The sequence below is a fragment of the Pleurodeles waltl genome, chromosome 9 (genome assembly GCF_031143425.1).
Source record: "Pleurodeles waltl isolate 20211129_DDA chromosome 9, aPleWal1.hap1.20221129, whole genome shotgun sequence".
Taxonomy (NCBI): Eukaryota; Metazoa; Chordata; class Amphibia; order Caudata; family Salamandridae; genus Pleurodeles; species Pleurodeles waltl.
In genome coordinates this window covers 1122128886-1123282318 of record NC_090448.1, presented here as the reverse complement: position 1 = coordinate 1123282318, position 1153433 = coordinate 1122128886, and the positions used below count along the sequence as shown (strand labels likewise).

Sequence of the window (1153433 nt, the reverse complement as noted above, 5' to 3'; positions counted from 1 at the left end):
AACTTGTAACACTCCAAATGGCAGAATATTGCACAGTAACAAAGCAAGCTGCATACACTTGATTATAGGTTTTCCATAATAAAAATAAAAAAAAACTTCACATAACAGCAGAACATAAGGCAACATGAACAACATGTAAATTAAATAGGTAGAAAGAGAAAAAAGTAACAATAAAATTAAATAAAGAGGGAAGTTCCCATCTATCAATTCTCATTATGTGGCATTAAAAAGATAGCGTATATCTTCATATTTGGTATTGACATTTGATCAAAGGAATTGGGAGATCACTTGCGCCGCCATTGGTAGTTAATCGATATGAGAGAAACCCTGGCCATGAGATGTGGTAATCCTTACATACTTTTAAAAAATTACATGTAAAAACAATTTAGCTTTCATTGTACATTTTCCCTTCTTAGATTTCAACACTACTTTTGGCTGATTGTGATGAATTTTGTTTTCATGTTCTTACGCACTGTCCTTGAATGGGTTCAGGTTTCCTCTACTGGCAGATAAGCTATTGACTTGAAGGCCTACTGGTGTGACTGTTTAAGTGATTGTTCCCTCAGTACGCTGTGGCAGAATCTTACTGGTTTATTTAGATGTTGGAAACTGTTGTGGGTGACTTGTTCTTGATAGTTGGGTCACGTGGTGCCTTTCTGCACCTGCAGGGCTCCATCAAACTGATGTCTCCTCTTCTACCAACTATGCAGTACAGTTTGGTGACCCATGAATGTTCAATGAAGTCCAACAGATGTTTGCTGATTATCTCTATACCCCAGTGAACTCATTTCTTTGTTTGCCTCATGTCCATTCTCAGCCAGAGCCCCGGCAGCGAGCTGATGGGACTGCAGTTGGATTATTGGGTCGCCGTTCAACCTACAGAGAAAAAGAAAGATCTTGAAAAAAAGGACTCCTCCACTGCCAAAAACACACTCAAATGCACTTTCCGCTCGCTCCAGGTCAGCAGGCTGCCCAGCAGCGTAGAGGCGGCTTCTACGCCCACCATGTCCATGACAGTGGTAACCAAGGAGAAGAACAAGAAGGGTAAGAATTGAGATGCGCTGGCTTGCTCACTTTACTCCTTCAAAGAGCGAAGCCTGCCACCAGCCTCACGGTGCTCTCCCTTCCCTAGTTGCTTTACCCCGTCTAGTTGCTTTACCCCTCCCTGGCCCCAGTTGGCAGCACAGTGGTTAGTCAAGTTCTAGAGTTCATTTATCTCCTAAAAAACACTCCGCAATGCATCTTTTACATCCAGGTTATCCCCTGTAGTCCCTCTCGCGTTACACTATACACATATATGCCTTTTCCTTGTCCTAGGAGAGATTCCTTGCTGTAATGCTTGGAATTGTTTTGTCGTACGAGCGCGGCTGTATTTGTTACAAAAACCAAATAAAGTTTATAAAAACAAAAGATATGGGATGGCTTGGAAATATAAATTATCTCAGGAGTCACTTCACGGACTATTATAGCAGTAGCTTGTTTTCAAGGTATTACTTTTTTTTTTTACTGCAGCATTGGCAATAGGATGGAGTTTAATGCTTTAAGCATTCCCCTTTCTTTTGGGAAGATCTCCGAACTCCAACATTTTTATCAAATGGAAATAAGTAAGGTGGCAGTTTTTATGAGTATTTGCAGTTTCAAAGCATCCACAACCAGATTACACTGCCACAAAAACATCTGGACATTCACCAGTAGCTAACAGCAGAAAGGTGATGAATGAATGTGGTATTTCTGCATCTTTCTGCAAATCGTGGACCAGGCATCTTTTCTTTGTACCACAAATATTAGTTTCTTATTAGTGCAATATTTAGATTTTTACCCCATGACACTTTTACCAGTGTAATGGAATTTCATTTATTTTCATATGACAAACTCCTTTTGAGTTGTATCTGTTACTTGAAGGTCCATGCTATTTCCTAATTGACACAGCAAATCCATGTAGTCAGTCATTGGTTCATGAAACTTACAACTATCTGTTTTAGACGGTGTTAAAACAGACGCTCCAAACAACCCTTCCTTCTTAAAAGATTAAATGCTGATTATGCCACCAATAGTGGCACCGGTTTATTGCAGAAAGCAAGAAAAGTGGCCTCTCTATCAGTGTTTGATGATCACTCAGCAAGAAAAATGCTATTTTACCTTGTGCAACTTGCAAACGTCTAAAGCCGTACCTTCTTGTGTCTTTGTTCAGGAGGACCCAGATGATCTGTCCGCTCAGGGCTCAGTAATTGCTATGATCTGCTGAAGGTGTCCCCTCTAGTTGTGGTAGGCTTCACTGGTGCTCTTAGCATGAACACCTGTTTATTTTAGAGAAAGAGTCTTCGAGATGCCCATGGGAGACTGATGACTCTCTACCTAGTTTGGATACTCGTGTTACAGTTCTTGCCTTTAAAATTATTGTTTCGACACAGTGTTAAAATGCCAACGGAATCCCAAGAAATAAGACCTTTGTCTAAAATATTTATAAAATATCCTTAAAGTCAACACAAGTAATGACATCCACATCAAATGAGAGCCTTGAGTACATGTTGTATTTGTTGCTCTTGACATCATGAGATTTACTTAAAATATACGATGAGCTACAGCAGGAGCACTGGTGAGGTCCATGCTCAGTTCCTTTGTCTAACTGTTTCTACCAGTGATGTCCACAGACCACTTATTGCTCACACAGGAGTGGTATGGGAGGGACAGCTGTCGGAGAGAGAAATGGAAATGCACAACGACGGAGAGCAGACATCACACTAATTGTATTGTAGTTTATGTTGATTGGATAAGTTACAGTGTAACCTAGTTATCTATTTATCAGGTATAACACAGTCGTAGTGAGTAGATTTTTATTAAAGTACAACCAGTCTGATTTTACAAAATAATTCTTTCTATGGGTCCATTGTGTTATACAGATTTGTAGCACGCACTATCCCCTGAAGCTTCAGCTCTGAATCAAATTGAGAATGAAAAACTCTGCCTGAGCCCAGCTCCCCACGATTGCTGTTGAGCTCAGTGTCCACTGTTCCTGAAATTGGTTTCTTTTCCTTACTCTTACTTAACTTAGGGGAAAAAAAGTTGTTGTGAAAAGTAATAAGATGGTCTGTGTGCCTCATCCTTTCTATATTTCCTGGTAAAGTCATAAACCTTAACCCCTATATATGTACTCTGAATTCCTATACCAAGTATTTATCTTTAGAACTTATAATTAAAAACTGTTATTTTTAAAGGGCTAATTTGGAAGTTTTGAGACAACGTCCCCATCAGAACTGGTAGTTTTCATTTTATGAAGAGGTTATGATCCTTGAGCAGCTGTGTGGAGGATGGTTTCTGCGTCTTTAGCTGTTTCCTGTAAAAAGCGTTTGCCTTATTTTAAGAGACTGCATCACTTTTCTTTGTATAAGAATGTCATCCCTGAGTAGAAAGCCACATGATCGCTTTCAGATTGAGGTCTTCAAACACTTTCAGTGCTATGTGGCTACCTCTCGAAGATGAACAAACACTGATCAACTCTTTTGCACAACTCCAAAGGGCTGAACCGGTTAAAAACTGGGCTGCACACACAAGACTGTTTACATCATGAGACCAAAGTACATCACTAGAACATAATAGCCCCTTCTGCTTTTCTGCCCTGATAACTGTCTGAGAAATGTGGCCCTGTTAATCTGGTATTGGATTCTGGAAAAACTGTCAAAGATTCCATGCCTTTCTTGTAATGTAATATCTGTTTTGCATTTTACAACAAGTCCAGTGGCGGCCTATGATGAACTAACTGACAGTAACATGCTCTGCCCATTGAATGTCCTGTATTTGTGTAAGTGGGCATTTGACCATTTTGTGCATTTCAATTTGCACATACTATAGATGTACATATGTGTTTGTATATTATTAAAAAAACAAGGAGAAAAGTTGTGCTATTAAGATTTGTATCCGGTTTCTATGTAGAGCTCAACATAGTCCATGTACAAAGTAAGTTTCTATGCAAGTTTAGAAAAATTAATATTTCACAAAGAATGAAATCTAGACTGAAATGCTTAGTGAAGAAAAGGAATTAGAAGTTTTTGTTTACAGTACCTAATAGTTTGAGTCTGTTTTGGTATGTTGTTGTCTCAAGCTAATGTTGAAACAACAATTAGCAATATTTCTTTTTACAAATGTTAATGGAATGAGTTTAAAAGTTCTTGTCTCTTAACCTCTTTAACCTCTTTCAGTCATGTTTTTGCCTAAAAAAACAAAAGACAAGGATGTTGAGCCGAAGAGTCAGTGCATAGAAGGCATCAGTCGATTGATCTGCACGGCCAAACACCAGCAGAACATGTTGAGGGGTGAGTGCGCCTGCAATCCAGCTGGTTTTAAGAAGTTGAATGCTTAAAGACATTCAACTGTGGATTTATGAACTTTGGGCCTTATTCACAAACTACATTTTGTAGTACATAATATAGGGCAACAATAGTACTAATTAGAGACTACAAAATGCAACTCACAAACCTACAGCTACAAACATTCCTTTGAAGTCTCTGCATTGGTGTCCTCTATAGGGTTAAACTAAAAAGGTCAGGTTACTGATTCTGAAGCCAGGTTTTCTGGGCTTTCCTGAACATGAGGAGTTCTGGTATGTTTCTAATATCAATTGGTATAGAGTTCCAAGGTTAGGGCCTCCCGGATGTGACCGCTTGAACGGAGGAGCAGTCATTATCATGATGTTGCATGATCTTAGATAGTATTTCTGAAATTTGTGACATATTTAGTGGATGCTGTCTGCCAGAAAGTTTAAACATCATGCAAGCAGATTTGATGAGAATTCTCTTCCTCCCAGGTAGCAAATTAAGCTGTTGGAGGTGGCTAGAAGTGGACTAAACCTCCTGAGCTTAAAGGCTTATCTGACTAGGGAGATCTGGATCCTTTAGAGATGGTCGATTGAGGACTTAAAGATGGCTCAGTAGACCGTGTTCCCATACTCTAAAGGCATTAGCTACCAAGATTGTCTGAGAAAAGGATAGAAAGGGAAAGACTCTTCTAAGGAACCAGATTGAGGCCAAGGTTCCAAACTTTGGGCACCAGGAAGGGACATTCCCATAGGTTGAGGTGCCAAAGCTAGTTGTCCTACAGACTAAGTTGTGGTAAACTGGTAGAGTTTCAGATTTCAAGGAGCTGGTCTTGTGGTAGTTATGTTCCATCCAACTCTCAAAGTTCATGGTTGCATGGACTTCTTTTTCTGGGCTGTGTGGATCATTATGCAAGTAGACAATAAAATGTACATCATCACAATATCGGTACTAGGAAGATTGTAAATTCCTAAGCTGCTCAGCCCGAGGGGTCATGCATAGATTGAATGGGAGTGGGGAAGGAGGACCCTTGCGGCACACCCCCCTTAACATGGGAGGGGAGGAAAATGAAGATACCCAGTTGGATGGAATTAGATTTTTCTGTAAGAAATAAGGAAGTCCATTTATACTAAATGAGTTGAGGAGAATCCCATGATCAATGGTGTTGAATGCTGTGGAGATGTTCTGGAGTAACAAGACTCCTGAACCTCCTCGATCTACCAGGATGCAGAGATCAACAATAACCGAGCGACTAACCAGTTTGGGCGATTTGCCAGGTCTGAAACCTACTTAGATACAGCTCAGAAGGTTGTGAGGTTCTGAAAATGGTTGTAGTTGTATAGTCACACTTTTCTCATGGAGTTTGAAAAAGAAAGGGAGAAATTAGATGGGCTTAAAGTTTGTGAAGTTGTCTGTGTCTAAACCAGGTTATTATTTTAACCACAGATCTCGCAATGGATTTTATTAATTTGGAGGGTACAATCCACTTCAATTAAAGAAGTATTATATATTTGATGAGATCTCTCTATGGCCTTCTGTAATTTGGTCGGTATAACCCCTTCAGGGAAAGAAGTATTTTATATTTGAATCAACACGGGCAAGATTTATCCCACACGATCTAAGGATAGAAGGTGGTCATATATGATGGGGGACCCTGAGCTTTTGCTTGTCTGGTGTAGTTTAATGCAAGATTCCACAGATATGTGTGCAACTCAGCAAAGAATTGGTGATGATAGGACATTTCTCTAAAGTTGATGAGATATGTTCCCAAAGGGAACAGTCGTGGTGGTGGTGATACAAGACAGTTTGTTTCTTAGTTCCCAAGATTCACAACAAGCTGTTGCGAGAGGACAGGGTCCTCCCTCCCTGCTTGGAGATTATTTTTTCTTATAGTTGTAGTGAATAGTTTCTTTTAGATGTCTGGAGAAAATTGTTTTTCTGATAGTTTCTAATTTATGTTTGTGAAACTGGCCCTAAAATTGAAATGTTTGCTGTTACTGAGATATTTATGGGATTCATCCCTTGGAAGTTGGAACTAATTCAGTTTATGTCCCCAGCATGATCCATTTCCTGTGGCCTTTATGTCAATTAGTTGTACCCATTAGAATCCAGGCCTCTGGCTAAGCCTGCTCCGTGTATTGGTATATCCTTTTCCACTTTAGAGTCCTTCAAAGACCTATTTCACAAGCATGTTCTTTGTCCTGAAAAAACATAACTTCTGATGCCAATGTTGCCTTTTTCAATGAATTCTATTAACTAATGCCTTTCTGTTTACTGGTCCCTAAGCATAGTATAGCTTCCCCTTTCAAGGGTAGTCAGTTTTTCATCCCCAAGTAGTTTTAGTCACTCTCCCAAGCTGTCTTCCGCAAGCTGCCTATTTTCCCTTGATATGCATCTTTTCACTTGTTCCCGAGCCTCCATGTCCTGTAATGTCTCAAGTCCGGTAAAACTCCAGACCCCAGAGCCTGGTTGTCTTCTCTTCAATTCTCCCTGCCTCCTCCCTTACTCAGACTTAAGTCTTGTCATTTCCATTGTGCTCTTTGAGACCTGTTTTTCCCTGCTCCATACAGTCCTGCGATGTACTAGAGTGGCCCATGATTGTTCAGCTTGTTGTGTGTTCTGATTGGCGGATTAGTTCCCTAAACAATAATATTTCTCCTTCTCTTACTGCAGTTATGATTGATGGTGTGGAGTGGAACGACGTAAAGTTTTTCCAGCTTGCAGCTCAATGGTCCTCACATGTGAAGCACCTTCCAATATGTATATTTGGACACTCAAAATCCAACTTCTAGCATTTCTGGGGAAGGGTGTGCAAGAGAGAAGTTGTTTTCCTTTAAGGACTGGACCGCTGGGCGCCAGAGAACTAACGAGTGCCAACAATTTGAAACCACCACGCAATGTTGTTTTTTTACTACTATTATTATTATTGTGCGGATTTATTTAAAGCTACGCTTGGATTACTTTTTTATATTAATTTTACTACAAGGGAAGGAAACCCTTTAAAAAAAGCAAAAAAAATGTCTTAAATATAGATTGCGCCGGTAACTTGAAAATAATTTAAGCACCTCCCCTGAACGATCAGGGGAAACCAGAGTGGATAACTGAATAACTGCACTGCTTATTAACCTGAAGGGTGTTTTTATGTTTCTTCATGATTGGGTGTTGAGCATCTAAGTTAGTTTATTTTTTAATGCAATTTGAGATGCTGTAGGAGTTGTAAATGCAAGGTAAGAATGAAGAGGTGACTGAATATTGCTGGAAGTTGATGCTGTCCTCTCTGTCCCCTCGTTAGCCAATAATCCCCGCCTCCCAACCATTCACCACCTCTAGTTGCCCTTATCAGAAACAAGTCAAGCATACCTTCCTTTTGGAAGGTAAGCTTGACTTCAAACGTGGCAGGATAACAAGCCACTTGGCTGATTTGAAAAACATATTTTGCAGAATGTTTTTAAATGTCCTTGTTTATGGAAGGAATTTCACCCTTTGAGAAGAAGGGGAAACATCTCTTGATGCACAGAGGACTCATAGAAACAAACCTACAACATACAGCCATATGTACATTTTTTAAATAAATGTTATTCTCAATGTTTGTTAAGGAGATGGCAAGTACTTGAAGGCCAAGACACATCTGAAGTAAGAACACTTAGAAATGGCATATTTGCGGACAAACTAAAGAAAACAGGTTGTCATCATCACAAATTGATTACTTTCTTGTCATTGTACAGGTTTCATCTCAATCCATACAAGTTGTATCGGGGTGTTTCAATGTGTTGGTGAAATATTTTATTTCTCCCTAGGAAAAGATGTTCTAGCGTAGACTTATTGTTGAGTTAGATGCCCATTCTTGGTTAGGACTTTGCATTGTCATGTGTTCCGTCATAACTCAGCTCCATTTCCAAATCTGAATGACTATTTAAACAAATGAGGGGTAGGCATTACACTAATTTTACCCAGAGAAAAAACTTTTTCCCAGTCCCTGTTGGGAAGACATTGAGAAACGTTTGAGCTACTATGTTTTCAAATGGCAAATTTATCTGACTCGGATATCACCCGTGACAGATAAAAAGCCAACTTTTAATCAAAATTAATCAGTAGAAATCTGCCATATTTAACCTTGAGATGATCTGATATTTTCTTTACCAACACGTGCCAGAGATAGGAAATTGTTCTAGAAGTAAGAAAAGCTGTCCCAAATCACTGGTTGTTACTCCATCCTCTAATGTGGAAACTAGGCACTGCCTGCCCCGACGTTCAGGACAGAATTGCCTTTGGTCTTGGGTTAATATGTCACCCAAATCGCTGGTGACCTCTACCAATTGACTATTTCTTTAGACCTTATGAATCAAATTAGTGGTCTTACTCAGATTTACCGTAGACCAACCCCCATGTTAGAAAAAACACTATTATCCCTGTGCACACTACCTTTTACCACTGTTTACACCAGCCAGTGCACTGCTGTTGCACATTACCTTGGAAGATAGCCCTGCAGTGTGTGGAGGGGATGACCATGTTTACACAGAGGAGCCTCAAAGGCTTTTCAGTTAGCTGATTAGTTTCCTAAATAATTTATTTGCCATGTGTCACAATAGAAAGGCAACAAATACTACATTTCATTATTGTCAACAACATTACAGAACATTGGGTTTCCCAGATTTTGCGAAAAGCTCTTATCCGTTAAATCTATGTGGTGGAGGGATCAGTTTCCTTTTATGAATTTCTGCTCTTTTCCATTATTTGTGTCCCAAAGTATAGAAGCGAGAAAGACTTTATGCCGGTTTGTAAAACCTCTGCTTAGTCTGATCATTTTTGGATTCCACCTGGTGGTTCTGAGTCCCGCTCTCCTACACTCCCCAGTCTGTTGCTAAGCCTTGTCTACACTTTTATTTATAATAGTTTAGTACTTCTCTTTTTAATCTTTTTTTTTAATTTGTTTTGTTTTTTTAGTAACAGTTTGCTAAAGCAATATTCTCAGCCGCACTGCTTGATTTTGCTTATCAGTTTTTCCAGTGAATGTATCTTGATTTGAATCAAAAGGGTTTCTTTGGCTTCTACTACAGTGGTGAGTCTCCTTAGATTAATGTTTTATGTCACCAAAACCATGGTGGAAGATGTACTTACTATGTACTTCTCTAACATCTTTAAATTGTAATCGCAAGGGCAAAAATCGGATTGACATACAAGGTTTCTGTTGTTTTTTTGTGCAATATCTGTATGGTTTTAGTCATTGTAACTCTCCTCTTGTTAGTACTTAGAATTCATAACATGTTTGTGTGTCAGTGTTCTGAATAATTAAATACACAGCATCGACTATTAAGTTCACAACTAATTCTTTACATCACCTTTTTGTGCATGATTTTACATTCAGTAATCCTTCCATTGAGAGAATAAGGAAAGTTCAGTCTAAACTGTTAGTGTTGTCATGGGTAAGGGTTTTTAGCTTTTATACAGATGATCTGCACACTTCTTCACAACATGGAATTTTCATGTTCTTGAATTTTCCATTACTCTCTCCCCTTTCTGCTGCTGGTTTATTGGCTTCATCCTGAAAATAGAATTATGTTTAGACCACCCTCAGCATAGCAGTCAAACAAACTTTACATCCAGTCTATCTCGGCTGTTCCTAAGTAACCTTTCGAAGGTTTATATGCTTCCCTTTTTTAATGAGCCATCATCCATAGTAATTGTTACTGAAACAGAGCCTCAAAAGGCATCTTCCACTGTGCTTGCACAAATAGGTAATTGATTGTAAGATTCAGGAAGTCTTCTTGCCTTATTCTATGTTCCTTCCTTCACCTCAGCTATGTCATCATTTGAAAAGCTCAAGTAAGAATAGCCTACTTTTAGTAGGATGTCTTTAGAATCGCAGTGCATTAGGCTGCAGTAGTTACTTCAGCATTTGTGGTCAGGGAAGTGTCATTTAAAATTGCACAGCTTTCCAGTAAATTTCCCTAAGCCTCATAATTAACATTCAGAAACTTAGCTTCATCATGAGAAAGTTACCAGCCCTTACATCACATAGAAGGAAATAAGAAGTGTGGGGCTGCGTCTGAAAGGAGGCTATCAGAGAGCACATAAACATACTTTTGTCAGTCCTCTATTGCTCTGCAGAATGCAGTGCCTCACAAACAGATGTCTGCCGAACTGGCTGACCATGTCACAGATGGCATTGCAACTACTGCTTTGCCCAAGGAGTGTTAAAACTGTTTTTATGGCTCTCTTTGGTTACTTCCTTCATGCCATACCCTTCCTGAGCGAATACCAGCTTTGATAATTCTGCTTAGCTGGATCATTGGACTTTTTGTGTGACATTCCTTTTCTCCAGTGTCTATTTTAGGATAGTGTTCCAATGGGATTCTTCATACATTCCAGAAAGAAAGCATCATTAGTTACTTTAAGGAGTTGCCTTAGGTCGTTGAAGGACCAGATGGATATCCATACCAGTAAGGCAGAAATAATCACCTGACAAGACCAGCAATCTTAAGGTGGACACCCACTTCAAAGACCTAAAGTATAATTAGGTTAACAAAACTTTAATTGCCTCAGGGCAGCAGTCCTACTTCTTTCTAAAAAAAATATGTTTCTAGTGGAGACACTTTTCACTCTTCAAATCCCTTCCTTCTATCTACTTATAGGAGTTTTGTTTATGCTTCATCCATAGAAATGTATGTGTTGAAAAACTGCTCAGGTTTGAGGGAAAGGGCTGATGCCATGGCACTGTCTAAACTATCCTACTTCCAGAGGCACAAGTGAATTTCCATATATCTTTGATGCCTGTAGAGGTTTCCGTAGTTCTATTGTGGCTTCTTGGGAATGGGAATAGTTCAAAAGGTGAAAACTGTGCAGAGAAAATTGAGGTCCTAGTTAGAAAATTGTGTTTCCTACAAGTAAGTTTATGATCACAGAAGATATGCTCAAAGTAACTTTTGTCCTTTACCTTGCCTGCTAACATAGCCCCAGGAATTTTCATTAACATTAAAACACCTCAACATGAGATGCGTAGGACAGATGGACAATGAATATTCCTCATTCTCCTCTTCCTGTCATATTATCCTCTGCTTCTTGCACCCTTCTTTGCCTCGTGATGTAACTAGATGAGCGTCTGGTCCTCGGAGGAGTGATAGGAACTACAATGCGTTCTTTCCTTGTAATGGCGATTCGGCACCAGAGAATGTAGTGCTGTATGGTGGTTGTGGTAATGTCCACGGTCTTTCCTATACTTTTTCATATCTCAAAGCTGGAAACTCTTTTCTGAATGTTTTTCTTCATTCTGTACTATAATGCTTTTTCCCCTTTTTTATTAAGTGTAAATTGATAACTTTCTAGAACGCATCACTTTTTAGTCTTGGTTTGTAAAGAGGGTTATCTACAAAATATTCCCCTTTCTTTCTAGTAGGCACGTTGTTCCCTTTCCTGCAGGTTGGCAGTGAAACCCAACTTGGCCAGCTTAAAAGGCGGGTTATGTTAATATTCAGAAGTAAAAATGAACTAAGCAGTTTCTTATGTAAATAATCATATGGTGCCAGAATAATTAATCTCTCTCTCTAGCATTTATTAAGCACTTATTAAAAAAGCTTGTGGAAAGATGTGCCCCCTAAATTAATCATGTGCATTTGACTTATATAAATGCATGCATCTAAACTACCTTAATGGTAGGATGGTTTCATTGGTCCATGTAGGGAATGCAGTAAAGGTAGTTTTACAGGAGGTGTGGATGACGTAGGTTTCTGCACACCTGTCAGTAATGAGCTCTGAATAGGAATGCTGCTAATTGGGCAGAGGACTTGGGCTAGTAAACACCATTTGTGGGAGCTGCGTAGATGGCATGGCGGCTATGACAATTTTAAAGACCTCGACTCTGCAGTTTAAGAAAATTCTTTCAAATTCTAAATTTAAGCAGTTGTTTTCACCATAAAATCACTTCCTGGTACAAATAAGCCAGAGGAAATTGATACCAGCAACACTCCAGCATTTGCAGTGCAAATACATGTAATTTCCTTGAGGCTGGACTAGGAGTTTTTGTATTTTACAAAGCAAACATTTGAAATTTAAATGTTTATAACGTGCAGAATAAAAGATATCACAGTCTTTGATATTTCCATGCAGAAAAGGGTTCCTTCCCTTACTGACAGTATTAAACAAAGAGATTGGCCTCCTCCTAGGTGGACTTCAGGTTATGTATGATTTGACTGATTACCATATTAATGCTTTTTTTAAATGCACGCTGTAAATAATTACTGATCTTGGGGCCCCTGTGAAGTTTCCCCGAGGTGGGCAGCGGAAGCTCTCCAAAAGTTTAGTGGATATAAAAAAAGTTCAATATTATCAGTTTAGAAGTAATTTATTAAATACTTTATTAACATGTAGTCAAAATTTGAATGGCTGAAGAATTTCACTCATTCATTCTAAAATTTCTGGGTGTACACCTGTTCTCTCTCATTACGGTCATATTGTTGGGACGGTCTCCATGTCTTCTCACCTCTGCCGTCCCAGCCAGACCTCTGTCTGCAACCTAAGACCGGCTCTTACTCCAACCTTCAAGCTAGACACCGCTCTTTCCTTTCACTTCCTGTAAAATCTTGTGCTTTGAAGCATTTTCTCTTAAGGCAGAGTTTTGGCCCCACATTTTACACCATGATGATTTCTTTCTGCAACCTTTAAATTCACTTTTGACTAATCTGTAGTGTTCGTCGGTGGAAACACACATGAAAAGATAACCATACTCTGGCTAGGTGCTCTCCATGCACGAACAGTAGTAGTTTGTTGCCCGGTCTTTACAACAGCATGACGGTTTTCCTGGGTCTCCCAATATTAGCTTTGCTATTATATTCCATATCCACCAGGCAATAAAACAATCTTTATGCCAATGTCCTTCCATCTTTTGAACACAGATACTGTGGAGCACCAAGAACTGTACAACTGGAAAAAATCATGGCCTAATTCTCTATGAGAAGTTGTTTCTTGCACCCGATTTAGATGCGACTTCCTTTCGAATTTCCTCGGTGTGAATTCCTCCTGAAATAGTTTTGTGAGTTGGTCCCAGAGTGTTAATCCAATATAATGTAGGCCCTATATCTCAAATTGTACCTTGCTTCTTAATAACGATTACTTGCCCATGGTATCATCCCATCCTACCAATGACTTCATGTCTCAAGATCACAACCTCACTCTGGGGATTTGCTAAATTCTTAGATATTTCAACATCCGGCTCTCATCCACCCATACTTGCGATCAACTGTTTGCCCTCTCCTGCAATAATTTAATTGCTAACTTAATAAATTATGTCTGGTAACTCATCATCTTAAAAACGATACAGGCTTTGTACTGGGCATCTGTCATGATTTCTTGTGACTGCTGGTGTGCAGTTTGTACTCCACGCTGGGAACCAGGGCAATAATTATTTCAGCATATATGCTGTATTTTTTTTGCAAGATGTTGTGAGACGACTAGACACGAAGAAAAGTTGCCATCCGAAGTGCAAGAGGGAAATGCATACATAAAATTATTTGTTATTTATCTGTTTTTGCTCAAGAAGTTGTTAACCACGATAATCTGGTTTATTTTGGGTGTTCTTGGCTTTTGAAAAAAATATGAAGGTCATCTGTGTGCCATGACGTCATTATCGAATCTTGGCTTCATTCCTTCCATAAATCAGATATTTAGCAACAGTTACCATACTCTGTTGAGTCTCGCCCTTGAAAATGAAGTAGACCGTGGTTAAAGTTTTACTCTTTCATGGTCTTTGTGGAACGAGGTGACATATGAGCAGGTTGAACTTGACAGCCCAGCGTGATGCCATGCATGGCCAGAACTTCGCGCAGCATGACGGACAATTCAGTGAGTCCCCCCTATAGTGGTCGGCGTGAAGATTGCCGCCAAAGACTGTTCATTGCTTCATGCAGGGTTTCCTTTTGCGTCACAGGACCGGAGCTTGCGGGGAGCAGTATGTTGTGGAAGGTGGCCTCTTGTGATACCTAAACTCTCAAGAAGTTCAGTGCACATCTAGATGAGTAACTCATTGACATTTTGGGGTGCAATAATCCTAACACTGTGATTTGCAGGTGTCCTCTGATGGGTCTGCAGGACGGTGGCTGTCGGAAGCATTATACAGTGACTTTTATTACCAGCGCCCCTCATGTTTGTATATCCCGCCCTTAACTGTATATTCTTAAGATTAAGTGCACATTCTTCGACACTTTTTTGCGATGTAACAATGGCATATGGTATGTGCTTAATTTGAAACTTAAAACTGTGAATTAATGTCCTTTGTACAAATGTTTCCTTCAATACAAGTTTAACATGACTAGTTTTACATGAATAAAGCACCTTATAACAGCCTGTGGCCGATAACCACGTGGAAGCTTGCACATTTCTTCCATAAATCTCATTGTGTTTTCTTGTGTTTTTCACCCTGTTTTTTGCTCTGCACTTGTCTTTATCATGTTCTTTACCATTCCATTTTATTTTCATGCCTTAATTCACCGAGATTGTCAGCCAAACTCCAGTCCATACTGAGAGGTTTCCTTGAGGCCCTCAGGTGCTTAAAACACATTGGGGCAGATGTATCAAAAAACCGAATTGCATTTCTTAAATAACGAAGTTTAAGAAATCGCTATTTAAGAAATGCAAAATGGTATGTTTGAATTTTGTGATTCGGTAATAGCGATTTCTTAAAATTCGCAAATGCTATTACTGAATCGCAAATAGAGAATCCGACCCCATTCGCACCTAGGGCCTGTAGGCCCATAGTTGTGAATGTTTTTGCATTTCCCAAATTGCGAATTCCAGTTAGGAATTCGCAAATTAGGAAATGCAAATCCCTGGGTGCTGGGGGCCTAAGGCCCCATCTGCTGCACCCCAAAATATTTTTTACGGGCATGTGTGCGCTACATGTCAACGCTACATTTCAATTTTAAAAATGCATTTAGAATGCATTTTTAAAATTTGCACATGGTTACCACCAAACTTTAATTTGTGGTAATTGCATTTCCTAAATGCCCAATTCGCATTTAGGAAATGCTTGATACATGTGCTTTGGAAAGTGCAAATAGGAATTCTCTATTTGCGATTTCCAATTTTGAGAATCGCAATTTGCAGTTCTCTAAATGGGGTCGCAATTTTAAGGAATCGTTATATTAGCAATTCCTTAAAATTGCACAGCGAATGCCTTTCATACATTGCGAAAGGCATTTTTGCATTCGCAAACGGCCGAATTTTGCGATTCGCACCGTTTGCGAATGCAAAAAATCTTGATACATCTGGCCCATTGCTCTTGTTAAGAGACACAGCTATTGTGCTGCACCACATATGCCTATTGGTCATCCCTCGTGGATCCCCAGAGCTGTGGCTCTTCCCCGATAAGTCAATGTCTTTACTCGGTTTACTGTAAATGATCCATGAGTCAATCATAGCCATCATTTTCCTCCCAATGGGTTCACCCTTTTAATCATTGATCATGAAGGCTTCTCTCCAGCCGATGTACACACTTAGCCTTTATCACTGCATCTTCATCAGTATTTTAAGTCATTTACCCGGTGTAGTGGATTCCATCATAAGTATGAAAGGTGATTGGTCAGATGCTTGCAAAATTCTCAACTCCTGACAATGACGTGGGCTGCATTCCACTCAATGATTTTGTTGCCCACTGTGACCCACTTTGCAAAGGACAGCCGTATGCAAAGTGTATGTGGTTCTGCTGCATTAAAAGCAGTCCTGCCCAAAATGTCAGACCAGGTTGCTTCTGGATGAGAAGATCCACGACCACAGTCCAGTTTCTGCCAGGTTGGACCGCATCAGTGAGGTGCTCTGTGAGTCCTGTGGCATATCAAGCACAGGACATGCTTCTGGGTTTATCTCTTAATTTTTTTTTTGTAAATGTTTAAAATAGGTAGGGAATAAAAAATGCATTTTCCTTTGTTCAGCAGCAGTCAAAACGATGCGAGACCCCAGGATGCAGATGCTACTGTGCAACTGAATCGTGCAGGTCTCGGAATCTGGCAGGAGCAATTTGGTTGAAGTAAATTCTTGTTTAATTTTTCTTCTCACGTTTCACCAATGATAGTAATCATTATTACCAAATATCTATAATAATGTATTCGATTTTAGGCCGGATTTTGACAGTGACCAATTGCATCAGTATTTTGCAGGTGCAGATTTGATACATTGCAATGTGAAGATAATTTTTGATAAACCTAATTGGAAAGACACATTTTCCCAAACCATTTCTCGTAAGCACCTTTGTTTGACTCTATTGCTTCAGTTTAGTAAGGATTTTGTGACGAAATAAAGAGCAGCCACAACATTTAGGGTTGGGGTTTAGGGATATTGTGTTTAATTAAAGGGTAAAAATTAGTTTGAGTTCTTAGAAATGACATGCCTTTTGTCTTCCGATTCTTGCTCCTGAGTTCATCTAATCAAGTAAAAGTGATCAGAGACTGGAATAGTGCTGAGACCCCTTTGACTTCCTTCTTGTGGCATTGATGGACACACGACTATACTGTAATTATTAGCAGGTAATTTCTCAGAACATGCATGGAAGGCAAGGATGCTGAAATACGAGCCGAGGAACTGAGGTAGATGCTCCTGCAGAAAACATTGGTAGGACTTGTTGGATCACTTTTGTCACACACATCTGAACAGTGCCTAAAATGCATAGTCTAAGAAGGGGAACACTAATATGTGGTCCATTTTTGCTTTACGTTGTTCCATGAGGCAGTCACTGCTCTGTCGTTACCTGACTTAACTACTTGTTCATTTCCACCACGCGTCCTCCTTACAAGCTCTCTGAGAGGTGGTCCACATCATGTAGACGAGTCTGACATGGACGCGTGTGCCATTGACAGCTGTTCCATGCTACGCAACCATGAAGAGCTGGGAAGCACATGAAATCGGCCTAAGACCACAAATGATCTTTCAGTGGAGCACTCCTGCTGCTGGTAGTCTTTGATGGAGCAATTGGATAGACATTCTTTGTCCTAGCTTTTCAAAGGGTGAAGGCCCAATGGAGAAAAGGCAGTAGTCTGTAACTTTATTCATTGGTACCTTAAGATAATACAAGTGTTGTGTAGCCGTGCTTTGAATTATGGCCTTAGTCTCCGCCTTTAAGTCTTTGGTAAAATAGCAGGACCTGCTGTTGAGGATACTTTGCCAAGTTTGCCTTTCTGTCTAAATCAGGGTCAAGGAGAGTGGAGATCAGTAGTGGTGTTTAATTCCTCGCTCTTTTGGGTGGGCTTAAGAGGCATCTCCATGATGGTCTCTCTGCCTCTTGCGACCACCGCGTACCATAGGCGTTGGCTTCGCTCTGTCCCTCAGTAATGTGCACAAGAGGGTGGTGCAGACACAGTGGTGAGATGTGCAGCTGCACAGAAATAATGCACAAGGAGGACTGTTACCACTTTGTATAAGTGTACAATTTGTTTTACCTGTGTTTAACAGCTTTGCTTTTAGTTAACTTTTGCATTTTTTGTGTAGCCGGATCTGATGTATTTTCTTTGTTTTGCACACCTAGCAAATGTGCAATCGTGGGCAGTATTTACATTAATAATACAGCACTAATAAATACTGGAAAGAAATGCTGTCACTGTTTCTTTATTTGCAGACCACTTGCATGGTTTTTAAAAGCTAGTTTTGTGTATTTAATTAATCTCTAGGAATGCGTTGAGCAAATTAACAATAGAAAAGTGTGGAACACCATTACTTAATCAGAACACCTCGCTCATTTCCCTCTTAAAAGGGAGAGGTTCATTGAATCCTACCTCTGATTAGATTGCCAGAGAGAATATCCCTCTGGACCCTGTTGCATCTCTGCTTGCAGCACCACAGACATGTTCATATAACTCAAATCAGTCAATCAAAGCATTTGTAAAGCTCACTACTCACCAGTGAGGGTCTCAAGGCACTGGTGGGGCTGTTACTGCTGCTCAAACAGCCAAGTATTGAAGTGTCTCCTGAAGGTAAGTATGTCCTGTGTCTGTCGCAGATGGGTGGGAAGAGTGTTTCACGTCTTGGCGGAGAGGTACGAGAATGATCTGCCACCGGCGGTCATCCTGTGGATGTGGGGGACGGTGGCGAAGGCAAGGTCAGCGGCGCGAAGCCGTCGGGTCGGGGTGTAGAAGAAGAGCTGTCTGTTAAGGTATTATGGTCTGGTGTTGTGCAGTGCCTTGTGAGCGTGGGTGAGGAGTTTGAACGTGATTCTCTTGTTGACGGGGAGCCAGTGCAGGTCTCTTGGGTGGGCTGTGATGGGGGATGTCCAGGATGAGGTGTGGAGAGGCGTTCTGAATGTGTTGCAGTCTTTTCTGGAGCGTGGCCGTGGTTCCTGCGTAGAGGGCATTGCCGTAGTCCAGTATGCTGCTTACGAGGGCTTAGGTGACCGTCCTTCTGGTTTCAAGGGTAGGTCGCTCCCCCTGCCGCTGCAGCTCCTCCAAGTTCCCGAGTTCCTGTGTTCCTGAGACCCACCTAACTGTAAGTACCCCCCTCCTCCCAGCCCCTCGCCCTGCCCCGCGCCACTCACCTTCTCTCCTGCTCCTGCTTCTTTTCCTCCTCTCTGTCTCTTCCTCCTCGCTCCCCCTCTGCAATCTTCTTCTGTGTTCTTCTGTTCTTCCCTTCTGTTCTTCTGTTCTTCCCTTCTGTTCTTCTGTGTTCTTCCGGTCTTCTGTGTTCTTCTTCTCTGTTCTTCTCTGTGCTTCTGTGTTCTTCTTCTCGGTTCTTCTGTGTTCTTCTGTGTTCTTCTGTGTTCTTCTGTGTTCTTCTGTGTTCTTCTCTGTTCTTCTGTGTTCTTCTCTGTTCTTCTCTGTTCTTCTGCTCTTCCGATCTTCTGTGCTTCTGTCTTCTGTTCTTCTGTCTTCTGCTCTTCCGGTCTTCTGTCTTCTGTTCTTCTGTCTTCTGTTCTTCTGTTCTTCTGTTCTTCCCTTCTGTTCTTCTGTGTTCTTCCGGTCTTCTGTGTTCTTCTTCTCTGTTCTTCTCTGTGCTTCTGTGTTCTTCTTCTCGGTTCTTCTGTGTTCTTCTGTGTTCTTCTGTGTTCTTCTGTGTTCTTCTGTGTTCTTCTGTGTTCTTCTGTGTTCTTCTCTGTTCTTCTGCTCTTCCGATCTTCTGTGCTTCTGTCTTCTGTTCTTCTGTTCTTCTGTTCTTCTGTCTTCTGCTCTTCCGGTCTTCTGTTCTTCTGTCTTCTGTTCTTCTGTCTTCTGTTCTTCTGTCTTCTGTTCTCCTGTCTTCGGCTCTTCTACCTCCTCCGTCTTCTTCCCCCGAGCCTGCCCTCCTGCTCCTTCCTCATCCCCCTCCCTCACTCGCCTCCCCCTCTCTCACCCCTAGCTAACCCGTTCGCTATCTACCTCCCTCACTCCTCCTATCTTCCTATCTCTCTAGCTCCCTATCTCACTATCTAACTCCCCCACTCTCCACCTCCTCCTACCTACCTATCTGTCTATCTATCTATTTCCCTATCTATCGACTTCTCTATCTATTTTCTCTATCTATTTCTCTATCTCTCCCCCCTCCCGCCACCCCCTCTACTACCTATCTCCCTATCCTCTCACTCTACCTCTCTCCCTCACCCACCTCTACAACCCCCCCTCCCCTATCTTCACAACCCTACTCCTATCTCTCTCCCTAATCTCCAAACCTCCTAACACTCACCCTCCTCCACCCTAAACCCCCTCCCCCAGCTCCTCTCACTCTACCTGTCCCCCCCCCTCCCTCGCGCTTTCCCGCCGCGACCTCCTGCACGCCCCCGCCCCCCAGCTCCCATTCGCCCCCAGCTGACCCCTCCCCCCCCCCTCCTACCTCTTATGGCGGCCGCTGCGCGACAGTGGTAGCGACCCTTGACCCAAGGGTAGGTCGCTCCCCCTGCCGCTGCAGCTCCTCCAAGTTCCCGAGTTCCTGTGTTCCTGAGACCCACCTAACTGTAAGTACCCCCCTCCTCCCAGCCCCTCGCCCTGCCCCGCGCCACTCACCTTCTCTCCTGCTCCTGCTTCTTTTCCTCCTCTCTGTCTCTTCCTCCTCGCTCCCCCTCTGCAATCTTCTTCTGTGTTCTTCTGTTCTTCCCTTCTGTTCTTCTGTTCTTCCCTTCTGTTCTTCTGTGTTCTTCCGGTCTTCTGTGTTCTTCTTCTCTGTTCTTCTCTGTGCTTCTGTGTTCTTCTTCTCGGTTCTTCTGTGTTCTTCTGTGTTCTTCTGTGTTCTTCTCTGTTCTTCTCTGTTCTTCTCTGTTCTTCTCTGTTCTTCTCTGTTCTTCTCTGTTCTTCTGCTCTTCCGATCTTCTGTGCTTCTGTCTTCTGTTCTTCTGTTCTTCTGTCTTCTGCTCTTCCGGTCTTCTGTCTTCTGTTCTTCTGTTCTTCTGTTCTTCTGTTCTCCTGTCTTCGGCTCTTCTACCTCCTCCGTCTTCTTCCCCCGAGCCTGCCCTCCTGCTCCTTCCTCATCCCCCTCCCTCACTCGCCTCCCCCTCTCTCACCCCTAGCTAACCCGTTCGCTATCTACCTCCCTCACTCCTCCTATCTTCCTATCTCTCTAGCTCCCTATCTCACTATCTAACTCCCCCACTCTCCACCTCCTCCTACCTACCTATCTGTCTATCTATCTATTTCCCTATCTATCGACTTCTCTATCTATTTTCTCTATCTATTTCTCTATCTCTCCCCCCCTCCCGCCACCCCCCTCTACTACCTATCTCCCTATCCTCTCACTCTACCTCTCTCCCTCACCCACCTCTACAACCCCCCCTCCCCTATCTTCACAACCCTACTCCTATCTCTCTCCCTAATCTCCAAACCTCCTAACACTCACCCTCCTCCACCCTAAACCCCCTCCCCCAGCTCCTCTCACTCTACCTGTCCCCCCCCCTCCCTCGCGCTTTCCCGCCGCGACCTCCTGCACGCCCCCGCCCCCCAGCTCCCATTCGCCCCCAGCTGACCCCTCCCCCCCCCCCTCCTACCTCTTATGGCGGCCGCTGCGCGACTGCGCAGCGGGCGCGCGCAGCGGGCACGCCGCTGGCGCGCCGGAGGCGCGCCAGAGGCAAGCCCGTCTGCGCCCGTCCGCGCCTGGCCCGCGCCCAGCGCCACGACCCCTGGTCCCCAGCTCCCCCAAGCCCCGCTGATCCGCTACGACCCCACCACCCTCCACGCCCTCAACCCAGGGCGCTCCAAAACCTGCTTCCTAGCTCACCCCAAACGCACCCATGGACCCTTCGCCTGCAACTCCTGCAAACGCATCTTCCACCACGCAACTACCACGACCACAAGCCCACGCGCCATCAACCACCTCAAGTGCATCCTGGTCAACGCTCGTTCCGTCCACAAGCACGCCGTTGAACTTTGGGACCTCCTGGACTCCACAGCCCCGGACGTCGCCTTCATCACGGAGACATGGATGAACGCCTCCTCTGCTCCAGACATCGCTACCGCCATCCCCGAAGGCTACAAGATCTCCAGAAAAGACCGCACCAACCAAGTAGGAGGAGGTGTCGCCATCATCTTCAAAGACTCCATCAGCGTCACCACCTCCACCGAAGACCCCCCCCTCGCCGCTGAACACCTGCATTTTCAGATTCGCACCGACCCAAGGACCACCCTCAGAGGATCCCTCGTCTACCGTCCTCCCGGACCTCGCGCCTCTTTCAGCGACGCCATCGCCGACTTCATCTCCCCGCACGCCCTCGCCTCACCGGACTACATCCTCCTAGGCGACCTCAACTTCCATCTGGAACAAAACAACGACCCCAACACCACCACCCTGCTCGACAACCTCGCCAACCTCGGCCTCAAACAACTGGTGAACACCGCCACCCACATCGCCGGACACACGCTCGACCCTATCTTCTCCGCCAGCAAACACGTCTTCTTCAGCCACACCTCTGCCCTACACTGGACCGACCACAGCTGCGTCCACTTCACATTCCGACGCGAGACCTCCCACCTCCGCACTCAACCCATCCCTCGTCGACAGTGGAACAAGATCCCTGAAGAGCAACTCTTCTCCGCTCTCGCCGCCAACCAACCCACCCTCACCACCGACCCCAACGACGCAGCTCTCAACCTCACAAACTGGATCTCCAACTGCGCTGACAACCTTGCTCCCCTCAAACGCACGCATCGACAGACCAACACCAAAAAACCTCTCTGGTTCTCTGACACCCTCAAAGAATCAAAGAAAACTTGTCGTGCCCTTGAGAAGGCCTGGCGCAAGGACCACACCGCTGACAACATGACCGCCCTCAAGAACGCTACACGCGAACACCACCACCTGATCCGCACTGCCAAAAGGAACTTTTTCACCGACAGACTAGACAAAAACAGCCACAACAGCAGAGAACTCTTCAGCATCGTCAAAGAGTTCTCCAACCCCAGCGCCAACGCCGTCACGCCCTCACAGGATTTGTGCGAATCCCTCGCCACTTTCTTCCATCGCAAGATCAGCGACCTCCACGACAGCTTCGGACACCAGACCCAACCATACACCACTGAACCCGCTTCCCCGGACATCACCCTCAACAACTGGACCCACATCAACACGGAAGAAACCAAATCCATCATGAACTCTATCCACTCCGGCGCCCCTTCGGACCCCTGCCCGCACTTCATCTTTAACAAAGCCGACGACATCATCGCCCCGCACCTCCAGACCGTCATCAACTCTTCTTTTTCTTCTGCTACCTTCCCCGAATGCTGGAAGCACGCTGAAGTCAACGCCCTACTAAAGAAACCTACGGCTGACCCAAGCGACCTGAAAAACTTCAGCCCCATCTCTCTTCTACCTTTCCCAGCCAAGGTAATAGAAAAGACCGTCAACAAACAGCTGACCACCTTCCTGGAAGACAACAACCTGCTCGACCCTTCACAAACCGGATTCCGAACCAACCACAGCACGGAAACCGCCCTCATCTCAGTCACAGACGACATCAGAACCCTGATGGACAACGGTGAAACAGTCGCCCTCATTCTCCTCGACCTCTCGGCTGCCTTTGACACCGTCTGTCACCGCACCCTAATCACCCGCCTACGCTCCACCGGGATCCAAGGCCAGGCCCTGGACTGGATCGCCTCCTTCCTCGCTAACCGCTCCCAAAGAGTTTACCTCCCTCCGTTTCGCTCAGAACCCACCAAGATCATCTGCGGCGTACCTCAAGGCTCATCGCTCAGCCCGACACTCTTCAATGTCTACATGAGCCCCCTCGCCGACATCGTACGCAAGCAGGACATCATCATCACCTCCTACGCCGACGACACCCAACTTGTACTCTCCCTCACCAAGGACCCCGCCAGCGCCAAGACCAACCTACAAGAGGGTATGAAGGACGTCGCAGATTGGATGAGGCTCAGCCGCCTAAAGCTGAACTCTGAAAAAACGGAAGTCCTCATCCTCGGCAACACCCCGTCCGCCTGGGACGACTCCTGGTGGCCCACGGCCCTCGGCACCGCACCGACCCCCGCAGACCACGCCCGCAACCTCGGCTTCATCTTGGACCCTCTTCTCACCATGACCAAGCAAGTCAACGCCGTGTCCTCCGCCTGCTTCCTCACTCTCCGCATGCTCCGCAAGATCTTCCGCTGGATCCCCGCCGACACCAGAAAAACCGTGACCCACGCCCTTGTCACGAGTCGCCTGGACTACGGCAACACCCTCTACGCCGGGACCACCGCCAAACTCCAAAACCGCCTGCAACGCATCCAAAACGCCTCGGCCCGCCTCATCCTCGACGTACCCCGCAACAGCCTCATCTCCGCACACCTGAGACACCTGCATTGGCTCCCAGTCAGCAAAAGGATCACCTTCCGTCTTCTCACCCACGCACACAAAGCCCTCCACAACAAGGGACCGGAATACCTCAACAGACGCCTCAGCTTCTACGTCCCCACCCGCCCCCTCCGCTCCGCTGGCCTCGCACTTGCTGCCGTCCCTCGCACCCGCCGCTCCACGGCGGGTGGGAGATCTTTCTCCTTCCTGGCGGCCAAGACCTGGAACTCCCTCCCCACCAGCCTCAGGACCACCCAGGACCACTCCGCTTTCCGGAGACTCCTAAAGACTTGGCTGTTCGAGCAGCGATAACCCCCCCTTTCCCCCCTAGCGCCTTGAGACCCGCACGGGTGAGTAGCGCGCTTTATAAATGTTAATGATTTGATTTGATTTGATTCAGTGGGGATCCATTTGTAGATCTTCCGAAGCATGTGGAGAGTGTTGAAGCAGGAGGAAGAGACAGCGCTGACTTGCTGGGTCATTGATAGCGATGAGTCCAGAATGAATCCCAGTTTGCGTGCGTGGTTGGTGGGTGTCAGTGCAGTTCCCAGTGTGGCAGGCCACCAGAAGTTGTCCCATGCGGAGGGGGTGGAGCGGAGGATGAGGATCTCAGTTTTGTCCGAATTCAGTTTCAGGCAGCAGTTCTTCCTCCATTCGACACATTTTGTCGGTCTTGCTACAGACAACCTAGCCTGCAGCAGACAGCATTGCAACCAATAATTTAAGGTATAGAGTGGACTTTGGGTATGCCCTGTGTTCATAATTTGGTGGCCTTCTTTTCTGTTCCAGTTCTCTGCTCCTAATTTAATTGGTTTCCTCTCCATTTATGTGTTTGACTCCTGCCCTGGTGGAAAAACACTGACAACGGAATGTGGGAATTAATCTGATCAACTGCTGCTCGTTTGGAGCTGCGTTCCAGACCGCTGTTTTTCACCCACTGTGTCTTCCCAGACCCGCCTTATGTAACTCAGTCTTGAGCAACCTCCAGTGGGAATAGTGGAGCCCAAACTGCCAGGCCAGGTCCCCTCTAGAGGGAAACACAGCAACCCCAGACCGGTTAGTTAGGAAGTAGTAAAATAAATGCAACACTACAATGTAGCGATTACTACATTATAGAAAACTGTTATTGATAAATAAAACCAGAATGACAACACATCAACTACTGTAACAAAAAATGTGTAAAAAGTATTAGCATTTAATTAGACACAAATAAAAACAATTGGCATCTTCCATAGAAGGTAAAAAGAAAATCCTATCAAAAACTTGAACAAATCACACTTAAAAGCAAAACACTTACCAATTAGAAACAAAGACCTAATTAAGAATTGAAAAGGCTTTCTATAGCCTCGTGTGGAAGTTCCTATATGCAATTATAGCCAAGATGGGCTTTGGGGAGCTTTATAGTGTGATTGCTGTACACAATTCCTACGGCCAGGGTTCGCACAGGTTATTAGACCATTTCTGGGAGCTGTAATGTAAAATAGAGGGACTCGATAAGGCTGCCCCTTGTCACCTCTCTAATTTGCCCTGGCCAAGGAACCACTAGCATGTATGGATAAGGAAGGAGGCAGATACCAGGGGCTCCAACTGGGTATACATCATCACCCCATAGTTCTGTATGCAGATGACCTTGTAATTTTTCTCCGAAATATGACCTCTGATTTGGGAGCAACCAGTGGTTTGCTGGAGGTATTTGGCGACCTATTGAGACTGAGAGTAATTGGCAAAAATCTCGTCTGTTCCCCATGAGAGCCAATAGTAACCCGCCAGAGGAGCTCGGAGAACTACAATGGGATTCCTGCTGCCTATCCGGGGACAACAAATTATCATGACAGGTAAGATATGTTAGACAGCAACGTGGGCCAAGCTATTAGATCGATTAGGGCCTGCACTCAGTTCTAGTGCACGCTCCCCTCTCGTGCTGGCGGGAAGAGTGGCCATACTCAAGATGGTTGATCACTCCAGGCTATTATATTTTTTCACTTTCTTACCGGTGTGGATTCCTAGGTCAGCGTTTGAAACTCTGAACACCTTTAGGCACAACCTTTTATGGGGGTTGGGGAGGAGTAGAGCGGCCCTCGCATAACTGGAAAGCCAGTCGATTGACAGAGGTATGGCTGTCCTGGAATTCAAGTCCTATTAACTGGCCGCACAGCTTTAATGGTACACACAATGGTTGGCCAGCTACCAGACCCTGGAGGGGACAATGAGACCCTTTACCCCCACATTAAAGACCATGACTAGAGCATTGCCGAGGGTGGTTGGTACTGCCAAAATATGACTCGCATGAATTTAGAGTAATGCGTGATGCTGGAACCGCTTCCTTCTGAAGACGAGGACGTGGGTTCCGTACGCTCCAGACATACCCATGACTGTGCTGAAGACTCTACCCCACGGTGGTAGCTGGGAAAGAATGATGGAATGGCTGATGGCGGGGCAACGAAAGTGGGAGATTTATTCTGGATGAGGAAGCTTCTCCCATTTGAGGTCTTTTGTACAGAGTTCAGTATCCCACAGGGACACTTTTTGCTTCATAGGGCTGTATGTAGAGCAGCATCTCATAAGCACTGGAAGATTGGACAGGCAGAACTGCAATCCCACACTGCTTGCCAGTAATTGATCCTCTCAACAGGGACGGTTAAGTCACGTGCATCTATAGAGCGCTGCAAGGGGACATGCTCCAGCCATTAGGGGATCTATAAGCGAAGTGGGGAGAGGACCTGGGAACCCACATTCCTGATGAAGAATGGGCAACCATATTTGAGAGAATCTCAAAGCTATCCCAAAATGCCCGATTTAAACTGATTATTTTATACTCCGTAGGACCTATCTCACCCTGCGACATATTAACAGATACTTCCGCACGGACATGGCGTGACTGCAATGTGGGGAGATTGGAGCAGACTTAAGCCCATGTTGTGGGATTGCCCCCGCCTGTGAGAGTATTGGGGATTGGTCACCAGAGTAGTGGCAGAAGTCATTGATAAGGAGGTCCCGAAATTGATGGAGCATTGTATATTGGGTAGGTTCCCTCACACTGGTACGATGAAGGTATCTAGCATATTTCAGGACCTAGCATTCAGCTTTGGATGAAGAGGGAAATAACACAACATTGGAAGGCACCGGGGGAGTCCTGTATCAAAGCCTGGCACAGATAACGAGAGGTGGGCCACTTCTGAAGGGGAAGTGCCCCTCAGAGAAGCCAAAAGAGGATTAGACAGATGGAGGTCACCCGGGCTTGGGAAGCCCTGGTAGACTGCTTAAAAGAGCCAGATGGGTAGTCCAGAGGAACTTCACCAGAGGTGCCACCGCTCATGCCCCCCTAGTCCCACCAGGAAGTACTGGTGCAGAAACCTAGTTGGGTTGTTTCTGATGGTACTTCTCCTGCCCCTGTCCCACATATGCTACACTCCACCAGAATTCCAATAGCACAAGCATAGTGATGTTCCAGCGACAGGTTCGCCCACACACAATATGGGACTGACTGAACTGGGGAGAGTGGAAGGAGTTGGGAGGGGGTTTGAGAGTGTATGAGTGGTCTTTTTGGATCTGCACATGTTAAAGGCAAGAGAGGAATTGTGAAGGCCTAAATGCCAGTCTAAGCTGTAATGTGTTATCCAAAACTTTCAATAAAATCTGTTTCCAAAATAGAACTAATTAAGAGAGTATAAAGAACAAAAGAATAGATTAAACTACTGCACTTGAAGCCAACTTCTCAGGAAACTGTCATTTTGCCTGAGAAAAACGCCACTAGGGACTGCGTCAGAAAAGGAAAACAGCAGATCACTTCAAGCTTCACTAAATTAAGTACATAACTAATCTAAAATAACAATACTCATAATTTAGTAAATAAGTAAACTCCTAAAATGATTCTTTGTATAACATATTTCCCTAATTTAGGCTAGAAAGCTTTAAAAGTGGAAAAAGTGAAAAAATAGAAACCTGAAAGTCAGCAAACATGAACATCAACTAAAGACCCACACATAAACTAAGTATTCAAGATTCAATAAACTATAAGTGTGCCCTGTACCATGCACAGTGTTCTCATAAATGATGTCACTTGAGATATCATGAGTGTTATGATTTAACATACTATAAGTGATGTAATATGATTGGGTATAAGCAGTGAATGGAGAGGGCACGAGTTATAGATAACTTAGTCTGGCTTGTGAGTTGACAACACTCTACGGAGGTGCATGAGTTATAGTAAATTTTGAGTGGGGTGTGAATTATAACTTTAAGTTGTAACTATATATTTATAACTTTTGAATTGATACGGTTTGTGAATTTCAAGTTGCTTTTGTATATAAATGAAGTTTTCTTAAATATAACTAATCTCAAACCTTTGTTTTTTCCATTGAATTTGTATTTTGTCTTTTAAATTTGTTTCTAATCATATAATGTTTATGGTATTAATTATTTACTTTTTTTGTTTTTGGTACCCCAGTACCTTCCTGATAGGGTAAAGTTCTTTATGAATGTCAGCGTTTTTCTGCGTGAATGTTTTTTTGTTTTTTTTAATAGCGGTTCCTTGATAGTGGCCAATAATTGTCCTCCTTTCACAATTAAGTTGTTGATATGATGTAGTTGCTAATGGCCAATCGTTTATCTCTTTATATATTTGTTTGTCTGCCTCTGTGATCCCTATACGTGTATGTCAGTGTATGTGAAAGATAGTTAGGGTTTGCTTTGTTGGGCACCGTTCCATTTAGTATGTATATATTTTTTAAATTTCAATAAGAATCACTGGATTTCTAGATACTTTTGAGAAAGTTCCATGATGCGTCGTAAACTGTGAAAAAATATATAGATCAATAGAAATACTTTTCCCTAATTCTATGCCTTACAGAAAGAGTAATAAGCCATATTTTACATTATAAAAGCACAACAAAGGCAAAGTGTGGTCTAAATAATAGCTGGCTCTGTATTTTGCAGGGGCTCTGATTAACCAGTAATGTGCTGTCATTGCCATGTACCACTGCCCAATATAGCGCTTTGTCCCTTATGACTTAAAACAACTGAACACATTCAGATAACAAAAAGGACCCTTTTCACACCATAATCTATATTCCTGCCAAATATCGTTTAAGTCCTTTTTGCCATTTTTAGCTATCTATCGAAAAAGTCCATGGAAAATGCATTGGTGGTTGGTGGAAAAACCTTTTTTTAGGAGCCACCCCCACTGCCGCCGCTTTTTTTTTTTTTTGCACTCCCTTTACTAATCACCACACAAATTTGCTTCATCAGCCAATATAGAAAAAAGAATGTCTGCAAAGTTTACTGGAGACTCAGCAAATGGTGACAGTTATTAGCAAGCAAAAATCTGAGGAATTCCTATCTCTGGGAATCGTATATATATATTTTCCTACAATCCTAACTGTAGGAAACTCTCCCCTTCTTTGCAGTACTTCCCGCTTTTTGCCTGAGTTTATGCTTGACAGAGTGTGTGCTGGAATCCTGCTAACCAGGGCCCAGCACCAGTGTTCATTCCCTGAACTGTACCATTGTTTCCACAATTGGCACACCCCTAGCACACAACTAAGTCCCTTGTAAAAGGTACCATTGGTACCAAGGGCTCTGTGACAGGAAGGGTCCTTAAGCGCTGCAGCATGTACTATGCTGCCCTAAGGGACCTCTCACCAAATACATGCATACTGCCATTGTAGATTGTGTGTGTTGGTGTGGAGAAAAAGGTGAACTTGACATGACACCCCTGCTAGGCCCTCAAACCACTGCCTGTGGCATAGGTAACTCATCACTGTAGCAGGCCTTACAGCCCTAAGGCAGGGTGCACTATACTATAGGTGAGGGCATAGCTGTAGGAGCAGTATGCCTCTACAGTGTCTAAGACCATTCTTATACATTGTAAGTACAGTGTGTCCATATTAAATACACGGGCTGGGAATTTTTCATTACAAACCCCACTGTTCTGTGACAGCTTCACTGAAGTGGGAAGTTTGGTATAAAAATTCTCACCACAATAAACCTGCCCTGATGCCAGTGTTGGATTTATTGTAAAATGCACACAGAGGGCATCTTGGAGATGTCCCCTGTATTTTACCCAACTCTTTAATGCCGGGCTGACCAGTCTGTGCCAGCGTGTCACTAACGGCTACGTTTCTGACCCCGTGGGGTGAGAACTTTTGTGCTTTCTGGGGTCAGAAAATCAAACCTGCTCTGGGTGGAGGTATTTCACACCTCCCCCTTTCAGGAACTGTAACACTTGGCGGTGAGTCTCAAAGGCTCAGAACTCCTGTTACAGTGCCCCAGGGCTCTCCAGCTAGTGGATATGCCTGCCCCCCAGACCAAGTCCCACCTTTGGCAGAAGGTCTGGTGGGAAAACTAGGTACGACAGGAAGGAGTGACCACTGCAGCTAGGACCACCCTTAAGTTGACAAGAGCTGAAATGACCCCTCCTTGCAGAATCCTCCATCTTGTATCGGAGTGTAGGGACCAATAGGGTTAGGACTGTGCTCCCCTCCCCAAAGGGAATGTGCATCGGAAGGGTGTAGTCATGGGGGCCGCAAGAAGAAAGAAGGACTGCTAAGCCAACCCCAGCAGTGAAGACTCAGACGACAACTAACTTGGCCCCAGCCCTACCGGCCTGTCTGCAGCTTCAAAGACCCCTGCTCCAAGAAGGTGATGCATCCTGTAGGACCACAAACTCTGCAAACCACCAGAGGACTGCCTAGCCAGCAGAGGACCAAGAAATCCTGAGGGCAGCGGCCCTGTCTAAAAGGAATTCCCAAAAGGACTCCAGAACTGCACCTGATCGGCGAGACCTGTCCACTCTGCACCTGACTCCCATGGCCCCATACATATGCTTGATACTTACTTTCAACTGTCCTTACCTGCAGCTAAGATCCTTTGGTTCTAGTAGTAAAGTAACACAATATATTTCTGCTATATAAAAACAATTGGCCTTGAGTTAGTCATTGACTCTGTGTGTGCAACAAAAGCTTTACACTATCCTCCTCTGATAAGCCTAACTGCTCGACCACACTAGCACAAAAGAGAGCATCAGTGTTATCTACTTTAGCCTCTGTTAAGCCTCTGGGGAACCCCTGCACTCCACACCTCATTTTGGTACAGTATTTACAGAGCCAGCGTCCTACACGGACAATCCACCAAAACATATAATTTTACAAAATAATAAATTAAACATAACATGCAATATGCATATCACTTAAAAATACTTAATACTTTATAAAGCATTCAATTTCATTTAAAGTTGTGGCCACAGGCTAATGGAGTAGTTAAAAAGCAAACATGAACTCTCTAGAAGCAGCTCATGGGCGAAGAGGTACACGTAATCAACCTTGAGCTTTTAGGTTTTTTAGTGGTACTGCTTACTATGGTACTCTCTGACCAAAGTACCTTCGGTGGTACCTAACAGGAAGACTGGTGAGAAGTTATTCAAGTATGCTTTCATAGGCACCAAACTCCATCAATCCAGAATGTGTCTAACAGATCATTGTGGGCACATCTTAGACATTAAAGTTGAAGATCAACCCTTGCTTGTGTCACCAGCATCATACGTTCATGCCACTTGAGCCCAGAGAAATTACACACAATGGTACCATGGTAAATAACAAAAGAAATGATGCACAAGTTGGCAGAAATGTCTTGTGGTTCAATAAGGTTTTGGGTGGGATGGGTAGGTGGGAACTTTACCACCAACCAGCCTGAGCACTTCAACATAGTATCGAAGTACCCAAAAGCGGAGTTCATATTGGATGAATACTCTTTATAAAACATTTTTTTACAAAGCAGCTGGGCTGCTTACTCTGTGCCATGCCTGGTCCTTCTGGAAATGTCTTGTGCTTTGAGCACCAGGCATAGACTTGCAAGCATCATCATGAATTATCTTCGGTCTTATAGGACTGTGATGCCTGTGTATCTCCCTTCTACTATCTCCTTGTGAATCTTTCTGCATCTGTATGTCCTGATCTTTATTTCCTGATCCAACATCTCTATAAACTTTCCTGCTCCACCTCTCACGAAATTTGTCTTATTGTCTGATGATGTTTTTTTTTACTCTGTTTTGACGTGTTCATCATGGGGAGCTCTTGCTCGTGTCATTTAGTTGTGATACGTTTGAGTCACTGCAGATACAATTCATACTATTTATTTAATTTCTGAGACAAGATGACTCTTGTCCATATAGGAAGTAAAGGAGAAAGCAGAGATATTCCTCCACCCCTTGTATCACAGCAATGTCTGCATTCACTGTTCTGAAGAAGCCCTGCCATGTTGTGAACATGTAGTGTTTATGTATGGATTCACAACCCCTGCTTTATTTAGTGTCTCACAAATGTCTATTTCTTTTGCTAGGAAATGTGTGGCAACAGATTCATAGCTCCATCAAAGCAAGGTGAACAGTTGTAAGGATAATCTGTTTTTTTAATAATATCAACTAGTATGACCAGCTACCGTACCTGTTCCTAAGATAAGGTTAGGGGGTGCCTAATCCCTGGGTACTTTAATAAGCTTTTGATTGGGTGTTTTATTCTTCCTGTAAGTGCTTCAATTTCCCCTCTTTCAATTTTACTTAGATTAATATTTCAGTCCAGCATTTGCGCGTCTCTTTCTCATGTTTCTCCAGCTGGATTGTTTTTTTCCATTTTAGAATTTCAGTAATGTTTCCCAAAAGCGACACTGGTCTGCATCTGTAGTCATGCCCTGGTGTGTTTCTTCCTTTTAAAAGCCATTTAGCTACACAAAAAAATGTGGTGGAGGGCTAGACCAGAAGAGGCGAATCATCCATCATTCTTGCTCTTGGACTGGGGTTGCATGGCTAATTTTGGTCCTACACAGTCCCTTAAAAGATATGTTCTTGGAGGCCCACCTAGGCCTCGGTGTGAGCAGTACTTTGTTACTCTTCATGCCTGTCATTGTACTGCTATCATTCCCTTCACTCTCGCCTTTGCTGTCTTCCACCTCTCTATTAGCACTACCTTGCCCCTATATATTCTGAGGCTCTGCTGCTATAGCATGGAGTGCTAAGGAAATAAGTAAGTACATCTTCTATGACAACATTGATAATATCATTGCAAGATTTGCAGTAAATTTCTTGATCTGAAAACTTTGCATGGTGGGGGTGCAAGCAATAGTCACCTTAGGGCACGTGCTATAGTTACTTGAAACAACTTGTGAATTTCTATGGTTTTGTGTGTGTTCATTCCGAACCTAACTATAATGCCTCTGTCACATGTTTTTTTTTTTTTTTTTTTTTTTTTTTGTGAATATATATATATTTTCCACTGAAATAAAGGTTGAAGTGATGTTATACTTAGGTGAATGTTTCTAACTAAAAAAAAAACTGAAATTCAGCAGTCTAGTTAATTGGAAAAACGAACTTGCGCCCCCCGTGTATAGATTAGTCATTAATGATGTAATTTCAGATGTCATTAGCAGTGTTATCAATGAAGTCACAGGACATTTCACGAGTGATGCAATATGTGAAGTCATACTGGCAAGAGCATGAGTTATAGATTTGTCAGTTAACTATAACTGGTGAATTTCAGCAGTTTCTTTTTAGTTTAAAACTTTAGGTTTTTGCTGACATTTTCACCTAACTAGAACATCACTTTAACCTTTGTTTTTTTTCAGTGAATTTCTATGGTCTCTTTTGTGTAAAGTCAGATATTATTACCATATCTAATTATAACGTCACTTTAGCCTTTGTTTTGTTCAGTGAATTTCTAAGGTCTTTTTTTAGTGTAAAGTAAGATATTATTATCAAACCTAATTATAACGTCAATTAACCTATTGGATTTTTGGGCAAAAGGCAATAGTACAACTTTATAAAAACTTGGTCAACATTGTCACCAACCAGGAGGAAAGAGTAGGGTCCATGTCTCCCCAAGGCCAAGATCACACTTACATCTCTAAAGAAAAGCATTATAAACAGACAATACTACATTAACGCCCCCTAAATTCAGATAATAAGATTGTCCAACCACTTAGTTAATGCTGACCAAATCCAGTCACCTCATGATCGCTTCTTGTTGCCCTTAAACCTGTATAGGCCCATCTCCAGGCTGTGTATGACTAACAGCCTTGCCCTCCAGCTTTCAAAGGTCAGGGGCTCCACTTGCAGCCAATCAGAAGCAATACATAATACAGCTATAGCCATGAATAGAAAATATCGTCCCTTTCTTGTCTCCCTGTTCTCTGTGGAGTCTAGCACCCCAATAACAGTAACGGTGGAGAGAGCTGGACCCGCCCCTTAATAACTGCACTGCGCTTGTAAAAGCTTCAAGTTAGGGCAGGCAAAAAACATATGCAAAATTCCATCATACTCTCCCAACATCGAGTGCATTTCCCATCGAAACCCCCCCCCCCCATTTAGAGATCTTGGCTGTGGTATAATAAAGGCTAAATAAAGTCTTATAGTGTTGTACCTTTAAGCTAGCCGTAAGCAATATCTTGTGTACCATCTCTAGTGAATCTTTCAGCCAGGCCCCTTCCTTTTCAAAGCGCAGACCCCATCTATCATTCTGGAGGGCCAGATCATTATATTGCACATCAATGAAGAGACTATAGAGTGTGCCTAGCCTCTCCCAAAGCACAATAGCTTCTATGATCGGTATCTTATCCATAGAGGGGAGTTCCTTCTTGCGCCGATGGAATAAATCCTGTATTTGCAAAAACTTAAAAATATGCTGCCGCTGCATGTCATACCGGGTCTGTAATTCCATGAAAGATTTAGGCAAGGTATTGGAATATAAAATTCTGATCCTATTCATCCCCTGCTGTCTCCAAATATTGAAGATTGGTCCTTGAAAAATTGAGGAGGGATAAGTCTGTGCAAAGATGGGGATATAGATATTGTACCTTCCAACCGGAATCCACATTTTTAGCTGCGACAATAGCCTATTTGCTGCCCGCAGGGCCTTGAATCTTTTTTTTTATTTTTATAAATAGCTTGATTCTATGTATCTTGTAAGACAACCCTTTGCTTCTGAACCCAATATCATTTCGTACATGGACGGAGTTTCTATGTAGCCACACCCCACTGTATCACCTGTAATTAATATTCTCGTAAGCTGTAAGACGCTTACATAGTAATATAGCATAAAGCAGGGGACTGCCCAGCCACCCTGAGCTCTTGAAAGGATCATATATTTCAGGGCCTTTCTGGGTTTAGTATACCCCCATAGAAAATTGCTGCTGAGTGCCTCTAGTTTAGCTAACCATGATCTAGCAAACTTCAGCGGGATCGACCGAAAGAGGTACAACACTTCGGGGAATATATTTATTTTTAACACATTACGGCGACCCAAAAGAGAAAGATTAAGATGATGCATACGGATCAAATTGCCTTTAATTTTGGCCAACAAGGGGGCCATATCAATTGAGGCTGAGACTCTGATCCGTAGGTATAGAGCCTCGGCTACCAGCCACTTGCCCTAATCGTGGTCTGACTCGAGCAAATGACCTGAGTCTTATCTTTGTTCAAATTATAACCCGAGTGTTCCCCAAACATTTTAGCTAACCTCTCTATTTCCTTGATTTCTATCCGGCATATCTGAAATCACAGCCACATCATCCACATAGGCAAAACCTTTTAGCTGTCATCTTGGTGGACAATTGGGCTAATCTCCATAGACGCCTAGAATTTACTAAGAAAGGGGTCTATATATACTGCAAATAACAGGGGTGAGCAGGGGCAACCCTGCCTGGTGCCTCTAGAGATATTGCTTACCTCTGAAACTGACTCCCTTGCCATACCCGGGCTTTAGGGGACTTATACATTGCTGTAATGGCAGCTAAAAAACCTTCTCCAAACCCTTTCCATCTGAGAGTCCCGCAGAGGAATAACCACAAAACCCGACCAGGTGCTTTCTCAGCATTGAGCAATATCAAACCCAGAGGTGTTTGATCTACCTCTGCCACATCAAACATGGTGATAAATCTTTGTAGGAGGCTGGCCTGGCTTATAGTGGGTACCTTGTGGTACTTACACATTGTGCCAGGTCCAGTTGTCCATTATTAGTAGAATAGAGGTGTTTCTAGCAGCTTGGGCTGATAGAGGTAGCTATGGCAGAGCAACTTAGGCTGAACTAGGAGACATGCAAAGCTCCTACTATACCACTTCTATCATATAGCACTATATCACAAGAAAACACAATACTCAGGGTTACTAAAAATAAAGGTACTTTATTTTAGTGACAATATGCCAAAAATATCTCAGAGGATACCCTCACTTAGGAGGTAAGTAATGTACACAAATTATATGTACACAAACCAAAATCCGGTAAATAACAGTAAGAAACGTAGTGCAAACAATGTAGAATCACAATAGGATGCAATAGGTAGAAATAGGCCTAGGGGGCAACACAAACCATATACTCCAAAAGTGGAATGCGAATCACGAATGGACCCCAGGCCTATGGTAGGTTGTAGAGGGTCGCTGGGACTGTGAGAAAACAGTAAGGGTGTCCAAAATACCCCACCCCAAGACCCTGAAAAGTACAAGTATAGTTACCCTACTACCCCAGAAAGACAGTATAGTCGAGATAGGGGATTCTGCAAGAACCACAACCACCAGCAAAACACTGAAGACGGATTCCTGGACCTGAGGACCTGTAAAGGAATGGGACCAAGTCCAACAGTCACGCAAGTGTCCGGGGGGGCAGGAGCTCACTAAACCTCGGATGAAGGTGCAAAAGGGCTGCCTCCGGGTGGAAGAAGCCGAAGATTCTGCAACAACGGAAGGCGCCAGGAACTTCTCGTTTGGTCAGAAGATGTCCCATGGCGTGCTGGAGGATACAGAAGTGTTTCCACACAGAAATACTGCAAACAAGCCTTGCTAGCTGCAAGACTCGTGGTTGAGGATTTTGGGTGCTGCTGGGGTCCAGGAAGGACCCGGATGCCACCCCTTGGAGGAGGATACAGAGGGGGCGCTCAGCAACTCAGATAGCCCCCGCAGAAACAGACAGCACCCGCAGGAGTATGGGAACAGGCACTTAGAAGATCTGAGGACAGCGGTCGACTCAGAGTCACAAAGGAGGGTCCCACGACGTCGGAGTCCAACTCAGCGAGTTGGGCAATGCAGGACGGAGTGCTGGGGACCCAGGGTAGGCTGTGCAAAAAAGGAATCCTGGGAAAAGTGCACAGAAGCCAGAGCAGCTGCAGATCACGCAGTACGCAGGATTATTGTCTGGCGTGGGGAGGCAAGGACTTACCTCCACCAAATTTGGACAGAAGGGCCACTGGACTTTGGGAGACACTTGGACCCAGCTCCTGTGTTCCAGGGACCACGCTCGTCAGGAGGAGAGAGGACCCAGAGAGAGAAGTTTGGTGCCTGCATTTGCAGGGGGAAGATTCTGTCGACCCACAGGAGATTTCTTCTTGGCTTCCAGTGCAGGGTGGAGGCAGACAGCCCTCAGAGCATGCACCACCAGGAAACAGTAGAGAAAGCCGGCAGGATGAGGTGCTACAATGTTGCTGGTAGTCATCTTGCTACTTTGTTGCAGTTTTGCAGGCATCCTGGAGCAGTCAGCGGTCGATCCTTGGCAGAAGTCAAAGAGGGAAGTGCAGAGGAACTCTGGTGAGCTCTTGCATTCGTTATCTGAGGAATAGCCCAGAGGAGAGACCCTAAATAGCCAGAAAAGGAGTTTTGGCTACCATCAAAGGAGGTTTGGCTACTAAAAGAGGTAAGCACCTATCAGGAGGGGTCTCTGACGTCACCTGCTGGCACTGGCCACTCCGAGCTGTCCATTGTGCCCGAGCACCTCTGAATCCAAGATGGCAGAGGTCTGGGACACACTGGAGGAGCTCTGGGCACCTCCCCTGGGAGGTGCTGGTCAGGGGAGTGGTCACTCCCCTTTCCTTTGTCCAGTTTCGCGCCAGAGCAGGGCTGGGGGATCCCTGAACCGGTGTAAACTGGCTTATGCAGAGATGGGCACCATCTGTGCCCATCAAAGCATTTCCAGAGGCTGGGGGAGGCTACTCCTCCCCAGCCCTTCACACCCATTTCCAAAGGGAGAGGGTGTAACACCCTCTCTCAGAGGAAATCCTTTGTTCTGCCTTCCTGGGACCAGGCTGCCCAGGCCCCAGGGGGGCAGAAACCTATCTGAGGGGTTGGCAGCAGCAGCATCTGCAGTGGAAACCAAGTTTGGCAGTACCCGGGTTCTGGGCTAGAGACCCGGGGATGCATGGAATTGTTCCCCCAATACCAGAATGGTATTGGGGTGACAATTCCATGATCCTAGACATGTTACATGACCATGTTCGCTGTTACCATGGTGACGCTACATATAGGTATTGACCTATATGTAGTGCACTTGTGTAATGGTGTCTCTGAACGATGTGGGGGCACCTTGGCTAGTGCCAGGGTGCCCTCACACTAAGCAACTTTGCACCTAACCTTCACCAGGTGAGGGTTAGACATATAGGTGACTTATAAGTTACTTAAGTGCAGTGTAAAATGGCTGTGAAATAACGTGGACGTTATTTCACTCAGGCTGCAGTGGCAGCCCTTTGTAAGAATTGTCTGAGCTCCCTATGGGTGGCAAAAGAAATGCTGCAGCCCATAGGGATCTCCTGGAACCCCAATACCCTGGGTACCTAGGTACCACATACTAGGGAATTATAAAGGTGTTCCAGTGTGCCAATCAGAATTGGTAAAATTAGTCACTAGCCTGCAGTGACAATTTTCAAAGCAGAGAGAGCATAAACCCTGAGGTTCTGGTTAGCAGAGCCTAAGTGATAACAGTTAGGCACCACACAGGGAACACATACGTATGAGCATTGGGGTCCTGACTAGCAGGATCCCAGTGACACATATCAAACATACTGACAACATAGGGTTTTCACTATGAGCACTGGGCCCTGGCTAGCAGGATCCCAGTGAGACAGTAAAAATACCCTGACATATACTCACAAACAGGCCAAAAGTGGGGGTAACAAGGCTAGAAAGAGGCTACCTTCCTACAATCTTCTTATGTGATCAACCATGCTTCTACCAGGAATAAACCCATGCTGTCTTCTGCATACCAGTGGAGAGATAACCCTTATCATCCTGCTAGCCAGAATCATAGCATAGATTTTCCCATCACAATTCAGCAAAGAAATTGGTCTATAAGACCCTGGTGAGCAGGAGGGCTTATCCTTCTTCTTAAAGACGGATATAATAGCCTCCTCCCAGGTTAATGGTGGTTGACCCTTCTGGGCCGTACAGCAGGTTAATAGCATATCATTTTTTAACTCTTGGAAAAATACCTTCTAAAACTCAAGTGGCAGAGCATCAGGCCCCGGAGCTTTGCCAATGGCCACGGACCCCACGACTTCTTGCAGTTCCTCAAGAGAAATCGGGGTCTCTAACAAATCCTTCTCCCTTTGACTAAGCCTAGCTGTTTTTAACCCCTCCAAGAATCACATGACATTTCCATGAGCACCAGCTGCCTGTTCTTGGGTGCCAGAATGTAACTCCTCATGAAAACATCTAAACCCCTCTAGGATCCCTTGTGTTATTCCTCTAAGACAACCCTGGGCGACTTTAATGGCTGCAATAACCCGCTCCGAGTCTTTTTGTCTCACCCAGCTAGCCAAGATCCTTCCAATGGAATCCCATATTCATAGCGTTCTGCTTTAAACAGAATAGATGCTGCCTCATTACTAAAGTGCTGAATAGCCTTGGCCTTTAAAGCTGATATCTCGGCCTGTATCATAGTAGACTCTTCTTCTTTTCTTAAACAGAGCATCAGCTTACCCTTGGCTAACCTAAGCTGTTGATGCAACCCTGGTAGTTTCTAGCTCCCTCAGTTTCTACAAGTACAGGCTGAAACTCAATGTCTCTCCTCTGATTCCTGCTTTTAAGGCATCCCATACTGTTCCTGGTAAACCAGTGCCCCGGTTTATCTCCAGGAATTGCAATAGCCACCTACATATGTGGTCTACATAAGCAGGCTCGGCTAATAATTTTCTATCAAATGTCCAGATGCAACAGACCCTAGACAGTCGAGTTATTGGTACAGTCAATATTAGGGGGTTATGATCGGATAAAGTTCTAGGGGCGAGTTCTATCTTCGCATCCGAGGCTAAGGCTACCGTAGTAAAGGAAAAAAAATAGTCAAGGCGAACCTCTCTGTTATGGGGAGAAGAGTAATATGTATAGCCAGGATCTGGGGTTTTAATCTTTTCCCAGACATTGATTAGGGCGTAATCCCTTACCAACACTTTCAATGCCCTATATACATTGGGTTTGCGTCCTTGATAATTTTCAGCTCTACTCAGATCCTTTCTTACCTCTAAATGAATATTAAAATCCCCACAGATTATTAACAGAGAGGGCCATGTAGTTAATTCCAAACTTAGAGCTTTGAGTGTTTCAGCCTCATCCAGATTTGAGCCATAAATACTAACCAAAGTGAATCTGCCCCCCCCCACTTTGCATTCTAGAACCCAACGCCTGCCTTTATCCGCCAAGACACGACCTTGAGTACAGATAGAGCTCCTAGCCATGATTGCCATCCCGTGTTGAGACCGTTTGGTGTGTACAGGCTAGAAGCATCACCCCAAGCTCTCCCAGCAAATACTGCTTGCCCCAAGGGATGTGGGTCTCCTGCCTTAAGACCCACAGCCACCCTTCTTTTTGGAGGATTATTTAGACCACATATATTAATAGTGCATATTTTCACCCTATGCTTCATATGAATGCTTCTGGTTATCCAATGGCCCTCACACCTTATATTTACCTGACTGTTGTTGCAAGTTTGTCCTCCATTGACTTTTCCCACCTACATCTCATACGATCATAGCTAATATGTTTTGCGCAATCATACGAGCTTGCCTTCTGCACTTGCCCTGCCTTTCCCCACCCATTCCGCCTATAGCTACCTTCCACCCCCCAACCTATCCACCGCCATACCCTCTCCCCCCCTCCAACCCCCACCAATCAGCTTCCCCTACCACCTCATGAAGAGCATAGGACTACATAGTCCCAATCCATGATGGATTTCTGCACCCCTGCCTTACCCAGACATCACCCAAAACAGTGTCTTGTATCTCAAAAATAACATAGCCATAAAAAACAACCACCATACCCCTTATTCTACAGGGAGTGCAGAATTATTAGGCAAGTTGTATTTTTGAGGATTAATTTTATTATTGAACAACAACCATGTTCTCAATGAACCCAAAAAACTCATTAATATCAAAACTGAATATTTTTGGAAGTAGTTTTTAGTTTGTTTTTAGTTTTAGCTATGTTAGGGGGATATCTGTGTGTGCAGGTGACTATCACTGTGCATAATTATTAGGCAACTTAACAAAAAAAAATATATACCCATTTCAATTATTTATCATTACCAGTGAAACCAATATAACATCTCAACATTCACAAATATACATTTCTGACATTCAAAAACAAAACAAAAACAAATCAGTGACCAATATAGCCACCTTTCTTTGCAAGGACACTCAAAAGCCTGCCATCCATGGATTCTGTCAGTGTTTTGATCTGTTCACCATCAACATTGCGTGCAGCAGCAACCACAGCCTCCCAGACACTGTTCAGAGAGGTGTACTGTTTTCCCTCCTTGTAAATCTCACATTTGATGATGGACCACAGGTTCTCAATGGGGTTCAGATCAGGTGAACAAGGAGGCCATGTCATTAGATTTCCTTCCTTTATACCCTTTCTTGCCAGCCACGCTGTGGAGTACTTGGACGCGTGTGATGGAGCATTGTCCTGCATGAAAATCATGTTTTTCTTGAAGGATGCAGACTTCTTCCTGTAACACTGCTTGAAGAAGGTGTCTTCCAGGAACTGGCAGTAGGACTGGGAGTTGAGCTTGACTCCATCCTCAACCCGAAAAGGCCCCACAAGCTCATCTTTGATGATACCAGCCCAAACCAGTACTCCACCTCCACCTTGCTGGCGTCTGAGTCGGACTGGAGCTCTCTGCCCTTTACCAATCCAGCCACGGGCCCATCCATCTGGCCCATCAAGACTCACTCTCATTTCATCAGTCCATAAAACCTTAGAAAAATCAGTCTTGAGATATTTCTTGGCCCAGTCTTGACGTTTCAGCTTGTGTGTCTTGTTCAGTGGTGGTCGTCTTTCAGCCTTTCTTACCTTGGCCATGTCTCTGAGTATTGCACACCTTGTGCTTTTGGGCACTCCAGTGATGTTGCAGCTCTGAAATATGGCCAAACTGGTGGTAAGTGGCATTGTGGCAGCTGCACGCTTGACTTTTCTCAGTTCATGGGCAGTTATTTTGCGCCTTGGTTTTTCCACACGCTTCTTGCGACCCTGTTGACTATTTTGAATGAAACGCTTGATTGTTCGATGATCACGCTTCAGAAGCTTTGCAATTTTAAGAGTGCTGCATCCCTCTGCAAGATATCTCACTATTTTTGACTTTTCTGAGCCTGTCAAGTCCTTCTTTTGACCCATTTTGCCAAAGGAAAGGAAGTTGCCTAATAATTATGCACACCTGATATAGGGTGTTGATGTCATTAGACCACACCCCTTCTCATTACAGAGATGCACATCACCTAATATGCTTAATTGGTAGTAGGCTTTCGAGCCTATACAGCTTGGAGTAAGACAACATGCATAAAGAGGATGATGTGGTCAAAATACTCATTTGCCTAATAATTCTGCACTCCCTGTATGAGAGAGAAAAAAGAAGGATAGTACCACCTTACATTTGACTATATGGATTTACATTGACTATATTAAAAAAAGAAAAACAAAAGGGATCCCGCCCAGATACACTCAAAGCTCACCCAACAAATCTTTCTATTTTACTTCAGACACAAAGTAGTGAATCTTGCCACTAATGACTACCTTCAATTTGGCAGGATTCATCAGATAGACCTGAGCACCTTTAGTCTGTAGGGGCAAAATTAGTTGACAAAGTCTCCATCTCTTTTCCACAGTTGTGACAAAAATCAGGTCTAACAAAAGAAATCTAAACCTCTGACGGTGCGTTTGTGATCTGGGCAAGCAAGATCATACACAGCCTGTTTCGCCTGAAAGTTAAGGAGCGAGATCAACATTGCCCCAGACTTTTTATCCCCTGCAGGCGATTTGGCTCTAGTGTTGAAAGGAAAGAGGTGTGCCCTCTGAATTTCTCTCTCCCAATACCACTGAATCAAATCAGGAAAGACCTCCTTAAACAGGCTCACAATGAACCCTCGCGGATCGGTACCCTTGACCCCTTCCGGAACACCCAGAACTCGAAGGTTATTTCGCTTGTCTTCTAGGTCCACCAATTTCCATTGGGCTTCATCCAGTCGAGCTTTCATCGAGTCCCCAATCGCTCCCTGCGATGCGGTATTGTCCTCCAACTTGGAAATTCGGGTCTCAACCTCCCCCATACGTGTTGCATACTCGGAACATGTTTTTGCCACCCGGCAGATTGACATCTGCATTTTACGGCAGGCTAACTGAGTTTTACGACTTTCACTCTTTGATTCCTCTCGATGCTCCATAATGCTCCGATAAATAGTTTCCAGGGAGGTTATACCTGACTGTGCTTCGAAACTGGGATGCATGCCAGAGCCGTCATTGAGGGGGTTAGTAGTATAGTCCCAATGGAGATCTTTGGGTACCAGAGATGTATGTGGGTGACTAGCTGAACCTTGGTGTGAGTATCTCTTCTTCTGCTTCTTCCTGACCGTGGCGACCCATCGCACTCCGATCGCCCCTGTTCGTAGCCAGGAGAGGACAGCTCAGAACCCACTTCTGAAGAAATCTTCCCTGTCTCAGAGTCCGATTCCTAATTGCTTGTCCAGCTGGATTGGTCTGACAAGGAAAATAATTTTTCACCCTGACCCTTGTCCCGGGCTGCCTTAGAAGTCAAGCATCCGCCATCAGCATGCTTTGTGCTACTCACCATTCCCTGGACCGAAGCTTGATCCCCGTCACAAGTTCAGTTGATGGGCTGATACAAGATCTCATCGCAAAATGCCAGTGCATCACCCTTAGAGCACCAAACATTTGAGGAGCCTGTAGGAAGATCTAAGAGTGAGGGGGTGGAGTAATTACTCACCGGCAATGAAGTCCTTCTCAGTGCATTGCCGTCAATGCGATCACCTCCTTTCTCTGCCCGGGGCTCAGGCATTTCAGAGTCAACCAACTGTCCCCCATATTGCTCTGTGTTAGACGGATTCACGGCCACAGCCCCCACTCCAGACTCCATTCGGGGCTTTCTCTTTAAAAATTTATCAAGCAGTGCGGGTATAAGCTTGGCGTTTACCGGAGACTTCTCCCTCACCTTCAGAGGCTTCCCGCATGACTTCCTGCTGCAATTTGGTTTCGTCTGGAGCACCAGAGCTGCATGCTCCACCCAGCTTGGTCTGCTCTCTCTTGATGCGGGAAGGACCGTCTCATTCCTTTTGGCGGAATCCACCCGACACTCAGCCCCAAACGACCTGTGCTACACTGTAGCAGCCGTGCTGGCTGACCGATGTAACAATGTAGCCGAATGAAGCCACTGCACAGCAGTTGACGACTCCAACCTCCAAAGCCACAAATACTGAATCCATACTCAAGGAGCATTGCCCAGGTAGGAAGAACAGGTGAAAACCCGGTCCGGCGGCTTAATCGCGGGCTGTAGGGAGCCAAGGTTGCATGTCTGGGATCCAGCGAGGGGAGAAACAAACAGCCGTCTCACACTGCCGCCATCTAAAACGTAAACGTAAAACCTTGCCCTCCCTTTGCACACTTCAATAAAGTATATATAATTATAACGTCACTTTAACCTTTTGTTTTTTTTTCAGTGAATTTCGAAGGTCTTTTTTAGTGTAAAGTAAGATATTATCACCAAACCAAATTATTATAACATCACTTTAACCTCTGGGGGGTTTTCAGTGAATTTCGAGGTTTTTTTCCCCAATGTAAAGTAATATTTAATTACCACATTTCACTGTACAAACACTGTGCCTCACATGTCTGAAGGCCCTGAGCCCAACCCTCCTGCGGGTGCTCCAACCTTGATTTGAACCACAAAACAATACACAAAAGATACAGAAACAAGCATTCATCAAACAAATAAGTACATCAATGATAAAACACTTGATATAGTTCCAAATATAAAAAAATCAATTTGAATTTTAATAGGAAGGTTAAAGCTTTTCTAAATTCAACTGAGGCCTCTTAATGTCCGTACTATATTGTGTTTCATGCACTTGCAATCTGAGGATACTAATTTAATTTTTAGCCTCCAATTTCAAACTCCTTCACATTTACTAAACGTTTTAATATTTTCATTTGTAAATGTTGCCTCTTTATTTAGATACACTTTATTAATCTGTTGATAATATTTATTTTTTTAAAGCATTCAGGGACACCCTGAGCAGGCTTTGCAAACCCCCAGTGGTCCCTGGACCACAGGTTAAGAACCATTGTACTAGATGACAGGTCACGGTTTCTATTTTGTTGGTACATTTTTTGGTGAGGATTTTATAATTATGTTCAAAGGGTACACACGTCTACTAAAGGTAGCTAACTCAGTCCCTGTCTGGTTTAGTAAATAAAGTAACCACTTTTGGCCACATTTCCTGCATTTAATCTGTAAAGGTCTAGATTTTGAAGATAGATCCGTAAAAAAAGACTATCATCTTGGATCTTAGACTTTTTAAAAAAGCCATGGAATATACCACAATGAGTTCTTTTGACAACTCCTCTGCCTCTGGTATGCTCCTATGAGCCCTAAACTTTGCAAGAGAAATCCCATTTAGGTATTCATCCACCTAGGCCACAGCGGCAGTTACTTCTGTGCTGTCATGTGGATGTTAGTCCACATTCAGGTCTCTGTTTAGGTTGTTGTTATGACTATAAGTTACCCTTACTGTGATTGCCACCTTTACAACAACATTATGCGGAACATGCAGACTTCATAACACTTCTCCTAATAGCCTCGGAACCTATATATATTTATTGGTGGTCTATTTGATAAAGAAGATGCTTTAATGTGTCAGATCACATTTTTATGACTTGTTTGGGTCTCAGTTTTTGCTGCAATTAGTCGTTGAAACATTTTCATCCTTTCACTTCTGACTGTACCACATTCCACCATCATACATCTCATGTCGGCCTTCCGAGTGGCTCAGCAAAATATAAGGGTGGTCATCATTGTTTAAGCATTGGTTAGTCTCTGATTGTGACGGTGAAGTCTGAAGAGATCAGGATAGTACTATTGACTTTTCTGAAGGTGATCAGTCTAAACTTCTCTGAAAATAATAAAATAATGTGACTAATAGGTCATTAAATTGTCTGCATACATCCATTGGTATTTAAACAACACTGACCAATGATCATGTGTAGCAGAGTGCACAATTTGGCTCCATGAATTTCTTCTGTCTTCTGTGGTGTAGCCTTCCTGTTGTATGTTCTAGTCTAAACCTCTTCATAACATTGGAAGTTTAGAAACTCTAAGTTCCAGGTTGTGTACCCTGTCATTTCTAACTTCATTGGCATCCACAATTGTGTAGAAGATGACATGTTCTAGGATCGTAGATGTCTGTAGGGATAATACTTTGAAGCAAGGACTTGTCATGGTTCAACACAATTGTGTTCATCGCTTTTGTTTCTGCTTCTTTAATTAATCTACAGAGAATAACATATTTGCACCATAATATGTTGAGTTTTATAACTTTGCAGCCTTTTGTTGAAACGAATGTTGGCTCATGCTGAGCTTTTGTTCCCTAATAATGCGCATTATGCCTTAATTGCGCAACATTTTTGTTGCCTACACTAACCTGCATGTTAAGCGGTTTCCTGAAAGATCAGTTTGCCTTTTAACTTTTATTTCACCTGTTTCTTTACTCTTCTATATATGTTTTCATAAAGATCCTGATCATCACACTATCATCTAATGAAGTCATTCAGAATTTGAAAGTTTATTGTAGCTGATGTGAGTGTTGCATTACTGTATCTTGGGTTACATGTCCTTAAGCTTTAGATTACCTTATAAAAGGTAGCAGCTTGGCACTGACCACAATAAATTGATCCAATTAAACAATTATATTAGAAAAACATTTCTAGAATGCCAAATATTTATTAGACATCGTTTTAATATAGCAGATAAACCTGCACAGAGGAATACGTCTGTTAATAGTGTGGGAGCCAAACCCCAATAATCACCTGAACCTCAATATTTATACCCTGAAATTTTACCCAAATAATTTGACTCCAGCATCGCCTGCCAATCTACCAGTTAGAGTCTACATTCCTCATTAGAAGAACACAATTTAGCAGAGTTAAACAGAAATAAATATTGGAAGTGTAAATAACTGAGTTATAGGCCAAATATAAGGCAAAAAGTGGGTTTTTACTACATGGAAAAATATGGTACAGGAAAAATATGCATGAATCCCCATAAAGGCTCAAGATACAAATAAATGCAAAATCATTGAACATATTAGTCCTTAGTTACCAGAGTTCAAGAGATTAGACTAAGTGCCAAACTCGGAATATAGACACATCCCATTGAGAGTCTAAGTCAAATGGCCAGAAGAAAAATGTAATCTCCAGTAACATCAGTCTATAATGACAGCTATAAAATCCCACATAACCCAAGCCTGATCAATGATTAAGCCCAGACTAAACTTGAACGGCCAATGTCCAAGAACTTTTATTCACATATCTCTTAAAAATAGATTCTGCAAATTCAGCATGACATGGTCATGGTCACACTAGCGAACCAGGAACATTTACATAGTTTAAAACACACACTAGCACTAGGCTCATAGATTCTACACCAACACTTCCAGCAGAAGTCCTTGAAAATGATCCTTTCGGTACATTGTGGAAGCTTCATTCACAAGTCAGCCTTTATAATAACGTACATCACCATAACATTTACATCATTCCCTTGGTGTTCTGCGGAGACCAGAGGAGAGATTGCTTTGCAACAGGACACTGATGGGATGAGAAATAAGCAGGAGGAAGTTGCACTGAACATCAGAAACTATATCCATTTAAAAAAAAAAAAAAAATAGAAATAATTATGTCTTATACGGAAATCTGGCATAGCTATTTGTCTCATTATTTACCCTTCCAAATGACTTAGGAACTAAGAGGCAGATTTATGGAAATGGTGCTGAACCTAGTGCAGCACAACCTTCCCTGCGGCCCTTAGCGCCCCCTACCACCACCATGCGTGCACCGTATTTAAAGTACGACGCACCATGGTGCAGGGTAGGCGGCAATAGCATCATTCTTCGTGACGCTAGTGATGTACTCTGCAGGAGTAGCACCAAAATGTTGGTTCTACTCCTGCAGAGTACATAGGGGTCCTTTCTAATTAATATAATGGAAGCCCCTTTTTAATGCCTGCTCTGAGCAGGTGTTAAAAGTGCCTTTTTTTTTTTTTTCCAGCCCCCCTAATGGGGGAACGCCCCCTTTGCATACATTATGCCTGGTGCTGGCATAATGTAGTGCAAAGGGCTACAGAGTGGCGCAATGCATGCATTGCGCCACTCTGTAAATATGGGGCGTGTATTTCGGCCTCATGGGGCCACAGTAACCTCATAGGGGGATTATAACTATCCCCCTTAATTTTAACCGATTAGTTCATCGGTTACGATTGTTATGTATTATAATAACACTAATTATGAGAAAAATGTTCACACAACTTTGCACATTTTCATATTTTTGATAACGCTATCACTTTAGCAACTGTGTGCTAAATGCAGCCAGATATGCTGAGGCATTGTCTTCCTATGTTACAAGCAGTACCAAGTGACTGAATGCAACATTGTCTACCCCAGTAGAGCCTCGTGTGCCCAGGTACAGCCTCATGTAAATAGGCAGAGGTGCCTTGAGTTAGCCAACTTAGGAATAGACTTGTTATGCAAAGAGAACACTCCAGGGCGGTCGCAGCTTTAAGGGCAATCTGGCAGTGTCCGGAGTGCTGGTCTGACAGGACAGTGAGTGGGCGTTGTTTTTTTTTTTTTTTTTGGTGCTGTTCATTCGCCTGTTATGGTCTAGTGCGCGTGGGTCTGTACAGTTCATTTCTCTAAAATTACCACAAACATTGCCTGTAACAGGCACAAATGCTGTTTCTTCGATACCTTGTGAAGCACCTGTATAGCATGTATTTACAAGTTCAAAACTGCCCCTATTTCAGAGGTGGCCTCTTTTTTTTTTTTTTATTCTTTTTTTTATAAACTATCTGAATCGCTTATGAAGGTCACTTTTATTTTGGTTTCTGTCCCGATCCGACTCTGGAAGCCTCACATCCCCAGCTGCAGCCTTATATGAAGAAACAGGTTCATGCACCCAGAACAGTCCAGGAGCACCTTTGCTCTCAGGGACTGGCTCATACTACAGACAAAATGGGCTCCTGGAGATGGTGCCTGAAAACCGAGGCTCAAGCTTGTGCCGTCCCTGAGCCTGCAGACTCACTGAATGGAAAAGGCCATTCCCTGAAAAAGGACCCTAGATCCTGATGGACATCAAACACAATGAGTTTTTCTTTTTTTTTTTTATTATATATATATATATATATATATATATATATATATATATATATATATATATATATATATAAGAACATTTATTGCTTGAAATGTATAAGTACAGGAAAAAGACAACCCATTTGTTTATATAAACATAAAAATTGGAAAGTGTCACAATACATCATTCAGTAAGCTAGTGATAACCTCAAATTTAGACATACATCACTCAATTGGACTTATTAGAAGATTCATAGCTCAATATATACAGTCGGAACTACAACCAATTATCTTCAGTTTATCCAGCACCCTGCTACTGAGTTAGGTCACAGCCAGCCAATGAGATCTTGAGTTTGATTGGCTGATGCTCAATGCTGTCCTTGAGGATGTGAAAGCCCACTTTTCCACAATCGTTGGGAGGGTTGAAGTGAGTTTCATATGGAGAAAGCTCTGTGACCTGATTCTGAGACCAAGCACAGGGAGTCTAAACTAGGATTAAATCGTTTTCTGATGGTGCATCTATCAGGCATGTAGGTCTGGCCAACCAGCACCATTCCATGTGAGGGGCAGAGGGTTGAAGAGAGACGTGATCTCTCTCCAGCTCTCCAGTGGAAGCTCCTCAAATCTAGTGGATTCACCTCTGCCTGAAGCCAGTGGATGACTTCTGCTTCACATCAGCTTATAACGCCTCTTGTGGCTGAATCGAAACAGTGCTCAATCTGGTTTGGGTTGGCACACAGGAACTGACAGATACAGTATTCCTGTTCTGATGTCCAGGTGAACCTAATAAGAGCGGTGTTGTGTATTTTATAACTCTTCCTTTGCTTATACTTTTCAACTCTACTGCCGTTATTTGGTAGTGCGTTGCAGCTTGCTCTTATCAACATTTTTGTTAAAGATGTCCTGCTCTGACTGAGGTTCAACTGGCTGGTCTGACTCAACAGGTTAATTTCCTAGAATGGTTAGGTGCAGTCATCCGCATTGCGTCTCCACCACTGCGGGCCAGTATTTCAAGACTATCCTGAAAGCAACATTCATATACTAAATGCTGCTCAAAGAAGTAGGTTGTCTGGCTTTGGGATCGCCACACCAAAGAGGGAAGCTAGCAAAGGCTCTCCTGTTCAGTGTCAAGACATCACCAGATAGCCACACAATCCACCACATCTTTGATCACAATGCAAAATATTGCTTGGTTGGCGCAAGCATGACTTATTTGATGAAGTCAAGCCTGATCAGTCTCATACCTCACTGGACAAAGATGATTTTCTTAAAGTGACAACTGTTGTGTGCGCATCAAAAAGGCATAGTGGGGAAATCAGTAGGGTTAGATAGGGTTTTTTTTTTGCTATATGTAAATTAACTCCCCATGTTCTGCACATTTCTGGGTGTTTAGCATTTGTAAGGCTAGCATGTTTCATGTGAATTGACACAAAAGAACTCTGAGCAAGGTATGGTGCACCATGCCTGGTTAGTGAAAGCCACCCTGAATTTGACCTAAATTGGTGAACACTGTTCCTTCCTTCTTGGAATGGTAGGTTAGAACCAATAATGCTACCAGGAGTGTTGGGTGAGTAATGGTTTTCCATGCACAGTATGCAATGTACCCACCTCCCCCTGTCCCGGCCAGGCGCACGGGCTTCCCCACGCGTGCACCACATCCCTTGAGTGGCTTCCTCATCCTTTAGCACTCCATGGTCCCAACCCACAGTATGATGTAAAAGTAGGGCAAGGGTGTAACGCACCAGGTCGTCTAAGGGTTGGCACCGTTTCTTCTAGTAGTCATCAGGTTACTGCTACGTTCAGGTCTACGCCTGCCAATAGTGAAGATATATCTGTTCATCATTAGAGTATGGGTAACTTTCTTGCAAATAGAGGAATTCGTCAATTCAAAGACAACACTAATGTTAAAAAGCATAACGTGTAAAATATGTAGCAACATTAAGCATGTGTAGATTTTCAGCAACATACAGAGAACAGTTGAAACTATAGCTGTTACTTGGGATTACAATTTATGAGCTGTTGTAAGTTCTTTGGTTGATGGAAGTTTGCAAACACGGTGTCCTGAATGTAGGTGAGAAGGAGAACTTTCTGGAACTTCTTGGCACTGATCAGATAGATCTCGTTTTTGTAGCTGAGCGCTGCAGAGATGGGAATCTGGGCGCCCACCCAATGCTCCATCAGAGACTGCGGCTGGGTGCTGTTTCCGATAGCTGCATCATACAACACGTACTGATCTCCTATTGGACAAAAAACAGAACACGTCATTGATATCTTAAGAAGAATCACCCAGTACATATCACTTGTCAGGAGAGGAGGCATTCTGAAACAAAGTGAATAATCTAGAATGAGAAAAATTAAACCGTGTTAAGTGACAGTTATATTCTCTGTAAATGTTATACCCGAGCCCCTGTGTGGTCAATACATGCTGTATGAGAGATATCTAGGTGAGACTCCAAGTAAAGGGGGAGTTTAATTACCTGTAAAGGTGATTTACCAGCTATTGAACATTCTTCCATGGTAAACTGGGAATCCTCAGGAATGAAAGTTTGACACACATTTAAGAGAGACATGCAATGTGCTATTTTCTGCAAGTGGTTGGGCTCACTTTCTCTGACATACCACTGCTTTTGAAGTGATATTAAGTGCCACCTTCGGTCAGATTCTGAGAACTAAAAAAAATCATACATATTGCACCTCAGTGGGATATGTGTTGGAAGGGAGGGCCACAGGTATACCCACCTTTACACACATGTATTTATTCTCATATTATTACTTGACATGCTGATGGAACGCAGGAGGAAGCAGCTAAAACTCAAGAGGTTGACAGGAGGTGCATCTCATATGAAGAAGTTTTTAGAATTGCCTGTTCAACTTGGATATCTGCCCCTGTTTCTATCTCGAGGTGGTAGTCCTTGCAGAAGGATTTCCACATGGCTGCGCTGCATATTTCTGACAGGCATAATGATAGCAACCATGTCACTTCCTTCCCTCAAGAGTGCATCCACCCACCCTGGTAAAATCCATGTTTGCTTTCTGATATGCGCATCTGATGCACTTCACAAAAATCTGGCAATAGCTGGCTCCAGTACTGCCTGTGTTTGTCTGTCCTGGCCATATGCAATGAGCAACTGAGTGAGTGATTGATCTTAGATTCTTTGTCCTATCAATTAGTAGCTCAAAATTCTCTTTACATCAAGCATCTGGAAAGCATTTTCAGCATCATTTGTCGATTGCTTAAAGAAAACAATTGATTAAAATGGAAATGGACAAAGACTTTGGGATGAACTACGAATAACTCTTCAAAGTGACTTTACCTACATGAAACATAGCCTTAGGCTCCACTAGAGAAAATGACACAATGCACTAATTCTCATGGTGGAGGTAATTGCTACTAGTAGGACCATTTTCCATGCAAGGTACTTGCGATCAAGCAAATGCATTGGTTCAAGTTGTGCTAATATCAAGCAAAAGAAATAAGGTTCAGTCCTCACATGGGAGCAGGGGCCAGGCCTGGAGAGAACATCCTAAATGCGCTTTCAAGGTATCGCCTAAATGTTACACAAAAAGAGTGTTGTGACATGAGCTTTATTTTCTTGGATGCCCTTGTCAAGACTTATCTTGCTTGAAACTTGATATGGCTGCCTTGTGCACTTGTATAGGTGCTCGCTTTAATACTGCCCAACAAATGCTAATTCATTGGCCCATATTTATACTTTTTGACGCTAAACTGCGCTAACGCAGTTTAGTGTCAAAAAATTTAGCGCCGTCTAACGCCATTCTGAAGCGCCATGCGGGCGCCGTATTTATGGAATGGCGTTAGCCGGCGCAAGCAGACCGGCGCTGCCTGGTGTGCGTGGAAAAAAACCACGTAGACCAGGCAGCGCCGGCGTTGGGAAAAAATGACGTTAGGGCGTCTTAAAATGGGGCAAGTCAGGTTGAGGCAAAAAAATCGCCTCAACCCGATTTGCGCCATTTTTTTACGACGCCCAGACGCCATTTCATGACTCCTGTCTTAGTAAAGACAGGAGTCATGCCCCCTTGCCCAATGGCCATGCCCATTGGACTTGTGTCCCCTGGGCATGGTCATTGGGCATAGTGGCATGTAGGGGGGCACAAATAAGGCCCCCCTATGCCACCCCAAAAAAATAAAAAAATATAAAAAATTATACTTACCTGAACTTACCTGAATGTCCCTGGGGTGGGTCCCTCCATCCTTGGGTGTCCTCCTGGGGTGGGCAGGGGTGGCAGGGGGGGTCCCTGGGGGCAGGGGAGGGCACCTGTGGGCTCATTTTGAGCCCACAGGCCCCTTAACGCCTACCCTGACCCAGGCGTTAAATAGTGGCGCAAATGCGGGGTTTTTTGACCCGCCAACTCCCGGGCGTGATTTTTGCCCGGGAGTATAAATACGACGCATTTGCGTCACCGTCATTTTTTTAGACGGGAACGCCTTCCTTGCATCTCATTAACGCAAGGAAGGCGTTCACGCAAAAAAATGACGCTATTTGCCAATACTTTGGCGCTAGACGCGTCTAACGCCAAAGTATAAATATGGCGTTAGTTTTGCGCCGAATTTGCGTCGAAAAAAACGACGCTAATTCAGCGCAAACGGAGTATAAATACGGGCCATTGTGTCTTGTCCACACCACAGGCAGGACCTAAGGCACTAAGTGGCATTCATCAGGGCGACTCTAGAACAAGACTGCATTTCCATGTTACTGGCAGACAAACCGAGAGTTGTTGACCAGGATAATTCCTGATCTTTGTAAGGGGCTAAGGGAAATGGCCTTTGAGGCATTGGAGATAACAAATGCCTTCGCAGTCCAATACAGTTCACTTTACGTTGAGTGCTACTCAACAGAGGCCAAGGGACTTGATCCCTTAATCACAGCCTTGAAGCCATCCCATCATGAGGCTCTAGACGTATTAATCACAGCAGAAGATTTTTCAGACCCTGCAACCAGAATGCACCCAGCCAGATGTTTGGCCCCAATGGCTTTCCAAATACATTTTACAAAAAAATTGCTTTACTCACCAACCCACACCTTTTGAAACTGTGCAATAAAGCATTACACACGGGAGCTCTACCTGATGATTTATGTAGGAATAAGCAATGAAGCCTACCATATCTCCCTGCATCCTACAGAACAATATCATCCTCATTTAGGGGTATATTTAAGAGCCACTAGCACCTCCTTGTGCCACATTAGTATAATTTTTTTAACGTAATGTGGCCTAACGAGGCCAAAATCGCTGCACCATTTTAAAAAAAGTGGTGCAATGCATGCACTGCACTAATTTGTAAACCTTTGCGCTACGTTATGCCTGCACCAGGCATAATGTATGCAAAGACGAAGTTCCCCGATTAGGGGGGCCGAAAAAATAGTGCAAAGAAATCTAAAAGATTTCTTTTTGTCATTTTTTCCCAGGAATTTTAATGCCTGCTCAGAGCAGGCGTTAATAGGAGGCTTCCATTGGTTTTAATAGGCCTCTGGATGCTTTTTCATGATTAGCGCCAGAATGTTTTACGTTAATCCTGCAAAGTGCCAAACTAGCACCAAAAGTTCTGGCGCTGGTTTCCTAACTACTGCCATGGTGCGCCGTATATTAAATACGGCGCACACATGGTGGCGTTAGGGGGGGGGCGCCACTTTTCATAAATCTGCCCCCGGGTCTCAATGAAAGGTCCTAGCCAAAATCCTCACTGATTGACACATGAATGTCTTCACGCTATTAATGCATTAAGATCACAGTTGCGTTATGCCCACTATATACATATAGGGGGTATAGTTATGAAACAGTGGCGCAGTGCAGCAAGTCATCTTGCTGCGTCACTGGCAAAGGACAGGAATGTGCTGTATTTAAGGCAATACAGCGCATTCCTGTCCTTTCCTCCGTGCTGCCTAGTGCCAGCGCAGGCACCCTAGCACCATGGCGGCAGGGTGCGTGCATTGCATGCTAGATTGTTTTTGTGCAGGAAGGGGAACCTTCCCTCACAAAAAACAATCCTGAGAGGCGTTTTCCTCTTTCGATGTGTGCTGCAGAATGCTCTTATGATGCATGATCCTCTTATGGTGCTGTTTCACTCTATCTTGAAGGGGTTGTTTCTCCCTTCCTTCAGATTTAGGGATTTAGGCCCGTATTTATACTTTTTTAGCACCGCATTTGCGTCGTTTTCTGACGCAAAAGTGACGCAAACTTGTAAAATGCAATTGTATTTTGTACGTTTGTGCCACTTTTGCGTCAAAAAGCGGCTCAAATGCGACGCAAAAAAAAGTATAAATATGGGCCTTAATTTCATTCTACCTCTGCACCTTTCCCCAAATTTCATATGTTTGTGTCATTGGTTCCAGTTTGGTGAAAGTTTTTTCACTTCCTTAATAATATTGAGTCAGACATCAATGAGGACATGAAATCGTATTCAGCAGTGTCAATGACCTTTTGTCGTAATGAAGGTTTTGGTGCCACCAACAACCGCACTGGTTCACCTGATCTCGGTTCTAACATTGAAAATGGGACTGATGTCACAGTGGAGTACCAAGATGTTGGGGGTATTGAAGGATGTGGTGTTGAATTAGGGGCATGGTGTTGACCGAAGTCAGTTAGGGATCTCCTGAAGATAGGGGTGAACAAGGCAGAGAAAATCCACTCTCCTAATTAACTGGGGTGTATTGAAAAGAGGGTTATTACCTTACCAGACATGTGCTTGGACTGGGTCAAGCTCCAGCCATATCCCTTTCCTGGACAGCTTGGGATGTTAAGCTTTTATGATGAAGAGTGGTCTACATGAGGGTGTTGCAAGACCTCTGACTGAGTAGGAGCCAATAGTACCCTTGTCCTCACATAGAAAGCTCACTAAATTGTCAACTGGGAAATCAAAATCAGTTGTATTTTAGGCCAGCAGATATATCTTGAGGTAAGGTGGATATTTTAAATAGGGGAAACACTGTGACTGTGATCTAAAATATAAGGGATCTCACCTACTTCACCTCCAGACACATCGCCTTAATCAGATTCACTCTATGTAATGATCCGTCCCAAGAAGAAACTTTGGTTACCTGGCTCTCACAAGAAAACAGAAAATCAGGTTCATAATAAAGGGTTGTTTTCTACCACTGGGGACTCGCAATAGAGTGTGTAGACGAAGAGAGAGATCCCACAATCCTACTGAATTCATAAAATAGAATGTTTCAGACAGGAGGAAGAGCCACAGTTTTAAAGGATCCTCATGGTGCAACACAGGGAGATCTGGATGGTAAAGAGTTGTCTACAACATATAAACATTACATAGGCAATCCATGGTACAAGATATAAATGAGCAAACACACACCCAATATTGGGACTAGCTTGCTAAAGCTTTAGGAGCTGACCTCTGGCCCACAATTTTAGAAAAAGAAAAGGAAGTCTTTTGAATGACTACAAGCCTGCCACTCAGCTGTCATCTCTAAAGAATGTGGCAGATTCGGAATAAAGTCTACAGTCTGAAGAAGTAGCTGGACGTTTGTTTTGGACAATGACATCTATCACAATACTAGAGGGCTTGTTTACAAGAAACTGGCACACCGTTATAGATGCACCAGTATTCTTGCACTGTCCTGCGCCCCCCTAACAACGCCACGGGAGCACTGTATTTACAATGCAGTGCTCCAGGGTGCAAAGTGTCCACAACAGCGTCAGAAATGCTGATGCTGTTTTGGCACCAAACCTTAACATTGCTGGACTAGCGTCACAATTTTGATGCTAGTGCAGCAATGTTAAGGGTGCCCCATTGGCAACAGCACAGCATCACCTTTAACGCCTGCCCTGAGCAAAAATGATGCTATGCTACCCCAGGAGGCCGCAGTGAAATCACGTAGATTACACTGCGCCATTTCTGTGGGGCTCTTAACGGGGGAAAGCCTCCCTTGCTTACATTTTACCTGGCGCAGGTATAATGTGGGCAAGTCTTTACAAACTACATCAATGATGACACTGGGCCAGTTTTTAAATGTGGCGTGGGGTGGGGGACTGTTTTGCGCCGCTTTAGCATAAAAAAAACTATGCTAAGGTGGCACAAAATCCTTGTAAATGAGGCCCTAGGTTTCCAAGATTTTTTGTAACCACTAAAAAAATTCAAACCCATGGCAGACCATAATATGGTTTGGCAATATATGCACATACAGCCTTAAATGTTTGGGTACATTTGCTCTATCCTAAAATTTCTTTCCCCCAAGTCTTGTTAATTTATAGTTGGTTATAGGGCCGAACAGGCCACCACATTCTACTGATAAATAGGTACGTAAACTTTCAGATATCTCTTAATTGTCAAATTATTTTGAAGGGACATTTAGACATTAACATATAACCACAAGGACGAGAAGTTACCATAAAAAGAGACTTCACTTTAAATTGGATGTGTTACTGCAATGATAATGAGGAATTACAACTGATAGATATAAACTGGGAATAAACAAGATGGCTGATTGCAAAACTAAAAAAGGAGAATGAAGGAAGTGTAATAATTGAACCATTACACGTGCTAACGGGCATATCACACCTGATATTCCATCTCATAACTCATTAAACACACCTCCCCCTCTAGAGCAGCAGTATTGGTTGCATTCTTCAAGACTATTTTCCTCCAGAATGTCACCCTTATTGACTGTGATAGGGAAAAGGAAACTCACAGTTGAAAAGAGTTAAATGGAAACTACAAGTTGTGGGGAAAATGAGGAGAGGAGGGCTTCTCAAGCTAAACAGAATAGCTTTATCTGTGAGAGGCACAGAGAGTGTAACACTGTTTCCATTTGGGAAAGAATGAGATTGTCTAAGAGACACTGTTTGTTACAGGCAAATTAGACCTCACTAGCTTAGAAACCATGATTACACTTAACTGAAACCCATTCTATGTTTTCCTCAACAGTTAGGACACTGAGAAGAGATCTAAAAACATAACAAAGACTTCTTGGTTGTCAGGGGCATAGTTCAGACATCCTATTTAAAGTAACCACATCAAGAAACACAAGAATACGGCTTGGGTTGAGAAGAAATACTATGCTGAAGCCCAATGGGTGGACATTGACAAAATCTGTAATTCTGATGGCCAAAAAAATGACAAGATTTCATTACCAATGTGGATGGAATTCAGGCCTCTCTGGTGCAAACTGTGTGGACCCGGATAGGTGGATTTCGTGTACACATATGACCGGTGTATGTATCCCCAAACCACTCTGCCACACAGTACCCCTACATGGATTCCTTGTTGATCACAGACTCGTGGAAGGGCTAGACCCTTCATCCTTTTCATAAGATGGACAACCATTCAAAATTGTCAAATTACTCTTTAGCTCTATTAGATATGGAGACATCCAGGATACAAGTAAAAGACCTGAAGGCATTAGTAGGAGACAATAAGATACTCCCATTTTACCAAACAGGATTTAGACCCCAATGTGGCACCATCCACATTGGATTAGCATTAGATTTTTTCTAAATCAAACACAAACACTGAAGGACAGCTTACATACATGTTATGCTAATTGCAGGGCGGCATTGATGAGGTTGAGCGAATTCCCCTTTGGAGAACACTTATGGTTTGGAGAATCCCAAATGTTTTACCCAGGTCAGCTGAATCTCTATACACTGAGACCTGGGTGACCGTGAAAGTGAAAAGTCCATGCGCGTGAACACATTGAGAAAAAGAGAGGATGAGTTTGGGCCTCACAGCTGTTCCATATAAATACTGATGCCATGGGCATAGCCTTTCTTCCAAGAATTGAGATGAAAGAAATGTAAATATTATAATCTGCAGATTATATTTTGTTTAAGGACAGAACCGAAATAGTCCTAACCCTCTTCCTTAAAGCTTTGGACATATACAACAAAAGTAATAAGCTTAGTTTCCATAGAAATAAATCAGACAAGGACATTTGGTAGGACGCGGAAAACAAAGCACACATAGTGAGTGGGCAATGTCCATTATCAGGGACTTTATGGAAAAACTGGTTGAGAAAAAGCTTTAACGCCATAGGTGCTATGGTTACCTATATATAGGGCCTGAGAGTTGCGGAAGCCTGGCATTACAAGGTCTCCTACACCGCCTACAAAACCCTGATCAAATCACAATTCCCTTTGATGTCACGGGCTCACAACAGGGATGAATTTATGCAGAAAAGTCATATGAGCAATGTTGTATATCTCAGTCAATTAAAAGATATACAAACATAATATTTAATGTATGTTTTCTCAGCCTGCCAATGTAAGAACTCAGTAGAGGGGAACGTATGCAGGTTATGCAAGTGCAAGAATGAATCTGTAATGCACATTATCTGCTTTTATAAAAATTATTCTTGTTATTATAAGACTGCTATGACAAATATTCTTCAGAGTTGGAGTTATACAATGTAGTTATGCAGTAAGCTTTGCGTTACATAATTTGGATATTCGAATTACTCCACAGCACTACAGATTTCCTTTTTATCCTCAGAAGAATTGGAGGAGAAAGGAAACAATCAAACATTAGTTGAGTAAGCGAGGAAGAATAGAGAATTATTAGTTGCATATGCAATAGGATTGCTGAACATATGAGCTACTTCACTACACTGGGTAATTACTCCATTGCAGCCATGAGACTTGAATGTGTCCCATCCAGCTATGACTAATCCCATCTCTAGATTCTGCAGTGTAGGCCAGCTGCTCTCCGTTGATAGGTTTGTATTTTTCGGATTAGAGGGTGTGTTTATCATTTTGGGATATGCAAAAAGAGAGGACACAAACAAGACTAATTAATAAATCGTGCTGAACATATGAGCCAATCTTCTGATGTAGGTAACCGCTCAGGACTATTTATGAGACTTCAATCCATCCCAATCACCTGTGAATAATATTTTCTTTGTTAGATTTTGTTTGTCAGGCCAGCTGCGTTAGGGAGTGCTAAGGGGCGCAAGAAAAGTGGCCCTGTATTGGATGCAGTACCACTTTTCTTAAATATGCCCCCTAGTGTAGCACTATCTGACATATGAATACTGTTGTTTCGGCATTTTTATATCCTCAGTTTGCATGCAAACTTAAAAAAAACCTCCTATGTATTCCCATCAACAATTGATCTTGACCGAAAACCTAGTTTCCTCCTTCCTTTCCATCCTCAGCATGGTTCCTCTGTACAGTCTCCTTTAAATCACATGCATGTTTGCCTTCATCCCTATTATTGCATTTCTGCAAACTGCGCACACCTCATTTCAAAGATCAAAACCTCTCCACTTAGTCATACCTAACAGTACCTAACCTCCTGTAGCACATCTATTAAAGCCACCAACCATACTCATAAATTCATATAACCCCTCCCACTAAAGAAAAACACCTAACTCCAATTAATATAAACTGCCACATAGAGTTAATGCATGGAACGGTTTTCTTAAGAGCCAATCCCAATAACCAAAAATAACCACTGAGAAAAGCCAATAACCATGGATTCTAGAGCACCGTGGAGCTCAACGTAAAATGCTTTCACGCCTTGTCAGAGGTAGTATGCGCTACATAAATGACAATTACAGTACTATATACATCACAGTTACGTATTATAAAAATATTTCTGTATATTAAAAATAACTCAGAGACCATGTGTGCACCGTATTTAATCGCACCATGGTAGTAGTTTGGAAACTAATGCCAACATTTTTGACGCTAGTTTGGTGCTTTGCAGGATTAGCGTAAAATATTTTGATGCTAATCCTGCAAAGCACATTGAGGCCCATTATAAAGAATGGTGTGCCTCCTTTTAATGCCTGCTCTGTGCAGGCGTTAAAAATGCCACAAAAAATGACGCTAAAACATGTTTTAGATTCTTTGCACAAATTCTTTCAGCCCCACTAGCAGAGAAACACCCCCCCTTGCATACATTATGCCTTGCACATGCATAATGTAGCACAAGGAGTTACAGACGAGGGGTTACAAATTGGTGCAATGCATGCATTGCGCCCGCCACTTTGTAAATCGGGTGCTGCAATTTTGGCCTCGTCGGGCCACAATAATGTAAAAAAGTGTTACTAATGTGGAGCAAGGAGGCGCTAGGCCCTCTTAAATCTGGGCCTAGGTATTTTGATAAGCTCTAGAAACACAGCTTTATCATGAACATCTGTTCAGCTGAAGGGGTGAAAGCATTAGGTAATAGCTGGAGGCATGTGTAGGGAAATATAGATAGGCTGCGTTCACAGTTACTTGAATCACTTGATCACTTATGATCACTCAATGTCGGAGAGTATATGGGGTAAATAATGCAAATGCTGGAGCAGATGTCTTCTGATGTTCACCCTTAAAGTTTGGCTTACAGTATTAATTACAAAATAAAAGCAGGATCCATTAGGATGACCCTTGTTCTGCAATGCAAAGGATGGGCGAGGAGATCTTTGAAAACGGGGGAAGTGTATTTCTTGCATTCTTGCCGATTGGAGGGTTCCAATGAGACAATAAAGTGGGGACGAAGTGGGCGGGGCTACTTTTAGCAATCCCAGGAACTTGGTAGCAAGGAGCTGCTCGTTAGCTCTTCCTGGGAGCTGCTGTGTGGCAGACAGTAGATGTGAAGAGTGGGTCTGTTCCTGGAGTCTAAGGTAAGGTTTCTTGGCCTAGGGCTATCCTTTGTATGCCCCTAACTGCTTCTTTAGCAAGGTTAATAACAGCAGGTGGCAGAGATCGCGTACTTCACTGTGCCATATTGTGGGCACTTCTGCTTGCCCCCACCCCCAGGGCTGCTTGTTGTGAGGCGCATCACTCTATGAAGGGGCAGGAAGTCTGTGAAGTCCACTTGAAAAGTAGAAAACCAAACTGTTCAATAAAAAATATAAAAAATAATTGTGACAAGTACGCAAGGAACTCTGCTCTGTACATGGCACAATAATCTTGTTTGCCTTTTCACAGCTACTTCCTAAAATACTGAATAGTGAGACTCTCAGGGCACTATGCCTTTTACTTCATGTAAAACCAAAGTTATCACCTCTTGAGTGTGTAAGGGATTTGGGGTTCACTGAACTAATGTCTTTTTCCATTAGTCTGCAAGTCACAATATTCATATAAATGTTGACTTCTGGTGTAGTGCACATCATAAACGCAATGGTCTCTTGGCATGTAAACAAGCAGGTTTTTAGTAGTAATACTGCATGTCACACCTGTCCTAGACCTTGGGAGGATGGAAGGTAGATACAGCAAGTGAAGACTTGTCCAAAAGCTTGGCAACAGAGTTCTGTAGTACACCATTAACAAGTGAGCAGTTTTACCCCATGTACTTCATGTTGCGTGTCTAGCCATCCAAATGCCTCTTATATGCATGGATATAAGATGAGCATTGTAAAATATCAGTAACTGTAGTAATTTTCAAAACATCAAAGTAAGACTGTACATGATGGTACATAAAATGTAAACTGATGCAGCCTAGCATGGGATAAGTGTATATATCTCCTCCATGTGGCCACACTCAAAACAGAAGGGCCACTCACCAATGGCCATCAGCTGTGAGTTTCAAGTGAAACCAGACTCAGTAGCCCCTCCGGGATATTCTGTTCAGTGTGATCAAGCTTTGCAAGGCTTCAGTTCTTCCAATGGAGTAAAGCTTATTAAATGTTCATTTGTTTAAAATAGTTCGTTTTACTTGTCCCCCAGACACGTGTCTCACTCTACATGAGCTCTTCGGTGGAGCACAGCAGGTTCTGAGTGCCAAACGTGTTTGCAGCTCGGAGTTGAGAAAGGCTACTCAGTGGAAACGCTGCACCTTTATAGGTTGATGAGAGCTGGTTGCTGGTTCTGTCTGCTTTCTTAGGAAAGTGGGAGGGTTGAACTATTCCCACCAGAGCCTGGCTGGGCTGGAGCTATTCAGTTAAGCACCCATCATTATCAAGGCCACAAATAGCCTGTTTGGTGCTTTCTTAAAAGGTCAAGCTCCAGGAATCATATCCCAGTCAAAATCAAAGGTGCCATTTGTTTTAAAGGGACTTTGTGTTTGCAGTGTTCAAATTGGGTGTGCAAAAGTGCTGTAACCCCGCCAGACAACCTAGTTGGTTAAATGAATGGCCAGTGCCAAATGTATGCTTTGAACTGCACTGGTCAGGCTTCCTCAGTCTCCCCATGAAAGAACCACCTCTAGCAGAAGGGTTTAGTGCAGGAATTGTTATCCATTGCCTTGCTTACCTCCGAAACAAAGAGATCTGGATTGTAATCCATTTTTACTTTTTTTTAACAGATTGTATTGGTTTTTGCATAGTAACATATTATGACCCACAGAATGATCAGTGAAGCTAATCAATAACTTTGCATCAAACATCGTTATAGCAACGGCATCAACAAACCATCCCCCCACATCATCCATCCACCCCCGCACTTGCATCCATGTCTCTATACAACGTTTAGTTGTGTCCCAATTGTTAAAGCCCTTTTTTCGTTAAGTAGCAGGTGGTTTACAAACATTTTTTAACCTCACAGCAGCTCTGCACCTTAAAAGTAGCAGTGCTCAGGCAACTCAGCATCTCATGAAATACAGACAGAGGCACTCTCCTGGGAATTAGCAGGGGACGTTGCCATTGACGAGGGATCTGGGTCTTTCATTCTATCTACCAATACCTCCCAGGGCGTGCCCAAGCCTAAAGAACCTTGTCCCTGCCTAACTTCTCAAAGCAGCACTGCACTCTTGTATCCCGCCCACCTCTCCAGATCTCTACATCATGTTTCTACGTGGGATACCCCAGTGGCTTTCCAATTTCTAGTGATTTCCATTTTTACTAGGATAAAAGCCAAGTCCTGGAACCTACTCGTAGCTTTGCTACTAGCAGTATGCAGGAATCAGCGTAACAGGCCCCGGTGTGCAGGGGACCTCCTTTGATGTGATATCTGCTACAATATTCACAGTAGATCCCCAATACTCTGTAAGCAACGGGCAACTCCACATCATATGTAGGAACTCCACTCCCTGTTCCCTACATCTTGGGCATGCTGCCCCCACTATGTGGGAGTGTCTGTTGAGTTTCCCAGGTGTGAGGTGTGCCCTATGTAATACAGAGAAGTTAATTAACTTGAAACAAGCATTTCATGATTTTTTGAGAGTTCTCTCCAATTTAGGTGCGCAATCGCCTTCAGGTATGGGGATTCCTAAATCTTCCTTCCATCTGGCCCACAATGTTAAGAGGATTATGTATGTCTCCCCGTATTGCCCTGTATAAGCAGGTGACCGCCTCATAGGTGCCAGAGGCCGTAGCTATGTACTGACATTGGTTAGGGTTATCAGTGAGGCCCCCCGTCCAGTGTCTACGTACCACAGTCGTTACTGCTCCATGTGGTAAAAAGTGAGCCTGAGGTAAGTCAAAGGACACATTGAATTCCTCAAATGGAAGGAGCACTCCCTCTTGGTACAGGTCCCCCACCCTGGAAGCTCCCGCTTCTGTCCACTCTGTGAGTCCTCACCAATCCCCATGTGGCAACACCTCCAGCATAGTTAAAGGCATGTCGGGTGAGTATGGCCTTTGCAAACATCTAGTCCAGCTGTGCTGTAATATTTGAAATTCAGTGGTATCATTCCCATGGGGGGAGTCTCAATCTCAGAAGTACTCTGGTCAGTTGGTGGAGATCAGGTGAATTGTTCATCATCCACTGCGTTAGCCATTGCAGCTGTGCATCAATGTATTCGGATTCAAAACCAGGGACAGGTATATTGCTCTCCGCTATGTGTCTCTGCAACATGGTTAAACTACCCATCTGCGGCCTGCCCTCTCCCCCGCAAAAAAAGCAATAAGAAGGGAATCAAGTTTTTGGAATAATGCTCAGGGAATCCACACCAACAGTGTCACAAAAAAATAGAGCAAAAAAATACAGTGCCACCCGTCCTGCCACTGAGTGGGGAAGTGTGTTCCAAACGTCCACACTCGCTCTAAGTGCTCTGATCACCTTCCCCATATTCCCGTCTAGCAAGGCGGCTGGAGCATATATATGTTACTGCCGGATACGAGAGGCATCTAGGGTTCCCATTGTAGTAAGTCTAGTCCCACTGGATGATCTTGATTAGTACTCGTCAGGAACTAATGCAACTTCTGCAATTGACCTTAAGTCCAGAGAAGGAACCGAATTTCTCCAGTAATCTTCTCACGCCTCCCAAATCTGTTGCATATTCTTTAAGAATATTAAGAGACTGTCCACGTATACGGTGATGTGGTGGGTTTGCCATGAGACCTCTATCCCACCGGTAGCTATCTCCCATCCTGGCCAAACTGGGCAGTGGCTCCATTGCCAGGGCGAGAGTAATGGGAAGAGAGGGCAGCTTTGTCGAGTCCTCCGGCCCACCTTGTAATTCTCTGAAATATGTCGGCCAGTATGGACTCTAGACATGGGGTCTGCGTATAGCAATCGAGTCCACGTTATGAAATCCTGTCCCAGATGGAAGTGCTCCATTATGCCATTGAGAAAGCCTCACTCCAGGCTGTCAAAGGCTTTCTCAATATCAATATCTACTGTGAAGATCGCACCATCAGCGCGATCATAAATTTCGGCTTCTAGAAGCATTAGGAGCCTCTGAATATTGAGTGCAGTGTTAAATCGAGGAACGAAGCCCGCCTTATCAGAGCGAATCAGTCTTGTCATATGTGGGGGGAGTCTAGTCGCTACGATGTGGCTAAGAATTTTATAATCGATACTGAGCATCGATAATTATCGATTAGCTTTCATGTCGTGTGGCAGCTGTCCCAGTTTCAACAGCGGATCTACCAATGCCTCTTTAGCCGAGTTTGGTAATAGACAGACATCGTTAGCCACTTTGTATAACTTCACCAATCTAGGGCCCAACTCATCCACAAATGTGGCGTAGAGCTCAACCGGGAAGCCGTTGGTTCCCGGTGTTGTACCGCTTGCTAAGGCCTTAATAGCTGCTCAAACCTCTTCAAGCATGATATCCCCTCCCAACTCTTCTGCCTCCTCAGTGGTAAGAAGTGGAAAAGATGTGGGTACTAGAAACTCTTTGATATCGTGATTGGCGTGTCCAGATGTACTTGTGTATAGGGTTGTGTCAGGGCCGGCTCTAGGAGTGGTGGTATCCTGTGCGACAGTTTATTGTGGCGCCCCCCCACCACATGACCTCCTCCTTGGTTTCACTCACTACTACCCAGCAAATGTGCCCCTCATCTCTCCCTCGCTCCCCATTCACATACATTCATGTGTTTTAAAGCACTTGTAAAGGCTGGCTTTACTAATCCATTCAGCTGGCCACTTAAAACATAGGGGCATATTTAAGAGCCCCTAGCGCCATTCTAACACCACATTAGCGTCATTTTTTTCACGCTAATGTGGCGTTAGAAGGCCAAAAACGTTGGGCCATATTTACAAAGTGGCGCAAAGCATGAATTGCGCCACTTTGTATCCCTTTGTGCTACATTATGCCTGCAACAGGCATAATGTATGCAAAGGTGGCATTCCCCTGTTGGGGGGTAAAAAAATGGCGCAAACAAATCAGACAGATTTCTTTGCGTCATTTTTTTCCGGCACTTTTAACGCCTGCTCAGAGCAGGTGATAAAAGGAGACTTCTGTTAGTTACAAAAAATTCTGACACTAGTCCTCTATCTACTGCCATGTTGCATCGTATTTTAAATACAGTGCACACATGGTGGCATTAGGGGAGCGCTAAGGGGTGCAGCGCCACTTTTTTCAAATATGCCCCATAGGGGCATATTTAAGAGCCCCTAGTGCCATTCTAACGCCACATTTGTGAATTTCTTTTTCAGCTAATGTGGCGTTAGAAGGCCAAATACGCTGTGCCATATTTACAAAGTGGCGCAATGCAGGCATTGCGCCACTTTGTAACCCTTTGCGCTACAATATGCCTGCGTTAGGGGGGCAAAAAAATGGCACAAAGAAATCTGACAGATTTCTTTGAGTATTTTTCCAGCACTTTTCACGCCTGCTCAGAGCAGGCATTAAAAGGAGGCTTCCATGGTTTACAGTGGGTCTCTGGGTGCTTTACAGGATTAGCGTCAACATTTTTTATGCTAATCCTGCAAAGCGCCAGACTACCATAAAAGATTCTGACACTAGCCCCCTAAATACCGCCATGGTGCGCGATATTTTAAATATGACACACACATGGTGGTGTTAGGGGGGTGCTAAAGGGTGCAAGAATAGTGTTGCAGCACTGTGTGCAGCGCCACTTTTTTCAAATTGCCCCATAGGACAGTGCTTGATTTGTAAATAAAAAGGTGCCGGTGCCCAAAGCCCTCCTCTTAAACACGTGGCTGCTGAAATTAAATGTGTGAACGCGGAATACTGAGGCAGCGTAATCCTGAAGCCATCTCGGGTCTCTTCAATCCATTTACAGGCACTCCCTGCCCCTTCAGCTCATTCTTGCGGACTTCTTGCGCCACCATTTGCAAATATGCCCCATAGTTCTGTTTTTTGCAGTAGGCATATTAACCCTCTATGCTACTTTATGTTGAGTCAAAGCTGCCACTGGACAAAACTCCCATCTCTCTCCCAGCAGGAACATTAATCACAAGAGGTATCTTGACATTTTAATTGTATCTTGAAGGCTAAATGCACAAAGAATTTTTCAGCAGGTGCTTTTAAATCGCAAGTTTCGGATGTTATTGCTAAACACAGTGCCCCCCCGGAGGTCAGCACCCGGTGCGGTCGCACCGCTTGCACTGCCCAAAAGCCGGCCCGGGTTGAGTAGTAAGCTCAGATTTGTTAGTTTATATCCATCTTCCTATATAACTGCGTGCCTTGGCCCATTTCTATTTCCAGTATGACGATCCCCACTTAGCAGGGTTAGTAAGCCAGGATAGTAATGGGCCAGTGCGGTAACACTCTGCATGGGCCTGAGTCATGTACACCTTGTAGTCGAAGCAGCACAAGTTCTCAGCATGCTTCGCCACTTCCTTTTTGGCCTCTAATAGGGATTGTTGTAGTTCTGGATTGTATGGTCATCACCTCTCTAATGTTCTCAGATGATTCTTTGCTGTCGTAATATCAGTCAATACAGTGCTTTTCACTCCCACCGACTCAGATAAACACCCACCCTGAGCACCGATTTAATCGTGTCCCATTACACTATGGGGGAGGGAGCAGTGTCAGTACTGTCCTCAAAGCAGTGGCAGACAGTAATTTTAGGAGGGAGGGGGGCGGGCGGGACACACAGGCACACATTCACACTCACTCATTCATTCACACACACACTCACAAACACACACATGCATTCACAGCACTCATTACCAAATATTCAAACATACATGCACCAAACAGTCATAAAAAAATAAACTACACACCCACACTTACCTTCACCTCTGCCTCGGAGGTCTCAGGAGGGTTGGGACTGCTGCCTCCCCTCACTGGCTAACCTGGAGTTAGCCAGTGAGGGAAGGCAGCAGTCCCAACTCATCACAGAGTGGGATGGGGTCAAGGAGACTGGGCGCTTCAGGGCTTAAAACTAAAGCACCCAGGTCCGAAGCAATCGGTGACATTCGCCCTCGTCATGACTGGGGGCTTCAAGGCACTTTTGCTAGGCTGAAGAGGTCACGCCCACAGGGCTGTGACTTATTCAACCCAGCAAAGTTCCATTCAGGCAGCTGTGAGACTGCGCAAATAGTGCACGTCTAGCTCCTAGTTACCTGACCTGAAAATGAAGTGTGTGTCAGGCTTACCTTTGCTCAGCCTGATCTTTGCTCAGCCTTATAGACACTCCTCCTGAGGGGCAAAAGGTGGGGGGCGTGGTCCCTCAGCCCCAAAGAACAGGCTGCGGCTGCCTCAAAATACTGCTGAATGTATTCCTCAATGGTATTGCGAAAGAGCAGGTCCTCTAAAGACTCAGGTTTTAGTCACCATGTTGGTATGCAGGGCGTAATCCATTGCAGGTGTAGTAGGACAGATTATGATCTGATATGGTTCTAGTTATGTCCTCTCCAGTTTTTCCTCATTCTCACACATTAATAGCAACTCCAACATCAGGCTCAATTCCCACTGTATTGCATTGGCTTTATATTATTTTGGCCAAAGTCTCAGGTGTTATTTTAGGTAGTTCTTCATCAGAGACCCCAGAGGGGCTGGATCTAGGATCGGAGTCTGAGCCCCAGTGTCACCCATCGAGGATGTGTGGCTCCCTCTGCTGCTGTTCATCATTTCCACCACCGCTACTGCCCTCTGCTTCTTCCTGGTGGACCTCTTCCCTTGAATCACTCTGGTACCACTGGCGGCCCTGTGCCTAGATCTTTTACTCTTCATTTGTCTGCATGGAAGCCTTGCTCCTGAGTCTGAATGTCTGTGCTGGTCGATCCATTCCCATAGCTCCATGCAGAATTCTGAAGATTTGTGCTCCTCTTGGGGTCGCCAAACGGAGCCCATCAGGAAACATCATGACACAGGATGGACCCATTTGATGGAGGTGCTTCTTCGCCTCTAAGAACATAGAGCACTGCCGCTGCACATGCCTGGTAAAATCTGGGAAGATCATAACTTTGTTGTTTTCCAATCATCATTACCGGGCTTGTCCCAGGATGTGGTCCTGGTCATTGTAGTACAGCAATCTGATGACCACCAGTCGCGGAGGCGCTCCCATGGTTTTGCCAATACCCTGTGCACCCTGTCCAGGGCATGAAATGGGTCGAGTTCCTCCGGCGCCACTGTGTCTTTCAGCCAGCATTTGAGGTAGTTCACCATACTATTACCGTCAACATGCTCTGGCAATCCAGTGACTCAAATATTGTTGCGCCTTGATCTGTTTTCTGCATCTTCTGCTTTGATTTCTAGCATGAAAACTTTTCCCTCCAATTCAGCCAGTCTCATTTCGGTGAAAGCCAAGTCAGTGAGTATCTCTGCTAGATCTCTTTCTGCCGCTGTGACTCGCTCTGCCAGATGACAATGGTCATTTTTTATTATTTCCATTTCTACCACCAAGGTGTCGATCTTTGCCTTTAGGACGTCTCTCAAAGTGGTTATGGCTTGCAAAATATCCTGGATGGTAGGTGTCGGGAAAAATATATATTCACATGTATGTACCTATAGATATGATACTTTAGTTCCAATTCTCTCCTCCATTATCTGAATCCCAGTAAGACTTCCCTACTGACCTCTCTGACACCTATGCCAGTTGTACAAACAAACCTCTCCAAGCCACGTTGTTAAGTTTAGCTCGGTCTCGCACTTTTAGTTCAGCTAGTCAGCAACCCAGCCCCCTTTTCTTTAGGGACCACCTGTTGTCTGTTCACGTGTTCATGCTCACACTGCATTATGTATATTTTACACTATGGACTTTAAGTTGTGTGTATGCAGCATTTCTTTTGTGCCCATGTTTGGACTGTGTCCCCTTTTGGGGTTGTGCTGTGACAGCACTTATTAACATATATAAGTGCCTGACTTATATGCTTCAGGGCAGAAGATGCCAGCTTGTAAGAGGTTACACTGGGATGTGCGTCTGCCTTCTGCCTTGGCCTGCCAATAAAACTTGGTACCTCATGAAAGCATTTCATCTGTTCCGGAGCCTTGCCTGGTGTTTGTGTTTTCTTTGCGCCACTCTGGGGAGGGTTGAAAAATAGTTTCCTAACAGTAGGGCCTGTCTCAAGGCCTAATTGTGGATCAGTGGTGCTCTCTCTTGGTACACGGTCTACAATCTCACCCACAGGCATGTTCCCTGTGTCAGTGTCTTTCTTATGTGACACCTTCCCCAAGGTTATGCTACTTTGTCACAGGTCGACAATTGTGACTGATCAGCACTAGAGCAGGAAAGTTGTATCGATCCAGATGGTGAACCAGCTAAAGCCCTTGTAGAGAAGCCTCTGGTGCAGCTGATAGCATCGGCAGTGAGAAGCTTGCAGCACCTCATGTGATAGGCAGTGTGTCCCCTGCGAATCCCACTGTGGCAAGGGTGGGGCTGGTAGAGAGCAGCTATAGTCAGGTGGTCCTCAAATGTTTGTGCCAATTTCTCAGAGTGACAAGAAAGCACTAGCTGGAACTAGCCTTTAGGTAGAGCACTCCTCATAGTGTTTGAGCTCAGGCTAGGTTTTCCAGCTGCATCCAGGGTCTCCAGTGAGGTGGCAATGTGAAGAAACCCTGCTCAAGAAGAGAACAAACTGTAGCCCACCATGCATTCAAAATGTGTGCTCCCTGATTATTCTATTCTGTACAGATCTCCGCGCAGGCACATTCTTCAAGCACTGGAGGCAATCATTGTTTTGGAGCAAGGAGTGAGCGAGCAGACAAGGGGTGTTCGTTTTTCCTGGCCCCAGCTGCAGCATGGGGCCACAGGAGAATAATAGCACCCAGGTGATGTAGCAGCGCTGTCTCCTCCTCTCACTGTCCCGGATGCCAGAACCATGCCAGAGGACAGGTTGGTATGATGAGCAGCTGCTCGCAAAGTCTAATAGCAGGTCACTCCCTCGCTATGTCACCTAAGCTCCTGTAGGCACTACAACTGAGATAGGGGCTGCGCAAATCCAATCAGCAATTTCTCTGCACTTAAGCGCACTCAGACCTCTGCTTTTGCTCCCACCAGCTGCATGGATGCTCTCTCCCTGACTCCAATGAGAAGGGGAGCCACTCATAACCGTCTCAACTGTGGTGCACCCACTAAGAGGTTGCGGTCATAATGATGGCCCAGCCGTTGAGGAGGGGGCAGCCCGGGTCTCAGACATGTGTGCACTAGCCTCTTTCGGAGGCCTCTGCACCGCCTCTGGTGAGTCTCCATAGGCCCCCGGCAGTCAGAGCAGGTTAGTCAGTGTGGTGAAGACGGCCCGGTTGCACCTCCAGTACACCGATCTCTCGCATCACATCCGCCTGAGCATCTTTGTATCCCAGGCCACAGGACAGGTTGCTTGTGTCCACCAGCTCAGGGCTCCCTGCGCCGCCTCCCCAGTTCAGCGGGTGTCCCAGTCATATGGTGCCAGCCCTCAGGTACCTCTTTCCTACATGCTCCCAGCACACTTGAGGCCCACTCTGCAGTTAGGGGCGGACATCCACCATCTTGAAGGCCGTGCACACTTCCAAGTGTATCAGTTGTTCAGTGCCTCAGCGGAGCGCTGTTCAGCTTAGTTGATTCTGTACAAAGTGCAGGGGGAGCAGAGGGTGTGCACAGGTGTCCGGAGGTGCCTCCCCTAGGCCCTTAGTATCCACAGGATGTCATTAGATGGTTCTCTGGGAGGAGCTCTCTCAGTATGCGTGCAACTCCACTGATGTTTGGCCGTGCCCCTCTCCAAATTTCAACTCTTGACCAAAGAAATCATGAAGCTCTAGGCAGATCACTTTAACTTCCTGTGCCTCCAAATGAGACAAATATTTGCAATGCAAAGGGTCTCGCAGTTGCTAGCGTTTCAGCTATTGCCACTGTAAGTGACAATGTGTTTTGGTTTGGAGTGGATATATGTGGTGTGAAGTGGAATTATGTGGGTTGAACTGGAATTGTTAGTTGTGGAATTGTGTGGTGTGCAATGTATCTGTGTAGTGGAATTATGTGGCATGGTGAACAGACAGGGGTGAGAGCAGGTGGTACTGCGTTGGTGGTGCTGTACTGATGCTGAGTTGGTGCTGCACTGCTGATGGTGCACTGATGAGGAGGTGGTGCTGCGCTGATGCTGAGGTGGTGCTGCGCTGATGATGAGGTGGTGCTGCGCTGATGCAGAGGTGGTGCTGTGCTGATGCTGAAGTGGGGTTGCCGCTGGTGGTGGTGCTCTGATGCAGGGGTTGTGCTGTGCTGATCCTGAGATGATGCTGTGCCAGTGCTGCACTGATGCTGACGTGGTGCTGCATTGGTGCTGAATTGTTGCTGAGGTGGGTTTGCGCTGGTGCTTAGGTGGGGCTGCACTGGTGCTGAGGTGGTGGTGTGCTTGTGGTGGTGCACTGATGCGGAGATGGTGCTGTGCTGATGTTGAGGTAGAGCTGTGCTGGTGTTGAGGTGGGGCTGCACTGAATCTGGGTTGGTGCTGCATTGGTGTTGGTACACTGAGGAGGAGGTGGTGCTATGCTGATGCTGAGATGGCTCTGTGCAACAAAAATGTGGTGAACACAGAGTTGTGTGAGGGATGGGTGTGTACGGTGGAGCTACGGGGATGGGGGAGTACATTTCTGAATTTCTGGAAATTCCAGAGCCAAGCAAGATCGTGTGGAGTCGGCCTGGGTTTCCATGGTAACCACCGGCAAGAATCCGGAGATACTGGTTAAGCAGTGGAAATTCCAGAACTATGCGAAGATGGTGCCCATATTACGAAAGCAAGTCAGTTCAAAACTAATGGTAACCAGGGATTGAAGAGCTATGAAAATCTCATGTAGCACAGTAGAATAGAAATTAATATTATTATTTACTGATTCTAGAGATCGGTTTAGAGAGAAACTTGTAGTAAGGCCTGTAGTGTTCGTTCTGCTGGATCACGGAACACTGGAAAATAAAAATGCAGTTTCAGCCTGTTTTAAAATAGTTCAGCTAGTTTGGCAGCAAAAAGAACAGGCACCCATCCTTCCCCTTGCTATGTCCACATACGCGTTCAATTGTTAAAGTGCTATTTGTAACACTTCAAAGAGCACTTAGCTCATGCAGCAGCGCCGCTGGTACTGTGCTGACTAAATATACTGCTTCCTGCACACATTATACATTCTGTGGATTCTTTGATTGTTAAATACTGTGTTTCTGGTGTGTAAACGTTGCAGGTGCATGCCTCGATACCAGGTTTCAGGAGAAAATGGAACATCTAGTTAATAAAAGAAGTAATTAGTGATCTTAAATCCACAATCACTTTCCGTATTGTACTTATCTGAACGAGGCAGCTAAGAGAAAACTCTAATAACTGTCCCAAAAAGCCCAAACTTTTTAAAAGGGAACAACCAGAAACAACAATAATGGGGTTGCAAGGGAGTGATGGAAATGTGGTTGTCGCACAGTGTGTTATTAATAAAGAGAACAACTTCTTCAGGTGCAGAGGCAGAGAAGGTGCGACGAAAGATTGAGACAGCTTGGAGCTGCAACTGATAAATGAGCAAATGACCGCTCCACAGACCACATTCACCAAGCATGAGCTTTTAGAAGCAATCGCTGACTTACAGGGTGGCTCAGGCAACTGTTACAGAGATCATTGAGCAACTTTCAGATGTCAAGTTCCAATCCCTGTGAAATAGATAGCTCAGAGGTCTAATTCACAACCTGCAATGCATGTGCATGTAACTCAAAGAACATACAACTTATACAGTGATATGTGCAAAACTTGCAAGCCGCTGGTTTGAACCGCACCGGGTCAATTCGAGTACATGCTGGTGAAACAGGAAGTGACACTGCCAATACCCCTCACTGTGCATCACTTCTATTAAATGTGGATCGGAGACAAAGAAGACGGACTACAATAAACATGCATATTCTAAAACTGTAATAACGCCAGGTGTCGTATGAGAGCCATCATTTTAATTGGATCCAATCAACACTAAAAATAAGCAGCGATGGACGGAAGGTGGGGGGAACGGCAGCACAGGAGATGAAAATAATTTAAAAAATAAAGGCTCGCGAAGTGCGGAGTCTGTAAAGCAGAAGCCGCACTAATCAAGCCAAGGTACACAAACACTTGAGGAAAATGTGTGGTTAAAATGAAGCCTGGTGGCCATCAGCCAGGTGCTGCGCTAAGCAGGAACTGCTCGTCCGGAATGTAAAAGAGCAGGGAAGAAACAATAAAATAGTCCCTCCAAGAAATAGATAAAGATTCAATGCTCAAAGATACAGAAGTTGGTCCTTACTCCCTGGGTGTAAACAAAAGTCAAAAAGGAGGGACAAAGAGGAAGATTGCCCATTAGCAAGCAAGTATTTTTAAAGGACACTGACATCGACAAATGACAAGCAATGGGTTAAGTTCAACCCTACAAAGCATACACAACAGATCGTTAAAGTGACAGCGCAACTGCTGTCTATGCTCGACCTAAAAAATGAAGTGCACTCTCTAGTATTGAACTAAATCCCTGGCCACATCTTGGGGCCAAATTAGATATTGGGTACAATGTCCTTGTCTGCACCTTGGCGTACATTTAATTGTGTGCGCCTGACGCAGATAGGGGTGGTGCTCTAGATTATGGGGAACAAATGCACTCTCCCGTGCAGACGTGAACCCTGATAGTTCACATCTGTGCTGGGACGAGAGCATCAGTGAGACAGTCATGGTTTGGAACCATGACTATCTCTTTCACTGCCAGTGGACAGAGCCACAGCGTTTTTCAGTGCTCTCAGGAGAACATGAGCCCCTGTAACCTGCTCCCAGCTCCTCCCCGCACATCACACTGTTCTAGATGCTCCTGCTACAGGAAAAGTATTTTCTTAAATTACTCCATTGCTTCATGGAACTAGGTCTGCAGGTCTTTCAAGTACCTTACAATGAGGTTTGGTCTGAGCATAAAACGTCTTACTGATTGGTGTCTCCGCTGGTAATAGCAATCCGTTTCTGGGAAGTATGGGCTTCCATTTCACATTCAGCTATACAGTGATACTCCAGTGTAAATTATCTTTGTTCACCAATGATACGTGCAAAATTTAAGTGTGTAATGTTGAACAATTGGCTGTATAAAGGGATATCGTTCCAAGTGTGTGCACTGCTTGGACAGTCAAAGCTCCCACCCCAAAAACTGAGTAACACATTTTTGACAAATATGGTCAAGAAATTTAACAGTGGTGCAGATATGAGACTTCAGTACCTTTAATGAAGAAAATTCGTTCCCCTCTAATGATTTTTCCACTTTTAGCAATAATGGCTGGTTGGGTGAATGCCGCATCCACATTGTCGGGGACGCCAGGGAATCCCTCCTTTATTTTCTTTGGGTATCCTGCTTCCACCTTATCTTGATCAAATTTCCAGTACTTGTCCCCCTGTTAGGTACAAAGAAGAACAATACACATTAAAAAAAAGACAGCAGGCATGGCCAAAAGGTAGCAGAACTGGATTTGAAGCCTTTTTCTAGGCTGTGGGAAAACTGCTCATCTGAGGACAACCGGGTTCATGAACGTAGGTAACATATGAATGGAAAAGAGAGGGATCTTTTGAAGGGATGAGCAATGATTTTATTTTCAGACTACAGAAGTTGTACATTTCCTCAATTGTATCCTTCATGATAGCTCAGTGTGTTAGATGTTTGTTGCTGATATTTGCCATCACCTCCATGAAAATGTATACCATTCATGGGCTAATAGACTACCTGGTGTTTATAGTGTTTAGAAATTGCAAAACCTGTGTCATTAAGCACTATGTAAAACATACATTTTGCAGAGTCAAAAACTGCCCTTCCCAATTGCCAGCGCCATTACTAGGGTACTTGCGACTTTAGGAGGAGGGGTTGTGATTGAAGCTCTTGGTATGGTATTGACATATTGCATGAAAAACGTAATTTCCCAAAATTCTACTTTTCAAATAGTTTTTTTAATTCCTTTCTGTGCGGTGAGGGCCCTTTACCTCAAATTTGTAAACAAGAGGAAACACCACCTCTGCATGACTCCATACCATGTCCCATCACTACCATATTTTTTTTAAAGTCTTACTTCCATTGCACCCCATTTCCTCATTTTCATTCTTTCCAACTGTACCACTTCCCCTTTACCACGTCAGTTTCAGCAGCAGAAACTACGACTACTACCATGTTTCCTCTTCCTCGTTCCCCTATTTACACTCTCCCTTACCAAGAAACTCAGGAAGTTTCATACACAGGAGTCTTTTCTTCCTTTCTATATCATCCCTCACCAGGCTGCTTCTGCTGAATTAGACTCCTCTTTCCCTCACCCCACAACAACTGGGCGAAAGAGACAAGCTTCCTGTTATTTTTTTTGTCTATCCTTTGACAGCCCTTCATAGATTTGCAGCCTTTGATCTGGGGGTCCCTGTGTGGTTTACTCTGAGTGTAATTGACTCTCTCCTTGATTGTGTTGCGGGTGGACATTTGACCTGCTTTCACCGTTAGTTCTTTTGCAACATTCTCCCAGGACTGAGACTGAGTTTGTGCTTTGCTTTTAGATCAATCTTGTGTGGTTTTTGCAAACCTTGGTGGTGAACTGTCCTGTATCTGTTGACTATGCTAGAACAGAGATGGTTAGGGAAACATGGCACATCATTGTTTTGGAAGTGTTTCTATGAAAGTGGGTATTCATGCAAACTGTTCACTTGTTACTGAAGCATGGTGCTACTGAACCATCCCACTTCTCTGACAGAATAGTTTGCCCAAGATTAAACGTCACTATCTTTGTGTCAACACATTATCTCTTGTATTTGTATTTTGCACCTTGAGTCCACCAGGCCCTTCTTAAACATTAACTGACCTAGGTTGGGAAATAAGTATATCCAACAGACACTGGCCTTACGCATGGTTGTGTTTTAGCTTCCAGGGTGATGAAACTTTGCTAGAGAAGACTTCTGATTGAAAAGATTGGAGGTGATCATCACTGTGTGACCACTAATTAAAAAGCAATACATTACTTTTCGCTTGGTCTAGTCGCTGCACAATAAAGCAGAACTTTGTTTTCAATCATTTGTCACTTGGCCCTCATTCTGACCTCGACGGTCTTCACAAAAGACCGCCTAGGTCCCGCCGGACCGAAGACCGCCTCTGGTCGGAGAGCCGCAAACAGCCATACTGGTGGTCGGCGATGCAGTGGAGGTTGCTCCTCCGTCACCGCCACGTCATCAGAACACCGCCCACAGAATTACGTGCCAGTATTCAGCGTGGCGGTGTTCTGGTGACGGGGCGCTGGCAGCGGAGCAGCCCCTATGGAACCCGTTCCCTCCCAGAGGACCACCGAGGCAGGTAAGGTGATCGTCCGACAGGGAAGGTGGGGTGATGGGGTTGTTGTGTGGTGTATGCGTGAATGGGTGTGTGAGTGTGAGTGTTTAGAGGAGGTGTGTGGGTGCGTGTATGTTTGCGCTGGGTGTGATGTGTGTAGCTGGGATGTAACGTGTATGTATGTGTACATGTATGTGCGCATGTATGTGTGTGAGTGGTGTGTATGTTTGGGGGGCCTTTGGAGGTCGGGAAGGGGCCCTACCACCCTTGGGGGGCAGTAGCGGGTCGTGGGTGTTGGGGGTGGGGGGAGGGGGAGACTCCTATCAGTGCCAGGGAAAAAATTCCCTGGCACTGATAGTGCCTACCGCCATGGTTTTCATGGCGGTTCAAAAACCACGAAATCCATGGCGGTATGCGGGGTCATGATACCCCAGGCGGACAAGTGACGGGCCCCCAGGTTGGAGACTGTTGTCTCCAGCCTGGCGGTCGTTACCGCTGTGGCGGGCGGTGTGGTACATTGGCCGTTTGGCTTGTGCCAAACTGCCAATGTCATAATGTGTCATAATGTGGCTGTAATTATCGCCAGCCTGTTTGCGGTCCTACCGCCAACATTACACCGTCCGCCAGGGTTGGAATGAGGGCCTGTATTCTTACTTAAGATTGCTTTTTCTTGATAATGAATCACATTGGTTGCCTGTAGTTTGCAACTCAGCTTGAGTTTGTGATGGTGCTAATGTCTGGTGTATGTCCCACATTTTCCATAAAGGAAAGTCTGCACAGTCCTATCTTGCATGTCGAGTTGCTCATGCAGACTTTTAGTGCCGGGAGCTCGTTCTGCTCTGGAAAATCAGGTGCAAACAGCACTACGCGGTGTGCCAGACGGTGCTGCTCCTGAAGCTGATTTTGCTGCTGCTCGAGTAGATTTTCTATTTGAGCCGCAGCTTTCTCACAGCAAACAGTCACAGCCGCCCGTGTTGGGAAAATCTCACCTGGTGCCCGCTTAGCCCCCGAAAATCATGCTAAAAGGACCCCAATTCTTGCTCGCCAACTTGCCATTGGCGAGTCACAAATGAGAAAAAACACCATCACATGGTGGTTGGCGGAATTTGGCTGGAACCCTGCATTACAAGCATAACAAGGAGTGGCCAAAACTCCGCCAACTCCTTTGGAAGAGGGGAGTGTATTAATCACTTCTACTTTTAGAATGATCAACAAAGGAAACCCTTTATAACATGAATGTCCCTCGCCTTTGACCCTCTGCCAGTGATGTGATTTTAACTCCTGGTAATAGGTTGTCTTATCTGAAAACGGTTCAGGCAACCTCCTAACTCAGTAGCCTTCCCTGCAGTAAGAATGTATTGCCCCACACCTATCTTGTACCATCTTAAGTCTGGGCTAGGCAAACACCCTTTTTTGACTTTCCTAAAAATCTAATTAACACATTAGATCTTGATCTTGATAAAGTGTTGCCAATGATGGTTGCCAATTTAAAGCCCAATCATCAAAGGCAACTTTCTAAGGTTTGAGATGCTAAAACAATCCACTTACCATGGGAGTATCTGCCCTTGTTTCCTCCATCTCTAACATGGCCAGGATCCATCCTCCAAACGCCAATCACCTGGAGGTAGGTCTGACCCAAATTTGTAGTTCACTTATTCTCACAGCATGCTGGCCTCTGTGGATACTGAGAAACGCCCCAACAGAGCGGAACCTCTGAAAGGCAGTCAGAGGTTGGAACATACTCTGGTACATGTCGCACTGATGATGTGAGTCTGTTGCTAGCCTATCAGCATTTCAGAGGCACCAGCCTCTGGAGAAGTCCCCCATTAATGCACAGAACATTGGAGTTATCCACTAGTATTTTGCTGTATGTCTTTGAACAATAGGATTTTGTCAGGCACTTTGCCATCAATGACTTGCTTTACCTCGTGGTAGGCACTCAGAAGGTCTCACATTTATATTTAGTTAACATAAATAAAACAAGGCATGCTGAGTTAGATCTAGTGTCCTCTCCTTCCTTCTTCCCAGCCGTCACTTGGCTCCTCACATTGTGAAGGCAGGACTACCTGTAATGATGTACCATTGCAGCTCCGCCTCAGCTTACACTCTTCAGTGGCTCTAATGTGGGGGGCAGGCTTATGATGGGTTGTGATAGCCTCATTGTCGATATCTACATTGAGATGCCATTACAGGAATTCCCGCCTTGGAGACAATGGCTGTACAAAAACTGCATGATCCCAGCCTTTGCATTTAAATTGTAAGTATCTTTCAAAGAAGGTTAGGGGAGCTGGAGGGCTCCACTCACACACAAAAAAGAAGAGGTTTGTGCTTCCATTTAAAGTAAGGGTAGGGCTTGTACAGAATCTCTCTGTAAGTTGATCGAAAAATGCTGCTATGAGATTCTTTACCTTGAAAAAGAAGATTTTGCCGTCCTGGTTTCCCTCAGGGTTCTGCATCCGTATTGCGGCATCAATGGAGGCTGGGAGGTTCCACCTGGAACTGATCAGCTGTGGGTATCCTTTCTTTGGCGTCAAGCTTTTGCTCAGCTGGTTCAGTTCCCAAAAGTGTTTACCTATAAGTTTAAGTTAAAGACATATAAAAGTAGCAGCCAATGATGTCTTATTGGAAGACTTGAGGGATGGCTCTGGTGCCAGCTCATTTAGTGGTTTCCCACAAAAGCACTGTAGGGCTGTTCTCCTGTCCACAGAATTGACTGGCTGATCCCGGCAAGCATATAGGATGCTCATGCAACAAGCAGACTAGATGCTGAATGCTTACGGACACTCTAAAAGAAGTAAACAAATCATCTCTTTCCTCAGGTGGCAGTCCAAGTACCCTTTAGTATGTTAGGCAAGTGGTGCATGCTCGCAATTGTGATTGCCCCTAGGCACAATGTCTTACACAGTCCCCTCTTCATTCTGGGACTCATCAAACTCCAACTGTAGAAGGTTGCTGGAACTATCCTTTGTCATTATTCAATTGTTTTAAAGAACATAGAAGAATTTGATAATACCTAAACTGAAGCAGCCTGGCAATATTGTGCGACAAGAACTTCTTCTAGCAACTTTCTTACAATCATGTACACATAGTTATTTGTTCCAGCCATCAATCCCTGTTTATTTCAATCAATCATTTCTTTTATGACTGGACAGTACTATTGTGTGCTTGGCTGAATACCTGTGTATGTGTGTGCATGTGAAACTTTACAGCATTATAGCACATTGCAGTCAGCCGACAAATGGCCTCTGGAGTGAGTGGAGTGGAGGTCATGGATGCTGCCCATTGAGAGGCTCTGCCATGTTTATCAAGGGTGCTGAGCTTGGACATGCAATTCCTGGTTAGGTAGTTACTGTGTGAAACTGAGTTTCCCACCACTGAGGGGTGGAACACAGAGCACATGCCCATGAGCCAGGTTCAGCTTGTATGCTTTTGCCCATAGCCATTGGCATACACCTTTTTACACTTTCCAGCTTGTTTCCAGTATTGGATGTAACTGTTTTTTACATAACGCATGTGCTTCTAATGAATCACAGGTGTGTAGAGGTATTGAACATGTTATAAATGTTTGCATTGAAGCGTAACCCTGTGTGCAGGTGACAGCTGACAGCTTGTATCCAGGATGTTCCACAGAAGTTTTTAGGCTCTGCAGAAACACTTGCAACAGTCAAAATATTCTACATACAACAGATTAAGGAGCTTATTTACAAGCTCCTTGCCCCACAGGTGGATCACTTTTTATGACGCTCCAGTGGCGTGGAGTGCAGACCCATATCTATGTGGCCACACAAGGCCACTTTGTGTGGCTTTTCATGGCCTCGTAGATATGGTGTAGGCCAACGCAGCGGAAGTTGCTGCGTTACACGGCATCAGAGGGGCTTTCCATGGGCTTTGCGGTGAGTATTTCCATGCAAAACCTATGGGTTTTGAAGCATTTCCAGATTTACAATGCATGGGAATGCATCAAAACTGTATGCCAGGGGAAGCATAACAAGGAGAAACATCTTTATTTCTCCAAATTTTTCCCTCTTTCTATGTGCATTCTGCACCACATGGAGGAAGAGGAAAAAAGCCTCCATGTTTTTTTTTTTTGTGCAGGGAGATGTCTCCCTGTGCGCCAGTTATATCTGAATGGACAGGAATGCACCTTATCTCATACAGTGCATTCCTGCTCTTTCGCATTGGCATTGGGGAGCACACAGCAAAAAGACTTGTGGCACTGCCCTAAGTCAATTCGTTGTAAATATGCCCCTAAGTATTGTAAGCGGCCTTGAGTTATTACACAGAATTTTAATAAACAGAATGATAATGATTGTAGGTAGTATAATATTTAGCACCTTCTGACGTTGCTTATTTTAAGCGAATAGTGTCTTTTTTGCCAAATGTTGCATAAATTGTACACTGTTCTTAGTAGATACTTTTTAATACTCTGTGGTGTATTTCTCTTGAGAGTTTCACTGTCTGCAAACCGTGTGGTACAGAGTGAACTTTCTCCATGGAGTGAATACTGTTTATGGTACCCACTTCCTACTCATATCAACCTAATTTCTCAATATATGTTAAGTGACTGTCAGGGGTTTGAAATAGATAAAAGCAGTCCATAGTAGGGTGTTCTTTTTGGCATAGACATTCATTATTTTTAGGAACGTGGCTTTCTCTGAACAGTTATTTACAGATTGAACACCATATGCAATGAGAGTTTCCCATATATCTGTGGTTGATTGTTAATTTGAAACTATGATACGCCATCATTGATTACAACACTGGTGACAATTTAAGGAAGAACCAGCGTGTGAAAGAAGAAAGAAACTGAACCTACAGAAAAGCTAAGGAGGAACCAGATTACAGAAGAAATCCAAGAGAAGAGAGATTAAAAATCTAAGAGAAAATATGAAGCAAAAGAAATTGAAGATTAAAGTGAAGAACACCACCCTGGAAGCCCCACCAGTGTCTTTTGTACCAGAAAGCCTGTCCTCAACAGAAGTTAGAGACCTGTTTAACTTCAAGGCAAGCTGTTTAATCTACTGGGCGCACAGCACACAGGAAGTGCAGTGGCCTGCCGATTGAGAAGGTGGTCTGCTCAGCCATGCACGAAGCCTGACCTGTTGTGCCTGCTTGTATGGACAGGGTATATGGAGGAAATGGTCTGATGAACTGCATGTGTACAAAGTTACAAATCTATGGCACTGAACATTTGGCAACCTAGTGGAAAGTCAGTTGGAGCAACAACTGGTGTCAGCATTTAAAACCTCTGAAGAGTGATCAGTGAACCTGCGCAGCAATCACTTGAAGAGCTGTGCTTAAGGGCACACATTGTAAGCAACAGTTACAGTCTTCCTGTTGACTGGGTTGCTAAGTTTCCCTGCCACCTATTCTGCAAGACAGGTCATTGGCTACCTGATCTGTTTCCAGGACGTATTCTGAGAGGAAGACTAGAGCGCCAACCTGACATATGGGAACAGCTCCTGTGCAGTGGAAAGCAAGTTTGCCAATTTTTTGTACGAGGATATAGAAATTTGCTTGCATTTAAATGGAATGAAATGTACAATGGCAAAGTATTCAGGTGAGAAGTCGCTCACCGGCATGGAGTATTTGAATATTCCGGAGAATAATTTAACTTTAGATATACTGTCATGTGCATTTTGCTCAATACCATACATTGCTTGAGTGTATTTTCAGTGCTGCTATACTGGATTTTAAACATGCATTGGGTTGAATTCAGTAATGTTATGTTTATGCTGTCAGTGCTTGCCACTGCTGAAATTAATGTTTAATGCTGTATTGAACTGAGAAATGTTATGCCGTTACTGACGTGTTTTAAAATGTTGAGTAGTGGCATGTATGTTACGCATGAAAGATGCGCCCTAATGCTATTTTAACAGTAATTTTGCTTATCATATTTTGCGTGTGTATAGTGGGCTGAAGTTTTAAAGCCATGCTTGATTTTAGAGACGTATAATTTGATGTAGGATGCTAGAGTCACGTGTGCAGAGTGACACTGTAATGTTGTGATATTAGTATCTTGGTTCGTATTTTGGATTGTGTTTTTGACCATCTTTCCTAAGGGGTTAAGGATGAGGGAGCAATGTGTTAAGCCCAATGTTAAGGGGTGGGGGATACACCCCAGTGATGTGTCAATCCTTCCTATGGGGTTAAGGGGCAGTGTGTTAAGCCCAATGTTAAGGGGAGTACACCCCAGTGATAAGTATCAATCCTTCCTATGGCGTTAAGGATGTGGGGGCAGTGTGTTAAGCCCAATGTTAAGGGGTGTACACCCCAAGGATATGAGTCAATCCTTCCTACAGGGTTAAGGATGTGGAGGCAGTGTTTTAGGCCCAATGTTAAGGGGATAATTGGTTTCAGTAGAGGGTAGGTGAAACCCTGGTCCTGATTAGAGTATAGTGTGATGGGAGTACATTGTTGCACTCCAATTCAGTAGAGGGTAGGTGAAACTCTGGTTCATTTAAGTGGCCGGTGATGGGAGTATGTGTTTGTGCCCCAATGCAGTGGAAAGCTGGTGGTACACTGGTTCTGTTTAGGTGTATGGTGATGGAGGTAGGTGGTTACACCCCAATGCAGTAGAGGTGGAAGAAACATTAGTCCTGTTGAGTTGTGGATGGCAACGGGTGGTCCTATTTATAGTGTGCGTGATGTGGAGGGGAACAAGTAGTGTTCTCTGTTGGGAGAGCAGGGACGTTTTGAGTTATTTGAACACTCGTATTGTGAATTTGTGGAATGTATTTAACTGTATTTTAGCACCTTACATCCCATTGGAGTATTGAAGTTAAGCAGAGAGTGTTTTTTAACCTGTTCTCTTTATTTCCATAGGGTACTCATAATTTTGAAGGACGGTTGATTGGGATGTTTTGTCCTTTTCTGTTCTGTTGAATATTTCATTGTTTTCATAAGGGGGAAATGTGTTGTGGCCTCTTGCTATCTTATTCATTCTCCCCACTACCTTAATGTTCCCTGCTGCTCAGCCAGTGAGTGAGGTCATTGTATGGTTAGAATGTTGACAGTGTTTGTGCTTGGATGAGTGGACAGTTGGAGTGAGAAGGGCTGAGCGGCAGGATGCTGCTCATGGAGGGGCTTTATCTGTAATCTACAACAAAGCTACCCATGAAGTGTATGGTGTAAGGTCAATGTGGCACATAATCCATGCTGACTACACCGTCCTACACCAAAGGGAGTAGTTTCTGTGGTGGCATTAATGATACCTCATATTCTTCTGAGCTATTTTGTACTTACTTACTTCCAGAGCTCTAATGCTGTAACCATGTATTGAGCAATGTGTACAAAAGAAGCTTGGATGATGTCATTAGTGAAGTCATCTGTTATGTCATTTGAGATGTCTTCAGTGATGTAATAAATGCTGTCATAGAACATGTCATGAGTGATGTAATATGTGAAGTCAAAAGCAGCACTTGGCTGGGGCGCAAGTTATAGTTAGCTTTGCTAACTATAACTGATGAATTTCTGTGTTTTATTTAGTTGAAAATGCTAATGTTGTCATTGACAAATTCACCTAACCATCACCTTACTTTAACCTTTGGTTAAAATATTGCATCACTCATGACATGCTCTATGAGATCACCAATCTGAAATGGCATCACTGAAGATACAATCCAATGAGTGTGTTAGTTTGTTTTATAGTAAACATAGTGGCAGGTAGCTACCATATTACGTTTCTACCTAATTTTGTACATCCTGTGTCCACCTAATGGGTGTACGTTTTTACAAGATGCATTGCCCTCGAATACATCAATGACGAAAAATGACGCAGCGGTGGAGCAAGGGGCTTATAAATGGCTTGTAAAGGAGGCCCCATGTGTGAAAAATGCACGCAGTAGTACAAATACCCACAAAATTATTTGTGACATATAAAGTAACATGTTCAGGGCAACACTGTTTTATCACTGTTCGTCAACCTGAAGAATAACGACAAACAGCCTGATTGGTAGACCGGTAAGACAAAGAGCATATGAATCTCAGTTGGCTGCCCTTGTATGCTAAGTGAATCTGCCTACAAATTCCTACTCCTTGTATCCCATGTGAATCTGCATTCACAGACAAAAGGTGCCAATGTAAATCTACATTGGCACTTTTTGTATCATTTCCAAATCTGCATTCACAAGCCCTGGGGTATACCTGATTAAGCATTTACACACAAATTCTCAATGAATCTTTATTCTACCCCCATTGAGCCCTCCATGAATCTTCATTGATACCAGTTGAGGGGGAACAAATCTGTATTCACTCTCTTTTGGTGTTTAGTGAATTTGCATTCATTCCTCTTGTGTTTGCCCTGAACCTTATTTCACATCCCTTGTGTTCTTTGTGATTCTGTATTTAATGTTAAAGAATCTTGTTATAACTATTTGCACACCACCTATGTCATTAGTAAATCTACATTCACGTCTCCAATGTCCTAAGTGAATTTACATTTACTCTGCTTTGGTCCATACAAATCAGTATTCATAAGCCCATGTCCCCAGTGAATATACATTCAGACCATTTCTGTCCCCTGTAAATCTGCATTCACACCTCACTCATAACTGAATCTACATTCTGCACTTGTTGGTGAATACTGAATCTGCATTTGCACACTTGTATCCTCAGTAAATCATCATTCATACCCATTATATGATTAGTCAGCATGCATTCACAGCCATAAGATCACCTTAGATCTTTTTATGATCCCGCCTTCACACATCCTCAGTAAATCTATGTCCACATGCATTGGATCCTCATTAGGTATAAATTCAATTCACATCTCTTATGTCAGTAGTGAATTTGCACTCATAGCCCTTACATCTTCACGAAACCTGCGGTCCTTTGCCCTATTCCAATATCTTCGATATTTATTAAATCTACAACCATATCCCTTGTGTCCTGAGCATCTCTGTATTACCATCCCTTCTGTCCGTACTGATCCCACATTTGCATCCTCATGACTAACTTTTTTATAACATTTGGCTAATCAAATGAAGTAACTTTAAGAAAATTATTTCCATAATACATTAAATTGACTTTACCATCAACTTCCAATTCCATAGAACACTCACCTTTAAATGCATAGATAGCGCCGTCTTTGGTGGATATAAAGGTGTCAATAGCCTGCCCTCCACACAGACTCACCACTGGTGCCTTTCCTTCTTCTTTGGTGGCTCCTGACTCTACTTTGTGCCCTGTGGCAGAGATGGAGTCATTTTTCTCCTTCTTTGGATCACTGACGGTATTGATGACCACCGGTGCAGGGGCACTTGCTGAAGGCTTGCCATACATTGACTGGATGGCATCAATATCATCCTCGTGGAGCTGGAATATAGGGTTGTAACCTTTATATGTCGGTGCCATTACAGCTTGAGGAGTAGTGGAGTGGTCCAGGCCCAGAGAATGACCAACCTCATGGGCAGCCACTTGGAAAAGGTTAACACCTACAAGGGAGATATTCAAGAGCGGAACATAAGACAAATAAGAAGGTCAGCTACCATGGACTACAAGGAGGAAAATAGCTATTTAAAAACCTTTTATACCACCATAAATATTGCTAACTTCGTATTAGTGTGTGGTGTCAACAATTAGTGCAGGGTGCAGTCAATCCTACTACCAAATCTAACCACAATTCCTCCTCCATTCTATCCTCTAGATTCACTTTCCAGTTTGTGCTTGCAACATTCACTCCACGCAAGCAACATAATGAGGTCCAGATGCCATTCTATCAGGTCACAGCCACTACTTCTATTTACTGTTAGTATATATGATTGGTAAAAACATAATCAGTTAGATCACTGGAACCATGATGTGCCAAAGCTACTATCAAAAAGGTAAGGTTACCCTATCCAAGTTCATCCTTCCACAGCCATTTTAAGCAAGAAGATTGTGGCAGGGTCACATTCTAGGTGAGGATTTTCTTTCAGGCATAAGAAATCATACAAGTGAAATCAGTGAGAAGTGAGCAAGGAGTTAAAGAAAACACTACAACACAAGCTCAACTTCAGTAGTTGCCGGTTTTGTGTAGCCATTTTAGTTATCGCTCCATGCACGATATTTTAGCATACTAGGCCTGCTGCTGTGCACTTTAACCGAGATATATTTTATTCAGCTTCGTTTATTATTATTACAATATACATTTTCTCGGTCTTGTTTTATTTTCGCTCTAATTGTTTTTGCCTAGGCCAGCACTCTGTTCTCAAACAAGACATTCTTGCTCACTCTGTGCTTCTTCCAAAGCTGCAGTAATATAGGTTGCCGGTGAACGTGGTGTAGAGTTTAGTCTCTGACATTCATAGAAAACACACATCCTCACGTAGGGACATTTTCTCAGAACATCAGCTGTTTTATTATAAAAACGCTTCCTTATACCTTACACGTTAGAGGGAGATTCCAGCCAGAGAACCACAACTGTATGCTGACTGCTGAACGCTTCGCTATAGCTGCTTATGCAGACTTCAGGCCTTTGCTCAGGTATGGGGGATGATATCTTCCCAGGGGAACCTGAAGGGCAGAATTAGAGCTTAACACGCTGTGCTCTGTTATATCTGATGTAGAAATTAGTCAATTGACTCTAGTGACAATATGGTAGCGTTATTCCTATGCTTTACTCTCCTTGTCACAATTTTAATCTTGTCATGCTGTATCATCCTGGTTATTGCAGCCCATGCTTTGCTATCTAAGATGCAGTTGCGTTATTAAAACATTATTGAAACATATTATGCCTCTGTCTGTCATTGTGTATGTGAGACCAATGTAATCAAGAGAAATGGAAGAGACCTGAGTCACCACGGTTTCCCTGAGAAATCAAGTATGTCATGCGCTCGGCTGCCCTATCATCCCTGCCTTTGGGTCGAGATGAGATACTGCTAGTTAGCCAGAGCAAAACCCGGAGTGGAGCGACAGGCGTCACCTGTAGTGGGTCAGACTAAGTCTCCCACACCGCAGGCAATCCTGCAGCTCAAAATCCAGTAGTCTCATTAGAATAATGAGAGCCTACGCGACACAGGTGACCCTCAACAGTGGAAGGCCATTATGCCAGTCCAGTGGCAGACACGGTAAAAAAAATATCACAATGCCTTTAGGCTAAGATTCTAGAGCTCTTAATCATGGCTCGTTATTGTAACGTGCCATGTCTAGGAGCTCTGGATTCAAGCTGAAGGCAATGTGAGCTTCTCACAGTGCCTGTCAGTGGGCCCAAATGAAAAAGAAAAACAAAATGTACTTACCCAAGCTCCACAATGCGAGGCGAGCCTCAGCAGCTCCCTTCTCTGAATCCGGACACTGCCTTCATGCTGCAGATGAGCAGTATGAAAGCAATGCCGGGATTGGCTGGTGCGGGCTGCCTTAATGCTAAATAAGGCACCAGGGGCCTGTGCCTGCTCTCCACCCAGCTGTCTAAGACAGCTAGGAGGAGAGGTTTACACTGCGCATGTCAGGCTGGCCAGTTCAAGACAGCCGGCCAAACTGCCAGGCGTGGTGTAAACTGGGGGAGTGAGCACCACGCCCCTGCTGCCAGTCAGCAGCAATGCCCTGCCCCCAAACACTGCTCGGGCTGGGCGCAGTGAAAAATAAAATGGTAATTAGTTTTATTTTTCACTAGTTTGCTGCACTGGCAGCAGGGGGGAGACGCTCCTCTACCCTAATTGGGGGTCCACCGCTGCTTCAACTTACCAACTGAACCTTACCCTGTAGCATGCATCTAAGCGCGAGTTGTGGCTCTTGCTCATGAATTTGTGTCGCCAGGAACACCTCCTTACGACAGGCCAGCAAACGCTCAATTACTACCCACATTGTGCAGAAATCAGTGGGAGACGTAGGGGGACTGCCACTACCAGGCCTTCCACCTCTGCAGCAAGGCCAAAGACAGCTTCAAAGCCTCAGTAAAGCTGGAAGACTATCTACAAAGAAAGTAGAAATGTACCCACTATCACATTAGGGATGCGATAAAGAATTGCACTGCCTGGGTGACAACTCTGCCCACATATTTACCTTTACTGTGCTGTAACACCCAACCAGGGCCATGCAATTATGAGCTAAATCCTGCATAATGGGAAATCACTCTGAGCACAAGGAATTACTGTGTGGAACTCCACACATTCCTCACCCCTAAGGATTTAATGCAGACATTTACCGCCTGATTGAGCAGGTGGTAAACGAGCGCAGAAATCGTCTGATTTGAGGCAGGGAGGGAAAAAGAGCAAGAGGGTAGGGGTGGGAAAGGAAGAAGATTCTTGGCAGGGGGACCATTGTTAGCATTCCCCTTGCCACTGAGAAAAGGCAGGCGGGTCTGGGGGATGAGGCTTGGCTGCTGTTGCAGCCAAACCTTCAGCTGGAATTTCCAGTAAATACGTCACGTCCGGGAATGGTTACATAGCAGCCCCACCCTATTCTGCCCTACTTTCAATTGGGGCCTCAGATAGGGTTTCAAGGACCAGATTCCTGAGTGGTTTACTCAGAAGTGTGTCAGGTAGCGGACACTTGAAGACTCTTCGGTACGTTTGGGATGTTTATAGACATTTTATCAAGGACGGTAATTCTAGCTTCACCTAGAGGTGTTAGAATTAAAAATTGTGATGTGATGTAGTCAGTGTTTCGGGGATATGTGCATTTCTGGCTGAAAAGGAAGTGTAGAGGTTTGAGCCACAAAATAACAGGGACGTGTACTTTCTATTTTATGGAATAAACGGATGTAAATGAGAACGTTGTGAACAATTTGAGCTTTGGACCAGATGGTAGATCAGGGGTGTGCAATGTTTTTTCAATGTGACAAAGGGTAGATCAAGTTTGATTTCTTTCTGTTGTTTTCATCGTCCCATAAACTAGCTTGGTATATGTGTTTGGTATTGGTGGTATAATTTTCCTTCATAAAACATTTTAAAAGTTGTATTTTTTAAAGATGCAACTGTTCTACGGTGACACTAGTGACAAAGACGTGGTAGTAGCAGTATGGGGTAGTTTCATTTTATTTTAAAATATAATGTGCACACAGGTCCCAAAGCCAAAGTTCTTGGATGAGCAAGGCAAGCAAAGGCTCTACTCTCCCAGGGTGGATTTCAGCTGCAGTATCCACCAGGCTTGATCAATAACTTGTGCTGTCTGGAGCCAGAATTCATAGAGATTCAGTTAGGAGTTGTTTAGGACAAGAAATGACACCTATGAGCTACTACACTTTTATCCAGGTCAAAGGCTTCTTGCTAGAGGTGAGAGCACATTTATGGGAGGAGAACTGCAAGGGACCAGCAAGGGGAGATCTGACCGAGACATACATGAAGTGTTAAAGAGCAGCTGGGCCAAAATCAGAAATAATAAATCTGTGCCATGCTGATTTCCTACCCAAAATCAAAGGAAGCATGGTAAGTCTGCTTTAACCACATTGTCATTCACTACTAACAATGGAAGTGGAAGTTGTCTATCAGTTAAATCTGGAAGTTCAGGAGCCCTGGGGTCTGTGTAGTTTCCCCAGCTTGACTGTTCAACACAGCAGGGCTGGAGAAACCTAGGTGCGCAAGTGTGTTTGGCCGGCCCGAGACGGCCAGCCAAATACACATGCGCACTTAGGTGCACTCTCTCCTCCTCCCCCTCCCATGACCCAGCCCCGCTTCTCCCTGCACTGCTGGCTGAGCCAGCAGATGAAAACTAAAATGATAGTCAATTCCTGACTCTTGACCAGGTGGGCAAAGCTCCTTCGCCATTGTGGAGGAGCCGCCCCTGGCATCATGGGTGAGGATAGAAGGGTAACATGAGGCAGGTCGATCCACTCTTGCACTGTCAGAGCAGCAACCAAACAAGTGCTTTGTCTTTCACCCTTGCCTCTGCAGGATGCAAATCTGGCCAGGGTCTGGGCCACAACCCAATTAGGGCACACCTGACTGATGCTTGTCTGCCTTTGGGGCCCTTTTGAGGTTGACACGGTCCGGGGGAGAAAACACCTGCTCAGAATTGTGTCCTAGTAAGAGTAGGTAGAATTTGGTTCTTTTAAAGACTGTGCAGGTTGAGAGCCTCAATTGCTTTTCTGCTTCCTTACTCATTCATTGGGTGTATTTGTCCAGAAATAGGCAGTATAAGTCCCTTTAAAAAAGCGCACGCTATTGCTCATGCCGCCAATTCAAATTCTTGAACTTTTAGTATTCTCTTACTCATTTGGCAAAATCACTGTGAGGTGCACGTTGCCAGATGGATTCGTTCTCTAATTACCCACTCTGTTTTGGTGTACACATACTGAGCATCCCACAGCCCTAATAGTTAGGCTGGTGCTGGACTACTACCCATATGCCCATATGTTTTAGCCCACTGCAATTATAATTTGCACATCCCCATATACCCTCACCCATCACTCACCAGGCTCTGTGTTCCATAACATGATAAGGGCACTTCAGCTGTCATCACACACATGGAAAGACTTCCCAGATTGTCTCAGAATAACAACAGCCTTTCAGCCACACACCCTACAGAGTGTAGCCTGCCATCCGTGTGGATAACCACTCCAGTGCTCCACATGGGGTTAGTGAGCGTTCTGCAAAAACTACAATACACTACTGAGGGGGGTTCATTGTGTGGAGAAACATGGGCGTAGAAAAGGGACATGTGTAGTCTGTTACTGCTGCTTGCCTTATTTAAATCAGTCTTCCCACCATTTTTTAAAGACTGAAACTCCCATTCAAAGCAAAAAAAACAGTGGGGACAGAAAGTATGATACCTAACTTTTGTAATTGCTATAAAAAAGTACTGAAAGAAAACACAACCAAATGTGACTGCTACAACAGACAAGCCCAATTTTGGTTCTCTTTTAAAAAAATCCTCCACTTGAGGTCTAGATACAGGGTCTTAGGCTTGGGGGGGGGGGGGGAGTGCGGGGAAGTGCGGGAGGTTCATTCCTTTTATGGATAAGGAAGCCTCACACACCTTGTACTGATTTCCATGAAGAGAAAGCATATAGTTTCTAGGTCACAGTTCAATAGAGGATATTGCATGGCGGGAAGGGGCCTTTGTGGAGCTTTACTTGAAGCATGCTCCATATATGCACGATATTGGAGCAGTTGCAGAATCTCTCCGGCTCTGTATGCAGGCAATCTCTCCAGCGAGTCTAAACAATGGCTACCCACTCAGGGCAACATGACATAAGCATTTGTCTCCCATCCCAATTCAAAATGACAATTGGTTGGCCTAAATACCCCATTGCTACAAGGGCTTCACCTGTAAGACTGGGGACCCAGATATTCTCTGGCAGAGGCAGTGATTGCAGGCAGCCACCTTATGCCGGTCTCGTATTGGTCTGGCCTGCTTGCTCAGTACAACCAATGCAAGTTAGCTTCACATGTATCTTAGAGGCAGTTCACCTGTCTGGATGCATGCAGCAGAATGCTCCCCTCTCGTCTCCAGCCCTGATGACAGGGACAAGACCTCTGTCCCTCCGGTTAGTGATAGCCTTTCTGTAGCAGTTTCTGGGCCAGCTCCGGCTCTCCGCTAGATGGGTCAGATCAGTGAGACAGGAACCTTCGAACAGTACCTCTTTCCAGCCACTGGCACTAGGAAGCACATCAAATTTTCAGCCCCAGAGGTTGCGGTAGCGCTTTGAATTTTCAATGCACTAAGCTATCATCAATTCAGGTCAAGATGTCCTCTATTTTGTATGAAAGAGCTAGGCGCAGCAGAGAGCTCTCAATTATTAAATAGGTAATGCTTCACTGGTCATCTAGTGATTGGCTACATGAAGGATGGTGAATTCCATCCACAACACACCTACATGCAGACCTTAATGGGACTGTACTGCTAAATTAGCAGAGGTCAAGGCTCTGTTGATGGCACTGGAACACACGGATCCAGGACAGTTAACTCTAATCGTCTGTGATTCATATTACTACATTACTGGCACCAAAATGGATTCAGAGATTCCAAAGGCAACACCATTAAACACAATACTCCTGTGGGGCAAAGTTGCGGATCTGAAAGCAACGCTACCCAATGTCCATGTAGTTCATACATTGGGACATCAGCGTGTTGGAATACATGTTTCAGGCAACACTTTGGCTGATGAAGCGGCCAAGTCAGCAGTAGCTACGGCGTCTGTTTCTGCAATAACTCATTAACGGACGAGGTTGGATAATGAAACAGTGGCTGCTGTGAAAGTTTCGGCTGAAGGCAAGCCCATGCCAAAGGCATATCCTGCTGAATATTCCTACCGCATATCTAGCCTCAATACTGCCCTATTAACTATACCAGGGGTGGGTGATCGTGTGATCCCCAACAAAGATCAAAGACCTGATTTGATTAAAGCAGCGCATGAGGGAGTTGCTTCTGCCCATGCTGGTGTGGCGGCTACTATTTCATTATTACAAGCATGCTACTGGTGGCCCGGTCTATATAAACAGATCAAGCAGTGTGTCCTTTCCTGTGACATCTGTCAACAAATAAAAGGGTCCACCACAGACACCCATCCTAATTTCCAACAAACCTCTACAATGTGTGTACCTGGACCATTGTGGTCTCTTGATACATTAACATTCTTGCAAACCAGTGTGAATATGGCTTATATACATGTAACCTCTCATTGTGCACTTTTACTAACTTATTTCAGTGCACCACGTTTAACAGTTCATTTTACACGTTACAAAAAAAACAAATAACCACCCCTTCTTCTTCACGTTTTAGGAAGCATAATGGTGCAGCCAGGTTATGCTCCTTCAAAGGCAGTGCAACGACTTACACTGGTTGCCTTACACCATACCTTGAAGGCCATGTAAAGACACACAGTGGCTTTGTGTGGCCTTGTAGCTATGAACCTGCACTATGCACCGCTGGTTCATCACAAAAAGTGATGCACCAGTGGCGCACAGGGCTTGTAAATAAGCTCCTTAGTTTTTTCCCTTGATCCTGCCCTTATGATACCTCTGAAGGGTTTTAAAAAAACATGTTTATAAGTGTAAATTGCAAATGCTTTTCTCTCCTTTGTGCTCATGTTTTGGAATCTCTAAACGGAAGATTTCCAGCGTCACTCCTTCTTCCTGCTGACACTGGGGCAGATTTACTAATCTTTCATGCAACGCAGCTCATCGCAGCAAACAAACTTGCTGTATTGCACAAAGCAGAAAACATCCTAGTCGCCGTCGTCTCATGCTCCAGATTTCTATGGGTATGGCCATAACGCTTGCCTGACCCTCAAACTGTTATTAAAGATTTGCAAGTCTTTATCGGCACATATGCAGCTGCGGCTTTCAATTGGGACCTGGGCCCTGTTTTTGCCTCAAGGGCATTCATGGACACCATGGCTTCGTAAGGGGTCCAACTGTATTATTTGTCTCCATATCATCCTGGGAGAAACTGTGTTGTGGAGTGAAGAAACCGGGATTTAAAGCAATACTAACAGCTAGAGTATTAGGCATGTGTCATAGTTGGCTTAATTACTTGTATGGAGTCCAGGGAGCACTTAATAATCTGCCCAGAAGGTCCCTGGGAGGGCGTACCCCATATGAATGCCTGTTTGGAACACAAATGTATGCTCCAGATCTTGATGGTCCTGGTGCAGAGGCGACAGATACACCCTTTGACATAAACGGACGTGTCAGTGTTTTGCAAGAATTCCAACAGTTCCGTGACTACAGTGCATCTGCCAATGCCGCTTCCTTGGGAATAAGGGACACACCAATAACACCAACCGGCTGGATTCCAAACGTTGGGGATCTAGTGCGTGAAAAGATTGCTGTGAAAAAGGAATTTGGTCCTTCTTTTCGTGCACCGGTTCCAGTCCTGGGAATATACGGTACCAGAACTCTTATTCTACCAGTGCTGCCTGGTTCTAAGGAAAACCATTTTGTCTCCATCGACAATATCAAGCTACACCATATGGCTGATCCTGCACAGCAGACCTAGAGGACTCCTGGGAGTACCCGACTCCCTCTCACTACAGACCAGGATGTTCCTCTACAGATTTTGGGCAGCAACGCTGACACCTCTCCGAGCTTGGGGTGGGTAGAAAATGATCTTTCATTAGTCCCAGTGACTTCTTCTGCGACAAGTAATGTCAACAATATTGAGAGATTTTACTCAACTTCAACTCAAACAGATGGAATAGTCTACTATGAACCACCAAGGGAGACTGCTGCCAGCTCTCCTCTTCCAAACACGGCTCTGGTTTTTGCATGAACTGCTTCAGGATATTTTGCCGACGTCAATGACTCCTTTTCCGACTCATCTACCTCTTCTGCAACAAGACTGTCAAGAGCACACAAGCTGATAAATTGGCTCAAAATTAACGATTTAATTTCTCCATGGAACTATCTGTGGCTTTTATTAACTGTACTTGCATCCTTCTTTGGACTGGGTTTGTCATTGTCTTTTTATTATTAATACATGGTCATTATCTTCCTGATTGCTCTATGGTTGAACAGGTGGTTGAGGTTCTAAAAGCACATTTGTCATCCCATAAGGTTCCCACAGACTTGTCCCTACGGAGCATTTCAGCTATACCAATTACTGATGGGATTGTCCAGGATAAAGTATCTTATGATAATATATGGCCCTCCAAAGGTAATTCAAATTCCCTCTGTATATAAACTTTCAATGAATGATGTAATCACACCTGGAGTTGTTTCTGATGATTGGGATATTAAAACAGTTGATTCTATGTTATCTGAATTAGAATATTTTACTGTATTGGAAAGTGAAGATGTTTATCGATTGAAAGACAATTATGGGGATATGTTCTTTTATAATTATTATGAACATTATTACATTCACAGAGCAAGTACCCCAAATACTATTTTTATTTACACACAATGGGAACATTGTCCAACTCCGCCAATGGAGCGTTTAAAAACATACTCTGAAAAGTTGGCATATTTTTCTGGGCACAATGTTAAAAATGCAGAGTCATAGCATTTTAAATTGCCAATGATGGCTGATTCCTTTGTTTCCCGGTTGGCTATAGAAGGCTACGAATATTGGCTGAAGTCAATTGACATACAAAGTGTATGGGGAACTAAAAATTGGCAAATAAGGGGAAAGGAAGCCCTGCCCGGCAAAATTTTATAAATGGCAAAAATATATTAATGCAACTGAAGATCAGCTCGATGGGTGGGTCCAAAATGGAACATTTAACACATCACTTTCACCTCTTGGTGGGTGGTTATTGTGGCAACTGGCCACAAATGATTGTCATGTGCGTTTTGTAAACTCCACAGGGTTTTAGAACAAATAGACCAGACCCTCACTATGTGACATCAGAACTTTAGGGTATAGTAACAACATACACTGCAGGGAAATTGTGCCAGCAATGGTTAAAAGGTTCCTCACTAGATGCTGTTAAAGAACACCCCAGTCTCCTGTCTAATAACACAGATTGCGGGATTTCTTGTTAGGCCCCAGACGACAATGTAAAAAGCGCTTCTTATATGCAGTTTATAATGAAATTTGCAAACTTTCTCAACAAGAAGCTGCTGCCCGATTTATGCAAATAGATCAGGAAAATTTACAGGAAGCATTAGCCGTTGTAGCTAATGGGATTAGCACCTTGTCTGACCGCATATACACTTCAAGCAACATCGTTTCTTCTGCAATAGACATTGTACAAAGTGACATGTCATCTTTACAACATGGACAGTGTGAGCTAAAGTTCATTATGCCGCCGGGTTGGACACTACAGACACTGAAATTGCGTCCCATGGCAACATGTCTGCGCAATGGACATATTTTAAGCATTTAATTCGACACAACAGCAACAAATAATGGCTAAGAAGGAAGCGACTTATGTTATGGTAAACACTGAGAAATAAGAAAAGTTGCCTTTCACTCTGGCTGAAATACCATCTTCTGAATGATTAATACATGGGGTTATTAATCTGCCTGTTTCAACACTGCAATTTACATCCTGCTTGAAATACATTCCAGTAGGCAGATATGGAAAGCTGGGAGATAGTTACATTCATGAGGTGTGGGAGCTTCCCTTTTCGCAAAATGCCTCAATGGCATGAAAGAGGTCTTTCTTAGCAGCAGTGAATGCAAGACTTCTGTGAGCCATGCGATGGCTTGTAGGCAGCTGTCCTTGCACGGGGCGTGTAATGCTTCAGCAGCAAATTTGGCTTGTTATCTGAAGGGAGTTCAAGTCCTTTGATTAGACCTGTGTTCCAGGTGCTCTCTAATGGAAGCTATGTGCTTCTTAACAGTAAGGACTGTTGTGGAATGTGAGCCGGAATTGCATACATCGTTACGGTCTCCCAAATTGTCATCTGTTGCTGGAATGTTCTTTTTCCCCTGGCAAAGTCATCTGCACAAATACAGTCCCTTTTAAATACAAACTTTCCAAGACACTTTGGTGAACATATGGGACAAATATTTTATGTGTCTAGTACTGCTGGGATTGTACATTTCTTAAGGCTGTTGGTTCTGGTTTCATAAACACCTTCTCCTCTATATTTGGCTTAATACCATCCACTCAATATTTTCGAGTATTTTCGTGGGATTTCCAATTACTTTGGCTATAATAGGTGGCATCTTGCTGTTTCTGTTTTTTATTTGAAATGGCTGTCCATCGCAACAAGGAGGACTGATGGCGCTTTTACCAGCTGCACCTGTTTCGTGAACACATGATGCAGTATTTCAGGGCACCACTCCTGGAAGAAGTAGAGTGTAACTGGTCTCTGTCATTCAGAACGGTTTTGGATTATGATCAGCCGGTGTTTAAATGCCTCTTGTGCCTTTTCAAATGTGCACTGAAAGTTTGTCTCTCTATACGGCGCTTAGTTTCATTGGACGCTGATCTGTTGATGTTCTCGCTGAGGGCTCATTAACAGACGTGTGTTGAGGGTGCTTTTGATAAGGGAAGCCGTCTATGTGTTGTCCTTCATGGATCATGCAGCTCTTGACTCAACACAGGGCACAACACGGAATGCTGCTGCTTCAGCTGGAGCTCAAGCTTTAGAACATGAGTGCTCTTTGGTTTTCATTGGCACCAATTTGGTCACATTACCACCTGCTGAAGTGGAACATTTCTTTGCTTCAATTGTCCCTTCTGTAATTAGAGATTTTGAAAATTACACTGACTTTTAAATTTGGTTTTATTTGAGCCAATGCTAAACTTCCAAATTGATATTTTCTAACATTTCACATGCTCAAGTGTGGTTTAACTTGTCACAATTGACATTTATGTATATATGTTTTAAAGCATTGTATTTTGGGTGCTTTTTAATTAGGAACAAGGCTGCTTTACCACTTCTGAACCGACAAAGGGAGGGTGTTGTAGAGCCATTTTAGTGCTGTCTCTGGGCACGTTATTTTAGCAAACCAGGCCTGCTGCTTGTGCTCATTAGCCTAGTAACATTTTAATTTATTTCATTTTATTATTTTAGAATATGCCATATTTGTGGTGGTGTTTTATTTTCTTTATCTAGTCGTCCTTTAGCCTAGGAAAGCATTCCATTTCTTAGCACAAGATTCTTTCACTTCTTGTGCTTTCCTCAACGCTGCAACGAGATAGGGTTGTCGGCACAACAGGATAAAGTTGTCGGCACAAGTGGTACACTGTGTCTCTAACATTCACAGAAACACACATACTTTTAGGTGGGGACATTTTCTCAGAACATCAGTTAGAGCTGTCTGACTTCATTGCAACTGCTTGCTGAGACCAACTGTTCCCTGGCCCACATGGGGATGGTGTCTCTGTAGATAACAAGCTTCTTCACTCATGTCATGTTCAGTATGGGGATGATGTCTTCCCGGGGGGAATCCTGAAGGAAGGATTGGGGCTTATCCTGCTGTGCTCTAACATAGCTTAGGTAGGAACTGCATATATTGTGCATAGAGGCAGTATGGTGGGACTCTTCCTGTGTTTCACTTTCTGGTCACCATTCTGCTTCTGGTATGTTTCACCATTCTAATTATTGCATTACATGTCATTTTATCTAAGACACAGCTGATTCAATAATTCTTATTGAACCATTTTCTGCCTCTGTCTGTCTTTGCATGTGTGAGACTAATGTAACTGAGAGAAAAGGATGAGATCTGATCCACCATGATTTCCCTGAGAAGTCACAATGTCATAAGTCCAGTTGCCACAAATCGTCCCTGCTCTTGGGCAGAGACGAGGAGCTGCTAGCTGGCCAGAAACGGATTAGGCTGACAGTTGTCACATGGTGTGGGATTGGACTCAGTTCCCCACAATTCAACTGACGTGGCCTCCCAAATCCAGTAGCCTCATTGGTACAATGAAAGCCAATGCAACAGGAGCAAGTGTGCATGCAGACTGTAAAAAAGGGAGGGGGGCTGCTGCGAGGAGCAAGATCTGTCACAGTGTGTCTCAGTATAGGTTGGTTGGTGCGGTACTGGGATCCTATTGCTGGGCAACATCATAAGGTGCTGCGCTGCGATTGGTGGTTGGGTCAAAACAACAGGATTGTGGACACTGCGTTATTCTAAATCGAATTGGAATGTTGTGAAAAGTTTGAAACATGAAATGCTTTAAAGTTATACGAGATATGTTTAGAGGAGATGTTCTTATTCCCAGTAGGGAGAAAGAAATGGCGCCTCTGCAAGGTACTCCAGGTCACTATATGGTGATTAATGTAGGGCTTCATATGTGTGTTTGGCTTGGTCAGTGGTACAAGATCACAGAAAAGGATGGTCTTCTGAGATTCCTACAGTATGGCACATTTAATTTGAGACGGATTGAAAATTTGAGGAGGGTGTTATATTAAATGAAGTCACCTCCTATACCTGCACAATGTGAAGCACTTAGGTGCATATTTGTGTTTTTTGACGCAAAACTGCATTAGCGCAGTTTTGCGTCAAAATCCTTAGCGCCTGCTAGGGCCATTCCATAGCGGCAGCCGGGCACCATATCTATGGAATAGCGCATGCAGGTGCTAAGAAATGGCTAACGTCTAAGAAAAAGATGCGGATGGCGGTAAGGAAAAAGGCGCTAGTGGGACAGAAATTATGGTAGGCTTATTAGGGGCAATTCATATGCCACCAGCCAGCCTAACACCATTTCTGACGCGCTAGCACCCAAAAATGACTTCTGTCTTAATACAGACAGGAGTCATGCCCACCACCCCAGTGGCCAGCACAGGGGACCAGTGTCCCCTGAGCAAGGCCATAAGACCCAGTGCCAGGCAACAGGGCCCCATGTAAGGGGCCCCCAATGGTACATAAAAAAAAAATATATATATATATATATATATATATATATATATATATATATATATATATATATATATATATATATATATATATATATATATATATATATATATATATATATACACACACTTACCTATACTTCCCCAGGATGGGGACTCACTTCCTATGGTGTCCCTCTGATGTGGGTGGGGGTGTTGCTGGGGCTTGGGGGGGCATCTTTGTTCCCATTCCATGGTGTTTGGCCATGGAAATGGGCCTACAGGTACCCTAACGCCTGGTCTGACCCAGGCGTTAAATAATGGCGCTAAGCAGGCTTAGGCTTAGTGCAGTTTTAGTGTCAAAATTATTGATGCTAAAACAGTGCAAGCAAAGTATAAATATGCCCCTTAATGCTTGGGAACGTGCTGCTCATGCGAGAGACAAAGACAAATATCAGGGCAGAGTGAAGAAAGGTATGAGTACTTACGCAGATGCTAGATAGGATGCCGAGCAGAGATGGTAGAGAACTGGCATGATAGAAGGAGTTAGATTGTATCCAGCTTTGACAACAGATGTGTTTGAGAGAGAAAGGGAAAGGAAAACAACTCAGAAATCGAAGGAGAGGAAACAAAAAGAGCCTGATGAAATGAATATGGACAGCGATGAAGGAGATAGTCTTTTGATTGTGTTACTTTCTGAATATCCACATACATATAATGAAGTTAGGGATGGAAGTGGAAATCAGACTGTTGGTCCGACTAATGCTGTGACTGCTCCAACTAAGATGACTCTTGGTTCTGTGGGAGTTACTGCCACTAGTGTATCCTGTGAGTTAAGAAGTGAAGGTTTGAGGGATTGTGCCCAGTTGATCCTACAGTGAGTGTTGTTGATGCGCTTACAGTCCCAGGTACTACAGGCCCGGTAGTCCTATGTATAAAACAGAAGGTTCTGTGAAAAATGCATACAATTTGACCGTACCCAACAATGCTGAACGGCACAGCGGAGTTCCAAATACTTCAGGCATTAGGGAGTTTGTTACTTTAGTTACAACCCACACTACCACTACATGGAGAGCGAGTACAGATACAACTTTAAATATGTCAGGATGCACTTCGATAGGTACATATCAGAAGATACCCGCACATAATCCTTTTACATGGGAACCACCTTTAAATGTGGGAAAGGGTGCTCAGGGAAGTGATGCCACACTTAAAATTCCTGTGGTGATGCAATACATTAGTGTGAAGGAGATAAATTACTGGGTACAATTCTTTAATGGGAGTACCTCATCTAAGGAGAGTACTAATTCAGAAGTAAGTCAAAGAACACTTTCATCAACACATAGAGAGAGGACTTTAAATGCGGCAAAGTTGACAATAGAACTGGATGAAATGATTGTTGTAAATCTTGGTTTGGAACAGTTAGAGACCTAATAAAGAAGATGAGTTTGCATTTATGTGTAGAGATATTACTAAGCCAGCGGGCAATTTTCGTGATAAAATGGCAGAATTGGCTCCCAAATGTGAGGTAGATTTAAATAAAACCAAGGCTTTGCAAAGGAGCTATCGATTGTGTTTCAGTGAAAAAGATATTGCTGATATGAGAACTGCAGGATTTAAAACTCAGATTAAAGAACTGATCCTGAACATTAAGGGATGGAATGAATTAGATAAGTGGGAGACCAAATGGGCGAAAAAGAAAGAATTGGCGAAACCTTCGAGTGAACCACCACCTGTTGAAGCAGAGGGAGGTGTTACAACTTTCCCTTTGAGAGAAGTGCCTGGTGGAGGTTATGTTCGTGTGCCATGGAGTCTAAATGATCTTGCATCGTTTACCAATGATTTCCCAATATTGTGAGAGAAGCCAGTGGAATGGTATCAACAGGTTGAAAGGTTTGTGAAAATTTCACAGGTGATGTGGATTGATTTGAACACATTGTTTGACACTGTCATTCCGAGTGACTTATGGACTGGGTACAAAATAGCAATTCAATGCCCTGAGTCAGAACCAACTAGGAATGTAGTGATTAAGGGTCCTGCGCTGTTGGTGATGAAGAAATATCAGGAGGTCATGACATTCCTGAAAGGGAAAGTGCCTCCTCAAGATGTTGATTGGGTCAAGATCGATGGAACAACTCAAGAACCAAAGGAGTCTATCAATCCTTATTATGAAAGGCTGTTACAAGCATTCAAACAGTATAACGGTAAGGAGACTTTAGAGGCAAAGGATATGGGACATTTTGGGGGTTATTCTAACTTTGGAGGAGGTGTTAATCCGTCCCAAAAGTGACGGAAAAGTGACGGATTTACCACCAGCCGTATTACGAGTCCATTATATCCTATGGAACTCGTAATACGGCTGGTGGTATATCCGTCACTTTTCCGTCACTTTTGGGACGGATTAACACTCCTCCAAAGTTAGAATAACCCCCTTTGTGTTGAGGTTTGTGGCAGGGTTGAGGCCAGAAATAAGTCTTATGATTCAGCAGCATTTAATCTGTTGGCAGAATAAGTCCATTGAAAACATTATGCATTGTGATAAATATTGCTATGATGAGATAGAGATGAAGCAGAAAAAATTGAAGGAAAAGCTGATGCGTGCCCATATGAAAGCTGCTCAAAGAACAAACCAGATGCCCATGCTGTAAACAATGATACTGCAATGCAAGGTGTATATCAACAGCCACAGAATCCAACACAAGGTAGAGGTTGAGTCCCAATAGACCCTAGTACAGGAATGGATGTAAATGGACTAAAAAGGTCAACTTCTTGTCACCTCTGCAATAACCAGGGACATTGGAAGTGGGAATGTCATTTGAATCCAGCTAATAAGGTCCAAAACGCAGGATTTGTACCTTCTCAGAATAACAATATTAACTAGAGGCAGAGTGCCCCAAGCTCCGGTGATGCAAGTACACCAACCCTGATGCCACAGCAGAATGCTGTTGGATCGCACCAGAATATAAATTAAGGAATGGCAATGAATGTGAATGGGGTACAGGATATTAATCAGTTTCAACAGTTCCTTTTGCTTGATACAGGTGAAAGAAATAACTCCGATAAGTCAGCCTGACTGTGCCTGACAGGGGAGGAGGACTGCGTACTTGGCGCATCCTTAACGGTAGACCAGAGCAGACCATTCGTAGATAGTGAAGTGGAAGGCCATTCTGTGTCATTTTTGGTTGACACTGGTGCTACCAATTCTACTTTGAGAACAGTAGAAGTCCCAAAGCTACCCATCTCATGAAAAACAGTCCAAGTTGTTGGTGTGGAGAATAAACAAATGACAGCTCAAGAAACTGCCCCAGTCACAATAAAAATAGGATCTTTTGAAAACAAGCACAAGTTTATAATACGTGATAGCAGTCCAGTGAATCTCTTGGGAAGAGATTTACTGTCAAAATTTAACTGCCTCATCTATTGTACTCCAAAAGGAATAGAAGTTTATACCCGAGATGAGGATGCTATCTTTCAGCTGAGGAAAAGTGAAACACATTGCACCATATTGACTTTGTTAACAGTTGTCAATTTGTCTCCAGGTTTGAGAGAAACAGTAAGACTTGATTTGTGGGATTTTTCAGGAAAGGATATTGGACTGATAAAAGGTGTAGAACCTGTCTGGGTTACACTTAGACCAAATGCTGAGTTGTCAAAAACTCCACCATATAGTTTGACCCCCGAAACAATTGCTGGAATAACTCCTGTGATTGAGTCCATAATATAGCAGGGAATTTTGAAGGAGATCATGGGAAGTCCTTGTAACTCTACCCATCACGGGTCTTCAGAAACCAAATGGAAAATACAGAATTGTACAGGAACTTAGGAAAATAATCAATATTGTTGTTTCTTGTTGCCCTGCGGTAGCAAATTCAGCTGTAATATTGTTTCAGATTCCATGTGAGGCTAAGTGGTTCACTATCATTGATTTGTGTCAAGCCTTCTTTGCGATACCGTTGCATGAGAATAGTCAATTCCTCTTTGCATTCGGCTCAGAAACAGGTTTTTGGCATGGTGCTGAGTTTCACAGGGGTATACTGAGTCATCATCTATTTTCAATCAGATCTTAAAAAACATTTGGAATCCTTGGTCATGTCATGCAATTTGGTCCTGAATCAGTATTTGATGACCACATGGTGGCGTAAAATAGTCAGGAGGCTTGTAAACAGGATACCGTTGCATTACTGAACCACCTGGCTCAGGAGGGACATAAGTATCCCCAAGAAACTTGCAATATTGGCAAAATCAAGTCCAGTACCTTGAACACCACATTAAGAAATGAGTGAGAAAGGTGTCACAAGAGTGGATTTCAGCAGTACTGAAAACGGGTCCGCCAGCTACACAGAGAGAAGTCAGGATTTTATGGGAATAGTGGGCAACAGTCAACAGTGGATACCCAACTTTTCCATAATGACTAAGCCTTTACAAAGAATCACACAAGGATGTGTCTGATCTGGTACCCTGAGAAAAATGATTGTCTTGTCGAGCTTCTGGAGCTGGGAGAATGTCTCTGTTGTGCCCTGGCTCTAGGGCTGTGCTCTCCCAGCACTGACTCAAATGCATGGGAATGCTAAAAGACCTGCAGTATATCTTTCCGCCATATTAGATCCTGTTGCTTCTGCATTGCCTGGATGTTTAAAATCAGTAGCTGAGGTTAGCACTAGCATAGACATGTGCGCAAAATATTGTTATGGTACACCCATGAACTGTGAATCTCCCTCATTCAGTAGAGCTTTCATTGACTTGAACAAGTATGCAGCACCTGACAATTAGTCGACTTTCCAAGCATGAGCAGATTATATTGGCCACAGAAAACATGACAAGCATTGCAGGATTTTGAATCCTGCTACTCTGCTGCCAATAGTGGATCAGGGAACTACTGAAGATTTTGAAGGAATATTTTCTGTGGTCTCAGCGAGGTTTTATGATGTCCTTTGGACCTCCGATCCAAAAATGGTGAACAAGTGAAAAACCTCCTCAATGCACTACAACTGCCTGAACAATTTGCAGTGGTCAAGTGTCCTGCACATCACTCTGGAGATGATCGTGTAACTTTGGACAATAGGTATGCCAATGAGGTTGCCAGGTACTGTGCTCACAATATCTGCACCTTTAATGGTGAATTCACAAACAAGGGAATGGATAAGACTAACTTTAACCTTTTGTTCACACCAGTTAATACTTGGGATGAGTTGAAGAAGCTCCAAGAAGTGTCTGAGGATGAAAAGCAAGGTTAGGTCACGGTAGGTTGTATCAAAAGAGATGACGACATTTGGATTTCAATGGATTGAAGACCAGTGTTGCCAAATAGCCTGTTACCTCCTATGGCTTGACATTTTCATGGCCCTGCTCGTATTGGTAAGTGAGATTGTTCACACAGACTTGGTTCAATCCTAAATTCAGATTGATGGCTGAAGTGTTGTGTCATTGATGTGTTGTGTGTCAGCAAAACAATGTTGGAAAGAGGACTGCAGTTAAATTGAGTCACATATGGAGGTCAGGAGGACCTTTTAACAGGATACAGATGGATTTCATTGAGATGCCTGTGTGCAACGGATTGAGGTATGTTTTGGTTATTGTGTGTATCTTTTCACATTGGGTTGAGGCATTCCCAACTAGGCGAAATGATAGTCTTACTGTAGCCAGACTACTGTTGAGGAAACTCATACCTAGCTTTGGCTATCCGACCTCTTTAGAATCAGATTGAGGAACTCATTTCAACAATGAGGTTCTAAAATTGTAGTGCGCATCATTGCAAATGGAGCAGCGATTGCACTGCATAGACCAGAGGCTTCAGGTCTTGTTGTGCAAGTGAAGTGCACGCTTAAATCGAGACTGGCAAAGGTGGTGCTTCAACATCCTTAAAATGGACTGATGCTTTTCCCCTTGTGTTGTTGAGTCTTCAGAGTGTACCTGATTGAAAGTCTGGACTGTCTCACCACAAAATGAGGGGGATGAGACTGCCACCGATTCCTGAGTTTGCACTTGTGAATATAACAGATGATTTGGCCCTAGACTATTGCAAAGGACTAGCTGATGTGGTGTATTCTGTGTCTCATCAGATTGGATCGACTACAGCTTCTCCACAACAGGAACCGTGCCCTGACCTTAGTCCCGGCGATTGGGTCTTGGTGAAGAAACACATCAGTAAAACATGTCTGGAACCTTGATGGGGTGGACCTTACCAAGTGATCCTAGTGACCACAACTGCTGTGAAGTGTGGCAGGTCTTGCCAAATGGATCCACGCTTCCCATACTTGCAGAGTTGGGTGTCCCTTTGATATGACAGCATCTGTCCCAGAGGAACCAGTGGTGCAACAAAGGACAACTGGAACAGGTCAGCCAAGACACCAGGGACCAAGCAGAGCTGGAAGTAGCGCTCAATCAAGTTGGAGATGGCCTTGAGCAAGTCACGACTGACTCTGAAGGTGAAACAGTAGAGTCTCGTTCTGTGGAGAGTGCGTCAGATTCAGAATCAGATCCTGAAAGAAGGAATGAGTGCCGGAACTAAGCGAGTGGAAGCTGAAGGCTATTGTCCCAGAAGACAAGAACAAGGAAAAGTGAGTCTGCCTAAAGAGCGTGGGCCACCGGCGACTGCTGAGGACACTGAAAACTCTGATCTGAGCTGAAGTGAAGACAAAGGTGTGGCATTGAGAAAGTAAAAAAAAATAAGAGTGCCTAATGGCAGCTATTCTTCACCTTACTGGAACTATTTGGCAAATGATGCAGATCAAAAAATCTGGGAGTATTCAAGTTAACATACAGGTTTACCTGAACTTCCATGAACTGAACATTGTGGTTGAACTATATCTTGAACTTTCATTGTCATCTATGAGTTTGGTTTGCATGTACATTAGAGACATTTACATTGATTTGGAGGAGAGTTTGAAAGATTTCTTAGTCCCTGGTAGAGGACATAGGATTGTCACTTAGAAGAACACAGAGTTGGGCATGGGAAGTCGCACGCAGATTCGATACTGTTGATAAATTAACTTTTTTACGTTCTTTTGCTGCTTACATTTGGTGAAACCAACAAAGAAATATTTTGCTGATGCCATATTTGCTTGATAACAGATCTGATTCTAAAGACGTAATGAAACTAAATGAGAGAAACAGATGTAACTACATAGTACGTGATTTATTGCTCATTTCCTTTATAATCCTAATAAATTTGCTAGTAGGAGGGTTTTCCTCTACCAGTCCTATAAAGGAGAAGATATCTTCTAGTGATTCCCCCCAAATTATGAATCCTAAGAAAGATAGTAAAAGCTGCAGGTGCTGAAGTTAACAAGGAGCTTGTTGTGCACAAGAGCTTAGAGGATCTGAGAGACAGCTACCGAACGAAAGGAGTATCCTGGCACTGGCAGCTATAGCTTTTGAGATTCCTGAATGTGAGAGTGTATCAAAGTCAGGAGTCTAAGGGTGCGGAAGTCTGAATTGTTAGTTAATTATAACTGCCTTACAGTTTTGTTTTTCACATGAGAGTTTGGTCATGATGTCATCACACCTGGAAAAAACAAGGTTTAAGAGTAGTTTAGATGGTGAGGGATTCAGATTCTCTCTGTCCCTTGCTCAGAGTGGACCTTTTGAGGTACAGACTTCACACTTTCTATGTGGCTATATGCCACCGTACCTCCCTTAAACAGAATCTTCTAGTGAAATTCTGTTTGCTAACCTTTCTCAGATATTCCTTTAGTATTAGAATAGTTTAGGAACTAGAATCAATGGTTAGGTAAGAGAACTTAATTTTAGAATCCAGACATCAAGTACTGTTTCTGATTTTCTGAATTGTTGCTATTGAAGTCTTCATCTTTTATGTGTTGCTTCGATTTTATATTGTGAGATGCCTTAACTCTCCACTGGTGATTTTGTATCTCTATACTATGTTTTTGAGACTCACTTATGTAACTTTGGCTTAGAGTCTGTGTAAAGAAATGGCTCCCTGTTGCAGTTACCCCCCACTTTTTGCCTGATACTGATGCTGACTTGACTGAGAAGTGTGCTGGGACCCTGCTAACCAGGCCCCAGCACCAGTGTTCTTTCACCTAAAATGTACCATTGATCCCACAATTGGCACACCCTGGCATCCAGATAAGTCCCTTGTAACTGGTACCTCTGGTACCAAGGGCCCTGATGCCAGGGAAGGTCTCTAAGGGCTGCAGCATGTATTATGCCACCCTAGAGACCCCTCACTCAGCACAGACCCACTGCTTACCAGCTTGTGTGTGCTAGTGAGAACAAAATGAGTAAGTCAACATGGCACTCCCCTCAGGGTGCCATGCCAGCCTCTCACTGCCTATGCAGTATAGGTAAGACACCCCTCTAGCAGGCCTTACAGCCCTAAGGCAGGGTGCACTATACCATAGGTGAGGGTACCAGTGCATGAGCACTGTGCCCCTACAGTGTCTAAGCAAAACCTTAGACATTGTAAGTGCAGGGTAGCCATAAGAGTATATGGTCTGGGAGTCTGTTTTACACGAACTCCACAGCACCATAATGGCTACACTGAAAACTGGGAAGTTTGGTATCAAACTTCTCAGCACAATAAATGCACACTGATGCCAGTGTACATTTTATTGTAAAATACACCACAGAGGGCACCTTAGAGGTGCCCCCTGAAACTTAACCGACTATCTGTGTAGGCTGACTGGATCCAGCAGCCTGCCACACTAGAGACATGTTGCTGGCCCCATGGGGAGAGTGCCTTTGTCACTCTGAGGCCAGTAACAAAGCCTGCACTGGGTGGAGATGCTAACACCTCCCCCAGGCAGGAGCTGTAACACCTGGCGGTGAGCCTCAAAGGCTCACCCCTTTGTCACAGCACCGCAGGACACTCCAGCTAGTGGAGTTGCCTGCCCCCTCCGGCCCCGGCCCCCACTTGTGGCGGCAAGGCCGGAGAAAATAATGAGAATAACAAGGAGGAGTCACTGGCCAGTCAGGACAGCCCCTAAGGTGTCCTGAGCTGAGGTGACTCTAACTTTTAGAAATCCTCCATCTTGCAGATGGAGGATTCCCCCAATAGGGTTAGGATTGTGACCCCCTCCCCTTGGGAGGAGGCACAAAGAGGGTGTACCCACCCTCAGGGCTAGTAGCCATTGGCTACTAACCCCCCAGACCTAAACACGCCCTTAAATTTAGTATTTAAGGGCTACCCTGAACCCTAGAAAATCAGATTCCTGCAACAACAAGAAGAAGGACTGCCTAGCTGAAAACCCCTGCAGAGGAAGACCAGAAGACAACAACTGCCTTGGCTCCAGAAACTCACCGGCCTGTCTCCTGCCTTCCAAAGAACTCTGCTCCAGCGACGCCTTCCAAAGGGACCAGCGACCTCTGAATCCTCTGAGGACTGCCCTGCTTCGACGACGACAAGAAACTCCCGAGGACAGCGGACCTGCTCCAAAAAGACTGCAACTTTATCCAAAGGAGCAGCTTTAAAGACCCTGCAATCTCCCCGCAAGAAGCGTGAGACTTGCAACACTGCACCCGGCGACCCCGACTCGGCTGGTGGAGAACCAACACCTCAGGGAGGACCCCCGGACTACTCTACGACTGTGAGTACCAAAACCTGTCCCCCCTGAGCCCCCACAGCGCCGCCTGCAGAGGGAATCCCGAGGCTTCCCCTGACCGCGACTCTCTGAAACCTAAGTCCCGACGCCTGGAAAAGACCCTGCACCCGCAGCCCCCAGGACCTGAAGGACCGGACTTTCACTGCAGAAGTGACCCCCAGGAGTCCCTCTCCCCTGCCCAAGTGGAGGTTTCCCCGAGGAAGCCCCCCCTTGCCTGCCTGCAGCGCTGAAGTGATCCCTTGATCTCTCATTGACTTCCATTGCGAACCCGACGCTTGTTCTAACACTGCACCCGGCCGCCCCCGCGCCGCTGAGGGTGAAATTTCTGTGTGGGCTTGTGTCCCCCCCGGTGCCCTACAAAAAACCCCCTGGTCTGCCCTCCGAAGACGCGGGTACTTACCTGCTGGCAGACTGGAACCGGGGCACCCCCTTCTCTCCATTGAAGCCTATGCGTTTTGGGCACCACTTTGAACTCTGCACCTGACCGTCCCTGAGCTGCTGGTGTGGTAACTTTGGGGTTGCTCTGAACCCCCAACGGTGGGCTACCTTGGACCAAGAACTGAACCCTGTAAGTGTCGTACTTACCTGGTAAAACTAACAAAAACTTACCTCCCCCAGGAACTGTGAAAATTGCACTAAGTGTCCACTTTTAAAATAGCTATTTGTGAATAACTTGAAAAGTATACATGCAATTGAAATGATTCAAAGTTCCTAATGTACTTACCTGCAATACCTTTCAAACACGATATTACATGTTAAATTTGAACCTGTGGTTCTTAAAATAAACTAAGAAAATATATTTTTCTATAACAAAACCTATTGGCTGGATTTGTCTCTGAGTGTGTGTACCTCATTTATTGTCTATGTGTATGTACAACAAATGCTTAACACTACTCCTTGGATAAGCCTACTGCTCGACCACAGTACCACAAAATAGAGCATTAGTATTATCTCTTTTTACCACTATTTTACCTCTAAGGGGAACCCTTGGACTCTGTGCATGCTATTCCTTACTTTGAAATAGCACATACAGAGCCAACTTCCTACATTGGTGGATCAGCGGTGGGGTACAAGACTTTGCATTTGCTGGACTACTCAGCCAATACCTGATCACACGACAAATTCCAAAATTGTCATTAGAAATTGATTTTTGCAATTTGAAAAGTTTTCTAAATTCTTAAAAGTCCTGCTAGGGCCTTGTGTTAGTCCCTGTTAGCATTTCTTTTAGAGTTTAAAAGTTTGGTAAAAGTTGGAATTAGAACCTAGAACTAGTTTTAGATTCTTAAAAAGTATTCCAACTTTTAGAAGCATAATGTCTAGTACAGATGTGAATGTGGTGGAACTCGACACCACACCTTACCTCCATGTTAAGATGAGGGAGCTAAGGTCACTCTGTAAAATAAAGAAAATAACAATGGGCCCCAGACCTTCCAAACTACAGCTCCAGGAGCTGTTGGCAGAGTTTGCAAAGGCCAACCCCTCTGAGGATGGCAACACAGAGGATGAAGATAGCGACTTGGAGGGAAATTCCCCCCCTCCAGTCCTACTTAGGGAGAACAGGGCTTCTCCAGCCCTGGCTCCACAAATAATAGTCAGAGATGCTGGTTCCCTCACAGGAGGGACCAACAACTCTGAAATCACTGAGGATAACTCCAGTGAAGAGGACATCCAGTTAGCCAGGATGGCCAAAAGATTGGCTTTGGAAAGACAGATCCTAGCCATAGAAAGGGAAAGACAAGAGATGGGCCTAGGACCCATCAATGGTGGCAGCAACATAAATAGGGTCAGAGATTCTCCTGACATGTTGAAAATCCCTAAAGGGATTGTAACAAAATATGAAGATGGTGATGACATCACCAAATGGTTCACAGCTTTTGAGAGGGCTTGTGTAACCAGAAAAGTGAACAAATCTCACTGGGGTGCTCTCCTTTGGGAAATGTTCACAGGAAAGTGTAGGGATAGACTCCTCACACTCTCTGGAAAAGATGCAGAATCTTATGACCTCATGAAGGGTACCCTGATTGAGGGCTTTGGATTCTCCACTGAGGAGTATAGAATTAGATTCAGGGGGGCTCAAAAATCCTCGAGCCAGACCTGGGTTGATTATGTTGACTACTCAGTGAAAACACTGGATGGTTGGGTAACTGGAAATGAAGTGTATGACTATGTTGGGCTTTATAATTTGTTTATGAAAGAACACATTTTAAGTAACTGCTTCAATGAAAAGTTGCATCAGTATCTGGTAGACCTAGGTCCAATTTCTCCCCAAGAATTGGGAAAGAAGGCAGACCACTGGGTCAAGACGAGGGTAACCAAAACTTCCACTGGGGGTGACCAAAAGAAAGGGGTTACAAAGCCTCCCCAGGAGAAAGTGGGTGACACTAGAAACAAAGAAAAAGAGTCCCCTGTAGGCCCCCAAAAACCAGACCAGGTGGGTGGGCCCAGAGACACAACCCAAAACAAAGGTGGGTACCAGGGTAAGAGCTGGGATGCCACTAAGGCATGGTGCCATAACTGTAAACAGACAGGGCACCACACCAAGGACACTTCTTGTCCCAAAAACAAACCCCCTAGCAAAATCCCAGGGGTGACCAGTGTAGCCATTGGGGATGACTCCTCAGATGAGGAGGTCTTCATAGCCTTCAACTGGAAAAAGGGCCCAACAGGTGAGTTGGAGATTCCAGAGGGAAGTAGACACTTCCACCACCTACAGGTGAATGGAATCCCAGCCACTGCCCTGAGAGACACTTGTGCCAGTCACACTATTGTGCATGACAGGCTGGTGTTCTCAAACCAATACATCCCAGGTGAGATGGCCAGAGTAAGAGTTAGCCCAGACAGGGTCACTAATAGGCCTGTGGCTTTTGTGCCCATAGAAGTGGGTGGAACTTTTAGCTGGAGAAGGGTGGTAGTCAGTACAGACCTCCCCCTTGATTGTCTCCTTGGAAATGACTACCCAGAGGTTAGTCAGAGCCTAAGAGAAGAACTGGTCCAGGGCCAGTCCTCTCCCAAGGATTCTGGAGTGCCTGCCTCTGCAGTAAATGCAAGTAGGCCCCAGAAGAAAAAGAAAAGGAAACAGAGTAGGAAAGGTGGACAACCTTTAGCCAAGGTTCCAGCAAGCCAAGGAGATTCTGCTCCAGTAGAGGAGAACTCCAAAAGTGGCTCTGATAAAGTCCAACCTGACCCACAAGAAGTCCTGGCTAGTCAGGCAACTGTTAAACCTGAGTGGGTGGCTCCTCAGCTAACAGAAGAAAGAGTGGAAGAAGGGTGTTTACTACAAGATGTGGTAACCCCCCACTCTAATACAGCAGACAGGCACCCTGAACCCAAAGAAGCCTGTAACTTAGCCCCTTCCCTTGTAGGTGAAGAGCTAAAGGTGTGGTTCTGGGCACTGACAGCTGTCAGTGGCCTCTGCTGGGTGTTAGCCTTTATGGCTGCACTATCCTTGGCATGGTGGTCAGACCCCATGCCAAATAGCAAGTTAGGCCCCCTGACCCTCTTGGTCATGGTGGGGTTACTCCAGCTCTGGGTAACCTCTTTGGGTAAGCTAGGAGTGACCCTGGCTAAAATAAGATTAGCAGAGGTGGATACCTCTAACCCCAAAATAGAGAAGATGGGTGGAGACATAAAAAGCACAGACAAGAGGCAATTCAGACTAGGTCCTATTACTGTGGAAGTGGGTCAGTTCCCCAGAGGGAATGACCTGAACAGGAGGATGTAAGGCAGAGTAGGCCCTGCAACAAACCAGCCTATTTCCTCTACTCTTCCTCGCCTGACAGACTAGGAAGACTCTCCCAGCTTTGGCTGAGTCTCCTGGCCTGTGGGCTGGGGGGGGCTTGTGTAAAGAAATGGCTCCCTGTTGCAGTTACCCCCCACGTTTTGCCTGATACTGATGCTGACTTGACTGAGAAGTGTGCTGGGACCCTGCTAACCAGGCCCCAGCACCAGTGTTCTTTCACCTAAAATGTACCATTGATCCCACAATTGGCACACCCTGGCATCCAGATAAGTCCCTTGTAACTGGTACCTCTGGTACCAAGGGCCCTGATGCCAGGGAAGGTCTCTAAGGGCTGCAGCATGTATTATGCCACCCTAGAGACCCCTCACTCAGCACAGACCCACTGCTTACCAGCTTGTGTGTGCTAGTGAGAACAAAATGAGTAAGTCGACATGGCACTCCCCTCAGGGTGCCATGCCAGCCTCTCACTGCCTATGCAGTATAGGTAAGACACCCTTCTAGCAGGCCTTACAGCCCTAAGGCAGGGTGCACTATACCATAGGTGAGGGTACCAGTGCATGAGCACTGTGCCCCTACAGTGTCTAAGCAAAACCTTAGACATTGTAAGTGCAGGGTAGCCATAAGAGTATATGGTCTGGGAGTCTGTTTTACACGAACTCCACAGCACCATAATGGCTACACTGAAAACTGGGAAGTTTGGTATCAAACTTCTCAGCACAATAAATGCACACTGATGCCAGTGTACATTTTATTGTAAAATACACCACAGAGGGCACCTTAGAGGTGCCCCCTGAAACTTAACCGACTATCTGTGTAGGCTGACTGGATCCAGCAGCCTGCCACACTAGAGACATGTTGCTGGCCCCATGGGGAGAGTGCCTTTGTCACTCTGAGGCCAGTAACAAAGCCTGCACTGGGTGGAGATGCTAACACCTCCCCCAGGCAGGAGCTGTAACACCTGGCGGTGAGCCTCAAAGGCTCACCCCTTTGTCACAGCACCGCAGGACACTCCAGCTAGTGGAGTTGCCTGCCCCCTCCGGCCCCGGCCCCCACTTTTGGCGGCAAGGCCGGAGAAAATAATGAGAATAACAAGGAGTAGTCACTGGCCAGTCAGGACAGCCCCTAAGGTGTCCTGAGCTGAGGTGACTCTAACTTTTAGAAATCCTCCATCTTGCAGATGGAGGATTCCCCCAATAGGGTTAGGATTGTGACCCCCTCCCCTTGGGAGGAGGCACAAAGAGGGTGTACCCACCATCAGGGCTAGTAGCCATTGGCTACTAACCCCCCAGACCTAAACACGCCCTTAAATTTAGTATTTAAGGGCTACCCTGAACCCTAGAAAATCAGATTCCTGCAACAACAAGAAGAAGGACTGCCTAGCTGAAAACCCCTGCAGAGGAAGACCAGAAGACAACAACTGCCTTGGCTCCAGAAACTCACCGGCCTGTCTCCTGCCTTCCAAAGAACTCTGCTCCAGCGACGCCTTCCAAAGGGACCAGCGACCTCTGAATCCTCTGAGGACTGCCCTGCTTCGACGACGACAAGAAACTCCAGAGGACAGCGGACCTGCTCCAAAAAGACTGCAACTTTATCCAAAGGAGCAGCTTTAAAGACCCTGCAATCTCCCCGCAAGAAGCGTGAGACTTGCAACACTGCACCCGGCGACCCCGACTCGGCTGGTGGAGAACCAACACCTCAGGGAGGACCCCCGGACTACTCTACGACTGTGAGTACCAAAACCTGTCCCCCCTGAGCCCCCACAGCGCCGCCTGCAGAGGGAATCCCGAGGCTTCCCCTGACCGCGACTCTCTGAAACCTAAGTCCCGACGCCTGGAAAAGACCCTGCACCCGCAGCCCCCAGGACCTGAAGGACCGGACTTTCACTGCAGAAGTGACCCCCAGGAGTCCCTCTCCCCTGCCCAAGTGGTGGTTTCCCCGAGGAAGCCCCCCCTTGCCTGCCTGCAGCGCTGAAGTGATCCCTTGATCTCTCATTGACTTCCATTGCGAACCCGACGCTTGTTCTAACACTGCACCCGGCCGCCCCCGCGCCGCTGAGGGTGAAATTTCTGTGTGGGCTTGTGTCCCCCCCGGTGCCCTACAAAACCCCCCTGGTCTGCCCTCCGAAGACGCGGGTACTTACCTGCTGGCAGACTGGAACCGGGGCACCCCCTTCTCTCCATTGAAGCCTATGCGTTTTGGGCACCACTTTGAACTCTGCACCTGACCGGCCCTGAGCTGCTGGTGTGGTAACTTTGGGGTTGCTCTGAACCCCCAACGGTGGGCTACCTTGGACCAAGAACTGAACCCTGTAAGTGTCGTACTTACCTGGTAAAACTAACAAAAACTTACCTCCCCCAGGAACTGTGAAAATTGCACTGTGTCCACTTTTAAAATAGCTATTTGTGAATAACTTGAAAAGTATACATGCAATTGAAATGATTCAAAGTTCCTAATGTACTTACCTGCAATACCTTTCAAACAAGATATTACATGTTAAATTTGAACCTGTGGTTCTTAAAATAAACTAAGAAAAGATATTTTTCTATAACAAAACCTATTGGCTGGATTTGTCTCTGAGTGTGTGTACCTCATTTATTGTCTATGTGTATGTACAACAAATGCTTAACACTACTCCTTGGATAAGCCTACTGCTCGACCACACTACCACAAAATAGAGCATTAGTATTATCTCTTTTTACCACTATTTTACCTCTAAGGGGAACCCTTGGACTCTGTGCATGCTATTCCTTACTTTGAAATAGCACATACAGAGCCAACTTCCTACAGTCTGTAATAAGGCTCATTAAAACTTTTAAGGTTTAATGTTTGACTATTGAGTTGCACTGTAGTTAAATTTGAATGATTGGGTAAAATGATCTCTTCACCCCACGGAACAGAGAAGACAAAATTCATCGGACCCCAGATGAAAAGATGGGGCCCCAGGCTCCATCACCTTACACTGTGTCAGAGAGGCGATCCTTGGGCTTTGCGGTGGGTTTTCCCACACAACACCCAGGGGTTTAGATGCATTCCCAAATTTACAAGAATCTGTAAACTTGGGAATGCTTCCAAATCTTAGGCCTCCTGAGGGGAGGCGCAACAAGGAAAAATATCTTTATTTCTCGTCGTTTGCTAGTCTTTCTATGTGTGCTGCATTCTGCAGCACACATAGAAGGACGAAATGTACAGGAGGCTGTCTCTTCCTGCACAGAAACAATCCTGTCTGCAACGCAGGCATCCTTGCACCATGGTGCAAGGGTGTCTGCATTGGTGATAGGCAACCCACTGTGCACTAGTGCAGGGGGGAGGACAGAAATGCACCGTATCTTGTAGATATGGCATATTTCTGCCCTTTTCCTATGGTGCAAGGTGCACTTGCTGCACTGCCTTGCACCAGGTGCTTGACAAAAAGCCCCTCTGTTTTGTGTTCTTGAGCACCTTAAAATCTGACCACTAAGAAAGGCATCAAAGAGGTGCTTGAAGACGCCCTGAAATACACATTGTGCGTCGGTATGCTACCGCCATCCTCCATTTTGTTCTCAGTCTTCACAGAGGAAATCCACAGTGGATTCCACTGTGCCCACAGTCAAACCCGACACACTTTCCTATTTTATCCTGCCAAGCATACACTGTGCACACACATATACCCTACACCGATGTACACCTGGATGCAGTGAAAGACCCAGATGCAGAGGTCTGACTGACAATTTAAAGTACGAGAGACCAGCAGGTGACTCTTTATGCACAGGTCATATATAGAAATACATGTCCTCTTAACACATCACTGCCACCACTTTTTCATTAAAATGCAGCTCGGCAAGCTGACAGTAGTCATTCTGGTGGAAAGGAGAAATCATCTGGTGTGTCCGTCTAAACCTTCGAGTGGGATCTGAGTCCCAAATTGTTAAAAAGATGGGCCTCAGCAAACATTCATGAATGCTGAGACAAAGAAAAAGATCAGACGTGGGGTGCACACTCACAAAGGAAAGATTCCCACAAAGTGATACCAATAGGTTCTTCTAGGTCAGACTAGTAAATACTTTTGTTAATCCCACCAGAAACCAACCCATATCTCTGTCATGAATTCATTAGTGATAGCATGCCTTGAATATCTCTAATAATAGCTTGCTGTAGGAAGTTGGCTCTGTATACTATCTCAAAGTGAGAGATAGTGTGCACAGAGTCCAAGAGTTCCCCTTAGGGGTTGATAATTGCAAAATTAGATAATACTAATGCTCTATTTTGTGGTATTGTGGGCAAGTAGTAGGCTTATCAGAGGGTAGTGTTAAGCATTTGTTGTACACACACAGGCAATAAATGAGGAACACACACTCAAAGACTTAACTCCAGGCCAATAGGTTTTTATATAGAAAAATATATTTTCTTAATTTATTTTAGAACCACAAGATTCAAGATTTGAGATAAGTACATAAAATGCAAGGTACTTCACACAGGTAAGTATGGAACTTTGATTTAAAACAGTAGTACACACAGTTTTAGTTAAATTGGCAATAGGCTATTTTAAAAGTGGACACAGTGCAAAAATCAACAGTTCCTGGGGGGAGGTAATTTTGGTTAGGTTTCTCAGGTAAGTAAAGCACTTACACAGTCAGTCTCCTGGGCATAGGTAGCCCACCACTGGGTTTTCAAGGCAACCCCAAAGCCACAGCACCAGCAACACAGGGCCGGTCAGGTGCAGAGGTCAAAGGAGGGCCAAAAACACATAGGCGCCTATTAAGAACAGGGGTGCTCCGGTCCTAGTCTGCTTACAGGTAAGTACCTGCGTCCTCCGGGAGCAGATCCCTCGGGGGGACACACAAACAATCCACAAAACACACCCTCAGCTGCACAGGGGCGGCCGGGTGCTGTAGGCAAAGTAGGCGTCAGGTTTGCTATGGAAAGCAATGGGGGGACCCAGGGGTCACTTAGGCGATGCAGGCAGGGCACAGGGTGGCTTCTCGGGCCAGCCACCGACCGGGCTAGGATGAGGGCCGCCTGCTGGTCACTCCACGCTGGTAGGTGGTTCCTCTCGGTCCTGGGGGCTGCGGGTGCAGTGCTTGGTCCAGGCGTTGGGTTCCTTTGTTACCAGGCAGTCGCGGTCAGGGGGAGCCTCTGCATCCTCTCTGCAGACATCGCTGTGGGTGTGCAGGGAGGTGGACTCAGGTCGTCCACGTTATTGGAGTCGCAGGGGAGTCCTCTCGAGCCGGGGGCGTCGGGTGCAGAGTATGAAGACTCACGCTTCTGGCAGGAAATGGAGTCTCTTTAAAAGTTGCTTTAAAGTTGCAAAGTTGTTGCAGTTTCTGAACAGTACCGCTGTTCTCGGGAGGCTCTTGGTCCTTTAGGTGCAGGGCAGTCCTCTGAGTCCTCAGAGGTCGCTGGTCCCATCGGATGCGTCGCTGTGCAGGTTCTTTGAGTCTGGAGACAGGCCGGTAAGGCTGGGGCCAAGTCAGTTGGTGTCTTCGTCGTCTCTGTGGGGCCTTCTTCTTTCTTCAGGTTGCAGGAATCTGATTTCCTGGGTTCAGGGTCACCCCTAAATACTAAATTTAGGTGTGTGCTTAGGTCTGGGGGGCAGTAGCCAATGGCTGTCCTTGAGGGTGGCTACACCCTCTTTGTGCCTCCTCCCTGAGGGGAGGGGGCACATCCCTATTCCTACTGGTGGAATCCTCCAAACTCAAGATGGAGGATTTCTAAAGGCAGGGGTCACCTCAGCTAAGGACACCTTAGGGGAGGGCGGTGGGCATCTCCACTAGCTGGGATGTCCTGGGGTGCTGTAACAACAGGCAGGAGCCTTTGAGGCTCACCACCAGGTGTTACAGTTCCTGCAGGGGGAGATGAGAAGCACCTCCACCTAGTGCAGGCTTTGTTCCTGGCCACAGAGTGACAAAAGCACTCACCCCATGTGGCCAGCAACTCGTCTGGTTGAGGCAGGCTGGCAGAAACTGGTCAGCCTAGCACTAGGAGTCAGACTGGTATTCAGGGGGCATCTCTAAGATGCCCTCTGGGTGTATTTTACAATAAATTCCACACTGCCATCAGTGTGCATTTATTGTGTTGAGAAGTTTGATACCAAACTTCCCAGATTTCAGTGTAGCCATTATGGAACTGTGGAGTTCGTAATTGACAGACTCCCAGACCATATACTCCTTATGGCTACCCTGCACTTACAATATCTAAGGTTTGGCTACACTGTAGAGGCATAGTGCTTATGCAACTATGTCTTCACCTGTGGTATAGTGCACCCTGCCTCAGGGCTGTAAGGTCTGCTAGAGGGGTGTCTTACCTGTGCCACAGGCAGTGGGATGTGGGCATGGCACCCTGAGGGGAGTGCCACGTCGACTTAGTCATTTTCTCCCCACCAGCACACACAAGCTGTGAGGCAGTGTGCATGTGCTGTGTGAGGGGTCCCCAGGGTGGTATATACATGCTGCAGCCCTTAGAGACCTTCCCTGGCCACAGGGTCCTTGGTACCAGGGGTACCATTTACAAGGGACTTATCTGTGTGCCAGGGCTGTCCCAATTGTGGGAATAAAGGTACGGTTTAGGGAAAGAACACTGGTGCTGTCGCCTGGTTAGCAGGGTCCCAGCACACTTTCAATCATAACTGGCATCAACAAAAGGCAAAACATTAGAGGGTAACCATGCCAAGGAAGGCATTTCCTTACACTTGCTGTTAAAGTATCTTGATTTAGAGAGTATGTCATCCTTTTCTTACCCTTGCATCACCCCTCTGGAATTTGTGGCACATTAATGTACAGACTACGGGGCATATTTATACTCCGTTTGCGCCGAATTTGCGTCGTTTTTTTCGACGCAAATTCGACGCAAAACTAACTCCATATTTATACTTTGGCGTTAGACGGTTCTAGCGCCAAAGTTCATGGAGTTAGCGTAATTTTTTCGCGTGAACACCTTCCTTGCGTTAATGATATGCAAGGTAGGCGTTCCCGTCTTAAAAAATGACTGCGATGCATATGCGTCGTATTTATACTCCCGGGCAAAAATGACGCCCGGGAGTGGGCGGGACTAAAAAACCTGCATTTGCGCCGGATTTTAGCGCCTGGGTCAGGGCAGGCGTTAAGGGACCTGTGGGCTCAGAATGAGCCCAGAGGTGCCCTCCCCTGCCCCCCTGCAATTTTCAGGGACACCCCCTGCCACCCTTGCCCACCCCAGGAGGACACCCAAGGATGGAGGGACCCACCCCAGGGACATTAAGGTAAGTTCAGGTAAGTATTTAAAAAAAAAAAAAATGTGGCATAGGGGGGCCTGATTTGTGCCCCCCTACATGCCACTATGCCCAATGGCCATGCCCAGGGGACAGAAGTCCCCTGGGCATGGCCATTGGGCAAGGGGGCATGACTCCTGTCTTTGCTAAGACAGGAGTCATTTCAATGGGGGATGGGCGTCGTAAAAAAATGGCGCAAATCGGGTTAAGGCGATTTTTTTGCCTCAGCCTGACTTGCACCATTTGTGGACGCCCATACGCCATTTTCCCCCTACGCCGGCGCTGCCTGGTGTACGTCGTTTTTTTTAACGCACACCAGACAGCGCCGGCGGCTAACGCCGGCTAACGTCATTCAATAAATACGGCGCCCGCATGGCGCTTCAGAATGGCGTTAGCCGGCGCTAATTTTTTTGGCGCAAAACTGCGTTAACGCAGTTTTGCGTCAAAAAGTATAAATATGGGCCTACGTCTTTTCATTTGAATTTCAGAGAAGTCTTGAAATCAGTCTATTTTTTTTTTATAAAGGGTAACACCTTCTTGGTATCGGTCCATCTGCGTGGGAAAAAAATTGATGAAATACAACAGAGGCAAAGCTATTTGGGTGCACATGTGGAATATCTTTGAAGCTGATAGAAGAGCAATGTCCGCTTTGCCTCCATTCAAAGAGTTCCTTGAAATGACAACAAAATCCAAGTGCACTGAGATCTCATGCTCGCTGTCAAGCATGAGGTATCGGCAACTTCAAGAACCCAGTCAACTGCTTCTGATTGAACACCCAAGTGACCAACTGAAGAGATACCTGTCTCTAAGACTCAACAGAACTGATTAAATCCACAGGTACAAACACAATGTGTGGTCTCAGGAGCAGAAAGTTGAGCCAACATGTAAGTGCTCAATGAAATGACCAACTAAAGTGAAATAAACAAATCTGCCTCAATTAATTTCTCAAAACTTCGTACAAAGAAACAGAATTAAGATAAGCACAAAAGAAGGATGATAAAGGAGGGTGCCTGAAAGAAAGGCATGTGACCTGAGTCACTGGAGCTCTCAGCACAGGGGTAATATGAACTAAACTCCTGAACCCCTGAAACCTCTGTGGTTTCACACATCAGCAGGACCTTCAGTGGAGCTACAGCAGCCTTTGAAGGCCAGATAAAACTGAATTACCATTGTCAAAGAATGGGTCCATAAGAGTTTGTGCTATTGTTTGCAGACCATACTTATTTTTTTTTTTTTATTTACATAGCGTGCCTGGACCTTAGTGGTATTAGGGTGCTTTACAATGAAACAATCAAAAGTACCAGGGTTAGATGGGGGTGTATTACTAAGTGCGGAACCCTGGAGACAAGCATGGGAAAGAAATCATTAGGCCCTTAAGTGTTTTCAAAAGGTAATGTAAAAGGATTTATATCTTTATAGATAAAAAAGGAAACAAAGGTAAGCTGCTTTTATTATATTTCTAAGGTGAAAAGAATAAATTCAGGCCTGGACGGAGTTCACGGAGTCCGACTCCGCAGAATCCCGCGAAGTTGAATAAAAACTCCTTGGAATTTTGCTGAGGTGGAATTCTGTGGCCCACACAGAGTTAGCCCGGCCCGACCCTGCTTAGCGCTTCCAAGATTGGGTGCATTCAGGTGAGGGCCGTAGGCAGTGAAAGCTGCTGTTTCATGCCTCTTGTGCACTGGCCTGTCCTGTGTGCAGTGCACACAGGGCAGGTTGGTGCACAAGAACCCTGAAACAGCAGCTTTCTTTCACTGCCTACTGCCCTGGCCTGAATTCAGGACTAGCTGTTCCTGAATTCAGGCCAGGGCCGTAGGCAGCGCAAGCTGACAGGCCTGTTGTGCACCGGCCTACCCCGTGTGCACTGCACACAGGGCAGGCTGGTGCACAAGAGCCCTGACACGGCAGCTTTCACTGCCAGTATTATTCAAAGTTATCATGTCTTCGAATGATTTGGTCAATTGCTGAGAAAGTACTCTCCCAAAGGTGTTTTGCAAAAACTGGACTCTGGCAGTTTTATGGGATATGTTATTGATAATGTGGCTTGTTTTCCTATTGACCTGATGGGTGTTACAATGCTTGTTTTGTACTAACTACAAAAACAAAGTATTTAAAAAGAGTGTTTCATGAAAGGGAAACCCCATAATAAGATGGTAGCAACAAGTTCAAGTGAATATTTAATCAGAAGCAGGAGGGGATTTACCTTGAGTCTAGAAGGTTAGAAAATGACCACTGGGAAAGCAAATTATAGATCATGAAAAGCAAAGGAGAATGGACGGACTTAATAAAAGCAGTTTTAACAAAGGGGCTGTCGTCACCACCACTTAACCATGCACCCAACCACAATGCTCCCGATGGAGCAGCAGCAAGACCATGGCAGACCACACAGCCTTCAAAACCACCATCACCCCACACCACCACCTCATCAGAACAACAAAGAAAGCAGCCTTACGGGAACGCATCAACACCAATGCACACAACAGCAAAGTACTCTTCGCTGTAGTTAAAGAATTTGCCAAACCCAACACAGAGACAGCAGTCATTCCCCACTCTCAAAACTCTGCGACAACCTCGCCACCTTCTTCCACTGCAAGATCTACAACAGCTTTGCAACCCAAGACCGACCCACCTCACCCGCAACCACTGCACCCAATGACTCCAGCCCACAGCAGATCTTATCCAACTGGACCACACTCACCTCTGACGACACCCTCAGGATCATGAAGAGCATCAACTCTGGAGCCCCTTCCGATCCCTGCTCTCACCACATCTTTAACAGAGCTGTCACCGCCGTCACAGCCGAACTCTGCCACACCTTCAACTGCTCCATCGAGTCCGCTACCTTCCCAGAAGACTGGAAGGACCCAGAGATAAACCCCTTGCTGAAGAAATCCTCTGCCAACCCGACGGACCTCAAGAACTACAGACCCATCTTGCTACTCCCCTTCCCGGCCAAAGTCATTGAGAAAGCTATCAACACCCAATTCTATGAGTTAATTGAAAAAAAACACATTGTGGACCTCTCCTGACTGGGCTTCAGAAGCAACCACAGCACCAAGACCGCTCTCCTCACCACTACAGAAGAAATCCGCACCCTCCTCGACCAAGGTGAAGCTGCTGCTCTCATCTTCTTCAATCTCCCAGCCACCTTCGACACCGTCACCCACCACACCCTCTGCCCAAGACTCCACGACGGCGGCATTTACGAGAATACCCTAGAATGGATCTGCTACTTCCTCACTGGCAGAAAACAGAGAGATAGACTTCCACCGTTCAACTCAGAACCCACAGAGATCAGCTGCGGAGTGCCTCAACGATCCTCCCTGAGCCCCACCCTCTTTAACATCTACATGGCCCCACCCGCAGCCATCGTCAAAAGCCACGGACTCAACATTGTCGCCTACGTCACCCAGCTGATTCTCTCCCTCACAGAGAAACCCACAACCTCCAACAGCAAATTCCACAACAGGATGAAGGCAGTCACCACCTGGATGAAGGACAGCGCCTTGAGAACCTTATGGGTGAGTAGTCGCGCTATATAAGAACCCTGAATGATTGATCAAATGCCCGTCAGTTGGTTTTGAGCCCTTATGGAGATATGTTATTTTGAGATACTTGTCTTGGAAGACTAGATTTGTTATGGTCTTGGGCACCACTGAACTAGTGACAACCATTATGTGTTTATCATTGATGCAAGTAGATCATTATGGGAACCTTGGGAAAGAATACCAGAGAGGTGAAAAATAAAGCATGTGCCCATCGTTCTGGATAGGCTCTTGCTCAATATACGTCTGGATGTTATGCAAATGAGGGAACCTCTTTACCTCTACCCCTCCGGCGAATTATTGATGCAGGTGCAAAGGTAGCCCACTGAAGACAGGCAAGAAAGTCCTATGGACCCCCCAGACATCCCCTTGCAGACGGGCGCAGTCACTCACTGCACCCACCTGCAAGGGGATCTCTAATCCCTCTTAAAGTTGCAGGCGGGTTGCCGCCTGCACAGTGAAACACGGAAAAGCTTTGAAGCAGCCGCTCTGTATTTCACTTGAATGAGGTGTCTCCAGGGCAGGCAAGTTTGCGGCTGCCATGAGGGCAGCACATTCTTCTTAATAGCGCGCACTTTCCCTGTTTGCACATGGTGCACCTATTTAAAGGTGTGCCATGGCGCAAACAGGAAAAGTGTGCCCTAACTGTAATAGGACCTCTGGTGTGGGACATCCCCTTGAATGAGGGAGCTGCTTTGCTTAGCTGAAGGCTAGTGAATATCTGTGCCATGGCATGATTGAATAATCAATTAAAACTGAGTGCAATGAAATCACAGATGTACAAATCTCAGGAGGCCCTCGGCAGATTTATTTTAGAAAAGCGGTGTCATTGTGTGCTGTGCCACTGATGCTTACCAGCAGAAAAAAACACACCCTGGATTAGAAAATAATGCAAGTCATACAATGCCACATTGCCAGTTAGTGGTCTTGACAACTGATAATGACCTGTTTTAATTTGTCCCATCAGCTAAAGGTTGGCTAATGTGTTGTCTAGCAACATACCTTCAAGGCTCCCCAGGCTCAAGACTCTACCAGGATGGAAAACACTTCACCTGCAGGCTCACTGGACAGTATGAGAAGATGTTATGTCAGTAGTCTATGCCCACCTTCCTGTGATGTTGGACAGACCTCAGCTGTTCGTTTACGCTTAAGTAACTAATGCTGCCAACAGCCTTGGAAACGGTCACAGAAAGCAACGCTTAGAAGGAATGGGTTGGCCCCCACCGGAAGTGGAGTTGTATTACCTGCATTCTATGGCTTGAGAGTGGAGACCACAGTGAAGTGAGGAACAATGCAGATGGGGATCCTGTTAGATATTCAATGAGGGCAGGTTAAAAATGGTCTGCTGATTTAATTGTGTTTCCTGAGCACTGCGGGTGGATGGGAAGTGTGAGGATGAGACTACAGAATGTGTTGCTCAGATGGGGGAGCCTCTGGGCAGGTTCTTTCTTTTGTGCATGTCTGATTGATTCTACAGGAATTCTAATTGACAGCCAGATGCAATATCTGACACTCCACTGTGCTTATCTTGTGGGTGCCTTAGGTTGGAGGCACCAACTCACTAAAACTGCCCTGATTATCAGAGGGAAAGGGTAGGAGCATCGTTAGCACAGACATTTAAATTAAAATATTCCTGTTTCAGTGGTGTCCTCCACAGTGCTTAATTTTTACATAAAAACGTGCCAGTGCCCAAGGCCCTCCTCTTAAACACACAGCTGCAGCAATTAAATGTGCGAACACGGAATACTGAGGCAGTGTAATCCTGAAGCTATCTCGGGCCTCTTTAATCCATTTACAGCCACTCTCTGCTCCTTCAGCTCACTCTTGCAGCTTTATCCCTTTGTGATGCTTTTCATTTTTCTCTTCCTCCGTCTTTCCCAGATGTGTCTTTTGCTCACAGTAAATGCTTGAGGTAGATAAATAAGTCCTGGCCCTCAAAAATAAGTGTCGGTGCCCGCACCGGAAACAACAAGCACAAATTTAGCCCTGGTCCTCCATCAGAGTTTATGTGAAAATGAAAATATGAGTTCCATATGCACCTTTATCTTGTTATCCTGGCTTTGTTTGGTAACAATATCATATGATTTGGGTTCATTATATTTAATGGTCTTTATTTTGGGGTGTTTGCAAGAGCTCCAATGAAATGTCAAAATGTTTTAATTAATTTAGCATAGTATTTGATCTACGATGTCACATCATGTAATGTCCCATGTTTCAATTCAGCGTGCTGTCATTTCTTGTGCTATCACCTCAAAGACAAAGGTAATGTGATGTCACTTCCTGAGATGTCATTAGGATCACGTAATATCACCTCCTGTGATGTCACAGAAAGTCAAATGGCTACCCCTGGCATTTTGGTGAAACAACGTCCATGCAGATATGGGGTGATATTAACTAAATCTGTCCCAACATATCTCGCCACCATTTCTCCCTTTAGACCAGGCCTGCTCAGGACCATTAACTTTAAACAAAATATCTCAGAATGGACAATCTAGTGCAGCAACCATAGGAAACTGAATGTTGTTCAAAATGACTCCGTGCCCTTCCGGTGGTAGTTTTATTCACAGCTTCAAAACCTACCATCCCCTAAGCCTAACTCGATAGAACATTGCATGTGTTCTGGATCGCTGGTGGAATTGATTTCAGTAGGGTATGATTCATACAAGTGGTGGACCCCACAAATCTCAAGGGAGGGGTTGCAGGACAGGTGGACTAACAATAAGAAAAAAAAACAAATAAAAAACATACCTGTCCTGCCACTGCCGGCCGCCTCGCTCCTCTTCTTGCTCCTGATGGTGTCTCAGCCGTCCCTTGGACACCAGCACAGGCTCCCCCACACAATCTTGGTGCTGCTCTCATGCTATACCCATCATGAGAGCAACACCAGGATTGGTCTGAGTGGCTTGGTCTGATGCTCAGACAATGCATTGGAGTTTGTGCTGTTTTTCCAACCTGGCTGTGCAATACAGCCCGGTTAAAGAAACGTAACTGTGCGTATCAGTTTGGCCTGCCTAGGACAGCCAGCCAAACTGACACGCACACTTAAGTGCACTACACTCCTCCTCCTGCCCCCTCTCGTGGCCCAGCCCTGCCCTGCCCTGCACACGCTGGCTGAGCCAGTAGTTGCAGAATTAAACGATAATAAAATATCCTTCACCTCTGCTTCATACTTAGGAAGGTGTAATCATATCTACGTCCCCACCGATAAGTCCAGAAGTCGCAGCTAGAGATGAGGGTCTGGCACTATATGTTCTGTGTGAGAGGAAGGTCAACACTACAAATGTCCAAGACATGAACAATAGCTTTCTTCAATCAGACTACCTTTCATTCATATTAGCACTAAACTAGTAAATGTGTCTAGCTCTCCTAAAATGAGGCATAACACATGGATTTCCTGGCATTCTGGGGTTTCTCCTGATGGATATTAAGGTGCAGTTTCCTACACTCTCCAAATCCTGAATTTGATTCAACTCATCCAGCCACAAAAGCTAATCCTAGATGGGCATCGTTAGTGTTTGGATGGGAGACCAGATAATAATACGAACCAGATGATGTAGCCTTAGCAATCTACTAGGTCCATTAGAAATCTTTTTCTTTTCTTTTAAGTATGTAAATGTGAAAGACATGCTCAGGGAAAGCTTTCACACTGTATGAAAAATTGTTTAACAGAGTCATCTACTGAAAGTTTAGTGATCAAAGCTCAGGGATATTTAAAAAACAATTCAGATAATCTGGAAGTCATTGCTGGACCCTAATTGTCCTTTACACATTTTGGCAAAATAACTGCATTTAGGGAGAACCAAACTTAACAGAAATTTTATCAAAACTTTCTTTGAGTGCATGTTAGGCCAGGAATGGAAGGGAAGTGCTTGTGTGTGTGTGTGGGTGGTTTCATCACCAAACTCTACATCCATGTTTCTATAATCACACAATACAAAAAGAACATTGGGCTGGGGGAGGAGGGAAATCAGAAGATGGTCTTCTCATTGCTCCTCTCTCATCAATGTTCTTCCACAACACAGTCTCTCTAGTTACCTTTTTTGACTCTTGTGGTCCAGTTTTCATCGTTATCCAGATGTAAATCGCCATCGATAGCTTTCGTGCTCGATTTGGCGGGTGGGAAGAAAGCATGTCCAAGAACCCGCCCGGATCCATCAAAGGCGTTTCCTGCTCCATCAGCGTGCCTGCCCGCCACAAAGAAAATCTCAATGTCCGCGGTGCGGTTGGCGCCAACTTCCTCGAAATTAATGGAGGTGACATTTTGCCAGACCTGGAAGAGAAAGGAATGCAATGTTCCACAGGTCTGAAAAGGTTTCTGTTCGCTTCTAATCTCAACCAGAAAACAGAGAGATTTCAGAGCCAGAGTGAGAGCATGGAAGGTTCAAGCAATTAACTCCAAAGATAATGTCAAAGGAAGATCACTACTGTCTGTGGCCCTAATCTTGGTGAGGCAAGGACATGGTAAGGGGCGCTGTTGGAATGCTGACACAATAAGGAGAGAGTGTAGTCTGATTGCTTGATATTATAAACATCATTCCTGAAATGAAGTGAAACAAAAAATGTGGTTCAACCACTATAGTCTGAAATGTTCTCAGTGTGTTATGATAACTGCACCTCCTTGTGGATGGTACAAACAAATGTACCACAGATAGAAGTACTAAGTCCAAAGGTGCATATGTATGTACCATGCATACAGGCCCCACGTGAGAAGAGCATACACTGACATGGCCCATCCAAACCTTCATTTGTTACAGGGCTGGAACTCAAGGGGATGAGGGTCTATTTTTATAAGGAGAAGGGGCTTCATGACTAGGAGTATGGGTGTGGTTAGACAAGCTTAACAAACTTCTCTTTCTCTTGCATCCACAGGTCTGTTGTAAAAATCAAACCTCAGCCTGAAGTTGGCAATAGAGACGGACACTGCACATTAGACAAGGATGATTTATAGCACTGCTGGAGAGGCTGCCATAGTTCTTGAGTTCAATGCGCATTCTGTATTGACTGCCTTGCATATTTTGTCATTTTGTATTTAACAAAGGGTTGCGTCGCCATTGCGCCACGCAAGAGCAACGCAACTCTTGAGTTAAATTTATCAAGCCAGGTAAGGCCACTTTGCGTGGCCTTGCCTGGCTTGATAAATTTAGAGTAATGCAGCGTAAATTGCTTCGTTGCGTTACTCTGCTCTGGGAAGGCGTTCCATGAGTGAAGTGCGGGTGTTCCCATGTGTCCCCCATGGATTTTGGTGCTTTTCCAGATTTACCATTACTGGTACACCTGGTACTGTGTCAAAATGCTTCGCCTCCCCAGGTGAGGCGTAATGAGAAGAAGTATCTTTATTTGTCTTTGTTACTTCCTCTTTCTAGTGTTCTGCGACACACATAGACAGAGGAAACTGCCTCATAGGATTGTTTTTGTGCAGGAAGGAGCTCCTTCCTGCGCAAAAACAATCTGCTTACAACGCAGGCAGCCTTGCAGCACTGTGCAAGGGTGCCTGAATTTGCACTAGGCAGCACATTGTGGGGCAGGGAAATGCCAGGAATGCGCCATTCAACATACAATATTAAGTCTGGGGCATTCCCGCCATTTCACTATCACGCAACGCAGCAAGGTGACGTGCTGCGCTGCGTGATTTGTTCATAAATATGTCCCTGAGTGTATACCTTTTATCTTGTTGATGCCTTAGCTCTGCCGAAGTGGAAACATATGTCTTCCAAAAAAAGGACATTTAAGGTGGTGGCATTTATCAGATAGTCTATCTCACTTTAGAAGTCTAAGAGGACCATACCTTCAGTCAGCAACAAGAAGCCAGAGGTCCTCAGAGGGTGACTGTAAGAATGAATTAGTTCATTCATTTACTCATTCCTTCCATATGGAACAAGGTGACTGAGATATGTCAGAAGGTCACTGTAAGAATGAATTCATTTATTCTTTTCATAAGTAACAAGGCATCTGAGACTCTTCAGGAGGTTACCCTATTAATAAATGAATTAATTCCTTCCATAAGTAACAAGGTACCTAAGATCTTTTAGAAGGTCACTCTAAGAATGAAATAATTCATTCATTACATAAGTAAGAAGGTGTCCGAGATCCTTCAAAACGTCACTATAAGAATGAATGACTGAATTTGTATATTCCTTCCTCTCATAAGGAACACGGCAACTGAGATCTTTCTGAAAGTCACTGTAAGAATTCATTCATTCACTCCTTCCATAGGTAACAAGGCGCCTGAGCTTGTTCAAAAGGTCACTGTAAGAATGAATGAACGAATTTTCTTTCTTCTTGTTGTGTTTCATACGAAATCCTGAGAATTAAGTACCCTGTATGCAGTATTCTATGGTTCCCATTAGTAGGAAAACCATGAATCCTCAAGGTAAGTCACTCCTGCTTTTCAACAAGTGTTCACTTTTCAGAAATGGAAGGTTAACCCTAATATAAGGGTGCTCACGGTCGATAAATTGCAAAAATATCAGCTATTGAACATTCACTTAAAAAATTGTGCGTCATCTACACCTGACTTGGCTGGATTTTTGGTCTCCTCCTGTTGTTATAAAGAGGATTATGGGAACATGTGATAAGACTAAGTGTACTGATAACAGTGAGTTTAGGATGAAATTATCCCATGGCTGAAAGGCTTTCCTGCGGCTTTTATATGTCCCTGGCGGTTAGAGGTCACTTTTTGCCCAGGTGAGTGTGGAATTCAGCTGTGTTGGGATCAGCCAACCTGCCAAACATTGGAGCACGAGGTCATATTTGAAAGTCGGCGTCTTCCTTACTCATCATTCAATAGATGTATGCATGTGGGTGCCAGGGTCCTACCAATGACCACAGCAAAGGATCGATGGACATTGGAGATGAGCGAGTGGGTCCTCAGTGGGCTTGTGTTGCTGGGAGCAGAGCTGGTCCCCACAGCATCCTAGGAGGATGGCAATCAAGCCAGAAGATACAGCCTGCATGTTGCTCGCAGTCCCACAGGGATGAGAGCATTCATTTAATACAATTTGAGATTTCAAATGTAAAGATATCGGATGTATATTCTCTTCCTATTTTGGAACTTGGAAAGGCCTCTTTCGGGGATGCTACCACAGCCCTGCATATAAAATATCGGGTCTTAGTAGGGCCATGCCTTGAGCACACAGAACTGTTGGAATCTGGAGCATGTTCATATTATGCTGTATGTGTGATTTCCACTCTGGCATGATTTCTAGAATTTCTACTGGGTATTAAGTGTGTGCATTACTCTTCATTTTATTAATACGTTATTTGAACCTATTTTAGGAATGTATCTGTTTATTAGTGAAACAAACAGAAAAGTGATCTCCTTTCTGCAAAGAGAAGACACAATGAACAAACATAAGAACTGACTAGTAGAGACAATTACCTACCTACAAGCTGAAGACTTAAAAGAGATGCAATGCAATATATCTCCCCAGCAGACCCACAACCATTGATAAACCATCTTAGCCTCTATAGAAGGAAAGACAAGAAGGAACATGCATTTGCAATGCAACGGGTCTCGCATTTGCTCATGTTAGAGCTGATCGCGTTGTAAACTCCTAACCTGACTTTTCACCTATCGGGCAAAAGTGCTTTTATGTACGTAACCCAAAAAAGTGAAATTAACTGTGTACAGCGCTCGACTTCTGCCAAGCGAAATCGCGCTAGTAAAATTGAGAAAAAAGTAGTCCATGAGCCGGACAGAAAACAGCGAGCCTCGCAAGTTTTCTGTACTTGGTCGATGCGCTCGAGGAGGGCTAGCCACCGGAAAAGGCATGACGTGAGCATGCCTTCGACTAATGAAAGCAAGCGGATTTTAATAGTCAAGCCCACGAACCAATGGTTAACACTGACATGATGTCGACAGGGCTCCGAGCCCTTTTCTAATAACTAAAGCATCTCGCTGCGATACGCATGCGCGAGCGCATGCAACACAGGCTCGACCCTAAAAAGGCATGGCAGTAAAGAGGTATGCAGAAGGAAGACTAGAGTCTAGGGGCAGGAGGTATAGCTGGAAGGGGGCACATGGGAGACGAGAAGAGGAGGATTTGCCATAGCATGTACAGAGGTTTCTTAGCCGTATTCTTCTAACAAAGTGTTCAATCACAGCCCTTGCCCTTTCCAATCATCTGTCACTAACAAAACAAATTAAGTGGTGTAGAATACTGCGGCCTAAGATGTTCCCTTCAGTGTCAACACTTGGAGTCTGCTCTGTTTATGTGCTACTCTTAACGTTGTCCAAGAGTGCCTTCTCCAACCTGTGATTTGCCATCACAGCCCACTTTGAATCTTAGAGGAGTCCACAGCAAGGTGTTAATGGCCAGATCCAAAAATGCTATATTGTGTCTGGGTGATATCTGCCTTTTGAAGCTCTTGTTTTAATCCCACTGCTAAAGGAATGGCTCCCTAAGACTTGGCCCTCAGACTGCGGCTACAAAGGTTCTGCTGGTGTTTACTGCTAGTGGCCACGGTGGATGCTCTGGTTCGGCCAGACAGAAGTCAGTATCCCGCTTGACTAACTGGGCACCCTCGTGACCCACTGGTATGTCTCTGTCAGCAAAGGACTGCATCACGTCTGCAACCGATTCCCACGCGGCCAGTGGGAGTCAATCCTAGTACGGCAGAAACCCTGAGATCAGCTTGGAAGAAGGTGTACCACCCAGTAACGAAAGGACGAGCACTCACTACGAGAAAGACCCACACAAGGTTACTGAAACCTTCCTGGAAGCTGCCATACGGAGTGAGCCCCCAAGATCAGTGAGACCTTCACAACCCAATCGTCCAGATTCACAACAAAGCAACTGCGTGACCAGAGACTGAGGAGCGACAGAGACAATCACACCATGTAGGGCTGGCATCATCTCTGACCTTGGATGTCCCTCTTCACCTAAGTCTTGAGGTTGTAGCCATCGGTTGTCATCAGTTCACCTGATTTTAGATGCATGTCAAGGCACAACCCATTCGATTTCAGGAAATATTGTTTATTTAATTTATGGTTGGACCCTAAATCCCAGCTGGAACTGGTTGGGCCTGACAGTTCGCAGAGTGCCCCGAGTCCAGCGGGTGTCCTTGCCAGCATTATGGTGACTCGCTATCTTTCTTTCTTTACACCTCTGCATGATCTTGCTCCCTTTGAAATTGTTAGAGGCTTGTCTGGTCCTTACCTGATTCCCTCCAGTTTCACAATGGACACCATCTACAAGACTGCTGGCAACTCTGTTTCCCAGACTCAAAACCAAGTTTGGTTTTGGTAGATATAGCCTTGCACCAGGCGCAAACGGGCAGCAACCCGGCAAATCATATTGAACTGACCTATCTGATCCCTCTTCGCCACTGACTGTGTGAAATAAAACAAATCTATAGTAGCCAAAAGACCCCACAGATTTCTGGGAACACAGCAACGCTTCCTCATAGCTTAACACTTACCATAGGACTCAGTGTTAAAGGAAAAGCTGGTGCCTCGTGCATGAATGCTGTGTAATAGTTGGATGTCCTATCTCTGGCCCAGAAGGTGTTAGCACATTCTTGTTTTTTGTTTACTGTTAATATCTCTATTTTATCTACCTGTAAATGAAGGCCCGTTCTTCATACAGGTAATAGCTTTGCCTGGACTTTCAGTTTATTGAGTTTTATTTACTATGTTATTCAATATCTTTGTCTCTAGAAAGAGCCTTAACTCTGTCGTTGCTCCACTCAGAGTGTCCAGGGTTCAAAGGCAATAACTGGACTATCCAAGTTGAGGGTGCCAGTTCCAGCGGCCATGGGACATCAATGCAAGCGGCACTCCAGGGACACTGCCGAAGACCCTCTGACTGCATAGCTGCCCCAAGAATAGACTGTTCCCTTTGCCGATTTACAGTGCTTGGTTGGCTGTGCGATTGGAAGTCCTCGAGTGTGCACACTGTGAAACTGATTACCCACAATGCATTCTGCTAACTCATGAGTTGTGAAAGCCAGGCAAGTAATGTGCTATCTGACACGGGGGGATTAGCCGTGCTCTACAATTCAGATTGATTAATTTTTGTGCAGGAACTTGTCCCTTTCTGTACAAAAACAATACTGCCTGCAACACAGGCACCCTTAGTCCATGAAGTAAGGGTGCCTGCACTGGTGCTAGCCTGCATTGAGTGCGCTAGTGCAAGAGTGCAGTAATGCACCCTATGTTAGTAAATATGGCGCATTCCTGCTCTCTCCATTTGACGCAGTGCAGCCAGTTGTCTTGCTACGTTGTGCTGCATCAAATAACAATAAATCTAACTCCAAGGCCAAAAAACTTCAAAATAGCTTGAGCTCTCTTTAGACACCAGACTGCAAATACTGACTATTTTACATGTCTGTCTGCCCTTCAGCTTTCATGTGAGCATTTGTTTATGCAAAGCTGTATGTGTTCAGGTGTACCACTTACTATCCCCATACACGCAGGTTGATAAGTGTATCAACTTAACTGTTAATGGTCCTGAACACAGATTTGCTTCCCAGGCTGCTCTTTCATGTCTACAGTATCTGATAAATGTTTCTAGTTATTTGGCAAAATAACCACTCATGTTCCATTTGTGGTGCGTAGTGCCATTAGGTCTCAAAAATCCACTCCCTGGGCAGAGAACATCTGCCTACTTTCTTTCACTATTCTATTTCAGGCTGTAGACTCAAAAAACACCGCTGTCCATGATCCTGCTTCAGAACTGGGGAACTGCGGTCACATTCCATGATCCTGCTTCAGAACTGGGGAACTGCGGTCACATTCCTTTCTCTACGTGGGTGGTGGGAGAAGCCATTGTGTTAGTATAAATAACCCACAAACAAAAATCTAAAACATGCAAGAACTTCCTCTGTTGTACCCTAGGGCCTGAAGTAGGGCCACTGGGAAGCCTGGCGTGTGTATCTCAAACTGGATTCCTCAGGAGAGCTGAGGGTGCGTAGGCAGAAGTCACTGGGTTCTTTCACTGCATGGGGGTGAGGGGACACCTACGGTGGCTCCCACACACATCCTGGTTTCAAACTGTCAAGTCATGATGTCTGGATAGAAAAGAACTCTGGTAAAGAAATATACTAAAGGGAAATGCCTCACTTGCCCTTTTTAGGGTCGAGCCTGCGTCGAATGCACTCGTGCATGCGTATCGCTAGCGAGGCGCTTTAGGTATTAGAAAAGGGCTCGGAGCCCCGCCGATGTCACGTCAGTGTTTTTCATTGGCAAGTTGGCTTGCCTGTTAGAATCCGCTTCTTTTGATTAGTGGAAGGCACGCCTTTTCCAGTGGTTACAGAAAACATGCGAGGCTCGCTGGGTTTGTGGACTACTTTTTTTTCAATTTTTGCAGCACGATCTCGCTGGGCAGAAGTCGAGCGCTTTGCATACTATCGACCTTGTTACACACTTAATTGCACTTTTGACGGTTACGTTCATAATTGCACTTTTGACAATAGGTATTATTACATGTGAACTGTAGCAGCGTGATCGCGCTGTTTTTTTCTTTTAATGCAAGAAAAATCCGGTTGGGAGTTTACAACTGTGAGTACAGCTGTACTCTGACAAATGTGAGACCCTAGTGCACTGCAAATGCTTGTTATGTTCGTGCTGTGATCGGCAGAGAGGATCAGAGTGCAATGAGTCCTCCCCACAGGACAGGATGTCTGGGATGCTTGAGGTGCAGCAGCAGTAAGTACTGGGCAGAGTGGACATGGTCCTGCTTTGCACCCATGGTGTTCATGGTGCAGTAGACATGTAAGCGTGACCACCAAAGGTTTCTCAAAAGTGAGAGGAGAAGTCTGTGGACAAGCTGGGCACAGCCCCAGCTCTGGGAAGGATGCAGTGACAAGTCATGTTAGGTACATCCATAGCGCCGAATAGATTGGCAATATTGCTATCAGATGAATAGTCTATCAGACAAGCGTGTTAATTTAAATCAGTCTTGCATCTATAAAGCAGTGTGAATTCCTGAAGGCATGTTGGTTTCTGGCCTACACCACTACCTTTGCTGTTTGACCCTTCTTACCAAGAGTGCTTTCTTCAGCTCTGCTTTCACTATCTCCTCCGTCAGGCGTGAGGTGACATTGAGGATCTTGTATGTGATGGTGGTCTTCTTCCATTTTGCCCCCACCTTGAACGCCATGCGCTGCTCATGCTTCCCGCATCGAGGCAGCTTCAGTGCTTCTGACGTCTCGTTGTCTACCTTTCCTGCAGTTGCAAAAGAGACGAATAAAGTTTGAGAACTCAAAAAGGATGTGGCTTAAAGCATGGTGCCTGGATGCATAAAAAGTTAAATGGTGGGCTAACAGCGTATGGCCTGGTGGCCCCTAAAAGACGGCAATCTAAAGTGGAGCTGTGGACCCTTTGTTTTTAAACATACATATATATTTCAGCCCACAACATACATGACCTAACAGGAGAATATATCTGTTGGTACAGAGACAGCGAATGACACTTGGAAAGATTGGAGAACAGCTCACATAGCTACTTTGTCCTTTGGCCTTTATTGTACATTTACATTGAAAAATGCCTCCATTCGCACCAGTCAAGAATTAGTTAAGGGTACCAGGACAGGCGTAAATGGCTTTACTACTGCAGCTTTCTCAATCACAAGTGTAGACAAATTCACAGGAGTAAGTCCCAAGCAAGGGGCTAAAAGTAGGAATTACAAGATGTGATTTGCCTTGTAAGTGTGTGAACACCCATGAACCAGTACATTTTGTCCTTGTACACAAACTTTGTTTTACTCATAAGGGCCACAGACAAAGGTTTTATCAACCAGGAGCAACATTGTGTTCCACTAACTCTTTGTGTCTGATTCTCCCAAGAAAGTGTGCTTTACAAGTAGTTTACAAATACATAGGAGATTGACTGGGTGGCCTTTCTCAGCGCTTTCGCCTCCTTGTGGAATGCCCTTCAAAGGGAAGCAATCAGACCTTCAGAAGATTTGTGAAGAGGATAAAACCTTTGTGGATAAGATTGTGTGACTGCTGTTTTGCACGTGTCTAATACTATTTAATTCCGAGAGGCCTTTGGGTTAATGTTGCACTGAACCAATGCAATAACATAGAAAAATATTTTTTAATTCAATAAAGAAAAAAATTGCTGAATTTTTTACGTCGACAAAAAAAATAGTTTCTGGGAGCAAGAGCCTCTTGTTGGCAGGGTACAACGATGCTAACACGAATGTGTCCATACGGCTCTGTATTTACAAAACCAAGGCTTGTGCAATGTTGCCAGAAGTCAAAAGGGCACCGTAGCCCTCCACTGTAAAACAAGCATGTGGTTATCTTAGTTAAATAGTTGGTGAACCTCAGACAGTAACGTCAAAGGCCTGTGGATACATGGGGTGGGATGAGGCATGGGTATCTGCACAATGGACAACTTAGAATGGGTTAGGTGCATTTGTGTGACCAAAGAGGTCGGTCTTCAAATAGTAACCCACATGAAGAAATCCCTACTCTCTCTCTTGCATGTAATGGTTCAAAAATATATAAGATAAGACCATGCTCAGGGTGCACGCACACTCTACCATGGTTTGTGTGATGTGTGAAACCCCTATCCCCTCTGTTGCATGGAATGGTTCAGTAATACTCTACCATGGTCTGTGTGATGTGTGAAATCCCTACCCCCTCTGTTGCATGTAATAGTTCAATAATGTATAAGAGGAGACCATACTCAGGGTGCACACACACTCTACCATGGTTTGTGTGATGTGTGAAATCCCTATCCCCTCTGTTGCATGGAATGGTTCAATATTGTATAAGATGGGGCCATGCTCAGGGTGCACACACACTCTACCATGGTTTGTGTGATGTGTGAAATCCCTGTCCCCCTCTGTTGCATGGAACAGTTCAATAATGTACGAGACCATGCTCAGGGTGCACACACACACTACCATGGTTTGTGTGATGTGTGAAATCCCTATCCCCTCTGTTGCATGTAATTGTTCAATAATACTCTACCATGGTCTGTCTGATGTGTGAAATCCCTACCCCCTCTATTGCATGGAATGGTTCAAAAATATATAAGATAAGACCATGCTCCGGGTGCACACACACTCTACCGTGGTCTGTGTGATGTGTGAAATCCCTATCCCCTCTGTTGCATGTAATGGTTCAATAATACTCTACCATGGTCTGTGTGATGTGTGAAATCCCTACCCCCTCTATTGCATGGAATGGTTCAATAATGTGTAAGATGGGACCATGCTCAGGGTGCACACACACTCTGGTCTGTGTGATGTGTAAAAATCCCTATCCCCCTCAGTTGCATGTAATGGTTCAATAATGTATAAGAGGAGACCATGCTCAGGGAGCACACACACTCTACCATGGTTTGTGTGATGTGTGAAATCCCTGTCCCCCTCTGTTGCATGTAATAGTTCAATAATGTATGAGGAGACCATGCTCAGGGTGCACACACACTCTTCCATGGTTTGTGTGATGTGTGAAACCCCTATCCCCTCTGTTGCATGGAATGGTTCAATATTGTATAAGATGAGACCATGCTCAGGGTGCACACACACACTCTACCATGGTTTGTGTGATGTGTGAAATCCCTACCCCCTCTGTTGCATGGAATGGTTCAATATTGTATAAGATGGGGCCATGCTCAGGGTGCACACACACTCTACAATGGTTTGTGTGATGTGTGAAATCCCTACCCCCTCTGGTGCATGGAATGGTTCAATAATGTACGAGACCATGCTCAGGGTGCACACACACTCTACCATGGTTTGTGTGATGTGTGAAACCCCTACACCCTCTGTTGCATGTAATGGTTCAATAATGTATAAGATGGGGCCATGCTCAGGGTGCACACACACACTCTACCATGGTTTGTGTGATGTGTGAAATCACTACCCCCTCTGTTGCATGGAATGGTTCAATAATGTACGAGACCATGCTCAGGGTGCACACACACTCTACCATGGTCTGTGTGATGTGTGAAATCCCTATCCCCCTCTGTTGCATGTAATGGTTCAATAATGTATAAGATAAGACCATGCTCCGGGTGCGCACACACTCTACTGTGGTCTGTGTGATGTGTGAAATCCCTATTCCCTCTGTTGCATGTAATGGTTCAATAATACTCTACCATGGTCTGTGTGATGTGTGAAATCCCTACCCCCTCTATTGCATGGAATGGTTCAATAATGTGTAAGAGGCGACCATGCTCAGGGTGCACACACACTCTGGTCTGTGTGATGTGTAAAAATCCCTATCCCCCTCAGTTGCATGTAATGGTTCAATAATGTATAAGAGGAGACCATGCTCAGGGTGCACACACACTCTTCCATGGTTTGTGTGATGTGTGAAATCCCTGTCCCCCTCTGTTGCATGTAATAGTTCAATAATGTATGAGGAGACCATGCTCAGGGTGCACACACACTCTTCCATGGTTTGTGTGATGTGTGAAACCCCTATCCCCTCTGTTGCATGGAATGGTTCAATATTGTATAAGATGAGACCATGCTCAGGGTGCACACACACACACTCTACCATGGTTTGTGTGATGTGTGAAATCCCTACCCCCTCTGTTGCATGGAATGGTTCAATAATGTACGAGACCATGCTCAGGGTGCACACACACTCTACCATGGTTTGTGTGATGTGTGAAACCCCTACACCCTCTGTTGCATGGAATGGTTCAATAATGTATAAGATGGGGCCATGCTCAGGGTGCACACACACACTCTACCATGGTTTGTGTGATGTGTGAAACCCCTACCCCCTCTATTGCATGGAATGGTTCAATAATGTGTAAGATGGGACCATGCTCAGGGTGCACACACACTCTGGTCTGTGTGATGTGTAAAAATCCCTATCCCCCTCAGTTGCATGTAATGGTTCAATAATGTATAAGAGGAGACCATGCTCAGGGAGCACACACACTCTACCATGGTTTGTGTGATGTGTGAAATCCCTGTCCCCCTCTGTTGCATGTAATAGTTCAATAATGTATGAGGAGACCATGCTCAGGGTGCACACACACTCTTCCATGGTTTGTGTGATGTGTGAAACCCCTATCCCCTCTGTTGCATGGAATGGTTCAATATTGTATAAGATGAGACCATGCTCAGGGTGCACACACACACTCTACCATGGTTTGTGTGATGTGTGAAATCCCTACCCCCTCTGTTGCATGGAATGGTTCAATATTGTATAAGATGGGGCCATGCTCAGGGTGCACACACACTCTACAATGGTTTGTGTGATGTGTGAAATCCCTACCCCCTCTGGTGCATGGAATGGTTCAATAATGTACGAGACCATGCTCAGGGTGCACACACACTCTACCATGGTTTGTGTGATGTGTGAAACCCCTACACCCTCTGTTGCATGTAATGGTTCAATAATGTATAAGATGGGGCCATGCTCAGGGTGCACACACACACTCTACCATGGTTTGTGTGATGTGTGAAATCACTACCCCCTCTGTTGCATGGAATGGTTCAATAATGTACGAGACCATGCTCAGGGTGCACACACACTCTACCGTGGTCTGTGTGATGTGTGAAATCCCTATTCCCTCTGTTGCATGTAATGGTTCAATAATACTCTACCATGGTCTGTGTGATGTGTGAAATCCCTACCCCCTCTATTGCATGGAATGGTTCAATAATGTGTAAGATGCGACCATGCTCAGGGTGCACACACACTCTGGTCTGTGTGATGTGTAAAAATCCCTATCCCCCTCAGTTGCATGTAATGGTTCAATAATGTATAAGAGGAGACCATGCTCAGGGTGCACACACACTCTTCCATGGTTTGTGTGATGTGTGAAATCCCTGTCCCCCTCTGTTGCATGTAATAGTTCAATAATGTATGAGGAGACCATGCTCAGGGTGCACACACACTCTTCCATGGTTTGTGTGATGTGTGAAACCCCTATCCCCTCTGTTGCATGGAATGGTTCAATATTGTATAAGATGAGACCATGCTCCGGGTGCACACACACACACACTCTACCATGGTTTGTGTGATGTGTGAAATCCCTACCCCCTCTGTTGCATGGAATGGTTCAATAATGTACGAGACCATGCTCAGGGTGCACACACACTCTACCATGGTTTGTGTGATGTGTGAAACCCCTACACCCTCTGTTGCATGGAATGGTTCAATAATGTATAAGATGGGGCCATGCTCAGGGTGCACACACACACTCTACCATGGTTTGTGTGATGTGTGAAATCACTACCCCCTCTGTTGCATGGAATGGTTCAATAATGTACGAGACCATGCTCAGGGTGCACACACACTCTACCATGGTCTGTGTGATGTGTGAAATCCCTATCCCCCTCTGTTGCATGTAATGGTTCAATAATGTATAAGATAAGACCATGCTCCGGGTGCACACACACTCTACCATGGTTTGTGTAATGTGTGAAATCCCTATCCCCCTCTGTTGCATGTAATGGTTCAATAATGTATAAGATAAGACCATGCTCCGGGTGCACACACACTCTACCGTGGTCTGTGTGATGTGTGAAATCCCTATCCCCTCTGTTGCATGTAATGGTTCAATAATACTCTACCATGGTCTGTGTGATGTGTGAAATCCCTACCCCCTCTATTGCATGGAATGGTTCAATAATGTGTAAGATGGGACCATGCTCAGGGTGCACACACACTCTGGTCTGTGTGATGTGTAAAAATCCCTATCCCCCTCAGTTGCATGTAATGGTTCAATAATGTATAAGAGGAGACCATGCTCAGGGAGCACACACACTCTACCATGGTTTGTGTGATGTGTGAAATACCTGTCCCCCTCTGTTGCATGTAATAGTTCAATAATGTATGAGGAGACCATGCTCAGGGTGCACACACACTCTTCCATGGTTTGTGTGATGTGTGAAACCCCTATCCCCTCTGTTGCATGGAATGGTTCAATATTGTATAAGATGAGACCATGCTCAGGGTGCACACACACACTCTACCATGGTTTGTGTGATGTGTGAAATCCCTACCCCCTCTATTGCATGGAATGGTTCAATATTGTATAAGATGGGGCCATGCTCAGGGTGCACACACACTCTACAATGGTTTGTGTGATGTGTGAAATCCCTACCCCCTCTGTTGCATGGAATGGTTCAATAATGTACGAGACCATGCTCAGGGTGCACACACACTCTACCATGGTTTGTGTGATGTGTGAAACCCCTACACCCTCTGTTGCATGTAATGGTTCAATAATGTATAAGATGGGGCCATGCTCAGGGTGCACACACACACTCTACCATGGTTTGTGTGATGTGTGAAATCACTACCCCCTCTGTTGCATGGAATGGTTCAATAATGTACGAGACCATGCTCAGGGTGCACACACACTCTACCATGGTCTGTGTGATGTGTGAAATCCCTATCCCCCTCTGTTGCATGTAATGGTTCAATAATGTATAAGATAAGACCATGCTCCGGGTGCACACACACTCTACCGTGGTCTGTGTGATGTGTGAAATCCCTATCCCCTCTGTTGCATGTAATGGTTCAATAATACTCTACCATGGTCTGTGTGATGTGTGAAATCCCTACCCCCTCTATTGCATGGAATGGTTCAATAATGTGTAAGATGGGACCATGCTCAGGGTGCACACACACTCTGGTCTGTGTGATGTGTAAAAATCCCTATCCCCCTCAGTTGCATGTAATGGTTCAATAATGTATAAGAGGAGACCATGCTCAGGGTGCACACACACTCTTCCATGGTTTGTGTGATGTGTGAAATCTCTGTCCCCCTCTGTTGCATGTAATAGTTCAATAATGTATGAGGAGACCATGCTCAGGGTGCACACACACTCTTCCATGGTTTGTGTGATGTGTGAAACCCCTATCCCCTCTGTTGCATGGAATGGTTCAATATTGTATAAGATGAGACCATGCTCAGGGTGCACACACACACTCTACCATGGTTTGTGTGATGTGTGAAATCCCTACCCCCTCTGTTGCATGGAATGGTTCAATAATGTACGAGACCATGCTCAGGGTGCACACACACTCTACCATGGTTTGTGTGATGTGTGAAACCCCTACACACTCTGTTGCATGTAATGGTTCAATAATGTATAATATGGGGCCATGCTCAGGGTGCACACACACACTCTACCATGGTTTGTGTGATGTGTGAAATCACTACCCCCTCTGTTGCATGGAATGGTTCAATAATGTACGAGACCATGCTCAGGGTGCACACACACTCTACCATGGTCTGTGTGATGTGTGAAATCCCTATCCCCCTCTGTTGCATGTAATGGTTCAATAATGTATAAGATAAGACCATGCTCCGGGTGCACACACACTCTACCATGGTTTGTGTAATGTGTGAAATCCCTATCCCCCTCTGTTGCATGTAATAGTTCAATAATGTATAAGATGGGACCATGCTCAGGGTGCACACACACTCTACCATGGTTTGTGAGATGTGTGAAATCCCTATCCCCTCTGTTGCATGGAATGGTTCAATAATGTATAAGATGGGACCATGCTCAGGGTGCACACACACTCTACCATGGTTTGTGAGATGTGTGAAATCCCTACACCCTCTGTTGCATGTAATGGTTCAATAATGTATAAGATGGGGCCATGCTCAGGGTGCACAGACACACTCTACCATGGTTTGTGTAATGTGTGAAATCCCTATCCCCCTCTGTTGCATGTAATAGTTCAATAATGTATAAGATAAGACCATGCTCCGGGTGCACACACACTCTACCATGGTTTGTGTGATGTGTGAAATCCCTATCCCCCTCTGTTGCATGTATATTTCAATAATGTACGAGACCATGCTCAGGGTGCACACACACTCTACAATGGTTTGTGTGGTGTGTGAAATCCCTATCCCCCTCTGTTGCATGGAATGGTTCAATAATGTATAAGACGGGACCATGCTCAGGGTGCACACACACTCTACTATGGTTTGTGTGATGTGTGAAATCCCTAGCCCCTCTGTTGCATGTAATGGTTCAATAACGTATAAGTTAAGTCCATGCTCCGGGTGCACACGCACTCTACCATGGTTTGTGTGATGTGTGAAATCCCTACCCCCAGTGCTTAATTTGTACTTGTTTACGGTGCTGAGCACCAACACCTATTTTTGAGGGCCGGGGCTTATTCTTCTGTGTCAAGCATTTGGTGCGAGCAAAAGACACATATGGGAAAGACGGAGAAAGGGAAAAATGAAAAAGCATCACAAAGGGAGAAAGTAGAAATCTGCAAGAGTGAGCTGAAGGGGCAGAAAGTGGCTTTAAATGGATTGAAGAGGCCCGAGATGGCATCAGGATTACGCTGCCTCAGTATTCCATTTTCACACATTTAATTGCAGCAGCCGCGTGTTTGAGAGGAGGGCTTTGGGCACCAGCACGTTTTTATTTACAAATTAAGCACTGCTTAACTCTGTTGCATGTAATGATTCAATAATACTCTACCATGGTCTGTGTGATGTGTGAAATCCCTAACCCCTCTGTCACATGTAATGGTCAATAATGTATAAGATCAGACCATGCTCAGGGTGCACACACACTCTACCATGGTTTGTGTGATATGTGACATCCCTATCCCCTCTGTTTCATGGAATGGTTCAATAATGTATAAGATACGACCATGCACAGGGTGCACACACACTCTACCATGGTTTGTGTGATGTGTTTCACATAACTGACACAAAGGTATTAAATACCTATAAGGGAGCCTTCCCCAGGTCTCCTTATCACTAGCTGTTCAGACCAGCTTTTTCTTGGCATTTTATGGGTTATTTAGGATGTCGGAGTTAGTTTCAGGAGCAGTCCAGAACATCATTTAAAGGCACAGATGTGTGGCTCAGACTCAAACTTGTTAAAAATTGATAGATCTAGGACTGACACAAAGAGCAAAGGCCCACTAGAGTATCTGACAGTCACACCAGGGTTTCTGGGTTGCCCATCAGCCCAGTGAGGCATTTTTCTCAGATTGGGCACTATATTTTTCTAAGGGCATTCCTCTGACATGATTTCAATTCATCAGGGTTTGTCAATTAGAACTAGACAAACCAGGGATGTCTTAAAAGGCTTTTAGTTCCACTCCTTTAGGCTAGGGATAGGGATCACCAGCTGCAGGAATGGTGTTGTAGAGAGAGAAGATACATTTGTTGGTAGAGGTCTAATTGCTTTGAGTGTTATGGAGGACCCACCTGATACAGTCAGGAGGCAGAAGACACCCCCACTTAATGTACTTCCTCCTCCATTCCTGCATTTAAGTGACCAGGAGCTCTTCAGATGTATGTTGGTAGGGGACTCTGATTCACAGAGACGCCAAAATACTTCAGAGTTCAGTTTGGAGAGCTTAAGAAGCAAAAGCAGGATTTGAGTAACATTTGCTCAGGACCGGGGGAGGTGGAAGGATGAAGCTAAGCCATATCTGGATTGCTTGGAGAAAGCTTCGCAGCAGGGCATCTACCAGACCATGATAGCCTAAAAATGAATGCAGACGTTAACTACATGTCACTGCTCGATAGGAGGAGATTCTAAGAAGCTTTATTCTCATTGTTGCCTAAATTCCCAGGAAGGTTACCAAAGGTGGCTTTGATGTGGTTCGAAGTCACTTCCCATGCCTTTTGATCCAGATCTGACTTCTGGAAAGAGGTAAGCGAATTCGTTCAAGAATCCAGTCACTTCCTAGAGAAATGTTTAGTCACTCTTCAGTCACCACAGTTTGTCATGGTCTACTGCAGTTGCTGAGTGGCAGGGAACAAAATGTTCTAATTTTTAGAATTTCACAAGTGGTTTAAAAAATATAACAGTAGGAACAACTTCATCTTTCACTGAGAAATATTTCTCAAATAAATTTTCATCAGCAGAATTATTTTATGAATAAAAAGTTTTGCAAGAAAAGCATTTACAAAAACATACTTTTGTGCAGAAATCATCTCCTGCACACAAAGATGGAAGAAGTAAGGAAACAGAGCTTATTGCACAAACTTTGCCAACTTTAAGGGCAAAGTCTGAAGTTTCACTCAGGTGTAAAACAAGTATGTAGTAAGTGCCTCTAATGTTGGACATTTTGCGCACATCACCCCAGTCCTTAACTCATTGAGTTGGCTTTCTCTTCAAGGTAGATTCACTTATAAAATAGCACGCATTGTTCACAAAATCAGCTATGCCAATACTTTTCATTATTTGGAAATAGATGAATGGTTTCTGTTGGATCTTGACATCTCTGCAGCTCTGAGTCCATAATTCTGAATACATTTGCCTTTAACAAAAGATGCACCTTAACCCAACCTTTCATCTGGTGTGCGCCTGAGGTTTGGAATTCCCTCCCTTAAGCCTTTCGCACAACATCTCTGCCCGCTTTCATTAGGAATTAAAACATTTTCTTCTCAATCTGAACTTCATGTCCTACATATCACAGACATGATTGTCCTCAGATCATGGAGCCAGTTATGAACACTCCTTGTTTCTACCCACAGACCGAGTTTGCTTGGTCCTTCGCCATACTGATCGAGATCCCCTTCATCTGAAACCCTCTTTTTCTTTATTTTCAAACTTTTGCAAGATGAGCACATCAGGATGTGCACTGCCATGCAACCTGTTCTACCTAATGAGTGTTGTATCTGTCTTATGCTACTAGACTGCTACATCCACCCAGGGTTTGATGATACCCATCAACAGTCTGACTCCTTCCTTTTATGATGGTTATCCCTTCTGTAATCTACTGCGCCTACTCGCCACCACTCTTAGCTTTACTAGTTCCCTATACCAGTAAAAGGAAGAAATTGAAAACATTTTTTCCGGTGGCCCTGCCTAGGCTCAAACCCGTTAGTTGGTAACCCAGCCAACCTTAACATTTATATCATTCTTCCTACTGTAAGGTAATGACAGTATCCACTGGAGTTAGACTCTCGGTATTTGACAGAGATCCGAAGCAATTTCACCCGTAACTGGTGGGGTTTCAATGTCTTCTCAGGTCTCTAACCGTAAGTGGACTGCTCAGACTTCTTATGAATATCAGGAAGCATTAAGCCTATGATAGGAAAATGGCACCAATCTGTTTGTTTTAAAAGCTAGAAGATATTTGGATTAACAGAATATTTCAGTCTTCCATCCCGCTGTGACTTTTGCAGTATGTTGCAAGAGACCTATATTTGTTTTTTAAGCGGTGGGGTAGTTCAGAGATGTTTCGAAACCAATGTAAATAAATGTATCTTCCACCACTTTAAAGAGACAGCTATCCAGCTGCCACGTTTTTCGAGTTACCAATTCAAAGGGCACTAGGTTTCGATAAGTTAACCTTTGTCCTGTAGACTTGACTTAGGAAGTTAAGTAAACCTTCAAGATCCAGGACAGGTCATTGTGTGGTTGACAAACAAGACAGTGTATCAGAGTTTGCCCTGGAATTGCATCTGGATTCGCTCCTATAATCCTCTCAGAGACGTTTTAAGGCCTGGGCAAAGTGGGCTCTGGGTCAGGGCCCCAGCCTTTCAGGGGACCCCTGATAGAGCCAGCTCTGTTCTGTCCAGAGTCCTGCCCTAATGACCTTGAATAATTCTTAAACAGATTGTTTTAACTACTGTGTTCCTTTCATTTATTTTAATGTGGGTGATGTTTGAGAGTCTATTACAGACAGTTTGCAGAGAAATGTGTTTATGTTTCATGCAACATCCATAAAAAATGTTCTTTTAGGTCAAAGCAGGACCTCAAAGATGAGAAATGGGAGGGGGTCACAGAGATTATTGTGTAATTTAGTGAGTTGCTGCTGTGTTAAATCAATATGTCTGAATATTAGATGTAAACACATTTAGAATTTGGACAGTGTGCCTGTGCACTCTCAGTGACATGACAAACGTGGCATGAAAGAGCGGATATTGGATCATAAATTCAAAGCTGTTCTGAACAGGGGGCTCCAAAATAGGCATGGCCCAGGGCCCCCCAAATCCTTAAGATGTCCCTGAATCCTCTTTCTTCTGACAGGTTGGTTGGAGAGAAAAGGCGGGGATAACAGTGAGCACCCCTTGCATTGTACTACTGTAGGAAAGGTTAAGCATTCATGGAGTGACAATAATCATTTAGTTCACGGATTCTTCTGATTATATTCCTTCCACAACATTGCCCTTTTGCCACCACTATTACTTCTTCAAGTGACAGATGCAGGATATACTGGTGCAAGCAGTTGATTCCTGGAGGAACTCTATGGATCATTTACCTTGGTGACATGTAACCAGTGCATGCCTGTGGGTCACTCTTCTATCGCTTCTAGGTGAAGTCCATAGCTCATACATCACGCTGCCTGTGCAGAATGCCTGACCGGAGGAGTCCCTCTACTGCTCCTGGGTGGACTCAATACAGTATTTACTTTGATGCTTGTAACCAGGGACTTCCTGGTGGTAGCACCTCTGTGGCTCCTTGCAGACTTCACAGATCATCTACTCTAGCAAGAAAATGCTGATTCTGACTGACAAAGGGCCGAACGTGACACATAGGAGTTAGGCATAGGCCACAGCCATTTACTACATTCCTTCTGCTCTTTCCTTTGCAGATTTTATGCCTCTATCCAGTGCATGCCTTTGAACCGTTCCTAGGTAGACTATACAGACCATTAAACATGACCACCTGTAGCCGGTGCATGCATATAAGCTGCTCTTCTATCACTCCTGGATAGAGTCTATAGAACATTAAACATGGCTGTCTGTAACCTGTGCATGCCTATAAGATGCTCTTCTATTACTTCTGGATAGAGTCTATAGAACATTAAACGTGGCTGTCTGTAACCTGTGCATGCCTATAAGATGCTCTTCTATCACTTCTGGATAGAGTCTATAGAACATTAAACGTGGCTGTCTGTAACCTGTGCAGGACTATAGGATACTCTTCTATCGCTCCTGGATAGAATCTATAGAACATTAAATATGGCTGCCTGTAACCAGTGCATGCCTCTGAGCTGCTCTTCCATCACTCCAGGATAAACTCCATAGAACATTAAACGTGGCAGTGTGTAACCAGTGCATACCTCTAGGCTGCACTTCCATTGCTATGGGTAGGCTCTGTAGACCATTAAACATGACTGCCTGTAACAATTGCATGCATCTAAGCTGCTATTCCATCACTTGTTGGCAGACTGTGTAGACCATTGAACATGGCTGTCTGTACCAAGTGCATGTCTTTCAGTCACTGTTCCGTCACACCACTGAAGACTTAGCTGCTCGTCATTGCTCCTTGGTAGGCTCTAAAGACCATTAAACATGGCTGCCTGTAACCAGTGCATGCCTATGGGGTGCTCCTCTGCTGCTCACATCTGCCCAAGAAGCAGCATTTATTTATTTAAAGGATGTAAGAGAAGACTTCACACACACACACCAACCTGTCATTCGATTTCACTCTCAGGGGTGTAGTTTCAGGGAGGATTGTTTGGGGCTGAGGCACCAGCCAAATAAATGTGTTCTTGACTTGGTAGTTGGGTGTGGTGGCCCTGACACGTATCTGCTATGTCTTTGTCTGTTTATCTCTATGTCTGTTTCTCTTGTGTCCTAAGACAGGAATGAAAGACCAAACAGTGACCTTTGATGTAAACGGGAGAGAGACCAGAGGAGACAGAGATGCACTTCTGCTGGCTGAATTTCAAAATGTGAAACCAGATAACCTGAAATCAATACTAGCTTCCCTGTCAAATTGTGATGCTAGGAAAATATTTTATTTCACAGACTCCCTTTTCTTTATTATCACGCATGAGCGCGCTTCAAAATACTTGCGGTGAGGATGAACGCTGTAGAAGGACCTTGTATGTTAGATTCAATAGACTATATTGTTACTCCATCTGTATTAAGAATCTCGCCCCCTGACTTGCCTCTTACTTCACTTTTGGCATTGTCATTGGGTGACTGGCCATAAATGTTTCCACAAATATCACTTTTAATAAATGTCTTGCTATGCAGTGATGTAATCTGATGTACAAAGGTGAAACATTTCTGCATGTTAAAGAAATACACTTTTTTTATTTACAAAATTCAAGAGATTATATCATGTTTTTACATTACGTTTGCTGTACAATATACATGCCGAATGTTTTCATGGCTCAGCTTGTGCACATATTCTTAAAGCCACACCAGACCCATGGTTCACATCAGCTAGCCTTAATAACGTGCTTGAGTGACTTCCTCTACTTGTGACTCTGGTTTAGTACATGGGGTTGTCGGTCACTTGATAAAATGATCAGTAAAAGGTGAGGAGTAGAAACATGGCGCCCTGCCATGTTTCATTGATTTGAAAGCTGTACCATTAAGGTTTCTTGGAGACGAAGAAGAGAGTGGCTGCGAAAATGCGTTGCTAATGCAAATATGTCACCCCAGGGCAGGGACTCCTAGTCGTTGAGTTGTACGTGACCATAGTCCTGAATTCCTAAGGAGAACTCCCAGGTGGGACCCCTTGAATGCTTTCTCTGTTTGGCAGTTTGTTCTGGGGCGCTGAGTTCGTTCTGCTACATCTGTGTCAGTTTTTCTTGTCATTCTCATTTCATTGAGAGGTTTTATCTTGTTCATTTTTTGGCTCAGGATCTTAAATAAAAAACATAGATTGACCGTTTTACCAAAAAAGTAGTAAATCTGCACCTACAGACGTATTCCATGAATTGTTGAAAATTGAATTTACAAACATTGGCAGTAGTAGACTTAGAAAGCTGCAGCAGTCTCACGTGTCCAGGCATACAACTGGCAACCAAACACCCAAAAGGTAACGGGGAGAGTGCTTGCATAGGCTGACCGGTGGTGAATGCTCGGGGTAGCATTTCAACTGATTATTTTTCGCCCATTGTGCCACTGTAGACATAATCCAAATTCAGTACTGACCCTGCTCCCCATGGAAGCTGTGACTCCAAACCTTTGTCACGGGGCGGGGAGGGGTGTGTGTACTGCTAACAAATTCAAACTCCGCTTTATGTGGTACAGACAGTAGCTCATAACAGGTCATGCTAAGTCAAACACACAAACAGAGAGCACGGGTCATGGCCAGAGATTGATTTTCAGCTTGTACATCCAGACCCTACACTATGAGATACGGTCTCAACTCTTGGGCAATCCTCTTCTATTGACATTCTGCCTCCTTTGCTTCTGCGACCGCCTTCGACCCTCACACTCCCCCTCTTTCTATCCTGCTCTTGCGGCTCCCAACTGGGTACTTCAAGCTTTCCAGCACAGTGCTGTTGCGACCCTCGCATCCCCTCCCCTGCCCCCCTATACCAGCTGGAGCTCACGCGTAGGTTGCCAATGGACCAATGTGCTGCTAAGATGGGTTCCACTAACAAGTATAATAATTCTTTATTGGTCTCTCAGATCTGGATGAACACGGACAAAAACTTATAAATAACTCTAAGTGAATACCACAGTGGAGTGGACAAGCGAGGGTGAAGGATGGAGAGAAGAGTGAAAAAAATTCTGGGAGTAAGGGTGGATAGATCAACTGAAGGAGGACAATAAGACTGAATAGGTGAACAGATGGATGGAAGGGTGAATGGATGGTTGTAAGAATGAAGGCAAGGACTGGAAAAAGGATAGAAGATGGCCTAATGGATGGATTGAAAGGTGAAGAGATGACGGGTGGGTGGGTGAAAGAAACTTTTCTAAGGAGTGTTGGGCTTACTCTCTTCACTTGCTTGTTGCAATTAGAAGTGGAGTTCAAAGTGGGTGGATATTTTAACAGGAGTTCTGGGAGCTCTAGTTATTTTATGTCGCATTAACGCATGCAAAATGACTACAAGTGTTTCGAGAAACATGTTTTCCTGGTTGAATCTGTCAGTTCAGGCAGGAGAAGAAATAAGGTGAATTTGCATGCGGCTCATCTCTGTCTCTAGTGGCAAAGTGGGAGAAAAATGGTGGACTGGAATGTGGCCCCAGCAATCACCAGTGGCTGAAATTGATTTAAGCATTATTTTAATCTCTCCGTTGTTTGTTGCACTAGATGCGATGTGTGAAGCATATGCCCAGATGTGGAACTATCCAACAGACCTCAAGATATGCTTTGCTGACAAGGCCTGATTAGGATGAAACTGGTATGGAGCAGTGCTTAATTTGAGCCGGTGTTTGCCGGTGGGGGGGGGGGGGGGGGGGGTGGGGAACCAGCACTTATTTTTGGGGGCCTGCACTGATGTTTCTACATCAGGCATTTACTACGAGCAAAAAATACAAATGGGTAAGACGGAGGAAGAGAAGGACGAAAAGGCGTCACAAAGGGAGAAAGCAGAAAGCTGCAAGAGTGAGTCGAAGAGGCAGGCAGTGGCTGTAAATGGATTTAAGAGGCCTGAGACAGCTTCAAGAATATGCTGCCTCAGTACATTGTGTTGCACATTTAATTGCAGCAGCTGCGTGTTTCAGAGAGCAGCTTTGGGCACCAGCACATTTTTATTTACAAATTAAGCACTGGTATGGAGTTACCTATGTTCGTGCCTGGAAGGGACCTGGCCTAGCCTTCCGGATTGGCTGTTCCTAATGGAGCAGAACCAAAACCGATTTGCAAATGGCAGGCCTCTGTCTAGAGAGGCACAGTGGGCAAAACATGACGAACTGAAATGCAGCTCCGAGTCATCACCACTGGCTGAAAATAACTGAAGCATTCTTTCCAGCACCTTAAAGTTTGTTGCACTAGGCACTCTATTTTCGTTTTTGGATATTACACCTGATGGCACTGGAAAAAGGGTAATCTGCTCCACTCGAGCAGTGCATGTTTGAGGCAGATGGTGTACTTAACATGACATTTCTGCTGCAGGCCAATAAATCTGCTCCCTGGGCTCCCACAGGGGAACAAATGGCTGAATCCTTGGGTTAAGTAAATTAGGCCTTGGCAAGCATTTCCCTTTACATTTTGGCACATCTTTATTCTTTTTATATTCTGTTCAGAGTTTCGTAAGTGAAAAGTATTAGAAATATAAACCACACCATTAATAAAGATTAAAAACATTGAATTCAATGTACAATTTTGATATACCTTAAGATCTGTGTTTGCTTTTCCTTTTGTGTTTTTAAATGTTTTTTTTCATTTCTTTTTTTAAACAATACTGTAAAGACAAACACAGGCAAAGCTAAAAGCTCAGTACTTGCACTATAAAGGTGAGACTTATTGGATTTGCAAATTGTTGTTAATAAATATAGCTCTGGCCTGCTGCCTCCTCCGTCTTCAACTTTAGTTACAGCACTGTACAGCAAAAATCATAAATCTACTCCCTGCCCTCCTCAAGTAGTGTGGAGAAGGGAAGTTATGCAATATTAAGATAAATAGAGAAGAAATAGTTTTCAGAAGTTTGCAATCAGAAGAAAATAAAACATTTATTCAAAATGGTGGTCAGCTAGCTGCATGAATGATGGTGTTACTGGAATGCTTTCACATCACTTTCAGTAGCGCATATATCATCTGCACTGCACCACTCTAGTCTTCTCTGCATGCATGTGTGAGACATTGGTCACTGGGAGGGGAGACGTGAGGGGGAAACCGTACTCAACCAGCAACCACAATCCGTGTCAGAGTGAGGCACGAGCAAACCTCAAACTAACCTGCGCTCAACCCCCTGGTAACTTCGCACAGGGCAGTCAGGCTTAGGCTAGAGGCAATGTGTAAAGAATTTATTTATGCAGCACTTCGAACAGTAATAAAATACAAGCACAACACAATACCAATCCCACACCAATTTAGAAAAATAGAGCAAAATTTAATAAATAATTTGACACCAAAAATCTAATCAGTAGTACCATAGTTATGATTTTTTTTATAAAGATTTTAGTGAAAATAGCAACATAAAGACCAAAGTGGCACTCGCGGCTATCTAGTCATGTGAGACCGTGAGAAAGTCACAAGTTCAGGCCCACCGCAATGGAGCCTAGGTCAGATGTAGAGACCAGTTCGGTCCTACTGAAAAGTTACCTTCTCAGACCAGCACAAAAAATCCTGCTCGCAGTGGAGAGGGCTGTGAGGATCAGGGAAGTGTGGCAGACAGTCATCAAAGCAGTGCGAAGAGCAGGCCAGACGTCGCAGACAGTTGTTGCTGCAGTGGCAGCTCCTCCGTTGAGGCGGAGGAGCATCCCCCACTGCTCTCTGCAGTGAAAACATGAAAAATAAAAGCAGGTCAAAGGCAGGGTTAGGCGGCCCATCCTGAGGGACAACAGCTGCAGCAGGGGGAGGAGTGGTGGGCACTGCTGCAAGTGCATGTCAGTTTGGCCGGCCACCCTAGGAATGCCAAACCTACATGCTCACTTAGATCTTTCCACCCGAGCTGTGGTGCACAGGTGGGTGGAGACAAAGTACACACTCCCAGGCTCTAACTAAGCATCACAACAGGCTGCTCAGGCCAATCACAGTGCTGCTGTTAGGATGGTAAAAAGTATTACCAGCATGAGAGTAGCATCTGGAGTGGCGTAGGGGACTGGGAGTCGAGAGAAGAGGTGCAGAAGAGCGCCGAGGCGGTGGCCATCAGCTAAGTGCTTTTTTATTTAAGTTTTTGTATTTTTCTCCCCCTGTGCTGCCCCCTTTTTCTCCTGCGCTGCCTCACTACTTTTGTTTCACAGTGGCCGCCATTGTGTTGCTGTAGCGCTAATATCCTGTTGTTGCTGAAAACCATCAGACAGGAGCTTCATGGTGGTGATCCCTGCGAGTGGGCAATGCTGTACCGTGAAGGGTTAAGTTGACAGAACGTCTCATTGGCAAGCAATGCGAGAGACAAGGTTTTCATAGCAAAGGCCCATTCATAGTCACAAAGAGCCCCAAAACTTCAATTCAGCTCCACTGAGGTCACTCCAAGGGTCCAGGACTTGAGGGGCACCACTTGGGGGTCGGAAGCTTGGTCCAACTTGGATCTGGGTGCTTTTTCAAGTGGTTGGGAGCCTGTTATGTCCATGTGGCTCTGAACAGGAGTCTGCAACCTTGGAGTCACTACAGAGTCCTGGGTTCATTTGCAGTTCCAATCCCTCTGTCTCAGGCAGGAAAGCAGCAAGGCAGCAATCAAGCAAAGCAGCAGTCCAGCAAGGCAGCAGTCCAGCAGGGCATCAGTCCAGCAGAGTGGCAGGCCTTTCAGCAGCACAGCAGTCCTTCTTCCTGTTACTATCGCCACAGTTCCATAAGTGTACTGAAGAGTTGGGGTCTGAGGTCCAGCATTAATACCAGGTGCCCACTTTGAAGTGGAGGAAGCTTTTAGAGGTTTCCATACCCCTGATGTGTCAAGCATCACCTTCCTCCCTGCTCTGGCCCAAGCTTGTCTAGAGTCACAATAGACAAGTGACAAGCCCTTTGTGAGAGTGCTCAGGCAGATCCTTTGCGATGAGCAAGTGTGGTAGGTGACAGTTTCTCTCTCTCATTAACACAGAGTGGCCCATCCTGCCAAAAACATATCTTCCCTTTGTCTTATTAGCTGGAAGCAATACACAAAGACCAACTGTCAGCTACACATAGTCATGTGACACAGTGACAGGATGCAGGCACCAAGTGGCTAAGAAAAGAAAATGCCAACTTTCTAGAAGTGGCATTTTCAAAACTGTAATTTAAAATCTGACTTTAGCCCAAGAGAGGGTTTTTACTACAATTTCAAAGACACCAAACATGAACGGATTACCTGGTCCCATTTGGAATTTATGGCTTATTACAGGTAATAAGGTAACTCCAATGTTATACTATGGGAGAGGTAGGCCTTGCAGTAATGAAAACTAATCTAAGACTTTTTCACTACCAGGACATATCATTTAGAAGTACATGTTCAACTTTTGAAATACACCGCACCCCACCCTCTGGGCTGTCCAGGGGCTACCCTGGGGCTGACTTTTGTGTATTAAAAAGCAAGGTTAAGGCCTGGGAAAAGGTTTATTTTGCCAGAACCAGATCAAAATGGCAATTTACAATTGCACATACTGGCTGCAATGGCAGGTCTGACATGTTTAATGGGCTACTTAGGTGGGTGACACAATCAGGGCTGAAGGCCCACTATTAGCATTTCATTTACAGGCCTGGGTACACAGAGAGCACCACTTTACTAGAGACTTACAAGTAAATGAAATATGCCAGTTTGGTATAAGTCAATTTGATCATGTTTAGAATCCTAAAGCCAGCAAAAACAAAATCAGAAAACAAGAGGTTTGAAGGCACAAAGTTATGGGAAAACCACTCCAAGGATGGCAGGTGTAGCACACTGGCTCGGAACACATGACAGGGAAGAGCCACTCCCTGAAGGTCATCTCTGAGTATCAAGCAGTTCAGCATCTCAGCAAAGCCTGTGTTGTGAAGCAGACAGACCCTGCACGGGCAGGGTCTAGAATGGTGAATTACAAGAGTGTGCATCATGAATGAGGGAGTAATACTACTTAACTGTGGTGTACCTGCCACCCAGCCGGGAATGGACTGGTACCTTCCTTGCTTTATCTGCATTTTAGGGTGAATTGAGCTGCCTGTTTTAGTTCAGTTTTTTTGTACGTAAATAAATACGAGTTATGAACTCTGACCCACACTCACCCCACCACCCACACCAAGAACCTCATCTCAGAATACTTCAAGGAACTCCACTGCCTCCCAATACACAAAGAATCCCATTTCAAAAGTCTCACTCGCACACCTTCAAAACATTACATAATAGGGCATTGATCCACCCTACCTCAATAGCCGATTCTCTTTCCACAAACTATCTAGACACCTCCACTTGGCCTGACTCTTACTTGCACACATTCCATGCATATGGAAAGTCATATTTGGAGGTAGAACCTTGTCCTACATTACTCCTAAAGCCTGGAATGATCTGACGCTACACATCAGAGATGATTCTTTAATCCTTGAGTTCTGCAAGAAGCTGAAGGCCTGGCTCTTTGAATAGATCCTCACACCAACCCTAGGCTAGGCTTGAATTTCACCTGCTTCACAGCCAGGATATCCACCCAGGTGCACTCAGTGCTTAATTTGTACTTGTTGTTTCCGGTGCGGAGCACCGACACTTATTTCTGAGTGCCGGCGCTTAGTTTTCTGACTCAAGCATTTACTGCGAGCAAAGACACGTGGGAAAGAAGGAGAAAGAGAAAAACGAAAAAGCGTCAGAAAGGGGAAAAGCAGGAAGCTGCAGGAGTGAGCTGAAGGGGCGGGGAGTGGCTGTAAATGGATTGAAGAGGCCCGAGATTGCTTCAGGATTATGCTGCCTCAGTATTATGGGCTTGCACTTTTAATTGCAGCAGCCGCATGTTTAAGAGAAGAGCTTTGAGCACCGGCACCTTTCTATTTACAAATTAAGCACTGAGTGCACTTTACAAATACACATAAGATAACATGACGTGATTCTGAACTATGCCAATAGAGGTTTGAACTATACTACATGATTGTCTATATATTACTGAACGCGAGCGAGCCAACAATGGCTTTGAAGTTGCTGAGTAAGCTCTGAACATGGTCTCAGGCTCGACCATTCTTCTATTAATAGTGAGTTGGAAAATGCATCTTCTGTTAAGACCCTATTATAGCCTTAGAACCCGCCGTAGCGGGCTCTACCGGCTATTAAAGGCCCGCTCCCGCGTTAAATGCCCGAGCCGAAGGCGAGGGCAATTAACAAGGGAAAGGGCCTTTAATAGCCAGTAGAGCACGCTACGGCGGGTTCTAAGGCCATTAGAACATTCTGCCACACAGGGCAGAATGTTCTATTAAAAAAAAAAATGTTCACGGAGCCCGAGGGGATTAAAATCCCCTCGGGCTCCGTGAGGCTTTGTTCACAGCTGTTGCAGTGAACAAAGCGAACATTGAAATGTTGGCGCTGTGGGCTTTTACCGGCCAGTAAAAGCCCGCAGCACTCCATTGTTTTCAATGGAGCTAGCAACATTCCAATATTCTAATGGTGGTTTAGAAATCATTACCGTGGTTACCTTTTTGCAGCCAGAGCACACCAGCCAACTGTTGTGGTATGGGTACTTTGGTCAGGTCCACCCACCCCACAAAGAGTGGATACTCACTCATGACATAATGCAATGGAGGTCAGACGCAGAATTGGGGGGCACGTACCTCTGTCCTGGTTAGCTCATCCATTTCCACTTATGACCTTGCACTGCTTATTAGTCTGGGAAGGGCAATTATGAAAACGTTTGATGTGGGGGTGGGCTGCCCCTTTCACAAATATCCCAATCAGAATAAAACAAAAGTAACTGATTACCTGTAACTTTTAATCCGTTCTGCCTTTGGAACCATTCCAGGCCGCTGATGACCTCCTCCGGAAACTCGTCTTCGGTGATGAAGGTTTTGTTTGGAATGACGTATTCCTCATCGGTTTCTTGGAGGTATCCAAACTCAGTGAGGTAGTTCTAAATGGAAAAGTTTAAAAGTGTTGAGCTCTTTATTTGTATCGGGTGTTGCCTTTTAACAATGTGTGTTTCAGATCCTTAAGGGCGTAAAGCCCAAATTGTGGTGACTTCCACATTCACCCACAATAGACGATGGGCTGACGCCCTGCTAATCCAGGCAAAGGGGGCCTGTCTAGGACAAACGCATGCAAAAAACTCCCTCAGGTCCTGATGCAAAGCTAGGTTACTACCGCTGAGATGCCCTTGCACCAGTGCTGCAATGAAGGAGGAACCCACCAGATCCCCGATGCGGTAGTTATTATTCAGCTGGATCGGGGATATGTCTGGCTCCAGTGAAGTAGCTGAATTAGTCCTGGTGTAATTCAGCAACACTGGGACACAGTTCAGCAGCGCCTGCATGTTGTCTGCTTTCTGTGTGCAGCAGCAGTTTGAAAGCGGTGAGATGGAAGGGGTTTTGTTTTCTCTTCCAGTTTGGACCCAAAACAAAGGGTGTATTTAAAGAGCCATCAGCCCTCCTTTTGTTTGAGTAGGATGCTGCCTGGAAGCTATGTGATGTGCAGGCTTACACCTAGATGCCTATACAATGGAGTAACAAGGGCACTGTTATCACTTCACAAGCACTTAAACTACGATCTGGAGGCTTTTGACTTTGTGCAACCCATTAAGTGATAACCATGCACTGTAAGAATGTCGGGTGTATCAATTCGTACTTGCTAGTTTGTTTTTATTTAACACTTTTACAGCGCTACTCATCCCAGTGTAAGGTGACAGAGCACTTTACATCACACGCCCACACGGGCAAAAAATGATACACAAAATGTGAATTATGTTATATAAAACAAAGATTGTTAAAGATGTAGGAGCCCTACATTGTATTTACTGGTAGGGATTATATGCTAAAATTGTATATCTGGGAGAAACACAAAGTCAGGATTTAAAACGTAACACGGTGCTCTGGGTTTCCTTTATTACTCCTACCCCCTACCCCTCCCCCCCCCCCCAAATACATTTTAGCAGCCTTATATTATCAGATGAGGAAAAAAAACAATAAGGCTGTAAACCCAAGTCTTGCAGTTTGCATGCAGGCCCATGACACAGGTTCGTAGCTCACTGTGCTGTATTAGAAGGTTTGCAATTTATGGACTGCAAGTAATCAAAAGATATCTGTGTCAAAAAGAGTGAACCACTAACCTACTTACAAAATACAATAATCTGTCATCGGCATATTACCCAAAGTGCTTTGCGGGGGACACATTCATCCTCGATGCCACTTTATGAGTCAAGGATGTTGCTAAACAAAACCCAGATCTCTCCAGCAAGTGCTTTGACCACCAGAGCTATCTTGCCATTATTGCTGAGCACATAAAGCTCTCTGCAGCAGGTGTTTTAGCCGCAGAAGATATTTTAAAATGCAAACTTTGCAACCCTTTAAGCCACAACACATTTTCTGTCTCCCTGGTGCTAATAGTTTCTTTGAGACAGAATTAAAAAATAATCATAATAATAAATGTATAAACTGACTGCCAGGCTGATTTTCATGACTCTGCCCCTTGTGACTCAACCCCCTTTGTGTTCCTCATCTTGACCCCCAAATTATGGACTCCCAGAGTAAAGGTTTTCCAATTCCAGCACTGCCTTGCACCCTTGGGGAAAGTCTCCGAGTGGCGCAATTGTGTATTTCTTGACGGGCCTGACCTATCACCGTAAGCAATCGTTTCTAATAATCTTATGTTTACATGTTGATGACTGCTTCAGTATTGCAGCTCGCGGGATACCTGCCATTGATGTTACCTAACTCTGTGATAGGCTCAACCAGCTCACCAGAATTTGGAGTGTGACCAGGTGGTGGCTAAGAGTCCTCTGCAGCAGGCTCATTAACCCACCAAGCTAACTGCTGTGACAGATTAGGTGCTGGTAACGAGAGATGGCATTAGAGTTTGACAAAATCCAAAGATATTTGATTGGAAGTTTGGGCTCTCGTTTTGTTCACATTCTGGTTCAAAACTTACACCTTTTCTTCTGTGTATCTCCTAAAATATGAATTTTACCTGGACCATTTCCACGGAATAGTAAGGGCTTGAGAATTGATCATGGGTAGATCTGTTAAAAGTTGCCTTTTATCATTTAGTGTTGCCACATCGCTGATTGGCATTCATCCCGGACTTTTGTGTTACTAACTATTACTATCGGGTACCGTCGGCCGTTTAAGCCCATTAAAGACCCCTCAGAAGTACAACTCCCAGAATTCTTTGGGAGGTCAAGTGAAAGCCCAGGACTGGAAACCTTGCGTTCTCAGGACGCGGAGCTTTGGGTTACAACCACACTTACCACGATCATTTGAAATTCGCCGTTTGTAACCCCCTGGGAGGCTGGTGGTTTTGGCCCCCGGGGCTGTAGTCCGGCCCGGACATTGACCTCCTGCGCCGAATCCACCTGCTGGTCCGAGTAATCCTCCGCACCCGCTCCATCCGCCACCGGCCTCGACGAAGCCAACGGGAAGGCGATAAAGAGAGCCAAGCACAGCGCCCCGAGGCGAACACCGCCTGCCTCCATGCCCACTGCGGCCAGAACTGCACGCGCTGACCCCGGGGCCCCTTATCTAGGGCCCTGGCCACCAGCTCGGCTACACATTAAACCTGCGCAAACACAGCGATGACCCTTTCAGGAGATGCGCAATCTCCGCCGACCTTCACCCCTGGAACAGAATGTAAAGATTTCATCTCCTCCCGCCGCTGCTGAGGGGTGCCGGCGAGGGGCACGAGTAGCCCCACTGGTAGCTGCAAGTCTATATTGTATTTGTTATAAAACAGAGGGTTTTTAGCAGTGCAGCTAGGTCATGCAGCCAAGGAATACCTCTGTCATAGCAGGGGCATAGCTTGGTCAGTAAGATTGGGGGTGGGGTGGGGGGAGCTTCAGATTTTCTAACAATATAATGTTAAAATACATTACTATCAATGATAATCATTAGTACTTCAGTCAGGGTCGCCAGCAGTAAAGCAACAAGCGTTGGCAAAGTCAGTGGGTCATGCCTTTGGGACCTATTGGCTTTAGCAATTGTTTTTGGCAGGGCTGTACAGCACCACAACCTTCACTGTGCAGCATCTTTAAACATTTAAAAAAAAAAAAAAAAAACACTTTGACAAAGCCAATATGTGGCACATGGGTGAGACCTATTGGGAAAATAGCAAGACTGGTCCTCATAGTACTGACGTAGAAGGGTGAAAATGCTTGCTAGATCTGCCATGTTCAAAGCTATGTTCTGTAGGCTGAATGCATATTTCAGCAACAAATGCATTCACCCACTGAGTTATCCTCAAGTCACACTAGCATTCACTTGAGTTGGAGCAATTGGCATTGTAAATTTATAACTGAACTTCCTTTTGCCACATTAATTTTTCAACCCTGCCACATAGTTGCCCTGCATATTATTAAAGGACTAGAAGGCCTACTGACTATTGTTTCAAACAAGGCTCTTAAACATGAACTACTTCCAGTTGCAAAACAAACCTTCCAGCCAAAAGAAAGAATACAAATAGATTGAACAGTGGGATGGGTTATTATTTTGGGGGTCCCCACTAAGCTAGTGTCGGGACACAGAGATGATCTAGACAGAAAGAGCACGTTGTGGTGAACACATTTTGATGGTGGTCCCATTGTCTTAGGACCACCGTAGGCTGAGTTATGAGCAAAAATGTTTTGTAAAAGGAATGCCCTGCAAAGCATTATGGGGTGAGTTTCAGAGTGCCCTGAACATTGTAGTATGTTGACTGTAATGCTCCGAACAGCCCCATGGAGAACACCACAATAAAAATAGCATTTCTAAGTAACATGGTCATGTAACCATATAATTAGCCGCTATAGGGCATAACCACATGAAAACAGAATGGCAGAAAATAATGCAGTGCAACCATATTATTAGCCCCTAGAAAACCATAGTGCACTACACATTTTCAAGGCTAGCAGGCCTACTATAATGATATTATAAACAAGATCCTTAAAACACTATTTACTCTTAGCTGTATAACAAGAGTTTCAGCCATGAGAGAACTTAAAAAGATGCTGAATGGTAGGAGGGGTTATTATTTTGGGGTCCTCACTAACCTAGTGTGGAGACCCAGAGTTGACTTAGACGGAAAGAGTGTAATGCTGAAGGTTCTGGTTGTAGTCCCTCTGACCCAGGACCACAGCAGGCAGAGTTCTGGGCAAACATGTTTTGAAAAAAGAATGCCCTGCAAAGCATATGGGGCGAGTTTCCGAGTGCTGGAAATATTGTAGTATCTTGACTGTAATGCTTAGAACAGCCTCTAGAGGACACTACAAAAAATAGCATTTCTAAGAAACATAAGCCCTCATTAAGACATTGGCGTTAAAAACCGAATACCGCCGCGTTGACTGCTACCAACATATTGCCTCGGAGGCGAACACCCCTCTGCCAGATTATGACACACACACAAAACCGACACAAAGCAGCCACAACCACAAATCCGCCAGACCCACTGAACGTGATAAACTGTCAGTACCACCACCCATACCGTTATGCTACCAAAACAACGCCCTCCAAATAATGACCCACCAATCACCACAGCGGACATTCAACTGTGGTAAAACTTTGGCAGTGTACACCGCCGCGGCAGATATGGCCACTCAAAAACAAAACAAGGCAACATTGGCCAGAACCAGAAACCCACACCTGACACAAATACACACACCCCACACACCCACCAACAGCACTATAAACACCCACCCACAATCCTTTGCAAACACAAGAAGACCGCTACACTCTGCCACGCCAATCCCAGAGACAACTGCACACACATATCACAGCTACTCATTCATTTGTCACACACTCCACCACTTCACACATCACCCTCTGCATAACATACTCCACACAACACACATGTCCCCACAAAGGCAACCCCGGTTCACTGATGAGGAGTTGCGGTTCATGGTGGAGGAAATAGTCAGGGCAGAGCCACAGCTGTTTGGAGCACAGGTGCAGCAGATATCCAGGAAGATGGCGCTATGGCGGAGAATCGTGGACAGGGTGAATGCCGTGGGACTCAAGGGACGACATAAGGAAGAGGTGGAACGACCTACGGGGGAAGGTGCGGTCTATTGCAGCAAGGCACCAGTTCACCATCAGGAGGACTGGCGGTGGAACCCCACCTCTCCCCCACAGCTGACAGCAAGGGAGGAGCAAGTCTTGACAATACTGCATCCTGAGGGACTCACTGGATTAGCTGAAGGACTAGTCACTGGTGAGTCTACATTTACTACCTATCACCCCCTCATACCTGTATTCCACCACGACCCCTCAACCCTGACTCCCATCACCCCATTCCATTCCACACAGTGCACCACCCCAATTACCAAACCTAAATACCAAGCCTTGCATGCTATTCCCACTGCATGCACACCCCTTCCAGCTCTGCATGCGCACCCACAACCAATGCATTCACAACATGTAGAACTACCAATCCCACAAACCATCACCATACACAACCAAAGTTGGGACGGCAACAGCAATAACATTGGTAAAGCTAGTAATGCAGAATATGTCACAGACATGTAGCATAATACATCACTTACATCCCCACAGGTGCCCCAGCCAATGTCAGCAGCAAGGAGGTGCCATGGCTACCCAGTCCCCCACCAGAAGATGCCCCCAGTGATGACAGCAACTCAGGAGCTCTGGATCAACTCCCTGGCTCATCTGGCTACCCCATCCCACAGCCAGTCCACTACAGAGCCCCCCCACTCAGAATCTAGCACCACAGCAGCTAGAAAACACCCCCACCCCTCTGTCTCCAGGACACGTTGATCAGTAGTGTGTCCACCTGTACAGGGACCCGAGTCCATACCACACAGGCAAGACAATGAGGGTCCTGGTGTCAGTGAGAGTGGGCACACAGTTCAGATGACAGAAGCACAGGGGGCCAGGGACACTCATAGGACAGCTGTGCACCAGGGGGAGGACAGGCCCAGGGAACCAACTGCCCAGGAGGCACTCACAAATGTCCTGGGGGCATACTAACAATCCCAAGACAGGATAGGTCAGGTGATCAACATCATGCAGGAGTACCAGCGGCTGCAGGGGGTACACCACCAGGAGATCATGCAGCAGTTGCAGGGCATAAATGCCAACATGGCCTCCATTGTAGGGGTGCTGGGTGACATGGCCAACACCATGCGGGAGGACAGAGCACACCAGTGGGCCACTTTTACTAGCCACTCCACCCAGCAGCCATCAACAACTGCTGCAGCTGGTAGACAGGAGGCCCTGCAGAGGACCCGCAGGCCACCAGCACCACTTTTCCTGCGGAAGGTGAACCACCCCACAAACATTCCCTGCGACCCAGACAGACACCAAAGACAGTTGCCAAGACCAAGACCACCGCCAGGAAATGAGCCCCTCCTGAATGTCCCCCTTTTGTCACACTGTGTCACCTTGTCCACTTTGAACTGCCATCGCTTCCCTTCCTATGGGCCCTTGGACACTGGACCTGTGCAACAAACAGACTGGCCCACTACACTGGACTTTTTCCAACCATCACCCCACTCTATTGCACTTTGCATTGTATACCAATTTCTTAATAAGCACCCTTGGACACAACTTGAGTAATAGTGCTTTATCTGAAGTAAATGTACAATGTATTGTACTTTAATGAACTGCATGATCCTGTGAAAATGCCCAGTAATATATTGATCCATCCTACAAGTGTGTCTCAGCAGTCTGTACGCATCAGAGCATTACACTGTTGTAACCCACCAACATCTGCAATAGGGGAAGGCATAGGTGACAGTCAGGTGGGATGCAAAGGTAGTGACTGGCATTATGCTACAGTTTGGTTCCTGACTTTCCACAGGACTACATCTCCATGCGTGTGCAGCTGGAACCTGTGTCTGGAACCTGCCATGGCCCGTGCAGCAGGAGAAAGGGTTCTCTTCCTGTATGGGCAGTTCCATGGGCCTCCAGACCAACAGGTGAGTACATGAAGGGTACGTTGCATGCGACATGGCTGCATGTATATGTGTGTGTGTGCTGGCAGTGTGTCATTTGGGGGGTATGGCTGGTGGCAGTGTTAATGCAGAGGTATGGGTCATGTGTGTGCCTAATGAGGGGCAGATGCAGTATGTAGGCCAAAAGTGTGACAGGCTGGACTGTGTGGTTCATGGTGTCCCTTTGTGTTTGCTCTGCAGGTCAGCACCCATCAGAAGAAGGGGTTGTGGCGTGCCATTGCCAAGGACGTGCAGACCGTGGGGGGTCCATAGCCGGCAGGGCACCCACTGCAGGAAATGGTGGGAGAACCTGAGACGCTGGGACCGGAAGGCCGCGGAGGCCCAGATGAGGATGGCCTCCCAACGAGGGAGGGGTGCCGGTCAGAACCTGACCCCCCAGATGGCCCGCATACTGGCAGTGGCCTACCCAGAGCTGGATGGGCGCTTGAAGGCATCACAGCAGCCACAAGGAGGTGAGTACAGTGTGTGTGACAACCATCTCTGTTGCCTGGCATGGGATTTGGGTGCAGGGTACTAGTCAGTGGTTCCCCCAATATGCCAACTTAGACATTCCTGAGTCGTCCAGCATAGATTTATTGGGTGTAATGCATGTTTTTGATAGCTAGGTAGCTGGCTTTCCATGGCAGACAGGGCTTAGTTGGTGCCAGTTGGTGTGCAGATGTCAGTGTTTGGCTCCTACCTGCTGTGGTACTTAGCCAATGGTTTGCCAGTGTGGTCCATACTGCCAACCACTGAGTTGCCCGTGTCCGCTCACCCAGGAGGGTGGGCATCTCCTTTGCCCCAGGGACCTCAAGCCCTGCCCCAGTGAGCCCTGCTGCCCTCAGTGAGAAGGCTATTGACCTCTCATCTCTGTAGGGCAGTCAACCATAATGAATCCAAGGGCAGTCAACCATAATGAATCCAGGGGCAGGCATCCCAGATGCAGCAATGCAATGCCTTCCTGGAGGGCATTCATGTTGGCTTGGCAGCCCTACAGAGATCGTTTCAGGCCCTGGCCTTTTCACTGACGGCAGCCAGTGTCCCTGTTTCTTCTGTCCCACGTCCAGCTACCACTTCCCAGTCCCAATCTCCTCTCCCCAAACCCATCCCACGCACCCAAAACAACAGAAAAGACTTGCACAGGCAAACACAGGCACCACACTTCAGGCCACAAGCACTCACACAGCCAACAGACAGATGCACACATATCACCCACTGACTCCACTGTCTCCCCTCCGCCTCTTCCCTCGCAGTCACATCAGCACTCACACCTGCATGCACAGCATCAACAGTCCCAGAACCTGCCACCTGCACAGCCTTGCCCACAGTCACCACAACAGCAGACCCGCAGACATGCATCCCACGCCACATGTGCAGTCACCAGCACCACCACATGCAGCACACCCACCTCACTTGCAGACACCACCACAACATCCATCCACATGTCCTGTTTGACATCCCCCACCCTGTCTGCCCCACTCTAAAGACACACAAACGCTCGCACTCAGACCTCCAACAGCCATCCACCTCACACATGAATACTGTCCATGCACCTGCACCCAAGTCCAGCACACCTCCTCCTCCTCCACAGCCACTCCCTCTACCTCCACTTCCATAACTCCTCCCACAGCCCGCCCCATTGGTCTTAAGAAGCTTTTTCTTTCCCACCTTGACTACTTCGCTCCGCTTCCCCCCGTCCTGCCCGTAAGAGAAAGGTCCCACCCCCTGCCCAGTACCTCCAGCCTCAAATCTAGCCCTGTTCCACCCACTAAGACTTCAGCTGCTATTAAGGGGCATGTGAGCGGAAGTCCAGCCTCCCCGCCCCAAGTCCACTCCTCCTCCCCCAAAAAGGAAGGGCAAAGAGCCACCCCTCCCAAATCGAAAGCCCAGGAGCCACCTCCGAAACCAAAATCCAAGGAGCCCCCACCCAAAAAGAAGCCCCCCCACCCGCCCCTGAGGTGCCTGCCTGTTTCCAACATGATGCCCCTTCAAAGTGGAATCCCGGTGTTCTCGGGAGTTAAGATGGGGCCTGGTCTTGTCCTGTGGGCATTTTCAGACTTTGAACTGGCCAATGGCCCTGCATGTATATATGCAATCCTGTATTTGTTCGGATTTGGGCTCTTCATCCTACTGGATTACAGTGTTTGGAACAGAGGTATGTGTCCTGGCTTTCTTTGCTCCTGGGTCCTGTTAATGCCGATTTACTCTGCAGTTGGTTCTGGGTGTGTAGTGTATGTATGGTGTGTGTTGTGCGTGTGTGTGTCACTCTCCCCCCCTTGTGTGCTAGGCAGCTGTTCTCACTGTCGTCGTCTTCGTCGACGTTGGTGCTCCTGGACCACCATGGCATGGTCCAGCATCAGGAAGACTTCCAGTTCTGGTTCCATAGTAGCCACGTACTCCTCTGTGTCCCTGGAGGTGAGTGTCTACCTTTATATGATGTGTTTCCACCAGGTGGCGTTGCTAAGCCACTGGAAATCCTGGCGGTGTGCTATGTCATTTTACAGTGGGTGGGTCCTTGTCTGCCGCCTGCCTGTAGGTGGCTACCGCCTTATTCAGTGGTGGTACATTGGCTGTATATGGGAGAGATCACCGCTATGGTCATAATTTGGCGGTCATTACCGCCAGCCTGGCGACGGTACTACTGCCATCGCCGGCGTGGCAGTCACATGACCGCCAATGTCATAATGACCACCATAGTCATGTAACCATATAGTTAGCCCCTAGCAGGCATAACCATATGAAAACAGAATGGCAGAAAATCATGCAGTGCAAGCATATATTTAGCCCCTGGAAGGGGAAGTGCAATACACATTTTCAGGACTGGCAGGCTGTTGGACCTGGGCCTTTTTGCAGGGTCATCCCAAAACTTTTTGCCTCCTTCCTCCTATTTTTTCTGACCAGTTTTTGTTGGCTTTAGGACTCTGGGCACTTTAGCACTGCTAACCAGTGCTAAAGTGCATATGCTTTCTGTCTAAATTGTATTGGTGATTGGTTTATCCCTGATTGGTATATCTGATTTCCTAGTAAGTCACTCGTAAATTGCACTAGATGTGTCCAGGGTCTGTAAATTAAATGCTACTAGTTGTCCTGCATTACTGATTGTGCCACCCACACACGTAGCCCTATAAACATGTCTCAGACCTGCCACTGCAGTATCTGTGTATGCAGTTTTGCACTGCCAATTCGACCTGGCAACTAGACCCACTTGCCAGGCCCAAACCTTCCTTTTTACTACATGTAAGTCACCCCTAACGTAGGCCCTAGGTAGCCCCATGGGCAGGGTGCAGTGTATTTCAAATATAGGACATGTACTGGTGTGTTTTACATGTCCTGATAGTGAAATACTGCCAAATTCGTCTTTCACTATTGCAAGGCCTATCTCTCCCATAGGTTAAAATGGTGACTGCCTTTAAATATCTTTTAAGTGCAGTTTTCCATTAGGAGCAGAGGGAGATGTAGAATTTGGGGTCTCTGAACTCACAATTTAAAAATACATATTTTGGTAGAGTTGGTTTTTAGATTGCCTGTTTGAAAATGCCACTTTTCGAAACTGGGCATTTTCTTGCTTAACCATTTTGTGCCTCTGCATCCATGTCTGAGCCAGACTGACAGGTGGGCTGTTTGTGAATTCCCTCTAGATAGTGACACAAAGGGAGCTGGGGAGTGCCCTGCATATCCTGATGAGTCTCCTGGGCTAGAGTGAAGAGGGATGGGCTGACACCTGCACCTGAAAGGGCTGTGCCTGTCCTCACACACTGCAGTGTCCGACCCCTGGTGTGTGTCTAAGGCCAGGCCTGAGCAAGGCAGGATCTTGTCAAAGACAGAGACTTTCCTTTCAAGTTTGCCTACTTCAATGTCAGAAATGGGTATAAGTAGTGGACCCAAAACCCCAGAATTTTAGAACACTTCTGGATCAAGAGGAACCTCTTCCAGGGAGAAGAGCTGGAGGAGGAGTACTGCCCCTTTGCTGTGTGTGCTTTTCTGGGTTGGCCTACAGTTGCTGCTTCTGCCTTAGAGAGGGCAAAGACTGGACTTTGCTGTGTATCCTGCTTGGAAGTTTCTCCAAGGGCTTGGGTTGAGCTTGCCTCCTGCTAAGAAGTCTCAGGGACAGCAAAGACTTCACTTACCAGTCTCTGGTGGTCATTACAACCCTGGCGGACGGTGTTAAAGCGGCGGTAAGACCGCCAACAGGCCGGCGGTAAAAAAATTGGAATTACGACCGTGGCGGAAACCACCAACAAAGACAGCCACTTTAAACTCCGACCGCCACAGCAACACAAAAAAACAGCGCAGCGGTCACCGCCAACAGACAGGCGGAGGAATGCAAAGACAAAAGGAAATGAGTGTAACCATTGTAATATATTAAAATCCAGTATGCAAAAATATACATATATACACTATTAACAAAATATACCCCAAGAATAGTAGTCCAGGTATTGCACCATTCATAGTCCGTGGGCTACAGGGCCCAAAATGCATGGGCGAGGCCCACACTCGATACCAGCTCAAAATAGAGAGAACACTGCAGGGGCATCAGATAGAAATACAACAGGCACCTCAGGGGGAAGGGAAGGGGGAGTGCAAAGCCAGAGTCTCTCAAGTCTATACAGTGGGTGGTTTGCCCAATGCTGCATCCTGGGGAGTGCAAAGCCACAGTCTCTCAAGTCTATACAGTGGGTGGTTTGCCCACTGCATTATCCTGGGGAGTGCAAAGCCACAGTCTCTCAAGTCTATACAGTGGGTGGTTTGCCCACTGCTGCATCCTGGGGAGTGCAAAGCAACAATCTCTCAAGTCTATACAGTGGGTGGTTTGCCCACTGCATTATCCTGGGGAGTGCAAAGCCACAGTCTCTCAAGTCCCTTCAGTGGGTGGTTTGCCCACTGCATTATCCTGGGGAGTGCAAAGCTACAGTCTCTCAAGTCTATACAGTGGGTGGTTTGCCCACTGCCGCATCCTGGGGAGTGCAAAGCCACAGTCTCTCAAGTGGATAACAGTCTCCACTGGTTCTGGAGGGGGACTGGGGCCCAGAGTGCTTCATCCTGTGAAGGACAGAGTTAGTGGATGCATGTCTCCACTGGTTCTGGAGGGGGACTGGTGCCCAGAGTGCTTCATCCTATGAAGGACAGAGGTAGTGGATGCATGTCTCCACTGGTTCGGGAGGGGGACTGGTGCCCAGAGTGCCTCACTCACCCCGTGACGGTCTCAGTTGCGTCAGTGCCCCTGCCGCTCATGGGCTAGCGGTGCTTGATTTGGCGGTGCCCAGTTCAGCGGTGCTTGAGTTGGCGGTGCCCTGTTCAGCGGTGCTTGATTTGGCAGTGCCCTGTTCAGCAGTGCTTGCCCTGTTCAGCGGTGCTTGATTTGGCGGTGCCCTGTTCAGCGGTGCTTGAGTTGGCGGTGCCCTGTTCAGCGGTGCTTGAGTTGGCGGTGCCCTGTTCAGCGGTGCTTGCCCTGTTCAGCGGTGCTTGAGTTGGCGGTACCCTGTTCAGCGGTGCTTGATTTGGCGGTGCCCTGTTCAGCGGTGCTTGATTTGGCGGTGCCCTGTTCAGCGGTGCTTGATTTGGCGGTGCCCTGTTCAGCGGTGCCCTGTTCAGCGGTGCTTGATTTGGTGGTGCCCTGTTCAGCGGTGCTTGAGTTGGCGGTGCCCTGTTCAGCGGTGCTTGAGTTGGCGGTGCCCTGTTCAGCGGTGCTTGAGTTGGCGGTGCCCTGTTCAGCGGTGCTTGAGTTGGAGGTGCCCTGTTCAGCAGTGCTTGATTTGCTGATGCCCTGTTCAGCGGTGCTTGAGTTGGCGGTGCCCTGTTCAGCGGTGCTTGATTTGGCGATGCCCTGTTCAGCGGTGCTTGATTTGGCGGTGCCCTGTTCAGCGGTGCTTGAGTTGCGGTCCTTCACTGCCCAGCTGGGCTGAGGCTGGCGGTCCTTCATTGGGCAGCTGGGCTGTGGCTGGCGGGTCCGTCCTGGGCAGCTGGGCTGTGGCTGGCGGGGCCCTCCTGGGCAGCTGGGCTGTGGCTGGCGGGGCCCTCCTGGGCAGCTGGGCTGTGGCTGGGGGGGCCCTCCTGGGCAGCTGGGCTGTGGCTGGCGGGGCCCTCCTGGGCAGCTGGTCTGTGGCTGGTGGGGCCCTCCTGGGCAGCTGGGCTGTGGCTGGCTGGGCCCTCCTGGGCAGCGAGGTTGGGGCTGTCAGGGCCCTCCTGGGCAGCAGGGATGATGGCGGTCTTCTCCGCCGTGCTGCTCTTCCCAGACTTGCCGGGTTTCTTGTGGCCCTTCCCCACCTTGGGAGGTGTCACAGCTGAGTCCACACTCCCACCGGGACCCCTGGGAGCGGCTTGGGTGGCTGGAGTCTTCCCCCTCTCCCGCCGGGCACTGGCCAACTTCTGGTGCTTCACAGGGGGGGACTGGCTGTGCTGTGGCTCCGTGCCACACTGGCTGTCCTGGTGGCCGGTGCACTCCACATACTTGTGACTACAGGCACCACTGGTCCCGGAGATGTTGTGGCTGAGGTGCTAGTTCTGGACATATGAGATGGACGGGGGGGGAATAGGTCAAGGCTGGACAGGAAAAGTTTTTTGGACACACTGGGATGGGTAGCTGGAGGGGGTTTGGGAGTGGAGGAAGAGGTGGTTGTAGTAGGAGGTGTACGTTTGGTGACTTAGGGTGCAGGTGCATGCGCTGGAGGCTGTTGTGAGGTGGATGGCTGTTGGGTGGGTGTGTGCCTGCGTTTGTGTATCTTTGGAGGGGGCGTCACAGACACACTGGGAGAGGACACAGGGGACGAGGGGGTGGTGACTGCACGTGAGCGGGGTGTGCTGGTGAGGGACGTAGTGGATGTAGAGGTAGTGCATGCAGGTGCGTGCGTAGATGAGACTGGGAGGGAGGAGGGAGACAACGAGGAGGGGGACACAGTGGAGGCAGTGGATGTTGGTGTGTCTGCATGTGTGTGATGCTTGTGTGAGTGCCTGTGGGATGTGAGGTGCTTATGTTTGCCTGAGCTTCCCTTGTGTGGTGAGGTGTGTGCAGGCTGGTCTGATGGTGTGCTTGGGATAGGCAGAGGTACAGGGGATTGGGTCTGGGTGGAGGAAGTTGGAAGGGGGGGGGCTAGACACAGGGACAATGGCTGCCATCAGTGCTGAGGCCAGAGTTTGAAAGGCTCGGTGAAGGGCCGCCTGACCAGAATGAATGCCATCCAGGAATGCATTTGTTTGTTGCAACTGCCTTTCTACACCCTGGATGGCATTCAAAATGGTAGACTAACCAACAGTGAGTGACCTGAGGAGGTCAATGGCCTCTTCACTGAGGGCAGCAGGGGTGACTGGGGCACGGCCTGAGGTGCCTGGGGCGAAGGTGATGCCCACCCTCCTGGGTGAGCGGGCACGGGGCAAAGGCTGAGGGGCTGCTGAGAGGGCGGTGCTGGTAGGGGGGGTGGCGGCTGTACCTGTGGATGCGGGGGTCACAGATGTTGCCACCACCACAAGGGAGCTCTCATCAAAGTATGAGTCCGTGTCGCTGGTGTCAGCTCCTGTCCCCGCCGTGGAGCTCCCCTCGCCCTCCGTCCCACTGATAAATTCTGAGTCCGTAGTGTGGCCCTCCATGGCCATGTGGGATGGAGCTCCCTCGTGCTCCGGTGCCACTGCTCCTCCGCCTGATGATGCTAATGCACACAAGAACAGGGAAACCACAAAAAAAGGGGGGGGGGGAAACAGAAGAAAGACATGTTGAGTGCTTGGAATACCGCTACCGTTGGTGGACAAGACAGACACAGAAGCCCCCTGCACTACAACGCGCTCTTGGGCTCTACAGTGCAATTCCTGGGAAATGGCCTACAAGGCTATGGACAACATCTGCACACATAGATGACACAGGGGCATGAATAGCTGTACTTGGCACTCTACAGAGGTGGGTTGGGGGGCCACAGGGCCATGCCTTACGGAGGGACCTTGCCTATGGAACTCGCCCTGGCCTAGGGAAACCCACAGCCCTCCTCCCCCACCCAGACAACTCCACTGCGCGCAGTGTCAGCTGAATGAGAGTGTACTCACCCCCTTGTGTCTGCCGTGATGCCCTCAAGCGCCCATCCAACTCCGGGTAGGCCACTGCCAGGATCCTGAACATCAGGGGGGTCATGGTTCGACGGGCACCCCTCCCACGTTGGGAGGCCATCCCCAGCTGAGCCTCCGCCGTCTTCTTGCTCCAGCGGCGAATGTCCTCCCATCTTTTCCGGCAGTGGGTGCTCCGTCTGTGGTAGACCCCCAGGGTCCGGACGTCCTTGGCGATGGCACACCAAATATCTTTCTTCTGGTGGGCGCTGACCTACATGAAATGAACAGGGGAAGAAGAGAAGTCATTACCAACTGCACCGTCAAAGTGAGTGGCCCCCATCCCTACCCTTGCCATGTGGCACATGCACCCACCGTCTTTCATGCACGCAGCTGTGTGTAGTGATGGACACACAGCTGATTGACGTGTCCTGGGGACAGAGGTATGTGCCCGCTGGGTGGGTGCTGTGCTGGTGTTTCCAGAGGGCGGAAGGTCTGTGGTGGCCTGTGCCTGTGTGAGGGGAACCGACTGTCCCGAGGCCCCGATGGTCCGGGCTGGTCATCTAGATCCAGTTGGACAGAGGTGCTGTCATCACTGTGGGCCTCTTCTGTGGGTGGAGTGGACATGTCTGGACCCTGCTGTCTGGTGACGTTGGGTAGTGGTCCTGCAGGGGTGGAAAGGCATGATTATTGCATCTGTGTGTGGCATGGTGTGCAATGGGGGTGACCATGTACCCCAGTGCTGGCATTCCTGTGTGTGAGCTTGTGTGATGATGGTTTAGGGGGGTGTATGGGTATATGCAGTGGGCATGCTTTAGTGATGGGTGTCCATGCGTTGTTGTTGCATGCAGGGCTTGGTGTTGGGATGTGTGGTTTGTGATATTGGTACATTTGTGAGGAGTTGGAGTGATAGGGGTGAGGGCAAGGGTGGGGTATGTGATAGCATGCAGGTAGGGTGGGGGATGTAATGGTTAAGATTTGACTTACCAGAGTCCATTCCTCCACCAACTCCTGCGAGGCCCTCAGGATGCAGAATCGCCAAGACCTGCTCCTCCCATGTTGTTAGTTGTGGGTGGGGAGGTGGGGGTCCGCCGGCAGTCCGCTGAACCGCCTGGTGGTGTCTTGAGACCACGGAACGCACCTTCCCCCGTAGGTCGTTCCACTTTTTCCTGATGTCCTCCCGATTTCTTGGGTGTTGTCCCACTGCGTTGACCTTGTCGACTATTCTTTGCCATAGCTCCATCTTCCTTGCAATTGAGGTATGCTGCACCTGGGATCCAAATAGCTGTGGCTCTACCCGGACGATTTCCTCCTCCATGACCCTGAGCTCCTCCTCCGAGAACCTGGGCTGTCTTTGCCGTGCCATGGGGTGGTGTAGGTGATGTGTGAGGTGGTGTGTGTGGTGCTAAGTGTGGTGATATGTAGTGGTGTGTTGTGTGAGGTGCGTGGAAGTTGTGTGGGGATGGTGTTGTGTGCCTATGGATGCTAGTTTGTTGATGGTGGTGTCTCTCTCTGGCCTTCGGTCGTGAATTGTGGTCATAGGGGTTTGTGGGTGTGTTTTATATTGTATTGGGTGTGTGGGAGTGGTGTGTGTATGTGTATCAGGTGTGTGTATTTCAAATTGTCCAATGTGGCTGTGTTTTGTTAATGTGTGTGTATTTTTAGCACGGCAGTGTGTACCGCCAATGGAATACCGCGGTTGAAAGACCGCCGCGTGGATTCGTGTGTCGTGATAGTGTGGGCGTATTTCTGTTGGCGTGACGGTGGAGGTTTTGTTTTCGCCAGTTTCTCACTGACCTTTGGTGTGGCGGACTTGTGTGGGTGTCTGAATTTTGGCAGATTCCGAGCAGTGGGTCATAATGACCGTGGCGGAATTCCGCGGCCGCGGCGGTGTGTTGGCGGTCTTCTGCACGGCGGTAAGCGGCTTTTACCGCCAATGTTGTAATGACCCCTCTGTGTTTACTTGTTGTGGACTCTATCTCGCCAGGTGGTGCCTACTCCAGTTTCTGGGCCCTTGGGTGTGAAAGCTGGTTGAAAACCAAGAAAAACTCAAGTGCACCGACTTTGGACGACACCAAGACTGACGCCGCTGCCTGACCCTGCGATGTAGCATGCAGCCGAAGCCGTAGTCCCTGCTGGAGTGCGACTACCCCAACTAATATAGCAGGTGCCGAAGCTCCGCTGGCATCCCGTGACTTCGTGAGTGCCGTGGCACCAACGTCTGTGACACCCGACTCTGCCGCTGCACGTGCAGCCGTGTGGCATGACAGTGACCACGTGAGGTCGCCCCACCGCGTCCTGACACACCAGACATTGACCCCGCCAGAGCGTAAGGAACACTGATGCTGCCTCACCTCCACTGCTCCGCAGCAAAGGAACTGACACCGCACCGGATTCAGCAATGCCTCATCTCCCCGACTCCGTGCACTGGCTTGTTTCCTCCCTTTCACAAGGTACTGTACCTAGGGGTCCATGTGACTCCGTGACCAGCGTCATTGGCATTGGATTGTTGGGAACGTCTCTGTCAGGACGTTGTGATAACACCAAATTGCAGCATTTGTGTTTCTGAGCGCTATATTGAAGTTTAATCTTAGACAATTCATAACTTTGCTTGTGTATTTTGGATTATTGTTGTTTTGGTTCTGTTTTAATCACATTGATATTGGCTGGTTTTCTAAACTGGTGTTTAGGAGTTTTCACTGTGTTACTGTGTGTGATTGTACAAAAATATTTTACACATTGCCTTTGAGACAAGCCTGACTGCTTGTGCAAAGCTACCAAGGGGGTGAGCAGGGGTTATCCTAGGTGTGTATCTCCATTACCCTGACTAGAGTGAGGGTCCCTGCTTGGACAGAGTCCAAGCTGACTGCCAACCAGAGACCCCATTTCTCACATTGGTGATCAGCGGTGGGATAGGACTTGCATTTGTACTCGACATACAGTGATTGGTGTACACTACTGTCTTAAGTGCAGACCATTGCACAACAACATACTGTTTTTCCCTTTTTTGTTCTCTGGTGTCCTCCTGGATGTATTGTTGATACTTGGGACTCTGGTTAGTGATTACACCTGTAAGGTCTTGGCAGAATGGAAGCCAACTTCTGGCACCTGTTCATCTATACAATGAGGGAGCTAAAAGCTTTCTGCAAGGAAAGGGGACTGGCTGTGAAGAGAAGGTCCACAAGGTAGAATCTGGAGTCAGCCCTGTTTTGTTATGAGCTAAAACGCTGGCAAGCAACACTACCAGATGATTCTGTCGTAGTTGGACTCTTGCTCTAGGCAAAACTGATGGTTTAGGGACGACAGCACTTTTGTATATAGGCGACTAGGCCAATCCTAAAACAAGTCGCAACTGTCAGCCCAACCCTCCCGGCTCACAAGCAGTACCTCACCAAAATCCCACGCAGTAAAAGGTGATTTGTGGCACCTTTATGTATGGACTTGAGTGCAACATCTCAGGGGAGTTGTGGTTAAACGGAGATTACCCTTTTCTCACATGAGCACAATGTCTCAGTCACACACAGGTAATAAAAGAGATGCAATAAGTTTTCAATGGGTTTTATTAACAAGACTACAATCTACTGTAAATTGCATGGGCTGCAATTATTAGGATAATGAACAATGCAAGAAACGAAATTGTAAAAACGAGAGTCATGAATACAAAGACCCCCACCATCTTGCAATTATATAAGATGTAAAGCAGGTGTGAAATAAACCCTAATACCCTGGCATGATGAACCTAATCTCTAACCTAGAAGAGAACTAGGTGTGGTAAACCTAATCTGCCAGTACCATGTCAATGAGAAGAGCCCTCCAACCCTCGTTATCATGGAATGAGGTCTCTAGATCAGACTCCGTGGTGACACGAAGGCTGGGTCTGCATCAAGGCGATGTGTAGCATAGATAGTGTTGATGGCATCTGGGAGGAATCCCTCTGATAATCCTGTCTATGTGAGATGTATTTATATAGATTTTTTAGGAACCCTGACGCAGATATGTTCCCAAACAATAGATAAGAAGGCATGCCTGGGGCGACAATTATATAAACAATTCCCTGAAAAGGTACATTATGTTACTGTCACACGAAAGTGGGAAAGTACATGATGTGAATACCTACGTATCTCATTTATCTTTGATGCTGATATTGACGCCTTTACCAGTGGCACTGATAACGTGAAACTAAAACATCTTCCTAATTATAAACATAGCAGCCATCTTGGAAGAAATAATTAAATACATGTGCTAAAACAGAGCAAGTTAAGTATGTTAAAAGTTACTAGATGACAGGGGCACAGGCCTACAAGCCAGAAGGCTAGGTTAAACTCCTGATTCCCAATAAAACTAAATAGGATCCACTACAATTCTGAGGAGGGGACTACTCAAAGTGAGGACAGTGGTCCTGAGAGAGAACTAGAGAGACAGTGATGGCTTCTAGCTTGTGAGCAGAAGCTGAGAGAGCTGGATGAAGAGCTCGAGAGAGCTGAGGCTGAGAGAGCCGTAGCCAAGGAAAAATAAATGTTTGTAGGTCATGAACAACATTTTGGAGAGCCGAAGCTGGAAGCCATGAGGGCTGAGTCCACTTCAAATGGTGGCAGAAAAAGTGTTACATCCAGTACTGAGGAAGAAGTGCCCATGCCCAGAGACTTGGTGCCCAACTTGAAGAGGGGGTGACATACACCAAGAGGTTCAGGTTTATGACGTAGCTCCAGTGGTTTGCAGGGTCCCTGAGGTGGATTGGGGAATTGGCATCGGGAGTCATATTGCTAGGGGTTAGAGGGACGCTCTACTGGCTCTAGGTGAAAGTGACATGGAGAGGGGTTCCCGCCCCCCGTAGAAGTCCTGGTAGTGAAGTATGGAGACACCCCATAGGAGTGTGGGTTGAGTGTCGGGGACATTCAGATAATGTCTCATCATTCTCAGAAGGGTGTTGTGGTGCACTTTTTCAAGGCACTGGATGGTGAGGTGGAGGGTAGTTTGGTTAACATGTGAAGGGCTGTGTTATGTGATTGCTGGAGAGCATATTTTCAGCCCTTGTTTTCCAGAGCTACGCTAACAAAGGTGGATGTGAATTTTCTGACCTCAGGGGACTTGCACTGGAGGCAGACCTCTGGTTGAGTAGAGTCTGTAGAGGCATTTGGAGGTGCTCCTAAAGGGAGTGGCTCAGGTTTTTCCCAGTCAAAAGAGGTGGGGGAGGTATGCAGTGACACAGGTAGGTCCCCATGTAGTGGGATGGGTGAGGGGTCCCATGTCCTGTCTCAGGAGAGAGGGAGGAGGATGGCCAAAGGCCCAGGTTCCCCGAGACCCAGCCTCAGAGCCTTGGGTGTCCCATAAGAGAATGCCAGTGGAAAACCTAGCCTGTACCCTGAGGCCATCTGCTGAGGGGGATGCCATAATGTCAGGAGGATTTGGGGGGGGGGGGGGGGGGAGGCAGCTGGCACCAGCGTCCCACCAGTCCTGGTGTCTGGGAGTACCACTCCAGAGTTGGAGGTGCAGGAGACCAGACAGAGGGGTGTGAGGGGCAAGCAGTCACCAGTGGAGAACCTGGAGGGTCAGGGGCCAGCTCTGAGGTCAAAGCTCGCCAGGAATGACCCTGGTGAAACCACTTCTGGTCTGGGGGGGCTCCATGTCCTGCCAGATGGGCAGGGGTTGAGAGACCAGCACCAGATGGACTACTGTGCAACACCTGAAGAAGGTGTTTCCTTGGGGGGGTAGGATTACTCCCCAGAAAGTCCTGGGTTGCCAGGGAATGGTCTAGTCTAAGGGTACAGTCCTTAGGCTGGATGGTCAGGTTCAGGGGGTAAACCCTGGCCTGATGGGGGATGCTGGTTGCCCAGTCATCACCCCTGGTGTGACTTCTAAGGGTACTCCATGGTGGGGGAGGGCAGGGTGCAGAACTCTAGAAGTGGGGGGAGTGGAGGGAAAGACTCACCTCTGACCCCAGTCCAGCCTCAGGGTACAGACCCTGGGCTGGGGAACCAGTGTCGGGGTGCCATTCCTGCACTGATGGGAGAATTGTGCAAGACTGCTTCCTAAAGCACCCTGACAATTCTGGATTCGGGGGGGGGGTACTCTTGGTGGGGAAGAGGAGCAAGGGGAGCCCCAGAAGGAGGGGTGGGGAGAGGGAAGCCTTGCCATGACCCTGGTCCAACCTGAGGGTACAGACCCTAGGTTGGAAAACCTGTTGCAGGTTAACATCCCTGCGCTGGTGGGAGAATTCTGAAGGACTGCTTCCCCAAATGCCCTGACAATTCTGGACTCTGGGGGTGCTACTCCTGGGGAAAGGGTACACATCCCCAGAGGGCAGGACCAGTGTCAGGCTGCATCCCTGACCTGGTGGAAGAGAGTGTGTAATGAATATTGTAGTATCGACTCTCCTGCTGTGTCAGGAAAGCCGCTTTGAGGATTTCTGTGTTTTTTACTTAAAGCATTTATCATTTACAAGTGTTTTTGTGATAGCTATAGCGAGATTTAAGGGGAGAGCCAAAAGAAATTACTCTGATTAGGTAACAGTGTGAACAATGTGGCCAGCGCTTCAATACTGCCGATAGAGTTTGTTCTGCTGTTCTGCGTTGTGAGCATCATGGCAGCCATTTAGCATGAACGGGAAAGGCAAATAACAAAAATTGTTTGCCCATGGTGAAGTATATCAGCAATCGAGTAATAATCCATGTAACAGGATCAGTCTGCAAGCGGTAACAAAACCGCCCCAAAGCAGGACAAACATACAGCATTTACCAATGACATCAAGGGATTTTTGAAAGGCACGCCCACAAACGAGTGAAAGTGATGGGCGTGAGATGGGTGTGGTTAAAAGCCCACAGAATACGTACAACAGGTCGAAAAGCACTCGCACGCTCAACCTAAAAAAGAAACATGTGCTTCCTTATTTAGTGATGTGTCCTCCAGTGATCCAAGTGCGACTCTTCTACAAAGTTCACAGGGTGAAGGGAAATAAAAAGCATGTGACCATCGCTGCTGTCAGCAGTTGTTTACTGACGATAATAAACAGGACCCTTTTTAGGAACACAAACATGCATTTGAGAAGCCGGCAAGCTTTGAAGTGCTTGGCTCCAGGAACCCTGCTGCTACACACAAAAGAGGTGACTGCCTGGTGTGTACAGCAACAAGCCAAGACATAAATAGATGTAGCACCTTCCACGAAAAACAGCAAACACAGGAGTTACATATTTGCAGCCACAAGGCAGTCAAAGAACAAGGCACTTCCACCAAGCACTTTCTTCGTACAACTTTATCAGGGCTAACAAAATTGAACCAGACATTTTGCAAGCAGAGCAGCCTTTATTTAATATCCTGGCTGCATACCAGAATTAGTGAAAAGAACACAGATAAAATGTTAACTATACATATGCCACTGGAATGCCTAAAATCGAAAGCATTGTTCAACACGTGATGTTTGCACAAGGATCCACCCAGAAGTGTTTGTGAAAAAGGGTGCCACACCAGCTTAAACAAGCATTGGGTAGGTAGAAAGCAGGGGCGGCCCAATGGGAGGGAATAGGATGGGTGAGGTGCCCTTGCAAAGGCTGGTTAAAGTTTAAAGTTCCTACAAAACCATCACGAGCTGACCAGATACAAACAGTGATAGGAGAGTGACAATAAAGCTAACTAATTCTAAGTGATGAGCAGGCAGCAAGTGACAGATAATAAACAAAACAACTTCAAGTGACAGCGCATGCACTGTCTAGGCGGGACATAAAAGAATGGGTTTGCCAATTTGCAATGTCTTTACATGGATAATACATAATAACCATAGCTGCAATGCCCTAAGCATTAATAGTAATGTAGGTATCACCACTGCCAGATTATTTTTCACTCATACATCAGCTTTAAATATTCTTTAGAAATTCAATTATTTTTCTCAAAACATCAGCTTAGGTGTTCTGAAAATGTATAAATCTTTATCTTGAATGCCTACTTTACAATGTTGGTATACATATATCGGTTCAGCTAAGTAACAGCTTTTGAATTCAATATGTTGGGCTGCACACAGGAGCGCTACTTACAGGTAGGTGGAGAGCTACTCATTGGAGAAGCCTGCTCTAGATGAAGCCCCTTGGTGTGTTCAGGAGAATGGTTAGGAAATACATGAGTCGATTTCTTAACACAGCCTTTTTATGGGTTTGGCTTGACTGTGGAGCTGTGGCCAGACAAATAAGTGAGGGAACACTGGAGAGGAGCTTTGGCTCCACTCAGATGTTGGGAGACAGGAATACCTGTTTTGATTGGACATAAAGTGTGTACTTCCACAAAAAAAGTGCTTGCCCTCCATACACCTGTGATAATTTTCTTTATCCAGTTGCCTGAGCGTGAACCTTTGGGGGCACATACATGATACTGTGATGCTACTAAAGGGTCTTGGATAACTATAAAATGTATGGTGTTTTACTCTGGCAGCAGCACAGATGGGAGTTGAGCAGTCACTAACCTACATTGGTGTTTATGTCTGACCTGAAAGTGCAACTTTCACTTTGCCTTTTAATCTTAACCAATATTATTCTACAGTACTTTGCTTCCACACAAATACATATCAATTCCCATGCTATCTACTTGTAATGTTTCACATTACCATACAACATTCCTTTAAATCCAGACCTATTGGCATTGCCAATGCTTGTTTAAGAGAGAAGGACAGCTCGAGGCACCCAGTGGTCACATGAATTACAGGGAGCCCGAAGTAAAGCACACCTGACAGGATACAAATAAACACCCAAACAGTAATAAATGACTGAGAATAACAGGAAGGACATCAAAGACTTGAGGCAAAGTGCTCAAACAAAGGAGGCAATTCACGTTAGAGATGGAAGCAACAATTAGAGGTGGGTGAGTATGCAAATTGATGATAAAGTCTCTTCAAAATTAAAAATCGCACATTTCTGACATGAGGCAGCTTTGATTTTAATAAGTCACACTATAGGTTCATTTAGAGGCAATAAAGAAAAAAAAAAGGGGACTGATGAAATAAAATATGCACCTAAGACTGAGCAGTTTACTGGGAAAGCCGGGTTCAATCCCAGTTTTCGAGTTTCTCTTTGTACAAATAAGCCACTATATAGGTATCTATTTCTCTGTCCTTTTTACCTCAAACATTAATGCTTTGTTTTTAGCTTTATGCAGGCGGGCAGAGCAAGAAAGGTATGCAGGAGCCACATTAAAGCTCTGTTTGTTTTGGGCTTGATGTTTCAAGAGGACCTTGTGTTGAGCCATAGTCCGGCATCTGGCTCAAGCTTACCCCAAGCTTCAAGTACCTCACCCACCTCTAGCAACAATGTATTTGGCAGAACAAATACTTAGCTCCTTTTTTTTGCCCCACCACCATTATACGTCAGTGACTCCAAAACTCAAGGTCCTAGGTGGGTAAAAATTGTATCAACAATTTGAGCACTACCTACATGCTACGTGCATGACTCACACGGAGGAGCAGGCCAGAGTCTTATTTCTAAACCTAATAGGAGATGGTGTCAAAGACCTGTTAATAACTTTTCTCCCTTGAGTTGACTATAACATACAAAGCCTGAGAAAAGTGCCTAATCAAAAATTTGACTCCATGCACTATATTGATTTTGAAAGACGCATGTTCAATACAACGCTCAAAAAGGGCTGATACATCAATGGATGAGATTGTGTAAAATTAGTAACCTATTGTGAAATAGACAAATTCAACCATGAGGAGGCCATATGCCACATGATCATTGAAGGTGTGCCTCAACCAAATTATGATCCAAAATCTTAAAGCAGGCATTCAATCTGGACAAAAACCTTCATGTGGAAGGGACCGATGCAAGAGCGGTAATACATGACTGCGTAGAAGCCAGAAAGACTAGAACAATCAGGCAAAACATCACTTGACAGCAGGATGAAAGCACAAAAAAGAAACAACCGCTATCAGCCAAAGTTGAGATGGTATAATATCAGTGTGGCCTCATGTTCCCACACATAGGTGCGCGTGGCCTCATCTTCCCACACATAGGCATGTGCCATGCGGCACCTGCAGTATAACCATTTTGCAAGTGTATGTCGAGCAAGCGCTGGTGGATGCCTAAGGTGGACATCAATCGCAATGAAAAACACGGAAACAACTCACCCGCCACATCATACAGATGGACATGCCAAACCACACAACGTCTGCCGAGCCCTCCCCCTTCAGAGAGGACAGCAAACACTTCTACTTGATGTCAGGTGCCCCCGCACCAGGTGAAGTTGAGCAAATTCATATGCTAGATTAACAAAAGATCAAGAAAACTTCATTCATTCCTCTGTGAGTGGGTCTGCACACTGCCACTTTCACATTAGACAGTTGTAACACCTGCAACATCATGTGCACCTCTAACTGTGACTTTTGCTGCTGCTGTACTACTGCTACTGGATGAAAAGTCTGCGGTATGGAGCATCCCACCAGTGTTAGGGAGACAATCGCCTCCCATTCTCAGAAGACATTTCACCAGTTCATGGAATACCTGGGGATAGGACACAACAATCACATCCCTTTAGTCTCAATCAAACAACATGGCTGTTAGACCTGTCAGCCTTAGGGTGGTCTTCCCCAAAGCTTTTTGCCTCTCCTCCTCCATTTTGCTGAACCGATTTTTGTTGGTTTTAGGTCTGTGGGCACTTTGTCACTGCTAACGAGTGTGAAAGTGCTTGTACTCCTTCCTCTAAAACATGGTAAAATTGGCTTATACCTAATTGGTTATTTACTTATAAGCCTCCTGTAGAGCGATACATCATATACCCAGGGCTTGTAAATTAAATGCTACCAGTGGTTCTGCAGCATCTATCATGCCACCCACTTAGGTCACACTGCAAAACGTCCTAGGCCTGCCACTGAAGCTTTAAACTGCCATGTCGATTTGTCATTTAAATCCCCTTGCCAAGCCTTAACATCCCTTTTGTTACATATGTTACCCCTAAGATAGGCCCTAATTAGCCCATAGGGCAAGGTGCTGTGTATTTAAAAGGTTGGACATGTACTCTTAAGTTTTACATGTCCTGGTTGTGAAAAACTCCTAAATTATTTTCACAACAGTGAGGCCTACCCTTCTTTAGGATAACATTGGGGATTCCTTATCACATTTAATAAACTGTAATTCCCAATTGTGAGCTGGTGGCTACATCATGTCTGGGGTCTCTGAAATGGTAATAAAAACCCTCTTTAAGGCTAAAGTCTGATTTTTTTTATTACAATTTTGAAAATGCCACTTTTAGAAAGTGGCATTTTCCTGTTCTGCCTGCAATCTGTCTTGGGTCACATGACTGGGTGTAGCTGACCAACTTTGTGAATTCCTCCCTGACAGTCATACAATAGAGGGATTAGGTATGCCGGAGTGGGTTTTCTGCTGGCAGCATGGGGGGAGAGGGGCGGAGCTGAGCACAGCGCCACTTATACCTGAATAGCCTGTGCTCTTCCTTCCCACAAAGGGCCTAAGAACCCTGCATTGTCACTTCAGCCAGCTTGGAGCCAGGACAGAGGAGGCCAGAAATTTCCAAGCACTTCAAAGCCACCGTCTAGAAGCTTCTTCCACCTTCCAGAACCAGGGCACCAGAATATAATATACCCAGACACCAACTCTTCGGTACGCTTCTGGACATGTGGATTCTCTGCCAGGAAGAAGCACTGCCTTGCTGTTACAAGAACCACCACGCTGTTGACTGCTACTTTAAAGGAACTTCTGCCCTGCTGTGCTGACCTGCTGCCTTCTTGCCTGGGGTAGAAGAACTAGACCTGCAACTTCATCTTGAACCCAGGACCCCACAGTGACTCAAAGGGCTAGTCTGCTGGCCTCCTGATCTGAGCCTCAGGGACATAAAAGGCTCCCCAACCAGCCTCTGGCTCTCAAGTGGTGACTCTCAGGTCTTGGAACCAGGCTCTTGAAATCAAGCTTTTGAACTTTTCGAACAGCGAATGGGCCCGTTGACACTGAAACTGCACCACCCTCAATAAAATTCAGCATGAAGCGCCATCAATCGGTCTCTTCACACAGCAAGCATCAGTTGCCCACAGAAGATCGGCACTGCGATACCAAAAGCCCTCATGTCTGCGATGCCCAGCCTGCTCTTTAAGCCACACTGACCACCACCCACACACTCTCCTTGCTCTCTTCGACCCTGTCCATCAAAATGGGACACTTACCACATAATTTGAGAAGGTAAATCATCAGCGGTACTAATCTGACACTTTATCTGACTTGCCCCCCATCGTGGTCAGCCTAAACTTTTGAATTTGGCCCAGTCCAGCCCAACCAAAAAACTGTGGTTGCCACTTTTTTCTCTTAAGTGCTATTTTGCAATTTATTCCTTAAAAATTCATGACTCGGTTCTACTGATTGGATTATTGTCAATTTGGTATTTTTTTTTTATTAAGTTAAGCTCTATTTTTCTAACCTGATGTGGGGTCTTTTTGTGGGGTGTTTTCACTGTTTGAAGTGTTGCACAAATACTTTTCACACTGCCTCTAAGTTAAGCCTGACTGTTCTGTGCAAGCTACCAGGGTGTTGAAGTAAGCCTCAGCAAGGCCTACTAGTGCAAGTGGTTCACCCTTCTCTGCACAAAGTCCTCAGACCATATAGGAAGAAGTTGGCATAGAAACTGAAATAAAAGACAAAGTTTATTAAACCTCATGAGGTGGTACCACAGTTCAAACAGCACCCTTCGGTAATGTTTGAAGTAGCACACTGAACTGAGAGAGCATGGTCCTTTTATACCCACGCAGGGGCTAAAAGGAGGTGGTACAATTATAGAAGCAAGACTTGCATACATGTAAGGTCATGTGGAAATGCACAGTCGACAGGTAGGAGGGGCTAACAGTTTTCAAGGACTAACAGCTGCAGACCTTACTGGGCATGTGCGAAAGTGGGAGATGCTAAATATAACTTGCCACTAGGCAGATTTTCAAGAGTAGTTAACAGAAAGGTAGGACAGAGCACATGGCAGCATGTGGCAGAGAAAATGGCTGCCATGAATACAAAATGGATTCTGCAAAATGTTCACAATAGTTACTAAATACAAGATGTCTTCTGCTAATGCTTAATCTAATTTCTGCTAAACTACAACAGACGACCCTTTCAGCATTAGCTGAAGACATTCGTCTTTCTGGGATAATCTAAATATTCATCTTGTATATTTATGCTTATCAGTTCAGCTATTTCCTTATCTAACATGTGTTGTGTTTTCATTTCTGTAATATTTCTTTTGGTAGGCATACAAGCAGTAATACACATGGAGCAGAACATTGGACCACACTGAATACAGATACAGCATGTGAAACATATTGCAATCATTACACACAGGATAGTCAGTAGTTTCCAGCCCCAGGCGGAAACAAGAGCCCAAAACCATCCAGAAAAAGTCCAAGTACCAGTCTCTGTGTGGATTTCTGCAGCAATTTTATGCAATTTAGATATTGCATCATATACTGAAGGTGAGTGATCTGGAATAAAAACACAGCAACTACTACCGATGATGCGACATGCACCACCTCGGTCAGCTAATATCACATCTAGTACCATACGATTTTGGAGCACTACAATCCTCGCAATTTGGAGCTCCTCAGTAATATTCCCAAGTGCCAGAGCTGCCTGATTGGTAACAGCTTCCACAACCCTAGTCAATCGTCTCACTTTCCTACTGTTTAACGCAGCACCCACAAAGGAGAACAACCCTAAATTAAAATCAACATATTGTTGCAGGCTCGTATCCGTTTGGTCTACCTCATTTGTACTTATTGCCCTTTTATATCTATTTTTAATGATGTCATTGAACAGTTTAAAATCTCGGTGATATGATGCAGGGGCCAAAAACACAGGGGGTAATAGAAAAGATACATAACACACACCTGACCACCCAACAGGTAGTTGGTAATATCCATAGTTACCACAAACAAAATATGTATTATGTGAAGCTGTAAAACTACTATTATTTACACCCTCAATAGTTAAAATCAAGGTACAATTGCTTATCCCTACTGGAATTCGCCCAATGCTACGTATACATAAATCTGCTTTAGTTTTTGTAACAGAAATCACAAATTGTTCTTTCTTGTCAGAGTCTCCTATATTTGTGAAGACATATGGTATTGAAACATTGTCCTGTTGATACTCTTCCCATTCTCATTTAGCTCCTTTGGCTTGGGGATACCCATCTTTGTCTTGGTAGCATACTTTATTAAGGCGAAAAAGAAGTCCGCCCTCTGTACGTTTTCCAGATGCAAACAAAAGCGTATACCAAGCTTGACAAGAACCATTGTGTGAAAAAGGAAGAGGAATGAAAGGTGTTCCTCCTTTCTTTTGATGCGCAGGTATCATTCCACATACCCAACAGTTAGTAGTATTTGTAGCATTATGAGTATGATGCAACATCTGAATGAAAGTATTATTGAAGTACGACTGATGGTGCTTCTGCTCCTGATAGGGAAGAGTAAAGTAATAGTGATCCTCTGGTACTGGAGTAGTGGCAACAAAAAACTCATGAGCAGGAGCCTTCTTTTCAACAAACCAAGTGATTATTGTTATAATCACCAAAACAACAACAAACCCCATAGTACTAATGATCAGTTTGTTATTCATTTTAGCAACAGTGATAATTGACCCTTTCAGAAATAAATTAAAAACAATCGATGGAGCTCTTATCCCTGGGCAGCCGCTGATTTCTTCACCACGGGCCAAGACGGGTGTCACTACTCTAATGCATGGGTGATCCCACCCCTTGCCACATTGGCTCTCCGTTTCACTAACCCAGGGCGGTAGCTCAACCAGTTTTTTTCAAAAGATTTTCAGATCCTTTCCTCGGTCTCAAATTATATTGCGACACTCCAGAAGTCGTATGGTCCGGGAAGACCTCTGCAGATTCGTCAGGTGATATAGCATGGCTTTTCTCCGTAGTCAAAATCTCTCGATGATCGGTCAGCACAGCAGGTTCCACCAAGGTAGGTAGCACTCTCTTGCAGTGAGTACTATGGACCCAATTCTTTCGGTTCGTCACTCGAACTGCTGCCTTATCGCAAGGAGCACCTGTTCTGGGCCTCGCCACCTTGGTTCCAAGCTGCTTGATCTTTCAAAGGACTTAATCATCACCTGGTCACCAGGTCGGAGTTCATGGCCTTCACCTGTAGCTCTGTCAGGAAGTGCTTCTCGAACCTGTTGATGAATAGAAACCAAATTGTCGGTTAACTGTGCCAAATAATCATTCATCAGGACACAAGGTACATCATATACAGAATTTGGCTTAGGAACTCCCCAAATGTTCATTGGCCTCCCAAAAACCACTTCATAAGGACTAAGGCCGATTCAAGAGTGTGGCACTGACCTAATAGACAATAATGCCAACGGTAATGCATCCGGCCAAGTTAAGGATGTGGAAGCCTGTATCTTCGCTAACTTCAGCTTCAAAGTAGCATTATACCTTTCCACCAACCCTGCTGATTGTGGGTGGAAAACCGCATGGAACTTCTGTTTGATCCCTAATCCTTTCAGGACATACTTAATAACTTCCCCAACAAAATGAGGTCCGTTATCATTCCATAAAAATCTGCAAACACCAAACCTAGGGAAAACTTCTTTCAAAAGCAGCTTCGCTGTGGTAATGGCAGTATTATACCTTTGTGGGGTACGCCTCTATCGATTTACTGAAGGCACATACCTTCAAGACATACTTTAAATTGTTGCAGCGTTCAAGCTGCATATAATCCATTTGTAGAACTTCAAAAGGTGCAGTTGGTGTAGCAAACCCTCCCGCAGGAGTACGTGTCCCTTTTCCAGGATTGTATTGTAAATAGATCAAACAAGACTGTACTACTCTCTTAGCTGTACTGGAAATTTCTGGATGCTCCCAAACTTGCGTAAGCAACTTTGTTACTGTTGAAGCTCCAACATGTGCCAGCCCATGTGCCATCTGAACCATAGGTTGTACAAAAGCTATAGGCAATTTCCATTTATCCATCTGCTTATTCCGCCAACAGCCCTCATCATCCAATTTTCCTTCTTCAGACCATTGCTCACGTTCTTTCACAGAAGCAGATTTCTGTATATCTAATACATCTTGTCTAGCATTATGCGCACGTTCAGCTTGTGACTTCACTACATACATAGAAGTAGTACTTCGCTGCATCGCAGTCTCACGTGCTACACGGTCCGCAAGAGCATTACCTTGCCCTATCTTATCGGTCACTTTCTTGTGTGCACTACATTTCACAATAGCTAGTTTCTTTGGATATTGCAATGCAGTCAAGAGGTTATGCACTAATTCTCTGTGCATTATCTGTATCCCGTGGGATGTGAGAAAGCCTCTCTCCTTCCAAAGCAAACCAAAATCATGAGCCACTCCAAAAGCATAGCGGCTGTCTGTATAAATGTTCACACATAAGTCAGTACTAAGCTCACATGCTCGTGTCAAAGCTATTAGTTCAGCTGCTTGAGCTGACTTCTGTGGTATACGAGCTGTCTCCACTACCGTGTGTATTGTGGTGGTGCATATGCAGGTGAGGTCGTATCGTCTGGCAACTTCAAACAAGATCCATCAACCCACAGTTCCCCGTCTACATCTGGAAGGGGCGTATCTTGTAAATCAATACGACCCTTTGTCTGTTCTTCGGTAAGGAATATACAATCATGTGTTTCTTGTGACTGAGGCTGATTCACCGGATATGGCAACAAAGTGGCTGGATTTAGTGTTGCACATCTCTTCAGTGTAATGTGAGGAGCCAGCAATGTCAATTCATATCCTGTCATGCGAGCGCTAGTTAAATGTTGTGTCTTTGTTTGATTTAAAAGAGCATCAACCGCATGGGGTACTAACACCAACAGCTTATGTGACAAAACTATCCCTTCACTCTGACGTATTGACACAGCTGTTGCGGCAACTGAGCGAAAACACCCAGGCAACGCTCGAGCGACAGGGTCAAGTATTGCTGAAAAATATGCACAGGGACGCTGCTTATCGCCATGTGTCTGCACTAAAACTGACAGTGCACATCCATCTTTCTCATGTACGTAAAGTGCAAAAGGCTTCATGTAATCTGGAGTACATAACACTGGTGCTGAACAAAGGGCTTGTCGTAGCTGCCGGAAAGCAGTCTCACATTCATCTGTCCATGGGAGGGGCATTGGAGTATCTTTAGTCAAAAGTGCTAGCAAAGGTTTGACAATGTGTGAAAACCCTAATATCCATTGCCTACAAAAAGAAGTAAGACCAAGGAATGCACGAACATCTTTCTGAGTAGAGGGTACTGGTGTGTCTAAAATTGCTTGAATACGATCTGATGTAAGTGCACGGCCCTCCTTAGACAAAAGGTGACCTAAATAGGTTACCTTTGGTCTACAATATTGCAATTTCTTTCGTGACACTTTATGATGGTGTGAAGCAAGAAAAGAAAGTAAGGACAAAGTGCACTTTTCACATTGCTCAGGGGTATCAGCCGCCAACAAAATATCATCGACATATTGTATGACAGCCACACCTTCAGGCAAAACAAAAGAATCAAGTTGTCGTTTTAACGCTTGACCATAAATACTTGGACTCTCAGTATAGCCTTGAGGAACTCTGCAAAATCTATATGATCGTTTATTCAAAGTAAAACCAAACAAATATCGGCTGTCAGGATGAATAGGGATCGAAAAGAAAGCATTCTTCAAGTCTATCACAGAGAACGTAGTTGCTGTCGGGGGAACCAAAGTAAGAAGTGTTGTGATGTCAGATACCACAGGATATTGTGGTATCACAATCTTATTGACTTCTCGTAAATCAATAATGAATCGGTAAATCCTGGTATCAGTATCCTTTTTCAGAATAGGAAGAATCGGACTGTTACAAACATTATACAGACCTTCCTCAACAACTCCAACTGCAATAAGATCATGCACAATTTGTGTGAGTGCTTCTTCGCCCTCCTGTGAAATTTTGTATTGAGGCAAACGTGGCAATACAGCTCCCTCCTTGACACTAATATGTACTGGTGGAATAATCATTTGTCCCACATCAGTATCTGAAGTAGCCCACAAAGTACTAGGGAGTGAAGCTAATGCAATATCCTCTTTAACAAGACAAACTCTTTCCATCACAGGATGATTATCATTTAAAATAACACGCACCCCTTCAGGAGAGCATCGTATTGTAGCCCTGAAATACTTGAGCATATCAAGACCCACAATATTGTCTGGTGTACTTGTAGAAAGCAAAAATGGACATAGAGCAGTAAATTTATCAACATGGAATACAAGTGGTTGTGATAATGGGCTAGGGGAAGGTGTTACATCGAAACCTATCGATATAATGGTTAAGCCAGACAGGGGAGCCCTTGGAATCAATTGTTTAGACAAGGCGCTACGAGTAGCTCCTGTATCAACCAGAAACTGATCAGTAGAACCCAAAACATGTGCTGTAACATAGGGACCCCTCTGATCTACTGGAACTTCAACTGATTCTTTACCCCATCCTAGGCAATCCTATGCATAAGCAGAATCTTGGAAATCAGGCTGCACATGGTTAGACATCTGGTTTTGGTTCCGTCTATCAAAAGGGTTAAACCCATCCTGCCCTCATACATTAGCATCAACCCTAGCATGATCATTCGTGCTTCTTCTAGGTCCTGAATATCCTGAGCGATTTCTCATTTGTCCCCGACCACGTGAACACTGTTGAACACGTATTGCTGGACAATCGGCAGCCCAATGCCCAAATTTCTTACAATACGCACACTGATCAACAGACAAATTCGAACGAGTGTAAGAAGAACCATAAGATCCACGTCCACCTCTATCACTACCTCTAAAAGGCGGACCATAAGCTTGAGCCAACATAACCTTTGTCTTTAATTCTTTAATCTTTTTATATTCGCTACCTTTTGCTTCTAATTCCTGACGTTCATAATACTGAGCCATAGTCAAAAGAGAAACCGGAGTAGAGGTAGTCCATGAACTTTCACTAGACGACTAGCTATTCCTGGTAACAGATTTGTGACATATTTATCGACAAACAAATGTCTGCCCGTATCATCTGACAATAACTGGCCGCTAAAATCATGAAATGCTTCTTCAAAGCGTGTAAAGAAATCAGAGACCGATTCATCTGCCTTTTGCTTACAAGACGCTAAAACAGTCCAATCTATCTTTTTAGGGGGGAGAATCGTTTTTAACTTAACTAATATGGCTGCAGGAAGATCTAGAATCAACTGATATGGCTTTTTCGCAGGTTCCCTATCCCCGTCCATCTGTTCTAATTCTTTCCATGACACCCCAAAAACTACACGATCATCAATTTTACGAACAGTTCTCCACATATCTGGCGGTAATATCAATCCGAAAAATAAATCAATGTCAGCCAAAGTCATAGTAAAAGAACTAATTGCTCCCTCAACTTCCTCATAAAAGGCGGCTGGATTTTTCCGCGGGTCAGGTAGTGCTGTTTTAAGTGCCATTACATCTGCCCTATTCCAAGGAGTATACACCCAATTATAAATAAAATAACCCTTAGCATCAACAGAAGTTTTATCATCACTTGTACCCAATCCTTTAGGAGGAACATACAAAGGCGCGGCCTCCCGCATTGGTTTCGCGTGAACTATCATAGTCTTATCTGTTCCGAAGATGGAAGCTTGCACCCCGCCGGTCTGAGATGTCCGTGCATCTACGTCCACAGCTCTTTTCTACTCTTGCAAATGGACTGCCACAACACATAATTTCACCAAACGCCTGATTGCATCAGCCACCTGGGAGAAAACAAAAAAAACATCACGCATTTGCTTATGATCAGCTGCTACATCATCGGGCTCTAACTCATCAGAATATTTCCAATATAGTTCAATAACTTCTGAGCCAAATGCCTGAGTAAAATACAGCTGCTCCTTTTCTGTCCACCCTTTCATGTTGTCTAAAAGTTCAGAAGCAGAGACAACGCTACGAATTGTTTTACGAGAAATAGATCTAAGCTCAGACGCACGGTCAGCAGGCAACATAGAGCGACTGTCTCGCATCTTCTGTTGCTCCGAACTGGAGACCTTAGCTAACTCATGAGGGGCAGAAGGAACGACATACGGAGGTGAAGGGCGATCAAGTAACAAAAAATCATCATGTGGTTTATTAAGGATAGGATAGAGAGGTTGCCTAACGGTGTATTGGCCAGTTACCTGTAATTTACGTTCCTTCTCTTCTAGCTCCTTTAAGTCATTTATTTCTTTCTTTCTCAGTTCCAATGCTTTCACATATACATTCTTCCGCTGCTCTTTCTCAAGCAAGGCTTGCTCACGCTTCACTCGTCCACGCACTTCTTTCTCCCACATTCGTACACAGTCAAACATATCTTGCCTAGACTTTCGCTTACACATACATTGTTCCACATACTCAATCTTTTGCAAATCAAATGACCCATGCATAGGCCAACGTAACTCAGGATCCGCACGAGTGTATTTATTCCATAATGTGCTGTACATTATAGAAGAAAGACCATGTTTAACATACATATCTCTATTGGGAGTCCCCTCTGGGGTGCCGGTTGCGATTCTTCCAATCTCAAATTGGTACCATTACAAAAGCAACACATCCTACGAAGTGCGCTAAAAACAGGCATGCCAAAAATAGTGCAGAATATGCAATATTATAATCAAAGTAGCACTTAAGGTGCCGTTCAAATCAAAATTAAATTGGAGAAAATTCTCCTCATTACCTGCCTATATAAATTGCAATTTATATATCAGTTCAAAGGACACAAATTGACTAGTTACCCAAAACACGAGAGCCACAGTAAGTAGTGCTAAACTTCATTACCAAACAAAGGCATCAAAACCCACAGCAAGTGCCATAAAACGGCTCTTACCAATCACAGGATGTCCAGGTTCCAACTGCCAAGTTCTAAAATCGACCAAATGGTCACTGCATGACGAATGAACAAAAAGGATCTCAGTCGAGGACCGGCGCCACCTGGATGGTCAAATCAGAAAGAAGGGAAAAACGCTGTGGTTGCCAAGACTTGGGTCTCCTCAGGCATTGATCGTCCGCAGCGAGATCCCAATCCTTCGTCGCGACCAATCCGTTGGGCATCCGAGTCGCCAATGAGTCCCTGTTCGGGTGCCAATTTGTTGAAGTAAGCCTCAGCAAGGCCTACTAGTGCAAGGGGTTCACCCTTCTCTGCACAAAGTCCTCAGACCATATAGGAAGAAGTTGGCACAGAAACTGAAATAAAAGACAAAGTTTATTAAACCTCATGAGGTGGTACCACAGTTCAAACAGCACCCTTCGGTAATGTTTGAAGTAGCACACTCAACTGAGAGAGCATGGTCCTTTTATACCCACGCAGGGGCTAAAAGGAGGTGGTACAATTATAGAGGCAAGACTTGCATACATATAAGGTCATGTGGAAATGCACAGTCGACAGGTAGGAGGGGCTAACAGTTTTCAAGGACTAACAGCTGCCGACCTTACTGGGCATGTGCGAAAGTGGGAGATGCTAAATATAACTTGTCACTAGGCAGATTTTCAAGAGTAGTTAACAGAAAGGTAGGACACAGCACATGGCAGCATGTGGCAGAGAAAATGGCTGCCATGAATACAAAATGGATTCCGCAAAATGTTCACAATAGTTACTAAATACAAGATGTCTTCTGCTAATGCTTAATCTAATCGCTGCTAAACTACAACAAGGGGGTTGAACACGGGTTAATTTGGGCTTTACTTGTGATTTGCCCTGACTAGGACTGTAGTTGCTGCTTGCCCAGGGACCAAACCCCAGACAATCAGTAGCTCAATTTCTAACAGTGGCCATCAAGAAGACACTGCAGTTCACCAAAATATCATGTGGACAAGCCCTATGTCAGGTCCTCAGAGACTACCAATACATCCTTACAGACTCCTATCTTTCCAGAAGCTGAACACCTCCAACTTCATGTCTACCTCCAATTTTCCCAGTTCCACTTCAAATGAGTATGGCCCCTATTTCATTCACATTTTATGACCCTTAGTGCTGCCTTTCTTTTAACCTCCACCGCTTTGGTTGCCCTCTGTGACTTTAACTCACATGTCGATTTACCCACAGACCTGGATGCTTTGTCACTAGCCAAAGGCTGCCCAGCCTCGACCTGACCAAGCAAGTGAATGGCCAAACTCACATTACTCTAAATTTATATTTCGAGTCCAATGAGCGCATTTCAAAGTGATTGTCCATGGCGCTGGTCTGGTTTGACCAGCCCCTCTGGTAGTAGTCTGCCCACCAATAAAAAAAACTATTCCACCTTGACATACAAGTCCTTGGGCTAAAGAACTGACGAGAAGGTTGCCCAGTACATAAAGAACACATTCCCTGCTATCACTGTATACATTCAAGATAGTACCATAGCTTTTAACAACTAGCTTCATGCGAAATTGCAAATTCCATGGAGGTAAGTGGAGAGCCAATCATCTACCTCAAGAAAAAAATATTTTATCGCACGTTCTCTGCGGAAGTGAACAGGTCTAACCAAGGCTCTCTCCACTGCTGAAAGAGTCCTTGGCGCCACCTTCGGGTGGAGACACCATTCGTGATTCGCTAGGCATCAACGGCTGAGTTTGTCTGCCCTGGTGTTCAGAGAACCTGCCAGGTGTTTGGTAACAAACTAGATTTTTTTCTGGTAATAAAACTAATGGAGCATTTAATATTGTTAAGAAACATAGGCCCATATTTATACTTGGTTTGCGCCAAATTAGCGTCATTTTGTTTTACACTAATTCAGCGCAAACCTAACTCCATATTTATACTTTGGCGCTAGACACGTCAAACGCCAAAGTAATGGAGTTTATGCCGTTTTCTGGAGAGGGGGTGCTAAAATCCAGCACAGGGGGATGGGGGCCTTAAATAAAGGTGCCAAGCTTGCTTAGCGCCATTATTTAACGCCTGGGTATGGGCAGGCGTAAGGGGACCTGTAGGCAGATTTCCATGGTCAGAGACCATGGAAATTGCCCACAGGTGCCCTTCCCTGTCCCCAGGGACACCCCCACCCACCCCTACCCACACCAGGAGGTCACCTAAGGATGGGGAACCCATCAAGGTAAGTCCAAGTGAGTATTTTCTTTTTTTTTTTTGCCAAACACTGCTCGGGCCCTGACTTGGGGCCCCCTGCACGGCGCTGGCCGCAATGGGGTGGTGGGCATGGCTCCTGTCTTTACTAAGACAGGAGCCACGTACATGGGGCTTGTGCGCCAGAAAATGGCGCTACACTGCCTAGAGGCATTTTTTTTGCCTCTAAATAGTGTAGCGCATAATTTGGCTCACAAGCCCCGGTTCCTCCTATGCCTCCCCAGCCCTGTTAGCGTCCTTCACAAGGACTCTAACAGGTCCTTAGCGAAGGCTAGTGCCATTCCATAAATATGGCGCCCGCCAGTCGTCTAGGAATGGCGCTAGCCGGTGCTATACTTTTGACACAAACCTGGTTTGACTCTCCACTAAACCATGTTTAACCTGTAGGTTACGTCTCTTGCGAAAATCATTCACTCATATTGCTTCAGTTTTTTAGGTCTCGCCTAGGCGACGTATGCGCTGTCTCTCCGAGACATGCTGTCATCTACTCTATGGGCTTACAGCCCACCCATCACTTTTGATTGGTGACTTTGAGTGTCCATTGTAAATCCTTGCTTTTAAGTGGTTATTTCTTCTTATATGTCCCTCCTTTTCGTTGTTGCTGCTGCCCACGGAGTACCACTGTATTACTTGTAAGCTTTCTCATTTTAGCATTTGTATTTGTGTGTGGGCATTCATTTTTTATTTGGGGTTCTGTTCCTGTTTCATGAAGGTTCCCTTTTCATTCTATGCCAAGTCGGTGAAGCTTTAATTTGTCATGTGGTGTTTATTTCATTAGTACAGTACTTCTTGAGTTTAGCAAGTCAGGGTCATTCTCTCCAGTGTCGGTGAACCTTTAAATTTTTTTTCTTTTTTGGCTGTTGCCTCGCTGTGTTTCTTAAGGAGATGCCTGCCCCTTGCACTGCACTTTAGCCCACTATGGCCCCTTGGCTGCTTAGTTAATACAGCATCAGGTTTACAACACCGAAATTGCTCATAGCGTACACTGTGCGAGTCCGCCAGTTGCTGGCCTTCTCTATTTGAATTTCATTTCCTTCACTCTGAACAGATACTATGAATGAACTCCAGCAGATTACAGACAGCTGAGAGTTCTGAGATTCTATAACTAACACACCGGTGCAGGGGAGATGATCGTTGTTGTCTAGTGCGCAGCCTTGTGAGTTGGACCATGATGGCTCTAGTAGTCTTCATTACAACCCAAAAGGAGTTAGACTACTGAGCTAATGCAGCTGAAAACTGAACAGACTGGGTGGCTGCTGCAGTTCTAGGTACAGGTCAGGCAGCTCAGAATGATGATCATTGGCCGCACGCTAAAGCAAATTTTATTTACTAGTAGGCATAGCAACTAGATTATACCAGCTCCCTGTCACTCAGGCACTTACTTTTTTGTAAGCCGGAGCCACCGCAATTAGTTTGCCTTGTGCCCGCAATGACTCGTGCCGTGGACTGACTCCTGTGGCAACACCGCACAAGTCTGGCTCAGCCACAGTTGCATACACACGGTCGCAGCTGCCGGTGGGGTCAGGTTTGGTCATGGGATAATTTGTGCGAGTAGCGGCAAGTTCTGCCCTATTGCCAGTGTACCAGCAGGTTCACAATGAGCTGCCGGCGGGGTTGGCTTCAGTCACAGGATCACATACCTCCCCGGGCGAGCTGCACTGCCATTGCCCGGCAGCCAAAACTTTATTCATGAACTGCTGCGGCTCGTGTGAGGAATGGTTTCCTGTAATGCTAAAGAAGAGCTGATGTTTTCCCTACTCAAGGAAGGATTAAAAAAAAGTGCACCCCATTCCTTTCACATATACTGGTCTCATCCTCTGTGCTAGACATTATACGGGCATTTTACTTTCTTAGCTACAATCATCTAGAGCACGCCAAAGGCTTCCAAGGCTTCAAAAGTGATATAATCCCCTTTAAAGAACACATCCTGGGGTTATCTTGGCTTTTCCGACTCTCAGAAGATAAAACATCTTTGAAGTATTAACAGCGGCTATTCAGGTTCAACACAAACAAACCCCTGTTCCACTGGAACGAGAATGTTTCAGAAATAAATCATTTTAAAGGGAGGCTTGTTTGATAACTTGTTTCGTAAAAGTAAAATCTTCAGGTAGTCTTCATGGGAGCTTAGGCCATAAAGTTTAACAACCAGTCAGTCAACATAAAACTACCATTGTTAACTTTGTGTTGAACCTGAATAGACGCTGTTACCAGTTCAAGGATGTTTTATCTTCTGAGGCCAGCGTGGTTTTCTAGGAGAGTTGGAAAAACCAAGAGAACCTGAGGGTATGTTTTTTTTAAAGTGATATCACTGTGAAAGCCTCAGAAGTCTTTGGCCTACTCTAGATGATTGTAGCTAAGAAAGTAAAACCATGCTCTTTATTGTAATAAAGGGATGAATCCGGATACAGATGAGTTGGTTCTTTATTAGGAGTACCTTATCCACGACCAAAGAAAGACACCCTCTGTCCAACAGCTTTCCACAAGAATCCCTCCAGAGAGCTTCCCCACCCAACACTCTAATCTGATGTCAGATATGACATCAGCCTCAGGCATAGAATCCCTTCCATTCTACCATCTACCACACATCTCCCCCCTAAAATAATAAAAAAAAAATATTACACAAAACAAAACAATAAAATAGAACAGTTTTAAAGAAATCCATTCTAAGATTTAAACCCATGAACTTTTCTTTGAAATTACCACCGATTGAGATTCCATACTCTGCCATCTTTGATCTTTACAGCATTTCTAAACAGTTTTATGACTTCAAACGGACCCATGAATTTGCTTCCACTTTTACAATGTGTTGGTTGCTTAAACAAAATTTCATCCCCTACTTTCACATCAATTTCACATGTGTTCTTATCATCAAAATATTCCTTCCTTCTTTGTTCACATTGTTTTTCATGCCCATCCTTCTCTCTCATGTCACCCCATGACACACTGTCATCCTTTCCCCAACTTACCCAACCTGGTGCTAACAACGTGTTAGCTTTGCGTCCTCTAAAAAGTTCAAAAGGAACTTTACCAGTGGTAGTGTGGGGGGAAAACCTATATGCATGTAAAAAAAAACTCTTAAGACCCTCCTTCCAATTGCTGTCTGCTGCAACCTCCAATTGTATGCACTCTTTTACACACTTATTAAATCTCTCCACAGTGCCATTTCCTTCAGGATGATATAGGGAACACTTCTTATGTCCAAAGCCTCTTTCTTTAAGATAAACTTCCATTTCCCTTGACACAAATTGTGGTCCATTATCAGTCACAATGGCATTCGGTAACCTTCATGACTGAAAATCTCACTTAGAAAGTCAAGTATCCATACTACAACTGATGCATATTTCAGCCCACCTGGAAAACTGATCGACTAATACCAAAATATAGCTACATCCACCTCTCGCATGAATGGGTCAAACCACATCAACAGCTACAACATCCCACGGTTTGTGCGACACTTCTCTAATACCCATAGGCGGTACTCTGACTTTGTAGACCTTGTCACTATTGCAACAATCTGGACAATCTCTGATTTTCATTTCAATCATGAGATCCATGCCTGGCCACCAATAATTAAGGCAGACTCTGGCTTTCGTCTTGCTCATCCCCTGGTGTCCTTCGTGTCCCAATTCCATTATTCTCTCCCTCAAAATAGCTGAAACAACTAACCTTGAACCACGCAAAAGTACACCTCCCTCCATAGATAATTCCTCTTTTACTTTCCAATATCCTCCTAACTCCCTCTCACGCTTTACACTCGTACTCCATCCATCACTAAAACTATAAGGCTCACCCGTATAAAAGCAGACAGTTTGCAGCTGGGAAAACGGTGAACCTTTGACGATTGGTCCATTCAAATACTTCCAGTAGAAACTTATTTGTCCTTAGTGTTAAGGTACTCCTGACAACTTCTCCTCGTCACCAAATGTAATAAAGGGATGAATCCGGATACAGATAAGTTGGTTCTTTATTAGGAGTACCTTATCCACGACCAAAGAAAGACACCCTCTGTGCAACAGCTCTCCACAAGAATCCCTCCAGAGAACTTCCCCACCCAACACTCTAATCTGATGTCAGATATGACATCAGCCTCAGGCATAGAATCCCTTCCATTCTACCATCTACTACATTTATGGTGCAGTTTGAGGAGCAATGTAAAAAAGCCAATAACTACCCTATTGGTGTCTAGCCCGCAGGTACTCACCATGTTACAGTTCAACAGAAGATTAATTAGATTTGTTACAAGTGTATTACCGCCCCAGTATTCCAGACCAAGGTGGGCACTTTCCATTTCATGAAATTGTATTTAGAACCCGTGCCCCGCTTTTAAAGGCAACAAATAGGTGTTTGTTAAATGTTGTTATCTCGTAAAGGACAAGAACTTTCAATCAAGGCAAAGGCAACTCTATAGGTTTGTCTATAAAAAAAAAAAACAGACAGCTTCACTTTTTATTCACAAAGTGAGCAGAGTGCACAAAAAAAAATGTAGAAATATCACGCTATGTGGCTCACTCCAGCAACAAGCACTATACAAAGACAAGGTATTATTAGTAAGGTACAATCCCACAACCTGCAATTCTAATCTAACTCACATAATTCCACTCCAAACCAAAACACATGGGTAAAAGACATTGTCATTTACAACGTCAATAGCTCTAACTCTGGCAAATGCGAGACCGATTGTATTGCAAATGCTTATTCTTATATGCAGGTAACACCCAATTCATTTTGAGACTGGACAGTAACCTGACCCCACTACAGATCAGATTCAAACACTATAGTGAGCTGGATGAATTTCGATTTTTCTTAGACCTAAAGACCCCAGGATACAAATTTTGGTCTTTGGAGACCACATCATATGGAATTCCTCATGGTGGTCTGAACAACTTCCCCCCTCAAACTCATGATCTGGCTGCAAGAAATCTTAGCATCATTTTTTTACATCAACCCTTCTTTCCTAAACCACTTCTAAAATGGTCTCTTCCCCTTTGCTCCTTTTAAAAGCTTTGAAAGATCGTTTTTCACTACATCCCTGTAGTTCAGAAGAAAATCATAATTTCATCCACAATTGAAGCAAGTCTGAACTACAGTAATACAAACTATTTAAAATGTGGATGCATATCAATTTTTTGGGCTGAGAAAATTCTGGCACATATTGCATCACCTCAAAAATCTTCAATAGAAAAAGCATTAAGAAGCACTCCGTTTTTTTCAGCAGACTATTATGGGCGGGGAAAGCAAGATGGCTGCCGCTATGTAGTTACGGTCTCCCTAATCCTGTATTTTCTTAGATACCTGTTTGAGGAATGCGCCTTGATTTTTGCTATGGGGAAGCTTGGAGACTTCAATCCCTGCAAGCAACACTTGTAACGATACTTTGTTTCTCCCAGCAGTTTGCGCACCAGCTACATTGTAGCAGCGTTTGCCCACGGCTAAATGCTGGATGGATGCCGCCGAAGGGAACGAAGGTGGCGCTACCCACAGTACGGGGTAAACAGACTTTTAATGCCGGTCAGGCCAGGAGCTTCAGATTAAGTTAAGCTGCAGCATGAAGTCAAATGCGAAACACACAAGAAGGTAAATGCAAAATAAAAACTGTTCCTCTTGATAGATTTTTTGAGAAAAAATCCAGAGAAGGAGCAAGGAGCGGAACAGGGATGGCGGGCTCATTTGTTGTAGAAGAACAAGAGGGACTACTGCCTGAAGGGACTGGGACTGGGCCGGTATCCCGATTGGAGAAAGGAGTGAAGAGTTTGGGCAGCAAAGTGCCGGGTGGAACTTCATTATTGGCAACGATTGTTTTACTCTTTCACTCTCAGGCCATTCTACAGATATTACGAACATTAGGCAATCCGGGGGCGACGAGCCACTAATGCGACAAGAAAGCGTACAGCAACAGCTCCATCACAACAATAGGGAGGGAAGCCAAGCTATGGCTAAGGAAACATTGGACAATTCAAGTTATGTCAATGGAGAAGACCTGAGGCTAATCTCATCTCAAGACAAGATCAGGGGCAGAGTGACAATTTTTTTTCCCTATCCGATCAGTCAAGCTGGACGAGCAATGAGGGATTGGATTCAGAGACAGGGAAGATCTCTTTCGAACTGGGGTATGAAACGTCTTACCCAGCCTCAGATCAGAAACAAGTAGAGAATGATAAAGTTACCACCGTAAGAAAAAAACAGAAAAAAAGGAATGCACAATCTAGTCCAGCTAAGCACCTGCTAATATCTCGGGAAACCAAGGACCTTCAGTGTGATTATACAAACACTCAATTTAAGGAAGATTCGGCTGTGCATGGTAGTATTGAAAAGCAATTTAATTCAGTCTCCCTAGAAACTATTTACCAAAGCATTATGGAACATCGAGAGGAGTTTAAGACTGAGAGTCGTAGAACCCAACTAGCCTGTCGTAAAATGCAGACTCAAATTTGCCGGGTGGCAAAAACATGTTCTGAGTTTGCAACACATATAGAGGAGGCGGAGACCTGGATTTCCAGAGTGGAATATGACATAGGATCTCAGAAAGCGATCGGGAACACGATGGAAAAACAACTTGAAGATGCCAAATGGAAGCTGACGGACGTAGAAGATAGACTGAGACGTGACAACTTACGAGTGCTGGGCATGCCGAAAGGGGTTGAGGGATCTGATCCACGTGGATTTGTGGTGGCTCTGTTTAAGGAGGCCTTTCCGGATCTAAACCAGTGGGAATGGGAGAAAGAAATTCAGAGGGCACACCAGTTCCCCTTCAATAGAACAGTTAAATCTTCAGTAGCAGGAGATATTAAGCCTAGGGCTATTTTAATATCTCTTCTCAATTTCCAGGCAAGACAGCCCATATATGACCTTGCCCGTCCTTATCGCAAACGTACTGCCAGAGGGTGCGTCTTTTTTGTGAGGCCTGATTTTTGTCAAACAACAGTGGAAAAAAGATGGAGAATTTGTCAATGAATTCAGCCCCTGAAGGATAAGGGGGCGCAGGCCTACTTGATGAATCCCACCAAGCTAAAGGTGATAGCTGAAGGCAAAACCCAGTATTTTACGTCTGAAGTAAAAGCAAAAGAGTTTATGGACAGACTTTGAGGCTGATAGGAGAGTGGCATTTTTCCCTTTCTTTTTCAATTGTAAAGAGACGTGTTCTCCCTCTCGATTTTCTATCATGGGATACGGGAGGAAGGGTATTTATTGTCAGTAATTGGTCTTTTTTTTTTGTATAGGATATTTTGAGGGGTGTACGGCAGACTACGGGTACGGCTTGGGTAGAGCAGAATGGGTCACGATTCCATCCCCAAGGGACAGAGTAGTCCCATACTTTACATGAAGCTGATTATAGGGGTGGGGGGAGGGACTTGGGTTTTGGAGGGAGTGGGGGGAAGGAAGGGTGGCAGGGGTGGGGGGGTGAGGAAGGGGTGGGATTAGGCAAGGTAAGTTTGGTGGGTTGGGGGAAATCTCAGGTAGGCAAAGAGAATGCAAGAGATAGGGAGAAGGACATTCAGTGTAAATATGCAAAGGGACAAATAAGGCTGTTGGAAAGGACTGAGGAGAGAGCTACTATAAGACGGGTCAAACTGCAGAAAAAGAAGACTGGACAGAGAAGATATGGCGATATTAAAGCAAGGTAGACATTTAGAAAAGAAAGAATGGCTAGTAATTTAAAGATATGCTCTATGAACACATGGGGTCTTAATAACCCCCAAAAGAGGAGAAAAGTAGCAGTAGGACTCAAACTAGTTCAGGCAGATTTATATTGTTTGCAAGAGACTCACATTTCATGGGAAAGGCGAGGGCTCTTAAAAGAATTAAGGCTGGTACCCTTAGCTTGCACTCAGCAGAAGGTGTCAATACGGGGAGTGGCGATATTAGCCAGAAATTCTTGTTCTCTAGTTGGTCGCTCACTGGTGGATAAGGATAGGCGCTGGGTTATTCTAGAATGTATAATAGGAACAATTAAGTTTACTCTTTGTACCATTTATGGATCGAATTTTGATGAGGCCGAAGTGTTGGATACCCTAAATTATGAATTGATAGAATGGCCATTACCGCTGTTATTTTGTGGAGATTTGAATATCCATATAGAAGTGGGAAGGAATACGGGTAATCAGGATCAGTATTGGGGACGGAAACCTAAAGTTTGGAGGGCTTTAAGAAGGTTAGTAAGGGATCATGGTCTGGTAGATGTTTGGGAGAGAGCTATGGCTCCAGACCTTGGTTTCACCTACTACTCCTCCCCGCATGCTAAATTAGTATGACTGGCCTTTTTTATCTCGGCTAATTTAATAAAGGAAGCAAGTATAGATCTCATGCCCAGGTTTCTCTCAGATCACAACCCATTAGTTCTAACTGTCTTAGTAAGGGGATTAGTAAGGCCACGCCGCTCTTGGTCATTTTACAAGAAATTATTAGCCGATCCTGGATATGTGGGACATGTTAAGATCTGGATTCAACAATTTTTGGAGGTTAATAGAAGCACGGCTATTATAGGGACGGTGTGGGTGCACTTAAAGCAGGCATCAGGGGAGAAACCTTAAGTTATAGTCTGGGTTTGCAGAAGGCGAGGGCTAGAGAGGTTAAAGAGCTTCAGGCAACACTTAATTTAATAGAAAGGAAATTCATTCAAAATATAATAAACAAGGAGGATTGTAGCTCAACATAGACTCAGATATCAATTCTGAAGGCCAAAATGAATTCATATCTGAATAAGGCAGTACCAGCTAATTATCAGAGCCATGAGGTAACAAACTATGAATACAGGGAGACAACCGGTAAAGTGCTAGCAAGACGTGTAAGGCAGAAATCAGCCAAAGGAGGTATAGAGATTATCATGGATGCACAGCGGTGGAAATGTGAAAAATTAGAGGAGATTATAGAGGTTTTTAAAGACTTCTATCAGGGGCTGTATAGGGAAGACATAGTATATTTTGATGGGCTCCAGAGGGAGGTCACAGAATTTCTGGGAGGGTTACAAACAGCTAGACTTTTCTTAGAGGATCAAATTATGTTGGATGCACTGATTCAATCAGAAGAAGTATTGGAAGCCGTGAATTCATTAGCTGCAGGAAAAGCGGCAGGTCTGGAAGCCTTACCATTAGAGTTTTATAAAATGTTTTTATAAAGAAGTAAGGAGGGACATGCATGAAACTTGTAAGGCACAACACAGGCAGATTCCATCATCCTGGGAGTATGCTAATATCATAGTGTTTAAAAAAAAAAAAAGATAAGCCATCAAACTCTCCCCAATCGTATAGACCAATCACGTTGTTAAACGCAGATGGGAACATTTATGCAAAGGTCTTAGCAACTAGACTGGCAAGAGTTATATCCATGCTAGTCTGTAAAAGACAGCATGGGTTTATCCCGGGTCGAGAAACGGTTGACCATATAAGAAGGATGATCTCCTTATCTGATCTTGCTGAAACTTATCGGACACCTCCAGGCTGGGTGCTATTAGAAGCCGAAAGGCATTTGATTGTGTGTCTTGGAATTTTTAATGGGAAACTTTGAAATGGAAGGGGGTAGGGGAAGGTTGCTTAACAGTTATTAGAGCCATATATAAGGCCCCCAAAACTCGAGTTTGCGTGGGAGGGCTGGAATCAGGCATTATATCGATCTCCAGGTGTACCAGACAGGGATGTCCGTGTTCCCCTTTGCTCTTTGCACTATATATAGATCCCTTTTTTCTAAATTGGAGAGGTGCATAAACATCAAGCCAGTGACTTATCCTGGGGAAGAATATAATGTGTTTGCTTATGCGGATGATGTAGCAGTAATAACAACTGACCCGGAGAGGACTATTAAGGAAATTGAAGAGGTGGCTAGAAACTTTGGAGGATACTCGGGCTACAATTTAAACGCGGATAAGACACAGATTGTATGCTCAGTGCACACCTTGACTAAGGATAAGTGGGTGGTGGTAGAGGCTATGTATCTGGGGATACAAATTACTGCCACTGTTAATCAGGTGGTGGAACTTAATCTAGCCCCTCTGTTAAGTAAAGTGAATCTAGAAATTTTCACTTAGAGGTCGCTGTAATGTAATTAATGTTTTAAAAATGATGGTCTTGCCAAAAGTACTGTATTTGTTTCGCGTGATTCCTTTAGAGATTGCAAAGAGCTGGCTAAACAAAATAGAAACAATAAGCAGCAACTTTTTGTGGGGATATGCCAAACCAGGAGGGCAATTAAATATATGACGCTTCCCAAATATCGAAGGACGTTGGGCAGTTCCCAATTTTACGCTATATTATTATGCCAGCTGCCTCCAATATATGGACGGATTGATAACGGGTGAGATCAGAGAGAGAGTAATCAAGAAGCGCAACCTTCCTTGTATGAAATGATGCTGGGAAGCAAAAGGCTGGCTGTCGAAATTTGAGGAACCTAGCTACTTTAAAAAAGTAAGATTTAAAGCCTTACAAGCAGTATATAAGGTTTGGGTACAGCTAAAACAAAGGATGGGGTTGGATAAGATTACCTTATATACTCCATTGAGTTCCTCAGTCATCGCCTGTTCTATTTTTAGGGATCCTATACTTACAATTTGGCGACAGCAAGGGATAAGGAGGGTAGGGGATTTATATATAAACTCACCCTGTAAATCTTTCTTAGAGCTTCAGATACAATACGGTTTAGCTAGGACCCATTTTTTTTTTAAAGTCTTTACAAATACGGGATTTTCTCCATCGTCATAAATAGGTTATGCCATTAATGGATAAGATAACATTAATAGAGGCTATATGTCGCAGGGAGAAGATAGGTATGCTATATGCATTGTTAATAGATGCCCAACAAGATGACCTTGAGCAACAGAACGATAGATGGGTTAATCGTGTGGGTAAGGAGGGGGGGTGGCTGAGAGAGTCATTAACTAGCAGGAAAAACCTTTCTCTCAGCCAATCTGAAAACACAGCATTATAAGACAGCATTCAACCTATATTACACAACAGTAAAACTGAGAAAGTGGGGAGGATCTGAAAGGAAGTGCAATCGATGTAGGGGGATGGAAGCAGAGATATTGCATATGTTTTATACATGCCCCAGGTTGAAACCATTGCTGGGTGAATTAGAATGGTTTCTTAGGGATATAACTGGAGGAAATGTGAAACTATCACCAACAATGGTATTGTTAGGAGTGACGGACCCGCTGGAAAATATGGGGCATGTAATAAATAATAAAAAAATGAAATGTTTTATATAGGCGATACTTCGGTTGTGTATAACTACGGACTGGATTAAAAAAGATCCCCCGACATTTGAAGCATGGAGGTTAAGATCATTAGTGGCCCATAGTATTGAACTGAGCTTATACAGACTTAAAGGTTATAAGAAGAGGCGTAGGGGGGAAGAAATCTGGGCACCATTGACTAAATGGTTGGAAGGGATAGATCTATGTGTGAAATAGTGTTTGTATAGTATTGGGTTGATTTCATTGAAACTATCTTCTTTTTTGTATTTGCATTTCTTCTTTTGTCTCGTTTTTCTCACTTCTTCCCTGTTTTGATATGATGATGTGTAAATGATTTTTTGCTTTGCAAAAACATAATAAATAAAATTTAAAAAAAAATAAAATTAAAATAAAAAAAAAGACTATGATGGGCTTGGATCCTTAAACATCCAACAATGCTTTAAATATCATGTAGCTTTTCATGCTGTTTGGTCAATCAATCAGTGATTTCTAAAGTGCGGCTATTCATCTGTAGGGTCTCAAGGCGCTGTTTGTGGGCATGCTGCTCAGTCGAAGAGCTAGTTCTTGAGGTCCTTCCTGAACTGCTTCAGTGAAGCAGTCTGCCTGAGTTTGAGAGGTAGCGTGTTCGAGTCCGGGATGCGAGGTAGGAGAAGGATCTTCCTCCTGCTGTGCTTTTCCGGATCTTGGGAACGGCAGCGAGGGCAAGCTGGGACGAACAGAGTTGTCTGTTGGGTACGTGAAAGGTGAGCGGTGGTTGAGGTGTGGATCAGGCGTTTGTATGTGATGCGCTTGTTGACTGGGAGCCAGTGTAGGTCTCTGAGGTGGGAGGAGATGTGGCTGTGTCGGGGAATGTCCAGGATGAGTCTGGCTGCTGCATTCTGTATTCTTTGTAGTCTTGATTGTAGTTTCTTGATAATGCCAGCATAGGGTGCTTTGCCGTAGTCCAGTTTGCTAGTGACGAGTGCGTGGGTGACGGTCTTCCTCGTCTCGGAAGGGGACCCACTTGAAGATCTTTTAAAGGAGTCAGAGGGGGTGGAAGCATGACGACGAGATGGCATTGACTTGGCAGCTCATGGATCGAGAGGAGTCCAGGATGATGCTCAGATTGCGGGCGTAGTCCGTGGGAGCAGGGGTGTTTCCCAATGCAGTGGGCCACCAACTACTATTTCATTTCTTGGCTTCATTTACAAACCAGTCGTAAATATTTCCATTTGTATTATGGTCCTTAGTATTTTAATTCGTAGCAGAGTCCTATGTATTTCCTTTTACAGAGTCGAAGATTATTCCACTTGTAATGCAACTTTAAGCCATAGAAGAGCTTAGGGTTTACTTTCTATAAAGTAGCAGTTCTGTGGACCCCAATGAATCACTACTTGAGGGTGGGATCCGCCAGTAAGCAATTTCTATGATTTGAACCTCGAAATGATACACAATACAGAAACAAGTATACATCACAGAAATCAAGAAAATACAATATATTTAATTGACAAACAAAAAAACAAAAAAACGACTTTTAATTTTAAAATGGAAGGTAGGAGCTTTTCAATAATTGGTTTTATTTCTAAAACACAGAGCAGTAATTAGTGCATGCTACTATCTGCTCCTTTAGCATGTCTGAGCAGACTCTGGCATAGGCAAAGTACGTATTTTGAATATATAAGGTCAAAACTCACATCTTATTTTTTTTAATTTTCAGACATTTTGGCAAACTCATGTGTCACAGGTCAATTCCCAGTATGTGGGCACGGCATAAACCGCTATCACAGAAAGACTCAGTGTCTCTAGCTGCCAAATCCTGGACGTTCTCTCTTTCATAAATCTAAACATCACAGACCAGATTTATTAAAGAGTTGTGTTGCCCTTGCATCAGGCAAGGTGATACAAGAAGCACAATCCCAAATTCTAGATTTACAAAGCTACTCAAGTGGCGATTTGCCATCCCATGTGTGGACTTGCAAAGAAACGTAGAACAGCAGCTGCTTGTGCTGCCTTCCCTTGCATTTCTAGATGGGAGGCGTTCCATGACTGGAGCATGGGTGATCCGTGCATACACACATGGATTTGTCAGAATTTCAGATTTACAAAAGTGTGTAAACCAGGGATAGCATCACATCTGCATGCCTCTCAGCTGATGGTATGACAAGGAAAACATTGTTTTTTCTCCTTTTTATTTCCTCTTTGGATTGTTTTTGGTCATCTATCCCTTCCTGCACAAAAACAATCCTTCCTGTTGGGGCTATGCAGCAGAGTGTGAGCCAACACAAGAAAGGAGCAAAAATGCTCCATATCTTTACAAATATGGAGCATTTCTGCTCTCTCTCTTTCGCCTAATGCAGCACAAGTTCCCTTGTTGAGCTACATTGTGTGAAATAATAGTAAATGTGCCCTCACACATTGTGTTGTCAATTCTTGTGCAGATAATGTTTTGGTTGGAAGATTAAGATGACTGGATATTCTCAAACAAGCCTGCCTTTTCTTTAGGGCATTAATGATACACTATAGAACAATGGACCTTTCCTGAGACAAACGTGGCCTAGACTTACTAGGGATTTACACTGGTGCACCTCAATGGTAAGCAGAGCTAACAGAAGCACCAATCAATTTTATTGTACAATAGGTATTTTTGCACCAAGTGTTGGTGTGAGTACAGCACTAAATGTCTTAGCCTCGCAGACTCTCAAACCACTGATAATGTATGAAACGTAGGCATAGTGGGAACATCATAAACCCCCCCTAGGATTCCAAGCAAAGAGATCTACTAAACTTGCAATCCTAGTGCCAAACAAAACTTGGTGCGAACAAGGGACATTTCCATGTGTGACATACTTTCCTGGAAATTACACATTATGTGTGGCTTAACCTTGGCCAATTATCATCCTGTACAGGTTTGTACTGGAGGGTGTATCTCCAAGTGCAGATCTGAGTCAAGACACTGCTTGCTTGCCTTTACACCATAGAGCAGCACCAAATATCATCCCTAAACTAGGTGTGGCTCCTCCGTCTGAGCAGAGTAGCGTCGCCCTCCGCCAGAAGCAACCGCTGCAAATCCTTCCACAAGGAAAGGATAATAAACTCTTGTTTATTATCCTTTCCTTGTGAAAGGGGCGGACACTGGGGATGACAAGCAACGGGGTGCACTGTGCACTCCCCTTAGAGTGCATGTGTGTTTGGCTGGCCGTCTCAGGCTGGCCAAGCACACACGCGTAGAGGGCTCTGTGTTGCTGGGCTAGAGAGAGCCTGCACAGGCTCCCAGTCTGCCTGGGAGCAACCTGGTTGGGTGCTCTCAGCCAATACGGACGCTGCTCTGAGCAGCGTGTGGATCGACTGCAGGGCAGGCTAGGAGCCTGTGTCTGCAGCAGCGTTGGGAGAAGAGCAGCGCGGGAGCAGAGTAGGTAAGTGATTTATTTTTCGTTTTTTCATTAATTTTCTCCCGCGCTCCTCCCCCTGCACTGCCCCACCCCAACAAAGCCCCACGAGCCACCCCTGTCCCAAACCACCATAATGACTACAAAGTACAAGCTAAACTCTTCTATGCCCAAAAAGTAGAGTTAAACATTACAGCTGTGATCACTATCCGAATTTTACTTGACTTATATCAATCTATATAAGACTGCAAAAAATAACAAAAAATGAATATTTTAAAAAGAAAATCATTTTAATCAATACAATAAATTCAAATTACAAAAATATTTGTATAGAACCCACATATCTTCGTAAAGAAGCACCACACCAAAGTTCTTGTTATATTTCACCACTCTAGCCCAAAACATTTTTTTTTAAAAGGTCCCAATGATGAGGAAGAGATCAATTAAATATTTGATTCCTCCTTTCAGAGCAAACAGCAGTGGATGGTTAAAACATTTACACACGTTTCGGTGGATTTTTACTGGTACATGTTCCACCTGCATTAGGACCAGTAGCTACATAAATGATAAAAAAATCATACATCCTAAATCATGTGCAATTACTTGAGGGGGTCCATCACTACATGGTGATGGGGATCCGATGAAACTGTGCCATAATTTTGCAGAAGTCCAACATTCAAAACCTCAGGGAAAACAATCAAAATATAATAGATGGATTTCAAACAAGCATTTGCAATGCAATGGGTCTTACGTTTGCTTGAGTTAGATCAGATAGGGCCAGATGTAGGAAGCCGTTTGCATGGTGCAAACTGCGAAAATCGCAGTTTGCGCCATGCAAACAGCCTAACGCGATGCTCATTCACAAATTGCGAGTCGGTACCGACTCGCAATTTGTGAATGCGACTCGCAAATAGGAAGGGGTGTTCCCTTCCTATTTGCGACTCGCATTGCAATTCAGAATTTCTTTGTGACTGCGAATGCAGTCGCAAAGCAATTCGCAGTTACCACCAGTGTCACACTGGTGGTAACCCATTCGCAAAAGGGAAGGGGTCCCCATGGGACCCCTTCCCCTTTGTGAATGTTGCCCAGAATGTTTTTTCAGAGCAGGCAGTGGTCCAATGGACCACTGCCTACACTGAAAAAACGAAACCAAATGGTTTCGGTATTTTTTTTATTTTGCAACTCGTTTTCTTAAGGAAAACGGGCTGCAAAATAAATACAAAAACTGCTTTATTTAAAAAGCAGTCACAGACATGGAGGTCTGCTGTCTTCAGCAGGCCACCATCCCTGTGAGTGCATGGAATCGCTATGGGGTCGCAAAATGCGACCCACCTCATTAAAATTAATGAGGTGGGTCTTTGCGACCCCATAGCGATTCGCAGAAGGTGTCTGAGACACCATTCTGCATCCGATTTTGCGACTTGCAAATTGCGAGTCGCTCAGACTCGCAATTTGCAAGTCGCAAAATCGGATTTTGCTACATCTGGCCCATTATGTTGTAAATTCTTAACTGGACTTTTCTTGCCACTTTAATTGAAAATGAAAAGTAAAGCAGTTGACATAAGCGAGCGGATTCAAAGCGCCACAGCCAGCATGAGCGCAAAGGAGACACACAAAAGGAAAAAGAAGTTCGCTTGCAGTCAAACATATCAGCAAATTATCAATGTAACAGGGTCAATGTCCAAGGCGGTAAGCAAACCGACAAACGTAAAGCATATACCCCCTGATAACAAAGGGTTTTTGAAAGGCAAGCCAACAAACGAGTGATAGTGATGGGCATGTGGTGGGCGTGGTAAAAAGACCACAAAATTTACAACAGGTCAGAGCGCTTGCGCGCTCGACCTAAAAGCCAAGGTCCAGCACAATAATGTAAAGGAGCAGAGCTTAGGTTAAAGGATGATACACGCGCTTAAAAAAAAAAAGAAACAGTCCAGACCTGAAAATGGCATCTCCATTAAACCAGCAGACAAACCCCCCCCCCCCACCACCACCACCACCACCATCCCCCAAGCGGTTTTGAGAAAGCCAATACATCCAAGTACGCTTGTTCAGTGTGAAGCTTGGGTGTAAGGAGCTGACCTACCACAACGCCGAACTTTTACACTGCACTTTTGTCTGTCCAACTCCACACCCCAGGCTCAGATTTAATTCGAATTTAAACTAAATAAGAGGTATTGGTCTTCGAAGGTGATTTTCTCAAATCTTCCTTTACATTTAAATTAGCACTTGCAGGAAAACTGAAGTCACTTGTAAATCGGATTTTGTTAGGATAAAAAAGCCAGGCGGTATGGGCAGGTGATTGGAGACTCTTAATTCAGGTTTAAATTCCAGTCATATCTTTTATTTACAATGCCCTATCATCAAAAAAGCAGAGAGATGTGCATGCTTGAGATTCCGCTTGGTCTTCCTGTGAGTGAATCGGGCACGTTGGAAAAGTGGGTGGGCTGGTCCGCGTCTGAGACTTTTGTAGGAATGCGCTGGCACGTGAGTGTCGGTATGTTTGCACAATACAGAAGCCACACCTACTGGCTTTGTCAATGCTAGTTACTGAAGCAGCAGCATCGCAATGAAGAGGTGCTCATCACAGATCAGCGTGTGGCGTAATGGGGGTCCTACTGCGAGCGACAGAAGAAGGGATGAGGTTATTTGAAGTGGGTGTGACTGAGGACAGCAATGGACTGTATATTGTATTGTAAGTTATATAGCGCCTTCCTTACGCCCTGCGAGGCTTAAAGCGCTGGTTTATACGTGCATAAGTTACATATGATTACAACTTGATTTAACACAAAGAAAGAAGAAAATAAAGGCTAAAAGAAGGCAATCTTCGAAATTATCAGCGCATAGGTCTGCCAAGAAGGTTTGCACAAGCAAGGTCACGTGCCACAATATCCAACGTATTATTTTAAATATGCTCATTTTAAACTAAATCGCAAAACCTTTTTCTAATTTTAATTGTGGATTATTTGAGTGGGGGTCGGGCTGTAAGTTTCTTGGCTTTTGATAACAGAAAACAAATTGCTAATGGACTCTAAATGTAGGAAATCTAACACATTGGAAACGTGACCTACCAGAAGGTGGCAGTAGAACCTCGTTAATAAAAAAAGACGACATTCTATTAGAAGCAGCTGGGTACTGGAGGGAATGGGTTGGCTGTGCCATTTTGGATAATGAAACACGAATATCTCAAGTAGGGTGGATCTGTAGACTCCCTGTTGGTTTAATTATTCTGCTGCTTAGCTGGAATTCCAATTACCACTTTTAGATTTGGTGTATTTGAGTGTGCTCAGCTGGGGATAACAGAGGCAACATCAAAGGAAATAGAATTCTTTCACAGCCGCAACATTTTCTTTGCCTGATATGAAACCACTGCCTTGTTTTTTTTTCTTTTCTGTCAATCCTGACGATTCGGTGGCTTCGCTTTTTAGTTAAAACACACGCCAACCACGGGGCAACTTGAGAGCTCTGAATAAGATACATGCAAGGACAGCCATTTTTAGTAGTATGTACAGTGCGCCTATGGGCACTAGATTTATGTGGCAATGCATGAGCAAATTATGCGGCCGAGTTGACTAAATTACGCAGCAACAAAAAGGTCAGTTTTTGCGCAAAAACATGGCACATTCTACTGCAACATTTAGTTGGCATTTTATCAAACTAACACATATTAATACTGTCTTGGCACGGTTACAACAGCAACCAGCAAGTGAGGTGACCAGTTAACCATTACAAATGGTTTTTGTAACTGCTGATCGTGAGCTGATGTCCTAACTAGATACAACAGTCCAAAGGTGCACAGTCTTGTAACCAGGCCTGCAGGTCAATGTGAGTGCAACCATGCTTAATTATAATTTGTCAATTTTAAACCTTTTTTAAGCCTTTTTACATCTTAAACAATTTCAATCCAAGTTTAATCCAGTTCGAAAAGAACAAAGCATAAATATTCGAATTTTTCATATTTTATTGACGGTGTGATGATTCCAAGATATAAAAATGCATGATTTTAAAGGCTTCACAATAGACAATCCAAATTTCATCCATGTTTTTATACCCAATGCATTTCGAGATACAATCTCTCCTGTAGGTGTAACTGAAAAAGCAAAGTTAAAATGCCATCAGATTCAACATTTTGATAACGTTTCCCTCGAACATACCTTCTGAATAGGTCAATGCTGCTAGTCAAACGCGGTGTGCATCATACGATTTTATCACACGCTTTTATGTGTTCTGCCTCTAATATGTCGTCCCAACCAACAGTCCACCCCTTCTGATCTACCCTGAAGTAGTTCAAACCAGCTGATTCATTCAGGCCTCCTGACAAAAATACACTCTATATATGCACTTTTAAACTACCCCCCGTACAAAACACTTTTTAATGCGCTTTGAGATAAACTTTAAAGATTAACCAGCTATATAAATAGAGTCCCCCTCAAAACAACCACATTTGAAAACAATTCTAAAAAAAGCAAAACAAAAACAACCTTACATGTGTTCCGGCAAAAAGACTCCCAATACCCAAGTGAACCAATGTGCCGATTGCATGTAGGCCATCAATCACTAAAATCAGTGCTCATGAAGAAAATAAATCCTGCCGCCCCTCGTGCGTTACCCAAACGCATGAAAACCGAGTTCTTAAATGCCACCAATGAACTAAAGCCTTGTGACCTCGACTTAATTCGTAAGCACAACTAAAATAAACAAAATTCTACGTCTCACCATCTGCTGGAATCAACAGCCTTATTATACCTAACGAAATGCATTAAAAAATCTTTGTTTAAAATGAAATGGATTTCTCATATTAACGAAGTATGATTAATGCTGAATTCATACGTTTGCACATTGTATGTGTTTTATTATTTCTTTTTAAATGTATTATTATAATTTTCTTGTGTTTGAGTGAGGCTTGTTGAAGCTTGTATTTCATGACTGTGCAAGAAATGCTGATTTAATTTCATGACATGAGTTTTCTTTCAGACTATTTTCTCATGAGAAGACCAGATTTTGGTAAGAGACCCTATTGTTTAGACATAGAGACTATTGTTTCAAGCTTGCGTGGAGTTGCACAGATGGAAGATGTTCTCATGGAAGGCTTGGGAAACGAGTATGTTTAAACTTGGAGTGGTGTGGTCAATGATTATTGGATGACGTCCTTTCAACGTTAGATGGACCTTTGGCAAAACAGAATGCTTTCTGAATTTTAATATACTGCTGAGCTGGACTTTGGTTAGATCTCCAGGATCCTTGCTGATGAAGAGACTCTGAATGCTGCGCCCCTTGGAGAGATGTCTTCCTCTCTGCTTTTGCCCATTGAGATGTTCCTTTGAGATTTAGAAACCTTTTTATCCCCTTCTGAAGATTCTTGATCAAGTTTCTGATATGCTGACACTTTCCCTTTTACCTATCTTTTGCCCACCTTAGTTAGTAGCTTACAGTTCGAGATATTGTTTTCCAAATTATTTTTGCCCTTTTTGTATTTTACGTCCATGTGTTTCGCCGCTCACATATATTTCCCTGATTTGGAAAGCTGTAGGGCTCCTCACTGCCCAGCCTAAAATTATGACTCTGCTAAACTGAATTGACTGATGATTGCTAATCCTGAGCAACACTTAATTTCTGTATCTCAGATATTTCTTTTAAAAATATGTATTGTCCCTCTTGAATGCTTAGTTTTGTTAATGTTAGTTCACTTGAACTTATTTTGTCGCCTTGGGCAATCCTTGGTGATCATGTATCTTTATAATTAGGTATGGCGAATAGCCTACATGACTTTGAACTTGTGTTTGTAATAACTCCCTTAATTTTTTTTATTTCCGACTGGAGTTTTCCTTCTGTGGCCACATTGGTCATGCTGTTCAAATTAATTGAGTTCATACTGAAATTGTTTTAGTGGTTCTACCACCCCACTTACTGGGTCCAACGGGTCATCAACCTTGAAAAGCACTGATTCCTGCGAAGGATAAAAATGCTATAACAAAGGCAATAGTAGTCCATTGAGCCAACAGATCTGGTCACATTACATTTGATTGGTCGTAAAATGAACAATTTTACACTTGTGACCAGGACATTTTATACTAGGGTACAGGCTGACCAACCAGTGCAAAACATAATTTGTACTGTGTGACCAGTCCAAGAACGACATTCGCACCAAACTACTTTTAGCACTAGTTTGTAGGCTTGAATACCAGTGAAAAATTGCTCATTCACTAGTACAGAATTTCTTGGTTAAGAATGCTATACATGTGGGTGTGCTTGGTGCTGATCAAAGATGGTCGCTTTCTGACGGAGCTCAGCGACAGTCAGCTGGGTAAAACCAGCCTGCTGCCTTACCTGCAATCAACTGCATCCATAAAGTGCATGACCTGGTGTGGGAGCTTAGCTGTAAGTCATTTTCACCTTATTGTAGGCCGACGGTAGCGTTTTTCTCCATGTCAGTCAGAGTGCCGCAGCCACCTTTTGAAAGTCATCTCCCCAGGTACTTTATTTTACTGTGCAGTGTCACAATAAGTCTGCTTTCACAATCATTTCTCAAAACAATAGACTCTAAATAACACATCATATGGGGGGACACAGCTTGGCATTGACTGAAGTTGGCAGCGCTGAAGGAGTAGTCATGAGGGAAATGAAGTCCTCTCCCAACTCTTTCATGACATCGCTTGTTTTTGACACCATATCTTGTTGAGAAAACAAGGTTGTGGAGTACTTTTCATTCCATACTTATTCTGCAAGATTGACTATTTCAGAGCATCCATTGTCCAGCCACCGACATACCTCACATAAGGAGGCTGTGTCAGTAATATAAGTCTATCCCTATCCACCTCTCCCTGGTAGCTACCCCAACCCAGGAATGACGCATCTATCACTAGTTAGATCTGGTTGGGGAAGGAGAAAGGTCTGCCGATGACCCAATCGCTGTGTTTAGCCACCACTGCAGATCTTTTGCAGTTTCTGCCAAGATCTGGACCATGTCAGAGAGATTCCCCTGATGCTGCGCGCACTAGAACTTTAGGTCCCATTGCAGAGACCACATATGCCAGCGGACATGTGTAACAAACAGAATGCAGGACGCCATAAGGCTCGGCAGCCACAGAGTCAGTTTCACTAAAATCCATGATATAGGCTGAAACATTGGTATCATATCCTGAATATCCTGGAAGCCTTAAACTGCACCGTGCCCAGAACAGCTCCAATGAAAGGAAGCATCTGAGAGAAAGTTGGGTATGACTGTACTGTTCCGGATCTTAGGGACTGCTGCAGGGGTGAGCTGGGAGTAACAGAGACGTCTGTTGGGTACGTAGAAGGCAAGGCGGTGGCTAAGGTATGCCGGTCCTATGTTGTGTAGTGCCTTGTAGGTGTGGATCAGGAGTTTGTATGTGATGTGCTTGTTGACTGGGAGCCAGTGCAGGTCCCTGAGGTGGGAGGAGATGCATCTGTGTCGAGATGTCCAGGATGAGCCTGGCTGCTGCATTCTGAACACTTTGTAGTCTTGATTCAAGTTTCTTGTTGATGCCGACAGAGTGCATTGCCGTAGTACAGTTTGCTAGTAAGGAGTGCCTGGGTAACTGTCTTCCTTGTGTCAGGGGGATTATCATCTGCAGGAGTCAGAGGGTTTGAAACATGACAGAGACAGCTTGGATTTGGAGGGTCATCAATAGAGCGGAGTCCAGGCTAACAACAACACCTACACCAGAGATGCAGAAAGGGTGTCCACTTGCTCATCCCAACAGCAGGCGTATCAAGTTTTTGTTGAGGGACGCCTGTCTGCCAGGATATCATCACAGACCCTGAGAGGGAGATCTAAAGCGCTCTCAACTATCACCACTCAATCTCCAGGCATGAAGGTGCAGACAACGCAGATTTGGATGCAGGACCTTGCCTACTGCTGTGACAGAAGATCCTGATTGGAGGACAGCTGTGCATGGTCAGAAGTAGGGGATACCACACTCTCCGTGCCTAATCCGGACACACTATGGTAACGTGGGCCCAGACTGTCTTGATCTTTTGGGAACTCAGGCAGAAGTGGTATAGACAGAAAGGTATATAGGCGTCCAGGTTCCAGCCTAAGTGGAACGAGTAACCAAGCGAGAAACCCCAATGCCCAGAAATGCTGACTTTAATTGTTTTCGGCAGGGCCGAATTAATCAAGCCAAAATTTTCCCCATTCTTGAAATAAATCTTACGCTACTGCCAGGTGTACTTGCCATTCATTATCCACAAGGCAACAACATCTGTGTTTGTCTACCCTGGCGTTCAGAGATCCCGCCAGGTGCTGCACAACCAGGAAGATGTCCTCGTGCTCCACCAAGTCCAGAGATGTACACCCTCCTGGCAGAGGGTCCCTAACCCCATCCCACCCTTTTTGTTGCTACAACACATGCCAGTGACATTGCCTATGAAGACCTGTAATAGCCTTTTCTAGATACAGGGAGTGCAGAATTATTAGGCAAGTTGTATTTTTGAGGATTAATTTTATTATTGAACAACAACCATGTTCTCAATGAACCCAAAAAACTCATTAATATCAAAGCTGAATATTTTTGGAAGTAGTTTTTAGTTTGTTTTTAGTTTTAGCTATGTTAGGGGGATATCTGTGTGTGCAGGTGACTATTACTGTGCATAATTATTAGGCAACTTAACAAAACAAAATATATACCCATTTCAATTATTTATTATTACCAGTGAAACCAATATAACATCTCAACATTCACAAATATACATTTCTGACATTCAAAAACAAAACAAAAACAAATCAGTGACCAATATAGCCACCTTTCTTTGCAAGGACACTCAAAAGCCTGCCATCCATGGATTCTGTCAGTGTTTTGATCGGTTCACGATCAACATTGCGTGCAGCAGCAACCACAGCCTCCCAGACACTGTTCAGAGAGGTGTACTGTTTTCCCTCCTTGTAAATCTCACATTTGATGATGGACCACAGGTTCTCAATAGGGTTCAGATCAGGTGAACAAGGAGGCCATGTCATTAGATTTCCTTCTTTTATACCCTTTCTTGCCAGCCACGCTGTGGAGTACTTGGACGCGTGTGATGGAGCATTGTCCTGCATGAAAATCATGTTTTGCTTGAAGGATGCAGACTTCTTCCTGTACCACTGCTTGAAGAAGGTGTCTTCCAGGAACTGGCAGTAGGACTGGGAGTTGAGCTTGACTCCATCCTCAACCCGAAAAGGCCCCACAAGCTCATCTTTGATGATACCAGCCCAAACCAGTACTCCACCTCCACCTTGCTGGCGTCTGAGTCGGACTGGAGCTCTCTGCCCTTTACCAATCCAGCCACGGGCCCATCCATCTGGCCCATCAAGACTCACTCTCATTTCATCAGTCCATAAAACCTTAGAAAAATCAGTCTTGAGATATTTCTTGGCCCAGTCTTGACGTTTCAGCTTGTGTGTCTTGTTCAGTGGTGGTCGTCTTTCAGCCTTTCTTACCTTGGCCATGTCTCTGAGTATTGCACACCTTGTGCTTTTGGGCACTCCAGTGATGTTGCAGCTCTGAAATATGGCCAAACCGGTGGCAAGTGGCATCGTGGCACGCTTGACTTTTCTCAGTTCATGGGCAGTTATTTTGCGCCTTGGTTTTTCCACACGCTTCTTGCGACCCTGTTGACTATTTTGAATGAAACGCTTGATTGTTCGATGATCACGGTTCAGAAGCTTTGCAATTTTAAGAGTGCTGCATCCCTCTGCAAGATATCTCACTATTTTTGACTTTTCTGAGCCTGTCAAGTCCTTCTTTTGACCCATTTTGCCAAAGGAAAGGAAGTTGCCTAATAATTATGCACACCTGATATAGGGTGTTGATGTCATTAGACCACACCCCTTCTCATTACAGAGATGCACATCACCTAATATGCTTAATTGGTAGTAGGCTTTCGAGCCTATACAGCTTGGAGTAAGACAACATGCATAAAGAGGATGATGTGGTCAAAATACTCATTTGCCTAATAATTCTGCACTCCCTGTAGATGGCAGGAAGCTTTCAATTCCAATTGGGTAGCACTCAAATCCAGGAGATTGAAGAGAAGCTGCGACTCAGCCCGAGACCAGAGTCCTCTGATCTCCACTTCTCCTAGATGGCCGCTCCAACCCAGAAGTAAAATTATCAGCTCTGGATGGGGAAGGGAAAGGGGTCTGCTACTGACCCAATCAAGGTTCGTCAGCCACCACTGCAAATCTTTTGAAGTCTCCTTCGAAATCTGGAACAGGTTGGAGGGATTCCCCTGATCTTGCACCCAATGGGACTACCGGTCTCACTGCAGAGCCTGCTTGTGCCATAAGGCATGCTTAATCAGCAGGATGTAGGAGGCCATCTGACCCAGCAGGTTGAGAGTCGATCTCACCAAAATTCAGGATAGAGGTTGAAATATCAGGATCATAGCCTGAATATCCTAAACTCCCCGCTTTGAAGGGTAGATGGGGAACTGCACACTGTCCAGAATAGCTCAGAAGAAAGAGGGCCATCTGTGAAAGAGTCAGGTGTGACGTCTGCATGTTGACAGTGAACCCCAGGTAGTCCAGGAGGCCCACTGTAGTCTGGAGGTGGCTGACGATTGCCTGGGGTGAGCTCACCTTCAACAGCCAGTCGTATGAGGAAGACTGAGACCCTGGACCTCTGAAGTTGTGCTGCAACCACAGCAATCACTTTTGTGAACACCCAGGGGGCACTGCTAAGACCAGGGGAGCACAGCAAACTGGAAATGCTTGTGGTCTACTGTGAACTGTGGGTAACACCTGTGAACTTGAAGGACGGTGCTCTGGAAATATGTGTCCTGCAAGTGCAATGTTACCATCTATTCTCTAGGGCAGACAGAACCTAAGCCAAGGTGAGCATCTTCAATTTCTGTTTTTTTGTTTTTCAGAAAGGCATTGAGAGGGCACAGACCTAGAGTAGGATGGTGGCCTCCGTCCTTTTTCAGCATCAGAAAGTAGTGGAAATAACCACGTCCTACGTCTGCTGCTGACAACCTCTTGATGGCCCCTTTAGCCAACAAAGCCTGCACTTCCTGACAGAGCAAGTAGAACTGGTCCTGTGTCATCCATTCTGTGGGGATTGTGGCAAAGGTGAAGGGGTTTTCACAAATGGCATTGCATAATCCGCCACTTCACAATTTGGGGCACTTACTTATCAGAAGTTTCTTCGCTCCACTGGGGCAGATGGTGCCTAATCCTTCCGCCAACAAGATGGTTCTGCTGGATGGATGTCTCACTAAAATGGCTTGGAGGTGAGGGACTGGACAGCAAGCTCAGACTGGCTCATGTGTCCTTGGTGGGATCCACGATACAGGCCATGAAAAGGCTGAGAGGCAGGCTGGGCTTAGGGATAAGGCTGGCATTCCAGATACCCATAGGAGCACAGACCGGGACCCCGGAAGGAACAAAAGGACTGTTGTTGTGATTGGGCAGCCAGAGAGAGACTCAGGGATCTGGTGGTGCCCCAGCTTTTACAAAAATGCTCAAGTGCTGGGTCAGCTTTGTCACCAAAGAGGCGGGGCCATTGAAAGGCATGTCCATCAAGGATGACTGGACACCCCCCGAAAACTCAGTCGACTTCAACAAGGCACAGCAGTAAAGTGCCCCTGTAAAGGCCATGACCCTGCGTATGAAGTATGTGGTGTGAAGAACACACCTGATGGCGAACATAGCGGAGTCCCGACCATCCAGCAAAACTTGGTTCAGGATGGCTTGGTCCTCTTTAGGCAGCAGCCGAGCAACAGAGTCCCATAGAGCACAGGAATATCAGCCCATGAGTCGTGGTGTTCACCGACACAAGGCTAAACTGGTGGAAGGGAAGATTTGCTTTCCAAAAGTATTTAGCCTCTCGGATTTTCTATTAGGTGGGGTGGGTGGAAGAAAATTTACTTGGGTTGACCTCAACTGTTGAGGTCTGCACCACCCGGCTCTCAGGGGAGGGATGCTAGGAGAAGAAGGCTGGGTCCCATGTGGTGGAATGAGGACAATGGGCAAGGTTTAGTCCAGGCCCCCAACATGGTCTGGGAAGGCTTCATAAAAAAGGGAGCAATGGCTCAGCAGATATCGCCACCGAATGAAGCACCTCCATCATGACGCTAGCCTTGACCTCAACGGCTGGGTCAAGATCCTCCACTGCCCGGCATATCATAGAAAAGATGTGCCTTCCTCCCAAATGGGGCCCCAGAGGAGAAAGCATGCCAGAGTCTGGTGGGGAGTCAGGGGGGAGGTGGAGTGCCTGGTGTATCCAGGCAACTGGTGTCACTGAGCTCCTCATACCAGTTTTCTTCCTGGTCAGGTCCATACATTTCTTCTTCATCCCCCCTTGACGTACGAAAGGCCTGTCCAAGGATGGCAATTTAAGGGGTTGATATGGCATAGACGGTGCTGTAGTCTACATCGGGGCAGCGCCATATCAGAAATCAGGATAGGCTTAGCGCCCGTCGGTGCAGGGAGGACTAGGGCTGGGTGGAGGCACCCATGTTGGTGTCTGACCTGTGTGTCGAGACACCAATGCATCATGACCGTATAAATCGCTGCCCACCCGGCAGTCCTGTTGTCATTCAGCACCTGTAACAACCTCCCTTTTCTGGATGTCAGGAAGGCTTTCAATGCCAAACGGATGGCCCACATCTCCAAAATCTTGATGTAGAGCTGCGCCTTTCCCTGAGAACAGATGCCGCTGACCTCGAGCTCCCCTTGATGGCATCTCCAACCTACAGCCAATGTATCCATCACCACTGTTCGCTCTAGGTGGAATAAGGAGAGGTGTCTGCTGTTGACCCAACTGCCATCACTGCAGGTCCTTTGCAGTCTTCTCTGAAATCTGGACATAATCAGACAGACGCCCGAGATACTGCGCCCACTGGGACTTTAGATCCCACTGTGGTGTGCGCATATACCAGCTGGCATGCTCAGTCAGCACAACGGGGAGGCCAACAAATTCAGAACTATCCCAACTGAGATCCTGGACAGAGGCTGAAACATTAGTATTATAGCTCAAATTTCCTAGACTCTCCGCTCCAAGGGGAAGACAAACACATGCAATGTGTCCAGAATAACTCCAATGAAAGTGCATTTGTGAAGGAGTAAGGTGTGACCGGCACATTCATAGCGAACCTCAACAATGTGAGGAGGTGTTGACTGCTTGGAGACAAGCCCACTTCCAACAGCCAGTTGTCAACGTGGGACCCCCAAACTTTGAAGGTGTGCTGCCACCACCATCACTTTTTTGAACATCAGTGGGGCACTTGTGAGGCCAGAATGAAACACTGCAAGGTGAACATTCTCCCATTCCACTGAGAACCACAGAGTAGACCAGTGGGTCTGCAGGATGAAAATGTGGAAATAAGCATCATGCAGGAATAACGATACCATCCAGGCTCCAAGGTCAAGGGAAGACAAGAGCCGGGCCAAGATGAGCATCCCAAATTTCTCCTTCTGCTACAAAGTACTGAGCAGGTGAAGGTCTAAAATAGGAAAAAAGGCCCCCAATCCTTCTTCTGTAACAGAAAGTAGAGAATGTAACAAGTTCCTACTTCTGATGTGGGACCGTCTCTATGGGCCCTCTGGCCAAAATGGCCTATACTCCCTGTTGTAAGAAGGAAAGGTGGTCCTCCATCAGCTGCTCTATCGATGGTTGAAGGTATGGTGGGGCAGAATGGAATTCAAGGGCCTAGCCCCGCAAGTTAAGCTGCAAGACACCCTTGTCCAAAGTGATTGCTTGACACCTTGGGAGAAAATGTTGAAGTCTACCTCGGACAGGGTCGCACACAAAAGGGGTTTGGAGGTGCAGAAGACTGGTTTGTGTGAAAACAGGACATAAGTACTCGAATACACCAGGTAATAATTGAACAACGGAGTCCCAGGGTGCGTGGAAGTAATAGCGAAGCAAACAACTGGCATTGAACAATGGCAAAACAAGGCTGATTGAGGAAAAAACTTGCTTGTCAAATGCTTCAGTGCATTTGGATGGACAGTCCGATGGAGTAATGGGACAAGCATTAGGGCTGACATTGCAGGTGGATGCCTGAACCACCAAGCTCTGTAGTGTGGGGGGCTGCGACAGGAATACCGGGTCACAAAAAGCTGGACTATGCCACCAATCCTGCTGTTCCTCTGTGGTCCGGAGCAGGGCTTTGCAATGTCCCATGTGGGGTGTCTGTCAAGGCCTCACTGAAAGGCCAGAGGCTCTATATTTCCCTGTCAAGGTTGAACAACCTCAGTGAGGACAATGGTAGTGAGCAATTGGAGGTCCAGCATTTCAGCTGCCCTCTGCATCACTACTGTGAAGGGGGCACTGTCCTCAGAGGCAGGAGAAGTATTCAGGCCACTAGCATCCAGTATTTTCTCACACCAGTATTCATCAGTGTATTGGAGCACTAGTTAGTCTCCCTCATAATGGTTATTGTCTGAGTCTGTATCAAATAGGTTGTGTAGGACCTGATCACTTCCTTGAGGAAAGGCCAATGTGTTAAGAGTCTGAATGGTTGCCAGAAGGCTGCAGGCCAGTGCCAGCAGGGCACGGCCTTGATCGAACCAAGGTTGGAGAGCAGTATTGGTTATGTTTCATTGTACAGTCAGTGTCTGTACCGATATTCTGAAGCAGGTCATGGCACCAGGATCGCAGCTGGCACTGAAGTAGGTGAGGAGCTCTTTTTAGTTCCAGAGATTCTAGGTGGTGCAGAGGGTGGAACCACCTGTGGTGTTCCAGGTGGAGGATCTTGTAGTTCCTTAATGCCCAGAGGTGCACCAGACGAAACAAGTTGTATGCCAAATCCTCACTAAATTTTAGATTTGTTGCAGCATCGCCGATGGACCCGGAAATGCAACATGTCAAGACAAGATTCAGAATTGCTCCATTGAAAATCAAGCTCAGACACAAGATTGAGAGGCATGCTGATGACCTTACGCCTTCTCTAGAGATCAAGAGCAGGAAAGGTCAGGGTTCCGCTTGGACAATTTGTGCTTTTTCTTTTTTAATGTTACCCGAGGACTTCGACTGCAATGAAGATATGCTGTGGGAATGAATCTGGGGTGGAATCACTGCATAGTCTTCCGGAACTTGGCTACGTCTAAATTTGCCTCATGGTCACGGATGGCTTTCAGGTTCATCTGGATGCATTCACTAGAAGTCTTGGAATCTTGACCTGACCCCAAGCACCACAGGCATACCTGCAGGAGAAACCGGTCACAGACATTTGATTGTGACATTTCTTAAAAGGTTTGACACCTTCAATTTTAGGGGGTGAAATTTCCTTGCACACAGGTTCCTCTGCAACACTTTTGAAGAGAATTGCATTGTGAAAGGACAAGTGATAGGTCAGACCCGCGTCTGGTGGCATGAAAAGAAAGCACTCACAACAGCATACATGGGTGGCTCTTATATATGATGACTTCCCTACCTAAATTGTTAGCACTTTACTGGCTATTGCTTCCGGCGATGCTAACGTCCATTACCTAAGGAGATGGTCATACTCCTAGAATGGAAGATTCAAATCTTCATAAGTGGAGGGCAAAGGTCTCTAGGAAATCGATAATGGTGATAAGGACAATAGGGATTAGCCTAACCAGATGTCTGGAAATACTATCAGGTTGCAAGCATGTAACACCTATACATATGGGAAACAGGTAAGAAATCAGCTCACATGGATAAAACTTGGGTGAGCAGGAGTATGACTTATCAAGAGCACTAGCCCTAAAACTAGTTTACTGCAGTATGGTTATAAACACACTAATGCAGACTCACAATTCCCAGGCCCTTCACCTAGGCTTGTGAATGTTCCTTTCCCCAGGTCACTGCTACCCAGTCTTTACACCCACCATGAAGGATTGACTCCCACTGGTGGCTGAATGCCAAACTTTGAGGGACATTTTTTTTTTTTTTTTTAAATCAGATTGGCATTTAAGCCCTTTAGCCACAAGAATTTAATCTGAAGGAAGCTAGAAGGTTGCTATACATGAAACTTTGACATTGGGTTTTGTATCTTATGAACAAAACTGCAGCCATGAGAGTGAGACCTTACCGCCTTCGAGTAGTTTGTAATGATGTGCACTGCATTCAGTGAAATTATTTTAACCATTTATAAGTGACTAAAATAGGGTGGCACACAGAAAATAGGCATACCAGTATATTTGGGAACAAGTCCTTGTCAAGGAAATTGGGGGATAATAACTCGAAGGTTGTATGGGTTAAAACGGTGAAGAACTATAAGAGTGTAATACATAAAGAGCAAGTTTACAAATTAATGCATACTTGGTATATAGCCACACAAAATCCTAACCGAGGCACTTCGGGATTATGTTGCAAATGCAGATGTGAAGAGAGATCTAAAATTCATATAACATGTATTTGCACAAGACTGCAAAGATTTTTTGAAGGAGATACTCAATTGAATTAAACAAATGTTGGGATCTCCAGACTACTAGAAGTGGTAAAACTAGGTATAAGGGATGCCCAAGCTGAAATGCAAAAGCTGAAACAATATCAAACACGAAAGAACCTTACTAGAGCCTCTACTAACTGGCAAAGTAGCTGACAGCGACAAACTGAAAGAAGCCAGAACCACCCTTGATGCCCCAGGGGTACTTTAAGTTATGAATTGTTCTAGCTAAGAAAAAATATCATGCAATATCAAGTTGAGCCTGACTCGGTTGAGGGTACTACATCTACAAAACTGGTATCTAGTGAAAAGTTACTCAAATGAGGGCATGAAGTTTTCATATGGGGAGTTGGGACTCTGAAAACCAAGATTATGGGGGTCATTCCGACCCTGCCCGCGGATGCACCGCCAACAGGCTGGCGGTGCATCCATGGGCATTCTGACCGCGGCGGTACAGCTGCGGTCAGAAACGGGAAACCGGCGGTGTCCCGCCGGTTTCCCGCTGGTTTCCCGCTGCCATGGGGATTCCGACCCCCTTACTGCCATCCTGTTCCTGGCGGTTTTCGCCGCCAGGAACAGGATGGCGGTAACGGGTGTCGTGGGGCCCCTGGGGGCCCCACCAAGATTTTCAGTGTCTGCCAAGCAGACACTGAAAATCGCGACGGGTGCAACTGCACCCGTCGCACCCCTTCCACTCCGCCGGCTCCATTCGGAGCCGGCATCCTCATGGAAGGGGGTTTCCCGCTGGGCTGGCGGGCGGCCTTCTGGCGGTCGCCCGCCAGCCCAGCGGGAAACTCAGAATTACCGCGGCGGTCTTTTGACCGCGCAGCGGTAATCTGACGGCGGAACTTTGGCGGGCGGCCTCTGCCGCCCACCAAAGTAAGAATGACCCCCTATGTATTTGAAGGTGTGTTGGGAGAATTTGTTTGTATAGTAGTCAATGTCAGGAGAGATTACATAGAACTATGAAGCCTGAAATGTAAAACAAGACAGACTGCTGTGCTTCATACCTTTATGTACTGTAGGCTAAAAAATAAACGGTTTAAAGTAAAAAGAAATGTGTGTAAAATAAGACACTTTATAATATTATACTACCACTTCACATAATGAAATGTCACTCCTCATGTTACAGCCTCAAACCCTGGACAAACGGAGGGACGTTTCTACATACTCTGTACCTCTTCCCTTGCAAATGTATTTATAGCTTGCAGGAAGGAACTGCAACACAAGGGACATTTTTATCTCACAACTGGTGCTTCGCATCCTTGAACATTCTCCAATTTCATGGTGTGACTAGGCCCTAGGAAAAAGTTACTTCCTTTCTGCCTAGCTGCAGATTCCCCAGCTAAGGATATCCCAAGTGCAAGACTGGATCTGGAAAACGTCTGCAATAGATTGTCACCGCTGGAGGGGCACTGACTCCATTTCAACTTCATGTGTGGAGATGTGATGATGTCAGAGGTATATAGCTACAGGACCAGCAACCTTACATGAAATCCACTGTTTTTTTTTTTTTTTTAAACTGTAAATTTCAACGCATGTTCAAAAAGAGTGATACTTGTAGGGTAGTGCACTGTGTAATTAAACTAGCATCTAATTACAAAGGTATTAATACTTTAGCCAGAAGAGGTGATGACTAGTGGGTTGGTGAAGAATCTGCAGATAGAGTATCCACCTGAAAGATCACAGCCAAAGATAAGCAACTTTTTCTTCTGATGGATACTTATCCCTGCAGACTCCTCACCTTCGAAAAGAGCACCCAATACCCAATAAATACCCCAAAAGAAGAGGTTCAGGAGAAAGGTTAGACTTGAAAGTCTTGTAGAAGAGAAGAGGTAAAGGACTGTCTCCCCACTTAGGAATCCAAGCAATAATGTTTTGCAAAGGGTTTGAAGAGGGCCACTTAGCTGTCCAGCATGTCCGCCACACCTCTAGCTAAAGTTGCTGTGGAAGATTTGGCTCTGGTGGAATGAACTACCATGAACAAGATACTTTCTTTCAGTAATTCTCCTTCTGGTGGATTCCCTATCTAACCACAGATTTTTCACACTTAAGAATATTCCCAGGAGCCAAACTGGATTTGGAAGATTTGGGATGGCACAGCCCTGCATCAACTCTGCTCAACCTAGGAAGTGATGACTAACGGCATATAGGCACCAACTCGGTGCACTGACGTCAGTTTCTTTCTGAATGTCTTCTAATTGTGGAGTCCAAATAAACAATTGTCCGTGACAGTGTGCAGAACTTTAATTTGGTATATTGTTAGATGGGAAAGAGTCCATTCTGCAGAACGCAAAGGCAGGAGGGCTTGTGGAATCAACAGCTGGCTAAAGTATCCACCAGAAGGAGACTTATAGAAGGTAAGTAACTTGTTCCTCACTTTTGAAATAGCTACCAAAGCAATACTTTTCCCTGGTGGTGAATCTGTGGAATGACCCAGACCAAAATATCCTCCAGGACTGAATGGCTGGAATGCCCTTTGGTCTTAGACCTGGCTGTCAAGGCAGAAGCGCTTTGTGAACATGTGCATTGATGCCCATATTGCAGCCTAGCAAATATCCACGACAGGCACTACATGTGCTAATGCAGTGGTAGCAGCCTTGGCTGTGGTGAATTAGGCCTTCTGGAGGCCTGTGGAGAAGATATTAATGTAGAGGACTATCCATCTGGACAAAGTGGGTATCTGCACTGCCTTGCCTTTCTTTGCCCCACGGAACCTCACAAAGAGATGATCGTCCGCCTGATAGTTTTTACATTGATCATACCAAAGACTAAGTGCTCTCCTCTCAAGGGGGAAGGCAGGAACAAAGAATGTCAGAATGACGGACTGCCTGATGTGAAAGGAAGTCCCAACATTTGGGAGAACGGCTTCCCTAGTCCTCAGCTCCAGTTTGTCTGGAAAAAAAGGTGTTATAGGGCAGTTGGACTGACAGAGCTTGAAGCTCATTCTTGCGACATGCTGAGGTTATTGAGATGAAGGCTATCTTCAGGGTGAGGAGTCACAGGGAACAACTGTACAATGGCTCAAAAGGAGTACACATAAGCAAAGTCAGGACTAATTTAAGGTCACAGTATAATATCACAAAGGGTTAACGAGGTAACGTGGACCAAGCACAACTAACTGGCAATCCCACCTTCAACAACCAGTCATCGAAGCATGGGAAGACTGGCACCCCAACATATGCTGCAACAACCTCAATCACCTTCGAGAACACCCGGTTGGAGGCTGGATCCTTCATGGTGGGGCACTGGTGAGGCAGAAAAGGAGCACAGCAAACTAAAAATGCTTGCGATCTACCTTGATCTACAGGCGCCTGTCAGCCTGCAGAATGGGAATATGGAAATTGACATCATGCAAGCGAAACGTGACCATCCCGTCTGCTGGATCCATGGCACCTGACATAGCATAACCATCTTGGATTTGTCCTTCCATAAGTCCCTTCAGAGCCATCACCACACCCAGATGCCTGTCTCATATGATGTTGAACCTCCAATTTTGGGTACCGGTCCTCGGGTATTATAGGACCTCCCCTGCTCAGCACCCGGTAGGCTGCCCTCTTATGCTTGGAAGCATCTTTGTTTTGTTCTCCCTCCTTTGCTGGATGGCACCCACATGGAGCTAGTCAGGATGTCACTGGGGTGCTGCAGTCACAGCTCTGCCAACTATCAGGAATGCTAGGGTGCACAGTGACACAGTAGGTGGTGTTTCTGTATGGCCACAGAATATTGGGAAGTGGCCAATCAAGGTGTTCTCCTCGGTCTCTGCCCATTTGTAACACCTTATTTAGCATGCCATAAACCGCTCCACAATTCTGTCTGCCTGAGTCCATTAAGGTATGATTTGGCAGTAACAGATCGGTCTCTTATTGAGACTATAGCCAAAATGTGTTTAATACATTCTGTAGCTTAGGCTTGACATGTTTAAATGCAGTGGTCTAAACAAGTACTACCATTGGGAATTTGAACGTGTGTCAATAGTGGCCAGCATGGTCCTTCCGTCAGGGAAGCTCCCGAAATATGCGCTAACAAAGGTCACGGGGAATTTACTCAGAGCTTCTATAATCAGGCTGGTTCTTTACAATTCAATTTTCAGTTGACACACAACACCCTTGAACTATATCTTCAACTTGCTCGTGGCATCCCTGGGATTTTTTTTTCTCTTAAGCAGGATTTAGTATTTGTGAATCCTTGGTGCCCAAGTGCGATAACTGTCTTTTGCATGGTCTGGGGTACAATTATTCACCTGGTTGTTAATAGAAGCACCTCTTCTGTGGTGCTGAGGTCCGGGACCTGGCTCTCCAAAGTTGCTTCAATGTTTCTTTGGGCCGCTAGTCAGTTCTGCAGCTGGTTCACAAAGGTCTTCCACTTGCTCTGCCAGAGTGCCTTCGCTACCTTTAACAGGCACTCATCTTTGCCCATCTCAAGGATATCACATCACTGTGGTCTAATACACGTGGGCAAATGTGACTTGAAGAACATACTCTTCGCTATTTTTCCACTTGTAGGGTGGCTGCTTCAGGATAACCTTGGGGATGCAACTAGAGGAAGTCAGTAGGATGACCAACTACTGGCATGTAGACGTCATCCAATTCGTACCGCTGCAGCTGTACCAACCACATCCTTGTGGGGGTGGATATTGGGAGGTGCCTTGAAATAGATTTGCCAGGGGTGATCCTTTATGACTTTGAAATTCTTCCTGTAGTGGGACACTTAATCACCAGTGCCTTAACATCAGTCAAGGCTTGGCACACAAAAGCACCCTGGCTTCCATGCAACTTGAGCATGTAGTTGCTGGTATTCACTATCAATTCAGTGCTCCATCAGAGGCTGAAGTAACTCATTGTGTCATGCAGTGTTTTCTTGATTTTTTTGCTTGGATTTCACCACATTCCCATTTGGTGTTCTCTGTTGTGAGGTTACAGAGGGGCTCAGATACAGTGGTAAGGTTAGGGAGGAAGAGGGTGCATTAACTGGCCATTCCTAAGAAACTTCTCATTCCCATCGCAGACGTAACTTACTGGGGTCAACACGGATGCCTTCTGAGAAAATGTATCCAAATCTAGAGTGGGATATCATTGCTTATGATGATGACATCCACAAGACAGGAGAGGGTCTTTTGTGCTGTGTTCTGGAACACCTCTCTCGTGATAGATATACCAAAGTTAAGTCCCTTCTCCTGAGTAGAGAAGGTGGCAATGTACTGGCTGGCGGGGACAAGGAGAAGTTGACTGTATCTAGGATTTAAACACACCTTAGAAATCACACAGCCCTATTGAGATCAGTGAGAATATTGTAGATTGTTGGGTGATATGCCTTTCACGTTTGATGGCCTGGCTATGAAGTCTTAGCAATACAGCTGGCTGCTTCAGTTTGGGCGCAATCACAATGGGAGCTACATAGGGAGCTGGACCAACACCTTTTCTATGATGGTGCGTGCCTTGAACTCATCAAAATCTTCCTCTTCTAGTGATTGCAAGTGGAATGGCACTTGGCATTGTCGCAGGATGACTGGGTTCACTGTCTTGACTGTGGTGTTTAACCTTGTAGTGTTTAAGGCACCCTAATCTGGTGAAAAAACACTCTAACTGACAATCATAGACTTGCTGAGCAAACTAAATCAGTTATAATTCCTCTGAAGTGAGGCAACCTCGCAGGGTACCACCCGTGCTCTTAGTAACACAGAATTTGGCACTGGTTTCTTTCATCCGATGACACTGTAGTTTCAAATGTTTCAGCTTGGGGCGGTGGTGTTCGGCCTCCGTATCCATAAATCTGGGTCTCTGTAGGGATTAGCTTCGGGAATGTTTGGAATTGACAATAGTCCAACACATTTACAGAGGCACCTGTGTCAATCAGTGCGAGGATTGACAAACCCTTAATGTATCTCACAGATGTTTTGAGTTATTCTCTTGGCTGAGCCATTTCTAGTCTTGTGTATAGTATTAGAAACACATTTTGTTTATCTTACTCAGTGTTGTGCACAGGTACGTCACTCACATGTGGACTGCGTGGATTCAGGGCAGTTAGCACTGCAATTTGGGGTGGCACCGAAAAGAAGCAGGAAGGGGTTGAAAACAGTGATAGTATAGAACCAAAAGGTTTCCAGACGGGAAGGTGGAGGCCACAGCTCCAATTGAAGAACAGATTCCATCCAAATGGAAGTAATTCCTTTACTGAGGCAGCACAGCAAAATCTACCCTCACTGGTGGTGGTTCAAACAGCATCTGCCTAACAAGACATCATGTACCTTACATTCTATTAGATCTTGGAACACAGTGTAAATTAATAACATGGCAAACATCACAGTAATTTACAGTGATAATGCAACACAAATCCCTTGTAATAAATTAAACATATATAATCACAACTATGAACAATAATGAGAAAAATAAAAACTTGAGAAAACATACTTCAATCGTCAAATTCAGCAAATTTGATAGGCGCACAATGTGTCCTGTCAGACACTTAGAACCTGGAACTAAATGAATTTCCTTCTCCCGATCCAACAGCATTTCTTTCCTCCAGCTGTCCCACCACACAATTACTTGTCAAAGTTCTGCTCTGACTGTCCAAACTGTCCCCACTCTCGTTGTGATTGTTAATTCTGGGAAATACATTTTCCCTCCCTTAATCTACTCCTGAACAACTGACAAAAGGGCCTTTGTACATAGCCACGCTCTTCACATTGCACACCCTCCATCTTGGGTTACTACACTGCTAGTAAAAACATTCACTACTTTCATGGCTTTACCGAATTTGGACATACCCTTTTTCTCTAGCCTAGGTTTCAGCACTCTCACCCAGTCTCCCACTTGTATTTTGGGCGTTTTCGTTTTTAGCTTGGCGTCATACCATCTTTTCAACCAATTTTGTTTCATCCTTATGCACCCCATACCTTCTTACAGATTATTCCCTTTCACATTTAATCATTAACCACCAGAGACATATTTTAGAATCATGATCTCTACTCTTAAATAGTCTAAAAGGACTGACTTCAGTAGTGGAATGTGGAGTTACACAATATATCCACAATTTCTCTCTTAATGCACTTTTCCAATCTCCACTACTCATGCATGCATCTGTAATGTAACCCTTCAACACGTGGATGAAACTCTCAACTTGACCATTTTCATGAGGTTCATAAAGAGAAGTAATCACATGTTTGATATCACAATGCTTCAAGAAAGATTCCAACTCATAAGATCTCAGTTGCACTCCATTGCCTGTCACCAACACAGCCGGGCAGCGCCCTCTAGCAAAAACTTCCTTAGAAAATTCTAGAACAGTTCTAGTCGAAGTTTTGGAAACCAAGTTCACCTCTGGCCACTTTGAACGATAATCAACTATGACCAACGCATAACGAGTAAAAAGTAAAGGGACCTGATACATCAAACACTACCTTCTGCCAAGGATACTCAGGCCAAACTACGGGCTTCTAAGGAGCAGTGCTGATTTTCAGCATCTTCTCGCTGCCTGCACACACTTCACACACTGTAACATCCTGTCCATTCCAGGCCACCAAAAACAAGTGTGCATTAACCTTTTCATTCCTGTCATCCCAGGATGTTTATTTTGTGCCAATTTGATGATTGTTTCTTGTGCCTTCCTAGGAGGAACACATTTACCGTCTTTTAATAAAAGATCACCTTGAATTTCTAAATCATATGCTATTTTTTTCCAGGGCAAACACTCAGGCAAAATGCCAATTTCTTTCTGCCATCCTTCCACTACCCATTTCTTAACTGATTGCAATACAGCATTCTCCATTTCACTCTCTTTCCAATATTCCTCTGTAATGCTACTAACTTCCTCAGTAATCGTCTCTCTCATGGTTGGCACCATAATCACAATAATTCACTATGCATTTCTTATCAATTTGCTCACACAGTAACATGGATAAGAAATCTGCAGTCACATTTTTTTCCCCCAGGCAAAAATTCTGTAGTAAAGTTGTATTCTTGCAATCTTGAGGTAAGCCTAGCAATGCGTGTAGTGGAATTCCAACCTCCACCAGAGGACAGTTTGTTGACTAGTGGTTTGTGGTCGTTGCAAAGTGTAAAGCTGCTATGCTACACATCGTTTCTGAAGTGTTCCATCACCCACAAACAGGCTACCAATTCTTTCTCAATTACTGCATGTCTCCTTTCTGTGTCACTAAGCCTACGTGAAGCAAAAGCAATATTCCTCTCATCTTTCCAGTACTTTTGTGACAATACACTCCCAACACCATACATACTGGCATCCACAGTGATGATGCACTCTTTTCCTATGTGAAATGGTTTTAACGTGGGAGCTTCTGCCACTTCACACTTTATGTTCTCGAAGAAAATTAGTTACTTACCTGTAACTGCAGTTCTCCAGTATTGGTATCTTTCATAGATTCACATGCTTGAATCATCCCCGTCGTGGAGGTGGGAGCCTCACGGTAACTTTAAATACACAAAGCAGTAAGTCTGTAAGTTTAAAACCAGTAGGCCTAAGTAGGCCTTATAGGATATTTTATAGCCTATCCACCTTGTTTTGTGAAAAGACCCAAACTTCAGTGTCAACCAATCAGGATTCAGCCCCTCCCAAACACTCCCAACAGAGGCTGAAATCCCTCAGATTTTCTAGTACAAGGATGAAGTTCAATATCTGTATAATAGGGGAGCCTCTGACGGGTGGAGGGTGTTTCGCATGTGAATCTATGAAAGATACCAATACTGGAGAACTGCAGTTACAGGTAACTAACTAATTTTCTTCTCCAGTATTGGATCTTTCATAGATTCGCATGCTTGAATCAGAGTAACGAGCAGTAATGTTGGAGAATTTAGCGAATTAATCTGTCTGTTATTTTATCGTAATTCTCCAAGTGATATCAATCACGTTAATAAATATAACAATAATAGAAAAAACTGTATGTCAGAATATTATGATACAATATGTGACTTTGTTGTTTTGAGGTCTCCAACATGTTAACACAATATAAAAAAGCGTTGGTATTACGACTAGTATGAAGCAAAGTATTAGAGCAATCCACACTGTAATATAAAATTAGATATTAAAGAAACTGAGAAACAATATCGAACATACCTTGAGTGTGGTGGTGGGTTGTTGTAAGAGGCTCACCTTAACGAAATAGATGCCTCAGTACTGCCTTCCCTACCGCTGTATCAATGTTACTTGTTTCTTCGAGACAATAGTGTCTTGTAAACGTATGCTGGCTGGACCATGTGGCCGCTCTGCAGATGCTATGCAGTGGCACCCCAGCAAAGAGTGCAGCTGAAGTGGCTACCAATCTTGTAGAATGGGCTCTCACCTTGTTGTGGAGCGGTTTACCAGCCTTAGCATGACAGAATTGGATTGCGAGGCCAATCCATCTGGCTATAGTCTGTTTGGACACTGCATGTCCCTTTCTTGTTCCACCAAATGCAACAAATAATTGGTCTGACGGATGACTTGTGTTTTCTGTAAGTAAAATTTTAGACACCTTTTTATATCCAGGGAATGTAATGTCTTCTCGGCTACCGTTTAAGGATTTGGAAAAAAGGTTTTTAAGATGACTGGTTCATTCAAATGAAAAGTTGAAGGAACTTTTGGGATTTGTTCTTAGGATTACACCGGAATTTGTAAATTGGAGGAAAGGTTCTTTTGTAGTGAAGGCCTGAATGTCGCTGACTCTTGGCTGAAGAGCTAGTAGTAAAGCTGTTTTCCATGAGATGAATTTTAGATCGGCTCTGTGGATCGGCTCAAAGGGAGCTTTCATGAGCTGCATTAATACAACATTCAGGGACCATAACAGCGGAGGTTTCCGAACTGGTGGGAAAACACGAAAAAGGCCCATCATGAATTGTTTCACAATCCCGGTGGAGCATAATGAGACCATGTGTTGTGATCTACGGTATCTCGAGATTGCTGCCAGATGCACTCGAATGGAGGAGTATGAAAGTCCTGAATTTGCCAACAGCAAGATATATGGAAGTATCTGCTCTGGAGGAGCGGAAATAGGATGTATACCTTTGGTTGCACACCATATACAAAAACGTTTCCATTTAAGTTTGTAGGTTTTGTTGGTAGTGTCCGCTCTAGCTTTGGCTAAGATGTCTCTACACTCCGAGGAAATGTTCATATTTACATACTCATGGAATTCAGGAGCCAAGCCGACAAGTGAAGAGATGACGGATCTGGATGCCTGACTTGTCCCTGGTGCATTGTCAAGAGGGTCGGACTCTGAGTTGCACATGTGGCTGTTCGGAGAGCATTAGGAGCTCTGTGTACCAGACCTGTCTGGGCCACCTGGGAGCTATGAATAGGAGACACCCCCCGTCTTCATTTTGTTGATGATTCTCGGTATGAGCCGGATTGGAGGAAAAGCGTAGGCATAGACCCCGGACCATCTAATCGAAAACGCATTTCCCCACGATCCTTTCTGGGGAAGCCAACTTGCATAATACTGCCATTTCTTGTTCTCGAGTGTGGCAAATAGATCGAGATTTGGTTTGCCCCATAAAAGGAAAAGTCGATTGAGAAGTTTCTGGTCTAGCTCCCACTCGTGATAAGGTATCACTGTCCTGCTCAGGGTGTCTGCCAGAACGTTGGTTTGTCCTGGCACATGCTCCACTTTGAGCGAAATGTTGTGCTTGATGGCCCATGTCCAGATATCCTGAGCTAGTTGCGGGAGTTGTAGGGATCTTGTGCCCCCTTGCTTGTTTAGATAAAAGATGCTGGTCGTATTGTCCGTTCTGATTAAGACGCTTGAATTTTGTAGTTTTGGCAAGAAAGCTTTTAGAGCTAGGTCTATCGCTTTGAGTTCTAGGTAATTGATGTGGAGCTGAACCTCTTTTGCATTCCAGGATCCGCTGATTTGCAGATCTTGGCAGTGTGCACCCCATCCCTCGAGAGAAGCATCCGTCGTTACTATGTAACTGGGTACTTGATGAAGGAATGTGAGTCCGTTGGACAAATTGGTCAGCGTCGCCCACCACTTCATGGTGGTCTGCATTAGAGGTGTTATGCGAATTCTGTCTTCGAACGAACCGCGCACCTGAGTCCACTGTACATCCAATTGCTCTGTCAGGGGTCGCATATGGAGCCTGCAATCTGGGACTAGCGGAATGCATGATGAGATCATCCCTAGCAATGATTTGTAGATGCGGACTGAAACTTTTTTGTAGAGAGTCTGCGTGCTAAGGAGGTTAGTTTTTGTTTCCTCTCGTGAGACGGATACGCCTTGCTGTGGACCGTGTCTAATATTGCTCCTATGAAATTTAATACTTGTGTGGGGTGAAGCGGAGACTTTTGATAATTGACAACAAACCCCAGGCTGTTTAGCAATTGAAGGCAAACCAAAATATGACGTATCACCTGAGGCTTTGAAGGTGCTTTATGAGCCAGTTGTCTCGGTAAGGAAAAACCTGCATACCCGACTGGTGGAGATGTGCTGCTACCGGAGCCAACATTTTCGTGAAAATTCTGGGGGCCGATTTGAGACCGAATGGAAGAACTCGAAATTGGAGGTGCATACCACCTACTCTGAATCTGAGGAATTTGCGGTGGTTGCGGTGTATTGGAATATGAAAGTAAGCATCCTGGAGGTCTAGGGATGCCATCAGATCTCCAGTATTTAAAATGTGCAGGTTATCCTGTAGTGTTACCATCCTGAACGATTGTTTCTTTAGAAACTTGTTTAGTGCTCTTAAGTCCAGGATGGGGCGCCAGTCCCCGGAGGGTTTCTTTACGAGAAAGAAGCGGGAATAGAATACCCTGTTCCTTTGAGAAAAAGGGACCGGTTCTATCGCTCCTTTGCCCAGCATCACTTGCACTTCCTTGAGGAGTTGGTTCACCCTCGGAGGCGGAGGGCCCGATGGATGAACAGTTGGTGGTGTTTGTGTGAATTCCAGAGTATGGCCTCTGGCCACTATATCGAGCACCCATCTGTCTGATGTTATCGCCGTCCATTGAAGGAAATAGGAAGTGATGCGACCTCCAACCCTCGAGATTGGTGAGGGGAAGAACGCTGGAATGGTTGGTGGGTCATTGTTTCCTGCCCGTATCCCTCCCTCGGGCAGCCACTCTTCCTCTCGCTGGATGTTTATAGGCCGTGGCCGGTGGCAACCTGTAATGCTGCTGTTGCTGGTGGTACTGTTGTCGGGATCCTGTGGAGGAAGACTGATACTGGGGTCTGTACTGATGGTAGCCCCCTCGAATGGAGTAACCTCCTCTTCCCCTTGCTCCACAAAAAGGTTGCTTTTTATATTGTAAGGTACCTAGTGATTTTGCTGTATCCGTATCTGTTTTGATGGCTTGAAACATGTCGTCGACATGCTTCCCAAACAGACTCTCACCATCAAAAGGCATGTCGAGAACGCGACTCTGGACCTCCGGTCGAAATGATGTAGCCTTTAACCATCCTTGCCTACACAAGACTGCTGCACCAGCCAATTGTCTGAAACCAGTTAAAGAAATGTCTATTGGGCTGTCTAAAATCTCTGCAGCAATCTGTTGTCCTTCCTGCAAAAACCTTTTTTGCTTCCCCCTTGACATCCTCCGGCAAGAGATCCAAGAAAGCAGACATGTCTGCCCACATCTGGCGATCATATCTCCCTAGGATGGCGAGGGAGTTAGCTGCCTTGACTGTGACCGCCGCTACCGAGGAGAATTTTTTCCCGATATTATCTAATCTCCTCCCCTCTTTGTCTGGGGGAGATGCTATAGGCGTGGAGGGGTTTCTAGAACGTCGCTGCGCTGCCTGTGATATTACTGAATCAGGTTTCGGCTGCGACACTAAACAGGCCGGAGAATCATCCGGGGCCTTATATTTCTTTTCTAGCCTTGGCATTCGTGAAGGCACTGTCGCCGGATTCTTCATCGCCTTCAACCCTTCCTGCCATAAGAAATCTACTATCGGTATTGCTCTTACTGATCTCTTTGATGGTTCCTTGAAGTCGTAAAGTAAGCACTCTGTTTCATGAGAGATAATAGAAAGGCCAAAGCGCTTTGCCGCTCTCTCTATCAAATTATGAAAACCTCCTATGTCCTCTGGAGGCGAATCCACTGGATCTGCTGGAGGTGGAGATGGTGTGGGGACGAGGTAATCATCCCATTCACTGGTCACAGAATCTCTTAACTCACCCTCTTCCCTTTCGTCGTTTGACGAGGGATGAGCTTCTTGCGTTTGGCTAGTCAATGGTATGCTAGCCTTTGGTGTCTCCGGGAGAATGGTCGTCAGGGTTTGACGAGGTGTCTGGTAGGTTTCAGGCCTGGGTGGTGTGGTAGGTGTTGATGGTGGAAACCTTCTGTAGTAGTCATTGAGCATAGATTGAAGTTCTGCCACTAATGTGCTTGGCATGGAGAGGGGTAATTGTTGTTCTGCCGGGGGGTACGATGTTGAAGCATAGCTGGGCTGGTACTGCTCTTCATCTTAGTCATCAAAATCCTGGCATTTTACATGCAGCGGAGACGGGCTAATCGCTACCCCAAACATTCCCTCGTCTTGGGAGTATGCGTCATCATCATCATCCAAGAGATGTTGTGGGGGATATGGCAATACTTTGCTTGGGGAGGTATGCATTGGCAGAATATCGGAAGCTTTGTCCCTCATGGTGATGAGTGAAAGAGGTAAGAATCTTGTTGAATTGTCTTGAGAATAAGCCACCATAGTTGAAGATTGGTGCGGTGGAGTACCCAGGAGGGTCGATGGTCTATACGTTGCTACTGCTGTTGCCAATATGCTCGTCGATGGTTCCCTCGTCGACGGCGCTTTCGTCGACGGTTCCTTAGTCGACGGCTTCTTCGTCGAGTGTTCTTTTGTCTACGGTTCCCCTGTCGGCACCTGAGTCGCCGACGGTGCTGTCGTCGGCGGTGTGCTCTTCTTAAACCTCATTGAGAGGTGCTTCATAGACGGAAGTGCCTTGGTCGATTGGTGGACCCATGAAGCCTCCGCCGACGAAGCTTTGTAAATATTTTTGCCGTAATTATCGTTGGTGACGATAACGGGGATGACGTCATAATCATCGGTGAGAACGCAGTTGTAAACGTCGACGACACTGTCGCAGATGTCACCGTCGTCGACGGGTGTCTTTTTCCTGAAGAGAATTTCTCCGGATCTTTCTGGGGTAACAGAGACAGGGATGCCTTTTTTGCAGTACTCTTCTTATGTAAAGGCGTAGTAGGCTCTGAATGAACCTTTTTTGGCAAACTTGTGTGTGTCTCTGAATGGGGAACACCCTTTTTTGTCTCAGTAGAGACCGGTTTCATCTTTTTGGCCATCTTCCTTGGTGGCTCATCAGGCAATCTTCCTCTCTCACCTGTTCTTTTTTGGGAGTGAGAAGCATGAGACGACGCTTCACTTTCGTCTGAGGAAGGATGTTCCGTGGCTTTCTGCTTCTGCAGCCACAAGAGAAGCCTACCCTCACGGTCTTTGAGGGTTTTTTGACTAAAGGTGCGACAGATTTTGCAGTCTCTCACCTTGTGGTCTGGATGGAGGCAGTAGATGCATTTCTTGTGGGGGTCATCAATATGTAGTCTCTTCTTCCCACAACTGCCACAGTCTCTGAAAAGACCCTTTTTTGTCTTTTCAGACATGATAAAGTTGGAAAGCTGAGTTCCTGAGAGAAAGAATTTTCAGTCAGAAAAAAGGTAAACTGAGCAGAGCTCAGGGAGACTCCCTTCACACGACGTGCAGTAGAAAATCTGAGGGAATTCAGCCTCTGTTGGGAGTGTTTGGGAGGGGCTGAATCCTGATTGGTTGACACTGAAGTTTGGGTTTTTTCACAAAACAAGGTGGATAGGCTATAAAATATCCTATAAGGCCTACTGAGGCCTACTGGTTTTAAACTTACAGACTTACTGCTTTGTGTATTTAAAGTTACAGTGAGGCTCCCACCTCGACGACGGGGATGATTCAAGCGTGTGAATCTATGAAAGATCCAATACTGGAGAACTAAATTTTCTTTTTATCCAACCATAAAAAGTCAACTTTTTGTCTCTCTCAAACGTTCCTTACTAGCTGCAAAATATACTATAAACTTGCTATATTATTCACACATTCCAATGATTGATAATAACTATTCCTTATTTGTCGAGGCAGGTGCTCCTACGATAGCTTCTACATTGGCTCTCTTAGCTACAATAGCATCTCCAGATAAGGTGTGACCCAAATATTGTACAGATCTTTTGAACCTTTTTGCACTTGGACGCTTTTAACATTAATCCATGTTTTTCCAACCTGTACAAACTTCTGCAATATGTATTGCATGTTCCTTTTAGTTTTTTGAAAATGTCAAAATGTCGTTTTGAAAACACTTAACAAAAGTACTCACATCTTTAAAAATATGAAACATGGCTCTTTGGAAGATGGAGGCGGCAGATTCCAATCCAAACAGCATTTTAATAAATTGGTAGAGACCCTGCATGTGCTGAAGGTTGTAAGATGTTTTGAATCCTCAGCAAGTTCAATTTGATGATAGGAGGATTTGAGATTGAGAGTGGAAAGTATTTTGACACCCTCCAACATAGACACAATTTCATTAATGTTGGGTAAAGGATGACAGTCTACTAAAATGTTGGCATTCAAAGCCCTCAGGTCCACGCACAGCCTCAGTTTCTGATAAGTTTTCTGAGCTAAAACAATGGGAGAAAACCCATTCCGCTGATACAATCTCTTCAATGATCCATTCTTTAACCGAGTCTGATAACACACTTTTCAATTCATATCTGATGTTGATGGGTACATTTCTCAACTTCTGATTGACAAGCACAGCATTGCTTTTCAATCTTATCCGATGAACGATATCCTTCAATTTTCCAAACTCATTCTTGAACACTGTGGGAAAATGTTCTTTTTACCCATTTTCCTCCTTCTCCAATGTAAGCTATCTGTTCTTTCGGTAACAACGCAACTGGTTCCTTGCTCCTGGGATTCAAAATAATTCCCAATTTCCATTGGTCCTTCCATCCTAATACATTTACTCCTTTTACCGCTACATACAGTTTGATCAAAATTCTTCTTTCTTTGAACTCTAAATTCATCTCGATATATCCCTCCATATCTATGATGGAACCATCAAAACTCTATGCTACTGTATCCGAAGGTTGCAGTTGTCCGAGACTTATGACATTTTCGAACATCTCTAAAAAATATTGTCGAGTAACTATTGTGAATGGAGAGCCTGAATCAGCCATAACCTCTAAATCTAACCCCAATATACGAACATTGCACTTGAGTTTTTTTTTTACTACTTGATCCTTTTCTTCCCTTCTTCTCTGTAAAGATAGAAACATTCCTTTACCATCTTCAATTATTTCTCTATGTACATTGTCAGGCATACCTTCTGATACATCAGTGGTAACAGATACCTTACCGTGTGTAACACATCTGTAACACATTACTTCTATCCTGACTCATGTCTCTTAAAAGCACTTGAATTCTGTGGACATGAAATAAATGCATTGCTATTATTCCATTGGCATTCATCCTGACGCTTTACTACACACACTTCATCAGGTTTCACTGCTTGTATACTAGTGTTTTTAATTGTGGACATCAATTTCCCTGACAGTTCTAATGCTTTAGCTGAAGAAACAGTATGTTGTAAATTGGGATTACCTAATAACCATAATTGTTCTTGTGTTTTCGTGTTCCTTACATGAACAATGAACTGACCCCTATTCATTTAGTCAGTGGCAGTTCATGGATAGAGCTCTCAGCAACGTGAGAAATTTATTAAATGATTCACCTTCCATTTGTGCCCTGGTATAATACGTAAATCTATTCAAGTTAATGTTTGAAGTGGGTTTGAAACTGAGTTCTATACGTAATGGCGCTTCCTTAAACACATCTATGTCTCCTTGTTCTTGGGTAGGTGTAATCTGTGGTAGCATCTGAACACAATTTGCCTCTCTGAACCACGACAATGTAGCAGTGTATTTTTTTTCTCCATCAATTGCCTTCAAATATGTTGTAAACTCCTCTTTCCACTTCACTCAAAGTCTGGGTGGTTCCCCTTTGCTCTGCAATAATTTATTTGGTGGATCAAATTGCATGTTGAGTGGGACTTACAAACGGATAACTATAAAGAATATTTCCAAACTGAAGAAGAGTAAAATGTGAGTTATCGCTGCCGGATAAATAAATTATGCTTAGGATGGAAAAGGTGTGCCTATCACCATGTAAGAACTCTTGAAAATAGGAACTTACTGTAAATTACTATCCTGAGTCCTGTATTACGTGTACCCTTCACCACGTTATAGTGAGTTCTGTTTTAGCTCTCCCCGATGAAATGTTCGTGTAGTTTAGGTTCGAAACGCTTCATGATGTTGAGATTGTAACAATGTACATTGTATAGCAGAGTGTTGAATTTAACCCAAAGCAAAAAAATGGCTGCCGGAGCATCACTGTGTGTAATCTCGATGGAAATAGAGCTTGTACTGTGCGTGCATGTTTCTACGGGAACTAGGGGTTGCACAGAAGACGTCAGTCTCTAAACATACGTGCACAAAGAAAGTATGGTAGCCAATGACGGCGTTTAGAACTATGCATGAGATGTACTCGGGATGCTAGCCATAAGATGCAGAGATGTAACGAGGAGTGTAGTGCGCAAACAGTTGTGGTCAAGACGTAATTAATAAATATCTAGAGTAAATAAATGTCTCGCCTAAAACAGGTCCAAGCACTGATAGAAAAGTGCTCTCCACGGTCTCCGCACTGAATGTCAAGGCAAATGTAGAAACATGGTAGATATTATCAGAAAGAAAACTCGGTGAACAGGGTTCACAGATGCAGACCCGTTCCTGCGCTGCATGTAGATGACAGGATACCTCTGTATCTTGTCGCAAAATTTGTTGAAGAACATTCTATTCAAATAAAAGTAATTCCTTTATTGAGGCAGCACAGCAAAAAACACCTCACTGATGTTGGTCCAAACAGCATCTAACTTACATTCTATTAGACTTGGAACTCAGTTTAAGTAATAACATGGCAAGCATACAAGTCATTTAAAGTGACAATGCAACAGCTCCGAATCCAGAATCGTCAGAAATGGCACCAGGTATATTTCCATCTACTCTGTTTTCAGGCTACATGAAGCCGAGGGTGTCTTACCTGCTCTCTTGGAATGATGAGGGGAAGAAGATGAACATTTCTTCTTGCAACATCATTTCTTCTTGCTTTATGACTTGGTTGACAGTAGTGACCTCAAAGGGGCCCTTGACCTTGCTCGGAACCTCAACCATGATATGGTTCATCAATGGGTCGAGCGTTTTGGTGGTGACATTGTCCCTACTGAACCAAAAAGAAAAGTCTCTGGCAAGAGAAGAGCGAAGCTCCTGACTGCATCGAAAGGAGCTGGGGAAAACATTAATTTAACTGCACCAGTCCTGTTGCTTTATGCCTCTGTTGATATCTTTAAGAACCTGCATCTAATATTGAAACAGTCAACGCCACCTACGAGCACTGGAGAGATACTGCAGACGTTTTCCAGCCATGCGCATGGGATATTCGAAGGAGAGGAATGATCAAGGTAGACGTATATAAATTTTGCTCTCTCCCCTTGAAGGATATGCAAACCTTATCTTTCTACTTCTGCAAACACAAAACTGACATATATAGGGTGAACTGTGGACGTGGTACTTGTTATCAGGCTTTTTCAGCCCTATTTGATTTGGGTGCCTTGAGATGCTTCGAAACTTAGCCAGGGCAGAACATTATACAGGAACGCCTGTATTTAATCCTTCTGTTCCTCAGCAGGCCTTAACTTGACATTACAACAGGTATGAGCTCCAAATCTGAGAGGCTTCCTCATTGTTACACTGCACTGCTTTCTAGAATGTGCTTATATCACAGATATGCTCAGCTGAGGTATTCTTGGTCACAAAGACAGTTTTCACTTCAGTCATTTTGCCTCTAAATGTATGCCTATCTTGTCAAGTACATTCAATTATACTTTTATTGCTGATTTTCCAGACTCTGCCTTGTTGCTTGCCGTGTGGATGCGGACGCTGTGCTGCCATGCCGGCCGCTAACTGATACAATGACGAGACGCGGAGAATGCAGGAGCTGAATGCGGAGAAATTGTGTGTGAGCCGCAATTAAAGCCGGGAAAATATTTTTACCTTCGGTGGACTCGGGAAGGATAGCCGCAGGACCCAGTGAGCTGCGAGTGGGGTTTAAAAATTGGCCACTCTATTTGATTTGTAGAAGGGGGAAGGATAGCCATAGACCCTAGTGTACCTCCTGTCAGTCTCCAGCCAGCATAGGACAACCACGGCGGCCCCTGCAGGGAGCAAGCGTACTGAGGTGTGCTCGATGGTCAGTACAGAGGCTCAGGGGACCGGCATAGGAATCAATAGTGGAATTGACTGTGGAATCGATTGTTAGAGGAGGTGAAAGGAGTGAAGGTCCAAGTCTGCCACTAACAAAGGATTCAAAGGAACCGACAGTTGGCTGTTCTTGAGGTGGTGGCGGCGGTCCCGGTCCCTTGGTAAGGCCGGCATAGGCAGAGGTAAGTGCTTGGAAGTGGAAGCTGTGGCAAGGGTGTAGGAATATAAGGAGCCCAAAAGGAACAAACAATTTTGACAGGAGTGGCAAGAGAAATAAGGAGTAGCCACTGGCAGGGTGTTGGTAGGCATCAAGGGAAGATGGCACCCAGGAAGGGCAAACAGTTAAAAGAGTTGAGCAGCCTCCAACATGGGAATACCATGTCTTTGGACAACAGGACAGATGTGGACTCGGACGGCCTTGGAAAAAAAGGTGAAAGAAAAATTAGAGGGGGGGGGAGGAGGAGAAGGGTTATAAAAGGGCCACAACCAGCCTGTGGGTCACTTATGGAATAGTTCAGAGGGAGTCTCAGCAACCAAATCAATAAAGAATTTTGTGGACAGACACTTTAAAAGGAAATAACCTCAATCTTTAACCGTACTGGGGTCAACAGAAAAAGGGCAAGACAAGGAGCCCGGCGGTCTGACTTTAGATGTAAGTCTACCAACGATAAGCATGGAGGACACATTGAGTCATAATGAATTCAATACTGAACCCAGACTCTTCTCGTCCCCTGGGCTTTTCTCATTATTGGAGTTTGGAGGGCAGTACGAGGATGGAAGGAATGGGGATATTGAGGAGGGGTACCCTAAGGGGGACACTGCTGATTGTAGGAAGGAGGGGGAGGTGCAAGAGGGTCAGGGCCCAGAAGTTGGGAAAAGAACTTCAGATGGACTAGGGCTTTCATTAAGTCACCCTCGGTGTCCATGTTAGATAATGTTGATCTTGCAGAAGACTTTGCAAGGGTTGCTGGAGGTATCTGTAGCAAGTAATGATATTTTGAAAGTACAGCGTGACTAATTTCAGGTAATTGCGGGGTAAGTAAAACAGACAAAGGCCCTTATGCAAACTATGGATAGCACTGCAGGTCGGGGAGAGGATCAGAGCTCAATAGAGCCGCAGAGTAGTTATGTCTCCACGCTGCCAATGCTTGGGAAGAAGCTGGGGCGTCCACTAAGTAAAGACAGTATATACCCAGGATAAAAAGAGTAAGGGCAGGAAAGGGACTAAGATCAAACCCTGTACAAGTAAAGGTAGCCAGGCAAGCGGACGGGGGGTCAGATTAAATTGAAAAAGCAAAAAAGTGTACAAAGTAAAATAAAACTGAGGGAAACAAGGAGGATCGGGAAGCTTGAAGGGGAGGGTAGGAGGTCTCGAGGAGATTACAATGAAGGGACTATCCAATGCCCATGCAGGATGCTACGGGGAAGACAGCGCTCAGAAAGAGTTTGGTGGCAATGGAAAGGAAAAACAGTATAGGCAGGAGTAGGTGTGAAGGTAAAGGGAATGGAGCTGTAAGTGACCTTTAGTTCTATTTAGAACCGGCACAAAATGGGGAAAAAAGGAAAATGTACTAGAAAGATAGTCCTTCTAATTCGATCTAAACTACTCTTTACCCTCTCCAAGTGTCCCAGCCTGAAAGAGTTAAGAACCAAGGGTCTTACACAGGTGGACTTTATGAAAAATAGCAAAAGGGAGGAAGTGTGTAAAGTCTTGATGTATTCAGGGCTGGTTACGTCCTTGATCTTAAATTCTGAAAAGGGTGTACAAAAGGAAGCGATTAGGGTGGTTCGAGATCCGAAATATCGGAGCTCGAAACCCAGAATATTTTGTTCCTTAGATATCACGCAGGGTTGGAGTTAAGACAAGTAAGGCTGAAGGGAAAGGTGTAAGGAGAAAGGGAAGCCCTGGTAATAACTGTGTAGTTCCTACTCTGGGAGGCTAAAAAGAATGGGAATAGGTATGCAATGCTAGCCTTACCAGATTACAGGGGTGAGGAATGTTTGAGTGATGTTGATTAGGACTCAGGGTCATTGCATAGACTAGAGGTGCTAACTTGGAATGTTAATGGATTAACGAGTATGTTACAGCTGGAAAGCTTTTGAAAAGAGGTTAAGTCCCACGAGATTGTGTGCATGCAGGAGACTGGTTTCATAATATGCGCACAATAGTGGCACAAAAGTCTCACATAGCCTGCTGTTTGCATTTGGATGGCACTACTACAACCAGTGGGGCTGTTTTTCCACTCTCATGTAAAGTACAGTATGACTTAGCAAAGACTGGTCTGTTCTCTTCTTTCTCAGATTTTACACCAATTCACTGCAGAGCAGCTAGGTGGAACAATGCACTGGTGCTGTTGCCATCGAGCATTCTGGTTCCTCCCTTGGTTGTGCCTTTCATAGAACTGTGATTCTTCGTGTGACAACCATGGGAACAAGTCAATCAAAATTGTATAACAGAGAACACAACACATCTAGGCACCGTTGTAATAAATACTGAAATAGGAATATTGTTCTTGTTGCTCTAAAGAACACATTCTTTTTATTGACCTATGGATAGAACCGATACTAATGTATGACAGATAGGTTGAAGGTTAAGATGAGTAGGTTTCAACTGGGGGTCATTTCTGGCTGCTGGAATAAGAAGTGAGAGAATCACGAGAAGCTTTTATAAAATAGATTTATGCTAATCAAGTCAAAGTTCAGTAGACTGAAATGAGTAAAGTGACTGGAGTTTCTGGATCAAAATTTTGCTTCACAGCAGGTAAGCAATCAAGGCAAACATTCATCAGTGTCATTTCAATTACTATCATAGCAATTGTCAACAGAAATAAATTTACAACATTAATTTTACAAAAGGCTTTATTTCTTTCTAACCACAGTCAACAATCCTTCTACCCATGTTGTACCAGTGTATAAACGAGTACAAAATACAACTTTGGGTCCTCTCATTGCCAAAACATACGGAATGATGTATTTGTTTCATCTTTTATTACATGCTTTGTCTGCCTAAGGCAGGGACATGTACAAGTTGCAAATAACACCTGTTTTATTACATCCTTCAAAGGCAGAGGCATTTTTTAAATGCACCTTGCCTGGAAGTGGCAAATGCAAAAAGGGTTGATACTTGCAAATACGCAAGTTCAAGAGATGCAAAAAACCTCAAACACAAACGTTTACAAGGGAAAAACACTCATTTTAGACACAATTTGTGTTCAAATTAAATCTGTGTTTGCCTTCTAATTGTCTTGTTTTAATTCCCTTCGAAATCGGGAAAATGCAGCAAAACCAAGCTGTTCCTGGTAATGCCCGTTTAACAGAAATATTTCCTACAGGGCAAACGAGTTTAAAGAAAAGGCAACAGAGCAGTGGACTTGGTGTATTAGACTCCTGGAGCCAGAACAGAGCTTTTCTAAAAAGCAATACATTACACTGACACCACTTTTGACTTGGCTCGGCAGGTCTGCGCTTGAATTTTTAAGGTCAATACCGCACATTTAATAGACATAAAATATCATTCTTCATTGTTTCAGGGTAAGAGTGTTCCACTGACTTGTCAAATTGCTTTTTCAACACAGTAGTCCTTTTACTGTGACCAATTACATTACATGTTTTAAGAACTGAACAGAAGACATAGTCGATTCATGTGATTCGGGGTAGACTGGTTTCTTTCAGTGTAATGCTTTGCGAGAGAAATCAACTAAGTTCCTAGCTCACCCCTTTCCAAACCAAAGTATTAAGCACAGCTTGAAGTATAAGCCCATGCAGACAATGGATGGCTCACAGCATACAGCATAAAGATTATTTTTTTTGTATTTTCTAGTTTTTTTCTATTAAAGTTACTTGAAAATAAGAGGGACAGAACCAAGTCGAGTAGATGTACTTCTTGTTGGCTTTCCAGCCCCATTTTCCACAGTATAAGAGTTACAGACTTTTAGTTTTATCTACCAAAAAAATATATGGCACAGTGTAAAAAACAATAAAAAAAATACAACACAGCCTCATAAAAGCAAGGCTAATGATAGCTCGTTATATATTCACAAACCTTAAGAATTCTATTCTTAATTCCATTAGAGTAAACAAAAAGCTTAAAATTGCTCTTCCACATGTTCTTAATAAGTTAACTTTCCTTTTTTCCACCTGACCAAAATTAAAAAAAAGAAAAAATATCTACAAGCTAAGTGAAAAAAATGGTCACAAAAACAGACCAGAGAGGGCAGTCTCTTGTTCCCAGTGGTCAATAATAGTAAGTTCATCAATTTAAAAAAAAAAGATGCATACAGCTTTAAGAATCCTTCCTTTTCCACGGTTTGTTCAACACTGTAATTGTAAACCTTCAGTACTGTCTGAGAGGGGGAAAAAAGAAGATTCATCAAGCAGAACTGGATAGCGTAAAAGTATTAGAAGAGGGAGCTCTGAGAGTTTGCATCAGTCCTCAATGATGATGGGTTCATCGTTCATTGGTGTTCGCAACAGTTGCGCTGCCTGGGTCTGTCGGATTATGATGGACCTGTATGGACGTCTTGCAGCTCGTTTAGCTTCAGAAGATGAGAGCAGCTTGCGTATTTTCCTAGACATGTTGAAGAAAACATTAGTCACAATTCTGAATTTTGGGCTTAATTACTGCTGAAGTCAAGGCTTTTCAAAATGGCCCTTCCATTCATTCCACAACCTGCCTAATGGGGTAAGGTGAAGAGGATGGTCAAAAACAGGCATGATCTCACAGACCCCAATACAATTAAATTACAAGCCCACTCTACTTGACGTGTCTGTGCTCGCACGGTAGTGATGTTTAAAAAAAAAAAAAAAAATGATACAAATATTTACCAAATTGGACACACATAAATCTTGACAGGTAAGTGCTGTTCTAAAAACCATTACGTTTGCTGTATGTTTTACATAGATCATTTCATAACCATAAATTGGTAGTTAATAAGAATTCCTGTCATCAGCTATATACAAGGAAGGTGACCAGCCAGTATCTTCGTGGCTTCAGACCGACACAAGAAGGCAGTTCAGCAGTTCCCTCCTCTCCATTCCCAACGTCTGCCTACATGGATATACAGTGTAACAGCAGAAGTCTGGCATATTCATGCTGCTTAAAGCCACATGGGAAATAACATATGTTACACACGCAAATCCATACTGTTAAAACGGAGGGTGCAACAATGGCAGCACAGTCTTTTGCGTTACCAACTGAAAAGTTAACTCTCATATTAACAGATAACTACCACAAAGTACTACATTTTGAACCTCTTAGGAAATCAACAAGGCAGCTGTCTAAACGGAATCAGACATTGTAGCAGTGTGCTCTATGAAGGAATACTCCATATAGAATGATATAACACAGGTCAAAGAATACACCACAAAATACTTGTAAATTCTAGTTGGACGTGCAGGTATAGTGTAGGAAGTTGGCTCTGTATATACTACCTCAAAGTGAGAGATAGTGTGCACAAAGGTCCAAGGGTTCCCCTTAGAGGTTGATAGTGGCAAAATTAGATAATACTGATGCTCTATTTTGTGGTAGTGTGGTCGAACAGTAGGGCTTATTAGAGGGTAGTGTTAAACATTTGTTGTACACACACAGGCAATAAATGAGAACACACACTCAAACACTTAACTCCAGGCCAATAGGTTTTTGATATAGAAAATTATTATTTTCTTAATTTATTTTAGAACCACAAGATTCCAATTTTAGGTAACTACATACATTTTAATGTACTTCACACAGGTAAGTATAGAACTTTGATTTAAAACAGTAGTACACACAATTTTGGTTAAAATGGCAATAATTTTAAAAGTGGACACTGCAAAAATCAACAGTTCCTGGGGTAGGTAAGTAATAGTTTTTCAGGTAATTAAAGCACTTACAAGTTCAGTCTCCTGGGCATAGGCAGCCGACCGTTGGGGGTCAAGGCAACCCCAAAGCCACCGCACCAGCAACACAAGGCTGGTCAGGTGCAGAGGTCAAAGGAGGGCCCAGATAACATAGGCGCCTATGGAGAACAGGGGTGCTCCATTTCCAGTCTGCTAGCAAGTAAGTACCTGCGTCCTTGGGCATGGAGCAGACCAGGGGAGTTTTGTAGAGCACTGGGGGGGGGGGCTGGGGAACACACAAACAAGCACACAAAACACCCTCAGTGGCACAAGGGCAGCCGGGTGCAGGGTGCAAAGTAGGTGTCGGGTTTGCCGTAGAAAACAAGGGACCTGGGGGTCACTCTGGTGATGGAGGCAGGGCACAGGGGGGCATCTCGGGCCAGCCACTGACTGGGCTACGATGAGGGCCGCCTGCTAGTCACTCCTGCACTGGTAGGTGGTACCTCTTGGTCCTGGGGGCTGCAGGTGTAGTGCTTGGTCCAGGCGTTGGGTTCCTTTGTTACCAGGCAGTCGCGGTCTGGATCCTCTCTGCAGGCGTCGCTGTGGGGGTGCAGAGAGGTTGACTCAGGGTGACCACGTCGTTGGAGTCACCTGTGAGCCCTTTCTGCAGTGTTGGTTGTCCTGAACTCGAGCCGGGGGGAGTCGGGTGCAGAGTGGGGAAGACTCACCCTTCTGGCAGGAAGTTAGAGTCTCTTTAAAGTTGCTTGCTTTGTTGTTGTTTCTGAACAGAGCCGCTGTCCTTGGGAGGTTCTTGGTCTTTTAGGTGCAGGTCAGTCCTCTGAGTCCTCAGAGGTCCCTGGTCCCGCTGAATGAGTCGCTGTGCAGGTTCTTTGAGTCTGGAGACAGGCCAGTAGGGCTGGGGCCAAGTCACTTGTTGTCTCCGTCGTCTCTGCGGGGCTTTCAGGTCAGCAGTCCTTCTTTCTTCAGGTTGCAGGAATCTGATTTCCTGGGTTTAGGGTCGCCCCTAAATACTCAATTTAGGGGTGTGTTTAGGTCTGGGGGGCAGTAGCCAATGGCTACTGTTCTGGAGGGTGGCTACACCCTCCTTGTGGCTCCTCCCTGTGGGAGGGAGGGCACATCCCTAATCCTATTGGGGGGAATCCTCCAAAACAAGATGAAGGATTTCCTAAGGCATGGGTCACATCAGCTCAGGACACCTTAAGGGCTGTCCTGGCTGGAGGGTGACTCCTCCTTGTTTTTATCATTATCTCCTCCGGACTTGCTGCCAAAAGCAGGGACTGTGTCCGGGGGGGTGGGCATCTCCACTAGCTGGAGTGTCCTGGGGCATTGTAACATGAAGCCTGAGCCTTTGAAGCTCACTGCTAGGTGTTACAGTTCCTGCAGGTGGGAGGTGTCAAGCACTTCCATCCAGTGCAGGCTTTGTTTCTGGCCCCATAGAGCACAAAGGCTCTCACCCAAGGGGGTCAGAAACTTGTTTCAGTGGCAGACTGGCACAGACTTAGTTCTGCACTGAAGGATTGGGTAAATAACAGGGGGCATCTCTAAGATGCCTTCTGTGCATTTTTTAATAAATCCAGCACTGGCATCAGTGTGGGTTTATTATTCCGAGAAGTTTGATACCAAACTTCCCAGCGTTTAGAGTAGCCATTATGGAACTGTGGAGTTCATTTTGACAAACTACCAGACCATATACTTAATATGGCCACACTGTACTTAAAATGTCTAGGAATAGACTTAGGCACTGTAGGGGCACATTGCTCATGCCACTGTGCCATCACCTGTGGTATAGTGCACTCTGCCTTAGGGCTTCAAGGCCTGCTAGAGGGGTGACTTACCTATGCCACAGGCAGTGTGCATGGCATCCTGAGGGGGATGCCATGTCGACTTTGCCTTTTTCACTTCACCAACACACACAATCTGCAATGGCAGTGTGCATGTGTTAGGTGATGTGTCCCTTAGGGTGGCACAACACATGCTGCAGCCCTCAGGGACCTTCACTGGTCTCAGGGCCCTTGGTACCACTGGTACCGTTTACAAGGGACTTATCTCTGTGCCAGGGGTGTGCAAATTGTGGAAACAATGGTACATTTTTAGTGAAAGAACACTGGTGCTGGGGTCTGGTTAGAAGGGTCCCAGCACACTTCTCAGTCAAGTCAGCATCAATATCTGGCAAAAAGTGGGGGGTAACTACAACAGGGAGCCATTTTCCTACAAATAGCTAATGGGTAAACATTGTACCATCATACATCTCTGCAATAGAGAGAAAAAAATTAGAAAATCCAGAAGTACTTCACATCCATGTACCAACAAAAGATCACCAAGGAGTTCCATGTTAGAAAGATTTGAATAACTATGCTATCAATTCAAAATGAACATAAGGTATGCAAAGATAATCCTGTTACATCAACAAGTACAGCCATCCCATGCCATTCTATCCACACAATCAGGTTCCTGGGATGAAGAGTATACTCATCTGGGAACTACAACGGGCACAATTTAGAAGTAGGACTGCAATCATAGAATTTGGTAACTTAACTCACTGATAAGGCATGAATAAAGAACATCCTCAGACTAGCAAGGAGACTCAAAATCAGATCAAGAAAAATGTCTTCCGAGATTAGTGATCTGATGTAGATAAATGGAAATCTTTGCAGTAGATTGTAAGATTAGCAATATACTAAAACACTAGCTATATCTGGCTCAAAATAATCTACCATATACATCTATTAGAGGACTACACACAATTGCTCTATCTAAAATTGCACCAGCCTTTCATTTGGAATGAAAAAAGCATGCTCTAAGTGTGTGTCCTTAAGGTCTTAGATACTTGCAAATAGGTCTGTATATGTTCTACAGCAGAAGGTATAATGTTTTATGGCATCAATAGCAAATATAAGGAAGAGGTATTAATTGTAGAAGGAGGCAAGCAGACAAAGACAAAGTCATCTCAACGCTGGCCTTTTGTGGCTTTTGAAATGCATTAAAATCTCTTATGAGATAGCAGGAAAAGAAAAGGTTACTTACGTTAAATAATACTTCTGAGGCTTGAGACCGATCTAGATACCTGTGCAGAAGAAGTAGTAATCCAAGATCTACATTTGTTTAAGAGCGGAGGAAAATGCTTGAAGCCTGTCATTTTAGGCAGCGACATGGCCTCAACATTACACTGAAAAGTATAATTTTCCAATGATTTTGCTAAAAACAAAAAATCAAATAGAGATACTTGGGATCTGCATCATTTACTGGAGAAAGGAACTGATGTCAGCGTACAGGGGGCATCTTATATGGCAAAGTGATGAATAAGATCTGAAGCCATTTTTGAAGTCACTCAATGCCACCTGTCAGTTCTGGGACATAGGTGCAAAAGTTTCTGGTGCCTGGCAGTAGTCACAAAATCCCATGTACTGCTTTATCTGCAGACGTTCTACCACCATCACCAAAGGCTTTTTTAAACGGATGTTTCCCACATATCACAAAACCATAAACCAGATTTGAGGACATGCATTTTACACCAGGGCACCATGCAACATCGAGAAAGCAAACAGCTTTTCCAGCAGACCTGAGAGTTTATACGACTGTCCAGGAGAAGGTGTGGACATATATCCTCTTAGCTGCCTGTGGATGGGGTGGGGTGGGGTGGGGGGGGTCAACCCGCTTCATTTCCTCTTCTTGTTTTGCCTTGGTTCTTGGATATGGCATAGGAACTTATTGTACAAGTTACTTACCTTTGGTAACGATATATCTGGTAGAGACATATTCTAGGCGCAGATTCCCTACCTTTTAATTCCCCAGGCGTCAGTCTGGATCCAGAGATTTTTCTTCGAGCAGTACCTCTGTTTACCATCAGATGGCATCTGTCGACTCTGCAGGCGTCGTTGCCATTGTGATCGGCGTGATGATGTTGCGGTCGTATATAGGTGCCACCCTGGCACGCTGATGTCAGTTTTTCACGACTTTCCACGCCAGTAGCACGGAGCCATGAAGAACACCGAGAATGGTGCGCCAAAACTAGTGCCCTTAAAGGGAAGTTCCTGTCCCTAGAAATCAGTTCACAGTGTGGGGAGGATGGGAGGGTCGGTAAGGAATCTGCAACTAGAATATGTCTTTCCAGATATATCGTTACCGAAGGTAAGTAACTTGTACATCTGATAGAGACTTATAGTTGCACCTTCCTTGCATAAGGAAGTTGCATAAGGAATCTTCCTTACCTTTGAAGAGATACCCGAGCAATACCATCCCCGCTGGTGGGTTGTGAACCAAGATCAAACCAAAATGTCCTGCAGGACCGAACGGCCAAAGTAGGCGGCCCTGCGGACCCGACTGTCCAGGCAGTAGTGTTTGGAAAAAGTGTGCAGAGATGCCCACGTTGCTGCCTGATAGATGTCCAGGACTGGAACACCCTGTGCTAGCGCTGTGGTAGCAGCAGTAGCTCTGGTGTAGTGGGCATGGAAACCTTCAGGAGGTTGCTTCATAGCCAACGCGTACCACATTTTGATGCGTAAGAGCACCCATCTTGAAATGGTACTCTTCTGCACCGCTTTCCCCTTCTTTGCACCCACATATCCCACAAAGAGTTGATCGTCCGACTGGAAGTCTTTGGTACGATCAAGGTAGGACCCAATGCTCTTTCTGGGTCCAGAAGGTGGAGTCGCTCCTCTTCTTGTGAGGGATGTGGAGGGTGTATAAAAGGTAGGCAAAGTGATGGACTGCCCGACATGGAAGGGTGTCACTACCTTACACAGAAAAGAAGCCCTTGTGCGAAGTACCACTTTGTCAGGGTGTTTTGCCAGGAAAGGTAGTTTAGGTGAGAGCCTGGAGCTCACTTACTCTGCGGGCAGAGGTGATGGCAACTAAGAAGACAGGTTTGATGGTTAAGAGCTGTAAAGGGCAGATGTGAAGCAGCTCAAACGGGGCCCACATAAGGTACGTTATTACTAGGGTCAGATCCCATTGGGGCATGATAAAAGGGGTAGGAGAAAAAAGATGTGCGAGGCCTTTAAGAAACCGCCCAACAACGGGAGATTTGAATAAAGAAGGTTGATCTGGTAACCTTAAGAAAGCAGAGATAGTACAGAGATATTCCTTAAGGGTGCCCAGTGTGGAGCCCTTTTGGGCAAGGGAAAGAATAAAGAAGAACCTGAGAGGGAGGAGCAGATACAGGATCGACAGATTTGTCAATGCACCATGCCACAAATTCCTTCCAACGACATGCTTCTACAGTTTTGGTTGATGGACGCCTGGCTGCCAAGATACCATTACAGACTTCGTATGGCAGGTCAAAAGACGTCAGCTGTCACCGCTCAATCTCCATGCAAGGAGGCGGAGGGTGGACAGGTTCAGGTGAATGACTCTCCCCTGTTGCTGCAACAGAAGATCCACCCCGAAGAAGCAGTCTGATCAGAGGAGCTATGACCATGCTCAAGAGCTTGGCATACCAAACTCTTCGTGCTCAGTCTGGAACCACAAGGATTACTTGGGCCCGGCCTTGTCTGATCTTTTTGAGAACTCTGGGCAGAAGTGGTATGGGCAGAAAAGCATACAGGAGGCCTGAATTCCACTCGTGACCAAGCGAGTGCTGCTTTGGAAACTCCAACATGCAAAACGTCTGCCCTGCTGTTCAAGGAGCTCGCCAGGTGTTGAACCACCAGGGAAACGCCCTGATGTTACAGCCAAGTCCAGAGGCACAGAGCCACTTGACAAAGAGCCGAAGACCCTACTCTGTCTTGTTTGTTGCAGTACCACATGGCGGTGGTGTTGTCTGTGAACACCTGCACTGCATTTCCCTTTGGGTGAGGGAAGAAATGCTTTTAATGCTAGTCAAATCGCTCTGAGCTCCAGAACATTGATATGGAGCCCGGTTTCCGCAGGAGACCATAGGCCTCTGATCTCCCCCTCTCCCATGTGACCACCCCATCCCAAGAGTGACACATCTGTCACTACTGTAAGATCTGCTTAAGGAAAGGAGAGAGATCTGCCTTTAACCCAATCCTGATTCGTTAACCACCACTGCAGGTCTCTAACAGTTCCTTCCGGATCTGGACCTTGTTGGATAGATTCCCCTGATGCTGCGCCCACTGGAACTTCAGGTCCCACTGCAGAGCCCGCATATGCCATCTGGCCTTTTGAACTAGTAGGATGCAGGAGGTCATGAGGACCAGCAGCCTAAGAGTCATTCTCACTGAAATCCAGGATAGAGGCTGAAACATCGGTCTCATAGCCTGGATATCCTGGACTCGCTTTTCAGGAGGATACGCCCAAAACTGCACTGTATCCAGACCAGCTCCAATGAAAGGAGGGAGCGTCTCAGAAGGAGTCAGGTGTGACTTCGGCACATTGATACTGAACCCCAGCAAATGCAAAAGGTTTGCCGTAGTCTGGAGGTGGGAGAGGACTGTCTGGGGTGAGTTCACCTTCAACAGCCAATCGTCAAGGTAGGGGAAGACTGGAACCCCTAACCTGCACAGATGAGCTGCCACCACTACCATCACTTTTGTCAACACCCAAAGGGCACTGGTAAGAACAAAAGGGAGCACGGTGAACTGAAAGTGCTCGTGACCTACCACGAATTGTAGGTAGCGTCTGTGGGCCGGCAAGACTGGGATGTGGAAGTATGCGTCTTGCAAGTCCAATGCTACCATCCAGTCTCCTGGGTCCAGGGCAGATAGGACCTGAGCCAATGTCAACATTTTGAACTTCTCCTTCTTGAGGAAGAGGTTGAGGGACCGAAGATCTAATATAGGACGAAGACCCTTGTCCTTTTTCGGCACCAGAAAGTAGCGGGAATAATCCCCATGACATACTTCTGGCAGCGGAACCCTCTCTATAGCTCTTTTGGCCAAAAGGGCTTGGACCTCCTCGTGGAGAAATGCCATATGATCCTCCGATATGCGATTGTATGAAGGTGGCATGGCTGGAGATGTCTCGAAAGGTAAGGAGTAGCCCCTTCGGACGATCTGAGGAATTCACCTGTCAGAGGTAATGGATCGCCATTGGGGCAGGTGATGGCGAATCCTGCCACCAACTGGTTCCTGGGGTACCTGAGGACTAGGAAGGTTTGGAGGCTGAGGAGGGGGTGGGGGCGGACTGGGCAACCTGCTGGCTTCCTGATCCCCAGGGGCGTGAGATCCCACATCTGCGAGTGTGCAGGGGCTGTACAGCATGCACGGGTCGGTGGCCATGGGGAAAGAATGCGGTTGGGTGCTGGGGTCTATGAGCAGGCGCGAGGCCAAGGGACCGGGCCGTGGCTTGGGAATCCTTGAAGCACTTGAGCGCTGAGTCCATCTAGTCTCCAAAGAGACGTGTGTCAAAGGGCATGTCCATCAGAGATTGCTGGACATCCCCTGAGAAGCCAGATTTTCTCAGCCAGACGTGGCATATCAATGCCACTGTTGATGCAACTGATCTGCCTAGAGAGTCTGTCTTATCCAGTCCACAACGAATCATGAACTTTGCTACATCCCTCCCGTCTATCACGGCTTGGGAAAGGCCATTTGGGGCCTCCACCAGCACTCTAGGGAGCACCTGCGCAACCGTTTCCTAGAGAGTATGGGAAAAGCGGCCCAAAAGGCATGCGGTGTTCATGGACCGCAGCGCTAGACTGTTAGAAGAAAACATCTTCCACAAGTTGTCCAGTCTTTTTGATTCCCTATCTGTGGGTACGGCCAACGAAGATGAAGCCTGGATGACAAGGCTCTCAGGCGTGGGCTGTTGGATAAGAATTTTGGGTCTGTCGGCGCAGTTTGATGGTGGTGGACAATCGCCCTAGTCGCAGAAGCTCTTGTGCTGGGTATGGACCAAGTGCCCAAAAGGACGTCTGTCAGTGCCTCATTAAAGGGAAGAGGGGGATCTGATGTGGAAGACCCCGGCTGAAGCATGTCGGTTAGGATATTAGGCCTAACCTCCACAGAAGGTAGCTCAAGGTCCAAGTCCTCAGCCGCCCTTCTTACCACCAAGGAGTATGTGGCGCCCTCCTCCGCAGGCACGGTAGGGGGAGAGAGCATATCAGTGTCAGGGGAGCTGTCTAGACCACTGGCTTCACCCAAATCCTGCACCCAGTCCATTCTGGGGTCAAGCTGGTATTCTAAAGGGTCCAGCGTTCCCTCCAAACTCTCCACGTATCCATACCCGTAAGCATAAGGGTCTGGAGCAACCCTAGGACCAGGAGAGCCCATATAGAACTAAATCTGCCTTAAGAGATGTCCTTCCGGCTCCAGGTTGTCGGGTATGAGAATGGGATCGATGTTGATTGTTTGCCCAACCGACATCGGGAGCGTAGACGTCTGACCCGACACCAGGGAAGGTTGCTGTGGCACGACCAGCATAGGGACGGATCAGAGATTGGATCCAGAGGAGCCCTCTAGAGCTGTGGCCGAAGCTGACGACTTCGAACCCGAGGGGGGCCCCCACCAACTCACCTGTGCTCGAGGGCGCCAAAGATGGGTCGTCTGCCCAACATTGAGGCGCATAGCCTCATAAACCTCTGTGAGCTGGGCAGGGGTGGCTCCGGCTCCAAGGAAGTAGGAGAAGCACAGAGTGGACCCAGATGAAGACTCCGAAGACGGAGGCCTAGAGCATCGACTCTCTTCTCATGCCGCATCCTCCGAGCGACAGCGTGAAGTCGAAGAACGCTTGTTCTTCTTCGACTTCTTTTTCTTATGACCCGGATGTCCCGATGATTTTGAGGACGAAAAGTGGTTGTGACTCCGCGGCCGGTCTTGAGACCTTCTTTCTCGAACGAGACCGTAAGCGCCGCAGAGTCGAGTGTCGGGCTGCCATTAGCTTTAGGGAACGCTCCTTCAAAGCTTTCGGGTTCATAACCCGACACTCGGGTCTTAATCGCGCTCCAGGCACCAAAGACACATGAGGTGCGGATCCATCACTGACATCATTCGGTGACAGGAGTTGCAGGGCTTAAAACCAGTCTTGCGGGACATCCATCGACGCATCCACAACCTCGGAAAAAATAGTTCGACAAAAATGTCATCACAGTCAAAAAGTGACTGAGGTAGCTCTTCGCTGTAGGCTGGCGTGGAAAGAAAAGAACTATCGTCAGCGCGCCGGGGTGGCGCCTATATACGACCGTGACGTCATCACGGCAACCAAGATGCCCGTGGAGTCAACTGACGCCACCTGATGGCGCACAGAGATACTGCTTGAAGAAAAATCTCTGGCTCCAAACTGACGCCTGGGGAATTCAAAGGTAAGGAATCTTCAACCAGAAGTCTTATCCTTCTAAACTAAACACATCTATTAATCAAACAAAGACTTCAGAAAGTGTTTGGGGCAAAAGTCTTAGTTGCAGTTTCGAGGTCTGTCTGGCCCAGTAGGAAGAACTGTGAGACCTCTACAAGGTCGAAATCTGTCTAAATTCAATCAACCTTTCTCAAATCTAATTTGGGTGTTCCACTTGCATTTTGTTAGTCACTGATTCTTTAGAGTGCTTGGCTTTGATCTTTTGACATAATTATTTCAAAATATTTATCTATGGCTTATGAGAGCTACCACCTTGGAAGTGGAATGGAATTTTAAAGATTTAAACTATGCTTTCTTTGTATCCCACACACTTTCTGACAATCACACTGTAGGTTTAGTGCTCTTTGTCAAAGTGAAAATAACTTTCAGAACTAACAGTGGGGAATCATTAAAATCTAATTCCACCTCATCCATTTCCTTCTCCAAATGAGGAAATTGTTCTACTTTGCCAATTTTTGTAAACTATACACCATGACATCATCATCCGTAGAATAACCAACCAAACTCCCGAGAGGTAGGCTCACCAACCTTCCCCCTAGGAGTTGGATCTCAATGGTAAAGCTCATTTCTTTTGAAGTGTTCAGCTTCAAAGAGCCAAGGCCTTTTCCAGACAATTTCCACGATCCAGTGAAAGACAAACTGTCCTCGTGCACACAACCCCTCACCCTTACTCTAAACCAGGACTCCCCCGAGGTTAAAAAAATATGAAATAGATTAACATGTACAAAATACTTTTGGCCTCTCTGCTCTGCATACTGATCCATGCCAGTAGTCTCCCTAATACACCGTAAGACTAGTTTTCATTTTACGCCTCTGAAACTGTTAGGACGCATGAGGATGTTTGTACATAATGTTGCTCATACCAAAGGTATTAATGCACCAAAAACATCAGTCAGAACAACTCGGATATTTCATGGTGGCTCTGCCTCAGACATTGTGTTTACTTTGTCTGCCAATATAATGGTTCTGCTTCTTTGGGTCGACCATTCGATGAATTCCCAACATGGAAGATATTTTGTCATTTATGCTATTTAAAGGTGACACTGTTTATTTCATTTGCTCAATATCCTGATCTGCTTGCAGAATCAAGTAGTTTCTGGCTTCCTCACCTGGTGTCCTGATCAGGTACAGTTCTGAATCATCAGTCTTCACTGCTGCAGCACAACTTGGTCTGGTGGTATGAGTGCACATGTGCTAGGTAGCCTTGCTTGATCCATTTATCAGTGCTCCAGTCTAAGTTGGGCTTTCCCCATTCAAGAAGTGTATAGCCAAGAATATGTTCCTTTGGAACTTCTTCCACTGTATCCTACACATATATACCTACACAAGTAGGAGTGTCTGTGTCTTGGAAAAATTTATTGTATTGTAATAGTATTTATATAGTGCTTACTATCCCTGATGAGGCGTCAAAGCACTTCTCGGCGAGTAGCACGCTACTCTGGAGCCCAAGAGAAATTAGTGGTGGATTAGTATAGGGAAATATGAGTTCAGTTTTAGTATTTTTATGAGTTAGTTAGAGCACAGGATAGGTGAGTTTATTAGCTGGATTGACATGGGTAATGGAGGGATAGGAGGAGGGAAGAATCCAGAAGTGTTAATTGGGAGTTTATAGTAATAGGATGAGGCTTGGGATGAGTAAAGGAGAGATGGAGGAGGGAATAGTCTGTGGAAAGGGTTAGGGAGATCATAGTAGCAGGAGGGGTTTTGGATGAGTTAAGGTGAGATAATTGAGGGAGAATTTATTAGGGTTGCTTTGGGAGATCATGGTAGTAAAGTGAGGTTTGGGTGAGCTAGATGTAGAAGTAGAGGGAAGAGCTTGGGCAGGTTTATTAGGGAGATGGAAGTAGTAGAATGGGTTTGGGATGCGTCAGAGTGGGGATGGAGGATAGATTGATAGAGACATGACATGGTGATGGGTAGACACAGTAAAGCTTACAAGAGTAAATTTATATTATGTGTATTTATTATATATATACACACACACTTTTTAAATCATTATTTTATTTTTCTTAAGTTTATTCATTAATGTTTAAGTTTCTATATTTTTTTACTTTAATTTACTTATTTATAATTTGAGTTTTATTTACAGATTTTATTTTTATTTATACACACACACACACACACATATATATTCCATACATATTTAATTGTGAGTAAATATACATTTAGTAAACAGGTTTAAAGAGTATGTGTGTAATTTATTGTTATGACATAGTAGCGATACATATTTCCTAAAGAACTATACATATCTAGAATATACACATATTCAGATTACAAATATTTATCAACACAGGCATATGCCGGATCTTTGTGAAACATCGAACTGGAACATTTCCTCTGAAACACTGAACTGCAGTCTATCCTTTAGTACATGATCCTGAACAGTGAGACAGCCCTTGATATTTTGGTAAGACAGTATATCATGCTATATACCAGTTTGTTCTTGTTTGTTATATGATTTCGTAGCTTCTGTAATCTCAAACTGTCACCTTTATGTGGTCACCTTCCCTTAAGCCTGCAATTAAATAACGGTTTAACAAGTACTAATGAATGTTAGTTTCCAAAGGTGTTAGTGATTGCATTTCTAGACACTCCTCTAGTTTCTCCTTTTTGTCATTTCACCAGACCTAAACGTAGATAAAACGTTTGCAAGCAGCTTACCAAGAAGGTATTCTTTTGGGATATTTTCACCTGTGGCCAAGATGTATACATATGCAAGGATTCATGTCTTTGGTAAGCTTGTTATGTAGACATTCATAGTGCTCTAGCTGGTGTCTGTAGAGCTTGTGCATCTTGAGGTTCTGTAGGCCTGGAAGTTGGACCACTGTGAAATAAGTGTTCCTCACCAAAAGTGTTGGATTGCCTGCATATTCGTGAGAGTGGCTATTGTCTTGTGCCTCCCTTGCTTGTCCCTGAATATATTCTGGTTGCACTGCTTTGATCAAGAAGAATAGATTGTGCTGCCATTTCTGGAAGGAAGGACAACAGAGCTATATGGGAAGTCCTTACATTTAAAATACGGATGTAATTAAGTTACTTACCTTCAGTAATGCTCTTTGTGACGAGTACTTGTAGGCTTCATCCCTCTCCAGAAGTGCCGGAAGTGATGGAGCAGAGCCGCGCATAAGCCTGCCCGGTGGTTCAAGATCAGGGATCTGCACTGATGCTCCAGCTACCTCCAGAGGCACAGAGCCTTTGAGCACAGGACCCAGGAATTCACTCTGCCCTGCTATTACATGGTGGTGGTATTATCTATGAGGGTCTGTTCCAGCTGCCCGTTTATGGACAGCGGGAAGGTCTCCAGTGCCAGGTGACTAGCCCGCAACTTCAACAGACTGATAAGAATCTGAGTTTCCACCAGAGACCAGAGCCCTTTGATCTCTACCCCCCCCCCCCCCCCCTTGTGACCTCGCCACCTCACTAGAGATGAATCTGTCACCACTGTCAGCTCTGATTTGGAAAGAGAGAGGGTTCTGTCGCTGGTCCGATTGCGGTTGAACAGCTACCACAGCAGACTTCTTGCAGTTACCTTTGAAACATGGATGGCATAGTCGACAAGCAGGATGCAGGAGGCCTGGAAGCCTCAGAATTGCTGTCATCAAGATCCACAACAAGGCTGAAACATCAGATCACAGCAATTTCCTGAATTTGTATCTATAGAGTTAAGGCTCTGAAATGCATCATGTCCAAGACAGCTCCTATAAAGGGAGGCCTCTGCAAAGGAGTCAGGTCCGACTTCAGCTCATTGATCAAGAGCTCCAATGAAAGCAATAGGTGTACAGACATCTGGAGGTAGTCCAAGACTGACTATGGCGAGCCAGTCTTCAACAACCAGTGGTCAAAGTAGGGAGGGAGGGGGAAAACTGGTATCCACCAACCTCTGAAGATGGGCAGTGGTCACTGCTATTACTTTTGTGAACACACGAAGGGCACTGATGAGGCCAGAGGGAAACATGGTAAACTGGAAATGCTCTGGACCTACCCTGAACCACAGATAGCGTCTGCGGAACTGCAGGTATGTAAAAATACATATCCTGCAGGTTCTGGGACACCATCTGTAGCAATGTGATAGTATTATGTAGTATGACTGGGTTTTTGTTTACCATGTAATACTTACACAATACCCAAAAGTGGACCTTGGATTCACACTAGTAAACCTTAGCTCAGTCCTGGTAGAGAGGCAAAAAGCAGCCAGGCTACCTAGAGGAACATGTGTTAAGCATTTCATAGCACCAACATGGAAGATAAGTAACTGATAGGACTCAGGAGAAATCCAACACAATTTTATAAAAAGAAAGCCGATTTTTAGATAATTTTAGACACCAAAATTAAGTTGATACATTAAGGATAACCAGACTTATCAATTTAAAAGCACTAAATAAATCAGTACTTTGCAGAGCTTCAAACTATCATTGCAGTCAATGAGAGAAAACACAGTATGCAAGTGGTCACTTGTGGGGTGAGTTCTGAAGAACCCACTTAGAGTTAAGGTCTTGCAGGCCCACAGACCAAGCCGAAACAGTCTCTACAATTTTTCCTGGCTCAGGGGGCCGGGACGTGGAGGTGTGCTGGCTGTCCTTGGTGCCGACAACAGGGCTTGTGGTCTCGGAATGAGTACCTTAGCAAAAGTTTACTTGCAGGTCGAGTTCAACAAAGCCCTTTGGAACTTAAGTTTTGCCTTGGACCAGGAATTACCAGGCAGAGAAACCTCAGCCACACTCAGACATCTCAGGTGCAGAGGTGCTCCTGGCTATCTGTAGTGCTGAATGGGATCCACAGGAGCTGACCTAACAAGGTGAAACAACGCAGGCTGAAAAGAGATGTGAAGGCTACACAATGGAGCCACAGGGGTGGATTGTTGAACACTGAATCCTTGGGCCTAGAGCATCGAGTAAAGCAGGTAGTAGTCAGGCTGACCACCAACAAGCCTTGGAGTCGGTAAGCACAGTAATTGGGGAAAACGTCTTCCAGAGGATCAGGAGAACAATGCAGAAAGCTGAGCCTAGCTGAGGATCAGGTTTGCAATTTAAGGCTTCTGACTAGTTACCTTTAGGTGGTGGGGGAGGAGGACAAGCTTCAGAGCCTGGTGGACAGTACTTCAGTGATTGTGGAAGTGCGGTTTGTCCTGCCGTCATCAGGGGACTAGTACCTCTAGCTATAGAGAGTTCTGGTGAAGGGGTTTGGTTGCAGGAGGGTTCACCTTTCTTTTGGAACCGGTCTCTGGTCTGGGGCGAGTCGAGATCCAGAGGGTGCGGAGTGGCTCCTGTAGGTGCAGAGCGTTGTGCCTTTCTTCATGAAGCCTGTCTTGTTGTGGACTCAAGTCTCTTCTTGGTTCACAGCAGATCTGAGGTTCTGGTGTCAAAGATGCCCCTTAAAACCTAGATTTAGGGGGTATTAAGGGGTGTGAGGAATAGTAGCCAATGGGCATCCAGTCCTGTAACTAATCCACACCTGAGGTGACTACATCCGGTGGCTGCATGTCACCAAACTACCCAGAACCCACTATTTTAAAGTCTTTTCAAGATGGCAAGGGCCATCGTCAATGGTACACTCCAACTGGCCCACCACAGATGTGTGGTCAACCTTAAGGCAGTGCCCACCTCCTGACTAGCTAATTTTCCCAAATGCCCACCTGAGAAGGTGTCTGGAGCCGTAGGAGGCTTTGTCCTCGAGTGGGGGACACATTTCTTTGTCCAGCAGCAGCGGTGCAGCCTTTGAAGGTCACTGCCCTGAGGGGCCTATTCACTAGCCATACTGGCAAGGCAGAGGTGTTACCAATGTCCTGCACAGACCTTTGTTCTGACCTCTGGGAGTGGCACCCACTCCCCAGCACAAGGTCAGATCTCGGTCTTGGTTGCAAACACTCGGGAAAGTCTGCCAAGACACGAGAGAGCTGGAAACTTGGCAGGCATCCTCTAAGGATGCCACATGGGTACATGCTAGTTTAATCTAGACACTGGAATTATGTCAGTGGTTAAAAAGCACGCTGTTTGACACCAAAAACGACATAATTTGGCCAGGCCATTACGAAGCTGGACATCTGGGGTTTGCCTGGGTCGCAGTCCATGTTATCTTATGGACCACTGGTCCCTTGCAGTGGTATTATGTTATAAATGCTACCACAGAGCCATATATGCTTGCACATATATGTCCACACTCATAACAGAATGCACCCTTCCTCTGGGCTATAGGAGGAGGACTACCTTAGAGGTGACTGACTCATATTATGGGCAGTGAGGTGACTGTCTGCATATGGTATGGGCAGAGTTCACTCGAGCAAGAGAGCTGCTTGTGCAGGGAGGACATGGCAGCCCTGCAGACTTTACTTTTATTCGGGTCACTCAGGGTGACACAATCAGTGCTGCAGCCCTAGTGACCCTTTTACCATCTCTGACCTGGGTACCACTTGTACCATTTACTAGGGGCTCAGAGGGGTGGTAAAGTTCCTGCCAATTGGGTTTACCAATTCACAGCTACAGTTTAAGGGAATGAGCACTGGCACTGGGGCCTGGTAAGCAGGTCCCAGTGCACTTTCAGATCAAAAAAGATAAAATCAAGAAGTAGGGGATAAGGATAACAACAAAAAGCCCAGTTTTCTTACACCATCCATTCGGCCAGATTGACCCAGAGTGTGCCATGGCTCTCCTTTCCTGGAAGCTTTCTAAGCCGAATTAGCCTCAAGCTAAATAGATAAAAGCCACTGAAAAGCATGTCCATAAGGGAGGTCTCTGCGTGTCCTGAGAAACCTGTTGATCCCATCCATGTATGGCAACACAACACACTGGTGCCAACTGCACTACCCAAACAATCCGTAGTATCAAGGACAGCACAGATCATGTACATGGCAGCATCCTGACCATCTTGAATGGTTTAAGCTAAATAGGCCCTAGGTTTTTTGTGGGGCCGCCAGAATGATCTTACTTACAATGCCCCTGAGGGCATGGTATGTTGACCCAATAAACAAATGACATTGGCTGAACTCAACGCTAGACTAGCGAAGGAGAACAGTCTTTTTCCAAATGCCACAGTCCTCTTCAACTCCCTGTCCAGGTTACGTTTCAGGGAATGAACTGGGGTTCACCTTGCTGGTGGTGCCTGCACCACCACACTCTCTGATGTAGGATGCTATATAAAGAAATAGGTGTCGAACGGAGCCGGTCTATGGCGTGTGACAGCATGTCTGTTCACTAGAGGGGAAGAGCAGGGCTTGGATTAAGTGCCCATTAAAGTGTAAGTAAGGGCTTTACTGAACGGAAATAAGATCTTAGATGAGACGGGCCCAGACTGTAAAACTTCAGTAAGAACATTTTGTCCTGGCGTCTAGTGAGGGCAGGTGTAGGTTCCACAGCAAAGGAAGAATTCTGTATCAAGCCCACTGACCCGCTGTAAGTCTGAGTAAAGGCTAACATCATTATAGTGGGGTGGTGAGAGTTGATAAATCATCCCCAACTCCATCATTGTGGGACCTTTGAGGGTACCGGATTCTCCCTGGCATTTGTGATGTGTGTCCCACAGTCAGAATGTAAGCCTGCATCAAAGTTAGAGCTGAACGTTTAGTGAGCCCAAGGGATCCGGATGGTGTCAAGGACTGATCATACAACACTAATCAGTCTGCGAGCCACAGGACAGTAATAATCAGTCTGGGAGATCCTGTGGATCCTTGGGGTTTGAAGGCACATCAGTGGGAGCCGTAAGACTGCCAAATATACACTGCATGACTCCTTTTAAGGCCTCAACCTGCTGCAGTGTTGATGATGGTCTCTAGAACTCGGGGCGCATTGGGATTAACTATAAACTATGCTCCTCACTCTGTTTAGGCGAGAGACCGATTGACACCTTTACTCCTCTGTGACTTCTTCCTCAGTTTGGTGACGAACAGCTTTGGGGTCCCGGATCGGCTTTAGGTACAGGAGGGCAAGCTCATCACTTGACTTGGAGTCGTGCCCTGAGTCCAAGAACCAAACACATCTCATGCAGGTACAAAAACAACATCTGTTTTCTGCAGTCATGGCATGGTCTGAAGACTGTAGTTTTAGGAGAGGACATCATTCCCTTGCACACTGAATTTAGCAACAAGAGCAACAAGTTGAGCAACAAATTTGCATTTGAAAACACCCAGAGAAAGGAACCCATGCTGACTAGCAGGGATTGTGCTTATATGTGGCTCTGCTCCATCACTTCTAGGGCAGAACAAACCTTACAAAGAGCCTCACAGTACTATCTAACAGAGGGCAGGAGCACTGATGTGAAAAGTTTGGGGATCTAGTCTACTGCCTGAAGAATATTCTAAAGGTGAGAAATCTGCAGTTAAAAGTGTTCATCAGAAATAGTGTGAGCCAGTAAGGAGTCTGTCTCTTATGATTTAATCAGACTCCAGTTGCTGGAACAGAACTCATTTACTTTAATTTTTGCTCCACCACCTAGGAAGAACTTACTGTACAGCTTTCTGGCTCACAATCACCATTAAACCTCAAGGCATTCATGCAAATTATTCATCTGGATTCTAGCAATGGATGTGTGAGAGGAAGGACAACAGCCTGACTGTGGCTCGATGAGCTGCCTTAAGGAGGCAAGATTTACTGTACATAGATAATAGTTTTGCCTTCAAAGGAGGCAATGTTGTTTATTCTTATGTCAGAACCCTTGTTAAGTATTGGATGAGTTACACTGGAGAGAAAGAGAGAGAAAGGCTTATACAGTGTTGTAAAGCTCTATAAAGGCAATTAGTTGTTTCCAGATCCTAAAATTCTGTATTTGGAGTGCCCTTTGATTAGCTGATGGCTGAGCTAGGGATATATGAAAATTTCCTAGTGACAGATGAGCATGAACTTGATGGAATTTCGAGGGAATAACATTAGGTTAAACAGCAGTGATTTGTTTTGAAAATGCTTATTTACAAATCTAAATTTCAGTCTTTTGCAGACATGAATGTGGAAATATGTATTCAGAAAAGTCTGTTGCGCACATCCAATTGTCTCAGTGATTATGGGAAACACATTCTGATGATGCATCTTGTTGAACTTCTGTCGTGAACCATATGTTTGCTGACTTCAAGTCCTGGAGAGGGTCATATTCAGGTTTTTGGCCCTTCTTTGGCAGCAAGAAGTATTGGGATGTAATACCCTAGCTACTTTGGTGTTTTAACGGAGACCGAACATATTTCTTCTTCAAGAGGAGGTCTAACTTCTGTACTAACTCGTCCATGAGGCCACGCAGAAGGAATGGCTGGGGGAAGGAAGGGCATTGATGTAGAGCTCCTGGTTTTGTATGCACACCTCAAATCTGTCTTTGGTCAACTCTGCCATGCATAGAGGTGGGTCATTACGTTTGTTCTCACAGAGGTGCTGACCTGTAGTGTCAGGAGAGCAGAATGGTGTGGAGCTTCAGGGTTTTACCCAGAGAGGCTCACGGTTGATTTACTCTGCCTTTATGAGACTTTTGCCACTGGAATTAGATTTTTGCTTCTGCTTTTCTTGCAACTGTTTCTTTCAGCAGAGTGTATGGGTGCACAGGTGAAGGACTAGTCCATAAGCCTTAAAAATTACATATTTTGAAATCCCTTTCCTATAATAATGAGTTGAAGATCTATGCATCCGAGTTAATTCTCTAGATTTCCTCATCTGCATGCGTGCCTGAAGGGTTGAAATGCACAAAAGAAGTGAAATTATTTTTCTGCTGACCTTGCAGACTCCTACTGGTAAGAGGTAGCCTAGAACTTCCTTATTTAAAGGCTACAACAGGGTCCACAAAAGATACATCAGTTATGCCTTCGGGGCACTGGTAATTTTTTCTGATGTAATAATCATTTTTAAAATGTCCATTAAAATGTTTTCATCCCTGTGGAGTCCCATAGAGAGCAGTCATACCACCCAAAGAGGGCTGTGAAACTTGCAGGTTCCAGAATGACTGATTAAGTCAGTTATGGGCACTGTCCACAGTTATCTGGAGTCTAAGTACTAGTTACGGATCAAATTGATATTTACTTATTAAAATGAACAGATGGAAATACCTTCCAGTATAAGGCACCTTTTACTTCAGTGGCCAGTATCTTGAATGCACTGGCTGTGATCAAGATCGTAAGGTGGCAAGGCCATCTAATCACTGCAACCCAAATTAGAACTAATCCTTAATGGAGTGAAGGTGCTTCAAGAGGCAATATCTAAAGAACAGAAAATGCTATAAAGAAGTTACTGTACCTTTAATCCTAGTTCTCCATCATGGGCATTTGTCTATAAATTGATAAACAGTAAAATACTTGTGCACATCCATGATTCCCCTGAATACTTTTCATGAGGAACATTCACTGAGTAAACTGAAACTTGCCTACAGAAGGAAATATTTATCTATTTTTACATTTTGTTAAATGCTGACAGCCAAATTTGTCAAAGTACATTTGTCTGAAAATGTCATTATTTACACCATTTATCAAAATGTTAAAACAAAAACTAAAGGAAAATGCAGCTTCCAAGTTTAAACAGAACGCAATACAGACACTGCAATTTAAACAAACTATGCAGGTCCAGCTTCCTGGTGTGCAGCGCAAGGTCACTCAGGTAGTCTGATTTTGGTGGAAAAGCATGGAATGGATCTGAAAAAAACTTTTCCTACTAAGTATTCTGTCCACAATGATGGGGAAGGAATGTTTATGGATTCAGAGACAATACCTATGAGGGAGGAGGAAATTAAGTTATTTACCTTCGGTAACCATCTTTCTGGTGGATACTCTACCTGCAGATTCTTCAGCAACTGACAATCCCACAGGCGTTAGACTGATCTGTAAATCTTCACAAATCTTCTGTGCTGGCAGATGATGCAGGCTCTATTTCAACACATTGGTGCCCTGACACCACTGGAGCAAAACAGCGCACACCATGGAACGACAATGTCAATTCACCATCTATTTTCCCTATGCCTCGAGAGGCTGAGACATCAAATTATATTGATCATACATAGTGAAGTGAACAAGACTAACATGAAACTTTATTACAGAGCTTATGGCCATCTTTCAGAATGGTGAGGAGGGCAGGGATGGTTAAATGAGAAAATGTTGACGCACTCGCTACATTTCTCACCTAAGAATCCAATGTTTGGGAAATATGTGAATTAAGGCCCATGCCAATGCTTGACAAATGTCAGCAACAGGGACAGCCATAGCCAATGCAGACGAGGAAGCTTTGTGCTGGTGGAATGGGCATGTAGACAGTCATGTGGCTCTTTCTTCACCAGACCATACCTCATCTTCATGCAGAGAATTATCGAATGAATCAGCATTCTCCTCTGTATCACCTTGCCTTTTTTTGCTGCCACAAAATTTGTTATCATCGTTGCAGATTCTTCTCCTCCTCCTCTGTGGGGTGAGGTGGAGGACAAAAGTAGGGAAAGTAAAGGGTTGCCCCAGATGAAAAGGAAGCCCATCTTGGAAAGAAAAGGGGACATTATCCTAAGGGCTAGCTTAACCAGGACGAAGCATGTGAACATGGGCAAATGATCAGTGCTTGTAACTCATTGACACTGTAGCTGAAGTAACTGCAAACAGAAAAACAGGATCTGAAAGATAAAATGTGCAACTGACAACTGCGAAAAGGTTCAAAAGGAGCACACATTAAAAAGGTTAAAACCAAGTTCAAATGCCACTGAGGGACAATAAATGACATAGATGGGAAAAGGTTAACCAATCCTTTAAAACATTAGATCATTATTCGTGACTTGAAAAGAGGTAGATGACTGGTAGGGAGGGGAAACCAACAAGGCTGTTGATAGTGCCTACTGAACAGCCCTGCTGGGCCAGTGAAAGTTCAAATCAGAGAACTCAGAAAGGCAGTCTTTTATGGAGCCAGCATTCCACTCGGCAAACCAAGCAATGAGCCTGGTCCACCTCCCAGAATAGACTTTGTGAAAGGGTAACAAGTAGAATAGATCACATCGACCACCACAGATGGTAGACGAAAAGAGGTCAGCTGTACCTGCCAAACTCCAGGCATGAAGGTGGAGGCTTCAACGGTTTCGGTGCACTAATAGACCCTTCTGAGAGAGAAGGTCTGCCCTGAGTGGGGGGGGGGGGGGACACAGGGGTAGAGGCTCATTATGTCCATGTACCACACCTTTCTTGGCAAGTCCAAACGAATTAGAATAATTTGTGTTCGGTTGTGGCAAATGTTCTTTCGAGTTCGAGAAATCAAGAGTATGGGAGGAAACATGTAGAGAAGTGGAAAACTCCAATTCAACTGAAACATATCTCATTCGCTACCTGCAATGGATTTTAGGGGACACGGTCAATGGGCAATCCCGTGAGTAGTGGAAAGGTCAACCTCAGTGGGTGTTCCATAGGGCAAAGATGTGCAGTACTGCTTACAGGTCACTCGTAGTCAGCAAGCTGATACTGACTCAGGCTGTCTGCCCTAATATTATGGGAGCTGGCAGATGGCTTAAAACAAGACAAATACAATTTTGATGCATCCAAGCCCAGAGCCTCAGCGCCCTTCAACAAAGAAAGTGACACTTAACTCCTCTCTGCTTGTTGATTTACAACACTGATTGGATTACCCATCAAAATCTGGACAAACTGTCTATGAAGAGGAGGCAGGAAGGCCTTGAGTATCAGCCAAACTGCCCTCAGTTTCACCAAGTTGACGAGGAAAACCTGCTTCCCTACAGACTAGAGACAGTTTATCTCCAGCCACTCCAGATGAGTACACCACCTGAGAGTGGATGCATCAGTTACCTCAGTGACTGCAGTGAGGGAGGGTGGAAAGACATCCTTTGAGTCAGGTGCTCCTCCACCGTGTGAGATCAGCTGCTCCTGAGTATTTAAGACGGTGTCTGACAGATCTCCCTGTGCTGGAACCACATGTGCAGGCACCCCTGGCAACCATCATAGGATGTAAGACATAAACAGAAGAAGCAAGAGTAGAACCTTCAAGGCTCGAATCTCCGAAGCTCTTCCTAACATTCTAAAATCATAAACTAAATCTAGCGGAACCGATGTGGAGGAGAAAATGGTTGAAGAGAAGTTGAATTCAGTAATATCCCTTTGAACAGGAGGCACTGAAAGGGCTTTGGGCATGATTTAGGCTTGTTGATGGAAAAACCCACATCGAACACCACAGATCCTTCTGTACTTTGAGAAAGTCAGACTGGCTTTGTTATGGCATTCCAAACTGCAAAAAGCACAGATAACGCCGGCTGCATAAGTCTGTGATTGTTACCTAACATTTTTGTAGCACGCAGCTTGCTTGAAGCACCTAGGAAAACACAAAGATGTGTCTTGCAGAAGATGCCATTGCATCAGATTTAAATACTACTTTAGGAAGAGCTTAAAGGTCTTATCGACCTCACTGTACGAAGCACACTGGGCCTATGCGAAGTGGACTGGTTTACTGTATTGAATATATTTCCCTTAAACGTCCTAAGATGTTCTGTGGATTTCAGCGCTGACAAAGGGTAAGTATTCCAAGTATGTAAATCTATGAACTATCCAATGCTGGAGTAAAGATGGATGAAACATAGAAATGGGTTTGGAAACTCATTCATCAGAGCCCTCTACGTCTACCCATGTACAGTATGTTTGGTAATATTCAGGAAAACACTTGCCGGATGGTAAGCTCAGTGATTAAATTGTAACATAAAACTACTTTGTAGATAATTCTATTCCTGTAAAGGTACAAATGTTAAAATTAAAATACTGTACATAACATTGAAATGTGATTATTTGAGCACATAAAATACACATTAACATGCAATAAGTGTCCAGTTATTTTCTAGTAGACAGGATGCGTAAGTCCACTGGTACATATATTTACCTTGTTTCCTCAGTGGCCATGTAGAAAACATCATCTGGGGCATCAATCCAATTCATCCTCCTCCTTTTCACTGGAGGCATGGATCCACCACGAATTAATCTGACTTTTGTTGGGTAAGATCTCCCATTGAGCAGCAAGCTTCGGCTTGGTCCCTAGCACAATAGATAATAAAAACGTATAGATAACATTTTAACAAAGTGCCCGGGCAAGCTTTACAAACACAAAATAGGTGTTGAGCTCAAGGCAAATAACATAGATATATGTGTGAAACAGTAAATGACTACAAAGCTGTTTAGTAGAGCCCAAACATGGACTGTGGTTTAAAGATTAAAGTATGACAATACATTAGGAGCATGGACAGGCAATAAGGCATCAATGGCACACCTGAACCCTTATTCCCAATATATGCAAATATATGTGTCATAAGATTGGGTTCTACAGTCATCTGTGAGTAAAATAAGAAGTTGATGTCTCCTTAGTTTTCAAAGGTTTGAGGAGAACAAGCTTATAAAAGACTGGAGAGACCTCCAAACATTGTCTCACCCTGAGAAAACAGTTTACATCAGACTGACTGCTTAAGTCATCATTTTTTCAACTAAATGCAGTCTTAGACAATGTGTTAAAATTGTTATGTTTTATTTCATCTAAAACTAGAAAAACATAGGCCAAAACGTGTTTCACGACTACTACCATCATGAAGAACTTACTTACCTTTGGTAACACTTTTTCTGGTAGATGCTGTAAATGCAGAGTCCTCACCTTTTGAATAATTCCCAGGCGCTAGACTGGATCTGGAATCTTTTCAGCAGTACGTCTGCGAGCTGGTAGGTGACATTGTGCAGCTGCACGCAGACACTGTTCTGCTCAAAGAGTGACATGATAAGCCGCATAGAGGGGCTACTGAAGCACGCTGATGACAGTTGGTTTCTAGGCAGCAGCAAACTGGCTTTGACCAGCGCGCAGAGCTTTATACTTTGGGACCTTTTTAGGTGGAACAGGGCACAGTCTGTGAGAAATCTGTGGTTAGGTAGAGTATTTACTAGGTAGGTATCTTGTTCTTCTGACAGATAGTTTGAACTCCAGATTCCTCAGCTTTTATGGACATCAAAGCAGTACCTACCAGGGGGTAGGTCTGTGAACCTGGATATCTAGAGAGAAGTGCTTTGTTAACGTAAGGAGTGACACCCATGTGGTAGCCTGGTAAATATCCACAACAGGCACTCTGAATGCCAACAGCGCTAGCAGCCTTGGCGCTGGTGGAAGGAGCCTGCAATCCTTGTGTTGTGCCTTGGCAGCATGATGAGAGGGCTGCACATGCTCAGGAGTTCTGGATATCACACGATCCATGCCCAATCCAGTGCCACTAAGATGAAATGGGCCCAGTCCTTCCTGATTATCTTCAGAACTCAGGGCAGGAGAGGTACTGGTAGAAAGGCGCACAGAAGTCCAGGGTTCTAGAAAAAGAGAGCGAGAGAGAGAGAGAAAAATAAAAGACTTGGAATCCAAGTGGTGGTGATGAGCTCAATCCAGGGTTCTCCTCAATCGCGGACGAGACCTCGTGCCACCTCCGGATCAAACTGCCACTCAAGATTCCCTAGACGCTGGCAGCTGGGTTTGTCTGCCCGGCTTTAAAGATTCTACATGGAGGTGTACCACCAGAAAAATTCCCTGTTTTTTTCAGTCACTCTGGTGTGGAGTGCCTACTAGCACAGTATCCATGACTCCACTCCATCCTGATTATTGTAATATCACGTGGCGGTGTTGTCCGCGAGCACCTGCACCACCCTCATTTGATGTATGGTAGGACACCCTTCAATGCCAAGTGGATAGGTCAGCAGCTCCAGAAGGTTAATATGGAGCTAGGACGCCACCAGAGAGCAGACGCACCTGATCTCCTCCTTTTCCGAGTGTATGCCTCAATGCAGAAGCGACGCTTAGGTCACCAATTTTACCTCGGGGTGGGGTAAAGAGAGGGGTTCGTCGTTGATCCAACTGCAGTCCAGCAACCACTGCTTCAGGTCTTCTCAAGTCCCTTCTAAGATCTGGATGCTGCTGGAGAGGACCCTTTGATGCAGTGCCCACTGAACCTAGAGAACCCCCTGCACATGCCACCAGACATGCTTGCCCAACATGATTCAGGAGGCCATCAAGTCCCAGCAACCACAGTCATTCTCATTGATATCCAGGTCAGAGGCTGCAACATCTGAATCACAGCCCAAATGGTGTGGTCTCTCTGTTCCTGGGGGGGGGGGGGGGAGGGGGGGGGGGGGGGAAAAAACTGCACTGTGTCCAGAAAGAGTCCCCTGAAGAGTAACATCTATGAAGGAATCAAGTGTGACTTTGGCATGTTGAAAGTGAGCCCCTGATATTTGCTGTAGTCTAATGGTGGGCGACAACTGCCTAGGGTGAGCCAGTCCTCAGCAGCCAGGTAGGGGAATACTGGAACATCTGAACTCCAAAAATGTGCTGCAACCATGGATATCACATTAAAGAACACACAGGATTGGGGGTGGGTTGTAGGTTGGGAGGGCCATTGGTGAGGCCAAAAGGAAACGCAGCAAACTGAAAATGCTACTCCCCCGCAGCGAACCACAGATAGCACATATAGGCCCTGTAGGATGGTGTTGTGAAAGTAAGTGTCCAGCAGGTCCAACCCTAAGGCAGACAAGACCTGGGGCCAGGGTGAGCATCTTGAATTTGTTTTTCCACAGAATGGTCTAGAATAGAATGAAGGCCTCTGTCCTTCAGCACCACAAAGTAGTGGGAGTAACGACCACGGCCTGCTTCGGATTCCGGCACTCTCTATATAGCTCCTTTGTACTTCCTGCTGCAAGAGCCTGTATTTCCTGTCAGTCGTTCTGTGGATAGTGAAAGGTGTGGTGTGGTGACAAGAAATGGCAGAGCGTACCCCTGCCAGATGATCTGTAGAACTAATTTATCTGGAGTCATGCTTGCCGCCCTGTTGGAAAATTTTGCAACTTGCCTCAGACAGTGTGACTGTGTGCCTCAAAAGACATGCTCAAGAGGTTTGAGTCTCTGGCAGTGGGAAGTGAGAAGAATTCTGCTGCACGCTGCCCCGGTTGTCCACATGGTCTGTGGGTAATGCAGCCTCAGTCACAAAATGATTGTTGGGTTTTCTGGGTATGCAAAACTTTGTGGTGGTACTGGAAGCCCCTTCCATAGCTATGATGGCAGTGCAACTGTTGGTGCACCTGATGTGGTGGAGCGAACGTGCTCAACGAGTGCACTGTGGCCCTGCTATCCTTAAAGTACTCAAGAGCTGAATCTGCCTTCTCACCAAAAAGGTGAGGGCCATCAAAGGGTATGCCCAATAATGTGTATTGAACATTGCCAGAGAAGCCAGTGAGTGCTTCCTGGTGGCTACACTGGTGCCAATAGTCCTGTCTGGATAATCTGTGGTGTCCAATCCACAGCTGGTGGTAAATTTAGCTGTATCACAGCTATGCTGGATAGCCTGAGTGAGGACAAGATGCAAGTCGTCGGGGACACCAGATAAACTTGTGTGATATAGTCCCAATGGGCATGAGTATAATGCCCTAAGAGGCAGCTGGAATTAACAGAATGTAGTGTCATTGTGTGTTGAAGAAAACATGCTCTTCTCAAAGGTTTTGATTCACTTTGACTCAGTCTGGAGAACTGGTAAGAAAAGCATTGGGGTCAAGCTTGCTTGTTGAGGCCTGGAAGACTAGCTTGTCTGACCTGGTGTGCAAAGTCAAAGTCTAGATCACCTGGGGTTGGACAGTGGTGTTCAATGTAGGTCTGAATTAGGGTTTTGCTCAAACCCTGAGAAGGGTGTCTATTAGGACTTCAGTAAATAGAAGCAGGGGCTCAATATTTGTTTGCCCATAGGGACATTAGTCTTCAACTCCATAGTTGGCTACTGGAGGTCAACATTGGCCACCCTTCACATGACCATTACTAAGGAGGCACTTTTTTCCTGTGACAAAATTAGCCCAGTGTTTGGTGCAGTGTCCAGACCATTGGAGTCCTGAATATCCTCATAGCAGTTATCTGTGTATGGTTGGGCACATTTATCCCCACCATCTTCAGAGTCATTATCAGAATGTGCTTCAGACAAAGTATGCAGAGTTTGAGTCCTTCCTTGAGTGAAGGGCAGAGTATTGGCTTTTAATGGACTCTTAAAGGCGGCGGATCGGGGTAAGCCCTGGATTGAGGTTGAAGTGGTGCTCACTTGGAAAGCACAATAGGGTGCACTTCGTCAGCTGGCCTCTAGGCTTCATGGTCTGGCAAGGTTATGGCACCAGGATCAGAGTCGGCAATGAAGTTGGTGCAGCAGCCACAGCGGTTCCTACTAGTGGAGTTCCTTCGGGTCCGTAGCCGCACCAGACACCAGAGGGAGCCCATAATATGCCAAAGAACCTTAGCATATCTTCATGCTATTGTTCAATTTGCAGCAGCGTCTCAGACGGATCTGGAAATTTGGGTTGATTAGGGAGAAAGGTTGAAATCAGCTATAACGTGGAGACGCTTCTGAAGCACTACTGAGAGCCATATTGACACACTCATGCCTTTTTTTGGAGTTCAAAGTGGTGAGAAGGGGCAGACTCCCACATCGACTTTGTTTTTTCCTGAAGACTTTGACCGAGGTGACCATTATTCACTGGAAAGGCTATGGGAGCATGAAAATAACTCTCTCTTCAACTGGTCACAGAATTGCGTTTTTCAATGCTTGGCGATGTAGTGCCTTGCCTCACAGTTCCGTACTGCTCTGGGATACGTCAAGGCGCAGTTACTGCAGTCCTTGGAGCCGTCTTTCGACCCCAGGCACCACAGACAAATCTGATGATTATCTGTCACAGGTATTTGCTTGCAACAGTCACTCCAAGGTTTAAACCACATTCTTGAGGGTTGACATTTTCCCTTTCACACTGGATTTTTAAACAATTTGAGAAGATAGGAGTCTAGTGAAGAGACATGAGGTAGCCCTGGATCGGCATCTTGTGAAGCAGAAAGGAAGGAACTGATATCAGCGAGCGTGAGTGGCGCCGATATGCTGTTCCGTACATCCTATACAAATCGGATTGACCGCGCAGTGCCTCACGACACCACCTAAGGGCATGCAGAGGTATAGCTGAAAAATTTCCAGACCCAGTCAAGCCCCCAGGGAATATTCAATATAAGAGGAATTTGTAGTTAGAAGTATCCATCTGAAATGGGGCTTCCTAAGGACCTTGCAACTATTCAAATGGAATTGCAAAAGAGTATGTTTCTTCATTTAAAACACTACTGTAATTAAGTAACCTTGTGGGGAAAATCAGTCCTGAAAAATAAATTACATTTTGACTAGACCATCAGCATAATGACTGGAGATGTCACTATGGAAATAACTATATTCTACTGATAAGGGGGCCTGATAACCCAGGACATTCATTTCGAGATGATGTGCCTTCTTTAGAGGTTGGGGAAGTGGGGAGCTAGTTCATAGCAAAAGGTTGCAAGTACATGTGTCACATGTGATGCTCAAAGAACTTGCAATAGACGTGTCAACCCATTTGGTTTATTTGCAAAGTGCATCCTTTGATGATCACCTCTATCCTTTGATGAGTGACTGGATGTGGCTACAGCAGCATACGTGGACTATGTTTTGTACATGTTCATCCCAGAAACATCTGCTTATGATGGTTTGTGGATTATATGTACTCCCTAGACGTACAGACGTATGAATGTTCTGTCATTCATAGCATTACAGGTTCTCAGAAAATGCTGGAGCCTTATTTGTTTTTCAAAATAACTGATGGAAGGAAGGCATTTCTCCGTGTTGTGACCAATTCTTAAAGGTAATATTATGATTCGGTTATTAACCCTAACAAAGTTGTTAAAGACCATGTATTAACATAAAAGATTACAACGAGTTACTGGTAATCTTTCATATCATAAGTCACAAAAGCCATGCCTATAATGTTGCTGTCAACATCCCATGAAAATAAGATTGAGTCTAGGAACATTTTCTAGCTTTCCAAAGAACTTGGTTCACTGCTGATAAACTCCAGGAAATCTTAATGCCACATTATGTCCTACTACCACTTATGCCCGTTTATGTATAACGCCCTTTATATGACACCCAAGGTAATTGGGATTTCGAAGTGCACTGTTAAGTCAAGGCTGAATGCCTGCATTATTCATTTCACCAATGACAAACAATAATATGCTTTCTATGCAGTCTTCAGCCTAGTGCTTCCCTTTTCCACAGTTTGGTGCATGATGCCTACTTTGTGGTGTACTGCAGCACACCTTGTAAGCATGGCAATGCAGCTTTTATATATTGACGTCTTCCAAGTGGAAGACCGCGGAAGGATAGGTGGAAATGAGAGAGCAGAAAAGTGATAAATATGCTTTTGAAACCTAAGTTGTCACGCATCGGTCCCAAATGTCAGTGCTCTGTTAATCCCTACCCACCCACCCAAATCAAAAGGTAAAGCCTGTTTTGAGCAACAACCAGGCAGCAATTGTGGTCACTGCTTGAAACTCTTCACAAGAATCATTTCCAAATACTAAAACTGCAAGTGTTCCACAGTCTGGTGAGATAATAACCAGGAATTATCATTTATAGCCCGTCGTTCAGAGGACTGCAGCATATCCTAGTTTTCATAACAACAAGACTTGTAAAAAATAGTTTCTTCTGCAATAAACCTGCACCACAGTCCCGTCGTGGGAAAGCTCCGGCAACAATGGCCGTCTAAAACACCACTGGCTCTTGTAAGCTATAATGCTAATGAAAAAAATAGGTCACTTCAAAGTCAGTACAAGCCGTGCTCCAATACGTACTGTGGAACTGAAATCGTGAGCCTGTCTTGTACCCTTGATACAAGTTGAATAATAACTAGAGCTACATGCAGTTTAGTAAAGTGGCCTAGAAAGTTTGCTGTGGAAAAAATACTGTGTAATGAGCCCTCTCTTTATAAAGTCAGCTTAAATAGTTCAAATTTAAAAGGACAATTCAGCAATTAAATTGTTACGATCAGGAGTCCCTTCAGCGACCTCAGCGGGGCCTTCTTTTAAATGGAGTATGCCTTATGAACCTTGCAGTAAAAGGAGCAACATGACTCTTTTCTCCGCTCTGTCTTACTTCTCATTTCTCAAAACAGAGGAAAACGGGAGGACAGATGCTTAAGAGAAAACGTGCAACAGCAGGGGCAGTGCCCGAAACCAAACTTATTGAACTTATTGGCAGAGGTCACTGCGAGGGGCTCTCTGATTTGAATAAAGTAACTTCCAATTGAGCCCCATTTTAAGACACCATCATTAAAATAGTCACTTCAGTTCTGTTGTCGAGAAGAGGCATGATGGAAGAAAGCAGTGATTCCACGGTATAACTAGGCATACAATATTGGTGGGTATGCTGGGGTTCGTACTATACGTAAGAGGATTGCACCGATTGTGGCTCCTTTACCCAGGGAATAAATTCATCTGGAACAAGACAGGCAACAGCACAAAAAGAAGAAACAAGGCATTCTTTTATGATCACTCAAAGAAGAGAATAATATTAACAAAGGGGTATCACGAACCAGAAAATCACTGAACTAACCAGTGAGGTATAAACAACATGTAACAACTTTGCCTAAGGTACAAACCGCTAGTGAAATATCCCCAGATGACTAACTCCAGTTTCATTGTCCACATTTCAAACAGGCATTCCAGTGTAAGCAGATTTTCAAGGATCGAAATGTCTATAGGCTACCAGAGATTGAAATGTAAAAATGTATACCAACCCATCACATCAAGGGGCACCCCATTAAAAATGATTTAAGAGGTATAATAATTATGTTTGATTTGAAAAATGTTCCCTTCAGCCCCCCATCCAAACAGAAATATAAACATTACAAAGAAATTGGCCAGCAAGGGTGAAACTCTGCAAACCATGAGGTGATGTCGAGTTGGGAGGGAGGCAACTTTCAATAGTCTAAAATTAGCTTAGAAAATAATGACTAACAGGTCAACTATCTCTAGGAACAAAATAGGTCCACGCGAGTTTAAAAATGCCTAGAGGGTATTGATATGGGCAAAAAACAAAAAAGGGAGGCTACGGAAAAGGGTAGAAGAGAGAGAGGAAAGGGGCTAAATCTGAAAACAATTATACATGACAGAAACACTGGCAGGCAATCACCCAGTCCTGTCTCGAATAAAATAAAAGACCGAGCACATTTCCAATGCAATCACTCATCTCAGACAAAAAAACATATCTCTGCCTTAATATGCCCGCCCCATCCCATCAACCACACGTGGCACTAAAATTCTGAGACGTGGTAGCGGCCCCATTCCAGATGCTTATGTAAACCTACCAATCAAAAGCGAGTCTGCCTCAAAGCAAGCATGGGAAATGGTTTGGTTGCTTTGTGGGACAATACTCCTAATCACTCATTTGCCAGCCTATCACAAGTTTCTTTAAAACACCCCTGCTTCAAATGAAGCAAACAGCTCAGCAGGGAGCTGGAGAAACTCTGGATTAGTTCAACTCGTAATGCTACAATAACAATAAACCTTGTGCTGGAGGACACATGCATCAAACCCAAGGAGTCTCCACTACCTGATGAATATTTACGCAATTTCAGTCACATAGCTGCCTAAGTTCAGGCTCATTATCCCTCTCATGACCACATGATGACTGTGAAGAGATCCATAACCAAACCTAAGGCCCTGTAAATATGCCCAAAACATCTAAGGAATGAATGAGCCATAGGAGAATCAAGCTGAATGGCAGTAACCCGGAGGTCATCCTTCTCAATTCCTGCCACATGTACAGACCCTCATACATCTCTTACACTCTAATTCCTAAATCTCTCAGTAGCTTTGGAAATCAAAGAATACCCTCCCACAGAAGTGATGTGGTCACGGGCATCTTCATCCTACTTACAAAACTGATACCCTTCTGGTTGACACCATGTGTAGCATCAATCCAGGCTACGCGTATGCCCTCTAACCATGACTTACGGAAATACAAACTGAACCTCTGCAAAATGTGCAAAACACAGGAAATGAGCAATGCACTGTTCTAAAAAGTGATCACAGGGGTCCTTTGTTTAAGAACTCTCCACTGGTTTCCCTTCGGTGCAGACTTCACTTCGTAACTTTATGAACCACGTAAGAATGCCTGACAGGCTTACACCCGCACCTTGAAAATTTACATCACCCAATACAAAACTTAAAGTCCCCCGGCCCACACATGAAACTTCTCAATTGCAAATTGTAAGGAAGAAGGGACACATTTCTCTGTCAAAGACCCCACCACTGAACAACCAACATATTCACAAAAGGCCATATTTAATATCTTCTTCATAAAACATTGCTTCATACAAGAAGCCTAAATGCTTTTATGAGAACGCACTCGCTTGCCATAGGTCCAGAGGCGAAACCTACTCTCCACAATCAGGAGGTATGAGGAAGTGATCGTAATTAACAGTGGCTATCTTTGCAGTGTGTAAATGAAACTTCTGATAATGAGAAATAAAAAAAACAGCCAGTCAGCCTTCGTTAGGTGTCAACATCTCTGCTTTTAAAAGCCGAGTTTAAAAAGCAAATTCTTTCTTATGAAAATACTAGCTACTAAAGCAGTGCTAAAAAAACTGCCACTTGGTAACAACCCACTTGGCCAGCATTTACCTAATTGTATTGCACTGCTCTGCAATACCTTACTATGTGATAATCTCAGTAACAAACATGGTGGCATTTGTACAGCTGTCTTACTTTACCACACTTTACCAGGAATGTTATCGCATTTGATGTAACCGGCTTATAGATCCTTGCATTAAATAGAGTCACATTCAATTTTAGTTGTCATTTTGCATTATTCCATACAATGCATGAGCGGACAGACCTCTAAAAGACAACAGCTACAGTGGAGTTCTGACACGACCATTAATTCCCCCCTTCTCTTCCAGTCCTGCCCTGCCCTTCGGCTCTAGGCAGAACAGCTCAAGGCAGGACGCTGTCCATTTTAAAACGAAATACAAGTTTCAAACATGAAAGGACAGGGCATTATCATGTACTAAACTTTTAAAAGGGAGCTCTTTCTAGAGACGTTCTATTTTTATTTTTTAATGAACATTCTCTTACCATTTGTCTGGTTTGTCCGTGGTTAGGCATACCTAACAAACATGAAAGAGAATAGATCTCGTAAGACACCATTTTTTTTTGTTCCAAGACAGAAAAATACAAAAAAGCCCCCCGCCCCAAACACGTGTTTGTAAGTAATAGCTTTCTTTCCTATGCAAGCAATTTGAAAACCCTTGGTATTTATATAACAAGATTGAGCCACAACTATTTAGCTATTAACTTCATCTTACAAAAGTAAATAAAACCTAGAACCAGGCAAAGCAACTCAGTTGTCTGCTGTGAGTGCATTCAGCATTAGACATTGCTTCGAATGGCTAGCTCACCCTTCATTCTCGAGACAAGGTCACCTGTTTCAACGAGGCGACGTGTTTCAGATTAACTGTTTTCAAAGCCATACTCACAATACAGACAATTAAACTGAACCTCACACCTAAAACACATACTTTCCTCAAATCTGTCTTAATGTTTTGTACCAGCTATACCTTTTCTTGCAGCTATTTCGAATGCATCTATTTTAAATGCATGGTGTTGCATTCTGCAAGGTGTCGGCACGAGAGTACTTGCTACAGTCAGACTATCATGAGAGGGGACATAGGAAAAAGGGGGACCGGCATAAGAGAAATAATGGTCAATGAGCCGACAGCAGCATTTTCCAGTCAAACTTATCCCTAAAAGAGGGTTGTCTTTGGACTCTTGAAAAACAGAGAACCTAATAATATTCCCAAAATTGGAGATAATGCATACTAGATATTCCATTCCATCCATTCTTTAAAACTGCTAGACCATACATAACCAGCATGGGTGCAGGAGGGCCAGATCAATCCCAGATTTTCAGAATAATCACGCAAGATAAACTGTAAATGTTATAATGAAATCTGACCTGGATCTGGTCCTTTGGAAGCTACACTGGAGACTCATATGTATGCAGTTCACAAAGGAATTACTTCCTTATGGTTGGAGCAATCACATATGCCAGATTTCCTAAGAACAGAGATCTGCGGTACAGAATTTGAAGAGGAGGAAGGGTGAAGTGTGGCCTTTTCAGAGGTGCACCGGGCACGTGAATGGTGCCCATCCGTGAACAAGCAAATGCTCCTTACTGTACTGTTTTATCACTTAAACACAACTTGACATGACCCTAAAGAGGTGGTTCAATTGTTTCTATGATAGTAGATGAGCAACTTGTTAGCTAGTCTGACGTGCATTGAAATATCTGTAATTATTAATTCCACGTGTGGGATAAATCATACACTGTGTATAAAGACATTGATCCGATTTTTTCAGCATGGAGACTTGTACGGGAGTCCACTTCTGGCTATATTTTAGGCAGGACATAATTCCAGAACTCATTCCCCTCTCTATTTACGACAATCCTCTGCAAGGTGATGAATCTGGAAAGAATATTGTAGTAGGCATTAATAAGAGTGGGAGATTTGGGCAGCATAAAAGAAACTTCGGTCACTTTTTATATGGAATGATGCACTTTAATACATCCTAAGAGGCCAGAATGGTGTTCCATTCGATGGTGGAGGAGATAAACAAGGATTTAGCAATCCACTGATTGTAGTTACAGAACTGAGAGCCTTATGCCCATCGTTGGGAGTATCCTTGACAGGAAGCTGAACAGGTAAGTCCTTTATGTGAAGAAGAGAGTCATCTGGTCCACTCAAACGAGAAATAATCTAGGCCTTGAGCAGAGGATGTTATCAGAGATCAGAATAGTAACTGTATACTTTCGGCCACTGACACTTAGGTGCAAATAATGAGAATGAAAACACAATTTAAAGGCTAACATTTTAATTCATTTTAAAAAGCATAAAGAAAATGGAGAAGATAGCAGCTCGGTGGTGATCTGCCTTGTGGGTAGGTAAGCTCGAGATTTGCCGGACACACCTTTAGGATCCAGGGTGCCTCCAGTTCACATACATTTGTGCGTCAATAGCAGTAAGTAAAACAGCACCGCCATCTTAGCTCGGGATAGGAGTGCTGCAGACATCGACGAGGGAAGAGACTCGTCAGAAGAATGCACGAGAAGCAGTAAAAGGTTAATTCGACGAAAGACTAACAAGGCATTAGTTAGGACTCATCTTTCTGCGAGGTTTTCATAGAAGAAGCGAAGTGACAGACGTTTCTTGTCCTTGCACAACGTAGAGTGCTTTGATATTAAGCTGGCAGTGGGTTTATACTCGTACAAGGAGAGGAGTCATTTCCCAGAGTTCCCAGGTTAGGCCACACTCGTAGAACAGAGGCGCGGTTAAGAGGTCTTCACCAAAACAGCTTTCTGATCTCACATTTGGTACTGCAGAGGTAAGTGACCACTGCAATCTAGAACACACCCAGTCCCGACAGGTTAGACTCCGCATTCCAGCCACTGCAAGTCGATTAAACAGCTACCATTTATTTTGAGAAATAGCACCCCATTTCTGGTAACAACACCCCATTTCTTTATTGGTGTTCGCTATGTAAACCAATTAAACCTTTCAATGCCTAGCTCAGCCTCCCCCAAAACACCGATAGGCTGCTAAACACGGTTTACAGGCATGGTTGGCTTAAGCGAGGTATAAAGTGTCGTTTTTGTTTTACATATATAGTATAAAGTTATTTCATCTCAGTGTTGTCGAAATACACGTTCGCTGTGTTAAAAACACAAATACAGTTACAAAAAGATGTCATTAAAACTATGAAAAACATAAACCAACGCTGCTCCATATAAGTGTCTAAGATGGAAAAACGGGTGCGATGCAATGTGTGTATAAACTTGAATCTTAAGTGCCAAAAACATGTCAATAAGGGTTTACTTGTACGAGGTTGAATGCAAACTGGGACAGTCCAAAACAAGTTACTCGAATATCACACAGCAAGCAGCTGCTGGGAATCACTTTCACATGCCCACCCTGCAACCGAGCTCGACGCGATGACTGGAGCACTTAAGCAGCACTTTGGACGTTAAGATCTGGGAAGCTTTAAGGCAAAACCCGAACTGTTTCACAGACTCCTCGAAACTGATGTATGCAGGCGCGCTTCTGAGCAGAAAACAGTCTGTGTAGGAACTTGGAGCTACACAGATAATTGACTGTGCCCCAACTCTCGGCCCCCGGACGGAAATTCAAGAATTCCACAAATGTACTAGTTGTAGACTCAAACCCACCAGCCCTCCATCAAGACCTGGGAACTTGGATGTAGGGGGGCGTGTTATCAACGCAACCTACAGACCGTACCCAACAAGTCGTGAGTACCGTCTCAATGTTTATAACCGCATCGATCCAAGGAGGCAACAGAGGACTTTACCGTTAAGCCTAGATACAGTTGTCAGTTCCGCCCCTACCTTCCTCAGCAAACATCCCCGGCCCCTCCTTCCACTCTGTAATTCAAAGTCATCACGGCACTGAGCTAGATACTGAATATAAGCATACACGCGTATTGTAATCGTTTAACCCTGCATAGTTTGCCCACTTGCATCTTCTGAACAGGCTGGGCGGAGGCTCGACAGCGATCCACATAGCTCCACGTTTAAAAACTCCTTCTCCAACCGCCGCTTCTTTTTACCAAGAGGGTTTAGGAGCTAAATATGATCGGAGACATGACAAATCGTGACGCTGGAGGACGAGCGCCACTAGAACCCCGAGAGCCATGCACATGTAAACAATTAAGTGATTTTTAATCTACAAGAACGCCCACACATGAACTGGTATGTTTAACGCTGTGCTCCAGAATGCTGCAATATACTATACTCATTTGTGTGCTTTTTACGGGTTGTAATTTGCAATTCACCGTGATAACGCAATTTCCAATAAGGTGAAATAATTAACACGTCTATCCTAATCATGATGCAATTTTGGTTTCGGAAACACCTCTGTTGAAGTAAAGGCAAACCAGTAATGCACGTGTGCAACGTGAGCCTCTTAACTGCAGCAGCCGTCTTCAGTGGGTCTGTATGAAGAAAACACCTCAATAAGAAGGTGGTATTAAGAGGATGCAGTTTCATGTGTTCACACCAAGAGCCGGAACAGAGAACACAATGAGCTACTGGTGACATCAGAGAGTGTTGCCATGGCAATGCTAGATCAAGGATTACAAGACGCAGTGAGGGATAGAGAGCTAATGAGTGAAATCCTACTGCAGTAAAGGCAGCTGTACCACATGCTCTTTGATGGGTTCTGGCTGACTGCCAGAACATAAAACGTGATGTGCCTTCAAATTCTGAAGATGGATAATTGACTTTCGAGGGCGGAAGGTATCAAACGTTCAACAGCATATACTTTTGTTTTTCTCAACTCGCACAATATGAAGCGATGCATCTAAATTAAGAAACAAATATTGTATCAGTCTTTTTATTTCATAAGTTAACAAGAAATGTTCGTAACAAATTCGTCTATGTTTACTATGAGTGAGAGAAAAAAAATTGGTGTGGTAACTCGCCTCTTGGCACTGTACGCTCCTCATTAGTTTCAAGGACAAGAATAAAACATATTGGCCATCACAAACATTTGGATGCCGTTTGACTTATAGCTGCAGCTCAAGCTTTGAGTTATGGCTGAGAAGGACAAACTCACCTTATCTGTATGGACTGTCAACTTAACTTTCAAAGTAACTAGAATCGTAGCACGGTTCAAATCCCGATGGAATACGTTCAAAATCTCGAAGATCATGAAATAGGCACCATTGACTTGGGTAGCAAACAAACATCTGAAATCTACCAACAACGCCAGGCACTTGTCTGACTCTGAGCTCTCTTGTAAATAGCCACGAGTGGATAGGCTGAGGTAGTACCCTGTTCACTTAATAAAAGCGCTTAAACCAACACATTAAACAGCTGGCTATTTGTATAGACATTACCCATCTTTGGGTGCACTTGTAGCTCTCTGCAGACTCCAGGAAGTCACTCAAGTACATGCCATCTAAGACACCAAAGTTTACCTCTGAAAACAAGGACGCCCCTGGCAATGAACCAGAGCTAGCTCTGAATTTAACAATTGATCACTCTTCTTGGAACTAGCCTGCACCACTGCTCTTTATCTTTCAAAGGCGGAGGTAGGTGAAAATGAACCTGCAGCTACAGTCTGATAGGCTGAAATCACTAAAGCAGCTTTTTTTTGGAATCACCCTATTTTTAGAGAAAATAGTAACAACTCACTAACTCTGCTGAAGTCATGACCAACAACAAAGTCATCCTCCAACTTAGGAAATTGAATGGACGAGAGTCCAGGGGTTCAAGCAGATGGTTCAAGAGAAAAGTAACTGCCAAATTCAAAACACACAGACATAATGAAAGGAGTTGGAGGAAATGTATCTTCCAACCCCTTTACAAATGACAGCTCCAAAGCATGATCCGTCACACGACTAAACTCCTCAAGGGAGGAGTCTACCTCCTCCCCAAACAACCTTTGGCGACACGTCTGGAGCCCACAGATCCAGCAACGTCATCCACAGTATTTAATCCTTTTTGCATGGATTGTGTGGAAGCAGCTGTGGCTTCTTGAAACAGATCATGAAGGGGCGGTCTACACTCTTTTAGCAACACATCAGCTATTAATGAAGCTACTTCCACAAATTCCGATTGTAACCTGTGTTTAATTCGAGCCGGTGCTTGCATGCGGGGTCCACCGACACTGATTTTTTTGGGGACTGGAACTTACTTTTCCCCAAACTTTGATCACTTACAAGACACATAGAAACACAAAGAGAAAGAGAGAGGCTGAACAAGAGCAACAAAGTGAAAGCGCAGATGAAAAAGAACCTGCAAAAGTGAGAGACCGGGAGTGTCTGGTGGTGGATTAAAGAGGCATGAGGTGGTTTTTGAACAAACCTTTGGGCCGTGGCAATTTTTTTTTTTTTTTTAACAACTTAAGCACTGATTGCATTGTGCAAATAAACATGAAGAATAGGAAGACATCGAGACCAAAATGCATGACACAAAAACCTTGTCCAAAGAATCCAAATGCTTGTGTCGTTTGTATAGTGGGAATGGCCTCCTTTTTGCGCTTAAGGAGATACACGTCAATATTTATGTAATGTGACTTGGAAACAACCAGGGTTGACTGTTTACTCTAATATGGTCATTAGAAGCCTCGATTAATGGAATGATGGCATCCACTACCTGTTTATCAGTCAAATTTTAAGTGAAAAGCAATGAGCCTCCCTGATCTGTATTGAGACTACCGACATTTTGAATATCAACTAACATACATAAGACTATACACCACCCCTCACTATCATCATCTTACAACTTTCGCCTAAAAGATCTATTTGGAAAATGTAAATCTTCAAAGTTTGAACCAAATGATTTCTGAATTCTTTAAAAACATTCCTGCTATGACTACGGCATCTAATGATGAGCAGAATTTCCAATATAAAATGCAGTCTTTTACCTGTCATTTCAAGATTAGAATCCATCTGTTCCACAGAAGTAGGTGAAGGAGAAGGAATCAATGTCGCTAAACATGTTTCTAGCATTGCGTTAACAGCGCTGAAAGCAGTGGAATAAAAGACCAAAGCAGACATCGGAGCTGAAGCCAACTTTGAAGTCTTAACAGGCAAAGTAGAAGCCAGCCTCAACTGAGGAGTCGACACTGGAGGCAGTGACTCTGCAAGGACATCTGTTGATGTTGCAGGCACAGCTACCACCTCTATGGTTGCTGAACATATTTCAGAGGGGGCTCAAATAGCCAATACTGCCTTCCGAAAGACATGTAACAGCGCAACGTCTTTAGGAGGAACACTCACTTGAGGACTGGGAGGTCATTTCTGAAGATGAGGCTTGGAGAAAGCAACAAAAAGAGAGCTGTTGTATCCTTCTAAAGGGTTTATCTGAAAAATGGGGTTCCTAGTTGGCTACGGTAGGCACCTCAGTCAGGCAGGAATCGCCACTCTAGTCAGCACAAGAGTGTTACACACCTAAGATAACCCCTGCTCATCCCCTGGGTAGCTTGGCACAAACAGTCAGGATTATCCTAGAGGAAATGCGTAAAGCGTTTGCACAACACACACAATCCAATGACGCAATAAATACATCACAAAGAAAACTCCACAACAAGTTATATAAAAAATACACTGTATTGCACAAAACATTAGAACAAAAATGGCATAAAATCAATAAGACTTTGCTACACAAGCAGTTGTCAGGTCATCATTACTACCATGAATGCACATAGAATGAAACATCCTCGTATTGCATACATCATAAGTACATCCTACCCTCCCACGGCATATCAGGTAGACAGTGAAAGCATGAATATGTCCCTCCAATACGGTAAACATGACATAGAAAACAGCCTCAGGTCATAACAGAGAAAAGAAAATGCAGCACACACACACGTGAGCAACGTAATAAAATGTAACTTATTCAAAGAATGTCGCTTTCGAACTGATGGTGCAGAGCTCCTGCACACTTCTTAGGGGAAATGTATTAACCACGGGCGGTAATCCCTCCCCGCAGGATTGGCCTCTGTCGAGGTCTCCTTGTTGCATCCAGTGAGGGAAATGGCGAAGAAAGCCCCCACGTCCCCCTTGGGACCTCACTGACCAGCAAGGAACGCAAATCACAATTCTCCCGACATGGCGAACAAAGGAAGATCCTGTGCTGTCTTAGCAGGCGGGGAGACCTCTTCCGTTGCCCCAAGTATCTTACTTCACAAGGTGGCGGCCCACAAGTCCCTGGAGCGACTGCCGCTGGATCCAGGCTGCTCTGCTAGAAGGCTGCCTCCTCTATGGAGAGACACCTGTTTCCAAAGTAGCACAACAGCCCTGCCTTCTTCAGGTGACACGCTCAGAGTGTGGCTCGGTCCGTGGTGGTGATCACGCAGAAGTAGGAGCTCATCTACAGGAAGCTCACTAGTCCTTGCTTTTACAAGAGGCTGCCAGCGGGCTCCTCTTTGCTTCTCCTACTTCTTGGGGGTAACACAACCTCAGTGACACGGGGATGCTCCTTGCACCCGTAGCAGACCAAAATGAAACTCTTTATGAGCTGCCCAGGTCAGATGCAGCGCTCCTCATGTGCTGCACAAATCAATATAAATGAGGTACTCTCCCTGCACTATGCCACATCACGACACAGCGCTCATGGCGTGCTTGTGTCTGTGACACTCTTCACGTGCTACAGCCAATGGATACAGCGCTTCCCCCGCTCTATAGATCAGCGAACAGGAGGGGAAGGAGGGTACACCACCCAGCCCCTGGAGACAGCTGTGGGGGCACAAGGCTGCAGACTCCGGCAAGCAGGCTAGCACAAAGGTCCCGATGAAAGCAGTGGCTGTCCTTCTAGTGACATAGCAGGTCACAAGTCGACACACAGCAGGGCAGTCCCAAGGCGGCTCCTGGTGAGTCCTTCCAGCAGCATCTAGTGTCCAGTCCATATAGTGTCCTTCAATGTCTCAACTGGGGCCAAGTCAGGGAACAGGCTGGCCGCAGGGCAACAATCAGAAAAACAATCCAGATGATTCCTTTGGGCCACCCAGTAGACACCAGGTAGCAGGGCAAAAAACAGAAGAGCAGTCCAGATGAGTTCTTTGTGCAGTCCAGCAGTCCCTCTGGCAGAGGTTCGGTCCCAGTTCCAAAAGTGCTCTCAAATCATCAAGGGGCTACAGCCCCTCTACCCACATTCAGAAATGCCTTTGTTCAGGGGTAACTTCAAAAGAGCCCTTTAAAGTGAAGCACAACACCTTTCACCCCAGCCCTGTCTCAAGATATCAGTAGGGGGTAATCAGTCCATTGTGTGAGGGCAGGACACAGCCTATTCACATATAAGGCGTGAACGACCTCTTCCTCTCCTAAGCCCAGGAAGGCTATCAGTATGCAGATGTCTCTCCGGTCACACCCAGCCCCTCCTGTGTGATGGCTGCCTGGAAAGTATGCACTAAGTGGAGCTGTCACTCTGCCCCAGACCTGGATTGGAGTCAGGCTGCAAAGCACAAGTCACAAGCACAGAGAAATGCCCACTTTCTAAAAGTGGTATTTTTACAATGGTAATAAAAATTCCACCTACACCAATAAGCAGGATTTATCACTACCATTCCAAACATACTAAACATACCCATGCTACTCCTCATAGATCAGAAAATACCGCTTAGATATAGGCAAGGGCATTTCCAATGCAATCCTATGAGAAGATCGACACTCGCAGTAGTGAGAAACTAAATAGGCTGTTTGCTAGTACTAATAGGACATGTAGTACATAAAGCTATATGTTCTACCTTTTACATTCACAGCACCCTGCCCATAGGACTATCTAGGACCTACCTTAGGGGTGATTTAGGTGTAGCAAAAAGGGAGTTTAGGCCTTGGCAAGTAGTTTGCCTTGCCAAGTCAGTGTGGCAGTAAACTGCACACACAGGACCGGCAGTGGCAGACCTGAGACATGTTAGAAAAGCTACGTCTGTGGGTGGCACAATCTGCACTGCAGGCCCACTAGTAGCATTTAATTTACAGGCCCTGGGCACGTGGTATACCACTTTACAACAAATTTACAGGTAAATTAAATAAGCTAATCAGGTGTAACCCAATCATACCAAGTTTAGACGGGAGAGCACACGCACTTTAGCACTGATCAGCAGTGATAAAGTGCCTAGAGTCCTAGAGCCAACGAAAAGAGGTCAGAAGAACAGGAGGAAGGGAAAACATTTAGGGATGACCCTGGAAAAAGGGCCAGGTCCAGCAGTTTAGCTTGGTCAATATAGTACAGGAGGGCTCGTTTAATGTCCAAAGTATGGAGAGCTCATTCTGAAAATGAGGTTGAGGAACAAAACCCAGGAAGTTCTATGGATTGATTAAGGTGGAACTGAGACCACTATAGGAAGAAATCTGCTGTTGGTGTGGAGGACAACCCTACCCCTGTGTATCTGGAAGAAAGGTTCTTCCAAGGTTAGGGCCTGAAGCTCACTGACACACCTATGTGAAACGATGGCAAACAGAAATACTACCTACCAAGAGTGAAACTGAAGGGGACAGGAGTGGAATGGAGGGGCGTTGATTCTTTTCAATACAAGGATGAGGATCCATGTTGGAGCTGGTGGGGCCGGAGGAGGAATGACTCTTTTGAAACCCTACATAAAAGCTTTAATGACTGGAATTCTGAACAAGGAAATGCGTTGCCTGGTCTGAAGGTAGGAGGCCACTGCAGGTAGCTGTAGTCATATGGATATGAAAGCTAACCCACAAGTTTAAAAAAGAAGCAGATAAAAGACAATATCTTGCAATTTGGCTGCTAAAGAGTCTGTATTTTGAATGACGATTCTAGACCAAACTCTTCCACTAGCAACATTACAAGCACTAGCAGCAGGCCTATGCGTTTCATTAAGAATGCTTCTGCATACGGGAGGAAGATTAATGTACCCAAGTTCCAGTACTTCAGGAACTAGATCACAAGATTGAGAGCTCTGGGATCCAAGTGTCTGTTTTCCCCATAGTTCTTTGTTGGAAAGTCCGGCCTGTTTTGGAGCATCTTGTGCAGAAGCACAGAATTCAAGGAAGGTGGCAAAGCATGGTGGGCCATCCCCAGGTGGGAGCCCCCAGGATGAAGGTGAGAGATGTCTGCTGATGTCTCCGAACCACATATGGAAATAGTAGGCGAGGAGGAAAAGAGTAGGCAGATATACCCAACTCATTCATTGTGTATTGCCCCTGGACTGTGGATGTGGGAACTTTGAGGCGAAGCTTAGGCACTTGGCAATTTCTGCCATGGTGAAGAGGTCTATTTCCAGGAGTACCCAACGGTGGATGTACTGGAGGAGGACTTGCGGGTGAAGTTTCCACTCATGGTCTTGTTGCTGCATCCTGCTGAGGAGGTCAGCAAAGTCGTTGTCTACTCCTGGAAGGTACTCCACTAAAAAATGAAGCTTGTGTCAGACCCCCACCACCAAATGCTCTGGGCTAGGCAAGAGAGCTGGGGAGATCTGGTGTCCCCTTGCTTTTGAAGATAATACATGGCTGTCATGTTGTACACCTTGATGAAGACCACTTTGCCAATCAATTAGGGTAAGAAAGTTTTCAAGCAAGCAGTTCTATGTAATTGATGCAAAGACCCTGGTGTCCAGGTTCTCACTGGCCTTGGACAGTTCGATCCTGTAAGTGAGCACCCCATCCAGTAATGAAGGCATCTGCAGAACTGGGTTAAGAAAAGGCATTTGAATAAGCCATACTCACCTCTAAGATGGGCATTGCCCCCATATAGTGGGGTATCTTGAGGGGTTGGAGGTGGGATTTTGTAGTGTTGATGGTAAACCGTAGCTGGTTAAGGAGGTTTATTGTGAGCTGTGTGTGTTTGGGTCAGTTTAGATGCGTAGCACTCAAGACAAGCCAGATAGGGAAAGACATGGATGCCTTGTATGCACAGATGAGCAGCCACTACTGCAAGGAACTTGGTGAACACCATGGGTGCAGTGGTGACCTCGATGGGGAGCACCTTGAACGGGCAATGCCTTTTGCGGACTACAATATTGAGATACTGGCCATGTATCTGATTGATTGGTATGTGGAAATAAGTGTCCTTCAGGTCCAGAGCACCCATGAAGTAACCTTGTTGTAGCAGTAGGATGACATCCTGAAGAATAACCATCAGGAAATGCTCTGAAAGAATGTATTTGTTCAGGGGCCTGAGGTCCAGAATAAGTGGAAGGGAAGTGACTTTTTTGGGAATGAGAAAGTACACAGCATATACTCCCCTGCTCTGCTCGTGGTGAGGGATCCGTTCTAAAGCCCTTTCAAGAAGGAGCGTCTGGACCTCTTCGCTGAGTAGCTTATGATGTTCGGCGGCAAGTTTGTGTTTGCGAGGTGGAATGGTGGGAAGCTTGGGAGTGAACTCCAAGCAATAACCATGTTGGATAATATCTAACACCCACTGGTCAGAGGTAACATTCCACCAAGTGGGAAAGAACCTTTGGAGGGACCTCGACAGGTGTTATATGATATAGGGGATGAGAGGCAAGTCAGGGCCTAGTAGTGGATGCAGCTCCTTTGGGTATGTCACCCTTACTCCTGCCTTTTGAGTTGTTCCCTCTAAAGGACCGTCTAAAGTAGCCTATGGGAGAGGACTGTTGTACTTGTTGGTATGAGGGTGAGGCCCTCTGGGGAGGTGGTCTTTGAGCTTCCATGGTAGGGCATGCAGCCAAAGGGCTCACGAGGAGTACATGTCCCAGGTCTCCCATTGCTTTCACCATCTCTGTATCTTTCTTTGTTGTGTCCCACATCTGGTCATTCTGTAGTCCGAATAAATGTTGGCCATCAAAAAGCAGGTTGAGCAAGATTTGTTGGGCTTCCCTCTTGAAGCCCGAGAGACGGAGCCAGGCATGCTACGCATAAGGACAATGGAGTAAACCCCCTATCAGCAATATATCTTGCACCAAGTGTGCAGCAGACGGTGGTATTGGAGATCTGCGTTCTCTCAGAGACTACCTCAGCCACTTTTTCTGTCTCCTTGGGAGATGTTGAAGGAGTGCCTCCATCTCATCCCAACAGGCACGATCATACCTAGACAGCAGCCCAATGGAATTTGCAATCCGCCAATGGCTGCCTGATTGTGCAGCTACTCTCTTACCAGCAGCATCTATCCATTTACTCTCCTTATCTGGAGGAGGGGCATCACCAGTAACTTGAGAGTTAGCTCTCTTACGTGTGGTGGTGACCACTAGAGAGTCGGACGAGAACTTATGCAAATACGAGGCTCAGTAGGGGAAGCCTTGTATTTTTGTCTACCCTACATGTGATGACCCTGGTGCAGACAGGGTCATGAAAGATGTACTGGTCGGAGCTGTGAGTGGAGGAGAGGGTCTCAAAAATAAAGTCCACCTCAAAGGATCAGTCTTGTGGAAGGAGGCAGTGCTACCAATCAGTTCACGGTAGGAGGAGGAGGAGTTGTCCGGAATAGAGGAACAGGCAGGGTACAGGTAAGGGTCCTTTCCTTATGGGAGTGGATGACAAAATGTTTCAGCCTGGGGTTGTTCTTCTCTTGCAGCTTGTGGCGGTCTGGTTCAACAGTGCCCAAACTGAGGACGGTCTTCAATGTCAGTGCTGAGGTTTTCAGCTCCCAGGGTGTTTTCGATGCCCAAAGTGTCCGCTCTAAATGGCAGGTCAGTGTTGAGTGTGCTGGCCTGGACAGGGTCTTTGGCTCTGAGCCAAAACTTGGTGTTATGTCCGAAGGTGGTCATCGGTGCCGACCATGGCCTGAGGTTAGTTGTGGCCTGGCAGCCAGTCTCTGAGGCTCCAGGGCAGCAGGACGATATTTATGGATTTGCAGGACGTGCTAGTGGCGGCGAAAGGGCGCAAGTCTCTAATCACAACAGGCTGTGCCAGAGGCAAGTTCTCGATCTTCAGATCGGAGCTGCAACTGTCAACTGGGGGGGCGGGGGCTACTTCTTTTACAATTCAAGTGTGCTGATGTACTCTGGGTCTCCCTGAATGCTATCTAATGGGGCAGTACTTGATCAAACCATCAAGAGACTATTGACTATTGTGGTGTCCGACTTTACCCGCAAGCCAAAGGCGCAAGAGAATTTAGAAGCAAATTAGCTTTAATCACTTACACCGCAGACAGATTAAAAGTTAAAGGACAGAAACATTAATGTAACAAATGACAAAACACAATAAAATGGATTAAAAACAAATTCATACACAGTATTTCTCAAACAGTAAAAGTTGTAAACAGCTCACATAATGAATGTGGACCAAAGGAACAATGAAAGCTTGATATATTGGACTAAAAGTTTTTCCTTCCGCAGGACAGAAGTACAATACATTTTTTATTTTTATCAATTGACTGAATAATAAGTCTTCAGCAAGGCAACCACAGAACATACAAAGTATATATCAAACAGTGAGTAGATTAATGACCTTATCAACTATGTAAAGATACACATTTCTATCACATTAAGCTTGTAGTCACAGTTTAATTTTCCACTCAAAATCACTACACAGAGTTGAAGACTATCTTCCACTGTTTCAACTGTGGCCCTACAATTCCCAACATGTCAATAATTGTTGGCTCAATAAAATTACAATATTGAGCGAGTTGAAGTTTCTCTCATTTCTGAATTCATACAGATGACAACTGATGGTCGATCTCACACACAATACGCTCAAACAGCAGTGGATCAATCAACTGGCACTGGCATAATTAGCCCTGAAGACATTCTGTGAGAAGAATGAAATAAGTTGGCTGCATCTTTTTTTATGCAAAAAAAAACAAATCTCGAGAAATGGAATAAAAATGTCATCTTCATGAAAACCTTATGTTCAAGAAGATGTTGAATACTTTCTCATTTGAAACAAGACTATGAACTATAAAATATCAAAACAATTCTAGGACTGTTGTGACAAGGCACATTTGGGTTCAGTTGATTATGTTTTAATGAAATACCTCAGCCATTTTATAATTGTTATATATGTAGCAAGCTCACACACCAAAAGAAAAGAAAAATCATATATTATGATAAGCCATTTGAATCAGTACAATACCAGTCATTCTGAGACTTCCCTGTTCAAACAGTTTAAAAAAAAACTTACACCATGGTTATTCCAAGACGGTCCTTGTATAAACCGTGGATAATCAAGTTTTGTCTATCAAACTAAACATTTGGTGACATACCTTTCTAAGGTGAGTTCACCAGTCTACATTTATTTGGGTGAGGTTTGTAGGAAAGTGTCCTTTTTTTACATGGTCACTGTAGGAAACTGGGTTTTGGTTGCAGCAGTCTCCCTTTTTGCCCGTTTTTAATACAACTTTGACCGAAGTGCACTGGGTTCCTGCTAACCAGGTGCCAAATACCAGTGTTTGTTCCCCAACACCTGGTCACTTGATCCCCAAGTGGCCAGGCTTTTAGCAGCTCTGTAAATCCCTAGTAAATGGTGCCTCTGGTAGTTAGGGGAGGGGTACTAAAAATTGTCCCCCAAAAGCTGCAATATAGCTTGTGCCACTCTACAGGACCCTGAATACCAAATCAAGCTGCATGACAAAGTACTCCAAAAAGTGAAAACACAACATGGCACATGTCCCCTAACACTGCCTGTAATATTTGTAAGTCACCCCTACAGCAGGCCTTACAGCCCTGAGGCAGGGAGCATAACAGTACATGTGAGGGCATAGGCATAAACATAGTAAGTGAACAGAGAAGCCATTTTAAATACACGTCCTGGACACTGGTCAATGTGAGTTACCCAGCTACATGATGCTTTCACTGAAAATAGGGATGTTTGGTGTCAAACATCTCACATACCTTAAAGGTACCCCCAGAAAACCTATCCACAGTTTTTATACTGACTGACTAGTTTCCACTAGCCTGCCACCAACAGACACATTTCTGACCCCCAAGGGTGAGAGCCTTTGCTCTTGGGCAGTCAGGAATAAAGCCTGCTCTGGAGGGGGATGTTAACACACCCTTCGCAACAGGATGTCCTGAAAATATGCATTCCAAGGCAGGGGAGCCACCCTTGGTATGCAGATCTGGGTTCCATCAGAAGGGAGATGCCGACCCCCCTGCCCAAGGCCCATTTGGCACCAGGACAGGTGAGAAAATTAGTAGTCATGAAGACATGTCAATCTCAGGTCAGTTCCAAACCTAAGGTGAGCTGCCTTATGTCGACACAAAATGTCAAAGTCTTCCATTTTGGTGATAGCAGAACTAGAATTCTGGGACAGGGTTATGTCCACAGGAAGTGGTCATATAGGGGGCAGGGTGACCCCAGGATTAAGTAGTCCATTAGCTACTGCTCTACACTCCCCTAAATTCAGTATTTAGGGGACTCCCTGGCACTAGAAAAATCAGATCCTGCTGACCTGAAGAAAGGACACTCCAGAGAAACAAAAGCCAAGAATTGAGACCAGTGACTGACTGAGCCAAACCTGCCAGCCTGCCTGCTGACTTCAACAATTGTGAAAAAGATGCCTCGTCTTGCTGCTGCTTGTGCCTCCAAAAGCCCAGGAGAACTACCACCCTTCACTACTGTGCACCAGGAACTCCTGTGGAGTAGCAGAGATGCTTCCATGCATCTTTCAGGCACATCAGAAGAACTGAGAGGGTTTCGGACTGCCAAAACCTGACACCAGAAAGCACCACTGCACCCATGTCCCCTAGCCTGAGTAAAAGTGGGCCAACAGTGTCAGTATTGTCCCTAGCCCATCCAGCAACGAAGTCCACCTTTGGTCTCCTCACTGTGACCTTCCTGACGACACCTGCAGCCTCTTTGTGCAGGCTCCCCTCAACTGCGAGTGACCTGGAGACAAAGACCCAAAGCCTCAGGACACTTCTATACCCAGCAGCCCTGGACAGAGGAGAAGAGGACCAAGGGTGTCCCTCCTTTCCCCCAGCCTCATGAGACTTGAGGCCACTTGTTTTGTTCAAACTGGACCCCCAATCCACACCTGTAGCATCTTTCTGCAGGCCCCCTCTACTGTGACTGCTCTGTTGACAGACACCCAACGCATAAGGACACCCTTGCACCCAGCTGCCCTACCCCAGGAGTACTGACGGTGTCCCCACGTCCGTGAGCATTGCAAATCTTGAACCCTCTTGCTGGTTCACCCAGACTGGCTCCCCATTCCCTACATGCAGTACTTTTCTGACCCGGCCTATCCCCAGTGACTTCAACAGGGCACCTGGAGCTAAACTGCACCCAGCCACCCCAGTGCCACCCAAGGTGATCTGTTGGTGTGGCCTAGGACCCTGGCCCATACTCACTTTAAGTCTGGAAGATTGGTCCTGTTCTGCTGAGTCCCTTTTTGCCATATTTGTTTTTCCTCCATAGGTTAGCATTGCAGCTTCAGAAAACTGCACTGTCGACTTCAAAACTGTAAGAATTTCTATTGAGAAACGTACTTACCTGATCTTTTTCGTTCTGGTGCCTAAAGGTATTTAAAGATACTATGTATTTTTGTAAAATAGTTCGGATTTCCTTTGAGTCATATGTGTCATTTATTGACTGTGTCCTTACTGCAGATGTCTAACACCCCTCTCTGATAAGCCTAAGGCTGCTCGACCACACTACCCCCATAAGAGAGCAGCTTGGGATTGCTAGAGCAAGCCACTGTCCACTTATAAGGGAACCTCTGGACTCTTTGCACAAAATACCTCATTTTGGTACACTATATAAAGAGACAGCTTCCTACAAGAATGTTTGACACAGTTGGTACAAACAAGCAGCGTCATTTTAAGCAGCTATTTGCCTTTATGCATACAGTTCTCTACTTTGAAAATTCCTTTAAACTCGTCGAAGAGTTAAGAGGAGTCCAAAGCTGGCATCGGATGAGGCTAGGTGATTCAGATCCTTCTTACAAGGTCATATCTAATGGATAAAAACTGGCCCTTTTCTAGGTTTTAAAGTGGGGCCTTCTCCAAGGGCCCACATTAGCCCCCTCTGCTGCTTAATATTATCCTTAGTCCACTATTTTCAATTATCTAATTTAACTCTTATACCAGAACATATTTATATGCATGTCGATAGCCTGATTGTTCCAACTTAAAAGGCTGTCTGAACAATTTTGTGCAATGGATGAATGCCATTACTAAATAGGGAAAAACAGACATTGTTTGCACAGAATTAAATCAGACTTCTAACTTTGAGAATGTCCTCAGACCCCCTGAATGGTATGGCTTTCTTGCTTACTTGAGCAAAACAAATATTGGGGTATTATGACCTTAGTCACAGTTTTGATGCCCACACCGGTTCAGCGATTCTCACTCCTTTTCTTTTGCTCGAATAAATGTAATCAGGCACTCCCCTACATGGAATTAACACATCATAGAACAATTGTAGTTCATTCAAAACATGGCTCAAGGTTGATGCGGAAAGATCGTACAGTATTAGGACTAACCAGATGTCCCATCATTGGTTATGCGTCAACAAATGCAGCACTTTCCAGCTATTCTGCTTAGTATTCAAATGTGTCCAAGGCACTGTTCTGAGTTACATGCAGGACAAGTTAGCCAAATATGTATAGGGATGCCGCCCTAGATTAGAAAGTCAAATGCTCTTGAAAATTTAGAGGGCTAAGGTACTCTGGAACAAAACCAATAAAAGCACTTGAGCTGGGACTTAAAAAAAACATAGGTCTTAATTGTAGCTTAGTGAGCGTCATAACATCATCATGTGTCCATGGGAATAAATGGGAATGTATGACATGCAGGGAATTCGCAACACAGATATGCGAACACTGGAGTAATCTAAGATGTAGGTGCAACACAATAAAAATGTTGAACCACATATCTTTGCGACACAGCATGAATGATTTCCAAAGGGTTATCAGCTAACTGGTTGACCAAACTACGTAAAACTCAGATGCCTATACAAAAATGAACGATAGTGGGTATATAGACTTCTGACAAACAAAACTGGACTTAAAGAGGTCAATCCATGGGATCATCTTTATAGATAAAATACTCTTCCCTTCCCCAGCTGAAAGGACACAGACACATACTGCATTAAGATCTACCTCGCAATTTCAACTTTGACTGAGCACATACTGAGTGTCACATTACTAGCAGAACCGATGAACTACAATTTTAAAATCGTAGTTTTTGAAAAGTATGCCCTTATGCTCAACTAAGGTATACAAGCCTTGTAATGTAGCGTAATGTAAAGAGCATTTATATAGCGCTCTGTTACTCCAGGAAGTGTCCTGACGTTCTACACCTCAAATATTGACTGGCTGAGAGACCTAACCATTAATCCTGATTAAAAAGACATGTTTTCAGTTTCTTCTGCATCTGGGAGGTGGCTGAAATGTTCCGTAACTCTAAGAGGAATTTGTTCCATGCTGAATATCCTAAGAATGAAAAGGACCTGCCACCCGGTTCTGGACCGCAGAACCCTGGTATTTTAGCTAAAAAAAAAAAATTTAAAAAAAAAAAGGTTTTCTGAAAGCAGTAACCTAGACGGATCATAAAAACAAACCCTTCCTCGGAGGTACCCAGCGCCAGACTGACCGAGTCCTGTGTACCAGCAGCCGGGGTCTTGAAAAGAATCCTCTTCCTAACGGGAAGCCAGTGCAACACCTTTAAATATGGGGAAACATGTTCTCAAAGGCAGGATGAGAAGAGTACAGGCTGCTACATTTTCGACCACCTGCAACTTACGGATCAAACAGTCAGGTAGGCCTCAGTACAGTGCATTACCGTAGATAAGCCTATTTGTTATTAAGGCTTGTTTCCTAGCCGACAAGTGGAGAAAGTGTAGAAACTTTCTCAGCATACACAGCAGACCAAAACAAGTCCCTACCACTGCACTAACCAGAGGCAGAAAGGAGAGCTCGCCATAAAACTTAATGCCTAGATTCTTAACAGAGCTATCCTGGCTTAATGGAGGAGGAGCATTCGCCAGCCAAAAGGACTGCCAGGGCTTGGGTGCCCTTACACCAAGAGTAGCTCAGTCTTTTCAGCATTACACTTGTGGTGTGTCAGCCATTGAAAAACTGCTGTCAGACAAGTTCTAATTGTTTTTGCCAGGAATACTTCATCTCTGTGCTAAGCATACAGGAGCTGTGTATCATCATTTTAGGAGATTATTTTTGCTCCCAGTACCTCTGCCAAGAGAGCAAGAGGAGTGAGATACATATTAAATCGAGTAGTGCTCAGAGCCGAGCCCTGTGACACACCCACTTGCAGATCACAAGACCCAGACTGAAAAAAGGAGGGCACCAGACCTCTTCCCTCTAGGAACGACGCCATCCAGCCCACCCCTAATTTCAATGGATTGAAGACAGGCCAAGAGTGTGGTACCACATCGAAGGCTGTTGAAAGATCTAGCACAGCCTTGACCCGGACATCTAAGGTAACCCTCATGTAGTCTACCACTTCCACTAGTGCCATCTCTGTACTGAAACTGGGGAAGAAGCCAGGTTGGCTTTGATGCAATAAAATATTATTTTCCAATAACTGGGAGAGCTGATGGTTAATATGCTTCTCCAGAACTTTCAAGAGGGCTGAAAGCAGAGAAATAGGTCTGTAGTTGGATGGTTTACCAGGGTCAGTCTGGTGTTTCTTCAGCAAAGGCAACATTTTTGCCTGCTTCCAGGTGCAAGGCACTATAGATGATAACAAAAGCATTCAGAAATTTATTGGCCAAAGGATTAATGACACCTGCCCCTAAAGCCACGGTTCAGCCGGAAAGCTGGACGAAGGCTGCAGATTGCTGAAAGAGATTCTGCCAATCAGATGGGATCTAACCTATCAAGAGTCATAATAGGATTATGCGCTGGGCTAGGCTGCAAAATGCCCGCCCCCTAAGTCTCCACCAGCAGCATGGAAGGGAGAAGACTGGCTTGGATATTCGCGCCCTGACCTCAGCAGTGGTCACCTCCCATCACGCTAGAAGCATGCTTCCAGCGCGATGCGGAAGAGAAATGCAAAAGCATTTCTCTTCCGCTCAGGAGGAGGGGGCCGGCAAAGGCATGAAAGGTCAGGACTTTCCTTTCCAGTCTCTGCAAGCTTTTCTGATGCCCGATCGCAATGGGGGACAGAAAACCCCTAAACACCAGGGATAATTTTTTTTTTTTATATGTGGGGAGCAACCCCTTAGGCAAGGGTCACTCCCCGGGGGGGCCAAATTATTTTTGGGCTCTTTCTGCCAGCCCCCCATCCCCCCCCCCCCCCCCCCCAAGACCTCTAGATACCAGTGATATATATATTTTTTTATTGAATTTATGTTTTTATGTATGGGGAGCGACCACTTAGGCAAGGGTCGCTCCCCTGGGGGGGAACCTGTATTTAGGCCATTTCTGCCCCCCCAGAGGCAGATGGGCCTATTTTTGTTAGGCCAATCTGCCCCCAAGGAGGCAGAAACCTCTAGACACCGGGGATTGGTGTGTGTGTATGTGTTTTGTTTGGGGGGGGGGGGGGGGGGGGGGGGCAGCCCCTTGGGCAAGAGTTGCTCCCCATGGGGGCACATTACTGTTGGCCATATCTGTCCCCCTTGGGGGCTGATCGGCCTATTTTTAGAAGACCCATCTGTCCCCAGTGGGGGGAGAAAGCCCACCAGAGACCAGGGAAGATTTGTTTTTCAAGAGAGTGGGGATATGGCCATACCCCCACCCCAAATAAATGGGGCCAAATTTGTTCTGCCCACCAGTGGGCGGATTGGGCGACTACCCCCCAAACCACACCCCAGGAGGGAGGGGGCGGTTGGCAGAACGGACAGAAAGTCTACTAGATGCCAGGGAATTGAAAAAAAAAGAAAACAAAAATAAGTGGGGTGGTGGCTACCAACCAGCATGGGCCTGGTTATGCCCCCACTCCAACTGAAGGGGGTATAGTCTTTCAGCTTTCCCCGCACACTGAAACATCTTATCCCTCAGGAAGCAAGAGGACATTTGATTATTTTGGGATTTGGTTTTACATTTGGGCCATGATAGCTTGGTAACTCTCAAAATCGTCCCACTTGGAATGGTGGGGGCTACACTTTTTGGAAGCTGCCATGTAGAAAAATCCACAAGACCTAGACACATCTGAAAACTAAACATCTGATTGATTCTAGGGTGGTGTGCTTCACATGCATCCGTACCATTTTCTTACCCACAATGCCCTGCAAACCTCCAACTTTGTTGGAAATTACGCATTTTTCCAACATTTTTGTGATGGAACCTTCCGGAATCTGCAGGAATCCGCAAAATTCCTACCACCGAACATTGTCTCATCTATACCGATAAAAATTCTGCTGCACTTTGGACCCGCTTTGGTTCCCCCTCAATTTCAACATGTTTTTGCCTCTTCCCTGTCACAGGCACTTGGCCCACCTACACAAGTGAGGTATCATTTTTACCTGGAGACTGAGGAGAACATTTGGTGGTAGGAAATTTGTCCCGGTGATCCCACACAGAAATGTGGGGAAAATGTGATTTTTTTTTTTTTTAGCTAAGTTTGAGGTTTGCTGACGATTCTGGGTAAGAAAACATTGGGGGATCCACCCAAGTCACACCTCCCTGAACTCCCTCGGTGTCTAGTTTTCAGAAATGTCTGGGTTTGGTAGGTTTCCCTAGATGGCTCCTGAGCCCAGGACCAAAAACACAGGTGCCTCCCTCACCCCACCCCACCCCCCCCACGCAAAAACAGGTAGTTTTGTATTTGATAATTTTGATGTGTCCAGATAGTGTTTTGGGGCATTTCCTGTTGTGAGCCCTAGGCCTACCCACACAAGTGAGGTACCATTTTTATCAGAAGACTTGGGGGAACGCTGGGTGAAAGGAAGTTTGTGGCCCCTCTCAAATTCCAGAACTTTCTGTCACCGAAAAGTGAGGAAAAAGTGTTTTTTGGGCCACATTTTGACGTTTGCAAATGATTCTGGGTAACAGAACCTGGTGAGAGCCCCAGAAGTCACCCCATCTTGGATTCCCCTAGGTGTCTGGTTTAAAAAAAATGTGCAGGTTTGGTAGGTTTCCCTAGGTGTGGGCTGAGCTAGAGGCCAAAATCCACAGCTAGGCACTTTGCACAAAACAGCTCTGTTTTCTCTGGGAAAATGTGATGTGTCCATGTTGTGGTTTGGGGCATTTCCTGTCGCGGGCGCTAGGCCTACCCACACAAGTGAGGTACCATTTTTAATAGGAGACTTGGGGAAACACAGAATAGCAAAACAAGTGTTATTGCCCCTCGTCTTTCTCTACCTTTTTCCTTCCAAATGTAAGACAATGTGTAATAAAGAAGTCTATTTGAGAAATGCCCTTTAATTCACATGCTAGTATGGGCACCCCGGAATTCAGAGATGTGCAAATAACCACTGCTTCTCAACACCTTATCTTGGGCCCATTTTGGAAATACAAAGGTTTTCTTGATACCTATTTTTCACTCTATTTCAGCAAATGAATTGATGTATACCCGGTATAGAATGAAAACCCACTGCAAGGTGCAGCTCATTTATTGGTTCTGGGTACCTAGGGTTCTTGATGAACCTACAAGCCCTATATATCCCCGCAACCAGAAGAATCCAGCAGACATAACGGTGTATTGCTTTAAAAAAAATCTGACATCGTAGGAAAAAGTTAGAGTAAAACCAGGAGAAATGGCTGTTTTTTCCACCTCAATTTCAATATGTTTTTATTTCAGCTGTTATTTTCTGTAGGAAACCCTTGTAGGACCTACACAAATTACCCCTTGCTGAATTCAGAATTTTGTCTACTTTTCAGAAATGTTTAGCTTTTTGGGATACGGCACTGGTTTCACACCCATTTCTGTCACTAACTGGAAGGAGGCTGGAAAGCACAAAAAATAGTAAAAATGGGGTATGTCCCAGTAAAATGCCAAAATCGTGTTGAAAAATTGAGTTTTTGGATTCAAGTCTGCCTGTTCCTGAACGCTGGAAAGATGGTGATTGTAGCACTGCAAACTCTGTTGATGCCATTTTTAGGGGGAAAACCACAAGCCTTCTTCTGCAGCCCTTTTCACCCATTTTGTTTTTTAAAGAAACAAACTTTTCGCTGTATTCTGGCTAATGTCTTGGTCTCCTTCAGGGGAACCCACAAAGTCTGGGTACCTCTAGAATCCTTAGGATGTTAGAAAAAAAGGACACAAATTTAGCTTATGTGGACAAAAAGTTATGAGGGCCTAAGCGCAAACTGCCCCAAACAGACAAAAAAAGGCTGGGCGCCTGAGGGGGAAAAGGCCTGGCAACGAAGGGGTTAAAGCAGCTTTATACCGGTCTATAGCAGTTAGATTATAGGACTGTCTCCACTGTCTTTCGAGATGCTTGCGCTCACTCTTAACTTCTTTGAGGGAGTTTGTGTACCATGGGCAGAAAGGCTTAGCTAAGCGCAAGAGCTGCAACAGTTCAGATGCCAACTCAAAGGTAGTGGAGCCACTCCAACTGTACAAAAGGCAGACATCAGTAACCACGACACGAGAGAAGACATTCTATCCTCCAATGCTCTGCTAAAGGACTCTTGAGATCCACCATGTGGATGAGTCTTCCCCACAGATGCCCACTTAAATTTAATCAGATGGTGGTCAGACCAAACTAGCAGAATGGGGGTGGGGGAGGTCCACTTTCAGTGTTACATTATAGAATACCTGATCTAACACATTGCCAGTTTGATGTGTGGGATTGAGCACAAATTGGGACATGGCCAAGGAAGAGAACCTCACACAGGAAGACCACCTCCTTTTCATCTGTATTGTCCAACTGGAGATTAAAGTCGCCTAGAAGAATAAAATGAACATACCTCAAGACCAACTGTGTCAAAGCGTTACACAAGGAATTGAGGAAAGGGCCCGCTGGGACCAGAGGTCTACAGACTAAGGCCCCAGGCAAGAACTGATGTGGTGAGAGGGTGAGGCAAAAACCAACTGCCTCTGCACCTTCCAAACCCACTATTGGAATTCGAGTGTAGTCAAAATTATCTCTAAAGTTCAAGACAACAATCCCTCATATGCCACTCGGACGATCTTCGCTACATATTTTATTACCCTTTAGAACTGCCAAGAAGACTGCAGGGCAGGAAGATTCAGAAAGCCAGGTTTCGGTCATGAAGAGCACATCCGGCATTTCATCACATAAGAACTCACAGATGTTATCAGCATGTGATGGCAGGGACCGAGCATTAATTAAGACAGCAGAGAAATCTGGATCCCTACTACTCTCAGCCCTGGGTGACAAGATATAATTTTTGCACAGGTGTGTGAGATTAACCTTAAAACTACATTGGGCACATAAATAATCAATTAAAACATTGGGTTCTAAGACCATAGGTAAACAGTTCTGTATGCGGGCTAACCTGGCCAATTGTTCAGGGCTATAGGTAAGCCAAGATTTACTTTTAGGCGTCCTGAGCATAGCGGCTGGCGCTGGCTGCCCCCGGGATGCTGACGGGCTTGTCTCTGGCACACCCGCGCCATGTGCTGCTTTAAGCACACGTGCCCCCCGGGAAGCTAGAGTGCGCACTAACCAAAATGGCAGCTCTAGCTGTCCTGTACAAGAAAAAATGGTGGGAATAAAACTAAAAGTGCAAAAGTGTTTATAGTTGCTCCCTACTCTTGTTGTAAAAGTCCTTGTGCAAATCATGCAAATGTAGAGCAAAGTTAATCAGCTCAAATTGCACAAATTCTTTTTAAAAATACTAAGGGCCATATTTATACTTTTTGACGCAAAACTGCGCTAACGCAGTTTTGCGTCAAAAAAATTAGCGCCGGCTAACGCCATTCTGAAACACCATGCGGGCGCCGTATTTAATCAATGACGTTAGCCGGCGTTAGCCGCCGGCGCTGCCTGGTGTGCGTGGAAAAAAACGACGTACACCAGGCAGCGTCGGCGTAGGGGGATATGGGGCTTGGCCGTCAAGAAATGGGGCAAGTCAGGGTGAGGCAATTTTTTCGCCTCAACCCGATTTGCGCCATTTTTTTCCGACTCCCAACCCCCATAGAAATGACCAGGAGTCATGCCCCCTTGCCCAATGGCCATGCCCAGGGGACTTGTAGGGGGGCACAAAAAAAAAAAAAAAACCACTTACCTTAATGTCCCTGGGATGGGTCCCTCCAGCCTTGGGTGTCCTCCTGGGGTGGGCAAGGGTGACAGGGGGTGTCCCTGGGGGCATGGGAGGGCACCTCTGGGCTCCTTCAGAGCCCACAGGTCCCTTAACGCCGGCCTTTTGCAGGCGCTAAAAAACGGCGCAAAAGCGGCCGTACGTCATTTTTTTTGACCCGCCCACTCCCGGGCGTGAATTTTGCCCGGGAGTATAAATCCGACGCACATGCCTCGGAGTCTATTTTTTTAGACGTGAACGCCTACCTTGCATCTCATTAACGCAAAGTAGGTGTCCACGCTAAAAAATGACGCAAACTCCATGGACTTTGGCGCTAGATGCGTCTAACGCCAAAGTATAAATATGGAGTTAGTTTTGCGTCGAAATTGCGTCAAAAAAAACTACGCAATTCCGGCGCCAACGGAGTATAAATATGCCCCTAAAATTACATAACAGTTAAGACCTCAGCACCCCCACCTTAGTGCCTTCTGATCCACCCCACTGTACACATTTGTTCCATCATCCTGTATGCACTGCCTTCATAGTGGGTTTTCTGGCAGCTTAAATCTACACCTTCATCACGGAGGCAAAAGGATTTGAGCTGGCACCGCTCAATCTCAACATGTGCAGCTGCAGAATTTGGGGGCTGGGTTTAAAGACATGTCCACTCTGCTGAAAGACCAGGTCTGCCCTACGCAGAAGGAAAAGTGTTGGCAAAATTCTGAGTGCCAACCGATCGCCGCACCACATCATTCCACACCTTCTGCAGGACTTTCGATAGAAGCATAATCAGTGGAAATGTATAGAGTTGGCGTTGAGAGAAGCTGAACTTTTAGATATCACATTGGACCCATTTAGAAACAAATGTAAGGCATAGAACGGCGGGCATTTCCTGCCCTGTGACACGGTAAAGAACTACACAGACTGACACCCCAATCTATAGTGTAGTTCCCCATTCATGAAGTGCTTGAGAAAGGGGTTGGCACTTTCACTGAAAAGCGACCCACCATCAAAGGGCAAATCGATCAGAGTGGCCGTGAAATGTCCTAAAAATGCGAACATAACACATACTGACATGTTGGTGTAACTTGAAGGCTGTGCGTATGGACCACCTAATCATACTCAGATCTATCTCTGCTACAGAATATGTAAATTCAACATATGCGGCATTCAGGCAATTTATGAAGTAGTCTTTGATCCAAGACGCAGAGAGATCAAGTTCTCAAATAGACTGCTCTTTAAAAAGCGGTGCCTAGCAGACAAACCGCAATCATTTCTACAGGATTCAAGCCACACTCAAGGATTTGTTTTGAGATATCCAAGCAATCACTAACCAATTTGGAGTAAGATTTCAGTAGATGTTCCAGCATGCTTACTGTCGACAATTTGGTAAAATCGTACAAGGCATTAACATAGTGGCCTAGCAGACGTGGTATTCACTGTACAAAAAAAGATGACTGTCTGACGCAACAGCATTACTAGCCCCCATGGCGAGTTTGTTAGTCTTTCTGCTCTGAGGGTAAAAGCAGTTGGGTTCTATTTGGAGATAAAGCCTGAATAACGCAGTTCTAAGGTGACAGATTTGGGGCAAGAATTTAGGCCCATGGTGTATGGTAAACTGACTGTGGGCTGCAGGGCAGAAAAAACAGCTTACAATAGAGCCTTGTTAAATGGGAACAATAGCTTGGCTCTGCAGCTTACGAAGTACATTGCAAGACTTTCACCACAATGTTAGACTTGGTTACCTCAGAGGGCAACATCAAATCCAGAGTTTCATCAGCCTTACGCTTCACTGTGGTAAATTAGTACTTGTCTTTTCAAGGACTCACATTCCACTACATCAAATCTACTGCAGCATCTCTCTAGATCTCTACAACCTGACAGATCTCTGTAACCATGGAACCAGTGCCTGCGGAGGAACCACTGGTGGCTCCAAATGTGCCAACGTGCACGAGTGACCAAAAAGATGCAGGACGTTTGTAGATCTAACAGGCCTTAGACCTTCCTGACTGGAATTTGTGTTCCATTTTGAAACATCAGCATCATAGCCTGAATATCCCTTAACCTCTGAGAAAGGCTCGACTTGATGCAGTGACCAGTACTGCCCCCATGAACAGGATACACAGAGGTCTCATGGGCGAATTGGGCATGTTAATGGAAAAGCTTAGTTTAAACAGCAAAGATTCTGCTGCCTGCAGGTAACAAAGTCATATATGGAGACTTGGCCTTGAGAAGCCAGTCGTCCAAAGAATCACTGGGCTCCCGAACATCTGTGATGGGTGGTGTCCAATGCCCTCACCATTTTGAAGACTCATGGAACTGAAGTCAGAGCAAATGGAAGATCTGCAAGTTGGCAAGGCACTGATCCTACCGTGAAGGTAAGGTCATTCCTGTGCAATCACAGAACTGTTATGTGAAAATATGCGCCCTATGTATCAACAGACACCATGGAGCCAGCTGCTTCCACTGCCAACAACTCCCGAGTCAAGGACAGCATCTTGAACTATGTTTGTGATGCAAGCAGTTAAAGACCTGGAGATCTAGGACTGGACTGAGACCAACATCCTTTTTTGGGACCAGAAAGTACTGTAAGTCACACTCTTGGACTCAGTCTCTGGTTAGGCATCAATTCCACCACCCCTTTCAGGAGTAAGTTCTCTACCTCTTGCTGAAGGGTATGTAGGTGGTGGAGGCAAAAAAAAGGGGAAGAATTAGCGGAGAGGCCTGTTAGAAGGGTAGAGCATGTAGACCATAATTTGCAAGACCACTGGCCTGAAGTTATGGCCCACCGGGCTTGTTGAAAGGAGGATACCCACATCCAACAGCCACTGTCTGTAAAAGGTGCATGCAGGAGGTGGTGGCGGCATGGGGGTCCAGAACTACCAGTTGTGCCATGTCTCAATGAGCATGGGAGTATAGGCCCATCTGGCTCAGTGTTTACACGCACAAATAATTTATTTGCAGATTGCTCAGTATTTTTTTTTTTTTTATCTGTCTGATGGAGTGGTTTGAAACAATAGTTAATACTAACAAAAACCCTACACTGCACCAGGCTGCAGCCAGACTATCTTCTGACTGAAATTGGTGGCGGTGGTACAGTCGCTGGAGAAGAGGGTGCCTGAATGTCAATGGGTTGGTTGTGGCACTGGAATGTAAGTTGCTGCTCACATCCAAGCTGAAGTCAAAGCTATGGAGTTGGGAGGCAAGGGCAGAAAATGAGCAAAGTGAGGCAGGGTATTTCCCCACCAGCGGCATTCCGAAGGGCAAACCCAAAAAACAAATGAGGCTAGAAGGTTTTCCAAAGCCCAGTGAAAAATATCAAACCTGGTGGTTCAGAAAGAGAGCAGAATCTGTACTAGAAGCAGAAAACTCTGGGCAAGGCTGAGAGGGTTGAGGCCTGGGTGATAGAGCTGCAGGAGTAAAAAGTTTAGGAAATCGCATTGGGCCTGAAGGAGCCACAGGCACCTGATACTCCTGGGGAGGACACGACTTGCTCTGACGATGAGCCCTGAGGCACCGCGGAACATGTCTCTCGAGGATCGGAGTGGTGACATAATTTTTTCTTATGCTTCCATTGGGCGAAGCAAAGGAAGACAACTGCAGTGACTGTCTCGTCGTTGGATGAGACCTCCTCCTGGCAAAGGGGTAATCCTCGCCCAGGCCACAAAAAGTATGGCCTTTCTTTCCTTGATGATCATGGGGTGCATGCTCATTTACGGTTCGCACTACCTCAAATGGTCAGTCCCTAAGCATTAATGACAGATGCCGTGAGAGTCCATGATGGTTATTTCCCCATCATTGTCCCTAGAGGGTTTAAAACCTGACCTTTTAGAAAGTGACATTCTTGCAATAGACCCACAAAGATGATAAGGTACGAAAAAGGTTGACAAATGGCCAAATGAAATTTAGAGGAAACTTGATAAGAGCAAGCTTCAAAACTGCATCAAATGAGCAGAAAAAAGCATACTGTTGTCAGAGCAGCAGTGGTGGTTCCGGAAAGGTGGCATCGTTTTTGGCACTGAGACAGAGTCAGAGCTCCCTATCGGCACAGAAAACTTTGAAAAGTTTTGGCATCCAGCCTGACGCCTGAGATATTCAAAAGGTGAGGAATCTAAAGGCCCAAGTGTCAGTCAGAAACCCAAGCCTTCAATTGGCTACACCAATCACCCATACTAGATGCTGCTTGCAGAACTTTTGTTGCTTTGACAAATTAAGCTAAGGATACCAACTTCATTTTTAGCCTCTCATTTCAAATTCCTTCAGATTTACAGAGAATTTTAACATGTTCAGTTTTGCTTTTTCAAGTTTACTTTATTAATCTGATGAACTGTAAAAGTCAGTATACTGAAGTGAGAGGTAGGATGGGGATCTAGTGCACCGTTATTTAAAATCAGCACTCCAACATTTCTTTACATACCTACATATTTGAAATGTAATTTTTATACAGCTGAATATTAACGCGTGTCACCATTTTGTTTCTAAAAGTGCATAACATATGTAAAAAGCAAAAGAAGTGGGCACCCAATTAACAGTTTCAGAATTTATGGATTATAAATCTGCAATGAATAGCAGTAATATAAACAGATGTAAATTGATTAATATTTATAAACAAGTCCTATAAATAGAGCTTTGCTTCAGGATTATTTTACTTTCAATAGTAGGTATAAGCTTATTAAATGCATTTTTGATTAGCAATTAACAGAAAAAAGCATTAATAAATGACTAATTAAATCTGTGCAGATTACGATTACGGAGGTGAAGTAAACTGATTAACGATCAGCAACATTTTGGCGAAGTAAGCTTTTTTTTTTTTTACTGTTTAATATACTTATGTGGAAAGGGGTTGTTTTGGGTCATATAGAAGCACTGAGATCATACCACTAAATGGACATTCCATTCCATTTTTAATTATACTTTCTGGAATTTTTGTCCTGAACTGGTCCTAAATTTAGGTATCTGTCATTTTCATTCCACACATTCAGCAAAGCAGTTTTAGTAAATGCCGGAAAACCTTAAAAATCACCAACAGACAGTCATCTGATAGGAAGTCAAGCTTCCTGCAAATCTTTAGAAGTCCAGAAAGATTATGTTTATTTAATCTTTTTGAGTAGCACCTCTTCTTCTTCCAAGCTACTAGAGAGCATCTAGTGGTCAGATGTGAACATGGTGGTTGACTTCAATGTCATGTGGTTTAGCTTTGGAGGGTTATATAGACTTACAAAAGAAAATTTGGAATGATGCTAATTCAAGAGATGAGGCAATAGGACATTCCAGTAGGATGATTAATGTGTAGTGATTTCAGAGCAGCTGTTAAGTTACAGTTTGCGGAAATAGCAATTTAGTTGCGGATTGAGGACTTTAGGCATCTGGTTGAATGGTAAGGAGGACAAAAGCCATGCAACTGCATGCAATCTTGAATGGTTGTATTTCATGCACTGGAAGGCATTGTCTGGCTTTTCCATGGTATACGTGCTTAAATGCAGTAGATCTCGGTCTGAAGATGAACAGGTTCTGGACCCTTTGCAATGTGCTAATCAACATGGTGACGGCTAGGATTCTAAACTACACTGTATGGCATAGTCCGTATGGAAAGGAACACTTCTAGAAGTTGAAGATGAATGAATGCACTTTTGTTGGCCATATCTATTTCTGTTGTGCATGTGTACTTGAAGATTAATCCAAAGGGGTGCACCTTAATAAGGGGCTACTGTGATTACCTTGATTAATCTGCTCAACATTAAAACCTCAAAATCTGGTTCAGTATCAGGAAATCCATTTCTGGTAAATGGAAGTTTGGGCTAGGGTCAGGACAATCAGCAGTTCCTATATTTTTTGATTGAGGGGTAGAAAATGCAGAGAGCAAAAATGCCTCTATAAAAACAAGGAGAATCATTTGGGTAATTCCTTGAAGCTAGAAAGGATCTAGCCCTCAAAAAGAGTTCTGTTGAAAAGGTCCAAGTCGAAAGGGAATAAAACGTTCTAATTGATATTATCAAGATTATTATAAGGAAATAATGTAATTAAAAGCACTTTTTTGTCAATTGTGACTACTATACGTATACTCATCTTATTGTAGCACTACTTTTATTCATTTCTTTCAAGTTTAATGTGGTACAAAATAAAACCTACCTTACACTTATATTATTGCAGTAACTATAAGAGTGTTAGTATTGTAACATTAGTCAATCTTCTAAATAATAATAGGAAATTATAATTAGGTCTTTTGGTACGGAGCGTTTGTCATGTTCTAGCGGGTGGGTGTACATCATGTTCCCTGTATTTCTTGGCCTTGCAGAAGTCTAAATGCTACATTTCAAGCAATATGGTGGGCAGATAGGAGTGGCCTGAAAGGCTGAAAGGGTTCTGCATCAGTGACCATGACAGACGCGGGTGTGCCAAGCAGTATTAGAATGTGACAAGGAGGCGAAATAATACTAGCTGGTGAGGTAGGAAGAGATAGAAAGTTGAAAGTGAGTGAGATTGGGAAGAAGAATAGAATGAAGATCCATAGGTTATAAGGTTTCAACTTTCAAAAACAGATTGAGTTTCACAAATTGCTTTTTCATTATGTTGATCCTGTCCACCAAATATTCAAAGCTGTCTTCCTCCAACACACACTAATTACTTGTATTCGAACCACAATATAACTTGTGTCTCTTTTCCTGTTTGAGTGTTTTAACTTCCACGTGTGTTTGCTTTTCTTCTAGCCACTTAATCATCTCCTTTGCACCATTGTTTGCAAGCTTTCAAGTCAGCCCCCCACAGGGATGAAGCAATGTGGTACGGGCCACAAGCGGCCACAGAACCTTTGTACCAATACCTTTTCCTCTCTGGGAATGCCACACCCATTCACCACCACCGAACCATCTTTTGAGGTAAAGCAGGACTAGAAAGAGAGAGATATCCGAATCCCTAAAACGCTGCTGTGAGCCTCTAGTAGCATGTGGAGCCCCCTTTGGCCCAAACCGAAAGGGTACTTTTAAATTGAGGGGAAGGTCGTTTGAAAATTGCTTCTTCTCCCCGAGTGTTTCAGGGTTCTGACTCAGTCTTTCCTAATTAGTTGTCCTCAAACTGCAATTTGTTGTATGTATGTTTTTTTATTTCTTCCAGGTGTGTTTTTTTGTGCTTTTTTCCCCTTTGTTTTCTCTTTTACCCAAGTTATTTCCACTGTTCCTTCCCCAGGTAAGTGCCGAGTAGATGGGCACTCCAGCAATTATGTGATCACATCAAACTACCTTATTAATCTCTCCGCCTGAACTATCCAACTGGATATTCAAGAAAGGATGAAGGTTAAAGAGCTATTGCTGTGGTGACTTCCTTAATAGATCATACGAGGGTTTAGGGCCAAGAACCCTCCACTCATCTCCACCCACTTCTTTCTTTCTGAAATCGAGCAAGGGCACTCCAACTTGACCCTCTGTCTTTGTTTTTGCACACCTATGCGCCTCCTTCGTGGTCTGTCCCCTATTCCTCAATACACCAATGTAGGAAGTTGGCTCTGTATGCACTATTTCAAAGTAAGGAATAGTATGCACAGAGTCCAAGGGTTCCCCTTAGAGGTAAGATAGTGGCAAAAAGAGATAATACTAATGCTCTATTTTGTGGTAGTGTGGTCGAGCAGTAGGCTTATCCAAGGAGTAGTGTTAAGCATTTGTTGTACATACACATAGACAATAAATGAGGTACACACACTCAGAGACAAATCCAGCCAATAGGTTTTGTTATAGAAAAATATCTTTTCTTAGTTTATTTTAAGAACCACAGGTTCAAATTTAACATGTAATATCTTGTTTGAAAGGTATTGCAGGTAAGTACATTAGGAACTTTGAATCATTTCAATTGCATGTATACTTTTCAAGTTATTCACAAATAGCTACTTTAAAAGTGGACACAGTGCAATTTTCACAGTTCCTAGGGGAGGTAAGTATTTGTTAGGTTAACCAGGTAAGTAAGACACTTACAGGGTTCAGTTCTTGGTCCAAGGTAGCCCACCGTTGGGGGTTCAGAGCAACCCCAAAGTCACCACACCAGCAGCTCAGGGCCGGTCAGGTGCAGAGTTCAAAGTGGTGCCCAAAACACATAGGCTAGAATGGAGAGAAGGGGGTGCCCCGGTTCCGGTCTGCTTGCAGGTAAGTACCCGCGTCTTCGGAGGGCAGACCAGGGGGGTTTTGTAGGGCACCGGGGGGGACACAAGCCCACACAGAAATTTCACCCTCAGCAGCGCGGGGGCGGCCGGGTGCAGTGTAGAAACAAGCGTCGGGTTTGTAATGGAAGTCAATGGGAGATCTAGGGATCTCTTCAGCGCTGCAGGCAGGCAAGGGGGGGGTTCCTCGGGGAAACCTCCACTTGGTCAAGGGAGAGGGACTCCTGGGGGTCACTCCTCCAGTGAAAGTCCGGTCCTTCAGGTCCTGGGGGCTGCGGGTGCAGGGTCTCTCCCAGGTGTCGGGACTTAGGATTCAAAGAGTCGCGGTCAGGGGAAGCCTCGGGATTCCCTCTGCAGGCGGCGCTGTGGGGGCTCAGGGGGGACAGGTTTTTGTACTCACAGTCTTAGAGTAGTCCTGGGGTCCCTCCTGAGGTGTTGGATCGCCACCAGCCGAGTCGGGGTCGCCGGGTGCAGTGTTGCCAGTCTCACGCTTCTTGCGGGGAGCTTGCAGGGTTCTTTAAAGCTGCTGGAAACAAAGTTGCAGCTTTTCTTGGAGCAGGTCCGCTGTCCTCTGGAGTTTCTTGTCTTTTCGAAGCAGGGGCAGTCCTCAGAGGATGTCGAGGTCGCTGGTCCCTTTGGAAGGCGTCGCTGGAGCAGGATCTTTGGAAGGCAGGAGACAGGCCGGTGAGTTTCTGGAGCCAAGGCAGTTGTCGTCTTCTGGTCTTCCTCTGCAGGGGTTTTCAGCTAGGCAGTCCTTCTTCTTGTAGTTGCAGGAATCTGATTTTCTAGGGTTCAGGGTAGCCCTTAAATACTAAATTTAAGGGCGTGTTTAGGTCTGGGGGGTTAGTAGCCAATGGCTACTAGCCCTGAGGGTGGGTACACCCTCTTTGTGCCTCCTCCCAAGGGGAGGGGGTCACAATCCTAACCCTATTGGGGGAATCCTCCATCTGCAAGATGGAGGATTTCTAAAAGTTAGAGTCACTTCAGCTCAGGACACCTTAGGGGCTGTCCTGACTGGCCAGTGACTCCTCCTTGTTGCTTTCTTTGTTCCCTCCAGCCTTGCCGCCAAAAGTGGGGGCCGTGGCCGGAGGGGGCGGGCAACTCCACTAAGCTGGAGTGCCCTGCTGGGCTGTGACAAAGGGGGGAGCCTTTGAGGCTCACCGCCAGGTGTCACAGTTCCTGCCTGGGGGAGGTGTTAGCATCTCCACCCAGTGCAGGCTTTGTTACTGGCCTCAGAGTGACAAAGGCACTCTCCCCATGGGGCCAGCAACATGTCTCTGGTGTGGCAGGCTGCTGGAACTAGTCAGCCTACACAGACAGTCGGTTAAGTTTCAGGGGGCACCTCTAAGGTGCCCTCTGTGGTGTATTTTACAATAAAATGTACACTGGCATCAGTGTGCATTTATTGTGCTGAGAAGTTTGATACCAAACTTCCCAGTTTTCAGTGTAGCCATTATGGTGCTGTGGAGTTCGTGTTTGACAGACTCCCAGACCATATACTCTTATGGCTACCCTGCACTTACAATGTCTAAGGTTTTGTTTAGACACTGTAGGGGTACCATGCTCATGCACTGGTACCCTCACCTATGGTATAGTGCACCCTGCCTTAGGGCTGTAAGGCCTGCTAGAGGGGTGGCTTACCTATACTGCATAGGCAGTGAGAGGCTGGCATGGCACCCTGAGGGGAGTGCCATGTCGACTTACTCGTTTTGTCCTCCCTAGCACACACAAGCTGGCAAGCAGTGTGTCTGTGCTGAGTGAGAGGTCTCCAGGGTGGCATAAGACATGCTGCAGCCCTTGGAGACCTTCCTTGGCATCAGGGCCCTTGGTACTAGAAGTACCAGTTACAAGGGACTTATCTGGATGCCAGGGTCTGCCAATTGTGGATACAAAAGTACAGGTTAGGGAAAGAACACTGGTGCTGGGGCCTGGTTAGCAGGCCTCAGCACACTTTCAATTGTAAACATAGCATCAGCAAAGGCAAAAAGTCAGGGGGTAACCATGCCAAGGAGGCATTTCCTTACAACCAACAACTATAAAACATTGGAGGGATACAGACTAGTGAGTCTGGTGGCTAAGGCCTTTATGGGTCCTGGGTGAGGACCATGCAACTTATCCTGGTTGGTCGTTTAACAGTTACTAGTTACCTAACAAAGTCTGCAGTGATTTGGGCACCTGTTGCTCTTCAGTGATTCTTTGTAACGGTTCCTGGTTGCTATTTAATACTACCTATTAGATCAATCGTTGCCACAAGAAGGTTTAGCTTTGTTGCTCCTTGGAGACACCTAGTGGTTACTTATAAATTAATAATTATAAGAGAACCTGTACTTGGTTGAACTCTGTACAGCACTCACTATTTCCTTAACAGTGTCTCCAGCAGATTGACCATCCATAAGTTTCTCCTAGAGGCCCTAGTGACTCATTCTGCCTTACGAGGCACTAACCTAAACCTGCACTCAAACTCAGAAGTCTCAAAAAATGAGAGGCAGATTGGGAGCTACAAAAATATCCAACGGTGCGCAATTACTCATTGCATATTGTATCATCCGTGGCAAAAATATCATCCACCAAGAAACATCACAATGCATCAGATGAAAAGCTCCCACCTTTGCCAATATGGTCTCTAAATATCCTACCTCCGTGCACTATAAGTTTGTTACCATTCTTATTGTCTATAATCCAATCACCTATCATACCTTGTTCTGCCATGCAACGCTCGATGCATCCTACCTTGCACTCATCTTACCATTTCCATCCTTCTTCTCTTAATCCAACTGGCACATTTTGCCATAAATCCCACAGACGATACTATGCCACCCGTGCACTATCCCTTCCTAGTACAGCTCAATGCCATTGTACGCCCTTGTAGTCTGACATACTTATACCCATTTCCATTCCATTAACTAGATATCATCCACTTCAGCCTCCCTCTCAAGTTTCACTCCAATGACTTCCCATTACCATCTTCAACTCATGCTCTTTGCAGATACATCCACCATAAAAGACAAAGGCAAGGCTCAGTTACATTTCATTCCCCCCTCACTCTATACTTCACACTTCCCCTTGAAGAACTAGGACATGCCTTTACACTTTCTATTACCTCCCTAAGCTAACTCCTCAAACTCTGAACGTCGCTCCAAGTACATTCAATGCTCAATCTGGATCTCCTCTTCCATCACCAAAACATGGTAAGGAAATGATGATGCAACAATACTACACGAGGTTGTCCATTATGGCTACCTGGCTCAGTGCAGATACAGGGAAATACAACCACAACATACCTATGTGAACATTGAAAAATATTCAGTATTGGAATTAGAACTGTCACTTGCTCACTGTCCTCATTCTATTAGGCTTCCATCCTTACCTAGAAACCATTCTCAACCCTCTTCACTAGTGTTCTTCTGAAATCAATATTGGAGATTAGTGTTGACCACCCAAAGGTCAGTCTTGCATCCCAACACTTGGCCTGACAAACTGGCACCATCTCACATGAAGCCTCATCACTAACCTTGAATCACTTACATCAGCTAGTCATGAGGTCCACACATTTGGCAAGCCCTACTCCTGGTGATATCTTGGCACCAAAAAAGAATAGTCTCAGTCATAGAAAACAATCAGACAACCCGGAAGGACCAATACATCATCCACTTTAACCTTGGCTTATATTTGCACCTCCAATAGACAATGGAAGAACAGCGACCTAAACATCTTGCAGGAAATACTGACCGCAAACCAACCACTGGACGTTACAATGACGATAAAGTTTTTACCCTCTGGTTGACAAAAGCTTTTGACAGAGAAACCCACATCAAAACACAATAGCAGCAACCTCTCCGATCAGTGTGATGATTGTATTCAGATGTAAATCTTTGTACAAAGGAATCCACCTGCCTTGATAGGCATGATAACATTTAGTGTGCTACTATCTTTCTGGTGGATCTTTCTACCTGCAGGTTCCTCAAGTTCTGGATATCCAATGGGTCCAGAATGGATTGAGAACTTTGCAACAGGTCGTCTGTGCCAATAAGTGGCTTGGGCTCCTTCTCAGTGACAGTAAATGCCGGAACCTGATGAAACTAGAGCCATAAAGTGCTAACCTGGCATCCTGACATTAAGTTCCTTGTACCTTTTTTCGTGGCTCTTTGAAGCAGAGATGAGGTCAGCATTAAATAATAGTGAACATGCAGTGGAACCATCTAACTTTGAAACCCACTGAAAATATAACTGTTGCTCAGAAAGGGGAGGGCAGGATCGGAGAGAAATCTGCAGGTTGACAGCATATCCAACAGAAAGATAGTTACCAAAGGTAAGTAGCTTTTAATTCTGATGGATACTTGTAGCTGCAGATTTCTCACCTTTTGAAGGGATCCCCCTCAGGATGCCATGCACACAAAATACTGCCTGTGGCATAGGTAAGTCACCCCTCTAGCAGGCCTTAAAGCCCTAAGGCAGGGTGTACTATACCACAGGTGAGGGCATAGCAGCATGAGCAATATGCCCTACAGTGTCTAAGTCCATTCTTAGACATTTTAAGTACAGTGTGGCCATATTAAGTATATGGTCTGGATGTTTGTCAAAACAAACTCCACAGCTCCATAATAGCTACACTGAATACTGGGAAGTTTGGTATCAAACGTCTCAGAATAATAAACCCACACTGATGCCAGTGCTGGATTATTACAAACTTCACGCAGAAGGCATGTTACAGATGCCCCCTGTATTTTACCCAATCCTTCAGTGTAGGACCCGACTGATCTGTGCCAGCCTACCACTGAGACGAGTTTCTGACCCCGTGGGGTGAGAGCCTTTGTGCTCTCTGAGGCAGAAACAAATCCTGCTTTACTTACCTGAGAAACTAACCAATACTTAAGACAACCCCCCCCCTCACCCCGACCCCCCCCCCACCCACCTTGGGACTGTTGATTTTTACACTGTGTCCACTTTTAAAATAGCTTATTGCAATTTTTGCCAAAACTGTGTATATTACTGTTTTAATTCAAAGTTCCATACTTACCTGTGTGAAGTACCTTACAATTTATGTACTTACCTAAATTCTGAATCTTGTGATTCTAAAATAAATTAAGAAAATAATATTTTTCTATATAAAAACCTATTGGCCTGGAGTTAAGTCTTTGAGTGTGTGTTTTCATTTATTGTCTGTGTGGTGACAACAAATGCTTAACACTACCCCCTGGTAAGCCTACTGCTCGACCACACTACCACAAAATAGAGCATTCATATTATCTAATTTTGCCACTATCAACCTCTAAGGGGAACCCTTGGAGTCTGTGCCCACTATCACTCACTTTGAGATAGTATATACAGAGCCAACTTCCTACAGAGCCCATATCGGTTCAATGGGGCAGAAGGGTGAGCTAGAGGGAACTGAGGCACGCAGAAGAATGCCAACATGACATGTGTGAAGGCACTGGCTTGTGCCAGAAACTGCTTCATCAGAGAAAGTACTGGCGCCGAGGTCAGAAGCTGTGCTGGTACTCTTGCAGAAGTGATGTTCACCAGCTCCGAAGGAGGATTTGCTTGAGAAGGGGACCAGCGTGGAGCCCTGGAAGGGAACAGACAACCTTATGATGGGCTTTGAAGAAGAGGAAGTACTGCTTCTGACTGTTCGAAAACCAACAAAAAACAGTGTTGATTCACAATTTGGATGGAGGAGCCCTAGAGTCACAAAATCACCACAGCCCAAAGACCGAAAAGAACAAGACCAAAAGGAAGCATCACCATTACTTGGAGTGCTGCAAAGAGATTTTCCTGGATCCTCATACTACTCAGCTTGCACCACGAATACTATTAGGGAACCCTTATCTGTAGAATAACAGTGCTCACTAGACCAATGTTATTAAATCAAACACCCAACATGTAACTACTAAAAGCTGTCTTACAACTTGGCTGAAATAGTGATAACACTTTCTGGTTTTTGATGTGTCAAATGTCTAAAACATTTTTTTTAAGCTTGCCTATAAATATGTGTTTTCTATCTTCAGACTTATAGCACTGGAAGGCCATTAAGTTTGAGACTTAGTTTGCCATGTTATTTGAGTTTTTAAGTGCTGCCACCCTCTAAAGCAGGGGTTGTCACATAGCAGGAATGTAGATTGAATTGATTAAAGGGTGGTGGTGGGGGCAACTGAGGGTTCCCATTCTTTGGCTAAGAGATGGATTTGTTATGGCACTATGCAAATGAGATACGCCTCATGCTGGAAACAGTGCTGTGCTTTTATTAAAAGAGGAAAATGGGCCATCAATAATGTCTTTTGCCACTAATGTCATGGACAGGAGTAGGTAGCAAAGAGGGGTGGGGAGCACCAAATAATCTTCCAACCAGACCAGCCTGCCAATAGTAAGTTGACAAACATGCATTGGAAGACATCTTTTTTTTTTTAAAGAAATAAAATAACTGCATTGACTTAATTGCTTAATGTGCTCGGAGCTGCATTTTTATACAATAGTAAGAACATATATTTGTCATTCATTCTGAGGGGTGGTAGGGTCTGCTGAGATATATGGAAAATATCACTTACCCAGTGTACATCTGTTTGTGGCATGTAGTGCTGCAGATTTACATGTTAAGCATTATTCCGCCAACTAGTGTTGGGCTCGGAGTGTTACAAGTTGGTTTTCTTCGAAGAAGTCTTTTCGGAGTCACGGTGTCGAGTGACTCCTCCTCTCGGACATACTGTGCATGGGCATCAACTCCATTGTTAGATTGTTTTCCCGCAGAAGGGTGTAGGAAGGAGTGATAGAGTGTAAGAATATAAATGTTGTTTAAAAGCCGTGAGTAAAAATAGATGTCCATGCAAATGCATCTACATATATACAAATAATAAAACTTACGACTACAGGCTTTCGGGGAGGAGGGAGGGTGCATGTAAATCTGCAGCACTACATGCCACGAACAGATGTACACTGGGTAAGTGACATTTTCTGTTTGATGGCACGTGTAGCTGCAGATACACGAGCTATGCATAGACTACAAAGCAGTTAATCCTCCCCAGAAATTGTGGTGGCTAGCCTGTAGGAGTTGAAGTTGTTTGAAATAATGTTCTTAAGACAGCTTGGCCAACATTGGCCTGTTGCTTTGAAAATACATCTACACAATGTGTTGTAAATGTATGAGGAGTAGACCATGTGGCAGCTTTACATGTGTCTGCCATTGGTATGTTTCCTAAGAATACCATAGACGCACCGTTCTTTCTAGTAGAATGTGCTCTAAGTGTGATCAAAAGTTGTCTTTTTGCCTTAATGTGACATGTTTGTATGCATTTAGCAATCCATTTTGCTAATCCTTGTTTAGAGATATGATTGCCTTTATGTGGTTGCTGAAAGGCAACCAAAAGTTGTTAAGGTCAAGAGTGAGAAGGGCTCTTTCTGCAACTGGGTCTGGCTGTGGAAAGAAGACTGGCAATTCCACTGTTTGGTTTATGTGAAAAGGTGATACTACTATTGGTAGAAATTTGGGATTTGGCCTAAGTACAACATTATGTTTGTGCACTTGGAAAAAAGGTTCTTCAAGAGTGAATGCTTGTATTTCACTAACTCTTCGCAATGAAGTAATAGCTACTAGGAAGGCAACCTTCCATGTCAAAAATTGAATCTCACAAGAATACATGGGTTCAAAAGGTGGGCCCATAAGTCTGGTGAGCACCATATTTAGATTACAAGTAGGAACAGGTGGTGTTCTAGGTGGAATAATACGTTTTAATCCTTCCATGAAGGCTTTTATAACTGGAACTCTGAATAGAGAGGTGTGTTGAATAGTCTGCAAGTATGCTGATATTGCAGTAAGATGAAATTTAATGGATGAGAAAGCTAGATTTGATTCCTGCAAATGAAGTAGATAGCATACAATATCTTGTATTGATGCTGTAAGAGGATCAGTATTTTTAGATGGACAGTAGTAAACAAATCTTTTCAATTTGTTAGCATAACATTGTCTAGTGGTAGGTTTTCGTGCCTGCTTGAGCACTTCCATACATTCTAATGGAAAATTTTAGGTATCTAAATTATTTGACTTCAGGAGCCAAATCGTTAAGTTGAGAGCACTGGGGTTGGATGCCTGATTTGACCTTTGTTTTGTGTTAACAAATACAGTCGGTTTGGAAGTGAGGTACTCCCAACAGGTCTAGGAGTGTGGTGTACCAATGCTGTCATGCCCACGTTGGGGCTATGAGTATCATGGTGAAAGATGTCTGATGTAGTTTGTTGACTAGAAAGGGAAGTAGTGGGAGAGGGGGAAAAGCGTAAGCAAATATCCCTGACCAATTGATCCATAGAGCATTGCCCTTGGATAGGGGATGTGGGTGTCTGGATGCGAAGTTTTGGCATTTTGCGTTTTCGCTTGTTGCAAATAAGTCTATTTCTGGTGCTCCCCGCTTTTGAAGTACCGGAAAGTGAATCTCCCATTCGTGTGTCTGTTGGTCGGTCCTGCTTTTCAGGTAATACATGGTCGTCATATTGTCTGTTTTTATCAGAACAATCTTGTGTTTGAGAAGGGGTTGAAACACTTTTAGAGCAAGGAACACAGCTAATAATTCTAAATGGTTTATGTGAAAATGTCACTGTTTCGAATCCGTAAGGTTGTTGAGATGAGCTCCCCAATCTATCATTGATGCATCTGTTGTTATTGTCGTCTGAAGCACAGGGTCTTGAAATGACCGCCCCTTCATTAAATTCCTGAGATTATACCATTGAAGGGACATGTGTGTTTGGCGGTCTAACAACACTAGATCTTGCAACTGACCCTGTGCCTGAGACCAATGTTGTGAGAGGCATTGTTGTAGTGGCCTCATATTGAGTCTTGCATGCAGTACTTTTGCTATGCAAGATGCCATCATTCCTAGAATTCTCATGATAAATCTTACAGTGTATTGTTGATTTGGATGTATTTGTGGTATGAGATTTTGGAAAGCCTGTATCCTTTGTGTATTTGGATATGCTAGGGCTTTTGGTGTATTTAAAATAGCACCTAGGTAAGGTTGTACCTGTGCTGGTTGAAGATGAAATTTTTGTTAGTTGAGAGTGAACCCTAGTGTATGAAGGGTCTCTATTACGTATTGAGTGTGTTGTTGGCATTGTATGAAATGCTCAATTTTATTAGCCAATCGTCTAGATATGGAAAGACATGTATGTGTTGCCTTCTTAGGTAGGCTGACACTACTGCTAGACTTTTTGTGAATACCCTTGGAGCTGTTTTGCCGAGTGGTAGAACTTTGAACTGATAATGTTTTCCTGCTATGACTAACCTGAGGCATTTTCTGAGAGCTGGACGGATGGGCATATGGAAATACACATCTTTGAGGTCTAAAGCAGTCATGTAATCTCGTTTTTGCAGTAGTGGAATGACATCCTACAGAGTTACCATGTGAAAGTGTTCTGACAGGATGTCTAGATTTAGAGATTTGAGGTCCAGGATGGGCCTGAGTGCCACCGTTTTTGGGAATAAGGAAGTATAGTGAGTATACTCCTGTGCCTTTTTGAGAATGTGGGACCAATTCTATTGCTTGTTTTAGTAGTAGCAATTGTACTTCTTGTTGTAAGAGAACATTGTGTTCTGGGGACAGTCTGTGGTAACGTGGAGGAATGTTTGGAGGGGTAGAAATCAATTTGAGGCAACAGCCTTTGCAGATAATTGACAACACCCAATGGTCTGTGGTGATGTTTTGCCAATGAGTGGAATTGCGGTAGTCTTCCCCCCAGAGGAGATGTGTGGGGTTGAGGGATGGTTCAGATGGTGTAGTGGCTTGTTTTGAGGTTTGGAACTTGCCTCGGTTTCTAAAATATTGGCCTCTGTAAGACCCTCTAAATCCCCTACTCTAGTATTGTTGCTGCAGTTGACCTTGCTTTGCCTGGGAGGTAGAAGCCTCAGAGGACTGTGGCTTGAATCCGCCTCTAAATTGTTGCCTGAGAAAGGAGCTTCTATACGGTGTTGTGTGTAATGCTCCCATTGCTTTAGCCGTGCCCAAGTCATTCCTCAGTTTTTCTATGGTCGTATCGACCTCAGGACCAAACAAATCCTTTTTATCAAAAGGCATGTTAAGTACTGCCTGCTGGATTTCTGGTTTAAAACCAGAAGAACATAGCTATGCATGCCTTCTTATAGTAGTGGCAGTATTGACACTTATGGCTGCTGTATCTGCAGCATCAAGGGCAGACCTTATCTGATTATTGCTTATGGCCTGATCTTCCTCTACAATCTGCTGTGCCCTTTTCTGATGTTCCTTTGGAAGGTGCTGTAGGAGTTCTTGCATCTCGTCCCAGTGGGCTCTATCGTACCTGGCTAGCACGGCTTGCGAATTTGCAATTCGCCATTGGTTGGCCGCCTGTGTGTCCACTCTCTTGCCAGCAGCATCAAATTTCATACTCTCCTTATCAGGGGGAGGAACATTCCCTGAGGATTGGCTATTAGCCCTCTTTCTAGCCACACTCACTACTACTGAGTCTGGAGGAACTTGGTGTGTGATATAATCAGGGTCTGTAGGAGCAGGTTTGTATTTTTTGTCAATACGCTGAGTAATTACTCTAGCTTTGACTGGCTCACTAAAAATGTGGTCTGCATGTTTAACCATTCCAGGTAACATAGGAAGGCACTGATATCTAGAGTGGGTGGAGGATAGAGTGTTAAACAGGAAATCCTTCTCTAGGGGTTCAGTGTGCATAAGCATCCCATGGTAAGCAGCTGCCCTGGAAACAACCTGCACATATGCAGTAGTGTCCTCAGGTGGAGAAGGCTTGGAGGGGTATAAATCAGAGTCATTTGTCAGGAATAGGATCTGGGTCGCATAGATCCCAAGGATCCACTGTATCCCCGTGTGAATAGTGTGAATACGTTGGTGAAGGCAACGGTGGTGGGCTAGTGGGTTGAGGTGAAAAGGAAAGCTGTGGTGAATGAAGAGGAGAAGTAGGGGCAGGTACTGGCTTCTCCTGTTTAGAAATTTATGCTGGTGGTTGGGCAGTGTCTAATTGTTCCTGAAAAGCCAGCTTCCTTTTGGTTTGCAGAGGAGGTGCAGTAACTATTCTGCCAGTCTCTTTGTGGGTGTGAACCCTGAATTGTCTCTCATCCATAACCTCAAGGGTAGGCTGAATCTTAGTGTCCTCATCAGAAGGTCTGTAAGATTGTTCCTGCAGTGATTTCGAACTCTGTTTGAGATGGCTTGAAAGTCCCTGCTCTTCTGAATAAGAAGATTTTTTCGGTTCTGAAGATGGAAGCTTTTTCGGTCCTGAAAATGGAGTCTGTTGCTTTGGCTCAGAAGCAGGGCATCGAGGCTTCGACTCCTGAGGAGTGCGGAAGCTTACTCAAGTCCGAGGCAGAATTCTTTACAGATTTACTCGACTCCAATGTCGATGGAGGAGTGGCCTTTTTCGGCGCCAACCCCGAAGGTCGGTCGACGATAGTCTTTTTTTTCAGGTCGAACCATGGTCCTCTGCCAGTGGTGTACTTAAGGCCTTCGATGTTTTTTTTATATGTGGGCATAGGGGGAGACGTACTCACATGCTGTCCAGCAATGATAGGCCTATCTTCTTCCGATTCTTGTTCGGAGTACGTTTCTCGGATGGAGAGTGCTGTCTGCGCCTGTTCTTCCTCCATGACGTCGAGATGTTCTGTACTTTTTGACGCCATCTCTAATCTTCTGGCTCTCCGATCACGCAGGGCCTTCTTGGATCAAAATGATTGACAGGCCTCACAATCTTCTTCTTTGTGATTGGGAGAAAAACACAGATTACAAACCAGGTGTTGGTCTGTGTAGGGAAATTTTGCGTGGCACCAAGGGCAAAATTGAAATGAAGTCCAATCCATCAGGCTTCCACGCGGTAGGCCCGAACATGCCCTAGTCAGGTGCACGTGCCCAGAAGGGCGAAAATCTAGATTCCGACGGTACTATTAGTTTGAGGCTAGATGGCAACGCAATCAAAACAATACATACGAATAAGTGAGTTTTCTGAAGTTTCAGATTCGAAATCTCAGAGAGAGAGGAAACAAGTCCGGACCCGACAGCGGAAAGAAAACAATCTAACAATGGAGTTGATGCCCATGTGCAGTATGACAGAGAGGAGGAGTCACTCAATCCTGTGACTCTTAAAAGACTTTTTTGAAGAAAAAAACTTGTAACACTCCGAGCCCAACACTAGATGGCAGAATAATGCATAGCATGTGTATCTGCAGCTACACATGCCATTGAACATATATGTGTGTGTGTGTATATATATATATATATATATATATATATATATATATGGAAAATGTCACTTACCCAGTGTACATCTGTTCGTGGCATGAGAAGATGTGTAATCTTGCGTTTGGGACAATGGCTATGCATGAGGACATCATACCTAGAAGTTTCATTACAAACCTTACTTGGTAGTGTTGGTTTGGCTGTATGTTTAATGTAATATTCTGAAACGCTTGTACCCTTTGTGGACTTGGTGTGGCAATCGCTTTTTGTGTGTTGAGTGTTGCTCCCAAGTATTGTTGTATCTGGGATGGTTGCAGATGTGATTTTTGGTAATTTATAGAAAACCCTAGTTTGTGTAGAGTTTCTATAACGTATTGCGTGTGAAGAAGACACTGTTGTTGAGTGCTGGTTTTTATTAACCAATCGTCTAAGTATGGGAATACGTGCATGTGCTGTCTCCTTATATGAGCAGCATCCTACTACAAGGCATTTTGTGAATACCTTTGGGGCTGTTATCCCGAACGGTAACACCTTGAATTGATAGTGCACGCTGTGTATTACAAACCTTAAGTATTTTCTGAGCGAAGGATGTATGGGTATGTGAAAGTATGCATCCTTGAGATCTAACGTTGCAATGTAGTCCTGTTTTTTGAGCAAGGGAACCACGTCTTGAAGTGTTACCATGTGGAAGTGATCTGATTTGATGAAGAGATTCAGCGTTCTGAGGTCTAATATGGGTCTCAACGTTTTGTCTTTCTTTGGAATTAGGAAATATAGTGAGTAGACACCTGTTCCTTTTTGATGGCTGGGTACTAACTCTATTGCTTGTTTTTGTAACAATGATTGGACCTCTAGTTGTAACAGGTCTAAGTGTTGTTTAGACATATTGTGTGCTCTTGGAGGCACATCTGGTGGGAAATTTATGAATTCTATACAATAACCATGTTGGATAATGGCTAGGACCCATGCGTCCGTAGTTATGTGTGTCCAGTTTTTGTATTATGCAGTAAGTCTCCCCCCCCACTGGTGTTAAGTGTTGGGGTTTTGTGACATTGAAGTCACTGTTTGGTTTGACTTGTTTTAGGGCTTTGGAATTTTCCCCTTGCTCTTGGGAATTGTCCACCCCTATATGAGCCTCGAAACCCTCCTCTCTGGTATTGTCCCTGATAGGTGGGTCTGGTTTGCGAGGTGGAAGGCTCTGGTGTTTGCATAGGAACCCCCCCTCTAAATTGTGGCTTTCTAAATGTGCCTCTGCTTTGTGGGGAGTAGTGTGCCCATGGCTTTGGCCGTGTCTGTGTCCTTTATTTTCTCAATTGCTGTGTCCACCTCCGGCCCAAACAATTGTTCCTGGTTAAAAGGCATGTTTAATACAGCTTGCTGGATTTCTGGTTTGAATCCTGAGCTCCGTAACCATGCATGCCTGCGAATGGTTACCGCAGTGTTGACTGTCCGTGCTGCTATGTCTGCCGAGTCTAATGCGGACCTTATCTGGTTGTTGGATATTGCTTGTCCTTCTTCAACAACCTGTTAGGCACGTTTCTGGTGCTCTTTGGGTAAGTGCTGTATAATGTGTTGCATCTCGTCCCAGTGTGCCCTGTCATAGCGAGACAGTAGGGCTTGCGAGTTTGCGATCCGCCATTGATTGGCTGCCTGTGCTGCCACTCGTTTGCCCGCTGCATCAAACTTCCTACTCTCTTTGTCAGGCGGTGGTGCGTCTCCTGATGATTGAGAGTTTGCCCTCTTTCTTGCTGCTCCCACAACCACTGAATCTGGTGTCAGTTGATGTGTTATAAACACAGGGTCCGTTGGGGGAGGTTTGTATTTTTTCCTCCACCCTAGGCGTGATAGCCATCCCTTTCACTGGCTCCTGGAAGACCTGTTTTGCGTGCTTGAGCATGCCTGGGATCATTGTCAGACTTTGGTAGGAAGTGTGGGTGGATGCCAAGGTGTTGAATAGGAAATCATCCTCTATTGGCTCCGAATGCATTGCTACATTGTGGAATGTAGCTGCCCTTGATAGTACCTGCATGTATGCAGTACTGTCCTCTGGAGGTGACGGCCTTGTTGGGTAGCAATCTGGGCTGTTGTCGGATACCGGAGCATCATATAAGTCCCATGCATCCGGATCATCCTGTGTCATCCCTGTGTGGGTCGGTGACTGCATTGGGGGTGTTGTTACCGGGGACAGGTGTGGTGAATGTAGTGGAGAAGGTTGTGGCGAAAACCTTGGTGGAGGTGTTTTATCTCTTGCCACCTTTGCCTTCGGCTGCATTTCTGACTCATGAAATGCCAGCTTTCTTTTGATCTTAATTGGTGGAAGAGTTTGTATTTTTCCAGTCTCTTTCTGGATATGCAGCCTCCTTTGGGTATGGTCTGGTTCCCCCATACCTATTTCCTGCTCAAATCTATGTTCATGCATTTGGCCGGAAAGTCCTTGCTCTTCTGTGTAAGAGCCTAATTTCGGCTCCGAGGCTGCTTTTTTTGGTACCGAAGGTTTCGAAACAGTTTTTTTCGGTTCAGAGGTAACAGAGTCGAACTCTCGGTGCAGAGATCGTTCGGAGCCTGAATCTCGACCGAAGTCAGATGTCTTCAGCAGTTGTTTGGCCTTTTTCGGTGCTGATGTTTTTGTCACTCTCTTTTCTATGGGTTAAGCCATGGCCTGCTGGCAGTGGCATCCCCTTGGCCTTTACGATCTTGGAGTGAGTCTTGGACGGGGCAGTTTTACTCAGTTTTCTGCGTTGTCGCGGGTCACTCACTTTCTGAGTCGTCTGAGTCCGTTCCCTGGATGGAGATTCTTTCCTCCTCCTCGACGTCGAGCTGTTCTCTTGGCGTCGACGCCATTTGTAGTCTTCTGGCTCTTCGATCGCGTAGGGTCTTTTTCGATCGAAATGCCTGACAGGCCTCACAAGTATCCTCCCTGTGTTCCGGTGATAGACACAGATTACAGACCAAGTGTTGGTGTGTATAAGGATACTTCGTGTGGCACTTCGGACAGAAGCGGAAGGGGGTCCGGTCCATTAGTTTCGACGATGAACGCTGTCGGGCCGACCAGGCCCCGCTAAGGAGCAGAAGCCCCAAAGGGCCGCCGGAGCGCTTCTATTATCGGTGTAGATATGCTAACACTAAACCGGTATCGAGTGCGAACAATACCGTTGAATTTTCGATGTTTAGCTAACTTTCCCGATCCGAAATACAGAGCGAAGAGGAACACGTCCGAACCCGATGGCGGAAAGAAAACAATCTAAGATGGAGTCGACGCCCATGCGCAATGGAGCCGAAAGGGAGGAGTCCCTCGGTCTCGTGACTTGAAAAGACTTCTTCTTCGAAGAACAACTTGTAACACTCCGAGCCCAACACTAGATGGCAGGATAATGCACAGCATGTGTATCTGCAGCTACACATGCCATCGAATATATATATATATATATATATATATATATATATAAAAAACATGGAGGAGGGGGTGTCCGAATTAACAACTTTGTAGACCATTCTTCTAGACTGCCTTGACAGTACAACCTCTATACCTGCAATATCAAGTGCCTATAGGGAGGTGCCTCGGTTTTCCAACAGTATTTGTGGCCCTGGAACACCAGTGTAAATGACAGTACCCACAATGGACACTGCCCAGAAACCATGACCACCAAAAGATCCCAAGAAGGCCCTACAAAAGGTGACAAGCAAGCATAGTTGAAGCTGTACCAAAATAAAGACTCAAAAGGAGTATCTGCTTTGGATTGCAACAGTAACTGAAGAACGTGAACTACAACAACGTTTGCTGAATTATGCTTTCCCTTTCTTTATTGTGGTAAAGGTGCAAATTTACCAATGTTAAATCCAACTAACTTTTTTAATAACTCAATAAGTATTTCCCCACTAGATCTAGTTTAACATTTTCTTTGCCTTGTCTATTTATAAATTAATTACACTCACTGATCTCAGTATATCTTGTAAAACGATTGTATGATTGGTGGCTAGGTGACATACAATTAGGGCTCTTTACGTTTACTGAATCAAAGTTGTTTAGTCCTGTACAGCAATGACAGACAGGCATAAGCTTGACTATTTTGAAACCATTTTTAGGCAGAGCCTATGAGACAGCCCATGTGTGGTCTGTTGGGAGACATACTGTGGGCTTACCAAGAACGTACAGGTGGCTGGATCCCACCCATAATTTAAAATTGGTTAGTGTTTATGTCACTCACTTGCCTGCTTCTTATTTGTGTCTCAGTTTGTCAATCTTGTACTTGAACATGCCAGGGAGCCATAACCACTTTACCATCTGTTTTCATTGGCTGCCTTCTATGATTATACAAATTGCTTTTCAAGCACTACTTTTGCGTTACACTCCACAGGAGTGCACTTGTTTCCCAGTTGCCTCCCTCGTGTGGCTCTCTTCCCCCATCACTTTTTGTCCCTCACTATCACCTGTGTGCTTCTCCCTGTCCATTCCACGTTCTCACTCGTCAGCCATGCAGTTTCTTCTACTCCACCCACCTCTTGCCTGTTGCTTCTCCTCCCATCCATGCCCTCAGTGTTGCTTCCTTTCCCTCTGCCCTACCCCAACCGCACCCTTTGTCACCTGTTGCTTCTCCCCCCACTCCTTTTTGCTTCCCCATACCAGCACCCTCTGTTCATCCACACACTCCGTGTTGCTCCCTCAACTTGCAGTTCACAAAAACACTTTAAAACATTATTTTTATTTGCTGATCCAACTCAGATCTGCAAATAAAAAAAGAAGAAGCTGCATCATTTTGTAGGTGTGCATGCCTACAAAGTGAGGCTTCTAACCATTTATTGGCTACCCCACACCCTTATTTAACCATGCTGCACAGCATTAGAAAAACTGTACGGCATGGCAAGACCTATTGACATTGCAAATACTTAATACAGTCATGATCTCAATTTGTATAACTGGACACATCTAACAAATGCCTGCAACTTCAGGATATTAATACATTCACAATGCACAAGTTGATAAATATTGAAGACGCAAACTCAGAAAATCTAAAAAGAGGATTTCGGGATGGACACTGTAGAGTCCAGCCTACAGAAGTACGACCCAATGTTTAGATCACGCATCCCTTTAGTGGTCATAGGGGAAAGAAATCTCTGGGCAAATATATTCATTCTGCTCCCAGTCAACCACTTCCACTTAGCAACCTAAAATCAAAGGTGAACAAACAAAGCAACACCTTTGAATGAATTGTTGGATTATTTAGCTACACTTGGAATTTGCACTATAAATTGAACAGCCCACTCTTGGTGCAACGTTGGCTAAAGAAGCTTCAAAAATTAACATTGAAGACATCCTAACACCCAGCATTATGCTTCCCCGATACAAGATTGGAGTATGTGGCAATGGCATTTAATATATTTTGTACATTAGAAATAGAACTAAATTTATTTTCAATTAACCAAACAAGGAATACAAATAAAACTTGTTAAAAAAAGAAAGACAATAACAACTAATTAAGCAAAAGGAATTATGAGCTCAGAGACAAAGTCAGAGAAAGATAGAGGAAAAAGTAACATGAGAACTTCTGGTATCAAAACATGGGCTTGAGGGGTAGCAGTAGACAAATGACTAAGGGTTGTGGTGGAGTAGGGTACGTCTGTAGCATGTACAGGTTGTTACAATTCCCCATAATGCTTAAACACTTGTTTTCAGTTTTTTACGGACCTAAAGGTTTTTTCCTTATCTCTGATCTTTAGGCACAGTTCCAGAGGGAGGAGGGCAGCACTGAACTTGAATTGCAGCCAAAATTGATTAGACTTTTTTGTTTCTCAACGTAGACCTTTTTTGTGTCTTTGATTTGTATTGTCGCCTCATATTTTTTAAAGATATCACATCGGTTGCAGTTGTTGGTGGTTAAGGGCGTTTAATACGATGCATGTGAATTTAAATTGGATCCTGGTTTAAAAGGGATGTCAAAGGAGCTCCCAATGACAGGGATGATGTGGCTCAAATTTTTTTGTTCCCAAAACATGTCTTGTGCAGAATGATCATCAATGTAACAGGAACCAGTGTAGGTTTAGGGACAAAGTTAGGGTGGTGTTACACAGTCAATGTGTGAAATAATAGAGGGCCAGAACTATTAAGTCCATGACCACTGGCTTCAATAAGGGCTTTACGTTTTATCTAGTAGAGAGAGGATATCGATTTCTCAAGATGTCTTCTGCAGACCCTAATGGGATGACAATTTTCAGACCAATATTGCTTCTTCCAGCAGCATCTAAAATGGTTGAGAATCTAATAAAAAACCAGCTCTCTATTTCAAATAACACAGGCTTTAACATCCTAGCCAAGACGTGTTCCACCCTTGATAAAGCACAGAGGCAGTATTACTAAAGGTGTCTTAGTGTATCAAATTGACATTTGATCAAGGAGAGAATGCACCATTGATTTTCTTTGATCTACACTGTCTTACATGCAATTATCCTGCAGCACTTAGCTGACATTGGGGTCTGGGCAAGGCACTTAAGTGGACTAAATCCCTTTTGGAAAACAGAAGAATCAGTTTGACTGGCTCCTATCTCTTTGTACACTACGCCCCTTCCTGCTGGGGTGCCACAGAGGTCCTCTCTGACCCCTATCTTATTTAATATCTATTCTATATCTGGTCCTGTTGGCACCTCTGGTTGAGTTGTATGGCTTTTAAGTGGTATCTTACACGGGCAACACACAGCTGCTTCTCTTGCCTGAGCAGTGGTCTGCAGGTGCATCAGCATCCTTTAAAGCTCGTCTTCAAGCAGCCTTGGGTTGCACTCTAGAAATCTGAAGTGCAATACAGAAAACAGAGATTCTATTGTTTGGGTGTCTGCAGACCAATTGATGTGAGAGGTGCTGGTCAAAGAAGTCTCCTCCTCCTCCGTAGAAGGTAGTGATTGCCAATAACTTTGGGGTCAAGTTTGACACTTAGCTTTCCTTTCAATCTCAGGTGTCATTTGGTCATTGGTAAATGTCTTGCATTGTGGATTAAAGAAGTTCCTCTTTTTGTTCTCCCACAAGACAGTAGCCCGCTAACCTATCACCGCAAGACTGCATTACAGCAATGTTCTGTATTTAGGCTTTCCTGAGTAGCTAATCACAGTTGCCGGTCACCCAGAATGCAGTGGATGTCTGAATATGTCTTATCTTAGATCTCAGCACTGGCTGCCAAAAAAAGAACAGAATCCCCTTTAAATATTTAGTTCTGGTGTATTGAGTCTTTTTCTTTTGACCCTCAGACTTCAGCATTGTTCTCCACTAAAAGTTCTTCAGTCTTCTAACACACCACTTGGTCTTGTAAGTAATAAAGGTCAAGAAGGGTGGGTGCTTTTTTCCTACATGGCTTTACAAGTGTGGAATCAGCTCCTCACCGAGCTTCATTTTTAAAGGTCAGAATTGAGTTATAGAAAAAAGTGAAAACCTGGCTGTTTTCATGTGCCTCAATTGTGGAGGATTTTAGTTCGATCATTCCTCAGCACCGAGACACTCCTAGGAGTAAGTGCGTGCCCTAGAAAAACCTTTCATTCATTCATTCATTATTTTACTGTACAATTTCAAAGAGCAGCGATAGACTAGGGTCTATAAAAGAGACCCAGTTATTTTTGTGTCATGGTTAGTGGGGTAAAGCCTTCAAAATGCATTTCAGAAAGCAATTCCTTGCTGTATTTTGATCTGCTCCACCAAGAGTAAAGGGAAAAAGAAGTGCTTTTCAGCGCAAGAAATCTGGGTCAGATCCAAAAGTGAAGATTAGCAAAATTAATCCATCCACACTGGAAGTCGTGTACTTCCAAAGGTGAAGGAAAAATAGTTAAAAAAGTATTATTAGAGCATTAATGCAAAGAATTGAGCACATGTTTAATAGATTCCTTCTCTCTACCGATTTCAACCATAAACTGTGAATGACTATATACTGCAATACAAACACCCTAGTCTAGTTGCAAAACCATGTGGTCCACCTAATCTGAATGATATCTGCAAGTAGTAAACAGAACGGATCTTGAGCGGCGGAAAGTGCAACTGAAATAAGTTACACTACTAAAGCCCATGGAATGCCTTTGACATCTCATGAAGGACTGGAGAACTGATAATCTGCTTACAAGAGCATTACAAATCAACATAACATCTCTTGAGCAACTAGTATATCACAGGCCTTGTACATTTAATGTAAAATAAAGTTCTGGAGGCCTGAGTGAGGGCAAACTTGGTTCAAAAGGTGGTCTACCTTCAAAACAGTTCAATGCTTACAATGTTATGAATATCAATTTCTGCAAGTATATGCATCACCCAAAAATCAAATTTTAAATAAACAATCCTGTCAAAGGACAATTTGTATCCCTCAGCAACTGTGCTACTATGGAGTAACACTGCAATACGCATGATACCGTTTCGGTCATTACAGAGGTAGAATTTCATTTTTTTCTTGAGTGATGGACAATCACATTGTTACAGGAGTTTCCTTAAAACCTGCTTATCATGATAAATAATTAACCATTTTAAAATAAATGTTCTGCCCATTCGTCTCAATTAGTCGGTTACGGTGGCAGACGCTCTCTAAGGGTTAAAAATGATGAAATTTTGTATTGATAGAAGAGAACCTAACTACACTTATCTTTTGTCTATCAGAAGAATTAAAGTTGGTTGTCTTGTCAGTCTCAAATGGCAGTAATAATTGACAGTCAATGGTAATGGTTGTCTGAAATCTGCAAGTGAAAAATCGCTTTATCCCCCTCACACAGAATCAAGTGTCAGATGCCGAAGTAATTTTAATAATTTATTTTATAATCCGCTGATCAGGTGTTTACATGCTATTTACAGAAACGTTCCCCCTTAATGAGGAAAGATTTTGCAGTGATTATTACAGGATCTTCTTCCAATCACCATTAAGGCTTAATAATCAATTTGCTGCTTGTTCCAAGCTACTTAAGCAGTTACCACATTCACAATACAAGGCTTAGCATGGAAAGGCTACAGTGTATGACTTTACCAAATAGGCAGAGGCAGTAAGGGGCTGCAACGTACGTCTTTACCAAACTGGGCATTAGATGTCTTCACAAAACCAATCCTGAAAAAAATTACTTTTAAATTCCAATCTACTTTATCTGAAAAATTGCAAATGGTTGGCATACATTAAGGTGTGAGAAACATTTCAATTTAAAGGATTAAATACCATACTGTGCCATAGACAGGTGACTACCTTGGGCTAACCTATATACTAACAATCAATAATTTCACCTTGGTAATTACGAGTGCTCCATAAAAAAAAAAAGTAAAGACCACTAATAAAGATCAGAACTCCATAGATTAGGGATGAAGCAGCTGACACAAATTAAGATAGATATGTTTAGCCAATTAAAAGAAAGACAAGTGAATGCAAATGTAGAAGAATAAGGCGCTCCCATAAATGGATGCGGATCACTTGCCACCTGGAAGACATTCTTTCTAGGAAATGTCCTCAATCCGGAGTAAAGAGCCACATGAACCACACATTCTGATGAAGCACAAAAACAGGATAAAGGACATCCTCCAAGAACATTCATGAATAACAGAGACTTTGAAAATTATGTATTTCACCTTAACTCTACCACTTAATGCCCATTTATCTGTTAATCTTGGCAAATTTTGGTCATTCCAGCCATCTTCTGCCTATTGGTGACCAATGGTGCCAAATGTTAGAGTCTTTAATAATGATGCATAGATTTCACTGATTTCCATTAACGTCAGCAATAGGTTGTTGCATACAAAGGGGACTCATAACTTCAAGGAATAGTTAATTTGATAAATTCTTTATTTACAAAGACCAGTTTAGATTTACATTCAAAATACCTTGGAAAATAAATGTTTCAGGCTTAAAAAAAGAAACCTACAATAAAAAGCATATATTTTACAGGGCTCCTAGAAAGCATGTACATTTCTAATTAAGCCAAAAATATATATATATATATTTTATGACAGATCAACCCTCATCAGAACGAGCAGGATGCAATCTTCCAATAGGATATTGAATGTGTAACATTCAGAAATGGAAATGTCAATTTGCGCTCATTTAGTTATTTAGAATGTCAAATAACTATGAAAAGTTTTCCTTTAAAGATGGAATTGAAACATCCGTTTCGAGCACGCAAGCACCTTTCTTCTTCATTATTGTGTCACAGGCCAGGTGACTCCTTTAGATTCACAGTACTTTTTTGAGCCAGATTTGCCTCAGTTTTCTCCATTTCTCCTTGACTGGGATGGACGTAAGGTTTCACCTCCAGAGCGGAATTGGCGAAAACAGCAAATTTTGCCCAGATTTCACCCATTCGTGAGTAATGTTCCATATGATTGTCTAAGAGTAAAATTTTGTAAAAAAATAAAAATTAGGAAAGTATTTGATTCAATTTAACGGAAAAATGTATACTGTGTTCAACTCAAACATATATGCAACTCCTTGCTCACACAATCTGTACTTATCATCCCAGTATGGTGAAAGCAGGTTAACAGACCCTGATGACTATATAAAGGTTGTACATATACTTCTCAGAATAGAAAAAAACAATGTACCGCCTTAGTATGTCATCAAGAACTTGAAGAAATGAGATTTTATTAAGGCCGGGCTAGTACATTTATCTGGGTTTCAACAGTTATTTGTTAATCTCCTCCTTTTAGCCCATTTCTAATTAAAATTCCAGCTACTAAGTACAATTTCTTTGCACTATAACAAACTAATTTGTGAAATACAAACTGAGGAATAGGTGTACCTTTATTAATTAAAAAAACAAACAGCACAAAGCAATATTAGTTACATAACTAATGAAAAATACTAGGAAATTCAAGCAGTTAAATTACTTACAGGATCCTCATTCTTCCTGCTACTATGTCTATGTAACAAAATATTTTCAACTTAAACGAACTCCCAAAAATATTAAAATATTTACTTATTGTATTCTTTATTCTGATAAATCGGTGCTTATTAATAGGAAGAGGTATAGAAAATAAAACTATTTGCGCAATCCGAGAGGTTTGCCATTAAGGTGTTAATATAAAATAAAGAAAAGCATTAATTACCGCGCCATGTGTTTCTATAAACGGCGCAAGCCACCTTTGAATTCTGCACACCAGAAGCTCATTTTATTTTAATTAATACAAATGCCTCTACTAGTAACTGTTGTTCTCGTGTATTTTTTTTGTCTGACCACAAACATTTAGCATAATTTCCCCAACTCAGAAGTAGCTTGAAACTTTTCAAATACAATTAAAAATATAGATATAATATTCCTATCATTAACCAACAGTGTCACAGAATCAGTTCTATACAGTACCCAACTGAAACCATAGGCAATTGCAGGCAAAAATTATTTCCAGAATTCTTTGGAACCGAAGCACTAACGTTGTAAAGAGGGTCTATTGTGACATAGTACATTCATTCGCCATGAACTGCGCTGCTGAAAAAAGACTGATGAGAAGGGGAGTCTGCCTTAGGAAAAAGTCATGCTCTTCACTAGCGAGGGTGGCTACAATAATCTTGTGATGTTAAGATACATGGTTTGGCACAAGTGACTGCAGGATCTCTAGTAACAAGATGACACGTTGCAAGATCATCTATTTATTTCATAAAGCACCCAAATTGGTAGAAATTAATCTGCCACCTGAGGTGCTGCATCTGAAATCCTGACAGTGACACAGACCAGGAACGAAATTCAGAACAAGTAACGGGTCTTGTACTGGCACTGACTGCCCCCATCATTAACTGCTGAACCTGAAGATGTCTGTGAGATAACATGGTGTTTCTCACTGATATTTCTAGCAGCAGATTCCTCACCTTTAGAATATCCACAGGTGTGAAATTGGATTGCTCCTATGTGCTGGTAGGTGGTGTCGTGCAGCTCCGCAGTGACTTTGTGCCTACACAGAGGTTATGGATCGGAGGCACAACTGCATACTCTATATGAGAAGAGAAGTTCCTTTAATAGCCTTCCAATGCAGATTCTGGCAACTTAGAAATTCTTGAGTGTGCTAGAGAGCGAACAATCTTCCCACTGAAAGTGACAGGCTTCAAGCTGTTTCAAGACTACAAAAAGCAGAGGTCCGTCACAGACTCGCACAATGTATCCACCTGTGCTCTATTCAACATTCCAAGAAAAGTGTCTACAAGTGTGCCCTCCTGCATCTAAAGGAGATATGAAATCTGAAGACAAAACTCTATGTCACCGAACCCTGGAAGATGCCATGATCGAAGCACAGGTCCTTTTCTAAGCCGTGGGCCCTGTCCTGGACTCGGTCACATAGCCGTTCCTGAAAAAGGCCAAAATCCTGCTCAAACTCTTCTGGTAAGCAAAAAACGAAGTCCAAGCAAAAATTGCAAAATGGATTCAATACTGTTGCGCCACTTGAAATCCCATGAGAAGGCACAAGGGTTCAAGATAAGACTTCACCATTTAAAAAAACACACCCTCTGAGGATCAAAGCGATGGACTCTCCTCTTTTGAGGAGTGAGGCAGACTAAAGAACATTGGCAGAGTAACTGTTTGGTGAATGTGGATCGCGTTGTACGTTTCAGAAGGAATTTCGATAGGTCTTTAGTACTAAAGTGTCCGGAAAGAAGGTGATGTAGGTGGTTGTATGACAAAATAAATTTCTCTCAGTGCCAATGGTAGATCCGTTTCTGTTGAAGGGCATCTAGACTGCAAGGATGACAACCGCCTTGACTGAAAAGTCGAGCACATTTATTTGCTACAACTTAATCTCAAAGCATGGAGAAATAGGTTGTGGAAGCTTTGATGCAGAACCCTTCTCTGTTGGAGACAGGAGACCACCCTGAAATGGGAGTCAGATAGGAGGTGTGGGAAGTACACTATCCTTGCCCAGCTTGGGGCAATGAGCATGACTTGGCTCTGTCTGAATTGATCTTTCCCAGAAGTCGAGACCAGAGGTAGTGGTGGGAATACATACAGGAGTCCTTCCTCCCATTCCAGCTAAGTGAGTCTTCCAATGACTGCTCTAGACTAACTCCACAACACAGAATTGCTGATGCTGCAAATTCAACGGTGGTGAATGCCCTACGCCACCCCAGGATGAAGACGCCACTCAGTCGGCAAGATGCCTGTTCGCTTTGTCTGTACAGGCATTCGGAGACCCCACTAGGAGGCTGGCCACTAGGAAGACGTTCTGCTGGTCTAGCCATGCCTACAAGATCCCACCAGGTGGCTGCAATCAGGAAAATGTTCTTCTGGTCTAGCCATCCCAACAACAGTAGTGCCTCCAGGTCACACGAGCCAGGATTCCACTCTGCCATGGTTGTTTCAGAATCATGTGTGGTTGGGTTGCACAAGAGGTCCTTCACCTGTATCCCTTTCAAAGATGGCAGGAAGGCTTTCAAGGATAAACAGATCGCTCAAAGCTCTACAAGACCGATATGAAGATGACTCTCCAATGAGGACCAGATCCATCTGATGATCTCTGGCAAGCAGTCCCCAGAATCCAGAAGCCTTCCACTACTGCATATCCTGAACCATCTCCCTCAAGATCAGGAACAGATTTGCTGAGGCATCCCTCATGCTTGGCCCACTGAGATTTGAGGTTCCACTGCAGTGCAAATATGTGCAGTCAGGCATTCGGAATGATAAGGATGAACGAGGCCAGGGAATCAAGAAGCCTCAGAACCATCCTCACCAAAACCAAACAATGATTCCGAACAGTGAGACCATAACCTGAATGTTCAGAGTGCACTGTGGCGAATAAAAGGACTTAAATGTCACTGTGCTCAGAATCGACTCAATGAATGAAGTCTCTCTAGGGGTTCTGATGAGACTTTGGCTAGTTGGATGTGAAACTCAATGAAGTTTAGGGGTTAGTCTGTGGTCCTTAAGTCAGACTACCACAAACCGGCCAATGGCAGGTAGTTGCAGTACAGGAATACATGCAACTCTCGACCTCAGAGGATGGACAAAGACTACCGCCACCACAAAGGTAAGGCCGAAGGGGAGCTTGTAAATTGAAGATGTTCCTGGCCACCTTGAACAAGCAGGCAACGCCTGTGAGACCCCAGGACAGGTATGTGGAAATCAGTGTCCTGCAAGTCAAAGGATACCATCCTTGTGGGTGGGTGGAGGGGAGGGGGGGGGGGGGCGGTGGTGACAGCGGCTGAGATGAATGGCTAAGTGTAGCCATTTTGAACAATCTGTAAGACCATCTGACGTCATGGTACTGTTGAATCTTGCTCCTAATGGCCAAACACAAGCTTGAGAAGGCAAATGAAGTAGCATAATAGCCTCTGCAGCAGAGAAGGAATAACTGAAGGATTGCTGTACCTGATGGTTTGATTCTTCCTTTGCCATGGCCTTAAAAGGACAGTGTTGCTGCTGAGGTACAGGTTGGTTGGGCTTGTGCGGCCTCTAAGTTAGGCCCCTACAAAAGCCTCTGAATTATCTGTATTGGTGGGGAAAATGTTTAGTATACGTAAATAAGCCCAAAGATCATACTGTGGCGTGTCTGTACTTGAATTGTTCTAGCTCTCAATCATCTTTTTATCCAAATAGCCTGCAGCCATCAAAGAGCACAAAACTTGTGATAATAGCTCTGCCAAGGCATTCCATGATCTCTTAATCATCACTGCAAATTAAGCAGTTTCCTCCATAAGTGGGGCACATAGCATGAATAGCTCTTTCAGTAGATGGGTTGAGCCTACTGGAATTTCGACTGACAATATACAATGAATCATCAGCGTATTAGGGGGAGGAGGGGTGTTGCGTAATCTGTTCCCCTCCTCATCAATGTCAAGAAGGACATAGGGTTTCTCTGGGACCAAGTTAATCCTCTGCTGGTATCAACATATGGGCAAACAAATTGGATATGAATCTGTGTAAATGACTACTGGTTGCACTTTTGCCATTTCATAGTACAAGACAGGCCTGGCTCTAGTTAATGTTTGTTCCAGGTCAGATTGGTGTCAGGATTGTGTCATCACTTGGCACTGATTGAGTCTTTCGGCACAGAAGGAACTATTGGGGATCTTGCTGCCAAAGTAGAAGTCAGTGCTAAAGAACAAATTACTTACCTTCAGTTGTACCTTATATGGTAGAAATTCTATCTAGCTGCAGATTCCTTTCCGTAGAATTATCCCCAGGCGTCAGACTGGATCCAGATTTTTTTTTTTTTTCAGAAGCAGTACCCCTGCACGTCGGTTTCTAGCATCGGTGTGGTCTGCACCGGAAGTGACATGTGCGGCACCACTCAGGCTCGCTGATGTCAGTTGCTTTTCACAACTTTCCACATCAAAAGTGCGCAGCCATGAAGAACACAGACCACTGATGTTGAAAACTAGCACCCTAAAAGGGAACAACCCTGTCCCTATAAATCTGTGTTTCATGTGTGAGGGAGGAGCAGGAGGTGATTTGTGGGGTCAATAGAATGGTTGGTAAGGAATCTGCGGCTAGATACATTTTCTACCAGCTAAAGCATTACCGAAGTAAGTAACTTGTTCATCTGATAGAGACGTCTAGCTGCAGATTCCTTACCTTAGAATAGGTAAGCAGGCAATACCTCCCTGGAGGTGGGTGTGCAGACCAATTTCACACAAGGAAGTCCTGCAGGACCAAACAGGAAAAATGCCTATCCCTACGGAATCTCACTGTACAGGCAGTAGTGCTTTGTGACCGTGTGCAGAGAAGCCCACGTTGCTGCCAGGCAGATGTCCAGGACAAACTCCTCGTACTAAAGCAGTGGTCACAGCCTTGGCTCTGGTGGAATGAGCACTTAAACCCTCAGGCGGGTGCTTCTTGGCCAATGCGTAGCAGATCTTGATACAGAGCACGATCCATATGGAGATGGCCGCTTCTGTACAGCCTGCTCTTTCTTCACTCCAACATACCCTACAAAAATACTCATCCACCCGGAGTGCAGACGGTGAAGTTGCTCCTCTTGCATGGAAGAAGCATTAAAAGAAAGCAGAGTGATGAAGTGGCCTATGTGAAAGAGAGTGACCGCTTTCGGAAGAAAGGAAGCTCTTCTATGAAGTGCCACTTTGCCAGGGTAGATGTTCAAATAAGGAGGTTTGGATGTAAAGTGTAATGCTCACTTACCCTCCGGAAATATGTGATGGCCACAAGGAAGGCTTTTTTTATTGTAAGCAGCCTGAGTGGAAAATTATGCAAAGGCTCAAAGGGAGAGCACATAATAAAAGTGAAGACAAGATGCAAGTCCCACTGGAGCATGAAAGAGGAAGGTGGAAACATGTTGCAAACCTTTTAAGAACCTATTTACAATAGGACATTTGAAGTGGGATGGCTGGTCAGGCAACAGCAGAAAAGTAGAAATAGCAGAAAGGGAGCACTTAAGAGTGCCCAGAGCAGAGTCACGCGGGTCAAGGGAAAGAATAAAAAATCCTGAGAATGGGGTGCAGAAAAGGGTCTGATGTATCTTTCTGTGCACCATTACACAAACTTACCCCAATGGCAGGCATATACTGTCTTGGTGGAGGGACATCTCGCTGCCAAGATAACATAACAAACTTCCAGGAGGAAGGTTGAAAGCTGTCAAATGTCACAGCTTAATGTCCACGCATGAAGCAGGAGGGTTGACTGGTTCGGGTGCCGAACCCTCCCCTTTTGCTGTAACAGAAGATCCTCCCAAAGGGGCAGCCTGATTGGAGGACCGGCGGCCATGCTCAACAGCTTGGCATACCAAACTCTCGGTGCCCAGTTAGGAGCCACAAGAATGACTTGGGTCCGGTCGAACCTGATCTTCTTGAGAACTCTGAGACGTTAAGAGTCTCCGAGCGAGAGATGCCTTGGAAAATCCAGCAAGCAGAACTGCTGACATTGCATGTTTTCCGGGGTGGCGAATAGCTCTAACCAAGGCTCTCCTAACTTCTTAAAGAGACCATGCACCATCTCCAGATGGAGACGTCATTCGTGATCAAAGGGGTATCTTTGGCTTAGTTTGTCTGCTCTATCATTCAGAGAGCCCGCCAGATGTTAAATCAGGAGGGATATGCCCTGACGTTCCTGTCATGTCCAGAGATGCAGGGCCTCTTGACAAAGGGTCTACAATCCCACCCCGTCCTGTTTCCTGCAGTACCACATTGTGGTGGTGTTGTCCATGAACACCTGTACTAGCCTTCGCTTGAAGGAGGGTTGAAAGGCTTTCAATGCCAGGTGGACCTCACAGAGCTCCAACAGGTTGATATGGAGTCTTGATTCTGCTGGAGACCAGAGTCCTCTGATCTCCGCCTCTACCTGATGACCGCCCCATCCCAGGAGCAACACATCTGTCACTACTGTCAGATCTGGTTGGGGGAGGCAGAGAGGTCTGCCAAAGACCCAATCGTGGTTGGTTAATCACCACTGCAGGTCGTTTACAGTACTCTTTGAGATCTGAACTATATCAGAGATGCCCCCTGATGCTGCACCCACTGGGACTCCAGGTCACACTGCAGAGCCTGCATATGCCAGTGGACATGCATCTCTAGCAGGATGCAAGAGTCCAGCAGCCTCCGAGTGAGCCTCACCAAAATCCAGGATAAAAGCTGAAACATCGCTATCATAGTCTGAATGTCTAGGACTCGCCGTTAGGGGGAAACGCCCAAAACTGCATTGTGTCCAGGTCAGCTCCTGTGAAAGGGAGCATCTAAGTAAGTCAAGCGTGACTGGCACGTTGACTGTGGACTTCGGCGAACGCAGGAGATCCACTGTAGTCTTGTGGTGAGAGAAGACGGCCTGGAGTGAGACTGCCTTCAACAGCCAGTCGAGATATGAGAAGGCTGGTACCCCTGATCTCTGCAGATGAGCTGCAACTATCACAATCACCTTGGTGAAAACCAAAGGGACGCAGGTAAGGCAAAAAAGGGACCACAGTGAAATGAAAGTGCTGGTGACCCACAGTGACCCACAAGTAATGCCTGGGGGCAGACACAATAGAGGTATGAAAATGTGTCCTGCAAGTTCAACGCTACCATCCAGTCTTCTGGGTCAAGGGCAGACAATGCCTGCCCTACAGCGAGTATCTTGAACTTTTCTTTCCTGTGGAAGAAACTGAGGGTGCGCAGGTCTAGGATATGATGAAGGCCACTGTACTTTTCAGGCACCAGAAAGTAGCAGGAATATCAACCAAGATCTATTTCTTGCATCAGCACCCTTGGATAAGAAAGCCATCACTTCCTGGGGGAGAAGGGAAAGATAGTTCTCTGTTACCCTGTTGTCTAAGGGTGGCATGGGGTGAGGGGAAGACTTAAAGTGGAGGGAGTGGCCCCTTCAGGCAATCTGCAAAACCCACCTGTCCAATGTTATGGACTGCCAGTGGGGCAGGTGATGGCGAATCCTGTCACCAACTGGATGCCCATGATGGGATGAGGACAGACTAGGAAGATCTGGAAGCTGCCACAGTGTGTGTGTGTGTGTGTGTGATTGTGTATGTGTGTGAGCACGTGTTCAGGGTGCTGCAACCCTTAGCTGTCCTACCCATGAGGTCTATAGGCACCGCAACCACAGCCACGCAGGAGCCATGGAAAAGCCCAAGGACCTTGCCGTAGCCCTGCTGTGCCCAAAGCGCTCCAGGACTGATTTTGCCTAGCCTCCGAAGAGACAGGAGCCAACAAAGGGCATGTCCATGAGCAACACCTGGACATCCCAGAAAAAACAATTGTTCTCAACCATGCCTGTCACCGTGAGGCCACGATCGAGGAAACCGCTGCTCAGCGATAATCGGTGGTGTCCAGTCCACAAAGGATGGTGAACTTTGCTGCATCTCTATCGTCGGCAACAGCCTGGGACAGCATGGACCAGGTCTCCTCCGTGACCACTGGCAGTACCTGGAACAACCATATCCCTCAGCGTGTGGGTGTAGAAGCCCAAAAGGCACGCAGTGTTCACAGACCCCAGTGTCAGGCTGGTGGAAAAAAATCATACTTCCCAAAGTTTCCAGTCTCTTGAATTCCCTATCCGTGGTGATGTTGGGAATACACTAGGATTTATATGGAAGTGAAGGCTTGGATCACCAAGCTCTCCAGAGTGGGGAGTTGTGTGAGGAAACGTGGGTCCCCCTGTACAGGATGGTGGTTGCTTGCAATAGGCCTCTTCACAGGACCCCGTGTTGGGCTTGGACTAAGTCCCAAGCATGATATCACTAAGTACCTCATTAAAAGAGGGAAGTGGTTCTGATGAGGATACTCCCAGCTGAAGCCACTGAGGCCAAACTAAGGTCAGGACCTCAGCCACCCCCCTCAACACGATGGCGAATGATGCTCCCTCCTCCATAGCAACAGTAGGGGGTGAAAGCATACAAATATCTGGAGACATATACAGTCTACTGGCCTCACCCTGATCCTCACACCAATCCAAGGTGTCATAAGGTTGGAATTCCTCAGGGTCCAGCGACCCTTCCCATTCCTCCCAGAATACTAGCCCATCAGAATAGGGCTTAGGCTCCAGCCTGGAAGGCACGACTCCAGATGGCAGCGGTTACAGCTCTATGTCCTAGTCAGGGATTAATATGGGGTTGGTGCTGCCGGTGGGCACTCCAGGAAAGGATGCTTGCCAGTGGTGCCCCATTGATGCCAGAGCCACCAGTGCGGAACCAGGATGGGCCCAGGCAGACCCTTCGGAGCCGGAAGGCACACCAAAGGGGTCGGGACACCTAAATATGAGGCACATGGCTCAAAGAACTCTAGGTTGAGCATTGATGGCTCTGGCACCCAGAAAATTGGGGCGGTGTGGAGCCAGCCCGGGTGCCAATTCCACTGTGGAGACAGCCCTTGAATGCAGACACAAACCTCACCTAGGCCAACGGACATGAAGAACTCAAAGACCTCTTCGACAATTACTTCCTATGGCGGGACTTACCGGAGTGGCCCGATGACTTGGAGTGCAAAGAAGATCTTGCACTCTATAACCGCTCCCAGACACTTCCTTTCAATCGGGACCTTGATTGTTGCATGCCAAAGCACCAGGAGCTTGAGGAATCGCTCCCTCAAGGCCTTTGGGTTCATGGTGTGTCAATCAAAGCCTGGACTTCAGGTTGTGGTCACACTGGAGACACCAAAGGCATACAAGGTACAGGGCCGCCACTGACATTGGTTGATGACGGGTACCGCAGGGTTTGAAGTCAGCCTTCTTGGATAACATTCCTGCCACACCAGTAGGAAAAACCTCAAAAAGAATGCAGAAAATTTTAGTCAAAAAATGACTTGGGGAAGCTCTTCTCCAGATCTGCGCAGACAAGCGTGGAAAGAAAAGAACCAACATTGGCATGCCTGGATGGCCCTTATATAGGCACCACACACATCACTTTCGGCACGGACAATGCGAAATGGAGCTGAACGACTCCACCCACTGGCGTACAAGGGTAGTGCTAAAAAAACTTTAAGGATCCAGTCTGATGCCTGGGGATAATTTTAAGATAAGGTATCTGTGGCTATTAGTGTATCGGATTTGGCACTGCCTTGGTAGCGGGCCCGCAGGAGCAGAAGACTGCATCAGGGGAAGAGCGGCTGGTGGAGTTAAGACTGGAGACCCCTGTGGCTCCGTGGGGCATGAAGGCTTAAAGGAATCGGCAATTGCACCACAGATCTCAGGCATGTAGACAGGTGTAAATCCACAGTTAAATATTTAGGTATTTGGATTAGTCTTAATATAGAAGAAATTATAACCTTCACTTATGGTAGAGCAATCTACAACCTGGAAGACCAAATAACCAGATGGTTAAACTGCTGCTTACAATGGCAGGAAGGCTTGGACTTAAACAAATTTAGAGATAATGACCATTTTTACATTACTTCTTAAAAATTCCAATCCAGCTAATGATAAGTTTCTTCAAATCATTAACCTCTTTGTTAAACTTACCCGGGTTGGGAAAAACCCCAAAGTGCCTGGGAAACTGACACAATCATATTATAGAGAGGGATTTGCTGTTCTCAATATGGACCTATACTATCTCTGTAACCAAGCACATTTTTCCTTTTTTGTTCCACTCCAAGTACTTGGCACACCTGGCAGTAGAGAAAGAAGTTATTGTCCTGATCCCGCTCTAGAGGGTTTTACAGTAAAACCAAAAATTAAATAACACTTTCACAAATACTGAAAAAACCTATTAAGTGCATTACTGCAGCTCAGGACAAGCTAAGGCAAAAACACACATTTGAAAATGCTGTTTGCACTGAATAGTCTCTTTCAGGCGCACCCACTATTCCCTAGGGCCTTTAAACAAAAGATACAATTCCAGCAATAAAAAAAAAATATCAACACTTGGGGAGGACCTATACGACAAAAGTTCATTTATCACACTAGACACCCTTGAAGCGTGCAAGGTAGTAAACACTTGAGAATGCACTTAGTGCCAAAACCCCCAAGAAACATAAAACTATAGTATATCAGGACGCCCAGATAGAGAGAACCACTCAAGGTAACTTTGCCAAATCGAAAGGGGATGGAGGCCCAGACACCACCTCAATGACAAATAGCAGGAGTATTTTTGCGCACATATGGGCAGGCCCCTGATAAGCAGTAGAGTGCAATGAATACACTACAGATAAATTCACAGATTATATTATACCCCGGAGATGCTACACAGGTTGAGAGTGGATTCTAAATGTTGTAAAAGGGGAATGGTTGGCTTAATGCACCAGTCCTGGGTTGTGCTGGGATAGTAGAATTTTAGGAACAGGTATGAGGCACTATACAGAAAATATTCGAAGTCCCTCTACATATGTCACCACTGAGCACATTGAGAGTGGGTGCAGAAAATCCTTCATACCAATCATAAATGCACTGCCCTCGTTGTGCTGTTGGCCAAGCATCTGGTTGCACAACACTGGAGATGTGGCTGATCCTCAAACAATAGCTGACGGAGAGGACTTACTGTAGTGAACAGCTTGAACTTTATAATGAACTACTCCTGGAAAAGACCCACCCTAAGGACATTTAGCCGCCATTCTGCCACTACTTACTACTGAGCTGTGATTTTTGCAAAAGTTAAAAATAATTTCCAAGGCATGGTAACGTTTATGCAGTAAGCATTGATAACATACCTAGACAAAGTGCAATTTAAGTGCAATGTACGAACATGGACTGTAATAAACATAAAAATGTGGTTGGCACACCTATGATCTTATTACTTTTGTTTTGCGTGCAGCACTTTCTAAAAAAGAATTTTTGGTGAAAGAAAAGATCAGTAGAATGGCCGGTATTTGATTGGGGGGCTCCGAGGACAGGCTAGTGAACATTGCAGATGTGAACCAGGAGATCTCAGAGTAGGGCGATCTCAATTTTGATGTTACCACACCGCCTTGCTAGACTTCTCAGTGGCAGGATAGGGGAACGCCTCACCTTGTTTTTCTGTGTATGTTTTTAAACCTTTGGAGAAACCTTCAACTAGGGTTGACTTTAAGTAAGACCTATGCACTGAATTAAAGCCCACAACATAAAGCAGAATTGAGATGTGTGCTTCAACTATTACCTATTATGTTTGATGATATAACAGCATCAGATACTGCTGCAAATTTGGGTGTATAAAGGTGCACTTGTCACACGACTTGGAACTGTGACTACAGCCAAAGCACAAGAGGCTTACCTCAAGTGGTCCATGACCGACATCTCCTTCCTGCAGGCTCGGCATGGCTTAAACCCTGACATTTTCGCTGGGGACATCGAAAGACCAATAAAGGTGGGAGCTGAGCTCCGGATACCCATCAAAGGACACAGAAAGAACCAAATGGACATGTGATGTCCTTATTTGAGGCTATGGTTTGTCAACTCTGGGGTGGTCCAGAGGCAAATTTGGATTAACACACCACCACCTACTGGTGCGCGAGAGCGTCGCTGAAGAATTCACTGGATCGAGTTTGGCATATGGGAATATTCTAAATGCTTAGGAATCTGCGATTAGAAGTATTGGTCAGAAAATCTTATGAAGTCCAGGGTCAGTCGACAGATACAAAAGTCTTGTAATCTCTTAATAAGAATACTAAATCACCAACGTTTAAAGTAGCCAATAAGTACACCAAGAACAATATGATTAAGTGTCAAAAAGGTTAACCGTCTGTCTCAAGCTGCATTCAGGTATTTTAAAAAACGTAAATTCTTGCCCTAGAATGCATCATCTGGCTAACTGAAGAATTTGATGGTAAGGTTTTGAATGCCATAGCAAGCAACTCTATATACCTAAATGTAATTTTAAAAGTATGCAAATAATTATTTCTCTGTGGTCAAAAGAATATCTAATTTCAAAATTCATATACATTTAGGTTATAAGAATGTTCTCCAAACATCAATTATTTCAAGAACCACCCCCTTTCCTCTTTTTAAGACCAGTCCTAAAACTAAACTTTTGTTTTTGTAAAATGCATACAAAATAAATATGTAATATACAATACTGTTCTGCAAGGCTGTTGTCCGTTGTAAACACAGTGCTTACAAAATATTCTATGGAATGAAAAGAAACTGAAGCTTTAAAACTATCCGAGCTATACATTATACAAAAGGCACACTTTACAGAAAGTGTGCACATGAAGGCTTGATTTTTTGCTGAACGCAACATTGCATAACCTTACAAAACTACTCTATTTTTGGAAGTCAGAAGGCCTGCTCTAATAGAATGCGGTTTCTCTACAAAACATATATATATATATATATATATAAGTAATTTATCTATGTGGGACAAGGCTGGTGTTGTAATGGTGCAGGGGCCCATCAAAAAAATTATGTACACCAGTAATTTTCCATTATGCAGAGTTTTCCACCGCAGAGTTCCAAGAGACAGGGGACAAGAGTGAAACCTAGATTGGCTTGGTCAAATATAGCCCTAAGGTAGAAAAAACATTGATGGCTACCCATCTACAATTTCATGTTTATGTGTCTTCCCGCTGTTGTACCACTGATTCTGCCATCACCCACCCCCATTCGTAATCTAACCCTATAAATCTGCTATCCCGGGGAAGCAACACAAAATGCCTTTTTTTTTAGGTCATGCCTCCCAGACAGCGCAAGCTGCCTGGTTACAAAAAAAAAACTACTATGGGTTTACAATGAAGTTACTTGGGCTTAGTTCCCACCTATTGCTTACTACTGGTTGGCTTTACTGTCACTCTTATTAGCTTGCTTCTTATTTGATAACGTCCCTTGCCCATCTTGTGTTAGAAACTTCTTTGGAGCATAGCCTCTTCATCTGTGGGTCTTTTCACTGGTCGCTTTTAGTGATGACCTTTTATCGTTTTTTTATTAAGCTTCCTACTGGGACAAATGGGGAAAGAGGCAGATTCACCAGGGAGCTGAAGCAATAGCTTTTTTTCCTACTGTTGATTAAAAAAGCTGTTACTCTTACATCAGCAGTGAATAAATCGGGTTTCAAATACAGTTTCATATATTCAAAAGCATTAAATGGAAGCCATAAACATTAAACTATTAAAGGTATTTCTTATATAGGACTGTTGTATGCGAATGCTTTTCTTAAGAAATCTGTTGCACAGGAATCCTTTGTGTCAGTGTTAGACTGTCAAAAATGCTACATCATAATGCAATTTGTTTTCGTTCCTGGACAACATAACAGACTGTTGCTGCTGCCGCCTAATTTCAGTGACCACGAATATAAGTGGACTAGTTAACACAATATTTCTTATGAACAGACCATCTGGGACGAGGCTAGTAGGTTCTGAAAGATTTTCCATTGTTACATTGTATATGAAACAAAAACAAAAAAACTAAGAATCAAAAAAGAATGCTCATTCAAGAGCATCTCAACACAAACTTTACAACTATTTTGCAGAACCTACCTCTTCAAATGAAAAAGGAGACATTTAGAAATTGAAAGGTAATAAATAAATCAACTTAAAAGATGTTTCTCGTACACTGGAGTCACTGAAATACATACACTACAACGATATACCTCAATGCCATTCTTAAGGTTGGCACATAGCGGCATTGAAAGTCCGATTTTTATACACATAGTAGTTTGCCTCACTTTGCTCATTTGCTTGCCATAGAAAAGCACATCTATTAGAATATGAAATCTTCAAAACATATGAATCTTTTTCCAGTCGCTAATCTAACAGGATTGCCTACAGACAAATGTGACTTCGCTTTACGGATAGTCACCAAATGTTTATGCCACGCAGGCCTTTTGCTGCTTCGGTGCCTTCACTTGGGTTGGAGAAAAAGAGTTTTACCTTTTATTTTTAAGATATATGCCAAAATATAAGTGTCCATGTCAAACAATATATGTTTTTAAAACTTCCCATGATTACAATGATCTGGAAAACAGGAACAGAGTGTACATCAAAAACAACTCTGTCCATGTGCCCTGGACAGACAAGTGTTTTTCCACCCAAAAAAAAGAAGCAGCATTGCCAAAACCGATGTTGTACTTGTGAATCACTCTCCCTAACTAGTTTCACAGGCCAGGGAAGATATTAAAAAAGAACATACTTTTTCTCTCTGGTCCTGGCCAGGTTTGCCAAAAATTGACTTACCAATCTTCAAGTCTTGACCAAGAGCAGGACTGCAATGTAAGAGTATACTGGGGAGGTTACTACTGCCCTCTGTGTGGTACCGACACCCTATAAAGGCAATAATTGCAGTGAAGGAGAGAGGCAGGACACCCCATGCACCCAATGGATGTGTGGATGTATGATGTTGTCTGTGTTGCCGTATTTTGTTGGGTGTGTGGACACATTATGGTTGTCTTTTTTGTAGTGTGATGGTAGATGTAAAGCCGAATGACAGCATACGTGTTGGTGTGGGGATGGGACCAAACTCATGAGAGGCGATGGCTTGAGTGGTTCATGATGCCAATTCTCCACCATCATGAATAGCGTACTAAACGCAGCATATCTGCATATATGGCTTATGTTATTGTATTCTTTCATGGATTTATGTATTTTTTAAAGGAATTTACCCAAAATCAGAATGAGAGATTACATTTGTGCAGTGAGGTAAAAACACAGAAGAGGCCTCATGACTATTGGGAAGAGTTGTTCCCTGTGCAAAGTTACCAACATGCAACATATGAAGCAATAAAAAATAACTTGGGATTTCACTTTTGCACCATAGTAGTAAGTGTGAGAACGTTTGTTAGTTCATTACATGACTTACCGAACATCTGCTTTGTAGTTCTTTTTTCAGCAACACTTATGAAAATGCATTTTTTGGTTAGGACGTTGGCACTTGTTCGTAACCGGCTAAGTTCAGCATATGGATAAATTATAGCTTCACTACTAGAGAATCTCTGTTGAGCGGAGATATCCTTCATAGGTGTGCCTCAGTCTTCCACTAACAAATTTTCACTTTTATGAGTCGGTGTCTGTAACGGAACACCTTGTTGGTCTCTTCTACCACCATGAAAGGGACTGAATAGTGCTTCTGGACATCCCAACCCCCTTCTACAAATTTATACAGACCAATCAGTCTCCCTGTGAAAGTAGGAGAGAGCCTGATGAAGTGCTAACATCTTACCCAACTCCATTACCCAACTGTTGCCACATTTCAGATACAAGAGGAGATGATTATCCAGACTTTTGCCCTTCACCAAGAAGTAACGCGAGTGGTTCCCCTATTTTTATCGAGTTAGGGTGCCCTCTCTTCTGCCTATTTGTAAAGAAAAATATGTACCCCCTGAGCTATTAATTCGGGCAGCCACTGATCAAAATATCTTTGGTATCATCTGCCATAAGAGATGATGGTTGGAAATTATACCCCCTCCCAAAGGTGTGATGGATTGCAGTGGCATCAGGCGCTCCCTCTTTTGAAACTGCAATTGCTGCAGCCTCTTTTATAAGGAAAAATAGGAGCACTCTTGGCCTCCACTATAAAGACTGAACTGAAATTTATTTTCTCAAGATAGATTAGTGATTTTAGTGTTTCAGATTGCTTTTCACATGGATTTGTGTTTCTTTAAAGGAATTTAACCAAAATCAAAATGAGAGAATACATTTGTGCAGTAAAGTAAAACACTGAACAGGCCTCATGACTACTGGGAAGAGTTATTTCCCTGTGCAAAGTCACAAACATCCAACATATGAAGCAATGAAAAATACCCTTGGATTTGACTTTTGCACCACAGTACGAAGTGTGTGACTACGTTTATTAGTTCATTTGCACTAAATATTGAGTTACTGAGCTTTAGTGTTTCAGACTGCAATTTCAAGTGCTGGAGTTCTTCCACAGCATGGGTAGCAAACAAGGAGAAGAAGAAAAAGGATGTTTATAATTTTCTGTTGTGCTTCAGGGGTCAGTGAAGTAAGGCTTAGCAAAACATACAACTCACTGAGACCCACTGAAATTTCAAAAGTAGCTACGTTAGAGGAGTCCATGGCTGCGCTGGTAGTTAATTCAAAGTTCCCATCACTACTTTGAGAATATCTTTAGAGCCCTCTCTTGTCAGCTCTTAAAAACACAGTCCAAAGAGTTCCATAGCTGCATAAGAGACTGGATGTGCTTGGAGCTCTCAATGCTGCAACTGACACTGTGCAGATCATATTTCCACCTGCTTCAGTAGGTTTTATCTTTTTCAGAAGGGGGATGAGGGGGTCAAACAGTGACGTTGCGCTGTTTCTTAGCCACTCATATCACAAGTGAATCAGATGTTTTAATATTAGGCCTCCTCACTGCTCAATGAAACCTCATTACTTCATTCTTTGGAGACACTCTTTAGGAAGCTGAATCCAAAATCAACTGTAAATATGCTCCCGTATCAAATGAGGACGAGCGTGTAGTTAAATTAGAACTACAAGGGTTAGGTGCCAATTGAGACCTCCAGCTGCAAGACATCTCAGACAACCACTCCCATGAGTGGCACAAACTACTTTGTTTTTCTTTTAAGGTACCTCCTCTTTGATAGAATGATTTCTTTCAGGCACCTTCCACTTGTCCTTTGTGGGTTGAGTTGTGGTGGTGGAACAAGTTCAGCAGGAGTTTGTGATGGAGTTGGAGCAGACACAGGGGTGACATGTATAGGAGCTGTTTAAATCACCAAAGGATTAGTGCCAGTACAGGAAGACTGGACATTATTGGAGCCGATACGGTTTCTACAATTCATGAACCTTGTAGATCCCTAGTCTGACAAGTAGTCAAACAGTCAGAGCTTGTTTGAAGAGGTCTGAAGCTCTGGTGAGGAAAGCAAAATGGTAACTTACCAGTAGGGGAGGTTTTGCAACGTAAATAATTTTTTGGATTCACATGCAGTGCATTAGTCCGCCATCGAGTGGTTGAGTCCGGAATACTCTTGTTAGTCTTTTTTTTTTTTTTAATCTTGCTGGGCGTCATCGGTACCAATTTGGTCCCACCATTACATCGGACCTGTGCCCCAGAAGCCACTGCGCATGGTCGCCATCTTTAGATTCTCTTTGGCGACTCCCTGTCTTTACTGGCTTTTTAAATATTGTTTTTTTTTTTAGCAGTATTACAGTCTCTTCCCCTCATTGTTGCACCTCATTTCCTGGGGGAGGATGAGGGTTGCTTGTAACACCAGAAAATTCTTCAAGCTGCTAAACTACTCCTACTGGTAAGTAACCGTTTCATTTTGTAGAGTTTATCTTTTCTGTTATCTTGAGGTTATTTTAACATTTACACAGGCACTTTATTTAGCCCTGTGCCCTTTCACCATCACCTAGATAAATTTTGCTTTTATTATTTTAGCAAATCTTCCATTTAGTGGAGATGTTTTTCATTCTCTTATCAGTTGACCTGCCACACAGAATTTGTTATTCGTTTCTTTGCACTACATTTTTATCCTGTGCTCAACCCAAGGCTGTACATGATATTTACTGGGTATTGATGGTCCAACAAGTACATTGTCTACCCTACACAGAAGAATGTGTTGTCACATCACGGCAGTTCTTAGAACAGCTATGTTTTATAATAACATCTCACTGCCCACACCATCTTACACTGGACATTCCAGCCAGTTTGCCACCTCATGCTGCCTGTCGCAGTTTCTGCTGAAACCTTTTGGCTCCTCTTCGTCTATGTGGGAGGACTCCCTGCAGACTAATATGCTTGTTCTTCACCTCTGAATGCAGGTATGGGGGTTGGACTTCCTTCCCGGGACCAGAAAGGTGGATTAGAGCCACCATTGTTACTTGCTCTCCTGTAGAAACTTAGTAGCATAGGTAGGGATGTTCAACATGATATTGTGACAACATGGTGGGACTCTTTCTGCATTTCAATTTCTGGTCACTGCTGTAATAACGCTGTGTTTCATTATCCTCATCATCGGAATTTATGCTTTTTTACATAGAACACAGTTGCTTCAATAAAACTGATTGACCCAAATCCTGTTTGTCTTTGTATATATGCGACTTGCATAACAGAGAAAGGGGTACTGTCTGTTCCACCACGGCTTCCCTGAGGAGGCCGAGTGTCATGCGATAGGCTACCACAAATCACTCTTACCTTTGGTATCGATGAGGTGCTGCTAGCTAGCCTGAAGGGTTAGGCCAACAGCTGTCATAATCTGTGGGACCAGACTCAGTCCCCTATACTAGGTGGTGCTGCCATCCAAAATCCAACAGTCTTGTTACTACAACGGTAGTCTACGACATGGCGCCGCCTACGTTGGTTAGGCACTGATTTTATGGATCTCCCAAGTATCTCTATCTTATTACGTGCAAAAGGCACCCTAACTACCTTATACGGAGACATCCATGGTATTAGGGAATATCCTTCTCAGCTAGAAAGATAGTACCTATTTTACGCTGTAGGTTGTTCAAGCTTGAGGATTCCTCAGTTGGTGTTTCTATCCCTGAACAAATTAACTCCACATTAAAATGGCGGCCCAAAACATGGTAGTAAATACAGCAAGCATGAGACTCCCCCTCAAAATACACTTAATAAATAATGGCCTCACAGATTAGGGAGGAGAGGTTATATTTGTCGTTGAGGCACACGCAACATGCAGAACAGAATTGTTTTTACTCTCGGGTCACCTTTCCAGCAGCAGATGGGAACACATACATTTCATCATTAAACTGCAGTAAAGGCACACGCATAATATAGATTATATGATTATTTAGAAATACCACTATCTTATCTGGAAAACAAAAACTGGCTTGAAGACACCTTACCACACATTCCACAGAATGTTACACTTGGTCCTTTAATTAATGATAGACCTACTTGGCCCGAATTGGCCACCTATACCCCACATCATAATTCAAAAGGCCAGGGCACTCGTATGAAATAAGATAAGAGTCTGTACAGTTAGGTTCTTGGTCTTCGGAAAATCAATATATAATCCAAACAGAGTTAAAGTTCAGTGTCTTTATTCTTGTGCGAGGTTTTCATACATGTTCATCTCATCACAACATCCAACACGTGTTTTGTCTCCGAGAAATTAATCTCATTGACTTCCTCAGGGCAAAATATAAGTAAGGTGTTAACATGAATAGATGGCTTATCCTAATCAAGTAAAACTCTTCAAGATAATGTACGATCAATAGAGAAAGAGTAGTGGGAATCACGTGACTGGGCAAAACACTATTTTTATCCCTGAGTCTTCGTGAGGGAGTACTCATAAGTCAGCACATATGGATCCAAAATCTTTTATGGTGCGATCTATAAACAAAACAGTTCTTTAGGGTAAATTCTTGGTTGGGGGTGCTGTGTCTTGCCCCTGATAATTAAGCTAGAGGTATAAGGTATAGAAGAGACACAGAGTAAGGTCTCAGGAGTGTGTGTGGAGTGTGTGTGAAACTCCTCGGCATGACGGGCCACATCCTACCCTAAAACGGCAGTGGCAGATGTACGCCACATATACAATAATTTAGTAGAAATATATAGACGACTAATACAATTCGTAAGTTGGACTTTAAACACCTCACCACCAAGGGCTGCTCAAGTGCAGCCACATGTGGCCACAGTGAGAATAAATCCTGCTACTGTGCATTCAATTACGGGGCAAGTACCCACCAAATGTGAAGAGATGACGTTTTGGTTAGCACAAAAAATTAGTGTCTAAGACGCAGCATCTTCCCAAACGGGACCCCAAGATAAACATAGAATTCTCACAATGTGTTTGCCATTTGGGATGGTTCCCTCTGTGGACAACTGTGCAGTCAGCGCTGAAGGTTCCAGGCAGACTCTTCAGCAATGCGGATGCCAGTACAAAAAGGAGACCAAGTGCTGAGCTCACTGCAGACGAAGGTTGCACTTTAAGGCTACTTGGATGAACGGGCACGTGGAAGCAGCAAGAGGCTATGAAGACTCGGAAATGTCAGCCCTGCTACACAAGAATGAGTCCAAAACATCAGGATCATAACTTTAATGATCCAGACTCACTACAGGGAAGAAGAAAATGCCACCATTCCCAGAATGGCTCCTATGAAAGGAATCATCTTCACAGGGTGCAAATGGGATTTTGTCTCTGCAATGGAAAACCCCAGGCATGATAGATGGCTGACCATTCTCTGAAAGTGATTCATGACAGAGATCGGAGCCTGTGTGATGCATCCATAGTGACTTCAAATCAGAGGTGGGAATGCGTGTAGAAGGCAGAAATCTGACCAAAGGGGCATATTCCTTACAGTGCCCTATACCCCACCCACCAGAAGGGAAAATCTAGCGCTCAAACCACTTGGCATTTTTGTACAAAGGAGCACACAGTACTGGGCTAAGATTGCCCTTGGCACCTCGTGCTGCAGATGCCAGTCTTGATCTACAAAACCACACCTGCTCTGTACCAGATGGTTCACAGTCTGGAAGAAACTGAAGAGCCAGTCAGCGCCACAGCCTCTAAGCCTTCAGACAGTGTGGCCCAATGCCACCCTGTTGATGTTCTGCAATATGGCCACATGATACCACCTGGATGAACTGTCCTTCATGCTGGGAAGAAAAGCATCAAGAACCAGCCAGACTGTACATAGCCTCAGACGATTTACGAGATTGAACTGTTCCACAGTAGACCAGAGTCCCCTAATTTCCACATTATATGGGTGACCTCCAAATCCAAGTAATGGATAGAGTTCCCAGATTTCTACATCATCTGGGTGATCTCCCAATCCAAGGGAGGGCACCTGGCAACATTGTGACCTGAAGTACAGGGAAAGCGAACGGTCAGCCAAAATAGCTTTGGGGTTTATTGTTGAAGGATTAAGGTCTGAAGACATCTAGTTGGACACGGATCCTGTCCAAGAGGCATCCCTAATTTTAGGTCGACAGCTAATGCAAGTTCTGCTACAGGACCGCATGGTCCAATAAGTGCGAGGCACCAGTAGGATGCAAGATGCCAGAAGATCAAGCAGCCGCAAAGCTGTTGAAGCTGGAACAATAGTTCTCATCTGCAACCACTGGGATGAAAGCCTGAATGTCCTGGACGCAATGGCAGAGAAGACTTTCAAGGTAATCGTGTCAAAGATAGCATCATTAAAGAGCAGTTCCTGCAATGGCTGAAGCTGAGATCTGGGCTTGTCGATCAAAACCCCTTTTTCTACAGGTGGTTTGAGATTAGATGATGTGAGCCTGCCTTTAACAGTCAGTCGCTGAGGTATGGGAATACATGTATACCATATTTTCAGAGAGTCCACGACCATTGGCAAGATATTTGTGAAGACCTAATGGGACATGTAAGGCTAAAAATGTAGGACTTTTAACAGGAAATAGTGTTCTCACTACAAAATTAAGAAACAGCCAGTTTGAGTGAAGAACTGAAATTAAAGTGCAAGGTCAAGTAATAGTCCAAGGCCAATGGAACTTGTGCGTGGGACATCATCTTTAACTTTTCCTTCTTCTGGATCAGGTTCAGCAACCTAAGGTTTAAAATCACTGTCAAGCTCCTGTTGTTCTTGGGCCTCAGAAAATAAAGTGGGTGACTACACATTCCCCGCTATGGCTAAAGTGAAACGTTAATCCCTCTCTTGGCAATCAACATCAGCTCATCCTTAGAGAAGATATAGGCAGGATCCACTGATCTTGATCTGAACTGGGTGAATATTGGGAGGGGTGTTCAGAATAGAGTAAACAAACCATTCGGACAATCCAGACGACTCCTTAGTTCGAAATGATCAACAACCCGGTAGGGTAAGCAATGTTTGATTCAACCCCCTACCTGACCCAGGTGCCGACTCAAGGGAGAATTTAAAGAGTTTAGTAACACTGCCTGGCGAAGAAGGGGCAGAAGACTGATACTATCAAAGCTGCCTTCCTCCGTGCTTTGTCTGCTGATGGACTGAACAGGTAGTCTTTTGGCAAAAAAGGATCTAACTTACCTCCGATCTGGAGATAGCAGCCCCCCAAAAAAAAATCAAGCTGTAAACTCTGTTTTTGCAGTCCTGTAAAGCAGAAATAGCCTTCTCTCCAACAAGTCTAGCCCTATTGAGGGTATATCCTGCAATGATGCCTGGACAACTTTGTTAAATCTGGTGCCGGTTTAGGAAAGTGTCTCCAGCCGTACCGCACCCTCCCACAAAAAAACACCACGGTCGTGTTTCCAAAGTGGCAAAACCTTCAGCACTTTAGGCGGCAGCACGGGTGGAAAAATTAGTCAGATTAGGAGGTGTTCCTATTTCAAGTCAGTCCCACCCCCAAGGTGGAAGAGATTAAGTGGACACTACTTTTTAAATTCCTCTATCTTGTTTGGAAGGAATTAGGCCACCAGGTTTAGGGTTATGCCCACTTTCCAGTGGAAGTGGTCATAAGAAGGGTGTAGTCACCCTAAAGGTGGTCAAGCCCATTGTCTACCACTTGGCACTACCTGCAACACCCCTAAATGGAGTATTTAGGTGCCCCCCTGAACCCTAGAACTCCGATCCTGACTACTTACGAATAAAAGGACACAAGGAGTTGCACCTGCAGAAGAGGATAAGAAGAAGCAGCTGACTTGATACCACCACTACCAGCCTTGCCTGCTGATCTCAAAGGACTCTGCCCAAAAAAAAAGCAACTCGTCCTGCATCTGAGCCTCCAAAAAACTCAGGACTGCCTGCATTCCAAAACGACTCAGACTCCCATGAGCAGAGGATCTGCTATGCGACAAAGTCTCAAGGAAGGACTCTGCAACCTCCAAGAATAGGAAAGACAACACCCGAAAGGACCTCTGCATCCAACATCCACGGCCAGAGGTGAAGCCAACCAACAGTGCAAGCATAGTGACCCAGCTGTCCAGAGTCCGAGTCCAAGTCCATTCAGGTTTCACCCCTCTTGGACTCCCTCAAGTTGCAAGACATCAAGACATCTCCAGCAACCAATGCACCAGTTGCCCCTAATGCCATCTGAGATGGGTCACCGGAGTCAACAACGTCCCCAGGCTCCCCTGAGCTCGAGTCCACCCTGGGTCTCCCAACTGGACTCCCCAACAACGCCTGCAGCCTCAACACACAGGACCCCTGATCACGAGTGCTCGCAGATGAAGAAACTTGGCTCCTAAGGACGCCCCTGCATCCGTCGCCCCTGGAGAAAAGGACCAAAGGTGCACCTACATCCCTGAGCACCCAAAGTCTACAATCTACCTGTTTGTTGTCCCCGACTGGCTTCCTTGCCAGAGCCTGCAGCCTGTATTCACGAAGACCAATCCCCATAAAAAACATTGGGCACCCAACGCCTTGCTGCACCTGGCTGCCCTAGTAATATCCGGAGTGACCTGCTGTTCTTATCAGTACCCAGTACTTACCTTAACTCTGTGTGATTGGCCTCATTAAACAGTTGTTAACCCTGTGCTTGCTGAACATTATTTTCTTTCATAGGTTAAGTTTGTAGAACTCTGAAAATGTACTTTTGGAACTAAAAAGTACTTATACTTGCTAACATATTCACCATGTAACTAAGTTCTTGGGGTTAAAGTATATATAAACAAAAGTATTTTTGTCGAAATTGGTCTCAGAATTATTCTTTGAGTGTGTGTCATTTGTTGTCTCTGTGAGTACAACAAAAGCTTAGAACTACCCTCTGATATGCCTAACTGCTCACCCACTCAATTACAAAATAGAGCATTAGTCCGATCTACTTTTGCGTCTGCAAACCAATTTGGTATCCACTGGTCTCTCTGCACAGTGTACTTCTTTTTAGTGCCCCATATAGAGAGCCAACTTCCTACAGTCGGGCATCCAGGCATGGCACCTGATAATGACACTAGTGTCCATAAAACAAGCTACACAGTCTGTGGTATTTAGGCATGAACGAAGAACCTGAGTAGCTGTGTCTTGTCCATCTTGGACATTTGTGAGAAACCACTATGCAACTACTCAGGCAACACAAGCAAACTCTCATGCATCTTTCACCAAAGAGTGTCCCAAAAAGCAGACAGCATTCAAGTAGGGCTCTAACAGTGTTCAAAGAAAATCGTTTCTTGCCCATTGCATAAAAATTTGTTTTTCCATTTGAGGTGGAGTGGAAGGAAAACAATTAGGATTGACTTCACAAATGGAGGTTTGCGTCACGAGGCTCTGAGGGTGTAGCATACTGCATTAGGAAATTAGGGTATTCTAGGCGCTGGCCAATTGCATATAGCAATGAGTAAATCACAGCTGGAACAGAAAATGGTTTTGAGCATGGCCCAATGGTTAGGTCAACCACAGCATCATTACATGGTAACAGAGACTCCAAAAGTAAAGGATCAGGTTGCAAAAACCCCAAAAGATCAACCATAGCCTCTTGTGAGGGGAGTGGCAACTCAAAATATCTTTATGCTGCCCTCAACCACCACTGCAAATGATGCAGTTTCTTCTGTTAGAAGCCCCAAAGGAGACTCCACAGCAGATTCAGGTGACAGATCCAAGCCACTATTACTTTTTAAGCCAAGATACAAATTGGTATGAATGTGATGTAGGAGGATTAAGTTACCTACATCATCATGAACTGGCTGAAGGTGTGTGGATGGAGGGAGAACAGACACCTTATGTGCATACTCCAGTATGTGCAAAGGCAATATTGATGCCTTACCATTAACAAAAAAAATAAAAAAATCATTCAATGTACATCTGGCCAGTGCTAGCTCATCAAAATGCATTTTGGGTTTCCCAAAAACTACAAAGGTAGCCAGGTCAAATGTCATCTGTGCCTATTTAAAACCCAGTCATTTCATAAATACACCGCCTTCCTTAACTTTTGACTAGAAATCTGTCAAGAACACAGTCTGCTAAAACACAATTCTTAGAGAAATAAAATATCCAGAACACAAAAAGAGTATAAAAAAAGTACAGTCTGAGAATTAACTTCTGCAACCTGTGCAGATTTGTTGGATCTCCTAACAAGGACAATCATTTAACCTGGAAACACAGATACTTAATAAGGGGGTAAGGGAGGGCTAATGTTTTCTGGACATGTATGTACACCTATTGTTTTGTGCATAGAAGAAAATCTTTACAACTTGTACTGTGTAGCAGTAATGCTCTTATTAAACCTGATCTAGATAATTTGAACCTCAGAGTATTGTGTATTTATTCGAGACTTGCAGTCAGTCCTTTTGGTGACAGCTTCCTTAATCAAACTGCTGGATTCTGATTTTGAGCAGTACTACAGAGGGAATCCAGATTAAGTCTCACAAGGCTCCAGAACTCATTGGAGGCCCTGCCTATCAGTCTGACCCAGAAATTGACTCAATCCTCCTGATGTAATTCTGCCAAAGCAGAGAAACCAGAAGGTAGTCGTCGTTTGCATACGACTACACTGTGGTTGTGGCATAATGTGACACAGGACAAATCCTTTGGATTTCAGATCAAAATGAAGTGCCAGAATCGGTACCCCAGGTGACCGAGTAGGTGGAAGGACAACAGTCAAGTCCTGCAGGAGATGAGTAAAGGCACAGCCCAGTGACAAGCAGTTTGCCTGTGTATTTCGACCAAGGTGAGTTTGCACCGGGAAAGGGCCCACTGGACTTAAGGCCCCATAGGGCTAGGAGGAGCATCATAGAAACTGCATGAATTTGAGAATCTGGAGCATGAGCTCCTTAAAGGTCTCAATTTGCTGCAGTCAGCTCCACAAGTGGGATTGCGTTTAAAGAGGAAGGTGTAGCCAGAGTCTTATCAAATGCTGATTTCATCAGCTTTCTTTATAGTGAGTATACTTAAGACACCATGGAGTTACAATTGCTCTTGTTTTATCTCAACTTCCCCTTGGAAATACCTGATGAGTAATCTGAACTAGGGTTGGCGTTGTGATCTAGATTGGGACAGACCCCACTTCCAGTGCTCTGTGATGTACAGCTTGGCTTCCTAACTCCTGGATGGCTTTGGGGTGCACCAGGGAGTATCTCTCGCACACCATGGAGTCATGCTTGGTGCTCAGGCACCACAGGCAGACAATGCTATGGTCCTTAGCCAACATCGATTTCCAGCACACGAAAAGGTTCGATAATTATTGTCTTCAAAGATGATACTCTACCCATTGCTAAAATAATCTGCAGAAGCAAAACGATTTGGGATAAAGTACTGAAAACAGTACGAGTTGAGCTCCAGAACTGCATCAAAGGGTGAGGACAAAGAGGAACTGGCATCTGCCCAAATGGATGGCATCTATATGTGGCTCTGTGTCATCATGTCCGAAGGCGTTAATATTAATGAGGTGGGTCTTTGCGACCCCATAGCGAGTCGCAGAAGGTGTCCGAGACACCTTTCTGCATAGCAAATTGCGAGTTGCAATTTGCAAGTCGGAAGGACTCGCAAATTGCAACTCACAATTTGCTTTCTACTTACATCTGGCCCCAAGTTCAAGAGCAACTTGATCCACTACAACTTTCTCCAAAATCTCCAGTTTCTCCATTCTCCAGTTTCAATAATGCTTCCACTTTCAATAATGCCTCCACTTTGTCCCACCACAGGGTCCTTCGATGGTCTCAGAGACACATCTATATCACCTGGACCATTTCGCCCACAATTTTGTGGATTTCTCAGGACTCCCATTGGGCTATTTCTGAAGATGAAAAAGAAGACCGCCTTGTTTTTTACCTACAGCATCAAGGGGTCATTCCTCTGACTCCTTTACATTTTACACACTAATATATCCTGTGGCATCACCTGTAAGAAAGTCCCTGTTTGATGATGATGATTGAAAATGTCACTTACCCAGTGTACATCTGTTCGTGGCATTAGTCGCTGCAGATTCACATGCTGTGCATAGTCCGCCGTCTGGTGTTGGGTCGGAGTGTTACAAGTTGTTTTTCTTCAAAGAAGTCTTTTCGAGTCACGAGACCGAGGGACTCCTCCTCCTTGTTTCCATTGCGCATGGGCGTCGACTCCATCTTCGATTGTTTTCCCCGCAGAGGGTGAGGTGGGAGTTGTGTATGTTAGTAATAGTGCCCATGCAATGGAATGAATAAGTATGTACAAAATAAAGTTTAAGTAATATATTTACAAATGTACAAATGTTGAAGATTACTTCCAAACGGCTACAGGCTCCCGGGGAGGCGGGTGGGCGCATGTGAATCTGCAACGACTAATGCCACGAACAGATGTACACTGGGTAAGTGACATTTTCAGTTCGGTGGCATGTGTAGCTGCAGATACACATGCTGTGCATAGACTAGTAAGCAGTTATCTCCCCAAAAGCGGTGGCTCAGCCTGTAGGAGTGGAAGTAGTTTGAAATAAAGTTCTTAGTACGGCTTGACCTACTGTGGCTTGTTGTGCGGATAGCACGTCTACACAGTAGTGCTTAGTAAATGTGTGAGGCGTAGACCATGTGGCTGCCTTACATATTTCGTTCATTGGAATATTTCCTAGGAAGGCCATGGTAGCGCCTTTTTTTCTGGTTGAGTGTGCCTTTGGTGTAATGGGCAGCTCTCTTTTTGCTTTAAGGTAGCAGGTTTGGATACACTTAACTATCCATCTGGCTATACCCTGTTTTGATATTGGGTTTCCTGTATGAGGTTTTTGAAATGCAATAAACAGTTGTTTTGTTTTCCTAATTAGTTTTGTTCTGTCAATGTAGAACATTAGAGCTCTTCTGATGTCTAATGTATGTAGTGCCCTTTCAGCTACTGAGTCTGGCTGTGGAAAGAACACTGGTAGTTCTACTGTTTGATTTAAGTGGAACGGTGAAATAACTTTTGGTAAAAATTTAGGATTGGTTCTTAGAACTACCTTATTTTTGTGTATTTGAATAAAAGGTTCCTGTATAGTAAACGCTTGAATTTCGCATACTCTTCTTAGAGATGTAATGGCAATGAGAAATGCAACCTTCCACGTTAAGAATTGCATTTCGCAAGAATGCATGGGTTCGAAAGGTGGACCCATGAGTCTTGTTAAGACGATGTTGAGGTTCCATGAAGGAACAGGTGGTGTTCTTGGTGGTATAATTCTTTTTAGGCCTTCCATAAACGCTTTAATGACAGGTATCCTAAATAGTGAAGTTGAATGGGTAATCTGCAGGTATGCAGAAATTGCTGCGAGGTGTATCTTTATGGAAGAGAAGGCCAGATTTGATTTCTGCAAATGTAGTAAGTATCCTACTACATCCTTTGGTGATGCATGTAATGGTTGAACTTGATTACTATGGCAGTAGCAAACAAATCTTTTCCATTTACTTGCATAGCAGTGTCTAGTGGATGGCCTTCTAGCCCGTTTTATGACCTCCATACATTCTTGGGTGAGGTTTAAATGTCCGAATTCTAGGATTTCAGGAGCCAGATTGCTAGATTCAGCGATGCTGGGTTTGGATGCCTGATCTGTTGTTTGTGTTGTGTTAGCAGATCTGGCCTGTTGGGTAGCTTGACATGGGGTACTACGGACAGGTCTAGTAGTGTTGTGTACCAGGGTTGTCTTGCCCATGTTGGTGCTATTAGTATGAGTTTGAGTTTCTTTTGACTCAATTTGTTTACTAGATATGGAAGGAGAGGGAGAGGGGGAAAAGCGTATGCAAATATCCCTGACCAATTCATCCATAGAGCATTGCCTTGAGACTGCCTGTGTGGGTACCTGGATGCGAAGTTTTGGCATTTTGCGTTCTCCTTTGTTGCAAATAGGTCTATTTGAGGTGTTCCCCAAATGTGGAAGTAAGTGTTTAGAATTTGGGGGTGAATCTCCCATTCGTGGACTTGTTGGTGATCTCGAGAGAGGTTGTCTGCTAGTTGATTCCGGATCCCTGGAATAAACTGTGCTATTAGGCAAATGTGGTTGTGAATCGCCCATTGCCATATCTTTTGTGCCAGGAGGCACAGCTGTGTCGAGTGTGTTCCCCCCTGTTTGTTTAGATAATACATTGTTGTCATGTTGTCTGTTTTGACAAGAATGTATTTGTGGGTTATGATGGGTTGAAATGCTTTCAACGCAAGGAATACTGCTAACAATTCGAGGTGATTTATATGCAACTTTGTTTGATGTACGTCCCATTGTCCTTGGATTCTGTGTTGATTGAGGTGTGCTCCCCACCCTGTCATGGAAGCATCTGTTGTTATCACGTATTGTGGCACTGGGTCGTGGAAAGGCCGCCCTTTGTTTAAATTTATACTGTTCCACCATAGAAGCGAGATGTATGTTTGGCGGTCTATCAACACCAGATCTAGAAGGTGACCCTGTGCCTGTGCAGTCTTGCGTTTGGGACAATGGCTATGCATGAAGACATCATGCCTAGGAGTTTTAATACCATCTTTGCATGTATTTTTTGTGTCGGATACATGGCTTGTATAACCTTGTAAAAATGTTGAACCCTTTGTGGACTTGGAGTGGCTATCGCCTTTGTTGTGTCGATTGTCGCTCCTAAGTATTGCTGTGTTTTGCACGGCAGAATGTGTGATTTTGCATAGTTGATGGAGAAACCGAGTTTGTAGAGGGTTTGTATGACATACTCTGTGTGGTGTGAACACTTTGTTAGGGAGTTGGTTTTGATTAGCCAATCGTCTAGGTAGGGGAACACGTGTATTTGCTGCCTTCTGATATGTGCAGCTACTACTGCTAGGCATTTTGTAAATACTCTTGGTGCGGTTGTTATACCGAACGGCAACACTTTGAATTGGTAGTGTATTCCCTTGAATACGAACCTTAGGTATTTCCTGTGCGAGGGATGTATCGGTATGTGTAAATACGCGTCCTTTAGATCTAAGGTTGTCATATAGTCTTGTTGTTTTAGCAGTGGTAATACGTCTTGTAGCGTGACCATGTGAAAGTGTTCCGATTTGATGTAGATGTTTAGTGTTCTGAGATCCAAGATTGGTCTCAGTGTTTTGTCTTTTTTTGGTATTAGAAAGTACAGTGAGTAAACTCCTGTGTTCCTTTGTGTACGTGGTACAAGTTCTATTGCGTCCTTTTGCAGTAATGCCTGAACTTCTAATTCCAGAAGGTCTAAATGCTGTTTTGACATGTTTTGTGTTTTTGGTGGGACATTTGGAGGGATTTGGAGAAATTCTATGCAGTAACCATGTTGGATAATTGCTAAGACCCAAGTGTCTGTTATTTCCTCCCAAGCTTTGTAAAATTGGCTTAGTCTTCCTCCCACTGGTGTTGTGTGAAGGGGTTGAGTGACTTGTGAGTCACTGTTTGGTTGTAGGGGTTTTGGGACCTTGAAATTTTCCCCGGTTTCTAGGGAATTGTCCCCCTCTGTACTGGCCCCCGAAAGCCTCCCCTTTGGTACTGTCCCTGGTAGGTAGACGGTGTTGATTGTGAGGTGCTGGCTTGTGTGGCTTGACCCCGAAACCCCCCTCTGAAGGGTGTTCTGTGAAATGTGCCAAAAGTGCCTCTGCCCTGCGGGGAATAGAGTGCGCCCATGGCCTTGGCTGTGTCAGTGTCCTTTTTCAATTTCTCAATTGCCGTGTCCACATCGGGTCCAAACAATTGTTGTTCGTAGAACGGCATATTGAGCACTGCCTGTTGTATCTCGGGTTTAAACCCGGATGTGCGCAACCATGCGTGCCGTCTTATGGTTACCGCGGTATTTATTGTTCTTGCAGCTGTATCCGCTGCATCCATAGAGGAGCGTATTTGGTTATTAGAGATATTTTGTCCCTCCTCAACTACTTGTTTTGCCCGTTTCTGTAATTCTTTGGGTAGATGCTCGATGAGATGCTGCATCTCATCCCAATGGGCTCTGTCATATCGCGCTAGGAGCGCCTGAGAGTTTGCGATGCACCACTGGTTTGCAGCTTGTACAGCAACCCTTTTTCCAGCTGCGTCGAACTTGCGGCTCTCTTTGTCCAGAGGTGGGGCGTCGCCTGATGTGTGCGAGTTGGCTCTCTTGCGAGCTGCCCCTACTACAACTGAATCTGGTGGCAGTTGTGATGTGATAAAAGCAGGGTCTGTGGGCGGTGCTTTATATTTTTTCTCCACCCGTGGAGTTATCGCTCTGCTGTTGACAGGATCTTTAAAGATCTGTTTTGCGTGCCTTAGCATTCCCGGGAGCATAGGCAGGCTTTGATAGGTGCTATGGGTGGAGGAGAGGGTGTTGAAAAGGAAGTCATCCTTGACAGGTTCTGAGTGTAACGACACGTTATGGAACTCTGCTGCCCTAGCTACCACCTGTGCATACGCTGTGCTGTCCTCAGGTGGTGAGGGCTTGGTAGGGTACGACTCAGGACTATTGTCTGATACTGGGGCGTCATATAGGTCCCAAGCGTCCTGGTCATCTTGGCTCATGGTGGTATGAGCTGGTGAATGTGACGGAGTTTGTGCCGGTGATGTATGAGTTACAGGTGGAGGAGAGGGTGGTGGAGTTACTTTCTTCACCACTTTTGCTTGTGGTGTTTGTTCTTGTGTTTGGAACTCAAGTCTCCTTTTCCTCCTGATTGGGGGAAGAGTGCTGATCTTCCCTGTCCCACTCTGTATGAAGATCCGCTTCTGGGTGTGGTCTACGTCAGTGGATTGTAACTCTTCTTCAAATCTGTGTTTGCGCATTTGAGAGGACAGTGATTGTTCCTCTGAATACGAGCTGGCAGTCGGTTTGGTTGCAGGGCGTTTTGGCACCGAAACTGTGTCTTTGCTTGTTTTCGGCTCCGAGGAGAATTTTCTCTTTTTTGTAGTCGAGCTTTCTCGGCGTCGATCATCCTCGGTGCCGCTGTCTCTGCGTCGAGCAGCTTCGGTTCCGCTGTCCCGGCGTTGACCCTTTTCGGCAGCACTTTCTCAGTCCCGAGATTGCTGCGTGCCTGTGTCTCGACCCGAGTCGGACGATCTCGGCACCAGTTCGCCCTTTTTCGGTGCCGATGGACGGTCACCTATTTTATGGGTTGAGCCATGGCCTGTTGGCAGTGGCGTCCCCTGGGCCTTGTCTGTTTTCCCGTGTGGTGCTTGTTTCGACGTCTTACTCACGGTTTCTTCGACGTCGAACTCCTCCGAGTCCGATTCATGGATGGAGAAGGCTTCCTCTTCTTCTCCTTGTTCCTCGAACCCACGTTGTCCTGTTGGCGTGGACGCCATTTGCAACCTTCTGGCTCTTCGGTCACGGAGCGTCTTTCGGGACCGGAACGCACGACAGGCCTCACACGTCTCTTCCTTGTGCTCGGGCGACAGGCACAAGTTACAGACCAAATGTTGGTCTGTATATGGATATTTGCTGTGGCATTTAGGACAGAATCGGAACGGGGTCCGTTCCATCGGTGTCGATGTTACACGCGGTCGGGCCGACCAGGCCCCGACGGGGGGTCGAAGTTACCCCAAAGGGCTACCGGAGCTCTTCACGTTTTCGGTGTCGATTCTATCTAACCCGATACCGAACAAAACAATACCGACGTAGTTTTACGAAGACTACTGACGCCAGAAGATTTCATTCTTTTTGTTCTGGATGGGGTACGGTACCAATTCTTTATTATTCTTGTTTCACACTAACATTCTTCACAGGATTGTTTGCAATAATTTTTGCTCACATGAATCTTCGTAGAGCATGAATTCACATTACGTGAGTGCCAGCCTATACTTAGTATTCACTTATTACTAAGACAGGACTACAATACTTTTTTTCTTATTTCTTCATTTTTCTCACTCTCACAAAACTCGTTCCCTGTTTTCTCCCTCAAATCAAGGAGCAGTTTACTTTTAACTCTCCTAATTTTATTTTTGGCCTTACTTTAACTCACATCTTTCCTATGACTATGGCCCTTGGTTTACACGGGGAAATCTATCATGGATTACATCTCGATACTCTGTGGCCTCACCGAACGGGAGCACAACATGCCCTGCATGATTCACATGGCTAGCATGCTCTCTATTTGGTAACATATTTTGTTTGGAAAGTTACTTATTTCTCTTATTCTCTACAGCCTTGAGAAAGCCCCCGCCTATCCGCTCAAGGGGCGAAACACGTGTTGGCTGTTCCTCTACTGAATGTTGCTATCTGTCCCAAACCGTGACATCAACAGATTGGACTGTCATTTCGCGGATTTTTTGATCTGAACTCCAGCTCCCAGATTGTTAAAAATTCACCGGACTAATAACCTTTGGAACTGATTACTCCTTTCTTTTTCTCTCAATAAATCACTATGGAAGCATTAAGCTGAGTAGTTTTAATTTTTGAAGTGGAAACTCACCTCCAATTGATTCGGCACTATCTTTCCGTCCCGAAACCCGGAGCGAAAAGGAACACGTCCGAACCCGATGGCGGAAAAAAAACAATCGAAGATGGAGTCGACGCCCATGCGCAATGCAAACAAGGAGGAGGAGTCCCTCGGTCTCGTGACTCGAAAAGACTTCTTCGAAGAAAAACAACTTGTAACACTCGACCCAACACCAGACGGCGGACTATGCACAGCATGTGTATCTGCAGCTACACATGCCACCGAACCTAATGTTTCAAGAGGCACTAACAAAAGGAACCACAAAACAATATACAGAAGCAAGCTCCGCAAACAGCAGTCTTATGAAGACATTACTACCCAGAGCCTCTCTGAGACCTATTCTCTTTGGTTTCTGTTTTTTTCCCCACTGAGCTGGCCGAAGAAAAGTTCTTAAATCCCACTTATAAAGTCAGTAATACTTAGCCTTCAGAGTAAAACCCAGTCTATATTAGACAAGAGGCCAAACCTGACTCAGTCATAGGGTCTACAGTGGGTAAGAGACATGCTTCTGCACCTGATAAGGCAGTTCCACCAGAAACAGAGGGGCAGATAGACACAGTGGGCAAAAAGGTCTGTGGTTCAGTGGCTGTGGCCTTCCTAACAGCTAATACCTCAGAACTGTTATGAAGATATGGCAGAATTTTATGGGTGTCTCTTGCCACATTTGCCAGTGCTCTTCCTAAGGAAAGGAAATAGGGCTTTTTAAAGATTGTCCAAGGAGGGCAGACTGTCTCCAACCAGTCAATTAGCGCTGCAATAGATTCAGCAGATTTGGCAGGAACAGAGTCCTACCATAGCATACCTTCTATCAAACCTCCTGGCTATGTCTAACATTCTTAAACTCAGTGTCTTATTACAAACCATGAATCTGCCTTTTACCACAGCTGTTTTATTTGCCCTCATAAATATAAGGAAACAGAGAATATGAAAGAAAAAGTGTGAGACCTTAAAAGCGGGTAGAAGGAAAGAAAATAAATTCTCTAATTTTCAATCTCAATGCCAAAAGACAGATTTTGAAGTTTCTGCCTAAACAAAGGGTTCTATTCCCTCAATGGTCATCTGACTAACAGGTTCAAGGACAGCAAAGCAAAAAACAGCAGTCTCAATACCAACACAGAACTGGTGGTGAAAGGGACCAACTGCAGCAGCACTCATACACATCGTAATATATTTCCCAGTCAAACAGTTCATTCCTTGCATGCTGCTACTCATCCAGTTGGAGGGAGTGTATCAAAACATCAGGCAAAGTGGAGAACACTAACTATTGACAGATGGGTCCAACAAGTCGTGCAGACCAGCTATATACCCACACCCCCAATCCATTCCTCCAAAACCTGCACCAAACCACTTGGAGATATATAAAGGTAGTAGTGGTATGTTTACTGCACCTCCACTATGATAATTAATAGTAGTAGTGGGTATAGTAACTTGCAATACATACAGTATGTGTGGTGGTGGTCAGGTATAAAAGCCCTACTACTAAAAGGTCAGTGGTCCTATAGAGAACCTCTGTGACTTGTTTTACAAGAGATACCGTCCACACATATTGAGGTAAAGTGCAATTCCAGTTCAGAATCCCTTCACATTAAGGATGCGTAGAAAAGCAGATGAAGTTCAAGTCCTTTTATTTGCATACAATGTTAATCCTCTACAGCTGACATATTTCATCACTTCTGTGACTTTTTCAAGGCTGTAAAAAGTACATAAAAATTCACACTGTAATATTACATCAATGACAGGGACACATACAGTAAAAAAAATAAAAAAAACTCTGTGAATAGGTCAATAAGATGTTGATTACCTATGTAAGGGCAAAACCTGTTCCACATACAAATGTGGTGATTGATACAGAAAGCCCACTCCAAGCCAAGTAGTTTTGTGTATAGTTGATTTAGGAATGTGATAGCTCACTTTCAAGAAAGTGAGTACCCAAGAAAACCTGTGTGGTTCCCACACTCAAGAGGAGAGATGAAGTCATAGTACAGGAGGAAAGAAGAAGAAAGAACAATAGTAGATTCACTAGTAATCATGCTAGACAAGGGGAAGGACTGACCTTATGATAATCTCCGGAAAAACCTGATTCAATTCCAAATGAGATCTCTTCAAAAGTGGAAAATGTGCATGTCTGTACCAATGGTTCCAGGAGTCAAATAAAAACGAAAACAGCGTAGGACATATGGAAAGTGATCCTTGACAACGAACCTTCTTACTAATAACAAGAAACGAAACCCACCAGGAGGCTGTGTTCCTACTAGTCCTGTCCCAATCACGTGAGAATTCCAGAAACATCAATCTCAAAGAAGAATATAGTCACCCAAAAAGACCATGAAAATATCCAAATGTCTGTGATGAAAAAAAAAGCCAAAAGGTATTTACATTTTGTGTAGCAGCACACCAACCACATAATTAAGTGTTTGTAAGACATATGATATGGAGTATAGCAGTGGCTACCTGCAAGTGATCCGGATTGTGCTGACAATTCAAAGGTAGACAAGAATCATTACCAGGAGCCTAATACAAAAAATAAATAAATAAATGTTATAAGGCAGTTTGTGAGAACGTCAAGCCAACTGCACGAACCAAAACAAGTTAAAAAAAAAAGTTAAATAAAAAAATAGATAATGAGATAACGATGTCCATTAACCTACCCCCAGACACAACCTTAGCAGTGTCCCCTCCTGGAGAAACATACTTCGCTCCGTCAAAGACCATGACAAGTCTGTAGTCTATGCATGAAAATATGAAAAAAAAGGTCACAAAAACATGTTCAGATATGCGTAGTGCCCATCTTGATTTAATTGGCATTTACAATGGAAAAAATCTTAAAGCTCCCAAGAGAATGAAGAATTCGGACCTGCTGAGTAGCGGTGCCGCATGGCATGTTTTGAAAAGCACAGCTCTAACTAGCGCAAGCCTGCGCTTAATGGCGTGCTTTTGTAAAAAGTCACACCAACTTAAAAGCTCAAAAATAGAAAATGGACTGTCCCCAAAGCAAGTCTACTACTGAAGTATAGTAAAAGGGCAGACATTTTGGAATGGAGTAACACGCTATAATTGTAAATATGATCTCTTCGTATCTTACCCAGTATTTGCTAAACAGAGGCCTTAATAGTCATGATACCGATTGAAAAAGAAAAACAGGGACCTGACCCCACGATATGTATAAAAACAGAAAGAGCAGCCATGTAATGGGGGAGGGGAGAACACAGTGAAGTGCTGTGTCACCTGTGCGGTAGCAGGAGAAAAAGAATAGGAAGAAGCGATGAAATGAAACCAGGGGGAGACCAATATGAATATACAGACAAAGTTTGAAAAACAACCATTGAGTAAGAGTGGTCATGAAACTTTAAAGGCACATAGAAGTTGTGTATGTCCAACAAGACACATGACGATTAGTTGTAGAAGTGAGCACCCGTCAAAGAGCCATACAAATGCAAAGGGAACAGCAGTAAGTAAACCTCATTGTTACAAATATCACTGGTAGTTGTAAATAACAGTGGTAGTTGTAAAAAAAAAAGCTCAACTTAAATTAGGAGTAAGGAAACCGAAACTTTTCGGTAAGCGTAGACCCACAATGCTGCGTACAGAAAGACTGCCCGCTAGAGGTATGATTATTAATAATAGTCAAAATCTCCAGATCACAAGCCGATAACATGCCATAACAGTAATGTTTACTATAATTGTAATGTAATTCCAAAGCTTATTGTATTTACAATATCTCAATTTAAGTGCATATCTGTTGTTCATATGGTGCATTTTGTTGTATTAAAAACATGGGGAAACTTAAGCTCAAAACTAAAGTGCCCAAATGCAATAAGGCAATACAAGACAGATTGTGCACATAAAATGGAATACAATACAGCTGATAAGCCCTCTTTCGTGAGGCTTTCGGCTACAACAGAGATCACATTATGGACTTGCAGAAAAGTACGGTAAGCAACACCAACAATTTTTCCAGTTAATCATACTCTGTTAGAATTGAATTGGTACACGTGTTGCAGATCCTATGATTAACGTGTTAGGAATACACGTGGTTCTCTATCCACATTGAGTTCCATGTCAACTGCATGTAACCAAATTATCCATTTGCTTTCAAGTGTCCTCAATGTTTCTGTTCTATTGCCATGTCTAGGACTTCTACCTGTGTCAGTCCACTGAATTTCACATTTATTATTTCCATTCCCTTGAGGACTGTATTGAAATGTACCACTAATGGGTAGTTGGGATTGTTATTCTTGATTGCCCTGATGTGCTCCTCAAAGTGGATAGAAAACTGCATGTATTCCTAACAAGTTAATCATGGAATCTGCCACATGTGCACCAATTCAATTCTAACAGATTAAGATTAATTGGACTACTGTTGGTGTGGTTTACCACACTTTTCTGCAAGTCCATAATGTGATCTCTGTTATAGCATAAAGCCTAGAGAAGGAGGGTTTAGGGACTGTATTTTATTGCATCTTATGTGCACAATCCGTCTTGTTTTACCTTATTGCATTTGGGCACTTTAGTTTTGAGCTTAAATTTAAGGGTTTTTACCATAACAGGCTGCACCATGTGAACAACAAATATGCACTTAAATTGAGATATGTAAATACAATAAGTTTTGGTGGAATTATATTACAATTATTATAAACATTACTTTTATAATTTATTGGCTTGCGATCTGAAGATTTTGACTATTGTCAGTAATCACACCTCTAGCTGACATCGTCTTTCTGTAAGTAGCATTGTGGGTCTACGCTCACAAAGTTTCCTTTTCGGTACTCTCAATTTGTTGAGCTGAGTTTTATACAACTACCACAGTTATTTATACAACTATCACTGATATTTGTAATGATGTCTACTTACTGTTCTTTCCTTAGAATTTGTATCGCTCTTTGACAGGTGTTCACTTTTACAACTTATGTGTCTTGTTGGACATATACATATCGTTATGTGGCTTCAAAGTTTAATGACCACTCTTTTACTCAATGGTTAAGTTTTTATCATTTGCCTATATATTCACATTGAACTCCCCCCAGTTTTCATTTCATCTCTTCTTCTTCTCTTTCTCTCCTGCTACAGCAAGGGTGACAGCACTTCACTGACGTCCCACCTATTACATGGCTGTTCTTTCCTTTTCCATTTGTATCATGGAGTCAGGTCCCCATTGTTTGTCTTTTTCAATATGTATCCTAACTACAGAGGTCTCTCCTTACCAAATACTGGGCAAGATGTGGAGAGAATACTTACAATTATAGCGTGTTAGTCTGTTCCAAAATGTCCGCCCTTTACTTTAGTTCAGTAGTAGACTAGCTCTGGGGACAGTCCGTTTTCTATTTTTGAGTTTTGATGTTGGTATGCCGTTTTAAGAGCAGGTTCACGCTATTTTGAGGTGTGCTTGTCAAAATACAACGCACCTCAGCGGACACGAGGTACAAACTCTTCATTCTCTTGGGAGCTTTAATATTTTGCTATTGGAAATGCCTGTTAAAAAACATGATGGGCACTTCACCCATCCGTGCATGTTTTTGTCTTTTCTTGCATAGACAGCAGACTTATCTTGGTGTTTCCATGGAGCAAAGTACAATTCTCCAGGACCACACACTAGTAAAGTTGTTTGGAATTTGGAATTCTCACATGATTGGGACAGGACTAGTAGCAACACAGCCTCCCTGTGGGTTTCCTTTCTTGTTACTAGGAAGAAGGTCCGTCGGCATGAATCACTTTTCCATGTGTCCTACACTGTTTTTGTTTAAGACTCCTGGTGTCACTGGTACAGACGTGTACATTTTCCAGTTTTGAAGATATTGCATCTGGCATTGAATCGGGTTTTTCAGGAGATTATCATAAGGTTAGTCCTTCCTCTTGTCTAGCATGATTAGTAGTCTATCTACATTTTTCTTTCTTCTTGTTCTTTTTCTTTCCTACTGTACTATGACGTCATCTCTACCCTGGAGTGTGGGAACCCATTGGTTTTCTTGGGTAATCACTTTCTTAAAAGTGAGCTATCGCATTTCCAAATCAACTATACACAATTAGGCCTGGATGGAGTTTTGCTACCAGGAACTCTGCGAGTGACAAAATAACTTTGCCATGCTATGCAGAGTTCTGTGAGAGGCAGAGTTTGGTTAAGTTGCGCTGATTTTCAGCACCAGGAGTTTCTCCTGTGCTTCAAAATCAGTGTGAACATCATCATGTGGAGCATCAGAGTGTGCAAACTTCTTTCTGCAGCTCTAGTAGATTTTCTACTTGAGCAGCAACTTCCTCAACACGAGCACCAGCCTTCTCAATGCAGGCAGACGTGACCAGCCATGACCGCGTGTGTTCAAAAATCTGTCTCACCAACAGAGCGATTTCTCTTGCTTGCCAACTTCACGTAGGTGAGCCGCGCAAGAGAAAAAAACTCTGCTCCACTTTGCAGAGTTATTAAAAAAAATAAAAAAAAAACTCCGCTCTCCAGGCGGAGCTGGTAAAATGCCACAAACTCCGCTGGCAGAGCGGAATTCTTCGCCACTCCTATACACAATACTACTTGTGTTTGAAATGGGCACTCAGTATCAATCACCATATTTGTATGTGGAATGAGTTTTGCCCTTATATAGGTATTCACCAACTTCTTGATGTATTCACACAGCTGTTTAACGTCTGTATCCCTGACATCGGTGTAAGATTACAGTGTGATCTCTTTATGTACTTTTCACAGCCTTGAAAAAGTCACAGAAGTGACAAAACATGTGTCTGCTGTAGAGGATTAACATTGTATGCCAATAAAAAGACTTAAACTTCATATGCTTTTCTATGCATCCTTACTGTGAAGGAATCCTGAACTGGAATTGCACCTTAATACAATGTGTGCGCAGGGAATCTCTTTTGAACCAAACCACTTGCTGTTGGTTTTGGAACAGGAAGTAAAATTTATCCTCCAAAAAAGTGCAATAGAACTCTTATCTCCCTCTCACACAGGAGAAGGCATCTACTTCAGATATTTGTTGGTTTATAATTGGCATCTTTAATATCTAACACAAGTGAGCAAATGGATTAAGTCAGAAAGTAAAAGGTTATTTAGTGTACAGTTGCACGTATCTTCAGCTAGGTGCTGCAATGTGGTCTTAAGGCCTTTTTAAAAGTGGTTTTCACTCTCAGAAAAAATGCTGGAAAAGCTGACTGTCTACAGAGAGTAGGGGCAACCAGACTTTTCAACAATGAGTTATCTCCTTCCAATTTCAAACTGACTAATATATGAAGGGAGTGTTCGGGGTCCCTGCATATGTGGGAATATTCAACAATTATGACTATCAGATAAGATCCTACGTTGTAGAAGTTTGAAATCCAACAGAGAGAAACAATGTTAAAATACTTGCAAATGATATGCCAGGCACGAGGAGTCAATGGCAGATATTGTGCATGGGAACCTGAGGAATGTAAAACTCCTTTCTGATTAAAAAAAACCAGCACTCAAACCAACAGGATCATATCTTTCAAGATATTTTTTTCTTTAAGCGCTTTCAGGAAATCCTTGGGGTGGTGTAGGGGTGATCTGGTGCCCGGGCACCACTGCAAAGTGGAAGGGAACATGTGCAGCTACTGGAGTCCAGATTTCAGTGGGTAACTGATGTGCCAGTACACATCAGGTTTTGGGTAGGTGGTCGTTCATGGGTAGGGGGTCGTTCATGGGTAGGGGTCTGAGTCTTGTGAACTACTGATTAGGGTCAAAATGTACTTGTAGCAAGATCACCCAAGCAGCAAGGATACACACAACCTTCCTCAGGAAGGCTGACTACTGGTGACTAGCACCAGACCTTGGCCGCAACTTCAACCAGTATCAACTCTATAGGCTGGAATATCCAAAAGGATAACATCAGCCTTCCCAAGGAAGATCACCATCTTGTGCAGCTAGCTGTTTGAGGTATACTGGATTTAGGCACTCACCCATATAGTCCTAAAATAGTTCATCATATGCCACAAACATGAAGATATCCTTCCTACAAGTTCAAGGTATAATGAAGTACAAGATCTGCCAGTTACAGGAATTTGCATGAGGTTGGGAGGGCAGTGATAGGTGAAAGCCAGTGTATCGTCCCATTACATTGATAGGCTTAAAAGGTTTCAGTCCTTGACAAAAAGCAATGCTGCCACCACAGTCCATTAACTATACTTAGGCAGAGCAGAAGGCATGCTGACAAAAGGGATTTACATTCAAGGATCAGTTACATTACTATCCAGCTCTGGAACTGAAAAAACATTCAGTGATCTAGAAGTACTGCAGAGCTCATTGAGGGAACATACACAAGGACATTTAGAAATGTACAACAACCGGGGAAGAATAGTTTCCCAAAGCCATTCAGAGCATTTTCTTTCCAGAAACCGCGAATAACAGGTCTCTCTTAATGCGCACAACTGATCCGCTAAAAACGGGAAAATAGCGTTTGTTTGAAATAAAAAGAATTATGACTTTTTACAGCTTCCAGGCTTCCAATATGTCACAGTCCTTTCAGGCATACCATGCCAGAGATCCAGCCCACCACCCCAATGTGACCTCTTGCTGTTATGCAGCTAAGTCCATATTCCAATAGCTAGATTAAATGGTTGAAATTTTAGGTACCACAGTGACCTCTTGCAGTAGAACTAAACGCTGTCTGTAAATGTCTTATTCTTAAAGGCGTTGCTTTATAAGAACACATTAGAATAATACGAACAATGATTTAGTATGGTTGGAAAAGTAGAATATGATAATTTCTAGTGCTAGGGGAAGAATACAAGGCCTCTTCACAGCTTACTTTTCTATGATGCTGTCTATGTTGAGATAGATACTAAACTTTTTTGTGGAAGGTTACGGAACAAAAAAATGAGCAGTGTGTGCACCAGTTCGGTAAATATAGTTTTGTATAATATTTACTTTCAACCCTTTTGCAAAGGGTAAATTTGTGTTTGGGAATAATATAAACACCAGCTTGCCAGTTTGGGAAGGGCATGCAATAGGATCAGAGGATGCATGTTTTTTGGAATACACCCACCTGAAATTTTTAGTTATTAAGAAACAGCCTCTCATCCCTTTCCCTTTGATGAAACCTAAAGTTGACAATGCTTGCCCTCTCTACATTTAGCCACAGACACATGCACTACTAGTCACAAAGCACAAACAAATCAAACAGAAAAGCAGACAGTTAAAAACTAGATCACAAACTCGTAGTAGAAGTTGACTAAATCCTAGAAGTCTTACCCCTGCTAGGCATCAAAAGGCGTTTCTTCATGCTGCCTAAAAATGCAGAAGAGAAATAAAAACATCACAATCTGCACATCTATCATCAACCTCGTAAGTGTAATGATTCTACCTAGCCAGTGGATACTAGAAATAGGACATCAATTTGACAATTAAAAAATGAATTAATTGTGAATGAGTGTGAATTAATAAGCAGAATTAAGGTTAAATGATAAAGATTGACTAGTGGGCCCTATGTATGGCAATTAACTGTTCCTAAATCTAAATTAGCATTTGTGTGAATACATACACACACATACACAAGCACCAATGTGTTTGTCAATGGATGTGCTAGGAGACATGGGATATAGATTGTAACTTAAGTCATTTCAAATAACAAATGCATTTTAAGCTGACTAATACCAAACAATCCCTGTGTTATGACGAACTAATGAACAAGAATTGGCAACCAAAGAGATTTGGCTTTTGAAAGGCACTGTCAACAGAACAGGGCAGGAGATTTCACGCTTTTTTACACACACTGGACAGGTACAGCAAGGGCAGTTATGGCAATCAAAATATCCTCAAACATGCTCAACAGGTACAGCACAGGCAGAAGGCACAAAAGAACGAGTTACTTACCTTCGGTAACGACTTTTCTGGTGGATACATTAGCTACCTGTGGATTCCTCACCTCATGAATACTCCCATGGCGCCAGCATTCAACGGAAATCTTCTTCCTAGTCTCTGCACGTCGATGAGGACGTCACTCTAGCCCACGCGACGCCGTCTGACGTCATACAGGCAATAAGAGGTCCTCGCCGACGTGCCGACGTCAGTACCAACATTTTTTACGTGCATGAGAACAACCCAATGCAATGAAAGAGCATGGCAACATCCCATAACCTTGTAAAATACACAATATTGCAATGAATAGCTGTAAATTTAATATAACTCTTTTTTTTTTTTTTTAAATGAACAAATAAATGCAAATCATTTATATACACAAAGATATATACATATATATATATACAGATAAATATACACAAGTATCCATATATACAACATCTATTGCAACCTTGAAGACCAAGAGGAGCGCACTCAAGGATTACTTGGTAAAACCAGAAAGGCAACGGGGAGGCGGGTGGGACCGTGAGGAATCCGCAGGTAGCTAATGTATCCACCAGAAAAGTTGTTACCGAAGGTAAGTAACTCGTTCTTCTGATGGATACAACTACCTGTGGATTCCTCACCTCATGAATAGAGTCCCAAAGCAGTACCACGCCCGGTGGCGGGTGCCTAAATGGTCAAACCAAGAAATCCTGCAGCACTGACCGTGCAAAATGGCCGTCCCTTCTGACCTCAGAGTCCAAACAGTAATGTTTCGCAAAAGTGTGAAGGGACGACCAAGTTGCGGACTTGCAGATGTCGACCACAGGAACACCTCTGGCCAAGGCCGAAGTGGCCGACTTAGCTCTGGTGGAATGAGCTCTAATGCCCTCAGGAGGATCCTTCTTTGCCAAAGAGTAACAGATTTTAATGCAAAGAACAACCCACCTGGAGAGTGTTCTCTTGTGGACTGCCTTTCCTCTCCTCTTGCCCACGTACCCGATGAACAGCTGATCCTCCAGCCTGAAATCCTTTGTTCTATCAATAAAGAAGCTCAACGTCCTCTTTGGGTCCAGACGGTGCAGTCTTTCTTCCTCTTTAGAAGGATGAGGCGGAGGATAGAACGTGGACAAAGTAATTGTCTGAGCCAAATGGAATGGTGAAACAACCTTCGGGAGGAAAGCAGCCTTGGTCCTCAACACCACCTTATCCCCATAAAAAGTTGTATAAGGGGGCTTTACCGATAAGGCCTGCAACTCACTCACTCTCCTTGCAGATGTTATAGCTACCAGGAAAACTTTTTTTATAACCAAATACCTTAAGGGGCAAGAATGCATAGGCTCAAAAGGGGACCCCATAAGGAAAGTCAGGACCAAGGACAAATCCCATTGCGGCATAACGAATGGTTTTGGAGGATATTTATTTAGAAGACCTTTCAAGAATCTGATAACAATAGGGGATTTAAATAACGATGGTTGGTCTGGAAGACAAATGAAGGCTGACAAGGCCGACAAATAACCCTTAATGGTAGCCACTGCACAACCTTTCTGCGCTAGAGACAGAGCAAAAGACAAAACGTCAGATTGATGAGCATGTAAGGGATCAATCTGCCTCTCTCCACACCACGCAACAAATTTAGACCACCTATTAGCGTAGATAGATTTAGTGGAGTGTCGCCTGGCCGCTAATATAACACCCACTACATCAGGCGGGAGAGAGAAGGAACTCAGGTTGCCCCGTTCAATCTCCAGGCATGTAGGTGCAGACTCTGGAGGTTGGGGTGTAAAACCTGCCCCTGCGACTGCGAGAGGTGGTCTGCCCTGAAAGGGAGACGTAGCGGAGGGCACATTGAGAGTTGGAGAAGGTCGGAGTACCACACCCTCCTTGGCCAATCCGGAGCTATTAAGATGACTTGTGCCTGGTCTTGGCGAATCTTCCTCAATACTCGAGGAATCAAGGGTATGGGAGGAAACGCGTAAAGCAACTGGCCGCACCAGGTTATTTGAAACGCTCCCTGCATCGGATACTGGAGGCTGCAGAATAACGGACAATGCGCGTTCTCCAGAGTGGCAAACAGATCTACCCGAGGAAACCCCCACCCTTGGAAGATCAAACGGGCTTGATCTGGATGGAGACGCCACTCGTGGTCTGCCGAGAATTGGCGACTGAGACTGTCCGCACGTACATTCAAGACCCCGGCCAGATGATTTGCTACCAAGCAAATCTGATGGTCCTTTGCCCAGGACCATAGTCGAAGAGCTTCTCTGCAGAGAAGGTACGACCCTACTCCTCCCTGTTTGTTTATGTACCACATCGCAGTAGTATTGTCCGTCAGGACCTGTACCGACTGACCACGAAGGGAAGGGAGGAAGGCCTTGAGAGCCAGACGTAAAGCCCGTAACTCTAACAGATTGATATGAAACATCTGTTCCTCTGGAGACCAAAGGCCTTTGATCTCCAGATCCCCCAGATGAGCTCCCTACCCTAGAGTGGAAGCATCCGTTATGACCGTGGCCACTGGTGGCGACTGCGTGAACTGCTTTCCTTGTGAAAGATTGTTGCTCGCAATCCACCACTTCAAGTCCACAGCAGCATCTCTGGAGATCTTGACAGCACCTTCTAGATCTCCTTTGTGTTGAGACCACTGCCTTCGGAGGCACCACAGAAGAGCCCTCATGTCCCAGCGAGCATGCGTGACCAACAGAATGCAGGAGGCAAACAGACCGAGCAGACGAAGGACCTTGAGGACTGGAACTACCGCTCCACTTCGAAACATTGGAACCAATTCCTGAATATCTTGAATCCGCTGAGGCGGAGGAAAGGCTCGACTCAATGTTGTATCCAGTACTGCCCCTATGAACAGGAGGCGCTGAGAGGGCTCCAGGTGAGATTTGGGCTCGTTCACCGAAAAGCCCAGGTCGAACAACAACTGAGTCGTTGACTGCAGATGATGCAACACAAGCTCCGGAGACTTGGCTTTGATCAACCAGTCGTCCAAGTAAGGGAATACTGCTATCCCCTTCCTTCTGAGCTCTGCCGCAACCACCGACATCACCTTCGTGAAGACTCGAGGTGCTGAAGTAAGACCAAACGGAAGGACCGCAAACTGATAGTGCTGCGATCCTACCACAAACCGGAGATACTTCCTGTGTGACTTGAGTATCGGGATATGAAAGTAAGCATCCTGCAAGTCGACAGACACCATCCAATCTTCCTTGTTCAACGCCAAAAGCACCTGAGCTAGGGTCAGCATCTTGAACTTTTCCTGTTTGAGGAACCAATTCAAGATCCTCAGATCCAGGATTGGTCTCAACCGACTATCCTTCTTGGGAATCAGGAAATACCTTGAGTAACAACCTCGACCCCTTTCCTGCTCTGGGACCAACTCCACCGCACCCTTTGAAAGGAGGACTGGTACCTCCTGTTCTAGCAACAAGAGGTGTTCTTCTGAACAATAAGATGGGCGAGGCGGGATGGGGGGCGGGAACTCCCGAAAGGGAAGGGTGTAGCCTTTTCCCACAATACTGAGAACCCAAGTGTCCGTTGTAATAGTCTTCCACTTGCGGAGAAAATGCCGTAATCTTCCCCCTACAGGAGAGGAGTGAGTGGGAAATGGTGGAAGCCTAAGGCTGCTTTCCCTGCTGCACCCCTCCAGAGGACGAGGAAGAGGCAGAGTGCTGCTGAGAGGCTCCTCTGGTGCGGGCCCTACCTCTCCCTCTAAAAGATCTATAGGGATGGGAAGAGGCAGGTTGCTGGAATCTCCCCCGAAAGGAAGAGGAGGAAGAGCCACGCCCAAATCCACGAAACCTCCTGAAAAATCTGGAAGAGGCAGAGGAAGAAGGAGCTTGGAGCCCTAACGATTTGGCTGTGGCCCTGCTCTCCCTAAATCGCTCCAAGGCCGAATCTGCCTTGGCCCCAAACAGTTTGTCCCCATCAAACGGGAGGTCCAAAAGGGTTGACTGCACATCCGCAGAAAACCCCGAATTACAGAGCCAGGCCTGTCTCCTTGCCACCACAGCGGTGCCCATCGCCCTAGCCACTGAGTCGGTCGTGTCCAGCCCAGACTGAATAATCTGGGTCGCGCCAGCCTGGGCGTCCGAAACAACATCCAAAAGACCCTGGGGAAGCTCCGTAAATGATGACGAAATGTCATCCATAAGAGCATGGATGTATCTCCCCAGAATGCAAGTTGCGTTGGTGGCCTTCAACGCCAGACTGCAGGATGAAAAAAAATTCTTGGACTGCGCATCCAGCTTTTTCGAGTCCCTGTCTCCAGGCACCGTCGGGAAAGATCCAGGCGCTGATTTTGATGAACAGGAGGCTTGCACCACCAAGCTCTCCGGTGTAGGGTGTCAAGAAAGAAAGCCAGGGTCAGATGGCGCAGCTCGATACCTCCTGGCCACAGCCCTATGAACCGCTGAGGAAGATACTGGCCTCTTCCACACCTCTAGCACTGGATCAAGCAAAGCCTCATTAAACGGCAAGAGAGGCTCCGCTGCAGCAGAGGCCGGATGTAGCACCTCCGTTAGAAGATTCTGCTTCGCCTCTGCCACCGGCAAAGGCAGGTCCAGAAAGTTAGCTGCCTTCCGTACTACAGCGTGAAAGGAAGCCGCCGCCTCCTCCGTATATTCCCCTGGAGACGAAAGATCCCACTCAGGGGAAGTGTCCAGCCCACTGGCTGTATCCAGACCATCACCAGAGTCCTCCAGTTCTCCTTCCTCCAGGACTCGTTGGCACTCCTGCTCTTCCAATAGATGAAGAGCCCGTCTCCTCGAATGTAGCCTCTGCTTGATACGCGGAGTCGACATGGCCTCCGCCGAAGATCGCGCCGATCCCCAGAAGCAACCGACGCCGCGTCCGGCGCCACAGGCAACTTCGACGCCGATGAAAGAGCAGGACGAAGAGAACTTGGAGCAGATTGACCCACCGGAGTCACAGGACGAAATCCCAACGTCGACGGGATGGAAATCTCCGGGGCCAATCCCTCTGAAGCCACCGGAGCGGCCACCGGCGCCGACACCGAGCCCACGTTCCCAAAAGGGAGAAAGGGCATAAAGGGTGCCGGCCGTAGAGGCGCAGGATCACCCAATGAAAAGGCCAAAGGACCAGCCGGAGCACCCCCTGGAGCCATCTGTTGGAAGATGGTATACATCGCATTTAGGAATGCGGTACTATCGGCTCCAGGAGTGGGAAAAGCCAGATACTGGGGTTCCTGTATCGAAGGCGACCCCGACGCCGGCCTCGACGTCTGCGACGCCGGAGACAACACAAGAGGCTGCATCACCTCAATCACCGACGCCTGCCCAGGTGAAGTCGGTGACGCCGGAGAGGGCAACGGCGTCGACGGATGCGGCGTGACCGTGGGACTGACCTCCCAAGTCCTCCGGCGCCGATCCGAAGGCGACCTGGAACGAGTCTCCTTGCTTGAACGGCGCCGTGAATCTCTACGGCACCGGGAGTCTCGATGACGCCGATGCCTTGGCGAAGAAGACTTCTTGTGATGCTTTTCTTTCTTCGACTTCGCCATAAACAACTTAGCCTCACGTTCCTTGAGGGCCTTCGGATTCATGTGCTGGCATGAATCGCAAGTTGAGACGTCGTGGTCGGAGCTCAAACACCAAAGGCAGTCGGAGTGAGGATCTGTAACTGACATCTTGCCCCCACACTCTCGACAAGGCTTGAAACCCGACTTTCTCTGCGACATTATTACTGCAGAAAAGGACTACGCAGCAAAAATACACTGTAACCACAAAAGTAACAGTTGCTCCCTCGAAGATAACCGTTTCGAATGCACGGAAAAAAGGGAACGGACGTCGGCACGTCGTCGAGGACCTCTTATTGCCTGTATGACGTCAGACGGCGTCGCGTGGGCTAGAGTGGCGTCCTCGTCGACGTGCAGAGACTAGGAAGATTTCCGTCGAATGCTGGCGCCATGGGAGTATTCATGAGGTGAGGAATCCACAGGTAGTTGTATCCATCAGAAACAACAACGTATGCACCAGAATAACGAAATAGTTACTTACCAGTAGTAGTTTTGCAGCCTAAAGAGTTTTCTGGATTCACATGCAGTGCATTATTCCGCTGTTATTCTGCCATCCGGTGGCTGGCTCCGGCATAGTGTGTGTTTTTCTTTTTATTTTTTGTTGTGGGCATAGTCAACCACCATTTGGAGGTAAATCAGTCCCCTGTGTGACGTCAGACAGTGCCCCGGATGTTCCTGTGCGTAGTAGCCATCTTTGTTTTGTCTCGTAGCTTTGCTTTTTACTTATGGTCCATTCATTGTATGTTTCCCTTTCCTAGCTGTTTGTCTTGTTTCCCATTTCAAAGGGAGGTGGGTGGGTCACAGGTGAAACCAGAAAACTCTTTAGGCTGCAAAACTACTACTACTACTGGTAAATAACCATTTTATTTTGCAGCATGAATCTTTTTCCCCACTTGAGCTTTCTTGTTCGTCTGTCTATACACACAGTACTGTGTTGTAAATATGTGGGGAGAGGCCCATGTCACTGCTGTGCAGACTGCGTCTATGGACAAGTTTGCTAGGAACGCTAGCATTATGCCCTTCTCTGTTGTTGAGTTAGCTTTTGGGTGTGAAGGAAGTGTCTTCCCTGCCGTTGAGTAGCAGATTTGCATTGTTTCCACAATCCATTGTGCAATTGTTCCTTTTGTAACTGGAGAACTCTTGGCTATTTTTGGGTAGGAGACGAACAATTGGTTTCCTCTGCGAAACTGTTTAGTTTCTTGCAAGTAGTGTATTAGGGCTCTCCTTATGTCAAAGGTTTGGTGGGCAGTTTCCATTTGAGTGTGTAGATCGTTGAGGAATACTGGCAATTGAATGCTTACGTTGACAAAGTTTCTCACTACTTTGGGTAAGAACTGACAGTTTGTTCTGCGAACCACCTTGTATTAGTGTATTTGTATGTATAGTTCCTGTATAGTTAACGCTTGAAGTTCGCTCAATCTGATAACAATCAAAACAAGGCTATTTTAAGTGCAATACATCTGTGGTCTGCCTTGTGAATAAGCTCAAAGGGCCTTGGCATCAATTGTGCTAGTACTATGTTTAGGCTCCACATAGGTGCTGGTGCCTTTCTGGGGGGTGCAATTCTTTTTGAACCCTCTAAGAACCTCTTCACAACTGGCAAGGTGAAGAATCGTTTACATGATGTGCCCCTGGTATATGCCACCATTGCTGCCAAATGCACCTTAAGTGAGGAATAGTTTATTTCGCTCCCCAGCAGATGCGCAAGTGTTTCCACTATCTTGCTTTTGTGCACCAGTGGAGACACCTTCTCCATTTTGCTGCATAGCATTGTCTTGTGATATATTTCCGTGCCTTCCATAGTTCTAAGCGCTAGATATAGGTGTCTGAGCTCCTAGTTTGAGTGTTGCTGACTCCGGATGATATACCTTCCCCCATTGTAAGGCGGTCCCGTTCCTCCGTGATCATTTGTCCTTTAGGCATTTCGAGTAGGTTTGAATACCAAGTGTTTCTGGCCCATTATGGGGCTCTTATGATGAGATTTGTCCCCTGCTGTCTGGCTTTCTCCAGTACCTTGGGAATTAGGGGAAATCGGTGGAAAGGCGTAAGCAAATCTCCCTGACCAGTTTAGTGACAGGGCATTCCTTCTGACTGGTGATGTTGAAACCTGGAGGCGAAGTGTTAGCATTTTGTTTGTTCTTTGCTGTTGTGAACAGATCGACTTTTGGCATGCCCCAGGCTAAGAAGATTTTCTCCAGTATTTCCTGTTTTAGGTCCCACTAGTGTGAGCTGTTTTCTTGCAAAGTTTGTACGGTGCGGTTTTCTTGCTAAGTTTGTACGTTGCTGTTTTTTTCTTTCCCTGGTAGATGGATTGTCTAAGTTGATCTTCCTGCAGATCGCCCCATTGCCATATTTCCTGGGCTAGTTTGCCCAGGGTGAATGACTTGTTTCTCCCTATTTGTTCAGGTAAAACATCGCTGCTGTATTTTCTGTTTGTATCAGTACGGTCTTTCCTACTGTGTGCATGAAAGGCCTTCAGAGCTAGGGACACTGTTTTCATCTCCAGAAGACTTGTGTTTTATCGCATCTGTGTCATTCCATTGACCTCATATCTTCAAGCTGCCCGTGTGCACTTTCCACCCCTTGTGGGATCCATTTGTTGTGATGGTCACAGTTGGAGTTGGTGTTGGTGTTTTGAATGTACTTCCCAATATTTTGTTCTTTGATCTCCACCTTTGTACCTCTTTCTGTATGTAAGGAAATGCCTTCTTGGCATGGTTACCCCCTGACTTTTTGCCTTTGCTGATGCTATGTTTTGATTTGAAAGTGTGCTGAGGCCTGCTAACCAGCCCCCAGCACCAGTGTTCTTTCCCTAACCTGTACTTTTGTTTACACAATTGGCACACCCTGGCATCCAGGTAAGTCCCTTGTAACTGGTACCCCTGGCACCAAGGGCCCTGATGCCAGGGAAGGTCTCCAAGGGCTGCAGCATATCTTATGCAATCCTGGGGACCCCTCACTCAGCACAGACACACTGCTTGCCAGCTTGTGTGTACTGGTGAGGACAAAACGAGTAAGTCGACATGGCACTCCCCTCAGGGTGCCATGCCAACCTCACACTGCCTATGCAGTATAGATAAGTCACCCCTCTAGCAGGCCTTACAGCCCTAAGGCAGGGTGCACTATACCATAGGTGAGGGCAACAGTGCATGAGCACTGTGCCCCTACAGTGTCTAAGCCAAACCTTAGACATTGTAAGTGCAGGGTAGCCATAAGAGTATATGGTCTGGGAGTCTGTCAAACACTAACTCCACAGCACCATAATGGCTACACTGAAAACTGGGAAGTTTGGTATCAAACTTCTCAGCACAATAAATGCACACTGATGCCAGTGTACATTTTATTGTAACATACACCCCAGAGGGCACCTTAGAGGTGCCCCCTGAAACCTTAACCAACTACCCGTGTAGGCTGACTGGTTTTAGCAGCCTGCCACACTCGAGACATGTTGCTGGCCACATGGGGAGAGTGCCTTTGTCACTCTGTGGCTAGTAACAAATCCTGCACTGGGTGGAGATGCTTATCACCTCCCCCTTGCAGGAACTGTAACACCTGGCGGTGAGCCTCAAAGGCTCACCCCCTTTGTTACAGCACCACAGGGCATTCCAGCTAGTGGAGTTGCCCGCCCCCTCCGGCCGCGGCCCCACTTTTGGCGGCAAGGCCGGAGGAGATAATGAGAAAAACAAGGAGGAGTCACTGGCCAGTCAGGACAGCCCCTAAGGCAACCTGAGCTGAAGTGACTCTGACTTTTAGGAATCCTCCATCTTTCAGATGGAGGATCCCCCCAATAGGGATAGGAATGTGACCCCCTCCCCTTGGGAGGAGGCACAAAGAGGGTGTAGCCACCCTCAGTGCTAGTAGCCATTGGCTACTGCCCTCCCTGACCTAAACACACCCCTAAATTCTGTATTTAGGGGCTCCCCAGAACCTAGGAACTCCGATTCCTGCCACCTAAGCAGAAGAGGACTGCTGAGCTGAAAAACCCTGCAGAGAAGACGGAGACACCAACTGCTTTGGCCCCAGCTCTACCCGCCTGTCCCCCCCCCCCTTCTGAAGAAACTGCTCCAGCAACGCTTTCCCCAGGACCAGCGACCTCTGAATCCTCAGAGGACTGCCCTGCTCTAGAAGGACCAAGAAACTCCCGAGAACAGCGGCCCTGTTCACCAAAGACTGCAACTTTGTTTCCAAAGGAGCAACTTAAAGACAACTGCGTTTCCCGCCAGAAGCGTGAGACTTGCAACTCTGCACCCAACGCCCCCGGCTCGACTTGTGGAGAACAAACACTTCAGGGAGGACTCCCCGGCGACTACGAGACCGTGAGTAGACAGTTGCCCCCCCTGAGTCCCCACAGCGACACCTGCAGAGGGAATCCCGAGGCTCCCCCTGACCGCGACTGCCTGCTCCTCCGATCCCGACGCCTGGTAAAGACTCTGCACCCGCAGCCCCCAGGACCTGAAAGATCCGAACTCCAGTGCAGGAGTGACCCCCAGGAGGCCCTCTCCCTTACCCAGGAGGTGGCTACCCCGAGGAGCCCCCCCCCTTGCCTGCATCGCTGAAGAGACCCCTTGGTCTCCCATTGAAACCTATTGAAAACCAGACGTGTGTTTGCACGCTGCACCCGGCCGCCCCCGCGCTGCTGAGGGTGTACTTTCTGTGCTGACTTGTGTCCCCCCCGGTGCCCTACAAAACCCCCCTGGTCTGCCCTTCGAAGACGCGGGTACTTACCTGCTGGCAGACTGGAACCGGGGCACCCCCTTCTCCATTGAAGCCTATGCGTTTTGGGCACCACTTTGACCTCTGCACCTGACCGGCCCTGAGCTGCTGGTGTGGTAACTTTGGGGTTGCTCTGAACCCCCAACGGTGGGCTACCTTGGACCCAAACTTGAACCCCGTAGGTGGTTTACTTACCTACAAAAAAATAACAAATACTTACCTCCCCCAGGAACTGTTGAAAATTGCACTGTCTAGTTTTAAAATAGCTATATGTGATTTATTTGAAAAGTATATATGCTATTGTGATCATTCAAAGTTCCTAAAGTACTTACCTGCAATACCTTTCATTTGAAGTATTACATGTAAACTTTGAACCTGTGGTTCTTAAAATAAACTAAGAAAATATATTTTTCTATACAAAAACCTATTGGCCTGGAATTGTCTCCGAGTGTGTGTTCCTCATTTATTGCCTGTGTGTGTACAACAAATGCTTAACACTACTCCTTTGATAAGCCTACTGCTCGACCACACTACCACAAAATAGAGCATTAGAATTCTCTCTTTTTGCCACTATCTTACCTCTAAGGGGAACCCTTGGACTCTGTGCATACTATTCCTTACTTTGAAATAGTGCATACAGAGCCAACTTCCTACACTGTATATTTGCTGTTACAACCACTAGATCCTCCCAACTCACGGTGGCACAATCATTGCTGTAATGGGTGCATCTGTAGTCTTGCATGTGTTGTAAGTGGAATGCATTATGCAATCATGCCCACTAGCTTCAAGACTGTCCTCACTGTCAGACTGCCCCCTCTGGTATAGGTGAGCTTGCTCCACTACCGCCTCTACCCTCTTAAGTCTGGCATGCCAGTGCTGTCATGAGTTCAGTCTTTCCCCAAGGAAAGCCTTTTGTTCCAGTTGTAAAGACAACTTCTTGCAGTTTATGGAAAAAACCTAGGCGTTTTAAATTTGTGATCACTCTTTTACTGTCCCTTTGGCATTTCTGTGTTGTTGTTGCCTTTACCAGCCAGTCGACTAGGTGTGGATGTACGTGTATATCCTTTCTTCTCAGAAAGGCTGAAACTGCTGAAAGGCATTTTGTAAAGACCCTTTGTGATGTCTATATGCTGAATGGTCAAACTATGAACTGATAATTGCCTTTCTAGAGTACGAACCAGCAGTACCTTTTATTTGTTTGATTCATGGGTAAGTGCAGAAAGGCATCCCGTAGACCTATTGTTCCCATACAGTCCCCTCTTTGTAGGAGTGGGATTAATTCTTGTAGTGTTGTCATTTTGAAAAGCTGTGTGCGGATGAACTTGTTTATGACCCCAAGATCCTTAGGGTGAGGTCTTGTTTTGGAACCAAGAAGTATGGTGCGTAGTTCCCTTTGTTTAGTCCTTTGACTGGTACCCTTTCTACTGCTTGCTTTTGATGGAGTTTGTTGACCTCTTTCCTGAGTTGTATAAGCTCCAACTTTTGATAGCTTTTTAGTTCTGGTGAAATTGGTGGTGATATTCTGGTCAGTTCTATATAGTAACTGTGACATATCACGTTTCAAACCCAATTGTCTATGGTGATTTCTGCCCAATGTTGTGGGTAATTTTCTGTTCTGCCTCCCACAGGTGTTTTGTGGGGGTCTGATCCTATTGTTAAGTCACTTATTGATGGCTCCTCAACCTCTGGGGGTTTGTCCTCTAACCCTTCCTTTTGTCCGAAAGGGCAGTCTAGCAGGGTGTTCCCACGGATGGTGAGCACTTTGTTGTGAGCTGGTCTGAGCTTGCTGCTGTTGCTGACCTGATGGGAAGGATTCCCTGCCTGTAGGTCTTCCACGTGCGCTTCCACCCCCTCCTGACTGCACCTCTGTATTGCACGTCTACTATCGCCATAGCCACTTCATTGTCCTTTCTAATCTGTTGTAAGGACTCATCCACCGCCTGGCCAAATAGTGCCTCCCCTGTAAAATGTTTGTTGATAATAGAAGCTTGAACCTCATGTTTGAACCCTGATATTCTCAGACAGGCGTATCTCCTTAACATTGTGCCTGGACACATGTGCCTGCTGGCAGTGCCTGCTGCGTCAAAGTCCGACTTCAGAAATGTACTGGCAATGTTCTTGCTTTCTTGAATTATTGCCCTGGCTCTCTTCTTGTATTCCTCAGGGAGTTTCTTTCTTGAGTGCCTCAATTTTGTCCCATTGGTAGTGACCATACTTGTTCAGGAGGGCAATGGAATTAACAATTCGCCATTGCGCTGCAGCCTCTCTCTCCATCTTTATCCTCACTAAGTCAAGTTGCTTGCTCTCCCTTTCTGTGTTGCTTCTCTTCCTGGCAGTTGTGACAATGATGGAATCTGGTGTGTTCCCCTAGATGTATTTAGGATCTTTTGTTGAAGGTGTATACATTTTCTCTACTTGGGGGTAACTGCTTTACCTGTGGGAGGTTTCCCAAAGGCCTATTTGCCCTAATCCAATAAACTGGCAGCACTGAAAGGTATAGGCTCCCCTTACAGGCTGGCATCAAAGTCTCTTGGAGAAAACAGGAATCTCATTTTCCCTTCCTCCAGTAGGATTCTCCACCCCCTTGTGCAGCTTTTTCACTGAAGTTTTTTCCTCTGAGACTTTTGGCGGTTTCTTTACCTTTTCAGACTTTTTCATCGTCTTTCGCTGCCTTCTTATCCACGTGCTTTATTTCAGAGTCTCCCTCAAGGATCTTGACGTCCGATTGTAGGAAGTTGGCTCTGTATGCACTATTTCAAAGTAAGGAATAGTATGCACAGAGTCCAAGGGTTCCCCTTAGAGGTAAGATAGTGGCAAAAAGAGATAATACTAATGCTCTATTTTGTGGTAGTGTGGTCGAGCAGTAGGCTTATCAAAGGAGTAGTGTTAAGCATTTGTTGTACATACACACAGGCAATAAATGAGGAACACACACTCAGAGACAAATCCAGCCAATAGGTTTTGTTATAGAAAAATATCTTTTCTTAGTTTATTTTAAGAACCACAGGTTCAAATTTTACATGTAATATCTCATTTGAAAGGTATTGCAGGTAAGTACTTTAGGAACTTTGAATCATTTCATTAGCATGTATACTTTTCACATAAAACACAATAAGCTGTTTTAAAAGTGGACACAGTGCAATTTTCACAGTTCCTGGGGGAGGTAAAGTAATGTTAGTTTTAACAGGTAAGTAAGTCACTTACAGGTTTCAGTTTTTGGTCCAAGGTAGCCCACCGTTGGGGGTTCAGAGCAACCCCAAAGTTACCACACCAGCAGCTCAGGGCCGGTCAGGTGCAGAGGTCAAAGAGGTGCCCAAAACGCATAGGCTTCAATGGAGAGAAGGGGGTGCCCCGGTTCCAGTCTGCCAGCAGGTAAGTACCCGCGTCTTCGGAGGGCAGACCAGGGGGGTTTTGTAGGGCACCGGGGGGGGACACAGGTCAGCACAAAAAGTACACCCTCAGCAGCGCGGGGCGGCCGGGTGCAGTGTGCAAACACGCGTCGGGTTTGTAATGGTTTTCAAAGAGAGATCAAGGGATCTCTTCAGCGTTGCAGGCAGGCAGGCAGGCAAGGGGGGGGCTCCTCAGGGTAGCCACCACCTGGGCAAGGGAGAGGGCCTCCTGGGGGTCACTCCTGCACAGGAGTTCCGTTTCTTTAGGTGCTGGGGGCTGCGGGTGCAGTCTTTTCCAGCCGTCGGGAAATGGAGTTCAGGCAGTCGCGGTCAGGGGGAGCCTCGGGATTCCCTCTGCAGGCGTCGCTGTGGGGGCTCAGGGGGGACAACTTTGGTTACTCACAGTAGTAGAGTCGCCGGAGGGTCCTCCCTGAAGCGTTGTTTCTCCACCAGTCGAGTCGGGGTCGCCGGGTGCAGTGTTGCAAGTCTCACGCTTCTTGCGGGGAGTTGCAGGGGTCTTTAAATCTGCTCCTTGAAACAAAGTTGCAGTTCTTGTGGAGCAGTGCCGCTGTCCTCGGGAGTTTGTCTTTCTTGAAGCAGGGCAGTCCTCAGAGGATTCAGAGGTCGCTGGTCCCTTGGAAAGCGTCGCTGGAGCAGGTTTCTTTTGGAAGGCAGGAGACAGGCCGGTAGGACTAGGGCCAAAGCAGTTGTTGTCTTCTGTTCTTCCTCTGCAGGGGTTTTTCAGCTCAGCAGTCTTCTTCTTCAGGTAAGTTGCAGGAATCTAAATTCTTAGGTTCAGGGGAGCCCTTAAATACTAAATTTAAGGGCGTGTTTAGGTCTGGGGGGTTAGTAGCCAATGGCTACTAGCCCTGAGGGTGGGTACACCCTCTTTGTGCCTCCTCCCAAGGGGAGGGGGTCACATCCCTAATCCTATTGGGGGAATCCTCCATCTCCAAGATGGAGGATTTCTAAAAGTTAGAGTCACCTGAGCTCAGGACACCTTAGGGGCTGTCCTGACTGGCCAGTGACGACTCCTTGTTGTTTTCTTTGTTTCCTCCGGCCTTGCCGCCAAAAGTGGGGGCCGTGGCCGGAGGGGGCGGGCAACTCCACTAGCTGGAGTGTCCTGCGGTGCTGTGACAAAGGGGTGAGCCTTTGAGGCTCACCGCCAGGTGTTACAGCTCCTGCCTGGGGGAGGTGTTAGCATCTCCACCCAGTGCAGGCTTTGTTACTGGCCTCAGAGTGACAAAGGCACTCTCCCCATGGGGCCAGCAACATGTCTCTAGTGTGGCAGGCTGCTGGAATCAGTCAGCCTACACAGATAGTCGGTTAAGGTTTCAGGGGGCACCTCTAAGGTGCCCTCTGGGGTGTAGTTTACAATAAAATGTACACTGGCATCAGTGTGCATTTATTGTGCTGAGAAGTTTGATACCAAACTTCCCAGTTTTCAGTGTAGCCATTATGGTGCTGTGGAGTTCGTGTAAAACAGACTCCCAGACCATATACTCTTATGGCTACCCTGCACTTACAATGTCTAAGGTATTGCTTAGACACTGTAGGGGCACAGTGCTCATGCACTGGTGCCCTCACCTATGGTATAGTGCACCCTGCCTTAGGGCTGTAAGGCCTACTAGAGGGGTGACTTATCTATATCTGCATAGGCAGTGAGAGGCTGGCATGGCACCCTGAGGGGAGTGCCATGTCGACTTACTCGTTTTGTTCTCACCAGCACACACAAGCTGGCAAGCAGTGTGTCTGTGCTGAGTGAGGGGTCTCCAGGGTGGCATAAGACATGCTGCAGCCCTTAGAGACCTTCCTTGGCATCAGGGCCCTTGGTACCAGGGGTACCACTTACAAGGGACTTATCTGGATGCCAGGGTGTGCCAATTGGGGAATCAAAAGTACAAGTTAGGGAAAGAACACTGGTGCTGGGGCCTGGTTAGCAGGCCTCAGCACACTTTCAATTCAAAACATAGCATCAGCAAAGGCAAAAAGTCAGGGGGTAACCATGCCAAGGAGGCATTTCCTTACACCGATCCTCCATGAGCTGTCTCTGATTTCTCAACGTTTTCATCATAGTCGCTAGATAGTCCCAGATCTTTAAGCAAGATCTGTGGCTTCTGGCTGCTGGTCATGGTCTTATAATGCTCCAGCCTCTGTTTTTGACGTAACTTGAGGATCTTTGGTACTAACAGTGCAGGCCTCGTCCCAGTGGTTTTTAGGCAGACTGAGGTTGCAGATTTATGGGGATCTCGCTGTGCGAATTTGTGGTGGCAGAGGGGAGAGTGAAGGGTCCCCTTCCCTCATGTTTTTTTCCTTCGCCCAGTTCAACAATTGCGTTTTTCTGTAAATGTTTTCAGATTTCTCCAAAAGCTTTTCCTTTGCTTCCAGACCCAACGGTAGAAAAAAGAACCTGAAGATGGCTACCACACACAAACATCCGGAACGCCGTCTGCCGACACATAGGGGCAGATGAAAGAAGGAAAGAAGGAAAGAAGGAAAGAAAGAAAGAAGGGGAAAGAAGGGGAAAAAAGAAAGAAAGAGAAAGAAAAGAGAAAGAAAAGAGAAAGAAAAGAGAAAGAAAAGAGAAAGAAAAGAGAAAGAAAAGAGAAAGAAAAGAGAGAAAGAAAAGAGAGAAAGAAAAGAGAGAGAAAAGAGAAAGAAAGAAAAGAGAAAGAAAGAAAAGAGAAAGAAAGAGAAAGAAAGAAAAGAGAGTATTCCAGACCCAGCCACTAGATGGCAGAATAATTCACAGCATTTGAATCCAGAAAAGGATTCATGCTGCGAAAGTAATGTTCTTAAGCCCCATTTAAATTCATTTTCCATTCCTGCGAGCTAAAGGAAAGAGGATGGGGGGGGGGAAGAGATGGCGGGTGTACAAAACGCAATGAATATTTCAAACCAGTAAAATGCCCACCATCCATGCCATTGTGCTGGTCATAACTTCTTTTGCCCAGAATAGTTGGAGATCCACTGTTAATCACAGAGGCAGACTTGGCAGGAGTAAGGTTGTTCATATTACTGGGAAGGCTCTTCGCAGGGTCTGGCTTTGGAGGACAGGGGTGCGTCTCTGTTGGGAATTTAAAAAAAAACCATTACAAACCAATAAAGACTTTAACTGAGAGTACACAGGATATATTATTTGACCAGCTAATGCTAGTAAATACCAGCTGATTAAACCTATGGGGATAGGAAACTGAAATCAAAGATCTACCAGTAACCTGAATGCATCATCAGATTCCATTGCCCACTTGGCTCCTATAGGAAGCTGGCTATGCAGTGTACCAATGTAAGGGGCTAATATGCAGATAGTCCAGGGCGACCCTTTTTGTTGTCTGACAGGGGTTAAAATAACTCTAAAAGCTCTCTTTTATGGTAGTGTGGGTGAGCACTTAGACTTATCAGAGGACAGTGTTAAGCATTTATTACACACACAGAGCTATTAAACGAGAGACACACTCCAAGAAATCCAACACCAATTTATAAAAATAACACATACGCTTATATAAATTTAAACACCAAGATCTCCAGAAACGAGGGAGTACTTTGAGATATCAAGTCTTACAGTTTTGAAAAGTTGACCATGCACTTTTTGGGTGTGGTAATGTCATGCTATGGGGTAAAAACATGTACTGCATTCGGGCACTTAACAGCGACTTACGGCACTGCTTTCCAGGACTTAAGGAGAGTTTGGGGCAAGGTCCAAGGCCATACCAACATATTATCTCAGGAGGCTTTGGGGCATCCAGTTGCAGAGGTGTGTTAAGGCGTCAGGTATCCCATTCACTTCAATGGGTAATAGTACGAACGCACAGAGGTTGGAAGCGGAGACTGAGGGCCAGTCCGGGTGAACCCACAGAGGGTCTCAGTTCTCGAGATGTTTGGGGATGTAGGGACACCTTTGGTCCTCTCCTCCTCAGGTAGGGATGGCCAAGTGCAGAGGTATCCTGAGGCATCTGGTTTCTGTCACTGGGGCACCCGCCATAGAGAGGGCCTGCAGGTGGTGACAGAGTCCAGTCTTGACAAACCCAAGGATGGGCTCAGCTCCAGAGGCTCTCAGGACTCTGTGGGCATTGTCGACTCCCTTGGACTTGGCTGTGGGGCTTGGGTGCAGAGATGCTTTAAGGCGTCAGGTCGTAGTGATCAGAGAATGGCTCTGGGTCTTGGTGACCTGGTGAAGAGGGAAAACAGGGCAGTGGGACAACTCTCCTGAATGGCCTTGTGGATCCTGACGTCCCTCAACAGTAGGTCTACTTTGGTACTGATGAAGTCCGGTTTGGACCACCAACAAGCCTAAGTTGCTGCAAGAGGTCCAGTACCCCAGGTATGGGTGCAGGGAGCATTTGGGAGAAAGTAAGGGTCTTGCGACTGCTGACCTCCTGGGCTCCAAACAGACTTCTCCTGGCTCGTTGATCCCTCAGAGGGCCCAAAGGCCAACAGAGCAGAGTCCAGGACCTTGCAAACGGTGCCTGCCAATGCAGGAAAGCAGCTCCTCTGCTCCAAGGGAGATCTTTTCCAGATGTTGAGGTGGTGGGCAGACCTCCAAGGGTTTTGGGAAGGGTGTTCAGCTCCTGGTTAAGTTGGCCCAGTTTTTTAAAAGTACAAGCAGCTTGCAGGGTTTTGTGCCAGTCTTTGGTGCAGATCTTCAGTTCTCGCTCTCTTCGATCCGTTTTCCGTCTTCCTCGGTTCGCAGTAGTCAAGTCTTGACGTGGTCTGGATCTCAGACGATCTGCTTTACTGGTGTTTGGGGGTCCCCTAAATACTAAATTTAGAGGTGTTAAGGTGAGTGAAGGGTAGTAGCCAATGGGCTACTTACCCTCAGGGTCACTACACCCTCTAGATGACCACGCCATGTGGGGAGTGGGCATCCTCCTGTCCCAGAATTCCTAATTCCACCACACACAAGATGGTGGAAATTCTAACTTTGTTTGCGCTTCAGGCCGCTCCCCTCTAGGGGTGGGTTCAGCCTGCTAGTGGAACACGCCTCCTGACTAACTTACCGCCTGTCTTGGTGCTAGATGGGCCTCAGGGCAGGTGTTTGCCTCTCCCCAGCATGGAGGAGGCTGAGGGTTGCATACCAAAGGCGGCAGAGTATTTTAAAGTCCAAGGCCTTGGTATGCAGATCTGTTAGCCATCCTGCTGAAGAAGGTGATAACACCCCCTTCCAGAGCAGGCATTGTTTCTGACCTTGGAGAGCAGGGGTTCTCACCTCCAGACAGTCAGAAACGTGGCTGTGGTGGCAGGCTGGTCAAAACCAGTCAGTTTGCACACCAGAGGAGTAGTAGGTTTGAGGGACACCTCTAGGGTGCCCTCTGGGTGCATGTCATCATAAATCCAACAGTGGCAGCAGTATGAATTTATTAAGAAAGTGTTTGGCACTAAAGACCACTATTTTCCATGCAGCAATCATGTAGATGGGTCATTCGTGCTGACCAGTGTCCAGTACATGCTTTAGGATGGCTGCCCAGTAACTTGCAATGTCTAGGTATAGAGCTAGACATCACAGGGGCATATCTGCCCACACAGACATGCCCTCACATGTATTATGATGCTCCCTGCCTTACGGCTCTTAAGGCCTACTGTAGGGGTGACTTACATATAAAATATGCTGTGACTTTGGCATGGGTGTGCCATGTAGTGTTTTCACTCACTGTCTGCTCCTTGACACAGTGTGGGATGGCAGGATCAGTGCAATCTGTGTGTGGGTCCCTTAGAGTGGCATAAGTTATGTTGCAGCCCTTAAGGACCCTCTTTAGCACCCATGCCATAGGTACCAGTGGTATCATCTACTAGTGACTTACCAAGGTGCTACGGTCCTTTGCCAATTGTAAATAATTAGACATACCTTGCTTTAAGGAAGGAGCACTGGCACTGAGGTTTGATGAGCAGGCATCAGTACACTGTCACTCAACAATCTGAATCTACTAGTTCTAAAATGGAGTAAAAAGTGTGTGGGGGGGGGGAGGAGGCATCTGCAAAGAAACCCAGTTTCCGACAGCTCTTTCTTAATTTACCATCAGTTTTACATATTCTGAAATAAGGAGTCAGGTTTGCTAACAGGGGCAGGCATAGGCTGTTCCAAATGGAAGGAGTACTCACATTTTTGTCTAGATGCACTATTTACAACAATTAATGCATTTTAATAATTCCAAAGAGGCCTAGACTGTTTTACGGTCAGGACCAGTTCAGTCAAACATCTGTTGCTTTATGCAAAACCTCAAATCCCTTTTCACATTCACACCATTTAACATGTTATGGGGTTCTAAATCATGGATCCAGTAATTTGAAATAATTGTGTACTGAAGAACAGATTGGCACAGTTGTCACATTTGGAGGCATAACTATTGGCTCCCGATTGTGAGGTTGCACACATGAGCTCACCATCCAAAGAGAGGCTCGTGTATTGACTGTCACCTGCAGCTGTGTGGGTCAAGGGAAAAAAACTGCCTAGTAACAAGTTGTTTATGGGCTGGATAATTGGAACGACACCTGTGAAGCTCCACTCCATTTGGCCTTTTGGTCTGTCACCTACAGGTAAGACACTTTACATTTTGCAGCGTGAGTCTTTTCTGGATTCACATGCTGTGCCTTGATTTTAAAGCGGTTTTACTCTTTGAGGCTGGGATGAAGAAGTGTACTGATATGCAAACAGATGTTGTAGCACCTTTTGACCTACTTGTGCTTCCTTGTTCATTTGTATATCAATACAATAATGTCTTGTGAACGTATGTGCTGATGACCATGTTGCTGCCATGCAGATTCCCTGTAGCCGAGTATTTGCTAAAACGGCAATGGTTTCCCCTTTTTTCTGTGTAGTGTGCACTCCTTGTACCTTTGGCAAGCTTTCTCCCACATTTGTATGGCACAACTGAATTGTTTGTTTGTGCAATCCATCTTGTTATTGTGTCCTTAGTTACTGATTTGCCCAGATAAACTTTGCCAAATTATACAAATAGTTGTTGAGGCTTCTGCAAAGATTTTATTTTTTCAATGTAGTATATGATTGACCGTCTGGTGTCCAATGTATGCAAAGTGCTTTCTGCATGTGCCTTCGAGTTTTGAAAGAAACTCAGTATTTGTATACTTAGATTGATATGAAATTGAGACACTACCTTTGGTAAGAATTGTGTATCTGTTCTCATGACAATTCTGTCCTTGTGAATTTGAAAATACAGTTTCCGTATAGTGAGTGCTTGTAATTCACTCTGTGTAGGAATGTAATGGCTAATAAGGTCGTTTTTAGAGTGAGCATTTGCAAAGTAGCCTTCTGTAATGGCTCAAATGTTTTTTTCATGAGTTGAGTTAATACCACATTTAGGTGCCATGTGGGTGCTGGCACCCTCTTTGGTGGAGCGATTATTTTGGCCTCTTCTCAGAATCTCTCTATTACTGGTGCTGTGAAGAAACTTCATACCATGTATTCCCTTGTGTATTCCACTACTGCCGCTAGATGAACCTTCAAGGATGCATATGTAAGATCCTCTTGAAAGAGATATGTCCGATACCTTAGAACTGTCCTTCCTTTGTGCTTTTCTTCTGTAACCCCTTTGAGATACACCACAGTGAATATCACTTCCATTTTGCTGTATAGCACGTTCTTGTTCTCGGTTTTCTTGCCTCCCTCAGTACTGCCATCGTCTTTTTTTGGTAACTTTACATGATCAAATTTTAACTCTTCCGGAGCCATGCTGTTAGGTTCAAGAATTCCGGTTCTGGGTGGAATACCCTTCCTTCTTCCATTGACAACAGATTCTGTTGTCTTGGTAGTCTTTGGACTCTCCCTTGTGCTAATTGCATTATCTCAGAGTACCAAGTTTGTCTTTCCCATTGCTGTGCAATCAGGATTAATGTCACGTGACTCCTCTTGCAGTTGTGAAACACTGTGCAACAAAAGGATTGCGGGGAAAGGCATATGCAAATGCCCCTGACCAGCTTATCGAAAGAGCATTCCCTAGTGACCAACGGTGCAGTTGTCTGGAGGCAAATTTCTGGGATTTTGCATTCTTTGGTGTTTCAAATAGCAACCCCACCTCTGAAAGATCCTTTCTTCTCCTGATTATTTGAGCTCTAATTCGTGGGAACATGAGGCTTATCTGCTCAGTCTGCCTCAACATTGTTCTTTCCTGGTAGGATTTGCCTGAATGTCCATGTTACTCTGTACTGCCCATTTCCAGAGCTGTTGAGCTAACCTTGATAGGGGAGGTGATTGAGTTCCTCCCTACTCGTTGATGTAAAATGTTGTTGTATTGTCTGTTGGATCAATACTGTCTTCTGGAAGCTGGTTCTAGAATGCTTCCAGGGCTAGGAAAACCGCTGTCAGTTCTAGGAAGTTGATGTGTTGTACCGCATCTTGATCCCTCCACATCCCCCTTACTTTGCGGGACTTCATGTTTGCACCTCATCCCAAGTGAGAGGCGTCCGAAATTATTGCCACAAACGGAGTTGGCTGTAATAAAGGTTTTCCTTGTGTAATGTTTTCTCTGTTCCACCATGTTATTTCCTCCTGTACTTTTGGCGTGACAACCACTAAATCTTCCCAATTCTCTGTTGCCTGTGACCATTAACTTTGAAGCCACTCCTGCATCAGTCTCATGTGAAGTGTTGCATATAAGATTAACAGAATGCAAGATGCCATTTTCCTAAATAGTTTCCTCGCTGTCAGAGCTTGCCCCCTGTGGTAATGGTGAATCTCTTCCAGAAGGGATTGAGTACTCTTCCAGTTGGGTACGCCTTCTCTTGAATTGAATTCAACCTTGCACCCAGGAAAACCTTTTTGTGTTCTGGCTCTGGAGAAGACTGCTCCTTGTTCAATGAGAAACCTAGTGTGTTCAGCATCTGCATTATCTGATGAATGTCCTGCTTGCATTTCAGGTATGAGTTTGCTCTTACTAACCAGTCATGAAGGTACAAATATACATGGATTCCCATTCATCTGAGATGCGCAGCTACTGCTGCGAGGCATGCTGTGAACACTCTTGGTGCAGATTTTATTCCAAATGCCAATACTGTGAATTGATAGTGTGCCCCTTTGACCACAACCTTAGGCATTTCTTGTGCTTTGCATTCATAGGGATGTGTAGGTAGGTGCTGTTTTGAATTTTAATTGAATGTTCTCTTCTTTACCTGTTTGTCTTTGAAAGTTTGGTCTTCCCTGAGCAGTCACTTATTTGAGGTGCTGCACCTCTTCTGCTCGTTTGTCCTCTCCCTCTGGATCTTCCTCGACAGGAACCTCGTCCCTGTTGCTGATACTGCCAGCTTTGTTGAGTTGAGGCGATTTGCGTACTGCTCTGGAAGCCTGGATGTGAGCTTCCTGCCTGGAAGCTACCCCTTGAGGTTTGTAGTCTTGTAGCCAATGTTCCCCTTCGTGATCCTCCTCGAAACAGCAGCGCGCCCATGGACTTTGCTGTTTCGTTGCCCTTCTTTAGTTGGTTGAGACTTTCAACCACTGTGTTACTGAAGAGCTGCTGCCCATTAAAGGTGGGGTTTATAATGTTTGCCTGCCCCTCTGGCTTAAACCCGAGGCTGTCAGCCATGAGTGACGTCTTAGTGTGATTCCCATCATCATCTGTCGACTAGATGTGCCTGTTGCATCTAAAGCCGATTTTAAACATGTATTTGCAATGTTCTTCCCACTTTCGGTAAGATGTGCTGTCCTTTTCCTATACTGTTCAGGGAAGTGTTTTAACAGCTCTCTCATCTCCTCCCAATGCCAATGAGCATGCCTATTGAGCAGCACTTTTGAGTTTGCAATGCACCACTGGTTTGCAGCACTACGTTCAAATCTGCGTCCCATGAGTTCCATCCTCTTTCTCTTCTTTTCTGGAGGAGGCCCTGAGATTGAGGAGATGTTGGCCCTCCTCCTGGTTGTCGCTGTGATTATGGAGTCTGCCGTAACGGTGCCATTTATGTATGCTGGGTCCCTTGAGGAAACATTTCTTTTCAGGCCATGCCGTCACTAATCTGCAAGTGGCTGGCTCCTTAAAGGCTTCTGTAGGAAGTTGGCTCTGTATGCACTATTTCAAAGTAAGGAATAGTATGCACAGAGTCCAAGGGTTCCCCTTAGAGGTAAGATAGTGGCAAAAAGAGATAATACTAATGCTCTATTTTGTGGTAGTGTGGTCGAGCAGTAGGCTTATCAAAGGAGTAGTGTTAAGCATTTGTTGTACATACACACAGGCAATAAATGAGGAACACACACTCAGAGACAATTCCAGGCCAATAGGTTTTCTTATAGAAAAATATATTTTCTTAGTTTATTTTAAGAACCACAGGTTCAAATGCTACATGTAATATCTCATTTGAAAGGTATTGCAGGTAAGTACTTTAGGAACTTTGAATAATCACAATAGCATATATACTTTTTACACAAAACACATATAGCTATTTCAAAAGTGGACACAGTGCAATTTTCAACAGTTCCTGTGGGAGGTAAAGTAATGTTAGTTCTTGCAGGTAAGTAAACCACCTACAGGGTTCAAATTGGGGTCCAAGGTAGCCCACCGTTGGGGGTTCAGAGCAACCCCAAAGTCACCACACCAGCAGCTCAGGGCCGGTCAGGTGCAGAGTTCAAAGTGGTGCCCAAAACACATAGGCTTCAATGGAGAAGGGGGTGCCCCGGTTCCAGTCTGCCAGCAGACACTTCGCATCTTCGGAGGGCAGACCAGGGGGGGTTTTGTAGGGCACCAGGGGGGGGGGGCTCAAGTCAGCACAGAAAGTACACCCTCAGCGGCACTGGGGCGGCCGGGTGCAGTGTGCAAACACGCGTCGGGTTTTCAATAGGTTTCAATGGGAGACCAAGGGGTCTCTCTAGCGATGCAGGCAGGCAAGGGGGGGGCTCCTCGGAGTAGCCACCACCTGGGCAAGGGAGAGGGCCTCCTGGGGGTCACTCCTGCACTTGAGTTCCGATCCTTCAGGTCCTGGGGGCTGCGGGTGCAGGGTCTTTTCCAGGCGTCGGGATTTTGGAGTCAGGCAGTCGCGGTCAGGGGGAGCCTCGGGATTCCCTCTGCAGGCGTCGCTGTGGGGGCTCAGGGGGGCCAACTTTGGTTACTCACAGTCTCGGAGTCGCAGTGTGAAGTGTTGTTTCTCCACCAGTCGAGTCAGGGTCGCCGGGTGCAGTGTTGCAAGTCTCACGCTTCTTGCGGGGATTGCAGGGGTCTTTAAATCTGCTCCTCTGGATACAAAGTTGCAGTCTTTGTTGAACAGGGCCCCTGTTCTCGGGAGTTTCTTGGTCTTTTTGGAAGCAGGGCAGTCCTCTGAGGATTCAGAGGTCGCTGGTCCCGGGGAAAGCGTCGCTGGAGCAGTTTTCTTCTGAAGGAGGGAGACAGGCTGGTAGGGCTGGGGCCAAAGCAGTTGGTGTCTTCTTCTCTGCAGGGTTTTTCAGCTCAGCAGTCCTCTTCTTTAAGTTGCAGGAATCTAAATTCTTAGGTTCAGGGGAGCCCTTAAATACTAAATTTAAGGGCGTGTTTAGGTCTGGGGGGTTAGTAGCCAATGGCTACTAGCCCTGAGGGTGGGTACACCCTCTTTGTGCCTCCTCCCAAGGGGAGGGGGTCACATTCCTATCCCTATTGGGGGAATCCTCCATCTGCAAGATGGAGGATTTCTAAAAGTTAGAGTCACTTCAGCTCAGGCCACCTTAGGGGCTGTCCTGACTGGCCAGTGACTCCTCCTTGTTTTTCTCATTAATTCCTCCGGCCTTGCCGCCAAAAGTGGGGCCGTGGCCGGAGGGGGCGGGCAACTCCACTAGCTGGAGTGCCCTGTGGTGCTGGAACAAAGGGGGTGAGCCTTTGAGGCTCACCGCCAGGTGTTACAGCTCCTGCCTGGGGGAGGTGATAGCATCTCCACCCAGTGCAGGCTTTGTTACTGGCCACAGAGTGACAAAGGCACTCTCCCCATGTGGCCAGCAACATGTCTTGAGTGCGGCAGGCTGCTAAAACCAGTCAGCCTACACGGGTAGTTGGTTAAGGTTTCAGGGGGCACCTCTAAGGTGCCCTCTGGGGTGTATTTCACAATAAAATGTACACTGGCATCAGTGTGCATTTATTGTGCTGAGAAGTTTGATACCAAACTTCCCAGTTTTCAGTGTAGCCATTATGGTGCTGTGGAGTTCGTGTTTGACAGACTCCCAGACCATATACTCTTATGGCTACCCTGCACTTACAATGTCTAAGGTTTTGCTTAGACACTGTAGGGGCACAGTGCTCATGCACTGGTGCCCTCACCTATGGTATAGTGCACCCTGCCTTAGGGCTGTAAGGCCTGCTAGAGGGGTGACTTATCTATACTGCATAGGCAGTGTGAGGTTGGCATGGCACCCTGAGGGGAGTGCCATGTCGACTTACTCGTTTTTTCCTCACCAGCACACACAAGCTGGCAAGCAGTGTGTCTGTGCTGAGTGAGGGGTCCCCAGGGTGGCATAAGATATGCTGCAGCCCTTAGAGACCTTCCCTGGCATCAGGGCCCTTGGTACCAGGGGTACCAGTTACAAGGGACTTACCTGGATGCCAGGGTGTGCCAACTGTGTAAAACAAAAGTACAGGTTAGGGAAAGAACGCTGGGGCCTGGTTAGCAGGCCTCAGCACACTTTCAATTCAAAACATAGCATCAGCAAAGGCAAAAAGTCAGGGGGTAACCATGCCAAGGAGGCATTTCCTTACACAACCTCCCCCCCCCCCCCCCCCCCCAAACGAAAGAGGATGAGACTAACCTTTCCCAAGAGAGTCTTCATTTTCTAAGTGGAAGAACCTGGAAAGGCCATCTGCATTGGCATGGGAAGTCCCAGGTCTGTGTTCCACTATAAAGTACATTCCCTGTAGGGAGATGGACCACCTCAACAGTTTTGGATTTTCACCTTTCATGTGCATCAGCCATCTGAGAGGTCTGTGGTCAGTTTGAACTACAAAGTGAGTACCAAAGAGGTATGGTCTCAGCTTCTTCAGGGACCAAACCACAGCAAAGGCCTCCCTCTCAATGGCACTCCAATGCTGCTCCCTGGGGAGTAACCTCCTGCTAATGAAAGCAACAGGCTGGTCAAGGCCATCATCATTTGTTTGGGACAAAACTGCCCCTATCCCATGTTCAGAGGCATCTGTCTGCACAATGAACTGCTTGGAGTAATCTGGAGCTTTTAGAACTGGTGCTGTGCACATTGCTTGTTTCAGGGTGTCAAAGGCCTGTTGGCATTCTACAGTCCAGTTTACCTCTTGGGCATTTTCTTGGAGGTGAGTTCTGTGAGGGCTGTCACTATGGATCCATATCCCTACACAGTCAAGCCAAGGAATGCCCTGACTTGAGTCTGGGTTTTTGGAGCTGCCCAGTAAAGAATAGTCTGGATCTTGGGTTGGAGTGGCTGAACTTGGCCTCCACCTACAAGGTGTCCCAAGTAAACCACAGTTCCCTGCCCTATCTGGCATTTGGATGCCTTGATAGAGAGGCCTGCTGATTGCAGAGCCTTCAAAACCTTCTTCAGGTGGACCAGGTGATCCTGCTAGTTGGAGCTAAAGACAGCAATATCATCAAGATAAGCTGCACTAAAGGACTCCAAGCCAGCAAGGACTTGATTCACCAACCTTTGGAAGGTGGCAGGGGCATTCTTTAAACCAAAGGGCATAACAGTAAACTGATAATGCCCATCAGGTGTGGAGAATGCTGTCTTTTCTTTTGCTCCAGGTGCCATTTTGATTTGCCAGTACCCTGCTGTTAAGTCAAAGGTACTTAAGAATTTGGCAGCACCTAATTTGTCTATCAGTTCATCAGCTCTAGGAATGGGATGGGCACCTGTCTTGGTGACAGAATTTAGTCCTCTGTAGTCCACACAAAATCTCATCTCTCTCTCTCCTTCTTTGGTGTGAGGTTTGGGGACTAAGACCACTGGGCTAGCCCAGGGGCTGTCAGAATGCTCAATTACTCCCAATTCCAGCATCTTGTGGACTTCCACCTTGATGCTTTCCTTAACTTGGTCAGACTGTCTGAAAATTTTGTTTTTGACAGGCTTGCTGTCTCCTGTGTCCACATCATGGGTACACAGGTGTGTCTGACCAGGGGTTAGGGAAAAGAGCTCAGCAAACTGCTGCAGGACCTTCCTACAGTCAGATTGCTGTTGGCTAGAGAGGGTGTCTGAATAGATCACTCCATCCACTGAGCCATCTTTAGGGTTTGATGAGAGGAGATCAGGGAGAGGTTCACTCTCAGCTTCCTGGTCCTCATCTGTTACCATCAACAGATTCACATCAGCCCTATCATGGAAGAGTTTTAGGCGGTTCACATGGATCACCCTCTTGGGGGTCCTGCTAGTGCCTAGGTCCACCAGGTAGGTGACCTGACTCTTCTTCTCTAGCACTGGGTAAGGGCCACTCCATTTGTCCTGGAGTGCCCTGGGAGCCACAGGCTCCAAGACCCAGACTTTCTGCCCTGGTTGAAATTCAACCATTGCAGCCTTTTGGTCATACCAAAACATCTGGAGTTGTTGGCTGGCCTCAAGGTTTTTACTTGCCTTTTCCATGTACTCTGCCATCCTTGAGCGAAGGCCAAGTACATAGTCCACTATGTCTTGTTTAGGCTCATGAAGAGGTCTCTCCCAGCCTTCTTTCACAAGAGCTAGTGGTCCCCTTACAGGGTGGTCAAACAGAAGTTCAAAGGGTGAGAAACCTACTCCCTTCTGAGGCACCTCTCTGTAAGCGAAAAGCAGGCATGGCAAGAGGACATCCCATCTCCTTTTGAGTTTTTCTGGGAGCCCCATGATCATGCCTTTTAATGTCTTGATGAATCTCTCAACAAGGCCATTAGTTTGTGGATGATAGGGTGTAGTGAATTTATAAGTCACTCCACACTCATTCCACATGTGTTTCAGGTATGCTGACATGAAGTTGGTACCTCTGTCAGACACCACCTCCTTAGGGAAGCCCACTCTGGTAAAGATACCAATGAGGGCCTTGGCTACTGTAGGGGCAGTAGTCGACCTAAGGGGAATAGCTTCAGGATATCTAGTAGCATGATCCACTACTAATAGTATGTACATATTTCCTGAGGCTGTGGGAGGTTCAAGTGGACCCACTATGTCCACACCCACTCTTTCAAAGGGGACCCCCACCACGGGAAGTGGAATGAGGGGGGCCTTTGGATGTCCACCTGTCTTACCACTGGTTTGACAGGTGGTACAGGAGACACAAAACTCCTTAACTTTCTGGGACATGTTGGGCCAGTAGAAGTGGTTGAGTAGTCTCTCCCACGTCTTGGTTTGTCCCAAATGCCCAGCAAGGGGAATATCATGGGCTAAGGTCAGTATGAACTCTCTGAATGCCTGAGGCACTACCACTCTCCTAGTGGCACCAGGTTTGGGATCTCTTGCCTCAGTGTACAGGAGCCCATCTTCCCAATAGACCCTATGTGTTCCAGTTTTCTTGCCATTGGACTCTTCAGCAGCTTGCTGCCTAAGGTCTTCAAGAGAGGGACAGGTTTCTTGCCCCTTACACAACTGCTCCCTTGAGGGTCCCCCTGGGCCTAAGAGCTCAACCTGATAAGGGTCTAACTCCATAGGCTCAGTTCCCTCAGAGGGCAGAACTTCTTCCTGAGAAGAGAGGTTCTCTTTTTGTTGTTGTGTTGCAGCTGGTTTCCCAGCTGGCTTTCATTTTCTCTTGGTAGGCTGGGCCCTTTTCCAGACTCCAGCTCTACTTTTTCACCCTGAGCCTTGCACTGTGCCCTTGTCTTGACACACACCAGTTCAGGGATACCCAGCATGGCTGCATGGGTTTTCAGTTCTACCTCAGCCCATGCTGAGGACTCCAGGTCATTTCCAAGCAAACAGTCGACTGGGATATTTGAGGAGACCACCACCTGTTTCAGGCCATTGACCCCTCCCCATTCTAAAGTAACCATAGCCATGGGATGTACTTTAGTCTGATTGTCAGCGTTGGTGACTGGATAAGTTTGTCCAGCCAGGTACTGACCAGGGGAAACCAGTTTCTCTGTCACCATGGTGACACTGGCACCTGTATCCCTCAGGCTTCCTACACTTGTCCCATTAATTAAGAGCTGCTGCCTGTATTTTTGCATGTTAGGAGGCCAGGCAGCCAGTGTGGCTAAATCCACCGTACCCTCAGACTAATGTAGCTTCAGTGTGACACCTGATTTGCTCTGGGCACACTGTTGATCCCACTTGGAGACTAGCCATTCCAGTGTTAGCTGGAGTGGAGTTAGAAGTGGTACTTTTCTTGGGACAGGCCTTGTCTCCAGTTTGGTGTCCCGTCTGATTACAGCTACGACACCAGGCCTTTTTGGGATCAAAGTTTTTACCCTTGTACCCAAAATTGTTTTGTGAAGAGGCTCTGGGCCCACCCTCCTGTGCAGGTTTTTGGGGGCCTGAAGAAGACTTTTTACTATTTTTGTTTTTGGATGTCTCAATACTCTTCCCCTGGGGAGGCTTTGTGACCCCTTTCTTTTGGTCACCCCCTGTGGAAGTCTTGGTCACCCTAGTCTTGACCCAATGGTCCGCCTTCTTTCCCAATTCTTGGGGAAAAATTGGTCCTAGGTCTACCAGATGCTGATGCAGTTTATCATTTGAACAATTACTTAATAGGTGTTCTTTCACAAATATATTGTACAGCCCATCATAATGATTTACACCACTGCCTTGAATCCAACCATCCAGTGTTTTCACTGAGTAGTCTACAAAATCAACCCAGGTCTGGCTCGAGGATTTTTGAGCCCCCCTGAATCTAATCCTATACTCCTTAGTGGAGAATCCAAAGCCCTCAATCAGGGTACCCTTCATGAGGTCATAAGATTCTGCATCTTTTCCAGAGAGTGTGAGGAGTCTATCCCTACACTTTCCAGTGAACATTTCCCAAAGGAGAGCACCCCAGTGAGATTTTTTCACTTTTCTGGTTACACAAGCCCTCTCAAAAGCTGTGAACCATTTGGTGATGTCATCACCATCTTCATATTTAGTTACAATCCCTTTAGGGATTTTCAACATGTCAGGAGAATCTCTGACCCTAGTTATGTTGCTGACACCATTGATGGGTCCTAGGCCCATCTCTTGTCTTTCCCTTTCTATGGCTAGGATCTGTCTTTCCAAAGCCAATCTTTTGGCCATCCTGGCTAACTGGATGTCCTCTTCACTGGAGTTATCCTCAGTGATTTCATAGATGTTGGTCCCTCCTGTGAGGGAAGCAGCATTTCTGACTACTATATTTGGAGACAGGGCTGGAGTGGCCCTGTTCTCCCTAGTTAGGACGGGTAGGTGGGAATTTTCCTCCAAGTCACTATCTTCATCCTCTGTGTTGCCATCCTCAGAGGGGTTGGCCTTTTCAAACTCTGCCAAAAGCTCCTGGAGCTGTAGTTTGGAAGGTCTGGGGCCCATTGTAATTTTCTTTATTTTGCAGAGTGACCTTAGCTCCCTCATTTTAAGATGGAGGTAAGGTATGAGGTCGAGTTCCTCCACATTCATCTCTGCACTAGACATTATGCTTCTAAAAGTTGGAATACGTTTTAAGAATCTAAAACTAGTTCTAGGTTCTAATTCAAACTTTCACAAAACTTTTAAACTCTTAAAGGAATGCTAAACAGGGACTAACACAAGGCCCTAGCAGGACTTTTAAGAATTTAGAAAAATAGTTCAAATTGCAAAAATCAATTTCTAATGACAATTTTTGGAATTTGTCGTGTGATCAGTAGTCCAGCAAATGCAAAGTCTTGTACCCCACCGCTGATCCACCAATGTAGGAAGTTGGCTCTGTATGCACTATTTCAAAGTAAGGAATAGTATATACAGAGTCCAAGGGTTCCCCTTAGAGGTAAAATAGTGGCAAAAAGAGATAATACTAATGCTCTATTTTGTGGTAGTGTGGTCGAGCAGTAGGCTTATCAAAGGAGCAGTGTTAAGCATTTGTTGTACATACACACAGGCAATAAATGAGGAACACACACTCAGAGACAAATCCAGCCAATAGGTTTTGTTATAGAAAAATATATTTTCTTAGTTTATTTTAAGAACCACAGGTTCAAATGCTACATGTAATATTTCATTTGAAAGGTATTGCAGGTAAGTACTTTAGGAACTTTGAATAATCACAATAGCATATATACTTTTTACACAAAACACATATAGCTATTTCAAAAGTGGACACTTAGTGCAATTTTCAACAGTTCCTGTGGGAGGTAAAGTAATGTTAGTTCTTGCAGGTAAGTAAACCACCTACGGGGTTCAAATTGGGGTCCAAGGTAGCCCACCGTTGGGGGTTCAGAGCAACCTCAAAGTCACCACACCAGCAGCTCAGGGCCGGTCAGGTGCAGAGTTCAAAGTGGTGCCCAAAACACATAGGCTTCAATGGAGAAGGGGGTGCCCCGGTTCCAGTCTGCCAGCAGGTAAGTACCCGCGTCTTCGGAGGGCAGACCAGGGGGGTTTTGTAGGGCACCGGGGGGGACACAAGTCAGCACAGAAAGTACACCCTCAGCGGCACTGGGGCGGCCGGGTGCAGTGTGCAAACACGCGTCGGGTTTTCAATAGGTTTCAGTGGGAGACCAAGGGGTCTCTCTAGCGATGCAGGCAGGCAGGGGGGGGGGGGGCTCCTCGGGGTAGCCACCACCTGGGCAATGGAGAGGGCCTCCTGGGGGTCACTCCTGCACTGGAGTTCCGATCCGTCAGGTCCTGGGGGCTGCGGGTGCAGGGTCTTTTCCAGGCGTCAGGATTTTGGAGTCAGGCAGTCGCAGTCAGGGGGAGCCTCGGGATTCCCTCTGCAGGCGTCGCTGTAGGGGCTCAGGGGGGACAACTTTGGTTACTCACAGTCTCGGAGTCGCCGGAGGGTCCTCCCTGAAGTGTTGTTTCTCCACCAGTCGAGTCGGGGTCGCCGGGTGCAGTGTTGCAAGTCTCACGCTTCTTGCGGGGATTGCAGGGGTCTTTAAATCTGCTCCTCTGGATACAAAGTTGCAGTCTTTGTTGAACAGGGCCGCTGTTCTCTGGAGTTTCTTGGTCTTTTTGGAAGCAGGGCAGTCCTCGGAGGATTCAGAGGTCGCTGGTCCCGGGGAAAGCGTCGCTGGAGCAGTTTTCTTCTGAAGGAGGGAGACAGGCCGGTAGGGCTGGGGCCAAAGCAGTTGGTGTCTTCTTCTCTGCAGGGTTTTTCAGCTCAGCAGTCCTCTTCTTCTTTAAGTTGCAGGAATCTAAATTCTTAGGTTCAGGGGAGCCCTTAAATACTAAATTTAAGGGCGTGTTTAGGTCTGGGGGGTTAGTAGCCAATGGCTACTAGCCCTGAGGGTGGGTACACCCTCTTTGTGCCTCCTCCCAAGGGGAGGGGGTCACATTCCTATCCCTATTGGGGGAATCCTCCATCTGCAAGATGGAGGATTTCTAAAAGTTAGAGTCACTTCAGCTCAGGCCACCTTAGGGGCTGTCCTGACTGGCCAGTGACTCCTCCTTGTTTTTCTCATTAATTCCTCTGGCCTTGGCGCCAAAAGTGGGGCCGTGGCCGGAGGGGGCGGGCAACTCCACTAGCTGGAGTGCCCTGTGGTGCTGGAACAAAGGGGGTGAGCCTTTGAGGCTCACCGCCAGGTGTTACAGCTCCTGCCTGGGGGAGGTGATAGCCTCTCCACCGAGTGCAGGCTTTGTTACTGGCCACAGAGTGACAAAGGCACTCTCCCCATGTGGCCAGCAACATGTCTCGAGTGTGGCAGGCTGCTAAAACCAGTCAGCCTACACGGGTAGTTGGTTAAGGTTTCAGGGGGCACCTCTAAGGTGCCCTCTGGGGTGTATTTCACAATAAAATGTACACTGGCATCAGTGTGCATTTATTGTGCTGAGAAGTTTGATACCAAACTTCCCAGTTTTCAGTGTAGCCATTATGGTGCTGTGGAGTTCGTGTTTGACAGACTCCCAGACCATATACTCTTATGGCTACCCTGCACTTACAATGTCTAAGGTTTTGCTTAGACACTGTTGGGGCACAGTGCTCATGCACTGGTGCCCTCACCTATGGTATAGTGCACCCTGCCTTAGGGCTGTAAGGCCTGCTAGAGGGGTGACTTATCTATACTGCATAGGCAGTGTGAGGTTGGCATGGCACCCTGAGGGGAATGCCATGTCGACTTACTCGTTTTGTCCTCACCAGCACACACAAGCTGGCAAGCAGTGTGTCTGTGCTGAGTGAGGGGTCCCCAGGGTGGCATAAGATATGCTGCAGCCCTTAGAGACCTTCCCTGGCATCAGGGCCCTTGGTACCAGGGGTACCAGTTACAAGGGACTTACCTGGATGCCAGGGTGTGCCAATTGTGTAAAACAAAAGTACAGGTTAGGGAAAGAACACTGGTGCTGGGGCCTGGTTAGCAGGCCTCAGCACACTTTCAATTCAAAACATAGCATCAGCAAAGGCAAAAAGTCAGGGGGTAACCGTGCCAAGGAGGCATTTCCTTACAGCTTCTCTCCCCTGGTCGAGGATGCTTGGGAGCATGGGAAGAAACTGGCTTCTTGCCCGAGTTGGAAGCAATGTTTCTAGTAGGAAGCATGATTCTGGTTTATCCTCCTCGAGCTGTCCATTAAATCTCAGCTGCGATTTTGATGACCAAATTGTACATTCCCATGTCATCTGGGGGTGATAGCTTTGATGGGTACGATTCTATCCCCTCTTCAGGCGAGTCGGTCTCCAAGTCCCCCCATTGTTGTTCCATGTATTCACCTCCCTCTGAGGCCTGATACATTCCAGTTTGTTCTTCATCCTCGTAAGAGAAAAACCCTTCTTCCTGAGGTTCTGGTGTGAGTGGAGGATGTATCACCTCGACTTCCATCTCAGATGTGTCTTTCGGGGTCAAAGCTTTTTGAGGAATTCTAACTTCTTTAATGTTGTTGCCAAATTCCTTTTTCTGCTGTAGTAACACAGACATTTTGGCCTCGACCCTCTTAGTTTTCTTTTCGATGTCAACAAATCCTTTGTCGCAGCTTGGGGTCTTTGTCTTAAACACTGAACCATCTTTCGACGTTGACTGTCGTCGAGCTCTGGTGTCCAGCTCTCGACTGCTGCACTTTAGATGCTTAAGCATCTGTTTCCCTTCTGTCATACAACGTTATGGTTTTTTTTTCCACCCCCAGAGTTCTGCCCCCAGCAGAGTTCCCCTTGAGGGCTCCGAGAGACTCCTTTTCATGGGTGATGCTACCGGGCGGATAGATTTTCAATACCGAAGCTCCCTTGTGTGTTCTCGAGTCCGTTTTGTTCTACTCTGAAGTCTAGTAGAGTGCCCACTGTCGCATAACCTTTGCCTTTCGGCTCGTAGACGCTTGTTCTTCCACGCTGATGATCTCCCAATCACACTGTGATGTTTTGCCCTCGGCTCCCTCCATGACGTTCTCGTCATCGTCGCTAGTCAGCCTCAAGTCTCTGAGACGGTGTGGACTTCAGGCCTTGTAATGCCAGATGGGTCAATCTCTGCCTCGTTCCTACTTTCAAGGTCCTCAGCGCAAACACTGCGCAGGCAATGTAATCTTCGCTACAGTGTTCCAAGGCAGGCAGAGGTTACACCCTGGATGTTTGTCCTTTTGGGCTTAATTGTGATAATTTCTGCAAAACTGGAACGGCGTTTTCTCCATTACTCCGAACAGAAAAAGAGCATTCTCACTGCTCAGTCGAATGAAAGGTATCTTCCTCTTGCTTTCCTTTTTCGGCTGCTTCCTGTCGACAATCTGTCCCGGTTCTATGAACTTTGCACTGAAGAAGCTTCTGACTTCTTCCAAACCTTTTCCTTGTGTTGGAGACTTATCTGCTAGCACTCAGACCTAACAGAGAAAAAAAAAATCTGAAGATGGTGACCAAAGATGGGAATTTCCAGAGGAAGTAGGACGATGTCACAAAGGGACACCAAATGGTGGTTCAGTCGCCAACAAACAAACACAAAAATCAAAAGAGAAGGACTAAGAATCAACGGAGAAGTTGGGACGCAACCACTAGATGGCGAAATAATGCACAGCATGTGAATCCAGAAAAGATTCATGCTGCAAAACATGTGTTTACATGTCCTAACAATAAAACAGCAAAAACATACAACTGTCGTTCTTACTGTGAGATGCTAGTAGCCCCATTTGCCACAGGGTTACATGCGGACAACTCATCTGTGCTAACTTCTGAATGAGACTAATATAGCTAGTACTTCAAAGAATCAAACAAGTTGTTACTTAAATATGACCTGATGCCAAAGTCAAATCTAATGTAACATTAGAAAGTTACTACTCAGTTGCCCCAGTTTCCCCGTGACCATCTGCAGATGCTAGTCACGAGACAGTCTTCTACTCGATGTGTATACAAATCCCAAGACAGAGAAATATGGAGGCCTGCTGCTGGGGGAGGTGTTACCTCCTTCTGACAGGAAGTCGCACGGGTGTTGGTACAAAAAGCGAGCTTCAAAGGGGAAGCTGCCTTTAAAGGCAAAGGGTGAACACTCACGTGAGGACCTGCTCCTTTGTCCAAGTAGACAGAAGGGGTCAGGGGCAGTGACGGAAAAACACTGGTCATACAGATTTTCTTGTGGGTGTGTAGCCCCGAGGGAGCCCCATCTATAGGGAGGGCTACCGAGCTCCCCACACGAGAAAGGGGTTCAGCCATCTTGGGAGTGGGCAGAATACAGCACTCTGGGGTACCTATATGCCACAATTCACAGGAAGTTGTACTCAAGCTGCAGGAATCCAGGTAACCTACTGGCTAGTGACTGCAGCCTCCCCTTAAGGCACTTTCTGGACTAAAGGCGGCACTTCTGCCCCCCTGAGGCTTGTTGGGCTAGCAAAGAGGACTGGTCTGCGGTGTCCTGCTTGTGGAAAAGTCATCCCCTGAACCCAGCCAGAAGCCGAGACTCAAAGAGTCAGTGGGCTAACTACCTGTTCACAGCACAGAAGGAAGCCTTCCTGGATGATTGCTAGCCCACATCAACGGACTGTCGCCTTCTCGCAGCAGTGCAGCCTGGGAGACACAGTCCGATGCTCAAAAGCTGCACCAACATCTGCTGGACACAGAGTCTTCAGAGTGCATTTTGGTAAGCCAGAAAGCAAACTATCACCAAAAGAATGGAACTGATGGTTTGTTTGTGACCGGAGACCAGTAGTCCAGTGGCGACTGGACTTCTGGTGGACCAAATAGGACTGCAAGGTACACAAAATCCAATGGCCAAAGTCACCCCACCACGACCATGGAGTAGCCCCAGGAAATCCCCCCCAATCAACCGCACAGCATGTTCAGCATCCTGTATTCCTTGCATTAGGACCACTCTATAGAAGTTAATAGCAACTGGCCACTAACGCTATAGGTGGACTGGAGACTGCTTTTCTTCTGAACATAACTGTTCCATTGGACCTTGGTGGTCCTCCTGACTGGCTCCTTGCCAGAGTTGGTTGTCCCAAGTAATTGCATTCACCCATCATGCAACATTTTGCTGAATAGGTTTCTAAGTGTGAATTTCATTGAGTTTGCCAATGCTTGTTCTCAACTGAGTGAAAAGTCTTGATTTAAAAATAAATAAATGTAAAAGTGGGAAAGAAAAAATCAAAAACTTAAGAAACAGACAACAAGAGTACACAACCAAGTTAATTCAATGGAAGTATATTGGTGACAGGCGGTGACATACCCTAACCAGGAATTAAAATTCTAGGTCTCAGGAAAAGAAGTTAAGGCCCCAACTGGTTTTAATGCTTTTCATCAAGAGAACATTTAGTGCATGGTCAGCAAATGACTTCCATAAGGGCCCAAATTATCAACATTGGTAGTTTGCAGTCAAGCATTTCAGTTGCAGGTCGTACAAAAACGAAAGCATCAACTGGACAAATTTGATAGCCGAAGTTGGAAGCGTGCTTTTTTTTTCTTTAGGAAAACATGAAAGTGATTTCCTAAATAATGGAGAAGGGCAATCTTACTCCTGTGTTCATTTTTTGTAGGCTTCTGGTGCGCGGAATCCAGCATCATACCAGTTTGGCCAGTATGGACATTAATCCGAGGCAGAAAGAGCCCATTAGGAGAGTAGGGGTTGTCAAATAACAACAGCAACACATGAAAAAGGCAGAGTGGCAAGTTTCTATCAAACAAGGGAAACCGTCCACGAGCAAAGGGATGGCATGGGTTTCTGGTTCATAGATATCACAGTTAAGATCCTGTTTATTTGTCACAATGCCATGCTCCATATGGTCCTGTTTTTCTCTGTGGTGATTTCAGATAGCATGCCCCGTTTTAAGCTTTTCAGCTGCAAATCCTCTGCTCATCCCACAAATGCGTGTTCACTGCAGAGACAGGTCCCTCACTTATTCACGCAAAATCCTGGAACTCTCTTTGCTCTATGAGAAAAATTAGTTCTCACTCTACCGACCGTAAGGTATTAGGGCCTGGTCTTGAGCTCTTTTTTCGCCTGGTAAACTGGTCATCTCCAGCTGTTCTATTTGGACGAATAGCTGGGATACTTCGAAGAAGTCGGTGCTGCGCTACGCCAAGAGATATGGAACTCGGAGACAGTCTTTCAAAATCTTGTGCTTCACCACCCACGGATGCACAAATTTCCCGACGCTACCATTCACTTGGTTAGAGTGAAACTCACATACACACACACCATGTACAACGCGATCTTCAGAGAGGTCGGTGGTTCACTTTGAGTGGCTCGATATCACTCGGGCTAAGCTCAGCTAATAAAGAGAACAGTAAAAACATGCAGAGTTCACTGGAAGAAAAGCCAAGAGCATGCCAGAAAAAGCAAACCAGTAAGGGAGTGCAGGTTTCCCAAGTCTTGCTGGACGTCATCCCAACAATACCCCATTCCCAGAGAAGACGAACAGTAAAATCAGCCCCACTATTCGTTAATATACTTTGAGTTTTAAAATGTACTTTAAAAAAATGTGTTTAATAATGGTCTGGAAATACATTTATGACTATCATTTAAGATTCAATGAGGAAGAACTTACTAGATGGAAGTTATTTAGACAAGATACAATTCGCATCAGGAGATGCCGCCACTCAATACATCGTCTGAAGCACATTACACTAGCATACAAAGTGGGATATTTTTTTTTGGGCCAACACTGGTTGGTAAAACAAAAATGAAGTCTACCACAAAGAAAGGAAAACACAAACAGAGGCAACACAGAATAAAAAGGGAAGCACTTTGACATACTTGTCTCAGTACTGCAATAATAAATAAATAAAAAAAATAAAAAATAAAAAAAAACTGGGCTTGGACAGTTGAGACACCCGGGATTTTCATGACGCAGCTCATCACAGAATTTAAAGGTACTTTTTTTCTGGGAGGCTCATTTTCTGATTGTGTTTAGCATAAGCAACTAGCAGAGCAGCAGGGCAAATTAACTAAAGTCACCGTTAGACATTAATGGAAAAAAAAAAAAAACACCATATGGAAAGTTGTGTATGTTTATTTCACCTATATATCGCAGTACGGTCTCTAAAGGCTTTCGAACAATTTGCTTCAATATCAAAGGGCTTTTTGCTGCTTCTGGTAATCGTGTTGTACCTGTTAAGGATTAGAAAGGAATCCTTTGGTTAATTGTTAAAGAAACATTTCAGTTAAAATTACCCTCAAAAGTATGCAATTATGGGCTACAGTTGCACATGCGTGCAATACTATGTTCTCATTTTTCTTGTTAAATTCTTTTTACCGGAAAAATTTGTAACTAAAGTTAAATAATTCTAAAATTAGCAGTTTTCAGACTTAATGGGAAAACAAAAAGAAAATACTATCCTGAAAAAAGTAAATATTTGCCCAAACTCCACCATGACAAGGTTTAAAATGACGTTACAAGCTTACACATTAACAATATGCTAATGTACTGTTTTCTTTCCAATCCAATCAGTTCAAGCAGGAACTGTCTCATGAAACAGTTAAAAAACTTACATTCTGCTTTGATAGCTGCAGTGTTGATTGGTATATATGGGTGTCTTGCCGCATACAAGGGATGCAAAATATCTCGGCACAGACGTCTTGCTATCCTGGTCAGCTTTGTTGTGTGGAGATAAAAGGCTTGCCGTGTCTTCATGGCAAACTTAGGGCTTCCACTGTTGCGTATTGGCAAGCCATGCGGACTCTGTAGGAAACAGAATGGCAGATGCATTGAATAAAAACATCAATAACATACTCAACAAGCATTAGCAATGCAATCGGTCTCGTATTTGCTGGAGTTTGAGCTATTGGTGTTGAAAATGCTTAATTGGACTTTTCTTGGAACAAACTGGTCAACCCTGCAGCAGAATTTGATGTGTGAGGGACTGTTACTGATTTTACTTTTGAAACGGCTGCAGCGCTCCAAAACCTCAAATCGAGTTCTGCATAAGTAATTGTCATCAAAACCTGTGGAGATCTTTAAATCGAACTAAAGCTGGGATATGGTGCAACACATATGATAACAGTAACTATACAAACACAAAAAATAGATACCACGGCCAGTGGGCCACAAAAGAAATTACATGTCGAAAAGCAGCGCTTGCATGCTGCTATGCTTGCCCTAAAAAAAAAATTTAAAAAAATATTCTTACAAAAACTGTGTGTTGTATGTGTCCTTATGTGATGTAACTGGTCATCACGTAACGTGCTCCAATACCTCCGGGTCGAGTTTGCACTATGTTAAACAAAAAAAATAAAAATAAAACAAGTACATTGGTGACTAACTATGAGACTTACCGGTAGTAACTGGCATCACCTCGTTGAACTCTCCACTTCATCTCACGCTCGCTTCTAAGCACATGGTATTCGGCATTTAATATCATCTACTATCAATACTGTTACATGGAGGACAAAATAGTCTTTCGTGGCATGCTTGTCAAGTGATAGCAGCGTTGCTCCTAAAGATCATTCAGAATTCTTTGGTGGGAACACCCGAGCCCCTCCTAGTGAGAACTACACAGTGTACCCAGTTGTGAGCTCGGCCTCACCCAACAGTTTTCATAAAAAGTAAATAGTGTGGCGATTAAGTTTATGTAACAGACAACTGGTGAATAGATACTGCTTTGAATAATGTAGTAAAAAGACAGAAGTGAAATAATAATGAATTTGGAGAAGTGCAATTGCCTCTTTTTATGTTGCACTTTAGTGGATTAACACTATAACTCCCAAGATGGCTGCTCGGTATGTACGCCTGTTGAGAACTGCTTTTCATTTTCGCGTTCTGCGCACGCAATCTAGTCTCCAACACTAAACACAACAAGAGATACAGCATAAAAATGACATATGATGGAATTAAGGGAGGCCAAATAACATGGTGCGCCAAGAGGAGAGGTAAAAGAAAAAACTTCAAAGCGCCATGGAGCGCAAGGGGGAGAAACAAGAACAATGTGACGCTACGGCTGATCAAGTTTGTGCTATATGAAACTTCAAAGCGCCAGGGCCGCCACGCAGCGCAAAGCGGTGAAACAAAAGAAACAAGAATCTGCAATGCATCGGGTTTCGCACTTGCTCGAGTTAGAGCTAACAGCATCGTAAATTCCTAACTGGACATTTCTTGACACAAACTGAAAATGAAAAGTAAAACAGTTGACATAAGCGAGCCGATTCAAAGCGCCATGGCTACCACGAGCACGAAGAAGAGACACAAAAGGAAAAAAGTTAGTTCGCAGTCACACATATCGGCAATCGTGCAAGTATCCATGTAACAGGGGCAGTCTTCAAGGTGGTAATAAATCCCCCCACCCCCCCAAGGAGGCACAAACGTAAAGCATTTACTAATTATAACAAAGGCTTTTTGAAAGGCAAGCCCAAGAACGAGTGAAAGTGATGGGCGTGCGGAAGGCATGGTTAAAAGCCTACAATTCTCACAACAGGTCAAAGCGCTTGCACGGTCAACCTAAAAAATAGTTCACATAAATATATATCAGCAATCGAGCAATAATCCATGTAACAGGGGCAGTCTGCAAGGCGTAACAAAACAGCCTCAACGTGAGACAAACGTAAAGCATTTACCAATGGCATCAGAGGATTTTCAAAGGCAAGCCCAGGAATGAATTAAAGTGATCAGAGAGAGATGGGCGTGGTTAAGGCCCACAGGACAGATTACAACATGTCAAACAGCAGCACATGGGCGCTGCTATGCTCAATCCAAAAATGGCATCTGTGATTCTTCTGCAAGTTTGTCCCTGTGTAAGGATCCTACCTGTGGCAGCAACAGATTAAGTATTTGTGTGGAAAGAATGTGTCAGAAATAAAACTAGTTACTTACCTGTATCAATAGATTTGCAACCTGAAATGATGCTACACTCACATGCAGTGCATTATTCTGCATCTAACGGCTGGGTGGGAAACATCTTATTGAAGTGTTTCTATTGTGTGGCACTATAATTTGGAGCATACATCCAACACACCAGTGTGTCTCCTCCAGCTTTAGATTATTTTCCTTTCTTAGGACTTATTTTCTACCAACCACAACCTGACCCCCCCACCACCACCAACCAACCTACCATGAAGATGGGAAGGCTGCACACAATGTTTAATTTGGGAGTCATGGGTCCAGAATATCAGTGGTGTAGAAGACTGGGTAGTCTTCACTTGACCTCAAACCGCTTTCATCCACCGCCAGACACTTCCTGTCCCTTTATCCCACTATTTAAGGTTCTTTTCCCCACTCTTGAGGTTTTTTTTATTCCTCCGTTCTCCCTTTGTTACTGTTTTTCAATCTCTATCTTCTTCTTTCGTCCCCCTTTTGTGTTTTTCTGTCTGTCTGCTGGTGAAAATCTGATGAGGGAAAGTGAGTGTTGGTGGGCCCCAACACTGGCACAAATTAAGCTCTGGTTTATTCGAATCTTGAACAGTGCGAGGATGCAAAACAGGTAAGTATCTTTTTTTTAACACCAAACAATTATGAATTCACAATGTGCGTCCCTTCCTCTTCTAGGGTGAAAAGCTGGCAATGCTAAACATATTTTAATACTTATTGTCCCGAACTGTGCATCACTCTTTACATGAATGACTACACAGATGTGTAAAGATGTGGGTGAAGGACCATGTCACCACAAAGCATATGCCTTGTACAGAAATGTATCCGCCTATGCAATGGTTAGACCCTTACTGCTAACTGAACGTTCTTTAGGCCCACATTCTAATGTCTTGCTGTAGGAAGCTGGCTCTTTATATGATATACCAAAATGAGGCATATCGTGCATAGAGTCCAAGGGTTCCCCTACTAGTGGACAAAGCCTTGCTCTAGCGATCCCAAGATGCTCTCTTAGGGGGTAGTGTAGTCGAGCTGCCTAAGGCTTATCAGAAAGGAGTGTTAGACATTTACCATAGGCACACAGTCAATAAAAAAGACAAACAACTCAAAAATGAGGCTTTGCCTATGTGATTAATAATAAGTTGTTTTTTGTTGTAAGCTGTAGCTTGGTGAGCAGTTGTGAAATATGCGTTACTGAAACTTAAAAACAGCTTGACAGTGTTTACTGCATCTCCAGTTGTTTGTAAGTGGGACTTTTTTTTAATGTGCTGTGCATCTATGATTACCCCTTTAAAATAAAGAACTGTAGAGGAGGGCGAGTAAGTTAAATGAGACACGAGCATTATTCACTGGGATGATCGACATTTTTATTGTTGCCTGAAGACTGCTGGACACCCAAAGAGATTAGCAGCACCTGCTTTCAAACCTAAAAGTATTTTATTTATTATTATTATTTAATAACACAGCCACCCCACAAGGTCAGTACCAGGTGCGAATGCATCAACGTCCTAAAGTTGGCAGTGACTGAACATGCACAGCAACAGCATTAATCCATCTTGTGCTATGTGAAACGAAGAAAACATGAAACAAGCAGCAGTGAGCTTTTGAAAAAAGGCAATATTCACCAACTTCTCCGTGCTGGGCAAAAGCCAGCACATCAAACTGGCTCATGGAGTGACGGTGAGGTCCTGAGGTGCAGGGGAGGTTGATCCAAGGCTTGGCTGCCAGGTACGAGAAGGAGCTTCCTCCCCTGTTGGCTCAACAGATCCGTGGGGTGTTTGTGAGGGATGCTGATTGGAGGTGTCTGGTCAGCTGGTGAAAGGTCAGGCATTTGTTGACGTATGCTGGTCCTTCGCTGTGCAGGGCCTTGTAGGTGTGGGCCAGCATCTTGAACTGTCATCTCTTCTGAATTGGGAGCAAGTGTAGTCTTGAGATGGGGTGGGTGAGATGGGCCCTTCTGGGAAACAAGACTTGCCGCTGAGGTCTAATGTCTGGAGTCTCTTCAAGAGGAGTGCTGTGATTCCAATGCAGAGCGTGCTTCCGGAGTTTAGTCTTCTGATAAGGGCCTGCGTGACAGTCCTTCTGGTGTCTGCTGTGAGCGACCTGAAGGTCTTGCTCACAAAGGGTGTGGAAGCAGGCAGATGAGATTCTATCAACTTATTTCTTCATGGATAGTTCACTATCCAGGATAAAGCTGCGGGCATAGTCTGTTGAGTAGGGGGTGTGCGGAACTCTGCGGGCCTCTATGTGTCAGTCCAGGGCGAGGTGTTGTCCCCAAAGATGAGAACCTCTGTTTTTTAAGTGTTGAGTTTGAGACAGTTGTCCTTCATCCAGTCTGCTACATTCATCATATATCCATGGAAGTTAGTTTTTGTGGTGGAGGGCTCTTCAGACAGTGAGAGGATGAGCTGTGTGTCATCGGTGTAAGAGATGATGTTGAGTCCACGTAGTTTGACTGATGGCCAGAGGGGTCATGAAGGTGTTGAAGAGGGTCGGGCTGAGGGACAATCCTTGAGGGACTCCACAGATGATGATCCTGGGCTCTGAGGTGAATGGTGTGTGATTGATCCTTTGGGTTTGGGTTCTGCTGACGAGGTACGAGGCAATCCATTTGAGGGCATTTCCTTGAATCCCAATGTGGTGGAGTCTGTTGATCAGGATATGGTGGAAGACTGTGTAAAATACGGCGAGCAAGTCCAGGAGGATGAGGGCTGCTGTTTCTCCACAGTCAAAGAGGGCTCTGATGTCATCTGTGGCTGCAATCATGGCTATCTGTACTGTAGTTAGCTTGAAATCCAGATTGGGAGGGGTCCAGGAGGTTGTGGTCTTCTAAGTTGTTGGGGGAGTTGGTGGTTGATCGCTTTCTCAAGGACTTTTGCTGGGTAGGAGAGCATTGCAAAGGGCCGGTAGTGCTTCAATTCCGCTAGTTCGGAGGATGTTTTTTTTTCTGGTGTGGCCTCACTGCAGCGTGTTTCCAGACCTCCAGGAAGGAGGCAACCGTGACGGAGGTATTCAGGATCTTCCTGAGCTCGTCGGCAACTGTTTTGCTTCTGAGGTTAAAGACGTGGTGGGGGCAAGGGCCCATGGGTGTTCAAGAGTGTACGGAGTTCATGATGGAGATAATGTCTTGCGTGATGAGGAGTTCCCAGTGGTTGAAATGGTGCTCAGGGTTCATGTTTGTGCATGTGAGCTGCTTGATGCTGTCTGCGGCGGAGGGTTGGCGGTCGAAGTTTTCATAGATAGCCGAGATCTTGTCATTGAAGAAGTGTAGGAAGTTGGCTCTGTATGTGCTATTTCAAAGTAAGGAATAGCATGCACAGAGTCCAAGGGTTCCCCTTAGAGGTAAAATAGTGGTAAAAATAGATAATACTAATGCTCTATTTTGTGGTAGTGTGGTCGAGCAGTAGGCTTATCCAAGGAGTAGTGTTAAGCATTTGTTGTACATACACATAGACAATAAATGAGGTACACACATTCAGAGACAAATCCAGCCAATAGGTTTTTGTATAGAAAAATATCTTTTCTTAGTTTATTTTAAGAACCACAGGTTCAAATTCTACATGTAATATCTCATTCGAAAGGTATTGCAGGTAAGTACTTTAGGAACTTCAAATCATCAAAATTGCATGTATACTTTTCAAGTTATTGACAAATAGCGGTTTTAAAAGTGGACACAGTGCAATTTTCACAGTTCCTAGGGGAGGTAAGTATTTGTTAGGTTAACCAGGTAAGTAAGACACTTACAGGGCTCAGTTCTTGGTCCAAGGTAGCCCACCGTTGGGGGTTCAGAGCAACCCCAAAGTCACCACACCAGCAGCTCAGGGCCGGTCAGGTGCAGAGTTCAAAGTGGTGCCCAAAACACATAGGCTAGAATGGAGAGAAGGGGGTGCCCCGGTTCCGGTCTGCTTGCAGGTAAGTACCCGCGTCTTCGGAGGGCAGACCCGGGGGGTTTTGTAGGGCACCGGGGGGGACACAAGCCCACACAGAAATCTCACCCTCAGCGGCGCGGGGGCGGCCGGGTGCAGTGTAGAAACAAGCGTCGGGTTCGCAATGTTAGTCTATGAGAGATCTCGGGATCTCTTCAGCGCTGCAGGCAGGCAAGGGGGGGGTTCCTCGGGGAAACCTCCACTTGATCAAGGGAGAGGGACTCCTGGGGGTCACTCCTCCAGTGAAAGTCCGGTCCTTCAGGTCCTGGGGGCTGCGGGTGCAGGGTCTCTCCCAGGTGTCGGGACTTAGGATTCAAAGAGTCGCGGTCAGGGGAAGCCTCGGGATTCCCTCTGCAGGCGGCGCTGTGGGGGCTCAGGGGGGACAGGTTTTTGTACTCACAGTCTTAGAGTAGTCCTGGGGTCCCTCCTGAGGTGTTGGATCGCCACCAGCCGAGTCGCGGTCGCCGGGTGCAGTGTTGCAAGTCTCACGCTTCTTGCGGGGAGCTTGCAGGGTTCTTTAAAGCTGCTGGAAACAAAGTTGCAGCTTTTCTTGGAGCAGGTCCGCTGTCCTCGGGAGTTTCTTGTCTTTTCGAAGCAGGGGCAGTCCTCAGAGGATGTCGAGGTCGCTGGTCCCTTTGGAAGGCGTCGCTGGAGCAGGATCTTTGGAAGGCAGGAGACAGGCCGGTGAGTTTCTGGAGCCAAGGCAGTTGTCGTCTTCTGGTCTTCCTCTGCAGGGGTTTTCAGCTAGGCAGTCCTTCTTCTTGTAGTTGCAGGAATCTAATTTTCTAGGGTTCAGGGTAGCCCTTAAATACTAAATTTAAGGGCGTGTTTAGGTCTGGGGGGTTAGTAGCCAATGGCTACTAGCCCTGAGGGTGGGTACACCCTCTTTGTGCCTCCTCCCAAGGGGAGGGGGTCACAATCCTAACCCTATTGGGGGAATCCTCCATCTGCAAGATGGAGGATTTCTAAAAGTCAGAGTCACCTCAGCTCAGGACACCTTAGGGGCTGTCCTGACTGGCCAGTGACTCCTCCTTGTTGCTTTCTTTGTTCCCTCCAGCCTTGCCGCCAAAAGTGGGGGCCGTGGCCGGAGGGGGCGGGCAACTCCACTAAGCTGGAGTGCCCTGCTGGGCTGTGACAAAGGGGTGAGCCTTTGAGGCTCACCGCCAGGTGTCACAGCTCCTGCCTGGGGGAGGTGTTAGCATCTCCACCCAGTGCAGGCTTTGTTACTGGCCTCAGAGTGACAAAGGCACTCTCCCCATGGGGCCAGCAACATGTCTCTGGTGTGGCAGGCTGCTGGAACTAGTCAGCCTACACAGACAGTCGGTTAAGTTTCAGGGGGCACCTCTAAGGTGCCCTCTGTGGTGTATTTTACAATAAAATGTACACTGGCATCAGTGTGCATTTATTGTGCTGAGAAGTTTGATACCAAACTTCCCAGTTTTCAGTGTAGCCATTATGGTGCTGTGGAGTTCGTGTTTGACAGACTCCCAGACCATATACTCTTATGGCTACCCTGCACTTACAATGTCTAAGGTTTTGTTTAGACACTGTAGGGGTACCATGCTCATGCACTGGTACCCTCACCTATGGTATAGTGCACCCTGCCTTAGGGCTGTAAGGCCTGCTAGAGGGGTGTCTTACCTATACTGCATAGGCAGTGAGAGGCTGGCATGGCACCCTGAGGGGAGTGCCATGTCGACTTACTCGTTTTGTCCTCACTAGCACACACAAGCTGGCAAGCAGTGTGTCTGTGCTGAGTGAGAGGTCTCCAGGGTGGCATAAGACATGCTGCAGCCCTTAGAGACCTTCCTTGGCATCAGGGCCCTTGGTACTAGAAGTACCAGTTACAAGGGACTTATCTGGATGCCAGGGTCTGCCAATTGTGGATACAAAAGTACAGGTTAGGGAAAGAACACTGGTGCTGGGGCCTGGTTAGCAGGCCTCAGCACACTTTCAATTGTAAACATAGCATCAGCAAAGGCAAAAAGTCAGGGGGCAACCATGCCAAGGAGGCATTTCCTTACACAACCCCCCCCCAAACGAAAGAGGATGAGACTAACCTTTCCCAAGAGAGTCTTCATTTTCTAAGTGGAAGAACCTGGAAAGGCCATCTGCATTGGCATGGGCAGTCCCAGGTCTGTGTTCCACTATAAAGTCCATTCCCTGTAGGGAGATGGACCACCTCAACAGTTTAGGATTTTCACCTTTCATTTGCATCAGCCATTTGAGAGGTCTGTGGTCAGTTTGAACTAGGAAGTGAGTCCCAAAGAGGTATGGTCTCAGCTTCTTCAGGGACCAAACCACAGCAAAGGCCTCCCTCTCAATGGCACTCCAACGCTGCTCCCTGGGGAGTAACCTCCTGCTAATGAAAGCAACAGGCTGGTCAAGGCCATCATCATTTGTTTGGGACAAAACTGCCCCTATCCCATGTTCAGAGGCATCAGTCTGCACAATGAACTGCTTAGAATAATCTGGAGCTTTTAGAACTGGTGCTGAGCACATTGCTTGTTTCAGGGTGTCAAAGGCCTGTTGGCATTCCACAGTCCAGTTCACTTTCTTGGGCATTTTCTTGGAGGTGAGTTCAGTGAGGGCTGTCACAATGGATCCATATCCCTTCACAAACCTCCTGTAATACCCAGTCAAGCCAAGGAATGCCCTGACTTGAGTCTGGGTTTTTGGAGCTACCCAGTCCAGAATAGTCTGGATCTTGGGTTGGAGTGGCTGAACTTGGCCTCCACCTACAAGGTGTCCCAAGTAAACCACAGTTCCCTGCCCTATCTGGCATTTGGATGCCTTGATAGAGAGGCCTGCAGATTGCAGAGCCTTCAAAACCTTCTTCAGGTGGACCAGGTGATCCTGCCAGGTGGAGCTAAAGACAGCAATATCATCAAGATAAGCTGTGCTAAAGGACTCCAAGCCAGCAAGGACTTGATTCACCAACCTTTGGAAGGTGGCAGGGGCATTCTTTAAACCAAAGGGCATAACAGTAAACTGATAATGCCCATCAGGTGTGGAGAATGCTGTTTTCTCTTTTGCTCCCGGTGCCATTTTTATTTGCCAGTACCCTGCTGTCAAGTCAAAGGTACTTAAGAATTTGGCAGCACCTAATTTATCTATGAGCTCATCAGCTCTTGGAATTGGATGAGCATCTGTCTTGGTGACAGAATTGAGCCCTCTGTAGTCCACACAAAACCTCATCTCTTTCTTTCCATCTTTGGTGTGAGGTTTGGGGACTAAGACCACTGGGCTAGCCCAGGGGCTGTGAGAGCGCTCAATTACTCCCAATTCCAGCATCTTGTGGACTTCCACCTTGATGCTTTCCTTAACATGGTCAGACTGTCTAAAGATTTTGTTTTTGACAGGCATGCTGTCTCCTGTGTCCACATCATGGGTACACAGGTGTGTCTGACCAGGGGTTAAGGAGAAGAGTTCAGGAAACTGTTGTAGGACTCTCCTACAATCAGCTTGCTGTTGGCCAGAGAGGGTGTCTGAGTAGATCACTCCATCTACTGTGCCATCTTTTGGGTCTGATGACAGAAGATCAGGGAGAGGTTTACTCTCTGCCTCCTGATCCTCATCTGTTACCATCAACAGATTCACATCAGCCCTGTCATGGAAGAGCTTAAGGCGGTTCACATGGATCACCCTCTTGGGGCTCCTGCTTGTGCCCAGGTCCACCAGGTAGGTGACCTGGCTCTTCCTTTCTAGCACTGGGTAAGGGCCACTCCATTTGTCCTGGAGTGCCCTGGGAGCCACAGGCTCCAGAACCCAGACTTTCTGCCCTGGTTGGAACTCAACCAGTGCAGCCTTTTGGTCATACCAAAACTTCTGGAGCTGTTGGCTGGCCTCAAGGTTTTTGGTTGCCTTTTCCATGTACTCTGCCATTCTAGAGCGAAGGCCAAGTACATAGTCCACTATGTCTTGTTTAGGCTCATGAAGAGGTCTCTCCCAGCCTTCTTTAACAAGAGCAAGTGGTCCCCTTACAGGATGACCAAACAGAAGTTCAAAGGGTGAGAATCCTACTCCCTTCTGTGGCACCTCTCTGTAAGCGAAAAGCAGGCATGGCAAGAGGACATCCCATCTCCTTTTGAGTTTTTCTGGGAGCCCCATGATCATGCCTTTTAATGTCTTGTTGAATCTCTCAACCAAGTCATTAGTTTGTGGATGGTATGGTGTGGTGAATTTATAAGTCACTCCACACTCATTCCACATGTGTTTCAGGTATGCTGACATGAAGTTGGTACCTCTGTCAGAAATCCACCTCCTTAGGGAAACCCACTCTGGTAAAGATACCAATGAGGGCCTTGGCTACTGCAGGGGCAGTAGTCGACCTAAGGGGAATAGCTTCAGGATACCTGGTAGCATGATCCACTACTACCAGGATATACATATTTCCTGAGGCTGTGGGAGGTTCTAGTGGACCAACTATGTCCACACCCACTCTTTCAAAGGGAACCCCCACCACTGGGAGTGGAATGAGGGGGGCCTTTGGATGCCCACCTGTCTTACCACTGGCTTGACAGGTGGGGCAGGAGAGGCAAAACTCCTTAACCATGTTGGACATATTGGGCCAGTAGAAGTGGTTGACTAGCCTCTCCCACGTCTTGGTTTGTCCCAAATGTCCAGCAAGGGGAATGTCATGGGCCAATGTTAGGATGAACTCTCTGTACAGCTGAGGCACTACCACTCTCCTATTGGCACCAGGCTTGGGGTCTCTGGCCTCAGTGTACAGGAGTCCATCTTCCCAATAGACCCTATGTGTTCCATTTTTCTTGCCCTTGGACTCTTCAGCAGCTTGCTGCCTAAGGCCTTCAAGAGAGGGACAGGTTTCTTGTCCCCTACACAGCTCCTCCCTGGAGGGTCCCCCTGGGCCTAAGAGCTCAACCTGATAAGGTTCAAGCTCCAAAGGCTCAGTTCCCTCAGAGGGCAGAACTTCTTCCTGAGAAGAGAGGTTCCCTTTCTTTTGCTGTGTTGCAGTTGGTTTCCCAACTGATTTTCCTTTCCTCTTGGTAGGCTGGGCCATTCTTCCAGACTCCAGCTCTACTTGTTCACCCTGTGCCTTGCATTGTGCTCTTGTTTTCACACACACCAGTTCAGGGATACCCAGCATTGCTGCATGGGTTTTTAGTTCTACCTCAGCCCATGCTGAGGACTCCAGGTCATTTCCAAGCAGACAGTCCACTGGGATATTTGAGGAGACCACCACCTGTTTCAGGCCATTGACCCCTCCCCATTCTAAAGTAACCATTGCCATGGGATGTACTTTTCTCTGATTGTCAGCGTTGGTGACTGTGTAAGTTTTTCCAGTCAGGTATTGGCCAGGGGAAACCAGTTTCTCTGTCACCATGGTGACACTGGCACCTGTATCCCTCAGGCCCTCTATTCTAGTCCCATTAATTAAGAGTTGCTGTCTGTATTTTTGTATGTTAGGCGGCCAGACAGCTAGTGTGGCTAAATCCACCCCACCCTCAGAAACTAGAGTAGCTTCAGTGTGGACCCTGATTTGCTCTGGGCACACTGTTGATCCCACTTGGAGACTAGCCATACCAGTGTTACCTGGATGGGAGTTTGGAGTGGAACCTTTCTTGGGACAGGCCTTGTCTCCAGTTTGGTGTCCATGCTGTTTACAGCTATGACACCAGGCCTTTTTGGGATCAAAGTTTTTACCCTTGTACCCATTGTTTTGTGAAGAGGCTCTGGGCCCACCCTCCTGTGCAGGTTTTTGGGGGCCTGTAGAAGACTCTTTACTATTTTTAGTTTTGGTTGTCTCATCACCCTTCCCCTGGGGAGTCTTTGTGACCCCTTTCTTTTGGTCACCCCCTGTTGAAGTCTTGGACACCCTTGTCTTGACCCAATGGTCCGCCTTCTTTCCCAATTCTTGGGGAGAAATTGGTCCTAGGTCTACCAGATGCTGATGCAGTTTATCATTGAAACAATTACTCAATAGGTGTTCTTTCACAAATAAATTGTACAGCCCATCATAATTACTTACACCACTGCCTTGAATCCAACCATCTAGTGTTTTCACTGAGTAGTCTACAAAGTCAACCCAGGTCTGGCTCGAGGATTTTTGAGCCCCCCTGAATCTAATCCTATACTCCTCAGTGGAGAATCCAAAGCCCTCAATCAGGGTACCCTTCATGAGGTCATAAGATTCTGCATCTTGTCCAGAGAGTGTGAGGAGTCTATCCCTACACTTTCCTGTGAACATTTCCCAAAGGAGAGCACCCCAGTGAGATCTGTTCACTTTTCTGGTTACACAAGCCCTCTCAAAAGCTGTGAACCATTTGGTGATGTCATCACCATCTTCATATTTAGTTACAATCCCTTTAGGGATTTTCAACATGTCAGGAGAATCTCTGACCCTATTTATGTTGCTGCCACCATTGATGGGTCCTAGGCCCATCTCTTGTCTTTCCCTCTCTATGGCTAGGATCTGTCTTTCCAAAGCCAATCTTTTGGCCATCCTGGCTAACTGGATGTCCTCTTCACTGGGGTTATCCTCAGTGATTTCAGAGTTGTTGGTCCCTCCTGTGAGGGAACCAGCATCTCTGACTATTATTTGTGGAGTCAGGGCTTGAGTAGCCCTGCTCTCCCTAAGTAGGACTGGAGGGGGGGAATTTCCCTCCAAGTCACTATCTTCATCCTCTGAGTTGCCACCCTCAGAGGGGTTGGCCTTTTCAAACTCTGCCAAAAGCTCCTGGAGCTGTATTTTGGTAGGTTTGGGGCCTATTGTTATTTTCTTTAGTTTACAGAGTGACCTTAGCTCTCTCATCTGTAGATGGAGGTAAGGTGTGGTGTCGAGTTCCACCACAGTCACATCTGTGCTAGACATTTTGCTTCTAAAAGTTGGAATACTTTTTAAGAATCTACAACTAGTTCTAGGTTCTAATTCAAACTTTTACAAACTTTTAAACTCTAAAAGAAATGCTAAACAGGATCTAACACAAGGCCCTAGCAGGTCTTTTAAGAATTTAGAAAACTTTTCAAATTGCAAAAATCAATTTCTAATGACAATTTTGGAATTTGTCGTGTGATCAGGTATTGGCTGAGTAGTCCAGCAAATGCAAAGTCTTGTACCCCACCGCTGATCCACCAATGTAGGAAGTTGGCTCTGTATGTGCTATTTCAAAGTAAGGAATAGCATGCACAGAGTCCAAGGGTTCCCCTTAGAGGTAAAATAGTGGTAAAAATAGATAATACTAATGCTCTATTTTGTGGTAGTGTGGTCGAGCAGTAGGCTTATCCAAGGAGTAGTGTTAAGCATTTGTTGTACATACACATAGACAATAAATGAGGTACACACACTCAGAGACAAATCCAGCCAATAGGTTTTTGTATAGAAAAATATCTTTTCTTAGTTTATTTTAAGAACCACAGGTTCAAATTCTACATGTAATATCTCATTCGAAAGGTATTGCAGGTAAGTACTTTAGGAACTTCAAATCATCAAAATTGCATGTATACTTTTCAAGTTATTGACAAATAGCTGTTTTAAAAGTGGACACTTAGTGCAATTTTCACAGTTCCTAGGGGAGGTAAGTATTTGTTAGGTTAACCAGGTAAGTAAGACACTTACAGGGCTCAGTTCTTGGTCCAAGGTAGCCCACCGTTGGGGGTTCAGAGCAACCCCAAAGTCACCACACCAGCAGCTCAGGGCCGGTCAGGTGCAGAGTTCAAAGTGGTGCCCAAAACACATAGGCTAGAATGGAGAGAAGGGGGTGCCCCGGTTCCGGTCTGCTTGCAGGTAAGTACCCGCGTCTTCGGAGGGCAGACCCGGGGGGTTTTGTAGGGCACCGGGGGGGACACAAGCCCACACAGAAATCTCACCCTCAGCGGCGCGGGGGCGGCCGGGTGCAGTGTAGAAACAAGCGTCGGGTTCGCAATGTTAGTCTATGAGAGATCTCGGGATCTCTTCAGCGCTGCAGGCAGGCAAGGGGGGGGTTCCTCGGGGAAACCTCCACTTGATCAAGGGAGAGGGACTCCTGGGGGTCACTCCTCCAGTGAAAGTCCGGTCCTTCAGGTCCTGGGGGCTGCGGGTGCAGGGTCTCTCCCAGGTGTCGGGACTTAGGATTCAAAGAGTCGCGGTCAGGGGAAGCCTCGGGATTCCCTCTGCAGGCGGCGCTGTGGGGGCTCAGGGGGGACAGGTTTTTGTACTCACAGTCTTAGAGTAGTCCTGGGGTCCCTCCTGAGGTGTTGGATCGCCACCAGCCGAGTCGGGGTCGCCGGGTGCAGTGTTGCAAGTCTCACGCTTCTTGCGGGGAGCTTGCAGGGTTCTTTAAAGCTGCTGGAAACAAAGTTGCAGCTTTTCTTGGAGCAGGTCCGCTGTCCTCGGGAGTTTCTTGTCTTTTCGAAGCAGGGGCAGTCCTCAGAGGATGTCGAGGTCGCTGGTCCCTTTGGAAGGCGTCGCTGGAGCAGGATCTTTGGAAGGCAGGAGACAGGCCGGTGAGTTTCTGGAGCCAAGGCAGTTGTCGTCTTCTGGTCTTCCTCTGCAGGGGTTTTCAGCTAGGCAGTCCTTCTTCTTGTAGTTGCAGGAATCTAATTTTCTAGGGTTCAGGGTAGCCCTTAAATACTAAATTTAAGGGCGTGTTTAGGTCTGGGGGGTTAGTAGCCAATGGCTACTAGCCCTGAGGGTGGGTACACCCTCTTTGTGCCTCCTCCCAAGGGGAGGGGGTCACAATCCTAACCCTATTGGGGGAATCCTCCATCTGCAAGATGGAGGATTTCTAAAAGTCAGAGTCACCTCAGCTCAGGACACCTTAGGGGCTGTCCTGACTGGCCAGTGACTCCTCCTTGTTGCTTTCTTTGTTCCCTCCAGCCTTGCCGCCAAAAGTGGGGGCCGTGGCCGGAGGGGGCGGGCAACTCCACTAAGCTGGAGTGCCCTGCTGGGCTGTGACAAAGGGGTGAGCCTTTGAGGCTCACCGCCAGGTGTCACAGCTCCTGCCTGGGGGAGGTGTTAGCATCTCCACCCAGTGCAGGCTTTGTTACTGGCCTCAGAGTGACAAAGGCACTCTCCCCATGGGGCCAGCAACATGTCTCTGGTGTGGCAGGCTGCTGGAACTAGTCAGCCTACACAGACAGTCGGTTAAGTTTCAGGGGGCACCTCTAAGGTGCCCTCTGTGGTGTATTTTACAATAAAATGTACACTGGCATCAGTGTGCATTTATTGTGCTGAGAAGTTTGATACCAAACTTCCCAGTTTTCAGTGTAGCCATTATGGTGCTGTGGAGTTCGTGTTTGACAGACTCCCAGACCATATACTCTTATGGCTACCCTGCACTTACAATGTCTAAGGTTTTGTTTAGACACTGTAGGGGTACCATGCTCATGCACTGGTACCCTCACCTATGGTATAGTGCACCCTGCCTTAGGGCTGTAAGGCCTGCTAGAGGGGTGTCTTACCTATACTGCATAGGCAGTGAGAGGCTGGCATGGCACCCTGAGGGGAGTGCCATGTCGACTTACTCGTTTTGTCCTCACTAGCACACACAAGCTGGCAAGCAGTGTGTCTGTGCTGAGTGAGAGGTCTCCAGGGTGGCATAAGACATGCTGCAGCCCTTAGAGACCTTCCTTGGCATCAGGGCCCTTGGTACTAGAAGTACCAGTTACAAGGGACTTATCTGGATGCCAGGGCCTGCCAATTGTGGATACAAAAGTACAGGTTAGGGAAAGAACACTGGTGCTGGGGCCTGGTTAGCAGGCCTCAGCACACTTTCAATTGTAAACATAGCATCAGCAAAGGCAAAAAGTCAGGGGGCAACCATGCCAAGGAGGCATTTCCTTACAAGAAGTCTGTGAGGTTGTAGCACAGTTCCTAGGATGGAGTGATGTTCTCGGAAATATAATTTTTTTAAAAACAACAAAAAAAACTATACAAATTCACTTAAAAAACTAAGGTTACAGGGACGTATTAGTTGGGCTCATTCTTTAAATGTACAAAACAATAGAAATTCACCTATTAGAGTTATCTCAAGTAACCACAATGCATGCCCTAAGGTAATTATAATTTGCGCCCTCGCCATACATTGCAAATTACACCACAAATTACAGCACTCATGACTTCTTCGATATCATCAATAATATCAGTGTAATATTTGCAGTACAATTCCTGATGAAAACACTGCATGGTGGGGGCGAGAGTCAGTTACCTTAGGGCACAAGTTATAGTTACTTGAGATAAATAACTATAGCAGGTGAATTTCTATGGCTTTGTATGTGTAGGAAGTTGGCTCTGTATGCACTATTTCAAAGTAAGGAATAGTATGCACAGAGTCCAAGGGTTCCCCTTAGAGGTAAGATAGTGGCAAAAAGAGATAATACTAATGCTCTATTTTGTGGTAGTGTGGTCGAGCAGTAGGCTTATCAAAGGAGGAGTGTTAAGCATTTGTTGTACATACACACAGGCAATAAATGAGGAACACACACTCAGAGACAAATCCAGCCAATAGGTTTTGTTATAGAAACATATATTTTCTTAGTTTATTTTAAGAACCACAGGTTCAAATTCTACATGTAATATCTCGTTTGAAAGGTATTGCAGGTAAGTACTTTAGGAACTTTGAATCATTACATTAGCATGTATACTTTTCACATAAAACACAATAAGCTGTTTTAAAAGTGGACACTGCAATTTTCACAGTTCCTGGGGGAGGTAAGTTTTTGTTAGTTTTGTCAGGTAAGTAAATCACTTACAAGTCTCAGGTTTGGGTCCAAGGTAGCCCACCGTTGGGGGTTCAGAGCAACCCCAAAGTTACCACACCAGCAGTTCAGGGCCAGTCAGGTGCAGAGGTCAAAGAGGTGCCCAAAACGCATAGGCTTCAATGGAGAGAAGGGGGTGCCCCGGTTCCGGTCTGCCAGCAGGTAAGTGCCCGCGTCTTCGGAGGGCAGACCAGGGGGGTTTTGTAGGGCACCGGGGGGGGACACAAGTCAGCACAAAAAGTACACCCTCAGCAGCGCGGGGGCGGCCGGGTGCAGTGTGCGAACAAGCGTCGGGTTCTCTGTAGATTTCAATGAGAGATCAAGGGATCTCTTCAGCGGTGCAGGCAAGCAAGGGGGGGGGGGGCTCCTCGTGGTAGCCACCACCTGGGCAAGGGAGAGGGCCTCCTAGGGGTCACTCCTGCACAGGAGTTCCGTTCCTTTAGGTGCTGGGGGCTGCGGGTGCAGGGTCTTTTCCAGCCGTCGGGAAATGGAGTTCAGGCAGTCGCGGTCAGGGGGAGCCTCGGGATTCCCTCTGCAGGCGTCGCTGTGGGGGCTCAGGGGGCACAACTTTGGTTACTCACGGACTCGGAGTCGCCGGAGGGTCCTCCCTGAGGTGTTGGTTCTCCACCAGTCGAGTCGGGGTCGCCGGGTGCAGTGTTGCAAGTCTCACGCTTCTTGCGGGGAGTTGCAGGGGTCTTTAAATCTGCTCCTTGAAACAAAGTTGCAGTTCTTTTGGAGCAGGGCCGCTGTCCTCGGGAGTTCCTGGTTTTGTTTGAAGCAGGGCAGTCCTCTGAGGATTCAGAGGTCGCTGGTCCTTTGGAAAGCGTCGCTGGAGCAGGGTTCTTTGGAAGGCAGGAGACAGGCCGGTAGGACTGGGGCCAAAGCAGTTGGTGTCTTCTGTTCTTCCTCTGCAGGGGTTTTTCAGCTCAGCAGTCTTCTTCTTCTTGTAGGTTTCAGGAATCTAAATTCTTAGGTTCAGGGAAGCCCTTAAATACTAAATTTAAGGGCGTGTTTAGGTCTGGGGGGTTAGTAGCCAATGGCTACTAGCCCTGAGGGTGGGTACACCCTCTTTGTGCCTCCTCCCAAGGGGAGGGGGTCACATTCCTATCCCTATTGGGGGAATCCTCCTTCTACAAGATGGAGGATTTCTAAAAGTCAGAGTCACCTCAGCTCAGGACACCTTAGGGGCTGTCCTGACTGGCCAGTGACTCCTCCTTGTTTTTCTCATTATCTCTCCTGGACTTGCCGCCAAAAGTGGGGGCTGTGTCCAGGGGGCGGGCATCTCCACTAGCTGGAGTGCCCTGGGGCATTGTAACACGAAGCTTGAGCCTTTGAAGCTCACTGCTAGGTGTTACAGTTCCTGCAGGGGGGAGGTGTGAAGCACCTCCACCCAGAGCAGGCTTGGTTTCTGTCCTCAGAGAGCACAAAGGCTCTCACCGCATGAGGTCAGACACTCGTCTCTCAGCAGCAGGCTGGCACAGACCAGTCAGTCCTACACTGAACAATTGGGTAAAATACAGGGGGCATCTCTAAGATGCACTCTGTGTGCATTTTTTAATAAATCCAACACTGGCATTAGTGTGGGTTTATTATTCTGAGAAGTTTGATACCAAACTTCCCAGTATTCAGTGTAGCCATTATGGAGCTGTGGAGTTCGTTTTTAACAGACTCCCAGACCATATACTCTTATGGCTACCCTGCACTTACAATGTCTAAGGTTTTGCTTAGACACTGTAGGGGCATAGTGCTCATGCACTGGTGCCCTCACCTATGGTATAGAGCACCCTGCCTTAGGGCTGTAAGGCCTACTAGAGGGGTGACTTACCTATGCCACAGGCAGTGTGAGGTTGGCATGGCACCCTGAGGGGAGTGCCATGTCGACTTACTCGTTTTGTTCTCATCAGCACACACAATCTGGCAAGCAGTGTGTCTGTGCTGAGTGAGGGGTCCCTAGGGTGGCATAAGACATGCTGCAGCCCTTAGAGACCTTCCCTGGCATCAGGGCCCTTGGTACCAGGGATACCAGTTACAAGGGACTTACCTGAGTACCAGGGTTGTGCCAATTGTGGAAACAATGGTACATTTTAGGTGAAAGAACACTGGTGCTGGGGCCTTGTTAGCAGGGTCCAAGCACACTTCTCAGTCAAGTCAGCATCAGTATCAGGCAAAAAGTGGGGGGTAACTGCAACAGGGAGCCATTTCTTTACACAAGCCCCCCCAGCCCACAGGCCAGGAGACTCAGCCAAAGCTGGGAGAGTCTTCCTAGTCTGTCAGGCGAGGAAGAGTAGAGGAAATAGGCTGGTTTGTTGCAGGGCCTACTCTGCCTTACATCCTTCTGTTAAGGTCATTCCCTCTGGGGAACTGACCCACTTCCACAGTGATAGGACCTAGTCTGAATTGCCTCTTGTTTGTGTCTTTAATGTCTCCACCCATTCTCTCTATTTTGGGGTTAGAGGTATCCACCTCTGCTAATCTTATCTTAGCCAGGGTCACCCCTAGCTTACCCAAAGAGGTTACCCAGAGCTGGAGTAACCCCACCATGACCAACAGGGTCAGGGGGCCTAACTTGCTATTTGGCATGGGGTCTGACCACCATGCCAAGGATAGTGCAGCCATAAAGGCCAACACCCAGCAGAGGCCACTGACAGCTGTCAGTGCCCAGAACCACACCTTTAGCTCTTCACCTACAAGGGAAGGGGCTAAGTTACAGGCTTCATTGGGTTCAGGGTGCCTGTCTGCTGTATTAGAGTGGGGGCTTACCACATCTTGTAGTAAACACCCTTCTTCCACTCTTTCTTCTGTTAGCTGAGGAGCCACCCACTCAGGCTTAACAGTTGCCTGACTAGCCAGGACTTCTTGTGGGTCAGGTTGGACTTTACCAGTGCCACTTTTGGAGTTCTCCCCTACTGGAGCAGACTTTCCTTGGCTTGCTGGAACCTTGGCTAAAGGTTGCCCACCCTTCCTACACTGTTTTCTTTTCTTTTTCTTCTGGGGCCTACTTGCATTTACTGCAGAGGCAGGAACTCCAGAATCCTTGGGAGAGGACTGGCACTGGACCAGTTCCTCTCTTGGGCTCTGACTAACCTCTGGGTAGTCATTTCCAAGGAGACAATCAAGGGGGAGGTCTGTACTGACTACCACCCTTCTCCAGCTAAAAGTCCCACCCACTTCTATGGGCACAAAAGCCACAGGCCTATCAGTGACCCTGTCTGGGCTAACTCTTACTCTGGCAGTCTCACCTGGGATGTACTGGTTTGAGAACACCAGCCTGTCATGCACAATAGTGTGACTGGCACAAGTGCCTCTCAGGGCAGTGGCTGGGATTCCATTCACCAGTAGGTGGTGGAAGTGTCTACTTCCCTCTGGAATCTCCAACTCACCTGTTGGGCCCTTTTTCCAGTTGAAGGCTATGAAGACCTCCTCATCTGAGGAGTCATCCCCAATGGCTACACTGGTCACCCCTGGGATTTTTCTAGGGGGTTTGTTTTTGGGAGAAGAAGTGTCCTTGGTGTGGTGCCCTGTCTGTCTACAGTTTTGGCACCATGCCTTAGTGGCATCCCAGTTCTTACCCTGGTACCCACCTTTGTTTTGGGTTGTGTCTCGGGGCCCACCCACCTGGTCTGGTTTTTGGGGGCCTACAGAGGACTCTTTTTCTTTGTTTCTAGTGTCACCCACTTTCTCCTGGGGAGGCTTTGTAACCCCTTTCTTTTGGTCACCCCCAGTGGAAGTTTTGGTTACCCTAGTCTTGACCCAATGGTCCGCCTTCTTTCCCAATTCTTGGGGAGAAATTGGTCCTAGGTCTACCAGATACTGATGCAACTTTTAATTGAAGCAGTTACTTAAAATGTGTTCTTTCATAAACAAATTATAAAGCCCAACATAGTCATGCACTTCATTTCCAGCTACCCAACCATCCAGTGTTTTCACTGAGTAGTCTACAAAATCAACCCAGGTCTGGCTCGAGGATTTTTGAGCCCCCCTGAATCTAATTCTATACTCCTCAGTGGAGAATCCAAAGCCCTCAATCAGGGTACCCTTCATGAGGTCATAAGATTCTGCATCTTTTCCAGAGAGTGTGAGGAGTCTATCCCTACACTTTCCAGTGAACATTTCCCAAAGGAGAGCACCCCAGTGAGATTTGCTTACTTTTCTGGTTACACAAGCCCTCTCAAAAGCTGTGAACCATTTGGTGATGTCATCACCATCTTCATATTTAGTTACAATCCCTTTAGGGATTTTCAACATGTCAGGAGAATCTCTGACCCTATTTATGTTGCTGCCACCATTGATGGGAGCTAGGCCCATCTCGCTGTCTCTCCAAAGCCAATCTTTTGGCCATCCTGGCTAACAGGAGGTCATCTTCACTGAGGCTATCCTCAGTGATTCCAGAGGTGCTGGCCCCTCCTGTGAGGGAAGCAGCATCTCTGACTATTATGTTTGGAGTCAGGGATTGAGGGTCCCTGATCTCCCTAATTAGGGCTCGAAGGGGGGAATTCTCCTCCAAGTCACTTTCATCATCCTCTGGGTTGTCATCCTCAGAGGGGTTGGCCTTTTCAAACTCTGCCAACAGCTCCTGGAGCTGTAGTTTGGACGGTCTGGGGCCCATTGTTATTTTCTTTATTTTACAGAGTGACCTTAGCTCCCTCATCTTAAGATGGAGGTAAGGGGTAGTGTCGAGTTCCACCACATTCATCTCTGTACTAGACATTATGCTTCTAAAAGTTGGAATACTTTTTAAGAATCTAAAACTAGTTCTAGGTTCTAATTCAAACTTTCACAAACGTTTAAACTCTAAAAGAAATGCTAAACAGGATCTAACACAGGGCCCTAGCAGGTCTTTTAAGAATTTAGAAAAATAGTTCAATTTGCAAAAATCAATTTCTAATGACAATTTTTGGAATTTGTCGTGTGATCAGGTATTGGCTGAGTAGTCCAGCAAATGCAAAGTCTTGTATCCCACCGCTGATCCACCAATGTAGGAAGTTGGCTCTGTATGCACTATTTCAAAGTAAGGAATAGTATGCACAGAGTCCAAGGGTTCCCCTTAGAGGTAAGATAGTGGCAAAAAGAGATAATACTAATGCTCTATTTTGTGGTAGTGTGGTCGAGCAGTAGGCTTATCAAAGGAGTAGTGTTAAGCATTTGTTGTACATACACACAGGCAATAAATGAGGAACACACACTCAGAGACAAATCCAGCCAATAGGTTTTGTTATAGAAAAATATCTTTTCTTAGTTTATTTTAAGAACCACAGGTTCAAATTCTACATGTAATATCTCGTTTGAAAGGTATTGCAGGTAAGTACTTTAGGAACTTTGAATCATTACATTAGCATGTATACTTTTCACATAAAACACAATAAGCTGTTTTAAAAGTGGACACAGTGCAATTTTCACAGTTCCTGGGGGAGGTAAGTTTTTGTTAGTTTTGTCAGGTAAGTAAATCACTTACAAGTCTCAGGTTTGGGTCCAAGGTAGCCCACCGTTGGGGGTTCAGAGCAACCCCAAAGTTACCACACCAGCAGTTCAGGGCCGGTCAGGTGCAGAGGTCAAAGAGGTGCCCAAAACGCATAGGCTTCAATGGAGAGAAGGGGGTGCCCCGGTTCCGGTCTGCCAGCAGGTAAGTACCCGCGTCTTCGGAGGGCAGACCAGGGGGGTTTTGTAGGGCACCGGGGGAGACACAAGTCAGCACAAAAAGTACACCCTCAGCAGCGCGGGGGCGGCCGGGTGCAGTGTGCGAACAAGCGTCGGGTTCTCTGTAGATTTCAATGAGAGATCAAGGGATCTCTTCAGCGGTGCAGGCAGGCAAGGGGGGGGCTCCTCGGGGTAGCCACCACCTGGGCAAGGGAGAGGGCCTCCTAGGGGTCACTCCTGCACAGGAGTTCTGTTCCTTTAGGTGCTGGGGGCTGCGGGTGCAGGGTCTTTTCCAGCCGTCGGGAAATGGAGTTCAGGCAGTCGCGGTCAGGGGGAGCCTCGGGATTCCCTCTGCAGGCGTCGCTGTGGGGGCTCAGGGGGGACAACTTTGGTTACTCACGGACTCGGAGTCGCCGGAGGGTCCTCCCTGAGGTGTTGGTTCTCCACCAGTCGAGTCGGGGTCGCCGGGTGCAGTGTTGCAAGTCTCACGCTTCTTGCGGGGAGTTGCAGGGGTCTTTAAATCTGCTCCTTGAAACAAAGTTGCAGTTCTTTTGGAGCAGGGCCGCTGTCCTCGGGAGATCCTTGTTTTGTTTGAAGCAGGGCAGTCCTCTGAGGATTCAGAGGTCGCTGGTCCTTTGGAAAGCGTCGCTGGAGCAGGGTTCTTTGGAAGGCAGGAGACAGGCCGGTAGGACTGGGGCCAAAGCAGTTGGTGTCTTCTGTTCTTCCTCTGCAGGGGTTTTTCAGCTCAGCAGTCTTCTTCTTCTTGTAGGTTTCAGGAATCTAAATTCTTAGGTTCAGGGAAGCCCTTAAATACTAAATTTAAGGGCGTGTTTAGGTCTGGGGGGTTAGTAGCCAATGGCTACTAGCCCTGAGGGTGGGTACACCCTCTTTGTGCCTCCTCCCAAGGGGAGGGGGTCACATTCCTATCCCTATTGGGGGAATCCTCCTTCTACAAGATGGAGGATTTCTAAAAGTCAGAGTCACCTCAGCTCAGGACACCTTAGGGGCTGTCCTGACTGGCCAGTGACTCCTCCTTGTTTTTCTCATTATCTCTCCTGAACTTGCCGCCAAAAGTGGGGGCTGTGTCCAGGGGGCGGGCATCTCCACTAGCTGGAGTGCCCTGGGGCATTGTAACACGAAGCTTGAGCCTTTGAAGCTCACTGCTAGGTGTTACAGTTCCTGCAGGGGGGAGGTGTGAAGCACCTCCACCCAGAGCAGGCTTTGTTTCTGTCCTCAGAGAGCACAAAGGCTCTCACCGCATGAGGTCAGACACTCGTCTCTCAGCAGCAGGCTGGCACAGACCAGTCAGTCCTACACTGAACAATTGGGTAAAATACAGGGGGCATCTCTAAGATGCACTCTGTGTGCATTTTTTAATAAATCCAACACTGGCATCAGTGTGGGTTTATTATTCTGCGAAGTTTGATACCAAACTTCCCAGTATTCAGTGTAGCCATTATGGAGCTGTGGAGTTCGTTTTTGACAGACTCCCAGACCATATACTCTTATGGCTACCCTGCACTTACAATGTCTAAGGTTTTGCTTAGACACTGTAGGGGCATAGTGCTCATGCACTGGTGCCCTCACCTATGGTATAGTGCACCCTGCCTTAGGGCTGTAAGGCCTACTAGAGGGGTGACTTACCTATGCCACAGGCAGTGTGAGGTTGGCATGGCACCCTGAGGGGAGTGCCATGTCGACTTACTCGTTTTGTTCTCATCAGCACACACAAGCTGGCAAGCAGTGTGTCTGTGCTGAGTGAGGGGTCCCTAGGGTGGCATAAGACATGCTGCAGCCCTTAGAGACCTTCCCTGGCATCAGGGCCCTTGGTACCAGGGGTACCAGTTACAAGGGACTTACCTGGGTGCCAGGGTTGTGCCAATTGTGGAAACAATGGTACATTTTAGGTGAAAGAACACTGGTGCTGGGGCCTGGTTAGCAGGGTCCCAGCACACTTCTCAGTCAAGTCAGCATCAGTATCAGGCAAAAAGTGGGGGGTAACTGCAACAGGGAGCCATTTCTTTACAGTATGCATACAATTACGTATAAATGATGTATAAAATGTGAGCTTAACTATAACGTCCCTGTAAGTCCAAGCCCCCCTGCCCCCCTTTTCCATTTTCAGGACGGGAGCGAGTCAGAGCCTCAAAAAGGCTGCCTCTGGCCCCTTCACAGTGCCCGCTTGATGGAGCACTTACATTTATATATAGTTTGCATGGGAAAGGTTACTTACCCTGTAAGAATCTGTTCCTGGCGTGTGGTGCCGCAGACTCGCATGCAGTGCATACTCATGCCATCTAGTGCAGGGCTTGGATGTGTGCAACTTGCTTTTCTTTGGAGAAGTCTCCGAAACAGTAGGTATTGGTGGGGCTTTGCCTTCCTACTACTGGTAATGCGCACAAACATCTGCTCCACTATTAGATTGTTTCTCTGCAGGGAGGGTGAGGGTAGTAATGGAGCATAAAGATACAGAATGAGATGACCATGCAACAACCAAGGATTCCGGGGAGGAATTTGGATGCATTTCGTCCTGGAGATAAAACACCAGTCTTCCATCTCCCTCCTTTAGAGTTGTTGATTTAAGAGTCTGACAAACTTCACAGTGAGAAGCCTCATGTCATGAGTGGGCACTAGCATTTGACATGAAGATAATCATGTTTTGCCACTTTTTTGCCGGGTGTCAGTATATTTTGGGACTGTAGTGCACTGGGATCCTGCTAACCAGGACCTCAATTCCATTGCTCTCTCCCCTAAATTCAATTGTTTGGTAACTTTTTACACCCACAATGGGCATACTGGTGCGCCTATGTAAGGCCCTACTATATAGCACTTGGGTACCCAGAGCATTGGTACACCAGAGGTTCCCCCATGGGCTGCAGCATGTATTGTGCCACCCATTGGGGCCCTTGCAAACTGTGTGTGCAGGTCTGCCTCTGAAGCCTGCGTGAAATGGTGCATGCACCCTTTCACCACAGAGAGAAGGCTTGTATGCTGGTCACTGTACCTACACTTTGGAAGGCCCTTCAGCCCAACAGCAGGGTGATGTCCCCAAGTGTGATGGTACTCTTGAAGATGCCAGGCTCCATTTCCTGGACTCAATGCAGGAAAGCCATCTTAAGGTATGTAGTCGACACTGGTCAACACGAGTGGTCCAACTAAACAATGGCTTCTCCGAACCTAGGCAGGTTTGGTACCAAACATGTTGGAATCAGGCAAATACACCAATTCCAGTGTTAGCTGCATGATAACATGTACACTGGGGCTCCTTACAGGATCCCCCAGTTCTGCCTGTGCAGCTTTGCGAGTCTGGCTGCCAGCCTACATTGCTGCTGACCCCAGACACTGTTTTGCCCTCCTGCTGGTGAGCCTGGCTCAAGCAGACAAAGGCAGAACAAATGATTTCCTGCAGGGAGAGGTGGGACCGCCTCACCCTGTGTATTAGGAGTTCAAGGGCTGGGGTGGGGTGGCCTCTGAGCACCACCAGACTGCTTGCATAATCCAGTTTGCACCAGTTCAGGAAACCCTGGTTCCCGGTCTGGCGCAAAACTGCACAAAGGACAGGGGATGACCACCCCCTGTCCAGCTTCTCCCCTAGGAAGATGCACAGAGCTCTGCCAGGTGGCCACTTGATTCTGCCATCTTGAAAACAAGATGGGCAGAGGCTCTGGGAGCATCTGACTGGTTAGGCCAGGTAGAGGACGTCCCTGACCCCCTCTGATAGGGTGGGTCACTTCAGAGAGGGACCAACCCCCTTTTAGGGTTACTTAAGGGCTCCCTCCCAGGTGGGTCCTCCGATTCGAGCAATACTCTACAAGGAACTCTCTGCAAGACATCTTCTGCTCCTGGCCGCTGGTCTGCTTTGGAACCAAAAAACCTCTGCTCCTGATGGGAAGGCTCCCATTGCAACATTGATTCTCCGGATCCTGCAAGAATTCTACAACATCCAACGCTGTGCATCCTTCAGGGTCACAAGGACTCTGTTTGTACCTGGAAGCATGACGGGATCTCCCTTGAGAGTGAAAGATTTACTCCCCTGCATCCGCAGGTACCTCAAGACAACATTGAATCGCTGGTGGGGTGTGTTATTCCACAAACATCGAAAGGCTCTGCTTCACAGGTGGTGGGTCTGTGGTATCCTCCGAGTCCTGTTTATCTTCTGACCAACTTGTGAGACTGTGGGCCCCTGCCACCGGAGTGGAACCTCTGTGCACCTAGTCACTGAGAGTACTACCCGTACTTATCTCTGGTGTTTCTATCTACCTCCAGACCCTAGCTAATTACCAAACTTACCCTGGTTGGGTTCACTATTTCACTTTCTCAGTATATGGCTTGCGCCCCCCAATAGGGGACTGTATTTTCTGCTATATCTGTTATTTTGTGTATATATTGTGTGTAGATATATCCAATGCTAGTATAGTAGTAGTGTTGTAATAAAGAATCCTTTACTTTTGCAACACTTGTGTGGTTCTTTCTTGTGAGTGAGTTACTGTCTGACTACTGTGGTATTGTAAATGCTTTACATTCCTCCTGGATAAGCTTCAGCTGCTCGCGCTACCCCTAGAGGGCTTCTGCTATCTGGACATCTGTTCACTATCTCCAAGGGCTGCCTTGTCTCAGTATAGGGTGACACACCATAAAATGAGCCAGCCTCCTATACTCTGGGCCAGAAAATAGTCAAATAATTCTCAAAACAACTTTGTACAGACAATCTGAAACAGGAGCCAACGGGAGTCCAGGGAGTTGAAGATAAGAATAAAATCTTAAGAAATGTAGCCAGAATGTCGAGAGTAAAGCTCTTTTCAGGGACTTCCTCACACAATATGTTGTAGAAACCAAAGGTATGGGTCTTATAGGGTTGGATGGGAGATAGAGAGCTCATCGCTTCCACATAATTCACTGATATTTGGGTTGTTTCAAATAAGGCTGATGTGCTACTAAACAAACACTACGGTTGGGCCAGTGGCCATGTTAACTCCATTTACTGCCTTTTTAATTTGGTAGACTTAGAAACTGTGCTAGAATTTCCACTATAAGTGACTGACAACATTTTTCATGTGCAGGTGTGTCAAAATGCACCACCCTCAACCATCAAGGTCAAATCCTAGTAACATTCCACTTAGTACATGCTCAGTACCAAGATACATACCATGTTATTGCGGTTGGGACCTGGTCTTTCTCCATCTAGTCGTGTAGGCATTTTCAGTCCACCATATTTCTTCCAGTATGCCCAGCAAGATGCACACAGGCGGCACTGCATGTTAGGAGGACCCCAAGAATACCACTGGTAAGACTGTGCAGCTAAGGATATCAAGTTACAAAAAAAGTCTTAAAAAATAAGAAAAAGCAAATGATCTCAATACAATAAAGTAGAAAGTAATGTTGGTTTAATGTTCTCAGAAGTTACTTTACAGAGAGCAGTTTAATTTTAGCACACAAAAAGAACCATAACTGGGTGAAAAATAATGAACATAACCAACTACAATGAATTGTACGTAAAATGGCAAAATGTCACTAGGTCTCAGTCCGGACATACTCGGTAATCAGGCTTGCAGCAGCACTCCAGACAGACTGAGCTGCAAGGTTCTGCACTTCAGACGGGATAACTTATTACTAGATCAGATACTGTATATCAAGCTGTAGGAAGTTGGCTCTGTATGCACTATTTCAAAGTAAGGAATAGTATGCACAGAGTCCAAGTGTTCCCCTTAGAGGTAAGATAGTGGCAAAAAGAGATAATACTAATGCTCTATTTTGTGGTAGTGTGGTCGAGCAGTAGGCTTATCAAAGGAGTAGTGTTAAGCATTTGTTGTACATACACAAGCAATAAATGAGGAACACACACTCGGAGACAATTCCAGGCCAATAGGTTTTTGTATAGAAAAATATATTTTCTTAGTTTATTTTAAGAACCACAGGTTCAAGATTTACATGTAATACTTCAAATGAAAGGTATTGCAGGTAGGTACTTTAGGAACTTTGAATTAGCAAAACAGCATATACAGTTTTCACATAAATCACATATAGCTATTTTAAAACTAGACAGTGCAATTTTCAACAGTTCCTGGGGGGAGTAAGAGTTTGTTAGTTTTTGCAGGTAAGTAAGCCACCTACAAGGTTCAAGTTTGGGTCCAAGGTAGCCCACCGTTGGGGGTTCAGGGCAACCCCAAAGTTACCACACCAGCAGCTCAGGGCCGGTCAGGTGCAGAGGTTAAAGTGGTGCCCAAAACGCATAGGCTTCAATGGAGAAGGGGGTGCCCCGGTTCCAGTCAGCCAGCAGGTAAGTATCCGCGTCTTTGGAGGGCAGACCAGGGGGGTTTTGTAGGGCACCGGGGGGGGACACCAGTCCACACAGAAAGTACACCCTCAGCAGCACGGGGGCGGCCGGGTGCAGTGTGCAAACACGCGTCAGGTTCTCAATAGGGATCAATGGGAGACCAAGGGGTCTCTTCAGCGATGCAGGCAAGGGGGGGGCTCCTCGGGGTAGCCACCACCTGGGCAAGGGAGAGGGCCACCTGGGAGTCGCTCCTGCACTGGAGGTCGGATCCTTCAGGCCCTGGGGGCTGCGGGTGCAGAGTCTTTACCAGGCGTCGGATCTTAGAAGCAGGCAGTCGCGGTCAGGGGGAGCCTCTGGATGCCCTCTGCAGGCGTTGCTGTGGGGGCTCAGGGGGGTTAACTCTGGCTACTCACGGTCTCGCAGTCGCCGGGGAGTCCTTCCTGAAGTGATTGTTCTCCACAAGTCGAGCCGGGGGCGTCGGGTGCAGAGTGCCAAGTCTCACGCTTCCGGCGGGAAACGCGTGTTGTTTCAAAGTTGCTTCTTTGTTGCAAAGTTGCAATCTTTGGTGAACAGAGCCGCTGTCCTCGGGAGTTCTTGGTCCTTCTAGATGCAGGGCAGTCCTCTGAGGCTTCAGAGGTCGCTGGTCCCTGTGGAAAGCGTCGCTGGAGCAGTGTCTTTAGAAGTGGGGGAGACAGGCCGGTAGAGCTGGGGCCAAAGCAGTTGGTGTCTCCGTCTTCTCTGCAGGGTTTTTCAGCTCAGCAGTCCTCTTCTTCTTAGGTTGCAGGAATCTGAGTTCCTAGGTTCTGGGGAGCCCCTAAATACTGAATTTAGGGGTGTGTGTAGGTCTGGGGGGTTAGTAGCCAATGGCTACTAGCCCTGAGGGTGGCTACACCCTCTTTGTGCCTCCTCCCTGATGGGAGGGGGGCACATCCCTAATCCTATTGGGGGAATCCTGCATCTGCAAGATGGAGGATTTCTAAAAGTTAGAGTCACCTCAGCTCAGGACACCTTAGGGGCTGTCCTGACTGGCCAGTGACTTCTCCTTGTTTTTCTCATTATCTCCTCCGGCCTTGCCGCCAAAAGTGGGGCCGTGGCTGGAGGGGGCGGGCAACTCCACTAGCTGGAGTGCCCTGTGGTGCGGTAACAAAGGGGGTGAGCCTTTGAGGCTCACCGCCAGGTGTTACAGTTCCTGCAGGGGGAGGTGTGAAACACTTCCACCCAGTACAGGCTTTGTTACTAGCCACAGAGTGACAAAGGCACTCTCCCCATGTGGCCAGCAAAATGTCTGGTGTGTGGCAGGCTGCTAAAACTAGTCAGCCCACACGGATAGTTGGTTAAGGTTTCAGGGGGCACCTCTAAGGTGCCCTCTGGGGTGTATGTTACAATAAAATGTACACTGGCACCAGTGTGCATTTATTGTGCTGAGAAGTTTGATACCAAACTTCCCAGTTTTCAGTGTAGCCATTATGGTGCTGTGGAGTTTGTGCATGACAGACTCCCAGACCATATACTCTTATGGCTATCCTGCACTTACAATGTCTAAGGTTTTGCTTAGACACTGTAGGGGCATAGTGCTCATGCACTTATGCCCTCACCTATGGTATAGTGCACCCTGCCTTAGGGCTGTAAGGCCTGCTAGAAGGGTGACTTATCTATACTTCATAGGCAGTGTGAGGTTGGCATGGCACCCTGAGGGGGGTGCCATGTCGACTCAGTCTTTTTAACCCCACTAGCACACACAAGCTGGCAAGCAGTGTGTCTGTGCTGAGTGAGGGGTCCCCAGGGTGGCATAAGACATGCTGCAGCCCTTAGAGACCTTCCCTGGCATCAGGGCCCTTGGTACCAGGGGTACCAGTTACAAGGGACTTACCTGGATGCCAGGGTGTGTCAATTGTGGAAACAAAAGTACAGGTTAGGGAAAGAACACTGGTGCTGGGGCCTGGTTAGCAGGCCTTGGCACACTTTCAAATCAAAACTTAGTATCAGCAAAGGCAAAAAGTCAGGGGGTAACCATGCCAAGGAGGCATTTCCTTACACAAGCTAAATGAGAAGCAACTGAGGGAAACGTGTAATCTAGTTACACACTAATTTAGCTTCTGGATTCTGGGCGGCCACTACAAAATGATTAACTGTGAAATGACTGACAATAATTAAAAAAAAACAAAATCAAAGGGTTTGGGAGAGGCACTAGGGTACAGCTAAGGACAGGACAAGAAAATGCCCTTTATTTTAATGGAGATATTGAGAGAATCACTTGAGTACCGGAGGTGAGATGAGGAGAAACATGACAAAGAAGATTAAGACAAGTCAGATGAGAAGTAGAAAGAAGGAAAGCACAGTGGCTTCCTTCTGTCAGAAAAGGGAATTAAGAAGCCTTTGTCAAGCTGGAAAACACTGGCCAGAAAGTTTTCAAAACTTTCTTTCGGATTGGAGATCCTTCAGGAAGCATCCAGACCCAAGGGCAGAAAAAAAGAATCTGAAGATGGCGACCAAAGGTGGGAGCTTCTGGAGAAAGCAAGACAATGTCACAGAGGGGACACCAAATAGAGGTTCCATCGACAGCCACCAACAAACAACAAGCATTTGCAATGCAAAAGGTCTCACGTTTGCTCTAGTTAGAGCTATTAGCGTTGTCAACTCCTAACCAGACATTTCTTGCCACATTAAACTGAAAATAAAAAGTAAAATAGTTTCACAAAAGCGAGCCGGCGGCCGCCATGAGCACACAGCAGACACTCAAAAGCAAACAGAAGTTCGCTTGCAGTGAAACGTATCAGCAAAAGTGCAATTATCCAGGTTACCGGCAAAAGTGGAAATATCCATATAACCGGCAAAAGTGGAAATATCCATGAAACCGGGTCAATGTCAGGCAAAGCACTCAACTACAGCCCAGCGAGATCGCGCTGCCTACAAAATAAAAAGAAAAAGTAGTCCAGAAACCATACGGAAAACATGGAGCCTCGTATGCTTTCAATAGATGGCCGGTGTGCTCGAGGGGGGCTAAACACCGGAAAAGGCATGGCATATGCGTGCCTTTCACTAATGAAATCAAGCAAATTTTCAAAGGCAAGCCCACGAACCAAGCAAACTGATGGGCGTGACATGGGTGTGGTTACAAGCCCATTGAGAGATTACAACAGGGACAGAGCACCTTGCGCGCTCGACCCTAAAAATCAAAAAGAGGAGGTCTACAAAATAGCAGAGAATACCGGACCCAACCACTAGATGAAGTGAATTCTGAAAAGATTCATGCTGCAAAACTGGCAGTGGGTTATATTGTCAACATGAAATGATCCACCAACATTAGATCTAACATCCTAAGAATGTCATTCAACTTTGAAAACTGGTTCATCAGAAGTGTTTTGCAAAAAAGGTGTTAATGAGAACAATTTTCTCCATATTCACATACAATTTTTTTAAATTGCTAAATACTATCTTAGCTGGGATTGGAAGTCAACTAAAATACATTTAGCTGAATACAGAGCAAATAGTGTACTCTGCAAAAATGAGAATTGTGCCCATTTGTATAATGAGAATCTAAAAAACAAAATGCTAACCTAAAAGGGCATAAATTGGCTTACAGATGAGTGAAAGAAATGAAGTTTGGTAAGCAAAGTTGTAGTCAGGGTGTGGTTACAGAACAAAAACAATGGAATACCTATAGTAAACGCGACTGCAAACAGTGACTTACAGGTACCTGCTTCACGTTTATATTTACATCTGAGTGGTAGGGAAGACGGAAAGAAAGATTACTAGTGGAGTGTACCCCAATGTGAGGAGATGGGGTTTAACAATTAATTTCAATTACCTAAGAGAAGGGCTGGCCTGAGTGCAGTTTGGGGGGTGTTCCAAATAAGAGGGCCAAGAAGCTGGAAGGAGTGCAAACTTGAGGGACCACAAAGTTGGTTAAATACATTGACACTGAATATAAAGTCACTGAGCGTGATGAAGATAGATGTAAACCTAATCGGGACAGGAAGGCTAGGACTAAAATATAAATAACTTTGTAGAGTGATTAATAGTATAAAATGTTTATTTTGTTTGGCCAAAAGTCACTCAGCGTGGGTTCTGTATTGACAAATGAGAAATTGTTAGGATGATTAAGATTGTCTGTTTTGGAAATGTAATGATTTCAGAATAAAGAGTAAACACATAATTGGGTAGTGACAACACCATGCTAATCCTGCTTGTTTTAACAGTAAACACTGATTTTCTCACATAGGATATGATGGCGAATATTTCTTATACTGATTAGGTGGAATCAAACTACAGTGGTGGTGATGAAAGGTGTCCTTTATGCTTAGTGAACTTAAATACCAAAAAAGAGCTTTTCCAGTTACTCAATCGAGTCAAAATGTGCAGAGAGTTTAAGAAGTAGAAAGTAAAGAGAAGACTGAGGTGAGCATCAGCTAGGACTGTGGAGTAGGTTCTATGGTGTGAAGAAAAGTAGACTCCAGGGAGATTGTTGAAAATGTAAGTAAATCTATTTAAAGCGAGTTCTCGAGTTGTAGGAAAAATAGAAACTTGACACTCAGTGTAGTAGGTGATGGGGACAGAATGGACAGCGTTTTTCTTTTTCATTAGGAGGCAAACAACTCTCAGATCGGTTTTGGCAGCAGACATGTAACAGAAGTTTAGGAGTATGATTAAGCAGGTTAGACTGCAGAGAAAGGGTTAGGGACAACAAAAAGAGAATTGGTACCGCAGAGCATGGGAATCAGTTCAGCTGGGGTGATAGGAGTAATAGGCTAAGTGGGTGGTGCAAGTGGAAGGTGAGAAGTGAAGTACTGACTAAGGTGCTGAGCTTGTTTCTGGTAACAGATATTTTGGGGTCATATTAGGCAGTCATCACATACGAAGTTGGACAGGGCGGTGACTGTCACGAATAGACAGGAGAATAGTCTAGGATATGCTTTGGGTTTGTAGTTTGAGAGAGGAGACTGCGGTCATACTAGGATATTGATTTCTTGAAGACATTTGGTCAGAGATGTGATCTCGACAGCTGCGTAGGTTTTGGACAAACAAAATAAATATTTTAGATTATTAATCAGAGTCTAGAAAGTGATTTATGGTTTAGTCCTAGCCTTCCTGTCCCAATTAGTGTTTCATCTCTCTTCATCGCACTCAGTGACTTTATATTCAGTGTCTATGTACTTAAGCTACCTCGTGGCACCTCAAGACTTTTTTCTAGGGTGCGAGATTCCCGCCAACTTTTTAACATGGCAATCTTTTAGGGTTTTTTAGGTTTTAAGGAAAGGGATAAAATAGTTTTGTGCATTGTGCAAATGTTGCAAATTTGCAAGAAATGGCAGAGTTGAAGGCGGAGTGCAGGGTAAGGGTGAAGTGGTAGAACTAAGAGTGGCTCATGAATGGAATCAAATTATTGTGAGCTTGATGCATGTTTTTTTTTTAAAGTTTAGAAACAAGTGGTATGGTGACAGGAAGAGCCTGGATAACTAAGTAAATCAGACAGCGCACTAATGAAGGAGTCCCTGATGGCAAGAAGAGAGTGAGAAACGAGGAGGCAAAAAGTAAGTGGTTTACCATGTGCGTAAGTGAGAAACAGATAGGCAAGTAAGAAAGGTGCTTGAGAGGGATGGCCTACATTCGCTTGCTGTAATACTACACTAAAAAGCCTAGCAAAAAACTATTTCATGATCAAATTGGCAGGCCTTTGGATAGGAAAAATACACAGTATTTAACAGAACAAGAAACAGTTCACTGGGTCAGGAACCACAACAAACATCACAAATATCAACATGATGGACTTTCACTCTGCTCCCTTTAATACCCTACAAAACCACAGCAACCTTCTCTTTGCTTATTACTAGACATAAAAAAATAAGGTACATCCCAAATTCAATAAGCACGTTGATAGTCCCTATATTTTATTTTGGGTATGTGTGGGCTACCTTGAGGCTCTTCTAATACAAAGTAAAAAAAATCAACCATACGAAATTAAACAACACCTATCGGCCAGATTACAAGTTCCATGATGCACAATCGCCTGAGAAATTACCCGTACATTTTGCAACATTTACATTTAGAAAATGTGTGCAAATTGAGCTTAATAAAGAAGACACAAAAAGAACAAACCTATAATGAAAAACGGCAAACTACACAGCAATTATTCATCTTTAGTTTATTAGCAGGTGAAGTCAGATTCTGTGCCTCCTGTGAAGCACATACTGAGAAGCAATATATGTTTAGCTGTTATAAACTGATCAGTTAGTCTGCACAATTAAAGAAGTACATTTTGAATAACTTACTGTAGCAGCTTTCACATGCCCGTCCAATCACTGGGTTCTGTCCTTGAGGTGCAGTCCCATTGACAGCCGGCTTGACATTATTTACAGTGATCTGGTTAGGATTTGGTTTATTACTTTTTAACAAAAGCAAAAACACGAAACAGGTTATCATCCAAATTAAATCGGGTAGTTTGTTATAAATTGCCCACAAACCCAAGCCAACGTTCAGGTTTTACTGCAAACAGACAAAAAATACTTTTGTATATATGGACAACACTTATAGAACGTTTCTTATTGTTTAGCTGCCAGAAAGCAAAACTTAAGCAAATTAATTTAGGATAGTTACCATCACAGGATACCTCCTAACTGGTGCTAAAATTCTAAAACAAGATAGCTTGGAGAAAACGTCTACACTTCCTCCTCTCGCATGGTTAAGGAGAGTTGTGTTGTCCTCTTGTTTCCCTGTAGTGTCTTTTTAGCCCTAACAAAAATTGACAATCATGCAAGTCCCGTTTAATGATCTGAGACAAAGAGCTGCGCTTCAAGGTCGAGGGGCATCTAAAGAGAACATCATTAGAGAGTGGCTTTTACACTCTCCATTAATGTTTAGAGAGACTGGCAAAGATGGCATCATGATTAGTAGTAAAAAGATAGGCCTTTCTACCGGTATCCTTCAAGAGGCGATCCCTACTGCCCTCCCAGTGTAAAAGATCTTCCCAGTTTCCCTTAACCAGATCCTTTAAATACATATTGAGTGGGACATGTATGGGAGATTACTGTAAAAGCCGGTGTATTTCTGCGAATCAGTGGAAGGTCTGGATGATGCTGGCTGTTAGTATTACAGAGCCCACTGGATTTCGCTTCTGCAGCTCCCAAAATCAGGGCAGCACTGGGCAGCGGCTGCCCAGGTCTATGTCGACTTGGTACACGCATGTTGCATTCCTCTACTCCATCACTCTTAGTAATGTTGTTCCTGTGTGCTGTGGTCCACCGATTACGCCTTTGATATAACCACAATGGCTCTCCTAGTCTGTGAAACATCCTCATCTTTTCCTGCTTCAAAAGGCATACCTGGATCTGGCTTCACTGTCTGAGAAGGATCCATAGTCTCCCTATACGAGCTGAAACCAGGCAAGGTGAAGCTGTGGTTGATCCGGGCCTCTGCATGTTCTGAGCATGCTGTGAAAATTCCCTCTGGGATTGGAGGACCCACATAATTCATGGGCTGGCAGTATTTATAGTTAGCAACGATCGTACATACTGGACCAGTATATTATTTCAGGTGATCGCTTTAATTGCTTCGACCATTTTTTGCTGCTTATTCTAGCTATTTTGAATGTGGCTTAACAGCTATTCAAATTTACATGCAGACTGTTGCTACCAGGAACTATCAACACATCTACGAGCTTTGTTTGTATGTGGCCATTTCTGTAATGAATACAATGTTTAGAAAATAAATTTACCGGCAGATGGGGCATTCAAATAGTCCACCTTGGTGTCTCAATGTCTCGTAGAATGGTGGTCAGGTGTATCCTCAAAGTCAGTATTCTATGTTAGGTTTGTGTTGCTGTAGTTCTATTGAACCCCTACTGGCACAGAGGAGGGAGAACGGGGAATACGCAACTAGCTTGTTGTTCTAAGTTTGCTTAAATATGTATACTCATGCACGCAACAATCATGAAGAGAAGGTGAGAGCAATTGTATTGATTTGTGTTTGGAGCACAAGCTACATTTTAGGCAACATCTCAATGCGACCAGTTTGACCACACCCACAGCAAGATTACATCTACAATATATCTTTCTCATTTCTCAACTCTCTTTGGGGGTCAATATTAGTTATACGTTGTTTTGGATTTGAAATGATTTCCTCACCCACAGGGGACTACATAAATGTTAGAGTGAATGTGAGTGGGGCAGGTGAGGTAATGCAGTTATGTTTTAATGGGTGGTGCAACTAAGTAGGGACACGAGATTTGAGTGACACTGGTGTGGAAGAGAGGTGGACCTTAAGGGTGTTATTGTTGAAGAAATTCATGAAAGCAGAGAGAACCGATGAGATAAAAGGGCTGGTCTCCCTTATTACTAGTGGAGAACGATTTCATTTTTAACAATCAAAAAAACGAAACCGCTATTTATTAGTTCAACCTCTTATTGGAAATGAAGAGGGTCTTTAATCCAAATCAATTCTTCTTGTGCTTAAGAAGTGGATTTTCTGAACAAATTAATGGATGGATAGTTGTAGCAGTGGAAGCATGAGTTCTTTAACTGAGTGGGGTAAACCTTCAATTGTTTTAGTGACATTATATAGCCATGTACAGACTCCAATATAATGATGTGTGCGATTGTGCCAAATTCAGTGGCTACTAGACTATGTCCGCAGTTAATGTCTAACTTATTTGTAAAGCACACACTCATCAGGGTGGGATTTACTCCCAAAGACTTGTTTGCTATGTTCTAGCAGGTAAGGAGTGTAACTATGCATCTGGCAATGCTTTTGCTGCTGCTGTTCCAAACGTTTCTGCATGTGGGCCACAACGAACTGTTTTATTTTCTGATATATTTTGCTTTATGCATGTAATTCATTATGGCGCTTGTAGCATCTAACGTAGGTAACTTTTCCTCCAGCTGCATTGGCTTGCTTTTGTAAGAAAAATGGCAATGGTATTAGTTGCTTAGCATGGAAAGTTGACAACTTCAAGTATACATTCTGGATGTGTTTGCAAAGTAGTCGGGTCTTTTTATACGTAATATTTGTATTAATTTAAAATGAAACTCCCTCCAGGGATACCAACAGTGGTACTCCCATGAACAGTACACAGTGTCCAATTATAACACACCTGATTCATTTCCCCCCTTTCCATATTACTCATACCTTATTGCAAAACTAAATGAACAAGTTACTAACCTTCGGTAACACCTTATCCAGTAGAGACTATCCAGCTACGGATTCTTACCTTAGAATATTTTGCAGACTTCAGACTGAATCCGAAACAGCTTGAGCAGTACCTCTGCGTGCCAGTAGTAGGCGGCGTTGATCGGCTCCAAGTCATACGCACTGGAAGTGGACATGTGCTGTGCCTACTTAGAGGTGCCACCCTATCGCACTGACATCAGTTTCTTTTCATGGCATTCAAGGAATACACGGCTAGACAGACAGAGTCTCTACTATATAAGGCGTTACCCAAGGCAATTAACTTGTTCATGTAATAGAGACTTTTAGCCACAGATTCCTTATATTAGAATAGATACCAAATACCTCTCCAGAGAAGAGGCTGCAAACAGATTAGACCAAGCCCTGGAGGATCAAACGAGGCAAGGTTCCAGTCACAACGGAACTGACTGTCGAGGCAGTAGTGCTTGGAAAATGTGTGCAGAGATGCCCACATAGAAGCCTGACAGATTTTCAGGACAGGGACTCCGCAAGCTAATACACTGGACATAGCTTTGGCTCTGGTGCAAGAAGAGGTTGCTTCTTGGCCAATGCGTAGCAGATCTTAATGCAGAACACAATTGTGGTGTTCTGTACACTTATTATATAATGACTACACTTGGTGGGTGGAATGTTCAGAGGGCTGCTAGGAAATAATTGTTCTACTGAGAACACCAGGTCAGTTGGCTGTTAGGAGATGCTGTAGGGTGTCTACGTTTCCTGTAACTTATTAAAGAATATATTAATCTAAATTCAAGTGTGGGCTGCCTTCATCCAAGAACTTAACACTGGCGACGAAGATAGGATGTTATGAATTCTCTGTTGTGTCTGGAACCTAGATCATTTGGTTCTTTTCTAGCGAAACCCCAACACTACAATAAAACAACAATGCCATCAAATTTGCTTAACATTTATCTGAAGAAACGCAGTTCTTCAACCCAGAAGATTCATAAGTGTTCCTACCGCTTTTGAGGCCTTTTAATACATTGTTACTCTCAACTGTAGGCCACGCAAGGGCTGTCTCCCGGTCTTGAGTGTTCCGTCCTCAAGTCTAAAAAGGCCAACTAGCAATGCTTCTCCACCGGCTGGAAGCATTCCTTCCTCAAGCCTGCTTAACTGCTGGCCTGCACGAGAGCTGTCTCTCCGTCTTGAGCGCTCTCCCCTCAAGGCTAAAGAAGCCGCCTCGCAAGACTCCTTAACATTCCTTCCTCAACCCTGGGTCGTCTTACCCAGCCTAAGGCCAGTTGCTAGGCAGCACAAGCAAATGCAAGACATGCTTTGACCAACGCTTCCTGACGGCTGACATAGCACAGTCAATACAAGATCTATTGCCCTAAAAAAGTAACTTAAACCAATGCAGTGGCAGCCATCTTTAATGTTTGGGTCGATTATCATTAGTTATTACGGTGGACGCATCATTCTCAAGACAATGTTATGAGGAAATGAAATGTTATGTTTTCTGTTCATGAGCCTCAAAATCACTTGTACAATTCAGATGGCAACATTGGTGATAAGCACACCTTTGAAGTAGTGCCTGCATGTAACAACATTCATATCAACAGCACATTGCTGCAAAAACTGAACACACAGTGAATGACATCTCGATAGTAAGTGCCTGTCATCAGTCAATTTCAGGGACCACTTGGAGTACCATTTACACGGTCGTTACCTTTTATTAAGTGTCTGTCATCAATTGTTTTGAGCGCTATATCAAGGTGATAGCCACGCCCTATTATTGAGTGTCTCATCACGCTGTTTACCATAGTGATAGGCACTCCTTCACTGTATATGACATTATATCACAAGTGTGAAGCCTGAATACCGGTATTGTAGGACTGAGTAGAATTTATGTTGATAGTATTTTCAAATAAAGATGCATCTCAAATTTTTCCTTACAACGCCTAGAGATCCTCCCATTCGGTGGCACAAACGGACGCAGGTATTTAGTCACTATGCTAGAGTATATGGGACTTCTCTTAGTGCAGAGTGAAAAATGCAATTATTGATGCACTTTCCAGGACCAGAAGGTCAAGAAGTATTTGAACATCTCTCTAATTTATCAGACAATGACATAGTGAATCTGAACAAGTATGAAAATTGCTTAAAGAAACCTGACTTGCATTATCTCTCCAAGGTCAGCACGGTAAGAGAATGCTACCACTTTGGGAGGAGGATGGAGCGCCAAGCTGAACATGTAGAACAGTATAAGAACAGTATATCACTGAACTTCACAAGTTGGCTGCTACCTGTGGATTTTGCTCCTCGTGTAAAGACCGTTTGAGGGATCAGTTTATGTTAGGATGTACAATAGAGAAGGCAAGGGAGAGCATGTGGCAAAAAGATAACCCTTGATTATAGGAGGTACTCACCATGGCTAAGATATACAAGCATTCTGAGGCTTGTGTAGCTGTTATTCGCAAAGATGCAACTCTGATGGACAAAGAGGGGAGTATTACAGTCAAAATAGTGCAAGAAAAATCCATAGGTGAAAAATCGTCCGAGTGGGGAAAAAAAAATCAAATAATTTCAAGCCTTTTCAAGGCAAATGTTTTTGTTGTGGTAACTCAGGACACATGGCTAAAAAAGATTGTCCAGGATGTAAAGTAGTTTGTAAGAAATGTGTGCGGTAACAAGGGTCATTTTGCGAAATGCTGGAAGAAAGTAATTAGATTATGATGATGAGGAGGTCTTTGAAGAGGTTGACATACTCCAAGTAAAAAAAACATTCTTCAGAAGACCCTTTTGAAATTGTTCCTATTAATGATGACCATGTCAGAATTCTGTTTGACTTAGGTGCCAAGATAACTCTTCTACCAAAGGTGCGCTACAAACAAAATCTAAAGGGAAAGCTAGTGAGACAGGACTTTAAACTTGTGGGGAACCTAAAGAGTTTCTTCAGTATTTTTGTGGAACCATTGAATGTAAGGAGAGAATTATACCGGGGAAGTTTATGCTGCTTTAAAAGGGGATTCGCTCATCAGTTGGTTCCATCAACGTGATTTGTATGTTTATTTAAATCCCAATGAGAATCCTTCTGTAAGAATCAAGGAGATACCGTCTGTTAGTTTGGTCTCAGAAAATACATGTGTTGATGAAGGAATTCCCTGAGGTATTTGAAAAAAAATTAATCTGTTTTACAGATTATTATATAATGACTACACTTGATGAGTGGAATGTTCAGAGGGTTGCAAGGACGTAATTGTTCTAATGAGAACTCCAGGTCAGTTGACTGTTGGGAGTTGCTGTAGGGTTTCTAGGGTTTCTACATTTCCTGTAACTTATTAAAGAAGATATTAATCTACATTCAAGTGCGGCCTGCCTTTATCCGAGAATTCAACAACAATCCATCTGAAGATGGTCCGCCTCTGCAAATGTTTTCCTTTCTTTGCTTTGGTGAACCCAACGCAGAGCTGATCGTCCAACCGGTGTTTTTTGGTGTGATCAATGTAGAGCAACAGAAATATTCTTGTGTCCAGTCTCTCCTCCTCATTAGAAGGCTGAGTTAAAGAGGTCAGCAGCGTGATGCTCAGAACACCCTGGAAAGACATCACCATCTTTGGAAAGAGGGACGAGTGAAGAGAACCAGTTTGTCTGGGAAAAGCTTGGTTTATGGAGGGTGCACAGGATGCCTGAAGCTTACTAACTCTCCTAGCCAATGTAAAGGCCGCTAATTAGCCTATTTTAATGGCCAAGAGACACAGAGGGCAACTGTGCATGGGCCCGAATGGAGAGCACATCAAGAATGTTATAACAAATTAAGGTCCCATTGGGGCATAATGAAGGGTTTATGAGAAAGTATAGGTTGGAGTCCTCTTAGGAAACGGGTCACAACAGTGACATGAACAGGGAGGACTGATCTGGGAATCGTAAGAAAGACCACAGAAAAGCTTTGACAGGCTAACGTTAAAACAAACAACAAGACCGGACTTGTTTGCCAGAGCACCAAGCCACAAACGTATCCCAATGGCAAGTGTATACACTGTTACATGAGGGACACCGGGCTGCCAAAATGATTACAAATGACTTCCGAAGGAAAGTCAAAAGACACCTGCCAGCCCAATGTCCATGCACTAAGGCAGAGTATGCACAGTGTGGTGCAGATCCCTGCCATGTTGCTCAGACAGCATATCTTCCCAAAGGGGCAACCTGATCGGAGGACTGATGCTCATACTACGGAGTTCAGGTTATTATACTCTCTGTGCCCAATCTGGATCCACAAGGATGGCCTGGGGACTGTAGCTCCTGATCGTCTTGAGAACTATGGGCAGAAGTGGTATTGAAAGAAAGGTGTACAGGACGCCAGAATGCCACTCAAGAGGTAACGCAACTCCGAGTGAGAGCCTGCTTGGAAACTCCAGTGTGCAGAAATGTCACATTGTACGTTTTTGGTGGTGGTGAAAAGAACTAGCCAAGGTTCTCCCCAGTCGCGAAAGTGACCTTGAACCACCTCTGAATGGAGATGCCAGGTATCAACAGCTGAGTTTATCCGCTCAGGCGTTCAGAGAGCTCATCAGGTGATGTACAACCAGGAAAAAGTCTGGACATGTAAGCTATGTCCAGAGAGACAGGGCCTCATGACAAAGGGTCCACGACCTCACCCCTCCCTGCTTGTTGCAGTAGCACCTGGTGGTAGTGTTCTCAGTGAATACTTGAACCAGCCTGCCCTTGATGGAAGGAAGGCTTTCAATGCCAGGTTAGTCGCTCTTTACTCCAGCAGGTTGATGTGGGGCTGAGACTCCACTGGAGAAGAGTTCTCGGACATTCAATTCTCCCAGATAGCTGCCTCAAGCTAGAAGTGCTGCATATGTTACCACTGTGAGCTCTGGGTGGGGAAGGAAGAGAAGCCTGCTGCTGACCCAATCGTGGTTTGTCAGCTACCATGGTGAATTTCGAGGAAGAAACATGATTCCATCCTCGCTTTCTTGAGCTAGACCCCATATGTGTCTGCTCCTCTTGGTGAGTCCATTATGCACGGACAAGTAGTCCGGAGGCAAAGAGCTTTGAGGGATAGTTGCCAACACCATTTTAGGAGTATTCAACGTTGAGATCCTGCCATGCATCATCGAAATGTCCCTGTCCTTCAAGTGTAGTGGATTTGTTGTCCTTGCAGTGGAAGAGGTCCTCCTATTCCTCTTTATGTGGTTTCAGTGTTGAGGGTGCTTCAAAATCCGGTTGGTCGTCACCCATCTCCCTCAACTCCAAAGGTTTCCGTGGGATGCAGAATCCTTTAAAGGGGTTGTCAAACTCCTTCCACTGCAGGAGGGATGCCATCTTTGTTTTGAGCGTAGGGGAGGGGTCTTCCTCTTCAAAGTCACTGGTCCATTGGTTTTTGGCTCCTTATCTCTCTCTCTCTCCTTCATCCCTTCTTTGCACTCCCTGGCATTAAGGGTTAGCTTGTCAGTTTGCTCCCACCAGTTTCCTTTTGTTTGGACACATGCAGCTCTTAGGGCTCATGCTGACCTCTGGTCAGCAAGCATTTCTGACATTGAGGTGGCTTCTGAGGATTCAGTATGGGCCTTCTAACGCTTTTGTTACCTTCTTCCTCTTGGTCTAACTGGAGTCTTTAGGCGCCCTTTTTATGGTCTCAATCCATCTGATGTTGATTGTGCCCTCCTTGCGCACTGACTCTCACAACTCAATGAGAAGCTTAGGTCCTCGAGGGAATCCTTGTTCCTTTGGGGGTGCCCATGGCATGGTGTGCCAGTCGCTGTTTGAGTCTTGCCTTTAAGGTTTTCGGGAGGAATTCTGTGCAGGCCTCAGAGTCCAATGCGCTGTGGTCTTTCTGGCGACACAAGCTGCACACTTTAGGGGGTCCCTCTCTATGAACTTGTAATGGCAGTTGGGACTACATTTAAATCGGGTCATCTTCATGCCTATGCATTCTCTGACCACATGGCGCAGCCCGCTGGGGTTGGGAAGCCTCCCCTTCTCTGGCCTTCGAGTGTTGTTCTTTCCGGTGACTTTCAGTGCTTCTCCGTGGAAAAACACCTCAGTGTTTTTTGATGACTGAAGAACATTTTCAGAGTTCCTCTATCGTGCTTTCAGCGGACGACTGATGTCACATAGGGGATGGACTAACCACCACATGGCAGTTGACAAAACCCACAAGAAAGGGGGGGGACAAAAAAAAAAGAGAAGAAAAGACAGACAAAACACGATTGCAGACCCAACCACTAGATAAGCGGAATAGATGCACAGCAACACGTATCGAGAAAAGGATTCATGCTGCAAAACAGCCAGGCACAAGGAATGATCGGACCCTGGAGGTCTGTGAATCCTTAAAGGTGCAGCCTATAGAGTTTTTTCTTGTCTTTTTCCCTTTATTCACTTTAAAAGAAAATAAAAAGTTTGTGGAGAATATTTTAAAATATCACTTTTCTAACCTTCTGATGGCATTTCAAGTCTTTATGTATTATTCCAGCATTGAAAGGAAATTAATGAAATTGGCAAAAGTATTTGTAGACTAAGTTGTGCATCTGTGTTGCGTACTTCCTGAAATTTCCAAAGTAAGGCGATAATGTTCTACAAAACTAGACTTTGGAGATTTGGGTAGATGTAAAGAAATGGCTCCCTGTTGCAGTTACCCCCCACTTTTTGCCTGATACTGATGCTGACTTGACGGAGAAGTGTGCTGGGACCCTGCTAACCAGGCCCCAGCACCAGTGTTCTTTCACCTAAAATGTACCATTGATTCCACAATTGGCACACCCTGGCACCCAGATAAGTCCCTTGTAACTGGTACCTCTGGTACCAAGGGCCCTGATGCCAGGGAAGGTCTCTAAGGGCTGCAGCATGTATTATGCCACCCTAGAGACCCCTCACCCAGCACAGACACACTGCTTACCAGCTTGTGTGTGCTAGTGAGAACAAAATGAGTAAGTCGACATGGCACTCCCCTCAGGGTGCCATGCCAGCCTCTCACTGCCTATGCAGTATAGGTAAGACACCCCTCTAGCAGGCCTTACAGCCCTAAGGCAGGGTGCACTATACCATAGGTGAGGGTACCAGTGCATGAGCACTGTGCCCCTACAGTGTCTAAGCAAAACCTTAGACATTGTAAGTGCAGGGTAGCCATAAGAGTATATGGTCTGGGAGTCTGTCAAACACGAACTCCACAGCACCATAATGGCTACACTGAAAACTGGGAAGTTTGGTATCAAACTTCTCAGCACAATAAATGCACACTGATGCCAGTGAACATTTTATTGTAAAATACACCACAGAGGGCACCTTAGAGGTGCCCCCTGAAACTTAACCGACTATCTGTGTAGGCTGACTGGGTCCAGCAGCCTGCCACACTAGAGACATGTTGCTGGCCCCATGAGGAGAGTGCCTTTGTCACTCTGAGGCCAGTAACAAAGCCTGCACTGGGTGGAGATGCTAACACCTCCCCCAGGCAGGAGCTGTAACACCTGGCGGTGAGCCTCAAAGGCTCACCCCTTTGTCACAGCCCAGCAGGGCACTCCAGCTTAGTGGAGTTGCCTGCCCCCTCCGGCCACGGCCCCCACTTTTGGCGGCAAGGCTGGAGGGAACAAAGAAAGCAACAAGGAGGAGTCACTGGCCAGTCAGGACAGCCCCTAAGGTGTCCTGAGCTGAGGTGACTCTAACTTTTAGAAATCCTCCATCTTGCAGATGGAGGATTCCCCCAATAGGATTAGGGATGTGACCCCCTCCCCTTGGGAGGAGGCACAAAGAGGGTGTACCCACCCTCAGGGCTAGTAGCCATTGGCTACTAACCCCCCAGACCTAAACATGCCCTTAAATTTAGTATTTAAGGGCTTCCCTGAACCTAAAGATTTAGATTCCTGCAACTACAAGAAGAAGGACTGCCTAGCTGAAAACCCCTGCAGAGGAAGACCAGAAGACAACAACTGCCTTGGCTCCAGAAACTCACCGGCCTGTCTCCTGCCTTCCAAAGAACTCTGCTCCAGCGACGCCTTCCAAAGGGACCAGCGACCTCTGAATCCTCTGAGGACTGCCCTGCTTCGACGACGACAAGAAACTCCTGAGGACAGCGGACCTGCTCCAAAAAGACTGCACCTTTATCCAAAGGAGCAGCTTTAAAGACCCCTGCAATCTCCCCGCAAGAAGCGTGAGACTTGCAACACTGCACCCGGCGACCCCGACTCGGCTGGTGGAGAACCAACACCTCAGGGAGGACCCCCGGACTACTCTACGACTGTGAGTACCAAAACCTGTCCCCCCTGAGTCCCCACAGCGCCGCCTGCAGAGGGAATCCCGAGGCTTCCCCTGACCGCGACTCTCTGAAACCTAAGTCCCGACGCCCGGAAAAGACCCTGCACCCGCAGCCCCCAGGACCTGAAGGACCGGACTTTCACTGCAGAAGTGACCCCCAGGAGTCCCTCTCCCTTGCCCAAGTGGAGGTTTCCCCGAGGAAGCCCCCCCTTGCCTGCCTGCAGCGCTGAAGAGATCCCTTGATCTCTCATTGACTTCCATTGCGAACCCGACGCTTGTTCTAACACTGCACCCGGCCGCCCCCGCGCCGCTGAGGGTGAAATTTCTGTGTGGGCTTGTGTCCCCCCCGGTGCCCTACAAAACCCCCCTGGTCTGCCCTCCGAAGACGCGGGTACTTACCTGCTGGCAGACTGGAACCGGGGCACCCCCTTCTCTCCATTGAAGCCTATGCGTTTTGGGCACCATTTTGAACTCTGCACCTGACCGGCCCTGAGCTGCTGGTGTGGTAACTTTGGGGTTGCTCTGAACCCCCAACGGTGGGCTACCTTGGACCAAGAACTGAACCCTGTAAGTGTCTTACTTACCTGGTAAAACTAACAAAAACTTACATCCCCCAGGAACTGTGAAAATTGCACTGTGTCCACTTTTAAAATAGCTATTTGTGAATAACTTGAAAAGTATACATGCAATTGAAATGATTCAAAGTTCCTAATGTACTTACCTGCAATACCTTTCAAACAAGATATTACATGTTAAATTTGAACCTGTGGTTCTTAAAATAAACTAAGAAAAGATATTTTTCTATACAAAACCTATTGGCTGGATTTGTCTCTGAGTGTGTGTACCTCATTTATTGTCTGTGTATGTACAACAAATGCTTAACACTACTCCTTGGATAAGCCTACTGCTCGACCACACTACCACAAAATAGAGCATTAGTATTATCTCTTTTTACCACTATTTTACCTCTAAGGGGAACCCTTGGACTCTGTGCATGCTATTCCTTACTTTGAAATAGCACATACAGAGCCAACTTCCTACAGTAGACTATCCAGTATTGATAACAATAGAGAACCCCTGAAGGAAAACAAGCATGAGGGAGGGCATAATTGAAAGGAAGGGGTCAGACATAAGGTTGTATAATCCCTGTTAGAACATTTGCTTTGGTCTCAACTGAGGACAGAGGAGTGTAGCTGCAATTCTCAGCTGTCATCCAGACCACCACCGCAAGTGAGGTATTCTCTTCAATTGGTAGCCCAAGTGGCAAGTCAAGCTCTCCCCCAGACAAGGGTTCAAGCCGTCTGGCGTCTGTAAATCAATGCTTACGGCATCATCATCATAGTGAGGAGGGAGCAAGCCGTCTGCATCAATATTTGGGGTGTCCCCTGTCCCACCACAGGATCAGTCATATATAATGAAGCCTCTGTCGATAGGTGCAACATAGCACAGGCAGCAGATTGGAAATCAGGTTGTGTGTCAACCAGCTACGCTTCTGTATTTTGCAGCACAAGAATGGCCGGGCTCAAGCCAAAGTCAGTTTAGGGTCCAACATTGGTGTCACGGCTAAGTTGTCTTACAGTGTCGGTGGTGTCGATACCGGCACCACTGTTGCAGGGACTGATCTGGATCTCGGGATGGAGCCGAAGTCTTTTCCAGAGTCAGTAAGAAAGTCTGTACCTGGTCCCAGCGAGGACAAAACCCGATAGGGATTAATCCCTCAGCAATAAAAAGGCTGTGGACCCTGCAGTTTGACCTACATTTTTACGGGTGAGCGCAAAGCACTCCGTTCCGTGTTGTTCTCTCTCTTTGGGCTTCAAACCACGCCCATGTCACGGCAGTGTCTTTCATTGGTTCGTTGGCTTGCCTTTTAAAATCTGCTTGCTTTCATTAGTGGAAGGCATGCATATGTCATGCCTTTTCCGGTGGTTAGCCCTCCTCGAGCGCAGCGACCGAGTACTGAAAACATACGAGGCTCGCTGTTTTCCGTCTGGTTTGTGGACTACTTTTTTTCCGCAGTGCGATCTCGCTTGGCAGAAGTCGAGCGCTTTGCATGACATCGACCCTGTTACATGGTTAATTGCAATTTTGCTGGTTACGTAGATAAGTGCACTTTTGCCGATAGGTTTCACTACGAGTGAACTGTTATTTCCGTTTGTGTGTTTGCTTTGCACTGATGGCGGCCGTCAGCTCGCTTATGTGAAACTTTTACTTTTGAGTTGATACGACAAGAAAAGTCCATTTAGTTATGTGAAATTGTTTAATTTTCATTTTCAATTTATGTGGCAAGAAAAGTCTGGTTAGGAGTTTACAATGCTAATTGCTCAGGCTCAAGCAAACGCGAAACCTTTTGCATTGCAAATGCTCGTTTTCAACAGCATTGGCGCTGTTACAGAACAAATAATGCATACTGATCCACATGTTAGACACTGTTTTAATGCCACATTCTTTCTTGTAGTAGAACCCGTCTGTAGGAAGTTGGCTCTGTATGCACTATTTCAAAGTAAGGAATAGTATGTACAGAGTCCAAGGGTTCCCCTTAGAGGTAAGACAGTGGCAAAAAGAGATAATACTAATGCTCTATTTTGTGGTAGTGTGGTCGAGCAGTAGGCTTATCCAAGGAGTAGTGTTAAGCATTTGTTGTACACACACAGGCAATAAATGAGGAACACACACTCAGACAATTCCAGGCCAATGGGTTTTTGTATAGAAAAATATATTTTCTTAGTTTATTTTAAGAACCACAGGTTCAAATTTTACATGTAATACTTTGAATGAAAGGTATTGCAGGTAAGTACTTTAGGAACTTTGAATAATCACAATAGCATATATACTTTTCAAATAAAACACATATAGCTATTTTAAAACTAGACAGTGCAATTTTCACAGTTCCTAGGGGAGGTAAGTAATTGTTAGTTCTTGCAGGTAAGTAAACCACCTACGGGGTTCAAGTTTGGGTCCAAGGTAGCCCACCGTTGGGGGTTCAGAGCAACCCCAAAGTTACCACACCAGCAGCTCAGGGCCGGTCAGGTGCAGAGTTTAAAGTGGTGCCCAAAACGCATAGGCTTCAATGGAGAAGGGGGTGCCCCGGTTCCAGTCTGCCAGCAGGTAAGTACCCGCGTCTTCGGAGGGCAGACCAGGGGGGTTTTGTAGGGCACCGTGGGGGGGACACAAGTTAGCACAGGAAGTACACCCTCAGCAGCACGGGGCGGCCGGGTGCAGTGTGCAAACACACGTCGGGTTTTCAATTGGAATCAATGGGAGACCAAGGGGTCTTTTCAGCGATGCAGGCAGGCAAGGGGGGGGCTCCTCGGGGTAGCCACCACCTGGGCAAGGGAGAGGGCCTCCTGGGGGTCACTCCTGCACTGGAGTTCCGATCTTTCAGGTCCTGGGGGCTGCGGGTGTAGGGTCTTTTCCAGGCGTCGGGATCTGGGAGTCAGGCAGTCGCGGTCAGGGGGAGCCTCGGGATTCCCTCTGCAGGCGTCGCTGTGGGGGGGTTGGGGGGGGGGGGCAACTCTGGCTACTCACGGTCTCGTAGTCGCCGGGGAGTCCTCCCTGAAGTGTTTGTTCTCCACAAGTCGAGCCGGGGGCGTCGGGTGCAGAGTTGCAAGTCTCACGCTTCTGGCGGGAAACGCAGTCGTTTTAAAGTTGCTCCTTTGGAAACAAAGATGCAGTCTTGGGTGAACAGGGCCGCTGTTCTCTGGAGTTTCTTGGTCCTTCTAGAGCAGGGCAGTCCTCTGAGGATTCAGAGGTGGCTGGTCCCTGGGGAAAGCGTCGCTGGAGCAGTTTCTTCAGAAGGGGGGAGACAGGTCGGTAGAGCTGGGGCCAAAGCAGTTGGTGTCTCCGTCTTCTCTGCAGGGTTTTTCAGCTCAGCAGTCCTCTTCTTCTTAGGTTGCAGGAATCTAATTTCCTAGGTTCAGGGGAGCCCCTAAATACAGAATTTAGGGGTGTGTTTAGGTCAGGGAGGGCAGTAGCCAATGGCTACTAGCCATGAGGGTGGCTACACCCTCTTTGTGCCTCCTCCCAAGGGGAGGGGGTCACATTCCTATCCCTATTGGGGGGATCCTCCATCTGCAAGATGGAGGATTCCTAAAAGTCAGAGTCACTTCAGCTCAGGTTGCCTTAGGGGCTGTCCTGACTGGCCAGTGACTTCTCCTTGTTTTTCTCATTATCTCCTCCGGCCTTGCTCCAAAAGTGGGGCCGTGGCCGGAGGGGGCGGGCAACTCCACTAGCTGGAATGCCCTGTGGTGCTGTAACAAAGGGGGTGAGCCTTTGAGGCTCACCGCCAGGTGTTACAGCTCCTGCAAGGGAGAGGTGATAAGCATCTCCACCCAGTGCAGGCTTTGTTAGTAGCCACAGAGTGACAAAGGCACTCTCCCCATGTGGCCAGCAACATGTCTCGAGTGTGGCAGGCTGCTAAAACCAGTCAGCCTACACGGGTAGTTGGTTAAGGTTTCAGGGGGCACCTCTAAGGTACCTTCTGGGGTGTATGTTACAATACAATGTACACTGGCATCAGTGTGCATTTATTGTGCTGAGAAGTTTGATACCAAACTTCCCAGTTTTCAGTGTAGCCATTATGGTGCTGTGGAGTTCATGTTTGACAGACTCCCAGACCATATACTCTTATGGCTACCCTGCACTTACAATGTCTAAGGTTTTGCTTAGACACTGTAGGGGCACAGTGCTCATGCACTGGTGCCCTCGCCTATGGTATAGTGCACCCTGCCTTAGGGCTGTAAGGCCTGCTAGAGGGGTGACTTATCTATACTGCATAGGCAGTGTGAGGTTGGCATGGCACCCTGAGGGGAGTGCCATGTCGACTTACTCGTTTTGTCCTCACCAGCACACACAAGCTGGCAAGCAGTGTGTCTGTGCTGAGTGAGGGGTCCCCAGGATGGCATAAGATATGCTGCAGCCCTTAGAGACCTTCCCTGGCATCAGGGCCCTTGGTACCAGGGGTACCAGTTACAAGGGACTTCCCTGGATGCCAGGGTGTGCCAATTGTGAAAACAAAAGTACAGGTTAGGGAAAGAACACTGGTGCTGGGGCCTGGTTAGCAGGCCTCAGCACACTTTCAAATCAAAACATAGCATCAGCAAAGCCAAAAAGTCAGGGGGTAACCATGCCAAGGAGGCATTTCCTTACACCGTCACTGATGAAGTTTCTAAAAAGTGATGCACCTTTTAGATTTGCAGCAATGAATCCTTGCTTTTGTTACAGATTGCTTGAGTTCAACTCTAACAATAAACGCTTGTTAACTGGGACCTCTGTGATAAGCAATACATGGCAGTTTTAGAAAAACATTTTGTAGTTCTTCACAGTTGGATAATAATGGAGTTTCTTTTTTTGAATTATGTGTTTCTACTTGGGTGCTGATGGACGATAGTCAACCACAAATTGGATTTGGTCGCTTTTGTTGCTGCAATTGGTAGTCCAAATAAGTGCTACCGTAGGCAGCTACAAAGATTTGTCAATTTGTTGCTGTATAATAAGCAGAGCATAGACTCACACTGGAAAAAGTGTACACATTCTGTTGATGTTCTTTACAAGTGCACTTATTGCTACAGAAGAGTCTTATTCTAAGAGCCGAGCTGTAGATGGTGCTGAGCTTAGGGAGGCGTGGATGAAAAAATCCAGTTTAGAAAATTTTATTCAAAATATACATTTAGATTTATTCATGTGATTCAGTGGCTAAGCAGTAAAAAATACAATATGTAGGCCCAAGAGTGAATGATCACCATACATGATTTAGGAATCACAAGTCAGCAATAATTTATAAGAAACTTTACTAGCCTTAGCCAATTATTTTAACATAGTGGGCCATCAGAGGTGAAAGTTTTCCTTGTGGTAAGTCTCAAAGGAAGAACTACTGGATTCCAGAGACAATTTCTGGGGGCAACGTTTAAATCACTGACCATACCAACTGATCACTGCATACCTAAAGAGATCTCTGGACTGCACTGATTCCACATTCCAAATAGAATCTTCATTAATGATGCTTTTTGAAAATCCAGCAGTATCAGCTGTGCGGTCACTGAGCAAAAAATCTTGTACTATCTGAGAAAACAGGAGACCAAAAAGCTGTAGTGGAAACATTTTTTTCTTTGGAGAGTCAATCTGTTCGAGTGAGTGTGCGAGAGAGAGTGAGAGAGAGACTGTGTGTAGGAGGTCACAAACATAATGATCATCTTCTTACTTGCAAAGTGATGTCCCTTGCAAAACAGTGACTAATGGTGAAACTGCAGTGAATCCTTCCTGTGACGCTGTGACTACTAAGGTAGTGCCATGCTTTCAAACAACTGATTATCAATGTTGTAGCACTGAAGTGGTGAGTGAGCACCTCCCAATGTTCCTAAACAGTGCACTAGAAAAGTATTTTTATCTTCCCACGCTTAAGTCTGTTCCACACGCAGCAACGTTGTAGAGTTCTAAAGTTTCTTCCTCCTTTTCAACCAATTAGTCTTTGTTACCAGTACAACAAGAAGCAATTAGCCACAAGCAGAGGCTACTGCCACTACTTCACACACACACACACACACACACACTAGTAAATGGCATTGTCCCATACTGCAGGTTCAAGATCCTAGTACGACACACATGTAATCTGCAATATTAAACCGCTTTTCATGCAGAGTGGAAAGTCTTGGAGAATGTATTAGTTGATGGGCCAGCACTCATGCATTTCGGTAGGAGACTCAAATAGAAGCCAAAGAACAGTCGACAAGTGCCCAGTGTTTCTTTCTCTGGTTAACAAGATGGAATCAAGGCAAGAATGGACAGATTTCAGCTGGCTTCAACTTACTATTTGAGAGGTCTACAGCACTTCTGTGAAAACTATTATCAACAAAATGCAGCCATTCTATTATAAACATTCTAGTGACCTTAAAACAGAGAAACCATAGGCAGGAAAAATAACCTATCTAATAAAAAAAAATAAAAAAAAGACGCAGCCTATAGAATACATATCCCTAGAAAACAGACATGCTGGGAGAGCCCGACAGTCCCAGTGATGAAACTAGCCTCACTATTTGCCGTTTTAAGGCCATCAACTAGGACGCCATGCCAACACATAGTGAATGGAGCAGACCAACATAAAAAATGTAACAGGTCTACTATGGTTTCAATATAGTTTTGGAAAAATTCTGCACCACAGATATAGTTGCACACAAGGCAGTTAACTTGATTCACTACCGACGATCAAAATATTTAAAAATGTTAAATACGGCACGCCATAATTTATAGAAACACTTAATATGGAGTAAACACTTACTAGTTAGGTATATATACTTGTTTTAATTTACTTTCTGCTTCTGCTGCTTTCAATCGTTTCTTTGAAAAAAAGAAGTTACAATTAAAATTGTGACATTTAAAATTCAACATTCAAACTACTATGAACATCACCTGCTTTTGTTGTGGCTCAGAAACACTGTAAATTTCACATATCAACGACGGTAAAGGTGTCTGGTTAATAAGGATTACAATTGCCCGCCAGTTCTGAGTGAGGAACTGATCTATATTATTTCATACCAGGATTATTTTGAATACATTTATGGTGGAACGGTGCATGCAATATTGGCAAAGCTTCAAAACCACGTTTTGCCCGATAAATATAGAATGAATTTGCTGACGGTTTACTATTTATGTGTGCAATTTCAGCCTTTATAAAAATAAACATATTGTAAAACCTTCATAGCCTAGAAATGTCTGTGAGGTACAACCTTTCACTCACCCATCACTATGCTATAAGATAGCAAAAGATAAAGTGTATATATTTCACCAAGGTGTTTACCTCTATGCGGATACATTTTGACATTTAGGAGAAATACTGCTTTTTGCGTTAGAGTTGCTTACCTGCTGAACGTATCGGTCTGTAGTTTTCCACATGTAATAATATTCTATTATACTGGTTAATGACTTCCAAGGTAACTTGTAAAACAGAAAAATTAGAGTTGATTAATTTTAAGCAACTGACTCGTTTGGAAATATATAAAAGTTTCATGACAAGGCTGGGTTTTTAGAAAATACACAACTATACTATCCCTCTCTGAAAGAGCCCAAAGAGTTTGCCTCCCTCCATTCCGGTCTAAAGCCACCAAGACCATATGTGGAGTCCCCCAAGGATCCTCACTCAGCCCTACCCTCTTCAATATCTACATGGCTCCGCTCGCCAGCACTGTCCACCCCCACGGCCTCAACATCATTTCCTATGCTGACGACACCCAGCTCATCCTCTCCCTCACGAGGAACCCATCTACTGCCAAGAACTCCACGTTGGACTCCTCGCCATCGCTAATTGGTGGTCAGCAAGCCACCTCAAACTGAACTCAGGAAAAACCGAGATCATCATCTTCAGACCCAACAAGACAGCATGGAACGACTCATGGTGGCCTGCCACCCTAGGACCACTCCCGACACCCACCATCCACGCACGCACGCACGCATACATACATACATGTCTCTCTCCATGACTCAGCAAGTCAACGCCATATCATCCTCTTGCTTCAACATGCTACGCAAGACCTTCAAGTGGATTCCGCCCTCCACGACACCGGCCTACCTCAACGAACAACAACTTCCATATCCCGACCCGCCAGCCCTGATCCGCCAATCTCGCCCTCGCAACAGTCACCCGCATCCAACGCACCACCTCCAGCGGAAGATCCTTCTCCCACCTCGCCGACAAAACCTGGAACTCCCTCCCCACCAACCTATGCAAGACCCAGGACCTCCTAGACTTCAGAAACTGCCTCAAAACATGGCTCCTCAAGCAGTAACAACCCCCCCCCCCCCCAGCACCTTGAGACCCTACCGGGTGAGTAGCGCGCTTAAGAAATTATTAATTGATTGAACTATACTCGTCTTGCAAATTGTGATGAGAAGTTCCTAGCTGAGATGCATCCAAATTTAACAGTGGCCACCATTATCTAGGGCAGGGCACTGGAACATTATCCTGAACAAAAAAAATAATCCAACTTCGAGAGTACCATATCGTTTTCCAGATTCATCTACAAATGTACCCACAGTAATTATCTTTGAAAAAATATTGAACTCGGTTCACAAAATAACGTCCTAAGAAGAAACTGTGAACTGTGGTTGAATGTCTTAAAACATCTAAATCTTCAGCAAGGAGCATATGGAAATCCGACACTTCATTCCTAAGGATGGAATAAATACTGCGCATGCAAGAGTGTAGATGCAAAGATGGTGAGCATGATACATGGGGGAACTGGGAAAGAGACAAATAGCTCAAGCATACAGTGTGTTTGTTCGTCAAAATTATCATTACAAACTTCAGTTTAAAATACTTACAAAATCTTGCTGTATGTCAGTGAAATCTTTTCCGTACTTTTCTAGGGCTTCCTCAAAGAGGTTTGCTTCCGATGCGGACCATTCCTCCATTTCGTCTCTGCACAGGACTGGCCCACCCTGTGGCACCAGTGCAGAGATTGCCTTTGAAATTTCATAATTATTTTTATCCAAAGTATCCATTGCATGGAACTAAACATGTAGAAAAAGACCAATCTAAAGTTAGTGTAAAATTATTATTAGAGAAAGTACATACAATTAACGCATTGAACTTTGGGGGTAATTCTGGTACCCCTGCCTGCTAAGCCTCTATCAACTGTTCCATAGATACAGCTACCTTCCCCGAGGACAGGAAGCATGCAGAGATCTGCCCATTACTGAAGAAACCCACAGCTGACCCCCTGAACCCTCAAGAAATACCGCCCTATCTCTCTGCTGCCTTTCCCAGCCAAGGTCATTGAAAAGGCCATCAACACACAGCTCCGTAAGCACATCGAGGACAACATCCAGGACATCTCCCAATCAGGTTTCAGGAGCAACCACAGTACGGAGACTACCCTCCTCGTCACCACAGATGACATCCCCTCACTCCTCAGCCACAGTCATACAGCAGCCCTCATCCTACTGGACCTATCGGCTGCCTTCAACAAGGTTTCACACCACACCCTCTGCTCCAGACTCCACGCAGCTGGAATCTGCAGAAAGACCCTACAGTGGATACGCTCTTTCCTGTCAGAACACAGAGTCAGACTCCTGCCTTACCTGTCAGAACCTACAGAGATCCGCTGCGGTGTTCCACAGGGCTCCTCCCTGAGCCCCACACTCTTCAACATCTACATGGCCCCACTCGCATGGGGCCATGTCGATGTGTGGGTTGTCCATAGTCCGGAATCACGGGCTGAACATCGTCTCCTACACCAACGACACCCAGTTGATCATCTCACTGACCGAAAACCACACAACTGCCAAGAAGAATTTCCACAATGGGGTGGAGGCAGTCGCCACTTGGATGAAGCCTCAAGCTCAACTCTGACAAGAGCAAGACCCTCATCCTGGGACCATCCACATCAGCCTGGGACGATTCCTGGTGGCCAGCCACCCTTGACACCCCCCACCCACCTCAAAAACCACACACGCAACACCTCCGTTTCATCCTGAATTCATTGCTCGCCATGACCCGCCAAGTCAACTCAGTCGCAACCTTCTGTTTCCACAAACTCAGACTTCTCTGGAAGATCTACAAATGGATCCCAAAGGACTGCCGCAGAAACGTAACCCATGTCCTGGTTACCAGCAGACTCGACAATGGCAACACCCTCTACACCTGCACCACCCAGAAGAACCTGAAGAAACTGAAGAAACTACAAGCACATCCAAAACGCTTTCACCAGACTCATCCTGTACATTCCCCGCCACAAAAATCACCAATCACCTAAGAGTCCTCCACTGGCTTCCTGTCGAGCAAAGAATCAACCTTGAACTCCACGTCCACACATATAATTCCCCCCAAGACCTAGGACTCATCTACCTCAACCACTGCATCACTTTCTACTCCACCATCAGACCTCCCTGCAAAGCTCAACGGACACTTGCCACCGTAACCCACATATGGAAGACCTCGGCTGGAAAAATATCCTTCACCTACCTCGCGGCAAAGACCAGGAAAATCTTGCCTCTGCACCTCAGGCAGTCAACATCGCTGCCTCAATTCAGGAAGGGCCTTAATACCTGACTCTTCAACTAAAGCACAGAGGACAAACCCCCTCAGGCCCTTGAGACCCTTAAAGGTGAGTAGTTGCACTCCACAAATCCTGATTTGATTTGTTCTAGTTCTTTAGTCTCTTTACACAGAGTAATAGCTATATTACTAGAGGTGCTCCTCCATCTGAAAAGATTTCTGAGGGAATGCCTTCTTAACTTTAACTTCTAGGACGGGCAGTGGTAGAATACTTATGCGTCTGGCTTGTGTAATCTAAGCCAATTATGCCTGCTGCATTCGAGGAAATTGTTCTAAAGCTTTCATAAAAGCCTTGACTTTTTCTGTTACAGAAAGAAGCCAAGAATACATATTCTTTAACTCTACAAACAGCTACAGCAATACTGAGAAAATCTCAGGCATTTTGCTGGCAGTAGGATGGATATGAATAGGTCAACAACAGAAACAGGTTCTTCCATTTTCAATGCAACACATCAGAAAGCTTGAACCAGGACAATAAGTGCGTCCAGCGCCCGTAATCACACAAACTTCATCAATCCCTGCCTCCCCACCAGGATGTCACCCGTACCCCCATGATCTCAGATAGAAGGCCAGAAAAATCAAATTTCCCTTTTCAATTTACAATCATAAACATAAGAAGGGTTAGGTAAGCACCAGACTGACAAAGCCTCCCCCCCGCGCCAGGGCTAGTTCTGCCATTTTTGTTTTTTGGGCCTGATAAACCCCCCCCCCCCCCCCCATCACCCCTCCCCCCCAAATAGCCACTAAACACCAGGGATTCAGCACAATTAGCGCAATTTTGGGCACATATTTTTGGAGTTTCTGCCCCTTTTGGGGGCAGGGCTGCAATATTTTTATTTCATCTGCCTTCAAAGGGGGCAAAAACCCGCTACACACTAGGGAAAGCTTATGTGTGAGAACTGGAGTTCAGCTGACGGTCTGCACATACTGTTGTTTGGCTGGCTGTGTATGTACTGGCAGTTGGTTGACTGTGGTGTGGACTGGCACCTGCCTGGCACTGTGTGTAGGTTGGCCCCGCCTGACAATGTGTGGTCTGGCGCTTTAGCTCATGGTGTGTGTGGACTGCTTTGTGTTGACTGGCTTCTGGCTGGCGATTAGTGTGGTGGACATTTAGATGGTGATGGGCAGACCTGATGCTGTTTTAATATGTTAACTTATTTCTTGTAATCATTTGCACTTCTGATTGTAATGTTTTATTTCTCCTTTTATTTTAGTGCAAAGCTTTTGATTCACTTTGCTATTACTCCTGCCTGCAGTTTCGGCACTGGTAGATCTGCAGTTTGTGTAGTTGCACGTGTTTGGTTATACAAACTTTTTTGTATTGTTTACTCCAAACAAGTATAATTGCACAGCATGAATGAGTTGCGTATAAATGGTGTGATAGCAGCATACTTAGCTTTTGTTTTATGAGGTGTGAAAATTCTCCTTGGATTTGTGTATTGTGTTGTCCTGTGTGTAATTTTCTTTTGTTTTTCCTTTCTAGTGCGATATTTTTGGTGCTTGTTCTGTCTGTGCAGGTGATCCTGAGTCACCCTGATTGTGATCATCTTTATAAGATTTGGCTTGTGCTTGATCACTTTGTAGATCGATTTTCTATGTTCCATGGAAATAAATAGTTGTAGATGGGTCTTTGGTACTGTTCAAGGGCTGTTTGGTTTCCTAGCAAGAAGGCACATTATGGAGTTAAGATGTATATGCTGTCTGAGAACAGTATGGATATGTCTAAAATTTCAGGGTATACACTGATCCGGATTCCACTACTGACCCCCGCACCCCCCCCTTTCCCCCACCTGTTGTCCGTCCACTTTTGGAGTTAGTAAGAAAAGTGTGTGGGAACTTGGCAGAGGACTTTTTAACAAAGGTCACCATTAACTTCTACACTGGTGTGCAATTGTTCAGGCAATCGTTCAAAGTGGACACTGGCACAATCCACTCTAACCACAAAGGTTACCCTAAAGAGCTGGTGTGTGAAAAGCTTCAGAAGGAATGGTGCAGTTCCTTGCGTAGTGATGATTTCTAGCTGTGAGGCAGGAGAGATCTCAACATGCTGAGAACCATTCATGATGGAAGTACTTCACCTGTGGCCAGGTTGTTAAATTGTGCAAATCTGTGTGCATTTTAGTCTATAGTGAGCACATGAGTGGTGTTGACATAGTAGACCAGAGTTTGGAGCCTTACACTGCTGTTCAGAAGGCTTACATTTAGTATAAGTTGGCTATTCATTTTGTTCCATTTAGAAACCTTCAATGCTTTTGTTGTATTCAAGGATTGTTCTCCAGATTCAAAGATACCATTTGTACAGTTTCAGCAGTCTGTGATAGTCAGCCTTGCTAGAGTGGAACAGGCAAGTGTTCCAAGCCCAATAAAACCCTTTTCTAGTAGATGTAGAGTCTGTGTCCAAATAGCGTGTGGAAGGAGAGTCGTATGTACTTCCCAGAGTGTCCTCCTAATACTGGGCTGTGTGCCTGTACATGGATTTAGTTGTAGCACATGCAACAGAGTTATTAAGAGCAACAGTGAGCGTAAAAGTAAACTGACTGGTCTGCGTAGTTTTATATTTTTTGTTCAGATTCCACGGCTGGCATTAGTGTGATGTATTTAGTTAGAGCTGCTGTGTTTGTAGGTATAGGTTTTCATTTACTTCTAAATGGTTTGTTTTATTTATTTATTTTTACAAAAATTTGATGGCTGTGTCCGTGGACTGTCGCTTGGCTATTGGTGTCCGTGGACTGGCGCTTGGCTGGCAGTGTGCATGGACTGGCCCTTGGCTGGCAGTGTGCATGGACTGGCCCTTGGCTGGCAGTGTGCATGGACTGGCCCTTGGCTGGCAGTGTGCATGGACTGGCCCTTGGCTGGCAGTGTGCATGGACTGGCGGTGTGCATGGCTGAAGGTATGCATGGACTGGCCCCTGGCTGGCGGTGTGCATGGACTGGTGCTAGGCTGGCAGTGTGAGAGTAGTGGCTTGCTGCTGGTCATTACTCTCACTGCTAGCCAAACGCCAGTCCCCACACACACTGTCAGTCAGTGTGATTGTTGCGACAGTCAAGTGGGCGTATGAAAGTGATGGGCCCTGTGTTGTAGAGTGCTGTGCCCCCGGTTGGTTGTGTGAATGGTCCTGTGTGTGTTACACATGAAAGGTGTGTGAATGGTCTGTAAAGTGGTTGGTGCCTTGATTCGTCTTTACAGCTCACAAGCTGTGAGTCACTGGTTCATTTTTTTGTACTTTCAATTACTGGCAGTGTATTTCATGTTTGTGAAATCTCTTGTTAATACTATCTTACATTTTGAACCTTTCACTCACCCTTGTGCGAAATCTAACCAGTATGTGTGTGTTCTTGAGGAATAGAGGGTTGTGAGGTGATATTTGTCTTTTCAGTCTCTCTGCTAGCGTGTACATTGTCTCTAGGGAAAATCTACCAACTCTAGATATGTTTGTGAACTAGGCAGAAAGAGGGTACAGGGTGGTGTGCCTCTTGTGGATTCCAACACGTTTTCTTACCCACAAAGCCCTGCAAACCTCAAAATGTGACTAAAATCACACATTTTCCTTGCATTTCTGTGCCATATTCTTCCATAATCAGATGGAAACCCCACAATTCCTACTACCCAGTGTCCCCACTTGCCCCAATAAAAATGGTGCCCCACTTGCATGACTAGGTCTACTTCCTGCGACAGGAACTGATTAAACTAACATCAATGGGAATCCTCACAAAGGGATCCTCCTTGACCTTGGATTGATTTGTTCAGGTGCAGGCACTAGGATAAGCCACACAAGTGAGGTGCTATTTTTATCGGGTGACTTGGGGGAATGCGAGGTGGAAGGAAGATTGCGGCTCCCCACAGATTCTAGAACTATCACAGAAATGTGAGGAAAATGTGTTTTTTGTCACACTTTGAGGGGGTTTCTGGGTAACAAAACATGGTGAGAGCCACACAAAGTCAGACCACCCAGGATACCCCTAGATGCCTAGTTTAAAAAAATGTACAGGTTGGCTAGGTTTCCCTAGGTGACAGCCGAGCTAGGGACAAAAAATCTAGAGCTACCCAAGTCAAGTCAATAAATCCGTATTCGGTCAAGTGAGTGGCCGTAAAAGCAGACATTTAGAAACACACAAAAAATACACATACAAATCGGAACAGATCAGTTTCATAAAAGTACAGTTAAAAAGAAAGAAGCTTCAACATCACCGGACTGAAAAACGCTAGGGCTACATTATGCAGCATATTTTTTCCTTAACTTCAGTGCCTGTGTAATAAAATTCAGAACTGCACAGAAATGGTTGGAGACTCCAGGGGTTGCAAGACCAATAAACTCTTGATTTCGCCTTAAAATGAGGCGTCAAAAACAAATTATAAAAACAGAGTACAAAGACAAAATAAAGTGCTAAGTTGGCTGGCTAGAAACACCATTGAATGGGCAACATGGTAATGAGGCAAACCAGGACCCAGTAGCAGGAAAAGCGCCATAGGAATTAATCATGCCGACACTGAGCCATGTTAAATAAAACCTATGTTCCAGAGCCTTTATCAACATTAAATAAGGCTCCATGCCCACGCAAGTTGAAAGCCGTATGTATGATTGGACAGTCACCATATCATTGGCTTTTGTAAGTTTTCTTTATGAGCAACGTATGTTTCTTTTACCAGAGTCTTAGTTTATGGGGTAATCTTATCAGGAGTCTCAAAAAGAACTCTCATTCCTAGGTCTTGGAGGATGCTTTTTACATAATTAACCCAAGGAATAGTTAGCATGTTACTTTGTAACAAACAATTCTCCACAATTCTGCGTGCAAAATTCAACTCCGGCATGGACAAGATTTTGGCCCATTATAAAATGGGCACCAGGACCACCATATTCCCCAAAATGCCTAACCTCACTTCATAATGAGAGATCAAACTTGATGTGGATCTCAAGAGATCTAAAAGCCTGTTTAAGAACCTATCCTCAACTGCCTGGAAGAGCCTTGCAGTGATCTGCCCCCACATCCCAGCTCCATTTATCCCCGCAGAGAGGCATTTACTTTTAACATAAGTCAGTTCTCTGGGGGCCTATGGTCCAATTTCTTTGCAAATCTAGAGTGTGTGGCACCCCACTTCCATCGATTGGGATCTCTGGGTAATTAATCGGTCCCATCTCAAAAGGTCATTGACTAGAATACCCAAATAACTAAAATTCATGGTTTTCGTTATGGGAGTATCTCCAATAAAAAAAAGTGAGTTTTCTTAGGGCCACAAATTAAAATGTAAGATTTATTATTATTTACCTTGAGCTTCAGTCCCTGCATAAAACTGTAAAACCCATCTGTAAGGAAATGCCTCCTTGGCATGGTTGCCCCCTGACTTTTTGCCTTTGCTGATGCTATGTTTACAATTGAAAGTGTGCTGAGGCCTGCTAACCAGGCCCCAGCACCAGTGTTCTTTCCCTAACCTGTACTTTTGTATCCACAATTGGCAGACCCTGGCATCCAGATAAGTCCCTTGTAACTGGTACTTCTAGTACCAAGGGCCCTGATGCCAAGGAAGGTCTCTAAGGGCTGCAGCATGTCTTATGCCACCCTGGAGACCTCTCACTCAGCACAGACACACTGCTTACCAGCTTGTGTGTGCTAGTGAGGACAAAACGAGTAAGTCGACATGGCACTCCCCTCAGGGTGCCATGCCAGCCTCTCACTGCCTATGCAGTATAGGTAAGACACCCCTCTAGCAGGCCTTACAGCCCTAAGGCAGGGTGCACTATACCATAGGTGAGGGTACCAGTGCATGAGCATGGTACCCCTACAGTGTCTAAACAAAACCTTAGACATTGTAAGTGCAGGGTAGCCATAAGAGTATATGGTCTGAGAGTCTGTCAAACACGAACTCCACAGCACCCTAATGGCTACACTGAAAACTGGGAAGTTTGGTATCAAACTTCTCAGCACAATAAATGCACACTGATGCCAGTGTACATTTTATTGTAAAATACACCACAGAGGGCACCTTAGAGGTGCCCCCTGAAACTTAACCGACTATCTGTGTAGGCTGACTAGTTTTAGCAGCCTGCCACAAACCGAGACATGTTGCTGGCCCCATGGGGAGAGTGCCTTTGTCACTCTGAGGCCAGTAACAAAGCCTGCACTGGGTGGAGATGCTAACACCTCTCCCAGGCAGGAATTGTCACACCTGGCGGTGAGCCTCAAAGGCTCACCTCCTTTGTGCCAACCCAGCAGGACACTCCAGCTAGTGGAGTTGCCCGCCCCCTCCGGCCAGGCCCCACTTTTGGCGGCAAGGCCGGAGAAAATAATGAGAAAAACAAGGAGGAGTCACTGGCCAGTCAGGACAGCCCCTAAGGTGTCCTGAGCTGAAGTGACTCTAACTTTTAGAAATCCTCCATCTTGCAGATGGAGGATTCCCCCAATAGGGTTAGGATTGTGACCCCCTCCCCTTGGGAGGAGGCACAAAGAGGGTGTACTCACCCTCAGGGCTAGTAGCCATTGGCTACTAACCCCCCAGACCTAAACACGCCCTTAAATTTAGTATTTAAGGGCTACCCTGAACCCTAGAAAATTAGATTCCTGCAACTACAAGAAGAAGGACTGCCTAGCTGAAAACCCCTGCAGAGGAAGACCAGAAGACGACAACTGCCTTGGCTCCAGAAACTCACCGGCCTGTCTCCTGCCTTCCAAAGATCCTGCTCCAGCGACGCCTTCCAAAGGGACCAGCGACCTCGACATCCTCTGAGGACTGCCCCTGCTTCGAAAAGACAAGAAACTCCCGAGGACAGCGGACCTGCTCCAAGAAAAGCTGCAACTTTGTTTCCAGCAACTTTAAAGAACCCTGCAAGCTCCCCGCAAGAAGCGTGAGACTTGCAACACTGCACCCGGCGACCCCGACTCGGCTGGTGGCGATCCAACACCTCAGGAGGGACCCCAGGACTACTCTGATACTGTGAGTACCAAAACCTGTCCCCCCTGAGCCCCCACAGCGCCGCCTGCAGAGGGAATCCCGAGGCTTCCCCTGACCGCGACTCTTTGAACCTAAAGTCCCGACGCCTGGGAGAGACCCTGCACCCGCAGCCCCCAGGACCTGAAGGACCGGACTTTCACTGGAGAAGTGACCCCCAGGAGTCCCTCTCCCTTGCCCAAGTGGAGGTTTCCCCGAGGAATCCCCCCCTTGCCTGCCTGCAGCGCTGAAGAGATCCCGAGATCTCTCATAGACTAACATTGCGAACCCGACGCCTGTTCCTACACTGCACCCGGCCGCCCCCGCGCTGCTGAGGGTGAAATTTCTGTGTGGACTTGTGTCCCCCCCGGTGCCCTACAAAACCCCCCTGGTCTGCCCTCCGAAAACGCGGGTACGTACCTGCAAGCAGACCGGAACCGGGGCACCCCCTTCTCTCCATTCTAGCCTATGTGTTTTGGGCACCACTTGGAACTCTGCACCTGACCGGCCCTGAGCTGCTGGTGTGGTGACTTTGGGGTTGCTCTGAACCCCCAACGGTGGGCTACCTTGGACCAAGAACTAAGCCCTGTAAGTGTCTTACTTACCTGGTTAACCTAACAAATACTTACCTCCCCTAGGAACTGTGAAAATTGCACTAAGTGTCCACTTTTAAAACAGCTATTTGCGAATAACTTGAAAAGTATACATGCAATTTTGATGATTTGAAGTTCCTAAAGTACTTACCTGCAATACCTTTCGAATGAGATATTACATGTAGAATTTGAACCTGTGGTTCTTAAAATAAACTAAGAAAATATATTTTTCTATATAAAAACCTATTGGCTGGATTTGTCTCTGAGTGTGTGTACCTCATTTATTGTCTATGTGTATGTACAACAAATGCTTAACACTACTCCTTGGATAAGCCTACTGCTCGACCACACTACCACAAAATAGAGCATTAGTATTATCTATTTTTACCACTATTTTACCTCTAAGGGGAACCCTTGGACTCTGTGCATGCTATTCCTTACTTTGAAATAGCACATACAGAGCCAACTTCCTACATTGGTGGATCAGCGGTGGGGTACAAGACTTTGCATTTGCTGGACTACTCAGCCAATACCTGATCACACGACAAATTCCAAAATTGTCATTAGAAATTGATTTTTGCAATTTGAAAAGTTTTCTAAATTCTTAAAAGACCTGCTAGGGCCTTGTGTTAGATCCTGTTTAGCATTTCTTTTAGAGTTTAAAAGTTTGTAAAAGTTTGAATTAGATTCTAGAACCAGTTGTAGATTCTTAAAAAGTATTCCAACTTTTAGAAGCAAAATGTCTAGCACAGATGTGACTGTGGTGGAACTCGACACCACACCTTACCTCCATCTTAAGATGAGGGAGCTAAGGTCACTCTGTAAAATAAAGAAAATAACAATGGGCCCCAAACCTACCAAAATACAGCTCCAGGAGCTTTTGGCAGAGTTTGAAAAGGCCAACCCCTCTGAGGGTGGCAACTCAGAGGAAGAGGATAGTGACTTGGAGGAAAATTCCCCCCTACCAGTCCTATCTAGGGAGAACAGGGTCCCTCAAACCCTGACTCCTAAAATAATAGTCAGAGATGCTGGTTCCCTCACAGGAGAGACCAACACCTCTGAAATCACTGAGGATAGCCCCAGTGAAGAGGACATCCAGTTAGCCAGGATGGCCAAAAGATTGGCTTTGGAAAGACAGATCCTAGCCATAGAGAGGGAAAGACAAGAGATGGGCCTAGGACCCATCAATGGTGGCAGCAACATAAATAGGGTCAGAGATTCTCCTGACATGTTGAAAATCCCTAAAGGGATTGTAACTAAATATGAAGATGGTGATGACATCACCAAATGGTTCACAGCTTTTGAGAGGGCTTGTGTAACCAGAAAAGTGAACAGATCTCACTGGGGTGCTCTCCTTTGGGAAATGTTCACAGGAAAGTGTAGGGATAGACTCCTCACACTCTCTGGACAAGATGCAGAATCTTATGACCTCATGAAGGGTACCCTGATTGAGGGCTTTGGATTCTCCACTGAGGAGTACAGGATTAGGTTCAGGGGGGCTCAAAAATCCTCGAGCCAGACCTGGGTTGACTTTGTTGACTACTCAGTGAAAACACTAGATGGTTGGATTCAAGGCAGTGGTGTAAGTAATTATGATGGGCTGTACAATTTATTTGTGAAAGAACACCTGTTAAGTAATTGTTTCAATGATAAACTGCATCAGCATCTGGTAGACCTAGGACCAATTTCTCCCCAAGAATTGGGAAAGAAGGCGGACCATTGGGTCAAGACAAGGGTGTCCAAGACTTCAACAGGGGGTGACCAAAAGAAAGGGGTCACAAAGACTCCCCAGGGGAAGGGTGATGAGACAACCAAAACTAAAAATAGTCAAGAGTCTTCTACAGGCCCCCAAAAACCTGCACAGGAGGGTGGGCCCAGAGCCTCTTCACAAAACAATGGGTACAAGGGTAAAATCTTTGATCCCAAAAAGGCCTGGTGTCATAGCTGTAAACAGCATGGACACCAAACTGGAGACAAGGCCTGTCCCAAGAAAGGTTCCACTCCAAACTCCCATCCAGGTAACACTGGTATGGCTAGTCTCCAAGTGGGATCAACAGTGTGCCCAGAGCAAATCAGGGTCCACACTGAAGCTACTCTAGTTTCTGAGGGTGGGGTGGATTTAGCCACACTAGCTGTCTGGCCGCCTAACATGCAAAAATACAGACAGCAACTCTTAATTAATGGGACTAGAATAGAGGGCCTGAGGGATACAGGTGCCAGTGTCACCATGGTGACAGAGAAACTGGTTTCCCCTGGCCAATACCTGACTGGAAAAACTTACACAGTCACCAACGCTGACAATCAGAGAAAAGTACATCCCATGGCAATGGTTACTTTAGAATGGGGAGGGGTCAATGGCCTGAAACAGGTGGTGGTCTCCTCAAATATCCCAGTGGACTGTCTGCTTGGAAATGACCTGGAGTCCTCAGCATGGGCTGAGGTAGAACTAAAAACCCATGCAGCAATGCTGGGTATCCCTGAACTGGTGTGTGTGAAAACAAGAGCACAGTGCAAGGCACAGGGTGAAAAAGTAGAGCTGGAGTCTGGAAAAATGGCCCAGCCTACCAAGAGAACAGGAAAGTCAGTTGGGAAACCAACTGCAACACAGCAAAAGAAAGGGAACCTCTCTTCTCAGGAAGAAGTTCTGCCCTCTGAGGGAACTGAGCCTTTGGAGCTTGAACCTTACCAGGTTGAGCTCTTAGGCCCAGGGGGACCCTCCAGGGAAGAGCTGTGTAAGGGACAAGAAACCTGTCCCTCTCTTGAAGGCCTTAGGCAGCAAGCTGCTGAAGAGTCCAAAGGCAAGAAAAATGGAACGCATAGGGTCTATTGGGAAGATGGACTCCTGTACACTGAGGCCAGAGACCCCAAACCTGGTGCCACTAGGAGAGTGGTAGTGCCTCAGCTGTTCAGAGAGTTCATCCTAACATTGGCCCATGACATTCCCCTTGCTGGACATTTGGGACAAACCAAGACGTGGGAGAGGTTAGTCAACCACTTCTACTGGCCCAATATGTCCAACATGGTTAAGGAGTTTTGCCTCTCCTGCCCCACCTGTCAAGCCAGTGGTAAGACAGGTGGGCATCCAAAGGCCCCCCTCATTCCACTTCCAGTGGTGGGGGTTCCCTTTGAAAGAGTGGGTGTGGACATAGTTGGTCCACTAGAACCTCCCACAGCCTCAGGAAATATGTATATCCTGGTAGTAGTGGATCATGCTACCAGGTATCCTGAAGCTATTCCCCTTAGGTCGACTACTGCCCCTGCAGTAGCCAAGGCCCTCATTGGTATCTTTACCAGAGTGGGTTTCCCTAAGGAGGTGGTGTCTGACAGAGGTACCAACTTCATGTCAGCATACCTAAAGCACATGTGGAATGAGTGTGGAGTGACTTATAAATTCACTACACCATACCATCCACAAACCAATGGCTTGGTTGAGAGATTCAACAAGACATTAAAAGGCATGATCATGGGGCTCCCAGAAAAGCTCAAAAGGAGATGGGATGTCCTCTTGCCATGTCTGCTTTTCGCTTACAGAGAGGTGCCACAGAAGGGAGTAGGATTCTCACCCTTTGAACTTCTGTTTGGTCATCCTGTAAGGGGACCACTTGCCCTTGTTAAAGAAGGCTGGGAGAGACCTCTCCATGAGCCTAAACAGGACATAGTGGACTATGTACTTGGCCTTCGCTCTAGAATGGCAGAGTACATGGAAAAGGCAACCAAAAACCTTGAGGCCAGCCAACAGCTCCAGAAGTTTTGGTATGACCAAAAGGCTGCACTGGTTGAGTTCCAACCAGGGCAGAAAGTCTGGGTTCTGGAGCCTGTGGCTCCCAGGGCACTCCAGGACAAATGGAGTGGCCCTTACCCAGTACTAGAGAGGAAGAGTCAGGTCACCTACTTGGTGGACCTGGGCACAAGCAGGAGCCCCAAGAGGGTGATCCATGTAAACCGCCTTAAGCTCTTCCACGACAGGGCTGATGTCAATCTGTTGATGGTAACAGATGAGGATCAGGAGGCAGAGAGTGAACCTCTCCCTGATCTTCTGTCATCAGACCCAAAAGATGGTACAGTAGATGGAGTGATCTACTCAGACACCCTCTCTGGCCAACAGCAAGCTGATTGTAGGAGAGTCCTACAACAGTTTCCTGAACTCTTCTCCTTAACCCCTGGTCAGACACACCTGTGTACCCATGATGTGGACACAGGAGACAGCATGCCTGTCAAGAACAAAATCTTTAGACAGTCTGACCATGTTAAGGAAAGCATCAAGGTGGAAGTCCACAAGATGCTGGAATTGGGAGTAATTGAGCGCTCTGACAGCCCCTGGGCTAGCCCAGTGGTCTTAGTCCCCAAACCTCACACCAAAGATGGAAAGAAAGAGATGAGGTTTTGTGTGGACTACAGAGGGCTCAATTCTGTCACCAAGACAGATGCCCATCCAATTCCAAGAGCTGATGAGCTCATTGATAAGTTAGGTGCTGCCAAATTTCTAAGTACCTTTGACTTGACAGCAGGGTACTGGCAAATAAAAATGGCACCTGGAGCAAAAGAAAAGACAGCATTCTCCACACCTGATGGGCATTATCAGTTTACTGTTATGCCCTTTGGTTTAAAGAATGCCCCTGCCACCTTCCAAAGGTTGGTGAATCAAGTCCTTGCTGGCTTGGAGTCCTTTAGCACAGCTTATCTTGATGATATTGCTGTCTTTAGCTCCACCTGGCAGGATCACCTGGTCCACCTGAGGAAGGTTTTGAAGGCTCTGCAATCTGCAGGCCTCTCTATCAAGGCATCCAAATGCCAGATAGGGCAGGGAACTGTGGTTTACTTGGGACACCTTGTAGGTGGAGGCCAAGTTCAGCCACTCCAACCCAAGATCCAGACTATTCTGGACTGGGTAGCTCCAAAAACCCAGACTCAAGTCAGGGCATTCCTTGGCTTGACTGGGTATTACAGGAGGTTTGTGAAGGGATATGGATCCATTGTGACAGCCCTCACTGAACTCACCTCCAAGAAAATGCCCAAGAAAGTGAACTGGACTGTGGAATGCCAACAGGCCTTTGACACCCTGAAACAGGCAATGTGCTCAGCACCAGTTCTCAAAGCTCCAGATTATTCTAAGCAGTTCATTGTGCAGACTGATGCCTCTGAACATGGGATAGGGGCAGTTTTGTCCCAAACAAATGATGATGGCCTTGACCAGCCTGTTGCTTTCATTAGCAGGAGGTTACTCCCCAGGGAGCAGCGTTGGAGTGCCATTGAGAGGGAGGCCTTTGCTGTGGTTTGGTCCCTGAAGAAGCTGAGACCATACCTCTTTGGGACTCACTTCCTAGTTCAAACTGACCACAGACCTCTCAAATGGCTGATGCAAATGAAAGGTGAAAATCCTAAACTGTTGAGGTGGTCCATCTCCCTACAGGGAATGGACTTTATAGTGGAACACCGACCTGGGACTGCCCATGCCAATGCAGATGGCCTTTCCAGGTTCTTCCACTTAGAAAATGAAGACTCTCTTGGGAAAGGTTAGTCTCATCCTCTTTCGTTTGGGGGGGGGTTGTGTAAGGAAATGCCTCCTTGGCATGGTTGCCCCCTGACTTTTTGCCTTTGCTGATGCTATGTTTACAATTGAAAGTGTGCTGAGGCCTGCTAACCAGGCCCCAGCACCAGTGTTCTTTCCCTAACCTGTACTTTTGTATCCACAATTGGCAGACCCTGGCATCCAGATAAGTCCCTTGTAACTGGTACTTCTAGTACCAAGGGCCCTGATGCCAAGGAAGGTCTCTAAGGGCTGCAGCATGTCTTATGCCACCCTGGAGACCTCTCACTCAGCACAGACACACTGCTTACCAGCTTGTGTGTGCTAGTGAGGACAAAACGAGTAAGTCGACATGGCACTCCCCTCAGGGTGCCATGCCAGCCTCTCACTGCCTATGCAGTATAGGTAAGACACCCCTCTAGCAGGCCTTACAGCCCTAAGGCAGGGTGCACTATACCATAGGTGAGGGTACCAGTGCATGAGCATGGTACCCCTACAGTGTCTAAACAAAACCTTAGACATTGTAAGTGCAGGGTAGCCATAAGAGTATATGGTCTGAGAGTCTGTCAAACACGAACTCCACAGCACCCTAATGGCTACACTGAAAACTGGGAAGTTTGGTATCAAACTTCTCAGCACAATAAATGCACACTGATGCCAGTGTACATTTTATTGTAAAATACACCACAGAGGGCACCTTAGAGGTGCCCCCTGAAACTTAACCGACTATCTGTGTAGGCTGACTAGTTTTAGCAGCCTGCCACAAACCGAGACATGTTGCTGGCCCCATGGGGAGAGTGCCTTTGTCACTCTGAGGCCAGTAACAAAGCCTGCACTGGGTGGAGATGCTAACACCTCTCCCAGGCAGGAATTGTCACACCTGGCGGTGAGCCTCAAAGGCTCACCTCCTTTGTGCCAACCCAGCAGGACACTCCAGCTAGTGGAGTTGCCCGCCCCCTCCGGCCAGGCCCCACTTTTGGCGGCAAGGCCGGAGAAAATAATGAGAAAAACAAGGAGGAGTCACTGGCCAGTCAGGACAGCCCCTAAGGTGTCCTGAGCTGAAGTGACTCTAACTTTTAGAAATCCTCCATCTTGCAGATGGAGGATTCCCCCAATAGGGTTAGGATTGTGACCCCCTCCCCTTGGGAGGAGGCACAAAGAGGGTGTACTCACCCTCAGGGCTAGTAGCCATTGGCTACTAACCCCCCAGACCTAAACACGCCCTTAAATTTAGTATTTAAGGGCTACCCTGAACCCTAGAAAATTAGATTCCTGCAACTACAAGAAGAAGGACTGCCTAGCTGAAAACCCCTGCAGAGGAAGACCAGAAGACGACAACTGCCTTGGCTCCAGAAACTCACCGGCCTGTCTCCTGCCTTCCAAAGATCCTGCTCCAGCGACGCCTTCCAAAGGGACCAGCGACCTCGACATCCTCTGAGGACTGCCCCTGCTTCGAAAAGACAAGAAACTCCCGAGGACAGCGGACCTGCTCCAAGAAAAGCTGCAACTTTGTTTCCAGCAACTTTAAAGAACCCTGCAAGCTCCCCGCAAGAAGCGTGAGACTTGCAACACTGCACCCGGCGACCCCGACTCGGCTGGTGGCGATCCAACACCTCAGGAGGGACCCCAGGACTACTCTGATACTGTGAGTACCAAAACCTGTCCCCCCTGAGCCCCCACAGCGCCGCCTGCAGAGGGAATCCCGAGGCTTCCCCTGACCGCGACTCTTTGAACCTAAAGTCCCGACGCCTGGGAGAGACCCTGCACCCGCAGCCCCCAGGACCTGAAGGACCGGACTTTCACTGGAGAAGTGACCCCCAGGAGTCCCTCTCCCTTGCCCAAGTGGAGGTTTCCCCGAGGAATCCCCCCCTTGCCTGCCTGCAGCGCTGAAGAGATCCCGAGATCTCTCATAGACTAACATTGCGAACCCGACGCCTGTTCCTACACTGCACCCGGCCGCCCCCGCGCTGCTGAGGGTGAAATTTCTGTGTGGACTTGTGTCCCCCCCGGTGCCCTACAAAACCCCCCTGGTCTGCCCTCCGAAAACGCGGGTACGTACCTGCAAGCAGACCGGAACCGGGGCACCCCCTTCTCTCCATTCTAGCCTATGTGTTTTGGGCACCACTTGGAACTCTGCACCTGACCGGCCCTGAGCTGCTGGTGTGGTGACTTTGGGGTTGCTCTGAACCCCCAACGGTGGGCTACCTTGGACCAAGAACTAAGCCCTGTAAGTGTCTTACTTACCTGGTTAACCTAACAAATACTTACCTCCCCTAGGAACTGTGAAAATTGCACTAAGTGTCCACTTTTAAAACAGCTATTTGCGAATAACTTGAAAAGTATACATGCAATTTTGATGATTTGAAGTTCCTAAAGTACTTACCTGCAATACCTTTCGAATGAGATATTACATGTAGAATTTGAACCTGTGGTTCTTAAAATAAACTAAGAAAAGATATTTTTCTATATAAAAACCTATTGGCTGGATTTGTCTCTGAGTGTGTGTACCTCATTTATTGTCTATGTGTATGTACAACAAATGCTTAACACTACTCCTTGGATAAGCCTACTGCTCGACCACACTACCACAAAATAGAGCATTAGTATTATCTATTTTTACCACTATTTTACCTCTAAGGGGAACCCTTGGACTCTGTGCATGCTATTCCTTACTTTGAAATAGCACATACAGAGCCAACTTCCTACACCATCTAAAAGTTCTTGCAATCCGTTAGCAATGCGAGCAAGCAACACAGCATCATCCACCTACAACAGTATGGAAACAGGATGCAAACCAATTTTGGGGCATCAGAAGTACAGGTTTTTAAAAAGGAGTCCAGATCGTTAATATAAAATAAGAATGAAAATGGGGCCCGAATGCAACCCTGTCTCACCCAAGAGTATCGCGAATAGGGGGTGTCTGGTCACCTAACTGGGAATAGTGCACTTTCATGATGTTGTCTTGGGAGAGAGCTTTCAGAAGATGCAGTAAAGGATGATCAACACCTGCCTGGTCCACTATCTCCTAAAGTTTATCTCTATCAACTAAGTCAAAGGCACAGGAGAGCTCTATAAAAGCCATATGCATGGCACCTCTCCTGGCCTTGACATTTTCCTAATACACAAGAGAGGATTAAAGCTTGCTCTGTAGTATCCAGGCCTAGGCAAAACCCATATTTCAGTTCTGTTAAAATAGATCTTTCTTTCTAGTTAAGTGTGAAGCAGAAAGTTTGTTTGTAAGGGGGGCCTCTGTGGGGAGGAGGATGGGTCGCATGTGAATCTAAGAAAGATACCAATACTAGGGAACCACAGATACAGGTAAGTAACCAATTTCCTTCTCCAGTATTGGATCTTTCATAGATTCACATGCTTGAATTAGAGTAGCGAGCAGTAATATTGTTTAAACTAGGTATAACCTGTATAATAAGAATTAGGCTACTCCCAGCTAACATTAGAGAGCAATACGTCAACGTTTCAAGGAAGATAATAATAATGATAATCCTAATCATAAATACCACAATAATTATCATACCAATCATAATAATGAGTAATCATTATAAATAGAAAAAACTAACATTGGCCAGATTACGGAAACGTAGATCACAACCTTTCAAGTGAAAGGTGGGATGACCAGAGGGGCTCACCTTAACGGAATAGGTGCCTCAGCACCGCTTGCCCAACAGCTGTGTCCATTTTATTTGTCTCTTCGAGACAGTAGTGCCTTGTGAATGTATGCTGGCTGACCATGTTGTCGCCTTCAATCCTTCCTGCCATAGAAAATCCACTACAGGAATAGCCCTAATCGACTTATTTGACGGCTCTTTAAAGTCATGTAGGAAACTATCAGTTTCCCGGGAAAGAATGGGTAGCTCAAATCTTTTGGCCGCTCTTTCCATCAAATTATGGAAACCCCTTGTGCCCCCGGGGGTGAATCCACTGGTCCTGCTGCTGGTGGCGACTGTGTAGGGATGAGGTGTTCATCCCACTCACTAGGAGTTGTTTCCGGTATCTCACGGTTTTCTCTCTTCGTCTGTGGAGTGATGATCATCAATAGGATGTTTCTGTGCGGTGTCCCCGGATGACTAAGGTCTGGGTTGTGCAGTTCCATTTGCGGATTGTATGGCCTGGATGGAGTCGCCGGTAGTGATGGCGGAATTCATCTACAGTAATTCTGCAACATAAACTGGAGATCTGACAGTAAAGATCTAGGCATAGGAATAGAAGCCTCCGTCTCAAACGTGGAGTATGACGGATCCAGTTGGACCTTGGCTGAGGAATAAGTGTCCGATCTTGTCCATCATCATCGTCATCCAGATCTTGGCATTTGACATGAAGCTGTGACAGACTACTGGCTGCACCAAACATTCCATCATCCTGAGAATAGACGTTATCGTCATCATCCAATAGATGCTGAGGAGGATACGGCAACACTTAGCTTGGGGAGGTATGCATCGGGAGGGTTGGAGATGCCTTCTCTCCCACCGTAATGAAAGAAAGAGGAAGGAATCTTGTTGACTCTGAAGCCTGAGTCGTGAGTTCACCTGAAGATGGTGCACCCCCTGCTATGTTCGTCATCAACGGTTGCGCCGCTGAAACTGCTGTTTCTCTCGTCAACAGCTCTCCCGTCGCTGATGCCCTCATCAGTGAACTTTTCATCGTCGAAAGTTCTTCCCTCGTTGACGGTTCTTTCTTCGTCCTAGTCGATGGGTGTTTCGTCGACGGGAGTGCCACTGTCGATGGATGTAATAACGAGGCTTCCGACATCTCTCGTCGACGATGCCTTCCTGGATATTTTTTGCCGTAATGATCGTCACCTATGAAAGTGGCGATGATGTAATAATCATCGGGGACACCGCCGTGGTAAACGTTGACGTCATCGTCATAGTGGCAGTCGACAAGGTCGTCAACAGTATTGTCGTCGACCTGCCTTTTCTGGCAGAATCTGAGGAGAATCTTCCTGGCTCTTTCCCCAGTGATAGAGAGAAGCACTTTTTAGGGTTGCCTTTTTTTCTCCAAAAGGTGTGGTAGGCTCTGAGTGAACCTTTTTTGAGGGTTTTAAATGGGTCTCTGATACTCAGACAGCACGCTCCTGGCATTTTTGCTTCTCCGGAGAGAGGTATTTAGATTTTTTTTGCAACCTTTCTTGGAGGCTCTGTAGGCAGTTTTTCCTCACGTCTAGGCCTTTTTAGTGAGTGAGTAGTGTGTGATGAGGCTTCACTCATCAGAAGGATTCTCCATGGCCTTCTGGTTTTGGAGCCCCAACAAAAGACTACCCTCTAGGTCTTTCAGGGTTTTATGACTGAAGGTGCGACAAATCTTACAGTCCCTGACCTTATGGTCTGGATGCAGACAGTAGATGCATTTCTTGTGGGGGTCATCAATATGAAGCGTTTTCTTCCCACAAACTGCCACAGTCTCTAAAAAATGTCCTTTTTTAGTTTGCTGGGACATCCTGTCCACTGGAAAGCTGGGTTCTCTGAGAGAAAATATTCCTGTCAGAAGAATAAACTGAGCAGAGCTCAGGGAGACTCCCTTCACACGCGTGCAGTAGAAAATCTGAAGGAATCAGCCTTTGTTGGGAGTGTTCTAGAGGGTGCTGATGCCTGATTGGCTGTAGCTCAAGTTTGGTTCTTTTTATTTTTTATTTTTTTATAAAAGAAGATGAATAGGCTTTAACAGTGCCTATTTGGGCCATTAGGGCCTAGTGTGTTACACTTACTGCTATAAATATATTTGAAGTTACCATGAGGCTCCCACATCGACGACGGGGATGATTCAAGCATGTGAATCTATGAAAGATCCAATACTGGAGAAAATGAGATTAGAATTAAGCCAGAAAGATTTTAAATCTGAGAAAGGAGAACGAACGAGAGAAAGGATAAGAGCGAAATAAAAGATAAGTGTTGGGTAAAGATATAGGGGGGAAAGGCAATATCTGACAAAAATGTGGTAAAATGCACCATTGTTCTCAATTCTATACACTTTTTGCAGGCAGAATGGGGTTGTGTTGAGATCAGTGCCAACAGACCTGAAAATGAAATGGTCACTTTCCTGGATTAACACAATGTGACTTATTTCACCATAAAGTGGTTGGGACTGGAATAGCATCTCTTACTTTTTTTTTTTTGTCATGGTTGTTACTGCCGACCACCATTTGGTGGTATGTTCATTCCCAGTGACATCAGTGAAACTCATGTGCGTGGTTGCCATTTTAATTTTACTTTGTGTTTATGGTTCTTGCTGTTGGCCTGTTTGATCCGCTTTCATTTTCAGGGAAGCAGGTAGGTCACACGTGAATCCTCAAGCTGCAAAACTATTTTTTAAAGGTAATAAACTATTTCATTTGGCAGCACAAATGTTCTGGATTCACGTTATGCATTGATTTTACAGCAGCATCTGCCTCCTTGGGGATGTTATTGACGGAAATACGGAAAGTTCTGCTGAACCAACGAGTGGGTTCAGGTCTTGTGATGCTCAAGACACCTTGGGTCCTCTTTTCCTCAGTCCTGGGGTGTAGGGTGTTGGTTGCAGAAGCCAAACCCATTCCACCCCCACTTTCTGACTGGTCTTTGATGCAACTTTGACTAAAGGGCACTGGGCTCATGCAAACCAGATCCCCAGTGACAGTCTTTCTTCCCCAAAAACAAGACCACTGGTCACTTGATCCCCAAGCAGCCAGGCCTGTGTGTGTACAACAAATGCTTAACACTACCCTCTGATAAGCCTACTGCTCGACCACACTACCACAAAATAGAGCATTAGAATTATCTCTTTTTGCCACTATCTTGCCTCTAAGGGGAACCCTTGGACTCTGTGCACACTATTTCTTACTTTGAAATAGTATATAGAGAGCCAACTTCCTACATTGGTGGATCAGCGGTGGGGGACAAGACATCGCATTTGCTGGACTACTCAGCCAATACCTGATCACACGACTAATTTCCAAAAATTGTCATTAGAAACTGATTTTTGACATTTGAGCCATTTTTCGAAAAAAAATTAAGTCCTGCTAGGGCCTGTTAGCATTTCGTTTAGAGCTTAAAAGTTTTGTAAAAGTTTGGATTAAGTTCTAGAGATAGTTTTAGATTCTTAAAAAGTATCCCAACTTTTAGAGAAATAATGTCTACTGCAGAAGAGATGGTGGTGGAGCTCAACCTCACCCCTTACCTGCATCTTAGGATGTCAGAGTTAAGGACTCTCTGCTAAATCAAAAAGATAAAAACGGGATCAAACCCTACCAAAGTACAGCTCCAGGAGCTCTTGGCAGAGTTTGCTAGAGACAACCCCTCTGAAGATACCCTTATAGAGGGGGATGCTAGTGATGTGGAGGAGAATTTCCCACCTCCAGTCCTAGTTAGGGAGAACAGGGTTCCTCCAACCCTGACTCCACAATCGATAGTCAGAGATGCTGCTTCTCCCACAGGAGAGTCCAACAGCTCTGGAAGTATTGAGAGCAGTCTCAATGAAGATGACCTCCTGTTAGCCAGGATGGCCAAGAGATTGGCTTTGGAGAGACAGCTCCTAGCCATAGAAAGGGAAAGACAAGAGATGGGCTTAGCTCCCATCAATGGTGGCAGCAACTTAAATAGGGTCAGAGATACTCCAAACATGCTAAAAAACAAACAAAGGGATTGTAACAAAATATGAAGATGGTGATGACATCACCAAATGGTTCACAGCTTTTGAGAGGGCTTGTGCAACCAGAAAACTAAACAAATCTCACTGGGGTGCTCTCCTGTGGGAAATGTTCACTGGAAAGTGTAGGGATAGACTTCTCTCACTCTCTGAAAAAGAGGCAGAATCCTATGACCTCATGAAGGCTACCCTGATTGAGGGCTTTGGATTCTCAACTGAGGAGTACAGGATTAGGTTCAGGGGGGGCTCAAAAATCCTCGAGCCAGACCTGGGTTGATTTTGTTGACTTCTCAGTCAAAACACTGAATGGTTGGATTCATGGCAGTGGCGTAAATGATTATGAAGGGCTGTACAATCTGTTTATGAAAGAACACCTTTTAAGTAATTGTTTCAATGATAAACTGCATCAGCATCTGGTAGACCTAGGTCCAATTTCTCCCCAAGAATTGGGAAAGAAGGCAGACCATTGGGTCAAGACTAGGGTGACCAAGACTTCCACAGGGGGTGACCAAAAGAAAGGGGTCACAAAGACTCCCCTGGGGAAGAGTGTTGAGACATCCAAGGGTAAAAGTAAAGGGTCTTCTACAGGGCCCCAAAAACCTGCTCAGGAGGGAGGGTCCAAAGCCTCTTCACAATCCAATTTTGGGTACAAGGGTAAAAACTTTGATCCCAAAAAGGCCTGGTGTCGTAGCTGTAATCAGCAGGGACACCAAACTGGAGGCAAGGCCTGTCCCAAGAAAGGTTCCACTTCCACTACTACTCCAGTTAGCACTGGAATAGCCAGTCTCCAGGTGGGATCAACAGTGTGCCCAGATCAAATCAGGGTTCACACTGAAGCTACATTAGTTTCGGAGGGTGGGGTGGACTTGGCCACACTGGCTACCTGGCCCCGTAATATGCAAAAATACAGGCAGCAACTCTTAATTAATGGGACAAGTGTAAAAGCCCTGAGGGATACAGGTGCCAGTGTCACAATGGTGACAGACAAACTGGTTTCCCCAGGACAATACCTGACTGGCCAAACTTATCCAGTCACCAACGCTGAACTCAAAACCTGTGCAGCCATGCTGGGTATCCCTGAACTGGTGTGTGTCAAGACAAGGGCACAGTGCAAGGCTCAGGGTGAAAAAGAGGTGTTGGAGCCTGGAATAATGGCCCAAGCCTCCAAGAGCAAAGGAAAGAAGACTGGGGAAACAGCTTCAACACAGCAAAAGAAAAAGAACCTCTCTTCCAAGGAAGAAATTCTGCCCCCTGAGGGAACTGAGCACATGGAGTTGGGACCTTATCGGGTTGAACTCTTAGGCCCAGGGGGGCCCACAAGGGAACAGCTGTGTAAGGGGCAAGAAACCTGTCCCTCTCTTGAAGGCCTCAGGCAGCAAGCAAGCTGCTGAGGAAACCAAAGGAAAAATCAGTGGAACATATAAGGTCTACTGGGAAGATGGACTCCTTTACACTAAGGCAAGAGATCCCAAACCTGGTGCCACTAGGAGAGTGGTAGTGCCTCAGGAGTTTAGGGAGTTCATTCTGACCTTAGCCCATGACATTCCACTTGGCTTGCCGGACATTTGGGACAAACCAAGACTTGGGAGAGATTAGTCAACCATTTCTATTGGCCCAACATGTCCCAGAAAGTAAAGGAGTTTTGTGCCTCCTGTGCCACCTGTCAAGCCAGTGGTAAGACAGGTGGCCATCCAAAGCCCCCCCTCATTCCACTTCCAGTGGTGGGGGTCCCCTTTGAAAGAGTGGGAGTGGACATAGTGGGTCCACTTGAACCTCCCACAGCCTCAGGGAATCAGTATATCCTAGTAGTAGTGGATCATGCTACTAGATACCCTGAAGCAATTCCCCTTAGGTCCACTACTGCCCCTGCAGTAGCCAAAGCACTCATTGGTATCTTTACCAGAGTGGGATTTCCTAAGGAGGTGGTGTCTGACAGAGGTACCAACTTCATGTCAGCATAGCTGAAACACATGTGGAATGAGTGTGGGGTGACTTACAAATTCACCACACCATACCATCCACAAACCAATGGTCTTGTGGAAATATTCAACAAGACATTGAAGGGCATAATCATGGGGCTCCCTGAAAAGCTCAAAAGGAGATGGGATGTCCTCTTGCCATGTCTGCTTTTCGCCTACAGAGAGGTGCCTCAGAAGGCAGTAGGGTTTTCCCCCTTTGAACTTCTGTTTGGCCATCCTGTAAGGGGACCACTAGGTCTTGTGAAGGAAGACTCGGAGAGACATCTTCATGAGCCTAAGCAAGATATAGTGGACTATGTACTAGGCCTACGTTCCAGAATGGCAGAGTACATGGAAAAGGCAAGTAAAAACCTTGAGGCCAGCCAACAACTCCAGACGATGTGGTATGACCAAAAGGCTGCTATGGTTGAGTTTCAGCCAGGACATAAAGTCTTGGGTCTGGAGCCTGTGGCTCCCAGGGCACTTCAGGACAGATGGAGTGGCCCTTACCCAGTGCTAGAGAGAAAGAGTCAGATTACCTACCTGGTAGACCTAGGCACTATCAGGCCCCCCCCAAAAAGGTGATCCATGTGAACCGCCTCAAACGCTTTCATGATAGGGCAGATGTAAACATGTTAATGGTTACAGATGAGGACCAGGAAGCTGAGAGTGAACCTTTCCCTGATCTCCTCTCCACTGACCCCAAAGATGGCTCAGTAGATGGAGTGATCTATTCAGACACCCTCTCTGGCCAACAGCAAGCTGACTGTAGGAAAGTCCTACAACAGTTTGCTGAGCTCTTTTCCCTAACCCCTGGTCAGACACACCTGTGTACCCATGATGTGGACACAGGAGACAGCATGCCTGTAAAAAAAATTAAAAAAAATAAAAAAAAAGGTTTACACAGTCTGACCAAGTTAAGGAAAGCATCAAAGTGGAAGTCCACAAGATGCTGGAATTGGGAGTCATTGAGCGCACTGACAGCCCCTGGGCTAGCCCAGTGGCCTTAGTCCCCAAACCTCACACCAAAGATGGCAAGAGAGAGATGAGGTATTGTGTGGACTACAGAGGACTTAATTCTGTCACCAAGACAGATACCCATCCCATTCCAAGGGAAGATGAGTTAATTGATAAATTAGGTGCTGCCAAATACTTGAGTACCTTTGACTTGACAGCAGGGTACTGCCAAATAAAAATGGCACCAGGAGCAAAAGAAAAGACGGCATTCTCTACACCTGATGGGCATTATCAGTTTACTGTGATGCCCTTTGGCTTAAAGAATGCCCCTGGCACCCTTCCAACGGTTGCTGAGTCAAGTCCTTGCTGGCTTGGAGTCCTTTAGTGCACCTTATCTTGGCGATATTGCTGTCTTTACCTCCAGCTGGCAGGATCACCTGGTCCACCTGAAGAAGGTTCTGCAGGCCCTGCAAGCAGCAGGCCTCTTTATCAAGGCATCCAAATGTCAGATAGGGCAGGGTACTGTGGTTTACTTGGGACACCTGGTAGGTGGAGGCCAAGTTCAGCCACTCCAACCCAAGATCCAGACTATTCTGGACTGGGTAGCTCCAAAAACCCAGACTCAAGTCAGGGCATTCCTTGGCTTGACTGGTTACTATAGGAGGTTTGTGAAGGGATATGGATCCATAGTGACACCCCTCACAGAACGTACCCCTGAGAAAATTCCCAAGAAGGTAAACTGGACTATAGAATGCCAACAGACCTTTGACACCCTGAAACAAGCTATGTGCACAGCACCAGTTCTCAAAGCTCCAGATTACTCTAAGCAGTTCATTGTGCAGACTGATGCCTCTGAACATCGGATAGGGGCAGTTCTGTCCCAAACAAATGATGATGGCCTTGACCAGCCTGTTGCTTTCATTAGCAGGAGGTTACTCCCCAGGGAGCAGCGTTGGAGTGCCATTGAGAGGGAGGCCTTTGCTGTGGTTTGGTCCCTGAAGAAGCTGAGACCATACCTCTTTGGTACTCACTTTGTAGTTCAAACTGACCACAGACCTCTCAGATGGCTAATGCAAATGAAAGGTGGAAATCCAAAACTGTTGAGTTGGTCCATCTCCCTACAGGGAATGGACTTTATAGTGGAACACAGACCTGGGACTCCCCATGCCATTGCAGATGGCCTTTCCAGGTTCTTCCACTTAGAAAATGAAGAATCTCTTGGGAAAGGTTAGTCTCATCCTCTTTCGTTTGGGGGGCGAATGGGGGGTTGTGTAAGGAAATGCATCCTTGGCATGGTTACCCCCTGACTTTTTGCCTTTGCTGATGCCAAGTTATGATTTGAAAGTGTGCTGGGACCCTGCTAACCAGGCCCCAGCACCAGTGTTCTTTCTCTAAACTGTACCTTTGTCTCCACAATTGACAACCCTGGCACCCAGTTAAGTCCCTTGTAACTGGTATCCCTGGTACCAAGGGCCCTGATGCCAGGGAAGGTCTCTAAGGGCTGCAGCATGTCTTATGCCACCCTGGGGACCCCACACTCAGCACATACACACTGCTTGCCAGCTTGTGTGTGCTAGTGGGGATAAAAAGACTAAGTCGACATGGCACTCCCCACAGAGTGCCATGCCAACCTCATACTGCCTATGGCATAGATAAGTCACCCTTCTAGCAGGCCTTACAGCCCTAAGGCAGGGTGCACTATACCACAGGTGAGGGCATAGGTGCATGAGCACTATGCCCCTACAGTGTCTAAGCAAAACCTTAGACATTGTAAGTGCAGGGTAGCCATAAGAGTATATGGGCTGGGAGTAGGTCAAACACGAACGCCACAGCACCATAATGGCTACACTGAAAACTGGGAAGTTTGGTATCACACTTTTCAGCACAATAAATGCACACTGATGCCAGTGTGCACTTTATTGTAACAATACACCCAGAGGGCATCTTAGAGATGCCCCCTGAAAACATACCTGACTCAAGTGTGGGCTGACTAGTTTTTACCAGCCTGCCACACACCAGACATGTTGCTGACCACATGGGGAGAGTGCCTTTGTCACTCTGTGGCCAGGAACAAAGCCTGTACTGGGTGGAGGTGCTTCTCACCTCCCCCTGCAGGAACTGTAACACATGGCTGTGAGCCTCAATGGGTCACCCCCTTTCTTACAGCGCCACAGGGCATCCCAGCTAGTGGAGATGCCCGCCCCTCCGGCCACTGCCCCCGCGTTTGGCGGCAAGGCTGGAGGAGATAATGAGAAAAACAAGGAGGAGTCACACCCCAGTCAGGACAGCCCCTATGGTGTCCTGAGGTGACTCTTACTTTTAGAAATCCTCCATCTTGCAGATGGAGGATTCCCCCAATAGGATTAGGGATGTGCCCCCCCCCCCCTTCCCACAGGGAGGAGGCACAAAGAGGGTGTAGCCACCCTCAGGGCCAGTAGCCATTGGCTACTGCCCTCCCAGACCAAAACACACCCCTAAATTGAGTATTTAGGGGCTCCTAGAACCGAGGAAGATAGATTCCTGCAACCTAAAGAAGAAGAAGGACTGCTGACCTGAAGCCCTGCAGTGAAGATGGAGACGACAACTGATTTGGCCCCAGCCCCACCGGCCTGTCTCCCTACTTCGAAGAAAACTGCAGCAGCGACGCATTTAACAGGGTCCAGCGACCTCTGAAGCCTCAGAGGACTACCCTGCATCTAAAGGACCAAGAAGCTCCCGAGAACAGCGGCCCTGTTCAAGAAACTGCAACTTTTGGAAACAAAGAAGCAACTTTTAAAGACCACACATTTCCCGCCGGAAGCGTGAGACTTTCCAATCTGCACCCGGCGCCCCCGGCTCGACCTGCGGAAAACTAACACTACAGGGAGGACTCCCCAGCGACTGCGAGCCCGTGAGTAGCCAGGGCACCCCTATTTCCATTGAAGCCTAAGTGTTTTGGGCACCACTTTGACCTCTGAACCGGACTGGCCCTGAGCTGCTAGTGTGGTAACTTTGGGGTTGCCTTGAACCCCCAACGGTGGGCTACCTTGGACTCAATTTTGAACCCTGTAAGTGTTTTACTTACCTGTGAACTTAACATTTACTTACCTCCCCCAGGAACTGTTGATTTTTGCACTGTGTCCACTTTTAAAATAGCTTATTGACATTTTTGTCAAAACTGTACATGCTATTGTGATTATTCACAGTTAGAATACCTGAGTGAAATACCTTTCATTTAAAGTATTGTTTGTAAATCTTGAACCTGTGGTTCTTAAAATAAACTAAGAAAATATATTTTTCTATATAAAAACCTATTGGCCTGGAGTAAGTCTGAGTGTGTGTTCCTCATTTTTTGCCTGTGTGTGTGTACAACAAATGCTTAACACTACACTCTGATAAGCCTACTGCTCGACCACACTACCATAAAATAGAGCATTAGAAATATCTCTTTTTGCCACTATCTTACCTCTAAGGGGAACCCTTGGACTCTGTGCACACTATTTCTTACTTTGAAATAGTATATACAGAGCCAACTTCCTACAGAGCTCCACATCAATTTAAAAAAAAAGCAAGTATCTTTATATATATATTTAGGCACCAACATCAATAGGATCAGATAAGTAAATTTTGCAAGAGACATACTTTCGGGTATCAAAAGTCAACACAGCGCATTTTCCAGAGTCAGCAATGTTATACTATGGAGGAAAAACATACTGCATACAGGTATAGCACAGCGACTTATGGGATAAATCTCCTGGACCTAAGGTAAGTATGGGGCAAGATCCAAGGCAGCACCAACAGGTCACCGTGGGTGGCACTGGGTGGCCAGGTGCAAAGGTGCTTTTCATGGTCGGGTGCCCAATGTTATACTAAGGGAGAAAAGCATGTACTGTTTTTGGGCATATCACAGCGACTTATGGTATCAATCTCCTGAACTTAAGGTAAGTATGGGTCAAGGTCCAAGGCAGTACCAACAGGTCACTTGGGCAGCCGGTGTAGAGGGGCTTTTTAGTGTTGGGTGCCCAATGTTAGTCAATGGGGATCGGTCCAGTTAAAGAGAGGCTGCAGATGTGGACGGGGAGGCCAGTCGGGCTGAACCAGCAAAGGGGCTCAGCTCTTATAATGTTCAGGAGGACACCTTAGGTCCTCTTCTCCACACGCCAGGGATCACGGGTGCAAAGGTGTCTTGAAGCATCGCATTTTTGTCATCAGGAGCACTTGCGATCAAGGGGGAATGCAAAGAGGCTGCAGGCAACGTCAGTGAGTCCACAGTGGCCAAGTCCAGGGTGGGCTTTGTCACTGGAAGGCCGGGGGACCAAACTGGCACCACTGGCCCACTTCAGCTCAGTTTAGGCGGCACAGTGCTGTGGTTCTTTCCGGTGTTGGGTTTTGGCATTCCAGATTCCTCAGGTTTCTTGGGGAGCCTGCAGGATGCAGGGAAGCAGCTTCACTGCTCCACAGGAGTTCCTGGGTCTTTCATGAAGGCAGGCAGTCCTCCGCGGCTTTTGGAGGCACAACAGCTTGCAGGACGAGATGACTTGGGTGCAATGCGGCGGGAACAGCAGACAGTTGCTTCTTCCTCAGTCTTTATTTCCGTTGCTTGTGTGTCGTCCTCCTTCGTAGGTCAGCAGGAATCGGAATTCCAGGTGCCAGAGCGTCTAGGGGAGTATACGATAGTAGCCCATGGGCTACTTACAATTGGGGTAAATACGCCCCTTATATGAACACTTCCCGTGGGAAGTGGGCCAACCCTGTCCCACAGTTCCTAATTCTGCCAAAACAACGATGGCAGATTTCTAAATCGAGTAGGTTCTAGAAATAGCTTGACCTCAAAAAACAAAACAAAAAAAAAACGACTTGTCATAGCAAGTGGTTGAGTAGAGTTGTTGAGCCCTGAGGTCATCACAAAAGCTTTGAAGGCTAGATGAATAGCTAGCAGCTCCAGATAGTTGATGTTCAAAAGTGTGTGATCCCAAAGACCCTGTATTGTGAATTCCTGGAGGTGAGGACTATCTTGTTTGGGAAGCGTTCATTGTCAGAATGACTTGTGGAACAGGGTCCAGAAATGGCCGCCAATTCGAAAGGTTGGCTTTGTTCCACCATTGCAGGGTGCTGTTGTCTACCAACACTAAAGCCTGTACGTGACCCTGTGCCTGAGACCATTGGTGTGATAGACATTTCTGCAACGGACGCATGTGAAGAGGTGAACGTAGCACTATGGAAATACAGAAGGCCATCATTACCAGGAATTTCATGATTATTTTCACTCTGAGACGCATATTCGGATGAAAGTTAATTAGTTGCGCTTAAAAGTTATGTGCATCTGAATAAGCTATGCCTAACTGTGTATTAATTACAGCCCCAAGGTAAGGCTGTACCTGAACTGGGGTGAGATGAGATTTCTGAATGATGATTGCAAACCCTAACTGGTTGTTAATCTATTATGGTTTGAATGTGTGTGAGACACAGATTGTGAGAGCTGGCTTTAATAAGCCAGTCATCTAGGTAAGGGTACACATGAACCTTTTGCCTGCAGAGGTGACCTGCTACCATCGCTAGGCACTTTGTGAACACTCTTGGTACAGTGGTGACCACGAATGAGCGCAATTTGAATTGATAGTGCTTACCTTGTATGACAATTCTGAGACATTTGCGATGAGCTGGGGGAATAGGAACATGGAAATAGGGATCCTTTAGATCTAACGTTGATAGGAAATTGCCCTGTTGTAGTAAAGGCAACACATCACGGAGTGTGACCATCTAGAAATGTTCTGATATGATGTAATGGTTTAGGGGTCTGAGATCCAGAATGGGTCTTAATGAGCGATCCTTCTTGGGGATGAGAAAGTAAAAGGAATACATGCCTGTTCCTTGATGTTGAACAGGTATTGGTTCTATTGCTCCCTTTGCAAGCAGAGATTGAACCGCCTGTTTAAGGAGAGTGATGTGATGTTGTGAGTCTTTGTGAGTGCAAGGAGTTAGAATTGGACGTGTGGACCTGAGCTCCAGACAGTAACCATGTTGGATAATAGCCAACACCCATTGATCTGTAGTGATGTGTTGTCAGTTTTGGGGAAAAGAAAACCTGAAGGCGCCCTCCTACAGGTGGCGGATGCTCAGAGGGAAGCCAGAGTAAGTCACTGTTTGGAGGTATTTGTAGAGGTTCGAGGGGAGATTGTTTTACCTCTACCTCTGCTTCTGCTTCCTCTACAGGATCCTCTGTAGAATCCTCTGTGTGAGGATGTATGTTGCTGACCCCTATTATATGCTGAGGATGTTTCAGCAGAAGATGTTTTAGAGGCTGGCTTATACTGCGGCCTGCGAAAAGTGCCTCGTGTGCTGGGAAGATGAAGCACACCCGTGGATTTGGCCACCTCGTTGTCTTTTTTTATCTTCTTTAAGGCCTGATCCACTTGAGGGCTTTACAGATGTTCCTTATCACAAGGGACACTTAAAATGGTTTGTTGCACCTCTTCTTTAAAGCCAGAAATGTGCAACCATGCAGGTCTACCTAGTAGGACACTAGTAACGATAACCCTAGATCCAGTATCAGCTGAATCTAGGGCACAGTGTAAAGAACTACTCGAAATGACCTGTCCCTCATTAACAATTTTTTTGCTGCCTTTTCTTATTTTCTTCCGGGAGGCACTGGAGTAACTGCTCCATTTTGACCCAGTGTATTCTAATATATCTCGCTAGGAGTCCATGCGTGTTGGCAATGGCTTGCTGCTTGTGCTGCGACACGCTTAACTGAAGCCTCAATAAGCTTACTCTCTTTATCAGAATGTGGTGCATCTTGTGCTGCTTGGGAGTTAACTCTCTTCCTAGCGTTAGTCACTACCAAAGAGTCTGCAGGAATCTGACTCCTGATGTATATAGGGTCAGAGGGAGAGGCCTTATATTTCTTCCCCACTGTAGGAGTAATAACCCTAGCTCTAGCCGGATCTTGAAAAATGTCTTCCACGTACATTTCTTTAAGAATGGGGAGATATTGAGTGGATCTGTGTGAAGCAGTTAATATTTGAAAAAGAAAATCTTCCTCTAAAACATCATTATGAAGGGGTAGCTGATGGTTTAAGCAGCTGCCCTCCCCAATAACTCTAGGAAAGAAGTAGTGAGTTCAGGTGGAGATGGTCTAATTGGATACACCCCTATATTTTTGTCTGTATAAGTATCTACATCATGCTGACACCAAGGGTCTATATGTCTGTATGTAAGTATTCCATGCCATCTCCTGTATTTTGTGAAAGATGGAGGGAATGTTGTGCTCCTGATGGTGAAATATCCAAATTGTCACCCTGAGAGTGTTGGGGAGACAGAGAATGTGTTGGTGGTATGGTGGTTGGTGGATGAGATGTACAGAGCGGTGGCTAAACCTCTTCCATGTCCTTATCTATTCTCCTTCGGTTGACTGGAGATGTAGATTGTTCTAGAGGTTATTCAAATGTGAGATGTCTCTTGGAAGGGGTGGCGATAACACTTTTTACCAACACACTCCCAGTTTTTGGCTGGATATGAGGCTGAGACTGCGACTGCGACTGCTTGTTTTAAAGTTGTTGCTTCCTTTTGTGTAGAAGTGGCTCCTGTAAAGGTTTTGATTCCGACTATTTTTTGATTCCAGTTTTTTCAGTGTCAAAGCAGGTTTTGTTTTCGGTGCAAGAGTTGTCTGAGCCACGGCTGGTAATTTTTTTTTGGTGCAGAGAGAGACTGTGTTGAATAGGATTGTCACGTTGGCTCTTATTATCCTAAATGAGACTACTGGATTTCTAGGTAGCAGGATCGTTCACGGTGTGGGGGACTGAGTCTGACCCACTCTGAAGGACCTCTGTCACCCTAAATCTGGTTTTGCTCCGGCTAGCTAGCAGTGCCTCATCTCTCCCAAGGGGAAGGGATGATTGGGCAGCCGAGCGCATGACATCTTTAGAACTTCTCAGGGAAGTCGTGGTCACTCAGATCCAAACCAGCTCTCTCATTTACAGTATGATCTCATATACAAATGACAAAGGCAGTTGAAGTTTTATATATTGTTTTAATAAAACGACTGCATTTTAGATATTAAGGTGTGAGCCGCAATAACCAGAACCATACAACACAGTAGGATTGAAATAGTCATGAGGAGAGTGAAACATAAGAATAACGTTATCATGGTGTTAACAATTTCTACTCTCTCTCAGTAAGTTCTATTTCGAGCACAGCATGTTAAACTTCTAACTTGCCTTTCAGATTCCCTGGGAAGCCATCAACCCTCATACCTGAGCAAAGGCCTGTGATCTGGTTCAGCATCTGCAACGAGGCAGTCAGCGTCTAGTTGTGGTTCCCTGGTCGGAATCTCCCTCTTGCGTGTATTGGGACAAGGAAGTGTTTTTATAACTAACATGTCAGTGTGATCACAAAATGCCCCTATGCAAGAATGCCAAAGACTAAACTCCTACCACGTCTATCGGCAATGTACCAGACTGTATCTTTGACTGAAGCACAGAATGAACAAGAATGTGTTATTGAGAACTCCAGTGCTGAAGTAGGCTAAACAGTGTGATATAAAAAATAAAACAACACCGTAGAACTTGTTATTTGAAAAATAACAGTATGAAGCCGAATAAAAAGCATTTAGAGCAAAGTGCACAGAGGCTCTAAGCTGCGAGCAAAGGAATAAAATACATCCAGGGCAAAGTGCACAAAGGCCTAAAGCCTGAAGCTAACGCACAAAGGATACATAAAACTGACCACACTACACCCTCCCCTTGTCGGTAGCAAGTGGTTCTAATAATATAAAAATATGCCCCAGATATAAAAAAAACATCAAATATATTTCGACAAGTTCAGAGGACCGCAAAGCAGAAAACTAATTTAAATTGGGAAGCATGTGACGTTAAAGCCAAATTTGATACAATGTAAATTTTAACAAAAAAAAATCCAATTCCTAGACAGAAGCCGCGGAAAGCAGGAGCTCCTCCACTTCGACAGATGTCAATATCGGAAAATCCACGCCAAAAACTATCATGGAGCAGGTGTGTTCCAAAGCCCCAGAACCATCCAGGGTGGCACCCCGTGCAGGGCCTATGAATGAGACAATACCATCTTCCTCCATGAAGGGAATCTCATAAATTGCCTCACGAAGCAAACGCAACCGAAGTGCACAAGTCTGGGAATGAGCCCTAATCGGGAACATCAACAGATCAGTATCGACCACTGGGGAGCGCTGCAGTGAGAGACAGTGCACGTTCAAACTAGCACCAAAGGCACCGAAACACGGGTTGCACACAATCCAAAACCAGTCGGAATGACAGAGACCAGTCACACTCCAATTGTCCCAGGAGTGTTGCTCCAAAATGCTGCATCATGCGTTCACGACACAGCTGCGCTGATGGGAGCGCCAATATGGGATCTCGTCGCGGTGGGACAGCCATTGCGGAAGAACAACAGCAACAGCAAAATATCAGCCAACAAAGCCAAAGTAATCGGAAATCCCCCCAAAATGCTTCCGAAAATAGAATGAATAGCCAAAGGTATTAAACCGAATATGGAAGAGAAGGTATGAGCAAAACCAACACCAACGGCTTTGAAAAAATGTGCAATTCCAGCAGTGCTGGACGCATTAAATATACGTCCCACGAGTTCACCAAAGTGACTCGGAAAGTTAGTATTTAAAAGGGACTGTATTTCCGCTGATGACCTTGCCACCTGAAGTGCGTAGGTCTCGCTAGCAGATGTAAGGGCCACATGCTTTTGAAACAATAGAGCTTTCAGTCGACTCAACTTGTCGAAATTCACCTTGGAAGTAGCAATATGAGGCCAGATGTCCGCTACCTCCCTAATTTGAGTGGGGGGAAACAACACATTCCCGCAGCACGTAGCGGCCTTGGTGACAACGACCACGTAAACTTTTCCGGCACGCATGCCACAACAGGGTTCACTGTTAAGAAGGACGTAGCTGCCGTTTGAAAGCACCTGGAAAGTGTTTTTAATTACCGGGACTGGAACTCCCTTAAGATAACAAGCTAAGTTAGCAATCGAGGCATTACACGCCCTGTGCAAAGACAGCTGTTTACAAACCATCGAATGGCTGACAGAAGTTTCGCATTCGCTACCGCTAAGAAAAAACTCCCTCATACCATTAAGACATCTGTATAGAAAGGGAAGCTCCCACACCTCATGTATGTAACTGTCTCCCAACCGTTCATATCTACCCACCGGAATGTGCTTTAAACAAGAAGTAAATTGCAGAGTGGAGATAGGCAAATTAATAACCCCGTGAATCAACCACTCAGCTGACGGAATCTCAGCCACAGTAAAAGGCAATTTCTCCAACTTTTCAATATTTAACATAACATATGTCGCTTCCTTCTTAGCCATCAGCTGTTGCTGACGTGTCAAATTAAAGAAAATAAATATCTCCCTGGCACGAATGTGCTGCCACGGAACGCGACCTGCCTTCAAGGTCTGTAGAGTCCAACTCAACTGCATGATGGGCCGCGTTTGACTCTGCCCATGATATAAAGAAGACATATCAGATTTAATAATGTCTATAGCAGAGGAAACAATGTTGTCAATTGTGTATACACGGTCTGAAAGGGTACGCATCCCATTATCCACAACAGACAAAGCCTGTATCAAATTTTCCTGATCAATTTGCCTCAACCGGGCCGCTGCCTCTTGTTGTGAAAGCTTCCAAATCTCATTATATACTTCATACAAAAAACGTTTCTTCCGTGGTATTCTTGGTCCTGGCAAGAAATCTTGCAAGTCAGTATCATTAGACAGTAACGTGAGATGTGTCTTAACTGCATCCAGCGTGGATGACTTCAACCATTGTTGACAAAGTTTCCCCACGCTGTATGTAGTAATGATATCAGCATGTTCTGGTGATATGTAGCGACGGTCTGCCCTACTAGTCCTGAACCCCCCTGAAGAGGTGACAAAACGCTGATGACACCCATTAGTGTCTATGGGCCACAATAACCACCCGCCCGGACGTATCAATGAAGTGTTAAGCGTACCATTCTGGACCCAGTCTGTAAGCTCACTAAACGTGGCATTATGATATTGCTGCCAATTTTTCAATTTGGAAGGGACAGGTATGCTAGGCAAATTCAAGTCTCTAATTGTTGCTAAGCCCAAACAGCTAGTCTGTTGTACCGTGTCATTCAGGAAAATCATTTGGACAGGAATAATACATGCCCTAAACAATGTGTCCCTACCCCGCATTTGCCAATTTTTCGTTCCCCAGACACTTTTCAAATCAACAGTTTTGGACCAGTATTCATACCCCTCAACTGAAAGTTTGGATACAAACAAATTTGAATACAGTAATTTAGTATCAGTCAATAACATTTGCTTATTAGTATGCAGAGTAACCTTATAATAGTAAGACTTAGAACCCTGTTGATAATGGCCAGAAAAATAAGCAAATTTATCAGAATACGTTTTAGAACTCCCCTGTGGAGGAGTCGGGCAATGTTCCCATTGCATGTATTCAAATATCGATTTAGGGCTACGAGCTTTATGAATAAAGTGGTGTCCATAATAATTGTAGCAAAACATGTCACCATAATTATCTCTAAATAGGTAAGCATCTTCATTTTCATAGACAGTATAATATTGCAATTCCGTCAACATAGAATCCACTGTCTTTACGTCCCAATCATCAGAAACAATGCCTGGTATAACGATATCATTCATTGACAATTTGAGAACATACGGTATTTGAATTATTTCAGTGGGACCATATATATCAAACATCACTCTATCCCACACAATCCCATCTGGAACCGGCACTGCAGAAATGTTCACAAAGGACAAGTCCCTTTGAACCATATGTGACGAAAAATGTGGTTTCAACACCGTCTCCACGTGCTCAATGTCAGAACGTTCAGGAAGAAAATGACCATGTATCACCAGAAAAAAGGTAACTACAAACCCCAGCCATAAGAAAAGAGTCATCACAGGCATAAAAAGCCACAGATACATCCAAGGAACAATAAAATATGTGTTTTTGAGCCAATACAGCAGCCTACGTGGACCCAGGGCTGGTGTGGAAGAGGACGAGGAGTCCGACATGGTATCATCAGTGGTGTTGAAGCAGCACAAAGGCAGTTCTCACAAAAGGTGCAACCGTAAACAAAGAAGTAGATGGTGGCTCTCGCCTTGGCACGCTATAAACCACATGTTCAGTAATATCAGTAGAACTTACAGCAACTTGATCAAAAGATCCCAAATTATTCGCCGTCAGTGGAACAATCGCAAGATCAGCTTCCACCCTCCCCAAGCTCGGAGAGGAAATAGTGTCGGTGCAAATCACCTGCAGCGGGACTTCTTCCCCCAGTAGTGAGAGGGATTCTGGAACTACTGGGTGTCCCTCTTGGTCCGCTGTGCAGAATCGGCCACATGTTGTAACTTGACATTGTCAATGGAAACAAAGTGTTTTCCTTTGGCCCCTTGCAACGGTGGCAAAATTACAGTTCTTGTGCCTTGGATCCCTAGCACAGGGACAGGCACCCGATAGGAAGGACCAAACTCTTTTTTCACTGCGACCTTTTCACGCACCAGATCCTCAATCCTGGGAATCCAACCAGTAGGCGTTACTGGTTCATCCTTAATTCCTGTGGAGGCAGCACTGGCAGAAGAGTTATCTTCACTGAATTGTTGTAAATCCTGCAAAACAGTGACACAATCATTTATGTCAAAGGGCGTATCTGCCGTCTCCACACCAGGACCATCTAGATCAGGAACATACATGTGTGTTCCAAACAGGCACTCATATGAAATACGACCCCCCAGGGACCTTCTAGGCAAGTTAAGTGCTCTCTGTACTCCATATAGGTGGGCTAGCCAACTACGACCCGTACCTATAACTCTGGCCGTTAAGGATTGCTTTAAATCGCGATTTAAACACTCCACTACAGAATTTCCCTCAGGATGAAATGGAGACGAGAACTGGAGCTGGACCCCCAACGATGCCATGGTGTCTCTGAATGCCTTAGAGGCAAAAGCAGGGCCCTGGTCCGAATGAAAAGCCGCAACTGCATATGTATCGACAAAGATGCGCAAATCTTTAATAACAGTTCGAGCGTCAGCCGAGCGCTGTGGCCAGACCCACACAAATCTGGAGCACGAATCTACAGCAACCAATATATATTTGTATGCACTATCAGGTGTCAGCGGGCCACAATGATCCAAGTACACACACTGCAAAGGTTTATTTGATATTAGAAGGGGCGTCTGCTGCGGGCGTGTAGCCGTGGAAACTTTAATTTGCTGGCAGACATCACAACAAAGGACATACTGCTTCGTCTCTTTATAGAGACCAGGCCACCAATAACGAGCCTGTAACAGTGAAATGGTGGCAGCCAGGCCGGCATGTGCAGATGCCGCCCCCTCATGTGCTGCAGAAATCAATCGAGGTCGCTCAATTTTATTGGGCATTTCACGTACACCAACGCCTGGTATTTTAACCACAGCGTTTAGCATACCACCCATGCAGTAACTATATTTAGAAGGGAATCCTTTCGGAAATGGCGTGCCATCAGCCGTAGCCTTTATGGCAGCCAAAATCTCTGTCTCTGGTTTGGAACTCGAACGAGTTACTGCGGCCACAGTGGCAACTGCCACTGCCGATTTTGCGGCTTCATCAGCCAAAGTGTTACCAGTAATGTGTATTCCAACGCGCTGGTGTCCAAGTGTATGCACAACATGGACCTTAGGAAGAGTCTCCTTCACATCCGCACCCTTCCCCAACAGCAATTTGTGCTTAATGGTGTTACCTTTGGAATCTCTGAACCCATTCAACCTCCAGTAATGTAAATATTAATTGAAAGACTGAACACAGTAATAGGAATCACAAACCAGCAATGTAAATATTGCCGGATCCGCATGTTCCAAGGCTAACAACAGAGCTTTCAGCTCAGCCAACTGTGCCGTAGTGTCTCCCAAGATCTGTGTATAAGTATGTTGGGGGCAGAACTCCCCCCCCCTTCATATAGCCGCTCACCACCGCACATGCAGCAGAATACTGTTGTTTAGTCCCAACTGCTGGTTGCGCAGAGCCATCGGTATACATGACCACCTGATATTGGTCAATAGGCAATGTGCCAGCGGGAACTGGGTACTCCATTTCATATTGAAGAAATTCTTGAGTCTGCAGTTTAGGGTCAAATATGTAATCTACATCAGTGGCTGTCAAAGACGTTGCCCATTGTATCCATCGCGGGTGTAAAGCTTTCGAATTAGGAACACTCGCTTTTGTAACAGCCTCTAAGGCTGGAATCGGGGAAACGACAATGATGCGTTGGCCCTGGGCAAGAGGTCATTCTTTAATCACAGCCATCTGTACAGCAGTGAGAATTTTCTCAGTTTGTGCAAAACGTTGTTCTGCAGCAGAATACAAGTGCGACTTGTATGCTATCGGGACTGTCTCACCCTCATTAAAGGTGACATATGTAAACCCAACGGCACCAGGTATAATCCTGATGACCAGATGCGTTTTATTGTCCCGAGTGTGTAAATGCTTTACTGCTAAGAGATCAGTTTGCAAATCTCGAAGAATATGTGTATGCTCATTCGTCCAAAATCTACTCGAAAAATTCGGGCGAATCAACTCGTATAATGGTTTTATACGTGTAGCGTAATCAGGAATGTAAGTTCTGCCAAAATTTAGAAACTCCAATAACGACTGGAGTTTGCGAACCGTAATAGGAGGTTGCAACTGAGCACATTTTTCCAAAAAGTGTGGCGCTAAGCTCTTGCCCTCATTCGACAACTCATATCCCAGGAAAATGACGCTGAGGAAGGCAATCTTCGATTTTTTTAAATTAAATTTGTAGCCTATTTCAGCAAATCCCACAACAATGCGCGCTTACTCGCCTTAAATGTTGCAGTAACTCGTCGTCTGTCAGATAGATATCATCAACATATGATAAAGCTTCAGGGTCCAACTCGTGCAGAATTTCAGTTACACGAGCCAAAAATAGTCCTGGGCTATTCTTATACCCCTGAGGCAGACGACAAAACTTTTTTTGAGAGCCAAACGCACTAAAGCTTGTATAGTCCCTACTTTCGGGCGCTATATTTTGGCAGAAGAATCCATTCGAGATATCTAATGTGGTTTTGTATTTATTACGCACTATATTATTCATGAGCACTGCGCTGTGTGAATTTCGTATTGCATACGTGCATGTATGTCCATTTAAATGTCTGTAATCCACTACTATCCTATAAGAATGGTCCGGTTTAGCTACTGGAAATAAGGGATTATTCATTGGCGAGACACAGGATTTAATTACTCCCTGGTACTCCAATTGTGTATGTATTTTCCTTACCGATGCCCTCGCTTCAAATTTTATAGGATATTGCGGTTGCGGCTGAGGTTCGCCCTTTATCGGAATTACATGATAGGGATTCACCTTATCCCACCCCACATTATTTCTATATAAGACGGGAGCCTGTGGCAGAGCCCATGTTTTACTATAGGACTCTGCTAGTTCTCCCCGAACAAGTGGTGAGAATGAAGGTGTAATAACCTCCTCCCCAACTGGACAGTCACGAACAAAGTCAGGGGGCCAATCCTGTTCGGCCAGCAGAATGTCATACAATTTGACCACACGGTCCCAAAAGATGGCATTTATAGTGCGCTCAACGTCCCCTTCTAATTTAAAAGTTACTGTATAAACTCTATCGGGATCAGAGACACGCATATCTGCTGTTTCGACTTGTATGAAGTCATCAGTTGCTTTCACCTCCAGATGCTCTAGAAGATTCCGGCGAACTATTGTGACCTCTGCCGCGCTGTCTAACAGTGCTAACGCATATGCCTTGTTCTTCAAGAGAACTCTCTTCTTGAGTGGCATGTCTAACTGAGACTGCCGCCACCACCTTCTTTTTAAATTGCTGCTTTTGTTGGATCGGTTTCTCTTCTTTCTTGACAGAAACCTCCGTTGAGCGCTGTGATTCCTGTCTCGGTTTCACGTACTCTGGTCTAGCTCTGACGCCCACCTCTCTCATTTCTCTTTTCCGATGAGTCCTGAAAGGAACGAGATTGGCGTGTATCAGTATATTGATATCTATCAGGCGACTTCAAATTATCCCTATTTCTGAGATTATACCTAGTCTGCGGGGTCTCTGGTTGCGGAGATTCTCCCCTTCCTTTTTTAGGTGTTTGTTGTTTTTTCTCCCAGCGCTTTTTAGGACCCTCACGTTGCTGCTGTTTAGTAGTATCCTTACTATTCCTACTCTGAAACTGAGGTTTTTGCGGTCTAGCCCCTAGGCTATCACGACCGATACTCGAATATGTTTCCGCTATTATACTCGGCAGTTCCCGCTCCTGATCAAGTTGCGGGACGTCACGAAGACGCATACGCACCGCTAGTGCCACTGCCTCCCCTTTTAGATTACTCAGTATGATGGAAGAAACTGTGGCAAAACTGCCAATCAGTTGCATCCCTAAATCTAAGGCTGAGGCAGCCCCATATTCATCTTGAATTTGTTTAAGCACTTCCGGTAAATTAGCCAGTGTCGGTGTACCGTGTGCTGTAGGGTAGAGCGCGGCAAACACCGTGCCCCATGTATTGCGCCATCAAGCCAATTATGGTGTTCTTGATAAGATAAAGGTATCTCTAAGTATGCATATGCCCTGTATTGTCCAGGGACATTCGCAATAGTGAAATCATGAAAAGTGTGTGTACCCCCATCAACTGCTGGAAATACGACCCAAGAATAAAAAAGCTCTGTTCTGTAGGCTGCATGGGCGTCCACTACAAACGTGACCGGACCCCCCTGGTTCGTCAGACCATGTGCTATCAGATGTCCTGTGAGCGGTTGTTGCATATTAAGCGCGATGTTCACTACTTGAGGATTCGCCATTATGAAAAACAGCACTAGGTCAGAGAAGGCACACCAATATTGGGGTTTTCCTTTCAGAGTTCAAGCTTGAACAACCGACCACAAAATAATAGGACGTACCTATATTGTGGTGGCGGAAATCCTCAGCGCCACGGACGTCTCCGTTAACGGAACCGATGAGTCAATATATATGAGAGTCAGCCGGACCCGAAAATTAGAGCCAGACCAATCGTTGGCGGTGCCATGTCGCGTTGGCTCATTATCCTAAATGAGACTACTGGATTTCTAGGTAGCAGGATCGTTCATGGTGTGGGGGACTGAGTCTGACCCACTTGGGAGGACCTCTGTCACCCTAAATCCGGTTTTGCTCCGGCTAGCTAGCAGTGCCTCATCTCTCCCAAGGGGAAGGGATGATTGGGCAGCCGAGCGCATGACATCTTTAGAACTTCTCAGGGAAGTCGTGGTCACTCAGATCCAAACCAGCTCTCTCATTTACAGTATGATCTCATATACAAATGACAAAGGCAGTTGAAGTTTTATATATTGTTTTAATAAAACGACTGCATTTTAGATATTAAGGCGTGAGCCGCAATAACCAGAACCATACAACACAGTAGGATTGAAATAGTCACGAGGAGAGTGAAACATAAGAATAACGCTATCATGGTGTTAACAATTTCTACTCTCTCTCAGCAAGTTCTATTTCGAGCACAGCATGTTAAACTTCTAACTTGCCTTTCAGATTCCCTGGGAAGCCATAACCCCTCATACCTGAGCAAAGGCCTGTGATCTGGTTCAGCATCTGCAACGAGGCAGTCAGCGTCTAGTTGTGGTTCCCTGGTCGGAATCTCCCTCTTGCGTGTATTGGTACAAGGAAGTGTTTTTATAACTAACATGTCAGCTTGATCACAAAATGTCCCTACGCAAGAATGCCAAAGACTAAAACTCCTACCACGTCTATCGGCAATGTACCAGGCTGTATCCTTGACTGAAGCACAGAGTGAACAAGAATGTGTTATTGAGAACTCCAGTGCTGAAATAGGCTAAACAGTGTGATATAAAAAATAAAACAAGACCGTAGAACTGGTTATTTGAAAAATAACAGTACGAAGCCGAATAAAAAGCATTTAGAGCAAAGTGCACAGAGGCTCTAAGCTGCGAGCAAAGGAATAAACTACATCCAGGGCAAAGTGCACAAAGGCCTAAAGCCTGAAGCTAACGCGCAAAGGATACATAAAACTGACCACATTACAGGATGTGAAAGTTTTCAGTGCTGAAGGTGTTCGGCTCAGTGTGTAAGCGAGTACTTTAGGCTTAGGTTTCAGCGCAGAGTGCGAGGGTGGGGCGTCTGAACGTTTGATGCCTGCCATGGCTAGAATGTAGTGACAGCTCGATAGCTTTCACTTCTAATCTAATGGATTTTTATTTTATTTTTTATTTATTTTTTATTTATTTTTTAGGTAGGGCAGGGAGTGATTTACTCACGATCTGTTGCCCCAGAGGAATGTTCTGCATTTCGAGCGTCACTTCGGCCTTAGAGTCTGAGTCTTCTATGGAGAATGCCTCCTCTGCAGCGGAGGCCTCCTGGATGTCCTGCTCTGTCTCTGACGTGGTGTCCTCAATACCGAAAATGTTGGGCAGGCCCTCAATCTCCTACCTCTGCATTTCTCGCCACAAGCTCTTCTATAACTCAGTCTTATTTGACCTGAAGGATTGGCAAGCCTCACAGTCCTCCTCCGTGTGCTCCAGTGACAAGAAGAGGTTACAGACCAGATGTTGGTCAGTCCAAGGGAATTTGGAATTGCACTTTGGACAGAAACAGAAAGGTGTAAATTCCATCAGACTTTCATTCTCCGAAGTGTAGGATGGAGAGAATGGTCAACCTACAAGCTCGGCCCAGAGGGCCTATATCCAAAAGTTTGATTATATGGAGATTTTTTTCTATCCCGTAGCGAAAGGGACAAAGGTGACAGGATCGGAAACAATACTGGCAGGGTAGGAGGGGGGTTCCCAGAACAGACGTATAACTGTCTCAAACTGGAGCTCCGAAGAAACACAACCGGACAGTGGAAGAAAACAATCTTAAGTTGGAGTCCAGGACCATGTGCATTGTCAGCAACAGGAGGAGTCACCCTACTCGTGACTTGAATGACTTTCCAAACAAAAACAACTTGCAATCTTCAGGACCCAACATTAGATGGCCGGAGTATGCAGAGCATGTGTATCTACAGCCACACGTCATCAAACCCAGTGGTTTCCTTCACCTGACAATTACTACTACTCACTGGGAGACACCAAGCCGCACTCAGACTCTCTGAGGTCAAGTAGACCCAGGCATAACAACCGAGCATCAGGTTCAGTCTTCAGGGCTGCGCTGCGAGGCAGTGAGGGGTGACAATTTGGTGATCTGGGCTATCAACTCATCCATGCAGGCTTCCCCAGCTTTTATAGACCTGTGCTGCAAACATGAAGTCAGCCAACTGACTCTTGGCATGTACGTTTGTGGCTGGGCTCAGTGGATGAGCTCTCCACAAGCAGGACACCACAGGCACAGACGTATTCTTGGTCAGCCGAACGCGCAGTAGGTGCAATCCAACTTCGGTGCAGCCTCTTCTTTGCCGGTTTCCACAGTCAGCAGTGGGTCCTCTTCTTCAGTCTTTGCTAGATCCGAGTTCTGGGTGCCAGGGGTGCCCCTTTTATGCCCAGAAAGTGCCCTTGGGCAATGGATTACTTAGATTCCTCTTGTCTGATAACCACTTCCTGTGGAGCTATCCCAGAGTGCTCTTTTCTGTCCACTTCCAAGATGGCTGAAGCCTTAACTTTAGGTGTAGAGCACAGCAGCCCGTCCTAGGGGTGGGGCTATAAGCCCATGGTAAAACTAGTTTGGCCAGGGTTTTCACCTCTCTGTCTGAGACACCAACTTGTCTACCTGGAAGGAAAAAAAACAGCACCACTTGAGTGATCACCATTTGCTCTTCAAAGGTGTCATCGCCTTTGAAGCTCACCTTTCCCGCTAGCACCCCATGTGGCTTCCTTCCAGAAGGCGTTAACACCTCCAGTAGCAGGCCTCTATTTTTTACCTTTCCTGGGAGCTGTTTACATGCCCCACCACCCCCACCCCAATGGCTTTTGCCATTGCTTAAAAGTTAGGAATGTTAAACTGCTATACCAGTCTGCAGGCTGGGAGATTTGTTTTACCTCAAACCACCCAGGGTGTCACAATATGTGCTGCAGTCCCTAAGGGGACAACTTACTTACAAGCCCCGAGTACCCCTGGTACCATATACTAGGGACTTATAAGTTAGTCAGCTTGTGCCGATTGGGTCTAGTCCAATCAAACATGCAGATTCAAGGGTCAGGGCACCGGCAAAGAGGTCTTGTTAGCAAGCCTCAGTGCACTCTCAAGGTCGAAAAATCAGCAGCATCAGTCCAAATTTTTGAGGAGCGGCCATACAAAAAGAAGCGTTTCCTTACAGATTCCATTAAGTATTATTGCACCTTGGAATTAACATTTTGCGTGTTTTCCACATAAATCATTTTAGTACTGTGAACTCCAATTCTTACCAGTGTGATGTCCCTAGAGGCAGCTGCAGCACTCATATGCAAGCTTGGTTGTCTGACAGAACTACTGCAGTCTAACGCACGGGCAAACGTACCAACAGAGCTGGAAAATAATTTAAAAAATGCATATTTTATGAGCACATTAACACAAATGTGTTGACAAATAGTAATTACAGGTCCCTATGTGCACTTATGTCATTCATTAGAATTTGCAATGCCAAACTGATGCAAATACTTGTTTGCAGATTCACTATGAACTCCCCAGTTTTGTACATGGAAAAGTTAACTTATCCGTAATCATAATTGCGCTTCTAGGAAACTGTCATTAAAGCTTTAAGCACAGAATAGTGGCATGCATGTGCTGTGTCTTGGAACATATTAAGGGAATTTACAGGGTTACATAAACCTCACACTCTTTTCAAAGAAGGAGAGAGGGCTGTTTATGATCTAATTGAGGACTTCCCTTAAGAAGAGTTATGATTAAAGGCAAGTAAGCTTTCCTTGTGCTCCGGGGATTCATTAATAGAAATGAGCACTGCATAGATTAGCAAGTCCATCCCCCAAAAATACCGAAAGGAGAACAAGGGTTCACTTAACCCAAATAGATTTCATACGGAAGCATGGTCAACAGCTCTGGAGTTTAAATCAAGGAAGCAGTATCATTCATTAAATATATCTGCAGTGACTAGGTTTCACCTCTCATACTTTATTGACAGGCCTGCCTGAGCAAGCATTGTGATAACCTGATAGAATGCAATAAAACACTCCCTCTAGAAGAATGCATTTCTTCCTTGCATTAGATAACACTCTTTCTGGTGGACATTCTAATTACCAACAGATGTTTGACCTTCTGTGCCCTTCTAGGAACACACCATGTGTGTCCTCTTTGGAAAAGCATCCATAAGCTCATCTGCTGGCAGGTGACCCCATCAGCCGAAGCTCTACAGCCCAGACAATAAAACAGAGCTATACAAGCATCGTCCCTGTCCCAGGACATCAGTTCCCATGATTGTTTTTCATGCCATCAGATGCACAATATCAGGTAGAGAGAAGTAGCCAAGTTCAGATCTTGTCAATTCCAATAGACTCCACAGAACGAGGAGGCGGACAGTGGGGAATATGCAGGTAGACAATGCACAAAAAAGACTTTACCAAAGATAAGGGCACAAAAGTGCGGTCTTTCTTGGCATGGCTTCCCCCATTCTCTGCCTGTTGTCAGTGTTTGGCTGTGTTTACTGGGATCCTACTAACCACGACCCCAGTGATTATGCTCTCTACCTTCTAACTTGGTAACTTGTATGTACCATTTTTGTTTCACCCCACATTTGGCATACTGGTATTCCCATCTGTGTCCCTAGTATATGGTACATAGGTACCCAAGGTATTAGGGTCCTAGGTGATCCCTATGGGCTGCAGCATGTATTATGTCACCAATAGGGAGCACATGCAAAGTGTTCTGCAAGCCCACCATTGCAGCCTGTGTGAAAGGATGCATACACCGTTTCACTAACAGGTCACTGCAAGTCACCCCTATGGCAGGCCCTCCTAGCCCAGAGGGCGGGGTGCAAGTACCTGTGTGTGATGGCACCCCTGAACTTGCAGAGGTGACCCACAAACTCCAGCTCCATTTTCCTGGACTTCGTCAGTCCAGGGAAGCCAATTTACCTGTGTACTAGGCATAGGTCACAACCTATGTCCAGCTACATAATGGTTACTCCGAACCTAGGCATGTTTGGAATCTAACAAGTCGGAATCATACCCCAATACTGTTGCAAGTACTGGAAGTATGATTCCATGCACTCTGGGGGCTTCTTAGAGAACCCCCAGCACTGCTACCACCAGTCTTACAGGGTTTTCCAGGCAGGCCAAGATGCTGCAACCCCTTAGGCAGGTTCCTGCTGCTTGATCTGATCAAGCTCAGGAAGGCAGAACAAAGGATTTCCTCTGGGAGAGGGAGGTAACCTCTATCTTTGGAAATAAGTGCGACTGGCTTGGGAGGGGTAGCCTCCCCAAGCCACTGGTATGCTTTAAAGGTCACATTTGGTGCCCTCTGTGCATAAACCAGTTGTAGGAAGTTGGCTCTGTATATACTATCTCAAAGTGAGAAATAGTGTGCACAGAGTCCAAGGGTTCCCCTTAGAGGTTGATAGTGGCAAAATTAGATAATTCTAATGCTCTATTTTGTGGTAGTGTGGTCGAGCAGTAGGCTTATCAGAGGGTAGTGTTAAGCATGTGTTGTACACACACAGGCCATAAATAAGAACACACACTCAAAGACTTAACTCCAGGCCAATAGGTTTTTATATAGAAAAATATTATTTTCTTAATTTATTTTAGAACCACAAGATTCAGCATTTAGGTAAGTACATAAATTGTAAGGTACTTCACACAGGCAAGTATGGAACTTTGAATTAAAACAGTAATACACAGTTTTGGCAAAAATGGCAATAAGCTACTTTAAAAGTGGACAGTGGAAAAATCAACAGTTCCTGTGGAAGGTAAGTAGTGGCTAGTTTCTCAGGTAAGTAAAGAACTTACAAGTTCAGTCTCCTGGGCATAGGCAGCCCACCGTTGGGGTTTCAAGGCAACCCCAAAGCCACAGCACCAGCAACACAGGGCCGGTCAGGTGTAGAGGTCAAAGGAGGCCCCAAATAACATAGGCACCTATGGAAAACAGGGGTGCTCTGGTTCCAGTCTGCTAGCCGGTAAGTACCTGCGTCCTCGGGGAGCAGCCTGGGGTGGGGGGGGGGGGGGTGGGGGGGGGGGGGAGGACGGCGGTGTGCACACAAAAAACACTGTCAGCGGCACAGGGGTGGCCGGGTGCAGTGTGCAAAGTAGGTGTCAGGTTTGTTGTACAATGGAGGCGCCCGGGGGTCACTCTGGCGATGCAGGCAGGGCACGGGGGCTTCTCGGGCCAGCCACCGACTGGGCTAGGATGAGGGCCGCCTGCTTGTCACTCCTGGACTGGTAGGTGGTTCCTCTCGGTCCTGGGGGCTGCAGGTGCCGTGCTTGGTCCTGGCATCTGGTTCCTTTGTTACCAGGCAGTCGCTGTCAGGGGGGCCTCTGGATCCTCTCTGCAGGCGATGCTGTGGGGGTGCAGGGAGGTCGACTCGGGGTGTCCATGTCGTTGGAGTAGCCTGGGAGTCCTCTCTGTGGTGTTGGTTGTCCTTAACTCGAGCTGGGGTCGTCGGGTGCAGTGTGTGAAGGCTCACGTTTCTGGTGGGAAGGTAGAGTCTCTTAAGTTGCTTTCTTTTCTGTTTCTGGACAGAGCTGCTGTCCTCGGGAGGTTCTTGGTCCTTTAGGTGCAGGTCAGTCCCCCGTGTCCTCAGAGGTCGCTGGTCCAGCTGGATGCGTCTTGAGACAGGCCGGTAGTGCTGGGGCCAAGTCAGTTGGTGTCTCCGTTGTGTCTGCGAGGCTTTCAGGTCAGCAGTCCTTTCTTCAGGTTGCAGGAATCTGATTTCCTGGGTTCAGGGTTACCCTTAAATACTCAAGTTAAGGGCGTTTTTTAGGTCTGGGGGGCAGTAGCCAATGGTTACTGTCCTGGAGGGTGGCTACACCCTCTTTGTGCCTCCTCCCTGAGGGGAGGGGGGGCACATCCCTAATCCTATTGTGGGAATCCTCCAAAACTAAGATGGAGGATTTCTAAAGGCAGGGGTCACCTTAGGGGCTGTCCTGACTGGTGGGTGACTCCTCCTTGTTTTCCCAATTATCTCCTCCAGCGTTGCTGCCAAAAGTGGGGGCAGTGGCCGGAGGGGCGGGCATCTCCACTAGCTGGGATGCCCTGGGGCGCTGTAACAAAGGGGGTGAGCCTTTGAGGCTCACCGCCCGGTGTTACAGTCCCTGCAGAGGGAGGTGTGAAGCACCTCCACCCGGTGCAGGCTTTGTTCCTGGCCACAGAGTAACAAAGGCACTCTCCCCATGTGGCCAGCAACTCGTCTGGTTGTGGCAGGCTGGCAGAAATTGGTCAGCCCCACACCAGAAGTCGGGTTGGTATTCAGGGCCCTGAAAGGGATAAACCTTAACTTTATTAGACATATCCGCAGAGCAGGGAGGCATAGTTGGGTGTAAGGAATCTGCAGCTAGATAGTCTCTACCAGATAATGCGTTATCGAAGGTAAGTAACTTGTAAACTGCTAGAGACTTCCAGCTGCAGATTCCTTACCTTAGAATAGATACTTAAGCCATAACCTCCTGGCGGTGGGCTGCGGATAAATCTTCTCAAACTAGAAAGTCCTGAAGGACCGAACAGGCAAAGTGTCTGTCTCTGGACCGGACTGTCCAGGCAGTAGCGTTTTGCAAACGTGTGCAAAGATGCCCTCGTTGCTGCCTGATAGATATTCAGGACTAGAACACCTCATGCTAGCGCAGTGGTAGCGGCCTTGCCCCTGGTGGAATGAGCCCTCAGGATGGTGCTTCTATGCCAGTCCACAGCAGGTTTTAATGCAGAGAACGACCCAGGGCGAAATGGTTTGTTTCTGCACTGCCTGACCCTTCTTTGCTCCCACGTACCCCACAGAGTTGGTCCTCCACCCGGGACTCTTTTGTGCAGTCAAGGTAGAATGACAATGCTCTTTTTGGGTCCAGTCGTTGCAGTCGCTCCTCTTCCTTAGAGAGTGGAGCAAAGAAGGTGGGCAGGGTGATATTCTGACCCAGATGACATGGGGGTCACCACCTTGAGGAGGAAAGAGGCATGAGTTCTTAGAACCATCTTGTCTGGTAAAATAGTGAGATACGGTGGCTTAGATGAAAGAGCTTGCATCTAACTCACCCTCCTGGCAGAAGTTATTGTCACTAAGAAGGCTGTCTTGATGGTGAGCAGCCGGAGGGGACAGTGTAAGGGCTCAAAGGGAGCACACATGAGAAATGTGAGGACAAGATTTAAGTTCCATTGAGGCATAACAAAGGGCATAGGGGGGAAACATATGTACAAGGCCTTTAAGAAATCTATACACAATAGGAGCCTTGAAAAGTGAAGGCAGATCAGGCATGCGAAGAAAAGCCGATAAGGCGGAAAGATAGCCTTTGAGAGTACCCAAGGCAGAACCCTGCTGGGCAAGGAATAGTATAAAGCGAAAGATATCAGAAAGAGAAGCAGAAATAGGATTAATAGATCTTTTTGCACAATAATATGCAATGTGTTTCCAACAGTAGGCTTGTACTGTTTCAGTGGATGGACGTGTGGCTGCCAAAATAACTTTACAGTCTTCGGGAGGAAGGTCAAATGCCGCCACTCAATCTCCACGCATGAAGGCGCAGAGATGACAGGTTCAGGTGGAGTAACTTCCCATGCTGCTCCGACAGAAGATCCTCCCAAAGGGGCAGACTGATCGGAGGATCAATGCTCATTTTCAGAAGCTCAGGACACCAGACTTTCCTTGCCCAATCCGGAGCCACTAGGATTACTTGGCCCAGTCGTTCTTGACCTTCTTGAGAACACTGTGCAGACGTGGTGTGGGTGAAGGCGTACAGGAGGCCTGAACTCCATGCGAAGTGTCACCGAGCGATAGCCGTCATGGAAACTCAAACGTGCAATACTGCTGACATTGCACGTTCTCTGCGGAAGTGAACAGGTCTAACCAAGGCTCTCTCCACTGCTGAAAGAGTCCTTGGCGTCACCTTCGGGTGGAGACACCATTCGTGATTCGCTAGGCATCAACAGCTGAGTTTGTCTGCCCTGGTGTTCAGAGAACCTGCCAGGTGTTGAACCACCAGGGTTATGCCCTGCTGTTCCAGCCATGTCCACAGACGCAGCGCTTCTTGACAAAGGGTCCACAACCCCACACCGCTCCCTGCTTGTTGCAGTACCACACTGGGGTAGTGTTGTCCGTGAATCCCTGCACAATCTTCCCTTTTACAACCGGAAAAAAATGCTTTCAATGCCAGTCGAATCGCCCAGGGCTCCAGTAAGTTGATTTGGAGTCCAGAGGCCTCTTATTCTCCACCTCTCCCAGATGGCCACCCCATCCCAGATGGAAGCATCTGTTACTACTGTGAGATGTGGTTGTGGAAGGGAGAGGAGTCTGCCTCTGACCCCATCACAGTTCAATAACCACCACTGCAGGTCTTTTGCAGTTCCCTACGAGATCTGAACTGTGTCCGTGAGATTTCCCTGATGCTGTGCCCACTGGAACTTCACGTCCCATGCAGAGGCCTGAGATGCCATCTGGCATGTTTGACTAACAGGATGCAGGAGGCCATGAGGCCCATCAGCCTCAGAGTATGTCTCACTGAAGTCCAGGATAGAGGCCAAAACATCAGTATTATAACCTGAATATCCTGGACTCGCTGCTCGGGTGGATAAGCCAAAAACTACACTGTGTCCAGAACAGCTCCAATGAAAGAGAGCTTTGGAGAGGGAGTCGAGTGTGACTTCAGCATGTTTATAGTGAACCTCAGCGAATGCAGGAGGTTCACTTTAGTCTGAAGGTGGGTGGCAAGAGCCTGGGGTGTAGGAGCCTTCAACAGCAAGTCGTCAAGGTAGGGAAGACTGAAATCCCTAACCTGCACAGATGAGATACTACCACCGCCATCCCTTTTGTGAAGGCCCGAGGGGCACTGGTGAAACCGAAGGGGAGCACAGTAAACTGAAAGTGCTTGTGGCCCACCTTTAACCACAAGTAGCGCCTGGGGGCAGGCAGGATGGGGATATGAAAATACACATCTGGAAGTGCTGCGCTACCATCCAGTCTCCTTGGTCTATGGCAGACCAGACCCGAGCAAGAGTAAGCATCTTGAATTTCTCCTTTTTGAGGAAGAGATTGACATCCTGCGTATCCAGAATGGGACGAAGACCCTTGTTCTTTTTGGGAATCAGAAAGTAGCAGGAATAACAACCACTGGCTACTTTTGACATTGGAACACTTTCTATGGCTCCTTTGGCCATGAGAGCCGCAACTTCCTCGCGGAGCAGGTCTAAATGATCCTCCATCAGCCGTTCTTTTAATGGAGGCATAGAGGGAAAGACTGGAAGGGGAGGGTATAGCCCTGCTGTATGATCTGCAAGATCCATTTGTCCTATGTTATGAACCGCCAGTGAGGGAGATTAAATTGAATCCTCCCTGCCACTGGGCGCAAGTGGTCTTGCAGATTCATACTAGGAGAACTTGTGCGCTGTGGATACGGGGTGGGGGGCGTGAGGGGGGGTGGGGGTTGTACCACAATCTCGTCCTCGCAGTTGACGGAGGGCGGTGGCTGATTTGTGGGGGGTGTGGTACCACAACCCTTCTGAAGCCTCAAAAGAGGCGAAAGGAAAACAGCTGGTGAGCGGGAGCCAAGAGGCCCAGGGATCTGGCCGTAGCCCGAGAGTCTTTGAACCGCTCACGTGCAGAGTCTGCTTTCTCTCTAAATAGGCGTGAGCCATCGAATGGCATATCCATAAGGTTTGCTTGGAAATCCCACAAAAAGCCAGACATACGGAGCCAGGCGTGGCAACGAAGGGCCACCACTGAAAAAAATCGCCCTACCCAGCGTGTCGGTCATGTCCAAACCACACCGTATTGTAAACTTTGCAGCATCTCTCCCATATTTAACAGCTTTTGAGAGTGTCCCGCACGCCCTCCGGGACCTGGGTCAGAACATGGGCCACTGTATCCCATAAAGTATGGGGAAAACGGCCCAACCGCCAAGAGTTGTTTACAGACCTCAATGCCAGGCTGGAGGAAGAAGGCATTTTCTTACCAAGCTGATCCAGCCTCTTGGATTCCTGATCTGGGGGAGCAGAATGGAAGGCACCCTGGGAAGTGGACGCCTAGACCACCAAGCTTTCCAGTGTGGTGTGTTGGGTGAGGAAACTAGGATCATTAGGAGCTGGTCTATGGCGACGGCCAATTGTCCTTTTTACAGGAGCCCCTGTGGTGGGTTTGGACAACGTCCCCAGCAAGACATTACTGAGGGCTTTGTTAAAGCGTAACATCGGTTCCGATGTGGAAACCCTTGTCTGAAGCACGTCAGTCAGGAGGTTAGTCCTGACTGGTAACGCAGGCAAATCTAGGTCTAAGACCACAGGTGCCCTACACACCACACCATGTGAAGCTCCCTCCTCCATACCCACAGTAGGAGGTGAGAGTATGTCAGTGTGTGGAGAAATATCCAGTACACTGGCTTCCCCTAGTTCCTCATACCAGTCCATATGCTCCAAACTATATTCTAAAGGGTCATGCGACCTTCCGATTCCTTACCTGTACCTGGCTGGTCAAAATAAGCCTAATTAACTGATCTGGCCCCTGTCGGCACAGTTGAAGTCTAAATCGGCGTTGAACTAGGTGGTTCCGGCTCTGGATCATCTGGAATTAGGACAGGGCTCACACCACCGGTGGGCGCTGGCAGAGCAGACGCTGGGATTGACACTGGAGGAAGCTGAGTGTGTGCACTCTGCGTCGTTCCGGATCCGGTATCGGATCCAGGAGTCCCCAACGGCACCAAAGCCGAACCTGCTGGTGTGGAAGCCGATGGGGCCCCTGCTAACCCCGTGGGGCCCGGTCTAATACGAGGCGAATGATGTTGTAAAACTCTACTCGAGCAGGGGTCACTCATGTGAAAGAGGGGGGGCTCAGTTTGGTCAAAGTCGTATCAACTTTCGAGTCATCATCTCTGTCTAGGCACCACAGACATACCTAATGGAGGTCCGAAACCGACATGGCGCAATGGCATGCACCACACAGCTTGAACCCGGTCTCCTCAATGTCATCCTCGCACAGCCTTGAAAATACTTCAACAAAAAGGCTGAAAAAAGGCCTGCCAAAAAAGGCATAGGGTAGCTCGAATCCAGACCTGCGCTTAACGGGTGCAAAAGGTAAAGAACTGATGTACGTGTGCCGGGGTGATGCCTTTGTAGGTGACCGTGATGTCACACACTGCTCCAACGACACCGACGGCAGATCCGAACGATGCCACCCGACAGTACGAGCAGGGTATTGCTTAGAAAAAAATTCTGTATTCCAAACACGCCAGGAAAATCTAAGGTAAGGAATTTGCAGCTAGAAGTCTCTAACAGATCAGCAGGACGATGAATACACCCCCTTGCCACCAACGCTACCTCTCGCTTCCACCTATTCGAGAGAGAACCCCTACTAATGTTCAACGCTAACAATCAAACACCATGGCTACTACTTATATATTCCCATTACCCTTCATATCTTCCACCCCTAAAGTACCACTTATCGCAAGACTCAACACATCCTTCCCCTTAAAACATTAAAAGCAATGTACAGAGTACTCATAAAACTAATACATGGAACAATTATACAAGATAATCAAACTTAAATACATAAAACACAATATTTACATGGAAATAGCATAGAGTGAAAGAAATCTCCTGAACTGTCTTCGAAATATCAAGAATGTAATCTTGAAACTTGTTTGGCAACTTCTTAATCCTCAAAGTCATGCTTTGTTCTGAACACTCATTATTCATACTCTGACACTTTTTATTAATGACATTAAATTCAGTCTTATTTTTTACTCTCATCTAATCGGCAATAGACAACTTCAGATGACAACTCATTCAATTATATCCTGTCCACATAGCTTCTCCAATTATATAATTCTGCGCACAAAGCTAAAGGTACTCTGCGAACTTTGTGTACCTTGGGATTTGCATTTTCAACTAGTTTAATCTTGTGAGTATAACCCTTGAATATTCCTAGTTTTTCTTGAAGTACATCTGGATACACATTCCACCCATGCATTATTTTCAACAGGAAGAACTTGCATGTAATCCTTACTTAAGCCTACATGAGCAAGGTTATGATCCAACAATATGCCCAAATTCATACCAACCTACCAAACAAGCATCATCTTTTGCTACGTACACAATTCCTCTCGAAATACTACCTTGAAAATTGAATTCACCCTCAAACTCTCAAAGTACCCTTATGGGTTTACCTCCATAACCGACTGGTCTAATTACTGAATCCTTAAATTAATATTACTAAATGTTTCCTTTCGTTTATTTTCGCTCAACAGGGTGAATGGAGATCCTGAATCTGTCATGACCCTTACTTCACTTCCATTAATGCATATGTTGCAGACACTACTTCACTATGCACTTTATTTTTAGACATGGCATAGATTTGTCAATACTTCATCTTCATCGCTAGTTGTGTTACTATTGATAACCTATTAGCTACCATTCTATGAGCTTTACTAGTTCATGTCTTTCCAGATGACCTACATACCCTGGCAAAACGCCCCTTTTTCATGCATTTGGAACGTACTTTATCTATGGCAGAACATACAGTGGCATTTCCTAAATGAGATGCACTGCCACATCTATAACACTGTCTGAAACTTTCTATTTTGTTGTATTTTTCAGTCAACTTATCCACTCCTTCTCTCTGTTTGTTTTTCTTATTTTTTCCTTTGATGATCAATACATTTTGTGGTTGAGGTTTAGGACCAGATATATTCATTTTTTTCAATATATGATTTTAAGGAAATGCCTCCTTGGCATGGTTACCGCCTGACTTTTTGCCTTTGCTGATGCTATGTTTTGATTTGAAAGTGTGCGGAGGCCTGCTAACCAGGCCCCAGCACCAGTGTTCTTTCCCTAACCTGTACTTTTGTTTTACACAATTGGCACACCCTGGCATCCAGGTAAGTCCCTTGTAACTGGTACCCCTGGTACCAAGGGCCCTGATGCCAGGGAAGGTCTCTAAGGGCTGCAGCATAGCTTATGCCACCCTGGGGACCCCTCACTCAGCACAGACACACTGCTTGCCAGCTTGAGTGTGCTGGTGAGGACAAAACGAGTAAGTCGACATGGCACTCCCCTCAGGGTGCCATGCCAACCTCACACTGCCTATGCAGTATAGATAAGTCACCACTCTAGCAGGCCTTACAGCCCTAAGGCAGGGTGCACTATACCATAGGTGAGGGCACCAGTGCATGAGCACTGTGCCCCTACAGTGTCTAAGCAAAACCTTAGACATTGTAAGTGCAGGGTAGCCATAAGAGTATATGGTCTGGGAGTCTGTCAAACACGAACTCCACAGCACCATAATGGCTACACTGAAAACTGGGAAGTTTGGTATCAAACTTCTCAGCACAATAAATGCACACTGATGCCAGTGTACATTTTATTGTGAAATACACCCCAGAGGGCACCTTAGAGGTGCACCCTGAAACCTTAACCAACTACCCGTGTAGGCTGACTGGTTTTAGCAGCCTGCCACACTCGAGACATGTTGCTGGCCACATGGGGAGAGTGCCTTTGTCACTCTGTGGCCAGTAACAAAGCCTGCACTGGGTGGAGATGCTATCACCTCCCCCAGGCAGGAGCTGTAACACCTGGCGGTGAGCCATCATTGGTGGATCAGCGGTGGGATACAAGACTTTGCATTTGCTGGACTACTCAGCCAATACCTGATCACACGACAAATTCCAAAAATTGACATTAGAAATTGATTTTTGCAATTTGAGCTATTTTTCTAAATTCTTAAAAGTCCTGCTAGGGCCTTGTGTTAGTCCCTGTTTAGCATTTCCTTTTAGAGTTTAAAAGTTTTGTGAAAGTTTGAATTAGAACCTAGAACTAGTTTTAGATCCTTAAAAAGTATTCCAACTTTTAGAAGCATAATGTCTAGTACAGAGATGAATGTGGTGGAACTCAACACCACCCCTTACCTCCATCTTAAGATGAGGGAGCTAAGGTCACTCTGTAAAATAAAGAAAATAACAATGGGCCCCAGACCTTCCAAACTACAGCTCCAGGAGCTTTTGGCAGAGTTTGAAAAGGCCAACCCCTCTGAGGATGGCAACGCAGAGGATGAAGATAGTGACTTGGAGGAAAATTCCCCCCTACCAGTCCTAACTAGGGTGAACAGGGCCTCTCAAGCCCTGTCTCCAAACATAAGAGTCAGAGATGCTGGTTCCCTCACAGGAGGACCTCTCTGAAATCACTGAGGATAATTCCAGTGAAGAGGACATCCAGTTAGCCAGGATGGCCAAAAGATTGGCTTTGGAAAGACAGATCCTAGCCATAGAAAGGGAAAGACAAGAGATGGGCCTAAGACCCATCAATGGTGGCAGCAACATAACTAGGGTCAGAGATTCTCCTGACATGTTGAAAATCCCTAAAGGGATTGTAACTAAATATGAAGATGGTGATGACATCACCAAATGGTTCACAGCTTTTGAGAGGGCTTGTGTAACCAGAAAAGTGAACAAATCTCACTGGGGTGCTCTCCTTTGGGAAATGTTCACTGGAAAGTGTAGGGATAGACTCCTCACACTCTCTGGAAAAGATGCAGAATCTTATGACCTCATGAAGGGAACTCTGATTGAGGGCTTTGGATTCTCCACTGAAGAGTATAGAATTAGATTCAGGGGGGCTAAAAAAACCTCGAGCCAGACCTGGGTTGATTTTGTGGACTACTCAGTGAAAACACTGGATGGTTGGATTCAGGGCAGTGGTGTTAATAATTATGATGGGCTGTACAATTTATTTGTGAAAGAACACCTGTTAAGTAATTGTTCAAATGATAAACTGCATCAGCATCTGGTAGACCTAGGACCAATTTCTCCCCAAGAATTGGGAAAGAAGGCGGACCATTGGGTCAAGACTAGGGTGACCAAGACTACCACAGGGGGTGACCAAAAGAAAGGGGTCACAAAGCCTCCCCAGGGGAAGAGTGTTGAGACATCCAAAAACAAAAATAGTAAAGTCTTCTTCAGGCCCCCAAAAACCTGCACAGGAGGATGGGTGGGCCCAGAGCCTCTTCACAAAACAATTTTGGGTACAAGGGTAAAAACTTTGATCCCAAAAAGGCCTGGTGTCGTAGCTGTTATCAGACTGGACACCAAACTGGAGACCAGGCCTGTCCCAAAAAAAAGTACCACTTCTAACTCCACTCCAGCTAACACTGGAATGGCTAGTCTCCAAGTGGGATCAACAGTGTGCCCAGAGCAAATCAGGTGTCACACTGAAGCTACATTAGTCTCTGAGGGGGGGGTGGATTTAGCCACACTGGCTGCCTGGCCTCCTAACATGCAAAAATACAGGCAGCAGCTCTTAATTAATGGGACAAGTGTAGAAGGCCTGAGGGATACAGGTGCCAGTGTCACCATGGCGACAGAGAAACTGGTTTCCCCTGGTCAATACCTGGCTGGACAAACTTATCCAGTCACCAACGCTGACAATCAGACTAAAGTACATCCCATGGCTATGGTAACTTTAGAGTGGGGAGGGGTCAATGGCCTGAAACAGGTGGTGGTCTCCTCAAATATCCCAGTCGACTATTTGCTTGGAAATGACCTGGAGTCCTCAGCATGGGCTGAGGTAGAACTGAAAACCCATGCAGCCATGCTGGGTATCCCTGAACTGGTGTGTGTCAAGACAAGGGCACAGTGCAAGGCTCAGGGTGAAAAAGTAGAGCTGGAGTCTGGAAAACGGGCCCAGCCTACCAAGAGAAAAGGAAAGCCAGCTGGGAAACCAGCTGCAACACAACAACAAAAAGAGAACCTCTCTTCTCAGGAAGAAGTTCTGCCCTCTGAGGGAACTGAGCCTATGGAGTTAGAACCTTATCAGGTTGAGCTCTTAGGTCCAGGGGGGCCCTCAAGGGAGCAGTTGTGTAAGGGGCAAGAAACCTGTCCCTCTCTTGAAGGCCTTAGGCAGCAAGCTGCTGAAGAGTCCAATGGCAAGAAAACTGGAACACATAGGGTCTACTGGGAAGATGGGCTCCTGTACACTGAGGCAAGAGATCCCAAACCTGCTGCCACTAGGAGAGTGGTAGTGCCTCAGGCCTTCAGAGAGTTCATACTGACCTTAGCCCATGATATTCCCCTTGCTGGGCATTTGGGACAAACCAAGACGTGGGAGAGACTAGTCAACCACTTCTACTGGCCCAACATGTCCCAGAAAGTTAAGGAGTTTTGTGTCTCCTTTACCACTTGTCAAACCAGTGGTAAGACAGGTGGACATTGTAAGGAAATGCCTCCTTGGCATGGTTGCCCCCTGACTTTTTGCCTTTGCTGATGCTATGTTTACAATTGAAAGTGTGCTGAGGCCTGCTAACCAGGCCCCAGCACCAGTGTTCTTTCCCTAAACCTGTACTTTTGTATCCACAATTGGCAGACCCTGGCATCCAGATAAGTCCCTTGTAACTGGTACTTCTAGTACCAAGGGCCCTGATGCCAAGGAAGGTCTCTAAGGGCTGCAGCATGTCTTATGCCACCCTGGAGACCTCTCACTCAGCACAGACACACTGCTTGCCAGCTTGTGTGTGCTAGTGAGGACAAAACGAGTAAGTCGACATGGCACTCCCCTCAGGGTGCCATGCCAGCCTCTCACTGCCTATGCAGTATAGGTAAGACACCCCTCTAGCAGGCCTTACAGCCCTAAGGCAGGGTGCTCTATACCATAGGTGAGGGTACCAGTGCATGAGCATGGTACCCCTACAGTGTCTAAAAAAAACCTTAGACATTGTAAGTGCAGGGTAGCCATAAGAGTATATGGTCTGGGAGTCTGTCAAACACGAACTCCACAGCACCATAATGGCTACACTGAAAACTGGGAAGTTTGGTATCAAACTTCTCAGCACAATAAATGCACACTGATGCCAGTGTACATTTTATTGCAAAATACACCCCAGAGGGCACCTTAGAGGTGCCCCCTGAAACTTAACCGACTGTCTGTGTAGGCTGACTAGTTCCAGCAGCCTGCCACACCAGAGACATGTTGCTGGCCCCATGGGGAGAGTGCCTTTGTCACTCTGAGGCCAGTAACAAAGCCTGCACTGGGTGGAGATGCTAACACCTCCCCCAGGCAGGAGCTGTGACACCTGGCGGTGAGCCTCAAAGGCTCACCCCTTTGTCACAGCCCAGCAGGGCACTCCAGCTTAGTGGAGTTGCCCGCCCCCTCCGGCCACGGCCCCCACTTTTGGCGGCAAGGCTGGAGGGAACAAAGAAAGCAACAAGGAGGAGTCACTGGCCAGTCAGGACAGCCCCTAAGGTGTCCTGAGCTGAGGTGACTCTGACTTTTAGAAATCCTCCATCTTGCAGATGGAGGATTCCCCCAATAGGGTTAGGATTGTGACCCCCTCCCCTTGGGAGGAGGCACAAAGAGGGTGTACCCACCCTCAGGGCTAGTAGCCATTGGCTACTAACCCCCCAGACCTAAACACGCCCTTAAATTTAGTATTTAAGGGCTACCCTGAACCCTAGAAAATTGGATTCCTGCAACTACAAGAAGAAGGACTGCCTAGCTGAAAACCCCTGCAGAGGAAGACCAGAAGACGACAACTGCCTTGGCTCCAGAAACTCACCGGCCTGTCTCCTGCCTTCCAAAGATCCTGCTCCAGCGACGCCTTCCAAAGGGACCAGCGACCTCGACATCCTCTGAGGACTGCCCCTGCTTCGAAAAGACAAGAAACTCCCGAGGACAGCGGACCTGCTCCAAGAAAGGCTGCAACTTTGTTTCCAGCAGCTTTGAAAGAACCCTGCAAGCTCCCCGCAAGAAGCGTGAGACTTGCAACACTGCACCCGGCGACCCCGACTCGGCTGGTGGAGATCCAACACCTCAGGAGGGACCCCAGGACTACTCTGATACTGTGAGTACCAAAACCTGTCCCCCCTGAGCCCCCACAGCGCCGCCTGCAGAGGGAATCCCGAGGCTTCCCCTGACCGCGACTCTTTGAATCCAAAGTCCCGACGCCTGGGAGAGACCCTGCACCCGCAGCCCCCAGGACCTGAAGGACCGGACTTTCACTGGAGAAGTGACCCCCAGGAGTCCCTCTCCCTTACCCAAGTGGAGGTTTCCCCGAGGAATCCCCCCCCTTGCCTGCCTGCAGCGCTGAAGAGATCCCGAGATCTCTCATAGACTAACATTGCGAACCCGACGCCTGTTCCTACACTGCACCCGGCCGCCCCCGCGCTGCTGAGGGTGAAATTTCTGTGTGGGCTTGTGTCCCCCCCGGTGCCCTACAAAACCCCCCTGGTCTGCCCTCCGAAGACGCGGGTACTTACCTGCAAGCAGACCGGAACCGGGGCACCCCCTTCTCTCCATTCTAGCCTATGTGTTTTTGGGCACCACTTTGAACGCTGCACCTGACCGGCCCTGAGCTGCTGGTGTGGTGACTTTGGGGTTGCTCTGAACCCCCAACGGTGGGCTACCTTGGACCAAGAACTGAACCCTGTAAGTGCCTTACTTACCTGGTAAAACTAACAAAAACTTACCTCCCCCAGGAACTGTGAAAATTGCACTAAGTGTCCACTTTTAAAGTAGCTATTTGTCAATAACTTGAAAAGTATACATGCAATTGAAATGATTCAAAGTTCCTAATGTACTTACCTGCAATACCTTTCAAACAAGATATTACATGTTAAATTTGAACCTGTGGTTCTTAAAATAAACTAAGAAAAGATATTTTTCTATAACAAAACCTATTGGCTGGATTTGTCTCTGAGTGTGTGTACCTCATTTATTGTCTATGTGTATGTACAACAAGTGCTTAACACTACTCCTTGGATAAGCCTACTGCTCGACCACACTACCACAAAATAGAGCATTAGTATTATCTCTTTTTACCACTATTTTACCTCTAAGGGGAACCCTTGGACTCTGTGCATGCTATTCCTTACTTTGAAATAGCACATACAGAGCCAACTTCCTACAGACATCCAAAGGCCCCCCTCATTCCACTTCCAGTGGTGGGGGTCCCCTGCGAAAGAGTGGGTGTGGACATAGTGGGTCCACTGGAACCTCCCACAGCCTCAGGAAATATGTACATACTAGTAGTAGTGGATCATGCTACTAGGTATCCTGAAGCTATTCCCCTTAGGTCGACTACTGCCCCTGCAGTAGCCAAGGTCCTCATTGGTATCTTTACCAGAGTGGGCTTCACTAAGGAGGTGGTGTCTGACAGAGGTACCAACTTCATGTCAGCATACCTGAAACACATGTGGAATGAGTGTGGAGTGACTTATACACTCACTACACCCTATCATCCAAAAACTAATGGCCTTGTTGAGAGATTCAACAAGACATTAAAAGGCATGATCATGGGGCTCCCAGAAAAACTCAAAAGGAGATGGGATGTCCTCTTGCCATGTCTGCTTTTCGCTTACAGAGAGGTGCCTCAGAAGGGAGTAGGGTTCTCACCCTTTGAACTTCTGTTTGGCCACCCTGTAAGGGGACCACTAGCTCTTGTGAAAGAAGGCTGGGAGAGACCTCTTCATGAGCCTAAACAAGACATAGTGGACTATGTACTTGGCCTTCGCTCAAGGATGGCAGAGTACATGGAAAAGGCAAGTAAAAACCTTGAGGCCAGCCAACAGCTCCAGAAGTTTTGGTATGACCAAAAGGCTGCACTGGTTGACTTTCAACCAGGACAGAAAGTCTGGGTTCTGGAGTCTGTGGCTCCCAGAGCACTCCAGGACAGATGGAGTGGCCCTTACCCAGTGCTAGAGAAGAAGTCAGGTCACCTACCTGGTGGACCTAGGCACTAGCAGGAGCCCAAAGAGGGTGATCGATGTGAACCGCCTCAAGCTCTTCCATGACAGGACTGATGTGAATCTGTTGATGGTAACAGATGAGGATCAGGAAGCTGAGAGTGAACCTCTCCCTGATCTTCTCTCATCAAACCCTAAAGATGGCTCAGTTGATGGAGTGCTCTATTCAGACACCCTCTCTGACCAACAGCAATCTGATTGTAGGAAGGTCCTGCAACAGTTTGCTGAGCTCTTTTCCCTAACCCCTGGTCAGACACACCTGTGTACACATGATGTGGACACAGGAGACAGCATGCCTGTCAAAAAAAAAATTTCAGACAGTCTGACCAAGTTAAGGAAAGCATCAAGGTGGAAGTCCACAAGATGCTGGAGTTGGGAGTAATTGAGCACTCTGACAGCCCCTGGGCTAGCCCAGTGGTCTTAGTCCCCAAACCTCACACCAAAGATGGAAAGAGAGAGATGAGGTTTTGTGTGGACTACAGAGGACTCAATTCTGTCACCAAGACAGATGCCCATCCCATTCCTAGAGCTGATAGACAAATTAGGTGCTGCCTAATTCTTAAGTACCTTTGACTTAACAGCAGGGTAGTGGCAAATCAAAATGGCACCTGGAGCAAAAGAAAAGACAGCATTCTCCACACCTGATGGGCATTATCAGTTTACTGTTATGCCCTTTGGTTTAAAGAATGCCCCTGCCACCTTCCAAAGGTTGGTGAATCAAGTCCTTGCTGGTTTGGAGTCCTTTAGTGCAGCTTATCTTGATGATATTGCTGTCTTTAGCTCCAGCTGGCAGGATCACCTGGTCCACCTGAAGAAGGTTTTGAAGGCTCTGCAATCAGCAGGCCTCTATATCAAGGCATCCAAATGCCAGATAGGGCAGGGAATGAAAATGTCACTTACCCAGTGTACATCTGTTCGTGGCATTAGTCGCTGCAGATTCACATGTTGTGCATAGTCCGCCGTCTGGTGTTGGGTCGGAGTGTTACAAGTTGTTTTTGTTCGAAGAAGTCTTTTCGAGTCCCGAGACCGAGGGACTCCTCCTCCTTTGTTCCATTGCGCATGGGCGTCGACTCCATGTTAGATTGTTTTCCCCGCAGAGGGTGAGGTAGGAGTTGTGTATGTTAGTAATAGTGCCCATGCAATGGAATGAATAAGTATGTACCAACTAAGGTTTAAGTAATATATTTACAAATGTACAAATGTTGAAGATAACTTCCAAACGGCTACAGGCTCCCGGGGAGGCAGGTGGGCACATGTGAATCTGCAGCGACTAATGCCACGAACAGATGTACACTGGGTAAGTGACATTTTCAGTTCGGTGGCATGTGTAGCTGCAGATACACATGTTGTGCATAGACTAGTAAGCAGTTATCTCCCCAAAAGCGGTGGCTCAGCCTGTAGGAGTGGAAGTAGTCTGAAATAAAGTTCTTAGTACGGCTTGTCCTACTGTGGCTTGTTGTGCGGATAGCACGTCTACACAGTAGTGCTTAGTAAATGTGTGAGGCGTAGACCATGTGGCTGCCTTACATATCTCGTTCATTGGAATGTTTCCTAGGAAGGCCATGGTAGCGCCTTTCTTTCTGGTTGAATGTGCCCTTGGTGTAATGGGCAGTTCTCTCTTTGCTTTAAGGTAGCAGGTTTGGATGGACTTAACTATCCATCTGGCTATACCCTGTTTTGATATTGGGTTTCCTGTATGAGGTTTTTGAAATGCAATAAACAGTTGTTTTGTTTTCCTAATTTCTTTTGTTCTGTCAATGTAGTACATTAGTGCTCTTCTGATGTCTAATGTATGTAGTGCCCTTTCAGCTACTGAGTCTGGCTGTGGGAAGAACACTGGTAGTTCTACCGTTTGATTTAAGTGGAACGGCGAAATAACTTTTGGTAAAAATTTTGGATTGGTTCTTAGGACTACTTTATTTTTGTGTATTTGAATAAAAGGTTCTTGTATAGTAAACGCCTGAATTTCACTTACTCTTCTTAGAGATGTGATGGCAATGAGAAATGCAACCTTCCACGTTAAGAATTGCATTTCGCATGAGTGCATGGGTTCAAAAGGTGGGCCCATGAGTCTTGTTAAGACGATGTTGAGGTTCCATGAAGGAACAGGTGGTGTTCTTGGTGGTATAATTCTTTTTAGGCCTTCCATAAACGCTTTAATGACAGGTATCCTAAATAGTGAAGTTGAATGGGTAATCTGCAGGTATGCAGATATTGCTGCGAGGTGTATCTTTATGGAAGAGAAGGCTAGATTTGATTTCTGTAAACGTAGTAAGTATCCCACTACATCCTTTGGAGATGCATGTAATGGTTGAACTTGATTATTATGGCAGTAGCAAACAAATCTTTTCCATTTGCTAGCATAGCAGTGTCTAGTGGATTGTCTTCTAGCTTGTTTTAGGACTTCCATACATTCTTGGGTGAGGTTTAAATGTCCGAATTCTAGGATCTCAGGAGCCAGATTGCTAGATTCAGCGATGCTGGGTTTGGATGCCTGATCTGTTGTTTGTGTTGTGTTAACAGATCTGGTCTGTTGGGCAACCTGACATGGGGTACTACTGACAGGTCTAGTAGTGTAGTGTACCAAGGTTGTCTTGCCCATGTTGGTGCTATTAGTATGAGTTTGAGTTTGTTTTGACTCAATTTGTTTACTAGATATGGAAGGAAAGGGAGAGGGGGAAAAGCGTACGCAAATATCCCTGACCAGTTCATCCATAGAGCATTGTCTTGAGACTGCCTGTGTGGGTACCTGGATGCGAAGTTTTGGCATTTTGCGTTCTCCTTTGTTGCAAATAGGTCTATTTGAGGTGTCCCCCAAATTTTGAAGTAAGAGCTTAGAATTTGGGGGTGAATCTCCCATTCGTGGACCTGTTGGTGATCTCGAGAGAGATTGTCTGCTAGTTGATTTTGGATCCCTGGAATAAATTGTGCTATTAGGCGAATGGGGTTGTGAATTGCCCATTGCCATATCTTTTGTGCCAGGAGGCACAGCTGTGTCGAGTGTGTTCCCCCCTGTTTGTTTAGATAATACATTGTTGTTATGTTGTCTGTTTTGACAAGAATGTATTTGTGGGTTATGATGGGTTGAAATGCTTTCAACGCTAGGAATACTGCTAACAATTCGAGGTGATTTATATGCAGTTTTGTTTGATGTACGTCCCATTGTCCTTGGATGCTGTGTTGATTGAGGTGTGCTCCCCACCCTGTCATGGAAGCATCTGTTGTTATCACGTATTGTGGCACTGGGTCTTGGAAAGGCCGCCCTTTGTTTAAATTTATACTGTTCCACCATAGAAGCGAGATGTATGTTTGGCGGTCTATCAACACCAGATCTAGAAGGTGACCCTGTGCATGTGACCACTGTGATGCTAGGCACTGTTGTAAGGGCCTCATGTGCAGTCTTGCGTTTGGGACAATGGCTATGCATGAGGACATCATGCCTAGGAGTTTTAATACCGTCTTTGCCTGTATCTTTTGTGTTGGATACATGGCTTGTATAACCTTGTGAAAATTTTGAACCCTTTGTGGACTTGGAGTGGCTATTCCCTTTGTTGTGTTGATTGTCGCTCCTAAGTATTGCTGTGTTTTGCACGGCAGAATGTGAGATTTTGTGTAGTTGATGGAGAAACAGAGTTTGTAGAGGGTTTGTATGACATAATCTGTGTGTTGTGAACACTTTGTTAGGGAGTTGGTTTTGATTAGCCAATCGTCTAGGTACGGGAATACGTGTATTTGCTGCCTTCTGATGTGTGCAGCTACTACTGCTAGGCATTTTGTGAATACTCTTGGTGCGGTTGTTATACCGAACGGCAACACTTTGAATTGGTAATGTATTCCCTTGAATACGAACCTTAGGTATTTCCTGTGCGAGGGATGTATCGGTATGTGGAAATACGCGTCCTTTAGATCTAAGGTTGTCATGTAGTCTTGTTGCTTTAGCAGTGGTAACACGTCTTGTAGCGTGACCATATAAAAGTGTTCTGATTTGATGTAGGTGTTTAGTGTTCCGAGATCTAGGATTGGTCTCAGTGTTTTGTCCTTTTTTGGTATTAGAAAGTACAGTGAGTAAACTCCTGTGTTTACTTGTGTACATGGTACCAATTCTATTGCGTCCTTTTGTAGTAATGCTTGAACTTCTAGTTCTAGAAGGTCTAAATGTTGTTTTGACATATTCTGTGTTTTTGGTGGGACATTTGGAGGGAGTTGGAGAAATTCTATGCAATAACCATGTCGGATAATTGCTAAGACCCAAGTGTCTGTTGTTATCTCCTCCCAGGATTTGTAAAACTGACTTAGTCTCCCCCCCACTGGTGTTGTGTGAAGGGGTTGAGTGACTTTTGAGTCACTGTTTGGTTGTAGGGGTTTTTGGACTTTGAAATTTTCCCCGGTTTCTAGGGAATTGTCCTCCTCTGTACTGGCCCCGAAAGCCTCCCCTTTGGTACTGTCCCTGGTAGGTAGACGGTGTTGATTGTGAGGTGCTGGCTTGTGTGGCTTGACCCCGAAACCCCCCTCTGAAAGTTGTTTTGCGGAAGGTGCCGAAAGTGCCTCTGCCCTGCGGGGAATAGAGTGCGCCCATGGCCTTGGCTGTGTCAGTGTCCTTTTTCAATTTCTCAATTGCAGTGTCCACTTCGGGTCCAAACAATTGCTGTTCATTGAACGGCATATTAAGCACCGCTTGCTGTATTTCCGGTTTAAAGCCAGATGTGCGCAACCATGCGTGCCTTCTTATGGTTACTGCGGTATTTATTGTTCTTGCAGCTGTGTCCGCTGCGTCCATAGAGGAGCGTATTTGGTTATTGGAGATGTTTTGTCCCTCCTCAACCACTGGTTTTGCCCGTTTTTGAAATTCTTTGGGCAGATGCTCGATGAGATGCTGCATCTCGTCCCAATGGGCTCTATCATATCGCGCTAGGAGCGCCTGAGAGTTCGCGATGCGCCACTGGTTTGCAGCTTGTACTGCAACCCTTTTCCCAGCTGCGTCGAACTTGCGGCTCTCTTTATCCGGAGGTGGTGCCTCGCCTGATGTGTGCGAGTTGGCTCTCTTGCGAGCTGCCCCTACCACGACTGAATCTGGTGGCAGTTGTGAGGTGATAAAAGCAGGGTCCGTGGGCAGTGCTTTATATTTTTTCTCCACCCTTGGAGTTATCGCTCTACTCTTGACCGGTTCTTTGAAGATCTGCTTTGCGTGCCTTAGCATTCCTGGAAGCATAGGCAGGCTTTGGTAGGTGCTATGGGTGGAGGAGAGGGTGTTGAAAAGGAAGTCATCCTCGACAGGTTCTGCGTGTAACGACACGTTATGGAACTCTGCTTCCCTAGCTACCACCTGTGCATACGCTGTGCTGTCCTCAGGTGGCGAGGGCTTGGTAGGGTACGACTCAGGACTATTGTCTGATACTGGGGCGTCGTATAGGTCCCAAGCGTCTTGGTCATCTTGGCTCATGGTGGTATGAGCCGGTGAATGTGACGGAGTCTGTGCCGGTGATGTGTGAGTTACAGGTGGAGGAGAGGGTGGCGGAGTTACCTTCTTCACCATTTTTTGTGGTGTTTGTTCTTGAGTTTGGAACTCGAGTCTCCTTTTTCTCCTGATTGGGGGAAGAGTGCTGATTTTCCCTGTCCCACTTTGTATGAAGATCCGCTTTTGTGTGTGGTCTACATCAGTGGTCTGTAACTCTTCTTCAAATCTGTGTTTGCGCATTTGAGAGGACAGTGATTGTTCCTCTGTATATGAGCTGGCAGTTGGTTCGGTTGCTGGTCGTTTTGGCACCGAAACTGTGTCTCTGCTTGTTTTCGGCTCCGAGGCGAATTTTTTCTTTTTCGGCGTCGAGCTTTCTCGGCGTCGATCTTCCTCGGTGCCGCTGTCTCTGCGCCGAGCAGCTTCGGTTCCGCTGTCTCGGCGTCGATCTTTTTCGGCAGCACTTTCTCGGTCCCGAGATTGCTGCGTGCCTGTGATCTCGGCACCAGTTCGGCCTTTTTCGGTGCCGATGGACGGTCACCTACTTTATGGGTTGAGCCATGGCCTGTTGGCAGTGGCGTCCCCTGGGCCTTGTCTGTTTTCTTGTGTGGTGCTTGCTTCGATGTCTTACTCACAGTTTCTTCGACGTCGAATTCCTCCGAGTCCGATTCATGGATGGAGAAGGCTTCCTCTTCTTCTCCTTGTCCCTCGAACTCTCGGTGTCCTGTCGGCGTGGACGCCATCTGCAATCTTCTGGCTCGCCGGTCACGGAGCGTTTTTCGGGACCGAAACGCACGACAGGCCTCACACGTTTCTTCCTTGTGCTCGGGCGACAGGCACAAGTTACAGACCAAATGTTGGTCTGTATATGGATATTTATTGTGGCATTTAGGACAGAATCGGAACGGGGTCCGTTCCATCAGTGTCTATGTTACACGCGGTCGGGCCGACCAGGCCCCGACGGGGGATCGAAATTACCCCGAAGGGCTACCGGAGCTCTTCACGATTCGGTGTCGATTCTATTCTTACCCGATCCCGAGCGAAACAATACCGACGTAGTTTTCCGAAGTTAAGACTATCTTTCCGTCCCGAAACCCGGAGCGAAAAGGAACACGTCCGAACCCGATGGCGGAAAAAAAACAATCTAACATGGAGTCGACGCCCATGCGCAATGGAACAAAGGAGGAGGAGTCCCTCGGTCTCGGGACTCGAAAAGACTTCTTCGAACAAAAACAACTTGTAACACTCCGACTCAACACCAGACGGCGGACTATGTACAACATGTGTATCTGCAGCTACACATGCCACCGAACCTGTGGTTTACTTGGGACACCTTGTAGGTGGAGGCCAAGTTCAGCCACTCCAGCCTAAGATCCAGACTATTCTGGACTGGGCAGCTCCAAAAACCCAGACTCAAGTCAGGGCATTCCTTGGCTTGACTGGTTACTATAGGAGGTTTGTGAAGGGATATGGATCCATAGTGACAGCCCTCACAGAACTCACCTCCAAGAAAATGCCCAAGAAAGTAAACTGGACTGTAGAATGCCAACAGGCCTTTGACACCCTGAAACAAGCAATGTGCACAGCACCAGTTCTAAAAGCTCCAGATTACTCCAAGCAGTTCATTGTGCAGACAGATGCCTCTGAACATGGGATAGGGGCAGTCTTGTCCCAAACAAATGATGATGGCCTTAACCAGCCTGTTGCTTTCATTAGCAGGAGGTTACTCCCCAGGGAACAGCGTTGGAGTGCCATTGAGAGGGAGGCCTTTGCTGTGGTTTGGTCCCTGAAAAAGCTGAGACCATACCTCTTTGGTACTCACTTTGTAGTTCAAACTGACCACAGACCTCTCAGATGGCTGATGCAAATGAAAGGTGAAAATCCAAAACTGTTGAGGTGGTCCACCTCCCTACAGGGAATGGACTTTATAGTGGAACACAGACCTGGGACTGCCCATGCCAATGCAGATGGCCTTTCCAGGTTCTTCCACTTAGAAAATGAAGACTCTCTTGGGAAAGGTTAGACTCATCCTCTTTCGTTTGGGGGGTGGGGGGAGGGTTGTGTAAGGAAATGCCTCCTTGGCATGGTTACCCCCTGACTTTTTGCCTTTGCTGATGCTATGTTTTGATTTGAAAGTGTGCTGAGGCCTGCTAACTAGGCCCCAGCACCAGTGTTCTTTCCCTAACCTGTACTTTTGTTTTACACAATTGGCACACCCTGGCATCCAGGTAAGTCCCTTGTAACTGGAACCCCTGGTACCAAGGGCCCTGATGCCAGGGAAGGTCTCTAAGGGCTGCAGCATAGCTTATGCCACCCTTGGGACCCCTCACTCAGCACAGACACACTGCTTGCCAGTTTGTGTGTGCTGGTGAGGACAAAACGAGTAAGTCGACATGGCACTCCCCTCAGGGTGCCATGCCAACCTCACACTGCCTATGCAGTATAGATAAGTCACCCCTCTAGCAGGCCTTACAGCCCTAAGGCAGGGTGCACTATACCATAGGTGAGGGCACCAGTGCATGAGCACTGTGCCCCTACAGTGTCTAAGCAAAACCTTAGACATTGTAAGTGCAGGGTAGCCATAAGAGTATATGGTTTGGGAGTCTGTCAAACACAAACTCTACAGCACCATAATGGCTACACTGAAAACTGGGAAGTTTGGTATTAAACTTCTCAGCACAATAAATGCACACTGATGCCAGTGTACATTTTATTGTAACATACACCCCAGAGGGCACCTTAGAGGTGCCCCCTGAAACCTTAACCAACTACCCGTGTAGGCTGACTGGTTTTAGCAGCCTGCCACACTCGAGACATGTTGCTGGCCACATGGGGAGAGTGCCTTTGTCACTCTGTGGCCAGTAACAAAGCCTGCACTGGGTGGAGATGCTATCACCTCCCCCAGGCAGGAGCTGTAACACCTGGCGGTGAGCCTCAAAGGCTCACCCCCTTTGTTCCAGCACCACAGGGCACTCCAGCTAGTGGAGTTGCCCGCCCCCTCCGGCCACGGCCCCACTTTTGGCGGCAAGGCCGGAGGAATTAATGAGAAAAACAAGGAGGAGTCACTGGCCAGTCAGGACAGCCCCTAAGGTGGCCTGAGATGAAGTGACTAACTTTTAGAAATCCTCCACCTTGCAGATGGAGGATTCCCCCAATAGGGATAGGAATGTGACCCCCCTCCCCTTCGGAGGAGGCACAAAGAGGGTGTACCCACCCTCAGGGCTAGTAGCCATTGGCTACTAACCCCCCAGACCTAAACACGCCCTTAAATTTTGTATTTAAGGGCTCCCCTGAACCTAAGAATTTAGATTCCTGCAACTTACAGAAGAAGAGGACTGCTGAGCTGAAAAACCCTGCAGAGAAGACGACGACACCAACTGCTTTTGCCCCAGCCCTACCGGCCTGTCTCCCTCCTTCAGAAGAAACCTGCTCCAGCAACGCTTTCCCTGGGACCAGCGACCTCTGAATCCTCAGAGGACTGCCCTGCTTCCAAGAGACCAAGAAACTCCCGAGAACAGCGGCTCTGTTCAACAAAGACTGCAACTTTGTATCCAGAGGAGCAGATTTAAAGACCCCTGCAATCCCCGTAAGAAGCGTGAGACTTGCAACACTGCACCCGGCGACTCCGACTCGAATGGTGGAGAACCAACACCTCAGGGAGGACCCTCCGGCGACTCCGAGACCGTGAGTAACCAAAGTTGTCCCCCCTGAACCCCCACAGCGACGCCTGCAGAGGGAATCCCGAGGCTCCCCCTGACCGCGACTGCCTGACTCTGAAATCCCTACGCCAGGAAAAGACCCTGCACCCGCAGCCCCCAGGACCTGACGGATCGGAACTCCAGTGCAGGAGTGACCCCCAGGAGGCCCTCTCCCTTGCCCAGGTGGTGGCTACCCCGAGGAGCCCCACCCCCTTGCCTGCATCGCTGAAGAGACCCCTTGGTCTCCCATTGAAATCCATTGGAAACCCGACGCTTGTTTGCACACTGCACCCGGCCGCCTCCGCGCTACTGAGGGTGTACTTTCTGTGTGGACTTGTGTCCCCCCCCCCCCCCCCCCGGTGCCCTACAAAACCCCCCTGGTCTGCCCTCCGAACACGCGGGTACTTACCTGCTGGCAGACTGGAAACGGGGCACCCCCTTCTCTCCATTGAAGCCTATGCGTTTTGGGCACCACTTTGAACTCTGCACCTGACTGGCCCTGAGCTGCTGGTGTGGTGACTTTGGGGTTGCTCTGAACCCCCAACGGTGGGCTACCTTGGACCCCAATTTGAACCCCGTAGGTGGTTTACTTACCTGCAAGAACTAACATTACTTTACCTCCCCCAGGAACTGTGAAAATTGCACTGTGTCCACTTTTAAAACAGCTAAATGTGTTTTATGTAAAAAGTATATATCCTATTGTGATTGTTCAAAGTTCCTAGAGTACTTACCTGCAATACCTTTCAAATGAGATATTGCATGTAGAATTTGAACCTGAGGTTCTTAAAATAAACTAAGAAAATATATTTTTCTATAACAAAAACCTATTGGCCTGGAATTGTCTCTGAGTGTGTGTTCCTCATTTATTGCCTGTGTGTATGTACAACAAATGCTTAACACTACTCCTTTGATAAGCCTACTGCTCGACCACACTACCACAAAATAGAGCATTAGTATTATCTCTTTTTGCCACTATCTTACCTCTAAGGGGAACCCTTGGACTCTGTGCATACTATTCCTTACTTTGAAATAGTGCATACAGAGCCAACTTCCTACAATGATGTCATACTGTTTATTCTGGTCACTATTTCTACTGCTTTTTCCAATGTTAGATTTGGAATGGATAATGAAGTTTTGTGCACCTTCCTACTATTAGTTGTTTTCATCAACTTGATCCCTTATCATTTCTTCTTTAAAAGCTTTGTATTCACAAGATACTGCCAAAATCCTAAAAGCCCCCCACACAACTTGCAGCTGATTCTCCTGTAATTTGAACTGGTTTGTAAAATGAATGCCTTTCCTTTATGACATTCTTGCATGCCTTACATCTTGGGTCAAGAAATTTAATAGCCAAACCATATCCGTCAATAATACCACCTCTTTCACCTTCTAATGCAACTACCTCTTGGGGAACGTTTTTTAGAATTGTGTCCTTCTAGCCCTAAACAGTGCAGAAGAATCACAAATATTTTTCTTTTGTGTAAATGGATCACCGTCTAAAGAATCCAGATATACTTCAAAACCTTCCTTCCACAATTCCCAAACAGATCCATAGGGTTCGGAGAAACAGCAGGAGGTGGAATTATTGAATGTTGCAATTGGAAGAGAAATTTGAATTATAGATATATAGTGTGCCCGTGACACAAAGTCTAGGAAGCAAAGGCACAAAGACATGAGTTCTATACCTCAAACTGCAAAATTGTTCTGGCGTTACACCTTAAAAATGTATGTCAAAAACAGTCCACTACAAATATATGACGGAATTGGATTCGCCCATCACAGTCAGGGAAGAGACACTTAAGAATTTAGGTGGTGTGCGTATCACTGAAGATATCACTATCTACGTAACAAATCTTGTAATATGCCTTAGTTTCAAAAGGTGTGCGAATCACTGTTGGGAAGATGTAAACATGCTTAATTTACACGTTAAATGGTGTGCGCATCACCGAAACGTTGTACAAGGGACTTGTGATACGCTTTTAAAGGTGTGTGTATTACCGATGGCACTATGCAGCTGGGTGGCGAAGGAAATTACCTTCCCAAAATGGCCTACAGCACGGAGAGACAACATGAAAGAGTCGAAGAGCTTGTAAGAACTCCTTAGAATGCAGAAAGTCTTGTGGGGTAAATGCCCCCATGGACACGCTGAAGTTGCGCTGATAAGCAGCTTCAATGTCTTGCGCGTGTGTTGCACATATTGTTGACACAAGGACTTGCCTAACTCCCGAAATTGTTCTGGGACGCTGAATCTCCTCAAAGGCAGAAAACACATGCAGTGGAAGGTGGCTCCAGGTCAAAACAGGCGGCATGACTCACCTTAGAAGTAGCTGAAATAAAACCACATACCAGAATGCACACGTGGTAAAGTTGATGTAGGAAGTTGGCTCTGTGTGTACTATTTCAAATTAAGAAATAGCATGCACAGAGTCCAAGGGTTCCCCTTAGAGGTAAGATGGTGGCAAAAGAGATCATTCTAATGCTCTATTTTGTGGTAGTGTGGCCGAGCAGTAGGCTTATCAGAGGGTAGTGTTAAGCATTTGTTGTACACACACAGGCAATAAATGAGGAACACACACTCTAAAGACAATTCCAGGCCAACAGGTTTTTATATAGAAAAATATATTTTCTTAGTTTATTTTAAGAACCACAAGTTCAAGATTTACAAACAATACTTTAAATGAAAGGTATTTCACTCGGTATCTTAGGAACTTTCTATCAACCCAATATCATCTACAATTTTGGCAAAAATGACAATAAGCTATTTTAAAATTGGACACAGTGCAAAATTCAACAGTTCCTGGGAGAGGTAAGTATTTGTTAGTTTTTCAGGTAAGTAAAGCACTTACAGGGTTCAAAGTTGGGTCCAAGGTAGCCCACCGTTGGGGGTTCAGGGCAACCCCAAAGTTTCCACACCAGCAGCTCAGGGCCGGTCAGGTGCAGAGGTCAAAGTGGTGCCCAAAACGCATAGGCTTCAATGGAGAAGGGGGCGCCCTGGTTCCAGTCTGCCAGCAGGTAAGTACCCGCGTCGGAGGGCAGACCAGGGGGGTTTTGTAGGGCACCGGGGGGGACACAAGTCAGCACAGAAAGTACACCCTCAGCAGCATGGGGGCGGCCGGGTACAGTGTGCAAACAGGCGTCAGGTTCGCAATAGGTTTCAATGGGAGACCCAGGGGTCTCTTCAGCGATGCAGGCAGGCAAGGGGGCGCTCCTCGGGGTAGCCACCACCTGGGCAAGGGAGAGGGCCACCTGGGGGTCGCTTCTGCGCTGGAGGTCGGATCTTTCAGGTCCTGGGGGCTGCGGGTGCAGTGTCTTTACCAGACGTTGAGTTCTTTGAAGCAGACAGTCGCGGTCAGGGGGAGCCTCTGGATTCCCTCTGCAGGCGTCGCTGGGGGGGCTCGGGGGGGGTCAACTCTGGCTACTCACGGGGTCGCAGTTGCTGGGGAGTCCTCCCTGTAGTGTTGGTTCCTCGCAGGTCGAGCCAGGGGGCATTGGGTGCAGAGTGGAAAGTCTCACGCTTCCGGCAGGAAACGTGTAGTCTTTAAAAGTTGCTTCTTCGTTGCAAAGTTGCAGTCTTTGCGCAACAGGGCCGCTGTCCTCAGGAGTTCTCGGTCCTTTTAGATGCAGGGTAGTCCTCTGAGGCTTCAGAGGTCGCTGGACCCTGGGGGACGCGTCGCTGTTGCAGTTTTTCTAGAAGTGGGGAGACAGGCCGGTAGGGCTGGGGCCAAAGCAGTTGGTGTCTCCGTCTTCTCTGCAGGGCTTTAGGTCAGCAGTCCTTCTTCGTCTTCAGGTTGCAGGAATCTATCTTGCTTGGTTCTGGGGGGCCCTAAATACTCAATTTAGGGGTGTGTTTAGGTCTGGGGGGTTAGTAGCCAATGGCTACTAGCCCTTAGGGTGGCTACACCCTCTTTGTGCCTCTTCCCTGAGGGGAGGGGGGCACATCCTTAATCCTATTGGGGGAATCCTCCATCTGCAAGATAGAGGATTTCTAAAAGCAGGAGTCACCTCAGCTCAGGACACCTCAGGGGTTGTCCTGACTGGCCAGTGACTCCTTGTTTTTCTCATTATCTCCTCCAGCCTTGCTGGCCAAAAGTGGGGCCGGAGGGGGCGGGCATCTCCACTAGCTGGGATGCCCTGTGGCGCTGTAACAAAAGGGGTGAGCCTTTGAGGCTCACCGCCAGGTGTTACATTTCCTGCAGGGGGAGATGAGAAGCACCTCCACCCAGTACAGGCTTTGTTAGTAGCCACAGAGTGACAAAGGCACTCTCCCCATGTGGCCAGCAACATGTCTGGTGTGTGGCAGGCTGGCAAAACTAGTCAGCCCACACTGGAAGTCGGGTATGTTTTCAGGAGGCATCTCTAAGATGCCCTCTGGGTGTATTTCACAATAAAACGTAAACTGGCATCAGTGTGCATTTATTGTGCGGAGAAGTTTGATACCAAACTTCCCAGTTTTCAGTGTAGCCATTATGGTGCTGTGGAGTTTGTGTATGACAGACTCCCAGACCATATACTCTTACAATGTCCAAGGTTTTGCTTAGACACTGTAGGGGCATAGTGCTCATGCACATATGCCCTCACCTGTGGTATAGTGCACCCTGCCTTAGGGCTGTAATGCCTGCTAGAGGGGTGACTTATCTATGCCATAGGCAGTGTGAGGTTGGCATGGCACCCTGAGGGCAGTGCCATGTCGACTTAGTCATTTTCTCCCCACCAGCACACACAAGCTGGCAAGCAGTGTGTCTGTGCTGAGTGAGGGGTCCCCAGAGTGGCATAAGAAATGCTGCAGCCCTTACAGACCTTCCCTGGCATCAGGGCCCTTGGTACCAGGGGTACCAGTTACAAGGGACTTACCTGGATGCCAGGGTGTGCCAATTGTGGAGACAAAAGGTACAGTTTTAGGGAAAGAACACTGGTGCTGGGGCCTGGTTAGCAGGCCTCAGCACACTTTCAAATCATAACTTGGCATCAGCAAAGGCAAAAAGTCAGGGGGTAACCATGCCAAGGAGGCATTTCCTTACAGTTGCCCTGCCAGAGATCCCTCTTAGCCAATACAGAAATGTGCTTTTGTTCAGGTAAGTTTATTCAAGTACCTAAACAGCAGGACGATGACTACAACCCCTTGCCACCAACCCTCCCTTCAACTCTCGTTCCCAGCCATTCCAGGGAGAACCCACTTACATTCTACGCTAACAATCTTACACAATAGATATTTATACATTATAAGAACCCTTCATATCTTCCACCCCTAAAGTACCACCAAACGTAAGACCCAACAGATATTGGCATTGATCTTTCTAGAAGCAATATAAGCAAAGTCCAAAACACATTGAATGCTCAAGTTTGAGATCATTTTCCCTTCTGGACCTACCTCCTGCCTAGTTTTGCGGTAGATGTCAGGAAGGTGCTTCACCAACTTCTCCATTTACCCCCACTGAAGATGTTCATACTTGCCAAGCAGTTCAATTGAACTGCCAATCCTCCAGAGTGTCTGCATCCGCCACAAGACATTTCCAGGCAACATCAATTTTCTTGATCTCCATATTTGAAGAAAGAGCATCCTGTTGCTTATGTTGAGGCCCTCTTCCTGGCAGTATTTTTGGCATAACCTGTCCCTTGATACAAGTTGGGTCTGGTGTTGCCTTACATTTCTTTTTAACCTATCAGCTGACTGCTCGAACATTGACTGTGTCTTTAATGCTTTCAGTATAACTTTTCACCTTGGTCCTCAACATTGGTAGGTACTGGACAGAGCTCTTGGTTTCAGAGAGGGTTTCAACTTCTTGGTGTTAAGCGTCTGCCGCATGACTGCATAATCAGCAGTGCTGTTATCTGGTGGAGTGTAAGGAAATGCCTCCTTGGCATGGTTACCCCCTAACGTTTTGCCTTTGCTGATGCTAAGTTTTGACTGAAAGTGTGCTGGGACCCTGCTAACCAGGCCCCAGCACCAGTGTTCTTTCCCTAACTGTACCTTTGCTTACACAATTGGCACAACCCTGGCACCCAGTTAAGTCCCTTGTAACTGGTACCCCTGGTACCAAGGGCCCTGATGCCAAGGAAGGTCTCTAAGGGCTGCAGCATGTCTTATGCCACCCTGGGGACCCCTCACTCAGCACATGCACACTGCCTCACAGCTTGTGTGTGCTAGTGGGGAGAAAATGACGTCGACATGGCACTCCCCTCAGGGTGCCATGCCAACCTCACACTGCCTGTGGCATAGGTAAGTCACCCCTCTAGCAGGCCTTACAGCCCTAAGGCAGGGTGCACTATACCACAGGTGAGGGCATATGTGCCAGAGCACTATGCCCCTACAGTGTCTACGCAAAACAGACATTGTAAGTGCAGGGTAGCCATAAGAGTATATGGTCTGGGAGTTTGTCAAACACTAACTCCACAGTTCCATAATGGCTACACTGAAATCTGTTTGGTATCAAACTTCTTAGCACAATAAATGCACACTGATGTCAGTGTGTAATGTATTGTAAAATGCACCCAGAGGGCATCTTAGAGATGCTCCCTGAATACCAACCCGACTTCTAGTGTGGGGCTGACCAGTTTCTGCCAGCCTGCCACAACCAGACGAGTTGCTGGCCACATGGGAGAGTGCCTTTGTCGCTCTGTGGCCAGGAACAAAGCCTGCACTGAGTGGAGGTGCTTCACACCTCCCCTGAACTGTAACACCTGGCGGTGAGCCTCAACGGCTCACCCACTTGTTCCAGCGCCCCAGGGCATCCCAGCTAGTGGAGATGTCCGCCCCTCCGGCCTCTGCCGCCATTTTTGGCGGCATGGCTGGAGGAGATAACTGGAAAAACAAGGAGGAGTCACCCACCGGTCAGGACAGCCCCTAAGGTGCCCTGAGCCGAGGTGACCCCTGCCTTTAAAAATCCTCCATCTTAGTTTTGGAGGATTCCCCCAATAGGATTAGGCCCCACAGCAACGCCTGCAGAGAGAATCCAGAGGCTCCACCTGACCGCGACTGCCTGTAACAAGGGACCCTATGCCTGGACCAAGCACTGCACCCGCAGCCTCCAGGACCTGAAGAAACCGAACCTCAGTGCAAGAGTGACCCCCAGGCGACCCCCTGCCTAGCCCAGGTGGGGGCTGTCCCAAGAAGCCCCCCCTGTGCCTGCCTGCACCGCTAGAGTGACCGCCGGGTCCCTCCATTGTTTCCTATCTAAAACCAGAGGCCTGCTTTGCACACTGCACCCAGCCGCCCCTGTGCCGCTGAGGGTGTGTTCTGTGTGCATACTTGTCTCTCCCCCCCCCCCCCCCCCAAGTGCTTTACAAAACTCCCCTGGTCTGCCCCCCTGAGGACGTGGGTACTTACCTGCTGGCAGACTGGAACCGAAGCACCCCCTTCTCCATAGGCACCTAAGTGTTTTGGGCACCTCTTTGACCTCTGCACCTGACTGGCCCTGAGCTGCTGGTGTGGTAACTTTGGGGTTGCCTTGAACCCCCAACAGTGGGCTGCCTATGCCCAGGAACTAAGACTTGTAAGTGTCCTACTTAACTCACAATCTAACCAATACTTACCACCCCGAGGAACTGTTGATTTTCGCACTGTCTACTTTTAAAATAGCTTATTGCCATTTTAACAAAAACTGTATATGTTATTGCTCTAATTCAAAGTTCTTAACTTACCTGTGTAGAGTACCTTGCATTGTATGTATTTACTTCAAATCTTGAACTTGTGGTTCTAAAAATAAATTAAGAAAATATATTTTTCTACATAAAAACCTATTGGCCTGGAGTTTAGTTTTTGAGTGTGCACAACAAATGCTTAACACTACCCTCTGATAAGCCTACTGCTCAACCACACTACCACAACATAGACCATTAGAATTATCTAATTGTGCCACTATCTTACCTCTAAGGGGAACCCTTGGACTCTGTGCACACTATTTATTACTTTGAAATACTGTATACAGAACCAACTTCCTACATGGAGGTTGGGATTGTCTTGAGGATTTATATGGTAATCTTCACAAGGGTCGTCTCCTTCACACGGTGTGACAGACCTACTATGGTTCTTAAGGATTAGAAGGGCTGCCTCGTTCATTGTCCGTGTGGTCAGAGTCATATCAGAACTGAGGTGATTGTAGCAGCGGCGGTGATGAAGGCTTAAGAGATGCTGGGGGAAGAACTAGGAAACATAACCCGCAACACTCACAGAACAAAAAAGCACCTATGAACATGTCAAAAGCAGCAGAATATTTAAAAGCACCATATTGAAAGTATATTTGGCAAGTTTGAAAAATAAAATTATATACAGTATGTAATGCATATTCGTTAGAAATGGCCTTAATAAGATAGAAGAAGTAAATTGTGCTCTGAAATAAAGTGAGATAGCTGGGGATGGATAACGGCGTTCCAGAGTCTTTGATAAATAGTGTAGCAAAGAAAAAGATTGGTAGTAAAGAGGAAGGGAAGGAGCTCTAAAGAAGGATTTTGACTAAAAGAATTACAATTACGGATTCAAACTCTTAAGGACATGCAGCATGAGGTAAGCCTACAAGGAAGCAGTATAGCAGCATTTATCCTCCCCTTAAATGTGCAAACATAGAGAAGTCACTAGCTACACCCTTTGCTCTCACCACAGTAACTGACACAGCCTGCTTCCAGAGAAAGTGTGCTTTGATTTCCATTGAAGTTGGTGTCCACACAAGGGTGCATTCTTTGTCAGGGTGACATGTTCTGGCTTGTTCTTCTGAAGTTAGGGGGGCCACCTGACAATAACCACCAATCAGACCCAATTGTGCAGCCTTCAGTCTCTCTACCCATGTTTATCCTCGGTGAGATCTAGCCTGGATCTGCCCCTCTCCCAGAGCAAGACCTCTGTTGCCCTACCCACCTAGGATAGTTCCTTGATAGAAGGCTATGACCCTCCCTCATTAGATTGGGACCAGACATGTGTAAGCCCCCTTCTAATGTACAGGTGCATTGCTGGGGATTCCTGGCCTTGCCAGCACCAAGAAAACAATTGTGTGGGGTTACCAGCACTAAACCCACCTGAACTACTCATGATCAGGAGGCAAGCTAGCTGGCAAACACTGGATTCCGAGACTACAGGTGTGTACAAGAGCATTAGCAGATGTACAGGTGATTGGGGCTGGCAGAGGATCTTAACAGAAAAGTGATCCCACAGACTCCAAGGACACTTATTCATACATACAAATGCTGTGCTCTCTTTTGCGCACAAGTTTTAGTTTTGCATAGGATTCCTCCCAAAACGTTTTAGTGCTTTTAGCATATATTGATGGCAGAGGAGCTGTATTGAACAACAGACAATGGACAATCTGCCACATTCAGTATGAATAGGAATGTGTCTAGCTCCATAAAAGAATCCATTCACGTTACGTGCAACCTTTTGTGGTATAATCTAAACTTCACAACAATTATTTTCCTATGCAATAGTTCTTATTTTAAAACATTACTAGTTTAGACACGAAAACATTTCTTACCGTGCTACTACCAAGAACTGGTCTATCTGTTTATCCGTTAGTGGATTAAATGCTTCCCAAACTTTAGTTTCAAGCATTGTTTGGTCTCTGCCATCTTCTTCACCTGGGGAAACACAAATTCAATAAAATTCAGCCTACACATGAATGTAACCTGCTGTTACTCTGCTTCATGCAAATTAAACAAATGAATACCAGATTCACTAATCAACTGAGCAGTAAATTATATCCTGGAATGTAGGTTGTGTGGCATTAGCACACATGTATCTACAACATATGCATTTACCATGCATCAATTACAATGCAAGGCCTTTACTACAGGTTGCCTTTACCACGCAAACCTTCACCACACATATACCTTATACTTTTACCATGCACAACGCAAGGTAAGTTTATGTAAGGTAAGTGAAACCTCCATAGATTTGTGAATTACTTTTTTTTTTAATAAAGGAAACCACCCCCTCATCATTTTTTAAAAATTATTCTAAAAATAAATATTTTTATGTAACCTTACCACTTAATTCCCTTAGCCACCCCTACACCAAAAAAAACCACCCGTACCACCCAATTCCCTTGACTGCTTCTGTGCCCAGGACATAATGGTTACGTCCTGAGGCACAGTGCTTGTGTGCCCAGGACGTAACCATTACATCCTGGGCACAGAGCCCAGAGGGAGCGCTAGCGCTCCCTCTGTGGGGTTCCCCCCCCCACACCCCCAAGGCAGGGATGGAAGGGGAAGCCCTTCCCCTTCCACCCCAACCCCCCCATCCCCCCTGTGACGTCAGCGCGCGATTGTGCGCTGATTGTCACAAGGCCTCCTCCCATCGCGCTGGAAGCTCAGCTTCCAGCGCGATTGGAAGAGAAATGCAAAAGCATTTCTCTTCCGATCACGTGGAGGAGGCCGAGAGACTTCAAAGGGAAGGAAAGTTCCCGTTGAGAAACCTCTAGGCGCCAGGGCAAAAAATATATATAAATTTTTTTGTTTTTTTAGAGATGGGGAGCGACCCATCAGACAAGGGTCGCTCCCCTGGGGGGCAAATTGTATTTAGACCATTTCTGCCCCCCTTGGGGGCAAATCGGCCGATTTTAGGTCAATCTGCCCCCAAGGGGGGAAGAAACAACTAGGCACCGGGGATTTTTTTTTGCGCCAATGTCACGCAGGGGGAGCGACCCCGTAGGCAAGGGTTGCTCCCCGTGAGGAGGTTGGGGGGGCAAATTTATTTTAGCCCATTTCCGCACCCCCCTTGGGCTGGCTGAGCTAGAGGCCAAAATCCACAGATAGGCACTTTGCAAAAAACACCTCTGTTTTCTGTGAAAAAATGTGATGTGTCCACGTTATGTTTTGAGCCATTTCCTTTTGTGGGCGCTAGGCCTACCCACACAAGTGAGGTACCATTTTTATCGGGAGACTTGGGGGAACACAGAATAGCAAAACAAGTGGTTTTGCCCTTTGTCTTTCTCTAAATTTTTTCCTTCCAAATGTAAGGCAGTGTGTAAAAAAGACGTCTATTTGAGAAATGCTCTGTAATTCACATGCTAGTATGGGCACCCCGGAATTTATAGATGTGCAAATAACCACTGCTTCTCAACACCTTATCTTGTGGCCATTTTGGAAATACAAAGGTTTTCTTGATACCTATTTTTCACTTTTTATATTTCAACAAATGAATTGCTGTATACCCGGTATAGAATAAAAACCCATTGCAAGGTGCATCTCATTTATTGGTTCTGGTTAGCTAGAGTTCTTAATGAACCTACAAGCCCTATATATCCCTGCAACCAGAAGAGTCCAGCTGACGTAACAGCATATTGCTTTCAAAAGTCTGACATCGCAGGAAAAAGTTACAGAGTAAAACGTGGAGCAAAATGGCAAATTTGTTTTCCTCAATTTCAATATGTTTTTATTTCAGCTGTTATTTTCTGTAGGAAACACTTGTAGGATGTACACAAATGACCCCTTGCTGAATTCAGAATGTTGTCTACTTTACAGAAATGTTTAGCTTTCTGGGATCCAGCATTGGTTTCTCACCCATTTTGGTCACTAACTGGAAGGAGGCTGAAAGCACAAAAAATAGTAAAAATGGGGTATGTCCCAGTAAAATGTCACAATTGTATGAAAAATTGGGTTTCCAAGTCTGCCTGTTCCTGAAAGCTGGGAAGATGGTGATCTTGCCACCGCAAACCCTTTGTTGATGCCATTTTCAGGGAAAAAAAACACGAGCTGCCTTCTGCAGCCCTTTTTACCATTTAAATATATATATATATATAGATCACTGTATTTTGGCTAGTTTCTTGGTCTCCTTTAGGGGAACCCACAAAGTCTGGGAACCTCTAAAATCCCTAGGATGTTGGAAAAAAGGACACAAATTTGGCATGGGTAGCTTATGTGAACAAAAGGTTATGAGGGCCTAAGCGCGAACTGCCCCAAAATAGCCAACAAAAGGCTCGGCACAGGAGGGGGAAAATGCCTGGCAGCGAAGGGGCTAACTACACCTAAACCCTAAAAAACAAAAAAAACAAAAAATCCTTACCATCCAATTTCCTTTCCCACCCCTAAACCCTAAAAACACCCTTACTTTAATACCGAAGAGACCCACGGACACACACATCTATATACACACACACACAATTCCTTTGTAAAGGTATGAATTGTAAAGGCACTGCATGCTAACTAGCGTGTGGTAAAGTCACTATGTTGTGGTGCCTACATAGTAGAGGCCGTTTTCTCATATATATGCTTCAAACATTCAACTGTAATACAAAAAAATCCATGATGGAATCAAACTACTGATCAATCTGTATTACAGCAGTTTTATGGTAATTGGAAGCTCCCGAATCCCACCATAACTGAATCAGTAGTCCATTTTTACGTAACAAAATCCAGGAAACAATAGATTTTGTTGGCACTGCTAAGGAATACAGCTGGGAGTTATAACCTCAATGAAGTCCCCAAAATGAAGAACTGTGAATACAAGTAACGTGTCTATTGGAGGATTTTCATGGACAGTCAAAAACGTAGGAAAATCACCTCAACTTTCCCTACATAAGCAGCAGTATATAAGATTAATTTGATACAGCAACAGAACACTTAGCCCAAAAGATTATTACACAGCAAGGAAGCCTGGTCCCCTTCCTCTGCGAAGTCCGAGTCTAGGCACTAATGTCAGGTGTGTAGAGAACTCGAGTTGGAAGCTTTCTGTAACTCTGCGATTTTTTATTATTTTTATCAATAATGATACATCAGTTGTCTTTCGCCAGTGAAATAAGTCTTTGTTGTCCTCCGTAGGAGCTTGTTGGCCTTTTATTTAAATGAGGCATGGCCAGTTCATGCATAGTTAAAAAAAAGTCTGATTACCTTAATATCTTCCATGACAGTCCTCTGCACAGTTGGGGAAAAAGGAGCCTTCCATGCCTGTCCATTTTTACCTGAATAGCCCTTTATTAGGCTGAGTATAAGCATTTGACCTCGTGTATACTTTTAGTATACTTCTTACGGGTTAAAGCAATTGCATTTGCTGGCTGCAGTGTCCTTTAAAAATTTCTTGCTCTGTAGTGGTCAAATCTGCCATTTTCTCCCTCCTTTTTCTATTTCAGAGCAGTGACCAACCTCTGTATTATTCCACTTTGGTTTCTTTGTCTGTTGCTGTGACAGACTATTTGTGTTATTTCTTTGTTGCTCCCCTTTCACTGCGAGAGTTTTAAGCAGGTAGATGCCTGCATTTTATTGCAGCATTCCTTTCATCCCATCACCTCCCATGTCACTGACATTTGTTTTGGCTTTATTCCAGTGCTGTCCTCGTTTACCTCTGGCTTATTTTATAAAATAAACACAATATGCCCTTTTTGGTAAAATGTAGCTAAGCCTTGAAGCAATTATGTGAAGAAAATTAGTTACTTACCTGTAAATTTAGTCCTCCAGTATTGGAATCTTTCATAAATTCACAGGCTTGAATCATTCCCAGTCGTTGAGCTGGGAGCCCCTGGTATATTTAAGTAGTATTAACATAGGTTTCAAGCAAACGTCCTTAGGCCTCTCAGTTTAGCGCACTGAGTCATTTTAACAATAAGGACCACACTTCAGGGTCCACCAATCAGGCAACACCACCCTCTAGAACCTTCCTGAGAGAAGCTCCAGCACCTCAGATTGTCTAAGCACAAATGCCCACAGCATATAAAAGAAAAAGGAGAGGTGAAGGTGAGATTCTCCGGGGAGGTGAGCGGGTCACATGTGAATCTATGAAAGATTCCAATACTTGAGAACTAAAGTTACACGTAAGTAACTAATATTCTTACTCCAGTATTGGAACTTTCATAGATTCACATGCTAGTAAGCAGTATTGATGCACATCGTATTACGCATCTATCTTGTTCAATACATACATTAATCACATGTTTAAAAACATATACATAATAAACAAATTCTAAACATTATAGGCAAAACTTTAATGAGAATTTAGCATGTATTTCAAATGTCTTTTTTATAGGGAATGTGCATATCTGAAATTAGGAATGTGGGATGAAAGATATAGCTTACCTTCACTGAAATATATTCATGAGGACTGCTTGGCCCACCGCTACCTCTCCTGAGATTATGCTTCCAAGCAGTAATTGTAGGAAAATGGCTCCCTGTTGCAATTACCCCCCACTTTTTGCCTGATATGGATGCGGACTTGACTGAGAAGCGTGCCGGGACCCTGCTAACCAGGCCCCAGCACCAGTGTTCTTGCACTAAAAATTTACCATTGTTTCCACAATTGGCACACCCCTGGCACACAGATAAGTCCCTTGTAAAAGGTACCAGTGGTACCAAAGGCCCTGTGACCAGGGAAGGTCCTTAAGGGCTGCAGCGTGTGTTGTGCCACCCTAAGGGATCCTGCACCTAAAACATGCACACTGCCATTACAGATTGTGTGTGTTGGTGGGGAGAAAAAGGCAAAGTCGACATGGCATCACCCTCAGGATGCCATGCCCACAAAATACTGCCTGTGTCATAGGTAAGTCACCCCTCTAGCAGGCCTTACAGCCCTAAGGCAGGGTGCACTATACCACAGGTGAGGGGATAGCTGCATGAGCAATATGCCCCTACAGTGTCAGTCTATTCTTAGACATTGTAAGTACAGTGTGGCTATATTAAGTATATGGTCTGGGAGTTTGCCAAAAACAAACGCCACAGTTCCATAATGGCTACACTGAATACTGGGAAGTTTGGTATCAAACTTCTCAGAATAATAAACACACACTGATGCCAGTGTTGGATTTATTAAAAAATGCACACAGAGGGCATCTTAGAAGATTCCCCCTGTATTTTACCCAACCCTTCAGTGCAGGACTGACTGGTCAGTGCCAGCCTGCCACTGAGATGAGTTTCTGCCTTCCTGTGGCGAGAGCCTTTGTGCTCTCTGAGGACAGAAACAAAGCCTGCACTGGGTGGAGGTGCTTCTCACCTCCCCCTGTAGGAACTGTAACATCTGGTGGCGAGCCTCAAAGGCTCATGCCTTTTGTTACAGCACCCCAGGGAATCCCAGCTAGTGGAGATGCCCACCGCTCTGGCCACTGCCCCCCACTTTTGGTGGCAAGGCTGGAGGAGATAATTAGAAAAACAAGGAGGAGTCACCCACCAGTCAGGGCAGCCTCTGAGGTGCCCTGAGCGGAGGTGACCCCTGCCTTTAGAAATCCTCCATCTTAAGTTTGGAGAAGTCCCCCAATAGGATTAGGGATGTGCCCCCCTTCCCTCAGGGAGGAGGCACAAAGAGGGTGTAGCCACCCTCCAGGACAGTAGCCATTGGCTACTGCCCTCCTGACCTAAACACACCCCTAAATTCAGTATTTAGGGGTACCCCAGAATCCAGGAAATCAGATTCCTGCAATCTGAAACAAGAAGGACTGCTGACCTGAAAGCCCTGCAGAGAGGACGGAGACGACAAGTGACTTGGCCCCAAGCCCTACCAGCCTGTCTCCAGACTCAAAAAACCTGCACAGCGATGCATCTGACGGGGACCAGCGACCTCTGAAGCCTCAGAGGACTGCCCTGAACCAAAGAACCAAGAAACTCCAGTGAACAGCGGCTCTGCTCAAAAACAGCAACATCTTTGCAACAAAGAAGCAACTTTTAAAGAACACACTCTTCCCGCCGGAAGCGTGAGACTTCACCCTCTGCACCAGACACCCCCAACTCGAGCTCCAGAGAACCAACACTACAGGGAGGACTCCCAGGCGACTGCGACCTCGTGAGTAACCCAAGACGACTCCCCCCTGGAGCCCCACAGCGACGCATGCAGAGAGAATCCAGAGGCTCCCCCTGACCGCGACTGCCTGTAACAAGGAACCCGACGCCTGGACCAAGCACTGCACCTGTATCCCCCAGGACCAGAAGGAACCGAACCTCAGTGCAGGAGTGACCCTCAGGCGACCCTCTGCCTAGCCCAGTTAGTGGATGGCCCGAGAAGCCCACCTGTGCCCTGCCTGCACCGCTAGAGTGACCCCCGGGTCCCTCCAATGAGTCTAATACAAAACCCGACGCCTGCTTTGCACACTGCAACCCACTAGCAACCACTGGATCAAATTAAGTACTGGGTGCTGCCTCTCGTTCACCAGGTCTGTGCACCTCCAGTGTCTTAAGGTCTCTTTCTGATAAGTGTGTGTATAAAGTTAAAAAAAGAAAAGCGTTGCACTCCACGATCCAATTATTATGGCTATATTTTATTTCAAAAGTGCTCTTGCTCCCACCACTAAAGCGTTTCGACCACTGGGGTCTTGATCACGGATAGAGTTGTCCCTCATTAGTTTCTATTTCATAACACGTACATTCCCAAGGCATGCTGGTCTTTGTAGGCCATGTGTATTAAGGAATTTCTTAAGCAATTGATTATAGGGGTCCAGCATTATATCGTATATATATATATATATATATATATATATATATATATATATATATATATATATATATATATATATATATATATAGAGAAAATGTCACCTACCCAGTGTACATCTGTTCGTGGCATTTGTCGCTGCAGATTCACATGCTGTGCACATCCCGCCATCTGGTGTTGGGCTCGGAGTGTGACAAGTTGTTTTTCTTCGAAGAAGTCTTTGAGTCACGAGACTGAGGGACTCCTCCCATTTCGGCTCCATTGCGCCTGGGCGTCGACTCCATCTTAGATTGTTTTCCCCCGCAGAGGGTGAGGTAGGAGTTGTGTATGCTAGTAATAGTGTCCATGCAATGGAGTAATGTACATAATGTAGTTTAAAGTAATATATTTACAAATATACAGATGTTCAAGATCAACTTCTAAACGGCTACAGGCTCCCGGGGAGGCGGGTGGGCGCATGTGAATCTGCAGCGACTAATGCCACGAACAGATGTACACTGGGTAAGTGACATTTTCCGTTCGACGGCATGTGTAGCTGCAGATACACATGCTGTGCATAGACTAGTAAGCAGTTATCTCCCCAAAAGCGGTGGTTCAGCCTGTAAGAGTTGAAGTTGTTTGAAACAATGTTCGTAGTACTGCTTGGCCTACTGTGGCTTGTTGTGCTGTTAGCACATCTACACAGTAGTGTTTGGTAAATGTATGAGGCGTAGACTATGTAGCTGCCTTACATATTTCGGTCAATGGAATATTTCCTAGAAAGGCCATGGTAGCCCCTTTCTTTCTAGTTGAGTGTGCCTTTGGTGTAATAGGCAGATCTCTTTTTGCTTTAAGATAACAGGTTTGAATGCACTTAACTATCCATCTAGCAATGCGTTGTTTAGAAATTGGATTTCCTGTATGAGGTTTTTGGAAAGCAATAAATAATTGTTTTGTTTTTCGAATTCGTTTTGTTCTGTCAATGTAGTACATTAACGCTCTTTTGATGTCTAATGTATGTAGTGCTCTTTCAGCTACAGAGTCTGGCTGTGGGAAGAACACTGGTAATTCTACTGTTTGATTTAAGTGGAACGGTGATATGACTTTTGGTAAAAATTTAGGATTTGTCCGTAGAACTACTTTATGCTTGTGTATTTGAATAAATGGTTCTTGTATGGTAAATGCTTGAATCTCACTTACTCTTCTTAAAGATGTGATGGCAATTAAAAATGCAACTTTCCATCTTAAGTATTGCATTTCACAAGAGTGCATGGGCTCAAAAGGTGGACCCATGAGTCGTGTTAAGACAATGTTGAGGTTCAATAAAGGAACTGGTGGTGTTCTTGGTGGTATAATTCTCTTTAGACCTTCCATAAATGCTTTTATGACTGGTATCCTAAATAGAGAAGTTGAGTGCGTAATTTGCAGGTAAGCTGAAATTGCTGTAAGATGTATCTTAATGGAAGAAAAAGCTAGCTTTGACTTTTGCAAATGTAGTAAGTATCCTACGATGTCTTTGGCAGATGCGTGTAATGGTTGAATTTGATTATTATGGCAGTAATAAACAAATCTTTTCCACTTATTTGCATAGCAATGTCTAGTGGTAGGTTTCCTAGCTTGTTTTATGACCTCCATACATTCATGTGTAAGGTCTAAGTGTCCGAACTCTAGGACTTCAGGAGCCAGATTGCTAGATTCAGCGATGCTGGATTTGGGTGTCTGATCTGTTGTTTGTGTTGCGTTAACAGATCTGGTATGTTTGGTAGTTTGACATTGGGCACTACTGAAAGGTCTAGTAGTGTTGTGTACCAAGGTTGTCTTGCCCATGTTGGTGCTATTAGTATGAGTTTGAGTTTGTTTTGACTCAACTTGTTTACTAGATATGGAAGGAGTGGGAGAGGGGGAAAAGCGTAAGCAAATATCCCTGACCAACTCATCCATAACGCATTGCCCTGAGACTGATCTTGTGGGTACCTGGATGCGAAGTTTTGGCATTTTGCGTTTTCCTTTGTTGCAAATAGATCTATTTGTGGTGTTCCCCAACTCTGGAAGTAAGTATTTAGTATTTGGGGGTGAATCTCCCATTCGTGGATCTGTTGGTGATCCCGAGAGAGATTGTCTGCTAACTGATTCTGAATTCCTGGAATAAATTGTGCTATTAGGCGAATGTGGTTGTGAATCGCCCAATGCCATATTTTTTGTGCTAGGAGACACAACTGTGTTGAGTGTGTCCCTCCCTGTTTGTTTAGGTAATACATCGTTGTCATGTTGTCTGTTTTGACAAGAATGTGTTTGTGGCTTATTATGGGTTGAAATGCTTTCAGCGCTAGAAATACTGCCAATAGTTCTAAGTGATTTATGTGAAACTGTTTTTGGTGAGTGTCCCATTGTCCTTGGATGCTGTATTGATTGAGGTGTGCTCCCCACCGTATCATGGAGGCATCTGTCGTTATTACATATTGTGGCACTAGGTCTTGGAAAGGCTGCCCTTTGTTTAAATTTATACTGTTCCACCATTGAAGCGAGGTGTATGTTTGGCGGTCTACCAACACCAGATCTAGAAGTTGACCATGTGCCTGTGACCACTGTGATGCTAGGCACTGTTGTAAGGGCCACATGTGCAACCTTGCGTTTGGGACAATGGCTATGCATGAGGACATCATGCCTAGGAGTTTCATCACCATTTTGACTTGTATTTTTTGTTTTGGATACATGGCATGTATTACATTGTGAAATGCCTGAACCCTTTGTGGACTTGGAGTGGCAATCCCTTTTGCTGTGTTGATTGTCGCCCCTAAGTATTGCTGTGTTTGACACGGTATAAGGTGTGACTTTGTGTAGTTGATTGGGAAACCACGTTTGTGGAGGGTTTCTATGACATACTTTGTGTGTTGTGAACATTTTTCTAGCGTGTTGGTTTTGATTAACCAATCGTCTAGGTACGGGAACACATGTATTTGCTGCCTTCTGATATGTGCAGCTACGACTGCCAGGCACTTTGTAAAAACTCTTGGCGCAGTTGTTATTCCGAATGGCAACACCTTGAATTGGTAATGTATCCCCTGGAATACAAACCTTAAGTACTTTCTGTGTGAAGGATGTATCGGTATATGGAAATATGCATCCTTTAGGTCTAGTGTTGTCATGTAGTCTTGTTGTTGGAGTAGTGGAATTACGTCTTGTAATGTCACCATGTGAAAGTGATCTGAATTGATGTAGGTATTTAATATTCAGAGATCTAATATAGGTCTCAGAGTTTTGTCTTTTTTGGGTATGAGAAAGTACAGAGAGTAAACTCCTGTTCCTTTCTGGTGTTTTGGTACTAATTCTATTGCTTCTTTTAGTAGCAATGCCTGAACCTCTAGTCCTAGAAGATCTATATGTTGTTTTGACATATTGTGTGTTTTCGGTGGGACGTTTGGAGGGAATTTGAGAAATTCTATGCAATAACCATGCTGGATAATTGCTAGGACCCAAGTGTCTGTTGTTATTTCCTCCCAATGTTTGTAAAATTTGGTTAGTCTCCCCCCCACAGATGTTATGTGTTGGGGATGTGTGACTTGGAAGTCACTGTTTGTTTTGAGGAGTTTTGGGACTTTGGAACTTTCCTCTATTCCTTTGGAATTGTCCCCCTCTATATTGTCCCCGAAAACTTCCCCGCTAATACTGGCTCTGGTAAGTGGGTCTTGTCTGTGAGGTTGTGGGTTCTGTGCTTTGTCCTCGAAACCCCCCTCTAAACTGTGTTTTTCGAAATGTGCCTCTGCCCTGTGGGGAGTAGAGTGCGCCCATGGCTTTGGCAGTGTCAGTGTCTTTTTTAAGTTTTTCGATCGCAGTGTCCACCTCCGGCCCAAACAACTGCTGTCCGTTGAATGGCATATTCAGCACAGCTTGCTGTATTTCTGGTTTAAATCCTGATGTACGCAGCCATGCATGTCTCCTTATTGTTACTGCTGTGTTGACAGTTCTAGCAGCTGTGTCTGCAGCATCCATTGCTGACCGTATCTGATTGTTGGAGATACTCTGTCCTTCTTCTACTACTTGCTGCGCTCTCTTTTGGAACTCCTTGGGCAAATGTTCTATAAAGTGTTGCATTTCGTCCCAATGGGCCCTATCATATCTGGCCAACAAAGCCTGTGAATTGGCAATACGCCACTGGTTTGCTGCCTGTGCCGCCACCCTTTTGCCTGCTGCGTCGAATTTTCTACTTTCTTTATCTGGAGGTGGTGCATCTCCTGAAGTATGTGAGTTCGCTCTTTTACGCGCAGCCCCTACTACAACTGAGTCCGGTGTTAGCTGTTGTGTGATGTACACAGGGTCTGTTGGTGGCGGTTTATATTTTTTCTCCACTCTTGGAGTAATGGCCCTTCCTTTTACAGGCTCTTCAAACACTTGTTTGGAGGGTTTTAGCATTCCGGGTAGCATAGGAAGACTTTGATACTGGCTGTGTGTGGACGACAGTGTGTTAAAAAGAAAATCGTCTTCAATGGGCTCAGCATGCAGGCGGACATTATGAAATGCTGCTGCTCTCGACACCACCTGTGCGTAGGCTGTACTATCCTCTGGTGGCGACGGTCTAGCTGGATAACATTCAGGACTATTATCTGACACTGGTGCGTCATAAAGGTCCCATGCGTCAGGGTCATCTTGACTCATTCCTGTATGAGTTGGGGATTGCATCATTGGTGGAGTGGCTACCGGTGATGGTTGCGGAGAGCATTGTGGAGATGGTGGCGGGGTTACTTGTTTAGCCACCTTTGCCTGTGGCTGCTTGTCTTTTTCCTGAAAGGCAAGTTTGCGTTTCATTTTAATCGGAGGGAGAGTACTGATCTTCCCTGTTTCTTTTTGGATATGGAGCCTTCTTTGTGTATAGTCTGGCTCTATTGTTTCCAATTCCTGTCCAAATCTATGTTTCTTCATTTGTGTGGACAGTCCTTGTTCCTCAGTGTAGGAACTCGTTTTCGGTTCCGAGGCCGGATGTTTCGGTATCGAAACCTTATCGGCTGCTTTTTTCGGTTCCGACGAAACCTTTTTTTTACTTTCGGCGTCGTGGTCTCTCGGTGCCGACCCATTTCGGTGCCGCTATCTCGGTGCCGAACCTGCTCGGAGCCACTATCTCGAGCCCGAGATTGCTGTGTGGCGGTATCTCGACCGGAGTCGCATGACTTCACCCCCAGCGTGCCCTTTTTCGGTGCCGATGATCGGTCACCTATTTTTCGGGTTAAGCCATGGCCTGTTGGCGGTGGCGTCCCCTGGGCTTTAGTGTTTTTTTCGTGAGTTTTGTGTTTCGACGTCTTACTCACGGTTTTCGGCGTTTCTTCTGGATCGATCTCATCCGAATCCGATTCATGGATGGAGAATGTTTCTTCCTCCTCCTCGAAACGCTCTTGTCCTGTCGGCGCAGACGCCATTTGCAGTCTCCTTGCTCTTCGGTGTCTTAGTGTCTTCCTGGACCGAAACGCTCGACAGGCTTCACAAGTATCTTCCTTGTGTTCCGGCGACAAACACAAGTTACAGACCAGATGCTGATCTGTATATGGATACTGGTTATGGTATTTTGGACAGAAGCGGAATGGGGTCCGTTCCATCAGCCTTGAAGAGACACTTGGCCGGGCCGACCAGGCCCCGACGGGGGATCGAAAAAACCCCAAAGGGCCACCGGAGCTCTTCAAAAGTCGGTGTCTATCTGTTGTAACTAACCCGATACCGAACGCAAACAATACCGACGATTTTTCCGAGATTCTAACTAACTTTCCGAAACACGAAGCGAAAAGGAACACATCCGAACCCGATGGCGGAAAAAAAAACAATCTAAGATGGAGTCGACGTCCATGCGCAATGGAGCCAAAATGGGAGGAGTCCCTCGTTCTCGTGACTCGAAAAGACTTCTTCGAAGAAAAACAACTTGTAACACTCCGAGCCCAACACCAGATGGCGGGATGTGAACAGCATGTGTATCTGCAGCTACACATGCCATCGAATATATATATATATATACATACATACCGAACCCTTATTCACCCAGGTCAATTCTTTCAACCATTAAAAACATTTTTAAGAGATGTTGTCCCTTTTCTAATGAAGGAATGGCATTGTACCGCATCAGATAAAAATATACTTTTTTCTCTAACAATTATATCACGTTTCTCTGCAATACATACCTTTCCTTATACAAATTTACTTGTTATGTATGATCGTTTCATTACTATCCAAAATTATATGATACTATCAAAAACAACTGGTATCTTCTTTGGAACAACAATTCTAGCATAGTACTATTACACGTCATGTTTTTCTATAACACAAGCCCCTCTTCTATACAGGTTCACATTCTCATTTCCAATCATTTCGTTATTCCCTTAAATTATATGTTTTAATCAAAGTCAATTGATGTTGTATATATTATGGTGACAATTTTAGCATAGTGCTGTTCTTGTTCCTTTTTCATATTCCCAATATATTGATCTTCTTAGTATTGCCTGTGGGACTTTTTTTGCACCTGTAAGTGAAAGACACACCCATATCGAACAAACCTTTGTGAATTTAAAATCAAAATCAAGTTTATACAAGACGGTGATAAAGTTCTCAACTCTTATGGTAAGTAATTTGAGTGAGCAGCGGTATCATTATTCATGGTGCCCAAGATGTGTTTTAAAGATTAATGTGTAACTCCTCATTGGCGTTGAGGACAAATGGAATCTTGGTCCTTAACTTTACTACAAACTTTGGCTCTAGTTGACGCAGCTTCAAAGTTCTATCTCCGCCCCTTTCGTTTGCTGGTACATGAGCTACCCCAAAGTAACGCTTTTCTTTTTTGGAATTAATAATATTGGAGGTTTGGCCAAAACCCCTGTGGTTGCACCAGCAGTTAGATCGCGCCGGCTATATGGTGGCTATTTGTTTGTGGTTATGTATATCCCACCATTCAATGTTGTTTTAAGCTCTCTCATGGCTGGAACTTTTGTTTTACAGCTGAGGGTAGTTTGTGTTTTAAGGGACTTGTTTGTAATAGTATGGTAGTAGGCCTGCTAGGCCTGAAAATGTGTAAGGCACTTCAACCTCCAGGAGTTACATGGATGGTTACACTGCAGTACTTTGCTATTCTGTTTTCATGTTGTTATGCCCTCTAGGGGCAGACTATATGGTTACATGACTATGTTTCTTATAAATGCTATTTTCATTATGGTGTCCTCTAGGGGGCTGTTCTGAGCATTACAGTCAAGATACTACAATATTTGCTGCACTTGGAAACTCGCCCCATAATGCTTTGTGAGGCATTCCTTTTACAAAACATTTTCACCCATAACTCATGGCACGATGTGCTCTGTCTAGGTCGCCTCTGGGTCCCCACACTAGCTTGAGGGGGGACCCCAAAATAAGAATAATAAAAATATAATAAATAATGGCAACATTTTCATTTTTTGCTGAAGATATAGGAAGAAAGTAAATAGAACTGCTTTAGTTATATGTAAGGCCACTGAGGGCAGAGAGAACTAAATTATGCCGCAGGGTTGGTCAACTCATGTGGCAAGAACAGTCATGCATTTACGATGCCAATAGCTCTAACTCAAGCAAATGCGAAACCTATTGCATTGCAAATGCTTGTTTTTTCCTCTAGTGAACTTGATTGAAGTGCTCCATCTTTTTCTGTTCCACTGATCAGAGTTGCTGTTCTTAGGGCAGCTACATACTTTTCACCCAGGCCATACAGTTCATAGGGGAGGTGGCAAAGGATTCAATCACCGCTTTATACTTGTACCTCAGTGGAGAGGCAACTCTGCTAGCTTCTCCACGGTCAAAGGTATGTCCAGTTCTTGTAACACAGGTTCGCTGCATTCCTCATGAACATTTGTGGAAGGTGTAAGCGTTCGCATACCGTGGGTTATTCTGATACGAAGTCAATGGTGGGGTCCACTGTGACTCTGCGAGGGCTTTGAAAGGGGTCCTGGACAGTCAGCGGTTGTATGTCAGTTCCCAGTGGGTGTACCATTGTATAATACTGGGTGCTGAGGGCTCGTTTCACTTGTGTACTCTAATTCTATGGTCAAGATGTTCCCTTCTGGTGATCGGCTCTAGCAAGGAAGCACACTCAGGGTTTACTTTGATAGGTGGAAATGATTATAAACTTGGGTTCTGTACTACACTGAAAACTTAACACCATGATGTAGGAAACGTTCTGGTTGCCGAAGCTCCCCACTTTTTGTCTGGTTTTTGATGCAACTTTGAATGAAGTGCATTGGGTTCCTGCTAACCAGGTCCCCAGTGCAAACGTTCCTTCCCCAAAACAAGACACCTGGTCACTCGATACCCAAGTGGCCAAGCCCTTCAGCACCTCCGTAAGTCCCTAATAAATGGTGCTTCTGGTATCTAGGGAAGGGGTACTAAAGAGGATCCCCCAAGAGCTGCAGCACAGCTTGTGCCACTCTAAAGGACTCAGCACCAAACTCATGCGGACTGTCACTGCAGACTGCATGTCTTGGTGCATCTAAAAGTGAAAACACCACATGGCACACAGCCTGTGTGCCATGTCCTTTAATATTGCATGCAGTATATGCAAGTCACCCCTACAGGAGGTCTTACAGCCAGAAGGCAGGGCGCATTATTATATTACATGTGTGGAAATATCTGCAAGAGCAGATATGCCTCTGCTATGTCTCTGTCGATTCTTAGACATAGTATGTGAACTGGGAAACCATTTTCAGTGCATGGTCTATACAAGTTCCCAAGCTACATGATGGCTTCACTGGACCTAGGGATGTTGGTATCAAACATCTTGTATTAATAAATCCTCATGGATGCCAGTGATGGATTTATTAATACGTGCAGCCAGAGGGCACATCAGAGGTAAATTCAGTATTTAGAGAAGCCCCTGACACCAAGAAATCAGATTTCTGCTGACCTACAAAGGACACTCAAGAGCAGTGAAAGCTAAGACTGAGGAAAAAGCAACCTACTTGGCACCAGGCCTACCAGCTTTTCTGCAGTTCCCGCCGGTCTGCATCAAAGTTGTCTCGTCCTGCAATCTGTCGTGCCTCCAAAAGCCTGGAAGGACTGCCTGCCTTCAACCCAGACCCAGGAACTCCAGTGGAGCAGCAGAGCTGCTTCCCTGCATCTTGCAGACACCCCAAGAGACCTGAGAGGACTCCAGACCACCAATACCCAGCAATGGAAAGCACAACTGTACCTGTTCCACCTAGCCCCCCCTGAAGTGGGACAACAATACCAGCATGGTCCCCCGGCAATCCAGAGACAAAGCCCACCTTGGACTGGCCCACTGTGGACTCTCAGACACCGCCTGCCGCCTCTGACTGCAGCACCCTCGACTGCAAGTGCACTCAGTGACAAAAATCGGACGCCTCAAGACACCAGTCGCCTGTGGAGAAGAGGACATAAGGTATCCCCACATCTCAGATTATCGTGCGAGCTGATCCCACTTGCTAGTTCAGTCCAACTGGCCTCCCGGACGGAAACTGCAGCCTCTTTTTAACCAGACAGATCCCCAGTGACAAACATTGGGCACCTGATGCTGTATTGCACCTCTGCACCCAGCCACCCCAGTGCTGCCAAAGGCCACCTGTTGCTGCTGCTTTGCACCTCACCCAATACTTACCTAAGTCCACGAGATTGGTCCCGTAACTCGCTGGACTATACTTGTATGCAGCATTTGTTTTTCCTCTATAGGATAACATAGTTGCCTCTGAAAAATGCACTGTCGACTTTTAAAAGCATTTCCCTTGCAAAATATAGTTACCGACTGTATTAATTCTGGTGCCTAAATATATGTAACAATATGTATTATTTTTATAAATTGGTGTGGATTTCCTTATTGAGTCGTGTGCATCAATTACTGACTGTGTGAGTATTTGCAGATGTCCAACACTTCACTCTGATAAGCCTAAGGCTGCTTGACCACACTACCCCTTAATAGGAGCACCTTGGGATTGCTAGAGCAAGTCCCTGTTCACTAGTAAGGTAAGCCATTGACTCTTTGCACAGCATGTCTCATTTTGATGTACTATATAAAGAGCCGGCTACCTACACATGAAAGTCCAGCCAGCACTTTACTTTAGAAAAATAAAGTACTTACTTTAACAGGTAAACAAAACAGCTTTAAGTAAAAACACACAAAATACTGATTTTTCTTTGGCCAAGATAAAACAATTAATATCAGAGATAAGTACTAGACTTGCATGAATATTGGACTAATGCCAGTGATGTAACTGCTTGGTTTGGGTCAACTTTGGGCAATGCGAGAGGTGTGTGGGCCTATGATTACGCCCAAAGTAATTCACTCATCTTAGTCAACAGATATTGGTGGGAGACATAGTAAACAAAAACTGTTTACTGTAGGAAAGTGGATTAATATGGTGTGCATTTGTGAGCCACACTAGGTAATAATGTCACTATCATATCCATTTAGGTTTCTTTTATAAAACTCTTAGCTCAGTCCTGGGTAGTTGTGGTACAGAGCAGTCAAGCTTAATCAAACGAACAAGTGTAAAGTATTTACAAGCACCAATACAGTCAATAAGTAAGAAATAATCCAAAACCAATTTGTAAAAACAGTATACTTTTCTCTTAAAATAGACACCATAAACAAAAATCTACAAAGAGGAAGCTGATGTGAGTTTTCAAAGGCAAGTACATTCTTCAAAGTAAATGCAATAAATCGTAAGTGGTTAAGCAGGCAGTAGCCAACTGGCTAGAATCCTCCTCTTCACTTGGATGGGTCTCAAAATGTCTATGTTGGGCCAACCCTGCAAAAGATCGCCGCTATTCCACCACTGCAAAGAACAATGGGTGCAGGCCCATATTAGAATTAGATCCTCCCAGTGACACTTCGCTTGTGACCACTGTGCTGAAAAGCATTGTTAGAGCAGGTGCATGTGAAGCCTGGCATGGGAACCTATGGCTACGCATAAGGACATCATTCCAAGAAGGCGCATAACAAAGTGTCTTATCCGTAGGTGTAGTTTTACAGCGTAAATAATTTTTTGGACTCACTTGCTGCGCATTATTCCACCATTTAGTAATTAGGTCCAGAATTTCTACTATCTCACCAAATTCTTTAATCCTTCTGTTTTCTATCTTTGTTTGTTGGTGGACGTCGACGGAACCTCCATTTGGTGTCTCCTTGTGATGTTGTCGTACTTCCTCCGGATGTTCCCGCCTTATGTCGCCATCTTCATATTTTATTTTTTTTTTTCTCCCATCTTCTTTGTGGAGGTAGGTGGGTCACCTGTGAATTCAGAAAATTCTTCAAGCTGCAAAACTACACCTAGAGGTAAGAAACGTTGTTATGCGTGTGAATCTTTTCTGGATTCTCATGCTGTGCATTGATTTTATAGCGATTTTATTGCTGTGGTTCCTAGGTTAAGAATGAGCACTGACTTGCAAATAAATGCTTTACCACCATTTGTCCCACTGGAGCTTTCCTGTTCGTCTGAGTGACAATTCAATATTGTTTTGAAAACGTGTGCACTAATGTCCATGTCGCCGTCATGCAGATTTCATGTAAATGAGGGTTTGACAGACCGGTAATGATTGCTCCTTTTTTCCGTTTGGAGTGTGCTCCAGGTGCTATTGTAAAGGTTTCAGCTGCATAGGTGTGACAAATATTTGAGCAATCCATCTTGCAATTGTGATCTTTGTAACTGGTTTTTCCAAAGATTTTTTAGGACAAGATACAAGGAGTTTTCCTGAAAGGTTTTGTCCTTTCAATGCAATACATAATGGGGCATTTTGGGTCCAATGTGTGCAACGTTCTTTCAGCATGTGTCTTTGGATTTTGAAAGACACTTGGAATTTGAATATACTGATTAACGTGAAACTGTAACACCACCTGTTATGAACTGTGGAGCTGTTCTCATGACAATTCTATCCTCGTCTGAATTTGAAAATGCCTGTAACTCACTGTCCCTGCATAGTAAAGTAGTAGCTACCGGAAAGCGGTCTTTAAAATTAGCATCTGTACAATTAGCTTTGTGTAACTGCTCAAAAGATTCTTTTATGAATTAGCAAGAACTAAATGTAAGTTCCGTGTGGGTGTTGCTACCCCTCTTGGTGGTGCTATCATTTTTGCACCCTCTAAGAATCTTTTTATCACTGGTGCTGAGAAAAAAAAACGTCTTCCTATTTGTCCTCTTGTATAGGCCACTACTGCTGCCAGATGAACCTTAAATATTTTAACACTATCTTTTTCCTTGTGATCTTTTTAAACTTATTTTGTACACACCAAAATGAAGATCTCTTCCGTTTTGCCATATCAAATCTCCTAGTTATTGTTTTTCTTGTTTCTCTTAATACTGCCATTGAATTTTCTGGTTACTTCATGTGTCTGAATTCTAAGCCTTCGAGGAGCCATGCCATTTGTTTGAAATATTCTGGTTCTGGGTGTAATACTTTTCCACTGACAGCAGATCCTGTTGATTTTGAAGTCTTTGAAATCTTCCTTCAGATAGTTGTCCGATCTCGGAGTACCAAGTTTGTCTTGCCCATTGTGGTGCAAAGATTAAGGTCATGTGACTCCTCTTGCATTTGTTGATGACATTGTACAACAGTTGAATTAAGGGAAAATCAAATGCAAATGTCCCTGATCAGTTTATCAAAAGGACATACCCCAAAGACAGAGTGTGGCTGATTTGAGGCAAGGTGTGGGCATTTTCCGTTCTGAGCTGTTGAAAACAAATCATTGGAGTGCTCCACTTGTGAAAACATTTTTCTACCACTCTCTGATGAAGCTCCCATTTATGGGAGCATGAGGCCTGTCTGCTCAATCTGTCCCCTATGCAATTGTTTTTTTCCTGGTAGATGCATCACTTCAATCATCATGTTCCTCTGAATTGCCCATTTTCAGAGTTCGTGAGCTAGCTTTGAGAGGGGTGGAGATTGAGACCACATCGTATTGTATTGTATTGTCTGTCGCAATATTTTTCCCTGAAGATGTTTCTGAAAGGCTTTCAAAGCCAGAAAAACTATCTTTAATTCCAGCATTTTGATGTGTTGTACTGCATCCTGGTCCTCCAGAATCCTCGTATTTTCAGGGATCCCATTTGAGTTCCCCATCCTTTATGTTAGGCATCTGTGGTTATTGTCACCGATTGAGGTGGTTGCAGAAAGTGCCTTCCTCGTATAACGTTTTCCTTGTCAAACACCACAATTTCCTCCTGAACCTTATGCATGACAACAACTAGATTTTCACTCCCTGTTGCTTGTGACCATTGATTTTGGAGCCACTCCTGGATTGTTTTCATTTGAAGTCTCACATATGGGACCAAGGGAATGCATGATGCCATATTTCCAATAATTTCCCCACAGTTCTTCTCATTTGGGAATGCTTCCCTTGAATAGAATTTAATCTTCCTCCCAAGAAAATCTTCTCCTGCTCTGGTTCAGGAGATGACTTCTCTATGTTTAATGAGAAACCTAGTGTGTACAGTGTCTTCATCACCATTAGACTATCCTGTTTGCATTTCTGATAAGATTGTACTCTTACTAACTGTAGGAAGCTGGCTCTGTATATACTATCTCAAAGTGAGAGATAGTGTGCACAGAGTGCAAGGGTTCCCCTTAGAGGTTGATAGTGGCAAGATTAGATAATACTAATGCTCTATTTTGTGGGTGAGCAGTAGGCTTATCAGAGGGTAGTGGTAAGCATTTGTTGTACACACACAGGCAATAAATGAGAACACAGGCTCAAAGACTTAACTCCAGGCCACTAGGTTTTCAGATAGAAAAATATTATTTTCATAATTTATTTTAGAACCACAAGATTCAAAATTCAGGTAAGTACATAAATTGTAAGGTACTTGGCATATGTCAATATTGAACTTTGAATTAAAACAGTAATGTACACAGTTTTCGCAAAAATGGCAATAAGCTATTTTTAAAGTGGACACTGCAACAATCAACAGTTCCTGCGGGAGGTAAGTAATGGTTAGTTTCTCTTCTAAGTAAAGCACTTTCAAGTTCAGTCTCCGGGGCATAGGCAGCCCATCGTGTGGGTTCAAGTTAACCCTAAACATTCAGTACCAGCAACACAGGGGCAGCCGTGTGCAGTGGTCAAAGTAGGGCCCAAATAGCATAGGTACCTATGGATGGAGAATAAGGATGCTCTGGTTCCAGTCTGCTAGCAGGTAAGTACCTGCGTCCTCGGGGAGCAGACAAAGGGTGTTTTGTAGAGCACTTGGGGGGTGGGGGGCAAACAGGTACACAAAATACACCCTCAGCAGCACAGGGGTGGCCGTGTGCAGTGTGTGAAGTTGGTGGCGGGATTCAGATAGGAATCAATGGAGCGACCCAGGGGTCACTCTGGCGAAGCAGGCTGGGAACAAGGGGGCTTCTTGGGCCTGCCACCGACTGGGCATGGATGAGGGCCGCCTGCTGGTCACTCCTGCACCGGTGGTTGGTTTCTCTCGAGCCTGGGGGCTACGGGTGAAGTGCTTCTTCCAGACGTCAGGCTCCTTTGTTACCAGGCAGTTGCGGTCAGGGGGAGTGTAAGGAAATGCCTTCCTTGGCATGGTTACCCCCTAAAGTTTTGCCTTTTGTTGATGCCAGTCATGACTGAAAGTGTGCTGGGACCCTGCTAACCAGGCCCCAGCACCAGTGTTCTTTCCCCAAACTGTACCTTTGTTCGCACAAATGGCATGGCCCTGGCACCCAGATAAGTCCCTTGTAAATGGTACCCCTGGTACCAAGGGCCCTGTGGCCAGGGAAGGTCTCTAAGGACTGAAGCATGCATTATGCCACCCTGGGGACCCCTCACTCAGCACATGCACACTGCCTCACAGCTTGTGTGTGCTAGTGTGTTTGTGTGTGGTGGGGGAATGACTAAGTCGACATGGCACTCCCCTCAGAGTGTCATGCCCTTAACTCACTGCCTGTGGCATAGGTAGGTCACCCGTCTAGCAGGCCTTACAGCCCTAAGGCAGGATGCACTATACCACAGGTGAGGGCATACTCGCTTGAGCACTATGCCCCTACAGTGTCTAAGCAAAACCTTAGACATTTTAAGTGCAGGGTAGCCATAAAGAGTATATGGCCTGGGAGTCTGTCAAACACGAACTCCACAGTTCCATAATGGCTACACTAAAATCTGGGAAGTTTGGTATCACAGATGCCAGTGTGGAATTTATTGTAAAATACACCCAGATGGCATCTTAGAGATGCCCCCTGCATACCAGTCCGACTCCTAGTGCTAGGCTGACCAGTTTCTGCCAGCCTGCCACAACCAGACGAGTTTCTGGCCACATGGGGTGAGTGCATTTGTCACTCTGAGGCCAGGAACAAAGCTTGCACTGGGTGGAGGTGCTTCTCACCTTCCCCTCCAGGAACTGTAACACCTGACGGTGAGCCTCAAAGGCTCATGCCTGTTACAGCACCCCAGGACATCCCAGCTAGTGGAGATGCCTGCCCCACTGGACACAGCCCCCACTTTTGGCAGCAGGTCCAGAGGAGATAATGAGAAAAACAAGGAGTCACCACCTACCATTCAGAACAGCCCCCAAGGTGCCCTGAGCTGAGGTGACCCCTGTCTTTAGAAATCCTCCATCTTGAGTTTCGAGGATTCCCCCAATAGGAATAGGGATGTGCCCCCCTCCGCTCAGAGAGGAGGCACAAAGAGGGTGTAGCCAGCCTCAAGGACAGTAGCCACTGGCTACTGCTCGCTAGACCTAAACACACTCCTAAATTTAGTATTTAGGGGTGACCCTGAACCCAGGAAATCATATTCCTGCAACCCGATGCAAGAAGGACTGCTGACCTGAAAGCCCTGCAGAGACGACAGAGACTACAACTGACTTGGCCTCAGCCCTACCGGCCTGTCTCCAGACTTAAAGAACCTGCACAGTGACTCATCCAGTGGGACCAGCGTCCTCTGAGGACTCAGAGGACTGACCTGCACCCAAAGGACCAAAAAACTCCTGTGGACAGTAGCTCTGTCCAAGAAACAACAACAAAGAAACCATCTTTAAAGGGACTCAAGCCTCATTCCAGAAGCGCGAGTCCCCAACCCTCTGCACCCGACGCTCCCGGCTCGCGTCCAGAAGAACCAACACTGCAGAGAGGACCCCCAGACAACTCCAATGACATGGACACCCTGAGTCGACCTACGTGGGGCTTTCAGATCAGCAGTCATTCTTGTTTCAGGTTGCAGGAATCTGCTTTGCAGGGATCAGGGTCGCCCTTAAATACTCAATTTAGGGGTGTGTTTAAGTCTGGGGGGCAGTAGCCAATAGCTACTGACCTTAAGGGTGGCTACACCCTCTTTGTGCCTCCACCCTGTGGGGAGGGTGGCCCATCCCAAATGCTATTGGGTGGAAATCCTCCAAAACAAGATGGAGGATTTTCCAAGGAGAGGGTCACTTCAGCTCTGGTCACCTTAGGGGTGGACCTGGCTGAGGGGGTGTCCTCCTTGTTTTTCTCATTAACTCCCCGGACTTGCCGCCAAATGTGGGGGCTGGATCCGGGGGGTAGGCATCTCCACTAGCTGGAGTGCCCTGGGGCATTGTAACACGAAGCAAGAGCCTTTGAGGCTCACTGCTAGGTGTTAAATTTCCTGCAGGTGGGAGGTGTGAAGCACCTCCACCCAATGCAGGCATTGTTTCTGTCCTCAGAGAGCACAAAGGCTCTCACCCCATGGGGTCAGAAACTCGTCTCAGTGGCAGGCTGGCACAGACCAGTCAGTCCTGCACGGAAGGATTGGGTAAAATACAGGGGGCATCTCTAAGATGCCCTCTGTGTACATTTTTTAATAAATCCAGCAGTGGCATCAGTGTGGGTTTATTCTGAGAAGTTTGATACCAAACTTCCCAGTATTCAGTGTAGCTATTATGGAACTGCGGAGTTCGTAATTGACAGACTCCCAGACCATATACTCTTTATGGCTACCCTGCACTTACAATATCTAAGAATTGGCTTAGACACTGTAGGGGCATAGTGCTCATGCAGCTATGCCCTCACCGGTGGTAAAGTGCACCCTGCCTTAGGGCTGTAAGGCCTGCTAGAGTGGTGGCCTACCTATGCCACAGGCGGTGGGTTGTGAGCATGGCACTCTGAGGGGGATGCCATATCGACTTAGCCTTTTTCTCCTCACCCACACGTACAATCTGCACTTCAAGTGTGCATGTGTTAGGTGAGGGGTCCTTTAGGGTGGCACAACACATGCTGCTGCCCTTTTGGGACCTTCCCTGGTCACAGGGCCTTTGGTACCTCTGGTACCTTTTATAAGGGACTTATCTGGGTGCTAGAGGTGTGCCAATTGTGAAAACAATGGTACATTTTTAGTGAAAGAACACTGGTGCTGGGGCCTGGTTAGCAGGGTCCTAGCACACTTCTCAGTCAAGTCAGCATCAATATCAGGAAAAAAGTGGGGGGTAACTGCAACAGGGAGCCATTTTCCTACACTAACCAATCGTCAAGGTATGGATATATATAATACCCAATTTACTGAGATGTGCCACCACTGCTGCTATACACTTTGTGAACAGTCTTGGTGCTGATTTTATTCCAAAGGCTAGTACTTTGAATTGATAATGTTTTCTGTTTACCACAAACTTTAGTTTTTTTTCTGCTTTGCATTCATTGGAATGGGAAAGTAAGAGTCTTAAGTCTATAGTTGCCATAGAGTCTCCTTTTTGCAATAGTGGAATTACATCCTGTAAAGTTGTCATCTTGAACTTTTGTGTTTTTTTATGAACTTGTTGATAAACCTCAGATCTACGATTGGATGTAGGGATCCATCTACCTTTGGTATTAGCAAATATGTGGAGTAGTTTCCCTTGTTGATTTCTTGAATTGGGACCTGTTCTATCACTTGCTTAATTAGCGATTCCTTGACTACCTTGAGAAATCTATTGGTTTCGTTCTTTGGATGGATCCTCTTTTTTGGATCATTTGTTGGTGGGAATTGGTTTAGTTCTATGCAGTACCTGAATTGTATTGTGTTTAAGACCCATTTGTCTGACATTATCTTTTTCCACTTCTGGAGAAAATTTTGCAATCTTCCATCGACTGGTGTGCTCGGATGGAAATCTGATGGATTGTTTTCTCTTACTGATGGTTTTTGTGAGGTTATTATAGATGCTGTGCTGCCATTTATTTGCAGGAGTTGTGCCTCCTCTACCCAGTTGTCCTCGTCCTCTGGCTCTTCCTCGAAAGGAATTTCTTCCTTGTTGCTGGTATTGCCAGCATTGTTGTGATGAAGTGATTTGGGTGCCACTGTGGAATGTTTGATGAGAACTCCCTGACTGGAAGCTACCCCTAGATGCTAGTCTTCTTGCAGAGAATTAAGCTGTTCGTATTCTCCACAAAACTGCAATGCACCAATGGACTTAGCAGTTTCATTGTCCTTCATAAGTTGGTTGAGGCTTTCATTGACTGAGTTGCCAAATAATTGCTGCCCATTACATGGAGTGTTTATTATGTTTGCTTGCTTGTATTTCAGGTTTGAAGCGTGAAATTCTCAGCCAAGAGTGACGCCTTAGAGTGACCTTCATCATTAATTGGAGACTAGACATGACTGTCGAATCCAAGGGCGATTTTAACCAGATGTGCTGTTCCCTTTTTATATTGCTCAGGGAGATTTCATATCAATTCGCCTATCTCCTCCCAATGTGTGTGCGTCTATGCAGTAATGCATTTGAATTAGCAATATGCCATTGGTTTGCAGCAATTCTGTGCGGGTGGCCCTGATGTTGAGGGGATGCTCACCCTCTTCCTTGCAGTTGAAGTTAGTATGGAGTCTGCTGAGACAGTACCTTTAATGTACGCAGGATCTTTTGAAGGAAACTTTCTTTCAGCCCACAGTGTACTTGCTCTGCAAGTGGCTGGCTCTTTAAAGACTTCTCTAATTGGAAGAATGGGCAGATATCCTTGGCATCAGTGTTTAAGAGGACACATGACTGGTTTTATCCTCTTCTAGTTAGTCATTACAAATGCAGCAGACAAGTTTAATGTCCATTTTATACATGCCAATATCCTCTGGGGGTGAGGGTTTGGATGAATAAGTCTATTTCCTCTTCAGGAGAATACCGCTCCAAATATTCCCATTGATATTCAATATATTCACTTTCCTCTGAAGGCTGAAACATTCCATGATCATCTTACGCCTCCTAAAAGTTTTTCCTCTTACTCTTGAGGCTCAGGTGTGAAAGAAGGTCGAATTTCCTCAACTTCTACCTCACAACAAAACCTTCATCCTCAAAGTCTTCTGTGGGATCCTGAATCCATTCATACTTTTGTAGAACTTATTTCTCTTTTGGATCAGCGTGGCCATTTCCTCTTTTTTTCAATTTCGACAGCCTGCTCTTCGGGACTAGCTATCAAGTGTTTTCGATTCGAACTTGAAATTTCCTACGCTGTCTGTTCAGACTGGGAGCTTCGGTGAACTATTTGTGAATCGCAGCCTTTTGGAGTCAAAGCGTCTTCTGCTGTTCTGTCCTTAGATGAAGCATGTTTTTCCGAAGTTTTCTCTTCACCGGAAACCCCCCTCGATAGCTCAGTGGGACTCCCTTTAGTGGGGCGCGCCTGCAGATGGCAAGCGTTTCATCGCCAAGGCTCCCTTTTGTGAGCATGAGTATGATTCTTTGACTCTGGTGCCTTAGCCGAGGTTATGAACTCTCTTACCTCCTTTCAGATCTTCCTTGGTGCTTCTTTTACCTCGATCTCTTGATCCACCCTCTGAAGTTTCTCCTTTGGCTCCCTTTGCGGCATTCTCCTCGATGTCACTGGATAGGCCCAGATCTCTACGGGATGATGGTGTTTTTTGGCCTTGCAATGAGTGGTGGGCCATTCTTTGCCTCACTTTCACACTCAGCTTCTGTGGTTCAAACATGGAGCAGGCATTACAATTTTCACTCCGGTGGTCACCTGGAAGACAGCTTGTCCTTCTGAGCGTATTTGTCATGGCAATTCTGGCAGAATTGGAACGGTGTCTTCTCCATTATGCCATACGTAATTATGGCAATCTATCACTTGCTCTTTGTTATTCGTCCGCTCCCTGACGAAGATTTTCTATTACTTTGATAAAAGTTCTCACAAAAGTTATTTGGCAATGCTTTGAAGTTTTGCCTCAAGTTGGAGACGTCTCTGGAAAACAGCCAGACCCAACGGCAGAAAAAAGAATCTTGAGATGGTGACCTACGGTGGGAACATTCAGGGTAAGTACAACAAAGTCACAAGGAGACACGAAATGGAGGTTCCGTTAACACCCACAATAAAGGTAGAAAAGAAGACGGACTATAAAATTTGGTGAAATAGTAGAAATTCTCTATCCAAACACTAGATGGCGGAATAATGCACATCATGTGAATCCATAAATGATTCACTCTGCAAAACTGCTCTGACCTTCAACTGATGAATAGGGTGAAAAAGAGGCAGCAACTTCTGGAATGCACTCTTGCCTGACTGAAGTACACCTTGCCAGCAAGCATATTGAGTTCGACGCCAAATAAGGGTTTAATCTGAAGGGACTGGAGGTGGTGACTAGAAGATATTTTTCATAAACCCTAGCCTGAGGAGGAGGGAAGACAGTGGTCTAGGTGTGAGCTTAGCCAATACAAAAGTTTTCCCCCGGACTTATTGTTAAAATGAAACTAGTTACTTACCTGTAACAATAGTTGTGCAGCTCAACTCCTCTAGATTCACATATTCATATATCCGTCATCTAGTGCCTGGAGTCTGAAAGTGATACTTGCTTTGTTCTTACTTTGTTTTTTTAAGAAGTGGGGTGCTTGAAACCCAATTCTTCTGGATTGGGCTACAGCCCCTTTTACCATTTATGCTTCAACCACAATATTTAGAATATCATAAATATTTAATAAAATACACATTAAATACTAGTGACATTTGTTATTATAGTTCAACATACAGTGGTCCAGATAAATCATCAGAAATATTTGGTCCCAAAATAACATAGAAATCAATGATATACAATCAAAATACTAAAACTGTTATTGTATATAGTTGTCATAATTGGTTATTGTTTGAGACAGACATTATAGCTATTGTTCTTGTGTTGGTAATCAAGCATCCACATAGAGAAAGCTTGGATTTTAACAATAACATCAGGGAAAAAACTAGTATTGGTTTGGCTGAACCCTATCCACCCTGTGCCTTCATAAAAGGGGTTACTGTCTATATTGTTCATGTCTAGGTGTGTGCTTGACACTGCTGTTTGCTTGCACTCTTGATCAGTCTATCGTAAAACTAAGGGAATACTTGAATGCCGTTCCTTCTGAGATGGGCGGCCACCACAGCAAGGCATTTAGTGGATAATCTGGTGGACGAAGTAACCCCAAATATCATCACTTTAAATTAATAATGCTGGCCACAAACCACGAAAAGCAGTTACCGGCAATACGCAGGAATAATGGGTATGTCAAAGTAGGCGTTTTACAGTTCAAATAATCTTGCTGCAGCAGAGGGATGACATCCTGTAGAGTGATCGTGTGGAAATGACCTGAGAGGATGTATTTGTTGCTGGTCCTCAGGTCGAGTACTGGCCCTAGACACCCATACTTATTTGGAATGAGTAAGTACAAGGAGTACACCCCTTGCCAAGATTTTCAGAACCTATCCCTGAAGAAGCTGCTTATCTTCTGCAAGGAGGGTGGATGTAATGCGGGTGAGATGCTGGTGGGGTCGCAGGGATGGAGAGGACCCACTGGTCAGAGTTTATCTCTTACCAGTACAGGAGAAACCCCCTGTTGTCTTCCCCAAACAGGTGTAGTGTGATTGGGGAAACGTGCAAGGGAGTCACTGCTTGGAAGAGAAGGCTCCTTTGGCCAATTATTCTTTCACCCTCCCACTGATGGTGTTAGATCTGTATTCTCCTCTGGTGGAGGTGTTTCTGCCTCTGGCAGAAGGTGGGATAATCTGGTTAAGTGGTGTTACTGCCCCAAATACTGTGACCTTTTAAACAGCCTTCAAGGAGTTGAGTTCTGAAAGGCACCCATCTCTTTGGCTAAATCCATTCAATTTTCCTGTTTCCAAACATCTGGTCTACATTCGGTCCGAAAAGGTGTTTGCCAAACGGCAGGTTCAGAAGATGCTGCTGTACGGCTGGCTTAAAGCCAGCGACAGAGAATCAGGCCAGGATGCAAGGTACTGCCTGTGTAACTGCAGAATTGGAGCTTTAAAGAAAGTGTTCCAAGGGGCACCACCCAATCTTGTAGCTCCAGAGCCAGAAGGACTACTGGATTTGGAAACATCTTCAGCTTTTTCTTCTGGAGGAAAGAATGAAGAATGCCACGACCTCGAACGGCACAGAGGTCATCATATTTCTTAAGACCAAGAAACAGCATCCCTGACCAATCTCATTCTAATTCCACAACCTGTATGTTGAAAAAAGTATGAAGCCCCTGCTGCAGAATGCGGACAAGGTCATCTGAGGTGACCAAGGTAACAGAGGGAATGGGGAATGGAAGGCTACATTTCCTAGAAGAGCAGGATATAGCCTTGCTCAACAATGTAGAGTTTTTAAAGGTCTGAGGTGATGACTTGGCAAATAGGACACTAACCCTCCCTATCCATCCAATCCAATTCCAACACCTCCCCCTCTACCCCCCAGCACCAGCCACCCATGGGCCGCTGTGGTTCCCTAGCAAACGTGCTGTAAAGCAGGGAAAAATGGGATAATGAAGGGTATTCTGTTGCTGTTTTTAATGGCCTTTGGAGTGACAACACTCATTCTAGCTCCAAAGGAACTGTTTGCATGTACTGACTGCAAGGGGTGGTGCCATCAAAAGGGCAGATCTTGAGAATATCACCTGAACTTTCAGGGCTTCTTATGAAGCTTGTCAGCAGGGGGAGCAAGCCTCAAATACTGAGCCATAGCTCACCCTTAGTTGTAGCGTTTCTGCACACCATCAACTTTCTCTCCACCGTCTTCCCCATTGAGGTGCATGCATCAAAAATTCACTTGGATATTTCACAGGGGGAGGCGTATGTGTTTGTGGGGAAGGGGGGGGGGGGTGTAATGCAATGCTTTCACCAGTGCCATCAGGACAGGTTAGGTATAGAGGCAAATTAATTTTACGATAAGCTACAAAGATTATCATTTATACTGGACTCTGGTAAGGAAGATCTGGGATGGAGTGGTGTGTTCTGCTTTCTCATGTTTTCAATATCTGCTGCTATTCCAAGTATGTGCCTGTAAGTTTTATAAAATGCAGTTTGTACCTGTTTTTTCTTTAGATAAAGGGAGATGCCCATTATGTAATTGTTAATGGATTTGTATAAATAAGTAGTTTCGGAGGGGATACCATCTGATCCATAATTGTTGAGTTGACCTAATATACCACATTATGAGGAATTTCAGTTTTGTTTCCTATTAAAAGTTTCATAAATCATTCACTGAATCAACCAAAGATTTACAAATGACAACAGAGACCGCCAAGTAGCTAAATCACACATTATTTTGAAAAGTGTGCAAAAAGTCACAAATGATCCAGCCTTGTGATTCTCAGTTTCCAAGATCAAAATGTGGAATAACCTGCTGAATCCAAGTCAGTACACTTGATGTCTGAGTATTAATTCTCTTTCTTACCTCGTTACTCCCACATAAATTCCTCCAGGCAATCCTTGGAGGAAATTATGCATGGAAAAAGCTTCGGAGTGTAGCAATTACTAATTGCAAGATCCCAAATCAGGTGCAAACAGTGTGCACCCAATGACTGGATTCATCCTTGAAGTCAGAATTATAGCAATAAAACCTGCTGTATAAGTCTACCATTCATCAAGTGTCAAACCAGGTTTCATTTTTTTAGGACTCCAAGACTACTAAACTAGTGTAAAAGGTAAAAACAGCATAAAGCAACACGAAACCTACCAGAGACATCGTCTTAGAGAGACAACACAGAAACATATCCCCCCCCCAAGTATTACCCTCATTTAGTAAATCTGTTATATCTGCCTGGTATTTGTTTCCAACTCGTATTTCTCCTTTATCAGCCAAGAGAGTCTTCTGCTGTGGATCATACACTAAAGAATAAAAGAAGAAATCCTGAAAAGACAAACGGAAAATCAAAACATAATAAAATGTACAGAATTTAAAAAAATCATTGCTGCATTCTAAGTTTGTCTGCAAATATACGTTACTACTATTCTTCTGAAAATAAAGAGATCAATATGTAGTACCAACTGAGCAAACACATAATCCTACATTAGTTTTTTGTCTCCTAAAATAGAAAGAGCACTAATTTATATGTTTTCTTTTAATATATACAGGCATGTCTTTTTTAATGGCTCGAAAGTAAAAGGTTGAAACTTATTTTTTAATACGTTTAGCAAAATGGAAATGCATTGCTAAAATATATATTTATTTAGGCCTTGCCTTCAAGGAGAAAAGATACACCTAGATGTGACCATTTGCCACAATTACCCTTACAGAATTATTTTAATCAAATATTCTGTGCCATACCTTTCAAAAGAAAGGCAGTAAAGATAAACCAAAAAGTACATTTGGGTAATAAAAAAAATTAAAAAAATAAAAACTTGCTTGGAATCCTAGATCTCCAGCACGGATATTATGAAAAAAATTATATGCCGGAGCCAGAACATATTTTTTAAACTTACAATTTCAATTTTGAAAATAATGTAAACGACAAAATATGCCTTAGGAGGCTACACTTTACTTGGTGTTTAAATGTATGCAAAATCACTCAGGATAAAGGATATTTGAGTGAAAACACAACTTTGGGTACTGGTTTATGGACTCTCTTGTTCTCTGAAGTTGCAACGCATCCATATAGACAACCACATATTTCAGGAGACCGATTTGTAAATCATTTAGCTACCACCACTGTCAAGCGCTGTAGGAAGTTGGCTCTGTATGTGCTATTTCAAAGTAAGGAATAGCATGCACAGAGTCCAAGGGTTCCCCTTAGAGGTAAAATAGTGGTAAAAAGAGATAATACTAATGCTCTATTTTGTGGTAGTGTGGTCGAGCAGTAGGCTTATCCAAGGAGTAGTGTTAAGCATTTGTTGTACATACACATAGACAATAAATGAGGTACACACACTCAGAGACAAATCCAGCCAATAGGTTTTTGTATAGAAAAATATCTTTTCTTAGTTTATTTTAAGAACCACAGGTTCAAATTCTACATGTAATATCTCATTTGAAAGGTATTGCAGGTAAGTACTTTAGGAACTTTAAATCATAAAAATTGCATGTATACTTTTCAAGTTATTGACAAATAGCTGTTTTAAAAGTGGACACTTAGTGCAATTTTCACAGTTCCTAGGGGAGGTAAGTTTTTGTTAGTTTTACCAGGTAAGTAAGACACTTACAGGGTTCAGTTCTTGGTCCAAGGTAGCCCACCGTTGGGGGTTCAGAGCAACCCCAAAGTTACCACACCAGCAGCTCAGGGCCGGTCAGGTGCAGAGTTCAAAGTGGTGCCCAAAACACATAGGCTAGAATGGAGAGAAGGGGGTGCCCCGGTTCCGGTCTGCTTGCAGGTAAGTACCCGTGTCTTCGGAGGGCAGACCAGGGGGGTTTTGTAGGGCACCGGGGGGGACACAAGCCCACACAGATATTTCACCCTCAGCAGCGTGGGGGCGGCCGGGTGCAGTGTAGAAACAAGCGTCGGGTTCGCAATGTTAGTCTATGAGAGATCTCGGGATCTCTTCAGCGCTGCAGGCAGGCAAGGGGGGGATTCCTCGGGGAAACCTCCACTTGGGCAAGGGAGAGGGACTCCTGGGGGTCACTTCTCCAGTGAAAGTCCGGTCCTTCAGGTCCTGGGGGCTGCGGGTGCAGGGTCTCTCCCAGGCGTCGGGACTTTGGATTCAAAGAGTCGCGGTCAGGGGAAGCCTCGGGATTCCCTCTGCAGGCAGCGCTGTGGGGGCTCAGGGGGGACAGGTTTTGGTACTCACAGTATCAGAGTAGTCCTGGGGTCCCTCCTGAGGTGTTGGATCTCCACCAGCCGAGTCGGGGTCGCCGGGTGCAGTGTTGCAAGTCTCACGCTTCTTGCGGGGAGCTTGCAGGGTTCTTTCAAGGCTGCTGGAAACAAAGTTGCAGCCTTTCTTGGAGCAGGTCCGCTGTCCTCGGGAGTTTCTTGTCTTTTCGAAGCAGGGGCAGTCCTCAGAGGATGTTGAGGTCGCTGGTCCCTTTGGAAGGCGTCGCTGGAGCAGGATCTTTGGAAGGCAGGAGACAGGCCGGTGAGTCTCTGGAGCCAAGGCAGTTGTCGTCTTCTGGTCTTCCTCTGCAGGGGTTTTCAGCTAGGCAGTCCTTCTTCTTGTAGTTGCAGGAATCTAATTTTCTAGGGTTCAGGGTAGCCCTTAAATACTAAATTTAAGGGCGTGTTTAGGTCTGGGGGGGTTAGTAGCCAATGGCTACTAGCCCTGAGGGTGGGTACACCCTCTTTGTGCCTCCTCCCAAGGGGAGGGGGTCACAATCCTAACCCTATTGGGGGAATCCTCCATCTGCAAGATGGAGGATTTCTAAAAGTCAGAGTCACCTCAGCTCAGGACACCTTAGGGGCTGTCCTGACTGGCCAGTGACTCCTCCTTGTTGCTTTCTTTGTTCCCTCCAGCCTTGCCGCCAAAAGTGGGGGCCGTGGCCGGAGGGGGCGGGCAACTCCACTAAGCTGGAGTGCCCTGCTGGGCTGTGACAAAGGGGTGAGCCTTTGAGGCTCACCGCCAGGTGTCACAGCTCCTGCCTGGGGGAGGTGTTAGCATCTCCACCCAGTGCAGGCTTTGTTACTGGCCTCAGAGTGACAAAGGCACTCTCCCCATGGGGCCAGCAACATGTCTCTGGTGTGGCAGGCTGCTGGAACTAGTCAGCCTACACAGACAGTCGGTTAAGTTTCAGGGGGCACCTCTAAGGTGCCCTCTGTGGTGTATTTTACAATAAAATGTACACTGGCATCAGTGTGCATTTATTGTGCTGAGAAGTTTGATACCAAACTTCCCAGTTTTCAGTGTAGCCATTATGGTGCTGTGGAGTTCGTGTTTGACAGACTCCCAGACCATATACTCTTATGGCTACCCTGCACTTACAATGTCTAAGGTTTTGTTTAGACACTGTAGGGGTACCATGCTCATGCACTGGTACCCTCACCTATGGTATAGTGCACCCTGCCTTAGGGCTGTAAGGCCTGCTAGAGGGGTGGCTTACCTATACTGCATAGGCAGTGAGAGGCTGGCATGGCACCCTGAGGGGAGTGCCATGTCGACTTACTCGTTTTGTCCTCACTAGCACACACAAGCTGGCAAGCAGTGTGTCTGTGCTGAGTGAGAGGTCTCCAGGGTGGCATAAGACATGCTGCAGCCCTTAGAGACCTTCCTTGGCATCAGGGCCCTTGGTACTAGAAGTACCAGTTACAAGGGACTTATCTGGATGCCAGGGTCTGCCAATTGTGGATACAAAAGTACAGGTTAGGGAAAGAACACTGGTGCTGGGGCCTGGTTAGCAGGCCTCAGCACACTTTCAATTGTAAACATAGCATCAGCAAAGGCAAAAAGTCAGGGGGCAACCATGCCAAGGAGGCATTTCCTTACACAACCCCCCCCCCAAACGAAAGAGGATGAGACTAACCTTTCCCAAGAGAGTCTTCATTTTCTAAGTGGAAGAACCTGGAAAGGCCATCTGCATTGGCATGGGCAGTCCCAGGTCTGTGTTCCACTATAAAGTCCATTCCCTGTAGGGAGATGGACCACCTCAACAGTTTAGGATTTTCACCTTTCATTTGCATCAGCCATTTGAGAGGTCTGTGGTCAGTTTGAACTAGGAAGTGAGTCCCAAAGAGGTATGGTCTCAGCTTCTTCAGGGACCAAACCACAGCAAAGGCCTCCCTCTCAATGGCACTCCAACGCTGCTCCCTGGGGAGTAACCTCCTGCTAATGAAAGCAACAGGCTGGTCAAGGCCATCATCATTTGTTTGGGACAAAACTGCCCCTATCCCATGTTCAGAGGCATCAGTCTGCACAATGAACTGCTTAGAATAATCTGGAGCTTTTAGAACTGGTGCTGAGCACATTGCTTGTTTCAGGGTGTCAAAGGCCTGTTGGCATTCCACAGTCCAGTTCACTTTCTTGGGCATTTTCTTGGAGGTGAGTTCAGTGAGGGCTGTCACAATGGATCCATATCCCTTCACAAACCTCCTGTAATACCCAGTCAAGCCAAGGAATGCCCTGACTTGAGTCTGGGTTTTTGGAGCTACCCAGTCCAGAATAGTCTGGATCTTGGGTTGGAGTGGCTGAACTTGGCCTCCACCTACAAGGTGGCCCAAGTAAACCACAGTTCCCTGCCCTATCTGGCATTTGGATGCCTTGATAGAGAGGCCTGCTGATTGCAGAGCCTTCAAAACCTTCTTCAGGTGGACCAGGTGATCCTGCCAGGTGGAGCTAAAGACAGCAATATCATCAAGATAAGCTGTGCTAAAGGACTCCAAGCCAGCAAGGACTTGATTCACCAACCTTTGGAAGGTGGCAGGGGCATTCTTTAAACCAAAGGGCATAACAGTAAACTGATAATGCCCATCAGGTGTGGAGAATGCTGTTTTCTCTTTTGCTCCAGGTGCCATTTTTATTTGCCAGTACCCTGCTGTCAAATCAAAGGTACTTAAGAATTTGGCAGCACCTAATTTATCTATGAGCTCATCAGCTCTTGGAATTGGATGAGCATCTGTCTTGGTGACAGAATTGAGCCCTCTGTAGTCCACACAAAACCTCATCTCTTTCTTTCCATCTTTGGTGTGAGGTTTGGGGACTAAGACCACTGGGCTAGCCCAGGGGCTGTCAGAGCGCTCAATTACTCCCAATTCCAGCATCTTGTGGACTTCCACCTTGATGCTTTCCTTAACATGGTCAGACTGTCTAAAGATTTTGTTTTTGACAGGCATGCTGTCTCCTGTGTCCACATCATGGGTACACAGGTGTGTCTGACCAGGGGTTAAGGAGAAGAGTTCAGGAAACTGTTGTAGGACTCTCCTACAATCAGCTTGCTGTTGGCCAGAGAGGGTGTCTGAGTAGATCACTCCATCTACTGTGCCATCTTTTGGGTCTGATGACAGAAGATCAGGGAGAGGTTCACTCTCTGCCTCCTGATCCTCATCTGTTACCATCAACAGATTCACATCAGCCCTGTCATGGAAGAGCTTAAGGCGGTTCACATGGATCACCCTCTTGGGGCTCCTGCTTGTGCCCAGGTCCACCAGGTAGGTGACCTGACTCTTCCTTTCTAGCACTGGGTAAGGGCCACTCCATTTGTCCTGGAGTGCCCTGGGAGCCACAGGCTCCAGAACCCAGACTTTCTGCCCTGGTTGGAACTCAACCAGTGCAGCCTTTTGGTCATACCAAAACTTCTGGAGCTGTTGGCTGGCCTCAAGGTTTTTGGTTGCCTTTTCCATGTACTATGCCATTCTAGAGCGAAGGCCAAGTACATAGTCCACTATGTCCTGTTTAGGCTCATGGAGAGGTCTCTCCCAGCCTTCTTTAACAAGGGCAAGTGGTCCCCTTACAGGATGACCAAACAGAAGTTCAAAGGGTGAGAATCCTACTCCCTTCTGTGGCACCTCTCTGTAAGCCAAAAGCAGACATGGCAAGAGGACATCCCATCTCCTTTTGAGTTTTTCTGGGAGCCCCATGATCATGCCTTTTAATGTCTTGTTGAATCTCTCAACCAAGCCATTAGTTTGTGGATGGTATGGTGTAGTGAATTTATAAGTCACTCCACACTCATTCCACATATGTTTCAGGTATGCTGACATGAAGTTGGTACCTCTGTCAGACACCACCTCCTTAGGAAAACCCACTCTGGTAAAGATACCAATGAGGGCCTTGGCTACTGCAGGGGCAGTAGTCGACCTAAGGGGAATAGCTTCAGGATACCTGGTAGCATGATCCACTACTACCAGGATATACATATTTCCTGAGGCTGTGGGAGGTTCTAGTGGACCAACTATGTCCACACCCACTCTTTCAAAGGGAACCCCCACCACTGGGAGTGGAATGAGGGGGGCCTTTGGATGCCCACCTGGCTTACCACTGGCTTGACAGGTGGGGCAGGAGAGGCAAAACTCCTTAACCATGTTGGACATATTGGGCCAGTAGAAGTGGTTGACTAGCCTCTCCCACGTCTTGGTTTGTCCCAAATGTCCAGCAAGGGGAATGTCATGGGCCAATGTTAGGATGAACTCTCTGAACAGCTGAGGCACTACCACTCTCCTAGTGGCACCAGGTTTGGGGTCTCTGGCCTCAGTGTACAGGAGTCCATCTTCCCAATAGACCCTATGTGTTCCATTTTTCTTGCCCTTGGACTCTTCAGCAGCTTGCTGCCTAAGGCCTTCAAGAGAGGGACAGGTTTCTTGTCCCTTACACAGCTCCTCCCTTGAGGGTCCCCCTGGGCCTAAGAGCTCAACCTGATAAGGTTCAAGCTCCAAAGGCTCAGTTCCCTCAGAGGGCAGAACTTCTTCCTGAGAAGAGAGGTTCCCTTTCTTTTGCTGTGTTGCAGTTGGTTTCCCAACTGACTTTCCTTTCCTCTTGGTAGGCTGGGCCATTCTTCCAGACTCCAGCTCTACTTGTTCACCCTGTGCCTTGCATTGTGCTCTTGTTTTCACACACACCAGTTCAGGGATACCCAGCATTGCTGCATGGGTTTTTAGTTCTACCTCAGCCCATGCTGAGGACTCCAGGTCATTTCCAAGCAGACAGTCCACTGGGATATTTGAGGAGACCACCACCTGTTTCAGGCCATTGACCCCTCCCCATTCTAAAGTAACCATTGCCATGGGATGTACTTTTTTCTGATTGTCAGCGTTGGTGACTGTGTAAGTTTTTCCAGTCAGGTATTGGCCAGGGGAAACCAGTTTCTCTGTCACCATGGTGACACTGGCACCTGTATCCCTCAGGCCCTCTATTCTAGTCCCATTAATTAAGAGTTGCTGTCTGTATTTTTGCATGTTAGGCGGCCAGACAGCTAGTGTGGCTAAATCCACCCCACCCTCAGAAACTAGAGTAGCTTCAGTGTGGACCCTGATTTGCTCTGGGCACACTGTTGATCCCACTTGGAGACTAGCCATACCAGTGTTACCTGGATGGGAGTTTGGAGTGGAACCTTTCTTGGGACAGGCCTTGTCTCCAGTTTGGTGTCCATGCTGTTTACAGCTATGACACCAGGCCTTTTTGGGATCAAAGTTTTTACCCTTGTACCCATTGTTTTGTGAAGAGGCTCTGGGCCCACCCTCCTGTGCAGGTTTTTGGGGGCCTGTAGAAGACTCTTTACTATTTTTAGTTTTGGTTGTCTCATCACCCTTCCCCTGGGGAGTCTTTGTGACCCCTTTCTTTTGGTCACCCCCTGTTGAAGTCTTGGACACCCTTGTCTTGACCCAATGGTCCGCCTTCTTTCCCAATTCTTGGGGAGAAATTGGTCCTAGGTCTACCAGATGCTGATGCAGTTTATCATTGAAACAATTACTTAACAGGTGTTCTTTCACAAATAAATTGTACAGCCCATCATAATTACTTACACCACTGCCTTGAATCCAACCATCTAGTGTTTTTACTGAGTAGTCTACAAAGTCAACCCAGGTCTGGCTCGAGGATTTTTGAGCCCCCCTGAATCTAATCCTATACTCCTCAGTGGAGAATCCAAAGCCCTCAATCAGGGTACCCTTCATGAGGTCATAAGATTCTGCATCTTTTCCAGAGAGTGTGAGGATTCTATCCCTACACTTTCCAGTGAACATTTCCCAAAGGAGAGCACCCCAGTGAGATCTGTTCACTTTTCTGGTTACACAAGCCCTCTCAAAAGCTGTGAACCATTTGGTGATGTCATCACCATCTTCATATTTTGTCACAATCCCTTTGGGGATTTTTAACATGTCAGGAGAATCTCTGACCCTATTTATATTGCTGCCACCATTGATGGGTCCTAGGCCCATCTCTTGTCTTTCCCTTTCTATGGCTAGGAGCTGTCTCTCTAAAGCCAATCTTCTGGCCATCCTGGCTAACAGGAGGTCATCTTCACTGAGAGCATCCTCAGTGATTTCAGAAATGTGGGACCCTCCTGTGAGGGACTCACTATTTCTGACTAACACAGTTGGAGACAGGACTTGAGGGGTCCTGTTCTCCCTATTTAGGACTGGAGGAGGGACATTGGCCTCCAAGTCACTAATTTCTTCCTCTGTGATGTCATCATCAGAGGGGTTGGCTTTTTCAAACTCTGCCAACAGCTCCTGGAGCTGAATTTTGGTAGGTCTGGAGCCAATGGTTATTTTCTTTATATTACAGAGAGACCTTAGTTCCCTCATCTTAAGATGGAGGTAAGGTGTGGTGTCGAGTTCCACCACCTGCATCTCTGTATCAGACATTATTCTGCTAAGAGTTGGAATACTTTTTTAAGAATCTAAAACTGTTTCTAGAATCTAATTCAAACTTTTAACAAACTTTTAAACTCTAAAAAGACAATGCTAAACAGGGACTTAACACACAAGGCCCTAGCAGGACTTTTAAGAATTTAGAAAACTTTCAAATTGCAAAAATGGATTTCTAATGACAATTTTGGAATTTGTCGTGTGATCAGGTATTGGCTGAGTAGTCCAGCAAATGCAAAGTCTTGTACCCCACCGCTGATCCACCAATGTAGGAAGTTGGCTCTGTATGTGCTATTTCAAAGTAAGGAATAGCATGCACAGAGTCCAAGGGTTCCCCTTAGAGGTAAAATAGTGGTAAAAAGAGATAATACTAATGCTCTATTTTGTGGTAGTGTGGTCGAGCAGTAGGCTTATCCAAGGAGTAGTGTTAAGCATTTGTTGTACATACACATAGACAATAAATGAGGTACACACACTCAGAGACAAATCCAGCCAATAGGTTTTGTATAGAAAAATATCTTTTCTTAGTTTATTTTAAGAACCACAGGTTCAAATTCTACATGTAATATCTCATTTGAAAGGTATTGCAGGTAAGTACTTTAGGAACTTTAAATCATAAAAATTGCATGTATACTTTTCAAGTTATTGACAAATAGCTGTTTTAAAAGTGGACACTTAGTGCAATTTTCACAGTTCCTAGGGGAGGTAAGTTTTTGTTAGTTTTACCAGGTAAGTAAGACACTTACAGGGTTCAGTTCTTGGTCCAAGGTAGCCCACCGTTGGGGGTTCAGAGCAACCCCAAAGTTACCACACCAGCAGCTCAGGGCCGGTCAGGTGCAGAGTTCAAAGTGGTGCCCAAAACACATAGGCTAGAATGGAGAGAAGGGGGTGCCCCGGTTCCGGTCTGCTTGCAGGTAAGTACCCGCGTCTTCGGAGGGCAGACCAGGGGGGTTTTGTAGGGCACCGGGGGGGACACAAGCCCACACAGAAATTTCACCCTCAGCAGCGCGGGGGCGGCCGGGTGCAGTGTAGAAACAAGCGTCGGGTTCGCAATGTTAGTCTATGAGAGATCTCGGGATCTCTTCAGCGCTGCAGGCAGGCAAGGGGGGGATTCCTCGGGGAAACCTCCACTTGGGCAAGGGAGAGGGACTCCTGGGGGTCACTTCTCCAGTGAAAGTCCGGTCCTTCAGGTCCTGGGGGCTGCGGGTGCAGGGTCTCTCCCAGGCGTCGGGACTTTGGATTCAAAGAGTCGCGGTCAGGGGAAGCCTCGGGATTCCCTCTGCAGGCGGCGCTGTGGGGGCTCAGGGGGGACAGGTTTTGGTACTCACAGTATCAGAGTAGTCCTGGGGTCCCTCCTGAGGTGTTGGATCTCCACCAGCCGAGTCGGGGTCGCCGGGTGCAGTGTTGCAAGTCTCACGCTTCTTGCGGGGAGCTTGCAGGGTTCTTTCAAGGCTGCTGGAAACAAAGTTGCAGCCTTTCTTGGAGCAGGTCCGCTGTCCTCGGGAGTTTCTTGTCTTTTCGAAGCAGGGGCAGTCCTCAGAGGATGTTGAGGTCGCTGGTCCCTTTGGAAGGCGTCGCTGGAGCAGGATCTTTGGAAGGCAGGAGACAGGCCGGTGAGTCTCTGGAGCCAAGGCAGTTATCGTCTTCTGGTCTTCCTCTGCAGGGGTTTTCAGCTAGGCAGTCCTTCTTCTTGTAGTTGCAGGAATCTAATTTTCTAGGGTTCAGGGTAGCCCTTAAATACTAAATTTAAGGGCGTGTTTAGGTCTGGGGGGTTAGTAGCCAATGGCTACTAGCCCTGAGGGTGGGTACACCCTCTTTGTGCCTCCTCCCAAGGGGAGGGGGTCACAATCCTAACCCTATTGGGGGAATCCTCCATCTGCAAGATGGAGGATTTCTAAAAGTCAGAGTCACCTCAGCTCAGGACACCTTAGGGGCTGTCCTGACTGGCCAGTGACTCCTCCTTGTTGCTTTCTTTGTTCCCTCCAGCCTTGCCGCCAAAAGTGGGGGACGTGGCCGGAGGGGGCGGGCAACTCCACTAAGCTGGAGTGCCCTGCTGGGCTGTGACAAAGGGGTGAGCCTTTGAGGCTCACCGCCAGGTGTCACAGCTCCTGCCTGGGGGAGGTGTTAGCATCTCCACCCAGTGCAGGCTTTGTTACTGGCCTCAGAGTGACAAAGGCACTCTCCCCATGGGGCCAGCAACATGTCTCTGGTGTGGCAGGCTGCTGGAACTAGTCAGCCTACACAGACAGTCGGTTAAGTTTCAGGGGGCACCTCTAAGGTGCCCTCTGTGGTGTATTTTACAATAAAATGTACACTGGCATCAGTGTGCATTTATTGTGCTGAGAAGTTTGATACCAAACTTCCCAGTTTTCAGTGTAGCCATTATGGTGCTGTGGAGTTCGTGTTTGACAGACTCCCAGACCATATACTCTTATGGCTACCCTGCACTTACAATGTCTAAGGTTTTGTTTAGACACTGTAGGGGTACCATGCTCATGCACTGGTACCCTCACCTATGGTATAGTGCACCCTGCCTTAGGGCTGTAAGGCCTGCTAGAGGGGTGGCTTACCTATACTGCATAGGCAGTGAGAGGCTGGCATGGCACCCTGAGGGGAGTGCCATGTCGACTTACTCGTTTTGTCCTCACTAGCACACACAAGCTGGCAAGCAGTGTGTCTGTGCTGAGTGAGAGGTCTCCAGGGTGGCATAAGACATGCTGCAGCCCTTAGAGACCTTCCTTGGCATCAGGGCCCTTGGTACTAGAAGTACCAGTTACAAGGGACTTATCTGGATGCCAGGGTCTGCCAATTGTGGATACAAAAGTACAGGTTAGGGAAAGAACACTGGTGCTGGGGCCTGGTTAGCAGGCCTCAGCACACTTTCAATTGTAAACATAGCATCAGCAAAGGCAAAAAGTCAGGGGGCAACCATGCCAAGGAGGCATTTCCTTACAAGCGCTTTGAAAAGGCAAACAATGTTGATTTCAGACAAAAAGGAAGAATAACATTTAGGAAATATATGCTGCAAAAGCGAACATACATTCTCCATAAAGTTAGACAAACAGCTAAATATCCTGGTTGTTTTCTTTGTACAGAGCAATGACTGATAACATTTTTTCTTCATCATCATAAACTTTATTCTGTTAACAAATAGAACCATAACGACACACAACCAAATAAATAATCAAAACCTAGTATTGCAAGACATAAAAGACATGTGAGAAAGACAAAGGCTTCAAAGCCAACAGAAACATAAAAAAGCAGTGAATTCTAAAACCTATCAGCAAATAAAAAAAATTAAAAAAATCCGTAACAAAACATATCAATATCAGACAACATCTGTATATGTGTCAACACAAGTTTACACCTCTTGAACCCATGTTTATTGAGCAATGGGATTTAAAAAAGTAATAAAGACCCGAACAATTTACAGAACAAGGTAAAGCGCAAACGAGCCTTAGTGGAAATGTCATCACGGTGCAATTGCAGACATAATTGTAGGAGAACTGTCCCACTGGCAATGAGAGATGACAACACCTTAAGCCTATCCTAAATCTACAGAGAAGACTTTTCTCCCAGGACTGGGTAACAAAAGACTGGGATCCATATCTCTTGAATTCTGTAAAATAACAACCTTTCAGAGAAGGCTGAGTAAACTCCATCACCTCAGACAGGCCATTTCTGCTTTCCTAAAAAAAGCTTCTTCAACCATAATTTGCCTGATTTTGAGATACATGCAGGATTGGATAAGTCAGAATTAATGTTTTTTAACCAAAGAATACTCAAACCATAGAAATAATTAAAGACACTCTATAATGGAGGCTTTATTAAGAGAAGCCTTGGGACTTTTCAAAGGGGCCAATTTAATAATGTCCTCAACCTTAGATAGATCCAAATCCTCATGGCAAAACTATTGTGGGCTGTATGGTGGAAGATCAAGTAGCAAATGACAAAAACCTTTTTTTCTTTTTGTTTTTGTAATACTACAGGTATCTCGTTGAAGACTGGCTGCAAATACCTGCAATAGAACATAACGTTTTAACACATTATGTTTTATATGTTTCTAACAGAGATTAAAGATTTACATCCAAGCTTGGCAGCAAAATTAAAACATTTCCCCAACTGACAAACTTTGAATGCTCCAAGACTGAGACAAGGAGACCATAAGTTCACAGAATCAAAAGTGATCTCGGTAAAAAAAAAAAAAAAATGATGAACTCCCTCAATTAACTATATTTTTTAAAACTGTGGTCCTGGATTTAGAAGCACAAGGCCCCCAAGACCATCACATTTGTTTTGGAGAGGTGTGAACCAAGGTCAAGATCATTCATAAAAGGTAACTAAGACATCAATAAGCTTCTTAAGACCATAAGAAGCTAGGCAAAGCAACACAACATCATCAGCATAGAGCAGGAATTGATCTGTGGTTAAAGTGCAAGTTACTTACCTTCTGTAACTAAATATCTGGTAGAGACATAATCTAGTTGCAGATTACTTACCTTAGAATTTCCCCCAGGCATCAGACTGGATCCAGAGATTTATTTCTTCGAGCAATCCCTTTGCGCATCGGTAGGTGGAGTCAGTCCACTCCACGGGGTCGTAGTCGCTGTGATGACGTTGGGAGTAGTATATACATGCCAACTTCGCACAGTGACGTCAGTTTCTTTTAACGACTTTCCATGCCAAAAGCGCAGAGCCGTTAAGAACTCTGAGATTGGAGTACCAGAGCTAAGGACCTGAAAGGGGAATCCCTGTTCCTAGAAATCAGTCCGCCAGCAGGGAGGATGTGTGGGCAGTAAGGAATCTGCAACTAGAATATGTCTCTACCAGATATAGTGTTACTGAAGGTAAGTAACTCATACATCTGGTAGAGACTTCTGGTTGCAGATTTCTTACCTTAGAATAGATACCCAAGCAATGCAACCCTCGGAGGTGGGCTGCGAACCAAGATCATACTAGGTAGTCCTGCAGGACCAAACGACCTAAGTAGCCGTCCTGACAGAGCTGACTGTCCAGGCAGTAGTGTTTAGCAAACGTGTGCAGGGAGGCCCACGTGGCTGCCTGACCGATATCCAGGACAGAAACTCTGCGTGTTAACGCATTGGAAGCAGCAGTTGCTCTGGTGGAATGAGCACGCAAGCCCTCAGGGGGTTGTTTCTTGGCCAAAGCGTAGCACATTTTGATGCAAAGAAGCACCCATCAAGAGATGGTACGCTTTTGCACTGCCTTCCCTTTTTTCGCACCCACATACCCAACAGAGTTGATCGTCCACCCGGAAATCTTTAGTACGATTAAGATAGTGGGGGTGTATAGAAAGGAGGCAGGGTGATGGACTGGCCTACATGAAAAGGTGTAACCACCTTTGGAAGGAAGGAAGCCTTTGTGCGCAATACCACTTTGTCAGGGTGCACAGACAAGTATGGAGGTTTAGAGAAAGGGCTTGAAGCTCACTCACCCTACGAGCAGAGGTGATAGGAACAATAAAGACAGTTTTGAAGGTAAGGAGGTGCAAGGGACAATTGTGCATCGGCTCAAAGGCAGTACACATTAAATAAATAAGGACATGATTGAGGTCCCACTGAGGCATGATAAATGGAGTAGGAGGAAATAAATAGGTGTGGACATTTAGGAATCTACTCACTATAGGAGATTTAAAAAGTGAGGGCTGATCGGTAGCCAAAGGAAGGCCGAAATGGCAGATGAATACCATTTAAGGGTGCCCAAAGCAGAGCCCTGCTGAGCCAAAGAAAGAATGAACAGAAGAACCTCAGATAGAGGGGCAGAAAGGGTAATCAACTGATTAGTTGGTGCACCATGCCACAAATTTATTCCAACGACAGGCGTATACAGTTTTGGTGGAGGGACGTCTGGCTGCTAAGATAACATTGCAGACTTCGGGCAGAAGATCGGAAGTCGTCAACTGGCGCAGCTCAATCTCCACGCATGAAGGCAGAGGTTGGACAGGTTCGGGTGAAGGACCGCCCCCTGCGACAGAAGATCCGCCTGAAGAGGCAGTCTAAGTGGAGGATCGATTGACATGCTCAATAGCTCTAGATACCAGACTCTCCATGCCCAGTCAGGAGCTACCAAGATGACTTGGGCCCGGTTGTTCCAGATCTTCTTGAGAACTCTGGGCAGAAGTGGTAGAGGCAGAAAGACATAAAGGAACCCGGAGTTCCACTAGAGACGAAAAGCGTCTCCGAGCGATTGCCGCCTTGGAAACTCCAAAGCGCAAAACAGCTGACATTGCACGCTCTCTGTGGAGGTGAACAGATCTAACCAAGGCTCTCCCCACTGCAGAAAGAGACCATGTGCCACCACAGGATGAAGACGCCATTTGTGATCAGCTGTGCATTGACGGTTGAATTTGTCCGCTCTGGCATTGAGAACCTGCCAGATATTGAACCACCAGGGTAACGCCCTGATGTTCCAGCCAGGTCCAGAGACGAAGAGCCCCCTGGCAAAGTGTCCAGGACTCTACTCCGCCCTGTTTGTTGCAGTACCACATGGCGGTAGTATTGTCTGTGAACACCTGCTCTACTTTCCCTTTGAGAGAGGGAAGAAATGCTTTCAACGCAAGCCTGATCACCCAGACCTCCAGAAGATTGATATGGAGCCCAGACTCCGCCTCTGATCTCCGCCTCTCCCATGCGCCCCAACCCAGAAGTGCCTCATCTGTCACTATAGATCTGGTTGGGGAAGGGAGAGGGATCTGCGTGGACCCAATGTGGATTCAAAAGCCACCACTGCAGGTCTTTCGCAGTCCCCTCCGAGATCTGGATTATGTCGGAGAGATTCCCCTGATGCTGTGCCCACTTGAACTTCAAGTCCCACTGAAGAGCCCGCATATGCCATCTGACATGCATTACTAGCAGGATGCAGGAGGCCATGAGGCCCAGCAGCCTAGTGCCAGTCTCACAGAAATCCAAGACCGAGACCGAAAGATCATAATCATAGCCTGAATGTCTTGGACTCGCTTTTCAGGAGGATAAGCCCGACACTGCACTGTGTCCAGAACAGCTCAGATGAAGGGGAGCGTCTGAGAGGGAGTCAGGTGTGACTTTGGCATGTGTATAGTGAACCCCAGCGTATGCAGGAGGTTCGCCATAGTCTGAAGGTGGGAGACGACTTTTTGGGCGCAAGTCCACCTTCAACAGCCAGTCGTTGAGGTAGGGGGAAGACTGACACCCCTAACCTGCGCAAATGAGCTGCAACCACCGCCATCACTTTCGTGACCACCCGATGGGCGCTAGTAAGGCCGAAGGGGAGAAGAGTAAACTGAAGGTGCTCTTGACCTACCACGAATTGTAGGTAACATCTGTGGGCAGGCAGGATGGGGATGTGGAAATAAGCATCCTGCAAGTCCAACGCTACCATCCAGTCTCCTGGTCCAAGGCAGACAGAACCTAAACCAGGGTGATCATTTTGAATTTCTCCTTCTTGAGAAAGTAGTTCAGGTCCCGAAGGTCTAGGATAGGACGCAAGCCCTTGTCCTTTTTGGGAACCAGAAAGTAGCGGGAATAACAATCACAACCCACTTCGGGCACAGGGCCCTTTTCTATAGCTCCCTTGGCCAAGAGACCTGCAACTTCCTGGCGGAGAAGTGCCAAATGATCACCTGGAAGGTGACTGAAGGATAAAGGCATGGCTGGTGGAGCCGATTCGAAAGAGAGGGAGTAGCCCTTTCGAACGATCTGCAAAAAACATCTGTCTGTAGTGATGAATTCCCAGCGAGGCAGATGATTGGCGGCTGCCGCCAACTGGATGGGAGTGAGGGGACAGACTAGGAGGGTTTGGAGGCTGCAGAGGTGGACTGGGCAGGCCTCTGGTTCCCTGTCCCACACCCACGTGGGATTATGCATCCCCAGGCACGCAGAGCCTGGACAGCGTGGGTGGCACAGTGGCTGGGTGGAGGACGCGACAGGGAGCCCCTTCCGTGGTCACGAAAGGGGCAAAGAGTGGACTGCAGGGGACGAGGGGCAGAGGAAAGACCAAGGGACCGAGCGGGAGCCAGGAAATCCTTGAATCTCTCCAAGGCCGAGTCCGGTTTGTCTTCAAAGAGACGGGAGCCATCAAAGGGCATGTCCATGAGTGACTTTTGGACATCCCCCAAATAAACAGAAGTACGCAACCAGGCATGGCATCTCAAGGCCACCGTCCTAGCAACCGATCTGCCCAGAGAGTCGGTCGTGTCCAGCCCACAACGGATTGTGAACTTTGCTGCATCTTTCCCATCGTTCACAGCTTAGGAAACGATAGCATGGGCCTCCTCTGGTATCTGCAGCAGGACTTGCGCAGCCGTATCCCACAAAGAGTGGATATAGTGGCCCAAAAGGCATGCAAGACTGGAGAAAGAAAACTATTTCTTACCAAAATGTTCCTGCCTTTTTGATTCCCTGTCCAAGGGTGCGGAAGGGAATGTGCCTGAAGAAGAGGAAGCCTGAATGACAAGACTCTCAGGCATGGGGTGTTGGTACAGGAATTTAGGGTCATTCGGAGCGGGCCAATGGCGGCATGCAATAGTCCTATTCACAGGAGCCCGTGTTGGGTTTGGACCAAGTACCCAAAAGGACATCGGTGAAGGCTTCATTAAATGGCAAAAGGGATTTGAAATGGAAGCCCCAGGCTGAAGCACCTCCGTCAGATTAGGCCTGACCTCTACAGTAGGAAGCTCAAGGCCAGGTACCTCAGCTGCCCTACTGACCACCATATCACAAGTTGCTCCCTCCGCCGTAGCCACGGTAGAAGGAGACAGCATGTTAGCGTCAGGAGAAGTATCCAAACCACTGCTGTCGCCCAATTCCTGAGCACAATTCAAAGATGGGTCATCCTGGTATTCATAAGGGTCCAGGGACCCCCTCCAATCCCTCCCCAAATTTGTACCTGTAAGGAAATGCCTCCTTGGCATGGTTACCCCCCCCGACTTTTTGCCTTTGCTGATGCTATGTTTTGAATTGAAAGTGTGCTGAGGCCTGCTAACCAGGCCCCAGCACCAGTGTTCTTTCCCTAACCTGTACTTTTGATTCCACAATTGGCACACCCTGGCATCCAGATAAGTCCCTGGTAACTGGTACCTCTGGTACCAAGGGCCCTGATGCCAGGGAAGGTCTCTAAGGGCTGCAGCATGTATTATGCCACCCTAGAGACCCCTCACCCAGCACAGGCACACTGCTTACCAGCTTGTGTGTGCTAGTGAGAACAAAATGAGTAAGTCGACATGGCACTCCCCTCAGGGTGCCATGCCAGCCTCTCACTGCCTATGCAGTATAGGTAAGACACCCCTCTAGCAGGCCTTACAGCCCTAAGGCAGGGTGCACTATACCATAGGTGAGGGTACCAGTGCATGAGCACTGTGCCCCTACAGTGTCTAAGCAAAACCTTAGACATTGTAAGTGCAGGGTAGCCATAAGAGTATATGGTCTGGGAGTCTGTCAAACACGAACTCCACAGCACCATAATGGCTACACTGAAAACTGGGAAGTTTGGTATCAAACTTCTCAGCACAATAAATGCACACTGATGCCAGTGTACATTTTATTGTAAAATACACCACAGAGGGCACCTTAGAGGTGCCCCCTGAAACTTAACCGACTATCTCTGTAGGCTGACTGGTCCCAGCAGCCTGCCACACTAGAGACATGTTGCTGGCCCCATGGGGAGAGTGCCTTTGTCACTCTGAGGCCAGTAACAAAGCCTGCACTGGGTGGAGATGCTAACACCTCCCCCAGGCAGGAGCTGTAACACCTGGCGGTGAGCCTCAAAGGCTTACCCCTTTGTCACAGCACCGCAGGACACTCCAGCTAGTGGAGTTGCCCGCCCCCTCCGGCCCCGGCCCCCACTTTTGGCGGCAAGGCCGGAGGAAATAATGAGAATAACAAGGAGGAGTCACTGGCCAGTCAGGACAGCCCCTAAGGTGTCCTGAGCTGAGGTGACTAACTTTTAGAAATCCTCCATCTTGCAGATGGAGGATTCCCCCAATAGGATTAGGGATGTGACCCCCTCCCCTTGGGAGGAGGCACAAAGAGGGTGTACTCACCCTCAGGGCTAGTAGCCATTGGCTACTAACCCCCCAGACCTAAACACGCCCTTAAATTTAGTATTTAAGGGCTCTCCCTGAACCTAGAAACTAGATTCCTGCAACAACAAGAAGAAGGACTGCCTAGCTGAAAACCCCTGCAGAGGAAGACCAGAAGACAACAACTGCCTTGGCTCCAGAAACTCACCGGCCTGTCTCCTGCCTTCCAAAGAACTCTGCTCCAGCGACGCCTTCCAAAGGGACCAGCGACCTCTGAATCCTCTGAGGACTGCCCTGCTTCGACGACGACAAGAAACTCCCGAGGACAGCGGACCTGCTCCAAAAAGACTGCAACTTTATCCAAAGAAGCAGCTTTAAAGAACCCTGCAAACTCCCCGCAAGAAGCGTGAGACTTGCAACACTGCACCCGGCGACCCCGACTCGGCTGGTGGAGAACCAACACCTCAGGGAGGACCCCCGGACTACTCTACGACTGTGAGTACCAAAACCTGTCCCCCCTGAGCCCCCACAGCGCCGCCTGCAGAGGGAATCCCGAGGCTTCCCCTGACCGCGACTCTCTGAAACCTAAGTCCCGACGCCTGGAAAAGACCCTGCACCCGCAGCCCCCAGGACCTAAAGGACCAGACTTTCACTGCAGAAGTGACCCCCAGGAGTCCCTCTCCCTTGCCCAAGTGGAGGTTTCCCCGAGGAAGCCCCCCCTTGCCTGCCTGCAGCGCTGAAGAGATCCCTTGATCTCTCATTGACTTCCATTGCGAACCCGACGCTTGTTCTAACACTGCACCCGGCCGCCCCCGCGCCGCTGAGGGTGAAATTTCTGTGTGGGCTTGTGTCCCCCCCGGTGCCCTACAAAACCCCCCTGGTCTGCCCTCCGAAGACGCGGGTACTTACCTGCTGGCAGACTGGAACCGGGGCACCCCCTCCTCTCCATTGAAGCCTATGCGTTTTGGGCACCACTTTGAACTCTGCACCTGACCGGCCCTGAGCTGCTGGTGTGGTGACTTTGGGGTTGCTCTGAACCCCCAACGGTGGGCTACCTTGGACCAAGAACTGAACCCTGTAAGTGTCTTACTTACCTGGTAAAACTAACAAAAACTTACCTCCCCCAGGAACTGTGAAAATTGCACTAAGTGTCCACTTTTAAAATAGCTATTTGTGAATAACTTGAAAAGTATACATGCAATTGAAATGATTCAAAGTTCCTAATGTACTTACCTGCAAAACCTTTCAAACAAGATATTACATGTTAAATTTGAACCTGTGGTTCTTAAAATAAACTAAGAAAAGATATTTTTCTATACAAAACCTATTGGCTGGATTTGTCTCTGAGTGTGTGTACCTCATTTATTGTCTATGTGTATGTACAACAAATGCTTAACACTACTCCTTGGATAAGCCTACTGCTCGACCACACTACCACAAAATAGAGCATTAGTATTATCTATTTTTACCACTATTTTACCTCTAAGGGGAACCCTTGGACTCTGTGCATGCTATTCCTTACTTTGAAATAGCACATACAGAGCCAACTTCCTACAGTACCCATAAGAAAAAGGGTCCGAATCTGACCTGGGGCGAATAGGCCCCATCAAAGACAAAGGCGCGTCGGCAGACATCACTCCGCCTCCGACTCGTCAGGGATAAGGATTGGGTCGACGTCTATAGAGGGCACTACCGACGTCTGGGGCGTCGACAATCGACCCGGCACCGGGGAAGGTCTCAAGGGTGCGACCGGTGCCGTTGCGGATCAGCTGAAACCAGTCTTCGGGGACATTCTAGACGCACCAAAATGTATCATAAAAACTTGACAAAAACGGTCCAAGTCGGCCAAAAAGAGACCAGAGTAGCTCTTCTCCAGATCAGCACGTGCGCACAGAAAGAAAAGAACTGACGTCACTGTGCGAAGGTGGAATCTATATCCTACCCACGACGTCATCACGGCAACTACGATGCCAAAACCGCCCGCGGAGTTGACAGACACCACCTACCGATGCGCAAGGGTATAGCTCGAAGGAAAAATCTCTGGATCCAGTCTGAAACATGGGGTGAATTCTAAGGTAAGGAATTTGCAACTAGAAGTCTCTATCAGATAGCTGGCATATCTATCATTGAATAGCAAATGTAAAACAAGACTGTTAATATACCAGAAACAAAAACTGGAGCAAGAACACAACTCCCCGCATCAAACCTACTGTGGATGACAAAACCAGCAAGTAGGCCCACGTCGGAAATTTATGTGGGACGATTCAAGACCCATCAAGCTCAAGATATGCCATAAATTTGATCTACTGACCAAACTGAAGGCGCTACTTAAGTACTTAAAAGGTAAGCAAGTGGATGGCTTCCTCTTTGGCCATCATATATTTGATTTTAAAGATATGCAAATAGAGATTTCATTCTATGGTTTCTAACCCCTCTCTAAACTCACACTGAACATCAAACAGTATTTGGTTTTCCGCACAACAGGTCAATATCCTATTTAGAAGTATCCTTCTAGCAACTTCGACAATCGAATCAATGATGGAAAATTGGGTCTATAACACCAAGGGTCATTACGATTGCCTTCCTAAACACAGGCATGATCACAAAGGTAACAGCCAAGTAACCATAAATTACTGCATGGTTCAGTACATTTGTCAAGAGTTGAGTTCAACTTGTACAGCCCCACAGATGTGTCACTAAGCCATATAAGCTTTACAAAAGACTAGTAATAATTTTCTTGTGAGCGTAAGTAAGGCAGTTAGGAGACAAATTACAAAAGCCTCTTGCACAGTATATATTTTTAAAAAGACAGACCCACTGATTTGCAGAGATGTGAAGAAATAAAACAGGAGTAGATGATCCAATGAAGTACTGTGAGTTAACCACTTTCCAAAACATGGAGGCGTCTTCAATTATGAAAGCTTATTCAAGTCTTTCCCAGGCACTACATCGTAGATCCCTCTTTTTAAAGTAAACTTGTAGGTGGCTCTACAAAGAGCTGAGTTCAGCTTTAGATCTAGGTTGCTTAGCCTGGGCAAGAGTGTCTCCTGTTTGCTTATGAGCATCCAAAACAAATCACTGGTGTTGCTAATTAGAACGGGGGCGGATTTGTTGATTTGATAAACAATTTCTTAATAGTAGGACCCAGGTCTACAAAACAAAACAAAAAACTCAAAATCAAAGCATGGTTGGGACATAAAGAAAAGTAAGAATAAAAACAGGCCATTGTTAGATTTGATCAATTCACATTTAAGTGTCAGTCCATTGTCCTGAATTGTTTCATGGTGATCAGATAAAGGAAAATGAATATCCAGGCATCCAGATGAAAATTAAACAGTTAAAGGATTATGATCAGTGTAACAACTCTTCAGCACAAATTAGCTGATGATGGTAACAAGTAAGCCCCTTTACACAAAGACTTGGTCACTAACAGAGGATCATTCCCACGCTGTAAACATGGGTGTAATCCCCTGGTCTGTATCATATAAATCATGTATATTAACTGAATTATGCTCAAGGGATCATGCAGAACGACTCCACCCGTATCAGTAGGCAAATGAGGAGCACCTTTATTATACCAAAGAAAAGTACTAGAAAATGACAATTTGGACCCAATTTTGACATTGAAATTGTCACCCAATTATTATCATTAATAAGATAGATAATAAAGCCATTCACCATTGTTAACAACAAATTAAAACTGGAATCATCATAAGTAGAAAACCAGTCATTAAAAAAATTAAAAAGATAAAATGTAAAACCCCTGACCCTTGAAACAAAAAACAAATGAATATCAGAATGCGTAGAGCTACAAATGAAACATTTATTGAGACCCTGAACCTTAAAAGGTTGAAAGGGCCTCCTTTAGCCCTCCTAGAAGGAACAAAATGGTTACTTACCTGTAGGACCAGTTTTGCAGCTTGAATAATTTTCTTGATTCAAATGCTATGCATTATTCCCCCATCTACTGGTTGGCACTGGAATGGACTTTTTTTGTGTTGGCAGCACCGACCATTTAGTGCTATTTCCCTCCTTGGATAACGTCACATGTACGCCTCAGAAGCCTTCTTCAATTTTGTTTTTGCCATCTTCTTCTGTGGCTTCTTCCTTTGATGTAACGCCTTCTCTTTTCCCCTGTTGCAAATATTTCTCAATGTTGGGGGATGAGAGAGGTTTTCATGTGAATGCAGAAAATTCTTTCAGCTGCAGAACTACTCCTACCCATAAGTAACAATTTCGTTTTGCAGCAAAAATCTTTTCCAGATTCACATGCGTGCATTGACATACTCTTGGGGGGTGTTGGTTTACAATGGGTATGCATTTGCAAAATAGGTGTTTTAGTACTTTCTGTTCCACCTGTGCTTCTTTGTTCGCTTGTTTTCTTCACAGTAGTTTGGCTGTTACGTTTTTTTCTTATTGAGCGTGCTTGTAGATTTGCTTCACACTTTACTCCTGCAGCCGTATGGCAATTTGCTATAGCCCCCTTGCTTACTGGTGACCCTTTTGAGACCTATGCGGAAGAAACAAGAAATGGTTTTCCTTCCTGATATTTCTTGTTTTCTGAATGTAATACATGACAGCTGTTGTGACATCTAGTGTGTGAAGACCTCGTGCTGCTCGAGAATTAGGTTGCTTGAAAAAAAGCTGGTAGTTTATAGTTTGATTGACATCGAAGAACGAAGCTACCTTTGGAAGGAAATATGGGTTAGTTTGCATTATCACTAACTGCCTATTTGTAGGTAAGTCTTTTGCACTGAGAGTGCTTGCAGATCATTAACTTGTCGTCATCACTTGATGGCTACCAAAAAGGCAGTCTTTTAATGTCAAACTTTTAGTCACATTAGGTACATTGGCTCAAAAGGAGGTTGCATCTATGCACCCCTCAGAAATCTCTTAATGGCTGGTGTTTGGAAGAAACATCTGCCATTTACACCCGAGTACAGAAGTATGGCAGCTAAAAGTACTTTTAGTGAAGCGTAGGAGAGACATGTGTCCCCAAATAATTAGAGTTATTTATGTATGATTGTGTACTGTGTCCAGCTGATTCAGTTACTCCCTTGCTACATCACTGTCTGGCTGCAACACCATTTTTGGTGTACCTCTGCCTTGCAGATGGTGTTCTAGCATCCCTTAACACATCCAAAGTAGTAGGATAAAAGTAGGGGTCCAAAGACCTTGTCTTCAGGAGCAATGCTGTCAAGATCAATGTTTGGTTATGGATGAACACTTGGGCCCTTACATCATTACGCTAGGACCTGGCGCACTGGTAGTAACATACCCTACGCCATCTCCAGCAGGTAAAACAATCAGATCTGATTTGCCCAATGGGTCAGATTTAGAATAGTGTCACAGTTGTCTGCTTGAAGTTATTTGTCACCAACTGTATCAAAGTAACTGGAGGGAAAGTGGCTGCAAATTTTCCTGACTAGAATAGACAGGACATTCTCAAAGGGCAGATGGTTTGGGAATCTGGCTGCAAACTGGCATCTAATTTTTGTATTGTGTCGCAGAGATCTATTGATTGTGTTCCCATTTTCTGAATATCATATCCATGACCTGCTTCAGCTTCCACTAGTGTGAGGTGCTTAGCTGCCTGCTTAACCGGTCTCTGTGCGGTAGATGTATTGCACCCAGAGTGATGAGTCTGTAAAGCACATGTCCAAATCCTTTGTCCACCCTTACTTTGTTTTTTTGAGGTAAAACATGGTAGTCATGATTTCAGTTTCGATTTGAACTTTCCTTCCCTTAATCTGTGTTTGGAAGGCTTTCAAAGCTAGAAAAGCGGTCTAAAGTTCCAGCACATTTATGTGCTTTTTATTGTCTTTGGGCTTCACAAGCACCTGATCCTAGTATGCATGAGCCGTCTGTTGTGATGTTACAAGTCAGGGCTGGATGTTTATCATGTTCCACCATTGTAACTCTCTGTGGACTTTGTTACAACTGCTAGACCCTGCCAACTCAGAAGACTATGCCCTTTTTCTCTGTAGCCACTCCTGTTGGTGTCTCGTGCAGTGCTGCTCTGGGAATGAGTGGTATGGAGAAAGTCATCACACCCATCAATTTTTCCAATATCCTCAAGGTTCTGATAAAGGCAAACTTGTACAAACTTGTTCCATCAAAGCTAGGATTCTCTTTTTGAGCTGGGAAGTCTTTTGCTTCTCTGGAGTTCAAGCTTGCTCCCAAGGATCGTTTCTTTCTGTGGAGTGGAGGAGTTTTACGAAGAAACCTGAACCCAAATGGTGTAAAGTTTTATGGTAGTGTGTATAATGTCCAAACATTTTTCTAAAGGTTTTTCCCTTACTAACCAGTCGTTTAAATATAGGCATGCACACATCCCCCTTCTCCTTAGGTGAGCCTCCGGGGAGCAGAGTTAATTCCACACATCGAAATTCTGAACTAGTAATTTGTCTTGTTGTGATGAATCTTGGGCATTTCTTAGTCCGCCATGCATTGCCATATGTAGGTATGTATTACTGAGGTATACACTTACCATGTAGTCTCCTCTTTATATTTGTGGAATGACCTCTTGCGGAGCTATCTTGAATTTTTGAGTCTTGACGCACTGGTTTAAAACCCTCCGGTCCAAGAAGGGATTCAAAGTTTTGTCTGATTTTCAGACAAGGTAGTAAACAGAGTATACTCCCTGACCATCTCTCTTGCTGACACATTTTCTAGTGCCAGTATGCGCAATAGATCCTCCATCGCCTGTCTGAGGCTACTTTGTTGCTCATGGTTGATTGCCCTTGATTTTGGTTTGATGTTTGGTGGTTGTATGATGGTTTGACACAGCATCCATGTTGGACAATATTTAGAATCCATCTGTTGGAGGGAATGGTGCTCCTTTGTCCCATAAAACCCTCAAGTTTCCTCCCCACTGGTGTTAGGTGGAGTGGGGGGGAGCCCTGGTGTAGTCACATGATAGAGGTCTTGTTCCCTCAAGGTCGATCCTCCGCCTTGTGCTCTCGACATAAAAGGCTGCTTTAATATGCTGATGTGGTGCCACAGCATTAAACTACTTCAGAAGAAGGCCTGGGGTGTGAAACTGGAGTGTGAAGTCATTGGTTTAACCAATCCTTTTGGGGGTTGTGGGTTGCAATCCTGCTGTGATTTTTTTCCTTTTCTGAGGTGCCTCGTCGTCTGTCTTTCCCAACAGCATGCCTCCAGTGAAAAGTATATTCATGTCTGGACTTCTTGCTTGAAACCAGACACCCCCAGCCAAGCAGGCCTCCTCAAAGTGGTGCCTGTGCATAACTGCCTACCTGCAATATCTGCTGCACTGAACACAGATTTCAAACTGGTATTAGCAATGAACTTTCCCTCCAGTGTCACACAATTTATTTTGAACTGGTCTGCATCAAAGCCTTAATTTACTTCTGCTGCTGATGGTCCTAACTGTTAAGTGGAAAATATGAATTGCAGATGCACCACTGAGCAGTAGTGCAGCATACGATTTTTCTGCCCACCATCTCTACCCACTCGCTTTTATTGAATGGTGGGGCATCAGTGTTTCCAAAAGAACAAAGAATTCTGTTCTGGCCCTCCGCTTCCTTTACTCTACACTTGTCCACAGCTCTTTTAATGACTGCATTGTGTCTGGACATGTCATCTAGTGGTGAGGGTCTTGAAAGCTCTGTTTATCCCCTCTTCTGGAGAATCTGTTTCTATGTCCTGCCATCCTTCATATTCTGAGCCTTCCCAGACAAAGAATTCTATGTCGGGACCGGAGGTGAGGATTCCGCTTGCACTTCCTTCACTTTATTCAACCGGCAGCCAAGAAAGTAACCAGAAAGACTTCCTTTCCCAGAAACACTTGGGAAAAGTAACAGTTCAGTCAACATGTTTAACCAATTAGCAGTCCAATTATAGTCCATTGTCACTGTTGCCACCTCCTCTTTCTTCCTGCATCCTAGGAAAAAAGGCTTGAAAGTCATAGCTCCCCTAACAGAGTGAGACCCAAATAGCTTGATATCAATACCGGCCTCTGGGCTTATCCATCTGGCGATGGTTGGGGAAGACACCACAAGGAAGGGTTTCCTACAGTCAATCAACAATTGGGACTCCATGTGGCGGACCTCGTCCATCATCACCTCATAACTCTTGATACAATGGACCACACTTAATTTTGGGGAATCTGGAAATGAAGGCTAGGAGACCACACAGGAATTACATTTTGTTCTTTTAGAAATATGGAAGGTCACCCCGTCAAGAGTGAATACTCTACCTGTGATGTCCAGAGAACACACACCTGAGACTCGTCAATTACCTTTTCTTAGGGGTCAAAGTTTGACATTTCAGGGACTTTGTCTTCTCTTCTGCATGTCTGATCACCTTCTGGAGTCTATGCATATGAGAGTTTGCCATCTGCAGTATCCTTGGTTTGGGACCTGTGAGGCTTTGTGCTTGTACTGGACTGCAGACGCTTTTGGCTAAGACGTGGTTTTGGTGTGTTTTCACTTAAGGTGCTTAGGTTCGGCACCCAAGCACACTTGTGGTGTTATCGGATGCTTGTGGCCCTTATTAGTCAACTTCTTCTGTACCCTCTCCTTCGTCATCAACTCTCTCCGACGTGGTAAGTGTCTGCCTGCACCAGCTCAGTTACCTTTGGGTTCTCCTTGTCACTGGAAACTTCCAGCTCTTCCATGAGAGCACTTCTGAGTCTGTACCATTACATATGAGCCCACCTTTGTTTCCCATTAGCCTTCAGCATCTTGGTCTAAAATTCAGACCCACTTTGCAGCCCTCAAATTGATGGTCTCTCTGCAAGCAGAGGTTACAGACCTCGTGGTTGTCCCTTTCAGAGAACCTGTGGTGGAAGTTAGGGCAGATTCAAAATGGAATGCGCTCTTTTTCTATTCTCTGACCCACACAGTTTATGTCCTCATGTTCCCCTCCATAACTCATGGTCTCTTTCTGCATTTTCCTTGAACATCCATCAGGAGTTGAAGGTATTTTCTGTTTATCCGGAGTTTTACTTTGAAAAGTCTTTTCATGCTTTTAGACTTTGACCTCTGCCGTGTTTCCAGACACAAAGACAGAAAAATTGAATCCGAGGTTGGTGGCCACACAATGTGGCTTGTAGGCCGTACATCTAATCTAACATCATCCATGGAGGGACATGGCACCAATTGTGGACTGCGACCATGCAAAAATATATAAAATTTAAAGAAAAACGAGACTATTTTGGACCTAACCATTAGACGGTGGAAAAATGTGTAACATTATAGCATAGCATGAGCCCTGAAAAGATTCACTATGTAAAGCTGCAGTAAATCAACAGACAACACACACATCACATGCTAGGGCTGACATAGCACACATCTCATGTAACTTAGCGTCAATTGATTTGATAAAAGGAAGCCAGCTATCCCGGTTCTGTTTATCTAAAGTGCAAGATATGTTAAAACGTACAAAGCATTATAAATTATCCCTTTAATCAGACCAGAAATTATGGAAGGATTCCATATGATTCGGAACACCAAAATCAACTGTATGGTCAAGCCGTAAAACAATATGATCCAAACTTTCAAGGTGGCAAAATGACCGTGGGTAGGAAATGCGATGTTAGGAAAATAAGTAATCAGCACATCTGCTTTGGCATAACTGGGCAACTACACAATCACCTGTTAGGGATTTCAAGGATGGTCCGACCTGAGAGACACCTTCCAAACAAAATTCTATCATACACATCAATGTTAAGATTGACATTGTTACCCAACTAATACATTACTTTGTTTCTGACTTAGAGTGCTTTCAGACAGGCAAGGGGATAAGGAAGGTAAATTGGCTAAAAGTAAAACGTAAGGGTAGAATTCAGGAAAAAGATGTAGGGTTAAGAATGGTAAACTTATGGATGAAGCTATTTTGTCGATAAAGGGATCAACAGTAACAGGAACATTCCACAGGCCTTCACGTCCCAAATGATGTCCATGCAAAACAGATGTAATTCAGGAACTAGTGCTAGCTAAAGATGTGAAAACACTAGGAACTGCTGCAGTATTATCCAGAACGTGTTAACCAGAATACACTTGACTAGCTGAAAAAGAACCATCAACAACAGTGTTTGTGGTATGAGGTGCAGCAACAGTGTCATGAGGTTTTGTAGATTTGTCCAGAACTTGATCAATTCTCAACAGTCTTTCACTAAGCCATTTAAAGTTTGAATTTATCACAGGATTAACTCTATTCAAAAAGCTGCACGTCATGGGTCTTACTCCGATACTGTGCTGGCCTCGCCCATGAACTTACTTTTTTCCCTTTACACTTTACAGCTGGGATGCAGAAACAGGGCTATTTTAAGATGAACCACTGGAATTATGAAACTGTGCAGCACTTGCAATTCGGGAATTATAGATTTGCTGCATTTGCCACATAATCCATCATCTCCTGCGTAATCTGCAAATATTGACAAATGTTTTTCTAGCTCAAACGGTTCTCAAAAGTTACTAGTAAAAATCAAGTCCTGTGTTTCGGCGCAGTCCAAGACCCTCTGCAAAGCTGGACCGGTCACCTTTCTGTTCTATATTTGGGTGTTAAACTGGTACTAATGAGATGCAACCAATGCCCTTACAGTGGGCATACAGTATTACCAAGTTTAAAAAGACAAAAGAATGAAATAAGATTATTAAAACTTTGACATATAACTAGCCTTTTCTAGCTGCATAATTTATTCAACACCGACTCCTAATTTGGCCCTTTCCTGCTTCATAATCCCAGTGGCCCCGATCTTAAGTAACAACAAAATTAACTGTGCAAATATCTGAAACATGTGCAGAAGAAACTTTGGACCTCCAGAGTCAGTTGTAGGGAAAGGGATGGGAGGGAGAGGGAGGGACCTTCTAGGGAAAGGCACCTCTCTAACAGTTCACAGTCTTTGGCGATTAGGCACACATGGCTCGTTTAAGGAAACAATTGATAAATTGGATAGGAACTTTCACACTTAAAAGTTACCAGTTATCTTTAATTTCCCCATGATGCAAAATACTAATACCAAGCACAGAAACAAGTCAAGCAGCGATGGCCCTGCTTCTGGTCGCTGACAGGCACAGACTGGCCCGGCCTTGTCTCGAACACAGCCCACGCAGCTGGGTGTGAAAATGCTATATAGCACCGCCCATCGGTTCCTCCAACTTCCAGCAAGTAGACCAGTTTAGCCTGGGGAGTGCTATATAGCACCGCCCATCGGTTCCTCCAACTTCCAGCAAGTAGACCAGTTTAGCCTGGGGAGTGTAGTTGTAGATCACCCTCCCAGGTGAAGCGGCACCGCCAAGAGCCAAAGGGCGTATTACCAACCACTGAATCTCCAGATATGTTTTATTCCTGGTCATGCAGCGCTTTGAGTTCTGGTTTAAGGTTGCCATGAACAGGAGTAGTGCTACAGTTCAGAACAGGTATTTTAAGAAACTGACTAAGCAATGGCACACTGCTAGTCAATTCCTCAGATACCAGTTTCCAGCTCCCAATGATCAGTGAGTTGAATCTTACAATGGCAACTTCCAAACATGTTCGTGGATCAGTTGGCACCAGTGGGAGCAAGGCTAGCTAGGGGAAAAAAGCCCTCCTTTTCAAAAATGGTACACTGCCTAGTTAAAGGTAATTTAGGCCAACTTTCGACTAGCCACAAGTAGGAAAAATCCAAGTTGGAGATGGTTAAGAATGTAGCCAACTTATAAAAACATATATATATCTTTAGATAAGATACAGTACTGAAAAGTCTCTTATGAGGGATGAGAGGGCTGATCATTTATACTCAAACTCTTTTACCTCTTTAGAACAAGTGTCTATCATTTTGCTCTTTAAAAGAGTGCTACTGTGCCTCTATCAGTGATGGTGCAATTAAACGCCAGGGCTGTCAACTCATCTTAGATACTTCAATCAAACAGTTCATTAGAGAAACAGAAGAGGTTCAGGAAATAGCTCACGGCATGAATTATATGCATTCTCCAGGAGACCTTTGTCCTTCCTAACTACTCAAACAGTTGAATCTAATTTTAGCCCTGGTTATCTTCGAGATAATTTTTTTCTTTTTTTTTTAAACACAGTTTTGACATTTTTTGATGCAATCGTGGTTGACAGGACCCCATTTCTAATTCAGAGAACTGAGAAGATAAGACTCCACAACTGAAGTTACACTTGGAATGTCATGATCTCCTGGGTGACCTACAATCGGGTTTAGACAATACCTGTGTGGCCTGAGGGATATTAGGGAGAGGCTGAAGGATTGTCTAGCTGTGAGGTCGGCAGCACATCAGCGTTGGTCACCTGTCAGAATGATTCAGACGGACAGACCATAATTCTCTCCTGCCCCAGCTACGGCATGCTGGTGATTAGGATCATGTTTGGAATATTTTCTCTTGAATAGCACGTTTTATATGGTCAAACATAAGACCACTGGGGCTGTGACCAGCTGTGGAATACTTCAAGCCTCCTCCTATCCCGTGAAACAGAGGATCGACATAAATAAACCTTACCCAGTTGAGTAGAGCAGAGTTGTAGGGTGAAGTTTGCAAAGCGGTAATCTGAGGCGGCTGCCACCATTTTCACCCCCTGGCCTGGACTGCCTGCTTTGCTGGTGACCTAGGCCACCTGATGGGCAGCTGGAGGTTTAACAATTTCAGGGAGAAATCACTGTTGATAAAATGTTCTAAGCAAATCCGAGGAGGTATTCAGTCTAATTTCTGTTGGAAATGGATAACTTGCAGCTTAAGCACCTAGCAAACAAGTTACTTCCCTTCAGCAATACTGTTTAGTAACTCTAACTAAAGGCTCCACACATTTAGAATATCCCAGGCACAGCCTGGATGCAGGGAATTTTCTCACCAATGACTTGCATTCACGGCTAAGAGCTGCAATGTCGTTCTGTGGCAACCACTAAGAGCTGCAATGTGGTTCTGCAGCAATGACACACTACCCTGAAAGTGACTGAGTGGACAAGCATATGGGTGCCATCCATGCATGCTGTCAGTTTCTTAATTTACTTTTCTTCTGTGCTGTTAGACTGGGATCAGTCTACGCAAATGTCAATGACAGTGTGCTGGTAACTAACTTGGGACATTTTTACTGTGCAGATACCACTTAGAAAGGAAAGGCATAAGGACAGTGAGAATTCAGGGATTAAAGTATCGACTAGAAAGAGCATTACCGAAAAACTACAAAGAGCTCGTTGTCAGCATGGTGGTCCCCCATACAATCACATTTTCTGTCCTCCGTGGGAAGGCAAGGCTTACCTCCACCCAAGTTGAAAAGCTGGCAGAGAGGACCAAGAGGACTACTCCAGACCACCACCTGTGATGCAGGATCCACGCAGCTCAGGATGAGAGGAGATCCACGTAGCTGGTTGTCGTTGCAGGTGGTGCCTGCGGATGCAGCGGAGTTACTCCTTCACTCCAAGGGAGATTCCTTCTTGTGCAGACTCTATACTTGCTGCCCTCAGAGGATGCATAGCCGGGGAAATTTTGAAGATGCTGGAAGGAGCTGTGGAAACAATGTTGCAAGCAGAGGCTTTGTCGTGGATGCAGACTGTCGGTTCCTGGAGGGTCCAGTTGTGGTTCCATTGGCTAGACGTCTAAGCAGAGGTTGCAGAGGAGTCCTGCTGGAATCTTGCAAGCCGAATCTGAAGACCCCACCCCAAGAGAGAGAGACCCTGAAAGGGGGATTGGTCACCTAGCCAGGTGACCACCTAACAGGAGGGGGCTCTGACGTCACCTGCCTGACCTGGCCACACACATGCTCACAGAGGTACCTGCCAACCTTGGATTCAAGATGCAGAACCCAGGGACCCTCTGGAGGAGCTCTGGGCACCACCCCTGGGGTGATGGACAGGGGAGTGGTCACTACCCTTACCATTGTCCAGATTCGTGCCAGAGCAGATACTGGAGGTCCCTGAACTGGTGTAGACTGGTTTATGCATGGAGGGCATTAAATGTGCCCTTCAAAGCATACCAGTGGCTTGGGGAGGCTACCCTTCCCAAGCCATGTAACACCTATTTCCAAAGGGAGAGGATGTTACAACCCCCCCATCCCCAAAAAAAGGAAATCCTTTGTTATGCTTTCCTGGGCTTGAGCTGTTGAAGCAGCAGAAGGGCAGAAACCTGTCTGAGGGGTGGCAGCAGCTTGGGCTACCCGGAAAACCTCAGAAGGCTGGTAGGAGCAATGCTCGGGGTCCTCTAAGAAGCCCCCAGAGTGCATGGAATCATACTTCCAATACGGGCAACAGTATTGGGGTATGGTTCCGACATGTTTGATACCAAATATGCCTAGTTTCAGAGTTACTATTGTAGCTGGACATCGGTAGTGACCTATGTCCAGTACACGCATAAGATGGCGTCCCCACACTCATGAAGTCCAGGAAAATGGAACTGGAGTTTGTGGGGGCACCTCTGCTCGGTACTTGCACACTGCATGCTGGGCTAGGAGGGCCTGCCATAGAGGTGACTTGCAGTGACCTGTAGTAAAAGTGTGCATGCACCCTTTCAAGCAGGCTGCAATGGCAGGCCTGCAGATACACTTTGCATGGGCTCCCCATGGGTGGCATAATACATGCTGCAGCCCATGGGGATCCCCTGGTACACCAATGCCCTGGGTACCATATACTATGGACTTACATGGGGGAACCAGTATGCCAAATGTGGGGTGTAAGTTACCAAGTTTGAAGGGAGATAGCATAATAACTGGAGTCTTGGTTAGCAGGATCCCAGTGAACACAGTAAAACACAATGTCAACGGGCAGAAAATGGGAGTAAACATGCCAAGAAAGAGCGTACTTTCCTACAGGCTCTCACCTACAGGGGATCAGAAACTCATCTGTTGTGGCAGGCAGGTCAGCATACTCGAGGACTAGTAGGTGTCAGAGGGCACCTCTAAGGTGCTCTCTGGGTGCATGTCCTAATAAATCCAATCCTGGCATCGGTATTGATTTATTAGGTTGAGGTGTTTGCTACCAAACACCATTATTTTCCGTGCAGCCATTATGTAGCTGGGTCACTTGTTATGTCCAGTGTCCAGTACACGCTCTAAGATGGCTGCCCGGTCACTTGTAATATCTAGTAATAGAACTAAACATCAAAGGGACATATCTGCTCATGCAGAAATGCCCTCACATGTATTCTAATGTGCACTGCCTTAGGGCTCCTAAGGCCTGCTGTATGGGTGACTTACATATAATATCTGCAAAGAAGTCCAATTTCCAACACTTACCAACTGGAATTCTGTAGGTCCATTCAAAATCCTTCGATATATTGAGGTGGCAGCAAATTGTTCATGTCATGTGTTTTGGGGAACATGTTGCTAGCCCTCGACCATGTAAGTCAGATAAAAGGGACTCTTGCTTCTGGTAAAACTGGCGTTAAGGAAGTGGGTGAGGGTGAGATTGAGATAATGGTCGTGCACTGGTCATTTTGGACTGGTGTCGGCTTTGGGTAGGAGACTGGAAGCAGAACAAGTTTTGGCACAGACACCACTAAAGTCTCCTGCAGAAACAGCAAGAGTGTCCCTTTGAACCAGAGTGGTGGTCAGAATAAAAATCAGCAAGGGCCCAGAAAGGGGCTAAGGGGCAGCAGTCATAGAAGAACTCACTGCAGGAAGTCCGACTAGAAGCCCCTCCCACACAATGGAGCTAGAAAGGCAATCCTGAGGAAAACAGTACTATCTTTCAAGTCTGCAGCACGGCCTCCTTAATCGAAAATCTGCTGTAGGGTCAAAGGCAGCCCAGGGAATTGAGGTGTCCAGGGACCAGCTATGAAATATGATCACAGACAAAAGATGCTGGAAGTGAGGGGCCACTGGAATGCCGCCCTCACACCTAGTTAATTTTGAGTGACAAGGGGTTGAATATTGCTTAGTTTTCTTGTGCATTTTCAACATCGACTTACCTGAAGACTGAGCAGGAACCCATACGGGGAATGCAAAGTCTGGCACTTCAACACATAGCAATCCCAAGAGTGGCATTAACTCAGTCTTGACCGTCAAAACATAAAAAACATTGGGCTCGGAGTGTTACAAGTTGTTTTTCTTCGAAGAAGTCTTTTCGAGTCACGAGACCGAGGGACTCCTCCCTTTAGGCTCCATTGCGCATGGACGTCGACTCCATCTTAGATTGTTTTCCCTGCAGAGGGTGAGGTAGGAGTTGTGAATATAGTAAATGTGCCCATGCAATGGAGTAAGTATGTATGTACATAATGTTAATTAAAATAGTATTTATTTACAAATTTATAATTTTCATTCAACTTATAATGGCTACAGGCTCCCGGGGAGGTGGGAGGGCGCATGTGAATCTGCAGCGTCTCATGCCACGAACAGATGTACACTGGGTAAGTGACATTTTCCATCCAATGGCATGTGTAGCTGCAGATACACATGCTGTGCATAGACTAATAAGCAGTAATCTCCCCAAAAGCGGTGGCTTAGCCTATAGGAGTTGGAGTTGTTTGAAATAATGTTCGTAATACAGCCTGTCCCACTGTGGTTTGTTGTGTTGTTAACACATCTACACAGTAATGTTTTGTGAATGTATGAGGCGTAGACCATGTGGCTGCCTTACAAATTTCTGTCATGGGTATATTCCCTAGAAAAGCCATTGTGGCGCCTTTTTTCCTAGTGGTATGCGCCTTTGGTGTAATAGGTAGATCTCTTTTTGCTTTAATATAGCCGGTTTTAATACATTTCACTATCCATCTGGCAATGCCTTGTTTGGATATAGGATTTCCTGCATGAGGTTTTTGGAAGGCTACAAACAATTGTTTTGTTTTGCAAAACTGTTTTGTTCTGTCAATGTAATACATTAGTGCTCTTTTAATGTCTAATGTATGTAAGGCTCTTTCGGCTACTGAGTCTGGTTGTGGAAAGAAGACTGGAAGTTCCACCGTTTTGGTTAGGTGGAATGGTGATATAACTTTTGGTAAGAATTTGGGATTTGTACGTAGAACCACTTTATGTATTTGTATAAAAGGTTCTTGTATAGTGAATGCTTGTATTTCACTTACTCTTCTAAGAGATGTGATAGCTACTAGGAAGGCTACCTTCCAAGTTAAGTATTGCATTTCACAAGAGTGCATGGGTTCAAATGGCGGTCCCATGAGTCGTGTTAATACAATGTTAAGGTTCCACGAAGGTACTGGTGGTGTTCTCAGGGGTATGATTCTCTTTAATCCTTCCAGGAATGCTTTGATAACTGGGATTCTAAAAATCAATGTAGAATGTGTAATCTGCAGATAGACAGATATTGCTGTTAGATGTATTTTAATAGAAGAGAATGCTAGTTTAGAGTTTTGTAAGTGTAATAAGGACGCGCTGTTTGATTTGAGAGGCGGCCGGGGCAGGAGCCAAGCCCCCGTGCCGATTGGTTTGCCAAAAAGGGGTGGGAAGCGGCCCCTTTAAAAGACACACACGCGCCCGCTGGTGCGTGACGCGCCCGGGCGAAGCCCGTCCTGCGCCCGTCAGCGACCGGAGGAGGCCAGGCCACATCTCTTTATTTTATTATTATTTTTTTCTCTCTCTGTACCTAGGACTGAGGAGCCTACAGTCTTTCACCTGGTGAGGGGTCACAAGTTGATCAATAGTGGGTGGGGCCAGCAGGCCAATTGTATTATCAACTTAATGTTTAAACAAGGGGCCCGTAAACAAGAGGGAAAGATGGGCAGAAGGAAAGGGGGGGAGCGGAAGATAAGCATGGGTCTAACAAAACCCTAGATGTTTTTTTGCAAAAAGCAGTCGGGCATTGGAAAAAGAGATAGAGCTGATAGAGCATCGCTTAGCTGCCCCCTCTTCTACAGCCAACAGTCCAACCTCTGTAGGCTTTGAATCACAGCCCCCCCTGCCGACAGTCTCACAGCCTGGGTTCACTACCCCTCCACCCCCCACCTTATTATCTACTAACCCCCAGGTGCTCCAGGCAGAAACTCTGACCAATCCTAATGCCTTCATTGTACCAACCACGTTGATCCAGAGCCCTTCCAAGGGAGGGTCCTCAACTGCAGCAGATCCCAATAGCAAGGGCAAAAGGAAACATAGGGAGCCCGCCATAAAAAATAAACGCACCAGGATTCTGAGCCCCCCTACCCTGGTCGGTCTCTAAATAAAGACGAGATCACAGCCTCCTTAGAAAACGCCAAAGGCCGGCAGGCAAACGATCATATAAGGGAGCTTATAAGTGAAGAGCTTACTAAGCTGCTCCTCCCCATAACAGCTCGCCTCCAAACGATTGAGGATAAATTGGAAGGTCTAATCAAGAACCAGCTGCTAGCACCTCCTCAAACCACAGAATCCCAATCTCTCCCTCTTCATTACCATTCTATCAAAACCCATGCTAATGTCTATAGATCTCCTGCTCAAAGGCTTAAGAGTTTTTTCCCTCCCATAAATCAGGAAGGAAATATACCCGTTAGAGCAGTCAACATTTCAAAGAATAACCCAGCTAAGATTACAGTCCCCCTTTTAGAAGGAATTGTTCCCTCCAACAGCACAGCAGCTAATGTTGGTGCTGTTCATACAGCGTATGACTACCCCCCAATAGGCCCCTTGAAGAGGGCCCAGATTAAAGTTAGGTCTGAATTGAGAGCGCTGCATCTTCCACCGGAGGCCTGCCCTTATGTCCTCATTATTATTAATGTCCCCGAACTTAAAACCAAAACCCCGGAATCTTTTACTGAACTAAAAAATAAGGTTATACATTGGCTATATGTAAATGCGGGGTTTGCATTTTCTATGATACCCTCGATACTAATGGTGAGAAGGGTGGGGTGGGTGGGCTCTTTGGAAAAGACTGGTTCAGGGGATTGCATTGTTATCAACTTCAACTCTCCTGGTCTTGTTCAATTGCTCCCTTCAAATGCAAACAGACACTATCCTTTAGTAGGGGCTGTTTCTCTATGCAGACTACAAGTGTTTTATCCACCATCCCCGACATTTGGAAATAGTAAGCTGCCATTGGTGCACAGAGTCTCCCCCGGCTCCCAGTCACAGTCTAATTTTGAATTAGACCCTAGATGCTCCCCGACCCGTCTCTCTGAGATAGATTGACTAAGTGATGGATTACGTGGAGCGGTCATGAGTAGTTATGAAACTGAGCACATTGTTTACCCGGCCCTCAGTGCCTTCATGCCATCCACACCACTGTCCTTGATAGACCAAGACAATCTGGGAATTCCTGAGAGTACCATATCCCCAGCCAATGAGGAGGGAGATTCACTCACGACAAATACCCCCTACAACTCAGGGCTTACCCCCTCTGTCAATTCGACAGATATGAATATGTCTGGCATAGTACGCAATGGGGCGATTAATTCACAGGGTAACAGAAAAAAGGGTTATTATATGTCTGTGGGGAACAGTAAGGTTACTGATTATACCTCCCCTCTTAGGGTACATTCCCCGAGAGAAGTCAGTCATGCTAAAACAAATTTTCTTACCACGGTTCTTAGCTGGAATATAGCTGGGCTGGAGAGCAAATTGCAAAGTCCTGGATGGGGCCAATTTATTGACGAACATTAGATCTGTCTATTTCAAGAAACTTGGGAACTGGGATCCAAACACAGATCAGGCTTCAAAAGCTATTGGGTGGCAGCACGTAAGACGCCCTCTGGGAGACCATCGAGAGGGCTATTAATATGGCTAAGTAGTTCTCTTAGGTGTAAGGTCAAAGTCATAGATATGGGCTGCCCTGATCTACAGGCTTTACTAGTTTCAATCCTTGAGGAGAGATCCCTACTAATAATTAACATCTACAATAGAAGTGCAGGCAGCCTTTACGACTCTGATGCCCTTTCCTCATTGGACACCTTTCTTTACAATAAAATCTCATCCCATTTCATCCTGATTGCAGGGGACTTTAATGTCACATTTGAGCCCAATACCTTGGTCCAAGAGCTTTACAAAGAAGAGGATGCCTATTGGGGTATCCCCCAGTTAACTGCAAACAAAAGACCGAGATTGAACAAAACAGCGCGCTTAGTGACTGATATTACACTAACACACGGTCTTCGAGCTTGTAATGGTCGCTCCCGCTCTGACATTAACTTGCACCCCACTTTTAGGCGTGGAGTGCAAAGGAGCCAGATTGACTACATACTCCTTGACATTCGACTGTGGGGCCACATGTCTGATATGAGGGTACAAGAGCACGATGAGAGTGACCACGATCCATTGATTTTAACGACCAGAGGCCTTTTCTCTTCGCTTGAATCTCCCCATCCAAAGGCATATGCACAACAGCTCGTCTTATCAAACAGACGCAATGTAAAATGGGACTATGTTGTTACATCCCCGAGCACCTCTCATTAATATATAATTTACTAGCTGATCAAATGCAATATATGATTCTACACAATGAGGACGATGAGGGTGAATGGATATTATTAGCCCACACTGAACTGTTTAATTCTTTAAAGCATCTCTTCACAAAAGAGATTATTACATTAGCAAACCCAAGAAAAAGGGCTGTGCACGGTGGTTCAGTAACTCATGTAGGGAAGCACAGCTTAACTTATTGAGATCATTAAAAGAAGACCACGCAGAGCTCATAAGAAAAGCTAGAAAGGATTATAAACAGGAATGTCTCAAGGCGTGCAGATCCTGGGAAGAGGCTAGATGGGCAGCTATTTTGGAGACTGCCAAAACAAATGACACTTCCAAGTTTTGGAAATTGATAGCAGATGATTGTAGCGATCCAGCCTCTCTACCCGGCTCTTCAATTCTTTCTGCAGTATGGGCGGAGCATTTCGGCCAATTATACGAAGGTCCATCTGAAGTATCTGTTAGGACCCGCGACGTTCCCATAACCCAAGGAGCCACCCCGATTAAATTTACTCTAGATGAAACTAGAGCTGCAATTGATTCATTAAAATGGGGAAAGGCCCCTGGCCCTGATAAGATCCCGGGCGATTTATAAAAGACAAGATCTGATATATGTGCACCTTATCTCAACTTAATGTGCAATGCAGTTGCAGCGGGAGCTCCTGCTCCATCTTCTTCGAAAGGGGCTGAGATAGTTCCCATTTTCAAGAAAGGTTGTACCAATAATCCTGCCAATTATCGACCGATATGTTTACTTGACAACTCCCAAAAAAGTTATGCAAAACAGCTTTTGTCCCATCTAGACGAATGGATCTCGGAGTTTGATGTCTTATCTGATTTACAAGCGGGGTTTAGACCCGCGGTTAGCACCATAGACCAAGCCCTAAGATTCCTGGCAATCAAATGAAGGAATGTGGACCTGGGGGGGGGGGGTTTATATGTGATTTTCATCGACCTTAGAGCCGCTTTTGATTTGATCCCCAGGAATATGCTATGGTTAACTCTTTCAAATATGGGGGTCCCATCTGGTCTTCTGAAACTCATTACTAGATTACATGATAACACTTATGCACAAATCAGGTGCGGCAAGGAGGGTGAACTGACAGACCCTGTAGCTATTAAAAGAGGCGTTAGACAGGGCTGTGTTTTGGCCCCCACTCTTTTTGCTTTATATGAACAACTGCATCCACTATTTAGAAAATTGTATTAATGACTCGCCCAAATTGGCTGGAAAGAAAATTCTGTGTCTGCTTTATGCAGATGATACAATTCTCCTAGTTAAATCACCAATGGGAATCCAAAATCTGGTCAATCAATTTTGTGATTTTTGTAGAGACTATGGGCTGGATGTCAACGTCAAGAAAACTCATGATTTACAGCACCTCAAGGAAACAATCCCGTGCAAGAATAGTAATGAACTCAATTCCGTTGGAAAAAGTGGAAGAATTCGATTACCTAGGTATCAGGCTATCTAACACAGGTAACTGGGAGGCAGCTATTGACAAAGGGGCACTTATTATAAGCCAAAGAGGTGGGGCACTAGTTCGTAGATCTAGAAAGGCACCGAGCCCCCCTCCCCCCCCCCCACTGAATACAATTGCTGAGATTTACAATGTACAAATCTGTGCGGCTGCCCTGTACGGAGCGGAACTTTGGGGTTCACATAGAAAACTGGACTCTCTACAAACCAAAGAAAACCATTTCCTTAGACAGGTCTCCAGGTTAGGAAAAGGCACACCAATGACCCCTCTCAGGCTTGACCTAGGATTAAATAGTATTAAAAACACAGCAGCCTTGAGACCCCTCTCCTACTGGATTCGCCTATGGAAAACTACCGAACTTGAACCATTCAGGGTGGCGATAAGAGAACTCTTAGCATCGCCCAAAAGACCAAAAATAAATCCTATGGCTGAAGGAGATGAAAGCTGCCTGAGATAACCTAGGATTTCCCCACTATTGGAAACACCCTGAACTGATTCCTTCTAACGCAAGACAACTTGTTAAAAGAAGATATTGGGAGAAAACTAATGAGGATTTTCTGCACCGCAACAGGGCGGGCAGGCTAACATCAGAATTCCTCCATCTTAAACACGAACCCTGGCCCGAGATCTTCATGGATCTCCCTATGTCTGCATATGCTCGTGCTCTATTCCTCCAGCGAAGATATGGTACCCTGCCTATTAATAGTTACACGGCTTGTTGGTCATCAAGTATTTCTCTGACTGACAGATGTATACGGTGCCATCATTGCAAGGAAACAACTGAGCACATGCTGTTTTTCTACCCCCTTTATAAGAGCCCTAGAGGGAGGTGGATTATTCCTCTCTGCAAAACTTATTACTGCAGGACCGAGCTAATGCTACCAGAATATGCAGATATGACACATCTACATTGGTAGTTAGCTCAGTCTCTAAATATCTAACCGAAGCCTGGTCTATTCGTCGTAGGTACATATTAGCCACGGGACCCTGAGTCAGCTCTTTGTTCACAGAAGGAGGTTTTAACATGAAATACTTATTCTTGATGCTTAACTTTTAAACTTTCAGACACATTATGTATTATGATATTGAAGTGAACTCTATCTAACCTTTATGAGGTTTCTCCAGGAATCTCTTTAAGAACTTGTGCCCCCGTATAGGAAAAGACGAGACCTCACAAGTTTATAGAGATGTTCTTTTAGTCGAATTGTTATGATATTTTATACATAAGCCTTTTATTCAAGTATTTATTACATTGTATAGCTCTTTCTGTTTTTAAGTATGCCCAAAATCTTAGTGCCAAGGAGCACATTGTCGATATTTATATGATTGCAGGTTATTACGTTTTATTAGTACTACCTATGCTTAAATGGTTAAAATTTTATTATGCAAAATTTTATTATGTAAGATTGCTATTTCGTATTTTAATGGTCTAAATTCTTAGACCGAATGAATATAAATAAATACATTGTTTTTTGCAGAAGCATGTAGCGGTTGGATTTGATTATTGTGGCAGTAGTAAACAAATCTTTTCCATTTGTTTGCATAACAATGTCTTGTAGTCTGTTTCCTAGCTTGTTTAATGACCTCCATACATTCTTGTGTAAGGTCTAAGTGTCCAAATTCTAAGACTTCAGGAGCCAGATTGCTAGATTGAGCGATGCTGGATTCGAGTGTCTGATCTGTTTGTGTTGAGTTAACAGATCTGGTCTGTTTGGTAATTTGACATGAGGTACTACTGATAGGTCCAGCAGTGTTGTGTACCACGGTTGGCGAGCCCAGGTTGGTGCTATGAGTATTATTTTGACTCCGTTTGTTTACAAGATAAGGAATGAGTGGGAGAGGGGGAAAAGCATAAGCAAATATCCCTGACCAACTCATCCATAACGCATTGCCCTTGGACCGAGGGTGTGGGTACCTGGACGCGATGTTTTGGCGTTTTCGTTTGTTGCGAATAGGTCTATTTTTGGTGTTCCCCAGCGTAGAAAGTAATCTTGTAGGATCTGGGGATGAAGTTCCCATTTGTGTGTTTGTTGGTGATCTCGAATGAGATTGTCGGCTAACTGGTTTTGAATGCCTGGGATGTATTGTGCTATTAGGTGAATGTGATTGTGAATTGCCCAATGCCAAATTTTCTGTGCTAAGAGACAGTTGTGACGAGTGTGTCCCTCCTTGCTTGTAAAAGACTTCTTTGAAGAAAAAAAACTTGTAACACGAACATATATATATATATATATATATTCTTTTTTGGTGGGGGTTGTTGATGAAGTCAAAATTATTTATAGTGTCATTTGTATTTATAGTGTCATTTGTAGGAAGATCTCTGGAACGGTCTGTCAGCTTAGCATACATCTGATAACTGATCTTATGGGAGTCAAGAATCTTACAAAGCAAGTGAAGTAAATTATGCAGACATTAAATTAGTATAGGAAACACTGCTGATCCATGGGGGAAAAAAGGACCCAAATCTACTGGTCCCTAACAGGTATATCATACTGAGTTCAGATCTGCACACAAATTTTATTTTTACAGTGTGAACCAATTCCCCATTTACATGATGTACCTCAATGAAAGCACTGCCCCCAAGGCAGACCTGAATAATGAGTAGTAGATAATATGTTGTTAACCCGTTGGCCACACTGAGGCTTTTTTGTGTGCCTAAATAATTAGAGTTATTGTTAATAATGAGAAATATGTCACAACTGTGTAGCTGCATTGTACTTATCAGCTAATGAAACATTTCCAAAAAAACAAGTGACGCTGCATTTCCCAGCCAAATATGCTATTGGCTCAACAGGCAATATTTTGTTAGTGAAAACATAACATGACTATATGGGCCAAACATTTCATCTTGCAATTGTTCCCTTTCCAACATATTTTCCTATCATTAGTGTGTGAAAAATACCTATTTTGTCCACCTCATGGAATTTGTATCGTCTATGTACTATACAAAAATGTGTCCAACATTTAAAGTATGCCAGTTTGTTTTCTGTTGCAGAATGAACTACTGCAAAAAAAACGAGGTAACGAAATCGTTAACATAATAATGTTAAATTACCTTAGGAATAAATCTTGCACGAGTCAATAGCACCGTTATTTAGATATACCTAGAAATATGGTTGTCTTCGTGTTAATGCTTGAAGCTCAGAGACTAACAAGAAGACAGCCACCAAGAGACGGCGTTAATGTTAAATGTTTGAAGGCAGAGGCCTGCATGGGCTCAAACTTTTGAGTTTGCAGGGCTCTCTGCACAATAGCACTTTTTGATGTGAAAAGGTGTCAACGACAGGAACATGACAACAAGGTGGCTGCACTTGGCCTTCCTCTGTGAAGAGGACGCTGATAAATTAACTCTAATGGATACATAATCTAGATGACGAACAGCCAAGTGTAGGAATCATTGTAGACTATTTTTAACATAAGTTGAAAAGGATTCTATCAGAGTGCGGAGAGCATCAAATCGTAAATTGTTCTTATTTTGGAGCATAATACTCTCATGCGGCCAATCTCAGTCTCGCTAACAACATCAGTACATTTTTGCAGGAGATTTAAATAACCGAATTTGGGGATTTAAGAAGTCATGTGTCCAAGTTCAATGACTTGGTGTTGTACGTCTAATATAACCCTTCACCAGCGTGGCCAAGTTTGAAAAAGATGCCAACTTTCTTTGTTTATTATTATGCCTTTGACTTGTGCAGATATGCCATCCAGCAGATGATGATTGATTCCCACTTGTGGGGAAAACCAGGATGGCTGCTGAGGGAGCCCACAACAATATTCATTTACCTGAGAGAAGGTAACTAATACCAACTGTTGCCCACGCCCAGTGGCTCTGAGGGACATTAAGATGAAAGTACATTCCACACAATATCTGGTATCCATCGCCTACTTAGAATGAAAAGATAATCATGGCAGGATAATAGAAAAAAAAAATAAACAAACTGAGCATTTGCAACTGTCATTTCTATTACCAGGGAAGCATAGATCAAAAGGTAGATAATTCTGTAAAACTAACAGCTCAATGACCCGGAGACTAGGGCTCACCTCTCCCTAGAATTTCTAGCTACATTCCAAGCCTCACACCTCAGACCACCTACTAATAGTTACACCTTTCTGAGCCCATGAGAATATGCTCACAAATGATTCACTTGAAAGACAAAGCATGGCACAGGAGAGAGCTAACATCTGATGGGACCAATGTTCACTTACAAGATTTTTAAGCCACACCAGCATGCAAGCTAGCAGTGCCGTCTTTGGTGCAGTTACATCAAAGGCCAATAGATAAGTTGAACCTAGAACACTGTATACCACATTCTGTTGCATTGGTTTTACCAATACCCTCACCCGTGGCTGGGGACCTCACTCTAGAACCCCTTCAGCCGGATACAGCCCCACCATGTAAAGCCCAACTTTGTGCCACAATGCCAGCACTCATCCACTTCAAAATGTTCTGTACATATATAAGCATGTGCTTCTTGAGGACATCACGGAGGGACTTCAAAGGGGTAGAACAAGATTTTATTCACCCAACATTAGGACTCCTTTGTGACTCTGGACATATTTGACATATTTTCCTAACAATTATATCAGCAAGTGTCAACAAAAGTGATCTTTGCAAAAAGTCAAAAACATTCAGAAAACAAATTTTGAATTATGTCACATAAGAAAATATGAACATACCTCTCGTTCCAGGTATGACTTAAGGGATTCTGTTTCATTTAACAGGGTAACACTGCATTTGCCTCTAAAGATAAAATTAACATTTTTCAAAATATAGAACAAAAAAAGTGTCACATCTAGAAGGAAAAATAAAATAAGCAAATCAACAATATCTAACAATTAAAGTCTGAAATAGAGAATTCGTGCTCTGAATTCAAGCACTCATCCATCTTAACAACTATTACTTTCAGGTTAAAACAATTTCATAATTAGCATAAAAACATACAGTGTCAACACCCATATGCAAGCAAACGAGCAGGAACATATAAGACACTAGTAGAAAGAACACTGCAATCTTTATTAACCTTATTCTGAATGATCAAGACACATTTTATCACACCTCTTCCCGAAACATAACCAGAGCAATAACACATCTGCATTTCTTAATACATTTAGCAAAAACTGACAACAGTTTTAAAAACATGAACAAACGTTTCAGTTAACATCTTGCAGCAGCCTAAACGCTTGAAAGAATAAGTTACTTAACCTCACTAACTCCTTCTTGTGGATACTCTTTCTTCTAGCAGATTCTTAATATTTAAATATCCTCCAGACACCAGAGTAAATACATAAACTTTTCTAAAGCAGCAGCTCACTAGTGGCACCACAGCAGCTTGAGCCATGGCTCTACCACAGCCATGGAGTCGGATGAGACACCACAATGCTCACGTATCAGTGAGAATCCTTTCTTTTGATGAGGGTAGACTGAACACTAAAGATGCTAATGGCATATTGGACTATTTGCCTCACAATTCCTGACATATGAGTCAATAACCCTAGCGATACATACGCTGTGGCTGGCAGAACAGGCTGAGTCACCGACCAACGAAGTGTTGCAGAATGTCCTTACATTTGGGCGATGCCGCAGACTCAGACTAACTGGGAGCCACTTTGGGGGGGAGGTGTTGGCTGCCCTGGCTAGAGACACTATTGAAAAGAACTGGACAGGGAATTAGGGCAGGTGCACACAGTATAGCATTTGACCAGTTTCCCCTACATCCACTGCCTCCATATGTCATCCCTTCCTCCACACAGACTTAGTACAATGCGGGGAAAGGCGGATATCAATTGTCATAGATGCCACAAATTAGACTGTGATTTCGGACATATGACCTGATCCTGCTCCGAGATAGCCTGCTTCTGACAGAAAGTGACAGACTTCAAGCGTACACTGGCCCTCGGTAGAACTCTTAAAATTAGATGTATACCTTTTGGAACTGTTCCCTACTCTACCCAGAAAGTAAGGGAAGCAAGAGCTACACTTTTGGGATAGGCCTTGGTTCTAGCCAGGCAGTCTCTGGCCAAGCACGAGAGATCACCCAATGTGCCACCGAAGCCCCCATCTCATTGAGGGAGAAAAGACAGTTTGAGCGATGGGCGCTGGCGAAGGAGTCCGCACTGAGGGGACAAGGAAAGGCAAGGCCTGCAGCGCCAACCTCTTGCAGATGACCAGACCACCGCCCTGGCAGCTTTTGTGGAGGCAAAGGAAGACTGAATTAGAGACCTGCAGCTCTCTGCCCAGAGACTTGACGAAATGGGCGAGGGAGAATACGGACCTTACAAATAGGACTGGAACTTATACACCGGACGACCTAAGCATGTAGCCCCGAGTTTGACCTAAGGTTTTAGTTGTAATGTCATAGTGAGGCAATGTATTGATTACTAGATGCATTAGATTAAACACCTTGTAATGCTTGGATATACTTGAAATGTTCTGCGTACACTGATGTTGAAATGATATAAATGTCAATCAACTGTTAAAAAATAAAAAAATAAAAACAACAGTTGCAATCATTTCCATGACTTGAGGACATCAAGAAGAAAGGCACCAAGATGAAGTGTTGGAGAGTGTACAAACATCCATAAACAGTCTACTAAAGTAAACTTAACGTAACGACAGAAACCAAAGCACTCAACCGCAGAACAATAAGAACAGCAGTGAGTAATCTGTGGGAAGATTAGAATGTATGTGCATTATTAAGCTGGCTACTTCACACAGAGTTACGATCCGAACGAATCCCCTGGTACTTCCAGCATAAGAGAAGAATCTGAGGCAGGAGCTTACACCAAGAAGTCCATGCAGACAAACCTGGCAAAAATTACTTTCTTTGAGATTACAGCCTAAACAATACAGTATCTGTCACTGGTATACTCACAACATATGAGGCGGCTTTAGTTCTGGCACTAATGCATTCCAGCAGGTACCATTCTACCAGTGCATAGTAGATTTTAATGCCAAGGACAAACCAACAGGAGAAAACACACTCATGTTAGGACTTTCCATTTACCCAAGCCAGCAAATAGTCTTCCACATGGTCCACCCTACTCCTACTAACATAGAAATTGGTGGCTTGTGTAGGGTCCAAGCAGTTAAACTGCATCACCCCTGAAAGGTAAGAAGGCATGAATACCCACAGTAACCAATTAAGCCTCTCGAGATGAAGAAACATTTGTTGGCAGAAAAGCTGCACAAGTTCGTATGATGAACTCATTTTCCAAGACCACATTATATGGAACATTGACATTTGGGTTCAAATTTTCCTAACAACTACTATTGTTAGGCTCTCAGAGTGGATGCACTCACAGAAACTCTGGGAACAGGTCACACGGTAATCAGTCTGTTTATCGCTGTTGTCAACAATAGCTTTTAACATGCAGCCATAACTGAGTAAAGTGAGGCATCACTGAAAGGGAATAACTGCCCCAAGGCAGTTGTAAAGGGTTGCCAAGTCCTGGTCAGCAAGATGGATATTACCTCTGAAGTATGCAAAGACAATTCCAAAATCTCAACAGCCTTCCTTATCACAGGGGACAATAAGATGAATTCCTCAGAGGCTGGCTCAAAGGGTACTCATTGTCCCTTTCAGGAACGGAATCAATGATGATAGCATTCTGGAGGTAAGGGTTGAGGCAGAAGCATTAGTGTGATGAGGGGGCTGCAGGTGGCCTGCTTCACAGTCCTTGTTTTCCGCAGCTGGTCATTCCAAAGACTACATTGTCAGCGGTCTGGTATGTGAGCTAAACAAGGGGTCTAGGACCGCATATTGGACAGGAGCTTTACGAGAGGGTCATCCCTTCATTCCATGAACGGTGGATGTTGTACAGCCTTTCAACAGGGCAGTTCCATAAGCAGCCCAGTTGTTAGCAGTACCAGAAAAGACCCAAATAAACTAACTGGTTTGGATAGCAACTTGTGCTTAGTTCACATGGCCCTGGGGTCGGAGTCGCTCGAAGAATCGAAATCATGGATTCTGAATATGTCATGAAGGCAGACAGTGTACAGGACGGCAGGGCATCAGCTTTGAAATATCAATTGCAGACTGACAAATACCAAATCTGAGGCCTTAAAAGAAGGGGCAGGTAACTCTGGCTTTGAACTTCAAGGCAGGAATTGGGTGCTAAAGATAAGGTAGACTCCACCATTAATGAACAATGAGCTCCCTGATCTCTCCTAAGAGCAGGATCTCCTCTTGCAAGTAGAAGAGAAGGAACGTTCACTTAGTTGTGCTCCTTGTGCTGCATCGCAGGAATCTTCATTAAAGTAATAAAAATTAGAATAGGTCCCTGTTGTGCGCATGGGCCCCAAATACTTCCGATCAAAATATCTGTTCACGTTCTCAGGTCGGCTGCAAATGTCCATAAGATGAGCTGAACGCTTCAGGAGCCTATCAAAATGCAAGTGTTTTCTGAAAATTAGACTGCCAAACCCCAAAAGGACCTATTTTAAGACTACATTACAGCACTTAAGTGAAAAATGCTTAAAAGCTGTTCAACAGTAATGAAAAGCACAGCCTGATAGGCTTATATTTAAGCTTGAGAAAAACATCAGTCACTTTAAAACTACAGGAGCTTTCACTATTCACGATTCTCTGTACTGACAGCTGTCTCAGAGTTCGTCTTTTTTGTGATTCATGTGAGAAAGATTCCAGTACACCTAGGAGGTTTCTCAGTTGTCTTCACCATGAAGTGTTGCTTCCCTGTCTTGGATTGGCTTGGTGTGTAGCAAGGCACAGTAGTTAGTGTTCTGAAGGCCCAAACGCCTAATGCATTACAATGAGGTTAAAAAAAAAAAAAATATCAAACTTTGCCTTAAGACAGGCAAGGCTTAAAGTCAGGCAACTTTGAAGAAGACGGTTATAGTGATTTGCTACACTAATCCGGACAATACAACTTGAAAGAAGGGTGCTCAAGATCAGTGGCTAACTGGCCTACAAATAGAGTGGGCAAGTATCCATTGGAAACATCGTTTTTATCACCGTAATTTTCCAGGTTTCCTATATGTTCCATGATTCCTTGGGTGAAAAGGATCCATGCAAACACTTTAGTCTTTACTTTTTCTACAAGTTAAAGGCATAAATCACAAGGTTAAGGGTGAATTAATTTAATTTGAATTTAATACTGTCGTCTATGAAAGGTAAGTAGATTTGTTCCACACCAATGTCCCATTCTCCTAATGCAGGACCGATCTTATTTTGTGTATCAGAACCAGCAAAAAGATTCCCTGCACACAAAGGAAAACTGCTTGTTTATTTCCCCTTACTCTATCATCATGCCTCCTTCTCAAATTGCTGGAAACCGGATTGACTTTAACAAGTGAAAAGCTTCTGCAGGTTACACAGAGTCTGGACAGTACCACTTGGAACAAACTTAGTGATCCGGATGCGGATAGATAGATCGATAGATAGATAATTTGCTTGTTTACTCAGTTAACTTTTTTTAAACCGCAGTTCTACATAACCAATGTTAGTACGTTTTATGTAGAATAATATGGGGGATAGTAAATATGTTTACAGAAATTATGCAAATCAGCCTATGTAATGAACATGAAAAATGAGGGTTTCTATCAAAGCACCTCTACAAAAGTTGTTTCCCCAGCAATAAAAATTTATACAGCTAAGGCTCAAAGTGCAGCCCTGTACGGAGCGGAGGTATGGGGTTACACTAACTAACAAGATCAGTGTGGGGGAAAACAATTTTGCAAGGGCTTTAACTGCATGTCCACGCACCACACCCTTGCTTCCATTATTTCTAGATCTGGGGTTAAGCCGAGTAGCAGATCTAGCTACTCTAAGACCTCTCCTTTATTGGATCAGGTTATGGATAACCCCGAACTAGATATATATAAGACCGCATTACTCGATCTACTGAAATGCCAAAACGCTAATACTCTTCCCTGGATTCACCATGTGGCCCATTGGCTTCGGCTATTGGGTCTGGGTGATTATTGGGAAAATCCCCATAAATTAGAGAGACGGCATAAAAACATTTTAAAGTTAACCTATTGGTCTTATGTTAAGGATAACTACATAACCCACAAATCCCATGGTCGCTTAACTAATTCCTTCATTGATATTAAATGGTCCCCAAAGTTTGAATCCTATTTGGATGTTATACCGGATTTGCAGGGCAAGAGCTTATATGCAAGGTTTTGTTTTGGCTCTCTGCCCCTGATGTCATTGATTCATAGGTGGGGGTCGATTAATCTTCCCGATATATGCCCTGCTTGTGGCAGTACTTTCGAAACCATTGAGCATTTCATGTTTGTAAGGAAATGCCTCCTTGGCATGGTTACCCCCTGACTTTTTGCCTTTGCTGATGCTATGTTTTGAATTGAAAGTGTGCTGAGGCCTGCTAACCAGGCCCCAGCACCAGTGTTCTTTCCCTAACCTGTACTTTTGATTCCACAATTGGCACACCCTGGCATCCAGACAAGTCCCTTGTAAGTGGTACCCCTGGTACCAAGGGCCCTGATGCCAAGGAAGGTCTCTAAGGGCTGAAGCATGTCTTATGCCACCCTGGAGACCCCTCACTCAGCACAGACACCCTGCTTGCCAGCTTGTGTGTGCTGGTGAGAACAAAACGAGTAAGTCGACATGGCACTCCCCTCAGGGTGCCATGCCAACCTCTCACTGCCTATGCAGGTATAGATAAGTCACCCCTCTAGTAGGCCTTACAGCCCTAAGGCAGGGTGCACTATACCATAGGTGAGGGCACCAGTGCATGAGCACTGTGCCCCTACAGTGTCTAAGCAATACCTTAGACATTGTAAGTGCAGGGTAGCCATAAGAGTATATGGTCTGGGAGTCTGTTTTACACGAACTCCACAGCACCATAATGGCTACACTGAAAACTGGGAAGTTTGGTATCAAAGTTCTCAGCACAATAAAAGCACACTGATGCCAGTGTACATTTTATTGTAAAACACACCCCAGAGGGCACCTTAGAGGTGCCCCCTGAAACCTTAACCAACTATCTGTGTAGGCTGACTGGTTCCAGCAGCCTGCCACGCTAGAGACATGTTGCTGGCCCCATGGGGAGAGTGCCTTTGTCACTCTGAGGCCAGTAACAAAGCCTGCACTGGGTGGAGATGCTAACACCTCCCCCAGGCAGGAGCCGTCACACCTGGCGGTGAGCCTCAAAGGCTCACCCCTTTGTGCCAGCACAGCAGGACACTCCAGCTAGTGGAGTTGCCCGCACCCTCCGGCCACGGCCCCCACTTTTGGCGGCAAGGCCGGAGAAAATAATGAGAAAAACAAGGAGGAGTCACTGACCAGTCAGGACAGCCCCTAAGGTGTCCTGAGCTGAAGTGACTAACTTTTAGAAACCCTCCATCTTGCAGATGGAGGATTCCCCAATAGGATTAGGGATGTGACCCCCTCCCCTTGGGAGGAGGCACAAAGAGGGTGTACCCACCCTCAGGGCTAGTAGCCATTGGCTACTAACCCCCCAGACCTAAACACGCCCTTACATTTTGTATTTAAGGGCTCCCCTGAACCTAAAACTTTAGATTCCTGAAACTACAAGAAGAAGACTGCTGAGCTGAAAAACCCCTGCAGAGGAAGAACAGAAGACACCAACTGCTTTGGCCCCAGACTTACCGGCCTGTCTCCTGCCTTCCAAAGAAACCTGCTCCAGCGACGCTTTCCAAGGGACCAGCGACCTCTGAATCCTCTGAGGACTGCCCGACTTCGAGAAAGACAAGAAACTCCCGAGGACAGCGGTCCTGCTCCAAAAGAACTGCAACTTTGTTTCAAGTAGCAGATTTAAAGACCCCTGCAACTCCCCGCAAGAAGCGTGAGACTTGCAACACTGCACCCGGCGACCCCGACTCGACTGGTGGAGAAACAACGCGACAGGGAGGACCCCCAGGCGACTCCAAGACTGTGAGTAACCAAAGTTGTCCCCCCTGAGCCCCCACAGCGACGCCTGCAGAGGGAATCCCGAGGCTCCCCCTGACCGCGACTGCCTGAACTCCATTTCCCGACGGCTGGAAAAGACCCTGCACCCGCAGCCCCCAGCACCTAAAGGAACGGAACTCCTGTGCAGGAGTGACCCCCAGGAAGCCCTCTCCCTCGTCCAGGTGGTGGATACCCCGAGGAGCCCCCCCCCTTGCCTGCCTGCAACGCTGAAGAGATCCCTTGATCTCTCATAGGAAACCATTGAAAACCCGACGCGTGTTTGCACACTGCACCCGGCCGCCCCCGCGCTGCTGAGGGTGTACTTTTTGTGCTGACTTGTGTCCCCCCCGGTGCCCTACAAAACCCCCCTGGTCTGCCCTCCGAAGACACGGGTACTTACCTGCTGGCAGACTGGAACCGGGGCACCCCCTTCTCTCCATTGAAGCCTATGTGTTTTGGGCACCTCTTTGACCTTTGCACCTGACCGGCCCTGAGCTGCTGGTGTGATAACTTTGGGGTTGCTCTGAACCCCCAACGGTGGGCTACCTTGGACCAAAAACTGAAACCTGTAAGTGACTTACTTACCTGTTAAAACTAACATTACTTTACCTCCCCCAGGAACTGTGAAAATTGCACTGTGTCCACTTTTAAAACAGGTTATTGTGTTTTATGTAAAAAGTATACATGCTAATGAAATGATTCAAAGTTCCTAAAGTACTTACCTGCAATACCTTTCAAATGAGATATTACATGTAAAATTTGAACCTGTGGTTCTTAAAATAAAGTAGGAAAAGATATTTTTCTATAACAAAACCTATTGGCTGGATTTGTCTCTGAGTGCGTGTTCCTCATTTATTGCCTGTGTGTATGTACAACAAATGCTTAACACTACTCCTTTGATAAGCCTACTGCTCAACCACACTACCACAAAATAGAGCATTAGTATTATCTCTTTTTGCCACTATCTTACCTCTAAGGGGAATCCTTGGACTCTGTGCATACTATTCCTTACTTTGAAATAGTGCATACAGAGCCAACTTCCTACAATGTTCTCCTGCCCAGCCTATGCGATTCCGCGATTAAAATGGATCCGCAATATTTGCAGGGACATGGGATTCAAGAACTGCTCTTTGGCTCTACGGGTTCTAAAAAGCCATAATTCAGCCGACGTAATTCTTTCAGTAAGCAAGTATTTAGCAACAGCTTGGCGCATACGATGCCATCTCCAAAAAGTAATTTAAGGTCTCATCTCTTTTATAGATAAGTTTTAGAGTCATATGTGCAATTCAAGTTATTGTTTTAATGTTTTTACACCAATTTATAGATGTGTATTTATTTATTTACTTAAGAATTATTTATTATCTTGTTTTATGTGCTTTTATGGTCATTGATCGAACAAAGTTGATGATGATGATGAATTATTGACCATGTGGTTTGGACAGGGCTTTGGAATAGATTTTTCTCAGACAATATGTGGGTAATCATCCTGTGTTTCTGCTATTTTATCACTAGTGTTAGCCGCAAAGAGTTATTTTTACGCACCTGTCTGGTATTCGTGCCATTTTAACATGAATCCGATATCCATTTTAAGTTATTATATAAGCTTTTTATCACACTGTGCTTGTGTCTTTAATGACTTGACAGTGCCTAAATTTGCCTATATGATTGTGCCGGTAGTAGGCTCTCTTTGTCAAAGTATGCTATCTAAATTATCAAGAAACTGTATCACTATGTAACATCAACTTAGCACTTTAAATCTTTAAATCTTGGGTCGGATAGTTTGCATTTATCTTGATGATGGTATCACCTGGGAAATTTGAATCTGAAACCACCTCATTGTTTTAAGAGCTTTTAAATATTTGTATTATTCTAACATTATGAAGCAGACGTTTTAGAAACCTTGGTATCTAAATGTTAAGTTATGTATCGGGAATAATGGTGGACTATAGTAGGCCATGGCCTATGACGTTTTTTTTTTTTTTTTAATTGTTAGAATTTGAAGGTTTTAGAGAAGCTATTTTTATTCTAAACTTTATTTTAAGCCAGTGTGAAAGCATAATGAAACAAACGCACCTTCTTTGTACAATTTAATGTGTAACTTTTATGACCTATGGTCGAAATAAAGTATATGATGAAAATGAGGGTATATTTTCGGTATGCAACATGAGTAAAACAGGCATAAATTAGGCACCAAGTGGACCTCTGAGATGGTGTGTGAAAAGGAATAAATGTGGCTGAGAAAAAAACGAATTGAAAAAGATGGATGCAGAATGCAGTTACAAAATATGGGGAGCGCAGATAGACAATGAAGAGGAATAAATCTTGAAGAGGGGAGGAGAGCAGTGCGGGGGGAAATTATGATTGGTGGGCTCAACAAACTGGAATCAAAGAATAGAAAGGGCTAGAAAAGGAACTCGTTAAGATAATGAAAATTGAGTAGGTAGATAGGGTTCGTAATTCTTCATCATTAGCCCCTCTCAGCTGTCTTCCAGTCAACTCTAGTTTCTGGTACTACTTTATTCATCAGCTTGCATCCTCTTACCCATCTTCTCCTGTCTTGGTACTCTCCTAGCACGAAACTAAATGCATTTCTCTGGTTAATATTTAGAATGCAAGTCTGGTGTGGGTGAAATCCTGCAAGAGCTGCACTGGGTTGCAATGGCTGTATCAGGATTAACAATGTATCTGCCTCTTTTCAGTAGAATAATTATGGAAGTCAACAGAAAAAGTGAGTGAAAGTTCTTGAGAGGTTGCTCTCTGGTGCAAACTATGAAGGGAATTTAATATGTAGATAATTTACAATAAATAACTAGTTTCTGCCCTCCTTAATGTTTAGTGCATTTCCTCAAAACGTGATTCCTTCCTCCATCTTTCTGTACAAAATCCCATAATTCCTCCAGAGCCATCCAGCACATCTGCATAGCCCATATATTTAGTTTGCGGAATTCAACTTTAGACTCAAAGGACAAACATTCTTAGGACAACAACTTATGAATTGTTAACAGGGATATCTTATTGATGCAAGCTAATTATAAGAAACTCTCTAATAGGCCGCATGATTAGAAATAAATACTAAACAGAGTGATGACGCTGGCCAAAACTTTAGCAAGTTTTTTTTTTACACCTAAATGTGAACTAGTCATTCCAGATGCTTACAGTACATTACAACAGCAGAATATTTCAAGGCACTAGCAAAGAAATAAACTCAACTGGGCAGCAGCCTGATTTCACAATTTGTTTGGGAACTTCAAATGCAAAGCCCAGTGATGACATAAGATTCCACTGTAAAACAACAACAACAACCCTTTCAGCAGTACAAGGAACCCCAATATACAAGGTTGGAACAAAAATGTACAGTAACATAGCTCCAAACTATTAAATACACGCAGCACAACAAAAATGAAATACCTAATGTGGGTGGCTGGCAACGATTCTAATTGTCTTGACAGGAACAATTCTCGATGCCTTAGCTGATGCTTCTCCTTCTCCGGTAAATCTACCATTTCTGGATTTTCCATCTCTTCTTCCATCTCCCCTTCAATAAAGAAAAGATCATCATTAAACTTTTCACATCCAGCACAGCCAATTTTAATTTTAATTATTATTATTATTTTGGAAGAAAAGATCATGATTTGCTTGTACTCCTGATTCTGAATCGAAGAGGGTGCAAATTTAACATGTCCGGTCTGTTTTTGCACAAATTTACACTTCTGTATTACTAAATAAAATTAAAGAAATACATTGTAGTCTCATGAACCTAGGCTGCTGATGTAACGGTGTGCTGAAACAGGGTAAGGGAGGCCTGGCCAGCATGGCACCAACATAATGCAAACAAAGGCCTCCTCTGTGCCTTTAACAAGCCTAGATGTTTCCTATTCCAGAATGAACTGTACTGCGAGTTGTCTCTTGAATCCACTTTCCACCTAGAACACAGTTGGTATTTTGTCAACAAAACTTCCACTGTTTCTCTGTCAGAACTTTTTTGCACATTTATTTAGTGTTTTCACATATCCTTGAAGCATATAAAAGCTTTTAAAGTGACATTTTTCAGTCACAACGACTTTCCCCTTTACAGGGTGTCCAGAGGCAGCTTATCCCCTGCCAGGGAGAGTACTCTGATATTGGGCACCCTGCTGTCCAACTATGTCTCGAACAAATGGACCAAGGAATTGCAAAACTTTGTAATGCGCGGCCTAAAACACTACTACCCTGATTCTAGGCAGAGGTGAGGAAAAGAATCCAGTTTGCAGTAAAAATCTAGGCATTTCGATTTGGGAGTAAACATCACTGTGATGCATTCCCCATAGTTTTAACTATCTTGTGGCCATTCTACTAATAAAATATGAATACCCGGAGAAGGCAACTGAGGGGCCAGAGGGATTTGGCGGGAGAAGTCTGTACAGTTAGCCAGTGACGGTTTATTTCTGGCCACAAATTTCATAATGAGGCAGTCCAGTGCTCAGTTCATTGTCACCTCATTTATATGCAGGACATCACTAGTGATGTGTCTGGGAGGGATATATCATCTTCTCCCAGGTCCATCCAAGGATAGAGCTGATGGTCAGGACTATTGGATTGGGCGACGGGCTGCTATTAGTTTAGTGCCATAACCCCACCTCAAACCGGCTCATCCACTGCATTGCATTGTCCTCTCGCTTGAGCCACTTGTTTCTGTTATTGTAAGGGAGATGGGTGGGTAAAGCAGCCCAGCTCCTCTCCCATCACCTCCTTTCCACTGCCACTCCTACCCTAATCGGAGGATCAAAAAAGGTAGCATGAACTGGAGAAGGGGAGACTAGGATTGTTCCTAATCCATCCCATTTAAAAAAACTATTTCCTGAGCACTGGGGAGGAAGGAGTTATGTGACTGCCTCAGCAAGAACTCTAACACTACTTGAATTTTCTTTAGCCTATGGGGAAAAAAACAACAGTATGAGACTTTTCTGGGGCAGAGAAACAGCTATGAGACAGGCACGGTCTGGAATTTTCTCCTCAGGAAAAAGGATGCAACCGGTATTCCTCTCTGTGGTGCAGATATGCACCTATGGCCGGCAGAGAGGAGTCTTTATGCTGTTTGATTTGGCTTCTGATGTAGAGCATCAGAAATGAGCGAGTACTATGATTGTACAGAACCTAATGCGTAACATTATCACCTAGAGGTCCACTCCACAAAAGATTATTTCCATTTCGGGCAACTTCCTTCTACATATGATTTCCTCTTCTTATATTCTTAGTTTCCCTCCATTGCAAATTCATCTTATCTGGAGAGGTGGAAGGGCAAATCCAGAAAATTCATCAAGCTGCAGAACCACTTCTGAAGGTAAGTAACATTTTTTTGTTGCTGTTAATGTGAATCTTTTCTAGAATCACATGCAGTGCATTACATTTGTAGGGAGTATCCTTTTCTCTTGGGAGAATGGGGTGATCAGAGTGAGTATGTGTAAACAGGTGTTTAATGATCTTTGCCCACCTAAGCCTCCTTGTTGGCTTATATGTCTATACTGCAATGCAGCATCAAGGCATACACGAAAGAGGTTGTTGAAGGATACACTAGCAAGGAAGAAGAGTGTTGCTCCCTTCTTCAATGGTAGTAGTAACTAACTTCATCTCGGCTAAAAATCCCTAAAAACACAGCAATACATAAACAAATCTCATCACAATTAATTAGCTGCATTAAACCATTAATCATTAGATGAGCACAACTGTAAAACAGACTGCATAGGATAAGCAAATATGTGGTTTCTAAAGATCATTAGTGCAAACTTTCATTCCAACAATCCATGCAGCCTTAAAAAAAAAAAAAAAACTTTAAAAAAACTGGCCACATAACATGCATAAGTATTTTTTGTGCTAGATCTTAAGAATCGTAAAGCTTGTATATGCTGCGTAGCACCCATAGAATGACACATTGATAGAATCAGTTTCTTTTTCAAGCCAATATATACAGGGCAAAAAAAATACAACTTAAGTGTCTCAGTTTCTGTACAATTGTTGCTGTACAACTGTTTTGATCTCAGACATATGATAAAATAAAAAATTACAAAAGCTCAAAAGATGAACATCCTTATGATTAAAAAAAACTTTCAGTGATGGACGCCAATTTCTGTAATTCACTATCCCAGTAAAATTCATAAAATCCTTTTTTGAAGGATAGATTTTGTTTGTGATCCATCAGATGTCTGGTGGTCTATCCCTCCCACAAGTCTGCAAAGCCCAGACTATACAGTGCAATGTTCACACAGAAGGATGTTTTTTATGTTGTATGAATGCAGTTCTGTAAGGACCAAGTTCCATAGTATGCTGTAGTCTACGCCAGTATAGAAGAGGTTTTCAATTTAACTATATGATCAAATGGACGATGGACACAATCAACATACACAGGCAGAAGGGGAGAGCTCGGAGGCAAACCAACAATAGACCTCTGAATCTATTTCATGCATCAGCTATGTTGCTGATTTTCTCGGGACCCCACAGCTCAGCTCCATAAAACGCTGACCATTGTGCTTCAATTCCAAACAGTTCCGTAGCTGGGGAAATGGTACTAGTGTGGGTTCTTTTAAACATTACCAGAATGGCAGGTGCCTCATATTTTGAAGTTTTATGGCATATTAATGGCCACGCTTATCAGATATTCAAAATCAGTTACTTGTTCCAAGCTTTTGCCTTCAACCCGAAGACGGGCAGGGTATAGTTTAAGTAACAAGTATTTTGCTTTCGTTGCATTAATTTCCAACCCATACTCCCTACAAAAGTCAATAAACACGTTTAGCAAGGCCTGCTGGGGGTTTGGATAGCAAAAAAAGTATCATCTGCAAAAAGCAGAGATGGAATTTTCAATGATACAAGTTTTGGTGAGTCATTGCCAGGCATTTTAAGATGAGCAACCACATCGTTCACACAGAGTGAAAAAAGGATTAGGGCAAGGTACACTACTGTCTTACTCCCACAGATACTGTTATAGAAGTAGGAAATTCTCCCAGTTTGATCCATTGCACCTGTGCATAATTGTTACTGTGTAGCCTCATCAAACTAGAGAGAATGTTTTTCCCAGGCCTTAGGCTTCTTGGTTTTAACTGCCACCCCCTCTGCTTTAGGCAATCTCTGGGATGTGCCGAGGGTTGTCCTCTTCCTGTTGTCATATTTGCAGATTACACTGTTCCTAATAGATCCATACTGAAATCTCATGCCATTGTCGTTTTAGGATTTTAATGGTTTTTAAAATTAATCCTGTAGCCGTATTTTCTTGGGCTGTTTAAGGTTTATATAAATTCTTCAAATGACAACTGGGGTTACCTTCCTGCAATAATCTTTGTTTGTGGCTGTTCCTGTCAGAAAGATACAAACCAAGCCACTTACGGCTCTTTGCCTTGAGCTCCAGTACTTTATGTATTAAAAATGGCCCCCTTTGCCAGAGGGGTCGGCTGCTGTAAAGAATTCGAAGAAGTCCTGTCAAGTTGTACCGGCCAACTGCCAAGTTTCCTGCAAACAAACTGTCATTTTTGCGGATTTCCTTCATCGCCTTGGTGTTGGCCATGAGGTTGTTTAGGCCTCGAATAGTCCAAGAACAAAATTGCAGTTCAAAATTTTAAGCGGAGGGGCCGTGGAAGATGTTATTGTAAGTAATGGTTTGTTGCTTTGCATAGTAGTTTATTGGCTTTCAATGCAAGTTGGGAGCCAACCGCGCACACTTTTGATGGCAACATGCTCCTTTTTTTATCCTAATCGGATCTATTCCATATATTGAATTTTGAGGACCCTTGGGGCAGCAAAGAAGAGTCCCGCTGCCGCTGTTCATAGCTGGTTTTGGCGAGACACTATGGATGTTTTTGTTCTGCTACGTTGCTGATGCCAATCCCCCAATCTGTCAGTATTTTAGATTGGCCCTACATGCGACTTGGTATCTGAGCATCTCAAAACAGCACTTTGGGTTGCCTCCTTCAGGCTGTCCTTGGGCCCAGGAACAAATGTGATGCAGATCAAATCTTTGGACTCCAGTGTCCACGCCCGGAAGAGCACAGAGAAACCTGAGTAAGTTGTTTCTGTTCAAAATATCTTCACACCCACATGACGTGTAATAGTCGCCAGAAGGCTCGCTACTTTCTAATAGTCGGAATCTTGCTTTGCGGGGGGTGGGTGCCAAATCCATATCTGCCTTTCTGGATCATGCTTCTGCGCACACAGTGGCTGAAGTATGGTGAGGGATTCCTGCGTACAGGGCAGACTGCTGGTTAGCGATTGCTGGCACATGACTTGTGGTGCTCTGTCAATCCATCCACGTCTGACTCCAGTCAGAATTATTAGAATTAATATTTGTCGGAGGGGATTGAATAGCCACTGCTTGTTAAGTATTTTTCGATGCAGGTAGTCTGAAAAGAGTATCATTCCACACAGCCCATTTTGGTAGAATGAATGGATAGGGACAACTGGTCCATGATATATTCTTCCGTACTTAACTGCAGTACGGAAACGAAGTTGAACGCAAGAAATAAGAAGATCAAAAGCTGACCTAATGTCAACAAATGCGATGTATAAGTGACCCTTACCTAACTGGACAGTCTCCCTATATATTGTACAGAATTTAAAGATTTAATCTACTGTACATGTCTTTTCTGAAGCCAGCTTGGAGTCCATCCACAATTCGAGCTTCATTAATATCTGAAAACAAAAAACGTTTTGGAGACTATAAATTAGGCTAAAAGGTCTATACTTATTAGGGGCATCTCTAGATCCTTTTTAATAGATTGGAACCATTTTGACACTGCGCCAGGATTGATAGATTTCCATTGCTTTCTAAAACGCTATTAGCTTATTAATGTAGGGGCCCCAGACATGTGGATCTGCTCACTTTTCTGGTCATTGTATAGCCCCGGAAAGTGGTCTACCCAAGCTTGCAGCTGTATGTGAAAATCAACCTTGGGATTTATCAGATAGCCTCCATTAGCAATGTGTCAGAAGGTTCTATTAGCCCCACCTTTAACAGAGACTCAAAAGTAATTCCAAATCTCATTGTTCCATTCAGCCCTTGAGGTCTTCTGTGCCTCTTAATGGTTTTTCCTTGCTATTGTGACGGCATTTTGGTCCTTCTTTTTAATTGCATTGTAAAGCGCAGTTATGCTCTGTCTGCATTGTTTGTTATACCAGGAGGTCACTTTGACTTGCCTAATCTTGTATTCCCTTTCTTCTCTAGTAATTGTTCCCAGCTATTCTAATACTGTAACAACTCTACTGTAACTCTGAGCTAGTAAGCACGGAGTGTGTGCAACCTGGGACCATTTCTGTGTATGTCTATCGTTTCAAAGAATCAGGCCCCTATGATCGACCGAACTCAAACTCTCAAAGGACTATGACTGCAGTTTGACGCACCCAGAGCTGATCCCCCGCCTCCTAGAAGTAGCAGAATTCTGGGCAACGAAGCCCCTTGGCGGAGGCTGGTCGAAGCCTCCCTTCTTTCTTGTAGTGTGCAACCTTGGCTTTTCTCTAATGTCATGCCACGGTTTTGTAACACATCTGGGCTATCCAACTACACTATAATTCTTTTAGTGTTTCAGAACCTTTGCCTGTTTGGGTAAAGGAGTTCAAGTACTGGTTTCCCTTCCAGATTGATTTTGTTTCCTGTAAATAGTCAACAGTTGCCTTTTTAACATCTAGCGCAGGCAGGGCTGCTTGTGCTTTAGGCTGCTTGAAGAATGCAGGTAAGTGTATAGCTTGGTTACATGAAAGTGTGATAGGATGTATGGGATAAACTGTGGGTTTGTTTTCATCACTACTCTGTCATTGTGTATTTGTTGTTAAGGCTTCTATGCTGTAAGTATCTGTAGCTCATGAACAGTACTAAAAGACGGGACTGGAACAAGGAAGGCAGTCTTTAGAGTTAAAAGCCGGAGTCACACTTTATGTATGCGTTCAAAAGGGGCTTTCATGAACTGTGTCAATACCTGGTTGAGGTTCTACCCAACTGTTGGGAGTTTACTTTGGGGGAGCTATTCTCTTTGCTACCTCTAGGAATCTCAACTGATGTGGTAAAGAACTTGTCCCTATTAATCTGCATGTACTCATCAACTGTACCTTGTGGGAAGCGTAGGAAAGTATAATCTGGTGGTGGTATGAGGATACCTGACTACTATAGAGTCCTATGTCCAGCCTGCCCGAAGCCCTTTTCTGTTACACTATTGTATGATTCTGCTCCACTTTTCAGCGTAGCACTTGCTCGTAGTTAGCATTCTGGCTTCTTTAAGCATCACAACAGCTCTTGCTAGTACACCTAGGTAACCAAACTCTAGGCTCCGTATGGTATACCTGTTAACCTAGTATTTTCAAAGGGCCCCAGTGCACTTGTAATCCCAAGACCATTTCCACTTGGTCTGAAAACCAGGTTTGCCTAGCCCATTGAGCTGCTCTCAAGATTAGAACCATTTTTACTTGCTTGCATTTTTGAATCACAAGCAGTAATAGAATTTGGGGGGAAAAGCATAGGCCATTCTATTGTTAGGATATTCCCTATCCACTGATGGTGTGCACAGCTGGATATGAAGATTCAGCGTTTTGGCTTGTTTGCCTATATGCTTTAGCGAGTTTGCCCCAGCTCCTAGTAGGAGCGACGTCACTAGTGTTAGACTTTGAAAAGCCCATTTCTAAATCCACTTTGCAAGTTTGGGCAGCACATGACATTTGGTCTTTAATATGCTACAGTGGAACATGATGGTTTTGCAGTCTGTCTATCTATCTGGGCTGTCCTTCCCCACCACGTCTGTAAGGAAATGCTGCCTTGGCATGGTTACCCCCAACTTTTTGCCTTTGCTGATGCTAAGTTATGATTTGAAAGTGTGCTGGGACCCTGCTAACCAGGCCCCAGCACCGGTGTTCTTTCTCTAAACTGTACTTTTGTCTCCACAATTGGCACAACCGTGGCACTCTGGTAAGTCCCTTGTAACTGGTACCCCTGGTACCAAGGGCCCTGATGCCAGGGAAGGTCTCGAAGGGCTGCAGCATGTCTTATGACACCCTGGGGACCCCTCACGCAGCACATACACACTGCTTGCCAGCTTGTGTGTGCTGGTGGGGAGAAAATGACTAAGTCGACATGGCACTCTGTAGGAAGTTGGCTCTGTATGTGCTATTTCAAAGTAAGGAATAGCATGCACAGAGTCCAAGGGTTCCCCTTAGAGGTAAAATAGTGGTAAAAGAGATAATACTAATGCTCTATTTTGTGGTAGTGTGGTCGAGCAGTAGGCTTATCCAAGGAGTAGTGTTAAGCATTTGTTGTACATACACATAGACAATAAATGAGGTACACACACTCAGAGACAAATCCAGCCAATAGGTTTTTGTATAGAAAAATATCTTTTCTTAGTTTATTTTAAGAACCACAGGTTCAAATTCTACATGTAATATCTCATTCGAAAGGTATTGCAGGTAAGTACTTTAGGAACTTTAAATCATAAAAATTGCATGTATACTTTTCAAGTTATTGACAAATAGCTGTTTTAAAAGTGGACACTTAGTGCAATTTTCACAGTTCCTAGGGGAGGTAAGTTTTTGTTAGTTTTACCAGGTAAGTAAGACACTTACAGGGTTCAGTTCTTGGTCCAAGGTAGCCCACCGTTGGGGGTTCAGAGCAACCCCAAAGTTACCACACCAGCAGCTCAGGGCCGGTCAGGTGCAGAGTTCAAAGTGGTGCCCAAAACACATAGGTTAGAATGGAGAGAAGGGGGTGCCCCGGTTCCGGTCTGCTTGCAGGTAAGTACCCACGTCTTCGGAGGGCAGACCAGGGGGGTTTTGTAGGGCACCGGGGGGGACACAAGCCCACACAGAAATTTCACCCTCAGCAGCGCGGGGGCGGCCGGGTGCAGTGTAGAAACAGGCGTCGGGTTCGCAATGTTAGTCTATGAGAGATCTCGGGATCTCTTCAGCGCTGCAGGCAGGCAAGGGGGGGGTTCCTCGGGGAAACCTCCACTTGGGCAAGGGAGAGGGACTCCTGGGGGTCACTTCTCCAGTGAAAGTCCGGTCCTTCAGGTCCTGGGGGCTGCGGGTGCAGGGTCTCTCCCAGGCGTCGGGACTTAGGATTCAAAGAGTCGCGGTCAGGGGAAGCCTCGGGATTCCCTCTGCAGGCGGCGCTGTGGGGGCTCAGGGGGGACAGGTTTTGGTACTCACAGTATCAGAGTAGTCCTGGGGTCCCTCCTGAGGTGTTGGATCTCCACCAGCCGAGTCGGGGTCGCCGGGTGCAGTGTTGCAAGTCTCACGCTTCTTGCGGGGAGCTTGCAGGGTTCTTTCAAAGCTGCTGGAAACAAAGTTGCAGCCTTTCTTGGAGCAGGTCCGCTGTCCTCGGGAGTTTCTTGTCTTTTCGAAGCAGGGGCAGTCCTCAGAGGATGTCGAGGTCGCTGGTCCCTTTGGAAGGCGTCGCTGGAGCAGGATCTTTGGAAGGCAGGAGACAGGCCGGTGAGTTTCTGGAGCCAAGGCAGTTGTCGTCTTCTGGTCTTCCTCTGCAGGGGTTTTCAGCTAGGCAGTCCTTCTTCTTGTAGTTGCAGGAATCTACTTTTCTAGGGTTCAGGGTAGCCCTTAAATACTAAATTTAAGGGCGTGTTTAGGTCTGGGGGGTTAGTAGCCAATGGCTACTAGCCCTGAGGGTGGGTACACCCTCTTTGTGCCTCCTCCCAAGGGGAGGGGGTCACAATCCTAACCCTATTGGGGGAATCCTCCATCTGCAAGATGGAGGATTTCTAAAAGTCAGAGTCACCTCAGCTCAGGACACCTTAGGGGCTGTCCTGACTGGCCAGTGACTCCTCCTTGTTGCTTTCTTTGTTCCCTCCAGCCTTGCCGCCAAAAGTGGGGGCCGTGGCCGGAGGGGGCGGGCAACTCCACTAAGCTGGAGTGCCCTGCTGGGCTGTGACAAAGGGGTGAGCCTTTGAGGCTCACCGCCAGGTGTCACAGCTCCTGCCTGGGGGAGGTGTTAGCATCTCCACCCAGTGCAGGCTTTGTTACTGGCCTCAGAGTGACAAAGGCACTCTCCCCATGGGGCCAGCAACATGTCTCTGGTGTGGCAGGCTGCTGGAACTAGTCAGCCTACACAGACAGTCGGTTAAGTTTCAGGGGGCACCTCTAAGGTGCCCTCTGTGGTGTATTTTACAATAAAATGTACACTGGCATCAGTGTGCATTTATTGTGCTGAGAAGTTTGATACCAAACTTCCCAGTTTTCAGTGTAGCCATTATGGTGCTGTGGAGTTCGTGTTTGACAGACTCCCAGACCATATACTCTTATGGCTACCCTGCACTTACAATGTCTAAGGTTTTGTTTAGACACTGTAGGGGTACCATGCTCATGCACTGGTACCCTCACCTATGGTATAGTGCACCCTGCCTTAGGGCTGTAAGGCCTGCTAGAGGGGTGTCTTACCTATACTGCATAGGCAGTGAGAGGCTGGCATGGCACCCTGAGGGGAGTGCCATGTCGACTTACTTGTTTTGTCCTCACTAGCACACACAAGCTGGCAAGCAGTGTGTCTGTGCTGAGTGAGAGGTCTCCAGGGTGGCATAAGACATGCTGCAGCCCTTAGAGACCTTCCTTGGCATCAGGGCCCTTGGTACTAGAAGTACCAGTTACAAGGGACTTATCTGGATGCCAGGGTCTGCCAATTGTGGATACAAAAGTACAGGTTAGGGAAAGAACACTGGTGCTGGGGCCTGGTTAGCAGGCCTCAGCACACTTTCAATTGTAAACATAGCATCAGCAAAGGCAAAAAGTCAGGGGGCAACCATGCCAAGGAGGCATTTCCTTACACAACCCCCCCCCAAACGAAAGAGGATGAGACTAACCTTTCCCAAGAGAGTCTTCATTTTCTAAGTGGAAGAACCTGGAAAGGCCATCTGCATTGGCATGGGCAGTCCCAGGTCTGTGTTCCACTATAAAGTCCATTCCCTGTAGGGAGATGGACCACCTCAACAGTTTAGGATTTTCACCTTTCATTTGCATCAGCCATTTGAGAGGTCTGTGGTCAGTTTGAACTAGGAAGTGAGTCCCAAAGAGGTATGGTCTCAGCTTCTTCAGGGACCAAACCACAGCAAAGGCCTCCCTCTCAATGGCACTCCAACGCTGCTCCCTGGGGAGTAACCTCCTGCTAATGAAAGCAACAGGCTGGTCAAGGCCATCATCATTTGTTTGGGACAAAACTGCCCCTATCCCATGTTCAGAGGCATCAGTCTGCACAATGAACTGCTTAGAATAATCTGGAGCTTTTAGAACTGGTGCTGAGCACATCGCTTGTTTCAGGGTGTCAAAGGCCTGTTGGCATTCCACAGTCCAGTTCACTTTCTTGGGCATTTTCTTGGAGGTGAGTTCAGTGAGGGCTGTCACAATGGATCCATATCCCTTCACAAACCTCCTGTAATACCCAGTCAAGCCAAGGAATGCCCTGACTTGAGTCTGGGTTTTTGGAGCTACCCAGTCCAGAATAGTCTGGATCTTGGGTTGGAGTGGCTGAACTTGGCCTCCACCTACAAGGTGGCCCAAGTAAACCACAGTTCCCTGCCCTATCTGGCATTTGGATGCCTTGATAGAGAGGCCTGCAGATTGCAGAGCCTTCAAAACCTTCTTCAGGTGGACCAGGTGATCCTGCCAGGTGGAGCTAAAGACAGCAATATCATCAAGATAAGCTGTGCTAAAGGACTCCAAGCCAGCAAGGACTTGATTCACCAACCTTTGGAAGGTGGCAGGGGCATTCTTTAAACCAAAGGGCATAACCGTAAACTGATAATGCCCATCAGGTGTGGAGAATGCTGTTTTCTCTTTTGCTCCAGGTGCCATTTTTATTTGCCAGTACCCTGCTGTCAAGTCAAAGGTACTTAAGAATTTGGCAGCACCTAATTTGTCTATGAGCTCATCAGCTCTTGGAATTGGATGAGCATCTGTCTTGGTGACAGAATTGAGCCCTCTGTAGTCCACACAAAACCTCATCTCTTTCTTTCCATCTTTGGTGTGAGGTTTGGGGACTAAGACCACTGGGCTAGCCCAGGGGCTGTGAGAGCGCTCAATTACTCCCAATTCCAGCATCTTGTGGACTTCCACCTTGATGCTTTCCTTAACATGGTCAGACTGTCTAAAGATTTTGTTTTTGACAGGCATGCTGTCTCCTGTGTCCACATCATGGGTACACAGGTGTGTCTGACCAGGGGTTAAGGAGAAGAGTTCAGGAAACTGTTGTAGGACTCTCCTACAATCAGCTTGCTGTTGGCCAGAGAGGGTGTCTGAGTAGATCACTCCATCTACTGTGCCATCTTTTGGGTCTGATGACAGAAGATCAGGGAGAGGTTCACTCTCTGCCTCCTGATCCTCATCTGTTACCATCAACAGATTCACATCAGCCCTGTCATGGAAGAGTTTAAGGCGGTTCACATGGATCACCCTCTTGGGGCTCCTGCTTGTGCCCAGGTCCACCAAGTAGGTGACCTGACTCTTCCTTTCTAGCACTGGGTAAGGGCCACTCCATTTGTCCTGGAGTGCCCTGGGAGCCACAGGCTCCAGAACCCAGACTTTCTGCCCTGGTTGGAACTCAACCAGTGCAGCCTTTTGGTCATACCAAAACTTCTGGAGCTGTTGGCTGGCCTCAAGGTTTTTGGTTGCCTTTTCCATGTACTCTGCCATTCTAGAGCGAAGGCCAAGTACATAGTCCACTATGTCTTGTTTAGGCTCATGGAGAGGTCTCTCCCAGCCTTCTTTAACAAGAGCAAGTGGTCCCCTTACAGGATGACCAAACAGAAGTTCAAAGGGTGAGAATCCTACTCCCTTCTGTGGCACCTCCCTGTAAGCGAAAAGCAGACATGGCAGGAGGACATCCCATCTCCTTTTGAGTTTTTCTGGGAGCCCCATGATCATGCCCTTTAATGTCTTGTTGAATCTCTCAACTAAGCCATTAGTTTGTGGATGGTAAGGTGTAGTGAATTTATAAGTCACTCCACACTCATTCCACATATGTTTCAGGTATGCTGACATGAAGTTGGTACCTCTGTCAGACACCACCTCCTTAGGAAAACCCACTCTGGTAAAGATACCAATGAGGGCCTTGGCTACTGCAGGGGCAGTAGTCGACCTAAGGGGAATAGCTTCAGGATACCTGGTAGCATGATCCACTACTACCAGGATATACATATTTCCTGAGGCTGTGGGAGGTTCTAGTGGACCAACTATGTCCACACCCACTCTTTCAAAGGGGACCCCCACCACTGGAAGTGGAATGAGGGGGGCCTTTGAGTGCCCACCTGTCTTACCACTGGCTTGACAGGTGGGGCAGGAGAGGCAAAACTCCTTAACCATGTTGGACATATTGGGCCAGTAGAAGTGGTTGACTAGCCTCTCCCACGTCTTGGTTTGTCCCAAATGTCCAGCAAGGGGAATGTCATGGGCCAATGTTAGGATGAACTCTCTGAACAGCTGAGGCACTACCACTCTCCTAGTGGCACCAGGTTTGGGGTCTCTGGCCTCAGTGTGCAGGAGTCCATCTTCCCAATAGACACTATGTGTTCCATTTTTCTTGCCCTTGGACTCTTCAGCAGCTTGCTGCCTAAGGCCTTCAAGAGAGGGACAGGTTTCTTGTCCCTTACACAGCTCCTCCCTTGAGGGTCCCCCTGGGCCTAAGAGCTCAACCTGATAAGGTTCAAGCTCCAAAGGCTCAGTTCCCTCAGAGGGCAGAACTCCTTCCTGAGAAGAGAGGTTCCCTTTCTTTTGCTGTGTTGCAGTTGGTTTCCCAACTGACTTTCCTGTTCTCTTGGTAGGCTGGGCCATTTTTCCAGACTCCAGCTCTACTTTTTCACCCTGTGCCTTGCACTGTGCTCTTGTTTTCACACACACCAGTTCAGGGATACCCAGCATTGCTGCATGGGTTTTTAGTTCTACCTCAGCCCACGCTGAGGACTCCAGGTCATTTCCAAGCAGACAGTCCACTGGGATATTTAAGGAGACCACCACCTGCTTCAGGCCATTGACCCCTCCCCATTCTAAAGTAACCATTGCCATGGGATGTACTTTTCTCTGATTGTCAGCGTTGGTGACTGTGTAAGTTTTTCCAGTCAGGTATTGGCCAGGGGAAACCAGTTTCTCTGTCACCATGGTGACACTGGCACCTGTATCCCTCAGGCCCTCTATTCTAGTCCCATTAATTAAGAGTTGCTGTCTGTATTTTTGCATGTTAGGCGGCCAGACAGCTAGTGTGGCTAAATCCACCCCACCCTCAGAAACTAGAGTAGCTTCAGTGTGGACCCTGATTTGCTCTGGACACACTGTTGATCCCACTTGGAGACTAGCCATACCAGTGTTACCTGGATGGGAGTTTGGAGTGGAACCTTTCTTGGGACAGGCCTTGTCTCCAGTTTGGTGTCCATGCTGTTTACAGCTATGACACCAGGCCTTTTTGGGATCAAAGTTTTTACCCTTGTACCCATTGTTTTGTGAAGAGGCTCTGGGCCCACCCTCCTGTGCAGGTTTTTGGGGGCCTGTAGAAGACTCTTTACTATTTTTAGTTTTGGTTGTCTCATCACCCTTCCCCTGGGGAGTCTTTGTGACCCCTTTCTTTTGGTCACCCCCTGTTGAAGTCTTGGACACCCTTGTCTTGACCCAATGGTCCGCCTTCTTTCCCAATTCTTGGGGAGAAATTGGTCCTAGGTCTACCAGATGCTGATGCAGTTTATCATTGAAACAATTACTTAACAGGTGTTCTTTCACAAATAAATTGTACAGCCCATCATAATTACTTACACCACTGCCTTGAATCCAACCATCTAGTGTTTTCACTGAGTAGTCTACAAAGTCAACCCAGGTCTGGCTCGAGGATTTTTGAGCCCCCCTGAATCTAATCCTATACTCCTCAGTGGAGAATCCAAAGCCCTCAATCAGGGTACCCTTCATGAGGTCATAAGATTCTGCATCTTGTCCAGAGAGTGTGAGGAGTCTATCCCTACACTTTCCTGTGAACATTTCCCAAAGGAGAGCACCCCAGTGAGATCTGTTCACTTTTCTGGTTACACAAGCCCTCTCAAAAGCTGTGAACCATTTGGTGATGTCATCACCATCTTCATATTTAGTTACAATCCCTTTGGGGATTTTCAACATGTCAGGAGAATCTCTGACCCTATTTATGTTGCTGCCACCATTGATGGGTCCTAGGCCCATCTCTTGTCTTTCCCTCTCTATGGCTAGGATCTGTCTTTCCAAAGCCAATCTTTTGGCCATCCTGGCTAACTGGATGTCCTCTTCACTGGGGTTATCCTCAGTGATTTCAGAGGTGTTGGTCTCTCCTGTGAGGGAACCAGCATCTCTGACTATTATTTTTGGAGTCAGGGTTTGAGGGACCCTGTTCTCCCTAGATAGGACTGGTAGGGGGGAATTTTCCTCCTGGTCACTATCCTCTTCCTCTGAGTTGCCACCCTCAGAGGGGTTGGCCTTTTCAAACTCTGCCAAAAGCTCCTGGAGCTGTATTTTGGTAGGTTTGGGGCCCATTGTTATTTTCTTTAGTTTACAGAGTGACCTTAGCTCCCTCATCTTAAGATGGAGGTAAGGTGTGGTGTCGAGTTCCACCACAGTCACATCTGTGCTAGACATTTTGCTTCTAAAAGTTGGAATACTTTTTAAGAATCTACAACTGGTTCTAGAATCTAATTCAAACTTTTACAAACTTTTAAACTCTAAAAGAAATGCTAAACAGGATCTAACACAAGGCCCTAGCAGGTCTTTTAAGAATGTAGAAAACTTTTCAAATTGCAAAAATCAATTTCTAATGACAATTTTGGAATTTGTCGTGTGATCAGGTATTGGCTGAGTAGTCCAGCAAATGCAAAGTCTTGTACCCCACCGCTGATCCACCAATGTAGGAAGTTGGCTCTGTATGTGCTATTTCAAAGTAAGGAATAGCATGCACAGAGTCCAAGGGTTCCCCTTAGAGGTAAAAGAGATAATACTAATGCTCTATTTTGTGGTAGTGTGGTCGAGCAGTAGGCTTATCCAAGGAGTAGTGTTAAGCATTTGTTGTACATACACATAGACAATAAATGAGGTACACACACTCAGAGACAAATCCAGCCAATAGGTTTTTGTATAGAAAAATCTTTTCTTAGTTTATTTTAAGAACCACAGGTTCAAATTCTACATGTAATATCTCATTCGAAAGGTATTGCAGGTAAGTACTTTAGGAACTTTAAATCATAAAAATTGCATGTATACTTTTCAAGTTATTGACAAATAGCTGTTTCAAAAGTGGACACTTAGTGCAATTTTCACAGTTCCTAGGGGAGGTAAGTTTTTGTTAGTTTTACCAGGTAAGTAAGACACTTACAGGGTTCAGTTCTTGGTCCAAGGTAGCCCACCGTTGGGGGTTCAGAGCAACCCCAAAGTTACCACACCAGCAGCTCAGGGCCGGTCAGGTGCAGAGTTCAAAGTGGTGCCCAAAACACATAGGTTAGAATGGAGAGAAGGGGGTGCCCCGGTTCCGGTCTGCTTGCAGGTAAGTACCCACGTCTTCGGAGGGCAGACCAGGGGGGTTTTGTAGGGCACCGGGGGGGGACACAAGCCCACACAGAAATTTCACCCTCAGCAGCGCGGGGGCGGCCGGGTGCAGTGTAGAAACAGGCGTCGGGTTCGCAGTGTTAGTCTATGAGAGATCTCGGGATCTCTTCAGCGCTGCAGGCAGGCAAGGGGGGGGTTCCTCGGGGAAACCTCCACTTGGGCAAGGGAGAGGGACTCCTGGGGGTCACTTCTCCAGTGAAAGTCCGGTCCTTCAGGTCCTGGGGGCTGCGGGTGCAGGGTCTCTCCCAGGCGTCGGGACTTAGGATTCAAAGAGTCGCGGTCAGGGGAAGCCTCGGGATTCCCTCTGCAGGCGGCACTGTGGGGGCTCAGGGGGGACAGGTTTTGGTACTCACAGTATCAGAGTAGTCCTGGGGTCCCTCCTGAGGTGTTGGATCTCCACCAGCCGAGTCGGGGTCGCCGGGTGCAGTGTTGCAAGTCTCACGCTTCTTGCGGGGAGCTTGCAGGGTTCTTTCAAAGCTGCTGGAAACAAAGTTGCAGCCTTTCTTGGAGCAGGTCCGCTGTCCTCGGGAGTTTCTTGTCTTTTCGAAGCAGGGGCAGTCCTCAGAGGATGTCGAGGTCGCTGGTCCCTTTGGAAGGCGTCGCTGGAGCAGGATCTTTGGAAGGCAGGAGACAGGCCGGTGAGTTTCTGGAGCCAAGGCAGTTGTCGTCTTCTGGTCTTCCTCTGCAGGGGTTTTCAGCTAGGCAGTCCTTTTTCTTGTAGTTGCAGGAATCTACTTTTCTAGGGTTCAGGGTAGCCCTTAAATACTAAATTTAAGGGCGTGTTTAGGTCTGGGGGGTTAGTAGCCAATGGCTACTAGCCCTGAGGGTGGGTACACCCTCTTTGTGCCTCCTCCCAAGGGGAGGGGGTCACAATCCTAACCCTATTGGGGGAATCCTCCATCTGCAAGATGGAGGATTTCTAAAAGTCAGAGTCACCTCAGCTCAGGACACCTTAGGGGCTGTCCTGACTGGCCAGTGACTCCTCCTTGTTGCTTTCTTTGTTCCCTCCAGCCTTGCCGCCAAAAGTGGGGGCCGTGGCCGGAGGGGGCGGGCAACTCCACTAAGCTGGAGTGCCCTGCTGGGCTGTGACAAAGGGGTGAGCCTTTGAGGCTCACCACCAGGTGTCACAGCTCCTGCCTGGGGGAGGTGTTAGCATCTCCACCCAGTGCAGGCTTTGTTACTGGCCTCAGAGTGACAAAGGCACTCTCCCCATGGGGCCAGCAACATGTCTCTGGTGTGGCAGGCTGCTGGAACTAGTCAGCCTACACAGACAGTCGGTTAAGTTTCAGGGGGCACCTCTAAGGTGCCCTCTGTGGTGTATTTTACAATAAAATGTACACTGGCATCAGTGTGCATTTATTGTGCTGAGAAGTTTGATACCAAACTTCCCAGTTTTCAGTGTAGCCATTATGGTGCTGTGGAGTTCGTGTTTGACAGACTCCCAGACCATATACTCTTATGGCTACCCTGCACTTACAATGTCTAAGGTTTTGTTTAGACACTGTAGGGGTACCATGCTCATGCACTGGTACCCTCACCTATGGTATAGTGCACCCTGCCTTAGGGCTGTAAGGCCTGCTAGAGGGGTGGCTTACCTATACTGCATAGGCAGTGAGAGGCTGGCATGGCACCCTGAGGGGAGTGCCATGTCGACTTACTCGTTTTGTCCTCACTAGCACACACAAGCTGGCAAGCAGTGTGTCTGTGCTGAGTGAGAGGTCTCCAGGGTGGCATAAGACATGCTGCAGCCCTTAGAGACCTTCCTTGGCATCAGGGCCCTTGGTACTAGAAGTACCAGTTACAAGGGACTTATCTGGATGCCAGGGTCTGCCAATTGTGGATACAAAAGTACAGGTTAGGGAAAGAACACTGGTGCTGGGGCCTGGTTAGCAGGCCTCAGCACACTTTCAATTGTAAACATAGCATCAGCAAAGGCAAAAAGTCAGGGGGCAACCATGCCAAGGAGGCATTTCCTTACACACTCCCCTCAGAGTGCCATGCCAACCTCACACTGCCTGTGCCAAAGATAAGTCACCCCTCTAGCAGGCCTTACAGTGCACGATACCACAGGCGAGGGCATATGTGCATGAGCACTATGCCCCTACAGTGTCTAAGCAAAACCTTAGACATTGTAAGTGCAGGGTAGCCATAAGAGTATTTGGTCTGGGAGTTTGTCAAACACGAACTCCACAGTTCCATAATGGCTACACTGAAAAATGGGAAGTTTGGTATCAAACTTCTCAGCATAATAATACATGCACACTGATGCCAGTGTGCAATTTATTGTAACATACACCCAGAGGGCATCTTAGAGGTGCCCCCTGAACACCAACCCGACTTCCAGTGTAGGCTGACTAGTTTCTGCCAGCCTGCCACACACCAGACATGTTGCTGGCCACATGGGGAGAGTGCCTTTGCACTCTGTGGCCAGGAACATAGCCTGTACTGGGTGGAGGTGCTTCTCACCTCCCCCTGCAGGAACTGTAACACTTGGTGGTGAGCCTTAAAGGCTCACCCCTTTTGTTACAGCACCACAGGGCATCCCAGCTAGTTGAGATGCCCGCCCCTCCGGCCACCGCCCCCACTTTTGGCGGCAAGGCTGGAGGAGATAATTAGAAACACAAGGAGCTGCCACCCATCAGTCAGGACAGCCTCTAAAGTGACCTGAGCTAAGGTGACTCCTGCTTTTAGAAATCCTCCATCTTGTGAGTGGAGGATTCCCCCAATAGGATTAGAGATGTGCCTCCCTCCCCACAGGGAGGAGGCACAAAGAGGGTGTAGCCACCATCCAGGACAGTAGCCATTGGCTACTGCCCTCCCAGGCCTAAACACCCCCCTAAATCTAGTATTTAGGGGCACCCCAGAACCTAGGAAACTAGTTTCCTGCAACCTCAACAAGAAGAAGGACTGCTGACCTGAAGCCCTGCAGAGAAGACGGAGACGACAACTGCCTTGGCCCCAGCCCTACCAGCCTGTCTCCCAAATTCGAAGAAAACTGCAACAGCGACGCATCCAACAGGGACCAGCGACCTCTGAAGCCTCAGAGGACTGCCCTGCACCCAAGGACCAAGAAACTCCCGTGAACAGCGGCACTGTTCAAAAACCTGCAACTTCTTTGCAACAAAGAAGCAACTTTAAAGACTTCCCGCCGGAAACGTGAGACTTCCCACTCTGCACCCGACGCCCGGGCTCGACCTGCAGAAAACCAACACCTCAGGGAGGACTCCCCAGCGACTGCGAGCCCGTGAGTAACCAGAGACGACCCCTCTTGAGCCCCCACAGCGACGCCTGCAGAGAGAATCCAGAGGCTCCCCCTGACCGCGACTGCCTGTAACAAGGGACCCAACGCCTGGAACCAACACTGCACCTGGAACAAACACTGCACCCGCAACCCCCAGGAACCGAACTCCAGTGCAGGAACGACCCCCAGGCGACCCTATGCCTAGCCCAGGTGGTGGCTGCCCCAAGGAGCCCCCCTGTGCCTGCCTGCATCGTTGAAGTGACCCCCGGGTCCCTCCATTACTTCCTATACAAAACCAGACGCCTTTTTGCACACTGCACCCGGCCACCCCTGTGCCGCTGAGGGTGTACTTTGTGCCTTCTTGTGTCCCCCCCGGTGCCCTACAAAACCCCCCTGGTCTGGCCCCCCCACCCCAAGGACATGGGTACTTACCTGTTGGCCCTATTCTCCATAGAAGCCTATGTGTTTTGGGCACCTCTTTGACCTCTGCACATGACCGGCCCTGAGCTTTCTGGTGTGGTAACTTTGGGGTTGCCTTGAACCCCCAACGGTGGGCTACGTTGCCCCAACTTTGAGGCTTGTAAGTGTTTTACTTACTTTCCAAACTAACCTTTACTTAACTCCCCCAGGAACTGTTGATTTTTGCACTGTGTCCACTTTGAAAATAGCTTATTGCCATTTTTACAAAGACTGTATGTGATATTGCTTTTATTCAAAGTTCCTAAAGTATCTAAGTGAAGTACCTTACATTTGAAGTATTACTTGTAAATCTTGAAGCTGTGGTTCTTAAAATAAACTAAGAAAATATATTATTCTATATAAAAACCTATTGGCCTGGAATTGTCTTTGAGTGTGTTTTCTCATTTATTGCCTGTGTGTGTACAACAAATGCTTAACACTACCCTCTGATAAGCCTACTGCTCGACCACACTACCACAAAATAGAGCATTAGAATTATCTCTTTTTGCCACTATCTTACTTCTAAGGGGAACCCTTGGACTCTGTGCACACTATTTCTTACTTTGAAATAGTATATACAGAGCCAACTTCCTACAACGTCTCTCTGGAAAGCCTTGGGGGGGGGGGGGGGGGAGGGGGAGCTAACAAGGGCAGCGTTTGAGTTACTACACATTTATGAGTTTCACTGCTTACTCTGGGCTTCACAGGCCATTTAGTTGTCACATGTGGACTCCTTATCCCATCTGGGATGCATCTGTTGCGATGCAATGGAGATCTATGAGAGTTTGAAAGGCCTGCCTAATGTAAATGTTGTTGTATTCCACCACTATTCCCTTGTGTACTTTGTAAACCAGTAAATTCTCTCCACTCCTGGTTTCCTGTGAACACACCAGGATTAGCCTCATGTGAAGCCTTGCAGAGGCTATTAGGGGTTTGCAAGATGTCATCATGCTCATCAGTTTCCCCAACTGTTCATTGTCAGATGTTGATCCTTCTAGTAGAGGCCAACTCAGTCAGTCAATGCTTGGGCTTTTTTTTGTTTCTCAATAGGCAGGCTTTCACTGAGTTTTCTTGTTGTCAGTTTCCATATGTTGCCATCCATCATCAACTCTATGCCCTTTCCTGGGGGCAGCCTCTTTGGCAGTATTTATCACAGAGGCGTATACCTCTTGCTTTAAAACCTGAGACGCAAATGCATGCATATCACTCCAGATGTGTGGTCACGCACATTTGTGATCTGGTGGTGTCCTCAACTCTGAGTGAAAACTTTAAACAATGTTTTCATCCTGTCGAACTACCATCTTTGCCCTCTTCTTATATTGTTGGCAGATTTTTAAGAGATTCTTCAATTTTATCTCTCAGCTGGTGGGATATCATTTCATCAGAGCCGGGAGTTTGCAATACGCCACCGTGCTGCTAGTGATCTCTCCATTGTACAGCCAACCATGTCCACTGGCACGCTCTCCGCATCAGGAAGGGAGCATATGGCGAAAAGCGTTTGCTCTCTTTTATCGTGTTGTCAACCGTCAAGGAGTCTGCAACCACATTACCCCTGATGTAAGGTGGGTATCTTGTAAAGTACCTGTGCCTCTACCCTTGGTGTTACTGTCTTTGCTGCAGCTGGTTCCAGAATGCCTCCAGACTCTGGTGTTAAATGCTGGGCATCCTATGTAGAAATTGATTTGTCTTTTAAGCATGGAGGAAGGTTTCAAGCAGGAAACAAGGACGTTTGCTCTTCTGAGTGTCTGCTGCCCTTTTTATTAGGTTGTTGTAGGTTATGTCCCTCAACACCCACTTTGGGCAAGTCGGTGTAGAGATCGTCCAGAGCCATCGGTTGTCTTTCCAGACCCACTAGCATAAAAAACAAATCTGAAGATGACAACCAAATCAATGGGTGTCTGAATGATTTTGCCAGGTGGAATTGTCCATGATACCATTCAAGGAGGGACAACAAGCCAAATGGCAATACAAATGACTTAAGGGACCAATTCTAAAACCAACATTTAGCTGGAATAAGAAAGCACATCTTGTGAAGCTAAAAAAGATTGATAATGCAAAGCGTATACTTTTGCTAGATACTTGTAACTGCATATTCCTCAACTTCTGAATAAATATCAAAGCAGTTCATCCACTAAATCAAAGTAACTGTCAGATTTCTGCCTTGAATAAGTATGAAGAAGGTGCGAAATGGCGCTTAGGAGCAGATATGACTCCTCTGAACTTCACACCATATATATATAGTGCGGGGCTGTGGGAATCCTTTGTGAAACAGAACACCTTCTGGACCTGCAGAAGATAAGAGGAGGACCGGATCTGCTGCCTGTTCCTTTGAGAGGAGCCCTGAAGGACTGGACCTGCTCCTTCCTGTACACAGCACAACGAAGTGCACTCCAGGGGTCAATTGGCCACCCTCATGCCTGATTGTAAGGAGACAAGCTGCAAGAGGACTTTTCCTGGAAGTAGCCAGCTTAGCAGTGGCAGCTGGACTTGGGACTGGACTTTGCTGTTGCCCTCTGCCGAACAGTCTGTCAGCCTCTCCGTGCCTCCTGAGCTCCTGGGGGCTCTAGAAGTGTATTCCTGTGGTGGATTGGAACTTAAACTAAGTAAGACGGTAAGATAGTGGACTGTGACAAACCTGACTGGTTTATATGATCTGTTCCCTCCATTTCTGTCGGACGCAAACTGTTATAGTAGCCTGTTGTAAATGTTCATATATCCCAGAGGTGATATCTGTGACCAAAAGAGAGGTAACCTTAATAGGGATTTAATTTGCAGCTGCTTTACAAATGTCTAAAATGCAGTTTACGCATAAAAAACCCAATACATATCGGATATCCCCACACTCAAAAGACACAAAGGAGCAAAGTGTGTGGGGGGAGGGGGGGAGTAAGCCTTGGCAGGAATATATTCCTGTGTGAAGGAGACAAGAGGGAAATGCAATTTTTTGGGGCAAAACAAATGCTAAAAAGCAGACATAAACTTGTTTATGAAGCCAGGGGGTGCCCGAATAAATACAACAAAGTGTGGGTGAAATGGGAGGCCACGTGGTGCACTTAGCAGGTCTGGAGCGACCCGGCTCCGTGGATGGTATTACCTCCAGTAATGCTCCGCGGGAAGGTTCTCTCCCCTACTCCTTACCCCCTTCTTCCTCTTTCATTAAGTTGAGTTCATGCTGCCTACTATTCATTTTGTGTATCCATTGTCTATGGAGCCCCATCGGGGACAATGTGATGACCGTCTCTAGGTACCAGTTGGTGCCAGGTTATTTGTATTTTCATTTCATTGTTTTTCACAAAACCAATAAAAGCTCTTTATCAACAACAAAAAAAGCTGACATGTTATGTTCTGCGTGTTCTGCTGTTCAACCAGACAGGGAATGGAGGTATGTGTTGCAGTAATAGATTCATTAAGTCATACTGAATTAGAAAATATTAAGTTTCTATACTTTCCATAGAGTTATGAGTCATGTCATCAAATGAACAGTGCACTGTTAACAAGGAGTCTCCCACGTTTTGTGATTTGTGTGAATACATAACTGAATGTGCAGACTACATCCCCTAGAAAAATCACAAGTTTTTGATATTGCTTGAGCAGGATGGCATTCAGTACACAACAGTGCTCTTTCTGGAAAGAGCATCTGCTTAGCTGATCTGCCTTTGTGCTTTTAAGACCAAATAGGTGATTTGTGAAGATCTCCTCAATTGTGATTTTGACAGTCACTACATGCTTTTTCCTGTCTTTTCGACTAGTTTGGATTGTAGACTGTTCCCTTGCAGGCCAGTTGGGATGTGTATCTAGAAAAGATTCTAGAAATGAAGAGGATACTGACCATATCATCCCACTTGTGTGCCTTTCAAGCTTTCAGTGTGCTGAATTTCCTTTTAGCAGCACAGTTCTTTAAGGAGGGATCAAAAATGTAAATAGTTGTTTATCTTCGCACTGAACATGCGACTACAGGGAGTGCAGAATTATTAGGCAAATGAGTATTTTGACCACATCATCCTCTTTATGCATGTTGTCTTACTCCAAGCTGTATAGGCTCGAAAGCCTACTACCAATTAAGCATATTAGGTGATGTGCATCTCTGTAATGAGAAGGGGTGTGGTCTAATGACATCAACACCCTATATCAGGTGTGCGTAATTATTAGGCAACTTCCTTTCCTTTGGCAAAATGGGTCAAAAGAAGGACTTGACAGGCTCCGAAAAGTCAAAAATAGTGAGATATCTTGCAGAGGGATGCAGCACTCTTAAAACTGCAAAGCTTCTGAAGCGCGATCATCGAACAATCAAGCGTTTCATTCAAAATAGTCAACAGGGTCGCAAGAAGCGTGTGGAAAAACCAAGGCGCAAAATAACTGCCCATGAACTGAGAAAAGTCAAGCGTGCAGCTGCCACGATGCCACTTGCCACCAGTTTGGCCATATTTCAGAGCTGCAACATCACTGGAGTGCCCAAAAGCACAAGGTGTGCAATACTCCGAGACATGGCCAAGGTAAGAAAGGCTGAAAGTCGACCACCACTGAACAAGACACACAAGCTGAAACGTCAAGACTGGGCCAATAAATATCTCAAGACTGATTTTTCAAAGGTTTTATGGACTGATGAAATGAGTCTTGATGGGCCAGATGGATGGGCCCGTGGCTGGATTGGTAAAGGGCAGAGAGCTCCAGTCCGACTCAGACGCCAGCAAGGTGGAGGTGGAGTACTGGTTTGGGCTGGTATCATCAAAGATGAGCTTGTGGGGCCTTTTCAGGTTGAGGATGGAGTCAAGCTCAACTCCCAGTCCTACTGCCAGTTCCTGGAAGACACCTTCTTCAAGCAGTGGTACAGGAAGAAGTCTGCATCCTTCAAGAAAAACATGATTTTCATGCAGGACAATGCTCCATCACACGCGTCCAAGTACTCCACAGCGTGGCTGGCAAGAAAGGGTATAAAAGAAGGAAATCGAATGACATGGCCTCCTTGTTCACCTGATCTGAACCCCATTAAGAACCTGTGGTCCATCATCAAATGTGAGATTTACAAGGAGGGAAAACAGTACACCTCTCTGAACAGTGTCTGGGAGGCTGTGGTTGCTGCTGCACGCAATGTTGATGGTGAACAGATCAAAACACTGACAGAATCCATGGATGGCAGGCTTTTGAGTGTCCTTGCAAAGAAAGGTGGCTATATTGGTCACTGATTTCTTTTTGTTTTGTTTTTGAATGTCAGAAATGTATATTTGTGAATGTTGAGATGTTATATTGGTTTCACTGGTAATAATAAATAATTGAAATGGGTATATATTTTTTTTTTGTTAAGTTGCCTAATAATTATGCACAGTAATAGTCACCTGCACACACAGATATCCCCCTAACTTAGCTAAAACTAAAAACAAACTAAAAACTACTTCCAAAAATATTCAGCTTTGATATTAATGAGTTTTTTGGGTTCATTGAGAACATGGTTGTTGTTCAATAATAAAATTAATCCTCAAAAATACAACTTGCCTAATAATTCTGCACTCCCTATAGGAATAAAAGTGAAATGGGTAAATTTACGAAACCTGCACAACAAACTTTTCCCATATACCCATTTCTAGTAAATAAGGTAGTATGCCGTTTGGAAAAAGTTGCACTGTACATTCTGCTGGTCAGTTTTGAAACTACCCGACTCTTAACCTTCATACGTATTACTGGCTTTCAGAGATGCTCCCAGGCACAAGTGCACCACATACCAGCAAAACGCCCCTCAAATCCCCAAAAATGCAATTATCACCAACATCTTTTCTTACATATATGCATTCTTGGAAGCTTCACTTTTTCCAAGACTTTAAATGATTTTTCAGACAGCTGTAAATGTCTGTGCTATACGGCACGCAAACAACATGTCCTACATGGCCATTTCGGAAAACAACATTGGTGCAATTCCATAGCTATCAATGTCCTTACACAGGTGAAAAGTTTACAAGAAAGAAACAAATGCTACCAATTTTCATGGACCGACTGCAACCCGCACCTTTCCTCCCCTAACGTATGTCCCTGTTACTAAATGACCGCAAATATATATTTAAAAAAAAAAAAGCTGTCTATCACTTTTTGAAGCCAATGAGATATTTGACCTTTTATGCATAAAATCTTCCCAATAGAGGTAAAAAATGTTTACTCAGCAACTAATCATGTGCTACTGCCTGCCAACAATGTTGTCAGGACATGCCGCCTTTTGTCAAAATAAGTCGGTCCCCCAAAAATATCCTTTTTAAAATTTACACACACAGTAATGTAGAAAACAACCGTACTAAAAGCCAAATAAACTACTGCATTTGAATACTTACTTCACCAGTGAATTTAAAGGTAAAGTTTTCTGCTACAATGTTCTGTTTTTTCATTCTATACAAAATGTCAAATACTAGAACACAGCTGCATTTTCTTGGTGATTGAGTGTAGAACAAAGCTCTAGTTTGCCCATTCGTCCCTGCCCAGTAGATGTTCATCGAAAAGGAAATTGAAGGTTTATGCTGCATATTTTTGGGGACCTCGCTGCGTCCCTGGTCAGGATTAACTGGAAACCTGTCTATTCAGGATGTGCCCACAACTGAGCACACTATTGTTAGTGTTGGCTTGGCATATGTCTAGACCACCTTGTAGGAAAGTACCATCTTGCCTGGCATGTTACCCCCATATTTCACTGTATATATGTTGTTTTAGTCTATGTGTCACTGGGACCCTGCCAGGCAGGGCCCCAGTGCTCATAAGTATGTGCCCTGTGTGTGTTCCCCGTGTGATGCCTAACTGTCTCACTGAGGCTCTGCTAACCAGAACCTCAGTGGTTATGCTCGCTCTGCTTTCCAAATTTGTCACTAACAGGCTAGTGACTAAATTTACCAATTCACATTGGCATACTGGTACACCCATATAATTCCCTAGTATATGGTACTGAGGTACCCAGGGTACTGGGGTTCCAGGAGATCCCTATGGGCTGCAGCATTTCTTTTGCCACCCATAGGGAGCTCTGACAATTCTTACACAGGCCTGCGACTGCAGCCTGACTGAAATAACGTCCACGTTATTTCACAGCCATTTACCACTACACTTAAGTAACTTATGTCACCTATATGTCTAACCTTCACCTGGTGAAGGTTAGGTGCAAAGTTACTTAGTGTGTGGGCACCCTGGCACTAGCCAAAGTGCCCCCACATCGTTCAGGGCGAATTCCCCGGACTTTGTGAGTGCGGGGACACAATTACACGCGTGCACTGTACATAGGTCACTACCTAAGTATAGCGTCACAATGGTAACTCCGGTCATGGCCATGTAACATGTCTAAGATCATGGAATTGTCCCCCCAATGCCATTGGGGGGACAATTCCATGATCCCCCGGGTCTCTAGCATAGTACCCGGGTACTGCCAAACTTCCTTTCCGGGGTCTCCACTGCAGCTGCTGCCAACCCCTCAGACAGGTTTCTGCCCTCCTGGGGTCCAGGCAGCCCTGGCCCAGGAAGGCAGAACAAAAGGACTTCCTCTGAGAGAGGGTGTAACACCCTCTCCCTTTGGAAATAGGTGTGAAGGCTGGGGAGGAGTAGCCTCCCCCAGCCTCTGGAAATGCTTTGATGGGCACAGATGGTGCCCATCTCTGCATAAGCCAGTCTACACCGGTGCAGGGATTCCCCCAGCCCTGCTCTGGCGCAAAACTGGACAAAGGAAAGGGGAGTGACCACTACCCTGACCTACACCTCCCAGGGGTGGTGCCCAGAGCTCCTCCAGTGTGTCCCAGACCTATGCCATCTTGGAAACGGAGGTGTCTGTGGCACACTGGACTGCCCTGAGTGGCCAGTGTCAGCAGGTGACGTCAGAGGCTCCTTCTGATAGGCTCTTACCTCTCTCGGTAGCCAATCCTCCTTCCTAGGTAGCCAAACCTCCTTTTCTGGCTATTTTGGGTCTCTGCTTTGGGGATCTCACCAGATAACGAATGCAAGAGCTCATCAGAGTTCCTCGGCATCTCCCTCTTCACCTTCTGCCAAAGGATCGACCGCTGACTGCTCAGGACGCCTGCAAAACCGCAACAAAGTAGCAAGACGACTACTAGCAACCTTGTATCGCTTCATCCTGCCGGCTTTCTCGACTGATTCCAGGTGGTGCATGCTCTGGGGGTAGCCTGCCTCCTCTCTGCACCAGGAGCTCTGAAGAAATCTCCCGTGGGTCGAAGGAATCTTCCCCCTGCAACCGCAGGCACCAAAAGACTGCATCACTGGTCCTCTGGGTCCCCTCTCAACCCGACGAGCGTGGTCCCTGGAACTCAGCAACTCTGTCCAAGTGACTCCCACAGTCCAGTGACTCTTCAGTCCAAGTTTGGTGGCGGTAAGTCCTTGCCTCCCCACGCTAGACTGCTTTGCTGGGTACCGCGTGATTTGCAGCTGCTCCGGCTCCTGTGCACTCTTCCAGGATTTCCTTTGTGCACAGCCAAGCCTGGGTTCCCGACACTCCTTCCTGCAGTGCACAACCTTCTGAGTTGTCCTCCGGCGTCGTGGGACTCCCTTTTGTGACTTCGGGTGGACTCCGGTTCACTTTCCTTCCAAGTGCCTGTTCAGGTACTTCTGTGGGTGCTGCCTGCTTCTGTGAGGGCTCCCCAAGTTGCTGGGCGCCCCCTCTGTCTCCTCCAAGTGGCGACATCCTGGTCCCTCCTGGGCCACAGCAGCACCCAAAAACCTCTACCGCGACCCTTGCAGCTAGCAAGGCTTGTTTGCGGTCTTTCTGCATGGGAACACCTCTGCAAGCTTCATCGCGACGTGGGACATCCGTCTTCCAAAGGAGAAGTCCCTAGCTCTCTTCTGTCTTGCAGAACTCCAAGCTTCTTCCAAAAGGTGGCAGCTTCCTTGCACCCTCAGCTGGCATTTCCTGGGCTCCTGCCCACTCTCGACACTGTCGCGACTATTTGACTTGGTCCCCTTGTCTTACAGGTACTCAGGTCCGGAAATCCACTGTTGTTGCATTGCTGGTGTTTGTTCTTCCTGCAGAATCCCCTTATCACGACTTCTGTGCTCTCTGGGGGTAGTAGGTGCACTTTACACCTACCTTTCAGGGTCTTGGGGTGGGCTATTTTTCTAACCCTCACTGTTTTCTTACAGTCCCAGCGACCCTCTACAAGTCCATTCGTGGTTCGCATTTCACTTTTGGAGTATATGGTTTGTGTTGCCCCTATACCCATGTGCTCCTATTGCAATCCATTGTACTTCTACACTGTTTGCATTACTTTTCTTGCTATTACTTACCTAATTTTGGTTTGTGTACATATATCTTGTGTATATAACTTATCCTCATACTGAGGGTACTCACTGAGATACTTTTGGCATATTGTCATAAAAATAAAGTACCTTTATTTTTAGTACTTCTGTGTATTGTGTTTTCTTATGATATTGTGCATATGACACCAGTGGTATAGTAGGAGCTTTACATGTCTCCTAGTTCAGCCTAAGCTGCTTTGCCATAGCTACCTTCTATCAGCCTAAGCTGCTAGAAACACCTCTTCTACACTAATAAGGGATAACTGAACCGGGCACATGGTGTAAGTACTTCTGGTACCCACTACAAGCCAGGCCAGCCTCCTACACACTTGTTTGGAGGGTTTTCTTCCATTGTCTCTATACGGACCTTTGACTACGTAAGAAAATAAGGTTTCTTCTTTCAGAGAACAGATTCCACCGTGAAACTACCTATTGTGGACAACCTCCCAAGAATAACTGGCTCATCGCAGAACTCTAGCTTATTATGTGTCCCTTTGATGACTGAGCTCTGTAAGGGGGTTTTGCACAATTCAGCACATCCTTCTTCTACTGAGACTCTATATAAAGGGTTCACTTTAAGGCTGGTGTTGTGGCATCTAAAATAAGACAACCACAATGGCGACAAGGAATACCGATTTCAAGGTTTCTCCGTATCAAAACCACTCATTTGATGCACCTTCAATAAATGAAGCAACAGCTGATATGCCAAATGTGGCAAAACGAATCAGTCCATCGAAACAGAACTGAGAACTCTATAGGTCTCAGAGTCATAGCGGCATAACAAAACAAATGTCAATGGATCAGCAATGGAAAGAAATGAAAACAAATTCCTCAAAACAGCTGTAAATGAAGCCAGCAAAGGACCTGTAAGCTTTGTGGCTGCAATAACGCTGTAGGGTATATTTAGTCTTTGTATTTATCTTTCTATTATGTCATTAAAGCAGTAAAAAACATTTAAATCTTTAAGAATTCACCTTGCATTTTCAGTTTATTATTGCAATTTTCATTTCAGAAGTTAAATGCAATTCATTTCTCAATGAACTGCAGTTGGGGTACTTTGCTTTGATTACATTTCCCAAGAGGTGCATAGCCTTATTGAATGGTGACTACTGCATCACTGGGAGCCCAGGGTGCATGGGGAGAAGATGATGTAAGCAGCCTCTTGGAGACGAAGATACGAAACTTACTAGGCCATGACGATCATCATTTGGAATTTACAATGGTCCAGCATAGGACGATATGATCTCACTACTGTACTAGAGGGAAATCAATATCTCTCTTAAAAAGAACTTTATTTCGGCCTCCAGGGCCATAAAAGTACAACACAGAAACACATACAATAAAAAATCATTTACAAATACAAAGACAACATATACAATCAAGGAGCAATATCAGGATGAGTAAGTAAAATTTTTGATCTAAGGACCCACATAGCTCCAAGGAATTTAGCAACAGAAACAGCTAAAACCGGACAAGAGTCTGACTTAAGAACGCGAAGAGCGGTTGAATGCCTACGAACACCTAATAACCTACAGGCAGGAGCAAACCAATTCCTGGAGGCACTGCATAAGCAGGACAAACATATAGAACATGAGGGAGATTTTTGGTGTGGGCGTTACATGCTGGACAAGTCAAATGCCCCCCCTCCCACCTCCCCAATTCCATGGGCCACCATTTATGTGTAAATGACCTAAATGGGAGAGCAACCCCACAAGAAATTGGAAGTAGAGCTTCCTATCTCTGAGGACCAAAATCTCATCCCTATAAACTTCATGTTTGTACACAGATTTAAAATCAATAAAATCACGTGTCAGCCTAGAACGGCCCATGCCACACAACTCATCAGAGTCTACCGCCCTCCAATAAAGCTTCTTTAGAACTCCTTTAGAAGGGAAAAGGGCGGCACTGGGACTATTCCATAGCACGCACAACCCAAGCCAATATAATGCTTCTTTGATGTTACTGAGCCAAGGGACAGTAAGAAAATGGTCAGCTTTCAACACAACCTGAAAGGCAGCAACATAAGGACCTAACTTTGGAGTAGTCCAAAGCCGCCTCCAATAAAGGAGTGGGCGCCAGCGCGCTTTAGGCCAGATTCCCCTGATACCAAAGTCCTTGGAAAGAGGGAGCAGCGGAGTACTCTGAGGGAGAGACACAAGATTCCTCATAAAATTATTCTCGATTAAGAATAAGTACTAAACATCAGAAAAAAATAATAATTCTGCACCATAAAGGGAAGAGCCCATGGCTTTAGCTTCATAAACCTGAAGTGCTGTGCGAATAGGTTTTGTATAAGAGGACGCAAACACCTTAATAAGAACACTTGTGACCTGCTTGTGCTTTAGTGCCGCCTTGGCATTTCAGGTGGCGTTTGTCATTAGTCATGCTAAGGTCCACCAGCAAAGTGGCAGACTTATTGGACGCAAGTGAATGATTGCAAAAAGCAAACATTTAGACTAAAAGCGGGTTGTGGTCAGTTTCTGCCCTCTCGGGGACAATCAACTCAAAAACAAGTGGCCACAATCTCACATCAACAAGACAATAGTCAATTCTGCTTGTGTGATTTACTCTATTATATGCATGACGACTGTCCACATCTGATCTAGTCCTTCCATTGAGGGCTCTAAGCCCGAATTCAATGGTCAAGGCTTTTAGATGGACAGCTACCTGCGACCACTTACTAACAGGTGGAATTCCAGAGAAGGAATGGATCACCTGGTCTTCCTCACGAGTGATGCGGAGGTCCTCCCAATCCAGAGGTTCAAGGATGGTATTACAATCACCTGCCACGATAAAGTTGTAATGCTGAGGACACTGCCTAAGAAATGTTTCTAATGTGAGGAGAGTGCGAGAAGCCAAGCCCCCTCTACTTCCTCTTGCACAGTCATTAATAATTGCTATTCCCTGGTTTGGCCCAAGTCACAACACAATGCCTAATATATCCGGGAAATCAATAGAAAGCTGTTGAATTCTACAATTTAGAGTTAATTTGACCCAGATGGTTAAAACCCCATAGGGTCTACCCCTCTTGCTAGGGAGTGCTGGGATAAAGAAATTTGAATATCCAGAGTAGAAAATCGGATCCAGGGCCCAGGTCTCCGGGAAAAGGCAGATGTCAAAATCATAAAAATAGAGTGCAGGCAGGAAGAGAGATCTTGGGCCTCAGACCTGCCACATTCCAAGAGACAAGGCGCACCCCCTCGGGATGATGTACTAATGGCATAACAGATAATTTAGGGGTCAGGATAGCTTGTACTTTTTGAAATTCCTCCAAAAGGGGAGGGGGGGGGGGGGGGGGTCATTGCTCAATGTACCAGTAGCATCACTATCAATAATTGTTGGGACAGCTAAATTAAGAGCCAGGGTTGCTTTTACATTTTGCATTTCCTACTGGGGGGGGGGGGGGGGGTCATTGTTCGATGTACCAATAGCATCACTACCTAATATTTAGAACACCAGATCAAGCAGAGCTGCAATTTAAATGTGATACAGAGGCCACACCAGTTATAGGATGGATGCTAGAACATGTCGAAGGGCCTTATCGATTGGCTCCAGCCGAGGGAAGACAAGCAGGTGACAACCGCAGAGAGGAAGAAGGGCCCGAACAAGGATCAAGAAACTCTCTATGTGAGTCCTTGTTACTTAAACCTGAGGGACTGTGTAAAGAAATGGCTCCCTGTTGCAGTTACCCCCCACTTTTTGCCTGATACTGATGCTGACTTGACTGAGAAGAGTGCTGGGACCCTGCTAACCAGGCCCCAGCACCAGTGTTCCTTCACCTAAAATGTACCATTGTATCCACAATTGGCAGACCCTGGCATCCAGATAAGTCCCTTGTAACTGGTACTTCTAGTACCAAGGGCCCTGATGCCAAGGAAGGTCTCTAAGGGCTGCAGCATGTCTTATGCCACCCTGGAGACCTCTCACTCAGCACAGACACACTGCTTGCCAGCTTGTGTGTGCTAGTGAGGACAAAACGAGTAAGTCGACATGGCACTCCCCTCAGGGTGCCATGCCAGCCTCTCACTGCCTATGCAGTATAGGTAAGACACCCCTCTAGCAGGCCTTACAGCCCTAAGGCAGGGTGCACTATACCATAGGTGAGGGTACCAGTGCATGAGCATGGTACCCCTACAGTGTCTAAACAAAACCTTAGACATTGTAAGTGCAGGGTAGCCATAAGAGTATATGGTCTGGGAGTCTGTCAAACACGAACTCCACAGCACCATAATGGCTACACTGAAAACTGGGAAGTTTGGTATCAAACTTCTCAGCACAATAAATGCACACTGATGCCAGTGTACATTTTATTGTAAAATACACCACAGAGGGCACCTTAGAGGTGCCCCCTGAAACTTAACCGACTATCTGTGTAGGCTGACTAGTTTTAGCAGCCTGCCACAACCCGAGACATGTTGCTGGCCCCATGGGGAGAGTGCCTTTGTCACTCTGAGGCCAGTAACAAAGCCTGCACTGGGTGGAGATGCTAACACCTCCCCCAGGCAGGAATTGTCACACCTGGCGGTGAGCCTCAAAGGCTCACCTCCTTTGTGCCAACCCAGCAGGACACTCCAGCTAGTGGAGTTGCCCGCCCCCTCCGGCCAGGCCCCACTTTTGGCGGCAAGGCCGGAGAAAATAATGAGAAAAACAAGGAGGAGTCACTGGCCAGTCAGGACAGCCCCTAAGGTGTCCTGAGCTGAAGTGACTCTAACTTTTAGAAATCCTCCATCTTGCAGATGGAGGATTCCCCCAATAGGGTTAGGATTGTGACCCCCTCCCCTTGGGAGGAGGCACGAAGAGGGTGTACCCACCCTCAGGGCTAGTAGCCATTGGCTACTAACCCCCCAGACCTAAACACGCCCTTAAATTTAGTATTTAAGGGCTACCCTGAACCCTAGAAAATTAGATTCCTGCAACTACAAGAAGAAGGACTGCCTAGCTGAAAACCCCTGCAGCGGAAGACCAGAAGACGACAACTGCCTTGGCTCCAGAAACTCACCGGCCTGTCTCCTGCCTTCCAAAGATCCTGCTCCAGCGACGCCTTCCAAAGGGACCAGCGACCTCGACATCCTCTGAGGACTGCCCCTGCTTCGAAAAGACAAGAAACTCCCGAGGACAGCGGACCTGCTCCAAGAAAAGCTGCAACTTTGTTTCCAGCAGCTTTAAAGAACCCTGCAAGCTCCCCGCAAGAAGCGTGAGACTTGCAACACTGCACCCGGCGACCCCGACTCGGCTGGTGGAGATCCGACACCTCAGGAGGGACCCCAGGACTACTCTGATACTGTGAGTACCAAAACCTGTCCCCCCTGAGCCCCCACAGCGCCGCCTGCAGAGGGAATCCCGAGGCTTCCCCTGACCGCGACTCTTTGAACCTAAAGTCCCGACGCCTGGGAGAGACCCTGCACCCGCAGCCCCCAGGACCTGAAGGACCGGACTTTCACTGGAGAAGTGACCCCCAGGAGTCCCTCTCCCTTACCCAAGTGGAGGTTTCCCCGAGGAATCCCCCCCTTGCCTGCCTGCAGCGCTGAAGAGATCCCGAGATCTCTCATAGACTAACATTGCGAACCCGACGCCTGTTCCTACACTGCACCCGGCCGCCCCCGCGCTGCTGAGGGTGAAATTTCTGTGTGGGCTTGTGTCCCCCCCGGTGCCCTACAAAACCCCCCTGGTCTGCCCTCCGAAGACGCGGGTACTTACCTGCAAGCAGACCGGAACCGGGGCACCCCCTTCTCTCCATTCTAGCCTATGTGTTTTGGGCACCACTTTGAACTCTGCACCTGACCGGCCCTGAGCTGCTGGTGTGGTGACTTTGGGGTTGCTCTGAACCCCCAACGGTGGGCTACCTTGGACCAAGAACTGAGCCCTGTAAGTGTCTTACTTACCTGGTTAACCTAACAAATACTTACCTCCCCTAGGAACTGTGAAAATTGCACTAAGTGTCCACTTTTAAAACAGCTATTTGTCAATAACTTGAAAAGTATACATGCAATTTTGATGATTTGAAGTTCCTAAAGTACTTACCTGCAATACCTTTCGAATGAGATATTGCATGTAAAATTTGAACCTGTGGTTCTTAAAATAAACTAAGAAAAGATATTTTTCTATACAAAAACCTATTGGCTGGATTTGTCTCTGAGTGTGTGTACCTCATTTATTGTCTATGTGTACGTACAACAAATGCTTAACACTACTCCTTGGATAAGCCTACTGCTCGACCACACTACCACAAAATAGAGCATTAGTATTATCTATTTTTACCACTATTTTACCTCTAAGGGGAACCCTTGGACTCTGTGCATGCTATTCCTTACTTTGAAATAGCACATACAGAGCCAACTCCCTACATTGGTGGATCAGCGGTTGGGTACAAGACTTTGCATTTGCTGGACTACTCAGCCAATACCTGATCACACGACAAATTCCAAAATTGTCATTAGAAATTGATTTTTGCAATTTGAAAAGTTTTCTAAATTCTTAAAAGACCTGCTAGGGCCTTGTGTTAGATCCTGTTTAGCATTTCTTTTAGAGTTTAAAAGTTTGTAAAAGTTTGAATTAGAACCTAGAACTAGTTGTAGATTCTTAAAAAGTATTCCAACTTTTAGAAGCAAAATGTCTAGCACAGATGTGACTGTGGTGGAACTCGACACCACACCTTACCTCCATCTTAAGATGAGGGAGCTAAGGTCACTCTGTAAAATAAAGAAAATAACAATGGGCCCCAAACCTACCAAAATACAGCTCCAGGAGCTTTTGGCAGAGTTTGAAAAGGCCAACCCCTCTGAGGGTGGCAACTCAGAGGAAGAGGATAGTGACTTGGAGGAAAATTCCCCCCTACCAGTCCTATCTAGGGAGAACAGGGTCCCTCAAACCCTGACTCCAAAAATAATAGTCAGAGATGCTGGTTCCCTCACAGGAGAGACCAACACCTCTGAAATCACTGAGGATAACTCCAGTGAAGATGACCCCCTGTTAGCCAGGATGGTCAAAAGATTGGCTTTGGAAAAGCAGCTCCTAGCCATAGAAAGGGAAAGAAAAGAGATGGGCCTAGGTCCCATCGATGGTGGCAGCAACTTAAATAGGGTCAGAGATTCTCCTGATATCCTAAAAATCCCCAAAGGGATTGTAACAAAATATGAAGATGGTGATGACATCACCAAATGGTTCACAGCTTTTGAGAGGGCTTGTGTAACCAGAAAAGTAAACAGATCTCACTGGGGTGCTCTCCTTTGGGAAATGTTCACTGGAAAGTGTAGGGATAGACTCCTCACACTCTCTGGAAAAGATGCAGAATCTTATGACCTCATGAAGGGTACCCTGATTGAGGGCTTTGGATTCTCCACTGAGGAGTATAGAATTAGATTCAGGGGGGCTCAAAAATCCTCGAGCCAGACCTGGGTTGATTTTGTAGACTACTCAGTAAAAACACTAGATGGTTGGTTAACTGGAAATGAAGTGTGTGACTATGTTGGGCTTTATAATTTGTTTATGAAAGAACACATTTTAAGTAACTGCTTCAATGAAAAGTTGCATCAGTATCTGGTAGACCTAGGTCCAATTTCTCCCCAAGAATTGGGAAAGAAGGCAGACCACTGGGTCAAGACTAGGGTAACCAAAACTTCCACTGGGGGTGACCAAAAGAAAGGGGTTACAAAAACTCCCCAGGAGAAAGTGGGTGACACTAGAAACAAAGAAAAAGAGTCCTCTGTAGGCCCCCAAAAACCAGAACAGGTGGGTGGGCCCCAAGACACAACCCAAAACAAAGGTGGGTACCAGGGTAAGAACTGGGATGCCACTAAGGCATGGTGCCACAACTGTAAACAGTATGGGCACCACACCAAGGACACTTCTTGTCCCAAAAACAAACCCCAGAACAAAATTCCAGGGGTAACCAGTGTAGCCATGGGAGATGACTCCTCAGATGAGGAGGTCTTCATAGCCTTCAACTGGAAACAGGGCCCAACAGGTGAGTTGGAGATTCCAGAGGGAAGTAGACACTTCCACCACCTACTGGTGAATGGAATCCCAACCACTGCCCTGAGAGACACTTGTGCCAGTCACACTATTGTGCATGACAGGCTGGTGCTCTCAAACCAGTACATCCCAGGTGAGACTGCCAGGGTAAGAGTTAGCCTAGACAGGGTCACTAAGAGGCCTGTGGCTTTAGTGCCCATAGAAGTGGGTGGCACTCTTAGCTGGAGAAGGGTAGTAGTCAGTACAGACCTCCCCCTTGATTGTCTCCTTGGAAATGACTACCCAGAGGTTAGTCAGAGCCCAAGAGAGGAACTGGTCCAGTGCCAGTCCTCTCCCAAGGATTCTGGAGTGCCTGCCTCTGCAGTAAATGCAAGTAGGCCCCAGAGGAAAAAGAAAAGGAAACAGAGTAGGAAAGGTGGACAACCTTTAGCCAAGGTTCCAGCAAGCCAAGGAGATTCTGCTCCAGTAGGGGAGAACTCCAAAAATGGCTCTGATAAAGTCCAACCTGACCCACAAGAAGTCCTGGCTAGTCAGGCAACTGTTAAGCCTGGGTGGGTGGCTCCTCAGCTAACAGAAGAAAGAGTGGAAGAAGGGTGTTTACTACAAGATGTGGTAACCCCCCACTCTAATACAGCAGACAGGCACCCTGAACCCAAAGAAGCCTGTAACTTAGCCCCTTCCCTTGTAGGTGAAGAGCTAAAGGTGTGGTTCTGGGCACTGACAGCTGTCAGTGGCCTCTGCTGGGTGTTAGCCTTTATGGCTGCACTATCCTTGGCATGGTGGTCTGACCCCATGCCAAATAACAAGTTAGGCCCCCTGACCCTGTTGGTCATGGTGGGGTTACTCCAGCTCTGGGTAACCTCTTTGGGTAAGCTAGGGGTGACCCTGGCTGAGATCAGATTAGCAGAGGTGGATACCTCTGACCTCAAAATAGAGAGAATGGGTGAAGACATAAAAAGCACAGACAAGAGGCAGTTCAGACTAGGTCCTATCACTGTGGAAGTGGGTCAGTTCCCCAGAGGGAATGACCTGAACAGGAGGATGTAAGGCAGAGTAGGCCCTGCAACAAACCAGCCATTTCCTCTACTCTTCCTCGCCTGACAGACTAGGAAGACTCTTCCAGCGTTGGCTGAGTCTCCTGGCCTGTGGGCTGGGGGGGGCTTGTGTAAAGAAATGGCTCCCTGTTGCAGTTACCCCCCACTTTTTGCCTGATACTGATGCTGACTTGACTGAGAAGAGTGCTGGGACCCTGCTAACCAGGCCCCAGCACCAGTGTTCCTTCACCTAAAATGTACCATTGTATCCACAATTGGCAGACCCTGGCATCCAGATAAGTCCCTTGTAACTGGTACTTCTAGTACCAAGGGCCCTGATGCCAAGGAAGGTCTCTAAGGGCTGCAGCATGTCTTATGCCACCCTGGAGACCTCTCGCTCAGCACAGACACACTGCTTGCCAGCTTGTGTGTGCTAGTGAGGACAAAACGAGTAAGTCGACATGGCACTCCCCTCAGGGTGCCATGCCAGCCTCTCACTGCCTATGCAGTATAGGTAAGACACCCCTCTAGCAGGCCTTACAGCCCTAAGGCAGGGTGCACTATACCATAGGTGAGGGTACCAGTGCATGAGCATGGTACCCCTACAGTGTCTAAACAAAACCTTAGACATTGTAAGTGCAGGGTAGCCATAAGAGTATATGGTCTGGGAGTCTGTCAAACACGAACTCCACAGCACCATAATGGCTACACTGAAAACTGGGAAGTTTGGTATCAAACTTCTCAGCACAATAAATGCACACTGATGCCAGTGTACATTTTATTGTAAAATACACCACAGAGGGCACCTTAGAGGTGCCCCCTGAAACTTAACCGACTATCTGTGTAGGCTGACTAGTTTTAGCAGCCTGCCACAACCCGAGACATGTTGCTGGCCCCATGGGGAGAGTGCCTTTGTCACTCTGAGGCCAGTAACAAAGCCTGCACTGGGTGGAGATGCTAACACCTCCCCCAGGCAGGAATTGTCACACCTGGCGGTGAGCCTCAAAGGCTCACCTCCTTTGTGCCAACCCAGCAGGACACTCCAGCTAGTGGAGTTGCCCGCCCCCTCCGGCCAGGCCCCACTTTTGGCGGCAAGGCCGGAGAAAATAATGAGAAAAACAAGGAGGAGTCACTGGCCAGTCAGGACAGCCCCTAAGGTGTCCTGAGCTGAAGTGACTCTAACTTTTAGAAATCCTCCATCTTGCAGATGGAGGATTCCCCCAATAGGGTTAGGATTGTGACCCCCTCCCCTTGGGAGGAGGCACGAAGAGGGTGTACCCACCCTCAGGGCTAGTAGCCATTGGCTACTAACCCCCCAGACCTAAACACGCCCTTAAATTTAGTATTTAAGGGCTACCCTGAACCCTAGAAAATTAGATTCCTGCAACTACAAGAAGAAGGACTGCCTAGCTGAAAACCCCTGCAGCGGAAGACCAGAAGACGACAACTGCCTTGGCTCCAGAAACTCACCGGCCTGTCTCCTGCCTTCCAAAGATCCTGCTCCAGCGACGCCTTCCAAAGGGACCAGCGACCTCGACATCCTCTGAGGACTGCCCCTGCTTCGAAAAGACAAGAAACTCCCGAGGACAGCGGACCTGCTCCAAGAAAAGCTGCAACTTTGTTTCCAGCAGCTTTAAAGAACCCTGCAAGCTCCCCGCAAGAAGCGTGAGACTTGCAACACTGCACCCGGCGACCCCGACTCGGCTGGTGGAGATCCGACACCTCAGGAGGGACCCCAGGACTACTCTGATACTGTGAGTACCAAAACCTGTCCCCCCTGAGCCCCCACAGCGCCGCCTGCAGAGGGAATCCCGAGGCTTCCCCTGACCGCGACTCTTTGAACCTAAAGTCCCGACGCCTGGGAGAGACCCTGCACCCGCAGCCCCCAGGACCTGAAGGACCGGACTTTCACTGGAGAAGTGACCCCCAGGAGTCCCTCTCCCTTACCCAAGTGGAGGTTTCCCCGAGGAATCCCCCCCTTGCCTGCCTGCAGCGCTGAAGAGATCCCGAGATCTCTCATAGACTAACATTGCGAACCCGACGCCTGTTCCTACACTGCACCCGGCCGCCCCCGCGCTGCTGAGGGTGAAATTTCTGTGTGGGCTTGTGTCCCCCCCGGTGCCCTACAAAACCCCCCTGGTCTGCCCTCCGAAGACGCGGGTACTTACCTGCAAGCAGACCGGAACCGGGGCACCCCCTTCTCTCCATTCTAGCCTATGTGTTTTGGGCACCACTTTGAACTCTGCACCTGACCGGCCCTGAGCTGCTGGTGTGGTGACTTTGGGGTTGCTCTGAACCCCCAACGGTGGGCTACCTTGGACCAAGAACTGAGCCCTGTAAGTGTCTTACTTACCTGGTTAACCTAACAAATACTTACCTCCCCTAGGAACTGTGAAAATTGCACTAAGTGTCCACTTTTAAAACAGCTATTTGTCAATAACTTGAAAAGTATACATGCAATTTTGATGATTTGAAGTTCCTAAAGTACTTACCTGCAATACCTTTCGAATGAGATATTGCATGTAAAATTTGAACCTGTGGTTCTTAAAATAAACTAAGAAAAGATATTTTTCTATACAAAAACCTATTGGCTGGATTTGTCTCTGAGTGTGTGTACCTCATTTATTGTCTATGTGTACGTACAACAAATGCTTAACACTACTCCTTGGATAAGCCTACTGCTCGACCACACTACCACAAAATAGAGCATTAGTATTATCTATTTTTACCACTATTTTACCTCTAAGGGGAACCCTTGGACTCTGTGCATGCTATTCCTTACTTTGAAATAGCACATACAGAGCCAACTCCCTACAGACTGCTTCCCAGACGAGAAGCAAGTTGGACCCTGGGGCAGGGAAGAAGCCTGGGATATTTAAACTGGATGTTAAAAAAACATGAAGCGTAAGTTCTTGCATCAAGGGCCACCAATTCGTCCACCATACTCTTGTCTCTGAAGGTCAATTCAATCATGTCATATTGAGTGTCTTGATCAGTCCTCCTGACTGCCCTGATTATGTAATCTCGAGTCACAGAATGGCAACCTCTCACATGTCGTATCCAATGAATTGCCTTATTTATAACAGATTCACTTCCTTCCCAACGTAAGGCAGCGTGTAACTTTGGGACATACCATCATTACAGCATTAGCAGCTGTAAGCCTTGCATCAGCTGGGATTGCTACATTATTAGATGTATCGTCCGCCAAATGCCTGTGGGGTTGAAAGTGAGAACACGCAGGAGGGCCTGACTGTCTTCCTTCCCCCACCCTAATCCCCCAGACTTGCCACCGCAGGCCGCAAATCGGGACAGGAGGCAGGACTAAGGTTAGCAGAAAAACAAGTGGGAGATGGATTTCTGTTAAAAGTTGGCAAGGGGGTTCTAGACGGTGCAACAGGCAAACCAGAGGAGCGAAAATCCAGAATATCAACACTCCCCGGAGCGGTCCTCCCTTCAGAAACCCTGCCCTGTGTGGATTTCTTAGGGCTTTACCATAAGCCGAGTACAGAATTTCAGATAGTTTGGCATGGTTGTTTGTTTGACCCACAGCATGTTTTTTTCCACACTAGTGTGTAGAGATATGCAGTGAGTTTTCACATGCACCTTTTGCACGCCATGTTCTTATTTCAATTTAATTCACAATTTTTCTCCCCATTCGGCCTTCCTCAGTTATCTCGAACAGGTAGGCTCAGTGTGCTTTTCAATGCATGTGCTCACTTTTTAGCTGAGCCAGCCACCCCCATACGTAGGAGGGATCCTAGGCCCTGACAAATGCCCCAGACAAGTTTGGCTATAGGAGAGGGCAGAAACATATTGGCCATATAATTTTGGATGACACCTTGAACCATTATGTTCAAGATTGTCTCAAATTATTTTTAATCTTACCAACAAACATTGTTATTAAAGGATTACATTATACAGGTGATTGGTGAGGTAATTTTATAATTTATTCCCCTTCAACTGGATCCCTGCTTTATCCAGAAAGATACATTTCAGCACTCCCTCTGAGTTCTTTTAACAACAAAGTTAAGTTCGCCCAGGTGGTGGTATCTTACCTGGGTGGTAGTAGGTCAAATGATGAAACATGACACTATAATGTGTGTGAGACCACCTAGTCCTTAAGGGGAATTCCCCCACCCTTCTCTGAACACTCAGCAGTCACTACCACATTCCATGCCAACAATTCGATCATCAAGTCGGTGACCTACTTACCTGTGGAACGGGCCAGAGTAGCCCGTTCTTAGCATTCCCCATACACGTTGTGGTATTGGTAACAATTGCTTGACAATAGAGTGGTGACCAAAGTCTTGAGCCCCCCCCACCTCATTTTTTAGATCTTGAATAAGGGAGACGCACTGCGACTGGGTTGAATTACAACAGCAGAAGCGCCAACGACCTTCTACAGGGGTCATCATGCAAATCTAAGGAAGTATTTAAAAGGCTTTAATGCTTGGTGCAAAGCAAAGCGTCACTATCAGCAGATAGCATCCGGTCAGGGAGGTGACGCGGTGCAAGCAGAGGCCAACCCCACCTCAGCCTCCCCTTCGGGTGCAAATCCCGCAACTCCATTTTTTTTTTTTTTTTTTTTTACATATTAGGAATTTTCCTGCGGGTCGCTCCCGAGTTTGGAAAACATGTGCTAGGTGCACGTGAGACAACATTATCTGGAGGGGGAGTCAATATTTACTCACATTCAACCAAAAGGTTGTCAATCGTGTCCAACACACAATTATCTCCTGCTTTCTTCGTGTTCTTGCGTATTTTCTTTTGTGCTAGGCCTGGCCACACTCGACTGCCTTCCTTTTCCCCATGGGCAAATCGTGTGTGGATAATCGCAAATTATATCAACTGTCCAATGGCACTAACCCCCGCTAATATAGACTACCATACCAATGCCTTCAAACATTTTTAAATAGAAAAATATAGAAAAATTAAAATTTTAGGGGGGTGGCCTGGCCCAGCCCAGCCTCTTCCAGGTGCAGGCTTCAACTGGGCACGGGTTTCGCCCGGGTGCGGCCCGCGCAGCAGTGATCTTGCTAGTGCATTATAGCTCTCAATAGTGGAACAAGTGTGAGGAGCTGGTCTGGAAAATGCCACCCCCAAGGGCCAAGAGCAGTCTGGGAAATGGAGTCCCTCCCTCCTCCCTCTCCCCTCCCCCCTCCCCAAACAAAGTTCTGCGCAGCGATAATCTTGCTAATGCTTTATAATGCTCGTTAGTGGCACAAGTGTGACCAGCCGATCTGGAAAAGGGCCAAGAGCCGTCTGGTGTCGTAGTTTGGACTCTTGCTCTGGGCAAGACTGCGGGTTAAAGGATGACAGCATTTTTGTTTGTAGGCGACTACGCCTTTCCTACAACAAGTCGCAACTGTTGTCCCAACCTTACCGGCTCACTTAGCAGCACCTCACCAGAAACACAATAGTAAAAGGTGATTTGTGGCAGCCTTTACACATGGACTCGAGAATAGGACATCTCAGGGAGTGTCGTGGTTAAACGGAGATTAACCCTTTCTCACAGATATATCATGTCTCATACAAACACAGGCAATGACAAAGATACAGAGAAGTTTCAATAGTTTTTTATTCAACGTAACTGCAATTTGCGATAAGTTGCATGGGCTGCAATGATTACGATAATGAATAATGCAAGAAACAATATTGTGAAGACGAGAGTCGTCATTACAAAGACCCCCACCATCTTGCAATGCATAAGAAAGACATACGAGATGTAATATGCCCTAATACCCTAATGTGAAAGGCCTAACCTCCTACCTAAAGGAGAGCTGGGTTTGCTAAACCTAATCTGCCAATGCCATGTCCATGAGAGGAGCCCCCAACCCTCTGTACATTGGAATGAGGTCTCTATCTCAGACTCTGCAGGGACACACAGACTGGGTCAGCGTCAAGACGACTGCAGCATCGATATCAGCGGTGGTGGCGATGCCCTCTGGTCGGAATCCCTCTGATTATCTGTCTAAAGTGTGATGTATTTATACAGATCTACAACGACCCCTGATGTAGGTGTGTTCCCAAACAATAGATAACAGACATGCTTGGGACGGCAATTAATATAAACAATCCCTCGAAAGTATAGAGAGGGAAAATCCCTAAGTGTGAACACCTACTGTTTGTTTGTCTTTGGTGCTTGATCTTGACGCCTTAGCGCAGTGACACTGATAATGTAACTCATAACAAGTGGCCTAACTATATACAAGGCAGCCATTTTAGAAGAAAGAAATAATTAAATGGGCTAAGACAGAGCAAGCTAAGTAGGTTAAAAGTCACTCGGTGACAGGGGCACGAGTCTGCAAGCCAGAGGCTAAGCTAACTCCTGTTATCCCATTAAAATGAACTAGGATTCACAATACTGGGAAATGGAGTCCCACAAACAAAAAGTTCAGCGCGTCCCCACTGAAAACAAGATGGTCAGGCCTCCTCAATCAAGGATGAGAAGGCAAGGGATGTGCTGCATCAGGGAGCATGGAAGATTGTTAAATCAATGGTACACTGGTAAACCAGATGCCTAATCAAAGACAAGGCACAGAAGGAAATAGCACATTTTGACACAGTAGCCCCTGGTGCTTAAGGGGGACTACTTTATGTCTGCCCTTTAAGGTGCACATCCAAAGTGGTGTCACTCACAATAAAGTTCACCAATGGCTGATGTGGGCTGACATACTCCCAGGCATGGTAAAGCATGCAGATCAGATCTTTAATGAACCAGTAAAGGCATGCATTATAACACCTACAATTTAGAAGAAATACAAACCAGCACCTTCTGACCCTGATTATATCACACAGCAGGTACCACCTGATTTTGTTGTAGTTAGCACTTCCAGGAAGAAGGCAAACAGTCAGTCCTCAGGAGATCCTGATAAAGAAAGCAGCAAATTTGATGCTGCAGATAAAAGAGTTGCGTCCCAGGCAGAAAACCAGTGGAGGATAATCAACTTGCAAGCAATATTAGCTCGTTATGACAGAGCCCATTGGGACGAGATGCAGGATATAATACAGCATCTCCCCAAAGAACACCAAAAAAGGGCACAACAGGTAGTGGAGGAAGGGCAAGCCATTACAAACAACCAGATAAGATCGGCCCTAAATGCAGCAGATACCGCTACTAGGAGTGTCAACACAGCAGTCACTATACGTAGACATGCATGGCTTCGATCTTCTGGATTTAAGCCAGAAATACAGCTGGCTGTGTTGAACATGCCTTTTGACAAAAAACATCTTTTTGGGCCAGAGGTAGACACAGCGATCGAAAAATTAAGAAAAGACTGACACAGCAAATGCAATGGGTGCACTTTACTCTGCACCATAGAGCGGGTCATTTCATAAACCTCAATTTCGAGGTGGTTTCGGAACACAGCCCTCAGAGGCATTAACCTCCCAAACAAAGCCAACCTACCAACCACAGTACCAATGTGGTAGTTTTTAGAGGCACATATAGAGGACAATACCACAGAAATAAGGGAAAATTCCAGGCTCTAAGCAGCCTGCACAACACCAAAAACAGTGGCTTCCCTGATTCCCTTCCACTCCACACCTCTGCTGTGGGGGGAAGACTACAACAGTTCCACACAAATTGGCACAATATTACCACAGACAACTGGGTACTATCAATTATCCGCAATGGCCATTGCCTATAACTGATAAACACTCCTCCAAATATTCCACCAAGGTTACACAAACTATCCACAGAACACACAATTCTTTTACAAGAAGAGGTCCAATCCCTACTACTCAAACAAGCAATAGAATTGGTTCCACAGTGCCAGAGAGGAACAGGAGTTTATTCATTAAACTTTCTAAATCCCAAAAAAGATGGCACCCTCAGGCCAATATTAGACTTCAGGCCCCTCAATCTTTACATCCTGTCAGAACACTTTCACATGGTAACTTTACAGGATGTCATCTCACTACTACAAAAACAAGATTTCATGACCGCCTTAGACCTCAAGGATGTGTTTTTTCACATACCCATCCATCCTGCACACAGAAAGTACCTCAGGTATGTCGTTCAGGGAAAACACTACCAATTCAAAGTGTTACCCTTTGGAATAACAACAGCACCAAGGGTATTCACAAAGTGCTTGGCAGTAGTCGCAGCCTACCTAAGAAGACAACATATACATGTCTTTCCATATCTAGACGATTGGCTAATAAAATCAAGCAGTCATACTCAATGCCAAAATCATACACATTATGTAATACAAACCTTACACACACACTAGGTTTCTCAATAAACTACCAAAAATCACACCTTCAGCCAGCACAAATACAACCGTATTTGGGTGCAATACTAGATACTCAACAAACTCTAGCATATCCAAATACACAAAGGATACAAGCTTTCCAAAATCTAATCCCACAAATACAACCAAATCAACAATACACTGTCAGATTTGTCATTCAAATTATAGGAATGATGGCATCCTGTATTACAATTGTTCCAACGCAAGAGTAAACATGCAGCCTTTACAATAGTGCCTTGCACAGCAATGGTCACAGCCACACGGTCAAATCCAAGCTCTAGTGTTGATAGACCGCCAAACATATATGTCTCTGCAGTGGTGGAAATCCACAAATCTAAACAAGGGCCGGTCATTTCAAGACCCTGTGCCTCAGACCATAATTACAACAGATGCATCAATGATTGGTTGGGGAGCTCACCTAAACAATCACAACATTCAAGGACAATGGGACGTCAAACACAAACAGCTACACATAAACCACTTGGAGTTATTAGCTGTCTTTCTAGCACTCGAAGCTTTTCAACCTCTTCTCACACAGAAGAATGATCTTATCAAAACAGACAACATGACAACCATGTATTATCTCAACAAACAAGGAGGGACACATTCATCCCAACTGTCCCTTCTAGCCCATAAGATTTGGAAATGGGCAATCCACAACCAAATTCATCTATTGGCACAATACATTCCAGAGATAGACAATCAGTTGGCAGATATCCTCAGCGGAAATCACCAACAAACTCACAAATGGAAGATTCAGCCTCAAGTACTTCAAACATACTTTCAAAGGTGGGGAAAACCAAACCTAGACCTGTTCGCAACAAGCGAAAAACAAAATGCCAAAACTGCGCATCCAGACACCCACATCCCCTAGCCAAGGGAAATGCTCTATGGATCAATTGGTCAGGGATATTTGCATATGCTTTTCCCTCTCCCACTTCTTTTTCTAGTCAACAAGGTGCGTCAAAGTTTACTCAACATGATACTCGTTGCACCAATGTGGGCACGTCAACCGTGGTTCACAACATTATTAGATCTATCAGTACTACCACACTCCAAACTCCCATCCAGACTGGATCTGTTGACACAAAACAAAGGTCAAATCAGACACCCAAATCCCAAGACACTCAATCTAGCAATTTGGCTCCTGAGGTCAGAGTTATATATTTACAACTCCCATCAGAATATATGGAAGTTATTAAGGAAGCAAGAAAACCCACTACTAGACAGTGCTATGCAAACAAATGGAAAGTATTTGTGTATTACTGTCAATCTAAAATATAGACCCTCTTACAGCATCAATACAACATATTGTATGTTATTTACTTCATTTACTGAAATCAAATTTAGCATTTTCTTCAATAAAAATACATCTTACTGCAATCTCAGCATATTTACAAAATATACAAAATAGTTCTTTATTTAGAGTTCCCATCATTAAAGCTTTCATGGAAGGCTTAAAACGCATCATTCCACCCAGACCACCACCAGTTCCTTCTTGGAATCTAAATATAGTGCTTACAAGATTTATGGGACCACCATGAATCTATGCACTCGTGTCAAATTCAATTTCTAACATGGAAAGTTGCCTTCCCAGTGGCAATTACTTTTTTTATAAGGGTAAGTGAAATCCAAGACTTTACTCTTGAAGAACCTTTCTTCCAAGTACACAAACATAAGGTTTTACTAAGAACAGATCCAACATTTCTACCAAAAGTTGTCTCACCATTTCATATAAATCAAGCAGTGGAACTGCCAGTCTTCTTCCCACAGCTAGATTCTGTCGCAGAAAGAGCTCTACATACATTAGACATCAAAAGAGCTTTAATGTACTATATAGACAGAACTAAACCATTTAGAAAAACTAAACAAATATTTGTAGCTTTCCAAAAACCACATACAGGCAATCCTATATCAAGACAAGGTTTAGCCCGATGGATTGTAAGAATGCTGTATTAAAGCAAAAAGACAGCTTTTAGTTACTCCCAAAGCACATTCTACATGGACAAAAGGTGCAGCAATGGCTTTTTAAGGGAATATACCAATGACTGAAATATGTAAAGCAGCTACATGGACAACACCACATACATTCACTAATCACTACTGTGTAGACGTATTATCACAACAACAAGCCACAGTAGGTCAAGAACATTATTTCAAACAACTTCAACTCCTACAGGCTGACCACCGCTAATGTTTGGGAGGGCAAACTGCTTTGAAGTCTATGCATAGCATGTGTATCTGCAGCTACACATGCCATTGAACAAAAAATGTCACTTACCCAGTGTACATCTGTTCGTGGCATGTTCTGCTGCAGATTCACATGCACCCTCCCTCCTCCCTGGAAGCCTGTAGTCGTTTAAGTTACAAACATTTGTACATATGTATATGCATTTACATGGACATCTTTTACTTTATACCTTTATACTCTATCACTCCTTCCTTTACCCTCTGCGGGAAAACAATCTTAACAATGAAGTCGATGCCCATGCGCAATGGAACCGAAGAGGGAGAGTCAACTCCATCCCGTGACTCCAAAGCATTTCTTCGAAGAAAAACAACTTGTAACACTCCAAGCCCAACACTAGATGGTGGCCTAATGCACAGCATGTGTAGCTGCAGCTGCAGTTATACATGCTATCGAACTGTTAATGGACTGTAAATGTTAAGGAAACTGGGAGACTAAAAATTAAATTAGAATCCTCAGATTGTTTTGTGGAAGCAGTGCAGGTGCATCAAAAGAATATCAAAAGTATCGACAATGTCTGGCTTCAACTGAATTTAGAAAAGCTCCAACCATCTTATTAAAATTATTATTTTTTAATTTTGTTTGCAAATTAAATAAAATGTGCTATCATTTGTGTATTTGTTTGATGGAATGTTTGTTTCCATTTTTTGTGTATTGTTTTGCAGTTCAAATCATCAACAATGTTCAGGCCTGGTTCCCCAGCTTCCAGCAACGACTTGGTGGGTGGTCCTCAGATTACAATAATGATTCAGTGGGGGGCCCTGGGTTCTAGTAATAAAGTGGGTGTCCACAGAAGTCAAAAGGTTGGGAACCACTGCTCTAGTTGAAGCAAAATGTAAATGAGGGTGGGTGGAGGGCTGGCTGGAAGCTCCTGTAAGTAATTATATTTGACATTTAACCTTAGAAAAATGAAAACATCTTGGCTCACGCCTGACCTAAAAATGGTTTGTCTGCCATAGCCTCTATAACACATGCAGATAACTTACATAAATATGTATAGACAATGAGAAAATACATTTTGCAGATGTATCACCGTTACAGTGTGGTAAAAGCACTTTGATACATGGGTCAGAACCAAATGGTAACAGTTAAGCATCGTAAGATTTATAAAGTAGGGCTTATTCTAAACCATAATGCACTTTTATATTTTGTCATGCTGAATTAGATTTTGTGATGCTATCACACCCAGTACGTTCCAAGACCTCCCCTACAGGAATTTATGCAGATTTAACAATTTGATCCATTTGGCTCTCACTATGCGATGGAGGCACAAGAATAAAAAAAATGAGGAAAGGGTTTTAATGTGTTCTGCCAATCACAGAAACAAATAATATTTAAAAAAAAAAAAAAAATGATGAGCTAAAGTCACAATATTGGAGTACCCAATCAAACTATCTATATGTAGAATATAGGCAGAGACAGCCTTATAACTAAATGAGTTTTGTTTTGCACTATTCGCACTAGTTTCACCAAGTGCAAAAATAAATTAGTTATTTACCTGTAACTGCAGTTATCCAGTATTGGAATCTTTCATAGATTCACATGCTTGAATCTTCCCAAGGTATCCTATATATATAATAACCATCGAGTATACGATGCGAATAGGCCTGAAATTTGCTAGTCTATCCATATCATTTTTTTTTTAATGGAATAATCTTGAACCATGACCAAAACTCCCAAGAAAAGCTCCCTTCCTCGGAATTTCAGCATTAGAGTGAATTATGTTTCCTGAGTCAGTAAAAGGGAGCCTCTAAGGGGAGGAGGGTGGGATGCATGTGAATCTATGAAAAGATACTAATACTGGATAACTGCAGTTACAGGTAAGTAATTTCTTATCCAGTATTGGATCTTTCATAGATTCACATGCTTGAATCAGAATAACAAGCAGTTTAATAAAATTGTAGCGGATAGTGGGTATGAAAGAATTTTCTATTTCATAACTTATACTGAGTAGTCATAGTAACACAACACTATATCCAGAGATGTAAACTTGTATCAGTAAATATAATAATAACAACAATAATACAACAACAAATCGAGATAAACACCAGTAATGGAAATAAAATTCTTCATTACCATAGAGGCTCGCTTTACTGGAACAGGAGTCGTGGAATTGCTTGGCCCACGGCCGTATCCGTTCTATGCGTTGACTGAAGGCAGTAGTGCTTTGTGAAGGATTGGGTACTCTCCCAAGTAGCAGCATAGCATATTTGTTCTAACGGAACTCCAGCAAACAGAGCAGCAGCGGTAGATACTGCCCTTGAATGTGCTCTGGGCCGCCTTTCTAGAGGTTTTCCTGCTGCAGAATGGCAGAACTGAATAGTTGCTGATAGCCACCTTGCTATTGTTGTCTTTGTTACTGCAGAGCCCAGTCATCCAGGTCCGTAGGAGTGTAATAACTGATCAGACTTGCAAAAAGTTTTAGTTCATTGAACACAGAACTTAAGACATTTCTTCACATCCAAAGTGTGGAGGGATTTTTCTGCTGGCGATGTTGGATTGGGAAAATATGTCTGGAGAATAACTAGTTAATTGAGAAGGAACTTCAGGAAAAAAAATTGGATTTGTTGGGAGAATGACAAAATCCTCAGTAAAACGCAGAAAGGGTTTTTGTGTAGTGAAAGCTTGAATTTCACTCACTCTTCTAGTGGAAGTGATCACAAGAAGAAAAGCTATCTTCCACGTAAGAAACTTGAGGTTTGCCTTATATATAGGTTCAAAACGGGGATTTCATTAATTGTGAGAGTACAACGTTAAGGGGGAGGCAACATTACTGGAGGAAAGACCCTGAATAAACCTCATGAATTGCTTAGTTATTCGTGATGAGCAAAGGGAGGTTGTGTCCGAAGAGCGTCTGTATGTCAAAATTGCTGGCAAATGCACTTTTACTGTGGAATGCACTAGCCCTGAATTCGCTAGCATTAATAGGTAAGGTAATATTTGTCCTGGAGAGGCCTCATAAGGATGCAAGTTATGTTACTAACACCAACAACAGAACCGCTTCTATTTAATGCGATAACTTCTGTTTGTGCTGCCCGCTCTCCCTTCAGAAAGTATGTTTCTACATTCTGGGGTAATCCTGAGATGCTGGAACTCTTGGAATTCAGGAGCCATGCATGAAAGTTCAGTGACGTTGGATCTGGATGTAATATCTCCCCTTGATGCATTGAAAGTAGCATTGGAGGGAGACGTATCTGTGTGGCTTCCGACATCAGAAGAAGCTCCATGTACCGGTATTGCCTGGGCCATCTGGGAGTGATCAGTATTAGGCGACAGGATTCTGCCTCCATCTTGGCTATGACTTTGGGAATGGGGGAAAAGCGTACGCATAGATCACAGACCATTGCATGGAAAGGGCATTCCCCCAAGACCCTGGAAGGGGATACCGACTTGTGTAAAATTGGCCTTTGGTATTGTAGTTCGTTGTGAAAAGATCCAGAGTTGGCCTCCCCATTTTGTAAATATTTTGTCTAGATGGGCTTGATGAAGTTCCCATTCATGACAAACTCTGATGGTCCTGCTGAATGCATCCGCTAGCGCGTTGCGCACTCCTGAAACATGTTCGGCCTACAGGGAGATGTGGTGTACTAGCCAGTACCATAGTTCCCGAGCTTCCTGTGAGAACGTTATGGATCTCGTTCCTCCTTGCTGGTTTACAGAATACATGCTGGTTGTGTTGTCTGTCTGCACCAGCACTCGGGAGGAATGCCTGCAACGTGAGGAAAATGACTGAGCTGTTGATGTGCATCAGCTTTTGATGTCTTGACCGTTTCCCGTAGATCTGCAGATATTGGAGATGACCTCCCCATCCTTCCATTGATGCATCCATTGTAATTATAAACTGTAAGACTAACTGAGTGTACATGAGACCTTGAGAAAGATGAGACTGGTGAGCCCACCAGTCCAATGCCTTTATTATCTTTGGCGTAGTAAGAATGTGATCTTCGAACAATGCTTGCAATTGGTTCCAATGAACTTGTAATTCTTTCTGCAACGGTCTCATTTTGAGACGTGCATTTAGTACCAGGTTGATTGTGGAAGATATCATACCTAGGAGCGATTTGTACAACCTCATTGAAATGAACTTTCTTTTTGATATTATTGTGGCCAAAGATGCCAGCTGATTTTGTCATTCCTGTGTAAGGAAAGTCTTGTTCTGCTGCGTATCCAGGATAGCTCCGAGAAAGGTCATCCTCTGAGTGGGTACTGTGAAAGATTCTCTCGTTGACTGTGAGACATAGTTTTTGAAAGAATGCAATGCAGTCTTTTGTCGCTGCTAGCGTTTTTTGTGGAGCTAACGCTTTTAGTAGCCAGTCGTCTAGGTATGGAAAAACCGGATGACCTTGCTTACAGAGAACAGCTGCTACTGGGGATAGACACTTGGTGATTATGCGTTGAGTGGATCCAAAGGACTAGAAACTGACAGTGAATACCAGCTACTGTGACCCGAAGATATTTGCAATGCTTAGGATGAATAGGAATCTGGAAAAAAAAAAAAAAAACATCCTCCAAGTCTAGAGATGTTATATAGTCTCCATTGTTAAGGAGATTTAATATGTAGGAAAGAGTGATCATTCTGAAAGTTTGCTTGTGGAGGTACTCAGTGAGATGTCAGATCTAGAATAGGTCTCCATTCCCCTGTTTTCTTTCGCACAAGGATAAAACAGGAATAGAATCCTTTACCCCTCTGAGCCATTGAAGCTTCTTATATTGCTCCCTTGAGAAGCATCAATTTGGTCTTTTTTTTTTTTTTTTTTTTTTTTTTTAGTACGTGAAGATGCGGGGAATGAGTCCCTTCTGGGGGATTGGTTGGTGGTTTTAATGTGAATTCCAAAGTGTGGCCATAAGCTACTATGTTCAATACCCATTGATCCAAGGTGATAGTTTCCCCAGTTGTGGATATGTTTGCCCCTACTTGATGCTGGGAAGGTTGAGCAGCTAGTACTTGGACTAGGTCATTGCCTACGTCCAGTGTCTCTGGGTTGATGTGAAGTTCTCCGACTGGCGATACGATTGCGATGTTCTGTATTGGTGGTAAGGATGAAACTGTTGGGAACGGTAGCATGAACCTCGATAGGAGGAAGAACCACGTCCCCTTGCCCCTCTGAAAGGCAGTCTTCTATACTGCAAAGCGCCTAGGGATTTAGCAGTGTCAATCTTAATGGCAAGAAGAGCTTTGTCTATGTGCTTGCCAAGGAGCACATCTGTCATATGCCATATCCGGAATCTTCATTGGCACTTCAGGTCGAAATGAAGTGGCATTGAGCCAACACGGACACTTCAGAACAGCAGCGCCTGCCAACTGTCTAATCCCTGTTGAAGCTATGTCCATGGCAGTGTCAATGATCTCAGAAGAGGCTTGTTCTTCTTGCAAGATCTTTTTTTGCATCCTGTCTTTGATCCTCTGGGATGAGATTAATCATAGATTTGATGTCGGACTCTATCTGCCTATCATATCGTGGCAGGATAGCCAAAGCATTAGCAGACCTCACTGTAACAGCCGACATGAGGGGAAATCTTTTGCCTATTGTGTCAAGGCGTTGACCAACACAAATCTGGTAGTACTGAAATAGGGGCTGCTGGATTTTTATATAGTCTCTGCGCAGCTTGCGAGACTACGGAATCCGGCCTAGGAGGTCCCATGAAGGCATACAGGAGAATCATCAGGAGCCCTGTATTTCTTGTCTATATGTGGTAGGACTGTAGCGGGGTTCTTCATAATTTTAATACCTTCCTGCCATAAGTGGGCAATAATGGGAACGGACCTTAGTGATTTCCGCGCATGATCTTTCAAAGGAATAGAGTAGAAATGATGTAATCCTCCCAGTCGCCTGGTTGAGACAGTAATTTGCCTTCTTCCCTGACATCCTCCACCGATGTGGAAGGATCATCTCTAGGAGGGGAGACAGCGTGTGGTGGCAGTCATTCTATGTGTAACTGGAGGCGGAATATTTGATGCCAGAACAGAAACTGTACGTGGCGGCATCTGTAGTCCGAAAGCATGTCTTGGAGATCCTCTATTAATGAGCGAGGCATAAATGAGTGGGGACGATGGAATTCGGGATAGTACTGTTGCTCAGTGTACTTGTAAGCAGAGGGTGTATGATGGTATCCCTCAAAATCCTGACTTTGGTCACCCTCATAATATTCCTCTTCCTAATATTTTACATTGAGCTCATCTGACTCTTCAATGTCTAAAAGATGACTCGAGAGAAGGGGTGAAATGTTTGTCGTGTATGCCAGGGTGGGTTTATGGCAAGTTTTTATTTTCACCGTCGACAATGGGAGCATCGACAATGGGAACCTTACTGACGGTGATGTTGTCGTCGACTGTCATCGGCGAGGTCTTGTGTGTCTCCGGGGTTCTCGTAGAAGTTATTGGAACCTGTATGGAAGATGTTGTCTTTGTCGACACAGATGGTCTCGTCGATGATACAGTGGTGACGGTAGTCGTCGACGATGTTGCAGTCGACGGTGATTTCATAGTCGACAGAATTAAGACATGAGATTTTTGTCCTCATCAGAAGATGTTTTTCGGGCTTTAGTTCTCTGTAGCCACAGCAACAATCTGCCGTCTCTGCCTCTCAAAGTTTTAGGTGGGAAAGTTCGACAGATTTTGCATTCTTTTGCCTTATGAGTAGGATGAAGGCAATAGATATAATTTTTATGTGGATCATCTACATGAACTCTTTTTCCCCACAGGTCTTGCAGAGACGAAAGAGGCCTTTAGAATCAGACATAATTGGATTCAAATGAAAGTCCACACCTTATCTGAAGTAATCTGTGGAAAAAACTGAGCAGAGCTCAGGGAGATTCCCTTCACACTAAACGTACTGTGAAAATCTGAGGAAGGGAGCTTCTCTTGGGAGTGTTCTAGAGGGTGCTGTCGCCTGATTAGTCATGGTTCAGGTTTGGTCCATTTTGAATAATGAAATGGATTGACTAGCAAATTTCAGGCCTATTTGCATTGTAGACTCTACGATTATTATATACTGCTTTATAGGATACCATGGGACTCCCACTTCGACGACTGGGAAGACTAAAGCATGTGAATCTATGAAAGATCCAATAATCGGATAAACTCCACTTTACCCCAGTTTAAAGAGATACAGCTGCTTTCATGTTCACTTTTGTTGCCTCTGCGGTCTCCTACGGTTCTTGCAGATAAAATTATTGGAATGTAATATAAAGGTGTTTTACACTAAATATGCTATAGGTACCACTACGGTCCAAGATGTAATTAAGTACAGATTCATAAACTACTGATTTAGAGTTTGTCCACAGATGGACATAGTAAATACCTGGGTGAATGCTTGTCAGATGATCCATTACGGTAATATGTAGTTCTGCAACTAAAGCAACTGCTGTAGTTGCTACTAGCAAAAATAGCATGATACCTAGAACATCTTTACTTAGGGTCCAAAAAAAAAATGTAACTTTTAAAATGGAAGTTCAACAGTTTCCACCTTTAGCCCATGGTAAATGTTAGCTGCTGAGCGGGTGCAGAGTGGGGACGAAAGGAGGCCGGTTAGGTGTTTAGGGGCATGGGTGAGCAGGTTCCTTTCCCAACACACCAGCACTGGGAACACCGGGTGAGTCATGATCACACAAAGTGGTGTCCCTCCAGTGGATACCACCCCACTTGACTCATAATGAAGGCCATGTTGGAGAGATGGCCAAGCAGTGATATTAGAATTCATGATGTCTTATGGCTGCTGCAACAATAACAGTCTGTGGGAGTGGATACAAATGGGATTTTGTGGTGCAGGGCATTACTACTGAACAATCCTAGGCCTCACTAACTTTGAGGGGACAGGAGTTGTGAAAATGTCTATTGCAATAGATGTTGCAAGGAGAACCTACATGAGGCCCAAGAGCACGGAGACTACTAACAATCAAAGTGCGCACAAAATAAAAACGTAAATAAAATGAACCAATACAAAAAGGATAAGATGGTAAAACTAAAAAAGCTTAAAGGCGTTTTCATCTGTCACTGCATTTAAAATGTGCTGATGGCACAAAAACAAAGACCTAGAACGAGCCAAGCCATATAAACTTAAAGTATTCTTAGGAGGGCGATGCTACCTCTGTGGTTCGTGGTATACCTGCAGAGCGTACAGTCACAGTAACAATATCAATACGAAATAGGCATGGGGAGCACCGCTAACAGGCTGGTAAAAGACTGTCTTAACTTAGAGTTTGTTTTCAAGGTATTGTTCACAGGCTTTTCAACCAAGGTAAAGCTGCATTTTCCAGTGCCACATTACTAGAATATTGCTCTTTTAAAGTGGAAGGCATAGACTCCTTATTGAATGTCTGTACACAATGCCATTTTAGTAAGAGGTTTGGACTTTGGAACTTCTGACAACATCAAAATGACCAAGGTATTTTATTTAGGTCCAATGCAACACCCTAGACATCATCCACTTCATACTACCAATTTCCAGTCGTAGAAGCCTTGAGGATTAATGGTTAGGGTTGGCATTAGCTAAGAGGTTTTGATCGTAATAATATAACAACATTACAAAACAGGGACTTTCAGCCAGCACTCTTCATCCACTGTCCTGCTGTCATTCGCATTTTGCTTCTGCGCACCATGTCATACAGAATGAGGCATAGGGTTAGCCCACCTCAGCCGCTGCCTCATGCACCATGTGCACATCCACAAAAAAGTATACTCCTTCTGTGTCAGGAACTGCTAGGCCAACGTGTTTTTTACCTTTTCATTTTTATCTGTTTGCAGAGGGTGCATACCTCAAGCAAAAAAACATTAAGAACACAACCGTGTATGCGTCAGTGGAATTTGCCTTACAGGGTAAGTCAAAGAACAAGGGTAAAAACTGGGAAGCACGTTTAATGTCAGCTGACTGAAGTAGTGATTAAAGTCCGCCTTTCTGGCTTCCCACGCTAAAACAAAGTCGCACATCTCAAGCAGGACAAGTCTAGGTTCTATTTTCTATATCTGATGAAGCAGGCTTCTTAAGGCATTTTGACATACAGGTTAGATGAGTATTCTATATGTGAAAGGTGCTTCTCACTGAAGATTATTTCCCACGAACAACCAGTGGATAAGAAAGTACGATTTGAACCTTGGCTGCGTAAGCAAATACTGCCAATGAGCAGAACGGTCTACAACCATGAACCGTGTGGCAGAAACAGGGAAAAATTATGACACATGGCTGCAAAGGGGGAATGACATGGAAATGTGTGCCTAGTACTAAGTGGACAAAGCTTTTGTTAAACAGTCTTCTGTGGTACATTTTCTGGGGCTATTAGAGTGCTAGGCCTCAGGACCTGATCAGTTAAAGCTTGTCAAATCCCTCATGGAAGTAAAAGGGTTTGTTTTTGTTTTTTTACTTTTATTTAACATACAAACATCTAGGCTTGCCGAAGTCTGAGAAAGGAGATCTGACACCAACACACATCTGCTCAGTACAGGGAGTCAGGCCAAATAAATACACAAATGGAAAAGGGAATCCCAAGCTAGACAGACATTGAGCATGGTTTCAAGGCATTGTCAGAGTGAAATTCACATTAGAACATCTACAACGTAAATTAAAAAAATACCTACTTGCATGTTTGTCTGCCAGTGATATTAGTGTGCTAGATATATCTCTTCTTCTGTAGAAACATACCACTTTTGCTTCCACATTTCCAGTTGCAGTCTGTAAAGTGGATAAAGGTAGTCTTTAGCGCCAACAAAAACATTAAATGTGTATCCATCCATCCTGGTCTCAAACTCCTGTTCCTTCAAGAAGTGGAACACCAACTTGACAGTCACCCTTGTAAGCATGAAAAAAACACAAAGCAGTAGAACATGTTATTTACCTTTGGTAACACTCTTTATGCTGGATGCTCTAACTTCATAACTCACCATTAGACTGGATTGTCCAATAGATTGGCCAGGTGGTAGCCACAGAATTTTTCAACAATACTATAGTGCTCAACTAGAAGGTGTCATTCAACTCCGTCCTGACTACATATCACCCTAGACATGACAGAGGAGCACTGCATATAAAATCCACCCTTGCATGCTGAAATAAGTTTCTAGACTTTTCCCCTTTCAGCGCCCTCAGATGAGGAGTGCAAGAACAACTGATGGCGGCAGTGTGATTATCTCTAGCTTGATACCTTTTTAAATGTCTAATAGAAGCCACATCACAGAAGAGGACAGTGCAGAGGTAGTGTGGAATCTGCTGTTATATAGAGTATCCACCGGAAGGATCATTACCAAAGATAACTTACTTGTTCTTCTAATGGATATTTCTAACTGCAGATTCCTCACTTTTAGAACATATACCAAAGCAGTGCATCGCAAAGATGGAGGGACGTGGGAGTCGACTAAAGTCAAAAAATCCTGCACCACCGAACAGGTGAAGTGTCCTTCCTGCCGAACATGGTTTTCAAGGCAGTAGCGCTATGTTAAGGTATATACCAAACACCCATGCTGTAGCCTACATTGGGCAGACAACTCTCATACCAATAAAGTCATAGCACCCTTGGTGGAATGTAGCAGACCTTGATGCAAGGGACATTCACCTTGAGAGGGTCTACTTTTGCACAGTCATCCCTTTCTTCGCTTCACAAAACCCCACAAAGAGCTCATCTTCTACTCAATGAGCCTTAGTACAAAAAAAAAAAAAAACACACACACACACACACACACACACACACACACACACCCCCCTCCCCCCCCCCTCAAAGCCCTTTTGAGGCCCACCCGATGGAACTGCTTCTATTTCTGAGTGGTGAAGGAGAGCAAAGAATGCCAGTAAAATGACCTCATGCCCAACATAGAAGGGTAACACCCTTAGGTAAAAAGGCCACCGAGTCCTCAGCACAAATTGTCCTGGAACAAGGTGGTGTTGGGTGGTAGCACTGAAACAAGCAGCCGTAATCACAGTGAGGAACACAATTTCAGATTCAAGAGATGGAGTGAACAAAAATGCATAGGGGTAAAAGGTGCACACACAACAATAGGCAAGACTACGTTAAGGTCCCACTGGGTCCTCACAAACTGTTTGGGAGGGAACATGCTTATCAAATCCTTAATATATTGCATCCCACTTGGTGATTTAAACACCAGTTGATCTGGCTGACATAAAATGGCCAAACAGGATAATAAATAACCTTTTACAGAGCCTCTTACAAGTCCTTAAAACCTTTCTGGGCTAAAGACAAACAAGCAAGAAGAAATCTTACAGCATAGTTTGTAAAGGGGCTGCATCTCAGACACCAGACCTAGTTAGAAACCTAACAGCGCCCTAGACAGATCGATTTTGTGTAAGGGCATCTGGTAAAGAGAATGACATCCACTAACTAAGAAAGCAAGTCAAAAGCAGACAATTTCAGATGCTCAATCTCAATGCATAGAGGTGCAATTTGCAGGGTTCTTCCATAATGACAGCATGATCAGAGAACAGATGCTCGTGCACAGGAGTTTCAGATACCACATTTGTGGTCCAATCTGAAGCAACTATGATGACTCGGACCATCCATCAGGTCCTGGGACCTGTGTCAAGAGACTTTGCTTCAGAAGAGGCAGCTGGAGTGGTAGAATATCTTTCTAGTCACCATCTGGTAGAGTTCTAAAATGCCAGAGCAGATGAATTGACCAGTTGCCGGGTAGATCACGAGCGGCACCTGAATATGCCCTGCGCCACCTCGAGATACAATAAGTGGCGACGAGTCATGGCCATGTCAATGGTTTTGCGCATTGGCATTTACTCCAGAAATCCTGTTAGGAGACTCATCCCGCCTGGAATGGAAAAAGGGACTTGTATGCCTTCCTGCCACTACATATCTTATGCATGTTCTGAATTTAGACCGTACCTTAGAAAGCCACACGCCTCCTGGGATGTTTTAGATGGGTATCTCTTCTCTCATGGTGGTATCTCCGTCCTTCTCCTGTCGTACCTCTTTCCAGGTTTCCCTCTGTGATCGTGACAGCTTAGTTCTCCCTCGTTCTCTCACCAGTTCCTTGTTTTCTTCCATAGTGTCCTCCCAGTCTCTCACTCTCTCTCGGTTTGTCGTTCTGCCCGCCCCTCCGAGGCCCGCCACCTCCTCTGGTGTCTTAACCCAGAAGTCTTTAAGACTTCTGTGTGTTGTTCTTTTCGTGGTCCCCCTGGGGCTCCTGCAGGACGGCCCGTCAGCGAAAGAGGCGTTATCCTCTTCATGCGCGCGACCGGGCTCTCCGTCACAGTCCCCTACAAGGTTATCTGTAAGAGTCTGGTTAGAAACTAAGATTAGATCAGTGGATGTTAGCCCCAGCTAGAGGACATCCATAAGAACATTGGTATTGACCTCCATGGTGGGGAGCTGGAGGTCAAGGACTTCGGCCACCCTACACATCATGACGTAAGAAGCACTTAACTCAGTGGCATAATCAGGTGGCGTATAGAAGCTCAAACTCATTTGAGGTATCAAGGTCACTAGCCTCCTGCAGGTTATTATACCAATTTTCCGCATAATATGGTTGGGCAGTCTTATCACCAGCAACATAGTCACTGTCCAAATCCATGCCAAACAGGGAATGCATGGTGTGCATTAGTCTCTGTGAACTACGATCAAGTGAAAGAAATTAGGCGCAACTCTTCACTCTAATTAGGAGTGGAGAACTGCCTTGTTTCTCAAAGTTGTGGTGGAATAAGTCGAGAGATTGTCTCCAACATTGAACGACTCCAAAAGCGATATTGAGATTTATGGTGCCGCCCAAGTGATTTCATAGGGGAAGATTGTAAACTGCAAGAGGAGGCAGAGTCCAGGTCAAACATCTTGCATTTTTATTTCAACGAATCCAAGGACTTTGATCGAAACGAAAACCAACCTCTTGAACGACTCCTACAACTTCTGTACCTTGAACCAGACACAGGCTGAACTTTCGACTTGGACCAGTCTCATTGAGAAGTCTTCCAAATGCTTGGCAATGTAATGTTTTGCCTCATTGTCTTGTATGGTCTTTGGGTGAATAGATGCGCAGTCACTGCAGGGCTTTTGGTTGTACTTCGACAACAAGTAAATACAGGCAAATCTGATGAGGATTACAGACATTTGTTTGTGAAAGTTCGTACAGGGCTTAAACCCTGTGAAAGAATTGTTATTTATTTTAAATCGAGGTAAGGTCTCAAAGAGATGAGGGATAACACCTGATCAGCATGTGGTAGCGCACAAAAACAACAACAAAAAAACCCTGGTGGCAGCGCGTGGAAATGACGTGGGGAACTTCTATAACCTCCGTGCCAGAGTGGAACGGCATCTGTGAGATGCAGCACACCACGCCCTACCACTGCACAGAGATACAGCTAAAACGTTTTCATATCCGGTCTGGCGTCTGGGGAGTAGTCAGAAATTGAGGAATCTGTGGGTATAAGTCTCTGTTCTGAAGGTTGCAAAGAATGGCATTAAACTAAAGAGGAGGCAGCAGCAAATTTAGAGTGGCTACAATGAGGCCACGTGTAACCCAGCATGCTTCAAGCAACCTACACATCAAAAATGTGGCTTTACAACAAGGGCATGCCATGGGTTTTTCTGACTATATTAGATCAATATTTGGCATTACTTTCAATAAACACTTCGTAGGTGCTTGTCCTACTTAACTCAGGGTAATGTTAGACATAATATTAAACACAGTATGTAAACCCTTTTTTTTTATGGATGACCATAAAACCTTTGGTGGAAACAGACTAGCTCTGTTGAGTTCCATGACCTTGGTAGAAAGGGCAAGAGGAAGGGGCAAAGTATGAGGTAATGGGCAAGCCCCTTGTTAAATTTGTAGGGACCCGCATCGAGATCACATCTGGAGTTCCCATGCATATTACCGGGTTGCAATCAGTCTCCTTGATAGAATAGGACTTGTCTTTACATTGTGCTAAAACCTTTCAGCACATATTTATTGTGGGGTGGGGGAGGGGGACAAGGGTAAATGTATAATATTGTCCAATATTGCGTTTAGGGGTTCTGGTGACAACTCAAAAGGCGGAATGCCACATGGTTTGTAAATGTCACTCAAGCCACAGATAGCAGAAAGAGGGGTTACAACACATATCCTGCTTAAAAGGTTTTGTGCTATTTCATCTTTCATTAATAAATTGATTTTGAATGGACAACTGAGAGGGCTACTGTATTTATGCGATTCTGTAGCACAACATAATTAGAGATTTAACAAACATGCCACATAATTTCCATATTTCATAAACAATGTTGTCTCTGGTTAAAATAACTGAATATAACACTTCCAGAGAATTTGGTACATAATTTGTTTTTGCCATATTTTTGATACCTTTGTTGCATAATTTGGCACTCCACGCTGCCTAATCCTAGACGTTCTGACAATGGTGAAGCCCCTCAGAGTGGTTTAGGGATGGTGCATTAAATATGACGAGGTTGTCTATATTTTAAATATTATACACACACACTCACAGTACAGGCATGCCATGACAGTGAAAATAAATGCGGTTCAATACAAACATTTTAGAGCAACTGCACTAATAGATTTTGCACCCAATCATTACTACAGTGCAAAGGTTTAGTTCAAGTTTATTACCGCCGGTAGAGCAAAACTAACATTAAGAAACTGTTTACTGGCAAAAAGACTGCACGCAACAATTGTTTTACACAGGGGAAAAATTGTATTAATAACCACAAGCCCTCTTAAGTGGGATTTTACCTTATTGCTCAAATCAAAAGCTTGTTTTGCTTAAAAACCTTTCATTAAAAACAAATACGCATGAAAATATGCCACGGAATGAAACAGCTAGGCACTTGTTCAGGGTGTAATATGCTATTAGCATTGTTGAGCTAGTCATAGCCACCAAACACAACTCTGCACATAGACCATGTACAAATGTCTAAGCGCTATAGCAAAATTACGGCACATCTCAATAACACTATACTTTTTAATCACACAAATAGAAACAAGCTAAACCTTGCTAGGATTCCAAATTATGACTTGAAAATTAGATGCAGATCTCCCCAGCAAGTTCATTGCCCACTATGATCTCAACATTGAAATTTAAAATTGTGTAGCCCAATGAGAACAAACACCAACTGGAAAGTTGAAAAGGCCAAGAGACTTCTTAACACCTCTTCAGCCTGGAGTCAAATGTGTGAAATTGTGATCAACTTCAGCTTTAAAGAGTACAAACTACAGCAGGGAAGTGCCTGTTTAGTGCTGTAACAACGATCTGAGGAACTAGAACGCGATACTGGAAGACTTCTCTGTGAAACATGGTTCTCTAGAAAGGTTTGCAACACCAGTGCATGATTCTGCGATTCCATAAATACACTGCAGGAGCAATATCATCATCTGGACTGCTTCCCTTTCAAACGCAAGGCAACTGTCACAGTATGGTGTCAAAGTCAAGGAAAACTACTTTTGCACATTTAATTAGAATTTAACTGTAATCAGAGACTTAGGAAGAGATTAGAGATGTAAACTGACCTACAGAAAAAAAGAGTTTTAGAAAAAACAAAAAAAACAAAAAAAAAAAAAAGTAGTTTGATCAAGGAATAACCTGGTTATTGTCAAAGGTATTAGCAAGAATAAAGCAAAGCCTTACATATCTAACTCAAGAGAGACTAGCGCGTATATATCCAGGGGTGGCCGACTGTGCTGCCGGACCTCCCCTGCTAATTTTGTACATATGGTCTGGACATGCCCAGATCACACCCCCCGCCCCACACGCCCCCCCCTTTAGCAACATATTGGGACGAGGTGTTACGAGTTTCTTTTTGAGGCTACGAGGGATAGTCTCCACTGCTTACTGAGTGTCACTTCCCGCTCAGCAGCATGTAAACCCATTAATACATTTATGTAGTTGCCGTTGGTACTGGCTAAATGCAGGATTGCCATAAGCAGAAAAGCAGACTACCCTCCCCCCATTCAGCAGTGGCTGGCAGACTTTAGGTCAGGTATATTGGCAGAACAACAGGTGTTAAATAGTGGCGGGGGCAGGTGCTGGGCACCGACTAACCCTCCTGATTGGCAAACGTACTTCTGAGAAGGTAGAGGCCAAATAAGATGACAGGTCACCCTGAGTAACCACCCTGTCGTGGCCGGCTCGGAAGGACACAGGCTTTAAACCAGCACCTCACGTAACTGGGTTAGGACGTTGCTATGTCCATCATACCCGCAATAAACATGTGATGTACGGGAGATACTCTTGACGGACTCCCCTCAACCATCAGTTACATGTCCTGTTCCCCCCCTCTCTTCCCTCCTTCTCCACCCCTTGGAGGCGGGCGTCAGTATTCCTCTGATACGTAGTTAAAAAAATATATATATACCAGTTATGCTTGAAACTTGTTACAAAGGCAATATGCAGAATGTGATCTATAACATCAGTGTGGATATTACAAGCGTATTTTCTTTCTCTTGTTATAATGCCAATCATTCTCATATTCATTGCCACCTTTGAGTGCACCCTTAAATATGCTACAATTGTGTTTTTCTTCTTTCTACAAGGTTCACTGCCTGAAATTGCAGATATTCCAATATTTTATACTAATCAAAAATAATTTTAGAATAAAAGAATAAAGCAAAGCCTCAAAAAGAGGTATTCAATAATGTCTCCTATATATTACTTTCGGTTAAGCTTGATAACAATGTCACTGTTGGTAGATAAAGTTCTCATAGTTTGGACTTAGAAGAAAAGGATTTGTGGAGCATTTTGTCAACCAACAATGTGACTACGAACAAGCCAGCTAATCATAGTAATGTGAAGGTTACAGAGAAGCCACAAAATCTTCAACAGATGATAAAGTGAGATGAAAATAGTTGCATTGAAAAGCATAAAAGTTACATCAGATGTGTCCATCCTTGGTTTCTAACGAACCATCATGCAAATTCTCTTAACTGGACAATTAGGAAAAATGTAGGATCAAAATGAGTGGCAGAAATAGGACACAAAAACCACAGCATTGCAAGGATTGCAAGGAGTGAAAGTTAATTTTAAGATGGAGGTCTCACATTTGAAGGCCTGAATTAGAATGTGCTCTCTATTGAAAATTCAAGGACGGCATTTCAAAACGGTTGGTGCACTGACTCAAGGGGACTGTTGGGACTATAGCACATGTGTTTTGCATTGTTGACTTTTAGGCAATCACATGGCTAGGTAATATGTTTAGAGGAAATACTATAATCCCATGGCGCATGCTGTGGAGGATGCTTTCATTTACATCTGAGGCGCTAGTGTAGCAAGTGTACACAAGTACGACAAGAGTATTGGATATTTAAAATACCAGCGAGTAGCACTTTCCAGAGTTAGACTATAAAATGCAGTCCTGTACTGAAATGGGTGCAAATAGAAGTTGATTGTTTTGTTATTATTCCAACCAATAATTTAATATACATGTATAGTTTATTAATACAGCTGGGGGGGGAGAAGGGGGGGAGCGCACTATTAAAAGTTTGACATGTTAATTGGGCATACTGAAACTACCACTAAAAAACAAAATTAATATCTCATTCAACAAAGAGGTATGCATTTATTGGAGTAAGCCTGAAAAGGACCTAGAGGCACTCATGAGTGAATTGGGAGCATGTTCAAAGAGATGTAATTAGTGTATGTGGTTTCCAAAAGAACAAAAGAAAATGAGAAGCATTTGATTCATCTTTGACTGAACATATGGATTAACAGGCATAAAATTCCCTTTTATCTTTGCAGGCTTATTTTAACATTACCCAACAGTTGGTACAGTTAACCACTTTAGGCTCGATATATTCTCCTAGGGATAGCTGGATAGTATGGCAAACCTGTACAAAGGATTCAAGTCCCAATGAATGCGTCGGGCCAACTTAGCTTGGGAATGGCCTGAAAATGTTGTTCAAATGTTGTGCGGAACTAAAGTTAATCAGTGATGCATAATATCCCCAACACAGTTTTACTTACGTCATCCTGGTCATGTAGATGCTACGGATTAACAAATAAAGGGAGATTATCAATTATATGTAGAGTTTTATTACTCTCAAAAATATGGGAGGATGGATGGTGCAATAAAGTTCTAACAGCTATACATCTAAAAAAAGAAAGAAAAAAAATAATAATCTTGGCTGCTCCTCCAGAATCCTCACTACCCAACGAAACGTTTGCCTTTAATGCTAGGCCTATAGCCCCCTTTCCTAGATAATGACATAATTGATGAGTTGATATCACAGGGAAGAGGATCCGAGCATAACAGGCAGAGGAGTGGAATTTATTAAAATATCTACTTGTCCGTGGGACAGGTTGCTTCTTAAATCTACTTGTCCTGTAAAAAACCTACTTGTCCCTTTGGTACCATGTAGCATGGCGACAAATTATAGCAGCAAACTCATTATGTAAGAGCACTGATAATAGTCTCTCTGATTATGCCAGGTCTGCTACTATAGTATGGGTGCACAGTTGCAATTTCAATCCCTACTATAGCAATTTCCTTATTTTGCCACCATTGCGCAGACCTACATACTGGGGCTGGAGGAAGCAGTAAGCAGTAGTTCCAGGCCTGGAATGGCTTTGAGTCTGCAAAACTACTAACTAGCACGTTTTAAGGATTTTCACCAGCTCTCCTCTAATCTTTTCCCATAATGAGAAAGGTTGGAAGTTTACTCCCGACAGTGGCAGAAGTAGAAGTTCTTCCAGGGTTGGGGGAAAAAAGTGGTTGGAGGGAAAGTGAACTTGTAAATGCTCAATAGATTTTCACATGAGCAAATCTACACATGCATATTTGCTCGTGCTAAAATACAGTTCACAAATATTTTCTAGTACGATTTTCTGGTCTACTTCTGAAAGTTCTTGTGACTTCATGAAAGCCACTATTTCAAAGACATATAGCATGGGTGCACTTTTGTGACTTTCTTCAAGAATTGGGTCCCTAATTATGTCTGGCGTTAACAAAGACATTTTGTTTTTATTAAACTTCTATTTCTCTCTCTATCGGCTGGCTTTACTGCGAGTGATCTCATTCTGCTCTTCTACAAGGAGCATATTGGCACACAAAGTGGTTTTGTTCAGTGCCAGGAACTATTGTGGCAATCAGTGGCATAATGAAATTGGAGGGGGGCCCCTGCAAAGAACATGGAGGCCCTCCCCCCTCCAGACTCACTCAGGGCAGGTGCTGTGCTAACACCACTGGTGGCAATGTGTACTTTTTGAGGCCAAAAACATTTTGTTCTTTTTGCCAGTGTTTGTTACAGTGGTGAGAGTATGGCAGCTCCCACAACAATAAAGTGTTACGAAAGCCATGTCAAAACAAGACTAAATCAAGAGAGACAAAAAAAAAAAAAAAGTCAGATCAGTTGGTTTTAGCAGTGCTTGTTTATTTTCAAGCGTCCCATAATCGTGTTGAACATGGTTACATTGATTTTCCATTATGAATATTTTTTTGAAATACTAGCATGCATCAACACATTTTACTAAATGACGCTTCACAGAAATAGCGCCTAAAGTTTCATGGTAGTGAAACTTTTTTCCCCACTTGTATTTTTTTCTGAACATTTTATTATGAAAGCAAAGAATCATCACTCTTGCTTACAAGATTCTGCAAACATCTGCATCTAATCAGAGAGCATTCTGGGAGCATGATACTTAGCCTCGTATCATTAAACTTTTCAAACGTGTGTACACTTTTTTTTTTTTTTTAACTGGAACCACTGTCAGTAGTGTAGTGGGACCTTAAAACGTTTATTTATAGCGCTCACACTAATAATGAAGGCTTCTCATTAATGAACCATAAATACAAGTTCGAACAGCATTAAAATGTGGGCACACATATTACCTAAACTACATACAGTTCCCTCCTCTGTAAACTGGCAGCCAAAGGGTTTGTGCTGCTGGGGGCTGGGCCTACTTGTCCCAATGACAAAATAAACATGAAAACTTGTTGTCCTTGACCCCAAACAATATGTCCCGGGCGTCGGGTGATAGGAATTCCACATCCCTGAAAAGAGCAAAGAAAGGTTTCTCATTACCCATTTGGAATGGTTGAGGATCCCTTTCCGATTTCGACAACGATTGTAAGCAACTCAACCAGTGAGTATTTGGAAGACAAATATTGTTTTTACTCTGCTTTTTATTTTTCTCTAGGCAAACTCATAACCCTAAATTGTTGAGTAGGGTGTATGTAACTTGACTGCAGGTTGGCACACATTTTTTAATCTAGATATTAACAGACTAGGATGTGTCCACAGCTAGTAGAATTTACTCAGTCCCCCACCACCCACACTTTGATTTAGTGTCAACTCGCACTGCCTTGATACTGAAACAATAACGAAACATGGATGTGACTAGGATCTAACAAATGGATTTAGCAGCCTGTGGAAGAGGATTAACCGATTCAAGATGTTGCACCTTCGAAAGAGAACTATTGGAAACGTGAAGTGATCCCTCCCACAACATGCAACAGCCAAGCAAAACACCATATTGAAAACAGCAAGAACAGCTTAAAAAAAGCAAAGATACCTTATTAAGCTCTTCTATTCTTCGTATCAAGTATGGGTTACTTGAAGAATTTTCAAAGAAGACATAATCTGTAAAATAAAATTTGGTATTAGAGACAGCGACAAGCAGGGTGTAATAAATATAATTACAAAAAAAGGCTATCCAGGATTAGTCACTGTAGATTGATGGGCTGTGTTTTACCTTAACAAAAAAAAGATTTCCCTCGTGCTCCAATCGTTCTTTAAGGAAAAGCATACTCACTTATTAGACACATTAAACATTAAATCACTATGAAATCATTCTCTGTCTCGCTACAGTGCAAAAAATACTATTTGCAATTTAAAAACACATAACTTGCATATTCGATAAATAAAATGATCAATTACATTCATATTGTATTCAAACACAAATCATTTGTTATTCACAACAATTCACTAATTAAAAATCAGTCGATGCAGCGTTTCAGTGGGCTCACACCACCTTCATCAGGACATATCATTTAAAACAGAAATTAGTCATTAGATACACAGCCCGCATACTCATCAGCAACTCAAGAGCCTACCAATCCCCCACTTTCATATTTAACCAGGCCTGCCAGATCAGAAAGCGGCGTCTCATTACAGAGGGATTCCTCTTGGACAACAGGAGCGGTAACGGAGGACTTGGCCCCTGAAGATTCTCTTTATTAACAACTGGATTATAACGGGTTACAGCGAGTTATGCAAAGGACCCTTGCAGCACCAAGAGAGGAGAAACTGATTATTGTGGCTCCCGTATCAAAAATGAACTGAGAAGCACCGTGTTGGGAGCTAAACAGACACCGGGGCAGCTGGAGCAGAATACGGATGATCCAGCTCCAGAATTCAAATTAAATTAAGTATTTTGCCATAAATTGAAATAGATCCCACAGATACAGAGAGTGTGGGAGAGAGAACTCGGCTCCGACAAAAAAGGACTGGTTAAATATGAAAGTGTAGGACTGGTAACCTCTCGAGTCGCTGATGAGTATGTACAATCTAGGATATCTAATGACAAGGTTCTGTTTTAAATGGTATGTCCTGATGAAGGTGGTGTGACCCATACCTGATCCCACCAAAAGGCTGTGTCAACACAACAGACCCTTAATGAGTGAATTATTATGGACTGGAAACGATTTATGTATTTGAATTCTATCTGAATGAAACTGATGGTTTTGTCAATCAAATGTGCTTTTAACATATGCAAGTGTTGTGTTTTTAATTTGTGAATAAATCACCGTTTTTCGACTATAGCGAGAGAAAATGATTCATATTGATGCTGGATGTTTAAAATGGCTAAAAAGTGGGTATGCTTGGATTCTTTAAAAAAAACTATTTAAGGGCAAGTGGGGCACAAGAAGGAAATATATTTTCTTGTTGCCGTCATTACCCTGTACCTTTTTAGCACTTAAGGGTAACTCTCCTTTTTTCGTGTTGTCTACTTTCCCAAGAGAAACATATACCTTTCGAACACCAACATTAGACAGACCCCTGTAATATTTTGGAAAACAAAATACTAATCAATGCCTATAGGTAAATAGCAAATCTTCAAACACATACTATAAGAGATATAGTGGCAGCATAAAAAATGCATTTTGAGCCAACACTGAATTAATGTGATGGACTGTTAAACTGGCCTTCGCTAAGGACAATACTGGCAAACACTGGAAATTAACTTTACTACTTTGGCAAGTATCGTTTACTCCTAGTTATGAATGCCATGTTCAATTAGCCACAAAATTCTGTCACTCTATACCTGGCTCTAGAATCTCATTTCAATGGTCCTAACAAACGACTTAGGTTCTTTATCTTTCTGATATTTTAACAGAAGGAGCTCTTGGCAGTAGTCGTTTTATATTGATATTTACTAAACATTAACTTTCCAGGAGTCCCATTAAAATTCTGCAAGCTGTCATTGATTTCATTGATCAGGTTTCCAAAAGATAGACAATGAGTAGAGGGGGTCATTTTACTTATTCATTCATGTTGTAGACACCCTCTTCCCTTGGGACATCGTAGATACAGTACTGTTTCCCCATTATTCAAAACACTGGTAAGGGTACTATAACGTTTTAAAACTGAAAATTACTTTAACTAGTAAGCATGCATTTCTATCTATTTACTTATTTTGAGGGACAGATGTCAAATGGAGAAACTTATCCAGTGATCTTGTGTATACACCAAGGTCTGTGATTTTGTATTTGGAAACTGAAAATAACTATTCTCTTTGCACGGTTCTAAATCCAAAATTATTTTATTCCCGCTACTTAACATGAACTATTCCAACCAACAAGTTTGCTAAGAGTTTGGTATTTTCATCTTTTAACAACTGAAACATCAAGCGTTGCCAAGGTTAGTAATTATCTTCAGGTTTTCATTTTGCAGGTCAAACCACTGTCATATAGGTAGTAGCGGTCACCTGACACACACAAAGAACCAATGAAAAAATAGATACAACCTCAAGAGACGAATTGTGATGAGCAACTATGAGAAGATCCAATTTTTATAAACATGGAAAGATGGAACATAACACCAACATCCCAGTTTCCCTTATAACATATTGACACCGGATGTCTCATACAAAATTTCCCCAAGTACATCATATAAGTGTCCCAACTGTAGCGAAGAACATGCCTGCTACTGGCAGAGGTTTTAGAAGTGCTCTGACACCACATAATACTGGCTAAAAATCAACAATTACTTGACAATAACCAAGTAAAGTCGAAACCTCCTGAGGGCAGACAATAGTTTGTTGGGGTTGTTTGTCAAAGACAAGCCAACCAGCAGCTTTCTGGACATAGCATCTTTTGCTAGCTAAACCTATCAAGAAACGACAGCAAGAAGTAAAGAAATGGCCAGAAGCAGAATCTCCGATTCTTCAAAAACAGGAAATAAAAGGATTGAGGAAAATATCAACCTTTGCAGGCTAGGATGAAATCTTTGAAACGTTTGCAGCTCACTAACATAGGGACCTGCCAAGTGCATGCTCAGGAAAGCATGATTGCTACTAACCTATATCAATCAGTGTAAAACACCAATTATTAGAACCTGTCCCTGTGACACAATATAAATAGCAAGGCAATACTACTTATAAAACTGCTCGTTTGATCTGGTTTGCTAGATAGCAGGTTAGTAATGTGATATGGAGGAACATATGTGCCTGCACACGGCTGGTTGAGGTTTGTTAAAGTTCGAATTATTTGTTTTGTTGATTGAAACTGGGAATTAACCAAGTGTTGAAATGCTGACAAGTTGCACTGCTCTACGTTAAATGAGAAATTAAAATGTATAAATAAAGTCTAAAAAAATATGTAGCACATTTAAGTACCATGCAAGGTGTAAACAAGTGCAATAATGATAGACGAGATGTGCGACACAATGAAGGCTTCCTGCAGAATGACATCTTTAACATGCAAAACCAACTAAAAACATTCGTGAAAAAACATCTTAAGTGTCCCTTGTTTGGTCCATTTGTTTGTTGGCGTCTCAACAGGAGTAAATGCTAGTTTAATTGGTCTGTTCGTAGCCCATGCTCCTTTAGTATTTACGAGGCGTCTCTGCCACCTGTCTGCAGGTGAGAATATACTGCCTGCGAAAAGAGAAAAAAAGAAATTCAACACTGTAAGTGGGCTTTGAGGCAAAGCTCGTATTGTTCTGCACAATATCTAGGACTTTTCTTGCTATCTTTCATCTGATGCCATTCTCCCCCCACCCTTGGCAGTGGTGGCTGGAGAAACAGTCCTCGTTTCGCTGTTGAAGTTGCTGCCACTGTTGAAGGCTGCCACTTCCTCTGCCTCTAGGTGGGTTGTGAAGTTGGTAGAGAACTGTTCCAGAGGCTGTATCTTCTGCTGGAATGGTCTCTGTTATTAGGGAGAATGTACATGCTGGTCTGTTGCACCAGCTCTTCAGGAAATCAGGCCTTTTCTCCATGTCCACTGACAAAAATGATCTGCTGCACGTAAAGATGGAAAGGAAAGCAGGAGTAGTATTTCACTGAGAGACCAAGCTGTAATCCAACATGATTAAGTCAGCAGTATCATATGCTGTACTGATGACATATGACGATGTAATCATGCTGTTCAGAGAATTGTTCCGACCAATTCAAGAGGATATGATCAAGGCAGCCAAACTGAAGGCTGGCAGCCCTTAAAATGAAATAAGAATACTGGTAATTTTAAACATTTCTATACAAGGAATGTATGCACCTGCATTCCTTTCCTAGTGTGGCATTTGATTTACAACCCGCAATATTGTCTTTTGTTCCATCAGACACCACAAGAGAATCTGCGTTGGATTTGCTTTAGAAATCTTTAGGTCTGATTTAACCGAGCTCTGTGGCCACCCTCTTAACTCTGTGGAAGCCTAGCACACTGTCCATCATAAACATGTTTGCTGCAATGGAATTTTGAGATAGAGAAGCCATATCACACAAGTCAAAAATTGTATTCATTTCCTGGTCCCATGTTGCCTCTTATTGTTTAATCTGGTATGGCCTTCTGCAAATGTTTTTTTTGATTTTCTATAGGATGGTCTCTTAAAGAAGGATCTTCACTCCCAAGGTGAATGCGTGGGACACTCTTCTCAATGGAACCCTTTCTAGGAAACGCTCATCTCTAAGCCTCTCTTTGGTAAGTATCTTTTAGCCGTCAAAGCTTGGCCATTTGCAAGCTGTTTTTGCCAGGGGTCCGTTTTTTCCTTACTAGGGGAGGAGCAGGTTGACGGGTTCTCATGGGAGCTGGAGTGGCAGGTGCCAAAGGCAGCAGTGGTGGTGCTTACGGATAACTCGCATAGCGTCCGACAGAGACGGAGCTATACTGTTGCCCTATGAAGCCAGAAAAGGTTTGAGCTGATGAGCCAAGGGCTCACTGAAGTCCAGAGGACTGAAAAAGACTGTCTAAGCTTCTGCTCAACATCACGGTGTGCACCCTGGCTAAAGAGCTAGATACACTGGCTGAAGTGTCCTGTGTCCAGACGGATTTAATCAATGAACTGTGATCAACAGTAGAGCTGAGAAATTTCTGTTTTGTTCAAGGCTGTGAGGGGCATTGACAGAGGTTGTAATTTCAAATTTTGATGTGGATGGTCTGATCTGATCAATCAGGGACAGAGAAGCATGTTTGAAAGGTCCTTTTCCCAGCTCTCGGAGTTTACTTGCTTTGTTCCAAGGACCACACCCCCTTCTTATCCTCGTTCGTGTGGAAAACCATTCCAAACAGACTTCGCAGTCAGGTGAGAATCTGGAAGTGAGACCACATGCTTATTATGATCGTCCACCAGCATTTCCCCCCCCCTTAGGAAGGGCAAGTAATATATAATTCAGGTAAAAAGACTGGGAGCACAGTCAAGTAAAACACTTCCAAAAAACATCATTTAAAATTGCTTGTATTTTTGCATAAATGAAAGAAAACAAAACTTCGGACCACATCAACAGTCTCAAAGAAAGAATTACGTTTTCAGTCAGAACACAACCTCATAAAAAGACAGCAGCATTTTGGGATGCTGACTCAGTGACCACAAAAATAAAACAAAAAACTCTCAAGTACACGATTCACATTCTGAGATATTCTTTTGTTCATAAACAATAAAAAGAATACCATGATGGAAAAAAAAACAGGGTGCAGCATTCTTCTTTATAGTCTACTTCAGCCAGGGAAAAAGCAATTGAGACAAAGCCTGGCCTTAAGAGTGGAAGTGCTGCGTAGTAAAGGGGCAATAAAAAGGAAGAGTGTATGGAAGGAAAATGGGCTAATTTAGGGGTATGCAACAATTAAATGTGATTTAGTGAAAGGTAACAAAAATACAGAAGAGAAGTCGACAAAGAAGGAGGACAACAGGAGAGAGCAGTTAAGGAGAGTATGCCATTAGACTTGAACAATAAAAGATGACATGGGAGTTTAAAAAAAAAAAAAAATTATAGAGCTGCAGGAGTCTCCCAACGAAGAATAGTGTAAAGAAACATACATTCAGATGCAGTGTATATCTGGGTGCACTGAAAACCTAACTATACAATGAAAAAGTCAAATTTGTTTGTTAGAGCCACGTCAACATACCCAATGGGAAGGTGAGGGGAAATGGGAATGCTTCTGCATTATGGGTCAGAGAAATTAACCCTGGATCGCAAATAAAGTTGGAAGCTTGCTGTTACTTCAGGTTTCTGCTAGTGCAAGCCTAATTTTGACTGCACCTCAGTAAGCTCCGCCCTTGTTGTAGACGTAGTTATTTAAATTGGAGTCGTAACTCCCTTTCAATAGTAGTCCACTTACTTGGCAACCTGTTTATATGCCCAGTGCTTCAGAGGTATTTTAACGGAGTCTGATCTGTCCCTAATTTAAGTCCAATGTCCCTTTGGCAAAAACATACTTTGGAAAGGATTTGCTTAATAGAAATTGTATACTGGCTGACAATGCTCCCTCAGGTTCTGTGCATGACCTGTTAAAAGGACGAGGTTTGGCAAGCAACGGATAAATAAACTGGCAAACTGATCTTATTCTATGGGACACCTTTGTCTGAACCTTATTTAAAATCATGGTGGCAGTAGGATCAATCCTGATGAGATGGCAGATGCCTTAACACTCCCATCCTGTCGCTGCCACATTTTAGTCAGTCAAACACAGATGTAAGCCTCGAGGGGTATAGTAAAAAGAACTTAAGTTGGACAGTGTGTGCGTGCGTTTGTGTGGGAGGGGTGCAGAACCCACCCCACCTCCGATGACTCCCTGGAGAGAAAGTTGCAACACCCTGTATCCACAGTTCTAAATGTTGGTGGGGGCTGCAATGGTAGTATGAAGACTAGTTTTGGAAACCAAACGTGGAGAGACATCTGGGCAATGTAATGGCAGGGAGCACCTACAGACGTGGGGAGGACAGGTGGTTTGGACTGTGTCCAGAGGTCTTACAAGAAAGGGACATAGGAAGACCAGATCTTGGATCCACCTAATGAGGTGGTCTGGCAGTGCCCGTCAGAATCTAGGAGCCTTGAACCGAGCCTCGCAAGACTGTGGTGGCCTTCAAGGCCACATGTATAACTCCTTAAGCTGAGAGCCGGATCCACAGGAGGTGCAGCGGGGGAAGGAGTACCTAGGCCCCAGTGCTTGGCCTGGTCATTAGGCATCAGAAAGACAAAGCGAGAAAGGTTAAGGACAAAAGGCAACACAGACCAGACTTGGAGCGAGCAACCCAGTGGGACCAGTAATGGATGAACACGAGACAAGCTTGGACATGGGTGCTCACAACAGGGGTCCCATTGACTCAAAGCATGGTGACCCCAGCTTCAAATAAAGAGCCCCCAGAATGCAAGTATTTGTATGACCAAAGATATGGAGGCTATGATCCAACTGGAATGTGACCACACACATTAAGTTAGGGGAGCCAGACAAGACAAAGACACCACTGAGTTCCACGAAACATGTGTTAAGGAGCATGGTAGCCCACTGAAGGGAGGCAGAGGGAGGCCATGCAAAGACATAACGGTAGAACATGGGCCGGCTGATGGAGGAAACCCTCCTACCCACCGTTCAACATTAAGGAAATCTGAAGGAGGATGCCCCTGCGCTGATGGCAAAGTGAAGAGGAGGCCCTGAGAACAGGTTTCTGGGGGCCCTACCCATACACCATGGTGGGACTCACTCGAGGGCTCAAAATACCAATAGGGATTCTCCACAAAGACAAGAAGCCCTAGAGTGGCACACCTGAAGACGTTAGAAGCACACACCTTTTGGACCACAAAAGTGCACATACTTGGCATAGATGCTGCAAAAATAGAACCACCAGAGCTCACTGTAACCCCACAGTCAGATGTAGTGTGGATCCATTTCAAAATAGCCTTATTTCTATGGGTTATTTAGCAGCACTAAGGCCACCCCAGCTTCACAAACACACACGGCCCGCAGATTAAGGCGCAATCTTGGAAATTGGCTCCCCTCCTCCCAGCCATCTGAGCTCTAGAAACATCTTCCTCAATTTCCAGCAGCACCCCTTCCAAGTAGCACCAGCAAGACAAGGGGTTTGCCGGCCTACCTTTCAGCACCCACCAATCTCTAAGCATTCTTAAGTATTGGGCCTGCTGACAGCATTATTAATTCCCGCCAAAGGGATGCAGCCTACCATGAGTGCCAAAGAGAACTTGAGAACAAAACTACAAAACAGGTAGACATAACCAGGACAAAAAAAAATAGGTCTCTAACATGAACAATCTACTGCTGAATAAATTCCCCTTAAAAATGGAACCCAAGAAAGAAGGAGAGACGGGAACCAGAGAAGGAGAAGCAGTTGGGTAAGCAAGATGATCAATCTCAGGTGGTAAACAGTTCTTTCCTATTATAGGCTTTCAGAGAGATCAAGGAAGAAATCGTAGCAGTTAAAGCCAGAGATCCTGGGCAACTTTGTAGAAATTAAAAAAGGATATGTTTGGGTTGGAATACAGGGTACAAACCCTTAAAGAAAAAGAATAAAACATGGACCGGTGGACAACTGAACACCTACAAGCATGCATGCTCGAGCAACAAAACATTTAGCAAAATGTGAAGACTTGGAGAGCCTCTCTAGACAAAACAACATATGCATAAGGGGAGTGTCACAAAAACTAGAGGGTGAACTGATACATCAAGATGCAGTTGACCTGCTCAAATCCCCGATAGAAAACCTTTGGGACTCTCAAATCCGAAGAGATAGATCCCATAGAGTAGCCTCATTAACACCTTCAAGAACCCTCCTGCCAGATATAGTGGCCAGAATTATTTTTACTTGGAAAAATAAATAATACTGAACAAGACGAGACAAATAGGTCCCATCTGGGAAGGTTGCATTCAAAATCAAGGCCAGGAAAACTTCAAGAAACATACCATTCGAGAAAGCGTAAACCAAGTCACAGGCCCTATAATTATAGTGAGAGGCCTCAATTTAGTGATAAATGCCCAAAACAACAGATACCTTCAGAAGATGGGTGGTACCTCAGAACTATCACTTGAAGAAAAAGGCAAAGTAGAAGATCATCCTCAGACTATAGATGGTTCATATCTCTCAGGCGGGGCAAATACATATGCAAGAATAAATTACATTCTGGTGCACAAAAGTCTCTCTACCTTGGTGGAAACAGTTGACCAAGGTCACATCACAGAATGGTCACATGGACTATAAATTAAAGCATGGTAGGAGGTGAATAAAGTGGAGATACAGGAGATTTAAGCAATTCTATGCTAAGAGAGTAGATTTAACAATACAGGCTAACTAAGCAAGGCAGTAATGCAGTAAGCCCTGAAAACAGTAATTACAGGCATGTTAATAGAAGATGACACACACACAAAGACCATGAGGCATCCCTTTATCTCCAGCCTGCACTCAGCTGTTCAAAAGGCAGAAGAGAAAGATAAGGCAAAACCATCCAATAAGGGTTTGTGACATCTCACAAACATACAGAAAAAGAAATCTGCACTTTGGCACAAGCTAAACAACCTTATATCTTTACACAAGTAGTGGTGAAATACCACAGGGTGGAGATAAGACAATAAAGCTTTTCAAAAGCAAGATAGCAATGAGACAAGCAAAACAATATATAACAGAATAAAGATGGGTCGAGTCAACTGCACAAGTCAGAAAAGGGGAAATTTTAAAGATTTTACAAATTCTCAAACCCTGCAACATCTGACCTGTGTCACCATCAAAGTAGAGTGGTATCGACAATTGTTTAACCTCCCTAAACTACATACACTAAAATCTGAAAACCTGGACATACAGCCTGCAAAGAAGAGGGTCCATATAGCTCTGAGGACTTCAAGATGGATAAAGCCCCAGGGCCAGATGGCTCGTGTTACAGACAGGTAATCAACAGTACTTTTGTGTCAAAGGTCATTTGTCATGAAGTCAAATATCCATCGGGCATGTGTGTTACCTAGAAACGAACCCATTTCGTAAAGAACAGTTGGATTCTCAAGAGCCTGACCGAATCCTTTGGGTGGGTATACAATTTTGTGGATTCCAACTCCACTAATTATGCCAATCCCCAATGTAAGGTTTTTATCATGCATTTATTTTAATGAAAGCCAATAACAGAAAATAAGCAGATAAAATAACATGTATGGGTTACAAACTGGAGTGAAATCTATTGCTGTGTAGCAATTTTAGTTATAAATCCATGTATGTTATTTTAGCATACTAGGCCTGCTGCTGTGCACTTTAAACTAGATATATTTTATTCTGCTTTGTTTTATTATTGTTACAATAGCCACTTTTCGGTCTTGTTTTATTTCTTCCTATCTGTTTTTTGCCTAGGCCAGCACTCTGTTCTCAAACAAGACATTCTTGCTCATTCTGTGCTTCTTCCAAGGCTGCAGTAAGATAGGTTGCCAGTGAACGTGGTATAAAGTTTTGTCTCTGACATTCATAGAAAACACACATCTTAACGTAGGGACATTTTCTCAGAAAATCTGCTGTTTTATTATAAAAACACTTCCCCGTCTCTTACACTTTAGAGGGAGATGTCTGCCAGAGAACCACGACTGTATACGGATTGCTGAACGCTTCGATATAGCTGCTTATGCAGACTTCAGGCCTTTGCTCAGGTATGGGGGATGATGTCTTCCCAGGGGAACCTGAAGGGCGGAATTAGAGCTTAACAAGCTGTGCTTTATTATAGCCTAGGTAGGAATTAGTCTATTGACTCTAGTGACAATATGGTAGCGTTATTTCTATGCTTTACTCTCCTTGTCACAATTTTAATCTTGGAATTCTGTATGGTCCTGGTTATTGCCACCCATGCTTTGCTATCTAAGATGCAGTTGCTTCAGTAAAACATTATTGAAACATATAATGCCTCTGTTTGTCACTGTATGTGAGACTAATGTAACTGAGAGAAACGGATGAGACCGGAGTGACCACAATTTCCCTGAGAAATCAATTATTTCATGAGCTCAGCTGCCCAATCATCCTGCCCTTGGGTGGAGATGAGGCACTGCTAGTTAGCCGGAGCAAAACCCGGATTGGAGCGAAAGATGTCACCTGTAGTAGGTCACTCAGTCTCCCACACCGCAGGCGATTCGGTCGCTCAAAATCCAGTAGTCTCATTAGAATAATGAGAGCCTGGGCAGCATGGCACCAACGTTAGGTCAGGCTCTAATTTTCAGGTCCTTCTGAGTATCTCTGTCACACTATATACAAAGACACCTCAGTACTATACACGGAGACGTCAGTGGCATGGAGTATTTCCTCCTCAGCTAAATAGGGAACACCTATCTGAAGCTGGAGGTTGTTTAAGCTTGAACTCTAAAAAGGAAAAATCCCCATTTGGTGTCCCTTCTCTGAACAAACTTACCATCTAATATGGCGAATCCACCACAGGTAGCAATTGCAGTCAATATGAGACAACCCCTGACTGAATATTTATTGGCAAATGGCCTAACGGTCCAGGGGGGTCCAGTCACATTTGGGGTGGACGCACATACAGCTTATAGAACAGAACTTTTTTATTCTTGGGTCACATTTCCAGCAGTTGATGGGAACACAAACACATTTCATCACTATACACTTGCAAACGTACCTGGACAATACAGAGCATATGCATATTTAGAAATACATCAAGAACATAATAATTGGCTTGATGGCGCCCTACTCCACACAATTTTATCAGTTAGGTTGGGTCCTCTAAGTAATGATGGTCCTACCTGGCCTTTATTGGTTACTTATACACCACATCCTACGGTAGCAAACTTACCAGTAGCTGAAGTCCGTCGCTTATACAGGGAGTGCAGAATTATTAGGCAAATGAGTATTTTGACCACATCATCCTCTTTATGCATGTTGTCTTACTCCAAGCTGTATAGGCTCGAAAGCCTACTACCAATTACGCATATTAGGTGATGTGCATCTCTGTAATGAGAAGGGGTGTGGTCTAATGACATCAACACCCTATATCAGGTGTGCATAATAGGCAACTTCCTTTCCTTTGGCAAAATGGGTCAAAAGAAGGACTTGACAGGCTCAGAAAAGTCAAAAATAGTGAGATATCTTGCAGAGGGATGCAGCACTCTTAAAATTGCAAAGCTTCTGAAGCGTGATCATCGAACAATCAAGCGTTGCATTCAAAATAGTCAACAGGGTCGCAAGAAGCGTGTGGAAAAACCAAGGCGCAAAATAACTGCCCATGAACTGAGAAAAGTCAAGCGTGCAGCTGCCACGATGCCACTTGCCACCAGTTTGGCCATATTTCAGAGCTGCAACATCACTGGAGTGCCCAAAAGCACAAGGTGTGCAATACTCAGAGACATGGCCAAGGTAAGAAAGGCTGAAAGACGACCACCACTGAACAAGACACACAAGCTAAAACGTCAAGACTGGGCCAAGAAATATCTCAAGACTGATTTTTATAAGGTTTTATGGACTGATGAAATGAGAGTGAGTCTTGATGGGCCAGATGGATGGGCCCGTGGCTGGATTGGTAAAGGGCAGAGAGCTCCAGTCCGACTAAGACGCCAGCAAGGTGAAGGTGGAGTACTGGTTTGGGCTGGTATCATCAAAGATGACCTTGTGGGGCCTTTTCGGGTTGAGGATGGAGTCAAGCTCAACTCCCAGTCCTACTGCCAGTTCCTGGAAGACACCTTCTTCAAGCAGTGGTACAGGAAGAAGTCTGCATCCTTCAAGAAAAACATGATTTTCATGCAGGACAATGCTCCATCACACGCGTCCAAGTACTCCACAGCGTGGCTGGCAAGAAAGGGTATAAAAGAAGGAAATCTAATGACATTGCCTCCTTGTTCACCTGATCCGAACCCCATTGAGAACCTGTGGTCCATCATCAAATGTGAGATTTACAAGGAGGGAAAACAGTACACCTCTCTGAACAGTGTCTGGGAGGCTGTGGTTGCTGCTGCACGCAATGTTGATGGTGAACAGATCAAAACACTGACAGAATCCATGGATGGCAGGCTTTTGAGTGTCCTTGCAAAGAAAGGTGGCTATATTGGTCACTGATTTGTTTTTGTTTTGTTTTTGAATGTCAGAAATGTATATTTGTGAATGTTGAGATGTTATATTGGTTTCACTGGTAATAATAAATAATTGAAATGGGTATATATTTGTTTTTTGTTAAGTTGCCTAATAATTATGCACAGTAATAGTCACCTGCACACACATATATCCCCCTAACATAGCTAAAACTAAAAACAAACTAAAAACTACTTCCAAAAATATTCAGCTTTGATATTAATGAGTTTTTTGGGTTCATTGAGAACATGGTTGTTGTTCAATAATAAAATTAATCCTCAAAAATACAACTTGCCTAATAATTCTGCACTCCCTGTATACTGAGCCGACAGCAATATATAGACGATTAGTACAGTTTGTAATGCAAACATTGAATACAAACCCAGCATGTGCTGCTCCAGCGCAAGCACATGCAGTGACGCCAGGTATTGACCCTGCAACTTTACATTCGATCATGGGTAAAGTACCCACCAAACGAGAAGAAATTTCGTTCTGGTTAGCTCAAAAAATTAATGCACTGGAAGCTTTATTTCCCCATAAGGGACCTCAGAATAAACAGAATTCTAGCGATGTGCTTGCCATTTGGGATGGTCCCCACAGTAGATAACTGTAATACATGGGGCATGGTATTTGCCGTGCACTACACTACCGCATACGGTACTCTGACACTAGCCAACTTGCCGGAAGCGTTGAAACAAATTCAAGATGAATATGGGGCTGCCCCGGCCCTAGACTTGGGGATGCAATTAATAGGCAATTTTGCCACAGTATCCTCAATTATTTTGAGTAACCTTAAAGGGGAAGGAGTCGCACTAGTAGTGCGCATGCGGCTCCGGGATGTTCCTCAACAGGATGCGAGCTGCCAAATACTATCGCAGAGACCTATTCTAGCATTGGTCGAGATAGTCGTGGGGCCAGCCCAACTAAACCACAATGTCAGGGAAAATCTAAGATTTTTCCAAGCAAGCGCCTGAGGGTAGCAAGAAACGCTGGATTAAAAAAAAAAAACACCTAAGAAAGAAAGGCGAAAATCTCTGCGTACAGAGACCCCACAGAATAGATATAATCTGTGAAATAGACATACTATAAAAACATCGGATCAATATACTGATACAAGCCAATCTCGTTCCTTTCAGGACTCATCGGAAAAACACAGTGAGAGAGGTGGGTCATCAGTGCGAAGAACAGAGTACGTGAAACCGAGATAGGAATCACAACGCTCAGAGGTTTCTGTTAAAAAGGAAAATAAACTTCCCTAACAAAAACCCCCAATTTAAAAAGAAGAAGTTGGCAGTAGTTGCAGTTCGACATGCCATTCAGGAAGAGGGTCCTCTTGAAGAACAGGAAGTGGGCCCTAGCGCTGCTAGACAGCATGGCAGAGGTCACAATAAATAGTTCACCTGAGTCTTCTAGAGCATCTGGAGGTGAAAGCAACTGATGACTTTCTACAAGTAGAAAGTGCTGACATGCGCGTCTCCACGCCTGATAGGGTGTATAAAGTAACGCTACAGTTAGGAGACACTGAACGCACAATAGATACAATCTTTTGGGATCGTGTGGTAAATATATATGATATCTTGTTGGCCGAACAAGATTGGCCACCTGAATTTGTCCATACCTGCCCATACGAGAAAGATGTTATTAAACGTTCATTCTCGCCCCTTGTTCCGGAGTAACTCACTGAATCCTACGCCATTGATTGGGCATTGGTGCAGGCACCCACGTTATATCGTAACCGCATAGGATGGGACAAAGATTCCCCCTACCATGTAATTACTATTAAAAATCAACCCCAACCTCAACTTCAGTATCCAATAAAACATGATGCAAAAGCACCCGGGGGAGAAATCCTCACACAACCAGAGTACCAGGGCGTAATTGAACCCTGTCTCCCCCCAATTAATAATCCTTTATTCCCAGTAGCTAAACCGGACCATTCATACAGAATAGTCTTAGACTACAGACACCTAAACAGTCATACACGCACATATGCTATACAAAACTCACATAGCACAGCACTGATGAACAACATAGTGCGTAAAAAATACATAACACTAGACATTTCCAATGGTTTCTTCTGCCAGAATATAGTGCCTGAGAGTAGAGGCTTAATGAGTTTCAACGCACTAGGCTCCCAGAAAAATTCTGTTGTTTACCCCAGGGTTATAGGAACAGTCCAGGACTGTTCGCAGCTCATGTGACCGCCATTTTGCACGACATTGACCCTGAAGCATTGTCCTATGTAGATATCTATCTCACGGATGATGTATTGCTACAACATTTAAGACGGGTAGGCCACATTGTTGTGGGATTTGCTGAATTTGGTTACAAACTCAACTTTAAAAAAAAATACCCTTCCTTAGCATCCGGTTTCAGGGATATGAGCTATCAAGTGAAGGTAAGAGCCTAGCGCCACAATTCTTAGAAAAATGTGCACAATTACAACCTCCAAATACGATTAAAAAACTCCAATCCCTATTGGGTTTCCTGAATTATGGCAGAATTTACATTCCAGATTATGCAACACGCATAAAACCTTTATATGACTTAATGCGTCCTGACTTTTCCAGTAAATTTTGGACAGTCAAACACACACGCATTCTCAGAGACCTGCAGACAGACATGCTTGCAGCACAACATCTACAAACAAGGGACAATAAAACACACTTGGTCATCAGAGTTATTGCTGGTGCCATTGGTTTCACCTATGTAACCGTTAATGAGGGTGAGACCGTCTCGACTGCATACAAATCACACTTGTACTCAGCAGCAGAACAACGCTTGGCTCCCACTGAAAAGATTCTCACTGCTGTTCAGATGGTGGTCATTAAAGAAAGACCTCTAGCCCAGGGCAAACGCATTATAGTCGTTTCTCCCAACCCAGCCCTTGAGGCTGTCATAAAGCCAGTGTTCCTAACTCTAAAGCATTACATCCACGTTGGATACAGTGGGCCACGTCTTTGACAGCCACTGATGTAGGCTACATTTTTTACCCAAAGTTACAAACTCAAGAATTTTTGCAATATGAACTAGAATACCCAGTTCTGGCAAACACACTGCCTATTGATCAACAGCAGAGAGTAATGTACACAGATGGCTCGGCGCAACCTGCAATTGGCACGAAGCATCAATACTCCGATGCTTGCGCAGTCGTAAGCGGCTACATAAAGGATAATAAATGTTGTCCCCAACATACATACACGCAAACCCTAGGGGACTGCACAGCACAACTAGCAGACCTAAAAGCTCTGGTGATGGCACTGGAAAATACAGATCCTGCACAGCTCACGCTAATTGTTTGTGATTCGTATTATTGTGTCCAGTCCTTCAATGAGTACCTGCATTAATGGCGCCAGAATGGGTTCAGAGATTCTAAAGGCAACACCATTAAACACAGACTTCTGTGGGGGAAAGTAGCTGTTACTTAGATGTAGGAGTACTTTACAGCTTAAAGAGTGTTCTGGATTCACATGCTGTGCATTATTCCACCATTAGGTCCAGAAAGGTCTCTTTGTAGTCTTTTTCATCTTGTCTACGACACAGATCATTTGGTGCTATGTCCATCTAGTGATGCTTGTGGGTCCATCAACGTGGTCCCCATCATAGGATTCTTTTTCCCTTTGACAAATTCTACCTGTAAGGAAATGCCTCCTTGGCATGGTTGCCCCCTGACTTTTTGCCTTTGCTGATGCTATGTTTACAATTGAAAGTGTGCTGAGGCCTGCTAACCAGGCCCCAGCACCAGTGTTCTTTCCCTAACCTGTACTTTTGTATCCACAATTGGCAGACCCTGGCATCCAGATAAGTCCCTTGTAACTGGTACTTCTAGTACCAAGGGCCCTGATGCCAAGGAAGGTCTCTAAGGGCTGCAGCATGTCTTTTGCCACCCTGGAGACCTCTCACTCAGCACAGACACACTGCTTGCCAGCTTGTGTGTGCTAGTGAGGACAAAACGAGTAAGTCGACATGGCACTCCCCTCAGGGTGCCATGCCAGCCTCTCACTGCCTATGCAGTATAGGTAAGACACCCCTCTAGCAGGCCTTACAGCCCTAAGGCAGGGTGCACTATACCATAGGTGAGGGTACCAGTGCATGAGCATGGTACCCCTACAGTGTCTAAACAAAACCTTAGACATTGTAAGTGCAGGGTAGCCATAAGAGTATATGGTCTGGGAGTTTGTCAAACACGAACTCCACAGCACCATAATGGCTACACTGAAAACTGGGAAGTTTGGTATCAAACTTCTCAGCACAATAAATGCACACTGATGCCAGTGTACATTTTATTGTAAAATACACCACAGAGGGCACCTTAGAGGTGCCCCCTGAAACTTAACCGACTATCTGTGTAGGCTGACTAGTTTTAGCAGCCTGCCACAAACCGAGACATGTTGCTGGCCCCATGGGGAGAGTGCCTTTGTCACTCTGAGGCCAGTAACAAAGCCTGCACTGGGTGGAGATGCTAACACCTCTCCCAGGCAGGAATTGTCACACCTGGCGGTGAGCCTCAGAGGCTCACCTCCTTTGTGCCAACCCAGCAGGACACTCCAGCTAGTGGAGTTGCCCGCCCCCTCCGGCCAGGCCCCACTTTTGGCGGCAAGGCCGGAGAAAATAATGAGAAAAACAAGGAGGAGTCACTGGCCAGTCAGGACAGCCCCTAAGGTGTCCTGAGCTGAAGTGACTCTAACTTTTAGAAATCCTCCATCTTGCAGATGGAGGATTCCCCCAATAGGGTTAGGATTGTGACCCCCTCCCCTTGGGAGGAGGCACAAAGAGGGTGTACCCACCCTCAGGGCTAGTAGCCATTGGCTACTAACCCCCCAGACCTAAACACGCCCTTAAATTTAGTATTTAAGGGCTACCCTGAACCCTAGAAAATTAGATTCCTGCAACTACAAGAAGAAGGACTGCCTAGCTGAAAAACCCCTGCAGAGGAAGACCAGAAGACGACAACTGCCTTGGCTCCAGAAACTCACCGGCCTGTCTCCTGCCTTCCAAAGATCCTGCTCCAGCGACGCCTTCCAAAGGGACCAGCGACCTCGACATCCTCGGAGGACTGCCCCTGCTTCGAAAAGACAAGAAACTCCCGAGGACAGCGGACCTGCTCCAAGAAAAGCTGCAACTTTGTTTCCAGCAGCTTTAAAGAACCCTGCAAGCTCCCCGCAAGAAGCGTGAGACTTGCAACACTGCACCCGGCGACCCCGACTCGGCTGGTGGCAATCCAACACCTCAGGAGGGACCCCAGGACTACTCTGATACTGTGAGTACCAAAACCTGTCCCCCCTGAGCCCCCACAGCGCCGCCTGCAGAGGGAATCCCGAGGCTTCCCCTGACCGCGACTCTTTGAACCTAAAGTCCCGACGCCTGGGAGAGACCCTGCACCCGCAGCCCCCAGGACCTGAAGGACCGGACTTTCACTGGAGAAGTGACCCCCAGGAGTCCCTCTCCCTTGCCCAAGTGGAGGTTTCCCCGAGGAATCCCCCCCTTGCCTGCCTGCAGCGCTGAAGAGATCCCGAGATCTCTCATAGACTAACATTGCGAACCCGACGCTTGGTTCTACACTGCATCCGGCCGCCCCCGCGCTGCTGAGGGTGAAATTTCTGTGTGGGCTTGTGTCCCCCTCGGTGCCCTACAAAACCCCCCTGGTCTGCCCTCCGAAGACGCGGGTACTTACCTGCAAGCAGACCGGAACCGGGGCACCCCCTTCTCTCCATTCTAGCCTATGTGTTTTGGGCACCACTTTGAACTCTGCACCTGACCGGCCCTGAGCTGCTGGTGTGGTGACTTTGGGGTTGCTCTGAACCCCCAACGGTGGGCTACCTTGGACCAAGAACTAAGCCCTGTAAGTGTCTTACTTACCTGGTAAAACTAACAAAAACTTACCTCCCCCAGGAACTGTGAAAATTGCACTAAGTGTCCACTTTTAAAACAGCTATTTGTCAATAACTTGTAAAGTATACATGCAATTCTTATGATTTGAAGTTCCTAAAGTACTTACCTGCAATACCTTTCGAATGAGATATTACATGTAGAATTTGAACCTGTGGTTCTTAAAATAAACTAAGAAAAGATATTTTTCTATATAAAAACCTATTGGCTGGATTTGTCTCTGAGTGTGTGTACCTCATTTATTGTCTATGTGTATGTACAACAAATGCTTAACACTACTCCTTGGATAAGCCTACTGCTCGACCACACTACCACAAAATAGAGCATTAGTATTATCTCTTTTTACCACTATTTTACCTCTAAGGGGAACCCTTGGACTCTGTGCATGCTATTCCTTACTTTGAAATAGCACATACAGAGCCAACTTCCTACATTGGTGGATCAGCGGTGGGGTACAAGACTTTGCATTTGCTGGACTACTCAGCCAATACCTGATCACACGACAAATTCCAAAATTGTCATTAGAAATTCATTTTTGCAATTTGAAATTTTTCTAAATTCTTAAAAGTCCTGCTAGGGCCTTGTGTGTTAAGTCCCTGTTTAGCATTGTCTTTTAGAGTTTAAAAGTTTGTTAAAAGTTTGAAATTAGATTCTAGAAACAGTTTTAGATTCTTTAAAAAGTATTCCAACTCTTAGCAGAATAATGTCTGATACAGAGATGCAGGTGGTGGAACTCGACACCACCCCTTACCTCCATCTTAAGATGAGGGAGCTAAGGTCTCTCTGTAATATCAAAAAAATAACCATTGGCTCCAGACCTACCAAAATTCAGCTCCAGGAGCTGTTGGCAGAGTTTGAAAAAGCCAACCCCTCTGATGATGACCTCACAGAGGAAGAAATTAGTGACTTGGAGGCCAATGTCCCTCCTCCAGTCCTAAATAGGGAGAACAGGACCCCTCAAGTCCTGTCTCCAACTGTGTTAGTCAGAAATAGTGAGTCCCTCACAGGAGGGTCCCACATTTCTGAAATCACTGAGGATGCTCTCAGTGAAGATGACCTCCTGTTAGCCAGGATGGCCAAAAGATTGGCTTTAGAGAGACAGCTCCTAGCCATAGAAAGGGAAAGACAAGAGATGGGCCTAGGACCCATCAATGGTGGCAGCAATATAAATAGGGTCAGAGATTCTCCTGACATGTTAAAAATCCCCAAAGGGATTGTGACAAAATTTGAAGATGGTGATGACATCACCAAATGGTTCACAGCTTTTGAAAGGGCTTGTGTAACCAGAAAAGTGAACAGATCTCACTGGGGTGCTCTCCTTTGGGAAATGTTCACTGGAAAGTGTAGGGATAGACTCCTCACACTCTCTGGAAAAGATGCAGAATCTTATGACCTCATGAAGGGTACCCTGATTGAGGGCTTTGGATTCTCCACTGAGGAGTACAGGATTAGGTTCAGGGGGGCTCAAAAATCCTCGAGCCAGACCTGGGTCGACTTTGTTGACTACTCAGTGAAAACACTAGATGGTTGGATTCAAGGCAGTGGTGTAAGTAATTATGATGGGCTGTACAATTTATTTGTGAAAGAACACCTATTGAGTAATTGTTTCAATGATAAACTGCATCAGCATCTGGTAGACCTAGGACCAATTTCTCCCCAAGAATTGGGAAAGAAGGCGGACCATTGGGTCAAGACAAGGGTGTCCAAGACTTCAACAGGGGGTGACCAAAAGAAAGGGGTCACAAAGACTCCCCAGGGGAAGGGTGATGAGACAACCAAAACTAAAAATAGTAAAGAGTCTTCTACAGGCCCCCAAAAACCTGCACAGGAGGGTGGGCCCAGAGCCTCTTCACAAAACAATGGGTACAAGGGTAAAAACTTTGATCCCAAAAAGGCCTGGTGTCATAGCTGTAAACAGCATGGACACCAAACTGGAGACAAGGCCTGTCCCAAGAAAGGTTCCACTCCAAACTCCCATCCAGGTAACACTGGTATGGCTAGTCTCCAAGTGGGATCAACAGTGTGCCCAGAGCAAATCAGGGTCCACACTGAAGCTACTCTAGTTTCTGAGGGTGGGGTGGATTTAGCCACACTAGCTGTCTGGCCGCCTAACATGCAAAAATACAGACAGCAACTCTTAATTAATGGGACTAGAATAGAGGGCCTGAGGGATACAGGTGCCAGTGTCACCATGGTGACAGAGAAACTGGTTTCCCCTGGCCAATACCTGACTGGAAAAACTTACACAGTCACCAACGCTGACAATCAGAGAAAAGTACATCCCATGGCAATGGTTACTTTAGAATGGGGAGGGGTCAATGGCCTGAAACAGGTGGTGGTCTCCTCAAATATCCCAGTGGACTGTCTGCTTGGAAATGACCTGGAGTCCTCAGCATGGGCTGAGGTAGAACTAAAAACCCATGCAGCAATGCTGGGCATCCCTGAACTGGTGTGTGTGAAAACAAGAGCACAATGCAAGGCACAGGGTGAACAAGTAGAGCTGGAGTCTGGAAGAATGGCCCAGCCTACCAAGAGAACAGGAAAGTCAGTTGGGAAACCAACTGCAACACAGCAAAAGAAAGGGAACCTCTCTTCTCAGGAAGAAGTTCTGCCCTCTGAGGGAACTGAGCCTTTGGAGCTGGAGCCTTATCAGGTTGAGCTCTTAGGCCCAGGGGGACCCTCAAGGGAGGAGCTGTGTAAGGGACAAGAAACCTGTCCCTCTCTTGAAGGCCTTAGGCAGCAAGCTGCTGAAGAGTCCAAAGGCAAGAAAAATGGAACGCATAGGGTCTATTGGGAAGATGGACTCCTGTACACTGAGGCCAGAGACCCCAAACCTGGTGCCACTAGGAGAGTGGTAGTGCCTCAGCTGTTCAGAGAGTTCATCCTAACATGGGCCCATGACATTCCCCTTGCTGGACATTTGGGACAAACCAAGACGTGGGAGAGGTTAGTCAACCACTTCTACTGGCCCAATATGTCCAACATGGTTAAGGAGTTTTGCCTCTCCTGCCCCACCTGCCAAGCCAGTGGTAAGACAGGTGGGCACCCAAAGGCCCCCCTCATTCCACTTCCAGTGGTGGGGGTCCCCTTTGAAAGAGTGGGTGTGGACATAGTTGGTCCACTGGAACCTCCCACAGCCTCAGGAAATATGTATATCCTGGTAGTAGTGGATCATGCTACCAGGTATCCTGAAGCTATTCCCCTTAGGTCAACTACTGCCCCTGCAGTAGCCAAGGCCCTCATTGGTATCTTTACCAGAGTGGGTTTCCCTAAGGAGGTGGTGTCTGACAGAGGTACCAACTTCATGTCAGCATACCTAAAGCACATGTGGAATGAGTGTGGAGTGACTTATAAATTCACTACACCATACCATCCACAAACTAATGGCTTAGTTGAGAGATTCAACAAGACATTAAAAGGCATGATCATGGGGCTCCCAGAAAAACTCAAAAGGAGATGGGATGTCCTCTTGCCATGTCTGCTTTTCGCTTACAGAGAGGTGCCACAGAAGGGAGTAGGATTCTCACCCTTTGAACTTCTGTTTGGTCATCCTGTAAGGGGACCACTTGCCCTTGTTAAAGAAGGCTGGGAGAGACCTCTCCATGAGCCTAAACAGGACATAGTGGACTATGTACTTGGCCTTCGCTCTAGAATGGCAGAGTACATGGAAAAGGCAACCAAAAACCTTGAGGCCAGCCAACAGCTCCAGAAGTTTTGGTATGACCAAAAGGCTGCACTGGTTGAGTTCCAACCAGGGCAGAAAGTCTGGGTTCTGGAGCCTGTGGCTCCCAGGGCACTCTAGGACAAATGGAGTGGCCCTTACCCAGTACTAGAGAGGAAGAGTCAGGTCACCTACTTGGTGGACCTGGGCACAAGCAGGAGCCCCAAGAGGGTGATCCATGTAAACCGCCTTAAGCTCTTCCACGACAGGGCTGATGTCAATCTGTTGATGGTAACAGATGAGGATCAGGAGGCAGAGAGTGAACCTCTCCCTGATCTTCTGTCATCAGACCCAAAAGATGGCACAGTAGATGGAGTGATCTACTCAGACACCCTCTCTGGCCAACAGCAAGCTGATTGTAGGAGAGTCCTACAACAGTTTCCTGAACTCTTCTCCTTAACCCCTGGTCAGACACACCTGTGTACCCATGATGTGGACACAGGAGACAGCATGCCTGTCAAGAACAAAATCTTTAGACAATCTGACCATGTTAAGGAAAGCATCAAGGTGGAAGTCCACAAGATGCTGGAATTGGGAGTAATTGAGCGCTCTGACAGCCCCTGGGCTAGCCCAGTGGTCTTAGTCCCCAAACCTCACACCAAAGATGGAAAGAAAGAGATGAGGTTTTGTGTGGACTACAGAGGGCTCAATTCTGTCACCAAGACAGATGCCCACCCAATTCCAAGAGCTGATGAGCTCATAGACAAATTAGGTGCTGCCAAATTCTTAAGTACCTTTGACTTGACAGCAGGGTACTGGCAAATAAAAATGGCACCTGGAGCAAAAGAAAAGACAGCATTCTCCACACCTGATGGGCATTATCAGTTTACTGTTATGCCCTTTGGTTTAAAGAATGCCCCTGCCACCTTCCAAAGGTTGGTGAATCAAGTCCTTGCTGGCTTGGAGTCCTTTAGCACAGCTTATCTTGATGATATTGCTGTCTTTAGCTCCACCTGGCAGGATCACCTGGTCCACCTGAGGAAGGTTTTGAAGGCTCTGCAATCTGCAGGCCTCTCTATCAAGGCATCCAAATGCCAGATAGGGCAGGGAACTGTGGTTTACTTGGGACACCTTGTAGGTGGAGGCCAAGTTCAGCCACTCCAACCCAAGATCCAGACTATTCTGGACTGGGTAGCTCCAAAAACCCAGACTCAAGTCAGGGCATTCCTTGGCTTGACTGGGTATTACAGGAGGTTTGTGAAGGGATATGGATCCATTGTGACAGCCCTCACTGAACTCACCTCCAAGAAAATGCCCAAGAAAGTAAACTGGACTGTGGAATGCCAACAGGCCTTTGACACCCTGAAACAGGCAATGTGCTCAGCACCAGTTCTAAAAGCTCCAGATTATTCTAAGCAGTTCATTGTGCAGACTGATGCCTCTGAACATGGGATAGGGGCAGTTTTGTCCCAAACAAATGATGATGGCCTTGACCAGCCTGTTGCTTTCATTAGCAGGAGGTTACTCCCCAGGGAGCAGCGTTGGAGTGCCATTGAGAGGGAGGCCTTTGCTGTGGTTTGGTCCCTGAAGAAGCTGAGACCATACCTCTTTGGGACTCACTTCCTAGTTCAAACTGACCACAGACCTCTCAAATGGCTGATGCAAATGAAAGGTGAAAATCCTAAACTGTTGAGGTGGTCCATCTCCCTACAGGGAATGGACTTTATAGTGGAACACAGACCTGGGACTGCCCATGCCAATGCAGATGGCCTTTCCAGGTTCTTCCACTTAGAAAATGAAGACTCTCTTGGGAAAGGTTAGTCTCATCCTCTTTCGTTTGGGGGGGGGTTGTGTAAGGAAATGCCTCCTTGGCATGGTTGCCCCCTGACTTTTTGCCTTTGCTGATGCTATGTTTACAATTGAAAGTGTGCTGAGGCCTGCTAACCAGGCCCCAGCACCAGTGTTCTTTCCCTAACCTGTACTTTTGTATCCACAATTGGCAGACCCTGGCATCCAGATAAGTCCCTTGTAACTGGTACTTCTAGTACCAAGGGCCCTGATGCCAAGGAAGGTCTCTAAGGGCTGCAGCATGTCTTATGCCACCCTGGAGACCTCTCACTCAGCACAGACACACTGCTTGCCAGCTTGTGTGTGCTAGTGAGGACAAAACGAGTAAGTCGACATGGCACTCCCCTCAGGGTGCCATGCCAGCCTCTCACTGCCTATGCAGTATAGGTAAGACACCCCTCTAGCAGGCCTTACAGCCCTAAGGCAGGGTGCACTATACCATAGGTGAGGGTACCAGTGCATGAGCATGGTACCCCTACAGTGTCTAAACAAAACCTTAGACATTGTAAGTGCAGGGTAGCCATAAGAGTATATGGTCTGGGAGTTTGTCAAACACGAACTCCACAGCACCATAATGGCTACACTGAAAACTGGGAAGTTTGGTATCAAACTTCTCAGCACAATAAATGCACACTGATGCCAGTGTACATTTTATTGTAAAATACACCACAGAGGGCACCTTAGAGGTGCCCCCTGAAACTTAACCGACTATCTGTGTAGGCTGACTAGTTTTAGCAGCCTGCCACAAACCGAGACATGTTGCTGGCCCCATGGGGAGAGTGCCTTTGTCACTCTGAGGCCAGTAACAAAGCCTGCACTGGGTGGAGATGCTAACACCTCTCCCAGGCAGGAATTGTCACACCTGGCGGTGAGCCTCAAAGGCTCACCTCCTTTGTGCCAACCCAGCAGGACACTCCAGCTAGTGGAGTTGCCCGCCCCCTCCGGCCAGGCCCCACTTTTGGCAGCAAGGCCGGAGAAAATAATGAGAAAAACAAGGAGGAGTCACTGGCCAGTCAGGACAGCCCCTAAGGTGTCCTGAGCTGAAGTGACTCTAACTTTTAGAAATCCTCCATCTTGCAGATGGAGGATTCCCCCAATAGGGTTAGGATTGTGACCCCCTCCCCTTGGGAGGAGGCACAAAGAGGGTGTACCCACCCTCAGGGCTAGTAGCCATTGGCTACTAACCCCCCAGACCTAAACACGCCCTTAAATTTAGTATTTAAGGGCTACCCTGAACCCTAGAAAATTAGATTCCTGCAACTACAAGAAGAAGGACTGCCTAGCTGAAAAACCCCTGCAGAGGAAGACCAGAAGACGACAACTGCCTTGGCTCCAGAAACTCACCGGCCTGTCTCCTGCCTTCCAAAGATCCTGCTCCAGCGACGCCTTCCAAAGGGACCAGCGACCTCGACATCCTCGGAGGACTGCCCCTGCTTCGAAAAGACAAGAAACTCCCGAGGACAGCGGACCTGCTCCAAGAAAAGCTGCAACTTTGTTTCCAGCAGCTTTAAAGAACCCTGCAAGCTCCCCGCAAGAAGCGTGAGACTTGCAACACTGCACCCGGCGACCCCGACTCGGCTGGTGGCGATCCAACACCTCAGGAGGGACCCCAGGACTACTCTGATACTGTGAGTACCAAAACCTGTCCCCCCTGAGCCCCCACAGCGCCGCCTGCAGAGGGAATCCCGCGGCTTCCCCTGACCGCGACTCTTTGAACCTAAAGTCCCGACGCCTGGGAGAGACCCTGCACCCGCAGCCCCCAGGACCTGAAGGACCGGACTTTCACTGGAGAAGTGACCCCCAGGAGTCCCTCTCCCTTGCCCAAGTGGAGGTTTCCCCGAGGAATCCCCCCCTTGCCTGCCTGCAGCGCTGAAGAGATCCCGAGATCTCTCATAGACTAACATTGCGAACCCGACGCTTGGTTCTACACTGCACCCGGCCGCCCCCGCGCTGCTGAGGGTGAAATTTCTGTGTGGGCTTGTGTCCCCCTCGGTGCCCTACAAAACCCCCCTGGTCTGCCCTCCGAAGACGCGGGTACTTACCTGCAAGCAGACCGGAACCGGGGCACCCCCTTCTCTCCATTCTAGCCTATGTGTTTTGGGCACCACTTTGAACTCTGCACCTGACCGGCCCTGAGCTGCTGGTGTGGTGACTTTGGGGTTGCTCTGAACCCCCAACGGTGGGCTACCTTGGACCAAGAACTAAGCCCTGTAAGTGTCTTACTTACCTGGTAAAACTAACAAAAACTTACCTCCCCCAGGAACTGTGAAAATTGCACTAAGTGTCCACTTTTAAAACAGCTATTTGTCAATAACTTGTAAAGTATACATGCAATTCTTATGATTTGAAGTTCCTAAAGTACTTACCTGCAATACCTTTCGAATGAGATATTACATGTAGAATTTGAACCTGTGGTTCTTAAAATAAACTAAGAAAAGATATTTTTCTATATAAAAACCTATTGGCTGGATTTGTCTCTGAGTGTGTGTACCTCATTTATTGTCTATGTGTATGTACAACAAATGCTTAACACTACTCCTTGGATAAGCCTACTGCTCGACCACACTACCACAAAATAGAGCATTAGTATTATCTCTTTTTACCACTATTTTACCTCTAAGGGGAACCCTTGGACTCTGTGCATGCTATTCCTTACTTTGAAATAGCACATACAGAGCCAACTTCCTACACTACCATTCTTCCGGCTTTTCATTTCTTTGTATATACGGCTCCCAGCTTTCTGCTTTAAATTTCATTTCCTGGGAAGGGTGTACGCAAATTCAGAAAACTCTAATTGCTAAATTACTTAGAGAGGTAAGTAAACAGTATTGCTACGTAACTCTTATCTGAATTCATAAGCTTTCCATAGTCTGTAACAGTATTCTCACACACTGGGAGGCCATGTTGAGATATGTGTGCATCTGCGATTAGATGTATTAGTACTCCGCCCCACCCCCTCTTCTCTGTTAAATTGAATGTTCACATAATGTGCGTGACCGACATGTCCAGCATACAGTTTATACTGGTATTAGAGATGTTTTTCATCTTGCATCACTAACTTTGCACTCTTATTGTACCCCTCCAGGAGGTGCTTCTTTGAACTCCTGCATCCATCGCCTTCCACTGCTAATGGCCATATCAGTTCAGCAATGCACTGGAATTTGCTATGCACCTGTGTGCGGGGACTGCTTTCTCCAACTTGCATCCCAACATCTGTCCTTTTGCGCTCCTTTTTTGATGGGGGCTCCATGGATGTCAGGGGGGGTTGGTTCTCTTTCTCTTAGAAATGACAATGATAAGGTTGGCAGCTGCATTGCCCCTGGTGTAAATATAGGGCTGGGAACACTGTTTGCACTTCTTCACTGCCATGGGTGCCACTGCTTTGGCGGATACTGGCTCTTTGTAGGTTTCCCTCCCACGGTCCAACATGCTTGTACTGATTGTCTTCTCTGTGGTGGAAACGGATTTCCTAGCAGGAAACAGGAGTCACTTTGTTCTTGCTCAAGGTAGACTGATCTCTAAAATGAGAGCATTATAGACAGCCAACCAATAAGGGGGGGGAGGACCTAAAAGAGTATGTGACAATCTCCTCCTAGGAGGAGGTTTCTGGATCCAACAAAAGGAGCCCTGCTCAAACTGACCTTACTCGGAGTACTGCTTTTAATAGAAGTGCTCTTAATCCACTTATTGAGGCTACGGTGCAATTGAATTCTACCTGCTCCAATCCTTAAAGGGATTTTAAATCCATTAAGGAAGTTGTCAAACTCCTTTTCTTTGATGAATGCTTCCATCTCTGCCTTGAGACTGCTTTTTCTATCCTATGTAAAAAAGCACTTTCTGTTCCGCATTGAGGGGTGGCTTATTTTCAGAATCCTTTTTGAAGGACCTCCCCCACTCACCTTTCACAGTTGAGGCCAGCTCCACGGGTTTACCACCAGCAGTCTTTCAACTTCAAATTATGGGCCTCCTTATGCCAAGACCTCCCCTCTGGCTCAGTCCCACAATGCCCTTCTATTCTCCTTCCTTTTGTATGCTCTTCTATGCCTTCTTTTTTCACCTTCAGATTCTCTTTGTGTCACTACAGTTTAATCCAGGTTCTTCATTTTGCTAGAGAGCATCAGTTCTTTTAGGAGGGCTCATTTGTGCTGCGTTTGTGCCGTGGCATAAGGTGACCACCTCCATTTCTGACTGGTCTTAAAGGTCTTGGGCATGAAGTCTCCCACTGCATCCTACCCCAACGAGTTGTGATCCTTCAGCAGACAAAGGTTGCACTCATTCTGTAATTGGGTGACTTGAATTTTTTGAAAATTAGCATTTTCAGTTTTAAAATACCTAATGTAATGTAGTGATTGTTCCAACTCAAAAGGAAAATAGTTAAGACAAAATGTAAGAGGTGTTGTCAGAAGTGCTAACCAGAGCATCCATACTTACATTTTTTTTTAAAAAGAACAATTAGTCAAGTGCATCTTCATTAGTATGTGCAAGGCTGTGAGGATAGGTGTAAAACGTCTATTAGACCTTTAACTAGTACTAGTACCACCACATATATTTTCACCAGTCGTTGGGACAAATTTGTAATCTGGTGTGGAGTCCCCAAGACCGACCCTTTATAAAATTGTTGGGATGTTCTATTGTTAATTTTGTTTTTGGTCCAGCAAAAATTGCAGAGGTACTGCCAGTGGGCACTCAACTACATCAAGAGCAGTTTGTGAACAATTCTTACAAAAAAAATGCAATATTACTTGTTTCCATACAAATAGACGTTGTGAGCCTGTTTTGTCATGGCTGGAATGTAGGGAGTCTTCTGTCCCTATTGTTTTGACCTCCGGTTCCTCTCCACATAGAGCTATTGACCAAATCCCAGTCAAAATAACAGTTTGTCACTTTAGTCTTTCAACCATTTTACTATGTAGCAAAGATGGGATCCTTAAAAAGTAGTGAGGTATGTGTGTGACTCATAATTCTACCCTGTTGTGGGCATAGTGTTTTGCTTCCAACTCAATGTAATGTGTGTGTTTGGCCAAAATGAAGTTGATACACAAGTCCCAAAGGTAGGCAAGACTATTTGGCTTAATCATGAGAGTTAGGGCCAGAAAGCAGGTAGCAGCATAATTTTCAGGACAACAATTCGACCTATCCTGGAGAGGCCAAGTTGTGCTATGATCGGACATCAACATTTATCTGTTGAGAGCATAATTCTCTTGGGCACACAAACGAATGGGGTGTCCGCTTTATTCCCAGATCATTCAATCCTACTCTATCCAAGTGAATGGGGTATAACTTTAAAGATTGTAACCAATTTGTACCATCCACTAGTATTGGACCATCACACTTATGTTGACCTTGAAACCTAACACTTTTGAGTACTTAGTTACCTCTGTAAAGAGCTCTATCTGAGATTGTTGTTGCTCTAGCAGGGCATCTGCAAATGTTGTCCTCTTAAAAGGTGTTTGTTCTAAACTTTGTATCTTTGAATTGTTTATTTCTAACTTTTGTTAGATGGTTTATAGGGTGAAGTCAAAAAGTAGCAGAGACGCTGGGCACCCTTTTCTAGTTCCTCTCTAAATCAGCCCAGTTAACTGGCTGGCCACTGATTTTAATGCTACCCCATGGTGAACTGTAATTGGCCAAGACCCAGTTTAAGAAACGCGGTCCAAACCACATCTGACACAGGTTATCCACCAATATGCCCCAGTCAACACAATGAAACACCTTCTCTGCATCTAGCGACAGGAGGAGTGTCCCTAACCCACTTACTTTTAATATCTATTAAGTGTTGTGCTTTTTTCGTGTTATCACTTGTATTCCGCATCAACTGCAAAGAATAGGATCTTTAGCTAGTTCTAAGTTAAGTGAAATAGCAGTTTCCAACACAGACATTGGTACTTTGAGCAAAGCACAAGTTACAGACAGTGTCAGCTGTGCTACAAAAATGTTATTAAATCATGTTGTTTAGATGAAGCGCTTAGATGCAGGGTTAGCATTTGGGAATAGGTAGTAATACTTACAAATAGTAGAGAATTAGTGTCCTGGAACATGAGTGACATAACTCAGGCCACCAAGGTCCTGAACAGTTAACTATATTAAGCTGTCATGGTATGATTCTGTGGCAAAGCAAGGCTGAAAAGCTCCATGACTGCATTGGAACACTGAGCTGACATTGCTTAGTTAAGATGTACTCTTGGTGCACTGGCAGAAGCCAGAGGGTACTGGTTAAATAGCGTTTATGCATTCAGAAGCAAACCTTCACAGACTTTGTGTACATAGGTCCATATTCAAGTGTTACTTTGACTCAAGACAGTCTTGAAAGGATGAGTCATCAAGACAAATGTGCAATACGGGGTTAAGTGCCTATATGGACGCATGATGAATGGAAAAGTACAGCAAGGTTCTGGAATGTTCTTGAGTGTAAAGGTTATTGAATGGACAGTTGTCAGAATTTTGTCTGTACAAGTCTGCACCGTATACATGAAAGGGAGACTTCACACACACACACACACACACACACACATACACTAGGTGCATGGTGTTACAGGGCAAAGCTGGACTTATATCCGAGTGGGTCTCTGTTCTACCATGAAGGCAGACATCAGAACACATGGCAAAAAATAAATTTTAGTTTGTTTTGGTTTTGAAGTAAGAATCTTTTCTGGACTCACATGCTGTACGATATTGTGTCATCTAGAGTTTGGGTCTACAACTGTATTTTAGTCTTGACACACTTGTGACGTCAGAAGAACACCTTGGAAGGCACTCATTGTCAGACCCAACAGCAAAAAAAAGAATCTGAAGTTGGTGACCACAGAGTCAAGGGCTCAGAAGCCATGGAAATGTCAAAGGCTGGATTTCTCGAAGGAGCTTGTGTATCATCCACAATACCCTTCTTGAAAGGAAGAAAATAAATTAAAAAAAACATCAGGCCATCCCAAATATTTGCCATGAGGTACTTTCAAAGGCTCCTGGCTTCTTTCCTACGCAATGATTAAAATTCGGCTTCAGTACATTTTAGTACCATTGTGTGCCAGGCTGAAAGTCGGAGTAAGGAGGAAGCCTTCCACTTCGTCTCTATTCTAGCAGACTCGTGGCATTGATAGAGTCCCAGTAAGGATCCCTCTATATGTCCACTCCCACCCAAACAACTGTAGATGCCCGCATGGTGTATATCTCTTTCTAATAGGTGGACACCAGAGGGATGTTCACAGCATATGATGTAAGTCAGCGTCTGGTAGGGAGCATCTGGGGCAATCAGAGCTTGTGGCCAGATCTATTTGGTATAATCGTTTTAGGAGTCAGGTATGCTTGGTGCAGTATGTTGAACTGTATGCAGACACTTTAAGAGGTCCAACGTTTGCTTGGCAGTGTAGGCAGCTTGCCAATCTAGGCTGTGGCAATCAGACATCGTATTAGTCTAATCCAGAAGATTCTGTCCCTCAAACGCTAAAATGGATCCCATTAGTCTTCATCCTAATAAAAGGACCATCCGGTTCACTACTGAGCTGTCAGATTATCACCCAGTTACCACTCTCTCTATACTGGCTCATAGAAATAAAAACCAGCAGCAGGCCTTTCTTGACCAACATCATTCCGACCCTCCATGTCTGGTTTAAGACTAGTTCATAGTACAGAAAACACATTGCTAGGTTTCTTGGTGTGTTTATTAACGAGGATGCAGGCTGCTTATTTGTGCCTCCTGTACTAGAGGACATCTTGAACTTGCTCAATATGTCTGCATTCGCTTTTCAATCTTTTTATTGACCATGGAGTGTGCGTCCAATCGTTCGCCCATAACATCAGGATGTATTTTTCCCTTATACAATTCACAAGTGGGAGCTTTTACAGGTCCTGGCCAGTGTTCAATCTTGGATGACAAACCTTTACAGTTCAACAGCCCCAAGATGGAGATAATGTCATTAACTAAATGCAGATCTACACTACCAAAGTTTTCAGTCTTTAAGCTCAACGGCTGACAAACTGAAGAACCTTAGAATCATTCTGGATACGGTCTTCCTTATTCCTTAAGCCAACCTGGTTGTCAAAACTATTTTTTACCATCCAAGGAAGCAAAAAGCTGTTATCCCACTGCTCTTCTTCATAAATCAGTCTCTTGTGTTGGAGGCCTGTGCAGAAACCTGGCTGGAATATCATAGCGCTTTCTATTTAGACCTTCCTAATTCACTACTTGAACTACCACTATAGAGAACACAAAGCATTCCTGTACATATACATATATGTATACATACACATATACACACACACACACTCTACTGCAGAGAACACAAAGCATTCCTGTACATACTATATATAGTTAGCTAAAATACTACAGATCATCTTTTAGTGGCATGTTGCTCTGCACGAAGGCTCTAGTAAATGGCAAGCGCTTCATGTTGCTTACCTAACCTTTAAGTGTTTGCTCTATAGATTTACAAGGGGGGGGTGAGGGCAAATTATAGTGTTCAAATGCAAAAGGTAAACCAGCCTGAGGTCACCAAAAAAGTAATCTCTCACAATGAGGCTGTGCTTTGTCTGTGCAATTTCCTACAGTCGGGAACTCTTTAATCCTTGAAGTATGGCCCTCCCACTTTACTATCTTGAAGAGAAATTAGAAGGCTTGTTCATTTAACCAGTACAAGTCCCGCAGCAAGACCCCCAGTCTGGTGGTGTCCACTAGGTAAGTGCTGTAAAACAGTAAAATCTCCCTGATGCATATAGCAAGCTCCTTATGCTGTGCGTCTTTTACAATGGCTTTTGTGCTACCTGCTAGTCGCGCTGAAGATTAAATCTATTTTTGACAGCACATGGACAACAAACAGTCCAAGGCCAGCGTACAGTAGGAAGGATTATGGAAGGCTTGATAAGAGCAATGGAATTGCATTTTTTTCACTCAAGCCAAAGGCTCATCCTAGCTGAAATGCGTAGATGCCAGGAAGAAGACATGACCCACCAACTGGAGAGAGAATGCGCCTTTGGGCTTGACAAAGACTGACCTGCATATGCTTGATTGTTTGGAAACAGAGGGCACAGTAAACCCAACCCGAACGAATATGCTACAAACCAATCCAGTGTGGACACTACAAAACACAAAACAGGCCGGTTTAAAGTACATGAAGCTAGTAATCTATGAAACACTGATTTGTAGCATACAACAATATCTTAAAAACAACCACTAAAAATAAAGCTGCCTCGATACACTGGCAGCGCAGACGATGCAACGCATGATCAATGAAATCCACGAATTAAGGACGCATTTAATTATAACAAAAAGGGCATCAACGGGCTTTCTGACAGGTATTTTCACTACAATACAATGCTACTTTACTTGAAGGGTTGTGTACACTCTCTACTTCATGTGCCCGAATTTAATCGGTCTAAAGTGTCTCAATTGATATGTAGTTTATAACTGGTGCCAGACGGACAGTGCTGGACACCGAAGTCCAAATTCATGCAGCTTGACAGTAGTAATTCAAAGTTAGAAAGTTCTCAAGCTGCAACTATATCAACAGTTGACGAAAATACACAATTTGCAAGGGCTACAAAGATGTGTAGAAGGACGCGTACGCGTACCCTGCAAAATAGGCAATAGCAATGGAGGGGGACTAGGGGAGAGAGGTAAACGCCTGCGCAGTTGTACGTTTATACGCACAATTTAATGTGCCCAACCGTTTGCAAAGTGATCTTTATACCTTCACTTATATCAAATGATCAAAGTTTCACTGATCCTGAAAGCATGGACAAAACTCCAATAGTCACCATTTTTATAGAAGGCAGCAGGGAGAAAAGACCTTGCATGAAAAACATTTTTTATTTAAAATAATTTTACAACTTCACTCACTCGCTGCTCCCCTTTACAGTCCTACAACTTCAGGCACGCAGAATTCATGTAACTGGATTGATGGAAAACAAATATAAAGGAAAATATGAGATTATATTTATGTAACAAGAGAGGCTCATACATACGCCTGCATGAACCTGGGAATACATCTATGTCAGGGAAACAGGGACTCATCGGACTCATTTGTAAAATGTAACAATCTGATAGCGAAATCACTATATGGTATCAAATCAAAAGAACAATACATCAGTATGCCTTATCCAAAAACAATAATTTCCAGATATAATGGTTCCAAAAATAACAGTTCTAAGACAATAAAAAGTTCCAGACAAAAGGTGCAATGTGTCCCAAATGAAGAAAGAAGAACCAAACTACCGAAGAGGAAGTGTGGAGAGAGAGAGTTAAGAAACAATCCAGATTATGTGTTTCACAAATAAACAACCAGGTATTATTTCAGTAACGAGTAGACAATTTATGACTGCATCTAAATCAAATTTAGAACAAGAGACAGCTTCTTGGTTACGATGTCAAGAACGTTTCCAGTCATATCATGGTGTCCGGGTCTCATTAGGGCATATATGATCAAGGACACCTGTGTCACGTAAGAGATATGGTAAGAGTGGGAAGTCATGCTAGATGTGACGTAAAAATTATTAATTTAGTCACCTTCCGATGACCGGATTATTCAAAATCAGTGATGGGCCAAATATGCATTTTGAGAACAATGTGCGGCACACAAGAGCCCTCCACAGTGGAGAAGGAATGAAAGTATACCCACAGGTTTCCTATAATAGTAATGAAACTGACAGGCCCACGAAGGATTGACATTTCCAACATATCTATTTGAGCAAGGTGTCTTAAGTGTTTTTTAAAGTTTCATTGTTTAATTACGTAGGAAAAAAATCATAATTGTTTTAGTGTACACAAAACTCACAACTTGGGTAACCCCACCAGTAAAACAAATCACAGTTTCTACGAAAAACACACATGTATCTTACCAAATAATTGGTTATGATTTGTGGCTCGAAGGCAAACAAGAACATATCTCATTTGATAACCAGTACAATGGGAGGTAGAGTAGCCCATTTCGCATCCTTGAGTTTACTGTTTGTATCGACCATAGAGTGGAGGCACCTTCTGACTATTAGAACCCAACAAGTAATGAGATCAATACAGATTTTCTGCCACGTTAGGGGAAAAAACAATCAAAGCCATAACAGAGATACATGTAGCTCTGCGAGTTTACATGGGGTAGGGATATGGGTCTACATTAATCCCTAACCCCTTCAGAAATCGAGGAGTTTATTCGTCGCCTGCTGGATGTTCCAAAAACCTGTCCGAATTGCATCGGTCATTCTTAGGCTGGTGTTTCTGTCAGTATTTGAAAATAGTAAGTCTCATTTTGTTGTGGGCCTCAATATGGGCAAATCGTGAAAAGACTTCCTTCAAACCTGTAGTTATGAATTGCGTGTCTCTGGACAATATGAAAGCCATACCTTGCTTAAGGTATTTATAAAAAAATAGATTAAAAAATAAAATAAAACACACACACACACACACACACACACACACACCACACACACACCACACACACACCACACACACACCACACACACACCACACACACAGCTTTGTTTCACTGAGGGCTCCCGAGTTATTTTATCAACCAGAACACACTGATGCACAGCCACACTAAGAGCGGAGATATCCACCTCGATTATCTTAAATCAAAACGATTGGTAAATACACAAGCGCTTGCAATGTAATGGGTCTCGTCTAACATTTGCTGGACTTAAAGAGTTATTAGCTTTTTAAAGTCCTAACCAGACTTTTGTTGCCACATACATTGAAACTGAAAAGTAATACAGTTTTACATAAGCGAGCAGATTTAAAGTGCCACACTATGAGCACAAAGGAATACACAAAAGGAAACAGAAGCTCGCTCGCCATCAAATGTATTGGCAAATATGCAATTATCCATGTAACAGGGTCGATGTCATTCAAAGCGTTCGACTACTGCCCAGTGAGATCGTACTGCGTAGGAAATGAAAAAAAAAAAAGGTAGTCCAGAAGCAATACGGAAAACACGGTGCCTCGTATGTTTTCAGTAATTGGTTGGTGCGCTCCAGGAGAGCTAAACACTAGAAAATGGCATGACGTATGCATGCCTTTCACAAAAGAAAGAAAGCGATTTTTAAAAGGCAAGCCCAAGAACCAACAAAACTGATGGGCGTGCGGTTGGCGTGGTTCAACGCCCACAGTGAGATTACAGCAGGCTAGAGTGCTTGCACGCTCGACCCTAAAAAATGATATCAGTAGTAAGGGAACACTCTGTGCTGCCATGTATTGCAGAACTGAACCCTATTTATTGACTGCCCGAAAGGCGCTGTATAGATTTTATTAAATTAATTTAAGACTGAATACATTGCAATTGCTGTGACAGGTATTTGGTTTCTATATCTTCATGCCTGCCTGCCCATGTAACCGCACAAAGCACTTTAAACTTAATGCCATTTCACACATTGTATACAGGGAGTGCAGAATTATTAGGCAAGTTGTATTTTTGAGGATTAATTTTATTATTGAACAACAACCATGTTCTCAATCAACCCAAAAAACTCATTAATATCAAAGCTGAATATTTTTGGAAGTAGTTTTTAGTTTGTTTTTAGTTTTAGCTATGTTAGGGGGATATCTGTGTGTGCAGGTGACTATTACTGTGCATAATTATTAGGCAACTTAACAAAAAACAAATATATACCCATTTCAATTATTTATTATTACCAGTGAAACCAATATAACATCTCAACATTCACAAATATACATTTCTGACATTCAAAAACAAAACAAAAACAAATCAGTGACCAATATAGCCACCTTTCGTTGCAAGGACACTCAAAAGCCTGCCATCCATGGATTCTGTCAGTGTTTTGATCTGTTCACCATCAACATTGCGTGCAGCAGCAACCACAGCCTCCCAGACACTGTTCAGAGAGGTGTACTGTTTTCCCTCCTTGTAAATCTCACATTTGATGATGGACCACAGGTTCTCAATGGGGTTCAGATCAGGTGAACAAGGAGGCCATGTCATTAGATCTCCTTCTTTTATACCCTTTCTTGCCAGCCACGCTGTGGAGTACTTGGACGCATGTGATGGAGCATTGTCCTGCATGAAAATCATGTTTTTCTTGAAGGATGCAGACTTCTTCCTGTACCACTGCTTGAAGAAGGTGTCTTCCAGGAACTGGCAGTAGGACTGGGAGTTGAGCTTGACTCCATCCTCAACCCGAAAAGGCCCCACAAGCTCATCTTTGATGATACCAGCCCAAACCAGTACTCCACCTCCACCTTGCTGGCGTCTGAGTCGGACTGGAGCTCTCTGCCCTTTACCAATCCAGCCACGGGCCCATCCATCTGGCCCATCAAGACTCACTCTCATTTCATCAGTCCATAAAACCTTAGAAAAATCAGTCTTGAGATATTTATTGGCCCAGTCTTGACGTTTCAGCTTGTGTGTCTTGTTCAGTGGTGGTCGTCTTTCAGCCTTTCTTACCTTGGCCATGTCTCTGAGTATTGCACACCTTGTGCTTTTGGGCACGCCAGTGATGTTGCAGCTCTGAAATATGGCCAAACTGGTGGCAAGTGGCATCGTGGCAGCTGCACGCTTGACTTTTCTCAGTTCATGGGCAGTTATTTTGCGCCTTGGTTTTTCCACATGCTTCTTGCGACCCTGTTGACTATTTTGAATGAAACGCTTGATTGTTCGATGATCACGCTTCAGAAGCTTTGCAATTTTAAGAGTGCTGCATCCCTCTGCAAGATATCTCACTATTTTTGACTTTTCTGAGCCTGTCAAGTCCTTCTTTTGACCCATTTTGCCAAAGGAAAGGAAGTTGCCTAATAATTATGCACACCTGATATAGGGTGTTGATGTCATTAGACCACACCCCTTCTCATTACAGAGATGCACATCACCTAATATGCTTAATTGGTAGTAGGCTTTCGAGCCTATACAGCTTGGAGTAAGACAACATGCATAAAGAGGATGATGTGGTCAAAATACTCATTTGCCTAATAATTCTGCACTCCCTGTAGTTCTCCCCAGAAACTGAACCCTTTCCCCTAATTTAAAGTTTTGAATATTAGGACTATGAAGTGGCATTGATTTTATTCAGCAGCTTTCACCAGAAAGCATCTGCGCCTTGTCAGTTTCATTCTCTGAGCTCTAAAAAAAAAAACATAGGAACAATTTATGGAACTATTAATCGCATATTTGCTGGTGTAATGTATACTCATAGCCGAATAAAGATTTCATGACTGAATGCATAAAATTTGTAGAAATAGATAGGCCTGAAGAAATATTTGGCAACAACGTAAGGATTCTATATACTACCTAGAAAGCACACCGATTATATAATGTGCAGAGCAAATTAGCCTGGTATTCCGAGTGTGGAAGTGTTGTCAATTAGGCTCAAAGCAAAACACAATTGCAATGTAGTTTCATGATTGCAGAAATATGGGGCACTGTTGGATAGAACATAAAGTCTTACCTTAGAGCCAGGCAGAGGGACAAGCGAGCGAGTCACTTCTGTGTGGAAAAAAAGGGCAAGTATCTCAAGCGCGTGGGGGATTATCAATCTACAAGTGATCGATGGTGAAGAGTTATTCAGCCAGCGGGCTTTGAATGGACGTGACGTGGAAGGGACTCTCAGAGTGTCACTGTTATATGTCACTGGAGAGTTAATCAAGTTGCCGGTACATGAATGGAAGAAAGGTGGAAAGAACAAGGTGCATCTCAATGCCCAGAAGTTATACAATGCAGTCCTGTAAAAGTTTCTTCGGCTAACTAAATTGTTTTGTAGTGTAAATAAACTTGTGATTTTTAACAAGGAGAAATGCTTTTGTTCTAATAAATGTTAGGTTCTTCGGATCTTAAAAATGGCGAACAAATCCCAAAGTTAATTTGCATTACCCTGGGCCGCTAGGGTGGGTGGATAGTGGTGGGGGCAAGGCGGGGGCAAAAGTGCACATTAGGGGGCGAATCTCACCATTATATGCTAGTTCTGGTGTATTGTTAAACAAGCATTTGCAAAGCAATGGGTCTCGCATTTGCTCGACTTTTATTGCCACAAACTGAAAATTAAATGTAATACATTTTAAATAATCGAGCAGACTTAAAGTGCCACACCATGAGCATGAAGGACCACACAAAAGGAAACAGAAGTTTGCTTGCAAACATATCAGCAGTTATGCAATTATCCATGTAACAGGGTCGATGTCATGTAAAGCGCTTGACTACTGCCCTGCGAGATCGCGCTGCGTAAGAAAACGAAAAAAAAAAAAAAAGTAGTCCAGAAGCCATGTGGAAAACATGGAACCTCGTATGTTTTTAGCAGTGGGCCGGTACGCTCGAGGAGGGCTAAACACAGGAAAAGGCATGACGTATGCATGCCTTTCACAAATGAAATCAAATGATATTTAAAAGGCAAGCCCACAAACTAACAAACCGATGACCGTGCGGTGGTGTGGTTAAAAGCCCACAGAGATATTACAGCAGGCTAGAGCGCTTGCCCGCTATACCCTTAAAAAAAAAAAAAAAAAAAAATAATAATAGAGGGACTGAAAATGGTGACATACCATTAAGTGTTGAGCATTATTCTGTTTTCTTTCTAGTAATGTTACCCATGGGGTGAACCAGGCTGTTTTGCATGCACGTCTCAAAAGTTTATTCAGCAAGCCTCCTTCACAGATTTTTGTGCAGCTCTCCAGAGAGAATAAAGTACTGTTCTTTCACTGGAAGATTTTCGGAGTATTAAAAATTGGCCATGCAGTAAAACATTGTGCAACTTTTTTGGATTAAAGCTATTATGTATCTTAAGGGTGCCCTTGTATGTGGCTTTTGCCTATAATGTAGTTGCTGGTTGTCCTTCCATAGTTATTGTCGCATTTAGAAAACTGATCTTTGATTTATCACTGGTAAATTGAATTTAGTATCTGTGGACTATCATTCAACCATTGTGAAAAGTATTGTAAATCGTAGGAATCACTGGTTCAAATGCAAAAAGTGGCACTGATGTATCAATACCACGTTGATAAAATATCTGCAACTGATTATTGCGATAGATGTAGATTTCCTCATTCAGCCATATAGAGGACCACTTTCTCTTGAGAACAGGGGAAGCCCATTGCAGTCACCTTTGATTTGCAAATACAAACTGCTGTGGAACAAAAAAAAAAAAAATGTTTTGGCCAGTGCAATTTCGTCTAGATCCACAATGAATTCAAGGGGTTTTTGATGACTTGTTTCCATTTTTGATAGATATCAGGCCTTTAAAAAATCATTAAAATATTACTAGACGTGCAGACTGAGTAGCTTGAATAAGCTACTCGACCTGACTGTAATGTACTTGACCCGGAAACGGGTGTCAAATTGGGTAATCCAGGGTAAGTATTGCATTTTACAGTCACCTTTTTCTTCATTCTCATAAATGAGTGCACCTTCAAATATGTGATTTCAGCATTTCTGCTGTAAAAAAAATCCTCTTTTGATTAAATACACTAAACATTTATTCCACGTATAACAAGCATTTGCAGTGCAACAGGGTCTCGCATTATGTCGAGTTAAACCCACTAGCGTTGTAAACTTCTAACCGGACTTTTCTTGCCACATTACATGAAGGAAAAAAAAAAAAGGGAAAATGATTGCGCTGTGTAAAACACAGCGCAATTGCGTTGCCAAATAAAGAGAAAAAAGTAGGCCAGAAACCATACTGAAAACAAGCGAATTTTAAAAGGCAAGCCCACGAACTAACGAAAGTGACCAACATAACATGTGCATGGTTAAAATCCCCCTAAAGAGAGATTCGAAGAGGGACGGAGCGCTTTGTGCTCGTCCCTAATAAATCTAGCTCACATATAGGGTACACATGATCCATGCATGAGTTGCCTTAGTTTACTTATAGCTTTGCCATCAGGGTAGGAGTGTTTCTCAGTTTATTTTTAAACACTCACTTTTAATAAATATATTACTAAAGCATGATGTGGTAGCGCACTGTCATTTACAAACAGTAAATTTCCAAGATACGTCCAAAAACCTTCCCACTTACTTGCAGCTTTACCGATAAAACTTTATAGTGTATCAACAATAATCTGTTAAAATTGGATTTCAGAAAACATTTGCACATCACCATGTAAAGTGTTCTGACTTTTTTTCCATTCTATTAAAATATTTGGCTTCATCACACAGTACTAGAATAAATGGTCTTTCACAGCTACTGAAATATATTTTGAAATGTTTGTAAAGTTGAGTTAGTTATATAAATGTTGTGTGTTAGGAAAAACCAGACACCAAAAGCCTTTCATTTCACATAGGTCAGACAGTTCACCTTACAAAATCCAGGAACTCTGCAGTCACAAGGAAAAGTATTTGCATTGCAAGAAGGCAAACTGACTTTTGAACTCTGTCTCTGAACACAGAGCAAATGTGACAAGAATAAGATTTAAAGGCATCTTAATTGCTATTCAGTTTTGACTGAACAGAACACCTGTTCTTTGTCCACTTGCCAAAAGGGTTGAGGGGAACCTAAAAATAGCTCAAGATCATAAAATAAAACTGGCCACTGGGAGTGGTGGAGTAGATTTTTTCGAGCCCATATTCAAAATAATCACCATAGCGCACAATTACAAATCCACGCAAAACACACATTTGAGAGAGTCAAAATTATATAACATTGACTTACATGTATAAGTGGAAACTATATATGGCTCAGTAGTTCTTAAAAGAATTGCCACTATGCCGGATTTACCTAAAACCTCAAACTGTTGCCCATAAATCACTCAAGGAGGCAAGTTCAGTTACAATTACTCATGTGTTACGATTTTTTTTTTTTTTAAACTCCTGTGACGACAATGTGTCATTCATTATCACACGGAGGAAAACAGTACCAAATATGTTGAAAGCTTCCTCACTCTTTCTAAAAGGTTCAAAAAATATAAATAATTAAAACTGGTACAATCAAGTACAGTTTTACAGGTTACAACTTTGTGTTGCTGTTCAAAACAGATAAAAACTAAGTGCTGCTGTGAATTTAAAAACTGCACATCACTGCATAGCTACTTAAATGATATGTAACGAAAAATAGAATTGTGCTTGTATGCACAATTTTTATGCTTAAAGTATATGCTAGAAAGCAGACACAATCAGAGGCTTCTCTCCTTTCATCTACACTACTGCTGCCATGGCAGGGACACTTGAAGTGCGGGTCGAAACGACCATCACAAGTCCTCCCCCCTGCTTTGCCGAGCCCCAAACCCCACTGTGGAACCTGGTGACAGCACCAGCGTCAATTGGGGAGCTCCTGGGAGGAGGGGCCTGAGATGGGGACATAGACTGGACCCAGCTGAAGTGGGCAGTTGAGCGGCCGTCTGGACCTCAAGACAGTCTGTGCTTCAGCGGTCCCCATCCTGTGAGGACTTCAGATATCCTGCCCCTGAGAGAAGAACACACTAGGGAAGCAGTGAACCGGGGTACTCTGTGACTGTGGTGCTCTGCATCCCTGGTGTCCAGAACAATGATAGAACAGAAGATATGTGGGAGTCCAGGGAAAATGAGGCAGGACATCAATCACAATGATCAGTGCCTACAAACCACCTCGCTTTTAGCAGACAGTACTTGATCAGATGGGGACAATACTTTTGAAGGTCGATTCGACTGTCCATGTTGTGGGCAGAGATTGCAACGATGTCATGCTACCGGCTCTGGACCACTGAAGAGTGGCGGCTGCCTGGGTTGGAGTCACAACTTTGGGGAGATTTGCGCACTTCGTGCGCCTCTGTGATCTGTGGAGAAAGCATCATCCCAGGAGCAGGGACTACACCTACTTCTCTGGGGTACATAAGGTTTAATCCTTGGCTTAACTCTCTTTTTTGCCGGTGGGTGAGGTGACAACTGTTCTTGGAGCAGAATACCTAGCTCATGGCCTGTTGAATCACTCTCCCGCTGGATTACGATGGAGAGCAGAGACCATCCTCAGGGAGCAGGGTGGTGGTTAAATGCGTGGGACCTGGGGGATGCAGAGGGTGCAAACAAACTCAGAACTTACTCAGCGCTTTATTTTCAAGAAAAACAGGGGACAGTCAAGTGGGCGGTGGTCCCATGGAATGCCTATAAAACAGTGCTGAGCGACAGTGCGCAAAATGTCCTGGCCTGCAAATAAATAATTGAAGAAAGGAGAGAGGCTGAGGAGATAGAGCCTGAAACGTCAGATTTCAGCCCTGGAGGGGCCCCCTGGGGCTCATACTGATCCCCAAGCCTTGCGTTCCCAGGCGGTACTGACCAATGTGGAGGTCCACTGGCAATTATTTGCCATTCAGCATCCTCTTTACGATGCAGGAGGCAAAACATGTAAGCTGCTGGCCTTCCTTAGTAAACTGAAGACTGCATCCAGGTGGGTTAATACCATCATAGATGAGAGGGGTAATCCCCACTCGACTGAAGTAGCAATTGCAAAGGCCTTTGCTGGCTACTATGCCTCTTTCTAGAAGAATGCCAGTTGGCAGATGCCCCCCCATATAGCAGAGAATTTGTCTGGGGTGGAGATGCCGGTGGTTCCCCTCAGGAAATCGGATGGCACTTGATGACTACATAACTCTGGAGGAAGTCACGGCTGTCACTGCAAAACTGGAAAGCCACGGGGCCAAACCGCTTCCAGTGGAATTTTTTTATTTTTTTTATTAAAAAGATACCCAGGCTTGTGGTCCCCCCACATACTTAACCTTTTTAAGGAGGCGTAAGACCATGGAGCACTGCCACCAGATCTACAATGTGCAACCACTGTTGTGATTCACAAGCAAGGTAAGCCCGAAACCAACTGCAGCTCCTATTGCCCCATCTCACTGTATATCGAGTTGAGAGGGCTGGCTGCCATTCTTGCCTTGAGACTCCTGCCAGAGTTTATCCTGCTCTTACACAGAGACTAGTTCAGTTTCTTAGCGCTGGACATGGAAAAGACATTCAATGCCATACACAGGCCCTTTCTGCACCAGATGCTCTGTAAATTTGGTTTCGGTCCCCGCTTTCGACAATGGGTCTCCTTGCTGTACCAGACCCCTACAACGGTGGTCCAAGTGAACGGGGTTCTCTCTTCTGTTTTTCCATCGAAATGCAGCACCCAACATGGTGGCTCTACGTCCCCCTTGCTGTTCGCTCTCACTATCGAGCCACTGGTGGCTGTGATTTGCTCCCACCAGCAGGTCCGGGGGTTCAGGGTCTTGGTGATCGCCAGAAAAGGATAAAAAAAAAAAATCTAAGCAGATGACATTCTGCTGAATGTCACTGAACTCAAGACTTCCATTTTTGCTATCCATTGAGGCCTATGAGGCTCATTCGGGCTACCATACCAATTGGAATAAGTAGATGCTTCGCAATCCCACCTCTCTGAAATCCTGGAGGTGATAACTGAAGGCTTCAAATTTCTGGGCGGTACGTGGACAGGTGATGTGCGCTAGCCCCCTCATTGCTGGGGAGAGCTGCCATCATTAAAATGATAACACTTCCAAAGCAATTATATGCCATGTGGAATACCTACTCTCTGCTCCCTGAGGCCGTGTTTGTCAAACTGGGGAGCGATCTGCTCTCCCTGCTATGGTGTGGGAAGCACCCTAGAATAGTCTTCTCCACGCTTCAGCTTAACCCATACAAAGAGGGTATTACACTCCCACAAATTAGGGCCTACTACTGGCTTGCACACTTGGTGGTGGTGAACGACTGGGCATTCGCCCCCCAGGACCATTCCACCTACATGTTGGAACGCAACCAATTTACTAGCCACTTCTAACTTCATTTCCTGCATGGTGGAGGACGCTCAGCATTGCAGCCGGCCACTCAGGTGGCAGTAGAGGCCTGGCGGAGGGCCAGTGGCCTTATGGGTTGGGGGGGAGGGTAAGATGACATGAGAAACCCCACTCTGGAAGGATGTGTGGTTGAAGGAGATCTGAGAAACATAGAAGGATTAGAACCTGGGACTTACTGAGGGTTCTCCTTGAGGATGGAGAGTTGGTGCCTTTTACTCCTCTCCAGCGCGACTATTCCATGCACAGCAACCAATTTCTGAAGTGTGCCCAGCTGCCACATGCCTGGTGGGGGAGGGCATAGAGACGCTGGACTTACACAAATTCGCCCCTCTGAAGGGACAGCTGCTAAAGGAGGAATTGTCTTCCAAGGCAATATCCCTCACGTAGAAAACACTCAATAACACAGAGGTCAGTCTGACCAAATTAAGGGAACGTTGTAGCCTAGAGGTACGGGAACTGGAAGACGTGGACTGGGAGGTGGCCCTGATGCACCAGAGAGAGGTAGCAATAAAATCACACCTGCACCTAATACAATTTAAATTTGCCATCGGGTGTATTATGAATGGGATCGTCTATCCAGTATGGGCGATAGCAGCCTCCCTGGACTCCCTACGATGTGGGGGCATGAGGGGTTTTTATAGTCATACGCTCTGGACCTGTCCGGCTTGTCAGATGTACGAGACACAGGTGGTGAGAACTGAGTTGGGTGGTGGGTGAAACCATTCTTCTCGATCCCAAATACATCCCGAGGGAGTGCCGGGAGATGTTGATGTCCCTAGGGTGTAACTCCTTTTTTCTAATTTGGGATTGGTAGAGGCCAAGTGAGACATGGCACGATATTGGGGGGGGCACCAGAAGCCCCAAAGCTGCCACAATGGAAGACAGTAATGGACCTATATATGGAGGCTGAAAAGGCCACATACAAAAGTAGGGGGTGTCCACATAAATGCCACTAAGTATAGGGGTGGGGTGGTTGAGATACTATACGTTATTCATCTCTCACTGGGAGTGGCGACTCAGACATAAAAATATTGTAATGCTATGTGTGGGAGCCTTACTGTAAATACCATGCATGATTTCTCTTGTAAATGGAAAAATCATACAATTGTGCCTCGAGCCTGAACAGCAGGGTGTGTGCTCGCCTTCTTTGTCGTTTACCATTTATTGTTTAGTGTATGTTCTGAACTTTAATGCAATGTTTGCTGCACTATTCATAACACAATGAAAAACCAAATAAAGGTACTAAAATATATATGCTGCAAAGCGTAGGAGCAGTGTGGCATGATAAATGGCCTTACTTTTGAGCTCCTGATGCGACCAGATTCTTCACTAGCAGAGCTGCTCCTAGCGTGCAAGTAACCATGCAGAAAAGTGGATTCCCCGGCAGAGCAAGTCCAGAAGTCGGTTCTCCCTAGGATGCTTCGGTTAAGTGACACTGGCCACAGTAGTTGGGGCAGGGAATAGGTCAGGAGTAGGGATAAGACAGGTTACGACTGTGACTATTTATGGACTGTGGGGTTAGGAGCTCAGTCTTTTTGCTGACCACCTTTATTTAACCCATGGACAGACAGAAAGGAAGGTTTTCGGCCCCTCCCGCCCACCAGTTATTTAGGTATGGAAGGCAGCATGCTGGGTTTGGTGGGGGTTAGTTCTGAATGTACTGTAGATGGAAACTTTGGAGGCAGAAAAGGATTTTGTCACTCAGGACAGGTACTGTTAACAATGAGGTTCAGTAAAGGGAGTAGTTTGGGCGGAAGGCTGGCCAGGTGCAGGCGTATCCAGCTCTCAGGATCGAGGCATGCATAAGTGAGGACACTGGTCAAAAGATTTCGTTTTTTGAGCATGCTAAGGTGGGAGATTGTTGGAGATGTGTAGGGTTCAAGAGGGAAAGATTGGTGTAGCAATGAAATGGTAGATGGGGAAAGGCTGTTTTGGAGCATGTTTTACACCACAAATAACTAGGCGTTTCAATATTAACATTACCAATTATAATTCCAAGTTTACTTTAAAGTTCTTTGATAAGATTTTAAAGTGACATCACCACTCTCCTTGAATGACAGCTCAGAAAAGATATAGCTTTTCTGGTTGGCATATAGAGAGTAGTATAGGCATGTGTTAGACCTGGCCTCCTTAGGGTGCCCTTACCCCAGACGTTTTGCCTTTACATCCGGTTTTGTTGCTTTAACTTTCAGTTGGCCTCTGAGCACTTTACCACTGCTAACCAGTGCTAAAGTGCATGCGCTTCTCCCCTAAACATGGTAACATTGGTGTATCCACAACTGGTATATTTAATTTACATGTAGGTCCCTTGTAAAGTGGTATACCATATACCCAAGGGTCTGTAAATTAAATGCTACTAGTGGGCCTGCAGCACAGATTGTGCCACCCAATTAAGCAGCCCTGTAAACATGTCTCAGATCTGCCACTGCAGATCCTATGTGTGCAGTCTCTCTGTCATCACGACTTAGATTTTAAAACTACTCTTGCCAAACTTTAAACTCCTCTTTTCTTCATATAATTCACCCCTAAAGTAGGCCATATGTATCCCATAGGGCAGGGTGCCATGTAAATAAAAGGCAGGACATATACTCTTCAGTTTTACATGTCCTGGTAATGAAAAAGTCGTTTTTTAGCGTCGAGCCTGTGAATGACTGCGCTAGCGCATGTGTCTCGCTTGCGAGAGACTGCAGTGTCAGTACAGGACTTGTAGCCTGCCTATCGCTCACCATTTGTTGGTTTTCGTGACACTCTTCTTTACAACCTCGTAATTCGTCAAGGCATGCCTGGCATCACTTCCGCTTCTCTGTGTGGAGCAGGGATCATGCACTAATTGAGGCACCATAATTAGCTCCCGTCCGCTGCTCCCGACGTGATCAAGGTACTATTTGTTCTTTTGAACCTCGAGTGCCCCGCAAGCAGACATCTTGTGACTGACAAAAACGTACCCACCACGCACAAAATTGCAGAGTTTATTTTTATTTATTTTTTAAACTAACTGTATTTTGACAAGTCGTCTTTTCTCAGTTTCTTCTAATGTTTTTTGTTTTTGCTCTTAGGTGCTAACTTGTTCGAAATATGTGAGACCCATTGCACTGCAAATGCTGGTCATTACTGCGAGGCCTGCCCCTCTCATAGACGAGCATTGGGAATTCCTTAAAATACTTTTATGCTGAAATTCCTAATCAAAGAGGAGCAGCTGCAGCATACTCGCGGCCATTGGAATGGTAATGATGAACAAGTTACTTACCTTCAGTAACGCATTATCTGGTAGAGACTATCTAGCTGCAGACTCCTTACCTTTAAATTCCCTGCCGTCAGCTTCGAATCCAGAATCTTTTTGCTGAGCAATACGCTGCGCGCGACGTCTGGTGGAGTCGCTCGGATCCGTGTGCGTCATCTGCCTCTGCGTGTCTTCGTCAGCATCGTTGGGGCAATCTGTGGCATCATGGTCGCTTTTATAGTCACCACCCCTGCGGGCGTGCGTCAGTTCTTTTATCCACAACACTTCAATGCCAGAAGCGAAGAGTCATGGATAGAACCAACATTTTGTCTGTGCAAAACCACGACCCTTTAAGGGAAAATGCCTAACCCTACTTGACATATCCGCAGAGCGGGGAGGCATGGGTGGGTGTAAGGAATCTACAGCTAAAGAGTCTGTAACCAGATAATGCATTACCAAAGGTAAGTAACTTGTTCATCGATAGAGACTTCTAGCTGCTGATTCCTTACCTTTGAATAGATATCCAAGCCATAACCTCCTGGCGGTGGGCTGCGGATACTTCTACTTACACTAAGAAGTCCTCTAGGACTGAGCGGGCAAAGTGCTCGTCTCTTCATACCCTTCATGCGAGGCAGTAATGCTTCGCAAACGTGCGCAAAGATGCCCACATTGCCACCTGACAGATCTCCAGGACTGGTACGCTTTGAGCTAATGCAGTGGTAGCAGCTTTGCCCCTGGCAGAATGAGCCCTGAAGCCCTCAGGAGGCTGCCTCTTGGCCAATGCGTAGCAGATCTTGATGCAGAGAACAACCCAGCGCCAAATGGTTCGCTTCTGCACTGCCTGAACCTTCTTTGCTCCAACATACCCCACAAAGAGTTGGTCATCCACATGGAACTCTTTTATGCAGTCAAGGTAGAACGACAACGCTCTTTTTGGGTCCAGTCGGAGTCGCTCCTCTTCCTTAGGGGGATGCAGTGGAGTAAAGAAGGTGGGCAGGGTGATGTTCTGACCCAGATGAAATGGGGTCACCACCTTGGGGAGGAAAGAGGCACGAGTTCTGAGAACCACCTTGTCTGGACAGATAGTGAGATACAGTGGCTTTGATGACAGAGCTTGCATCTCACTCACCCTCCTGGCAGATGTTATTGCCACTAAGAAGGCTGTCTTGATGGTGATCAGCCGGAGGGGACAGTTGAGCAAAGGTTTGAAGGGAGCACATATCAGAAATGTGAGGACCAGATTTAACTCCCGTTGGGGCACAACAACGGGCGGTGAGGGGAAACATATGTACAAGCCCTTTTGAGGAATCTATGTACAATGGTGATTTAAACAGAGAAGGCTGATCAGGCAGCCGAAGAAATGCCGATAAGGCAGAAAGATAGCCCTTGAGAGTCCCCAAGGTAGAACCCTGATGGGCAAGGTTAAGAACAAAGAGAAGAATATTAGATATCAGAAAGAGAATCAATAGACCTTTCTGTACAATCATATACAAAGCGTTTCCAACAGCAGGCATAAACCTTTTTAGTGGAGAGACACCTGGATGCCAAAATAACTTTACAGACTTCGGGAGGTCAAACGCCATCAACTTCCGTCGCAGAGTTGACAGGTTCAGGTGGAGAACCCTCCCGTGCTGCTGCAACAGAAGATCCGCCCGAAGGGGCAGCCCGATCAGAGGATTGATGCTCATTTTGAGAAGCTCGGGATACCAGACTCTCCCTGCCCAGTCCGGAGCCACTAGGATGACCTGGGCCTGGTCATTCTTGATCTTCTTGAGAACTCTGGGCACTCTGATTGGCGCCTTGGAAACTCCAACATGCAATACTGCTGACACTGCGCGTTCTCTGCGGAGGCGAACATATCTAACCAAGGCTCTCCCCACTGCTGAGAGTCCTTGGGCCACCTCCGGATGGAGATACCATTTGTGATCCGCTAGGCATCAACGGCCAAGTTCATCCGTCCTGGCATTCAGAGAACCCGCCATGGTTTGAACCACCAGGGGTATTCCCTGCTGTTCTAGCAATGTCCAGAGACGCAGAGCCTCTTGACAAAGGGCCCACAAGTTCACACCGCCCTGCTTGTTGCAGTACCACATTGCAGTGGTGTTGTCCGTGAACACCTTCACCTGCCTTTCACAACAGGAAGAAATGCTTTCAATGCCGGTCGGATCATCCAGAGCTCCAGCAAGTTGATATGGAGTCCGGATTCCGCCAGAGACAAGAGGCCTCTGATCTCCACCGCTCTCAGATGGCCGCCCCATCCCTGAAGTGACGTATCTGTCACTACTGTGAGATCTGGCTGAGGATGGGAGAGGAGTCTGCCTCTGACCCAATCGCAGTTCACTAACCACCATTGCAGGTCTTTTGCAGTTCCCTCCATGATCTGAACCATGTCGGTAAGACTTCCCTGATGCTGTGTCCCCTGGAACTTCAGGTCCCACTACAGAGCCCTCATATGTCATCTGGCATGTTTGACTAACAGGATGCAGGAAGCCATGAGTCCCAAAGTCTGTCTCACTGAAATCTAGGAAAGAAGTCAAAACATCGGTATCATAACCTAAATATCCTGGACTCGCTGCTCAGGAGGATAAACCCTAAACTGCACTTTGTCCAGAACAGCCCCGATGAAAGGGAGCTTCTGAGAGGGAGTCAGGTGTGACTTCGGCACGTTTATAGTGAACCCCAGCAAATGCAGGAGGTCTGCCATAATCTGAAGGTGGGTGACGAGAGCCTGTGGCATAGGAGCCTTTAACAGCCAGTCCTCAAGGTATGGGAAGACTGAAATCCCTAACCTGCACAGATGAGCTGCTACCACCGCCATCACCTTTGTGAACACCTGAGGAGCACTGGTAAGATCGAAGGGGAGCACGGTAAAGTGAAAGTGCTTGTGGCTCACCTTGAACTGCAAGTAACACCTATGGACGGGCAGGATGGGGGATGTGAAAATACGCATACTGCAAGTCCAACAATACCATCCAGTCTCCTTGGCCTAGGGCAGACAAGACCTGAGCCAGAGTAAGCATCTTTAATTCCTCCCTTTTTGAGGAAGAGATTGATGTCTCTTAAATCCAAGATAGGGCGAAGACCTTTGTTCTTCTTTGGAATCAGAAAGTAGCGGGAATAAACAACCACTGTCTACTTCTGACATCGGGACCCTTTCCCTTGGCCAAGAGAGCCGTAACATCCTCGCAGAGCAAGACTAAATGATCCTCCATCAGCCGTTCTTTCAATGGAGGGATAGAGGGAGGGTGAGGAAAAGACTGGAAGGGGAAGGAATAGCCCTTCTGTATGATCTGCAAGACCCATTTGTCCGATGTTATGGACCGCCAGTGAGGGAGAGGAAATCGAATCCTCGCTCCAAATGGAACCATACTAGGAGGGCTTGGGCGTTGCAGAAGACGGGGGCTCTGGCTAGACCCTCTGGGTCTAAAAAGGTACCACAACCTCTTCCTCGCACTGGATGCTGTGAAGCTGGTGGACGGTGGCTGACCTGTGGTTGGAGTGGTACCCCACCCCTCCCGAAGCCTCAAAAGAGTCAATAGGCAGACTGCTGGCGAGCAGGCACCGAGAGGCCCAAACATCTGGCCGTGGCGCGAGAGTCCTTGGACTGTTCAAGCGGCATGTCTGCCTTCTCTCCAAGAAGGCAGGAGCCATCGAAGGCACGCCTATCAGATTTGCCTGGCTATCCCCCGAAAAGCCAGTGGGACGCAACCAGATGTGGCGTCGAAGGGCCACTGTGGAGGAAATCGCTCTGCCCAGTGAGTCGGTCAAGTCCAAACCACACCAAATGGTATACTTGGCTGCATCTCTCCAATCCTTGACAGCTTGAGTGAGAGTGTTCCGCATGCCCTCCAGGACCTGGGGCAGCACCTGTGTAACCGTATCCCACAAAGTATGGGAAAAACTGCCCAATAGGCATTAGATGTTTACAGACCAATGCCAGGGCTGGAGGAAGAAAACATCTTCTTCCATGTTGGTTCAGCCTCTTGGATTTCCTATCCGGGGAAGTGGAAGGGAAGGCACCCCGGGAAGTGGAGGTTTGGACGACCAAGCTGCAGGAGCTGGTCAATGGCGGCAGACAATTGTCCTATTTACAGGAGCCCCTCTGCTGGGTTTGGACCACATCCCCAGCAGGACATCAGTAAGGGCTTCATCAAAGGGTAACATCGGCTCCGATGAAGCAACCCCCGGCTAAAGCACCTCTGTCAGGATGTTAGTCCTGACAGACACCGTGGGCAAATCTAGTTCCAAGGCCTCAGGTGCTCTACGCACCACCATGACGTAGGATGCTCCCTCCTCAGTAGCCACAGAAGGTGAGAGCATACCAGTATCTGGAGAAGTATCCAGTCCACTGGCTTCCCCTGGTTCCTCATAGCAGTCCTGCTCCTCTAGTCTAAAAAGGTCCTCAGACCCCTCCCATTCTTCACCTGTGCCTGGCTGATCAAAATAAGCCTCAGGCACTGATCTGGGCCGATCAAAGTTTGTATCGGCGTCGTGCAATGTCATTCCGGCTCCCGACTGTCTGGAATGAGGATGGGACTCCCACCACCAATTGGCACCGGTGGTCGTGTGAACGTAGACATCAGACCCGGCACCAGAGGAGGCCGACTGTGTGGAACCGGCACCGGTCTGGATCTGATATGGGATCCTGGGGTGCCCAATGGCGCAGAGGCCAAATCCGCCAGCGTCAGACTGGATGAGGCCCCTGCTGTCCCCGCAGGGTCCGAAGACCCACCCGCGGGGGCAGCCCACTCAAAAACAAGGTGCATGGATTCATTGAAGTTTAATTTGAGCGGGGATCGCTCCGGCTCCCGGATAAGCGGGGGCTGGGGCGGGGGATTGGGATGCGAAGTCAGCCCTGGCATCGGTTCTGCGGAACCGTGCTCTGAACATCAACGTTCCTGTGATGAGTCGTCGGCCAACCGGTGTGGTGAAGTCATCTTGGACTTCTTCCTCTTGTGCCTCTTCCCAGAGTCCCCCGAGGACCTCAAGTGGGACGAAGAGGACATGGGGCTTCCGGAGCGGTCCCGCGACCTCCTCCTTGAGTGGACAGTAACCTCCAAGGAGTTGCGCCAACCAAAGTCGTGATCCCAGTTGAGGCACCAGAGACATACCCGGTGGAGGTTCGTCACCAACATGGCATGATGGCAGGCACCACACAGCTTAAACCCAGTCTTCCTAGATGAAATTCCTCGCACAGACACAAAAAAAATCTTCGACAAAACGGTCAAAAAAGGCTTGCCAAAAAATGCAAAGGGTAGTTCCATCCTGGACCTGCGCTTAACCCACACAGAGGATAAGAACTGACGTACGCACACCGGGGTGGTGCCTTTATAGGCAACCATGACGTCACAGATGGCTCCATCGATGCTGACGAAGCCACGTGGAGCCGGACGACGCATGCAGATCCAACAAACGCCACCCGACAGCGCTCGCAGGGTATTGCTCAGCAAAAAGATTCCGGATTCGAGCAGGGAATTTAAAGGTAAGGAATCTGCAGCTAGAAGTCTCCATCAGATAAGCCCTCTTTTCTGGTAAAGGCAGATTTATTATTACTACTTTAGAAATGCTACTTTTAGAAAGTGGGCATTTCTCTGCTCTCACTGCTCTGTGTGCCAACAGCCTGCCTCTAATACAGTCTGGCCTGGGCTAGGTGACAACTACACTTTTGCATTCCCTTCAGACACCCAGAGATGATACTCAACTGCATCAGCATTCATCTGCATACTATGCCCCTACAGTGTCTAAGTCAAACCTTAGACATTGAAAGTGCAGGGTAGCCATAACGAGTATATGGTCTGGGAGTTTGTCAAACACTAACTCCACAGTTCCATAATGGCTACACTGAAATCTGGGAAGTTTGGTATCAAACTTCTAAGCACAATAAATGCACACTGATGCCAGTGTGAGATTTATTGCAAAATACTCCCAGAGGGCATCTTAGAGATGTCCCCTGAATACCAGTCTGACTCCTAGTGCTACGCTGACCAGTTTCTGCCAGCCTGCCACAACCAGATGAGTTCCGGCCAAATGGGGTGAGTGCCTTTGTCACTCTGTGGCCAGGAACAAAGCCTGCACTGGGTGGAGGTGCTTCTCACCTCCCCCTGTAGGAACTGTAACACTTGGCAGTGAGCCGCAAAGGCTCATGCCTTTTGTTACAGTACCCCAGGGCATCACAACTAGTAGATATGTCCGCACCTCCGGCCACTGCCCCCACTTTTGGCAGCAAGGCAGGAGAGAATAATGAGAACAACAAGGAGGAGGAGTCACCCACCAGTCAGGACAGCCCCTAAGGTGTCCTGAGCTGAGGTGACCCCTGCCTTTAGAAATCCTCCATCTTGAGATTGGAGGATTCCCCCAATAGGATTAGGGATGTGCCACCCTCCCTTCGGAGAGGAGGCACATAGAGGGTGTCGCCACCCTCCAGGATAGTAGCCATTGGCTACTGCCCTCCAGACCTAAACACACCCCTAAATTGACTGCGGACCTGAAAGCCCTGAAGAGACGACAACTGACTTAGCCCCAGCGCAACCGGCCTGTCTCCAGACTCAAAGAACCGGCACAGCAACGCATCCGACAGGGACCAGCGACCTCTGAGGACTCAGAGGACTACCCTGAAACCGAAGGACCAAGAAACCCCCAAGAACAGCGGCACTCTTCACCAACAGCAACATTTTTGCAACAAAGAAACAACTTTCAAAGAACTCTCCCTTTCCGCCGGAAGCGCAAGACTTCTCACACTGCACCCGACTCCCCCGGCTCGAGCTCCAGAGAAAAAACACTGCAGAGAGGACTACCAGGTGACTGCGACCATGTGAGTAACCGGAGTCAACCCCCCTGAACCCCTGCAGCGAGGATCCAGAGGCTCCCCCTGACCGCGACTCCCTGGTAACAAGGAACCAGACGCCTGAACCAAGCACTGCACCCGCAGCCCCCAGGACCGAGAGGAACCAACCTCCAGTGCAGGAGTGACCAGCAGGTGGCCCTCTTCTTAGTCCAGTCGGTGGCTGGCCCGAGAAGCCCCCCCTGTGCCCTGCCTACATCGCTTAAGTGACCCCAGGGTCCCTCCATTGCTTCCTATGGCAAACCAGACGTCAACTTTGCACACTGCACCCGGCCGCCCCTGTGCTGCTGAGGGTGTGTTTTGTGTGCCTGTTTGTGTCTCCCCCCAGTGCTCTACAAAATCCCCCTGGTCTGCTCCCCAAGGACGTGGGTACTTACCTGCCAGCAGACCGCAAACGGAGCACCGCTGTTCACCATAGGCACCCATGTGTTTTGGGCCCTCCTTTGAGCTCTGTACCCGACCGGCCCCGTGTTGCTGGTGCGGTGACTTTGGGGTTGCCTTGAACCCCTATCGGTGGGCTGCCTATGCCCAGGAGACTCACTGTGTAAGTGCTTTACTTACCTGAGAAACTTAACCATACTTACCTCCCCCAGGAACTGATGATTTGTGCACAGTGTTTACTTTTAAAATAGCTTATTGCCATTTTAACCTATACTGTGTGTACTACTGCTTTAATTTAAAAGTTCCTTACTTACCTGTGTGGAGTACCTTGCATTTATGCATTTCCAACAAATCTTGAGGTTCTAAAAATAAATTAAGAAAATATATTTTTCTATATAAAAACTATTGGCCTGGAGTAAGTCTTTGAGTGTGTGTTCCTCATTTATTGCCTGTGTTGTACAACAAATGCTTAACACTACCCTCTGATAAGCCTACTGCTCGACCACACTACCACAAAATAGAGCATTAGAATTATAGGGGAACCCTTGGACTCTGTGCACACTATCTCTTACTTTGAGATAATATATACAGAGTCAACTTCCTACAAGCCCGCTGTGCTGTCAAGATCACCCCACTGCCAGTATTGACTGTTTCCAGGAACTGCTGCTCTACTTTTTAGTGCTGCCCTGCTGCCTGCTGATCTCTGCCCTGCCCAGGACTAAACCCAGAGTGACTACAAAGGCTTGTGGCTTGTTGGCCTGCCCCCGGTTCTGTAGCAAATCTCAGGGACATCAAAAATGTCCTCCCCGCCTGGCTGTCGCTAGACTCTGCTGTCGTGGAGTCCTGCAACTACATTTTACGGGTTAGCGTCCTGTTCCCCAGTGCTGAAGGACATGATCTCACTCATCAACACACAGAGAAGATGAGCAAAGCACTACCCTGCCCCAGGACCCAGCACTTCCCCTCTCCACTAGTTGCAACCATTTCCGACATCCAAGTGCCGACGGACTTCCCCTACTGACTGCAACGCATCGTGACTTGTCTTCCAGCACCGCTGGCCCTATGTGAGGCCGCCGACACCCGGACAGCAGGAGCTTCCGACCTGGTAGCTGCATAGCAGTGCGACTTGCCTCCCAGCACTGTGGGCCCCATGTGAGAGGCCCGCCAACGCAATGTGTGCCTCACCCGGTACCTGCCTCACAGCACAACTTTCTCCCTGCAATGCGGGCCCTAGTGTGCGAGGCCCACTGACAGCCACTGCAGCAGTAACCATCTACCCAGGTACTGGAGAGAAGGGGAGTGTTGAGCCCCAAACCTAATTCCTAATGCTGCACCACTGAACTTAATTACCGTAAAGGCTCTAAAAGAAGCACATGCAAATTTAACACTGCTTTTACTTTTATTTTTGCAACAATCGTATCTCATAACCTACTGATTTGTCGTCTTGGTCCTTATTTACACAGATAAATTACCTGTATTTTTCATAAACATGTGTGAAGTCTTTTTTGTAGTGTTTTCATTTTGATTGCTGTGTGTCCTGCACAATACTTTACACATTGCCTTCTGTGTTAAGTTTGCCTGCTCTGTGCCAAGCTACCAGAGGGTTAGCACAAGTTAATTTAGGTTGTGCTTCTGACATCCCTGATTGGAACTGTGGCCCATACTTACACAGAGTGCATACCTCTGATTACCAGAGACAATTTCTAACAACATCCATAACACTGTATGGGGTTTTGAAGCAATTTGGCACAAATGTACGCCCCTGGGGGGAAAAAAAAAGCACTGGCATTTGGAAAAAATATTCTACATTAGTAAGATTTCTGTATCATGGATATGTGCTTTCTTGAGCCTCAAACCCATTTAATTTTAAAATGAGTATTTGAGAAACTGAATTAACGGATGACAAAACTTTGCCTTGCTTTTTGATAGGCATTATTTTAAAATTTGAGATCTTTCTGAAAAACCTGTGCTCCGGAACCTGAACTTACAACTTTTACGGAGAAGGTGACAAGATGCTAGCGTACAAATAAAACTGCTCTATAAAATTTCTTTTGGGCCGAAAAGGATATGAGTAGTAGTTTAAGGTAGAGGATTGATAGTCATTCTTCAGGTTCAACATGTACAGAGAACTAAATGCCATCACCCGTGTGTAAGCCAAAAAAATAAATCTGTACTCCAGCTAAGAATTCAACCAAGCCACATGGAGAAAGAAAATCCTTGAAGGCAAATTTTCTGCAGCAGTACTGAATTTTGGAATGATCTCCTGCCTACAAGGTGCCTCTACCCTTAAGAACTTAATACAAGCTGACAACTCATGTAATGAACATCTTTTCACTGGGTGACTACTGACCCCCTCATATATTTGCGCAGTCCTTTCCAATCAGAATATGCATCATGTACGGAATACCGTTCCATGACCTGTAACTGGGCAGGCAGAACCCTCGTTTAAAATTGGCCTCTTTCCACCCAACAGGTTCATGTGAAATCATGACCTACAAAAGGTTGCCTGGATTCTGGCAATGTCAACAACTCTGACTGCCAACTAGGTGGGGGGGGGGGGGGGAGGTTGCTGGGGTGGGCAAACATGTTGAAGTAGCTGTAAATACAAGCCATTCCTTAATAGCCCTGCATTCCTGCAGATCAGAGAGGGACATGCCAAGCGCTGAAGAGGTGGGGTTTCACTCTGGGTCTACCTGACAGCTGTCCATGATCGGACCCCACAGGCCTGATCATGGCAGAAGAGCATCCCACTGGGGGAGGAGGCGGAATAGTGGAGGGAGAGGGAGAGGCTGAGCACAGAGGCAACCGCAGTTTTCAGCATAACTACAAAAGCAACCCTCAGCCCGGAGGATAGTGGTGATCAGTTAGTAGAGGGCTGGAACTGGCAGGGTTGCTAGCAGGACAGACCCCATCCTCATCTTTCTTTCCACCTGACCCCGGGTCCTTTAACTAGGGTGTGAGGGCGTCCAACATGATAGAGAGGGCAGCCTGGATTGAAAGAGCAGAAAGGGCTTAACTGGACCAAAGAGGAACTGGAACCAGCTGGACCAACCAGGCCCATCAGATACAGGAACCCGCCTGCTTTCTGGCTACAGCTCTCTTTCCCTGAAGCTGGCAGTACACTCTGACAGTGGTGCCTAACCGGTGGTCCGGGGACCCCTGGGTGTCCACGAAGCCTCTTCAGGGGGTCCACGTCTGCTTAGAAAAATATTAACAGATTAGGTCCTCAGCTTTCAGTAATAATTCAGTGGGGGGTGGGGGGTGGACTGGGTTCCAGTTGTGATAAAGTGGGGGTCTACATAAGTCAAAAGGTTGGAAACCACTGTTCTACGAGGATCCACCTCAAAAACTAACAATGATTTAAAAAATGTATCAGCTACATGGTGGGGACAGGGGAGAGGTGGCTGGCCACCCTCCTCAGTGTGACTGACTAACTGTGCTCCTGGTCTAATTTTTCTCCCTCACACAGTGCCCGCTCCAGGGTACAGGGTAGGGAGGCATATGGCAGTGATGAGTAGCATTAGGGATTATTGAAATCTGAGGGCGCTCAGTGACTCAGCCCAGCAACGGCAGCTCTGTGGTGCCCTCCCCATCATGAGTAAACAAGGCCTCCGCGGTGGGATTGGTGCGAAGTCAGCCCTGGCTATGCAGGATACATTTCCAAATCAGCAATACCCATTTCTTCAACAGATGATCCTTCTCTTCAGGATAAATTAGACACTTTTGGCAGCAGCAAAGACTCATGTGAGGCCCTGGAATAAAAAAAAAAGGGGGGGGGGGAGGGGCGGTGAAGAGAGAAAAATCACAAATCAATACAGTTGCGGTCAACCGTTTGCTGTTGCGGAGGACCAACACAAACTTTCAGTTACAGTTAATGTTAGCATATGGTCCCTCAATGGATCTCTTCCTGGATGACTGGTTCATGAACCAGGTGGAGGAGGGGCATTTGTCCAGTGTCTTATCCATTAAAAATGTGCATTGAGTCGCCTCCGGACTCTGCCACCACCAGGAGCCCCTAGGATGCCCTCATCCAACATGCACCCAAGAGGGGCCCATACAAGGCGCAAATTAGCATGATATTCCTAGTCCCTGACTAAATGGCAGATGCTCAATACCAAAACTGGTTAAGGGAAGTAAAACAGGCTAGGATTGAAAGTTCTTGAAATGTAAGCTCTTGATCCCAGCAAAACTCAAGATTCTGGGTGGAGCACACGCTGTTTTTTTTTTTTTTTTTTTTTTTTGCTGGTCCGGTCTGGGGAGACTAGTGACCCAGTCACCCTAGATGCCAAATTTCCTTCACGCTCATTGCGGCAGTTGGCTCGCTTATGTGAAACTGTTTAACTTTTCATTTTCAATTTATGTGGCAAGAAAAGTCCGTTTAGGAGTTTACAACGCTAATAGCTCTAACTTGAGCAAATGCAAGACCCATTGCATTGCAAATGCTTGTTTATACTTCCTTTTGTTCTTACGCATGAAGTGTAAGAATCTGGATTCGTTTTATGCTTTACACCAAATAGACGTCAATATGTTGGGCCGCTTTGAGATTTTCAGGGGTAACTTGGACGGCAGACGGCTGACATTGGCCTCTACACATTTCCCTCCATCTGCGAAGTTGATGTTTCTTGCCAAATTGGCTGGGGATTTTACCTGTGTTTATTCCCTTGACATGGATAGATCTGTCCCCCATATCCTGGGGGCACAGGTAATGAGGGCGCCGGGTGTGTTCAGCTCATGGGCCTGCAAATTGTGGAGGGTGGTGGGGGCTCTGATATTTGGCAGCCATTATCACCCACTAGGCAATTTAACACATAACTCCTAGTTCCTAGATGTACAACCTCGACTGAATATTTTCCTTGGTTCTACTAGCCAGTAGAGCATGAGGCACTACACTGAACATTTACACCAGACCACATCGGATCATAATCCGTTTTTTTACATGTGAAGTGGACCTACTTTTGTCCATGAGTACCTACATGGTGACACCAACCCAGGGCATTACTAGCTACCCCATTTCGGCATGAGATTAGGGCTTAGCCGTCTTCAGCGACAATAATTGAACAGGTTCCAACATGATGTAATAGGAGTAAAAGGGAGTTGTAGGATCACCTCATAGTGTGAAATCAACACTGTCCAAAAATGCCCGAGGCACATACTGAAAACTAAATGAACGTACTCAGATACAATTGACCAGCTGGCTATCTATGATTCTTGACAATACTTGACCACACGTCACATGTGACAAAGATGGTCGACTATTAAATCAACTATTAGGAGATTAAATATCTCACTTTTCAATCATGACCATTCATCAACTAGGACTAAAGCGGACACTGAAAACCAGATCAATGGGAATTTATGAGATCCCTACTCGAACTTAAACGTAACCCATAGTGAAGCCACCGTTCACAATATTACCGATGATCAGACCTGCCTGCCCTTGTCCACCTTATCAAGTGACCTTGCGGACTCACTCGATGGCCCCCTTAGAGTAGCTGAAATACATGAGCCATTAGAGAACTGGCTTCCAATAACGTACCCTGGACCGACGGGGTCCTGTAACAATTTTATAGAGCATTTCGGAACCCCTGTATTGGTACCCACAGACAAACTGAAGTCCTTTGACTCCCTTAAGTGGAACAACATGTTTGCGGTGATAGGTAGGTTGGGACGGAGCCATGGGTTCCTAAAATAGATTAGTTTGCTGCACTCTATACCCCTAGCTAGCCTTAGAACTTGTCACTGCATCTCCAAAACAATTTCTGGTGGGTTCTGGGGACAAGGGTGTCCACTACACCCGCATCTTTTTTCGCTCTATCTTCAGAGACGGCCTTACACAGAGTGCAAGGTAATAGGGAATCAGAAGCGGAGGCTCCCTGCACTTTGTATCACCGTTTACGGAATTCATTCTTTATATAAATGATGCACTGCATGTCCTGCTTCAGTTGTAGAAGTTTGGTGCTCTATAGCGACTTCGTATTAAATCTAAATTCTGTGTTTTTTCTGTGTGGTCAAATGCTTCGACGGACCCCGATCAGTTGCTCTCCTTACGTTTTGTGTTGGGAGTTAACTTCTGTGTATGCGTACCTTTCACACTAGAGCAGTTGTGATCTAAGCCAATTTTTAAAACTTGTTATCAAATACTAGGGCATCTGTGTGATTCTGCCAAAAACTACCATTGTCCATGACGTGGAGAATCACAATCGTCAAAATTATATTCTCACTGTTTCTCCATTTCTTTGCAACAATTCCATCATGGTTACCGGCTCAATTTTTCTGTGAGATTGACTCTTTGGGGATTTTCTATGTAATAGCAAAAGGCATAGACGCACTTGCTCGGTTTCAGTGTCTTATGCGAAGAGCAGGTGGGGGACTAGAAGTACCACATTATGGGTTTTAGTACCTTGCAGAACAGCTGAAATGGGTGGCATGATGATGGTCAACACCAACAGAAGGTAGAAGACGTGGGCGCTCTTGTGACAGACCCGTGCTGCAGATGGTTCTGACTGCAGAACAAAAACACGTAGGAAGATGACCCATTGCTGAAAGTGGAGAATCACTGTTGGAGCTTTGTACTCAGTAAGATGGGCACCAAAACTTGGTTTGGGGGAGGAGGGGAAATCTGCTCACATACAATGGATATCGTACATTTAGAACACTGCAAGACACCTCCTCTATTCCTCCTGGCCAATTGTTACCTTCTACGCGGTTTCTGTAGTTCATACCACAAAATATTTGCACCAACCCGCTTCCCCTCCAGGCTTGAGATAACAACGACACACATGACCACTGAAGCCCTGCTGACTATCGGTTCAGCTGTGTGGGAGCTCGACCTTAACATCACCTTACCAGATAAGCAATGGGCTCATAATTATAGCCTACCCCAAATTTGTTTTCCTAAATCTATGCTTAAGAGTTATACAGCATAATCCTGCGCATCCGACTCACGTGCATAGATTATTACCTTTGAACACATCCTGCTGTCCAAGAATCTGGTCCTTTGGAGCAGGTCTTGCACTTTTTGGGGACTATTTCATTTTAAATGGGCTTTTAGTGTCACATTCAATACACTTTCAATGCAATAACCAAGGTTAAAAAAAAAAAAAAAAAAAAAAAAAAGATTATAATCCCAAAATGTTTTTGCTCAGCATAATTAAGGCTCTAACACGCATAAATTCCAAAACTGGATGATCAAACGGCTCTGCAGATTGTCACTCATTTAGTGTAAGTGGACAGTAGTAGGTATGATCCACAACTTATTGATTACTTTATGGTCTGTGATTAAGCTCTTTTATATTTACACATAAAGCACACTATTGCTAGGTTTCTGTTATGTAGATGCTTATAAGCATGTGAGAAAGCCATATACCTTCCACTTCACAGTAATAAATGCTATGGCACAGGTGACAACTAGCAAAACTGATTTTGTACTGGTTTTTATTTAAAGATCGTAGGCATCCCATATAGTGGGGTTATCTTCGTGCTCACATTAGAACTTTCCTAACACAATAACATCGAACAGAACACACTGGAGAAAAATACAAAAGTACTCCCAAAAGGCCCAGATAGGATACAATGATCAGCTAACACTTACCAAGAGTGCTCACCACCCAGACAGCACGTATGTTTCCGTCCACAGAGCACAGGCATGTCTACCACCGAAACAAAAAAAGCAATCGGTAAAGCCCTCCAATTGAGGCCTCTTAAAAAACAAGTCCGTCTGCTATAATGTGTGCACATTCTTCCCAGTGTTCTGAAAACAATTCTTATTTTCGGGTTTTACATGGTGCAGCATATCGTGGTAGCTACAAGGAGCAAGTGTATAATGGATAAAAACAGGCCCATAATTTCATGGTTTTACAAGTAATTATTCCTATTATAAACCAGAAAAATGGTTCTCCATAGTACAAGGAGAGAAGATTAAAGCACAAAAGCTTAATTAATAGACCACTTTTCTAAGCTACTTCGACTAACTTGAAAACAGAAGAAAACTCATTCTTATCGAACAATAGTTTATCACAATTCTGCCCATAAGAGGATCAATTCACCACACAATTCAAAACTCTCAGACCCATCTAGACATAAAAATAACCTCTGCCAAAAACAATTAATGAAAGCTCGTAGGCATGCTATGGCCTCTGGTTGTTACTTAACAGCTTATCGGCTAGTGACTTTTTCCAGAAATTTGTAAACGTACACTTCTTAAACTGTTGCTAAAAGAGCCCTATCTAAAGAATGTTGTGTAGAATAATTATCACCCAATATCTTTACTACTGAATTTAGCCGAACTACTGAATCGAGCCGTTCCTCAGGGTTTTGCTGAAGGAATGCTTTCGTGGACACTTTCCAGGTAGCCTCAGAGTAGGTCATAGCACAGTTAACAAGAGATTCTCTCAGTACTGGGTGACCTATGGCTGCTTGTGGTTAATGGTTGTCAGTTATCAAATTTTATTAGATCTCTTTGCACTGTATAGTGGTAAAATGGTTGGAGTTAATATTGAAGGACTATCATCATGCACCCTTTTACCGTTCAATCCCAAAGACTTAGCTACGATGTCCCAGAGTTCACTATTCTCCACCTTTTTTTAATACCTACAAGAAAATCCAAACAATACTATTTCATCGCATTCTGACAATCATCTGATCTTTGATCGCTGAAAAGCCTCTGAACCCCTAGAGGCCCAAGTTAAAACCATTATGGCCTACTGCCTCTCCCTTACAAGTTGGTGGATATCTAACTTCCTTACTTTGTATCTACTTCAGAGTAGGTACATTGGTCATGTGTGATGCTCCCAAGTATCAGCAAAGTCAGTTTAATACGTAAGAATCTATTTAGAAGCAAGCCTTTAACCACCCGGGTGTCAAAAGTAGCAAACACCTGTTTTTCATTGGTCTGTCATGTTTACAGCCATTATAAATGTCCAGACAAACTCACTTGGAATATGGATACACCAATTATCTTCTTGACACAGGGAAAAGAAAATAAAAGCACGTTGTCACCAGACTGACTGGTGGTTCGCCCCGCCATGACCATATTACTCCAACTCTTAAATACCCCCACTGGCTTCCTATGCAAAAAGGCTCTCATAAGGCAATGTCCACTAAGCATCTTTAAGCCAAAGTTTAATGGCAAATCTTCTATAAAGGTCTTCAGTTGTCTCAGCAAAGCCTGTTAGTTTTTTTGAAAACTCCACCACAAACCCAGAATAAGATGTCTACCTGTTGCACAGCTAAGGAATGAAATTCTCCCCCAGATTTTTCTGCAAGAATCAACATTGTAAAAAGATGAAAAAGAAAATTGTAAAACATTCTTTTAGATTCCTTATGTCTCATTTTCAGAAACCTCCACGAGTAATAGGATTCTTTGTCTCTTAGTAATGGTCTTTCCCAATGTTTAAACCTTTCACACCGCTTTTGTTCATTCCAGTTTTAAGATTTATTGTAAGACATTTTTTGCAAATTTTCTTAATGAAATAATGTTGCTCTGGCACCAAGAAGCTTTAAGTGTGTTTAACTTGCTTGTCAACAACAAAATATGCTGAAAAATCGCAACAATATAAGGTGTCAGTTTCTAAGTACGTTTACGGGGATATTTAAAACATTGTATAAAGAGGTCAGCACCTCAGTATACTTTAATGGCCAGATTTTACACACAAAAAAAAAAAATACAAGTTCATACTTAGAAGCCTTTGAAACTACCCCAAATCATTAACCCACCTAACCAAAGGCAATGAAATCTAATAATTTCAAAGTAAGATATGTAGTTAAAAATTCTGTATCTGCTATCGAGCTACATTTTCTAAGTAAACGTTCGACCACAAGCCCGATTTGCAATCACGTCAGAATTTTAAAAGGGCAAACAAGTGTGCAAATAAAAGTGGTACTTTTGAAAGGTTTCCCCCCATTATAAAGAGGCAGGAGACAAGGGTGTCCTATGTCACCTATTTTGTTTGCCTTCCCCAATTGAACCCCTCGTTGACTGGATATATAACTATGCATTGATGCGGGTGTGAGGTGGGACCTAAATTGTAAGACAGAATCTTTATATGAGGGGTTTGGAACACTGTCAATCGTGCTAGCCGAGCTTTTCGTAGGGGGCTCACTCTAATAATAAAGGCTTAGCATTAATGTACCATAAATACGAGATCCAACAACTAACATATGGATACAAATATTACCTCAACTGCAGACAATTCCCTTCCCTGTTTCATAACGTGGTACTCTAAACTGGCAGCTAAAGGGTTTGTGCTGCAGGTGTGTTGGGCCTACTTGTCCCAGGGACAAAATAAGTCTGAAAATGTGTTGTCCTTGACCCCAAACAGTATGTACTAGGCGTTGGGCTATAGGATTTCCACACCCCTAAATGAGATTGCTGCCATCATTTGTCCTAACACAACAGGGCACCAATAGGACAAGCAGAATTTTTTTACAGGACAAGTAGATTTCTGGAGCAGCCTGTCCTATGGACAATTAGATATTTTATCAAATCACGCACCCCGGTTATATGCCGACTACATCTTTTGTGAGTAACAAAAATGAAGACCTCGAAATATTTAGAATGTACGGCCACTCCTCACGCCTTTGAATTAACTCAGGTAAACAATATTTTACCAGATGGGCACCTCAGATTCCGCACAACGGCAGAAGAGCTTTTCAAAATGAGAGTTCTTCTCAAGTTGCTACACATACTTCTTAATGGGCCTGTCTACATCCCTGACAGTGGTTTTAGAGTTGGGAGAAATTCACAAAATTCTGGGAAATTTATGCTAAATTATGGTAATTACATAAAACACAAATCCATTATTTTGCACTATATTTTAGAGCTAAATAAGTCATTGTGTACATTTGACACAATAGCACATTTTGCAATATAAATGAAATAGTGCAAAAAAGCAACATCACCGCAAACAGCAACTCGGATTTCGTTGTTCCCACACCTTTAGAGCAAACGCAAATGGCACGTTTGTTGCAAACGTGAGTAGTGCATGTGCAGTACATTTTGACCACAATTGGCACATAATTACACGAAGAGGCTTAATTTCTGGAATTTCACATAACCCAACATTCCTGGCATTACAAAAATTGTGTTAAGCCATTAATGAAGTTGGGGCAGACTGGGCTAGTGCTGAGCGTAAAGGAAGCAATGACGACCAGAAAGTCACTGGGTGTGATGGTATCATCAAATATTTATTCCTGAAAGAAATAATGCAATTCCTTATCCGTTTTAAGACCTTGTTCGACGGTTCTTAAATTACATCCTTCTGATCGCTGCCTGTGGCAAACAGAGGCTTTTGTCTCCCCATCTCGTGCCTGACTTTATCCATTCAATGCCATTCAATCTAAATTGTGCATGACTGTCAATAGATGGACAGCCAAGTTCCAGTAAGGAGTAAGCTGGCCCATTACTCATATATTCCCTCGCAAGTTCCTGAATCCTTGCTTTTAACTGGCATGTAGACCAGTCTGCTCCATGGCATACCACAATTCTAGACTAGTCATCCATCGACTGCTTCTCTCTTATGTAAGGATTTGTTAAGTTGACTAAACTATTTTCTTTTGCTTTCATCCATTTGAACCAGGTCACTGTCACCGTGCGGCTCATATGTAAGGTTGAAATGATTAATTAATAGAATGGTTTAAATGTTATGATACCAATAGTTATTTCATACCAGGCAGGGTGAAAAAAATGTTGTATGTACACTGCATGTTCAGTTGATTGAGTACACGATCTGTTGGCGATACTTCAGGTGGAGTGTATCTGAAGCACTGATTAAGAAGCAGTTATTTGATTCATCTTGCTGCATTATTCCATGGTGTTTGGGGCACTTGGGAGTTCATTTACTACTTCATAGAAGCCGAGGTTTGATTTCTGACATAACCCACACTCCTGCATCTCCACAATATGCTACGGGTTATTTACCTAAGCAAAATGGGTAGGACCACATGCTGATAAGTCATGTTTCATGGCTCGTAAACTGAAACTCGCTGATCACTGGGATGGACACTTTAAGCCGGCCTGAATTGGACAGTTGCTTTTCAATTCTTTGCCCACAATATTCTTGAATTTCGGCACCATCACAACATATTTATTGACACACAATTCTCTGGGATCAAATGGCAGTTAAGTCTTTGTATATATAGCCGGGGTGTTGCCATTGTGTAAGGGACAGTACATAACAATCCACTTTATCGTGTTTTATAGATATATGGTTGTTTTGTGTTCTTGAAGTAAAGCCAAAATATAATAGTTAGCTTTTTTATATGTTTTTTCATAAAACCCTATATTATTTTACCACACGAAGATGGTGACTGTTCTATAACCTAATTTGTGTTACGCGAGAGAGGGCTGGTAACGTGATGTCACAAGATAATAACTGGTCAACATTCCCACAAATAGCATGGCCAAATTGGCAGCCATCTTCCACATCACAGTATGCGGCCGGGATCAGAAGCACACATGCAGATAAAGCCACTGGCTGAGCATAGATACTGTTATGGTCAATTCGCTCTTTAGCTTAAATTGGCAAGCTATAACACTGGCAATGACAGCACAGTACTTTCATCTTTGGTGTGGGAGGCTCATCATTGCGATCATGTTTAATTTGCCTTCCTTGCACGTTTACATTGTTGTGATGGCTGAGGAGGCCATCACATGCTACAATGTCCAATACACTGTTGAATCTCAGTCAATTCCTCCTGTCGAGGGCATGTTGAAAGTTTTGTAAACAAGCAGGCAATTTGCCTGATGACGCCGACATGACTGGATGCATTTTATATGATGTCTAGCCTGCATGCAAAAAAACATTGATAACAAAAGGTTTTACATTGCACTACACCTGGTGCAACATGGGCTATTGCACACATTATGGGATGTAGTTACTAGAGAGGATGTTTATTAGGGATCAGGTAAATTCCTAACAACAAATAAACCTCTTAGTGAACATTTGACAATTGCAGTACAGAAGTGTAAACAGTCACTGCTTCCGCATTTGGAGTGGTGTACACTTCGTCTTGAGAACAGGGGTGCTCACATTATGTGCTAGAATGTATTCTTTACATGTTCACTTATTGTGAGTGAAAATCGCCCCAATATAGCGTCTGTTAGTTATTTTGTTGGTGATACCAAATGCAGACATTTTTGAATTGCATACTTGTCCATGCATATTGGGGACACTGACACAGTTTTAACGCACATCAGAAGGAGATCGATCATAAAAATATCTGCCACAAAGAAGTAGTAACAATCAAGTTTCAATGACAATTTGGTAACATCAAGTGACGTGCCACGGCTGTAAATAAAAAAATGTGACCGCATTTAAAGAATTTCTGTTCATAACTATACGTTATGCATTGAAACACTGTCCTCATAGCACTCTGGCAGAAATGCTGAGCAATTTCTTTGATTTGTCTAGAATAAACGGGTGGTCTCCAACAAGCACAGGAAAAGAAAACAAAGGCATTGCGTTCTAATTGTACGAACCTAGAAAATGTGCAGACTACAGGGTGACAATGCCTACCAAGAATAAATGAGTATGTAGCACATTCTCATATTAGAGAAAAATATGTAAAAAGTCGCTGTTAGGAAAAGATGTCAAGTTAAAACGGAAATTTAAATGGAGACTAAGCTCATGCCCTATAACAGTTTTAGGGGTTACAAGGCAGCAAGGGATGATTACTGCTTGAACATGTTTAGCGTTTATGCATAGAGGGATACAATATTATACTACTGTAGAAAGATACGAGTGTAAGATCTAGCAGTTGGTGCCTTTCAATTTTCTCATTTTTATCTGATTAATTGCATTATGATACTGTTTGTTATTTCTTGCCATTTTTCTGCTACTGAATATTGCACAACTGTATATAAAATTTACACTTTATTGCTAATAACACAATAAAAATGTTGTGTAAATTTGTAGAATTCTTTTTTACTTTGAGACCTAATAATGATCACACATTTTGTTGGCAAGCTTCAAGACTTTTATAGTGTTACATTTTTAAACTGTGTTGTGATGTCACACACACGCTTTAAATAGCAAATGTACTAGGTGTTTGTTTATTTTTGCAATTTACAGTCATGAAGAATCTTTTACAAAGAGCAAATCGAGTTGGCTGTAATCAATGTTCATTGATCAATAATTGGATGAGCAAATGAAGTTCAAGTTAAAAACGAAATCCTCGAGGAGTATTTTTCAATAACAAATAGGTTCATTATCAATTAACCTGATTGAAGTTGATAATTATTTGTTGGAGCCTCTCTGCGGTGTATCTTTTGAAATCAAGTTTTGGGGCAAAATGGAGACCACTGCTTATCTATATATTCCACCACCCTCCCAAGTATTGTATTTTTTTCTGAAGGGGTTTGGTCCGCTTCTTTGAATGGTCTGAGAAGAGATACCGGAGGGTTCTATAACTGAACAGCTCAGAGCTTGTGTGCTAATTGTTGGGTACTGCTAAATGCGGCAGATTATACAGTACTTATGAGGAGCAAGCTGCAGGTATGGGGGATGTGGTGCCTCATTAGATTTCCGTAACGCCCAATGGCTATGGGAATGATGCAAGGCACCTACAATTATACTGGTCTTAAACAATCAAAAAAAAAATAGTATGACATAGAAAAGGGTACTGGATATGTTAATGCCAAGCCACAAAATGGCTCCACTTTGGCACAAGCTCGCATATCTCTTCAGTGTCCGTGAGCAAAATTCAACCCAGATTTTCGGTGCACTATTTTGGTACAGTCTGACCGATCCACGCCAGATTTGGGATGACAAACGAAAGGTAATGGGGAGGTAATCTTGGAAGCATGAGGCGCCCCCTACTTTGAACCATATGTTATAGTGGCTTTTCGTTATACAAGACTAAACAGAGGTCAAAATGTCAAAGACCAGCTAATCAAATAAATCAAATGTAACGGAGAGCATTTTAAAGAGGAAAACTCAGGAGTGACTATTCTAAAAGAAAAAAACATGTATAAATCTCCCAGAAATAGCATCAACAGGCTCCCTCCGGGATTGCAGGCTAACCTCCTGAATGTTCTGGGTCAACTAAGAGTTTGTATTTTGGGGACGCTATAGCTTCAAGTCAACCGTCAAACCTGCCTATTTTTGGAGGCACAGTTGCTTGCCTTCCAGCAATCACAATACTGCTTTGTCTGTGGAATATCACACAGCTATGCTATGCTCACCGACTCAAGTTCTCAAAAGATAACACAGAAGGAACTAAGCCAGGAGGCTAAAACGACTGTTTTAAAAGTATAAAGGTGTATGCACATACTGTCTCATCCTTGATGTGACTCAGCAGGAACTAAAGAAGGATTTCCCATGGGCTACACGTATGCTCACGCCTCCACTAATCTGCACTGACTACCAAGAGTAGCATCTCATCTTTAAGATGCACAGCTCCCAACCTACCTTTAAAAAAAGGAAATGCTGAAAAAGAAGCAATTAAAAAAGAAAAGGACAAGAGCACTCTTGTCCAAGCAGTGGTAGGTGGGGGTGAGTCTTGGGATTTTTTAATGCATGAACACTGAGAGGTACTCACTCTTTTTTGTTGTTGGACTTTATAAAGTATTTCTCAGAGACAGTCCTGTATCTTTTGACCGAAGATGATGCGTCACCACAAACCTGAAAGTTACAGCCAAACTGAAACTTTTTGATTTTGCACACAGGTGACACCAATTCACGGTGATCCAAATAGTCATGTGCAGGTGTTTGGGAGCGCCTGATTTTGATTTGAACTAATATGAAAGCAGTAAGGGTGCCCTTTTTCGCACACAGGCTTCTGAAGGTTGGCCGATTTTTTTTTTTGTAAATTACAAAATGAAATGTGTGTATTATTTGTCCCATGAGGTTATATATGCTGCAAGGACTTCGTTAACACTAGATGAAGGTCAGCAATGTCTTAATATGCAAACCCATCGAATTGTATGAGAACGTGCTTTTTTCCATAACTGTGTTATGGAGAATAAACACAAACAGCAGCCAACAGCTCACTTTTGGCATACTCTAGTCCAGCCAGCGATAGTGACTCGAGTTGCAGAACAAGGGAAAAAGAAACATGCATTTTAATGTATTGTATGTACAAAGCACTCTTCCCTTATAACAAATGTACGTGGCTGTCCCTCTTTATTTACATAGGGAAGACCAAAATACGAACAAACCAGTGTCTCAAGGATCCATAGGCACCTAAAAGGAAAGTCAAAACTAAGCTCTACACACCAACAATTTAGATGACATAGCCTTGTAAACATTTAAATCCGTCCTAGGATTGTACTACTTTCCTAACACTCCAGGTATGCTAGTGATCACGTTAAGGCGAGGCCTATGGAGATAGAATGATAGGCTTGAAAGGGGCAAGAACCCTAGCCGATAGCACTTTCACAGCAAGTGAAAGAAAGGAATCCAGGACATATATTTAACTCTCAAATTGCTTAACTGCAGGTAAAAACATGGGACCCTACAATGTGTTCTACTTAAGATAACACGCTTTGGTGGTAAACCCAGTGGGGACATCCATTTAAAATGTGTCAGCTTTGTAACTATTTCTATGACAGCACGGTGAACAGGGACAGGCATTATCTCGTTATCAGTGAAAGAAGAGTCATACTCGGTGGATATCTGGAAACACTAAATCCGAATAGTTTTCAGGATCTGTTGATGCCATCCTCATAACCCAGCCCCTTAGTACACCCCCCCCCCTCCCTCGGTCATTGTAGACATTACAGGAGAGGTGGTGTTACTTGAGGATGAGATCGATAAAGACTGCTGTGGTCGGTGCAAGGGAGATGTGTGAAGTTAAGAATCCAATAGAGATCAGTCATTGAAAGGCCAAGAAATTTTAGAGCCACATAGCCCAAGTGTCCACATCCTCCCTAAGCACTCTCAGGTTAACTCTGCTCTCATAACGTGGGAGGCAGCTGCAGCCCTGATGCAACAGCCCCAATAGCATCCCTCATGTCTCATTGGTGAAGCAAGCCCACATCAATTGAAGACTAGGCCACTGGACACCTATTCATAGATCACCTGCGGTCCTCCTGTCAAATGCTATGACCAGTGGTCCAAATGGACAGGATTTCTCAGGCCACTGGTAGAAAATGCATCTCAGAGGGCCTCACACCTCAAAGTAGGAAAGCTTTCTCAGATTCTAGAAAGAAAGAATATATCATGTTATTATACCACCCGAGGTGCTAATACAATAGGTAATTGATAAGTATGAACGAAGGAACTCGACGTACACCGTTTCTTCCTCAGTAAGTAACTTTATTCATAAGCGACCCGGCCCAGCTGTCATCCTCGGCTGTCCTCAGCTCCGACCGCCTTTCCACTCTCCAGCTTCTAGAACCCTTTCACAAGTTGCCAGGAGACAGCCAGGTTCTCTTACATCACATGTGAGTACAATATAACACATCCCCATTCCTACAAAGAAAAAAAACAAATACATACTCCTACTAACAATCCTAGAACTAACTACTACATATCCCTACTAACAATCCTAAAACTAACTAAACTAACTACAACTACGTACACAGTTAATTGAATATAAAGGTCCAATGTCCATTTATCATTTGCATATAAAGTCCTTCAATAACCTTGATGGTTGTTTTACCGTTGCACTGACCCTTTTTGTCACACTTTCACACTTTTCATTCTTGTTCATGTTCATTTCGTTCCTCTCCAGCCAATCGTCAATTTCCCTCTCTGAACACCTCACAGTCCTCCTCGCATTCCACCAGTTACCATCTGATAACTTTACGCAATTACCCTTTACTTTCAACACACACCTTGGTTCCAATAATTTAGATTCTCCCTTTCTTGCCAAATGTCCTACCATCACTCTCACCCAGACACCTTTTTCGTATGCCTTCTGCTCTCTCTTAACTTTATCATTGTGTCTTGCTTCATATTGCTGTTGGTACAACTTCACCTTTTCCCTGATCTGTTCAGCATTAATCATTTTTTTCTTACTACTACCCAGCCACGTAGGTACAGCCAAGGTGCATGGTACCCATCCCTTCAAAAACACAAACGGAGACTCACCCGTCACACTATGTGGCGTAGTTCTATAATTCCATAGCATATCCCTGATTTGAGAATTCCATGACAAATTGTTATATAAGGCTAACTGAATGTTCTCTCCCAACACTCGGTTAAACCGTTCCACCATACCATTTCCTCTGGGAAGATACACAGGTGTCCTGTAATGTTTGATTCCCCATCTCCTGAGAAAACTCATGAATTCGCTCGAAGTAAATTGTGGTCCATTATCACTAACCATTTCTCCAGGACATCCTTCCCTTCTAAATATTTCTTCACAAAATGCAATAACACTACCTGATTTCGCCTCCCTTACAAACACAACTTCTGGCCATTTCGAATAATAATCCATCATAACTATAGCATATCTATCTGAACACCCTAAACACTCAAACGGACCACGTATATCTATGGCCACTTTGTACCACGCTTTCTCCGGCAATTCTTGTGACTTAATCGTTGTTTCTAACAACACATGCGACTTGTCACTTGACATACATGCTATGCAATCTCTCACGTACCTCTCAATCTGTTTATCCATCCCTGGCCACCAAAAATCCGCCCGCACTTTTCTTTTCATAGCAGACATGCCTCCATGCCCTTCATGCATCAACCTTAATACTCTTTCTTTCAGGCCATTTGAAACCACCAATTTGTTCCCTCTTCTCAACACACCAGCCATAACCGACAACTCCTCCCAAACATGCTTAAAATCATCCATATCAACATCCAAATGTTTTTTTTTTTAACCAATGGTAACTCCTTCATTACCTTATTCATCAGCACATCCTCCCGTACAGCATTTTCCCATTCCTCTTGGCTTATGGCACCACATGCTTCAGATATGTCCGCCACCACCCACTCATCCTCTTCACAAATCTCATTGTCAACCACCGGTAATCTAGACATACAATCTGCACTTATGTTTTTTATCCCTGGTACATATGTCATTTTAAAAGTGTACTCTTGCAGCCTATACATCCACTTCGCAATTCTTGGTGTAGCTCTACTAGCCCCCTTGGTGGTAAAAATGTCTACCAATGGTTTATGATCTGTCCGTAGCTCAAATTCCATGCCCCAAACATATATACGGAAGTGCTGCACACTCCACTAACATGCCAAAGCCTCTTTTTCAACGGTTGAGTATGTTGGTTCTGCTCCCTTCAACGTGCGTGTTGCAAACGCCACTACTCTCTCTCTTCCCTCATGTCTTTGCAATAATGCTGCTCCTAACCCGTAATTACTGGCATCTGCCACAATTATAGTCTCATCATTCGGATCAAATGGTTTTAATGTGATGGCCTTCACAATAGCTTCCTTAATCACCTCAAATGCTTCTTGACACTCATTGGACCATTTAAAATGGCAGCCTTTTTTCATCAAGTCCCTAAGCACATGTACTTTTCCTGCAAAGTGATCCACAAACTTTGTGTAATATTCAGCCAAGCCTAAAAATGATCTTAGCTGATCCTTGTTTTGTGGAGCAGGGGCTTCTGCAATGGCGTCAATTAACTTCCGTTTTGGTTTCACGCCATGTTGATTCAATGTGTGCCCCAAATATTCCACTTCTTCCACTCCAAACCTGCACTTGTTCCTGCTGATGGTAAGGCCAGCTCTCTCCAATTTCTTTAACACTATTGCCAGTATTTCATCATGTACCTGTTCACTTTCACCCCAAACCAGCACATCGTCTTGGAACACTAATGTGTTATCAACATTATTCAAAATCCTTTGCATCACTCTCTGGAACACGGCAGAAGCGGACGCCAAGACAAATGGCATCCTAACAAATTGAAACGCCCCCTCAGATGTAATGAAAGACGTCAATTGTCGAGATTTTTCTGATAAGCACACCTGGTGGTACGCATTTGATAAATCCAATGTCGTAAAATACTTCCCCCCCACGAACATTGGCCAACATTTCATGTATTCTGGGTAACGGGTATCGGTCTATTAATATGTTGTTGTTCAGGTCCCTCAAGTCTACACACATACGGATCCTGCCATCAGATTTCATAGCTATTACTATTGGACTTAACCATTCAGATACTTCAATCGGTTCGATTACCCCTTCCATACACAGCCTGTGAAGTTCATCCTTTAATTTACCCCTCAAGGCTATTGGTACTATCCGTGCTTTGTGCACCTTTGGGACAGCATTTTTTTTTTTTAACTATCTGGTGTTGAAATCCTTTGAGGCAACCCAACTTTTCTTTAAACAGCTCTGGAAAAGTAGCTACCCACTTTCCTTCCTTGCTTTCCTTTGTCAGCAATACTTGTTCGGGAAGATTAGGATCCAACACTATGTTCAAAGCACATTGTTCCTTCCACCCGAGTAATGATCGTCCTTGACGTACTACATATACCCTTCCTTGTGCTTTCCTATCTTTAAATCCAAGTTCAGCATCAAAATAACCTAATACCAGCAGTTTGCCACCACCATACCCTTCCGGTAACACATCCGTGGCTTTAAGCTCGTTGTCTCTCAAATCACCCCATATTTGCTCGTCAATTAAAGTGAATGGTGAACATGAGTCCGCCCACATGTGTATCCACTTCCCATTAATTTCAACAACGCACTTAGGCGGGTTATATTCCTTAGTTTTGCTACAAAGTTGTGTGCATACTGTTGTAGCCCCTTCCTCCACAGCTAAAACTTCCAACTCCCCTTCACTTGTGTTACTATCCTCTTGTTCATCTCTCCTCACAGCATTTACCGACTTCCTGAACTTATTCTCTTTAACCATTCTGCATACCCTTGCAAAATGTCTAATTTTCTTGCACTTGAAACACCTTGTGCTAATAGCTGGACAATTTTTTGCTTCCGCTAAGTGTTTACCACTCCCGCACCTGAAGCACTCCTTTCTCTTCCCTACGTTATCACCAAATTTACTTGTATCCTTCTTGGAATATCGTACTTCTCCTACTGTGTTTTGCTCTTTAGTGCCACATGCGTTGTTGAGCTCCTGGATATATTGAGATGTACTCTCCATATGTTTAGCAACTTCCACCGTTTTGTCCAATGTTGGATTCTTTAAGCTCAACAATTTCTCCTGTATTTTGACCTCCTTCACCCTGTTGATGAATGGGTCCTGAATAATTTCATCATTCAGATCTCTAAATTTGCACGAAATAGCTAGCCTTCCTAGACTGTTCACAAACTGATCTATGGTTTCACCTTGTTTCTGAGCACAAGAGAAAAACTTATGCCGCTCTACTACAATGTTGACTTTCTTTCCGTAGTTTTCTTCCAACGCCTTCATGGCATTTTCGTATACATCTTCTTCATGGTCCGAATCTCCTCCTTGTGTGTCTTGTAATGGTAAAGTTTTCAAAACTTTCCTTCCTTCCACCCCCAAACAATGCTTTAAAATTGCCAACTTCCTTTTTTCTACATACATCTCCCCTCCAATGGCCTCTAAATATGTAGTGAAAGCGTCTTTCCAATCTTCCCAGGCCATGCAGGGTTCACCTGGAAGCTGTAAAAATGCTGGTGGTGGAGTTATAGAGTGTGTTGCCATGTTTCTAATATTTACTGTCTTTTCCTTTCACTTTCTCCTTTTTTTTTTTATACAGTTGGAAGGTTTACATTGTACATTGTTCATGAAATTGCAGTTACCAGGTTAAAATCCTCCCATAAAATGGTCTTCTTTCCGTTTAATAACACGTTTTTTTTCGTGTAGCTTCGTGTTGCGTTTCTAAGCAACACTGTTTCTCCGTCTTGCTCGTTGTATGCGCACACTCGTATGCGCGTTGCCTAGCAACCCTGCGCGTCGATCGCGCTAGTCACGTTGCACGCTATTTATGAATCTCTCTTATATTAATGTGTGCTAGCGTCGCGCGCACGTAAAGTAAATTTAATGAACTTGCCGACAATCTCAGGACGCAGCTCTGGACACAGCTCAACTCCGCGACGTCTCCCCGCGGCAAACCCAAATGTATTCCTCAAGTTCTGGGTGCCTCTTTGCTGCGCCGCCGACAATGCTCTACTAGTCCAGGGTCGCGCTTGTCATATCTCCATGCGCTCCTAACATCCTCGTCGCCAATGATAAGTGTGAACGAAGGAACTCGACGTACACCGTTTCTTCCTCAGTAAGTAAGTTTATTCATAAGCGACCCGGCCCGGCTGTCATCCTCGGCTGTCCTCAGCTCCAACCGCCTTTCCACTCTCCAGCTTCTAGAACCCTTTCAGAAGTTGCCAGGAGACAGCCAGGTTCTCTTACATCACATGTGAGTACATATTACTGTTATATTGTAATCAGCCCTTCTACTCACTCCAGACAAGGCGTGACATGTACTGTATGACTGATCGTCTCTGTTTAATTCTGCACTCAATCCAGGGGCCTACCATACGACCAAAACTACTAGTCAGATGTTCAGAATTAAGACATACCATAGGGTGTGTCACCTTTTAGTAAAACAGACTGGAAAGTTCTCACAACACATTAGAATGGGTTCACTTCAGGACCCAGTTCATACTGCAATTAGTGTTCAGTATGCACATGAGATCCCACTAGCCCAATTACAAGTCATGAGACTTAGTCTCATATCTAGGGAGGGCATATAACTCATTCTTGTATAAGTCACAGACCTCCATCTAAATTTCCTTCCTATGTCAAGGTAAATTCCCACCTACGTCAAGGTCACAAACAAGATTACTTGAGACAATTGTATCCATAAAAAAAAACATAGATGGCCTATTCACAACGCATATAAATCTTACTTACAACACAAATAACATTTACATCAGAATTATTGAAGTGTATAGCATCTAAATAAATAACATTTAAAAAAAAAAAAAAACTACCTAACGCAAGTAACATTTAAACAATATATGTTAAAAGATCATGTGTATTAGATTGCGTAAAAAAGCCAACAAATAAAGCAGGTTTAAGTATGCTTTTCCAGATATTCTTAAACAAATAATCAATGAAAGCATGGGTTAAAAGTGCATTTGATATTCAAAAAACAGGGACAATACATTTTATTCTTATCTAGCTAATCCCAAAGTTCAGGCATAGGAAAGAGGGTTACAACCCCATATAAACTTGAATATTCTTATCTGCAATATCAGATTAGGTAATTTAGATAAGGAAGGGATGTGGAATTCCAATAGCCTGACACCCAAGACATATTGTTTGGGGTCAAGGGCAACAAGTTTTCATATTTATTTTGTCCTTGGGACAAGTAGGCTCAACCCCTTGCAGCACAAACCCTTTGTCTGCCAGTTTAGAGTACCACATTAAGGACCAGGAAAGGGCATGGTCTACAGTAAAGGTGTCCGTATATTAATACTGTTCAAACTTGTATTTATGGTTCATTAATGCAAAGCCTTTATTATTAGAGTGAGTGGCCAAAGGAAATGTTGTAAGCTCGGACTGCACTACTGATAGTAGTTCCAGTATACAAATGTGTACACTCATTTGCAAAGTTTAACAATTTGAGACTACGCATAACGCGCCCAGAATGCTCTTTAATTAGAAGCAAATATTTGCAGAAGCTTAAAAGCAATATTGGGGATTCTTTGCTTTCAAAATCAAAACCTTCATTAAAAAATGCAACTAGGAAAGAAATGTTTTGCTAAACTACTGTGACATTTTAGGTACTATTTCTTTGAAGTATCATTGGTAAAATATGTTGATGCATGCTAGTATATCCAAGAAATATATCCATAATGGAAAAATCAGTGTTAACCACTTTCAACAATGTTATGGGAAACATGAAAATAAACAAGCACTGGCAAAGCCAATAGGTTCAAACTTGGTCATCAGCCTTTTAGTTTTGTCAATGTGTCTTATTTTGACATGGTTTTCGCAAAATGTGATTGTTATGAGAGCTGCTTGGGCCTCACTAATATAACACGCACTAGCAAAAATATTTATGGTCTATAAAAGCACGCACTGCCACAGCAGTTCCCGCCATTGATCAAAACTACTTTGTGTGCCAATATGCCACTTGTGAAACAGCACATTGCTGTCACTCACAGTGAAGCCAGCCAATAGACAGAGAGAACTGTGATAAAAGCAAAATGTCTTGGTTAATGCCAGGCCTAATTAGGGGTCCAAGTCTTAAAGGAAGTCACAAAAGAGCACCCATTGTATACATTCTTGCATTAGTGCAGATTTACGGAAGTAGGCCAGGAAATGGAAATTTCTATTAAAAATAAAAATTAAAAATAAAAAAAACTTAGTGAACTAAATTTTAGCTGAAGCAGATATGTATGTGTAGATGTGCTCATGCGAAAATCTATTGAGCATGTACAAGTTCACTTTCCCTCAAATTAATTTCCCAACTCTTAGGAATAAATTTCCTAGCTTTCTAAGTATGGAAAAAGATTGGAGAAAAGCTGGCAAAACCCTCGAAAACATGCAAGTTCATAGGTTTGCACAGACTGAAAAAAGGTATTCCAACCCCGGAACTATTGCTTATTGCTACCTACAGCTCCAGTATGTACATCTGTGGAAAGGTGTCAAAACAAGGGATTGGCTTGTATTCAAATCCTGTCATAACCAGAGAGGCTATTATCAGAGCCCTTATATAATGAGACTCCTGCCATAATTTGTCACCGCACTACAAGGCACCAAAGGGACTACTGGATTTATTACAGAACAAGTAGATTTATAAAGCAACCTGTCCCATAGACAAGTAGATTTTTTAATAAATTCCACACTCCTTTAAGAATATAATCATACTAACAGTTTAGACAAATACCTTAACATTCATACATCAGCTAGCACAGACCAGGAAATAAGATTTAATTGCTAACAAATCACCTGGATCATGACTTCATCTTGGCTACTGTAATTTCCTTTTTAAATTCCCAGGAAACTTTTGTGTCAAAGCATGTAATTTAAGAGCCATAAAGAACCATGGGAAGGATTCTGTAGACATAAGCAGTATGCAAAAGCCACAAAAATTATCTCATAAATATTTAGAATGTTAACAGTGCCCCGCTAGAAAGAGTTGCTCGCTAGAAAGAGTTGCTCTAACCTTCACTTCAGCTTAGTTTTCCAGAAATGATCAGCCCTAAATATTTTAAGTCAACTCTTGCCTCATTCATAAATCATTTGAGTTTCACTTGTTTCTTATCAAAACAATTTCTTTTGGCTTTATGGATTTATGCTAAAATATTATTGGCGTGATATTGCCCCAACATCTCTAGCTTCCTCAGAAGTCTGATTTCTGTATAATCAAACATTTAGAATTATCAGCATACAAGCGACATGATATATGAATATCATCTTTTTTGGAGGGAAAAAAGTGTCTCTTTCTCAAGGCTAAAGGCAGTTCAGAAATGTAAACACCAAACAGAGCTGGTGCAAGCATACATCCTTGCTGTAATCCATGTAATATCTCTATTCTATTTGACAAGCATACTATTAAACCTAATTCAACTTGAGCCCAACTGGGGATGTGTAAAAGTTGAAAACGTGATATTAGGCTAAGATAAATAAATAATTTCTTCCCCAACCCCCAAAGAATATCCCTATCCACTGTATTGAAAGCTATACAAAAGTCAACAAAACTACAGCATAATTTCAGATTTCTCTAGAGTGTAATCTCCAAGAAACTCACCCCATTCCAATGCTATGAGATTAATTTAGAGATCCATTCATATAGATAAAACAAAAGTATTTTTACAAATATCTTAAATACACTGTCAGTTAAATTTATTAATCTATAGTCAATTGGGGAATTCCCTTCTTCGATCAAGCCTATACAGCGCTTGCGCTCTTGCTTAGCGAACTGTTGAGTACAGTTAGAGCCCACCTGCTTCTGTTTTATGTTGGTGTCCATCTTTGTACACAAACATCTCACACAATGACACGCAAAGACATTTACACAAAGTTGTCTTACTTTTGAAACTGTATTTATCTTTCAGTCTCCAGGCTAGGGATCTCCTCAGCTCAGTGATATGTGCAGGACACCGGGCACCGCTTGCTCACCAAGCTGCACAGGTAACAACGAGGCGGTCATATTGAGTGTTCAGCATAAGACAGCAGCGGGGCCCCTGTGGAAAGATCCAGAGGCCGCTCTCGCAGCCCACTCTATGCACACACACCCCCTCGGGTGGCGACTGCATTCTGCTGTTGTGCAGCTGCTGCTTCAGGGACGGGAGGAGGCTGCAGCAGGAAGCAGCAGCGGCGATGCCTGGCCATCCCTGAAAGGGATGCCAATTGCTGGGTTGGAGGCTCCCTGGACCAAAATAGAGGTTTATTCCCGCAACAGCTGTTGTGAGGGGGTGCTTGGGTCAGGAGTTCAAGGGGCTGAGGGGAGGTCTGTTTGGAAACCACAGGCACACAACCATCACACTATAGCTTTCTGGCATACTGGAGGGGTTGCCGCCCATTCCCTGGGATTGTTTTGTTGTGATGTCTGTTCAGTTTCACCCTACACTGACCCCCAGATACTGGTATAACCCTGGTACCCATTGAGAACTTCCTGCGGGCATCCACTATCTAGTGCCTTTTCAAGAAAGGCCTCCTTCAAGCAAGTGTTTGCGATACATGTGTTTGTGTATTTGGTGGAGGGGCAAGTTTGGAAAACGTTTCTGTGTAGCATCCTTTCTGCTATGCCATAATGTACCGGCAGCACCTGCACTTTATGGAGTGGATATACTGGCCTGGTTCATCCTCTCAGCCCGTTTTCTCTTTAAGGGGTGAATGATGCAACGGAGCTCCTGCAAACAAGTTGCGTGTGCGTCATCTGAATGCCCCTTCTCATACAATGTAATTACATCTCCCACAAACATTCTAAGGAAGCACTGTATACAAGACGGCTTTGACAGTACTTGTGTATTTATTCATTGCAATAGATGATCACTGCATTATTGGTGCAAGGGAGGAGGAGTGTCCCAGGGAGCTGCATGTTTCCTTGTGTTGTTTAGGCCTCTCATTGCGCAAACTCAGACGGTGCTTGCAGGGATAGGATAGAGGGTGTATGCAGAAATTAATTGGCCCCTGTCTCGAGAGGGATGCATGCACCTACAACAATGCTGCCTATTTAAGTGCTGTGAACAAAGCTACAGTACTGCACCCCTTTCTTAGGAGGTAAATGTGAATGTGTGGTCCTACGGTGCTGATCATAATGTGATGGGGTGTTGACAGCTGGGACCTGCTGCATGTGTGAGGGGGCGATGGATAATAAGTAGCAGCAACCCTGTTGTTAAATAGGAAGGAGGCCCAACCTGCCCAGATGTCCACATTTGAGAGAGGGTGCTGGCCTGCGAGATGAGGAACAAACACCTGTTGCCGGTGTGAGATAGGGCAGGAGGACTAGGCTAGTGTGCTTTTAAGATACTGGGACTTGTCCCTCTTGACAGTGTTCAAGATTTGACCTGGAAGTAACAACACACTTATTTCCCTTGGCTGAAAAACTAAGACAGTCTCAAGCTCATCCTTTTGAGGACTGACCACTTGAGACCCGAGCATGACATACAAATCAAACATTAGCTGACTTCCAGAACTCATTCAAATGGGTATGAGAGCCCGACCTATGTATGATCATTGTTCCTCGTCCATCCAACCTGCCCTCTTTCCCCCCCCTTTCTCCTTGCCACCCTCCAGTCCCTGTTTCTTTGTTCCCCTTGTCTCTGTTGCTCCCTCCTCGTCCCCCACTCCTACCTGATTGCCAAAAGACTGCCCATGGGCGAGACCTATTGGTTTTGCCAATGCTTGTTTTAAGATAGGTTTTACTAAAGCACCTCCCCGAGACAATTGAATTTTTCCTATCCCTGCTGTCCACTGCAACAAAAAGCGTCAACGTCCTGATCCACCAATCAATATTATTTTTAATTAAAGCTCCTGGCAGGTTATCTGGTCCTGCAGCTTTACTGAGTTTCATGGGTACATGTTTCTCTAACTTTAGGCTCTGAGAACAATGTCATAATTTCCGGGTTGACTTTATATATAACCAGTGAGTATAGTTTTTGGAGACCCAAATAAGTTGATCAGATCAGTTGTCCAATTTTATTTTGTTATAGTACATAATAATGGGGGAAAGTTAGTTTTGAAGGCATTGTTCCCTAACATCAAAAATTGCTTTTGAGTGTGTATATATATATATATATATATTAAAAAATAATAATAATAATAATAATAATAATAATAATAATTTAGTGGAGGTCGCCACTAGGTAGTTCTAGTTAGGCCCAAGTTTCTATAGAAAGAACGTTTTTTTGTTTTTCTAATAACTTTGGCACCGGGTGAAGAATCTTGACGACACTTTTCAAGACAATACAACCCTCACTTGAGCTGCGGTCTGGAAAGTTTAGGGGTGATCCGTCTAGGGGTGCTGAGAAAAAAGGAGGAGTCCCAAAACACTTTTCCCATTCATTTTTTCCATAGGGATTTTGAGAGGCGATAGCAACCAAAAATACTGCATGGAATTACACAAAATTTGGCAGAAAAGTAGGTCCTGGTCCAGAAAGCTACCTTTTGTTGTTCTGATGTAAATATGTTCAGTAGTTTTTGAGGAATCAACTGGAATTTTTTTTTTTTTATATATAGGGACACAGATCCATCTCAGAGGGACGTGAATCCGTGAGCCACACAGAGGAGTATGATTGGCTGGCTGCAAGCTTTTCAGAAAGTTGCGTCTGCCATTTTATCTACCGGCAACAGTCCTGGGGGATGGATTTATGGGGCAAAAAAACAATACAGGGGATCAGAGTAGAGGTTCTCTGATCCCATAGATTAAATGAATACGTCGCTGACAGATTATCAGTTTAAATAGGCGAAAATGCCTTTTTTTCACGATCGTGGAGTTGCGACTATTGTGGCACTCAGAGCGGCTCCCTGCGTAACGTTGCGGCGGAGTGGCAAACCCTGACATAAAAGAAAATATATAAACCATAGAAATTCACTGGAAAAAAAAAAAAGAAAGGAGGAGGTTACATGGACCGTATAGTTAGGCTCACATTTTGAATGTACGAAACCATAGCAATTCACCAGTTATAGTTACCTCAAGTAACTATAGCTCATGCCCTAAAGTAATTATAACTTGCGCCCCAGCCATGCATAGTTTTCTCAAAAATTTTACTTGAAATATTACATTGTTATTATTAAAGATATCATGAGTGCCGTAATTTGTGGGGTAATTAGCAGTGATTGTCGAGGGCACGAGTTATAGTTATTAGGGCACAAGTTAGTTACTTGAGTTAACTATAACTGGTGAATTTCTATGGTTTCGTACATTTAAAATATGAGTAACTATAACGTTCCTGTAACCTTTGGTTTATCGGAAACTATATATATATATACACACACATATATATATATATATATATATATATACACACACACACACACACACAAGAATGTCTACCACTGCCGTTTTAAAAGTGAAAGGAGACAAAAGATTATCTATTGTCTTTTTTTTGTAGATCTTTCAAATCATTAGCAATATCAAACTGACTGTGCCTATTAAAATTGCTATTTGAAAATTTTATAAATCCAATCATTTATTTGGCGCTAGGCCAGCGTTTCTATTTGCACCATCAGACTTTCTTTGACATACATACAGGAGACAAGCAACTTGCCCCACCGTCAACAAATGACGAATTCCATTTCAGTTTACTTTCTATCAATGGAAAATCAATACAGAGATTTAAAATTTGAAACTCCTACCAGCGAACCAAAAGCAGGGAGTAGTCATTAGCCTTGTTGGGTAATCCATCCCAAATAGGCAAAACCTGCAAGTTCCAATGATTACTTCCCTCACAATCAAGAAATGTAGCCATGTATGCATAATAGTTCATGTACAGTGTCAGTGGAATTATGCAATTAAATATGTAACCCCTGCATTTCCCTCATAACTACAGATTCGTGGTATTTGCCACAAAATCCATATTCTGCAGATTTTACAAAAAATATTGATTCTTTCTCAAACCGAGGAAAAGTTGCTAAAAAACACACAGTGACACGTGTTCTCAATGTGGTGAAAGCCCATTCACAAAGGATAACTGCGCACCATTATTTTGTTTATAACTGTATATGAGTATTAAACTGGTACTGGTGAAGTGAAACGCTTCCCTAGACAATGTTAACTTTCTAAAAATGAGTATAAAGTGGGGCTATCAGAAAAATATGCAGCATTAAGCCGCATAATTTGCCACTTCGTGCTGCCCTACTCCAGTATACTAGGTTATATAGGGTCTGGTTATCTACCATGTCTAAAGAGCTACATCCTCTCGCCCTGGATGGGGAAGAAAGCCTGAGAGAAGCACCAGGAGCTGGGACTCCTCCCAGCTGGGCGTGGACGTGACCCGTCTGCGGTACCGCTGCTGCCCCCGGCGGCGTCTCAACCTTCCCAGTCACAGGCTCCTCCTCACCGCCGCCGCCATCTTTGTTGGCTCATAAATTTCCCGTTTTATCCCCCTTCACTAACTCTCCTGAGCCCACCCCTTCTAGAACCGTTCAGCACGTTCGCCTCACAACCGCTGAACTCCAGGTCAAGAAACGAAATAAAAACAAAAAACGCAAGCGCTGCAGCGGACAGGGAGCCCGGCAGTTGGCGGTGTAAGCTCAGAGTTGGTCCCCAGGAAGCTTCCGGTGGTACCCGCCATCCCGGGCCTTGCCTCCCGCAACCCGGGCCTGGGGCATTTTTTAGAACCACGAAACTCGCTTAAAAAGAGGGGGGGCCGAGGAAGAAATACTTTCTGAAACCAGCGGTACACCATCAGGGGGACCAAACGGGGAGGGGTTCTAGGTGAACGAAGGAAAAAATAAAAAACACCACAGACGCCCGCGCCTTATCTCGAGCCTGTGGTGGGTTTAGTGGTCCACCTCCGCGTGAGAATTTTGGCACGAGCGGCTTCTGACTTCCGGTTTCGAGGAAAACAATGCATTCATTTAAGAACGCGGGGAAAGGCACACCTTCCCCTAAATATGTCAAAGGGGATGCCAAGTAGCGAGACTTCGGGGGGCTTAAGTGAGTGGTACACACGCCCCAGGGAAAAGCTACTGAACGAGTCTTAAACATCTCTCCCTCATTATCTTGAATAAAACATGCGTACGAGAGGCGAGAATACACCTTTTAATTATTATTTAACATTACACACGCAAGTGACAAAACAAGCCTAGAACCTCCCCTCTGGAGTCATGAAAAAAAATGCAAAATAAGTCATTTGCATACAATATCACAAACTTCCATTTCTTCTTACATTTATAATTGGTGAGAGAGGGGATAGAAGGGAGGTGGAGACAGACTAAGTTTGCACCCAGCAAGCACCTTTCCATCCTCCTTTCAGAGGGGGTGAGGCTGGTGTGGGAGAGCCTTTGAAAACCAGCGCCAAACACCACAAGCAGCAGTCGCTGGCCCTTCCTATGTAGTCCCTCGATTTTCCCGGGATCCTTGTTCTACTCCGCTCCTAACACAGCCCCTTGTCAGTGGGGTGCTCAAAACACTTATTTTTCAGGAGGAAAACATGCTCGATGTGCAGAACCCCTCATAAACTTGGCCACATCCCCATGCATGTCGATAATTAAAAAAAAAAAATCTTCCAACCACATGCAATTGCACAAATGATCCAGAGGAATATTGTTGCTCCTCCTCAACTTTCCAGAAGCACGCATGGTCTTAAAATGCATGAAATTAACGATGCCACCCACCGAGAAGAAAAATAACAGAGGTCGCCTTTTTTCGTTAACACAGAAACGGTTGCAGGGAGAAGCCCCAGTTATTATGCATAAAAACCGGAAGGACGCGGGCTAGCGGAATTGTGTCTGGAACGGGAAAAATCCTCATTACTGTAAAGCACACGCTAATAAGTCAGGAACTGGTGCGTTTCCCGTGCCTCTTACCTCCGACCCTGTACATGTTGGCAGCCATGTCTGCTGTGCTGGGACCTTTGTGGCACTGCCCCCAGGCCTCCTTCCTCCTGCTCCAGGCTCCCTGATTCCCTCTACCCCTCTCCTTTCGCCCCCTTCGTAGCTTTTTCCTGCTCCAGGTTACACAAAACAAGGTGGTGGGGGAGGGGGTGAGCACTCCGGGTCTTTTGCTTTTGGGTTAAAAAAAAAAAAAAAAATATGGTCGGTCGATAGCGAGGAGGAGGAGAAATACATTTAAAGGGGCCGTGCCGAATGCAGTGTGTTTTTTTTTGGGGGGGAGGAAGATGAAGAGGGAGAATGGAAACAGAGGTGGGAGACGGGAGGTAAAAAAAAAAAAAAGAAAGAAAGAAAGGATAGAGGGGAAGTCACTTTGGCACGGGCATTCCCACACGTCCCTGCCTCTTTCTTCCTCCTCCTCCCCCTCGCCTCTTGAAATGTGAGCTGGAAAGGAAGGGACAGGGAGGAGACGAAGGAGCGACAGAAAAGCAATCAAATAAACCTGATTAATTAGACAGAAACAGTCTTCTCTATTGAGGAAGAGTATGGGGTGGGTGTGAAAAACAGGCGCGCAGCGTACTCAATAGGGATGAGAAAATATTCTCACAAAGTTCCTGTTTTCTTTGAAATTAGAAGTTATGACGTCTTTGTTACATTTTATTACAGACGCTCAGGGGTAGTCACCGTTATACATAAAAATGCAATTTAGATACATTTATGTCTATATTTTGTAATTAGGCTTCTTAAAAATAATAGTACAAATAAAGAAAGGATTATTGTTATTCTATCATTAGTCCCTGTATCTGACAGTGCTGAATCAGCCAACACATGGTTCTATATTCTCTGAAAAGAAAACCTTTTAAGATATTAGGTTTTGGTGTTGTATTTATTTATGTAGTGCTCACAGTCTTTGACGAGGCGTTGAAGGGCTTAAGGACAAGTTACAAGCTACTCTGGAAACCAGTGATAACCATTAGTTTAGTGGTTATTGATTTTAGGCCAAACTCACCAGACAATGAAAGTTGTCCTTACCTTTGGTTACTCTTTTTCTGGGGTATACAGAAGCTACCTGCGGATTCCTCACTTTTTTTGAGTACTCCTGGCAGCCAGCATTCCATGGCAACATTTTTGAAAACTCTCCTACGTCAACATGGGCTTCAGATTCTTCACGACTCTGCACGTGCCTTCGTGTGACATCACTGGAGCCATAAGAAGCCCTTGGCGTGCTGATGTCAGTTTCCACCCATTTTTAGGTCGAGCCTGCATGCGCTCTTGCTTGAGAGACTCTTGTGTACAATAATGGGCTTGGAATCTGCCTACAGCTTACCATTCCGTGTCATTGTCGCTCCTCTTTGCTGCCTTCTCTTTTGACAGTGAGTGCCATGCATCATTTCTTTTTCACTGTGGTGCACAGAGCAAGTACAGATTAACTAGATTTAATAAGAGCTCTTCCGCTGCCATCTGCCGCTCACACTGTGATTCAGGTACTATTTGCGCTACAACGCGGTCAACAATGCCCATGTCATAGCTCCTTGTTTTTTTAGGCCACATTCCCTATTTCTTCTCCTCTGTGTCTCAGCAGGACACATTGTGAACACCCAGAACCCAGCTGCAAAAGGTGCTGATTAGCTACAGGATGCATAGTATATGTTTTAAAATTCTATGTCAGGACAGGAGGCGAGGATAAGGCTTCAACTTTTTTAACTTTATTAGCCAGCAGCCATCAAAAGTTATAAACATCAAACTTAAAACTACATTTCCCATGAGTCCTAGGGAAATTTAACAACACAGTTCATCCAGTCAGAATAGTGTATGTCCCTTCAATACTCTTCGGAGACACTCGATCCTCCTTTTTCTTCGCTGCTCCAGCAGCTTCAGTTAAGTGCTGTTTCTCACTCCGTATTATGACTTTGTATTTCAGGGTTTCTAAAACTATGGTGTGTTTGGCATTCACTTTTGAGAGTGGTTAAGTTGCTACATGTACTGTGTTCCCGTCTTTTTTTTTTTGCAGTACAAAAGTGGGAACATTCTTGTTCCTTCGCAGGCGCTCCTGTCCCTCACACAACTGTCATCTGGTCGATTGGGGGCCGTGCATCTCAATACACGCGTTCAGTGAATCTCCACCCCCTCCCTTGATGGTCTGCATGTCATTTTCACCCACGTTGTTTGATAAGGTGATGCAGAACCGTCCGCATCAAGCAACATGCGGGTCAGTATTTTCCATTCTCTATAAATTCACTAACAGTTCTCGCTAGAGCCGCCACCTGGAGCTGAACACCCACCCTTCAGGTACGAACAGGTCTCCTGTGAGACTGATATTGTGGGGCAAGTTCCAGGCGGGTAGAGCGGTTCTCTACTGGGTACAGGGAGAGCCAGCCCCAAGGCTGATTTGGGCCTACTACTCAATCCCTCGTGGGATCATTTGCACTTTGCCGGGTCTCACCAGTTTTTTCTACTCCCATTACTTGGTCTTACACCCTATATCCCTCCCTATAGTTATGGAGGGTTCAGCGGAATATGTAGAGGAGGAGGGTATTACTTACCTCCCCATCGACAGCCAATTCTGCCAGATAAAGGATGCTTCTATCTTTAAAGATGCCTCCCAGGTTGTGGTGCCCTTGGAGAACAAAATTCTCCAGCTCAATGCCGAAAAAATACTTCAACCGAGGGACGACCTATCAGGGCCTCAGGCTCCCCTACCTCCAGGGCAGCCCTTGGCATCTCTTCCAGACACTAAGAGCAAACATGCAGATGGCCAAGGGGTCAATCTAGTCGCGTTTGTGCACCTTAAAAAAGCATTTATGCTCTCCCAACATGCTGAAATTTAGCACCCTGGCATTTCAGGGGATCCCTCCTTTCCTCCTCACTCCCCCAGACTTGAATGATGTAGACAACTCCTCTAATGCTTCTGATGGGGACGGGGATTCAGGCAGACCTTGGAGTCTGTCTGGCAATCCTTTGACTTTGGGGAATGGCGCCAACACAGAGACGGCTCCTCAAGAATCAATCTCTGACATATTGGATCCAGATGACCTTTACACCCACGCTCTGCTGAATGGCCCCTGGTGTCTAAGGTGGCCACTTATATAGGAGGCTGATTGCACAAACCCTTGAACTAGGAGGTCAGAAGTTGTGTATGAGCCGAATATCCCAGACCTGCTTTGGAGGGCAAGATAGCCCTCGTTCCCGAGATTGACACCAAGATGGCCACCTTTCCGGTGAAGTTTGTGAGAGATCCCAAAAAGGGAATAGATTGCTCTTCGCGCTCATGTCAAGACAAAATTCTTGATGTAGTAGGACCCCTGTCTAAAATCCTGGACATGGATGAAGATGCCAAGGCATTCGGCTCTCTAATCTCACCAGAGGCCCTGTCCAACTGGGCTCAAAGAGCCATAATCTTTTTGGGAAACGCAAACTTTGAGATTTTCACAGAATGGCGTAGGTCCCTATTGATTAAGATCGATCCAAAGCTGGGGGAACGCATCGGAGGTGGGACCTCTAGCAGAGAGAAACCTCTTCGGAGATCCTTTCTTGCAGGAGCTGAGCACGTTTGTGAACACTTTCAACTCTCATGACAAGTACCAGACTTCTTTCAAGAATATGTTTACACCCCATGGTTTTGCTGGAGCCAGTTGTGGTAGGGGGTGCCTGGTCAGCTCACCAAGCCTCTGTTAAGGGACAGATTCTCGCTGAGGATGGTGACAAGATCCCCCAATGGAGAGGTGGAACACCTACAATACCCCGCAAGGTGAGTGTGAAAGCTTCAGAGGGAATCAAAATTGGGGGCAGGCTGTTGGCTTTCTTACATAATTGGGAATCTCTCCCCTCCGATGCTTGGGTCCTTCTAACCATCAGAGGTTTCCAAATAGAGTTCTATGGCTCTCCAAGCCAACTTCTCCACCCAAAGCCCCTGTTTATTTCTCTCATCCAGTCGGAATTAATAGATATTGATATCACCCAGATCTTGGAGAAGGGCACAATTGTCCCAATGACCCTACATCCCCACGGTTTTCTCAGCAAACCTCTTTGTGGTGGAAAAGAGGGGTGGGGGCCAATGTCCCATCATCAATCTGGGGGAATTCAACGAGTGGCTGATTTATCGCCACTTAAAGATGGGGGGGTATCCATCTTCTCAGGGATCTTTTGCAAGCAAAGAACTGGATGGTTCAGTTGGATCTCAAAGACACCTATCTTACACTTTCCATTCCATCCCCCCCCCCACAAGTGGTTTCTTCAGTTCCAATGGAGAGCACAGATATTCAAGTTCACCTTCCTTCCTTTCAGACCATCTTCCGCTCCATGGTGTTTTACCAAGGTGATGAAGCCTGTGGTAGAATACCTGAGAGCTTGAGGCATTTGATTAATAGTCTGTCTCAACAACATTCTCATTCTCAATCAGTTGCAGAGATGCCTGTCACACCATTTACAGATTACTATTGATCTGTTGGAATCCCTAGGATTTGTGGTCAATGAAAAGAAGTCATCCTTTATTTCTTCTCAAAATCAAAAACTTTTGGGGTTTGTGGTGGACTCAGTCACAGCCATTCTGAGACTCCCCTCTCGGAAGCTGACCAAGATAAAGCAAAATCTCAGAAAGACTCTGGCCAGACCTATGATTTCCCTGCAACATCAGGCTTGCATTTTTGGCCTTTTCTCATTTTCAGTACAAGTCATCTTTCCAGGCCCCCTTCACTACTGGGCGTTGCATCACATAAAAACATTTCATCTGCTGCAGGCTTCACTTATTCACAATCTATTCCCCTTTCGGAGGAGGCAAAGGAAGAGTTACAATGGTGGGTCTCCCATATGGATGCTTGGAATGGCCGCACAATTTTTGGTTCCCAACGTGACCTAGTGATAGAGTCGAATGCCAATGGCTCGAGTTGGGGGGTGCACTGTGGTGCAATCTCAACAGGAGGACAATGGTCTTCCATAGAACATGCCCTTCATATCAACTGCCTGGAGGTAATGGCAGGCTCCTTTGCAGTGAAATGTTTGATCCAACGGCAGGGCCCAATGTTGTGTCCTTCTCAAGATGGACAATGTAGCAGCAGTCGGATATGTCAACCATCTGGGGGGAATAACATCAAAAGCTCTTTCGGATCTGGCTCACCTTTTGGAATTACTGCCTGGCCAACCAGATTTTGGTAGTCGCATAACATCTTCCGGGAAAGTCCGATCAGGTGGCAGATTGGCATTCCTCTAAACAACAGGATGTCAGTCTCTGGAAACTGCATCCATGAGTGTTTCAAGACATCCAAGCAGGTTGGGGCCCCTTCACCATCGACCTCTTTGCCTCTTGACTAGATCATCAACTGGAGAGGTACTACAGTTGGTAGCCAGATCCCAGTGCAGTATCGACCAATGCATCTCTTCAGGATTGGAGCAAGAAGAAGGGTTATGCTTTTCCCCCTTTCACCATGATCATGAAGTTATCCACTCAGGCACGGTGTCAATGGATGGACTTTGTGGTGATAACCCTGATTTGGAGATCTCAAGCCTGGTTTCCGGCTCAGATGGAACTTTCTTGGGATTTTACAATCCCTCTACCTATGGTCCGGGATCTCCTCCAAGATCCCCAAGGGAATCCGCATTCCCTGGTACTAACACGTTCTCTCCGTCTCATGGCATGGCGGATTACAGGGAACATTGGAAAGTCCCAGGCATTTCTTAAAAGGCTGCTGCACTGCTTGCCAGAGCCTGGGCCGACAGCACAAACAAGAGATACCACCCCGTCTGGTCTTGATGGCTTGGTTGGTGTCATCAATGATGTCTGGATCCAGTGGGGACAGACATTGTCTGTATTTTGATTTTCCTGACTGCGTTAACCTCAGAGGGTTTGGATTATAGGTCCACTAATACCTTTAGATCGGCCATCTCAGTGGGCGATATGCCGATAGAAGGACATCCGGTTGGGGAAAATCCTCCAGTTTGTAAACTTCTCAGGTGCATCATGTCTGTCCCACCAGACCCCTCTTATTCAAAGTTGTGGAACTTTAATCAGGTACTTTGTTGAAATCATGGCCCTCAAATAGAAGCCTTTCCAGCAGATGACAGCAAAGCTAGCCACTCTGTTGTGCTTGATCTGCTGCCATAGAGTTTCGGATATGAGAGCCCTGGATGCGACAGTTAGAGTATCCACTTCCACAGGAGTAATTTTCAATATTTCCAAACAGACAAATGTAATTCAAGAGTGGTGTCATAACCAGCATTCCCGGATGCTCCAAAGTTATGTGTGGTTAGAGCACTGAAAGCCTGTGAGTCTAGGATGGAAGATTTACATCCTCAGCGTGAAAAACAATTACTCATTGCTCTCACTAAACCCCACAGGGCGTTCTCTTCACCTACCATTGCTGGATGGGTCCGATGGGCCATGCAAGAGTCAGGGATTGACATCTCCCAAATTGGAGCTCATTCTGTGAGGGAGGCCATGGTCTCCAAAGCGTTTTCATTGGGAACCTGACTTGAAAACATTCTCAGTGATAATGGAGAGAGAGCAACCTTGATGGGGATGGAAGCAAACAAATAATAATGGGTGCAGGGATTGGTCTTCCGATTCTACCTTTAAAAGGTTTTACTTCAAACCGGTGATAAACCTGGCGTCTCTGGTGGTGGAGAAGCTTCACACTAGCCTAATCCTTGCCACCGGTCCTGACATAGAATGAAACATTTCCTAGTTATCATAACAGAAAGTTTTAATTCTATTAAGGACTCGGAGGCGAAGATTAGCCCACCCCTTTTATGATTTGGCTGCTGCTCCCACCCAATTTAATGTTCAGGTAGAGCAATGGCATTGTCCTGTTAATACATTATGATCTATTTTACTGGTTTTGAAGATCACTTCACAATTTTAGTCATTGAAATAATTGCTTGCTTAATGTTTCTGTTCATTGTTGCATGATCCTTGCTTTACAATAGCTGAAGGTACACATCCTTACATCACTCATTTGTCTTCTCAGAAATGGATTCCAGTAAACAGGAGTGATTCAATGAGACATCGGCTGGGTTCGCAGGAAGATAGAGGAGGATGGAGTGTCTCTGAGGAATATTGAAGGGCCATACACTGTTCTGACTGGATGAACTGTCTTGTTGGACTTCCCTTGTAGTGTGGTCATTTTTATGTATCCTTTGTGCGTTTGCTTCAGCCGTTAGGCCTTTGTGCACTTTTCCCTGGATGTATTTTATTCCTTTGCTCGCAGCATAGAGCCTCTGTGCACTTTGCTCTAAATGCATTTTATTCAGCTTCGTACTGTTATTTTTCAAATAGCCAGTTCTACGGTCTTGTTTTATTTTTTATATCACACTGATTAGCCTACTTCAGCATTGGAGTTCTCAATAACACATTCTTGTTCACTCTGGGCTCCAGTCAAGGATACAGTCTGGTACATTGCCGATAGACGTGGTAGGAGTTTGGTCTTTGGATACATTCTTGCGTAGGGACGTTTTGTGATCACACTGACATGTTGGTTATAAAAACACTTCCTTGTCCTAATGTTGGGGAGAGGGAGATTCCGACCAGGGAACCACAACTAGATGCTGACTGCCCTGTTGCAGATGCTGATTCAGATCACAGGCCTTTGCTCAGGTATGAGGGTTGATGTCTTCCCAGGGAATCTGAAAGGCAAGCTTAGAGCTTAACATGCTGTGCTCAAAATAAAACTTACTTAGAGAGAACGTAACCTATTAACACTATGATAGCGTTGTTCTTATGTTTCACTCTCCTCGTGACTATTTCAATCCTACTGTACTGTATGGTTCTGGTTATTGCGGCTCACGCCTTATTATCTAAAATGCAGTTGTGTTATTAAAAACAATCTATAAAACTTAAACTGCTTTTGTCATTTGTATATGAGATCATACTGTAAATGAGAGAGCTGGTTGGGATCTGAGTGACCACGACTTCCCTGAGAAGTTCTAAAGATGTCATGCGCTCGGCTGCCCAATCATCCCTTCCCTTTGGGAGAGATGAGGCACTGCTAGTTAGCCGGAGCAAAACCGGATTGAAGGTGACAGTGGTCCTTCTAAGTGGGTAAGACTCAGTCCCCCACACCAGGAACGACCCTGCTACCTAGAAATCCAGTAGTCTCATTTAGGATAATGAGAGCCCACGCGACACCCTAACCCATGAGAAATATAGTTTTGAGTCTGATGTTTATAACTTTTGATGGCTGCTGGCTAATAAAGTAAAAAAAGTTGAAACCTAATCCTCTCCTCTGAGTGCTTAAGAGAATTGAACCTTTCCATTACGATAGCTAGGACATTTTTCATTATTCCCACCTCCCTGTTTCTTCTCCCTTATGTTTCAGCAGGACGTACTGTGAACACCACTGCAAAAAATGCAGAGTAGCAGCTGGACACACAATTCATGTAGCTAAGTTTTCAGCAGAGAGGTGCAGAAGTCTGTGGTCTTGTTGCTAAGGATATTTTTGACCAGCCAATAAGAATAAAAAGCTGCTGTTTTCCTGCATGTTAAATAGAACCTTTTTTTGCATTTACGCTTTTTGAATCGTGCATTTATTATATTTTCATAACGTGCCATCAAATACATTCAATGTTAAGTGTCCAACAGTGTGACAGTGATGTCACTTTGTAGTCACGTGACCAGATGTGACGGAGGCGACGGCCATGTCTCTTCATAACTGTCATGACCGCACCTGTAGAGCTTACTGGTAAGGCTGGGCTCTTATTATGAAGCTGGGTGTCACACCCCTCAAATGATCAGCCAAAGCTCTCCTGGCATCTTTCTTCATTTTAGCAGAATGTTCATGACATTTTCAGACAATACTTGACAACGGAGAGGGAACTAGCGTAACGATCAGAGCTGCCAGTTTTGTAACTGGTGAACTGGGTTCAAGTCTTGGCTCATGTAAAGCACTCCAATACCTACAAATCGAGTTGGTGCTGTATACATATATAAAACTGCAAAAAAAAAAGTCAGAAAAATCAACTTTCTTCTAGCTCAATGTACTGCGTTTCTGAATTTTGATTTAAAGTCTAGTACTTTTCTTGGACTTTGGTTGTATTTATGTAGCTTGTATGTGCAAGTTACCCATGCACCAAATGGTGTTTTTATTTATTTCAGGGGCATTGTTAGCAGTATTTCTTATACGGAATGGTAACTCACCATTAGTGAGTTATGAACAATACAACAATTACAAGGTAGTACATCTAGGCAAGGCATTCTTTAAAGTGTGTATGCATTTACTCCTAAAGTTGCTTGATACTGTATTTTTAACTTCCTGTTATCCACCTAACCCCACCCTCCCATTCACCACCCACACCCGATTTCTAAAGCCAATAGCTCGCTAATTGCAAGACCTACTGGCTTAGCCAGTGCTTGTTTTGCTTGCTTTCGAGGCGAACAGATAGAACAAACTTTGGAAATGTAATTACAGTTCATAGATCTCTAAATGAACAAGTTACTTGCCTTCAGTAATGTTTCTTCTGGTGGATACATTATCTACCTGCGGATTCCTCACCCTTTGAATACTCCTATGCTCCAGCATTCACCAGAAACATTCTTGAAAACTCTCCCAAGTCAACAAGCGCATTGGAACCTTCCCGACTCTGCATGCGACCATGCGTGATGTCACTGGAGCCATAAAAAGCCCTTGTGGGCGTGTTGACATCAGGTTCCACCCATCTTTAGGGCAAGCCTGCTATAGCATGCACTACCGAGATGTTGTTGTAGTTAGAAAAGGGTTTGGAGCCCGCCTGTCGCTTACCATTTGTTGGCTTGCGTGGCACTCCTCTTTACAACCTTGTAACTTGTCCACTTCAGGCCTGCCATCATTTTCGGTCCTGTCCGTGGAGCAGAGACAAAGCACTGATCGATTTAACTTAATTAGTGCCCATCTGCTGCTCCCGACGCGATTGAGGTACTATTTCTCCCCCGTCCCACTGCTCCCTCATTGGCGATTGTTTCTTGTTTGCAGGGTACATAAGCATAGCAGAATAGACCTCTGGGGTTTTCACGCTCTCCTTAGAAACAGCGCTCTGAAACCAGGATGGGTGAAGTTGACGCTGTATAAATCAAATAAAGAAATCAGAGATGTGTCTGCAGGCACATAAACCAGCTGTCCTGCTCCGCCTTAGGGATGTATGTCAGGCGTTGCTGGACACTTTTAGCCTCTTTTCTACCCATGAAGGAAATATTGTGTGTGGGTAAAGCTACGGACTGCCTGGTACTTATCCATGGACATAGTGATGTAGCACCAACCATGAGGTTAGGGTCAGACCACGCAGACATCTCTAGGACAGATCACGCCTACAGGCTTTCTCTGCATATGGACAGACACGCTAGAGTGAATCTCCCTTTGCACAACAGACTGGCCCCCTCCCTGAGGAAATTCAAAGCTTGTGCCTTCTAAATCTTCCTAACATCTTAGACCAAATCTTTTCTCACTTCACTTCAAGCCGCTACGAAGATGAGTTTCTCATCTCTTCTGTATTTGTAAGCATTTCCTCAGTTCATATTGCAAACATACTTACATGCCTCTTTAAGGCTAATGCACCCATTGTAATTGAGGCCCCTTTCCCCCAACAAAAAATAAAGATCAAATACTGGAAAAGCTTGAGAAAGTGTCATTTAAGGGGATAACTAAGTATGGGGCAAGGAGGCCTCTACAGAGTACCCTCACATGAACAGTCCTGCATAACATTGTGCAAAGAGATAGTTCAATACAACACTGTTCAAATGGACAGCTCCCCCATGTAACGCCACTCAAGGGTGGGCAACTCTTTATAACTCATTTTACTGAAGTAGCTTGCTAGAGTTGTATTGTTCAGAACAGCCCACTATAATGTCTGAAAAGATGGTATCCTATAGACTGAGCTCCTACAGCAAATCTGTGTGCTGCCTGCAGGTTTAGGAGTCGACTCAGCATTTCATCCTTGTTGGAAATGGCCCTTTTTGCAGGGTTATCCAGAAACTTTTTGCCTTCCTCCTATTTATTTCAGATCTGTTTTTGGTGGTTTATTGTCTCTGCACACTTTACCACTGCTGATCAGTGTTAAAGTGTAAGTGCTCCCTATATAAATTGTACTGTTGATTGGTTTATCCATGATTGGCATATTTGATTTAATAGAAAGTCCCTAGTAAAGTGCACTAGAGGTGCCCAGGGCCTGTAAATCAAATGCTACTAGTGGGCATGCAACACTGATTGTGCCACCCACATAAGTAGCACTGTAAACATGGCTCAGACCTGCCACTGCAGTGTCTGTGTGTGAAGTTTTATACTGCCAATTCAACCTGGCAAATTCACCCGCTTGCCAGGCCCAAACCTTCCCTTTTACTACATGTAAGGCACCCCTAGGGTAGGCCCTAGGAGGCCCCCAAGGACAGGGTGCAGTGTATGTTAAAGGTGGGACATGTACTGGTGTGTTTTACATGTCCTGACAGTGAAATACTGCCAAATTCGTTTTTCACTGTTGCAAGGCCTATCTCTCTCAGAGGTTAACATGGGGTCTGCCTTTTATTTTCCTTAAAGTGGAGTTTCCCTTTGAGTGCAGATAGAGATATGGAAGTTGTGGTCTCTGAACTCACATTTTAAAAATACATCTTTTGGTGAAGTTTTTTTTTTAAAATGTTAGTTTAAAAATGCCACTTTTAGTAAGTGGGCATTTTCTTGCTTAAACAATTCTGTGCTTCTGCCTGCTTGTGTATTCTGCGTCTGGGTCAGACTGATAGTTGGGCTGTTGTGAATTCGCTCTAGACAGTGACACAAAAGGAGCTGGGGTGTCCTGCATATCTTGATGGGCCATCTGGGTTAGAGTGGAGGGAGGAGTGGTCACTTACAACTGAAAGGGCTATGCCTGCCCTCACATAATACAGTCTCCAACCCCCTGACGTGTGTCTGAGACCAGGCCTGGGCAAGGCAGGATCTTGTGAACAACAGTGACTTTCATTTGAAGTATGCCTACTTCAAAGGCTGAAAGGGGTATAAGTAGTGGACCCAAAACCCCAGACTTTTAGAATCTTTCTGGATAAAGAGGAACCTCTTCCAAGGAGAAGAGCTGGAGGAGGAGTACTGCCCCCTTGCTGTGTGTGCTTTGCTGGGTTGGCCTGCAGTTGCCTTAAAAGAGAGCAAAGGGTGAACTTTGTTGTGTATCCTGCTTGAGAGAGTTCACCAAGGGTTTAGAGTAGAGCTTGCCTTCTGTTTGAAGTCTCAGGGATACCAAAGACTTTAATTTCACCTGCCTGCAGCACTGCTTACTGTGTGTTCTGTGCTGCTCAAGAAGAAAAACCACTGTGACGCCTCCAACGACGCCCATGGCCAGCACCGTGACCTGCTGATGCCTCATGGAGCCGCCCGCCCCACTTCACACCGCAACCCTGGTTGTCATCTGACGCCGCTGCTTGCACCGTGACCTGTGGGCCCCGCACTCCGTCATCACCGTGCTCACACTACAGCCTGGTTATCCCCAACAACGATGCTCCTGCTGACATCGGTGCTGCTGCCTGCACTGTGGCCTGTGGACACCGCTTGTGAGGTACACAAAGCCCCGTCCCTCACCACAGCCCTGGTCCACCGACGCCAGCACCATCGACTCCAATGTCGCCACCAGGCATCCGTGTCTGCACTGCGACCCGTGGATGTCGCACAGAGCCAGTACCGCACCGCCGACTTAGGCCTACCGCCAACAGCGCTTCAGCAACAAGAACGCCGCTGCCTGCCCTGTGACCTGGTGACACCACACGTTGCACTGCCCCGCTTCACACCGCAGCCCTGGTCTGACCGAAACCGCTGGATGCCGTCACCGAGCTGCTGCCTGCACCGTGACTTGTGGGCATCGTATGTTGCATCGTCCCGCTTCGCACTGCAGCCCGACGCTATCCACGCCAGGGCTCCTGACTTCATCAGCACGGTGTTCGGTCCGCAACGCATACGACCCCCACACCGACCTCCGGAACCGACACCGTAGTTGGCCCGTGACGCTGCGGCTGGCCTGAACAGTTGGGTTTGTTGATCACGACGCCATGATAACCCCAGGTGAGGTGAAGCTATCCACTTCAAGGAACTGTCTTTTTAAGTAACCTTTGCAGAATTCATATATTTATTACTGTATGTTGGATTTTTATCCTATTTGGTCTTATTTTATATAGATAAATATTGGCTATTTTTCTCAAACCGGTGTGGTGTCTTTTTGTAGTGTTTTCACTTGTTACTGTGTGTTATGTGAAAATGCTTTACACAGTCCTTCTTAGATAAGCCTGACTGCTCGTGCCAAGCTACCAAGGGGGTGAGCAGTGGTTATCTGAGCGGGTATCTCCCTTATCCTGACTAGAGTGAGGGTCCCTACTTGGACAGGGTGCAAACCGACTGCCAACTAGGGACTCCATTTCTAAGAATCCTTCAACAGTAAATAGCATGAGTATCAATGAGCTGGCCGATAATGTGGCCTATCAAGTGGCATTTCAATTTGCGTTGTGCGCCACTCAAGGAATCAATATTATTGTATCTATCCTATATTTTGCTCCAATATGCTTATAGCACTTTGAAATGTCCTTCGAGAATGCTTGCCGCACTACATAGCTGGTAGGCACCTCAATACAATTATGCCCATTTGAACCATGTGAATTGGCAGTAATAGTTCCAGCATTACTGCAGTGAACAATGCCACTGTTCTCAAGTTTCTGCTTGATTTAATCTGTGAACATCTTGAAAATATTTGCATAGCGCAGTAAAGTACGTAGCAGGTTCTGATTGGAGCTATAACCTAAGAAAACATTTTAAAAAAGGTTATTAAAAATTACTTACTTTGCTAGTTTTGAGGATGCAGAATGAATCCGCCAGTGCCTGCTTTGGGGCACACTGGCAAGGCGTCTGTCAGAGTTGCGCTCTACCGTGTGCCTGCTCCAGTGCACACCAGCAGAGTGCTTGTGCTTCCCAGTGATGCTGGAACAACGTTCAGAGTAGGAGTGCTGCAATTAATGTTGCATCACTGAAGTTAAAAGGACTGTGAAAAGTCCAAGCATCACACAAAAAATACAAGTGTAGCAAATGAACCACACCAATTTATTAGGCGAGAAGTAAGGATGTGGCATGTAGACTGCAGTGCATTTTTAAGCAATGAAATGGTGGCGCACTGCAGACATATACAGACAACACGTTTTTCTTTGAATTGGCCACTAAAACTGCAACAACTTTTCCAATGCATAGCTAACAGTTGTAAATAATGTTAATTACTTGTTCAGTGCTTGCTGTCAATCCTTGGGAGAGAGTCAAATGTCTCTTCGACCAAATGAAATGGAGCTCCTTTTCTCAGCCTTGGAAGGATGGAAGGCCTGACTTTTCTGCCTATTCTTTTCATAACACAGTAAAAAAAATAATTTCCCACAACTTTGTCCTTCAAGTTGCTCTTACATATGGTTTCTCTTCTATACAGCTTGTGGTTCAAGTCCCTCCCCTTTGTGTTTTACCTCCATCGTGCACCCATTATTATTTGTTTGCTTCCATCCCCATCAAGGTTGCTCTCCCTCCATTTGCTTCCCTCACTATGACCTCTGTTTTGCCTCCCCCTCCACCCTTTGTTTGCTCCTCACCATGTACCCCTGTGTGTTTTCTGCTTGCCCTTCATGTTGCTTTCTCATCTGCGTTCCTTCCCTACCTATGTTGTTTCCTCCCACTGACTTAACTTCTTTATTTATATTTACTGATCCAACAGGGATCAGAAAAAAACAAACTGCTTGTGTTAGTTTGTAGGCATGCACAAGCTTGATGTGTACGCTTATCAAATAATTCAGTTGGAAGTGTATGTTGTTTTCCTTGTTTATTACCAATGTTTCACAGCACCAGGGATGCTGTGCACTGTGACTAAAACTATTAGCAAAGCAAATTTGTCCCTACGTGTAGACCAACTGGCTTTGCCAATGCTTGTTTTTGCATGTCTTTGAAGAGGACAGATGGAACCAACCCCAGAAATGTAGTTACAGTTCATAGAACTCCAAATCAAATATTTGAAAATAAAACAATCATCTACATATACAAACACATAAACACAACTCTCTTTTTGATATATGCAGACAAGCAACAGGGAGGTGGGTGGGTCGGTGAGGAATCTGAAGTAGACACTGTATCCACCAGAAAAAAGCATTATCTAAGGTATGTAACCCGTTCATCTGATGGACAAATCTACATGACGATTCCTCTCCTTTTGAATAGAGTACACACACTTGGAGGTGGGTGCATGTCTACCTATACCAAAATATCTTGCAAAACGAGCACACAAACTGACCATTCCTCCTCACTTCCAATTCTAAACAGTAGTGCTTTGAAAAAGTGTGAAAGGAGGCCCAGGTCGCTGCCTTACAAATATCTGCCACAGGGACTCCTCTAGCTAAAGCAGAGGTGGAAGATTTAGCTCTAATAGAATGAGCAGGAATACCTTCTGGAGGTTCCTTGTGTGCCATGGCATAGCAGATCTTAATGCAAAGAATGATCCATTTTGACAAAGCTGGCAGCCCTTTTTGGGTCCAAACAATGAAGTATTTTCTCCTCATTAGATGGATGGGGAGGAGGATAGAACCTAAGAACGGTGATGGACTGACCCAAATGGAAGGGAGAAAACACTTTTGACAGGCAGGCAGCCCTGGTTCCTAGAACTAACTAATCACCAAAGAATGTTGTGAATGGAGGCTTAACATTCAAGGCCTGTGGCTCACTAACCGAGCTTGCAGGCACTATGGAAACAGGAACAACTGCCTTAAAAAAGTAAGACGTCCCAAAGGACAACTATGCAAAGGTTCAAATGGAGAACACATTAGATAAGCAAGAACTAAATTATGATTCTACTGAGGCATAATGAACAGAGTGGGAAGGAACCTATTTGTAAGTCTCTTAATAAATCTTAACACTGTAGGAGACTTAATAAAAAAGGTTGAATTGGTAAACAAAGAAACACCGAAAGGGCAGACAAGTAGCCCTTAGTTATGGCAACTGCACTGCCTTGCTGCACCAAAGAAAAAGAAAAATTTTAAATATCTGACACAAGAGCCTTTAAAGGATCTATAGAATTATCATCACACCACTGAACTAATCGTGACCATCTTCCAGCACAAACAGATTTTGTGAGGTTGTTACTGGATGTCAAAATAACATCCACTACATCAGGGGGAAGTGAAAATAAACTCAGGTTGCCTGTTCAATCTCCAGGCATGTAGGTGCAGGCTCTGGTGGTGGGCTTGCGACTGTGAGAGGAGATCTGCCTTGAGAGGGAGACAGGTTGGAGGGCACATGAAGTAGTGAAGAAAGTCTGTATACCACACCCTTTGCATCCAATCCAAGGCCATTAATATGACTTGGCCTCGGGGTAGGCAAACTTTCCTCAACATCTGAGGAATCAAGGGTATGGGGGGAAACGCGTAAAGCAGCTGGGAGCTCTAGTGTAACTGAAACTCATCTCCCCATGCCCCCTGCACTGGATACTGGAGACTGCAGAATGACAGACAGTACATCCCAACTGGCAAAAAGGTCTATCTGGGGAGTCCCCAATAACCGAAAAATGTGAAGAACTACTGGATGGAGAGGCTACTCATGATTGTCTGAAAAATGCTGACTGAGACTGTCCGCACGTTGAGAACTCTGGCCAGATGATTTGCCATCACACAAACCAGATGATCCTACGCCCAGGCCAGAGTCACAGAGCCTCTCTGCAGAGGAGATACAACCCTATGCCCCCTTGCTTATTTATGTCCCACATCACAGTAGTATTGTCTGTCAAGACTTGTATGGACTGACCACAAAGGGAAGGGAGCCATATGTATTGCCTGTAATGCTCACAGATTGATATGCAACAGCTGTTCCTCCGGAGACCAAAGACCTTTGACCTTCAGATCCCCCAGATCAGCCCCCCACCCTTAGCTGGAAGCATCCGTTATAACTGTGGCCACTGGAGAAGAAGGGTGAAACAGCTTCCCTTGAGACAGATTGCCGGACACACCCCACTACTGCAGATCCAATGCAGTGTCTTTGGAGATCCTGATAGTCGCCTGGAGATCCCTGTTAAGCTGAAACCACTGCCTTCGAAGGCACCACTGGAGGGCCATCATGTGCCAGTTCGTATGGTTGACCAACAGAATGCAGGAAGTTAACAGACGTAGCAGGTGCAAGACCTTCAGGACTAGAATCATTAATCCATTCTGAAACATCGGAGTCACAGCCTGAATGTCCAGAATCCTATGAGGAGGAGGAGGTGGGAAGGCATGACTCACCATTGTGTCCAGTACTGCCCCTATGAACAGGATGAGCTGAAAGGGCCATATGTGAGATTTAGGTTTGTTGATGGAAAAACCCAGGATGAACAACCACTGAGTTGCTAATAGCAAGTGAAGCAAACCCAACTCCGGAGATTTGGCTTTGACGAGCTGATCGTACAGGTAAGGTAATACTCATACTCTCAACCTTATGAGATGAGCTGCGACTGCTGCCATCACCTTAGTGAAGATTGGAGGAGTGGATGTTAGACCAAAGGGGAGGACCGCAAGCTCATAGTGTTGAGACCCCACTGTGAAGCAGAGATAGTTCCCATGCAACTGCCTAATAGTGATTTGAAAGTATGCATCCTGTAAGTCAATTGAAACTATCAAGCCTTCTTTCTCCAGTGCGAGAAGCACCTGAGCTAGGGTAAGCATTTTGAACTTTTTCTTACTGAAAAACCAGTTCAAAATCCTGAGGTTTAGGATCGGACACAAACATCCGTCCTTTTTGAGAATCAGGAAATATCATGAATAACATTTCTGACCCAGTTCATGTTCTGGAACCAACTCCACTGCACCCTTTTTGAAGCATGGATTGACCGTCCTTTAGGAGTAGCTGTAGCTGGTCTACGGATTTGTTTTTCCGCTGGGGCTGTAAAGGTATTGGAAATTCTTGGAAGGGTAGGGAGTACCCCTTTTACACAATATCCAACACCCATGGATCCGATGTTCTAAACCTCCACTGTTGTAGAAACTGGGACACTCGTTCTCCGACCGGTAAAGCAAGCTCTAAGATGGAAAAACTAGGGCTGCTTTCCTGTGATGTGGGCAGAGGAGGAAGAAGATAAAGAGGAAGACGGGGGAAGGGGAACTGCTCACTGTTTACCCATCCAAAGCCCCCTGTAACTTCTATATAGGGGTTAGGCTGTTTAATGTTGCTGCTGCTCATATTGCTGTTGTGCACAAAAAGAAAAGCTTCTGGCAAAGCCCTGAAACTTTCTAAACTGCCTGTAATCCTTGGGCTGGGACTGAAGACCCAGGGAGCGAGCTGTTGCTTTACTTTCTTTAAACCTCTCCAAGGCTGAATCAGCTTTTGTACAAAAAAGTCCAGCCCTGTCGAAGTCCATCAAGGCATTCTGCACATCTTGGGAGAATCCAGAACCTCTCAATGAAGCATGCCTTCTGGTGGTTATCGACATTCTCATTGCTCTAGCCACAGAGTCAGCAGTGTCTAGAACTGACTGGATGACCTGATGGGCTGCAGCCTGTCCACAATTCAGGAGTTCATAAAAGTGTCCATGAACATTCTCTGGTAGCTTTGGAACCACAACTTCAACAGAGTCTAATAAAGCACGAATGTAACATCCCAAAAAGCATGATGATGAATTGGAATGAAGCTCCCCAGTAAGTAAGTTAGCTTTAAGATAGGTAGATGGAAGAGGCAAATCCAACATGTCAGAAGCCTTTCTGATGATTGAATGATAAGATGTATCTTTCAGTGGAGGAATGCCTTTTGGTGACAAAAACAAACTCCCATTGCGGGATGTCTAGACCACTTGCCTCTGCTAAACTCTCAAAGTCTGGATCCAAAGACACAATTTCTTCCTCGTCCTGTTCTGGAGACCCCTTTTCACCAATAAAAAATACTGCTCCTTCTCAAGAAGCCTCTGAGCCTCCCTTCTAGATCTATGCCTCGAATTCAATAACAGCGTCGGTGATGCTAGCAGTGGCGTCGGCAACGGCACTGGTGACTTTGGTACCTGTGTTTGAGAAGTAAGAAGAGGCACCAGAGTCGAAGCATGCAATGCCAAAATGGATCCAACCAACAACAAAGAAGGCACAACAGATGCAGGCAACATGTGCTGGACAACAACTGGAGAAGGAGTCGTATTCCTCAGTGCTGAAGTTGGCCAGGAAACCTCCATATTGTTACTCACTATCCTCTAGAGCTGATGGCCCAGTCCTGGGCCATCAGCATAAAAGGCATAAAGGGTGCCTGCTGATAACGCGCTGGAAATCCTCCGAAGGAATATGGTAGAGGACCCATGGGGCCCCCAGGCCCACAAGAGTCATCGCTCTATTGAAAATGCTGAACATACCATTTAGAAAATTCGAAGGGTCCACTGCTGGAGCAGGGAAGTCTGGATACTCCTGCTCCTGTCACGGTGGAGGCACTGGATCTACATCTGGCATCGGATTAGGACGTCCAGGTGAAGTTGGTGGCCACTTCGGCCTCGGAGGTGATGCCGGAAAGGCCACTGGAGATGGCTTCAGAGTCACCTCCCCTCGATCGTCATGCAACGTCAGACATGGGGATACCGACCTCAGCAACTTGTCTTTTGGAAAATGACATCGGGAACCATGATGCTGCTTTTTCTTGTACTTCCTTCTCACTAACTTCAATGAATGGGGCAACCGATGCCATCTCTTCTCATGTTTCGCCTTGGTCATGAAGAGCTTTGCCTCTCTTTCTTTTGGTGCATTGAGGTTCATAGTCTTGCATGATGAACAAACCTTGACATGGTGGTCCGAACACAAGCACCAAAGACAAATATCATGAGGGTTAGTGATAGACATCTGACCTCACACTCTTTACAAGGCTTGAACCCAGACTTCCTAGGTGAAGAAATGTTTCCCAGAAATAATGTTGATACTCCAGAAAAAACATCAAAAGACCCTAATGAAGCCCTTGTTGACATGGGAGAGCTTTCAAGAAAGTTTCAGTGGAATGCTGGCGCATGGGAGTATTCAATAGATGAGGAATCTGCAGGTAGATGTTTTCATCAGAAAGTCAGCATACTAAGCTTAGCAGTGGGCTTAAAACCTGCTTACTGCTTACAATTGGTTGGATTTATTGTTACTCTCATTTGCCTGCTTCTTATTCAGTGGCTTGCCTTGTCCATCATGTGTTTGATTCTCCATGGAGTGTATGCTCTTTACTTGTGTCCTTCCACTGCTCACATTTAGGGAATTACTTTTTCTTTTTTCATAAGCACTATATAAGAGTGCATGTTTTCCAGCTGTCTCCCTAATATGCTTCTCTCCCCTGTGTTCTGCGTTGCTCTCTCGTCCATCTGCTTTTCCCTCCCCTGCACTCATGTAATTCTCTCATCCTCGTACTCCTCTCCCCATCTCTCTCAGTGTTCCTCTCTCTTTTGCCCATGTGCTTTTCTCTCACCGCACTCTGTATAGCTGTCTCCCTATATGCATTTCCCCTAAGAATAGCATCAACAATAGTTTTGTGGTGCTAAGATCATCTTTTTCCCAGCTTCCAGGAATAGGGATGTTTTTTTTTCATCACAGTGTTTTCAAATTATTAAGTACTTGTCAATTCTTTCTATTTTTGCTGGTTTATACCACTTTGGAGGTTGTGGGGGAAATGATGTGTAAAACACAAAAGTAATCAGGAAAGATGTACATTTCTGAAAAGTAGACACAATTATAAATTCAACTATGTTTCATTTGTGTAGATCACTCCAGGTGTTTCCAAAGAAACTAATAATTACAGTTAAGTAGAAAGACATAGGTGAGAATGTTTTTATTTGTATTTATTTTTCTCTGCACAATGGCCAATTTACGAAAGTAAATACAATTATATCCAACAGTATTTCTTAATTTTAATGGTTTGATATTAAATGTGTGATTTCTCACACCTGGTTTTGTTTGTTTTACCTTTTTCTTTTTAAGGGTTATATATTTGCTTGAAATCTGTTTTGTACTTATTGTATGCTTTTATTGCTGCCTGTCAGGCAAAATAAAGTTGTTTTTGTCTTGTCTGTCCGTCTATCAGATTCTTCCAGTCCCAAAGATGTATGGTGTTTGTTAGTTGTCTAAAACTAGCACTTCCTAATGCTGCAGCCTATTATTATTTTTTATTGTGTCTCGACTATGCATCAATTTATAAGGTAACATTGAAATAATGAAAAATAGGTATGAACAAACGCTATAGAATTTTGGAATGTGCTCAAGAATCTGAGTTTAGGCTTAGTGGGTATTTGTACAATTCTGAATTTAAGGTTACCCATATTAACATGATTCAAAGGGTGCTTTGGAGCATGTGTTCTTTGCAGTGCTTCATTTGAGCTGGTGGTTGCTGGTGGGGGCCACCCACACCCATTTTTGAGGAACAGCACTTATTTTAACTCATCAAATATTTACTGAAGGAGGAAAAGAAAAGCAGCAAAACTGTCACAAAGGGAGAAAGCAGGACCCTGCAAGAGTGAGATAAAGAGGCAGGGATTGGATATCTGGTAGTAGATTAAAAGGGAATTAGGTGGATTCAAGACTATGCAGGTTTGTATACTGGCACCCATTCTTTTAAAATTAAGAACAGTTTTTCCTTGCACAATGACAAATGTGGAAGCCAAAAAGGGATTCAAATCCAATAGGTTGAAACATATTGTACTATTCGGTGTTCCCACACTTCTGATTAAAAGGATACCCCACTTCTGTGGGATATTGCAACAGGACAGGGCCCTTAAAGTAAGTTGGAGGCAGAGGTCTTTTGGTTCAAACTTCAATCTTTCTGTCAATGTGGATAGCTGTGGTATTTAGCCCCAGGATCAACCATCACTCAGGGACACCCACCAGCCTCAGACATGTATGAAACATAAACACTTCTTGGGGTACACAGTGGTTTGGTTTACGTGGATCCCACCACTTTTTCCTAACTACAGTAACTCGAAAACATCAAACATTTGCTACAATTACAGATTTTCCTCACATTTCTGATAGGAACTATAAAACTGGTATTCCACATGAGCTGCTGGATCAATCATCTGCAACAGGAAAGCCCTTAAATGCAGTGTGGCAAAATCAAGATTTTTCCTGGGAATTCTGGCTGTGTTGCTAGCTTAGTATTAGGGCTAATGAGCAGCCGGAACCCAGGGAAACCTACTAAACACAGACATTACTGATAACTGGACCCAGATGGCATGTCTTACGTGGATCCCACTACATCTTCTTACCCAAAATGCCCTGCAAACATCAAAAGTTGGCTAAAATGACATATGTTCCTCAAATAGCTAAGAGGGAAAGTTCCAAAATCTGAAGCAAATCCACCAAAAGCCTAGTGTTCCGATACTTTTCCTGCTACAAATGTGTGGATAGGTCAATCATCTGCAACAGTAAAGGCACTGAAATGCAATATGGAGACAAAAAGATTTTTCATAGGAATTTTAATCTTTCTGGCTTTCTTGGTAACTACAGTATTTGGGCTCCGAGTCGGTGCGCACGCAGAGAAATCTTCCAACCTCAGAAATATATGAAAACTAGATACCCGGGGGAGTCCTGGGCAGTCTGGCTTACATGAACCCTACCACATTTTCCTACCCAGGATGTCCTGCAAACATCAACCTTTGGCTAAAAGTACAGATTTTCCTTACATTTCAAAGAGGGAAAGTTCTGTAAGCATCAGGGATCCACTACCTATCACACTTCTCCCAGTAAAAACGGTACTCCGCTTGTGTGGCTGTTCCTATCATACCAGACAGGAAACAATGAAAACTGTTACCATAGGAAGTCAATGTACTATCAACGTAGTCTCCGCTTGTTCACTGATTTGGTCTATTCTTGTGTCAGATAGTAGGCCCAGCCACATACATGGAGTACCATTTTCGCAGGCAAATTATGGAAACGCTGATTGGTAAGACTTTTGCCATTTCCTGTATATGCCTGAGGTTTTCACATAAATGTTTGTAATTTTATTTTTTTCACCCATACTTTGACATTTGCAGTGTATTTGGAGTACGAAATCCTACATGAAACTATGCAAATCACATCATCCCAGACTTCCCCAAGTGTCTGCTTTTCAGATATGTCATTTGTGAAGCCATTATTGATTGTACAGCGGTGCAGTGTCCGTCTTTACTATCCCATACATAAAGGCATACATACATGTCATGTAGAATTTCAGTCAGGAGACATATGAGACAGATGTGTGGTAACATCCATCATTGACAGACAACATAAGACATGAAGCACAGATGCCAAAATTTCAGTAGTGACATACCCATGACATTTCCCCACTTTATTGCTATGTGTTGCTTTATGCTCTTGACTATGTGAAAGAAGTTGTATAGGAAGATAGACTTCAACCCACAAACTTGGCAGAGAAACCAGGAGAGACCACAGTTTGGGCAATCTATTATAGTCTGAGGGGTTCAGTGGCAACACTACATAGTTAAAACTGAAATGCAGCATACATTGCAGAATCAACAAAATATCTGAGTTCATGACAGATGGGAAGCTAGGTGTAGCCCAAAGCAAATATTTATCAAGTGAGTTGTGAGTCTGCTCTCTCAAAAATGATCAGCATACAAATGTGTTGCTGCACAATTTCTCCAAGGAACACCTCATCTGCAAAGAGTTGGAAATAGTCAATGGGAGAAAGTGCAGTATTGATTTTACATCCAGCATCTCATTTTAAGGAGTTAGTAGAGGGTGGAATCTATGAAATGGCTGCCAAGTGACACCTTGGCTTTGCTCTGCCTGGCACCTGTTGGCATTCTGAATTGTCTGCACTGTCATGGTCTCTCAGCAGCACAGGTTGTGCTTGTGAAGGGACACTACAAATTCCTAGCTGTGTTGAACGGCAATGTTCTTCAGAATCACTTGAAGAGGAGACATCATCTGATGAAATTCAACCAGCTGAAAAATCACTTCCAGATTTTTATTCATAAGCCTCTCTGTCAGTCTCATTATCAGAACTGAACTCAGAACTTTCCTCCATTATTCAGTTATGGCCTGGGGGCTGTCATACAAAAAGAAGCCCTGTCTGTTTCTTATCTAAAACTTTATTTCTGAAGTACTGTGTGCTTTGTAGAATGCAAAGGTACTTGTAGAAATGTTATGCACTGAGAATGCGGATAATTGTGAGTGAAAAATAAGAAGGCAATGCAGTGCAAGTGAGAGTGGGGGTACAAAAGTATTAAAACATTGAAAGTAGTTATTCAAACTACTCTGTTACCACAGGCTTTGGAGAACGCAGAAAAAAACTTACAAGGGAAGAAAAATAAAAAAATACTTCAATTTGCAACTTGCACATCTATTAGACACACTGAGATGCAAGTACAATAACAACATTCCCAGAAGAAAAAAGGCAAAACTGTACAGATAATTATTGTAGGAAAGTATCCTCTTTCTTGGCATGGTTACCCACATTTTCTGCCTGATGTCAGTGTGCTTGACTGTGTCTACTGGGATCCTGCTAATCAGGACCCCAGTAGTTATGCTCTGTCCTTCTTAAATTGGTTGTAGGATACTGTTAACACAGTATTTCAACCATATTTGGCATACTGGTGCCCCCTTATAAGTCCCTAGCATATGGTTCCTAGGTACCCAGGGCATTGGGGGTTCCAGGGGATCCCTATGGGCTGCAGCATGTATTTTGCCACCCATAGGGAGCCCATGCAAAAGCTTCTGCAGGACTGGCATTGCAGCCTGCGTGAAAGGGTGCAAGCACCCTTTCACTGCCATTTACACTGCACCAGGTAACTTATAAATTCACCCCTATAGCAGGCCCTCCAGCCCTGAGGGCAGGGTGCAAAGTACCTGTGTGTGAGAGCACCCCTGCACTAGCAGAAGTGCCCCCACGACCTCCAGGACCATTTTCCCGGACTTTGTGAGTGCAGGGACGGCATTTTACGAGTGTAATGGACATAGGTCGCTACCTATGTCCAGCTACATAATGGGAACTCCGAACATAGGCATGTTTGGTATCAAACATGTAGTAATCATACTCCCATGCTTTTGCAAGCATTGGTTGTATTATCCCATGCACTCTGGGGGCTCCTTAGAGGACCCCAGTGCTGCATTACAGCCTTCCGAGGTTTTCCAGGCAGCCTCAGCTGCTATGACCTCACAGACAGGTTTCTGCTCTCCTGTTGCTTGAGAAGCTCAGGCCCAGGAAGACAGTACAACGGATTTCCTTTGGGAGAGGGGTGTTACACCCTCTCCCTTTGGAAATAGGTGTTACTAGCTTGGTAGAGGTAGCCTTCCCAAGCCACTGGAAATGCTTTGAAAGGGCACATTTGGTGCCCTCCTTGCATAATCCAGTCTACACCGGTTTGGGGACGCCCAGTCCCTGCTCCTGCGTGAAACTGGATAAAGGAAAGGGGAGTGACCACTCCCCTGTCCATCACCACCCCAGGGGTAGTGCTCAGTGCCCCTCCAGAGGGTCCCTGGGTTTTGCCATCTTGGATTCAATGTTGGCAGGGAACTCTGGGAGCATCTGAGTGGCCAGTGCCAGCAGATGATGTCAGTGCCCTCCCCTGATAGGTGCTTACCTGGTTAGCTGACCAATCCCCCTTTCGGGGCTATTTAGGGTCTCTCCTTTGGGTGGTTCTTCAGATTCGGATGGCAAGACTCCAGGCAGAATCCTCTGCATCCTCCACTTGAACTTCTCACTGAAGAAACTGCATCTAGACCCTCCAGGAACTCTACAAACTGCAACAAAGAAGCAAAGATGACTTCTGCAACATTGTATCTTCAGCTCCTGCCAGCAACTGTAACTGTTTAACGGTCGTGCATCCTCTGAGAACAGCCCGTCTTTATCCTGCACCAGAAGAGCGAAGGAATCTCCCTTGGGGTGAAGGACAACATGCACCTACTGCAACTACGACTAGCTTCGTGGATCTCCTCTCGTGCTGAGCTGTGTGGATCCTGCATCATGGATGGTGGGCTGAAGTGGTCCCGACAATCCTGACGTCCCACTGTCCAACTTTTGTTGAGGTAAGAGCTTGCCTCCCCACGCAAGACAATACCTCCGGTCACTGCATGTTTTGCAGTTGCCAAGGCTTGTTAGCATCCTTCCACAAAGTTCTTCGTGCATCTTGCAGCTCTGGCCTCCAGCAGTCTATCCTGTAATGCACACCTTCCTGAGTGGTTTTCCGGCAGCGTGGGAGCCTTTGTCATCGTGTTACGTGGGCCTCTTTTGCACCTTCCTTGTCCCCGTGCTGTGGGACTCCTGTGCACGCTGCCTGGTCTTCTATGGGCTCTCTGAGTTGCTGAGAGCCCCCTTAGACTCCCCCACATGGGTAGTCCACCTGGTCCTTCCTGGTCCCAGGCAGGACCATTGTCCACTAACCGCGAGCTTTGCGTGTGCCAAGGCTTGTCGGCGGACTCCAGCGACGCAAACCAGACTGCAGTCCTCCATCTGGCGTGGGACATCATTTGCACCAACCAGGAACCCGACTCTGTCTTCTTGGGTGCAGTACTGACTGTTCTTCTTCACCAGTGGTTCTTTTTTGCACCTCCTTCTGGGTTAGCAGGGGCTCCTGTTTTTCCTGGACTCTCCTGTGCTTCTTGAACTTGGTCCCCTTCTTCCACAGGTCCTCAGGCCCAGGAATCCACTGTTGTTATCTTGCAGTCTCTTCTGGTTCTTGCATAATCCTTCTTTTCATTTTTGTGTGTGTCTTGGGAACGTTCTGTGATTTACTCCTTCTTTCCTGGTCACTGGGGTGGGTTCTAATACTTACATTTGGGGTTTTCTAGTACTCCCATCTCCTCTTTATACATTACACTTGCCTAGGTGGGAAACCGGGGGCAGCGCAGGGAAGGTGTGGGGCACAAAACCAAAAAATAAATAATAAAAATTAACTTACCTTTTTTCCAGCGCCGCGCGGCTGTATTCCTCGAGGCTGCAGGCAGGCATGGGCTCCCAACCTGCCCTGCGGCCAATCCTGACGCTGCTCAAAGCAGCATCAGGATTGGATGGGAGCGCCCAGCCAGGGTGCTCCCAGGCAGACTGGAAGTCTGTGCAGGCTCTCTCCAGCCCAGCAACTATGTTGCTGGGCTGGAGTGAGCCCTGTGCGCATGTGTGTTTGGCCAGCCCCAGACGGCCAGCCAAACATACTTGTGCACTGAGAAGGGTGAGGGGGGGGGGTGCTGAGCACTTCCCCACCATCCACGTCATGCTAGTGGCCCGTCCACTTTTACAGAAACAACATATTAAACAGAGTTTATTATGTTGTTTCTATAAAAGTTATGCAGCTCCTGCTGATGGCGGGGGGCAACGCTCCTTCATCCTAATACTATAAATGAGACCAGCCACCTACATTGGTGGTGCAGCAGTGGGATAAGTACTTGCAATTGCCTTATCACTCTGTCACCAGGTGCTTTCCACAGGAAAGACTACTCTATACCTATTCACGTAGTGCAGGGATCTAGTCTCTTACCCTTCTTTTCTGAGAGACTAGAGGTTAGGTAGGTTATGTACACCCTACACCACTCTAACACTTATACCATGTCTACAGCTGGACCTAGCTCAGAGGTCATGGGCACTCCCTATGAGGAACTGAAGGGGCTTTGTTCATACAGGAAATTAGACAAATAAGAATGTCCTTTTTAGCCTCCTTCTTCAGGATGACCAGGAGCATGCTGGTATAGAGGAGGAGAAGAAGGAGGATTCTTACTCCATTGAGTTAGAAGAAAATCTTTAGGTTCAGGGGAGGGTTCTTCCAAAGATCTTGTACCTAGTAGACCCACTAGTGTATCTGGGAGTGGGAGGGGAGCCACACAGGTAGGGTTCCCTTTACACCCAGAGGACAAGTAGCTAGGGTTACAAAAACTAGGGAAAGATCCACCGCTTCCCATTCCCACATCACCTCAGTGTCTGAAGGGTCACACTTCACAACTCTAGGGGATGACTCCATAGATAGGGAGCTCGTAAGCTGGGCCTGGAGGAGGCCAGGCTGAGGCTGCAGCAGCAACATTTAACCCTAGATAGGGAGGCCTTGGCAGTGGAGAGGCAAAGGCAGGGGTTGGGGTTAGAACCCCATGGTGGCAGCAGCAATAGTGTCAGGGGTTATAGAGTCAGGGAGGACTCCATTGATTCCAGAAACCTGCATAAAAGTGTCCCCTCAAAACAAGGTGGGGGATGACATATACAAGGTACCACTTGAGAGGGCCTGTAAAGTTCAGAGGGTCCCTCAAAGGCAGTGAGCTGCTATTCTCTGGTTGTCCTTCTCTGACAAGGGGAGGGATAGACTTCTCACTGTCAGAGAAGAGGATGCAGACAACTACAGTATTTTAAAAACAGCTCTTTTTGAAGGTTTTGGTCTCACCACTGAACAATATAGGATAAAGTTCAGGGAGACCAGAAAAGAGGCCTCACAGGATTGGGTTGACTTGTGGATCGTTGTTTCAAAGCTTTAGAAGGCCATGGCAGAAAGGTGTCAGACTATGAGGGCTTGTACAATCTGTTGTTGAGAGAGCATATTTTAAATAACTGTGTGTCTGACTTGTTGCACCAACACTTGGTAGACTCAGATCGGAGCTCTCCCCAAGAATTGGGAACGAAGGCAGACAAATGGGTCAAAAGGGTGAGCAGAAAAGCTCATATGGGGGGAGGGGGACAAGGACAAGAAGAAGAATGATAAGTCACATGACAAAGGTGGGGACAACGATAAAAACAAAGAGTCTTCATCAGGCCCACAAAACTCTTCTTGGGGTGGGTCAGTCTAAATCCTCTTCTCACAACCATCAGAATAAAAAGCCTTGATGCTATATCTGTAGGAATAAAGGACATAGGGCAGGAGACAGCTCTTGCCCTAAGAAAAGCACCAAGCCTCCCACCACCACTACCTCCACTGCTACAACTAGTGCCCCTAGCAATAGCAGTGGTGGTGGGAAAACTAACACTACAAATAGTCAGTCCAAGGGTTTAGCAAGGCTCACTCTGGGACATGTAGTGGGGGTTGATTTAGTTAGGGAAACCACTGAGGCTGTTTTAGTCTCTGATGGTGGCATTGACTTTGCCACCCTTGTTGCTTGTCCCCTTAATGTGGATACGTACAAGCAACAACCACTAATAAATGGTATTCAAGTTTAGGCCTTCAGGGACGCAGGTGCCAGTGTCACAATGGTGACTGAAAAACTGGTGGCCCCTGAGCAACACCTACTTGGTCATCAGTACCAAGTGAGTGACGCCCATAACAACACTGTAAGCAACCCCATGGCAGTTGTTGATCTCAGCTGGGGTGGGGTGTTACTGGTCCTAAAAACGTTGTGGTATCCACAGACCTACCTGTAGAGTGTTTACCAGAGAACGACTTCGAGACTTCAGCTTGGGCTGAAGTGGAGTTGGAGGCCCATGCAGCCATGCAGGGCATCCCTGGGCATATCTTTGCTTTAACCAGGGCCCAGGCCAAGAAGCAAAGAGGACAGGGAAACTTGGATCCTGAAAATATGGACCAAGAGCTTCCCAAAAGCAGGGGTATTAAGGATAAAAGTCATCCACTATCCCTCCCTCCACTGATGATTCCCTCTTTGAGGAGGAGAAGTCAACTCCCTGGACAGAACCTATACCCGAAGAACTTCAAGCTGGTACAGCTGAACTCTTAGGTGCAGGGGGCCTGCCAGGGAGTAGTTAAGTGTGGCTCAATAGGCTTGTCCCACACTTGAGGGTTTGAGACATCATGCTGTCAAAGAAGAGGCAGGGGATATTTGTGGCACCCAGAAGGTGTACTCGGAGAACAATCTCTTGTATTCTGAGGCAAGGGACCCCATGCCTGGGGCCACCAGGATATTGGTAATTCCCTTGCAATACTGAGACTTTTTGTTGACCTTGGCACATGATATTCCCCTTGCTGGACATCTTGGGCAAAGTAAGACCTAGGACAGACTGGCCCCTCCCTTTCACTGGTCTCACATGTCTAAAGATACCAATGAGTTTTGAAGCTCCTGTGTCACTTGTCAAGCCAGTGGCAAGACAGGTAGCACCCCAAAGGTCCCCTTAATCCCGCTGCCAGTGGTTGGGATACCCTTTGAAAGGGTAGGGATTGACATTGGCCAGCCTCCTACAATTATTGTGGGTAAAAGATCACAAACTACCATGTGCTTTCAAAATAGGATTACAATTTGTGAGCACAATTCACCTTACAGAGGAATTGACATTTAGGGGGTCATTCCAACCCTGGCGGTCGGTGATAAAGCGGCGGCCAACCGGCCAACAGGCAGGCGGTCAAAAAAATGGGATTCTGACCCTGTCGGGAACCGCCAACTCAGCCCGCCACTTTAACACTCCGACCGCCACGGTGGGACAAACAAACAGCGCGGCGGTCACCGCCAACAGGCAGGCGGCAGACAATGTACCGCCCACCCTATCACAACTCACCAATCCGCCACCTTTTCCAGAGCGGGAGCCCCGACGATAAAAACACGGCAGAAACAGACTACGAACGGGAAAACGCTCACCTCTACACACTCCACGAGGAAGGAGGACAGCATGGAACCCGAATTAAACATCCTACCAGCTATTGTCTACCTGCTTATCTACCACGAGTACGAACGCCGGCGCAGACGACAACGGTGAGTACTGCACCTACGACACAGGGGAGGGGGGAGGAGGAAGGGTTACGGGCACACACATACGCGATACACCCACCCCCCCACACCAAATACCTACACACCAATGCCGAGCAACAAGTCAGAGTGACACCCCCCAAACCTCACGGAATAATGCAAAGACAAAATAAAATGATCATTAAAATTTAAGTATATTATAGCACAAATGAAGAAATGTGAAATATGAAATATGAAAGATACAAAATAAGGAATGAACATAGTTAAAAATATATACATAGGCAATAAGTCCTGCCCATTCTGTCAAAGTTCCATAGTCCGTGGGCCAATGTGCACAAACACAGGGGCAAAGTCCACACAGGAGACCCGAATCCATTGGAGAGAACACTGCTGGGGCATCAGATGATAAAACTACAGGCACCTCAGGGGGAAGGGAAGGGGGGGCACCTCAGCCACATGAGTCCACAACACCAGATCCACGAGGGGCCTCCATGCCCACTGTACCATCCTGGGGAGTGCAATGCCACAGTCTCACAAGTCTCTACAGTGGGTGGCTTGCCCACTGTGCCATCCTGGGGAGTGCAAAGCCACAGTCTCACAAGTCTCTACAGTGGGTGGCTTGCCCACTGTGCCATCCTGGGGAGTGCAAAGCCACAGTCCATCAGATGGATTATTGACTCCACTGTTAATGGAGGAGGCATGGTGCCCAGAGTGCTTCGTGAAGCACTGCTCGACACAGAACCGGCACTGTCAATGGGCCAGCGGTGCTTGAGACGGCGTTGCCCAGCGGAGCGGGCCTTGAGACGGCGGTGGCCAGCAGAGCGGTGCTTGAGATGAAGGGCCCAGCGGAGCGGTGCTTGAGATGAAGGGCCCAGCGGAGCGGTGCTTGAGATGAAGGGCCCAGCGGAGCGGTGCTTGACAGGAAGGGCCCAGCGGAGCGGTGCTTGATAGGAAGGGCCCAGCGGAGCGGTGCTTGAGATGAAGGGCCCAGCGGAGCGGTGCTTGACAGGAAGGGCCCAGCGGAGCGGTGCTTGAGATGAAGGGCCCTGCGGAGCGGTGCTTGACAGGAAGGGCCCAGCGGAGCGGTTTTTGACAGGAAGGGCCCAGCGGAGCGGTGCTTGACAGGAAGGGCCCAGCGGAGCGGTGCTTGAGATGAAGGGCCCAGCGGAGCGGTGCTTGAGATGAAGGGCCCAGCGGAGCAGTGCTTGACAGGAAGGGCCCAGCGGAGCGGTGCTCGACAGGAAGGGCCCAGCGGAGCGGTGCTTGAGATGAAGGGCCCAGCGGAGCGGTGCTTGAGATGAAGGGCCCAGCGGAGCGGTGCTTGACAGGAAGGGCCCAGCGGAGCGGTGCTTGAGATGAAGGGCCCAGCGGAGCGGTGCTTGACAGGAAGGGCCCAGCGGAGCGGTGCTTGACAGGAAGGGCCCAGCGGAGCGGTGCTTGAGATGAAGGGCCCAGCGGAGCAGTGCTTGACAGGAAGGGCCCAGCGGAGCGGTGCTTGAGATGAAGGGCCCAGCGGAGCGGTGCTTGACAGGAAGGGCCCAGCGGAGCGGTGCTTGACAGGAAGGGCCCTGTTCAGCAGTGCTTCTCACGGCGGGCCCCTGTTCAGCGGTTCTTCTCACGGCGGGGCCCTGATCAGCGGTGCTTCTCACGGCGGGCCCCTGTTCAGCGGTGCTTGTCACGGCGGGCCCCTGTTCAGCGGTGCTTCTCACGGTGGGCCCCTGTTCAGCGGTGCTTGTCACGGCGGGGCCCTGTTCAGCGGTGCTTCTCACGGCGGGCCCCTGTTCAGCGGTGCTTCTCACGGCGGGCCCCTGTTCAGCGGTGCTTGTCACGGCGGGCCCCTGTTCAGCGGTGCTTCTCACGGCGGGCCCCTGTTCAGCAGTGCTTGTCACAGTGGGGCCCTGTTCAGCGGTGCTTGTCCTGTGTTTCCAGGGAGCCAGACCTGGCCAAGACTTCCCGCTCACTCGGCATCCGACGTTGCGGTCGCGGGGCCCTCCTGTGATGGAGTCCTGGGCCCGTGGGTGTCGTCCGTCACAACCGGAATGGGGCTGGTGGGGCCCTCCTGGGCAGCTCGCCTGCTGCCTGACTTCTCCGCCCTTGCCTCCCTTTGATGATGTGGCAGGTGACGGGGCAAGGCTACTGTCCTTGGTGGCAGCTGTCTCAGGCTTGTCGCGCCGGCCCTTATTTTTTTTGTCCTCTTCCCAGGGGGTGGGCTGGCTGTCCCCTTGCTGCTGGCCGATGTTCCTGCCCTAGGAGCTGGTGGACTCCAATAGCCCTGCACTATGGTCACAGTAGATGCAGAGCTGGTGGTGGCTAAGGTGCTGTTTGGACTCTTACCAGATGGAGGGGCTGGGTCAGGTGAGGCAAAGAGGTCAATTTTGGAGAGGAAAAGTTTTTTAGGAGCAATGGGAAGGGTAGGTGCAGTGGGTATGGGAGTGGAGGAAGAGGATGTGGTTGTAGGAGAGTCAAGTGTGCTGTCTTTGGGTGCAGGTGCTTGTGACGGAGGCTGTCGTGAGGTGGATGGCTGTTGGGTGGGTGGCTGCCTGCGTTTGTGTGGTTTGGAAGAGGGGGTGACAGACACACTGGGAGAGGACACAGGGGACGTGTAAATGGCAGTGGGGGTGGTGACTGCACGTGTGCGGACTGTAATGGAGGGTGTGCTGTGATGGAAGTACTGGATGATGGTGGTGTGCATGCAGGTGTGAGTGGAGACGTCACAGGGAGGGAGGAGGGAGATGAGGAGGTGGGGGACACAGAGGTGGTAGTGACTGTTGGCATGTCTGCATCTGGATGTTGCTTGGGAGAATGCTTGTGGGATCTGTGGTGCTTATGTCTGGATGAGCTGCCCTTGGGTGTTGAGGTGTGTGCAGGCTGGTCTGATGGTATGGATGGGATAGGCAGAGGAACAGGAGACTGGGACTGGGTGGAGGGAGTCAGAAGAGGGAGGCTGGAGACAGGGACAATGGCTGCCGTCAGTGCTGAGGCCAGAGCGTTGAACGATCGCTGATGGGCAGCCTGGCCCGAATGAATGCCCTCCAGGTATGCATTGCTCCGATGCACCTCCCTTTCTACACCCTGGATGGCATTCAAAAGGGTAGACTGCCCAACAATGAGCGTCCTCAGGAGGTCAATGACCTCCTCACTGAGGGCAGCAGGGGTAACTGGGGCAGGGCCTGAGGTGCCTGGGGCGAAGGAGATGCCCGCCTTCCTGGGCGAGCGGGCACGGAGCGAAGGCTGAGGGGCTGCTGGGAGGGCGGCGCTGGTGCGCTGGATGGCGGCTGTACCTGTTGTGGCGGTGGGCACGGATGTTGCCGCCACCGCAAGGGAGCTCCCTTCCGAGGACGTGTCGGTGTCGCTGACGTCTCCACGGGTCCCCGTTGTGGAGCTCCACTCGCCCTCCGTCTCACTGGTGTACTCGGAGTCTGTTGCATGGCCCTCCGGGGCCATGTGAGATGCAGCTCCCTCGTGCGCCGATGCCACTTCTCCTCCGCCTGATGATGCTAATGCACACATGAACAGGAAGACAAAGAAAATGGGGGGGGGGAGAAATGAAGACAGGTTGAGTGCATGCATTGGCAACACCGTTGGCGGAGAGGACAGACACAGAAGCCCCCTGCACTAGGCCGCGCAATCGGGGTACACTACTCAGTTATTATGACTAGGCCTACAGGTCTATGGACGAAAAATGCACACATGGGTGAGGCCGGACCATGGATAGCTGTACTTGGCACCCTACAGAGGTGGGGGGCGGGGGCACAGGGCCATGCCTAACGGAGGGGCCTAGCCTGCAGAATGCGCCCTGGCCTAGAGATAGCCACAGCCCTCCTCCCCCACCCAGACACCTTCACTGCGCGCAAAGATAGCAGATTGTGCTGATACTCACCCCCTTGTGTCTGCTGTGATGTCCTTACGTGCCCATCCAAATCGGGGTAGGCCACCGCCAGGACATCAGGGGGTCAATTGGCGGCTGGCACCCCTCCTACGTTGGGAGGCCATCCCCAGCAGAGACTCGGCGGTCTTTCTGGTCCCGCGGCGGATGTCCTCCCACCTCTTTTGGCAGTGGGTGCCCCGTCTGTTGTGGACCCCCAGGGCCCGGACGTCCTTGGCAATGGCACGCCAAATGTCGATCTTCTGATGGGTGCTGACCTATGTGACATGTACAGGGTGGTAAAGTAAATCCCATTACTTTTCTGCCTGGTCAGTGTGAGTGGCCCCCCCCTCCCCAACCTTGCCATGTGGCACATGCTCTCATCTTTCGTACGTTGCACTCCTCATTCGCTCACCTCCCCACCATCTTACATCCACCCCACTCAACACAGGCATAGCCCATTCAACGTGCACCCTGTGTACTAACCTGTTGGTCTGGAGGACCGTAGAGTAGCGCATACTGGGGGAGTACCCCATCAACAAGTTTCTCCAATTCTTCTGAAGTGAAGGCAGGGGCCCTTTCCCCAGTCGCAGCAGCCATTGTATCTCCCAGACCGAGGTCACAGCAGCACTTGCAGTATAGGTCCTCTCCTGTGGATGATCAGGTCTCGAGTGATTAATCAGATAGAAAATGGTGGTCAAGCCCGCGGCGGTGCGTACCGCGACCGCCGGCGCACATCGTCATTGGCTACTGAAACCCATAGGGTTCAATGTTAACCAATGCGGCTTAGCACCGCGGTCTTCGACCTGCCTACCGCCACGGTGTGCCACGCCAGCGCATTGACCTCACATCCCACTGTCACACTTCACAGGTCAAGCAGCCGCCATTTCAAGGGCCCACATGGCTTAATTTCTACTGCGTCACACAGGCCTAGGCCTTGCATTGCCACTCATACAAGCCTTTCAATGCATAGCGAATCGTGTACTGTGCAAGCTGTGTGAACGAACCTGTGGGTTGCTTCACTGTGTGCTCCATGTTGTCCTTCCTAGGCACCGTCCGCTGGGACTTGCGAGGAGAAGGAGGAATCCTCCCGTGTACCGACCGCTGGTGGACCTGTCGACAATGGAAGAACGACATATCATACTTACATACCGGCTTGACAGAGCAACTATACATGAACTATGTGCCCAGCTGGAGCCAGACCTGATGTCCCCATCCGCCAACCCACAGGGATTCCCCCTCTGGTGCAGGTTCTGTCAGTACTCAATTTTTTGGCAAGTGGGTCTTTTCAGACAACAGTGGCCATGTCAACTGGGATGTCTCAGCCTATGTTTTCAAAGGTTTTGTCCAGAGTGTTGTCTGCCCTGATGAAATACATGCGGAGCTACATTATTTTCCCTGAGGTGGGCGATTTGGCTACAGTGAAGGGTGATTTCTATGCCCTTGGACATATCCCCAACATCATTGGTGCCATTGATGGGACCCATGTGGCTTTGGTTCCCCCCAGTGAAAGTGAGCAGGTGTACAGAAACAGAAAAAGTTATAATTCGATGAATGTCCAGGTGGTCTGTTTGGCTGACCAGTACATCTCCCATGTAAATGCCAAGTTCCCTGGGTCAGTGCATGACGCGTATGTCATGCGAAATAGCAGCATCCCTTATGTGGTGGAACAGCTACAGAGACACCGTGTGTGGCTAATTGGTGACTCTGGTTACCCCAACCTGTTGTGGCTACTGACCCCAGTGAGGAATCCCCGGACCAGGGCAGAGGAACGGTACAATGAGGCCCATGGGCGAACTAGGAGGATCATAGAAAGGACCTTCGGGGTCCTGAAGGCCAGGTTTAGGTGCCTGCATATGACAGGGGGATCCCTTATGTACTCACCAAAGAAGGTGTGCCATATCATCGTGGCCTGCTGTATGCTTCACAATCTTGCTTTGCGACACCAGGTGCCTTTCCTACAGGAGGATGGTCCAGATGGTGGTGTTGTAGCAGCTGTGGAGCCTGTGGAGAGTGAAGAGGAGGAAGACGACGGGGACGACACGGACAACAGGGATACAGTCATACAACAATATTTTCAGTAGCACACAGGTAAGAATCACCCACGCCATATTACATTTACTTAAGGCCTCATGCGTCTGTACTGTCTGTGTTTCCCCCCAGTTCCTGTTAACTGATTTGTGACTTTCCCTTCCCTTTTCAGAGCTGTATGACCCACTGCGTGTCTTCTGCTTTGTTTGCCCATGGACTAAAGCTTATTGAAATTGGTATGTTGTCGTCACAAAGTTACTGGACATTATTGCACCGTTATGTGTAATACATTTGTTAAGAATACAAGCAGACTGCTGTTATTTTAAGTGCAATAAGTGATTTATTTTAAGTGCTACATATAGGTACATGATTGTAAAACGGTGATGGGTGGGGGTGGAGTAATGTCCATGGCAGAGTCCAGTTCTCAGACGCACAGGTGCATTGTCCATATGCCTGTGAAAGGATGGAGCAGGGGCATTTAAAGGTTGGACAGGGTGACATTGTGGGACAGTGGGATGACATCAGGGGGTATCTTATGCTGGCGGGGGTCTTGCAATCCTACTCTGTCTTCTTGTGAGATCTCAGGTTCCGCTTGCAGGGTGGTTCTTCTTCTGCAGGAGGTGGGGTTCTGGTGGCCTGTTGTTGTGTGGGGGCCTCCTGTCCACTAGCGCCGGCGGAGGTGGTAGGCTGTTCCTTGCCTGGGCTAGTGACAGGGGCCCTTTGTGGTGCCACATGGTCCCGCAATGTGGTGACTATCTGGTTAAGGGCCACGACGATGGTCCCCATTGCTGAACCGATGTTCCGCAGTTCCTCTCTGAACCCCATGTACTGTTCCTCCTGCTGTGCCTGGATCTCCTGGAACCTGGCCAGTACCGTCGCCATCGTCTCCTGGGAGTGGTGGTAAGCTCCCATGATGGAGGAGAGGGCCTCTTGGAGATTGGGTTCCCTGGGCCTGTCCGCCCCCTGTCGCACAGCAGCCCTCCCAGTTCCCCTGTGTTCCTGGGCCTCTGTCCCCTGGACGGTGTGCCCACTACCACTGCCCCCAGGTCCCTGTTGTTGTTGGGGTGGTGGGTCAACCTGGGTGCCCTGTAGTGGCGGACACACAGCTGATAGATGTGTCCTGGAGACAGAGGCATGGGCCCGCTGGGTGGGAGCTGTGCTGGTGTTCCCAGAGGGGGTTGGGTCTGGTGTAGCCTGTGGCTGTCTGTGGGGAACCGACTGTCCCGAGGTCCCCGATGGGCCGGGCTGGTCATCTGGGTCCAGGGAGACAGAGCTGCTGTCATCGCTGGGGGCCTCTTCTGGGGGTGGGATGGACATCTCTGTACCCTCCGTGGCGGTGTGGTGGCGTTCGGGTCCTGCAGGGGTATTAAGGTATGGTTATTGCTTCTGTGTGTGGCATTTCGTGTGATGGGTGGGTGTCCGTGTACCCAAGTGCAGGCATTCCCTTGTGGGGGCTTTTGTGAGGGTGGCTTGTGGGGGTGATGTGTGTGTGCAGTGGGCATGCTTTGGTGATGGGTGTCCATGCTTTGGGGACGCATGCAGGGCTAGGTTTTGGGATGGGTGGGTTGTGATGGTGAGCCATTTGCAAGGAGTTGGTGTGATGGGGGTGGGGGTGAGGGTGGGGGTATGATTTGGCATGCAGGTGGGGTGGGGGGAATGAAGTAGTGAAGATTTGACTTACCAGAGTCCATTCCTCCGCCTACTCCTGCGAGGCCCTCAGGATGCAGGATGTGCAAGACTTCCTCCTCCCATGCTGTGAATTCTGGGGGAGTAAGTAGGGGTCCGCCGCCAGTCTTCTGCACCGCAATGTTGTGCCTTGATACCATGGAACGCACCTTCCCCCGTAGGTCGTTCCAGCGCTTCCTTATGACATCCCGATTGCGTGGATGCTGTCCCACCGCGTTGACCCTGTCCACTATCCTTTGCCATAGCTCCATCTTCCTGGCAATTGTGGTATGCTGCACCTGTGCCCCGAAGAGCTGGGGCTCTACACAGACTATTTCCTCCACCATGACCTTGAGTTCTGCGTCACTGAACCTGGAGTGTCTTTGTGGTGCCATGGGGTGGTGTGGATGAGGTGTGGGGTGGCGTTTGTGGTGATGAGTGTGGTGCGTGTGGTGGTGTGTGGTGTTTGGTGCGTGGATTCTGTGTGGGTGATGGTGTTGTGTGCCTCTGTGTTGTGGGATTGTCTATTCTGTGCTCTCTCTCTAGCCTTCGTCAATAATTTCGGGTCGTAGGGGTTTGTGGGTGATGTGGGTGTGTGTTTTATATTGTGTTGGGTGTGTGGGAGTGGTGTTAGTATGTGTATCAGGTGTGTGTGTTTCAAAATGACCAATGTGGCTGAGTTTTCTATGTGTGTGTGTATTTTGACCGCAGCGGGGTGTACCGCCAATGGAATACCGCGTTTGAAAGACCGCTGCGTGGATTCGTGTGTCGTGATAGTGTGGGCGTATTTGTGTTGGCGTGACGGTGGAGGTTTGGTCATCGCCATTTTTTCGCCGACCTTTGGTATGGCGGACTTTTGTGGATGTCGAGTTTTTGGCGGTTTGGCAGTTGCGGGTCAGAATGACCGTGGCGGTTTACCGCGGCGGTGTTATGGCGGTCTTCTGACCGGCGGTAAGCGCCTTTTACCGCCGAGGTCAGAATGACCCCCATAGTCTGTGTTCACCCAGGGGCTGTGGGGGAAAGAAGTGGGGGGAGCAAATACACAAGGCCCCTGGTGCAATTCAACAATATGGCGGATATCCTGGGAGTGGGGGGAGATCTTGGCCCTGGTGCAATTCAATAATATGGCAGATATCCTGGGGAGCTGGGGGGTGGTTGATTGCAGATGGTTGTGGTCGAATTGCCCCCCTCTTCCAAAGAATGGAAAATGGTCAAAATGGAATTTCCCCCAAAGGGGGGGTGGAGGGGGTGGAGGGGGTGTCAGATAGGGTGGGAAGGGGGGTGTGTCCCTATGACAAGGGGAAACCAGCTCCTCGCCTCCTAAAAAAAACAGGTGGTCTAGTGAAATATTGCTGCTCGGGTATCTTGAGGAAGAGGCAAGTCTGTCTCCTTTCAAATAGTGGCTCTTCTGTGGATTGGTGCTTCTCCCCACCAATCTGGACTGCTAAACTTACCAGTCTCCAGCTGCCAAATTGTCTGGAGCAATGAATATTGACAACATGAGTGGGCCTCGGGAGGCTCTGAGGTCTGTTGTAGAAGCGCTTCTGCTTCAGCTCCTGGTGGGGATATAAATGTGGGAAGCCCTGGTTCAAGCACTGAAGGTTCCTGCAACCCCCATACTGAGACTTAATGTTCACACCTTCCAAACTGCCAAGGCAGTGCAGAAGACGTGACCATCATGCCCCCAGCACTTAGGGTTAAACAGACAGGCTCCAGTATTGATAAACATTGTACCAGTTACACAGTACCAGTATTTAATTATGAGCTTCACGCCTACGTTTAAATGTTTTCAATTATTCTATTAAGTTTTTCCAAATGATAGCAATAGCACCTCTAAACACTAGGAGTCAGGGACACTTTTACTTAACCATATCTGCAACTACAAAATACGGAGTAATCCACTTTCCCAAATCACCAGTCTACTCTTTAACTTTCTAAGTTTCTAAACACTGCAAAGGACCTTGAGTACTTTGCATGATTGCTTACACTGCCCCATCGTTCTCTCTATGACCACAATTTTTGGGAGAGATGCAACGCTAATGGTGGGGGGAGAAAATAAGGGGGTTGAGAAACAAGGTGGCTACAGTTGTCTACAAAATACCATGTGTACGTTTCCTGGTTAATGCTCAACTTTTAACACCACCAGAGAGCTACCATTCCATCATCAAGCAAGTGTGTTACACCAAAGTAGCACTCAAGTCTTCAAGGATGAGCAGTCTTTTGAGATAAGGTCAACATATCTAGAAAGCTACTTGAGTACTGCTACCAGGAAATCATTAGATGCTTTAACATATGCAAATATGTGCACTTCGCCTGGCTAATTGACTCTATGTCTCACTGGATGGAGAACCACTGTCCAGGCATCTATTCAAATCAATATCCATCCTACTCTGCATTGTCTTCGAGGTGAGCTCCCAAAGCATTCCCTTTATAAACAAAGGCATTAACCATCAGTGTATAACTCAAGTCTGGGTTAACAGACACTCATTGGTTTGGAAAAGTTACTTTTAATTCTTGTTCCCTTCCATGGGAATTTTCATTGAAGTTGTGAGCATTAGGTTCGACACTCTCATGAGTGGGGTCCCACAGCAGTTTTAGTAAACATGTATACAGCCTGTTTTACGGAAAGCTAATTTATACATAGAATAATATTGCAGCCCATCTACTGTCTAAATGTAACAAAATGTAGTAATTTTTTCTTTTTACACAGTTGACCTTAAAAAGCCTCAAATATGAAACAAGTGGTCACTACAATATTTCACAAACAATTTAAAAATTATATAAGAAAGAACCAAGAGTAATGTAGCTGATTAGGCAGCGGGCTCATGAGCCTGAAAGGAGGCACTGCCCCTTTAACATACTCAATCGCACCACTATCCTATTATACCCTTCAATTGCACTTACCTCATTTCACTTTTACAGGACCCCAGGATCCAGATCCTGTTAACTCAACCATCCTGATGCTCTCATAGGGAAGCCAGGAGGGTTGGTTATGACTTCAGTGGATATTACAATGAGGAACTAAGGATTTTCTTCTCCTCCTCCATCGGATCTTCACTGATAGCCCTACGAATGGAAAAGAATAGCAAACCTATCCCCTGAAACAGAAGTTTAGAAAACACCAGGAGGATAGTAGATCAATAGACAAATATTTGAAGAGGTTCCCGAAGGAAGCCTGAAAAGATGGGTGTCAGTTCAGGAGACTGAATCAAGATAGTAGTGTCTCATAAATAGCATATATAGATCTCCAAGTAGCTCCCTACAATACCCAAGGTCTTTCCCCCTTGTGTAGTCAGATTGCTAAGAAAGGATCTTTTAGATTTTTTATAGCATAGAATAATAAACACAACTATCCATCTAGATAAGAGTTGGCTAAATCCATACAAACAAGCCCATAGTTGATTGAAAGCTGTTTTTTCGTAGGTCTTTGATCCTATCTATGATACAAAACCATTCTCATATCCACTTTCTGTAGGATCTCTTTGCTGATGAAAAAGGATTTTTAAAAAGGTAAGAATTAAAATTGTGCGATTAATATGGAAATATGATTATACCCTAGTAAAAATTGCCGGATGAGCCCTCTTCGAACACTGTATAAGGCTCTTTAGAACATAATGGCTAAAACTCACAACCCTAGGAGGTTTTCAAGGAACATGAGAGAACATTACCCGGTAGAAGGGAGTACCTTATTGTTACAGCAATGCAAGCCTTTTGGGCATAGTTTGCAAATGAACATCATCCCATCCTTCCTTCCCCAGGCAGTCATGGAAGAGACTGATGTGCTCATGCCTTTTCCTGATTATGCTTTGCATTCATCCTCGTTTATTCTAGCTCACTTTCTGTGACCCATGGGGAGTTGGGGAGTTTAGCATTCCGAAAGAAAGCTTTAAAACAGGCTTGCTGCAAGTGGAACGAGAAGCCAGTATCTAGTGTGTCTTGCAGTACGGCACAATACAAGTTGCTCATTTGGTGTTGGGTAAGAGAGGAGGTGAATTGTGGTATATGTGTAGGAACTGGTATATGGTATACAAACTGTTGGACTGCTGCAATAATTATTAAGAGTAAACATTTGTTTCTATTGCTGCTGAGTACTCATTATTATTAATTTATTTCACCACTTAATGAATTGAATTGTAATTTGTCTTTGAAACACACTAACCTTGGGAATATTCACTACTACATTACACCTCTTAATCTTAATCTCATTGCAGTGCATAAGTAAGTGAGTATGTGTATCTACCATGCTACTGAAAATTGTGCGTATTTTTTAATTTTAAACCGTCCCCTAATGGTGTTGCCTTAGTCCTATTGTGACGTTACTGAGACTCACGAGGAAGCAATATTCTATCTACTGTGGACTGATTGGGTATCTGTTCCTTCAGCTCTGCTTGCCACTTTCATTAGAGCCATCATGGAATAGTTTTGTGCTTTGACTCCAGCAGCTATGTGTGATTATTATTCTGTGCAGTTGCACTTTATACTTTTTTGCACTGATTGATCATTCCCCTAATGCAGAAATGTGAAGATGGCGGCGGTAGTCCTGAGACTTAGAAGGAAACAACAATTTTGCCTATTGTTGGTTTTGTGTTTCCTCCTTTGGTTCTGTCCATTTCCTTGCTTTGAATGCTTGAGATGTTGTGGAGTATTGTGTTATGTTTTCTGCCCCCAGAGAATTGTGTGGCTATTAATCTGCACTTGTGCACTTTATTTTCTTTTGCAATGAATTTCCACTCATCCAAAGTGGTAGCATGAGACTGACAGTGAGAGATCTGATGCTCAATAGCAGCTGTACTTTCTTCTTAGTTTCCTATTTGTGATATCTAGCGGTGTGCTGTATTCATTTCGTTGATTGTACATTGATTGTTAAGAAGTTATGAGGGCTTACTATTGTAGAAAGAAGAAACTCAAGTCATAGAATTAGTTCTCTAGGTACTCTCTGAAACAGGTTTAACTAACTGCTTTTTAAGTAGCTAGGAACAAAATCCATTAGTAAATAGATCTCTGTGTATACCAACTTACTTAAGACCGTAATCGCTATCTTTGTAGTCCGGAAGCAGCAAAAAGTTGATCTGCCTAATGGGAGAATTGTTGTACATGGACAGATAGAGCCATAGTGTTGTGCGCAATGCATGCGCAGTGCCCCAACCGAGCGGTCCCTTTAATTGGTGGAGCGCATAATCGTTAAGGCAGCATGTTGCACTATGAATTCCGGAATTCTGCTTCGGGTCTGTCACTCACCTGCTGCTTTGGCATTCTCCGCGTCCTCCGCTCCTCCCTGAAATGGCATCGGGTTCATTCTTTTCCTACGTCGGGTCCTGCCGGACTTTGTTTTCTTCACATTTCATTGAGAAATTTGCTGCTACCTGAAAGACCAAGAAGAGACAACATTGCAAAGCTGAAAACTCTTTATATTGGGCAACGTGCTGATAGCACTTGTGAACTATTATACAATATACTTATCTGTTGTATGATATGTTTGTTTGATGTATCCTTGCTGCAGAAACACCTACATGAAAACAAACACAAGTGAAAGTGTTTGGTAAGTGTAATTTGTTGAAAGACTAATATTTATGAAAAAAAAAGATAACCTTTCAAAGGTCTTGAATTTTTGTTGGAACCTGAGTTTAAAGGATTTATTTGTTTAAGCCTTGCTTAATATGTTTAAGAATTTTTTCATGTACTCCAGAAGGAGATGAACTGTTTGTTTGTTACTTTGATTTGGAACAACTTGTGAATTATTGAAAGCAAGAATTCTCTACGCACAATAAAACATATAGACACAGTGAATCCACGCTTGGAAATATCAGTGCACCTGACAAAAGGAGGAAGGGACATTAGGTCATTTAAGAATTAGTTCTTCCTTTAAATAAGTCAACTCCCATTTATGATTCTTTAGTTCTTAAATGTTGCTGTTTTTTCTTGTAGACGCTAGAAAGTCAAAGCAACTCAGAAGTCCTGAAGTGACAGTCTGGTGCTACTCTGTTCTCGTCTTTTCATCCTGGTGGGTCAGGTCGGATCTTTAACGCTCAGTCTGCTTGACCTGTAGGGAAGTCAGGAACTTTTGTCTACTCTATTTCACTCCTGCAAAAATAGTCTTGGTAAGAGTCTGCCTCATAGAAAGTGAATATAAGTACACAGTCTTTACTTCATTTTGAGGGACATCTCCAGAAACTCTTACGGTAGACACCACATTTCACTCTTCGCCCACAAAAGTGGGTTTTGTTGAGTAATCGTATAATATAGTAGAAGGTGATAGTGTTTGCATGATTTTACACTCCTAGACATACAGCTATCTCCCCCAAATCCCAAGCTTAATCTATAGATTTAAACCTGATAAGCAATGCACCAAAACAATAGCCACTTGGGTGTTGTCTTCATCTGTGTTAGAAAAAAAATGGAATAACAAGGCACCACCTAAAAAGAGAATAAGTTGCCAAATGTGTCGGCGTTACCAGTAATTAAAGTGACAGTCTCTTATAATTTGCTTGGTGAATCTGTTGGTTTTTCTGAGGCTCTGTTCACACTAAATCAGTACTTTCATTGGTAAATCTTATGAAGAAAATGACTTGACGCTCTCATCACATTTTAACTGTGATCTCATACATTGTTTCAGGCTTTAATTGACTCTTCTACAAATAAGGAAATGTATGTAAATCATCATCTAAACAAATTGTCATACAAGTAGTAGAGGTATCAATCCATGTTCTCTATGATAAGAATAATAGGCATCTTCCTTGTGAGGGCCCCAACCTTAAGTCTCAGTCAGAGCCCGAGTCAAATGCTTAGCCAGCAAAGAGGTAAGAACGCTATAAGCAATTTTCCCTCACAAATCAGGATAATAAAGAACAAGTTAATTCTTTATGCCAACTCTTCTCTGATCATGATGGCAGTGTTGGAGCAGATGTAAATTTTGCTACAGAGGAAACCACGAAAGCCACATCCATTATAAAACATGATGTGTTTCCAAACCTTTTAAATAATTGAATCAGAAAAATAAGCAGAGAGACTTAAAAGGAAAGAAATCTAAACTCTATCAGATGCATCTGTCTGCTGAGGTAGTACCTTCTTGGTGATAAAGTTAGAGTTTACATTCGCATCCCATACAGTTATACCTCCAGTAGTAGATAAAGTAAATATTCTGGTACTTCCCTCACTCTCTGATCCTCTTGTCCAATACAAGTTGGATTTATCTTCAGAGCTAAATCCCCTGGTTCCCGATTTTTTAAATAAGATTGTGCCATCAAACTATAGCTTAGCTAATTTTACTTTTAATTATAATGATATGGTTAAGAATATACAAAATGCGGCTTTATCAGAATCAGTATCTACCACACAGTTAGATTTTCTAAGTTTGTTCCTTGAGAATGGAACATATTGAAATCACCCCGGGATGTTGGAAATATTTTATTCTATACCAAATCTATGTTCACTTTATGATAAGGACACTGTAATCATTGCTTTTCCTAAATTTGGTGATGCTTGTATATCAAGGGTTACCCTCTAAAATAAGCCAATTTTAATCCAATGTTATTGAATCTTACATATGAAGGCTATTCATATTTTCCTATCCTCTACAACGTCTCTGGATGCTTGTCTCTTCAAGGATTTATAGTAATTATTTTTTAATATGCACAATGGGTACAGAAGGCTGTACAAACCTCCTTCCATCTCATGCTCCTAATTTGGCCAGTCAACTCTCAACGGCTAGTAGAATGGTTCTAGCTCCCTCTCCTGCTATTAGCGCTGATATTTCCAGGATGCTGAAAATTACGCTGGAATGACTTCCGGGGGCACTAAGCTCCCTAACCACACCTCAGCCATTGATTTTTAATGTTTAACAGTGAATTTTCATTAGGAAGTTAGAATTATTCTGGATTTAAAGAATCTGAATAGAAAAAGATCTTTGTGGAATACTCTGAATTTAGCTTTGATCACATAATTCACTTTAAAACCCCTCTCAAGTTGCAGTCAGAGAAAGAAAATTAAACTCAAATTCCTCTGTTTAAAAACATAAACAGCAATTTGCCAGAAGGCATAGCCTGACATTTGACCTCTGTCTTTGAAGCACCAAAGTGTGACAAGAAAAACACTGAATTTAAAGTTCTCTTTAATTATTGCTGGGACTTTCCCGTTTCAGCAGAAATTGGCTCACGACTCACCAGTCATTTGCAACCCACAGTTTGGGAAATGCCTCCTTTCTATTGGGTAATTTTATGGCCAAAATGATGACCTCTCCTTGCAAATTAATGGACGTCAAGGAACTCATTAGACTATTGCCCCACACAGGGCAAATAAATGTGGTAAGCCTAATTAACTGATTTAACTGTGATTGGGTGCATGATTGTTTAAAGTAGCCAGACTAAAGAAATCTTGCAACTTCAGCTGAGCCACTGAATTTATTTTGGCATCTGTTTATTAGCTTTTCCCTTTTTTACATTCTTTCTAGTTTTCTCTACCAATATCATATCTGTATGAAACATTGTCAATTGTGTACTGTGCAGTGATGTTTAGTTTGTCACATTATTTGAATCTTAAGCAAACATCCTTAAACCATACTGATAAGTGAATCAATTGGTGTCAAAGGCAGTTACTGTTGTCTTGATGAGTTTGTTCTACAAGGGCTTGTAATTTCTCTTTGTTGCTTGTCTTCTTTAAGTCTCATCATTTCTGTAATTTCAATTACTTGCTCATTGTTGCTTTCATATTACAACTAAAAAATATACTATTAGTTCCTTCTCTCAGGCACCAGATGTGTACTATTGTATGTAACAAACTTAAAGATCAATTAGTATATACATAATAAACTAATTAACAATAAGTCCTCTCTACGGTTTCCTTTTCCCACTATTATATGAACTAAATTCTAGTTGTTTCCTGGGGATTTTCATGTGTAGAGGCAAGAGGTTACCTGGGTAAAAGTAAAAGAAAAGTTCGGGTCAGACGCCAACACATTACATTCCAGATCTGATCTCAATTAAACCTGTTGAAGTATAATAGTTTCTTTTTTATTTATCCCTTCATTTTAATGTATTTCCCTGATTATTATTCGTCTTTGTTCTAATGTTATGAGGTAGAGGTCTTTTCTTGGGTCTCTAACTGTCTATTTGGGTTGTGGTGTGTTTCATCTACAAGATGGTTTTGTATGAATTTCTGTGCAATTTCATCCCACTGGTGTGCTATAGCATTTTTCCTCAGTTATCTTCTTTCCTCCCTATATAACACTATCCTTTTTTACTTCTGTCCCTTTTTTCAGCTACCGTGTGCACTTGATTAGTTATGGTGCAGTGGGGGACTGTTAAGACATCACTGTTGCCCTCTGTCAATATTGGGGCTAAACCTATAAACTTACTATTAACTTTTTTGGTTTTGGGTCTTGGAAATATTCCCAGTACGCATCCCCCTTGTGTCGAAATGTGTTCTTTGTAAGCACATCTCTATTCTCTGTTATTTCTTTCCTCTCTATTACTCTTTCCTCTCTATTGTTAGGCATTGGCATTCTATGTGAAAGAATTCTGCATTTTTTTCACTCACATCTAGGACATTGTGACCGGGCTGTAAATCTTATTAATTTTGTATCAGTATTAGAAACGTTCTATGAACATGATTAAATTACAAGTATTTGAAGGTGATGTTGCTGAATTCTCTATGCCACTTTACTACTACCATTGACCATTCTAGTACTTCTAATTCATGGCCTTTATCAGTTTTGTCTTCTTCTAGTGTTTGCTTTTTGATATTAAAAGGGACCTTATAAAACCAAGTTATTTGTCTTTTTTCATTGTCCATCTTAGACAAGCTTACCTTTCTTTTCCTCTGTCTTAGTACAGTCTCCTGTACCAAGTTTCCTTACAACCATTCATCCATTGAAGAAGAGCTGTGAGGTAATACACTTCAAAGCCTGGTGCTCCCAGATTATCCTCTTTGACCAGGAGTTTTGATTTGCCCAGTGTGTTTCATTGCTGTGTCTTTTCCTGACCACCTTCAATTTTGGTTAATAATGCGCCTTAATATGGAGTTCCTGATATTTGTGACATTGAGAGGCTTACTCACCCAGTGTTAGATCTGTCATCAGCAGGGACGAGCCTTGGAAGGCACGTGTGTGCCATGAGCAGTACTTAAACTTGAGAAGACATTTGGCGGCATTCCAAGCAAGCCCCTAGTCCACGCTGCTCCCTGCTGATGACGGGTTAAACCCAGAAACACGTGTACAGGGATATACAGCACTTGCTGCACCTACGGAGGTGAAAGATTTTTTTTACTTTTTGAACGGACTACGAATCGACTGCATGATGCTTTGGGGTTATACTTTGTTGCTGGAGGGCAGGCAGTGTGCTCCCTCTCTTGAAACTTTTATCAATTCTGTCTCCACCTGCCTTAGAGTGGTCAGTCCCACCTCAACCCTCATTTTTTTAGTTTTTCTTGTACCCATGTTTTGGGCTGGGGTAGTAATGCCCCTTTGTACCCCATTGTATGCTTTTTTTTTTTTGTAATGATATCTTTTATTGCTTTTATAATAGTGCAATAACATACACTCAGTAACGTAATGCTGTTTAGAAAGAAAAACCCCAACATTGTATAGATTCCCTCCTCCCACCCATCTTGCACAAGATTCATTTGTATCGGATCCTAGATCTGCAATTCTCAAAATCAAAGCATACTTCACAAACGTGCAGTGTTCTAGGTTAAAGGTGTAGAGGACTGTTCGGTTTCAGATTCCGAAGTGGTGTTCTTTTCTTCTGATAAGGGGGCATCAGCAGTTCTCAGACTCTGCAGGATCACATTCCATTGGTTAACATTTTAACTGGGTCTTTGCCCTTGTATAGTTTCTTTCCTCAGCACCATTCCCTCGGCCTCTGCCCATTTTTCCACTGCATTTTGCCACCTAGTCACTTATGGGCCCTTCGCGTTCTTCCAGTGTGAAGTTATCTCTCTTCTAGCTAGAATCAAGGCAAGGTCAATGAACCTGTAGGCTATTTTGTGAGCCGAGGGGCAGGCAAAACCTCCCAATACTGACAGTATTGGAGAGGAGGGTAATGTTCTCCCAGTACAAGAGGACATTTTCCTAAAGATCACTACCCAGTAGTCTTCCAGCAGAGGACAGCTCCACAACATGTGTAGTAGACCTGCTGCTGGTTCAGTGCAACGAGGACAGCATGAGTTAGTCGCACCATAAATTTTAGTTATCATTAGAGGAGTTAGGTAGGCTCTGTGGTATATATACAAATTTATTAATTTAAATCTTGCGTTTCTCAACACTGTGTATATATGGGAGGGTATCCTGGTCCATTGTTCGTCGTCTATGATAGTCTCCAGCTCTGTCTGCCACTTGGTTTTAAGCTTGTTTAGGGGTAGACATGTGCTGTTCAGCAGGGATTTATATATACCTGAAATCACTCCTTTTTGTTGCCCAATTGAGCATATAAGGTTGCAACCCTCATGAGTAGATGGTTCTAGTGTGCCCGCTCTCCATTTCTTATTAATAGCTCTAGTTATTGCGCTATGTATGAGGAACATTCCTGGTGGAAGGGCAAACTGTTCTTGTAATTCTGCATAGGTACATAGTCTCCCATTACTAAACAGGTCGCCCAGTTTTGTAATATTATATGCCTTTAGTTTAGCTATGCCTATTATTATATGGTTTCCCATGGAGTGTGCCAGGCATGTTATGGGGGCCTCAGGTGCGTATGGTGTCGCAGTGGGTGTGCGCTTTAGGTACTGCTCCCAGCAATGTCTGGTTGGTTCCCACTCCATAGGAAGAGGTCGTTTCTGCCTTTTGGGGTTCAGTAAGATGCACAGGATTTGTGCTAGTGGGCCGTTCAGCGGAATCTGCAAGTTTTTAGACGCTGGGGGTTCTGTAATTAATTTTGCCAACCATTACAATTGGCGTGCCCAGAAGTAGATCTCGAGGTCTGGGGCTGACATGCCCCCCTCAGTGGTAGGTCTCTGGAGAGTGTGCAACGCTATTCTATGTCTACTCGTTCCCCAAATGAAGCTCGTGACCATGGATGGTATGTTTTTTAATACAATTTTTGGAATTAAAATTGGAATAGTTGAAAAATAGTAGAGCAGTCTGGGCAAAACTATCATTTTAAGCAGGGCGACTCTTCCAGAGACTGTCAGGGGGAGTGTCTTACAGAACTGCACACTTGCCCGGATTCCTCTAAGTGTTCTATGTATGTTCCCCTCCAACAGGTCTTCTGTGGTGTGGTATATATTAACTCCTAAATATTTAAATGTATGCGGGGTCCCGGGCAGGCCTCTGGTATCTGTGGGTTCTTTGGTGTTTTTAATTGCTGGGAAGATAGAGGATTTTTTTCAATTAATGCGGAGACCGGATGCTGCTCCGTATGTTTCTAACATATCCATTGCTCCAGGTAGCCCCACTTCCAAGTTCTCAAGAAAAAGTAGCATGTCGTCTGCGTAAAGAGCAATATGATGTGTCCAGTGATTAATCAAAATACCCTCATAGTAGCCTCTGATTCTGGCCATTTGAGCAAGTGGTTCTACTGCTACCGCGAAAAGAAGAGGTGATAAAGGACAGCCCTGTCTGGTGCCTCTACTCATGGGGAAAGAGCCAGATACATTACGACCCGTTCGGACTCGTGCTGTGGGATTGGTGTATAGAAGTCTCGTCCAACGGACGAAACCCTCTCCGAGTCCCATCTGTAGCATTACCTGTTCCAAATAGTCCCACCTCAAGCTATCAAAGGCTTTTTTGATGTCCACCGATATGATTGCCGCATGTGGTGTAGCTAGTGGTATGTTGTGAAGGATTGAGAGTAGGCGTCTGATATTTTGTGCAGTGCTGCGTGAGGGAATAAAACTGCATTGATCTCGATGGATCAGTGAGGTCATATGGGGTAGTAGGCTATCCGCTAACACTCTGCTAAGTATTTTGTAATCAAGGTTGAGCATGGATAATGGGCGGTACGATCGGACATCATTGGGGTTTATCGGGTTTCAATAATGGAATCATTATGGCCTCAGTGGTCGACCGAGGTAGATTATTATTATTCCATGCTTCTGCGTAAAGTATACAGAGTTGAGGAGCTAGTAAGTCCTGGAAACTAAGATAAAACTCTACTGGGAGTCCGTCCGCTCCCGGCACCTTGCCCCTCGCCATGCCTTGAATTGCTGATTTGATTTCTGCAATTGAAATAGGTGTCGCCAGAGTCGTGCAGTCCTCAGCTCCCAACTTAGGAAGTGTGAGGGCTTCCAACTCTCGCCACTGCGTCTCGGTTATTTTATCAACAGGGAGTGCATACAATGCTGAATAATAGTTAAGGAAGCTCGTGTTTTCTCCCTTTGCCCGTAAACATTATTACCTGGGGTGTCTTCAATCTCCACCACAACCGTTTGTTGCGTATGGGGCCTGGCGAGCCAGGCTAATAGGGCACCTGACTTATCCCCCTCCGCATGCTGCCTGCTCAAATAGTGCTTATAATCAAAGCGAGACAGTCTAATATTTGCCTCAGTTATCTTATTTCTAGTTTCGAGTAGTAAAGGGGACAGATCAGGTTGTGTAGGGTGATTACCCTCGAGATCTCTAAGGGTGTCTTCGAGCCGCTTGAGTTCTATTTCTAAAACTTTTCAGACTCCCATATTTTCACGAATGCATTGACCCCTAGTGACTACTTTGTACGTTTCCCACTCAGTGTATCTGGAGGAGGCAGTTCCTGCATTTTGTTTGAAGAAGTCCTCAATGTTTTTATGCAGGATTTGTTTAAATGCTTCGTCTTCCAGGGCATCCACCCTTAGACGCCAGGTTGGTATTGAGGTTCTTTCCCCACTCCAGGCTAATGAGAGCATCAGGGGATTGTGATCTGATATGGTGTGACTGAGATATTCAGCTGTCATCACCATATTGTGCACTTCTGGCGACACCAAGAGGGTGTCCAGCCTAACATGTAAGGCATGGACAGCTGAATAGTATGAGTAATCTCTGATGTGTGGGTTGAGTTGTCTCCAGCAGTCTTTGAGGTGCCATTGTAGTTGCCAATTTTTGAATAGTAAGGCAGTATTGCAAATCGGTGATTGTGAGAGAGGTGGGTGCGACCTATCCAATTCAATGTTAGCTATGCAATTAAAGTCACCCCCGATTATTTTGGGGCCCGTCATGAGTGGGCCTATGTCCCGTGATACTTTGTTGAGGAATTTCCCTTGATCTTGGCTTGGAGCGTATATTCCACTAATGGCTATCTCCCTACCTTCTAATCTCCCTGCTACTATTACATATCTCCCATCCTTCTCTATGATCTTGTGCAGCACCTGGAGGGTCACCCCAGGACGGATCCATAACAACACTCCCCTTGCAAACACTGAGTTAATAGTGGCAAAGATTTGTCCTCTCCATCTTTTTTTCAGGGCATTAACTTCTTGCTCTATTAGGTGCGTTTCTTGTAAGATAGCTATGTGAACACCCCTTCGTTTAAGGTAATTGTGCACTTTGTACCATTTAGATATATTATTTAGGCCTCTAGCATTCCATGTTATAATTTTATATTGTGTAGTCATGGTCTATATTGTTGGTATGACATGGCCTTTGCCTGCATTCTTGTTGCAACGTTCGGAACCCTAATGATAAGTTAGGTTTTCTTAATAGAAATTGAGAATTGCTTGGGGCATTGCCTATTTGTGCATTTAGAACTCCAAAAACTAATTTAACTAACTCAGTTCCCAACTCCCCTTCCCCAGGACCGGTATTTAGAACTCTCCCCGTCCAAACCATATTAACAGTCTTAGTTAATGTCCTATAGGTGGGTGGCGTGTTTAAAGGCCGAGAGCTGTTGCCCCGGGCCGTTCCCCGGGCCCATCTGTGCTACTTCAGCTGCCCAGTAAAGTGCATTTTAGAGGTTTCGTTAAGTTCAGCTTCGTAGTTCTTTCGTCTAAGTTATGTAATAGTCTCGTAAGAACTCAGATCAATGTTCTTGAAGTTTTTCGTTTGTCCAGGGAGATTTCAGATAATCTCATCTCCTGTTCTCGGAGCCACTGGGGGTAAGCTGACAAGGGTGTCTTGCGAGGACCTCGAGGACCCCTCACTGCACAATTCGATATCTGAGACAATGCCAGAGGCTGGGGATAGTGGAGGGGTTCCTCCGCTCAGAGTTGCTGCTGTGTTTATGGCCTCTCTCATCTCCTGTAACCACTGATGTCTTGGGGGTGCTGCTTCAGTAATCTGTTTCCTAGGTCTGCTGCGTTTCCTTCCGGGCGCGCGGAGGGATCGAGGGTTGGGGGCCTGTTTGGCCAAGTCCAGGTTTTCCAGCCAGTCTTCCACTGCTTGCGGAGATAGAAAGAAGTGCGTTGTGTTGTCATATTCTACTCTGAGCTTGGCCGGGAAGATCATTGCGTATTTTATATTATTCTCACGCAGGACCCGCTTAGGTTCATTGAAGGAGGCCCTTTGTGCTTGCGTTCCTCTGGTGAAATCAGGAAATATCATGATTCTCCGATTCTCATATAGGATCTCACCTCTCAGTCGAGATTGAGTTAGTATGTGGTCTCTGTCTTTATAATGTAACAGTTTTGCCACTATTATTCTCGGTCTGGTTCCAGGCGGTGGTGTTCTGCTGGGTACTCTGTGGGCCCTCTCCACCGCAAAAAACGCGGAGAGGCCTTCAGGCGCCACTGCGCTTCTAAGCCACTGCTCTAGGACAGCCTCCATGTTGATTGCCGATGATTCCGCTCCTTCTGATATACCAACTAGTCTGATGTTACTCCGCCGAGCCCTGTTTCCAGCATCTTCCGCCCTTGTTTCTAGTATTTTGACCCTCGATGTGAGTTCCTGAAGCTCTGAAGATGAGGATTTCTGCATTGTGGTCACCAGTGTAATATTTTTTTCGTTCGTTCCTACTCTTTCAGCTAATCTCCGGTGGTCATCTCGCAGTAGTGAGAAGTCAATTCTTAGGTTGTCTATTTTACTTTCAAGTGCCTCGCAGGACTCCCTAATAGCGAGGAGAACGGTATCTAAGGTTGTCACCTGTAGTTCCTGGCCTTCTTGTGGGCCTGCGGATTGGGATTGTTCAAGCGGTCTGGAGGTAGCGGCGCCATCTTGATGGTGTTCCTCTCGTTTTTTGGGCTTCCCCATCCTTGGATCAGGAGATCAGGCCGGGGTATAGATAGGTTTGTTCATGCAATTTAGTGTGTTCCACCTCTAGATAGCATCATCTGGTTGTTCCCCTGGCTGGTTCCGGTGCTCCCCATCCCCCACGTAAGTCGCGAATTTCCAGTCATTTGTAAAAGCTGGTCACGATCCACTTTTCCTCCAGCTTGTTACAGTTCTGTGGGTTGCGGCATAGCAAGAAAGAGAAAACAGACTATGGGTCCAGGCAGATCTGGGTAGGAAACAGCAGGGATATTGTTTTGGCTTCGCCAGTGAGCCCCCTGGTATTGATTGTGCAGTCAGTATTACCCTCTTTTCCAGAGGTGTGAAGCATTTTCTGAATGGAGCATGGTCAATCTTGTGTAGGCTCTCAGGTGTTTCCCTCTTGAATCTCTGCCAGTGTTCCTTTCACTGGGTGGGGCGCTTCTATCACCCGTGTCCCACCTCTGCCTTCGTGCCTCCTGCTGGGGGGTGGGCTTCCCCTCAATTATTAGGTCCCCTTCGCTCTTTGGTCGCGCTCTTATGTCGCTGGGTCGCGCTCTCACCAGTGCCTTTTTGCCGCCGTCCGCTACAAGTGAGAGGTCCGCCATTAGCAGGGGGGCTTTTTCCAGGATCGGTGCCGCCTCCTTGTCCTAGTGGAGGTCCTGGTCTCCGCTCTTCGCCTCGTCCTCCCCGGCGTCATTTGGGTGTAGCCGCCATCTTGGATCTATGCGGCCGCAGAGAGAGCCGGCCAAGACATGGCAAATTCTCCCGATTTCCTCCACCGTTCAGGTTCGCTTTGGTATCTCCGTATTCTGCCGGTGTTCAGATTTCTGGACCGTTAGTTTCATTTGTAATCGGGCATTATTTGCCGGTTTTATACTGATCGGGCCCCGGAGCTCCACACTAAGCGTGCTGCTGCATCGGCTGCAGGCCACGACCCCCATTGTTTGCTTTTGTTATACTAATTTTTTTCATTTCCAACATTCCATCAGATCTGCTGTTTTCTTGTATGGGTATTTTCCAGCATTATGGCCCTAAGTTTGTTACCTGTACATGGTGGTAGTGACTAAACAATTCCTATTTGCATGTTCCCTTAATGGCTGTCCATTCATGAGGCACGTCTAGGGATAGCATTGTTTTGCGCTTTTTTAAATGGGGCTCTGGTTGTCATACAGACTCTTGATTGCTCTCACTGTTTAGTCCACAACTTGCTCCACCTTGCATTGTTCTCAGGTTTAAGCGTCTCCCATAAGGTCTCTCACACCACAATCATATCACCTGCGAGACAACTGTGTCTGGGTGTTAGCAATCCATCTTCGTTTCAGTCCGGGCTCTGTTGCTGGCATCTCACTATTGCATCATTTCTGTTATTCGTTTTCTTTTGTTTTACAGTTGTCCTGCAAAAAATGCCTCCTCCCCTCCAAACAGGTTTGCACTTCAATTGATCATTTTCCTTGAGAGGGAGACCTTCTGCACTCTTTTAATATTTTTCTTTAGACCTATTGTTACCTACGGTTCTTTTGGTACCGACGCTTTCACTTTCTTGGGATGGCACAAACTGTTCAATTCCACGCAATAGAGTTTCATTGCTGTGTTCGTTATGTGTGTAGTCACTTTGCTTCTGAATTGGTCACCGTTTCATTTCCACTCACTTTTTGCAGGCCCAGGAGGCTGCTCTGCTTTCGACACTCTTCATTCCCAGGTCGTGCTGGGACAGTGCTTGCTAGCTACCCTTTCTTGCTTGATGGTTAGTGCTTCCCTCTCTCCTGGTCTGCTCCTATGTGTTGAACAACCCCCTCCCTCTGTCTGGCCTCAGTTCCTCTTTCAGATGCTTCCACTTTCTCAGGTTCTGTAATTATTATTCAGCAAACGTTACTTCCTTTTTCACAATAGTCATTTTAGATCAATAGGACTTTGTCCCAATAGTGAACTGAGCATTCTATTGGAAGCATAGTTGGACTGGCCTGCAGGGCAATCAGGCAGTGTCCGATCGGATGGTCTGACAAATGAGTGTCTGGGCCGGTTTTCTGGCTGTTTGTGGGCCTCTTTAATGGACAGGTGAGTCGGGTTTTACTCCTGGTTTTCCTGATATTAACACAAAAATTCAGGGATGGATCCTCCGCAATGGCGGAGGAGCATCGCCCCACTAGTTAAGAGCCAGCGGCTGAAAAATAAAACGTTATTTGAATATCGTTTTTTTTTTCTGCTGCTGGCTCAGCCAACAAGTGCAGGGAGGGGCGGCACTGGGCCACGATAGGTGGGAGGACAGGATGAGAAATTGTGTGCACTAAGGCCCATATTTATACTTTTTTAGCACCACGTTTGCGCCGCTTTTTGACGCATAAATGGTGCAAACTTACAAAATACAATTGTATTTTGCGAGTTTGCGCTGCTTTTGCGTCAAAAAATGACACAAATGCGGCGCTAAAGAAGTATAAATATAGGCCTACGTTCACATTTGTGTTTGGACAGTCTAAGGCGGCCGTCCAAACACAAATGCCCACTTAGATTTCTCAAGCCCAGCTGTGTACACAGCCGGACTGGAGAAACTGCACAGGCCCCAGGGTTGTGTCTGAGCGGCAGTCACTGCCGCTCAGACCAATCCTGATGCTGCTTACATGCTATGTTTAGGATTGCTGGGGAGCCTCTTCTGGTGTCCCAGCAAATGCTGGGACACCAGAACAGAAAAGGAGGATGAGCGAGGTGGAAGAAGAGGATGGCGGCAACGTTTTTTTTTTTTTTACATTTAATTTATTCCCCCTCCTGTCATCCCCTCTGCTCCTCCCCTTGATATCTACAGCAGCTGCTGCTGCAAACATTGCCTGCAGTAAATACAAATGCATGCACTCTGCCATACCTTGCAAAATAACCATACCATGTGTCTCACAAGTTCAAAATTGGCCGGATTTGCAAATGTAGGCCACTTATTTAGCTATCCAGTTTGCCAATGAGGGACACTTTTATTTTCTTGTCTTGTAATATTTTTTTCCAGTCTCATCCCGGTTGGAGGTACTCAGTTTGTTTGATTATGAAGATGGGTGTTGTAGGCCGTGAGCTAAGACAAATGCTTGCTACCTCATCGGCTGTTGGAGGAATTATGCTCCATGGCTTTACTCCTCAAAGCTCTTAACAGAAAGGGAATTGGGTGCATATTTGTCTATACCAATTCAGCCCCCTCCGTTTTTAATAGGAAAAAGCCTTAGAGGTGCAAAATCAACTAGCATCCAACGGCCCGGTGGTTTTCCATTATTCTATTAAACCAGAATCCAGAACTGTGTGAACATGTTTCTAGTTTCTCTGTTTGCTGCTTGTTATAATAACGGTAACGTCTCCGAGTAATGAAAGGAGGGGTATTACTCTCACCATCCATAAGAAGGGTGAAAATATGCGTAATCACTTCGCAAGTAGAGAAAACTGATTTTCTCTTTGAGATTTAGTGTACATGTTTGGCAGGCAGGCAGGACCACTGCAACTCCTTTCCAGTTTCAAAACGTTCTTAGAATCACATTACATTCCTGTACATTACATTTCAACACTTCCACATTAATATCTACAGACACAAGCTAAACCCAACACATGTTCCCCCTTGTAATCAATCAAAAATAAATAATCTCATATCCAGTGCTTAATTTGAGCCTGTGGTTTCTGGTGTGGGGCACCGGCACTTACTTTTGAGGGCCGCCACTTATTTTTCTGCCTCCAGCATTTGCTGCGAGCAAAAGAAGCATATGGGAAAGACAGAGGAAGGGAAAAACAAAAAATCGTCACAAAGGGAGAAAGCAGAAAGCTTAAAGAGTGAACTGAGGGGGCAGGGAGTGGCTGTAAATGGATTATAGAGGCCTGAGATGGCTTTAGTATTACGCTGCCTCAGTATTCTGTGTTTGCACATTTAATTGCAGCACCCCTGTGTTTCAGAGGAGAGCTTTGGGCACCGGCACGTCTTTATTTACAATTTCACCACTGCTCATATCAATAAATTTAACTTATGTTACTATGTAATCCTTCAAGTTAACAGGCATAGAAGAACTCCTTACATCAACTGATGAAGATAGAGGCGTCAGTGACACTGAAGATGAAGATTTCATACGCCCTACAGAGAAGTATGTCCATACCAGAGATATTTTACTTTTTTCCTCAACATTTGCCATCATCCAACCTAACAGCATGTTCGTACACTTTCACTACCTTTAAGTGCTTGAAAAACAAAAATTCTAATGTACATTTATTAAATGTTCACACTTTCCAGTGTACTTCATTTGTGCATTTCCTCTTCTCTCCTGTACCTCTCTCAAAACTGAAAACCACTGGAATTTTGTGATTGCGCGGTTGCTGCCATTTTGCATTATTATAGAATTGCTGCATTAGTCACATAATCCAACATCTGCTGCATAAGCTACAGATTTTAACAAAAATACATTTGTTTCTAGCTCAAATGTTTCAAAAGTTACTAAAATGTGTAGCAGTACAACTGAAGGCTTTTGCAAAACTGGACTGGTCATCTTTCTGTTGCTTATTGCTATATTTGAGTGTTAGTCTGGTACTAATGAAGTGCAACCACTGCCCATACAGTATTATCAAGTTTTAAAATGACAAAATAATGAAGCAATGTTATTACAAAATGAACCACCTTATGCCGCATAATTTGCATTTTCATGCCGCATAATTTATCCAATGTTGCCGCATAATTTTGCCCTCTCCAGCCTCATAATTCCAGTGGCCCTGCCTTTTAACCATCCAAAGTATTGTTGTGCAGATGGCCCACAACAACTTCATTATTTCTTGCATCCAGTCAAATCCCCCAGCCAGAAACAATTACAAATTTTCTTTAATTACACAATTGCATCTCACAACTAAACCACTGCTTCTGGGATGATACAACAAAGTAGTTGTGTTCTTTATGTCCAGTTCCTTCAGAAACGTTTCAAATTCTGAAGACACACATTGAGGCCCACTGTCCGTAACCATTTCATCAGATATTCCTTAATGGAAAAACAAATTTTCTAAAGTTTCCTTCACTTTGCCTGATGTAATTGAATTCATAAAACGTACTTCTGGCCATCTAGAATAATAATCAATGAGACCCAATCCATACTTGACTTGACTTCCTAAATTAAGGCTGGGTGGCAACAATATCCATAGCCAGCTTAGTCCAAGCTTTATCAGGCATCGGCACAGGATTTACAGGACATGGAATGAGAACCTGAGATTTGTCACTGACCACACACAATCTACATTGTCTTTCTTATTGCGCCACAGCTCTATCCAATCCTGGCCACCAAAACATGTCTCTAACCCTCTTTTTCATGGTCTACATTCCAGTATGCCCCTAGCTCCACTAATTGCATCCTCATGGACTCCAGAACCACTACAATGTCTCCCCAAAACAACATGCCATGTATCACTGTCAATTCTGAGGCTGTGTGGCAAAATAATCCCATTTCTGCATCCACAATTTTAGATTTAGACCATGCATTACACCTATACCCCATAACTTGCTTAAGCCTCACATCTTGTTGTAGTGCTTCTTCCCATTTTTGTTTTCAGAAATAGCACGCTCGGTAGTATCTGATCGTTCATTTAGTAATGTTACCTCCTCATTCTCAACGTTTCCATCTTGCTCCTGTATGTTCCTTGGTAACCTTGAAAGGCAATAAGCCATTATGTTTTTAATTCCTGGAACATACAGTACACTGTAACAAAATTCCTGTAATCTAAATTGCCACTTAGCTATTGCAGGAGCAGCTTTCCTTTCTCCTTTGGTGATAAGAAGATCAACCAATGGTTAATGGTCAACTCGAACTGCAAACTCTGAACTCCCAAGTAGGGTTGATATTTGTTAATTCCTCACCAGCTTGCCAAAGTTTCCCACTCCACCAAAAAGTATGAGGCTTCAGCACCTCTGAGGCTGTGACTTCCAAAGACAACTATCTATTCTGTATTGTCTCTCTTTTGGAGTAGCACTGCGCCCAATCTGTAATTGCTAACATCTGTAACAACTATACTAGAATCTCTGGTATCAAACAGTTTTAAAGGAATAGCCTAAGCAATGCACTCCTTAATAGCTTTGAATTCCTGCATACATCTCTTACTCCACACAGACCTTTCTCCATTCTTTAGTAAACATCTCCTAGAGTGAGTTTTCTCCGCACACACATTGGAACGAATCTGGAATACAATTCCATCAATCCCATTAAAGATCTTAACTGATCCTTACTTTTTATAACTGGAGATTTCACAATAGCTTTCCCAAAATCTCCCTTTGGCTCCATACCTTGTTCAGACAATTTGTGGCCTAAATACCCAACACTTAACACCGTGAAGTTGCATTTCTCCACCTTTATCATTATACCTTTTTCTTCAAAGGTGCCTAAAACAAATGTTAGTTTCCTGTCACAAGACTCTCTGTCTTCAGCATATATTAGTAAACAATCTTGGAAACATACCACCCCTTCTGCATTGTTAAACATTGTATCCATCATGTGGTGGAAGACAGCTGATGCCGAAGCATGGCCAAAAGACAGTCTCATATATCTAAATGCCCATTCCAGAGTACGAAAGATGGCAAATGTCATGATTCTTCATGTATTACGGTTTAGTGATATGTGGATGCCATATCCAAAGTCGACAGAAATTCTTGCTCCTTTTATTCTAGCCAACATGTCAGTAATGTTGGGTAATGGATGTTTGTCTACCCAAATTGTACTATTAAGATCTCTAAGATCGACCCACATTCGTAAATTTCCACTAGGAGTACATGCTAGCACTACCAGAGACACCCATTCAGAGCTCTGAATTGGTTCAATAATATCCTGTGCACATAACTTATACACCTTCTCCTGTATGTCAGATCTAATAGCCAAAGGAACATTACCGACGTTGTGCATCTCTGGTTATGCTCCAGTTTTCAACTGTTTTCTGTGTTTGAAACCTTTGAATTTACTAACCACCTCTGTAAATACTTTGGGGAACTTAACTTCCCACCCTGATGCTTGCAAAGCCCCTAAATTAATAAATTCATTTTTAGATGCACTTGTTCAGGGTTGTTAGTGTCTAAAATGATGCCAAGATTTCTTTGTTCAAACCATCCTTACAATGATGATCCATACACCGCAACATATACAGTGGCAAATGTTTTGTTGTCCTTGAAAGACACCTTGGTGTCAAATTCACCTAAAACCTCTATTGGTTTCCCCCATGAGCCACAGGCTTAACTCTTGATTGCCTCAATCTGATATATTTTTTAAAATGTCTATTCACCTGTCTAATTAAGGTAAAAGATGAACCTGAATCTGCCATCATGTTTACAGAAACCGCTCCAATTTCTACTTGACTATGGCCCTCATTCTAACCCCGGCGGTCTCAGACCGCCGGGGCCAGGGTCGGCGGGAGCACCGCCGACAGACCGGCGGTGCCCCGCAGGGCATTCTGACCGCGTCGGTTTGGCCGCGGTCAGAAAGGGTAAACCGGCGGTCTCCCGCCGGTTTACCGCTGCCCTTAGAATCCCCCATGGCGGCGCAGCTTGCTGCGCCGCCATGGGGGATTCTGACACCCCCTACCGCCATTCTGTTCCTGGCGGTTCGCCCGCCAGGAACAGGATGGCGGTAGGGGGTGCCGCGGGGCCCCTGGGGGCCCCTGCCGTGCCCATGCCAATGGCATGAGCACGGCAGGGGCCCCCGTAAGAGGGCCCCACAAAGTATTTCAGTGTCTGCCTAGCAGACACTGAAATACGCGACGGGTGCAACTGCACCCGTCGCACCTTCCCACTCCGCCGGCTCAATTCTGAGCCGGCATCTTAGTGGGAAGGTTGATTTGCCCTGGGCTGGCGGGCGGCCTTTTGGCGGCCACCCGCCAGCCCAGGGCAAATCCCAAAATACCCTCAGCGGTCTTTCGACCGCGGAGCGGTATTTTGGTGGGGGAACTTCGGCGGGCGGCCTCCGCCGCCCGCCGAAGTTAGAATCACCCCCTATATGCCTTGCCAGAATTACATTTTTGTGATCCAGAATTACATTTTTGTGAGGTTTAAATCTAGCGTTTAACATTCTCATGGCTGTTGCATATCCATCCTCTACATCTCCCACACCAATAATGATTTGGTGAGGTAATGCTTAAAAACAATTTCTGCCTCCCGGCCCAAGACAGTATTTCAACAAAGCATATTTTTTCTTTAGTGTGAACGTATCACCCTCCAAAGCATCTAAATATACCTCAACACCTTCTTTCTACTGTTTCTACTCAGCACCCACATTTCATGAATTAGGATTTAAATGAGATGGTGGTACAATCCTCTGTTGCATATTGGCAGTTTAGTAGTCCTGCTAACACAAATGTTATAAATGATAACTGCAATACAAATCTGAATGCAGTTCTCCAATTTTCCACAAATGTATTTATTTTACAGTATGAGTATGTAAGATTCTAATAAATATCTGTTAGTATTATAATTCCTAGCACTTAACTATGCCTAAATAATATTGCTATATAACAAAATTATTGATGGGCAAGGTCGGCACATCACAGATACATTTGTCACCTGAAAGAAACCGATTTCAGACTTCAACATCATGTTTGTGAATCACCAATCACAAGGGCACCTCAGCATCAGTTGTGGGATATCACTTTTCATGCAACTTGTCGTGCTGAGAAAAGCTTTTCAACAAATTTCCAAACGTGTCAACCATTGAAAACCTGCAGCCATAAGAAGTACCATTGGATCCCAGAAGGTTCTACGCAGCTCGCTGTATGATGGCTGCTCCAACAAATGCTTTATTTTCTAAAGGCAATGGGGCAATGATATTGTTGAATCAAAATGGCCGGCAAACATTACTTTCAGTTTTCAAGGGAGGTGAACTACGTATCATGAAATTCCAACAATATGGCTTTAATACTTCAAAGATAGCACCCAAACAAATGTGTTATTTTCTAAGGCATTCCTTCACCATACCTCCAAGATGGTTGCCCACATTTCTGTGGCTAATTGTCAATGTCTTGAAGAAAATCCTTGCGATATGGCCACAGAACAACTAGATCAGCTCTCCAAGATGGCCATCCACACAATTGTGTTGATTTCTATGGCGGATTGACCACGTCTTCCCGAAAATCTTTGTAATATGGCCACCAAACAACTAGACCAGCCTTTGAAGAGCCACAGAGCAAATCACACAAAGTTGTATTGCTTTTCTTCCTTTCTAAATTCTGTGCTCCACCTGGGGTTTCTCTCCTGCCAGTCGTTGTTGCAACTGAAAAGATGCTCAATCACCATGTAAGTAGAGAAAACCAATCTTCTTTATTGAGTTTAAGTGTACATGACTGCCAGGCAATCAGGACAACTCATTTCCAGTTTCAAAGGCAGGCAGGACCACTCCAACTCCTTTCCAGTTTCAAAGGAAACATTCTTAGAATCAAATTGCATTCCAATACATTATTTTCCAACACTTCCTACATTATAATCCCTACAGACACAAGCTAAACCCAAGAAAGGGCTCCTTTGTGAACCACTAGACAAATAGCACTTTTAAACCTGATTCACAAATTGTTTGTACCATTGATTTAGGAGCATTTGCAAACATAGGTAAAGGAATATTATGTATGGAGCAGATAGTTGTTTTATCTAGAAAAATTAAGGTTTTGATAATATTAATTAATTCTTAAGAAATAAGGTAGGAGGAGATGGTCAGATAGTTTCCATTCGTGGATTTTTCTACAGCACTTTAAAAGGTTAAAAGGGTAACTTTATGGCGTAAATTGGCTAGTACTGATGGCTGTGCCTACTGACATCTGGGCTAAGCTTTTTATGGGGCCTTTGGCTGGCATTTCAAATAAAATGACCAAAAGCAGAGTTGCTTGTTAGCTTATTTATTGTTTTCCATATATCTGAATGATCTACAGAGAGTTCTTGATTTAGCTCCAAAATTTCTTGTCACTGTTGGAGATAAGAGTCTTAATATGCTTCTATATGCAGACAATATTGTAATTTTGAATTTCACATCAGTACCTCTCTAAGGAGGCCTTAAAGCCATACACTCGTATGCCGGCTTGTAAGATCAACAAGGGCATCTCCACCCAACCATCCAAGAACAGGGATCTTCAAACTTTTCTATAAAAACTACTTATGTGCAATGAAGATCATCCTGCGCTACTAACGCACATTATTAGTGTTACAATAGTGAGCACTTTAGACTAGATTCCATTAGTGGCCATTGCATGCATGATTGCTAACAGTGACCACCTCAGTACATCAGACATTATCACTAGCAATAACGTCAAATGTCATAGCAGCCATATGCACAATGCCCCCTGGCACTTAGGAAACAAAATTAGTAATACGACTCCCCAGCGAACAAAGTTGCAGAGGAATGTCATGGAGACTACTCCCGTATGGGGCCAAGACTTGTAGTGTTCCTTCTGCAGGCAGTGAGCATGTGCACTAGCACTAGCACTAGCAGAGAACTGAAGGATGCAAGGTATAACTTAGAATATTACTGTGAGTTGTTACTTAGTACGTCGTTTGTCATTGCTGTCCCATGACGTGTCCGACCTTCACACATCCAACCCTCTTTTGAAAACTTCCAGCAAGCATCCACACAACATGAGCACCCAAGTCCCAGCCGTCCCTGAGGATGGAGAAGAGCTGGACAGGGCAAGGTGCCTGGTGTGAGGGGTGGTGGCCTGCTGCAGTCATGCTTAGGCAGTAGTGCATGACGTGCATCAAGAGGCACTCTGGAGTGGTGGAAGGATCATTTGTATGGGGCAAAGTTTCCTAGCTGCTACTCTGGAAATACATTATATAAAATGCTCTGCTACCAAGGAAGTTGAAACTCACTGCAACATCTAATATGATTCTTGCTGTTTGATAGTGCATAACCCTCTTGAGAGGCTGCTAACAGTAGCCAGACATTTTTAAACCACAATTCTTGAAAATGGATTCTAGTGACCCTCTGGAATGGCCAATGTTTGTGGTTTTGAAAGGACGAGCTTGGGGAACGGTAGACCGTATTGGTACATCAAGCACCGTGTGAAGAGCCAGTAGTGGCATTCAGTGCAGATTGAGGCTGCGTTGTGTGAAGTGGTCACATATGTGCAGGGCCAAGTAGATTCCAAGCAGCTGTAATTTGGTGAAGTCGTAGTTGGGAAGAAGGACCCGGGTAGCTGGTGCTGGTATAATCGATTCTAGACAGAATGGTTGCACCAATCTCTCTCTGGCTGTATCTCTCTCTCGCGCTCTCATCTGCCAAGAAATAACAGGGAGGATCTTTCTCAAAAGCCTTAATTAAAAAAAAGAAACAGGTGGTAATTACTGGGTTGACCCACTTTTCCAAAATATGTTCATTTGCAAGCTAGAAGCCAATGTTTTACCATACTTATGGGGAAGGGGGAAGCACTCAGCTGTGTAGGCCAGATTACATTTCATAGACATCTGGTCACAAAGCAGCAGCACAGTTTAATCTGTATTGAGTTTTGGCATATTGATGCTCATCGAAGTTGAATGGATAACAGACAGGATTGAAGTGTATGCTGGATATCCCACAGAGCAAGGTTGAGTTTAAAAATAAGTTGGGGGTCATCAGCAGTGACATAATATCCAGGCCAAAAGATCTAACGATGTCATTGAAAGGCCTCTTGTAAATATTGAATAGAATAGGAGACAATGATGAACCCTTCACAGAGTACTAGAAATGATTTCGTCCAAAAGGTGGAGAGAATCAGATATTTCTTGCAACTTGAAAGGAAAGATGAAAACCAAGTATGGGCAGTGCCACCTAATCTGCCCACTAACAAGCGGTTGATTGAGAAGGAATGTTCAACTGTGTCGAACGCAGTGGAGAGGTCCAGCAAAATCAGTCCAGTGGTGCAACTGATATGCAGACTCATCTGACACTGATTAAAGTGCTGTTTCATTACCCAGAACCAGACTGAATCCCATCTGGGCTATGTCTAGCAGTTCTGACTTTCTACGTGTTTGGAAAGCCATTGAGTGAGCTATTTCTCCGCCAGTTTAGAAACAGTTTGAAGCACCAAAATTGCTCTGCATTTGTCTTCTATCATGGGATTGAGACTAGGCTTATTTCATTTTGCTTCAACTATGCTTTTGTTCCAGCAGGTAAGATCACAATCTGAGGACGACGAAGCATTAGGAAGCAAGGATAGGCCAGGGATAGTTGATGGCCATAGGTCACACAAGGCGTTGATGTGTTGTGTAATAGCCTTTCTCGTGATCCTACCTTAACTCAAGCCTGAAGTCACATTTTGGGCCTCTGATGTCTGCAAAGCCCCCTAATGAGGGGCTCATCCATCATGTATGCGAGAAATAAATCAACCAGCAACCCAGAAGTAGGAGGTTAGAAGTGGATGTATAAAACTATGCTGTGTCTGGTGGTTAGTGATTACCTGAGGATAGACCACGAGGATTCTGGTGAGAATGCATCCTGACCAGTTCAATCCAGTCAACAATGACCTGTTTGCAAGGCCCGAACTAACAAATCAAGCACTCAGTGGCTAGGTTAAGGAAAACGTCCAAAAAGCAAACCCAGAGAAAAAAATGTTCTATGCTCCTCATACCAGTTGGACTTTTCATGGCGATGGAAGAACCTTTCTCATTCAGTGAAAATGTATGGCGGAAATGTTGGGTTCTGTTATATGCTGACTCCTGTACCTGTGGCCACTCAATTATGGTTTATTCCTTCTTCCACTTTGAGTCCAATGCACACTTTATGTTCCTTCACCTTAGGCTGACTGATGGCCTTCAGGCCTTCCCATTATTATGCTGTGCGTCTTTCATTGGAATTTCATGTCCATGTCCATTTTCTGCTCACATGTAATGCATACTTATCCCCACCACTTGCAGAGCCCACTTCCCCGGTGTGTAGGCATATGTCTGCTCTGACCCAGCGTGCTGTTCGAGCCCTGCTAAGTTGTTAGCCCATATGTGTTGCCCTCTGAGCACACGCCCCACTGGCTGGCATCTGCCTTCTATGGAAAAGCTATGCTACAGAGGAACCCTGGTACAGCCCAGGCAAAGTTTCCATATTGTGTTGCTCTCTCAGCACATGCCCCACTGGCTGGCATCTACCTTCTATGGAACCCTTTTGCTACAGAGGAACCCTGGTACAAGTTGGGTGAAGGTTCCATATTGGGTGAAGATTCCATATTGTGTTGCTCTCTGAGCACATGCCCCACCGGCTGGCATGTGCTTTCTGTGGAACACCTGTTCTAGAGAGGAACCCTGCTGCAGCCAGAGTGAATTTCCATATTGTGTTGCTCTCTGAACACATGCTCCACTGTCTGGCATCTGCCTTCTATGGAACACTTATGCTACAGAGGATCCCTAGTACAGCCCATGTGAAGATCCCATATTGTGTTGCTCTCTGAGCACATGCTCCACTAGCTGGCATCTGCCTTCTGGAGAGCACCTGTGCTACAGAGGAACCCTGGTACAGCCTGAGTTAAGATAACCCTCTCGCCTTTCACCTCGTGAGAAGTGAATGAGTTTAGCAAAAAGAAAAATCAGCAGAAGTTTTGCCTGGTGCCCTAGCTGAGGCAGATTTGTTGCAGGTTTCATGCCGGAAAAGCAACCCTGTTGCCCTTGATGACTCTGCATCACAAGACCCAAATGAACCTCCATATTAGGGTGCAAAAAGCTTTCCTAACGTTACCAAAGTCTAATGCAATGCTCGCTTTAATCTATGGGACCTCATAAATATATGCGTTTCATTAACCAAGTGCCTACATTGCTTGCTTCATTCAACCATATCAGTAGTATCCCCAGGCTCATCTTGTACTTACTTGCTCATTCTATAGCACATAGCAATATTGCCTCTTTAATGACATCTCCAATACTCATGTTTCCCTTTATAAGTGCTCCAGTGATTCATCTTGCCTTTTAAATTATCACACTGACTGAACCTGCTCATAGCCCTATTTCTTCATCCAAAAATACTGAACTTATATATTATTTTGTTTGAAGGAAGACCCACAGCCGAGTGTTATGCGGTAAACCTGCCAGTACACAGAGGTGGGTGACAGTCCCAGTGTGCTGCACTGGGCCTGGGAGCAGAGGACACATTCCAGCAGCTTGACAGCTCTTGAGTTCAGCTCAAAGCTTTCTTGGATAGGTCCTGCACTTATGTGTAGTAATGCAAATTAATTAGAATGTCACCCATTCTTCACTGTCCATTGAATTGTAGTATAAAACCGACATTATTCAATGTTTTGCCATGGAATGCAATTTTGGAGACTTAAAATGCTGATCTCTAGAGGTGTATAGTTTGCCAAGAATTGAACCTCTCCTGCCAAAATATGAGACCTGGAGGTGAATGTTGAGCGATGCTTTCCTCCAGAGGTCTCCTAGGTTGCAGTCTTTGTTATACATATGTGGCTTTACAAGAATCAATATGTTTACCATTGGTTAATGTCCACGATTACAGGTAATTACACAGCTTAATAATACACACTTCCGAGATTTATTGGTCAATTTGACAGCTGTTGTGGCCCATCCCTTTCAGTTGAATATCTGCTTTCACCTTGTGATCTATCTGCAGCTGTCACAGCTCTGATGGGAAATAAATACAATATCACCATCCACGCTTATATCCTCAGACAACCTTCTGAATATGTACATTTGACTGAGAGCTATGATCCCAAGGGATCAGACATCTTACCCCAAAATTGACTGTGCTCTTCCCCTGTTCAATAGGGCCAGGCGTGCTTACAATCTGCACTAGCACATCCCTGTGCACAGATTAACCGCGAAAGGATATATATGTATACAAGAAAACCTACTGTGAACGATCATTCAGTATTACAAGTCACCAGCAGGTAGCCCTTGGTCTGCGGCTAAAGAAGGATGCAGCAGTGGACTCATTAGCACCATTAAAATATAGAATCAATACCCGTTGCCTCGAATCAATGATTTGAAAGATCATCCCTGGCATGCTTGCAACCTCATGAAGCTCGATCTCTGTGGACTTTCAATCTTACCCGTGAGAGTCAAACAACAACATAGGGAAAACTGTGTTGTGAATCAAACAAAGCTCACTAATTTGCCATACCCTATTGGCATCTACCTTAGCAGTCTATGGCCTTATATTAAAAGTTTAGCTACAGGCACAGGCATACATTTGTAATTTTTGCTGAAAGACTGAGTTTTGTCTAAATGCATCCATATTAAAACAAGTGCAGGAAGCGACTTTTTTAATTAATTCTAACATTAAGGTGTCAGATATCTTCACACTGCATAGATCTTTCTAAATCATGCTTAGAAATGACAGCCCTAGCTAGAAAACATTAAGATGTTACTGAGTGCTTACTAGATGATGCTTTTTTTTAAATTCAGACCTAAGTGACAAATAACTTAGGGCCTGATTTGGATATTGCTGGACGAGTTACTCAGTCACACAGTAACAGATATCCCATCTGCTGAAATCTAAATCTCATAGAATATATTGGGATTTAGATTTTGGTGGATGGGATTTCCATCGCCGCTGTGATGGAGTAACTCATCCGTCAATATCCAAATCAGACCCTACATCTCCTTAATGGAAGGGGCCAAAGAGGTAAGAGTACAATAAGATACGGCTAACTGTTGGAACCAGCATCAATTAGAAGGTGCACCACGTCAAGTGACCGTATAACACTGATCCTTCCTTAACTAGTTAGTACTGGTCCACCCTCACTCAGCTGGTTCAATAATACTATAAAATTGCACAAATAATTAATCTTTAATAATCTTGGGTACACATGTGAGATATCCAGGATTCCCAGATCGAACAGAATGCTTGAAGGTGTGCTCTTGCTGAACAAATAACTTTCTCAGGAAGTCACGTCCACAGCACGTCATGCCTTTAATCCACAGGTGGAGCCATCTTTTTTGGGGCTACAGTGGAAGTTGTGGAATGCAAGGCTAGCAAACCACTTCCGGGACACAAAGGAGACAGATGATGAGACAAAGCTATCTTTAAGTATACATGTGGATTGTTAGGAGATAGATAAACTTATTTTCCTTTTGCCAGTCACCAGTGCTGAAAATTACTATGCGGTTAATCGAAATATACTTCTGCACCAAGGGAATGGCAGTATGTTTATTATTTTGTACAATGCAAAATATCTCCCATGTGCTTCCAAATGAGGTAAGTTTGATAACATGGAGACAGAGGGGGTCATGGTTACAATGAATTCACTGGCAATGGTATAGTGACCACTGCAAATACATGAAAGGGTGGTAAGGTCGAATGGTGGCATGGCAGCAATAACCTTTCCTAGCCTTCACATAGTGAGCATTCAATTTCGTGATCATTTATTTCTTAGGTAGTGTGTGGGGAATAGAGGGAACAGCCATCCCTCTTGGCTGTGTGAATAGAGATAAATGGAGTTTAATCTTTTCTTCAACCCTCCCAAACGGAGACAAGGATATTTTCATGATCAAGCATTTCTTAGCTAGTACAAATAATGCTCCAAGTCCCTAGGAATTTATAGGTTTATCCTTATGTTGTTAAAACCCCTAGGCATTTATTAGGTCAGAACATTGAGTATTAATTTTGAGTGGGTGAGATCTTTTGTGGGATCCTCTACAGTGCATAATTTGTAAACCAAAAAAGTGCAAAGGCCAAATCTTTCTAATGAGCCTGCCAATGGGGCTCCTGAATACTAATGCTGCCTGGTCTTAATTCCACGCCTTGCCGCTTTCTCCCAGTACCCACACTTCCTGTGTTGTTATTGAATTCTTGCAGATTCTCTTTCATCCTAGCATTCCCCCTTTGTCACTGTTTTCCTATCTTTCTTCTCCTTTTTTTCAACAATTATATTTTTGAGATGTAATCAACAAGTGACCATTGTAAGACAACCACATGAGTTCCATCACATACAATGGACATGCACCTTAAGCGACTCCTGAGGCAGTGGCCCTGAGAGTTTAAATTAACAAGATATCCTTATAAATTTTCCCATCCCCACCCTGAACGCCACTGTGCAAAACACAAATCCAATTAGATAGTGAATTCCATTGGGATCTGAACACATACAATCATCAGGGAACCATCTATGGCAAGTCCAACAGGCCTGCAGTGGTCAATAAACTGGGAGGTATTATGCCACTGTGTAAGGCGTTTAATAAATGTGAAAACCACAGTCCATGTCTTTTCAAAGCATCCTATTTTGTCATGAACTGTCGCAGTTAATCGTTCCATGGTGTAGAATTTCCATACCTTTGCCCTGATTTAGAGTTTGGTAGACAGATTACTCTGTCAGAAACATGATGGATATTCTGTCCGCGAATTAAATTTCCATAGGATATATTGGAATCGTAATACAGCGGACGGAATATCTGTCACATTTGTGACAGAGTAACCCCATGTGCCAAACTCTAACTCAGGAGCTTTGTTCCATCAGATAGAGAGAGTGGGCTTTTCAGGGCCTTTCCACTTCTAGTTGATAGTTATTCGTGACACTAGAAATAGGTGGAAGCAAGTTTACCAGTCATAGTGTTGAGAGGGTAGAGCTCATCACTATCAGTAGCTCCCAAGAGCACTGTCAGCAGAAACATCTCTAATGCCTTAACCGTAATCTCATGGATGTGTGCCAATATTGCTTCCCAGAAGTGATGAATTTCTGTACACTCCCATCATATATGTATATAAGTACCTTGAGTGTCACATCCCCTCCAGCATGTACTATTGCCCCTTTGTGCATGCGATAAAAGATCGAGAATTAGAGTTCGATCCTTTTACTGAGGTGTTGAATTGGCCCTAGAATGAGAATGTATCTTTCAGCCTCAGTTTTAGTCTGTTGTATCCGATCCAGGGCTTAATGTTCTTAAGAGCTTTAGACATGCCTACAAATTTGTATTTTGTCCCAAAGCACACACAAATATATTATATACACATATAATATATTTGTGTGTCAAAGGGGTGATGTAAATGTTTGTAGTTATGGTTTCTCCATGAAAGCACTTTTCACTCACTTTTGAGTGACGGCGGGCACTACTACTGCAGTAGAGATTTGGCACTAATCAACATAGGCAACAGCTCCCTTGTGGTAAAAACTGTGAGGCCAGTCCTCCCTTAGTACATTTAGGGCAATCTATATAATGTGTTAGGCTTTCACACAGATGCTGAGACGCTCATGGCAATAGATGTAGTCCCCTTTCTGAGCAAAAGTTATGTTTATGATAAACTACCTTCCAACCCAATAGCCTAAACTCACGCAAGGTGTTGGTAACCATTAGTGGTGACTAACTGTGCCTCACACGCTAAATGGGTGGATGCAGGTCCAGCAATTTCTTTCTAATTTCTGCTCCTTAGAGTGCCTCCTGAAGGTGGGGTGAAAGATGCAGAAAGCCTTAGGGAAAGTCCCTTCCAGTGGTTTAAAATGCCTTTCACGCCTCTAGTCCCTTTTCAGTCTGGTCCTTCCTTTTAGGAATGCAGGATTCCTCTTTTAAGAAATTATGACAGGTCGCTATAGTGGCTCTTTGGGTATGGGAGGGCAAAGGCCCTATGGGGATACCCTGTGGCCAGTGCCCACAAGCACTGCTCTTCTTTCTTCAGAAACAATATGTTGACTATTTGAATTTACTGCAATATTGGAGACAGCGTCATAGGATTTTGTTGTCCACTGCATGGACGAGGAGGAGGAAATCCTTAATGATTACCATGCTGAAAGATCTCTGAACTGTACCTGACTCTGAAGAAAAGATAAGGGCCAAGGTCATAAAAGGAAGCTGGAATCATGGAACATCATTAAAAGTCATGCTGGGACTTGTTATATTCTATCACAGTAGCACATCAACCCACTTGACAAATAGGTCAAGATGGGTTGCTGTCATACAGAAGCTTCGACACAATATATCCAAGATAATTTGCAGGAAGGAAAATGAAGACAAGGTAGAAGTTGATGAGCACCTATGGTGGCCTTTTCCCTATTGAAGGGACCATTCCATCAAGTGAGTCAAACTGTTTGGCTGAAGCTATGTAAAAATCACTGCTCAAGTTTCTGGTAGCATATGTAAAGCTGCGAGGCAAAAGCAAAGACCATCATGTCATGAGACACGGTTAAGATCTGCTCAACAATGTTAAGGCAACTTCAACTTTGGTTACTGGTGACACACCAAAAAGATTTTTATTGATCTTCATAGGTGGGCATGAGCTGAAACGTGTCATCTCATTGGCAAAGTCAACATACAAAGATTAGATGTGATGGCTTTTGTAACCATGGAATGTCACCTGTGCTTTCCTGTGATGCAGTTCTGTAAGCTAAGACCTTGGGCCCTGTCCACATCAACGCAATTGTGTGGACTAGCAGCAAGCAATTTCTAAATATTTTGTAAACTCAACAACATCACATTGAAATTGAAGTGATCATTCAGTAGGTCATAACAGAAACTGGCATGGACCCACTGTGAAACACAGCATGTTAATTCACTCTGTATTATTTAGTGTGTGCAACTGAAAATGGATAAGTGTTCTGGAAGAACATACGGTCAGGGTGAAGGATGTTGTCTGCACAATAAATAGGTAAAACTGCACCTTGACAAGATGGTAAAATTGATGACTGTGTTGTGGTTCTATCCTGTTGAGGGTGCACTCCAAGGTCAAAAAGGAATTAAAGAAGCTGCAAACTTCAATGATAAAGTTACATTCTAAATGGACTCTGACTTCAAAAATACAACTGTGAGATCTTAAAGCCCAGATCAAAATTCTATGGGCATACTTCTTTTACCAGACAGTCTCTCAGTCAACCCATGGAAGTTGAATAACATAAAAACAGCATAGGCACCACAGAACATCTCTGATGTCAACAGCTTTTTAGACATGACCACTGTCTTAGACCTTTTACATGAACTGTGAAATATGCTTGTGCTAGACAAGGTAAGCAAATTGACAAGTGGAAGAGGCTGGCCTGGTTTGTAGTGGGTACCTTGGGTACTTACACCTTATACCAGGTCCAGTTATCCCTTATTAGTGAAGTAGTAGTGTTCTAGCAGTTTAGGTTGATAGAGGTAGCTATAGCAGAGCAGCTTAGGCTGAACTAAGAGACAGGCGAAGCTCACGCAATACCACTTATAGTTACACAGTACTTATACATAAGTAAAGACAATACTCAGTGTTACCAAAAATAAAGGTATTTATTTGGGTGACACAGTACCCAAAATATCTTAGAGACAATACTCCTTCTGGAGGTAAGTATTTTACACAATATATACACTAAACACCAAAATTAGACAAGTAAATAGTCATAGAACAATGCAAACAGTAGGAAATCCTATAGAATGCAATGGGAGAAAATAGGTCTAGGGGCAACGCAAACCATATACTAAAAAAGTGGAATGTCAATCACGAATTTCCCCCTAGACAAGTGTAGTGTGTGCAGAATCGCTGGGAGAGGAGAAATACAGTAAAGGTAAGTAAAGTACCCCAACCCAGAGCCCAGAAAAGCAGGAGTAAAGTACTGCAAGTTTCCTGAGCTCACACTACACCTCGTTTTGGGGATTTTGCAGCAGCCAACCAAGTCTGCAAAGAACAACTGCTAGATTATTGGACCTGAAGACCTGCAAAGGAAGGGGACAAAGTCCAGAAGTCAAAAGAAGTTCCAGGAAGGACAGGAGCCCCTGCCAACCCAGAAGAGGGTGCAAAAGAAGAGTCTCCAGTTAGTCGAAGACCGCAGGAATGCACCCTAGGAAGATGCCAGCGGGTTCCTGCATGATGCAAAAGATGTCCCACGATGTGAAGATCGTTGCAGATGAGATTTCATGTCGGAAGTCACCAACAAGCCTTGGCTACGACAAAAGTGTTTTTTTGTCAAAATGGTGCTGGATGGACCCAGGATGGACCTGGGGGCCTCAACTCTGTGTGAGGAGGAAGAGGGGGCTCTCGGCACTTTAAAGAGCCCTCAGGATGCCAACCAGCACCCTTAGGAGTCGCAGGATCTGGGTTCAAAGGAGGTGCAAAATGCAGTTGATGCAGCACAACAGAAGAAGGTCCCACGCTGCCAGACAACAACTCGGCGAGTTGAGCGTCACAGGATGGAGTGCTGGGGACCTGGGCCAGGCTTTGCACGAAGGAATTTTGCAAAGAGTGCACAGAGGCCTCAGGAGGCGGAGAAGACACAGTACACAGGGGTACCACCGTTCTCGGGGAAGGCAAGGACATACCTCCTCCAAATTGTGTCAGCAGGACCTAAGGACTGTCTATGTTGATGATGTCCACCCTCTGTGTCCTTAGGAGCACACTCGTCATTGTGAGAGAAGTCCCAAGGTACCAGTCGTCGTCTTGGAAGGTGCCTGCTTGGAGCAGGGGAGTGACTCCGTCACTCCACGGGAGATTTCTTCGGTCCTTCTGCTGCAGGATGAAGACAGGGAGTCCCCAGAGTGTGCACACCATGGAAACTGTTGCAGTTGCTGACTTGGAGCTGAGGTTGCTGAAGAAAAGAGTCTCGTATAGACACTTTGTTGCAGTTACATCGTTTCTTGGAACAGGCTGCGGTTGATCTGAGGTCAGAAGAGTCAAAAGTTGTTGAAGAGGATTCCTGAAGGAAACTTGCAAGCAGAATCTAAAGAGAACCCACAGGAGAGACGCTAAATAGCTCTGAGAGGGGGATTGGCTACCTTATCAGATATGGACCTATCAGGAGGGGTCTCTGACGTCACCTGCTGGCACTGGCCACTCAGAGCCCTCCACAGTGCCCCCACACCTTGCAAGGCAAGATGGCTGAAGTCTGGGACACACTGGAGGAGCTCTGGGCACCATCCCCTGGGGTGGTGATGGACAGAGGAGTGGTCACTCCCCTTTCCTTTGTCCAGTTTCCCACCAGAGCAGGGGAGAAGGGGTCCCTGAACCGGTGTAGAATGGTTTATGCAAGGAGGGCACCATCTATGCCCTTCAAAGCATATCCAGAGGCTGGGGGAGGCTACCCCTCCCCAGCCTGTAACACCTATTTCCAAAGGGAGAGGGTGTAACACCCTACTCTCAGAGGAAATGCTTTGTTCTGCCTTCCTGGGACTGGACTGCCCAGACCTCAAGAGGGCAGAACCCTGTCTGTGAGGTGGCAGCAGCTGTAGCTGCAGTGCAAGCCTCAGAGAGCTGGTTTGGAAGTACTGGGGGTCCATGTTTGAGCCCCCAGGATGCATGGAATTGGCTCTCCAATACCAGATGTGGAATGCAGGGGACAATTCCATGATCTTAGACATGTTACATGGCCATATTCGGAGTTACCATGGTGAAGCTACATATAGGTATTGACCTATATGTAGTGCATGCATGTAATGGCGTCCCCGCATTCAAAAAGTCTGGGAAAATGGCACTGAACTATGTGGGGCACCTTTGCTAGTGCATGGGTGCCCTCACACTTAGTAACTTTGCACCTAAGCTGCAGCAAGGGAAGGGTAGATATATAAGTGACTTATAAGTTACTTAAGTGGAGTGAAAATGGCTGTGAAATAGTGTGTGCACTATTTCACGCAGGCTGCAAAGGCAGGCCTGTGCAAGGGTTTGTCTGAGCTCCCTATGGGTGACAAAAGAAATGCTGCAGCCCATATGGATCTCCTGGAACCCCAATGCCCTGGGTACCTAGGTACCATATACTAAGGACTTATAAGGGGGGGTCCAATATGCCAATTGAAATTGGTAAATGTAGTCACTGGCCTACAGTGACAAATTTAAAAGCAGAGAGAGCATAATCACTGAGGTTCTGATTAGCAGAGCCTCAGTGACACAGTTAGGCACTACAGAGGCATACACATTAGGCCACAAACTATGCACACTGGGGTCCTGGATAGCAGGATCCCAGTGAGACAGGCAAAACACACTGAAATATAGGTTTTTATCTATGATCACTGGGTTCCTGCCTAGCAGGATCCCAGTGACACAGTAAAAACACACTGACACACACTCACAAACAGGCCAAAAGTGGGGGTAACCATGCTAGAAAGAGGCCACTTTCCTACAACAGGTATGTACTTCTTACCAAGATCCCCATTTCGACTATGAAGACACAAGAATTTAAATACTCGGGGCATTTTCATCTTTGCTTTTGTGGACATCTGTTTCAAGCCATCGCTAACAACAAGCCATTTATGCAACTGTTCCAGGGATCAACGTCCATCTAATCTAAATATGGATCCTTGAGATATAAGGATATCAGTTTAAGGTGAAGTATGAGCAGTGGCTGACAATCTGGTGAATTACCTTTCAAGAGGTCCCAAATCAGCAATGGCAGCCCAATAAGACATGAGGAACATGTGAGACTAGTGATAGACGGTGATTTTGAGAGACAAGGAAGACCTGATATTCTAAATGGGAATGGGGGTACTGAGTAGAGAACATAGTACTGTGTTCCCGCAGGAATCATTTGTTAACCATCACTGATTAATTACATTGTAAAAGGCATCAGTAAGTAGATCAATGAATGAACTGGGAATTGGACTTGTGCACCCAAAATATGTAAGGTATTTTAATATGCTCATGTCCTTCTATCCCCTACCTAGACCCAATTTTAGTAATAAGGGATAGTGACAGTCAATTTATATATTTTCAATGCAATAAACAGTGGAAGGAACAGTGCAGTGACCAGTGTGTCATAGGCGAGGTGCAGAAGAATGGAAAACATGTACACAGTAAATAAAAATACTCCAATATTTCAAATTTTGATAGACAGTCATAATAAGGAACAATATAGAGAATATCCATATACATAATATCTCTCTGCTAGAAAGAATGTGAGATCGAAGACCCATGCACAAGGTTCTAAGGAACAACTAAGTTATTCAGGCCAGTACTCATGATGAAACACTTTGTTGTTCAAAAGCTTACTAATCATCATCATGGCAACATATACAACTGGTATTGAAACATACATGTGAATAATCATAACCTCATGGCTAAAAAATAAGAGGGCTCTTACTCAGAAGGTGCCAAGGTCACTCTATAAGAGAACTGTGAAACGTGGTCATGTTGGCTGGTTGCGTGTCAGACTATCATAGTCAGAAATACTATGTAACATAAATATCATGTCCTAAATATTGTCTCCAAACATATTGCCCTATTAACACAGATTTGGTGTTATTAACTCCAAATGGGGGAGGAACATGTTTAGGACAGAATGTTTATGTCAGACTGACTGCAATATTTTGATACCACACCATGTTGTCCACCAAGTGGTAAAGAAGACAACAGCTGGAATCCAGGAGAATGTTTGGTTCCCAGAGATTGATACCAATGGAGGTGACATGATCCTAATGTATTGCCTATGAGGCAGATGTCTAATGGGACACACCAGAACCCATCTGCACAGAAGAACAGAGCACAAAACCTTGGGAGAAACCTTGATATTTGCACCACACGAGATGGAAGATATCTTTTTGTTTTATGGTCAACAGCAACAGACAATGTCCTCCCCACGCTAGAAAAGGTGCTGACAGTGCCCGTTTCCCTACAAGAGACAGGGCAAGGGAACTTTAGTACTCTCCAGATAACTTGAGCATTCACCATTACTGAATCATGCCTTCGGTACGTACTCCAATGGGAAGGTGTTGATGTGTATTATTACCAGAGCAGTACAAACTGCACAAGATTAAATGATGGACATGGAATCAGTCCTATTTTAGTTCCCGGATGAATTCAGAAACAATGCACATTGCTTGAATGAATGTGCCCTGGTGACTAGACTTCGTGGCCATCCTGCTACTGAGACTCTAGAAGATGTAGAAGTAGAGAACCAGAGAAATATGAACAATGATAAACTCAGCAAACAAAAAGAGTGGCACAGGCATCAGAAGTCCAACTTGAGGACCAAGTACTGGCCGAGGACTACTACTTGGAAGCAGGTTCGAGGTTCCTTTGGTATCTTATCTCCTGACCATAACAGACTGAAAGTGCAGAATGGTGACGAGGCAACCCCACCAGCTAACATCACCGAAACAAGAATGTTCAAGAGGGTTTGAAAAGATAAAGCACCCAGGAAAGGAGAGCAGGACTTCTAACAGGAATACTCTGATATCAAGTAGTATGACATCCACAAGGTCACACTTAACAGATCCACCATAGTTGATGCTCATAAAGAGGACAGTGAGTAGAAACAAGTCATCTGGTGACCACACACCGGGTAAAGAGCTGAAACTGCAGTGAGCCTCCCAATCACAATGTGAGCTGAAACCTCAAACTAAACGAGCTCTGTCGCCTCATCCATACTCAGTTTCCCAGGATGGGATGAATCTTTGATCCGGTTACTTTGGAAGGAATGAAGCTGGGCCCAAGCTTGAATGTTTGCATATACCTGCTGTGTTGAGACCAGCATAGTGGGCGTAAAAGGAGGTTGCCGCACTCAGATGGGTGCTCTGCACTTGCACTCTTATTTGATGGTTTGCTTGTGGTTGTGCACGTCCTCTGTCCTTGTGTTCACCAGATATAACACATTCGCAAACAATGAAAAGTTTAAAAACATGACTTGGGAAAATCCCATTTCTAACAAAACGATTAGGAAAGACATATAGGTTCCTTTACACAGATTGTATTGCCCAGAATGAAACAAAGCAATTACCTAAATCTTGATTTTGAACTGCTGAAGTTCATCTTCTGAGAAGAGTCATGCATGATAACACAATCCTGTGTTTCATCAAATAGGCCCTTATGTTATCAAAGCATTTCCCCATAGACACAGCATGGGTATAACCCTTTGATTCATAAGGTCCTCAGTCCTACAGAGCCAGAACATCAGTTAAGCTGAGCATCAGTGCTAAATTTGTTAAAAAAAATAAAAATAAATAGTGCCTAGTCTGATGTTTTTCTTCTAAGATCATCTCCAGCGCTACCCAATGCTAGGGTTGGTGAATATGAAGGCTGCTTCACCTTGATTCCACCTGATGCCTCTTTCTGCCACCATTCCACACTTCCTGTCCCTTTAACCCACTATTTGTATTCCATGCTGTATCCATTCGTCATTTTTCCCTATTTTTCTTTTCATAATTTCTCCCTTTTCTATCTTTTTCTTTGTCAAAATCTGATGATGAAAATCAAAAACCATCAGCTGTAGGCACAGGCACAAATTAAGCCCAGCTTATCACGCTCAATGACAACTTCTCAGATTTGACTTCAAGCAGAGATAGAAAATCACTGAAAACATTGCTCAGTACTTCAGCCAAAATTCAGCATCCCTGGCATGCTCGTTGTCCATTGCCAGGTTTTCATCATCTCACCGGAACATTTGGGCCCATGCTGGGTATGGTAGTTGTTGTTATCTTTTGGAAGTAAATGAAACTTTGGTTATTTTTGGAAGAAACTGCTCATCCTTGGACTCCACGTGTAACTCCACTTTCCTTCTCCACAAGCCTCCAAGTTTGTTTTTGACCCATGTAGTCTTCATCTTTGGTTCAAATGTCAAAAGGTGCACCTCAGTCAATTACTGCTGCTATGAAAGTTGCAATAGGTACAATTATAAGTGCTACTCTTGGCCTCCACTGATTAAATACGGCCCATCAGTCGACAGAGATATATGAATCGCTGAAAAAAGGGTGAAGCAGTCTCAAGTGCTGCAGAAAACTGGTTGCTTCAAATTCGCTTCAAACTGAAGACCTTTCTAGCCAGTTTTTAGGATCATGTCCCCAGTCATTGTTCTTCACATTCAGACACATGGTCTAAGGACTCTCCTAGTTTCAGGATTGTCACTGTGCTTGGTCAATTTTTTTGGCTTATGGTATGTTGGACAGATTTAAGTTTACAGCGTATTTATGCATATTTCTACTGACATTTTCCACCCTTAGATGTAATTTAGAATTAGGTGTAGCAGGAGCCCCACTCGAAACTTATGGGGCACCCACCTTGTCACACCCGAGGTTTCTTTGTCTCATATAGACATGGGGGCCACTAGTTTTTCAGGAGTGGTTTCTCAACTGACTCTGGTATCAGAAGCCCTTGCCTGGGGCCCATGTGCCCGATGGTTTTGGTCCTTGTGCATAAAAAAACTGTCCTGAACCACCGTGTGCACCTTCTCACCCAACTCTATGCCTCCAACTCTTTGCAAGCGTACCAGCTCTGTGCTGGGCTCAAAATCCCAGTTCATGCAATTCCGGTACACCTGCTGCCCTTGTGGATTGGTGCAATTTCAGATAGACGCCATTTTTGATTCAAAGGCAGTGAAGTCCTTGGTTTGCCTTTACATGATGGAGTTCCCAAAGCTCACTGCTCTATTATGTTATGTTACGCGTATTTGTAAAGCGCAATATCACCCTTGGTGGGGGAGGGGATGAATATATATCCCTTCGATTATTTACCCTTGTGTGACGCGGGAATGCTCTTTACTTTTTATGTTAATGTATTTTAAATTATTTGGCGTGATCACGGTATTTAACTTGCTAATTATATGACACGTAGCTATGAATACTGAAGAGATGTTCTACTTTTCCGCTTAACAAAGAATGTTAGAAATTACAGCTTGGGCTGGAGGCCAGGTGTTTCTTCTAGTGTTTTATGTGCTTTATTCAAGTGTAATTGTTTGGAAGTTTTCCCAGTGCAATAATTTGTGACTGTGTTAACAGGGTTTCCACCTGCAATTTTTAACTGTCTCCTATTCTCCCTTCTAGTGTGCATCTTTGTGAATGAGTTTAAAGTATAATTGTAGTGAAGCTTGTGGGTTTGTATCAAACAAGTGAAATACATAAAGCGGCAGTGTTTGTGCTTCAAACATTTGTTAATTAATATTTGATCATCAATATTGTGTTTTTCCCATTGTTTGCAGATGATCAAAGCTCTTGGACAATGCAACAGTGTTTCCCGTAGTAGTCCTACTTTAGCCTTGACGAACGTAGCTAAAAAACCAAGCATTTGCAATGCAATGGGTCTCGCGTTTGCTTGAGTTAGCGCTATTAGCGTTGTAAATTCCTAACTTTTCTTGCTACATAAATTGAAAATGAAAAGTAAAGTAAAACAGTTGACATAAGCAAGCCGATTCAAAGAGACATGGCCACCATGAGCGTGAGCACGAAGGAGAGACACAAAAGGAAAAAGAAGTTCGTTCGTAGTCAAACGTATCGGCAAACATGCAATTATCCATGTAACAGGGTCGATGGCTAAGGCGGTAACAAAACTGCCCCAAGGAGGGACAAACCTAAAACATTTGCAAATGATAACAAAGGATTTTTCAAAGGCAAGCCAATGAACGAGTGATAGAGATGGGTATGCTGTGGGCATGGTTAAAAGCCCACAGATAGATTACAACTCTGGAGCGTTTGCATGCTCGACCTAATGATGCTCACAAAGATGGAATGCGCATGTCCACTTTCCCTCACCTCCTTGCCTGTATCTAAAGCTTCCCGTTTCTGTTTTTACTGATTTTTACAGATAAATACAGACAGAAAACTATTTATTTTTAAACATGGATACAAATGGAAAATAAGTTGCTTTTTGAGTGATTTTAAGTGTTGTCAGTCATAACCGCCTGGCCAATAGCTGTGCAGATTGACCGGTAAGAGGTTCAAAAAGAGAGAATGTTTCATAATGAAGCTTAAACAGCGGTATGAGTACACATTTCACTCCAGTAATTTGTTAATCATTTATGGGTAGTCATGTCTTGAAATTGGTCAAGCCAAGTGGAAAAACACTAGTTTCCGCTTAATTGTTTTCACAAAATGCTAAATAAATATGCAATAATACAGATTAAATGATTAAAGAATAAATATAGATAAATACAGATGGAAAGGTAAAAAACATAAGTACCATAGTACCTGGAGCCCTTTGCTGTATCCTATTTGCACCCCTTTTGGTGCTCTGTTTGTTGTCTTCCTTACTTTGTATCCTGTTTGACAGATCCTCCACATGCTCAGTCTTTATTCCTCGTTTGCACTTAAGCCTTTGTAGTAAGAACTGCTTTTAAAATCTCAGGGCAGGCATATCTAAACAATGAGCTGAAGTAGCCTGTCAAATCAGATTTAAATCTCTTGTGTTCATTCACAGTACACAACAGTATACAGCAGGGCACCAAAATATCTAGCAGACAGATTTGTGAGTTAAAGTGCGAAGATTGGCTCACAAAAATTATTTTGTACTGGCCAGACACAGGAAGTGGCTGTTTATCCAGCCACTGGCCAAATAGTGCATAATCTGCATCTGCATAAGATTTCACTGTTTATGCGGCTGCAGGCTAAAAAGTAGAGATCATGGTCAATTTGACTGGCAGCTAGATAAATAGAGTGAAGGAGTTCTTTATTTAGCCGGAAATAAAGAAAAGGGACTCCAGGCAATGGCTGGGTGGTGGCCATCTTGTAATGTTGATGCAGCATATGTGAAGTATTTCAAACTGTGTGGAAGTACAAATGTACAAAAGTATGTAGTTACCGTAGTTAGTTAGTCTTAGCTTTATTCGGAAATTAACAAATGATAATAAAACACACAAATTAAAAACATCACCGTCTGCGTAACTTAAAACTGGAATGGGGGAGCTTGGCTAGATGGCAAACAAGATGTCCGCATAACCGAGCGGTTCTATGAAGCCTTCTCCTTCGCCCTTAAATCTGTCCATGTATCCTGCCAAGTCTCGGGACTGAAGAATAGAAACAGCTTGCACACTCCCTGTGTCACAGCGGGATCCTTGTTTCGGTACCCTTGGGGCCCACAAAACAGCACAAAGCAAGGAGACAGCGCATTGGCTGCTTAAATGGCAGACGGGGAGACAAAGCTGCCTAAACATGCTGGAGCGCCCCGCAGGTGATTCCTGGGCCTCCGCCTGGGACGGAGTGAATTGCTGCTGGGGGCTCAGCCGCTTGTCTAACTGTGGGTGAGTGGGTTGTGAGCCACTTCTTGGACTGATCCCTGGTCATTAGGCGGCAGGGAATGAATGGGCAGCCTGACTGGGTTCTAAGGCGATGATATAATGCTGAAGCACTCTGATTAGGTGTCAGCCGGGGTAGTCCGGGGAACGTCCAGAGGCCTGTGGTGTCCTACGTGTCGCCTTGAAACGTTACCCACGATAGAGCTCGGGAATGGTGGGTAGTTGGGGACCTGGGATAATCCCGCCAGGAACGGCGTGCAGGGGCCTGTGGGCCCAGGCAGGGACTGTGACCAGTTCAATGTGGGAGGCCCGGTGGATTGAGGCCTGAAGGACTGGAGATACCCAGGTCAAACAGGATTACTTTAGAAGCCATCCCAGAGTCATAAGATGATCATCTAACTACTGCAGAAGTCATTTTCACATCATCAGACATCATCAAGCTCTGGAAGTCATCAGCAAAGTTTAGAGACTTGTGCTGGATGATTTGTGGATGATTTGAAAATGAGTATCTGATGACTTCACAAGGTGTGACTATACCTGATGACTTCAGAATGATTTAAAAATGAGTATCTGATTACTTCACAAGGTGTGACTATTCCTGATGACATTGGGATGATTTAAAAATCAGTATCTGATGACTTCACAAGGTGTGACTATACCTGATGACTTCAGATGATTTAAAAATGAGTGTCTGACTACTTCACAAGGTGTGACTATTCCCACTAATTTTAGGAGGATTTAAAAATGAGTATCTGATTACTTCATCAGATCCAATTGTTCTTGATGATTTGAGGGTGATTTGAAAAGAAAACATCTGATGATTCCCCAAGCATAATTTATTCTTAACTGGATGAAACTGCCCCTGATGTTTTGAGACTAATTTGCTGATTACCCCGAGAATATGCCCACTATTTGGTTTCATTTTTTGGCAGAAAGGTCCAACCTGCTCTATGATATTTGTTTTTACTGATTACTACTTAGTGAACACTATGTAGGTATTAAATCAGTTTTCTTTAAATGTAAATTGAAATACAGTGTGTTCATAAGACTATAAAAGAACAGTGATAGGTAAATATTTTTTTAGTTTTTTTTCTTTTACACAATTTACATAATTTCTATTTATATTAACTGCTATTTACAATGTATATTGCGATAAAATGTTCAACATGTTATAATTTGATTCCAATTTATCAATTGTAGGTGCAATTTCGTGTTGCAAGCATGACACATAATTCCCAAAATTAAGTGAATTATGTCGAGGTAATTCAAATTTCTTGCAGGCCTAGTATATAAATGTGAAGCTTATATAGCATGAACCTGGCCAAAAGGTATGTTGAGGTGAATGTTGGTGTTCAAATATGTCCATGCTCATGTCACTGTGCCAGATTTCCACTGGTTGTTGCTTGTTGTTCTTGTCGAATAGTGGGAGTTCTGTCTTGGTGTGGTTGAGCATCAGATATATGTTCGACATCCAGATCTGGATGAGGTAAAGACAGTGTTTGAGGTGCTGGATGGGTAGGGCACAGGATGACTGTGGGTCATCGTCCTGTTGGGGAATTTCGATGTTGTTGATTTGTGGCATGGTGAAGGGACTCCGTAAGGAGGTTAAAATGACCATATGAACAAGATGGGACCCTGGGGGACTCCGCGGGTGAAAGAGATCTTCTAGCAACATACACTGAGTTGCATTCATCAGAACAGAAACCTACATGTTTTAAAGCATGGGCAAAGTGGGCTCTGGCCCAGGGCCCCAGCCTTTCAGGCCCCCCCCCACCGGTAGAGCCAGCTCTGTTCTGCAGAGAGTCTTGCCATGATGCCCTTAAATAATTCTTAAACAGAATGTTTTAAATACTGTTTTCCTTTGATTTATTTTTAATGTGGGTGATGTGTGAGCCTCTTACAGACATTTTGCAGAGAAATGTTGTTATAATGTTTCATGCAACATCCATATTTTTTTTTATTTTAGATCAAAATATGACATATATGAGAAAAGGGAGGGTGCAAAAGTGATCATTTGCAGTATTATTAGTAAACTGATGCTGTTACAATATTGAAAAAATATCTGCATCCCTGAATAGTAGATGTAGAAATATTTCGAATTTGGACGAGTATGTCTGTGCAACTGTCAGTGACCTGGCCTAATATGGCATGAAACAGCTGAAACTGGAACATAAGTTCAAAGCTGTTCCAAAAAGGGCCCCCAAAATACCTTTGGCTCAAGGCCCCCCCCAATCCTTAAAATGATCCTTATACTATTTTCAGTCCTAGGCACTCTTAGCCTCAGTCACGCTCACTGTGAATCTCTTTCAGTCTCATGCTCAATCTGTTTTGCTCTTAGTCAGTCTCTTAATCTAAGGGGCAGATTTAAGAACAGTGGCGCTGCACCCAGTGCAGGGTCACTTTTCTTGCCCCCCTTAGCGCCCCCTTCTGCCACCATGTGTGCGCCGTATTTAAAATACGGTGCACCATGACACAGGTTAGGGGGCAATAGCGTCAAAACTTTTGTTGCTCTTGATGTACTTTTCAGGGTGAGCGCCAAAATTTTGGCGCTAAACATGAACAGTACATACTGGCCCATTATAAATAATGGAGTGCCCCCTTTTAACCCCTGCTCTGAGCAGGCGTTAAAAATGCTGAAAAAATGGTGCAAAGAAATCTTTTAAATTTCTTTGTGTCATTATTTCAGTACCCCTATTGGGGGAACGCCCCCCTTGCATACATTATGCCTAGCACAGCACAATGTGGCACAAGGGGTTGCAAAGTGGCGCAATGCATGCATTGCACCACTTTGTAAATCTAGTGCAGCGATTTTGGCCTTGTTACGCCACATTAGCTAATGTGCCGCAAGGAGGTGCTAGGCGCTCTTAAATCTGGGCCTAAGACTCATGCAATCTCCAAGTTATTCTCACTTTGTCACTCTCACTCTCAGTCATACTTATTCTCAATCCCATATGCTCTCAATCTGTCAATCTCAGTCCCAGACACTGTGACACCCTTGGTTCAAGTTATCCTCATTTTAGTCGCTCTGAGTCTGTCATTCTCAGTCTCTTTCAGCCTCAAGCTCTTTCAGCCAGTCTCATTCGTCCTCAGACCCAGTCAGGCTCTGTCCAACTCATGCTGAGCGTCAGCCGCTCTCTCTGCTTATTGCGTGGCATTCTCAGTCTCAGTTACTCTGTCTCCTATGGATCTAGCAGCAGTGGGCAACTAAATGCTGTATTTAGCAGCAGTGATTATAACCAGGTATGAGAAGTCATAATGCAAAGCTTGAAATAGGTTGCATATAGCTGCCAAGTTTACCATCTCCATGCGTGTTGTGCTACTCCAGTCCAGGTTTTGCCCTCTGAATTCTGGGACTTGAAGTCATGTTTTATAGTGGGATAAAGAAAACTACAAGTGCCAGAATTCCAATAAAAATCCTGGCGTAGAGCAGCACTTCATGCTTGGGTCTGGGAAACTTTGAAGGGCTTGTAGCGCGTTACTAAGGGGGGGTTGACAGATTTAGGGCCTGATTCTAACTTTGGAGGACGGTGTTAAACCGTCCCAAAAGTGGCGGATATACCACCTACCGTATTACGAGTTCCATAGGATATAATGGACTCGTAATACGGTAGGTGGTATATCCGCCACTTTTGGGACGGTTTAACACCGTCCTCCAAAGTTAGAATCAGGCCCTTAATTTCCTGTGATCTATAATACCCCCACCCGCATATGTACAGTTGCACCTTAAACAGTTTATGCGGCTCAGTAGAGGTAAATGGATGTAAGCCAAACAGAACATAGGGCTTGTGCCCTGGCAACTGGCATAGTGGGCATGTTACAAAGAAAATGAAGCAAAGCAAGTACTTAATTCATACAAATAAGGTTGTGGGGAGGCAGAAACATATTTAGACACTGAGTGCTCATTTACGCGTGGTCAAAAACTTGTTGAATGGACATGCTGCTCCTATGTGTTGCTTTGCATTCTGGGATTTTTAATCCAAGAAAGAATGCAAATAATGAAACTACAAGTCCCACAATGCAATCTGTTTTTGAGCAACAAAAAAAAGCACAGTTTAATTTGATCCCGTTTGTGACTGCTGGAGCGCACCTTAATTGCCCAACACATTTAGTTATGTACCCTGTTCACCTAATTAAAACAGCCTCTCTAAATATCACAGTACACAACTTACTATTTTGCATACTTCTCACCAATGACCTTTGAGGTTTTTAAAGCGCACGTTTGATCCGAGTGCACTCGACCCATGCACCAAAATACCCTACACAAGTTTAAAAGTGTTTAAGGGACCTCTAAACAAGTAACTAATAAAATGAGAAAAAGCCTGGTGTCACTGGCTTCAAAGAAAGCCTCCGCTTTGGATACGCACATCCGGTGGCGACTGAGGTACGTCACTTACTGCGTCACCGTGTGAGAAAAGCACCTCAAGGGTAAGGAAATTTAGGACAGGAGATGTTTTACAGAGATGAACTATGGCGCGTTTTCAAGCACTTTTGACTCTTTCTTCTGTTTGCCTCAAACTCGAGTTCCACCAGCACCAATTTCTCAGAGGTAGTTATGCAAAAGACATCAACAATCAGCCAGATCGGATCTTTGCTCGAACTGCGTGTAAGATGATAATTGAGGGGTGTGTTACTTTGCTATGGTGAGCAGAGTCTGTTTTAAACTCATCAAGCAATAACAAAAAAAGGGAGGGGCTAGACAATAAGCGGGAGGTTCGGAACAACGTCCTGGTCCTGTGTATATTGCTCCCAACAAACGTATAAATCAATAATGTACACACAGTTCCATAGAAAACAAAATATAACCATAAGTCACAGGTCTCTGGGAGTCAAAATGATTTGAAGCAAAAGCCCTCACTCACCGTTCGGTGACATGCTTCATCATAGGGCTATGCTCCTCGTCAGGCCGGCGCTGCAATGCCTGACAGGCCCCACAGGGGGGCTCTTGGCCGGAGATCTTTTGCAAATACTAACAAGCCGGTCAAATTAGTGCCAATCAAGGATTGGCATGAAAAAAAAGGAAAGGCAGTTAAAAATGACTAGAGGTGCAACGTAGTTTAATTAGATGCCTGACCTCTGCCATGATTAAAAACAGAAGTGGGGAGAGAATGGAACAATGTCTAAACTCCCCAAAAAAAGGAAATATTCTTAGTAGTCACTACGTCTCTCAGTATAGAGGTTAGTGAAAGTAGATACAGGATCCCCTGTACTACTCATGCATCTTGGCCAACATGTTTCTCGCTAATAGTCAAAATATGATCTGATGCGATTCTTCAGGACCGAAAACACCTATCTAATCCTTAAGTACTTAGTAGCCCATAATGGGGAATGGTAAACAGGAACCTGGAAAAATGGAAAAAATGATAAATTCTGAAATAATACAAAACCAAACATGATGTGCATAGTGTCAACATCAAAGCAACTGCACACTCGTGAAAAACTCCCTCCAGTGAAGTGCGCGGAAAGCTAGTGGCCAAGTAAATACAACAAGGCAGATATGTTCCATTGCTTACCTTCCATATATTAAAGGATGGGCCCCATCGGGGAAAACACCGAGCTTGCGTGGTCCAACATGGTCTAGGTATGTACAGATGTAGAAAACAGGGAAATAATAAACCAGTGACCATAATCTTAATTATCAATTGTATAATGAACATACATTCTTGGGTCATGCGTCCTTCTAAAGTGAGAGATGCAGAGTTAATTTGTCTCATTGAACAAATATATTAGTAATACAAGTTAGAATATAGCAGCCAAATGTGGATGTTGCAATGTCTAGCAATGTCAGAGAAACAAAGGGTACACATGTACATATCCAATAATATAATAATCATTTCTATTGCTCTCAGGTACGGGCACTATATAGTTCAAACTATAACAGGAAAAGAATACATGCGACAAGCTTGAAGCATGTCTATCCATTCTTTAATCAAAAACAACTCCTTATACTTCCAAGTATGGAAATGGAAGATACCTATATGGGCCATGTAACAGGCTGCCTCCCTGGTCAAACCAAAAGTTAGTGATAACTTGCGTCTCGGTCAAGTATCCAAAATAGAGACGCGGAATTTAACAACACGCCGAAGTACCGCCCTCGGCTCAGCATCTAACATGATATCGGCAAGACGTTTCTAAACCACAGAAGCCGTGGGAACGTGGCCCATAATGAGCACAAAATACCTCCCGCGTCCGGATAGCGGAACCAACAATGTTTAGGATGTGCTGAATTACAAGAGCCTCGAGAGCGCATAGCGCGCTCACAAAAAACTGGCAGTATCTGGATAACGGAACCAATAATATTAACGGTTGTCAGATAATAAATAGGTTCACAAACAAAAAAGAGACACAACAGAAGAAGGGAGGGGGTATATTAGCACTTACTTATGGAATCCCCACAAGTCGCGGTGCCACCTACATCTCCTCAGTGCTGCCGGTATAGTGGGGGTTTGACTGAGGGAGGAGCCTTAAGAGCTGGAGAAAAAACACAGAAAGAGATGAAGGACTTTCAAGAAAGTGACTCTCACTAGTAGATATCCAAATAGTAAACACTAAAGAAGGACCCATTGTGGTGTACTGGTTGCACGGGAAAAACTCCCACATAAAAGGGAACCTTATAAAGAAGTATACGGACGACCACCCCACTTGGGATATTATAGAATAAGGTAATCAAAAAACAAAAAATGGAGGAGCTCACAGATACAACTATACAAATGAAAGACAGTGTAATAACACTGTGCAGACAAATCGAAGAAAATAAAAATGTACCATAATCAGGCAACATGTATGCTTAAGAAAAAGAGACAGAAGAGGCACCTCAGCTAAAATTGAAAACAGAACACCAGAGAGGGTGTATAACTATCTGTGGATAAAATTAGTCCATGGAATATCATCGTTGAGCCCAATTAGGTGTGTTTTCAACCTGTAAACCCAACGTTGTTCCTTCTCAAATAGCTTGCTGGTACAGTCTCTGTTGTCGTTGACAGTCTCCAGTATAATCCATCTGAGATCATTAGGGGTGTGCTGTTTTTCAAGGTAGTAGTTGGTCAATTTCCTAGAGGACCTTTTACACCTAATAGTGCTCCGATGTTCATTTATTCGTACCTTGGCCATTCTTGTAGTCATACCAATATATCTCAAATCACAAGTGCAGGTGATCATATATATACAATTTTTCGTACGGCAGTTGGTGTGTGATCTTAAGTGCCATTTCTTAGGCTCGCCCAGGTCCAATTCTTGGGTGCTCGTAGTCAGAGGACAAACATTACACCCTCCACATGGATGATGTCCTCTAACCATCAACCTCTGCCTAGTGTTTGTGGAATTGGAAGGCCTTCTTGGTGCCGGTCTAGTGTGAATCACTAGGTCCCTGATGTTCTGTGTTCTCTCGAAGGCAAATAGAGGTCGTTCCAGAGACTCCCCAGCACTTTTGAGGATTGACCATTGTCTCTGCACAATTTTTTTGATCTGGTTACTTAGAGGAATAAACGTAGTCACGCACATGAGTCTTGATTGTTGATCACATATAGGGGGTCATTACAACATTGGCGGTAAAAGCTGCTTACCGCCGTGCAGAAGACCGCCAACATACCGCCGCGGCCGCGGAATTCCACCACAGCTATTATGACCCACATCTCGGAATATGCCGAAATTCAGACACCCACATAAGTCCACCACACCAAAGGTCAGTGATAAACTGGCGAAAACAAACCCTCCACCGTCACGCCAACAGAAACACGCCCATGCTATTACGACCCACGAATCCACGCGGCGGTCTTTCAACCGTGGTATTCCATTGGCGGTACACACCGCCGCGCTCAAAATACACACACATCTCCAAACACCACCACATTGGTCAATTCCAAATACACACACCTGATACACATACAAACACCACTCCCACACACCCATTACAATATAAAACACACACCCACATCACCCACAAACCCCTACGACCAAAAATTTTTGACGAAGGCCAGAGAGAGCGAGCACAGCAATAGACAACCCCACCACACAGAGGCACACAACACCATCACCCACACAACATCCACGCACAAAACACCACACACCACTACACATCACCACACTCATCACCACATACACCACCCAACACATCACCTACACCACCCAATGGCACGCCAAAGACACCCCAGGTTCTCGGAGGAGGAGCTCAGGGTCATGGTGGAGGAAATGGTACGGGTAGAGCCACAGCTATTTGGATCACCGGTGCAGCACACCTCAATAGCTTGGAAGATGGAGCTATGGCGAAGAATAGTCGACAGGGTCAACGCAGTGGGACAGCACCCAAGAAATCGGGAGGACATCAGGAAGAGGTGGAACGACCTACGGGGGAAGGTGCGTTCCGTGGTCTCCAGGCTCAACATTGCGGTTCAGCGGACTGACGGCAGACCCCCACCTCCTCCCCCACAACTAACAACATGGGAGGAGCAAGTCTTGACCATCATGCATCCTGAGGGCCTCGGAGGAGTCGGTGGAGGAATGGACACTGGTAAGTCAAATCTTAACTATCATATCCCCCACCCTACCTGCATGCTATCACACACCCCCACCCTCGCCCCATCCCCTATCACTCCAACTCCTCACTTATGTACTAATAACACAAACCACCCATCCCAACACCAAGCCCCACAACAAAGCATGGACACCCATCACTAAAGCATGCCCACTGCACATACCACTAACAACCCCTAACCATCATCACACAAGCCCCCACACAGGAATGCTAGCACTGGGGTACACGCTCACACACCCATTGCACACCATGACACACACAGATGCAATAATCATGCTTTTAAACCCCTGCAGGACCACTACCTAACGTCACCAGACAGGAGGGTCCAGACATCTCCACCCCACCTACAGAAGAGGCCCACAGTGATGACAGCAGCTCTGGCCAACTGGATCCAGATGACCAGCCTGGACCATCGTGGGCCTCGGGACAGTTGGTTCCCCTCGCACAGGCACAGCCCAACACTGACCTTCCACCCTCTGGAAACACCAGTACAGCACCCACCCAGCTGGCCCATACCTCCGTACCCAGGACACGTCAATCAGCTGTGTGTCCACCACTACAGGGAACCCAGGATAACCCACCACCCCAACAACAACAGGGACCTGGGGGCAGTGGTAGTGGGCACACGGTCCAGGGGACGGAGGCACAGGAAAACAGGGGAACTGGGAGGGCTGCTGTGCGACAGGGGGCGGACAGGCCAAGGGAACCCACTCTCCACGAGGCCCTCTCCTCCATCATGGGAGCATACCACCACTCCCAGGAGACGATGGCTACGGTCCTGGCCAAGTTTCAGGAGACCCTGCAGGTCCTGCAGGAGGAACAGTATTTGGGCTTCAGGGAGGAACTCAGAACCATCAGCTCCGCCCTGGGCACCATCGTAGGGGTGCTGAAGGACATACAGAATACCATGAGGGACACCGTGGCACTCCAAGGGGCCCCTGACACTAGCCTGGAAGATGAACTGCCCACCACCTCCGCCGGCGCTAGTGGACAGGACGCCCCGCCACAGGACCACCACACCAGCACCCCACCCCCTGCAGACGGAGAACCACCCCGCAAGCGGTCCCTGAGATCCAGGAACAGGACAGAGCACAATGGCAAGACCCCTGCCAAGAAATGAGACCACCCTGATTGTCATCCCACTGTCCCACTTTGCAAACCTGTCCAGATTGGAACTGTCCCAGCCCCACTTCCTATGCCCATATGGGCAGTGCACCTGTGAGACTAATAGACTGGACTCTGCATTTTACCACCCCTCCCATATTTAGCACTTCAATAAACACCCTTGAACCACAAAACAATCTGGAGTCAGTCTGTGTTTTCGAAAATGTGTATTAGCTATAACAATGACAAAATCCGTTCACAATAGTAATGTCAACATACCTATGTCACACATCACAAGTCCATGAAGGATGCAAGCAGATGACACACGTTGGTAGCCACACCTGTGAAACCGTAATGGAAATGTACAACTCAGTTACCAAATACTGGTTGAAATTGACAGACAGGATAGAGGTAGAAGTGTGAAAGTAAAAGTAGTAGTAAAGAAAGTGTTCTCACCTGTGTGTCACTGAAAATATTGCTGTATGACTGAGTCCCTGTTGTCAATGTCTTCTTCCTCTGCTTCCTCCTCATCACTGTCCACAGGCTCCACAGCTGCCACAACACCGTCATCTGGACCATCCTCCTGCAGAAAAGGCACCTGGCGGCGCAAAGCAAGATTGTGAAGCATAGAGCAGGCGATGATGATCTGGCACACCTTCCTTAGTGAGTAGAATAGGGAACCACCTGTCATATGGAGGCACCTGAACCTGGCCTTCAGGAGGCCGAAGGTGCGTTCGATCACCCTCCTAGTCTGCCCATGGGGCTCATTGTAGCGTTCCTCTGCCCTGGTCCTGGGATTCCTCACTGGGGTCAGTAGCCATGACAGGTTGGGGTAACCAGAGTCCCCTAATAGCCACACACGGTGCCTCTGGAGTTGACCCATCACATAAGGGATGCTGCTATTCCGCAGGATGTAGGCGTCATGCACAGAGCCAGGGAACATAGCATTTACCTGCGAGATGTACTGGTCTGCCAAACATACCATCTGTACATTCATCGAATGATAACTCTTCCGGTTCCTGTACACCTGTTCACTCCTGTGTGGGGGGACCAGAGCTACATGGGTCCCATCAATGGCACCTATGATGTTAGGGATATGTCCTAGGGCATAGAAGTCACCTTTAACTGTAGCCAAATCCTCCACCTGAGGGAAAATGATGTAGCTCCTCATGTGTTTCAGCAGGGCAGACAAAACTCTGGACAACATGTTGGAAAACATAGGCTGGGACATCCCTGATGCCATGGCCACTGTTGTTTGAAATGACCCACTTGCCAGGAAATGGAGCACTGATAGCACCTGCACTTGAGGGGAGATTCCTGTGGGATGGCGGATTGGTGATATCAGGTCTGGCTCCAACTGGGTACACAGTTCCTGGATTGTGGCACGGTCAAACCTGTAGGTGATGATTAAATGTCGCTCCTCCATTATCAACAGGTTCACCAGCGGTCGGTGCACCGGAGGATTCCGCCATCTCCTCACATGTCCCAGCGGACGGTGCCTAGGAAGGACAAAAGCGACCATAGAGTCAAGCAATTCAGAGGTATGTACCCACAGCAACCCAGAACACGAAACAAATTCCAAAATGTTGTATGTATGTGTGTTGAGTCTAGGCCTCGGTATGTGTGACGCAGTTGAAAATGAAGCCATGTGGGCCCCTGAAATGGCGGCTGCCTGACCTCTAAACTGGGACAATGGGATGTGAGGTAACTGCGCTGGCGTTGTACACCGTCGCGGTAGGCGGTCGGAGACCGCGGCGCAATGCTGCATTGGTTAACATTGGACCCTATGGGTCCCAGGAGCCAATGAGGAAGTGCGCCGGCGATGATGATACGTACCGCCGCGGACGTCACCGCCGCGGATGTCACCGCCATTTTCTATCTGTGCAATCACTCGATACCTGATCTTCGACAGGAGAGGACCTACACTGCAAGTGCTGCTGTGACCTCGGTCTGGAAGAGACAATGGCACGTGCGTCTGGGGAAAGGGCCCCTGCCTTCACTGCACAGGAGTTGGAGAAGCTCGTGGACGGGGTCCTCCCCCAGTACACGCTACTCTACGGTCCTCCAGACCAACAGGTGAGTACATAGGGTGCAAGTTGTATGGGCTATGCCTGGGTGGAGAGGGCTGGATGTAAGAAGGAAGGGGGCAGAGTTCTGCGACCATGAATGAGTGTGAATGCATGTGCCACATGGCAAGGGCAGGGATGTGGGCCACTCACTTCGACGGTGCAGTTGTTAATGACTTCTCTTCTTCCCCTGTACATGTCATGTAGGTCAGCGCCCACCAGAAGAAGGATATTTGGCGTGCCATCGCCAAGGACGTCCGGACCGTGGGGGTCCACCAGAGACGGAGCACCCACTGCCGTAAAAGATGGGAGGACATTCGCCGCTGGAGCAAGAAGACGGCGGAAGCTCAGCTGGGGATGGCCTCCCAACGTGGGAGGGGTGCCCGTCGCACCATGACCCCCCTGATGTTCCGGATCCTGGCGGTGGCCTACCCTGAGTTGGATGGGCGCATGAGGGCATCACAGCAGACACAAGGGGGTGAGTACACTCTCACTCTGCTGACTTTGCGTGCAGTGGAGGGGTCTGGGTGGGGGAGGAGGGCTGTGGGTTTCCCTAGGCCAGGGCGAGTTCCGTAGGCTAGGCCCCTCCGTAATGCACGTAGAGTGCCAAGTACAGGTATACATGCCCCTGTCTCATCTATGTGTGCGGATGTCCACCATAGCCATGTAGGCCATATCCCAGGAACTGCATCTGTAGAGGCCAAGAGAGCGGCGTAGTGCAGGGGGCTGCTGTGTCTGTATTGTCCGCCAACAGTAGCGGTAAGCCATGCACTCAACCTGTCTTTCTTCTGTTTCCCACCCCCTTTTTGTGGTCTCCCTGTTCTTTTGTGCATCAGCATCATCAGGCGGAGGTACAGTGGCACCGGAGCACGAGGTGGCTGCAACCCACATGGCCATGGAGGGCCACACCACGGACTCTGAGTACACCAGTGGGACGGAGGGCAAGGGGAGCTTCACGGCGGTCACCGCATCAGCAACCAGCGACACAGACTCGTCCTCCGATGGGAGCTCCCTTGTGGTGGCGGCACCATCTGTGCCCCCCACTTCAACAGGTACACCTGCCACCCCCCCTACCAGCACCGCCCTCCCAGCAGCCCCTCAGCCTTCACCCCGTGCCCCCTCACCCAGGAGGGTGGGCATCACCTTCGCCCCAGGCACCTCAGCCCCTACCCCAGTCACCCCTGCTGCCCTCAGTGAGGAGGCCACTCACTGTTGGGCAGTCTACCATTGTGAATGCCATCCAGGGTGTAGAGAGGGAGTTGCAACACACTAATGCATTCCTGGAGGGCATTCATTCTGGTCAGGCTGCCCATCATCGAACCCTGCAATCTCTGGCCTCAGCACTGATGGTAGCCATTGTCCCTGTGTCTAGCCTCCTCCCTCCAACTTCCTCCACCCAGACCCAATCCCCTGTACCTCAACCTATCCCAAGCACACCATCAGACCAGCCTGCACACACCTCAACACACAAGGGTAGCTCAGGCAAACATAGGCACCACACATCCCACAGGCACTCACACAAGCATCACCCACATACAGACACAGCAACATCCACTGCCTCCACTGTGTCCCCCTCCTCGTCGTTTCCCTCCTCCCTCCCAGTCTCATCTACACTCTCACCTGCATGCATTACCACCACAGCCACTAGGACTCGCACCAGAACACCCACCACCACACCCCGCTCACCTGCACTCACCACCCCCACTACCATTTACACGTCCCCTGTGTCCTCTCCAAGTGTGTCTGTGACGCCCCCTCCCAAAGTACACAAACGCGGCCACACACACCCAACATGCATCCACCTCACGACAGCCTCCAGAACATGCACCTGCACCCAAATCACCAAAAGTTACACCTCCTACAACCACCTCCTCTTCCTCCACTCCCAGACCCCCTCCAGCTACCCGTCCCAGTGTTCGTCAGAAACTTTTCCTGAGCAACGTTGACCTCTTTCCCACCACCGCCCCCCCTCCAATTCATAGGTCCCGTAGTAGCACCTCAGCCAAAAAAAGTCCGGTACCAGTGGTGCCTGTTAGAGGTATGTGGAGTTCATCGGGCACCAGGGCAGCCAGTGTGACACGGAGGCAAAGCACAGCCAGTCCCCCCCCCTGTGAAGCACCAGAAGTTGGATAGTGCCCGACGGGAGAGGGTGAAGACTCCTACCGGCAAAGCCACTCACAAGGGTCCCGGGGGGAGTGTCGAGTCAGCTGTGACTCCTCCCAAGGTGGGGAAGGGGCAGAAGAAAGCGCCAAAGTGTGGGAAGAGCAGCACGGCGGAGAAGGCCGCCATCATCCCCGCTGCCCAGGACGCCACTGCCAGCCCCATCGTCACTGGTCAGGAGACCACCGCCGGAGTCAGTGCCCAGGAGGGCAGCACAATCGTCACTGGTCAGGAGACCACCGCCGGAGTCAGTGCCCAGGAGGGCCCCGGCAGCCACAGCCCCGCTGGGCAATGAGGGAACGCCTCTGCTGCACAGGTCAGAGACAGCAAAGTCAAGCACTGCTGAACAGGGCAAGCACCACTGAACTGGGCAAAGACTGCCATGGCAAGCACCACTGAACAGGTCAAGCACCGCTGAACAGAGCAAGCACCGCTGAACTGGGCAAAGCCCGCCATGGCAAGCCCCGCTGAACAGGTCAAACACCGCTGAACAGGTCAAGCACCGCTGAACAGGGCAAAGACCGCTGAACTGGGCAAAGACCGCCATGGCAAGCACCGCTGAACAGGTCAAGCACCGCTGAACAGGGCAACCACCGCTGAACAGGTCAAGCACCGCTGAACTGGGCAAAGACCGCCATGGCAAGCACCGCTGAAGAGGTCAAGCACCGCTGAAGAGGTCAAGCACCGCTGAACTGCGCAAAGACCGCCATGGCAAGCACCGCTGAACAGGGCAAGCACCGCCAACTCAGGCATCGCTAGCCCATGTGCGGCAGGGGCAGTGATGGAACTGGGACAGTCACGGGGAGAGTGATGCACTCTGGGCACCTATCCCCCTCCAGAACCAGTGGAGAAAGGCATCCACTACCTCAGTCCTTAACAGGATGAAGCACTCTGGGCACCAGTCCCCCTCCAGAACCAGTGGAGACATGCATCCACTCCGTCTGTCCTTTACAGGATGAAGCACTCTGGGCACCAGTCCCCCTCCAGAACCAGTGGAGACTGTTATCCACTTGAGAGACTGTGGCTTTGCACTCCCCAGGATGGTACAGTGGGCAAACCACCCACTGCAAAGACTTGTGAGACTGTGGCTTTGCACTCCCCAGGATGGGACAGTGGGCAAACCACCCACTGTAGAGACTTGTGAGACTGTGGCTTTGCACTCCCCAGGATGGGACAGTGGGCAAACCACCCACTGCAAAGACTTGTGAGACTGTGGCTTTGCACTCCCTAGGATGGGACAGTGGGCAAACCACCCACTGAAAAGACTTGTGAGACTGTGGCTTTGCACTCCCCAGGATGGTACAGTGGGCAAACCACCCACTGAAAATACTTGTGAGACTGTGGCTTTGCACTCCCCAGGATGGTACAGTGGGCAAACCACCCACTGAAAAGACTTGTGAGACTGTGGCTTTGCACTCCCCAGGATTGTACAGTGGGCAAACCACCCACTGTAGAGACTTGAGAGACTGTGGCTTTGCACTCCCCAGGATGGTACAGTGGGCAAACCACCCACTGCAAAGACTTGTGAGACTGTGGCTTTGCACTCCCCAGGATGGTACAGTGGGCAAACCACCCACTGTAGAGACTTGAGAGACTGTGGCTTTGCACTCCCCAGGATACATCAATGGGCATGGAGCCCGTCATGGATCTGGCATGGTGCTGTCATCCGGCTGAGGTGCCCCCTCTTCCCTTCCCCCTGAGGTGCCTGTTGTATTTCTATCTGATGCCCCTGCAGTGTTCTCTCCGTTTCAGGACAGGTATCGCGCGTGGGCCTCGCCCATGCATTTTGGGCCCAGTGGTCCACGGACATTGGATGGTGCATACCTGCACTACTGATTGTGATGTTTATTTTTGGCATTTGTATATATTTCTGTATATATTGGCTTAGTGTATTGTGCTACATTACAATGGTTGTACTCATTTCCTTTTGTCTTTGCATTCTTCCGGGGGGGTTGGGGGTTGTTACTGTGATGTTTTGAAATGCATTGGTGTGTGTGTTGTAGTGGGTGAGGGTCGGGGTGGGGGTGGGGGTGTTGCGTGTGTGTGTCCGTGACTTTTGCCTCCCCTATGTCGTAGGTGCAGTACTCACCGTTGTCTTCGGCACCGCCGTTGCTGATGTTCGTAGAGGAGCAGGAACACAATCGCAGGGAGTATTTGGAGTTCCGGCTCCATGGTGCCCTTCTTCCACGTGGAGTTTGTTCAGGTGAGCGATTTCCCATTGGAATGGCTGTTTCTGCCGTGTTTTTATCCACGGTGAATCTGCCCCGGAAAAGGTGGCAGATTGGCCTGTTGTAATACTGTGGGCGGTACTTTGTCTTCCGCCTGTCTGTTGGCGGTGACCACCGTGCTGTTTGTCTGTACCGCTGTGGCGGTCGGAGTGTTAAAGTGGCTGTCTTTGTTGGCGGTTTCCGCCACAGTCATAATTCCCTTTTTTTTACCGCCGGCCTGTTTGCGGTATTACCGCCGCTTTAACACCGTCCGCCAGGGTTGTAATGACCCCCATAGTGTTAGTTAGAAGAGTCTCTCTAGGAATGTTAATAGCTCTTTTCTTAGCTCGTCTAATACTGGCAACAGGGTAGTTACATTCTTGTAATTTACAACACAAAGGGGGTCATTCTGACCCCGCGGGAGCACCGCCAACAGGCTGGCGGTGCTCCGCAGGGCATTCTGACCGCGGCGGTATGGCCGTGGTCAGAACAGGAAAACCGGCGGTCTCCCGCCGGTTTTCCGCTGCCCTGCTGAATCCTCCATGGCGGCGCAGCTTGCTGCGCCGCCATGGGGATTCCGACACCCCATACCGCCATCCTGTTCCTGGCGGTTCGCCCGCCAGGAAGAGGATGGCGGTATGGGGTGTCGTGGGGCCCCTGGGGGCCCCTGCAGTGCCCGTGCCCAAGAGGGCCCCACAAAGAATTTCAGTGTCTGCTTAGCAGACACTGAAATTCGCGACGGGTGCAACTGCACCCGTCGCACCTTTCTCACTCCGCCGGCTCCATTCGGTGCCGGCTTCCTCGTGGGAAGGGGTTTCCCGCTGGGCTGGCGGGCGGCCTTCTGGCGGTCGCCCGCCAGCCCAGCGGGAAAGCCAGAATGGCCTCCGCGGTCTTTTGACCGCGGAGCGGCCATATGGCGGTCCCCGCCAGGCGGGCGGCGACCGCCGCCCGCCGGCCTCAGAATGAGGCCCAAAGTCTCTGCCTGTATGTGAAAATCAGCTGTTTCAGAGCAGTTACATCTAATTCTTAGAAATTGCCCAAAGGGGAGATTACTTCGCAAAGCTTTAGGGTGGTGACTGTTGGAAAGTAAAAGGCTGTTCCTATCTGTAGGTTTGTGAAACACAGACAAGTGTAGGAGACCATCTCTAAGTGTGATTTGTAAATCAAGAAAGGAGACCTCCTTATTTGAAATGTTAGCACTAAAGCGAAGGTGGACGTCTAGGGTGTTAACCCAGTTGGTAAAAGCTTCTGCTTGTTCTGCACCACCTTTCCAAGTAACCAGAATATCATCTATGTAACATCGCCACAATCTAATGTTGGAAAAAAATGGTTGCATGGGAGTGAGTATATATCGTTTTACAAAGGTGTACATGTACAAGCAGGCCAAGCTTGGTGCAAAAGTACTTCCCATGGAAGTACCTTGTATTTGATGGTAAAGTTGCTCTTCAAATTGAAAAAAGTTTTCTTTGAGGGCCAGATTCGCACACTGCATAATGAAGCTGATAGGTGTGTTATAGGTCCACGTGGTGGACTGAAGTATCTCTTCCACTGCAGTAAGAGTCGCTTCCTGTGGGAACATCCGTACATAACTAGACTGTGTTGGACCACGCAAGCTCGGTGTTTTTCCCGATGGGGCCCATCCTTTAATATATGGAGGGTAAGCAAAGGGACAAATCTGCCTTGCTGTATTTTCTTGCCACTAGCTTTCCGCGCACTTCACTGGAGGGAGTTTTTCACGAGTGTGCGGTTGCTTTGATGTTGACACTATGCAAATCATGTTTGGTTTTGTATTATTTCAGAATTTATCCTTCTTTTCCATTTTTCCAAGTTCCTGTTTACTATTCTTCATTATAGGCCACTAAGTACTTAAGGATTAGGTAGGTGTTTTCGGTCCTGAAGAATCGCATCAGATCTTATTTTGACTGTTAGTAAGAAACATGTTGACCAAGATGCATGAGTAGTACAGGGGATCCTGTATCTACTTTCACTAACCTCTATATTGAGAGACGTAGTGACTACTAAGAATATTTCCTTTTTTGGGGGAGTTTAGACATTGTTCCATTCTCTCCCCACTTCTGTTTTTAATCATTGCAGAGGTCAGACATCTAATTAAACTACGTTGCACCTCTAGTCATTTTTAACTGCTTTTCCTTTTTTTCATGCCAATCCTTGATTAGCACTCATTTGACCGGCTTGTTCGTATTTGCAAAAGATCTTTGGCAAAGAGCCCCCCTGTGGGGCCGTCAGGCATTGCAGCGCCGGCCTGACGAGGAGCATAGCCCTATGATGAAGCATGTCACCGAACGGTGAGTGAGGGCTTTTGCTTCAAATCATTTTGACTCCCAGAGACCTGTGACTTATGGTTATATATAGTTTTCTATGGAACTGTGTGTACATTATTGATTTATCTGTTTTAACTCGACAACTTTCTGCAGCAGCCTCGGTTGTTTTGGTTTATGTGGAGAAAACTAACAGGTCTTTCATTTCATGTTGCCACCGAAGTTGAGCGCACGGCTTGGCTCTGGAGGAGTGCACTCAAATCTACCCAAATCTAGGCATCTGCAAAGTTAATCCTTTAAAAAGTATGCGTTTCATTTCTGTACAGCATGTGTGTCCCCATCACCCGTAGTTGTGATCTCAATTACTAGACACTCCACAGCAACAGCACACTTGTAATTATTGTGCATTCAACATTTAATTGATGCATCCCCTTTTTCAGCAGCAGGAGGAGAGAAGTGTACTACCTGAAAGAACCTGCAGGTATGATGCACATTTGTATCACTAACGAATTTGGTCAGTAAAGAGAACAGGTTTATGACAATCACTGCAACCTACAGATTTCACAAATGTGCTCTATGACATATGCAACTCTCTGGCTTCTGGGAATTGTGGGATAGTGCTTCCATACCTGCCACAGCAATGCTATTGTGAAAAGCTGCGCTTGACTTAACGTTCTGTCTGACATGAAGATGTAGCACTTACACACTGATTGAACAGTCTTGCAGACCCAGCAAAGTCCCAAGCTTGTACACATACACACACCTACCTCTAGCACCAGAGACATAGATTCTACAAATCCCACACTTATTGCTTTTCCTCTTCACTCTCCTGTTTTGCTCTCCCATTCCCTTCCCTCCACTCTCCTTTTTTGCTATTCCACCAACGATTTACTCTTTCCCATTTCACCTGTATGCACATTTCTCTCTTTACTCTGTCCTCTTTAACTCCCTTGTCCTCTTTTTTCCTTTCACATCCGTCTGTTTTTTTTCCTTCCCTTCTCCACCCCAATGTTCCTTTAAATTTAATTTCCTCAGTTTTCTCCTCCTTCCTCACGATCCCTTCTCTGTCAAATCCACCTCCCACTTCAACACCTTCCTCCACATCCTTCTATATCCTGTCTTTCATGGTTCTACCCTCTTACATTAAGGGACTGTTTGCAAGAGACAGATGTGTAATCTGCTTCTATGAAGCTTCCATAAACATACTAGCATTAGTTTTCTGAGCATGCTGTTAAAATAACTAGAACCCCACTGCGCCAGCCTTGGCCCAAAAATATCACATGAGATGGAATTCAGATCAAGAGAAATGATAGTGAGGTTTCTGACCCAGATGTCGTCCTACACCATAACTTAAATAACATATGATATCTGTGGCTGGTGATATATGGCAGAGGTAGTTGTGTTAGTTTCCATGTGCTTTAAATAACAGGTTACTTTTTAACTCTAGCATGGTATTCATTTTACCAGTCTTAGAAGGAAGGAAGACTAAGCTGGCACTGTGGGGATCCAGATTTCTGACCTGAAGACTACCAGAACTCGGCTACAAACTTTCCCTCATTGAACCATCTTGCCAATGGGAGGTGAGGAGGTGTGTGATGGAAGAGAGTAGGCTGTTTGGACAGCCAAATGCGTGTGGCAGTGCCACACAACAGATGACAAGAGGGGGTGACTGATGGGACAGGTATGGATATCTTAGAGTATGTGGTTCATGAAAAGGTGTAGGAGTGGAGGGTATTGCAACTGAGGGGTTGGTGTCAGGACATGGTATGTACAAGTAGTAGTTTAATTGACACATTTTCCTCACTTTCAACCATTTTAAACACCACTCATCAACATAACCAGTCACTCATATCAGTCAGTTCTCACCCACAGTCAGATGCATACATTTTCAGCCTTGCACAGCAAAACCTGCTGCTCACATCTGATACTGCAAACTTATAATCAGTCAGAACATTTGCCTCCGCTACTTGCACTACTCATTCAACACATCAGTTTGTACAGCAGCAGCCACTCATCTCCAGGATTTAACAACACCTCTTCAGTAACACCTTTCCCATATATCTACTTAATCTCATGTAACACTTTCCACAGCCAGTTGCAGTACCCACCCTTCACAACACTTCTGCAACCATTCACAACACACTCTTTTGTGATCACTGTAGCGGCTTCTTTGCCTATTTCAGACTCTTTTATCTTTATCCTAGAATGTGCAAAGTTTTTAAGACATGCATAGAAATGTTGGCATTATGTCCATTTAGGCTCACATAACATCATGCCCACTTACTGTGTAGTCACACTTGCTTTTAGTGTTAGTTATAAATGCATATAATCCATATGTGAATCAAGGTGACAAATATGTTGCCATGAATGTTAGCCTTGTTGATGCTTTACTGTCTGCAAGCCTTGCATTTATTTTCACAAAATAAGATAAAATAGGGAATCAGATGCTACAAAAACCCAGGTATTGGATCATAGTTGGAGAGGGACTTCCTACAGGAATATCACAGCAGAGGTCACACCGGTTTGCAGCACAAACCAACCTCAATTTGAAGCAACATTGGAGAAGAGTATGCCTTGGGCCAGTCGCTGTTTATACCAAAGCTCCAAACAAGCTGCAATGGAGAATAGCTGAGTTGCTATTTATTAATGAAAAGGGGTGTGCTGTGTGAGCCATTTTAAGAAACGTGAACATAGGCTAGCTATTTACAGCTTTATATCTTGCATAGCGCTTAGAAATAGTTTAAGGGTGTTAGGATGAAAAGAACTAAACATCCATGTTAGAGACTTTCGTATTGGTTTTGCTGATCATGACATGGTTAGTTGCATTTCTTTTTTGTATCGTGTGTGTTTACCATTCATATTTTATGCACTGCGTTGGATTTGAAAATAAACATTTTTAAAATAATGTATTGTTTCTTTGTGCTTTTGTGAGTGTGTGATTTGTTTACACAAGAGTGTTTGGATTTCCACTGTCGCTGAACCTATCTTGTGGGGCTGGTCGTTACCAGAAACACTTCCATTGCTCAGTGGGTTGCCCTTAGGTTGCAGTTCAACTTGATTTCTAATTTATATTGGTGTATTGAGAAAGTTCTTTCGTCAAAGGGCTAGAACTCTGACCCCTGTAGTTCTGGTTGGTGGGCCTCGGACCGTATAAACTCAAACCCCTCTTCTACTACTCAGTGTTACTTGTATCACTCACTGCTCTCTATTACCCACACCAGATTCATCCAGATTCACAAAGCAACACTGTTGCGTTTGACACATGCTCAGTTACTCGCACCATCCACTCAAAACATTACTTGCCTTGCCTTTACTCTCATGCACCATGTAATCATACATAGAAACTGATTTAGAGTTTGGAGGATGAGGTTACTCCATCCCAAATGTGACAGATATCCCATCCGCTGTATTACGATTCCAGTATAGCTTATGGAAATCATAATACGGTGGACGGGATATTCATCACGCTTGTGACTGAGTAACCCGATGGCAAAACTCTAAATCAGACTATAGTCATTTACACCTCACCTCATCATCCACTCACAGCACGCCCACCATTTCATACAACACTACCTGTTCATCTCTCTACCAGTGGCCACTCATCCAAAGATACTCAGAGGCTCACTCTGTTCTCACAGCATTCAGCCATTCAACCATATCACTTAGTTATGAATGAAAATTCCCTGACACCATATTTTTGAAACCACTCTAAGGGCCAGGTGTATCAAGCGATTTTGCATTCGCAAACGGTGCGAATCGCAAAATTCGGCCGTTTGCGAATGCAAAAATGCCTTTCAGAATGTATGAAAGGCATTCGCAGTGCAATTTTAAGGAATCGCTAAAATAGCGATTCCTTAAAATTGCGACCCCATTTAGAGAATCGCAAATTGCGATTCTCTAAATAGGAAATCGCAAATAAGGAATCCCTATTTGCGATTTCTCAAGCACATGTATCAAGCATTTCCTAAATGCGAATTGGGCATTTAGAAAATGCAATTACCACCAACAAAAGTTTGGTGGTAACCATGTGCAAATTTTAAAAATGCATTTTAAATGCATTTTTAAAATTGACATGTAGCGCACACATGCCCCTAAGGCATGTGTGTGCTTCACATGTCCGTAAAAATATTTTTGGGGTGCAGCAGAGGGGGCCTTAGGCCCCAGCACCCTTGGATTTGCATTTCCTAAATTGCAAATTCCTAACTGGAATTCGCAATTTAGGAAATGCAAAACCATTTGCAGCAGGCCCATAGGTGCAAATGGAGTTGGATTCTCTATTTGCGATTCGGTAATAGCATTTGCGAATTTTAAGAAATCGCTATTACCGAATCGCAAAAATCATACATACCATTTTGCATTTCTTAAATAGCGATTTCTTAAAATTCGCTATTTAAGAAATGCAATTTGGTTTTTTGATACATCTGGCCCTAAGTACCTTTGAGTCACACTAACACTTCTTTCCTCACTTGTAGGATCGCGAACCACAGAAATCATCATCTGATCAAGCCACTTTTCATCAGGTACTGCCAACCACTTACCACCAATCACTCACCACTGACATTAATCTTTTACAGTATCTTCAAACCCAACTTTATTTAATTGCAGTATCCTGCTCTGCCGTTCCCAATATTACAGTGAAGCTCAATTGCAGGCTTCAACCACTGTTCGTCACAAAATCCCGGTCCCACAGTCACACATACCTTGACACCCTCCACACAAATTCTCCACCTGTTGCATTATCGCAGGCACTTACAATCACTCACTTTCACCTGCCTTTCCACTACTACCAGAATGAGTCACAGAACAATATGGAGTCAGGATTACAAGGAGTGGAGAAGTGACAGGTGGGTTTGTGGTTGTTGCTGTGTATTAGCTTAACAATACTTCTTTGCGTTTACGTTGTAATAGGATGAGTGGTAGTTGTAGATCTTAGCCATTGTCAAATCATCGTGAAGTAACGGTACATATCCTACAGTACTCATGAGAGGGTCTGGATGAAGTTTGCATGGTAAGTGGGAACTTGCTATTTTCTGTCTCCTCCTCCTCCAATTATGATGCACAGAAAAGGCACAAACAGCCAATTATATCCTCTAGTGAACAATGAGTTGCTGCAAGATTGTTTACATGATGGAATAAGCAGGCAGGAACAGGGCTATTATGAATGGGTTCTGAGAAGCCAATTACAAGGGTATAACAACTGCACTGCTTACTGTTTATAGACATCAAATTGGTTCCCATCAACCAATCAGTACAGGTATCTGTTACTAGATAGTTATGATTAGCCACTGGAAAACCTTTCAGAATAATAGAGGGTAGCCAGTGACTTCTTGGATCATTTTGCAGCACAAGGTAATGCAGGCAGCTTAACATGTGTTTTCCCATATTTGGAAATAAGGGATTTCACCCCTTTTTCTAGTTTGCCTGCAAAGCAGTTCTGGTGTTTCTGTGACCATGATCCACTCTTTTTGCACAAATACAGGTTTTATAATTTTCACAAAAGTGTTCACCCAGTATTACTCTGAGATCATCCTGGCATAGCACCCCCATCTTGAAATCAGTATGGAACCATCGTGGAGTAAAACAACTACAACGAGGAGTTATCAGGGCACTACCCTGAAGTAGTAACATCCTCCTCCCTAAATCATCATGCTATCATCATGCTATCATTCTAGAGTAATAAAACCTCATCCTGAAGTCATCTGGGAGTAATCCTGGTGTAGTAACACTCCATCCTGAAGTCATGCTGAGATCATCCTACTATAATCCCGAAGTAATACTAGCATACCCTCAAGTCATCAGGGAATCATCCTGGAATAGTAAAAGATCATCACATGCTTTCCACTGAAGTAATCAGAAGGTCATCCTACAGTGGTAAGGGATCATCACCTTGAAGTCATCACAACACCATCCTACAGTAGTTTTTTCTGATGACTCTAGAGTCATCTCGTTTAAATATTTCACCCTATAGGCATACTTCAGGATGGCCTGTGATGACGTCACCAGTTAATTACAGGAATAGTCCAGCTGAAGTCATCCGATGACTTCAGAATGACTCCAGCAAGATCTTCCTTTTTGACTAGGGTACACCCGGGGCAGCCCCAGGGCTGATCCGGCAGGAGCAGAGAGAGAATGGGTGCGGCTGAAGAGGGAAGATCAGAAACAAGGTGAGATGAGCACAGAACCAGCGCTGGAGTGCGGGTAGCCTCAGGGACTTAAGCCATCAGGCAAGATAGTGCCCCAGGAGGCCTACAAGGGCATTAGAGTGAGGACAGGATAGAGGTGGAGTGCAGGTCCACAAAACAAAGCACAGGCCTGTCCTGGGGTCTAGTGGAGAGAACAGCTGAGACTCAGAGAAAGACTGGACACTGGGGTGCAAACTAGGAGGCTGCTCAGGTTCAGGAAAGGCAACAGGAAATCTAGTGGCAGTGTGGGCCCAGCGCCTGGATGCAGGGGCTCCCAACTAGAATTAACCCTCCAACAGTCCTTTCCTGTGCTTCTGACTAGAAGTGGGCACTGTGGGAAGAAGAGAATAAGAGGCTGGGACCCCGGCTGCCACAGACCCCCAAGCCTGATGTAGGGGATACAAAAGGGGCACCCCATCTGTGAGACCGGAAATTGGGACAGAGGAGATGGGATGCAATCGGGGCCCCAAGATTATACAAATAAACAATCTGGACAGATATATACTATTCTGGTATCATCAGCTGGAAAGGAGAGGGAAATGCCCAGCCCAGCGGCGGAGACCTCAGGGGTCCAAACTGAGGGTGACTCCTCTCTTCAGGAGATAAAGGAAGCTATACAATCGCTCAGTTGCACCATAGAGCCGAAAATAGATGCAGTTATGATACAATAGACATTAACCTCTTGAGAGCTGACCTCTGTAAGGTGACAGACAAAGTCACTACAGCAGAGAGCCAAATACATGGACTTCAAGCAGTAACCAAAAAACTTGAAGACCAAGTCCAGGAACTAACAAAGCAGTACTCGGAGGTTGTGGCCAAGATGGAAGACCAGGAGGGCCGGGCCCCTCCCAATAACATATGGGTCACAGGCATCCTGCATGGGCAGAAGGGCCCAGCGTGGATCTCTTCATGGAGGATCTGATCCTGAACAACCTACACCCCAAGAGACAATCCAACTATTTTACTATTGAGTGGGCCCACAGAGTACCGGCCCGGCCACATCTGCTGGGGTCACCGCCCGCATGATTATTGCCAGAATCTTCAATTTTGGAGACAGCAATGCAATCCTACAAGTGGCTCGTACAAAAGGAGACCTGCAATATGAAAATGCAAATGTCTGAATCTTCCCTGACTTTACTCTACTTGTCCAATGACAGCACTGCCAGTTCGAGGAGGTGAAGAAGGCACTCCGCGCCAGTGACATTAAGTACATGTTGCTATTCCCAACAAAGCGAAGGGCGGTTGCGGATGGTAGATCCTGGCTTTTCCTGTCCCTGGAGGAGGCGTGGGACTGGCTTGAGGGCTGGCACAAAATGGGGCAAGGCACTCAACTGCCCAGGAGTGGCGAAAGGCACCAAGGTCTAAGAAAGACATCATCCCCATCTCCTACGAGGGCCTCCCGAGAATGAGATAATTTAATGGAATGACAGTCACCAAGCGAGAGACAGGTGGGACAGTCCCCCTTTGTGTGCCGAGATGTCGCCGGGTCTGGAGGACTCAGGACCGGATCGCATAGAGGAAATTGAAACAATTTAAAAAGGCTGAGGGGGGAGCTGGGCCATGACAGAACACAGTTCGAGAGTACTGAAGGGGCCAACTACACTGGCTAAGCTCTTCTACACGCAAGGGGCGAGCACATTTGCAAATGTCGATGTAGCCAACAGTTACTGGCGTTACTAGCACACCCACAATTGTGTTTTAGATTATGAGGTGACAGGCGCTGTGCCAATTTGAATGGTGGGTAGTTGGGGACCCTTGAAGCAGGGTTGCATGGTGGGGGAAGGGAGGAAGTTAAGGCTTTTGGCTAAGGCGTGTAGCTTGCAATGGTTAACTGTTAGTTGTGTGCATGCAGTGTGTGGGCTAGGGGCTGATGGAATACATGGACCAATTCTGGACAGATCCATGGAGGCTGGGAGCCCAAGGGGAAGAATGCAGGTACTTCACCTTAGACTTTGACACTGAAGACCAGAGTGCAGCTGGTGGTGAGCATTTTGTCTTGGAACATGAACGGGCTGGGGAGTAAGATTAAGCAAACAATCCTCTTACAATACATCTGTAGGCTAACCCCGGATACTCTTCTACTACAGGAGACTCACCTCCGTTGGAATCACTATAAAGCCCAAGTTAGGTTTGGATATACTCTGGTAGCCCATTCAGGATATTCGACAAATGCTAGGGGTGTAGGAATTCTTCTCCGGAAAGCTTTGCCTTTTACACTTACCCACAAATGGATCGGACCCTCTCGGCAGTTACATAGCAATCACAGGACAGTGGGAGGGCCTTGCTGTTAATCTTTGCTCGCTTTTTGTTCCCCCACATCTCCATGGAGCAACACTTCCAGATGTCAGTGTCCTCCTTCTGGACTTTAGCAACACAAAAGGATGATGGACGGAGTACTGAACAATGCAAACACTCACCCCCAGTCACAGATCTGGGTATAATCCATCGTTCTTTTGCTCATCATGCCACCCCAGTTTGAACCCAGCCATATGCAAATCAGTCTTGACCCTGTTCCTTATGGGAACAGTCCAGCCCGCACTGCCAAGCCAAGTCCTCCCTGGACCGGAAACCAGCATCCTGGACCGGTTTCAGGGCATCACCCTCCATCAGCGAGGCCAGCTTAAATCCAATGGCACAGTGAGCACGGGACCCACGTCTGGGCATACCCTTCCCACTTAGGGCAACTTTAGCAACACAAAAGGATGATGGAAAGAGTGCTGGACAATGCAAACACTCACCCCCAGTCACTGATCTGGGTTTAATCCATCATTCTTTTGCTCACCATGCCACCCCAGTTTGGACCCAGCCATATGCAAATCAGTCTTGACCATGTTCCTCATGGGAACAGTCCAGCCCAAACTGCCAAGCCAGGTCCTCCCTGGACCGGAAACAAGTATCCTGGGACCGGTTTCAGGGCATCACCCTTCAGCAGCCAGGCCAGCTTAAATCCAGTGGCACAGTGAGCAGGGGACCCACTTCTGGGCATACCCTTCTCACTTAGGCTAACTTTAGCAACACAAAAGGATGATGGACGGAGTGCTGAACAATGCAAACACTCACCCCCAGTCACACATCCGGGTTTAATCTATTGTTCTTTTTGCTCATCATGCCACCCCCGTTTGGACCCAGCCATATGCAAATCAGTCTTGACCCTGCTCCTCATGGGAACAGTCCACCCCGAACTGCCAAGCCAGGTCCTCCCTGGACCGGAAAGAAGCATCCTGGGACCGGTTTCAGGGCATCACCCTTCATCAGCCAGTCCAGCTTGAATCCAGTGGCACAGTGAGCACAGGACACACGTCTGGGCATACCCTTTCCACTTAGGACTTCTTTACCAACACAAAAGGATGATGGACGGAGTGCTGAACAAATCAGTCACAGATCTGGACTTACCACCTGGGATCTTAATAATGGGAGGAGTCATGAAAGCAGTGTGAAACCCAGGGATGGACAGACTGAGGGGCGTCAGACCCAAGGGGAGGAGGGGCAGTTGCAGTGTTTTACAGATGCCATGGGACTGACAGATATGGCACACACACCACTCGCAATCTCAGAGCTACACATACTACTCAGCCCCACATGGGAGTTTCTCCCTCATTGACCAGGTCAACAAACACCAGATTCACGCCAGACACTTTGGTGAGGCGACCTATGGGGCATCACCAACCATTCACCAGTGAGTGTCTCTGAGGGGACTGACAAGAGGTCAGATACTTCCACCTGGACTCGACACATGGCATCTCAGAGACGAGGAAATTAGGAAGAAGCTTAGGGATGGGGTTGACCATTTCTACACGGGCACAGTTGCCTCGAAATGTGTACAGTGGGAGACGTTTAAAACAGTCATTCACATGGAGGCCCAGGCTTTGATCGGGGGTAAAAAGAAGGGAAAAAAAGCTGCAAATGGAAACACTGGAGAGGGAAATAGAGGCCCTGTTGGCTCCCCTTCAGGGATAAATACGGTGGAGCTGCGTCACAGCCTGCAACCCAAACAAGCAGAACTTTGTGACCTGGCTGAAGATAGCGCTTGTAAACACACCCTGGCCACACAGAGGCTTCTATAAGATATGGGCGACAAAGCAAACAAGTTGTTAACGTGGTTAGACAGGAGGGACCAGGACCGAAGGGGTGCACGGGAGATAGTAGACAAAAGGGGGGAGGTGAGGAGAACCAGTGTTGATACAGCAGAAGTTTTTGCATCTTATTAAGAGCAACTGGATGCCTCCAAATCACATATGACTGATTGAGACTGTGATGAAAGATGTTGTCCTTGAGACTCTCTCTGAAGAAAACAGGTCGTCACTAGTGGACGGTTTGTCGGTAGAAGAAATAGGACAGGCATTCAGAGACCTTTAGTCAGGCAAGGCCGTGGGGCCAAATGGGTCCCAGTGGAATTATACAAAGGACTGGCAGGCAAGGTGGTGACCCAGCTGACTGAAATGTTTAGGGAAGCATTGGCAGGCCACAAACTCCCTGTAGACCAGCGCACAGCTACAATTGTAGTCATATACAAGAGGAGGAAACCAGACATGGAGTGCGAATCATATAGAAACATCTGTCTCCTTGATGTCGAGGCAAAAATACTTGCTAAAGCACTTGCAAACCAACTACAGAAAGTTATCTCTTCCATAGTCCATCCTAACCAATTGGGCTTCATGCCCCAGAAAAGTACCCGCCTTAACCTCTGCCGGTTTTATGGAGTGCTCCATATGACACAGCCCCCCAGAGATGAATTGACCATCCTGTTAGCCCTAGATGCCAAATGGCATTTGACAGTGTAGAGTGGGGCTACATTCCTGTGACAGTGCAGAGGATCGGTTTCAGCCCCTGATTCTGTGCCTGGGTGCAATTATTATATCAAGAAGATAAGAGTAAATAGGGCTGTGTCCCAGGCATTCGCTCTCAAGAGGGGTACGCAGCAGGGATGCCCTCTATCCGCAATGCTTCTTGCAATAGCCTTGGAACCATTGGTGGCCTGGATTCGCCAGATCCTCTAGTCCGGGGTATACCGGGTATGGAGGGCTGGGAGGAACGCATATCCATATGTGCAGATGACATGGTGTTACTTTAAGTCACTGACCCGGCACGTTCCATTGATCGACCCCTGCAGATATCCCGGATCTTCGGGGAACGTTGCAGATATAGGATTAACTGGGACAAATCCCAGTTATACCCGTTAAAGGGAGAAATCCCCAGACTCCCTCTGTGTAATGCAATACTGCTGGATGGTGGAGGCTTCCAGTACCTCAGGATATACATCACTCGCGACCCGCAGGTCTTCCTTCACTGCAACCTGACCCCACAACTAAACAGACTTAACAAGGATCTAGACCATTGGAGGAACCTGCTGCTCACGCTTATGGGTAGAACAGCGCTGTACAAAATTATGACTTTGCCCCACCTACTGTATGTTTTTCAAAATACACCAGTCCCGATCCCGATTGAGGCTTTCCAAAAGATCGACCAAGCACTCCGAACACTGATATGGAGGATTCCCACGCATCGCACTGAGTAAGCTTCAAAGAGGTGGCTAAGAAGTGGGGCTGGCAATCCCAAGCGCACTCTTGTACTCCTGGGTAACGCAGCTGGTGGTAGTTAATGACTGGGCCTTCATGGCGCAGTCGGAACATGCCTACAAGGTCGACAGGGCATCTTGTGGCACCAAGGGGCATGAGGGGGTGCTATACAAGCAGCGGGGAGCACGGATTTTATCGACACACACATAGACAGTGGTGCAGGCCTGGAGTGTCGCTAAACGATACTTAGGCGAGTGGGAGTCGCTGTCCACGCGCACCCCACTTTGGAAGAGTGACCTTGAGGGAGGTGGGTGGGCTAAAAGGGTTCTCCAAATGGGCACTAATAGGTGTAGGACATTTGGGAGATGTCTGGAGAGATCACGCCCTAATACACTTTAAAAGATTTCAGCTGGAGTCTGACATGAATGGAACTGAACACTATAGTTACTTGTAGTTGTTGGGAAATGTGCTTCAAAGACACCTACTTGAGGGGGAAAAGATACAGGAAATGATACTACTTGAGGACAGTATTCTTACAGAGTCACTCCCAGAACAGGCAATCTCGACTATTTACAAGAAACTGATCAATAATTCACCAGAACTCTCCAGGAGGTTGAGGGTGGCATGGGAAGGGGACATGGGTGCTTTTGACGGTGAGGATTGTGCGGATGCCCTGAAAAGTGCCCGGGAAATAGCCATCCAAACCCAATTGCGCCTCTTACGACTTAGAATACTGCATAGATCCTACCTGTCCCGAGTACGCCTCAGAAGATGGGACATACAACCTCAGAACTGGGTGTGCCGGGATGCGGGTCAGTGGGTACTCTTTTTCATATATTGTGGGATTGCCCCCAAATCCAAGATGTTTGGGAAAAGGTGGTGAGTGAGTGAAATGGCTCGAGTTCAGGGGGTGTCGATCTCTCTGGTTCCTAGGTGGCTCCTCCTGGCGATAATAGGGGACTCATCGTGGACAAGATACCAACTAACATGGCTACGGTTTGCGGCTGGGGTGGCTAAACGGAGTGTGGCTAGGGCTTGGGGGGCTCAACAGTGCCCAAGTGTGGAGGAGTAGGTCTCAGATATAGACTGGTGCCAAAGAGCAGAAAGGGTAGTTTACTAAAGCTGGGGCTGCCCCAAGAAATGGGAGAAGATATGGGGCCAGTGGCTAGCCAGTCACGGAACTTGAGGGACGGGGTTGGAGTACAGAGAGCTGATGAGGTGATGGCTGGGTGGGAAGGTGGAGGGGTGAGACAGACAAGATAGGATTGGAACTAAGGGAGCTTGTACAAATGCCTAGGCTTTTTGCTAATTTGTTGCTAGTCCTGGGATCTGATCCATATTTCCCTATGAAGATATTCATGATTTCCTTGTCTCATCCATTGTACATCACACATTGTTGAATAAAAAGATTTGCCAAAATAAAACCTGGAATGAGGCCTTTTTAATAACCAGGGCATCCACAACCTTATCTAGCAAAGCCTCCTCCAGAAAATAGACATAAAATAGAAAAAGAGTTGGGGAAAACACATACCCTTTTTGCACACCCCACCCTAAACTAAAAGAGTCAGTACACTCCCTGTTTTCTCAGAATCTAAACACTGCTGAAAGTTCATAGAGAAGGGCTCACAGGAGCCCTAGAAGCTCCTTTTCAACTCCCATGCCTTACAATTTATCACACAAGGGGGATCTCACCACACAAGCGAATGCACATGAGCGGGCCATCAAAGCTCAATAAATGGACCCCTGCTTAGCAATAGTATATTTACTTATCAGAAAGTGAAGGTTTAGACATTGCTCCAGAGTCCCCAGACCAGTTAGGAACCCATACTGTAATTTAAAAAGAATACCCATGTTTTCACCCCAGGTAATTAATCTATCAAGAACAATCCTCCTGACTACTTAACAGTGGAATCGAAAAGGGAGATTGGCCAATAGCACCTGGGGTCATCCCGTTGCCCTTTTTAAAGACTGGTACTATCACGGCTAATTTCCATGACTGCGGCAAACAAACTTTGCATATCTGGTTGATACAATTAGTAATTAAAGGGGCTCAAAAATGAGGATTGAAGTTATATAGATCCATAGGAACCCCGTCAGACCCAGGCACCTTGTCAATGGGGTTTAATGAAATAGCCGCAGTTACTTCATCCAAGGATAAACTAATATAAAAGTATGTAAAAAGTAAGCGCATAAATTAAGTGGATTGAAAAAAGTACAATAATTTTTTAATAAAAACATTAATGTTAATAGTATATTAAAATAAGAAAAGTAGGAATCAAACTTTTGTTTCAGAAGCTTCTTAATACGGCCCTGGGATATTTTCTGCTCAGTCTAGGGGTGTTTGGGTGTCTGCAAAGAATAACGGGTATGGTTTTAAATCATGTTACATGAATATTTTCTTCACCTATGCAAATGGTGTGGAAAAGTGAAGAAACAAATAAAGAAACAGGAGACATTAAGTGCAGTGTAAGAAGTTGAATCCACAGAACCTCAGCAATGGTCAGTCTCAATTCAACTCCTACTTTTTAGAATCTTTTTTACTTGCCCAGCTTATACATTTCAAGAATAAAATTCAAATGAAACAGCAGCAGGGCACAATTCCTAACATAAGCAAAACTAAGAAGAAAAGTGCATATCTTTCCCTTTCAAACAAAAAAGAAAATTAACACATTAATAACGTTTACCTAAAATTTGGAAATAAAACATAAATAGATTCAGCAGGTTATGCACAACAAAGTAATGTACAATCAGAATGAAGCTGCTTTTAATAATGGATGGTAAAATTCACCATTATACATAATCCACAAGATAAGCAGGTCTACCAGAAATTCTATTATTTACACCAGTTTTTTCACAGCCTTTTTTGGGACCATTGCTCCTCTACTCCCTTAATTTCCATAATTTAGAAATCGAGATCAGAACATTTCTAAAGTCTGCTTAGATTCCGTATTCTTCCATCATCGAATTTAATAGCATGTTGAAGGAATTTGACCACCTTGTATGGTTTTGTGAATTTGAGAATCTATTTTGCCCACTGGAGCCTTGATGCGTACTGAATCTCATACACAAATCTCAAAGCACCTTCTGGCTTTCCGCTTTTCACATTTGGTTTCGCAAACCTTTTGCAATCTTTCCTCACATTCTCTTCATGAATCTTTAACTGTTACCTTCACACAACACTTCCTCCAATATATCCACCTTGAAACCAGCTTGCAGTTTGGGACTTCTACTCAGGAACAATTCAAATGGAGTTTTGCCTGTTATCTGAAGAGGTGACAGTCTGCATGCTTCTACTCTTTTCAGCAATTCATCTTTTTAGTCTAAACTTGACATTCTAGCCAACTGTATGCCTTCTTTAGTGTCCTATTAAACCTCTCTACCATGCCCTTACACTCAGTGTGGTAAAGAGAACTTTTCTCATGCTCAACTCAATGTGAATGTGAACTTTAAAACTGCTCTACCTCTCTTGAACAGATTGTACTTGGTGAGTATGGATTTTGAACACCCTTCCCTATGGAAAAATTCCAACAAAAACTTTTTTACTGCACCTGAGTTGATGTCACGTCACCATTTCACCTCTGGCCATCCTGAAAATAGAGCAGAAGTGACAAAAATGTAGGGAAACATCACTTCTCCTGACACCGTCAACTTTCTACAACACATTAGAGGAGTATAATTTTTCAACACTTCGTCACTCTATGTGCATTCATAACAGGCTTTTCCTGCATTTTTAATCTCAGAATCTGATACTGGACACCAAATGCCTGCTCTTAGGCATTCTTTGGTTTTAACCATGCCAAAATGTCCATCATGAGCCAGTTTAGACACATTTTCCCAATAACGTGGGTAGGATTGGTCTCATACCACGGAAAAGCAAGCCATCCTTTTCAGATAGGCCCTTTTACATGTTCATTTGCATGTTCATTCAAAAAGATAGCTTGCTTTTGAGGCTCTAAACCAAATACATACATACATACACTTATAGTGTGTTATTGTGCCCATGGTGGTATACAATCAGGCCTAGCTTCTATCTAACATATACATATTACCCAGAAAGCAATAGCAAACAAACTATGTTTATTTTCATTTTATAGTAAAAGGGGCAGGGCCATGGGTCTGTGATGAGACGGAGTGGGAGTGTACAGCACTGAGCTCTCTCACCAACCCAGCAACGCAGTCACCACATTGCTGGGTTGCAGACATTCAAAACCACCTCGGTTTTAGAAAACGGGGCGCAATATAATTAGCGGCCAGCAGTTAAGATGGCCGCCGCGACTCCTTCCCGTTTCTAAGATGGCCGCAGCTACTGCCAGGACTAACAACGACGGGAACGCGCGCAGGAGGGCTGATTTACCAAACTATTGGCAGACTTTTCATAAAGAAAGAAATATATAGCGGCTGCTAGCTTGGAGAATCTCGGACTCGAATTGTCTTTATCTCTCCATGAGTCCTGAAGAGGCCCATATGTGGAGGGGCCGAAACGCGTCGACTTTTTGATAGGGAGGTTACAAGAAATATTGAGTGTACGGACTATGATTAGAGCACACATCTCGCCTTTAAGTTAAGGAAAATAGAAATGTATGATGTGATAGCTGTCGCAACCATCTCTTCAATGTGGATTGGAGTTTTAATATATTTTGACAACCACATTTTTCAAAAAAAATTTTGGAGAGTGATGAAGACAGTTTCTGTTATGATTATGTATATGTTGCTGTAGGTAATTGTGATGCAAGTTTACTGTGTATTATACATATGTTGTATGTGTGTCATTTTGTTTTTTTGTCTAAAAAATGAACTGAATAATTTTGCTGTAATTAAAGTACACTTTCAAAGACCAATTGAGAAGCTCATTGTGAATAAATTAGTATTTAGATTTATTCCTACTATTGTACCACTTGTGTTCCTAGATTGGGTTTCAGACAGCAGGCAGAGACTTTCACTCTGCCTCAGAGAATCCTGGCTGGGCACTCTGTCCAATTCTAACGCTGCTTTGATGCTCTCAGCAGCATGAAAGCAGAGTTAGGTTTGGAAGCAGGGCAGGCTGGGAGCCTGTGCCTGCAGAAGAGGAGCAGAACTTACACTGTTGCGACACATACGGTAAATGTTTTTTTATTAATATATTTTTTTGTTTTTGTTGTTCCCCCGCCACTCCCACCACGCCCAGCACCACCCAGCCCCTTTTCTCTCCTGCGAGCCTCCACTGCAAACAAAACACCTAAGTACTCCTGTAAACACATTTTCTCCTCCTGTTCAGGAAAACACTTTCACCGAGGTCAATGGGATCGTTGGACCCAGTGAGGAGTGTGGTTAACCACATACAATCAATCCAATCACAATCACTACCACAACAAATTTAAACACCATAACCAATTTGGCCATGGAAACAAAACTCCAATTTGGGAAAAGGTTAAAAGCTTTATTATAACCACAAAGCCAACGTCAGAAATAGTGTGCAGTATTAATTCAATTGTAGAAATGAATGAAAAGCATAGGCTGGACAAATCTGCAAAACAAATTTAATCTACTCAATATTAACATCATTCCAAATAGATAAATATTTTCCTAACTATTTATCTACAAGCATTTCACTATTGAAATATTGAGGAAAGATAAAATAATATTATAAAAGTGTACAAATAAATTAACTTCAAATACTGTAAGTCTTGAAAACCTGTAATTATAGGATACAACTTTAAATCTCTACATGTTATATTCCTTACACATTTATTCCCTTAATTATGTTATCATGTGTCTATATATTTACTACTCTAATCCTACTGTACAAGAGAAAAATAAAAATAAAATTACTCTCTCAAAAGCTTTACTCATTTACAATGATACAACTCAAACCCTGTTTGTTTGATAATGTGAGGGCCTTGGTCTACTGAAATTCTCAAATCTCTTCAGGTTCTTGTAATAACATGATTTGTAAAGTCCAGGTGCAACAATAATGCACACAGTCACAACCAATAAAGGTCTCAGGATCTTTCTCACAATTCCCTTTCCTAGATCTTCAAACTATGATCCAACATTCAAAATTCTTTTACCCATTCATTCCCAGATATTTGTCTCTTTCAAATCTTTCAAGTCATTTTCAGGGTATTCATGTTTGATATGAATCTCCTTCAGTCAAACACAAGCGTTATTCGATCAAACGATCATCAAAGCAATACACAATAAATATCATCATAAAAATATAAAATACAGTTTCATTCTAAAATCATAATGCCAAATAAGAAGACCACCTCCACTGGCCCATCTAAAAATCGCGTCCAATCATTCTTAAAATCCATTGCTGATATAAAAGTTTTGTGTACGCCATGCTGACAATAGATATTTGCTAACAGCATATATTAAAACTTTGGAGGAGTGGCTTTTTAAAACCCTCAAAGCTAATGCACATTTCCTTATTCCCATTTCCTGACACATATTGCGGATCCACTTGGACCTAGGAATTGAATATGCAGGACAAAAAAACATAAACTGTTCCACTGATTCAGAGGTGGTACCACACACCGGACATATATCGTTTGTTACATTTGCATCCCATCTGCACATCAAGGACTTCAATGGCAAAGTCCTAAAGCGGAATCTAGCATATAGGCTTTTGCCTAGGATGTCAGGTATAATGTCTAGCTAGAGTTCAAACTGTGGGTACCACTTGATGTCATTAAATAGATTGGTTAAACGACCACAAGATTTACGATTGATGATATCATTCCTCACATGAGACCAATAGGCACGCTTCAGTACTTTTAGATGGACTTTCTCAAGTTTATGGGGATTCTCCCAGTAATCTCCCAACCCCAATTTCTTAAACCAACTAGATACATGCTTGACCCATGGAGTAGAGACTGAGTTGGGGCACATTAGCAAATCTAGGAGTGAGACCTTATAGACATCTAATTCAGGAACAGTCCATAGCCTTACCCAATATAGGAGGGGTCTTAAAATTGTCAGGTCGGCTATCCGTTTTAGTCCCAGATCTAGAAACAAAGGAATCAGTGGGGTACTAGGAGGGCAAGCACATAAAGCCCTCGCAAAGCTATTCTCCCCGATGGTTAACCTGTTGCTGTCAGAAAAGCCCCATACCTCCGCCCCATACACAGCAGCTCCCTGTGCCTTTGCGCATAGATCTTGATAGCTGGGGTGACCGTTTTTACCATCGTACTCCTATAGAAGCGCAAGATGGATGCTGCACTGTGTTGTAGAAGTCCAGTACTTTTATTAATCTGTTCTTCCCAGTGTAGGTTATCAGTAAGCCTTACACCTAGATAATCAATAGAACTGATCTTATCCAAGGGATCGCCATCTAGATTAATAGTACACTTCTTCCGCATCCCAGAGCGCAGGACCATCAGCTTTGTTTTCTTGGAATTTAGCTCTAAGCCATAGTACCGGCAGAATACATTGAATCTGTCAATGAGGATTTGCAAGCCCATAGGGGTCTTGGAGATAAGAAGCGAGTAATCTGCAAAAAGAACGATTCAAATTTTTTGGGTGCCTAGGGTGTGGGCATCGCTCTGGCATGCCATCATGACCTGTACCACCTCGTTGATAAAGATGGAAAACAAAAGCGGTGCCAACACACATCCCTGGCGAACACCCCTATTTATGAGGATTTTGTCAGTCAGTTCGTCTCGGTTGCCCCATCGTACTTGTGCATATGTTTCTAAGTGCAGGTGCTTTAATAATAAGATTAAATTGGTTGGGACCCCTATTCTATATAAGACTAACCACAGCTTTTCCCTCGGAACCAGGTCAAAGGCTGATTTCAAGTCGACAAAAGCAACGTATAGGGCTGTTTTGCGAGGGCAGTGTATTTCCAATACAGCACGGCCAGCCTAAAGATCTGATCCACTGTACTGATTCTGGGTCGAAACCCTGCCTGGAGGGGAGAAAGTATCTTATGTTCCTTGGCCCATCTCATTAGTCTGCCTAAAAGTTGTTTAGCAAGATTTTTTGCAGATTATCTATGAGACTAATCGGCCTATAGTTTGCTGGAAGATTTGCGTTACCTTTTTTATAAATAGGAATGATCTCGGCACCCTTCCAAGTTATAGGAATCTGCCCCCCTTCAGTAATTTTGTTAGAAAGTGTGTTAATGTACCAGACCCATATTGATGGCTCGGATCTATAAAGATCCCCTGGGATCTTATCGGGTCCTGGTGCTTTACCAGGTTTTAACGAACAAATTGCCTCAGCAGTTTCTTCTATAGAGAAACTGATGTGGACCTCGGTATCTAATAGCCCCCCGCCTAATAGAGCGAAGGGGAGTTCCATGTCTTGCGGGGAGCCAGAGTTTTTTCTCACATCATAGTTAACGAGGGCCACAAGAGTGTCGATTTTATCATAGAGGCATAAAAAATGTTCCACCCATCTTTCTGGTTGTATATGATTCGTTAAACTGGTCCTGCCCCCTTTCTCTCTCTTGGACAGCGATTCCCAGAATAACGTATTATTGTTAGATTCTGTTGCATCTAACAACTCTTGCCAAATTGAGTCCTCACAGGATTTGTTTGCTCTTGAAATGGACTCCTGGTATATGTGTCTGGCTTGCTGAATTTCCCCTAAGGTCCCTTTCATAATGGCATTTTTTACCCCTGTCTTAGCCCTGGAACATGATTCATCAAACCAAGTGTTGTTTGCCGTGGTCCCTCCTTGTAGACTTGCCCCAACCTTCCTATAAAAGATATTCTGGAGTTTGACAACCATGGTTTCATGTATGCAAAGAAAGGGAATATCTTTAAGATCGTAGTCTTGGTAAGGGACCAGATTATCTAAAAGGGATGATTAATCTCATGTAACAAGTAGGGGTTCGACGCCACCTTTGGCCACCTAACCTTCATGGATAAATTCTTCACAGTGGGAGTAGGGACCATAGCAGATTGATTGTTAGCAGTTCTACAAAATACGTCCCCAGAAATAGACAGTACCAGCGGATAATGATCACTCTCACATCTGAAATCCACCTTCATATCTCTAAGCTTGGGCCACAATCTTACATCAACTAAGAAATAATCAATTACACTTGTGATTATGCCTCGCTGAAATGTGGGTGCAATGTCCGGGTTGGAGGGCATACGGCTGTTGCAGGCCCTAAGGCCGTGCTTCAAACAGAGGGAAGTCAGCTGGGCCGCTACACGGGTACGAGGACAAAAATGATCAGAATTCAGTTGTGCAATCCCCCATAATTGATCCTCCTCCTCCGTTAGGCTACTAAGTAGCACCGATGGTTCAAAGGTACAATTTACATCCCCAGCTATAATCAAGTAGGATGGAGATTCAATGGTATCTAAAAAGTCGAGGAGCTGGATTAGGGTCTGAGATTCTACTCCGCGAGAAACAGATCGGGCATAAACATTGATAAGGGTTAAATTAAAATTCTGCTGAAACGATATTTGCAGCCCCATCAAATCAACACAGTCAAATTGTAAGATCTTATATTCACATTCACATGAATCTCCTTATCTCCTTACTGTTATCAGGAATAAAAGTGCAACAATGTTGCACCTGTAAAACTACTTTGCAGACTCCGCATTCCCTCACCAATAGGATGTCTTATGGAAGATAATTTTGCAAAACTATTGATCTCATTTCCATGTCTACTAAATGCATAGTACCTGCATAATCAGTTGACACCTTATCTGCAATAGTTGACAAGTTTCTTACCTTGATTTCATTTAAAATCACACCAACTGATGGAATCACTGCACCAAAAATGTCACCTGTAATCTCTGCTGCATTAGCTCCTCTCTTTGCTATGGAATTAGATTTCCTTTTCCAGACTGGATTATCAAATGTTTCCACAAAGTAGATTTTTGGAATAACTACCCTAAATAGCAGTTTGTAGTAGGCATTTTCCCACTAATGAAACAAACAACGGGTATGGCTGGGTCATGTCTGGTTAACAGAAAGTTCCAAATAGTCTTAAACAAAAACACATGCCTACATTCACTAGCCCTACAAGCTCATTATCAATCTTTAACTGCGGCCTACATATACATAGTTTCTTTACATGTTGCCAATCTAAAGCTAAGCATCCTTGTGTATCACCACCTGAAAGATATGTAGCATCTTTCTGCCAACCCTGTAACTCTATTCCACTTTCTATTTTTTTTTCATTGCCTTTCTTCTGTCATCCACTTGATTCAAGACATTTTTCTCTATTTGTGTGAGAATGTATGTCAGATTATTTTTGTGAGCGTAAGCAGTGCCAGAGGTTAGTGTTGGTTCAAGGAAACCTACCCTTGTGTCAATATTCTTTGCCTTAGCAATACTACTCAGATGCTGATTAATAGGCACAAAAGAAATGACAACGTCATAGAGCAAAAATACTGAATATCCTCTTGATTATTCAGGCATGTTCATAAAAAGCTGCAGCTAATACCATAAGTCAAAGGCAGCCTATGGTATGTAATTCCTTCCTGTACAGATGAAGGAATCTACATACACACATAACAATCACGCACATCTATGGTTTCAATGTATACATACAGTAATCTGTAGTATACATTAGAAGACAAGTCTCCCTGTGAGTTGTCTTGATGAAGCAATCTTTCATCCTCATACAGTTTATCTTGTTTTATATGTGTCTTTTTATGCACTGGTGCAACTGTGCTCTCTAAATTGTCGTTCACTGACACTCTCAATCCAGCAATTACTAATTTGCGAAGCCAATACACACATATTTATATTTACTCCATTTACCTTGATCCGGATTCATGGCTTGTTTAAAGTCAGACCAAAAATACCAAATTCAAAAATCAAAAATAAACTGTCACTTCGGTAACTGTTGGAAGCACATCTGCGACTGAGTCTGGACTTTTTGAAGGCCACTGGTCTCCTCTCACAGTTTACGTTGCAGACACTACTGGTGCTGCAATGTTGGCTGAGCTTGCAGGAGCAGGCTGACTTTGACTTGACTCTCCTGCACCTCCAACATTCTTTGATGCGCTCAGACTCATATCTGTTTGTGCAGGCTCTGCAGCACCCATTTGTCCTATTCTCACAGTTTGGCTAACCTGGACCCCTTCACTCACCGATTCTGACCCGGGAGGAACAGGCACTGTATCTTCTGTAAGAGGACGTAGAACTTTGCATGTGTGGCTCGCATGAACCCAGTTTGGAATACCAGCACACGTCACAGCTGTTGTAGTCAATAAAACAATCTGATAAGGCACTTTCTAACGCGGCTCTAAGCATGACTTTCTAACATGCTTTTTCTCTAGGACCCATTGGCTTGCGCTCAAGTCGTGACACTGTTCCTGTGGCGGTTGAACTGTTGCCTCTTCCACCTTATGAGACAAAGAACGAACAACATCAGCTAGTCCTTTGCAATAATCATCACTAAGTCATCTGTAACATTCACAAGTGCATTTGCAGCCACGGCTGGTAGTCTCATGGCATATCCCATGAGAATCTCATGTGGCGACAATCCTGTCTTCCTGTCTGGAGTGCTACGCATGCTCATCAGAACAAGTGAAAATGCATCAGGCCATTTCAATGTTGTAGAAGCACACACCTTTGCCAATCGAGGCTTTAAAGTTCCATTCATCTGGTCGACCAGTCCAGATGCCTCTGGTCTGTAACTGCAGTGCAATCTTTGCTCAGTTTGTAATGCCACACACAACAATTTGATAATCTCATTATTAAAATGAGATCCTGGATCTGATTCCAAAGAAGTCGGGAATCCGAACCTTGGGATTAATTCCCTTAAAAGCAACTTTGCAACAGTGAGACTATCATTTGTGCACGTTGGATAAGCTTCTATCCAATGTGAGAAGACACACACTATCACTAATACATACTTCAGTCCCTTGCATGCAGGCATCTCAATGAAATCTAGTTGCATTCTGTTGAAGGGTCCACCTGATCTACCTGTGTGACTCAAATTACCCACAGTGCATTTTTCAACATTCATCTGCTGACACGTTACACATCAATGATGCACCGCTTCTGTAACTAATCTGAATTTGGGGTTGTACCATGTCTGTTTGAATATTAAAATCATTGCATCCCTGCCAAGATGTACTTGACCATGATAAAACCTTGCCATTGAAGGCAACAAATTGTTTGGCAACACTGCTTTTCCTTCATTTGAAGCCCAAACGTCAATCTCATTTCTTTGAACACAACCTGCTCTACTCCAACCGCTGTGTTCCACTTCAGTAACTTCTTCCTGTAATCTTTTAATTTCTTCCCATGTGTCAACTGCTATCATCAGAAAACTTTGGTTTGTCTCATTGGTGCTGCTTCCGTCGCTCCATTCCTCATTTAAGAACGTGCACTGGAGCAACAAGTGTCTGGTTAATTGATCAGCGTAGGCATTGCCCAATGAGATGTAATCACTTGACTTTTGATGTGCTGGACATTTCACAACTGCAATCTTTACTGGTAATTGTAATGTTTTCAATAATTGATAAATTCTTTCACCATTTCAGATTGGTGATCCTGATGAGGTCATAAACCCTCTCCGGCACCACAACTATTCAAAGTCGTAAACAACACCAAACCTTTATTGACTATCAGTAAAAATGGTTACTTTGAGCTGGTTAGCGGCACAGCATGCTCTAGTAAGAGCCACCAATTTGGCCACTTGGGCTGAAACGACTCCTTGAAGCCATAAAGCTTCTATTACTCCTGAGACTACACAGACTGCATAACCACCTCTCAGAGTTCTTTCATTATCTCTCAAACAGGAGCCATCAACAAACATAACGTAGTTTTTTTCATCTAATGGGGTATCTTGAATATTGGGTCTAGGTTTAGTGCATAGTTCGGTTCACGTCAAGACAGTCATGTTCTACTTTATTTTCATCATTGACATTATCAGCTCGGGTAAAAGAGTTGCTGGATTCAGAACGGTACATCTTTTGGTATTCACATTTGGTGAGCCCATTATTACCAACTCATAATGGGTTAAGGATGCATTGGTCAGATGTTGGGTTTTGGTTCGGGTCAAAAAAACTTCAATAGAATGGGGCACATAGACATTCAGAGGATGACCCTTGACAATGCCTTTGCACTGTTTGAAACTGACACCCCCTGCACGACTGCCTTTAACAGCCAGGCAAAGCAGCAACTACGGGATCCAGTGTGCCAGAAAAATATACCTGTGGTCTGTTGACCCCTCCATATAACTGCATCAAAACAGAAAGTGCACAATCATCATGTTCATGGCAAAACAATGAAAAACATTTTTTTAAATCAGACATTCCCAGAGCTGGGGCTCTCTCTCAACGGCAAGTGTCATCAAATGGTACCCGATCTGACACCTCTTTGTGTGTCAATTTTTATAAGGGCTTGGAAGTCACTGAAAAATTTGGGATCCATTGGCGGCAGTAGCCAACCACACAAAGGAACATTCTGACATTTCTCTGTGTCACGGGTGGACTCATTTGCATGATTGCTGCAGCTCTCTCATGAGACATCTTCCTTGCTCCCTTCTCTATTTGATGACCCAAATATTTCACTTCTTTCTGACAATGCTGTAATTTTACAGGGGAAACTTTATGCCCATTTTTACCCAAATGGTTCAACAAGGGAATGGTATCTCTCCTACAGGCTTCACGTGTGTTTAATGTGACCATCAAGTCATCAATATATTGAAATAGCACTGAATAAAATTACATGTTCAGGGACTCTAAATTCTTTTTCAAGATCTGATTGAAAATAGAAGGTGACTCAGTATAGCCCTGAGGTGTACAACACCAAGAATGTACACAGCTTCCAAGTTTGAACGAAAATAAGAACTGACTTTTTTCGTGGAGTGCAACAGAAAAGAATGCCTGATACAAGTCAATGACAGAAAACCATTCCGCTTCACAGGGGATCTGAAACAAAATCACAACAGGATCCGGTAGCACAGGACAACAAGCACCAACAATTTTGTTCACCTTTCTCAAATCTTGGACTATGCAGTATTTTCCATTGGGCTTCCAAAGTTCCATACAGGCTTCCCATGATGTCCTTCAAAACTCAAAAAAAATGTCAATTACAGGAGTAATTCCTGCAATCACATCTAGGGCCATTTTATGCTGGGAGATCTTGAGAAACAATGAATTTGGCTTTATTGTTATTTTAACTTGCTCTTCAGCTCTGATGAATGCAATATCTTTTCCTGAAAAATCCCAAACTTTCACCATCACTGTTCCCTCCAATTCCTCGGGCAAATCACTAACTGTCATCACAGGAAACAAGGAAATGAGAGGATACATCTCATCAATTTTTCTGGGCATCTCATCACCACTGTTTGTCTGAATTGCTATTCCTCTGTGACTACAACTGATGGAACAGTTTTTTTTGTCAAACTTGTTTTTATTAAGTTGAAAGTCATTACAAAGAGCATAATAACATGGCACAACTTCCTCTATCATCACATAGTAGCCCTTTACATAACACAGCATGTAGCGAGACAAAGATTACCATATAACCCCCATCCATCTGCTGTAACTTTCGACCATTTTAAAAATGGATAATAAGAAATAAAACAAAACATTAATTAAACAAACCTAACAACTAGGGAGGTAGTTGAGGTTTTATGTATGGTAGAGTGGATCAATCAACATTGTAGGGTGCAGCCCACCATTCCAGTGGTCTCTGGGACGGCCTCTTCCTGGCCGTCACCCGAACACCCCAGAAGACACAGGAAGGGGAATCTCTAGTAAGGCGAACCACAGGCCCCTAAATCTGGAACACATGTAAAGCCCTGTTATGCATAAGGCAGGTGAGTAGCTGCAGTCCTACATACACATATGATACAAGAAGTCCTCGAGTATACTCAGTTTTGGAAATTATCTGCAAATATATCTGCCATCCTCTCCAGTGTCAATGCCCTCCAAAGACGGGCATGCCACTGATTGATTGCGGGGACCTCCTTTTTATTACAAGCTGCCGCTACTACCATCTTAGCGGTGCCAAGGGAAAGCCAGACGATTACCCTCTCACTGCGTGTTTGGTGTTGGAGAGAATCCTCTCGTAACCCCAGAAGGGCAAAGTCTATTGTGTGAGGTATTGGGTATCCTAATATGTCTTTAATGTATGCTAGGATTTAATTCCAAGAGAGGCGAATTGTTGGACAGTCCCACCAGATATGGTGGAAATTGCCTAGGAGCACAGATCCTCTCCAACAAAGATCTGAGATGTTCGGAAATATTTGTTTCAGTTTAGTAGGGTATAGGTACCAATTGTACAAGATCTTGGAATGGACTTCCCTCAAAGGAATGGATCAGTGGCACTTTAGGATGTCTTGACACAATTTATCCCACCGTGTGTCAGAAAGGTCTTCCCCAAAGATTTGCTGCCAAAAAGTAAGGTGGTGGGGGCCTGTTGGGGTTAGTGTGGCGAGTAGCAAGGTGTAAAGGAAGGTTATAGTCCCTTGAGTGGTGCCTGTCCGATGGAGACATTTTTCAATGGGAGTGAATTCCCGTGTGGCTGCTAGTTGCTTTTTGGGTTGTAATGGCCAGCGCTGTAGCTGTGTAGCATGGTAAAATTCCGTGTGGGAAAGATGAAAATTTTGTTTGCAATTTTCAAAAGTGAATGTTTCGCAATTATGGAAAAGGTTAGCTAGAGTGAGGCAGCCTCCTTCTTTCCAAGTGTCAAAGGGACCTGGTCGGAGAGCCGGAGGGAAAGCTGGGTTGCAGATTATCGGTGTGCGAGGAGAAGGAAAGGTCATCCATCCCAGCTTTTTAGTCACCCATCCCAAACCTTTGTAGTTGTTTTTGTTGGTGTGCTAAGGTAAGCATTATGGGGGTGGTCAGACTTCAGCTTCCAGAGCAGGTCCCATATCACCCTCCCTAGAATAGCTAGATCCATGTGTAACAAGTGCTTCTCTGACACCCTGAGCGACCACTCAGTATTGACTCTTAGTTGGGCTGCTTCATAATATATCAGGAAATCCGGGAGTGCTAGACCTCCTGTATATGTAGTGTTTTATAGGTTAGGTGGGCTTGGCTGTTCTGCCAAATGAAGCGTAATACAGTCGTATACAATGTCAAGAAAAATGTGTGCTCAACATCCACTGGGAGTCTGTGAAACAGGTATAGTACCTTAGGGAGAATTGTCATCTTTATTGCCTTTATCCTCCCTAACCATTAGATGTACAGCAGCACCCATCTTTTCAGCTCCTCTTTTTATTTGGGCCAGCAAAGGGAGGACGTTTGAACGGTATAGATTGTCTATTCTCTGCATGATTTTAATGCCTAGATAGGTTATTTCACTCTTCGCCCATCGAAAAGGCATGGAGGTGACCAGACTTTCCATCTCCGATAAGGGCATGGTTAGTTTAGCATATAGGATTTAGAGAGGTTGATTATAAAGCTTGCTACTTCTTCAAAGAGACGTCGTTCCTCCTGTATGGTGGTGAGTGAGGGACTGGGGTTGGAAAGAGTCAAGGATATTGCCGGCAAATAAGGAGATCCTATGCTCCATCGTCCCAAATGCTATCCCGTGAATGTGGAGTGAAGAGCGGACATGGGCTGCCAAAGGTTCAATACTGAGTGCAAATAGAAGAGGAGACAAGGGGCAACCATGTCTCATCCCTCTTGTCGGTTAAAATGGCACAGACCTGACCCCATTTACTAAAACCCTGGAATGCGATGCAGCATAGTTTGCCTGTACCATCGTAATGAATTGATCACAAAACCCGTAGCATTGGAGGGCAAGAGACAGGCAGGACCAGTCCACCCAATCAAAAGCCTTTTCGGAATCAAGACTCAACAGAAAGGCTGGGATCTTTTTCTTATGAGCCTTTTCAATCAGATAAACAACCCTCCAGATGTTATCATGGGTCTGACATCTTTTAATAAAGCCAAATTGGTCTGGGTGGACCAAATCTGGCAGCATGTTTTCTTATCGAGACGTATCCTAGAATAAAGTTTCACATCAAGATTGAGGAGGGCTATGGACCTGTAGGAGCCACAGGCGTGTGGGTCTTTCCCGGCTTCGGAATAATCATGATAAGGGCCTCGCAATGGAGTGTGGTCGCTCCAGAGGTGCAAATGTAGTTGAATAAGGTGGTCAGGTGTGGTGTCAGTTCACAACTGAATGTTTTATAAAATTGTGCCATGAGGCCATCCGACCCTGGTGATTTATGAAGCTTAAGATGATTGATCTCCAGCTGGACCTCCTCTGCATCAATGGGTGCCCCCAATCTGTCATTCTGTGTTGAAGACACAAGATCAATGTCGCCTAAGTATCTAAGTTTGGTGCTGTCTGAACTGGGCGCCACCTTGTAAAGCTCCTGGTAAGAGTCCCCAAATAAGGTTGCTTTTTCGACGTACAAGCTAGTCAGCTCATTCGTGGGTTATTGTATGTCCCCTGTATATTCCCTCTCCCTTTTAACTCAAAGGTATCTTGCCAAATGGGAGCCCACTTTATTCCCCTGCTCATAGGATGTCCAATGAAGGCGCAGCAATGTAAGCTCCGCCCTATTTGTGTATATAGCTTTTAGTTTACCTCTCAGAGCTGTGACTTTGCACTGTAGAGTTAGCTTGGCGTGCTCTTTATGTGCTCATTCAGTGAAGTGTAGCTCCACCTCCAAAGTGAGATGATCCCTCGCTCTCTGTTTATTCAACGCTGCCATCAGGGACATACATCTCCCATGGAGCACTGCTTTGAATGCATCCCAAGTTACGCTTGGGTTAGTTTCATCCAGATTATTAAGAAGAAAATAGTCTCTAATGGTTTGGTGCAGGCCATCTCGAGAGAATCTGTCTCAAATCAGAGAAGGTGGGATAAACCAGCGAGGATATCGCAATTGGCCCTTACCCCTTTGCAGTGTGACCTCCACCAGGGCATGGTCAGAAAGGGATATTGAATGAATTGTCGCCTTGTGCAGCTCTTGAACCCTTGCTTGACTGATAAAGACATAAGCAATCCTAGAGTATGTGTGATGCGAGTTCAAGAAGAAAGTGTAATCTTTCTCATTGGGATGACGTGTTCTCCAGGCGTCAGTGGGGCCCATCTCCTGCGGTGCACGTTTCAATGTGTGGGAAAATTTGCCCGCTGGTGACAGATCTGGATGTGTGTTATCATTGGCAGCGTGCCAAGTGAGAATAAAATCTCCCATCGGAAACACATCTCCCTCCGGCGAATCCTCCCAACATTGTTAAGCAAGCATGGACTAACTTTTCCTGGTTAATATTAGGTGTATAAACAGAAGAAAATGTAGCTTGCAGACTCCTTAGTAATGCCTTTACCATGACAATTCTCCCCTCCTTGTCGGTGTGATGGCCTGTGGGGTGGAACTGCAGATATTGGTGGAACATAAGTGCCACCCCATTATGTTTTGAGGGGGCTGAAGATTTGAAAGTGTGTGGGTATGCTTTATATTTATGTCTATTATCGTCCCCCCATTTTAGGTGAGTCTCCTGCAGGGCGACAACATCATAGTGTTGGTCCAGAAAATATTTCCACAATTTGTGATACTTTGCGGGTGAGTTTAGACCTTTAATGTTCCATGTAATTGTTGTCACTACCGTGGTAAATGTAAGTGTATATTACTGTGCTTAGTTTGTCAATGAGAGATAGCCATTGGCCCTCCACTTAGCACCTCAGGGAATGCACCTACCCCAACACCCCCAGCCTCTCCTGCACCAACACTAGAGTATCTTCCTCCATCCACTTCTAGCCTCTCAGATCCCTGAAAAACCCCAGAAAATATGAACTAACAGGGACAACCGGTCCCAAATTTTGTAATCTCAATGCTAGTGTCAGCAACAACTTGAGCTAGCAAGGTTGCCAGAAGGGACATCCCTTGGCAGACACTGGTTACTCACCCGTCCTGTTATGAGACTTCATATTGCAGAGCTTGTAGGCCTCTAGTTGCTCCATCAGAGCTGGCAGGTGCCATCTTAATGTCAGGCACCCCACCTAAGGCAGCCCGGCGTCTAAGTACCTTTCTTCCTTCTGTCACCCACTGTAGGTGAGGCTCTGTCTATGGGGTCAGCCCAGACCTGTCTGCACCGGTGAGTATCTCATTTAGTGTCCTCTCTCCATCATGCTCCGACACGGACCCCAGTAACAGGCGCTGGCGCTGCTTAACCGCCTTTCAGCTCCCTGCGTCCCAGGCATTTCCACTCACCGGTGTGTTGTTGTTGGCTGAGGGTCCCCACCACCGCATGTCTAGCAATTTACAGGGCGTTTACTGCTGGCGAGACCCCCATCTTCCTCGGGTGTTCCCGGCCTTCGTTACGCCAATGCAGCCAGGCCTCAGTTGCAAGGCTTCACAGCCGCTGTCATCTGCCACTAAGATCCCCTGCAAAATGGCCTAACAGGGTTCTCCTGTCATCCCCGCAAAGTTGCCACCCAAGGTGGGTAGATCTGCGCTGAAAATATTACTGATTTCCCAGCTTTTGCTGTGGCCGACAGCAAAGCTAAACGGGATCACATCCGATCAGCCATCTTGGCAGGCCATGCCCCACTGATGAAACAGTTTAATTTACGTAATAGGTCACGTCCTAACAGGCTCACAGGACTTGATTCACAAACCACAATTTGGTGAAAATCTTCAAAGGACCCTATTTTGTGTGGAAAATGTTCTGTAATCAGGTTTGTCAAATGTTGATTTGGTACTCCTACCACCTGTACTTTTCTTCCTGACAAAGGCTCGTTTGGAACTTCTGCAATTCTGACAGTGGAACGTGTTGCTCCAGTGTCAAGCAGGAATGAAACATCATGATCCATAACATTTGCATTTACATAGGGACCACGCTGATCCACCTCTAAGGATTCAGCCAATACACATTCTTCCTCATCTTAGCTGTCCCTATTATATGTTTCAGGGACCGCATCATCACTGAAATCAATTAACGGAAATTGTGTGATTCATCTTTCACATTTGCATTTGCTCTCTGATTCATGTTTTGCTGAGGACCCATCACTCGATGCTGTTGCATCGGGCTTGTGGAACCTGCATTTGCTGAGGGACTTGCATTTGTTCAGTGACTTGCATCTCTCAGCGGTTCACAAGCTGGCCAATCAACACTGCTTGCACTCAACACACAAATCGACTGGAACCACAATGGCAAATAAAGTGTTAAAATCTTCCCACAGGCATTTTGAAAGTTTCACAAACCTCTCTGCTTGTACAGTTCTACTGGTTTCTCCCTCGATCTCGGATAATCATTTGTGAATGAAAGTATGTCACTTCTGCTCCACGGGATATGTACATAACCTCCACCTGGTATGTCTCTCATTGGTAGCATTTTTACACTCTCCTCAGCCTAATTTGCTCCAGTTGGAGGCAATTTCTGCTTGGCTTTCTTCTGCTCTCTTTTCTTTGCTCATCTGCCTCCCCATTTGCCTAATTCTCCCCATGTTTGAATATTCATGATTAATTCTTTAATGTGCATTCTCATGCCAGGTGACCTCACTTTTGCAATGTCCTTTGAACTGAATTCTAATCTGTAACTTCTCTTTAAAGGTTTTGACTTGCTCAATTCAATCTTGTATTTCTCTGCTAATTCGGCCAATTTCTCATAAGTCTGTCCTGCTCGGTGTGTGACATCCTTGCACATTAAGCACAGTTCATCTTCATTGTATCTAATCTTTCCAACTCAAAGTTCCTTCAGTTAATTCATTTAATTCAAATTTTAATCCGGCCACATTCACTATTCTATCTCTCCTGGGGTTTCTTCTGTTCTGACACTACTGTTTGTTACTCCTGTTGCTTCACTCAGAATGTCCAATCACTCAGTCAGTTACTGTGCCGAAAATCCCTGCAGACTAATATTATTTCCCTGTGTCATGGTTTGCAAGGTATTACATGGTACTTTTATAATCTGTTCTGGTGAGGGCATGTGTGAAACTTGAGTTCCTTGAGGACATTACACATCTATTATTGGACTTGTCCGATCTAACATTTGGTTGGGTCCTGTAATTTGCAGGGTGTCATAGCCGGAACAGATGTAGCTAATCTTTCCATTTCTGAATTAGTTGAGTATGGAGAAACTACTGCAGGCTCAGGATTTGGGATCTGGAGGCTACTCCCAGCAATTCCTGAAGCATACAGTGGGACAACTGATCCTATTGTTACAGGGACTGTCAATGCTTCTGGACTTGTCAGTTTCATGTGATTTTGTGGAATCAACCTCCCTGCACTTTCTCCTCAGTACTGTACCAAATGTTTGTCCTGATTGATTCTGGGCCATATTTGTGGTTGTTAAAACTGGAGAATACATGGGTATAGTCTGTTTCTTGTTAAGATTTGTGCAGATGTTGCCACATTAGGTGTAGATTCCATTTGAATCATCCTTGTATTTGGCACCATCTGGTTCACAGCGCGGACAAAAATTACATCACACTCACTTCACTCAGCAGGTGCAAGTCGCTTTGCAACTGTCTCTCACACTACTACGCATACACATATTGCGAGCTCTAAAAACCCAAAACATGTCTGCTCACTAGGGGTAGGACTCTTTGAAAGCTGGATGGGCTACCCTTCCAACTGTGGCTTTCGTATATACACAAGTGAAACTTGGCCAGCAAATCCCACCCTGGTTGATACAAATCCTCCACATGCACTCAGGATTCACCTAATACCAACCAACAACTCTCACTCAAGGAAAACTACTGGTATTGTCAATGGTACCGCACGACCAATACCTCACTGCATACACTTGTGCGTTACTCTGGAGTCTAGGCTGCGACGGACCCATAAACAACTCAGCCACCATGGACAATTTGTTTAGCACAAATCGCCACAATCACTTTGAGTACTACAACTTCACAAGCACCTCACATATCACACTTCACCGCCATTTTAGCAAAAGCACCGCAAGCACAAAACCCTATGCATATACACGTACACTTGCAACACAACGCTGAAATTTCATCAACCTCTCAAGCTAACCATATAACAATTCACAGTGTGGAATACAATCACGGTTGCCCCTCCCAAGGGATATAATCATCTCTCTACTACCAAATGTTGTCACTACTCTTAACACTAATCAAAATTTATGGTTCTCCCCTCATCATGCGACAAAACCATAACTCTGCTACCAGATTCTGTTAACTAGTATTCCAGGTCAGGATTCAAAAACGCTTTCACCGAGAGATCTTTGGACCTAGTAAAGAGTGTAGTTGACCACATAAAGTCATTCCAATCCCAATCACTACCACAACAAATTTAAACACTATGACCAATTTGGCCATGAAAACAAAACTCCAATCTGTGAAAACATTTTAAGCTTTATTATAACCACAAATCCGAAGCCATGTAAATAGTGCACAGTATTAAATTATACAAATAAATGAAAAACATAGGCTGGCCAAATCTGTGAAACAAATTTAATCTACTCAATATTAATATCATTAGACATTCCAAAATAATTACAATCACAAGCAATGATAAAATTTGTGCAACAGAAACAGATTTAAAATCATTAGATGATGACATTAGTCAAATCTAGATCCACAGATCAAAACATCAGATTTCATGGGCAAGCTTATCCCTACTACTTTTGCAAATTAGGCAAGCATATCTGGGAACGGGCTAACAGATAATGGCAAAAACAAAAGGAAAAGTCATCTATCTTGGGTTAAATTAGACTAACTAAAAAAAAAATTAACAGGTGTCAGTGTGCTAAACTAATTGAAATAAGGCAATGGGACAAATAACATTGCAATTGATTATACCTCTCCTAGGATCAGCATACAAATCATGTTCGTCAGCAGAACAATTTGCAATCAGCAGAATTAATCAGAAGCACCATCAGGGGAAAAGTGCAGAACACCAGCTGCATGTCAGGAATATCCAGGGGACAAGTTAACAGTTTGAAATTGAAAAGGACATTTAGCAACAGAAGAATCAAGAGGGGGCTCAACAGTTCAAGAATGAAGAAGGGACTTAACAGTGTGAAGATCAAGAGGAGACTGACTAAAAGTTGCAAAAGTCTCTGCCTAACTAGGAATGTCAAAAGCATATCAAATGGTTGACTGAGTGAGCCCACATCATGTAAGAAGAACAATATCCAATGAAAAATAAAATGCCCAATAGGTTTGCAACATTTTCAAACTCTCTCAGGGTAGATGTGAAGTCGTCTATCCTTCCATGTGACACCGGCAATAACTGACAACTCTGTACATTACTTGATACAATCCAAAATCTTCCCATGGCTCATGACAGTTCTAGCGGTTCACATGAGACCAATTAATTGAACAATAGGGTCTGTCTTAATGCCCAAATCTCCAACTCTGGATGTTCCCGCTCCAAGGTCAATGAATAAACAATCACATAACACAATAGAAGTCTTTGCTAAACATGTGAAACAACCTCATGGATAAATTCAGGTTAAAGGGAAAGACAATAATTCAGCATTTCACTGCTACTGCAAATATGAAAATTCAGGCCTAATTATGCTGACACAAGAAATTCAATGAATTAATATAGCCATTTATAAAACACACATAACATGCAAACTTATGAACATATCTCATTTATACAACATCATAGAGTAGCCAAAGCATTTCAATATTAATTGCAATGTTTGCTGAAGCATTACGTAAGATCTGACTAAGTTGTGCATTTATTTTTCTGCACATGTGTAACTAATAACTCATATAAATCAACATGAGTCATAATTATCTTTTACTCATAATAATTCATTCTAATGATTAATAATTCCCAAACATTGTTATAAATCAGGTTAGCATTATATTAAACATGATTGGGTATGGCCTCTGCCATGGAAGGCACAATGTCCACCATTAATCAAAACGCACACACTTTTAAAATACATGTTAGTAAGTCTCTGTTAGGCTTTTAAATGCGAATATAAAGCCACCTCAAGCTGACATCTGTGCCACTAAAACACTACCAAAAAGGTAGGTGCTATTCATCTAGCAATTAGGAACAGGCTTTTATCAGAAAATTAAAACAAACATGGTTTATAGAAGGGATATAAGATCACTGCTCTCATCGGCTGAGAAGGATGTCAGTATTCAAATCCCCTATGCATTGACTAGCTTTGCAGGAATTATTTGTCAGATGTGTTACTTGGGGTAGAATTGACAGCCTGAGAACTCTGGTACAAATGGATTCTAGTTTCTAATTGGTGGTGGGAGTTCTGTTTTTGCCACATGTCAGCTATGTGGTACTCGGCTAATCCTGAGGTTTTAACTTGCATCATTCACATCCTGGTACTTGTAGTCCTGTATTTGCAACAGGAAAATGAAAAGTAAAAGTTCCAGATCTGAGATGATGTGCATTATGAACCCCAAACTGGACACGCCACTAACAATATATAAATGGCACAACTTTTTAGTTCTGATGGACAATCGTGGAGGTACTCCTAAAGATGATTAAAAAAGCATTGCCAATACAGTTAAAAAATCTCTAATGAAAGGCTCTGGTTCAAAACGGCTGCAGTGCAGGAGTTACTATCACCATCTGGCATTTTGGCCCAATATGGAATAAGCTTGTGGTGTAGACGTTTTTTGCATTCAATAGTAATTGTGCATTATTAACAATGTGCAGAATAGTACACTTGACTTCACATGTGTATACTTATATAGTGCTATTGTTTTTAAAACGGTTTTGATATGTTAAAGTGCATTTTCATTGCTTATGATATCTAGGCCTCAGTGTCATTTTGCTCAAAATGGATGTCACATCCTGCTCATAAGCTGTTTGTTATTTCTGCTGGATGTAGCCAAGCAGTCATGTTTGTTTATTTGTGAATGACATGTTCTCCATGAAGACTCTCTAGAATGTGCTCACTAACGTTACATTTTCAAGGTGCTTCTGTGTGCTTGCAGTATTGCATTCATTCACAATGGTTCACTGTTGTTTTGTAACTAGTTTGTTGCATTTTGCAGCACACATAGAAATAGGAAAATGCCTCCGGGGATTGTTTTTGTGCAGGAAGGTGTGTGCCTTCCTGCTCAAAAACAATCCTCCTTAAAAAAACAGGCACCCTTGCAGTAAGGTGAGAGGGTGCCTGTGTTAGCGCTAAGCAACCAAAACAGTGCCAGTGCGGGAGCAAGGCAGGAATGCACCATATTCTTTTAGATACAGCACATTCCTGCCCTTCCCCTGTCACGCAACACAGCAAGGTGACTTACTGCGCTGCATGATTTTCTGGTAAATATGTTCCCTAATTTGAGCCATTGAAACCACCCAAGTCGGCTCTGAAGGTGAACATATGAAATGGACACATTTGGGGTGGCTCATGCAATTCCCTCTGGTCAGTAAAATGTTGTTCAGGGGGAATTAGACAAACTTTATCAGTTGCATAAACTCCCTAACCTGCCCACGTACTGGGCAGTTTGCAGTGTTTCGCGGTTACACAGCAGGCAGAAGCACAATCCATTTATAACAGACTGATAAAAGAACGTATTGAACAGCACTAGCCACCTGTTTCAACATCCACAAAGGGGAAGGGTCCCCTGGGAACCCTTCCCATTTGTGAATGGTTACCACCAACTTTGAAGTATTTGTAAAAAATCAATGTTTTGTGGGCGTAATTGGGTGGCAAAACCTTCATACATAGCCCTGTAATTCTGTATTTGGAAGGGCTGCCCTAAAGATGACCCATCCAAATCTCTAAACACAAATTGCAATTCAGTAACATGTTACGAATCATAATTTGTGCTTTGTACATATGAAAAAACATTTTTGCAATTGGAAACAGATTCTGGGAACTGGACTGTTTTGGACCGCAAAAATTATTTTGTAAATCTGGCCCCTTGTGTTTTGTTCGAACAGATTGCACTACTGTGGAGAGCTTTGGTAAAAACATTTTCACTATATAGGGGGTTATTACAACTTTGGAGGAGGTGTTAATCCGTCCCAAATGTGACGGATATACCACCAGCCGTATTACGAGTTCCATAGGATATAATGGACTCGTAATACGGCTGGTGGTATATCCGTCACTTTACCGTCACTTTTGGGACGGATTAACACCTCCTCCAGAGTTGTAATAACCCCCATAGTGTGCTAAAGTGGAACAAGATGGCTTTGTCAATGCTTGTTTTCATGTGTTGTGTAGAGGAAACACTAGACTTCCTTTAAATATGGAAGCTAGGTTTATATTTGATTTTTTGTTAGGAAAGCAATAGCTGTATTTGAAAAGGATTTGACGATTTAGTAATTTCAAAAACATATTATCCAAGTGGCCTTGTCCTGTACTACATGTTCATAAGCAACACTTTGCATGTTTTGATTTTTTGTCCCTACTTACAGTGAAAGTAATTTCACAAGGCCATTATCTGAATGCCGGAACTCACGCCCCTGTGACTTACAGAGGGTGACACTTGTGTCTGCAGCCTTATCTACAGAGCTGGCTCGTCTCTATGTGCACAGGCCACAGTGAGTGGTGAAGGCCTGGTCGTGGGGCGGAGAAACTGTGTGTGTGTGTGTACATTTTTGGACCACCCCACCAAGCCTCTGTGTGCAGCAATATCCTGGCTGTAAGGACAACCTCTGGTGAATGTGTGACACCACAACAAGTCTCCAAGTGCACACTCCTCCTTTGGCGTTTTGGGTGTTCTGTTGTGCAACAACCCCCACGGGCCATTGGGGCGCCTCATCAGATTTCGGTGTATTTCTGATAATTCCTAAAAGTCTCTTTGCACACCGTGTTTGTTTATGAGAAGACTCTAACAAGTGTTTGTGTACAAGAACTTCTGGAGTGCAGTCTTCGACGCTGGTGCACAGGCAACTCCATAAACCTCTGTGTGCAGTGATCTGGATGCAGGCACAAGCCGTGGTGCAAGTGAGACCAGACCCACACAAGCTTTGGTGTGTGAAGACACCTCCATGAAGCATTCATGTTAACTCTTGCTGCCTCGTCAGGGGACAGGGTGAATTTGGGTGTAGAATTCCACACTATTTTTAGAGGGGGCACGCCTTCACCTGAGGCAGTCTGAGATGTATTGGTGTTACCTTGTGCTCCATCATCGCGTCTTCTTGCATTTGCAAATGATGAATGGCGTCGGAAATACTTAGTGTTGGAAATGGCCCTTTTTGCAGGGTTATTCCCAAACCTTTCGACTACTTCCTGCTATTTTTCTGATCTGTTTTTACTGGTTTATTGTCTCTGCGCACTTTACCACTGCAGATCAGTGCTAAAGTGCAAGTGCTCCCTATGCAAATTGTATTGGTGATTGGTTTATCCATGATTGGCATATTTGATTTACTAACTAGTCCCTAGTAAAGTGCACTATGTGTGCACAGGGCCTGTAAATCAAATGCTACTAGTGGGCCTGCAGCACTGATTGTGGCACCCACGAGTAGGCCTGTAAACATGTCTCAGACCTGCCACTGCAGTGTGTCTGCAGTTGTAAACCGCCAATTCAACCTGGCAAGTGTACCTACTTGCCAGGCCCACAGCTTCCCTTTTACTACATGTAAGGCACCCCTAAGGTAGGCCCTAGGTAGCCCCATGGGCAGGGTGCAGTGTATGTTAAAGGTAGGACACGTACTGATGTGTTGCACATGTCCTGTCTGTAGGAAAGTAGCCTCTTTCTAGCATGGTTACCCCCATTTTTGGACTGTTTGTCAGTGTGTTTGACTGTGCCTACTGGGATTCTGCTAACAAGACCCCAGAGGTTATGCTCTCTCCCTCTAAATTTGGATGTTGGATACTATTAACACAATATTCCACTCATAATTGGCATACTTGTGCCCCCTTATAAGTCCCTAGGATATGGTACCCAGGCACCCAGGGCATTTGGGTTCCAGGGGATCCCTATGGGAGGCAGCATTTCTTTTGCTGCCCATAGGGAGCCCCTGCAAATGCTTCTATAGGACTGCCATTGCAGCCTGTGTGAAATTGCGAATGCTCCCTTTCACTGCCATTTACACTGCACCACGTCACTTATAAGTGACCCATATGTCAGGCCTTCGAACCCTGAAGGCTGGTTGCAGACTACCTGTGTGTGAGGACACCCTTGCACTAGCAGAGGTGACCCCATATTGTCCAGGACCACTTTCCCGGACTTCGTGAGTGCAGGGATGCCATTTTACGTGTGAACTGGACATAGGTCACTACCTATGTACAGCTACACAATGGCAACTTCGAATATGGCCATGTTTGGTATCAAACATGTTGAAATCATACCGCCAGGCTTTTGCAAGCATTGGTTGTTTGATTCCATGCACGCTGGGGGCTCCTTACATCCTTCTGAGGTTTTCCTAGCAGCCCCAACTGCTGCCACCTCAGAGACAGGTTTCTGCCCTCCTGTTGCTCAAGCAGCTCAAGCCCAGGAAGGTAGAAGAAAGCATTTCCTTTAGGAGAGGGGTATTACACCCTCTCCCTTTGGAAATAGATGTTGCAGGCATGGGAGGGGTATCCTCCCAGAGCCACTGGAAATGCTTTGAAGGGCACAGATGGTGCCCTCCTTGCATAATCCAGTCTACCCCAGTCCCTATTCTGGCATGAAACTGGACAAAGGAAAGGGAAGTGACCACTTCCCTGTTCATCACCACCCTAGGGGTGGTGCTCAGAGCTACTCCAGAGTGTTCCAGGGTTTTAACATCTTGTATTCCAAGTTGGCAGTGCACTCTGGGAGCATCTGAGTGGCAAATGCCGGCAGGTGACGTCAGAGCCCTCCCCTGATAGATGCTTACCTGTGTAGCTGACTAATCCCCCTTTCAGGGCTATTTAGGGTCTCTCTCTTGGGTGTTTCTTCAGATTCAGATTCAGATTGCAAGACTCCAGCAGGAATCCTCTGCATCCTTAACTTCACCTTCTTACCGAAGAAACTGCATCTGGATCCTCCAGGAACTCTACAAACTACAAAAAAGAAGCAAAGATGACTTCTGTAACATTGTAACTTCAGCTCCTGCCAGCAACTGCAAATGTTTCCAGGTCGTGCATCCTCAGAGGACAGCCAGTCTTCAGCCTGCACCAGAAGAACAAAGGAATCTCCTTTGAAGTGAAGGAGTCACTTCCCTGCTTCAGCAGGCACCTCTCTACCCCAACTACTGGTGGCTTGGGTCCCCTCTCCTGTGACTGAAATTCTATGTCAGGACCGGAGGCTTCGGGTTATGCTTTCTCTCTCTTTACTGCAAAACTTCAGCAGCCAATCATGTTTTTAAACAAAACAAAAGACTACATTTCCCAAGAAACCCAGTAGTCAGAGTCCACCAATCACGACATATCCCAGTGTATAACAGTCTCAAACTCAATAGTCCTTCCTCTTTCTTTGCTGCTGCAGCCAAAGAGATAAGTCATTTGTTTCAACTGTTTATCATATTGTATATATGTGTAATTTAGACACAGTGTGGAGTGGGAGCGGGCTCGCACCGCTCCGCGGTGTCGTTTGCGCTCTCAGCGCGCCTCGGATTTAAATTCCATGCCGCGTTCGTCTTCGGGCCCCGGCTCCGTTCCGAGAGGCGTGTCTGTCAGCCGGCTTCGGAGTCGCTCCGACTCCTAGACCGCGGCGTGTTGAAAAGAGGACCAGTCCTCTTTCTATTTCAATGAGCGCGCACGCGCGCACCTCACTATCTCTCTGTCATCGGACAACGAGGTGTTACAGCGCGCGGAGCTCGAGAGGAAGATTCTAAAAATAGCCGCCGGCTCTTCGTGTAGCGCTTGAGCCCTAGAACGCCCGACGGGGCGATTTTAACGTTGATTAAGGCTCTGCCTTAGGGGATTTGGCAGGAGTTCCCTCCACAATTTATTGGTGACTGTGTCAGCTAAAATATTAAAACTTACCTGCTGGGGAGTTTATTGAACCCCCCGTGATCTCCTCCATCTCCTTGAACATGGCGTGCTACGCTGGCGAGGATGATTACTATCAGGAACAATCAGATAACATGAATGATCATATGGAGGAAAGACTAGTGGAAGCCCTGGGCTACCATGTCCAGGACTCCGTGAACCAGGCTCTAATTAATGCCCTCAAACCCTTTGCTCAACCTTTGAAGCGTTTTGGGCAGCAAGAATTGAGGGGTCTCCCCTCACTTGATGCTGGCTCGCAACCCGACCAGCTTTCAGATCTGGGTCCTTCCCAGGGAGCCTTGAAAAGACCATTATCCTCTGCGGATATATTGGCGAATATGGCAGCCTCTGTGATGCAAGACCATGGCTATGACGTGTACTCATCTTGGGACAATTGTGATTCAGGCAGAGAGGCCTATCCCAAGCCTGAGGGTCTTTCTTCCCCTTCCCCTTCCTCTGGCTCAGACCAAGAACATGATGACCCCAAGCCATCGGGGAAGCGTAAGCGTAAAGCCCATAATATTAAAGAGCGCAGCTCTTCTCTGCCTAATCTTTCATTTGATCCTGAAAACATCATTCACCCCAGGTTCTCGGACTGGCTTCCTTGTGAAGAAGTGGCCCAATATGTACAAGATCACATCCGTAAGAGTTTTGACCGCAATGTGCGGAATACTCTACGCTCAGAATGTCCTCGCCCTTCTCTTCTGGGTAAGGCAGCGGAAACCCCAGACCTAGACCCTAACATGGCCACATTCATGCGCAAATTCTCCAAAGACCCCAAAAAAGGGTTAGATCGTGCCTGGAAGAACTGCCAAGACAGACTTATTGATATATCTGGCCCCATCACAAAAATCCTCGAGTTAGCCGTCCAGGCTAAGGAATCTGAGTCTTCCCTGGACCCTCAGACAATCTTGGAACGGGCCCAACGAGCAATTTGCATCCTCGGTAACGCAAACTGTGCCATGTCCACTGAACGTAGACGTTCCTTCCTTTTGAGGATTGACCCTAAGCTGGCAGATCTGGCTACCAATGACGCAGGCCCCGCAGCTAACGGTCTACTTTTCGGCTATAAGTTTGTCAAGGACTTAGGTAAATACGTTGCCACCTTCCAGCCCTAGAGAAGGCACAATCGTCAATGAGTAGAATGTTTAACAGAGGCCTTTTTGCCAGGGACGGACGCTTCCGAGGCCGAGCGTCGGGCCGTGGCTTCAATCAGGCCCCCGGAAGCTACAACCAGCAATGCTACTATTCGAGATCAGGGTTCTACCCTTCCCGAGCCCAGAGAGGTAGAGGAAGGGGTTACCGTAACAGAGGTGGCAGCGCCCCCACCGAAAACTCCTCCACAGGTGAGAATTATTCAGTGTTCAGAAGTTTTTCTAGGGGGCAGGTTAAGAGAACATGTGGTAGCGTGGGAAAGTGTGTCACAGGATCCCTGGATCCTTCAGACGGTACAAGGGTACAGGATAGAATTCTATGCCCCTCCTCGTCAAACGAAATTTCCCCACATTCATACTTTTTCCCAGACAGAGGGTTCTTTCATAGACGATCAAGTAGCGTGCCTGCTCCAGAAACGCGCCATTTGCCGTGCAGACCCTCACCCTCTCGGGTTGTAAGTTCGATTTTTCTAGTTCAGAAAAAAGGAGGAGGATCGAGATTGGTTCTCAACCTCAAGGAGTTCAATTCCTGGGTGGTTTATCGCCACTTCAAGATGGAGGGCATCCTTCTGCTAAGAGACCTCCTCTTAGAAGGAGATTGTTTTGGTGAGGTTGGACCTAAAGGATGCTTACCTTACGATTCCCATATTCGAGCCTCATCACCGCTTCCTCCAGTTCTGTTGGCGAGGGGTCTGGTACGAATTATCTGTTCTTCCCTTCGGTCTTTCTTCCGCCCCTTGGTGCTTCACCAAGTTATTATGACCAGTGGTCCAAATCCTCAGAGAAAGAGGAGTACATCTTATTATCTACCTAGACGACATCCTGATTATGGCCCAATCAGAGGAGTTAGCCCTCCTCCACTTGACCTGGACGATCCATCTCCTTCAGCATCTGGGATTCCTATTAAATGTCGACAATTCAGTGCTAGTTCCTTCCAGGGTCATAGAATTCTTAGGCTTTCAGGTAGACTCTATCAAGGCTCAGTTATTATTACCTCTGACAAAGAGGAGAGCGATCAAGAAAGAATTGAGGAAAGCCCTTGCCTGTCAGACTATATAATTGAAGACCCTGGCTCGCCTTGTGGGACTGTTGGCCTCTTCAATCCAGGCAATATTACCCGGCCCTCTTCATTATCGGGCTCTGCAACGCCTGAAGATTCTTCATCTTCGCAAGGGTTTGTCATTTGCGGAACAGATTATACTGTCAGACGAGGCCAGGTCGGAGATCAATTGGTGGCTAGCACACATGCATGCCTGGAACGGCAGAGCCATTTTCTCGTTGAGCCCGGAAATGATTATAGAATCGGATGCCAGTCGGTGGGGCTGGGGGCTCACTGCGGTCCAGTTCAGACAGGGGGCCGTTGGTCCCAGGAAGAACTGTCTATCCACATCAATTGCCTAGAACTATTGGCGGGAGCCTTTGCTATTCGCTTACTGTCTCCACGACAAGCGAAATGTTGTATTCTTCTTCGGATGGACAACATTTCTGCAGTCCAGTATATCAATCGCCTGGGGGGGACCAGATTTTAGCGGAAATTGCGAAGGAGTTTTGGCAATTTTGTCTTCTCCATCATATATCCGTAACAGCGGAATACATCCTGGGCCATTCCAACCTGATAGCAGACTGGAACTCGCGCTTCCTGAGGGACAGCAGCGACTGTTGGCTGAATCCTTCAATATTCCACAGGCTGAATGCTCGGTGGGCCCTTGCTCGTTGGACCTTTTTGCCTCGAGACTCAACAGTCAGCTGGCGCGTTTTTTCAGCCGGAGACCGGACCCGTCGGCGGCCGGAACCGATGCGTTTCTCCAGTCTTGGGAAGAGGGGGTGCATTATGCATTTCCCCCCTTTATCATGATCCAGAGAGTACTCTCTCAGGTGAGGAGACAGAGAGCGCAATTAGTTTTGGTGACACCCATTTGGAGAGCACAGCCCTGGTTTCCAGTGGCGATGGGATTGTCTTGCGATCTTCCGGTGATGATTCCGCAAGACCCCCTTCTGTTGTCAGATCCTGCCGGATCCCCTCATCCTCTGATTTGGAGGGGACAGTTACCCCTCATGGCGTGGAGAATTTCAGGAGACGCTGGCAGGTGCCTGGTGTTTCGGACAACGCAATGTTTTTCTTGTCCCAATCCTGGGCTCCGTCCACTCACAAGCAATATCAGTCTGCCTGGAAAAGGTGGGTGTGTTGGAGCAATGTGCGGGGCGTTGATCCCATGGGGTCCCCCATTGTTATAATTGTCAATTTTCTTTCTGACTTAGCTTCTCAGGGCTTAGCCTATAGAACAGTCAATAACTTTCGATCGGCAATCTCAGCAGGTCATCCCCATATAGAAGGGAAACCTACGGGTGAACATCCATTGGTTTGTAAGCTTCTTCGAGGAATCCGGATGACCACTCCTCCTCAACCCAAATATTCTTCACTCTGGGATGTCGATATTATTTTAAATTTTTTAAAGTCCTGGCCTTGCAACGAGGATCTTTCTCGGAAGCAACTTTCGGCCAAATTGACTATTTTATTATGTCTTTTATCTTGTCGGAGAGTGTCGGATGTACGAGCACTGGATTTGGCAGGTAGAGTATTTACTCCTTCTGGAGTTTCTTTTTCTATCTCCAACCGTACTAAGACTTCTTCTAGATGTGTGTCTTACCCAGCTTTTCCGCATCATCAAAAGCTATGTATTGTCAAATGTCTAAAGGCATATGAGGAACGTACTAGAGATTTACGCAGAAATAACCTGGGGCAATTATTGATTTCTTTACAAAAGCCGTTTGGTCCGGTGTCAACAGCAACGCTAGCACGTTGGGTTTGTTGGGTTCTTCAAGAAGCAGGCATAGATGTCACTAGATTTGGTGCGCATTCAGTTCGAGGTGCGATGGCCTCTAAGTCATTCTTGTTTGGTTCTCATTTAGAGGATATTATGAGGGCGGCTGATTGGTCATCAGATTCTACATTCAAAGTTTTCTGTCACAAACCAATTGTTGATGTGGTGTCTAATGTGGTTGATGCTTTGAACTAGCAAAATCCGAAGCCTCCGGTCCTGACATAGAATAAAAGAAATTCTAGCTATAGCGTCAAGAATTTTCAATTCTATTAAGGACACGGAGGCGAGGATTATCCCTCCCTTGTGAGTACCTGTAAAATATGTTTATTCAGTGATATAAAGAATATTAACATTATTATTACAGTTGATTTACCCGCCCTTGTATGATTTACAACTAGTGAGTTATGAAGATATTATTATGATTTATTTTGTTTCTAGGTATAGAGAACAAAGGAGTTTGAATAAGTTTGAAGATGGCTGTTCCGATTCAGTTTTGGATATCAGAATCCTGGTTACCTTCGACGATCGTTGCGGTGCAGCACGGTTTTCTTCTCTGTCTGCTTGGAGGAGGTTCAGAAGTGTCCTCTTGATGCCAAGTACTGTTGTTTATCGCAAAGAAAGAGGAAGGACTATTGAGTTTGAGACTGGTATAAACTGGGATATGTCGTGATTGGTGGACTCTGACTACTGGGTTTCTTGGGAAATGTAGTCTTTTGTTTTGTTTAAAAACATGATTGGCTGCTGAAGTTTTGCAGTAAAGAGAGAGAAAGCATAATCCTCACCTCCGTGTTCTTAATAGAATTGAAAATTCTTGACGCGATAGCTAGAAATATTTTTATTGTGAGCAACTGTGATTGTATTGATTGGAAGAGAACTTCACAACATGAAACAAAGGAACACACAGTTTGAGAATATATGAAAAAGACTGGCATGGACCTTGTTTGAATTGGGAAGTGTGCCTTGGACTATTATATAATGTTGGTGACCACCTCTTAGGGGTGAGTGAGGTGGATCTCCCCTGCCAGGTGCACCGTTGCACAGATCGATTGTTTATATTTTTGGTGTGACTCTGTGAGGGCCATCACCAGCAAAACACTTGTCCCTGTTTACCACAATCTCTAGATGGATTAAATCTGACATAATTAAAAGCCATTAGATTCCAAACACTAGCATCCTCCTTCAGATTCAAGGGAGACCTGCACTGGGGGATGTCCAAGTCGTGAGCTTCATTGAAGGGAGCCTGGCCTAGAAACACATGCTGTGTAGCCGCGTGGAAGCCTTCCCATACTTTTCTTTCACATTGTACTTTGCTGCTGGGAGAAGGTTTTTCTGCCTCATTGGGGGATCACGTTTTGCCTTCTGTTTCTGAGACATAAACATGTTTTCTGTAAAGAGATTTCTTTTGATGTATGGATAGTGGAATACATCCTTTATTAAATCACATTTATTGCACTCCGCCTAGAGTGTTGTCTTAATGATACATAAACAGTGAGGTGAATCAATCGAACTGAAAGTCTGTTTTGCACTGAGCGAATCACTACATCAGTCAATGTGCAAAATCCAGCTGCTGCCTTTTGAACGGGACTTTGTACATCAGGCCCTGGACCTGTCAGGTTGACGTCCAGGGAATGTCGACGTGGAGGTTTTGTATCTGGTGGTATAAACACCTCAGCACCGGGTTATTAGTTTGTTCGGAGCACATACTAACCACCAACCAAAAAACGCGTCCTGCTGCTCGGCTGCGTGATATACGTATTAGCGCCTGGTGGCTGTGTGATGTGTGATCTGCGGCACTGTGTGTGGGGGCGGGAGGGCGGAGGGAGCGTTCCAAAACGATCCTTTCCGACAGAGGCCTTCCAGCATTAATCTCTTGTTCTTTGGCAAGGTGCCATTGTTGCTCATGGCAACCCCAATGTTAGCAGTCAGAGCAGTTGCAGCCCCGAGTCCCCCCGGCCTGGCACCGCCAGCCATCGATCCAGTAACATCTCTTCATAGCTCAGCACTCACTCCCAGCCTGCTGTCATTCCTTATATCTCTCGGGCAGCTATCTCTCTGCCAACAGCTCAGACGTCACTGAGAAGAGATCACCTGGAGGGAGGGTGGGTCTAAAGGAGAATCCAGGAAGGAGACAATTCCATAGAGACCATGTAATGCATACCAGCCACCTTGCCTCAACTCCTCAGGATGACCTTTAGCCATTTCTGGCTTTTCCAGCCAGTATGCTAAGCATGCTGGTAGTGGTAGTCCCATATCTCTAATGGGCGACTTGGAACATAAAAACCAGAATGCTTAGTGGTGTTAGCTGAAAAAACACATCTTGTGGAACGTCACCCCCATGCAAAGCGCCATATTGACAGTCACTTTAGTCAGGGTAAGGGAGTTGCACAGCTCAGATAATCCCTGCCCATCCCCTTGGTAGCTTGGCTCAAGCAGTTAGGCTTATCTCAGAGGCAATGTGTAAATTATTTATACACACACACACAGATGCATACACGCACATACACACAGTAAAAACACCACAAAAGGACTCCACACCAGTTTAGAAAAACAGCCAACATTTATTATCTGAATAAAACACAGCCAAAACAACAAAATCCAACAAACACAAGTAAAGATACCACTTTTTAAAGGTTTAAAAGAGTCTTAGTCCATAGGAATCAATAGTTGTATCCTTTTAACACACAGTACCTGGATTGCAAGAAAAACTAAGACGAAGCAGGCCGCAAAGGAGGTTATGCATCGGAAAAACAAAGCGATACATCGGTTCCTTACTGCGCAAGGGACGTGATGCATCAGTTCCTTACTGGCTGGGGAGGTGATGCGTCGATTCTCTCCTCGTAGGAGAGGTGATGTGTTAGTTCCTTACTGTCAGGGGAGGTGATGCGTTGGTTCCTTACTGGCAGGTGAGGTGATGCATTGGTTCTCTCCTCGTAGGAGAGGCGATTTGTCGGTTTCTGGTCAAGCATTCTTAGTGCCTTACTGCGGTGAGGAGTCGATGAGAAAGTGACGCCCATAGACAATATGTGGAAAATCCAGACGCACTGTGATGCTGGGGCTGTGGTGGAGCACGTGCTGAGTTGGTCTTTCAGGCACTGCTTTGATTCTTCCACCTTAAGACAGGCGCTGCATCAATTTCTTCAAGCGCAAGACAGGTTATGCATCAGTTCTGCAGGTGTTGCATTGATTTTCAGCCGCGGTGCATCGGTGCGTGGATGTTTTTCCTCAGGACGCCAGTTTTTACTTCCAAGAGCCCAGGGACTGCATTTAGCACCTGTTGGCAAGTCAGGAGTCTCAGCAGAAGAGCCCAGGCACTGGTAGATAAAAACTTCTTAACAGGAGGCAAACTCACTTCAAGCTCTTGGAGAACCCTGGAAAACAGGATGTAGAAAGTGCAGTGGTGGAGATTCGGCCCAGAGTCCGGACTTTCTGCCCCGAGTGCGGACGCAAAGATACTACCTGTAACTTACCTTTGTGAATACCTAAAAATTGTAAGCTGAGACTTTTGGTCTAAATTTAGACCAAAAGTCTAAGTTCACCTTTGTGAATCAGGCCCATCGTTCTTAGCACATTGGCACTTCTCTGTGTACATTTTCTTTTTTTGTTTGTTATACAAAGTGATGTGACAAAGTTTACCATCATTTGTTGATCTTTCATTGGTCCATTGTGGCGAACATCAGGGTGACAGGACCACCAATCCCAGGACAGGATGGGCCAGATTCTGGCCATGTTGCAGGAGAACCAGAGGCTACAGAGGGAACACCATCAGGAGGCCATGCACCAGTGGGAGGCCCACAATGCCACCATGACCTCCATTAAAGGGGTGCTACAGGAGCTGACCTCCATCCTGCGTGAGTCCACCACCCACCAGCAGGCCCCTTTCACTAGCTGCAGTCCTGCCCAGCCCTCTACATCTGCTGCAGTTAGTGGAATGGAGGCCCTGCCAGAGGACTCACAGGCCACTAGCGCCCCTCCCCCTTTCGCTGAGGACCCCCCCATGCAAATGTGATTGCTGAGCCAGACATCCTGCAGGAACTGAAGCCAAGACCAACCCCACTGCCAGGAAATGAGCCTCTCTGGAACTGTCTCCCTTGTGTGCCACTGAGACACCTTGTTGAGTTTCCCCTGCCATAGCTCCATATTCCTATGGTCCCTGGATACTGGACCTATGCTACCAACTGATTGGGCCACCACACTGAAGATTTCAACCACCATGACCACACTTTGGCACCAACCCTTCCTTTTCGAATTCACAATAAACAATCTTGTACAGCTACTGTATATGTGAATTTATTCTCTGTCACTGCAATGTCTGTACTAATGAGACAATGGAAATGATAATAAATATCAGATTTCACCATTTTGTACTGTCAGGTTGGGGGTCTCATCCTCTGTTTCAACTGCTTGTCACTTTTCCCCATCCACCCATCTTTGTGGAATTAGGTAGCAGAAAGGCATGGGAACTCAGTAGTCACCACTACGACACCTGTGAAAAGTGTAAAACAGACATGACATACACAATACTACCAAATAAATGCCACACTTCATGATCCTGTCTATTATAACAATCTACAATCACAGGCATCATTTGCACAAAATACAACATATTGCAAACATTTTCACGTGCCTACACACATGACACAACCTTAGTATTGACCTCATAACACATGCTAGGATTACAGCCTAGATCTATTGTCTGTATGCTACCCTCTCCTGAATGACATCCAGTGTTGGGGGAACAGTCAGGGAGAGTCAATTCACTGAGGGGATGTGTTAGGACATCAGTTATGAAGGGACATTACAAACATCACGTCGTAACTGCCACAATATCAGATTTAAAAAATGGTTTGGGACAACTTTAGAACACACTCAAACAGAAGAAACATAGCAAAGGCAGGAGTACTTTAGCTCAATATGTCCTACCTGTACAGCAAAGTGTACTGACGTAACTAACTGAGTCTGAACAGTGCTCACACTACAGACAGGTTACTATCAGCAGCCACACTGCACTTCAGGATATTAGCAAAAATAAAGGCACAAACCTACCTGACTGTCATTGGAAGAGCTGCTGAATCAGCTGAGTTTTTGATTTCACATCATCTTCCTCCCCATCTTCATCACCATATAGTGTTCCTTCTTCTGCCACCGGTGCATTGGATACTACCGCCTCTTCAAGTAATGGAACATGCCTTCTCAGGGCCAAATTGTGAAGCATGCAGCAGGCCACAACTATCTGGCAGACCTTTTGAGGGGAGTAGACAAGGGACCCATCAGAGATGTGCAGACACCGAAATCTTGCTTTCAGAAGGCCGAAAGTCCTCTCTATCACTTTTCTAGTCTGGCCATGTGCCTCATTGTAGCGATTTTCACCCTCTGTCCTGGGATTTCTTACTGGTGTCAACAGCCACGATAGGTCAGGGTAGCCAGAGTCACCAGGGAATAGTGGAAACATACATAACAGTTCTGCTATACTCAGAGGATAAGGGAAAGGATAGATGAAGTGACAGTGACTAAACACACACATCATATTCACCAATGAGCCAGACTCTTTCTCTCTCTGTAGTTGTGCCATCATGTGCGGGACACTGCTGTTCCTTAGAATGTAGGAGTCATGCACAGACCCAGGAAACATGGCAGTCACTTGGGAGATGAACTGGTCTGCAAGACACACCACCTGCACATTAATAGAATGAAAACGTTTCCTGCTTCTATACACTTGTTCATTGTTCTGGGAGGAACCAATTCAATATGGGTGCCATCAATGGCCCCTATCACATGAGGGATATGTCCCATTGGAAAGAAATCTGCCTTCACAGTGAACAAATCAGCATTTTAGGGGAATATGATGTAGCTGTCATGATGTTTTAGCAAGGCAGACCGGACATCCTTCAACACAGTACTGAAAATTGGCTGAGACATACCTGCTGCCAAGCCCACTGTCACTTGAAATGAGCCAGTGGCCAGAACGTGGAGCACTGAAAGCATCTCTACTGTTGGAAGAATAGCGTAAGGATTACGTATAGCAGCAGTAGATCTGGCTCCAACTGGGTACACAGTTCCCTGATTGTCAAGCGGTTCAGACGAAAGGTGAGTAAAATATATTGTTCTTCCATTGTTGCAAGGCCAACTGGGACCGGTACACCGGTGGATTCCTCAGCCTCCACATTGGCCGATATCTAGACATAGCAAACAACACAAGTGTGACAATGCATACACGTTGTAACCCCCCTATTGTGACATCAATGCTGTTATTTCCACTTCACATGATACCTATTTGGCTTCTCTGCCGTGAAATACTTCAAAATACAATTCAGACATCTAAGATAACCCCCTTTACTAATCATAATTGACCACATCATAGCTTTACAATGCATGGAGACAAGTTTTTGAATGTACTGATACCATATGGATTTTCACACTTCCTAAGCTGTGACAGTTTGGACTACAGTATTGGTTCTGATACAAATGGTATTACTCACAACAATTTTCAATAACAACATTCACAATGTCTTGTGGTTGGCATGTACTTTGGCAGATCGACCAATGAAGCACATTCAATACTGTACAATGTACAATAGATGTGTAAAATGGCAGCTGCCTGTCCTGCATGCTGAGGACAGATGGAAGTGACCACATTCCGCCGGAGTTAGCCCTCATGGCGGTTGGTACCGGCACACAACTCCTGATTGGATAACATTGATGTCTATGGGGAACAGGGGCCAATGATAATCACCGCCGGCGGTGACGTTGCAGACCGCCGCAGCCATTACTGCCATTTTCTACAGCCTATCTCACTTGACTGCAGACTCTCCAGCCATCAAGACGTCCACTGCGTGAGCTGCTACGTCCTGTATCTGGAAGCCACAATGGCATGTTCTACAGGGGATAGGGCCCCAGCCTTCACACCAGAGGAACTAGAAAAGCTTGTCGATGGGGTCTTACCCCTCTATGGACAGTTGTATGGAGCTCCCGATAAGCAGGTGAGTACCATTTGTTTATATTTGATGCAGCATGGTTGTATGTAGGTGAATGTGTGTGTATGGCTGTATGCCTATTGGAGAGTGTTGTGTTGGACAAGCATGATGTGCAATTAGGTATGTGTCATGTCTAGCATGAATGTGAGATGTATGCAGAACGTAGTCCTTTACAGTTGCTGCGTGATATGCCTACATCAATGTGCCCTTCTCTCTGTGTCTCCCATTCAGGTCAGCCCCCATCAGAAGAAGGGACTATGGCATGCCATCGCCAAGGATGTGCGGACCCTGGCGGTCCAAAGCTGGCAGAGCACCCACTGCAGAAAGCTGTCGGAGGACCTGAGGCACTGGGCCCAGAAGATCACGGAGGCCCAGCTGGGGAAATCCTACCAATGAGGGAGGGGTGCCTGTCGGACCCTGACCCCTCTAACGGCCCGCATACTGACAGTGGCCTACACAGAGCTGGATGGGTGCTTGAGGGCAGCACAGCAGCCACAAGGGGGTGAGTACTCAGAGTGTTCTTCATTTAGTATCGCTTTCTAAAGTGATTTGATAGGTTTGCCAATGAATGGAGGATGTCCAAGGAATCCATTTAGGGTATGTAGCTGACATCATTGTATTAAGGTTAATTAGTATGTTAGATAGGTAGCTGTGATTTCCAATGCATGCCTGCATATGTAGAGAGCTACATCCTAGGATTAAACTGTACCATATTGAAACTCATATGGAGCTGTTACCCATATCTATGTGGTATGTACAGGCAAATGCAGGTTAGTCAGACACTGTAATGGTTTATTGAGTCGTGACAGTCTGCAGCCGAACCAGTGTATTATTATCAATGGACGATGGCCGAGCCTCCATATTTCAGGGTCTCATGTTGTGAGTAGGCAATTGTGTGGTCAGGTAGTAGGCTCTGCATTCGGAAATGACCTTTGTAAATAGGGTAAAGTGATGGTCATATGTGCTAGATGTGTTGCTATTGACCCTATGCTCCCTTTCTGTCTCCCCCACCTGTCCCCCTTTTCCTCTTCTGTGGGGCAGTCAACCATTGTGAATCCCATCCAGGGCCTGGCATCCCAGATGCAGCAAACCAATGCCTACCTGGAAGGCATTCACAGTGTCTTGGCTGGTATACAGTGATTGTTTAAGGCTCTGGCCTCCTCTTTGACAGAAGCCAGTGTCCCTACCACTTCCATACCCCCTCCAGCTACCTTTGCCCAATCCCAGAACCCTTTCCCCTCACCCATCCAAAGCACACATTCAGACCAGCATTCACCCAGTGCAACAGACAAGGTACGCAAAGACAATTACAGACACCACAAGTCACACCACAAGCATGCACACACTCAACACACACCAGCAAACACAACAACAGCCACTCCCTCCACTGTCTCCCCCACCACATCCTGCCTCACATTCACATCACCACTCATACCTGCCAGCACTGCATCCTCACTCCCAGATTCTGCGACCAGTTCAATCTTGCCCACAATCACCACAACAGCAGACATGCAGACATGCACCCTATATATCACATCCACACTCACCACAACTACCATCTCAACCACATGCAGCACACCCACCTTACTTGCAGACACCACCCCAACATACACTTACACAACCTGTCTGCCTTCTCCCAGCCTCTGTTCCCCTTCCTCCCAAGACACATAAACGCCCCAAATCAGACACTCAACATTCATCCACCTCACACAAGCAAACCTTGCATACACCTGCATCTAAGTCCAGCACACCTACACGTCCTACAAGCACTCCCTCTACCTCCACTCCCAAATTTGTTCCCAAGAACATCCCCCCTTTTCCTAAGAAACTTTTCCTTGCCCTCCTTGACCTGTTCCCTTGTCCAGTCCCACCCGTGTTGTCCCTGAGCATCATGTTGCCCTCCCCAAGCCCAGTCCCCCTAGCTCCCAGTCCTCCCATGACCCCACTTCTGTTTCCTATGCCCCTTCCCCAGCCAAAAGCCTCCTTCATTTAAAAAATAGAATCCACTCCCACCCCCAGATCCAAACCCTCTCCCCCTCCATCAAAAACTGAGCCCAAGCCCCCACCCCCTCCAAACCTAAGCCCAAGGACCCCCTTCCAAACCTAAACCCCCGCCACCACCCCCAGCCCCTGACCTCTGAGATGCCTGCCTGCACCATTGATGTCCCTGCCCTGTGGAGGGCATAAGGCTGTCAGGAGTCAAGTTGGGCCAATTGCCTGGCCCTGTGTGCCTGTGGCACACGTGTTTACTTGGACTGGCCAATGGCCCACTTTTGTAAATAGTACTTTATTTATTGACAAATCTTTAAGATATCTGCCCCACAAACAACATTGGTGACAATTACACATATTTGTCTTACCGCTACATGCTGATGTTACTCATGTATTTGGATACAGTTTTTTATCCATGTATATGCTAGGTAACTGTATAGCTGCATTGACTGGATCCATTACTTGGGCAATGTAATTATTGTTATGTGTTTGGATTGGTGTGTATGTGAATGCTCGGTTGTGTTGTTTGTGTGGGTGTGTATTTTGATGCATATGTGGAGAGATTAGTATGCCTTGTGTACATGGCATTAATACTGTACCTTTCCATGGATGTCTGAGCCCTCTGAATTGCTTGTTTTGAATGTTTCCTTTGCCATGCAGATTGGGGTGACAAGTGTATATGCTTCATGGGCCTTTCTGCAAAAGCGTTTGTGTGTTTACAGTCCTTTTGTGTACTACTGAGTGTGGGTTGCTGTGGGTGTGTGTGTGTATGTGAGGTGCCATTGATTTGTTTTGCATTGGGGTGGGTGTGTGTGACGTGTGTGTTGGCGTGGTGTGTGTGTTTTGGTTGTGCATGTTTGTAGTTTGTGTGTGCGTGTGTGTCTGTGGATGTGTGTGTGTATCGGTACAGTTGTTGGTTTGCGTGTGTGACCGTTGCAGTCTGTGACTCTCCGTTGTGTGCTAGACAGGTGTACTTACGGTTGTTGTCTTCGTCGCCATTGTTGATCCTGTAGGTGAATGGCGAGGTACAGCATTGGGAAGACTTCTAATTCAAGTTCCATGGCTGCTGCAGACTCGTCTGTGTCCCTGGAGGTGAGTGTCTCCCTATATACTAGTCGTTTCCGCAGGGCTTTTCGTGGCAGTCGTACCGGCCCGGAAATCTTGGCGGTCTGCTAACTCATAATATGATGGATAGTGAAATGCTTTCCGCCGGCATTGAGGTGGCAACTGCCATCGTGGGCAGTCGGACCGCACTGGCAGTACTGGCGAGGAATTGGCTGTGTTACGGTAGGATCAGCGCCAGGGTCGTAATATAGTGGTCTGCACCGCCAGCATGGTGGGCCGATTGCCGCCAAACTCGTAATGAGGGCCTAAGTGTTTCTCTTAACATTCGTCATCCAAATTATTCTGAGAAACAACCATCTATAACTGTGAGAAGCATGGCTTCTTGATCATTGAATTAATTGAATTTACAATGTTTGATAAGCATATCAAGTCTTTCAACAAATTTGTTGATTTTTTCACCAGCTTTCTATCTTTCCTGGATGAAAATTTGACTTTCGTGATCCACATTAAGAATTATATTTAACTTGATATTTAGCTCTTCTTTGATTTGACAGTATGAGACTTCCTCAGTTTGTGGTAGTTTGTTAATTATTTTTTTCTTTCACCTGCAAGATTCTTAAGAAATTTGATAATCCTTTTGTCATCAGCTTCTTCCAGGGCATCAATTAAATCATCAAACGTTTCTATCCAGGCAGTCCATCTGGTGCCAATATTCTGCTTCTTTGCGGTATCGGCTGGGATTGGTTGTTTCAAGAAAATGGCGGCATTGTAACATGGGATCTTTCTGCTGACAAGAGCGGAGCCTGCTCCGGAGGTGCTGGCTGCCCATTTGGTACATGTTCCATTCATGCCATCTCTAAGCCCCTGCAGCATGCTTGCATTAGGGTCATCACAGCCAATCTGAGTTTGTATGGCCTCTTTTGCAGTAAGTACTTGTTTTGTCTTTTTCAGGAGTTCATCACCATTTTCAAGCTTCTACATTGTACCTGGTTTCCACTACCTTTAGTGTTCCTCTATATCTGGCTATTTGTCTTCTAATGCTTCCTTGCACCTGGTTTTTACTTCCTTTTACCCCTTTGCTGTACCTGGTTGTCACTGCCTTTAGCGTTTCACTGTACCTGGTTGTCACTACCTTTAGCGTTATTGTTCTGTATGGCTTTTGACTCTGTGGTGCGTTGTGGTATAGTATCTCTTTCATGGTCTCACTAGCAGGTTTCTGACCAATAATACACCAATTTCTCTGTAAAGCCTTTGTCTTCTTTGAAAGCTTTGCACTGGCTGGAGTCGCGCTTTGACTCCACATACACCGATCGTCGATCTTAAATTCGACTGTGGCTCGGGTGGCACAGACAAGCAGTTTGCTGGGCTATGGCAAACTCTCTGGGAGTGTACTGTTGGTTCTTTAGGCTATGGGGGTTATTACAACTTTGGAGGAGGTGTTAATCCGTCCCAAAAGTGACGGTAAAGTGACGGATATACCACCAGCCGTATTACGAGTCCATTATATCCTATGGAACTCGTAATACGGCTGGTGGTATATCCGTCACATTTGGGACGGATTAACACCTCCTCCAAAGTTGTAATAACCCCCTATGTATTCCCTAGCTTGTCACCAGCTGTAGCATCCTCCTGAGCCTTGGAACTTGTAACTAATTACGCCACACGCGGAAATTGGTATTGACACATCTCTATTCCTCAGTGTGTAACTGCACACTCAACATTCTAAATCATGAATTCTATTCACAACACCCGTACACTTATGTCATGGTTCTGAGGAATCGATCAGGATCCAAAAGAATCCTGTCATCTCTAACTCATGAGACACTACTATGGGCACATGTAACAGGCTAAAAAAGTAATGCACACATCCTGCTCACCAACTGAATTGTAATGGTCCTGATGTGAATCAATGTCCTGAACAATGGTGGACAGATGAAACGCTCTGCCCAACAATTTCTGAGATTGTGGACATGAAAGCAGTCCATGTCAACTAAAATGGAGCTAAGATCAGTTGCAGAACGTTAGAAGGTGACAGGAAATATGACTACCAAATAAAAAAAAGGCCAAATCTGAATGCAGTGGCCAGTCCTTTACTGCACTGAAACAAGATTATGTTTGTAAATCCTTATCAAATAACTCAACATTCTCAGGTGAATAAATCAAGAATTATGCTGCTGCTGTCCTAGATTTAGAAACAGCAACTAAATGGAGCCTGGGAATTGTCTCTGAATGGAGAGGACCTAGAATATAGACTCAGTGATCCAGAGAAAGAAATCCCAGGGCACGAGCAATGCAACAGCAGATAAAAAGGATTGAAGTTTAAACCCCAAAGCACTCAGCGCTGATTGTAGTCTCCTCTGAGCCCTCACCCCGAGTTGCCTCAAAATTGGATACAAAAGCCATCCACAACCACAGCAACAAACATACTTGATACAAAGCTCTGTAATTTTGAGTTTGTAGGAATGAGAACTAATTAACATATCTGATGACAACATAGAAGTGATATCACACATTCAACAACAACGATAACACGAAAAGGTACCACTGAAATCGTATCAAATTATCAAAATAAATATAAAATGAATAGAACAACTACAAAGTGTCACTAAAGTAGACTGATGGTTTTCAGAAGTAGTGCAGCAGAACGCTAATGATGTCCACAGAGGGTTCTTACATTAGCCAAGGCTCTGTAGGAGGGTTTCAATAGAGGTGGAATCATCTGATGTCTTTTCAGCTCCTAGGATCTGCTCTGCACACAGCAGAACTTTGAAGAGTTGTGTTTACGATTTAAGCTTTAGTCCTTCTTACCAGGTATGATATTTAGCCTGCTGTAAGTAAGATCTCAACCTGACCTCTAAATGTGTGAGTCTCACTCACGATGAGTCAGACATGAAGTCTCTGCTTGAGGTGCCCAAGTTCTTCAACCCCCTAGACAAAATAAGGCACACATCCCAACAAGGGGCACCCAGTACCCACCTTGCTTCAACAGAGAGCACAGCATTGGCACCTTACAGTGCCACCAGTAGGGGGCAGGAGAGATTGAGGAGGTGTGTGACAGGTCGAAAGGGGTCTTATGGCCAAATGGAATCAGAGACGCCAGGACAAAAAAACAGACTTGAAAGTGTCCCAAAAGCCCTTTAATATCTGCCCCTTCCTTCATCTTCGTTAACCAAAAATTATAAACAGGAAGTTAAGCAACATGGGCTGGGACAGCGTGCATCAGGAGGAAGTGAAGTCACATGTGGGCTTGGGATTGGTAGACAGTCTCAGAAAAGAGATAGCAAAGAACTGAGATGGAGAAGTTTGAAGAGGCGGTACACAGTGTGTGGAGAAGAGTGAGGGAACTGTGAGAAAGGGATACCAGCGATGCGGGATGAAAAGCAGTCACCGGAAAAGAAGGAGGTAACAAGCATTTCAATTGGATAACTAAAAGATCAAGGCGTGAAGTGGAGAAAGGAACCGAGTCCCCTAATGGTCCGATCCCAAAAGCAGATCTAAGCATCAGGCAAGTTGTGGTGGGTTGGTGAAATCTATGAATAATAAGGCTGCTCGGATGTGGAGGTCTGACAGGATTCTAATCGTAGCTATCAACCACACAGTGCATATTTCTGTTAGTTTGAGGACTTCACCACACTATGTAGATCATGTCCTGACATTGTCAATAGTGCATTATTACCCTGTCCTAATGTTGCCTGTAACAAGCCATGACATTTTAAACATTTCATTTTGCCTGTGGCAATGAAAATCCTCACTTTTCCTAGAAGTGTGTCCTGCACCTAGCCAACTGGCTGATCAGAGGCCTAAGAAGTACAACCACATCACACTGACACTGAATACTGCTCCCAGGATATCCCATCAGCTGTGCCACCTTCAAAACAATAACAACTAATTCCCCACCCTACCAAGCATAGGCTCCGTCCTCTTTGACAGCACCACACAATACACAGGGCTAATACATCACCAGTCTGGAAATCAAGAGGTGCAAATTATACATGACCTGGATAAAACACTTCCTCATTTATGTGCTAAGAAAATGGAATTACATCCTGCTCGAGTTTAGGCACACTTCCTTATTGCTACATTTTAAGGGAACCCTTTTCAGTTTGGTTAAGGTGCATAGTTTTCCGACAGGTGATGAAGTGGCAACCCAGCCAGTGAATGATGGCAAAATACATCTCAAAACCCAATCAGACATCATCACAGAAAGCTACGTTCTAGAATGCCTACTTCTGATGATTGTTAGTGATGTACGATTGAGTAAAGAGACTGATATTTTCTCTTTACTGGATAACCCCTCCGTAAATGTCAAAGAACCTTGTACCTACTGTATATGATCCTAAATCGTCCATTCTCTGTGACTGTATGTATTGATTTGCTCCTTCTCTCAAGTTAGGAAAATCTGCACTCTGCCACATTGTGAGATCTGCTCTCGTAAAAATAGTGGATAACTTTTGAAAGAATGAGTGCCGGTACCCAAAGCTGTGCTCAGAAGCCTGCCGCCAGCCCTATTAAATGTCAGTACGCCAAATGACAACACTGCGCAGTCTTTCATCCTCCTTATACCTTTTTAATCTACTACCAGACACTGCTGCCCCTTCATTTCACTCCTATAGGTTTCTGCTTTCTCCTTTTGTGATGGTTTTTCTGTCTTTCTCTTTGCTCTCCTATTAATTGGTGACTTTAAGCTGCCTTTGACGATCCATAGCACTCTTCTGCCTTTTGGCTATGTTTGTGCTATTGAAGTACTATATACGTTGATACATACATGATAAAGGGTCTAGGATCTGGGCTTGTGCAATCACACTCAACCCTGTTGATTTTAGCACCTTGCCTCTTGGAATGTCTTTTGGCGTGAACCAATATCGTGTTGCGAAATTGCTCCATGTTATCAAAACATCATTCTTCGAGACTTGGGCTTTTTACTAACAGCAGGGGCAAAAGTTCTTACTTGGCTAAGGAATGTCATGCCACCCTATTAGATTTTTTTGATCCAGTGTTTTCTACCCAGTCAATCTGTGGACGCACTGCAGATACTTCATGATTTTGTGGTGTTCAACAGTAGAGCACAAGTTTCTCCTGGCCCTGTGCATGCACCTAAAGTCTTTAACCCTCCAGAGTCGAGGGTGGCTTCTGACACCTCACCCCAGTCTGTGAGATGGCCCATGCTTGGTGGTGTATGGCGACCTCTGACCTATTTTAGGTCCTGAGCTCGCCCCCCCACGTCCGCATGCACCAACCTGCTGTCTCCTGCCTCTGACCCCCGCCCACGCTGCTGCTAGCGTGTTCGAGGCTTCACTTGACCCGTGTGCCATTTTTCCACCGTCCTGTAAGTGTCTTTCTATTTTCAGCACCTTGCCTCTTGCGCTTCTGCCCCCGCCGTGCCCCTTCTGATTGTGCCACTTTTTGCCGCCCTGTAGTGTGTTTTTACTGTTTTTCAAGCACCTCGCCTCCTGCGCTTCTGCCCCCGTTGTGCCCCTCTGATTGCTGTTTCCCCGATTGTTTACTGTGCCATTAGTGTATTTCTCTGATTGTTTTCATATTGTGACTGTATTTTGCTCGACTTTTTGTGCCTTCGTGTTTTCGCCCCTTGTGCGCTCCCCCTTGCTCTCCGCTCCCTGCCGCTGCCTCCCTGCGGCCCGCCCCCCTCGCGCCCCCATTCGCCGCTCCCTCCCGCCTCCCAGCTGCTCCTCCCTCCCCCCTCCCTTCTTAATGGCTGGCGCCAGAGGCGCGCCAGAGGCAAGCCCGTCTGCGCCCGTCCGCGCCTGGACCGCGCCCAGCGCCACCCCCCCTGGTCCTCACGTCCCCCGCAAATCCTGCCTCCGATACTCAGCCCGTGAACTCCTCGCCCTCAACCCTGGCCCCTCCACAGAGTGCTTCCTGGCCCCCCGAAGCACACCAAAGGACCTTTTTCCTGCCGCACCTGCAACTTCTCCTGCAACAGAACAACGAAGCCAGCAACAACCAACACAAACCACCTGCACTGCATCCTCCTCAACACACGCTCCGCACGAAAACACGCCATCGAGCTCTGGGACTTGCTCGACACCACCGCCCCCAGACGTGGCCTTCCTGACCGAAACCTGGTGGAACGACTCTTCGGCCCCTGACATCGCCATCGCCATACCTGACGGATACAAGATCACCAGAAGAGATCGCACCAACGGAATCGGCGGAGGGATAGCCATCGCCCCACAAATCTACCCTCAAGATCCACACCCACACGGACGACACCCTCAAGACAGCCGAACACCTCCACTTCCAGATTCACACGGACCCCAACACTACCCTCAGAGGAACCCTCATATACCGCCCTCCAGGACCAAGAGCCCCCTTCAGCGACACCGTCCCCGACCTCGCAAGCACCCACGCCCTGGCCTCTCCAGACTACATCCTCCTGGGAGATCTAAACTTCCATCTGGAAAACAACAACGACGCCAACACCGCATCACTGACCACCAACCTCCTCAACCTCGGACTCCATCAACTGGTCAACACCCCCACCCACATCGCCGGACACACGCTTGACCCACTCTTCACCTCAAGCAACCACATCTCTTTCAGCCACACCTCCGAACTCCACTGGACCGACCATAACTGCGTCCACTTCACCTTCAAGAAAAACACCGAACACCACCGCATCCCTCTACCGCCTCACCGCCGCTGGGGAAAAGTCACCGAAGACCAACTAACCAGCACTCTCGCCAAATACCCACCACCCGAACCCACCGACCTGAGCACCGCCGCCATCAACCTCCATCAATGGATCCTCAACTGCGCCAACACCTTAGCCCCACTCAAGAAACCCACCGCCAACCAAGAAAAGAAAAAACCAGCCTGGTTCACAGACGAACTGACCACCTCCAAACGCACCTGCCAGAAACTCAAGAAGAAATGGATCCTCGAGCGCACACCCGACAACCTTGCTACCCTCAAGGACGCCAACCGTGAACACCACCAACGGATCCGACTCGCCAAGCGCGCCCACTTCACAGGACGCCTCAACAACAACGCCCACGACTGCAAAGAACTCTTCTGCATCGTGAAGGAACTCTCCAACCCTAACGCCAACGTCAACGACGTCCCTCCCTCCCAGAAACTCTGCGACGATCTCTCCGCCTTCTTCCTTCAGAAAATCGCAGCCATCCACGACAGCTTCAACACCGCACCTCCGCCAGACCCCACCCCCGACGACTCCTCCCACGCCTGCCGCCTCACCACCTGGACCCAAGTAGATGACGCCGAAACCCTTACAACCATGAATTCCATCCACTCAGGCTCTCCCACGGACCCGTGCCCACATCACGTATTCAACAAAGCCGACGCCACCATCGCCCCCAAACTCCGCAAGATCATCAACCTCTCCTTCAACACCGCCACCTTCCCGGACAGCTGGAAGCACGCAGAAATCCAACCCCTCCTCAAGAAACCCAAGGCTGACCCCAACGATCTCAAAAACTTCCGACCGATCTCTCTCCTCCCTTTTCCAGCGAAGGTCATCGAGAAGATCGTCAACGCACAGCTCGCCCACTTCCTAGAAGACAACTCCATCCTAGACCCCTCACAATCTGGATTCAGACGAAACCACAGCACTGAGACCGCACTCCTCGCCGCCACAGATGACATCAGACAACAAATGGACAACGGCGAAACCTCAGCCCTCATCCTCCTCGACCTATCAGCCGCTTTCGACACAGTCTGCCACCGCACCCTGCTAACCCGTCTCCACGAAGCCGGCATCCAAGACAAAGCCCTCAACTGGATCTCATCCTTCCTCTCCGACAAAACCCAGAGAGTCCGACTCTCACCCTTCCGCTCCAAAGCCACCAACCTCATCTGCGGCGTCCCCCAAGGCTCCTCTCTTAGCCCAACGTTGTTCAACGTCTACATGGCCCCCCTTGCACAACTGGCCCGTCATCACAACCTCAGCATCATCTCCTACGCCGACGACACCCAGCTCGTCCTCTCCCTGACCAAAGATCCGCTCACCGCCAAAACCAACCTCCACGAGGGACTAAAATCCATCGCCGAGTGGATGAGCAACAGCCGCCTGAAGCTCAACTCCGACAAGACGGAAGTCCTCATCCTCGGACGCACCCCCTCGGCCTGGAACGACTCCTGGTGGCCCACCGCCCTCGGACCCCCACCCACCCCAGCCAGCCACGCACGAAACCTCGGCTTCGTCCTCGACTCTGCTCTCACCATGTCCAAACAGATCAACACCGTCTCCTCTTCTTGTTTCAACACCCTCCTCATGCTCCGCAGGATCTTCAAGTGGATTCCAACAGGAACCAGGAAGACGGTGACTCAAGCCCTCGTCAGTAGCAGACTTGACTATGGCAACGCACTCTACACAGGCATCCCAACGAAAGACATCAAACGACTCCAACGCATCCAGAACGCATCCGCCCGCCTGATCCTCGACATACCCCGCCGATGTCACATCTCCCCCCACCTGAAGGACCTCCACTGGCTCCCTGTGGATAAAAGGATCACCTTCAAACTTCTCACCCACGCACACAAGGCACTACACAACACCGGACCCACCTACCTGAACACCAGACTCAACTTCTACGTCCCCACACGTCAACTCCACTCTGCCAACCTCGCCCTCGCCATCGTCCCCCGAATCCAGCGCAAGACCTCTGGCGGCAGATCCTTCTCCTTCCTCGCCGCCAAGACCTGGAACTCTCTCCCCACCTCACTACGCCAGACCCAGGACCTCCTCACCTTCAGGAGACTCCGCAAGACATGGCTATTCGAACGCTAGCAGCACCCCCCCCCCAGCGTCTCGAAACCCTGTCGGGTACATAGCACGCTTTATAAATTCACTGATTGATTGATTGATTGATTATGGTCTTAGTTGAAGGGCTTTGGCTCTTTTGACTCTGTCCCTTGAAGGCAGGGGATACACCAGGCTCACCCTTATAAAATCTGTTGAGGTACCCTATACTGGGATATTTAGTTCCCCTGTATTGTGTGATGGAAGTGGTACGTTTCACTTGCACTGTGTGCATGGAATAACATGTGGGGGTGACTAGTGTCATAGAGAGGACCCCGTGAGTTGTTGCACATAATGTCGGTTTCTCACCTGGTTGTCTTTGCCCATTTTCTGAACATGGACATGGACACTAAACACGGACTCCCTGAGCAGGTGTTGTGAACCCCCAGGAATCTCTGAACCACACGTTAAGAACCACTGATACAGCACAGTAGCCCAATTTTGTACGTTGGTTGCCCGAGGGCACCCTAAAACAACACCTTTGACTTGTGTGAAATGTTATTTCCTGCTTAGGTGTTTTATGGGTTTTTTGATTTTTGGGACTGTTCTTGTTGGCTTTTCAGCCACAAGGCTAAAACCTACTGCATTGCCCAGACTTGCACTTAGAACCTCTGTCCAAGGCTGATGAAGGAGGATTGATACAGATTTTATGTTTCTTAGACTCTTCTGCAATTAGTGATCCCTAAAAGTTTCTATGCAGAATATAATATTTGGTCTGTTGCTCCTAATCAGTGACATCCCTGACCACTTTGCAAGCAAAACAAACTATTTATGAGTAAAAATGGCTGCTGTCAAAGTGAGTTTTCCTTCATTTTTAACAATTAGAAAGGTTTTTTTTCTATAGCCTAGTTCATTCCCAATTTTGATGCACATCCTAAATTGAGCACCCGATTTCTACCTCTCTGTTTAGTGTGTCCTGGCCTTTAAAACACTTTTGACCTAGCTCATCGAGCAATTCCTATGTACACGCCAAGCTCCAGGCTTGGCTCTCCATAAGATTTTGGTGTCCACCACCTCTAACTAATATCACCGCTATTTCTGTATATGTCCTGCTTATACAGGCTGCCTGCAAGCCCTCGCACGATCAAGATCTAGTATGGTGCATGGAAGTTCAGCATGCTAGGCAAAATACAATTTTAACTATTAGGGCTGTCGTGTAATTCCACACCCTTGGAGTTGATAATACTGTGCTACTGTTGACTCCGTGGGTGCAGAATTAACAGGGATAATGGGTGACACAGGAGTATTCCGAGAAATTAGGGGGGATGAGTATTTCTGTGTCTGATTCCCCTGACAGTTCCTCATTACTTACAAGCATTGCCAATTAGCACGCATTGTCAATGCAAGACCTTTACGTACAAGTGGGAGCGACTGGCATTGCCAATGCTTGTTTATAGTAACCTGTCAAGATCCTTGTATCTTTCACATTTCTGCTGCAGTTTTTCGCATGACTATTAGGTGGTACTAGAAGGCAGCAAAGATGGTGTTTTAGCGTGACTCTTTCGGTAATGCGCGTTAGGAGCTGTTAAAATGACAAATCTAACTACAACAAAAACCTAAAAGCTCCTGTGGGTGGGTCAGACACAGAAATGGAGGAAAGGCACACATAGGAGCAAAGCAACTTTGACATAAAAGACAGACTGAACAAAAGCCATCCAATCCTGAGCAAGTATTGGCACTGTGGAGTATGGTATAGTGTTGTCTTCTGACACAGGTGGAGATTTCTGTAGCTAGACTGCAAAAAGGGCAATTTTCTTTCTACACTAATTTGCCACCACGCCAGATCACGTCAGGCTTGGCATTTTGGGTGAAATAAAAGGGTTCCCATGCTCGAGAGGGAGCCTTTAGTTGTCCACTTTGGTCAGTAATTGTGTCCAGCCCTGCACCGGCTGCATTAGGAACAGGTATGCCTTCTTCACACTTTGGAAATGTGATCCACCCAAGGCTAGAATAAAGGCCTGTTATCCCTGAACCAGCACTGACCTAGGAGAATGCTCTGAAAGCACCTCGGGAGACACGTTTTCAGATGAAGGTGTTCTGTGCTGCAAATTGTTTGAACAGAAGTTAAGAATTGTAGAAAAGTGAATTGTTCATCTGTTAGCGCTCTGCATTTGGCAGCACATGGATTCTCCTTAAATATCTTAGAAATGCTGGTTGTAAAGGGATAAATCTAAAGTCTTTTTTTAAATGACCTGGGACCTTGAACATCAGTGACTTACTGAGCCACAAAAACATGTTTAGAAGGCTTCATAGAAAATACAACTCTACATACGAGGGAAGACAGATAAACGAAGATTTCCAACCCAATAGATCCAACTTGAAGAAACAAAAACACTTGAAATATTTTCAAAGAAATTGACTAAGCTCAGTGCCTATGAAGGGGATGGTTAGAGCATCATTGCCTAATACTTTGTTGCTGTGGTCCTTACGGAAGGCTTCTGTATAGATAGCCTTTATATAGATATTTTTTTCATGTTTTTGTCTTTTTTGTACTTGTTTTTTTATGTATCGACTATAGTAAAGAACAATGACTTTAGGGACTCAGAGGAATCTTTCAGTTCTGATGAAACCCTCCTGACTCATTTAGGCATTTAAAAAGACTGAAACATGTTGACTCAGAAGAAGGCTCGTGGGACACTAATTTCCCCTAACATCTAATTTCCTCAAACATCCATGTTTTTTAATCTTGTCTAGTAAAAATCAATAAGCATTAAATTATTGAAGATCTTTTCCAAGACAATTGTATCATTTTTAGGTCGTCATGTTGGTATGTATCTGGGCTTTTAGCCATGCCCACCGCTCGCCCATCACTATCACTCGTTCATGGGCTTGCCCTTCAAAAATCCTTTATTTTCGTTGGTAAATGCTTTACGTTTGTCCTTCCTTGGGGCGGTTTAGTTACCGCCTTGGATATCCCCCCTGTTACATGGCTATTTGCACTTTTGCCGATACGTTTGACTGCGAGCAAGCTTCTTTTTCTTTTTGTGTGTTCCTTCACGCTGATGACGTGGCGCTTTGAATCGGCTCGCTTTTGTGAAACTGTGTAACTTTTCATTTTCAATTTATGTGGCAAGAAAAGTCTGGTTAGGAGTTTACAATGTTAATAGCTCTAAATCGAGCAAATGCGAGACCCATTGCATTGCAAATGCTTGTTTTAGTAACAACAGTTACTTCAGATCCCTAATGCACAATGCTAGGTTCTCCCATTTGCGTGGCCAAACCCTCCCCCGAAGGAAACAACGTTGGAACGTACAGCCTAATGATTTGTGCATGAGGTCTATTTTTCAAACAATCAATGGCTGGGATTTAAACATACACTCACAACAAACCTCACTGTGGGTTTGCAGGGACTTGTTACACGGTTGTCAGGGGTGTAGCTTCAGTGAGGGTGTGTGGGGTGCTACTCTCCCCTATTAAATGAATTTTCTGATAAATAGTTGGGTCCAGATGCTTTCAGTCGATATGGTGAGATGTCTGCCCGATTTCACCAAGAATTCTCACATATAAAACACACACACACTCCATCCCTCTCAGTTTTTAAAGTTGTCCAATATACTATTAATTTTACAAAATGCTGTGTTTTCCCTCACTTAGTACCATACTAATCCACTTTCCTCTCTCTTTCCACGGCCCCTTAGACCTCTTCCATGCACACTGATAGTCCTATAATGAATTTAAACATATATGCCAGCCAGATTGCCAGAAAATCTGCAGTTCACATCCCCCCAATCTTACTGACCCAGCTACGCCCCTGGCTGTTGTGTGACGAGGTATTCAAAATCCCCAGGAGTGGCACCACTCGAAGGGTGTAAGAAATTAGGATGTTATTTGAGAGGGATGGTAGCCCAACTCAAGCAACAACCACATTGCCTATCAGGTGAGTCAAAAAAATCACAAAATTAACATGTTCTTAACTCTCTAGTAACTTTGCACAAAGCAGGCTTAAGTTAGAGGCAACGTGTAAAGTATTTATGCAGCACTCAAACAGTAATAAAGTGAAACACTCAACATGAGAAAAATCCCAAACCAATGTAGAAAACTAGAGTAATGTTCACTAAATAAAGTAATATCACAACAACAAAAATCCACTCAGTGGAACCAGAAATACTGATTTTTAAATATAGAAATGGTGCCAAGAAGCAGTAAGAGCCAACTGTGGGTATCTGGTCGTGGTTGACAAGGTTAAAGTCATAAGTTCAGGCCGACCGTAATGGAGCACAGGCCGGGCACAGGACCGAGTTTGGCCAGCTGGAGGTTGTACCTTATGTCTTTGATGCAAGGTCTCTGCAGCATTGCTTTGCAAGGCTTCCTGCAGCTCTGCATTAGTTCCGATGAAGATTTCTGCTGTATGGAAAGGCTTTGTGGGGTCTCACATCACTTGCCATTGGTTCCGATGAAGCCTCCAGGTAGATGGTGGGGCTTTGTATTGCTCAGCATTGGTTTCTAAGATGTTTTCAGGTGGGCTCTGCTCAGCATTGCAGTGCTCAGCCTAGCTTCGTGCTAGATCTGATAGAACTTGCAGTTAGGCCAGTAAGAGTATTCTCACTGGTGGCAGCTAAGGGTCCAGGACCTAGAAGGTACCACTTGGGATCTGGACGCACTCTGGCAGAGGCCAGCAGCAGGGCTAAGCAGGTCCAGTTTTCGGTTTATGACGGTCCAGTAGCAGCAGGTCATCTGGGCTGTTGCAGGGTGGCCTCTGAAGCTTGTTGGGTTCCTGTAGCTCACACAGGAGGTCAGCCAACTAACCCTTGGAGTCACTCTGATTAGCCTGGGAGCAAGGCAACAGGTTCAGTCCTTCTTCAGGCAGGAAGGCAGTCCTAGCAGCAGGCAGTCCTTTTTCTGAAATTTGCACAGGTCTAGGAGTGTACTGAAGTGTGGTTGTGGAGGCCCAATATTCATACATGGTGCCAGTCTTTGTGTGTGGGTACTCCCTGTCTTACCTCCCACAAATGAGTGAATAAAATCCTTCCTCTTCTCCTGTCAAGGATCCAAACTGTCTGGGGTGATAAAAGTGAGTGTGGGCCCGGTGTCAGGTTCCTCTTTGTGTGCTCTGTTGCAAAGACCTCTGAATTGTAAGTGAGGCTGGGTACAGCTCCTCCCCAGCCATCCTGTCAGGGTCGACCATCGTCTCTGCACCAAAGCCCCCTTTTGTGTCACTGTCTGGAAGAAACACACAATCCCCAAGAGCAGAGCCATTCATAATCATGTCACCCGAGACACTGGCAAAAGGCAGAGTTGTTTGCAGTCATGTCATCCAGGACACGATCAAAAAGGCACAGTTTTTTGCAGTCAGGTCATCCAGGGCACCGTAAAAAAGGCACAGTTGTTTGAATCAAGAAAATGCAACTTTCTAAAAGTGTCATTTTCAGAATTCTAACTTAAAATCCAACTTTCCAATTTAACAGAATTTTAGTTGGAGTTAGAATGACTGCTGCAGACACACTGTTAGCATTTAATGTAGAGTCCCTGCCTAAATATAAGTACCACTTACTAGAGACCTACAAATAAATTAAATGTGTCAATCAGATTAGGCCCATTTTACCATGTTTGAAGGAGAGAACACAAGCACTTTAGCACTTGTTAGTAGTGGTAAAGTGCACAGAGTCCTAAAGCTAACAAAAACAAATTCAGTAAACAGGGGGAGGGGTCAGGGGGATTGAAGGCAAAATGTTTGGGGAAATACCACACCAAGGGTTTTAGGTCTAACAAAGGGTTTAGCCTGCTACACCAGATGTACTGATGCACCAGCCTAGAGAGGGTTTTGGGGGTGTGGTGAAGTTACCGAGCACAAAGATGGTGCCCGTTGGGATGTTGCAATGCGTGCGGCGCAGGCATCCTGCAGGCTCCTTAATTGTATTGGAACTGCTGGTTGTAAAGCAAGGACTATATCTGTGAAATTTATGTTAAGTGGAACAGCCTTTCAAAATGTAAAGACCTTTTTATACAACTTGGCATCAAGCTCATCAATGACTTGCAGAGCAACAAAACCATTTTTATAACGTTTCATAAAAAATCAATCACTACATATGAAGTAAGATAGATAGATGAAGAGTCTCATTTAATTTTTATGTTGTTTGGAACATCTTGCTCTAATATCTTGGCAGATGCAAGCAAAAAGATACAGCATTATTGTAGGAAATCAAAATGGTAATATGTAATTACTTAATTTTACCATCCGGCCCTTTCCAAGACGATTCTTAGTCATATATTGTGACAGAGACTTGTTATATGAATTGCGTATATTCTCCTTTTTAGTTTTCTCTTTTAACTTGGTATCTTTTTCAGATGTTGGTTTGAACACGTTTTCAATAACATGAGAGAATGCCACTCACGCACTTTTTTCAGACATTATTGTTCTGTAGTCTGCACAGTTAGTTTCAGGGACAAATGTTAGAACATGATGTCCTTGCTTTCTTATGTGCTTGTGAGAAACAACTTTTTCCCTCTAGACTAAGATGTTATTCTGCATCTCTAGCAGAATGAGATAAGGTCAGTGTTTTATTATTTAAACCGTGCCTGTGTTGAAGTCGATGAGAGGCACTTCACGCTGAAGTTATTACGCATGCTGCATAGAGGTGTGAATAAAATGCAGTTCAGCAGGCCCTGGCATTCATCCCAAGAAGGAAGATATCTTCAGAGGTAGAGATGTGTGTAGGTGTGCACACAGATGACGTGCATTTGTTAATGTACTGAGACCGGCTTCCTCAGACATTACACCAAGGCATAGGGTTAGATTATTCCAACTGGGTCTGGCGGAGAAGGATACTTCCATCATCCTTCTGATAGAGTAGGCATATTACAAATAGATAGGAGTAACATTAGGGACAATTAACATGGTTGAATTGTTTGTTTTTCACCATTCTGATAATGCTTATAACAATGATGTATCTCATCTTCCTAATAATCTCAGTTCATGTTTCATTTACAAGGATTAGATCTTTTCAATAAACATTTGAGAATTCATTTATCATTTCTTTTCTTTGTAAAATCTATGGACATGCAAAAGTAATAAACGAAAGGGTTTGGTCTGTTTCCACAAGTTCCTTGGGAACTCCTTGGGAATCAAAGTGGTCATGTGCGAGGTTGCCAAAAGCATCTGCAAATCTGGAGGTTTAGGAGTTTTGATGCAGTACAGTGAGTTAGCCGGAACAACATTTACTGATATATAGGAAGACTCAGTCACTATATTATTAGGTTTTGTTGACCTGAAAACAGAGTCTTCCTAAACTTCTAGGAACTGTATAACGTTTTAGGTTTGGTACTTATTTATTGGGTCTCCTGAGTAGTTTATTGTGTGTGCCGAAGGCTCTCCTTTATTACCCTCACGGGGAGACATCCGTGGTGATAAGGATTTATACTCCTCAGTTTAATAGGAAGCACCTATTTATTTCTGTAGGTTGAGCAAGCTTGGTCTTTTAAAAGGAAAATACCCTATAGTCTTTCCATTCTTTAATTTCCATTCATTATTATGGTGCAAGCCGTGGTTATTGCTAATAATTGCAGACAAGCACTGACTAATCATTTAACTGGATATGGGTTTGCCAAAGGTGATGGAGATGTTACCTTTGTAGTTGAGGCTCATGAAGCCAATAAATGTGAATTTTTTTATTCCTGGGTTACTTTTCCTGCAGTCGATGCAAATCCTTGCACATTTGATACATATACTGAGGATGCTGTTCCGACAGCATATAGACCTTATGAGTATTTAGAAATACCAATAACTTACCAGGAACATCATGTAGGAAAGTACCCTCTTTTTGGCAAGTGACCCACAATTCCTGCCTGATGTCAGTGTGTTTGACTGTGTCACTGGGATCCTGCTAACCAGGACCCCAGTGCTTATGCTCTCTCTCCTCTAAATGTTGTCACTGCTTACTGGTAACCCAGTATTTCATCCCAAATTGGCATACTGTTCACTCCTTATAAGTCCCTAGTATATGGGACTTAGGTACCCAGGGCATTGGTGTTCCAGGGGTTCCCTAAGGGCTGCAGCATTACTTTTGCCATCCATAGGGAGCCCATGCAAAGGCTTCTACAGGACTGCCATTGCAGCCTGTGTGAAATGGTGCATGCACCATTTCACAGTCATTTACACTGCACCAGGTCACTTATGAGTCGCCCATATACCAGGCCTTCCATCCCTGAAGGCTGGGTACAGAGTACCTGTATATGAGGGCACCCCTGCACTAGCAGAGGTGCCCCCACGTCATCCAGGACCATTTTCCCAGACTTCTTGAGTGCGGGGACGCCATGTTACGCATGCACTGGACAGAGGTCAATACCCGTATCCAGATTCACAATGGTACCTCTGAATATGACCATGTAAGGTGTCTAACATGTGGGAATTATACCCCAATGCCGATTCTAGCATTGGTTGTATGATTCCATGCACTCTGGGGGCTCCACAATGGACCCCCAGTACTGCCACACCAGCCTTCTGAGGTTTTCCAGGCAGCCCCAACTGCTGCCACCTCACAGACAGGTTTCTGCCCTCCTGTTGCTCAAGTAGCTTGCGCCCAGGAAGACAGAACAAAGCATTTCCTTTGAGAGAGGGGTGTTACACCCTCTCCCTTTGGAACTAGGTGTTACAGGCATGGGAGGGGTAGCCTCCCAGAGCCTCTGGAAATGCTTTGAAGGGCTCTGATGGTGCCCTCCTTCCATAATCCATTCTACACCGGTTCAGGAACCCCCAGTACCTGCTTTGGCGTGAAACTGGACAAAGGAAAGGGGAGTGACCACTCCCCTGTCCATTACCACCCCAGGGGTGGTGCCCAGAGCTCCTCCAGAGTGTCCCTGGGTTTTGCCATCTTGGATTCCAAGGTGGTGGGGTCCTCTGGGAGCATCTGAGTGGCCAGTGCCAGCAGGTGATGTCAAAGCCCTCCCCTGATAGGTGCTTAGCTGTGTAGCTGACCAATCCCCCTTTCAGGGCTATTTAGGGTCTCTCTCCTGGGTGTTTCCTCAGATTCAGATTGCAAGACTCCAGCAGGAATCCTCTGCATCCTTTACTTCACCTTCTACCTACAAAACTGCATCTGGACCCTCCAGGAACTCTACAAACTGCAACAAAGAAGCAAAGATGACTTCCCCAGCATTGTATCTTCAGCTCCTGCCAGCAACTGCAACTGTTTCCAGGTCGTGCACCCTCTGAGGACTGCCTGACTTCAGCTTGCACCAGAAGAACGAAGGAATCTCCCTTGAAGTAAAGGAGTCACTTCCCTGCTTCAGCTCGCATCCCTCTGCAGCGACAACCAGTGGTTTGGGTCTCCTCTCCTGAAGAAGTGCGTGGATCCTGAAGTGCAACATGGGTGGTAGACTGGAGTGGTCCCGATGGTCCTGACGTCCAACTATCCAACTTTGATGGAGGTAAGAGCTTGCCTCCCCACGCACGACAGTACCCCTGCACACCGCGTGTTTTTCAGTTGCCAAGGCTTGTTGGCATCCTTCCACAAAGTTCTTCGTGCATTGTGCAGCTCCGGCCCCCAGCACTCTATCCTGCGATGCACTACTTCCTGCATTGTTCCCTGGCAGCGTCGGATCCCTTTGTGTAGTGCTGCATGGGCTTCCTTTTGCACCTTCTTTGTCCCCATGCTGTGGGACTCCAGTGCGTGCTGCCTGGTCTTCTGAGGGTTCTTTGAGTTGCTGAGAGCCCCCTCTGCCTCCCTCTCCTGGGTAAAGGCCACCAGGTCCCTCCTGGTCCCGGGCAGCGTCATTTTCCATGAACCGCAAGCTTTTGCGTGTGCCAAGGCTTGTTGTCAGAATCCAGCGACGCAAACCAAACTGCAATCATCCATCCGGCGTGGGATATCATCTGCACCAACCAGGAACCTGCATCTGTCTTCTTGGGTGCAGTACTGACTGTTCTTCCTCACCGGTGGTTCTTCTTTTGCACCTTCATCCAGGTTAGCAGGGGCTCCTGTTCTCCCTGGACTTTTTAGTGCTTCTTGGACTTGGTCCCCTTCTTCCACAGGTCTTCAGGTCCAGGAATCCATTGATGGTGTCTTGCAGTCCCTTCTGGTTCTTGGATAATCTTCTATCACGTGTTCTTGTGTGTTCTAGGAAAGTTACTGTGATTTACTCCTGCTTTCCTGGGCTCTGATGTGGGTTCTATTACTTACCTTTGGTGTTTTCTTACACTCCCAGTGCCCCTCTACACACTACACTTGCCTAAGTGGGAAACCGACTTTCGCATTCCACTATTTTAGTATATGGTTTGTGTTCCCCCTAGGCCCATTTCTAACTATTATGATTTTCACTGTTTTCTAACTGTTTGTACAGCTATTTCTGCATTCTAGTGTATATTACTTACCTCCTAAGGGAGTATAGTCTCTAAGGATTGTTTCGGCATTTGTGTCACCAAAATAAAGTACCTTTATTTTTGTAACACTGAGTATTTTCTTTCATGTGTGTGAGTACTGTGTAACTACAGTGGTATTGCACGAGCTTTTCACGTCTCCTAGTTAGGCCTTGGCTGCTAATCCACACTACCCCTAGAGAGCCTGGCTTCTAGACACTGACTGCATTTCACTAATAAGGGATACCTGGACCTGGTAGAAGGTGTAAGTACCTTAGGTACCCACTACAAACCAGGACAGCCACCTACACATAACAATTGGTTCTAAGGCGTCGCCCCACATACACCCTAAAATGTAAGACTAGACCCTCTCAGAAATGAAGGGGTTACCTGCCTGGTCTTGCAGGCTATATCCCTTTTCCACATGCTAATTGTAGGAGGCTGGCCTGGCTTGTAGTGGGTATCAAAGGTACTTACACCTTGTGCAAGGTCCAGTTATCCCTTATTAGTGTAGAAGAGGTGTTTCTAGCAGCTTAGGCTGATAGAAGATAGCTATGGCAAAGCAGCTTAGGCTGAACTAGGACACATGCAAAGCTCCTACTATACCACTTATATCATATGCACAATATCATAAGAAAACACAATACACAGAGTTACTAAAAATAAAGGTACTTTATTTTTATGACAATATGCCAAAAGTATCTCAGTGAGTACCCTCAGTAAGAAGGTAAGTACTATACACAAGTTGTATGTAAACAAACCAAAATTAGGTAAGTAAGAGCAAGAAAAGTAATGGAAACAGTGTAGAATTACAATAGGTTGCAATAGGCAAGCATATGTATAGGGGCAACACAAACCATTTACTCCAAAAGTGGAATGCGAACCACGAATGGACCCCAGACCTATGTGAGCTTGTAGAGGGTCGCTGGGACTGTATGAAAACAGTGAGGGTTAGAAAAATACCCCACCCCAAGACCCTCAAAAGTAGGAGTAAAGTACACCTACTACTCCCAGAGAGCACAATTGTCGTGATAGGGGAATTCTGCAGGAAAAACAAACACCAGCAGTGCACTGACAACGGATTTCCAGACCTGAGAACCTGTAAGACAAGGGGACCAAGTCCAATAGTCGCAACAGTGTCCGGGGGGACAGGAGCCCAGGAAACCCCGGATGAAGTTGCAAGGAAGCTGCCTCCGGTTGGAAGAAGCTTGGAGTTCTGCAAGAAAGAAGAGGACTAGGAACTTCTCCTTTGGAAGACGGATGCCCCAAAGCGCGATGAAGCTTGCAGAGGTGTTCACACGCAGAAATACCACAAACTATCCTTGCTAGCTGCAAGGGTCACGGTAGAGGTTTTTGGGTGCTGCTGAGGACCAGGAAGGACCAGGATGTCGCCTTTTGGAGATGTCCCCAAAGCAGAGACCCTAAATAGCCAGAAAAATAGGTTTGGCTACCAAGATAGGAGGATTGGCTACCAAGAGAGGTGAGAACCTATCAGAAGGAGCCTCTGACGTCACCTGCTGGCACTGGCCACTCAGAGCAGTCCAGTGTGCCCCCAACACCTCTGTTTCCAAGATGGCAGAGGTCTGGGACACACTGGAGGAGCTCTGGGCACCTCCCCTGGTAGGTACTGGTCAGGGGAGTGGTCACTCCCCTTTCCTTTGTCCAGTTTCGCGCCAGAGCAGGGCTGGGGGATCCCTGAACCGGTGTACACTGGCTTATGCAGAGATGGGCACCATCTGTGCCCATCAAAGCATTTCCAGAGGCTGGGGGAGGCTACTCCTCCCCCGCCCTTCACACCTATTTCCAAATGGAGAGGGTGTAAAACCCTCATCAGAGGAAATCCTTTGTTCTGCCTTCCTGGGCCAGGGCTGCCTGGACCCCAGGAGGGCAGAAACCTGTCTGAGGGGTTGGCAGCAGCAGCAGCTGCAGTGGTGACCCCAGAAAGGCAGTTTGGCAGTACCCGGGTTCTGTGCTAGAGACCCGGGGGATCATGGAATTGTCAATTGATCAATTCCATGATCTTAGACATGTTACATGGCCATGTTCTGAGTTACCATTGTGACGCTATACATAGGTAGTGACCTATGTATAATGCACGCGTGTAATGGTGTCCCCGCACTCACAAAGTCCGGGGAATTTGCCCTGAACGATGTGGGGGCACCTTGGCTAGTGCCAGGGTGCCCACACACTAAGTAACTTTGCACCCAACCTTCACCAGGTGAAGGTTAGACATATAGGTGACTTATAAGTTACTTATGTGCAGTGGTAAATGGCTGTGAAATAACGTGGATGTTAATTCACGCAGGCTGCAGTGGCAGGTCTGTGTAAGAATTGTCAGAGCTCCCTATGGGTGGCAAAAGAAATGCTGCAGCCCATAGGGATCTCCTGGAACCCCAATACCCTGGGTACCTCAGTACCATATACAAGGGAATTATATGGGTGTACCAGTATGCCAATGTGAATTGGTAAATTTAGTCAATAGCCTGTTAGTGACAAATTTGGAAAGCAGAGAGAGCATAACCACTGAGGTTCTGGTTAGCAGAGCCTCAGTGAGAAAGTTAGGCATCACAGAGGGAACACATACAGGACACACACTGTGAGCACTGGGGCCCTGCCTGGCAGGGTCCCAGTGACACATGGACTAAAACAACATACATACAGTGAAATATGGGGGTAACATGCCAGGCAAGATGGTACTTTCCTACACTAATACATTAACACAGCGAAAGGCGCTTGCTCTCTTGAAGCATTTGGTTAGACTTTATTGACGTCTAATGCAGTACATTATGCATACATTACCTACTGCCCCAGCAGGGGTCCCTCAAGTTGGACAAGTGCAGTTAGCTGTGCCTGCAATTTGTCCAATTACTATTAATGGCATTATGGGTAAAATCTCATCCAAACGTGTTAAGGTTACGTTTTGGATAGCACTAAAAAACAATTCAGCTTGAGTCGGTTTTAGCCCATATGGGACCCCGAGATAAATTTAGAATTCTCACTATGGCCCTCATTCTGACCTTGGCGGGCGGCGGAGGCCGCCCGCCAAAGTCCCGCCGTCAGGTTACCGTTCCGCGGTCGAAAGACCGCAGCGGTAATTCTGACATTCCCGCTGGGCTGGCGGGCGGCCGCCTTCAGGCCGCCCGCCAGCCCAGCGGGAAAGAGGCTTCCACGATGAAGCCGGCTCGGAATCGAGCCGGCGGAGTGAAAGCTGTGCGACGGGTGCAGTTGCACCCGTCGCGTATTTCACTGTCTGCGCAGCAGACAGTGAAATACATTTAGGGGCCCTCTTACGGGGGCCCCTGCAGTGCCCATGCCAGTGGCATGGGCACTGCAGGGGCCCCCAGGGGCCCCGCGACCCCCCCTACCGCCATCCAGTTCCCGGCGGGCGGACCGCCGGGAACTGGATGGCGGTAGGGGGGGTCGGAATCCCCTCGGCGGCGCAGCTAGCTGCGCCGCCTTGGAGGATTCCAATGGGCGGCGGTACACTGGCGGGTGACCGCCAGTGTTGCCGGTCCGACCGCGGCTTTACCGCCGCGGTCGGAATGCCCATTGGAGCACCGCCGGCCTGTCGGCGGTGCTCCCGCGGTCCTCCAACCCGGCGGTCATGGACCGCCAGGGTTGGAATGACCACCTATGTGTCTTACACTTCGTATGGTTCTCCCAGCTGAGGAGTGTAATACATGGTGGGCTGTATTTGCCTCCCTCTACAGCTTAACTCATGATAGTCCTTCAATTGCTGTTTTACCTGAAGTGCTTAAATAAATTCAAACTAAACATGGAGCATCCCCTGCCCTAGATTTGGGGATGAAACTAATTGGCAACTTTGCTTAAGTGTCCTCAGTTATTTTAAGTAATATGCGGGGGAGGCAGCTTCTTTGGCAATAAGCCAACAGCTCGCTTTAGTTTACGCAGTGGGTCAGGAATGCGATCTACCTAAAATAATCTCTGAAACCTACATTGCTATAGAACAAGATAGTTTGGGAACGACGGCTAATAAGCCACAAATTAAAGGCAAGTCAAAGGCTGAAAATACCAGGTAGACTCCTGAGTCTTCTAAAAAACGTAGGGATAAAAATAAAGACAAAACTAGAACAAAAACACAGTCTGGATCTTCACAACAAGTCTTCTGAAAAACATTATAAGTTATGTGACCGTGATAAAACTAAAAAGCCTGATAGGGATCAGTATTATGATACATGTCCCTTTCATTCCTTGCAGGATTCTCCGGGCAAGCAGTCGGAGAGAGGGGTCGAGGAGATCACAGACAGGTAGAGTATGTGAAACCAAAGACAGACTCACGGTGCTCCTCTAGCATCCTTATAAAAAGGGAAAATAAACTCCCACTACGAAAATCACTGTTTAAAAAGAAGAAAGTGGCAGGTATTTCCACTAAAAATACCAAAAGTGCTCAGAACTCTTCTTCCGAAGAAGACATTGGGGAGAACTCTTCTTGATAGCATAGCAGAGATGACAACAGTTCTAGGCTTTTCAAGAGTTTCTGATGACGAGACCGACTGATGAATTTATTCAGGTTGAAACTCCAGACCAGAAACTTCGCCCTCCTGATAGAATTTATAATTCGGACACTCAAATTGAGGGTGCCATACAGTGTACTATTAAAGTAATATTCTGGCAATGTTTGACCACTGAATACAACTTTCTGTTGGCTGAGATTGATCGGCCGCCGGAGTTTATAAGGAATGTTTCACAAAGGGAGATTGTAATTTTGCCTTCCTTTTCTGTTCTTGTTCCAGAGGAGGTCAAACCAGCAAATGCTGCAGAATGGGCTATTGCAAAAGCTTCAGCTTTATATAATAACCAAGTGAGCTTGTTGCGTGGGCTCTCATTATTCTAAATGAGACTACTGGATTTCTAGGTAGCAGGATCGATAACGGTGTGGGGGACTGAGTCTGACCCACGTGTAAAGAACTCTGTCACCCTAAATCCGGTTTTTGCTCCGGCTAACTAGCAGTGCCTCATTTCTCCCATGTGGAAGGAATGATTTGGCAGCCGAGCGCATGACATCTTTGGAACTTCTCAGGGAAGTCGTGGTTACTCAGATCCAAACCAACTCTCTTATTTCCAATATGATCTCATATACAAATGACAAAGACAGTATAAGTTTTATATAATGTTTTAATAAAACGACTGTATTTTAGATATTAAGGCGTGAGCCGCAATAACCAGAACGATACAACACAGTAGGATTGTGATAGTTACCAGGAGAGTAAAACATAAAAACAAAGCTATCATATTGTCAAACAGTTTCTACTCTCCCTCTGCTTGTTCTATCTAGAGCACAGCATGTTAAGCTTCTAGCTTGCCTATTAGAATCACTATGGGGATATCAGCCCTCATACCTGAGCAAAGACCTGTGATCTTGGTTCAGCATCTGCAACGAGGCAGTCAGCGTCAAGTTGTGGTTCCCTGGTCGGAATCTCCCTCTTGCGTGTACTGGGACAAGGAAGTGATTTTATAACTAACATGTCAACGTGATCACAAAATGTCCCTACGCAGGAATGCCAAGTCTAAACTCTTACCACGTCTATCGGCAATGTACCAGACTGTATCCTTGACTGAAGCACAGAGTAAATATGTTATGGAGAACTCCAGTGCTGAAGTATGCAAAACAGTGTGATATGAATAAAAAACAACACCGTAGAACTGGCTATTTGAAAAATAACAGTACGAAGCCTAATAAAAAGCATGTAGAGCAGAGTGCACAGAGGCTCTAAGCTGTCAGCAAGTGAATAAAATATATTCAGGGCAAAATGCACAAAGGCCTAAAGCCTGAAGCTAAAGCGCAATGAATACGTAAAACTAACCACACTACACTCTCCCCTTGTCGGTAGCAAGTGGTTCCAATAACATAAAAGGATGCCCTAAATATAAACAATATCTAAAACAAGTATTTCGACAAGGTGAGAAGACAGCAAAGTCATAAATTTAGGTAACATGTGAGCACAACCAAATCCAATATAGTGTCAATTTTGTAAAAATCCAATCATCAGACAGAAGCAATAGAACGTAGGAGTTCCTCCACTTCGATATATGTCAATATCGGAAGATCCACGCCACAAAGTACCATGGAGCAGGTGTGATCCAAAGCCCCAAAACCATTCAGGGCGGCACCCCGTGCAGGGCCTATGAAAGAGACACTACCATCTTCCTCCAGGAAGGGAATCTCATAAACTGCCTCACGAAGCAAGCGCATCCGTAGTGCACAAGTCTGGGAATGAGCCCTCATCGGGAACATCAACAGATCAGCATCGACCATTGGAGGGCGCTGCAATGAGAGACAGAGGCCCTCATTACAACTTTGACGGGCGGCGGAGGCCGCCCGCCAAAGTTGCGCCGCAGGAATACCGCACCGCGGTCTGAAGACCGCGGCCGGCATTCTGAGTTTCCAGCTGGGCAGGCGGGCGGCCGCCTTAAGGCCGCCCGCCAGCCCAGCGGGAAACAACCTTCCCACGAGGACGCCGGCTCGGAATCGAGCCGGCGGAGTGGGAAGGTGCGACGGGTGCTACTGCACCCGTCGCGTATTTCACTGTCTGCTATGCAGACAGTGAAATACAAGCGGGGCCCTCTTACGGGGGCCCCTGCAGTGCCCATGCCATTGGCATGGGCACTGCAGGGGCCCCCAGGGGCCCCGCGACACCCCCTACCGCCATCCTGTTCCTGGCGGGCGAACCGCCAGGAACAGGATGGCGGTAGGGGGTGTCAGAATCCCCAAGGCGGCGCAGCATGCTGCGCCGCCTTGGAGGATTCTGACGGGCAGCGGAAAACCGGCGGGAGACCGCCGGTTTTCCTGCACTGACCGCGGCCAAAGCGCCGCGGTCAGAATGCCCTAAGGGGCACCGCCAGGCTGTCGGCGGTGCTCCCGCCAACCGCGAGCCTGGCGGTCACAGACCGCCAGGCTCGTAATGAGGGCCAGAGAGCCAGTGCATGTTCAAACGAGCACCAAAGGCACCGAAACACGGGTTGCACACAATCCAAAACCGGTCTGAATGACAGAGACCAGTCGCACTCCAAATGTCCCAGGAGTGTCGCTCCAAAATGCTGCATCATGCGTTCACGACACAGCTGCGCTGATGGGAGCAGCAGTACAGGATCTCGTCGTGACGGGACAGCCATTGCGAAAAAATAGCAATAACAGCAAGACTCCAGCCAATAAAGCCAAAGTAATCGGGAAACCCCCAAAAATGCTTCCGAAAATAGAATGTATAGCCGACGGTATCAAACCGAATATGGAAGAGAAGGTATTAGCAAAACCAACACCAACGACTTTGAAAAAATGTGCAATACCAGCGGTGCTGGATGCATTAAATATACGTCCCACAAGTTCACCGAAGTGATTCGGAAAGTTAGTATTCAAAAGGGACTGTATCTCCGCCGATGACCTTGCCACCTGAAGTGCGTAGGTCTCGCTAGCAGATGTAAGGGCCACATGCTTTTGAAACAATAAAGCTTTTAGCCGACTCAACTTGTCGAAATCAACCTTGGAAGTAGCAATATGAGGCCAGATGTCCGCTATCTTCCTAATTTGAGTGGGGGGAAACAACACATTCCCGCAGCACGTAACGGCCTTGTTGACAACGACGATGTAAACTATTCCGGCACGCATGCCACAGCAGCGTTCGCTGTTAAGAACAATGTAACTGCCGTTAGAAAGCACCTGGAAAGTGTTCTTAATAACCGGGACTGGAACTCCCTTCAGATAACAAGCTAAGTTAGCAATCGAAGCATTACACGCCCCGTGCAAGGACAGCTGTTTACAAACCATTGAATGGCTGACAGAAGCTTCGCATTCGCTGCCGCTAAGAAAAACCTCCTTCAAACCATTAACACATCTGTACTGAAAGGGAAGGTCCCACACCTCGTGTATGTAACTGTCTCCCAATAGTTCATATCTACCCACCGGAATATGCTTCAAACACGAAGTAAATTGCAAAGTAGAGATAGGCAAATTAATAACCCCATGGATCAACCATTCAGCTGACGGAATCTCAGCTACCGTGAAAGGCAGTTTCTCTAATTTTTCAATATTTAACATAACATATGTCGCTTCCTTTTTAGCCATCAGTTGTTGTTGACGAGTCAAATTAAAAGAGATAAAGATCTCCCTGGCACGAACGTGCTGCCATGGAACGCGACCCGCCTTCAAGGTCTGAAGAGTCCAACCCAGCTGCATGATAGATCGCGTCTGACTCTGCCCATGATATAAAGAAGACATGTCCGATTTAATAATGTCAATAGCAGAGGACACAATGCTGTCAATCGTGTAAACACGTTCAGAAAGGGTATGCATGCCATTATCAACAACAGAAAAAGTCTGCATCAGATTTTCTTGATCAATCTGCCTCAACCGGGCTGCAGCCTCTTGTTGTGAAAGCTTCCAAATCTCATTATAAACCTCGTATAAGAACCTTTTCTTCCGTGGTACTCTGGGACCTGACAAAAAATCTTGTAAATCAGTATTATTAGACAGTAACATGAGATGTGACTTAACTGCATCCAGCGTGGAGGACTTCAACCATTGCTGACAAAGCTTCCCCACACTGTATGTAGTTATAATATCAGCATGTTCTGGTGAAACGTAACGAGGATCTGCCCTACTAGTCCTGAACCCCCCTGAAGAGGTGACAAAACGTTGATGACACATATTAGTGTCTACAGGCCATAATAACCACCCGCCTGGATGTAACGATGAAGTGTTAAGTGTACCATTCTGGACCCAATGTGTAAAGTCACTGAAAGTAGCATTCACATAGTGCCGCCAATTATTCAATTTAGAAGGGACAGGTATACTAGGCAAAGTTAACTCCTTAATCGTCGCTAAGCCCAAACAGCTAGTCTGTTGTACTGTGTCATTGAGGAAAATCATCTGCACAGGGATAATACATGCTCTAAATAACGTGTCCCTGCCTCGCATTTGCCAATTTTTCGTACCCCAAACACTTTTCAAGTCAACAGTTTTCAACCAGTATTCATTTCCTTCGACCGACAGTTTAGATACAAACAAATTAGAATACAGTAATTTAGTATCGGTCAATAACATTTGCTTATTAGAATACGGTGTAACTTTAAAATAGTAGGACCTAGCATTACGCTGATCATGCCCAGTAAAATATGCAAATTTGTCATAATACGTTTTTGAACTCCCTTGTAGAGGAGTCGAGCAATGTTCCCATTGCACATAACTAAACATGGACTTAGGGCTACTAGCTTTCTGAATAAAGTGGTGTCCATAATAGTTGTAACAAAACATGTCACCATGATTATCTCTAAACTGGTAAGCATCTTCATCGTCATAGACAGTATAATATTGCAAATCCGTTAGCATAGAATCTACTGTCTTCACATCCCAATCATCAGAAACAATGCCAGGTATAACAATATCACTCATTGATAATTTGAGGACATACGGTATTTGAATCAATTCAGTGGGACCATATATATCAAACATTACTTTATCCCACACAATTCCATCCGGAACTGGTATAGCAGAAATGTTCACTGTGGACAAGTCTCTTCGAACCATATGAGACGAAAAATGCGGTTTCAACACAGTCTCCACGTGCTCAATGTCAGATCGATCAGGAAGAAAATGACCATGTATTATCAGAAAAAAAGTAACCACAAATCCCAACCATAATAAAATAGTAATCACAGCCAAAAACAGCCAAAAATAGTTCCAAGGAAAAACAAAATATGTTTGTTTAAGCCATCCCAGCAGCCGTCGTGGACCGTGGACAGAAGACATTGAAGACGAGGATCCGGACCCATCATTATCAGCGTCGTTGAAGCAGCCAGAAGTAGTTCTAGCAAAGGGTGCAACTCTGAACGAAGAAGCAGACGGAGGCTCTCGCCGTGGCACGCTATAAACCACATGTTCAGAAACGTCAGTAGAACGTACAGCAATTTGATCACAAGATTCCATATTAATCGCCGTCGGTGGAACAATCGCAAGATCATCATCCACCCTCCCCAAGCTCGGAGAGGAAACAGTGTCGGTGAAAATCACCTGCAGCGGGACCTCATCCCCAGTAGTGAGAGGGATTCCGGAACTACTGGATGTCCCTCTTGGTCTGTTGTGCAGAATCAGCTACATGTTGTAACTTGACATTATCAATGGAAACAAAGCGATTTCCTTTGGCCCCTCGCAGCGGCGGTAAAATCACAGTTCTTGAGCCGCTTACCCCCAACACAGGGACAGGTTCTCGATAAGAAGGACCAAATTCTTTTTTAACTGCGACCTTTTCACGCACCAGATCCCCAATCCTGGGTATCCAACCAGTAGGTGTTACTGGCTCATCCTTAATTCCTGAGGAGGCAGCATTGGCAGAAGAGTTATCTTCACGGAACTGTTGTAAATCCTGCAAAACAGTGACACGATCATTTATGTCAAAGGGCGTATCTGCCGCCTCCACACCAGGACCATCTAGATCAGGAACATACATTTGTGTTCCAAACAGGCACTCATATGAAGTACGACCCCCCAGTGACCTTCTAGGCAAGTTATTAAGTGCTCTCTGTACTCCATATAGGTGGGCTAGCCAACCACGACCCGTACCTATAACTCTGGCCGTTAAGGACTGCTTTAAATCACGATTTAAACGCTCCACAACAGAATTTCCCTCGGGATGAAATGGAGACGAGAATTGCAGTTGGACCCCCAACGAAGCCATGGTGTCCCTGAATGCCTTAGAGGCAAAAGCAGGGCCCTGGTCCGAATGAAAAGCCGCAACTGCAAATATATCGACAAAGATGCGCAAATCTTTAATAACAGTGCGAGCGTCAGCCGAGCGTTGTGGCCATACCCATACAAATCTGGAGCACGAATCTACAGCAACCAATATATACTTGTATGCACTATCTGGTGTCAGCGGACCACAATGATCCAAGTACACACACTGTAATGGTTTGTTTGAAATCAGAAGGGGCGTCTGCTGCGGGCGTCTAGCCGACGATGCCTTAATTTGTTGACAAATGTTACAACAAAGGACATACTGCTTCGTCTCTTTATAGAGACCAGGCCACCAGTAACGGGCCTGTAAAAGTGAAATTGTGGCAGCCACCCCAGCATGTGCAGAAGCCACCCCCTCATGTGCTGCAGAAATCAATCGAGGTCTCTCAATTTTATTGGGAATTTCACGTACACCAATGCCTGGAATTGTAACAGTAGCATTTAGCGCACCATTCAAGCAGTAACTACATTTTGAAGGAAATCCTTTAGGAAAGGGCGTGCCATCAGCAGTAGCTTTTATGGCAGCCGATATTTCTGTGTCTGGTTTTGAACTCGAACGAGTCACTGCGGCCACAGTGGCGACAGCCACTGCCGATTTCGCGGCTTCATCAGCCAAAGTATTCCCAGCAACGTGTATTCCAACGCGCTGGTTTCCAAGTGTATGCACAACATGGACATTAGGAAGCGTATCCTTCAGATCCGCAACCTTACCCCACAACATTTTATGCTTAATGGTGTTGCCTTTAGAATCTCTGAACCCATTCATTTTCCAATAGTGTAAATATTCGTTGAAAGACTGCACACAGTAGTAGGAGTCACAGACCAGCAAGGTTAAAAGTGCCGGATCCGCGTGCTCCAACGCTAACAATAGAGCTTTGAGCTCAGCCAGCTGTGCTGTGCAATCTCCCAAGGTTTTAGTATAAGTATGTCGGGGGCAGAACACTTCCCCCTCCATAGTGCCGCTCACCACCGCACATGCAGCAGAATACTGTTGTTTAGTCCCAACCGCCGGTTGCGCAGAGCCATCTGTATACATGACCACTTCATATTGGTCAATAGGCAATGTACCAGCAGGAACAGGGTATTCTATTTCGTATTGAAGAAATTCTTGAGTCTGCAGTTTAGGGTCAAATACATAATCTACATCAGTGGCTGTCAAAGACGTAGCCCATTGTATCCATCGCGGGTGTAGAGCCTTCGAATTAGGAACACTCGCTTTGGTAACAGCCTCTAAGGCCGGAACCGGGGAAACGACAACAATGCGTTGACCCTGGGCCAGCGGTCTTTCTTTAATAACAGCCATCTGTACTGCAGTGAGAATCTTCTCAGTTTGTGCAAAACGTTGCTCTGCAGCTGAATACAAGTGAGACTTGTATGCAATCGGGACAGTCTCCCCTTCATTAAAGGTGACATAAGTAAACCCAACAGCCCCAGGTATCACCCTGATCACTAAATGTGTTTTATTGTCCCGTGTGTGTAAATGTTTAACTGCTAAGAGATCACTCTGCAATTCTCGCAGAATGTGTGTATGTTCAATCGTCCAAAGTTTACTCGAAAAATCCGGGCGAATCAACTCGTATAAGGGTTTTATACGCGTTGCATAATCAGGAATGTAAGTTCTGCCAAAATTCAGAAACCCCAACAATGACTGGAGCTTCCGAACCGTATTAGGAGGCTGCAATAAAGCACATTTCTCCAAAAAATGTGGCGCTAAGCTCTTGCCCTCACTCGACAACTCATATCCCAGGAAAATGACGCTGAGGAAGGCAATCTTTGATTTCTTAAAATTAAACTTATAGCCAATATCAGCAAACCCCACAACAATGCGCGATACACGCCTTAGATGTTGCAGAATCTCATCATCTGTCAGATATATGTCATCTACATATGATAATGCTTCAGGGTCGAGCTCATGCAGCATTTCAGTTACACGAGCCGAAAACAGTCCTGGGCTATTCTTATACCCCTGAGGCAAACGACAAAAAAATTTCTGAGAGCCAAACGCACTGAAACAGGTATAGTCCCGACTCTCGGGCGCTATATTCTGGCAGAAAAATCCATTCGAGATATCCAATGTTGTTTTGTATTTTTTACGCACTATATTATTCATAAGCGCTGCGCTATGTGAATTCTGTATTGCATATGTGCGTGTATGACTATTCAAATGTCTGTAATCCACCACTATCCTATATGAATGGTCCGGTTTAGCAACCGGAAACAAGGGATTATTCATCGGCGAGACACAGGGCTCAATTACACCCTGATACTCCAATTGTGTAAGAATTTTCCTAACCGATGCCCTAGCTTCAAATTTGATAGGATATTGCGGTTGTGGCTGAGGTTCGCCTTTTATCGGTATTACATGATAAGGTGATTGTCTGTCCCACCCCACGTTATTTCTATACAAGGCGGGAGCCTGTGCTAGAGCCCATGATTTACTATAGGACTCCGCAAGTTCTCTCGGAACAAGTGGTGAGAAGGAAGGTGTAATAACCTCCTCCCCAACTGGACAGTCGCGAACAAAGTCAGGTGGCCAATCTTGTTCGGCCAACAGAACATCATATGATTTTACCACATGGTCCCAAAAAATGGCGTTTATAACACGGTCAATGTCCCCTTCCAATCGCAGAGTTACTTCATATACTCTATCAGGATCAGAGACTCGCATATCCGCCGTTTCTACTTGTATGAAGTCATCAGTTGCTTTCACCTCCAGATGCTCTAGAAGACTCCGGCGAACTATTGTGACCTCTGCCGCGCTGTCTAACAGTGCTAACGCCCATGTCTTGTTCGTCAAGAGAACTCTCTTCTTGAGCGGCATGTCTAACTGAGACAGCTGCCACTTTCTTCTTTTTGAATTGCTGTTTCTGTTGCAGCGGTTTCTCTTCTTGTTTAATAGAAACCTCTGCTGAGCGTTGTGAATCCTGTCTCGGTTTCACGTACTCCGTCCTCCGCTCTGACCGCCCACCTCTCTCACTTCTCTTTTCCGAGGAGTCCTGAAAGGAACGAGATTGGCGTGTATCAGTATATTGATATCTATCAGGCGTCTTCAAAGTATCCCTATTCCTGAGATTATACTTATTCTGTGGGGTCTCCGGTTGTGGAGACTGCCCATCATCCTTCTTAGGTGTTTGCTGTTTCTTTTCCCAGCGCTTTTTCGAACCCTCAGGTTGTTGCTGTTTAGCATTATCTTTATTATTTTTACCCTGTAACTGGGGTTTTTGTGGTCTAGCCCCTAGGCTATCACGACCAATACTAGAATATGTTTCCGCTATTATTCTCGGAAGCTCCCGCTCCTGTTGAAGCAGCGGAACATCCCGAAGACGCATACGCACTGCTAGTGCTACTGCCTCTCCTTTGAGATTACTCAAAATAATAGAAGAAACTGTGGCAAAATTGCCCAGCAACTGCATGCCCAAATCCAAGGCAGGGGCAGCCCCATATTCTTCCTGAATCTGCTTAAGTACGTCCGGTAAATTAGCTAATGTCGGTGTACCGTGTGCCGTAGTGTAGAGCGTGGCAAACACCGTGCCCCAGGTATTACAAAGGTCCACCGGAGGAACCATCCCGTACGGCAAACACATCGTCAAAATTCTATGTTCATCCTGAGGTCCCGTATGGGGAAATACTGCTTCCAGCGTATTAATTTTTTGCGCCAGCCAAAACGGAGTCTCCTCTCATTTAGCCGGTGCTTTACCCATAACTGAGTGTACAGTGGCCGGATTAAGACCCGGAACCACCGCCTGTGGGTGCGCTGGAGCAGCACGCGCTGCATTCGTATTTAATGTCTGCATCACAAACTGAACTAATCGTCTATATGTAGCCGTTAATTCTGTATATAAACGACGAACTTCAACCACTGCCAATTGAGCAACCGCAGGATGTGGTGTATATGTAGCCAATAAAGGCCAGGTAGGACCATCATTACTCAGTGGACCTAACCTTACTTGTGCTATTGTGTGTGGGAGGGCGCCATCAAGCCAATTATGGTGTTCTTGATAAGATAGAGGTATTTCTAAATAAGCGTAAGCCCTGTATTGTCCAGGGGCATTCGCAACTGTGTATTCGTGAAAAGTATTTGTTCCCCCATCCACTGCTGGAAAAGCGACCCAAGAATAAATAAGTTCCGTTCTATAGGCTGCATGGGCGTCCACCACAAAAGTGACTGGACCCCCCTGGACTGTCAGTCCATGTGTCAATAGATGTCCCGTGAGCGGATGTCGCATATTAATTGCTATGTTCACTACATTAGGATTCGCCATTTTATAAAAAACAGCCGCAGGGCAGAGAAGGCACACCAATATCGGGTTTTTTTCCTTTCAAAGTTCAAGCTTGAACAACCAACCACTAAGCAATAGGAAGCACCTATGCCGTGGCGGCGGAAACCCTCAGCCCCACGGACGTCTCCGTATACGGAACCGAGGAGTCAAAATATATATGAGACCAAGAGAGTCAGTCGGACCTAATCATTAGAGCCAGACCAAACGTTGGCGGCGCCATGTCGCGTGGGCTCTCATTATTCTAAATGAGACTACTGGATTTCTAGGTAGCAGGATCGATAACGGTGTGGGGGACTGAGTCTGACCCACGTGTAAAGAACTCTGTCACCCTAAATCCGTTTTTTGCTCCGGCTAACTAGCAGTGCCTCATTTCTCCCATGTGGAAGGAATGATTTGGCAGCCGAGCGCATGACATCTTTGGAACTTCTCAGGGAAGTCGTGGTTACTCAGATCCAAACCAACTCTCTTATTTCCAATATGATCTCATATACAAATGACAAAGACAGTATAAGTTTTATATAATGTTTTAATGAAACGACTGTATTTTAGATATTAAGGCGTGAGCCGCAATAACCAGAACGATACAACACAGTAGGATTGTGATAGTTACCAGGAGAGTAAAACATAAAAACAAAGCTATCATATTGTCAAACAGTTTCTACTCTCCCTTTGCTTGTTCTATCTAGAGCACAGCATGTTAAGCTTCTAGCTTGCCTATTAGAATCACTATGGGGATATCAGCCCTCATACCTGAGCAAAGACCTGTGATCTTGGTTCAGCATCTGCAACTAGGCAGTCAGCGTCAAGTTGTGGTTCCCTGGTCGGAATCTCCCTCTTGCGTGTACTGGGACAAGGAAGTGATTTTATAACTAACATGTCAACGTGATCACAAAATGTCCCTACGCAGGAATGCCAAGTCTAAACTCTTACCACGTCTATCGGCAATGTACCAGACTGTATCCTTGACTGAAGCACAGAGTAAATATGTTATGGAGAACTCCAGTGCTGAAGTATGCAAAACAGTGTGATATGAATAAAAAACAACACTGTAGAACTGGCTATTTGAAAAATAACAGTACGAAGCCTAATAAAAAGCATGTAGAGCAGAGTGCACAGAGGCTCTAAGCTGTCAGCAAGTGAATAAAATATATTCAGGGCAAAATGCACAAAGGCCTAAAGCCTGAAGCTAAAGCGCAATGAATACGTAAAACTAACCACACTACAAGCTGAGATAAAGACTCACCTTATCATCTTATACCTATAAAGTCATGTCTACAGGTTCAGGTACAATATCCTATTAAACATGAAGCTACATGTGCAATTAGGGAGATTGTATCACATTAATAATATCACAGTGTGATTGAGAGTTTTATATCGCCTATGATTAATACATTATTTTCTGTGAAGAAGACCTAGGGCCTGATTCCAACTTTGGAGGACGGTGTTAAACCGGCCCAAAAGTGGCGGATATACCACCTACCGTATTACGAGTCCATTATATCCTATGGAACTCGTAATACGGTAGGTGGTATATCTGTCACTTTTGGGACGGTTTAACACCGTCCTCCAAAGTTGGAATCAGGCCCCTAGTCTTTTTCATTGCATAATATTAGAGTATAGACATTTTAACAGTCACACGCAAACTTTTACTGTACATAATTCACACAGCACAGGGGTGATAAATAATATAGGCCCTCATTCTGACCTTGGCGGGCGGCGGAGGCCGCCCGCCAAAGTCCCGCCGTCAGGTTACCGTTCCGCGGTCGAAAGACCGCGGCGGTAATTCTGACTTTCCCGCTGGGCTGGCGGGCGGTCGCCTTCAGGCCGCCCGCCAGCCCAGCGGGAAAGAGGCTTCCACGATGAAGCCGGCTCGGAATCGAGCCGGCGGAGTGGAAGCTGTGCGACGGGTGCAGTTGCACCCGTCGCGTATTTCACTGTCTGCCCAGCAGACAGTGAAATACATTTAGGGGCCCTCTTACGGGGGCCCCTGCAATGCCCATGCCAGTGGCATGGGCACTGCAGGGGCCCCCAGGGGCCCCGCGACCCCCCCTACCGCCATCCGGATCCCGGCGGTCGGACCGCCGGGATCTGGATGGCGGTAGGGGGGGTCGGAATCCCCGGCCTTGGAGGATTCTATGGGGCGGCGGTACACTGGCGGGAGTCCGCCAGTGTTGCCGGTCCGACCGCGGCTTTACCGCCGCGGTCGGAATCCCCATTGGAGCACCGCCGGCCTGTCGGCGGTGCTCCCGCGGTCCTCCGCCCTGGCGGTCTTTGACCGCCAGGGTCAGAATGACCGCCATAGTTTGTAAAAAATACAAAACTACATTGGACATTTCCAATTATTTTTCTGTCAAGAGATAGCGCTTGAAAGCCAGAATTTGCCCACTTTCTCAGCTCTAGGATCGTAAAAAAGATTTTGGCAGCTCCCACAAGGCTATACGAAGCATCCAGTTCTGTTTGCAGCCCGAGTGATGTCAATTTTACAAGTAATTCACTCAGAAACATTGTCTTAGGTTGATGACATTTACATCATTGATGATGATTTAAACACCCATTTGGCCAGAGTGGATCATGTAATTTTGAGATTTGCTGACCATAGCTATAAATTAATTTTTCCAAAATCATTGTCCTATTCTTAGGATATGAACTGTCAAATGAAGGCAAAGGTGTAGCACCCTATTTCGTAGAGAAATGTGCTTTATTATAACCACCAATATCTTAAAAAGCTATAGTTGCTTTTAAGATTTCTGAATGTTGGCAGAACATACATACCAGATTGTGCACAATGGGTTAGTTTGTTGTACGATTTAATTAGTGCAGAATTTTTTAATAAACATTGGACTTCTGAGCATACTATTATTCTCCAGAATTTACAGGCAGACATGCTTGAATCTAGACATTTACATATTTGTGTTAACTCCAATAATTTGTTGAATCAATAATTGAGAATCCCAGTGGTGGGCATATGTTTTATTTAATAGAGGAGAAACAGTTCCAATTGCATATAAATCACATTTATATTTTAATGTGGAAATGTGTTTTGCATCAACAAAATAAAAATTGACTGCAGTTCCAACTGCTGTCTTGAAGGAACATCCAGTGCCACATGGGAGATATATAATTATGGTGTCTTCTATACCGGCTCTAGAGACTGTCACCCACGCTAGTGTCCCTAATGCGTAAGCCTTGCAACCTAGATGGATACAGAGAGCCACTTCCTTAACCGCCACTGATAGTGATTACATTCTTGACCCTAGTTTGAGAACATAGGAACATCTCCAGTATGAACAGGAATACCCCATTTTTAGTGAAATTTTGCTCTCTTGAACATATGCTTTCATAATCTATGCTGATGGTTCACCCCAGCCTGCGGTGGGTACTCATCTGCATGTGCTGCAGTTAATGGTGTCATATACGGAAAGTTTGGGTGACTGTACCCCTCAGCTGGCTAAATTGAAGGCTGTGATACCGGCTTTACAGAATGCAGATTTCGAATTCTCCACACTTATAGTGTGTGATTCCTATTACTGCATCCAGAACTTTTTTGTTTTTCCGCAATGGTTGTCCCACGACAAGGCCAACTTCTGTGTCGTGAACACATGATACAGTATTTTGGAGAGCCCACATTGCCGGAGATAAGCCAGAAATGGTCTCTGTCCTTACGGCCCATTTGGTTTGACAGAGTGCAGCCTGTGATTTGCTTTCTATGGTGCTCATTCAAGTGTGAGCTTGACTTATGCCTTGCTATGCGACGGTCGCAGTTCCCTAACACAAATTTTCTTGTGCATCCTTTGCAGTCACATCAGCTGTGTTGTCAAACGTTACTGCCTCCTTTGTTTCAAGAAGCCTATTATGAGCTGCTTTGCCATATGCTGCTTCAACTTCTGGTTTCCTGTCATTTGAGCACTCCTCTGAAGCTGCACTCCTGGCACTGTTGCCTTCTGCACGTGCTGATTGGACTGGCACTGACTATCTTCATGACTTGGATCTTGCTCTTCAGGCCTCTTTTGTTGGGCTGTCTGTAGGTGCGGATTCCCACATTCCCTAATGGCACTCTGGACAAGGGTTTTGTGGACATTTAGAAACTACCATCCTAATTTTCAGATGCCTCATAATCTCTTGCATTGGCATTTTGGAAATTTTCCATTTTTGATATAAACAACACAATTTTTAATTGGCAGTTTTTAGGGGATTTGAGTTTGTGTATGCTTTTGAGTATTATTCTCGCTTTTTATATACAAATATTTGACTACCTGCTATTTTTCATTAAATGCTGTTAGGTCTTGGACTTCCCTACGTATTATGTTTTATTTTTAACATAGGCAAAGAAATGTTATTGCTTTCCCCCATCACAAGGTTGAACGACAAAGGACTGGTGGGATGTTAAGACCCTTAAAATCAGTTTCTGCTGTCAGCATGTTTCTGTCAGCTCAGAATGCCATTACAGGTCGTCAGGACCCAGAGACCGGTATGCGTCCTCCTTCGGTCAGTCTTAAGGTAAGTAGGAGTGAAAAACGTTTAACCTGTAGTCCCCGTTGTAACGATTGCAGGCTTTGTCGATTCACCAAGTCTGAAAACATGCTACCCCTCAATGTTCTGGAGCATTGTTGTGGTTGTCTTGAAAAACAGCCTGTAGTGTCCTTCCCAGCCTGGGAGCATGCAAAGACCACGTCACACACACAATGCTCTTGATAAGACGTCTTTATTCATCTGCATACAATCACACACTAAAGCACTGATTACGTCTTAGCCATTGTTAACCACACCTTAACCCATCCCAGCGGGTAACGCAATCGCCTCTCTAAGTCTGCCCAGAACCGCAAGGGTCCTAGAGCACCTACTCTCATGACACTACACTGCCCTAGGGTGAAATACAAGAAAGCAGCTCTCCCAGCTACTCCAACGTAGGGAGAATATTCCAGAAAGAGGCAAGGTCAATATTCCCTCGCAGAGTGGAAAGCAGCTACATCGAACAATTAGATACAAGAAACTGTTACTAGGGCAAAGTTTGAAGTTCACAGCAGAGCTACTCCTGAATGCAATATGGCCTCTGACACTTTTGACATACCTAATACACAATATCTGTGCATTTCCAGACGGGTTGAAGAAAATGGGTGCAGCCACTAGTCACAGGCTTTGCACTACCGACCATCTCATTTGAATTAAATTAGTGGTGCCCATAGTAATTTTAAGATCTGGAAATGAAAGTAGCTGTTTCTGATCTAGCACTGTTCTGAGGCAGCCAGGTGAACCGAGGCTCAGAGGCTGCGATCCATAGAATTTACAAACCAAGGTTATCCTCATGTGAGAATAGCCTTAGTCCCTGTGCATTCACTGGCCTTTGTGGATTAAGTAATTAATAAGAGGCTGTCCACTCCTTGGCAGCCACAACAGGCTTGACACTGGTGGAAAGCTTGATCATCTAAACCAGGAAGGACTGGTCTAGAGGACTCAAGGTGCTATGACTGTCAGCTGGGCCAGAGCTCACCAAAGGACTTGGGAACAACATGTAGACAGGAGACCTCTGACACTGCTTCTTAATGCCTCCTGAAAGTATAAATCCGCACAGTTCATATGTAATTCTTCATAAGAGCAGCGTACCCGGCTTCTAAAGCACTCCCAGCATGTGCTTGTGCTCCCAGCTGGTCTGACCGGGACCAAAATGGCGCCCTCTGTAGAGGGGCAGGACCCCACCCACTAGAGAACAGTCATGGCTGCAATCCTCGGCTGCCATGTACTGCCTTGAAATGTCGGCCGATTTGCGAGGGTTAACATTTCAGACTGTTTGGCAAACTCATCCGTTTGAAGCAATTCCCTATCGGAGAATGCAGGCACATTTTCAAAGTGCGTCTTTTTCTAGATAAATATTTGCAGACGTTTCTTACTATGCCATCAAATACTTTAATCAGATTTATAGTACTGGAAACATACTTTTTAAAGAATTTTTGATTTGTTGGTCTATATCCGAATATAATGAGATGATTTTTTTCTGTGGCGCTGCAATGGGGTATTTCGTTTTTTTTTTAATTAGGGCATTTTTTTGTTGGAATAGGGCATTTTGTGCATTTGATAAAAGTAGTGTTAGAACTAGTGGCTCCCTAAGCTGCAAAATTTTACATTCCCACACGTTTTGAAGTTTTTGGGCAAATTGACATACTTTGGAAACTGTTTCTTTTTCATGTGAGAGATTAAAAAAAATGAGGTTCGCGAAAGAAAAAAACAGCAAATTAGCATTTTGCGACATTCATTCGGAAAAAATAGCTGCACTTAATAAAAAATAGTTATCGACTTTTGCCATTAAGCATTCTTGCAGAAAGTGGTTTTGCAAGAGAAACATTTCCAATGATGGTATTTGGCAGAAAGTGCAAAACTATGGAATCCATAAAAAATATGAAGTTTACCCAGGTCTGATGGCGAAACTGGGAAAGTCATAACTACATTGTGGACTTTGTACAAGTATTCGTACAAACGTAGGTCTTTTCATTGGCAAGATTAGTTCTCTTTTATTCGCTCGGCACAGTCACTGCTGCTGGTGATAAGGTCTAACCCAAAGGGTATAGACGTGAGTCACGTCCTTGGGGAAGAGTACTAGGTGACACTATGGATGCTTTTGTGAAGTATTTTAAAGAATGGAAAACATAATTGTTTGAAGAGCAGTGCTAACTCACAGGATGTCAATAGTTCAGAGTGATGAGTCACATGTACACAACATACAATAAACTTTTCAACTTAGGGCACCTTCTACAGGGTTGCGGCTGGCAAGGCGGGAGGGGCTCGAGTTATATGAAGCTGTACTGGGCTGGGTGCTAGGCCTGGCAGTGAGAAGCATGAGAGGGACAAATTAGCTCTCAAAAACCTGCAAATGTAGTATTCGTGACTAAGGGCCTCATTATGACCCTGGTGGTCTTTAGACTGCCAGGATATCGGTGGCCGTCTGACCGCCACCACATCGGTGGTCCAACCGCTTTTGCGGCGGTCTGACCACCACATTACAATCGTAGTGGTTGCACCATGGTTGGACCGCCAGCACTGCCAGTTTACCTCCACAGGAGGGACTGGTGGTGCTGGTGGTCCTAATCCTCCAGGGCAGGGGATTACGAGCCCCCCACCCATCCGCCAGCTTTTACATGGTGAGACTCCACAACTCGTCCCACATACACTAGAGTTCAACTAGATCTTTGGACTCAGTGAGGAGTGTGGTAATCAGATTCATATAACATAGATCATTAACATGAGAAACATAAACAATTTAAAACACCATGACCAATTTGAGCACAAAAACAAGACTTCAAACTGAATCAAGTTTCAAAGTTTTATTACAACCACAAAGCCAACATCACGTACATGAGGCGCAGAACTAAGTTATAAACTTACATGAAAACCATAGGTTGACCAAAAAATCTTAAGAGATTAAGCCTACTAAGCATCAATACTATTAAACACTTCAAAAGAATAACACAAATTAACAGAACTATAATATGCACATCGAAATACGATTTCAAAGCAGATGATATTGACATCAGTAAATCATCAAAATTCAATTAATAACAATCAGTTTTCAGGGCTGGGCCATCCTTATCCCTAATACAAATTTAGACTTGCATGTGTGGGGACAGACTAACACATGCATGCAAAATAAAAGAAGAGGCAGAAAAATAATTTGGAAAATCATCTAACTAGGGTAACAGTATAAAAATACACTGGTGTAATCATCTAAACTGCAAAAGGAAGCAAGGAAAAAACACATTTGCAGATTATATACCTCTCCTCATGGGGCAGCAGACAGGAAAGATTTGTCAGTTCAGAGCGCTCACATCTTCTCAGCATCAGTACACAGCAGCATCAGGGGCAGTGCAGGACACGAGCAGCACAATGGGCAGGTCAGCAGTTCAGAATTTATTGGGCATATTAATACTGAACAGCATATGTAAATGGAGCCTAAAGGACCACAGAAAAACTCATAACATGAAAGGCTAGAAATTATAGAAAACATGGAGAGAAACAGAAGGGAAGGTGAGAGCATAAACACTCAAGGAAAAAGACTCCCCAATTTTCAAAAGTCTCTCCCTAGCTAGAAATGTCCACAGGTTTCTGATTGGTCCTCTGTGTGGGCTCATCTTGTGCAAATTAATTGATATCCAATGTAAAATTATTGACGACATCAACTTTGCAACTATTCCGGATTTTCTCAGAGAGGGTGCAAAGTCATCTTGATGAATTCATACAATTCCACCAAAATATAACACTTGTTTATCAATTCAAACTTTGGGACTCTTTCCCAGGGACCTCAGGATGATTCTAACAGTTTTTATGTGAATTTAATAAAATGCTTTCTGACTTGTTCAACAGGTAAAAAAATACAGTTTCATTTGTTGTTAGTTAAGACGTTCTCTGTGTCTGTGTTTAATACAATAGGACATTCACCAACACATCAGTAACCTAGGAAATAATTCAGGTCAAAGGAAACATCATGAATTTTATGGCAAGAACGGAGGCTCATATTATGCTTCTCTTACTTGCTTTAATTTCAATAGCAGCAGTCAAGAAACTACAACTCCCAACAGGCTTGGAACCACAAAGCCAATGGGAGCAAAAAACGAAATAACAGATGAACCAATCACAATCCTGACAGGTAACATACGTCACACTTGACTGCGACCAGCCCTCTTTCTTGCTGCTCGCAGTCAAGATAAGTCACGTTATTTTTTCTCTTCTATATGTTTATACTTAATGCTCGTTTATACCTCATATTTTATATGTATTGATGGCTTTGGTGTTATGCGCGCTTTAGTAACTGTATTTTAAGGTTTTGCTTATTGCGCGCGGCTCGTGAGGCGTTATTCCGGTCTAAGAACTGGTTCGGCACGACGCGCTCGAGCGCGTCGGAGGCAGTGCTTCTGCCTCCAACGTTCCATCGGACGCGCCCTTCATTCGAAGAGCGTCCGCTCCACAGCGCGTTTCGGTTCTTGGTGCTTACCGCTCCAGGGTGAAACTCCTCTTCGTTTGCAGGTCCTGGCTTGTTCTTCTCTGTGCCGGACCTCGCGTTTCAACGGGGATATTTCCGGCTGGTTTTTCCTTTTGGGTTCCTGCTTGGCCACGCCTCTTGGGCGTGTCTTTTCTCTCTCCTCCGGCTGGGCTCAGCTTTAACCCTTACTATCCCGGTTTTCTCCATAGATATGGAAGGGCATTCTCCTTTTTCAGATTTTTCCACTACTAATGATGTTGGAGCCTTTATTAACGAGGCTGTGTCTAAGGCTGTTTCAGCCTCCATGATTAAAATGTCGAAGAACTTGGAAAGTTCAATGCAGAATATGGTTTTCCAATCCTTTTTGGCCCAGTCTGCGGGGGATAGCAGACAAAGAAAAAATAAGGATGTGGTAAAACAAAAAGATGGCGCTTTGGTTGGTGAAGTTTCTTCACCCCTGACTGAGGATGATATGCCTCCCAGGCCTCCTTTAAAGGAGGGGAATATTGTTAACGCTTCTGGAAAGCGTAAATTTAAAGCAAAGAATACGGTTACAGCGCCAAAACAAGTGGTTATCACTCATATTTCTGATGCCGATGAGGACATCGGGGATGTTGATGAGGATGATGAGGATTCTGACGCATGGGGCTCGCTCCCACAGGCTTCCCCCCCTAAAAAGCCTAAACTTGAGTCTTCTACTCCTTTTTCTGCAAAACTCATTCTTGACTCTGACGGTAACCCCATGTTCGATCCCTCTTACCTCCACCACCCTAACTCTACTGAGTGGTCCCCTGCGCGTCACGTGGGACAATACATTGCGTCCAGGTTACGGCTTCCCCTGGATAAGCAGACGAGAGCCAAGTTAAGATCTGAATGCCCCAGACCTTCTCTCTCCTCAAATATCACTACCACTCCAGTGATTGATGAATCACTTTTGACGTTCTTTTCAAAATTTGGCAAGGATCCCCGTAAAGGGGTAGATAAGGCCTGGTCGAATTGCCAGGATAAACTTTAGGATTTGGTGGGGCCCCTGGCCCGTATTTTGGATCTGGCAGAATCAGCTAAATCAGACAATGCGGATATAGACCCTTCAGAACTCTCCCTCTGGACGCAGAGAGCTTTCTGTTTGTTGGGTAACGCGAATGCAGCCATTACGCATGAAAGAAAAAAAGGGTTACTGCTTAAGTTAGATCCCAAACTCTCTAATTTGGCGTCCATGGACCCTGGAGCCAAGGCTGATGGTTGTCTCTTCGGAAAATCTTTTATCAAAGATTTAGGAAAGTTCGTGGCAACTTTTTCCTCTATTGATAAAGCCCAGCAAAATATCAAAAAAGTTTTCAATCAACGGGTTTTCACCAGGGCCGGTACAGGCAGGAGCCGCTCTACCGGCCGTTTCTCTCATCCGCAAGGATTCAGAGGCTCCTCAGTTGCGTACTCCAATTACGGATACCAATCATACAAGCCCCAGTTTTACCCTCAGAGAGGCCGAGGTTACAGAGGCCGTGGATAACGAGGATTCAGATCCACCAAAAACCAAGGTAAGCCTTTCCTCTGGCCCTCCTCCAGTTGGAGGCAGACTCAGTTTTTTCCTTCAAAAGTGGCACTCTTTAACTTCCGATCCTTGGGTTTTGAATACTATTCAGGGCTACCAAATAGAATTCTATGCGCAACCTCTCCAAGTTTATTTCCCTCCTCCGCCAGTTTTTTCGGCGGAAATGTCTCTTCTGATTTCAGAAGAAGTAAAGTCGCTCCTTTCCAAAAACGCCGTCCAAATCTCAACCCCAGATCCCTCAGGGTTCCTCAGTTCCTTATTCCTAGTCCAAAAGAAAAACAAAAAATTCAGACCAGTCATAAATCTCAAGTATTTCAACCAGTTTGTGGTCTACCGACATTTCAAAATGGAGACAATTCTTCACTTAAGGGATATTCTCCTCCCGCCCGACTTCATGGTTCAGTTAGATCTGCAAGATGCATACCTCTCGGTTCCCATTCATATAGATCACCGCAAATACCTTCAGTTTCAGTGGCTCGGTGTGACGTACCAGTTTTCTTCCCTGCCGTTCGGTCTCTCGTCAGCACCCTGGTGCTTCACAAAGCTGATGAAACCAGTGACGACTCATCTCAGATCTTTGGGCATCAGACTGCTAATTTATCTCGACGATATTCTTATTCTACATCAGAATCGCGAGACGCTTCTTTCCCATCTGGAGATAACTTGTTCTCTATTATCCCAACTAGGTTTTCTAGTGAATGTAGAGAAGTCAAGTATGACTCCTTCCCAAAGACTTCAATTTTTGGGTTTCGAAATAGATTCCTCTTCCTCTACCCTCCATCTTCCTCTTCAAAAAGTAAACGCCATCAAGTCAGAGATTCGGAGAACTCTTTGGAAATCCCAGATTTCTCTAAGATCTCTAGCCAGGATAGTAGGCCTCTTATCCTCTTCAATTCAAGCCATATTTCCCGGCCCTTTACATTATCGGGCCCTTCAAAGACTGAAAATCCGTCATCTCAGAAAAGGCCTAGCTTATTCAGACATGGTCTTTATGGATCAGGAATCCCGCCTCGAACTCCAACGGTGGATAGACCATTTAGATGCCTGGAATGGCAGAACTATCTTTCCATCAGCCCCAGATCTTGTGTTAGAATCCGATGCAAGCCTGACGGGCTGGGGCGCCCGCTGTGGACCAATCTCGACTGGCGGTACATGGTCGTTACGGGAGTCCAGATTGCACATCAATTATTTAGAGATGCTTGCAGGTTCCTTTGCAACAAAGAGTCTGGCAAAAGGCAGGGTTCAGTGTACCATCCTCCTCCGTATGGACAATGTTTCGGCTGTCCGATACATAAACCATCTGGGAGGAACCAGATCGAAGCCGTTGGCGGACTTGGCAAAAAGCCTGTGGGAATATTGTTTGAGCAACCAGATTTCGCTCACGGCGGAATATCTTCCCGGCTCCCTCAATCAGACAGCGGACTGGCATTCCCGCTTCCTCAGGGATTACAGCGATTGGAAGCTTCACCCCTCAACTTTTCAATCTATCCACCACAAGTGGGGTCCCTTCCAGATAGACCTGTTTGCCTCCCGCCTAAACGCCCAACTTCCTCTTTTCTTCTGTTGGCGCCCGGATCCTTCGGCGTTGGCTTCAGATGCGTTTCTTCAGGATTGGTCCCAGTCGACCAATTTCGCCTTTCCTCCTTTCATTATGATTTCCAGAGTCCTGGCCCAAGTCAGGCGCCAAAAAGCGACGCTGGTTCTTGTGGCCCCCTTTTGGCAATCCCAGATTTGGTTCCCCCCTCTTCTGGAATTGGCAATAGATTGTCCCTCTCTACTTCCCTCTTTTCCTTCCCTTCTGCTAGATCCCTTGGGGAATCCCCATCCCTTGGTGCTCAACAATACGCTCACTCTATCAGTTTGGAAGGTATCAGGCATTCCTCATCTACCATTCCAATTCCGGAAGAAGCTTCTGACCTCATCAACAAGGCATGGGCCCCCGGTACCAGGAAAGCATATTCTTCCGCCTGGTCTCTTTGGTCTAGCTGGTGTTTGGGAAGGGACCTCAATCCCTTTTCAGCAGATATAAATTATGTAATTAATTTCCTGGCGGCTCAAGCTAGCGCAGGTAAGTCCTATAGAACAATTAATCTATATAGGTCTGCTATTTCCATGCATCACGAACACGTCAACAACAAACCTGTGGGAGAACACCCCCTACTCTGTCACCTGTTGAAGGGAGTAAGATTTTCTGTTCCTCCATTACCTAAATATTCCAATTTATGGGATGTCAATTTGGTTTTAAATTTGTTCCTTTCTTGGCAGGACAATGCTGATTTGTCGTTAAAAATGCTTTCAGCGAAATTAACTATGTTGCTTTGCTTAGTCTCTATTAAGCGTTTATCTGACGTTAGAGCACTCAATGTTACTTCTCGGCAGTTTGCCCCCACGGGGGTACTATTTTCCATTAACAAACGCACCAAAACCAATTTACGTACAGTCTTTTATCCATATTTCCCAGATCAACCTAAGCTCTGTGTAGGGCAATGTCTCAAATGTTATGAGGAACGGACAGCCGATCTTAGAAAGTCCTCAGTTTCCCAACTTCTAATCTCTTTCCAAAAACCACATAATCCAGTGGCCGCGGCAACTCTGGCCAGATGGGTTCATTGGGTTATGTCCCTGGCGGGTATCGATACCTCCATCTTTGGGGCTCACTCAGTCAGGGGTGCTATGGCTTCCAAGGCCTTTTGGGTTGGATCCAGGTTGGAGGGCATTCTGAGATCGGCTGATTGGTCCAATGATAATGTATTTAGGACCTTTTATTGTAAACCAGTGCACACAGCTACCTCAATAGTGATTAATATGCTTTAAAATAGCATAATATGAGCCTCCGTTCTTGCCATAAAATGTAGATTTTCCTAGTACATTATGACGGAAAGTCTTAATTTTATTAAAGATACGGAGGCGAGTATTATCCCGCCTCAACAAGGAGATATTTCTGATTTGTCTTGTTTTCTTCCCTCCCTTGCAGCTCCTTCCACTCCAGCTCAAGCCTCTACTTGATCAACGGAAGAATTTGCCGCATGCCGTCACATCGAATGGAGGTCCAGTTTCTTTCCGAAGCATTCCTTCCTCTTCTCTCCGGATTCCGGCTTCTTTACGGTTTTGCATCGCATTGATCCAAGACTTTTGTTCTCTGACTTTAGCAATTGCTATACTTTTTGCCATTTTTCCTCTGTTCTCTCGTAAATACTAGCCTTCTCGCATCAAGAAAGAGGGCTGGTCGCAGTCAAGTGTGACGTATGTTACCTGTCAGGATTGTGATTGGTTCATCTGTTATTTCGTTTTTTGCTCTCATTGGCTTTGTGGTTCCAAGCCTGTTGGGAGTTGTAGTTTCTTGACTGCTGCTATTGAAATTAAAGCAAGTAAGAGAAGCATAATACTCGCCTCCGTATCTTTAATAAAATTAAGACTTTCCGTCATAATGTACTAGGAAAATCTACATTAGCACTTTAACTCTGCTGCTGCAAAATGAATCTTCAGGCCTAGTCTAGCTAAGGAAACCTAAATACATATTCATGCAATTAATACATGTAAATCCTATTGCGCACCTTACAATTTGAATCAAATATGCAAAGCAAATTATTTAATTGCAATCATCATTTATGCGTACTATTAGAACAGTTTAAACCTGCATTTATTTTATGCACACATGTAATTCTTGATAAAAAATCATTTAAATCAATACAAGTGCGATTAATTCATGTTCATTTAATATCCATAATATATCCTTCATCTCTACTGTATCCCTAAAAATAATACTTTTAAAATTAATTCATGTCAGTAATTCACTCGAATATAAATGCCCAACATCTTTCATGGCAAAATGCCATGTCAAAAAGAAATGGAGGTCACAATGTCCACCACATTTCAAACTTGCTCATTTTTACATTTCATGTAAATTTCTCTGTTAGGCTTTTTAATAAAGGTTTATAAGTCACCATATGCTAACTTCTAAGCCACTAATGTGTTAGTAGAATTTGACCTCTATCAATGTCATACCCTTGGCTTGCCCCTTGTGACCCCTGGCACTTCCCTTGTGACCCCTGGCCTCAGAGGCAGCAGAGGCAGTGGATTAGACAAGGCCTGTTTACCTTTACCACCAGCATTGAAAGAACTGGTCTCTGCTGCTGGGAGTCCCATGAAACAAGCCTGGCTGAATGCAAATTGTTTCTTTCTCCTTAATAGAGGTGTGGAAGCCATGGGGACTCAGGGTGGATGAAGTTGTTTTAAACCCAGCTCCTCTGGTGCCCATTATATAATTTCTCTCTAAACTTTCTGAGCTCTGAAGGAAGAGAAAAAGGAACAGGAGCACAAAATTAAACAAGAATTTGCAATGCAACGGGTCTCGCATTACGTCGAGTTAGAGCTATTAGCGTTGTAAACTTCTAACTGGACTTTTCTTGCCATATTAAATGAAAAACAAAGAGCACGGTCGTGCTGAGAAATAAAGAGAAAAAATAGTCCAGAAACCATACAGAAAACATGAAGCCTCGTATGTTTCCAGTAGTTTGCCGGTGCACACGAGGAGGGCTAATCACTGAAAAGGGCATGACGTATGCATTCCTTTCACAAATGAAAACAAGTGAATTTTAAAAGGCAAGCCCACAAAGCAATGAAAGTCACTGACGTAACATGGGTGTGGTTAAAATTCCCCTAAAGAGAGATCAGAAGAGGGACGGAGCTTTGCGATCGCCCCTAAAAAACACTATGAAGATAAGTACAGTAAACAAGCATTTCATTTTTGCCTATATCCAATATGAAAGCTGGAATCAAAATAAGAAACAACAATGTTTGGCTCACTAAAGGTTTAACTTGAAAAGCTATGTACACAGAAAGCATGTTTCAATCTCACTTCCCAATTCTGTTGCCTCTGGTTCTTCACGTGAAATAGGTGCATTTGTTACAAAATTGTACCAACCTAGGAAGACTGCTGCTGTGTGCTGCTGTCTTCCAGGGGTAATGCAACCCTGCTTAATGATGGAAGACTCACCCATTCCAAAGGCTCTACATTGTCTCTGTACAGCTAAGTCAGAGACAGTCACCCAAGAGGGTTACTGATAATGTGGAAGCAGTCCTCTAGCCTGTCCAGTGCCTGCCAAGTGTGCTCACAGCTGCTGTTCAGTGAAAGAATTACAAATTCTTAGGACTGAAACCCAACTAAATAAACGGGAATGTTAAGTAGAGATGATTTCAGACCTGCAAAACACTGGCATATGTTAAGCATGTGTGACTTGGAACCTCTAGATTTTAATCATGTATGGGCTCAGTTACGGTGACACGCTTGTAGCATGCCAAGAAGACTGCCTTAGTTTTTTCCTTGGGTTTCCAAAAGTCTACCTTCAATTTTACCCACAGCTAGGATTGGTGTTTTTGTATTCTAGTCAGTTCAATTCCATTCCACTGAGCCAGTGGGAAACAGAAGAAAGAAATACAGATAAACATTATAGGAAAGCTGCTTTACAGTAGGGGATGCATTACAGGAGATGTGCTTTTCAGAAGCAGGAACAATGCACTTTAGAGAAAAGGTGCTCATTTGGAGAGAAGATTATTACAGAATATTTGCTTTTCTGAGGAGAAATGCGTTCCAGAAAATGTGCTTTACTTTGGAGAGGTCCATTGCAGAGAGGGGAACTGTTCGGGATAGATTGCATTTTCAAAAGAGGAGCTTGTGGCAGTGGGTGTGGCGATAATAAGGACTATGATGCTTGAGTGGGTTAGAATTAGTGACTTTATTTAAAGTCCTTTAACGATACGTGAAATTCTTCAATAGAATATGGGTGGTGTGCTCTTCATAATAGAATGTCTCTTCTCTCTTTTCCAGGTCCCCTCTTGACTGGCAAAGATGTTCTTCTCGGGCTCCCAGACGCACCGGAAATAAGAGGAATGGAGATATGGGTAAGTCGGGATGGTATGGAGGTAGGGGTAGTGTTAATAGTACAGGAGAGAGACGGAGAGAGAGAAAGAGAGAGAGAGAGAGAGACGCCCCTTTGGAAAGTGTGTCGAACTTGAAGTCAGAGTGTGCAGGAAACAATCACCTCTTAGTGTCCTCTTAGAACTAGATTTCTGCCCCTGCGTGCTCTTTAATTCTTTCTGTGTAGTGCTCTTTGGTTCCGTATTTTGGCTCTTTCCCCTATGGATGTCCTAATCCTTCGTACTCTTCTTTCACCTTTTTCCTGTCCCTTTCCTCTTCCTCTCCCTCCAAATTCCCCCTTCCGTCTCCCTGTACTATCTCCCTCCTCCCCTCTCCCGCTGTCACTCTCCACTTTTGGTAGAAATTGTCCTTTATAAAGGACCGTACCTTGTTTAGCCACGTCCCTCCTGGCGTCGACATTGCCATGGAATCCGAGCGGGGCGTCGTCCACGCAGCAGAATCAGGACCCCGTTCCCGATTCTGTGACGCCAGCAGCCGGGATATCCGATAGCCGGCTACACACCCCATCCCAAGATCGGGACTGATACAGTTCCGAAGAACCCGGAAAGCGAGACAAGTAGTCAGCAGGCCCCTGGAGAGTACCCGGAATATGACGGACCTGAAAAGAGAAGGGCTGAAGTTCCATAAACCACCGAAGGATTCAGGAGTTGGAATCCTTATTGGAAGCTAACCAAGTCAAGGGAGCATGGTCTGTAAACAGCACGAAAGGGTGGCCCAGTAGATAGTATCTCAGGTTTTCCACAGTCCACTTGATAGCCAAACACTCACGTTCAATAATCGGATAATTACAGTCTCCAGGTAGTAATTTCCTACTAATGAAACAATGGGGTGGTCCTGCCCACCATCGTCGGGTTGTGAGAGTACTGCCCCCAACCCCACATCCGAGGCATCCGTATGGAGATGGAAAACCTTAGAAAAGTGGGGACATTGTAAGACTGGTTCTGCAGTGAGGCATGCTTTTAATTGATGAAAACTAGCCAATTGTTTGTCAGACAGGGATGATATTTTTGAAGGGAGGTTTTTCTTGAGGAGGTCGGTGAGGGGGGTGGCTAAGGTAGAATACTGAGGTATAAAACGACGATAATACCCAATTAACTCCAGGAAGGAGCGAAGTTCCCGCTTAGTAGTGGGTGTAGGAACTTGCTGGATGGCCTCAATCTTGCTTTTCTGAGGTCGGAGCTGGCCCTTTCCTATAAAATACCCCAGATATGCAATGTGGTCATATCCCAGATGGCATTTCTTTGGATTGGCTGTGAGAACGGCCATGTTTAGTGCTCGGAATATTTCATGGAGATGGATAAGGTGGTCTTCCCAGGTGTTGGTGAAAATCACAATATCATCTAAATATGCGGCAGCATATTTTTGAAAAGGTCTCAAAAGGTGGTCCATTAGTCTTTGGAATGTGGCTGGGGCCCCGTGGAGCCCAAATGGAAGCACCATAAAATGGTAGAGCCCTGATTGAGTGGAGAAAGCAGTTTTCTCTTTATCAGCTGGTGCGAGGGGTATTTGCCAGTACCCCTTTGTCAAATCGAGTGTTGACATATATCAGGCTTTTCTCAGCCTTTCCAGTAAGTCATCCACTCTGGGAATTGTATATGTATTGAATAGGGAAATTTCATTTAGTCGGCGGAAGTCAATACAGAATCGTATTGAACCGTCAGGCTTTGGGACAATGACAACGGGGGAACACCAAGGGCTTGTCGATGGTTCTATTACCTTCAATTTTAACATAGCCTGTACCTCTTCTTCAATTAAATGTCGGCGAGCTTCGGGAATACGGTAGGACCGTAACCTTATTACTTTCCCCTCAGGGGTTCTGATAGGATGTTGGATTAGATGGGTTTTCCCCGGAATCCCTGAGAAAAACTGGCTATGATGTTTTAACAGGTTCTTTAGTTGGTTCATCTGTTTTCCTGTGAGGTCGGCATTGATATGGGGAGTCTCTATATTTACTTTGGTGTTTGTAGGACACAACTCTATGTCTAGTGGTTCCTCCGGTGTTATTAGGAAACTTGTAGCTGACAGGTTTGGTATCATTGTGGGTTCTTCCCATTTTTTTAACAGGTTAACATGGTAAATCTGAGTTCTATTGGGGTGTTTGGATAATTCTACCAGGTAAGTAACAGGGGAAATGGCTTTTAAGATAGTGTACAGGCCCTGCCATCTAGCTAGGAGTTTATTATCGGAGCAAGGCCTTCATATAAGAACCTTATCATTCGGTTGAAAATATCGGGGTTTTGTTCCTTTATCATAATACTTCTTTTGGATACTTTGAGACTTTTCGAGATGTTTACGCACGTCTTCCCATACGGATTGTAGGTGGTTTTTAAGTTTATATATGTATTCTAATAGAGGCTTTTCCTCCTCTCCCTCTTCTTCCCATAGTTCCGCTGCCATGTCTAACAGACTACGGGATTGTCGCCCGAATACAAGCTCGAAGGGGCTGTGTCCTGTTGAAGCCTGTTCATGTGTTCTTATGGCATATAGGACTAACGGAAGTTTTTGGTCCCAATCACGTCCAGATTCAGAGACTGTTTTTCGTAACAGCGTTTTTATAGTGCGGTTGTAGCGCTCAACCAAGCCATCCGTCTGGGGGTGATAAACTGAGGTCTTGATTTGCTTGATCCCAAGGATCTTACAAATATTACTCATTAGTGAAGACATAAAGGGTATTCCCTGATCAGTCAGGATTTCCTGAGGAAACCCGACTCTAGAAAAGAAAGTGATCATAGCTTGTGCTACATTTTTAGAGGTCATACTAGAAAGGGGTATAGCCTCAGGATACCTTGTAGCATAATCCACTAACACTAGAATATATGTGTGTCCTTTTGTGGGGGGCAAAAGTGGACCTACCAAATCCATACCGATCCGAGAGAAAGGAACTTCAATGATAGGAAGGGGTTGGAGGGGTGCTTTTCTTTGGGGTCACGGATCTATTAGTTGGCACCGGGGACACTGGGCACAGTACTGTCGAAGATGTGCATAAACTCCGGGCCAATAAAATCTCCTTAGTAAATATTCTTCTGTCTTTTCCCTATCATAGTGTCCCCCTCCTGGTTGGTTGTGGGCAAAAAAGAGTACCTTTAAGCGATAGGGCTCAGGTACTACTAATTGTCGTTTCTCGATGTTGTTATGTTTTACGACCCGGTAAAGGAGATTTTTCTGGACAATGAAGTAGGGACCCACCTCATTAGTAGACTCAGATTTAGCTGCTCTCCAAGCATCAGATAGCGATGGATCTTCTCGTTGGCTGACTCTGAAGGAAGGATCAGGAACTGTAATGTTGGCCACTACCTTCTCTATGTTCTTTCCCTTTTCAGAAGTCCAATATTGTTGTTTTATTTGTCTCTTCTCTCGTCTAGTGGGTTTAGGACGACATGGTTTGTCCTCTATATAACTATCGTAAAACGGGGCTTCGGCCCACCAGGCCTCTGAAGTAGTTTGTGATCTTACCCTTTTTAACAGCTCGGGGAACCGTATATAGTCTGTTCCCAATATACAGTCCTCCACCAAGCGATCCATAACCCCTACTGGTAGTAGGTCATGATTATCTTCCCATTCTATGCTTACGAGGGAAAGGGGGTAATTGTCTTTGTCCCTGTGTATACAGCAGATCGATACCCATTGGTTGGTGTTTTGTTCTGAGAGGCTCAGCACATCAGCTCTTACCACAGATTGGCTACATCCAGAGTCTATCAGGGCCAGGAGCATCTTTCCGTTTACTTTAACTTTTTGTTTGTATCTGGTATCACCCCCACCTGTACACAAGACTCTTCCCCTAGTGACCCCGATCTCCATGGGTTCAGGTTTTTCCCCTTTTCGGGGACATAGCCGAGCTATATGTCCTCACTCGCCACAGCTATAACACTGTGGCTGCTGCATAGGTGGGTTATCCCCGAGTTTGGGATGTCCTGCTTCTTCTAGGGGTTTCCGGGAAATATTTCATAAAGGTACGGCTGTGGGTCTAGGTGGTGTCTTAGAGCTTAAGTTCTTGAAATCGATTGACCGGTGGTAAGCGCAAGCTAAGTCCACGGCCATAGCGGTATTGACATTCGGGTGCTGGCGTATCCAACTCTGAGTGGAGGGAGGGAGGGATTCTCAATATTGCTCTAAGATCACTGCCTCTATAATGTCCTCCCTCTCTGTTCCAATAGGCCCCAGCCATTTCAATCCCAGGTCCTTGACTTTATACTAAAATGTCCGGGGGTCCTCCGCCAGCCCCCATTTGATCTTCCGGAATCGCAGGCGGTAGTACTCGGAATTGTGACCTACTCTCTCCAATATGCTCCTTTTAATGTCTTTGTAGGGTGTGGTACCATCCGGATTAGCGGCCTGATAAGCGGTTTGTAGGATACCTGTCAGTAAGGGCGCTATATATTGGCCCCAGCGTTCTTCTGGCCATTGGGCAGAGGAGGCCACCCTTTCAAAGTTAGTAAAGAAAGCGTCAGGATCCTCTCCGTCCTGGTACTTCTGGAGAACTGAGCTAGGTACATGGGGTGGACCTTGCTAGCTGCGATGGTATCAGTGAGCTTTTGGAGGGCCGTCTCATGCACTAATTGATTATTGGCCATGATGGTGGCTTGGCTTTTTAATGCGCTCTGCAGTGCCTCTCGGTCCTCCTTAGCCTCCCTCTGATGGGCCTCCCATACTAGCTGAAGGTGTTGTTGTCCTTCAGCTAGCTGCTGTATCATGTCCTCCAACGTGGGTTTGTCCCCCATTGTCCCCTTTCTAATTTGTCCTTTTATCGCACCTTTCCTAATCCCACTTCTGACACCATTGTGGCAGTGGGTGTGGCGATAATAAGGACTATGATGCTTGAGTGGGTTAGAATTAGTGACTTTATTTAAAGTCCTTTAACGATACGTGAAATTCTTAAATAGAATATGGGTGGTGTGCTCTTCATAATAGAATGTCTCTTCTCTCTTTTCCAGGTCCCCTCTTGACTGGTGAAGATGTTCTTCTCGGGCTCTCAAACGCACCGTAAATAAGAGGAATGGAGATATGGGTAAGTCGGGATGGTATGGAGGTAGGGGTAGTATTATTAGTACAGGAGAGAGACGGAGAGAGAGAGAGAGAGAGAGAGAGAGAGAGAGACGCCCCTTTGGAAAGTGTGTCGAACTTGAAGTCAGAGTGTGCAGGAAACAATCACCTCTTAGTGTCTTCTTAGAACTAGATTTCTGCCCCTGGGTGCTCTTTAATTCTTTCTGTGTAGTGCTCTTTGGTTCCGTATTTTGGCTCTTTCCCCTATGGATATCCTAATCCTTCGTACTCTTCTTTCACCTTATTCCTGTCCCTTTCCTCTTCTTCTCCCTCCAAATTCCCCCTCCCGTCTCCCTGTACTATCTCCCTCCTCCCCTCTCCCGCCGCCACTCTCCCCTTTTGGTAGAAATTGTCCTTTATAAAGGACTGCACCTTGTTTAGCCACGTCCCTCCTGGGACGTGGCGGAGTTCGCGTCCTTCGGGTCTCCTCTCGGTCCGACCTTGGTCCCTTGCCTCCAGGATTTCCTCGCTGTTCAGGTTTCTTCTTCTGTCCTCCGTTTGTTCGTCCCCCTTTCTTTCTCCTCCGTCGGCGTTTTCTCCTCGCTCTGCACACCGCACGCGAAGTCCGTTCTCTTTTTGTATCCTTTCGGGAACCCGGATATCCGGGTTCCCTGGGAGTTTGCTGGCGTCGACGTTGCCATGGCATCCGAGCGGGGCATCGTCCACGCAGCAGAATCGGACCCCGTTACCAAATCTGTGACGCCAGTAGCCGGGATATCCGATAGACGGCTAAAGAGCTTTACCCAATAAAGGTGTCTACAGGAAAGGGATGCTTTACTCAAGAAGGATTATTTACTGGAAAGGTGCTTTGCAGGGCCTGTGCTTAGAATATGTGTACCTTACAGGATGTGATGCATTACAGGACAGAGGCGCTTACAGGATAAGCCTGTTTTATAACATAGATGTTCTTTACCAAAGATAGGTGCCTTTCAGGAGAGGGCTAGTTTACACTAAAGGGACTGTTTACACCAATGGTGCTTCACAAGGTGTCTGCTTTACTTAATTTACAGGAATGGTATCCATTGCAAGAGAAAAATGTTTACAGGAGACAAGTGCTTTACAAAACAGGTGCTTTACCTATGAGATGTGTTCTACAGGGGAGAGCTACTTTACACAAGAGAGATTTTTTACAGGAAATGTTCTTCACAGGGTGTGGGATTTACAGGGGGTGTTAGAAATGGGGTCTCTGGTTGGCAGTCAGTTTGCACTTTGTCCAAACAGGGACCTCACTCTAGTCCGGATAAAGGAGAAACACACCTGGTTAACCCCGGCTCACCCCCTTGGTATTTTGGCACGAGCAGAAAGGCTTAACCCCAGAAGCAATGTGTAAAGTATTTGTACCAACACACAGAGTAATGAAGTGAAAACACTACAAACGACACACCAGTTTAGAAAAATAGGTAATATTTATCTAAATCAAACAAGACCAAAACAACAATAATCCAACATACACAAGTCAAGATATGAATTTTAAAAAGAATGAGTCTTAATCCACAGAAAACAGTGAGAATGCTGTTGTTACACAAAAGTACATGGTTTTCGTCAAAAATAAAGCCGTACAGGCGAGCGTGCGCAAGGAAAGTCAGCTATGTGTCGATTTCTTACTCACAAGTGAGGCGCTGCGTCGTATCTTCTCTGGTCGAGTCAGTCAATGAGTAATTTTTTCTCTTTCGCAAGAGAGTGATTTCCGGACGGGCACCTTGGGTCCGTGCAGGCTTTGCGTTGATTTTTCACACCCAGCGATGTTGCATTCGAAATTTGGTCGCACGGTGTCAGAAAAGCGCGCTGCATGGGGTTTGCATCGTTATCAGTAGCCACAAGCGGATGTTGCGTGTCATTTCTCCAGTTGCGATGCGTTGAGCTTCCAGCCGCGATGCAGGTTGAATGGTGAGTTCCGCTGTGAGGCCGGCGGTACGTCGTTTATCAGGTGTGTTGAGGATGGTGCGTTGAAAATTTCCCTGCATGGAGGTCTTTGTGTGGATTTCAGTCCTTTTCCACCAGCTTCACCTTTCAAGGGCCCAGGGACTGGATGGGGCACACTTAGCAGGGCATGAGTCTCAGCAGAGAGTCCAGCTGCTGGCAAAGGAAGTCTTTGATGGCCCTGAGACTTCAACAACAGGAGGCAAGCTCAACTCAAGCTCTTGGAGATTCTTCTCAAGCAGGAATGCACAACAAAGTCCAGTCTTTGTCCTCTTTCACAGGCGGAAGCAGCAACTGCAGGACAGCCCAACAAAGCACAGTCACAGGCAGGGGCAGCACTTCTCCTCAGCTCTTCAGCTCTTCTTCTTGGCAGAGGTTCCTTTTAAATCCTTGAAGAAATCTAAAAATGTGGGGTTTTGGCTCCAATACTTATACTCCTTTCTGCCTTTGAAGTTGTCAAACTTCAAAGGAAAGTCTCTGTTGGCCACAAGATCCTGCCTTGCCCAGCCCAGGCTCCAGACTCACACCAGGGGGTTAGAGACTGCATTGTGAGGGGGCAGGCACAATCCATTCAGGTGTAACTGACCACTCCTCCCTCCACTCTAGCTCAGATGGCCCATCAGGATATGCAGGCTACTCCCAGCTCCCTTTATCTCACTGTGTAGAAGGAATTCACACCAGCACATCTGTCAGTCTGAATGCGAAATTTCCTAGCTATCGTGAAGGAAAGTTTCAATTCTATTAAGGACACGGAGGCGAGGATTATGCATATCTTTCTTCACTTTTTATTAATCAGCAAGTTCAAAGTTAAACACAAAATGAACAGAAAAACTACAAGTTCCATGAAGCCGCCGCCATGGTAACCAGTATCCAATGAGGTTCCACCTTTCACGCTGGTATAAATAGCCTCAGCTGCGACACACTTCCTCGACTTCACTGCGGAAATCTTGTTCGAATTAACTGGGTGTAGTCTGGGGACCTAAAAAATATACGGTGAAATTAGGACCCAAACTGATAACGTAATGTTGCATCACAATGCCAGCCAAATAAGAGAATATACATATGTGTCATAACCTGAATCACAAAACAAGCCTGAGACTATCAACATTGTTTAAAGAAAACTAGATACATGAGCAAGGAAATAAATAAATAAACAAGGTATACATGCAAATATACCACCTCAATACGAAGATACAAGAGTCCGGGTGGGCAGAAGACTGGAGAGTAGTATGTGGGTGGGATAATCCTCGCCTCCGTGTCCTTAATAGAATTGAAACTTTCCTTCACGATAGCTAGGAAATTTCGCATTCTATATCAGGACCGGAGGCGAGGATAATGCAAGTTCAAAGCTTACCAACCACCAGTGAGGCTGCCTCATGAATAGGTTTAAAGTAGAACTTCTTAAAAGTAGATTCCGAAGACCAATCTGCGGCATGCATGATGTCTTCTAATCTACCCCCAACCTGTATGGCCTTCGAAGCCATGGCCCCCGTGTAGAATGAGCGCCAAAAACTTGGATATCAATACCTGCCTCAGACAAAATCCAACTAATCCATCTGGCAATGGAAGGAGAAGAAACCGCCTTAAACGGCCTTTTTATGGAGATTAATAATTGGTTCTCACCTGGAGGTCTAAGATTAGCGGTTATTTCCTCATAGACCTTGAGACATCTAACCACGCATAATTTTGGGGAGTCCGGAAAAGATGGATAGGATACTGACCTGGTATTATTCTTTGTTCTCCTAGAAATAGTAAACGTGATTCCTTCTGGAGTAAAGACACGGGCTGATACATCCAGGGCCCTGATATCTGATACGCGTTTACATGAAATGAGGCATAAAAGCATGGCCAATTTGGCAGATAACTCCTTCCGGGATAAATACTGATTACCGCACCAAGAGGACAAAAGAATAAGGACTATGTTTACATCCAAGAGATTTGTATATCTAGCCTGAGGAGGTCTAGAAAGTCTGATACCCTTGAGGAGTTTACAGATCCATGGATGCTCTCCAACCGGAAGGTTGTTCAGAGGGGGGGTGACCTGCAGATATAGCTGAGCGAAAAGAATTAATCGTACAGTAAGCAAGACCAGACTCCGCTAATTCTGCAAGGAAATTAGCGATATCTGTAATACTGGCCCCCATGGGATGACGGTGTTTGTCCACACACCAACGAGACCATCTGTTCCATGCTGAACTGTAACGTTTGCATGTCCCAGGGGCCCAGGCCTGCGCAATGAAGTTTCTAGCTTCCTGCGAAAGTCGGCTGTCTTGCCAACGATGCCTGAAATCTTCCAAGCTATGAGAGAGAGATGACCCTGAAGGACCAGGGGGTGATAAGATCCCGACGGGTCCCGTAGGAGTGCAGAAAAAACTGGGAGACGCAGGGGGCACTCGCAAGAGAGCTCCAGAAGAGTCGGAAACCAAGCCTGAGACCTCCACCAGGGGGTTATTAGAACTATTGTCGCCTCCTGTCTGCGAACCTGAGCTGCAACTCGCGGGATCATAAGAAACGGTGGGAAAGCATAACCTTGAAGAGTCCCCCAATGTTGGCGAAACGCATCTACTGCCGCAGCTCCCGAATCCGGGCGCCAGCTGAAGTATTGGGGAAGGTGAGCATTCCACCTGGACGCAAAGAGGTCTACTGTGCAGGGACCCCAACGGGTCATGATCGCTTGAAAAACCGATCGGTGTAACTGCCAATCGCTGGAGTCTGTGAGAAATCGGGAGTTCCAGTCCGCCCAAGCATTCTGGGCCCCCGGAAGATACTCTGCCGTGACCGAGACTTGGTGTTGGAGACAAAAATGCCAGAAGTCCTTTGCTAGTTCCGCTAGGGCTCTCGATCGCGTCCCTCCTAGACGGTTTATGTACTGGACAGCCGATAAATTGTCCATCCCGAGAAGAACTACACATGAGACTTTGTCTCTCGTTAGGGACTTTATCGCAAACGACCCTGCCAGGAGTTCCAGACAATTGATATGCATGGTGAGCTCCTGTGGAGTCCAGCGTCCCCCAAACTAAATGTCCCCGCATCGAGCCCCCCATCCTTGGCGACTGGCATCGGACTCTATCACCAGATCCGGGGCTGCTCCAAAAATGGCTCTGCCATTCCATGCTTCCATGTGGTCCAGCCACCAAAATAATTCCATTCTCGCTTCCTGAGAGAGGGAGATGAGCTCGGAATAAGTTACCCCCCGGCGAAGGTGGAAAGCCTTCAGGCGTTGAAGGGCTCTGTAGTGTAGGGGGCCTGGAAAAATGGCCTGGATTGAGGAAGACAGCAGGCCGACGACTCTGGCTAATTGGCGAAGGGAAATCCTGTCTCGCTGAAGGACTTTCCTCAGTTCCTTCTTTATTTTGGATATCTTTGTTGACGGAAGACTGAGGGATGCCGAACGAGAATCTATGAGAAAACCCAGGAAGACTAACGATTGGGTCGGAGAGAGCTCCGAGGAAAAATCTCTTTAATGGAAGACTGGGCTTATCCAGAGCCGAGAAAGTAGCAACGAATTTACCCAGCTCCTTAACAAAAGGGTCACCAAATAAATTGCCTTGGGCAATAGCCCCTGCCTCCGAGTTTGAAAGTTCACCCAATTTGGGATCGATTTTAATCAATAAAGATCTGCGCCTTTCCGCAGAAATGGCACAGTTCGCATTGCCCAGAAGACAGACAGCTCTCTGGGCCCATCCTGCAACAATGTCTGTTTGCAGGGGACTGTTTGAATGTTTGGCGCGTTCTGCCAGTTGAATGATCTGTGTGAGGGGTCCCAACACATCCAGAAGCTTGTCCTGGCATGCCCTCCAGGAGCGGTCTATCCCTTTCTTGGGATCTTTAATGTATTTTGCAAAAAAGGTACACATTTTTGGGTCAATATTTAGAGTAAAAGCGACCCTATCAGATAACGATGGGCGAGGGCATTCGGCCCGTAAACGAGCACGCACTACCATGTCCAAAGGTTGCCTAATTTTACTGGCGACATACTCCGCAACCTTGAGATCCGGCCGCCACTCAGAGGAACGTGGATGGTAGATACCCTCCGGTTCAAACATATCTGAGTCCGAATCCCCAGGAACAGACTGATCCGGCAGGGTAGCATTAGGACGCCAAGGGCGACCTGAATCATCATCCAAAGATGATGAATCGTCGTCTGAACCACCGAGGATGCCTTTAGGTGAACCAGAATCAGGGTTCCATAGATGGTGAAGCATGTCACCCATTACTCCGGGCAATCGACCCTCCCGGGAGGGTAAACGCGTATGCGCGCGCGCACTCTTGGAGTGTGATAAAAAATCGCTATCTTCCAGGTGCCCCGCGTCGCGCTTGCGCCTGTTCTTGGGAGCCGAAAGGGTAGAAGTATCACCCTCCGTTCCCGTCACGCCAAACATGCCCGTACCCTTGGACACCTGTCCTGTGAGTTTAGCCACAGTCTCTCTAAGAGGGGCCAAAGCGTGCGAAATTGCTTGTGAGAATAAGGCGTCTACCCCAGGGGGAATGGTACGGTGAGAGGGACCCTCACCCGGGGACATGTTGGCAAAAGGCTCATGCCCCTGAGAGGACTGCATGCTGAGGTTCAGACAAAAAATAATGTGACAGAGAATACCACCCTATAAATATATAAAGGGTAATTCCCTACCCCCTCTGTCCAGAAACAAGAAAATAAAGCACAAAATTCTTCCCCGTAGGGGTATAATCAACCAAACGGTGTCACGGGGTAGGAAACAGTTAAAACACAAAGTGTTAAAGAAATGAGGAAAAATATAGCCAAACACACGAGCGTGTAGTTACTCAAAACACTCACACGATTAACTGCGCATTAAACAAAATACTGGGCGTCTGAGTGAAATAAATAAGACGCGCGCCCTCAGACGGGTGCGACGCGTCAAGAAACACTGAAACTCAAAAGAAAAGAAGCGCACTCGAGCGGAACGCGCGTTCCGAGTTGAGTCCACCTTCGTAGCAACACCCGTTGCTACAACAGTGCAAAAATAACAGAAAGGCGAAGCACTCGAGCGGAACGCGTGTTCCGAGTCGAGGACACCCGCCTAGCAACCCTAGTTGCTACAACAGAGAGAATGTAAAGTAAACGCTCGAGCGGAAACGCGTTCCGCTACGAGCACACCGCCTGAGCAACACTGGTTGCTTACACAGAAGAAACAAAAGGCAACAACGCGCTAAACAAACAAAGCAATGTTAGCCGGAGGCAGGAAAGGCACTTATCTGAGCAGTGAAGAAAGAGGAAGTGTGTCGCAGCTGAGGCTATTTATACCAGCGTGAAAGGTGGAACCTCATTGGATACTGGTTACCATGGCGGCGGCTTCATGGAACTTGTAGTTTTTCTGTTCATTTTGTGTTTAACTTTGAACTTGCTGATTAATAAAAAGTGAAGAAAGATATGCATAATCCTCGCCTCCGGTCCTGATATAGAATTGTGAATTCTGTGGTGTTTTTTTTTAATGCATCCAGTTTTTTCAAAATATATACAAATCAGTGGTTTTTGGTGTTTACTTTTTATGCTCCATACAAAATTACACGGACAGTGTTCTTCTAGTGCTAATAAAGAAATCTGATTTTATTTCCTTACTTCTCTTTTCATTTGTATTGTCAATGATTCCTCCATTCTTTCTTGCTGTTAACTCTCTACTTTAAACACTTTCCTTGAAATTGCTCTTTCAAGTAACTTTTCTTTATTTCACCCCATTGCCAGTCTGATTTCTCAGCACTCAGACACCTCTTTTTAGCAGTCCAGACCTACCCCATGTCAAGCATGTGCAAGGGTAGAGATATGTTTACACTTCATTAAATTTTGGTTGTCGTATATGAAAGGTTAATGGTGGTCATTCAACACACTTTTCTGCCGCTCTTTGTAGTACATAAAAGGCACCGCTCAGCTGAATGAAGGTATATTGTTGGGGACTGTACTACTAAATATCGAGTCCAAAAATATTGTGGTATACCAATATCGATGCCACAATATTGACACCCATAATACTGACATCCCTATACTTATTAATATAACCAAACTGGTGAAATCAAAATATTGTTATACTGAAATAGCTAAAGTGCATTTACACCTAAAATATAGATTACAATAGATAGAAAATAACATTAAAAGTAACCAGAATAGCGAAACTCAAATATATACAAATATAGACAAACTGTATATGTTTGGCATGATAGGACTCACAACCTGATCTGTGAGGAAGGCTTGTGCCGAAACACATTGGGGGATGAAGCCTCTTGTGTTTTTGATTAAATTTCTTTGTCACAGCAACACAAGTGTTCGCATTTTCCAGTTTTGTCGAGCAAGGGAGTTGAGTTATTGTGCTATATGGGCTACCCTAGCTCATTGTGTACCACCGCCATTGAGGCTGGGGCATTTCAGGAAGGTGCATGCAATACACACACACTCACACACACACACATATGCATACACACACACACAACCTACTGGTGGTCGCCAGTAGGTAGTTTTAGTTAGGAACTAGGGGCCAGATGTAGCAAAGGTTTTTACCCATTCTGTGTCTATGGGAAAAAAGTGTTCGTACATATGGCCCTAGTTTCTATTGAAAAAGCATTTTTTGTTTTGCTAATAACTTTGCGGCTGTTTGACAAATCTTCATGAAATTTTCAAAACTAATAATACAGTCAGTTCAACTGCTGTCTTAAAAGTTTTGGGATAATCCGTCAAGTGGGAGCCGAGAAAAAGAGGTGTCCTGAAACTCATATTCCGCATGCATTTTCTCATAGGGTATTTAGATACGCCTACAGCCCGAACAGCTAGATGGAATTACACCAAATTTAGAAGGAAGCCAGATCTTGGTGCACAGATCGTGCTTTTTTGTGATTTGGTGTAATCCCGTTGAGCAGTTTTAGAGATATTAATGGAGAAGAAATATGAACCTATAGGAAAGCAGAGGATCTACGGGTCCCGGAACTCTCATGCTGAGATCAGACTGGCTGCAAACACTTCAACCACTTTAGCCAAGTCTCTCAAAAAACATTAAAAAAATTAAATGGGAAGGGGGAAGGATAGGAATACTTTGACCCCCTAGCCTTGGTGTTGGGGCCCCCGGGGCCTTGTTAGGGCAAAAAAACATGTTTATTTAAACATTTGAGCAAAATTTTCTGAAAAGCCACAAATCCTCAAAAACAAGGACGGTCTCCCAAGATTGTTCTTAATTTAGCCCCCCTGTGGGCTGAATCCCAAGGGCATGTGCCAATAATAAAAAAATGAAGGAGTGCTGAGGGCCCCCCTCCTGTAGGCTCTTTGAGCCCCAGGGACAACCACCTCTTTGGGGCTTTATTGTAAAATTGGATGAGGAGCCATGTGGACCCCCCTCCATTGGGCTCATGTAGGAGGCTGGTCTGGTTTATAGTGGGTACCTTGTGGTACTTACACCTTGTGCCAGGTCCAGTTTTCCCTTATTAGTAGATTAGAAGTGTTCTAGCAGCTTAGGCTGATAGAGGTAGCTATAGAGAGCAGCTTAGGCTGAACTAGGAGACATGCAAAGCTCTCACTATACCACTTATATCATATAGCACTATATCACAAGAAAAAACGATACTCAGAGTTACTAAAAATAAAGGTACTTTATTTTAGTGACAATATGCCAAAAGTATCTCAGAGGATATACTCCCTTAGGAGGTAAGTAAAATACACAAAATATACACACAAACCAAAATCAGGTAAGTAAACAGTTAGAAAAGTAGTGCAAACACTGTAGAACACAAAAGAATGCAATAGGAGACAATAGGCCTAGGGGCTACACAAACCATATACTCCAAAAGAGGAATGTGAACCACGAATGGACCCCCGGCCTAGGGTAGTGTGTAGAGGGTAGCTGGGAGTGTAAGAAAACACTAAGGGTGTCCAAGATACCTCACCCCAAGACCCTGAAAAGTAGGAGTACAGTTACCCTACTACTCCAGAAAGACAGTAAAGTCGAGATAGGGGATTCTGCAAGGACAACAACTGACTGCAAAGCACTGAAGATGGATTCCTAGACCTGTGGACCTGCAAAGGAAGGGGACCAAGTCCAAGAGTCACGCAAGTGTCCGGGGGGGCAGGAGCCCACTAAGCCCCAATGAAGGTGCAAAGGGGCTGCCTCTGGGTGGAAGAAACCAAAGATTCTGCAACCGGAAGGTGCCAGAAACTTCTAATTTGGTCAGAAGATGTCCCATGGTGTGCTAAAGGATGCAGAGTTGTTTCTACGGAGAAAGACCGCAAACAAGCCTTGCTACTTGCAAGAGTCGTGGTTGAGGATTTTTGGTGCTGCCAGGGCCCAAGAAGGACCAGGAGGTCGCCCCTTGGAGGAGGAGACAGAGGGGATGCTCAGCAACCGAGAGAGCCATGCAGAAGCAGGCAGCACCCGCAGAAGCACCTGAACAGGCGTTCAGAAAATCTGAGCACAGCAGTCGTCTCAGCACAACAAAAGAGGGTCCCACGAAGTCGGAGGCCAACTCAGCGAGTTGGGCAATGCAGGACATAGTGCTGGGGACCTGGGATGAGCTATGCACGAAGGAAGTCTCGCAAAAGTGCACAGAAGCCCTAGCAGATCACGCAGTACACAGGATTACTGTCTGGCATGGGGAGGCAAGGACTTACCTCCACCAAATTTGGACAGAAGTACCACTGGACTGTCGGGGTCACTTGGATCCAGCTCCTGTGCTCCAGGGACCACGCTCGTCAAGATGAGAGGGGACCCAGAGGACCGGTGATGCAGAAGTTTGGTGCCTGCGTTGGCAGGAGGAAGATGCCATCGACCCACAGAAGATTTCTTCTTGGCTTCCAGTGCAGGGTGAAGGCAGACATCCCTCAGAGCATGCACCACCAGGAAACAGTCGAGAAAGCCAGCAGGATTAGGTGCTACAATGTTGCTGGTAGTCTTTTTGCTACTTTGTTGCGGTTTTGCAGGTGTCCTGGAGCAGTCAGCGGTCGATCCTTGGCAGAAGTCAAAGAGAGAAGTGCAGAGGACCTCTGGTGAGTTCTTGCATTCGTTATCTGGTGAGAAACCCACATGGAGACCCTAAATAGCCCTCAGAGGAGGATTGGCTACCTAACCAGGTAAGAGCCTATCAGGAGGGGTCTCTGGCGTCACCTGCTGGCACTGGCCACTCAGAGGTCTCCATTGTGCCCTCACACCTCTGCATTCAAGATGTCAGAGTCCTGGGACACACCGAAGGAGCACTGGGCACCACCCTTGGGTTGGTGATGGACAGGGGAGTGGTCACTCCCCTTTCCTTTGTCCAGTTTCGCACCAGAGCAGGGGCTGGAGGCTCCCTGAACTGGTGTAAACTGGCTTATGCAAGGAGGGCACCATCTGTGCCCTTCAAAGCATTTCCAGAGGCTGGGGGAGGCTACTCCTCCCCAGCCCTTAACACCTATTTCCAAAGGGAGAGGGTGTAACACCCTCTCTCAGAGGAAATCCTTCGTTCTGCCTTCCTGGGAATGGGTTACCCAGGCCCCAGGGGGGAAGAACCCTGTCTGAAGGTTGGCAGCAGCGGTAGCTGAAGAGAAAACCCCAGAGAGCTAGTTTGGCAGTACCCAGGGTCCATGCTGGAGCCCCGGTGATGCATGGAATAGTCCCCCCAATACCAGAATGGTATTGTGGTGACAATTCCATGATCCTAGACATGTTACATGGCCATGTTCGGAGTTACCATTGTGAAGTTACACATAGGTATTGACCTATATGTAGTTGACGCTTGTAATGGTGTCCCCGCACTCACAAAGTCCGGGGAATTTGCCCTGAACAATGTGGGGGCACTTTGGCTAGTGCCAGGGTGCCCTCACACTAAGTCACTTTGCACCTAACCTTCACTAAGAGAGGGTTAGACATATAGGTGACTTATAAGTTACTTAAGTGCAGTGTAAAATGGCTGTGAAATAACGTGGACGTTATTTCACTCAGGCTGCAGTGGCAGTCCTGTGTAAGACTTGTCTGAGCTCCCTATGGGTGGCAAAAGAAATGCTGCAGCCCACAGGGATCTCCTGGAACCCCAATACCCTGGGTACGTTGGTGCCATATACTACAGAATTATAAGGGTGTTCCAGTGTGCCAATCAGAATTGGTAAAATTAGTCACTAGCCTGCAGTGACAATTTTAAAAGCAGAGAGAGCATAAACACTGAGGTTCTGGTTAGCAGAGCCTCAGTGATACAATTAGGCACCACACAGGGAACACATACAGGGCACACTTTATGAGCACTTGGGTCCTGGCTAGCAGAATCCCAGTGACACAGAAAAAACAAACATGCATACAAGTAAAAATGGGGGTAACATGCCAGGGAAGATGGTACTTTCCTGCAGCTCAGATGAGCCCCAGGGACCACCACCTCTCCGGGGCTCTATAAAAGAAATAGTGGGTGGGGCGGTGAGGATCCTCCTCTTGGGGGTTTTCCATGCCCCAGGGACATAAATTCAAACATGTGCAGGGGGGCGCAATGAGCCCCGCCACCTCCCGGGGCCAAACAGGTAATTAAAACTGGGAGGGGGCTGCGCGGGCCGCCTCCTGGGCCCTATACAGCCCTGGTGACCACCACTTTCTTGAGCTGGCCCGTGCAACTGAAAGGAGGGGTGCCACGCTGCACCCCTCCTAAAGCCATTAATAGCCTCGGGGACCATAGTCTTGTTATCTCCTGAGCTGCCCACCCTTGGGAGATAGCTGTTTACTTTTGCATGGTGGGAGTTGTGACAGCTCCTGCGAAGCAAGAGCAAACTAACTCTGCTCCCAGCAAGCCGGAGCTGTCAAACCGCTCCCTCTTGCTGGGAGTGGAGTTTAATCTGTTTCCCTGCCCGCTGTCATGCTTGCAGGGAAACAGATTAAAGGTTTCTCTCCAATGCAGGGAGCTGCATATTTATCAGCTTCCTGCATGTGGGAGCAATGCTGACTCCTGCAGGAGCTTGAGAGACAGCTGGGACCACTGGGGCCTCCTGGCTCCCCAGCGCTCCCCATCAGTGTATATACATATACATTAGCGGTATGCAACGTTTTCCTGCCCTTTTCCCCTGGTGAAAGACATACAAAAAGGCCCAGAGAGGGCATGCAAAGCAAGTGTGTTTTATCTACAGTTCCACCTTGAAAAGTTATCTGCAATGCTTGATAGAAGTGTTTGCATCCTTGCTCTTTCGAGTAAAATATCTTATGTAGTGATACTACGAGCATGTAAGATGGTCTAGAAGCCCCGCTCGTTTGGCCCTGCCCAAATAAATTAGTGGTATGCAATGTCTTTTCGCCCTTTACCCAGGGTGATGGACAGCTTACTAAAAGGAACCCGAGTGTATTTCTCTCCAATTGTGGAGACATGTTCTTGATGCACAGAATATAAGATCACATCTTATATAAAACAAAGAAGCACTTACTTCTGTAAAGTAAAAATGATCTTAATTTCTTTCGCATGGCCAAGGCAAAGCAAGTGTATCTTCTCTGCAGTTTCACCTTGCAAAGTTATCTGTAATCCTCGATGGAGGTGTTTGCATTCTTGCTCTTTGGAGCGCAATATCTTATGTAGTAATACTACGAGCATGTAATATGGCCTTGAAGCCCGTCCATTTGGCCCCACCCAATATACATTAGTGTATGCATGGAGTTGGGTGCTTATAGGGGGTAGTCCGAAGGCTGTGCGTGGCGTGGGGTTGGGTGCTTACAGTGGTAACGTCACGTATGGAGACGGGTTTGGGGTTAGGGGGTAGGCAGCAGGGCCAGGTCACAGGCCAGGCCCTGTGGCCAAACCCTGCAGTGCACGTCCAAAGGCTTCACGTGGAGCAGCTTTTGGTGGTTTACGGGGTATAGGCTGCAGGATTTGAATCTTGTAGTTGGGAGTCACTGCGAAACATTTGTGGCTCCCTACACACAGATTAACATGGGTGGGAGTTTAACAAAGGGAGATCATAAATGTCAACTTGAGGGATATATTCTTATCCAAACTAGGGAATCTATGAGTAGGAAACTGTGCAACCAGTGGACAGTAGTGCTCTCAGATTCTTCCCAGTGCTACATGTGGAACCTATGAGCGGCGAATCATACAACACCAGCTATATGATGGTTCACCTTACTATGTGAGAACATGACTATATGGTAATTCCATTGCAGATTTAGCTGTTTCTTCAGAGCTTTTATACTTCTTGTAGATTTGTGTCTGTTTACGGAGAACATACCACAATCCTTTAACTTCTCTCACTCCCGCTTTAGTGTGCTAGCTATCTGTATTGTACCAGTTTTGTGTGTGTGACAGGACTGTGTGATATCACTCCTGCTTCTGCTACCTGTCTTCTCTGTGTACCAGGAAAGACAGTGCTGCTGCTCATCTTTACCTTGTTCTAATGTGAAGCTCAGTATTAACCTGCCCACTATACAAAAGACTCAACAATTTGCATTGCCAAAGCTTGTTTTAATGCACAATGTGAAGGAAAACGTGAACCTTCACAAAATATCTGAGGCAAGCTTACGTTTGGTTTTGTGTATGAAACAAGCAGAATGCTGAAATTAACTAGGTGACTCTGTAAGCATTTAAAAATAGCTGACAAGTGGCTTAATGTCATGCATAACACCATAGGGCATTTCTGCCATCATAGCCAACAGAAATGTGCATGCTGGAGCTTTAACTCCACAATGGCAGCATTCAAAGAAACATTGTAAGCATCAAAATGCAACGTGCTGTTGACAGAAAACCCAGGAATGGTGGATTGCATTATTTGCAGGCCACTGAAATTGTGCAGCACTGGAGGACCAAATTAGGCAACAGGGTTGACAAAATTATACAGCAAGGAAAGGCAAATTATTCTGTATAATGTGGCAGAGTCTGTAGCAGTATTCTTTACTTAGACATTTTAGCAAATATTGGAAGTGTCTCGACAAAGTTGCCCACATTAGTACAAGCTGACCACCTGAATACAGCAATCGCCAACTGAAATGTGACAGGGTAAACTTTGCAAAGGATATGCCACTGGTCAGAATTATGTGCAGGGCTTTTTGTTTAAGAAACAAAATTTCCCTTTTTGTGAAGTCTTCAAAGTATGCAACAGATGGCACATTACATGGGGAATTCGGAAAATCCAACATTATGCGCAAAGCATTGCAGCGGCAGAAAGGCTTAGGGGCATATTTATACTCTGTTTGCGCCGGATTTGCATCGTTTTTTTTTTACGCAAATCCGACGCAAAACTAACTCCATATTTATACTTTGGCGTTAGACCCGTCTAGCGCCAAAGATTTTGGAGTTTGCGTCATTTTTTTGCGTGGACACCTTCCTTGCGTTAATGATATGCAAGGTAGGCGTTCCCGTCTAAAAAATGACTCCGAGGCATGTGCGCCGTATTTATACTCCCGGGCAAAAATGACGCCCGGGAGTGGGCGGGTCAAAAAAAATGACGTCCAGCCGCTTTAGCGTCATTTTTTTGCGCCTGGTCAGGGCAGGCGTTAAGGGACCTGTGGGCTCGGAAGGAGCCCAGAGGTGCCCTCCCATGCCCCCAGGGACACCCCCTGCCACCCTTGCCCACCCCAGGAGGACGCCCAAGGATGGAGGGACCCATCCCAGGGGACTTAAGGTAAGTTCAGGTAAGTATTTTTATTTATTTTTGTGGCATAGGGGGGCCTGATTTGTGCCCCCCTACATGCCACTATGCCCAATGACCATGCCCAGGGGACATAAGTCCCCTGGGCATGGCCATTGGGCAAGGGGGCATGACTCCTGTCTTTGCTAAGACAGGAGTCATGTCAATGGAGGGTGGGAGTAAAAAAAAATGGCGCAAATCGGGTTGAGGCAGATTTTTTGCCTCAGACCGGCTTGCCCCATTTTTTGACCCCCAAGCTCCATTTTCCCCTACGCCGGCGCTGCCTGGTGTGGGTCATTTTTTTTTACGCACACCAGTCAGCTCCGCCGGCTAACGTCATTCCATAAATAAGGCGACCGCATGGCGCTTTGGAATGGCGTTAGCCGGCGTTAAATTTTTTTACGCACAACTGCGTTGGCGCAGTAGTGCGCCAAAAAGTATAAATACGGCCCTTAATTCCGGTGGACCTGATTATATGTCATGTCGCGTGCCAAATGTCAGACTTGTGAAATGCAAAATAAAACTTAGTTGCTGACTTTCTGCCCTTCATTTCTTGTAGGCAATCAAGGGTTAAACAGTCCAGTGGGTGAGAAGGCACAAATGTGGATGCAAGAATCTCATTGCTGATGCGCTAACATTAACACTCCTTGGCTAAACAAATGGGAGGATTAAAAAGAGCTAATGAGTCTGAAGGGACACTGAGAAAGGAAAAGCGATGCGCCGGCCCTCCTGCTTCTGAACCTGTTTTGGTGCGCCTGAAATGGGCTGTGCCTTAAACAGGGCAGCACGAGCTGCACGTGTTCCCCGCGAGGCCTGCAAGTGGTGTAGTTACAGCTCTGTGCCTGTGGTTTGTGTGTTTATGAAGCTGCGGCAAAGCACGTACTTTGTGTTGCACAGTGAAGCCTGCAGCGCTGTGCAGATGTATTTTGTGTGTTGGGCAGCTGCAGTCTGCAATATTGCACGTGTTCTGTTTGTGTGTGTGCTGCAGCATGTATTATAGTACACGTGTATGCATGTGTGTATGTTTACCTGTAGCGCTTGCAGGCAGTATTGTACCTGGGTGTGGTTTGTGTGTGTGTGTATGTGTGTGTGTGCTGCAGCATGTAGTATAGTACACGTGTATGCATGTGTGTATGTGTACCTGTAGCGCTTGCAGGCAGTATTGTACATGGGGTGTGGTTTGTGTGTGTGTGTGTGTGTGTGTATGTGTGTGCTGCAGCATGTAGTATAGTACACGTGTATGCATGTGTGTATGTGTACCTGTAGCGCTTGCAGGCAGTATTGTACATGGGGTGTGGTTTGTGTGTGTGTGTGTGTGTGTGCTGCAGCATGTAGTATAGTACACGTGTATGCATGTGTGTACGTGTACCTGTAGCGCGTGCAGGCAGTATTGTACCTGGGTGTGGTTTGTGTGTGTGTGTGTGTGTGCTGCAGCATGTAGTATAGTACACGTGTATGCATGTGTGTATGTGTACCTGTAGCGCTTGCAGGCAGTATTGTACATGGGGTGTGGTTTGTGTGTGTGTGTGTGTGTGTGTATGTGTGTGCTGCAGCATGTAGTATAGTACACGTGTATGCATGTGTGTATGTGTACCTGTAGCGCTTGCAGGCAGTATTGTACATGGGGTGTGGTTTGTGTGTGTGTGTGTGTATGTGTGTGCTGCAGCATGTAGTATAGTACACGTGTATGCATGTGTGTACGTGTACCTGTAGCGCGTGCAGGCAGTATTGTACCTGGGTGTGGTTTGTGTGTGTGTGTGTGTGTGCTGCAGCATGTAGTATAGTACATGTGTATGCATGTGTGTATGTGTGCCTGTAGCGCGTGCAGGCAGTATTGTACCTGGTTGTGGTTTGTGTGTGTGCGCCTGCATGGTAGCAGTTAGCGCTGCACATGTGTTGTGTGAAAGGAGGCATCCTCCTCTCTTACTACTGGGAGCTCTGTACCTAAGACATCTTCAAGGTTGGGAAAATGTTTTACGTCGCCAATCTCTACACTCTTCTGCTTTCATTGGTACGATTGCATGGCACTGTGGGATCTACTCGAAAGTCGTCATTAAATTGCTTCTGTTTAGATTCAATTTGCCGTCCTCAGGGATCCTCTGGTTTACAGTCTGTCAGGACTGGGGGTTTGGGCACTGCGATGCTATAAAAAAACAAAAACATGTCTGGAAAATTACAATTTCCACCCAGCTCCAGGGACGCTCGCCCACCTTGCTGTAAAAGGAGAAGCCAGAAAACAATTTCCTCTGTCATCTTGAAGAATGCTCTGGCCTGGCCAGGACCAGGACCCACTTGCCGAGTGCTGGCCCAGTGAAAGCCACCTGCCGAGAAGAAAAACACAACCAGACCAGTTGTGAACTGTAGTGAACTAAGCCTCATAGTAACTCACAGAATGATATCTCCCTTGCCCACATCCAGCCTGGGGCTAACCAAGGTTTGGGGAGCAGAGCACCGTGAGTAGATCTCTCAGATGGGAAATTGAGGAAAGATCCAAAAAATGGAAGAGGAGCAGCCACCCTCCCTTGCTCATGGACATGAAGGTGAAAAACACTGAACCCCGAAACAGAAGGTTCATTGCCAAATAAATAATCCTAATTCTCTGCCTCTCTTTCTAGGACACTGAATGGGGTATCAGTTATATAATAGATTCGTTTTTAGATCAATGAATGTGAGATCCACCATATGACGAATCCCTTCCCTACCACAGTGCTTAATTTGTCCTTGTTGTTTCCGGTAGTGCGCACCAGCACTTATGTTTGAGGGCTGGGGCTTATTCTACTGCCTCAAGCATTTCCTGCGAGCAAAAGACATATGGGAAAGACGGAGGAAGGAAAAAACGAAAAATCTTCCCAATGGGAGAAAGTAGAAAGCTGCAAGAGTGAGCTGAAGGGGCAGGGAGTGGCTTTATATGGATTGAAGAGGCCTGAGATGGCTTCAGGATTACGCCGCCTCACTATTCCATGTTCACACATTTAATTTAAACGTGTTTAAGAGGAGGGCTTTGGACACCGGCACCTTTTTATTCACAAATTAAGCACTGCCCTCCCATAACCATTGGTGGATACTCACTGAGCTTGCATCCAATCAGAAGGACAGTCAGATCCCAGCTAGTTCCTACTATTTAGAAATAACATCAAATATTTAATTACTTCTTTCCCCAATGAACATTCACAAAACAGGCACATTGTGGATAGACAAATTGCATATTGAATTAATCATGCACTCACTCCAGCCATTCAGGACGCACAGGATGGCGGTATTCAGACTGAACTATGCCTGCATGATCTACTCAGTCATCTGCACGGCATCTTTAGACCACTAGGTGATACTCATCAAGATAGCACAACATTACATGCATATCTTTTGATGTCCCAAACCATAGTCACCACCATTCCTTTACTGACACCTCTTACACACTCCCTTAAGAGTAAAATGAAAAGAATATTCCATCTGATGAAACTAGCAGTTGGAAAGTCTCACTATACTTTCATGCATGGATATCCCTTTACTAAATGTCAAGTTTAGGTGTAGACCTTCTGCCCGATTACACAGCTGACCCCATGCTATGGCTTCAATCCATCAACAGCCTCCAAGTTACCCTCTGTGGAGTTAGAGGGAGAGCAAGGAGTGGAAGCCAGAGGACTTTTTTGTTTCTATCTTCATGCCCCAGGACACCAGGGAAAGCAAGCGTAGTGCCAGATGTACCAGTAGGTAAACTAGGAGAAGCAATTAGCACATCTGACTATCTCTAATTGATGTCCATGCTATCATAGCATACCTTGTTTATCCTGTTGGGTTTGAGAGTTTGCGTATGAGAGTGGACGGTACTGGGAGGCAAAAGAGCTAGTAATGAATTCACAATTTTAAACTTGTGAAGCCATCCAGGTCATACAATGAGGACCCAGGAATCAATATGTAAAGTTTAGTAGGTTTATTACAATTTAATCATCTCTCCAATATATGCATAAATTAGGCTCAAATTGTAAAGTACAGAATCAGAACCGACAAATTAAAATGCCGGAAGAGGTTCAACCTCAATAGTTTAAGGCATACTCAGATTACAGCCACAGCGATACAGGTATTAAAAAAACAGAATGGATTTTCTTCCAAAGGATTTCAATTGATCCTTTTCAATACAAGCAGAATTCAAGACATCTAGTTAGGATCTAATCTGAATACAATAACATCTCAAGGATTTCGAGGGATAACACAAGTGGGTGTCAGCATTGCAAAGACTCAAGTAGAAGTCTTTAAAAGAAAGAAACCAGTGTTAGTATCGAGCTATACACTGTAAGGACAAAAGGGTGTTAAGAGGTTGGTACCTCTCCAAGTGTAAAAGAATCTCCTGTAACTGTAACAAAGGGACCACTGACTTAAAATGGAAATTTCCAGGAGCATCTGTATCTCCCCGAAACCCAATAATTTCTCTTTCTCATGGAGCACACTTGCAATATCGAACAATTATCCCATCTGACAGAGCTCCAACAACCAGGTTAACCTTGAATGTCTTCACTCCAGATATGTGTTGAATAGGAGGCTTCTTTTACTCATTAAATCATCCAGTCCATGCCAAGTTTTTTCCTCTCAAGCTTCTCTATCTTTAATACACAGTACTCCTTTTTCTAGCTAACAAATCACAAATGCACACCTGCAAAAGAAAAACATGTGGAGCATGAAAAAATACATCTCATGTTAAAATGACGGGCCTACCTACCTATGTTGACTTTAGAAGATCATTGTCAGTGTGTACTTTTAATAAACCATTAAGGGTGCTAGCATCATGCCATAATAAATGCAAAATGTGAATACATGAATTCATGATTACATATGCAATGTACTTTTCCATAAATGCAACATTTCAAGACACAAATGTAAATGTGAATGAGAACTACAAATCTTCATATTAAGGCTAAACATTAAAACACACGTGTATATGAAAACTCTAGTTTCTGCAGTGAATGCACCTTCAATAATACATTTTGATGCTTCAGATTACATAAACGATGGTAAGGTACACAGCATGTATGATGTCAGTCATAAATTTATGTTACTTCTGTAACTACCCCACAGGTACAGCCAAAATCATGCTGCTCCAGGTACATGTATAGTCTTTAAATGCTATCTTGAGAGGGGGGCATGTAGCCTGCAATGCCACCTTGAGCAGTGGACTTCTAGCATGCTATAATACCACCTTGAGCGGATGACCTATAGAGTATTGTAATGCCACCTGGAGGGTGAGGATATGTAGAGTATTTTATAGCTTGAAAGGTTGGGACGAGGGAGAGTCCTGGCCAGCTGAAGAGTAGTGTGATAGGTTCATTTCCTCCTATTACAATTATCTTAATCTACCCCTGCAGAAGTACCTCTTCCATATCTAGTGAGGATGTGTTTTTGATCTACCCCTGCAGAAGTAACTCTTCCATATCTAGTGAGGATGTGTTTTTGATCTACCCATGCAGAAGTAACTCTTCCATATCTAGTGAGGGTGTGTCCCACGGGAAGCAGTGTCCCACAAGGGGCACATAAGGCTATGGTTGGGGTGGCTCTTTGATGTAGGGAAATTCAGCTCTACTGGGTCTGGCAGTATCGAAAACGGTGGTGAAATGGACATGTTGCTTCCAAAAATAAGATACAGATAGCCTAAAGACTGCGGCAGATGTGGTTAGCTTGTGACTGAAAAAAGAGCGAAGTATTATTTCATAGTCACGTTTCCCGTGTTTTCACAGCAGGCCCTGACGACCTTGAGCCCTGCACGTGGCCAAGCAGGCAAGGAACACGTTTATTTGATCCACGACTATATTTTAATCACCTGAAACCTGGTGTGCATAAATGCTTCACCAGGAAGCTAATGGAAAGACATTTTGCTTTCTTATTCATTACAGTGGCTGTCCTTAATAGCCAGGAACATTCAAGCTCTGTTCTTAACCATCACAAGTTACCATGGCAACCCACATCTTTTCAGCTATCCTTCACAGCCAACCAAAATAATCAAATTGTAATTTTTCCCAGTGCTCTGTCACACAGCGCTCATTCCAATCTTTCTTTTTTTTTATTTGGGAACACTTGTTCTGTGCGATGAATCAGGTAATCGTCTCCATCTTTCACAAAGGGTGCTAAAGTAACCCTGAAGCAACTGACGTAAACTGATTTCAGACAATTGATGGCCTCTGTAACCGCGTACACAAATGTGCCTGTCATAGTGAACACTATTTGCACTCTTGTCTGACATTAGTCTACAGTTCCTTACAAAAAAGAAAAAATACTATGGGAGACTGATGGGTTAGATGTAGGATAATCGTCTGTTAAATTATATCATAAATGCAAGAGCGCCTTGAGAATTCCTGTCCCGTGGCACCACTGGTTTCACTTAAGGCACCGACATGCTGTGGTTGATGTCAATAAGAGTGAAGTCACTCGCAGTTCCCTGCCACTAAGTCAACCTGAGTCCTTTGGGTGTGGTACCAAAATATTGAGGGGCAGGTTTACATGAAAGTGGCGCATCGCTCCTAATGTGCCACTTTTCTTGTGTTCCCCTACCACCACCTAACGACATCATTGTTGCTCTGTATTTATAATACGGCACACCATGGCAGTCGTTAGCACAACAGCGTTAGAGTTTTTGACGCTATTGTGGTGCTTTGCTGCTTTAGCGTCAACATTTTTCAAGCTAGTGCAGGAAAGCACAGGGAGGCCCATAGTTTAATATGGGTGTGTCATTTTAACTCCAGCTCTGAGCAGATGTTAAAAATGACGGAAAAATTGTGCAGTGAAATGTTGTAAATTTCACTGCACCATTATCTCGGCCTCCCTGCAGGGGAACTCCCACCCTTGCATACATTTTGCCTGTCGCAGGCATAATGTGGCACAAGGGGTTACAAAGTGGCACAGTGAATGCATTGCACCACTTTGCAAATATGGCATGGGGGAAAATGCCTACTTAACGCCACTAAAAGAATTACGCTAGTGTGGCGCAAGGAGGTGCAAGGGGCTTGTAGATATGCCCCTGAGTTTTTAATATCGACCTCCGTATATATCGACTCCAAATATGGTCTTGCACTATTTTGTCAAGGTAAGCATAAGTGGAGATGGAATAATAGATCTATCCTTCCCTATGATTACGTATGTTGCCTATATAATGGTTGTCAAATGTGTGGAATAGATAAATTTGTAAGTCTGTATTTCAGTCCTAAATAGTTTGACAAGTTAACCACCCTGTGGCAGACTGAACGGTATAAACCAGACTGAGACCGGATAGTACGGTAAAACAAAATGAGGGTTTATTTGTTTTCGTTCTCTCCTTTTCTTTAAGTCCCGTCAAACAAAAGAAATTCTAGTCCGCACTGGGATTCTTTGGGGCTGTGGTTTCTTCCTTTCTTTAACTCTGTATTCCTTCTTCTCTCCTAGGTCGGTGAATGTGGAGTACTGTGGCTGGCTCCAGTGGAGTACCGGCAAGAGAAAAGGGAACAATGCCAAGGTAAGTGATGGGTTGCTTTTGGGCTATTTTCCTTATAACTAAGGGGAAGGGTTGTGGGGAATAGGGTAGGGTGTAGGGGTTAACCGTGCACAGGACAAGGAATCGTGGTGACGGGGGGGTTTTATCGTGCACCCCGGGTTTGCAAGTTTACGAGGGCGCGTCCGTCTCCTCCCCTTATCTTTATTACCCCTGTGCCCCGTCCTTTATTACCTTTCCCAACTCCCCGTTTCCCTTCCCCAGTGTCTTCTTTAATTTAAACTCTCCCGTTCCCAGAATGGACCGTACCTTGGTAAGCCACGACCCTCCTGGGTCGTGGCTGGCTCCTGGGTGTTCCTGCTCCGGTCTTTTCTCGTCCGTGGCTCCTCCCTCGGCTCCTTCCTCAATGGATTCGATACTCCGACCCTCCGTCTCCTCACTCTGCACGGCTTCCATCCCAGCACTCTGCACGTCCTCCGTCTCCTCGCTCTGTGCGTCCTCTGTCTCCTTGCTCTGCACGTCCTCTGTCTCTCCTTCTCCTCCCTCGTTTGGCTGTCCGCGGGTTCCCCTTTTACCTTACTCGGCGTCCCGGATGTTTTCGAGCGTTTCCCTGGCAGCAGGGAAACGAGTCAGCACTGCCGAGGGCGTTCCCATGGCAACATGGGGACGCGGAAGTGACGTCTCAGTCTCGTTCGTCCCGGAGACTGGTGCTGGTGTGAGAGGTGAGTTTGGGTCGGCCCGACCACACACCCCTTGTCTATGGGGCTAGAAAAGGGGAAACTATGCCAGTTTTTACGAAAATCTATAATTCAGTAATATGTATCATTCTTCTTAAACACAGTGCCCCCACTTTCCCTTTCATATACACTAGCAAGTTATAAACACTAATGGGTAAAAGCATCATCAAAGCTTTGAATTTAAACACATGATAGTCAGCCAATAAAATATTGTCCACTCCAAGAATAGATGTAGAGCATTCAATTTAATTTTTATCAACCAATCAGCTAATTACATATTGATCATAGTATCAGCGATTACCTATTTCTTTTCTTCGACGGACACCATTTTTAATACATTCCTTTTTACCCTCGAAACAAACTCAGGTTTATGTCTTCACTGCACATAACTTTGTATTTAATACTTAAGACAGGCCTTAAATGAACAGAGATCATGTCTCACTCCAGGTATTAAATGAAGTACAGGAAACTACAGTCAACAAATCTGCACAAAACGTTTCAGAAACGTGCATTCACTTTGTGTTCTTCATGACAAGTTTTGAGAAAATCTGTCAAGCGAGTCCTAAAACGAAGAGGCATTTCAACTTCCATAAGATTCTTTGCTCCTTTGTGAAGAAAAAACAGCTGAACAGAATTACACCAAACATAGCATGTAAGTAGAACTTCACTCATGCTTTGCCTAGCTTGCTGCGAATCCATTCAGCAGTTTTTGATAAATTAGCATTTAAAAAGTGTTCCGGTCTAGGAATGAAGTGGTTAACTTTTATAGATAACAAGACGGTAATTTTGAGGATCCTTCTCTGATTTGTGAATCAACAGAGGACTTGCATATCTAATTTAAAAATAAAATATAGGCATCCCATTGTACAAGGGTGCTTCTTTTCCCCATCACGCATGAGGCATTTGGGGACCCAGTTGCGGATTTATGAATCTGATGCGCTCTGGCTAGCTGGCCATAACAGAAACATTTCTGTTGTTGCCACCATTATCCAACACAGTGCACTGAGCACCATGTTGGGAAAAAGAACAAGCCTTTGGGAACTATTGACTTTGCCAATGGCTTTCAGTGATGCTGCACAGCACACCTCAGGCTGTGCAACATGGCTAAAGAGAAAAGCCACAAAAGGGACTATCATGCGGTGTAACACTTTGCAGTAACCTGTTTCTTCATTTCTTCATCAGGTTGTGCAATCCTGTAAAAGAGAGATGTGATCCCCGATGCTAGTTCCTAACAACACATAAACACTGACACCACCCGAATAGTGTGCTCCTTCTTAACTTAAGTACTTCACACGAGTTCCCTCTCAGGTCGCCAAGGAATGTCTCTGTGTTTATCTAAAAGATGAAAAAGTGCATAAATAGAGTATTTTTCTGCCACAGAGGTTAAAGAGTAACCCCGTTTTCTTCCCTTTAATTGCGTTTACCAAAGACTTCCCTCTTTCCCACTTAAGCCTTTGGTGTTTGGAAAAACAATATATATGTTCTATGATACCTGGAGAAAAACAAGCAATGCCATGACATGAGAACTCTGAGAAATGATTTAGTATAAATTGTTGCCCTTACTGGAACCATCCTATTACCTATTAAAGCACATAGGGAGAGCCTTATACCATACAATGGAATTATATCCGAATTCCTAAAAATTCAAACAGTAAACTATTTCTAAGAATGAGAGTAAATCATAGAAATTGCAGACAAAGTTACCAAATGCCCAAAAACAGACTTTAAAGTCTCTTAAAAAGGACACTTTTCTAAATCTCAAATAGTGTCTTTCTATTTTCAGAACTTCAAAATCCAGAAGTAATGCTCCAGGACAGATATCCTTTACGGTAGTGTTTTTCCATAATACATTTATACTTTGCATCTTACCAATTAGTAGCAACGTCCGCTGTTGGTAAGTGCGTCCTCTTACTCTCTTAGAGTCTAGTTAACCTCATCCCAGTAATGTACACCCATTCAGGTTTCCTTTGCTTGTCAGCAAATTCCTTATATATTTTCATGTCTTGTTCTAGATTGCTTAATCAGTGATTTGAATGTCAATAAGGTGTTCGTGGGACTCATAAACTGCAGGTACTAGGTTTGGAATTTCTGTATTCATTACTTTGGAGGGAAAACCATAAGTAAAGTGTGGAAATATTGTATGTGAACTCTGCATTCCATTACCAACTTCCCAGTAGGAGCTATCCTGTGAGATCTGACACTGTTAATATTGTTTGCAACATTGATTTATTTTCTCAGTCTGACCATCTGCCTGCGGGTGGTGACTGGAAAATAATCTTATCTCAGTACCTAGGAGACCACAGAGAAATCTCCAAAACTGTGAAATAAACTGTGACCCCCTGTCTGAAATAAACACAGAAGGGTTTTCATGCAAACATACTACTGATTGCATGAAAAGGCCTCTGCTAACCTTTAGACAGCACTTCTTTAAGAGGGGTAAAATGGGCTATTTTAGTAAAGGATCAATAGTTACTAAAATTCTGTGGTGCAGGGTAATTCTATAATGAAATCAAGACAAACCGTGTGCTATGGACATTGTGGAACTAGAATATGTTGAAGCAAACCAATGGGAGCTGCATGGTAAACCTTACTCTGAGCACGTATTGCACGTTTCTACGAATCTCTTTGTAAAATTGGCTATTGTAGGTGACCTGAATGTCTTTGTGGAGAACCCCCCCCCATATCCCTACCACTTACCTGCAGAACGCACCGCAAACCAGTCCTCCGTCACCTGGTCCCGCCGCTAAACCTGGAAAGGGAAAGGTTAAAAAGACAGTAAGGAAGGACAGGGACCATGTGAAAAAACACAATAAGAGAGGACTTCTCTGTTTCTATACAAGGGGCGAAGCTACGGCTCCAAAAGGCAGACCGCAGGAACAAAAGGGCGTGCAACAGGAAGATATAGATGGGGTCCAGGGAGTGCAGAGAAGGCAAGCACATTATCCAGAGGAAGCGCCAGACAGCGAGAAGACTCAGAGTATCCATGTGTAGAAAAGTAGGAAAGTAGCCTCTTTCTGATATTGTTACCTCCACTTTTTGCCTGGTGTCAGTGTGTTTAAACTGTAGTGCACTAGGATCCTGCTAACCAGGACCCCAGTGTCTGTGCTCTCTTCTCTAAATTTGGTTGCTGGTAAACTTTTACACCCCATAATTGGCACACTGGTGCACCCATATAAATCCCTAGTATATGGTACTTTGGTACCCAGGGCATTGGTACACCAGGGGTCTCCCATGGGCTCCAGCATGTATTGTGCTACCCCGGGGAGCCCATGCAAACTGTGTCTGCAGGTCCGCCATTGCAGCCTGCGTGAAATGGTGCATGCACCCTTTCATCACCGATAAAAGGCTTACCTTGTATTGTTGTCACTGCACTCAAGCACTGTAAGCCACCTCTCTGGTAGGCCTTTCAGCCCAAGGGCAGGGTGTATGCCACTAAGTGTGAGGGTACTCCTGCATGAGAAGGCTACCTCTACAAACCCTAGACTCCATTCTCTGGGCTTTTTAAGTGTGGGCAAGAGCATCTTAAGGTATGTAGTGGACACTAGTCCAACTACATAATGGCTTCTCTGAACCTAGGCATGTTTGATATCAAACATGTTGGAATCATGTGACTACACCAATTCCAGTGCTAGTTGCATGATCCCTGTACTTAGAGGATTCCCCCAGTTCTGCCTGTGCAGCCTTTTGGGGTCTGGCTGCCAGCACACACTGCTGCCGACCCGAGACACTGCACTGCCCTCCTGTTGGTGAATTTATGTCAAACAGAGGAAGACAGAACAAAGGATTTCCTGCAAGGGAGAGGTGTGACCACCTCTCCCTTTCAAATGGGTGTCTCTGGGCTGGGGTGGCCTCTGAGTGCCACCAGGCTGCTTTGAAGGGCACATTTAATGCCCTCCTTGCGTGACCCGGTTTGCACCAGTTCAGGAACCCCCGGTTATCACTCTGGCACGAAACCACACAAAGGACAGGGGGAGTGACCACCCCCCTGTCCAGCTCCTCCGCTAGGGAGGTGCACAGAGTTCTGCCAGGAGACCACTTGATTCTGCCATCTTGAAAATAATATGTGCAGAGGCTACCTCTACAAACCCTAGACTCCATTCTCTGGGCTTTTTAAGTGTGGGCAAGACCATCTTAAGGTATGTAGTGGACACTGGTCCAACTACATAATGGCTTCTCTGAACCTAGGCATGTTTGATATCAAACATGTTGGAATCATGTGACTACACCAATTCCAGTGCTAGTTGCATGATCCCTGTACTTAGAGGATTCCCCCAGTTCTGCCTGTGCAGCCTTTTGGGGTCTGGCTGCCAGCACACACTGCTGCCGACCCGAGACACTGCACTGCCCTCCTGTTGATGAATTTATGTCAAACAGAGGAAGACAGAACAAAGGATTTCCTGCAAGGGAGAGGTGTGACCACCTCTCCCTTTCAAATGGGTGTCTATGGGCTGGGGTGGCCTCTGAGTACCACCATACTGCTTTGAAGAGCACATTTAATGCCCTCCTTGCGTGACCCAGTTTGCACCAGTTCAGGAACCCCCGGTTCCCACTCTGGCGTGAAACCACACAAACGACAGGGGGAGTGACCACCCCCCTGTCCAGCTCCACCACTAGGGAGGTGCACAGAGCTCTGCCAGGAGGCCACTTGATTCTGCCATCTTGAAAATAATATGTGCAGAGGCCCATGGGAGCTTCTGACTAATTAGGCCAGGTAGATGACGTCCCTGTCTCCCTCTGATAGGTGGGTTACTTCAGAGAGTGACCAACACCCTTTTAGGGTTACTTAAGGGCTCATCCAAGGTTGGGTCCTCAGATTTGTCGAGCAAGACTCTACAAAGAACTCTCTGCAAGACATCTTGTACTCCTGGTCTCCGGAACGGCTGCTGGTCTTCTTTTGGACCTGAAACAAGACTGTATCCAGTTGGGAGGGCTGCCACTGCAACATTGTCCAGCATCTGCAAGACTTCAGCAACCTTCGTGGCTGTGCATCGTCAGGGTTATAAGGAATCTGTCTGCATCCAAGAAGCAAGAAGGAATCTCCCTTGGAATGAAGAAGTCACTCCCCGTCATTCGCAGGCACTTCAAGAAAATGATGACTGGCTGGTGGATCCTGCTGTCCCACGGACAACGTAAAGGCTCTGGTCACAGTTAGTGGTTCTGTGGGCCTCTCCAGGTCCATCTTGTCTTCTGAGCAACCTGGGAGATGGTGGACCCTTGCTCCAAGCACTGGAACAAAACCCCTGTGCACTGCTACTGTTGCTCTTGCCAAGGCCGGTTTACGCTTCTTCCAGGAGCTCTTCAGGCTCCAAGAAGCCCCAGCCTCCAACACTCTGCAACTCAAAGATCAGTCTCCCCTCTGCAGCTTCTGCGATGTGGGACTCACAGCTGAAGGCCTGCCCTGACTCTCTTCCAAAGGTCAAGTCACTAGGGCCTTACTGGTCCTCCAAAATCTACAAACTTCGGTGCACCAGTTTTCTGTATTTGCCAAGGCTTTTTAGTGGTCCTCCTGGTCACTGACCCTCCTGCAATCTGGCGACCGATGTGGGACAGCTCATTGGCAACTCCAAGAATTTCCTGCATCCCCTGGACTCCGCAGCTGGACTTCTCTCTTCACTTCCTGCAGGACCTTCATCTACAGGAGGGTGGGAATTCCCTACCTGCACTGCCTGGACATCTCTGAGTGGTCTGGACACTGTCCTATTCTTTTTCAGGTTCTTGACATTTGGAATCCACCTTCTGGTTCTTGGTCGCAACAGTGGGACTCCATTGACTCCAACTAGGGTTTCCAACGCCACTTCACCCCTATGCACCTGGGCTTCCTGGTGTAGGTACTCTGATCTTCTGGGTATCCACGGGTAGAGACTCTCTTTGTGTCAACTGGTTTCTGTGGGGTCCAATGGGAAGGGTCCTGAATCCATAGAAATCCAACTGCAACAGTCCTGTGTTAGCCTATGGGACACCTGGCTCGATAACAGCTCTGCACCCGGGTGCCTGTGGGATTTCCAGTACTTACCTCTGGTGGTTTCCTACTCTCCCAACCCCTGGGATGCTAACACACTTACTTTGGTTGGGTACCTCCATTCTTAAACCACTTTTTTTAGTATATGGTTTGTCCCCCCATAGGGTGCCATCTATTTTTATGCTTTTTCTGACTGTTACTAAGAGTATATATTTGTATTTCGATATCTCCTGGTGGAGATATACCAATGTTGAAATAGCTGTAGTGCTGTAATGAAGAAAGCTTTATTTTTGCAATACCTGGTGTGGTTCTTTCTTGTGATTGGTTGCTGACTGACTAGTGTGGTATTGCAAGTGCTTTACACTCCTCCCAGCACTCCTCCTAGATAAGCTTTAGCTGCTCACCGTAGCTACCCCTAGAGAGCTTCTGCTATCTGGACACCTAAACACTATCACTAAGGGTTGCCTGGACTCAGTATAGGGTGCCACACCATAGCTGTGTAAACCAGAAACTGAGCCAGCCTCTTACAGCACGGAGACCTGTGAAGGAGAGTCATGAGCCCGGACAAGCTATCCCAACTCCTGTGAGGAGATTTCAAAGACGTGGTCGGAGGAGTGGTGGATTCTGCAGGAAGACGCACATTTATCGCCCACAACTCAGGAGACTTGAGGCAATGTTGTGAGTTCCTCGGGAAGAGGGAATTGACAGCACTGTCGCAGGGCTGACTGGAGTTTGATACAAAAGGAGGATGGGGAGCACATTCTTTTGTTGCAATATTTCCTGCACTGTTTTCCCATCACTATTTTAAATACGACGTGCACTGTGTCATCACTATTTCACTTTTCTTTCTCTTATGGCATAAGAAGTCATGAATATTCCTATTTAGGACACATAAAGGGGAGTGAGTAGGAAACACGCCAGGGCTTTTTGCCACTTACATACCTATTAGTAGACATGCGGTGTAAACACTACCCAATAGGAAACCAAGGAAACTTGTCATACACAGATGCTGGTGAAGGGATTATACAAACAGTATAGTGAAGGTCATTATACTTACTGCCCCTTTTTACCTATTTTCCTGGGGTTACTGGTGGCGACAGCCTCCCTGAAGACCTGCCTAGAAGAACAGAAAATCTACATCAATAAGGACATCCCCTATCATCTACCTATAAGATTTGCATTTGATATCATCCACATATGTTAATTCAGTACTCTGATAAAATTAAAACAACAAGATTAGTAATTCAACACAGCCTCCGCGTCCATATATCAACCCATCCATCCTACAGTCTTCTTAATAGATATGGGGGGCATTACGACCCTGGCGGATGGTGGTAATTTGGGGAAAGGTACTGCCAACAGGCTGGCGGTACCTTTTCCCAAATTATGACATTGGCGGTTTGGCTCAAGGCAAACCACCAATGTACTACTCCGTCCGCCAGGGTGGTAACAGCCTCCAGTCTCCAGCGAGGCGGCTGTCACAATCCCACGCCTACTGCCATGGTTTTCGTGGCAAATCTACCGCCCCGAAAACCATGGCGGTACTGCCAGGGAATTCCTTCCCTGGCACTGATAGGGGGTCTCCCCTCCCAGAGTCTTCTCCCACGTTTTCCCGACCAACCCAACACCCACACACCCACGCACGCACACATACATACCCACACCCGCAACACACACTAACATACATTGTAGCACACATGCATTCACAACACACAACATACACTCACATTCATTCATTCACGCATGCATTCCATGCGAATCACACCTGCATGCCTGCATACAAAAACAGACACCCCCAACACACAACACCCCCACACACGCACACAACACCCCCAGCCCCCTCTCCTGTCTGAGAAACTGACTTACTTGCTTGCAGGGGGTCCTCCGGCTGGAGACGGGATGCAGCGCTGCTGGCAGCGTCGGCCAGCAAAACACTGCCAGGCTGTATCATGGCTCATGATACGGCAGGCGGTGTTTTGCTGGCTTGGCGCTTCTGCTGGCAGCAGCGCCACCTTACCGCCGTCTGCCGCCATGACCGTCGACGGAATACTGCCAGACTTCTGGCGGTATTCCGTCTACGGTCATAATGCGGTTGGCGGCTGGTAGTCACGGCGACGGTATGTTGGTGGCCGTCGCCGTGGCGGTAGGCGGCATTTACCGCCAATGTCATAATGAGGCCCATAGTATTTCTCTCCCATGGACGACCTTCTAATTGGATACAGTGACTCCACCGTAAAGTCTGTTCTTGTAAAGCTTTCTTGGGTATGAATAGGGCTTCATTAACATATAACAAATCATCTTTCCAGGTAATTGAATGTTGTGATAAAACCTCTTCAATTTCCTCACTGCCTTGTTCGTTTTTTTTACCTGGGCCACAAATTTGTCAACTGACGTAAGCTCCACTAGTTCTTTGGTGGGTATTGTGGATGGAGGGTCAATTGGTATTCTATAGAGGGGACCCATCAGATTAGCGAGTATCAACCATTCAATTTTTCTTCCCAGGATGGAAGAAGATAATGAAGTCATAATAACGAAAAAAAATGGCCAACATAACTGTCTAGCAGAAAAGCCTTTAAAAACCTTTTAAAACTGAAGGTTACGATGGTCTGTCAAAATTGTGGTGGTGTGTTGGGCTCCCAATAAGTAGTGGCACCACTCTTCAAATTCTAGTTTTATGGCTAGTAATTTTCAATCTTCACAGGGTGTAGTTCGGCTCTGCTAGGATCAACTTATGAAAGAAGTAAGCAACTAGATGTAAACACCCCGTGATGGGGTCATGTTGTCACAGTATTCCTCGGATGGCACTTTGTGAAGCATCCACTTCCATGGCAAAAGGATCAGATAAGTCTAGGTAACTAAGAACTGGGACAGTGACAATTAGTTTTTTCAAAACCTGCAAAGCTTTCTCAGCTTTCTCAGCTTCTTAATCCTACTGAAATGTTGTTTCATTTCTTAGCAAACATGTTAGGGGAGAAACTATAGCTGAAACTGATTGATAAAGCACCAGTAATGCACCGCCATCACTGACTGAGGGGACTTCCATTTTTCGATGACCTTTACTTCCTTCCTGTCCGTGTGAATGCTGGTAGGAGAAATGTTCAACCCCAAGAATTCAACTTCAGTATCATGGAATATGCATTTCCCTAGTTTGGTGAAACAGTGCTTATCTCATAATTTCTGTAGTATGGATCTTATAGGGCCAGTGTATTCAGTTGTGGAATTTGAACTTGTGTAATACCCCATTTATGGATTATTGGAAATTAGCCATGGCATTGCGCAGTCCAAAGAGCATAATGAGTTACTCATAAAGACCAAATTTAGTTTGAAATGCTTTTATCCACTCATCGCCCTCTCGGATGCCCACGGGATTGTACACCACCCCATAGGTCTAATGTTCTGGAAAACGTTGCTCTCTTTACTTGGTCTAGCAAAGATGGGATCTATAGTAGAGGATACCTGTATAGGTCATTTACACAATTAGGTGCTTAGTAATCTTTGCACATTCTGAGCTCTCGTCCCTTCTAGGGAACAAAAAATAAAGGCAAGGAGACTGTAAACCATGATGGAAACATTAAATCAATATCCAAAGGTTCATCTAGGTATTCTCTAAAATGAATAATCTCACATTTTGTCAGATCATACATTCTGATACAAAGATGTTGGGCCCCAGTTTGGAAATCTATACCAGAATCAAAAGACCAGTTGGGTGGTTATACACTAGCCATTTTTTGTCAAACGGGGTTTTGAAATCCTGATAGTCTTCAGGGATCATTAACTCCCCATCTCCAGAAGTACACTGAGAACTCCCTTGACTCAATTCTGTTTCCTGCAGGCAATGCTTAAGGCAATAAGAGGTTCGAGGAGTATCTAAAGTTTAAACTTCTTGATTGGGAGAACTGCAACTTTGAGTCCCAGAATCATCTTGCTGCCCTTGCTGCTGTGACAAAGGGGAGGCGGGGCACGCAAATTACTTGCACTACAAAAGCACTGAGCCATCTCCTGCAGCACGGGATCGTGAAAGCTGTGGAGGGACTTTGAGTCCCAAGATCATCTTCCTGCCCTTGCTTCTGCGATGAAGGGGACACGGGCCTACAATTGACTTGTGCTACAAAAGCGCTGGACCGTCTCTCGCAGGGCGGGATCGTGTGAGCTGCGATGGGGACTTTGAGTCCCAGAATTATCTTGCTGCCCTTTCTGCCATGACGAAGGTGAGGTGGGGCCCACAATTAACTTGTTCTTCAAAGCGCTGGGCCATCTCCTGCAGCGCTGGATCGTGAGAGCTGTGATGGGGACTTTGAGTCCCAGAATCATCTTGCTGCTCTTGTTGCTGTGACGAAGAGGAGGCGGGCCCACCATTGACTTGCGCTACAAAAGCGCTGGATCATCTCCCACAGCCCGGGATTGTGAGAGCTGCGACAGGGACTGTGAGTCCCAGAATCATCTTGCTGCCCTTGTTACAGCGATGAAGGCAAGGCGGGGCCCGCAATTGACTTGCGCTACAAAAGCACTGGGCTATCTCCCACAGCGTGGGATTGTGAGAGCTGTGATGTGGACTTCGAGTCCCAGTATCACATTGCTGCCCTTGCTGCTGTGACGAAGGGGAGGGAAGCCTAAAACTGAATTGCACTACAAAAGTGATGGGCCATCTCCTGCAGCGTGGCATTGTGAGAGACGCGACAGCGACTTCTAGTCCCAGAATCATCTTGCTGCCCTTGCTGCCGTTATGAAGGGGAGGAGGGCCCAAAATTGACTTGCGCTACAAAAGCGATGAGCCATCTCCCGCAGCGAGGGATGCATGTAGACCGTGCCTTGGCGAAGACCCAGCCAAGTACGAGGAAGAGGCAGGGCAGGGCACCCTCCCTGGTCCTTCCAGAAGGACATCCTCAGATTGTTAAGATCTCTCTATATCATTCAGGCTTACACTAGTGTATCACAACACTGACATTCCTTTAGATGCTGTTTCTTAGTAAGCTGCACACCCTGAGCCCCAGAAACGTCTATTTTGGATGTGTTGGAACCCGGCTGTATGTCCTGGCTCCTCTGTCCAAGGCCTTATTTGTACCCAGTTTATCAGTACTGGGTGTTTCTTGCCTCCAATTTTAGGATAAACTGGCTAGGAAAATCCAGCGGTCTGTGTTGGCTTTGTGCTCTGTGCTGTTATGCTTTGGATTATGTTCATACTACCTGAGTCCCTTTGTTTAAAGTACATAAGACCCCTTTTGTTGTCCTCTAATCTTAGACAGGTTAGACCTGGGCTCTTATATTTACAGCTTTTTATCAACACCTACTATGTGTTTTTATGTGTCTAGGTTTCTGGCTGGGGATTTTTAGTGTTAGTTTTTAGAGTTTCTGTATTTTTCTTGGATATATGCCATATTCTTGCTGGATGTATTTTTGTACAGCTTATTTATGCACTTGGCACTTTATTTTAGAATGTTTATAATACTATGATTCTGAGGAGTATCATGAGGACTCTCCTCAACCAGACTACGGAGTGGATCATGTAATATATATTTCCATTTCGATGCTTCATTTTAAAAAAAATCGAATTAAGTTTATCATTATCATCATCATCCTTGATGCCCAATCAATACTCTGGTTGTGTTGGTACAACCAAGAAACATCAAATATTGCTCTAAATTGGGGTGTTGAAATTAAATCAAATTGGACCTGTTCTTGCTTCCACTGAGAATTGTCATGGTTAACTGGATTGTCTGTGTATTGGTTGGTTCGGACCAAATTTCCCTGCTATTTATAGTACGGCTTTTATCCACCTTGGCTCTTTCTATGATTGGTATGCCCAAATCTTTAGAAGATGATAAGTCTATAATGTTTCCTGTTGCCTCTAAGTCAATTAACATATATACAGAAAGTATGTTAGTAGGCTCCATTTCAGTTGCACAGGTAAATGAAAATGTTGCAGTGAATTTTCAAGAGAGGAATTTCCCAAATTTTTAAAGCCCTTTAAACACTGCTCACCTGAAAGTTGGGTCTCAACAACTACCGGTCTTCGGAGTTTGCCTCCTCCTTGAGAACAAGAGAATCCGCTCTAGATTTGCCGTTGGATGCACTAGTACACTCACTAAGGAAATGACCCGCATTTCCATAATAGAGACAGGTATCTGATCTCTTTATCTCTATATCTCCTCTTTAGAAAGAGTGTACCATGGATGCCTCTGATTTGCATAGGTTCACTTTCATCTTCCATTATAGATTCCGATTTCTTTTCTCTAATTATCACAACCTTTCCATCTGATTTACCACGATCAATCTTTCTTTCGGACAATCGATGATCTAATTTGACTATTGCATCAATATGTTCATCACAATCCTCCAGAAGATTGACAACCTGTGGTGTAAACCTTTAAGGTCATCAAGTAAACCTCAATAAAAGAGCAAAGCTATTTTTTCCTCAAGCCACCCAGACTCACCAACCAAGCAAATAAAATTGGTCAAATCCTTATTACCTTGTTTAAGATTTAATAATTCATTGTTTTCTGATTGTGTAAAAGTGTGCTTATCAAAGAGCTTTGTCATCTCAGCTCTAAAGTTTGAATAATTATACAAGAGAGTATCATCTCTTTCCACCAATGGCATGGACCAGGCAGCTGGTGTACCTCCCCAAGTAAGAGAGAACAAATGTTACTCTAGAATGGTCATCAAGAAAATAAGCAGGTTTGCACTTGAAATGTTACTGGCACTGATTTAAGAAGATGGCAAATTTAGTTGGTTCCCCAAATATTCCTTAGGTGGTGCCTAAGGTGCTGTTTGAGGGGTGATTACTTACCTCATAGCGGTTGGACTTACTCCTCCAGTAGCACCTTCTGCTTTTTTGGGGGTATTATGTAGATCAGAATGAATATAGGTGGGCGACTTAAGCTGAAATTTACGCCTAGTGCTTCCAAATGTAGTTTGTTTTTCTCTTCGACAGGTGGCATTATTATTTCTCTGAATCTCATCTAATCTTTGCAATAACTATTGTGTTTCTCTCTGAGATTGTTGTAGTGTCTGGTGGAATTCTTTAGTTTCATTTTGTAAGGCAACTAACTATGAGGATAACAAAATTCCCTTAAATAAATTTTCTATCTTTTTAATTTTTCAGACCAATTCCAGGAGTACTTTGCCAGAGAAGGTGTAGAAGCCTAATTATTCAGCACCCATTCAGGATACAAACGACCGTTAGCCAGCTCTTTCTAGATAAACATTTAATAATTCATTAGGGATAGAATAGAAAGACATGTACATGGAGGATGCTCTGTACTAGTGTACACGAACAGCCTAATACAAGGAAGTAATACACGATCTTTTATAGTATTAAACCACAAACATAATTCATCGTATTATTGGTTCTTTGGCATTGACGTATGATTGACGTATGACTACTTCTCCATTATGGCTGAAGGTAGTTTTTCTATCATACCATATATAGTAACAAAAAGCATAGAAAAGGATTTTACACAAGGTGGCCTACGTGCCTAATATCACATGGTCCATCTTGTGAAAGAACTTGAGAACATCACGTACTCAGACTGGTACTTTCCAGAAGGGAGATTGCTTCAGCTAGCATGCAATGACGATGATATTTCATGATGGCTGTTCAGAGAGCAAGCCTTGCAACATAATGCGTTCCTAGCAGTAGCGAATTACATTTGTAGGCCTCTTTACTTAATGATAGGCCTGTGCAGAGATTGTCATTGTGTATCACAGGGGCCACTAGGCATAGCATACCTAAGAACTGTAAAATGTGATTCCTCATTCCGCCCTCTGATACTCAATGACAAATCTAAGGGTCATGGTGTATTGCTCTCATTTATACCTCTTGCTCGTCCCTGTTGTCATCCTTATATCTTTTTCTTCTATAATGTGTGTGTTTCTGGTGACAGTTTTTTTTTTTTCAAGAGTAGGGCCAGGAAGGATGGACAAACTGGTATGAGCACACATATCGTTATCAGTGCCACGATCCCTATCGCTAGTACCTCTACCAACCAGGTACCCCAACCCCTGAACCATGCTGCTATTTGATCCAGCATTCCTCCAACGTCTGTCCCATCTGCCACTTTCCCAGCTCCTTCTTCTACCTTCTTTATTTCCTCTATTTCCTTTCTTATATTCCCACTGTTATCTGGTGTATACACGCAGCATTCCTGATGGATCACGGCACCGACTCCTCCCTCTTTTGCCAGGATGGTGTCTAGCGCAAGCCTATTCTGGATTACAAGTGCCCTCATGTCTCTGAGTTCCTCAGTGATGTTCCCTAAGGCTGCTGCGGTGTTGCTGGCTAGCCCTTCCACTAATTCGGCCAATCTGTGAATTTCATATTGTGAGTGTGCTATCCCTAATCGCATCACTATGATCCCCTCTATTACTATTACCTCATCCACCCACGTTGGTGTCCTCTTCCTGCGCACCCCGCCAAGTGTTCTCTTTTCCCCCTTCTGCAATTCTGTTCTATGCGCCATTTTTGGTAGCACGAATGCTAGGTAGCAGGTACCTTGCCATCCTGCTGTCAATTTAAAAAATGCCGATGTCCCACATATAATAAATATTCCTTTGGGAGGTGTCAGGCCTATGGACAAGCCTGTTGTGTAATTTCTTTTGTAGTCCAGGCTCAATGTTGTATTGCAAATACTATGTCCCACATCAATTCCGTTTTTGCTAGTGTCTGCGTTACCTCTTGAGTATTTGAAACACCATGGTGCCTTTATTTCTGTACCTATGGCCAGGCATGGTATTCGTTGTTCTGACCCATGATCCCTTTCAGTGTAACCCTTCCCTCTTTCTGTTGTAAATGCATTCAATAAATTCTCTTCTTCTTTCTTCGGATCTAATCTCCTACACTTCTTTCTTCTCCTTCTATCTTCTTCCTTCAATTTATTTTAAACTCTTTCTACCAATTTTCCTTGCATATCACCTACATAAGGTTCATCTTCCAAACCATAGTCATCCCTTTTTCTCCTCATTTCTCCTTTGTTTAAATTTTCTCTTATTCTCTCCTTTTTTCTTTTCCCTGTTCTCATTCCTTTTAAATTTCCCTCTAACATATTATCTAATAATATGTTACATGCCACAAATTCTGTGAGGGGCATTTGAGTGTAATTTATTTTCTCCTGGCTAGTTGTCGGTAGGTGGGTACATATATAACAATCAGACACATGTGATTGTAGTGTTTCTATGCCTCAATTATGTGTATGGAATAATGTTCTATTTTTGGGTTTCTGATTGTTCCTTTGTAGGCCCTGCTATGGTGGCATAGAATGATTTAGTTTTTTTCATCTCTTAATTTTCCCCACTTTCATTGTGGAATGCTGTGATTTGTGTTTTCATTTCTTTACCTTGTCAATAATACATGTGGTTCACATAGAAAACCAATCTTCCCCAGTGTTCTATGAAATTTTTCATTTTGTTATATTGACTTGCACTTACACCAGCTCCACAATATAGTCAAGGAATGTGGTTGTGGAATTAGGAACGGAAGATCAATACTTTGCTATGTGTGCATACCTTAACAATACATACAAATGAATATTCCAGAATTGATATAAGTGCGGGGTGATATTATTAACCTCAGTACCATGACATACACCCCATTCCCCTAGTTTAAGTGGATAAAGAACTCAATTCAATGTTTTCATTCTTGTTTCCAAAGAAAGCACTGCATTTTCAACCTAAGCTACTGAAAACCTTGTCTCAAGAGTTGATGGGGAATTACAAGAAAATGAAAATGTTTTATGGATATCTAAGTTTAATACCAGTTTAATAGGTATTTGTTTCAAATCTGTTAGCAATCACAGATGTACCTACTTATAAAATATTTTTTTTATATTGAAGGACATAATTACCATGGTATGGCACTTTCAGGTCAAGTTGGTGCCTATCAAAAAAGGCAAATACACAAAGTAAACAAGTGTAGGCTTGAATGTGCCAGACTGAGTCACCTCAGTACATAGATTCCTCTCGCAATCTAGGCCTCTTAATTGGATTGTCTTATTAAGGAACTTGAAGGATGGCAAATTATAAAGACATTTATCTGATAACTCAGCTGTCAAATGGAAAATACCAGTGATGTATGGTTAAGGGATATTACCCCTCATCACACCCATTTCACATCCTTGTTACGACACTAGGGTCCTGGTGTACTAAAGCATTTGGGAATCCCAAATGATTTGCAAAATCAAACAGTTTACAATCCAAAATCATATTTTAGTATTTACTAAACACCTTTACTGATTTGGAAAAGGCATTCTGGGTCACAAAAAGTATTTTGAGACTCATTCTGAATTGCAATTAGGAAGGGCCGTGAAAGGGGCATTCCCTCCTAGTTGTGATTCAGAATGAGATGGTTTGCAACCTTCCTAAAAGAAAGTGGTAATGGTGAAGCGGTTCATGGTGAACAAGTTCCCCTTTTTGTAATTGTGTTGGATGGCCTTGGATGGGAGGTAAGCATTGTCCTCTGGATGTTTCAGTGTCTGCCTAAGGTAACCATAACTCATGTCCCTGCTATGCACAGTTTTCCCATTGATAATTTTATTGCGAATGTTGCAGTGATAATATCAATGATGCCATAGAAGATCAATGAAGTAATATTTGGGCTAATTAGCTGTGCATAGAGAGGGCGAGAGTTATAGTTACCTTAGGGCACAAGGTATAGTTACTTGAAATAACTCTAACTATAACAGCTGAATTTCTATGGTTTTGTGCGCGCAAATTCAGAACGTCACTATAACTTAACTATAATGTCCCTGTAACCTTTGTTTTTTTCAGTGCATTTCTTAGATTTTTGAAATGCTATTTCCTAACTATAACGCCCCTGTAACCGTTGTGTTTTTTTTTCACGCAGCGGTGGGTTGTGCCTTGAGCGTCTTCATACTGAAATCTGTGCCATTATGAAAATGAATCCTTGTATAGAGAAGATGGCGAAATTACAAAAAATTGAATCTGCACCTAACAGGGGTACTTCATCTTAATTATATGAAGTAAGTGCTTCTTTGGTTGGTGGAGATGTGCTCATATTTCTCTGCATCATGAACACTCGAGAGGCCTTTGGTAAGCTGCCCATGAAGTTGGAAAAAGAGAGTAAGACTGTTGCATACCACTGAGGTATAAGGGGGGGGTAAAACTGGCAGACCTTTGAGGTACTTTTGCGCTTTTTCTTACCCTCAGTAATGAAAAGGGAGAACAATGGACTCTGCTCTCACCAAAAGAGGTCTGGAGGAAAGATCCCACTTGTCACAGTCACAACTGAAGATATTGTGCTCCAACAGAGCAAGGATGCATTCACCGCCATCAAGTATTTCAGGTCGCCTTTTAATGTGGAACTGTAGAGAAAACCCTTCCTTTGTATTGGATGAGGTCAAGAAGTTGAGAGGATTTCTTCTATACAAAAGTGGAACTTTAATTGGATCACCTGTTATGTTTATACTTGTAAGTACTTCCCATTGCAGTTTAATATCTGTGAGATGAGCATCATTGTCAAAATGGACCAGGGACCGCGGAGGGAGCCTCAAGCCCCCACGGTCCCTGCCGGCTCCCTGCCTCCAGTAGGAGCAGACATTGCTCCTGCATGCAGGGATCAGCTAAAAATGCTGCTCCATGTGTGCAGGAGCAATCCTTTTATCTGTTTTCTTGCAGGAAAACAGGATAAAAGTCCCCCCAGTTTTCCTGCTCCCACCCCCTGGGAGCTATCAAAGCTCCCGCCAAGCAAAAGCAAACTGCTATCTCCCAAGGGTAGGCACCTCGTGAGGTAGGGAGCTGACCCTGGGGGTGGCGGTTCCCAGTACCATTAGTGCTTACAGGAGGGGGGTCGAATGGCCCCTCCTTTCAATTTGCATGGGCTGGCCCCGGGGTGCGGGTGGTCCCCAGGGCCGTAAATGACTTGGGAGTGGGGCCATTTCGCCCTCCCTCACACTTTGCATATGGCCACCCTCCCTTTTTTTGAGTGATTTTGTGCCTGGTGGAGGTGGAGTCCCTGTGCCAATTAGGAACTAGGAGGTGGGGCCACATGCTCCTCCTCCCATTTTCTTTAATAATTAAGCCATGCCCCGGGGCTTGGACCTGCTGGGGGCTATAAAAAGAACTAGCGTGGGAGACCACACCTGGTTAAAAAATATATATATTTGCAGTGGCGCCGTGGAACAGCTGCAATTTAGTCCCAAAAACCTTTTAAAATGCATTTTACCACAGTCGGGGAACATGAGCACCAGGCCTAGGGGGCAGGGTATTCCTACCTTGCCCCTTTTACTTTTTTTTGACTCTATATTTTGGACTCGGTTGAGTTTGAGTTTCAAAATGGCTGCCAACAGTTCCTAGTTGAAGGGCTGGCAGCCAATCAGATTTCAGCACAGGGACTGTCAGATCTGCAGAGGAGCAGCGTCCCTAGATATAGAAATTTGGTTTTCAGTTAATATCTCTAAAACTACTGAACAGATTTACACCAAATGACAAAAAGCCTGCTTTCTGGACCAAGAGATACATTTCTGCCAAGCGGTTCAGGCTGTATTTGTGTTAAAAATCCCTCTGGGATATTGAATGAGGAATGTGCATTTTGCCCCCCCCCACCCCTGTTTCTCAGCCCCCACTTGATGACTCACCCCGAAACATTCACCACAACAGCTGAACTAAGTGGCATACTAGTTTTGAAAATTTTGTGAAGATTCATGCTTATGCTTCTCCATTTTATTTTCTCAATTGTTATCAAGTTCATGGTCAAGGGATTTCTTGCTTCACCTGCTTAGGATCTGCAGAACAATTGGGATTCTCATTAGGCTATGCTATGTAATGTTCACCTGACTGTCAGCCACACATGGGAAACCAATGACTTGTTGTCATGCTTGCGCTGGCCACCCTAAGGCTTTAAAATCTTTCAGAAGAGCCCTTCAAATAGGATTGGAGGACCAGCTGTCGTAGGCTGTCTCTCAGTATCTTACAGTTTGCACTGTACATTTACAGACTGATGTTGCATTAATGGCTTTCTTATGCAGATTTGGAAACCAAACTTTCAATGTTGTTTTACTCTATGGCCTTGTAGGGGCTGCAGTCTGTACTCTTTATAATTTGATTGAAGAAATTGTCAGTTTTACCCTGGTTAGAGAAAATGTAAACTTTCAGGGTAACTTCAGTCTTTGGCTGGAAACACCTGCCAGTCCTGCCACAAACTATGAAAATAATTTGGCTGTTTTTGATCTGAGACTGATAAAGACTGATCTCACCTGGAAGGGCTGGTCACCTTTAAGAGTCAATTATTTGCACTACGGGTTGTGTTTTGTTTGAAAATCCTATTTCCTTTATCAGTGACGTACCATAACTTGAGCCCCCCTGACATAGCCTTGAGAAAGCCATATTGATCACTAACTGCATCCCTATCTTTAAAAAATAATACAGAAAGTGTTTTTTTATCGGCTTCAGAAATGTGCTGAGGAGATGAGCTTCTAGACTCATAGCATAGATTCTTCCATATGTTGGGACTCTCGACACGCAAATTCATCTCTTCTAAATTTGTGGATGTTTCTTACGAAATAGATTTTGCTTATTATTTGTTCTCCCCCATATATTATCTATATTGTGTTAGATATTTGATATCATGCCACCATGACCGTTTTGCATACAAATTCATGATAAATATATATCTAAAAGTATTTTGCCACTTGGCTATGAGTTAATTATAATATATTTGCGTAGGGCCAATGAAGTATGAGCTTGGGTTAGTCTTGTTTTTTATATCCAGTAAATAAGACAATTTATTCTATTGCAATATGATTCGCCACTTGGCCGTAAGCACAATCTGGTGTGAGTCAATCATTGAGAAATAATGAAAAATAAGCCTGGGCCAATTATGCCTTTTTGCAATCGTAAAAAAATACAAAAGGAGCAAATATTAATTTCAATTGTTGCATTTTGCTATTAAAATCTTTTTACTATGTTTGTGATAATAATCTGTTTTTCTGAGCGGTGATTTACGTACTATGTGAAAGATTTGTTTATAGTATGTCTTCTATTTCTGTTGATGGCAAAGGCATGTTTTAAAAGGAAGTGGGGTACTGTATATGTTATGGCTTTGACATAGACCCATGTGGTCGAAACACGTCAGCCTTTGTAATAAATTCATGGTCTATTGGCATCCTGGAGTGCAGGCGTTATTTCTTTGTGTGACATGGCAGCACTGAGTTTTTTGTATATATATATATATATATATATATATAGCTATAACATAACTACAACAAAGAATTGGAGATGTGATCTTCGTCGACTTACACTGAATGTATTGTAATAAAGTACCCGTTTACCACTGTTTCAAAATAAAAGTCTAGAATCTAGTCACCTTGCAACCCTAAAGTTTGCTGATCTCCCTGGGATTTCATTGCTTTTAAATGCCTATGAATGATATTTAAAAGAGCTGTGGTCTTTTTGAATAAGAAGCAGGGACCCATGAAATGGACTTTGGAAGGTCCTGGGGTTGATGACAGTCATTAGGAGATGAAGGAGCCACTCAAATATTGTCTCCAGTGAGAGCACATTGCGCTTTGAGCCTAAAGGACATTACATACTCATTAGAATGAGGTGGTTTTCCAAAACTAAAAATAGAACTATTAGGGTGTTGCAGTATTTATTTGAACAGCACTGACATAAATGTTACCTTCATGGCTCAGCAGAACCCGTCTTTTCACAATGAAGGCAATGTGAGACTGAATGCCACCCGCTTGCTTCAGACGTTATGTTTGCCTCTGCTTTGATGGGTTATTAACATCTCACCTGGGCTGCTAATTCTTACCTTTGGAGTCTGTTTATGATTTGTTTTTCACAAATTCTCAAAGATTCCAAGGAGTATTTCTGGGAAGATTTGTCAGTCACAGCTTTCCAGAAGTACTCTTATGTGTGCACGGTTACACATGGGTAATTGTACGTAGGAGGAGAACTCTAATTTTAGGCAGTGGATAAGCATCAACCCAGATTTCTTTGCTAGGGCTATGCAAATCAATACATGTCCTCACTTCACAATGAAACTTGCATGCTTTCACTAGTGGTAAAAGCTATAAAGTAGTTTCCGCAGGTTCAATGATACCTTTGTCACATATTCTTTTTTGAGATCATCTTTGAAGCTGAAAGGTACACTCTGCAACTTCTATTTAATAAGTAGGGCATTGTCCTTAACTCAGATCTGATCTATTTTCCAAAACCATGCACAAATACAGAAGAAAAGGATTTTTGTTAGGTTGTTTAGAGCTAAATGATCTTTCATCACAAGTACTTGCTCTTTAGCACCTGGTTGGTATTTGGTCCAGTTTCAACAAAACTTGGGCTTGCTTATGATGTTGTGCCTACCACACTTGTTTCTCCTGCTTTTCCCAGATCTTTTTTCTGCACTGCTGGAGCTATAACGCTCTCAAATATGTTGTGCAGTGCATCGCCAGCACTGCTGATGTCTAGTGGTTCTACTGTCCTCTTATGGACTCATTGGTCTGCCTACAGAAAATTTAACAACATTTGCAGATAAGTTACTTCCAAAAGACTGATGGTAGCAAAATCCCCATTGTTGATTGCTTTGCCTGTTCCACCATTCAGCTGCTTAGACAAAGACTGTTGGACAGGGATGTTAGCACTGAAGCCCTCTTTTGTGCAAAAGGAAAGTACACCCACCAAGTACAATCTTTACACTACCTGATCTCTTGGGTCCATCTCCTCCTGCTCCTCATTGCCAATTTATGTTGTGCCTTTAAAGGAATTGATCACGGTGTTGTTAACTTAAATATATGATTTGTTATCACAGGAGGCATATGGGTCAGCTGCTCCGCTGCAGTCTACCAGCTCCCAACTGCCTTAATCTCTTAGACCATTTTGACATACAGGTTGGGATGGCAGGTGCTAGAGAGCACCCCAGCTACCATTGGCCTACATCAATAATAACATGCTGAGACAGACCACAACAGATTGGCCAACTAAGTTAATGAGTGTTATTAACTGTGTCATATTTTATCTGAGTTTCTAACCTCTCACTTCCAAGAGTAAAAGCTTTAACAGCTTGCCCTCCCTACTTTGAGAAACTCCACTATCCAAAGGGAGCAACTTGGTTATCTGATTGAAGTGCAGTAGTGGTCCTTGGGCAGTAAGGGCCAGATTTACTAAGATTTTGCTTTGGGGATGCATCACTTTTTGCATCAACCCGACGCAAAATCAATTTTCTTATTTCCAAAGCCACGCAAAACCCAATTTGCATGGCATTGCGTGACTTTGTTAAAAAAAAGTAATGCAGCACATAGGCTGCCTTGCGCTACTCTACATCTAGGAGGCATAACAGGGCGAAGCACAAGCACTTCAGTGCATCCACCACTGTATATTGATGAAAATCCAGATTTACTAAAGTCTGTACACCTGGGTTAGGCCAAAATGATACACCTTCCCAGAGCACAGAATAACAAGCAGAAATATGTTTATTTCTCCTTGTTACTTCCTCTTTTCATGTGAGCACATAGAGTAAAAGCAGTATGCCTCTAAGGATATATTTGTGCAGGTATTCTGCCCAAAAGCTATCCTATCCACAACACAGGGCCCCTTGCACCATGGCTGGAGGGTGCCTATGTAGGTGCTAGCAGTCACTAGTAAGCCAGCTCATGGACACCTCTGACTAGAACTATATATTGTAAATATGGCACAGTGCAGCTCTCCCCCGTTTACACAACCAAGCAAAGCAACTTGCCGTGCCACTCTTAGCTAGGTAAATTGTTAGTAAATCTGGGCCAAAGGTAATACCTTATCTGTCTAAGATTGAACTTTGTGTTTCCGATGATCTGGGTACTTAACACTATTGTTAATATGATCTTCTCAACTCTATATCAAAATGTAAATGTGGATGCAAAAAGGACCAAGCGTTTTTCAATTTTCATATACAAATAAATATATTTTATTGATTCTTTTTTACAAAATAAGACTCAGCACAAATATATACCAAGTTATAGAAGAGGGGGAGTTCCCTTTAGTGTCTTTATGTCCTTATACTGCATCATGTTCAAGCATTATTCCATCAACCACGTCCTTCTTTAATATGATTGATTTTTATTGATTCAATTTGTAATTATCCATATGTGACTTCATATACAGTGAAAGGAACCATAGCCAACGCGCTTCGTCCTAAGGACTTCTTCAGAGCTAAAAAAATATACATATATAAATAATCAATAATTTAATATAAAAAAATAAGGAAAACAAAAATCATAAAAGAAAACATTTTCAATTAGACCTTAAAAATCATTCTGAATTATACCTACAATAGATCTAATATTTAACAAATTCTCATGTCGCCTTTTAATTTATTTCCAAATTTCATATGCATTAGAAATCACCCACATACATATATCAATTCCAATATTTGAATATTCTCAATTGTTAGTATATATTATTTTGACCCAGAGACAGATGAGTCATTGTAAAAGTAATCTAACTCTCGTAATAAATAAATTCAAACTGACACGAAGGATAACCTCCTAAACCAGTAAATCATTTATCTATTCATTGTCCATATCTTCCATTTTAACAGCAATATCCTGACTCCACATGATGACCTTAATATCGAAATCTGAAATATATTCTTACAATCAAGACATGCCATGCGCTGCCTAATGTCCAAAGATATTGCAGACAGGTACCCACTAACATAACTTAAAAAAATTCCACTCTCCCTGCTAAAAAGTGTATTTTAAATTTTTTACACAGTAAATGTAGATCTTAATTTATAAAGTAACAGCACAAGCCACAAAAACATATTTAAAAAAATGACATAAACATTTACATATCAAAATTCTAGGCTGAGTATTTACAACGCAATAACCATGTTGATTAAGATCACCTTCACATAACATATAAGCATGCTACAGAGACCATATTGATACAAGTTACTTTTGTCTCATTTTATAAGAACTTGAACATGTTGCACTTGATTTATAAATATTGAAAAGCTCTATTTATCTTTAGAAAAAACAAACTGATATAAGAGTAATCTTTCTCAATGATCTTAGGCTACACAGAATCAATACATTTAAACATTGAACTCTATAAATCAGAAATACTCGATTAAATCTAATTTACAAATTGTAATCCAAGTCCATGATGATCTTATCGTTCTTATTCCCTCATTTTGAATATACTCGTTCATGGCGGTCATTTTGGACTGTGTTGTTTGCTGGTTTCAAACCGTTGCCAACTACATACACAATTGTCGTATAGGAGTCAAATGTTTATTTAATCCACGTCCCTAACTAATGCAAAAATTCATGTTGTTATCTATCATCATTTCAGTTATAGGATCTTACTTGATTGAAACCAATGAACCTTGGATCTCCCTTCATTGAAATAGCTACGGCAGCCATATTTAACTGTGTTTTCTCATGGTTGCCACTCTAATTTACAAATTATAACACCAATTTGTAATAATGTTATCGTTCTTATTCCCTAATTTTAAATACAGTCTTTAATGACAGTTATTTTAGACTATATTAATTGTCAATGTCAAACTGTTCACAAGTAAACACACAATAGTCGTATATATATCAAGTTTTTTACTATATTCCGCGTCCATAGCAAATGGAAAAATACTTGCTATAATATGTCATCTTTTCAATTATCAGATCTTACTTAATTGAAACAGAGGAATCTCGGTCCTCCTTTCATTGAAAAATATACGGCGGCCATATTAGACTGTCTTTTTCTTATGGCTGCCATTCATAATTCCTCTTATATTCTTACTTGGATCAATTCAAAGCAAGAAAACAGTTGTTAGTTATGTGTCCATTTCTGATCTACAAGATAAACGCATTCAAATACAATATGCTCTTTAACATATCCCTTATTAGGACATTCACTCAGTGTTTATAAAGCGGCAAAGCTTATGGAAAAAAATCTTTTTCTTTTTAAGATTTATTTAGTCTGCCAAGTCAAATCAGTGAAAGGGCAAGAAGTCAGATAATATTTATTCATCTAATTTTAATCTATAAGATCAATTCAATTATCTCTTCAGCCAAGTCGAAGCAGTAAGGAAGCAAAAAGTCAGATAATATTTATTTATTATTAAATTTTAATCTATAAAATAGATTCACTAAATCATAGCATGATGAATTGTCATCATCTTCAAAACATTATGTGCTATGGAAACCAAGGTTCTTCGGGCTACCTCCCAAATATATACGAAAATCACATTAATATGACCTTACACGACCATAGGTACAAATGTATTATTCAATTGGGATCCCATGCTCGGACACGTCAAATCTATTGTTGAGTGAAGATCCATTAATATTTTACATAAAGCTCAAAACCCTATAGATGTTGAATTAGTGGACAATATATCAAAAATATTTCAAAACACTCTAAGTCATCATCGAACATTCATGTTTTTTGTGAAGTTCAAATTCCTAAGTAGTAATGAAGTTCATTATTTACATTTAGCCCTTTATTTACAGTTCGCAAACAACATATCCAACTTGCTTCAGCTTGCCTGAATGCGAGTTCTCTACTTCCTCCTCTGTCACATTGAGGTATATGCTCAATGCCATGAACCCAAATTTGAGTGTTTGTTGGATGAACCTGTTGTATGTGAATAGCCACAGGATATTTGACATCGCCATTTTTTATGGCTCTCACATGTTCTAAAACTCTTACTCTAAGGCTTCAAATACTGCTGCCTATATACAATTTACCACATGGACATTCTATCACATATATCACATACGTGGTATTACAATTGATAAATGAATTGATGGTATATTCAACCTGGGTATTGTATTTGAACTTCTGTATCTTGTTAACTCCCATTTTACATATTGAACATCCTCCACAAATATAGAAGCCTGATGGTCTAACAGGCAGCCATGTCTTTACTTCTAATTTACTCTGGTTATCTTTTAAATAACTAGGACATAGAATATATTTTAGTGTCCTGCCCTTGCGATAGACTATTTTCATTTTTTGGGTAGAACTCCTTCCGACAGTGTTAAAGAATTTATAATCTGCCAATTTTTCTTTAATACATTAAAAATATGATTACTTTATAGATTATATTTCGTAACAAAACACATTCCCATTTTTATCACTGTGCCTGTTTTTCTTTTTCTTTTCATTCTTTTAATGATCTTCTTTCAGAGTATGCTTTCTGTCTAGTCCCTTAATTTTAGTTTTGGCCTGTCTAAGGACACCTTCATCATAACCTCTATTGTGAAATTCTAGCTCTATGGCCAGTAACCTCCTTTCATATTGTTCCTCTTGGCTACAATTGCGTCTGGCCCTTACCATTTCACCATATGGTATTGATTCAATTGTCTTTCTAGGATGTGCACTAGTGGCATGTAACACACTATTACAGGCTGTGGGTTTTCTAAACATATCACTATGGATGGTATTGTTGTGCACATAAAGCTGTAGATCTAGAAACTCAGTAGTTTGCCTATCATATTTCAAAGTCAATTTCACATTGAATCTATTTCCATTTGTGAAAGCATGATAAGCCAGGATATCAGTGAGACTCCCATTCCATATAATGAAAATATCATCTATATAGCGACCATAAAAAATTATGTTATTCATCCATTGATATGCTTGGCGACCCCAGACATGCTCCACCTCAAACAAACCCCAAAAAAGGTTGGCATAAGAGGGAGAAAACCTGGAGCCCATAGCAGTCCCTTGTTTCTGCAAAAACCACGTCGTATTATATAAGAACGGATTTTTGGTCAGAATCATCCTGGCCATGTCCAACAACATGTGAGTGTGTTCCAGGAGACTCACATTACGTTTAAAAAGAAAACTTTTAAGGCTTCTAAACCGCATTCTGTATGAATGCACGTATATAAGCTCGGAAGAGAAATGCTTTTGCATTTCTCTTCCGATCATGTGATGGGGGCCCTGAGAGGCTTCAAAGGGAAGGAAATGCATTTCCTTCCCTTTGAAGTCTCTCAGAGCATTTTAGCAGCGGGATCGTGAAGCGATCCAGCTGCTAAAATGTCCACTAGACATTTAGGAAATTGGCATAAGGGGAGCGACCCCTTGGGCAAGGGTCGCTCCCCAGGGGGGCATTTTTTCAAGGCCTTTTCTGCCCCCCTGGGGGCAGAAACCTCTAGGCGCCAGGGATCTTTCTTTCTTTTTTTTTTGGGAGGTGGGGAGCGACCCCTTAGGCAAGGGTTGCTCCCCTATGGGGCAAATTATATTTAGGCCATTTCTGGCCCCCTTGGGGGCAGATTGGCCTATTTTTATGAGGCCAATCTGCACCCCAGGGGGGCAGAAACCACTAGACACCAGGGAGTTTTTTTTTTTACACGAATTTCACGCAAGGGGAGCGACCCCTTAGGCAAGGGTTGCTCCCCTGGGGGGCAAATTATATTTAGGCCATTTCTGCCCCCCTTGGGGGCAGATTGGCCTATTTTCATGAGGCCAAAACCACTAGGCGCCAGGGATTTTTTTGTTGTTGTTTTACAGATGGGGAGCGACCCCTTAGGCAAGGGTCGCTCCCCTGGGGGGAGGGGCAAATTGCATTTAGGCCATTTTTGCCCCCTTTGGGGCAGATCAGCCGATTTTTGCTTCACCAATCTGCCCACAGGGGGGGCAGAAACCACTAGACACCAGGGATTTTTATTTTTTTGCGTCAATTTGACACAAGGGGAGCGACCCCTTAGGCAAGGGTCGTTCCCCTGGGGGGGGGGGAATTTATTTTAGGCCATTTCTGCCCACTTTGGGGGTAGATCAGCCTATCTTTATTAGGCTGATTGGGGGCAGAAACCACTAGCACCTGGGATTTTTTTTTTGCGCCAATTTCACGCAAGGGGAGCGACCTCTTAGGCAAGGGTCACTCCTGTGGGAGGGAGGGGGTTTATTTTAGGCCATTTCTCCTCCCCTTGGGGGCAGATCGGCCTATTTCTATTAGGCCGATCTGCCCCCGGGGGGACAGAAACCACTTAGGCTCCAGGGATTGGTGTGTGTGTCTGTGTGTGTTTTGTTTGGGGGGCAGCCCCTTGGGCAGAATGCCCACCAGAGATCAGGGAAGATTTTTGTTTCAAAATAAAAGGGTGAGGGTATGGCCATACCCCCACCCCAAATAAATGGGGACAAAGTTGTTCTGCCCACAAGTGGGCAGATGGGACAATTACCCCGAGCCACACCCTGGGGGGGGTGGATCGTCTACTAGAAGGGAATTAAAAAAACAAATAGTAGGGTGATGGCTACCAACCAGTATGAACCTGGTTATGCCCCCGCCCGAACTGAAGGGGGTAACAGTTTTTCAGCTCTCCCACGCACACTAAAACATCTTATCCCACGGCAAGCAAGAGGACATTTGATTATTTTGGGTTTTCGTTTTCATTTGGGCCATGAGAGCTTGGCTAACTCTCAAAATCGTCCCACTTGGAATGGTGAGGGCTCCACTTTATGGACTTTGGGACTCTGCCATCTAGAAATATCCATGAGACCTAGACACATCTGAAAACTAAACATCTGGGTGATTCCAGGGTGGTGTGCTTCACAGGTACCCGCACCATTTTTTTACCCACAATGCCCTGCAAACCTCCAACTTTGCTGGAAATCACACATTTTTCCCACATTTTTGTGATGGAACCTTCCGGAATCTGCAGGAATCCACAAAATTCCTACCACCCAGCATTGTCTCATCTATATAAAATGTTTTTTTTCAAACTGCCCTTTTGGTCCCGCTTTGGTTCCCCCTCAATTTCGACATGTTTTTGGCTCTTCCCTGTCACAAGCACTTTGTCCATCTACACAAGTGAGGTACCATTTTTATTGGGAGACTTGGGGGAACGCTGGGTGGAAGGACATTTGTGGCTCCTCTCAGATTCCAGACCTTTCTGTCACCGAAATGTGAGGAAAAAGTGTTTTTTGGGGCAAATTTTGAGGTTTGCAAAGCATTCTGGGTAACAGAACCTGGTGAGAGCCCCACAAGTCATCCCATCTTGGATTCCCCTAGGTGTCTAGTTTTCAAAAATACACAAGTTTAGTAGGTTTTCCTAGGTGCCAGCTGAGATAGAGGCCAAAATGCACAGCTAGGCACTTTGCAAAAAACAGGTCTGTTTTCTTTGGGAAAATGTGATGTGTCCACATTGTGTTTTGGGGCATATCCTGTCACGGGCGCTAGGCCTACCCACACAAGTGAGGCACCATTTTTATCGGGAGACTTGGGGTAACGCTGGGTGGAAGGAAGTTTGTGGCTCTTCTCAGATTCCAGAACATTCTGTCACCGAAATGTGGGGAAAAAGTTTTTTTGGGGCCAAATTTTGGGGTTTGCAAAGAATTCTGGGTAACAGAACCTGGTGAGAGCCCCACAAGGCACCCCATCTTGGATTCCCCTAGGTGTCTAGTTTTCAGAAATACGCAGGTTTGTAGGTTTCCCTAGGTGCCGGCTGATCTAGAGGCTAAAATCTACAGCTAGGCACTTTGCAAGGAACACATCAGATTTCAGTGTAAAAATGTGATGTGTCCATGTTGCGTTTGCTGTCGCAAGCATTAGGCCTACCCACGCAAGAGAGGTGCCATTTTTATCGGGAGACTTGGGGGAACACAGAATAGCAAAACAAGTGTTATTGCCCCTTGTCTTTCTCTGCATTTTTTCCTTCCAAATGTAAGACAGTGTGTAAAAAAGACGTCTATTTGAGAAATGCCCTGTAATTCACATGCTAGTATGGGCACCCATGAATTCAGAGATGTGCAAATAACCACTGCTTCTCAACACCTCATCTTGTGCCCATTTTGGAAAAACAAAGGTTTTCTTGATACCTGTTTCTCACGTTTTATATTTCACCAAATGAATTGCTGTGTGCCCGGTATACAATGAAAACCCGTTGCAAGGTGCAACTCCTTTATTGTCTCTAGGTACCTACAGTTCTTGATGAACCTACAAGCCCTATGTATCCCCGCAACCAGAAGAGTCTAGCAGACGTAACGGTATATTGCTTTTGAAAATCTGACATTGCAGGAAAAAGTTACAGAGTAAAACGTGGAAAAAAAGTGGCAGTTATTTTAATCTCAATTTCAATATTTTTTTATTTCAGCTGTTATTTTCTGTAGGAAACCCTTGTAGGATCTACACCAATGACCCCTTGCTGAATTCAGAATTTTGTCTACTTTTCAGAAATGTTTAGGTTTCTGGGATCAAGCATTGGTTTCACCACCTATTTCTGTCACTAACTGGAAGGAGGCTGAAAGCACAAAAAATAGTAAAAATGGGGTATGTCCCAGTAAAATGCCAAAATTCTGTTGAAAAATTGGGTTTTGTCATTCAAGTCTTCCTGTTCCTGAAAGCTGAGAAGATGGTGATTGTAGCACCGCAAACCCTTTGTTGATGCCATTTTCAGGGACAAAACCACAAGCCTTCGTCTGCAGCCCTTTTTTCCCCATTTTTCTTTTAAAAAAACGAAATGTTTGCTGTATTTTGGCCAATTTCTCGGTCTCCTTCAGTGGAACCCACAAAGTCTGGGTACCACTAGAATCCCCAGGATGTTGGAAAAAAAGGACACAAATTTGGCATGGGTAGCTTATGTGAACAAAAAGTTATGAGGGCCTAAGCGCGAGCTGACCCAAATAGCCAAAAAAAGGGTCGGCACAGGAGGGGAAAAGGCCTGGCAGCGAAGGGGTTAATGCGATTTTCGTATATATTTGGGAGGTAGCCCAAAGAACCTTGGTTTCCATAGCACATCATTTTTTGAAGATGATGACAATACATCATGCTATGATTTAATGAATCTATTTTATAGATTAAAATTTTATAAATAAATATTATCTGACTTTTTGCTTCCTTACTGCTTCGACTTGGCTGAAGAGATAATTGAATCAATCTTATAGATTAGAATTAGATGAATAAATATTATCTGACTTCTTGCCCTTTCACTGATTTGACTTGGCAGACTAAATAAATCTTAAAAAGAAAGAAAAAAATTTGCTATAAGCTTAGCCGCTATATAAACACAGAGTGAATGTCCTGATAAGGGATATGTTAAAGAACATATTGTAATCAAATTAATTTATCTTGTAGATCAGAAATGGACACATAACTAACAACTGTTTTTTTGCTTTGAATTGATTTAAGTAAGAATATAAGAGGAATTATGAATGGCAGCCTTGAGAAAAGACAGTCTAATATGGCCACCATATATTTTTTTCAATGAAACGAGGACCGAGATTCCTTGGTTTCACATAAGTAAGATCTGATAATTGAAAAGATGACATATTATAGCAAGTATTTTTGCATTTGCTAGGGGCGTGGGACATAGTAAAAAACTTGATATCTACTGATAGAGCGGTCCGTACTAATAATTTACCTGTATTCGGACGCTCTTTAGGCCGATGAATCTTTTGGCTAAGTGGAACTCTCCGTACTCTATATCGATCAATTGCATCAAATCAATAATCAATAACGAACATAAGCAATACCCTGATCAACATAACACTTGACAATTAATCCAGAATACATTTCGGCGAACCCTGACCTTTCAGTCAGGAATAACCACACCAGTTTATTCAAAGTTAGTGAATTCATTTCCCTATATTAACAAAGCTAGCACAATATAAATGTGTCTCAACACCAAATGATAAACATAAATGAACATTAATAGCTGTCCATAGCGGCGAAACAAGTGCAATCTATGCAGCATTTGAATAACAAGGCATTCGATAATAGCAATGCAAATCACTAATACTATGATCTGTAACGAGCTAATTGCATACATTTAGTCAGCATAACAAGGTCTCAAATTGCATCGTGCAACAGAAGGGATCCTCATCTAACCTCAAATTAGCATCGGCATGTGGGACTCCATGCAAAACAATTTAGCAACATTAATTTAGAAAACTCCTAACTAGGGATCTTATCAAAATCAGCAGTTGGTTACCTAAAAGAAACACAATGCAATTGTACAATTTCCTTTCATATTTACCAATTACGATCAGCATTCAAGGAAGTCTTCGTCTCACAGGTATCGTTTCTCGATCAGCATGGGACGGGGCAAAGGGGCAGGGGTGGACGGGGCAATTGCCTCACGGCGGCAAGGTAAAACTACTACTTCATGCAAAGGGATCAAAGTTAAAGTCTCTAGGGCAAGAATCATTTAAAGTCTCTTTCTCTCGATTAGAGAAAGCATCAGAGTCTCTTTCAAAATGGCGTCGCAGCAAAGTGAGCCATAATAGCTACGGAATGACGCGATGTCGGGCAATAGCTGGTAATGGCTGCAAAAGGCTGGTAATAGCTACAATGGCTACTTTCTTCTCGTGCACCTGGTTTTTTATAGACAACAGTTCAAATCCAGTAGGGTCTTCCATTGGAGGGTTCATAGGTTAGCTTCAAATTGTCCAATCAAAAACAACAGTTCTCAAGCTTTTACTTAAGCATACATTATCCTTGGAGATGGGTACGCAAGTTGCAACATTTTATACCAATTAGCTCACTTTCAGAGCTTCCATTGTCCGCACCTGCAGATCGACCTTGGAGTAAAGAGAAAAATGCCAAGCTGGCACGAAACCTTAAGATAAGCATGTGAACGATCTCAGTGGAAAAGTACAGCTTCAAGCAAAAATACACGTTTAATAGCACATTGGAAAAATACGAGCATCTAAACCGTGAGACCAGGCAACTAGGCCGAAGCCTGCACTAAAGTAATGCTAAGCTAAAACATTTCAAACAAGCAAATCATAGCACACGTTTACGATTATGTCGGATTAGTGCAATTCTAATACATCACGTTATATAAAGCACGCTTATAAATGTTGGCAACCTACTCTAAGGGCACATTTTGTCCCTGTACAATCTTTATTAGTTCGGTTAAAGTCACACATGATTATTTCAACACTACGTTTAAGCGCTAATAAATGTAAAACCTTCATTTCTGCTTCATCAATATACAACAATTGTGTGTTTACTTGGGAACAGTTTGACATTGACAATTAATTTATTCTAAAATAACTGTCATTAAAGAATGTATTTAAAATTCGGGAATAAGAACGATAACATTATTACATATTGGTGTTATAGCTTGTAAATTAGAGTGACAACCATGAGAAAACACGGTTAAATATGGCTGCCGTACATATTTCAGTGAAGGGAGATCCGAGGCTCGCTGGTTTCAATCAAGTAAGATCCTATAATTGAAATGATGATAGATCACAACATGAATTTTTGCATTAGTTATGATAATTCGACTCATACACGACAATTGTGTGTGTAGTTGGGAATGGTTTGAAACCAGCAAACAACACAGCCCAAAATGGCCGCCATGAACGAGTATATTCCAAATGAGGGAATAAGAACGATATGATCATCATGGACTTGGATTACAATTTGTAAATTAGATTTAATCAAGTATTTCTGATTTATAGAGTTCAATGTTTAAATGTATAGATTCTGTGTGGACTAAGATCATTGGGGACAATGGTGATTGTGTGACGATTCGATCATTTCAAGATGTCTGCCAAATTTGTAAGGATTGATACGAGCGGCCAAAGAAATGCACCCAGGTGTCAGTAATGAAAGGTCATTATTAAAGTGGCAAGATTAAACTTGAGAAGTTTTGTCTCTCTGTCGCCGTAAGGTATTGTGATTAGAAGAATGTCCTGTCGGATTGGTGAGATAGGAGTCCATCTCACATCTGAGAATGATTACTCTTATATCAGTTTGTTTTTTCTAAAGATAAATAGAGCTTTTCAATATTTATAGGTCAAGTACAACATGTTCAAGTTCTTATAAAATGAGACAAAAGTAACTCGTATCAATATGGTCTCTGTAGCATGCTTATATGTTATTTGAAGGTGATCTTAACATGGTGTTGCGTTGTAAATCCTCGGCCTAGAATTTTGATATGTAAACGATTTATGTAATGTTCTTTGAATTTGTTTTTGTGGCTTGTGCTGTTATTTTATAAATTAACATCTACATTTACCGTGTAAAAAATATAAACTACACATTTTAGCACGGAGAGTGGCATTTTTTAAAGTTATGTTAGTGAGTACTTGTCTGCAATATCTTTGGACATTGGGCACCACATGGCATGTCTTGATTGTAAGAAATATTTCAGATTTCGATATTAAGGTCATCATGTGGAGTCAGGATATTGCTGTTAAAACGGACAATAAATAGATAAATGATTTACTGACTTAGGAGGTTATCCTTTGGGTCAGTTTGAATTTATTTATTACGAGAGTTAGATTACTTTTACAATGGCTCATCTGTCTCTGGGTCAAAATAATATATACTAACAATTGAGAATATTCAGTTATTGGAATTGATATACGCATGTGGGTGATTTCTAATGCATATGAAATTTGGAAATAAATTAAAAGGCGACATGAGAATTTGTTAAATATTAGATCTATTGTAGGTATAATTCTGAATGTCTAATTGAAAATGTTTTCTTTTATGATTTTTGTTTTCCTTATTTTTTAATATTAAATTATTGATTATTTATATTTGTAAATTTTTATTTTGCTCTGAAGAAGTCCTTAGGACGAAACGTGTTGGCTATGGTTCTTTTCACTGTATATGAAGTCACATATGGATAATTACAAATTGAATCAATAAAAATCAATCATATTAAAGAAGGACGTGGTTGATGGAGTAATGCTTTCACATGATGCAGTATAAGGACATAAAGACACTTAAGGAACTCCCCCTCTTCTATAACTTGATATATATTTGTGCTGAGTCTTATTTTGTAAATATAGCATTGTGTCAGATGGTGATTGAGGACTAGGGGGACAGTCCTCTGGACTCGTGCACTTTGGCTTGTATATTTGACTTATTTAACCATAGGAAGAGGTGCGGCAATCTTTGCCTCGGCTCCAGAGCTTCTGTGTAATATTTTATTGAGTATATGTCTGAATCAATCAAATATATACACCATTGGCATTTAATATTACATTTTTGCAAAAAGAAAACCAGTTACATACATACATCATGTTATATTAAAAGAAATGTGTATAGTGCTGGATTGCCGCTAATTTGCCCCTGCAGTACCGCAAAACTATACCTCACCTATATTCACAATTAGCATTCATTCAACCTGCTCCCTACTTTCAGCAGTGGTAAATTACAGTATGCACAAAGGATCCTGCCAAGGAACTACTGACTGCCTCAACTCCCCTGACTACTACAACAAATAAAGTTAGGCTCCTCCTTCACCAGTGCTGGGTCTACTTAGCAGGCTTTGCAACCAGTGAAGCCCAAATTCACAATGTACTAAAGTGACACTGCCAGTTACAAATGGATTTAGGACTCACACTAGGTTTCTGGGATCCAGCATTGGTTTCACCACCTATTTCTGTCACTAACTGTACTTGGAAAAAAAAGAGGGTGGTATAGGAGTGTTACTCTCTCCTTGCGACTCACAAGGAAATGCATCAAACTACTGAAAGATTACCAGCTTGAGAAGCAGTCAGTATTCTTTTGCAAAGTGAATAATTAGCTCCACTATGAGAGTGGCAGCTGCACCCCCATTTTCCAAATTCAGGCATGGACATTTGATGCCATTGCATCCCTTAATCTTATAGCCATTCAAAAGGAAATACTACCTTAAGAACAGTAACGTTGTGGGATTTCTGTGGATCTTCCATGCTGCCATCCTTTGCTGTGCCAGCACTGTGCCAGAACACTACATCTGGCAAAGCCCAGATGTGCAGTTTGCTGAGTCAGCTGCAAAGAATTGATGTAGGCATTTTTGTGTCATCCAGTTCTTTAGATGAAGGCATACATTGATTATGTGGTTGCAGTGTTGTGGATTAAATAAGGTAAATGCACAGTGCTCAAGACCATTTATCGACTGTGTGTTAGTAGCATTGCACATGGACTACGGTAAGCACACTGTGGAGGAGGTCGTCTATAAAGTTGAATAACTGTACTGTGTTATGTCAGTTTTGGAGAGACTTGCATCACCTTCATAATAAGACATTGTCAATTAAAAAGGTAGTCTGAGGATCTTCACAAAATGGAACAGGTACTTAATTTGTCCTACTTCACAAGTTCAATGTCAATTAGCCATAATGCATATTTACAATCCTTAGTCTAGCAAACTCCTGGTCTATCAACAAGAAAGTGGAAAAAGAAGTATAGACGTTTTGAAAAATATCGAACTTTGAAAATAACAGGACTATTATGAAGTGAGTAAAGCAGTACATCAGTACTGAGTACATCAAAAAGTGTCAAGTGGGAGATTGTGTGGAAGTTTGTAGACCACGTTTAGGAATCACGTTATCCTACCACTTGTTTTTTTAAAGTATCAAAGGGGTCACTGAGGGTGTCCAATGGTAACAATTCTGATATCCAGTGGCTCTGACATAGCAGATGGTGTGAGAAATGGAGTACCTGGTGGCTGAAATTTTCAGATGAGAAGAGGGAATGAATGGAGTCCTGAAACATGTGAAGCCAAAGGTGTGTGCACTGAAAGTGTAAGGAATGAGGATGTAGAAGTACTGAAATTGTGCATAAGGAAACAGAAGTACAGATAACAATTGTCAAAAAGATTAAGTGGTTGAATGAAGGGAAGTTGGTGAACATTGACATAGAAAGGATTGAGAGGTTGCAGAACAACTTGAAGCTAGAGAGGATGGTGAAGAACAAAGCATTGAGGGTCTGAGTGTTTTTAAAGCCCCTGAAATTCGTAGGGCATGGGCTTCATGTTCGCTGTAGTATTTGAAGGTTTATAAAATGACAATTTATATCTATTGGATTGTTATTTTTCTTTGTTTGTTTCTGTTGTGGGGATATAGTTTAATTCTACTCCATATTATATGGTCTACATTTTGCTGCATATTTTTCACTTCTTTGTAATTTGCACTAGGACAAGGACGTTTCTTGCCCTAGTAATTGGAATGTTGGTATGCAAATTCCCACACTTGCATTTAGTGATGCATGTGAAAGAACCAGGATTTAAGTGACAGTCGCTGGGGGGGGGGTGGATCCATCCAGAGCACAGAGTGTTATGTGTGGGCTCTTTACTCTCCACCAAGAAATAATCTTGTCATTGTGTCATTCTCAATTTAACACAGGGGTGCCCAACATAGGATGGCCAGATAAATAGATAAATTGCAGATTTTCACAGTAACTACTAACTGTAAGTTATTTCCATTTAGATTTGCTGTTTGTAAATGTCTTTTAAGGGAATATCCTGAAGGACCTGGCTGGTAGTTGGACGCACATGCTTTCAATCAGTAAGGTGCCCAGCAGACTGTTTCAAGATGGTGGATAAATGTCAAGGTAACAGTCCCTGCACATATCAAGCGACGTGTGAGACTGTGTTATAGAAGGTGCTTGCTGTTATTAAGTCAGAAACAAACTCTGATGCCTTTCATGCAACAAATAAGACGACTTTGTCAAACAGGAAAACCGAATTAACCATGAAACCATCATCATTCAGGTAATCAAATGTGACATCCAGGACATAAAATGAAATTTCGGTGACTCAATTTACAAGTCTTATCAAGCCTGGAAGAATATAATTAGCAATCTGCTGTGGACTGATCCATTAAATTATTAATCCTCTGCAGGTGACAGACAAGCGAACAAAATGCTCCTTCAAATACATCCAGAAGAGGTCTGTCTGAAAAAGCACGAAAAAACTAATTAGCGCTTAAGCGCCAACACTGACTGTCAGTGGCAGGGAACATGAATATCACAAAGGTGAAGATGAATTACGGAGGAGATTCTCAAACCTGACACAATATACAAAATAAACTCTGGCAATGTCATCCGCATAAAAAATTGCTAACTGCTGCAAAAACATGCACATGTGCATGCCTGTATTTGCATGTACAAGCGCACGTGTACCCGCTTGTGCTTGCAGACATTGGCACTTTAAAGCTAGGGCTATTGGCTGTGCTTTAAATGAAAAACATAAGTGCAGGTACTCATCAAATTAAGCCATGGACTGAGGGTGAAGTCTTTGGTGGAGTTTGGGGCGGGGCTAGGGGCGGGGCTAAGTGGAAAGAACTTATTAAGAAAATTAAGACTTTCTCAGTGCACAATTGTGCATGAGGATACAGAAACATTTCTGGTATCTGTATTATTATTTTTGTATGTGAAAAAGGATATATTTAGCAATATTTTTCAAATTTCAAATGAGAGCAGACTGTTGCACTTATGTCATTTGAACAACACTTGAATTTTCACTTATCCACTTTAATGCTTACGGTATGGAGTCTGAGAAAGAAAACTAGAGAGGGACATACCATGATCCCGTTCTTGTTGACAGATTTCGCCTCTCCCTATATAGATTGTTCCTGTTTATTCATCTATGGTGCTTCCTTTAAAGTACTTCTTTGTAATTCCCTTGACTTCAATAATAATGTTTATTCACCTAACGTTGTAGTTGTTGGTTTAAAAGTTACAAAATAATGATGTACATTGATGTAAAGTATTTAAAGAACAAAAAGCAAAGGTTGTGGAACTCCATGTGGCGGTTAAGAAAATAAGCACTGATGATTTATTTATTTATACTGTTTTGTTGCAAGCCAATTGACTTCATGGCAAAGTTGAAATTGTATTTATAGCTCCTCCTGTGTGTTTTTATTTGTATTTTGTCAAGGGCCCAAGAGCCTCTTTTGAATATTTACCATGAATAGACACAAATGTTTCATTTTTCCTTCACTTCAGCATGTAACTTTGTAAGACAACAAATAGTATTTCAATGAATTTTGGTGCCACGCTGCTTCTTCAGAACAGCGGAACCCCCTTAAACTGATGCATTTTACCTCTTTTTTTCAATCAAAAACTTCACGTTTCCCATCTCCTTTTCGCTCATTCTTCCTTTTCCTTCTGCTCTCTCTTCCTGTCCATCAGTCCCTTCCATCCTCCTGTCCCTAATTATGTTTCTGTAACTCCCTGTCTGAATCCTTCTGTCCTCTACTTTTGTCTTCACCCCTCCTTCTTTCTTCTTTTTACTCTATCTCCAGATTGCTTCTCATCTTCTTTCTGTCTCCATCACCTTTAGAATGGTCTGAATATGCACCTGGGAACCTCAAGACTGACATTTATACAGATCAGCGACCCTTGACCCAAGGGTAGGTCGCTCCCCCTGCCGCTGCAGCTCCTCTAGCTCCTCCAGGTTCCTGAGACCTACCTCGCAGTAAGTACCCCCCACCTCCCAGCCCCTCGTCCTGCCCCGCGCTACTCACCCTCTCCCCTGCTCCTGCTTCTATTCTTCCTCTCTGTTCTTCCTCCTCGCTCCTCTTCTGTAATCTTCTTCTGTACTCTTCTTTTCCCCGTCTTCTCTCTTCATCTGTGTGCTTCTCAGCCTCTCCTGTCGCCTCTCTTCTTCTTCATCTTCTTCTGTGGTCTTCTGCCTTCTGTTCTTCGTCTTCTGTATCTTCTTCTGTGATCTTCTGTCATCTGCTTCTCCGTCCTCTGTCTTCTGTTCTTCATCTTCTGTTCCTCTGTTCTTCTGTTCTTCTGTCTTCTGTTCTTCTGCTTTCTTCATCCTCCGTCTTCTGTTCTTCCTGCGCCTGCCCTCCTGCTCCTGTCTCATCTCCCTCCCTCACTCGCCTCCCCCTCTCTATCACCCCTATCTACCCCGTTCGCTATCTGCCTCCCTCACTCCTCCTATCTACCTATCTCTGTATCTCACTATCTCCCTCACTCACCACCTCCTCCTATCTACCTATTTCTCTATTTCTCCACCTATTTCTCTATCTCTCCCCCCTTCCCGCCACCCCCTCTGTTACCTATCTTCCTATCCTCTCACTCTACCTCTCACCCTCACCCACCTCTACAACCCCCCCTCCCCTATCTTCCCAACCCTACTCCTATCTCTCTCCATAATCTCCTAAACTTCCTAACACTCACCCCCCTCCACCCTTCAACCCCCCTTCACCAGCTCTTCTCACTCTACCTGTCCCCCCCTCCCTCCTGCTTTCCCACCGCAACCTCCTGCACGCCCCCGCCCCCCAGCTCCCATTCGCCCCCAGCTGACCCCTCCCCCCCTCCTCCCTCTTATGGCGGCCGCTGCGCGACCGCGCGCAGCGGGCGCGGCCCTGGCGCGCCTGAGGCACACCAGAGGCAAGCCGGACTGCACCCGTCCGCGCCTGGCCCGCGCCCAGTGCCACGACCCCTGGTCCCCAGCTCTCCCAAACCCCGCTGCTCCGCTACGACCCCACCACCCTCCATGCCCTCAACCCAGGGCGCTCCAACACCTGCTTCCAAGCTCACCCCAAACGCACCCATGGACCCTTCGCATGCAACTCCTGCAAACGCATCTTCCACCACGCAACTACCACGACCACCAGCCCACGCGCCATCAACCACCTCAAGTGCATCCTGGTCAACGCTCGATCTGTCCACAAGCACGCCGTTGAACTCTGGGACCTCCTGGACTCCACAGCACCGGACGTCACCTTCATCATGGAGACCAGGATGAACGCCTCTTCGGCCCCAGACATCGCCACTGCCATCCCCGAAGGCTACAAGATTTCCAGAAAAGACCGCACCAACCAAGTAGGAGGAGGAATCGCCATCGTCTTCAAAGACTCCATCAGCGTCACCACCTCCACCGAAGACACCCCCCTCGCCGCTGAACACCTGCATTTCCAGATTCACACCGACCCCAGGACCACCCTCAGTGGATCCCTCGTCTACCGTCCCCCCGGACCGCGCGCCCCTTTCAGCGACTCCATCGCCGACTTCGTCTCCCCACCCTCGCCTCACCGGACTACATCCTCCTAGGCGACCTCAACTTCCATCTGGAACAAAACAACGACCCCAACACCACCGCCCTGCTCGACAACCTCGCCAAACTCGAACTCAAGCAACTGGTGAACACCGCCACCCACATCGCCGGACACATTCTTGACCTTATCTTCTCCGCCAGCAATTACGTCTTCTTCAGCCACACCTCCGCTCTACACTGGACCGACCACAGCTGTGTACATTTCACATTCCGACGCGAGACCCGCCACCTCCGCACTCAACCCATCCCTCGTCGACAGTGGAACAAAATCCCCGAAGAGCAACTCTTCTCCGCACTCGCCGTCAACCAACCTACCCTCACCACCGACCCCAAGATCGCAGCCCACAGCCTCTCGAACTGGATCTCCAACTGCGCAGACAACCTTGCTCCCCTCAGACGCACGCATCAACAGGCCACCACCAAAAAACCTCTCTGGTTCTCTGACACCCTCAAAGAATCGAAGAAAACATGTCGCGCCCTCGAGAAGGCCTGGCGCAAGGACCACACCGCCGACAACATGATCGCCCTCAATAACGCAACTCGCGAACACCACCACCTGATCCGCGCAGCCAAAAGGAACTTTTTCACCGACAGACTGGACAAAAACAGCCACAACAGCAGAGAACTTTTCAGCATCGTCAAAGAGTTCTCCAACCTCAACGCCAACACGCCCTCACAAGACTTGTGCAACTCCCTCGCCACCTTCTTCCACCGCAAGATCAGCGACCTCCACGACAGCTTCGGACACCAGACCCAACCAAGCATCACCGAACCCACACCCCCGGTCATCACCCTCAACGACTGGACCCACATCAACACTGAAGAAACCAAAACCACCATGAACTCTATCCACTCCGGCGCCCCATCGGACCCCTGCCCTCACTTCTCAATAAAGCCGACGACATCATCGCCCCGCACCTCCAGGCCGTCATCAACTCTTCTTTTTCTTCTGCTACCTTCCCCGAAAGCTGGAAACACGCCGAAGTCAACGCCCTACTAAAGAAACCTACGGCTGACCCTAGCGACCTGAAAAACTTCCGCCCCATCTCGCTCCTCCCCTTCCCTGCCAAGGTAATAGAGAAGACCGTCAACAAACAGCTTACCACCTTCCTGGAAGACAACAACCTGCTCGACCCTTCACAAACCAGATTCCGAACCAACCACAGCACTGAAACCGCCCTCATCTCAGTCACAGACGACATCAGAACCCTGATGGACAACGGTGAAACAGTCGCCCTCACCCTCCTCGACCTCTCGGCTGCCTTCGACACCGTCTGTCACCGCACCCTAATAACCCGCCTCCGCTCCACCGGGATCCAAGGCCAGGACTGGACTGGATTGCCTCCTTCCTCTCAAACCGATCTCAAAGAGTTTACCTCCCACCGTTTCGCTCAGACCCCACCGAGATCATCTGCGGCGTACCTCAAGTCTCATCGCTCAGCCCGACACTCTTCAATGTCTACATGAGCCCCCTCGCCGACATCGTACGCAAGCACGACATCATCATCACCTCCTACGCCGACGACACCCAACTTATACTCTCCCTCACCAAGGACCCCGCCTGCGCCAAGACCAACCTACAAGAGGGCATGAAGGACGTCGCAGATTGGATGAGGCTCAGCCGCCTAAAGCTGAACTCGAACAAAACGGAAGTCATCATCCTCGGCAACACCCCGTCCGCTTGGGATGACTCCTGGTGGCCCACGGCCCTCGACACCGCACCGACCCCCTCAGACCACGCCCGCAACCTCGGCTTCATATTGGACCCTCTTCTCACCATGACCAAGCAAGTCAACGCTGTGTCCCCCGCCTGCTTCCTCACCCTCTGCATGCTCCGCAAGATCTTCCGCTGGATCCCTGCCGACACTAGAAAAACCGTGACCCACGCCCTTGTCACGAGCCGCCTGGACTACGGCAACACCCTCTATGCTGGGACCCCCGCTAAACTCCAAAAACGCCTGCAACGTATTCAAAACGCCTCAGCCCGCCTCATCCTCGACGTACCCCGCAACAGCCACATCTCTGCACACCTGAGACACCTGCATTGGCTCCCAGTCAGCAAAAGGATCACCTTCCGACTTCTCACCCACGCACACAAAGCCCTCCACAACAAGGGACCGGAATACCTCAACCGTCGCCTCAGCTTCTACGCCCCCACCCGTCTCCTCCGTTCCTCTGGCCTCGCGCTCGCTGCCGTCCCTCGCATCCGCCGCTCCACGGCGGGTGGGAGGTCCTTCTCCTTCCTGGCAGCCAAGACCTGGAACACCCTCCCCACCAGCCTCAGGACCACACAGGACCACTCCGCATTCCGGAGACTCCTCAAAACCTGGCTTTTCGAGCAGCAGTAACCCCCCCTTCCCCCTAGCGCCTTGAGACCCGCACGGGTGAGTAGCGCGCTTTATAAATGTTAATGATTTGATTTGATTTGATCATATACCAGAAACAGCTACTGCAACAGAATCCGTTTTTAAATCATTTCTAAGTCTCTTCACAAGCATAATACAGTAAAAAACAACGGCTTGAAGCAGTGGCTTGTTTGTTTCTTGTGCAACAGGGTGTAAGCAGGATTTAGTTATTTTTGATCAATTTGTTTCACACGCTTGAAAACTTGTGGTCTTAAATGTGTGTCACAGAAATGACTTTCTTGGCTTATAGTTTGTCTTTGAGGGGTGGAACTTTTGATTCTTTTCCTTCTGGTGGTAGTAGGGAATATTTTGGTCTCATTTGCATGTTTAATATGGTGAAATGACAATTAAATTGCCATTTGATTCCACCTTTATTTTCTATCAAATTCGAATGGTGTGGTGTACGGTCTTGGCAACCAGCTGGCACACAATAGCAGCAATGCATAGATCATATTCCAGAAACTCCTCCCCGGAAAGTTGTGTGTCAGGAACTGTGTGCCGCTTAGCTGACTATCAGACGCGCCTACAGAGGAGCTGGTCTGCTGTGTGCAGTTGCCCATGTGGTGATTCAGTGTTGCTGGCAGGGCTGGTGAATTCAGGTGCGCACCCTGAAGTTGAGTGGTCATACCAATTGATCTGGATGACTCAGAGGCTTGTGGCCCTCCTCATTGCCATTCTGATGTCCCAGGATGCAGACACAAATTAGAGGGTGTCAGACTTTAGTTCTCATTAGGGCTTGTGCCTAAGCATTCTCAGATCCCGTGTATGCTCTCGGTCACCTCACGCCTCAACATCACCGTGGGTGCTTGATCTTTACATTGTGGTGGGTGGCAGACTATACTCCCCTAGTTGGGTCCCCAGTCTTTAACTAAAAAGCTGATGCTACAGGCAGCTCACTATTCCATTGCAATTTGCTCTTTAAGTTGCTCCTAAACAGTCTGTTTTGCAATGTAAACCAATTTCTAAGAGCGGGGTCAAATTAATAACCCTGGCCATGCAACTTCAATGGATGGGACGTTCAAGTGCTGAAGCGCACTGGTATATATTTGCCAGTTCAACAGTGTAATAGTTGGTCGTTCTTAGAAAGGTGTCCTTTTTGTATAGGAGCATAAGCGCTCTACACTGCTGAAGTGAGAAGCACTAGCAAGACTTGCTGGTTTAAGACTTGGCTGTATTGGAAACAGGAAGGCCATTATAGAAGGGTCTATTTACAATTCATATTTCAGGCGTAAAAGTGGTAAACCACTGACATGGGTAGTCCTCTATGGAAGCTATGTGCCCTTCCTTAATGGTCACCTGAGCTAAGATACTCGTTGTACAGGTATAGCGCCTACACTGAAAGTAGATGGACTGGAAAATGATGTGCTTCTGAAGTGAAAATTAATATAGTGTCAGTGATACAATTCATATTTCAGGTGTAAAAGTGGTAAACCACTGACATGGGTAGGCCTCTATGGAAGCTGTGTGCCCTTCCTTAATGGTCACCTGAGCTAAGATAGTCGCTGTACAGGTATAGCGCCTACACTGAAATTAGATGGTCTGGAAAATGATGTGCTTCTGAAGTGAAAATTAATATAGTGTCAATGATGAAATTCCCAGTGTTCACGTTGTGACCACCACTCTATTTTATATAAGCGTGGCTTGTTGTGATTGTTTTATTTGCGAACTTAGTAAGTGTTTTAGGTTTGGGTGCAGACTTTTTGTTGTTGTTGGCTTCTCTTTGTACTTATCTTTCCTACTGCTGCTTACCCCTCTCTGAGCTCTTTCTCTTTGGTCTGTTATGCTGGGTTCTGCAGAAGAAGCTCACCAACCCGTTTAAGTTGCTTGTGCCCGCCCTCCTTCATTTTCTATGATTGTGCCACCGAGTGCAGCCATTTTCATTCTGGTGTCTTCTAGAGTTTCTTCTTCCTCAGTATGTGTAGGCTGTCCATTCTTTAGAGAAGTCTGTACGGGAGATGCCCCAGGAAGTTCCCCTTATTCATGATGTGAGCATTGCTCGCCTTCAGATTTTTATAGTGATTGTTTTATTTGTAATCTCTTTAACTGATTTAGGTTTATGTAGGGATTCTTCTCGTGGGCTTACCTCTTTCCCTCCAGCTCTTTGCTGTGCTACTCTTGTTTCTGCAGAAAAAGCTTACTGACCCATTTTAGTTACCTGCGCCAACAACCTCACTTGTTGACCCAGCGTTGGTCCATTACCTACCAGAGCTGTTAACCACTGTACCACACCTGTAAGACATGCTAGAATTGTGTCCCCTGATCTTGCTCTGGCCATTCCTTTAGGATATAAACATGAGTACCATAGTTGCATAGCTTGCCGTGGGGGCAAGGTAACTATTATCTACCAGGAATAGCTTGACTGTAAGATCATGTATGACTCATGTGTCAACTCTTGAAATTCTCCACAGATGTTTCACTGTTTATCCAGATTACTTGCAACCTATTTTGCTTATTTACTGTGTTCCTGGCCCTACCTCTAAATCTATACTTTTACTGAATTTTGTAGGACAAATGCTACTTGACTATCCTAACCTTATTATTTTATGGGATTTCAATACCCGTCGAACATCAAGTTCTCTTAGAACATTCTGGGCAGATTAGTAACTACGGCTCTGTGGCTGACTGGTTCTCTTCATTTGTCACTAACCCCACTGGATCAATTGCATGGTTCTCTTTTCGGTTCACACCCAGTGTCTTCCTAAATGAGGCGCCACCCGGGCTCATCTATGTCACCTGTGCTTTTCAATGTTAACATCCATATTTATTTCTCTGATTAGATCCATCAACTGTGCCGCAGTCTCATATTTGGATGATACTCAAATAATTTTTCCATATTAGGCTACTGCTGCATGCTTTATTTAGGTTTTCCTGACTATTCACTGAGGACACTTCAGAGAATTCAAAATCTGGCAGCACATTGTCTGTAGGCTTCTCACATTTGATCATATCACTGCCTAGAGGATCAAGCTTCATTGGCCCCAAGTCACGTGCAAATTTTATGATTTCTGGTTCTATGCACAGGAATTCTTTACCAATCAGAGAATTCTCCTCTTCAATTTTTCTTTCTTCGTTATTCTACCACTAGATCACTGCATTCTGGTTCTCTACACATGTTCCCTGTATGAAATTTTCAAGGATGGGTGCTTGTTCTCTGCACTTTCAAGGTCCTAACCTGAGATACAAGGGATTTCTTTAGGAAAGCCTTTAAAAACATTCTTTTTTGTTAGCCTTCTCCCTTATTTTGCTCTCAGTGGTACAGCTGTAGTTTAGGGCCAAGATGCCCACATGGGTGAAAGTGAGCTCTGTAGATATCCAAATAAATCATCCATTAATTGGGATACATCTATTCTATATGTTATACGTCACTTGCTACATTTCTGTAAATTGTTTAAATAACACGCATGGACATGTTGGTTGTTTGGTATTTATTAGCACAGCAAGATAGTATTATAACTCAAGTGAAATTACCACTTGAATGGCATCTGATGCTGTTAGTAGTAGCATTTCATCCCTTTTCTAACAGAAAAGCTGTGGTACACCACCAACAGCTTAGAGACGCATGAAGGTACCTGCAGGGCGCTCTGTAATGGTGAGAGTGGTCCCGCAATGGAAGGAAAGGGAACATATTGGGTTCTGCAATGGCAAGAGTGGCCCAGCTGGGGAAGACATACCATGTCCACTGCCTGGCGAGGGGAGGATAGGCACACACAGCATTAGATGATCTACCAAATTCTGTGTAATAGTAAAAGCGCCCAGGAGGTTGAGGAAAGGGCACATGTGACAACACAAGGCATCTGCTGGGTGCTTTGTTACGGAAAGGGTGACCGACAAGGGAAACCAGCAGATGAGGGCACACAGCTCCAGCATAATTGCCAGTGCTCTGTAATAGTGACAGGAGAGGATCCCAGTGAGATGAGCTACAAACTCTGTGGTAAGATCATTGTTCTGATTTGCTCAATATGTGTTATCACTAGTGAAGCCGTGCTGAATTTCCAGTTTTTGCTTATTACCTACTCATAAATGGTCTATAAGAATCCCTTGGTTTGCGGATGAGCCAGAGACTTGTTTTTCTCACTGGGCTTTGTTCATTTAGAGGCGACTTTCCCTTTTCTACTAGAGATGCTGTTGGCGTTCCTTGTGAATCTGACAGTTATACTTAGATGACTTTCCTATTCCTCTGAGAGTCGTCTGTTCCATTTATGATTTTTGCTGCTTATTGGGACTTAAAATAATTTTGATGTCGTACTATGTACTCTGCATCTGAGTCTTCGTGGCATTTATTTTGCCAATTCTCTGTATTTCCTACTTTGTGATTTTTGTAATAAAACCTTTTAACTTCATCAATATATTTTTATTTACTCTGCTAATTTGTTGGTTTTAAGGACCCGGAGGGTGGTGACTCTTATCAGAAGATCAATGGTGCAGGATCTGAACCACCAGAGGTACATGTTGGGGTGATTGAAATATTGGGATTCAGTTGAATACCGGGGTTCAACTCCCAGCAACAAAGGGTGTGGTGCAGCTTTGACATAGAAGGCTAAGTATGACAAAGAGTATGTAACTACCTATGCTTCAAGATAGTTGTCTCCATCTGAGAAGAGGTACAAAGCATACAAAGAGAAGCATCAGCTTGCGCCCTGGTTCATTTTAGGGATTTCGAATGGGGTAAACCACTAACCATTCAATGTGATCATACCCCACTTGTTGAAGTATTAACAATGGAAGGTAAGGTTAATGCACTGGAAGGAATGGCCAGATTATCTATGAATATGCAAGATTATGTATACAGAATTGTGTTCGTACCAGGCACAAATATGGTGTCTGGTTTCTTATCCAGAATGCCTACACAGTTGGAAGAATGTGAGGACAAAGTGTAGCATAGTTTTCTAGTTGCTTTGGTACATGATTGTGGCACTCCTGCTATCAGAAAGGAAGCATGGAATGTAGAATACAAAAACTATGCTTTTTTCCAAGAAGACAAGTGGCACAAGAATGAGTCACTGAAGGCAGCCACTAGACCTTTTAGAGAAATCCTATTTGAACTATCATTGGAGAATGATATGGAGAATTTTGAGGGGTGACACAGTAATTTCTCCTTGTGGAGTACATGAAATGATTTTGAGTTTGTGTCATTAGGTTAATTTTGGCATAGTTAAAACTAAATCTGTGCTGCAAAAATTATGCTGGTGGCCAGGTGTGGATGTATCTGGGGAAAGATATGCAAAAGGATGTCTGATTTGTTCCATGGTGATAAGTCCTTTCGTATGTTGAGACCGTCTATCTGGGAAGGATTCAAACCAAATTATTCTTTAGTGTGAGCTGCTATTGATACACTAAGAGTGGTAGGATACCACAAAAAGACCTTATTGTGCTTATTGATGTATTTTCAAGAAGGCCTGTGGAGAAGGTGGTGAGAAGGCTGACACTAAAAGGATTTCGAGTTTTTTAGACCAAATATGTATTTCTGAAAGATAAACAGGCACGATTTTGAATGACAATGGCATTCTGCTATGCCAAAAGCAGGCCAAAAGGTATTTTAAAAGGTAGGAGTGAAACATATACGGACATCTTTTTATAATCCCATTGCCAATGGAATGGCAGAGAGATTCAACCATGTGATTAAAGGAACTATTCAATCTGCCAGAGTGATCAACCTGGACTTGTTTACTCAATCGAGAAAGGCTTGTGGGCTTATACAGTAACAAGCAATGAGGCCATAGGAGTGTGTCCTTTTGATATTATGAGAGGGAGGAACCCTAGAACGAAATATAAAAAGCACCCTAGATCAAATCAGTTTCTTGGAACAACGTTTTGTGTCAATGGATTCTTTTACACAACAGTGTTGTTAAAAAATGTGGAAGTTTTGGTAGCCCTTTTCCAAACCCTTTTGATGCATAAATATGTCATAAGATTCATATGAGTGCTTAGAATTCCTAGGATTGAAAGTGTCTTAACATACAAAATCTACCAGTTATACTGCCTCACTTCCTGCGATTGCCCCCACTGTGCCTCTGATTCATTTATGGAGGGGGCATCCAGTTTTTCAGGTCACAGCCTACCAGACAGCTGCTCCCTGGGCTGCTAAGGACATCTTGGGGATATTCAGAAAGTTGACCTAGTATGCACTCTTCCCAGTGTTTGCTATTTGCTTTGTGGTTTGTTACTCAAATGTTCTTGCTTTCCATTTGCTGGCTTTATTTGTTTTAGGCTGGCCAGCTTGGGTTTGGTCCCTCCCTTGCCGAAACCTTATTCACAGAATCCGTCCGAGAGGTCCCTTTCTGTAAACAGGGCTGTAAATCTCGTTATTATCTCATCACATTCGATGTGCATTCAAGACTGAGGTCAAATGCAAGGTGCAGTCATCCAAGGCGCTTGTTTACTTTTCTTTCTCTGACTTCAAAGTGAAAGTATTTATGTGGCAATCTTGCTAGAGAGTGGGGGTACGAAAAAGTTTTTTTCTAGAAGACAACAACATTTAAATGAACTGTGTAAGTATTTCAGAATATATCAGAATTATGGACGCACACATGAAGCACATTTTTTGTTGGTTCTGAAGCGATCTGGAAACAAATACTTTAATATGATCAAAACGAAGTATTAAACTAGGTGATGCAATTTCCACACATTTTTGTCTGCGCACTATATAGTTTTATAAGTAAAACTGTATGTCTGTGCGAACGTAATGGTCATTTCAATTGAAATTGTGTTGTTTGTAATACAAGTGTGATACCACACCTTGAATACTCCACCTGACACCACTCCACTTCACTCTGCAACACTCCACACGTTGACCCTCTACCCTGCAACACTCCACGGTGCTGTACTCTGCACCACTTGGGCCTATGTCACTGCACTCTAAGCGGCTTCACGCTAAGCCTCTCTATTCTATCCTGTACCACCCTACAGCATGCAAATGCACTCTATTCTACACCACTGCATTTTACGCCACTGCACTCTACAGCACTCCAGTCTAGGCCACACCAATCTCCTCTGCACAACCCCACTCCACGCCACTGTACTCTATGATAGTCTGTAACACTACATTCTATGCCACAGCACTCAATGCTAATACACTCTGGGCCTGATTTAGAGTTTGGCGGATGGGGTTACTCCATCACAGACGTGACAGATATCCCATCTGCCGTATTACGATTCAATAATATCATATGGAAATCGTAATAAGGTGGATAGGATATCTGTCACATTTATGGCGGAGTAACGCATCCGTCAAACTCTAAATCAGGCCCTCTATGCCAATACACTCTGTGCCAATATACTCTATGGCAATGCACTTTACTCTGTAACACTCAACTCTCTGTCCCCTGCACTCTACGTCAATCCACTGTAAGCCACTGTAATCCACTCTGCACCACTGCACTCTGTGCCTCTGCACTATGCACCACTTTACTCTATGCCATTACACTCCATGCCACTCTATGCAGCTGTACTCTGATGACGCAGAAACGAAGGTTTTACATTTATTAGCGCATAAACGTAGTGCCGCAATAATCAAGTGTGACTTTAACCAAACTAATAAAGATTGTACGGGGACAAATGTGCCCTCAGAGTAGTTCGTCAACATTTATAAGCGTGCTTTATATAACGTGATGTATTAGAATTGTACTAATCTGACATAACCGTAAACGTGTGCCATGATTTGCTTGTTTGAAATGTTTTAACTTAGCATAACTTTAGTGGAGGCTTCGGCCTAGTTGCCTTGTCTCACGGTTTAGATGCTCGTGTTTTTCTAACGTGCTAATAAAACGTGTATTCTTGCTTGAAGCTGTACTTTTCCAGTGAGATCGGTTCACATGCTTATCTTTAAGGTTTCGTGCCAGCCTGGCATCTTCTTCTTTGCTCCAAGGTCAATCTGCAGGTGCAGACAATGGAAGCTCTGAAAGTGAGTTAATTGGTAAAATATGTTGCAACTTACGTTCCCGACTCCAAGGATAATGTATGCCTAGGTAGAAGCTTGTGAATTGTTGTTTTTGATTGGACAATTTGAAGCCAACCTATGAACCCTCCAATGGAAGACCCTACTGGATTTGAACTGTTGTTTATTTAAACCTGGTGCACAAGAAGAAAGTACGCCATTACTAGCCATTAGCCATTGGCCATTACCCATTGCACCCATTGAGGACATTAGACATTGCAGACATTATGGCCCATCTTGCCATAATCGTCATTTTGCCATCTTCTACGATGCCAATTGATGTTCGACGCCCTTTTGAATGAGACTTTGATGCTTTCTCTAATCGAGAGGAAGAGACTTTAAGTAATTCTCGCCCTAGAGACTTTAACTTCGATTTGCCCCTATGCATGAAGTAGTAGTTTTGTCCTTTTATCTTGCCGCTGTGAGGCAATTGCCCCGTCCACCCTGCCCCTTTGCCCCGTCCCATGCTGATCGAAACCGGTACCTGTGAGACGAAGACTTCCTTGAATGCTGATTGAATTTGGTAAATATGAAAGGAAAATGTACAATTGCATTGTGTTTCTTTTTAGGTAACCAACTTCTGATTTTTGATAAGAGCCCTAGTTAGGAGTTTTCCAAATCAATGTTGCTAAATTGTTTTTGCATGAAATCCCACATGCAGATGCTAATTTGAGGTTAGATGAGGATTCATTTGTTGCACAATGCAATTTGAGACCTTGTTATGCTGACTAATGTATGCAATTAGCCCATTACAGATTATAGTTTTAGTGGTTTGCGTTGCTATCATCGAATGCATTGTTATTCAAATGCTGCATAGATTGCATCTTTTTCGCCGTTATGGACAGCTATTAATGTTCATTTACATATATCATTTGGTGTTGAGACACATTTATATCGTGCTAGCTTTGTTAATATAGGGAAATAAATTCATTAACTTTGAATAAGCTGGTGTGGTTATTCATGGCCGGAAGGTCATAGTTCGCCGAAATGTTTTCTGGATTAATTGTGAAGTGTTATGTTGATCAGGGCATTGCTTATGTTCGTTATTGATTATTGATTTGATTAAATTGACTAATCTCGGGTGAAGAGAGCCCCACTTGGTCAAAAGATTCATCGACCCAAGAGCGTCCGAATACAGGTAATTTATTAGGACGGAACGCTCTATCAACTCTACCCTGCACCACTCGACTCCACGCCACTTCACTCTACTCTGAAACAACCTACTCTACTCCACGTCACTCTACGCCTTTCTACTCCATTCTGTACCACTGCAATCTATGCCACTGCAGTCTACACCACTTTTCTCTTAACCAATGCACTCTACTCCAATGCCCTCTTCACTATGTCACTGCACTGTATGCCACTGCGCTCTACTCTACATCACTGTACTCTATGCCACTCTACTCCATTCTTCTCCACTGCACTTTGACACTCTACTTTGCAGAACTGCACTTTCTGCCACTGAACTCTAGCCACTCTACTCTACACTACTCTAATCTATGCTATTCCACTCTATGACACTGCACTGTATACACTATATTCTACTCTACACCACTCTGTGCTACTGTACTCTGCTCCACTCTGCACCATTGCACTCTACTCTGTACTGTACAACACTGCACTCCATGCCACTCAACTCTACCCTCCCCATGGCTGTCTGAATCGCTGAACTCCATGCCACTCCATACCACTCTACACCACTCTACTGCAAGCCACTGCACTCTATGCCACAGCACTCTACTCTGTGCCACTCTTCTCTCCTCTAATTTGTGCCACTCTACTCTGCGCCACTCTGCTCTGCAACACTCCACCCTGCGCCACTCCACTCTACAATGCTGCATTGTACGCCCCTGAATGTAATGCCACAGCACTCTACGCCACTATACTCTACAACACTCTACACCAATTCACTCTGCACCATTCCACTCTACTTTATGCCATTCCGGTGTATGCCACTCTGCGTGACTCTATTCCACTCCAATAGTGGACACTCTGCCAATCCACTCTACAACACTCTATGCCAATGCACTCTACACCAGTCCACTATACTCTGTACTCCACTCTAGGATACTTCATGCCACTCTTCTCCACACCACAAACGTTTAGCCATGCTGAACAGAAGCGTTGCTGGTGAACAACATGGCGAAAACACAATGGTACAGCCAAGAGCTCTTGTATAGGCGGGACCTATTGGCTTTGTTTCTTTCACTGCAGCCCAACCCTTTAGAAAACACCTATCACAAAGTATTATTTTGAGAAAGAACAGATCAGCGGCTCGGCATGTATTAATAGTGCAGTTGCCGAGGTAGCAAAATGGCGCCCATGGAGCAAACCAGATTTCACAGGAAACCAGGGACAGACGCTTCCGACAGGGAACATCTTTCCCTCCCGCTCTTATGAACTTCAAGCCACCTCTTTTCATCTTGGCGTTGCTTCTTGCCCCCTCTTGCGTCGTTTTCTCCACCATTCCCCCTTCCAACCCTCTCCCTGGTGCACATATTCAGTTCAGCTTTCTGTTTCCCATTGTCCGGCTTCGGTGTCTGATGTAAAGTAAACGGTGTCCAAGGTTACTCTGTGGGCGAGCTGCCCTAGAATTCCACGGCCAATAGCTGGTCAAGACTGTATTTTTTTCATTTGTTCCTCCCTCGCCTTTTGTATGTAATTGCTGCTACTGGTAATGTAAAACCACTGTTCTCAGATGCGACACAAACTGCTACTGCAGGTTAACCCATGTTTGCTTTGTGATGACGTGCCACCTTTATTCATTTGGCTCTATGGCCAAGATTTTGAGGCACCTTTTCGGAGATTTCTGGGGCAAGATGGGCAGGGAGGAGGACCTAAAGAGGCCAACTTGAGCTGCACCTTCTTTGACTTTTGAGCACTCAAGTCGCCTCATTTTGGAAAGTCAGTTGTGATAATGGCTTGTACTCGTCTGAGACCCGATGGGGTTCCTTGTAACAAATCAAAGACGCCTACGCACCTATTGTGTTGAGAGTATTGTGTTCAGAAGGGCTTTGGAGTGAGTTGCATTAGTAGAATTTTTTGAGTGATTGATACAACGCTTGGGAACTTAATAAAGTACAGAGCTCCCAAGTTTCCCGGTCCATGGTGAGTAGCCCAGGTTTTTGTTTTGGACTCTGGAGCTTAAAGTCTGGATTTTATAATGGGATTAACGGTACTACATGTCCCAGGATGCAAAGCAGAAAACGTGCACAGTGTGAGCTACTCACAGAGAGATTGCTGGGAGACTTGAAAGCTCTGTGGGAAGGTGCCAGCAGAGAAAAGGACCACCCAGGGGTATAGTTTCGAGCAGTGGAGTAATGAAACTTGAGGGGTGCCCCCTTCTGAACTCACCCAGGAGCTCTCAGGCCAGGGTACTATGCAGAGGAGGGGCCCCTGGAGCTCGGGGCCCCAGCACTGCAAAAGCTGCTGGGACCTTTGTTACGCCACTAGCTTTAGGGGGGTGTTTAGGGTGCTACACCCCTACCCCCCCCCGATAATTTTATTTTCTGATAAATAGTTGGGTACAGGTGCTTTCAGTATGGTGAGAAGTCTGATTTCACCAGGAAGGTTTACATACGCACAGACAAAAACGCACACACACAATGCCTCCCTCTCTGTTTTGAAAGTCCTAAAAAACATTGGTTATTTTAGAAAATATTATCTTTTCTCTCACGTAGTACTCCTACCAATCCTGGTTCCTTCCCCTTTCGACTGCACATCAGGCCCCTCTCATGCACCCTGCCTGCCTTATAATATATTTTAGCATTATTTACCAATCTGCTAGTTTGAAAATCTGAAGCTTACGCCCCTCCAATCTTACTGACAAAGCTACGCCCCTGGGTGCACCAGGCGCAATAGTACAGGAAGAGTTCGGCACACAGGGTGAGGTGTCTGGGGGCTTGAACTGTGTGTACTGTTATATATATGCAAACTCCACAAGTTGGAGAAGTAGGAAGGAGTTTTAGAACAGTTTCATCTCCTTCCACAGATCCAGGGTCAGCTTTAGTGCGGTGCGAGCGGTGCAGCCGCACCGGGTGCTGACCTGGATGGGAGGGGTGCTGACCTCAGGGTGGTGCTGAAACTTGAGATTTAAAAGCACCTGCTGAAATTTTCCTTGTGTGTCCAGTATTCAGGAAGCAATTACAATTACAAAATAACTCTTTTGATTAATGTTCCTGCTAGAGAGAGAGATCGTCATAAAGTAGCGCAGAAGGTTAATGTGCCTGATGCAAATAACATAACTATATTTTATGTGGATAGCTGAGTGGATTAGTAAGGCCTGTCTTTACCAGCGATTAAAAACAAATGAAATGTATGTGAGAGAGGGAGGATGGGGAGATGAGGGGCACTTTTGCCGGGTGGTAGTGAGGGAATCCGAGGAGGAGGTCATGTGGTGAGGGGTGTGCCAAAAAAGGTTGTCGCACAGGGCACAACCAGCGCTAAAGCCAGCCCTGCATAGACCTATTTGCACGGTACTCCTAAGCAGTGAGAGGTATTTTATTCACCCTGCTACGTTAAGTAACATTGCATATATGATTTAGAAAAGACACGTACCTTGTTCTTGAAATAAATAAAAGCTGTCTGAGTTACTTGTCCCAAACATTCACAAACGTGGCTCTTTTCTCTATGAATTTTCCGGCGTGTAATATTTGGCTGCACTATAATCAATAATTCACCCAATTAACAGTTGATAATTGCGTGCCTACTATGTACTGCTACTGAGAGGTGAGGTAATTTGCACGTGTCAAAATGCACATAGTTCTATATTGCGCACACCATCTGTGGCAATAGGTGTTAAAATGATAAAATAGTGATGTTAGCACCGCCTCGGAATATCCTGTGTATTACTGTATAGTTTACTTTTCATGCTACATTGAAGTGTGTTGGACAGCAGCGTGGCTGTGCAGCATAACTAAAAGTAAAGTTTCAAAAAAAGCTGTGGCTCCATGATAGCGCTTTTGTCGTAACTTTAATTTTAGCCATGCCGCACAACCACTCTCTATACAGCATAGCTGAAAGCCATTGGCAAAGACAATCGCTTTTGCATAGGCGAGACCTATTGGCTTGGCCAATCTTTGTTTTATGTCTCTACTGGATGGCCCCTACAATGTTGCCAATCATTGATAAATAGCTTACCAGATCCGTCCACCCTTCTGGGTCCGTATTGAATAATCTCCTTCCTACTTAATGTGCATGATCATGAGTCATCTCCAAAGCCAGGTAATATCCTTCACTCAGGTCCTGACAGTTAGACTTGTATTTAGAGTTATATGTACCAACAAATACATGCTTGCAGGAATTCCTGGCACTGGAAGGTAAAATGGATTGCAGATTGTAAAAGTTCTCCCGCCTCATTTTTACACCTATATCCTACCTCGCCCTCCCCAAGTCTTGAGCCATCAAGGACCTAGGCGTCCCGGTTTGCAGGTGCTTGTTCTAAAACCTTCAGATTGCACAGTTTTTGATGACTGGTTTTCGCCTTTACTTTAAAGCTGCCAGATTTGGTGTAATTCCATTCAGCTGTTTTGCCTGTGGTGCTGTTCAAAAAACCCTATGGAAATTGCATGGGGAATGTGCATTTTGAGACCACTTCTTTTTCTTAGCCACCTCTTGACAGATCACTTCGAAACGTTTCACAAAGGAGCAGAGATGGATGAACTTATTTTTGGAAGGTTTCGTGAAGATTTATCAAATGGTACCAAACTTATAAGCATACCAAAAAATAAATTTTCAAAGGAAACCTGGTTCTAACTATTACTACACAGTGCGGCCTAAAAAAACAAAGTTTAAAGTGACTTTATAGTTAGGTGTTGATATGAGGTAAACATTAACATTACAAAAATGTAAAATCACTGATATTCACCAGTCATAGCTTACTGAACTAACTATAACTTGCAACCCCCACCGTGTACTGGTTATGACCTCACAAATTAAATCAATCATGACATGTTAACATCTCAAATCCCAATATTGATGGCATCCTCCAGTCATTCTGACAATGTCCTTTAGGGTTAGTAAACTTGAACTAATTCAAAGTGGTACATCTATGGCCAATTGTTTATGACCAATCACGTGATAGTGAACAAAACCATTAACAACATGGTGGACACATAACATATTCGTCCAGTCATTCACATTTGGTGGATGCAAACATTTTTTGTTCGCAGCCACTGCACTCTACTCCTCATCGCTGTACTTTACGTCACCCTTCTCCACTGCACTCTGACACTCTACTTTGCAACACTTCACTTTCTGTCACTGATGCTACTATGCACTACTCCACTCTACGCTACTCGACTCTACAGCACTGCACTTTATGCTGCTGCACTGTACGGTGCTATACTCTACTCTGCACTGTCTACGCCACTGCAATCAATGCCACTTGACTCTAGTCTGTGCCACTGCACTCTGCATCACTCAACTATACGCCACTCCACTTTGCACCACTCTACACCACTCTTGTCTACCCTACTAAACTCTATGCCTTCACACTTTACGCCACTCTACTCTAATCTGTGGCACTCTAATCTGCGTCACTCTACTATGTGCCACTCCACTCTGTGATGCTGCATTGCATGCCACTGAATTCAATGCCATTGCACTCAATGCCACTGCAATAAAACACCTCTATACTCTGCAACACTCTATGCCAATGCCCTCTACACCAGTCCACACTACTCTATGCCACTTCAGTGTATGCCACTCTAATTGACTCCACACTGTGCCACTCCAATACACAACACTCTTTGCCACCCCACTCTACAATACTCTACTCCACTCTTTGCTATTCCACTCTATGACACTCCACGTCACTATTCTCCATGGCACTAACTTTTACCGATGCTGAACAGTAGCCACTCTGGTGTACGACATGGCTAACACACATTGGCAAAGCTACTAGCTCTTCTATAGGTGAGACTTATTGGCTTTGCCCATGATTGTTTTACCAGTAGTCACCCAACTAACAAACAACATGTCTTCATGGGCTTTTGTTATGTTATGCTTAATTGTATAGTGTGCTATCACCAAAGATGACATTCTAGCAGTGAGCAGGTGTCTGTGTGTGCCTAACCCTGGCTATAGTAGGCTGGTTATAGAGAAAGCCAGATCTTCAACTTTTTGCGTAAATCAAGAAGAGAGGAGGGGGTTCTGCTGAGGAGTGGGTGGTCGTTTCATGCTTTAAGAGAGATGTAAGAGGTCGCTCGTCCTCCTGATCTGGTTCAGTGTATGCGTAGTGTGTGTGCAAGTCCTGCAGAGCGGAGGTGTCTGGGTGGCGGGTGGAAGAGGAGGCGACTATTCATGTAGGTTAATTCCTTGAATGTATGTGAGGAGTTTGGGTTGAGTGTGTTTGTGTATCAGAAATCAGTGTATTTTCCTTAGGTGTTGTGTGATGAGAGTTTTGTGTGGGACATTGAGGATAAGCCTGGATGCCGAGTTCTAGGTGGTTTATAGTCTTCTAGTGAGTTGATTGGTGATGTTGGCGTAGAGAATATTCCCACAGTCCAGTTTGCTGGTGGTTATCGAACAGCTATCAAAAATAGTTTGTTTTCTATTCATCTTAGCATGGTCACCCTCTTAAATTCTTCAAATGAACTGCAATTTTAGGTCAGGGGGTTGACAGACATGTATTTGCCTCTGATGAGACACCTCCTGCCAAGCATTATGGAGAACCCTCTGTAGTTTGGTACAATACATTACACACATCAACAGCACTCAAACTTAAAGACAAGCTTACAAATGCAGTGTGAGATATATCACTTCTAAGTGGGACACACCTAAATCTGACATTATTCAACAGCCCACAATGCCTCAAAATCTTCATGTGAAGTTGAATATTTAAAGATGACAAGTCACAGAAATCAACATATGCAGATAAGTTTATTTTCTAAGACAACCCAGCAAAAGTGTTCAGCTACAGACTAGCACAACTTCTGGTCTTGAAATCTCATTGTCTGACCATATTAAAACATTGCAAATGAATTCCAGGCAATGAAAACTCAAAGACATCACATATCTTCCTTCTAAAAATACAATAAATTAACTGAAATATGTAATAAATATGAAGAACAGAAAATAGACAATCAAAGTGAACTTCAAAATACAGGTAAGCATTTACAAATTTAATTAAGTCACACAAGTATTAGATAGATATTTTAACCACTCAGTAAAAAATAAACGTGAGAAACAGACAAAATAGAATCAAAATGAACATCAAAATACAGGTAAGGATTTACAAGAGTCTTTAGTACACACAACTAGTATATAGACCAAATCATCCGTAGTCCTGGGGAAATGAAGGTCTGCTTGTTAACCTTTCGGGTCTATGTTCAATAGTTTCAGGAAAATCTAACTTGTGGTAAGTTTTCTTTCTTCTTCTCTTCTGAAACCATGTCATCAGAATTGAACACATTTTGATCAAATACAGCTACTCTAGCCAGATTCTAAATCTTCCCATCTGATGTTTTCACTACATTACGGAACAACTTTACAACTTTAAATGGATAAATAACTGTTGAATTTGGCATGGTTCCCGTTGGAGCTCTCCCAATCACCCACCGATATCTGATCTATCCTGAACACACTTCCTATTATCATACCTTCTTGAGGTGGCACGCCATTATGTTTTCATCCCAGTGTTTCTGTGTATTAGATTTCTGAAGATTCTCTAGGTGCCACTACCATCTTTGATCATGACTTACCTTGTATTGCTTCAAATATGATTGAATGAGAACATTAACTTTTCAGTACTATTAAGTAGAGGTGGGTAAGTCAACAAACTAAAAGGGGGAACCGAGACAGAGAAGAGTGAAAACTTTGACTCAACTCTAAGGGCCTGGGCACAGCCATGAAACTGTTTGGCATGTAAATCGTGCAACAAACATCAGTCAAAGTCAGATAAAGCCTCTTGAAAGTTGAAGCAAGTGTATTTCTTTAACAAAGGGAAGCGCTTCACCTTAGTATTTTAGATTGTATTTATTTTAGGTTACATTTATTAGAAGTGTTAGATTTTAAAATATATAGTGATAGTTTTAAAAAATGTATTCATGTCCCTTCCTTCCCACCAATGACGATGCCAGTAGTGAACCAAGTCGGTTGTCCTGTGCAGCCTAAATGTGGCATACGTTATCAATATACATGGACCAGCATTGTGTAGTAAGGACAAGAGGTTTTTGTACAGCACGTTTCCTGAACTCATATATTTGAAGATGCTCTCATATGTGATAATACAGTAAAAGGTAGGCATGGCAAAATAAAATAATTGCCTGAGATCACACAGTTTGGTCAAGCGGGGAAGCTGGGATTGAGAACAGTTTTTTGGGATATTCGGATTATTCAATGTGCAATTCAGCTATTTGATGAGCAGCTCTTTCTCTCACCTATTTTACATCAATGTTTAATGCTCTATCTTTAATTTTGGAGGCTGGGTGAGATCATGGGTGGGAATAAAAAGCCAGGCACAGTTTTTAACCTCTGTCTCTAGAGGTTTTTCAATCTGTCTTTACTCATGCAGTTACATGATAATCGTAGCGGTTTACTCGCAGGGTGGAAGGTTTCACTGTAAATTGACAAATTACAATTAATCTATAATAATGTTTTCTCTGAAAGGTTTCCTTGCAAATAGCAAAATAACTTTTTACCTACACATTTGCTTCCAAGAACAGTTTTGAAACTCACCATATACACAAATGTGATCAGCTTCCATAAGGCATCAGGAAGAGGAATCGAGTTTTTTTTTTAATCTGATGGAAACATCTGACATCATCAGGGCGATGCTGAGCTGTTACAGCCTGCGGCCATGAATCTACTATTGTGCTGGGCTGTTTCCCTTCTCTAGTTCCCCATGAAGCTTAATACATCTCCTGGGGGACTTAGAGATGGTGAAGAGAGCGCCCTGACATGCGCAGATAAAACAGTTTCTTGGTGGAAGCAGCATCTTTAAGCAAAGACCGTATCACTCAGAAAAGACTGTCATGTTACGCTTTTTGCTTAAGGAACAGCGGGATAATTTTTTTGTTAAAAAATCATCACGCTGCTCCTTAAGCAAAAAGCGTAACATAACTGTCTTTTCTTAAGAGTGTTATGCTCTTGGGTTAAATGTGGAGCTTTAAACATTCTCAGTTGCTCTCTTCATTAAAGGGCGGGGGCACAGCACTTTTGCCCATTATTAATGAGCCGTCGCTGGTTTCCTACCTTGAAACAACTCAAACAACGATTTGCTCGTGGTCTGATGTGGAGTAATTCTATAAGCAATAAACCTTTCAAGAATTACCTTCCTCCAGTCTCAACTCGCCCACTGAAAGCTTTCCTTACGTGTTTTATCAAATCTCTCCACAACAGTTTGCTTCAGGAAGATACAATGCAGACTTCTAATGATTAATGGCATGCTTCAAGAATTCTTTGGTATCTGCAGAATACTTGGGTCGCAATAACAGACAATAAAATCCTGAGCACACCCTCACTCTAAAAAACAGAACTCCAACACTTGATGATACTCTTTGAACTGATATCATTGACTGTCTGAACAATGGGCCACCTATAAAACAAATTCACTAACAAATATGGTAGGCATAAGCACCCTGAAGTGGTCGAATGCTATCAATTGGTACCTCTTGCCAAGAAACTTCTACAGGAGATCTTATCTGCACAGGAGGAACTCTTGTTCTTAAAATTGTATCACTATTTTTACAGTCCATGCAAACCCTTGCCACTCTCCCTATCTACAAATCCATTCCAGGCCACAAGAAATCAGCTTGAAAACATTCCTTAGTCTTCACAATTCCCAGATGCCCTACATGAGCTAACTGAATCACCCTCTGACTCAAAGACGCAGGAACTACCAACATAACACGTCTCAACAGAAGTCCATCTTGCACTGACAACTCAGCACAAACCATATTATAATCTTTCAATCCTTCTTCAAATTTTCTCTTCAAGTCTTTTCTTTGTACTAGCCATTTAATCAATTCACTCATAAGCACATAGGCCCTCATTCCGACCCTGGCGGTCATAGACCGCCAGGGCCGCGGGTGACGGAAGCACCGCCAACAGGCTGGCGGTGCTTCCTTGCCCATTCTGACCGCGGCGGTAAAGCCGCGGTCAGAAAACCGGGTCCGGCGGTTTCCCGCAGGATTTCCCCCGGCTGGGTGAATCCGCCATGGCGGCACTGCAAGCAGCGCCGCCATGGGGATTCTGACCCCCTTACCGCCAGCCTGTTTCTGGCGGTCTTTACCGCCAGGAACAGGATGGCGGGAACGGGTGTCCTGGGGCCCCTGGGGGCCCCTGCACTGCCCATGCCACTGGCATGGGCCGTGCCGGGGCCCCCTAACTGGGCCCCAGCATGCTTTTCACTGTCTGCCTAGCAGACAGTGAAAAGCGCGACGGGTGCAACTGCACCCGTCGCACACCTGCAACACCGCCGGCTCCATTCGGAGCCGGCTTCAGTGTTGCAGGCCCCTTTCCCGCTGGGCCGGCGGGTGCTACCTTAGGTAGTGCCCGCCGGCCCAGCGGGAAAGTTGGAATGGCCCCAGCGGTCTTTTGACCGCAGGGCGGCCAAATGGCGGTTCCCTCCAGGCGGGCGGCAACCGCTGCCCGCCGGGGTCAGAATGACCCCCATAATGTTTTACATATTCTTTACATTCATCCTCACCAACTGCTCCACCTATCACCTCAAGCACACCAACCCACACCTCGTCAGTCTCTTCTTCATTTTTTTCTTCCTCAGAACTAGATACCAACCGAGATAGGCAATAAGCAAAGGTTTTGTGCACCTAGAAGGTATGAAAGGTTAAAAGAATATACCTGTAATGAAATCGTCCATTTCCTCATTATAGCAGATACTCTGTCTAAGCCTTTTGAACTAAATATTTCACATAGTGGTTTCAGATCTGTTTTCACCAGGAACTTTATACCCCACAATAATATTCAGAACTTCTCTACAGGCCATATCACCTCCAAAGCTTCTTTTTCAAAGCCTGTGTAGTTTAACCTAGCTACTCTCAAGACATGCAATGGAAACACAATAGTTTTTTCTTTCTGTTAGACCTGACAGCCTTAGGGTGGTCACCCCTAACTTTTTGCCTGCCTCCCTCCACTTTTTAGATGCTGTTTTTGCTGGTTTTAGGACTCTGCGCACTTTACAGCTGCTAACCAGTGCTAAAGTGCATATGCGCTCTCCCTTGAAACATAGTGACATTGGATCATACCCAATTGGACTATTTAATTTACTAATAAGTCCCTAGTAGGATGCTCTATATGTGCCCAGGGCCTGTAGATTAAATGCTACTAGTGGGCCTGCAGCACTGATTGTACCACCCACGTAAGTAGACCCTTAACCTTGTCTCAGGCCTGCCATTGCAAGGCCTGTGTGTGCAGTTTCACTGCTGATTCGACTTGGCATTTAAAGGTACTTGGCAAGCCTAAAACTCCCCTTTTTCTACATATAAGACACCCCTAAGGTATGCACTAGGTAACCAATAGGGCAGGGTGCTGTGTAGGCAAAAGGCAGGACATGTACCTGTGTAGGTTACATGTCCTGGTAGTGTGAAACTCCTAAATTTGTTTTAACAATACTGTGAGGCCTGCTCCCTTCATTGGCTATCATTGGGGCTGTACTCATACAATGTTTGAATGGTAGCTGCTGATCTGAAAGGAGTAGGAAGGTCATATTTAGTATGGCCCAAATGGTGATACAAAATCCTGCTGACTGGTGAAGTTGGATTTAATATTACTATTTTAGAAATGCCACTTTTAGAAAGTGAGCATTTCTCTGCAAGTAATCCTTCTGTGCCTTACAATCCACGTCTGGCTGGGCTTAGTTGACAGCTCCCTTGTGCATTCACTCAGACACACTCCAAACACAGGATACTCAGCCTCACTTGCATACATCTGCATTTTGAATGGGTCCTCCTGGGCTGGGAGGGGGGAGGGCCTGACATTTGCATGTCAAAGGACAGTAGCCTACCCTCACACAAAGGAATGCCACACCCCCTACTGGGACCCTGGCAGATAGGATTGAACTGAAAGGGGACCTTGTGCATTTCTAAGCCACTCTTTGAAGTCTCCCCCACTTCAAAGGCACATTCGGGTATTTAAACAGGGCCTCTGCCCCTACCAACTCAGACACTTCCTGGAGAAGAGAACCTGAACCAGAACCTGCATCCTGCCAAGAAGACTTGCCTGGCTGCACACAGGACTCACCTGTCTGCTTTCTGTAAAGGACTGCTACCTTGCTGTTGCCCTGCCGCCTTGCTGCTCTCTGGGTGTGGTTAAGAGGTGCTCTCCAAAGGCTTGGATAGAGCTTGCCTCCTGTTCCCTGAAGTCTCAGGACCGAAAAGATTTAGGGGGTCTTTAGCCGCAGTCAGAAACGGGAAACCGGCGGTTTCCCGCTGCCCTAGGGAATCCTCCATGGCGGCGCTGCAGGCAGCGCCGCCATGGGGATTCCGACCCCCTTACCGCCAGCCTGGTTCTGGCGGTTTTGACCGCCAGAACCTGGCTGGCGGTAACGGGTGTCGTGGGGCCCCCTAACAGGGCCCCACCAAGATTTTCAGTGTCTGCCAAGCAGACACTGAAAATCGCGACGGGTGCAACTGCACCCGTCGCACCCCTTCCACTCCGCCGGCTCCATTCGGAGCCGGCATCCTCATGGAAGGGGGTTTCCCGCTGGGCTGGCGGGCGGCCTTCTGGCGGGCGCCCGCCAGCCCAGTGGGAAACTCAGAATTACCGCAGCGGTCTTTTGACCGTGCAGCGGTATTCTGACGGCGGGACTTTGGCGGGCGGCGGAGACAAGAAGGACTCCTTGTGTGCCGAAATTTGACGCACAGCCTGCCAGAAACGACGCACAGCCTGCACTGCGGTGAAAATTTCACTGCACGCCTAACCAGAAAGATGCAGCCTGACTTCGCAACAAGAAGAGCAATGCAGCGCCAGCATAGTGACCGGAAATTCGATGCACGGTCTCACTGGATCGAGGCACAGCCGAGCCAGAACGACGCAGCCCGACTTCCAGAGAGGAATCGACCCAGCGCCTGTTGTGCGGTAGAAAATTTTACGCTACGCCTACCGCATCGATGCAGCTCCTGTGACTTCGTCCTAGCAGTGCCCTAAATCCACGCATCGTCCCCGGGGCGTCTGAAAACCCTGCAACCCGAAGAGGATCCACGACTGAGCGCCGGAAATCGACGCACAGCCGTCCCTTCGTGGAAACGAAACAACACATCGCGGTGTGCAGCCCAAGAAATCAACGCACAACCCTTTGTTTCCACGCATCTCGTCCTCTGCAGTTCTTTGCAGAGATTTTTCACGCGAACCAAGTACTTTGTGCTTCAAAGAGACTTTGATTTACTTTTAAAAAGAATTAAGACACTTAGGCCCTCATTATGAACGTGGCGGTGTGGGCTGCCATGCCGGTGGTGGCGGGAAATCCCGCCAACCAGCATGGCCGCCCACAGCGCCACATAATGAGGACAGGGAGGGCCTGCGGCCCTCACCCACCGCCAGGCTGCCTCCGATAGGCAGCCTGGCAGTGGACGGCATCATTATCCAACAGGGCAGCGCTGCTGCCCCTCATATAATGATCCCAATTCCCCCATCCTTTTCCTGGTGGGTTTCCGTGCCAGGGAAAGGCTGGCAGAAGGGGTGCTCAGGGGCCATAAACTTGGCATGGGCAGTGCAGGGGCCCCTGTGCAGTGCCCCGTCGCGCAGGTCACTGCCCGATTTACAGGCAGTGATCTGTGCAACGGGTGCAGCTGCAGCCGCCGCACAGAGGCATTGACGGCAGCTCCATGTGGATCTGCCGGCAATGTCCCGGCCAGACATTCTGCTGGAAACAATGTTTCCGCCCGCCGACCCAGCAGAATGTTTGTAATACGGCTGGAGGAGTCCCAGGGGGGCTGGTGGTCACTTGAAAGACTGCTAGCATGAACATGGCCAATAGGTTTTTATATTGAAAAATATATTTTCTTAGTTTATTTTAAGAACCACAGGTTCAAGATTTACATTAAACACTTTAAATGTAAGGTACTTCCCTTAGAAACTTTAGGAACTTTTAATAAAATCAATATCATATACAGTCTTTGTAAAAATGGCAATAAGCTATTTGCAAAGTGGACACAGTGCAAAAATCAACAGTTCCTGGGGGAGGTAAGTAAAGGTTAGATTAAGAGGTAAGTAAAACACTTACAAGTCTCAGTTCTGGGGCATCGGCAGCCCACTGTTGGGGGTTCAAGGCAACCCCACAGTTACCACACCAGCAACTCAGGGCCGGTCAGGTGCAGAGGTCAAAGAGGTGCCCAAAACACATAGGTGCCTATGGGGAACAGGGGTGCTCCGGTTCCAGTCTGCCAGCAGGTAAGTACCTGCGTCCTCGGGGGGCAGACCAGGGGGGTTTTGTAGAGCACTGGGGGCGACACAAGTAGGCACACAAAACACACCCTCAGCGGCACAGGGGCGGTTGGGTGCAGTGTGCGAAGCAGGCGTCGGGTTTCAGGTAGAAAACAATGGAGGGACGCGGGGGTCACTCTAGCGGTGCAGGCAGGCACAGGGGAGGCTTATCGGCACAGCCACCACCTGGGCTAGGCAGAGGGTCGCCTGCGGGGTCACTCCAGCATTGAAGTTCGGTTCCTTCAGGTCCGGGTGCAGTCTTGGTTCCAGGCGTTGGGTCCCTGGTTCCAGGCAGTCGCGGTCAGGGGGAGCCTCTGGATTCTCTCTGCAGGCGTCGCTGTGGGGGCTCAGGGGTGTCGTCTCTGGTTACTCACAGGCTCACAGTTGCCGAGGAGTCCTCCCTGAGGTGTTGGTTTTTTGCATGGTGAGCCGGGGGTGTCGGGTGCAGAGTGTAGAGTCTCACGCTTCCGGCGGGAGACGTGAAGTCTTTGGAAGTTGCTTCTTTGTTGCAAAGAAGTTGCTGGTTTTGAGCCGGGCCGCTGCTCACAGGAGTTTCTTGGTCCTTTAGTCCAGGGCAGTCCTCTAAGGTTTCAGAGGTCGCTGGTCCCTGTCAGCTGCGTCGTGGGTTGCAGGTTTTTGAAGTTGGAGACAGGCTGATAGGGCTGGGGCCAACGCCATTGTCGTCTTCCTCCTTCTCTGCAGGCTTGTAGGTCAGCAGTCCTTCTTTTTTCTTCAAGTTGCAGGAATCTGATTTCCTGGGATCTGGGGAGCCCCTAAATACTGAATTTAGGGGTGTGTTTAGGTCTGGGAGGGCAGTAGCCAATGGCTACTGTCCTTAAGGGTGGCTACACCCTCTTTGTGCCTCCTCCCTGTGGGGAGGGTGGCACATCCCTAATCCTATTGGGGGAATCCTCCAAACTCAAGATGGAGGATTTCTAAAGGCAGGGGTCAGCTCAGCTCAGGACACCTTAGGGGCTGTCCTGACTGGTGGGTGACTCCTCCTTGTTTTTCTCATTATCTCCTCCAGCCTTGCTGCCAAAAGTGGGGGCAGTGGCCGGAGGGGCGGGCATCTCCACTAGCTGGGATGCCCTGGGGTGCTGTAACAAAAGGGGTGAGCCTTTGAGGCTCACTGCCATGTGTTACAGTTCCTGCAGGGGGAGGTGAGAAGCATCTCCACCCAGTACAGGCTTTGTTCTTGGCCACAGAGTGACAAAGGCACTCTCCCCATGTGGCCAGCAACATGTCTGGTGTGTGGCAGGCTGGAAGAAACTGGTCAGCCTACACTAGAAGTCGGGTAGGTATTCAGGAGGCATCTCTAAGATGCCCTCTGGGTGTATGTTACAATAAATTGCACACTGGCATCAGTGTGCATTTATTGTGCTGAGAAGTTTGATACCAAACTTCCCAGTTTTCAGTGTAGCCATTATGGAACTGTGGAGTTCGTGTTTGACAAACTCCCATATACTCTTATGGCTACCCTGCACTTAAAATGTCTAAGGTTTTGCTTACACACTGTAGGGGCATAGTGCTCATGCACATATGCCCTCACCTGTGGTATAGTGCACCCTACCTTAGGGCTGTAAGGCCTTCTAGAGGGGTGACTTACCTATGCCACCGGCAGTGTGAGGTTGGCATGGCACTCTGAGGGGAGTGCCATGTCGACTTAGTCATTTTCTCCTCACCAGCACACAGAAGCTGTGAGGCAGTGTGCATGTGCTGAGTGAGGGGTCCCCAGGGTGGCATAAGATATGCTGCAGCCCTTAGAGACCTTCCCTGGCATAGGGGCCCTTGGTACCAGGAGTACCAGTTACAAGGGACTTACCTGAGTGCCTGGGCTGTGCCAATTGTGGAGACAAAGGTACAGTTTAGGGAAAGAACACTGGTGCAGGGGCCTGGTTAGCAGGGTCCCAGCACACTTTCAAGTCATAACTTAGCATCAGCAAAGGCAAAAAGTTAGAGGGTAACCATACCAAGGAGGCATTTCCTTACAGGGGGTAACCTGACTGCCAACCAAAGACCCCATTTCTAACAGTTTCCCTTTCACTTCCTGCAACAAAACTGCTCCTCAGCCTTTGCAACTAGCATATGTCACTACAACACACTATCCTCCAGGCACAAATGCTTTTAAACTAGGCACAGATACTAAATCAGTCTTTATCTATGAGAACTCTCTAGTACATTCATCACTCCGACAAAACTCTACACTCCTTTAACCAAACTTCGAATGGCTTCTTTTTTTTCAGCTAATCTATTTACAAATCTAGAATAATACTCTAGGATGCCAAGAAATTACATGACCTCTTTCTTGTTTTTAGGTTGTTGCAAACATTGGCATTCAGCAAACAATCTTTAAGTCAGATAAGATGTCATTCTCATCTAAATCACGGCCAAGTAAGATAACTATTCCATGGCTAAACAACATTCTAACTTCAAAGTTAGGCCATTATCTTCAATGACCTTCAACTCAGCCTTCACGCTCATGTCATGTTCTTCCCTAGTACTTCCATATACTAAGACGTCATCTTGATAATATACGACTGCAGGCATCCCCTTCAATAAAGAATTCATTGCTCTCCGAAAAACTGATGCCACAGTCACTAATCCAGCTGGAGTTACAAAGGCTGTCATTTCCTGTGAGTCTTCATGCAACTTTAGCTGATGGTAATCAGATGCCAAGTCCAATAATGTGAACACCTTGGCATCCTTTAACCTTGAAAGCATTTCAGTTATGGTGGGGAGCAGGAATTTGTTCATGATTATTTCTTTATTAAGAGCTCTCAAATCGAAAAAAAGTCTCAAATCTCAATTTGTTTTTTTGCAGGCTACAATCAGAGCTAACTATTCAGTGGCTTCTAAACGTATAATCTCGTCAATTTCCTGTAATTTACTCAACTCTTCTTCAACCGCTCCTGGTACTGCAACAGTAAACCTACACACTTAGGCTGAGACAGGTTTAGCTCCACTACGTAATTTTAGATGATGCACATAGCCTTTTGAACTTCCAAGAGTATCCTTGAAAACCTTCGGAAATAATTTCTCAAAATGTTTTGTCTCTAATTCTATCTGCTTTATCTGAACTTGTGGAGTGGCATTTAGGTCTAATCACACTCTTATTTTTATGGTGTGGCCAACTTAAAATATTATCACCTTTTTCCAGCACATATACTTTAGCCAAAATACTGTTACCTCCCGAACTTATGTTAGTTACAAAATATCCTAACGTATCATTAAGTCGTGCCTCATATCCACCTGGTATGATATGCATTTTCTCAACCTTTTCTCTCGAGAGAAATGTTTTTCAAAATATTGTCTAGTTATTATGGTCATTTTAGAGCAAGAGTCAAACATCATTTCCATTTTTCTAGAGCCTACATTTACCCATTCTTCTGGATTGTTATCACCACTCATTCCCACTTGTAGTCTTCACATACTTCCTTCTCCTCCTCAATTTTCTTGAGTTGGGGAACTACGTCTGCAGCATTTAGCATATGTCCTCTTTTATTGCAAATGTCCTAATATATTACAAATAAACTTAAAAGCGCTGCATTCCTTACTATTCACCATATGTCCACATGTGGCACAATGGAAACATTGTCCCTTAAATGTTCTGTGTTACCTTCCCATCTTTTCTACTTTCTTTTCTATAACAGTCAGAGCAGTTCCCCTGTCACATTTTATTGTTCTTCACTCTTAAACACGTTAACACGCTTCACCATTTGTTCCACTTGTTTAGAAACAAGAGTGACATCACTTACAGGAGGCTCCTCTTTCAACCATAATTCCTTTTTTAACGTTGTCTGATCAACAACACAATAAAATCTGATTGCTAATCCTTTCATTAGTACGTTTACTAAACTTACATGTGGAAGCACATTCCTGCAAGGATGTGGTATATTCCTCTAAGGATTCTTTTTCTCCTTGTCTCCTCCCAAAATGATATCTTTCTAGTATGGTGGAAATCTTAGACAAAAAATGTAAGTCTATTTTTTTAAAATATACCTTATATTCATTTGAGCTCATAGAATCCCTGACTAATTCTGCTAAGTGTTCACCCAATTCTTCCCTTTTGCTCCTAGATTATGAAGAAGTAATGCAACTTTCCTATCAATCCCTATATTTGGTTCACAAACCTTTACATACTCCTCAAAAACTGTCTTCCATTTGGACAGCCTCTGAAGAGGCTCTCTAGGGTTGCTCATGAAAACCTGAGGTGGAGTTATGTTTTGTATTGTGTTCTCTAGTTTGAATAGAACCTCCTCCTAATGAATGCATTTACTATATTAACTGATGTACACAGGTGGTAGTGATGCATCCAACTCTGTTCATGAGTATGTGCTTTAATTTCCTCCACTGAAATTATTGTCATTTTGTATTTTATGCCTGCATTCATTAGGATGCGCAAGTGTAACATGATTTGAACTGTATGATTAAATAATTTATTTTTGTTGGCTCTTTTTTAAGCCCATTATTAATTTAAAATAAAGTAGCAAGCTACAAACAGACCTATAACGGAGGAGTTGTCTTCAAAACACCTTTTCGTACACAGTTAAAAATTAAGTAGAAATTACCAGAACAACCCATCACAAGATAAGGTAAAATATACTTTAACTAGCCTATTTGAGGATACAAGGCACAAAGTTACAACAGACGTTGCCAGACATCCCACTTTATTTCATAGTTCTATTGCAATAAACTTTCACCCTTGGACAGTTGCCCTCCACAGCAGCTGACCTTCTCAAAATCCTCACTGACCACCATCACTAAGATCCAAAGAGGTAAAGTGCTATTGATGGACAAAAGACCAATGTGGGTGTCCACTAGAATGGCTTCAAAGCACAGGTCTAGAAAGCTTTTCCATAATTTCCTGCCTGTAACTGTATTAAAGATGCAAAGAAGGGGTTCAAATCATTTCGAAATCATTCTCAGAAACCCTTGTTGCTGATGAGTATACGTCAGACCTGACAGTCTTAGGGTGTCGGCCCCCAACTTTTTGCCTGCCTCCCTCCATTTTTCTGATCTTGCCTTTACTTGTTTTGGGACTCTGTGCACTTTATTACTGCTAACCAGCACTAAAGTGCTAGTGCTCTCTCCCCTAAACATGGTAACATTGGCTCATATCCAATTGGCCTGTTTAAGTTACCTATACGCCCCTAGTAAAGTGCACTAGAGGGGCCCGGGCCTGCAAATTAAATGCTCCTAGTGGGCCTGCAGCACTGATTGTGCCCCCCCACCTAAGTAGCCCTTTAACCATATTCCAGGTCTGCCATTGCTAGGCCAGTGTGCGCAGTTACACTGCCACTTCGACTTGGCATTTAAAACTACTTGCCAAGCCTTAAACTCCCCTTTTCTTCCATATAAGTCACCCCTAAGGTATGCCCTAGGTAACCCATAGGGCATATGCTATGTAAGAGAAAGGGAGAAAATGCACTTATACGTTTTACATGTCCTGGTAGTGAAAAAAACCTCCACATTGTTTTTTCACTACTGCAAAGCCTGCTCCTCTTATAGGCCAGCATTAGAGATTCCCTTATATGGTTTTAAGTAGTAATTTCTGTTCTGAGAGAAATTGACGTCATATTTGGTACGGTTGGAATGGTAGTTAAAAATCCTATGTACTGGTGAAGTTGGATTTTACATTAGTATTTCAAAACTGCCACTTTTAGAAAGTAGACATTTCCCTACAATTGCTGCCATCTGTGCCTGTCGGGTCTGTACTCCCCTTGTGCATTCCACCCAGACAGCCATAAACACAGGACTCTCAGCTGCATCTGCATTCATTTGCATAGATATGGGTTTCCCTAGGCAGGAAGGGTGGAGGTGCTCTCTCTTACACTTCAAAGGACAGTAGCCTACCCTCACACATTGGACTGATAACCCCCCAAAGAGCTCCTGGCAGACAGGACTGGGTTGTGCACTTCAAAACCACTCTTTGAAGTAACATTGGTGATCAGCGGTGAGGATAGTACTTGTGTTTGTGCAGTGCCTTACAATAGTTACATGTACACTACCTACCCACAGTTAAAAGACCATTTCGATTTTTTTTCTTTTTCTGCAATTTTCTCTGCTTCACATTTTTTAATTCATCTTATACATCATGTCTCTGGCTGGTTCTACAAGTGGATGTATAGAGTTTGAGCTGGCTAAGCTGGGGGATTGCACAGTTAACCAGTTGAAAAGCTTCTGCAAATGGATGGGGGTACCTACCCTCGGAGGCACCAAGGAGGTGGAGTTCCAAAAGGCACTGAGGGCCAGGGCAGAGTCCCGCTCCCAAGAGGATAATGAGTTGGGGAAGCCTGTGAATGGCTCTTCTGAGGAGCCACCTGCAGCAGTTGAGGGGGACACCCCTGGATTTGTGCTACCTGGGAGGGCAGGAAGAAGCATCTCTAGTCACGGCCTGACCTGAGAGTAAAGGACAGAGGAGAGAGAATTCCAGCTGCAATTGGCAAAATTAAAAATAGAGGCTGCCAGGGAAGCGAAGAGAGCTGAAAGAGCTGAAAGGCAGGCTGAGGCTGAAAGAGCCTTAGCTGAGAAGAAACTACCTCTGGCTCATGAACTGAGTCTAAAGGTGCTGGAACTCAAGGCCAGGCAAGCAGATTTCAGCAGTAATGGTGGCAACATACATGCAGTACCTGACGGAGACAGAAAGGTTCATATACGCAAGGAGTTGGTGCCTAGTTATGTGGTGGGAGATGACATTGAAAAGTGGTTTTCTGCTTAAAAAGTTGCACTGTGGGCACATGGGGTTCCTGAGGAGCAATGGGGAGTGGGTCTGTGGAAACACATACCCACAGTTGAGGGGGGTCACTTCTAACATTAGAGGTTGGGGACCTGATCAAGTACACTCCTATGAAATTCATTTTGATTGCCAAATATGGACTGACCCCTGAGAAGTATTGCCAAAGATTCAGGTACAATCACATTCTGCCCAACCAATCCTGGGTAGATTTCATGGATTACTCTAGTAAAGCACTGAATGGCTGGATGCAGGGCTGGCAGCAATAAGTTGACAGATCCCAGGAAGCTTGCTGAGGAGGCGGACCTCTGGGCTAGCACTAGAGTGTTCAAAAAGGTATCTGGGGGGACACCCACAAAGGCGGTTAGGGTCCCCAACAGAAGAAAGGGGGGGCTTAAAATAAGGAGTTCTCTAAAGGCACCCAAAATAATTCCCAAGAGAATAGTGGTAACTAGTCCCAGTCTGAAACTAAGAAGAGAGCGTTCTTTAATCACAAGACAGGGAGGTTTGTACCTCAAAGTGCAGAGTGCTCCAAGTATGGACACTCTAAGAGCGACTCCAAATGTCCGAAGAGGGCACTGCACCCCACTGATGGGCAGACACCTGGGTTGGCTAATGTAGTGCTCAGGGGAGAGGTAGCCCAAGATTGCTTTGGAGAACAAATAGAGATAACCCTAGTGTCCCTGGGGGATAACGATATGGTGTCAAAAGCCCACATTTCTACCAATACATCCACGTATAGGCAGTGGGTCACCATTAATGTGCAATGGGTGGAGGCTCTGTGTGACACAGGAGCCAGCCTGACAACTGTCAAGTGTCAGCTGGTGTCAGTAGAGCAGGCCTTACTGAACACATTCCACCAAGTCATAGTCACTGACAATCGTGAGAGCCATCTACCAGTGGCTCTGGTCCCCTTTGAGTCGGTGGAGTGTCACTGGTACTATGAAAGTATCTATAATCCCTGCCATGCCTGTAGATAGTCTGTTAGGCAATGACCTGGTGCACATTAACTGGAAGGAGGTAAAGCTCAGGTCTCACTTGGAGATGATGGGATTGCCTGAGTGTGTCTGTAAGACCACATGGTCGATGGCTGCCCGGGAGGGGAGTCAAGGGCACCTGGAGCCTTGAACAATGGCACAGACCACTGCCAAGCAGAGGGGTAAGGGGCATGGGAAACTACTCCATGAAGTTCCTGAGGTGGAGGTTGACGGGGTACCAGAGGAGGAGGCCCCTGAGACAACCAGGGAGGACACTGCCACCCTAGGTGAACTACATAAGCTTGCTGGCTGTCAAGATGAAGGTGGGCCTACAAGGAAGGAATTCTGCAAAGCGCAGAAAGACTGTCCTACTCTTGAGGGCTTGAGGTGACAGGCCTCAGCCCATGCAGCAGGTAAAGCATCTGGGGATCACTTAATCTACTGGGAGAATGATCTCCTATACAGTGAGCCTAAGGCTCTGGATGCTGGGGCAGCATGTGTCCTGGTGGTCCCGGGCCAGACAGGGCTGGGTTGAAAGGGGAACTTGTGCACTTCAAAAACCACTCTTTTAAGTTTCCTCCACTTCAAAGGCACTTTGTGTATATATATCTACTGGGTCTGTGACAGCACCAATCAGACAGTTCTGGATCTACAACTAGACTCCGCTGAGCTGCCCAAAAGACTCATCTGGCCTGCTTTTCTAGAAGGACTGCTAGTTACCCTGCTGCTTTCTGCTGCCTGACTCTTCTGGAAGGACTCTGCCTTCCTCCACAAGTGCTCTCCAAGTCCTTGGATTGAGCTTGCGTCCTGTTCTGAAGTCTCAGGGCCAACAAAGACTTCATCTACTACCTCCTAGCTAGTCCACTGACTTCAGCGACTCCAGAGCCAGCGCCCCTGTCCCACGCTGCACCGCTGCCTTCTCTGTGCTCCTGACTGAACGCAATGACTGCAGCCTGTAATGTAAACCCAATGTCGCTGCGATGCTGCTGAAGTCCCACGGTGTGATCGCGACACTGTGAAGCAGATACATCGCGTACTGACCTGCTGGACTCATCGACCCTGCTGGGTCACAAGGACCCACTACCTAGCCACCAATACCATATCCCCGCCCCTGCAACCGGACTGAACCAAGGAACCAATGCCTTGCCTACCCTGCGTAGCAGTAAGGAGCCAACGCATCACCTCCCCAGCCACAGCCAGGAACCGACGCTGCACCGGCTCCGGTGACGCCTCATTACCCCCATTCTGTGCTATCTCCTTGCTTCCTCATTTACCAAAGGTACTGTGCCTGGGGTCCGTGCGACTTCGTGACTGGCCTGCTCTCCCTCATGAGTAGCATCAGGCTGTTGGGAAAGACTCCGTCAAGACGTCATATTAGTCCCAGTTGGAGCTATTCTGTTTCTAAGCGCCATACTAACAGTTTAACTTGCAAAATTCATATCTTGATTTGTGCATATTGGATTTTTGTCATTTTGGATTTATTTTATTCAGATAAATAGTATCTATTATCCTAAACTGGTATGGAGTACTTTTGTAGTGTTTTCACTGTGTTACTGTATGAGTTTTTGCACAAATACTTTACACATTGCCTTCTAAGCTAACCCTGGCTGCTCTGGTTCGGTTGTGTAGCGACTTACCCTGACTGGGATTGTGGTCCTTACTTGGACAAGGGTGTATATCTCTGCCAACTACAGACCAAGTTTCTAACAGTATACAAATCCAAAAAAACAGAAAACCCAAAACCCACCTCCTCTTCTTCACAGATAAACTGAATGCACAGCAGATGCATTTCAGAAAGTGATGACCATGATCAAGAAATCCAAGGAGACACCAGAACTGACACAGTTTTAAGTCCTTCGAATCACAGGAAACAAACCATCAATATCTATTGCAATGGAACGTTTATGAGATAGGTCAATGACAGAGACCGGGCTACTTTTGAAGAGACCTTTCAGAAACGAAAAAGAGTTAAAGAAAACACGACCCCTTTCTCAAGGCCTTCTCAAACTCTACCTCTTTGCTGCGGGAAAGCATTTGTCACACACCTAAATATCATTACTCCCCTTGCTGTCTCATTCCCAAATTCAAATCAACAAAATAAGGGTTCTTGCTGCAACAACCTTGTCCCAATAATCGGACTCTTCACGCCCCTGAACTTTGGGTCAGATGCACCCTCTCCTGCAGAGCTCAAAGTGACTCTCACCTTCACACCGCTGCTGAACCCAGCCTTAGCGCCCATGCTAAGACCTCTACAGCATTGGTAAATCACCCATCATCATCTGATGCTGACATCATACCCAACTCTCATGCTCATCAGCAACCATTCAGCCCAGAAGCCACCTCTGATACCAATGACCTTTTGACCAAATGCCACTTTGTCGGGCTCAGGGGAATTTAGTTCGACAACAGCTTTACCGCCATCCCAAATAACATTCTCCTTGAAGAACACAAAATAAGAATAAGAACTATGAACACTCATAATAGGAGCAAAGCCACACTCTACTGAGGGCAAATAAGTTAAAGGAGAAACTTCAACTTCTGTTAGGTGAAAGTGTGGGACATGGTGATAGCCTTATAACAAGTGCATGTAAAGGTTTGTGTATGTAGTATCGATTGCATGTAGGATGTGTGTGGAAATTAATTTTAATTGTAAACGACCCAATTGACGTTGAAATGTGTATTGAGTAGCATGATTACAAACAGTATGGTGAATTGGAACAAAAATATTACCTAAATGAATTAACTGTAGAGAGATTATATTATGAAATCATTAACTACATTTATAATTGATGTAAATATCCGATTAATTGATATTGCTAATCGAGTCATCTTATTATAGTGTCACATACAAAAAATTCGTTTTATAAGTGTAAATAAATGAAGGAGTTAAGCACCACCAGTGATGACGTAGAAAGGCTCCAAGGGACAGACTGCACCGCTTGAATAAACCAAGCCAAATTGTCTAGGGTTCTAAGCTCCAGTATGCTAGCTTCTTCTCAGTCTATGGTGAGAAATGCAGATGTGCACCTGTAATGAACACTTCATCTTGTCTTCCTTGTTATTTGTGAAGTTATCACCTTGAGCGGAACACAATTCAAAGCAATCTTAGAGTTTACAAATCTGCTTCAGGATGCAGGTTGCCTCTGGTTCGTAGGCACCCAGTGTGGTGGCCTCCTGCTGAGGGCTGTAGCCCTCTGCTCTTGGCCTCAGACTGGACTGGCTGAATGCTGACAGCTCACAACTTCAGGAGTGGCTCCCGCCTTGCAATTCTAGCCGAAGAGCACCATCTTAAGAAGAGCAGGAAGACGCACAAGGGGAGATTGTATCCCTTTCAACCCTTCTATTCTATGCTTTTGAGCATGCCCAGAGCTGTGGTCATCAGTAGTTTTGTAAGCTAACCAGGATGGCACAAAGGCCGAGCTGTCTGGAGTTTTCTTGGGCAAGCGCAGCCAAAGACAACCCCAGTTCTCTCTCTCCCAGTTGTGCTCACTTTTGGAAGACAGCACAGTTTAAGGAGTAGGTATTTGATGGTTACACATGTTATTGTCTCAGGGCTGCACCTCACGTACCATTTAATGGAGTGCCCAGGGTGCCCCAAATCTCTTCCCCAGCTGTGGATGGCCAAAGGGTTTTCGCCAATGTTGCCTGACCCATATTTCTGCCCTGTGTGCCCAAGACCCATGTCCTTTTTTGCTGACCCAGCTTAGCGTGCTAACCAGAGATGGTTATCAGTGTGGGTATGACCAGGGCCACTGGAATTATGAGATTCAGCAGCTGCTCCTTTTTTGCTAAATTAAGGATTGCGGGGGCGTGGCCTGACAAGATGGCTGGTTAGACGTGCCTCCGGGAAATTCCCAATCTGGACACAATAACCCTGCTGTATCGTGCCACATCATTCATATTTAGCCACCTCAATTAAGTGGGGCTAGCCTCGACAGTGTAGGGTGTCCCGTATGGGGCCTAGACGAGGTCTACGACCAAAAACAGCTGAAGGAGGTAGTCCTGTGGAATGGCCGTCGCTGCCTTGCTCTCCGGAGGTGAAAGATGGAGGTGACTTGGGGAGTAATAGTAATGCCTGCAGGAAAATGTTGGAGGGCATGGATAGTGAGAAGCCGATGGCCAACAGGCAGCCCATGACATCGCCGCGTACGAAGGAGCTGCGCGGCTTGTGCTTCTGCAGAGAGGGCCTGCGTGACTGAGAGCGCAACCTGTGGGACACTGACCCTAGGCCTGCCCCGCATGGTGGGTTGGAAGTGAGGAAGAGTGGGGAGGGTGCCTGTGTCTCTCTCAAGGCCCCAACGGACCCTGCGGAAGACTGCCGGCACACTGGGAACGGGATGATTGGCCCTGACCTCCTCAACTAAGTAAAATACTTTTTCTGCAAGAACATAGCTGCGGGCTGCGGTGGGGACCTTGGGGTGGAACAATTCGTAGAGTTTAGCCTGTCACAGAGTATTGGATGCATTGACTGAGAACAGACAGCGGAGTTTGGAATTGCCGTAGCTGTTTGAGACAGGCCGGGCTGGCCCATAGACTTCCCTTGACTCCTACACGAGATGGCGGCCTGCACAGGGGGGCTCTTGAGAGCAGGTGATACCAAAGCTTTAATCAGAGCCAACGGAGGACCAGATAAGTAGACCCAGCTCCCTCTACAATCTATCCTGATGGTAAAGAAGGAGGGTTGAAAGAAATATAGCGGGCCGAATATACTGCGGTGGTCTAGACAATTAGCACAAAGCAGAGACCTGGTGCTCGAGGCAGAGGTAGAAGGTTAGGGTTACAGTGTCTGGGATACCAGTGTCACAGTGCCTCCCCCTCTAATTGGCTGCGATTTTTACCTGTACCCCACCACCTGTTTGCCTGCCATAATGGTGCACGATAAGTCCCAGAGGGGGGGGGCGCAATCCAATGAAATTGTGAGCTATACGGTGCCAGGGCAGGGGGCCCCCTAAGGCTGACCATGGACCGCCACCCTAGGCAATGTATAGTGAGCCCACACAGGGCATGGCTGAAATACTGGAAGCCATAAGGGAGTCCCAGTGGCGCTGGAAATCAAAATTGACTCCATGGCCATTGACATTAATCATTTATGCCTGGAACTCTGCAAGGTGGCAGAGAGGGTCACGTCTACGCAGGAAGAAATACCCACCCTGTGCACTGCAGTACAAGACCTACAGACAACAGTAGCAGAAGTTAAATGCAGTACAACTCAAATAAACCTCCATCAGGAGGATGCCCAGGAAAGGTCCCACTGGAATAATTTGCGTTTCCTCAGCTTTCCTGAACATGCAGAGGGGCCCTCAGCAGACTTTCTGTAGGATTGTATTATCACTGCCCTGAAGCTAATATGGCTGTCTACATTTTTCAGAATTGAATGTGCGCATAGAGCTTTGGTGCCTGTGCCGAGAGCCGGAGCACTGTCTCAAGCAAATATAGTCAGATTGCTCAATTAACGCGATAGGGACATAACACTGCAGTATGTCCGTGTCCAGGATCCCGCACAATATGGAGATGCCTCAATCCAAATGTATCTGGACTACACCCGGAAAGTACAAGAACTCTGTAAGAATTTTATTTGTATCAAGAAGCGTCTCCTAGAGCATAACATAAAATAAAGCTTGATGTTTCCTGCATAGCTCAGAGTCTAGCAGGAGGGCAAAGTGTTCATTTATGAGTAACCACATGAGGCTCTCAACTGGATGGACTCAGTGGACTTCCTACAAAAAGACTGGAATCTTGAGTGGCATGAACCCAGCAACAATGATGCAAGGCTTTTCAGGCATCAGCGGGAGACCTCACCGTACAAGGGAGATGCATCTACAGATCAGGCGGGGGGACAAATCCTCGTCAACCCTGATGATACACTGCTGGCCAATCCTGGGCCGACTGAGATGCAAAACCCCTACTCACCTTTGGACTCCGTCTAAGAGACTCTGAGTGATGATGTACCCATGGGATGAACGGTTTGAAAGAACAGCTATCACAATTTGGGGACACAGGATACTGAATACTGCTGGGTCTAGAGCTTGAAGTATGATGATCTTAGACAACTTTTCCTACCACTCAATGGACAGGATGCATACCTAAAATGCATGGACCGAATGGAATCCAGGTATAAGTTCATAACATGGAATGTCTTGAGGTTAAACAGCACAGTGAAGTGCAATAGAATGCTGCCGTATCTCAAGAGATATGAGGTGGTAATAGCATTCTTGCAAGAGACACACACATGGGGGAATTTAGCACACATTTGCAAAAAAGGTGGCGGGGCAAGATCTTCACTATCTCATATTCGGGTTATACTAGAGGGGTGCTAATCTGGATAGATTTAAGCCCTCTAGTGTTCTCCAAGAGAAAGAAGGGTGATACGTCATCCTTGAGGGGAAGCACAATGCACATTACCTCTGGTTGGTCAATGTATATGCACCCAATACTGATGATGGTGAATTTATGGGTAAGGTTGTAAAAGCAATGCACGCTTCACCAGATGTAGAAATTGTACTGGCGGGAGACCTCAATTGTGCAGTAAAGGTGACTTAGATAAATTTCAAACGCGTGGGAGTTAAGCCACGTGCAATGGCAGCCTTACTACAGACACAGAAACGTCTTAAGGTAATTGACATATGGCGCTTGTGCCACCCCAGTGCATGCATGTATTCCTGTTACACCCCAGCAACGGACATACTCAGCCGCTTCAACTACTTTTTTGTTCAGGCGACTGCTGCACATATAGGGTTAGACATATTATATCTGGCAAGGTACATATTGAACCACTCACCCCTTATGCTTACCTACTAAATAGCAGCCTCTGAGGATCCAGTTGTGGAGGCTTAATGCCGAAGCATTGACGGATCCGGTTTTCAGGGATACAATATCAACCATGCTGACCCAATATTTTAAGAAGAATTGGAAATCTGTGAGACGGAGAGCAGTGGAATGGGATGTCTTGAAGGTGGCGAAAGGAGGGCTGTGTCTGACCACTACTGTAGGAGTGAAACTCACATTAGAGAATGACATTGCCTGATAGGAAAAGGAACATGAGGAAAGGGGGAACATACTGCCCATGAACCCCTCTGCATTGAAAGACTGGGGTATTCAGAAATAGAAGATGTTTGAGCTCTCGGAGGAGATGGTAACTTGAGGGAGATAAGGCAAGAAGGATGCTTGTGTGCTTGATTAGGTCAGAAACTGCTCCATATCCCATATTAGCCATTAGGGATGTGAAAGGTGGTGAACTCCATGTGCAACAGGCCTTTAACGCCACATTTGCAGCGCATTTTCATAAAGTGTATGGCGCACTCCAACATGCAGTGCAGCCGCAGGAACTCTTCGACTATTTGGGGACCCATCCATTGCAGTGCTTTGACCTGGCAGAGAGGGTATCACGGGAGACCCCAATCACAAGGCAGGAACTACTGGGAGCAGTAAGGGCCTTGAATCCGGCAAAATCACCAGGAAGCGATGGACTACCGGCTGAATTTTATAAATGTTTTCCCCAGATCCTGTTAGACAGTTTACTGGAAGTGCTTGTAGAGGCCATTGATAAAGGAGAGCTGCCGCAATCGATGAGGGAGGTGCTGATAACTGTGATCCTGATGCCTGGTAAGGAATATCGGGAGACGGGGTCCTACAAACCCATCTCCATGCTGAATGCTGACCTTAAAATCCCGAGTCATCTCCTGGCACACCACCTGCTCCCCTATTTACCTTGGCTAATCCATGATGATAAATACAGCTTTGTCTCGCAAAGAAATACCTTCCGTTTTGCACATGTATTGCATTCACCAGGTTTATGGGATGATCTTTATGCGCTGGCTTTTTTAGACATCGAGCAGGCATTTGATTTGGTGAAGTGGGAGTACATTTGGTAAGTGATGGACAAAATGGGGCTTGGCCCTCGCTTTATTAGATGGGTTCAAGTAATTTACACAAATCTATGGGTGAGGGTACGCACAGGATGATATGTGGCCGCAGAGATCCTTGTACAGTGAGGCACCAGGCAACGATGTCCTCTAGGTCCCCTGATTTTTGCCATGGGTATGGAGCCTTTAGCAGCAGACTCTGACACATACTTAAGGAGTGGGGAATAACATTAGGAAACATGGAGCATATTGTTTCATTGTATGCTGATGATGCCATGATGTATCTGTGCCAGCCGGACATCTCGATCCTGATTGTATTAAATGTAATGACCAAATTTTGGGAATTGTCGGGACTAAAGCTAAATCCAAACAAATCAGTCCTGTTTCTGGTGAGTGAACTAGTGAATTGGCCACCTACCCACCTTCCAAATTCAGGATTACTCTGGACACTCGAGAAGGTGAAGTATCTGTGTATCTGTGTTATGCATGACCAGACCCAGTTCTATGATCACAACATGGGTCGTGTTCTGGATAATCTGCGACGCTCCATTGGGTTTTGGAACACGCTGCACCTGTCCCTGATGAGGAAAATAGCTCTTATGAAGATGGTGGTTTTGCCATGGTGCCTTTATGTTATACAGAAAGTTTTTTATTAATTACCTTAGGCAGTGTTCAGGGAGCTCGACAAGTTATTACTGGAACTCCTATGTCATGGCAGCCGGCGCAAAGTCGGTTTGACCACCCTTAAACTGGAATGGGACAAGGGGGGCATGGAAATCCCAGACCTTGTGTTAAATTGCTATGCGTCCCAGTTGTAGCAGGCCATTAATTCGCTGGATGGGGAACCCAATTGGGAACGATCCCTATTGGTGGGCAACCATGACGACCATCAGCTCGGGGCCCTTCTGATCAGGGGAGGGATTTACCTGGGGACCTCCCACACTTAATTCACCTGATGGGTGTGTTCTGGGAGAGGGCGGTGAGGCAGGTTTGAAACAAGCACTGTATGCTCCTGACCTCGACCTGTGGCTGATCTACCCATCTGAACAGATAACCAGAGTGATGTCCATTACCAAATAACAGGAAGGATGATATATTATGTTGTCACATCTATACCCCAAAGGTTGCTTTGTTTCCCTCCAGGATGCCATGAACATGTTTAATTAAGGCCAAAGGCAGTTCCTTCAGTACGCTAAGATGGCAGCAACCACTCGGCAATTGTGGGGCACATTCCCGGAGGCACCGGAGTCCACACAGACCCTGGTAATGCTCTTGTCCATTGCGGAAGGTCGCATGTTTATTACACACATATACTAAGCTCTGAGCTCTGACAGGCAACTCCGGCCACTGAGAAAAGCAGAAACATGACAAAAATCCACTGAAGCACTCCTTACCCCAAAGGAATGGGCTAAAGTATGAGGGAGTTCGTAAGAGAGTGCTAAGCGCAAAGTTCAATCAGATACAATATAACATAGTCCATATGATGAATTTATCCCCAGAAAGGCTTCATTCTATTTATCCCTCAAGAGGCCTGGGATTCCCCAAGTGTGGGTCGGGAGAGGCATATTTCTTACACATGCTATGGTACTGCACTAGCCTGGTTTCCTTTTGAGTCCAGGTTTTAGCCCAGCTACAAAGAGTGACGGGCTGGGATATTCCCCGCACAGTTGATAAATATTTATTGGGGCTCCTCCTGGAGAACCCTAAAAGAAGGCTTAGTTGGGTGCTACGCTGTATTAGGTGTTATAGTAGTAAAATGGTGTATTGCCATACATTGGATGGGCTCGCTTTCTCCAATGTGAACACCCTGGGACTTAGATGAGGTGGAATGGGCAGGAGCGGAGGAAGCCCACCTGAAAAAGACAAGGCGTGATGAGCAGTGGTGGCCCGTCCTTCAGGGTGGAGGGGCCACGCCCCCCCACCTTTTGCCCCTCATGAAGAGTGTCTGTCAGGCTGAACAAAGTCAGCCTGACAGACACTCTCCATGTCCAGCTCAGGCTGCCAGGAGCAGACATGCGAGATTTGCACACACTCCTGGCTGCCTGAGCTGAACTTTGCTGGGCTGAGGAGGTCACAGATCCTATGGGCGTGACCTCCTCAGCTCAGCAAAGGTGCCTCAAGGCCCTCCCCTGGATGACAAGGAAAGCGTCACCAATTGACACTCTCCCTGGGCGCTTCAGGTTTAAGCCCTGAAGTGCCCAGGGTGAGTGTCAATCAGTGACACTTCGTCACAGAGTGGGGTGGGGTCAGCAGTCTCACTGACCCCATCCCACTCTGTGACGAGGCTGGAACTGCTGCCTTCCCTCATTGGCTGACCTAAGGTCAGCCAATGAGGGAAGGCAGCAGTCCCAACCGTCCTGGGACCTAGAAGCTGAAGGTAAAAGTGTGTGTGTGTGTGTGTGTGTATGTGTGTGATGTTTTAAATTGAATGTTTGGTGCGCGTGCATGTTTGAGTGTTATGAGTGTTGTTAATTGATGTGCGTGCGTGCGTGTGTGTGTGAAAGAATTAATGTGTGCGATCTTTTAAAATGAATGTTTAGTGCGTGTGTGCATGTTTGAATGGTATGAATGTTGTTATAGGATGTGCGTGCTGCATGTGTGAAAGAATGAGTGTGATGTTTTAAAATGAATGTTTGGTGCATGCGTGCATGTTTGAATGGTATGAGTGTTGTTATTGGATGTGCGTGCGTGCGTGTCTGTGTGTGAAAGAATGAGTGTGTGTATGTGTGTGTGTGTGTGTGTCCTGCCCGCCCCCCTCCCTCCTAAAGCTGCCGGCCGCCACTGGTAATGAGAAAGCACAAGATGCTCTGATGGCCTCGATTGCAATGACACAGATCCTGCTAGATTCAGCAGACTCCAACCCCCATACAGATACCTTGGTGCAGGGGAGGGACGGGGAGCAATGTGGGGATGGGGAGGCCTCTTACTTTCGGTCCAAATGTTTACACACACCAGAAAATAGATAGGGTCAATGGAGGGGGGCGAGAAGAGGGAGGGAGTATGGGAGTTTCTGGCCTGTTGTCGAATGGGTTGAAGGTTACAAACACCGGTTAAGAGGTGAATCACAACCTCCTTCATGACTTCCTTGTACAAGTACGCATGAACACTGTTTTACAAGTTCCGGACTGTATTTCTATTGTGAAACTGTTAATAAATAAATATTTTTTTTTAAATAAGGATTTGCTTCATTTGCTGTATAATCCACCATCTGCTACAGATATTAACAAAAAACATAACTTTGTCTCTAGCTCAAAGGGATCAAAATTTACTAAAAACGTGGAAATATGTATTTGTGCGCGTTGGCAGACCCTTTGCAAAGGTTCACTGTTGATCTTTCAGTTGCACTTATTTATGCACTTGGTTGTTAAGCTGTACTAATGAGGTGAAATATTTGCCTAAACCGTATCACCATGTATAGAAATTACAAAACAATTAAATAATATCATCAAAAATGTGCTGCATTATGCTGCCTGTCTTGCTGCATAACACCAGTGGCCCTGGGTATCCCTTTAAGTCCCCCAGCATTAGGGTGACCAGATTTTTAAATTTAAAAAACGGGACAGGTTAGACATAAAAGTGGGACTAGAGCCTTTAGTCTCACTTTTATATCTGGCCTGTCCTGTTAAAAGAAAAAGAGAGAGCGAGAGAGAGTGTGTGTGTGTGTTTATATATATATATATATAACCACACATGCACACGAGAGCAGGCAGCAGAAGTATTTAAGATACTAAGGGGCATATTAATACTCTATTTGCGCCGGATTTGTGTCATTTTTTTAATGCAAATCTGGCGCAAACCTAATTCCATATTTATACTTTGGCGCTAGACCCATCTAGCGCCAAATTTATGGAGTTAGAGTCACTTGTTTTTACTGTGGAAACCTACCTTGCGTTAATGAGATGCAAGGTAGGCGTTCCAGGGCAAAAATGACCTAAGGCCTTTGTGTCTTATTTATACTCCTGTGGAAAAATGACGCACGGGAGGGGGAGGGCCTTAAAAAATTACTCTAAACCTGTTTAGAGTGATTTTTTAACGCCTGGGTCAGGGCAGGCATTAAGGGACCTGTGGGCTCATTTTCATGGTCTCCGACCATGGAAAAGTCCACAGGTGCCCTTCCCTGCCCCCAGGGACACCCCCTGCCACCCTCGCCTACCCCTGGAGGACACCCATGGATGGGGGGCCCATCTACGGTAAGTAGAGGTAAGTATTTTTTTACTTACGTAGAAGTGGCATGGGGGGCCTAACTTGGGCCCCCCTACATGTCACTGTGCCCAATGGCCATGCCCAGGGGACACAAGTCCCCTGGGCATCGCCATTGGACAGGGGGGCATGACTCCTGTCTTTGCATAGACAGGAGTCATGTCCATGGGGTTGTGCATCAAAAAAAATGGCGCTAGTCAGGTTAGAGTCAATATTTTTGACTCTAACCTGACTTGCTCCATTCTTTGGCGCACAACCCCCATTCCTCCCTACGCCTCCGCTGCCCGGTTACCGTCATTCCATAAATAAGGCGCCCGGCTGGCGCGTTGGAATGGCGGTAGCCCGTGTTAAACTTTTTAACACAAATCTGCACTAGCGCAGGTTTATGTCAAAAAGTATAAATATGGGCCCAAGGCCCATATTTATTCTTTTTTAGCGCCGCATTTGCGTCAAAAAGCGGTGCAAATGCAGCGCTAAAAAAGTATAAATATGGGCCTAGAGGTGCAAGTGAAAGGAGAGCATACCTTTCACTTCTGATGCGCAAGTTGCCCTGACCTTTGTCCTAAAAATAGGGACACTTATTTGAAATTAACAGAAGTATTCCCAGGTTGACCTGACCTTTTCCCCCAAAACCCGGGACATTTATGTGACATGAACAAAAGCGTTGGGACACCAGGACTGTCCGGGGAAATCCGGGATGTCTGGTCACCCTACCCAGCATGCCCAGGGCCCAGTGTGCAGGTCGTTATCCAGGCCTGTAACACTCCGTGATAGCTTTCCCAAATGGTCGAGGCAATGCTTTAAACGGGCCAGCAATTTTATTTTTAGAGGGAGAGTACCTGCACTTCTCTAGAAAAAAAGTAATTCTTTAAATTGGAAAGTACCGGCACTTCTCAGAAACAAGAAACAAGCCATTTCTCCACTTCAAGCACTGGGTCGAGGGGGAAACCAGCGGGAGCCCTAGTGGCCGCCCTTTCACCCGCAGCCACCCTGCTCCCCACCTAGCAGCTGAGAGAGTGAAAGAAGGCCGGCAAGATGAGGTGGCGTGCACCTGCCATTGCCAGAAGCCAGTCTCACCTACAGAATATACGTCATCAGCTGTTCTCCATCTGTTCGTGTTTTATTGTTTAATGTGGGATCATAACGTGCTCCTCGGAGCCTCTGCTGTACCCAGCTCAATCCAAGGTCTATATACGTCTGGCAAGCAGCCAGCACCTCTGAAATTTAGGGGCAGTCTAGAAAATGTGCAGGGGGGCTTTTTATTCTGCATGCGCCACTGGTTTTGAAGCAATTTATTTGTTGCATTTATGAGCAAAATATGTAAATAGTGGGCCCTGTCCTTGTCGTAAATTTGTAAGGTAGGAGCAGATGAAGGATTCAAAGAAGAGAATAATAATTTAAAATGTTAGAGATACAAAGGGTCCTTAGGGTGGTATGGGGCTAGCATTGCAAAAACGGTGTTTAACCAGGAGCTATACGGTTTCAATGTTAATTTATATTGTGTGTTCTATAGTGCGAGGCAATGGCCGCCATTATGGCTTATCTTCGAGGCCATTATCCCAAAAAACAACGCAAGAAGTTATTCTCGTGATATAAATGCATTTTGGCGTTAACAAACCGGAAAGAATAAAGTGAGGGCTAAATAGACTGATAAAGGTGAGGTCGGGTCACGCTTTCTTTCTCTGACTACTTGGAAAGAGTAAACATATTTTTTTTGACTGATACATAAACAGCATTCATGCTTTTTGTCAAGCTACTTTCTGTGGCATGCATACATTTAATACATGCTGTGACGTTGTACGAAATGTGAATAGACTCGCTCTGTGCTAAACAGAGATACACGCTATTGTGTCTCGAAAGTGCCTAAAATGGAGGCGTTCTTTCTTCTCCTGTCTCTTTGCTGTGGAGCGATCCGTGTCGTGCAGAGATGGATTGAGACTGATTGCCAGTTTGGTCTTTAAAATCCTTTGTTCAGCCAAAGTGATATTTCTACAATCCCTCGACCCCCCAACACATCCTGAAACGGTTTCATGAGCGCACGGACCCAAAAACAGATTCATTGCTGCCACCTGGTGGCCCTTTGTAACTTAGCAACACTCCTACATCCGTATAGTAAGGGGCCTTATCAATGTCGCTATTTAATACAATACCCTCGTGAGTTTTACTGCAGCATTTCCACCTTGGTTCCAGGTAAAGATATGCAGCGCGCAAAACTTGTCTGAACTATACGTCGCTATTTTCGTAAATAGTTTTTTAAAAAAAAAGCATTTTTGAACCATGTGAAGCCAATGGTATTGGTTAAAACGCACTTTATTTTATGGATAGAATGCCGCTATTTAGCCGGCCACCGGTAAAGTAGTAATTTCTCTGTGTTATGTACGTGTACTCTAAGAGGATAGCAGATTTTATACTATTGATCCAGTGGGCAGGGAAATAGAAAAGAAACTACACTATTTTCCCTGCAACTGGCTAAATAAATACATGATAGTATTATAAATATTCCTTAGCTCCGATAATGTTCTTTAAGTAATAATTTATTGGCAAGATGAATTAACAACAGGCTCCAGCCACAACCGGTAGCGAGCATTTCTCCTTACAGCTGTCAACTGTCACTCTCCTTATAGCTGTCAACTGTCACAGCAACGGTTATAAAATGCTGGTAGGAACCAACTTGGAAGAAAAAGGGGTAAATGGGGAGGAATGGAATGGTACACTTGGATCCCTACGGGCAGGTGGGTACACAATGAAAGGAAGGGGGAAATAGAGAATGTACATTTTATACAAAACATTACTTATGATAAATTACAACACTTCTCCTTCCCATAAAAGACTTTCATAGAATGTATGAAAGTAATACCCTGTTGGGAAATCAAGTGAGCATGCAATCTTTGTGCCAGACAGGAACTGCACAAGCCCTAGCTCTGCGATTATTCCCATCATATTTCAATACATCCTTTGGCTTTCCATCCATACCTGAATACTTCTGAGATGGACAATGGGGTGTTAATCTGTCCATGCTCCACGTTCTGCCATCCTCTAATGTTACTACATTTTTCTTCACCTCTGTTATTTTTATAGGTTTGGAGAATTTAGATTCACACCCTTGGCAATTGTCTGGTAGTTTAACCATTACCCGATCGCCAACATTTTATCTTCCTAACCTGGAACCATGCGTTTGGTCATATCTTTTCTTGTACCCTTCCTGATGTGTTTTGACTTGATTCTTCATTTTATCTCTATGAACCCATTTAGGCTCTCCTCCACCCAGCCAGTTGGGGGTCAATTTGGTGCCTGGTAACCTCCCTTTGAGCGCTAAGAAGAATGATACCTTGGTAACTGAATTAGGGGTTGTGTGATAGGACCAAATCATTTTTTGAAGTGCTTTATCAGGAGGACTCCTTGATATGTGTGCGGTTTGGATAAACTCTTTGATCATACGGTTGATGCGTTCCACCAACCCGTTTGTTCTAGGGCAATACAATGCTGTTTTGTGATGTATGATAGACAACCTTTGTAAGAACTCACGCATTTCCTCAGAAGTTAATTGGACACCGTTGTCTGTTACTAAAGTGCTAGGCACACCTTCTGTCATGAATGTAACGGTTAAGAAATTCACCAGAGATTGGGTTGTGATGCTGCCAACTACTCTGATGGTGATCCAATGAGTGTGATAGTCTACTAACATAAATTTACCAGCCCACATGGAAAGTTTTAATGGACCAATAATGTCGAGACCCAGTTTATCCCAAGGTTTGGATGGCACACTCACGGGGATAGTGGTGCGCACCTGGTATTCTTGCTTTTGTCGCTCATGGCACAAGTCAAACAATCCCTGACTTTTATTTTCCACAATGCGGTCCATGCTCGGGAACCAGTACGTGGCCCTGACTTTAGCCTTGGTTAACCTTCTACCTAAGTGACCTTCATGGGCCAAATCCGTAATCTTATCCCACAAGCCCTTAGGTGGTACTATCCTTTCACCCTTCATGAGTTTGTCGTCAACAATACTTAATTCTTGTCTCATAGCCCAAAAATATTTTAGATCCTGTTCTAGGTCATTAGACTTTGGGGGCCATCCTTGGACTATCCTTACCTTCACCTTTAATAGTGTAGGGTCGTTTTCCATGCAAGTGTTCCATTCCTCCCTTGTAATACTAGGGATATCAATCATTAATACAGGCTCTTCAGATTTATTCGCATTTTCCTCCTCCTGTACACATGGTAGCCTGTAAAGACAATCCGCTACAGAGTTTTTTATACCAGGAACATATTCGATTTTGAAATTGTAACCTTCCATACCTATGAGCCATTTAGCTATTCGAGAAGCAGTGGTCTCCCTCCCCTTAGTTGAAAATATATGAACCAGAGGCTTATGGTCAGAGCGTACAGTAAATGGTAATCCCCAAAGGAAGTATTTAAAGTGTGAAATAGCCCAAGTACATGCAAGTGCTTCACGCTCTACTGTGGAGTAATTACATTCCGTATCTTTTAATGCTCTGGAAGCAAACACTATGATTTTTTCCTCGCCTTCCACCATTTGAGTTAGGGATGCTCCAATTCCTTTCCCACTGGCATCAGTAGTTAGGATGGTTTTACGTCTGGTGTCAAATTTCCCAAGGAAGGGGCACTAACAATGGCTTTTTTGATAGACTCAAAGGCTTCATGGCATTCCCCATCCCATTTGAAATGAGTACTTTTTTTAAGAGGGCTCTTAATGGTGCAGCAATATCTGCAAAATTCTTGATGAATTTAGTCATGTATTCAACTAACCCTAAAAAGGATTTTAATTCCTCCTTATTTGTTGGAGGAGGAGCATCTTTTACAGTGTTGGCTAAATCAATTTTAGGTTTTATTCCATGTTTGGAAATCGTATGTCCTAGGTAATCTACTGATTCGACTCCCAACTGGCATTTGTCTTTTCTCATGGGTAGACCTGCTTTTTTGAGTGCTGACAGAACTTCCCTTAATGAGTTGTCATGATTAGTTGTAGAATTGCCATATATAAGTATGTCATCTTGGAAGCATAAATCATTCTTTATCCCCTCCCAAAAATTTAGCATGACTCTCTGGAACACTGCAGCCGCTGAAGCAAGACCGAATGACATTCTGCAGTACCTGTACGCTCCGAATGGAGTTATAAATGAGGTTAAGGATTTGGAATCTTCGTGTAATTCTATTTGGTGGTATGCTGAGGAGAGCTCAATTACGCTAAAACGGTTTGCTTCTCCAATTACGCTGATCATTTCATTTATTCTGGGCAGAGGAAATCTATCCACCCAAATATTTGCATTGAGATCTCTGAAGTCGACACAGAGACGAAGACCCCTCCCTCCAGACTTTTGGGTGACTACAATTGGAGCGAGCCATAAAGAACTTTCTATAGGTTCTATTATTTTCTGCTTGACCAGTTTATCCAATTCCTCTTGTAAAGGGTCATGCATTAAATGGGGAATTGGTCTTACCTTATGTATTACTGGTACTGCGTTGTTTTTTAGTTTGATTTTATGTTGGAAATTTTTGAGATTGCCTAAATCATCATTAAATACTTCAGAGAACTCTTCACATAGTTTCTCATACCGTCCCGAGTTCTCTCTTCCTTCCAAAATTGATAACACAGGTTCTTGGCTGTTAGGATCAAGTTTGATTCCTAAAGCTTTTTGGTGAGCCCAACCTAATAAATTAGATCCTTTTTTTGTTAGATAGATCTTTCCCGCAGTGGAACGGCACTTAAAGGTTATATTCATATTCACCATTCCTACTAATGGTATGGGATCCTTGTTGTACCCCCCAGGTTCTACATCAGGTTGTAGGATGACATACGTTTTGTCCTTAAATTTTTCTTGAAAATTGTTGTAATCGATCAACGTGTAGGGAGAGCATGAGTCAGCATACATTTTGAACAATACTCCATCCAACACTACGTCACAAGTGGGATAACTACTCCCAGTAGTAGATACTTCACTTACCACTTGGAAAACATATTTGTTAGTACATTCCCCCACATCTCCCACAACATGTACACTTTTTCTTTAATCTTTTAGGTTTTTACATAGTCTAGCATAATGCCCTCTCTTCTTGCATTTCCTACAGACTACGGAACGTGCAGGACAATTGATATTGTTGGCTAAATGATTACAATTTCCACATCGAAAACATTTTAATTTGTCTTTTCTCTCTTCTTCAAATTTCTTTTTATTGAGAGAGTCTGAAATTTTCTTCCTTCCTCCTGTGTCTTGTACGTCTTTGCCTGGGTGATCTTTCACTAAGTGGATAGTGTCTGAATTGTTGTTTTGTTTCATTTCTCTAATGCACTCTTCTGTGTGTTCTATACTTTTAGCTATTTCTATTGCTTCCTTTAAGTCTGGAGTTCCTGCTAATAGTTTTTCTTGAATCTTGTGGTTGTTCGTGCAACAAACTAGCTGGTCTCTAATTAAGGAATCACACAATGGGCCAAAGTCACACATACTAGCCAAACCTCTTAACACAGCAATGTAACTAGAAATGTTCTCTGTTTTTCCTTGTATTCTCCAAAAGAACTTGTGCCTTTCTAATACAATGTTTATTCTTTGACCAAAATGTTTCTCTAATTTGTTGAAAGTTTTATAGTAAACATCTGCTTCGCTATCTGCATTTTCATCATCACTTTCAGGATCTGGCAGATTCTCATAAACTTTTCTCCCTTGAATACCTAAGTTGTGAAGTAACATGTGTTGTTTCCTTAAGGGAGAGAATGTTTCTCCTCCTATTGCAATCAGATATGAGATGAATATTTTCTCCCATTCCTTCCAGGGTATGGTGGTTTGCCTGCTTCATCCAAAAAGGGTGGGGGTTGAGACATATTTGTCGCCGCCATGTATAAAGTAAACAGATAACAATATACTCAATATACTCACAGAAAAGAATTAGTATCACTGGCATATATACGTAAATGTTTAAAGTTCACTGTTTACCTCAGCAATAGAAATACATATAAAATCATCTATAATATGTTACTATAACAATGGGGGGGTTAAGTGTTGAGCTGTGCCCTCAGCTGACATATACTCTTTTTAATTGGGAGGGAATAGACAGAGTAAACTTATGCATAAACAAATGCAATTAATAACTACTATAACTTGTTAAAATAAGCTGTGTGTCCATCAGCGTGACAGGCTTCTTGTGAAGTTGGTAGAAGATACTAATGAAGGAGCTTTTCCCATCAGCGTGTAGATACAGAATATCAAGCCAGCTCAGATATAAGATATTGAGGCTGTGTCATTAGCCTCACTGCGCAATAGAGTAAATATGCAGAAAAGAGCTGTGTCTGCCAGTGAATGTACATGAGATTCAGATTTGCTCAGGAAGGTTTAACAGCTGTGTCCATCAGCGTGAAGATTATGTGCTGGCTCTCGATAGTACTAAATCAAAGATGGCGCTATATTTTGTTAGTGTTTTCTTAAGGTGTGCGCTCTAGGCTTCACTCTCTAGTTTCTTGCAGGAGGGGCCCGCTTTCCTTGTCCCTTCGCTCCAATCAGACATACGAAGAAAAAGACTTCAGTTACGATGTAAGATTCCAAAAACTGAAGGGATTCCAGTCAGGAGGTGAGGTAAAAGAAGGATTTCTTTCTAGAAATGCGAATTGGTGATAACATTGACAGGCTATTTTAAAGCTGTGCCTTTCAGCATACAGATGGAAAGATTCTTGGATCAGTTCACAAGTTTTACAAGAGCCTTTCTCCTTTAATTAAAGGTTGAGAGGCAATAATTGAAATCGGTAGTTTCTGTTTGTGCTCCCAGAGTTGAGCTGAACACAATTCTGTTTATAATCTTGAAAATCGGTTGAGAAATGCAGTGTGTATCAGTAGTTTATTTCAGCCTTGAAAAACACATTTATCAGCTGAGCCTGTCAGATCTGATAATAGTGTAAGGTTAATAACGTTCCCTGGTTGTTGCCAGCAAAGGGCTATACATTTTTCTTAATTGCTGCTCTGACAGGTTGAATATGAAAAAAGTACAGAGGAAATTCTGAAGTTAAATATAAACTTGCCGGTAGAAGGTATTAATTGTCATGTTGTACTCAAAATACTTAGCTAAACCCCTTGAATGAGTGTTTATGCTGAGAGTATATTTTATAATAATAACCTGCGTTAGACAGCGTGGCAGGTTAAATGTAGAAACAGACAGTACTTTCTCAAATTATTTCCAGACTGAAAGTTCTGCTCACCTCAGGGAAATTATTCTCGATCTCCTGTTTGTTTTTTCCCAGCGTCCGTCTGTGACAAGAGTGGCTATAAATTGTAGGGGAGGAGGCTGTGACTGCTGTCCTCCACCAGCAATTCGTCGCCAGTATTATAAATATTCCTTAGCTCCGATAATGTTCTTTAAGTAATAATTTATTGGCAAGATGAATTAACAACAGCCTCCAGCCACAACCGGTAGCGAGCATTTCTCCTCACAGCTGTCAACTGTCTTAGCAACGGTTATAGAATGCAGGTAGGAACCAACTGGGAAGACAAGGGGAAAATGGGGAGGAATGGAATGGAACACTTGGATCCCTACGGGCAGGTGGGTACACAATGAAAGAAAGGGGGAAATAGAGAATGTACATTTTATACAAAACATTACTTATGATAAATTACAATAGATAGATTACTTGGCTAGCGGATGACCAAATAGTAAATAGTCACTATTTACGGAGGTTCTGGCTGAATAGGTAATATGTAATATTTGGTAGCTTTGCGTGCAAATAACAGGGAAATGTTACTATTTAAACAGCAGCTGTCTAAAAGACAGAGATCAAGTATGATTTGCCCAGAGGCCATAAAAATATCAAATTAACTTCACTAGTTACCTGTGTGCCGAGTAAACAGCTGAGATATGTAATATTTGCCCGTCAGCCACACAAGCAAGTACATATTAATACTTACACTTTTGTTGTCTTCATAGCAGAACGTTTTTCTGATTTGTCTGTGGCCTTCCAAATAACAAAACAACATCACTATTTACCCATATGCTGGCTAAATAGTAGAAACTGTGCTCATAGAGAATTCTGTGCAACAAGCAAATACACTCCACTGTTTATTTATACTCTCATTAAATCGCAAGCATTATGTATAGTCCTATCAGTCAAGCAGATAGGAAAATAATTTTACTATTTAATAGTAAATAGCAGATATGTGACTGGGCGCAATAAAAATAGCAAAAAAAAGTTACTATTCATCCAGTCAGTGTGTAAACAGCTGGGATTATGCGCTACTTACTTGGCAACTGGATAAATATCAGACATTGTATACTATTTAAGTAGCAGATGTATTTCTCTCTTCCTTTACACATATTTCTGGGTGAAGGAGTGCTCATATTATGACACTCCCTTTCACGATTTTCATTCAAAGAACAGTTTATTTTGACTCAACAAAAAATCCAGGTGTGTTAGTTGTAAATTCCCTTGTCTTTATACTTAATAATGATTGGTGAGGAGTTGGTTCCAGGTGGGTGGGAGCCAGCTGAGATGACCCTTGTCTCACTAGGGGACAGTAAGATGGTCCAGAGAACCCTAGTGCCTGAGAACACTAAGAAATACAGGCAGTGGGTGATGATTAATGGATAAAGGGGTTGAGGTTCTGATAGGCACAGGAGCCAGTGTGACTACAGTGAGGAGTCACCTGGTGTCTGAAGAGCAGATAGATCCCTGTGTACTTCACCAAGTAGTTGCAGTGGACAACTCAGAGCACCTGTGCAGAGTGGCGGAGGTTCCCTTTGAACTGTGGGGGGGGGTCTTAGGTTCCTTGAAAGTAGCTATGAGTCCAACCATGCCTATAGATTGTTTGCTTTTCAATGACCTGGAGGATTCCCGTTGGAAGGAGGTGGAACACAGGTCACACTTGGAGATGTTGGGTCTGCCTGGGTGGGTATGCGTATCTACCCAGTCAATGGCAGCCTGACAGGGTGGTCAGAAGCCCCAGGAGCCTGAAACAGTGGCCTAGGGGTCAGCCAAAAGAAGGAAGGGCAGGGGGCGCAGTAAACCGGCCCCAGAAGTTCCCACGGTCTGGGAGGAGGCTGAACCTGAGGGCGACGCACCGTAGCTTACAGGGGAACAGGTGGCTGAGCTGCCACAGTGACAGCAGGAAGGGGGACCACCAGGGAGGCATTCTGTGAGGCACAGAAAGTATGCCCTAATCTGGAGGGTCTGCGGCGGCTCGCAAGGAGCCAAGATCACATCTGAATTACTGGGAAGACGGCCTCCTATATGGTGAGCCTAAGGTTGTTGAGCCTGGGTCAGCCCATGTGCTGGTGGTACCGCAGTGCTTCAGAGCCTTCCTACTGGGTCTGGCTCATGATGTGCCTTTAGCTAGACATTTGAGGCAAGACAAGAGCTTTGACAGGCTTGTCACCCACTTTTATTGGCCCTTAATGTACAAGCACTCAGATGCACATAGTAGGTCTTGCCAGACTTGTCAGGCAAGTGGCAAGAGCGAGGGAAAGTGCAAGGCTCCCCTCCAACCTTTTCCAGTGGTTAGTACTCCCTTTGAAAGGGTGGTATTGACACTGCGGGGCCTCTGGATCCCAAGACAGGTTTATCCTGGTCTTGATGGACCATGCCACCCGGTACCCTGAAGCCATTCCTCTGAGGTCAATCACCTCCTCTGTGGTGGGACTTGCTTTGATGGGGGGTTTTACCCACATGGGATTCCTCAATGAAGTGGTATCTGATAGGTGTACCAACTTCATATCTACTTATATGAAGTCTCTGTGGCAGGAGTGTGGGGTAATGTATAAGTTCACCACTCCTTACACCCCCAAAGCAGTGGTCTGGTTGAAAGGTTCAACCGCACCTTGAAAGGCATGATTATGGGCCTGTCAAAGCCCTTGAACCATAAGTAGTCCATCATCTTGCCATGCCTTCTGTTCCCCTACAGGGAGGTGCCTCAAAAAGGGATGGGATTTAGTCCTTTTAAATTACTGTATGGCTACCCTGTCAGGGGACCTTTGAGTCTGGTGAAAGAGGGCTTAGAGAAAGCCCCTGGGTAAACCACCACAGGATGTATTCAGTTACATGCTGGCTTTTAGAAACCAGACTGCCCGCTTCAGAGCTCTCACACAAGAGAACCTAGAAGCAAGCTGGTGGAAATGGTGGTATGACCAGAATACCACTCTGGTCGAGTTTTAACCTGGACAGAAAGTGTTTGTGATGGTGCCAGTGGAGCCTAGGGTACTCCAGGACAAGTGGACTGGGCCATTAGAGGTGGTGCAGTGCAAGAGCAAAGTCACCTACCTGGTGGACTTGCGTACTCCCAGGAGCCCCTTGAGGGCCCATTATGTGAACCACCTCAAGCCACACTTTGAGCGGATTGAATTGTCCATGCTCCTAGCAACAGATGACAGGGTGGAGGAAGAGAATGAGCCTCTTCCTGACCTCCTATCTGCTGGAGAGAAGGATGGGTCTGTGTGAGGGAGTGAACCTCTTCCCCTCCCTGACCTCAGAACAACAGAGGGACTGTCGCCAGGTGTTGGGTCAGTTCGCCTCCCTGTTCTCCTTGATCCCAGGGGTTACACACTTGTGTACACATGATGTGGACACTAGGGACAGTCCACAGAAGGTTTACAGGGTGAGTGATAAGGTATCAAAGATGTTAACCCTAGGGGTAATTGAGTTTTCTAGTAGTCCTTGGGACAGCCCTGTGGTCTTGGTCCCAAAGGCTACTGCTCCTGGTGCCGCAGCAGAACTCCGGTTCTGTGTGGACTACCGGAGTCTCAATGCGGTCACCAAGACTGACGTGCATCCCATCCCCCGAGCTGATGAGCTCATTGATCGGTTGGGAGCTGCCAAATACCTGAGCACCTTTGACTTGACGTCTGGGTATTGGCAGATTGCCTTAACTGAGGGGGCCAAGGAGAGGTCAGCATTTTCTCCCCCAGATGGGCACTTCCAGTTTAAAGTGATGCCATTGGGGATGAAAAATGCCCCAGCCACCTTTCAGAGGTTGGTCAACCAGGTTTTGACTGGGCTGGATGATTTCAGTGCAGCCTATGTGGATGACTTTGAAGTGTTCATTTCCACTTGGAACACTTGCAGCACCTCTGCAGAGTGTTGGAGGCCCTGAAAAAGGCAGGCCTCACTATTAAGGCCAGTAAGTGCCAGATAGGGCAGGGTTCAGTGGTGTATTTGGGACACCAGGTGGGGAGTGGGCAGGTGGCACCCCTACAGTCAAAAACTGACACCATTCTGGCTTTGGAGCCTCCCTAGACCCAGACTGAGGTGAGGGCCTTTTTGGGCCTTACTGGCTATTATAGGAGGTTTGTCAAGGGGTATAGTCCAATTGTTGCTCTCTTGAATGAGTTGGCTTCTAGGAAGCAACCAAAGAAGGTGATCTGGACTGAGACTTGCCAGACAGCTTTTGATGCCCTGAAAGCTGCCATGTGCACAGCACCTGTGCTGAAGGCACCTGATTTCTCCAAGGAGTTTGTTGTGCAAACTGACACTTCAGAGCATGGTATAGGAGCAGTGTTATCACAGCTAAATGAAGAGGACCTAGATCAACCTGTAGCCTTCATTAATAGGAGGTTACCTCCCCAGGAACGTAGGTGGAGTGCAATTGAGCATGAAGCTTTTGCTGTGGTCTGGGCACTGAAGAGCTAAGACCCTACTTGTTTGATACTCATGTTCGGGTTCAGACAGACCACAGGCCCCTCAGATGGTTAATGCAGATGAGGGGTGAGAATCCAAAACTGTTGAGGAGGTACATTTCCCTACAGGGGATGGACTTTACGGTGGAACACCGCCTGGTACAGAACACGCCAATGCTGATGGTCTGTCCAGATTCTTCCGCCTTAGCGATGAGAACTCTCATGAGGTTGGGTAGTTGCTTCCCGCTTTCAATGTTAGACTTGGCATCCTTGGTGTGGTCTCCCTTAACTTTTTGCCTCTGCTTCCCAGGTTGTTGATGCGCGCTGGCCTCTGTTTTTGCTGTTTTTGATACTCTGGGCACCAGTGCTAAAGTGCAAGTGCTCCTATGTAAAATGCATGTGTAAATTGGCTTATCCATGATTGGCATATTTGATTTACTAGTAAGTCCCTAGTAAAGTGCACTAGAGGTGCCCAGGGCCTGTAAATCAAATGCTACTAGTGGCCCTGCAGCACTGGTTGTGCCACCCACATAAGTATCCCTGCAACCATGGCTCAGACCTCCCACTTCAGTGACTGTGTGTGCAGTTTTAAACTGCTGATTCGACTTGGCAAGTATACCCACTTGCCAGGCCTAAACCTTCCCTTTTTATACACGTAAGGCACTCCTAAGGTAGGCCCTAGGTAGCCCCAGGGGCAGGGTGCAGTGTATGTTAAAGGTGGGACATGTACTGATGTGTGTTACATGTCCTAACAGTGAAATACTGCTAAATTCAGTCTTCACTGTTGCAAGGCCTATCTCTCTCATAGGTTAACATGGGGGACTGCCTTTAAATAACTTTAAAGTGCAGATTGCCTTTGAAAACAAATAGAAATATGGAGTTTAGGGTCCATGAACTCACAATTTAAAAATACATCTTTTAGTGAAGTCGTTTTTTAGGTTGTTAGTTTGAAAATGCCACTTTTAGAAAGTAAACAAACACAAATGATGGACGGAATGCAGAACCAATCAAACATTCACCCCCAGTCACAGATCTTTTGTGTTACTTTTAGAAAGTAGGCCTTTTCTTGCTTAAACCATTCTGTGACTCTGCCTGCTTGTGGTTTCCCTGTCTGGGTCAGTTTGACAGTTGGGCTGTTTGCACCTCTCCTCTAGACGGTGACACAAAGGGAGCTGGGGTGTAGCCAGCATATCCTGATGAGTCATCTGTGCTAGGAGGGGAAGGAGGAGTCGTCACTCATACCTGAAAGGGCTGTGCATGCCCTCACACAATGCAGTCTCCAACCCCCTGGTGTGTGTCTGGGGCCTGGCCTGGGCAAGGCAGGAACTTGTGACCAACAGAGACTTTCCTTTGAAGTACGCCTACTTCAAAGACAGAAAGGGGTATAAATATTGGGCCCAAAACCCCTGAAAATTAGATCACTTCTGGATTGAAGAGGTACCTCTGCCAAGGAGAAGAGCTGAAGAGCTGAGGAGAAATGTGCCCCTTCCTGTGACTGTGCTTTGTTAGGCTATCCTGCAGTTGCTGCTTCTGCCTGTGAAAGGGGACAAAGACTGGACAGTCCAGATGTGGGTCCTGCTTCTGAAGAATCTCCAAGGGCTTGAACTGAGCTTGCCTCCTGTTTTGAAGTCTCAGGGCCATCAAAGACTTCCTCTGCTAACATCTGGACTCTCTGCAGAGACTCCTCCCTTGCCAAGTGGTGCCCTTTCCAGTCCCTGGGCCCTTGAAAGGTGAAGTTGGCAGACAAGAGCTGAAAATCCATGCACAGAACTCTGAGCGGGAAAATGTATGACTCACCATCTGCAACTCGGCTGATAAACAACGTGCCGCCGGTCTCAAGGCTAAAATCGACGCTTCACCTGCATCGCGGCTGGGAGATCGATGCATCACAGCTGGAGAAATGACGTGCAACACCCACTCGCGGCTGCTGAAAACAATGCAAACCCCACGCAGCGCAGTTTTCTAACACCGTGCGACAGGATTTTCCATGCATCGTCCCTGCGTGTCAAAGTCAACATAGCTCTGTGCGGATCCGAGGTGCCCCGTCCGGAAATCAATGCATCACTCTATTGCAAGGGAGAAGAAACAACGCACCGCTGACCGGAGAAGAAAACGATGCACAGCCTCCCTTGTGAGGAAGGAATCGACGCATCGCTGCCTTTTCCGATGCATGCTCGCCCGTGCGGCTTTGTTTTTGATTACTATCCAGGTACTTTGTGTAACAACAGCATTTTCACTGTTTTCTAAGGATTAAGGGCCAGATGTAGGTAGGCTTTTGCACCTCGCAAACGGCAAAAAACGCCGTTTACGAGGTGCAAAAGCCCTCAAGCGATGCAGAAACACATTTTGGGAGTCGGAACCGACTCGCAAAATGTGTTTCCGACTCGCAAATAGGAAGGGGTGTTCCCTTCCTATTTGCGACTCGCACCGCGATTTAAGTTGATTTGTGACCGCGAAAGCGGTCGCAAATCAACTCGCAGTTACCATCCACTTGAAGTGGATGGTAACTCATTCGCAAAGGGGAAGGGGTCCCCACGGGACCCCTTCCCCTTTGTGAATGCTCCCAAAATTATTTTTTCAGAGCAGGCAGTGGTCCTCTGGACCACTGCCTACTCTGAAAAAAAACGAAACAAAAGGTTTTGGTATTTTTTTCTATTTGCAGCTCGTTTTCCTTTAAGGAAAACGGGCTGCAAAGAGAAAAAAAAAACTGCTTTATTTAAAAGCAGTCATGAACATGGAGGTCTGCTGACTACAGCAGGCCTCCATGTTTGCGAGTGCCTATACTCGCTATGGGGCCGCAATTTGCGACCCACCTCATGAATATTCATGAGGTGGGTCATTGCGACCCCATAGCGAGTTGCAGTCGGTGTCTGAGACACCGTACTGCATACCAATTTGCGAGGTGCAAATTGCGAGTCGCATGGACTCGCACTTTGCACCTCGCAAATTGGCGTTTTGCTACATCTGGCCCTAAGACTCTTATTCTTTTGAAAACTCATAGCTTGACTTGTGTATGTTGGATTTTTGTCATTTTGGTCTTGTTCGATTTAGATAAATATTACCCATTTCTTTAAACTGGTGTGGTGTCCATGTTGTAGTGTTTTCACTGTATTACTGTGTGTTTGATACAAATACTTTACACATTGCTTCTGAAGTTAAGCCTGCCTGCTCATGCCAAGCTACCAAGGGGGTGAGTGGGGGTTAACTGAGGGTGATTCTCCTTTACCCTGAATAGAGTGAGGGTCCTTGCTTGGACAGGGGGTAACCTGACTGCCAACCAAAGACCCCATTTCTAACACTAATATTGAGGAAAGAATATTTAGGGGCAAAATTTCAAAAGGTAAGTGATTATAGGAAAGTATATATTTACTATTCCTAACTCCACATCTACGTACCTTGAAGATATATATACCGCATAGGTACACATATGTGGAGTTAAGTATAGGAAATCTAGACTTGCCGGTCAATATTGTATTTTCGATATTCTGTCCTTTATATTCTGTCCCATCTATATTGTTGATTCTGTATTCAGGGGACACACTGTATGGCACTTCTCTCTCACACTCTCCTCTTCACTTTTGCAGGAGTGGGGAAAAGGGAATTTGTAAGAAATTACAAAAAAGAAAACAGAGGTCAAAGAGCCCTGTTTACTTTCTCGTCCTGCCTCTGCCTTTATCACACCTGCGGCAGGGGTAGGAAGAGCAGTGCCAGATGTACCAAGGGGCATTCCACAGGAAAACCTATGCCTGAAGTGGCATAGGACATGGCGGAAGGGTGAGAGGGACTCAATGGCCCCCTTCTACTCTGTCCCCTGTCTCTCCTGCTGCCCAATCCACTAACTTAATGATCAGCAATGTGCATGTTCAAGAGATAGTTTAGGAGCAGTACTCTCTGCTTTCAGCCCCATCCTCGTATCCTCAATCGAGCGTCTTTGATGGGATGCAGTTTAACATTTAGTTATCTGATTTAAAAGGTGATGGGTTGGAATGCTTGCAATTTGTCTAACCACTGATAATCGCTCAAGGCAGCATTCCAACCCACAATGCCTTTACCAACCATTTCACCTAAGATTCGACCCAGCCATAAGCAAATCAGTCTTCGTCCTGCTCTGATAAGAACACTTCATCCAAACTGCCAAGACATTTGACCCTGGAACCAAGTTGCACTTGACTGACAAGCCCCATTCAGGGTGAAACCGGTCTTGGGTTGCCTTTGTTCCAGTTCGGAAAGGACTTGGCTTGGCTGGTTGGACTGGACTGTTCATATTAGAGAAAGATCAAGGCTAATTGGCATATAGCTGGGTCTAATCTGAGGTGGCATGGTTGGCAAAAGAACGATAATTTAGAAGACTACCCCAGGCCATTGCCAGTGGTTAGGCTTATTGGAAGCATTCCTCCCATCAACTTTTATGTGTTTGATGTAACAACAATCTAAGAGGTCAAGGGTATGTCCAGATGTGGGCCCCTTGCTCTCTGTGCCACTGGAATCAAGCTACAACCGACTGACAAGCCCCAATCATAATCAAAGTGATACTGATCTTGGGTTGCTTGCGTTTTGGTTCAGAGAGGACCAGGCTTGGCAGTTCAGGCTGGACTGTTCCTATTGAAGCAGGGCCCGTACTGATTTGCATATGGCTGGGCCTAATCTCTGGTGGAATGGTGGGCAAAAGAGTGATGGGTTGAAATGCTACCACGAGCTATTGCCAGTGGTTATAGAAATAGCAAGCATTCCTCTCATCGCCTTCTGTGTTTTTAACATTTCGCTATCACCTGCAATAATGTATTCTTTTGCATGTTAGAAAATGATGAGCACTCATGTGAGTAATGCTGGAAATCAATGCCGGTTGTAGATTTGTTGGAGTATGTATGTCTAGGGTATTTTGATACTACTCCCAGAATTATTTTTGAATTCCAGTATAGTAAGACACTTACCTCTAAGGTGCGTATAAGCTTATTTGAGTACATATTAGACATTCATCCGTATTCTGCAAAATGGACCCTGAGAGATTTTAGTAAAAATGCTGAAATGCAGTGATCAGTTTCCCCTGTGTAACACTATACATTAGACCAAATTGGAGAAGCATCTAATGTATATTTTTGCCATTGTTTTCTTCTCTGTTACCGTTAGGAAGCGGCTGCACAATTGGGGGGAAGCCCAGTTATTACCACAGATGTATCAATATGTTTTGAAGCAAGACTATGCAAAATCCCAACTGATGTATAAATGTTGCCTTAAAACAAAAATGAGGCCCACCCTGGTGCAAAAGAATACACCCTCTTTCACATACTTGTTCACTTAGTAAGAGTAGATGCATTCTATAGGAAGGTCAATAGCGAGATCCAGTTAGACGTCTTCTCAATCTTTGCCTTTTTATTTCATTGTGATTAAAATAGCTTTCTGCGCAGCATGTCACCTGAGAACTGCCATTTTCAGTGCTCCCAGCAAGTAAAAGAAGGTCAGGCATCCAAACTGCCTTCTTGTGGCAGATTGATAACATAACAGTATCTGCAAAGGTCCTCCTCAGGTTCTGGACTGGATCAAGTAGAAGCAGTACCGAGAGTTTAACCAGTCTTGTTTACTCCAGTCTAATCTTAGAGTGGACCTATAAGAAGTGATTTCCAAGTGGTGGAGAGTTTGCAAGTTGGACAAGGTTGTTTAGGCATTTGGAACATGTCTGTGGCAACCGCTGAGCCAATGCTGAAGCGTCAGCACTAAACACGCCAGCCCTCTTAACTATATTAGCATGACTCAAATCATCTTTCATGGTCCAGACTTCTTCAAAATGGTGGATCCTGACAATGGCCCTAGGACATTTTACTTTCTACTTATGACAGGTTGATGTTTCAGAGGTGAGAAAGCAGGATTTTTCCACTGAGCACTTTACTGGTGTGGGGAGATTAGACCACTGTGGCTGACTTTGTTTTAGTCCACGGCCTTGTTAATCCAGGTGGTAATTAGGACAACTAACCCGGATATGCTTATAGAGGCAGGATATGTTCATTTCTGAGCATGGCACATTCAGTTCAACATGTCACATTTATTTATGTGCGTGTCATTAATTTCAACAAGTGTCATATACATTTCATAGCATGTAATATTCATTTCTCTTCGGTGTGGGGCATGTTCAATTCGGTGTAGTTAATATTTATTTACAGCCTTGGTGTGTTTACTCTCTATTGAATATGTAATCGTTTCTGGTGTGTTCAGTAGTTGCTTTGATAGATGCCACTCTTGATAATGTCTGCTATATTCGTTGTGCTTGCTGTGTGCTTTGCATTATATTACAGAGCTGTAATTTCAACAAGAACAGCTTCCTAGAGGGGAGCACTTAAAGACATTCTCCACTCTTAATGTCACTTTTTTCAAATGACAAACAAAACAACAATAAAAACATCCTGACATCACTTCCTTGGCACTGAAATGAGGCACGCAATATTTGCAATACAAACACGGTAATATGTCCCAGTGGCGTAACAAAATTCGACCCCCCCACGCAAAGTACATGGAGGTGCCCCCCTCCAGACTTATTCAGGATCTCTCAGGTCCGGGTACTGTGAGACGGGGGACGCTGGAGATCAGGGCACCCCTCACACCGTCAGGGCTGCGGGGACCTTTGTTACACCCTAGATGTGTCCCCTAGCATTTCCTTCCACTTTATTTTCTGCCCAGTGCCCTGCCCGCTCCTACGTTATCAGTGCATGGTTGCATTCCTCTGCAGAGTCATCATTAGTCGTCGTCTCACACCTGGAAGTGTTGATGGACCTGTGTAAGCACCCACCCAGTGCTTTTTATTATCACGACAAACAGGCAGGCTCCTCGGCACTTTAGGCCCATTTACGGGGGCAGCTTCCAGGGAGACGTTTATTTAGAGACCCTTCCACCAGATTTATCGGCCTGGAATTCTTCCTGCCAGACAAGGGGCTTTACAGGCCATAAATCCCTCGTCTTCCTCCACGAAATGCTTTCTTTGTTCTCTGTTGATTACTATCCAAAGACCCAAACTATAAACTTTCGTCAAAAGTGCAGTTAACAAACGTGTCCTAGTTAAAGTGAATACAACCTGTATTTTGTAAAAGGGATGTCGTGGTTTAATAAGAACGCTGTCCCTGTTCTAATTACTACATAAACTTTACATCCAGTTGCCTTCAAGGTCAGTGCAAGGTATTTAGTGGTCCACGGTGAGATACACTTTGTTGTCCCCACTGTCATTGGCTCACCTTCATATGACCCTTGATCACAACGATGACATCACAGGAAGTGATATTCTAAAACAAAGTGGCATGAATAAAAGAAATTCCCCACTAAAACAGATGCTCATAGTATCTCTGATGTGGATACATAACATCTCAGATGATGACAAACTGGCAACTATTCCTACGTCTTAGATGGTAAATTCTGTACGTGGATGTTGACTTGCCAAAATATCCCTGGACAATGGAAGTGACTTTGGCCCACATGTACAAATCTTTTTGCCAGTCGCAAATGTGTTGATTCGCAGAGTCAACCTATTTACAAACGCAAAAAGGCTTTTTGGGGTGTAGAAAGCCCTATTTGCGGGTCGGTAACCTCCTACCAAATTGCAAATTAGATTTGCGATTTGGTATTAGGAAGGGGCGTGTTTATAGCGTCCTTTCCTAATACCGAATTGCAGTGGTATGTGTGAATGTTTTGTGACCGGAATGCAGTCGCAAAACATTCACAATGTACCGCCAAATTTAATTTGGTGCTAACCCTTTCCCAAATGGGGAGGGGCCCCCACCTTCCCCTTTGTGAATGTTTGCAAAAGCATTTTTATCAGAGTAGGAAGTGGTCCCACAAACCACTGCCTACTCTTAAAAAATGAAAAGAAAACCTAACTTTTTTTTTTTTAAACGCATCCTGTTTTGCTTTAAGGCTGCATTTAAAAAAAAAAAAAAAAAGATTGCTTTATTGAAAAACAGTCATAGACATGGTGGTCTGCTGACCCCAGCAGGCCACCATCCCTGTGATTTTAGTGATTCCCAATGGGTCACAAAACGAGACCTACCTCATTAAGATTCATGAAGTAGGTCTATTTGCGACCCACTGGGAATCGCAAAATGTGTCAAAGACACATTAGGACATTGGTGTTTGCAATCACCAAATAGTAAATCGCTAAGAATCTCTATTTGGTAATCACAAACTATTACCATTGTACATGTGGCCCTTTATACCTCCTTTTACCACTTGACCCAATAACATCACACAGGCTTCTCCCATCTTTAGCCGTCCTAGCAGTTCCTGTGTCCTGCTATGTAGTTAGGGGCAGGGATTGCAAGGGTGTGTCGGGCTAAGTGGATACATCCTGATGAAATGTCCATGTCCTAGTCGTCTAGGCCTCTACCTCCTCTCCTACCACAATCACAAGTGTGGCACTGGCTGGTGAGCGCACCCTGGCACGAGGCTGAGATAACTTCCTGTGATTTCTTGCACGGTTGAAAGAAAGAGTCTCTCCTACCCAGCATTAACTCCAGGAACAAAGTGGAGGTCTAGAGAATGGTGGAACAAGACTAGAAGTGACTAGGGAAACTCCCTGTCTGTTTAATTCCTATCCTCGCCATACAGCCCTCAGGTTTGTCTCTTATGTAGCAGCGGTCTGTCCCTCTCCCTTACACCTTAGTCCCAGTTAAAATATCAGTGGGCATGTCTAAAGGAAGAATCCCTCCAAAACAGAGTTTTAAATGTGAAAAAAAGTGCAGGTAGGGTGAGGCTAGAACCAGATGCAGGGTTAAGGAATAGGTATTTATTGGGCATGCAATTTTGATGTGCATTAGTGGTAGATGGTGATCTTTGAAAATTACTCAATACCTGGCTCGAAATGCAGTGAGCAGGTGAAGCCAGGGAGCCTGAAACCCCATAGTTTATCTGGTGATGGGGATCCCCGTTTTTCCCAGATCCAATAGTATATCTGTGCAAGAACTGTCCTACAACTGGGACCCAGCACTTTGGAGATTTGCTTCTGGGCTTTTTCCTCCTTGTGCTGGTAGGCACTGCTTTCCTGAGGCACCTTTTCTGTAAACAGTAATTACATTCAGGACCGATGGTGTGATGTCTGGAAAGGGCGACCCTTTCCTCATTTCTCTAATTAAGAGGTGAAGGCTCCACCTTTATGTAAGTATGATTGTATGCTTCAAACGTGGACCTCAGGAAGTATAGCAGGTGGAGGTATCACAACGTATTAGAGTACATTCATTTAACAACATGGAATGTGTTGATTTATAAACACTGACTCACAGCAGCAATGTATGAAACACAAATATTTTGTTGGAGCAAAGTGTGCTTTCTGCAGCATAGCAACTACCACAGCACGATTCAGGGCTTGTAATTCCTGTAGTCACTGAGCAAAAGGGCCTTCTGGATTTTTAGACGGACTCTATCCACCTAGAATCAGAAACTTCCAATGCATAATTCATTTCTCTTCTCACTTCCACTAGGCTCCATAGTGTTAGCAAGAACTGAGTTGAAGCAGAACCCCCTTTTAAATTTCCATTTTAGCCCCACTTTTGGAGTCGGCTTCTTCTTTGATGTAGGACCTACCTTGCCGATACAGCCCACTGTAAACCATGGAGCTCAAGGTTGCGAACGGAGTTGTCCTCCATAGACGTAGATGCTGATAGGCTGAGGTAGTGTGCACCACTCACTTGAACACCTCTCTGCCCTCATGGTATAAGCCAGCCCCTTTATCTTTAAAGTTGCCATCTACATGGGACGGATAGGGCTTTGTCGCATTGGCATAAACAAGGACAGGTGCACATGACAGTCTATCAGTGAAAAAGTGATAGGAAGGTCATAGTGAGGGGATCACCAGGGTCACAAACCTTTTGTTAAGGCAGCTCAAAGTGATCTGTGGTCATTTGTGCTTTCAGAGACTTTGGCAGGTCTATTCTAGATCCAGTTCAGAAAAAAAGTGAGAGGTGTGTTTTTCTTGATGAAAGTTGGCACAAAGCACTGGTAATAAATACAGAATACAGGAAAGACCATCTTGATGCCCATCACGGTCTATGGCAGAAGTGGGATTGCCTGGAGCATTCAGCTTGTTGGTAGTCACTCTCGGCAAGGCCTTAGTCAGCTACTTGGGGGTCTTGACTGGGATGAAGCTTTGTGTCTTTAGAAGTCTGAGGTGCTCACTCTCATTTCCTTTTGCTCCCAGACTGTGAGGTCCCTTCACTTCTCTGACACTTCAAGTCGATTGGCTTGAATAGTAAACCTTAGACTAAAGTGTCCTTTTTCATGCAGGAAGCCGGGGGGAGTGGGGGGGGGGGGGGGGCGGCACTCAGTTGATTTCTCCACCTCGTTTTGGAAGACTACCTTCTCTGTAGTGTTCCAGGGAAGTCCAGGTGTGATGCAGTGAAACTGTTTCTCATCCTTTTGATGGTAGCGAGACATGGCTAAGTATCAGAGGTATAGCTCGCTCAGTGGCCACATCCGGGTTGCCTATTAACACTGCAGAGGGATACCATGCCCATCCACTAATCCATACAATGTATGCCCGGGACTGAATGGGTATCACGAGTTAAAGCCCCTGGGTTGGGAAATAACCGACCAGATACAGAGTTACTGGGTCCTTTTGTGCAGGGATTCTTTCGACTTTGAGTAATTTACCCCCTGCTCTCAGTAGGTGGTAAACATCTTCAATGAACCTGTGTGGTTTGGGGATGTTGACGAGAAGTGAGGAGGGCCTCTTCGACATAGGAAAGTGGTGGCATCTCTGGGGAGGCATTGTCTGCTCCCCTGTAGTGTTGAAAGGGGCAGGTAGGTGCTGGGTTCTGTCAATGCTCTCAACCCCTCCACCCTTTCTAGGTGCGAATCTGGACTCAATAAAGGTGTGTGCATTGCTTCTGGACATGGTAATTAATTATTTATATATGATTACGTGGGTTTTGTTTTACATGGGTACTCTCCTCACACCTGTTTTACTATATATATATCTATATCTATCTATCTATATATATACATATATATAAATATATATATGTATGTATATATATACACACACACACACACACACATTACCTACTGGCGATAGTTATGATTAGGACCTAGTTTCCATTAGAAAAGCATTTTTTGTTTTGCCTATAACTTTGGGGCCGTTTGATGACTTGGTGAAAATCCGCTCAGTAGTTTTGGAGTTGTTAAAACAAAAATAATTATAGATACCTAGGGACACAGAGGATCTTTTGCCGATCCACTCACGGGGGATCCACGGATCCCGGGAAAAGCAAGGCCCTGATTGGCTGGCCGCAACCAGTAAAGTTGCGGCTGCCATTTTGTTTCTTGCATCGGTCTGCGGGGGTGGTGGGGGCAATCAAAAACTGACATAAGATACCAGGATATGGGTATCCTGACCCGATAGGACAGATGGAGGGGTCTCTGAGGGACCCCTCATGGGAAAATATTGCCCAAATATTTTATTATGACTCATCCGCTGATCTGCTGATCCACCGCAGCACTCAGCGTGACCCCCACTGTAAACCTGTGAGGGATCTGCGGATCCAAAACCCTAGTGGAAAAAAATACTCACACACCAAAACATGCTGTGCATGGTCAAAGACCATGCACAGCCTGGGGTTGGGTGCATGCAGAGGGGCTGGACGCAAGGCCTGGCCACAGGCCAGGCCCTGCGGCCAACCCCCGCTGTGCATGGCCAATGGTCTATTTTACATTCATCCTCTGTTTTCACAGATGTATGTACAGTTCCTCATCGGTGTTCAACGCAAAGCGTTTAGAATCCAGCTACATAATAAAATTGAGGACTAGGATCCCCTTTGGG

General features: G+C 45.1%; 3 protein-coding genes across 14 annotated transcripts in view; 1 reads left to right on the top strand and 2 right to left on the bottom strand.

Annotated features, from left to right (window-relative positions):
* The window catches only part of PACS2 (phosphofurin acidic cluster sorting protein 2), a 394365-nt gene extending 387054 nt beyond the window's left edge, over positions 1-7311 (top strand). For 7 of the 8 annotated variants that reach the window (XM_069208859.1, XM_069208865.1, XM_069208863.1 and 4 more), the window contains exons 22-24: positions 818-1044; positions 4197-4310; positions 6984-7227. In XM_069208859.1, the coding sequence (XP_069064960.1) occupies positions 818-1044; positions 4197-4310; positions 6984-7102 (460 nt within the window). In that variant the 3' untranslated portion in view covers positions 7103-7227. Of the gene's footprint in view, positions 1-817; positions 1045-4196; positions 4311-6983 lie in introns of all 8 variants that reach the window. The other variant, XM_069208861.1, reaches the window with a different exon arrangement.
* Positions 7312-49526: 42215 nt separating this feature from the next.
* LOC138260408 (matrix metalloproteinase-18-like) lies at positions 49527-162207 on the bottom strand. Its single transcript, XM_069208857.1, has 8 exons — positions 161869-162207; positions 159393-159540; positions 137306-137487; positions 129357-129591; positions 87216-87587; positions 80562-80725; positions 76084-76255; positions 49527-51685 (listed from the first exon to the last, which is right to left on the bottom strand). The coding sequence occupies exons 1-8, from the start codon at positions 162091-162093 to the stop codon at positions 51441-51443; spliced, it is 1743 nt and encodes a 580-aa protein (XP_069064958.1). The 5' UTR covers positions 162094-162207; the 3' UTR covers positions 49527-51440.
* An 88449-nt stretch (positions 162208-250656) lies between these two features.
* On the bottom strand, positions 250657-806558 carry MTA1 (metastasis associated 1). Of its 5 annotated transcripts, none has more exons than XM_069208851.1 (20): positions 806045-806509; positions 718726-718793; positions 707862-707955; positions 649685-649811; positions 639060-639123; positions 594175-594292; positions 563447-563549; positions 527400-527499; positions 481697-481885; positions 480239-480313; positions 479658-479716; positions 461284-461396; positions 453887-454038; positions 426178-426367; positions 425707-425796; positions 403247-403399; positions 386101-386136; positions 286797-286828; positions 276705-276856; positions 250657-252382 (listed from the first exon to the last, which is right to left on the bottom strand). In XM_069208851.1, the coding sequence occupies exons 1-20, from the start codon at positions 806070-806072 to the stop codon at positions 252241-252243; spliced, it is 2085 nt and encodes a 694-aa protein (XP_069064952.1). In that variant the 5' UTR covers positions 806073-806509; the 3' UTR covers positions 250657-252240. The 5 variants fall into 5 exon arrangements, with proteins under 5 accessions (XP_069064952.1, XP_069064954.1, XP_069064955.1 ...); XM_069208853.1 differs by having other exon boundaries at positions 707862-708072; positions 806045-806197; XM_069208854.1 differs by lacking the exon at positions 286797-286828 and having other exon boundaries at positions 806045-806558.
* Positions 806559-1153433: the final 346875 nt, after the last annotated feature.

What these genes read in the sequence shown, in the direction of transcription:
- LOC138260408 (XM_069208857.1), bottom strand. Translation starts at nt 162,093, where the DNA reads ATGGAGGCAGGCGGTGTTCGCCTCGGGGCGCTGTGCTTGGCTCTCTTT. An exon ending in GCAAAATCTTCTTTTTCAAG is followed by an intron (nt 76,256 to 80,561) that starts GTAAAGAATCTC and finishes TGTACCTAACAG; the next exon opens with GGGGACAAGTACTGGAAATT. An exon ending in ACGAATTTTCTTCATTAAAG is followed by an intron (nt 51,686 to 76,083) that starts GTACTGAAGTCT and finishes TTTGTCCAATAG; the next exon opens with GAGATCAGTACGTGTTGTAT.
- MTA1 (XM_069208851.1), bottom strand. Translation starts at nt 806,072, where the DNA reads ATGGCTGCCAACATGTACAGGGTCGGAG. An exon ending in CAGTTCTTGGTAGTAGCACG is followed by an intron (nt 527,500 to 563,446) that starts GTAAGAAATGTT and finishes ATTATTTTCCAG; the next exon opens with CTCTGTTGGTACGTTTGCCC. An exon ending in GGCATGTGAAAGCTGCTACA is followed by an intron (nt 454,039 to 461,283) that starts GTAAGTTATTCA and finishes TGATATCCTTAG; the next exon opens with CTGCACAGTCTTACCAGTGG.